The sequence below is a fragment of the Panthera tigris genome, chromosome D4 (genome assembly GCF_018350195.1).
Source record: "Panthera tigris isolate Pti1 chromosome D4, P.tigris_Pti1_mat1.1, whole genome shotgun sequence".
Lineage (NCBI taxonomy): Eukaryota > Metazoa > Chordata > Mammalia > Carnivora > Felidae > Panthera > Panthera tigris.
The window spans coordinates 34,790,719-35,944,151 of NC_056672.1; the positions used below are offsets into that span (position 1 = coordinate 34,790,719).

The window sequence follows — 1,153,433 nt, forward strand, 5'->3', positions numbered from 1 at the left end:
AATCAATTTACCCTCAGAGAAACTTTCAATCTAAACTGACACTTAACACTGACATTTGATAATCTTCTTGGAAGTGATGGCTTTGGTCTCCACACTCTATTACTAAATCAGGGAACAATCTGTCGAGTCATATAAGTAATATATGATTATTGTAAGATTATATGTTCACTATTTCATCCTAAAATATTATGAAAGCACGCATGATGTGTTACTTTTGAAGGGATGAAATTAGGGATATGCAGGTCAACAATTCAGTGTGGGGCTCTTAAATTCAAATTTCAGATTCCTATTCTTAACACAAGATATCCAGTCACATATCTATTTATTGGTCAGGAAATAATAAGGGACCACTTCGTGTCAGAAATGTTCTAGGTGCATTGTTGAATATAGCAGATAGAAATCATTGCCCTGGTGGAATCTGTATTATAGGAAATGGAACAGAAAATGAACACTTAATATATGTGAGTAAAGTATACAGCATGTTAGATGGTGCAAAGTGCTAAGGAAAACAAATAGTGGAAGGTAAGGGAGTTTGGAGACCTTGCGGGTAAGCATGAATATTTCAGAGAATAAATAATAATAGGACCTTGGGTGATCATAAATCTGTGGATTCTATATTTCATACTACTGCATACATAAAAGTGCTTTTCATTGATTGAAGATTGGAAGGTTGGTGTGTATGCATATGGGGATCTTCTTCTGAGAAGACGACCTATTACTTTCATGAAACTCTTAAAGAGATCTTATTCCCAAACAAAAAAGCCTAATGTTTTTCACAAAAGTAGATAACATTATTCATTTCTTTTTACTACCTTTGCTTTTATTAAATGTAATTGTGTAAGTGAGACTTTTTAGAAAATATTATGTTATCATTACATGTGTTAATATTAACTTTTAATCTGAAAATTTTAAATAATAAAATAAATGATGCAAATAATCTCGGTTTCTTCTTCTTTAATTGCAGCCTTTTCCAATTTTAAAAAGAAAATGGACTTATAAATATTGAATGTGATCACAATTACTGATCCCACCAATATATTGCATTTCTACACTTAAACCAATGCTCCTGAAAAACAACAGGATCTAGAAAGTGTTAAGCACATGGTGAAATAATAATTAATTCATTCTTAACAATTGTGGTTTTATTCTGTATAAGATTGTATTGGCATATTATTTACATCTATCTTTTCTTCTTTTTTCAATTTTTCATTTAAATTCTAGTTAGTTAACATACAGTGTAATATTGGTTTCAGGAATAGACTTTAGTGATTCATCACTTACAACACCTAGTGGGCATCACAACAAATGCTCTCCTTAATACCCATCACCCATTTAGCCCATACCCCTGCCCATATCCCCTTTAGCAACCCTAAGTTTGTTTTCTATTGTTGAGTCTCTTATGGTTTGCTTCCTTTTTTCTTTCTTCCTGTATGTTCATCTGCTTTGTTTCTTGAATTCCACATATGAGTGAAATCATATGGTATTTATATTTCTCTGACTCTGTTTTGTTTAGCATAATATACTCTAGCTCCATCCACATATCAGCAAATGGCAAAATTTCATTCTTTTTGATGGCTCAGTAATATTCCACTGTGTGTGTGTGTGTGTGTGTGTGTGTGTGTGTGTGTGTGTATACCACATCTTCTTTATCCATTCATTAGTTGGTGGACATTTGGACTCTCTCCATAGTTTGGTTATTGTTGATAATGCTGCCAAAAACATCAGAGTGCATGTACCCTTCAAATCTGTATTTTTGTATCTTTTGGGTAAATACCTAGTAGTGCAATTGCTGAGTCATAGGGCAGTTCTATTCTTAAGTATTTGAGGACTCCATACAGTTCTCCAGAGTATCTTCACAAGTTTGCATTCCCACCAACAGTACAACATCTGTCATTTCCTTTGTTGTTAATGTTAGCCATTCTGACATGTGTGAGGTGGTATCTCATCATGGTTTTGAAGTATTTACATTTAAAGTGAGGACTAATTCCTGCCTTGAAAGACTTATATAGGAATTAAATGATTCAGTATATAAGTAAACTCATCCTACATCATGTTTCTTGTTTTTTTTATAGGTTATGGGTAAGTATGATTTTTTTCATTATTACAAAACATACATATAAGGATTCTTTGCCAGGATAGATTCTTCCTTGACATGTGGTTTCTCCAATGTTACTGCATTTTAATCCTCCATAGATAATCTTTGAAAAGTTCTTTCATTGAAGGAAATCTTCTTTCCCCATATTCCTCCTCTACCTTTTCCTAATGACCAATAATACCAGTCAACCATTTCTAGTTTATTATCTCCCTTCCAATCTATGTCTGTGTGAACAATCAGGTATCTCATATTGTACAGTTCTCAATTATGTAAATGATAACTTGTGTTACCTTAGAGAAAATTATTTTTTCTAAAGGTCCCCAAATTGGTCTCTATGTGTCTTAAAGATTAGTTTGTATTACAAAATACATAAAAATAAGAGTAGGAAGGGGAAAAAAAAGATTCGCTTTTTAAAATAATGATCAAGTTTACTCTATAAGAACAGTGATTAGGTTAAAAGGCTGCATATATTTGATTAAAGGGGGATTAAAAGAGGAAATGCATAACTGAGACACACTTCTATACAGGATGCCTCTAACAGAGTAAATATCATGACTGAATACCTACTGTAGTCTTGATCACAGTGCCTTTGTGTTGGCCATGTTAGGCAGGGATGGACAATGAAATGAATCCCTCCATCCAGTGCACTGACATGAGTAACTGGCGCTTGGTCACATAAAACCAACTATAAATCCAAAGGCCCAAGCAAATTGAAGAGCCCTAAGATGTTTAAGTACAAAGTTTTATACCCAGCTTTGCTGCCCCAAGTTTCAAAATTATGAGAAATAGTAAATAACGTTTATATAAGTCATGTTAGGCTATAAAACATATGGAGATCTCAAAACCTTTAGGAAAAGTAAAAATTTAACTACTTTTCTTTATCATAAATTGCAAAATTGATACCAAAAATTATATACATACAAGTGATTTAGAAAGTATTTTATTTAATGATTGCTGTAAATCATTTAATTTCAAATACTATAGCATTGGTTTGATTTACATAATTTTGCTTTAACTTCTAAAATTTCATTTTTTGGGGGGGGCATAAAAGTGTATTAACTAAGAGTTGGTCTCCAGTTTTTCAGTCATTAGCACTCAAACTGAAAGAACTATGTTACCTCATAAACACACAGTGTCACATCTCAGTGACAAATCCTTAAACAATCCAGTAATTCAATACTCTTTCAATGAGAACACATACCATGGAAATACAGAACAAATTTAAATGTGTTTCTTTTAATGTATTAAGACATGATAGGAACAACCTTGAAAATCAAATTATATTTATCAAATTCAATCAAGATTCTAGTTAAGCAAGGGTATACTCAGGTTTTATGAAGGGAATGTTTGTTCTTTGTCATTTAAATGATTTATATATGAGAGATCAGTGAAATTTTAGTTTTGTAACAAATTAATGTATTCGTATGTCTTAGAATGAATGCTCTCTGTTAAAGAATGATGTTCTTACATTTAGTATAAGAAATCTTTTCAATTCTAAAAATAACCATGAAATCTATCATGTCCCATAAAGTGTGCTTTGAACAGGCCATTCTGCTTTGGTCCCTCCCCTAAATAGATTCATTTCCTCAAACCATATCTCCTTTTTCACAGCTTATTATATTTAGAAATTTAAATCATGTCTATACATATAAGTGGCAAATTTTCAAGAGCATATGTTTAAAAAAGTCAAATGTGATCCATTTCCATGCCAAAAACGTTTACATGCCTGGTCTTTAATCACATTTGTGCAGTTCTTCATTGTACTACCAAATGAATGTAGCCTAGGAAACATTTGGTGATGAAGAAATACTCAAAAGTCACAGAAAAATGCAGATTCCAAAAGAAACTAGAAAAAAAAGTCTAAGTCAATATGGAGAGGTAGATTTTATTACTTTCTTATAAGCTTCATAATTTTTTTTCAACAAGATGTTGCCCCTAATATTATGTACGTAACAATCTAATGGGCCAGATATTATTTTCAACTGTGAAATATACATTAGTAAACTGAGATTTTTAAAAAATTTCATTGAATAGAACTTTAGCAACATTCTATTATCCTCTGAGAAAACATTTCTTTCCCTTCTGCCCAGTATTTTCACAAAATTTATACACTGGAAATTTACCCTTTCACATCCTTTTTGTGGTAATTCTGCATTAGACAATGTGTTATACTACAGCACTTGCCACACTGCAATGATGTTTAGAAAATTATTTTTGAGTGGCTATTATGTATTAAGTGCTATGCTATGACTGAAAATGTTCAATACATACGAGCCATTTAAAATGTTTCCTTAGATCTATCTGGTCCCTGACCTGTATTATCTATGTCACTGGAAGCTGTGAATTCTTCACATGGAAAAATAAATTAGGAAATAAGCCTAGCAAAGATCTGTAGCATCTGCTCCTCCCTTACCTTATGAATACATTTTTGGTATTTTGTATATGTGCATTTTGTAAACCTGATTCCCCACAAGCAATATTTTCTATACTGTGTGGTTTGCAAATGACTTAGACTTTAGCATGGAAGCAGTAAGGAAACACTGCACAGGTATAATCAGGAAAAAGATGTGATGAAATTTGTGTTTTGACCATCAATATGGAGAATGAACTGGAAAGAGTTGAGACTGGTGTCAGGGAGAACAATTAGGGAGTAGGGCAATGATACAAGGGCAGGAACTATATGCAAAAATCCTTTGTAAACTTCAAAGTCCTTACAAATGCTACTTATTATTATTAGTGAGATTAATTCTTCTGGTAATTAAACCTCCTTGGATTAGAAGCAAGAATAGGCTGCATTAGACAGATTTCCTGCCATAATGGGGCTTGTCATAATGAGACTCCTTTATGTTATAAGTGAAGGCCAAAGTGCAAAACTAAGCTTCAGCCTGTTTTGCACTACAATGACCAGCTGTCTATTTAAATAACTTCTGCTAAAAAAGAATCTCTTATTATATTAACGTCTCTCAGTACTACAGAAAACCATCTCAAACTGTTCCACTAGTCTGTTTTAAGAGCAGTCTTCCCATGATGACCCAGACTGAATTTCCTAGATGTAACCTAATTTAAATGGCATATAAATCTCCAATTTGCCATTTGCTATGTAGATAACCATAAGCACTCTAATAAGAAAATGTAGGTGTCATTACACTTGGTCAAATTTACTATTAAATGACTAGCTAATAGACTTGGAAAATTTTTACATCCTTTATCAATGGAGATGTCATTAAAAATAGACCCTGGAGCTATTTCCTGAATTTCATTCTAAAATCAAAGCACATTATCATTATCTGGTTCTGTTTCATTATAATTAGTTTGGTCTCAATACAACAGCAATTCCTTTAAAGCTTATTGTATGATAGAATGAAATCGGGGGATTTCTTTTAAACTACAAATAGCTTTCAGTTATTTCCTCCCTCTATCCCTGTCTGTTCCTATATCCCCCATTACTAAACTGGTGCATCACGTGGCTAGGATGAAGCTTCCCGAGTATTTGGGGATTTATGCTCCTCATAATGTCTGTCAATCTTAGAAAAAAAACTATGAACTTATATGTTAAACAAAAGAGTTTCTGATCATTAAAAAATTTAGGAAAAAAAGGCCCAATACCCCTGAATTATAGCCTTCAGAAAGGGGCCTTTATTATGTATTTATAATATCTACTATCTGGGGGTAACATATATCTCTAAAAAGACAGTTATCGGACATCAGAAAAATAACTGAAGTCCGTATTAAAACTGTACATTGAGGTAGACAAAGAAATTGCTTAAAGCCCAAGACAATAGCTGGCTGTCAAGCCCACACAGATTATGTCTGAGCATCCCCTACGCACCTAGATTATGTCTAAGCATCCTCTGCAGGCTAAACTTTGAGTGCTGGTCTTCAATGTTTAAGGTAGACCAAACTATCTGGAAAGCTCATTTTGGTGGAGAAATCTGACTCCTTGGCACTGCTATGAAAGATATGTTTCCTCCATATCATAAGGTCGCATAGTGCAGCATTATTGGTGTAGTGGTGAGGATAGCTGCCTTTCACAGGGCAGCATAATTCAGAGGAATTTATCCTCGAATGAAAACTCCCTAATGCAAAGCAGATGACTGATAACATCCTTTATACAGACTGAATGTAATGGTTTATCACTTCTGCATACTAAAACCTTTTGAAAGTTAAGGGAAGCAGAACAGGCCATCACAAAATGTGCCACTTTGGCATGAGGACTGTTTTGAACTGAAGGCAATCAAGACCCAGTGGATTCAAAGACCTTTACCTCTCCCTTAATTGTCTCTGAGAATTTAGAGGGCCTGGTCCAGGAAGAGAGGTACCACCGGAGATATCCACAAAGAGTATAGGGTAGGTGTGCCAGACTAAGGAGAACTCAGCAAGACATTTTTGTTCAAATTCCTCTCTGTGTCCTATTGTCTCTGCAGAGCATGACAAACATTTGTTTACCAAACATTTACTCTTACCATCTATCTGTTAATTATCTTACTTCCTTTTGAAGCCAAGCGCCATCCCCTAACACCTTAGATCAGGATGGCATGTAAGTCTCAATTGCCTGTCTGTAAGCTTTTCATGTCTTTGTGGGGCTCCCACAAGTACAAAGTTAAATGGCTTTCTCCTGTTAATCTTTTTTATATCAATATAATTAATAGACCAGCCAAAATAATTCAGAAGAGTAGAGGAAAAATTCTCTCCCCTACAAAAGCAAACAGTAGAAGAGTAGCAATATGATTTTAGATTGATGGCATAAATTGAACAAATCACAAGAAATTCAATCACGTTTGAAGCTGGCATCCATCTTGTCAGTTCAGCTGAAAGAATGAACAATAGAAGTCATATCACCCCCAGGCACAGCTGGACTGACCAAAGAACCTGTAGGAATGCAACCCCACTAGCTTACAAATAATCAGCACTACCCTAAAGTTATAACCACCAGATGTTCTTAACATAAGGAATAAAGATACTTTTCATATTCCAAATCTATTGAGATGGAGGAGACCTCAGGGACTCAATGAAATGGCACCAGACCATCTGCTAGCATGACCTCACGGGCATCCAATCAACAGTGTCCACCTTCTCAGGAAATTCCTTCTCAGGGAATGCTCCAAATTTTGCCCTTAAAAATCCTCACTTGCCAACCACTGGGGAGTACAGAACTTTTGAGCATTGGTTCCCTGTTCTTCTGGGTAGTGTCGTGCCATTAAGAGCCTATCTTTCTTCACTGCAAAAGCTCAGTGTCAGCTTTTATTGGCTTGCTGATCCTTGAGAGGACAAGCTCTTACTGGGTTCAGTTATTTGGTTAGAGCAGCATAAATATACCCTCTCAGTCTTGAAGACAATGAGGGAGTTCTTGGGGCTTTTAGTCATCAGGTGCATCCTGCAGATTCCTCAGTTGAATAAAAGGCCAGCTTGGCAAAATGAACAGACCTTCTATTCTGAAGACTTGGATTAAACATGGGTTAGAATCAGACCTGACTGCCTACCAGACAAACATTTAACCATAATGACACTCAGAGAGGTTAAGATTACTGCCTCCTGAATCAAACTGATCAGGTTCAAATCCCAGCTCTGCCACTTACTCTGTATTTCCGTATCTGAAAAGAGATGTAACAACAGATAGCTCACAGACTGACATAGGATTAATTAACCAGGTCATGGAAGACACACAATATATTTTGTGGCATGTTGCTTACCAACAGTTACTACAATTATTGTTGTTGTTGTCACTATATTAAAATAATAATGTATATAAATTTTGATAAATTAGGTAATGCATGTGATTTTAAAGCATCTGGAGCATGAAATTAAACCTTATTAATACTTCCTCTTCCTTAAACCTTTATCTAAAATATTGTACTAATGTTTTTAAATCAAGGTTGTCCAGTAAGAGGCATTTTTTTTTCTTTCTTAAAGCTAGGTAGATCCTCAAGACAAGTATCTCTCTAAATACCTCCTTTTCCCATAAAGTAACCAGTGGTCCTTTGCCAGGAGCATCCCTGTCAGAAGACTAATAGGGACACCACTTGAGTCACATAGGTATTCCATGAATAGAATGCAGATGTGTAGAAAAACAAAATGTCATCATTGAGGTTGTTGAGCTGAGCAAACATGGCTTCACAGTGTCAATGATTTGGAATTCTCCTCCAGTTTCTCAGAATTTCTGGTGACAGCTGTGGCACAAGAGCTGATAGTACTGAACTTGCTCTATGATTTCCTGCCCAGAGTTTTAGATTTATTAGATTGAATAGAGTTTGCCTGATACCTTGGTAGATTATTCTATACATTACTTTATAAGAATTACCTCCCTCGCATGACTCAGTGCCTTCAGTTTATAGTCACTAAGACTTGGTTTATAGTTTATTCTTGGTTTGGAAAAAAAAAAATCACTTCCCATTGTTCTGGTTCTTTATATTCCCCATCTACTTTCAAGATGCCAGAACAGTATGATTATATGTAGTATTCCAAATTGAAGATTTATTATACATTGCATTTTTTTAAAAAAATAGATTATGGATCTAAGAGTATACATTGCTTAAGAAACAAAAGACTGGATGTGTGATTTGTGTGCATATACTTTTTTCCCTATATTCTCATCAAGATTACCCCTGACATTTATGAATCTGAATTGATTTATTATCAAATGAAGTTTTAAAAAGCCTAACAATTTAAAAAACAAGCATATATTTAAAATAAACAAAATAGAATCACCTGATTGAATAACAATAAGCCTGATGACAATTCAGGTTGAGGGTGAATTGTCTGTATACCCTATATATATGTATATATGGTATATACATATACATATATATAAGAATATATATATATATATATATATATATAATATATACACACACATATATATATTCTTAGTCTTTCCCTAAAATTTTTATTTATGCTGTATTTAAAAGCAAAAGCAAAAACAAAAACAAAAAACAGAAACAAAATCAAAAAACCTGTATCAAGAAGAGTATAACAAGTGACAACATTCAAGTTTCATAAGCTAGAACTCTCCTTATTGGGAAAACAAATCCAGTTGGCTAGTATGCTGTTTAGTCGATTAGCATATTTTTAATTGGGAAATTTTTCCAGGGTGCCTGGCTGGCTCAGCTGGTAGAGCATATGACTCTATCTTGGAGTTGTGGGTTCGAACCCGATATTGGGCATAAGATTACTTGAAAAATAAAATCTTAAAAGTAGTTTTCTAATTTATAAAAAATCAGAAAAATTAGGCTAATAGTCTTCATTGGCAAAATTAGCTGAAGCTGAATACTGGCTGTCCCTGTACTCATGGCACATGTTCTCCAAATGTCTCTTGGTCCCCTTCTTCCATCTTTCTCCATTCATTCATGTTAGTGGGCTAGTGTCTGGACACACTTGTGCTTGGAAACACTGACATAGAGATGCCAAGGGATGATGTGCTAAGATCTAACAATCAAAAATGTTTAATTCTGTAGAGGTAAGGTTAGGAATCCATCAACAAGTTTTATGATGTAGTTTACTTCAACATAATAATAGTCATGCAAATGAAAATAATTACCCACTTAGTACTTGAACAACTATAACATTATGCAGCCATTAAACATGATGCCTTCAAAAATATTATATGCAAATATAAAAATGATTTGGTTAAATGACAAAGCGATAGATCATACAGTTGCAGGTAAATTAATATTGAGTTATATTCCAGAGAGAATTCAAACTAGATGTTTACTATTAAGGCACTACTCTCGATAGATGGATTATCACTTAGAATCATAAGCTAAATTGGCCAGGCAAACCAATTCCAGGACCAAAGATTCATATTTATGTATGAATTGCAACTAATTATATTTTAATTGAATTGTTCACAACAAATTAGCGAGACCAGCATGCTTCTTTGGAATAGAGGAGAAAAATAAATAAATAAATAAATAAAGTAAGCAAGTAAGTTAAGTAATAATTATATGAGTATTGTCTAAAGTTTAAAGTCCAGAGGGAATGGTTGAATACTTGAAAAGGACTAAGGATTAGTTAGCACTAGTATTAATTAGTACTGCAGTACTAGTTAAGCAACATTTTTAATAGTATAATTATTTTTCTGATAGTTTTTTGCATTTTTCATATTTGTATTTTTGTTGCAGTAAAAGCAGTTCATTCTCCATGTAGGTCATTAGAAGAGAGAGAAATGTAGAAATAAAAAACAGCTTACCTATAATCTCACTATCAAATTTTACTATTAAAGTTTCAAACTTTTTTTTTCTTGTCCTTTTATTGCTAAAACAAGCTATATATGGACTAGCAGCCTTCATTTTTCTCACTAAACATCCAAATACCTACACAGAGCTTATCAAAAGGGAAAAAAAAGTAGGCATTTGATAGGTATTGATTGAACATATATATTCAAAATTGGACTTCTATTGTTCTTTTAATTTTGTGTCTTGTTTTCATTTAACTTTATATTGTGAGCATTTCCTCTGTTTTTAAGTGTTCTAACAAAATACTTTTTTTTTATTAAAATCTTAACGTTTATTTATTTTTGAGACAGAGAGAGACAGAGCATGAACAGGGGAGGGGCAGAGAGAGAGGGAGACACAGAATCTGAAACAGGCTCCAGGCTCTGAGCTGTCAGCACAGAGCCTGACGCGGGGCTTGAACTCACGGACCGTGAGATCATGACCTGAGCCGAAGTCGGATGCTTAACCGACCGAGCCACCCAGGCGCCCCACAAAATACTTTTTAAAATGGCTACATGATTGTGCCATAATTTCTATTACTGAATATTTAAATTGTCTTCAAATTAACACTGACACAAAAATGCTTTAGTAAGCATCTTTGCATAGGAAGCTGGTTAGTATAAATATCTGGCATACCAGATAAATACCAACAGTAACCTGAGGTTTTATGTTGATTATAATTTTTGCAAATTGTAAAGAAAAAAAATGGTATCTAATTGTTTTGATTTGTAGTTACTTGATTACTGATAATGCTGTATATTTTTGTGTATGTCAGTCAAAGACACTATCTTTAAAATGGCAATATTATTATTCCAAAAATTTAACAGAAATCCAATGTATAAAATATTTGATCTCATTTAATCTGTATATAGTTATAGAAACATGGACACTTCTAGCTTTTTGTTATATAGTTATATTATTCATTGCACATTAGGTCATATCACGATTTCAAAATACATGCACACACGCACATACATGTGTATTAATTGTACATTTACTGACATTACATATATTTCTTATCTGACAACAGATGCATATTATTGACTGATGCAGAATTATTGAAGAATAAAAATACTAACACTGGTATAGTCATTTGAAATATAGAATATTAACTTCTGGTCTACTTACACTATCAAAATATATTCATTATATATTCAATATATATAATATTCATCAGATATTAAAACTATGTTCTTTTTTTCTTTCTTTCTCATGTATACACTGACACACACACACACATTTGGAACTGGCAGAACAATATCTGCCTTAGTAATTCCCTATGTGTAAGACTTGCTAAATACCCAATTGCTTCACAAAAACTTAAAGATATGTATTTCTGAGAAAAAAATGAAAAAAGCTAACATGTTTATTGCAATATATGTTAAACTTTCAGTTTGGGGGAGCATCACTTATGCTATGTTGATGAAATATATATATATATATATATAATGTTGATAAATATGTAAATAAATATATAATGGTGTGAAATAAAATTGAATGTATGTTTATTTAACGTCTCTTTTTCCTTTTTTTTTACTTGGAAAAAGATGTTTAATTATGCATTCCTGCAGAAAGGAAAAATCAGTATTTAAGCTTCTGAAATGAAGTTGGAAAGGTAGACTTGATTGAATGCTCAGACAGAAATAGCACAGCCTAGAAGTATCCTGACTGTTCAAAGAAGCCCTCCGCCCTACCACCCCAGGACACAAATCTGCTTGCTGCTGGCCATCTTTCAAATTGAGACTCATGTAACCAGTGCAGATGTGTGTGTCTGTGGCTGCCACGGGATCCATCTGCAGTTTGCACCTGTTGTTTTGCTGAGGCCAGAGTGGAGGTGTGACTATAAAAACTCAAAGGGCAAGTCAACAACAAAATTAAGGAAATGGTATCTCCTCTCATGATCTGTTTCTGCTTTTCTATCTTTTCTTCCACCTTAAGGGTCAAGATGCTGATGGGATAATAACCCATGGTCAGCGTCAGCCAATTATCCTAAGTCAGTAATTATCATAATTTTTCACTACAACATCTTAAAGTGAGAAGATGATATAAACAAATTTCAAAGCCATAAAAAGAAAAATATAAAAGGTTCTTCAAAGGCAGCCTCTGCTTGGACAATTTTGATTCATGTTGATATAGGAAACACTTTGCTGACAGCATAAACACTGCTAGTGTGTGATTACATATTCTCCATTTATTTTCTTTTTTATGTCTTTTTTTTTTTTTTTACAAAACATATTTGGTAAACGTACTTTTAAAGAATAACACTGAAGAACATTTTTCGTGGATCTTTCAAATCAGTGCAGAGCAGTACTTTTCAAACATGACTATGCATAGGAAACCAAGTGTTGGTATTGTTCAAATGCAGATTCTGATTCAGAATGTCTGGATTGGAGCCTGAAATGTGCCTTTCTAATAGGTTCTCAGACGGTGCTGATGGTGCTGGTCCATGCACTACACTCTGAATAGCAAAGCTACACATTTTATGTATGAGATTTCTTAGCACGTGAAATGATTTTGAAACTGTAAACAGAAATCTTTCAACAAATATAAATGAGTATTAAAATGTTTATAAGTTGATTTACATGGGCAATAGGTGTAACTAATTAAATTAGCAATAAATCTAATAAAAGCTATTTTAAGCTATTAAATTGTCATGTTAAAATTTTAAGCACTCTCCTACCTTGAGAAAAAAAAATGGCATGAGTTCTAATGACAATCGCCTTCAAGATTGTTGTTCCTAGGTATGGTAGATAGATAATTGTCTTTTTTTTTTAAACAATCTTTTGTCAACATGTTTCTATTTGATTTTTAAATTTTTTAAAAATATCTATTTTTGAGAGAGACAGAGCATGATAAGCAGTGGAAGGGCAGAGAGAGAGAGGGAGACACAGAATCTGAAGCAGGCTCCAGGCTTTGAGCTGTCAGCATAGAGCCTGACATGGGGCTTGAACTCACAAACTGTGAGAGCATGACCTCAGCTGATATGGGATGCTCAACCAACTGAGCCACCCAGGTGCCCCTGATTTTTAAGCCCTTTGTTTTAGACTCATGTTGAGACAGAAGTATAGAGATTTCCATGTACATCATGCCCTATGACAGGCATAGCCTCTTTCTGATCATCGTCACTCACCAGAATGGTATATATATATATATTTTTTTCCATATCAAGGATAAACCTACTTTGGCACATCATTATCACCCAAGGTCCATAGATTATATTACGGTCCATTCTTTATATTTACATTCTGCATATTTGAACAAATCTACAATAGCATATATCCATTATGATAATATCATAGCATATTTCAGTGCCTTAGCGAAAACAAAAACTATTCATCCTCTCCTTACACTCCCAGCAACTATTCATCTTTTTATCGTGTTCACAGTTTCGTCTTTTCTAAAACGTTATATAGTCAGAGTTACATAGTATGTGACCTTCCCACATTGGCTTCTTTCACTTGGTAATTTACATTTAAGTTTCCTCTACATCTTCTCATGGCTTTATAGCTCATTTTTATTTTAGTGCTAAATATTTCCTTGTTTGTAGGTAGCACAATTTATCCATATACCTATTGAAAGTCATTTTATTTCCTTCCAAATTTTGGCAATTATGGATAAAGCTCCTATAAATATTCACATACAGGTTTTTGTGTGAACATAAGTTTTTAACTCTTTCAGATAAACACCAAAGAGCCGAAATCTTCAAATTATTTGGATGTTACTAATATCTTGGTATATTCCAACCATATTGTGCCTTACCTTTCTATGCTACATATGGTTTATGAACTAGCAATATAGGCAATGAATGAGAGCTTTTTAGAATCTCAAGTCTCACTCCAGTTAACCTGATAACCACTAGTGAGTCATTCTAATTCCACGTCACTTTGCTATAACATAGCAATTCTTAGCAGTTCCACTAAGTTTATATTTTCAAGGATTTTTAGTTTTCTTCTGGATCATGCTCAGCATAGTAATTTTGTTTATATCATTTTCTCTAAGAAACATGTTTAGGTAATGGGGAAAAAATGAGCCCTCTCTTAGAGGATATCAAAGAAATAAAAAAGACTGTTTAAAGTATATTTCTTTGCAAAACACATCAAATGGGTCATTATTTACATGAAATCTTAAAAAATTGTTATGACCTATTGTGCACATTTTAAACGGACATTGTATAGGTAAATTATGCTTAGGCAGTTTTCAAAAACTGGATTTTTGAATCAATAGACCATAGCATCTCTTTGATGTGCTATTTTGTAATTCATTAAATTATTTTCTGGCACATGCATAGCTATCATGATGCTAATGGGTATTCATATTTAAATTATGAACTAAAGCTACCTTATACCTATATAAGCCAATTTTTCCTATCAAAAAGCTTGGAACTGAAAGAGCTATAGAGCAAAACACAGTATTTGAACAAATTTTCACAGCGTTGTGATTTCTAGATTCTCTCTGTATTTGTTAAGCCAATCTGCTGTGTCAGTTATCAATTTATTGCCTTTCAGTTCCAAATGCACCTTTCAACATGGTAAACAATAGAATTTGTTTAAGCATTTCTCCTTTAAAATGTACAGTGTTAAGCTTTCTTAGTAGAGGGCAGAGGGGAGATTTTGCAGGAGGTAGAGACTTCCTACAATTTGCAGCACTGGCCAGGAGGCCCAGCGGTGTGAAGATGAGGACATCTGGTAAGGAACTACCCAGCAGCCACAAGCTCAGGATGTGGTCCTTTGATCTTTCAGTCTCATCGTGGCAATAACATTTCTACAGACAGCCTGGATCCCTCTGACAGGCCCAGCATAGCCTGCATGCAGCCACCTGTGTCTAGAGTTCACACACCAAGTAGTCAGTCCTTCAAAGAGCAAGTTCTGTCAACCTTTCACCCTTGCTGGCACCTGGATGCCCATTGCATACCCAGCCACCATTTGCTTACCACCTGTTCTTTGTATCATGGAAGGTGCCCTGTTTGCACAGCAGCTCCAGATCAGTTTTGGCCTGGCCAAACCAGTGGTCATCTCTGCTAACCAAGGTCCAAACTACAGGGGGTCTGAACTCTTTCCAAGTCAATCCTTCTTTGGGGACTCTCTCTCAGCCTTAGGTTACCATATAGAAGTCCTTTATATCTTATTGTTATGTCTATCATAGTTGAAAATTCTAACACACTTTAACCTACTGTGTGGTTTCTGTCTCCTGATTGGACTCAGAGAGCTATCCTTGCTTCTATAGTTAGAAGTGAAACTTACTCTAGAGATCATTTTGTTACAGTAACGGCTACTTTCTATGTGTCAGGCTCTTCACAAATATGATCTCATTTCATCCTCACAAAAATCTTATGAAGTGGGTACTTCATTTTACAAATGTAGGAACTAAGTAAGGCCTATAATTAAAGCAATTTTCTCAGGGGCAAGTCAGTGACTCAAGATTTAAAGCCAGTCCTCTCTCAATATTATGATTGTGCTTATCCCTACTATCCTAACTCGTAAACATCATAAAAACTTAACCAAAATGCCCACGAAACTTTACTTTTTTTGAATGATTGATAAGTATCTTATATAGGTTTATTATCCAGATAGAACTTAAAATATACCTTTGGAAATCATAACTTTCCAGGTTATATTTGAAGCCATTAATATAAATGGAATCACCCAAGGAGAATGTATAGGAAAAAAAAAGAAAAGCACAGGGTTGGTTGGAGAAGACCCTGAGAAACACTGCCATTTAAGGAACAGAGGAAAAGAAACCTCTGAAGGGAACTTACAATATACAGATACCTCTTTTCTCTTTTTACCAAAGAGTAGGCAAAAGCAAGAGAGAATAAGATACTGGAGGCAAAGAGACTTTCAGAAATAAAATGCTGGAGAGAAAACAAGAAGGAGAATGAAAAATGTTGTGTTTTGGCTTTAGCAACATAAAGGTCAATGGTAAGAAGAATGAAATTAATGGGGCTAAATTTCATATTATAGTGGGATGAAGGCACAAAAAATGAGGAGCTATAAACTTTGAGCAAAACAAGTCTTTCAAAATATTTGACTATGGAAAAAGAAGATGACTGCTATAAAGACATCTAGGTCCAAGGTGAGATTTGGGGTTGTTTGTCATAAATGAGAGACTCTCAAAAATGGTGAAGTTGAAACATTATGAGAACTAGACATTTAAGATACAGGAGAAGGGAAACAAATGATAAAACAAAATCCTCAAGGAGACAGGAAGCATAAAAAGGAGGTTTCAAACAGCATACAACATGATTGAATTAAATAATTTTTAAAGATTTTTATATCAACTTTGACATTCACTGATCTTGACCCTGATCCTACCTGAATCATACACATATGGAAAAGGGGCATGGAGAAGTGGAGAGATAATTTGTTTTCAATACATAGAGTTAGCATCATTAAACTTACATGGTTTCCCTTAGGTTTAAGGTCCATCTATAGAAAGTTCCAATTGTCTGGGAGCTATAAAGTCACCTTTTGACATTTCTGATTCCTACTGTGTGTGATATCCTCCAGGCTCTCTAGGAAATAGAAGCTGCTGAACACATAGGCATGTTTATACTCGCACTGCCCTACTGCAGAGAAAGAAAGACACACATATTTCAGACATAAAAGGATGTGGATAACTACATTCAAGTAGGCTATAAGCCCCTAAAGGAAGAGCTATGTCAAATGACTCTTTTACCCATTAACCAACCTGCTCTTTCACACTGGGCAGGTATATAATTAAGATAGTTTGATAACCATATTCATCCTTAGCTAGCATATTGGGTGATCTGGCTTCCATAGCATCCTTTATAGAACAGCTATGTCTATCTGAACTGATTTCTTCCTATTTAAAAATAAACAAACTAAAATATTAAGCCCTCTCTCACTGTGGAGTATTCCAAGTGTCACTATATATCTCATTATCTTTTAAGTCTCTACTATCATTCAACCAACTCCTTCCCACCCCCTGTAGTTTTCCAATTTGACCTTTCCACATAAATTTGAATGCTATGACCTAGCCCACATTGGGATAACCCTTTTACACAATTTTGACAAAATTAAAGTAAGCTCTGGTTTTAGAAAAAAAAGTAATATATGTTAGCTCTTCATGTTCTTCTAATTTTTGAGATTCAAGTGATACCATAGTGCTTTATCGTCAGCTACATCAGCAGTTAGCTTTGCCAAGTGAGGTTGCTAGCTCTTCTAAATGCAAATCAAAAGAGAAGAGAAAAAAAGGAGCAAAGCATTATGAGGCAGCAAAGTGATATGGTACGTGGCCAACAAGGTAATAGCCTCTACTGCACACCAGTTCTCCAGAGATGGGGGTTATCTTGTCAATGGTATTAAACTTAAGACCCGGTTTCACTTGCATTGATGTCTGTGGAGGGCAGGGATGGGGATGCGGGAGGAGATAAAGAACTTCTCACAAAAGTAGTACTCAGTATCCTTCTAACAACCACAGAGGGGCTCTTAGTATCTGTGAGTGTCATCACTGTCCAGGCTGTGAGGATACAAAGAAAGAGGTGTGTAATGCTCATTTCCTCCAACTGTGAACACTTAACACTAGTGACAACCAGAAAGAAGCTGCAGTGCCCTCTTCATTCACAAAGGACACTGTGACTATATATTATTGAATAGTGGATATTAGAAGAACATCTCATCATTTTTAGAGTTTTATTTCATGTTCATAAAAACATTGCCATTTTTCTCTTCCTGAAGAGCACCTCTTGAACTGAAACTGCCAGTGACTTTCCACATCCCTCATCCTATTTCATTACAGAAACACTCATAAAGACACAATTTTCTCCTATCAATAAATATGTTTTATGTTCCATAGAAGTTCTATGTAATACATGCAGAACAATGGAGTCAGACTCCAGGATAAATTATTATCAAAACAACTTGAAGCGATGAGCCTGCCTCTGGATGCTCCCCGGTGGATGTGATGCGGGTGTTCAGTGGAAAAAACAGAATGAGCAATAAAGCCCATGAGTAATAATCATAAATCCCAAACAGTCATCACCCTTTCTTAAGACATTTTTAAACTCCTTGAAAAAGAAGACTATAAGGTGCAATATGGTTTTAGAAGCATTCTATTTTTCTAATACATTTAGTTTAAGTTTGAAGTGGAACCTGCCTGGACTGGGTGGCTTTCTCATGCTGTGGACTCAGCTGGCAGCAACCTGTGGACTGCCATGATGTGATATGAATGCTGCCTGAGCTGCTGATGGCATTCTGAGCAGACCCTCAACATTTTCCTGACTTGAGTTTGTTTTAATTTTATGTCCTATTTCTGTTAAAGTTTCCTCAAATCTCCTAGCCAAAAAGTGTCTCAAAATACAGAATCTAAAGAAAAGAAAAACAGGTGGGGGTGCACCTAGGTGTCTCAGTCAACTGTCAGCATCTTGATTTCAGCTCGGATCATGATTCCAAGGTTGTTGAATGGAGCACCATTTCAGGCTCTGCGCTGAGTGTGGCTCCTGCTTAAGATTCTCCCTCCCTTTCTCCCGCTGCCCCTCCCCCATGTGTGTGTTCTCTTGTTGTCTTTCAATCATTCTCTCTGTCATTCTCTCTAAAATGAAAAAAAAATACAGAATCTACATGGAAAGTGCTTGGGAACACAGAATACTTTAGTGTGGCTTATTTATAGGATAAGAAACAACAAGGATGGGTGCTTCCCAAAACAGACCATTAGGTCTCCTGTATTCAAGTCTGATTCTGTATGTTTAGCACTCATTAAATTCAAAGTTCAGGGTACTGACTGCCAAGATAAATAGGTTTGTTTTCTGCTTTTCATATTTTCTCACGTGAAGTCACATATGCCACGAAATTGAGTGCTATTTTAAGAACTAGACACGCTGTGTGGGAAATTCCATACTGGGTATATAGTCTTGATTAATATATAGAAGTTACGTGTTTCTTCTTTTTACTTCTCATTATTTTGTGTTACATATTGCACAAATAGAACAATAGTACATCTCAAAGGGAAAAATGTACAAAAGTATTGGTCAACCAAAATTCTAGTATTTTATCATGGAATTTTCAATATGCTATGTTCCATGAACCTTATGTAGGTTCAATGAATATTATTGAAGTTCACTGTCATACAAAGTTTGGATATTGCTGAGATCTGAGAAAAAAAAGTTCATACTGTGCATTCCGAGAATTGGTAAAATATATTTACAGTATTCAAATAACAAGAATACAGTGATGGATCACCCTACTACAGTATATTTTACATACTGGATAAAGAGATAAGCTCTTCAGGTATCTCAGGACAGGGTTTTTTATTACTTCTAGATGTTCAACTAATTATTTAACAGCTACTATAGTTTGGAAATATTTTAAAGTTCAGGTAACATGTCATTATCACAGAGCCTCCAGTCCTGCAGATTTCATGTTACAGAGAAGGCAATATATACATCCTTCCATGGAAATTCAGATAGAGATATCTAATTTGCTACCCTGCGCAGTAAGGAAGGTGACCTGAGGCATCCAGTCAACACACTGAATGGGGCTGGGCCAGACTTAGCTATCTCTATAAAGAGGAAAGCTTTATAAATATTAGTATTTGCATATCTATTGCCTTTCACAATATTCCAGCTTATTTTCATATCACTCGTCTAATATAACAATTATGTAAGAGGTAAGACACTATTTTTTCTATTTTTATTGTTATCACTTATCTGTACAATTACCACCTTAATAACATCTAAATATTATCTTTAAATCACATTTTTACTTTTTCAAAAGCCTCATTAAACTTCATGCTCTTTGGAAGCATATATACATATATACAAAGTGCCTTTTCTAGTTTTAGTGTCTATACATGTGTTGCACACACACACACACACACACACACACACACACACGTAATACTATAATGTCCAGGACATGACAGCCACTCATTAAGTGCTGAAACAATGAATCAGTAGGTGAATAAATGAATACTTCTCATTGTCTTATTTTTGTTTAGCACTTTTGAGTATCTCTTCAACTAATTTATTACTAAATACCCAGCACTGTACCACACTGTAGGATATAAATGCTACAGCAATCAATTAAAGGTTACTCCACAATGTGGTCCAATGATCCACCTGCTGCCATCTGGATGCTTGTTAAAAACTCAAATTCCTGGGCCCAGTCCCAGATTTACTGAATTAGAATCTCACAGATACTGAAGTTAGAAAAGAACTGCACAATAAGTTGACAATCTTCTTGTGAAAACAGGTCAATGGATTTAAAAAATAGTCATATTCAACAGTCAGTGTTTCTTACAATCATTCTCTAATATTCTTTATATGTGATCTCTCTTAGTAATAGATTGGGTGAAACTAAAACTTGTGAGAGATGAAAAACTAACAACATGTAAGTGAAAGTTCAAAATGAAGGTAAATGGTGTACTGGTTTAGTGGGTCTGGGGCTTCAAAAAGAACAGCCACTCTGGAAACCTATCCTCGTGAGATTTATTGATCATTAGAGAAAAATCAGACAGGAATAAACCAACAGCATGGTGTCATAAATCAAGGGGCAGTTTTTGTCCTTATTTAAACCATAGTTATGTAGAATATGAAAATACTTATTCCCAGTAGTAGAAAAAGCAAGTCTTAGTTAATTAAATTATAGGTTGCTTTTTGTTTACATTTATATTTAAAAACTATATATTTATTACTCTTCTTTCCCATTTCAGTTACTCCATATTCTAGTAACTAGTGTTTTTAACTATTGTAACTGTTTTGTAACAGTCAGAGTTCAGTTTTTGAAGACTTAATCCAGAGTCAGAAATAAGTTTGCTTGTTCTCTCACCTGTGTTTCAGTAGGACTCAGTCAGTGCTAGCTAGTAAAGAGAACCAGACTTGGGGGTCTTCCTAAAATCTCAGACCTCACAACTCTGATCATGTTGCTCTAGGCTCAGTTGTTACAGATGAACTAGACAGATTAGTGGAGAAAGTAAGTACTTTAATGCCAGGTATATTTATCCTAGCTCTGTCAGTAACCAGCAATGTGGCCTTGGTTTTCTTATTATTTGCTTTTCTTTACAATTTTATCACACAATATTGAAGAATGGTTGTAAGGAAGAAAGATAAATACTTACTGAATTCCTACTGATTAACAGGGCCAAAAAAAAGATCACTATTGTCAAATGACTGTTAAAGCCACAGTGGTGACTTTTAGGCCTAGAAAAGTAAATCAAATTACTTGAAGTCACTTTAAATCAAACTATTTGAAGGGTGCAGTGTGTTTCGACTTGCCTTGACCCAATTCTTGTTAATATTCTTTCCAATCTGAAACATCCCCTAAGGTTGTAGACGGGTTACACTTGGGTAATAGAACACAGGAGGCTACAGAGAATAGGGAAGTGGACAAGGAAGAAGCAGCACAGGCTGTACTTAATACATCTCAGGTAGAACAAAAGAAGCCTGCTGGCCAGTGTCCAACGCTCTGCCAAATGGTGAACACCCAGGACTATCTGTAGCCAAGAGGAGGCCATCAGAGTGGTCAGAAGTAGACCATGGTGCTGCAGCACAAGTGGCTGTTAGAGAGCTTCTGCTAATTTTTAACCTTAGCAACTCTGCCTTCCTGACTAGACTCCACTACAATACCAACACCCCTGAATTAGTAGTGATTTTCTGACCATATACTTGTTTCTATATTTTATTTTATTTTTGAGACAGAGAGCGTGTGCACACAAGTGCAGAGGAGGGGCAGAGAGAAAGGAGGGTAGAAGATCTGAAACAGGCTCTGAGCTGTCAGCACAGAGCCCAACATGGGGCTAAAACTCAAAAACCATGAGATCATGACCTATGCTGAAAATGAAAGCTTAACTGAATGAACCACCCAGGCACCTCCTGTCCAAATACTTGTTTGAGAAAAAGATTTTTTTTAACCAAGAGAAATCTTAAAACATAAGAGCTCAGAGTCTGAGGTAGTCAACATTCTACACGATCACATGAAATTTCTTAGGCTTGTGTTCATGGTGTGATCCGCAGTATCTAAGAGGGACAAAGAACACACCAGTCCATTTTAGGGAGTTTCTTCAAATGCAATGGTAGGGTAGGTTCTATTTGAAGGAACAGCAGAGCAAAGAACAGTTCATTGTAGAGAGAACAGAGTAAAGTGTAGCATGTTATTGGCTTGTTTAAAGAACTAGGACTTTGATGGACAGTAATAGAGAGATTTTTCTCTAGAGCTGGGATCGGCAGCCTTATTCTGGAAGGGGTTGGATAGTAAATATTTTTCACACTGAGGACCATAAGGTTTTGTCACAAGTGCGTGGTTTTCCTCTGTAGCACAGAAGTAACCATCTATGATATGTAAATGTACAAGTACAGCTGTGTTCCAATAAGGTTTTGTTTGCCAAACTGGCAGAAAGCTAGAATAGGTCTACCGGCGATTGTCTGTCCATCCCTGCTTTAGAATAAAATAGTTTAAAATGAGAAAATATTCATGTTGTTTCTAGTGCCCCTCCCCCACAGCCAGTGGGGATACCTGCACTTTTCACGAAGCAAAACCTTTTCCATATAACACAGAAAGTACCTCCATAGGTTAATGCAGCATGGATAGGATGCTGACAGTAATGGCTATTTTCAAAAGGAAGCTTGAAAAGCAAGCTAAAAACTAAGGCTCCGATTTTATACCCTGCTGTTCCTCAGCACGTAGCATAGTGGTAAACAACTCATAGGGTTTTACAAATTTCTAATAAAGGGAGCCATTCATATACATAGAAAATCATACTTCAAAACTCCTGGAAAAGATTTTATCTTAAATCGCTTCAAATACAAAACTGTATTTGTACTTACAGCTGAACTACCTGATTAAAAAGTAAACAGAAACTAGAGAGGGAGGGAGGGAGGAAGGAAGGGAAGGAAGGAAGGAAGGAAGGAAGGAAGGAAGGAAGGAAGGGAGGAAGGAAAGAAGGAAGGAAGGAAGGAAGGAAGGAAGGAAGGAAGGAAGGAACAAGGATGGTAAGAAGGAAGGAAGAAAAAGATGAATTTTCTTAAAGTTTTCACAGGCTATTGAAAAATAATTGAGGAGAACCAAGTTTTTATAATTTTTAAGTACTCTGCATATGATATTTAATTTTAAACTGAATAGAGTTCTGTGAGGTAGGGACCCCAGTTTCTATTGTAACAGATTTAAAGAGGTAAAATGAAATGACTTATTCAAAATTAATTATCTACTAAGTACCCATATGGACATAAATTCAGACGTTCTGACTACAAATCCATTTGTCTCTCCATGAAATTATAACCATATTGATGTGGGTGAAAGGAGTGGAGGAATCAGTGGGATAAACAGGTTGAATGACAAAGTTTTCAACATGAAGTATTAATTTAATGGGAATGTTAGGATAACTTGGGAATGCTATCAGATTCAGAACTTTCCAGAATTCAAGGAAAATTAAATTCTCTTTTACATAAGCAATGCCATGGGCGCCTGGGTGGCTCAGTTGGTTAAGCGGCCGACTTCAGCTCAGGTCATGATTTCGCAGTCCATAAGTTCGAGCCCTGCGTCGGGCTCTGTGCTGACAGCTCAGAGCCTGGAGCCTGTTTCAGATTCTGTGTCTCCCTCTCCCTGTTCATGCTCTGTATCTCTCTGTCTCAAAAATAAATAAACATTATTTTTTTTTACATAAGCAATGCCAAAGCCTGTTGTAGACTTTTAGTCAAGACTTCTACCCGATTTGTTTGTATTCAATTTATTTGCTATTCATGTTAATAATTTATTATTTGCTACTGTGGTGAGAGAGCTAGAGATAAATGAAATCAATTTGAATCAATTTGACAGGGTTTTCGCTTAGAAACTAAACACTGTTTTGCACCACTAGAATTTCACACATTATTCAGCTCTTCTCAGTAAGATGGGGCTAGAAGGTGAGGTACCTGCCAACAAAGTGAAAGACAAATCTATTTTCTTAAATAAGACTTAAATTGCTCTGTATAGTTGTTAAATAACTGGACCCCTTCTATTTCTTCCAGTAGAGACTACAGGAGATATCAGGAGAGGGAGAGGATTCCAAGAAAGGGTACAGAGTGAAAGGATAAACTGGAGAGAGGGAAATATCACAGGTCACCTTTTAAAGCAAGTGATAAAAAAGAGCACATTAATTTATTCAAAAAATATAGAAGACTAATTTAATATGATATAATAGGAACAATGAAACCTTAGAAGATTACATTACCCAAAAAGGTAAGAGTAAAGATTGCCAGTTGACAAAGGGGGTAGAAATGAGAGGGAGGGAAAGTCTTTGGGGGAAGGAACTGGTAGCTTTCCCTCTCAAATTCAACATCTTGGAGGGAGGATGCTTTGAGAGAATCACTCAAAACAGTTTAAGGGGTTACAGCACGGTAGCTCTTCATATCTCAGTGGATATTGGATCAGGCAGGGATCTTGTCTCCTCATTTAGCAAAGAACAGGGGAAATGAGAATGGGTGAGATTTGACAAAGTGGGGCCATGTGCAGGAAAAGGATGGTTAAGACTGATGCCTAACTTTAGTTTCCAGCTCCTGGGAAGTAAGGAAGATAGCTCGGATGTGTGCTTCATGATCTGAGAGTTATTCTAGGAGGAGGCTGGAATTGAGGGCTGCAGTCTTTCTGGAAGACACAAGCATCAGGGGAGACACAGCACCAAAAAGTCAGCCAGATGTGGTGGCCTGCTCTCTTACAGGATTCACAAATTCTGAAGGGAACAGAATTGAAGTGAGCTCCTCCTCTGGGAGACAGGTTGGTGGTTGCCACGCTTTTTCATTTAGGTCATAGACAACTTGCTGGGCATTCATTTTACAGTAAAAGAGAAGAATTCATCCTTCTTGGTTACCTAAGAAGATACTTGCACTTTTCCTGACTTTTTTTTTTCCTTTTTCTGACATAGAAGACAGTAAGAGACAAATGGTGTCTAAGATCTAGCCCAAGCCCCACTTTCCTCACAAGTTCCCCTTCAAGTCACTGAAACTAGAGTCTGCAGTAGGAAAGGGAAAGAGAGGGGATGTAAACAGACCTTGAAATTTTAAAATGCACTAAGATTAAGTCCAAATACTCGAATAAGAACATTTTATTAATATCAAGTGGCTAACATTTTATGAAATATGATCAAAATATTCTGTTAAAAGAGCTTTTGAAAATGAGGGAGTCAGTATCTAAAACTTGGGAGGAAGATTGTGGCTGGAAAATAAAAGCACGTCACTGTTATATCGCAAATAGTACAGACTTATCATTAAACGGATTTTACATTATTCATATGTTGCGTTTTACTATGCTATATTTGCATATATGTCTAATATCTTCACTGAGACTGTACATTTTAAGGTCAGAAACTAGGCTTTGCATGATTTCCCCCATAGAGCCTAAAATATACTTGTATATTAAAAGTGATAAATAAATATTTATTGATAAAAAAGGAATTAAATCTAATTAGAATATAAGTTATTAGAGTAAAACACAAGAGCAGAAATAGATGCAGAGCATAGAAATCCTTTCCACTTACTGTGTCTTTAGTGAAAGAGGCAGCTGACTATAAAGAAGCAGATAGGACTCTGCCATCATTTTGAAGCAATAACACCTGTTACAAAAGTTTAAGAATGGAGCATTTGTAATCACATGGGCAAGGAGTTAACTTCTAGTACTGCTCCATCTTAGCTGTGTGGTCTTATAGAAGCTGCCTCATTTATTTAAAAAGAAGAAGGAGGAAGAAGAGGGGGAGGAAGAAGAGGAGGAGAAGGAGGGGGGAGAAAGAAGAAGAAGAAGAAGAAGAAGAAGAAGAAGAAGAAGAAGAAGAAGAAGAAGAGAAAGAAAGAAAGAAAGAAAGAAAGAAAAAAAGAAAGAAAGAAAGAAAGAAAGAAAGAAAGAAAGAAAGAAAGAAAGAAAAAGAAGAAGGAGAAGAAGCAAAAGAAGCAGAAGGAGGAGGAGGAGGAGGAGGAGGAGGAGGAGGAGAAGAAGAGTAAGAAGAAGAAGAAGAGTAAGAAGAAGAAGAAGAAGAAGAAGAAGAAGAAAAAGAAGAAGAAGAAGAAAAAGAAGAAGAAGAAAAAGAAGAAGAAGAAGAAAAAGAAGAAGAAGGGGAGGAAGAAGGTCACCTGGGTGGCTCAGTTAAGCGTCTGACCTTGGTTCAGGTCATAATCTCACAGTTCGTGAGTACAAGCTCCACATCTGGCTCTGTGCTGACAGCACAGGGCCAGGAGCCTGCTTCAGAGTCTCTCTCTCTCTCTCTCTCTCTCTCTCTCTCTCTCTCTCTCCCTCCCTCCCCTCCCCTCCCCATCTCATGCTCTCTCTGTCTCTCTCACAAAAATAAACATTAATTTTTTTAAATAAAAAGAAAATCTGGCTAGACTATAATTTTTAATTACTCTCCCAGGTATAAAACCCTACAAATCCAAGAAAATCAATATGCAGCAAGATGCTGAAGCAGTGAACACAGCCATAGCCTATACAATCTGTACAACATCCACCTGGCACATACCTAATACATATAGAAAAGTGACACGAGTTATTCTTTCAAATGTTAAGTTTGACTCATTTGGGTTAAAAACAAGGTACACCACTTCTCCTCTGCTCACTAAGTTCTCTATCTAGCATTTCTTATTTCAAATAATATGCCTTTTCTTCTTTTCCTAAACAAATTTCTACAAGATTCAGCAGGTTTCAGACTCGCTTTATGGAATTAAATGCAGACCAAGTATATTCAGCCTCATCCCAAACCTACAGCGGGTACAAGCAATGCCATGTAACACAGGCAAAGGAGCAAGCTGTCATCTGTGTATTCCAAGTGCATCTTCTGTCTGTTGTTGATGACACCAGACACAGCAAAGCATAAAAACAATCATCTAAAATTAGCAGGGAGCATCATCCTACAATAGAAAAACAATCAGAGCCTCATTTACACCACAAAAACAAACAGCCAGATTCAGCCATTTGCTGGGCAGTTAAAACAAACTTTTAGTTATTGGAAAATGTAAGTAATTTGGAAAGATAAATCATGACACCTCAAAAACAGTATAATACACTAATCCTCTGCAAGAAGTCCATCAGAATAATATAAAAACTAAGGTTGATAATGAAAAAAGGGTTTAACAGTAAAATGAATACTTCAGAACATGGCAAATCAATCATTCCAGTACAACATATATTAGGAACAAAATAACATGACAAAAAGGAGTTAATAAACTGTTGGTTTGCTTCATTTTTTGCTTTGACACACCTCTTATTAATGGAGCTTCCCTACCTCAATGTAGGATATAAACTCTGACATCACAGATGTCACAAATGGATTCAAAAGAATGCCTGATAAACTCTCCAGCCAAATATGAGACTGTTATATAGGTATACATATAATTAAAGACATAAATGTGCCACTGTGGGAAACTAGAAGTTTCTAGAAGATTTGCCAGAAGATGTGACCTTGAGCCAGGCACTGATGAATGACAAGGAATTGTTAGGTTTAAAGAATGGGAAAAATTTCATGAAAGAAGAAGAACCAAGAAGCTGAAGGATTCCTTAGGAAACATGACAAGCTGATCAGCTGAGAACAGATGGGAGAAGGGATGGGAATTGGAAAGAAAAGTTCTAGTCAGTAGGTAAGAAAAGTCAACATCACATTTGTTGAGGAGTTTAAGCTTCATTCTGTAGATGGTAAGGAGTTAACAGAGATCTGTCAAAATGTAGTTGCATGGGAAGAAGATTTCTACCCTCCTAGTTTCTGTGGTTGGATGTAAGAATGAAATGGACTTAAAACAGATTCCCAGGAGAAAAGTGTACAGATTTTACTCAGTATTATTATACACACATGGGGAGCTTCAGAAGGAAAATGATGATTCAAAAAAGCCATTAGGCCAAAAAGATTATATTCCTTTTTAAACAAAGAATGATGAGCCATGGTGATATGATCGGACAATGAGGCTTAGGCCAGGGGCAGCTAACTGTAGGACAGTGGCTAGGCAATATATGGGGGAACTAATAGAAGATAAGGGTTATTATAGTAGGTTTATTTGTACTGGTCAACTCCCAGTCTTTGGTGATAAGAATATTCTCTTCCTGGTACAGGGAGGACACCTTTCTCATGGGAAATGTTATGAGCCTTATTTTCATTACAAAGGGGAAGGTCATGGAGACCTCCCTGCAATTTCTGCAATTTCTCAAGTGGCTTCAGCTCAAAATGCCAAAGCCTGTATTTTTGGGTAGCATGTTCTGAACCCCCTCATAGTTCAAATACTCCCAAATATGCACTATTTCAAAATAACACAGATATTAATCTCCTGCATTGCTATTGCATATAGAAGGTAGGTTAAAATATATTAAGGTAAATACCACTTATTTACAGCTGTCACATGTGAGTAATACCTGACTCTTAATGAGAGGTATCTTCTCTGCTCCCAGAGCCAAATCCACTTGATGTAATTCCATAATCCATGTTCTAAAAAGTAATATTAGTAATTAAAAACATATTCTGAAGGTTATAGGTTATCTCAAATATAGTGAAAGTGTCAGGGTAGGGCTTGATAATATCAGAGCAGGAGGAAATCTCTTACACAGAGACATTTTTAGGTAAGACCATCTGCTTTAAATTGGGGAAGTTCATTTCCCCTAAGAATATTCCCAGAATAATTTATGTTGTCTTCTCCAGTGCAAATTATTAGCATAAGGAGACTTACGTACACCCATTTGCACCCAAACAACCATGCACACACATATCACTGAGTCAAAACTGAGAGTCTATGTGCCTAACTTTTCCCCTTTACCTAACTGTCTCTAAAGAAAACATGTTATTCAAATATGAACCTTTATGAGAGGGAATCTAACCACAATTTTTATTTTAGTTTTACTTATTTTAAGATTTCTAGGTATTACAAGCCAGTAATATGTTCACCTTGATAAAAGCAGCTTCAATTACATGGCAAAAATGTCTAGATCATAAAATTAGGGTGATGTTCCCTATGAAATTACCATGTGTCAAAACTCTGTTCACATAAGGATGGATGGATCAGAAACCTAGGCTAATTATACTGAAATTTCTGTGGATATTACAGTACTTTAAAGTATCTACTATGATGTCTGATAAATAATAGCTAATTATTAATGCTATTTTCTTCATTTTCTTGATTTTGAATATAATGTATTGTTTAATTAAAATGAATTTCTTCTACTTTTACATATCAGAAGCTCCAATTTCTTGACATTGCCCGTTTCCTTTTATTTTGTGTGGGTACATGCCTGTACCATAATGTGAAATTAGTTTCCTATAAACTTTGCTAATGTAGAGATTTATTTCCCATTTTGTTCATTGATGTATCCTCAGCAACTAAATCATGATGGGTATGTTGTTGCGCAATAAATATATGTTGAGCAAATGAAAGAATGGCCTCAGGTACAAAAGTTGTTTGTTAAATTTTTAGAGTTCAAAACGGCTTACAAATGGGACTTTTTAGAGCATTACATTTAAAACTTTGAAGAGATAAAAAAAGAAAATGAGAACAAAGCAGTCTAGAATTCAATATGGCCCCAGAATAAAGACACTACTATTTAACTTTAAAATGTTCCCAAACTCAGTAAGCACAGTTTTTCTGGTTTTGATGCCTTAATATACCTTTGATATTCTTATAAGAAATGAGATAGGGAGAAGGAGGGTCATTACTTTCAATGCTAGAAATATCTGTGCAACTCCAGACTTAAGTAACAGATGAGAACAATGATAATAAAAAAAAATACTAATTGTGATCCCATAGTACATCAAATGCATGCATGTGAGTATGCGTTTCTGTGATGACTATTTGATCAAACTGTTAATTACTCAAATTCACACAATTGCATATACCGTAGGAGAAAGGAAGGAAGTGTCTGATCACATCTTCCCAGGTAAAATTCATATTTCATAATATAACCACCAAAACACGAACACATAATAAAATAATATCTTTCATAACAGTAGTTTCTATCTAGTCAAAATCTAAAAAGCAGTCAATTCCAAAAGCTCAAAAATCAAGATATCTGATTTAAGAGTGGGTTTCTGTGATATGTGCATACACCTCATTTGAATGGGTGTAAAGTGTATAACATCCCACCGTGTTAATGGGAACTGTAAGTACCAGTTCCCACAGAGTAGGGATTACATGTTACTTTTATGTTGAGTACTCGTGTCATTTTTAATGTTAGCCACATTGTGGGATAACTAGTTAGAGAAGTAAGATTGTATAAAACCGTAGGATGAAAAGAGGAGATTTAAAGTGAAACGAGGAAACGTTAAATACAGATGAATGGATGGATTAGATGCTGTTTGATGTTTACTAGTATATTGAGTGAATGATATTTAGTATCTCAACAGGAGAACACATTCCTACTATCTTTTTAAAGGATGGATTAGATCAATTAAATGGTATCCATCTATTTTTGGGTGCAGAATGACATTTATAGCCATGCAAACTGAAATACATTATTTTTTTCCCTTTTAGATATAATATCACCAACAGAAAATAAATGAAAAAATCTTCATGATATATTTGAGGGTGTTATGCTTTCAAATTATATTGAGGGCTTACTATTTGTTACTTTTAGCAATTTGTACCTTTTAGCAATTTCATAATAGAAAATTTTGCCCAATGCTGAAATGCTACTTGTTTGCTGTTTTTTTTTTTTTTTTTTGACTACTAGGAAGTGTTGTTTGTTTGTTTGTTTGGCTAAGAGTGCCTCAGGGGGGTCCGTTCTTCCCCCACTGAATGCTCCCATACTTTGTGTATGTATATACATACACACACACACACACACACACACACACACACACACACAAGAGAATATTAAGCAGGTTCCACTATTAAGCAGAGCCCAATGTGGGGCTCGATCTCATACAGTGAGATACTGACCTGAGCCAAAATGAAGAGTTGGACACCTAATTGACTGAGCCACCCAGGTGCCCCAGAATATTCCCATACTTAATGATAAGGTCTTGTGCTATCCATGAAAACAGATCCTGTCTGGGCATTTAATTATTTCATTTGTATCAAGAGCAATTATTCACCCAAATTCATTGACTTCTGGGAAATGTGATAAGCAGCTTGGTTTGATTTCACAATGGAGGGAAGATATTCTCTAGTCTTTGGAGGCATTGACAGATTTAAGGAGCATTAATGCAATACCTCCGTAACCTGTTATCCTTGTTGCCACTCCTTTTATGATCCACTCTTACACCTCTTTCTGTACAGTCTCAACATGAACCACTTCCCTTGACCACCACTCACTTCAGCAAGACTGGGAAGCCGGAAGTCACAGTTGACAGATATGCTGTCAACATCTTTGCTCCACAATTTTCTCCACCCAAACCATACCTAATTCATTTCAAGTCTTGTCAAGTTCTCCCTCTAAATGGACATCAGTCCACTTCTCTACATTTTCACCACCAATACCCAAATAATCATCATCGCAAAATTTGCAGTTTTCTCCCTTTCTTCATTTTGGTTCTCTTTACAGTAGAAGTAATATTTCTATGACTCTCCACTGTTCTAGGATTCTTCATTGTCCAGTGTAGGGACATTTTTCACATGGCTTCCTTCTGCCTAAAATACCTCCTTGTCTGCTCCTTACTCATTCAAATGTTACTCATTTCCTTGCTTTCTGCTTAAGCTTCTTAGGAAAATCTTTCTAGATACCACACTTCCCTGGTAGAGGCTTTTAAACATAGTAAAAGACTTCACATTTGTAATTATTTTGTTTCTGAAATTGATTAATGTCTGTAGCAGACATTTTGGTCGACTCTCAACATCCACATAATTTAAATACAGTTTAGACCAATCATAGTAATTCCTTCCCTCTTCTCCAATGACGGATGCAAGGATTTTGATATGCCTTCCATCTGGCCAGTGAGATGTGAGAAAAAATTTGAAGGGGGACTCCAGGGACTCTTATATTCATTTATATGATGGAGATAAAAGGAAAGATAGTCTTCTTTTTTCCTCTGGTTATTTTGTATTTGGATATTGTCTCTGAACTGCAGTAAACCATTTATAATCAGTTTGAGGATGAAGCCAACATCAACATTCGCAGAGTAAAGAGAAAGACTCCGGGTATTTACTGATGTCACTGAACCTTTAAATTACTTAATCTCAAATTCTCTCCTACATGTATACTAACATGGATTAGTTAATTAGAGTTAATAACTCTATCTAGTTGTTATTTAGAGTTAGTAACTTTCTAATTATTAAACTGCTTTGGTTTGGGGTCTGTAGGCAAAACCAGTTTAACTAAGTAATATCTGTCTGGGTCTTAGACTGTAAGCTCTGTTTGAGCAGACTCTCTGACTATTGCTTTTTTTTAATGTTTATTTATAAGAGAGAGAGAGAGAGAGAGAGAGAGAGAGATGGAGGAAGTATACGGGAGGAGAAGAGAGACAGAGAGAATCCCAAGCAGGCTCCATGCTATCAGTGTGAAGCCCAATGTGGGGCTCGAACTCAAGAACTGTGAGATAATGACCTCAGCCAAAATCAAGAGTCAGATGCTTAACTGACTGAGCCACCCAGGCGCCCCTCCATGACTGTTTTTACTTGTCATATTAATGCTAGTATCTAGCTTAATGCCTAGTATATAGTTTGCATTCATGAAATATTTATTAAACAAATGGATAGATGAATTCCAAAAATTTTCTAAAACAACTCCTGCAATACTGTTTTGTCTTTTCTGCCCCCCCGCCCCCGCCCCGCCGCCCTTCTAGCTTCTGGCTATTCTTATTTTTCATACTGTCAGTTACTTTTGTTTCTCAAAAGGCATGGTTTCACCCTGGTCATTTCCCTATGAATATGTTATATTTATCTCTGTCCCTCTGAAATATGACAGTTAGTACAAGGCAAAGTCCTTTTGCCATTCTTTGGTCATAGAGAAAAATGGATTTATAATTTTCCTCAGTCTATAAATATCAGTGGTTCATAAATAAAATTATGTATGAGAGTTGCTGTGAAACTTTAAAAAATATATAATAAACCTGTTCAGAATCCTCCCTAAGTCTGATGTGGCTTATATACATCTCCCTAGTTCTAATGTGGCTTATATACAGGCATGTTTACTTGTTCAGTGCTTTATGAAGTGATGCTGATATACCTCCAGGGATTAGATTCATTGATCTATACACTAAACGTCTTTAACTTGAATTTGCATTAAAACTTAAGTGATCCTGTGCATTAACTAGTCATCCTAAATATATGGTAGGCTGAAGAACATTGTTGTCACTTCAAGAATTGACATGTTGCAGAGAAAAAGAGAAATAGCTTCTGTTATGTAGAGTATGAGGAATTATTTATAGATTAATTAAGAAACCTCTAAGAAGGTAACTTTTGTTTGACTATAAGAACAAGGCATTTTCAACATTGTTTTCACTATTCTTGGTAACTAAACCTTGATTTCTTCTTAGGGACCTGTCTTGACACTCTCAGCCCATATGGTAATAAATAGGGAGAATCAAACCTTGATCAAAAGGCAGATATATGGGGTGTTTTCCAAAATAAACGAGAACACCCCATTCCCTTCACCAGAATGATCAGCTTAGTGACACTCATGTGTTCTAAATATAGCCAATGAAGTACATTATGAATTTTGCCACGGATGCTGAAACAGTGGGTGCCACCCTTTCCTACAGCATTTGAAGCTGGGCCAACATGAGATCCTAGGGCACATGCAGCTATTTCATGAATTTAGGGAAGAAAGCCTGTCTGTAAGCAATGAAGCAGAACTGAGAGACCATGAGAGAAGAACAAGAGCTCAGTGACATTGTTTTTGATCTCTATAGTCTGCCATGCCTGAAGCCTTTGCACTTTTCATTTAGTTGGGACAATAAATCACTATTTCACTTAATACACTTTAGATTAGGTTTCTGTTACTTGGAACCAAGTCATAACTGGTCGTAACCGATACAATGAGGAAGAGTTTTTTAATTATTAAACATCCGCACAGAAGGTAAATCCATAGGGAATTTCAAGTTTCTAACCATTAAAAACTTCATATTCTGACCTTAGGCAATTACTTGAACGGGATGCTTTAAAATGGAGCAAACGTCAGAATGGTGATTGGTCTTGGTGACATTTACAGGGCTGGGACGCTGAGAGGTGATCCTAGGCAACAATAAGTCAAAAAAGAGGAAGAAAGGAAGAAGAAAACCTTAAGGGGGCATCCTTTGGCCCTGACCCATCTGTCTGATTCTGCTGTTGCTAGGAGGATGTTGTAAAGAATGGAAGCACATTATGCCAGGCACTATTAACACTAAGTGATTTGATCTGACTGATCTGGTCTGAGACAACTTAAGACCAAATCCAAGTGGCTTCCTGCCAGAATTGCTCCACGTACCTAACAGGTTGTGATGGTTCACAGAGATAATGCTGGATCAGCATGAATTATTAATGATTTTGGCAGCTCACAAGTTCTGTGAGGTAATAATGAAAACTATAGCTTTAAATAGCTTGGTGGAAAAATGCAATGGGGCAGAAGGGAATTGCAATGGGCTCCCTGAACGGTTCTGTTGATGTTACCGAGCAAATATAGCTCCTTGAGTTGTTTTTGTTTCATCAAAATCATGATACTCTCGAGTGTTGGCAAGGAAATATCAGGTAATGAGAATGCAGTGAACATGCCTTTCATCAGCTGAAAATCTTTAATTGTAATTGCAGCATGTAATGGTGTAATTAGTTGTCTAAGTGACAGGATAGGCTCAAATCTTTCCTAGTGTTTTGCAGAAAAGACCATTAAGTTTCCATAAACCTTTCTTCAAATGAGATGATGGGCAGGCAAAGGTGGGAAACGGTTTCATTTTTAACCCCATGAACTGAGCAGCCTCACAATTAGAAATGAGAGGGTTTATGAAAGTAAGAAGAGATTATATTACTACTCAGATAACCAAGTTCTTAAAATAAAACACACACACACACACAAAGGTTAAATAATAAGCACCATCCTTTAAACAACTCAAGGTACATATAAGTATATATAGGTATATATGCATCTATCTATCTAGCAATAGCTCAGAGAGACCAAGGAATGTACTTAGGGTTGCATAGCTACTTTGCTGTAGGAGCACACTGTAATTTGCTCCTAGGACAAAATCTTAGTCTAAGACTTTAAATTTTTTTTTCAACGTTTTTAATTTATTTTTGGGACAGAGAGAGACAGAGCATGAACGGGGGAGGGGCAGAGAGAGAGGGAGACACAGAATCGGAAACAGGCTCCAGGCTCCGAGCCATCAGCCCAGAGCCTGACGCCGGGCTCGAACTCACGGACCGCGAGATCGTGACCTGGCTGAAGTCGGACGCTTAACCGACTGCGCCACCCAGGTGCCCCAAGACTTTAAAGCCTATTATCTTGTCCCTTAGAATAAGCTGCCTTCAACTCTCTTCAAACCTTTAAAACACTAGTTCTCAAATTTCTATATGTATAAAAATTATAGAGAAGCTTGCTAAAATGTAAATTCCCATCAGAGAGAGATTTGAGTTGGTAGTTTATGGAGGCAACCAATCAATTTGCAATGTAAACCAATTACCCAGGGAATTTTGAGGCAGGCATTGTTCAGGCCACATAGTCTAGAATGTTTTTTGCAGAACCCTGGTCTGACAGAAGTCTGGGGATTTTTATACAGGGAAACAATGCAGTGAGGATTCTAATGATATCTTGATGACAAAGGACAACATGTAAAATTACAGATTTATACTTAATCAAAACCAGTCACATATAAAGCTCTAGGCTTTGCAAAGTTACACTAAAAAAAGAACATGGGGTCTCAATCACTAAACTCAAATTGCATTTGTAACTCCAGGACTGCTAGGAAAACAGCTTTTTCATCTGTACCTATTACAGTGGAGAGGATTCTAGAATGAGCAGTTTGAATACAAGAACATATTTTTCTTCATGAAGGAAGCAAATAATGCTGTAGGCAAAACTATGGTTGATGGATGTGATAGTGGATCTTTTCTTTGTGTCTTTGCCTTATAAGATTAATCCTATCCTCTCTTTTAAGCATGTTACATAAAATAGAAAGAAGAATAAAGCAAAATCTATTTTTCTAAATTAAAAAGCTTGAAAAGCCTCGCTTCTTTGTCTATCATGATATGATTGGATCATTGCCAAATCAGAAGCTATATAAATGATTGTTCTTAGATAATAGTCCCTTTTAGAAAAATATAAAGCTGCTTTTCCCAAAACTCATATCATGAGTTTCCAAACACAATAAATCCTAGTTTTCTAAAATAGATGTTTTATTTTGGAACCAATTTTACCTTAATTTTAACCATTGTCTGCTAAAGAATTGTATCAATGAAACTCATATGCATTTCAATATTCTACAGCTATTGCCATTGTGTGAAATCTACCATCTACTTAGAAATTTTGCTAAAGTCATTAAGTTTAACAGGAAGGTTTATGAATTGCAAGGTTATGTTTTTGAAAATGCTGGTCCCTCAAATCTTTTTTTTTTCTTTCTCTAAAAACATGTGAAGTATTCCATGTTATACAAGAAATATAAAAGTGTTGTTGATAATTACTTTGATTAATAGAAATGCTTATATAGATATCTGTCTGGTATAGCAAGAAGTGCATATTGTCACAGCCTTATTCAATCCTCATGAAATTTTGGATTTACCTTGTGTAGAAAAGGAATGGGTTTCAAGTGGTAAAGGATGGCTGAAGCTGGGAAGAAAGAGAAGGGAATCTGGGAGCAACAAAACTTGAGGCCTGTATGGGCTTCTCTGTAAGTTGATTTAAAACAGTAGAAATCTAATATGCTCATTGAGGACTAATGATATGAGTACAAGCTCTGTCTCTGTGCTTAGACTATTCTGCTCTCAGAATGATCATTTTCAAATTATTTGGGTGAATGAAGATTTTATAAGCCAGTTAAAAAGACTATCTTTCATTTCAGCTGTGCTGTAATAAAGATAATGAATTAAGCTTTCTGAAGAGCTGGGTTTGAAACTTGACTCTTCCACTGTGGGGCCTTTGGCCAATTACTTAAATTCTCTGAGTTTTAGTTTCCTTATCTGTAAAATGGGAATAACACCATCTATTTCTAAGACTTATTCTAGAGATAAAATTATATAAAATTTGAGAACACCTGGTTCATATTAAACTTTTTTTTTTAATTTGAGAAGGCTAAAATAGACTAATTTATTGTTGGTGGTTTTCTGTTGTTTTTTGTGTTGTGTTGTGTGTGTGTGTGTGTGTGTGTTTGCATTATATAAATTATCAGTTTTTTTCCACATATTTTTATTTGCTTAAAGGAAGTATAAAATAATCAAAACATTTTTTATTAACTTTTCAGTGTGCTAGCTACAGGATATAAGTTGTAATATGCTCTAGGATTTTGGGTATCTTCAAGGGGTGCTACAAAGACAATAAATTTTAGAATTAGGCCCACCTGGATTTCCCCCTTCTTTCCTTCTTTTGACTGATATTTTCTCAATTTTTTCTTATTTCATTTCTCCTCTATTTCCTTGAAAATTATGTTCTCTATGCCAAATATTTTAATATTAACCCTTACTATTTTAACATTCATATCTTTACCTTCCTCTTGAACAATATAAAGAAAATGGAGTAAGGAGATTTTAATGGCAGCATTTTATCAAAATTACAAACAAATTGTGTACAGCATTTGTTCTCCCCCATAAATGAGATATTGTTATTGCTGCTGTTGCTGCTGTTATTTTGTGCTAGTTTAGAACACATTTCATGTTTATTTATACTTAGATACATATTTACAATTATCTTTACTTACCAATATACTTTCCATCTTAGATCTTCCATCTGGGACTATATACATTCTCCATAAGTTGCATATTTAAAATTTAATTTACTGAGGATCTGTTGGTGCTAACTTTAATTTTTGTCAGTCTTTCAATGTCTTTCTTTTGTCAGTATTTGAAAGTTTTACTAGATACTGTTAGAGTAGGAGGTTAGTTAGGTTCTAACTGGATACCAGGAGGTCAGCAACAAGGAAGTTATGGCCAGCCCTGGGGAAACTCAGTGACCTGTCCTGCCACACTCCACAAGAAGCTGGATCAAACCAGACAGGCCCAAGATGGTAGATGTCATGACAGGAAACCCCTGACCACATTAGGAAGAAAAAACACAAACTCTGTTTCCCACTCCAAGTAAGAGATATCCCACCCCCTAGTTAACAACTGTCAGTAAGTGATAGTAAACCCATCCCCCAGGGCTCACAGACCTCTTTCTCTTGAGCTGGCCCATTCTCATATCCTGAGAGTTTACAACTAGCTTTAATAAACTTTCCTGCTTGTGTGGCTTGTCAACTGTGCTATTTGTCTCTCTTTGAATTTCATTCTCATGACAAGACCAAGAACTTTAGGCAACTCTTTTGGGATGGGCTCAGTGATCATCAAGACCCCAGGACCAGGCGTAACCTCAGTTCACTCAGCAACTATACTATTAAGGCACAGAATTGTAGGTTGCCAATTTGTGTGTGTGTGTGTGTGTGTGTGAGTGTGTGTTTGTTGCTTAGCACATTTAAGATACAATTCTGCTGTCTTCCAATTTACATTGTTGGAAAGTGTTGAAAACCCATTTAACAGAGTAACTATCAATCATTTGAAAGAAATCTGCCTGTTTCTTCTGGCTACTATTAAGATCTTCTCTTTCTGTTTTTCTGAATTATTTATGTTTCTGGATGTGAGTGCTATTTACCTATTTATTGAGATACACTGTATTTGATACTGCTTCTTTACTTTAAAGTCTGGGTTAAATATGCAATTCCATCAAGAACATTTATACTTAGTTTTGCCAATTTCAAATACATATACCACCAACATGAGACCACTTCAAATTCTTTTATGAATAGACATAATGTAAAAATGGGCCAAAATCAAATTTGGCTTGGGGTCATAAATTCTCATTGGAGACCTGTCTTCCCCTTCACCCAACGCCAAGGTCAAGACATAAATTTCCTAACAGGAGCTCTCTGAGCAATGGGTTAATTTCTTATCCACTCTCACTGTGAGAACTGACCTTTAGTCTTGGCTTTATAGGGATATTTTCTACTAGTCTTCACAACTTGGGCATGCTCTAGGTTTAAATCCTATCTCCAACTCCCTGAGGAAGATTTAACTGTAAAGCTCAAATCAAAGGCTTCTGAAACTCTAAGGTATAAAGGTTTCTTGGGGCAACTGGGCAGCTGGGCGGCTCAGTTGGTTGAGCAACCCACTCTAGATTTCAGCTCAGGTCATGATCTCACTGTTCTTGAGTTCAAGCCCTAGATTGGTCTCTGTACTAACAGTGTGGACCCTGCTTGGGATTCTCTCTCTGTCCCTTCTCTCTCTGCACCTACCCTGCTCTCTCTCTCATTCTCAAAAAGAAATAAATATTTAAACCAGTAAATGTTTCTCTACACTTCAGTTCTCAGGCCTCCTATGTTCATTTCATGTCTTCTGTATCTGCATATCCTTTCCTTTGTTTCAGCACAAAATTGCAATAGTTTCTTAAATTATTTTTTAAACATGGTGATCTCTTAACCTCCTCAAGTTTTATTTTTTTCTGCCTACCTTGTCCTCATAGCAGTGTAATTTTATTTTTTTCCTGATCATCATTATGTTGATTTTGACAGAAGAATTTTGAGTTATTTTGATATATGTATTTGAAAATGTATTTTATATATTTATATTCATAAATAATTTCCTTGGCTTCACTGAGACTATATACAAGTCTCTTACAGAAACTAATTGTTGGGTGCAACACTGAGGTGCAGATATTTAGAGCACCCAGACCTAACAATCTGTAGACAGTGCAGAGATCTGCCTAATACTGCTTCATACCAGTTGGGTCTTGATTCCGATATTGCTTGAATTCACTAATAAGATCAATTTTATGTTTCTTTTCTGTATAAACCAAACCCCAAATACTAAGGGTATATTGGCTATATTGTATTTTGCACTTATCTCTATTTCTAAACTTTTTCTTTTTTTTACAAAAACTCAAACTAACTTAACAAATAGCCCAAACTCTCAAATAAGCTGGAGGTGGGAAATAAAACCATGAAATCCCTCAGGGAGGAATTAGCTAAGAGAGCTACCAAGTAAGCAAAATTTAAGTAACAACAGTAAAGACTAGCAGCAGGGGAAAAACAGATTCACAAATGAAGCAAATATCACAGGGAGTGTCTGCACTTCTGACCAGCCAAGCGGAGGGCCCTGGTTGATAAGGTCTGAATTTCCCAAGTCCCCAGCAGGAGCCAGGGGAATTGGGCAAGTCTCTGAGAGGGAGTAAACAAACCAAGACTGAAGTATTACTCAGGACCTATAAATAACGGCATTGAAACTATAAACCATATAGCCATATATCATGAATTTTCTAGAAGACTCCTCATTTCATATAATCTGATCTATTTTATATATTAGAATACATTCACTATATTGTCAAAACTACTTCTAGAACACAGACATTCCTTCTCACACTACATATTTCACTTTGAGTTAAAAAAATGTGCACAGTATCTGTAAAATAGGAAAATTTAGAGAAGAACTTTTATGACAGCAGTGATTATAAACTTATTAAGCTCAATGCTACTCATTTACCCAGAAACACATGAAATGGAAAATTAGGTGATTAATTATACACTCTAAAAGTGGGGGAGAATTCTTTGTTTGTTTGTTTGTTTTCCTTTTTTAAGCAAAAATCATCAAGAAAAACAAAATTGAAAGATTATATTTTTAAAAAGAAGGAAAAAACCAAAATATATATTCACTCTAGTTTTCAGGACACTAAATCATATCACAACCTCAGGGAACTAAAATATTTCTTACATATTCATTGTATCTGATATTCTTACGATTAGAGTCATTCATTTTGTACTTGAACTCATTTTGGGCTTGAACTTACTAACCCGTGAGATCATGACCTGAGACAAAACTAAGAGTCGAATAACCAACTAAGCCACCCAGGTGGTGAGAAAAATATTGTTTTAATCATAAATATCCACTCTTTCTGTCCAAACAAGTTTAAATACCATACAATGAATGCCATATATTAAACAAAAAAAATCAAAGACATGGAAATTAAAATGAGATGTAATTTTTTAGCCATAATAATTTTTTAGCCATACTATTAGCAAAAAACAGCAGGGATACTCATAAGCAGTCTTCCAAGTGTTACTCTTCCTGAAGAGTATGTTCTGGGCTATCTTTCTTCATTAAATTATCTGCAGAAACCTGGCCCCATATATGCCTATAACATGTATGTGTTAGTTTTATGTCTCTCATCCAGAACTTGCATCTAAAATCTAAACTCACATTTTCAGTTGTGTGAGGTAACTAGACAGCACAGCACTTCTGGTGTGTCACAAGCGTATCTCAACATTCACTTACCCTTGATTGGAAGTTTTGCTTTACCCACAGACTCTTGATTTCTCCCTTTCCATCAACCTCCACTTCAAATGTTAAATCCTATCATTTGCATTGTCTTCCTTACTACCAACTCTCTGTAGGTCAGCCTCTTGATTTTAATCTCCAGTTCTCCTGCATGCTTCTCATCTGTTTTCACATAATAGGAGTCATCAAAACACCATCTGAATCAAGTTACTTTCCAGCTAAAAGATCATTCATCACTCATCCTTTGCGTGAACAATGCTACCCAAACTCTTCTCAGTAGCCTCAAAGGTCCCATCTTATTCCCATCAATTTTGTTTTTTCTCCCTCCATTCTAGCTACACTGTCTTCTTTCTTTGTGGCCTGATTTAAGACTTTTTTCACACTTCTCACTGGAAACTCATCCCTTCTCTTTCCATGACAAGATCCTTCTCATGCTGAAGTCTTAGGTTCAATTGTCACCTCATCAGAGAAGTTCTCCCTTCCTACCATGTATTTGTTTCCTTGTGATCTAATAACACATCACTATCATCATATAAATGTGTTGATCCCCATGATTTAGTCTCTCTTTCTCACTAGGAGTGGAAGGAGTCATGTCCACCTTGTTTATAAGTGAATTCGCAGAATTGGACATACTAGGATCTCAATAGATATTTGTGGAAATAAGAAATAAATAAATTATAACAGCAAACATAATTTGATATAACCCTTCTCCCAAGACCATTAGCAAACTATTCCAAATATTTCAAAATAGAAGCATAAATCAAGTCCTGGAGAATGGGGTGTGGGGGTGTGTGGGAGGAGCTAATTCTACAAATAGAAGAGTTTCTTGGTGGTATATGCCAGTGTCACCTGCTAGATCCCGAGTCTTGACCTGTACTGTACACCTGCTTGTACTCACCAAACTTTGTCACACATTTTCCCCTAAATTCCTCTTTCCAGCTTATCTTTTAATGCAGGCAAATGGAAACCAATACCACCACTGAAGTGATGGAAACCACCATGACCAGACCTGCAGGCAGCCCAGACCACCCAGACCAGTTTGAGCTTAACTCCTGAGTCAAGTTCTGCACGGATGGACCATGGAACCTCATTATAATACTAAATCTCTGCTTAAGGAGCAGCATAAGCCTCATTTACATAACATACAATTCATATATAGGCATGCATGCTTAAGGCTCATGCATGACCTTATGCCCACCTCTACATGCAATGACAAGGATCCCCTTTTAAAATATTCATCCTAACCTTAAATGAAAGCTCCCCATTCACCCTTGCTCCTGGAGCCACAACCTTGGAAGTTACTCCTTGTGAGCCCCTTCTTTGCTGCAAATAAATTTTACTTTGTGCGACAACTCTACCTGGTGTAATTTCTATCTGCAACTCACCAAGGAGAAAACTCATGTTAGTTTGGTCACATTTGTTTGTTTATTTATATTATAATATTAATACTAAGAATTTTTTCCACCAAAGCTTTGAATGTTATTAACTCTTTCAGGGAGGATGTATGTCCCCCAATTTGAAGACCAGCTACACCACTTCCTATATTCTTATTCTCTGCTGCTGTCACTCTATTCTAATATAACTTTTTTTCTTATGTTACTTTTTTCTTATGTCACTTTTCTTATATTACTTGTCCGAAAGACTTTTCCACTACTGAATACAGTTAATTCATTTAATCTATCTATTTTAAGAATCAAATATAAAAATAATACCATCTGCTGAAAAAGATATACACATAAAAACATTTGTCAAGTTAGTATATGTTAATAAAAAATTCAAAATCTAAATTTCCAAAAGATATTTTGAAAACTTTATTATTATATTGAAAATGATTAACAGAATGTAAAGAAGATTAACAATCAATATAATCACAACTAGTTTTCCAAAATACTACTCAAAGAAAATAATTTGTGAGGAAAATTTTGGAATAAAAAAATGCCAAAATGATAAGAGTGGTTTATCTTTATACAGTGGTTCTATAAGTTATTTTTCCCATCTCTTTCCATATATATACATATATATATATATGTATATATATAGTGGAAATATGACTTAAATGTATTTTTTTATTTTTTTATTTTTTTAAATTTACATCCAAATTAGTTAGAATATAGTGAAACAATGATTTCAGGAGTAGATTCCTTAATGCCCCTTACCCATTTGGCCCATCCCCCCTCCCACAATCCCTCCAGTAACCCTCAGTTTGTTCTCTAAATTTATGAGTCTCTTCTGTTTTGTCCCCCTCCCTGTTGTTACATTATTTTTGTTTCCTTCCCTTATGTTCATCTGTTTTCTCTCTTAAAGTCCTCATATGAGTGAAGTCATATGAGTTTTGTCTTTCTCTGACTCACTAATTTCACTTAGCATAATACCTTCCAGTTCCATCCACGTAGTTGCAAATGGCAAGATTTCATTCTTTTTGATTGCCGAGTAATACTCCATTGTGTATATATATACCACTTCTTCTTTATCCATTCATCCATTTGGGCTCTTTCCATACTTTGGTAATTGTTGATAGTGCTGCTATAAACATGGGGGTGCACGTGTCCCTTTGAAACAGCACACCTGTATCCCATGGACAAATGCCTAGTAGTGCAATTGCTGGTCATAGGGTAGTTCTATTTTTAGTTTTTTGAGGAACCTCCATACTGTTTTCCAGAGTGGCTGCACCAGCTTGCATTCCCACCAACAATGCAAAAGAGATCCCCTTTCTCCACATTCTTGCCAACATCTGTTGTTGCCTGAGTTGTTAATGTTAGCAATTCTGACAGATGTAAGGTGGTATCTCATGGTGGTTTTGATTCGTATTTCCCTGATGATGAGTGATGAGAATTTTTTCATGTGTCGGTTGGCCATCTGGATGTCTTCTTTAGAGAAGTGTCTATTCACGTCTTTTGCCTATTTCTTCACTGGGTTATTTGGTTTTTGGGTGTTGAATTTGATAAGTTCTTTATAGATTTTGGATACTAACCCTTTATCTGATATGTCATTTGCAAATATCTTCTCCCATTCTGTTTGTTGCCTTTTAGTTTTGCTGATTGTTTCATTCCCTGTGCAGAAACTTTTTATTTTGATAAGGTCCCAGTAGTTCATTTTTGCCTTTGTTTCCCTTTCCTTTGGAGACGTGTTGAGTAAGAAGTTGCTGCGGCCCAGATCAAAGAGGTTTTTCCTGCTTTCTCCTCGAGGATTTTGATGGCTGCCTGTCTTATATTGAGGTCTTTCATCCATTTTAAGTTTATTTTTGTGTACGGTGTAAGAAAGTGGTCCAGGTTCATTCTTCTGCATGTCGCTGTCCAGTTTTCCCAGCACCATTTTCTGAAGAGACTATTTTTATTTCATTGGATATTCTTTCCTGTTTTGTCAAAGATTAGTTGGCCATATGTTTGTGGGTCAATTTCTGGGGTCTCTATTCTGTTCCATTGATCTGAGTGTCTGTTCTTGTGCCAGTACCATACTGTCTTGATGGTTACAGCTTTGTAGTATAGCTTGAAGTCTGGGATTGTGATTCCTCTTGCTTTGTTTTTCTTTTTCAAGATTGCTTTGGCTATTCGGGGTTTTTTCTGGTTCCATGCAAATTTTAGGATTATTTGTTCTAGCTCTCTGAAGAATGCTGGTGTTAATTTGATAGGGATTGAATTGAATATGTAGATTGTTTTTGGTAGTACCGACATTTAACAATATTTGTTCTTCCTATCCAGAAGCATGGAATCTTTTTCCATTTTTTTGTGTCTTCTTCAATTTCTTTCATAAGCTTTCTCTAGTTTTCAGTGTATAGATTTTTTCATCTCTTTGGTTAGATTTATTCCTAGGTATTTTATGGTTTTTTGTGCAACTGTAAATGGGATCGAATCTTTGATTTCTCTGTCGCTTCATTATTGGTGTATAGAAATGCAACTGATTTCTTTGCATTGATTTTATATCCTGCAACTTTGCTGAATTCATGAATCAATTCTAGCAGTTTTTGGTGGAATCTTTGGGGTTTTCCATATAGAGTATCATGCCATCTGTGAAGAGTGAAAGTTTGACCTCCTCCTGGCCGATTTGGATGCCTTTTATTTCTTTGTGTTGTCTTATTGCAGAGGCTAAGACTTCCAATACTATGTTGAATAATAGTGGTGAGAGTGGACATCCCTGTCTTGTTCCTGACCTTAGGGAGAAAGCTGTCAGTTTTTCCCCATTGAGGATGATATTAGCGTTGGGTCTTTCATACATGGCTTTTATGATCTCGAGGTATTCTCCTTCTATCCCTACTTTCTTGAGGTTTTTATCAAGAAGGATGCTGTATTTTGTCAAATGCTTTCTCTGCATCTATTGAGAGGATCATATGGTTCTTGTCCTTTCTTTTATTGATGTGATGAATCACGTTAATTGTTTTGCAGATATTGAACCAGCCCTGTATCCCAGGTATAAATCCCACTTGGTCGTGGTGAATAATTTTTTTTAATGTATTGCTGGACCCAGTTGGCTAATATCTTGTTGAGGATTTTTGCATCCATGTTCATCAGGAAAATTGGTCTATAGTTCTCCTCTTCAGTGGGGTCTCTGTCTGGTTTTGGAATCAAGGTAATACTGGCTTCATAGAAAGAGTTTGGAAGTTTTCCTTCCATTTCCATTTTTTGGAACATCTTCAAGAGAATAGGTGTCAACTCTTCCTTAAATGTTTGGTAGAATTCTCCTGGAAAGCCATCTGGACCTGGACTCTTGTTTTTTGGCAGATTTTTGATTACTAATTCAATTTACTTACTGGTTATGGGTCTGTTCAAATTTTCTATTTCTTTCTGTTTCAGTTTTGGTAGTGTATATGTTTCTATGAGTTTTTCCATTTCTTCTAGATTGCCTATTTTATTGGAATATAATTGCTCATAATATTCTCTTATTATTGTTTTTATTTCTGCTCTGCTGGTTGTGATCTCTCCTCTTTCATTCTTGATTTTATTTATTTGGGTCCTTTCTTTTTTTTCTTTTTGATAAACCTGGCTAGTGGCTTATCAATTTTGTTAATTCTTTCAAAAAACCAGCTTCTGGTTTCATTGATCCGTTCTACTGTTTTTTTGTTTTTTTTGTTTTGTTTTGGTTTGGTTTCAATAGCATTAATTTCTGCTCTAATCTTTATTATTTCTTGTCTTCTGCTGGTTTGGGGTTTTATTTCCTGTTCTTTTTCCAGCTCCTTAAGGTATAAGGTTAGGTTGTGTATCTGAGATGTTTCTTCCTTCTTTAGGAAAGCCTGGATTGCTATATACTTTCCTCTTAAGACCGCCTTTGCTGTGTTCCAGAGGTTTTGGGTTATGGTGTTATCATTTTTATTGACTTCCATATACTTTTTAATTTCCTCTTTAACTGCATGGTTAGCCCATTCATTCTTTAGTAGGATGTTCTTCAGTCTCCAAGTATTTGTTACCTTTCCAAATTTTTTCTTGTGGTTGATTTTGAGTTTCATAGCATTGTGGTCTGAAAATATGCATGGTATGATCTTGATCTTTTTGTACTTAGGGCTGATTTGTGTTCCAGTATATGGTCTATTCTGGAGAACGTTCCATGTGCACTGGAAAAGAATGTATATTCCACTGCTTTAGGATGAAATGTTCTGAATATATCTGTTAAGTCTATCTGGTCCAGTGTATCATTCAAAGCCTTTGTTTCCTTGGTGATTTTTTGATTAGATGATCTATCATTGCTGTTGGTGGGGTGTTGAAGTCTCCTACTGTTATGGTATTACTATCGATGAGTTTCTTTATGTTTGTGATTTTTATATTGATTTTTATATTTGGGTATTCCCACATTTGGTGCATAAATGTTTATAATTGTTAGGTCTTCTTGGTGGATAGACTCCTTGATTATGATATAATGCCTTTCTGCATCTCTTGATACAGTCTTTATTTTAAAGTCTAGATTGTCTGATATAAGTATGGCTACTCCAGCTTTCTTTTGTTGACCATTAGCATGATAGATGGTTCTGCATCCGCTTATTTTCAATCTGAAGGTGTCTTTAGATCTAAAGTGGGTCTCTTGTAAACAGCATATACATGGATCTTGTTTTCTTATCCACTCTGTTACCCTATGTCTTTTGATTGGAACATTGAGTCCATTGACTTTTAGAGTAAGTACTGAAAGATACAAATTTATTGCCATTATGATGCTTGTAGAGTTGTAGAGTTGTAGTTTCTGGTGGTGTTCTCTGGTCCTTACGAATCTTTATTGCTTTTGATATATATATATATATATATATATATATTTTTTTTTTTTTTTTCCATCTTTTCTCCCCTTAGAGAGTCCCCCTTCAAATTTCTTGCAGGGCGGGTTTAGTGCTCACAAACTCCTTTAATTTTTGTTTGTCTGGGAAACTTTTAATCTCTCCATTTTGAATGACAGCCTTGCTGGATAAAGAATTATTGGCTGCATATTTTTCTGATTCAGCACACTGAATATATCCTGCCACTTCTTTCTGTCCTGCCAAGTTTCTGTGGATAGGTCTGCTGCAAACCTGATCTCTCTTCCCTTATAGGTTAGGGACTTGTTTTCCCTTGCTGTTTTCATGATTCTCTCCTTGCCTGAGTATTTTGTGAACTTGACTATGAGATACCTTGTTGATGGTCGGTTTTTGTTGAATCTAATGGATGTCCTCTGTGCTTCCTGAATTTTGATGTCTGTATCTTTCCCCAAGTTAGGAAAGTTTTCCACTATTATTTTCTCACATAAGCCTTCTACTACTATTTCTCTCTCTTCCTCTTCTGGGACCCCTATGATTCTGATGTTCCTTTTTAATGAGTCACTGATTTCTGTAATTCTTAAATCATGCTCTTTTGCTTTAATCTCCCTCTTTTTTTCTGCTTCATTATTCTCTATGTTTGTCCTCTATATTGCTGTTCTCTGTTCTGCCTCATCCATCCTTGCTGCTGCTGCATCCATCTGTGATTGCAGCTCAGTTATAGCATTTTTAATTTCATTCTGGCTATTTTTTACTTCTCTTATCTCTGCAGAAAGGGATTCTACTCTATTTTCGACTCCAGCTAGTATTCTTATTATCGTGATTCTAAATTCTGGTTCAGACATCTTGCTTTTATCTGTGTTGGTTAAATTCCTGGCTATTTTTTCTTCGTGGTCTTTCTTTTGGGGTGAATTCCTTCGTTTTGTCATTTTGAAGGAATTAAGGTAGAAAAATCGAAATTAAAAAAAAAATTAAAATTAAAAAATTACACACACACACACACACACACACCAAAATTGAATAAATGATGCTAGATCCTAGGTGTGTTTTGGTCTGGGTGTTGACAGTGGTTTGACAGATTAGAGGTAAAAAAAGGAGGGGGGGAGAAAAAAAAAGGAAATCCTTTGAGACTTTGAAAAAATGAATACACTGAAGTAGACTAAAGTGAGCTGATGGGGGTAAAATAGAATTTGAAAAAATATACACAGAAGTAAAGAATATTGTAGAAAAAAATTAAAGAAAAATATTTTCATTAAAAATTAAAAATAAATATGATTTTTTTCTGTATTTAAGAAAAAAGAAAACAAAAAATAGAAAAAAGATTAAAAAAAAGAAAAAGAAAACAAAAGAAATCATTTGAAAATTTGAAAAAGGGAATACACTGTAGTAGACTAAAATAAAATGATGGAAGTAAAATAGAATTTGAAAAATTTACATAAAAGCAAAACATATAGTAAAAAACTTAAATAAAAATATTTTTGATAGAAATTGAAAGTAAAAATTAAATTTTTCTCTTTCTGCATTCAAGAAAAAGAAAAGAAATGAAAAAGTGAAAAAAAGAGAAAGAAAGAAAAAAAGGAAATTGTTGGAAAATTTGAAAAGGTGAATACACTGAAGTATATTAAAATAAAATGATGCAAGTAAATTAGAATTTGAAAAAATTACACAAAAGTAAAAAATATAGTAATAAAAAGTAAAGAAAATACTTTTAATAAAAATTGAAACTAAAAATGAATTTTTTCTCATTCTGTATTCAAGAAAAAGAGAATTGTAAAAGAGAAAAAGAAAAAAAGAAAGAAAATTGAATAGATTAACCTGCTAACAGATTGAAGTAGGACTGAAATTGCTTCATTTTCCCCTAGAAGTCAGTCTATGTAGCTCTTTACAGTCCATAAATTAAGCCAACAGTGAGACTTGTGTTCTTGAAGAGAGAAGTTGGCCCAGTTGGGTGGGGCTCAGTGTAATGGCTCCACTCTCCACTAGATGGAACTGCTAGCCTACTGGGGTGGATTGTTGCTGAGCTCTTAGGTGCCTTTGAGCATGCGCAGCAGAGGTGGAAATGGCACCACCCAGCTACCCAGTCTGTTCTCCCAGATTAGCGATCACGCACCTGTCCTCTGTCTTCAGCTCTCATCCTTTCCCCGCATTTTCACTCTCCGTGACCAGGCCCCAGGCAGTACCTCTCTCCCAAGTTTTGTCTCAGATGCGGCTATTTTCCCCGGCCCCTTACTTCCAAAGGACTTCGGCTTTGACCCTTTCTGCCCCTCTGCAGGAGAGTCTCACCAAGCAATAGCCAAATGAGCAATGGCCGAATATCGGCTGAACCCAGGAACACCTGCTGCACCCTGCTGCTTCTGGTGCCCCGAGACTGCAGCCAGGTGCCAGCCCTCCCCAGAAAAAGTTTGTGAGATAGTGTAGCAGCAGCATTTTAGGATTATGGAAAATCACAACACACATCTGGCACCAGGCTTCACCTTTAACGAACTTGTTCCAGCACCAGCGAATGTAGCTGCCTCCGGGGTCTGCTGGGACCAGGTGGCTTCAATGGTCTCTACCAAATGTCCTTCCAGCAGCAGAACCACTTTTCCCCATGTGGCCCGAGAACCTCCCAGACCCCCCACTCTGTTCCTGGGGATTCGCCCTTCCCAGCAGAGCACCGCCAGGTATCGAGCTGTGGAGTTGTAGCCTTTGTGCTCCCCTTGTTTACAGTCTTAACGGAATTTAAAACCTCTCCTTTCTCCTTTCTCCCTTTTTAGTTTAGTCTCTGCAGTTGTTTCCAATTTTCCACTTTCTCTCCAGCTGCTTTTGGGGATTCCTGTATTCTCCCCCGCTCCCCAGTCTCCATCCTCTCTCCACCTGCACAAGCAGCTCCCTACCCTCTGCGGCTTCTTGCTCCCCAAATTCACCTCTCCATACTGCATACCTGCTGAATTCTGTGGTTCAGGTTGTGCAGATTGTTGTGTTAATCCTCCAGTTTTCTAGGTGTGTAGGATGGTTTAGTGTTGGTCTGGCTGTATTTCATGGACACAAGACACACAAAAACCTTCCATGCTGTTCTGCCATCTTGGCTCTTCCCCTGACTTAAATATATTCTAATGAATGATATCTGTTTAATCTTGGATTTTATTTAATTATATTGCCTTCTCTTTCAGACAGAGAAATGGATTTTTTAAAACATAACTTGAGCTTAGACTTGCAGTGTAAGTAGTAATTTTTCAGGCATATAATGAAGAAAGACTTTTCCAAAATTGGGAACTGCACATGCAGAAACATATTAAACTGAAAAAAATGTATTGTCACATATTGCTAGAAGATGTAAAAAATACCTTGAAGTAGTAATTTCCTAACATGGCAGAACTATTTTAAAGCTGCTACCTCTACCTGGGACTGAAATTAGAATAATGAGACAGGAGTCCTGGCTCTGTTGTGTATCCATTGAATGGGTACATTAGAATCACGGAAAATACTTGCAGCCTGATTTGTAAACTGTAGACAGTAATGGAATATCTGTGTCATAGGAATCCAATAAATACAATAATGTAACAATATTACTAATAAAATATTTTAAATTTCTCTAGTGTATCACATTTTTCAAAATGCAATACATACATATTTTGACAGGAACTTATTCCAATGAATTAATGGAAATTACATATAATTAAGTTGAACATAAATAATCTTATATAGTTATAATTGTGTATAATATAAAATATATATAATTTGTAAATATATTACTAGATAATTATTTATTTTCTATATAAAGTTAATATATTTATATATATATATTTCCTTATGAATACATGATATAAAATTATAAATATGTTTAACTTGTAAATTATTATTACATATATGTAAGCATGAATACATTTTCTATGTGTATAAATTATTTATGAGATGATTTAGTTGAAATTATATAAATTATTCTTCATCACAAAAAGACTATGAGTTAAGGTACTACTTCATAGTAAGGAAGCTCAGTAAGTAAACAGAGTCTAAAGGAAGGCAAAATAATACACCCGTAGTCACTTTTCTAATAACTGGGATGTTCAGTCTTATACTTTTTCTATCACCAAAACGTTAACTCCTATGTAAAAGATACATTGGTACTATATGAGAAAAACCTTTGAAAAGTATTACGGTTATACAGGTTTCACATTATTTATAGCACAATGACACTGATTTTCCAATTTTTAATTATACCTGCTTAAAGGCTGTCCTATTACCAATATGCCCTGGTCATACTATCTGACTGACTTGGTCTGAAGTCCTTTGCCCCCTCCCCACACTTCCTGTTTCTGAGTTTTAAACTTCTCAAACCAATACTCTAGATAATAATCTGAGACAAAATATGTGAAACTGATCACATTCATGAATATATGTAATGGTGGTTTCCTTTAAGATTTTAGAGACTTCCCCCTGACTGTGTAATAAATTCCTGTGTCTCCTGTCGATAGAAAGTTAGAATGTTTGCAGTTTATTGACATCACAGTCTGGGGAAGTTAATGACTATAAGCTTACTAGGTTCCCTCTAACTCCTTTGTTGCCTAGATGGAATGAGACAAATACTGAACTTATTGAAAGTAAATTCAAGGTCTTTTATTTTCTGCTGCTGTACCAAAATACCATACACTGGGTGGTGTATGAACAGAAGTTTATTTCTCACTGTTCTGGGGGCTGAACAGAATGTCAGCCTGGTAGGTTCTAGTGAGAGCCCTCCCCTAGTTGCAGACAGCAGACATCCCACTGTGTTATCACATGGTGGAGAGCAGAGCAAGCAAACTCTCTCAGGACTCATATAAGGGTACTAGCCTCATTTATGATAGTTCTAACCCTATAATGTCATCTAAGTTACCTCCAGAAGCCTCCCCTCCTAATACCATCACATTGAGGGGTGGGGTTTCAACATATGCATTTCAATATTTACTCCATAACACTTTCTACCTCTTGACCAGAAAAAAAAAAATACCACTTTTAAAGTGTTGAATACTTTTTTGCTTAGTTGCATTCCTAGCCACAATTTCTCCTTCATGAGGAAATAAATGTTCAATACGGACTCTATCAAAGCTCCTGCCTTCACTTAAAACTTGCCCCAACCTCATTGTGCATAAAGACAAAACAATGGTTTATAGTTAGCAAATATGCAATTCCTTTAGTAAATTTAGAAAAAAAATAAAAATATATATATATATATATTCAAAATTCAAAAGAAAAACCTGTTCCTTTAGTTTGGAGAAGCATAAAAAAAAAAAACAATCAACAGCCTTGAGCTTCCGTTATAAATGAGTTTGCTAGTAGGCTACTTACCTGTTTTTGTAGTTAGAAACTATACAGAAAAGCATGAAAAAAATTTTTACTCCAATACCATGTTATAAATTAGTGGAAGGAAGTGGCAATCCAAATAAAAGTTTTGAAATGGACATTTCACTCTTTGATATGCTTACAGGATTTTTTTTCCCCTTAAGGGATTTGGTATGAAGGGCTATTAACTAAGGACATGGTATTTGAAGTGATAAATACAAAGTAGACTTCTCCTCTTGCTTCTTTATAAAAATCTTGAAATCTATTATTTTCATAGAAGACTTATTTAAATGGTGTTTTTGGTAATTTTTATTATATATGAACTTTCTTACTTTTGCTTTGATGTAGCTAAGATATTATAGACCTCACTTAGAACATGATGAAAGGAAAGTTAGGGTTATAAAATTGAAACCTTACAAGGCCACTGTCTTAGATCAAAGACTTCAGCTGAAAATAATGGGCTGGTTCTGATAATTCATTCTTATTAAGGAATACACTTTTTATCCAACCCCAGGCTACATTATAATGCTTCTTTGCAATACTATGTAAGTAGGCAGGTAATAGCACTGGAAAATTTTTAATAACCCTATTGTCCCCTAATCTTAATATTTGCAGTAGGAGTGAGAATTTATAAGAATACTAAAATGTGGCATGTATAATTTCATGATGAGCAGTAGCATGCTTAATACTCTTCAAAAAAAGTTAATGCTTGAGATAAGTAATGATTTCAATATGAGCAATGTGTTAATTATATTTATACACATATGTCTAAGTATATACTTCCAAATAAATTATACACACAGACACACAAAGCATAAGAAATTCATAATAATACTGTATTTAACTGGTAATTGCTTATCCATTATAAACACTATTAAGAAACAGAAATAAACAAAAAAATAGCACCTGAGCATCTAAATAAATTGTACAAAACTCTTTTGTTAATGATAAAAAATATTATTCATACCAAAGTTCTCTATCCCCACATTTGGTTATCTATCTATTTGGTTCTCAGCAGGTTAAAATAATCTTATTAGGAGGCTGGCTAGAGGCAGGTGCAATGGCAAAAGCAAGATATTGTCAACTAAGATCTGCACACACACAAATATGTAACATGCATATACACATTAGGCTTGTTGCTAAGTATATAATAAATTACTTACTCCCTTTAACTGAATCTAAAGGTATCCCTATAATAAAGCCTAAGACAAAATTAGTCATAGCAACGACTTTAAGAAATCCTTAAATTATTTCATAAAGTTTGGTTTAAAATGAGGATGTTTATATATTTAAGAATGATACTTTTGCATAAATAATTAAGTTTTTATTTTTTAAATGAAGCTTGTGTATATATTCTAGTTATCTGATAAGTTTGCTCAGTCCCTCTGAGATAGAGATACTTATTCAAAACTCTCTAATTTTCCTTACCTTTAAAATGGGGATCATAACACTCACTTTACAGCACTGTTCTAAAAACTAAATAATCAAGTGAATGAGAAGACAAGCCACAGAGAGAAACTATTGCAAAAGACATATCTAATAACTGTTACCCAAAACATTCACAGATGTCTAAACACTCAACAATAATAAAATTAGCAACTTTAGTAAAAATTGATAAAGGATCTACACAGACACTTTATCAAAGAGGGTATATAGGTAGAATATGGGTATATAAAAAGATGTTCAACAGCATGTGTCTTTAGAGGTTTGCTAATTAAAACAATTAACTACCTCTACAAACCTATTAGATCGGTGAAAATGCAAAACAATAGCAGTGACAGATGCAGGTGAAGATGTGGGGAAACAGAATCTATATTCACTGCTGGTGGGAATCCAGAATGGTGCAGACACTTTGGAGGATCAGTTGGCCATTTTTTATACAAGTAAACATATTCTTCCAGATGATACAGCAGCTGAACTCCTTACTATTTATTCAAATAAGTTGAAAAATGTATCCACATATAAACCTGCACATAACTTTTTAAAGCAGCCTTGTTCATAATTTCTGAAATTTGGAAGCAACCAAGATGCCCCTCAGTAGGTGAATGGATAAATAAACTGTACATCCAGACAATGAGATATTATTCATTGCTAACAAAAAATAAACAATCAAGCTATGAGGAAGACCTGGAGGAATCTTATATACAAATTCGTAAGTGAAGAAAGCCAATGTACTTACTATATTATTCCAACTACATGACATTCATGGATACATAGTGTATACATTAACTCTACTTTCCCATCAATTTTTTGGTGAACCTCAATATTCTCTAAAAACAAATAAAGTCTAGAATATAGAAATGAGAGCAGTTTGCCAAGAATTTAGCATGTTTTATGTCTAGTGTGCACTCAACAAATGGCAACTCTGTTGATTAATAATGCTGAATCTCAGAAAACTAGTAGAGAGCCTGAAATATGATAGGTACTTAGAAAATAATTTGTGCAAAATATCTGATTTTCAGCTATTTCATGACAATAGAAAAAATAATAAAATGATATAAAGATGATCAACAATAAAAAACGAGACAAATTATCTATGATTTCAAAGTTTTGCACTCTAGAAAATAACTAACTAAAATTACAGTTTGCCGAGAACTTAATCCTTATTTTTTTTTTTGGCAATTTTATTTTATTTTTTTAACATACTACATGGAAGACATTTAGAGCACACATTGACCTAAGACCATAAGGCTTGCCATACTGCCACAAAACAATGGGCCATATCCTCCCTTTGATAGTGGTTGATACTGTATGCTTTAAAGTATGGCAAATCTACGAGCCCTCCATAAAGCACTTAATTGGGCAGTGAACTATATAATGTGGCGGGACATTTCTCCATGGCCTAAAGAGAGGATGGGACTTGATTTCTGTTACATATTTAATCCAGGAAAGTGGAACCCATTTGACTTTCATGCTTAATTTCCTTTTGCATCTTGCCAAATTATTTGTTTCCGGAAGACTTCCAACATTATTTTTCCAAGATCATAACAATTCTTTTGCGTGTTACAGGTTCTGCTATCTTTTCATTTAATGACAGTAATTTCAGAATTATGTCAAAGAAGCAACCTACCCAACCAAATTAGAATATCTAGAGCAATTAAAAAACAAAGCCCTAAATGTTCATTTTAAAATATATTGCATTTTAATTTAACATAGATGGGAATTTGCCTTTCGTTTGTTTGGCATGTTAAGTGCTAACAACATGCCCCAATAACTAAGACTTTTTAAAAACTTCATTAACAGCTTCAGAGGGAAATCATGTCTTATTCAGATAATTATCTACTCTCCAGTTTTGTTGCTAAAGTATTATCATATAACTTTCCCCCAAAAATATAATTTCTTACTTTAAAAAGCAAAATGCAGGGGCACCTGGGTGGCTCCATCAATTAAGCATCTGACTTTGGCTCAGGTCATGATCTCACGGTCCATGAGTTTGAGCCCTGCGTTGGGCTCTGTGCTGACAGCTTAGAGCCTGGAGCCTGCTTTGGATTCTGTGTCTCCCCTCCCTCCCCTCTCTCTGTCCCTCCCCCACTTGCAGTCTCTCTCTGTCTCTCTCCCTCAAAAATAAACAAGAAAGGAAGAAAAAGAAAGAAAGAAGAAAGAAAGAAAGAAAGAAAGAAAGAAAGAAAGAAAGAAAGAAAGAAAGAAAAAGAGAAATAAAGAAAAAAGAAAAAGAAAAATCCAGGAGCACTTGGGTGGCTCAGTCAGTTAATTGTCTGCTCTCCTGATTTCAGCTGAGGTCATGATCTCAGGGTCCTAAGACCAAGGCATAGAGCCTGCTTAAGAATCTCTCTCTGATGCTGCCTCTCTCCTGCTTGTGCTCTCATGTCCATGTGATCTCTCTCTCTCTCAAAAAAAAATCCAAACACTAATATATTATTATTTTTTAATATGAAATTTACTGTCAAATTGGTTTCCATACAACACCCAGTGCTCATCCCAACAGGTGCCCTCCTCAGTGCCCATCACCCACCCTCCCCTCCCTTCCACTCCCCATCAATCCCCAGTTTATTCACAGTTTTTAAGAGTCTCTATGGTTTGCCTCTTTCCCTCTCTGTAACTTTTTTCCCCTTCCCTTCCCCCATGGTCTTCTGTTAAGTTTCTCAGGATTCACATAAGAATGAAAACATATGGTATCTGTCTTTCTCTGTATGATTTATTTCACTTAGCATAACACTCTCCAGTTCTATCCACATTGCTACAAAAAGCCATATTTCATTCTTTCTCATGGCCAAGTAGTATTCCATTGTATATATAAACCACAGCTTCTTTATCCATTCATCAGTTGATGGACATTTAGGCTCTTTCCATAATTTGGCTATTGTTGAGAGTGCTGCTATAAACATTGGGGTACAAGTCCCCCTATGCATCAGCATTCCTGTATCCCTTGGGTAAATTCCTAGCAGTGCTATTGGTGGGTCATAGGGTAGATCTGTTTTAAATTTTTTGAGGACTCTCCACAGTTTTTCAGAGCAGCTGCACCAGTTTGCATTCCCACCCGCAGCGCAAGAGGCTTCCCGTTTCTCCACATCCTCTTCAGCATCTATAATCTCCTGATTTGTTCATTGTAGCCACTTTGACTGGCGTGAGGTGGTATCTGAGTGTGGTTTTGATTTGCATTTCCCTGATGAGGAGTGATGTTGAGCATCTTTCCATGTGCCTGTTGGCCATCTGGATGTCTTCTTTAGAGAAGTGTCTATTCATGTCTTCTGCCCATTTCTTCACTGGATTATTTGTTTTTCAGGTGTGGAGTTTGGTGAGTTCTTTATAGATTTTGGATACTAGTCCTTTGTCTGATATGTCATTTGCAAATATCTTTTCCCATTCCATTGGTTGCCTTTTAGTTTTGCTGATTGTTTCCTTTGTAGTGCAGAAGATTTTTATTTTCATGACGTCCCAATAGTTCATTTTTGCTTTTAATTCCCTTGCCTTTGGAGATGTGTCAAGTAATAAATTGCCGCAGTTGAGGTCAGAGAGGTTTTTTTCCTGCTTTCTCCTCTAGGGTTTTGATGGTTTCCTGTCTCACATTCAGGTCCTTTATCCATTTTGAGTTTGTTTTTGTGAATGGTGTGAGAAAGTGGTCTAGTTTCAATCTTCTGCATGTTGCTGTCCAGTTCTCCCAGCACCATTTGTTAAAGAGACTGTCTTTTTTCCATTGGATACTCTTTCCTGCTTTGTCAAAGATTTAGTTGGCCATACTTTTGTGGGGCCAATTCTGGAGTCTCTACTCTATTCCATTGATCTATGTGTCTGTTTTTGTCCCAATACCATGTTGTTTTGATGATTACAGATTTGTAGTAGAGGCTAAAGTCTGGGATTATGATGCCTCCTGCTTTGGTTTTCTTCTTCAATATTACTTTGGCTATTCAGGGTCTTTTGTGGTTCCATACAAATTTTAGGATTGCTTGTTCTAGCTTTGAATAGAATGCTGGTGCAATTTTGATTGGGATTGCATTGAATGTGTAAATAGCTTTGGGTAGTATTGACATTCCAACAATATTTATTCTTCCAATCTATGAGCATGGAATGTTTTTCCATTTCTTTATATCTTCTTCAATTTCCTTTTTAAGCTTCCTATAGTTTTCACTATACAGATCTTTTACATCTTTGTTTAGGTTTATTCCTAAGTACTTTATGCTTCTTGGTGCAATTGTGAATGGGATCAGTTTCTTTATTTGTCTTTCTGTTGCTTCATTATTAGTGTATAAGAATGCAACTGATTTCTGTACATTGATTTTGTATACTGCGACTTTTCTGAATTCCTGTACCAGTTCCAGCAGACTTTTGGTGGAATATGTCGGATTTTCCATGTATAGTATCATGTTATCTGCAAAAAGTGAAAGCTTGACTTCATCTTTGCCCATTTTGATGCTTTGATTTCCTTTTGTTGTCTGATTGCTGATGCTAGAACTTCCAACACTGTGTTAACCACCAGCAGTGAGAGTGGACATCCCTGTCGTGTTCCTGATCTCAGGGGGAAAGCTCTCAGTTTTTTCCTATTGAGGATATTAGCTGTGGGATTTTCATAAATGGCTTTTATGATGTTTAAGTATGTTCCTTCTATCCCGACACTCTCAAGGGTCTTTATTAAGAAAAGATGCTAACAAAAAAAACCACACACACACACACACACACACACACAAAGGATGCTGTATTTTGTCAATTTTTTTTCTACATCGATTGACAGGATCATATGGTTCTTAACTTTTCTTTTATTAATGTGATGTATCACATTGATTGATTTGTGAATACTGAACCAGCCCTGAAACCCAGGAATGAATCCCACTTGATCATGGTGGGATACTTTGCTAGTATCTTATTGAGAATTTTTGCATCCATATTCATCAGGGATATTGGCCTGTAGTTCTCTTTTTTTGCTGGGTCTCTGTCTGCTTTGGGAATCAAAGTAATGCTGGCTTCATAGAATGAGTCTGGAAGTTTTCCTTCCCTTTCTATTTTTTGGAACAGCTTGAGAAGGATAGGTATTATCTCTGCTTTAAATGTCTGTTAGAATTCCCCAGGGAAGCCATCTGGTCCTGGACTCTTATTTGTTGGGAGATTTTTGATAACTGATTCAATTTCTTCGCTGGTTATGGGTCTATTCAAATTTCCTATTTCTTCCTGTTTGATTTTGAAAGTGGGTGGGTGCTTAGGAATTTGTCCATTTCTTCCAGGTTGTCCAGTTTATTGGCATATAATTTTTCAGAGTATTCCCTGATAATTGCTTGTATTTCTGAGGGATTGGTTGTAATAATTCCATTTTCATTCATGATTTTACTGTTTGGGTCCTCTCCCTTTTCTTTTTGAGAAACCTGGCTAGAGGTTAATCAATTTTGTTTATTTTTTTCAAAAAACCAACTCTTCATTTCATTGATCTGCTCTACAGTTTTGTTTGTTTGTTTGTTTTAGATTCTATGTTGTTTATTTCTGTTCTGATGTTTATTGTTTCTCTTCTTCTGCTGGGTTTGGGGTGTCTTTTCTGTTCTGCTTCTATTTCCTTAAGGTGTGCTGTTAGATTTTGTATTTGGGATTTTTCTTGTTTCTTGAGTTGGTCTGGATTGCAATGTATTTTCCTCTCAGGACTGCCTTCGCTGCATCCCAAAGCGTTTGGATTGTTGTATTTTCATTTCCTTTTGTTTCCTACATTTTTTAAAATTTCTTCTCTAGAAATTTCTTCTCTTTTAAATTTCTTTCCTGGGTGACCCATTCATTCTATAGTAGGGTATTCTTTAACCTCCATGCTTTTGGAGGTTTTCCAGACTTTTTCCTGTGGTTGATTTCAAGTTTTATAGCATTATGGTCTGAAAGTGTATATGGTATCATCTCATTTATTTTATACTTATTAAGGGCTGTTTTGTAACCCAGTATGTGATCTATCTTGGAGAATGTTCCATGTGCACTCTAGAAGAAAGTACATTCTGTTGCTTTGGGATGCAGAGTTCTAAATATATCTGTCAAGTCCATCTGATCCAATATATCATTCAGGGTCATTGTTTCTTTATTCAAGCACTCATATATTAAACAATTTTCCTATATGTAGGGGCCTAAATTAAATATTAAATGTATATATTAAATGCTATATATTTTCACTGTGAGGTTGTCCAGATGGTTTATAAAGAATCAAGATGAGTCAGTCCCTTTCTCACTTCTATGCACACCATTTTCTAATTAAGACTCCATAATACATAAACAATAATTAAAACTAGTTGTGTAAAAATACTGTCCATGGGACTCCTGGATGGTTCAGTCAGTTGGTTGAGTGTCCGACCCATGATTTTGGCTCAGGTCATGATCTCAGTCTTGAGATCAAGCTTCATGTCAAGCCCCATGGTGGGCCCTGCACTGGGCATGGAGCCTGCTTAAGATATTCTCTCTCTCTCTCTCTCTCTCTCTACCCCTCCTGGATCACATGTGCTCTCTGTCTCTCAAAAAAAAAAACTATAAAAAAAGAAATAAAAAAAGAAATAAAAATACTGTCCAGTAACCAGAAAATAGTACTTTAAAAACCAGTGTTTCAAATAAATTAAACTGTATATTTAAAAATTATTTTCAATGTGTATTTATTTTTGAGATAGAGAGAGACAGAGAATGAACGGGGGGGGGTGGTCAGACAGAGGGAGACACAGAATCTGAAGCAGGTTGCAGGCTCTGAGCTGTCAGCACAGAGCCCGATGCGGGGCTCGAACTCATGGACTGTGAGATCATGACCTGAGCTGAAGTCGGATGCTTAACTGACTGAGCCACCCAGGCCACTCCTAAACTGTATATTTTAAAACTAATACATTGTATTCAGTCTTATCTCACTCTTTTTCTAATGTTTTTCAAAGCATATCTTTTTAATGCTTCACTATAGAAGCAATCTTGTTTTCTACTGACAAATAATGACTACTCTTGTAACAATTCTATCAAGCCACGGCACCATTAGATAATGTGGAATACGTACGGCTTACTCTCCCAACACAGAATATGTATATTTGGGTTTATTTGTTTACATTTGTCTTTCCAGCAATGCAAGCTCCATGATACAGGAAAAAAAAAAAACATGTCTACCTTGTTCATCACTATTCATCTTGCCAACAGTACTAGCCAGGCATACTCTAAATTTTGAAAGAGAACGGTGATATGACATGATTCATATTTTAATAATCTAAGGTAAAAAGAAAGGAAGCAAGGGAAGAAAGGAAGGAGGGAGAGACAGAAGAGAAATGGGGAAGGATGGGAAGGAGAAAGAAAGGCCCTGTGACAATCAGGAGATCAGAATGTTTGTGTCACCTAAGGTATTGAACAGCTAAGTTATTTTGAGGGGTTCATGCTCTGGTGCAATGGTGGATCTATGTGAACTCTCAAGTTTTTGTAGATTTTAAGAGTTTTTAATACTAACTAGCAATACACAGATACAATATACAATACACAAATACAATATAGCACAATACAATACACAAAAACACTCAGCAAAACACACATACAACATATACATAGTATCTATATAATTCTTGATCTAATTTAAAGGATATCAATGCCTGATTTTACAAAAGTAGTCAAATATTGCTATTCTACATAAGAAATTACAAAATGGTATTCTTCTCTTAGAGTAAAGAACCGTAGCATTCTTAATACTTCACACAGTTATAAAATATCTTGAAAGCCTAGGAAGGTAAGGTCTCAGTTCCAGTATTTACATGTGTTATTACTGAACCTCCTTATGGAGGATCAAAACAAACCTATTATCTAATTATTATGAAAGTGACATTCAACTCTATGTGCAATAGAAAAAGAAAATTGTTCAAATATATACCTTAGGTAGTTAAATTGGAAAACTGCAGCTGCATTTCCCGAAGGAATGTAATCATGAGTTTATTTGCACCACATTACTGCTACAACAGCAATAGGCTTCTCCTTAAGAGAAAACAGTCTGTGCTATAAATACACAATAACGTATGGAGAAAACCATCAACAAGGATAGGAGAGCTGAGTTTTGTTATGGTATTCCTTATTATTTAACACCATATGAAGCAATAGTGTTTTCGTCCTCTGTCAAAATATCTGAATAGATCAGTGTGAAAAGGTTGGGAAAATATTTTCAATCACCACTTCAATAGATTCTTTATGTAAGGACAATATGCTCCACACAAAGTAACATTCCAAAAAGACAAAGCAAAATGTCCAAAGTGACTAGACCACACATGTCTACTGAAGACGTGTCCTTTTTTAGAATTACATGAGTTAATTTACAGATGGGACTGCTCCAAGGCATTAAAACCACTTGGATTTTGGTGTCTTTCACATGATGCTCATTGTAGTCTACCTTGTCCATAGTTTTCTATATACACATTTTTCTCTCACTTGACTGCGGAGGACTTGGGAGCAAAGACATTTAGTTGTGAGCATTTCTACTGAAGTTATTATCATAAAGATCAATACATCTCACCCTCTTTAACCAAGACAACAACCGAATTTACTTTTTCCCTTTATTTGTGAGTTGAGTTATTTTGTAAAAAACTCACATACCGTAATTCCTATCTAATTTGGGGATGTAAAAATAGCAAAATTTTATATTAAAAAACAAGCTAACAGGTATGTTTATGAATTACTTATTATAACTAGCAAATGTATAATAATCAAAAGCTTGAACTGAAATTAAATATTGGAATGGGTTGATATCATTAATCCACTTCTTTCTTTCCATCACTGCAGTACTCAGCAATATCATGGAAGGGAAATACTTATTTTGAAACAGGATTAGAAAATTATACTAAATAATATATAAAGGTAAAATGCAACCATTAAAAATATCTATGAATGAATTTATTAAGTATATTAATAAACTTGATTTTATAAAAATAGTTAGGACATAGATATTTCAATGTAAGCAAAAAAAAAAAAAGTGACAACATCATCTCAATAAAATAGGTTTTAAAATAAAAATCAACCCAGAGTGTTAGAAACAATTATCAATTTAGCTTCTTTATCTGTCCCCTTATAGATAGCTCAAACACAAGTTAAACAGAGTTATCCTTTTTTTTTCAGAATTATACTTCATCCCCTAAAAAATCCCTACACCAATATTGCCTATATTAATAAATGTCACCAATCAGTTTGCATAAGAAAAAAAATGGGTATTATAACCAGAATATCTTTCTCTTATTCTTTCATATCAAAATTACAACTAAGACCAGAATTTGATTTTTAATTTATTCACTGGTAAAGTAACAATGAATGTTGCATAAAACTGATTTAAGTGAGAATATATATATATATAATATTATATTATATATATCTATTTATCTACATAGATATATAGATATATAGATATATAGATATTACATCAGTAAAATACTTCCCATTCTCTTCTAATGGTTTTGATTAATAGTTGTAGCAGCTGACTGAACTCATACTTTAGATGTTAAAAGCAAAGTTTCATATGCAAAATTAAGTTAATTTTGTTAGTAGTGTAGTAGCTAGGTTTGGGTAATTTTGATGATAAAGTTTTATAAATTTTCTCACAGATACTCATCCTTTACAGATATTATATCATGCCTTTCACTGAAAGAGTTTTTATTTACATTACTCCCGAGTATACTAATAACTGATTTTAAATAGACTGTATCTTTGTAGATGCATAAAAACATTTACTCACATGGGTAATAAAGAGAAAACTATATATCTAATGAGAAGACAAGCTACAAACTGTCTGTAGAGTTTCTTACATAGCCTGTGTTTAAAATTAAAATTAAAATAATGAAAGAGGTGTATGTACTAACCATTAGCATATGCAGAAATGATTGTTGGTAGTGATAACCACTTATGAGCTTAGTAATTGCTATTAAGGCTTAATTATTGATACTGACATATAAGAATTTTTTTTCTGAAGAAGAGAGTGGGGAGAATCTACTTCTAATATTTCTTTAGCTTTAAAGAATCTCTTCTCATATATTAACTGCATTTATGAACTAAGCTAGAATTTAATGCTCATAGGAAACCAAATTTGACATATCTTCTCGGACATGCAATTAGATCAGTGCTTTTCCCATTTTAATCCTAATACAAGGGCTTCTAATTTAAGCATTCAAACTAAACTGAACCTATAAGGTCTGTCAATTTCATCTACAAAGCTCTTTTGTTAGACAGTTCCATCCAAAGTCAGACAATTCATTTTACTAGGAAAAGAACTGATCAGTAGAAAAATAAATTGTATCCTTAATGCATGGACAGATCACTGGATTACTGCTAATGTACTGCTAGTCAAGCAGAATCTCCTTTTGAAGGAGCCTTGCAGTCCATGTCATAAACTGATTAAAAATCAGTGAACAAGTACTTTCTACCTTTGTTGTATATTAATGAGAAACCTTCTATTTCAGAAAGCTTTTGTAACTGGTAACCTTTAGATTCCTGAAACTAGAGCACATTAGAGCTGTGTAAGCACACACAAAACAAGTTTTCTCCATCAGTCTTAAGTATAGAAAATTATATTTTAAAATTGAATTTATTGCAATTACTTAAAACCTGTTATATACTCAAATTCTTATACATGAGCCAGTAATCAGTGTCACTCTTCTCTTTTGTGCATATGTTTGTTTATATTAAGCAGAGTTATGCAAAAGAATGCACATGTAAGAAAGAGAGAAAGAGTGGGGGTGGGAAGGAGGAAAGGATGGAGGGAGGGAGAGAGAGAGAAAGAATAATTCAGAGGTTGACAACTATAGAAAATAGTGTTCTGATTCAAAAAGATGAATGGCCAACTTTCCAGTTATGGATAAAAACCCTAGGATGGGTTATTTAAAGTCCATAAGTAATTGATGGACTTACAAATGAGATAAAGATTTACGGTATTCACTAATTTATCTATCTAGTCTGTTTGAACTGTATACACTTGAAAAATAGTGGCTGTATAAGATTACATCAGAGTAGAACATTTCTAGTGAGTAGACAAAATAGATTTTTCATTTAATATCAAAAAATATATATGTTGCCACTGTTATAGAACATGGAAGAAGGAGGGGTGCCTCGCTGGCTCAGTCGGTAGAACCTGTGACAATTGACCTCAGTGCTGTGAGACGGATCCTCAACACTGGGTGCAGAGCTTACTTAAAAATAAAATCTTAAAAAAAAAAAAAAAGAACATGGAAGAAGGAAAACTACGTTGATCAGATTCTTACCATGTTCTAGCACTCTGGTTTTCTGACTTCTAGGAGACCCTAAATACTCAGGAGATGTTGTGATTCCATGAAGTCAAATATGTTACCCAGGGGCCCTCAGGTACTGGATGGGACAAAGCTTCAAAGCTAGGTCTGGGGTGTCAAGGCCCATTCTCTTTCAGCCACACCCCTACATCTCACATGTAACTCACCCAAAATTGTACTCTTTGAATTTATTGTTATCCCTTTTTTTCCCTAGATTACATTAAGGATATTAATATAAGTGTCTTCAAATAATCATTTGATTATTTAAAGGAAATATTTCTTTCAAAGTCCTGAGGTAAACTAGGAACTTTGCCTATCAAAATTCCAGGGAGCATATTACAGAGAATTTGACTGGTAATTTGATTGAAGTGATTTACCATCTTTCAAATGTTTATTTTTTACTTGTTTTAATAGCCAAAGTATGGATATTAACTCCAAAATGAGGAAAGGTATAAAGTATGAAGAAACCAAAATCATTCATCTTCTCAAGTTATAAAGGAGCAAGTGCTGTGTATGCAAAAAATAAAATACTGTTGTCAATTAACCTGGTATAAGTTTTGTGGAATGGGGTTATTCAATAGTGATCCACATGTCAAATGTGTATACCCTTTGGAACAAAAATTCTACATCTAAGCATTCATACCAAAGAAATCTATATGTATGGAAATGATAACTGAAGCTGTGTTCATAACATCAAAAAGAGAGGAAGCAATAAAGTGTTCATTGGTAATGGATTGGCTAATTAAAATATTGCACCTTTGTAAGATGGTATATTGTACAATCATGCACTCAAAAGGATGATATAATTACATTTTGATTGACACAAAAATATGTCTGTGACACAGTGTAGAGTGATAAAAGCTGTATCAACCAATCATAGTTGATACATTTCTGTAATTTGGATCATTTTTCTATCTTAGAGAGAATGTTCAACTTCTAGGATATGGTCTCTGGTAGGAATTTGTGTGATTTTTGCTTTTCTTTTTTTAAAGTTACAATTGTAAAGTTAACTCAATTTTATAAAAATAATGACAATGTTTAAAAACATTAACAAAATATTACTCCGACTACTCCTACTACTACCAATGGGATGTACATCTTAAGTCATTGACCTTGTATTTACTTAGTTGACAAACTGTGTGAAGTCAGCCTCCACAAGTCTTATTTTTTGGTTTCTGTTATTCTAGCTAAGGCCTTCATTTTATTTCAACTATTTCAGCTATACCACTGCAGTAGTTCCTCATCCTTGGATCTAGTTTCTTTCCTCTTCAGGAGGAAGAATGACATTACATTACGTTACAGAGGAGGAATGACATTACATTGTCATTCTAAAAGCAAGAGATTGTTGAGTTCATCTTTCATATTAATCTATCAGAATGATCTAAGTAGAATATTAAGATCAATATCAATTTCTCCTTCCACACTTTTTTCCCCTTAATTCTTCCCCTCCCTTTCCATGGATACATTGTTGTATATGAATATCAGCTAAAAGGCCTGGGTATAGGTCATTTGAACTACTGATAAACTTTTGTATTTGTATTATTAAAAACCAAATAATACCCATCACATCTTTTTAAACATGTTCCATGTTTACCCACAAAGTGCTAACACAAGGGGACACAAAGTCCTTAGCCTGCCCTTTAAGATTGCTCTATAATCTGATTCCTTTATAGCTTGATTTCTTCTTCACTCCCTTTCCCCCATGTGATCCATTGACAACTGATTACTCAAGGTGATAAACCCCAACTCACTTTTTCTAAATTCCACAATTTTTTTCTCTTATGTCAATTTTTCTTCTTGCACCTCTATCAAAAATCCAAATATTTCCATACCCTGTTACAATACTGTTACTTCCCTATACATTCTGAGATATAACATTCATAATTAACCTCTCTCATTCTCACTTTCCAGTCAGGCATTTTACTTTTCTTATAGTGCTTAACAGTATCTTTTTAAAAAAAGATTTTATTTTTAATCTCTACACCCAATGTGGAGCTTGAACTCACAACCCTGAGATCAAGAGTCACATGCTCTGCTGACTGAGCCAGACTATTGCCCCAGTGTTTAACAGTATTCTAATAAAGTATTGAATGGGTCTATGAGTACTATGGCCAGAACCAGTGAAACTGTCTCTCCCTCACTTACTCGTTTCCATGAATGCCATGATGTAGTGTATGTTAATGTATTTCAAGTTATACAGTGGCAAAATATGTAAGGAGTTATTCTTTCAATTATATGCAGTAGTAACATTGCCTACTCTTATAAACTAGTTATATCTTTCAAAGCAAATTCGTTTAAAAGTCCAGGGATTTTGAGAAGGGATACAAGTGCTGGCAGTGAAGACCAAGTCACCTACAAGCAATAGCTGGATAATTATCCAGTTCAGAGTAGTTGGCAAATGCTGGCAAATGTCTAGAAAGCTGGTTGTCAAATATTAGCATGCCTCTAAATCATTTGTTGTGCTTATCAAAATGTAGATTTCCATTGTGTCAGCCAGATACTTATTCAGAGATTTGTGGTGTGCCAGGGGGAGTGGAAGTCTGCATTTGTTGAAGCATCCCATATGACTTTTCTGCAAGTAGTCTGGGGGGGGGGTGCAATTTACAAAACATTCCCTTAGAAATGAAACACTTGCAAATATTTCTAAATAAGAATTTATGACCTACATATATTATTAGAACAACCTGAAGTAAAACAAAATTCTTGTGAAAATGGGCGAATTTTTGTCCATTTTCCATTTCAAAATCAGAGTTAGACTCATAGATCCTCAAACTCAAATAATAGTTTGCTTTGTCAAAGCTAAGTGCTTTTGAATAATACACCCTCAGGTCTCACTCATGGAAAACGGAAGAAGCTCTTAAAACAAGAACTGATTATAAGCACGACTGATAAAGGAAATGAATTCCAGTGTCATTTTTTTTTCCTTATGCAACACTATTGAATAACCATCTGGACCCGACAATTTATTTCCTGAATGGTCTTCAACAAGACTTCATATTTCCTCTCTAGAAATAAAACAAGAAATTTCAAAGGATTTTGCTTATTAGTAGAAATTTTTGCTAATTGCAGCCTTCAAAGTTTAAATTAGGTCTGATTTGGTTACCCTGAGACATACAATATTAGAGTATATTGTATTAATCCTTAAATGCCTTCTTAATTACTACTGCCTTTTTAGTACATTGTTTATCTCTTTTTCTTCTAAATGGATCCAATTAAGTTTTGATTGGCTTTTTTTTCCTCCTGAAATTATAAACTAACTCTTATCTTCTTTGCTCTTAATAGATTTGTTCATTCAGCATAAAGAGAAATTCAGTTGCACTAATCATTTTAAATGTAAACTTGCCCCTGGACTTGTTAACACTCTAAAGGTAACTGTACCTTTTACTTTATTATTATTATTATTATTACTATTATATTATTATTATTTTACACTCTTAGTTCAGCCAACTGATTTTATTTTCCTCTTAGACTAATATGATTTTACAAATTCAGGACACCAACGTCAGTAATGGTTCCCATAACCTTCCTTCACTTTCTTTTGTATCTCCTATCCACCAAGAACTCACTCGGGGAGGAAGTATCTCTTTGGGGATCAAACCTAAACTTAAGTTTTGAATCATTAAGTTTTGAATGATATTTTGGTACACGTATTTCTTTTAAATTAACTTCTGATGTGCTGCTCTAGTACAAGATGATAGTGAAGTAGCAAATTAATAGCAGATTTGTTCTCTTTCCCTGTTTTCTACAATGGCAATGAGAGGTAATTTTAACTTCCACAGTTTCTGAGGTGGACAAGGAACACAATACAGAGGGATTCTACTTGTGCAGTTGTACTGCCCCTGATTGGTATGAAATTAGCTTTGGCCCAAGCATAAGTAATCTACTTTCTATCACTAAGGAAGAGCCAGAAGCCAGAAGATCAAAGTACTGCATCGAGTGGAGTTCTTAAAACCATATGTGAGTGCCAGAAAGGAAGGAACATTTTAAGGTGCCATTTTAAACAAATTTTAAAAATAGAATGCAATTGTAAAGTGTGTTTGAAGTACTGAAAACTTAAGAGTTTTTAACTTGTTAAAATATCATTTATCAAACTATCTGAAAATAAATAGTACTTTAAATGAGCATTTAAAACTCTATAAACTAGGTTTTTATTATGTTTATGAAATAAAACTTAAATTTTCATAGATATTTGGTCAATTTCAATTAGCTTTAGTGTTTTTTCATATCATTTTTATAACTTAAAATCATCCATCTAAAATGTTAAAACAGGGGTTCCTGGGTGGCTCAGTCAGTTAAGCGTCTGACTTCGGCTCAGGTCATGATCTCGTGGTCCATGGGTTCAAGCCCCACGTTGGGCTCTGTGTTGACAGCTCAGAGCCTGGAGCCTGCTTCACATTCTGTGTCTCCCTCTCACTCTGTCCCTCTCATGCTCATGCTGTCTCTCTCTCTCAAGAATAAATAAAACATTAAAAAAATGTTTAAAATATTAAAACAGAAATAACCTTTATGATAAGAATTCTGAACATCATGTATATTATAGTCATTATTGACCATTTAAATACTGAACATATATAGATGATTATAGCCATTTGTCCATTAAGATATGCTTGTAATCCAATGATATTATCAACTGTGATATTATTAATTAATTCATTACCACCCTTTATAAATATTCTATTGGTCCTTTCAATTCTGTTCTAGCTTATTTTTTTCAACATTTATTCACATAGAAGGGACTAAAAATTTTAATCATCTGACAGTAAATTAGAGTTATATTTGACAAAGAATTAGGAGTGATTTCTGTTGAACTAAAAATAAATAGAAGACACCATGAAAAGTGTGTTTAATGTGGAAGAAAAATAACAAGACCAGAGTAGCTGAGAGAAGAGACTCACGGTTATCACAAATATGCCTGCATGAAATCTCCAAACCAAAGGAGACTATGATTAGGGAGTTTTTATGAGATTTGATGGGAAGAATAAAAATTGCCACAGTACATTAAACCATCAGGACTTGTCAGAGATACATTTGGGAAGGTGAGCCAACCTTTACAGTCTGTGTACCTGCTGTGAAAAATGAATCACATTGAACAGATCACTATGGGAGTGGAGATTCAATTATTAAGAAAGCTATAGGATAAAGCAAAAGGAATTTACATTGTCTCATATGTAAAGAAAACAGGTATCATACTACATGATTCCATATTATACTTACAATGTAACTTTCTGAGTATAGTTGTAACAAATCCAAATAAGTATAATTATTAGTAAATTCCATCATCTAGATTAAAGACTATTTCTTAATATATTATAAAATATTGATGGATAATTTACAAAGAGCAAAGTAATTGTTTGTTGTAAATTAAAAAAAATACTCATATAGGTGAATTGGTATAATTGCATTATCTACATTTAGATATTGTTTTATTTGTGCCTGCTATTTTAAGCACTTTATTAAAGAATAATTCATTCAAAACAATCCTATGAAGAATACACTATTACTATTCTTATTTTAAATGAGAAATAGAATCATAGAGAAGTTAAATAACTTGCCTGATATCACACAGCTAATAAGTGGCAGAGATGGGATTCCTAACCAGGTTAATCTTGGAGCTCATGATGAGAACCATTTTACATAGCTACCTCACAGAGAGAATGAAATTAAAACTACAGTCTGAACTCTATCCATCTATCTATGGCTTCAATTCAATCTTTATAGAAATCCTGAGTGAAAGTTACTTTTCATCCAATTTCACTGATGAGAAAATAGAGGCTACAGAAGATTTAGCAATGTAAGACTGCAGCTCTAGTAAGTATAGTCTACACATACAATCTGAATCAGCATAACTCCAATGTCTGAAGACGGAAAAAGATTCTAAAAAGACTAAGGACACATATATAGATAGTAAAATATATGCAAGCATTCAACCTCAAGTATTTGCTGACATGGGTTCTAGACTTAGTCTAAACAATAAATCCCTGTTAATCAAGGGAAAGGGAGGCATGTATAGGGTAATAACAATATAAAAATTGGAATGATAATATAAAGCTATGTACAAATTCTCAATACTGAAGTTTGTTAAAAATAGTGGCTCAAAAACCACTTCACAAGACTGAAAAACAGGTATAAATTTTAGATCTAATCCTAGAGAACTATCTACCATTATCGTTTCACCATACATTTTAATGTCCTGTTCATAATCTTTAATCATATAAAATACTCTTAATATACCTTTATTTATTTATTTATTTATTTGTTTATTTATTTATTTGTTTTCGTGCTGATTTTCTTTATTCCACCATCGGACTGTAAGCCACAAGGAGAGGGGGAAGATACCATGTCTGTTTCTCTAACCAAGATACACTTACAGCCTATTAAGTTGCTTAGTTCAGAAAAATTACTCAAAAACAGTTAATGAATATTGATATGCTTGAACCTATTACCAAACAGAACTTCTACTTTGAAGAGAATGATGGCATACTAAAACTCTGAGGATTCTTTCCACAAGGAACAATTAGGAATTGCTATCTATCTTCTATCTATCTATCTATCTATCAATCAATCATCTATCTATAATTATGTTGTTATTTTGCTGGGCTTACATGATGTTAAGAAAACTGCCAATACTATAGAAATGAACAGACTTCCATAATTATGAAAAGAAATTAGAGCTGTGAATAGTGATTGTAAACAAACACAAAAAGGAAAGTTATTTTGAAGGTAAAATTCAGTATCAGTATTACTAGGAGTATGTGGAAGGCAGTTTAAGAAGTATATGAAGGGACATCTAAGACTCCCCAGTTAAACTCAACATTCTTCAATGAACTAAAGGGATCCATGTCTGTAGTGCCCTCTGGCTCCTGGAAGAAACAAGCCCAAATCATTTTTGGAGGGAAGAATCCTACTAGGAAAAAAAAGCAATAACTCAGCCTGTTTACAAAGATTAATTGAATATGAACTCCTAGACAAAATAAGCACAGAAAAAGGTTGAAACTGAGGGATATAAAAACATAAGCCAGTCAATTATACCTAAAAATGCTGTTAACTACATTAATATTAGACAAAATAAACTTTAATATTAAATGACCTTTCCACACAGAAAGTATCACTGTGATAAAAGATTCAATTTACTAAGAAGATATGATTCTAAATATGTTTTATATGCATCAATTAAAAATACTTTGATGTCTATAAAAGAAAAACATGCTTTATATCACTGGTGGTTGGGGGCAGTGAGGGGAGTGAACTGCAAATTTACCATAATAGTGAAAAATATGACGCCACAGTTCTCAATGATTAGTTGGTCAAGCAGATAATAAAAAATAGTTAAGCTATAGAAGTTTTGAAAAATACCGTAAGTTTTATTTGGGAACATATGGCCTATGTAGAATCCTATGTACAAAACTAGAGAAGGAATTCTCATGTCAAAATCACATTCAACATTCATAAAAATTGACCACACCCTAGTCTGAAAAACAAGTCTAAAATATTTAAGAGAGTGTGCCTGGGTGGTTCAGTCGGTTAAGCGTCCAACTCTTGATTTTGGCTGAGGTCATGATTTCAGCTTTCATGAGTTTGAGCTCTGTCAGCACAGAGCCTGCTTGGGATTCTCTCTCTCTCTCTCTCTCTCTCTCAAAAATAAATAAATAAAAATTTAAAAATTTTAAGAGATTTTTGACAACTGCACTCTGACAAAGTCAATTATGAAAGAAAAGCAAATAGAAAATCTCTAAATATTTTCAAACTAACCACTTCAAGATAGCTCATGAGTCCTTTCCCCCACCCCAAGTTTTTATGTAAATTCCACATAGCTAACATATAGTGTACTATTAGTTTCAGGTGTAGGATTTAGTAACATTACTTACATACAACATGCAGTGTTCATCACTGGGGAAGAATATGGAAACATGTGCAACTTAAGGAGGTAGTCTTCAAAGCTCACTAGGGAGTCAAAGTTGCAAAAGGGAGAGATGCCTTTCAGCAATTAAGTGATGGAGGAGAAAAGAACCCAAAGGGGAAACGATTGATTTTTAAAAAATCAAAAGGTAACACAAACGTGGCTCAACCTTTCTCTCTGTTCTCCCATCTTTTTATTCCCTCCTCACTCCAACACACACACCTAAACACAAACGCTTTGCTACACACAAAAGAAGACACTGCTGATCTAGGAATCTTGGAATACACAGATAAATACACAAAAGGTAAAAGATAAGCAAAGATGCCAAATATACAATCAGTAAATAAAAACTACCTCTAGAAGAAACAAAGTTTCTATAGCTATAGCTATAAAACATAAGTATAAAAAGCATAGCTATAAAAATAGAGATCATGCGCCACCTGATGGAAGTATACACCATCTCGAATTAATCCGGCTCAAAAATTGTGGTAAAACAGATCAGTCCTCTTTGGCTAATAGTTTACACAGAAATGTTTGATATCAAAGGATGACAACAGCAAATTCCCACTGTGAGAACTCTTATGAAGCAGGCACACAACAAAAACAGGACAGGTCAAACCAGTTGGGTATCCTCAGTTCTCCAACCTTGTAAAGATTGACAGATAGCCATAAAAATAAACAAACAAACAAATAATAAAAATGAATAAATGAATGAGTAAAATGAATGAGTGAATGAATGAGGCAAGGAAAATCACCAAATTCAGGAGGGCCTGATTTGCCAATTCAACTCTACTTGTGACTCAAAGATGGTTTGATTAAAACCAAAATGAAGGTGTAGGGAATATTTATTCCTGCCAATCCTTCTTGAAATCCAGAATCAGTCAATAATTTTCAGAATAAATAATAGCACACAGGAGTGAAATAGTGCTTACTCAGATAACAAAACTGATATAAGATATGCAAAACTGTCACAAGATTATCTGAATACATTTCTTGCTTTTGAATATAAAATAATCTATGTTCATTCCTGTTGAGAACAATATTTTTAAAATAATATTTTCCTTTCAAATTTTCCCAAGATAAATAGGATATCAGGGAAACAATGAATACTGCTAAGATTCACTTACATTTGACAGTTATATGACTCATAATAGCTTCTCAATCTTACAAAGATATTTTATTTCAAGCCATGCTGTCAAGGTAATTTTTCATCACAACTATTTTTCTACTTAATATGAAAAAAAGCCTTTATCTTCTGTAATCTGCAAAAGGACAAATAAATTTTCTGATTTGTAGGATTGGAATATTTCAAAACTGGGCTCCAAAGTATCTAATTTAAATATATTGCTTTGAAAATTAGAAGATAAACAGAAAGGCTCATTTTGCTATCATTTGTCCATCAAGCCCAGAAATTAGAGGATAGCAATTTATTTTCACAAATTGCTAGAATTATTGCTAGTACTTCTAAATTAAAAAGTTTAAAACACAAATTGATTTATTATAATCATTTAGTGAGCTACTATTAATGAGAAATAATCTTATATTTAAGCCCCAAAGTGATCATTTCAATAATAATTAGAAAAAATACTCTATCGCAAGATGTATACTAGTGTTTTTCTTAGGAGGCTTTAGTTTCTAAATTTACTTACAAAATTTTTATTTCATCTTTTATTCATAATCTTTGTAACAAATTTACCTTAAGTATTTTCCTACTATTGGTTAAATATTTTTAATCTGACAAGTTGATAGTCTCTGATTGACAGCTGTCATTCACTGTAGGAATTACTATAAAGGTAGCCTATAACCTATTAAAACTTCATCTACCACAACATGGCAAATTAAGTTATTAAAATATAGTGTTAAATAATCAGTAAACATCATTCAAAGCTAAATTATCTGGCTAAAATGAAATGTGTCTCTTTTTTTTTTTTTGTCATTTTTAAACCCGATTACTATCTGAAGTTTACCAAAGCAAATAAATCAGGAGCAAGTAACTTACATCTATAAAGCTCATGCTCTTAAATAAATGAAATTTAAATGGGTAAAGGCAAAGGTGATGTGAGTTATTGGAGAGAGTGATGAGGAAGAGGTGACTGGTCATTACTTACTACTAACATATTACTTGAAGGCTGGAAGCCTTAGCATCTTGATTTACTTCCACCACATCCCCTTCTGGGATCAAGAGGAAGAAGGCATGCACCTTCTTAACTATGTGGGGGTTAGCTAAGAAGAAGAGAAAATAAAGCCTGGTTTAGTGAAAGCATTTCTCTCCTTGAGCTGACCCACGGCCAGACCACCCAGACCATCCACCTCTCCATATGGGTGAGCTGAAGCGGTGCACATCTGTTTTCCATCTAACTTCTGTGAGTGTTAACGGGGTGGGGGTGGGGGATCCTTTCTTGCTTCTTGCATTCTTAATGTCCCACACAGTGTAGGAGGGAAGGATGTAGGATATCTCATGGATGGATGGATACCTTCTGATTTACTTGCTTGGACTTTGGATTTCTTCAGCCCTCCAGGCCTGTCTAGCAGCTACTGTGGTCAGTTCTATTGGCTGCATTTGAGGAAGTGGGAGATTAAGACTGCAAAGATAACAGTGAAACTAGGAGACCCTGGGTGGCTTAGTCAATTAAGCCCCAGACTCTTGATTTCAGCTCAGGTCATGATCCCACAGTTCATGGGATTGAGCCCCAAGTCCGGGCTTTGCAATGACAGCACGGAGCCTGCCTGGGATTCTCTCTCTCCCTCACTCTCTGCTCCTCTCCCCCTCAAGTTCACCAAGTTCACCTGTGTTCTCTCTCTCTCTCTCTCTCTTTCTCTCTCTCTCTCCCTCTCTCAATAAACTTAAAAAAAAAAAAAAAACTAAACTAAGATGCCCTAGTAATTGACCCCTAAGCTCTTTTCCAGACCTCAAATATTGTAATTCTATTTCTGGGATGACTGGGAATATTACGGGGAAGCTGAAAACATTCAAATGCTTTAAGGATGAAATTTATATTATCAACAAACCAGAGCTTAATAGATATTAAAAATAAAACAGGATACTGTGGCCTAGGTCATGCCATCATCGAAAGAGAATCCGGATAGTTGCCCAAAAGCACTGCGTTAGATTTTGGTATTCCCTACATAACTGCTGCATTGTTTAGGTAACTACTTAATTTTGAGCCTCAGTGTTGTCATTTATAAAATAGGAACACTATCATGTCTTTCATAAGTTTTGCGTGTGGAAAAAAAAATGAAGACTGGCACAAAATCTGGAACCTAACAACTGTGGGTGTGTATCTGTGGGTAATTGAATAATTTGCAGTTATATATCACTATGTTCCGATGGAAACATTCTTATTAATCTTATGTTTTTCCAGTTATCTATTAAGATTGGTGGCTCTAAGATACTGTTCTTTCAATACTTCATTGCAGTTGAAGTGACAAAATTATCCAAAAGTTTTATGTAGCCTTGTTCTTACATATGATTGGATGTTCATCTTCTCGATGGTGCATTTCAAAGCCCTAGTCACAGAGTGCAGTATCCACCCAGGAATCTCCCTCTTTGGCCTCTATTTCTCTTTTTCTATCATTTCAACAAAAGGAGTCACAACAGAAGGGCAGCTTTGTTCTGGGCTTAGGGAAGTTGATTTCACTTAGGGAAGTGAAATTTTTGATTTCACAAAGTTTAACAAAATGAGAAACAATATACTGTGTGACACTAGCTCTTCACAATTATGAAAAAAATATTTGAAGAGAACTTTTATTATTTTAAAGAGAACTTTTAAATATTAGATTATATAATTATATTATTTTATATTTATATTTACTTTATTTTTATTTATTTTTTCCAAATTTATAATAGATATTTAAAAATAAACATATGTTGGAGAGAAAAATATTTTAAAAATGTAAATACTGATCAAAGCTGATCTTTTGATTTACTCAAACCTGGAATATATTTTTTAAATTAATGTAATGAAAACACTTATAATTTTAAAATTTCCTAAACTAAAACATAATGTTCTTTCTGTAGTGTGATTCTGGAATATAGAGGCCTGCTTCCTTGATTAACAGATTGTTTGCTTCATCAACTCTGTATTCTTATATTAGACTGAAACATTATCAGAAAGCTTAAGACATGAAAACATCTAAATGAATATTGTTCTCTTCAGTTTTTTGTTTTTGTTTTTGTTTTTGTTTTGCTTTCCTAATCTATGCTCTGGTTTCCTAACAGCCTGGGTAAATACTGCCCCCATGCAATATTTGAGTGGTATCAAAACAAGTGATGTATAAAGATATGATCTTAACATATAATCCTACTGAAAATAATATTGTCTAAACCCAGCATGCTACCACATGTGGGCCCCCACTGCCTCCCTATGTGACCTTTTTTCACTTTGATATCTTTTTTTTAATCAGAACATCTGAAAAGAAGCAAACACCATATGAGGCTGGGAGAGATTGCTTCCCCTCTTCTTGTATCTTTATCCTTGAGGAAAACTAATCTGTTCCATGTTATCCCTATACAGCAAACAAGTCATTTTAATAATAGAAAAGTGAATGTTGAGTTTAGCATTTGCTTTAATTAAAAGGTGATCACAAAAGGATGGGTTTCCTAGCTGGTTGCTGACTTACAACAGAAAATAATTGGCACATAAAAACCAGCAAGAGAAACACCATTTAGGATGTAGAAGCTGTTGACAATAAGAAAGTAATAATGCAGTAAAATCATTTATGTTTATATAGGGGATGCTGTATTTATGTCTATTCCCAGTTATTAGCATTCCAGAGCTTAGCAAAGACATCACCTTGAACTTTCTTCCTTGTCATTACCCATTCTCTTTCTCTAACGATTGATGAGCTTGACAACCTCGTTAAACTGCCAAATTCATAATTTGCAGAGGCTCTAACTCTCCAGTCTCTGGATAACAACAAGGTGATGGTTTAACACAAACCTGGCACTGATATTAATAAAAAATTTGTTTTATAAGCTAGGTTGCTAGCATGCCATCCTTCTTTAAGTCTGTACTGGCTTGAGGGAAAATTCTAAGAGGTTCAGAATAGGACTAGGTGATCTTTCAAGGCTCTTCTGACCTGCATTTCTCTGGTCCTATAGTTGTATTGGATCCTTTTCCCCATACTTCTAAGGGTGCACTCTTTTTTTTTCTTTTCTAACGACTTTCTCTGATACTTCCTTTATATATTGACAATTCTCACATTTTCTATCAACTGCCATCTGCTAATAACTCAGGATCTCTGATTAAGAGATTTACAAGGTCTATTTCTTAAAAAGCAAGAATTTAAGAGGGTTTATGGTTGCTGTTTCATTTTGGTTTTGGTGGAGAAGATCAATACAAGTGTCTGAGGGATGGGGGTGAAAGGGAACCTTACAGATCTCTGGGACAAGAGAAGAAAGCAGGAAAGGAGGTTAACCAGCTTGATAAATGAACCTCAGAAGTGCTTGGGGAAGGGAAAGTCCACTGCCTAGGCTCAGTAGCTAACACATTATATGGAAGCCATCTAGCCTTCCTTCCAGCAAAAACTTCACTCTCCAACACCTAACATCTTTTTAGAAATTTTGCTGTAAGTATATACCTTTGGGACTGTTTTGAACAAATACTGCCTATCAGTTCCACAACATTTTGCTTAATCCCTTGAAAGCTCCAGGCCCTCATGACCCTGGGGGAGAGATTGGACTGGATCTCTTGTCAGGTGGTGGTGGGGATATCCACTAGAAGGAACTTTGACGAGCAAGATATGGACAGTCATCAGCGATAGCCTTACTACCATTTATAGCCAAATAACATAGATATATTAAGGATAGAATATAAAATCACACATTTTTAAGACCAGAAACTTGAAAGAAATAATTATGTTCTGAATCGCAAGCTCTTCTAGATAACATCCTGGATTCCCTTTTAACAATAGTAACTCTTCCCTGCCATTTGGTGGAAATATATGAACCACTAATTAGCTAGTCACTGAAATTATAAAAGTCATATTCAAAAAGCTAAATGAGCTGTTGTTAATTAAGAAGTTGAACATGCAGTGTAAGTGCTTCCCAATAGAAGGGGGGCAGGAAAAATTAACAGGCATTTAGGAGTAAATTGATTTTTTTGGAAGCCTAAATAAGCAAGCTGTTGGCAACACAGAACTCTGTCAAGTAAATGTGATGGTTTCTGGTACCAGGGTAAGATCTGGAGACAGATACTAGACCCTGGTGAAATGGACTACTGAGGACAGGTAACAATCCAGGAAAAACAACCAAAACTCAAAAAACCAAAGCAATAGGGTGTGTGTTATTTTCCTTTTTATCAGAGTAATTCAAGAAGCAACAATGCATGTAAAAGACAACAGCTCTGGTTTACCTTTGGAAAAAATAGAGAGCAAATGACAGTTTCAATGGAAAACATTTCCACTGATAGGGAAATATTTACAATGACATATGAAACCTGTATACAGTTCTTCTACATGTTCTTTGGTCTATAAGTTTAAGAGAAACACTCAGAAAAATAAAAAACACAGAATGTGGGCAAAGGGAAAGAGAGAGCAAATCTTAAGCAGGCTCCATGCCCAGCACAGAACCCAAAGCAGGGCCATCTCATGACTGAGATCATGACCTGAACTGAAATCAAGAGTCTGACACTTAACCTACTGAGCCATGCATGCACCCCATGACCACTCTAATTTTAATGGCAATTGTATGCTTCCAGCAACCTATGCAGGCAGAAGTAAATATGATGAACATTAATGTTCTTGAATATAAAAAAACATCCTCTGAAAAAGACAGTAAGAGCTCCTTAATTGTAGCCTAAAGGGTAATTTTAGACCTCTAGGAACTGCATACAATCCTACCATCAAAAAAGATAAGATTCTCTACTCATAATTGAAGAGACCACTTACCCCTTGTTCAATAAGAGGACATCTTGAACATTTAACATTAGACATGCAGGGTTAACAGTGAAAGACCACGTAACATTTTATATTAAGCAAGGAATTGAGTACTCTTTCAAATAGCAAGAATAATTCAAAATGCAGCCTCCAAGCAGTCTCAAACGGCACTATAATATGTGAGATGTTATCACTTTGCAGCCCCCAGATGCTATCACTATGGGGCATATTTTCATTCAGAAAGTTTTTGACTGAAAGCATTTTGAACATCAGATGCTAACTTCCTAGATCAGTTTAGTCCTAAAAGATACCTTGTTCTCTGTGGCCTTGGCTAGATTCTCCTTTGCCATTCAATTAACTCAAAGAAAGATTTTCCTTTTACCTCAGGTTAGTTGCTCATCTTTCAGCTGGCAATTGAGTAAAAATGTTTGGCATGAGGCAGAGTAGGTAGGCAGGAAGTTATTGAAACACTCAGTAAATGTACATTAAGACCTATTTTAACAGCAGATAAATGTTCTAGAAATTACTTTTATGTGCATTGAAATTTTAGACCGACATTTGTGGATTTCTTTCTGTTTTGTTTTGTTTTTTTCCTGGTTTGGGTTATTTTTTCTACTTCAGGCATTCGAGAAGTGCTGTAGTCTTTAGAGCAGAACAAAAGGAGTGATTGTGATCATAGAATTTGAAGTCACACTACTTAGACCCCAGTCTTTACTCTGTCATTTATTAGCTATTGATCCTGGACATGTTATTTAAACTCTGTGTATCAGTTTTTTCCTCTCTAAAATAAGAACCGACTATACTTCATAGTGTTAATATCTTACTTGAGTTGCTAACTTGAAGCATATGTCTTTGGAACATAGTGAGCACTTAAGGACTGTTAGCTATTATTGTTCAGTAAAAGCCATTTACTTTTAATTTTTACAAGTGGATTTTTAAAGAAAACATGAAAATACAACTTTAGGTATATAATTCCATCTGCATTTGTTTTTCAAATATGCTGATCATAGTTCTTACCAACTTATAACAAAAACGTGAAAATAAAAAGTTTCCAGTTCATAAGTGCATGAAGTTCTTAAATGTGTGACTATTTTTATATGGTATACATATAGTTTATAGTATATGTAGTTTCTAAATCTCACTTTTTTAGAGGAATGCAAATGTAATCTACAAATATACATGCATACATTCATGCATACATACTTAAAACAAGAGGCTACCTTCCAAATGCAAGTTCAGTAAAAGACACTGGATTTAAAATTGAGAACAAGTATATTTTAGCTCAGGAAAACTATTATTTTCACATTCCATGATTTTTATGCTTTTAAGTGTATAACTCCTCTGTTATTTTGAATATATATTTTGAACTTAATTTCATCCTGGTAATGTTTCAAAATATACAAAAATGAAAAGATCTTAATAATATCCAAATCAAAATATGTAAACTCCTTCACTGAATTAAAGGGATACGGAAAAGTGTGTTGCATACCTACTGATAGTTAGCTTAGTTTCAGATTGAAATTATTGCCTTTTAAATTAAATAATTTTTCATTTTTGCCTAGGGAAGAAAATATTAGTAAAGCATATCAGAACAATAGAGCAAAAAATTTTATAGGTAATTCTGGGACAATGTTTGATACTATTTTCTAAGTATACAGTTTTTAAAATTCAGTGAGCACAACCATCCAATTCTTCATTGCCATCTGTCAGTAGCATCTTTTTTTCTTTCTCAAAAACAGTAGGTCAGGTTTACATTTGTATGATCTGGTTGATCAAAAAAAATTTACCTCTTAATTACAAGCTAAAGTCCAACTCATTTTGAAAGCACTGACTTTTTTTTTAATGCTGTTGAAAATTTGGAATTCTTAGAATGTTTTTGGGAGAACATGAGGAATTTAAAGGATAAACATATATGAAATTATTAATTTTCAGGCAAACTACTTAATTTTTAAGTAAAACTTTGTCCAAAGTTTTGCATTTAAAAAGCTAGATACTCCACTTGTTTTGATTTTTTCCTCTTTCTTTTGTTTTCGTTGTTGAAATGACTACGTTTTGTTTTGTTTTTAAACAATGTATTTTACTATTTCGTTCTTTTTAACTTTGTTTTCTTTTGGATACTGTAATACTGTATGCTACCAATTTTACTTTAACCTTAATCATCTATCATGTCTTCTTTTGAGATGTGCATATGTATATAAATTATTTTTATTTCTACATTTGAACTTGTGCATCCACTATGTATTCTGCATAACATTTCAACAGCTCAATTCACCAAATATTTATGCATTAGATTTACATTTTTCAAGGGTCATTCTGATTCTTTTAGTTAGATCTATGGTGAAGGAATAGACAATATTTTATATAAGTTTATTAAATAATCTATTGATTATACTAGATATATTATCTAAAATTATATAATCTATATATTAATTATGTAATTATATATATGTATAGACAGAGTATTATCTATCTAGAATATATATTACCTATGAACAGATATCTATCTAGAATAAATAATAATCTATGCTGATAGAAGTACAAGCAGAGGTGGTGACCTTTGGAGTAGGGCAACAAATATAAGGCAGCAAGACTGAGAAGCTTCTGGGGTGCTGTAAATTTTGTTATCTTGAAATGCATGCTGACTCTGTAAATATTCATCAATCTATACATTTAAGATTTGGGTATTTTACTATACTGTATGCATAGTTCATCGATAAATGTTTATAATAAGACATATGTACATAAGGTATGTTTATAGAAGTTAAAGAACCAAACATATACACAACTATAAGAAATGAACGATACTTTTCCAGGTCCTCATACTTCACAGTTCTGAGAACACAAATGTAACTTTGATAGATATTTTTTTGCGAGAGAGAGAAATTTTTCTTAATCAACAAAGACACACTGATTTCTTCCACTATGTCTGGGCTTTTATTTGGTGCTACAGGAATAGAATGACAAATAAAATATGGTCCCTGCCTCCCAAGAACTTCTGTTTTGATACTAGATCATGAACTGAGTTCAGGCTATTACTAATCTCTGTATCTTAACACCTAATAGTGCAGTGTTCAAAAATAGTTATTAATAAATGTATAATAAATGAACCCAGTGGAAAGAAAGAGAGGGTGGGCCAAATACATAAACACACACCCACTCATCATTAACAATATAATCAGACATACAAGTTCCCAGGAATTAGAGAGAAGCTATGTTTAAAAACTTGAGACCCTTGTCTACATAAATATTACAAAAATACAGAACTTGCTAAAATGAGGAAGTGTGATTTACTAAAATAAACCTTACCCAGATGGAAGAAATAACCTGCTTAGATGACAGGATAAGTGGAACCCCTTTGTGGGAACTTGTATAGAAAAGCTTTATCTTCTGGAGGTGTGTTTCCCAGGGTTTCTTGAAGGGTAAACAGCCTAAGGCTGTCTTCAGGAAGTGATAGTTTCTGAATGCCAGACACTGGCTTTGCATTCCCTGGTCCTCAGTGAATTTAAAAAAATGAGGACAACATAGGGAAATTTTCCTAAAATTTAATGTACTTAGCTGAAAGAACAATTATGAAGCCTATATGGTGATATAAAAAAAGAAATTGCTGCTCCAGGTTTTGCACATGGGTTTTAAACTTTCCATGTTTCAGAGGCATTTTATCCGATAGGTACTTAAAAATTACGGCTAGGATACTATCTTTTAAACTGATGTTATGTTAGCCCAATGTTATATCCTGAATATTGACAGATTGATGGGTGTATGGTTTGCTAGATAAATATTGATAGACACGTAGATTGGCAAATAGAAATAGATACATACGTACATACCTACATACATTCTTACTCTAGCACACAAAAACAAAACAGCAAAGTTGAAAATAAATGTTAAATGTAAATGAACATATAAGCTATTCAAGTGCAACTCAACTCTCATGTGATTAAATAAATCTAAAGCGCATGAGTGTTTCTATCCTTTTCTGTTTGAGTCTCTCAAATTATCAGTTGTAGAGTGACAGACTGCATGTCTGGATCTCCGTTTCCTTAACCATCTACAACTTACCCTTCTCTCTGCCTTTCTTCTCTCATCTGTAAAATGAGCAAAGTACCACCACAAAAGATCATTGCAAATTAAGTGAAATATAGGATTTTCTTTAAAAATCCTGTGTTTTAATCATTTTGATGATAAATATCTGGAATGTGGAGCTAATGCCAACCAAATACATATATTTGCTCTCAAGAAGACTAAAGAGTGATGAATTGGGAAGAGAAATTTGAACAACCATGAGGCCAAAAGAGTAGGAAAAACCACTTGTGGGCAAGATTCACATTATGAATCATTTCTTGTAATCTAACTTCATTCTATTTATTGACTACTTTGCTTTATGGATTTTTGAAAAAAGTTATAATCAAGCACGTGATTAAAATTTGGAACTTCACTGCTATGTGTGTCTGTGTTTTATTTAAAAGTTTATTTTTAGCCTGACTTTGTTACTTTGAAATTTTCTCTTAGCTCCTCCTACTTGTCATTTTTAATGAGAAAAGGGCCACAAGATAATTCCTTCAGTTAAAGAAATCCAGTTTGCATTTTAAGAAAGAACTTATAATTGGATATTTTGGCTGTGGTTATCTTGCTAGGAGTAATATATAGTTCTGGTATTTGCGTTCTAGTCAACATGCTTCTCTGAAATACAACCAAGTGTAACATTTTTCTTCTACATTTATGGATTCTATGGAGTCCTGTTTTCCAGTACAGTAACATATTGTTATGAACTTGCTAATAATAAAGCTCCAAATAATTATCTTCATTTTGTTTCTAATTACTAATTTCTGAATTAATTTAATTTTCAACAAAATATTTTTAAAATCTTGCTGATTCACACTTAATCTAGAACTTTTTTTCCCTTCTTAGGAAAGGAATAACTGAACTGTACACTTGGAGTCTCGACTGACACATCCTCAGTACATAGGGGATTATATGATTAATGATAGTTTAACTAACAGTTAAATTAAGATAGAAATTAAAAAAAAATCTTCTGTTAAAGTGCTTTTCCTCAATATCAGCAACCTAAAATACCTCATTTAGGAAAATGCTCACTTGGAAAAATCTGAGTTTTCTTTTGCCAACTAAGTGCCATGGAAAGGTCACAACAGCAAGGCTTCTAGTTGCTAACAGTCCCATTTCTTATATTTATTGAAATCAGAGGGACAATTAAAGTTTCAGGAGGGGGAATTATCCATTAATTAGAACTAAAAGCAAGAAGCTATGAAGTACAGGTGATAACCATATATCAGAACAATTAGTCTGTCTAGAAAATCAACATGATCGAATCAGAGTTACTATACCAGCTGCTTATTTAATCGGGGGTTGCAATGTTTTTCCACTCCTTGTGAGATAACCCTGCAGAAGGAGCTTAGATCTGACATCCTTCAAAATTATTAACTACCTCAAGGAGGTGTTGGTATGCTGATGTTTGTTATTTTTATAGAAACTTGTGGATTTGAAGAGAAGAAAAATGACATTAAAAATGTGAATTCCCTAACTCTAATACCACATTTTAAACTAGGATAAATATAGCACTTAAATTGGAAAAGATACTGAACTATATATGTATTTATCATGATTGATATTTATTGAGGCTAATTGACTATGCATGTATTATCATTTTTGTAATACTGGCTGTGGGAAATATGTTAAACTCCTAGATGTAAGTGGAATCACATTATAATGAAATAATTTTTAACATTTCTCTAAATTATTATTTGAAACCTTTTTTTAAAATTTTCCCAGAGATTTCAATGTACTTTCAAGTGAGGAACTCAGTATTTTAAGTGCATGCATAATGAATAATAGCCATGTACAAAAATATCATTATATACTAATGCTGTGTCTTTCTGTAATATGGTAATTTATTACCTATTATTTCTAGAGTTTAGATGTACAAAGCACTGTAAAGGACTTTGGAATGGTATGTATAACCTAATTCTTGCTCTCAAAACATTTTATTTATAGAGAAAATGAGATGTTTACACAAATAGCAACAATGTAAAGTTAAAAGTGATAGGTACCATTAGAGACAATAAAAAAGCAAATGAGAGATCACAAAATTTTAGTAATTCAATTCAATATACATATTGAATTAAAACTATAAACAGTAATTTCTTATTGTATATATAATACATGATAATTACTTATTGCATATATGATAAAACTACCATCATTGTTAAAATATCTTATTTTCTGACCTTCACTAAGTTTCAAAGGTTATCTCCTATTTTCATCTCCCATTAAAACTTCCAGTAGATTTTAATCAGTGCCCTAAAGCTGTTGGAATGCACAGATGAGTAAGTTATGGTCTACCATCAAATAACTCACAATCTAACAGAGAGTTAAAGATGTTGACAAAAGTTTGCAATACTGGGTACTGACAGCAAGATAAAAATGCATACTTGTGGGAATTCAGAGGAAAGAGATAAACTAACCCAGGAAAAGTCAGAAAAGCTTTCTAAACATTTTGAATTGAAATTTGAAAAATTTGTATTATTTCCCAGGTGGAATAGGTTGGAGGCCTAAGAAATCTACAACAGCTCATATACAGATATTGAAAGTCTTGTATCACCCATTCTGAGAACACCTAAGGAGTTTGGGATATTCAAAGCATAGATAGGCAATGACGAAATTAAGAGATGAGTCCCCAAACATAGAGTAAAAAAGAACGTCTAAAATATTATGGTAGTTATACCTTATATACAATGAGAATCTGTTTCAAAAGCTAAAAGTAATGAGTGTGAAAATAGAATTACATTATAGAAAAATTACCCTAACAATTCATGGAGTGGATGGGAAGAAGAAACTGGAGATGGAGACCAACTAGATTGGAAATATAGGTGAACAATATAGATACTGTGGGGAAATCTGAGCTGAGTTGTAATAAAGAGAGAAGAATCTGGTTTTAAATGCCACAGTAAAAATTATTACATCAGAGAGCTTGTTGTATATGGTATTTGCCAAGACTTTGATTCCAATTTGCATTTAGCCAATCATTGGCCTTCTGGATGATAAAAGTGGTGATGGAGAACAGGTGACAAGGGAGAGAGCTTGGAGAGGAAGAATGGGCAAGATTTAGAAATAAATTAGGCATGAGTGATAGTATATTAAGGTTAAAATCACCCTGAAAATTCCTTTTCAAATGAGAAGGATAAATGTGCTTTTAAAATAATTTCAGAGTTCATTATGAAGTTTTAAAAGACAATAAAATAGGTTCTCTTTTATACACAAAGTAATCAAAAGTAAGTTGAAAACTTAAGTCTTTTCCTACAGGGTAAAAAAAAGGGGGGGGTATTGTAGTAGTCCTTTAATGAAGAGATTGTTGAACCATAATTAAGAATGAATTGGTGGTCAAAAAGTACAGAACTTCCATTTATAAAATAAATAAGTCACGGGGCTGTGATGTAAATCATGATTATTATTGTTAATAATAACGATTTTATAAATTTGAAAGTTGCTAAGAAAGTAGAGCTCAAAAGTTCTCATCACAAGAAAACATTATAAACATTAAATCATTATGTTGTAACACCAGAAACTAATATAATGCTACATGCCGATTATACCTCAATAAACAAAAAGCAAAAAGAATGAATTCACTTTGGGAGACAGTGTATAAATAAGGTAATCTAAAAAGAGAACTTCAGTCATGTCTGTATTTAGTGAGTTGGTAACAAAAGAAGAGTGTGTAAAGAGAAGGACAAGATCGAGAAAGCTGACCAAAATACAGCATTATGGGCCCAAAGAAGCATCGAGTTTCACAGTGAGCTTCTTCTAGATCATATGTTCCAAAACTGCCAACCAGACTAAGAAAACTCTCATCTTTGATGGCTGGAGCTTATTATTAGCTATCTTCAAAGAGAGTAATTTCATTACATAGGCTGGAGTGGGGTTTGGGGGGAACAGATTACAGGTAAAGACAGGGGAGAGAGAAAAATGGAGTTAGTAAATTAAAACCATTTTGTAGAAAACTAGTAATGAGAAATGGAAGAGAACAAGGTGTTTCAGAGAAATGTGTTACTTGAAGTAGAATGCTCATGATAAAAAAGAAAAGTAGAAAAGGCAGCTTACTTGGAAGTAGTAGTAACTGATTATAGGAGAGGAGGTATGAACAAGGGAAGAATCTAGGTGACATTAAATAGTACACTTAGTAGCTAGCGTCTCGTGAAATTTACAAGGCGTGAGAAGGGATTAACAAGAGTGAAGAATGGCAGGAACTCAGTCTCCAGCTCAACTTTGGTACACACCAGAAAGACAATCTAGTACTATCCCCTTTTTAAACAGAATGCATTATATGATCCAAACTCAAACTGTTATGATCTCCTAAATCGTTTTGTTTCAATATCATCTTACCATTTAAAACATTGCTATTCAAAGTGTGATTCACATGCTAGGAGCATTAGCATCATCCGGCAGCTTGTTAGAAATGCAGAAAGCTAGGTTCCATCCCAGATGTACTAAAATTTCATCTGCATTTACACAAGTATCTTCAGAAGAATAAAAAATATCTTCAGGTAATTAATATGCATGTTAAATTATAAGACATATTGGCAAAAATGTTAAAGTAAATATTAATATTTGCATATAAGTGGCTGATGGTTTTTGTTACCTATTGATTATTTAAAGTAAGTCTGTTTAAAAAAAAAACATGTTGGTTAATAAGTGATTTTTTTTTTCCAAGAACCAATACATATTTAGTTTGTTCTTAGAAATCAGGAGGATTAAAAACGCAGTCAAATAGCCTTAAAGAGTTAAAGTAAGTTGCATCAAAAATATCTGATATCACATTTTATGGGGCGCCTGGGTGGCTCAGTCGGTTAAGCCTCCGGCTTCCGCTCAGGTCGTGATCTTGCGGTTTTTGAGTTCTAGCCCCGGGTGGGCTCTGTGCTGATAGCTCAGAGCCTGGAGCCTGCTTCCGATTCTGTGTCTCCCTCTCTCTCTGCCCCTCCCCCCCGCTCATGCTCTGTCTCTCTGTCTCTCAAAAATAAATAAACATTAAAAAAAAATTAAAAAAATATCTGATATCACATTTTAAAGAAGTATTACAAACAACTATAGAATGTAAAACTTTTCTCTGGTTTAAAAATAATTACTTGGTTAATTTTAGTTTTTATTACATGGTTCTGCAAGATGAATAAAACCAGACAACTTTTTTAAAAAATGTAAGTGTAAATTACCTGGACATTATATTGCAGCCCTACTTTTACTGGATGCCTTGAAAATCAAATGTGGGTCATCCATATATATTCTAATAGATTAGGAACTGTGATTCAGATCGTCAAATAGCATTATTGCAGCACGCTCAGAAACAAAAAACAAAAAACAAATCTTATTCCTTTGCCTCTGTTTATTCACAGATTTTTAAAAAGACCTCTAAATACACTTAATATATTTTGTTAAATAATTATTCAGTGTGTCCTGAATCTATAGCTAAGGCAAATCAAAAGAGATAGAGAAACCAGTGGGGGAGAATCTGGTTTGTGATGCCCCGTGGATGGTAGAAGAAAGGTAGCCACAAACTCTTTGATGATTTTCCAACAGAAATATTGATTATAATTCCTGTCAAGTTGAATATGGACTAGAATCAGTGACTTATTTGAACAAAATAATGAAGTCAGAATGATGTTCTGGGACTTCCAAGGCTAGCACATAATAATTCTTGCAGCTTCTGCTTGGACTTCTTGGATTACTTTCTTTGGAAGCCTTGGTACACCATGCAAGAAGCCTGACTGATGGAAAGCCCACACGAAGGTGTTCTTGTTGACATTCCCTGTTAAGTCCAGCTGACTAGTCATACACATCAAGCATGTGTATGAGGGAAACCAAAGCATGAGGGAAACCATCTTGTACACTCCAGATCAGTCATCTTCTACATAATATCACCGAGTGGCATCTGTTAATGTCACATGAAACAGAAGAATCTCCCAACTGAGCCCTGTCCAAATTGTTGACCCCAAAATTCATGAGATGAAGTAAAATGGTTGTTGATTCGAGTCACTAAGTTTTTGGGTAGTTTATTAAATAGAAATAGATAAAGGAATTGTGATTCCTCAAGCTACATGCTTATGCCATCTCTCTCACTGTTTCTTTCTTTCTTTATTTAATGGAATAAATGTGAGCAATTGTTAATGCTATCCAGAGCACCTCATGCAGAGCTAGAAATTCATCTTACATACTTGGCTGCATTTTAGGTCAAGTACTATTCAATAAACATTCACAGAATTGCATATGACAGGTAATATCTCATAATGGTTTCTCCATTCTCATGCTGCTGGTTTTGTGCTGAATTACTATAAATGAATTAGGATTTGAGAACAATTTTTAAATGTAGACCTACATTTTCCATTATGATTAGTTTAATTAGATATAGAATTAAGCTAAGAAAGCATCCATAGTCTAGAATCCAATATTTTGAAATATGATTAGACAGAGATAAAAAATTAAATTTTCTTTTTTTATATTAAAATACTCTCAAGTGGTATTAATATAACAAAGTGTTTTTATATTTTATTTTACATTTGCCAAGAATGAGATAACTCCTACTATCTAAAATAGAAACTGCTCTCTCAAACACTTGAGGTCTTTGCACTCCATGGTCTTAGAAGCACATAATAAAATATTAATGATAGCATATGAGGATTAAACTATCAATTTTCTTAGCTAATAAAAGTATTTTTATATTAAAACATTTTAAGAGGAATATAGCTACTTATAATATTAAAAGTTAATTCAACTGCTTTAACCAGTTTTGTAGTACATACGCATACATAAAATGATCGAAGAAATTTTATCTTTATCCTTGTAGAATGATTTTTCAATTAAATATTTTTTATTAGCTTGTCCCATTGTTGAAAAAGACTGATTGTAAGATATAGAACCTCATATTTATTCAATCACTTTAAAATGTATTGGGTTTTTTGCCAGTGATGTCAGATAAGACAGAGAGGTAGCCTCACTTAGTGGATAGTGCGCTAGGGTTTCAAACTGCAGTAGACCACAGTTTGTTCAGCTTTTGGGCCAATTACTTAATCTCTTTGAGCAGTAGTTTCTTCACTTACAAAATGAGCAAAATAATATCTCCTTTTGGAATCCACGTTAGGATTAAGTCCAATAACTTAAGGAAAACATATAGCACATTTAGCAGCATGTAAATATTGTATAAGTAACAGCTACTTATTTTTGTGAAACTACCACTGCTATTACAACTACTCTGATTACCACACAGTGTGTTGTGAACTACTCACTAATCTGGGGAAATCTTATGCAGTCCCAGCATAAGAAAACTATAAATTGTTCTGTTTGAGATTTTTTGTATTAACATACATGTGTTATATGTTTTGGATAAAAATTTTCTGAACAATTTTGACTATTCCAAAATATATCACTGATATGATCAAGCCTCTTGCATACACTGACTTATTTATTATAAACTTTTTCTTCCAATGTATTATCAAATGCCAAATAGGTGGTTATATTAAATTGTTACTTACACATCACTATACAATTGCTAACTCTTAAAAACTCAAGTGTGTATCCAAATATTCTGTCAGAGAGAAATCTAGCATAAAGATGCATGAGAACAAAAGCCTTACTTGTGCTGGGAATGAGAGGAAAAGCATGCATTACATATAGAAAGGACATGTTTTATATAGAATGAAACAAAGAAAACAGATAAATTTTAAAATTTGAAAATCATGCATCCATTCAAAGGACCACTGGGACACACCCAATGAAGTAATTAGTTATCAGCAAAACTAAAATGATAGAACTAGTTAAAAGAACTAAAAGAAATCCTCTTAGCATTGATAAGCTGTGATTACAGATAAATTACCTGCTGTGAAAGTAACAATAATGTATATACAACTGAGTAATATTTGTGAAATACCATAAAAGAATTGTATAAGTGAGAAATATTTTTCTAACTTTTAATATATACAGTACTTTGAAGGCCATATCAAATGACATTTATTTATACAAAGTTTATTCTGAAAATTATGATGTTATTATTAATTAAAAATATTGTATTTTAAAACCAAATGAAATAAATATTTATTGGTGGCCCATCCATGCTGGAATTTTTACAGATCACACACATGTGGGGTAAAAATCTCATTTTATTATTATTCAACTGACACAAGATGTAAATCATAATGTCATGGGTAAGACATAATTTACTTTATTTTCAATTCATTTCTAATAGAAATCAATTTAGAAAAAATGTTAATAGTGTTTGTTTTGATAGAAAATGACATTTGATGTGCAAGATAATGGGTACAAATAAGTCATTTTGAAAAGTGCTGCCATGCTAATTGGAATAGCACCATTGTTGTTCAAATTATCCAGTATGCCATTTTATTTTATTTTTTTTAACGTTTATTTATTTTTGAGACAGAGAGAGGCAGAGAATGAACAGGGAGGGGCAGAGAGAGAGGGAGACACAGAATCTGAAACAGGCTCCAGGCTCTGAGCTGCCAGCACAGAGCCGACGCGGGGCTTGAACTCACGGACTGTGAGATCATGACCTGAGCCAAAGTCGGACACTTAAGCAACCGAGCCACCCAGGGGCCCCAGTATGCCATTTTAAAAATAGTTAAACATCCCACATTTTTTTGAAATCATCTAGGAAAAGAGAGTTTCACATATGAATGATCAAAAAAGTTCTTTCTTTTAAAATATAACTTTTATAACACATGCTAAATGCATAATTTCTCTTTTACAGGCACATTGTACAAGTTCATCTTATTTTTGATGATGTGCTAGCAGTTCTACTACTCCAGTGGGGTGCAATCTGCTATATAAAGAACTATTGAAATCTAGAGTTTATGCCCACACAATCAAGATTCCACATTGCTATGCTTTGAAATTCCTTATGCTTATTAGATTCTCTCTCATTTTCACTCTCTCATTGCCCATTTTTACCTCTCAGGGATACATGCCTACCTGTAAGAATTCTCTTACTCATCATTTAATGTGTTTTAAGTACTGATATGAGAGAAACCAGATGATTAAGCATTTAAGTATTTGCTCAACAGTAAGAATGAAGAGACTCTAAATGACACCCAGAACAGATGAACATAAGGGAAGCGAAGGAAAAATAAGATAAAAACAGAGAGGGAGAAAAACTATAAGAGACTCTTAAATATAGAGAACAATCTGAGGGTTCCTAGAGGGGTATTGGGTGGGGATATGGGCTAAATGGGTGATGGGCATTAAGGAGAACACTTTTGGGGATGAGCACTGGGTGTTATATGTAAGTGATGAATCACTGAAGCCTAATCCTGAAACCATTACCACACTATATGCTAGCTAGCTTAGATTTAAATAAAATTAAAAAAAAAGAATAAATGACACACAGAGAAGTTTCTCTGGTATCAATAAGGAATTACACTGTTTCAACTATAGATTTCTACCTACTTTAGGGTTATTGATTGGGTTTGTGATAGTCAAAATAATACAACAGATTTCTGGAAAAACATACTTTCAGAAAAAGTTATAATTACTGGGTTTTTATTAATAAAATTTATTGATAAAATATTAAAATTTTATTAATTTTAAGATATCTGTGACTGATACATTCAGATATGTATTTACTCTTTCTCTCTACCTGGACAGTCTCCTCCCAATTATGACTCTTTTCTCTTCTACATTTTTTATTTCGTAAGTTTATTTATTTGAGAGTGGGGCGGGGGGAGGGTGGGCATAGAGAGAAAGAGAGCGAGGGAATCGCAAACTCATGAACCCTAAGATCTCACGAACTCACAAACCATAAGATCATGACCTGAGCCAAAGTCAAGACACTTAACTAACTGAGCCACCCAGGCACCCCTCTTCTCTTCTACCTTTGCTAGTAGAAGTCATCTAGGGTGAGGGAAAAAGCTGCCTCTAAATAATCATTAATTGTGCAAATTTACTTCAGAATTTGGTCGAAACTTGCACAGTACCTGGTTTTGCTAAAATCTAATTCAGGATACCACTGAAAAGACAACATGACCCATTTTCTGTATTCCTATTTAGCTGAAGTCTCATTATAAATTAATGAAAAATATAACTTTTAAAATTATAATTTTACTAAAATATGTTTTTCCTTCATTTTACTAAGCCCAGAAGATCTTCTTTGGGACTCCCCATGTTATATTATACAGCATAAATTACACGATGAGGGCATTAATTATATTTTTTAATGTCTGTAGTCTTAATTTCATGAGTGAAGAAATGTCAAAATTTAAACCTGATAAAATATTTCTTTATTCAAATAAGTTGGCATAAAAGTTGTAAGGCAAGAATATGTGGTTTTGCAGAAGTTCAAATACTAAAACAGAACAGTATTAGGAAAAGATGATTAGTAGAACCTAGTGATTCATCTCTTACATATAACACCCAGAGCTCATCCTAACAAATGCCCTCCTTAATGTCCATCACCCATTTAGCCCATATCCTCATCCACCTCCCCTCCAGCAACTGTCAGTTCCTTCTCTGCATTTTTTTTAGTAATGCCATATTTTTTTAATATAATTATCAAGTTGGCTAACATACAGTGTATACAGTGTGCTCTTGGCTCCACTCTTGGAGTAGATTCTGGTAATTTATCACTTACATACAACACCCAGTGCTCATTCCAAAAGTGCCCTTCTCAATGCCCCTCAATGCCCATCACCCATTTCCCTCTCTCCCCCGCCCCTCCATCAACCCTCAGTTTGTTCTCTGTATTTAAGTCTCTTATGGTCTGCCTCCCTCCAGGTTTGTAACTGTTTTTTTCTCCTACCTTTCCCCCATGGTCTTCTGTTAAGTGTCTCAAGTTCCACATGAATGAAAACATATGATATCTGTCTTTCTCTGACTGATTTATTTTGCTTAGCATAATACCTCTAGTTCCTACACTGTATGTTAAGTATTCTGAATTTAAATTAAAAAAAGATGTTTAGTAATAAATACTTCCTATTTTCCTACAACTTTCTGGATTGTTGTCATATTTCTACTAAATATCTTAGGTGGTATTATCTATTTTGAAGCACCTTTCTAATTTATAAAATATCAAAATTTCGTTGTTATTTTTAACAGGTCATCAATTAGTATGGCTTTCCCCAACTTTGTCGGTAATCTGTCATGTATCTGCAATGGCAGGGTATTATTTCTGCACTCTTTTGTTGTGGTAAAGGCATACACATAACCAAGTTTTACAAGGAGGCCTACACTCAGGTAGTAACTGCAGACCTAAACAATAAAAAAAAACTAAAAATAAAACTGATAAATTACTATAAAACAAGAAATGTATAATGAGCTATCTTGATTTATGGTATCCACTTCCATTTCACATGAGCAATCTATCTTAATACATAATACAAAACCTTGCATCTGCTTTATTAAGTAGTACATTTCATGTCTGGCTGTTCTAAAGGGGAAAGGCAGTATCTGGGTAATGTAGCACATCATTTCTGGTTAGGAGAAGGCAAACTTTAAACAAACTTTAAAAGGTGAAAAAGGAAAGCACTGTTTGTTTTGTATCACTGCCTTCAGTAGTAATCACCATTTATATAGTACCAGTCATTTAATCATACTTTGGAGATTTAGGAAAATGTGGTCTATGTGGGTTGTTTTCTCCATGTTTACGTATGTATGAATATTGTTTCTCCACAAACCTAATTACTAAATCTGATTAATAGAATGTTATTTTTCTGCATTTAACAGACATATAAATATTTATGAAATTATCTGCTAATCTAGAGACACTGTAATTCAGTAGAAAACAATTATTTTGATCACATCTAACAAGCATAAGCTTTTCCAGCTACACTTTGCTACCTCGTTTGTAAAAAGGTTTAGAATAGGTCTATAGTGTCACTACTACGAATGTCATTTTCCTGAGTAGCACATATATCAAATGAGCTGAATTTTTCTGTATGTCAAATATACTTTAGTGCTTATAGTTTAATGTCTTATCTGATATTTATTATGAAGGTGTAAAGTAAGTGGGAGGGCATGTTACTCCACTTTTTCCTTATGTAAGCTAAAACTCAAATAATGTTAAGTAACTTAGCTCATTTAAATAGTTAATTAGGTAGCAGAAGGAGGGCAAGAACCCGAACTCTAAAATTAAAGTCTTTGGTTGATTCCAGACCCCAAGGGATAGTTATAATGGGAAGAATAATTAAGAAAGTTACTAAAGATTTAAGCCAACAATAATCTAATTCAATTCTTAGTAAATAAATACAGAAACTTCAGTGGCTTTATTCCAAGTACTTGATTTCTGGGTATTGGGAAGCAACTCACAGTGAATTTAAAGAATTGCTTCATTTCATATCATTGTGACTTCATTCAAAGATTTTGTATTATCAATTCTAATAAGGTTTTTTGTATTGCTTTTATTGTTATTTAAAAAAAAACACTCATAGGAGGACTGAAAAGTTTTGTTTACCAAAAAGAAATTTTAACTGAATCTTATCTTATTATGAAATCTTTCTTTTAGATTAAATGACACTATCCCATTTTAATCTGAGAATATTCAGAAAGTGGTCAGTAGGTTATTATCATGGTTTGATACCAATCGGAATACATATTGATAGGTATATATAGATTAGTTGATATATATATGAATTGCTTGATATCTATAGAGATAATATATATATGAATTAGTTGAAAATGCAAGTGCTTTGTTTCTATCGAGTTTGTAACTTTCATTAGATCAGCATAAGCTAGCAACAACAAAAAAGATAAAAATAAAACAATGTGCTAAATAATAACTTACAGCACTTATTTTATGCACTGATTGTCAGAAATGGAACACATAGTGAGAATAAAATATTTCTATCAGTGTTATGTCCATTGTATCCCAGTGGTTCTCAACCAAGGGATATTTTAACATCCACATGACAGTTGCAATGTCCAGAGACACCTTTGGTTGTTAGAAGTGGTGGGTTGGCAGTGTCATGGGGTAGATAGAAACCAGGAATGCTGCTAAACATCCTGTAAAACACAGGACAGCCTTAAATGTCAACAATGTGGAGGTTGAGAAACCTTGATCCATTCAAATAATTTTTTATTGTGGGTTACAAGTGAGATGGATTCACATACCTACCTAATTAGACAGGTCTGCTTCAGAACCATGTCAGGATTTCCAAGCTAAACAGGTGTACCCAACTTTATATAAAGTTGTTCAATGGGAAAATGAACCAGTAACAGTTCCCTTGGCACAAATGCTGTCATGTTGATGCATGAACATACATGATTTTTCTTTTAGGATCCAATCCAACATTAGTGACTTGAGATCTTGCACCAGCTTAGCCAAACAAAAGCTGAACAAGCTTTTCATTGACTTTAACCTGCAGAACTTAAATGTGAGTTTCTAGGTCATTTGAAACCAAATACATAATAATAATAATAATATCCATTGAAATATTTTTTCTATTTACTTCTGATTTCTTTTATTAGTAAACATGAAAATAGTAGCCATCTGGACTGAAAAAGAAATAATAACATTTCCTATTTCTAAAAGAAATAAGCAATAACCATAAGCCAGAAGAAACAAAATTCATAAGATTTTCTCCCCTATTGCTTGAGCCTAGGGAAACACTGACAGTCTGACAAGTCTGAGATAGGAACATAAACTTTGATTGTGATTTAATAATAATAATAAAAAAGCATTTTATTTTGCTTTTTACTTCAGTTCATTAATATTTTTAATTTGCACACTGCCAAAAGCATGATGCTCTCTTTCAGTCAAAAACAAATTAAACCCGCAGGGAAGGAGAAATACTACTCTATGAGAAAAGGTTCCTTCCTCAGCTTGTCAAAAAAGGCATTCCAAACTACAGGAATGGGTGACAGCAAATCTTTCCTAGATAACACACCTATTCTGTGACACATCACCATTTTTTAAAACATATGTGTATCCTTCAGACACAACATGATTTATTATACAAATTAGGCTGACCTTGCTTTTTGTTTTTTGTTTTTGTTTTGTTTGTTTTGTTTTTTAGTTTAGTTTATCCAGTTGGTCCCAGAATAAAGGAAATCTTCTGCTCCATCTGAGCTCTTGAAACCCAGTATCATACCAAGAGAACCTAAGAAAATTCATTAAAAATAGTATTACCTAATTTAACTTTAAAAAATATATAAAGCATTGTTTTATGGTGTTTATTATTTTCCATGCAAGGTTATGTTATTGCTGTAGTGACACAAATAACTGAGAAGATAAGGTCTATGATGGATGAGGAATACACAATACACTAATGAAACCTTCACTTGCTAAATTAGCCACTAATCTTGTTGAACTTGACTTGCTCAGATTCCTGAAAAATAATCCTAATGGTCATCCTTCACTAAGCCTTGCACAGACTTTTAAATAAAATAGTTATAAATGGGCAAGATTTTTCTACTTGGTAAATGACCCATTATACTCATGTCCACATTTGGTACTTTAGAAATGAAATACACATATCCTTGCAGCTTATTTCTGCCAGATAATATCAGACATTAAGTGTTTATTGATATTCTTTGCCAAAGAACAAAGCATAAAATCCTAAAGTCTTCTTGTATGTTATTGAAATGAGACAGAATGAAACACCAAGGAATTTAGGGTGGGAAAAGGAGATCATGGCTCTTATCAGTTAGGAATAATGCATAAGACAGATCAAAATGTCACTAGTCCTCTTAGATCTCTAGACCTCATGCTACACATTATGAAGGGCAGAAGGAAATGTGAGTCAAACTGCTCTCCTTGGTTACTTACAGTGAATGAAACGGTTGGGTATCATAAGCAACCAAGCAAAAATTATGAACAACAATCATATTATGCCAAGTGCAAAATGCAGCATCAAAACTGTATATTAATGGCAATTTAAGGCCAGAAAAGATTAATTTCTGACACTGTAAGGCATAACAGAAGAACTAAAATTGAGCTGGTCCATGAAAGGATGACTCATTTTAGAAAAAAAATAAATAAATGCAGAGCCTCCTAAAATTCCCTGTATATAGAGAGATGAGAATATTATGCAAACTATTCTATTCGTGCTGCTTTGTTCTTCTTTTCAAAATTATTTTTAATGGCAGTTTTCCCATAGACAAAGAATAAATTCGTCTTTCATTCTATACAGTCTGCAGGAATTCTACTATGCAAACCGTCAACAGGACACTTGATCACATGAAGTGGGATTTTGGTACTTTCTGCTGCCCTGGGAGCTACTGTGAAAGTTCATGTTGGACCTCGATCCTTGACTAAGAGAGCCAGCATCTGTGAATGCTCTAACTTTAACAACAGCAGGACAAGTAGTAGAATGGTAAGAGGAAAAGCAGCATGTGTCAGAGGCAACAGAGGCTCCACAGTGGGCTTGTCACAGCCACCATCTTAGCAAGGCCCATTCATCCTTTTTTCACCACAGGAACAGTGGGAAACACAAGAAAAGAATATTGGATGAACAGGGGCACCTGGGTGGCTCAGTCGGTTAAGCATCTGACTCTTGATTTTGGTTCAAGTCATGATCTCACAGGTTCATGAATTTGAGCCTGATGTCAGGCTTTGAGCTGGACAGTACTGAGCCTGCTTAGGATTTTCTCTCCCTAACTCTCTGCCCCTCCCCACTCCCCTAAAAATAAATAAGTAATCATTTTTAAAAAGGTAAAAAAAAGAATATTGGAAGAACAAATCCTCAGGAATATGTTGCAAGATTTCACTATAATTATGGCTACTTGTCTCTCTTTTTGTAAATCAGAACTTTCGTGAGGCTTAGTTTCATAGACTTCCTTATTAATCAAGGGATTTCTTATCTGAAGTTGTCTCTCTATATTACGAGTGCTAGAACACTCAAAAGAATTTACTTGATTGGTAGAATCCTCCCCCAACCCCCACTTCTAGCTACCTTGCAAAATGAACTTTTACTTGTCTAAGTTTCATATTCACACTGGAAGGTCTTGTGCCTGAAGTAGGGTTTGCAGATATATAATGGTACAAAAGGACAAACACATCTTTTAAAACAGGCAGTCAATTTGAGCAATATATATATATATATAGATAGATATAGATATAGATATAGATATAGATATAGATATAGATATAGATAGATATAGATAGATATATAGATATAGATATTTGAGCAAAAAATATATATGTATATATATATTTGAGCAAAAAATATATGTATATATATGTGTATATATGTATATATATATATATACAAATATGTATATATTTGTAATATATATATATATATATATATATATATACATATATATATAATACAAATTGCTAAATATAGAGATACAGGCTACAGATTTGCCTCCCTGGAACTTCCTCTGAAAAGTTAAGATGAAGTTGCATTTTTTTACTCCTGATTGGTAGGATTGCTACTCTTACTATAGGGCTATAGCATTTTTTTTGTCTCATAACAATTTTTTCAGAGGAAGATCATTGAGTTAATATATTTTTGAAGAGCACTAAATGCTATTGCAAAATCAAACTAAATGTTGCAAGGATTGACTTGGGTTCTGTCCAGAGCCATACAATTCTAGACAAATGTGAGAAAACTTTAAGAGCTCTTCTTATAGGCATGAAACATATTTTGGCATATAAATATTTTAATAATGAAAATTATAATGACAATAAAATACTATTTCATTAGTTTAAATCAGTCAGTGAAATATTGATTGCTCAGTAATGTAATTGGGACCATTAGTTAATTCTTTGTCAAAAATTGAAGCTGTATTTTTTGGCATGCTTTGCAGCGAAACTAATTCAGATTAATCCAGAGTAAAATAGAAATAAATAAACACTCTAAAAATACAAAAAAATACAGTGAGTTAGTACAGTATTTTGAAATGGGGAAAAGTCTTTCTAAACATGATATGAAAACCAAAAACCATAAAGAAAACAGCTGGTAAATTTAGCCTCATAAAAATTCCAAGTGGCAAAACACATTATAAATGTAGTTGAAAAATAAGACATAAATTCCAAATGCTTTAAACATATTTTAACATATAAGAGCCTTTAGAGCTCAATAAGAATTTTATAAAAATTATTTTGAAAAATGGGCAAGAAACGTGAACAATTCATTCACACACACACACAACCACACATACAGATTATACCTTACAGGGTTTAAAATTGTACATGTCCTATTCCAGCAATTCTACATTTTGAGATTCATTCTTATAAAAATATTTTTATAGGAGCAACTAAACATATAAAGCAAATATTAACAGACCTAAAGGAGAAATAGCAACACACTAACAATAGGGGACTTTAATGTCCTGCTTTCATCAATGGATACGTCATTCAAATTTGAATGATCTAACATTAAGATAGATGACCAATAAAGATACATGAGCCTTAAATGATGTATCAGAACAGAAGGACTATACATATATTATGTTTAATTCAAAAGAATGTGTTGACTATATATATTCTTTTGATTATATATATATATATATATATATAGAGAGAGAGAGAGAGAGAGAGTGTGTGTGTGTGTTTTGGAACATATTTACATTGTTTATCAAGTGCACAGGGAACTTCTCTACTATAAATCATATGTTAGGCCACAAAACAAGCCTTATTAACTTTAAGATAAAATTTCATTATCAAGTATCTTTTCCAACCACAGAAGTATGAAACTAGAAATCAATTGTAAGAGGAAAACTGGAAAATTCACAAATATGTGGAAGTTAAACAACAGACTACCAAAGAAGCAGTTAAAGAAGAAATAAAAGGAGAAACCAAAAATAGCTTGAGACAAATTTAAATGAGACTGCAGCAAAATGTATAGAATACAGCAAAAGCAGTTCTAAGAGAAAAGTTCATAGCAGTAAGTACCTACCTCAAGAAACAAGATAGCTCAAATAAATAACCTAATTTTACATCTCAAGGAACTATGTGAAGAAGTACAAACAGAGTTTGCTATGACAAAGGTCAGAGAATAAATGAAATAGTGACTAAAAAGTCATTGTAAAATATCAGTGAAACTAAGAGCTAGTTCTTCAAAAAAAATAAACAAAATTGGTAAACATTTAGCTAGACTTACCAAGGTAAAAGGAGACACTCAAATAAATAAAATCATAAATGAAAGAGGAGACATGACAACTGACACCTTAGAAATACAAAGGATAGGAGACAACTATGAACAACTGCATGTGAACAAGTTGGACAACCTGGAAGAAATGGATATATTCCCAAAAACATTCAACCTACTAACAGTGAATCATGAAGAAATAGAAAATGCAACCAAACCAATTACTAGTAAGGGGATTGAGTCAGTAATCAAAAACCTCCCAACAAACAAAAGTCCAAAACCAGAACACTTCACTGGTGATTTCTACCAAATGTTCAAAAGAAGTTTAAACCCTTCCAAACCCTTCCAAAATTAGAAGAAAAAGGGAACACATCCAAATTCATTTTATGAGGTCACCATTAACCCAATACCAAAACCATACAGATGCCTCAAGGAAAGAAAATTATAGGCCAATACCCCTAATGAACATAAATGCAAAAATTCTCAACAAAATATTAACAAATTGAATTCAACAATACTTCAAAAGGATCATGTACCATGATCAAGTAGGTATGCAAGGATGTTCCAAATTGTAAATCAATCGACATGATATACAAAATGAAGGATAAAAATCATATATAATCCTCTCAATAGATACTGAAAAAGCATTTTACAAAATTAAACATCCATTTATGATAAAATCTCTCAACAGAGTAGGTAAAGAGGGAATGTACCTCTACATAACAACATATATGATAAGTCTGTAGCTAACATCATACTCATGGGTGAAAGGCTGAAAGCTTTTCTCTAAAATCAGAGAAAAAACAAAGATGCCCACTCTTGACAATATCATTCAACACGGTATTGGAAGTCCTAAGCAGAGCAATTAGCAAGAAAAAGAAATAAAACACATCAAAAGCAGAAAAGAAATAAAACTGTCACCATTTGCAGATGACTTCATATATATAGAAAACTCAAAAAATAAAACACTAAAAAACTGTTCAACTAATCAACAAATTCAGTAAAGTTGCAAGATACAAATCAATACACAAAATCTGTTGCATTTCTACACATGAATAATGAACTATCAGAAAATATTAAGAAAACAATCTCATTTACAATGGCATTAAAAAGAATAAAATACTTAGGAATAGATTTAACTGAAATGAATGACTTGTACACTAAAAAGTATAAGACATTGATGAAAGAAACTGCAGACAACACAAATGCCTGGGAAAACGTTCTGTGCTGATAGAGAGGAAGAAAATTCAAATGGTATTTTCCACATAAATAGAACAAACAATCCTAACATGTGAATGGAACCACAAAAGTCCCCAATAGTCAAAGCAATCTTATAAAAGAATAAAGCTGGTGGCATCACACTGCCTGATTTCAAACCTTTAGTAATTTTATTACTATATTACAAACCTATAGTAATTTACTATATTACAAACCTATATTACAAACCTTTAGTAATCAAAACAGCATGATGTTGACATAAAACCAGATACATAAATAAATCAAACAGTATAAAGAACCAAAAAATAAACTCACACATACATGGTCAATTAATTAATGACAAAGGAACCAAATGCATACAACAGGGAACGGTCTCTTAAAAACCATTAAATGATGTTGAGAAAACTTGACATCCATATGCAAAAGAATAAAACTGTAATGTTTTATTCTTACATCATACACTCAAAACAGATTTAAGACACGAATGTATGACCTGAAACCATAAAATTGCTGGAATAAAACATAGCTGGTAAGCTCCTTGACATCAGTCTTGGTGATGACTTTTGAATTTGACACCAAAAGCAAAAGTAAGAGTATGTACATGAGACGCTTTGAAACTAAAAAGCTTTTGCATGGTAAAGACAACCACAACCTACCAAATGGGAGAAAATAATTATAAATCATATATCTGATAAGAGGCTAATAACTAAATTAATAAAGAGCACGTACAACTCAATAGCAAAACAACCCTATTTATTTATTTTTATCTTTATTTATTTTTGAGAGAGAGAGAGAGAGAGAGAGAGAGAGAGAGAGAGAGTCAGCATGAGCGGGGGAGGGACAGAGAAAGAGAGGGAGACAGGCTCCAGGCTCTGAGATGTCAGCACAGAGCTTGACAGGGGATCAAACTTACAACCATGAGATCATGACCTCAGCTGAAGTCAGGTGCTTAACCAAATGAGCCATCCAGGGACCCCATCAAAACAACCCAATTTAAAAATAAGCCAAGAGGGGCACCTGGGTGACTTCCTTGGTTAAATGTCCAACTCTTGATTTCAGCTCAGGGCATGATCTTATGATTCATGAGTTCATGCCCCACATCGGTCTCTCTGCTGTCAGCGCAGAGCCCACTTGGGGTCCTCTGTCTCCCTTTCTCTCTGCTCTTCCCACAAGCATTCTCTCTCTTTCTCAAAAATAAATAAACATAAGAAAATAATAATAAAATAAAAATAAAAATGGGCCAGCAACTTGAATAGATAGTTTTCCAAAAACAACATACAGATGGCCAACAGGTAAATGAAAAAGTACTGAATATGACCAATCAAAACCACAATGATATATCATCCCACACCTGTTAGAATGGCTATTACAAGAAGGATAAGAAATAACAAGTGTTGACAAGGATGTGTAGAAAAAGGAACCTTTGTGCACTGATGGTAAGAATGTAAATTAGTACAACCATTATGGAGGTTCCTCAAAAAACTAAAAACTATACCTACTATATGAACTACCATATAACCCAGCAATCCCACTCCCAGTTATTTATCTAAAAAATGAAAATGAAAACAGTATGCTGAAGAAATATCTGCACCCTTAATTCATGACAGTATTATTTACAATGGCCAAGATATGTGAATGACCTAAGTGTCCATCAATGAACGGATGAAGAAAATGTGAATACATATATGCAAACACAAGCACACACTCACACACACACACACACACACACACACACACACACACACTGGAATACTATTCAGCCAATAAAGGAGGCAATCCTATCATTTGCAAAAGCATGGATGGAGCTTGAGGGCATTATGCTAAGTAAAATAAATCAGAGAAAGGAATACGATAGGTATAATCTTTAAGAAAAATATAAGACTGCGCTCATACAAACAGAGAGTAGATTGGTGGTTGCCAGAGGTGGGGCATGGGTAATGAAATGGGTGAAGGTGGTCAAAGTTACAAACATCCAGTTATAAAATAAATCACAGGAATGTCATACATAGCATGGTGACTGTCGCTACTACTGTATTGCATATTGTACAATTGCTAACAGAGTAAATTTTAAAAGTTCTCATCAAAAGAAAAAAATGTCTAACTATGTATGGTGACACATGTTAACTAGACTTATTGTGGTGATCACTCTGTAATGTATACAGATACCAAATTAGTATATTGTACACCTGAAACTAATATAATGTTATGTCAATTATACCCCAATTAAATTTTTTCAAGGGCATGTATGTAGATTATGTGAGATTATTTTCGGTAAATATTACTAATAAGAGCACAATTTGGAAGCATATCATTATAGATTGTAAGATTGTTTACTCAGTGCTTTATCTGGTATCAGGGAGGTAGAAAGTAATTAAAGAAACATTTGAGAAATTTGAGGAGATGAACAACCTGAAGAATGAGTGGAGCTAATAATTATGAGAAGTCTTCCAAGTCTTCCAGGTGAGAGTGGTGGGCATGGACAGCAATACCTAATAAAAACTGTGAGGCAATAATGTGACTGGTGAATTTAACAGATATCATCTGGCAGGGGAGATGTTCAATATATGTTAATTACCTTCCTTTAGCCTCATCTAAAAATAGTGATGTGGTGGTAATGGGGGATGGATTGAGCATAAGGCAAAAATAGGAGTATTTAGTACATCACAATTTTTATTGTTGGTTTGTGTCCATAACTGCTGTGACTTGTGTGTGTGTGTGTGTGTGTGTCACTTCTAAGTGGAAGAAGAAAGTACAGGCAATTCTAACCCTTTCTACAACACTTATTTATAGATCAATAAAGAAGAAATTAGAACACCTTGAGTTTATTTTGAATCTTCTTCCTAATACCTGTGTGGTTTTGGGCAACTTACTCTGTTTCTGGACATCAGTTTCTGTACAGTTAAAATGGGATGTTTTGACCTTTTTGTATGCACATTTTCCTGTACTATAATTTATTGGTTCTTGTCCACCCTATACTGAGGGCGGTTTGAAGGAAAGCAGTATATTTTTCAACTCCAAATCCTTAGAGTTTGACACTGTTTGGCACAAAGTAAACACTCTATAAATGTCTGTTGAATTGACTTACACTGATTATCTGACTTCTAAGTCCTTGCACAAAGGACATATTACTAGTGATGTTTCTATAATACCTAATATTAATTATAAAAAGTCATATTAATGCCTTGGTCCGAGCTACAAAGTAAAACATGAGAAATATATTCCAATTGAAGAAAAGAACGAGATGGACAGTTTGGGTTTACTTTTAGCATCAAAGGACAAACACCTGTTTCTGATAAAGCTAAAAAGAATATACCATATTTAAATCCGAGTAAATCCTCAACTTCAAAAAGAATCTAGACACAAATTCTGGCTATATAGAGAAAAGAATACATCACAGTATTAAGAGATTGTATTCATTTATAACAATGAGCTCTTTTACCTCAGTATGAAAAGAAACATATTTTTAAAACCCTATTCCAAACAGATGTGAAACAGAGAGCTGAAAGGCTGAGACTGTTCTGAATGGTAATTTTCACAGAATTTGTAATTCTATATAAAATTAAATACTTTAAGAGTTAATGAGTACTAATAAACTTTTAAATGAGCACATCTTTCAAAATAGGAATATATATAACTCACTCATTTTGTTTACATGACTTTTGTGGCCATTGTAACCAAGAACTTACAAGTTTAGTTTTGAAAATAACAGAAAAGTGGGGTGCCTGGGTGGCTCAGTCGGTTAAGCATCCAACTTTAGCTCAGGTCATGAGCTCACCGTACATGAGTACACCGTTAGAGCCCTGCATCAGGCTCTGTGCTGACAGCTCAGAGCCTGGAGTCTGCTTCAGATTCTGTGTCCCCCTCGTTCTCTAACCCTCCCCTGCTTGTGCTCTCTGTCTCTCAAAAATAAAGCAATATTTTTAAAAACTTAAGAAACTAACAGAAATGGAAGGAATGATTTACAACTAAGGTGCTTTGTGATCCCAGCGGAAAGTGTGACCAAGCATATAAGCAGCACTCATTCCTCAGCTGCATTCCTGCAAGTCCTTGACAATTTAAGGGATGGTGGGAAGAGGTGACAAGCCAGTTTTCTGTGAAGTACATGGAAGGAATTAATCTTGGCATGGTAAACCCTCCCTTTTGGATTATCAGACACTTTTTATTTATAAAAAGAATATGGGAACATATGAACTACATGATACTTCCATCTGTAATATGCTCATGGTAAAAAGTATATATTGTAGGAATCAGACCAAACTAGTAATGGAAAGACTTGAAACAAAAAAAAATCCAACTTTTTCTAAGCAAATTTTAGTATAAATTGTAATCATTTCTAACTTCCCAGAAAATACCCTCTTCATATGATTCCCTTATAAATCAAGGATTGGTGTCAAACCGTGGCCAGTTCAAGTGTCCTTTACCATTATGGGGAAAAGGGGAGAACACAGTATACATTTTATAAACAAAATGCTACTTGAGTCTGCCAAGGAATAGGTATAAATACAAGATACTTGGGATTCTCTCTCTCTCTCTCTCTCTCTCTGTCTCTCTCTCTCTGTCTCTCTCTCTCTGTCTCTCTCTCTCTGTCAAAAATAAATAAACAAACTTTTAACAATAGTCACACACAATAAGTTAATAGTAGAACTGGCCTACAACTCAGTCTTCATGACCATGAAGATGTTCCTGGGACACAATATCATTTCCATAGTTATATATATTTTTCAAAGCTATAATAAGTCATTTTAAGTTCTTATTTTCTTAAAAATATGAAGGTAAAAATCTTTTTAAAATTATTTTTAATTTATTATTATTATTTTTTAATATGAAATTTATTGTCAAATTGGTTTCCATACAACACCCAGTGCTCCTCCCAACAGGTGCCCTCCTCAGTGCCCATCACCCACCCTCCCATCCCTCCCACTCCCCATCAACCCTCAGTTTATTCTGAGTTTTTAAGGGTCTCTTATGGTTTGCCTCTTTCCCTTTCTGTAACTTTTTTTGTCCCCCCTCCCCCCGCCCCCTGGTCTTCTGTTGAGTTTCTCAGGATCCACATAAGAGTGAAAACATATGGTATCTGTCTTTCTCTGTATGACTTATTTCACTTAGCATAACACTCTCCAGTTCCATCCACGTTGCTACAAAAGGCCATCAGGACAGATATAGGAAATTTGGGCAGTGAACTAAATATATATACAATGGCTGCACATTGATTTGAAATGAAAGTGATTATAGTAACACTCAAAGAAGGTATTTAAGAGTTTAGTCAATATATTTTAAAGTTATAAAGTATATGTTAAAGTCCTGCTACATGGTCAAAATAAGTATTGTAAAATAATAATAGCATAAATCAACCCCTCTAAAAATGAAGCTACTAAATGTGACAGGTGAAAAAGACAGGATAGGACCATGCTAATTTTAATGACAAAAAAATCTTTTTAATAGGAATTAGAACAAAACCATGCCACAATAAAACTGAATTACTCATCTTTATTCTACAGAGGATACCTGTTTGACCTCAAGAAATGTGATCATTCTTCTCCTACCACAACAGATTTTTTTACCTGTATATCCTAGACTTGGCAACAGAAAAAGACCACTTTGCTAAAATGCAGCAATACTACTATGGAATTTAAGCTTCACTAATGTCTTTAAAATCTGACTGTTGGATTCTGGAATGATGATGTCATGCACTTTTTTCTTGAAGTATAGTTGACATATCAATGATGTCATACATTTCAATGAGAATTTCAATTCTCCCCAGTAGAATTTTTAAAGAGATGGACAAGAGTGATACACGTTCTTGACAGTCAATTGTTTGCCACTCAGATCATTTGTGTTCATCGGAAGAGTATATTAGTACAACTAATACAAGAATTATAGTACTGAACTATTTTAATGTGGAATGTGGAATGTACAGTGGAATGCACAGTCACCAGCAAAGACACCAAAAACAATTAAAATCTGAGCTCCTTTATAAAAATTTGAGCTGTGAATACTAATCAAAACTTTTGTACGTGCAATTTGAAAAATGGTTTTGCTCATTCCTAAAGTCAGGTTTGCAGGACTATTAGTGAGGGAAGCTCCTGAACAGTTATTTTCTTAAGTTTGAATGTATCCCTTGACCTAGGCTTCTGGATTTTCTTTTCAGTATAGATAGCATTTGTAATTATTCAGATACATTTTGATAGAACAAAATATCCAAGTTTTCTATTTCTGGGTGAGGGGAAGAAATGTTTGAGAAGTTTTTGAAACAAATATTTTTGTGAAAATTAATGACAGGTTGCAGTACTTCAAGAAGTTACAATGAAGTTTCTATAAGGGAATTATTCTTTCAAAATAATAAAACTTGATCATACTTGTAATAATTGGAAGAACTACACTAAGCCTTTTCTTTTTAATTTTTTAAAATTTATTGTATTCTCTTTTATTTAGAGAGAAAGGGAGAGACAAAGGCAGAGAGAGAGAGAGAGAGAGAGAGTATATGAGCTGGGGAGAGGGACAGAGGGAGGGAGAATCCCAAGCTGACTCTACACCCATCATGGAGCTTGTCACAGGGTTCAATCCCACAACCCTGGGATCATGAGCTGAGCCAAAATAAGAATCGGATGCACAACCAACTGAGCCACCCAGGATCCCTGGAGATTTCTTTTAGAGAAGCAGATGCCTTCAGGAGAATCTTACAAGAGAAAATATGCAACCCAACCAACCCAGTGTTTTGAGTAATATAGCAAGTACATAGCTACCTACACCTGAAACATGATTTATTTGACTTGGTAGAGTTTTATGTTAGAAAAAGAAATCCTTAGGGTGACTGGGTGGCTCAGTCAGTTTAGCATCTGACTCTTGCTTTTGGCTCAGCTCATGATCTCATGGTTTGTGAGTTTGAGCCCCAGGTCGGGCTCTGAGCTGGCAGCATAGAGCCTGCTTGAGATTCTCTCTGCCCCTATCCTGCTCATACTCTCTCTCTTTCTCAAAATAAATAAGTGATCTTTAAAAAAAAAATTAAGGAAATCCTACACTATGGTTTACGGACCATTTGTACATCTATTTAACAGAATATTTGTGTATTATATAATACCAAGAAAACATTATTCCAGAATTAGTGTTCTTTTATGATCTTTCTCAAAAATCTTGGTTATATCCATTCAATCTTACACCAAAAACATCCTCACTCTCAGAGACCCATATGAGAACACTGCCATCGTCACACACATATGTACCAAGCCTCTGCTTTCCATATGTAGGAACCATTATACATGTCCAGGTTATAAAGGATATCTCTGAAGCAAGGATAAAGGCTGAAGTGGGATTTCCATTCTGGCATAGGTAGCCATTGGCAGGACAATGTAAAATCCTCCTTATTTAACATCTATTTACATAGCCCCATTCCCCTAAAGCCCACCCACCTTGCCACTTACCTTGCTCAGTATCTTCAGCAAAATGCAATGATATTCTTTAAGCATTATTTAAAAATCACTGTAAGTGTCTATATGGCCTATTGTAAAATTTTACTTTAATAAAAAACATTAAAGATAAAATACAAATTCAAAGCAAGTTTGGTGGTTGTGGCAAAAAGCAATCTACATACAGGTCAAAACCACAAATGCATATGTATGACATCGTACATGGCGGAAAATTAGTGCTTTTGCAAACAAAAGCATTTAAGGTCAGTAACAAAACTCTGTCCTTACATTTTTTTCAGGGAAATTAAACATATTATATAATATTGCCTTTCTTCAATCTCATTTTTGTTATATTTCCATGTTTCCCTATATCTCCTCTGTTTTTGAAATTGTGGAAGGCATCTTCTACCGTTTATCTCCCACTATCAATAAAACCAATTCAGTATCAACTAGAAAATGGTAATGATACATGCAAAGACCCTTTCATATGCCTCAATATATTTATGCGAAACTTTTCATAATATCTTGAAAGGAGTGGTTTTCAGGCTGGGACAAAGTGGAAATGACTATTGTAGTATCTCTCTCAAATACAAAGGGAGGGGTGTGAGAAGTTGACAGAGTATCAGCTGCAAATCACAGAGCTTCCCTGATATCACATGATATTTGTTGGACCATAAGTCCAGTGTTCTGAGTACACCAAACAGAGGAAGCACAAGCAGAGAATAACAAACATGGATTTATTTTAATCAGATAGACAGATACATACATACATACATACATACATACCTATTATGGTAGTATTTATATTTTGGTGAACACCTGGAGAATTACTGCTTGACTTAGGACAGCAGGGAAGAAATCAAGGGGGGGGGACATGTTGCTTAACTAACCACAAAATATTCTTTCAGTATATTAGTACTGAGAAAATAATGCCAGTAGCTTTATTAGAATCTCTATTTGTTTTAATAAGAGCATTTGTTAATATTCTATGGCAGATGAGTGTCTAAAAAGTAGATGATTTAACTTTCTACTGAAAGGACATTGATCCATGTAGTCTGATTATTGACACTAGTCACCCTGAGGAACAAACTACTAATATGAAGTAAATCTGCTTAGTGCTAAGGAAATATGTTGAAAAACCTATAGTCTCCCAAAAATATAATTTGCTGCCTTACAAAGGTTTTTTGAACTCCATCCTGAAGGTGAAATTAGGTGAGAGGAATAAGCAGATTCTGTGTCTGCTTAACAGAAATTGTTGAAAGGACGTAACACTGAAGGCAGACTGTATTCCAGATGTAAAGGTGAGTAAATATTGTAGAGGTAAATTTTAATGTCCCCCAACTATTTTGGAGGCCATTAATGACTGCATGAAATACTTCAAGAGGCATAATTTGTTGTGCCCCCTTCCATAGTAGTGTATTTAAATTATTTCAGTTCCAGGTAATTGTATACAATTATGTTGATCTCCAGTCCTATGTGTGAAGAAAAGAGGTTATGTGTAATTAATTAGCTGTTGTAGAAATGATGCTAGAGGGCATGTTGGTGGCATTTAAATGAGTACATCTCCTAAAAAGTAAAAATGAGAAAGCATATGGAGACTTCCACTATAAAAGGCAAAAAAAGAATGAGACATAAGAGGAGGTGTTGTTTTAGGTCATTCCAAAAAAGTAAAGAGCCAAACATAGATTACTCTGAGCACCACACCAAAATAGACTCATTTAAGGCATGCAGAATCTTTTTAACTTAAGAAAAAGGAAAACTGTTATATATCCCTCATGCCAGATAAGCTTAAAGAACTAAAAGTAGTATTGCGAGAAAGTTGTTCATTCTTCAACAGAAAGTGTTCCATTTCAAAATTAGATCTATGTCTTGTATTTTTCCCTACTTCATGTTGTTTGGTTCATCTAAAGGTATTTGTTAAAGAAATAACAGCTGATTTTTGTTAAATACTTTAGTACAGATTTTACCAAGACTATTATTGAGGGGGGGCTGCATTATCTACTTTGCCAAGCAAATAAGTGGTACCTCAGATTAGTCAGTGACAGGAGAGAACTATTTTATTTTATTTCTTAATGTTTATTTTTATTTTTGAAAGAGAGAGAGAGAGACAATGTTTAAGCAGGGGAGAGGCAGAGAGAGGTGGAGACACAGAATCTGAAGCAATCTCCAGGTTCTGATCTGTCAGCACAGAGCCTGACGTGAGGCTTGAACCCAGGAACCTTGAGATCATGACCTGAGCCAAAGTCGGACACTTAACTGAATGAGCTACCCAGGTGCCCCAAAGAGAGTACTTTTTACAGTAAAACAAAATTTTTTTCAAAATATACGTTTGGGAACATACTCCAAATTTTAGTATAGTGTTTATACCCAAACACTATAATGTCCATTTTCCCAAGAATAATTTGATTAGTTTGGGTAGGCTTTATGTCACTGTAAAAAAAAAAAAAAAAAAAAAAAAAAAAATCCTCAGTGACTTAAGACAAAATAACACTTCCTATTCTTCTAAATGGGCTATGGAACTGAAGGACTCACCACAGCAGTTATCTTCCATCAGTGAATCAGGGATCCAGGATGATCTAATCTTATGGCTCCATTATTTCAACCTCATACCTCCTATGCAGAGGCACAGAGGCTAGAAAAGCACATGGAGGTTTCTTCACCTTCCAGCCCAGAAGTGGCAGATTTCACTTCTGCTTTTCCTTAACTAGAAATAACCTCATGGCTCCACCAAACTGTAAGGTGGAGGGAACATATAATCTCCTTCTTGCTCAAGAGTGAAAGGAAAGCCAGATGTTGATGTGCACTAGCAACCTTTCTCACACTATCCTCATGACTTCCAATAACCTGCTATCCCAGCAAGAAACAATGCAAGGTCTAAAACAAAGGCTCAGGATTTTACACAGCACCAGGTTTCAAAGAAAAAAAAAATAAGTAAAAGCAGCACAATTATACAGAATACATAAAATGATGGTCCCTGAAGTCAGGGTCATGTTGTATTGTATATCACTCAACCTCTACCAGACTGTTTGCATAAATAATTTACTCGATAAATTGTGAGAGGGTGTATAGAGAAATGAATTGGCGCAACTATGAATCCTTCCTTTGGTCTCTGAACATATGATTTATATTCATACCATGATGATTCACAGCAGTATAACATACTAACAGTAAACAATTATAGTAACTGTATATTGTCTTAAAATTTAGAGCATTTTGATATATCAATTAAGCCTATGAGGTAGGCACATGTGAGTGTTTCATTCCCTTCAGTTTTCACATACAACCGAAGAACCTTACAAAACATGCAATATTTTAACACCAAACATTTAATTTTCAAGGGGGTAGTACTTTACAATATCAAGATATTTTGGCTTATTTCTGAGAAGTATTTTAAACCCTTTATATTGAAGATAGCACTCAATTCTTGGAAGACACAATATTCAGTTGAATAATTTGTATCACTTGAAAGAAATTCCATGACTAATGTTAAGCACATGAGTGTAATTTGCAGGTTGCCTGTAATACTGTTAAAAACATTCAGGATGGCCAAATTTACATAAAATTTGCATTAAAAAACCTAGAACATGAATGAGAATAAATGTCCATTAATCACCATTGTCCAAATACAGAAAGATTATATGTGTTTCCAAAGATTCTGTTTTTCTTACTAAGGACACAGATATATGTATGTATATTTCTATCATATATATGATAGATTTCTATCATATATATGTATAGCTATGTATATATGGCATAAAAGATATGTAAGAGATATATATGATATAAAAGATACATACACACACAATTTGGGCATAGTCTGTGACAGTTTTTCCCACTTAGATTTAAACTAAGCAAGCTTTTAAATTAGACAGAGAAAGACAAATACCATATGACTTCACTCATATGTGGAATTTAAGAATCAAAACAGATGAACATAGAGGAAGGGAAACAAAAATAATATAAAATATAGGGAGGAGGACAAAACATAATAGACTCTTAAATACAGAAAACAAACTGAGGGTTGCTGGAGGGTTGTGGTGGGGGATGGCTAAATGGACAAGGGCTATTAAAGAAGACACTTGTTGAGATGTGCACTGGATGTTATACATAGTGAATGAATCACTAGATTCTACTCCTGAAATCATTATTGCACTATATGCTAACTACGTTGGATATATATTAAAAAATAAAAATACATATAATAATAAATAAAAAATAATAATAAAATAAGCAAGCTTCCATCTTCTCAAATAACTGTACAAGTACAAAGATTAAATCTCATTTTAACCTCATATGTATCAACTTTCTTAAGGACTGCAGATCAGGGTTATTACTCCAGTACATGTAGAATTAAGTTTTATTAAAAGCTTACTGGGAAAAGTTTTCTTTCGGAAGGCATATCAATGGAATCTTTGAAATCCTAGGAATGAATTGAAATCTCAGTGTCTTAATTTACTAAGTGATTGCACATGAACTAATTAACCTCTGAAACCCTTAGTATCCTTAGCTCTAAAATGGTGGCTAAAATGCATGACTCAAAGTATGATTGGAAGGTTTAAATGAGACTACATAGAAAAAGTACCTAGCCTAGTACCTGATATACAGTGAATGTTTAAAAATATGAATTCCCTTCAACTGTACATAATTGTGCATATGTTATTATTATGACCTCTTAAAAGGTCCAAACTCCAGGTGCAGAAAATAAAATTTATGAATTGGAACAGATTGCTGCAATTGCACATACAGATACAAAATTCAGTGAATTGTAAGAATTAAACACATTATATTATATAAGTGAAAAAGTGCTGCAATAAGGTTTTCTGGAAATATTTTCATCTTCAGTGCAGGCAATGTTAGCGCTTTATATTGAAGTGAATTTTTATTGCTGACATTTAGTTCCAGACTAAGTGTTATTTTTGTGCCTTGAGAGTAATATCATAATTGAACGGTCTATATTTTAATTTATTTACTTTGTAATATTTTTCATATGCTCATTTATATTTCAGTACTATTCTGATTTGAATTTTACATTCATTTACTTTTCTCTACATTGCACCCTAAAAACAGTTTTCTACCGTGTATCACGTAATGCAGAATTTGTTACAGTTAATGTTATTAATCATCCTCCATGTTCATACCATTCTTTATTTTGAATATCATAATTGGATAGAAGCAAATAATTATAGAAATTAAATTTTAGGTTTGGTCTTTATAAGTGTATGTGAGATCCTAAATAAGTTAGTCAATTGAAAATATTTCTTATAGAACTATGAATCCCTCTGTTCACAGAAGCAGAAATGGTGACAATGGAAGCTGACAGAGGAAGAGATTGAGAAATGTGGCCTGCTTTGAGTTTCCAGGTTTTTACTACAGGAAGACTGATTTTGAATAAGTGTGGTGGAATTCCATTAAATCGTACATAACAGATTGGGGGGGTGGGGAGAAAAACCTATAGAAAACATGGTGGGATCTAGGAGTCTGAGAGTGTTGTTTTAGAATGAATCATCTGTCTTATGAGACATGGATTAGAAATGAGATGAATTACAAGATGGAAGAAAACCCAGAAGATAAGTAAGTGTGATGATCAGAATTGGAAGAACACACTGCCAATTTAAATGAAGAAAGATGGGGCACCTGGGTGGCTCAGTCGGTTGAGCGTCCGACTTCGGCTCAGGTCATGATCTCACAGTCCATGAGTTTGAGCCCTAGTCAGGCTCTGTGCTGACAGCTCAGAGCCTGGAGCCTGCTTTGGATTCTGTGTCTCCCTCTCTCTCTGACCCTTCCCCATTCATACTTTGACTCTCTCTCTCTCTCTCTTTCTCTCTCTCTCTCTCAAAATAAATAAACATAAAAAAATTTAAGTGAGGAAAGAAAGTGGAATTGAGATAAGGTCCAATCCCACTAATACAAAGAAGAAAACGTTTTTAGGGTTGGAAAACAAATCCAGGAACTCTGGGATTTGTAATGATGGCCATAGGGCTATAAAATTTCTTCTGTGAGAACCACTAAGATCCATTAAGTGTCTCCTTCTTCCCTAAATGTTTTCCATTTGCACAAAGTACTGAAGGCATGGGAGGCTAACCCTCATTCTTATCCTGAGAATAGATAGTGGCTGAGAATGCAATTAAGACTTTTAAAAATTGTTAAAGAAAAATATAAACTTCAAATTTCTCTTGCTCCTATTTATGGCTAAATATGGAACACTGAGTTTATCATTGTAAGCAGATGGTTTTCTGTTTGGGAGCAATTTCTTCACATCCCTATCCAAAGGTAATGCAAAATCCTACTCATGCCTAGTAAAAGTCTGCACAATAAAGAGAAACTGGTCTTCTTTGTAGGCTGGGTAAAATTTTGGCAGACTATTATGATATTAATATACTCTACATTTGCATGGGTGGACTTAAATAAAAAGAACACCAAAGTGGATTCTGCCAGGAGGGGGATGAGGGCGTATACAATACAATGGTGCCTGAGGAGAGACTGAGGATGCCATCCTCTTTGGAAACGCATATTCAGTAGTTTCAGAAGCAGTAAGACCTGATACAAGCTTAAATTTCCGTTTTCATGCTATATTTCTGTTAGCTTAACCTCAAGTCTTCAGTAATAATTTTTAAACAAGACAGTTTACTGTCAACTTTGATACTGTTTGGCAGGAGTTGCAGACTGGGGTGGCCTGACATCGCACAGAAAAGTCATGAGAAGATGGCCTTAGAAGGTGTTAGTTGAGAAACCATGAGAATCATTTGAGAGCAAGAGGTAAGAGCAACACAAAGACATGCTGAATTCTCACCAAGCTCCCATTCTAACAGAACTCTAAACAGTTACTAATGTACAGTGGTGTATAAGACTGTATTCCTGCAATCTGCCAAGGTGGGATCTCATATTGTTCATAGCTGGGTATTATAGAAAAGGTGGCCCTAGAAATATTTCTTAATGGGACTCCCAGGCTACACAAAAATAAAAATCCAAGATAGAGTATTTAGAAAATTAAATAAGAGAATATGAGATTAAATGTTTTTTAACCTTGCAAAGATTCAGAGCATAGGAGGATCACAGTTTATGAATTTGAATGCTATCAAACTACCAATAATATTTGGAGGAAAATAAAATGATTGGGTAGATTCTAAGATGAATAAAAATCTGTTGTCTGTAAAAATACAATTAAAAAACTTCAACCTTAGCATCACATATATTTAAACAAACAATATATGTTTCCCATGTGTATGATGTATGTACCAGGCAAATGCCATAAGAAATTTAAGAATTTCCCCATAAAAAAGGAACAGTGCTTTCAGGGTGTTTCCACTTTTATATTATGTAAACTATAATACCCACATTGTAGGAATGAAAAAATTTTTTTAAATCCAGTCATCATACTCAGCCCCCATGGTTTTTATCCAAGATGCAACTGTTGCAATTTATTTTAAAAGAAAAATTTTCCAGTTGAAACTTTCTACCTCTTACCTGAATAATCCTCTTTTCTATCTCAGACTCTTTCCATGGTAAGTTTTGTTTCCTTAAGGAGCAAATTCTCCCTTTCTTTGGAGTATTTTCCTGACCCGTGAAGTTTACTCTTGCAAGGAGTGTCTGGACTTAACAGATCCTCCTACACAGGTAAGAAGTAACTGACCTTCTTCTACTGGCCTTCTGAGATTCAGCCTCAGGTGGTAGAAATGAGGGGAGAACTAAGAAAATGGATTAAAGCTGAGAGAGGAAAAGAACCATCCTCCAAGGATTTGTGGCAATGCTGCATTAAAAAAAAAAGTCTTACCAGATATTTGAAGTCACCAGATGATCCAGGAGTCCAAGCCTAAAAAGAAAATAATAGAAAGATTTGGGGGGGGGGTAGTTTTAGTGTTCTGTTTTTTTAAAAAAATACAATGAAATTTTATAATTCTACAAAATCATTACAAGTATTGCAGACTGATGAGTATACTGTAGGAAACCATTTTCCAAGGTGAAAAATGTTTTTCACTTAATGTGTTTATTTGATTTCCTATTGTGCCATTAAAACAAAGAAAGGGAGTAGTCTTGCTCCTAAAACTATATTTCCAATTATTCAGGTGACCATAATCATTATTCAGTTTTATTCTTTAAGTTCTCAATGGAAGGGGAAATATGATCATTAAATGTACTTGAAATTCTCTATTTATTGCTTGCATTTAATTTTCCTGTGGGTGAAGCAAAGCAAACCTTTATTTTTAAAAGTTTTTCCAATTTTTCTGCCTTTGCTGGCTATCAAGCAGCAATTAGTTTGGGTTTTGATTCATTTTTGAAAAGTAAATCCATGGAAGATATTATAATGATAAAAATAAAAGAGTTTTAATTTCCAAATTATATTGAAATGCAGCTTCTATTTTTTAAAGGGTTTTGAAGTTCAAATGAAAGGCAATATCTGAACAGCAGAAATCCCCAAGAGGAGACCTAGCACCTGCCACAGGCTGCAAAGGTTTTATAAATGTTGTCTTGTGTAAAGGCTATGGCAAACATTGTGAGGCCTTTTGTAAATATGCCTGCCTTTCTCTGTGTTTGAGCAGAAATATTGAACTTCTAACCATTATTATTATAAAATAAAGGGTTTTTTTTTCTTTAAAAAAACATTTGATGACCACCTTTTCTTTTTGCCTTGGGAATCAAGTTTGAAATTACATATTGTACGATTGAGGAAACATATCTTTCTTTGAAAAAGAATGAAAAATACAATAAGTGTGAAAAATAATTGACACCATGAGTCTTGGGTTTTATGTGCATATGAGTATGTATTTCCCCCTTATTCTCAGAGCATCTAAATTAGATTCTCTGATCAGAATTATAGCCATAATGCTGGATCCTAATTGGTAACAAATCACCCAGAATGAATCTATTAAAAATTCCCTCTCTAGGACCTGGAATCAGTTGAGAAGACCAGTGGTTCACTCAAGAGAAACAAGTAATGGCTTTTGTTGTATTATGAGAGAGCTATTGGAATTCCGTATCCTACCTTCACAGGTGTAAAGTCTCTTGGAAGCCTCTATTCTAGGATCTGAGTCCCAAGCATAAGAGCCATAGAGAATATCTGGTATATTTTCATTCCATTTAATATTTTAAGTTATTTAATTGTGTCAGTTGAAAACCACACAAGAAACTTGCAAAAGTACAAATGTATAAAGTTCCATAAATAATCACAAAGTTAAACACTCATGTAATCACCACACAGCTCAGTAACTAGAACATGACTGACACTTAGAAGCCCGCAGCTTTTTGTCACTGGGTGTATATGTATACACACACTTATATACATCTGGCATACACACAGACACACAGCATATATACATTACACATATCCACATACACATATACACACAGCATACTCACACTTATATACACATAGCCCGTGCACACACACACCCACACACACACACACAGTTTGAACCCACTTGATTACCCATGGGTTGTGCTAAAGCACAGGTTCAAATGAAAATATAAATTATCTAAGGCAACACAGATGCATGTGGTGATTTTTGGAAATGTAACATGGACAGCGCATCATCATAAATCTGCAGGATATATTGACTATGCATTGCCAGAGTGGGACAACCCTTTGAACATATCATGTAATGTCATTGAACATATTGTAATCTTGATAAGCTATGTAAAATATATATCTATGTTTCCAGACTTTTTGGTCATCCTATGGTTTTATTTTGCCACAGTTTTGAGCTTTATATAATTGGAATTGAACACTAGATTTTCTTGTATGTCTAGTTTCTTTCCATTAACATGTTTTTGAACTTCATCTATCATTTCGCTTGAAGCTATAATTAATTTCCATTACTCTGTAATACTCATTTGATAAGTATTATACAATCTATATATTCAATTCTCTTTTGGTAGAGATATAGTTTCTGCTTTTTAGTTATTATGAGTCATTCTATGAGCATCATTTTAAAACATGTATGTATATTTATATTTGATATTTTTCTAGGAGTAAATTACTAGGTCAAATAATATGAATATGTTCTACTTTAGCAGATCTTTACAAATAATATATGAGAGTTGCTACTGTGTCAAAATTCACCTGAAAGTATGTTTATTCTGCTTGATTTTAGTCATTACCATGTTGAATATACTTTTCCATTTCCTTGATTATTGAGTTTTAGTGCATTTCTATATATTAGCTATTAGCTCTGTGTGTGTGTGTGTATACATACATACGAAGAAGTTATTTTCGGGGTGCCTGGGTGGCTCAGTTGGTTAAGCATCTGACTCGTGATTTCAGCTCAGGTAATGATCTCATGGTTATGAAATTGAGCACCATGTCTGGCTCTCCACTGAGTGTAGAGCCTGCTTAAGGTTCTCAATCTCTCTCTCTCTCTCTCTCTCTCTCTCTCTCTGCCACTCTCCACTATTCATGCCCTCTCTCTCTCCAAAATAAGCATTTTAAAAAAATAAAATTATAAAACTAAATTAAGAACATAAGATAGTTTCAATTTTCTTTCCATTTTCTGTGGATTGTCTTCTCCATATTGATTTGGTAAAAGTGGTTTATGTATTCTAGGTATGAGCACTTTCATGGTTATATGTGGTGGAACTATATTTCCCACTCCTGGCTTATCCTAATACTTACTTATTGTGACTTTTATTTAATATTAAGTCTGACTTTTACTACAAATTTATTTATCTTTTTAAAATATTTATTTAATTTTGAGAAAGAGACAGAGTACAAGCAGGGGAGGGGCAGAGCGAGAGGGATACAGAGAATCTGAAGCAGGCTCCAGGCTCTGAGTTGTCAGCACAGAGCCCGATGCAGGGCTCAAACCCACAAATGGTGAGATCGTGACCTGATCTGAAGTTGTATAGTTAACTGACTGAGCCACCCAGATGCCCCTGAATTTTATCACATAAAATTTAACAATCTATTTTTATTTCTGAGTCCTGTTTATTACACAAAATGTTTATATATATTCTATATTTTCTCCTAACAGCTTTGTTATGTTATGATTCTTTTGTCTCACATATAATCAAAGAACATATCTGAAATTAATATTTGTTCAATGTGACTTGGGGTAAAACTTAGATATTTTACAAATTGCTCCAACAAAATTTATTGAAAGTATCTTAGCTTTTCTTACTGCTCTACAATGCTAGTGTTGTCATAAATGCCCATAGATGCTTGGCTTCATGTCTAGATGTCAGTGTATTGCATTTAACTATGTGTCTATACCACACTATCTCACAAAACTTTATAATATACCTTGGTATCTGTAGAGCGAGCTCTTCTACCTTTCCTTAAGAGTTTGCTAAACTTGCTTTAATATAATTCACATAACATAAAAGTCACTATTTTAAATTGTACTATTTAGTGGTTTGTAGTCTGTTCACAACATCATGCAAGCATCACAACTAATTCCAGAACATTTCTGATGCCTCAAAAGGAAACTGTATCCACAACCTACTCCTCTTCTCCCTTACTCTCTTCCCCAGGCAATCTGTAATTTGGCTGTATGGGATATTTTGTACAAATGAAATCATACAATATGTGGACATTTCTGTCTAACTTATTTCACTTAGCATAATGTTTTCAAAATCCATCTATCTGTGTTGCACATAGCAGTATTCCCCACCTTTGTATTGCTTAATAATATTCCATTGAATGGCTATGGAATATTTTGTTATTCAATCATTAGCAGAGGGATATTTTGGCTGTTTTTACTTTCTGGCTATTAAGAATAATACTATTATAAACATTTGTGTACAAGGTATTGTGTAAAAATATCTTTCAATCCTCCTGGGGGTATACTTAGGAGTGGAATTTCTGGGCCATATGATAATTCTATGATTAACTGTTTGAGAAACTGCCAAGTTGTTTTCCACAGTGGGTACACCGATTTACATTCCTACGTGCAATGCATGAGGGTTACAATTTCTCCACCTACAATTCTGTGTTTACTATTTTCCACTAAAAAATGATGGCCGTTATAGACTGGGAGGGTGATGCTGTCTCATTGTGGTTTTGATTTGCATTTCCCTAATGACTAATGATGTTGAATGCTTTTTTATTCAGTTATTCAAATAAGTTGAATACTTATTTTATTGGTTACTGGCTATTTGTATAACTTTGGAGAAATGAATATTCAAATTCTTTGTCCACTTTTTAATTGGGGTTGTTTGTCTTTTTATTGTTTCATACTCACTACTTTACATTCTGGATATTAACTCTTTACCAGATATATGATTTGAGAACATGGTCTTCCATTCCATGGATTGCTTTTCTTTCCATTTTCTTATTTATCACAATAATGTAGAACTTTCTATGTAGAGGTTTTTTACCTTTCATTAGTGCATTTCTATTTGATTTTTTAAGTTTTTATTTAAATTCCAGTTACTTAACATACATTGTAATACTAGTTTCAGTGCACAACACAGTGATGAATTCCAAACAATACGTAGTGCTCATCATATCAAATGCACTCTTAAGCCCCATCACCTATTTAACCCATCCTCCCACTCACCTGCTCTCTGGTAACCATCAGTTTGTTTTCTAGAGTTAGTCTGTTTCTTGGTTTTCCTCTCTGCTTTTTTTTTCTTCTTTGCTTGTTTTGTTTCTTGAATTCCACATATGAGTGAAATTATATGGTATTTATCTTTCTGTGACTTTTATTTTGCTTAGCATAATACTCTCCAGTTCCATTCATATCATTGCAAAAGGCAAAATTTCATTCTTTTTTCAGGTTGAGTATATACCACATCTTATTTATCCATTCATTGGTCAATGGATACTTGGACTGTCTTCATAACATAGCTATTCTTGATAATGCTGCTATAAATATTGGGGGTGCATATATCTCTTTGAATTAGTATTTTTATGGTTTTTTTGGGGTAAATACCTAGTCTTGTAATTGCTGGATCATAGAATAGTTCTAGTTTTAAACTTCCTGATAAACCTCCATACTGCTTTCCAGAGTGGCTGCACCAGTTTGCACTCCCACAATGTAGGTGCCTTTTGAGTTTTTTTTTTTTTACTTTCATTAATTTTTAATGGTTAATATTTCCTATAACATGAAAGTAACTGAAAAATATTTAAAATAAAGAGGTGTTAAGTTTCTTTTTCTTAATTTTATTTATTTTAAAAGAGAGAGAGAGAGCATGCGCAAGTGAGGGAGGGGCAGAGAGAGAGGGAGAGGAAAATACCAAGCAGGCTCCATGCCGTCAGTGCAGAGCCTGAGGTGGGGCTCGATCCCACGAATATGAGATCATGACCTGAGCTGAAATCAAGAGTTGGACACTTAACTCATTGAGCCACCCAGGCGCCCCTAAAACACTTCAAGTTTCAATATTTTAAGAATGTCAGTCAGAATTTATTATAATTTTGCTTTGCTGGTATTATCTATTTGATATTTTTATGCTATTAGATGTGGCACTTTTATTTGTTATTCATCATTTGTATATAGAAATGCAATTAATTTTTAACTGACTTTATATTGAGCATCGTTGGTGGAATCATACAGTTAAAATGACAATTCACCTCTATGTTCTTTTCAATTTACTATCTGTACTCTCACATCATATGCAAATGATGTGAGTTTCATATGTTCCGTTTAAATCCTTGAAATTTAAAACTCGTGCTTATATGAATGCATGTGTGTTTGCGTGTGTACATACATGTATGTATATATTTTGTTTTTTTGCACTTTCTAGGACTACCAGGACAACAGTGAATAGAAGATGGGCATCCATCCATCTCTTGATCTCAAGGGGAACCTTTTACTCTTAAATCCAGTATTTTGCCGTAGGTGTTAGGTAGATATACTTTATCAAATTGAGAAAGGTTCCTTCTATATTTATTTACTAAGAGTTTAGTTATACAGGTTTTTTATTATTCATTACATTACTTTAATATAAGGTTTAATAATCCTATATTTAACAGGATTTATTCATGATTAATATTTAACAAATATTTAATAAATAACTTAAAAATTATTTAATAATTAAATAATCCTATTTAATATAGAATTATTTAGATTGTCTTATTCTTTCTCATAAGTTTTAAAATGTATTTACTACAAACTTACTGCATTCAAAATTTTAATTTTTTAAAAGTAATTTTGAACAGCCTCTCAAAATCATTTTAATATCTTCAGTATTTACAGAGATTTGACTTTTTATTCCAACTGTAAGTTATTTTTGACCCCTCTCATTTTTTTTTACCTTGGTCAGTCACATGAATATCTCCCACTTTTATCAGTTAATTCAAAGAACCAATTTTGGTGTGTTGATCTTCTCTATTGTATGTTTGGTACAATATGCATAGTAATATTTTTCATGATCTTACCTCCTGATTTTCATTATTTCTCCTCTTCGTCTGTATTTGGGTTAAATGTTCTGTTTGCTTCCAACGTCAGGAGATGGATGCTTATAACTGATTTTCTACCTCATTCTTTTCTTCTATGTGTATTTAAAATATACTTTCATCTAACATTGACTTTAGTTTGGTTGCACAGAATTTTAACTTTTATTAAGTTAAATTCATTCATAAATGTCTTGAAGTTGTCTTTGTTGTGTTTTTTTAACTCAAGAGTTATTCCAAAAATATGTATTTTAATTTTCCTAATACCTGGACATTTTCTAGTTCAAATTAATTTGTGCATAAAGCATGTATGCTATATGATGCAAATCCTGTTAAATATTGAAACTTGCTTTACAATTCAGCATTGGTCAACTTATATAAATGGTCTGTGTGATTCTGAAAATAATATATACTCTTCATTTGTGTGCATAGCTCTACAGACATAAATTATATTAAATGTGTTAATCATGCTGGAAGATGAATGCTCTAATCTCCCAACATAACTTTGAATTTATTTTTTCCCTTTTGCAACCATAATTATTTTTATTTGAAAATGTTAGGCTACATTAAGAAACACATACAAATTTATAAATTTTATATCCTTCTGTTCATGAGAAACTTATGAAGTAGTTCCATTTTGCCTGTAATACTACATTTGTTTCTAAATTGATTTTGTTGGAAATTAATAGAAATATAACAACATTTGCATGGACTTTTCTCAACAAAGAGCAAATAACTCTAGTAGAAAGAAATAGATGCTAATGTTAATACATTGGGGGTCAACTCAGTGGCGAAAGTTGCCACCTCTCCTGAGGAGACTCAAAGAAGGTTTTAACTGGGGTGAATATATATTCCAAATAAGAAACAGTGTAGGTAACAATATGGGTATATACATAGTGTATATAATGACATTCTATGTAGCTGGACTTTAAGTTATGTGATGGAATGATATATAACCAATATTTGAAGATATACTTTAAGACCGAAATTGAAGGGTTTGATAACAGCAAGACTTTGAAGATAAGGCAGAGAAGATTTTGTAATAGGGAGATGATGCCTTTAACTAAACTGAAGCAATCTGAAGAGGTAGTAAAGGAAATGGAAAGTAAACTTTTAATGTATTGAATTTTACAATTTTGTAGCTTCTCTAGGCGGTAGTTTTAGTAACCAAGTTGATATACATATTTGGAGTTCAGAAGAAAACTGGAGATACAGATTGGGAATTTATCAGTGTTTTAGTGATAGATGAAGCATGGGAGATAAGGAGGGAACAAAAATATGACCAATAATCGATACTTAGAAGAACATCAACACCTCTGGAAGAGGCATCAAAAATGCAATATGCAAAATTGTCTGAAAAACATGAGATGTAAGAGCAAGGAGCCAAGAACAAAGGGTCAGAAATCTAAAATGTTCTTCAGAGTATTCCAAGATGATGAAACAGAAATTTGGCCTTCATAATTGCTTTAGTAAGCAACATTTAAGCATAATGTTGAGATCAGAAGCTTAACATTTTGAGTGATGAATGGTAATTCAAAGATATATAGTTAAGTGAATACACACACACACACATATTGAATTTTGATAAAGAAAGGAAGAGGGCAGAAACAAGGTTTGTATGTGGTGATGGAGTTAGAGAAATGTAGCTCTAATTTATATACAAGTTTTCCTAAACATTTTAGATAAAAGAACCTCATCCGTAATCTCAGTTAGCCTTAAAAAATATTGGGGCTCCTGGGTGGCTCAGTCAGTTGTGCGTCCGACTTCAGCTCAGGTCATGATCTCCTAGTTCTTGGGTTCAAGCCCCGTGTCGGGCTCTGTGCAGACAGCTCAGAGCCTCGAGCCTGCTTTGGTTTCTGTGTCCCCCTCTCTCTCTGCCTCTCCCCAGCTCACACTCTGTGTGTGTGTGTGTGTCTCTCTCTCTCAAAAATTAAAAAAAAATAATAATAAACATTAAAAAATTTTTAAAATATGGCAGACATACAAGGGCCATTGTACCTGTTCCTCCTCTTATTCTCACATAAATATGTACCATAAACCTTCTACATTTAGACTCTTGGTTTCCATTTGGATGTATCTCTTAAAGAGTGTCAACTCTTTCCCTCCTACTAGCTTCTTTTGATCAAAGTATGTACTTCAAATAATGTTCACTGGTACCTGTGGGATTATACTCAACCACATTTGATAAAACTTCAAGTTTCTTTTTTATGTTACACATACTCATTATATGGGTATACAGAGACACAGAATCAATTCTATTGTTACTATTTCTTTAGTTTCTTCCTGATAATTGCTGAGTACAATTATACCTCTCTCTATGCCATCCAATTTTTCCAAATGATGTCCATTTTTATTCTTTTTACTTAAATAGTTTATTTTTTCCTTTCCATTAAGCTCTTCAGGACACTGTTCCTACTGATGTCTCTCTCCTCATCCTCTCTGCATAAGCTGATGTTCATAGAACTTCTGAGGGTAAGTATGAATAAAAACCTTAGTGCATGAATGACTAAAACCACTTTATGTAAGTGGAAAGTCACCTGCCAAATACCTCATTCAGATCCTTCAGAGGGAAGCAGTCATGTTAACAGGCCAGAGTTTGTTTTCTAACTCCACTGCTGTTGAGTTTTATTAATTTAGATAATTTGTCTGAACTTCAGTTACCTTGTCCATAAGCAGGAGATCTTAAGATGCAGTTCCTACAGGATTCTTATAAGAATTAAAGAAATTATTTCTATAAAGATACTAAGACAAGTGTATGTCTTAGTGAGGGCTCCTAAGTTTAGATAAGCCTTGATCTGAGATGAGGTGTGACTTTCTTAAGAGTCCATTTCTTTGGGACCATAACCAATAATCTATTCCTTAGCACCATTTGTGTAGTTAGCTGCTTACAGTCCACATCCTCTTCCCTTTCCAAAGTCATGACCTTTAACTGAAAGAAGAGATTAAAACATCACACACGCTATTCCCCACCTTGAGTCTTACCACTTATCACCCAAAACTTCATTCATATAGAATAAGTGTATATTCTGGGATTCTTCTGACTCAGTAAATTGCCCTTACAAAAATTAAGTGTAGGTTTGATGAGTTCTCTTTAGGTTCCAATTATGCCTTGACTTTTTTTTTTTCTTTTCTGACAAGGTAAAACATAGGCTAATTGATTATAGAAATCTATATAATGCAATTACTCTCCTCCTCCTATTAATATTCATGTTAAAAATCAACACCTCCAATTTTCTAATGCCTGTGTGTTCCATATAATTTATCTGATTAGGCAGTGTGTCAATAAAGTCATGCTATTTAAACTCTTATGTACATTTCTGAGACTTAATAGATTCTTTTAAGCTTTAAAAAGTCTCTTGGACAAAATCTGACTTCTAGCATTCTCAACATGAACTTTAACTCAGTTGGGGTTATTTAATTGAAACTTCAAAATTACTGCACTCCTCAAATGAGTAATAATTTATGATGAATTATAAAGATGATTCATGCAATTGTCTCTACTTGTCTTCTGACTGGAATATTTTTACTGTTTTTTTTTTTTTTTTCTTTTGTTTTAGGGCAACCAGATTTGTGTTTTGAAGTGCATTCTATAGATTTTTAATGTAGATGTTGAGGAATCTACTATCTACATGTATATACATATATATGTATATGTATAATCAATTTTATTAATTATTTAAAACTCTGTGAGATTGAATTTGAAAATTGCTGATGAGTAAACATATTTTCTACAATATTATCTCATTCTAGTTTAAATAGCTCTAGTTCCTTAAATATAGGTTATCTGTTTGAGTAAATAAAACTGTTGTAGCAATAATTTGAGTAAATATTTGCTGTTGTAGCAATAATTTCAACTTATGATATAAATTGGCACTTCTTAAATCTTTCTTTGAAAAGATGCTGCTTTCACAGATTTTTTGTGGGGGAAAAACTTTTACTACTGCATTCCCTGCTTATTATCCACAGTGCACAATGGCAAACAAAAATATTAGATGGTCCATAACAAGGATAGATTTAATTCACCTTTAGATGTTTAAACCAAAGTTCAACAAATTTATTGAAACCACAGAAGGACTTTTTCACATGTCTTAAATTTACAACCCTGTGAATCAAAGCTGCTCATGTTGAAAGTGAATGTGATTGCCTATAATATTAAGTGTAGTTTGATGTGGGAATAATTGGCTTCAACACATTTCAATGTGCCTTCTAGTTTTTTCCTGTGTTATCTCATGTCACAATAATACCTATATATTCATTCAACCATTCAGCAAGAAATTGTGAAACAGAAACAACTATGACTAAGGCTCAGTTTTACTTTTAAAAGGTTCATGTTAACTAGTGAAAATTGAAGTAAATAAATCACTACCAGGCATGGTAAATGCTTTAATAAGGGTTTGTATATAGAGCCATGAACTAATTACATGAACTAATTATATGAACATGCTCTGAGAACCTAGTGTTATAGGTACAATTTTCTAAGTTGTCAACATCCATATCTTTTTCTGGGTTCACATGGCGCCTGCTTGCCTACTCCTTTTGTTTGGTGGGATCCCTGATAGCAGCATCCTATTCCCCCTCTGACTTTGGACAATTCTAAAGCTAAGTCACTGGAAGGTAAAAGTAAAAGGGTTTTCCATGGGTATATTTCACAAAGATACCAGGGAACTTTCTGTAAAAGTTGGTTTCTGTCCATCACTAGAAAGTCAACTGCATTCTTTTTCTCTGCCATACTAACTAATTCATACCTGTAATTCTGGAATCTAGAGTTTAACACTTTGAAGGTACTAAGTAAATATTTCTTAAATCAATCACTTTTGGCATGCTTAGTTTTTGGTACTCACAGTACAAGTGATGTCTACTAATGAACCCACCACCTGCACACTTCAGGCACTTTGTTTCACAAAATTCCAGCTTTATCCACAACACCATGTAAGAAAGGTAACCTCTTAGGGGCACCTGGGTGGCCCAGTTGGTTAAACGTCTGACTCTTGATTTTAGCTCAGGTCATGATCTCACGCTTAAAAGATGGAACCCTGCACCTGACTCTGTGTTGACCACGCAGAGTCTGCTTGGGTTCTCTCTCTCTCTCTCTCTCTCTCTCTCCCTCCCCTGCTTGTGCTCTCTTGCTTTCTCTCTCAAAATAAACAAATAAACTTAAAACAAACAATGAAAAGAAAAGAAAAGAAAAGAAGAAAAGAAAAGAAAAGAAAAGAAGAAAAGAAAAGAAAAGAAAGGTAACCTCTCCAAACATATCCCCTAGAGATAACAACTATGAAATCCATACATATCACTTTCATTTGAACTGAAAAGGGTGGGTCCAACCAAGTTAGAAATGTTTCACAAGATCCTCCTCCTCCACTGCATTCAGATAAAGTCTCTAAATTCAATAATCTTGCAAATAAACTGCTTCTTGATTGTGTAAGCTCTTCCAAAGCACTAAGCTTGAAATGTCATTTTCTAGGACCTAAATCTGATTCTGACACTTTTACTTAAAGTGACCTCAAACCCATCTTCCCAGTTTGTTTCCTTGTTACCAACTACTTGTGATTTACTCCATCTGTGCACCCCTAGTCTGCATTTAGTTCCACTTGGTAAAGATGCCATAATAAATCCTATAAAAATGTAACTGTATGCCTAGTTTTACTAGGTGATTCTACCTTCTGCTAGTTTTTCATCATTCTGCTGGTTGGCTACTCAGGCTCCCCCATGTCTAACATTGCACCTTGAGACCTGTTCAAACCTCGTATTTGGATGTCTAGAGTGGATCTCCACTGTAGCTTAGTCTCCTTATCATCTGTTTGAAACCATACTATACGGAAAATAATAGAGAAAAAAAATTGTGTGTTCATTTGTTTTATACATTTGAGGATACATTTGTGGGACTAATAATTCATTTATTACCATTCTGTGGAATAGTTTCTTGCAAATGAAATGCCATTTATTTCAGCAGAATACTGAAGGGCAAAGTCAGGTGTTTGGAGAAACTAGGTACGTGGAGAAAAATCACTGAAGCTCTTGGTGTTCACAGCTAGTCTCGTAGACAGTGTTATACAAACTGATTTATAAATACCTAAATGAGATACAAACAATTTTCAGTTAGTTGGTTTTCATGGTGACTCAGATAGCAGGTGATGAAGCATGGAAATTGCTTCAAAGAACACTGTACATTTGCAACACTAACCTACTGTTTTCTTGAGTGATTCCTGAGGAGATAATTTTTCCAGTTCCTGTATCTAACAAGGGGATGGCATGGTAAACAGAACCAGTTCTATTTGTTGTGTGTTTTCCTTATTCATGGTAGATTAAAAAATAATGTAAAAAGATTTAAAATCAATCTTGATACAGGGGGAAAATGCATTTTGTTGTCTTAGTGTGTTTGCTTTCGACATGCCTAAATCTGGAAATTAAGTTGTTTTGGATAATAAGAAGCTTAAAGAAACTAAATGTAATTCTAATTCTCAGGCTTCAAATGCCTATGGCTATTTTTTTTTTTTTGAAAAGTGGCTTAAGGAACTAGATTTGGTAATAACTGCATCTACAAAGAGAACTTTCAACAGAGTAGGGTATATATTTGTTCATTATTTGCCACTTACATAGGCTCACTATGGGCCAGGCTTTGCTCTATATATACACTAATTCATTTGATATTTAGGGCAGCCTTAGGGGGCACTTGCTATGATCACCATCTCCATTTTATAGAAAGGATACTAAAGCACAGAGTTAAACACTCTTCTCCTGGTCACGCAGCTACTAAATGACAGAGCCAAGATTTGCACCTTAGCAGTCTAGCTCTGCAGTCTAGCTCTGCAGTCTGTGCCCTTAATTATTTTATGACACTTTTCTTCATGTGGCCTAATGAAAGATAACAAATAAAATATTTCACTATATGAAAAACACGGAGATAAGTCCACAAAGAAAGAGAGTTTCAGCAGCTTAACTACAGTGAAGCTTGCATAGGCATCTCCTTATGAAATAACAAGCATTCCCCTTATCAAAGGGGATACATTGATTTGCACCATGATGAACACTATTACCCAGAAAATAGGGCCTCCTTACAAAGTCTCTCTCTCTCTTAACTAGCTGGTAAAAACCATGCAACAATTAAAACTTGCATTCTGATGTCAGCCAAACTGGGCTTCAGATCCTAATTTATTCTTTTACTATCACTGGGCTAGTTACTTAATCCTGTAAACATTTAATACTCACAAGAACCTAAATAAGAAGGTACTATACTTATCTCCATTTACAAATAACAAAACTGATGACAGAATGTTTTATTAACTTGCCCAAGTTCAAACAGCAATGGTGGCATAGCCAGGTTTCTTATACAGGTAGTCTGGCTCAGAGTATAGGCTCACTGACTCATCCTGAGAGGTAAATGAGGAATGCCTTTTCTGACATCCCTCCTTTGTTTTGTTTTAGAAATGTCTGTGTCTGTCCTTCTGAGTACCTACAACACTTACGTAATGATTTTTTTTTGTAAAGAGATTTGACGAAACTTTGGCCTTTCATTATGATCTAAAATGCTTACACGGAGACATTATTGGTTTGACTCACCCAACAACTACAGATAATGCCTGACACATAGTTGGTTATCCAGCAGGTTGAATAAAAGAGTAAATAAATTAATGAATGATAGCCTTGATAATTAGTAAGTTCCCAATAAATGGCAATTAATATTGTAAATTATAATGCAGTTTATCATTTAACTTCTATGTGAGAACTTAAGCAAATTTAACAATACCAAAAATTTGGCAATTACAAAAATGGACATGAAAAGTTAATTTGCATGTAGTTATATTGCAAAACTGAAATAATCTACATATCAGAAAAATTTTTAATTTTTATTTCTTTTTGAGGTGGGGGAGCTTGTTGGGAAAAGAGAAGAGAGGGAGACAGAGAATCCGAAGCAGGCTCCAGGCTCTGAGCTACAAGCACAGAGCCAGACGCGAGGCTAGAATTCATGGACCATGAGATCATGACTAGAGCCAAAGATGGACGCTTAACCAACTAAGTCACCCAGGTGCCCCTATATATCAGAAATTTTTTAAAAAGTCCTTCATGCTGATTTCCATAATAACAAAATAACTAATAGCAATGTAGAATAAACAGTTTTGATTAAATATTTGTTTAATGTTCAAAGAAAAGTGGAATAGTAAAGTACATTTTAAAATGGGAAATACTTAATTCTTTTTTTATAAAATTTATTTTTTAAGTAACTTTTACACCCAACATGGAGCTTGAACTCATGACCCCAAGATCAAGTCACATGCTTTACCTACTGAGCCAGCCATCCACTCCAAATATACTTAATTCTTAAAAAGTATAATACAGAAATAAATTAACCAAAGTAACATAGACTCAACTAAAATTCAGACATTTTGAAAGAACAAACATTCATCTTTTCTTTTTCTTGAACAATAGATTTGGTGGCTATGCCTAGATTCAATGTGGGAATAAAACAGCTTTACGTCTTGTACTATGCTAAATATGAACTTATTTTTGAGGACAAATAACAGTAATTCTGGTAATTTTATTGATACATTATTTACTTGTGCTAAAATGAAAACTCCAGTTTCACCTGGAGAGACAAGTAGAAAAAAAAAAAAAAAGAAGAAGAAAAAGAAAGAAAGAAAGAAAGATTTTTCTTCCACCAAATGACTCACAAAATGAAATCAGAACTTGGAAAACATCATTCTATTCAATTTCCCTTTCTTCAGGCACTATCACCATCCAAATAATTTTTGCTGGATCTAGCTTCCTGGACAATGTCTGGGTAAAAAGCTGTGCGGTCCTAGAGAATGCACACAGACAACTAAGATGAAGCAATAGAGTCCAACAAAAATATGTGTCCATTAGATAGAGTTCTTTCCTTCAAATTTCCCTATCATGGCCGGGCAAATAGATGTATCTTTCAGCAGTTTTGCCATGATTTTTATTCATTTACATGTCATAATTCCTCTCCTAAGATGTTAGCTGTTTCATTCTCCTGCACAAACTTACTGAAGATTCTCACCTCAAAAGCAGACTGCCCGCTATTGCTCAAGCCCTTTGCCTACTTTTCTGGCCTTAATTTCTTCTCCATGTTTGTGTTCTAGCCACATTGGACATTTTTCAATTCCCAAACTTGCTATGTTCCCTCCCCTTCACAAGACCTTTAAATTTGGTGTCCTGAGGTAGCTGAATGCTAGAACAGGTCTCCAGGTTTTATTCCTCTGAAATGCATTCAGGAAAAGGAACTATAGAAAGGCAAACTTTTTATTCATGTTGATTGTACCGAAGCTCAAATTGTGCCCTACCACTTATTCACAGCTATGAAGTGGCTTTATATTGGTTAACTAGAGACTGAGAGAGTAACTTCAATCACAATATAATGGGCCTTAATAACAAACAAATCAAACAAGATGGAGGCCCTTTATTATAAGAAAATATGCTGCAACCTTTGGTTGAGACACAAAAACAAACAAACTCAATGAACTTTGGAAATCTTTTTTTAAAGCTTTTATACGTATATTCTAGGAAACAATTTGCTCAGGACATCTAGGAGAAACTGCAATACTTTTTAAAATGTACTTCAGTATGACTATAAATATGGGATTATGAAAGAAATATAAAAAGAAAGATAGCATGACTTAGAAGAAGAGAGAGATTGTTTTTAAGTGATAGGTTGTGATCTTAACGGGAAGCTAAATACATATGAAATAAAAGAGAAGATATGCCCATGTCAAACTTCTTTAAAAGGGTTTTAAGAAAAAAAGGTTTAATTATTTTTTAAAAATTTATTTATTTATCTTGAAAGAGGGAAACTAGGGGAAGAGCAGAGAGAGAGGGAGAATCCCAAGTGGGCTCCACACTTTCAGCACAGAGCCCAATGCAGGGCTCAAAGTCACAAACTGTAAGATGCAGGGCTTGAACTCACGAACCATGAGATCATGACCTGAGCTGAAACTAAGAGTTGGATGCTTAATCAACTGAGCTACTCAGGTGCCCCAAGTTGTTATTAAACCAGAAATATATTTATACCCAAATAAATCTAACAGAAAAAGAGATTCAAGGCTCCATAAAGAGACTAAACTCTCTGTTTTGGAGAAAACACATATGCATTTCCATGGGGGTTGGGAAGAGATCCAAAGGTAGAGTTAATAATTAGCTCTATTGGAAAACTACCCCTTGAAGACGTAGTTTATTAGGCCACTTCACATGTGAAAATCTGGACAGGATTGAGAGGAAAATACCAGGAAGATTGGCACAGAATCTTTAAAATCTCATAAAGTTCATTTCATAAATTGGTATTAACTAAGTTGACATAATTTGTAATGGATTGATATATTTGTTGCTTAGTCATTAGGGGTTTCCTTTGAGAAGTTGAACAAGAAGTGGAATAAGAAAAGGCACAGAAAAGATGAAGCATAGCAAACACAAATGCCCAGGAAGCAATAATAATATATCGAGTCCAGGCCTCAGTTACATGCTCTGCAGGGGTGTACATCTTGGACAGGGTTATCCAACTTCAGGAGGTAAAGTTAGACAAGATATGTTTGAAAAGCACTTCCTTTTGACAGATACAGTACTCATTTATTTTTTGACTGTCATAAGACAAAAAAAAAAAATTTAGAGAAGTATACTGCCAAATCAAATTCCTGGACCACAAAACAAAGTGGCAGAAAAAGGAAACAGAACATTCTGAACCTGCAAACAGTACTAGTCCTGTATGTGTTAGAAAAGTTTTAACAGGTTGAACAGTTAAACACTCAGCTGAGTCTCCCTCCCAAAAATGTGTAAGAGAACAACAGCAGGAAATAGAACACTAGCAACATCTCCATTGCTCCAGAAAAAGATATTATAAAAATAAAGAAGTTTCTAATGTCTTTAAAGAAGTAGAAGTTTTTTAAGGTCTGGAAAAGACAGAGGGAGTATTCGAGGGAGTAGCTGCTGGAAGATGTAGTGTGCGTGACAAGATCACTGGGGAGACATGCTTCAGGACTATCAACAGCTTCAGATCAAGTTGATTTTCCAGATGAAACACATGTGAAATTAAAGGGTTAACCTTTCCCAGAAGGCATGTTTCATAGGCTTAAGCATTTCCATATCTAGAGTCCATGGTAGCATCTAGTGCGGCACAGAACTTAACATGTGTGCTCACATAATATGCATGCACACATGTGAGCCATGTCGCAAGACAGAATCCACATTCATTACAGCATTGGGGCTCCAGAGATCCAAGATTCAAATACAAAATGGAAATTAAAAGGATTTGAACATCTCATTTGGGAAAGAAGTCACCTCAGTTTATACCTGGTAACTGAATCTGCCATCTTTTCAAGTTTCTAAATTTAGCAAGATGGCTAGAAACCTTCAAATGACACTCTCTGAGAAAGGACTGAATACACAGGTAGAGTTCTTCTAAAACGTGGTCAATATAGTGCCATTATTAGGTTTTTGAAAGAAAAGTTCTTGCATGAGTCCACAGGTTTTGGAATATAGATACCTGGCACGGACTGAGTAGCATCATAGCAAGGCGAATCCCATCAAGATGCTCCTAGAATACCTCCCCTCCATTACCAGTGAATCTCTAGTTCACTACTGTAGGATATGGGGTTGTTGTGTTTCCTAGATTTGGTACATATAAAGCTTGTGCTGTGATAATATTATGTGTCCTATTAATTCACTGTACTTTTTCAAAGATTCCATACTAGAGGAATCCTTGAATATTTGCAAGAATATTCACACCAGCATTATTGTTAATAACAAGGACAATAAAAAGAAGCGATGATCCAAGGAAGTGAAAAATAAATTGTGGCATATGCTGTCAATGAACTATAGCTACATACATTAAAAGAAATACAGAACTAAGACTAGCAAAAGAAGGAAGACAGAAGATTATAGCCAGCATGATTCAATTTCCTTAAAATTCAAAAACCAACTAAACAAAGTAATTAATTATAAAGGATATATACTTAATAAAAACTGCAGAGAAAATCAAGAGTGCTTCTGAACTGCTGAAGGAACTACAACTAATTTTATTGAATGACAGCCTGAAGTCACTCACTATTCAGGTATCAGAATAGTTACCACTGGCTGGTTCACTGAGCAAAAACTATGATTTTGGACTTTAACTCTTTGGACTTAACTAAGAAATTTTGGATTTTTTTTTTTGGATTTTTATATAGCAAGGTGATTTAATTATGGGGATTTTAATCAACATCTAGTCATTCAATAACGGAAAAATTATACTGTCCATATTGATGCTTCTTATATCAGAGACATTACATTATTATCTGTATACTGGTATTCATTTTGCACATATCTTAATCTGTAATTGACAAGATGGACAATAATAATTTGTAATGAGAGAAGTGAGTAGTATGGGAAAGCCCAATAGTTTAAGAGAACCACTAAATGAGGATGTTAAGTAGACTCTTCCCTCCTTCTTTTGCCTCTTGTTTTCAGGAGGGCCTCCATTAAAGCAACCTTCTTCCAGCTCCTCTGTTCCCAAAGTTTGACAGAAGGCACTGAGCACATCTAGCTCGGCACCCTCTGGGCTCTTGCCTCTTTCAATGCCTCTTGGTCTTCATATCTCAGTCATTCTCTCTGATGCCATATGATAAATTTAGAGGAGCCAACCTGGCCCTGTTGAGGAGGCATTTGGTTGTTCAGATGTGCCAATGACCACAGAATTTCCAAGTCTGTTTACTCAGTGGTGGATTATTAAGATGATTTTCCTACACATTTAAAACTACATTTTCTAATCATGCTTATAAGAAAACTGGCTACTTCACCTCCATTTGTCTGTCTCCTGGGCTTTAATTCTGAATTGATTTTAAGCTCAGGAGGGGAATAACATGGTATTATTTATTGATCCCCTAAACCCTAACAGCAGTGGATATAATAAAACACCAGATGATATTACCAAATATTTATTACTATTAGATCAATCATTGTTTAACAGCCTTAATTCCTTTCAAGACTCCATAACAGAACAATGTTCTATATAGAATCTACAGAGTGTATACACCTCAGGGTCAGTGGAGGAGGTACGATTTTTTAATAATAAATCATTTGTGTGTTCTAATTTTTTTGAGGAAGAAAAGCCTCAGGAAGGGATTTATATTAAGAGTCTGACAGTTCATTTGGAAAATTCATAAGATAAAAGTTAGGACTATAGTTATTAGAATAGCTCTCAGTTTAGCAATTCTCCTGCTTCTATTTCTTCATCCGTTAAGAAGGAGGAGCAGGAGGAGGAGAAGGATTCAGCTAAAGCTGGATTCAGCTAAAGTCACTTCAGATAACCCGCAACCATTATTATTACCTATATAAATTTTTAAACGGTGCTGATATGTTGATTACTGTGTGAAACTATGTGCATAGCACTTTATAAGAAACAGCTATGGGATTTTGGAAATGAGTATTTTAATTGATAACAACTGTGAAAAAATCACCCTTTGTATGATTAATGTAAATCTGTTTTACTTAACATTACCCCTGGTTTACCAACCATTACTAAAGCAAATTGCAAAGATTTTGCCATGATGTCAATTCCTTCATGCATCTTCCCAATGCATATTCTAAGTGCAATCAAAGGTGATAATTATTTAGACATTTAAATTTATTCTAACAGTTATGTATTCCATCTATCTATTATTGAAATGCTCATAAATAAAATAATGGCACTCATGAAAAAATATTTTTTCAATTATAAAGCAAACCAAAAATATGGCTTCAAGTAAACAGATTATAAATCTATTCTATAGCACCAATGCAAAGAGGGATAGCCATACACAAACCAATATGCCTATACCATAAACTCTCTTCACTGAGTAAACACATTCCCAAATTGTTTATCCTTTCCTTTTACCCATTCACCAATCAAGACTTCAACTTATTTCACTGTAACTAATCTTAGTGAATGTTCTTTAAAGCAAAGGTTGCACATAATAAATTCATATTAAATCGTGAATAGCTAATGACCCTTAACCTCCCACAGTTTATTAACATAAGCAATTCCCCATTTAGCAAAATATCAGTTACCTTGTCTATCCCCTGTGAAGATATCTTAAGGTGAGGGGTTATTTTGGTAAACTATTAGAAAAGTAGGGGTTGTTTGTTGGATGAAACTGAGGACTCCAGAGACTCAAGGGTCCAATGGAAACTTTTCTATTCACCCTAATCGCTACATTTCTGTGTTCCCTCCCCTGATTCCTGAAGCCTTTCTGCTCCTTCCAAATTCCCAAGGTTCTACCTCATCCATTTTGTGTAGGGTATTAAATAAAGGCACTCAGGGCAGAGCCAAGTAAAAGGGAAGCCAGCCAGTTCCATAAGCACCAATCCTATAAAGGCCATAAAGCAAAACAGAGGTGAAAAAATCTAAAACGTGATGACAGTTAACTTTGACTTACCAATACAACTCCTATATAATTGTAGAATGTCAGTTGTCCCCCTTCCTGCCACAGGAGAGTGGCTCTTTGATGAAACACACACACACACACACACACACACAAACAAAATAATACTTCTAGGTGCTGTTTACCAATTCCCCATTAAGTAAATATTGATCATTTAAAAATCTTTTTCTCTCACCACTTTAGTCAACATAGTATTGGAAGTCTTAACCAGAGCAATTAGGTAAGAAAAAGAAGTAAAAGACATCTAAACTGGAAAGGAAGATGTAAAACTATCACTCTCTGCAGATGACATAATTTTATATGTAGAAAACCCTAAAGACTACACTAAAAAACTGTTAAAATAAGTACATTCAGTAAATTTGCAGTGTACAAAATCAATATAGAAGAATCTATAGCATTTTTACACACTAACAACCAATTATCCAAAAGACCAATTAAGAAAACAATCCCACTAATAGTTGTTCAAAAAAGAATAAAATACCTAGAAATAAATTTAACCACGGAAGTAAAAACCTATAAGTAAAAACCATAAGATATTGATGAAAGAAATTGAAGACAACATAAATAAATGGAAAAATATTTCATGTTCATAAGTTGGAAGAATTTTTTAAATGCCCATATTACCCAAAGCAATCTACCGATTCGATGCAATCCCTATCAAAATTCCAATGTCATTTTAACAGAATTGGAATAATCCTAAAATTTGTATGGAACTCCAAAACATCCCAACCAGCCAAAATAATTTTAAGAAAGAACAAAACTGGAGGCATTATGGTCTCCAATTCCGATAATGAACACAGTATGATACTGGCATAAAAACAGACACAAAGAACAATGGAACAAAACAGAGAGCCCAGAAAAAAGCCCAAGCACATATGATCAATTAATTTATTACAGAGGAGGCAAGACTGTACAATGGGGAAAGGACAGTCTCTTCAATAAATGGTGTCATATAAACTGGACAGCCACATGTATAAGATTGAAACTGGACCATTATCTTACACCACACACAAAAATTCACTCAAAATGGATTAGAGATTTGAATGTATGATAAGAAACCATAAAACCAGGGGCATCTGGGTGGCTCAGTCAGTTGAGCATCCAACTTTGGCTCAGGCTCTGTGCTGACAGCTCAGAGCCTGGAAACTGTTTCAGATTCTGTGTTCCTTTCTCTCTGTCTCTGTCCCTCCCCTGCTTGCTCTCTCTCTCTCTCTTTTTTATCTCTCCCTCCCTCTCTCTCTCAAAAATAAATAAAATTAAAAAAAATAAATCACAAATCTAGAAGAAAACATAGGCAGTAAGCTCATAGACATCACTCTTGACAAAATATTTTTTAATCAGATTCCAAAAGCAATGGCAATAAAAAGGAAAAATAAATAAATGAAATTACATCAAACAAAAAGGCTTCTGTGCACCAAAGGAAGCTACCAGCAAAATAAATAGGCAGGTTATTAAAGGGGAGAATATATTTGCAAAGTATATATCTGATAAGGGGTTAATATCCAAAAGGCTTAAAGAACTCCTACAGTTCAATAACAAGAAAAGCAATCAAATTAAAAAGCGGCACAGGATTTAAGTAGATATTTTTCCAAAGAAGACATACAGATGGCCAAAGACGCATGAAAAGATTCTCAACATCGCTAATAATCAGGAATTGGAAATCAAAACAATGAAATACCACCTCACACCTGTCAGAATAGCTGTTATGAAAAGGACAAGAAATAACAAGTGTTGGTGAGGATGTTGAGTATAGGGAACCCTTGTGTACTATTTTTGAATATATAAATTAGTGTAGCCACTAAGGAAAACAGTGTGAGGTTCTTCAAAAAATTAAAAGTAGAACTACTATATGAGCCAGCAATTCCACTTCTGGGTTTTTATTCAAAGAAAACAAAAACACCAAATCAATATATATGCATTGCTATGTTCATTGCAGTATTATTTATAAGAGTCAAGATATGGAAACCATCTAAGTGTCCACTAATGCATGAATGGATAAAGTCGATGTGAGACAGATATCATATATGTGCACATGCACACACACACACACACACACACACACATGAATATTATTCAGTCAAGTAAATAATGAAGTTTTGCTATTTGCAACAACATGGATGACCTTTAAGGTATTATGATAAATGGAGTGAATCAGACAGAAAAGAGAAATGCTGTATGATTTTACTTACATGTGGATTCTGAAAAACAGCAAAAAAACCCCAAAAAACAAAAAAAAACTAACATAGATACAGAGAACATATCGGTAGTTGCCAAGGGTAGGGCTGTAAGGGCGTGGGGAAAAACAGGCTAAGGTGAACAAGAGATACAAATTTGGAGTTATAAAATAACTCCAAAATAATAAAATAAAATAAAATAAAATAAAATAAAATAAAATAAAATAATAACTCCAAAATAGGTCCTGAGAATGTAAGGCACAGTATGGTGAATATGGTCAGTAACATTGTATTGCAAATTTGTAAGTTGCTCAGAAAATAAATCTTAAAGTTCTCACCACACACACACAAAATCATAACTTTTTATGGAGGCAGATGGTAACTAGACTTTTTGCAGTGATCATTTTGCAGTGTATACAAATGTCAATTATGTCCTGCACCTGAAACTAATGTTGTGTATCAATTATACTTCATTAAAAAATATTTTTATAAGGACACTCTATTATTAGCTTTCTTAGGGTTATTATACATATGGGTCCCCTTCAAGATAATTTGGAGTCCTTGATTCTTTACATATATATTTTTTCTTTTTGCCAGGTTTGGAGACCTTCCTTAAGAATCAGTTCTGACGGGGTGCCTGTGTGACCCAGTTGGTTAAGCATCCAACTTCAGCTAAGGTCATGATCTCGCTGTTAGTGAGTTTGAGCCCCATGTCAGGCTCTGTGCTGACAGCTCAGAGCCTGGAGCCTGCTTCAGGTTGTGTCTCTCTCTCTGCTCCTCCTTCATTCATGCTCTGTCTCTCCAAAATAAATAAACATTAAAAAAATTCTGACAAGTACAGATTTAGCCTTGATGCCATCAATGAATCTTGGTTGTTGGATAGGGTTGTTGAATCCTCTGTACTATTGAAATTTTCCAAAAGATTATGTTCAATATTATTAATCCTGGGAGTCTGACAGAACTTTTCTTTTTGAGTACCCAAGATTATTTGGAAAACAATAAGCGAAATCATCAAAAGTGGATGTGAATCCCAGTTCCACCACTGACTAATATTGTGACCTTGGAAAAACTAATTCAGCATTGTAACCTTAGCTAACTTATCTACAAACTAAGAATACATATATATTATGGATTGAATTGTGTCCCACCATAAAAGGACGTATTTGAAGTTCTAACCCCAGTACATCCAAATGCAACCTTTTTTGGAAATAGACTTTCTTTACAGAGGTAATCAAGTTAAAACAAAGTCACATAAGAGTAGGATGGAAATTAGTCTAATAGGAATAGTGTCCTTATGAAAAGACCACCATGTAGAGGATGGAGACACAGAGACCTCCATGTGAAGATGAAGGCAGAGACTGAAATGACCATCTATAAGTAACAGAGTGCCCCCATATTGCAGAAGGAGAGAAAGACAGAAAGAAATCTACCAGAAGCTAGGAAAGAGGCTTGAAATTAATTCATCAGAGCCCTTAGAAGAAACTCACCCTGCTGACACCTTGATCTCAGACTTCTAGCCTCCAGAACTGTGAGACAATAAATTCCTTGTTGTTTAAGACACTCAGCTTGTGACACTCAGTAATGGCAGCCTTAGGAAACTAATAGACTATCTAACAAGGTGATCATGGGGTTTAAATAAAATGATTTGTAATATGGCTGACATAGGATAAGCCCTCTATAAATTACCATTAATAGTAACGGTATTGGGATTTTTTTGAAACAACCTATAGGTAGCCATGCAACAGCTATACTTGATTTACTCCTCATTTCTATTTTTGGAAATTTAGATGTAGAAATTTCCTAGTGCTAAGGCAATAGGGAAGGCAGGAATTATAAAGGAGATAAATCTCATGCCAGTGTGTGCTAATTGTTTGAATCCCCTGTAAATGGTTTGGCAGGAGAGGAGGTTGGAACACTTAGCTAAATTGAAGTTTGGGGATTATCTGTGAATTTAAAGTATCCATGCCATTTTGGCCCCTATTAGCACAAGTAATTGAGAGGAAAATCTTGCCAGTTATGCTTTTCCATAAGGCTTAATGTGGACTTCAATATTTAAGTAATTCATTAGCAGCTTTAAATCGTGCTATGGAACAACATTAAAAAGCACAAAGAGGTAGTCTGTGACCTTCAGTTTAGAGATGAGCAAATTGAGGCTCACAGAAGTTACAATGAACTCAAGGTTACCATTTACATTGGAAAAGCTGACACTAGAATCCTTGTCTCCTAATTTTCTGTTGAAAACTGAGTTTGTCTTTCAGGATTCTGTGTTATTTTGTGAATTCTGTGGAGCTTTTCCAATTTTTAGATCCCCAACTCTGCACATGGAATCCTAAGACTAAGGTTGGGAGGAATCAGATGGAGAGAGGAGAAAGTGACAGTATAACATTTTCAATAAGAAGCCTCAAAAATTGCATTTGGGGAAGAGAGCAGTGGTGGGGACAGTGGGAAATTATTTTTACACTAAAATTATAAGCTGTAGAACACATTTAGAGAAATCTTTTTACATTGTTTAGAAGATCCATTAAATATGGCCTGGCAGGACCTTTCTAGGACAAATCATTAAAGCCCTAAATGGTGGCTACCTCAGATTGAAGTCATTTGCATTATATTATAAAACACATAGGACACTTTGGCCATCAAGATCACTGGGATGGCTGAACTCTGGCCCGCCACATGATTTCACAAATATAGAGTGTACTCCTAACCTGCTTAACAACTGACCCCACTTAAAGCAAGCTGCCATTTTTCACCTCTGGTGAGCTGAGCTTTTAAATAGACCTTGTGGGAAGAAATATTAGACTTTTAATGCAACAAACTTTGTTTCATTGTTTGTTTTCACTCTCATTTGTTATTTCCTGTTTCCAGTCTTTGTAGGACATTTCCATGTTGCCTGCCCTAAGGATAGCACTACTGTAATTGAGGGGCCCAGTTCAGAAACTATTTCAGAGAGAATCATTCAGTTTCATTTTACGGCTTCATAGCCCAGAACCAGAACTTTTCAAAAGACACTCAATAACACCAATGCAGGGACCCCTCTGGACAACATATCAATTTATATTATGAAGTGAATTATGGCTGTACCCACCAGAGCTGGTATAGTTAAGTGTCTGTCAGTGTTTCCATTATATTTTGAGGGCTTCTTACTTGGTTGCAAAAATACCCTTCAGGCTGAAGCATACAAGTCCAGCCTAGGAAGTGAATGTTTGCTTTGTTTAGTTTTACTATTTAAAAACACTAGCGTTCTTTTGTGTTTGCTTGTATATACTGTATAATCAAGACAAGTCTAGTTTTCTGAATCAATATGGCTGCCAGAGAGATAATGGTTTTAATGGGGAAAGCACATGGTGCTAAATAAAGGTCATTTATCTTTGTATGATCCACATTGTTCGCCTTGGAAGATGCCAGATTCCAAAAATGAGGGTCCCAATGTGGTGCAAATGCCCTCAAAAAATTACAAATGTATTAATTTGGCCTCTAAATATTGAATCCAGATATCTACACTTATATTTTAGATGGGATATGACTACCTTATGTTTAAAATTTCCTCTGTTTTTCGCTAGCCATGCCCCTATCCTTATACTGAATCCATGTAAATTCTTGCCTTTCATTCAAATCCTAGCGCAAACTTACTAATTTCTGAGAAGAAAATAGACTCGGTGATTCTTTGCTTAAGCTACTTTGCACATAATACCTAACTCCAAGAGAGTAATTGCTATATCACATTATTTGTATGTGTGTCTGTTTCTTTATCTGATTACACAAAATGAGGACAAGGATAATATCCCGTTTATTAGCAGTGTGCTCAACATACTGTATATGCTCAGGAAATATCAGTTGCTTGACTAAATTAGTGAATGAATGAATGAATGAATGAATGAACAAAGTATTCTGTGAAATAAGGATATGGACAAGGACACATAAGGGATTTTAAAAGATATTTTTGAAAAGTAAGGACTTGTCTTTAATATGATTTCCCCCTTCCAGGTTTCAACATTCCACAGGGTACAAATTCTCATATGCCCATAATGAAGAATCTCTCAGAAAATTGAATGAGCTGTAAACTCTTAGAGGAAAAGATACATGCAAAAGGATTTGTTGAGAAAATTACTGATCAAGAATTTAGGCAATGAAGTGTTTGTTCTGACTTAGTCACTGACTGTGTGACCCTCTTTGGGGTACTTAATAGCTCAGTGATTCAATCTCTCTGCAACTGATCATAAATAATAGCAGTTCTTATCTGCTTCTCAGAGATGTTTAGGGGCAAATGTGTTAGCACAGCTGAGACAGTTTAAAGAAAAATCCTAAACTGTAACTATTATATAAATTAAATATTATATTGATATTGTGTGCTATGTGCTAAATAATTTACTGCAAACGGGACTGTTTTGGTGAAATCACATCAATCTAACAACAAAATATAATTGAAGATTTGATTCTTTCACTTGTCATAAGCAATTGGATTATATCTATTCTATAAAGAAATGAAATGAAAAGTAGATTGTTTGATCATTTCTGCATTTGCCATTTGGGGATTGTCCATGTGATTATTATGATGGATAAGCTGTCATATTCTACCTGAACCAAACACATTTTCAAGGAGAGGAGCTAAAAAAGAATTACAAATGCTTTTATAAGAAAAAATGACTGCAAGAGATTTTTTTAAAATCATAGGTTTGCAAACATGTTAATTATTGAGACTTATAAAGCTTCAAATGTTTCTTAAAGTGTAATTCATGAATCATGCCTAAGTATCATCTTGACCATTGCAACCTACTGTAGATCCCCAGACCTCATTCTCAAGAATAAGAAACACTGGGGTGGGGTCCAAGAATCTACATGTTAAACAAGGTCTCCAAATGATGCCTATGAAGACACTTCAGGTTGGGAACCATTATAAGAGCCACTACAAGAATCATCTTTTGGTTCAAGAGGCAAATGAAGAAAGTACAGAATAAAAAAGATCAGAATAGAAAATTAAACTTCCCTGAGTGGTGAAGAGTGATAAACTCTTCTCTTCCTTTAAAATCACTGAGTGTGATGGAACACCTGGGTGGCTAAGCATCTGACATGATCTCATGGTTCCTGGGTTGAAGCCCCACACAGGGCTCTGTGCTGACAGCTCAGAGCCTAGAGCCTGCTTCAGATTCTGTGTCTCCCTCTCTTTCTGCCCCTCCCACCTCCTCTACTCCCACTTGGTGTCTCTTTCAAAATCAAACAAACATTTAAAAAATTAAAATCACTGAGTATGTTATCTTTTGTAGAATTTGTAAAGGAATTATAAATCAACGGTATAATAATGTTTTAGGGGGCAAAGGTTTTTGTTGTTTTTTTTTTTTTTAATATGAACATACTGAACTAGAAAAAGTAAGAAGAAATTGACAGCTCCACTTTTCTGATTATTTCCAGGTTCAACAGTAATTTGTATTTATGGGGGAAAGGAGGGCTCCACAAACTCTTTTGGTCTTTCTTCTGTGACCACTTGGAACCAAGCGAACCTGCTTCAGGTTCACAATCATCTTCATATTTAAGGATTTGTCCTTCCAGCAATTATCAAGACAAGTTGTATAAAAATATCAAACAAGGTATGGTTATAATATGTCTCTATTATTAAATGGATATGGCATTATTGCTTTGTTTCTGTGAGTAAGATAGCATACAGTCACATAGAAAATTTCAACAATTGTAGAAAGAATTACAGAGGCAAAAACACCCGAATTTCTGATACAGCATGGCAATTACTGCTCTCATTTCAGTGAAAATCCTTCTAGAGCTATACACCTATTGTAGAATATGATTCCATTTATATAAAATTATACCTATAATTAAATTTGCATATATTTCCATGTATAAATATAAATATATACTCATACATAATTTTATATTTTTACATGTTGCTTTGCCATGCCAATGACATTTTAAAAAATCTCATAATCATGAATACCTATGGAATCAAATGGAAAATAATTAGACCTAGGTTATTGTTGGTGTCAGCTGTTTCATCTCCTTTATTCATGTCTTAATTCCTTGTGACTTTCTTCTTAACACCTCTCTGCTCTAACTTCTACCTCTAAACCACTTTAGCAATAAACATTATATGGAAAAGACAAAGATAAACATTGGTGCTAATTGTCAGTTTTCTGGGCCACAAGAGTATCATGTGAGATTCATTAGCACCCAAGGAATCCTTGATCTAACACTTATTAGAGGTCTTTTCCTGATCTATAGACTTCTGTCAGCATTTCTTAAAAAGTGCCGTCTCAAACAATTGTTCCCTGGATGCTGAAGAGGACCACATAAGCTTAACATTTTATCAAACATGTATTTAATACTTACAATGTTCTAAGTGCACTGTATGCATTGTTTTATTGAATCCTTACATTTACTATATAAGGTGAATCCTGTCTTTATAGAATACTGAGAAAAACTGAGTCTCAAGGACAGTAAGCAGATGTTCACACAATTTGGCAGAGTGGAGCAGGTGGGGGATGGAAGAATGGGGAGCAACTCATTGGAACATGATTCCTTCTGAAGTGATAAAAATGTTTTGGAACTAGATAGAGGTGGTGAATGTATTGTTAATGTACTAAATACCACTGAATGATTCACATTACATGGTTAGTTCTATGCTATGTAAATGTTACCTCAATTAAAAAAAAATTAGAGCATGGAATCAAACCCAGTCTGACTCGAGACCACACTCTAAACCATGGCAAAATACTGCCTCCCCCATAGGGGAGGCTATATTGGATCCAAGTTTTTCCAGATCAAACAAAATTAATAAATTTTGCTGCAGAAATTTTCAAGGTCTTGTGATGATAAGCATGCTAAATCTCCCATAGGATGACTTGGTGTACAGGAGGTTGGTAAGTGGTGTTTCTCAAATTACTTTTTTCATGGAACCCATTTTAACTGGAGTGATTTCTATGAAGATGTGTTTCATAAAATACTCATGGAATACCTGTTTTTCTTCAAAGCTCTGAGAATAACATTTATTACAGAATTATTTTCACTTGTATGATCTACTTAGTATATCAGCAAAACTTCACATGAATTCAGGCAATATAATAAAGACAGAGCAGTTTCCTGGAATTCCCTTTGTGATCATTTCCTTAGCAGTTGTTCATAATAGAAAGAGTAAAAGTGCAAAGAAAACTAAGCAATTACACCTTTTATATTCTATTTGAAACATTTAGTATTTACTTTTCAGTTAAATTTCATGCAAATGATAGCTCTCTATACATAACAATTTAAATTTTATGATAAAACAAAATGTATAGGGGAGCATAGATTTGACATTCTGCAATTTTTAGCACAGCTGCTTCTGGACTTAAATAAGTCTTTCAAAAACAACTGAAAACACTAATTTTCTGTTTTTTTTTTTTTTAAATATATGTTTTCTATAAATTTTGTGGAGTTTTATTTGTCTGGCTATGTTTCTCCTAGAGAAAACAATTTCATCAAAAGTTAAAGCAGTTAGAAACTGAGAATAAGGATTTATTATAAAATAATCATTTCCTCTTTAATCGACCCCAATTGTATTCCAATTTTCTATATTATCTATTGTAATTTCATATAAAGAAGGTGGGATTTAGAATCAGTTCAAATGAAGTTTGCCTGTCACATATTATGCACTTTGTGACTCAGCTTCCCCAAATAAACTAATAGGATATTTCTACCTGTAAAATTGCCATTAAGGAGTAAATAAGATATAGATGTTAACCTATCCTTTCAAACATATGTATGCTCCTGACTATCCCACTCATGTAGTCAAGAATTTGGACTCCTGTTTTCTGCAAGCCTGTCATCAGTATTTTGGCTTTACCTCCCTCCTTACGGTCTGGAGCACAGGTGAAACCATTTGCTGGATAGCACTGATCCTTGAGTTACAATTATTATCAACATCGTAAGGTTTACATTGGACAATCCCCATTGTCATTTCTGCTGGTGAAACTCTGGCACTGTTGGGGAAAAGTCCCCATATAATCCTGATTGGGTGCATTGCAAACACAGGCTACTGCCCTTAGGCTGTATTTATGTTTCAAGAGTAAAGTGGATAAATTAAGATATAATTTTACACACACACACACACACACACACACACGCATACACACACACACACACACATACATTTATGTCTATTTCACAGTCTCCCACCAGACTTAATTTTTCCTAAAGAAAATACCACCATTCCTTTTCTTATTAAAAAAAAAAGACATCATTCACTGTAGGCTCTCTTCTATTCAGTTGACTTCTGTGTATTTTTCTTAATGTTTACTTTTAGTTTAAGACAATTCTTATGTCATTGAGAGTAATAGGGAACCACATTTCTTTTCATATGTCAAGTCTGTGATGTGGCCACATATGGACACTGATGGGAGGTGAGGAGAGGTAGAAAGAGGCTGAATCTGGGCCAGGTCTGAAGTACCAGGAAGCTACCCAGTCATAGCCCTAACAAGATGCTCTGAAGTACCACCAAAAGCATACTGATGGCACAAATTGTTTCCAGGTTCATAGAAAGCACGCATGCCAAAGATAGAGCAGCAGTGACAATCAGTGGAGAGTGGATAGCCACTTGCCGAAGGCAGTTACATGTGAGAACTTTGTGTCCCTCCTCCTTTCTCTACCCCAATCCAAACAATTAACAGGGAAGGAGGAAGAGGCATGAGGAAGCAGGGCATTTTGGCACCCTCCTCCCATTCCTTCACTCCCACTCATCCCCATCGCCTACTACCCCAAACACATTCAGAACAACTAGAACATCAAGTCTAGGCTGTGCCCAGGCAAGATGAGAATCTCTGAATTAAATATGAGGCTGAAACTTGAAAATAATCAGAATTCTTAATAAGAAAAAAAAAGACATTTTCACAGCAAAAAGTGGCTGAAAATATTTGGGATCCCCAAATATGATGAAGGTAGTAAGCACACTACCCAGTAAGAAGTGGGTTTGCCAGAGCATGGTAGATAGTGTTTAATGGACACAAAAATCATGTTTTATACTTTCAGTATTTCAGACTCTTATCAAGCCAATTTTGATGATCTCTGTAGTAAAATAACTTTCAAAAGTAATCCTTCTACAAGTTTCTGTCTTTGAACAAGGAGGTCCCTTGCTCCCTATCTTTAGTCATTATTCTATCTCTATCTCTATCTCTATCTCTATCTCTATCTCTATCTCTATCTCTATCTCTATATATTTCTCTGTCTCTATGTATTTCTCTATCTCTATCTCTATCTCTATCTCTATCTCTATCTCTATCTCTATCTCTATCTCTATCTCTATCTATATAGTTCTATTTCTATATCTATCTATATCTATCTATATATTTGTGTGAAGGAGAGAAAGCATAAGCAGGGGAAGGACAGAGGAAGAAAGAGAGAATCTTAAGTAGGCCCCATGCCCAGCACAGAGCCCCACTAGGGGCTCAATCTCAGGACTGTGGGATCCTGACCTGAACTGAAATCAAAGTCAGATGCTTAACCAACCGAACCACCCAGGCACCCCTAGTCATTCTATTTCTAGTCCACTCCACTGAGACTCTCTACTAATAGGTATATAGTCCAGGCTGTATTTGGCCCATCTGTTCTGGTAGTGGCTGACCTGGTTATTAAAATATTAAAAAACTTAGATACAACTGGTAAACAGGCACTGACTCAAATCCCCCTTCTTCCCACTGCCCTTACAGTCTTGGCCTATCCTTCAAAAGCCCCCACAACCTAGCAACTAAAGGGTTAATGCTAGTACAGTCGGGGAGCCTCTTGTCCCTTGTTCCACTGAGTGGACTTATGTTTGGTTTATACCAGCACCATATTAATTTTCATTTTCAAGTATAAACTGAATCTATTACAAAGATTAGCACATGAGGCAGGTATCTGAAAATAGTTAATGTCTCTCTTGAATGATGGATTGTTACTTTGCCCCCCGATGTCCTCAATTAGCCAACATGCTCTAGTCTTTCTAGACTTTCAGAGACTCCTTCCTTTCCTTCTCTCACCTGGTGTTGTACATTTGTTCATGATAAACTCCCAATCTAGCCTGCTTTACTGGATTTCCATGGATGTATCACCATACATCTCAGATAATGGATTTGCCTTCTGAACTGAACTTTGTTATAGTATCTAGAGAAGGAAGTCTTTACAAAATATCTACTCTATTTCTGTAGATAATCTGAGCTCCAGATCTTAGCCTGACCAGATCAAGCCTTTCGTCTCTCCCTGTGTCTATGCCACACACCAAAACTTCAATTTAGTTTTTCCACTGAAAATTTCATATCTTATTGACACTACTCACATACTGGTAGTATTAAAGGTCTATGGTAAATGAGAAAACCTTAATGTTTTATATAAAATTTCAAGTCCAGGGAATTAAAGAACATTTACTTAATAACATACAATAAAATTTTGAGAGTAAGGGACCATTCTGTGCTTCAGGAAAATATAAGGGCTTGAAGTTACTGTCCTTCAAGACATGCTTCAATTTCATCTTGACTATGACATTATTTTAATCTTTATTTCTTTTCAAAAATTTTTTAATCTTTATTTCTGGGAGACAGAGATAGAGTGCAAGTGGGGAGGGGCAGAGAGAAAGGAAGGCACAGAATCTGAGGCAGGTTCCAGGCTCTGCGCTGTCAGCACAGAGCCTGATGCTGGGTTCGAATTCACAAACTGAGATCATGACCTGAGCCGAAGTTGGACGCTTAACTGACTGAGCCAGGCGCTCCTTTAATCTTTATTTCTATCCTTGATCTCCCCCAGGGCTTCAGACATATATGCCACCTGCTTCCTGACTGCTCACCTGTCTGTATTTCCAGCTAATATCTCTTCACCTTCTCTATCAGCCAATGTATGTATTCAATAAGATTCATAAGATTTCAAAACTCAACACTTTAAAAACAATCCGGTTAGGGGCCCCTGGCTAGGTCTGTTGGTTAACCATCTAACTCTTGATTTCAGCTCAGGTCATGATCTCACATGGGGCTCTTTGCTGGGCAAAGAACTGCTTTGGAGTCTCTCTCTGTCCCTCCCCACTCATGTTCATGCTCTCTCTCTCTCCCTCCTTCTCTCAAAATAAATAAATAAACATTAAAATGAATGAATAAATAAATAGGGGCATCTGGGTGACTCAGTTGATTGAGCGCCCAAATTCGTCTTAGGTCATGATCTCACGGTTCATGAGTTCGAACCCTGCATCAGGCTCTGTGCTGACAGCTCAGAGCCTGGAGCCTGCTTCGGATTCTGTGTTTCCCTCTCTCTCTGCCCCTCCCCCACTTGTGCATGTGCGCGCTCTCTCTCTCTCTCTCAAAAATAAACATTAAACAATTTTTTAAAAAATGAAAGGATAAATAAATAAAACAATCCAGTTATAAAATGGGCAAGCAACATGAACAGACATTTCATCAAAGATACAGATGCCACATGAGCACATGAAAATATGTTCAAAATCATTAGCCATTAGCAAAATTAAAATTAAAACTATAATGTGATATCATTAACACCTATCAGAATTATAAACACCTATCAGCATAACATAATCATAGGACTAATATGCTATCACCTTCTATATATGCTGCTCATTAGATGCAAGCAAGAGGATCTGTCCACACTCAAGGTATGAACATCAAGAGGCAGGATCATGGGAGCCACATTAGAATGTGTTCACAATGTTTGTTATATAAAATGTAGAACACATATCAGAGTTTCAATAAAAAACAAAAGTCACACATATATCTAGGTATACTACATAGAGATAACCACTGTTAATGATGTTGAATTTTTTTTTCCGTCTTGTATGTATTCTTCTTGAAGCCTATCCCCTAACAAAAAGATATATAGATCTTAAATATATACCTTCAAGAACAAATTGGGGGGATTTTACTTTCTAATTTCAAATCTGTACCTTTACTACTACTTTCAGTGTTTTAGTCCTATTCTTGACTTCTTTCCACCATCCTGTCTTTATATTTGACTTTATATTTGACTTTATATATTGATCAGTTCATCATCACCGTTCAAGATACTTGAAGTGTCAACCCCTCCAGGAAGCCAACTTAATTGAAATGCTTTTCTATATGGCCCTTTACTGGAACCTCTCCATTGTACTGTTACCACATTGTTTTAAAATGATGTTCACATGTATCCTCCCTTCTAGATTATAATTCCCTTATACAGCAGAATACACATCTCCTTCTTCTTTGCACCTTTAGCATCTAGCCCAGTATATATAATACATAATAATTTCTCAGTAAGGAAGTTGAACTGAGCTACTGAACTAAAAACCAAGTGTGGGTATGCTATGAAGGTATGGTTTTGCTAAGCCATCTATATTTTACTATGTGTTTTTCCATCCTTGAGTACACTAACAAAACCTAAAATTAAATTAAGGAGATTCAAAACACTCTTACACAACATAAAAACCCTCTTATCACATGCAACTCTTTAAAAAAGGAAGCAAATAGAAAAAAAAAATCAAGAAATTTGCAACAACTCTTCCTTCACTAGAAAGAGTACCCACCCAAAGATGAAGACAAATATTACTGCACATGCTTACATAGCCTGAAATTTAAAAATGTTATTAGAGTAATTCTTCTTGCATTCACAATATGATTGAGACGATGATTAAGAAGTTTCATGCAAAACCCATCTCATTATAAAAATGGGAAGGGCTAGAATAGCATTTAATTATTTAACAGGTGGAAGAGTTTCTATGGACAATTTTATCATTTTAATACCCGCACAACCCCTGTGATAATTATTAGTAAATTCATTTTGAATTCATTTGAAGTAAGTTGTCCAGGATTCCACAACTAGTTAGTGAGAGAGCCACACTTAAAAGATAGGAAGGCCCAGTTTCAAAGCCACAATCTTCCTATTTCTTTACACTATGAGAACACCAGGAAATACCATAGTTTTCAGTTCATTACTAGAAACGCTGTTCCCTAGAAAAAGAGGGAAAAGAGTAGTAAAGACTAACAGCAGGCTTGAGTTTGAGGCTACATATCTATGGGAAACCATGATTATTTGCATTGTGTTGTGTTGGATTTCGCTCCCTGCCAAATGTCATGCCAAAGCCTTGACACAACAGAGATTTGTGCTTGCAGCCATTCATTCTGTCTGGGAGAGCACATCAGCTGGCATATTTTACATGGATATTCTGAAATCATACCAGTCTCTGAATAGGTACTGAAAGTGACTAAGAGAAAAAACTATATGAAAAATAGAGTCAGGAGTCATACTCCAAACAAAACAAAACAAAACAAAACAAAAAACTAGAAGCATGTTTCAATTTTTAAAAATCAATTATTCATATATTGAATATTATTTATGTGGATATGCTTTTAGACGTTTATTTTTCATAGAGAACTAATATACCAGAACACATACAGTATGTTTTGGGTCAAATGTAAAATATAAACATGAGTATATAAGTGTATTTCCCCAAGTATTATGCTTGCATAAAATAGGATATCAACTGTTATTGAGATATATATCTACATTTTTCTTATAACCACAAACCTACTTTCCACTTTCCTTTAAATATAAAATGATTTTTTTCACACAAAAATAATAAAAGAACTGCTTCACCCATTTCATTGTGGGGTGGAAGGATGCAAAATAGGGTAAATGATCTAGAGAATTTTAGAGAAACTATAAGCAGACAGCTGTAACTCCATTCATTATTTAAATACCTCCAAAGAAATGACAAACTTTCTTTCAGTACCTTATCCTAGAACTCAAATTCCATATGTGCTACTTTAAGCAAATTTTTTCTTGCTACTTCCTCCATAGAGAAGGAATGGTTTTAATAGCTTCTGTAGGTGGGATCCATTTCCAGCTCCTTCTTCTTTCTCCATTACTATCCCTAAGAATCTTAGTTCCTTTTGTCTTTACTCCTGGAGTTCCCACTATGTACTTTTTATTCATTGTATAATTTTTCTTTTTGGCTCCCTCTCAGGATTCAAGGTTATTACAATTCATGATATTTATAATGTTCTTTTCCACATTTTTTTTACAATAATATTCCATTTGAAATTAAAGGCATCCTGTATTGGCCTTATACTCTCCTCCTTAGCTTTCCTGTAGTGCATTTATAGAATTCTTACTGAGCTCTACGTATCTTGCTGTTTGCATCTTCTTCTGAAATCCACTTGTAATGTCACTATCTTGTCCCCCCAAATCCTAGGCACTCTACGGTAGATCTTGACTGATATAATTCACTTTCATATATTCTATCTTCAATAACTGAATCATCAGAATCATTAAATACTAGTTTACACAACTTCCATTAAACTTTGAATAGTATCATTCTTTTACTGTCAAGAGCATTAGTTATAACTATTCTTTGATTATGTGTTGTATGGATTAAGACTTTCATTGCTCAGGAAATGGTATGTGTTTAATAATCAGATTTTTGATTCTGATGTTTTCTCACTAGTATCATGTTTTATCAGGTTAGTTTATCATGACATGAACATGTACTATAATTGAATATATCTAAACACATAATAATAATATAATTACTATAACTTTTTTACTATGAAAACATTTTTTTATTTATATACTTTACTTGTGGAGAATATTTGAAATATACTTTAAATGTGCATACCTTTGTCCAAGGCACATCATGCTGTGGTCTCAGGACAGGAACCTATTGTAAAAAATATATATATATAATGTTTTCATTAATACACTTAGTATAACAGATTGAGAAATACCAAAACATAAAATTAAAACAAGAACATGTTTTAATGCTCAACCATTGCTCAATATTAGTATCTATCTATTAACTTCCAAAAATAATTTTGTATTTATTTTTTTGCTTTAGTTCATTAAGGAAAAAAGAGTAAGGTATAAATATTCTAATATACTTCTCAATCTGAATCTCTAAATGAGCTTTATTCCTTTATATCTTAAAAAAAGCGCATTTTTTTCCTAGAAATAAACATAGAGGTAGATTCAGTTCCTGATACACAACAGTCAATTTCAGGCAAAAACTCAGATAACACTTATCAAAACTGCTAAATGAATTATTATGTTCTGAATAGGAAGATGAGGAAGTAGGTTAAACAGGTTTTATGATAATAAAAATCCTATAATATTTGTTCATCAAAAAGTGGCAATAGAACATCAATTAAGAGAATCATTTTCACAGTAATAATAATGTTTTAAATTTTCAGGCAATGAAACTAGAATGTATGTTCAGATAATAGATTTAAATGTGTTCAAATGAACTTGGGTACTTCAGAAATCAAAAGAGGAAACAGAATCACATATTGCTGCATAAAAGACCCATATTTCCATGATTTCTTTCAATTTTATTATTCTATTAGAGGCAGCGTCCTATTTGCAAATACGTGGATACCCATCCACATAAAATCACAGATCCAAATGTAAGAATTCTCATTGCAAATGTGACAACGCTGATTACAAGAACTTCAATTAAATGTAAAATCAAAGAACCACTTACTTTGTCCATATTTTTTTGACATTCTATCTACTTGAAATTTCCAGATGTGAGGGGGGTAGAAATCAGAAGGCATGAACTTCCTTGTGATCTCCACCAGTATGTTGTAATAAAAGTTTTACCATGAATACATACATAAATCAATCAATCAATCAATCAATCAATAATAAAATATATAGCATGTATAAAGTAAAAGTACGTTTTTTCTTCCATATTTAAAGTTCACAAACTCAAAGAATCTTAACTCTAGAAGACACCTGAGTAAACTCAATTCAAACTGTGAATTAAGGGATTCCAATGTTATATGGAAGTGTCACACAAGTCCCTGGATAATCCAAGGGAATCAATCCTTTGGGTCACGCATAATTTTCCCTCAGCCAGTATTCAAGTACGGCGGACGTGGACACAAATGCAGACACATGCGTGCACACACGCGTGCGCACACACACACACACACACACACACACACACACACAAATTTAGGCTATTTTCTTTGTTCTATGGCCAAACCTAGAAGATCACATTTCTTAGGTTTGAACCTTAGCCCCTGAATTACTAGCTATACTGGACAATTTACAAAACCATTTCTGAGCCTAAGTTTGTTTTACATAGAGTGAAGTTGTTGCAAAGATTATATGAGTTAATACAAATAAATTGCTTAGAACTCTTCCTAGGACATAGTAAGTAGCCAATAATTGTTGGCTATTAAAAACTACAAAACATTTGAAAAGTAAAAATTCTTCAAAAACCCTTTAAAATTATTAAATAATTTGGACTTTTAAAAAATATTTCAAATGATGTTTCTAGTTTACTAATCATCTCTTGAGTATGAAAATCTCCATTTGTATTTCTTATATTTGAATATAATTATAATTATATTTTCATATTATAATTGTGACAAATAATTTATAAATGTAACTATGGATGACAAACTTCATTCATGAAAGAATCACTAAAGAAATCAAAGTAAAAGTGGCATTTTTTTTCAATGAGGCATTTTAAATGGTTATTTAACATCTGGAATTCTATGTTCTGTATTTTACAGAAATACAGAATGACTAGAAGAAAGAAAATCTTCTTAAATGACAGGGAGGCACTTAACGTTTTCCATAGGTCAGGCAAGAATCCAATTGTCTAATATCCATGGGAGCAAAAGTATGTGACAAAGAGACAGTACAAAACTGGATTACCAGTATTATTGCCAGGCTATAATAAATTTATCATAGAAAGACCTGGTATCAATAAGGAAGAGTTAGATTGACAAAGCAAACAGATAATCTTTAGCTACTTTGCAAGCAAAAAGTGAAACAAAATAAATTAGTTACAGAGAGAGAGGCAAACCATCAGAGACTCTTAAATAAAGAGAACAAACTGAGAGTTGATGGGTGTGGAGAGTTGGGGGCACGATGGACATTGAGAAGGATTGTTGGGATGAGCACTGGGTGTTGTATGTAAGTAACGAATCATGGGAATCTACTCCCAAAGCACACTGTATACCCTGTATGTTAGCTAACTTGACAATAAACTATATAAATCAATAAAATATATGAAGATTGGGTTAACTAAGTACAGGGTAGAATTGGAAGGGGGAAAATGACTTGATAAGAGAAAATGAACAACAACAACAACAAAAACAAAACAAAACAAAACAAAAAAAAAACAAAGGGAAGAAAGAAAAAAAAAAGACAGGAATAAAACAATACCCTGGATAAGGAAAGCACTAAATGCCAAACCTGAAAGGTACACAACATATTTTATAAAGTATGTTTTGATCAGAATCTCTTTTTACAGATCTGGTGGTGGAACTCAAGGAGGGTTGGAGACTAATTCACATCATTTTAATGTTTTAACTCAGGGATATTTTTTTAATTTTATTTTTAAGGAATCTCTATACCTAATGTGGGGCTCAAACCTACAACCCTGAGATCAAGAGTCACATGCTCCACTGACTGAGCCAGTCAGGGGCCCCAGGGATTTTCTACCAAGGCTAATTTTCTAACCCCCATTCTTGTGACAGGGGACATATAACACAGCTGGGGGTAGCATGCTACTAGTTGTTACTGTCATCTAGTGGGTAGAGGCCATAGACGCTGCTAAACATCCTTTAATTCACAGGACAGCCCATCACCAAAAAGATTCACGTAGCCCAAATATCAATCATGTGCTAATGTTGAGAAACCCTGTCTGTCTTAGCAGAGGAGGTGGAGCCGCCTCTTACCTCAGCGCTTCGCAAACCTTTCCAAATCATGAGATCAGATCATTTACATAGAGTGACTCTTCCAGGAAAAAGAGAACTGACCTTGGTCAAGGTTCTTGAGAAAGGATATTTTAGTTGAAATTAATCTATTTAAACATTGCCCATCTAGCAGTTAATGTAGCCATGTATTAAACACAGGTTGATCAGATGCTAGTCATCAAGATTTTTACACTACATCAATGTGAACTCTATACATAATGGTATTCCCACTGCTTTTCTCAAATGTTTTGCAACATCAGAAAATATCCTAGTAAATTATCTGATTTTATTCTTTTAAAAAAACTAAATTCAAAGTTAGATATTATCCCATTTGAAATAATTCAGTTTAAGTGTCAGGTTATTTACCTTATCATTATTAGAAATTTAATAATTCATCATAATTCAATAGCTAACTAAAATCATTTTTATTTTTTTTATTTTTATTATTTTTTTACTGTTTATTTTTGAGAGGGAGAAAGAGAGACAAAGCGTGAGTGGGGGTAGGTGGGGCAGAGAGACAGGGAGACACAGAATCTGAAGCCAGCTCCAGGCTTTGAGCTGTCAGCACAGAGCCCGATGTGGGGCTCAAACACATGAACCATGAGATCATGACCTGAGTCAAAGTCAGATGATTAACCAACTGAGCCACCCAAGAGCCCCTAAAATCATTTTTAAAGAAAATGAGGTGTTCAATATTATTTTATTTTTACTTTACACCAAATTAACAACTATTTTAAGTGAAACTAAGTTACATTTCTATTGATTATTAACATAAAGATACAATATACATGGCAACATGAAAGAAAACTAATTTTTGAGAACAGGTAAATTGTCACTAATATAAACTAAAATGTAATTTTGCATTATTATTGTTTTGCTCATTTCAGAATACCTCATTACTATCATGTTTCTTAGAATATTTAACCTGTAAAGTATGATGTTTCCTTGATATTAATTTAGTGGGATTCACAACCTAAAAAACATGCCATGTTTTAGTTGGTAAATTTCCTTCAAGGATATCTGCAAAGGCCAAAAATTTGGGAGAAGAGAATCCTTAAAACCTTTCATCAAATACAGATGAATTTCTACAGCTAAAACCAACATATTGAGAAAACACGAAGGAAAAGAATAGGAGAGTTTCATTTGTGTTGCTATTATTGTGATTCAAAAGAAAGGCCCATCCAGATGGATTTAACAGACCTATTCAGAACATTCCACCCTAAAACATCAGAATATGCATTCTTTTCAGGTACACATGGAACATTCTCCAGAACAGATCACATATTAGGCCACAAAACAAGTCTCAACAAAATAAAAAAAAAATCTAAGTCATACCATGTATCTTGTCTGACCACAACACTATGAAGTAGAAATCAATCACAAGAAAATATCTGGAAAGAGCAAAAATACACAGAGGTTACATAACCTGCTACTAGACTATAAATGAGTCAACCAAGGAATCAAAGAAGAAATAAAAAACTTACATGGAAAAAAATGAAAATGGAAACAAAATGGTCTAAAATCTTTGGACTGTAATAAAAGTGGTCCTAAAAAGGAAGATTATGGTAGTACAGGCCTACCCAAAGAAGCAAGAAAAATCTCAAATAATCTTACATCTAAAGGAGCTAGAAGAAGAACCAAAAATATTATACCTAGAAAAAGGAGGGAAATAATAAAGATTAGAGCAGAAATAAGTGATATAAGAATTAAACAACAACAAAACAAAACAAAACAAACCAGATCAGTGAAACCAAGACCTTGTTTTTTAAAAAGATCAACAAAATTCATAAACTTCTATCCTACCTCATCAGGAAAAAAGAGAGAGAGAGAGAGGTGATCACCAAATAAACAAAATCACTAATGAAAGAAGAAATAAGCAACACCACAGTAATGCAAAAAATTGTAACAGAATATTATGAAAACCTATATGCCAACAAACTGGACAGCTTAGAAGAAATGGATAAATTCCTAGGAACATATAATATACCAAAACTAAAACAGGAAGAAATAGAAAACTTGAACCAACCAATAATCAACAATGAAGTCGATTCTATAATCAAAAACTCAAGAAAAACAAAAATCCAGGACCAGACAACTTCACAGAGGAATTCTACCACACATTTAAAAAAGAGATAAAGCCTATTCTTCTCAAATTATTCCAAAAATTAAAACAGGAAGAAAAACTTTCACATTCACCCTGATACCAAAACCAGATAAAGATAACACAAAAGAAGAGAACTACAGGCCAATCTCTTTCATGAATATAGATGTAAAAATTCTCAACAAAATATTAGCAAACAGAATCCAAGAGTACATTAAAGGTATCAGAAGCCACAATCAAGTGGGAGTTATTCTGTGATACAAGGGCAGTTCAATATTTGCAAAACAACCAAGATGATACATCACATAAATGAAAGAAAGGATTAAAACCATATGACCATTTCAATAGATTCAGAAAAAGCTTTTGACAAAGTACAACATCTATTCATGATTGAAAAAAAAAAACACACACCTTTGCAAAGTAGAGGTAACATATCATAACATGATAGAAGCCTAACGTGAAAAACTCACAGCCAACATCATACTCAATGGTGAAAAACTGAGAGTTTTTTCCCTAAGGTCAGGAACAAGACAAGGATGTCCATTGTCATCACTTTTATTCAACATAGTACTGGAAGTCCTAGCCACAGAAATCAGACAAGAGAAAGGAATAAAAGACATCCAAATTGGAAAGAAGTAAAACTTCCACTATCTGCAAATGATATGATGGTATATATACAAATTCCTAAAGACTCTACGAAAAACTACTAGAACTGATAAATGAATTCAGTAAGGTTGCAGGATACAAAATCAATGTACAGACATCCATTGCATATCCATACATGAATAATGAAGCAACAGAAGGAGAAATTGAGAAAATAATCCCATTGCAATTGCAGCATAATACCTTACTTAGGAACAAACTTAACCAAAGAGGTGAAATACCTGCTCTCTGAAAACTATAAGACACTCAGAGAAGAAATTTAAGGCAATAAAAAGTAATGGAAAGACATTCCATGCTCATGGATTGGAAGAACAAATTTTGTTCTAATGTCTATAGTATGCAAAGCATTGTACAGATTTAATGCAATCCTTGTCAAAATACCAACAGAACTTATCACTGAACTAGAATAAACAATCCTAAAATTTGTATGGAAACACAAAAGGCCTTGAAGGGCGAAAGCAATCTTTAAAATGAAAAACAGGGGCGCCTTGGTGGCTCAGTCGGTTAAGCGTCCGACTTCAGCTCAGGTCATGATCTCAAGGTTCGTGGGTTCAAGCCCCTCATAGGGCTCTGTGCTGACAGCTGGGAGCCTGGAGGTGCTTCAGATTCTGTGTCTCCCTCCCTCTCTGCTCCTCCCCACTTGTCCTCTGTCTCTGTCTCTCAAAAATAAATAAATTTAAAAAATAAATAAATAAAAATAAAAAAATCAAAAATCAAAATCAAAATCAAAATAAATAACTCCCCAAAACAAAAGGTCCATATTTAGAGGAAACTTACAATGGTCATACGTGCATAGCTATGCAATGCCATGTACCTAGTATTCTTCCTGTGTTTTGAGCACAATAAGAGGTGTTCTTGCAAAAGGAGATTTAAGTCAACAACTACTTCACCAGAGCAGGGTCACTATTTTTTTCTAAAGTAAATCATCACACAATGACTAATGCCCCTCATGCCCAATATGAATGCTCTAAAATTGGACAGAGTTTCTGTTATTTCTCTCTTTATTAACTATTAGAATCCAATAAATTTGTTCATACAATATATAATTTCCAGATATATATGAAGTCTGTAAAATGGCTTACCTTTTCAGCCTATCTTGGAAGACATTTCAGTTCAGTTTTATGTCCTTACTGATATATGGTTCGATTTCATGAACAAGTTCAATAGATATGCTATATTCCAATGAAAGATGCTATATATGGTATGCAAACTGAACTTAAGAGACCAAATTAAGCTACTACTAAATCAAATTTCTTTGTATCTGCTTGTTATCAAACCAAATGTGCTTGTGGACATAATGCAAATTCAGAATGATCCCTGTGTGTAACATATTTTTCTCTCATAAAAGATGGTAATGATGCCATAATGATTAGTGAATAAGTGGGTAACCCTCAAGAATAGTGTGCTGTGTATAATATTTTATATGAGCAAAGCAGAAATTTTAATATATTTGTGGTATTGGCTGAATTGTGTCCCCTCAAAATTCTTATGTGGAAATCCTAGTCTTCATTACTTCTGAATGTGATTTATATTTAGAGAGCATGTCTTTAAAAAGGTAACTAGCTTAAAATGAACTCATTAAGATGGGCCCTAATCCGTTGTGACTGGTGTCCTTTTAAGAACAGATTAAGACATAACAGCCATTCAGAGGAAAACCACATTAAGACTCAGAGATAAAAATCCAAGGAAAAAAGCCCTCAGAGGAAAGTAACCCTGTAGACACCTTGATCTTGAACATCCAGTTCCCAGAATCATGAGGAAAACAAAACAAAACAAAATTCTGTTGTATAAGTTTCCAGTCTATGGTTCTCTGTTATGACAGCCCTAAAATATTAATAGAATTTGTAATTGCCAAAGTTAGAGTATAGCTCTACACAAACATGTGACAAGAGATAAATTTTAGCCTCAGTGCTTCTCCCATTTCTCATGCAATAATTGTCTTTCTCTTTCATGGGCTTCTTGCATAAGTAATACTTTTTTGGTGTTCAAGGATTCAAGAAGTTGTCTATCAGTGAACACAACTCTTTCTTGCTCTTTAAATGCATTCTCAAAGCAATCCTCTCCTGACCTAAAGAAACAGTCTATCACAAAGACTAATTACTGAGAACAGCTTAGCCTATATCTATATTTGCAAAAAGTAAATAATACCTTTTTATAAAGCAAGCCTTTTGTGTTATTTTGCTTTGTTAGTAATGAGCAGGTGTGATGAAATTGCCATCTTCATTCATTGCTAGTGGTTGTATAAATTGGAAAGCAATTTGCCAGCATGTATCAAAGTCTTAAAAATATTTGCTCCTTTTCACCCAGTTATTTCTCTTCTTGGGATCTCTCAAAAGGACTTATCAACAGACGCTGGCAAAAATTTATGAATTGATAATCCACTTCACCACTATTTATACTAACCCTTCTACATCCAAAAAGGAAGCAAGCTAAATATTTTCTAATACATTAGAGAAATTGAGTGTCTTCCCCAGATAAGGAATTATTGTGCTTTTATCTACTTTTTACCATGTTTTCAAAGACAACTTAATGGCATGAGATTACAAAGTGAGTTTTATAATTTTAGGTGATCAGGTCAGGACACAATAGTATTTCATTGTGTAAAACTACAGTAACTTCCCCCCAAATCAGGGATTCCCTTTACTCTGCCAACCTTCTCTCCTCCTCCCTAAAAAAAAAAAAAAAGAGTCTCCTTTATAAATTAATAAAACACTTAGAATTCCAAGAAGCAGATATGAGTCACTAGGGTATTTCAGCAGAGTCCCCCCATCATCTCAGGAGAGCATGGGAAAACAGGTTACCATGGCTATAATCTGTTCATACAACCTGCTTCAATATTCAAGTGACCTGCCTCCTCTTCTGTCTCCAAAATAACTGAAACTTACGACATCCAATCACAACTTTCTCTTCTTATTCTAGGATCAAGAAGTAGTCTTCCTTTGCTCCCTAACAGAAGTATAAGAAAATATCTCATGACATAAGACACAGAAATTTAAAGTAATGTTTTAAATATTTTTGAGAGAAAGAGAGAGAGAGCAGACAGAGTCTAGGAGGGGCAGAGAGAGGGAGACACAGAATCTGAAGAAGGCTCTAGACTCTGAGCTGTCAGCACAGAGCCCAAGGTGGGGCTCCAATTCATGAACCACGAGATCATGACCTGGGCCAAAGTCAGATGCTTAACCACCTGAGCCACCCAGCCACTCCAAGACATTAAAATAAATAAATAAATAATAAAATAAATAAAATAAAATGAATAAAATAAAATAAAATAAAATAAAAATAAATGAATAAGTCCTCTAAACTTTATTCCATACCTTTGTTATAATGTACCTACACTGTTTTATTCAAACCGTCTAAACCTTGTTGTATCATTATTGCCAAGTGTTAGCTTAGTCAATTTATATTTTCAGAAATGTAGAAAGGATTGTAAATGGCACATGGCTATAAATACCAATTCATCCTGTTGAGGCAAGATTATCACCAGGGTACCTGGAACATTCCACCACTCAATTATTTATATAAACTGTGAACAGACATGTGTACAGCCCTTTTCATGTAGTATGTACATAGAAAAAATTGAAAAACTATATATATGAAAATGCTCTTGGTGGTTATCTCTGAGTGGCAATTTTCTTCCATATATTTTTTTGTACTGATTTTTTTTCCTACTATGACAATGTATCTCCTCTACAAACAGAATCAATGTGTCATTCCAGAGAAGCACTGTGTTAATCTTCTATTCTACTTACTCTGCAAACGAGAGAAATGGGCTGGACTCACCCCAGTAACTAGGCAAATACTGCACATATGCAATATGGCCCCCTTTCCCTGGGCCATAGTGCTCTGAATATCACGTGTTGCCAATACTTAGGGGCCAGGCCACAGTACCCCGCACAGCTAGATACCTTAATTGTCAAAAGCTGCTCTGTGATCACTCAAACATTGAAGGCTCTTTCATTTCACCTTCCCAGAGAACTATGTATATAAAATTCTATTTCCAAAATTTAGAATCTATGGACCTGGGAGAATACAGATACATATATGTATTTCAGGAAATTAACCCCCTTTAAGAATTACTTCACTTTTTAAACAATAGTATATTGGCCAAAGTGCAAATTATTTTTGATGCAGTGGCTATAGTGATATCTTGGGATGAGGGTTGCAGGATTCAGGCACTAGTTTTATCATTTATTAACCTGTGTTCTTGGGCAAATCAAATCCTCATTGGGGCTGATGATCATCTGAACAAGCTCCATGAATACTATCAATTTTAAAAGCCAACTAAGTCTACCCACTTGGATGATCATCTGAACAAGCTCCATGAATACTATCAATTTTAAAAGCCAACTAAGGCTACCCACTTGAAAGAAGTGGTCAATGTCCATATGAAGAACTAGTTCTATTTTGGCACTGAAATACTCAGTTTGAAGGAGCCAGTAACAAGTTGGGTGCCACATTACACTTTTAAAAATGTGACTTAGGCACTCTTACCGAGGTTTTGAGGGAGATTATTTTAAAATAAATAAATAAAGTTTCTAGTGTGTTATACCCTTAACAGTTTGTTTGAGTTTATGAACATGTTGTGAGTCTGGAAATACTGAAGAAGGGTTAATCATAATATTCTTTCCCTATCTTATTCATGACAGCACTTCATAAATGCCCAATTTTCAAAAACTCAGAACCTAAAGCAACAGAAAACAAAGAGAGTTAATGTGCAGTGAGAGAGCACTGCCATTACACTGGCTTGGCACATCATTATGCAGAACATAGCATTAGCACCTTGCAAGGAGGGAGGTGGGAGGAAGCGGGTCCCTCATTATTTTTGAGAGCAGGACTTGAGCACCAGTTTTAAGATTTGAATGCTCCATTATCATCAGTCTATAACTGGCATTTATGGATCTGGCACCCACTGGATCATCAGTTAATTACATTAGTAATCAGATCTCATTTTCCTTTGTCTTTTTAATTTTAACCACAGAGTTTTGTCCATGAAGGTCACTTGTTTTATGGTACTGCTAATACAGACACATTATCATTAATACTTTAGTTAAAATATTTCTATAAAGCTGAAGGGTTGGTTCCTTGTGAATTTTAATCCATGTTTTTTGAGAAAGAGCAGATCAGGGTCCTAAATTCCAGTGTTGTCAAAAATTCTCTGGCTTTGGGCAAGTCATTTAACCTGTTTGACCTCATTTTCTTCTTTGTAGAATGCAATAATTAGGTTTGCAATCTAGGGATCCACTCATTTTTGAGTATTTATAGTTCTATACCTAAACAGTCTTTTAGGAAGAAGAGTGATAGATGGGAAATTTATGTAGCATCCAGAAGCTATAATTTATTAATCTTCCTATCTAAGTGATTTTATCCTCATCCCATCCATCTTCCATTATAGTATGGGCTATTATACAAAGAGGAAATTCTGTTTATGTCCCTTCCTCACTAACATCCTAAAAGATATTCCCCATCACCGCAGACAATATATAAACTTCTTGTTTGGCATTTCATGAAGTAAGTAGTTCCTGTCTTTCTCAGCAGTCTCTTCTCCCACCACTAACTCTTATCATCCTTCTGCTCCTGGGAAAACACAGACAAACAAACACCTGCTGCTCCCTGAGTATACCACGTTATCTTTCACTTCTGTGCTTTTCATATTCCATCTCTAGTTCTTCAAATACTCTTATCTTATTTCTCCTCCTGCCTACACCCGTACCTCAGGCTAAATCCTTCAGTGCTCAGATTATCCCAATCCACCTTTCCATCCTTCTTCTGGGCTTAGTTGTTTGTCCCTAAAATGTATAGGTCTCATATGTCTTATATTCCTGTATCATAACCCTGTTGTTGCTTTCAAGGTGTATCTGTTTCAAAACACCTGTCAGTTCCCAAATAGAAAGGACTTAGAAAGGACTTATTCTCTCTCTCTCTCTCTCTCTCTCTCTCTCTCTCTCACATCTAACACAATGCCTGGCACATAGTAGTCACTCAGTAAACATTTATTAAATGAATGGACAGAAATTAACCATATGTTTCATAGAATAATTTATTATTTGTTGCTCTTTTTGCACATATAAAAAGTTATCCAAAATATAGTCTACTCCCTGTTACCTTACAATAGAAAATTGAACATGCTGGTCTTATAGCCTAATCAGCCATAACATATTAGAGATGGTGACTTTCACTAGACTTTTCCTTATCTTTACTTACTTTTTTCAAAACTTTAATTTGAAAAAAAAAAGATCAATACAACCTCATAAAGCACCATTTATATATCCTCTTTCCAACAACCACTCACTTCCACTTCATAGCACACCAGACAGCACAGCTTATTTCTTAACTAGATAATAGCCAGCTAATTTTACACATACATTTTCCAAATAGTCAGTACATACTTTGTCCTATCCTCTGAGTTGAAAGGCATAAATTCGGAGAATCAATTTCCTAGTCATCTTCTAAAAATACTTTTTAAATTGAGCATCCATGTGAGTATAGTCTGGGCACCACTGAGTAGTTTTATAAATATGTACCCTGCCATATACACGCTCACATTTTGAAACAGACATGCCATCGTGGCTATTGTGTGCTATATTAAGAGCCCTGGAACTGAACTTAGGAAAACTAGATATACTCATCTCTGGGTTTCATGTCATCTATAAAATGATATGATCAAAATGGATTTTTTTTTAAATTTAGAATTCTTATTTGGGAGGAGAAAAATCCGATGAATTTCTGGTACAGCTTTTGTCTAATATATCCCCAACACACATACAAACATACTCATTTGTATACACACACACACAGTGCTAGTGGTATAGTTGTCAAAGAATAAGTATGTCTCCCATAGATAAATATATAATTTTAGAAACCTGTCAATATTTCACAGTAACTTTAAAGGAAGGTCTCACTCTTCTTTGTAATATGTGTTGTAAAATAAAATGCACAAATTGTACAAATATACAAAGAGAATTAGAGCTCTATCTGGAGACAAAAAAAAAAAAAAAAAAAAAAGCACTCTTCAAACTATTAGCCAAAGGGGTTTTAAAGGGGCCATTGTCTAAAATAGCATCTGCATAATAGAAGATGCTAGAAAAGCTTGGATAAAGAAAATATGCCAAGGGCAGGAGTAAGGACTAGATGGGATTCATCAGTAAAACGCAATGGTGAGATTGGAAGAAGATTAAATCAATTAGATAAAAACTAATCATTATTAAGTAGTTGCCTAGTTGAAGTTTTACATGAGGCTCCCCTGGCTGTCAAGAGACATGTAACATACCCAATAACACAGCAAGTCTAAAGCACCAAACATTCCCCTTAAAGCACAGTATGTATGTGTTTAACAAGTATTAATTTCCTTTCACCGAGCTAGGTTAAAAGTTCCCAAGTTGAAGTTCAACTTTAATGAACTTTTATAATTTCTCAAAGGATTAGTCTCTCTTTCCAATAAATTTTTACCATTCCCTTTTGCTAAGATGCTATTTCCCCTCATTAGACCTTAGCTAACTTCTATTCTTTGTCAGATCTCAACTCAGATACCTTTCTCCCGAAGTATTCCTGACACCAATGGTTGCTTGGATTCTTTCTGTAGAAATTTTCATAATATCCTGCACCTCCCCATCACAGTGCCTGTGTGTGTGTGTGTGTGTGTGTGTGTGTGTGAACAGTAACAGTAAACTCAAGCTGCGTGTCATAAGATGTACTATATTACATATATCTTAAGGCCATCATTAAAGTTATAATTTAAAAGGAAGATAACATTTTCTAAAACTTCCTAACCCTTTCAGGCCACTGCTGTAATAGTTCAGATTGATAGTCCATTGATTTAAGGAACACATTTGCATCTTTCAAAGATTATTGAAAAATATGGATCTTCCAAAATTGAGGTAAGTTACAAATTTATTAATTGAAGGTAATGGAAACCATGTTTTCTAAACATTTCATTTAAGAGATGTAGAAGCTGGACTAAGGAAATTTGAGGAACTTGCTCAGGCTTACACAGGTAATGAGTAGCAAAAATAAAACCAGACCCCTCAGCTCAGAACTACTTGCCCGATGCACCTTGCCTTTCAGGAATAACTGCAATAAGCAAAAATAGGTCTAAGTTATTCATGTGTACAAAAAAAAAAAAAAAAAAAAAAGGACACAGAAGATCACTTTGGGAATTTTACCTCCTTAATTGCACTATTCTACCAGGGCTTCTTAGTTATTACCATAAAACTCCATTGTGTAACAAATAATTCTCCATTTGAAATCAAAATGCTTTATTGAACACTCAGAAATCCCCCAAATTAAAGGTCATTTTATTCTTTTGTGGTTAATGCATTGGCTTCCTCTAAACTAGCTTGTTTAATGCTATTCTTCTGGTAAGTAAATTATAAATATCTGTTGACAAACTCACATTATATATTGTTCAAGATATCTGAGTAGATGGGGCACCTGGGTGGGTCAGTCGGTTAAGCGGCCGACTTAGGCTCAGGTCATGATCTCGCGGTCTGGGAGTTCGAGCCCTGCGTCGGCTCTGTGCTGACAGCTCAGAGCCTGGAGCCTGTTTCAGATTCTGTGTCTCCCTCTCTCTGACCCTCCCCCGTTCATGCTTTGTCTCTCTCTGTCTCAAAAATAAACGTTAAAAAAAAAAATAAAATAAAATAAAGATATCTGAGTAGACAAGCCCAGAATATGAAGTCGCATAATTTATTTTTTTAAAATTTTTTTAAATGTTTATTTACTTTTGAGACAGAGAGAGACAGCATGAACGGGGGAGGGTCAGAGAGAGAGGGAGACACAGAATCTGAAACAGGCTCCAGGCTCTGAGCTTTCAGCACAGAGCCCAACGCAGGGCTCGAACTCATGGACCCTGAGATCATGACGTGAGCCGAAGTCGACGCTTAACCGACTGAGCCGCCCAGGCGCCCTTGAAGTCACATAATTTAAATACATGAAGGTATAGGGCGCCGGAGTGGCTCAGCGAAACCTCAGACTTCAGCTCAGGTCATGATCTTGCAGTTCACGCGTTCGAGCCCCGCATTGGGTTCTCTACTGTCAGTGCAGAGTCTGTTTTGGATCCTCTGTCTCCCCTGTCTGCTCCTACCCCACTCTTTCTTTCTCAAAAATAAATAAATAAATAATAAATAAATAAATAAATAAATAAATAAATGTAAATAAGCAAATTGCCATGAAATTCATTATTACACCCTTAAATTTATATTTAACCACTTTGTTTCAATTCTTTCTAGGTTATCAGAGATGATTATCATTATTTTAAAATAAAAGGAACAAATGTTAAAAGCATTCCTCCATGCAATAGCAATTCTTAAAAGTGATCTCTAATAGCACAATTGTTTGTTTCGGATTCCACTTATATATTTTATTATCAGTTGCAATTTTCTTGCCCATTACAGGAGATATACATTTTATATATATTCTTGTTTCTTAAGTAAGTATATTGTACACTGCAATTAAAAATTGCCATTTCCTCTCTTGCATGAAATATCTGAGCTAATAATTTGACCTAGAAGGAGTAGAATCTTTCTTTTCATTAAATTCCGCCTTTCAACAAAAGCTTCGTTAGTCTACCGAGTCAGGACAAGTAATACTTTATATGCTAGAGTAAACTGTTCTTCCTGGTGAACTAACAAATTAAAATGTAATGTAGGATGATGACACTGGGAATATTGAAGAATAGCCACTGATGTGGGAAGGAATCCATAATTAAACCAAGATGTACATTTTAATTATAATTGCATCAAACTGATGGTATAGAATAAAATACAGTTTGAAGGAGCCCAAGGAAACTAATTGAGAGCACAAGAAAGCCATGTCCTATCCCTTGTTTTCTCTCCTACCTTTTGCTCTAGGGCCCTCCTCTCACGTTCAACCTTCCAAAGTCTTATTTCATTATATCTTGCTAAGAATTAGGAAGCAATTAAGTAATTTTTCACCACCTTCATCTTAAGCTAAAGTAATGATTCATTTTTCTTTCTTTTGTGTGTGTCCCTGCTTCTTTTTTTCTTTCCTTTTTTTTTTTTTTCTTAAACTTGGTTTGCTCAAGAGTAAAATGAGCCACAGTACTTATCAGCTCAATGCATACACAATTGATACTAAAGGCAACTGACAGCAACCAAAGCCAGAGGTTAGATGCAAATCCATTAGTGATTTCAAACTGGGGTGGGGAGGAGGGGCATTCTTGGTGAGTTTGTGATAAAGCTGAATAACTACAGAAATCACAAAATAAGATAATGTAATTTGAATTAATATGTTATCAGACAGATTCACAGAAAGCTTTAAAGAGTGCAAAAGGTTTTCTATAAGGCAATCAAAGCCATATTTGCTGTTCATATGCTTACAAGTAAAATTTCTTTTCTTTGACATATAATGATTTTAGTTTAAGGGTCGTATTCTAAGAATACCATGCAGAGCAAGAAGGTAACATCTAAAAATATTCTTGCCAACTTTGAGGCGGTCATATCAAAGAAATATTTAGAAATTAAACAATATGCTGTAGAAAAATTTTAAAGTGTATGCTGGGGAAAAATTTAGGGATATAATTTTAATTTAACCTCTCAAATTTTTCATGATTTTTTTTTGGTGTTAATAAATTTTCAACCATAGTATTCATGATTTATATTTAAGGAAAAACAAATTTGTTTTCAAAGTTTACTTTGAGAGTGCACAGGAGAGGGTCAGAAAGAGAGGGAGAGAGAGAGAATCCCAAGCAAGCTCCACACTGGCAGCACAGAGTCAGATGAGGGCCTCCGTCCCACAAACCCTGAGATCATGACAAGGGCCGAAATCAAGAGTTTGATGCTCAACCCACCAAGCCACTCAGGTGCCTCGAAAAACACATTTTTAATATCTAATCTCACATTTTAGAATTATAAATCACTGTATTATTTCCTTTGTCCCTCTTTTACAAATTTACTTCCAAACCTAGAATGAACTTTCATAAGGGAGCTCTCAAGTAAGACATTTTATCATTAAAACATAGTGACACTTCTTTCGTTATGATGTTACTTGGGATTTTTTTAATTCCAGTACAGTTAACATGCAGTGCTGCATTAGTTTCAGGTGTATAGTATCATGATTAAACAATTCTATACATTAGTCAGTGCTCATCATGTTAAGTGTACTCCTAAGTCCCTTCACCTATTTCACCCATCCCCCTCACCCAACTTCCCTCTGATAAACATCAGTTTGTTCTCTGTAGTTAAGAGTCTGTTTCTTGGTTTGTCTCTTTTTTTTCTTTTTTCATTTGTGTTGTTTCTTAAGCTCCACATATGAGTGAAATCATATGGTATTTGTCTTTCTCTGACTTATTTAACTTAGCATTATACTCTCTTGACCCATCCATATCATTGCAAATGGAAAGATTTCATTCTTTTTTATGGTTGAGTAATATTCCATTAAATATATGACCTCTTCTTTATCCATTCATCTATCGATGGACGTTTGCATTGCCTCCATAATTTGGCTATCGTAAATAATTTTGCAATAAACAGAGGGGTGAGTATATCTTTTTGAAGTAGTTTTTTCATATTCTTTGAGTGAATACACAGTAGTGGAATTACTGCATCCTACGGTAGTTCCATTTTTAAGCTTTTGAGGAACCTCTCTACTGTTTTCCACAGTGGCTTTACTACTTTGCATTCCCATCAACAATGCATGAGGTATTTTTTCTCCAAATCCTTGCCAACATTTGTTGTTTCCTGTGTTTTTTATTTCAGTCGCTCTGATAGGTATGAGGTGATATATCTCATGATGATTTTAATTTCCTTGATGATTACTGATGTTGAGCATCTTTTCTGGATGACACTTACTTTAAGAATTTTTAATTAGCAGATCAATGACATAATTGAGACCATACTGACTCATTCAAAGGCAATTACAAAGCCCTGATTCTCTAATGAAGTTGTGCTGGGTTAAAATCTGAAGAACATTTCAACGTCACAATATATATGTGCATGTATATCTATACATGTATATGTATGTATATGTATGTATACATGTATACACCCATATAAATGATATATATTTGTATATATGTAATGGGTATGTATATATTATACATATGACATATACATACAGTGTCACAAAAATATATGTGTATGTATATCTATACATGTATATGTATGTTTATGTATATATACATGTATACACACATATAAATGATATATATTTGTTTATATGTAATGGGTATGTATATATTATACATATATAATGGTGCGGGCACAGTTTGGATGAACATAACTCTGTGTACCAGCAAAATTTAGCTAAAAACCTATTTTGGAGAAGGAACTCTAATTAGTTAGGGTCTTTGGAAGTAATTTAAAAAATTCAAATTAATAAATAGGAACAAAAATATAAAAGAACATATTTTTGTTATTTATTTTTGCTAGTAATAGCAAGTAATAATTATGTAACCAAAAACTTATTATATAATAAAAGAGAAATAATAAGACAAATATGAAGTTACCATTAGGCCAACACCATACTAATAATTGCTTCAGGCAAGATATACCAAAGGATGCCTAAAATAATTGGGTGAAGCAGGATATTCACATAATCTCAATTTGTCTCTCCAAATATAGTTATTAGTTACAAAGGGAAGAATAACAAATTTACAGTGGAAAGACCCAGCACATGTTACCTTAATCAAGTATATCCTGAGAAATAAAGTATCATGTACCCCCAGTGAGAAGTATTGACAAGATTACACTACTTCTGTGGTATTGCCAAAAATGCATAACCTCAATCATGCAAAAAAAGATCACATAAACCTAGAATGAGAGGCACTCTTCAGAGTAATTGACCAGTACTCATCAAATGTTTCAAGGTGGTAAAAGACCAGGAAATACCTAAAAATTATCATAGATTAGCAGAAACTAAGACAATAGCAACTAAATGCAATGTGGGATCCCAGTTTGGATTCTGAAATAGGAAAAAGATATTTTGAAAAACCAGTAAAATTCCAGTAAGCAGTATTAGATTATGAAATACTGTTGTATGAATGTTAATCACACTATTGTGCAAAAAAAATTTTATTATGACTATGTCAGGTATTAACATCCAGGGAAGCTGAATGATGGGTATATGTAAACTCTTCGTACCATTTTTTTTTGCAATTTTTCTACTTATCTAAAATTCTTTCAAAAAATTTTAAAGCTGTTTTAACAGAGCTTCAGGTAGGTAATGACATAAATGAAGCCAACATACTCTAAAACTTTCTTTATAGCTGCCAAATTATTCCAATGTCACCATTTTGCTGAATTATATGATTACTCATTGTCCTAGTTCTTCACTCAAAATAAATTGAGCATATATTACCCCTCCTTATTTCATTACCAATACTATGAATAAAACCAACAGCTTAAGCCTATGTTTTCTAAAATCATTACATGTATCTATCCCCTAATTATCTTGTCTCATATTAATTCATCAAATTCAAGACAAGTACTCACTGACTGCTAGAGTGTGCCATGTACTCAAGAAGATATAAGATGATTACAATATACATACCTGCATAGATTAACAAAATCTAAAAAAAAAATAGTTTATGTAATTTATATCTTACATTCCTACTATAAACTATTATCATGTAAGTTTAAATTATGGTGATATATATTGATAAATTTGCATGCATTTAATGATTACAGTTCTGGTTTAAAAATGATACTATCAGGATACCTGGGTGGCTCAGTCAAACATCTGACTCTTGATTTCAGCTCTGGTCATGATCTCACGGTTCATGAGTTTGAGTCTCACACTGGGCCATGTGCTGACAGTGTGGAGCCTGCTTGTGATTTTTCTCTCTCCCTCTCTCTCTGTCCCTCCCCTGTTCACTCTCTCTTTAAAAATAAATAAACTAAGAGAAAAAAAAGATACCATCATTGATAGAATATCAAGAACGTCAATAATTTAAAAAAGAGAGACAAACCAAAAAATAGACTCTTAACTATAATGAACATATAGATGGTTACCAGAAGGGATATGGGTGGGACGGATGGGTGAAATAGATGAAGGGGATTAAGGTACTCCTAACTTGATAAGCACTGAATTATATACTAAATTGTTGAGTCATTATATTGTACACCTGAAATGAATATAACACTGCATATTAACTACCCTGGAATTAAAATTTAAAAAATTAAAAGAACCTCAGGAGTTTTGCCATCATTAGGGTTGTATATAATGGTATGAGGTCATATGGGCAGCAGGGATAAAATAAGTTACTATGTAATGGAAATTTGTGACATAAAGTTTAAATTTGTGGAAAAGACTGTGAGAGGCACAGTAGAATATTGGAGGCACAAAAGCACAGTGCAAAATCCTTGGCCAGGATTAGCAATAGGAGGGGTATTTTCAAACGACTAGCACTTGGGCAGTAATTCTAGTTCCTATGTTAATACGAATTTTAATAATTAAACATTAATTTATGTTTTTAATTAAAAAATTCCTATTTTCCATATATTTCATCAAAATAAATTGTATAAAATATTTCATTTGGAAAACAAGCACAAACGCTACTGTATAATGATGACATCGTCAGTAGTCAGTGATTGGGTGGGTAGGGAGTACCACTTCATCAAGCTTAAAATGTTTATTTGTTAGCTGCAGGTTCAAGTCCAAATTTGCTTATGAGATTGGGAATTATGCTGTTGATATATAACGATAGACAAGTCAGGCTGCACTAAAGTGGAGCCTAGTATTTTGTACCTTTTTCATATCATGGGTAAACAACTAAAGATGACCAATAAGCACTTACAAACTAATGTACATATCTAGGAATTGTTTCAACTTAGTAAAAAAGAGTCAAATCCTTTATTGTCCAGAATTTAATTGATGCATTTAAGTTTACTCTGTGTCGTTTCTTTAGTTACAGTTTACCTCACATTTTCTCTCCTAAACACATAAATTTTGTGAAGAAGTGAGTTAAATAAGATTCCAAAAACAAGAAACAAACAAAAATTATGAAAGAAATACTGAAAAAAATATCAGGTAAAAGGGTCTTGGGACACCTAATAAGGTGAATAAGAGAAAAGAGAATAAAAGAATTGCATCACAAGTGGTCAAAGACCTGAGAAAGATCAAAGCTCCAAAGCAGATAAAATGAAGTAGCAAAAATTAAATCTGAACAATGTATATACCTTATAATTAGCAGAAATTATAAATTTGTACACCAAGTACAAATAGACCATGGAGTTATAATTTTTTTTCTGATTTTTTTCCTGTTTTTTCTTTTAATAATATCTCAATGTACAGAATAGTAACTGGTAATATTTTTTCCCTTTTTAAAATTTTATATTTTTATTTTTTAGAGAGAGAGTAGGGGTGCAGAAAGAGAAAGAGAGAGAGAATCCAAAGCAGGCTCCATGATGTCAGCACAGAGCCTGACGTGAATCTCAATCCCATAACCCCAGGATTATGACTTGAGCCAAAATCAAAAGTTGGATGCTTAACCGAGTCACCAAGGTGCCCCTGGCAATATTTTCATCTATGGAAGGTCATGCCATAAAAAATAATAAGGTATAAAAAATAGCAGTTTCACTAAGAGGCAGCAACAGATTTTTATTTTACCTCAACAGACACAAAATAGAATATTAACTTTATACAACGAAAAAAAAAAAAAAACAGTTAAAGAGGGAGAGGAAAAACAAAAGACCAAAGAGCTACTGGGTAGGCTTCCTGTGGTTTATAACATTTTAAAACATTTATAAAATTTTAAAATCTGGCCAAATTTGGTCAAATTTTAAAGAAATGTTATTTTGTCCACCTGGGGTTGATGTACAATAAGCACGGGGAGGGGCATCCTACAAGGTGAAGTTCATAGGCTGTAAATAGACTCAACTAATAAATTGGGTGCTCCAGAATACTTCATCCTGCATTGTTATCTCTATCCACAAGGCCACGACCCTCTACTGAGGGGGGAAATCAACATCTTACCCATAGGATGGAAACATGTTAGTCCAAGCTGTAATTTACCAAGATGAGTGGGGATCATAGTCAAGACGAACAAATCATCATGACTACTGAAATCTGTTTTTCAGTAATTACTTGGATGAGTTTCAATGTTCTTCTTGCCTTCAAACATGGAGCTTAAGCACTTGAGTACATATTTTATTTATATTTGTGGAATAACAAAAAGAACACAAATATTTTCTCAATTCCCAAAGCATCAAAGATGGTCTTCGCAGGCCCATCTCTCTTTCTGATCTGTTTTCCTCCAATTCTAATGTAGAGGCAGAGATCTCTAGCTCCTGACTCTGTTCATTTGTTCTCTGTCGTTGATGTAACTTCATTGAGCCCCAAGTTGCTCAACTGTAAAATGTGTCTAATTTTATGGCTTATATATTGGACACTTGTTTAGAATGAAAAGCAAATATGAAGATCTTTATCAAATACTTACCATAATCATCATTATCATCCTCTAATTTGTTTTCTTGCCCCCAAAACCTCTTTCCTATAAGCCCTAACTGAGGACATCTGTCTGTTTTCGGTACTTGTTTTGCTCTGTTGTTAATGGCTTCCTTTTCTCTCAAATCTTAAAATCTAACTAAGGCTTTGCTGCCCACTGCAGGAGGAAATGTGGATAAAGCATTCTCTTTTCTGCCTGGATTCTTCAGTGAATTTATCTCTAGTGTTCTGTTGGTTGGTCCATAATTTATTCCCTGAAGGACATGGCTTATAAATATTTTCATATTTTCCTGTGAAAATATTAATTTAATACCTTAAAGGTAATTTTGATGAACTATTACATCCATAACACCAAAGTAAAGACAATGACAGTCACATATTAACAATTATCTTTGTTGTTAATTGTAATGACTATATAGACATTCTCTTAAAATGTTTGGCCTTCTACTTCGGTTATTGTATTTTCTGCTGTTTTTCTGCTATAGTCGTTTACCAGATCTGTTCAAAACTCGTAATACATCTCAAGCATTGCCTAGAATAAAACCAAGTATTCTAACACTCAATAAATAAATTTTGAACAAATAAATAAATAAATGGATCTACATTACTACATGTACAAATGCAAACTAGTTTCTTAATAAGCATAGTAACTAAGTCAGTTTGAACAGATCTTAGTGAATTTTGGAGGAAGACTGAGGGTTAGCACCTACAATAAATTTAAAAGGTGAACAGGGAAATGTAATAGATGAATGTGCTGAGCTTTATTTTTAACAGTTCATAGTAAAATATATTAGAGAGTTTTCTTTGAGTTTTCTACTCTACACTAAATCTTATATAAATGTTTTCAGGGCTGATAGAAAATGTTTTCTTGAACTGTCACTGTATTCCATATTACTTACTTCATATTACTATATTATATATATTACATATTTTATATATATATATATATATATATATATATATATATATATATAACTTATTTATTCCATATTACTATAAATATGTGGATCCTCTGATGAGGTTTAAAAGTTTTGTTGTTTTTATACAAAAGTCTACAGTTAACTATGTTAATTATAATGGGATTGCACCTTTAAAAATAAGAAAGTGTACTGGAGTTCTTTGTAAAGTGTGCACATATTTGGTCTATAAAAGATTTGTAAGATCATAGAATCATAGGTGCATTTTTAAAGCTGAAATGGACTTTAAAGATGATAAATTTAAGGAGTTTGTTTTGAACCTGTGCAATTATAATAATGAACTTTAATTCTTTCCTAATGGCCTAGATGGAATTAATTGGTTATTTCAGTATCAGGACTGATCTTGTTTAGAATTTTAAGAGTCTCTTCTTTCCCATAATGAGGTCTATCGAGCTAATTTATAATGCTCTGAAAGCATATTTTTAAAAGACTTGACATTCTCCCCGTACCATCTTTCATCTTTCTTGTGCATTATTTGCAGTGAAGAAGAAACCATTTCTGTTCCTTTGTAACCCCACTTTGGCCAAGCTATCATTTAAATCTTCCTAACAATCTTTTTTTTAACTATGTTTCCTATGTTGATAAAATTTTGTACATGTCAACAGATACTATTTTCAAAAATCTGGAAATTGTTTTTCACTTGATAGAAGTTAAAAGCTATCAAATTTCTAAGTAACTGCCATGCTGCCATCTTCTGGTTATTCAGTAAGAATTTTATTTTATGCTTGCTTCTCAACTTCATATTTAAAAGCACTTCTTGCTATACTTTAAAATACTACCTCCCCAAATTTGTATTAAATCAAAGAAAACAGTCTGAATGATTAGAGTCACTGTATTTAGAGTTCAGTTGGCCTGAAATCCTGCTATATAACATCCTACCTGAAATGATGACATTGTATACATTTACGTATAAAAATTGAATGGGTCACCAAAGATGGAAAAATATTTTTTATCCTAGGACTATTAACCTTGGAGACTGACAAGGCTTCTTGGCATTTTTCTATCGTATTACTTATTATGTATCTTCTCACAACTTTTCATTGTGGCAGCAAGATGACCATCATTCTGTCAATGACTGTGAAATTTTCCCAAATACACAGTTTGTGTTATTATTAATTAGTGATGCTATTTTAATGGTGTTGAAGGTAGCACTGAACCATTTTGCCTATTTAACTGCCTTATTTTAACTTTAAAATTCCTCCACACTTACTGTGGTAGCACAGGCCAAATGCCCACAAAGGAGCGCAAGGAAGTCAGAGTTTCACCTTTCTAAGAGCTTTTCTGTTTTAAGGGATCACTGAAATGTACAGCACCTTCTTTCTTGTGTGTTAATCTAATCATTTCAATGTATTTTTGTGTGTGAAATTCACTCCACTGACATTCTCATCTTAGTAGCCTTTGGGACAAAGATAGAATCATTTATATAGGAAATAAACTGATGTCTCATACTGAACAATAATTTTAAAATGTAAGATATTACATATATAACTTCTAATTCAAATAAGGAACAGTATTTTCAAGTTCCATGCTTTTTTAGATGAGTATAATGAGAATATAAATTATAACAGCTCACTGAAAATAAGAATGCAAATGGTCCCAATAAATGTTTAGCAACAGAGAATTTTTTCAACTGTTTATTAAGTGCAATCCAAAATCTAAAGCATCTGAGACAGGTGCTAATTTCATTCCTGTTATTAGTAATTAGTGATGAAATGTAATGTAAGTAGCTCTCAAAAATTTGCCATATTAAACAGGGTTTAAATATACGGGACCATTAAAATGTAGTTTTTAAACTTAATAGACTCGGGCAAACAGGTATTTTGAATAATCAAAACCTCTGAGAGCCTATACCAAGTTTAAATGGCAAAATTGGACCATTTACAGTGGCACAGAGGTGACCTTGTAACCGCTGGATACAGTGTGGGTGTATGTGGATTGTGCTGTATCCAGATGATTCCTAACTCTTCTGTTCACTAAATTATACAGATCTGAAATTCTTGTTATTACTTTGCCATGAAAAAATTACTTTTTAGTCTCTTACATTCATAAAAGTTGCTTTTATTCATACATTAATAGACAGGTATCAATTTAATGGATATTCTATCACTCCACAGCTTTACTATAAATAAAACAGGCATCTCTATTTATAAAATGTACTCTTTGGTTCACATTTTCTTTTTCCCTAATAATCAAAATAGAGCCCCTCTCTCTCTTTCTTTCCATCTTTTGAAAGTAAAGTCATTATACCCACAAACAAAATGTAACACACTTTCCTGGGTCAAACCTGTGGCTTTGTATTTATTAGCAGCACACTAGCTGAACTAAATATAAAACACCCATAATATGCATACAATATAAATATAATTAGAAAGATAGATATGATTGTCAATATGCCTCCACTAAGACTCTTTTATGCTGTTAAAATTTTCCTTATCAGAAAAATAAATTATATTCACAAATTCATTCCTCTGACACATACCCTAGACCTAAATCTAGAGGGGGGAAAAAGACTATTTTTTTTTATTAAATGTTTATAAAAGTTTCAAATTTGGGGCATCTGGGTGGCTCAGTTGGTTAAACGTCCAACTGTGGATTTCAGCTCAGGTCATGATCTCACAGTTTGTGAGTTTGAGCCCCATGTCTGGCTTTGCACTGTCTCTCTGTCTCTCCGTCTCTTACCCTCTGTCTCTGCCCTTTCCCTGTTCATGTTCTCTCTCTCTCTCTCTCTCTCTCTCTCTCTCACACACACACACACACACACACACAAAGTAAATAAATAAACTTAATAAAATGTTTCAAATTTAACTCTAGACAAATCATTTTATTTATTTTTTTAATGTTTATTTATTTAGAGAGAGTGTACACAGAGACAGGGGAAGGGGCTGAGAGAGAAGAGAGAGAGAATCCCAAGCATACTCTGCACTGTCAGTGCAGATCTTAACTCAGCACTCAATCCCATGAACAATGAGATCGTGACCTGAGCCAACCAAAATCAAGAGTCAGACACTTAACTGCTTAACTGACTGAATGATCCAGGTGCCCCTGGACAAATCATTTTAAATAAAACTATATAGCAGTAAAAGTATCTCATTTGTTCTTTCTCCTTATTAGTAGTGCCTACTGGATTTCCATTACAGTGAGTCCTAAATTCCAGTTAATTTTAAGAAATGAATATAAAGGATGGAATAAATATTAAGATAAAAATTTAATCACTATAAAGTTTGAAAATAAATGTGACTTTTAGTTGTATGGTACTAGAAATATTTTATGAAATACAAGCTAACACTTTTTAAAGCAGAAGAATCATTAAGAGAGCTAGAGAATAATCAAAAGGGGTAAGAAATACAGAAATTTAGGTTCATTCCACCAACATGTATTGATCTCCAGTTCTATGCCAGACAGCTATGGTAGGTTCAAAGATATAACTTCCTGCCCTCAAGGTGGTGAAAGATCATTAAGGGAGTTAGGGAAATATCTATCAAAACAATGTGATGAGCATTTGCATGCAGTGTTCTGAAAAGTACAGATTAGGGACTGTTAATTATGTCTGTGATGACAAAGGGATGACATATGGGCTAGGCCGAGTAAAGGATATGTAAATATTTGCCAGATAAAGGAGTGGGTATCCGAAAGAAACAAGAGTGACATCATTAAAAGTTTGGAGTTTTTGAAGTGGGCTGGTATAGGGACAGTGAGCTCAACCAGGAGGCTATTGCAGAGAAAACATATGGGACAACTTAGGAGAAAGAAACAGAAAGGTGAGGGACCTTGAATGTCAAGCTAATCAAACAACACAGAAAATTAAACTTTAAGGAGATGATGTGTCTTCATGATAATAAATAACATTACTCATTGGCTATTTTACATGTGAAATCTAATCTGATCCTCACAGCAGTCCTAAGAACTAAGAAGTACTGTGTTCCTCCTTTTACAGAAAGTAAAACCAAGCCTAACAGAAGATAATTATTTGGTCTGAAATCAAATATGTAGTAAGTGACTCAACCCGGATTTCTCTCTAGAGGTCACACACCTGCTGTGCCAAATTGTTGACTTGACCACACTGGTGTTTTAAAAGATAACTTTATCAGCAGTTTTAAGTGACAATATTAGACAGAAGAGACTCTAAAAGCCAAAGAGAATGGTTAAGAGGATGCTACCATAATCTAAATTGGAAATACCACATGTCTAAGTGAAAGCAGGGAGTGACCACAGGGGAGGCAACTTTACCTTGAAGCCCAAAAGACTGAGTTCGGGATTCTCACCGGCACAGGCCACTGCTAAACGCTGGGAGAAGCCGTAGCAGGGCTTCTTATGGTCTTACAGACTTGTAGTATTTGCAATGCATTAACCACAAATCGTTAAGGCTGCTGTGTCTGAACTCTGCCTTCCAACCTGTCACATTTTTGCTCCTATCCTATGGTGTTGGAAAGGCCACGTGTACTGGCAATTTGGCTTTAAAAAATGTTGGGCATATAATTAGCTTGAAAATAGTGGGATCTAGTTAAGCGGTTTGCAATACTGTCCTCATATAAGTTAGTTATGGAAAACTATCCCACTGTAGGAAAAGCTATCAGGAATACTCCCGTGTCTGTTCACTTGGCCTTGAAATAGAAAGTTGTAAGGCCGGAGGTCTGATCACAATACAAAGGTCTCCTGGCACTCTGCACAGGAAGGATGTGGAGAGTGGAGAAGAAAGAAGTGGAGCCAGAAACAAATCTGAGGATTTGTTCTGAAGAAAATTCTGAATCATCATACAAAGCATAAACGGACTATCATGTTCTCATTGGTACTTACTCAAAACAGGATATCAAAGAAGGAATATACTATGCTAAGTATAAACATTCCATCACCTCTTTAAAAAAAAAATTGGGATGGAGAGCCTGGGTGGCTCAGTCATTTGAGGATCTAACTCTTGATTTCAGCTCAGGTCATGATCGTGGGGTCGTGGGAACAAGCCCCATGTCCAGCTCCATGCTGACAATGGAGCCTGTTTAAGGTTTTCTCTCCTCCTCTCCCTGTGCCCCCTCTTCCACTCATACTCTCTCCCTCTGTAAAAAAAAAATTAAAAGACTTTTTTTTGGTGGGAATCACATGAAATGATTTGATCAGTATTTCTGTGTTGTAGGGCATAAACCTACAGCCGTCCTTCAAATAGCAAACCTGCCTGTGGGTGAAGTTGCACATTTTATGTTTCTCATTATATCAGATGCCTCAGTACATCTGACACATCTTCTGACAATGTCTGATGATTCCAGACTAACGAGCAAGGAAAACTTTCACTGACACAGCAAAATGATCAAACCATACTAAACACAATTATGTTTCAATTTTCTTAAAATGAAACAAACAAAAAATAGATAACAAGGTTGTTGTCACAAAAGGTAACTGATGAGTATATAACAGCAAAAAATTGTTAAAAATGCTTACTAGATCTATGTGTCTGAATGAAGGCAGGGAGTGACCACAGAGGAGGCAGCTTTACCTTGAAGCCCAAAAGCCTGAGTTTAGGATTTCACATAGCATAGGAATTCATATAGCATAAGAGCAAAATAGAGACTCTAAGAATTACTACAGAACTGAAACTTATGTATCTCACCTACAGTTTTTCAAAGCCATTGACCACAAGCTTCCTTTCACCCTATTTACCTTTTAATAAAAAACAATTGATTTCTATTTAAGAAATACATGAGGAAGGCTTATGGTCAGGTTGAAGAGCCTATTAAATACTCATAGATTATGTTGGGGTGATATGTTTTGGACAAAATTTAAATTTATAAATTAAATATTTGACATAGAAAGTCATTATAGAATATAGTTCTCTATGTGAATTAATAGGCTTGAAGACCATTGGAATTTGAAAATCTTGAACACAGAATATTACACAGAGTATACTGAAGTTGCCCACAATCTTCTGAAGGCATAAGGGCAGAAAGAAACAGTAAAAGGCCAGTACCAAAGATCTCAAAAAAACAAAAATAACCACATGGAAATCAGTAAGTTTTGAAAGAATGATACACCAAATTCTGTAGGCTGCAAAAAAGTAAGAGTCATATGGTAAGTGGTGTCAATTCAATAGTCTATAAAACGCTAATGAGGGCCAAGAAAAAGACAACTGTTGCTAAGGTCACATTCATAAGAAAATATAAGTTCTATTAAAAATAATGAAAAAAAAAGAGAAAAGGGCGGTATTAGAGGAAGACTACCTTTAGGTAAAAACAAGTTTTAGTATACACAGAAAGTAACTAAAGAGAAAATGAGATTTCAATAAACATAAAAATAGTTAAACATAAGAAGAAAGTCTGAGGCTTTAACAAAAGGAAAAAGGAAGAAAGAATGAAGGAGTGACATAAAGGAAGTTGAACCCACGAACGAGACTGCTTGGATGTTAGGTTTTCATTTTGAACTTCCATATTCATAAAGACAAAAGTAAAACAGACTTAGAAACACAGAAAGAAAGGACATGGGTTAAATCTGCTTTATAGCACAAACAGAAAACTCTTGTAGTCTGCAAATTTCCTTTCTTAACTGGTCTTAAAGGGTGCCAGCCATTTGAAATTTATAAATTATATATAGCAAGAAAAAATCCAGAGAAGATTTTCTCAAAGGAAACAGAATAAAATTTTCAAAGTAAAATACATTTGGGAAACTGAACATGCACTATCCCATTTAGATGATCTCAATGCCCACTTGTGTTATAAAATAACTGAAATATCTTCCAGTTTAAGAAGAAAGAAGAATTAACTTGTTAGTTTTACTTAACATTTCTGAAACTTACATGAACTCAGAGCTACTTGGCAAAAAAGAAAACTAGGGTGACCCTGAATTGCAGATTTCTTGAAATAAATAGCAACAACGAAGGGTCACTTGATTGAATGATTTTCCAAACATCTTGAAATGATTTGTAACTGAAATACAAACCTGTAAAGAAACAATGAATGATGTGAAACTAGATGGCTGAAGGAAGACAGGAAAGAAGGACCACTATCTATGCACCATAATTTTTGAAATACAGAAACGACTTGTTTAATCTTTGAGGTTCAGTCCAGCACAAAGCAGATCATAAATGAATTTTGGCTGACTGACTGGTACCTCATTGAGATTAAGTGTTTAATTATACTTTGTCCAATTTATGTAAAGTCAAAGGGCCATGGATATATCCTAAAAACCAAGCTTACTAAATGTCAATAAATAGGCTCATCCACAATTTCTAGCTGATACTGATATGTATACCAATCAATTTAAAGCCTGCCAAATGACAGTCACTCAAAAAATTAATGAACATTACTTAAGAGATGTGCAACATAGCATTTATATCTCTAAAGCAAAGAGATAAATGATAAGTGGAGCTTTTTTGACAACTGCTCGGGCATAATCTCTTGGCTCTATATTAAGAGTTTAGAATGCATTTAAACAAGAAAAACTTATAAATGAAAGAAGCACTTGACTGATTTTTTTTTTTTTTACATTTGAGGAGGAATAAAGAATCAGACACTTATTTAAAAGTCCTTTTCTATCAAGAGTAAATATTAGGCACTTCTATCATCTAACAACTCTGAATTTTAGAGGTCTTTTAGTGACAAATATAAATGGGAATTTTTTTAAGTGGTGACTTTCCAGAATACATTCATAGAAAGGAAAACGCTTTCATACATAGTAAGTCCTCTCTGATGAAGTAAAGCTACCAGCTTTAAGCCAGTTCTCTTTTCTCTATGCTGCACCAAGTCTAAGCAAGCTAAAGATGAAAGGATGAGAGAGTCTCTTCAAATACAAAAGAAGAGTGAAAATGTACTGTACCTAAACTCCAAAGGGATTTTCCTTTTGTCAAAGGCTGCCCTTGTATAAACCATGCTGTTTAAAAATCATGCTGATCTTGCTGAAGCTCTTATTGCATTCCTTTAGTTGTTAATTTTAAATAATTTGTAGAAAGGAGAGTTTCTCTAGGTAAACAAAGGAAACATCTTTTTGGCCTTTGGAGAGTAAGTCAACAAAACTTTTGTTGGATTAACTTTTGTTGGATTCGTCTGGGATGCTGAGAATTTTGTTCCATTTTATTGACCGATTTGTCAAAAAATCATTTTAAATTTACAATGTTTAAAGGTTAAACTCACAAAACAGAGAAAAACTAACTGCCTGTCATGAAATTGGCCAGGCCATTGCTTGACTTGCTATAGAATTTCCTATAAACCAGAAGGATGCTCTTTATGCATTTTCATCAAAATACATTTTGGTGAAAAGCTCAAGCACATAGTACCCATGCCGGAAGTGCATGATGATAAGAGTTAGTGGTTATGGTTCTATTTAACATAAAAATAGAGTCGGCTTGGATAATTTTCAAAATATAAGGACACAGACCAGTAAGTTGTATATTGAGGGGAAAAAAAGTTTGTATCCACTTTAGAATCTGAAGACTACCTCTTATAAGGCAATAATTTGCTCCTCAGTTTGTCGCATAATCCAAACTTAATGTCTGGGTTCCAGCAGCAAATAGCTTGTTGTCCTAATATTGGGGCTATGTCTACTTATTTATACCTCTCTTCTATAGCCTAGAGATTAGTTACATGTGTGTGATTAGGGACTATTTTTGTGGGCAAGCCTAGCCATATATTAACTCACCTTCCTGAAAGATAAAGCCCCAGCAATTAGGAAATGATTCCTTTTTTCAACTCTGCATCACCAACATCTAGAACAGGGTATGGCTTATAGTTGGTTCCAATCAAAATTTGTTTTCTATCATATTATACAATTTAGACTACGTTAAGAGTACCAAATATTACACTGATTGTATTTGACCATTATAAATATGGTTAGATTATCAAATATAGTATTATCCACATGGATATAGAAAACGTATTTCCATACAGTATTTATATACAATCATACAAAACATTTCTAAAATGTCATTTGCTTCATATCCATTTATTATAAATTCCAGAACCTATCACTAAGTAAATGTGCTGCCAGACATCTAAGCATTATGCAGGTGGAGATGATATGCCAAATTACTTGAAATGTCAGAGGGAATATTAAAAGAATGATTTGGGGAAAATACTAATGTTGCTATAGTCCTCACTTAAATGAGCTCTATGATAAACAAGGCAAGTCAGTAAAATGTTCAGTGATAATCCTTATTGGTTGTAAAAAGGAAAAAAAATGTCAAACTTGTATAAGAAACACAAAAATTCCCATCACTCTCTAATATAATTGCAAACAGAAGAAAGTGTATTTTTTTCTTTAATGGGACATTACCTCCAATAAGAGTTAGCAATCTATTTTTTTTAAGAATTTTTCATTACAGATGCAGTAGTGAAATTTTTACTCATTCTAGTGATCTTCTAGAATAGATGAAAATGCTTAACCAGCAAGGTTTAACAATCTTCTAATTAGGCACTTTACAATTAAACGTAACTGGTGCCTTCATAATTTCCAGGATCTTTGCCCAGTATTACCAGTGGTGAGTCCAGTAGGAGTGCTGATCGTTGGGTGAATAGGAACAGAATTTTTAACTTCCAAATGCAGTTTTTTATTTTTCTTTCTTTTTTTCTTCCTTTTTTTTTGGCTGTCAAGGAAGGGACTGTTTTCCCCTTTTATTAATACTTGCTATTATTAAAGGTGAAAACACACAGCAAATCAGAAAAATAGAAGAACTTCTTATTTAAAAGGAAGTTCATGAATGTTCTGATAGCAGGTTTGACTTATTTTAATGGGATAAGTAACAGCCTGAGATAGTAGTTTTACAATAAATTAAGGAAGACAGGAGACCTAAATTTTATTTAGTTTTACACCATCTCAGAAGAGGCACCTATCTTAACTGAGTTTTTGTTTCTTTTTGTTTTTCTTTCTTTTGAGAAAAGAGAGAGTGGAGGAGGGACAGAGGGAGAGGGAGAGAGAAACTCTTATCAGGCTCCACGTCCAGCATGAAGTCCAACACAGGACTCATCCCATGAACCTGGGATCACGACCTGAGTTTAAATCAAGAGTCCAATGCTTAACCCAAATGTGCCACCCAGACGACCCTTACTGAGTTCTTTTACCTAAGCAACAGAAATGAAACAAGGACACCTACAAATGCCTGCTACAGTCCAGTGTTAAAATTTACATAATCAGAAATACACTGATGAATTTTTCTTTTTGTTAATGTATGAAGTTTATCTTACATGACAGCTAGTTCTGATCAGCTTTTAAACCTGTTGTATTTTTGACTAGAATTAAGTACCATACTATGTTTAGGCCCACCCTTCTACATTCATCTCTCTCTCTCTCCCACTCCCCCCCCCCGCCTCTCTCTCTCTCTCTCTTTCTTTCTCTCTCTCTCATAAAGCTATCTTAGCTGAAAGATGCTTCATCTTTGGGACACAGTAAGATAGTTATATAATTGTGCAACATTTCATAACATGGCCATACACTGCACTGAGTTACCTGCCTCTAAAGCCTACCTGTGGGAACACGGATCAATATCCCAAAACCCATTGGTATATCTGCCACACAGGTAATGCATTTTTTAAAATGTTTTCAAAAAGGGTAAATTGGATATTAACTGATATGGTAGATTCAGGAAGACATTCTAAAGTTTGTGTAATACTCACATGGCTTTTAAATAACATCACAAACTTTCACTCAGAAAGGTACAGTCACTTTGCCTGGACTCTGTTGTGAGGAAGATTCTCTCAATTTTTATTCCAATCAGTGCTTGACACAATACAGGTATTGAATAAATATTGGATAAATACACAAAATTTTAAATGATCTGTGGGGGAAATTACATTCAGAAACTCATGAATAAAAAGACACATAATCTAAACAAAACTTTAACAAGAAGTTTTCTTCTAAAAAAACCCAGCTTTCTTCTTTATCACATTATACACTTCAAAGAGGTAAGTGGGGTGTTTTTTATATATGATTTTTCTAATAATTTGGTGACCCAAAATAAAATTTTAATCTTATATTCAATTTTACTTGCATTTTATATATACACCTGAAATGTTTACCACATAAAAGAAATCCTGTCATAATTATCATAATTTTATATTGCTCTCCTAAAGGCTGAATGAGTCTGCAGAAATTTTTTTAATTTGTAATGGCAATACATTAAAATTGTAAAATATTGTAGAGTTTATATAGTGCCATCATGTAATATCTAAATTTACCCTAAAAGACTTTGCAGTTAAGTATGAATACCCCCATTTAAATAAAGAACAATAATTCCACTCCATTGTTGCTAAAAGTACAGTCTCTGGGGCCAGGCCTGGGTGTGCATCCTAATTCTGCCATTTACTCCGTGACCCTGAACAAATGTCTTAGCATCTCCAAGCCCCAGGTGAACGAAGTAAAAAAAACTTATACTTTTGATTTAAAATTGGAAGGAATAATGCACAAAGTGCTTAGCGCATGCTCTCCCTTCAGCAAGTGTACAATAACGATTTAATTAGTAGCACTAGTCTTCCAGCGCTTGAGAGACTGAATGAGTGATTGAACTGTTAAGTGACTTGTTAGGATATAGTGAAGAGCTTGAACTCAGGCAGTCTGACTTCACAGATTTTGTTCTTCAAACCAATACTCTACCAGCACAATTAAGTGAAAAATGAGAAGTGAAAATTTGCTATCTGAAAGAACACTTCTGGATTAACTTTCACAAAGTAAAAATGTGTAATTTGAATATTTAAAACATTTTCATCTATTATAACTTAGGGTTTATACATATTGAGATTTCTTAAAGTATACTCCTATGCAATATTTGTGCTAGAAAATCTATTCATCAGTGAAAATAAGATACTAACTTTTATAGCTTAAAACCTATTTAGTTAAAATGGTACCTAATTACTCTTTTCACTAAGGGAGAATCGCCTTTCATATAGGTATTTATCATCCTCTTGCTCATGCACATTAATGCTTCTCTTGAACTAAAAAAAAAAATCCTTTATTCAGTGAAAAATAGAACCTAGAAGCACTATCATGTATGGACTTCTGTAAAATAAAAGAGGAAGGAGGAAAAACAAAATAGGAAAGAAATGTACAAAAAAACAAACCTTAAAGTGAGCCAAATTAATATACTCACTCCACAAATAGTGGAGCAACTTGAACAGAAGCAGCTTTTAGGAGGGACTGTGATTCTTATCCTAAAGAAAGGTGCAAAATGCAATAGCCATTAGATTCAAAACCTCACTGGGGAACAGATTAAATGTAGACGGGGACAAGTTCATAAAGGCACAAGGATGATATAGCATGTACGGGTCTTATTTGAAAGGTTTTTGGAGTTAGTAAAGATTTTAGGCAAGCAGCAACACAACTCAATGGTGTTGTGAAAAACATACTATACACATCCTTACAAAACATATATTCCCTATTCGCTATCCTCTTACTGCTCACACATCCGCAATTTTGTTAAGGACTGAAAATCCTCTGATTTCAAAGAACAGGTAGACAAGATTCACATATGGCTAATCAAACACAATGAGAAGTCTGCTGAGAAACTTAAGTGAAGATCTCAGAGAAAAGTCAAGAGTAATGCAAGGAGATAGATTCCTTGCTCTGACCTCCCCAAACACCTCATCCCCAGCTAAACCAATTCTGGTAAGTATCTAGCTTTATTTTTCATGAGAACATGCATATTTCCTTTTTAAGCCACCCTGAATCAGATTCTCTATTTTTATATTTGAAGTTGTTCACAACTATTGCATAATCCATAACTATATGGACTAGAGGTTATAGAGATTAAAGTTTGATTGAAGAGGTAGATATGAAGCTAACTCTGATGTCCAAATGTGTCTGACCAAGAAGTCTGCCATCCCATCAATATGGTGATTCCGATGTAGAATACACATTTGAGGTTGTAATGGAATCTTCAGAAAGGTGGAAATTATAAAATATGCAACTAGAGGCAGATAAACAAGGAGGTTGTTTATGTAGAATTTAGCAGCAGATTTGAAATATCAACTGTGGAAATGGATAAAGAGGTGAAAGATGATCAAAGGCAAAATTCAAAATTTGGAGGCTGAATGGAGAAGTTAGCTACACAACCAGAAAAACAGATTTGACAATGTACTATGGCTGCCAAATTAGCAAGTGCAGTCTTATTTGTGGAGACCAAGTCAACAGGGGTCATTTGCAACAGATGTACCACTCAATCTTTAAGAAACCAGTGGGAAAAAGTGGTGATATTAAGGGTTGCTGTCAAAAGCATTTCTAGAGCCCTAGGAAGGTCATGCCATCCACATCTAAAACATCCTCCGTTCTCTTCTATTTTCACTTCCACCTACAACCGCAACTACTAATACCTCCACTTGTTCTTCAGATATTAGCTTAGAAAGTTTACTCTTAAACTATCCCCTTGCAATACATGATTATACTTATCAGTATATATAGCACATTAGTATAAGTTTATTTATCTGTTTACCTAATGGATATATGAACACCTTAATGAAACAGGTTAGTCTTGCTCACTATTGTATTCTTGGAAGGAATGGTTTGAGTGAAATAGTTCTGATTAAGGGAGCTCACAACTTTGTAATTACCATCAACTCCTTCCCCAACTTGTGTGTCTCCTTTGCGCTGGAGTAGCTTACAACACTGACATGGTAGACCGCATGGGATTGTGCAGAAAGACCATGTTTGTGCAAAACAAGCCATTGTATAATCTTGTTCTACTCATCAAGCTTTAGGAAAGCGACACACATATTTTAATCCCCTGATTACTCTTGTATTAAAATAAAGGTGATAGTAGCTCCCCTCCTCTACTCTCTAGAATTATAATAGAAAAGCACAGAATCCAAATATATGAATGATAGCTGGCCTGAAGCTATAGCCAAAAAGGATAAGTAGAAGGTTTGTTGGTACAAGGGATGTTGATCTTACATATCCTTATGTTGGCCATATAATCTCTATCTATTGAGATAACACTTCCACCACTAAGATAAGTCATTTCAAAGAATCGTCTTTGTTGTAGAAGCATCATTACAGCTTATAAAAAGAATTAAAATGTGTTTCCTCTGCTACTATGAAAGAAGCTAACAAATTTGATGTCTGATAATCAAACATGTTTTATGCTAAACAAATTTTCCGTTAAAAAACCTAAACCAATACGTTTAAATGTAGGAAATTGGTTTTCACAAAGACTTGTTAATGGGTATTGCCACATTAAAACGAACAAAATTCATCTTTTATTGGAAACATCTTCATCCAAATCTACCACTTTACATATTTAATAAATAGCCTTATGTTTTATGCAAATGAGCTACCTAATGCATCATAATTGCTAAAGTGCTTTCATACATTTATATAAATCTCACTATTTGACAATATAATATATTCCTGTGAACATATTGAAAGGACTATTTCCCCCCCCCCCAAAAATGCCTTATTAGCTGGGAAAAAAAAAAGGAAGAGAAAGAAAAGAACTTTTGCATATTGTGAAGCAGCTACATATGTTGCTTAAAGTTTTCTAGGATTCCCCATCCTAAGATATCACTAGGGGCTAGGCTGCCATCATCATTGCAATAATGGGTAAGGTGCATACCGGTAATAAAGCTACTAAATTGGAAAAAAATCCTGCAACAAAGAGTGGATCTCCATTGTTCCATGCCTGAAATAATAATCACTGTTAGTTTAAGATGAGAAAAGTCACAGGATATTAATGATAATAGTGAAGAAAAAAAAGTTAAAGTTTGTTTTCTTAGTGTGACAATGAATGGGAAATAAGGATTCTTTAAGTGCAGATTATTAGTTTATATGAGTAACTGCTGCATTCGAAGGCCTAATCAGGAAGCTGTAAATAAGCAAATTACCAGCTGTCAAAAAAATTATCACTATCAAATTAAATGAGCTTCCCCCAGGCATGTTAACATTGCTTTCGCCTGAAGGCCAACTCAAAAATGAATCATGAGGGAGACAAGTCATATAAATAAAATAGATTTTAAATTAATTCCTTGTGTAGACTAACTTGAAAAATATACGTTGAAACTCATTTCTAAATTTTGCAAAAACAAAGTAACTGCAGTGATGGCTGACTACTGTAAGCCACATTAAGCATTCTTCAATGACCTCTGATTTCTTTTTATATTAACATAAATATGATTGTATAATCAAATTGGCTAATAAACATGGTAATCCCATAGGTCAGACCAAAAAGTGATTTTTAAACATGAAAAGTGGTAGATAAAAGCAACGTATGATTTATAGTATTCACTGAACGAAAAGTCAACTTAATGCTACTTATTAAATGTTATCTATTCCAAAAATTTAGTTCAAGAATATCTTTAAAAGCCAAATACACAAGGTACATATATTTTCTCATCCTGTCAAGTTTATTTGGTCTGCTATTTACACAGATACATTGCTAACGAAATGGAAAGTAAAATGTTGTAGCTAATTTTGCTTTCCTTTCATCCAATTTTTATAATATTTTAGGCGAACCCTTATCCACAGAAAGTAAAACAAATGGGATGAGGAGTGAGGGGAACTTCTGTGAATATTATGTAAAGAAATAAAAGAAAAAAAAGTGCATACACACAGGGTGTCTTGAAAGCACATAGTTTACTGTGTCATTTAAAAGTTAGGAGTTCTACCTGAAGATTAAACAAATTTAAAGTTAGTCATCTTTGTCTGCCATTGTGAAGCTAGTTAACATAATCATTATGAAGGGTAATCTACTATCTTCAAGAATCATGGGCACATTGGGTAAGAGTTAAAATTTCGATCTTCTATGGAACTTTCTTCAGTTTAATTATCTGTTAATGTTTATTTGTTTATTCTTGAGAGAAAGCTTGTGTGCATGGGAGGGGCAGAGAGAGAGAGGGAGAAAGAGAATCCCAAGCAGGCTCCCTGCTGCCAGTGCATGGGGCTTGATCCCAGGAACTGGGACCTTGGGGAAAACACTTAAAGTTTACATTTAACTCTGATCCTCTCACAACATCCTCTTTGTTGACTTGTCTTGGAACTCCATTGGTCTCATTTCCCTCTTGTTAATTTCATCTAGCTGCACTCTGAGTCTCACCAAGGTAGTGAATGGCAAAAATTTAAGAATACATGTTTTTTTTAATATGAAATTTATTGTCAGATTGGTTTCCATACAACACCCAGTGCTCCTCCCAACGGGTGCCCTCCTCAATGCCCATCACCCACCCTCCCCACCCTCTCACTCTCCATCAACCCACAGTTTATTCTCAGTTTCTAAGAGTCTCTTATGGTTTGACTCTCTCCCTCTCTTTTTTTTTCCTTCCCCTCCCCCATGGTCTTCTGTTAAGTTTCTCAGGATCCACCTAAGAGTGAAAACATATGGTATCTGTCTTTCTCTGTATGGCTTATTTCACTTAGCATAACACTTTCCAGTTCCATCCACGTTGCTACAAAAGGCAACATTTCATTCTTTCTCATTGTCAAATAGCATTCCATTGTGTATATAAACCACAATTTCTTTATCCATTCATCAGTTTATGGACATTTAGGCTCTTTCCATAATTTGGCTACTGTTGAAAGTGCTGCTATAAACACTGGGGTACAAGTGCCCCTATGCATCAGCACTCCCATATCCCTTGGGTAAATTCCTAGCAGTGCTATTGCTGGGTCATAGGGTAGATCCATTTTTAATTTTTTGAGGAACCTCCACACTGTTTTCCAGAGTGGCTGCACCAGTTTGCATTCCCACCAACAGTGCAAGAGGGTTCCCATTTCTCCACATCCTTGCCAGCATCTATAGTCTCCTGATTTGTTCATTTTAGCCACCCTGGCGTGAGGTGGTATCTCAGTGTGGTTTGATTTGTATTTCCCTGATGAGAAGTGACGTTGAGCATCTTTTCATGTGTCTGTTGGCCATCTGGATGTCTTCTTTAGAGAAGTGTCTATTCATGTTTTCTGCCCATGATCAAGTGGGATTCATTCCTATCTCTTTGTGCCTTTCCTCTGCTCATGTTCTCTTTCTCTCTCTCCAAATAAGCAAACATTAAAAAAAAGTAATAGTGTAATTTGCCCTATCCATTATATTTATTTGTTGAGATACTCCTAACAGGACATGCCACTATTCTGCTCTTTTGTTAACTAGAGGTAGAGTCCATATAAGAATTGCAAGATAAATGGTTGATTCTTTTATTTCACTTACTAGTTTTCAATATAATATAATTGCTTCTCATCTCTGAAGTAGATCAGTTCTTAAAATATCACTTTGGGAGCACCTGGGTAGCTCAGTCTAAGTGTCTGACTCTTGATTTTGGCTCAGGTCTTGATGACAGGGTCACGGAATCAGGCCCTGTGAGTGCTCCATGACGAGCGTAGAGCCTGCTTGAGATTCTGTCTCTCTTCTCTCTCTCTCTCTGTCTCTCTCTCCCTCTCTCCCCTTCTGCCCCACCCCTGTCCACACACACACGTGTGCTTTCTTTCTAAAATAAATTTTAAAAATTAAAAAATTAAATATCCTTTTGAACTCATAGACTTATACCATATTTGATAAATTTCAGTTAATTGCAAAGACTATATTTATTAATTACAAATTAACCTATAGAAGACTTTTCAAGTTATTTTCTGAATCATCTTGATATACACTTATAGAATCTTTAGTAGCTTGCTTGCTACCTAATTTGAAGAGATATTCTAGGTTCAACCTGTCCTAGTCCTGACATTTCTTCCAGAAGCCTGGTTTCAAAATACTATTTCAAAACTACAATCTGGGTGCTATAGATATTCATTACTACTGGGTTGATCATTACTTCTTGCTTATAGTGGCAGAGCTAGGATACACACACACACACACACACACACACACACAATATGTATATATGTATTCATGCATACATAAACATATTTTTCAAGAAAAAAAAATCCTCATAATACTAATGCATCCAACGCAAATACAGGACTACAGAGGTTTTTTTCAATTTATTTTTTTAATGTTTATTTTTGACACAGAGAGAGACAAAGCATGAACAAAGGAGGGTCAGAGAGAGAGGGAGACACAGAATCTGAAGCAGGCTCCAGGCTCTGAGCTGTCAGCACAGAGCCCAACGCGGAGCTCGAACTCACAGACGGTGAGATCATGACCTGAGCCGATGTTGGAAGCTCAACCGACTGAGCCACCCTGGAGCCCCAGGACTACAGGGTTTTTACTAAATCTTGTTCATATTGCACCATTCTCCTCTTGTCTATATCAAAAACCCTGATTTTTGAGGACACAGAGAACAATAGGATTAAAAGATTCAGTCATTATCACTCATTTCCTTTATTCATTTTCCAAAAAGAAAGTCTCAGAATATCAATATTAACACTGCCACCATAAATAGGACTAATAAAAACAGTTTTTAAAATTTAAATATGCTTTCCCATAATCCCTTATTTTATAGTTGTACTGCACAAACACGCATATATACATATATTTGTGTGTATCTATACCATTTACATCATTCACATCAATAACCTATATCAATGCCTGTACACTCTATCTACAGTCAAGGCATAAAAGCCACGACACACTGTATGCTTTCCCTTTTAATGGTCACTTCTATGAGTCACTAGGTTTTAAATGCTCACACCAATCTTTGCGTATACCTCTACTCACATGGCTGTCTGAAGCTGATTCTATAGAAGGTTCTCAATAAAGACTCTAGGAAACAATGGAGTTCTTAAATAGCAATAATGAGTTTTCTATGCTCTTTATAAATCAAAGTTAGTTTTTCTAAATATACTGTCATTGGCCCACATGGCTCTCATTTCTTTCCTTATCATTTTCCTCTAGAATTAGGTTTCTGTTGTCTAATAATTTATTTTCTTCCAATTATTAGTCATTTTCATTAGAGTCCAGTATTTTATTAGAATATTTCTTGCTATTGGTAATTCTATGTTGACATTCTTAGGTACTGAGATTATCTTTCAAAATGCAGCTTCAAATATCAGGAATGTTTTCTTTATTATAGTTTTGATTATTCTTTTCCTTTTGTTTTCTGGGACTCCCGTTATTTATATTCAGGAACTTGAGATTTGTCTCAAATCTTTTCTCTTTTATATATTTTCTAAAATAGGCCTTCCTTTAACCTTTTTTTTCCCTCAATGCTTTACTTGTTAAGTATATTTCCTTTTGTGTTCTTTCTGGTTTAGTCCTCATATCTGAAGTGATTATTTCTTTATTTTTAATACTTTCCTGAACTTTTTACTTGATTTTTGACATTTTCTGTCTGTTATAATGTTCCTAAATTCTAGATTATTTTGATATACAATGGCACAGCTTTGAACCATTTTGTGGGCATGTTTTCTGTCATAATTTTATTTTTGCCATAGAGTTTTTTGATTATTCAATTAGTTAATCCAGGGACAATGTGAGTCACAAAGTAATTTGTCAGAATTAATGGATAGAAATGTTTAGTTCTCCCAATAGTTAATTACCGAGTATAAATTGATACAAAAGTATATGTATATGTCTTCTACTACTTGGTACTTCCAGGATGCTTTGTGTTCTTAGTAGTGATTTTCTACTATAAACTTTTAGATAAAATGTGTGAGTTGCAAACACCTTTAATAAAATCTTTGGCCACTTGATGTACTAATCAAAGTCTTAAGAAATTAGGCAAGAGTTTTTAAAGACCCTTAAAATTTTTTTTAAATTTTAAATACTTACCCTATTTCTCAGTAATCAATATAACAACTATTCAATGTAGCAGTTATAGCGTCATCTTATTGATGACTAAAAATGTTTAGCCTCTAAAGAGGAGATAATGCCAAATTTATTTGATGATGCTCACTTTCATATATTTTAACTGTTTTCAGAAGCAATATGATGTTATAATCGATAGTTTTGCTGTAAAATATGTGTTCACATATAATAAAGTTATGAAAAACATATTGTTTAATTATTACGTCTACTATTTGTAACATATCTTAAATAAGTCCATAAAACTTATTGGAGTAATATACTTCAGATGTATCTGTAGTTTAAGGGAAGAGGTATAGTGGGATATAAAGTTTTACAGATATTTTGCATTCATCTAGGACATTGCTCTTCACGTTTAGAAGACACAAAAAAGAATATGACCTCAAGTATTGTATTAAAACTTAGGGAAGGTCAATTCAAATTGGAGTTGACATTTTCTTCACTGCTTATGTCTATAAACTGGTAGCATTTATTTATATTTGAATATCTACACTGATGTTCATTTTCAGAATATTATAGCTAATCCAAAAATATCAATCCTTTGATTTCTACTATGAATAATAACTGACCTATGCTAAATACAAGAAATAAATAAAATAAGCCAATGTTTACCCAGTAAATATTAAGCATTTACAATAAAGTCTGTAATAAATATACAAAACCACAGGCGCTGTGGAATTGATCTTTCTCTGCCTTTAAAACATTATTTCCTCTTGTTTGATGTGGCCAAGTGATGTTTCTAGAGAAAAGCTCAGATGATTTATAAACTATATCTCAAACATGATTTTTAATATAGAGAGGACTATGTAGTGGTATGCTGGCTAATTTTTGACATTAAATCAGCCATCACATTTATGTGACATGTATCTCCACATACATGATAACATGAAACAAACTCACTACATTAATTGAATCACTAAGCTTTAGTGAGCAAGTATAAGCATGGTACAAGTATAATTATTTTTAACTCAGGAATTATGCCTGGCACATCACAGGCTTAGAAATTAATTTTAACTCTAGAAATCTACATTATTATCATTATCATTATTATTATCAGCATTATGATAACCTTGAAGAAACTCATTGTTTTAAAAAACTATTGTTATCAGATGCTTATTATTTCCATTACATCTATAAAAATTATGAGCACCTAAAAGTAATAATTAATAAAACTCAATCATTCAACAAATATTTGAGTGCCTATAATAAAGTAAATTTCATTTCTTTTGCTTAGTTATCTATAAAAATGTGGTGTTTGAGTAATAGTCCCATATAGCATGGAATTGAAACCTCCAATATATTTTCCTAAACTTTAGTCTATAACTCCTGACATTATAATGTAAAAATAAAATTCACTTTTACATTTACATTTTAAAAACCCATATACACCTCTTTACTTCAAAACTTTGGAAATATTTCTTTTTTTATTTTGTCTGTTCATTTTCTGTTTTTGTATTTTATTTTTTATTTTTTTAAATTTACATCCAAATTATATGCATATAGTGCAACAATGATTTCAGGAGTAGATGGAAATATTTCTATGATGTTTGTGAATGCACAGTGAAAAATAAGGATCAAAGTTTAAAAAATAATTAATAGATAGGAACTATTACATGTAAATTTGAAAGTATTGTTTCTCATTTGTCATGTTATTTGAGCATTTGACTTCTTCTATTTCTTAGTTTATTTCTTATTTTGAAAATGATGATATAGATGACTACTCAGCATAGAACACGGGACTATTAAGTGTGGAGGAGAGGGGAAGCAGTTTATGGAATATGACAAAGTATGACCCTATAAAAGGAGAGTATTTGTATAATATTTCTAGAAAGTTGTGAAAATCTACATATCCAATTACTAATAGTGGTTAACTCAGGGTGATATAATTTTGTGGTTGACGCTTGCAGTACATACTTTAATATATTTTGTGCCCCCCTTATAAAGCTTAAAAAATAGAGCTTGTTTTTTTTTCCTAATCGTAATTTTATCATCCAATCTATAAGCTTAATTTTCTCAAAGGATACAAAACAACAAAGAAGTAGGTATGTAAAGGATTCACCTGATAATGTTGTGCCTATTTCTGCATTGTAAGTTAACTCACTTCATTGGAGTGGGGAGCCAAAAAGATAAGAGTATAAGATTATGAGTATTAGGAAAAAATATTGTGAATTGGAAAGAGGGATGAGGGGATATACGTAACCAATAAAAATTGGTTTTTTGAAGGGCTCCTGGGTGGCTCAGTCAGTTAAGCTTCCGACTTTGGCTCAGGTCATGATCTCGCTGTCCGTGAGTTTGAGCCCCACGTCGGGCTCTGTGCTGACAGCTCAGAGCCTGGAGTCTGTTTCAGATTCTGTGTCTCCCTCTCTCTCTTACCCTCCCCCATTCATGCTCTGTCTCTCTCTGTCTCAAAAATTAATAAACGTTAAAAATTAGTTTAAAAATTGGTTTTTTGTTTGTTTTTTAAGTTACATTTCTTTGGGCTTGGTTTCGTGAGAAATAAAAGGGGATAAAGTGAAATTCAGCAGGTCCTGGCACCTGCACTGTTCTTGGATAGAGAAGAATAAGCTATTAAGCTTGTTTTTTAATGTTTATTTATTTTAGAGACAGAGAGACACAGCACAGGCAGGGGAGGGGCAAAGAGCCCGAGACAGAATCCAAAGCAGGCTGCAGGCTCTGAGCTGTCAGCACAGAGCCCGACGAGGGCTTGAACCCAAGAACCATGAGATCATGACCTGAGCTGAAGACGGACACTTAACCAACTGAGCCACCCAGGCGCCCCTGACAATAAGCTATTAGTAACAGTGAATGAAGGACCATGGAGCTCAATCCAAATGCCACGCTCTGCAGGAAGTTTTTACAGAATGTATCTTAGTACACCAGAAAGTACTCCTATTTTTGTTTTTCTTGTTACATTTCAGCTATGTGTACTTCAAAATATTCCCTAATGTTTAGTAGCAAAACATCCCAATTATTTGGGACCTCAGGAATCATACTCAGAAGTAGGTAGGAGTGGTAGTGGTGGAGTTAACAACCATGATTACGATGCTGTGTGTGTGTGTGTGTGTGTGTGTGTGTGTGTGTGTGTGTTTTCAAATGTTCTAAGAAGAGTTGAAACACAGTAGACTTATCACAGATCCTGGGGTTTAATTATTAGTTATTCTCCTACTAGCTACAAAACTTGTGCTAGTGAACCTTATCTCTACATCTTCAATTCCTGATGTTAAAATGAGCAAAAATGACTACATTACTTAATTAAAATAAACAGTGAATGAGATAATTTATGAAAAGTATATATCCTAGTTCTTGGCACAAACTAAGTGCTCAGTCAATTTTACATAATATTGTCTTTATATAATGCTGCTGTTATTAGAATATAGGTTATATCATAGATTCAGTGATGGAATGGCCCTCAGAATGCATTTGTTCCATGCTCCCAAACATATAAATTGTAGGCACCAAGGGCAGACTGCCCTAAAATGTGCCACTTTGGCATATGGATTATTTTAAAAAAAAGTTACTTAAGGGGAACCTGCGTGGATCAGTCAGTTGAGCATCCGACTCGATTTCAGCTCAGGTCTTGACCTCACATTTGGTGGGATCAAGCCCCGCAATGGGCTCTGTGCTGATAGTTCTGATAGCTTAGAGCCTGCTTGAGATTCTCCATCTCTCCCTCTCTCCCTGCCCTCCCCTGCTCATGCTCAAGCACTCACACAATCTCTCAAAAATAAACATTTTTTTGATGTTTATTTTTGAGAGAGAGAGAGACACACAGATTGCCAGCAGGAGAGAGGCAGAGAGAGAGGGATGTATAGAATCTGAAGCACGCCCCGGGATCTGAGCTGTCAGCTCCGAGCCCAATGTGGGGCTCGAACCCCTAAACTGTGAGATCATGGCCTGAGCTTAAGTCAGACACTTAACTGACTGAGCCACCCATTCACCCCTCAAAATAAACATTTACAAAAAAGAATTACCTGGGTGGCTCAGTCAATTAAGAGTCCAATTTTGGCTCAGGTCATGACCTCACAGTTTGTGAGTTTGGGGCCCACGTTTGGCTCTCTGTTGTCAGCACAGAGTCTGCTTCAGATCCTGTGTCCTCTCTCTGCCCCTCCCCAGCTCACAACTTCTCTTTCAAAACTAAACTTAAAAAAATAACATAAGGGGCGCCTGGGTGGCTCAGTCAGTTAGACGGCCAACTTCAGCTCAGGTCATAATCTCGCGGTCCGTGAGTTTGAGCCCCGCGTCGGGCTCTGTGCTGACCGCTCAGAGCCTAGAGCCTGTTTCAGATTCTGTCTCCCTCTCTCTCTGACCCTCCCCCATTCATGCTCTCTCTCTCTCTGTCTCAAAAATAAATAAACGTTAAAAAAAATAAAATAAAATTTAAATTTAAAAATGTTAAAGTTACTTAAGAGATGTTGTCCCATCTAAGAAGGATACTCAGAGCCTCCCCTGTGAAAGCAGAAAACAAATTCCCCATGGGAAAGCATCTTCCCTGTACCAGGAGGTACAAACATCCTTATCACCAGAAATGGAGAATTTGGAGCCCAGGAGGCTTTATAAACAATCCTTGTTACTTTTTACTAATTAACTGCCCCAGCCCAAATTCTATTTTGAATTCCTTACTATTTGAAGTTCCCACAGATAAGTTTTGTCTTGTCAACTTCTCACAGATTTCTTGCCTCTTTGTCTAAAAAGTATAAAAACTGCCTGCCTTGTTCATTTCTTCAGGTCTCAATTTCATTATTAGGCCTCCGTGTGCACATTATAAGACATAATTTATTTCTCCTGTTTATTGGTCTCATTTAATTCTTAGTACAGCTGCAAGACTGTTAAGGGTAGAGAAGAATTTCTCCTTCCCTTCAAAATGAAGGTGGGACGGACTCGGAGAGAATATTTACTTAAGGTCACATACAATTTTGATGGAAAAAACAATAGAATCTAATTTTCATGAAACTTAACTGAGTCTTTTCTCTATCTGGTGTAGGTCACAGCTTATCAGATCTACACACAAATACATACTCAGTACATATTTGCCCAAAGGACATGCATGTATCTTAGGTTGGGTGCTAACAAGTATTTCGACCATATTCATAAAATCTAAACAGAGATATGCTGCATTTTTCTTTTAACAGTTTCATTTTTTAAATATGTTTGGAATTGCATGTAAGTACTCATGTAAAAAAATTCATTTTTTTGTATTTGCTTGGACAAGGAATTGACATGAATATTTAATATGAAAGTATAAATTTTTAATATTAGAAAATTTTTGCTTGTTTTTTTCCTCTAAAATAGCTAAGGAAAGATATTTTTAGATACATATATACATATTTATATACTCATGTATATTTAAATCATGAATGAAAATAAAGCAGAATATTGAGAAAATGTATGCTTGGAATAATTTTGAGATAGAAGGCTTTTATATAATCTGTTATTTCTTTTGAACCAACATACGTATGATTGTCTGCTTGGAGTAATTTTAAATGGCAGTAACTCAAAACACAAAAACTTGAAGCCTAAAATCAACTGAAGTAGAGCAGTTTTCTTTTTGTATGGAAACCAAGAAGCAAGAATCCAGTAGAGTGCTCTGTACAAACACCTAAAGATTATTCCTTTCCCAAGTGAAAAGGGGAATTGAGTCCATGCTAAGACTGACAGTTGTTAACAAAAGCTGATAACTCAGGTGGATTTAAAAGGAAGGCAACAAGGAAAGGTGGGATGGAGGAGAGGTGGGGTGCGAGAAAGAGAAGAAAGAAAAAGGATTTAAGAGCCAGGAAGGGAGATCAGGCATCATCAGTACAAATTCTAAAAGTAGTATGGTTGTTATAATCTGATGCTCCTGCTGGCAAGGAAACTGTATGTTTAAGCAAAATACCAACTAAACCTAACTATTAAATAAATAGATCTAATATAGATGTATATACTATGCATATATATATGATACATATATTATATACATGTATTTGTTTTACTGGCTTTAGGGCAGCGTTCTTCAGTGTTTGCTTCACACACCAGGTGGTAGGTAGGACACTGCACATGATGTGAAGTAAAATTGACTTTCTAAGTATATATATTACTTAATCTTTATTCTGTGTTTTTATGCATGTTTCATACTGAACAAAATGTATTAAAACAATAGTTCTTGTAAAACCCTATACATAATTAAGATCACCTATTGGGGTATGTGCATGAAACTGTTTAAATAATAGTATATGTGTTATTGGGGGATTACCAGTCTAAAATTCAAGCTAGGGTTAGCAAACTAGCTAGTGGCCCAAATGTTGTCTAACACCTGTATTTTTAAATCAACTTTTATTGGAACACAGCCACAGTTACACAGTATCTATAAATGTTTTTCACTAGAACAGAACACTTAAGTTGTTGGAACAGAAACCTTATGTCTTGAAAAGCCTATTTTTTTTTCCTGTAACCATTTACAGAAAATGTTTACCATTCTCTTTGCTAGAGAAAACTGAAAAGAATTCAAGTCACAATTGTTTGTGAATAAGAAGAGAAACTTAATATCTCTTAAGGACATGGTTCCAGAGTTTATAAATAGTTGTTACACTTTGGAATTTTCTGTTGATAGAGAAAGGTGCCAGTGTATCACTTTTTTTTTTAACCATAAATGCTCATGTACACTTTATATCTGTTTCCTCAAATTAGGCCTTCTCTCCATTGCTAAAGAAGGTAAATGACCTTGGCAAAGTTACTTACACTCTGAGACTTGGTTTACTTATATAAAAATAATTAAAATAGAGACTCTAATATCTTATATGGTTCTGTAAGTGTTATGCCTGCCTGTGTTCCATATTTGGGAAATGAGCCCTCAGTAAATGATAATTGCTTCTCTTCCCACATACTTTGGCAGGATCTGACTCTATAAAGTATAAAGAGATTTGACTCTATAAAGTAACAACTATACACAAGTTTGTATTGATCTTTGAAAAAATATATATGTGTATGTATAACCATACACATTCGCATGCTTATACACACTATATATCTAAAAAAACAATAAATATAAATATAAGCAAAATATAAACAATTACTGACTTAATTATATTAAATGAGAGCAGAAATATAAATAAAGGAACAGGCAAATGGATGTTTGAGGGGTGTTAACTGATTGATGGAATTTAGCTAGGATTGTGTCAGTGATCTCATTGTTAGACCATGGCAGCTAAACTCAGTGTGGACTTGAGATCCGAGTGGGATCAGTATTTCATAGTTGGAGAAACAAAAACGTTTTGGATGTCTTTAAATAGGAGAGTTCTAGTGGTGTATGCTTCATTTTAATCATTTTTTTTTTTACCTTTTACATATTTTGAATTTTGTCAATAAAAATCTGTTTTTAATGGAAGGACCACAGTTTTCTACTTTTATAGTCCTAATACATAGCTAAGTGCCTAGAAAATATTAAGTTTGTATTTATAGGATAAGTGAAAAAGAAGCAGCATTGAAATTACATGCTAATGGGAAAGAGTAGGTGACAATGAACAACATAGATCCCTCATAATTACTACAAATTACTGAAATCATGTGTTGTATTGATAGATTTATCTAATACTTATCATTTAATATTGAATGCTATACAAATCTCAGTAACTAGAATTTACTCAAAATACAATATAAAATATCCGTTCTTAGAATTCTTAAGACTTGGTTCTGGAAGTGAGCATCTACATTATTCAATATTTTTAAAATCAGAATTTGTGAGATTTTAATCTAAAAATTTTAGGAAAGAAAAGAACTTTAATACCCAAAAACTTCTCATATGACTGAAGGGTCCAAGTAATAGAGTACTTGAGTCAGTGGTGATATTCAGAGTCATGCCCTGTCTTCTTTGACATGCTGGATTTATTCAGGCCAATGTAAAGAACAGTAAGGTAAAAAGACAGCAGCTATAAAGGCTGGGTAGAAAGTTCTCAGCAGGAAGGCATGAAGTCAACTATATGAAAGAAAATCGAGACTCCTAAACAAAGACAAGGCAAGTCATAAAAGCCAATCTTTAGGCCTGTGCTGGTTACTCAAACCTGGCAATGGTTAGCAGACAGCTGCAGTTAATATACCAGCGTGCCAACTACAGAACCATTTTCAGCGCCACCTCTGTGGGGGTAGGGCATCTCATTTAGGGTAGTGGGAGGTGAGGCAGAAGCTACAGTCTGATCCTTGTCAGCACCAGCACAAGGGAGGAAAAAAGATTAGCAAGATATTAATCTACTTGTGTTTAGAGGAAGACTAAATCCCAGTGTTATAGAAATTATGTAGCAAGGCATGGAAATTAGTTTCCTATTTTTAATATTTGCTATTTGGAAATTACTTTAGTGTTAAAGAGATTATAATACACCCCACCCCCCGCCCCCGGCAATATATTTAGTTTCTCAATTTAACACCACTTTGTTCTCCCTCAAATCATCATCAAATTTCCAATCTTTACACCTGTACATAAAGCACAGCAGAAAGGGGTATTATCACAGCCTTGGTATCCGGGACCATTTATAAATAAAATTGCTCTCAGGTTTTCTCTAATGCTAAGTTTTCACAAAGTGGATCCAAACTTTAAGGTAAAGAATCAGACCCTAACGTAAGTGTTGAAGCAACTTTAGTAAATGATGTTAACAGAAAATACACTAAGTTCTCTTGAAACTCATTGCAGAAATTAAGCCCTTAAAAACACACTAAATACTCTGTTAACATTTCAATGGAGTTTTTATAAAATAAATTCATTTCAGGTAATTGGGCTCTTGAAAGTAGTATTAATTGATCATATAGATACGGAATGTAGGAGTCTCAAAACTAAGTGCACATGAGTTATCAGAGGAGTTTACAGATGTTTGGACTCCATGTCAAGGGGTTCTGATTTGTAGTTTGCAGATACAGTTTGGAAAACCATTTTTAAACAAGTCACTGAGATCGTTACTCGGCTGAACACCAAACAAACCGGAGGTGAAAGAAAAAATGTAACTGAAAGGGCTTAGGGCTGACATTGCTTGGACAGAAGAAACAGAACATGGAGGGTCAGAGGGAGGAGGAGTTCCTTTTGATTAGGAACTGCCAAAATCGTGTTTGAAGAAAGCCACATTTTGTACCCACAGGAGAATTAAAGAGAGTGGGAGATCATGAGAAAGCTTTTATCTTGAGCAATACTGATGAAGTGACATAGTGGTGATGAGTGAAACTAGCAGAGAGAATATCATGCCATAAAATAGAAAATTCCCCCAGTATGCCAGAAAAAAGAAAATAATGTATTCAGACATTCAACTAATTAGATTATTCTTCTAAAAACTTTTGGTTTTAAAATGTTATCAGATTATCCTGCAAAATTACCTTTAACTTGGCTCGTAAGTAGAAAGAATATAATCTAAAGGCAATCCTAAATGTCCTCCCAAGATGGTTAAAAGTAAGCCCTATTTTTCTGTCCCTATGGATAAAAAATAAATGAAACAACCCAGCCCCATTTGACTCCACACCCAAAAACTGACTGCTTCATCATTTTCCCTGCAATGGGACACATATGCCATCCACAACAAACTACTAATGTGCTCTATGATATTTTGCAAATAAAACAATGTATTTTTACTTGTGAGTACCATCTGCAGGATTTCAAGCATGCAAAATATTTTGATGCTTCAGGGAATTTTATATAATTGATGCTATATTTTTCTGAGAATGGTTCAAATGACTGATTATGAAATATCTGCCCAGTTGCACTTACATTAACTCTTGAAAATAATCCCCACTCTCTGACCCCAGTTTGGGCAGTCAACCCACTTCTTCACCAGTGCCCTCTGACTTCCCCAAATGCCTATCATTTCTTAGGAAAACAGAACCCCCTAGGCTCAAGGTAATGGAAAAGGATTTCCTTCCAGAAGTATTTGGTTATTTTTCATTAATCGTAAACACAGAGAAATAGGAAGCTTCCTTCATGCAGAAGCTAGTATCTATCATCACCACCGTCCCCTTCTTTCTGTTGTCATGAGAACTCTCTAGGCAAGGCCAGATCTTCCTGCCAGGCTGCTGCTCTTGAACAGGAAGCCTCCAAATCATCCCGGACTTACCAGAACCATCTGGTGCTTGTGAAGTTATCTTGGAGCATTAAAAGGGGAGCTTCTAGGGCCTTTCTGTGGAGCTGAGGCCTCAGGCCGGGAAATGAAACTGCTTTGCTTTTTCACTGAACCAGCTGAGATACCTGCCTGTAGGTGATGTACATCACACTTTTTAAAAGAGGCAGCTCCACGTGATGAAGCTACATCCTGCTACATCAGCCCCCAGCAAGAAGTGCCAGAAAACGAAATCACACAAGGGTAGCAGCAGCCCACGTGATTCGCAATCAGCATTGAGGACTTTTCTCATATGGAAGAACTTGTGAACAAGTCAGATGAGCTGGGCTGCCAAATTGAGAGCAGTGAAATGGGGAAAAATTTTAAAGGGCTTCTGATAAGCTACACCCCACTTCAGAATCTCCTATTTTCAGTCTGATCTCTATATTAACCACAGAAATTATCTTTTGGATTTTACAGTATACTTTTTGGAAACAATGGCTGTAGAGTGAAATGCTCTTCAGTTCTTTTTCTCTTCAATACCAACACATTTAGCAGCCATATCCCCATTCATTTTACCATATCTTGGCTTGGGTTGTGAATAAATACAGACACATATGACCACTAGACTATACGCTTACTAAGGGCCAGGAATACATTTCAAAATTAGAATCCAAATTATGTAAGATGCGATGGTAAATGCTCAGATGCATACAGAACAAGTAGAGATGCCAGTTGTTGCTTTTATAAGCATTTAACATAGTTTATCTCATTTCATCATTTTTTCTTCTCAAAATTGCAGGTGTTTTATTTAAATAGACCTTTTATATAAATATGTAGTTTATTTTTTTTAATTTTATTTAAATCCAAGTTAGTTAAGATACACTGCAATAATGATTCAGGAGTAGAATTTAGTGATTCATCACTTACATATAACACCCAGTGCTCATCCCAACAAGTGCCCTTCTTAATACCCATCACCCATTTAACCCACCCCCCCATCAAACACCCTTCCAGCAACCCTCAGTTTGTTCTTTGTATTTAAGAGTCTCTTATTGTTTGCCTCCCTCTGTTTTTTTTTATTTTTCCTTCCCTTCCCCTGTGTTCATCTGTTTTCTTTCTTAAATTCCACTATGAGTGAAATCTTATGATATTTATCTTTCTGACTTATTTCACTTAGCACTCTCCAGTTCCATCTACATTGTTGCAAATGGCAAGATTTCATTCATTTTGATCACTGAGTAATATTCCATTGTGTATATATATATACCATAACTTCTTTATCCATTTGTCAGTCAATGGACATGTTGGCTCTTTTCATAATTTGGCTATTGTTGATAGTGCTGCTATAAACATTGGAGTGCATATGCCCTTTTGAATCACCACTCATTATTTTGTCTATTCAAGAAGTGAATCCTGAGAAGACAGATGCTTAGAAAAATAAATCTAGTGGCAGATCCAAGCTTTGAAATTTGGAACTCTGATTCTAGGAGCTATGATCTCAACTAATGTTTCTGTCTTTTTAGTAATCTATGTTAAAGACATTAAGAAAATCCATCACATAGAACAGATAACATATCAAATTTATCTTCATATCTTCATTTGCTTCAGCAGAACAATCTTTTTCTTTTTTTTAATTTTTTTTAATGTTTTTACTTATTTTTGACAGAGAGAGAGACAGAGCATGAGCGGGGGAGGGTCAAAGAGAGAGGGAGACACAGAATCGGAAGCAGGCTCCAGGCTCTGAGCTGTCAGCACAGAGCCAGATGCGGGGCTTGAACTCACAGACCATGAGATCATGACCTGAGCAGAAATCGGACGCTTAATCAACTGAGCCACCCAGGTGCCCCAGACCAATCTTTCTCAAAATGGCACTCATGTAAACAGAACTGATACATGCATGTGCTTACTTCTTTTTCTTGTAAGAAACCATGTTATAAAGCTCATTGATCTTCAAGTTTCTCAAATACTAAAAAAAAAAAAAAAATTAATTGCCTTGATAAACTACTGAATAGGTCTCTGAAAATCAAACAATGCAGGTCTTAATTCTAATCAATAATCTGTTTATCAGAGCATCCAAGATATTTTCTAAATTGAGTCAAAGATATGTCTGAGCATGTCCAAATACCTGAAAAACAGAATGTGTTTATGTATTTGGAGGATGGTCACTTAAAGAGGAGAGTGTTTGGTGAACTTCTTGGAAGATTTGCAATGGAGGAAGCAGCTGTAGTTATTGGGAAAAGTGGTCCCCTGCACTACTCACAATGACTTCCACCTGATCCCAAAGGATCAGCTTGTACAGGTGTAATCCACCACAGCTATTTTCATAAGGAGGGATTCAGAAAAGAAACATACCTGGATTATAATAAAAACAGAAAGAGATGAAATAATGAACCCAGGAACCAAGTTAAAGAAAAAAAATCAAATTGGGAAGGTTATGATCAACAATGTTAATTTTTGATGTTTTTTCATAAAAACAGTTGATTGATTTTACATGCACTGGTTTGGTTAAACTAGAACCAAAAAAAAAAAAAGGCAAAAAATATTCTCTTGTTAGATGTAATATATGAAAATCAAACTGTATTGCTATTATTTATCCTGACTGAAGGATAAGAGGAGGATAGGATAATTGAAGGAAAAGGAGGAGGAGAAGATGATTAAAAAAAAAAAAAAAAAGATGAGGGAAGAAGGGAAAAAAATCCATAGGCTTAATATAAGGAATTGTTTGGATTATTCAAGATTTCAAGAAGCACATTTGGCTCAGATGTGATTATGAAGCTGTTGACAGGCATTTTGATATTTCAGTTCATGATCTTCAGCGATCAATATCAGAGTGAAAGATATACTAGCTGGATGCTAATTTACAAGCTGCCTCTTGTCTAGTTGATGCTCCACCCATGATTACCAAGCTTCTTACAACCAAATCGAAATCTTCAAATACTTTTTCTGAACACAGCAACACATTGAAACTATAGGTGGTTACCTTTTAAAGCTTCATGTAGTAAAGTCAGACAAGAGTATGGTTTCCCCGGGGAATAAAATTTGTCCAGAACCCAGCTCAGCTTCTAATCAAGATCAGCCATCAATGTAATGTGAAAATAAGCACACACAGACAGATGGCATCTGTAAACAAGCCCTCGAGCCAGAGCAGGCTATGCTGTCAGCTCTCACACGTTAAGTTAGCCAGACAACCCAAACCAACAAACACCAGCCAGCCATACCCATCCCTACCCACCAAATGACTTAATATTTAACTCTGGAACATAAAGGTATCATTGGGATATATTTAACTCTTCAGTATATTAAAAGCTGATTCTTAACCTTTCTTTGTAGATACCCTTTTTTAAAATTTATTTTGAGAGAGAGGGACAGAGGGAGAGGGAGAGAGGGAGGTGGGAGGAGGGACAGAGAGAGAGGGAGAGACAGAATCCCAAGTGGCCTCCATGCTGTGAGCACAGAGCAGGATGCAGGGCTCCATCCCACAAACCATGAATGAGATCATGACCTGAGCTGAGATCAAGAGTCAGACACTTAACCGACTGAGCCACCCAGGCATCCCTGTAGATACCCAAATTTTAATCTTTCCAGTGATTCTTTGTAGGAATCAGATGCAACATAAGTCTTGAGACTTAGTGAAGATCCAGGGTCATGCTGCAGGCAGGAAAGAACATGGACTCACAGTATGGATAAAATGAAATTAGCATGCAATTGGAAGTTGTTGTTGTTGTTATTGCTAATATTATTATTATTGGCATTGTTATTATCCTGGCTTGCCACTCAGTTTACTGACTGAATTATGACTAAAACATCAAACACACAGGGCTTACCAGTGTTTTCTAGAGTCATGATACATTTCTGAAAATTCATAAATAAAATAATAATTAAATGAATGGGGGGGAGGGAAGATTTAATCCTCAGCAAAACCCTTTGGAGAAAGTTTACATATACAAAAATACAGTATTTAAAAGATGTGTCTTTGTGATCAAAGAGGCCTTACATGCCATCTGCTAACTATGTGAATAAGTTAACTTATATAACTTATATAACTATGTAAATAAGTTAACCTTTCTAACTTCAGGACCTTCATCTGTAAATTGATGCTCGCAACACATATCCCATAGCTTATTTTAGATTAAAATACAATGCTGTAGTTACACAATTTAGCATGTCGTAAACATTGAAGTACTGGTCTCTTATTTTACTAGGACTATAAGCAAAAGTGGGGTCAGTATAAGAGATCCCTCTGAAGCAGCTTTGAGCAAAATTGATCTGGCTCCCATTATTTCAGCATCCTCCCACTGACTAGGAGATTAAAAGTTTAAAGTGAAATGCTCTTTCCAGGTAAGCCCTAGCATGGCTACTTCGACGCCGGCATACTTCTACGTGTTCCACAGAGTCAGTGGGGGATCAACCATATATTTTAGGATATACACAATGAAGAATTGAACATTGTCCCTTTCTGCTTCAGTTGAAGTTAAAACATTTTCTGCATGGCCTAAAGATTCATAGTTTTTTTTTTTAATTTTTTTTAACGTTTATTTTATTTTTGAGACAGAGAGAGACAGAGCATGAACGGGGGAGGGTCAGAGAGAGAGGGAGACACAGAATCGGAAGCAGGTTCCAGGCTCTGAGCTGTCAGCACAGAGCCCGACGCGGGGCTCGAACTCTCGGACCGCGAGATCATGACCTCAGCCAAAGTTGGCTGCTCAACCGACTGAGCCACCCAGGCGCCTCTAGATTCATAGTTTTTAAGCAATTATTTTCGTGATGCTATTTTTACGGGATTTAATTAAATTCTTTGTAAAAGATATAGGGAAAAAGTACTTTTCTGATGTATCAGTATATATATATCACTCACAATTTTAGTGGCCTATACATTTGCGTTGCTTATTGAAAATCACTGTCATAAGAAATGCATAGCTTATTACTGCCAATTTTGGCTGTATTATTGTCTAAAATAATTAAATCATTAAGTCTGAGCTGCCTGTATCTAGTTAAAATGTTAATTGGCAAATTGAGTTCTACAACATTCTTAAATTTCATATTCATTCTGAGAATTTCTGTTACTGATAAATGTAATAGACTACCAACTCTTCTCCACAGAGCAATGAACAGAGACCAGAGATACACAATGAGGGAAGATGGACAAATTTTCATATTCTCAGAAAGCTCCAAGGCCAAATTAATTGAATAAATTTCTTTACATAAAAAAAATTCCTGTACAAGTTAAATTTATAGATGAAAACAGAAAATTCTTCATTAGGAAAGAGTTGATGTGGACTATATATCTAGAATTGGAATTTTGAATAACTATAGGCCAAGATGCTGAAAGAGAATTTTTGGTAGCTATTATTTTCATCAAAGTGTTTGCAACTATGATAAATGGCAATAGCAGGAAAAGATTTATTAGATACTAAGAAAAAAAATTGAGACCAAATTGATTTTTTTTGTAACAGATCCATAGTGAAAAGAAATTAAACATTAAAATTAGAAATCTGCTATAATGTACAAAGTTATACACATATAGACCTTAAATAAAAGTTAAATATTTTCACTCCTTCATATGGATTTGATCATTTTCATGTAATCCTTTCATGTAATCCTTCATGTAATCCTTCATAAGTTAAAGATCTTTTCTATGTGCTTAGAGTTATCTATAATTTTTTTTAAATTGTAGTTACCAAATTTTTGACCATTTACTATTAGACATGGTACAAAATAAAGGTAAGATTTTACTCTTTTTTGTTGTTGTTATTTAGTTTTGAAAGAGAGAGACAGGGTATGAGCAGGGGAGGGGCAGAGAGACAGGGAGACAGAACTCAAAGCAGGTTACAGGCTCTGAGCTGTCAGCACAGAGCCTGATGTGGCACATGAACCTATAAGCCGTGAGATCATGGCCTAAGCTTAACTGACTGAGCCACCCAGGCACCCCTAGATTTTATTTATTCTTCATTGATAATCCTAGGAGGTCAAGACTGCCATTTTTGTATTCTTTAGATGATGTAATAAAAGCTTTGGAGAAGGTTAGTGATTTTTCCCATCACACAGATAATACATGAATCCTACCTAAATACATCGGGTGGATATCTAATGGAGTCTTACAGATAAGGTTTTAGTGCTAAGAAGTGAGCACACTAAATATGCATCATCCTTATAGCATTAAGTATGTCACTTCATTTACATGGCCTAATTATACATGTATGGGTGGCCTCATATAATTTTGATGTTTATAGCACAGATTGGCAAGTTTTTCTGTGAAGGGCCAGGTAGTCTTTGCAGGCCAGACAGGCTTAGCTGCAACTACTCAACTCTGTTGCAATAGTACAAAAAAGCCACAGACAAGACAGAAGTGAAGGAGCTGGCTATGCTCCAATAAAATTTTACTTATGGACATTAAAATTTGAATTTCATTTAATAGACAGGTGTCATAGATATTCTTCTTGTAATCTTGCTTCAACCATTTAAAAATGTAAAAGCATTCTAAGTCTTGGAAGATACAAAAACAGATAGTAGACCCAATTTAGCACACAGACTAGTTTACTGGGTCCCTGCTCTACAGTGTCTAAAGTTCTTACTGGTAGTGGTTTAGGCATTGGAGTATTCATAATATCTGGTATAACTCTATTCTGCTCTTTACATGCAAGATAAGCCTTGATTTACCATTTTTAATGCACCACATGGCTTTGAAATTATAGAATTAGTTATGCCCATAAAACAAGTTATATAACCCCTGGTCACATCATAAAGAACAAGATATAAAGCTTGTCTGATCCTTGAAACTAACTTGTACTTTCCAGATTAGAACTTAAACAAAACATCTGGGATTGAAGAGAAAGGTCTTGGGAAGTTCTTGTACATTTGACAGAGTGAGAGTTTGCAAATTTATTTTAGTAAATCTTGGAAAGTTTATCAAGGAGATAGCTTCCAAGATTTTTAAAAAATAAAATGTTAAATATATTTTCTCAGGAGGACTCCACTGGTACTTACAAATACAGCTATCAATTTTTATTTGTATATTTTTCTTATATTTTTGTTTTACAAGTTATATGTTCAACATATTTTTACCTGATTTTGATCACTTTTCTAAACAAAATATTTGAGCTAAAATCCAGTTTCAAAAATCGTTTTTAGGGGCACCTGGGTGGCTCAGTTGGTTAAGCGTCTGACTTTGGCTCAGGTCATGATCCCATGGTTCATAGTAGTTTCAAGCCCAGCATCTGCCTCTGTGCTGACAGCTCAGAGTCTGGAGCCTGCTTCAGATTCTGTGTCTCCCTCTCTCTCTGCCCCTTCCCCACTCATTCTCTCTCTCTCTCTCTCTCTCTCTCTCTCTCTCTCTCTCTCTCAAAAATAAATAAGCATTAGAAAATTAAAAAAATTATTTAGCTTCATGATTTCTGCAAAATTAATACCCCTCAGAAAGGCCGTGACAATTAAAACAAAGGATCTTACCTCTTATCCATTTTGACATGAGGCCAAAAAGCAAGTATTGTTGCATGTAAGTCTATCTCTTGGCAGATCTAGGAATGATATTCAAAAAGCCCAGAAGATACTAGTGCTGCCAATTTTATTTTTTTCTAACAACCGTACTATCAAATTAAGGGTCTTAGAGCACTTTTGCACAAGCTTTAACATCAGTGAAAGAAGTAAAAGCATATTTCTTCTTCTTTTTTTTGGTGAAATATCTATATATTAAGCAAAATGAAAAAGATCTAAAAGTAACATGATATTTGCCAGACCTTCCAATTGTAAATAATTTCTTCACAGGCGTTTAATGGATTCAAGATCCAAGTGGTCTTTATCATAATCTGTCACCATTCATGCCATGATAAATTTGAGGTCAAGTCAAAGCAGCCCCTTTTTTTTTTCTTTTACAGAAGCAAAGGCTACACAATGTATGATTATAAACATTAGAACAGCTATAATGAAGTATTACAGGAAAGCCATTAAAAAAAAGGGGGGGCGCGCCTGGTGGCTCAGTCTATTCAGTGTCTGACTCTTGATTTTTGGCTCAGGACACAATCTCATGGTTCATGAATTTGAGCCCCACCTTGGGCTCTGTGCTGACAGTGTGGACCCTGCTTGAAATTCTCTCCTATCTCTGTTTCTCCCCCACTCATGAGCGAGCTCTTGCTCGCTCGCTCTCTCACTCACTCTCTCTCTCTCTCTCAAAACAAATACTTAAGAAAAGCCAAGCAAATTATGACTTTCATTTTTACAAAGTTTTATAATGGTAAGTATATTCTCATATACTTCTCAGTTAATTCTCCCAGCAATATCCAGTTAAATAAAGAGGAGGAGACTGCTACCCTTTGCCGCATCATGACTGATCATGAAAAACAAAAAGGAAAAGTTGGAACTGCACATAGCAAATTCTACTGAAAATGTTGGGAGACAATGCCCACTTAAGAAGTCTGGTAACAAAAAGAATCACATCACACGTATAATGCAAAGAAATGGAATCTCCGTTCACTGAAAGTAGCAGGATGGATGGCAAGGGAAGGAAGACCAGAATACAGAAGAATCTCAAGGGATGAAATAGAATCAGTGACAATCCCAGTAATCACAGGAGAAAGTAACTGTAAGAAAAGGAAATTTTAAAGAAAAAAAGCAAAGTTTATTTTCAAAATTCAGTCGGGAAATGATTATGGAATCTGTTAGACTGTCCAGTTTTCTGATGGTCCCCACTGCTGTAGAGTTATCCTACTCAGCAAAACTTCACTCTCTTCTTCATTCAATTGGCTCCATATTTCCCATCCCCTCTTCAACAGATACCTCCTATGGAAAGTGGCATTTGCTCAATACAGTGAATGAGCTCTATTGATCCATGAACTATGAAGGAGAAGGGAATGATCCAGGACTGAAAAGTAGAAGTAAAAAGAATTTCAGGGAAATAAGCTAGAATAAAATATGAAATGGGTCCAGAAGAATAAGAAATGGAAGCAGTGGTAATTATGAAATGACCCATATATTCTTCTTTCTCTTCTTTATCCTTAAACATTGGTTATAAACCTTGGAAGTAGGAACTTTGGTTTCAGCCTTTAAACCATCAGCTTGTTAATTATCAGCTTTTTGAAACTGTATTTAGCACCAAGCCATCTGCCCAGTGGCTACTGCAATTGGTTATAACATAATCACAAATCCTTTGCCCTCAGTGTCCAACATTGGAAATGGAATGAGGGACATCATCATGGTCTTTTCCCTAATAGCAGCTTTCTCAAGTCCTCAGACTTTTGACTCCTCCTTGCTGGGGTGTGAAACATCATTCTGTTTCTTCCCATTTGACCTGCATTATATTAGGGAGGCAGAAAAGGGAACAACAGTCTTTGGAATAGAGCCCTGAGTAAGTTAAATGCCTCCTGAATAAATGTGCAGTATCTCCTTCCCAGGCCTAGGTAATTGCTTTTTTATTTATCTCAAACCATTTTCCTCCTCTCCCACAGCCTAATAGAGTCACTCAGCACATACAGTGGATTTCATCACAGAAACTTGCAGGATGCAGGCTTTGCTGATAAAATAAATAAATAAATGCAATCATAGAGTCCATATTACAGCAAGTGGAAGCCGAAGTTTTACATTTATATATTAAATTAAAATTGCTTTCTGCCTATATTATACATAATGTGAATTGTAGTTCAGTCAGACAGCAGACAGGTTGGTTGCTTCTTGGGCAGAGATGTCTGAAAGTTCTATTTCAGGGCAAACACCCCTCATGGGCCATACAGACGTTTATCAATACGTTAATATGGCAGTATTCATTCTAATCACATTTAGTATCTGTCTTGTGTGAGAATAAAAGTCTGGGTGAAGGAAGAGAACATTGATATCTTTTATATGAGCATGGTTGATGAATACTCTCCTTAAAGTAAATGAAAAAATTCAAATGAAAAGAAATTTTAAGTGAACAAAAAGAAAGTGAAGCTTTATCACTCTACACTGAACCGTTGTCTCTGTCAAAAGATTCCCTCCTTAACACCAATCTGAACTTGATATTTTTCCCCTTAACCAGACACTCAGGGAACTGTGATCTATCATCAGTGTAATTGTTTTAGAGAATAGAGAAACACAGGCTCTGAATTATAAAAAGAACACATTTTGGTAATGAGCTATCTTTTCATCATTAAAAGATGCACTATTTCATGATACTCTGGAGGCTCTAAAACTAAAAGACATTTGCTACTAGTAGACACATATGGACTATAAATATGATAACAGAACAGTTATGCTTTGTCTGTATTTGGTGAGTATAATGGAAATATCCCTGATTTTACAGTGAAAAACACTTATCCAGAAAACAGTACATGTGACTTCAAACTTGCTTTGGTTTCCTCTGCTCTTGGATTGGACAGATAATGATTGAAACAGATACCAGGAGGGGCGCCTGGGTAGCTCAGTTGGTTAAGCATCCAACTTTGGCTCAGGTCATGATCTCACGGTTTGTGAGTTTGAGCCCCTCATCGGGCTCTGTGTGGACAGCTCAGAGCCTAGAGCCTGCTTTGGATTCTGTGTCTATTTCTCTCTCTGCCCCTCCCCAACTTGTGCTCTGTCTCTCTGTGTCTCTCAAAAAAAAAATGTAAAAAGAAATTAAAAAAAAAAAAGAAACAAATACCAGGAATAGTGGTTAATCTATAGAACAAGAATGGTAAACACCTGGAAAACATGCCAACACTCCCAAATTCTGCTTTCAGGATGGAGACTGTAATTCACCATGGCACTCTTTCAACAACTCAATATTTTGAGAGGACTCAAAAATGCATACAAGGCAGTAGCTAGCAATTTATCTAGGTCTCAGTTTCTTGATTATCAATACAGTTAAACAAAAGTTCTGAGCTAAATGGTTTCAGGTAGAGTGAAGAATTATATAACTGGAAGCCTACTGGTTTTAATATTCAGTATAACTTTCTCATTTTAAAGTTGCAGGAATTAAGGCCAACCACAGTGAAGTGATTTGCTCAAACCAGCAGAATTATTTGTAGGACAGAAAAGGACCTAGGAGGAAAATAAACTTGGTCCAACCTATCAATTTCACAGATAAGGAAATTGAGCATAGAGAAGAAAGATTTGCCCAAGAACAGGTGTTAAATCTTGTGCCAACCCCAATCAACGGAGGTGGCTTCCTGGATCAATGTGTTGAAAAAGATGCCAAAGTGGAGTCTGAGCCTAATGGATCAGTTGATTAATTAGCAATGATCAGTTATCAATGTCTCTGAGGTTTGAAGGTAAGGAAGAGCAGAAATAGTGTTATTTTTTGAAGGAGCTAATTTAGATGACATGACCACCAGGTGACCTGGGCAAACGGAGTTTCTTCACTCCATCCGCTGTGCTTGGAATGCAAGCCCCCCCACTGTTCTATAATGGGAGCCATTTTCAAGTAAATAGCCTTGATAAAATATTGTTTAGATCATCTGGATTGAATATGTGAATGAACCCAGTTAAGGCCTCCATATCAACTTGTGAGATTAGCAGGGGGGTGTAAGGATCCACACATCTTGCAGCTGCCCAGGAGAAGCCTCATCTATAAAAACTCTTGCTTGTTGAACCTACAACCTCCCAGTCTGGAGTGGTGGGCCTCTTTCTTCATTCACTCCCTGGCCTCTGAGGACCATTTTCAGATTATACCTGAGAAGCACCCAAGGTTGTGAACTAACAGTACATGATATCCCTTTCTTAGCCTCCTTATTCTGAGCCCCATAGCACCAAAATAACTTCAGGAAATTATTTGTGTTCCCAAATAGCGCCCTCCTCCACCTTCAAGGAATGAATGTTTCTGTCCTGTTTGCATAACTATTTTAGTTCATATGAAAGCAGAATTTTTAAATAGCTATAATTAAGTTGGTATCCTGATTTAATAGCACAGTTCTGTTAACTTAGTTAATGCTCCTGAGATCTAGTCTTATAGTGCTGACAAATTCAAATTTCTGAGCCTGCAAACTTCAAGGTCAGGCTCTGGAATATGGTAGCTTACAAAAATAATGTGGAGCCATTTGGGGAGAAGCCAGCTGGCTCTTTACTTTTAACAAGCTTCTGCTCCTTCATGTGCCACACACCGTTTTCTTCAAAGTTTCATCCAGTATATTTGCACCTAATTTTAGATAACAGTATAGAAAAAATCACAACAAAAAAAATAAATTAGAATATTTCACTTTAAAGGAGTGTTTATCATAAGGTTCCTAATAATAACAAACTCCCTTGGTACATTTAAAATAAGATTTGATTCACCCAAATATTTAAAAATAACTCTTCAGCAACATATATCTACTGCATAAAATAAAATTCACATGTCCATGAATAATATCCACTGGGAAAAAAAACAAATAATTGATAATAAATGCATATAGCACTTCATAAGATCTGCTTTGGAAAGAGTCATGATTATTATTCCACTGTGGAATCACTAAAGGCAAAACAGATGAAGGAAAGGGATTACAAAGTCATCTAGGAAAGACATCACCGTTAACTTATTTTTGAAGATTCAATCCTTGAACAGCTTGAACCAAGTTTGAGAGAATTTTATTTATTTTCTGGACAAGTATTTAATTATCTGTATTGAAGAGGGCATATATGACTAATTTGGGTTAAGGAAAGGCACAATATAGCATTTCATGGTTTCTTCTTGTTCATATATGTTTATAAGAATATAGAGTTACTAAACAAATTTTATCGGTTGTTCTAGAAGTTGCTATTTCCTATCAACTCCTCGATACTACTACTTTCTATTGTCTTCCTTATGTTTAGTTTGGAAAAACACCAGCTCAAGATTATGACAAATATACTCACATTTCACAGCCTAAAGGAAGCCAGACAAAAATCCAATTAAAATGTGAAGCAGAATATGTTGATAACACTTAGACTATCTCATTTTGGAAATATATTTGTGAAGCTCCCCTAGTACCACTAGCAATTATATGTGTGTATTATGTATATAATACATTATATATATATATATATATATATATATATATATATATATATAGTTGATTTCTTTTTGATAAAGAGAGAGAGAAAATGTGAGCAGGGGAGGGGCAGAGAGATGATCCTAAGCAAGCAGAGAGAGATGCTTTTAAGCAGGGTCCACACTGTCAAGGTAGAGCTTGTCACAGGGCTTGAACTCAAGAACCCTGAGAACATGACCTGAGCCGAAATCAAGAGTTGGACGCTTAACCAACTGAGTCACTCAGGAGCCCAATATATTATTCACCCATACCAAAATAGCATTGTCTCCAGTGATACTCCTTAGTCAAAGCTTTCTTTTATCACCATATAGCAGAAAACAGAGTTGTTAGTTTTATTGCAGTTTTCTGTAACATGACAAAAACTGCTGCATTTATAGTATGGATCCGAGAATTGGCATTCTTCCTTTAAGAAAAATGCAGTGTTGGAAATAAACTAAAATTATGTATTGGATTAACAAAATACAACAAAAATTGTTGGCAAAATAGATATTGCAGTTAAAATTCTTATTTTTATAATCAAAATTTTTAAAATATTTATATTTCAACAGTAAAAGGAATCTCAGTTGGCTTTGTACCATCCTATGCCAACACACATAATGCATTAGTGTTACTCTTACAACCACTTTTAGATCACTAAAATTGCAAATGTATGCAAGTGGGGGAAGGAGAGGGAGAAAGAGGGAGGAAAGGAAGGAGAGATAGGGAGACAGAAGAGAAGGAATTTTTGCTAGGAAATTTTGCCATTAGAATCATGTGAATACATTAGGAGAAATACATTTTATATTATCCCAGTAAGATTCACTCCAATTAGACTCCCATGATAGGAGAGTAATTAATGTTCAAAACAGTCATTTCTTATTCTTATAACTCATTAAAAATTTAGATTATTTTTCAATTACTGATCTATATCATGTTTTGTTTATAGTGGTGAGATCATTCACAGATTTGTAGAAAAATTAAGGTACATATTGAAGTTATATACAGAAACCCTAGTTAAAATAGAGTAAAGGAATTATTAAAATTACTTACAACAGTAGATGATGACAACCTGGAACAACCAATGAATCGGAATCTTCATAAATAAGTATATGTATGTGTATGTGTTTCCACAAACCCAACCTTGTATTAGATTAATTTGCTAGAGGGCCTCCCAGAATTCAAGTAATCTGTTTCCTCATTAGATTACTAGTTTATTAGAAAAGGCTATATAACTCAGGGACAGATGGAAGAGGCTCATAGAGAAAGGTATGGGGGAGGGGAGCCAAGTTTCCTTGCCCTCTCCAAGAGTACCACTCTTTCAGCATACTCTCAAGTTCACCAGTCCAGAGGCTCCCCTATACATTTTTCCCCTGTACTTTTGTTTTATTATTATTATTATTATTATTATTACTATTTTATTTTAGGAGCCTTCATTATGTAAGCATGATTGATCAAATCATTGACCATTGGCAATTGAATCAACTTTAGCCCCTTCCCCTCCAAGAAGGTATGTGGGGAGGTGGGGGGGAGGGCCGGTGCTGAAAGTTATCCTGGGAACCAGCCTCCCCACCTTTAGGGAGGATCCAAAAGTCACCTCATTAGAATATCAAAAGAGGCCTATATTGCTTTCATCACTTAGGAAATTCCAAGGGTTTGAGAAACACTGGGATAAAGACCAAATATGTATTTATTACAAATCACAATATCATACCAACTTTGTCTTGATTTTTTAAAAATAAATTCACTAATTCTTGCTGAAGAATAGATTCATAATAGATTAGATTGATTTGATTCTTATAAGAATAGATTTTTATAGGCCAAATGCTGCAAATAATTGCAAATTCTTCCTATCCATTATAAAATTGCTTCCTTAAAAGTATTTTCCAATCAATTTAACTTTGCTAGCAATGTGTGAAGGAATCTCTTGGCAAACCTGTTCCTACAGAGTACCAGCATCAAAAAAAAAAAAAAAAAAAAAAAAAAAAAAAAGTTAAATCTGCCATTTCAAAAAAAGCAAAGACATATTTAGATAAAATAAATTGCTATAAGTACATTTAAATAAAAGTTTTATTGCATTCTCTAGAAGGGGGACAAGATAAATTAGGTTAGTGAAAATCTATCCTTGTCTATGCATACACCAGGATTACCCCTAACTGCCACACAGTGCCATTTACCTAAATCTGTCTGATTGGTGTTGCTAGTTTAAGATACAAAATAAGAACAAAAGCAAAGAAAACAAACACGTCAGTAAGGTAATGGCCCCAGTAAGGTATTTCTTGAAATAGTATACCTTACTATTTCAAGGTAGTATACTATTTCAATATAGTATAATACATACTATATTATGTATATAGGTATACATAAGAAGGTATACCTTACTATACCTTCTTATGCCTGTTTTAATTCTCCCACATGGGAGGGGCTGCAGGAACTGGAAATCAACTACAGTCTTTGGATCACAATCAAAGTTAAGAAATCTCCAACACAGGTGTAATTATCTGTATTTGGAAATATTTGTTGTTGTACATTGAGCTGAATTCTTCAAGTTCTCTGAAGATATGCTGCACATGCTGTGTTCAAAGAATAATAAAGCAGCTCCCATTGAAACTAGTTTGGTTCTACAAACACAAACACTAACACCTACCCAAAATCTGTTTTGAAATTTTAGGAAAAGTGTGTACACACACACACACACACACACACACACACACACACACTTCAAATGCCACTACTTAAGTCCTCTTATGTATATTCTATTGAAGGTGTCCTGGTGCCTTTTCGATTATATTTGAGGAGTAACCAAAATATTTAGGATATCAAAATTTACTTGATTTTCTTATGACATTGCTCCATAAAATAATTTATAAACTTTTCAACAGCAATTATTTCTTCATTGATGTGACAGACTTTAGCACAGGGGACAATAGTAGAAAATTTTATTTTGTAGTAATTTTATGAAATTATTTTTGGACTTTATTCATTCTGCAAAAACATTTTGAAAGGCCTGAGCTCAACTTTTGAGTGCATGAAATACTGCTGAATTTGGGGAATAGAAAGACAAATTAGGCAAAGTCTCTCCCCTTTGAAAGCTCATAACAGCCCACAGAGGAGATAATATAGGATGCCACTGCTAAAGTCAAACAGACTAATGGTGCAAAGACCAAGAAAAAGACAGAATGGATGCGGGCAGGAGTGAGGGGAGGGTGGATTAATAACTGTTTCTGAGATACACTCTAGAAAATCTAGTGCTAGCTTAGGTAAAGGCAACAGTCAAGGATGAATCCAAATTTTCCAGCTTGATACACTCACCAGTCATATCATGCAATATAAAATCCGGCTACAAAAGCGTGTCTGGGGGCAAGAAGAATGTACTGAGCTTAAAGTTTGCCTAATTTCTAAATCACCTCTCCCGCATTGTGTAGTAACTGAACAATTTAGAGGTTTGATCCCATGTACAGAGGTAGCCTCGATTAATCTAAACTAATCAGGATTATCCAACCCCCTTTGCAATAGTAGTGGCTTCAGAAGAGGTGACCTAAGGCCCTTGAGCGAGGGCATTCTTTCCATTTACCTCAGCGATTTATTTAAAGTGGGCACATGACCTTCAAAGTCAATGAAACATTCATGAGAGGTTTGTTAAAGGTGAAGAGGTAAAATAGAAGCTTCCCAGATACCATTTAAAAAACTTGCGAAAAACAAGGTCTTTTTTTTTCCTTTTTTTTTTTTTTTTTTGGTAATGATCAAAGTAGCAAGAATTGATATTCTAGCAGCTATTCCACATTCAAGAGGGCAACCAGATAAAGTACTAAAAGAAAAACAGACCCAAAGATCTGATTTAACTACACCTGATCCCCATCCTACCTCTTAATTTTGAGTTTTAGGTCATTTTGAGTTGATTAATCTTACTTGCCCAAAATACTTTAATTTGAAGATCTACTCTATGCGGGGCCTAGTAATTTTGAAATCCCGATAGAGCTATGGAAACAAGCAGTTGGGAGTAGAGGTCAGAAGTGAAGGAAATATCTGGAGTCTGTGATATAGATTTCATGGTCTGCAAAGTCTAAGTAGAAATACAGAAAGCATTAATACAGTTTCTATGCATTTCATAATGCAAGAGCCATTTTTCAAACTAATAATTACTTTATACCTGTGTAAGATTTAGCTTTCTAAAAATTAGGGTATTTTAGGGAAGATTATAAAATACTTTTATGTATTTTGGATATTAAGGCACATGATAGATATATATTAGATTCTACTAGATATAGATTATCTCATACATAAGAATACAAACTAAAATATCTATATATTCTTATTTGTTTTTTGAAGTGGGTGGTATCTTTTTTCAATAATCTGTTAATTTGTTTTTTTTGCTGAAAGTATTTTCTTTACTATAAAATCTAAGCTATTTAGAACATTTATTATAAGTATGATAATAAAAGTAACATTTCATATTAGCAGATTTTATGTAATTTAGCTCTTTTCCCAGCAGGCCTTATATTGATTCTACTATGTTGTTTTCCTATATAAGAACTCACAACCTCAGCATGTTCCTCACACCTGAACAATATGTATGTACATATATACATATTGTTCTGTGTCCCTAAAACAACCTTCTCTTTCATTTAAGATTTGTCCATCATTGGGTGCTTGGATGCCTCAGTCAGTTAAGCATCTGACTCTTGATTTTGGCTCAAGTCATGATTCCAGGATTGTGGGATGGAGACCCACATTGGACTCACACTAAGCGTGGGGCCTGCTTGAGATTCTCTCTCCTTCTGTCCCTCCCCCGCTCATGCAGGTGGACACATGCAAGCACTCTTTCTCTCTCAAAAAATAAAAACAAGCGGCGCCTGGGTGGCTCAGTCTGTTAAGCGTCCGACTTCGGCTCAGGTCACGATCTCGCGGTATGTGAGTTCGAGCCCCGCCTCCGGCTCTGTGCTGACTGCTCAGAGCCTGGAGCCTGTTTCAGATTCTGTGTCTCCCTCTCTCTCTGACCCTCCCCCATTCATGCTCTGTCTCTCTCTGTCTCAAAAATAAATAAACGTTAAAAAAATTAAAAAAAATTAAAAAATTAAATAAAAAAATAAAAATAAAAACAAAAAGAAGATTGGCCCATCATTTAGCATCTAGTTTATGTCTTATGCATTCTAGAATGTGTCTAAGTTGATTTTTGTTCCTCGGATTACTTACAATGTTAGCAATCTGTGCCATGTACTTTAGAACTGTATATATATTCTAGTTCTGATAAGTTCAGGTTTATTCATTTCATTTTCTTGAAGTTCATCATATATTTAGGACAAATAATGTTCTATAACACTTACTACAGCATTGTATTTCTAGGAATAAATTAATAACATTAAAGTATTTTTTAATTTTAATAATATCCAGACACAAATAATCAAGACATATAATCTGGTACCATAAATATGTCTTCCAGTGTTGTAACTAAAATTTTTGGTTTCTCAAGCAAATAGTCTAGATAAAATTCTTATCTTTCTTACAAATTTTAGGGGGGTACTTTGGTAATGTTTACACACAAGGAAAAAGAGAACAAGAGAAATGGGTAGCAAGAGTGCTTGTAAAAATAACTAAGCCCTCAAAAGTTTAAAGGGAGAATAGGAATGAAAACAAAAAAAATGAAAGATGGGACTCTTAGAGGAGTCTTAGCTGTTATAAGTTTTCTTTGTTCTATTAACAAGGCCTTCTATGTGATTTCTGGGTTGATTTCTAGAGTTCTTAGGCATTTGTGACTATGCTCTCTTGGAAAACATCTTTTATATGTCACTACAAGTGCCCAGTATCATTATAAAGTACAGTAAGTCTTTCAGTATCTTCTGAGTTTAGTGCCTAAATAGAACATTAGCATAGGTGCTCAGCATGACTGGAAAATAATATTTTACATTTATATAGCGCAACACAGTTCCTATTCCATAGTAAAGATTTTTGCTATAGTTGTGTTTGTGGGGAGGCTAAATACAGCTTATACTAGAAGATGGTTCTTTTATAAGACATGGACTATAGTCATGCTAATTCTTTTGTCTTCATAGTTTTCAACCTTAGTGCTCAGACTCAAAGGTATGTTTATAGAGTTTCAGAAAACTTAGAAACCAAAAGGGTCTAAGTTTTCACCTATTCTATTGTTTCATTTAACAGATGAGAATCTGATATTTTCCTTAAGATCACAAAGTTAACTGCTAACATTATCATGATTAGAATCCAAGTCTCCTAATAAATCAAACTACTTATTTTCCTGATCATATTTTTGGCTTAGTCAAAACATTTTTAATTCTATTATTTTTGAAATGAGAATATTTTGAGACAGATATGAATGATCAAATTACTTTATATAATCTTAGATTATCTTCCTATTCAGTTGGGATTAAAAATTTAATCCTTATTTAATTACAATCCCTACTCCCAAAAGGATTCAAGATATTCTGCATAATGAAATATGATACATAATAAGCCTATTTCTTCAACATACTGCTTCTATAAATAAGGTTATATTATTAAAGAAGGAATCTCCAAGGATTTGAGATTCAAAATATTTTTTCTCCTAAATGTGACCAGGGTCTATTTCACAAGCCAATGAAAAATAAGCTTTCAGCTTACATGAAGAAGGAAGCTAATTGATACTCTCAAGAAATATAATCTTTCAAAGTATAGGTAGAGAAAAGCATAGATATAGCCTTCAATTGTCAACCCAAAATGATTCTCTTCTCATAGGTTAAAAAATTATTGGTCTGGCAGGTAAGTGGGTTTAAGACCAAGAGTTAACAATATCTTCCCCTCTTTGCTCCATATGAAAGCATGGGAACCAGTGAAAGAGATTCGGAATATGACAGAATCTGAGGAGATCCTGGCTTTTGGGGATCCTCTGACCACCTCCATTCCAACAAACCTGGTACCAGACACTCAATAGGAATGGTTTTCTTGCTCTACCAATATATCAACTAAACATATAAAGCCGAAATTGTTAAAAATGTGAGAAATTCATCACTGCAGGAAACATGAGGACAATTAGCTATTACTCTGCAGATTGATAAAACTAGAGGAATCAAGCATTTACCCTGCCTTTTTTGAACAAAATAAATAGGCTTCAAATCTTCATATTATCAAAGAGATGATGAGGAAAATGTCTTCCTCAAGGAAGAAGTCAGGCTAATAAATGCACAAGTAATGTTACATGCAGAAAATCACCATTCTGCAACCCTTAATGAAATAATGGAGCTAGACAATTATCATTAATTAATTCTAAAACCATTAGGTGAACAGTTAATGGGGATCCTTACAAAGAATGGCTCAGATTGACACAATGTGAACACACAGATCAATCATAGTTTCTCTGAAAGTAGAACAACCAGATGCAGTGTGCCTCCTGGTATAATTCAATAGCAAGTACCTGAAGTATTCTTGGAAAAATAAGATGAGGACCTAAATCCAAGCAAACCTCTAGTTATTATCAGTAAACAGAAAATGCAGGTGAGTTAGGAATGGTTTAAACATCATCAATAGAAAGTCTATAGGCAAAGAGATCATGGGACACTCTACAAACAAATGACAAAAATGAGTTTCAAGTAAACAAGATAAAAATTTAAATAGAAAGAGACTTATGCAATGTGTTAGACCTTGTTCAAAGGTGATTTGAAAAAATAAAAAAAGAATAAAATTACTTTTCTTTAGACACTCAGAAAAGTGATTAGAACCTGGATATTAGACATTGGTAACAGCATTTTGATATGTGTTTATGTATGTGTATGTATATACACACATACATCTTATCTGTTAGGCATTTATATGGAGGACCTACAGATAAAACAAGAATTGTAAAAGGAGATGTGTAAGACTGACAAAATGAGGATAATCATTAAAGATGGGGGAATCAGTACATGGAGATTTATTATAGTATGTTCTCTGTTTCATGGTATATTTGAAAATTTCTAAATAGAAAGATTTTCATTCAAAGAACTTTTATGTAAAAACAGTGACAGTGCAAACTTCAGTATGTCATCCTTCTTTAAAATCTGGGTAGATCTGCTAGAAAAAGGAGGAGGGAAACACAGTGAAATTGACTAGGGCAATTGACATGCTACATTTACTATACATATGGAAAAACTTATAATAAATTACTAAGTTTCCAATAATCTTTAATATTTTCAAAGAGTTCAGATTTTACATTATTTAATCATAATGTATTTTGTTCAAAATTAAAAAAAACACAAATTACTAAATAATTACAGAAAATTGAATAGGAACTACATATTCAAGGACATTTCTATTTCACTGATATTAAATTTCTTGGATAGGAGGATGCTAATATGATTATGTATAACAAAGTCCTAGTTTTGAAAGATGCCTCCTGAAAAGTTGGGGATGAAGTGTATTTATCTCTGCAATTTAATTTGAAATAATTCAGCCAAACATTTCACACACACACACACACACACACACACACACATGAACAAAAGGTAAGGAGAAACTCCATTTGTAAAATGTTAAAAGTTATTAAGTTTGTACTAAGGAAATACATGTGTTATAGTGTTCTTTCAACTTTTCTGCAGGTGTGAAACTTATTGTGGTAGATGGTTGAGGAGAAAATACAATTAAAATAAAAAGGTGAATAATCAAATTTTTACAAGTTTAAACATTAAATGTATTAATTTGATCTCATGGATCAAATAAAAAATTAAAATTTTAAATAACATTCATGAGTCCAGAGAATACTTCATATAAATATCTTCTTTAAATGGTCATTGAGGCAGGGATTGACTTGATCTTTAAGGTCTTGTTTTGTTTTTAACAACAGGAACACATGAGTATAAATATCCCAAAATAATCATCGTTATAATAAAAGCAGATGTTTAATGGCAATTAATTATTGCCAGGCAATGAACTACACATTCTACGTGTATTATTTAATTTAATTCTCATGAGAAACTCATGAGAAAGTGCTATTACCTTCTGGCCTCCCAGGCTGGAAAGTGGTAGAGTCAGGTTTACCCCCCTTTCTTACTATACACAGTATAACTCCTCATCACTTTCATCTTATCGTGACCCATCAGAGTTGACAGTCCCCCTGCTTTTACAAATGAAAGGTCTACTTTAATATAATGATTTGAAGACTATAAAAATAAATTCAAAATAAGTAAAGACGTAAATTAAAGCTCTGAAACCATAGAAATCCTAGGAAAGCACAAAGGCAGTAATGTCTCTGATATTGGCCATAGCAAATTCTTTCTACATATAGCTCCTGAGGCAAGGGAAGCAAAACCAAAAATAAACTCTTGGGACTACATCAAAATAAAAAGCTTCTTCACAGAGAAGGAAACAACAAAACTAGAGAGCAACTGATGGAATGGGAGAAGATATTTGCAAATGTCATATCCAATAAATGGTTAGTATCCAAAATATATAAAGAACTTATAAAACTCTATACCCCCCAAAAAAACAAATCATCCAATTAAATGGTCAGAAGACATGAATAGACACTTTTCCAAAGAAGACATACAGATGGCTAACAGACACATAAAATGATGTTCAACATCCCTTATCAGGGAAATGGAAATGAAAACTACAATGAGATATCACCTCACACCTGTCAGAATGGCTAAAAGCAACAACACAAGAAACAGTAGGTGTTGGCAACAATGCAGACAAAGGGGAATGCAAACTGGTGCAGCCACTATGGAAAACAGTATGGAGGTTCTTCAAAAAATTTAAGCAAAGAAATACCCTATGACCCAGGAATTGCACTACTAGGTATTTACCCAAAGAATACAAAAATACTATGTGGATCCTGAGAAACTTAACAGAAACCCATGGGGGAGGAGAAGGAAAAAAAAAAAAAAAAGAGGTTAGAGTGGGAGAGAACCAAAGCATAAGAGACTCTTAAAAACTGAGAACAAACTGAGGGTTGATGGGGGGTGGGAGGGAGGGGAGGGTGGGTGATGGGTATTGAGGAGGGCACCTTTTGGGATGACCACTGGCTGTTGTATGGAAACCAATTTGACAATAAATTTCATATATTAAAAAAAAATAAAAAATAAAAAATAAAGGTATACAAGCATCCTGATGTTTAGAGCAGCATAATCTATAATAGCTAAATCATGGCAACAGCCCAAACATCCATGGACTGATAAAGGGATAAAGAAAAAGAAAAGTTGGTGTGTGTGTGTGTGTGTGTGTGTGTGTGTATGCACACATACACACACAATGGAATACTATTCAGCCATAAAAACCAATGAATCTTGCCATTTAATGGATGGAGCTAAAGTGTATTATGCTAAGCAAAATAAGTCTGAGAAAGACAGAAACCATATGATTTCACTCATATGTGGGATTTAAGAAACAAATGAGCAAATAGAGAAAGAAAGACAAACCGAGAAACAGATTCTAACTATAGAGAACTAGTGACTACCAGAGGCAAAGTGGGTGGGGGAATAGGTTACATCGGTGATGGGAAATTAAGAGCATGCTTGTTGTGATGAGCACCATGTGTTGTAAGTAAGTGCTGAATCACTATATTGTACACCTGAAACTAATATTACACTGTATGTTAACTGACTGGAATTTAAATAAAGCTTAAAAAAAAAAGAATGTAGACTCTGAGGCAGTCATCCTGCAAATTAAATTCCTGTTCCAATACTTACTTGTTGTGTTACCTTGGTCAAGTAACTTGCCCTTACTGTTCCTCATTTTCCTCAGCAATAAAATGTAGATGGTACTGCTTCACAAGTCAAGAAGATTACTTGAGATAAGTGCATTTAAAGAACATAGTACTTGGAGTGCTGGGGAGGTCAGTTAAGCATCTGACTCTGGATCTTGCTTAAGTCTTCATATTGACCTCATAGGGTCATGAGTTCAAGCCCCATGTCAGGCTCTGTGCTGACAGCTTGAGATTGGGATTCTCTGTCTCCCTCTTTCTGCCTCTCGCCCACTTAAGCTTGCTCTCAAAATAAGCTTAAAAAAATAAAGTTAAAGATCATGATACAGAGCCTGTACATAGAAAGTATAGTAGGTAAACCCCCCCTTATCTGCAGAGAATACATTCCAAGACTCCCAGTGGATACCTGAAGCTGCAGGTAGTACCAAACCCTATTTATATTGTTTTTCCTACACATGCATACCTATGGTAGTTTAATTTATAAATTAGGCACAGTAAGAGATTAAGAACAATAGAATAGAACAATTATAACATACTGTAATAAAAGATATATGAATGTGGTCTCTTGTTCAAACTATCTTATTGTACTGTACTTCTGCTGCTTCTAGTGATGACATGAGATGGTAAAATGCCTGCAGATGAGATGCAAGGAGGTGATTGACATACGCATGGTGACACAGAGTTAGGCTATTACAGACTTCCTGAGGATTTGCCAGGAAGGAAGATCATCTGCTTGTAGACTACAGTTGTCAGGGGGAAGTGAAACTAAGGATAAGAGGGGCCTACTGTACCCAGTAAATGTTAGATATCATTACAGTGGAGGACATTCCTTACTGCAGCAGTATCATAAGATTTTGAGAAAAAGCAACAATGTTCCAAAATAAAAAGCTTGAAGCAAAAATAGGGGGCAGGCAGATACAGGAGTAGCAATATTTATCAATTGAGTAGAAGACAGTCTAAATTCAATTAGATCCCCAAGCAAAGTGCCTGGTTACTATTAAGTAGAAGCTTAGTAAATTCAGTTACTTGGCAAACGTTTAACAATTAACACCTAAGTGCTTTACAATAGAGATTTAGAGCAATATTTTACTTATTTAAAAAATAGCAGAAAAACAGTGTTTAAACTGAAACTTGTGGTCACTAATTAAAAAAGAAAAAAATCATTCCATGAAGTGAGCACACTGCACCAGATCTCCTACCATAGCAAAGAAAATCAACAAAAGAAGTATTATCAAAGAAAGGATCACCATGGATGTGTTGGAAGAATTCACCACTCTACTTAACATGGAAGGAGAAACTGTTCTAACTTATCAGGTAAAAGAAAAAGCATTAGTTCTCTTTGGGGTTTTCTGCCTTCTACAGTGGCAGCTTCAGCTTTTGGTGGCTTAGCTGCACCTCTCCTTCCTATTTTATCAAAAGAATAATTAAGAAATGAAATAATCCTTAAAGCATAAAGTATGGTCAATATATTTCCCATCCACTTACAAAAAAAGTAATTATCCAGAAAGTCATAAGCCCTAGCTAAAACCTGGATCTTACAATCTTTATTTTTTCCAAAAGGGAAGTTAATAAGAAGTAAAGTAACAAAGTCTCTCTGGGTAATTTACCACAGATTCTAAAGAGGAGAGCACAGAATTGAAGTTAACAGAAATAGTGTTCGCCTCCTGCATTCTACATCTGCATTAATGACATGCCTAGGGTTACCTAGGAACCTAAAATACAAAAGAAAATTAGAATATAGTTTTGCTGTAAAAAAAAAAAAACAAAACCAAAACATATCATGTAAATACCAAAGACTGGGTACAATCATTCTTAATTATTTTTAACTATAATATTCCCTCCGCAGCCTTGGGTTCATATTTCTGAGTACCCCCTTGATAAAATAATTTACGGAAGCAGAATTTATGAGCCTATGTGGAAAAAGAGTTATGAGAACAAAACCATATTTGACATAGTATTTTAATAGGTTTATTATTCACCAAAATAAAACAATAGCATGTATTGAAGAAATAACATATTATTCTACATAAAAGGAAAAATATGAGTGATACATAGACTTCTTAGAAAGATGACTTTTTTAATAGGAAAAGAAACCTCTTAAAGGACCCTGTCCTTAGGGAATACTTAGGGAGTGGACTGGATAAGCAAGCATAAAACAGAAGGAGAAATTACTGTGCATGATGAATGAATAAGAATCTACCAAGTGGGACTGTGGGCTGTGAGGGTGAAGAAGAGGCTACAGATGAGGGAGGCGACTGGAGACAATATGGAAGAGAGGATCAATCAAGCATTTTATCTAGAAGGGGGAATGATGGGGACCTTACTAGGGCAGCTGTTTATTATCCACTTTAAAGTCACTTATTCTGTAGCACGCCTGTATGGCTCAGTCAGTTAAGCGTCTGAGTTTGGCTCAGGTCATGATCTCACAGTTCATGAGTTCAAGGCCCTGCATCAGGCTCTGTGCTGACAGCTTGCAGCCTAGAGCCTGCTTTAGACTCTGTCTTCCTCACTCTCTTCCCCTCCCACACTCATGCTCTCTCTCTCTCTCTCAAATAAATAAATGTTAAAAGATAAAATTAATAAATAAAATCACTTACTCTTCAATTTTCTAATCCCAAGCCAAAACATCCAAATCTTCACTAAAGTTCTCTTAAAAGCAGCCAACCACCTTGCCTGAGGGGTGTATTATGAGATATAGATATTGGATAAATCTGAGAATAAAAGAACAATTGCAACAGATGAAATGTAAAAATTGGTAGAAACAGGAATCACTATCTGGAGTAAATGTGAGCATCTCCTTCACTTAATCTTCAGACATCGAAAGGAATGCTGGACTTAAGCTAAATTTATTTGAATTGACAAAGAAGGACAAAGAGCCTTGACATCACCCCATCTCCTCAAATTCTCCATTCTCTAAGAATAAAATTCCAACCACATTTTGCTTTTGGTCAGTGTTCAAAAGTATCTTACACCACATACAAAAATCAACTAAATGGATCAAAGACTTGAACATAAGACATGAAACCATAAAAGTCCTAGAAGAAAACACTAGGGAAATCTCTTTGACAGGGTCTTGACAATGATTTTTTTGGAAGGACACCGAAACCAAAGGCCAAAAGCAAACCAACAAGTGGGACTATATCAATCTGAAAAGCTTCTACACAGCGAAGGAAACCACAAAATAAAAATGCAACCTATAGAATGGAATACGATATTTGCCAATCAGATATAGGATACATAGTTAATATCCAAAATATATAAAGAACTCAAAACTATATAGCAAATACAGATTTCTCCAACTAAAACAAAGGGCTGAGGACCTGAAGAGCCATTTTTCCAAAGATGACATATAAATGGCCAACAGGTACATGAAAAGGTACTCAATATCAGTTATCAAGGGAATGCAAATTCAAATAATGAGATATCAGTTCACACATGTTAGAACATCTAGCATCAAAAAGACCATAGTAGCAAATGTTGGTGAGGACGTTGAGAAAGGGGAACCCTCTTGCATTGTTGACGGGAATGCAAATGGGTGTAGTCGTGGTGGAAAACAGAATGGAGGCTCCTCAAAAAACTAAGAATAGAACTGCCACATTATCCAGCCATTCCACTTCTGGGTATAGAACCAAAGGAAATAATAAAAACAGGATATCAAGGAGGTATCTGCACTCCCATGTTCATTGCAGCATTATTCATTATAGCCAAGATCTAGAACTAAGTGCCTATCAATGGATAAACAAGATGTGGTGCACGTGCACACACACACACACACACGTGTGCACTAGAATATTATTCAGCTGTAAGAATGAAATCTTGCCACTTGTGGAAACACAGATGGACCTTGAAGGCATTATGCTAAGTGAAGCCAAAGAAAAACACATACTGCATGGTATCACTTACAAACGGAATCTTAAAAAAAAAATGTCAAATTCTTAGAAACAGAAAAGTAGTTGCCAGGGGCTGGAGGTGAGGAAAATAGGGCAAGGTTGGCACGAGGGTACAGACTTTCAACTATAAAGTGAATATGATCTAAGGTTGTAACATAAAAAAAAATGGTGACTATAGTGCATAACATGGTGTTGTATAGCTGAAATTTGCTACGAAAATTATGTTTTCTCCAAACAAAAACAAACAAACAAATACAAAGATAAATATGTGAGGTGATGGATGTGTTAATTACATGGGGGCATCTTTTCACAATATATACGTACATCAAATCCAATCTCTAGAATGTACACTTTTGGTACTTAACAATTTTACTTGTCAATGATACATCGATAAAGCTGGGGGAGAAAAAGGCAGTATGTCCACAGCCCTTCAGTCAAACATGGAGGGTTTTTTGTTTTTGTTTTTTAATTACTGAGAGCAAAATCAAGTTTCCTTGAGTAAGAGAACTGATGCTTAAGTAACATATACTTCTGAAATTCTTTTAAATCTGTAAAGATATACAATATAAATCTTAACCTTAATACTTGTGTCCAACAAATGTGTGATTAGTGAGAAATTACCCTGTGGTGTACTTCATAGCCTAGAAATCTAAAATATTTCTGGTATGAGGGGTGCCTGGGTGGCCCAGTTGGTTAGGCGTCCAACTTCGGCTCAGGCCATGATCTTGTGGTCTGATCTGTGAGTTTGAGCCCCACATCGGGCTCTGTGCTGACAGCTCAGAGCCTGGAGCCTGCTTCAGATTCTGTGTCTACCACTCTCTATGCTCTTCCCCTACTTACATTCTGTCTCTCTCAAAAATAAACATTAAAAAATTTATAAAGTATTTCAGGTATGAAATTTAATGATTCCAAGTTCTATAATATATAGATGACCTTAAACCTTGAGTTTCTGTGAAATCATTTGAATAAAGAACATGATCATTTATTTTCTGCTACAAAGGATTCTGAAAATCCTTACATAACTCAAGGGAACAAAATTGGTAAAGTATCAAACTATAAACCAATAAGGTTTTTTTGTTTTTTTGCTTTTTTTTTTTTTTGTTTTTTTTATTGCTGTAAAAGATGTTGCATTCTCTGGCCCTTTTTTCCCCCATATTCTCTAAGCTTCTGCCTCAAGCACTATTAACTTGGGCCCTAAATAATTTATTAAAATTCTATATATTTTGAGATCTCTTTATTTGGAAGAAAAATCAAGAGCCACTAATAAGGTAGAATATTAATATCTTAAATTGCTGAGAAAAAATGAGTTTTTAAAAAGGCTAGATAATTTCAAAGTTGAATATTTGCTTATTAATAACCTAAGTAGGATACAACCCTAACAGTATCTAATACTTTAAAGAGAGAGAGAGAGGGAGAGAGAGAGAGAGAGAGAGAGAAGTAGAGAAGGGGAGAGGGGCAGAGAGAGAGAATTCTAATCTAATCAGGCTCCACACTCAGAGTGGAGCCCAACACAGGGCTCAATCCTATCATCCTGGGATCATGACCTAAACTGAAATCAAGAGTCCAAACACTCAACTGACAAAGCCACCCAGGAACACCCTTATCACCTTCTTATTTTATTTCCACATGGTCTACACCCAGGACCATGAAATCAGGTAATCATCATTAGTATTAGTAAACACAATTTGAAATCTAATGATCAGTAATAACATAGGTTCTAAGGATCCATGCTGTAGACAGCTGAGTTAGAGGCAGGGTTTTGTAATATTAGTCATTTATAAATTGAAAGTTTCCAAGTTTAAGAAAGAATAACAATCCACAATATCAGCTAATCTTATGTCTTTTAGTCAAATGCAATAAATATTAATTGATAAAATTGGAATACCAATAAAATTTAAACACACACACACACACACACACACATACACACACACACAAAATCCATGAAATGATGAATACAGGACCCAAGAGAATGGCTTTCTCTGGTGGAGGGAGACAGGGGGATGGACAAGGACAACTGATGATTAAATATAGGATAATCTGGAGATCCTGGCTTTGTTTTGCACAGTGAGTTTGCAGGTGCTCATTCTATTATTAAAAGGGAAAGAAGGAAGATTACCCATGTATAGACCAATAATGATTGTGTTTTGAACCAAGGATTATCATTAATATAATCCCGGGCACTTGAAGTCCAAAGGTGTGTGGAGGAACTTTTAGAATTCACCTTTGCTATAAACATTTAGGAAATATATTCTTACATAATCAGTATTTTTGCTTTATTAAAATGAATGAATGTTTTTCTTTCTAATGAAGAAACCTACTAAATGAAACAGAATCACTGAAAAGGTCTTGAGAGAATACTTTGAAAATGTCTTTTTAAATAGGACTTTAGAAGCAAGCATACATTTAGAAATTTTGGCTAACATCTGTGAAATTGCACTTATATTTAAACAGAACTGTGAATGTCTCCCCAGGGCACCTACCATTCTATTTTAATTATGCCGCTTAAAAAAAACTGTTTTAACATCTAACAAAGCACACATGATGTGAAAACACTTGTTAAACCACCTCCACAGTTTTAACAATAAAACAAATATGAGATCATTGCATTTCTTAAGATTCATTAGATGAGAATTAGTGCATTGGCATGGTTTTTGGAAAACATTTGCCCTTGATATCGTTTCATATATATTTGCTATTTGGAGGGCCCCTTTCAAATTTGCTTTACACAAATTCTATATTAAAATCACAAGATATCATAAAATAAAGCTGTGTTATAATGGTAGCACAAAATTACTCAAGAAATTCCAAATAAATAACATGCTATCCGCTGAGAATAAAGTCATGTTTTTGTATCAAAAACTGTCAGCCTAAAAAACAAGTTATAGGTTTTTGCTCATTTGTTTCATATTAAAAACATTTAAATATGCTAACTTTAAGACACAAGAAAACATAGGTCACAAGTGTAAATAAGTTGAATTACTTACTTCTTGGGAATAATTCTCCCGTGGAGAAGCTTAAGTTAGTTATATTCCCAAGCCACTTGTTTAGGCTGTCTTCTACTTTTACAGATAGAACACTTTACAAAGTTCAAGCACAGTCCTAGATACCCAAAAAACATCAAATTTCAGTCTGGAAACATTTTGACTTTCATTTGCAGTATATTACGGGAATTCTCAGGATATAGTGGTACACCTCAATAAGAACTTGGTTAACTAGTGAGTGATGAATCTCCTAAGTGACAGATAATTCAGGTAATTTTACATTTCTCTTGCAAATAGACACAGATCCAAGGACAACTCTCTTGGGAAAGAGATATTAACTTTTTTTTTTAATGTTTATTTATTTTTGAGACAGAGAGACAGAGCATGAATGGGGGAGGGGCAGAGAGAGAGGGAGACACAGAATCGGAAGCAGGCTCCAGGCTCTGAGCCATCAGCCCAGAGGCTGACCCGGGGCTTGAACTCATGGACCGCGAGATCGTGACCCGGGCTGAAGTCAGACGCTTAACCGACTGAGCCACCCAGGCGCCCCAGATACTAACTTTTTAAAAACACTCTGCTCTTCCACAATCTTACCTCTGAGATAATATATTGTGAACACTCTATCAGAGTGGAGATATTTTCTTCCTTTGTATGAATTATTCAAAGTGAGAGTGAATGAAAATATTTTTGCCTGTAGGCTTATCGTAGAAGGTAGAGTAGAGTTACTGAACCTTCTTTTGGGTACCCTCTGGATCACCAAGACAGGAAAACAGACCTGGGCTTACAACAAAGCTTTTGAAGGGATGTGTGGTTGCCTTTTTTACCATTCCCATCCGATACTCTCCAGAATTCAAGCTTAACCTCACTGGTGGTTAGAGAAGATAAGGGATCCTGTCAATTAAGGTAAAGATGGAAGATCCCAATTCCTTTTTAGGATATCTAGATACAGAAGAGCAATGGCTTTATGAGCAGGATTGTTTTGTGTTTTCCCATATGTACATCTTTGTAAAGTATTTTTATATACTCTTTAAAATACCCGGGGAGAGCTCATATGTTTAGTCACAGAATAGCATATATTATATGCCATGCACTATCGTATTTACTGAGAGTTTGAGTAAGAGAGCCAAGGGGCTTATATTCTAGAAGAGTCAGTGGAGACAGGCCATTCAGGACATGCAGAGGTGGGCCATGGTTAGAGAAGTTTAGGAAGAACACTGGAAATGTGCTTTATTCAGAGTTGCAGGAAAGAGTCATCTAAGTGGAGACATGAAGAATGAATAGGCATTATCCAAGTAATGGAGGAGGAGGTGGGAGGAAGTAGAACTACAGACAAGTAATCTGCATATAAAAGAAACTGGGATGGTTTGAGATTGAAGGAAAGACCTAGATCTTTGAAACCAATGTCTAACAAGCTAAGTCTTGGCTGCCTGTCTGGATGAATTACAGAACTTCTCTTGACTTATTTCCTCATTTTCAAATAGCACTGTTAGGAAAATGAAATGATGTTACATGTGATCTACCAAGGACAGCACAGGTTTCTCATAATTGTTAGATTTTTCCTGCTGTTACTTTTTCCAATCCACATCCCTGTATTTTCGTGGATTTTATCACATTTATTTATTATTAGTATTTGCACAACTCAGAAAAAACAAGGAAAAGAAGAGGCATTTTATTTTTTTCTTTTTCTTCATCCTTCCCTCCACAATCAACCACAAGCTATTGACATTGGATTGGTAGACACCATACCTAGCTGATGCCCCTTGTGTCTGCTCCACTCCCCCATCACTCTGAACCCTATCATGTGCTCCAGATACATGGTAGGTGGTAAATAAATAAGTAGCTGTACTCTATCTTCCCTCAAATGGATTATTTTACCCACCCCAACATTTTCCATTTAATATTTTCTAGACTCCTCTATAGTACTATGACACGATCAAACCTTTTTTCTAAATGTATAATTTAGCCTTAGGCTCCATTCTACCCAGGAATAGATAGCAAATGATTGGAGAAATTGAGGTCAGCAGTGTTTTTTTGTTTATATCAGAGTCACTCAACCTGGGCACTATTAACAATTATAACAGATAATTCTGTGTTATGAGGGGATTTCCTGGTTGTTTAGCAATGTCTGTGGCCTCTATCCACACGTCTGTATTACTTCATTCCTAGTTGTGACAAGGAAATGTCTCCAGATATAGCCGTGTGTGCGTGTGTGTGTGTGTGTGTGTGTGTGCGTGCGTGTCCTAGGAGTCAATCCCTTCATTTATTGAGAAACAAACCTATACTATAGACAGCATTCAACTCAAAATAACTTTTATCATGGAAGGAACAGACTTTTTTTAATTAACAAAGATTAGGTAAATTCTGAAGTTTGAAGAGAACAAAAATTAAACAAGGTATTTGATGCTACAACATTTTACCAACGTAGCCAGTTCCCTATTCACTTCTGTCAAAATAGGGACATACTGACTTAATTGGTGGGTCGCCCAAGTGACAACTGTTAGGTTTTCTGATTTAGAGAACTGAAGTCTCAAGATCAAGAGATATCTCTGATATAAGATCACCTCAGGAGACAAGAAGTTGGAAGGGATAGAAAATTCTTTGCCTCTTGGTTTGTTATGATCAGGTTAATATTGAAGAATAGCTTGAGTTTCCAGCTCATCTTGCTTCAGACAGCCTGAAGATCAAGAATAATCACTGACAGCTGGGTCGATATTGACAAGAAAATTATATTGGAAGCTTGAAGCCGTCTATATATTTTATGCTTGAAGTCAGAAAATATTTAATTTCTTTCCTAGGATGCCTGAAAGATGACTTTCGGGCTAATTGCTAACATTGAAGTGAAAATGTTGTGTGTTTCTCTGATGTTAATTGGTTTACTTTTCAGAATTTCAAAAATCAGATTTACCAATGAATATATTTACCACTAAATATAATTTTAAACAATACTAAAATGGGTATTCAAATTGAAGTTAACATATATATGATTTCTGATATTTATCTGTTTCTTCTAATATGTCTTGAATCCTAGGTACACTTTACTTTTGCTTCAATGCCCTAGAGAAGGATTTAATTCATCTCTCTGAAATTCTGTGTCTGTGGGTTTGTGTGTGTGTGATAAGCAGTGTATTATATACAGTGGCACAATGGGTTTTATTACCATTTGGGGGGGGTCATTTGGAAAATATGATAAGCCTTTTTAGGCAAATGCTATTCATTGCTGAGACTGTTAAGGCCAGCCACACACGTTTCTATTGATCTATTAATTGTACAGAGCTCCTCAGAATGATATTGCTTTAACCTTTTCTGTCCCTGCCTTTTTCCCTCTTTCTTTCTTTCTTTCTTTCTTTCTTTCTTTCTTTCTTTCTTTCTTTCTTTCTTTCTTTCTTTCTTTCTTCTGCTCCAAATGGATCTTCAGATTTCTGCATACTCTAAATACTTTAAATGAGCAATTCTCCCTTTCCACTGGTACCTTTGTTCAATCTTAAACTGTTTTCTACAGTCACATTTGGAGAGTGCACTGAAAGATTTCTCTGGTTAAATTAAGATTCCTCAGCAAAATTCTCTTTAGCCATTTTTAAAGGGTGCCTGAAAATCCTTGAGCAATGAAGTGAAACTTTATTCAACTATGTTTTCTTTTTTAATTCATTCTATATGGGAAAGAATTAAGTATTAAGTATTTTTTAATTGCCTGATATTTCAGAATTCAGACATTTAAAGAAAAATCAAACAAGAGCAATTACTTTGAGATAATCATCTTATCAATTCACCAAAACAACCAGCACTTGATAGTCAGCTATTTTAACACTAGCCTCTACTATCAACCTGAGTCCCTAACTATTGATGTTTCTAGAATTACTATTGTGCCTATCTCCAATCAGGAGTAATTCCTTCTTCCCTAGTTCCCTGCTCTTGTAACAAGATTAAGAGCTTTGTTGGACTTGGTTTTGAGTCCAAGCTCACGGAGCCCACTTAGATTATTTCTCTGCCTCAGCATTGTCATCCTTTGTGAACAGAATATATCTAACTCAAGTGTTGTTGTGAAAATAGATGGTTATATTAAGAACCTTTGATGATACCTGAAACTTTCAGATCCATCATCAAGCTTTGGGACCATAGAAAATGGCTGGAGGGATTTTTACAACTGTATAGATGGGTTGTATTGAAGTTCCTCTGTCACTGTACCTCACTCTATAAAAACACAGAACCCTGCAACTGAACTCTCAGAGGGGCCCTGTAGCCTGTTTTATCCAATGAAATGTTAGCAAAAGTAGAAACTTGAAATATGCTTGAATGACTGGGTTTTCATGCTCTTACACCTCTATCCACCATAGGAACATGTCTGGGCTAGCCTGCCAGAGAAATGGAAAATCACTAGAGCAGAGTCAAGTCACCTGGGACACCCCCTGGACTTGTAAGCCTCATCCAACAACCATCACCCCACAACCCACTCCACCATGGACTTCACAGTACCCTTTAACAAAGGTCACTTTCAAGTCCTTTAACATGTATAGAGTTGAAAGGATATAGACAAGCTACTATAAAGTAAAAAATGCCTAATAACTCTGTATTTAACATCATACACATATTTAATATCCATTTGTATTACATATATGTCCATATATGTTGGAAACTTCTTTAGAAACTGCTCCTTCAATTTGCCCCTCCACCACCTGCATTTCTCCCCACTGCATTTCCTGTTTTGATCCAACCTGTCATTTCTCTCAAGAGTCTAAAAAAGGCCTAAGTTGGGATGCTTTCCAGATGCTTAGTAAGCACTGACTGAACTGACCCTGAAGAAATTGCTTCAGAGGATTTCCCCCACCATTTTTTCTTGTATCTATTTGCTTTATTCACAGTTTATATTTGGCCACAACTTGGTTAAAGCAGTGTTCCAAAGGGTAAAGTTGGTTTCCTCTGTTGAGAAAGTAATATTCCTAGGGTTGAGGAAGGAAAGTTCCAACACATATTTTTTCCTTCCTCAGAGGACTTTAATTCAGAAGTTCTGGGTATAGAATGGATATTTAACCTAAATTAAGTAACTTCTATGAAGAAGAAAATAGGGTTTTGTTGGTGGCATTTCAGGTTTTGAGCATCACTATTGAGCATCTTGTCGGAGATCTCTGTTTAAGTTGTGCATGGCATGCCTTTATGCTCCTGTTGTCTAGCAGGGAGCTTTGCATCTGTGTGCACATGTCCCCTGCTCCCCACACTAGGAGTCAAAGCTGGTCTGTCATAGTGCTGATACTTTAACAGGTAGTTCACAGGAGAGATAGGTTTATTTTTCAAGCCTCCCTTTTTGCTGCAAAACATCTAAGCACAAATTCAATTATTTCCTATTTTCTGATAGACACATTGCCTTATTCTAAGAGAAAAGTTAGAAATTTTTTAAACATAAGCAGAACAGGCTTTAAAGGAAAAAAAATCTAGAAAATTATATTCAAAAAATAGACAAAAGAATCTGAGGAGGAGGGTAAGAAAGAACAAGAAAGAAACAAGAAAAACCAGAAAGTATAGAAAATGTCTGGGGGTGCCCGGGTGGCTCAGTCAGTTAAGTGTCAGACTTCAGCTTGGGTCATGATCTCATGGCTCATGGGTTCTGTGCTGACAGCTGAGAGCCTGGAGCCTGCTTTGGATTCTGAGTCTCCCTCTCTATCTGCCCCTCCCCCACTCATGCTCTGTCTCTCTCTCTCTCAAAAATGAACATTAAGAAAAAAATTTTAGGGGGGCCTAGATGCCTCAGTTGTTAAGCGTCTGACTTCGGCTCAGGTCATGATCTCATTGTTCCTATGTTCAAGCTCCACGTGGGCTCTGTGCTGACAGCTCTGAGCCTGGAGCCTGCTTCTGATTCTGTGTCTCCCTCTGTCTCTGCCCCTCCCCTGTTTGCACTCTCTCTCTCTCTCTTTCAAAAATAAATAAACATTAAAAAGAATTTAAAATGAGAAAAGAAAAAAATTAAATCATAGGATACTAAATATAGATCAAGGTTTCAGATACTTTCCGGTTTTTACTCTCAATGCTCAAATTCCTGAATTGTAAAACAAGGACTCAGACCAGTCTTTCAGGCAGCAAAATGTTCTCTAAGTAAGAAAGGGCCGAGGTGAGATATACCTTTGTTAACCCCTAGTAAAAAATCTAACGTGGCTGTTAGAAAATGGAGGAAGAAGAGTAAAGTATTCTCCAGACTCAGAAGCACTTTGAGAACGGGGTTGGGGGGGAAGGCAAGCTACTTCATACCTTTTACAGAATAACTTAATGCATGGGGTTCAAGGGAGAGGGAACCACAGAAATATGTCAAACAATTCACAACTACTCTCCACAAAGTCTGATCCTTGACCCAGAGCTTTTATAGAGTAAGGAGCTCATTAAGGTGAGTTTGAAGGGTAGTTAACTAAAGTGAAGACTGCTGTGCACCAATCAGATCTACTAGTTATCTAAAGTAGTACCACCCTCTCACCAGTCCAGTCTCCTAGTTATCTAAAGTGGTGCCACCTGTGTGATAGCCCTATCCGCTAGTTATCTAAAGCACCTTCTGAGCACCAGTTTAGGGAAGATGAGAATAAACCTTCCCAAATTCTGGTCAGGCATACTTGAACCTCCATGGGGCTGGAACAGGTAGCCTCAAGGGAGGTCATTGGGTGGCATGAACAAGATGGAGTTGGTGCTGTTTTAGTACTTCTACAGTAGTGTCTAATGAAACATTTCATACAGACAAAAAACTGGAGACTTTTTTTCCCCACAAATTTGTTACATTTTTAAAAATTAATGTTTATTTATTTTAGAGAGAGAGAGAGAGAGAGAGAGAGAGAGCGCGCGAGCCAATGGGGGAGGGGCAGAGAGAGAGGGAGGGAGAGAGGGAGACACAGAATCCAAAGCAGGCTCTAGGCTCCGAGCTGTAAGCACACAGCCCGATGCGGGGCTCGAACTCACGAATTGTGGGATCATGACCTGAGCTGAAGTCAGAGGCTTAACCGATTGAGCCACCCCGGCACCCCAAATTTGTTACATTTTTAGAAAAATTTGCCATATTACTTAAACAACAACAAAAACAAATTTTACACTTTTAGAGAAGTTTCAGGATGACAGCAGAAGTGAGGAGAAGGCACAGCAATGTCTCATATACCCTCTGCCTCTACACATGCACTGCTGCCCCCGTTATCAACCTCCCCCCACCAAGGTAGTATGTTCGTTCCAATTGACGGAACTCTGTTGACACATCATAATCACCCAAAGTCCAATCTCAGAGAATTTTAAAGCACTTGCTACAGATCCCCTCCATCACATACTATAGCTTCTCAGGGGAGCCTTACCTCAGCAGCCTCATAGGAGGCTTGTGGATGTGTGACCTACATGACAAAAGGGATTTCCTAGATTTGATTAACTTATACATCTTGAGATGGGGAGATCATCCTGTATTATTTGGGTGAGCCCAAGGATATCATAAGAGTTCTTATAAGGGAAAGAGAAAGCAGGGCAGTTAGATAGAAAAGGAAGCAAAGGTTGCCTTGTTCTGGGGCCACAAGGAAAAGACTGTGAGCAGCCTCTAGAAAAGGCAAAGCAGGGAATGATGCCCTAGAGACTCCAGAAGGAACATAACTCTGCCAACCCATTTTATATTTCTGACCCTCAAAATTATGTATTTGTATATTTTTTGAGCCACTAAGTTTTTGGCTCATTTGTTTTAGCTGCAACAGGACACAACTGTGCTGCCCAAGATAGAGAAAGGCCTACCTCAAAGATATTTATGGATGTGAATTTTGCCTAACATAGTGGATTACAACTGATACATTATACAAACTCTCATGTTGAGAAGAATGATTTCAAGTTGAAATTAAAAGGACACATTACAACTTGACCAGAGACCTCTGAACTTCTAAACTACTGTACATAGGAAACAGGCTGAGAAATTTCCTCACTTATATACACCAGTGACTTATTATACAAAAATAATGATGCCAAAGGGATATATCCAAGAGATGGCAGAGGACAACTCTAGAGACCGAGATTGAGCCATAATCAAGGAATTGACAACACGTGTCCAGCTGGATGTCGGAAATGCTATATAGCAATGACTGCTGTGGGTATCTAGTTTTCTCTGAATCAGAATATCTGTACAGATCTCCTTAGGTCTCCTTAATTCACAGGGGTTCCAAGGAGCTTTCTCAGGAACTGCAATGCGAAGAGCACTATCAAACATGCACATGGTTTGAATAAAAGAGCTTAGACCTTGAATCTGAGACTGTTGCCATAAAAAAGTGGGGAGGGGGAGAATAGTCCTGGAGAAGGCTTCCATAACAAAGTATTACAAATTGGGTAGCCTAAACAACAGAAATACATTGTCCCACAATTCTGAAGTCTAGAAATCCGAAATCAAGGTATTCTAAAGACTGGTTCCTTCTGAGGGCTGTGAGGGAAGGATCTACTCCAGGCCTCTCCTGGCTGACAGATGGTCATTTTTTTGTCTCTCACATCTTCCTTCTATGTGTGTCTCTGTGTCTAAAGCCTCCTTTTTTGTAAGAACACTCGTAATATTGGATGAAGGGCCACTGCAAGTGACCTCATTTTAATTTGATTACTTCTATAAAGCCTGTTTCCAAAGGTCACATTGTGAGCTAGCAGAAAGTCGGACTTCAACTTATGAATTTCGAAATGACACAATTCAACTCACAAAATAAACACATAGGTTTTTAACGAAGAGGTAACCCTAAATGGGACACGAGGAGTAAAGAAGCAGATTCCTCACACATATTTGGGTGAAGAACATTAGAAGCCTGAGAACTCCATGTGCCAAGGCTCTGAGTTGGTGATTTATCAGAATTCAGGTGCATGTGTGTACTAGTGATTGATTTAAGGCCCCCGGCCCCAAATGCACATTACATTGTCCATTCTGTGATAGAACTGGACTCTAAAGATTTCTCCTTTGCCAACTGGCCTGTGCTAATTTTGCTTTGTCAGTAGAGGGTGCTGGAGGCACATGGCAGGAGTTAAGGCTTTTCTTCCTGGTTCCAGGGTATGCTTCTTAACAAATCCCTGCATTGTAGAAGGTCTCTCTCTGCAGGGCCAGGTCCTTGAAGTGTGAGCGGCTTCTGCAGTGGCAGTAGCCAGCAACACATGGCACACCCTACCCCCATAGGTAGTTTCTAAGGAAACCCAGAGGATGCATTACCAGCAACTCTGGCTAGCATGGCAATGTAATAAACTCCATCCAGTAAACTATGACCACACCCTCACAATGAGGCCTGGATCTTAACCCCAAAGATGTTCTTCTTTTAAACTGGTTCCTTTCTTGGGTGTCCTGTGTTAGCTCTAAGTGTTGTGACTATGCCTTATATATCCCTAAATTCTTTATATATTTGATAACTCCTTATTAGGCAATCACAATTACTACAATACCCTGTTAAAATTAAGAATTCTTTATATTAAATTGTTCCTAATCTAATGACAGTGTGATTTCTGTCTCCTCATAGGGCCCTGACTTAGGTATTATGCCAGAACTTATTGAAATATCATCAGGCAGATTGGAAGGCAGAAGGTGGGCTCTATAATGGGACTCAAGGAATGATTCTCAGTACGATGCTGTAAACTAGCCCACAGGATGCTACTATCTCTGCCAAAAATGAGAGAAATCAGGAAGCAATTGATGCATTTTCCAGGAAAACTTCTGTTTAGCTTCAATCCAAGGAAGGGGAGGCAGGTGATGACTTCAAAAACATACTGTGCCTTCTAGGTTGCCATATAAAGCCCCATACTCTTCAAGCACTGCTGGTTCTCTTCTCTCTTGTTCTATTTAATATCAAATTTCCACTTTACATGAAAACATCAGAGTAGCTGAATCTAAATTACACTGGAATGGGGGGAGGGAGCACCATTATCTATAGTCCAGAAAGTAAAAAGTAGAAAGAAAAAAAAAAAAGGTAAATGGAAAAGCCAATTGATTTTGTCTCTTCCCAAAAACCTCCATGGAAGCCAAAGATTTTACTTTTATCTAATCAACAAGAGCTGGGTCATATGGCCATGTCTTGCTCAACTATTAAAAAGTGGCTAGGAAAAAGGGAAATGTGGAAGGGAGTGGAGTGAGTCAACCAACAGTATATGCCCACTTATGTATATAAGTCCTGCTCTCTTCTCCAAAACAACCCTAACTGACCTTTCCCAGTGGTGTGGAGATACAAACGACAGGAGGTTTGTATAAAATGGGTCATAAACTTTCTATAATGTTGGACTTTTGAATCTTTAAAAATTAATGGACAACGGAGAAACAATATTTATATTTCAAGTAATAAATGACATCAGGAAAATATTTAACTTTTTAAGCACAGGCTTATTATTCGGTAAAGATTGTGAGCAGTTTGTCATTCAGCACATAGAGAAAGCCATTACTAACACACAGGCTACAGTTTCTTCTTCCATATAAGAGCTATATATTTGTTCTACATGTTTTCACTGATTTGAACATATATATATATATATATATATATATATATATATATGAACTTATTTTCTTGGCAACACATTCAAATTTACCTATTTTTAAAGGCTGATATAAATCTATTCTGTTTAACCAATTAGATATTGATGGTAATTTAGAGAAAGATGATTTCCTTTTGAGACTCTTAAACACAGATTCCTGTCAAATACATGATACTTAATATTTGTAATTCAAGAAAAGAAATACAATTTTTCAAAAAACATGACTGCATTGTATGCATGCTGGCACACAAAACTCACACAAAAGGCTAAATATGAACCACGTATAAATATAGTTAAGTGTCAAAACATTTAAATTCTCATCAATGTATGTATATATTGTATATATAGAGAGAGCAATTTATGCTCTTTTTTTTTTACCAGATAGGATTTAGCAAGCTTGTAAATTTAGTTTAAAAATTAAAACATTTACCTCATAGTTTTGTTACCACTATCTTCTAAAGTTGAGCATAGAAAACAGAAATGATGTCTCCACTCAGATGAAATAGGTTGAGAAGGGACTAAACTTAAGTTTACTTTCAATTGCTTCTATTGACACATTTATTCACGTAATGAGCATTTACTGAGTGACTACCATGCACCAGGCCCAATAATTAATGAGTACATAAGTAAATATATCTTAGGTCACATAATAAGCTGTATGAAGAAAAATAAGTCAGCAAAAGGGACACAGAGAAAGGGAGAGGAGAGGAATAGATATTTAAATAGTCCTGGAGTCTATTTAGTCAGCCTCACTGAAATGACCTCTGACCTAACAGAGGTGAAGGAACAGACCACGCTGGCATTTGAGGAAGAACAATCTATGCCTAGTGGGGATAGGACATTGAGGTCCAGAAAAAGTAAAAACCCTGTGTGTGTGTGTGTGTGTGTGTGTCTGTGTGTGTGTGTGTGTGTGTGTGTGTGTGCTTGCTCTGCTCAGGAAGAACAAGCAGGTCTGGAGCACCGGGAACCTGACGGTGAGTAGATATACAGGAAGTCAAAATTGTAGGTGGAAGTCAAAGCATCCAGAACATTGTGGGCACTTGTTATGATGTTTGGCTTTTACTCTGAGTGGCATGGGAAAACCGAAGCATTTTGAGCAGGACTATGATGACTCCACTCTCTGCTGGTCAAACAGAGACTTTGGTGGGGAGTAGGAGTAGCAAAAGCCAGTGATGAGGTACATTAGTTAGGAAGCCGTTATAATAGCCTGCTTAAAGATAATAGTGGCTTGTCCATAGAAATAGTAGCAGAGGTATTGGGAAATGGTATTATATTGGATATAATTTGAAGGTAACGTTAATAAGATTTAATAAGTAATTAATTTGGGGATATGAGAGATAAAATGAGTAAAGGATGAATCACTCCAAATTTTTCAGTTAGAGCAAAAGGAAGGATATATTCACCATTGCTTATGTTGGGATAAATTGGATAAGGGTGTTAGATCAGAAATTCAGTTGTGGGCATAATAAACTTGAAGTGCACATCAGACATCCAAGTAGACATGTTGAGTAGTCAGTTGGAGGTAACAGTGTGAAGTTCAGCAGACAGCTTCAAGATAGAGATAGGCATTGGGGAAATATTAGCATACAGATGATATTTAGAGCTATGTGACTAAATGAATCACTGCAGTTAATGTTACTAATGCCTGGGATATGTCAGTCATTGTATTAGGGCCTTCCATATTTAATACCCACACCAATTTTGTAATGAAATGGAGCCCAAGAGAGATCAAATAAATTCCCACAGTTATATAACTAGAAAATGGAAGATGCAATATTCATTTCAATGTTACCTGAAAGTAAAATCTATTCTTCCATGAGAGTAGACACACTGCATTCCTTGCTCTAAATGCATTGAATGTTATTCCCACATGACTGTAGAAAGGACACTAATGTTTAGATCTAAAAAGCATGCTGATTTCCCTACTGTTAAAGAAACACCAGATTGAAAATGGAGTCACTTGTGCTAAGCCCCACGCCAGCAAACCAAAACTTAACAGCAACCTAACTGCAGTTTCAGCCTTGTCCAGGAATGTGACCTTTAATCAGTCAGTCTGGAATTTCCTGGCCAGCATTAGTGAGGTGATTGGCCTGATCTCTGATCAGCCCCTGCCTTCCCCACAAAGGGAAGGTGGCATTGTTGGAAACAATATTTTCTTTTGTTTTTGACCTCCTCATCCCTCCCTCTACTCCCATTCTCTGTCTAAAAACCTTCCATTTTACACCATTCCTCAGAGTTCTTTTTTATTTGCTAGACAGGATGCTGCCCAACTCATGAATAATTGAATAAAGCCAACAAGATCCTCAAATTTACTCAGTTTATTTATTTATTTATTTTTTAACACTACCTTCTGCTATCTCCACTTACCAAACTTTCCTCCCATTTCAGGAAATGTTAGCATCCTATCCCTCTGATTTCCTCCAAACCCTAATATTCTTGTTGAGAGATAATTTGAAACTATCATGTTTTGCTTTACCAGGGGGAGTTATCAGTATTTCCAAACACAAAGGAGACATTTCTGTAAATTTATTGTAGGGAACAGCAATTTTAAACAGACCTAAACTCATTGCAATGCACAATTCCAGTTCTTTTTTAGAGCCTGTGCATATTATTAAAGACTGGGGGCAAAAAAGAGGTTTTTTTTTTCTTATGTATGTATTACTTGTATCTGTTATATATATAAGCATAAGTGTGGATGTATACTTTCTTAATAAATGCACTTGTGAAATCTATTGCTACTTTGAAATTTTATCACTGCTCTAAGCTTGTAAGTTTTCAAGACTCACAATTCCTGGTACATGCAACAGAATTATCTAGGCAATAGAAAGTCATAAAAAATAGTCATAAGCTTTTAGAAGTTTAATTTTATAGGAATAAATGAAAATATTGCAAAAATGTTGATTGGTAATGAATCTCTGGATGTAAGTGTGATTTTAAATATAAACTTGTTTCAAAAGTCACAGCTAATCATTTTATTCTTCTATATTTCAATGAAGAGAAGAAAATTATACACCATTGTAAATAAATCTCCCAAACCAAAATAGGTTAGTACATGTGAATATTATGTTTTGCCATGGTAATGTGTTCTTAGTCAAAGTTCTCCAATGTCAAACCTTCTAAAGGAAAGCTAAGTAAAAGAGAAAAAGTTATAGAATTTAACTAAGGCTTCTAAGTCACCATAAAGATAATTTAAAATAGGTTTCTCTTCATAAAAAGAATCAAAATTTAAGTTCTAAATTTCCATATTTCCATTTTTTTAAGTTATGGTCATAGAAGATTGATATAGATATATAAAACAATGAGTTAAACTTTTTTTTCTTTAACACAAAACAAATTTCTTAAAAATTGGTGATTAAGAAAGTGTCCTGGTAAAGTAACATAATATGAAGCACAGTTATCAATTAGAGCTGCCTACCTAATATCCTTACCAACCTCCAATTTTGTTAAGGATAATGGTGTACCTATATTCAGTAGGTTCAGATTCTCACACTTCTTTACAGATGCATCCATGTGACACAGTTTTAGCCAATGAGATGCAATCAGAAGTTGAGGGGGCAGGAGTTGTCTAAGGCTTATTAAAGATAGAAAATACTTAAAATGTGCCTTCAAACATTTTACTTCACTCATTCCCTTCTCTCTCTGGGGAATGAAGATGCAAGCTGGAGGACAGGCAGTAATCCTGAAACCATGAGGCTAGGGGCGTGAGGACAAAAGCCACAGACTAAACATAGCTGAGTAAATAGTGCAAAAAAAAAAATCTGGTCCTTGATGTCATTACGAATCTGCCATATCAGCCCAGGCCTACCTATTTTGACTTTTCAGATGGGAAAAATAACACCTTTGTGGTTGTTTTGATCAGTATTAGTCTGGTTTATTATTAGTAGCTGTATACTTTTAACTAACACAGTATACATAAGAAATTCCCCCATCCATTTCTGCACAAGAATTAAGCAAAGGATATTTTAACATGATTTCTAGTCTGTAGATCAAATTTCCTTGAGGACACATGCTATTGCCTAGCCTCAGTATATAGCAGCTCTTCTATAATTATTTGGGGAGATAAAGTGATAAATGAATAAATTAATGAATAGTTGTTAATGTAAGAACATGAGTTTTTTTTTTAGGAAAATTATTTCAATGCCAGGAAAATTACTCTGAAATTTTTCTAATATATAGAATAATTTTTATTCTCAGTGATGAGATATCTCAAGTTCCCAAAATATCTGTAAGAAAAGTTTTAATTTATATATAACCAAGCCAATGCTTAGCAATTTCTCTTAATGTAAGCTTAATGTAATGTAATGTTACATAATTATTCAAGACAGTTGAAAAATATATGACTGCATTATATTGTAGAGAACTTTTAATGATTACCTATAAATAATGCAAAACTAATCAAAGTAAGTAAACTGCCTCGAGTTATTTTAGCAGATGATTTGACAATAGGTTAATAGTAATAAAAACAGCAGTAGAAGGGAAGTAACATGGTTCTGAGGCTTTTCTTCTATCTTCAGGGATGCCTGAGGACTTGGAATTTGGTGAAACCTACTGCAATATTATCTCAAGGAATGAGAAGGAGTTTACCTTTACAGATCCCAAATAAGTGAAAATCTGGCCAAGGAAGATAAACTAAATTAAGCAGCTATAAGCAAGGCACAGTTAATACTGTTGATGAGATGCTGCTGCCCCAGAGGAGTGCAGTCGTGATGCCTGACGGGTTACCCGGCTGGCTGGTCACAAACATTTGAGAGCTTCTCTGAAATTACCTGCACACATTCTGCTTAGCTCCTGTGACCACATGCATATAAGTGCAAAACGGCTGAAACATTGGAAGCTGTTGCTGGAAGGTACAAGACTTGTGCTGTTCTGTTGTTTTTTGTCATATATCCTGTATGAAAGCTAAGTATACTTGGTGTTGGGTAAAATCTATCGTACTTTGTGAGTTTGAGAGTCTCTCTGAATCCAAGACCACTCCTTCTAGTAGAAGAAAGTGGGTGATACACCTACTAGTTTCCAATGTGACCCCAACACAAAGTACTTAACCGAAGATTTTCATAAAATATAATAGCATACCACAGTTGTAATTAGCTATATTAAAACAATGTCTCCATACGACAATATATTCTGTACTTTTCCTCAAAAAATACATAGCCTTGGCTATGGTGCTCTATCTTGCTACCACACTACTGTTTCAATAACTTCTCCCTTGTTGGAGATACTTGTGGCTCCTAAATCTTAGGGTGGGAGCCCAGCAATATGGAGAAAAGTGAAGGAGAGGAGAGAATGTCAGGGAACATCCTCCTCCCCCAGAATTCACCTCTACCTCTCCTGCTTTCTCAAGAATCTCACTCGCAGCATCTGGCTGGCTCAGTTGAAGGAGCATGAGACTCTTGATCTCAGTGCTGTGGGTACAAGCCCCACATTGGGTGTAGATTATTAAAAAAAATCATTAAAAAAGGAATCTCTCTCACTCTACAGTTTTCTGATATTTTAAACTCCCCTTTCTCTCTTACCTGGACCCTTCTCAATAACTTTTAAGAATGTTCAATTCTCTCACATTAAAACAACCAAAGAAGCTAAATTAGGCAACAGAACTTCCTCCTCCAGCTACCACCCTGCCCCCCTTTAGCTTGTTCTCTTTACCTTTTATATTTTATTTTTTTTAAATGCTTATTTATTTATTTTGAGAGAGAAAGAAAGAGAGCAGGGAAGGGGCAGAGAGAAAGAAGAGAGAGAATCCAAGCAGGCTTCCATGCTTAGTGTGGAGCCTGATGCAGGGCTCAATCTCATGACCCTGAGATCATGGTCTGAGCAGTAATCAACAGTTGGAGACTTCACTGAGCTACCCAGGTGCCCCTCTTTACCTTTTTATTATTTAACATAATCCATCACATCTCTCCACCTCCCAGATAACACCTGTCATCTCTCTCCTCAACTCCTGTAATAGCCTCCTGGCTGGTTTCTCTGCCTCTGTTATGATTCCCCTCAAATCTTTTCTCCACGCTGCCCCAAACACATATTTTGGGAAGACAATACAGATCATGTTAACTCCTCACACTAAACACCTTTCCATGGATCCTTTTCCATTTGAGCATTTAGACCAATGTTCTTTAAAGGCTCTTGGAGGCCCTGTGTGATCTCTCTTGCTATCTCTCTCCAGCCTTATCTTCCTGACTGCCCTTAGCAATTTGAGTTTCAATCAGACAAACTTTTCATTTTCACTTTCTTTTACTTACACTCAATATGTTCCCTCTTGCCACAGAGTCTTCCTGTTATAGTTTCCATTTACCTATATTTACTTAACCAATTTCCACTTATTCTGTACATTGCAATTTAGCACCATTTTTCCCCATGAGATCCTTCACCGAGTACATTAAATTCCCTCTATACTCTGATATCATACCTCATACCTTTCTTCCTTAGAACAGTCAACAGTTTTCATCTCATGCATATTGTGGGGATGAGTGAAAGAATACCTACCTTCTCTATTAGGCTATGTATTCCATGGGTTTTTAGACTTAATTTTTGTTCAGTCTTGTAACCCCAGGGCCAGTGTGCCAGTGCCTGGCATATACTTAGTAATAAATACCTGTCGACTAAGGTTGCTTCTATGCCTTTCTCCAATTTTGCTGTTTCTTTCTGAGACATTTCTGTGCTTTCAGTTCAAAGAGGGGGGAGAGAAGAAAATACCAAAGGTGCTGCAATTTTTCTCTTGATCTTTAATCCCCTTTTTATTTTTTCTCCTCTTTAAAATCCTGCAAAGTTGAGTCTCCAGATATGTGATGGGGAAAAAAAAAGTATATATTTCTACATTTCATTCAGATGAATGAATGAATATGACCATTCAGATATGGCCTAAGATGCAATCCGTGAGTGCTTATTTCTGTCCCAAAAGATGCATTTGGCCCATAACTCAAGGGGGGAGAAAAAGTACCAATAAACACTTGGGATTCCAGATATTACTATATTGGCCAAGAAAGGAGGAATAGGGGAAAAAATGGAAAAAAGGTTTTCCAGTAGAAGCCATTTGGAAGGGGAAGAACTCCAGCAGGACTCCTCAAATGGGAGGCACGAGATGGAGGCAAAGAGGACGTACCTCAACCCAAGACCTTAGATTCATTTGAATATATCAATTGAATGAATGATATTTTTCATTTCTTGCAAATTGTGAAATGAAGGACTTGTAGCAGCTAAATTTCAATTTAGCACTCATGACATGTAGTTCCTTAAAATCTCATTGATTTATACACTTGCTCTTCTTTTTTTCACGGTTATGATAAATAACTAAAAAATTGAGTCTATCACAACGGTGATAAATAAGGTCATTTTTCATTTATAATGGAAAGCTTGTCTTTCTTGAGGTTATATGCCGCATAGGTAGAAGCTGAAACTTACTCATAACATGAATGATGGGTAGCTAAAGGGTCCGTTTGTCATAGTCCGTCTAGTGCAAACGAGATGGCTACAAAGCTTAGAGCCCATCCATTTATTTACAGAGACAGATTAATTTTTCCATCTTTTATTTTCTCTTTTGAACCTTAGTTTACAATGAAGGTTCCTGGAGTCTTCCCTGAAACATACACGCACACAGAATGTGACAATTTTCATGGTCTCCAGGTCTCAAATATTTCACTGAGGAAAAAGGAAGACTTTGAGAAGTTTTAAAGACAAGGAAAAAAAACAGAATTGTGAAAGAAAAGATTAAGATTCAGACAGAATGTAAAACCTTTGAAATTATGTTTTTTTTTTCAGTACAAAATGATGTTTTCAGGTGAAGAAGTCTCCACCAGTGCCATGTTTTAAGCAGCTGAAACAAGAACAGCCTGTCCTGTTCAGCCTTAAATAGAGATTTGAATTGTATTACCATTACTATGGGGAAATTGTTTAATGCATTTGGCTTGCTAAATATTTCTTCTTGGGAAAAAAAAGAAGGAATATCTACAATGATTGGCAACAGAACAACATAAAAAATCATCAGAATATTTATATTTTTTATGTAAAAGAACATCCATTAAAGAGTTAGGTCTGAGGAATTCATTTTGAAGGGAATTAGCCCAAGGAGCTAACTGACTTATGGATTACAAAAGAATATTTTAATGATACATCAAAAAATGTAGTTGCTTTGGGCATCAATTGAAATATTAGGAATTACCATAATTGAATACATTTTCAAATATAAATAAAATGCAAATCTGACATCAGTTGCTATTTATTTGGATTAGAATGGTAAATACTTTTAATAACACATTAGAAAAATCATTAACTGAAGATCTATTTACTAAGTGACAATAATAAAAAGTGATGATCAAATGTGAGCAGATTTATATTTGCAATCTCAAATCTTTCAGTAATTTCTCATAAATAATCTCTAGATTTACCGTGTTTTTCAATGGGGGCATTAATGTTACTTTAAGGAGACAATTCTCCCTCTTTGTGACTGGCTATATACTGTAAGACTTTTGACATTCTTCCTTCCTTGGTACTCAACTCTTCCCAGTCATTAAAACAACAAAAATCTCTCTTACAAACACACATTTTCAACTGCCTCCATGGGTTGGTGATGGTAATGCCTCCTTCCTTCAGAATGATTGCTAAAATATAAAGAAATGAGCTTCCCAGCAAACACTTCACAGTCATCTCTGAATTACCGATTTGCTATATCAAAATGACATAAATGAAACCAGAGAATATATGGACTAGAGACACAGTATCGTAAAGATAAACACATTAAGTATTTTCAAAAGGGAAATAAGACATTCATTAGTATATTTTATTTATTTTATTTTATTTTTTATCTTATTTGAGACAGAGAGAGAGCACTCAAGACAGGGAGAGGGGCAAAGGGACAGGGAAAGATGGAATCTTAAGCAGGCTCCATGGCCCAGCGCAGAGCCCAATACGGGGCTTGATCTCACAATCCTGAGATCACGATCTTCACTGAAATCAAGAGTTAAATGTTTAGCGGACTGAGCTACCCACGTGCCCCCATTAGCATATTTTTTAAGTTTACATATTTATTTTAAGAAAGAGGGAGAGTGCAGGGGAGGGCAGAAAGAGAGGGAGACATAGAATCCTCAGCAGGCTCCAGGCTGTCAGCACAGAGCCCCCATCTCACCAACCATGTGATCACGACCTGGGCTTAAATCAAGAGTTGGATGCTTAACCAACTGAGCCACCCTGGGACCCAAACATATTTTAAAATTAAAAAAAGCTATTACGATATTTTAGGAAAAGTTGAACTCTACAATGAACCTTCAGGAAAACCAAAAAGACTGATTTAAAATGTGATAATTATTTTATATGTGTCATTTTTTTTTCCATGAGAGATATGTATACCTTATTTAAATTTATTTTAATTCACTCACAGAGAGAGAGAGAGAGGTGGGGGGGGGTGAAGAGAGAGCACAAGTGGGAGAGGAGCAGAGAGAGAGAGGGAGAGAGAATCCCAAGCAGGCTCTGCACTGTTAGTGCAAAGCCCAATGTGGGGCTAGAACTCATGAATGGTGAGATCATGACCCCAGCTGAAGGCAGATGCTTAACCAACTGAGCCACCCAGGAGCCCCTGTATACCTTAATTTAAAATATCAAAGTGAGGTTTTCTCATTATGTTAAGAATATATACAGTATTTCTAACATACATAAGCACAATTGAAATTCTAGGTGTCAGTTCACCTCTGTATCAGGATTTTGTCAACCTGAAAAACAGATCAATATAATGTTATATATGATACATATTTTGTTATAAACCAATATATTAAAACAAACAAAAAGTATTTTATTTTAAATGTGATTTTGTAGTGTAAGTAGCATGTATTTAACTATTGTTTTAACTCTTAGCTATCTAAATTATGCACCAGTAAAAGGCTCTTTCCTCTAAAGAGCCTAATAGTATATATTCTAGGGTTTGCTTATCATATGGCCTCTGTTGCCACTACTCAATTCTGCCACGGCAGTGTAAAAGCAGCCACAGAAATAAGATAAAGAAGTGGGCATGGTTGTGTTTCCACAAAACTTTATTTACAATAACAGGTGGCTTTGGTACACACAGGTGTACTTTGTCAAACCCTGGTGTCAATTATAAAATAACAAGAACGTCTTCAATAACATAGATAAACTATGTCAAGAATGCATCTTTTCCATTGCTTTGAATTTTTTAAGAAAATGTGTAAAATTTCTACATTCTTAAATGTCTTTTAAGAATAAAGTTATATTAATAATAGAGAATGGCACACAAATCAGAAGTATATGCCAACTTTTTTTTTTAATCACTAAGGAAAAAAATAAAAATAACCATTTTAGTTTGGGACTGGTGGCAGTGAATTTCTAATTTGATGGTATTGTATTACAGCATAGCCAATGAAAGGAATATCTTTTAATGGACTGTTTAGATAAATGGCGTTGATGTCTTAATCTAATAATATTTGAATACCAATAAAAGCGATACTCACACTTCACCAATTACACACACACCCACACACACACACACACACACACACACACACACACAAAATCTGGCCCTTCAAGGTATTATATTGCTGTTATATTCAGCAATATAAGAACACACGAGGGAGTACTTTCCATGACTTCATGTGAATCTCTAGATCATCTAGATTTGAATTCCATTTCAACTTGAGGAATTCCTAAATCTTAGAGAAAGAAAATCACATCAAGGTTCTTGTGTGTGGTTAGTGCACTGAAATTTCGGTGGTTTCAAGTGTCATATACTCTCTATATGAACTCTAGAAATGGATTAAGATATTTGGCATTGATAAACCCAAATTCTTAAACCTAGTTTAGAAAGCCGTATATTTTAATGCATTCCACTATAACAGTTTTCTCAAAGTGTCGTCCTCTGATCTGTTTTATTAGAACCACTTAGAAAGTTTTTTTTTTTTTAAAACAGACATTTCAGTCCCCATCCTAAGCCCATTGGGTTAAAATCTCTGTAGAGAGTGATGAGTTTATAAATTCATGGATATATAGTCAGGATTTTCTGACATAATCATCCCAACTACATTTCTCTGACTAGCTTCTAGGGGGTCAATGTTTTGGGTAAGCTTATGGTATCGTTAAAGTGTGGATATGCTATTACTACCATTTCTGGATCCTTCATTAATGTTTTCTGTAAGGCTATTGGACTGTGAATGTTCATCCTCCTGGAGTGGTGCTTAAAGCCTATAGGCCAATTCACAGAACAAATCTTTATCATTATGGATGAGGCCAAATCTTAACAAATATATTGCAAAGAGTATTCTTCCATTATTGTTTTATTAGAATATGATGCTATATTGAGTAAGATAATGATTTATGATGAATGAAATACATTAAAATTTGAGAATTAAATATTTGAAAATATATTAAAAGCTTTCTTATATCAATAACCACAGCTTACAGTGCCTCCGACTACTCTAGTGAATTCTTAATAAAAGAGACCAGGGGAATTTGATTTCTTTCCCAGAAACTCTAATAGTAAATTCATGAAGGATTTAAATGTAGAATGCTGTGTGTAATCTTAATCAGATTGAGATTCATTGAACCTAAACTATTTTCAGGCACATAGTTGTTAAAAAATTCAAGATGCTGAACTGAAAGTAGGATATGACAACTTGTCTTAAAGAATATGAAGTCTACAATAGCTTAATGCTAAAGCACATTAATTGGATTTAATAACCCTAACATCTTCACTATTCAAACACCATTCAATACTGGCCAGTTGTACATCATTTGGGACAATTTAGAGTTTGGGAATGTGCACTGACCATGTCTACCAAACAAATAGTATAGCAATCTTTATCAGAATAGTAATGTCTTGGGGCGCCTGGGTGGCTCAGTCGGTTGAGCGGCCGACTTCGGCTCAGGTCATGATCTCGCGGTCCGTGAGTTCGAGCCCCGCGTCGGGCTCTGTGCTGACAGCTCAGAGCCTGGAGCCTGCTTCAGATTCTGTGTCTCCCTCTCTCTATGACCCTCCCCTGTTCATGCTCTGTCTCTCTCTGTCTCAAAAATAAATAAACGTTAAAAAAAATTTAAAAAAAGAATAGTAATGTCTTATCATGACATCTAAAGAAATTAAATATGGTCCAGTTTATTATCAAGTAAAATATTGGGGGGAAAAAGAGCAGATACAAACTATTAGGAAAAAACTATTAGGAATCATGCAGATTTAAATTGAAAGGGAGCATACAGTGAGTCATATGGATTCATTCATATGCATGCAATCTGCAGTATGTAAGATATGTAATCAGTGGGAAAAATGATTTGATTCAACAAATTGGGTTACTTCTTTCTCATTTGATGACTTATTTTATGTCACAAAGGGTTAAATAAGTATATACATCTTTAACTCAAATACATATGTACATATGTAAACCCCCCCCCTTTTTTTTTTTTCTGGAAAATGCTCTTCATCGTAGCAAAACGTCCTTAAATCATATCGTTTATGTGACAAACTAAGGTCACGATAAATTTTCCTTAACGAAGAAAACCAGCATGAAACATTTTCCTACTTCTGGGAAAAATAACCATTGGGCATTTTGACAAAATTAAGAGTGAGCTACTGTTTTATTTTCACTAGCAGCCAGTCACACTTTGATATGTACATATGCTAAGTGATTTTGAAAAATCCCTGTGTATTGTGAAATCCCTATTACCTAAGACATCTAAAAGTATTTCACACTCACTGCAGTGTGCTTATGAAGAAGTTTTTTTAAGGGAAAATATCTGTAATTCATGATTATATTTCCAAGTACACCTGAATTCATCAAGTTACCTATTTTGAATATATTATCAAAAATAACTTCAAAAGCAAGCATGCAAACAAGTAGACAAATGCCTCTAGTCAGTCAGGTGACTGAAGTTGAATAGTGTCTATTCAATTAGTTTATATTTTATTTAAATATAAAATTAATGATTCAAATACTGTGCTTCCTTAAAAGGAAATTTCTACACCATGTTGTCTAAGCAACATGACTTTATAGGTAAAACGCCACATTTTTGTAAGTGATCTATGATTATTGAGCTAAAACTAAACCACTCATAGAAAAAATCAGTTATTTTAAGAAATAAAAACAATTCCATTTATTGTATAAGAAATCAAAATTTCTCATTTTCTTTGTTTCCACCCCACATTGTTCCTAAACAATGTGATTTAAGAAGCTAATAGTGCTAGCAAAACTGGATAGCAATATGCAGAAGAATGAAAGTGGACGACTTTCTTACACCATACACAAAAATAAATTCAAAAAGGATGAAAGGCCTAAATGTGAGACAAGAAACCATCAAAATCCTACAGGAGGAAACAAGCAGAAACCTCTTTGACCTCAGCTGCAGCAACTTCTTATGAGACATGTCTCCGGAGGTAAGAGAAACAAAAGCAAAAATGAACTGTTGGGACCTCATCAAGATAAAAAGCTTCTGCACAGCAAAGGAAACAATCAGCAAAACTAAAAGGCAACTGACAGAACAGGAGAAGATATTTTCAAATGACCTACTGGATAAAGGGTTAGTATCCAAAATCTATAAAGAATTTAGCAAACTCAACACCTCAAAAAACAATTCAGTGAAGAAATGGGCAGAAGACATGAATAGACACTTTTCCAAAGAATGCATCCAGATGCCTAACAGACACATGAAAAGATGCTCAACATCACTCATCATCAGGGAAATACAAATCAAAACCACAATGAAATACCACCTCACACCTGTCAGAATTGCTAAAATGAACAATTCAGGAAGCAACAGATGTTGGCAAGGATGCACAGAAAGGGGAACACTTCTGCACTGTTGGTAGGAATGCAAATTGGTGCAGCCACTCTGGAGAACAGTATGGAGGGTCCTCAAAAAATTAAAAATAGAAGTACCCATGACCCAGCAATTGCACTGCTAGTTATTTATCAAAAGGATATAAAAAGGCTGATTCAAAAGGGCACATGTATTCCAGTGTTTACAGCAATGCTATCAACAATAGCCAAATTACGGAAAAAGCCTAAACTAATGAATGGATAAAGAATATGTGGTATATATTAACAATAGAATACTACTTAGCAATCAAAAAGAATGAAATCTTGTCATTTGCAACAATGTGGATGGAACTAGAGTGTATTATGCTAAATAAAATAAGTCAGAGAAAGAGAAAATATGATTTCACTCATATGTGGAATATAAGAAACACAACAGATAAACATAAGGGAAGGGAAGGAAAAATAAGATAAAAACAGAGAAGAAAAACAATAAGAGACTCTTAAATACAGAAAACAAATTGAGTGTTGCTGGAGGGGAGGTGGGGGGTGATGGGCTAAATAGGTGATGGGCATTATGGAGGGCACTTGTTCAAATGAGTACTAGGTGTTACATGGAAGTGATGAATCACTGGGTTCTACTCCTGAAACTAATACTACACTGTATGGTAACTAACTTGAATTTAAATTAAAAAAAAAAAAAGAATATAATGCAACCATAAAAAAAGCTTACCAAGGTACATAAATAAGAATATAGTAAGATAACTATAAATTAAAATTAGATGAGAAAGAGAGGGTTAATACAGAGAGAGACACACACATGCCACAAGCTTAGGGTGATCAAATGGAACCAAGAATAAGGCTGATGCAAAATACATATTATTGCATTGTGAAAATTAATAAAGGAAAACTTCACTAAAGTGGACTCAGGAGGCTACAAGGGGAGGCTGGAAGAGGGAGCCAAGTACTACTCCATGCCAAATATAGGAAGAGTTGTTAATTACCAACTCCAACAGAGGACTCCTTAACAGGAAAGAATCATCAATTACAAGTCTCAAGGAAAGATGTACATTGAATTTCCTATGAGAAATCAACTACCCTTGTAACTCAGGAAATGAGAAACCATCATCACCTTGAACTCCTGCTTTTCTCCAATGGGCTTTTTTTTACTCAAAACACCTTTCAATTTCCTTTTCCTTCTCCCTGAAATCATGTTCCTCTCCTTTGTTTGTAGGACTTGCCTATATTTTTGCCATAGTTTGAATATTCTGAATTATAATTCTCTATTATCTTGAACGAACACATTTTGCCGGTAAAATAACTGACAATTTTATTTTGAAGGTTAACAGGATCATAGGAAATGTTAGGAGAAAGGACCTAGTTGGTAACATTACAAGAAGCATGAATGGATGTTTGCCAAACTCATTTAAAAAAATTTTTTAATGTTTATTTATTTTTGAGAGAGAGAAAGAGACAGTGTGTAAATGGGGAAGGGGCAGAGAGAGGGAGACACAGAATCTGAAGCAGGCTCCAGGCTCCCAGCTGTCAGCCCAGAGCCTGACACAGCGCTCAAACCCACAAACCATGAGATCATGACCTGAGTTGAAGTCGGACACATAACCAACTGGCCCCATGTTTGCCAAACTTATAAGCTAAACTTTAAGAAAGCTGATTTCAGAAAAGTCTTTTCTTTCTTTCTTTCTTTCTTTCTTTCTTTCTTTCTTTCTCTTTCTTTCTTTCTCTCTCTCTTTCTTTCTTTCTTTCTTTCTTTCTTTCTTTCTTTCTTTTTTTTTTAGACTTATTTATTTAAGAGAGAGAGCACGAATGGGGGAGGGACACAGAGAGGGGGAGAAAGGATATCCCAAGCAAATTCTGATCTGACAGCATGGAGCCGGATGCAGGGCTTGATCTCAGGAACCATGAGATCATGACCTAAGCCAAAATCAAAAGTCTGATGCTTAACCGGTTGAGCCACCCAGGTGTCCCAGAAAATTCTTATGATATAAGGTGGGGGGATAGAGAATTTAATATGAAAATTACCAACCACACAACCCTAATGGCTCCATTTAAATAAAAAGAGGAAAAAGCACAATAATAAGAGGATAAACAAAATGGAGGGGAAAGCACACACAATTTGGGGTTTGAGTGCAGTCTCCTTCAAATTTAACACAAGCTTATTATGAAATTAATGTAGTAAGAAAAATAATAGCCACTATTTCTTGAGGATCTAGTCTATGCAACAACATTGCCCATCCTTCATCATTTCTCACAATAACGTTGCAGGGCGTTATCAACACCCATTATCTTTATAATCAATATAGCATTTGAGTTTGGGGAGTTTCCGTAACTTGTTCAAGTCCCATATCTGGAAGTAGAATCAAGACACTCTAAGTCCATCTATTTATTCATGTTCTGTGCTACTAGGAACTTCAGAAACAGAAGCCCTCAATCCAACACCTTAATCTGCCAAATTAAACCTTTTAAATTGAGCATTATCATTTTGTTGTTATTTACTTAATGCCCACAATGTGCCAGGCAATTTGCTAGCCTCTTACACCACCAACAATGTCTGGATTTAAATTCTACCTCAAAACTCGGTGTCTCTGTTGCCCTATCAGTAAAACTGAGATAATCATAAAAGCGATTTTATGCGTTTATAAGAAAATATTTATAAAGCACTTAGAACTCCATTGGGCACACACCAGGCACCCAGTAAATGATAGCTACTTCTTATTACTCGCTAATAAAGTTTGTCTCCTTTACTTTCTACGTCTAGCATAGGAACAGCGCCTGAGACCAAAAGGAAGCTAAGTATTTTTTGAAAGAATGAATTAACATTTAAGACAACTAAAGAGAATAAAATATAAAGTGATTAAGCAAATCACCAGAGTTGATCTCTTTAGAAGTCTAGATTTTATGAGTATTCTTTCCTCTTGCTCCCTAGCTTACCCTGGGCTCAGCAATGTCTGGAGATTTTAAAGTATTTGAAGCTTTTCACGGGATTTTCCCACCTCTCTAACCCCTTCTAATTACCATGCAGCACCAGCATGACTCTGCATCTCAAAAATGTGTGTCAGAACAGTTGTGTTTTGCATTTTATTTGATCATGGCAGTAAACTAAATTTTCAAAGTTTGTGAAACAACTAATAGGATCATTGACTCACAACCTACAGACATTACAGGGGACTTTAGTTAGGCTTTATTTCAGGTCAAAGCCCCCGATTGCACTTTGGGTATCATCAATAAACCATGGGGTCATTCCTGGCAAAGTGCAGTCTTACAGGTGCGCTGATTACACTGCAAGACAATCTGTAGAAGCACAGTCCGTCTGTTTCATCATCTCTCTTCCCTCTATGCTCGGTAACAATTGCTCTGTGTCAAACAGAGAGACAGATAAGGCAGTGTGTCTGGGTCTAAAGTTTGAAATTCGCTCTTTTTCTAAATCTTGAATATGTTTTAGGCTTAAACCTTTGATAAGGTACAGGAGATGAGATCACTTGTCCAAAGTTAAATGCTCATTGAGATGAGACAGGTCACTGCTGTAAAGTTATCATTCATTGGTTTCTTAAACTATGACAGTGATTATTTTGAGAAATGAGGAAAGATGCTTAGAATTGGAAGACTGGGACAAAAAATACACCTTGTCTACACTTGTTCTACAACTTACATATTTTTAAGGTTTTTACTATTACTTTAGTAAATTAAATTCACTTTTAATTTACTTTTAATTTAATTCACTTTAATAATAAAGTGAATTATAATAATATTAATAATAATAATTAATAAGAATAATAAAAGTAATTCACTTTTAATTTACTATTTTGAATCCTCCATTAGAACGTGATAACCTCAAAGGCAAAAATCACAATCTAAAGTTTGTGCTCTCATCTGCACCACTGTATGTGGCCATAAATAAGTAATTTAATTTTTCTGAACCTCAGTTTCCACACCTACGTAATCTCTTTCCTTAATTATTTCAAAGAGATTAAACCCAAATGTATAAAAATGCTCTGAAAAAGGCAAACTACTAAATAAACACAGGGCATGATATAGGTATAAAAAGACAAAAAAATAAAGTCCAACCATTTTTTTTCATTGAGAAAATTTAATGATCCATCCAAATTTATTTGGTAAATATATAAAGCAAAAGAAGTTCAAAGTTTACTTTGCCTAAGATCAAACTCAGAAGAATTGTAGGTGGTAAATGATATACCTGGGTGAAATCAAGTGGAGCTTTTAAGTTCTCATGCTGAAAGTGCCTTTAATCTGTCACATATTTTTATTCAGTTCATTAAAGAGCATGCATAAACATGGATTTTTTTTAGTGTGTTTAAATTACCATCCTAAAGATTCAAATCAGTGAGGCATACATTATCAATTTCCTCTTTAATATTCATTGTGATCTACTCAGTGGATTTCCTTCCTAATGAGAGCATATCATCTGAATAACTCACCTTCCTGTGCCCGAACTTAGCAAATTTAGCCTATCCTTGAACAGCACATTTTTTAAAGCACTTGTTAAACTGTTGTGTGTTTTTATAGCTATATATCTTCAATATCCCCTCATCTACTCTGTATACGTCTATTCGCCTTGAATTCAGGTTTTTTTTTTTTCCTTTGTTAACTTAAAATCATGCCTATTTGGGTTTTTTTTAGCCAGAATTGTATTTTAGGTAGAGTCTTAAATGATCAGATCCAGTGTCATTAACAACTAACAAATGGACAATTATCAAGAATATAGTCTAAGTCTAACTCTTCAAACAATTATGTTCTCAAATGTCATAATTACATGCAATAACAAAGTTTATAGTTACATGTAAAAATATGACACTATGTAATTATATTCTAGTTATTATCAAGTCAAACATTTACTAAAAATGTTTATTTTTTAACAAGACAAAAATGATATAGAATAAATATTAGTATACACATATGTTCATAAAAATAAAAGACAGATCCCTCTTAGAGATCTTATGAATGGCATAACATAATGGGGACAAAACACAAGATAAGATGTAGTTAAATTTTCAGCTGCATAATTTTACAGTGTATGCAATAGAAGCCAAATATAGACTCGAAGAATTCAAGATGCTAATGGGTGGAAGTGGACCAAAACTAGAAAAATGAATAACAAAGCAGACCAGGAAGAACACAGATGTTACTATAATCAAGGAAAAGGATATAAATAAGGACAATTTTTTAAAATGTTTTATGAATTTTTGAGAGAAAGCATGAGCGGGGGAGGAGCAGAGAGCTAGGGGGACAGAAGATCCTAAGGGGCCTCACCACTGACAGTAGTCCTCAAACTCATGAACCGTGAGATCATGACCTCAGCCAAGGTCGGACACTCTACCAGCTGAGCCACCCAGGAGCCCCTAAAGAAGGAGAAATTTGAAAACTAAACCAGAACACACAGGTCTGGGGAAGTGCATATTCCTGGGAAGCCTTCTCTGACTGAAGCAGACATTATGTTGGGAATTAATGGAATATAAACATCAAGTAAAACTAGATTAGGGCAGGTTTGATTGCCAGAAAATTCTAAAGCAGATGCTGTAGGCAACAGAAGTCCTCATAAATCTAAGAACAAGGGAAAAACAAGATGTAAGAGCATTAGGAAGGCAAAGAATAGAAAAAATGCAGGGTGAAGAGGAGACAAAGAAATTATAAGAGTAGTCCAGTCATGGGGGAGGAGAACACAGGGGAAGGAAAAGATAGAATGAGAATCTTTTCAAAGTACAACCAATCTCATGACAGACTTACAAAATACATCCTAAAACATGAGGCAGGAGAAGGATTCAAAGTTTTCAGCCATGGAGATGATGAGAAGATGTTTCTATGTGCTTGTGGAATACAGCTCTAGATTCCTCCACAAGTACTAACTTCACTTTGTACTTGCTATCGTTTATTTTATGATTATGCTACACAAATCATCATTGCTTTTATCTTATCTTCTACTGATCAATCTGAATTTGTGCCTATGTAATCAGTGTATTAATGGTCCAAGTTTTTCATTTCTCTTACTTTCTTTTTTTAATTGTTATTATTATTTTTTAAGTTTACTTGTTTATTTTTGAAAGAGAGAGCACAAGTGAGGGAGAGGCAGAGACAGAGCGAGAGAGAGAGAATTTCAAGCTGACTGTGCACTGCCAGGAAACAGCCAGACGTGGGGTTTAGACTCACCATCCGTGAGATCGATCATGCCCTGAGCCGAAATCAAGAGCCAGTCACTTAACTGACTGAGCCACCCAGGTACCCCTCTCTTATTTTCTGTTATATCATAACTGTGGTTACACTGTTTGTGCTAAACAAAAGCTTAATAAAGGAACTAAGTTGCAGGTAGACATTTCTATCAGATAGCTAGGTCCAATCTTAGGCTTAAATAATTCCACAGAGAATTCCTTTATCATGTTTCAACCCACATTTCAAGTAGTCTCAAGGGCTAGGGCTAGGGTGTATCTTACGTAGAAAACTCACAGGTAGGGGAAAACCAGTATTTTTAATTAAACTGGAATCCATTTTTCAAAAGAACACATGGATAAATTTTCTTTGTATTTTCCACTACAAGTTATCAGTTGAAAAAGAGATTCGTCAAAATTATCTTTCAAGTATCTAGAAGGAAATCTTATAAGAGAAACTCTTTCTGTATTAAAAATTTGTTTGATAGGTTAATACAAGATCTGGCTTTTGGAACTTATTCTGACTTGCCTGCATTCTTGGCCATCCAAAATTTCAGCCATGCTGACTCCAGTGAAAAAGCACCACTATCAGGAGTACGATGAACATAGAAGATTTTTAGGAAAAATTACCTACATTTGAATTCAGGATGATGAATTCTCATACAAGGATAGTTTTCTTGTTTTTAGGTCCCCCATTTCCTGCCCTCCTCCCCCACCCACTGCCACACACACACCAAGTCGTCATGTGGTCAGTTTGTAACAAAGGAAGGAACTCAGCATTTGCCAGGCAAGTGTTCTGTGTTCTACCTTGTCTACCCTGAACGCTCTGGGGTTGTCTTTCTTTGCAACGGCAAATGTAGTCTAATTAGGTCAAGTACAATCATACCATAGGTGGTGATTACTAAGAGGTTTTGCCATCTTGTATTTCTCTTTAATGGGTTCTCCTATAATCATAATTGCAGAAATATCCTGTAATGATTATATTCATCTTCCAGAGCTGTCATAACAAAGTACCACAGATTGGATGGCTTAAACAAAAGAAATTTATTTCTCACAGTTCTGGAGGCTGGTGTCTCTTTCTCTTCTTATAATAAGAACACCAGTCATGGGCACCTGGGTGGCTCAGTTGGTTCTTACAATACAAACACCAGTCATGGGGTGACCGGGTGGCTCAGTTGGTTAAGCATCTGGCTCTTGATTTCAGCTCAGGGCACGATCTCACAGTTGGTGAGTTAGAGACCAGCATTGGGCTCTGTGCTGACAGCATGGAGCCTGCTCAGGATTCTCTTTCTCCTTCTCTCTCTGCCCCTCCCCTGCTCACCATTTCTTTCTCTCTTGAAATAAATCAATAAACTAAAAAACAAAACAAACAAACAAAAAAAGATATTGGATTAGGCCCCAACTTTATGACCTCCATTTAACCTTAACCACTTGTTTAAAGGCTTTATCTGCAAATACAGTCACAGTGGGGAATAGAGCTTCAACATACATATTTTAGGGGGCACAATTCAGTCCATAAAAGAGATAATTCACGAATTTCATAAAATTTTGTCATCCCTGCTCATACAGCTACAACTTCTACCAATTACCATGAAATCCTATTAGCCGTAAGTACTCTTTATAATCAAAGCCCTCTGGTTTGAAAACCGGGAATCTCAACAGCACTCACTTTCTTCCCTCATACCAGTAACGTTTTTTATATATCATAGAATCATAAACATATTATAAAAATTAATGCACAATATTCATAACCACCCTGAAACTTTTCCACTTGTTATTAGAGTCTCATTTATTAATATCATGTTCCTAACGTATAACATCTCATATAGTATGCAATAAGATTCTAATGTAAGCATATATAAGAGGGTTTATAAGATTCTAATGTAAACATAAATACACAGGGTTTAGGGTAAAAGGAACATGCTGGGAGGTGGGGGAGACTCTCAGAGAACAGATGACACCGAAATGAAAAAATAAAATAAGATAAAAATGAAAAATCAGCTGTGTCCAGTTGAGGTAAGGAAAAGTCAAAGGAGGGGAGAGAAAGAAGATGGACAATGCCAGGGAAAAATTAAGTTTGGTAACTTCCTGGCATTTAATGCTTACAGCATTCCTGTGATATGTGCTTTACAGCTCCAGAGCAGGCCAGCCTGGCAGCCAGTACCGTATGACCCAAGGAAGCTAAAGTGAAGACCACTTATCAGTAGCTGACAAAAAGACAAGCTGGGAAGGAACAGCAGGCAAGGAAACAGAGGCTATTTCAACTGGGTCTCTCTAGGCCTGAGACCAAGCCCAACTAAAGTAGTGGGCCCACATCTTGTAGACTATGTTCCCATTGTGGGCCTGGAAGGGAATAAATTATAATTGCAGAGAATCCTTTGTGCGGGGAATCTGTGCTATCCACAGGGGTGTTACTCAGATGCCAGTCCAGAGAGGACATGAAGTGTCAAAGTTGTGGTTGAGGGAAATGGGTTTTAAAGGTATAGTTGTAGGGCGCCTGGGTGACTCAGTCCATTAAGCTTCAGACTTTGGCTTAGGTCATGATCTCACAGTTTGTGAGTTTGAGCCCCACCTTGGACTCTCTGTTCTCAGCTCAGCACAGATCCCGCTTTGAATCCCCTGTCCCCCTTTCTCTCTGCCCTCTCCTTTTGGTTCTCTCTCTCTCTCTTAAAATGAATAAACTTAAAAAAAATAAATAAATAAAGATTTAGTTGCTCAGGCAGTGTTTAAAAGTATAAACTTTGCACCCATTTACTATTTCATATGTGTTCCATTAATTATATTCTTTTTTTTAATGTTTATTATTTTTGAGAGAGAGAGAGCGAGAGCAGGAGAGGCAGAGAGAGAGGGAGACAGAGGATCTGAAGGAAGCTCTGTGTGGAGCTCTGTGTGGAGAGTCCAAAATGGGGTTCAAACTCATGAACCGTGAGATCATGACCTGAGCCGAAGTCAGACACTTAACCGACTGAGCCACATAGGTGCCCCTCTGTTAATTATATTCTTGTGTTTCTCTGTGTTGACTTCTTAACTAACACATCAGATATATCTATGAGCAAGGTACAAAGAAAACATAGCAATTTATGTTAGTCTAGGACATTTAACTTTGGGAAATGTATGTAAATATGCACTAATAAAAGTGCTAAGACTAAGAGAATAAAACTCTTGATATAATAATCACTAGTGTCAAGGTCAAATATTAACATAAGCATTTAAAATATTATCATATAAAGAGAAGATACAAGATGCCTCCCTGAATTTAACTAAAAATGTTGTATTTTAAATTTTAAGATTGACATGGTCGTATCTCAACATGATATTCTACTAGTATCAGTAAGGTGAATAAAAGATTTTTTTTTTTGCATATTTGCTAGGATTAAAAAGCAAGTCCAAACTATAGAGTTCAAGTTTTTCTTTTTTTCTGGAGGTGGCAGTGGATGCAATTTTTTATTGCTGATGTATACATTATGTTCATCAAAAAATTAATGAAGCAGCACATTTGTACCTGAAATAGCATATTTGTCAATTGTGTGCTTAGTGTGTATTTTTTCCTTCTCATATACTGTTGTTATGGATGAGTAACATGCTGATGAAGAAGATTCTAGATTGTTTTTAATTTGAAAATTTCATAAGGCTTTTCCTACTAATTTAACTACCAAAATTGTTGGGGGCTGGGAAGAATTATCGGAAGGGTTTTTTAAAATGCTTACATAACTGTATAAATGCCATTTTATTAAAAATGACAATTGGAAAAAGTAGTATAGTATTGAGTTAAATGTAACTCAATGTCATAAGCTCTCCACTCCAAATGCATTATCATTTAGTATATTATGCATATGGATTTAACAGTAGATGCTACCTTAGACACAATTATAAGTATTTTATAAAATGTGAAGTGTTTTAATTGGAATAAACATGCCCAAATGTAAAATTACTTGTATAATTTCCCGATTTGATATTGTCAGCTTCGTCTTTATATTCCATTTGCACTTTAACAAACTAATTAAGTAATTGACTAAATTGACTTGAACATCAGAAATGTAAGCCTTTGGGACATTATTATTCCAATTCTACATGGTTTATCATGGGCATTATACACTAGCCCTGACTCAACATCTGTCTTTCCCCTCTAAGTGCCATTATTGTTTCCCTACCATGTAGTTGGCATCATAATGTTTTTCTTAATAGAAAAGTAATACATACTTAGAGAACATTTAGAGAATATAGCATGAAAAGGACAAAATCATCTTATTAACCAGACAAGTCCTAATACCTTTGCGTATATATTTTAAGGTAAAGGTTAGGGTCCCTGGACTCAGAGTGCCTAGGTTCAAGTCCTGACTCTGCTGTCTACTACTATCTCAGCATCTTACAAGTAAGTGAGTTAATCTGCTTTTACCTCAGCTTTCACATCCAGAAATGTAGACAACAGTAGTATTTTTCTTCAAAAGTGATCAGGATTAAAGTATTTAGATGGGTTCCTGGAACAGAATAGGTATAATGTTGATGAGACGTATACTGTTTTGTGATTCCTATGAACCCATACATTTTTACAAAAAACAAAACAAAAATATAGTATATGAACTTTTTTTCACATGTGTTTGAATTTTTTATCTTTAATTTCTCATTACATAGATATATAATTATGTGTGTAATCTTTTTAAAAATCTGTGTACTGATTTAGAATGCACATCTGTATATATGTATGTCTGAACATCTGTTCAATTTCTAGAAGTAAACATACTAAGTTGAAAGATAGGTATTTTTGAAGGATATCCCCCTCCCAACAGGACAAAACTCCAACCATTTCCCTTCACCTTTACCTGCCCAAAATATTGCTTTTAACTCTTCTTTTCAATTTTAATTAAAAATGTTTTTTTTAGCTTACATTTCTTGACCTGTGCAATTAGACATCATTTAATGTGTATTTTTTGCTTTTTGTGCCTCCTATTTATACGTTTGTCTTTTTCTCACTGATTTCCATGAGATCATCTTATAGGAAACAATTTTTTTTAAATACTGGTTATAATTATCAAATAGATAACTATTTTCGAAACAGTAGGGTACTCATAATCTGTGACACTCACAATGGTTTGAATAAAACTTGGAAAGCTAAAAAGGTCTGATAAGTTTAATGGCTCCAGTAGAGAATTCAATGTGTTTTAATGCAGCAAAGACTACATAATGGGTTCAACTTAAGTGGCTCTCATTCCTGTGGGAATTCTTCTCTTTGGAACCCACTTGCCTTGGTTTGGAGTCTCTGGTTTCCATTTCATTGTGTGAAACTGAATACACAAAACTGCATTTAAAATGGAGTCAGGAGGCCAGAGTCGGAAGCTCTTATGCCCTACCACTCATAGCCAGGAGACTCCAACAGGGAGAGAGGTACCTTACATTGCCACCTGGGAAAAACCTACTTCAGTACCCCAGCAGAAGGAAGGAAGAGCTCCTAGAATAGCAACAGCCCTGCCAGTGAGAGACAGTCACAAATTAGCCAATGAAAAACCACTACTCTTCCAACTCCCAGTTTACGCCAGTGGACTTTTTATCATAGTCCTCCCAATTCCCCCCTTTACTCTAGAAATTTGTTTTCCTCTTCTTTTTTCCTCCTTCCAAACTTGCCTATAGCTTTTGCTATAGCTTACTTGTCTCGAATTGTAATTCTTCTGATATTTCCAAATAAAGTCATTTTGCTAGTAAAATAACTGACTGGTGTACTTTCAATGTCAATAACAGTTTCATACTTAGATTTTGCTAATGGCCACTCCTTTCTGTCAACATTTTGTTCTTCTCTTTCCTGTCTGCTTCACTGTTAACCTTGTCTTTGCTCCTGATTATTCTCTGGTTCACTGATTGGATCATATAGATTGGCCCTTTCTGCTCCTCTAACCAAGTCCCCCACTTTCTTGACTTAGTTGGTTTGGGAAGGTAATTAAACAGCTATGACAACTATTGTTATCCTGCTCAGTAAAAGAATTCCAAGGCTGGGTAAATCACTGGTCTGATCAAATTCTGCAGGGAGATATTTTATATAGTCGAATGCAAGATCTCTTACTCACTAGAACATGGCCTGTACATTTGATGAAACCTCACCAAGTATTTCCTAACTTGTTAAATGCAAATGTATATGAAAATGAACATTACCCACACCTTACATGATGACATTTAGAAGTACACACATGCATATACACACAAACCCCAAGTCAGAGTTCATTCCTATACCCTAACACAACCCAAGAAAATTGCTGAGCAAGTAGTTACACTGTTAAAACAAAATGCAGGGTAAAAACTTATGATAAGTTTAATGAAGCTAATATTCTGGGAGAGAAAAAAACATTTCGTTTTCAAATAATTTACATTTCTCCAAAGATTATGAAGTATTGCTTCTAGGGGCACCTGGATGGCTCAGTCAGTTAAGCATCCAACTTTGGCTCTGGTCATGATCTCATAATTCCTGATTTCGAGCCCTGCCTCAGGCTCTGCGCTGACAGCTCGAGCCTGGAGCCTGCTTCAGATTCTGTGTCTCCCAGTCACGGCACCCCCTCCCCCCCTCCACGTGTGCTCTCTCTCTCTCTCTCTCTCTCTCTCTCAAAAATAAGTAAACATTAAAGAAAAGTATTGCTTTTATATTTCTATTTAGTAATAAACTTTCATATTATTCAAATCGCCAAGTAACCAAGCTAAATAACAGTGGGATACAGGGAAAAATGATTGAATTTTACATTTCTACTTTTAAGTAAAATATCTATGATAATAAATAAGACAGTGTTAATAAGCTAACCCATTTTTAAGATTTTCCTATGGCATTGTTTAATAAAAGCACATTTAGAAAGCTATTCTTCAAAAACAACTAGGCCATTTTACTTGAAGTACAACAGACGATCAGTTTTTTCTTGACAATTTTATAGAGGCAGCACATACAGCCATAATTTACTAGACTTTAAAATAAAAGTTTTTAATTCTCTTGTATGAATTTAAGGATGTCAAGCTAGGGGAATAAGAAAAATGATATTAATAATCTACAGCTTTGCTGATATTTCTGTAATGTATATTATAGTTGGGGGAAAAACTAAAAGAAAAAAAACCCCTCAAATTCAGTAAGTTTCAATCAATTCTATATTTCCAAATAAAAAGATAAATAATTCTTCTCAGCTTTCAATTTAATTTTATCTTTTAGTTTAAATTTGAGCAGGTCAGTCACTCCGGAACACCTGCCACTTAAACTAAAAAACAAGGCACTTGTGGTTGTTTGTTAAGTTAAAATATGCAGACTACAACATTCAAATAAGACATGTGTCCAAAATTGAGAGAGTCAACTCATTTATTATGAGGTAGAGGCCTCCTTTGCCAAACATCAGCTTTGATTATGCTGTAAATTCAATATTTCTCTGGGGTTATCATGGACTCTACTGCATAAAATAATGGTCTTCTTGTCATATGAAGTTAAGCCTGAGATCACAATACTCTCCAATAGGAACATGCTTTGCCTTATCATTGCTAGAAATAATTTGATAATGATAATTCCTGAAAGGCACCTGAATAATACTAAGTGTTATCCTAGGCAATCAATGCTGTGTCACAAGATGTGAATTCTCATCTCCCTCTGGTGGCAAAGAGAAACAGAGAACCAATAGGTACCATAATTCACACCATTGTACAAATAAAATGTACATAAAGCCAATAATACCAGTTTGAGAATAAATTTACATTCCTGTAGACTTTCCTGACTTAAAGCTTTTTTCTTCCTTAAATTAACATGATTCAACAACATTCAAATATGGCAAGAATATTTAAATCTCACTAGTATGGTAACTTCTTCAAAAGAGAGAGTATAAAAATATGGTACAAATAAAATGACTGGGTGGCTCAGTCGGTTAAGCATCTGAACTTCAGCTCAGGTCACGATCTCACAGTCCGTGAGTTTGAGTCCCGCGTCAGGCTCTGTGCTGACAGCTCAGAGCCTGGAGCCTGCTTCGGATTCTGTGTCTCCCTCTCTCTCTGCCCCTCCCCTGCTCATGCTCTGTCCCTCTGTGTCTCAAAAATAAAAACATTAAAAAAAAACAAATAAAGTACTTTATAATTTCTTAAATACTGACCCTTTCTGTTCATCTCCCTTCCTCCCTCCCTCCCTCTCCCCTTTTCTTGTCTCCGTTTTTTTTTTTTTTTTTTTTTTTTTTTTTTTTTTACTTTTTCCCTTTATAAATATCAGTCAAGGGATGCCTGGATAACTCAGTCAGTTAAGCATCCAACTCTTGATTTCGGCTCGGATCATGATGTCTTAGTTGGTAAGATCTGATAGCTAGCATGGAGCCTGCTTGGGATTCTGTCTCCCTTGATCTCTGCCCCTCTCCCATGCTCTCGCACTCTCTCATGCTCTCTCTCAAAAATAAATAAACACTAAGAAACAGCAAAAAAAGATTTTTTTTAAAAATAAATAAATGTAAGTCAAGATAAGCACATTGGATAACATTCATGCTTTCTGTAGAAATAAAACTTATAATTTCATATTCTTAACAAAGTATGCTTCTTGCCTCATCTTGCAAATCACACAAGTATGTGATCAATTACAAATGTTCTGGATCAGAAGAGGTGACAATATAGCTCCAGTGAAAAATAACTCCAAGTTAAGTTCTGATTGTAAGACAGACTCCTTATGAAAAAAGAAAAGTTTGACATGCATAGTATTTGATCATTAATATGTTTGGCTATGGAGCAAAATTGAATACAAGTTTCTTTAAATAATCATTCCTAAAGAGCCTTGATTTTATTTTCTTTTTTACTTTTTTTAATGTTTATGTACTTTTGAGAGAGACAGAGTGCGAGGATGAGAAGGGCAGAGAGAGAGGGCGACACAGAATGTGAAACAGGATCCAGGCTCTGAGCTGTCAGAATACAGCCCGACGTGGGGCTTGAACCTACAAATCGTGAGATCATGACTTGAGCTGGAGTAGGAGCCTAACCAATGAGCCACTTAGGCACCCCCTAAAGAGTCTTGATTTTAGTCAAGAGCAATGATGAATCTTATTCAGCATCAAAGTCCCATAAGAAAAATAATGCTGATAGATTAACTTGATATGCATTGTAGAGCAGGAGTACTTTAATGTCAAAAATATTGGACAATGATAGGTTAACCAATTCCAATAAATTTGTAACCATGGACCCCTCAGAGTGTTTAACAGAAACGTTCACTGTGACACTCTAAAGGGGACAAAGAGTACCCAGAGAATTCCCCAAATCAAGTTACCAACTGGTATCAAAATACAAATAGCCATTTTGCCACAGAACACTTAACAATTGTTTGTAATCTGTGACACAGGCTTTGAGAAATACTACTACAATTTTTCTTTCATAGAGTAAGTTGTTTTTAAAATTTGAGGTTCAGAGTTAAATCCCAGAATATCACTTTTATCTTAATTTATCATAGACTCACAGGTATTAAAGGACAGTTATATAAGAAAAACAGCAGCTTTATTCCTAAATTCAGGACATATTTTCAAATATCACTGAACTTATTCACAGCATATTCTCTCATTTTTACTGTCACTCTGCCCCTTTAATTTGAAAGCAGTTATATTTGTCTACTTTAGCATTTCGTCATTAGTATCATTTGAGTACATAAGACGTGCTAACAGTACCAGGTACACTTGAGCATTTACTTTACCACTCACCCTGAAAACCTTGCTAAACTGTAGATTCAGTCTGAAATGTTGTAGAAGTAACAGGGTCCTTGGAACACTGTTCTTTCACTTAATGTTTATGTAACCTCAGACAAGTCTGTCTACTTCCTTGAGCCTGTGTTTTCATTTATAAAATAGGGATATTGCCACACATATCAGAGACTTTCTATGATCAAAGGGGATAAGATAGGCAAAGCTATTTAGAACATTACTAGCAATTAAATACTATTTTGTTTTTATTTTGTGTCTTTCATATATCTTCAAAATGTGCCCATGCCTGGGCCTGCATTACTAAGAAGTTCTCCTCCAAAATGTTGGCTCTTCTTTGAAAGGATTTGTTAAACTTGCTGCCTTTCTCATGCCTGTGTGCCCTCATCTTCAACATCCTAATAGTCTGTCCATGGCCAAATCCATCAGTCCATCCTGAGCTCCATGTCCCATCCTACCAAAGATATATTTTCTGGTAGTGTGGAGACCCTCACACATGATTGCTTTCAAACATGCCCAAAGAGGAATAGGATGCTGTTTCACCTTTGGTCAGTTCTGCTGTTTATAAGGCACACAGCATGGCCTAGATATTTCTATTTATAGATAAGTTCCTAGATATTTCCATTACTTCTATCTCAAATTTGTGTTCCATATTTCACATTGGGAAATTAAAAATTAAGCAAAGGTGATGTAATTTATACTCCCGAGTGACTGGAAAAATAATATACAACCTGACTTTGTTCTGTTTGACTCTCATTTTGCCGTAATATCTTTATGCTTATGAAAACATTGTGCCTTTTAAAAAAAGTATCCAGGGGCGCCAGGGTGGCTCAGTCGGTTAAGTGTCCGACTTCGGCTCAGGTTATGATCTCGTGGTTCAGGAGTTCTAGCCCCGCGTCGGGCTCTGTGCTGACAGCTCAGAGCCTGGAGCCTGCTTCCGATTCTGTGTCTCCCTCTCTCTCTGACCCTCCCCCTCATTCATGCTCTGTCTCTCTCGGTTTCAAAAATAAATAAACATTAAAAAAAAAATTAAAAAAAAAAAAAGTATCCAGAGCAACTCATTCTTTCAAAAGCTAGAATTCAAATAGGCCAAGGGTACCATCACTCACAAATGGAATATTGGCAAAGTCTGCCTTTGCTAATCTCCGCCTGTACTGCCAACCTATTGAAGCCTTGGCCTTTTTTTCTTCACTTTGTAGGTTTCTTTTAAAAATCATCTCCTTTTACAGAGAATGAGAATTTGGGGAAGGACTATGCCTGGAATTACAATAGATGACACCAGATGGCGCCATGGGACTGGCTACTTGGGTCAAAAGGTTAGAACTCCCTAGTTGTGGCTCCTGAGAGGGCATAGAAAAAGCTCTTTTGTGTTCTATCTATAAAAATGTTAATATACCAAATATTTTTTTAATTCTTACTTCTAAGATATATTATAAACAATTTTGAGAGGGAGAACAGAAAGCTGAATACTTGATTTTCCATACTTCGACAATTTGCAATCAGTAGCTGTTTAGTCTTTTCTGCTGCACTGTATTTTCTCCTCCCTGAACTGATTGTCTGCTTTGTAACACACAGGACTCTGCAACTGAACATTACATGGGCCTGCTCCTTCCACGGATGCCCACTTTACAAAGGCTGTTCTCCGTGAAGAACAAGTTGATGAGCTTTCTCGGGACTTCTAATTAACTCTCAAGTCCTTTTTATGTCTTTCCACTCTGTTCTCACCCCCTTTGGTGAGTGAGAATGTATTTTCTCTCTCTTCACCGTCTCAGCTTCTTGCTGTTCCTACTTATTTCAGTTACAATATCATCATCAAAAAATATAAAATATAAAATAAAACAACAATAAAAATGGAGATGGCATTCCAGATCTGCATCAAAGTCCCTAAAAAGCCCTTTTCAGTCAAAAATATTCAGTTCATGGAGAGTGTTATGCTAAGTGAAAAAAGTCAGGCCCAAAAAGACACATACCATAAGTTTTCACTCATATGTGGATCCTGAGAAACTTAACATAAGACCAGGGGGTAGGGGAAGCAGGGGGGAGTTACAAAGAGGGAAGGAGGCAAACCATAAGAGACTCTTAAATACTGAGAACAAACTGAGGGTTGATGGGGGGGGGGGGGAGTGGGTGATGGGCATTGAGGAGGGCACCTGTTGGGATGAGTACTGGGTGTTGTATGGAAACCAATTTGACAATAAATTATATATTAAAAAATATTCAGTTTATTTATACATTTCCTTTCCTTCAAAGTTCTCTATATGGTATGTCAACTTACACAGTTATTACTAAAGATAAGTTTTAGCTAATTCAGCAACTCCTCACCCCGCTTGCTCAGGCCAGGGTTCCTATCAAGTTACCCAATGATGGACAACAGAGTGGGTGCTGGATCCCAGCCGCCGGGCTCGGCCACTGACCAGCTGGGTGGACTTCCACAGCTGTTTCCTTTCTTCAACACCTGTCTCCTCATTTATGGGAAGGAGATAATAATGGCAGTTTTTGAGAAGAATTATGAGAATTAAGTAATATACAGGGCTTAGACAGTGCCTGACACAAAGTCACAAGCAATTTTCAAATGTTAACTATAGCCATTCTATTATTTTAAAATCACCTAAAGGTCCAGGGGCACGTGGGTGGTTCAGTCAGTTAAGCATCCAACTCTTGGTTTAGGCTCAGGTCATGATCTCATAGTTTGGTGAGTTGGAACCCCACATCGAGCTATGCACTGGCAGCACAGAGCCTATTTGGGATTCTCTCTCCCTCTCTCTGCCCCCCCCCCCACTCATGCAATCTCTGTCTCTCTCAAAATAAATAAATAAACTTAAAAAAAATATTTAAAATAACCTAAAGGGCACATACTTTTTTTTTCTAAGTCATGAACATAGACATAAAACAATGTGCACAAAATGCAACAATTACAACTTTTTAAAAAGTATGCCTTTATACACATGTGCTTTAGATAAAAAGACACCCGCAAAAGATTTGTAGGAACCCGGAAAATATGTTCGCCTCAGAGAGTAGAATTGAGAGAATGAGAACAAAGTAGGAAGCAAACTAACTTTTCCTTCTATACCCTCCTTTCTTCTTGGGATTTTTTCAAACTAAGTTACCTAAATATTTAAAGAAAATAATGAATAGGATAACATATTTGAAAACACAATTATATGACTTTTTTCTTAACAAGTTCCTTCTATTTTTTTAAAGTTTATTTATTGATTTTGAGAGAGAGAGAGTGAGTGGGAGAAGGGCAGAGAAAGAGGGAGAGAGAGAATTCCAAGCAGCCTCCTCACTCTGTCAGTGAAGGACCTGATGCAGGGCTGGATCCCACAAACTCTTGAGATTATGAGCTGGGCCAAAATGAAGAGGGGGCCACTTAGCTGACTGAGCCACCCAGGTGCCCCTCCTCTCAATTTTCCACAATTTATGGAGCTAAATGTGCTTGCTTCTCAGGCCTGGCAGTTGAATCATGCTGGTCTGGATCAGTATTAAATGACTCTTGGAGATAGCCTTGCCTACTTGTTGCTTCAAATTCTGTCCCCATCAGCATTTTCAGGCTCTTGTTTTGCTGATGTACAATAAGGAGCTCCTTGAGGAGTTTAGTGTTAAACTGTTAAGTCAAAATGATGGTGGGGATGAAGGAAATATTGCAGAATAAGGAGTGGGAGATAAAGATTGGATTTCAGAAGAATAGTTGTAAAAAAAAAAAAAAATCTATCTACTTAGAGACCAGAGTTGCAAATGGGAAGGTGGATGAAAACAGCTGAATGAGAGCACAGGAGAGAAACTTGGGGAGGTCGGAGGAGAAAGTTGAGTGAGGAAGACAAAGGAGAGGTTAAAAGACAGAAATAAAACCAATTACAGAAGCAGGGCTTGGTCAATTTTCAACTTTTGCATGGTAGACAAAAAAAAAAATACTGTGTATATGTGTGTTCTAAGAAATTATACTGTGGAAGTGTTAGTTCTGTTTACTCTTAGATGGTGGTTCCTGAATCAGCAGTTCCAAATGACATTATCTTAGACTATACCAAGGAACTTGTTAAGCCTTCCTAACTTGTTAGGAATCCACTCTAATAATATATTTCCCCAATTATCTAGGTAAATGCATTAACCATGTAATTCCATTTGGGGAGTACCAGAAATATGGTATTGTAGGTTTATCTCCCTAAATGTAGTGTTTTCTTAAAAGAGAAGCCAATTACAAAATCTGATAAGCTGGGAAATTATGAACTGAGTCAGAAGAAATTAAGGTAGTTTTTCTTGTTTGTTTGTTTTTTACAGACACTCTTTGTTAGGTATTGTGCTTGATACTTTCCACATGTTCCATTTATGCCATTCTATAGATTGGGAAGGTGATGTTAAAAGACATTAAGTGACTTTTAAAGACTTGTTAAATATATTAAGTGATGTTCAAAGAGGAGTGACAATCACCATAAATACTCTTATTAGACTAAAAAAAATGGTTTTGTCTTTTTTTTTGTTTTTGTTTTTGTTTTGTTTTGTTTTGTTTTTTCCCTCTAGACCACATGCTTCCACTGCCAAACACATAATATAGCCTTGAATAATTCCCTGTTCCACGTCTTACTCTATTTCCAAGCTTCCAAGCAGTTGAAGGAGGATCCAGTTGGTTGCATCATGGCATGTCAATTTACAAGGATAGAGCCAGGAGTCTATATATCTCTCACCTCTACAAAAGCCCCTGTTCTAAGATGGTTTAGGAGTAGCTCCAGGAGAAACAATAAGAGGTAAGAGACAATCATATTCATTGCTTTGGAGGGATTTAGTGAAGATCACTTTCATTCCACCACCCTGTTTAATCTGCCCTGGAACAGACATGCTAAGTGTCTAATATATTTTACTATAAGTCCACTAATGCCATTGAATTCTGTTGCCCACCTTGGTTTGTGTGTCAGTTGGCCCTGTTCCTATCCCTGTAGGTCCAAATGGAAATACAATGCCTCGAGGCTTTTAGGTGAAGAGTTGGCAATTGAGAGCATTGCTTCAGGAAACAAGATCTAGAATAATTTAGTCAAGTAATATTCTCTCTTAACTGGGTCTTCTCAGAGGCTGGACACTACAATTTCCTGGTCTTTTCATTTCAATTGTGGCTCTTACTACTTTTAAAAGCAACCAAGGTGCACCTGGGTGGTTCAGTCGGTTGAGCGTCTGACTTCAGCTCGGGTCATGATCTCACGGTTCGTAGGTTTCAGTCCTGTGTTGGGCTTTGTGCTAACAGTGTGGAACCTGCTTGGGATATTCTCTCTCTTCTCTCTGTGCTCCTCTCCTATTTGTACTTTCTCTCTCTCTCTCTGAAAATAATAAATAAAACTTAAAAAAACACATTTTCTTCTTCTTCAACTCACCCCCTCTTTTTTAGAAAGACCACATACACACCTCAAACTGCAAATCTGATTATGTAGTTTCTTCTGTTTTTCAATTTCCAGGCCTTTTACATTTACATGGTTACTGTTTTTATATTATTGTCTACATATATATCTTACTTTCCTTCACCCTCCTTTTAGTAGCAAACTATCCATAGTTACAAAAATGTTAGCTTCGTATGCTCAACATTCAAATAAGATAACTATTTAGTTTGTTGTAAAAGTACTCATATCCCACTAATTTTCAATAGGACTTGATACTACCTAGGAAGGAATGTTCACTACAGGAGAAAAAAATAACCAAAACGAAAAGAGTAGGAGAGAAAAAAAATGCAATTTTAGTTTAATACCTCTGACCCGTATCATAAGGTCTTGGATGCTTTTGTGAACGATTATTAAAGTTAAGTTTGGTTTAGGGCATTCTGGCAGCCTACTCAAAAAAAAAAAAAAAAGAAAGAAAAAGAGAGAGAGAGATAAAATATGTAATATATGGTATTCATAACTTAAAAACATCTGTTTCTCACAGAAAACACAGTGTCATCTGGCATTGAGGCTTGAGAGAAATTAATCCCATTGGCCTTCACAAAAAGTACAGCTTTGTTATATAGGAAATAATCAAGTATACTTTTATAGTTTAAAGTAAAGTAAAATGTGGTAAGGTTGTCAATAGGGTAGTTCATAATGTTAAATATCTATAGATGTCATGATTCCAAATACTGATCAGGTTTCATTAAACATACAATATAGAGTATGCAAGAAAATGATGAGACATAATTTCTTGCAACACCTCCTCACTCATATTTTCCTTCACAACAGAACTTTAAGAAAGACTTGGTAAAATGCTTAAGTACTACATGTTTCTAGGACAGTCTTGTTCTTGGTTCAAACTGTCAGTCTATATTCTCTATATCTCTCTGCCTAAAAGGGAATGGAGTTAAAGATAATTGTGTTATTCCTGCCCCACGTATCAATCAAGTCCAAGCAATGACAGCAACATTTGACTAATACTAAAATTAGATGGAAGAGAACAGACTTCAGCAATAATGGAAAGTAGCAACATTAAGATTACCAAAACTATGGAAATATGACAAGCAATACATTCTGGATTCCCCCTCTTGCAAGTACATGCTCACCAGCAACCAAGGTTGATCTAGCCCTGTTTTATTCAGTAATCCTAACTACTTTATTAATTCCCTTCTTTGTTGCTCTGTTTTGCAGATTCAGAATATCATTAGGACAGTTCAATTTATTTTAATTTTTAATTATTTATTTTTTGAGAGAGAGAGAGAGAGAGAGAAAGACAGAGAGAGCATGTGTGAATGAGGGAGAGGGGCAGAGGGAGAGATAGAGAGAATCTTAAGCAGGTTCCATGCTCAGCATAAAACTGTATGCAGGGCTAAATCCCATGACCCTATGATCATGACCTGAGATAAAATTGAAAGTCAGATGCTCAACTGATTGAGCCATCCAGGTACCCCAGTTCAATTTATTTCAGAATCTAAGTAAATTTAAATTATTTCAATACTCCTATATTCTGGCATTGAAAAGACGTAACTTAAGTGAAAATTAAAAGGAAAAATCTTATGGAATGATAAATCTTATGGAATGATAAATGGTAAATTCTTAAAGGCAATAATTCATGTCTTTTGATTTGATCAACCTAACTTAAATTTAAATTAAGAGAGTGGACATTTATTTAATAAGTCAGAGTCATGTAGTATTGTTAGTTTGAACTACTAACCAGTGGATATAAAGATGATTTATTCTGAAATGCTTGGATTTATTACAGTAGTGGTGAAAAATCAATCTCTAAAAAATGGTAAGTCTCATTCTGAAATGGTATTTCCAGGAATTCTTCCCTCTGCCTATATAATTTCTCTGAAGCAAAGCACTTGAAATTTGAGAGTTGCACAGACTAAAAGATTTATTTAAATATAACTATATATAATTGATGGAGATTTAAAAGAAACCTATGCCCAGAGCTGGCAAGGGCGTGGCGGGAAGGGAAGTAGAAGTAGAAGTAGGGAAGCCTACTTCTGTAGGCTTTTAGTCGTACTGTGAACAATGTGGTTGCATGGAAGGCAATTTGACAGGGCAACAGGTACATAGACTTTCGTCTGGTAATTCTACTTCTGATTCTTTGGATTTATCCTGAGGAAATAAGGGGACAAAATCACAAAGGTGTTTGTGCATATTTATTAGGACATTGTTTCTAATAAAGAAAAGTTAAAAACAACCAAAATACTTAATAATGTGGACTTGTTAAAAATTTAAGGAGTGCATTTGTTGTGATGAGCAGCGGGTGTTGTATGGAATCACTGAATCACTGTATTGTACACCTGAAAGTAATATTACACTGTATGTTAACTAAATGGAATTCATATTGAAAGAAGAAAAAAATTCAGTGAATTGATACAATGGATTTTTATACAATCATTAAGAACAATGTATTTTATAAACTATAAGGACAAAATATTTTCACAATATACTATCATTGAAAAGAATAGTTTACAGTACAGTATGGCAGCCTGTGTTGTATTAAGATAATGGGTTTCCAACAGTCTGAGGTTTAAATCTTGGGTATGTGACAGTGACAGTCACAGGGCCTTAAACAAAATATCTAGCCTTTCTAAGTTTCATTTTTATCATTTATAAAGGAGGGATAATTAAACAATTAAGTGAAGTAATGCTGAGTAAGCTTCCCCAAAATATTAAATGCGAGCGATGATGGATGATACAAAAATATACACACCTTTAGTTATATTCACATAAAGAAAACATCCAGATGTAATCTTTGTTATTCATAGTTACCTAAGTACTAACAGAAGTGTTATTATATTTGTTATCACTCTATTTGTACCTTCCATTTTTTCCAAAGTGATATATTTAAAAAGTTATTAAAAGTAGTAATACAATATATTCCTTTTAAAGAAATTACTTTGAAGTAAGGCCAGTAAGTTTGATTTATAAACACATATGTTAAGGTAAAATACACTAGAATGAGTCATAAAGAATAGACTCTACAAAGGGAAAACAATCTTAGCAGCTCACATGCTTTTCCTAAATAATTATCATATAGCTCAATACTTTTTCCCCCCATCTTTTTACAATCCATAAAATTTATCAGTTTTTTATAATTACAGAACAATTAGTTGCAAATAATACAAATGATGCATAAGCATTTCACTATTCTCAAGTTTTAATATATCATATAATAAGCCATCACAAAAGAGTTAGCTTTCTGAACATATACTTTCACTTACATGCTTTAAGGAGAACTGTTTTCACTTAGGAGCTTTTGAACTATGATAATAAAAAGACAAAATTACCTTTTATTTTCAGTAAAGTCCTAATAGCCTTTTATTTACATTTTCTTAGGCATATAGTCTAATGTATAATGCGATACGATGGTTTGTATAATTTCTTTTATCTCACATCAGGTCATAGTCTCACAAGGGTATGCAGTGTCTTTAATTCACCTGCATACAACGGTATGCAGTATGTTGTGTTTCCAGTTCCAACCAGGCTTTCTATAGTAGGATTTCCAGTAAGCAATATATCGGTACATGACTTTGCCTATCTTTTAGTTTAGAAAATTAAAAATTAAGTCTAGCCACCTGTAGGTTTTCTACTCTCAATGTTTTTGTTTGTTTGTTTTATGTATCATTTCCTACACTTTCCTTTATTTTTCTCTCTGTCTTCAGAAAAATGTCTTCTTCGGGCACCTGGGTGGCTCAGTCAGTTAAGCATCTGACTTCAGCTCATGTCATGATCTCACAGTTCCTGGATTTGAACCCCACATTGGGCTCTATGTTGGCAGCTCAGAGCCTGGAACCTGCTTCAGATAGTATGTCTCTCTCTCTCTGCCCCTCCCCTGCCCATGCTCTGTTGTTCCCTACCAAAAATAAATAAACATGAAAGAAAGAAAGGAGAAAGAAAGAAAGAAAGAAAGAAAGAAAGAAAGAAAGAAAGAAAGAAAGAAAGAAAGTTGGAGCCACCTTCTACACATACACCTTGGATTTCATTCACTATCATTTCTTCTGAGTCTTACCTAACAATTACTTTTCCTCCTTCTCCCCCTCCTTTCTTCTTTCAGAATGTTGATCATACATACATCAGGAAGTGAGTTTTGGGAGAAATGACTCTCATTTGGCACATTCACACCTCTCCTTGCACTGATATCAGAGTTATTATATAATTTAAGTGGAAATATTTTGAAGACAACACCATCATTTTAAGTAATAGATAATACATTTTCTTCTAGAAAGTAAATTTATAAGAGATTCCATCCAGTAAACAAAGTCAGTCTTTGACTTGATAAGAGAAGTACTTGGGAAGAACCTTGGAAAGATACATGAGTTAGAATGGGTTGGAATGAGAAGTTCTGCTTTGGCTGGGATAGAAATAAGATATACAATTGTCATGCACAAGAATTAGGTTCTATGAAGTCACAGGGACCAATAAATTGGTGAGTAGTGAAGCATTGCTCCTCAGGCAAATACAGGGTTACATTCCTGGGCTTCAGTCACAATGTTTTCAACAAATCAAGACATAACCTTATTTTAAGTGTGTTTCTGTTTAAAGATACCTTATTTACCAATATATTGTTAATGTACTAACATTTAATGTATAGCTGGCAGCAATCTAATCCATGCCTGAATGAAGCTTAATTTACACATGTACCTTCACCATAAAATAAAGCCAATCTCAGTTAACTTGCCCTTAGGAACACTGACAGCACCTCAGGACTACAATTCAGGGCTATTTTTAAACAGTGAAGATACCATAAAATCCAACAAAAAGGAAACATAGCACTAGGTAGACTGCAAAATGGACACTTGTTTAGAAATATAAACAAAACTGCAGAGTATCAGCTGTTCCACCTAAGGTGGGAAAGTATGCAGGGCAACGCAGATTTTCCCTGCTCTGTGCATGTCTGTGAATGACCACGGAAGTTCCATGAACATTGATTTTAGAGGCACCAATACATTTTAGTAAGTAGGTAAATTCGCAAATATTGGAATGCACATCAACTGTATGTATGTATACACACAGACACATAGTTGATATACATGAAGTTCTGAGTAATAGGACAGTTTACAACAGATTCTATTATGCTCAAAACCACATTCCAGTAGGTGGTTATAACTGAAGTCCATGCTTAAACATCTACAATAGGGGGGCCTGAGTGGCTCACTGGGTTAAGCATCTGACTCCTGATTTTGGCTCAGGTCATGATCTCACCATTCTTGAGTTCAAGCCCCACATTGGGCTCCATGCTGACAGTGGGGATCCTGCTTGGGATTCTCTCTTTCCCTCTCTCTCTGCCCCTCCCCAACTCTCTGTCTCTCTTAAAATAAGTAAAATAAAAAACCTTAAAATACAAACATGTACAATAAATTCTTTCATACTGTATCTCTGTGTATCATGGCAACCATTCTTATATAAGGTCATAGAGTCCTATTGGATATATTTTTGCATTTCACATGGAAATAATCATAATATAAAAATGTAAATTTCATTTTCTTCACATTATGTCAAAGAGCAGAATGGGCTTTGTCTCAACCCAGAATATTCTGGGAATAGTCAAGCAATATCATTATAGTTGGAAATTCAAATAAATTTGTGAGCTTGCCAAAGGTCATATTTAAAATTCAAATATAAAGCTGTCCTAATAAGGAGATTCATTTTAGGGAATGACTTAAAAAGTGGTAAGGATGAAGACTATAGAGCCAAATATTCCTGACTTTGCCACTTAGTGGTTTCACAATTTTTTTTTCTTTTTTTAAATGTCTCTTTGAGGGGAGGCGAGGAGGGTCAGAGGGAGAGGGAGAGAGAATCTTAAGCAAACTCCAAACCCAGCAAGGAGCCCGATACAGAGAGATGCAGACATGAGCCTAAATCAAGAGTCAGACTCTTAACTAACAACCAACTCTTAACCAACCTGGGCGCCCTAGGAGTTTCACAGTTTTTAATTAGGCAAGCAACACTTACTGTATGCTATTATCTTGATATTTAAAATAGGAGTAATAATTAATATATTTATAGTATTTACAATGTAATACATGTAGAGTTCTTAGAAAAGTGTCTGGCATATTGTTCCAACTCAATAAATGTCATTTTTTTTCACCTTTACTGATCCCAATCTTAATGTTGAGGAGGTAGAATATTATCTGGCAGGCTTTATTGATTCATGTGAAGCAACCAAAACCAGCTTGTAAGAAAGCGAAAATATCTAACTGGTTAAAATATGCGATTTACAAAAAATGAGATATGAACAAACTTATTTGAATTTTAGCTATTTTTCCTCCTCATTACTCAGGACTTTGCCCCTCACACTCATATCATAGTGCCTTTTTCTTACTTCTCCAATCTCCTTATTTCCACTTACTCCATTGTCTTGTGATCCCAATCTTGAAAGTTCATTTCTCTTCCTTCTAAGTAGCTTCAGAACTTTATCACCTTGACCCTCAATCCCTCTAAGTCAAACTCATTGACCAGAGTGATTGAGGGTCTTGCCTGAGCCCCACCCCAATCCTTCAGCCAGGGAAGTCCCTGTTCAGGAATAAATGTGGCTTTCATGTCAGGTGCCCTTTTCTGAAGAAGGGTCTCAGCCCCCTTCTCAGCCATCTCAAATCCCCGCCCTTTAGACTGCTGTGGAGTCCTGCCTGTGCTGCAGAACAGTTATTCAGCTAAAGTACACTTAGCACTTCCATTGTCTAAAGGCCCATTGATCCGTGCGACTCCCACATCAGCACAAATGAGAAGTTCCTGCCTGAATGCAGCAGATGGAAATGGAAATTATATACTCTGGTAACACTGACTTTATTACAGCTAAATTATTTGCATTTTCCAAGTTGGGAGTTTTTCAAAAACTAAAAGGAAAGAGTCCTGGGCCATCACTTAGTGCAAAACCAGCTGCAAGTAACGTAGGTGCCTTGACCTGGTGCTAATCATTTCACCTGGCTGAGCCTCAGATCTCCTTGCTGTCACATTTGTAAGGTGTCAGTGCCTGTTTGAGCTAATGCCTTATAAGGATCGCTGCCAGGACTGAATGACATAATGGATATGGAAGCAGTTCACAAATTAGAATATTTCATAAATGCAACAATCTGTTACATTTATATAAGATCTATACTCTTGTATATTTCCATCCTCATCAGGACCTCTATGTTCCCACTGTCTTCAAAGATCCTTTCTTCAGGTTAAAAAGGGTAAGATTTAACTCATAAACAGGGCTATTATCAATTTTCTGAAGGGTTCTTAAAAATATTTCAAAATTTTACATTTAATTGGTAACAAATTATGTTTTCAGTTTTTGTTTGCTTCTGCTGCAACACAATCTTGAGAACTTGCTCTTTAAAGGGGTGCTGTAATCTTGCTGAAAGGTGTTAGAAAAAAAAACAGTTTGTCTGCCTCAGTTTTTGGTGATCTGTTTAATTTGTACACAGCTTTCCAATAAGCTGGTTTGTCTCCTTGTCTACATAGGTTTTGCTGTAGCCATTTCACGTTCAAAATTACTGCAAAAAAGTAATTGATCCTCTATTTCAATATCCCTGCTGTTTCATGAGCTATCTTACAATTCGGAGGAATCTATTTCTCACTGATGTTGAAAAACATAATAAGGTCACAGCAGGAAGGCTTTAGCTTCATTAAAGAACATTATTATAAAAATAAAATGATCGAGGGCAAATTGTTTTTGTCCTTGTGGTACTCTTTCTGCAGATTCACATTAATCTGAGTGTTTAAAGCAACAATAAATGTGTAATCTTCTCTTTATCATTCACTTCACCATGGTAGCCTCTAGTGGTAGAAAGAGATGTCAATCGCTCACGTTCCAGGGGATTTCTAGCTCTGTTGAATAAAAAGGAATTAAGCCTCTCTGGAAATGAAGGCTGCAGCCTGTCAAGTAACTAAATTTATTTCTGCTTTTAAAATATCACGGAGAATGCTGGTGTCCAGCAAATGTAATGCCAGCATTATTTAAAAAATGATTGAGCAGAGAAATGAATTGAAATTTTGACCCACTCAGGCTTCCATCTATCATGGAAGCCTATAATGGGGGGATGAGGAAGAAGGATTTAAGATAGAGAATCAGTGATTGCCCTATTAATCTAGTTTAACTGAAACTAAAATCTGACAGAGTGCATTACAAGTTGCAGGCAGTAAAGCTTATCAATTCATTACTACTTTCAAGGCTCTCCTTTGCTTTCTTTCTGCCTTCGGCTCCTGGCAAAGGACAGGTTTTTACAGTTCAATTTCTCAGTTTATTTTTGACTGCTTTTAATTAAATTTGATGGCCTGCTTCTGCACCACTGAAGTTATCGGAGTTGCAAAGCACTTGGCTGTTATAATGATAGCTCCCTTGATGTCTGTTCATTATTAACTGCTTTTCAAAAGTGCTGCTCTCAACTCTCATTTTATAAATATTTAAATAACTGAATTTCTATAACATAAATATCAGTGCACAGAAGATAAGGATTCTATTGCCTGTTAATAGGTTATACATAGTAAAAAGAGAATGCCTTTTTGCAAAGTTTCATATTATAATATTAATTGGGAATGTGATCTTAGATCATCTTGTATATAAGTTCTCATATAAATAGTACAATGTCTTAAAACCACAGTAACCAATGACTTAAGACTTTAGGACACCTCACACCTATAATTCTAAAATAAACTACCTTAGAAACCAGAATGAAGGATTTTCATATAGATAAATGAAATCCTGAAATTAACCTGGCTTTTTTTTTAATGTCATTCTTATTCTTAAGGTAAGTGAAAGAATGTGCCAAGAGAGCTTAATCATCATACAAAAAAGTCTATTCTTCAATTAAAAAAAAAAAGTAAATAAGAACCTTACTAAGATAAAACCAAAAACTAATGAATTGACCACAGTTATTAATTTCTTCAGCTTCCCAAACCACAAAAGACAGCAAAATCTTAAAAAAAAAAAAAAAAGTCACCTAGGGGCTGATTAAAAAACAAAAAAAAGTAGGGGCTGGGAACAAAAGTGGAGACAGTACTGGAAGAGGTAGGGCAACAATGTGTCAGTTGCTATCAATCTTGCTCTGTTCAGGCACTGTTCTAACCCATTTTGTACCTATAACATCTCCACAATCGTCTTTTTATAGGTAAGAAAATAGAGGTGCAGGAACATTAAGCAACCTGCTCATCATATATTCAACAAGTAACAGACCCAGGCAGTCTGGTTTCAGAGTCATACCCTTAATCACTAAACTGTATTTCAATACATTGTGGAAGGTAAGGAGCAGATAGAGGAATGATGATTGATGGAGCAGAGCTTAGGATGTGCTGCCCACGTGCTCACAGTGCAGAGTACCACGAGAAGTCAGCTACGCACCCACAGAACCTGCCAGCAGTCCAGCCCTTTGAATAACTGACTGCTTTGGAAGGCAGGCGTGAGAAGCGGTTCCAGAAAGGGGAAATTTGTTAAAATTCTAGAGGGGTTGCTCTCTCATTGCCCACAGCTGGCAATTACTTCATTCCCTATCATCCCCTACCCCCAAATCCCAAATTTTAAGTCCATTCTCTGGGGAAATTAAACCTAGTACATTTGACTTTGGACAGAGCTCTTATTTGAACTAGACATACTTAGTCATGGAACCTATAACCCTCTTCCCTTGCTTCCTTGGTTTCTAGAACATGAGCAGCCAAATTATACTACCCCAACTCCTACTCAAAGACCCCACTTTATACAAATAAAGAACAAAAGGTTAGTTATTTGAGGAAAACAGTCACATTACTGAGACCTACAGCTGAGATGTTAACACCCAAAAAAAAGACTAAAAATAAACACACGATATAGGGAGTGAAAGAACTGGGGGGGGGGAGGAGTTACTATAAGCAATATAGAATAAGAATGTATGACAATAAAACAAAAACATGCTGTGACAATCAAAATAAGTTATTAAACCTTAAAAGATGATAAATAAAACTTAAAAACCAGCAGAACATCAGATACAAAAATCATAACATTCTTTTTTTTTTTATTTTTTACAGTTTATTTTGCACACACATGCACAAGAGAGAGCATGCAAAACAAGCAAAGGAGGGGCAGAAGGAGAGAGAGAGAGAGAGAGAGAGAGGGAATCCCAAGTAGTCTCCGCACTGTCAGTGCAGAGCCCAGCAAGGGGCTCAGTCCCACAAACCATGAGATCCACTAAATGAGTCACCCTGGCCCCCGAATAATATTTTATTTTTTAAAAGGCAGACTGCATTCTTAACAAATGATGTGGTCAAAGAAAAGCTGCAAAAATGTTACAGAGTGAAGGGTACCGCAGAGACATGGCTGTTGTTAAATTAAAGGAGGCCATTTTACTCAAGTGGCTGAAGTGCCATGGTGGCCTATGTAAACAAGCCAAAATCTAAGCCTGTAAACCCCTTAAGACTATGAAATTTTAACCTGAGGACAACCAATCACAGTCAATGGGCTGCCGGTAGGCTTTCAGCTATAGCCGATCAAAAATTTCTTTACTGGGGCCCCTGGGTGGCTGAGTTGGTTAAGCCTGGGAATCTTGATCTCTGGGTAGGTCATGATCTCACCATGGTGAAAATGAGTCCCAAGTAGGGTTCCTTACTGAATTTGGAGGCTGCTTGAGATTCTTTCTCTCCCTCTCTCTCTGCCCCTCCCCTGCTTGCTCTCTCTCTCTCTCTCTCTCTCTCTCTCTCAAAATAAATAAACCTTAAAAAAAATCCTTACTTTGCTTTTCCCTTTTCTCAATGAACACCTATCATTGACCTCCTGTTGGGGTAGTGTTCCTAAACATTTCCTTTTTGGTGTTGCCTATTTGAATAGATTTTTCTTCAAATTCCCCCAAATTTTAATATGCCTCAGTTTGGTTTTTAACACCACAGAATGCAATACATTTTTCTATACTATATCCCACAGTGGGATAAAAACATACTATGAAAGATTGGTTCAGCTGATATCATTGGAATACCAGCAGTAGATTAAATCAAAGTATTATATAAATGTTGTTTTCTAAAGCAAATTACCTTACTGTAATTATGTTAGAAAATCTCCTTGTTCTAAGGAAACACAAACTGAAGTATTTACCAGAGACAAAGGGCAATGATATATGCTACCTACTGTCAAATGGCTAAGGCAAACAACAACAACATAGATGATTGATACAGCATATGTGTGTGTGAGTATGCAGAGGAATCAAAGACACAAATGTTAACTATAGATAATCAGGGTAAAAGGTATTGATGCATTCCTGCATTTACCCCCAACCCCCAACAACCTTTATGTATGTTTCAATTTTTTTTTCCAAATAAAATTATTTTTTAAATTCCAAGAAAGGTAAAAGATAAAGTCAAGGAGATCACCCAAAGAACAAAACTAATAGAAAATGGATGAAAAATTTTTTTAAATATAGGAAAAGAGTAATTCAGAAGGCCCAGTAGCTAACTAATAAAAAGAGAAACCAGTGACAGCTAAGATGAAACTAAGAAATTAAAGTTTTAATACAAAAATATCAATCTCCAAAATGAAGTTAGTCGCACACCAAGGCCCATTGTCATGAATTTCAAAAACCCTGAGAGGTTCTTAAAGAGAAAGCAAAACAGAACACAAGAGAGAAGTAAAACAGGAGAATGGGGCTGGGATTGGAGCGATCATTGCATAATAATCAAGAAGGAAGACATGCAAGGAAGACATGCAAGAAGGAAGAAGTGCAACCCAGGACCAAGAAATCCAACAGAGAAAAGCAAAAACAGGGAGACTCAGAGAGCCAGCAGGTAGATGGGAGCAGCAGGATGAAAGGACGGAGTGTGCTCACATAAATAATGGAGGTCACAAATCTTTTCATCATTCTGTGCATTTGAAATTTCAAATAGTCATTAACAATAATATGAACTTGGAAAATTAAAAAATATCTTAGGTTAAAAGTTGGAAACCGACTAAACAGCATTTGTATAATCATGATTTAACGCTCAATGTTGATTTCTCTAAAATAGTTTGATTCAGTACATTGAGAGAATAGCGGAAAAGAAGCCCTACAAATGGTGTTCCTGTCCTTCATCATAGGTAAGTATCATACTAGGAAGTTAATAGGTAATGTTTAAAATTAATCAAGATAATACAAACACAGTAAAATAAAAATAAGGTAACTACCAACAGATAAGAGTAGAACTTTGTTCTCCATTCAGTGTGACTGAAGCATAGATGTGCAGCAAGCAACTGTGATCCTGCTGCTGTTGCAAATCTCTTAATACAATTTGATTACTAGATCATGAGTTTCTATTTTTAAGAATAAAAGCAATTTTAAGAAGTAGAACACTTCTTCCTTCTCTGAAACTGATTAAATCATTTTAAAAATAGAGTACGTTGATCATTATACAGAGAGGTCCCCTCTCCCAGTTTTTTCTGTCATTTTTTTAAAAAAGAAGCATTTGTTCAGTGTTACATGTGATGCACTTTTGAACAGAAAACGCTCCCAACAAAATAAATTTCAAAGATCCCATATGTTTTTGTTGTCTTTGTATCTCTTAAAACAACTGCTTTACAAAATTAGGATTGACGGTTTGAGAGAAATTTGAGAGCAAGAGTTTTATGGCTTTCAGTACGAGGATACTAACACCACAAATGCATCTAACTTTCAACGTTTAATATGTTTGAGGGGCTCCTGGAGGGCACCGTTGGTGGAGCATCTGACTTTTGATTTCGGCTCAGGTCATGATCTCATTGTTCCTGGGACAGAGCCCTGAGTCAAGCTCTGTACTGATGAAGTGGAGCCTGTGGGGGATTCCCTCTCTATTACTCTGTGCTTCTCCCCTCTCCCTCAAAATAAATAAATTAATTAAAAAATATATTTGAAAATGAGGCACATCCTATCCCTGTTTTCAATTCCCACCCAGAGTAAATGCTATCTCTACAGCTAGTGATAAGATGTCAATTTCCACAATTTATGTGTGCACTCTAATTTCCAAATTGCCAATATTGAGTACAATACCTTTGACTTCAGCAACTGGTATATACTGGTTTTTACTACAGATGGTGATATTTAACTGTTACAGCATATTTCAACAACAAAAAATTACTTTTTCACATATTTAAGATACAATCACAGATTTTAATGGCAAAGATCACTTATTCTTTCATAAAAAGGAAAGGGATACCTAAAACTCTAAGAAAATTCTTCTCATTAAGATAAAAAAAATTGCCTTAACAGGAATTTTTATGTATTTACCATTTACTATTGTTAAGGTTTGAGTTTATATAATCTCATCTATAGCATCTGTCATAGATCTAGGAAACATGCTGATGTTTCTTGTATCTGAAGTCTTATTTTCTATATAGAACACTGAATGAGGTTCTATATAATATAAAGGATCCTTGAAGGGATTGATTTACCTTTTTGAATAACCAGAAAGGTGCTTCACCTCACATTAATTTTAGAAAAAACAACATCCGTTTCATTTTTGTGCAGCAAAAATGTATTTTATTTTATCAGTTCTCTTTTTCCCATCGGCAAACATCAGCAGATGACAACAATAACCACATTTTAAATTTTATTTTAAATGTTTTTATTACTTTTGAGAGAGAGAAACGGGACCGGCGGGGAGGGATAGAGACACAGGGCGAGAGGAAGAATCCCAAGCAGGCTCTACACTCTCAGCAGAGAGTTGAACTGACAAACCGTGAGATCATGACCTGAGCGGAAATCAAGAGTCTGGTGCCCAACCCACTGAGCCACCGAGGTGCCACAACAGTTTTTAAAACACTCCTTCACCTAAACTCTCCTACTTTTTCATCATGACCTGAGATTATTCCTTCTCTGGCTAATCTTTATTCTTTATTTTATGGACATTATGGACATTATTTTAATGTCCATGCCTCAAAACAAGTTTATTCTACCATCTGTCCTTTGTCTTGCTTTTGTCTTTGTCTTCTTCTACCACAAACTAAGTACCTGTAGAAAGGAATCTCAAATCTATGCACCCAAACCCAACTGCTCTTCTCAGTTTTTCACTCTTTTAACTGCAACATTGTCCTTCTGTATAATATCCTTCCACCACGCCAATCCCTCAAAAACTCAGTATAAAGAGACACAATAATTTTCGTGAACTATAGCAATAGGATAGTGCCTCTATCTTAAAAGAACTACTATGGCAAAGATATGACAAAATAAAAAGGAGAAAGAGGAAAGGGAGACAGTATTGGAATAATCATTAAGGAACAGTTTTAAGTATCCAAGACAAAAATAATCCAGTTTAAAAAAAAGGGATAGACAGAGGAAAAAAGGAAAATACAAAAGAGGTTGTGAAAGAAGGCTCTGGTACTTGGAAAAGTGCTTCACTTCAACAAATCCTAGGTGAATAAACAGATGTGAGGAAATGAGGAGAAAAGTCAATTAAGTAAAACCTCCATGATTTAAAATGTTAATAAGTGTCAAGGTAATTCTATCACAAATAGATTTGAAAAATGGTAGAAATAAAGATTGTAAGCCTCAAATATATTTAACTCATTCTTGACTAAAACGGTAGTTGAAACTTGAAGCCAAAATTTTGAGCTAGTGTTAATCTGGAACGTTCAAGAGAAACTAAGAAATTGACACAAGTACTTTGAGAAAACAAAGCTATGACTCACTCACTGTGTGTAGAAAGATATAGATTACTAAATACCCGTATGCTATCATAAAATGTGCATTTTAATCTATGCTTTTTAGTATTATGTTACATGAATTTGATTTTGTTTAGTACAAATGGTAAAAAGCTTTTTGTAATATACCAAGATTAGTTTTGATAGTTCCAAGTACCATTGATTTGTAACCTTGAGACCAATATTTGTTGTGAAAATTAAATGTACTTAGAGGTTGTAGGAAAAAGTATTAAATTTTATATTTTATCTGACTTTGGATGTAAATTTTGTTCATTAACTCACACTGCTCTGAACCTAAAAGTTTGGTAACAACTATTATATGCTCCACCAGTATAAGATGGTGAGCATTTTTATTTTAAGTTAGAACAAGACTATGCAAGCATTTGTACTTGTGATGGTATTGGGGTCCAATACAATGTTAAGTTCAAAGATCACTGGAAGGTGATCACAAAATTAAGAACACAATATTTGGGCCAACATTAAACTCCATCAGAATTAGTCTCCATCCTCCTCTTTCCAGTAATGTCACCCTTTATTAAAAGAAAAAATTGCTGGCTGCCCTTTTCTGCATCTCCTCTACATTCAATGCCATTGTTTGCATATAAATTGTCCCCTCCATCTACAATATCATTCCCAGCCTGCACATCACCCATTTAACTTATCAAATTCAACTTCCTTCAAGAAGCCTTTTCAGTTGCTGAAACACAAGTCAAAAGTTTTCTTGTTGGAAGCCATTGGAACTTGATCTCTCCTTATCTTTTGACATCTGACACTAATATTTATCTAAATAAGTATGATATGTATCTACATAATGTCATACTATTTAATAGTGTCTATATTTCCTCTCATGGGGAATCCTCACTTTAATATTTGTATGTCCCTAGACCTGTGGGGAACATAAAGTATGTTGTAGAGGGTTAAAATTTTTGAGTGATTGCGACTTTTAATTATTGAGAACCACCATTTTGAAATTTAGTCTTTTCCTTCCTTCCTTTCTTCCTTCCTTCCTAAGCTATGGTCAATTTTCAGGTAATCAAATTGTCTTGAAATACATGAAAAAAAGACACACACACAAATCTAGTTGAGAGTATTGGTTTGTGGTAATCTAATTCTCACAGATTTTACTGTACATTATTTGGAACTCTCGGTGGTTTCAATGCAGCCAAAATGAAATGTATTTTGATTTATTCTAGGCATATATTATTGAATGTCTAATGAATATTGATTCATCTAACCAAATTCTCATCTTCTGAGGAGAATTTCTAATGTCATAGTTTGCAAAATATTCTCAGTACTTCAGCAAATGTAATTTCAACTGTTAAAGTTCAACATCACTACAGTTGTTGGCAATATTAAATAATTTTTGTTGCTGTGTGATGTTCGCTGCAGCTTAAATTTCAGGTCATGGAGTGTTATTAATATTATATGGTTGGAAATAATTTCCAGATCAATGAATCAATGCTATCTTAATAGTCTGTGTCTTTAAGTTTCATACTACATTTATTTGTGAGTTGATTTCATAAGAGAACGTTGCTTTGTGTTGCCTAGCTCATTATCTTGTGAATTTATCCCGAGTTGAAGTCCCTTTGTGACCAAAGGGCAGAGAGAACACCTCCTGAATTATTGAACTGTGCTGATTTGATGGGCAGGCCACACATTAAAGTAAAAAGGAGGGAACTTTCTCTGCAAATACCTACTTGAAGATATTTTACCAAAAAGCTAAGATATCACTGTGGAAACAACTACTCCTACTACTTCAATAGAAGTAGTCTGTCTTTCTATATATGCATACACAAATGTATATATACATATACACACACGTGAATATTTTGGGAAGTTGTATCTGTTCTCTATGATTGGTAACAATCAATGCTCAGGCTCACAAAGTGCTTAAACATTTACACACTGATTACACAAACACTGTATTAGTTGACTTATAGAATTGGAATAACGTACAATGAATAATTTAAGACTTGGAGGCTTGAAGAGAATGATAGATTGTAGAGTGCATAACTCATGCATGGAAGAGTAGATATTTGAGCCCAGATCACCCAGTAGAAATCTGTCCCACATGCCCATGTTGGTATGTTGACAACTCTAAACTACCATTGTACACATTCTTCCGCCATTCTTCTCATTTCAACTTCATGTTAGGCCATGCATTTATAATGTGCGTATTGTGGGGAGAAGCATAGATAAGGGAATGATGAAAAATTACCAAGGGTAAATTCACTGATAATGGAAAAAGGGAGAAACATTTGTATTATTATTAAGCTATTAATATGTTAATGACATTAACAAACTTGTCCTTTCTCCTGTCCATAATTCAGGCCTACTCAGTCAATCTGGGCACCCCCCTCCATATCCCTATAAGAGGGATACCTTTTCAGAATTGACATCGGGAGGGTGGAAACAGGAGACCCCATTAAAGAGGAATCTGAAGAAAAAAATGCAGAATATACAGCCTAGGAGACAATGATACCTGTGGTTCTTCTGGTATTTTGATTCAGTGGACGATTAGGGTGTGGGTTTAGAGTTATAAATTTGGGAATATTAAAGCCATGGGTGTCCACATGATCACCCAAGCAGAATATAGAGGAAGAATAAAAAGGGCAAAGAATGGACTTGAAAACCATAATCTAAGTGGAAGATAAGTACAAAGAAGTGTGTGTAAGAGAACATTACTGCTACTCTTCACAATATTTATTTTTAAAGTGAAATGTTAACATAAGAAATTAGACTTGTTTCTTTCATTTTGTTTTTCTAAGATAAATATGCAACCTACTTAATGCATCACAGAAGTCATATAAAGGAGAATTGCAGATGGCTATGGTAATGAAATATAAGTAACTTTCACAGATTTGGCGAATATATTCGTACTGTGAATAATTACACAATGATGTAATTTTTGTTAAAAATGCAGTAGTATTTACAAAATGTCAGTGAGGGATAAAAGATACCATTTAGTTTGGCAATTTGAGTATTCTGAACTTGAAACAAATATCAATATTCAAATTCAGGGAGGCTGGGTGCCTCAGTCAGTTAAGCATCCTACTTGGGCTCAGGTCATGATCTCACGGTGCATGAGTTTGAGCCTCACGTCAGGTTCCTCACTGACAGTGTGGAGCTTACTTGGGATTCTTTCTGTCTCCCTCCCTCTCTCTCTCTGCCTCTCTCTCTCTGTCTCCCAAAATAAATAAATAAATAAATAAATAAATAAATAAATAAATAAATAAATAAACTTTCAAAAATATTCAAATTCACACAGTGTGTATCACTTATGCTATAATTTTCTACAAAATGAGAAGTGGAACAACGCAAGTGAGCATCATATGTGCTTCATCCATTTTAACAGATCAGATGATGTTATTAATGCTCATGAAAGCACATTTCTGTGTATTTAACCTTCAACGCTCTACTCAAATTTCAGTCTCTGGGGACTTTACATACTTATCAAATAGGAATTATCTTCACTCTCCCAAACTCTTTTATTTAAACAGAAAAGTTGTATATATTGAATACACACACACACGCACACATACATACATACATACATACACTTTAAAAAAATACAAATACAAGTGCAGGATTTTACCCAAATTCTGTTTTGTTATCTATATAGATAGGTGTTTTACACAAATGTAGGATTTTAATCTAATTCCATTTTGTAACCTGGTTTTTAATGTCTGAGATACATGGTATTTTTTCATTACTTTATTCTTGTAAAATCTTATAATGATTTAACTTTCAATGTTGACTCATATTTTTTTCTGATTATAGTAAAAACAGCCACTATGAAAACATCACAAAAATAAAGTTAAAAGTAAAAATAATCATAGGTAACTTTCTGTCTTTTCTGCATAAACACACAAATGCTATTTTAAGACATTTTGAAATTTTATAAATTTAAAAATATACCTGTTCTTTCTTTCATGTCATAAGTATTCTTTTAAATCATTTGAACCGTTCTACAGAATTTCACTCTTTGAACAAAAATATATTTTGTAAGTTCAATACAAGTAAGTATTTGGGTTGTTTATCATTTGTATTGCTGTAAAACAGACTATGAAATACATCCCTAGCTCATATCTTTTCAAGTATCTTAATTTTTTTCTTACATTGTCACTAGATACAGAATTGCTGTGACAAAAGTATATATATATATATATATATATATATATATATATATATATACTAAGTAGACTAAGTACTTATTCCATGCTCCTTACATCTTTTTTTAGTCCTTGTCCTAGTAGTCTTAATTAGCTTATCTCCTTTATCAATATTTAAATCTGTTGAAGGCAGAAATTATATGTGAACTAAAATAACATGTGTGTTGGCCTCGTATGTAAGTCTTCCAAAGTTAAAAAATTGAGTTGTGTCATATTTGTCTTCCATTCCTTAGATCTAGAGCCCATTAATCTATTCAGCCCACAAAAGTTTCATATTAAGGTCCCTAGGTGATGCATACATTCTGGCTTACAAATTCATGAAGGTACATACTCTGAGAATCATAATTAGAACACAGGTATGTCTGACCCTTACTTCTGATCTCCTGCAATTTAGAAGCCAGAAGTCAAGGAGTCTTTTGAGTTACTGGATTATCTGCTTGCTCTAAATGCATGACTTTGGAAGTGACAAAATTTGGGGTCCTCAAGGCTAACTCAGCCTTCATGTGCCAGTCATCAGAAGGCTATAGAACAATGTGTCAATCTGAAATGCTTAATGATAACTTTGTTCCCACACTGGTCACTTATAGAAATAGCCTACCCTCCTTAATCCTCAAACATTCTATTAAATTGCATCTTTCATTCTATTTATAGTTCAGGCATTTTGACACCCAGTTCAGAAATAAACTTATTCATAGTTACCTGTTTCATCACTTAAAGAGGAAAAAAAATATATATATGCATTGACTTTAAAGTACTATTTTTACAGTGATAACATTTTGAAAAAATGCAGTACTCTTGTATTTTGAGAGGGTAAAAATCTTGCTGGAGTTATCTTATGAGCTCTGTGCTTAAGAGTCAGAAAGATGCACACTATGCCTTGGCAACTGTACTTACCTGGAGCCAAAGCCCATCACTTCCTTCAATGCTGGTGCCAACATGCTTGTCAGTCAGACATCTTTAACTGGAGTACCACTGGCCAGGAACTGCTTGCTTTTTACTCCTACCTGGAACAAAATACAGTGTCAGTCATTTTTTTTTTTTATGTTCATTCAAGCACATTAAGATATTCATTATGTTATCTTTCCCTGTCACATTAGATACCCATTTATTGGAATGTTCAACACAAAGGAGAGAAGCATAAACTCTTCCCCTCTATCATTTGTACCGCAATGATTAATATAGCACCTGTTTAAGTCAAAGGGACCGTATTTTATCTCCTAAAAAATGTTCTTTGTAAAAGATTATTATTTTAGTGCCATCATTCCTATCCATTTGGTTTAAGTAATTGATGTGTTAATTTAGGAAGCCATTTTTATATATTGTCCTTGGAGATGGTAAATCAGAATACTTTAAACCCAGAAAATATGTTGAAAATATTGTTTTCTGGATTTTTTTTAACACCATGAGAAGCAATCCCAGTAGGAAACAATTTAGGAATGCAATAGTTTTTCAACTTGTGAGACATTGATGAAGAACACAGATGCTTTCTCAAATGCACCAGAGTGTTGCTACTACAGAACATTCAATAAAAATAGACATTTTGACCAGATGATGAAATCACAGACTCAAAAAAAAAAAAAAAAAAAAAAAAAAAAAAAAAGCCCTCAGAGCTGGGCTGCCTGTGTATGAATGCAATGTCCTCTGTATGAATGGGATGTTGGGTTATTCTGGTCCTTTACTTGTCACAGTTGGGGCCACGTGACCTTCAGCAGTCTCTCCAGTCTGCTGCACAATTGGGTGGTTTCAGGAAACAGAAGAAATCAACAATGTTCCCATCTTGTTCCAGTTTGTCCAGCCAGCACTTGTTTTGCCTCTGCCTTCGTCTCCTTCCCCAGCACTTGGAATCTGACTCAGGATTGAATCTCATGGTGGAGATCCTGTTATCTGCTGACCTTCCTCCTGATGCTTGCTGCCTGACTAATCCCCTGAGCCAGGCTGATATACCCTACTGTCTGATCTACCTGCCAGGGTAACCTATTTATTATTACCTCTTGTTGGACCTACTTTGCACTGATAACTTGTTTGAATCTCACCACCCTCTCTGAATGAATAATGTGGCTCCATGTGCTTCAACACAAGAAGTGAAATCAGCTTCCCCTAACCCTAAACTCCTTGGTGTCAAGTTACAAACTACCTATTTTGTCCCATGTTGCTATTGATTTAAGAGCGGGTAACATAAAAGGTGAGAGACAGAGTCATTTCATTTTCTTAATAGAATTCAGATCTTAAGAGAGAATATTGTTCATACTTTGCAGCCTTTTTAAAAATTCAAATTTTTCTTATCTCACACTGAAATCCATTTTATTCCCTTTGTTTCTTCTGCTCGTTGCACAATAAACTTTCATTAGCTCTCATTTAGATAATAACAATAACTTCTTAAATGTTGATCTAGTGCCAACTGAAAACAGATGGCACTTTCAATTAGAATAATTTGAAGAGAGTTTAATAAAGAACCTATTACAAAACTGTGGGCTCCACAGAGAGGGAAACCACAGAGAGGATGGAACAAGGTTGTTATCACCCTTCGGCTGGCAGAGATGAGGACAGGGGGCAGCTACTGCCTCTAGGAGCCCGATGTATAGCGAGAGCCTCCTGGGTAGAAACACTGATCTTTAATTGGAAGTCCTGTGTGGAACAGGATGGCAGGATGGGAGGAAGCCCTGTCATCTTGCATTCTCTCATCTTCTCTCCAGTTTCCTACCTACACTACCTATGGGACAAATCACACTGGACTCTCAAGGTCATTGAGCCTCTTGATGAACCCCATCTGAACTAGTTTCTAGTGTTAGTAGGATGGAGAAGGGTAAAGAGTGAATCTGAAAGGAGAATGGAAGAGGTTCAGCAAACACTTACTCATACTCCAGATCATCGACTTTGGAATTAGATACAGGTTTGACTCCTAGCTTTTACTTACTTGTGTAACTAGATAAATTTTTATAATTCTTGGTATCATCATCTGTGTAATACAGATAACATACTTCAGAGTTTCATTGTTAGAATTAATGGCATAACATACCTAATACAAGTATATCTAGTAAGTAGTTAGTATTAGACACAGTGGCAGTAATTCCTCTCAAAATGTGTTGAAATCAAACACAAACACACTCTAGCCACACGACACTCTTCAGCACTCGTAATGGACGGTGTATTTCCAGACCTTTCACAAGTGCTATTCCTTCCCCCTCTCCATCCCAACTTGTTTGCCTAGAGAATCCCTACTCATGTTTTAAAATCCATGAAATGGTCTGAAGGTTCTCTTCCGTTTCAAAGGACACCATTCTCTTTTTGTCTTTCCATGGCACATATCACTCTGCAAAGTAATTAGACTATGCCATCTTCCTATTTGACTAGGAGTTCCTTAAAGGAAAGGTTATGCCTGAGAGATTTGTTTCCTCAGAAAGTGGTTCATTCTCAGGTTCTTAGTAGATATTCAATAAACATTAAGTGAATAAATGTGAATTACTAGAGTAAGTCTATGACAATGAAAGGAAAAGGTTTCTTAACTTCTTTCCTCTTTGCCCAAAGGGCAAATCAATCTGTAACTTGGTAGGTGGTGGGGAGTAAGATTATCATGGCAAGTCAAGACAACTGAAGAAGAGGTCCCAAAGGAAACTCAGTGAAAAGGCAAGTTGAACTGTCAACATTTCCTCTATGACTAACCCAACACTTTTCCCCTGAAATTTAAAATACATATATTGGGGTACCCGGTTGAGCATCTGACTCTTGATTTTGGTTTGGACCATGATCTTGCGGTTCATGGTTTCGAGCCCCACGTCAAGCTCTGCACTGTGCAGAGCCTGCCTAGTCTCTCTCTCTCTCCTTTGTCTGCCCCTCCCCCCATGTAAGCTTGCTCTCTCTCTTTCTCTCTCTCTCTTTCTCAAAATAAATGAATAAATAAACGTAAAAATATAAAATACACATTTTTTTCTGTTTTGTGAACTGGTAAGAAATTTGCATGAATCTAAGCATCATAAAATGGCATATAGGACTAAACCTTTCTCTCACCCTTGCCTTCTTCCTTTTCTTATGTCACCTTCAACAAGATCACCTTTATTGGCAACTGTGGATCCCTGCAAAAATTCCTTATACAAATACAAGAAATCTTGTATATTATTCGGCTCCCCACCCCCACTTAAAAAAAAAAAAAAAAAAAAAGACTGCATTCTTCACCCACCATTATGGGCCTTGCCTTTCCCCCTTCCCTACATAAAGTAACTAGCAGGCTTTTTATATTAGGAAATAAACAACACCTCCTGTGTAGCCTTCATATCTATTATTCTGAATCACCTAAAGTTATTTAATTATACCCCAAGATATTTATCTTTCAAAACTTTTATCATTCTTGAGATTTAAAAAAAAGTGTTAATTTCTATCTAAGAGGTACATCTGTAGGATACATTCCTCTGAGAGTGGAGAAGCCAAAGGCAAATGCATTTGTAATTTTCAAATATGTTGCCAATTTTCCCTCCTTGAAAATCAAACCAATTAATGCTACCACCACCAACTTCTACTTGGTTGGGCAGACTTCTAGATTCTCGAAAATCTGATAATGAACATTTTTATCTCTGTCATTTAAATGAACATTTGAAAAATTATGATGTAGGTTCAATATCTCCTTATGTCAATTAAGGGATATTATGTATCTTTTTGTGTGAAACTTCTATTACTATTCTTTGCAGTTTTTAAATTTCAAGTACAATTTAACACATTCTTTCTCATTCTATGTACTTTCAAAATGAAGCAAAGTCATTAACGACATCAGCAAAATTCCTCTAAGTTAAGGTTTTTAAAAGCCTGTGTTCCCAAGCTCCTTGCAATCTTATGCTGGAAAGCAAATCCCCGCAAAGAGGTCCCACAGCGCTCTCTGGTGGCCGTCTGCTCCATCGCATCTTCCCTGCATTAACTCTTGGGGCAGAAACTATAGGTAGATACTGCTTGTTATCAAACTCTTCCTTAACCTCTAAACCTAGTCCTAGTCTCCTCACCCTGGAGACTATATGGACCGCACCCAGCCTGAAAACGAGGAGACATTAGAGCTACGTTAGCCCTCAAAGAACGAGGTTTGTGTCTGCATATTTGTGGGTGTCCTAATAGGCAAGATTCATTTTTTTTCCTAGGCGCCAACCCCCCCCCCCCACTCCACCCCCACCGCCACTCAGATGTTGTAAAAATGGCCCTAGAGTATCTTGTCTTGTCTTGGGCTGAAGTACAAGGCTTGTTCCAGGAAGTCAGGCTCTGCTTCACCCATCTCTGTACATCAGTGTGTTCAAAAGACCTATCATCATTTTTTAGAATTCCAAGGAGTCAAAATAGCACAAAGTCAGCTCAGTCAGAAGCTTGAAATTCCTTCCTTCCACAAGTATTTCAAGTACTATATGCACTGTTCTAGGTGCTTGTGATTATTTTCAGTGAACAAAATATACCAAAAAAAAAAAAAAAAAAAAAAAAAAGTCTGTCCTCTTTGGAGCATATCTTCTAGTTCACGGAATTCAGGAAGAGAGTAATTAAGTAAGTAATATCCTTATATTGCGAGATATGGGTCTGTGAGATTATGTGGGGCAGAAGAGTGCATGTTTCTCTTTAAATTAGAGAGGAAAATAAAGGGTAGGCCTCTTTGAATAAGGATGTGAGGGTGTGGAAACCATGTGGTTCTTAAGACAAGAAATCATCTAGAATATGGCAATAGTTTTGTTTTGTTTTGTTTTTAAATTTATTGATTTATTTTGAGAGGCCGGGGGGAGAGAGAATCCCAAGAAGGTTCCATGCTGTCGGTGCAGAGGCCGATGCGGAGCTTGATCACATGAACAGTGAGATCCTGACCTGAGCTGGAACCAAGAGTTGGACACTGAACCGGCTGAGCCCCCTAGGAGTCCCTAGAACGTGGCAATAGTCTTATGCCCATAGCCCTGCAGTGGACATCTGAAAGATGCCCTTTCAGGATTAATAGATCTTTTCACCCAGCTGATGGGAGTGCTGCCAACTGCCACTTCTAATCCCACCTGGAAATTGCCCCAGGCTGGCCATGTTGCCTCACCAGCCCCTCGCTCAAATGCAGCCTGCATCCAGTTACAGACACTAAGCATGAAGGCCTGGCCTACAGCCACCATGCAGGACAGCTCCTTGTGTTGTTGAAAGAAACCTTAGTTGAGGCTACATTGCAGCCCATCTGCCATTTGCTCACTCCTTGTTCCTTCCCTTCTGTTTCACACAAGTGGATCCCAGAACACTGCCTATAAACTTCCTGCAGGCTGACCTCTGCCTCCTTCTGCTCCTACCCAGAACGGCAAGGTGACCACTGTGCAGCTCATAACCTGATACAGCATCCGGTCTTTTTCACAAATATCTGTTGACTACCTACTAGATGCTAGTACTAATTTTGAGGTTTAGAACACAGTAGTGAAAAAATGCAATTTGTTCATATGTAGATCATAGCAGAGAAGACAAACATAAAATACATAATAAATAACATAGCAATAACTGCTAAGGAGAAAAAGTGGCAAAAGGGTGGAAGAAATGTCTGGAAAAGGTTACAGTTTTACACGTGAGAGTGAAGTAAATCCTCACTAAAGCAACATTTGAGTAAAGACCTGAAGGGAATAAGGTGTCAGCCCTGGGGGCAACTGGGAGGAAAAAGTTCCAGGCAAAGGCAACTTGAACAACAAAGTCTAAGGTGAGTATTTTTGGTGTTGTTGTTGATATTGTTTCAGAAAAACAGCAGGACACCGAGTTAATTTGAAGTGAGCTGAATGAGAGAGAGAGAGAGAGAGCACATGCACGTGAGGGAGCCTAGTAGAAGAGCTCAGAGAATAATAAATCTGAGAGTAATCATCTAAAGGTTACTGTAGAAATAAGACACCAGCTTTTATTCCTAATGAGATGGAAAGACAATGGGGGATTGGGGGTAGATGACAGATAGAACCATTCTGGCTGACTTTTGAAAAGTAACTGAAGGGTGTTAAAGTCAGGAGCAGAGAAAGGAGACTATTGTATCAAACTAGGGAAGGCATGAATATGGCTTGGACTAGGGCAGAAGCCGTGGAGGTGGAAAGAAATGGTTAGAATATTGTACGTTTACAGGTAGAAAAGTTAGGATTTGCAAACAGATTCCACGTGGGGTGTTAGTGAGAGAGATAAAGCATAGCCCCATGGTTTTATTTTTATTTTATTTTTTATTATGTTTTAAAATATTTACTTATTTTTGGGAGAGAGACAGAGTGCAAGTGGAGAAGGGGCAGACAGAAAGGGAGACACAGAATCTGAAGCAGGCTGCAGGCTCTGAGCTGTCAGCACAGAGCCCGATGCATGGCTCTGACTCATGAACTGCAAGATCATGACTTGAGGCAAAGTCAGACGGTCAACTGACTGAGCCACCCAAGTGTCCCATAGCCCTATGGTTTTATATCTGAGCAAAAGGAAAAGTAGAGTTGGCATTAACTCAGAGAAAAAGGACCACCAAAGCTTAGGGGGAGTTATCAAAAGATCCATTGTGGAAATGTGAGTTTTAGGATGCCCATTAGGCAATGAAATGAAGATATCAAATAGGGATCTGGGTATCTGAGATCCAGGGGGAAGATTGTGGCTGGAAATATCACTTTGGAAGTCATTAGAATATGGGTAGTATTAAAAAGCCCTGAGACCAGATGACGTCACTGAAGGAGAAAGTCTGTTTGGAAGGTTAAGAGGTCCAAGGACTGAAGGCTGGCAGATGAAGAGGAGAGAGCAAAAAAGAATGAAAAGGAACAGCTACTGCAGTATGCAGGGAAACCAGAAGTCAAGAAGAAACAGTCCTTTGAAGAGGAGAGAATGTTCAACTGTGTCAACTGCCCCTGCTGAGTCGAGGAAGAGGAAGAGCAAGAAGTACGCAGTGTATTTGCAAAATGTAGAAATCGATGACTAAGACGAGATTTGTCTCAGTGAAATGATCCGGGAGGGTGCTAGAATGGAGAGGAACCAAGACCTATGTAAAGGGGAGACACCAGAGAATGTGTAATATTTTCATGTACAGGTTTATTAAAACTGACTAGATTTCTATTAGAAAGCAAGCCTTAATTTTAGAAAGGTCATGGTGAAAGGACATGGTCTATATAGGACTTCAAAAAAATAAGTTGAAAATCAATACTAAAGAGATACAAAATTAACCTATTTATCTGGTAACTTAAAAACGCATTTAATAACCCAAGAAATATTAGTTTAAATGTAGAATAATACGTTCTGAATGTAACGGAACTTCTTCATATTAAAACTTGAGAAGCCCTGAGGACCCTTACCCTCTCTGTCATGCTCCACTTCCACAGGCTGAGGACTGCTTCTAGCAACGTATGCAAAATAATTGGCCATGCAAACAAAATCACCATCTTGTACCCTATTTCGAAGATAATTTGACTGTTTGCTCATCTTCCCCACTGCACTGTGGGAGGTTTAAACATAAGCATTTATCTTGGTAATCTTTAGCACTTGCCAAAATACCTAACAAGTGGGTGGTGCTCAATGCAGGCTTATTTAATGAATGGATGAGATGAATTTTTGAACAATTAATGGTCTTACACATTGATAAGTATAACTGAGGGATGTACAAAGCTGTTAACATGGCTGAAAATACCTAGATTAATAAGTGGCATGGCAGACATCAGTTAAACTTTTGGAATTTTTTTTAAATCTGCTCTTTAAACTAGCTGCAAAAATAAATATGCACAGAGTGCAGGGTTCAGTAGCTGCTTCTCAGTCCCCCAAAAAGGATCCACTCCTGAGTACTGCCATGACCTTTTGCCTGGCTTTTACTGAAGCACTCACCTCTCAATACACTCCTTTCTTATTGTAGGTCTCCAAGCTCCTCGTCCCCAAATCTCCCACACAAATACTGGCTTTCTGGAGTACAGTTTCAGCAGCACAGAGGCTGGGAAAGTTTACAAAATGCATAAAAACACTAACACAGTAATAGACACCTAAGCTGTAAAGTCACAAGTATTGTTTTCTCCTTAACCCATGCCTGAAATATCATAAGAAAGTTTTCACAATAAAATTAGAAGTAAAAAATCATACAAGTTTCACTGCAACACAAAATATATTTTAACTGAAGCAAAATGTTCTGTGAAGCAGAATTGCGAATATGTGCTGATTCATTATCATGTTTATAATGCAAATGACAGGATGAATAGTGATTATATATATTAAACTCCTGATTTTGTGAGCCTCACGTAGAATTCTATTTGCTTCTGAAAACCAAAATTGAAGATTTCTTAGTTGAAGATCCAAAAAATAAATGATTATCTTTTTATAAAAAATAATGAGCTGAAAATTTGACACTTCTCTTTAACATGTGCATCTCCGTATAGAAGAGGATTGCTCGGTATGGTGAGCAGCTCGATGATAATAATACATCATTAAGCTTTCAGTAAGGTACCTTGGGATGCAATGGTAGCATTTAGGTGTCCGAATCCTTTGCTAGATATATTTGACATGTGCTCTCTGGATGACAATACAATTAAAAATACTATGACATGTAGGTAGTGAGACGGCAAGGTAGATTTTCATTCTGACTCTTGGTTCTAAAGACTAAAATCCTTAAAGTTAGCAATGTTGTGAATATCTCATCTTCCAAAAGCCTTTTCTTCCCTTAACATTTGTGAAACTAGATAAGTTAACTTTGCACATAAAGATATTTGCGTAATGTGACTATCAAGGCTGTTTTATTAAAATGTCTACTTCTCAGAGTGAATATCTCTCCACAGAAAACACATCAAGAAAGGCAGCAACAACGGAGCCTCCTTACTCTGGAAGGAATCTATGTTTCTTTGTTGGAGGAACAGCGTGCTTGCAAAAGAGCACATTTTTTTTTTAATTCTCGACTTTATCCAGAAATGTGACAGATGGAGGAAACAGGTAAACTGAAAAGAAAATTTAGAGCACAAACAATTGTGGAGATGCTTACTGATTATCCTAAAAGGAGTCATAATTTGTCAGTTTGGTGTCTTCCTCATCATTTAAGACCCTGCTGAAAGTCATCGGCTATCCTCAAAGTTAGTTGTTCCATTTACTTATAAATTGCACTGTGATTCTCTATCAATACCACTCTCATTGTATTTTAATTAAAAAAAAAAGTCACCGCTTTCCCTCATTTGATCAAGATATTCCAAGAAGGATATGTGTCCCTTATTACTGCCACTCTTTTCTCCTCAAACCTGCCATCATCCCAGTCCATCTCTAGTGCCTAGCATCATGCCTGGAAAACAGGTCATTTGAGTGTTCAGTGAAAACAAAATGACTGAAGAAAACACACAACAAATGTAAGAGATAAAGGCAACTAAAAGTAAAATTAAGCTAGATCAAATACCACTGCACTTTTAGCTTCTCTTTTTCTGTGATTGGTTCATCTAATACTCTCCTATATCCATATATCTTACAAAGGTGAGAATTTAAAGGTTAACATGCAATATTTAGCAAAACATTTTAAGAAGTCTATTCAAGCAATTGCAGTACCTTCAGGAACACTGTTCTAAGAGTAAGGCAAGTATTATCAGTCTAACAACGACAACAAATTTGGCAGTATCCTAAAACATGATCGTAGCAGTAGGTACAAAGGAAAAGACCGAAAAGATATATTACAATAAGAGGGTAATTACATAAAACAAGAGGCCAGTCACAAGTATAAAGTCTATTTGAAATGAAAATAATACACTCAGTAGCAGAGTTACATAAGTAAAACAATTTTTACGTGCAGCAAACGACACTAGCATTGATACGATGGCAGGATGGTGAAGCTAAGACTTCTGGGGTAGAGTAAAGGGTCACCAATGTGAGAAAGCAAGATGTTTCACAAGGGAAATTTTAAGTCAGATAAAGTCCAACCACAAGAGAAACATAATCAATGATTCTCATAGGTTTAATTTTCCTGTCACGGATCTATGCAAAAATTTTCATGTTTGATTCATATTTACGACTTTCCTATTCTTCATACTTTAGCAAATGGTAGTTACTTCTAAACCTTTCTAAGAGATTTTTAAGATTGACAATATATTTAGAGTGAAAAAACTGTCCCGGTAGGAGGACCCTTAAAAAATTATTTCTTGATGAAATCTATAGGTTTTCAGAATTCTATCTTTAAGTTGATTTTACTAAGAAGTAACGATTTAGTGATTTATGCAATCACCCCTATTTCCTTACCTCAGTGTCCATGTGCACATTTCTCCTTTCAAACATCTCCAGATGGGTGTTGACTATACCTTCGTCTAGGGGACTTCTACTCTCATCATTAAGGGAAGGGTCACATGACCTAGGCTGACCCAATTACCGCACATCCAGCCCCCTAGTCACATTCAGAGGTGGGCATGTTCTAAGTCTACACTTCTGATGAAAACTCTGAGAAAAAGATACTTTGTCATTCTCAATTAATGAGAACTTGGAAACATGTAGCCCTAAGTCTTGTCCCATCTTGAGATGAGGTGATTTTATATTAATGACAATACACTGAAGAGCAAATTAACACAAAGAAAATGGGATACTTGGTGACCCCATTTAATACCTGGACCATGGCTGTTCTGGAACAATCATCACAAAACATTTTAGTTTAACTAATACATTTCCCTTTTCTGTGTAAGCCAGTAAATTCACCTTTTGGTTTCTTGTGATCATTTCCTAATTTTGTCTCTTCACATACATAATAAGGTCTCTCTCATTTGTAACTTACAGCCCAGCTTATCTGTTATCACTCACACCTTATGAATAACTTTAGGTTTTCTTGGCCTTAACTTGTCTTCTGTCCTATTTGACGCTCTGGCCATTCTGTGAGCTGTGGCAGACTTCATGCTGACCTGGCCTAACAGTGATTTATCATGAACTCATACCACATACCTCTCATCTTCTCCCTGTGACTTCCATGTTGACATCTAGATGGGAAGGCTGTGAAACCCTTTTTAGCAAACACACATATTTAAGCCAGAACTGTGGGGTTTTAATTTCCCAAGAGGTAAAGCTTTGACAACAGTCTATGGCAGCTGGTAGAAAAATTATTTACCCTTTCCTTCCCTGGACAAACTTCCTTTAAACGGTTTTATATGGCACCCAATGAAAAACAAAACAAAACAAATGAACAACAACAAAAAAAAAAAAAGAAAAAGAAAAAGAAAAAGAAAAAGAAAACACTGAGTATGAAATAATCTATTGAAGCTCTGGCTCAATAATGCATCTTTTTATTATATTTCCCCATTCTTTATTCTATTTTTCCTTTATTCCTACTATACAGGGATGTCCCTAATAACACTAGTAGCACATAATATTTTGTTCTGATTAAGGCAGTTGGAACCATGCATGACACTGGAAAGCAAAATGAGAAAGGATTTGGAAGTGGGATTACTCACTGGTCTCATATAAGAGATTCCATTTTTGCTGGTAATAGGGTGGCGATAATCCACAGAATGCAAATGTATCCCAACTACTAAGGCTTTTTACCTGTGGTTAGTAAGAATCAAACTGAGGAAGAAGGTGAAATACTAGCTATTTATGGCCCTTAATGGTACAGAGACAATGATAACTGTGGAGAGATCTAGCTTTTGTTAACTGAATTAGAAGCCTTAAAAGAGAGAAAGAAGAAAAAATTGAGTGACAGACCCCGGGCAACCAATCTCAACCCAAAGCAAGCTGTAAAAGCCTGAGGGTGGGTCCCTAAAGCAGTTTTTGAAGATATTCTTATCTCCCAGAATTAAAAGGCAAACTACACTGAAAATCAAACCCAGGATTTAATTGTGAAATTAATCCTATTTCACACTGAAGCTATGAAGAACACTGTAGCCTTGGTTGATCTATAATGAAGGCCTGGTCATTCCACAAAACACTATGGGAAACCAAGTCTTACAAGGGTACATTTGAGTGGATGAGCCTTTAAATTCTGAACTCCTAAATTCCTTGGAATCCTCTTAGCCAGAAAAAAAGCAGCACCTTCAAACTCTTAGAGAAAAGTTATACCTCTGCTTGCTTGGGAATGTACAAGGGCATTACTTGTAATAGGTCCCTTAAAAGATAATATTATTTTCTCAAAGATCCCACTCTGCAACCCTTTTTGTCCCCACAGGGCAATAACCATGGTGAGATCTTAGCACAGCCTGACCGGAGAAGTACAGTCTCTGCTTCAGAGGGAAATAGCTTACACACTGTAGAAACAGCAGGATCTACCATTCCATAGAGCAGGAACCAAGATTCAGCGTGTTTAAATCTGCTGTGGTAGTTAGACCAAGGTGGGGTTCCGAATTAGGCTGGGAATGAGGAGAATTTGACATAGAACCTATTGATGATTTGGATCCCATGTTTGGATAGGAATACCTGGCCCTAGAACAAATGTGCGAGTTGGAATAACTCTTTGAAGATTACATATAATCATGGCCTGCATTAAATAAACTAGAGATTTGCAGGCGTTTTTTTGTTTGTTTGTTTTTTGTTTTTTTGTGTTTTTTTTTTTGCAAAGTATTAAAGAAATCTAGAAGTTTAGAATGGTAGGAAAATTTGAATGGATTTACTAGGTAAGGTTTGAAAGCTAACCACCTGCATTTATGTCCCTAGGAGAGCCCAGAAGACTCAGTATGATTTAAGCAGTGAAGGGTACATTGGTAAAAAGGGAAAGGGTAACACTGGGAAACTCAAAGGTGCTATGTTCTGTAGTACAGGTTGAAGATGAACTAACAGGCTCTGCAGTTTCACAGAGGATGATGGGACTCCATATTAGAATCCAGGTAACCATCAGGAATAGTTACAATGGAAGCAAGGTAGATATAAAATGATATAAACGCTACAGTGCATAGTAATGCTGGATTGACAATCACAGAGCCTTCATCCACAGGTTCTTTTGGCAATGACTGGTAGATCAGTGTTCCTAGTGACAAGACTTACATGTGACTGAGAAGGCGATAAGGGAGACTGAGCAGAAGGATGACATCAGTCTGCTATGGAAAATTGTTGTTTCTCAACTATTTTCTACAACCAAATCAAATCATAGACTTCAGAGTCCACCGATTGAATGAGAGGCTTGCCTCCTATTGAGGAAGTATCCTTCAGTATCACTGCAGATATATAACAAACATTTTCCCTTCCCCAAATAATGCTAGGGATGTTTGCCAGGGTAACTTTTCACTGCCAAGTGGCAGATATAGAGTCTTCTGACTTGTTGACACAGGATCTAACCCTGAAAATAAAGCACTGAGATACTCTCATGGACCTGTGGTTAGAGGGAGGGCTCACGGAGACAAGGGGAAAAATTAAGTTTGTTCCAAGTTCATCGCACAGCGTTCCTCATATGTTTGCATTTCTGACAGTTATTTCCCTGGGAATCGCACCTGAAAACTTCATAGATCCATACATAACAATGATACAGTTAGCAACTAGAGGAGCCCTCACATTGGCTCCCAAATCTGGGGTAAGGGACATTATAGTGGAAAGGAAAAAGTGGCGGACCCTGAGAAGTCCCCGCCTTTGTTTTAACCAACATAGTTAGTCATATGCAGCAATGATTTACAGAAATTAGTGCTACCAAACATCTGAATCCTTAATCCTTAATCCATAAGGGGCTGTTTTTAATAAAACCCTGAGGCATTCCTGCAACTATCACTGAGCCTCAGTTGCCCCACCAGAACAGTCCAGATAAGCCCCAGGATTCCCTCTATAGTGAGAATTCCATTAAGATAAAGACAGAGGCATTTCTAAATCTATCCTTTCATTTATTTATGCATTTGTTTTTCATTTAGCATTTATTGAATTAGAGGTATAGGATGTTAAGATGAGTAAGATAAGATCATTTCTCTTAAAACTCACATCAAGTAGAAAAGTAAATATATTATAGCATGATGTGGGGGGATGAGCTAAATGGATAAGGAGCATTAAGGAGGACAGTTGTTGGGATGAGCACTGGGTGTTATATGTAAGTAATGAATCACTAAAGTCTGAAACCATTGCTACACTATATGTTAACTAGTTGGATTTAAATAAAATTTAAAAACATAAAATAAAAACAAGAAAAAAAGTATATAGCATGATGTGATAAGGGCAATGCAGAGCTGTGTAGAATAGAATAATGTGATAAGAGTAATATGTATATACTATGTAAGAGACATATACACCAGGCAATATAGGAACATGTGGTACACTAAGCAACTGGGAGTTTTAACATACTAAGCAAGCAGATAGCAAATGCAGAGAGGATATTCTGGGTAGAAAAGACCAGTGCTTTCTAGTAGGAAAATTAGAAGCATCATGGTGTGTTCTAAGAACAGCAAACACTTAGGTGTTTATGGAGCATGTTTAAGCAGAGGTGAGAGCAAAGATATCAGGATAGAAAATGTTATGTTAATAACTTTGACATTAACTGATATGATTTTCATGGATTAAAATATGCACACATTTGCATGTTGTTGCCTAATATTAATATTCTTGAGGACTTGGCATGTATTTCACTGTGAAACTGTCCATGAATAGTGTAATATCAATATTGCCTTTTACCAACGTGGTCAAAACTTAGATTAAATGAGGGTCCAATATCACACATATATATGCACATATATTTACGATGTGTATATTTGAATGTCTCACAGGCAGACAGAGTCTTTCTTCCCAACTATAATTATTGCCATATTTATCATCTATTCCATATCAAAACCTACAGTTAGAAATTTTGAAACCAGAGAAGTTTGAGACACAGCAAACATGCTTTCAACAATTCCTTGCTTGAGAAATAGTAGAAAATATACTTTCTGCAACTGTGGTCTTAAATAACTGAACTTGGGAGTAAATATGATTTCCAATGTACTGTTTAAACAAAAATATTCACTCCAGCAATATATGATAAAATCAATCCTCTTCCCCAAAAGGCTTAAAATTTCTAAAAGCATTAGTAAGGATTCATTTAACAGACATTAAATGAAGCCTTCCAAATAATAGGCACTGTGCTCCATGTTGTAGGTTAAAGCATGAAAAAAATATTGTTTTTGCCCTGATGATGATTGCCTAATTGACTGGTGTAATAAATGCTATGACAGACAGCATAGGAAGTAGCAGGCGCGCAAACCTGAACACAAGCGCATGTTTTGTTAATGTGAAAATCAAGTGAGGTTAGCGTGAAAATCAACTGTGTAATATAGTGCTTAGTAAAGCTAATGACCAGTTATCAAAACATAATCATCATGAAATTTAGAAGTCAAAGTTTGTGGGCCACCTGGGTGGCTCAGTGGGCTAAGCGTCTGACTTCAGCTCAGGTCATGATCTCACGGCTTATGAATTCAAGCCCCGCATCAGGCTCTGCATTGGTGGTGTAGAGCCTGCTTGGGATTTTCTCTCTCTCTCTCTCTCTCTCTCTCTCTCTCTCTCTGCCTCTCTCTCTCTCTCTCTCTCTCTCTCTCTCTCTCTGCCCCTTCCCCACTTGCATTCTCTCTCTCAAAATAAATAAACTTTAAAAAATTAAACAAAAAAGAAGTCAAAGTTTGTAAAAATAAACCCAAGAACAATTACTAGTGGAAGATAGATATAGTGGTTATGACTGGTATTGCTTCTATCAGTACTTTTAAAGAATTCCATAGAAAATGTTTCAGAATTAAGAACAGTACCTTAGAAGTAGGTATAAGTAAACTTGCAGGACATCTTCCGTTTTGCTCCTGATAACAGTGGTAGCTTTTTAAAAAGTTGATGATTAAAAGGATATTTAGCTTTCTAAAACTGCAAACAAAGCAATGAGGGACCAGGCATATAAAATATGTCTCCAGTTTGTAACTGGTCAATTAATTGCATAGAAGAAAAGCACTCCATAACTAAGGTGCATTTTAAGACACCCAAAATATGTAGGTGAGGTGATTAAAAGATAGAATAATTGAGAATAAGTGAGAAGCTAAAGGAAGTAACATTTCTAAAGTATGACCAATAAAGAATTTTATTTCCTATCCATCCAGCTTAACTCATGATACCATACTAAATAAGTACTCTATTATAAAAGTGAACGTAGGCTAAGCATATTGGCTCTTGTACCCATTTGTTCTCTTTTGGTGCTCCAATTTGTTTTCAGAACACAGTCCTTTCAAATATTAGGCAACAGTTTTTAGAAAACTGCCTTTATAAACTACTGCCTATATTTCCACAATTGTCAGTTTCATCTAAAAGTTATCATTCCAACACAAATGCATATATACATACACAGATGGGTGCAGAACCTTTGCCCTTTTTTATCCTGTGTCTTCTAGACTCCTTATTGTAAGCCTGATTTTAAAGAGATTATGGTATTCATCAATGCTCTTCTTTCAATAATCCTGACTCTTCATCTCCTGGGCTCACAATAAACTGCACCTTCTGCCCTAGGGTTGGGTGGAAGAAATTTGTGGTATTTGGCAGTAACAAAAGGAAGTGATGTACCCCTTGCAATTCTAATATGCCCACCCCCTCAGATGCCAGTGTTGATATTAATTTATGTAATGATATGTACTTTTTTCACATGTGTATGTTGTATGATATAATGTAACATGTTATTGTTCACATGTGTGTTAAAGGGAGCCAGAAAAAATTGTGCATGAACCACTGATCTAAGTTCTTTATTTTCTCTCTGCCTCAACTGTCCAGTAAGATGCCCTGTGCTGAATATAGCTCACCTCAACCCAAAGACAGTCTTGTATTTTTAACCAAAACACATTTTCCATAATTAGCTAGCTCATGTGAACTTGTGGATACATCTGCTGCCACCAGGGGTCAGACTAATAAGTGTGTAATTGAAGATGAAGGTAATTAGGTTGTATAATTAGGTTGTATAATTTTCAGCCATTCAAGTTTAATTTCATATGTTATGTTATACAGAGGTATTAAGTATGATGACTAAAAAGTGAATAGATGTGAAGCAGAGAGCTAATCTGATCTTGGTCAGCTTGCTGACAAATGTTATTAGAAAAGAAAAACACTAATATATTTCTAATTAAATGCCAAATCTTAAAGAAATCTCAGCTGCTCTAACTTCTTTCATTAACAGCCCATCTTCCCCTCTCTCTCCCTCTCCCCATCGCTCCTCCTCTCCCTCACTCACCATTTAAATGTCCCTGTTACTTTGCATGCCTAGGGTGCTCTAGCGGTTACACATACTGCCATCCAACTCCACAAAGTTGAACATCTCACTGGCTAAAATTGCAACAGGTTTCCAATTTCTGCTTAAACTTACTCATTGAGAATCATGGTTGAAACCTAAGAGGTTAATAAAAACTATACACAATAGGAGAGATGTCAATATATTTGTTTTAATTTTTTAAAAATGTTTATTTTTGACAGTGAGAGAGTATGAATGGGGTAAGGGCAGAGAGAGAAAGGGAGACACAGAATCCAAAGCAGCCTTCAAGCTCTGGACACAGACCCCAACGTGGGGCTTGAACTCACGAACTGTGAGATCATGACCTGAGGCAAAATCGGACCCTTAACCGACTGAGCTACCCAGGCCCCCAGAGATGTCAATATATTTTTTCAAAATGTGATACACTATAACTTGAGTAAACCAACTGAATAAGAATGTATAAATTTATGTGTTAAACCAGAAAGATAAGAATCTATCAGGGCAATAAAATAGTGGAACATTAAATCACACCTCAAAATCCTAGAGAATAGATTTCTTATTCTCTATTGCAACCAGAGAAATAAATTTAGAAGTTGTCAAGAAAACAAATCAGGCATATTTGATGTCTTTTTAAAATGCTTTTGTAAACAATTAATACTAACACTTAAACATTCCTTGTCAAATTCAGACAAATTTAAAAAGAACTTACTAGACTCCATTAAACTGAAGTGTATGCACCTAATTTTCCATTACTGCTGATTACCAAGATTTAATATTCTAGGTCTATTTGCCACTCAGTTGGCCCCTATAAGTCCCATTAACAGTAATGGGAATACTATGGGCACTGAGAAAAAAAGAAATACCTATATGTTTACATAGTTTTCTCCTTTATAATTAACCTCTGTCTTCTGCCCAATTTCTTACGTTTGACATTTTAATTCTTTCAATGAAAATGATTGGATTGTGATAGAAACCAGATTGTAGTATCATTAAATAAATCAGGGCAACAGAGAGAATAGCTGCATCACAGAGATTGGCATATTTGCCAGTATAGAGTTCATTGCCATGCAAAAAAGGCAGCACAAAATATGCAATCAAGAAATTGAATTTTGATTAAGTTGAGCTGCTTGATGTTTAAACATTTTCAGAAGAAAGTAAGGAAAGAAAGTCTCTTTTGGTAATGAAACCCTGACGTCCAGATCAAGACAGACAAATCTGTTATGTTAAAGACTTAGAGTTTATATATAAGGAAATAAACTTGTGGTTTCAATTAGTTCCTAGAGGGTACTCGGCACAATCTTATCAATGTTAATTAGAAGGCTGCCAAAGCATTCATCAACCTTAATGAGTACACATGTGGGTTCATAAACATTTTGAGTTAGAATAAAATTCTTAATCTAGAAAGTATTTTGCTTTGGGTACAAATAAGCGGTGTTTCTATGTTTCCATTTATATGGGCATTTCTTTCATACATTAATATATAAATGGCATATCCATGTCAGAGCTTATTTAAACTACCTTTGTTCAAGTGTGTGTGAAACTATGCCCCGAAAAGTTAATGAGGTTACAGCTAACAAATTTAAAGCTTGTTTTTCAGGGACCTGTTTCTGCCCAATCAGCTGTTGTTTCTTTTCAGGCCCCACTCACAAGTGCACTAGCTGCCTCCCGAGGGGCCCATACTGACACAAATGAAGGTCACTGATGTGGTTGCAGAGTATGAACCAGCAAGGCCTACATTCCTTCCCTGCGATAAGGAACTCAAAACCCTACCCAATTTATCTGTGTTCTCGTCTCGTGCCCATCCGGATAGCACCTCTCCTGGACTTCCCAACAAGAGGGGCTGAATTTTGCCTCATTTTAATGTCTCCATCTCAAAGTAAACATGGAATATGTTGCATGCTTGCTCAATGCACATGCTCCACATTTTCTCAAAAACAGTCATGAGTTTTTCTAATCTTTTCATCAACAGCTATACAACCCAACTCCTAGGATTATAAAAACTTGCTCTAATCTCAATTGGGTGAGGAAGAATTAAGGCTTTCCCTCCTGTCTCCTTGTAGGGCTGCTTCTCAAACCCTTGCCTTGCTGCATACTCAAGGTCTCAGTGATTGGCTTTGCTACACATTGGGCATACAAACTTAAGTTCAGTTACATGTGTATGATGTGCATGGTTTCTGAAATAGAATCAGAGAGATATCTATTCTTTTCAACTAGGGACTCAAATTCGGTCTCAAAATGGGGACAAAAGCAGTAGCCAATTTAGCAGTGAATTTGGTTTGGCAGTAAAGGAATCCAGCTATCAAATATTTAATCACTACCAGGACAGAAAGGAAAGGGACAGGGCATCTTACTAGAAATATTACTGCCTCTACTTTAAAACATGTGATATATTTGAGACAGGTATGGGTCATGGGGTCAATGTTTCTCATGATTTAGAAATAGAAGCTCAAAAGGAAAGAATTGAGAAACTTCTTTCTGGGTAATTCCAAATGCTGTTTATGATGCAGAGTAAAATTTATAAGAGCTCAGCAAGGAAACAGGAAAAAGGAGAAAATTATACCTTAATCATGATTCATAATGGACCTGAGTAAATCCTCCTGATGAAGGTTAGGAGTGGCGTAAAACTTGTTTTTGGATAGAACATTATACAGCTTTATTTTAGTTTTACAGTTTATAGTTTCATTTCTTAAATCTAATCAAACTGCATAGCAAGCTAGATTATATTTACATTTCTTCAGGAAAAAGTCAGTTTTCATCTCTTGCTTATAACTTAATGTGATTGAAGTGATACATTTTAAGAACATAATGAAAGACAATGAAAGCTTAGTTTGTGTAGGATAACTATGGGATTTGTATGCTTTGTGTTTAAACCAGAAGGTATAATGAAAAGGTATATTCCAAGATCTGAGTTAACTAAACCTATTTTTCACTTGAAACGTAACTAAATAGTAAGCTTTTATTTTTGTTTTCTCCTCTTTTTTGATTATTTAAGCAAAGCTATGTTAAAGAACAAGTCTGACATTAACAAAAATCTGTAATCTTATTTTGGTTTTGGAACCTCTAAGTCAGTAATGGTCATAATGACTTATTTCAACACTATGTAAATTTAGGAGAATTTTGTGATTTGCAAAAGATCTGCAAGTAGGCACACACGTGTGTATGCTCAGACGCAACACACTGATGGAGTCTAAATTAGTAAATTCTTTCAGATCTGGGCAGACCCTGGGAAACCGTCCTCAAAAATAGAAACAATTTTTCTGTAAATACTAGAGCCAAGCAATTAAGAATAAAATGCTGTGAAATCTCAGGTGAGGAGTAAGAGGAGTCAATTCTATTTTAAGATGGTTAGATCAGGTAGCTTTAAGAAGAGGAATAGAAGGGCGCCTGGGTAGCCCAGTCAGTTAAGCATCTGACTTCAGTTCAGGTCATGATCTTGCAGTTCAGGTCATGGGTTCGAGCCCTGCGTTGGATTCCGTGCTGACAGCTCAGAGCCTGGAGCCTGCTTTCAATTCTGTGTCTCCCTTGCCCTGCCTCTCCCCTGCTCATACTCTGTCTCTTTTTCTCTCAAAAATAAGTAAACATTTAAAAATGTTTAAAGAAGGAGGCAATAGGAAATTTTTCTAAGAAGAAATAGTATTTGCATTGGACACTACATGAGAATAGAGGAAGAAACTAGTTAAGGCAGGAATAAAAATAAAATAGGTAGTCCTAGATTAGCAGAAAAGAGAGCAGCTCAGTGTTAGTTTAGAATGTGTCAGAAACAGGAAATGTTAGGGGATGCAATCAAATTTGTACATGAACCAGTTGAGAAGAACCTCATATGCTATGCTAACAAGATTCAGAGACCCTTTAGGATTTTACCGGCACAGAGAGTGGCAACATTATTCCATTGTCTGCTCTACTTTTCCTTTGACCTAACACTGGTTTCCCACGGTGGGGTTAGGATAAGTCCAGTATCTGAAAAATGGTCTACTTTGGTTGCAGGCTCTTTTGGTTAGTATTAATTGTTCCCGAGGATGACAGAGGAGGGGAAAAGATTCACACACACACACACACACACACACACACACACACCCGTGAGTGCTTTAGACAGAGTTTAGAAGCAGAAAGGACAACAGGTACTTGTATCCATTAATAGAAATAGCTAACTTACACCCGTTTACACTGTACCAAGTATTGAGCAAAGCACTTGTGTATACTGCCTCAATAAATTCTTATAAATGCTACCCTCATTTTACCGATCATAAAGAGTCCTAGAGAAGCTTAGAGACTCAAGATCAAAGATAGGAGGTAGCTATCTGGATTTGACCCCACACATCATGACTCCAAAGGCAGAGGGCTTCCCTGAATGGTAGTTGCGAGTGTAGTATGGGGAGCCAGGGTAGTTTAATATTTGAGTCGGTTTCCATAACCAGACTGCCTGGACCTGCGGATTATCTGGACACGCTTGAACTAAATGTCTCAACCACCCTTTGCCTTGGTTTTATCATTTGTAAGTTGTAGATATTAACAGTTTCTCTGAGTTGTTTTGACAATTGCATACACTACACAAAATGTTAGCCGTTGTCATCATTATCATCAGTATTATACCATTTAGGTGACAAATTGATACAGATAAAGACGCTTAGCCATTCGAACATAAGCCAGGCTTAAGTCATTCAGAGGAAGATAAAGCATGGCATTCTCTAGATCTGTAAGCCTCCTCCTGCCCTATTTTAAAATCATCTCTATGCCCACTAATCAACAATCTCTGTACTAAGATATTAAGGTAGTGCAGGGGCAGAGGTTGAGAGAGGGAAAGATAACATGCGAGACACAATTATGTATTAGAAGGTATGCCTCGTAATTCTACATGTTATATCATTGAATCCACAGTGCTCATAAAAGGTGATTATTATTCGGATGAGGAACTTGAGGTTCGCAGAGTTCAAAAGACTTTCCTAATGTCACCCAGAATTGAAAGTTATATCAGGATTTGGAACAAGTCGTGAGGGGTCTGTCTTAATGGAGTTGGTAGCTTTGGTTTATAATGTGCTTTCATTTCTGTTATCTCAAAATCACTAAGAAGGATAATTGGAAGAATGCAATAAGTTGAAATGTAACTCAGTATTTTTTTAGTAAGAATTATTGTAAGCACACCATGCCTGAGAAGTTAAAGAGATGGAAACCATGCTCTAAATACACTGTTTAGATATATAAATATGTAGGATATACATCCTTATATATGAAATCGTATATTAAAAAAACAAATTCAAAAATTTAGAATGTTATATTCATATTAGAGAAGCTTTTGTGAAACATTCTGATTAGAAGAAATGGTAAGAAAAATGTTCTCTAATGCTTATGGTAATGAGTATATATGTATACAGGTCTAGTGCTTTTAATATTTTTCATTAGGTAGAAGAATTCTATTTCAGAATACAAAAAGATTTAAAAGGAAAACTGCTATCTGTCTGTTAAACCATGAAGTCACAATATTGAGTATTTACTATATGCACATGTGTCACATTAGGACATTTGAAGGCCACGCTTTTGTTAACTGCCAGTGAAGCTGGATTGTGAGGGCAGCTAATTTGATTAGTGTTAATGATATTTCTAGTAGCCTCATTCAGAAGCACAAGCCCTGAAACGTCATTTTGCACTGTCTTATTAAGTAACAAACACTGTATAGGAAATTTTGAGTATATAATAGTAAAAGATTAAAAAATAAATTGGATGAATAAAATAACACTGCCCTTGTAATTATAAGCCATCCAGATTGCCACTAGAGAGACAAAGGCAAAAAGCAAACAACAACTAGTTAAAGGATCTTGAAGAAATGGGCCAGAAAATAATATAGTCCCCAGAGAAGCAGAGAGACCTGAGAAAGGATGATTTATTTTGGTTTTGTGTTTTGAGAATTGAAAGGAGGGGCAGTCTTCCTGAGCAGATTATCAGACCTTTTCTTTCTAAATGGTAAGGATTCACCTGGGGACTTTGGCACACCTCTTCCTCTCTTGCAGGAAAGCTAGGTTACAGAAATAAAATGTGAGCACGGGGTCCATGATCTCAGCCTTGACTCGGTATGGAATTACAGAAAAAAAGGAAGGAAAGAAAACCTTGTCTCCCAACCCAGCAGTTTTATTGCTTGCAGAAAGCCGTAGTGGAGGAGGAGGAACAGATACATTTTTCCCTCACACTGCCTAGCCTTTCTACACTTAAGAATATAGTAAATACAGACAATTTATTGTTCTTTATGTATATATTTTTAAAATTTATTTGTTTATTTTGAGAGAGAGAGAGAGAGACAGAGCAGGGGAGATGCAGAGAGAGAGGGAGAGAAGGAATCCCAAGCAGGCTCCATGCTGACAGAGCAGTGCCCCACATGGGGCTCCATCTCACAAACTGTGAGATCATGACCTGAGACAAAATCAAATCGGACGTTTAACCGACAGGGCCACCCAGGTGCCCCTATTGTTCTGTATTTTGATTTTAAATTCATCAATCTTGTTCTTAGTTATTCTAATGAAATCAGTTATTTCTAATGAAATCTCTTTTCATAGAGGAGGTTAATTCAAGAATCTCAGCAGTTATTATTTACGGAGGAGCTAACACTCAAAAAGTACCAACCTACAAACAGGAAATTTCTAATTGGTTCTATTTGTCATCCTGCCTCAAAGATTTTTACAGAGTCAATATTCAAAAGGAGAAACTAAACAATATAGTGAAAAATCATGTGGTTAAAAAATTATTGAAAAGTGAAAATATCTTCACTCATATGTGGAAGTTGAGAAACTTAACAACTTGACAGAACACCATGGAGGAAGGGAAAAATATATATATATATATGGTTACAAACAGGGAGGGAGGCAAATCATAACAGATTTTTAAATACAGAGAAGAAACTGAGGGTGGAAGGGAGTGGAGGGGGGTGGGAAAAACAGGTGATGGGCATTGAGGAGGGCACTTGTTGGGATGAGCACTGAGTGTTGTACGTAAGTGATGAATCCTGGGAATCTATTCCTAAAATGAAGAGTGCACTGTATACACTGTATGTTAGCCAACTTGACAATAAATTATATAAAAATAAATAAATAAAAGGAAAAGTGATAAAAAGAGGGAGAGAGAGAGAGAAAAGAAAAGTAAACATAAGTATAAAGAGAAAATTTTAAAGTTTCTTTAAGAATTCTGAAAACTTGGGTGCCTCGCTGGCTCAGTCAGTGGAGCATGCAACCCTTGATCTCAAGAGTTCAAACTCCCCATTGGGTGTGGAGCCTACATTAACAAAAAAGAAAAAGAAAAAGAATTCTGAAAACAGATGTGCAGCACTAGCTGAAGATCTCTGAAGTAATTAGACTGAGGTGCAGAGTGGAAACCAGGTATCTAGTGGGCTGGATATTTATCAGGAGAGGTGGGGGAAGAAATAAATGAAACAAGAGAGGCCAGGAATTGATTGTTCAAACTGGAACACAGCTTTACAGTATTTTCTACTTTTGCATTTTGGATTTTCCAGAACAAGAAGTTTATTTTTTTAATTTACTTTTTTAAGTATGTATTTTTTAAAGAGAGAGAGAGACAGAGAGAGAGATAGAGAGAGAGAGAGAGTAGAGGAGGGGCAGAGAGAGAGGGGGACATAAGATCTGAAGCAGGCTCTGTGCTGACAGCAGCAAGCCTGAAGCAGGTCTCAAACTCATGAACCTTGAGATTATAAACTGAGCTGGTCCAACAATTAACTGACTGAGCCACCTAGGTGCCCCATAACAAGTTTCTGGGGAAAAAAAAAAGACTAAATCTTCACAATTTTGAGGATTTAAGGTTTAGAACTTAAGATGTTATGGGGTGCCTGGGTGGCTCACTCAGTTACGCATCAGACTTCAGCTCAGGTCATCATCTCACAGTTTGTGGTTTCCAGAACCTCATTGGGCTCTGTGTTGACAACTCAGAGCCTGGAGCCTGGAACCTGCTTCAAATTCTCTGCCTCCCTCTTTCTCTACCCCTTCCCGGCTCGTGTTCTGTATGTCTCTCTCTCTCTGTCTCTAGGAAACAAATAAACATCAAAAAAATTAATAGAAATCAAGATGTTAGATTGTAAAATAAGCTTTAATTAATTTGAATTACATCCTGTGAAAAGAGAAACTGTTTTTTAGTGTGTACACACACACACACACACACACACACACACACCTCTAAGTATATATATAGAAAAAGCACTCAACATGCTTGGACAAAATCCTTGTATTGATTTGGTGGTAGCTGGGCAAATGGCTGTTACCATGATTCATTTAAAGTGGTACTTTATGATTCATATAACAAAATAAGCTAATTCATTGAAAATGTAACTTATCCCAAATTCTTTTATGTGCTTACATTTTTTGAATTCTTTTTTTTAAATTTAATTCCAGTATAAGTAATATACAGTGTCATATTAGTGTCAAGTTAAAATATAGTGATTCAGCAATTCTCTACATTATCCAGTGCTCATGACAATAAGTGTACTCTTTAATCCCCATCACCTATTTCACCTATCTTCTCACCCACCTCCCCTCTGATAACCATCAGTCTGTTCTCTACAGCTAAACGTGTTTCTTGGTTTGTTTCTTTTCTTTTTTTTAACTTTGTTAATTTGTTTTCTTAAATTAAAAATGTGAGAGAAAATTGTTGGTATTGGTCTTTTTCTGACTGACTTACTTCACTTAGCATTATACCCTCTATGTTGCTGTAAATGGCCAGATTTCATTATTTTTTATAGTTGAGTAGTATTCCACTCTGTGAGTGTGTGTGTGTGTGTGTGTGTGTGTATGTGTGTGTGTGTGTGTGTGTACGTGTGTACACTCTTCTCTATTCACTCATCTATTGATTAATACTTGGGCTCCTTCCATAAATTTTCCATTGTAAACAATGCTGCTGTAAATATAAGGGAGCATATATATTTTCAAATTAGTGATTTCATATTCTGGGTAACACCCAATAGTGAAATTGCTAATCATGTGGTAATTATATCTTTAATTTTCTGAGGAAGCTCCCCACTGTTTTCCAAGTGACTGCATTGCCACCAACAGTGTATGAAGTTTCCTTTTTCTCCACATCCTTGCCTTGTTATTTCTTTGTGTTTTTTGATTTTAGATATTCTGAGGGATGTGAGGTGATATCTCGTTGTGGTTTTGATTTGTATTGCCCTGAGGATTAGAGATGTTGAGCATCTTTTCATGTGTCTATTGGTCATCTGTATGTCTTCTTTGGAGAAATGTCTGTTCATGTCTTCTGCCCATTTTTAATTGGTTTATTTGTTTTTTGGATGTTGAGTTGAACAAGTTCTTCATATATTTTGGACACTAATCTTTTATTGCATATGTCATTTGCAACTATCTTCTTTCATTTAGTAGGTTGTTGGTTATTTCCTTTGCTGTGCAGTAGCTTTTTATTTTGACATTGTCCCAACTGCTTTGTTTCCCTTGCCTCAGGGGACATATCTAGAAAAAATGTTACCAATGTCAAAGACATTACTATCTAGGCTCTCTTCTAGGTTCTTTATGGTTTCAGGACTCACATTTAGGTCCTGAATCCATTTTGAATTTATTTTTGTGTATGGTGTAAGAAAGTGGCCCAGTTTCATTATTTTTCATGTAGCTTCCCGGCACCATTTGTTAAAGAAACTTTTCCCCATTGCACATTCTTGCCTCTATCAAAGATTAATTAACCATATAATTGTGGGTTTATTTCTGGGCTCCCTATTTTCTTTCATTGATCTATGTGTCTATTTTTGTGCCAATACCATACTATTTTTGATTACTACAGCTTTGTAGTATAAGCCTGAAATCTGGGACGGTGATACTCCACCTTTGTTCTTCTTTTTCAAGGTTGCTTTGGCTATTTGGGGTCTTTGAGGGTTCCATACAAGTTTTGGGATTGTTTATTCTAGTTCCATGAAAAATGCTGTTGGTATTTTGACAGGGATTGCATTAACTGTGTAAATTGTTTTGGGTAGTATGGACATTTTAACAATATTGGTTCTTCCAATCCATGAGCCTAGAATATCTTTCCATTTGTTTGTGTCCTCTTCAATTTCCTTGATCAAGCTTTATAGTTTTCACAGTATAGACCTTTCATGTCCTTGATCAAGTTTATTCCTAGGTATTTTATTATCTTTGCTGCAAATGCAAATGCAATTGTTTTATTAATCCATCTTTCTGCTCCTTCATTATCACTGCATAGAAATACAACAGATTTCCACATATTGAATTTGTATCCTGCAACGTTACCAAATTCATTTATCATTTCTAGTAGTTTTTTTGGTAGAGTCTATATATACACTATATGTTATCTACAAATAGTGAAAGGTTTACTTCTTACCAATTTAGATACCTTTTACTTCTTGTTCTTATCTGACTGCTGTGGCTAGGACTTCCAGTATTAGGCTGCATAAAAGTGTGCAAAGTAGATATCCTTGCCTCATTCCTGATTTTAGGGGAAAAGCTTTAAGTTTTTCACCATTGAATATAAGGTTACCTATGGGCTTTTCATACATTGCCTTTATTATGTTGAGATATGTCCTCTCTACACCTAATTTGCAGAGGATTTTTATCATGAATGGATGTTGTATTTTGTCAAATGCTTTTTCTGCACCTATTGAAATGATCATATATATATATATATATATATATATATATATATGATCATTTTCTCTTGTTGATATGGTGTATCACCTTGATTGATTTGTGAATGTTGAACCACCCTTGCAACCCAGGAATAAATCTCACTTAATTTTGGTGAATGATTTTTTAAAATGTATAGTTGGATTTAGTTTGTTAACATTTGGTTGAGGACTTTTGCATCTGTATTCATCAGAGATACTGGCCTGCAGTTCTCATTTTGCGGTGTCTTTATCTTGTTTTGGTATCAGGGTATGCTGACCTCACAGAATAAATTTGGAAGCTTTCCTTCCTCTTCAATGTTTTGGAATGGTTTGAGAAAAATAGGTATTACCTCTTCTTTAAATGTTTGGTAGAATTCACCTGTGAAGCCATCTGGTTTTGGACTTTTGTTTACTAGAAATTTGTGATTACAGATTCAATTGCTAGTAATTGGTCTGTTCAAAATTTCTATTTCTTCCTGTTTCAGGCTTGGTAGGTTATATGTTTCTAGGAATGTATCTATTTCATCTAGGTTATCCAATTTTTTGGCATATAATTTTTCATAATATTCTCTTTTAATCCTTTGTATTTCTGTGGTGTCGGTATTATTCTTCTTTCATTTCTGATGTTGTTATTCAAATACTCTGTGGGTTTTTGTTTTTATTTTAATTTTTTTTGTTTGTTTTTGATGAAGCAGTCTATGTTAAAGGTTCATCAATTTTGTTGATGTGTTCAAAGAACCCTCCTGGTTTAATTATTCTGTTCTTTTTTTGTTGTTATTTCTACTTTGTTTATTTCTGCTCTGATCTCATTAATTTCTTCCTTTTGTTGGTTTTGGATTATGCTGGTTATTCTTTTTCGAGGTCCGTTATTTGTAAAGTTGGGTTGTTTTGAGGTTTTTCTTGTTTCTTGAAATAGGCCTGTATTGCTATAAACTTTCCTGTTAGAATAGCTTAAGCTAAATCCTAAAGATTTTGGACCATTGTGTTTTCATTTCCATTTGTCTCCATGTATTTTTTACTTCCTCTTTGATTTCTTGGTTGACTCACTCATTGTTTAATAGCATGTTATCTAACCTCCAGGTATTTGTTGTGGTTCCAGATTTTTTCCTGTGGTTGACTTCTAGTTTCATAGCATTGTGGTCAAAAAAGATGCGTGGTATGACTTCACTATTTTTGAATTTCTTAAGACTTGTTTTGTGGCCTAATTGTGATCTATCCTGGATAATGTTCTATGTTCACTTGAAAAGAATGTGTACTCCCCTGTTTTAGGATGGAATGTTCTGTATATATCTCTTAAATCCATCTGGTCTAATGTATCATTTAAAGGCACTATTTCCTTATTGATTTTATGTTTGAATAATATATTCATTGATGTAAGTGGGGTGCTAAACTCCCCTATTATTATTATTGTATTGATATCTATTATTTCCTTTATCATTTCCCTTTATTATTATTTTTCTCTCCCCTGTTCAGTTTTATTACTTTCCATTACTCTGTTCTCCAAGTCACCAATCTGTTCTTCTCCTTCCTCTGGTCTATTATTTCTTCCATCTACTGTATTTTTAATTTTATTTATTGAGTTCTTCATCTCTGACCAGTTCTTTTTTATGTTTTTTATGTCTTTGTTGAGGGTCTCATTGAGGTAGCCCACTCCTTTGTCAAGTCCAGTGAGTATCTTTATGACCATTACTTTAAATTATCTATGAGACATATTATCTTTGTTTCATTTAGCTCTCTTGCTGTGATTTTGCCCTGTTCATTCATTTGGGACATATTCCTCTGTCATTTTGTCTAACTCTTTATGTCTGTTTCTGTGTTAGGAAAGTCATCTATGTCTCCTGCTCTTGAAAGTAGTGACCTTTATGAAGGGATCCTGCAGTGCCCTGTAATGCAATGCTTTCTGTTCATCAGAACCTGGCACTTCAGGGGTGTCTCCTATGTGTGTTGGATGCATCCCACTGTTGTGGCTGAGCCATGTTTGCTTTCAGTCCAGTCATCTATATTGGTTTTCTTTGCCTGTTGTGGGAAGTGTTTGGTCCCTGTGCTGTTAGTGGGCCAGTCTGGGGCTACCTTGGTCTTGGTTGAGTCAGATCAAGGTTTGCCAGAGATGCAGTAGCACTGAACTGCAAGGTGCTCTCCCTATGTTGTCCCCTGAAAATCTTTCTTTGGTTGGCCAGCTGCCTGCCCCCAGCCTACTGCCAGGGCCACAGTCGGACTGGTGTGTGGTTATCTCACCTTTCACTGGAGCAGGAGTCACTTTAGAGTGGTGCTGGCTCCTGTCAGGGCTGCTTGCACCACTGCCAGGCTTGTAGCACCACTTTGGATAGGTTCTTGCAAAGGTCAAAGGCATATTGGAAGGGGCAGGCCCACAGGAGAATGTGGGGGTGGTGCACACTGTTAGTAAGCTAGGTGGAGTGTTGGCACTGAGCTTGTTCCCATGAGTGTCCATGTGTCTAGGATAAGGAGGGAGAGAAATGGCACCCCCCAGCTCTTTTGTTGTTGGAGAAATCTCCCAAGGATCCCTGCCCCTCCAGCACATGCTCTGCGATTAGTAAACAAATATCGATCCTGAATATCCCATGCAGTTTTCAAACTGCTGCTGCTATGCTGTATCTCCGTGGTGCTATTTGTTGTGCTGTGTCTTTGGAATAGATATTTGGTTTCTTCTTGCCCTCCTGACAATCCCAGAGCTTAGCCTACTGATTTTTAAAGTTCCAGGTATTAAGTTCTGCAAACTGTGAGGAACTTCTGAGGTTAGTTCCCTCTGGTTTTCAAAGCCAAGTGTCATGGGGATTCATCTTAACCATGCAGGTCTCCTGTGCCTAGGGTGCCTGTTATGAGGGTCTGTTTCTTTCCCCTCTGTGCTCCCATGGTATCTGTCCCCCTGCAGACAGTCCTGTAAGTTCATTTAGCTCCTGACCATGCCTCTGCCCTTCCTTCCTTCTTTTATGTGGCCTCTTCTCTATATTTGGCTGGGAAGAATCTGTCCGCCAGTCTTTAGGTCATTTTCTGGGTTATTTACAGTGATGTGAGACTTATCTAGTTGTATCTGTGGGGAGAGGTAACCTTAGGATTTTTCTACTCCACCATCTTCCCTGGAATTCTCCTTCCCTGTGTACTTACATTTTAAACAGCATAAACACTTAGTATTTTGAGAACAAATTTGGGACAGGTCACAAATTCACAACCACTGATCTATATTAACAAAAAAAGGAATTTCATAAGCAAAATCATCTTCAGTAATGTTGCTAGTAACTTATACCTGACCATTAACTTTAGTAAGAAAGTGTATTGTAAATAGAATTTTTAAAAATATTGAATTCTTCACATTAAAAGTCTGTTTCATCTGAATGAGCTGCGTTTCTTCGAGTAATATAAATCAAACTTGCAGCATTTGACAATATGCAGATTCATGCTGTATGCTATTTGATTATGTAGAATTTGTCAGTCAAAACCTGATCCACAGAGAAAATGAACAAACATTCATGGCCATTTCTAGCAGTTTTCCCAATTTCTTTGTCACAGTAAGCATTAAAGCATTAGCGTGCACATTTGTTCTTTACCTCTCTTGAAAAATATGAAATCTTGACACCTGTTTTACTTCCTTCAAGAGGAATCAACTAAAAAGTTAATGAGTGGTTTGGGAGTCCCTTGGGAAATTTCTGTTTTATGCTTCTGCAGTCCTCCTAGCAGTTATAGTTTGGGTACAGTGAAACTTCCTGCTATTCCCATGCTAGCTTTTTAGGTTACCAGTATGATTTTAAGTTTACCCCTTCACTTCATTTAATATACATTGCGTGACTATTTGTCAATGTCCTGGTGCATTAGTTTCCTGTTACTGGCACAAGAAGTTACCATGAACTTAGGGACTTAAAAAGTCCTGGCGGTACTAAAATTGGAGGTACGAAATCCAAAATCAGTCTTGTGTCAAGATGTCAGGCTTTGTCAAAGCTCTGAGGAAATGGTCCATTTCCTTGTCTTTTTCAGCTTCTAGAGGCTACAGGCATTCCTTGTCTTATAGCCTCTTGCTCACATTACTCCTATTTTTTGCTTCTTTCCCGACATCTCCTAGTAATTCTGACCCTTCTGCCTCCCTCTTATAAGGATCCTAGTGATTACATTAGGCCCACTTGGATAAGCCAGGGTAACTGCCTCATCATTAGATCCTTAATTAATCACATATGCAAGGTTCCTTTTGTGATATAACATATCCATAACTTCTAGAATTAAGGCATGGACATTTTGTGGGGGGCATAATTCAACCTAGCTCAAAGGGCTAAACAGGAACATCCTCAAAACTGATTTTGGAGACTTAGAAAATTCCAAAGAGCCTAGTATATAGTTACATTTACCAGAAGGGAAGAAGACACACACTAACATGGTTGAATTTTTGCAACACTATTGAAGTTTGGCAGATATTCTGATGATAATTGGAAAGAGACATACTCAATCTGAATTGCTCAGAAAATTTCCATAACTCCTCACTCACTCTTATCATTCTAAACCCAATTTTCCTGGCTCAGAAAGGAAGAAACTGCATTATTTATACGCATTCCTTTTTAAAAAATGTTTACTTACTTATTTTGAGAGAGACGGGAGGGGAAGAGAGAGAGGGAGAGAGGGAATCCCAAACAGGCCCCACACCCAGCAAAGAGCCCCATGTAAGCCTCAATCCCAGACTGTGAGATCATGAACTGAACCAAAATCAAGAGTCAGACACTTGGGGCACCTGGATGGGTCAGTTGGTTGAGCATCTGACTCTTGATTTCAGCTCAGGTCATGACCCCAGTGTCGTGGGATTGAGCCCCATGTCAGGCTCCACCATTAGTGCGGAACCTACTTAAGATTCTCTCTCTCTCTCTCTCTCTCTCTCTCTCTCTCTCTGCCTCTTTCTGTCTCTCTCACTCACTCTGACCCTATCACCCACTTGGCCATTCTGTCTCTCTCTAAAATCAAAAAAATTGTATAAAAAAAGAGTCAGACGCTTAACCAACCAAACTACCCAGGCACCCCTATACTGCATCCTTTATATGCCTTATAGAGACTAAGTGCCTTGGGGACTCAAAGATGAACACAAGGTTAGCTCAGGTGCAAGATTTTTACCTTGAGTTAGGAAAATATGTTGATGTGAAAATATATACCTTGATATAAATTAAGGGGCTTTTATTTGTATTTTTATGGTCTTTTGTTGTTAGTTTTCTAGTTAACTAGTCAGTGCAAATGTGCTCCAATATAATTAATACTTTAAGGAGGACACAAAATATTGAAAAGTAATCACAGACTCTCCATACCTCTGAAATTGCTTTGATACTTGTAAAAAGGGAAAGCACATATTCAGCTTGCTCTATAAATAGATTTGTCCACATCATAGGAATTTAGAAATTATGACCCCTGGGATGATTTGCATCCAATTAAATTATGAAGTAACTTTCACTACAGGCAGCTAGAAAAAGTAGGCTTGCCCAACATCTTCAACTTGATGAAACATGGAGATATCCTCCTCATTATCTCTGACCTACATATCAGAGATTTTTTGGTCTTGTTTTATTTTGTATGATCTACAACAGAAAGGCACTGACTACATAGCTTCAATGTATTAGTTCTGAACCTAATGTAGGCTTCCAGAGATGTTTAAATATAAAAACTACCAATTAAAAACATTTTATTTTCCCACAGAAGTATGCACAGATGGCCTGTTTTAAATTATGCCAAAATGTTTACAAAAAATATTTCTCTTTTGCTATTAAAGAAGCTGCCTACAGCCTCATGTGGACAACGAATACCATTCACTTTACAAGTAGTGTTTAATTGTGTATTTCTTTCCATAAAGGTGTTTTGACACCTCTTGGCCAGGGTCACTGGGCTTTGAGAAATTTTTTTTAATGGTTTCTTCAAGATGATCTGTTTTAATGAAGCTACACTTGGTCTCCTACTAACACCTACTTATTCCATTAATTTCAGGATAAATTTCCTAGGCTGGGGTGCTTTTCTCAGGGGTCTCTGACATCCTTTCAAAACCTTTCCAGAATACTTCCATATATACTTCCCTCTGTATCTTAACTAGATTGTGAATTCTTTGAGGATAAGAACTCTGTCTAACACCTTTAATTTTCTATCATATTGTTTGATATATGAAAATTTTTTGGTACATCAGTTGAATAAATGAATTCATAAATATAACACGCAATGAATGAGGCCTTGCTCTATTCGTTCACCTGGTAAGAAGATGAGAGATTTCACAAGTCTTATTATTGAGATGTTTATAGTTTATTTAGGGGTAGAGACAAGCAGAACTGGAGAAAAATCTCAAAACACAACATACAATTGAAATGTAACTATAATACATGCTCTAAATCTGTGATTCTCTAGGCATAGATAAGACTATATCAGAATCACTTGGGCAGACTTCTTCAAACTGTACATGTTCTCTTCTTCACACACTCTTGCATTAACAACATATTTTAGCTTTACCCTCCCCAGTTCACCTCCCAGTGATAGAGAGCACCATCCTTATGTATATAGCTGATAGAGTTGCACCCCATGACACAGTCATAATGTGGCAAGGTGGGATTTAGCCTCACCATCTCCACCAACTCCCCTCCATTTTTTCAGCTCCCTAGATATTTTAAGACATACCCTCTAGCTTCTCCCTTCTGAATAGGGCTAACACATCTTTTGGGGATAAAATAAAGTAATAAAATAAAATAAAATAAAATAAAATATGTTAAAGTAATGTAAAGGAGGTTCAGACAAAAATTCAACTGTGGTTCCTCTTCTGGCCATTATTCAGAGTAACCTGTGAGACTTTTATAAAATGCAATTGCCTGTGCTCCATCCCCAAGTTTCAGAGCAGACAAAACAACAGGTAATTCTGCTACACTCAGGACTGAGAAATACTGAGCTACTCAGAATGGGGACCTAGGACCAGCAGCACTGCATCAGCTGGACTTGTCGGATATGCAGAATCTCTGACTTTGCCGAAAACCTCCTAAAGAAGAATCTGCATTTTAACAAATTTCTTATGTGATTCACACATGCAGTAAAGTTTGAGATGCACTACCCCATGTTATGTCAACCTACTGAAATACAAAGCAAGTGAGAGAACTCTCTTGAGCTAATCAGGAAAGGCTCTTGAGGAAGGCATTATATAGCCTGTGGGCATCTGGGTTCTGGAATCAAACTACTTGGATTCCAACAGATATTAAGTTACCTTGATCAGGTTAGTTAGTTTAGTATAAGAAAATGGAGATAATGATAACACCAAATCTATAAGGTTGATATGATTCCTTTAATATTGTTGGGCATAGAGTAAGCACTCAGTAGAGTTTGTTACCACCACTAGTACTAAGTAAACTTGGATTGGAAAACAGGTTGAAGATGTTCTCTTCAGGAATTATGAGCCTTACAGTAAACTAAAACAGAAATCTGCAACTGGGATACACAACCCTGAAAGGTAATAATAAACATGCCAAATGGAACAGAGGTACCATTAGGTTTAAGTGGAACATTTGCAAGATCACCAACATCCTTATGCATCTATTTAAATTTATATAAAGTTAAAATTTGTCATGTCTGCTATAGTGTCTGAGCTTTGCCTTTCTTTTCCCAAGTTGCCTGGTCACAAAGGTCCTCCTCACAATATACAAAATCAAAATGTAACTCTGCTATTTAAGTTTTACACTGTCCTGGGTGTAAATGGTTGCACGTGCGTGCACACACACATACACACACACACACACACACACACACACACACACACAGCAGCAGCCGCAAAGGAACTTTTCATGTATTATGAAGTTGACAAACTAATTTTTTTTTCTTAATTGAAGAATAATTGACATACAATATTACATTCATTTCAGGTGTACAGCACAGTGAGATGATAAACTATTAATAGCAAAATTGTGTGCTTTATTCTCTAGCTAGCCATCCAGCTACCTATTTTAGAAGAGCTCAGACTCTGCATATGTGATGAGTATTAACAAGTTTACTTAAATTAAAACATGAAACCAATCTTTTCTGACAGCAAATTTGATTTGATGTTTGTTTTGGCCATGAGGACTAACTTTGCCATATAATTAGAACAGACATTTTTTCTGTAAATTGAATGCCTTATAGCTGAAGGTAAAAGGTTTCAATAAATAAATTTTAAAAACATAGAAAATATATGGTACTCTTAAAATAAAATATTTTATAATTATTTAAAAATGGTAAATATGATTCAGATGTCAACTTAAGCATGTACAGTCATTACTTAAATTTTCAAAGTCTTTTGAAGTTTTTAGATTACTCTTTTAAGTGATGCCAGTTCAGGGCCTTGATAGATAGACTTATCTCCCAGCCTTGTAATATTTATACATTTCTGTGAGGTAGTAAGAGCTCCAGAGTGGAAATTATCAAATAGAAATCCCAAATGCATATCTGGGTTTAATACAAGTAAAACATAAAACAGCATGTGATGTATGATCTTATCTCAAGGCTCTTACTGGTATCCCAATATATTTATAATATCAGATTCCAGCAATAAAATTACATCTCAAGGAAAAGAGCTTAGGTGCATGCATAAAGTACAGAGTTTAATATTCATAGATCTATGTTTAAGCTTTTAATGTTGAAAAACCAAATCCACAAATACAATGATATAAATAACATGTAATCACAGACCTGAACATAAAATAGAGGGACTAGTGATGGGATGGGGGGGTATTTTTTAAGCCTTTGTGCAGAAATATTAAGGTATAATAACGTGGTTCAAGAATGGCACCTCACGCCAGTCAGAGTGGCCAAAATGAGCAAATCAGGAGACTATAGATGCTGGCGAGGATGTGGAGAAACGGGAACCCTCTTGCACTGTTGGTGGGAATGCAAACTGGTGCAGCCACTCTGGAAAGCAGTGTGGGGGTTCCTCAGAAAATTAAAAATAGACCTACCCTATGACCCAGCAATAGCACTGCTAGGAATTTACCCATGGGATACAGGAGTACTGATGCATACGGGCACTTGTACCCCAATGTTTATAGCAGCACTGTCAACAATAGCCAAATTGTGGAAAGAGCCTAAATGTCCATCAACTGATGAATGGATAAAGAAATTGTGGTTTATATACACAATGGAGTACTACATGGCAATGAGAAAGAACGAAATATGGCCCTTTGTAGCAACGTGGATGGAAATGGAGAGTGTGATGCTAAGTGAAATAAGCCATACAGAGAAAGACAGATACCATATGTTTTCACTCTTATGTGGATCCTGAGAAACTTAACAGAAACCCATGGAGGAGGGGAAGGAAAAAAAAGAGGTTAGAATGGGAGAGAGCCAAAGCATAAGAGACTCTTAAAAACTGAGAACAAACTGAAGGTTGATGGGGGGTGGGAGGGAGAGGAGGGTGGGTGATGGGTATTGAGGAGGGTACCTTTTGGGATGAGCACTGGGTGTTGTATGGAAACCAATTTGACAATAAATTTCATATATTGAAAAAAACAAAAGAATGGCAAAAGAGGGAGTGGATACAATGAAAATTGCCATGACTATATCTGAAGGGAATACATCAATTAGCTTTTGATGATTCCCTTTGAATTTAATAAATCTCCCAGAATTTATGTAACTCATTGTCATTTACCTTTAAGTTATTTAAAGATAAAACTAAGAAAGAAGAGACTTTAAGTTTATTTATAATTATAATTCAACATAAGCTGGTTTGAAGGGATGATTTTTAAAAAGCCATTAGGAGAGCCTGCGTGGCTCAGTCAGTTAAGTGTCTGACTCTCCGTTTTGGCTCAGGTCATGATCTTGTGGTTTCATGAATTTGAGCCCCACATCAGGGCTCTGATGGTGCAGAGCCTGCTTGGGATTCTCTCTCTCTCCTTCTCTCTCTGCTCCTCCCTTACTCACACTGTCTCTGTCTCTCTCAAAATAAATAAACAAACTTTAAAAAATGTTTTTAAAAAGACTTTAGATGGTTTATTTAAATATGAACCTAATAGTTCTTCTTACACAATCAGGTATTTTGAAAAAGTATTTGTAAAATATCTTTTCAGAAAAAAAGAGGTTACGAGTTTTCTGCTTTTATCTAGGATGTAGGATGTGGGAAGTACTATTGCTACTAACCAAAAAAAAAAAAGGAAAAGTATAAATTTTCTCAATTCTATTAGATCAGTGATATTACAGAGAACCAATTAGCCAGAATTCCAAAAAAGACAATCATGGAGGGAAGGTATTACTGACATATATAGGAGTAAGAAAAATAATTTAAAACCATTATTGAAGGTCAAGTTCAATGGAATGTCCTGTTAGCCTTACTTCTGACTACCTTTTCTCAATCCTCATACAATGGCCTATCAGAATAACAGGTATGTCATTATCAGGCATAAATGCTATTTGCCTTGGTCTCTCTTCTTCTATAAACTCATGTCTGGCATTCAGTAAAAGATTGAGAAACAGGGGCGCCTGGGTGGCGCAGTCGGTAAAGCGTCCGACTTCAGCCAGGTCACGATCTCGCGGTCCGTGAGTTCGAGCCCCGCGTCAGGCTCTGGGCTGATGGCTCGGAGCCTGGAGCCTGTTTCCGATTCTGTGTGTCCCTCTCTCTCTGCCCCTCCCCCGTTCATGCTCTGTCTCTCTCTGTCCCAAAAATAAATAAAAAACGTTGAAAAGATTGAGAAACAAACACTTCATTGTCAAGAGACAAGAAAATCAATATAACAAAACTCATACATGACTTAAACACTGGATTTATTGGGCTGGGACTTTAAAATAATTGTGAAACTTGTTAGAAATCTAGTAGAAAGGATGAAGAATGTGTTTCCATGGATGGTGGGTTTTAGCAGAGATATGAAAACTATACGAATGCTAAAACTAAAAACATGATAATAAGAATTGAAGATTGCCTTAATGGACACATAAGGGTACTTGATACAGCTGAGGAAAGAAACAAAGATACATGGGTAGAAAATTCACAAACTGAAACACAGAGAGAAAAATATAGTGATGAAGGGAAAATTAAACAACAAAAACAATGCAAAGAACAGAGCATCAAGAGTTGTGGGACAATATCAATTGGTGTCTCATGAGTGTTTTTCAGTCCCAAAAAAGAGAACCAATAGAGAACAGGAGAAAAAAATATTTAATATATAAATGAGATAATGGATGGGAAGTTTCCAAAATTAATGAGAGCTCACCACAGAACAAAGAAGTTCAAAGGACCTTAAGCAGAATAAATAACAAAACATAGAAACATATGTACACACCAAGCTACATCTCAGTCACTATAATGTAAGGAAAAAAAAAAGTTTTAAGGCAGCAGAAAAGAAAGATATATTACACATACAGGGACAAAAACAATAACAAAATAAGACAAAACAAAGAAAATTAAGCAAAACCCTCAGAAACTATGTAAGCTAGAACAACAAGAACACACAGTGACATCTTTAAATTTCTATAAGAGGGGCACCTGGGTCACTCAGTCGATTAAGCAGCCGACTTCGGCTCAGGTCATGATCTCGTGGTCCGTGAATTCGAGCCCCGCATCAGGCTCTCTGCTGAGAGCTCAGAGCCTGGAGCCTGTTTCAGATTCTGTGTCTCCCTCTTTCTGACCCTCCCCCGTTCATCCTCTGTCTCTGTCTCAAAAATAAATGAAGGTTAAAAAAATTTTTTTAAATAAATAAATAAATTTCTGTAAGAAAACAAAATCTTCAGCCCATAATTCTATCTTCAGTAAATACACTGAAGGCCAGCTGACAGGCTGGTAGCCCAGAGCCTGTCCCAGGGCTCAATCTCACGAACTTGAGATCATGACCTTGTCCAAAATCAAAAGTCGGAGGCTTAACTGACTGAGCCACCCAGACGCCCCTAAATATATGTTTTAAAAATAAATATGAGAAAAGCTTCTCAGAAAAGCTAAAGCCTATCCTTTTTCAGCATACTTATGCTATAGGAAATGTCGAGGGACATCCTTTAGACAGAAGGGATATGATAGGAGACATAAATTTAGATTTACACAGAGAAATGCACAGTGTCAAAAGTAGTGAAAAATGAAGAGAAACATAAAATTCTTCTATTTTTAATCATTTTACAGATTATGAATGAGTATGACAATCTTCTTAAAGAAAAATTTTTGTATGTTGCTTTTCTAAATTAATGCTTTAAAAAATATATTCTATAAAGTTCTTATGGTTCCATACAAGTAATCAGTAGCCTAGTCACTTGGTGGTAGGACATCAGGACTCTGAGATTCATACACCATTTCTTCAAAACAACTCAATTAGCTCTGCCATTTTTAAAATGGTCAATAGACATCCATGGGGTAAATATTCTGTCAGGTGGTAAAAGTGCAATAATAATGCAGACATAATATGTATTGTTATGAAGCTCACATTTTACAAAAGGTTATAACAGTCAAGAATAAAATATGTAAGTATAACAGAAATAGTGAGCAATACTAGGGAAAAAAAAAGTAAACACAAAAGAATAATCTGACCTATATATAGAGTGGTCAGAGAATATATAGTGCATTTGAAAAGACTGTAGGGGTGCCTGGGTGGCTCAGTCAGTTAAGCCACCTACTCTTCATTTCAGTTCAGGTCATGATCTCACGGTAGTGAAATCGAGCACCTATTTAGCTCTGTGCTGTGTGTGGAATCTGCCTAAGATCCTCTCCCTGTTCTTTGCCCCACTCCCCCTCTATCTCGATCTCTCAAAAAAAAAGAAGAAAAGAAAGAAAAGAAAAAAAGAAAAGAAAAGAAAAGAAAAGAAAAGAAAAGAAAAGAAAAAAAGAAAAAAAAAAACCGTAGACATCCATAAGCCATGCATTGGATGTATGATTGGGTTTGAATGGGTTTGAAGCTCAGAGACATGGTCTTTACTAACACATAACATGCGGTAATCAAAGCCAGGGATAAAATTTAAAGACATGAGAATGGAGGGGCACAGTGGCTCGGTCAGTAGAGTGACAGAATCTTGATTTTGGTTTAGGTCATGATCTCAGGGCTCATGAGTTCTAGTCCCATGTGGGCACTGTGAGCACAGAGCCTGCTTGGGATTCTATTTCTCTCTTCCCCTCCACTGCTTGCACACATTCTCACTCAATCTCTCTCAAAAGAAATAAATAAACTTAAAGAATAAAAGGACATTGGGGCGCCTGGGTGGCTCAGTCGGTTAAGTGTACGACTTCGGCTCAGGTCATGATCTCATGGTCTGTGAGTCTGAGCCCCGCATCAGGCTGTGTGCTGACAGTTGTAACCTGGAGCCTACTTAAGATCTGTGTCTCCCTCTCTCTCTCTCTGCCCTTCCTCTGCTCATGCTCTGTCTCTGTCTTTCAAAAATAAATAAGTGTTAAAAAATAAATAAAATAAATAAATAAAAGACATGACAATGTAAGACAGTAAGATGGGCAGATAGAAGTTTTACAAAATTTGTCTGTCATGAGGGAGGGGTAATTAAAGAGTCATGCTTGGGGGAGCCTGGGTGGCGCAGTCGGTTAAGCGTCCGACTTCAGCCAGGTCACGATCTCGCGGTCCGTGAGTTCGAGTCCCACGTCAGGCTCTGGGCTGATGGCTCGGAGCCTGGAGCCTGTTTCCGATTCTGTGTGTCCCTCTCTCTCTGCCCCTCCCCCGTTCATGCTCTGTCTCTCTCTGTCCCAAAAATAAATAAAAAAACGTTGAAAAAAAAAAAAATAAATAAATAATAAAAAAAAAAAAATAAAGAGTCATGCTTAGGGGCGCCTGGGTGACTCAGTCGGTTAAGCATCCAACTTCGGCTCAGGTCATGATCTCGTGGTTTGTGATTTCCAGCCCAGTGTTGGGCTCTGTGCTGACAGCTGGGAGCTTGGAGACAGCTTGGGATTCTGTGTCTCCTCCTCTCTCTGCCCCTCCCATGCTCATGCTCTGTCTCTCTCTGTCAGTTAATAATAAATAAATGTTTTTTAAAAAAAGATTTATGCTTAAAATATTTGAAGATAATGGTTTTAATACTTTTATATTAAATTATACATTTATCTCATTACATTAATAAAACTTATTGAGTAAAATAGCTTTATTAATGTAAACATTTAATAGGAATTGAAATGTATTTTAGTATGTAGGTGATACATTATATGGCTATGATTCACAGTTTAAATCCACATAAACATATACATATATGGTTACATAATCCAAATAAATATACATGATCAAAAATAAAATTTTACTCATTTTTTGAATATATCATATAATTGTTTTTCTCCAATAAAATACTTCACAATTACCTTTTATTTTCTTTAGGTTATCACTAAAATTGTTACTTTAGAAAACATAGCTAATTAGTGGTCATGCTTTAAGAATGAGCAAGAGAATATGGTGTACAAAACTATAAAAGACACATTTTCCACTGATATTTTCAAGACATATACTCCCAATTATTCTACCCCATCTCTCTTGCTAAAACCAAATTATTAAAACAACAGCTTCAGGCTTATGACCCCAAGCTTGCTACCCATACGTACCGCACCTGTACACTTTTTAAGTCCCTTGCTCCCATAGAACACACATGAGAGCTGCTTTTACATTAAGTATTTGAATACAGACACGAACTAGTAGCTTTGATTAGTATTTCTCTTCTACACTGGGTAGTAAATAAAAATCATAGCAGAAGTTCTCTGCTAATTTATAATGTATATAATTACCTCTAGAGTTTATGTTGTATAATAGCGGTACTTTATATAACTTTTTTCCATTATACCATATTTCAAATAGTACTAAGTATTTTTATAAAGATATTTGTAAGTGAACATTTTGTTTTCATATTATTATATATGTCTTCCAGACCTTTCTCCTATACTGGGAAATATGTCCTGAGATGGTCAGAGACATCAATGTCAGCATAGCTTAGGCTTTTAAAAATAATTTTCTCTTGGGGAGCCTGGGTGTCTCAGCTGGTTAAGCGTCTGACTCCTGATTTCAACTTAGGTCATGATCTCATAGTTGGATCATGAGATCGAGCCCCATGTTGGGCTCTGGACTGAAGTGCAGAGCCTGCTTGGGATTCTCTTTTTTTCTCTCTGCCCCTCCCCTGTTTGTGTATGTGCACTCTCGTTCAAAAATAAATAGATAAATTTAAAAAGTATTAATAATTTTCTCTTTGTGGTGCTCTAGAAGGCTTTCCTAAACATTAAAATAAACAAGTATCCAAATAATACTTTCAACATTATCCTATCACCTCCACTATTTAATATACAATTCTAAGCTCTGGATAACTAACTGAGTAAGCTATAGAACAGACTATATTCTATGAAAGTTTTAAAATATGCTTGAAAATTCTTTGACATTCCCCACTGTGGAAACCTGATTTCCTTCTCTCAAATGTGACCCAGAGTCAGTAACTCCTCTGTAATGAATAGACTATGGTAGAAAAGATATTATTTGGCTTGTAAGGCTAAGTTATTAAAAATTACAGTTTTATCTTATATTACCCAGTTTGGAGAAAGCCAGATGCTATGTTCTGACACCAGACATTCTGTGAAGAGGTCCATGTGGGAGAGAAATTATCCTCCTTCCAAAAGTCATCAGCAACCCACCAGCCATGAGAATAAGCTACCTTGAAAGTGCATCCTCCAGCCAGTCAATAGTTGTTTGGTTTTGTTTTGATTTTGCATTAGTTTTCTGAGGTTAGCAGTGAGGTTATTTACTGGTTTATAGTTTTATCTTTCTGGAGCAAAGATTTCTTGGGAACAAGCAACTAAGTCATGTTAACCATATGTAGTCTCATTTCTTAGTCCTTTTTTTCAATATTTATTTGGAAAGAGAGAGTGTGTGTGCATGAACAGGGGAGGGGTGGAGAGAGAGGGAGAGAGAGAATCCCAAGCCGACTCCATAATGTCAGTGCAGAGTCTGACATGGGGCGCAGTCTCAGAAACTACATAATCATGATCTGAGCTGAAATCAAGAGTTGGACACTCAACCGACTGAGCCACCCAGGTGCCCTCATTTCTTAGTCCTAATAGCTATGTTTGATGCAGTGGGTTGCAGTCCTCATCCTAAAATACTGAAAAGAGTTAAACAATTATTATTTTTTAAAATATTATGTACACCTGGTATAATTTAATAAGTAATCTGAGAAAAAATAACAACATATAATTTACAATAATTTTTGATTATGAGAAACACACACACACACACACATATATATATATATATATATATATATATATATAGTATATTAGCTAATTATATATCGTATTTGGAAAAATATAACAATATTGTACAAGTCACACTCTCTTTTTTTCTATCTCCAATGTCCTGGAGTAGAATTATAGCAAGTCATCTAGTTGTCTATAGTAGTGAAAAATGATGTGTAGGTAGAGCTTAAAACCAAATATTGAAAACTCTGAAATAATTGTAGAAATATCAATTTACTTCTTAGAAGATTAATTTATCTTGCATATGGGAGAACCCTATAGGAACTTGGGAATTCTGTAATTCAAAATAATCATTGCAAAATTTGTACTAATTAAAAGTGTATTCATTAGTCAGAGATTACAAAGATGAAGTTAGCCTGGTTTAAGAAAAACAGCCTCTCTCTTACATTGCTAGAAATACAAATTGTTACCAAATTTTTTACAGCAATTTTGTAGATGTCAAAATATTTAAAATTATATCTCCTGAACTACAAATTTCACATCTAGAAAATAACTGAACAATTATGAGAAGAGATAAACATTACCTTTTACTTTGTAGTATTATTGCAATAATGGTAAATGGATATAGGCTAAATATCTATCAATGGAAAGTTCAAGACCTTATAAGGCATTGATATAACTGCATACTACTATACATTTATTAAACTGATATTGTAGGACAATATTTTTGGTGTGAATAACTGCTCTTGATAGCATATAAAAATAAACACTGGAATTATAATGCAATCTTACTGCTTTGAACACAATTTATGCATGTATAAACACAAAAGTCTCAAACTATAATCTGAAAACAATTCACAATAATTATCTCCTCCTTGGGGAGGAGGACACTCTGACAGTCTTTTATTGTTTTCTTTTTTGTTTCCTAATATCTATTTATTTATTTCTGAGCAGGGGAGCTGGAGAGAGAGAAACAGAGAGTCCCAAGAAGACTCTGTGCTGTCAATGCAGAGCCTGATGCAGGGCTTGAACTCACCAACCATGAGATTACGACCTGAGCCAAAATCAAGAGTCAGACAACCAATTGAGCCACCCAGGAACCTCTCCTTTATTGTTTTATTTAAAAAAAAAATTAATATTTTATTTTTGAAAGACAGAGAGAGAGAGAGAGAGAGAGAGAGAGAGAAAGAGAGGCAGCATGAGTGGGGGAGGGGCAGAGAGAAAGGAAGACACAGAATCTGAAGCAGGCTCCAAGCTCTGAGGTGTCAGCACAGAGCCTGATATAGGGTTTGAACTCACAAACCGTGAGATCATGACCTGAGCTGAAGTTGGACGGTCAACAGATTAGCCCCCCAGGCACCCCAGCTTTTATTGTTTTGTTAATGTGTGTTCATATTACCTAAATTTTTGGATTGAGCACTGTTAACATAAACAAAAGCCAACATTTTTATAATAAACTTTTATATTACATATTTTTATTGTGTAATTTAAATTATGTTAAATGTTTATATGATACAATAAATTTTATAATAAACTGTTATAATAAACCAAAGAAAAATTTTATATTAAGAAAGAAAACATTCACATGGTTTAAAATTTACTTTTTAAATTTTATCACTTAGAAAAGCAACATTTTTGTTTATCCACATTCTGATAAAAACATTCTAGATATCACCTGTACAACAATACACATATAGTTAATAACACTGTGCACTTAAGATGTTGTTAATGAGATAGACTTCATATTATGTGTTTTTTATCTTAAAAAAATTACTCTGTAGAATTCTGGAATGGTTAAACTTGCCCCTATTACTTTAACAGAAATGACATCTAACTGAAATTGGTTTTAGAGAATTTAATCGAGGAGAGTAGCTGGCAAAGAGAGAGAGGGGGGCGGGGGAAGGGAAAATATATAGGGTATATATGGTGTGACTGGGGAGGAAGTTATGTAGCTATAATCAAGCAGAGATTAGACTGTAACTCAAGAGATTTTTGTACTCTTAACTCCAACAAACAAGCTTTTCTCTAGGTAGGCTAAATATTAATCAAAATCCTAAGCACGGATAGTAAACCTCCAACACAGCCTTTAAATATATGATTAGTACATGGATATTAACACCAAATGAATAATTTCATAGATTAGATTTTATAATCTTAAACTAATTACACTTATCATTTCTTAACAAAGATTCATTCCCAAAAGTAACTACCACAGTTTCTTCAAGGTTTGGTATGTCATATATTTCATGAAAGACTATTTACTTTTTCATACTCAGCTTGCCTAGCATTACAGTAATGCATGGAATAAATCTTACCACTCATATAGGGTTTTTTTTAGTATACTTATTTCACACTGGAAAAAGATACCTGGTATACTGAAACTCATTTTTCACATTTTCACAAGAAAAATGTTATTTACTGTAATTGGTAATGAAATCCTACAAAGCAGCTCTAGCGTCATATCAAACTGACAGATTTGCAGTGACAACAGTTTTGTTATAATCATGTCAGCACATTTCTTCTAAAAGATGTCAATAACAAGGCACCTAGACAATCATCTGCTTTTACAACAGGTGTCTGAATATAAAAGAATATTTATTTTGGGATGCTATATAGCTAAATACATCACTAACCTTATTTCAAAAGTAAATTGCCTTTATTGATTGTACAAACATGATGATTAAAATCTGTCATCAAATAGAAAATCATCTATTGAGCCTCAATGAAAAACCAAAATTGCTTTAGACTATATTGCACACATTCACCCATTACTTCCAAAAATTGTATTTTGTGAAATTATGCCAATTGTTAAAGTTCTCCTTGTCTATTATTTAATCTTTCATTTTCTCTCTCAGACTAAAACCTGCCTGAATGTATTACGAATTCCAACTCGTTAGTTTTTATTTAATTGATTAGTTCAGGAGTTCTCTGACCTTCAAGCTTGAAGATCAAACTGATTTCCTTAAGGTAACAAACAACATTTTTTTTCCAATTATATTCGATATAGTATCTGTATATTTTGGATTCGATTTTAAGCACACACAGAATGTAAGACTTAAAAGTAAAATGCCTGGTCTGAGTCTATCACAAATACATTGTTACATTTATGCCTATTTCTTAAAACATTTATTATTTTTTTTCTCTGTTTAGTAATGTTGTTGCCCTAATATGTAGCCTTAATGTTGTCATTTTTTTCTTTTCTTTCTTTATTAAAAAGTTTCAGGGTGATTATTTCACATATCTAGAAGTAGTAGAGCTCAGTCTATCAAAACTCTAAAAAGTATGTTTAAAATACTTTTAAGATACAAAGATTTGTTTTCCCAGATCTAAAGGAAAGCTTTTATTTTCTTTGTTATGGTCAGGAATTATATGAGTGACATCTTTCATACATCAAAAGAAGAGAAAATTTTAATTTATTTTCAATAAGAAGAAAAGGAACAACTGATCTAGGGAAACACAGAGAAAAACAAAGCAAGACCAATTACTTTCTGCACTAATGACTATACGTAATGGTGCTGTGTTCTTCCTCTCATACATCAGGACAGTCTGTTTTAAGTAAATGTCGCACTAAATCCAATCACAGGGCTCTAGTTGTTACCCACTGTTTCTACTGGCAATAAATAACTCCATGCAGCTATGCCTAAAGAGTTGTTCTAGCTAGTAGCTATGGTCTCTGCCAAAACTAAGAAGTTCAATATGCAGATTGTACATTTTTACTCACATGTCTTCTATATTTCAATGTATGGAAATGTAATATAGAATAAATTAAAGGAAAGATAGTCCTGAATGGAATTATAGACCAAGGTCATGTTTATTTCTATAAGTGAAGCATTTTTGCTTCGGTGAAAGACAATATTATTTTAAACTGTATTACCAAAGATAGATATGACATATATGATAGATAGATAGAAAACATACAGCAGAGCACAACTGATGGTGCATTGGAAAGAACATTACCCATGGGGTCTTTTAAATCAGAGATCGAGTCCAGTCCTACAAACTGGATGACTTTGGATTGCTTATATAACCTCACAAAGTTTGTTTTCTCTATCTGGAAAAATGGGGAAATAATTGCATAGGCTGCAGCAATATGTGGGCTAATAACCAAGAGGGTTAAGTGAGATAATATATGAAAGCTGGTCACAAAGTTTAATACATTTCATTTCATTCTAGGATGACAAAAAAAAGTTACACGTGATTCACATAGTGGAAAATGATGGCTAAAATATATATAAATATAAACATATCTTACACTGAAAAATAGCAACCTAGCAAACAGACTAACAGAGTGAGTCCATGTTTAATAAGCAATCCATCTCTAAAGTTCTCAGTCATTAATTTGGTTTTGGTTCTTTGTGTATTTTTTAAAAATAGTCCAATTAAAACATCTCCTTTGAACTTAGATTTTGCAAATGCATACATCTCAGTTTGTGGAGTGTAGAGTTTAATGAGGAATGGATTCATAGGTAAAATTTTTCTGGTGACATTTATTTTCTGCCATCTTTTTTGCAACCAAGATACATGACAGAACAAGTTTATCTGTATTAGTAATTATATCTATTCAGGTCATCATTTTGGATTTATTTCTTATAAAAGGGTCAAGAAGGGTTTCCCACCATTAAATATCAGAGAATTTCTCCTACAATGTAAGATGAGCTAGCCAAGTTGTTTCTGTCATTTCTTGGCTTACATGCCTTACAGAGAGAATCGGAACATAGAGCTTAATCCACATAACGTGATTAAGACTTGAATAAAGCTGTTACAGGGATCAGACCTGAATTAGATAAAATCACAATGACAAAAGGAATGTTTTTGTTTACTGCACAGGTTGATGTTTGAATAATCTTACATGTGTAAATAAGTAAAACTTACATGTTTTAGAATTCTTTTAGAATAATCTTGCCACAAAGTCATTTCAGTTGCAAAGCCCATTATAATAAACAATTTTCAACATAAAATTGTGTATTTGTGAAATTATTAATGTGGTTATACATACCATCTTTATTTTTATATTGTGATAATTCAAAGTCAATATAACAGCTTTGTTCTTGCAAAGCTGTTTAGCCCAGGCCTGGGAAGGATGTCTGGTATATGCCGCTCACCAACCCATCCTTGAAGAATTGTTTTTCTTCAAGTGCACTTTAGCAAGATGACATCTGCTTACATGCAGTGTTATTATAAATATCTCCATTAAACTTATTACCATATTATTCCAGAGGACATGCCACCACAGTAGATATATCTACCTCATGAGGGTCCTTGGGAGAAATGCTTTGTCTCCATATCAAAATAGCTTTGCCAATACAAAAAGTAAAATCTTTAGGGAAGATAAACAATAAGAGAGCTTCATGAATTTGGACTTGAGAAAAGATTTTTTAAGCAGAACACCAAAAGCGCTAACCAAAACAAAGAAGATTGGTAAACCAAACATTAAAATTAAGAAATCCTCTTCATCAAAATACACTGAAGCAGTGCAAGGGAAAATCATAAAGAGAGAAAAGATATGTGCAATGTATATAACAAACAAGGGGCACATAGTTAGAATATATAAAGAGCTTGCACAAATCATTGCCAGATGTGTGACCACCCAGAAGAAAAATGTGTAAGGGACATCAATGGCATTTCACACACACAAATTCCAAATGGCCACTGATGTAAATAAAATGTGGTATATTCATACAATAAAAAAATAATCAGCAATAAAAATGAGTGTAGTATTGATATATTCTACAACATGATAAACCTCAAAAACATGCTAAGTGGAAGGAGCCAGTCACACAAAAGACTATACATTGTATATTCTCATTAATATGAAACATCCAGTACAGGCAGATCTGTAGAATCAGAAAGTAAATTAGTTATTTCCTAGGGCTGGGAGTTTGGGGAGAATGATGGTTATGAATACTAATGGGTAAAGATTTTATTTTAGGGGCGATAAAATATTTAGAATTAGAATGTTGCATCACTTAAAAATATACTGAAATCTATTGAATTGTGTGTTTTAAATGAGTGCACATTATGTGATATAAATATATTCCAATAAAGCTACTAAAAATTAGATGGAATGAAAATAAAAAGTTATAATAAAATAAATGGAATGGAAAAATAATAATGTGGTCCAGCACATCAGGCATAATAAACTAAAACAACAATTAGATACCAGTGTGAAATTTTACATACAGATGGTGGTTAAAAAAATTTGGCAATATCAACTAAAGTAGAAATGACAAATATCTTCTGACTTAAACTTTCCACTCCAGGTGTATAATCACTCATAAGAGTTGGCAAAGATATGAACTTACTGGAATTGAAAAGTAGGCCAGTGCTTGTTAGCTTGGTTTTTTAGGGATATACTTTAATTATTAATTAACTCAAAATCTAAGTCATCTGTAATGCTAGGTTGCCACACTTCATACCAGTGGAAAAACTACTTTTCTCAACTTGATCGTATTCTATTGCAAAGAATACAAAACATAAGGAGGTATAAAATATGGAAAGCATTTCTTACAGAATTTTCTTTTTTGTCTTTTATATTCAGCCCAGATAAGTTTCATTTTATAACTCTTTTGTGATTGTACCTGTTACTGTCCTGGGACAGCAAATGGCTGGCACTCGCATTTCCGAAGGACCTAACCAGCAGCTTTTAGAGGTAAATGGAAAAATAAATAAAGGTAAATGAGACACAAGCACTTTTTATTATTTGATAATTATGATGATAGACTTTACGTCTGTATCACAATGGCAATTCAGTTTTAAAAGATAGTTAAGAATAAGATCCTTTTCAGAAAACAGTTATAGGTGCTACTTGTGCTCACCTTTTAGGGACTGCTGCCTGGCTATGTCCCAGCTCCTTTCCTCCATCCTGGCAGGAAGTTTGGCCAAGCATCAAAAGGTTGTCACATATTTTTTTTTTTTTTCTTTTTCATTGTTCTCCAGATAACTCTAAAATGCATACTGGCTGTTGAGAATTTTAAATTGTGTCCCAGCTCCTCCTTTTCTATTTTTTATTTAAAAAGTAAGAGAGGGGCGCCTAGGTGTCTCAGTTGGTTAAGCGTCCACCTATTGATTTCAGCTCAGGTCATGATCCCATTGTTTGTGACATCGAGCCCCTCCTGGGGCTCTGCACTGAGAGCATGGAGCCTGCTTGGGATTCTCTCCTCCTCTTTTTCTGCCCCTCCTCTGCTTGTGTTCTCTCACTTGCTCTCTTTCTCAAAAATGAATTACATACTATTTTTTTTTTTAAGTAGTAGAGTTGTCTGGGGGTAGAAACACATAAGCAGATGTGTATGTGCCTTTCATTACTCAACAACAGGTTCTCCCTCTCATGTAATCTCTCCGGCATGACACAATAAAACTTTGTGGAAAGCTACCTGGTAATAGATATCAACAAAATGAAAATAACCATGTAGACTTTGACCTAGTTATTATCCTTAGAAAGATCTTATCCCTCTCTAACAATCTGAAATGCACACACATACATAAACAGAGATTCATCATAAGTATTATTCATAAAAAGACAAAACTGTATTAAAATCTAAACAATTATGGTAAATAGGGGCGCCTGGGTGGCTCTGTCGGTTAAGCATCTGACTTCAGCTCAGGTCATGATCTCATGGTTCATGAGTTCGAGCCCTGTGTCAGGCTCTGTGCTGACAGCTTGGAGCCTGGAGCCTGCTTCAGATTCTGTGTCTCCCTCTCTCTCTGCCCCGACCCCACTCACGCTCTGTCTCTCTCTCCAAAATAAATAAACGTTAAAAAAATTTTTTAAATAATTATGTTAAATGCATGATTAAAAATGAAAGGAGAAACTATTGTAGGATCAATCAATAACATTAAGATTTTAAGAATTTTTAATGATATCAAAAATTCTTATGATGTAACATAAAGAAAAGCTACAAGGCATGATATGATATATATTTACATATAAGTATATATATGTATATAATACAAATATATTATAAAATAATATTTGTAAATATATTATAGAATAATATTGTTATATTAAAAATGAAGTAAGAAAATGATAAATATTGTACTAAATTATATACTGGTGCTTTTGATTCTTAGATTTCAAATTTAAAAAAATGTTTATTTATTTTGAGAGAGAGCATATGAGCAGGGGGAGAGACAGAGAGACGGGGAGAGGAAGAATCCCAAGCAGGCTCTGTGCTATCAGTAGAGAGACCAATGAGGGGCTCAGTCTCACCACTATGAGATCATGGCCTGACATGAAATCAAGAGTCAGACGCTTAACTGACTGAGCCACCCCAGGTGTCCCTAGATTTCAAATTTTTAGGTTAAATATTCAAAAAGTGTAAGTGACAGGAAAAACTGGGAATTAATAATGAGAATTTTAGTCCTTTGATAATTTTCAGTGGTTCTTCACTAGAATAGCATAAAAATTCAACTATCATTTCCAACGTGACTATTCCTTTTAATTGTTGTCTCGCTATTACCACTTTCCCACTAATTTTACTAACGCTATAATTAATCTTAACATTAAGGTATATGCTGATCCTTCTTCCTTAAAATTTTCTTTTCCTTTATATCTCCCCAAACTCTTACTTAATATTTATGATCTAGTCCCTACAAATATCCAGAGTTAAAGTGAGCTGTTTTTGGATCATGTTTCTGTTTTATTGAATCCATTTACTGTTTTATTGAATCACAGCACTTCTCCAGTTTTGTGCTGTGCATGAATATAATTAGAATATAATTAATATATCCATTCAAATAATGTAAAAGTGTGAATTCCTATGTCAGCCATGGTTTATATCTCCTCTCATCAAACCAATAATCAGAGTCAAAACTCTTTACTCAAGTAAGTAGGAATTCCTCCATCTTTCCAATCACTCATTCGGTATAGTTCTATCCTATCCACAAAATACTAGAGCAGACTTCTGAAGACTTGCTATAATATAGATATGCTATTTTGGCAATAAACCCTCATTCTACCTATGTCTAATAGCCTTTTAAAGTAAATGGAATGAAGTTATTTATTCTGACATTTTTCATTGTCAAAGATTGCATTTTAGTTTTCAGTGGTCAGTATTTCCTTCTAACTGTTTTTCCAAAATAAGAATACTATTGCTGATATATTAGCTCTAATAGCAACAATTTTAATGTAACAAATACCCACACTATACCAGCCATTTTAATAGTTATATTATCTGGTCATTCAACTCTCAAAACTGTTCTAAGGTAGAAGTAATTGCTTCTGTTTTTCAAAAGAAAATATTGGACCTCAAAGAGTTTACTTTTAGGGACATGCAATCAGAAATTATCTGACCCAGGAATCATATGCAAGTTTGTCTGGCTCTAAAATCTCCGTCTCTGCACCAGACTACATAAACCTTTAGTGCACTGACATCACACACATCAGTTTACTCTATTTGTATGATTATTATTTTTATCTCATCTTCATGGAAAATGGATTAGAAAAAAAAAAAGAAGACAGAAGTTGATTAAGCATTTAAAATATAGAATATTTGCAGATGGATTTTTATATCCATTTTTATGGAAGGTAGTCTAATAAACAAAAAAGTACTGAGAACAAAAGCAGCATTGAAGAAGAATAAAAAAATTCTGATTATAATAGTGGACCACAGGCTACTTACTAAGAGATGTTCTGAATTACTTGTCCATGGGGACCTGGGGACCAGTTAAATATGGCAGAAAGCCATTGTTTGGATATCTGGGCACTAACTGGCATTGCATTCAAGCTGAACCATATGATCTCATGAATTGCTTCTGGTAATATGGTTCTATTCAGTGGTGTTAATCTCTTCTATGTCTAAATTGCTTTGTCAGGAGAAATATGACACAGCCAACAATTTTGTTAGTAAGCCATCTACTGCCATGCATATGAGGGAGGTTTTGGCTAAAATAGTAAATAAATCCAGTGATATTTTTAGTATATTTTTGGATATTTAAGATATTAGCTCTTAAACTCTCTGTTCAGAGTCAAAACTGGTTAGGAATAAACTCTGGGTACAATCTATGCAAAACCATCAAACTGTATTTATCAGTCCCATATTTATTTTACCAAAATTTGGTTGATTTTTAAGGTTATGGATAAATACATTTATAACGGTTCCATACTTTTAGTCTTACCTAAGATTCACAAATTCTAGTTAAGTATATAGAGAAAGTAGTAAATTAGCTACATTATGAAAAACCCACTTGGTTTAATACTACAAATCTGGGGACGGTTAGCATTTCCAATTTGATTCAAGATTAGTTTCTAGTTGACCAGTAATTCTGTATGACACATCCAAAAAAGACCAAAATAAAGAAATGGCTAATGCCCCAGTAAAAAATCTGGTGATTGAAAACAAGTGTGTGAATAAACTGACTATCTGTAATATAAGTAACAATACTTACAATGGATGATTTTATTTTATTTTTCTGCTTCTTTTTCTCCAATTACTGATTGCCAAATCTAACCTACTGTCTAAGAATAAAGCATAAATGAGGGCTTTAAATTTATTTAGTGAAAATTTGCTTTGAAAAGATCAATTATCTAATGCCATAGAAAATTAAATTAATAACACTGAGAAACTTTGTAGTCTTAAACCTTTGCCTGGTACTTGAAATATTCTGTATATTTAATCTTTACAACAACCTAATTATGGGTTGATATTATTAAAATGTTCATTTTAAGCTGAGAAATAAAATTTAGGAAATAAACTTACTTGTCTACATTCACCCCACTAGAAATTGGAGAAGACAGCATTTGAACTGTGATTCATGTGTCTCCAGATATTATGTAAAAGGAAAAATAAAATCTATCATCTGATTCATATTCAGAGAAAAGCTGAATATGAATTTTGAAGTATTTTAAAATGCAGCATATTTACATAGTAATTTTCTCAAATATATACAAAAATAAGATGTCTACAATTAATCTATAATGTTCATATAATGTCTCCTTACCTTCTCAAATGTTCAATAATGGTTGCTTGTGGCTTGTGAGAATGTTTTGGGAGTTGTTTGGTTGATTGTTTTTTGTTTTGTTTTATTTTGTTTTTTGTTTTCTTATGGAGATTGGGGAAGGGGGGTGTGTTTCACAGATGGCTCAGTGCAGTGTGCAACCAAGGGGGCATGCACAGGACTCTGTGGCAATTCATATGCTGGACTCAGTGGTGACTGGCTTTCTAAGCCAGAGGTGACCATTAAGTCCCAACTGCTGCCATCTCACAAAAAGACACATATACAGAAATTCTGTAACGGAAATGGAACAAAATTTGAGATTTTAGACAGTCTCATCTAGATCCTTTTGGTTATGGAAAGACCACAGAGAACTCTATGAAATTTCTGCATTAAAACTGATGAAACACAAAAACTGTTTTTCACATTTAAGAATCATTACTTTTGTCATTGTATTCAAACCAATACAATAACTTCTAATGGAGAGAAAATGCTATGTAAGCTAGGTAACATTTTTAATACTCCAGATTTATCAGAGAAATTAAAGTAATTATAGATAGAAACAAGAAACAATAGCAAAGTATTTCATCTCATTAGCACATAGAATACACTGCAAATTCTACAAAGTTGTTTATTTAAAACATAATAAATGAATGATTAAATAGACCCTTGCTATAAAAAAAAAAAATAATTCCCCACAACCCATCCACCAAGCCTTTATCACTATTAAAGACATTTATTTTTGAAGAAAGAAATCACATACGATTGGGTTATTTTTCTTACAGTGGAAAAAGATTTAATAGACCCTTGTCAATGCTCCAAGCTGTTAACTTTGATTTCACCTACTAAAAGCTGAAGCTCCTATCATTAGAAAAGCATTTAATTGTAAAACATTGGTTGGTTAGATTGAATTTAGTTAACTTTCATTCAGTTTTCTTTTCCTTGGTAGTCAAGTCAGTAATCTGTTGTCTGAAGAAGTACCAAAAAGCTGGCATTTCCTGGCATTTTGGAACTTGGAATTTAACAAAACAAATACACGAAAGAGCTTACTCTAATTCATTTTTCACTGATAGGTTACTAATGTATTGATTTCTTAAATTAGTTTTCATTGATTTCTCCACTTCATTCAGGTAGTCAAAGCACACTAAGGGATAGGCCAGCATCAAAGCATAATGCTTAACTCCTGACAAATACGCAGTGCTGAGCTGGTTTAGATAATATTTGCATTTTTGTTTTTTGAGGGGGAGGACTATGCTTAGCTCTCAGAGAGATATATACCATTGCGGCATGTGGAACTCTGGGAATTCACATGTTTACAATAGGAATTTATGATTATACTGTGAAAAGAGTTTCAGGAACTTTCATTGCTCTTTACTTACTAGCTTTCTATTAAAACACTAAACTGGATTTGTAGATGCATTCCTTGTGACTTAAAATCACCTCCTAAATTCTAACTTTATTTAATCAGTGATCAATATTCCAAATTTTAGGTGAAGGACAGAGAGACAGTAGGGACAAATACACTTGGAGGGCCTTCTATTATGTTTGGTCCATAGCAAGTTTTTTGGTCCATGTAAATGCCCAAAGTTTACTTGTTTTTAGCCAATTAACTTTATTCCATTAAATCCTTCCTTTTAAATGATAAATTTGATATTGACAGGTAACCTGTAGGTAATAACTATTTTAAAGGAAGTAAATACATGTCTAATCATTCCCTTAATCAAACTGGAATATTTACTTACCTAATCAGAATTTTAAATACTGTAACAGCTGTAAACATAGAAATTTATATAAGATTTTTGGGGAATATAAAAAATACTTTATATTTTTAGAAAGGACAAACTAAAATGAAGCTGTAATTACAGTATGAACAAGAGATGAAAGAGGAGGGAAAATTCAGACAAGAAAAAAAATACTATAGGACAATCAGATGTGAAAAATTATCATCTTTTCCACTGCTTCTCTGAGCACTATCACAGTTGAAACTTTATGTATGAGTTAATATTTTTTAACTATGAATATGCATCTTCTCTACCAGACGGTAAGTTCTATTAATGCGGCAACAATAATCAGCTTTTACTCACTATTTCATCTGCCAAGACTAGCATTGTTATCTGCACTAGATAATTCCTCAGTGTAAGATTTTTAGACCTATCATAAAAGCACTGCAAAACTCAATATTTGTGGTAATTGTTAAATACAAGTAAAAAACACTAAGATTTCCAAGGACCAAATTGCCTGTGTAAGTGTTGTTATTGTATATATCAGGACAGCTGTTTATAGGCTAACCTCCTATTGTTCATTGCAAGAAACAATAGAGAACATACAACCCATCAAAAGCATCCAAATCAATGAGCTGCAAGATTACATTATTACCTGGACATGGTCCATATAACATTTGAGATCATGACTAAATAAATGAAGTATATTGATATTTTATTAAAACTTCTATGATATGCTAGAGGAGTATGCGCACTCTGGAATATATTTATTTAATTCTCAACAAGTTTGTGCCATAATTATTATCATCATACTATCAGTGATATGAAAGTTCACTGACTTACAGTTCTGTATCCAAATATAGGATATGTGGCAAAAACATGATTTGAACTTCAGTTAAATGAATTCAAAGCTAATATTATTTCTACCATATCACACAGTCACTATAAGTAAAAGAAGTCTTTATTACTATCATTTTATAAAAGAATAAAGATATGGTGGTTTTCATTGATTTCTGCAAGGTTGCTATTGGATCCTGGAAGAGGTATCACTCCCCAGCATCCAGTTAAGAGCACTTTACTGTGCTAATGGTGGCAAAAAGATAATTTTCACAGAAACAAAAATAAATAAATAAATTCATATTAAGAATGTAAAAAACAATCATGAATATTCCACTGATAAGCATGATAATCAGTTCTTACTCATGCTTCTTATTTGTGTTTTTCAATTGCTTAGGTTCATACAGATAAACCTTTTTCCCTCTATGACATACAATACACAAGAGGTAGGAAAAAAGAACTCAGCCTTAGGAATTTCTGGACGATTAGCTTCAAAAATAAAATTTGTATCTATAGCGGAAATTTCTTCACGTTTTACAGAAACAGAATAGTTGAAAAAAATTCACCACAGAGGAAAGTATTTGATGGCAATTACTACCAGAGTATAATAAATTCTATAAAAAAGCTATACTGTACATGTATGAAATATTTCATTGGGTTCTTAATAAAAATGGATGTAGGAGATGTTGATGGTTTAATTACAGAATTTTTTCAATGTTTTATACCTATGGGAGATACATGCAATTTTTTATATTTAAATTTCTGCTAGCCATTTTATGTTTTAGTTCCTACTGTGATGCTTTAAAATTTGATACTTTTATACACTATATGTTAACTAACTAGAATTAAATTAAAAATTTGAAGATAAAATAAAATATGATAATTTTGGCTTGCCATCATCTTTAGTTTGTTTGTTTGTTTTTTCCATTGAGTACAGTTCTCAAAAGTAAGATTTTGTATCTTTCTGCTAAATAGCATAGAGGGAAAGAAAGGGCAAATATATACTTCTAACCATGTATTATTGATTTTATTCTCTAGTTTAAAATTATTTACAAGGTAGTCAGAATGTCTGAATGAATAAATCTTCACATAAATCACCTCTTCTATCATCCATTTTAAGCTGCCAACTGGAAAAATGATACATAAAAGATTAGACTCAAAGGTACAGAGCAATTCAGGCACAAATACAAGAATGCAAGCCTATTCACTGACATCAATCAATGAACACACAACTATGGAATGTGTACCATCCAGTGAGACACATGGCTATGCTATTGGAGGTACAAAGCCAAAGATGCTTAAAATAAAACTATTACTCATCTATCTGATCTCATTTTTTAACACTCTCTGACGCATAGTCTAATCTTCTACAATATTTTAATACTGAAGCAGGAACTCTGAAATATGCATTTCTTCAGCACTTTGCTCACCTTTATAGTACTTAAGTAATTGCCTTTTTAAATTGTTTTTTTGTCACTTGACCACTCAGTTTTGAGCTATCAAAGGGTAAGTTCTGAGTTTTTACATTAGTATTCCAACATTTAGAATATAGTAGATACTCAACTTTCTATTAATCTATATAAAAATATGGTTCATTAACTGTATTAAGGACTTTGAAGTGCCGCCTAATTGTATGAACACTAGGTGTTAAGAGTAGTTTTAGATGTAAACAGAGGATCAGAAAACTGCAGACATATGTCCCCAAATATCGGTTGTGCAATATGCACTTACTTTTGTTTTAGTTTTATTTTTGTAAATTAGAGGGATACAGAAAGATAAGTGTGCCATTATATTTATTTATTTTTATCAAAATATAGTTGACATACAATATTAGTTTAGTTTCAGATATGCAACATTGTAATCCAACATTTATGTATGTTGGGAAATGATCACCATGACGAATCTACTTATCATCTGTCACCACAAAGTTATTATAATACTAATGACCATATTCCTCATACTGTATTTTACATCCATGACTTGTTTTATAACTGGAAGTGTGGTTTAATCTATTTTCTGACTCTACCAGAGGGAAGACAGTAAGACTGCATAATTACATAGGCTTGCATATTAAATTTTATTTCTCCATTCTTTTACAGTCTTCTCAATAGATCACATATCAAGGTTTTGCTAACTTTTCAAGGCATCCTTCCCTTGGTTTTATATAGGTTAGCTACCTACAAGATAATAGTAAAAGTTGATTATCAGAGAGCATCTCATTCTGACATTTCAAAAATTCAACTTTATTTCTCAATTTGACTGCAATTAAGCAGTCAAATGCAACATCATATAATGGTCACTTTGCTCTTACCATATTAAATCATAATATTACATTAAAGACAGTGTGAATTCCAGATTGTGGACCTAGCAAAAATTCTTTTTCCCTTTTAAACACATCTCTGACTTGTTTGTTAAACACTGTCTGTGATTTCCATTGCTCCAACAGTAATAAAAGAGATAGTAAAATTTTTAAAAAATTACATTTTAACTTGTTTAGTAATGCTACTTATTGACTACACAAACTTAACTTACAAATACACAGAGAGTTGTTCAAGAAGATGCTCATTAAGAATTTATGGTATAATTTGTGATAAAGTAAAATACAAACTTCATTTTAAAAATCTATCTTTGATGTAGAGAAAAAGTAAGTGACTGTAGAAGAGAAGACTCACTCATGTATAATTTATTATGGACTACTATGTGCCAGCATGATGCTAGAGACATTACATACAATATCTCATTACAACTTTCTCAATTATTCTACTAGGAATACTAACTGTAATTATTCACATTTTACAGTTGATGAGAAAAGAGCTTCAATCAATTAAGTAAATTCATCCATATAATCACATATATTCAAAGATCCATTCCCAAATAGTATTATTTTTTGTTTTGTTTTATTGAAATTTATTTATGTATTTTGAGGGAGAGAGAGAGAGAGAGCGCACAAGTGGGGAAGGGACAAAGACAGAGGGGGAGAGAGAATCCCAAGTAGGATCCACACTCAGAGAGAGAGACAGAGAGAGAGACAGAGACAGATACAGAGAGACAGAGAGAGAGAGAGAGGAAGAGAGAGAGAGAGAGAGAGAGAGCACAAGTGGGGAAGGGACAAAGACAGAGGGGGAGAGAGAATCCCAAGTAGACTCCACACAGCGAGATGCAGGGCTTGTTCTTACCAACTGTGAGATTATGACCTGAGCTGAAATCAAGAGTCAGACACTTAACCGAGTCACCTGCATGCTCCCTCCAAAACTAGAGTTTACCAAAAAACTACCCAAAACATGAAATATGTCTAACACTGTACACAAGAGTTCTCATTCTGCAACCCTTGAAAGGAAAGGAAGAAAAATTAGTTCAGACAGACTCAATGATTATTTTCTCCCATTATAATCTGCAATATTAATATAATCTCTTATATTAAAAAAGAAAAAAAAATTCTACTATGAAAGTTATGCACTTTTATAGCTGAATGTAACCTCAGTGGCTGTTAATTCTAATCTCATACTCTTATAGATGAGGAAATCAGCTCTTAAGGAAAAGAGATATAAGGACTTATTCAAGGTCATATGGGAGGCTAGCAGCAGCAGAGCCCAGGCCATGAACCAGGTCTCCCATTCGCCAGTTCTGTGCTCTTTCCATTTGTACTTCCAGAATTCATTTCATTGCCATCCAAATACTATTGTGCTTCTGATGATTGTTTGCTACTCTATTCTTGAATTGATGAATAAATCTCATTGTTAAATGTACTTTTTATCTATTCTCTTTTCTCCTTAAGGTCATGCAGATCTTCATCTTGGTACCCTCATAACATCTATCAAATTGCTTTATACATAATAAGTCTCAATTAATATTTTTGGAATTAATGACTTGTTAAATGGAAAACTTATGTATATGTGAGAGGAACAAAATTCATGTTGACATTTTCTCAACCTATCAGAATATGCATTATTCTCTTAAATTTTTGCCCCTATTTCAAGTCTTGCTCTATCATTGTTCTAAATAGGAATTTGAATTTTAAACTCTTCATAATGCCTTGGAAAATATATGCAATCTTTTTAACCAGTTAAAAATTAAAAAAAAATTAAACAGTCTATTGTATAAGTGTTAAAATAACTTACATATCAAATATCAAACAATGAATAGATTAGTGAAGGGATATTTTAACGTCATGAAAAATTTGCTGTAGAAATATATTTGATGGTGGAAAAATTGTTGACCATATGTTTCAACAGTGAAGTGATTTTTGAACAGTATGTATGATAGAATCTAAATTTTTTAAAGAAAAAAACATGAGTAAATTTTCTAGATAAGTATGCATTAAAAAACACATCAATAGATTCTATATTTTAGCTTTTGTGTGATGTCTACTTTCTTCTTTGAGCTATTCTGTTTCTTTAAAATTTTCTACTGTGATAGAATGAACTTTTGCAAATTAAAAACTACTAATTGTTATTTAAAATCTCATTTGTTTCCATTTTATTTTTGAAAAGTCCTTCTCACACATGGGAAACCACCTGATACCTGGAGACTGATTTTTGCTATTTAAGTGATTCATTCTATATATAGGAAATATCACCAGTCTCTCTCTCTCCTGCCATTATTCAATGTACTTTTCTATAGATCATTGCTAGTCTAGTTGGATTAATTGTTATTCGAGTCTTTTGTCTCCTTGTTGATTTTCTTCCGAGTTGTTTTATTAGTCATTAAAATTGTGGTATTGGCATCTTTATTAATATTGAATGGTTTATTTTCCCTTCAATTTTGTCATATTTTACTTAAGTAGTTTACTTTATGCATGTATTTCTGTTGTTAGGTGTATATATTTTATAGGTGCTATATTTTTTAAAACTAATTTTGACAATCAGCCTCCTTAGGTTGATTTTTTTTTATGTTTATTTATTTACTTTGAGAAAGAGAGAGAGAGAGAGAGAGAACGTGAGAGGGGGAGGGGCAGAGAGAGAGGGAGGGAGAATCTCAAGTAGGTTCCACACTGTCAGCACAGACCCTGAAGCTGGGGCTATATCTCACTAATTGTGAATTCCTACCTGACCCAAAATCAAGAATCAGACACTTGAGCGACCAAGCCACCCAGGCGCCTTAGTTGCTATGTTTTCTTAGTGGATCAATACCTTCCCCATTACAAAAACACTTCACAGATGAGGAAACTAAGACTCAGAGCAGCTAAGTAATTTTCCAAAGCTGTAATTCCAATTAAGGTGTTTAGTCTGCAAAAATCCATGTTATTTCGCCTTTTCCATTGACTTCCAAGAAGAAATTCTACATTTACTTTTTCATATTTCATTATGCAAACTGTTAATTGCACATACCAAGTCCAGTGGCCATAAATTATTGTATGTGAGTTTTGACTGGGAGAATTACTGATGTATTCAGACCTTTTTTCTCCCAAAAACTTAGGATCATAACAAGAAAATAGTATTTATTCTAGAAATAGTACACTAAATTACAACATTAAATTTTGTTTTCATTCACACAGTTTCACTACATTTCACTTCAAAAAAGCGAGAACAGCCTCAACATGTCTTAAATGACAAAAGGAATCTTACTTTATACAATGAGAAATGACACATGGAATAAGAAGAATGAAACAAAGAAGAGAAAAATTTGGATTTGGAGATATAACACACACACACATATACACATATACATATATATGTGTATATATATATATATATATATATATGTAAAACATGTATATAATCATATATTATATACATATCATCACTTTAGGGTGAATATATATATATATATATATATATATATATATACACACACACATTTTTTTAAAGATTTTAAGTAATCTCTATACCCAATGTGGGGCTTGAACTCACAACCCTGAAATCAAGAGTTGCATGCTCTAATGCTCTATCAACTGAGCCAGTCAGGTACCTCTGTAATAAATATATTTTTAATGTCCATTATAAATTATATGATGTGGGCTTATTTCCTAACAGTTTTTGCATCAATCTCTATTGTAACAAAAGACATCTAATGTGAGTAATGGCATAGTTCTGTCTTTTTAAAACATTTTTATCTATTTGTTTATTTTTGAGAGAGAGAGAGAGAGAGAGAGAGTGTGTGTGTGTGTGTGTGTGTGAGCTGGGGAGGGGCAGAGAGAGACATGCAGATTCCAAGGGAGACACAAAATCCGAAGCAGGCTCCAGGCTCCAAGCTGTCAGCACAGAGACCAATGCGGGGCTCAAACTCATGAACCACAAGATCATGACCTGAGCCAAAGTCGAACACAACTGACTGAGCCACCCAGGCACCCTAAGCATAGTTTCTATATTTAACTGTGCTTTTTTTTTCTTTTTTTCACTTCTAATTCAAGAGACCTGTTACTCTATCTTATGAGTATATTTTAAAAACGCTCCAGTTAGCACTTCACCTCATTGGATTGTTTGGGGTTGATTAAAATGTCTTGAGAGACGGGGTCTATAAACGGTAATGACCACACAAAGTTCACTAGAGCAGTCCTATTGTGGATAATACAGTCAAAGTAATTTTTGTAGACAAGTGCCTTGCTCACATGTATGGAACTCTCACTACCTACTTAAGCAGCTTTTCTATAATTTACTTTTATGGCTTTAAGTTTCAATTGGATTTTATGGGCTTAATGGCTTGGGAAATGATTATGGGTAACAATAATTGAGAATTGACCTTTCAGAGTTACCTGCTTTTTGATTGGCTTAGCTAGAAATGCCTCTAATTGAATTTGTTAGCAACAAAACCATGTGCACTAACAGCTGCTGACTTACATTTTATAATTATTGTTATTATGTTAGATAAATATTTAAATAGTTAAGAAAACCTTGATAGTAGAAGAAAGCAGCCCATAGTAACATAAAGTCAGTGTATCTATGTGAAAATATTTCACACTCAGACTAATCATGCTTCTTTGTGAAAGAAACCCTTTGGAAGCTGTTAAAAATAAAATTTCAATGAACTGACGATTGAATGCTAGGGTTGCATAGGCCATAGTAGAAGTATAGAGGTAATTTGATTTTTTATATGTATATTAAGAAGTAAAAGTCAATTGGAGCCACAACTCTAAAATGAGAATCCCTGTGAGATTTAACTTCTGTGCATGCAAAGCAGTTAATACAACGCTGGGTATTTTACATGTTGTAGGTGTTTCAAAACACAAAATTCTATGAGTTATGCACTACTATTATATACAATAGGCCATTTTGTTGATGCAAAACTGATACAGAGAAAAGTTAAATTTTTGCTCAAGTTCACACTTTCAGTAAGTACAAAAAGTTTGTTTTTTCCTCAGGAACCTGATTCTGGAGCCAGATATCTTCATTATAATCACACTCAAATACAACTGATACTCCATAATTGTAAGCTTTTTGTCTTGTTGCTACTTTCTACCAATAATAAGAAACTTAAGTTTTCAGAAGAGTGAACTTTCTAGAAGGAAAAAGAAGGCTCCACAGAAGAAGTAGTAGTAAAAAGCTTGATTTAAAGACAAGATATGATTTGGATAGGCAGATGAGAAAATGAAGAGCATTCTAGATAAGAGAGTGCATAGTGATGGAATGTTTGGAGGGAGAACTAAGCTTATCATACTTAGGAAAGATTGAGGAGACTGAAATTAGAAAAATACTATAGGGAGATATAGGAGATAAAGCTGAAGAGATGAGGCAAGCCCAGTGGATACAATGCCTTAAAAAGCTAGGCAGATTGTGGTAGTTTTGACTTGAGAGAAGACAGATGTCTGAGAACACTGACACGTGGTTAGTATTAATGGGATAAATTAATAAAAGGTTAACACTGTATTCAGATTTCAATAAAACTATTTAACCTTTTTTTGAATTTCAATTTCCTCATTTGTAAAATGATGAAATAATGTTTCTCAAAGAACTATTGTAAGCACTAGTGAAATAATATATAAAAACCACATAGTGGAGTGTTTCAAGTACGAAGGGATTTATTTGAGGCATCTACTAAAATTATTATCTTAACAGTAGATCTTATAGAATAAAAAGAGGAGGAGGAAGAGGACGAGGTGGAGAAAAGGAAGGGGGAAGCACAACAGAGGCCAGTAGGAGCTACCATTATGGTAGAATCTTATAAAATGTATGTCCTCTGGTGGGATTTAGAAACTGAGCAGATTTTATAATAAGATATCACAGAGTTCTTTTGAAACATTTCATCTTTGGGTTAGTACTAGGCAAAATTCAAAGTCCTATTATGCTGCTCCCAAGATCCCATACTACGTGTGTCTCATATACATCTCTCTAGTTGTCTTTTGACTGGTATTGCCCCTGATACATGTCAATCCCTTGAATCTGCATCTACTGTGTGAGGCACTAGGCTACAGTTATCTCTACCTACCTGTGTCTGTCCTTCTTCCTCAGAACTTGCTTGCATACTGTCAATCTGGCATGTGCAGTTGATATGGCTTAATGTAATCTGCCAACATGTGATGCAATATTGAGTGGTTTGTAAGTAAATGCTTTATTATAAATATTTTCTTCATTTTAACAAGTGTTAGAAAAAATGCTTATTTTGGTTAGTGATGCAAATTTATTTTGAAGCACACTTATTTATAAGTAATCCATTTATATCAAATGGATTTGAATAAAATAGAAATATATTGTCTAAATATATGTAAACAAATGATAGATGATAGATAGATAGATAGATGATAGATAGGCTCTTCCTTAGTAGAATGCCAAGTAATAAATACAAAGGAAATAATGGAGTTTAAATATCATCAGGAGAGGCTGCAAGTAGTGGGTGGAAGTTCGAGAAAGAACAGAAGTTTTTTTTTAATTCAACTCCCATTTTATTTTATTTTATTTTATTTTATTTTATTTTATTTATTTAGTAAGCTATATGCCCAACGTGGGGCCTGAGGTCAAGAGTCACATACTCTACCAACCAACCCATCCAGGTACCCCAAGAAAGAAGAGAATACTTACATAGTCTCAAAGAATCTCTCCACAAGGCACTTATTAATTATGAAAGAAACACTGTAATTGAAAAGTGGAGAAACCTGTAGACTGTTTCTAGGATGGTTGATTTTTTGGTTTATTTCTCATGCAAATAACATTGTTAGGGACGTTATGGAAACGCCTCCTACAGCACGTTTATAAGCGTTTCTTTAGGCTATTATTCCTAAAAAGGGGAATTGTGTGTCATGGGTTACACATACCTCTGGCCCAATGAGAAAATCTTCCTAAACCGATTGCTGCAACCTACATTCCCACCAGCAGCGTGTGAACCATTCCCATTGCTACACACTTTCACTGACAATTAGTAATGATGACAGATTTTTCAGTTTTCTCAATCTCGTTAGAACAGACTTATTTCTCATTATGTTTTGATCTGTATTTATCTTACTGCCAGCATATTTTCATATAGATATGAGGCATTCATTTGTGAAATTCCTGTTCATGACTTTGTCTATTTTTTTGTTGTTGTCTTGTACTTTTGCCTATCAATTTTCAGAAGCCTTTTTATTATACTGAATTCAGCCTCAAGTGTTGAAGATTGAAATCATAATCATTTTAATTTTGTCATTTGACGAGGTTAAAGATATATTTCTAACAATAAAAAATACTTCTTACATTATAAAAGGAAACATTTCATAATCAAATATTTCAAATACTGCTTCTACTAATTTGGACCTTTTCTTCTCTGCTTAAACAAACCACCAGCCTTGGTACAACACAGCCGCATTCCCAAGTTTAGGAACACATCCATATTGTTCGTTTTCACATTTATTATGCCATAAGAATATTTTTAGTAATAGGGGAACCAAAGTGACTCAATCAGTGAAGCGTCAGATCTTGATTTCAGCTTAGGGCATAATCTCGTGGTTCCTAAGATCGAGCCCCCACGTGGGCTCTGCACTGACAACACAGATTCTGCTTGGGATTCTCTCTCTTTCTCTCTCTCCCTTACCTGCTGTCCTCTCTCCCTCTTTCTGTCAAAATAAATAAATCACTTTTTTTTAAATGATATTCTCAGAAATAGATGTTAGTCACTTAATACAACTGGAAAATCCTGTTTTTGTTACCCTTATCCACTTATAAACCCCTTGTTTTATTTATTTTTTTTTTAATTTGTTTTCATGTTTATTTATTTTTGAGGCAGAGAAAGACAGAGCATGAGCAGGGGAGGAACAGAGAAAGAGAGAGACACAGGATCCGAAGCAGCCTCCAGGCTCTGAGCTGTCAGCACAGAACCCAACACAGGGCTCGAACTCACAAACTGTGAGATCATGACCTAGATGAAGTCGAACGCTTAACTGACTGAGCCACCCAGGCACCCCTAAACCCCTTGTTTTAAATGAACAATCTTAATCATCCTCTTTATCACAAATATTATCCCTTCTATGCAATTTTACTAGACTTATACACACCAAGGTGTTTTTTCTACACTCTGTAAACCACAGCAATTTGTTTATGCTTCTTCTATCAAGTGTGCTGGTTTCTCATGGAACAGCGACTAGACTTACACACACACACACACACACACACACACGCACACATGTCTGATACATCTGTCTCCCATTACACATTATGAAAATGTGAGATACTTAATCTTACAATGCTGCTTTCCAAATGTGGTCATTGGATTGAGAAAGTCTGCCAGGGGGTTCTAAAGAAAATATCAGGCATTAGAAAATCAGACCCTCACAGATAAGTCATCTTATGACCTTGAGGGAAATAAACTTGAATATGAAAGAAGTCCAGGGACTGAGGAAGGGAAAAGGACAAGAAGCAGTTTTCAAAATGTTTTATACTCACAGAATTAACCAAACCTAGAACTTTGTACCTCCTTACTTGATGTGTCTGATGGTAAACCCCTATTTTTTAAGGAAATTTTGGTCCCATATCTCTTACTTGTTTCTGATATGCTGCTCTCAAACATAGCATTCTAATTTATTGGCATGTGCAACTGATATGAATAAAATGTTTGTGGAATAAGGAATCACTCTGCTTCTCACACCTGGATGCTACTAATTTTTGCTAATATGACAAAAATATTGCTACCTGATTCAAAAGATAACTGGAGGAGAAATAAAGCCAAAGACACTTGTATTGCATAGGCCAAAACCACCATACATAAGTTTTACACACTGGGTATTGAATTTTAAACTATAGTTAGAATCATTAAACTAATTTATTACAGTTTATGTAGATTGGGCAGGAGTTAAGATTTATATTGGCTAAGCCTTATTTTAGCCACTAGAATGAATAAAATGCAATAAAATGGAGCCAAAAGCCAAATTCCATTTTAGAAAAAAATTTTTTCCATTAATTGTTTTCCAGTTCTCGATAATTCACTATCATAGAGCAGAAAGCCCATTGAACTGTATGGCTGTAATGAGTTGTTCCTGTAACATGTTTTATGCCTCAGTGTTAAAAGCCTCAAAAAAACCCTGATATTGGCTTCATATGAAGCTGTCCTTGAATGAAATTGTGTTTCATCTCAGAAAATAATATTGTACTAAAAGCATATACTTTGTCCAAATTAAAAGTTAAAGTAAAATAAAAATAATACATTTTACATATTTATACAGGAAAATTTTTTCATAGATTATTTTGTAAAGATTAATCAATAACAAATAGACCCTAAACAGATTTTCATAAGTCACTAAATGTATATATCACTGTTATGCTTAATTTAATTATGACTACTCATTATAAGTATACAGCAGATGATATACATGGTTCCGAAATTTTCTTCAGAGATCAGAAACCACAATATGTCAAAAGCTCTTCATCACTTCAAGAGTTTTGAATATCATCATAGAAGTCAATAATTAGACACTAGTCCTGTTAAAAGGAATATTCCCAAAAATCCCATCTCATGATTTCCATATAGAAACAAAGCCATATATTAACTAATTTCCAAGCTTCCTATAAACTGTCAGTAAAGGAGACACTAAGGCTCCATTGGGAAAGGAGTCTGGGCCTCTCCCGTTGTGCCACAGATGCACGTGCCTGTGTAATTGGGGTATCATACATTTTAAAATGAAGACTCTTGTTCTTCCTCAGGTGAAGGAAAACCAATTCTTATAATTTCTTCCATGAACTTGAAGAAATGAAAGCCCTACCTCTTTTAGCTAAATAAATCTGTTCTTACCTTCAAATATTTCACAAACCCTCAAACTTACCATTGTTCTTTTTGAATTCTGTCCAGTGTTCCCTCACATATTTTATTGTCAGAAGTCAAGTTGCACACATTTTTTTTCTGATAAAGTATGAGAGTTGCTACAGAATTATATAAAATCTATATTCTTCATCTTATTAAGTTCTAAGTTTGTTTTATTAGCTACTAACTCTCATATATTATATTGCATTGCAAGTAAGAGCCTAGTACAAATGCTTAAGTACCTACGTCCTGAAAACAAAACAAAACAAAATAAAACAAAACAAAACAAAACAAGCTTGAGAAAAAAAAAGAACTGTTCACTTAAGATAGGTAAAGACATTGTTTACATCCATAGTAGATATGCCAATGCTTATTCTTCATCAAAATATTACATTAGTTTCATGCTTCAAAATAATATTTTAAAATAATGATTGGGAATTATTTCAAATACACTTTTTTTTTTACAAAATGAGAACTTTAATTTGTAAACTTTAATTATTTTGATTTTAACTGAAAAGCATATTATTTATTTTTCAGTCAAGTGTACTTCCTATATTTTTATAGTGTTAACACTTGAACATTGTTAACATTGGACAATGTTAACAAATGTTAACAATGTCCAATGTTAACATTGAAATGTATGTTCAATCATTTCAAAAATGTATTTTCAGGGACTCCTGGCTGGTTCAGTCGGTAGGCCATGTGACTCTCAATCTTGAGGTTATGGATTCAAGCACCATGTTGAGTGTAAAGATTACTTAAAAATAAAATCTTTAAAAAAATGTATTTTCAAATATTTTATGAAAGTAAGATTTGAATTATCTCTGTCATGAAATGTGTTTGATGAAAGATAGCAAATATTTTAATAATATATAATTAAATTGTGATAAGCATTTGTCATGATTATTTAAAGTATTGTTCAAGTCCTGTGTTGGACATGGAGCCCACTAAAACAAGAAAACAACAAACAAACTAACTAACAAAAATAAAAACCAAAAGGAAAGGAAAGATTTTAGGGGTGTCTGGCTGGCTTGGTCAGTGGAGAATGTGAGTCTTAATCTTTGAGTCATGAGTTCAAGCCCCACATTGGTTGTAGAGATTACTAAAAAAATTAATAAGTTAAAAAATAAAACTATATATATATATATGTGTGTGTGTGTGGGTGGGTGTGTGTGTGTGTGTGTGTAATTACATAGTGGTTTTAAAATCCATTTCAGATTAAGTATGCAGAAGATTTTATAAATGGAATTTTGTATATTCTGGCTGCTACTCAACCAGGAAGGCAAGTTTTCCCCTCAAAAGGAGTTCTGTTTGTCATTTATTAGATTTGATTGCTCCATGTGATTGCCTAGTGCCTTGAGAAAATAACATCCCTTAGACTCTAAAACTTTTATGACTACAAATCTGCAATCCCTTTATTGTAATTACATAATTAACTCTCATAATGTCATACTTTTTAAAAAAAATGATATAATGCTATAGTATATTCACTACTGCAACCACAAGTCCCAATTCACTACTTCAAGAGTTTCATTACTGATCCACTCACTCATTTCCACTTTTCCCCAAGTCCTTATAGAAATTCTGATATTTTATGATTAAACAATTTCAGCTGAGAATAATAAATACCAAGATATGTATATTTAAACATAACCATAACCCAACCCATTTGACAGCCAGATTTGGGTTTTTTTGTTTGTTTGTGTTTGTTTGTTTTAATATGAAATTTATTGTAAAATTGGTTTCCATACAACACCCAGTGCTCATCCCAGCAGGTGCCCTCCTCAATGTCCATCACTCAGTTTCCCCTCCCTCCCACCCCCCATCAACCCTCAGTTTATTCTCAGTTTTTAAGAGTCTCTTATGGTTTGCCTCCTTCCCTCTCTTTGACAGCCAGATTTGAACTGGCTTACTAAATTTTCTGAAGAGTCAACATTGATCATGGGAGAATTCATATTTTTTTCAGAATTTCTTTAGCATCTAAGAGAGACTTAGAATAGATGTTTGGCTGTACACATTTCAAGTGGATTCAGTCTTTAGACAAATTTTAGATAATTTAAAATTTAGGTAACTTGGGGAGCCTGGGTGGCTCAGTCAGTTAAGTCTCTGACTTTGGTTCAGGTCATGATCTCACAGTTCATGGGTTCAAACCCCATACCAGACTCTGCATTGACAGCTCAGAGTCTAGAGCCTGCTTCGGATTCTGTCTCTCCCCCTCTCTCTGCCCCTCCCCTGCTTGTGGGCTCGCTCCTCTCTCTCTCTCTCTCTCTCTCTCTCTCTCTCTCAAAAATAAATAAACATTTAAAAAATAAAAAAATAAAAATAAAATAAAATAAAATAAAACAAAACTTAGGTAGCTTTTAAATCTCTCACCCACATTGAGAAAATAAGAAACTGAATGATATTTCAAAAAGATTTCCTTGGAAAAAGCTATTCTATGAGTTTCCCCCACTGACTTTTTACAAATCTGGGGTACAATCTACTAATACCACAACAACAGAGAGTGACCCTCAGGTAACTGTTAGGAGGGTAAATACCTTCTGGGGGGGGTTTAATACTTGCATTACAGTGGGGGGGGGCATTTTTAACATTCCCACTTGAGAAATACAAAGGGTGAGATAAAGATTCTGACAGAAAAGAGAACTGTAGGGCATGGACAGATCTCAAGAAAGAAAACTAGAGGTAAAATCTGATGCCTAAGGGCTGAAGAATGTTTTAACAATGAATGCCAGAAAAGTTTGCTACTTGCCTGATAGATACTGCTTTACAATATCTGAAAGATTGGTGGGGTCTTTGAAGAAACCACAGATAGACTGACAAGAAAAAAATCAGCTTTACTTTTTTTTAATGTGCATTTATTTATTTTAAGAGAAAGAAGTGGGGGGAAGGGACAGAGAGAGAAGGAGGGAGAGAAAATCTCAAGAAGGCTCCTCTCAGTCAGAGCAGAGCCTGATGCAGAGCTCCATCTCACAAACTGTGAGATCATGATCTGAACCAAAATCGAGAGTCAGGCACTTAATTGACTGAACCACTCTGGGGCCCTGAAAAAAATCAGTTTTAAATATCTGCCAGTTCAGGCCAGTATCATTTATCCAAGAACCTTACTGATCCCCCTACCTCTTCTCTCTCATCATGCCCCAAAACTAAGGATTTTGAAACTGTTTGGCAAACTGTAGTGAAAGGAATCAATTGTACGAGAACACAGAAGGGGAAAGAAATTGATCAACCAATCTTTCCTGAACTACTGGCCTGAAAATTGCTCAGACTGGCAAGGAAGAGAGGTCTTCACATTAATCCGGGAGACTAAACATGAACTGACACTGTTTTAAAGTTCTGAAGGGATTGTGGACATTTTTTACATCATAAAGTTACCAGAAAAAAAAAAAAAAAAAAAACACATGAAGTTACACAAAGAGCCCGCCTGAGTTTCTCAAAGGGCAGGGAAATAACTATCCTGACAGTGATTAACATAGACAATAGAACAAAAAGTAAAGTTGATTTTGTTTGTTTTTTCTCCCAATCTGTGATTAAGCTTTCAAACAGTATTCACAAGAATAAGGCTGCCTTCACAAGGGGGTGCTGTTTCATCAATATAGCAGCACTGTTAATTGCAAATACACAAGGTCTTAGCTCCTCATACTTTCAATTTACTCCTACCATGTGCAATATTATCTGTCCTGGTTTTGACACAACCACTGTGTGGTGGGTCTGCCTGGATTCCAGGTATATCACACATTTACAAGAACTGTTTCCTTAGAAAAAGGAAGTTGTGGTCTCATAAGCAAGGAAGACACTTGGTTTAATGTTATAAAATTCTTTAAAAGACATGAGAAGGATATGTAATTGCAACACACCACAAAACCTACAGTGCTTCTCAGGTGACAGAGAAATTACTCCAATCGATTTTAACATCCCATTAAGGCCAGCCAGCAAACCAGGGATGTATTATCTGCAACAATGAAGCATTCCTCTGGAGACTCAGCTTGGTAGAATAAATAAAAAGGGGTAATTCCTTCTATTAATTCAGTTCACTCTGGCCATTGATAGGAACAGAGTCTGATTCCTGAAAACTGACCCAGGGTGGGTGGATGAGCAGGAGGGAGGAGGGTCTACCATTAATAAATAGAAGTTGGACCATGATATGAATTATCAATTTTATTATATCTTACAGTAATCCCCCTATCCATGGGGGATATGTTTCTAGACCCACAGTGGGTGCCTTGAAACCATGAATAGTACCAAATCCTATATATATACAGTTTCTTCCTATACACACATATGTATGCTAAAGTTTAATTTATAAATTAGGCACAGTGAGAGATTAACAACAGTAACTAATAATACAATAGAACAAATATAATAAAAATTATAATAAAAGTTATGTGACTATGGTTTCTCTCTCTTTTATTGTACTGTACTCAACCTTCTTTTCAAGTGAGATGCTAAAGTGCCTATTTGATGAGATAAAGTGAGATTAATGATGCAGGCACTGTGATATAGTGTTAGGAAACTAGGGACCTTCTGACAATACTTCAGAAGAAGGATCATCTACTTCTGGATGACAGTTGGCCGCCAGCAACTGAAACCATGGGTAATGGGAAACATAGAAAGCAAAACCTATTATATATGCTAAGGGCAGCCAAAATTTCCTCTTCCAGTAATAAAAAAAAAAAGAAATATTGAGCAAACTGATAAAAACTTCCATTGTGATGTTCAAAACCACTGAGATAAAAATATAAGCATTAAATTTGGGGGGTAGAAAGAGATGGATGAGATATGACCATCTCCAACTTGTCAGGACAACAATTGCTAATTCACAAATATGTTTCAGTACATGGTGAAATGCACATATGAATCTTTCAAACAATATTTTTGGCCATGCTAAGTCTGTGTCCAAAAGTACTATAACAAAGATCAAAGATGGCGGTAGAGTAGGAAGACCCTAGACTCTTCTCATCCCATTCGTAACTATTAAATCATCCTAAATATCCAAGACTTACAGGCCTGAAGACTTACAGGACAAACTCTACAACTAAGCGAGAAGAGGCCACATCAAAGAAGGTAGGAAGTATGGAGATGTGGTTTAGGGAAAAAATGTATTACAGGTGCTGTGGAGGCGACGGAGCTGTACATGCAGAGGAGTGAGAGAGAGAGAGAGAGAGAGAAAGAGAGAGAGAGAGAAACACACAAGGGAATGTAAAAGAAGAATGTTTCCCCAAACCATTGGCTTGGAAAATGAGAGATACTGAATGTCTTAAGTTGATGCAACCAGCTGGGCTTATCACCTGGAGTTTTAAAGGTCAGCAGGCTTGGCTGGGATACAGCCCAGAGGGCACTTCACTGCTCCTGGAGAGAAGGCAAACAACCTTGGGGCAGATGGCCTGGAAACAGTGATCTGAAGAATGCCTGGAGCACATGGTGGGGAAATTATTCACTTGTCTCAGAGAGTATTCTTGGAGGCAATGTTCACAGAGTCACCTCTCTGGGAACAGAGGTGCTGGCCAGCACCTTTTCCCTTCCCTGCCCTTCAACATAAATGCAGAGACATGGCAGAAGGCAGCACAGCTGACTAACTTGCTTACACCAAGCCCTACCTCCCTGCATTCTGGCAGACTGCCCTTTTCAGCCAAGCTTGCCTCAGTCCCAGCGTGGTAGGCCCCTCACCCAAAAGACTGGCACAAACCCCTACCCACACCATGTCTCCCAATCAGAGTACTCTGGGGCTTCAGTTGTTGTGGAATTGGTGCCAGGTCTCAGTTCACAAGCAGACCAGAGCACACCTAGTTAAAACTTGCCACATTCAGGCAAGCCACCCAACACTCCCCACAGCAGGCAAGGAGAGCCTCTGCAGATGACTGGTCTGAAAGACAGAGCAGCCAAACCACAACAGAAGAGTGCATGCAGAAAATACTGGAGATATTCCCCAAAGCACCAGGCCCTGAACACTACATGTCCTCTTCTTCATAAAGCCATTTACTTTCAGGACCAGGAGACATACCGGTTTTTCTAACTCAGAGAAGAAGGCAGAGGCTTAGACAAAATGCCAATGAAAGAACAAGATAAGGCCACAGCCAAAAATATAGTGAAACAGACATGTAACAAGCCTAATGGAGAATTTAAAGCAACAATCATAAGAATGCTCACTCGGGTTTGAGAAAAGAATGGAAGACATCTGAAAGACCCTTATGACAGAGATAACAGAATTAAAAAAGAATGTCAGGTGAAGAATGCAATAAATAAGATTGGAAACAGGCTTAATGCAGTGAACAGCAGGCTAGAGGAAGCACAGGAACAAATTAGTGATCTAGAAGACAAAATAATGGAAAATAATGAAACTGAACGAAAGAGAGAAAGAAGAACTATGCAACACAATAGATTTAGGGAACTCAGTGACTACATCAAATGTAATAACGTTCATGTTATAGGAGTCCCAGAAGAAGAGAAGAAAACGGGGACAGAAAATTTTATTTCAAGAAATAATAACAGAAAACTTCCCTAATATGGGAAAGGAAATAGACATCCAGATCCAGGAGGCACAGAATACTTCCATCAAAATCAACAAAAGTAGGCCAACACCAAGACATATTGTAATTAAATTTGCAAAATATAGTGCTAAAGAAAAAAATCTTAAAAGCAGCAAGACAAAAGAAGTCAGTAACTTACAAGAAAAACTCATAAGGCCAGCAGGGGATTTTTCAACAGAAACTTTGCAAGCCAGAAAGGAGTGGCATGATATGTTCTACATGTTGAATTCATGTTCTACATGAATGAATGTTCTACAGTCAGTAATATTCAATCCATCATGGCTACCAATCAGAATAGAAGGAGAGATAAAAAGTTTTCCAGATAAAAACTAAAGGAGTTCATGACTACTAACCCAGATCTGCGAAAAATATTAAAGGGGATTATTTGAATGCAAAAACTGACAAAGACATGAAAAGATAAGAGAAAATCCCAGAAACAAGACAAAACAAGTAATAAAACTGCAATAAACACATTTCTATCGATAATTACTTTGAATGTAAATGGACCAAGGACTCTAATAAAAAGACATAGGTATCGGAATGGTTAAGACAAACAAACAAACAAACAAGACCCATCTATGTGCCATCTAAAAGAGACTCATTTTAGACCTAAAGACACATGCAGATTGAAAGTGTGGGGGTGGAGAAACATTCACCACACAAATGGATGTCAAAAGAAAGTCGGAGTAGCACTACTCATATAGGACAAACTAGACTTTTTTTGTTCTTGTAATTTTTTTAGCCTGCTTTGATATTAGGATAGTATTGGCCTCATGGAATGATTTTAAATGTGTTCCTTCTATTCCATTATTTGTAAGATTTTGATAAAGATTGTCTTTAAATATTTTTTTAAACATTTGGAAGAATTACCCAATGAAACCATGTGGCCTTGGGCTTTTATGTGCTGGAAAATTTTGATTCTTAACTTTCAGAGTTGTTATTGCTCTAAGAATATTTCCGATTTCTTGGATTCAAGATTCATGATTCAATTATGGTAAAATGCATTTTTAGGAATTATCTGGGTTTTTTTAAGTTATCTGATTTGTTAGTATATAATTGTTTATAGTAATCTGTTATCACACTATGTATTTCTGTGGTTATCTGTTGTATTGTTTTCTCCTCCATTTCTCATTTTGGTTTTTGAGTCTCTCTCTCTCTGTCTCTCTCCCTCTCTCTCTCTCTCTCCTTCCCTCCCTCCCTCTCTCATTTTTTCTTGTTATTGTAGTTAATGTTATTTTTAATAAATTTTTAATTAGCACTGCTAATTTTATTTTTTTATAAAAATGGGTCATAATTTCAGTGTTAAATTGTTTATTATGGTCTCTATTTTATTTATTTTTGATTTTTCTTTGTTATTTCCTTCCTTTACTAGATTTCAAGCAAGTTTCTTCTTTTTCTAGTTCCTTTGGGTGTAATATTGTTTATTTAAACCATTTTTTCTTAATACAAGCATTTAAAACATAAACTTCACTCTACCGTCAGCTTTTGTTGCATCCCATAGTTTTTGGAATATTGTGTTTTCCTTTGCTTTTGTTTTGAGACATATTTTGATTTACCATTTGGTTTCTTATTTAGTCCATTGCTTGTACAGTAGCAAATGTTTAATATTTACATTGTAAGTTTTCTAGCTTTTATTTTTGGTATTTAGTTCTGTACCATTGTGTTTGGAAAATCTACTTGGTTTGATTTCAGTCATCTTAAATATGTCATATTATATGTCTCTTTTTCTGTGATTTAACCGGGGGATTTTTCTTGTGTACTTAAAGAAAATGTGCATTCTATTTTTCTTGGATAGAATGTTTTATAAACATGGTTTATAAAACCATGGTTTTAGAACCATGTATTCTGAAGTATGCTTCAAGTAAAAATATGTTTTTGTTTAAACAAAAACAGTAACTTTAACTGACAGTACTCATTGAAATAAAGAATTTCAGAGGGGAGATAGGTGGGGTAATGGGTGAAACAGGTGAAGGGGATTAAGAATACACTTATCATGAAGAGTATTGAATGATGATGTATAGAATTGTTCAATCACTATACTGTACACCTGAAACTAATGTAACACTGTATATTAACTATACTGGAATTAAAAACTTAATTAAATAAAAAAGTGGCTAAGAATAAAACTACTAAAACATTAACACAAATGTGTGTCATATGTTCTATTCTATGGAAAAGGATTGGAGAGGGGTGCCTGGATGGCTCAGTCAGTTAAGTGTCTCACTTCAGCAGAGGGCATGATCTCACAATTTGTGACTTCAAGCCCTGCATCAGGCTGTGCTGACAGCTCAGAACCTGGAGCCTGCTTCGGATTCTGCGTGTGTGTCCCTCTCTGCCCCTCCCCTGCTCATGCTCTGTCTCTCTCTGTCTCTCAAAAAATGAATAAACTTTAAAAAAAATTTTTTTAAAGAAGGATTAGAGAAAAATACATATGTTAAATCACAACATGTGAAAGCAGTTATGTTAAATAACTCTTTTCTCACTGATATTATTACATAATGGAAATTTTTGAACATTAGAATTGATATGATTACAGGGAAATGATATAATGGCTCTACAAAGATATATGCATATGTATTACAGGCAAGAAATACTAAGGTATTAATGAAACAAAATTAAAGAGATTGGAGTTTATAGTAAAATACAATGAACTTAATGATAAAAAATTATGACATTAGCTCTTACTTAGGGATGAATTATCTTTTCTATTTGTTTTAGATTATGATGATCATTTTGTTTCTCTTTTTTAATGTTTACTTATTTAATTTGAGGGAAGGAGGCAGAGAGAGAGAGGGAGAGGGGGCTAGAGAGAGAGAGAGAGAGAGAGAGGAGAGAGACTGAAAGCAGTGGAGGGGCAGAGAGAGAGAAAAAGAGAGATCCCAAGTAGGCTCCATGTTCAGCCCAGAGCATGACGCAGGACTTGATCTCATGGCCTTGGAATTATGACCTGAGCCCAAATCAAGAGTCAGATACTTAACCGATTGAGCCACACAGTCTCAATTTCTCTCAATGAACTTAGTTTCCACTGGCGTTTCAAACTAGTTTTATGATACACATTATGCTTTTTCTTACTGCCAGTGACATTCTTCATTTGCCCAGAGGTAGAATTAATAAGACATCATGGATGATATAATACAAGAGGTGAAAGAGGAATCCAAGATACTTCCCAGGTTTCTTTTTGGGAAACTGGGTAGATGGTACTTCAGAGAAACAGGAAAGAAAAAAAAAATAAGCTTGTGGGAACTGTGAGTTCAATTTTAATATACTGAAAGTTGAGAAGCTTAATGTGCTATCAAATAGATATGCTGATATGATTCTAAGGAATTAGATCTTAAGAGAACATATTGATTAGGGTGTCACTAGAAATAAATGATCTCTGAAGCTACAAGAGTAGATGAGTTCAAGCATGAAAGGTACAGACTGAAAGGAGAGGAAACATAAGTCATTGAGTTAACATTAACCCTTGAAAGGGATATCTGGGAAAAGGGAAGACTTACAGCAAAGAAAAGGGTTAATAAGGGCTTAGTGATAGGTAAAGAAGGAAGGGAGTCACCATGGGAAGTCTACCCAATTATAAAAATACCAACTGGGGAAATCTTGACAGTTTGAGCCTTAAAGGACAGTTCCTATGCCTTAAAGGATGCACATAGTTTATTCAATAAAGAGACAAACTAACCACCTTGTTAGAATCACACCCCACCTCATCCTCACACTTGGATTCTATGGTTTATGATTTTTCACTAGCAATTTTGAGTACAGAACTGCTTAAAACATCACCTGTGTTGTGGGAGGGTAGCAAATTAACCTCTTTTTTCCCACTTTTTTCTCAACATCTAACAACTCAGACACCTTTTTGAAGGGATTGGCTGCTCAGAACACAGAACAGGAAAAATTCAATCCAAAGTGAAACAGCAAAACTGATTGCTGTGCTTTCTTTCTTTTTCTCTAGATCAAGTCATAAAGAAATACTAGAGCCCAAGTGTAGTGAACCTAAGGCCAGGTAATGAGTTGTTTTTTGTGTTTTTTTGGGAGGGTTCTTTCGCTTGTTTGTTTTAGACAAGATAGATTACATGTACTATGACTAGGTAAGATAGAAGATCCCCAAAATATCTGTAAGTTTAAAGGAATTCTCTACCACCTGAGAGTCCTGTGAAGAAAGCCATAATTGGTAAGTGTCATTAAGGATTTACTGAGTTTTGTCAGACAAGTCTCATTTTATTTCTTATTGTTTTTATTTTTTATGAGCATTTTTAAACCAATAGATAAATGGAATGAAGTGGGTACAATAGATCCATATTTCAGTAAGGTGTCTGATAATGAGATTTTCGAAGATAAGAGGTAGAGAGTTGGTTCCTGGATAACAGAGCATCTAAATGGATTCTTTAACTGGTTCTGCAGTGTTAGGCTCTTAAATTAGAAGAGGGCTCAAGTAAGTGGAATCAGCAATTATGAAGACTTTGCTATTGAAGATTTAATGAAAGTTGCCTTGTCTGGTTAATCTTGGATTTGTCATTAACTGTCATACCATGTCCCTGCCTGGCTTCAGATTTGAACTGAGATTTGACTCCAGTTAAATGTGAGCTCCTTTTGTAAGGATAGGGGTGGGAAGCTCTTGGTTTATATTCAACAATCAAAGGAAATTAACTTGAGGTACTGTGAAAAACAACTCTTATGGGGTTGTTGGTTCATATATGGAGAAATAATAAGGATTAAATGATTTCACTCTAACCATTTAATCCTCCCCTCATCTCTTCATAGTATGATACCTGATGGCTCACCACTGAGGACCTTATTGAGAAAAAAAAAATGGCAAGCCTATGTGTAACTAAGGAATTCTATCATACAGTGACAATAAGTGGTGTGAATCTATTTTTGCCAAGATATCAACTTGACAAGATATCTTTTGAGGTATTCCATACGACACAAGGTATCCCTCCTAACTATTTATTTGGCTATTTGATTCCCTATAACAGACCCTCTGAGTTATTTTACTCCTTATGCTTACCAGAAAAGGAATACTCAGATAAGATCATTGGCTGTGACTCTAAGCCACCCCAAAATCTTGAGCCAGCCAGTCCTATCTAAATCATCCACATGCACACACACACATTTGTGTATATAAATGTATAAACACACTCACTGACTTGCAGTATACCATGTATCTATACAAAATCATGCTTAAAATGAGGTTTTTTAGAATCTTTGAGTACCCAGTATAACTTCTAGGAGTATACAGAAATAGGAAAACGCAAAGGATTTCTAGAGAGACAATATATAATATACATAGAGAGAATACTTACATTGTCATTGTATCTTTTAAAACTTTATTTTAGGAGCATTTCATATTTTTACCATTATTTGTATTTCTAAAGATAGCAATAAATTAATGTAATTTACAAATAATGTGCCTATTTTGGAGTGTATATTTAATATTTTTAATTTATGGATTGTTTCATCAAAAACATTTGAAGGTCATAGCTACAAAGCATGTGAGGACATGAGAAATACCTCAAAAACTGAAGTTTAGACAAATTGGAAAAGTTCAGATTAATTAATTTTGACCTAAACATAGCACATAAATTTAAACCTAAGTATAACATATGAAATAAAGTTTGATATTTTAAGGAATGGGTGAGTGTGAGTGTGTGTGTGTGTGTGTGTGTGTGTGTGCGCGCGCGCGCGCACGCGTGTTTGCGCAAGATAGAGAAAGAAAAAAAACTTAGTTGGATAATTGAGGTGAGGGTTGTTCAGAAACATGATATTAGGATACATTAATGCCATTTATAGGTAGAAAACAATAATAATAAATTGAAACAAAAACATGTATTTGATTTTATGGCATAAAATACATAAGAATTATTTAACTTTAAAATTGAATTTCAACATGCAAAATAACTATTATGTATTACCAAAATTGATAGAATTTATTAGCTTTTATTTGCAGCCTCAGACTTATTCATGGATGCTCATTCAACTACTGCTTGTGGGTCATGCTGTAAATTAACAAAATATATATAAGTAATACCACCACAATTAGAGACTAAAAAACTACTAGTGTGCATTCTGTATATAATTTTAATTTTACAACTACAGGCTTTAATAGTACTCCTATTAGTAGATTGGTTAAAAATAAAACCCAATCCTGATGTTACAAATTCTGTTTGAAAAGAAGTCTTTATTTACCCAGGCAATGATGTTAGCATGACTTTAGTCCTCCTTGTTCTGCATTACAATCAAGTCAAACAGGTTTAAAAAGAGCTATTCCAATGAGTGTGACTTACCAATGTATAGCCTTTCCCTACAGGATGATTAATGGCTGGAGGATGAAAAGTGTCAAACCCCTCAGGATTTCCCTAAAAGGAAAAAAAAGGGGGGGGGGGAGGAGGAACACATTGTGAATTCACATTTTTTGGTAGCTATTAGATGCTATATCTAAGTCAGCTGATGAGATGAAAAAGGAGAGCAATAATAGACAATTGATAGATTAATAAAATTGACTAATTAATGCTAAATAATAATGCCATCAAAAGGGTTGCTTTAATATAAAGTATTATAACCATCACATTTAAAGAATGAATACGATTCTTAAATATTTCTCTGATATAAAATTTCATGCTAAAAGATATTAATTTGATTAACCACAAACCCATTTTCTTTTCTTAAAAGACAACTTACCTTATTAAAACATAATATGATCTTCATATATATATATATATATATATATACTTATATATATATATATAATCTTTAAATCTTTTTTCTCTCTCATGTTGCATAAAAAATGAACCACTCACAACTTTTTTCTATTATATTACTCATTATTCAGATATGTTTTCTCATAGATTCCGAAAGCACCGCTTATCAAATTATGCTTATTATCTATAAAACTGTTATCCCACATCCAAGAGACTGTTGTACTCTAGAAAAGTTCACAATTTTCAAATTAACAGCACAGTACTAAACATAAAATATTTGAGGTCATAACTAATGTACATCAAAAACTTTTAATGTATCAGGATAGAAAATACACAAGTGAATAGCTGAATATTTACCAGATAATCACAGCTCAAAGAAAAATCACATACAATTAAATAGTTAAGTTAAAATTACACATTTAACAACATAGAATTGATCAGTAACAAAGATCAGTGATTCCATGAACTATTTAATGATTATCTGGTCATTTGCTCCTGAGATCTGAGGAGAAATCTGCAAAATTTCTGCCATTTACTGTCCACAGAAAAGTGAGCTTTAAGGGCACCTTGGGGGAGATGCAGAGAGAGAGAGGGAGAGAGAGAGAAACCCAAGCAAGCTCTGCACTGTCAGTGTGGAACCTGACCCTGGGCTTGATCTCACAAACAGTGAGATCATTACCTAAGCTGATATCAAGAGTCAGATCCTTAACCAACTGAGCCACCCGGGTGCCTCCATCATTCATGCCTTCTAAACCAAAATCTAAACACCTAATCTATGGAGCCATAATTTATTTTGCATTCATAGGCTTGTTCCAATTCTAATATCTACTTCATCACACATTTTTACATATATGCCTTCTTTCCTCAACTACGTTTTAGATCACTGGAACTGAAGTCATGCTCTATACTTCTGTATGTATTCAGAAAGTCAGAATATAGTAGAATTCTAGCTACTTAGATGGGAAAATACATACATGTTTTCATTACTTAGTTAATTGGTGAGTCTTGCTACTACACACTATATATGCAATGATTAGTGTGAAAAACTCCATTGAGTGACTGCTAGTCTGTCCAATTTAACAAATAGTTCTTGTTCAAGACTGATAGAAAATTGTATCAGAACTAATTTTTTCTACTTGCTTTCAATGGGTACTGTTAAAAGCTTATAAGATATTGCTATAACCTTTTGCTAAACTTCTGAACAATGTAGGGTCTACAGAACCTAAGCAAAATAACATTGAGTAGTTACCATGTGCCAGAAGACTTGTATGCACATTACATTGACCATTTCTTTTCATGATCAAATGCAAAGTAAGAAGGAAGAAACTACTGTTGATTCCCTTTATTTTGGAACGTGAAGCAGAGAAATTTTGAGTTACTTCCCCAAAGCCTGCCAGTCTGTAAGTGGTCAAGATGGGATTTAAATGCAGGCAGTCGGATTCAGAGCCTTCCATTCTAACTTCAATAATATGCTACCTGCGTCTACAATTCACACATGCTAGATAAAGGGGAAGAGAATGCCAGGAGGAAAGAATGAGAAAGATAGTTTATATATTGTCAAAATGTGAAACTGACATTTTTCAAAAATCAGTAGCAATTCCTAAAGGATTGTACTGTTCATACCCCTTCCCCAATATACCCCAGGCAGTCTTAGAGTAAATTAGTTCATGAAAATGTGCCAAAAAGTTATAAACCTTTTGTCTAGATGTAGGAATATATTTAGGAGTTTAGGAAAAAGAAATGAAATTTCTTAAATAGTTACATGGGCACTAAACATTTCTAACACTTTTTTTGTAAGATATTAGAATTCAAATTGTGCCATTTAATTTTAACATTTAAAATAGCTTTTAATTTGATTTGTACCTTTACCTCTCTGTTCTTGAACATTTTAACCATTTTTATATTTCCATTAACAGATACAGAATGTGTGAGACCTGCATATAATTTTGAGCTTTTAGTGCTACAAACTTCACATTTCCCTAAAGAAGCCCTTTCCACTAAAGTATGCACATTTCATAGAATAAAGCAATATTTAATAATGGTGGTATTCAAAATTATGCAAGAGGATACTCTAACCCTTTCTTTCTAAAAGCTAATTCACAAGTTATTATAAGTCTTATAAAAACATTTTCTTGAGATTTATAGTATGCACTTAACTTTGAAGTAGATATCTTTGACAGAATCCTCCCCGTTTAAAGGTTAGGAAAAATGTGTCACAAGCATGTTGAATCACTGCCCAATGTTACTCAAGTTATTCTTAGAAGAGCTTGGGTTTTTCCTTTGCTCTTTGATATTGGGTTTCCTATTGTTTCTTTTTGCTGTGTTTCTTTTGTGTTGTATTGTTATCATTTTCTGACACTTCATTGTTTGCTTTTAATTTTCACAGAAAAAGTGAATAATAGACTCAAAAACACACACTCCAGATCAAATATGTTGTTTAAAACACATGCTGTTTGTGTTTAGACCCATTATTTACATGGCTTTTTACATAATTTACAAAAGATCTGACATTATAAATTTGAAGCTAATTTACCATTCCTTGTATGCACTAATCATTTTTAAAAATTCCCTGACCATGGATGTTGCAAATTAAATCCTATCCCATAGTCACTGATTTTAAATATTAGAACACTAAAGCAGCTTTTAAAATATGTTATAAACACCAGTAGTTAAGGAGATAATATTGGAAAGGGGAAAATTTATAAAGTATACTTTCTGTTCTATAATAAATTATAGAAAAGAGGGAATTTCTGAGGGTCATAAAGGTAGACAGTAATAGGAAAAAAGTCAAAATTTTAAAGAGTATGTATACTTATTTTAAAAGTTGTTTAGTATCTGGTATAATTCTGTGAACAGATATTAAAGATACATTCCCTAATAAAATATATGTGTAATGAAAAGATGAATATAAGATAATGCTTTCATAAAAGATTGTAAAATATAATCCTGTAAGCAACTGGCCTCAATCCACAGGTAAAGCTAAAACCAACTCTGTATTTCACTGAAATTCTTTCTTACAATTGCTCCTTATTATTCAACCTCCACTCCTTCCTCTAAATCATTTCTTCAGCATAACTATAAAGTTCCTGCCTCTGACCCTTCCCCTAGTCTATATCAGTCTCGTCCCCTCTTCCTGCTTCCATTTCTGGGTTGGCCTCAGGTCAACATCTTCATACACCCAATAACTAAAACCCTACTAGTCTTCCTGCATTTTCACTATCTTGCTAATTGAAAACTCTAGACCAGCCCAACAGTCCTTTTCCTCCATTCAATATCTTCTTTTTTGCAACCCTGACAATCTGAGTTCCTTATTAATAAAACTCATAATTAATGGCTTCTTTATTTTTTTTTAATTTTTAATGTTTATTTATTTTTAAGAGAAAGAGATAGAGTGCAAGAGGGGGAGGCGCAGAGAGGGAAAGAGAATCTGAAGCAAGGCTCCAGGCTCCTAGGTATCAGCGCAGAGCCCCATGCTGGGCTCCAACCGGCAAACCGCGAGATCAGGACCTGAGCCAAAGTCAGATGCTCAACCAACTGAGCCACTCAGGTGTCCCTGTGGCTTCTTTATTAATAATAGTAATCTATTTTGTCTACAAACTTGGGTTGGAAAAGGATTAGTGAGTGTATAGCGGCAAGACAGTATGCTTCTGAAGATGAACTGTAGAGCATAGTCCAAGAATAAGACAGCCTAGATCTTCATTTGTCTGCATTTAAAAGGTAGGAAGAGACATGTGCTCATGTAAATTGTGGGATGGAATATGCTTTACCAATGATTATTTCAGATTCTTGCTAGCATGTAGGTCTAACATAAGCTACAATGTCAGGCATTCACACCTGGTGGCTAGCAGCACACTCACTGCTACTCACTTTGCATATCTTCCAAATAACAATCCAGAAATAGATACTTCAAAAACACGTACTAATATACTAATTCTTTTGATAAGAACCAGGGCAGGTTAGGGCTGACAGTGTGCACACATTAGTGACATTTCTGCTTTCTAAGGCAGATTTGCATACCTTTCCTTGACATGTGGGACTCACAAATGGTAGCTTGTTGACAGCTACATGGTGACTACAGTGTTACCACCATGCTTAACTCACTGATGTTTCTGACTGATAGGCATTACTAACAGTTCTAAGGCTCATTTCCTTGGTGAACACCAACTTTGTCACAATTTCAGCATCACATCAGATGGCACCCATAAGGTGTGAGTCAACCATACTGAATATCAGCAGAAGATATTATATATGTTTAAGAAATTTGACCAGGATTCCATGAACTGCATAGAATTTTTTTAAATAGGAAATCGATACATTCACTTTACACTTACTGGATGGTGTAATCAAGACAAGTTTCCCATGAGAACAGACTAGAATATTTGAAAGAGCAACAATCTGTGTTGTGTTGGGAAGCATGGCAATTATCTTACATACAGAAAGATATTTTGTTTTGTTAAACTGCAGCTGTAGTATCTACAAAATAATTACACTGAAGAGAACTTGAAAGCTCCAATATCTCAAAAGAAAAAGAAAGCAAAGAAATGAAATACTTGTAAGCTTCATATTCTATAAAGTTACTACTTTTCTCCATTCTCCTCTTCTCAGTCATGCCCTCCCAAAAAAAGTGGTTAACCTTTACTATCTCCACTTACAAAGTTCTCTTCATAACTTAAATACTTCCTTAGAGATTCCTGGTGCTGACTCTGCTATATCTGGAGTTGCCAATGATCTCCATAATGACAATTCCAATGCCGATTAAGTTTTCAGTTATTTTGCCTGTGTTATTTAACATTTGGTTCTGCTGACTACTGTTACCATCTTAAAACTTCTCTCCTGACTTCTATGACATTGTTTTCCTCTAGCTTTCCTCCTATCACTCTGATTATTCCTCCTTAATTAATTACATGTTATCTCATGTTTCCTTAGCATTTCATCTTTCATTCTTTGAATTTCACGTTCTTTTTTTTAATGTTTATTTATTTTTGAGAGAGAGACAGAGTGTGAGCAGGGGAGGGGCAGAATGAGAAGGAGAGACAGAATCTGAAGTATGCTCCAAGTTCTGAGCTGTCAGCACAGAGCCCCACTTGGGGCTTGAACTCACAAACTGCAAGATCATGCCCTGAGCCAAAGTTAGACACTTAACCAACTGAGCCACCCAGGCACCCTTCATTCTTTTTTTTTTTATGTTTATTTATTTAATTTGAGAGAGAGAGAGAGAGAGAGAGAGAGAGAGAGAGAGAGAAAGACATAGAGCACAAAGAGGAGGGGTAGAGAGAGAGAGAGAGATGGAGAGAGAACCTTTCAGAGAACTGTCAGTGCAGAGCCTAGTGCAGGACTCAAACTCACAAAACATGAGATCGTGACCTGAGCTGAAACCAACAGTTGAATGCTTAAATGTCTGAGCCACCCAGGTGCCCCACATTTTATACCATTTCTTACCATACTTCATACAAAGCCATGTTTCCTAAAATAGCCTATTACTGATAAATCCCAAATGCATAGCCCCCAAACATATATACCAAACTTACTATTGGACATTTATACACGGATGTGCCAAAGACATTCACAATTCAGCTTGGGAAATTTTCAATCACCTTGCTTCCATTCATCTGTTCCTGCATTCTCTATCTCAGCGAACAATAAATTAGATAACATTTAATTCAGCATTTTCTCTATGGCTGACACTTTCAATATCTGATTTAAGTATTCTACAAACACATATGAAGATATTAATAATATCACCATTTTGAAAATGAAATTGATACACAAAGAAGTAAAGTTACTCACATCAATTCATGCAAGCGATAAATACTAGAGCTGGAATCAGAACAGACTGTCTACACTCTTAACCATTATACCTTGAAAGATATATGCCCAGTTGCAGAATTAGATGGAAACAATTTAAATATATCTTTTATTCACCACAGACAGCTATCATCACTCTGATGATATGGGTATCACTTTCGTCACTTTACTGATAATGGGTAAAAAATATTTATTGCATACATTTCCTCCTCTCCATTCATATGGCTCTGATTTTAGTTTAGATCTTCTGGATTATTTTAATAAGTATGGCTCTTACTGATTCTCAATACTTTGTTCTGCTGTTGTTTAAGATCAGTCTAGGTAACCAGAAAAAACAAAGTGTGTGACTATGAAAAAAGTTGACCTCGATATCACTGTGATTTTCAACAGGCTATATAAAAAGGACATATGTGTGGATTTGATGAACACAAAATTCTTCCCATCTCTATAGTTCGATTTCCTAAGATAATGCATACAATTTCTAATAATCAAAAATGGGATTAATTGTAAAAAAAATTGAAAATTTATAAAAATTACGAATAAAAGTCACCCCTCTATTTGTACTTTGACAATCTGGAGCTCTCGTTTGCATTGAAATAAACTAAGTGCAGACTCTGATGTACTTCTGATGTAAAGTGCAGGAATGTAAATCATCCATTTCCCCAAAGCCAATCAATTATTTTCATGATATGGCAAAATAAACTTCTGAGAAAGAAGAGTTCATGAGTTTTGGCTACCAATACGTAAAATTTACAAGTGGCTAGCATCTGTGCATGTTTATACAGAAATGAAACAGAAAAATTGGGAATTAGGGTGCCTGGGTGGCTCAGTTGGTTGAGCATTCAGCTTCGGCTCAGGTCATGATCTCACAGGTTTGTGAGTTTGAGCCCCACAGCAGGCTCCCTGCTGTCAGTGCAGAGCCTGCTTCTGATCCTCTGTCTCCCACTCTGCTCCCCCACTGCTTACGCTCTCTTCCTCAGAAATAAATAAACATTAAAAAAAAAAAGAAAAATTGGGAAGACTAGCACAAGTAAGCTAAATTACTCTCAGGAATTCAGGAACATTTTTCTCAATTTCCACCTAAAAGAACTATTCCTCACATTAAAAAAAAATACATAAACTAAAACTCCTGGATTAAGATGTCATTTCTATCCATGTCCAAAGAAAGTTGCTAAGTTTCTACCACTCTCAGCTTTCTTATCTGGGGGAAAAGGAAGAGTGTGGGGTGGGGGACATTTTACTACATGAATTCTAAGATCTTTTTCTGCTCAGCATTTAAATTTGGGGAGATTTCTCAAATCGGATAACGTTGCTTTGGTATCATCATGTGAATTAATGCAAAGGGCAAAATTTGAACAATTGACAAAACACTATTACGTCTATTTGGAGAACAAAAAATATGAGACATCTGTTATTTAAAATGTGAACTTCACAATTTGAATTATTTCAATTTTGAAGGAAAAAGTCCACAAGATTTAATGTTATTCTCCTAAATTACCTTTAGTTAAAGTGTACAAATTCAGAATTACAAAGGTATACACATTGCTTTCAGTAATGAATGACTTTGTTTCAAAGTGAAGATATATTTACAATCGAAAAAGTAAAAGACAGTAGTAACCTCAGTGTTTGCCACAACTCTGTCCAGAAAAATAAGCTCAAACTAGAGAAAGAAGTGAGATGAACAAGCATTTTTGGGTCAAAGGATCAATAAAAATGAATGTACTGATAGACAATTTCTGACCAGAGAGCTCAAAGTATTCCCATTTTGTTGCAAGTCTGATGCCATTGAATTAAAAGCACTCACACAGTTTTTATGCATGCTGAATGTAGCTTTGAACAAACAGCCATCCAGCACTTTCAACAATTGGTCAAAATACATTAGATGCATCTAATAGGGACTCCTAAGAGCTGATGTGTTTCTGTCCAAACCACATACTGAGAATTCCAATCAAATAAGCAGCCAAATCACTACAACCTAATTGCCACCACTCTGAATGTGGGATGCAATCACTGCTGACCTGCCCTTGTTTTTCCCAAATAAAAATTGGTGATCCTCTCAATTTAGCAGAACTATGCAGGCTATTGGGAGATCCAGCAGCAGAGTCCTAAGCAACTATAGACAACAAATTGGTTTCTGTAGGTGTCTTTATGGGGCTGATACAGGTAACTTCTTTCTGAGTCAGTGGCAAAGAGTAAGACAAAGACAAAAATTAAGACAAAGATGGCTTAAACATTTCAAAGAATGGTTCTTTCAAAAATGAGATAAAAAAATCATGAAAAAATGAGAGAAAGAATTTAGCAAAACGGTATTAAATGCAAAATTAAATTGATCACTGATAAACCTTACTGCTAAAGGCATTTAAACAAACTGCAATGTATTCTTCCATCTCGGTTTCACACAAAGTGGCATATGCACTATTTTAAAATTAGATAATCTGCTTAAAAGCTATTACTGTAAAACTCTGCCTTCTTGCTAACCAAATTTACAGTAATGTGGGTGGTATTGTTTTTCTTTCACAATTTCTATTTGTTGTTTTGGAGAGTGATAAATTGAAAAATGTTTCCATTTCCTTAAATAAATGCATTTTGATGTTTTGAAAAATAAGAATGTAAAATATATAATATTTCCATAAAATGTGCATGCTTTCTTAAATATATATATATATATATATATATATATATACACACACAAATCAAAAATGCATTATGCCACTAGTAAAAGAAAGTACTTTTTAAAGTTACTGTTGTGAATAATATTTTATTTCTTCATGTCCACACACACACACACCAAAAATTGTCGTTTGAGAAATATATAGTTATATCTTGAGATGGTTTGAAATTATGTGAAAGACTGAGACTATCATTGAAGAGTTTTAGATTTTGACTTCGTACTAGATTTTTTTAAAAATGTGAAATTCAATGGAATTGAATTTTAGGAAAGTCAGTTTTCTTTTCTTTTTTTTAAGTGTTTAATTCCAGTTAGTTAACATACAGTGTTGTATTCATTGCAGGTGTGTGATATAGTGATTTTCCACTTCCATTTAACACCCAGTGCTCATCACAGGTGAACTCCTTAATCCCCATAACCTATTTCACCCATCCCCTGCCCACCTCCTCTATGGTAACCATCAGTCTCTTCTCTATAGTTAAGAGTCTGTTTCTTAGTTTGTCTCTCTCTTTTCCCTTGTTTGTTTTGTTTCTCAAAATCCACACATGAGTGAGATCATATGGTATTTGTCTTTCTCTGACTTATTTTGCTTATTAACATTATATTCCCTAGCTCCATCCATGTTGTTGCAAATGGCGATATTTCATTATTTTTTGTGGCTGAATATTATTCCATTCATATATATACAACACAAGTTCTTTATCCATTATTCAACCAATGGACACTTAGGCTGATTCCATATCTTGGCTATTGTAAATAATACACCTATAAACATAAGGGTACATACACAGATCCCTTTGAATTAGTGTTTTTGTATCCTTTGGGTAAATACAGTGTAAATAGTGTGCTTGCTGGATCATAAAGTTCTATTTTTAACTTTTTGAGGAACCTCCATACTGTTTTCCACAGTGGCTGCTCCAGTTTGCATTCCCACCAACAGTGTAAGAGGGTTGCCCCTTCTCCACATTCTTACCAACACCTGTTGTTTCCTGTATTGTTGATTTAGCCATTCTGACAGGTGTGAAGTGATAACTCACTATAGTTTTTATTTGCAGTTCTCTGATGGTTAGCAATGATGAATATCTTTTCATGGGTCTAGTGGCCATCTGGATGTCTTCTTTTGAGAAATGTCTATTTGTACCTTCTATCCAGACTTAACCGATTTTTTTTCATTATTATTATTTTAATTTACATTCAAGTTAGTATATGGTGCAATAAGGATTTCAGGAGTAGATTCCAGTGATTCATCCCCAATGTGTAACACCCAGTGCTCATCCTGACAAGTGTCTTTTTTGATGGGTAGGTGTTGAGCTGTATTACTACTTTATATTTTTTGGATACTAAGCCTTAATTGGGTATGTCACTGACAAATACCTTCTTCCATTCAGTAAGTTCCATTTGAGTTCTGTTGGTTGTTTGCTGTGCAGAAGCTTTTTATTTTGATATAGTCGCTGTAATCTATTTTTGCTTTTGTTTTCCTTGCCCAGGAGGCATATCTAGAAGTTGCTATAGCTCACGTCAAGGAGGTTACTGCTTGTGTTCTCTTCTAGTATTTTTATGGTTTCAAGTCTCCCATTTAGGACTTTAAGCCATTTTGAATTTATTTTTGTATATGGTGTAGGAAAGTGGTCCAGTTTCATTCTTTTGCATGCTGCTGTCCAGTTTTCCCACTATCATTTGTTGAAGACACTGTCCTTTTCCAATTGGATATTCTTTCCTGCTTGGTTGAAGATTAAGGTCATATAGTTGTGGGTTTACTTCTGGGTTTTCCATTGTGTTCTATTGATCTATGTGTCTATTTTTGTACCAGTACCATACTGTTTTGATTACTGCAGCTTTGTAATATATCTTGAAATCCTGAATTGTGATGTTTCCAGCTTTTCTTTTTATTTAAAAAAAATAAACATTTATTCATTTTTGAGAGACAGAGATAAAACACAAGGGGGGAGGAGCAGAGAGAGAGGGAGACAAAGAATCTGAAGCAGGCATCAGGCTCTGAGCTGTCAGCACAGAGCCCGATGTGGGGCTTGAACCCACAAACCATGAGATTATGACTTGAGCTGAAGACGGACACTTAACCGACTGAGCCACCCAGGTGCCCTGCTTTACTTTCTTTTCTAAAGATTGCTTTGGCTATCCAGGGTCTTTTGTGGTTCCACACAAATTTTAGAATTGTTTGTTATAGTTCTGTGAAAATGCTATTGATATTTTGATGCAGATTGCATTAAACATATACATTGCTTTGGGTAGTATAAACACTTTAACCATATTTGTTCTTCCAATCCATGAGCATGGAATGTTTTTCCATTTCTTTGTGTCATCTTCAATTTTTTTTCATTGTATTTTTCAGAGTACAGGTCTTTCACCTCTTTAGTTAGGTTTATTCCCAAGTATTTTACTATTTTGAGTTCAGTTGCAAATGGGATTTTTTTTCTTAATTTCTCCTTCTGCGGCTTCATTATTGGTGTATAGAAACACAACAGATTTGTGTACATTGATTTTGTGTCTTGTGAACTTACTTAGTTTGTTCGTCAGTTTTAGCAGTTTTTCATGGTGTCTTTCTGGGTTTTCTATATATAGAACTGTGTTGTCTGCAAAATAGTGAAAGTTTTACTTCTTCCTTACAGATTTGGATCCCTTTTATTTCTTTTTGTTGGACTGTGGTAGGTACCGTGTTGATAAAAGTGATGAGAGTAGACATCCTTCTCTTGTTCCTGATTTTAGTGTTTTTCTCCACTGAAGATGATGTTAGCTGTGGGTATTTAATATATGGCCTTTATTATGTTGAGGTATGTTTCCTCTAAACCTACTATGTTGATTTTTTTTTTGTCATGAATAGATGTTGTACTTTGTCAAATGATTTTTCTGCATCTATTGAAATGATCATATGAAGGGCACCTGAGTGGCTCAGTCAGTTAAGTATCCAACTCTTGATTTTGGCTTAGGTGATGCTCTCATGGCTTGTGAGACTGAGCCCCATATCAGCTCTGCACTCACAGCCTACTTAAGCTTCTCTCTCCCTCTCTCTGCCCCTATCTCACTCTCTCTCTCTCTCTTTCTCTCTCTCTCAAAATCAACAGATAAACATTTTTAAAAAAGAAATGATCACGGGGTGCCTGGGTGGCTCAGTCAGTTAAGCATCCGACTTCGGCTCAGGTCATGATCTCACAGTTCGTGAGTTTGAGCCCCACACTGGGCTTTGTATTGACAGTTCAGAGCCTGGAGCCTGCTTTGGATTCTGTGTCTCCCTCTGTCCCTGTCCCTCCCCCATTCGCACTCTGTCTCTCAAAAATAATAAACATTAAAAAAATTAAAAAAAAAAACAAATGATCACATGAGTCTTACCCTTTATCTTACTGATGTGAAGTATCAACTTGATTGATGTGCAGATATAGAACCACCCTTGAAACCCAGGAATAAACCCCACTTGATCATGGTGAAAGCTTTTTTAAAAAATGTATCATTGAATTCAGTTTATTAGTATTGTGGACTTTTGCGTCTTTGTTCATCAGGGGTATTGGCTTCTGGCTCTCTTTTTTAGTAGTGTCTTTATCCAGTTTGGGTTTCAGATAAATGTTAGCCTCATAAAATGGATTTCAAAGTTCTTCTTCCTTTCTTATTTTTTGGAATAGTTTGAGAAGAATAGGTATTATTAACTCTTCTTTAAATGTTTGGTAGAATTTGCCAGTGAAGCCATCTGGACCTGGAGTTTTGTTTATTGGGAGTTTTTTGGATTCAATTTCTTTGCTGGTTATCAGCCTGTTCAGATGTTCTATTTCTTCCTATTTGAGTTTTTGTACTATATATGTTTTTAGGAATGTATCCATTTCTTCAAGGTCATCCAATTTCTGGGCATGGAGATTTTCATAATATTCTCTTAAAATTGCTTGTATTTCTTTGGTGTTGGTTGTTATTTTTCCTCCCTCATTTGTTATTTTATTCATTTGAGTCCCCTCCCCCTCTCTTTTTCTTTCTTGATAACTCTAGCTAGAGGTTTATCAACTTTATTGATTTTTTCAAAGAACCAGGTCCTGGTTTCATTGATGTGTCCTATTGTTTTTTGTAGTTTCTGTATCACTTTTTTCTACTCTAATCTTTATTATTTTATTCCTTCTGCTGGTTTTAGGCTTTGTTTATTCTAGGTGTAAGGTTAGGTTGATCACTTGCAATTTTTCTTGCTTCCTGAGATAGCCTGTATTGTATATAGTTCCATCTTAGAACCACTTTGCTACATACAAAAAGTTTTGGACCATTGTATTTTCCTTTTCATTTGTTTCCACGTGCTTTTTAATTTCTAGTTTTATTTCCTGGCTGGCCCATTCATTATTTAGTAGTATGTTATTTAACCTCCATATATTTGTGATCTTTCCAGATTGTCTTCTTGTGGTTCACTTCCAGTTTCATAATATTATGGTCAAAAAAAGATGCATAATATGGCTTCAATCTTCTTGAATTTATTGATACTTGCTTTATTGGCTAATATGTGATTTCTTCTGGAGAATATTCCATGTGCACTTGAAAAGTGTGTGCATTCCACTGTTTTAGAATGGAATGTTCTGAATGTATCTGTTAAATCCATCTGTTACACTATGCCAATAAAAGTCTTGTTTCCTTGTTGATGTTCTGTTTAGATGATCTGTCCATTAATGCAAGTGGGGTGTTAAAGTCCCCTACTATTATTATATTATTATCAATTAGTACCTTTAAGTTTGTTATTAACTGTTGTATGTATTCGGGTGCTCGTATTTTGGGTTCATGAGTATTTACATTTGTCATATCTTCTTGTTGGATTGTTACCTTTATTATTATATAATGTCCTCCTTTGTCTTTTGATATGGTCTTTGTTTTAAAGCCTATTTTGTCCAATATAAGTATTGCTGCTCTGGCTTTTTGACATCCATTATTATGACAGATGTCCCTCCATCCCCTAACTTTCAATCTACAGGTGTCTTTAGGTCTGCAGTGAGTCTCTTGTAGGCAGCATATAGATGGGACTTACTTTTGTATCCATTCTGTCACCTTATGTCTTTTGTTCAGAGTGCTTAGTCTATTTACATTCAAAGTAATTATTGGTAGATATGTATTTACTGCCATTTTATTATTTGTTTTGTAATTGTTTCTAAAGTATTTCTCTGATTCTTTCTTTCTTTCATGTTTTGCTGATTCCCTTTAGTGATATATTTGGATTTCTTTTTCTTTATTCTTTGCATATTTGCATTAAAAAAATTTAATGTTTATTTGTTCTTGAGAGAGAGAGAGAGAGAGAGACAGAAAAAGAATGAGTGGAGGAGGGGCAGAGGGAGAGGGAGACACAGAATCCAAAGGAGGCTCCAGGCTCTGAGCTGTCAGCACAGAGCCAGACACAGGGCTCAAACTCACAAACTGTGAGATCATGACCTGAGCTGAAGTTGGACACTTAAATGACTGAGCCACCCTGGTGCCCCTATTTGTGATTTTTGATATACGGTTACCTTTAAGTTAATATATAACCTCTTTGGAAATAGCAGTGTATATTAATTTGATGGTCATTTAGGTTTGAACCCATTCTTTTCTCCTCTCATCTCCATGTTTTAGGGTATATGTTGTTATATTTTATATCCTTTTTTGTTAGTTCCTTGAGTTATTTTTACAGAAATATTCATTTTTACTCCTTTTGTATTTCCTACCTTTATACTATCATTTTGGTCTGTCCTTCACACTCAAAGAGTCCCCTTTAATATTTCTTGCAGGGCTGGGTAGTGGTCATGAACTCCTTTAGTTTGTGTTTGTTTGGAAAGCTATGTATCTCTCCTTCTTTTTGAATGATAGCCTTGATGGGTAGAGTATTCCTGGCTTCAGATTTTTCCCATTCAGCACTTTGAATATATCATGAGTTTCTGTTGAAAAATCCTTATGAGTTTTCTCTAATAAGTTACTGACTTCATGTGTCTTGCTGCTTTTAAGGTTTTCTCTTTATCACTGTATTTTGTAAATTTAATTACAATATGTCTTGGTGTAGGTTTGCTCTTGTTGATTTTGATGGGAGTTCTCTCTGCCTCCTATATCTGGATATGTTTCCTCTCCAAGATTAGGGAAGTTTTCAGCTATTCTTTCTTCAGATAAATATTCTGCCCCCTTTTCTCTTCTTCTGGGACTCCTATAACACAAAGGTTATTATGTTTGATGTTTATGTTATTATGTTTGCATTCTCTAAGTCTATTCTCATTTGGCACAATTCTTTTTTCACTCTTTTGTTCAGCTTGATTACTTTCCATTATTCTTCTAGGCCACTAATTCATTCCTCTGCTTCTTTCAGCCTGTTGTTCATTCCATCAAACATATTTTAAGTTATTTTATTGAGCACTTTATCTCTGCTGTGTTATTCCTTATTTCTGTGTTAAGAGTTTCACTCATGTCTTCCACTCTTTTCTCAAATCCACTGAGTATCCTTTTAAGCATTGCTTTAAATTCTCTATCAGATATGTTACCTGTTTGGTTAGACTGTTTGGTTAGATCTCTGTTTGCGGACTTGTCCTATTTGGTTAGATCTCTGGTTGTGGACTTGTCCTGTTCTTTCATGTGGGATAAATTTCTCTGTCTCTTTATTTTGTCTGGCTCTCTGTGTCTGTTTTTCTGTGTTAAGAAAGTCAGGAATGTCTTCTGCTCTTGAAAGCAGTGCTTTTATGAAGAAGAGATCCTGCAGTGTCCTTCAGTGCGGTGTTCCCGGTTCACCAGAAGCTGGCACATCAGGAGAGTCTCTTATGTGTGTGGATTATGCCCTGCTGTTGTGTCCGAGTCAATTTTCCTTTCAGCACAGTTGTCTGCACTGACTCTCTGACTGTTGTGGGCTGTGCTTACTCTCTTCGGGCCCTGAGTGGGATCCCGGCAGGCCAGGTCTGAGGGGGTATGTCCACCAGGGAATTTGGGAATGGGGTGATGGTGTTAGTAAAATGTGCACTGAGCCACTAGTCCTATGTTGGATTCCCTGAAGTGCTTCATTGCCTGGGGACTGGGGGCCAGGGCAGTTGAGGGTTTGGCATGGCTGTGTCCAGCATGTGATGGTGATTGGGGGCTCATGGCTGGGTGCAGCATGGCAGCTGGGCACACAGCAGCTGGGCGCCACACAAGGTAGTGGTTGGGTGCAACACAATGGCTTGGCATGATATGTGCACTAACAAAATTTGCTCTGAGCCCAGGGGTGCCGAGGCTAGTTGGCTTGGAGTGGAGAGTCCTCAGGAGAACTTGTGGGCATCATGCACTGCTAACTGGTTAGGTAGTGTCTGTGCAGTGCCCCCTCAGGTGGCTCTCTATGTTTATGCTGGGAGGTGAGGGGAGAAAAATGGTGCCTGCCAGCTCCCTTGTCTTCAAAGTCCCCAACATGCTTCGAAATCAAAATGAACAGATCTGTCTTTTGTTTGCCCCCATTGTTGTATAAGCTCGTGTTCTCACCTTGCCTCTCCACACAGGCTGATGTCTCCTTAAGGGCAGAGACTTAGCTATTACTTGCCCTCCAGCTCTCCCAGTGCTGAGTCAGAAGACTTTTAAAGCTCCAGGCTCCAAGTCCCACTGGTTTTAAAAACTCATGGACTTCAGCCCCTCTGGTTTTTATTTTATATATATTTTTTCACCTTTTCCTTTCATTTTAGCTTTTTGCTTATTTTCCTCTCACAACACAAATAACTAGGATATATTTGGATATATATTGTTAGTTCTACATTCTGTTTTCTAATTCGTTAACTTCAATTATGGACTTTTTGGTTTTTTCTTGTGGTTTTCTCAAAGATCCTATTTGTTTTGTTCTCTTTTGTTTTTCTTGCCTTTTTGAGTTATTATTTATTTACTTTCTTTTAAACTAATGAAAGTATTTAAGTGTAACAGTTCCCTTTTGAGTAGAGTTTTGATCAGGTTCCATGTTTTTTTTGTTTTTGTTTTTTAATTTTTATTTTTTTATTATTTTATTTGCATCCAAGTTAGTTAGCATATAGTGCAATAATGATTTCAGGAGTAGATTCCAATGATTCATCCTTATGTATAACACCCAGTGCTCATCCCAACAAGTGTCTTCCTTAATGCCCTTTACCGATTTAGCCCATCCCCCCACCCACAACCTCTCCAGCAACCCTCAGTTTGTCTCTGTATTTAAGAATCTCTTATGTTTTGTCCCCTCCTTTTTTTTACATATTATTTTTGCTTCCTTTCCTTATGTGCATCTGTTTTGTATCTTAAATTCATCATATGAGTGAAGTCGTGATATTTGTCTTTCTCTGACGAATTTCGCTTAGCATAATACCCTCAAGTTCCATCCATGTAGTTGCAAATGGCAAGATTTCATTCTTTTTGATTACTGAGTAATACTCCATTATTTATATATATATATATATATATATATATATATATATATATATATATACCACATCTGCTTTATCCATTCATCCATTGATGGACATTTGGGCTCTTTCCATACTTTGGCTGTTGTTGATAGTGCTGCTGTAAACATTGGGGTGCATGTGCCCTTTCAAAACACACTTGTATACCTTGGATAAATACCTAGTAGTGCAATTGCTGGGTGCTAGGGTAGTTTTTGAGGAACCTCCATCATCTGTTGTTGCCTGGGTTGTTAATATTAGCCATTCTGACAGGTGTGAGGGGGTATCTCATTATGATTTTAATTTGTAGTGCCCTGATGATGAGTGATGTTGGTCATTTTTTCATGTGTCTGTTGGCCATCTGGATGTTTTCTTTGGAGAAGTGTCTATTCATGTCTTTTGCCCATTTCTTCATTGGATTATTTGTTTTTAGCCCCTCTGGTCTTTAAAGCCAAACGTTATGGGGATTCACTTTCCCTGAGTGAACTGTGGTGCCATGTCCTGTTTCTGTGCCCTCTCAGTGTGGGCAGCCTCCCTCAGCCTTCCTAAGCTTTCAGAGGCAGCTTGTCTAGATTTGATTGTGGAGATTGTTCTGCCAATCTTCAGATTGCTCTCTGGTTTATTGACTTGGATGTAGATGCAATCTAGTTGTTAACATGGGACAAGGAGAGCTCAGAGTCCTCCCTATTCCACCATCTTCCCAAACTCCCTAGGAGGTTTTTTTTTTTTTTATGTTTATGTATTTTTTTTAGAGAGAGAGAGACAGAACGCAAGTGGAGAAGGAGCAGAGAGAGAGAGGGAGACCAGAACTGAAGCAGGCTCCAGGCTCCAAGCTGTCAGCATAGAGCCCTATGTGGGAATTGAACCCACAAACTGTGAGATCATGATCTGAGCCAAAGTTGGATGCTTAACCAGCCACCCAGGTGCCCCAAGTCAGTCTTAAAAGAACCAGATTTCTAGGGGCATATGCCTAGCTCAGTGAGTAGAGCATGTGACTCTTGCTTTCAGGGTCAGGAGTTGAAGCCCCACGTTGGGTGAGGAGCTTACTTACCAAAATAAATAATGTAACACATTCACTTGCAGTCAATCTTTAGGAGAAAAAAAAAGGCCATTTAAAAAAAAGAAGCAATTTGTTGATTTTATCTATAAAAAAAGTTTTCTCAATATTTCAGTACCCCACTTTTTTAGGAACCTAAAATAAAACAGCTCTCTGAAAATAAGCATATTATATTTTGGAGCAATTATTCAAACACATTTTTAAATACTGTCTAAAACTGAGGGGTGGGTAAGGAACAAAATCATCCCCAATTTTCTTGTTACATTTGAGGCTTTGCAGGATTCACTAAAATATTTAATACGAGAAAGAAACATAGCTTTAAAAAATCTTAGCAATCTCAGCACCACTGGTACAAAAATACCACTAATTGGGTTAATTTTGGAAAACATACTTTCTTTACATGAGCAAATGCATGAAATGTTTAAGCACTTTAAAAGAAAATTATCACCTAGGAAAAAGAAAAGTTGTTGTTTCTTAAAAGCTAATGCAACTTAAATAAAATATAAAGTTTAGATCCAGACTGTAACCCATTAGCAGTTTCCTTCCCTATGAATCCTAAATATAATGTATGATCTCATCTGCTCATGGCAAAATAACATCCTTCTTAGAAGCACATCTTTGGTGACAGCATTTCTGGAATCTCATCCTAGCTCAAGTAAAGCAGCATCCGCAGTACTACACAATCATCCTCAGAAGTATTGCTATTTAGAAGCAGAACGACAATGAATAATGGTAAGAAATAGGGCACTGCCCTCATGGGAACACAGTAGCAGAGGTAGCAAAATACTGAAACCTCCAACTACTTTTTCCCAGAGATTTAAACACCAGCAAATAAGGCCCTGTAGGCATATAAAAGATAAGAGCAAATTTAACCCCCTTTTTTACCTTTTCAGCTGCCACCAGGGTCATTTCCCTATGCGTAATTTAAAGTGTATTCCATTCCTGCCCGACTATTACATATTCTGATGAGTCAGCATAAAAAGGAAGGGGAGATTTAAGATTCAGAGATTAATCCTGTAAGGAGATTAATTTATTAAATATAATATATTAAAACACCAGATTGCCAACTTAGTTAAAAGTAGCCCAGTAGAGCTATAGAGGAGGAGCCTATTTATCTAAACCATTTCCTGAGAAATCAGAATGCTACTCTTGCTCTGGGGTAGAATTCCACCCTCAGCACTTTACCTGCTGCTTTATGCTGGCATCCTTAGTAAGATGCAGTTACCCTTAGGAAATATAACAAGAGGGGCTACTGGCAGAACTACTAATACATTAGTATTGACGAAGAAATGGGCAGAGTTGCTGCTCTTTGTGGAAGGTAAAATACAGAGAACTGAGAGCAAGTGGAAACAACCAGATGAGGAAGAATTTGAGAACAGTAAGGTTAGGGCTGCCTGGATATGCTTTGTGTGGCACCAACTGCAAAGGACATTGTTCTTCACCTTACCCATCCTCATTCAAATAAATTTAAATGACAGATACCATCCAGCACTTTTAAAATCATGACAATATTTTATGGTAAACAGAAAGCATAAAACTGCCGAGAGTTCACTGTTTACCTAATATGAATACGTCCCTGAAAAAGTTTTTTTTTTTTTTTTAATGCCCATACATATGAACAGGTGAAGAGTTTAAAGTTCAGAAGAAAGAACACTGAGTTTTAACTGAGAATATTTGATTATAATCTCAGTTTGGACACTTACCAAATGTGGGCAGTAAGGGGCTATTTCTGGATTTCAGTTAGTTTCTAATCTGTTCAAAAGAGGGCAGGAAAAGCAGATCTCTAAGAGATCACAGATTTCTAAAAACACAAAATTGTATGAAATATTTATTTTTTCTGGTTGTGGATTAAAGACTATGAATTGTGCTACTGCCTTTCTGCTAGGGTTGGACATCAGAGTATTTCTGCACAATAATCTATAATTTTTACATAAAACTAATGTATACTATTCACACAACCAAAATGATTCAAACCACTGGAATTTGAAAGGAAGCATATTTGTTGCTTTACTTAGAGATCAGGACTATGTTTGAGGAAGAAGGCAATTCTGATATTCCACATAATATCCTCTCTTTTAAAGTGCTCATTTATACATGGGAAGTATTGCAGAAAACAGGTTGGCAATCACCAACTAGGATGGTGAACTTCTATGGGATGCAAGGCTTAACCTTGGGGTTCCTATGAGTCTCCTTAATAAGTTTTCACAATTTCATATGAAGCAGATGTACATTTTTCTCTGAAATGTTTCATAGCTTAGACTTACAATTCAGAGTAGCTTATGATGCAAAAAATGTAAGGAAATGGTTCTCACCTTAAAATCAACGTGACATAAAGAGACAAATGTCATGTTTCTGAGGAACCTTCTAGGTTAGTAATGTAGGATCTGCCCATCCACAACTGCAAGATTCCAAAGGTTGATTTGTCTTTTACAATGTAAACATCCAAATGAGTGAGCATGCATAATGGATTGCAGTTCCAAAACAAATATTTTGATCATGAGCTGTGATCATTGTGATTTAAATCAACTCTCCAATTTTGATTACTGCTTATTTCTTATGCTTTATAACACAGGGACACAAATTTAGAATTGCAACACGTATTGGCCCCCATTTTCCCTGTAGTCTCAGAAATCATGGAAGATAATAGAGAACCCTCATTCTTGTTTGACATCCTGCCATCTACTATTGAAGACACTTATAATGCATCCAATTTGTGCCACTATAGAATAAATATTCTACCAAAAATTTTGTTTGTGAGTATATTTTAACAGGAATAAGAGAATAGTGACTAAGAGTTTTTCCTTAAAATAATTCTTTGTGATTGAACAACAGAGAAGACATAACAGATTATCCTCAAACTTCAGAAGATATAAATTTTGCTACTTTTTTTTCAAAATTACAAACAAACAAAACTATAACAATGAAGTCATTGATTTAATTTAGTGTGTTGGCTCTGTATCCCAGGGGAATATCTTTTCAGATGTAAAAATGGAATTAGGTTTGGTTGATACCTATGATCTTTCCCCATAAAGAGATTAAAGAGCAATGTTAAAATCACCACTTTATGAATAAATAAACAAAATATCCACAGATACAGATTGAGAACCTTGCCATTGGAATAAATAGTTTGTTCTCATTTTGCATTTCTCAGTGTTCACAAACATTATCTCATTTGGCCAACATCCTGTTAGGTCATTAATATTATACTCAATTTATAGATTAGGAAATAGATGCTCAGCAAGAGTGGCAACTTTTTTTCAAGCTTAGTAGGCATAGTAGACAATAGAGCTGGGATTGGAATCCAAATAATTATTGTAAATCACAGACCAATGCAAAACTTTCAGAACTTATAGGACAGATTTTGTGTCTTCATGGGAATAGGCACAATCTAAAATAATCACAGGCTTATTATCCACTATTCTGATTATTTGGAGCCATTCAGTATTCTACCTTTTGCTACCAGTCTATGAGTCATTTTATTCATAATTATCTCCTGCATATCACAATGTGAAGGCTTCCCTCTCTCTCATTCCAAATGGTGAGTATATTCTATGCAGGAAAGTTTGATTATAGAGTTTGGGAAAGAAAATTTGTTCAAGATTTAGAGATCAAAATGAGGTCTTTGAACTAATTTGCTCATCTTTTTCTTCTCTTCACATTATTAGGAGACAATTCAGAGAATACCCATAATTTTCCATTAGGCCAAGTAGTACCCTTTGATTTCCCTACAGACAAATTTCTTAAGAATTTTTTAATAAAAAGTATAATTTGGGAAAAAAATAATAATTGGCAAAACACTTTAATTGGGGGAAAGTAATGTTTAAATATTAGAAGGACATCATTTAAAGTGACTTCCTATAAATTGAGAGTCTTGGGACAAATGAACTGACATATATAAAATGTGACTCAGTGTTATCAATCTGTCACTGTTCTAAACTAAAAACATAGCCTTGCTTATAGAGGACCAGCTTATTAAAGCTTAATAAACTTAAAAAATACACATCACTGAAATATCTGTTTTAATAAGTACATATTCTTTAAATTCACTATCTGTGATAGCAGTTATGTGTACATTTTTTCACCTATCATTTTCAAAACAATTTCTAGGCAGTTTGGAGTGGATGCAAAATAGAATGAATAAGGTATATTTGGCTAATATACTTTTAAGATCCATAAAATTATAGTGTATTATGATTATTATTTAAACATATCATTTGTTTAATACCATTTCATAATATATACATACATATGACTACCTCAGGTAACATGTCTCAGAATAAGGCAAACATTTGCTTTAAAGGCATGGCCACTAGTCTGTGCTGTTGCTTAAGAAATATTCATTTTCATCGAATTATTTCTAAAAGGACTTAGTTCCATTTATTTTCTTCTAAGAATCATAACTGTATGGAATCTCAGGTTTCTATTTGCAATTTTCTGTAACATATTAAATTGTAAGTCAATATTGGGGAAAGTGTTAAATTAAAATAATAGAAATCTCTCAATGGTTCCCTGTTTTTCTTTTTTCTAAATTCAAGAAAATACTATGTTAGTAATATTACATTGATAATTTAAGAAATATGAAATATATTAAGGTACAGAAAACACCTTCTTTAACTTGATTTACAATTTTTTTTTAGCAGCTGGATTTAGCTAATGACCAGATAATTTTCCTGAACATTATAAATCACCATCAACTGCTTTTCTAGATGGCCTCACTAATGATTTTAAATAAATATACTAAAGTGCATACATTAGTGATAATTTTTATATTATATTATGTTTTATGCAATTGTTTTCCCAGTTATCCATAAATGTTTTTAGGTTGCCAGTTAAAACATAACTGAATCTTTGGATTTTTAACCTTTCATCTTCAGCAAATTTCTTACACTTCACTAAAAACTTGAAGAACTGTTAAATCACAGCTGCAACATTCAAAATTGTTCAGGATTTGGAAAAATGGACATTTCAAACTAAGGCAATATTGTAAACTCCTTTCACCTTTACGAAACGCTGTTTCAAAATGGCCTGAATTGATTTTTCTAAGTACAGGCTAACAACCAGAATGAGGAATGTGAAGGTATCTCAAGAGTTGTCTCAGGATGCTTCAATGTTTCTCAGCATACAAGGTATATCTAAATATAAATATTACTTGCTACTGAGCAATGGTTTATTTCAGAGAAAGGTACATTTGCTAAGACATGAACCATTTACCTGAAAAGATATGATGGATGATTGCATTCAGAGAACAGTTAATACTCTCCACTCAATTAATGAAGACGAACAAGTACATGCTGTTCTTCTTGATAATATTTTTATAGTGGAAGCAAGATAGTTTAACCAAACGCCCACCTTGTTTAAAAATGGGAATACCACAAAAACTGCGCTGGTCTGAAAACATCACTACACCTGTCAAAGAAAAATCTATTTTCCGCACCCAAAAAAATAACTACAGACATCCAAACTATAATATTTTATAGGTAATAAGCAGATCAAATTGGTTATTCAATGTTAAATGCCATGGATATTTTGTTTTACTACTATGGATGTTTTACTACTCAAACATCTTTCACTATATTGTATAACAAAGAAGATTTAATCTTTAGGAAGAATAATGTAATGGGAGCCTACCTATAGTTTGAATATCGCCACCTATGACATAGGTAAGTTAAATATATTATTTTGTGAACATGAAATTACAATGTCTGGAGACTGTAAATATGAAGGAGTGACACCCATCTATGAATCCTTGCACCAAACCTTTCATAAGTGTGTGGCCCTGGGCTAGTGTGCTAAATTCTCTGTATCTCAGTCTTTTCATCTATAATATGAGGAAAATGATAGTAATTACCTTACAACGTTTTTTATGAAAATTATATATATGATTATGTCTCCTGACACTAACATACCTGGCAGTGATTGTTGAATATGTATTAGTATTATTCATTTTAGTTTGTTAATTTGAGGAAATAAATGTCTTCAAAAGAAATGAATTTCCATAAAATTCATTAAAAAAAATCCTCCTTCTATTTTCAATTTAGCATCGCTGGATTTTTATTACAACACTGACCACATAAATTTTTGTTTCCACTATTGCGGCTCCCAAATTTACGCCCCTGACAAAATTTTGTTTGACTCCATAAGGATAAAAACATTGAAATTTCATTTTTTATATGGCACAGTACTATAAGTAAAATAGGATCCAATTGGAAAATTGGGTTTTATTCCTACACTGTCAACTTGTGTATTTGGATCTGAGTTTTTGATCAATCAGTTGGTTGGCCATAGGCAATTCATTTGGCTTTACTCAAACATGTTTATTTCATTTATTAAAGATTACTAACAATTTCTCAAAACTGTTGCAAGATGGTTAAATGGGCTGAAGCAAGCAAAAAGTCTAGCACAGAAATATGAGCTCCTTCTCTTCACCTTATCCTATTCATTTTTCTGCTCCCAGCAGGATTGCCAATGAATTCTCATCTTTGATAGTTCACATCCACCAAGTGAGCTTCCTATTTTCCTAATGCAAGCATTAGCTGCCTCCAGGTTGTATGTTAGTTCTGCTCTTGAATCTCTGAATCTAGCTATTTCTTGCTACAAGTTGAAAGCATATAAAAGGCTTCCTAAGTGATATTTACCACATTTTCATTGCCAGGTATTCTAAGAGCTAGCGTCTACTACTTTGTTGACCTTCTGCTTTGTTTTACTGATTTCCTTAACCTCAGCACCCCCTCTTCTTTGTGCTCCTTGTCTTGACTTGCTGCTCTTGGCTCCTAAATTATTACAATCTGTCTTCAGTTATGTTTTAACTGGCAACCTAAAAACATTTATGGATAACTGGGAAAACAATTGCATAAAACATAATATAATATAAAAATTATCACAAATGTATGCACTTTAGTATATTTATTTAAAATCATTAATGAGGCTATCTAGAAAAGCAGTTTCTGGTCAACAAATGCTCAGGACTCTAGTCTTCAGTACCCCAGCTCTGCTTACAGATTCCATATCTAGTTTAAACCCATGGCCTGATGGTGGCCTTTGACTTTTGCCAAAACTCTGGTTTGGGGCTTCTTTTATCATCTTTGACCTGTGCTTCTGATCTGACCAATGACATTTGGATTTATTCCACCTGTCTTCTTGATTTTATATCCACTACTTTATTTTGGCTTCCGGTTTCACTGAATATATTGAATTCTGACTTCACCATTGATTAATTTTCATCTTTCATGCTCCTAATTTCATCAAGACTCTTAGTTACTTATACTCACTCTGGAAACTGGTGGGGAAAAAAATCTAGAGAAACGTAGGATCTAGGACCATTAGCTTTTGTAAAGGCAAGTAAAGGAGTTCCCCATAAGCTTGTATTCTTATATTTAATCATCTTAGCTCAATAGTTTCTTTGTATCCAGAGAACAAATAGTGACTGTCAATTCCTAACCCTTCCCCCCAACAATCCTATTTTCAAGTGTGTCACTAAAATGCTAATGACTGAGATTAACTTAAATGGTAAGTATCCAAAATATAACTCATTTTTATTCTTTTACTGTTTATTTATTGAGAGAGAGAGAGAGAGAGAGAGAGAGAGATAGGAAGGGGGTGGTCAGACAGAGAGAGAATCCCAAGCAGGCTCCACACTGCCAGCACAGAGTGGGATGCAGGGCTCAAATTCATGAATCATGAAATCATGACCTGAGCCAAGGTCAAGAGTCCGATGCTTAGCCGACTGAGCCATCCAGGCACCCCTCTAATTTTTAAAAGTCATGTTCAGTAAGTGGAAAGAGCAAAAAAAGATGGTCACAGGATGGTTACTTAGAATAAGGATGTCTTGAATTATACTGGGACTGGATGTCATTTGTCATGAGAAAGGTCTAACTCTAGGTTAATCTCAGAGCAGGAGAGAGCTGCAGACCTTGAATGAGACATCAGTGAGGTTTGAAAAGAAGTTTCAAATTTATAAAACGTAAGTGTCAAAAGAGAAATGAAAAAAGCAAAGCATTTAGAGGAAAAAGCAGTGATGTCACCTGAGAACTGTTATTGGTTCTGGTACCACTTCCATGTGGCTTTGCGGAGGACAGACAGGCACAGGGTATTGGAGCTGGAAGGGATTTTTGCAACCATCTATGGCAGCCCCCTCATTTTTCCAGGACATTTAACATCTATCATTTCCTTCCTGCCTCTTGTGGGTCCATACTTAGAAACTTTGGCCCTGCATGTTCAATGCTTTCAGAAATAGTAGCTGCCTTAGAACATACTGAACTGGATTAAAAGAAGCATCAGCTTCCCCGGCAAGGAACCTATATGTGTGTGTAGAACACACTTTACCATCTGTTTCTTTTTCCACTTTAAGCCAGGTTCCCTTTTTTGTATCCAGTGATGCAATCCTACCAAAGCTTTTGGGTCAATGTTAATAGAACTATGAGAGAATTTTTTGAAGGGGAAGTCAAGTTACTATATACTCTGTAAGTGATACTCAAGAGTCTTCCAACAGTAATTCTCTGCAGATATATATATGGATCCCCAGCTACTCTTAATTGGGGAGAATAGTATATATCAAGTAGGGTAGGTATTCTTTAAAACATTTTTTTCTAAAGTATTTACAGCTGTGGAACATGTAAATACTCTGATGCCAAGTTACTTATAGACAAGTAGCATGGCTTGCAGGCCAAGTACATGTATTTACCTACAATAGCATCCTATTTACACCTGACAAGGACTTTTGAGTGAACCAGTTAGTCAAGATTCACTTTATGGTAGCATGATCTATCTCAGAATCCAGTACATTCTTTTGGCATTTATTCGAATCTGATTACATCACTTAATATAAGTTCTTTTTATATGCATTTATTTACTTTTTCACCAAGATGTGGGTTTTGTGAAGATTGAGATTATACCTGTCAAGCCATTTTTTATGCCAAGTATCTGGAATAATAGGTTACAAATAGATATCTACTGAATTAGATGATCAATGAGAATTTGGGAAGATTGTGGTGTGAGAGCTGAGCTGGGACCCCAAGAATGAGGGCGGACTGTAAAAGGAGAAGGAAATAGGCAAGGCTATGTTGCAGGTGTGTTGGGGGTGGGGGTGTCCTTGGCCACATTCGTGGGCTGTTGCCATGACATTAAAGAAACTCCGACTTTTTGTCAATATAAAAATTAACTTGCCTTAGTACAATAAACCTGGCAAAACCTTGCAGAAATCTTCTGAATGTGTAAAATTACAGTTGCAATGAATAGTTATTTAATAAACCAAGAATAAAAAAATCTCCATGGAACCCTCTCAAATGTATACCCTTGCCTTATTTTTATTTTACTGTGTGGTTCAGTTTAACCCTGAATTTCCTACCCAATACTTTGGCAGCTGTGGTTCTTCATCCATACTAGACTCTGAAAAACATTCTATGTAACTATTCATTAGAAAATTATATGAAGTTAAATGTTGACTCACTTTGCTGTTTCAACTTTATGAAAAGGGTAAGCATATGCAATGCCTAGTTTTCATCAATATTAAAACTTCCTAAGTCAGTATAAACCACACATTACCCCATGCTATGCTAAATGTACCTTAAGCAAAATCAAAGTTGTTATATTCTCACAGCAGATTTGACACCCACATAAAAAAGAAAAAATGCAGAAGCCACTGAATACTTTGTACCTAGTATATTATTCTCTACAAGCATAGAATGAAGTCATTTTTATTTCTAAGTGAAGAGAAGAATATTCTTAATTTTGAAGAAAAGAGTTCTGTTTTAGGAAAACATGGCTTAGTTATAAGTTGGCAATTATTGTTCTGTATTATTCCCCTAAAGGTATTAGAAATATTAACCAGTACTTACTCATCTCCCACTGTGAGCCCTCTCCCAGCTCATGCATTTTAATTCATCTTCTGTTTTTAGTCATACTGTGATTTTTTTCCCCTCCATAATGTCAGTGACACTACAGTCTTCCTTTTCCTCTGTCAAGGGACACTGCTTTGCCTCTTCTGTGATCCTACACTCCTTTTTTCTAGTCAAAGGAGAGTAATCTTTTCTCCTTTAATAAATATATGGAAATTTTGCTCCTTTTCAAACATGATTATGTTTCAATTAACTTTTTTTTAAGACAAGGAATGCTAAAATATGTTAATGTTCAAATCCACATGAAACTTAAAGATAAATCGCTATAACCATGTATTTTACTTGGTTAATTATTTAGGCTCCTTTCTGTAATTATTTACACTGCAATGCAATCTTCAGATAGCATGTCCATATGCCTCAAGGAATGCTCCACCTGGCTTTACGAATCAATAGTTTCTATTGATGGAATAAAGCGGAGTACAAGAAGGAAACTTTCTCCAAAGATGAGCTCACTCAGAGTGAGGTTAAAAAAGATGACTGCTTAGTGGCCAACTCCCAAAAGAAGCAGCACAGGAGGGAGAAGTGCGAAGAGTTGGAACCGTGTCATTCCCCACCTTCGAATCATCTGTTCAACTGTAACTTGGAAATACTGAGAAACCTGTCTTTAAGGTAAAATCAGGCCAAGCTATGCAAAAGAAGAGAAACTGACATTTATGGAACACCTATTATATTTCAGGTATTGTGAAAGTGGGCATTTCTCCCAGGCTATCTGCTTTGATTTTCAGAACACATGAAGTGAGTATTATCATCTGTCTCACCTCTTTTTTTTTTTTTTTTTTTTTTTAACAGGTGTGAAAGCTTGTTACACAGTTAAAAAGATCCAGGTTAAATGCAAACATTTCTCACTCTGTTTTCCCCACTCAATTATCACAAACTTCCCTCTTCCCTTCAATTCCATCCTTCCTCATCCATCCATCCAACCATCCATCTACTCATCCTCCCTTGCTCCCTCCTTCCCTCTCTTCCTGTAACAAACATTCAGCATTTACCACGCACCAATCACTATGCGGGATATCAAAAATTATCAATCATGCTGCTAACCATGAAGGGTACAATATACTTTGTGTTTTTTTTTCATATTATATTTTTGTGCTTTACAGAATATTTCTACAAAACTAAATTTCACACTAATGTAAAATGTGCATAATGTACTTAATGAATGAAAGTAGACAGTATATTCACAAATCTTATCATGAGGAAGAAATAAAGCAAACGTTGTTTGATTCTTAAAATGATTATGTAAACAAAACATAAAGAAACTAAATGAAACTCAAAAATAATAGACTTATGATGTTTGTGTCCTTACAATGAATGATTAGTTGTTAACAAACAGAGCTGAAATGACTTTCAAATATATAATAAGCCTTAAAGTTGTTTGGCATTTAATATTGGAGCTGCACAAGTGAGGAAGCAAAATGGCCCAATATCTTTCTTCTGCCATTCTCTTCCCTTTAGCCCTTAGTACTTATATTCTTCCTTCTCATGGTCTATCAGTGGCTTTCAGAAGTGAAGGAAAGAGCTGCTGCTTTGGGTCAGGTGTTTGAATATTTCATGGCGTATGACAGTGGATGTTCTCAGTGGGTGAATAGAGGAAAAATATGCTTGTAACCCTGTAGAGATTATGTATTCTGTACAGAAATAATGACTTTTTAAATTAACAGCAATTGAGCTTTTTGTTAACAGTGCATTGAGGTTTTTAGGTAGTATTTCATATATTTTACTCATCAGAGAATTCTTTACACATTTTGCCATTATAATTTATGAACTTGGTAGAGGACTGAGAACATATCATGAAATGCTGTTATTATTTCTGCCTTCATAATAAACACAGGGCAAATTTCACACAGTTAAAAATAATTTAGATGTGAATAGCTCCTTGGTTTATTAAACTCAAAAATATAAGCCTCTCCCCAGCCCACTCCATTTCAAACTAGTCAGGAGAACCATCACAGAAGACTCCCAATAGTCATCAGTCAGAGGAGAATATTTAGTAGATAAGTATAGTAATTGTCAGGGAGCAAGAATTTCTTCTGTTCCTCAAAGGTCCTTCTAGCTGGACTAAGAATTAAGTTGACATGAGAAAGATTAACAGGGGAAAATCAATAGGTATACAAATGGGGGAATCCATGTCAACATGGAAATCCCAAAGACAGGCAAAATGAGCTGTATACATCATTCCAAACCAAGGAGATGGAGGGTGGGGGTCTGGGATTTAAGAGGAAAGGAGTGGGCTTCATAGGCAATAAGAAGAGCGGATGTTTGGTAATTAGATGTTTGCCCTACTGTACAGATGGGTCACTCAGATAAAACTTATCTCTGCTAATAACCCTTATTCTGGGAAAGACTGTCCTCCCAATTTAGATTATTTTATGTCCCTACAGGAGAGGCAAAAGTTTCTCTTGAACCCATAGGGTCTCAAATGTCTTCCACTCAAATTAATCCACAGGCCAAATTGTCCTATTCTGGGGAGGGGGTGCTGTCCTGAACCCCTTCATAATCATACAAATAATGTTGTGCTTAATAATGTATAGATAGTATTTGTCATTATACTTTGAAGAGATAGCCAACAGATGCTGGCAGAGATATTTTTATGTGTCTCTGCCCATGTAGATTTTGTAGTCTATAAAGATATGCAAAATTTGTCTTTAAAAATGGGGTTATGATAGGGGCACCTGGCTGGCTCAGTTAGTAGAGCATATGACTCTTAATCTTAGGGTCATGAGTTCAAGGTTCACATTGGGTATAAAGTCTACTTAAAATAATACATACATACATACATAGAGCACTTTTAAAAATAGGGTTATGATAATATTCATCAATTATACTAATGAAGTTCTTGCATATTTAAAAATAATGGAAATGCTTACAAATATCCATGTAATAATTATAGCTAATATGAATTTATATAATACAATATATACAATAATACTGATTATATATGATATAATCAGACCTTTCACATATATACTCTTTCACTTAATTTAGCCCTGTCATCTATGTTCTAATGAGGAAGATGATGTTTTTTACCCCAGTATACAGAAGAGGAAACAGACTTGGAGACTTGAAGTCATGGAGCCACAAATTTAACTAAGTGGTGAAGCCAGAATTTAAATGCCGGAAACTGATTTTGGGGTCCTTATTCTTAAACACTTCACTATGTTATATGGGGGAATCATCATGATTTTTGAGATTTCATCCAATTTTCGGACAATGTGAAGACACCATTTTATTGTGTCATCATATGAATTGGGTGTTATAGTATGTATACAACTAGGGGAAAGAATCACCTAATATAATAAAGCAAGCTTGCTTTTAATGCTTGTTTCTGAACTCTGAGCAGTACCTCTCACAAGTACCAAGTACATTGTGAACTACAATGTTTCTATTAGAGAATCTGACTAGCTGAAGTTTGCAGGCACAAAGAGTGTCAAGCAAACATAATACTTAACAGAAGGGTAACCTCTTATATTAGCTGCTAGAAAGGGGGAAAAAAGCAACTAGTGAATAAAAGATTACCTAATTCTTAGCCATTTTTTTTAAGTAGTCAGTTTTCTTTTTAAACAGAATTGTGAATAAGCATAGGTATAACATCCATCTTTGAAAATAGTTCCACACCCCGAAGGAAGAGCTAACCTCCTCCCAAGAGTAATTGTGATTCCGTTAAGTCCACAGGAACATAATATTGATCCAAAAACACACTTCTCTATCGGGAGTCTTTGAAAGGGATTTAATGAGCCATATTCTCCCTGTGTATGGGCTATGTCTTGGGAATAAATTAAGCTCCTTTGCAAGCTGAATTAACTCTTTCAAGCCACTTGAGTATTATTTAGTGCACTGAAGCAGTGCCTTACAGACAATCTGTCTTAAAATTTAAAAGTTGTTGAATCTTGAAAATTTTGCATAGGTATTCACTGTGGGATTATTATTTCTGGTTATGAAAAATAAGTGAATTTGTATTATATGGAGAATTATAAGCAGGATCAGAAATATAATATTTACAAAATATAGAGTAATATAGAAATAAAAAGACACTCAAATGGAAGTCAGGAGAGCTGGTACCTAGCTCCATCTCTGTACCCAGATATACTACTATGGTGAACCTCTTAAAGTTTCTAAATTTCTGAGATGCTGCAGTTTGCATCGGAAAGACCTGGAAGGCTTTACAATAATTATAAGGAATCTGCACATTTACACCAACATCAAACATTAGCCACAGATGTGATAAATAACTGGGAACACTACTAGATCAGTCTGAGTCCAGTCAGGAACATGTAGAGGGCTCTTCAAGGCTTGAGCAATGGAATGTAGAGCAAGGCAAAAGGGCCCACAGTGACCCCAGAGCTGTATACAAACAGGCCCATTAGGTGAGCTGCCTCAAAATCTCCATAGCCATCGCTGATCAATGGGTTACTTATAACTGGACACAGTGACCAAACGGAAAATCCCACATGTTCCCTTACTCCCTCATGATGCCATTCAACTCACCCTGCCTCTTCACAGTCTCTCTTGCTGTCTTGTGTACTGCTCCCTTTTGCTATGTATCAATACTTCTATCTCCTCTGTTCTGCCTCTGGTGAATTCGTTCACCATCTGCACCACCAGTTTCCACTCGATTGGGTCAACCCACATTTGTGGGCCCCCATCTGATCAGGAGAGACACCACAGAACATAGCGGACATAACAACATTTAACAGAGGACATTTAATGCGGGAAATAGTTCCAACAAGGTTGAAGAGGTGAAAAGCCAACCAAGGAATTAACAGCAAGCAAGACTTGGCAGCCAACTTAGGTGCTGTATACCAGCATCAGCTGAAGTGAATTTCCACATAATCACACTCCCTCTTGTATGGTCCTAAGAACATGAAAGAAGAAAACAATCCTCACTCAAAAGGGCAGGATTTAGAGCAAAACATCTTATGTTCCACTATGCTTGGAAAGAGATATGGTCTGAGGTTAGGCTCTACATTGACTACTAGGGAATGACAGAGATTTGGCACATGGCCAGGAACTTCTAGGGGGTAAGACTGGAGGATTAAAAGAAAGAAAAAAAAAAAGATTTATAGCAGTCTATTAAAAGAACTTTTGAAAAGAGATTCTAGACCCTCAAATATGTGTATCTATCGAATGGCCACCAAAAGGCCTCCACCATAGAAGAAGCCTTTAATCATAGTTTCCAGCTATTCCAGTGCTTGCCATGGTGGAAAGGACAAGGGATACAATGAGTACCATGGAATCTTCCTTTGTGTTCCTTCCTAAAAGAACACTGGACTTTTCAGGTAGATCCTGCTCCCCAGAAAAACCCATGTAATTAAGGATGCTAATTCCAACTACAGAGGTAAGCCTGATTAGGTTATGATAAGGATAGCAATTCCTCCCTGTCCTCCTTATTTGTTAGTTTAGGAACTGAGGCTTAATCCAATAAAACTTGGCAATCCAAGGCCATTGTTATTGGTCCAAAGTAAGACAGAATCAATCAAATCAAACAACTTTTTTTCTTTTTTTTAATAATTGACAAGTTTTCTCTCATCTTTCTGAGGTTAAAAAAAAAAAAAAAAGCCTAGGGCACCTGGGTGGCTCAGTTGGTTAAGCTTCCTACTCTTGGTTTTGGCTCAGGTCATGCTTTCAAGTTTCCTGAGGTGGAGCCCCACATTGGGCTCTGAGCTGACAGTGCAGAGCCTGCTTGGTATTCTCTCTCTCCCTTCCCCCACTCATGCTGTATGGTCCTCCCTGTCAAAATAAATAAACTTTAAAAAAAATCATTAAAATAAAAGCCTAAATCTTGCTGGAATCTTCTTGTAAACAAGATATAACTAACCTAAAATCAAAGCTGATACACCAAATAGAGAATAAAGAGAATTGCAGGGAAATGGCACCAGAGCCCTAATTCTAATGCATGCATATTCTACTAGAATTAATTCTGTAGGGCTGCCATAACAATGTGTCACCAATGGATGGTTTAAAATATAAGAACTTACTGTCTTACAGTTCTAGAGGTCAGAGCTCCAAATCAAGGCATAGATATGGCCATGTTCCATCTGAAGGCACTAGAGAATAATCTGTGTCTGATCTCTCTCTTAGTTTCTGTTAGCCTCGGTGTTTCTTGGCTGGTAGATACTTGTCTTCTCATTGTCTTATTTACAAATATGCATATCTGTCTGTCTCTATGTAAAAATATCCCCTTTTTATAAGGACACCAATATACCAGATTTGAGCCCACACTAATAATTTCATTTTAACTTGATTACCTTCATGAACACCCAAATTCAAATAATGTAACATTCTGAGGTACTAGGGGTAAGAACTTCAACATTTCTTTCTTTTTTTTTCTTTTTTTTTTTTAGAGGACACAATTCAACCTATAAAAATACCTTTCTGTTGAATTTCCTGTTATTCAAAGAGCATATAGTCTTATATTTTATTCAAGTCTGGGTTTCAAGTTTCTTACAACCCATAGTCCCACACTTAATTCAAAGGCTATATAAGCAGTTAACAAAGTAGACTTTTGCTGTCTATGGTTGAGAGCGAAATTTTCCATCCATAGTAACTCAAAACTAAAGGTTCACAATCTTATTAGGAGGCTAGGCATTGTTACAAGTGAAGGGGAGAAGAATCTGCCATCTAAAATATGCATAAGGATTATTTTAACATATGGATTATTTTGAGCTTGTTATTTCTTTAAGATATAGCAGACACAGGAAAAACTCTGAAAACCAAGTAGAAGTTACCCTTTTATAAGAGATATTTATATTTATAAGGGAAATTTCCATTTGTAAGAGTGTCTTCATCTGTAACAGGAAGAGGAAGATGACTAAATCTCTAGAAGCCCTTTTCAGTGGGGAAGGCTATGACCTACATCTTCATAACAATCTAACCCTCAACAACCTCCTGATAGCCTCCCATACCTGGCTGTTTTGCCCCCCAATATTTTGACAGTATTTAAGGTGGTGTTTTGAGCCATTTTGGAGAGTTATTTAGTTTTCTGGATATCTCCCATGTAAACAGAAGGGCTATTTTAAAGCCCAAAATAAAATGAATTCACTTATTTTGAATAGATATGTATATGCTCAGTTGAATTTAACAAAATTATTATAAGTGAATCAGAGAGAATGAGTAGAAGCAACTTTTACCATCTCATTTATTTTGCTAATGGCATTATGTTTGTCCTGAAGCAGTAAGTTCAAATCTAAGATTATATTAGGGTCAACTGAGTCTCGTGAGTGAGCCTGAACTGGAATAAAGGGTTAGATAGAAATGTTCTTTATACACTCATGTACAGTAACTTGCCAATATTCACAACCACCATGTTGACCAATGCTCTTGGGCCTTCTCTTCAAGGATTTGCATACCAAACATAGGGTAAGTCTAAGAAAATCATGACTATTGATGTAGGAAACAAAGGCAAATGAAAAATTAAATTTCCTGACTGTCTACAGCCCACTGACAAGTCCTTGAAACAGGCAGAGTGACCTTCTCTGGGAACTCAGCTGCCTTAGTGTGGATACTTGCTAAGGACAAAAGGCAATCTTAGCCCGACTCCCCAGTATCGCGTAAATCTACTTTAACATATAAAAATTCCTTTGGAAACTTCCTTTATCTTTACCTTCCCAGGATATAGGTTGGCAATCATACTCCAAGCTTAGGGCTCCCTGCTTATACATCTAAAGGATCTCATGACTGAGGTTTTACTAGACAGTAATAAGTGACCTTTTCCTAACAATAGCAAGCCCCCTCAAGGTCCTGGAAACCTTGCTTCCAAAATTCCTTAGAGACTTAGCGGTCCTAACCCTCTCCCAACTTGAAAGTATATAATCAGTCAGCTGTCACAACCACAGTGCATGCAGCTGTTTCTGCCGCTGGGTCCTGTCCCCGTGCTTTAATAAAACCACCTTTTTGCACGGAAGGCATCTCAAAAATTCTTTCTTGGTCATCGGCTCTAAACCCGAACATTTCCACATCAACTATGACACATTTACTTCTGGGAGTCAGAGTTAGAATTGCAGGCAGCTCTTGGACCATTCCATTATAACAAAACAGTCACTTGTACTAACCATTCCCTCAATAATATGCAAAGTCACTCATGGTATAGTTTATTTCTTAGATAACTTAACTGATCACAGCTTATTTCATAGTTCATTTAACCTATTAATATTCAAGGGAAAAGGTTTTATTCATAAAAGTGTGATCTTTGAATTAGAGATTTGGGGTGTTTAGTATTTGAACAGATTATACCCTTTTCTTTGTAGCATATTTTTTTCTACTATTTTAGTCATGGATACATTAGATGTGAGGATAAGCAAATTACTGTTTTTCCAATTATGTATAATTTGTAAGTATCCTAAACATAAAAACACCTTATCTGTTAAAGACTCTTAGATAATACTTCAGAAATGTAAAAAATAAAACAAAACAAAATAAACCCCCCAAACCTAAACTTTACTTGTGGATATTTTTAAAGAGTACAGGTAATATGAAAATACGTTACAAAATTCAAATGAAAGTATGCATGATTATTAGATAATTTAGAATAACAGGCAAAAATCTTAGTCTCAAGATATCAATACATTCAGGGGGAAAAAAACTTAGGATTAAGGTATTGCTCAGATATTTTTATTCTTTCTAATGTTAGTGTTGAGTATCAACCAATTAAACAGTCTTCATAAATCTCTATGTTAGATGCTTCTAGTATTCTATTTGTTTGACATCCCACATGCAAGGACTATGAAGAGGTACCATTGCATAATGGTTTTGCTTCAATAGCTTTCTCCACCAAAGTGAAAACCTCCTAAAATGGCCCTGAAATTTGTGATAATAACACATTTCATTTATGCCCTCAGCTTTCAAGTCCTGACTTTATATTTGCTTTATAATGTTGAATTGAGAGTTTATTGCTCAAAGGAAAATCAAAATGGGAGGAAAGAAAACAGGGGAGAAAAAGAAAACCACTTTCTAAATCCAAATTGACTCAGACACTGTCCCATCCACAAATTCTCTCCTCCTAAAATAATGCACTGTCTTCTACTTACTCAAAGTGCCATTACTGAGTTTCTGTTTGAATTAAATACAGGTCAGCTTGTGTGTATAAAATTATCAAACCCTTACAGAAATTTAGTGTGCAATTTCAAGTGCTCAGTTTGTCCACTAGAGTGCACCGTCGTAATCTCATGAATATAAGAGAAATGTGTTGATGTTTTTTTAATGTACATAACAGAGAAATACAGTATTAAAAAACTGCATTTCTTAATTGCCACCAACTTCTAAATACATGACAAATTGCATGCAAATTAGATTTAATTTACCTAATGTTGTATGGGTTCACAAAAGGCTTTTTAAAAAGTCAACATCAAGTATTTGAAAGTTTTGTTTATATTTTTCCTATTATCAGCATAGCAATGACAGGACTTGCTTTTACTTTTTTTTTTTTCACTTGGGAATGTGAAAATACAAAAGGAAAACAATAATTACATCTTTAGGTGGCATATATAGTGTTCATCCAAGGGTATCAGGATTTCCTTTTGATTTAAATAAGGAAAAGATGTTTGTTCATTTAAAGTACTCTCCAATGCTGCCTTCCTGTCTGACAATAAAAATGCATATTGAATTCTATAGTCACAATAGGGAAGGACAATGTATATCCTGCAATAGGAAAGGGGAAAGAAGAAAAATATATAACATGTCCCAGTGAGCAAATGAATCATAGAAATTAGAATGGAAAGGACCTATTATGCAATGAAGACTACAGCTCAGGGAAAACACAGTTCCATTTATGTTTATTTCAGATTACTCTGCTCAGCATTTATACTGTTCTTCCAACAATAGCTCTGTCTTCCCCTTTCTAACACCACACACATCCCATAATTGTCTGTAGTAGCTTTTTCCTCAGCCCGATTGAGATTACTTTGAAGGCTAAGTTCACACACTAGAGTAATTAACTACATAATTGGTCTAGAGTGAATCTTATATTGTCTTCTATGATACCGTCCTATTTCCCATCACATTACTTAATAGAAGCTGCCACTATTTCTAATGCTCAAATCGGGAGATTTAAGAGGCTGATGTATTCAGCCATAGGGGGAAAAAATGAAAGGACTAGAAACATTCTTTTCACATAGGGACCTGAAAAAAGTTTAGGGCTGCAGATTAGGTTTTGGAATGAATATCTTTCTGCTTAGGCAAAGTGGAGATTTCTTGGGATTGTAATCATCAGCCTGGGGCACTATGATCTATACCAGTGGTTCTGACATGATAGTCCCTGGACCAGCAGCATCAGTATCACCCGGCACTTACTTCTTTTCCCTTCTTGGGCCCCACTCAGCAATATTGAATCAGAATCGCTGGCAATGGGGCCCAGTGATCTGTGTCTTAACAAGCCCTCTAGGGGATTGTAATACACACCAGAGTTTGGAACCACTGATTTATACTGCTAAAGCATTTTTGAAAAAGTGGCAACATTATGACTCTCATATGATTTTAAATAATCATGTGCTGATTTATTTAACTCATTAATGAGAGGGATGGTAAGATGCCATAACCAGTTCAAACACAAATTCAAATAACTATACATACCTAGATAATAACAAACACTGAAATGAATGTGTAAAAGACTTAAGACTACTAAATTCACTGGGCAGTAGTCAACTGTATTCATCAAGCACAATCCGTTTGCTTTTCTATGGATCATCTGTATTATTATTAGTTTTCTGCCACCAGTTTTCTATATCAGGGTTATAAAGTAGCCATAGTCACTTTGGGAATGGTACCCTAGGCAAGACAGTGAGGTTTTTTTTTTTTCTTATTACATATATATATATATATGCATATAAATCTTTTATATATATCTTTTCTTGACAGTTTAGAACACTTTAACTCACATAAAGCTTAGTATGGTTAAACATCATTCATCTTGGAATTCTTGTCATCCTAACTCAAAATTCCCATTTTTATGCCTATCTTTGCCTCTCATCTACTCCCAGTTGACATCACTTAATGAGTTAATACTGAGGGAACATGGAATAAGGGGGATAAAATAGTATGTCGTTTTTTTTTTTTTTTTTTTTTTTTTTTTTGGCATGATCTGAGCATTGGATGTCCTAAGAATGAATGTGAGAAACACTTCTGGAAATAGAATCCCATGCAGTGTCTTGAAATTTTAGTGTAGCAAGTAACTTAGTATCATTTGCAGATTATCTGCAGGGCAGAGAAAGTCTGCTAAATGGGCAGTAGAAATCTATCCTATAAAGGCAATAAGTTATAGCAAATAAAACAAGTATCCTAATATGTTATTGTATGCAATAAGGTCAAGGTTTGAAAAAAAAAGAATTTAGTAAATTCAGCAAAATTCAAGTGTTCTACTTCTGTCATAGTTTTAACCAATTCATACTGACATAGGTACTCAACTTACAAAACTTAGCCTGTCAACAACATAGAGAGAAAAAAAATATATATATATATATTTCTCCTCCTTTCTCTTAAGAAATGTATTCCACTTAATAATAACTGCCAATCCCAAGCTAGGTTTAATTATGCCTTCAAAGCATCTATTGAAGAGGAGGGACCAGTGCAGTATAGTAATGAAGGGAAACAAAATTTGCCACCCTAAAACATGACTCTGCCACCAGGGTTATTTTAGGCTACTTGTGGGTAGGAAAGAGCAGACAGGAAAAAACTCTGAAAACCAAGTAGAAGTTAACCTTTTGTAAGGGACATTTACATTTATAAGAGAAATTTCCATTTGTAAGAATGTCTCCATCTCTGTAATAGGAAAAGGAGGATGATTACATTTTTAGAAACTGTGTCACTGGAAAAGGCAAGGATCTGACAACATGCCCTTGTTTACTGTGCTATGCCTGCAACCATCCTGTAACTGGCTCTGACCCTACCCCAACCTCACCCCATCAGCCTCAACACCTTTAGTCTTTAGCTAGTGGTGGCTTGGGCGATATTTGGGAGTCACTTTGTTTTCCTGGCTATCTCCCATACATACATGGTATTAAGTTTCTGATTGTCTTTTGCATGTTAATCTGTTAATTTTATATCACAGAGAGTCTCAGTCAAGAACCTAGAAGTATAGAGAGAAAATTATTATGTTTTTTTTCCCTACAGTGGAACAAAATAGTTATGAAAAACCAAACCAGAATTTGGGGCATGAGGTTAGATCCAGATCTATTACTAATTAGTCTACTAGTTAATCTAGTAATTAGTAATTAGTAATTAGTAGTAATTAGTACTTACTAACAGATCATTTAGTAAGATCCTTCAGTCTCAGTTTTTATATCTTTGAATTGAGGAGACCTCTACTGTATGGCAGAAAATTGTGTATATCATAAAACAATAATTAAGTTCTAACACCAGACAAGTGAGCATCATATGCACGTGTAGGGAAGAAAAACATTTTTTTTCCTACTACCCTTAGCTACCCTTCTAGCTAACGCCCCGCAAATTAGACTTTAAAAAGACAGATTAATAAGAGAAAAGCATAAAACATTAATTTAATATAATTTTTATGACCAGGAAATGACTCAGAAAACAGTTAAACCTGAATTTTTAATTTTTAAAATGTAGGTTTAATGAATTATGGGAAGTTGTAGAAAAACATGATAGGACAAAAGATTAAAGTCTGTTCATTTGGATTCCAATTGGTGTCTCACTGTCTTTGGAGAAAAAGAAGTTTCTTTCCTCCAGGTATGGAGAGGACACCTCTCACAAGATGGTGATATGACCTGCTTCAGGAGAGAAGGGAGAGGTTAGAGTCCTTTCTTCATCTGCATTTCTCAAGTTCCTTCAGTTTAAAATATCTAATATAGGGATGCCTCGGTGGTTCAGTTGGTTGAGCATCCAACTCTTGATTTTAGCTCAAGTCATGCTCCCAGGGTCATGAAATACAGCCCAGCATTGGGCTCTGAGCTGGACGTGGAGCCTGCTTAAGATTATCTCTTTCTTTCTGCCCCTCTCCCCACTCAAGCTCTTTCTCTCTCTAAAATAAAAGGTAAAAATAATAATAATAAATATCTAATATGCCAGATGTCATATTTTGGGGTAGCATGTTTTGAATTCCATCACACCTGATTATAAATATATGAAATTTGGAAAGTTATGGTCCAAAAATGTCAAAACTTTAAGATATTGAACCTGAGGTTTGAAGGTGGCTGGAAAGTATTCCATATTTCTTGCAATCTAACAATACCATCTAGTTGAGAGAAAGTGTGAGTAGTAATACAACACACACACACACACACACACACACAGAATCTCCAGTTTACAGTGGATAGTCCTCAACTTACAAAACTCAAAAACATGTACTATTAGCCAATTTTAGGATTAAAACATCCCTTCATGGATGTTGATATAAATAATGTAAAAACACATCAAATCTCTTCCCTCAACCATTATAAAATTCCCATGTTTCCCAGGATATTTTCCTTAGCTTGTAGTGAATGTCCCTCCCTTATTTTCAGTTAGTGAGATCTTTTTCAGTCTTCAATGTATAATTTAAAATACTTTTTTTGGAATTTTCTTTGTCTACTGCTCATCTTTATAAGACTTAGTCCTCTCTCTTTGTTTCTGTTAAAAATTCTTTATACTTGGAATGGTTTTCATTTAATTCTGGCTTTTAGAAACAGTGAGCTGTCTAAATATTTATCACTGACTCGATTGTGAGATTTTTTAGAGGAAGGACTAGGGTGTATTAACTTAAAACCTTTCTGCCCAACAGAGTACTTTATGTTTGCCGAATTTGGATGATAGATATTCCAAAATCCAGTTGACCTCAAAAATGACAGAAACTATAATAAGACTAGGTTTCCTATTCTCTCATGTCTCTCAAGAGGGGAAATATATTTTTATCTTTGATACCTGTTTTCTTTTGTTTTTTTCACTGAATTCAAACTCATTTCAGTCAGATAATTGTAGTTAATGATACTTTCTTTCCTTCCTCCATTCCTTCCTCCTTCCCTCCCCCCTTTTTTCTTCCTTCCTTCCTTCCTTCCTTCCTTCGTCCTTCCTTTTGTATTTTTACTAACAGCATCATCAAGAATTCCACGAAGTTGACTCTCTCCAAGAAGCTCAGAGTAGGTTTGGTCTTATTATTCCCAGATTGTCCTCTTTCTCGAAAAAAAGGAAATGAGCTTTAAAGACATTAAGCAGTTAGTCTTCAAAAACCATGAGACAAAAGATTTGATCTGCTATTTCATGGTCCAGGTCAGTGTCCTACATATTAAAGCAGAATGCTAAACTGAAATTCTAGTTCTACAATTACTTCCTGCTAACTTAAGAGTTCATGCAACCAATAGCTGACTTAAATTGTAACATTTAATTAAGAACCAGAGAAATCCAATTAGGTATAAAAAGATGTTTTCAAATATACACAATAATATGCCTTTCTTAGAATGCTGCACTGTCTCTCTAAATTTTAAAATGAATTTCTCTGCCTATTATTCTGCTGTGGTTTGAATTTAAAAAAAAAAAAAAGAGAGTGGGGGGAGGTGCTTTGCAGGGATCCAGAAACTCATCATTTCCAGTTTGCACATATTTATTGCCTGAGAACACAACTCTAATCCAAGGTAACTGGTGCAGAGTTGCATAGTCAATGGATCCATGGTTGTTTTCTGTCATTGGCCACTAGCCCTATAAAAGTTAGAATTTCAACAAAAAACAAAATACCATGCAGCTTTGTCACAGTCAGATGGTTTTACTTTTCATGCTTGAAGCAGGAACTCCATTAGGCTTTTTTCCTGGGAGAAGGCCTATTTTATTTGCTTGCACCACTAGACCATTGGATTTTTGTTATCGTGCTCTACCATTTTCATTACAAATAAAATCAAATTTTTGGTCTGATACATTTGAATCCCCAGGGCCTGACAGGAAATATCCACTTAAAGAATTTACAGATTGCTATAGTTATGAAGGCAGACCTCAAATATCTACCAAGATATGGAAGAGCTAAAAGGCAAGAAACACTGTGAAATTCAACCAAGATACAAAAAAATGAGGTGGGCCTGGTGATTTTTTTCCTTAAATATTTTCCCTAAAAAACTGAGAAAGAATACACTTGCCAATGATTAAGAGAGCTAGGGAATTTTATCATGACCAATTCCATTTGGGGGGCTGGAAGACTGGTCTCTATTTCAGATCGATTTCTTACTTATTACCAGTCTTTTCATGTTACTGGTATCATAAAGCAAATGAAGCCAATGCAAATTTCCAGAAAGCATTATTTTAGAGATTGCACAGAAGCAACTATGTTTTTTCTCATCCAAAAATATTCAACTTTCTGGATGTTAATACCTCCTAGCAAAGTGTCAATTCTCTTGGAACATAAAGTGAAATATTTGTTTCCAGTAATGCAAGCAGTCTATTCAGTGACCTCTTGGTTCTTTTGCCAACTCTGGAGGATATTCCTCCTTCTCAACATCAGCCAATGATTTTAAAAGGAGAGACAACAAAGCTTTGTTACCAATATAACCTCATATTTCAGAACCCTCTCCTTTGTCCTGTAAATGCTTATCTATTTGCATACAAAGAAGCAATAGCAAATTTAACACTTATTTCAAAGGCTTCCTGATCCACAACCAAGGTTCTATTGTTCATTTTTTTGGAGGAGAGGCCCCTTAACCACTTCATTAACCTAAACCATTAATTATACTTTTATTACAAGGCTTCAATGAATAAATACATAATCATCTATATGACTCACTTTGACCTGCTTCATACCTTTCATAGAATAAGCAGAAAATGGGGTACCTCAAAAGCTGTTATTTTCTACATGAAATCATGCCCTAGTAGCAGGACTTCTTCCTGAGTGTCTTCTACATGGCATTAGCAGGCATTGCAGTGCCCGTTAAATTTCTTCAATGCAATGTGCCTGAAGGACCAAAAAGGTGCTTTCCCTGAGTCTGAGGTACCCAAAACAGTTATGCTCCTCAGCATTTCTACTAAACAAAAGCTAGTTTTCAATGTTTTGTCATTATGCGCTTATTTTCCTTCTGTATTATTTCTGGTTTCACCACTACTATGTTTACTGCCTTGTATATTGAAGATTTCACAATACTTGTATTGTCTTAGGTTCCTTGAGTCCCTGGATGTTGGAATAAGATGCTTCTTATAGAAATGTCACTCCTAATCTAAACTCTAACTTTGATACAAGAGTTGGGTTGTCATCCTGAGAAAAAAAAAAGGAGCTTAGGCTTCATAGATGCTCTTTAGAGTGTATTCATCCCCAAACAGGAAAAAGAAATTTGGATATTTGGCAGTGCTTATGAGGACGCGGCTGGTGGCACTATTCTCTCCAAGCAAGTATTGAATGGATGCCCCAGGATAAAATTAGGACTGCAGTGCTTGGCGCTGTGAATCATATGAAACAAAATAACCAAAACCCTATGCTTCCAACCAATTTATAAATCTACAGATCCTTTGGAGGAGAACGGTACCATTTACCTCCTGTTATTTCAATTTGGCAAAAGTAGCTCTCTCTTAGCTGGATTTTATATTCTGTTGTATTGTGTAGTAACAATAAATAGCTAAAATTATAATGGTACCTGTTTCTAAAGAGCCTAATGGATTTTATCATTTTTTCCCACTTGAAAAAATCTTTTCTCCAATGGCATACATCTTCCACAGAGCACAAACGTGATTTTAACTTTACTCATGTGGAAACTTGTCACAAAGGAAAAAAAAAAACAGTGAAGTTTCTGATAATCCTAATAATAACACCTAAAATTGACTTCTTTTTATATGTCAGCACTTACATACATGATCATTAATCCTAAAACTCTGCAAGGATGTTATTAGCTGCTTAGGCTTAATAGGGAATGAGGCTCAGAGAGAATGATTTGGCCACTCTATTCTCTAATGGTACAGACAGAACTCAAACCAAATTCTTTTTTACTCCAAAGATTATACTTTTCTATTATTCATTACTCATATCCCCACCTCCCACCCCAATGTGCAAATAAAATTACTTAACTATCTTTCTAGATAAAAGAATCATGACTGCATAGCATTTACTTGTTTCTCTAATGTAAATACACCCACCCTGGCCAATTTCAAGTTACCAATTACAAACTTTTGAACATGGAGTTGAAAATAGATGTTAATCAAGTGACTCTTGGGCTCTTTGGTGCTAAGTGCCTATAGCACGAACTGGATCAAATTCAAACTTTTTCCTTCCGTAGTTATGATGTAATCTTGTGTTTCTCTGCTCTATATCTTCTAGGTCTGGTGACCAGGAATTGATTTAACTGATCTACTGAAATTAACAACAGTTTCCAGAAACACTATTAGTTTTTAGAGTTGTTTATGCTTTATGAGAAGGCTATCAGATATAGGGGAAAGCACACTAGACAAGGAATGAGAAGAACTGATATTCAGTTTAAGTTCCAAATCCCACTTGCTGGTTGGTTAGAAGTAGGAAAGGTGAAAAACATTCTCCTTTCCGAACCTTGGCTTTCTTACCATGCCGAGGAAAATGGTAACTCCTCTGTTAACTGCCTTCAAGGTGAATAACATAAAAGGTAATCCACCCTGAAATATTTAATAAATAATAATATGATTAACAAAAGTATAGAACATAATTGATATCTATGACATTATTCCTTTGTGTTAGTCTGTCACACACTCTATATCCTTTCACATAACAACTAATTTCATCTACATAATATAGAGAGTGTATCTCACACAATACAGACTCAAAGAATAAAATAACTGACTATATTTTTAACCAGCAAACCAAGTTCCTCTACATTTTTGAGCTCCTCTGGGCCAACTCTTGGAGAGTAATTAATGTAACTACAAGCACTGTTAATGCACCTTCTAACATTGTGTGTATTAATTCCACCAGGATTGAACAAGCATTTTTATTACCAAGTTGGAGCAGAAGGGAAGGGCATTAACAGTGGAAACAGCATGAAAAAGTAAGAAGAATGAGCACAAAAACATGCTCTCCCCTTTTTGCATATTTGTTTAGCATATATGCTGGTTTTGTATTTTTGGCCCCTTAAAATACACCCAGCATATCCATAAAGTATAAGAGGTAACTGAAATCAAAAATATCCTTTGTATCTGTGGTCTGCTTTCACTCTCAGCTTCAGATTATTTCCACTATATTAACCAGCTTCTTTATCAGTATAATCTTTACTCATCAATACTGTGTGTGCACACGTGCACTGTTTTGGTTGCCAGATCTCTTTTAGACGTTTGGATTTGTCAGCTTTGTTTTGTTCTGTCATCTCAAGTTTAGACCCTTCATCTCTTCACAAAAGGCTTTCATTGTTCTGCTTAACTTGTGAACACTGTATGGCTTCCACCTATCTCTCAGAGAAGAGAGATAGGACATCTATCCTGACCTTCTCACTATAGTCAGGCTGGAGGTGGTAACACAATGGGAAGAACCCCAGACTATAAGAAGGCAACAAAATTGGTGAGGCTTGTCTCCAACAGAGTGCAAACAAAACGATACTCCCTTTATGATTCTCAATTATAATTCTAAGAGCATGAGCACCTGCAAAAAGTCATACTGTGAACATTAGCCCCTTCCTGGTTTGCGACAATGTATTATGCCAGCCTCCCTATTGGAATTGGATTTTCTCCTCCACATACCAATTCCAAACTACCTGACCATTTGTCAGTTATGAATAGTTCTAGTGGAGTTGCTCCCTGGATTTCTCTTGGGAGAATAATGTTTTCCTTTCTTTCACAAAACCACATGCAGTTATTCAGATTTATAGTGTGCAAGTCTGCCAAATGAGTAGGTGAGTAGATGGCTGGGTTAGCACTCAAACTAATCATCCACTGACACTTTGCCTTTGACCCCAATAAAAGAAGATCTTTATTTCTTAATTAATTTTATTATAAAATAGTGGTATTTCCAATAGATAATGACTCTTGTTCTTTGTTTCACAAAGAGAGAAATAACCAAGAATCAGAAGCCGTACTCCTTGATATTATGACATCTCTTGAGAAATGAACAAGCTAAGATATTTCAGTATCTTGTTGGTTTCAATTTTTCACCATTTTGAAATAATTAATGCCAACGAAATTATGTGTTTTATAAAGGAAGAAATCCTATGTAGTTAGTGCTCAGCATACTTATATTAAAAATATCTAGCATTATAATAGATACATGGTATAAATAGTGCAGGAGGATACTGTATTAGTTTGCTAGGGCTGCTATAACAAAATACAATGGACTTGGTAACTTAAGTAGCAGAAATTTATTTTCTTACAGGTCTGGAGTTTCCAAGTTCAAGATCAAGGTATTGGCAGGTTTGGTTTCTCCTAAGGCCTTTCTTTTTAGCTTGAAGATGGTCACTTTTTTGCTGTGACCTCACATGGTCTTTTCTCTGTGCACATGCATCCTAGTGTCTCTTCCTCTTCTAATAAGGACATCGACCCTATCAAATTATGTTTCCACCTTTGTGACATCATCTACCCGTAGTTGCTTTTTTTCAAATTTTTAATATATATTCATTTTTGAGAGAGAGAGAGAGACAGACAGCATAAGTGGGGGAGAGGCAGAGAGAGAGGGAGAGGGACACAGAATCCCAAGTAGGCTCCAGGCTCTGAGCTGTCAGCACAGAGCCAGACATGGGGCTTGAACTCATGAACAGCGAGATCACGACCCGAGCCAAAGCCCAAGGCTTAACCGACTGAGCCACCCAGGTGCCCCTCTTTTAAAGGCCCTCTCTCTAATGACACCACACTGGGTGTTAGGGTTAACCAGTGAATTTGAGGGGAAACACAATTCAGTACTTAACAGGTACTTTCTCAAAATATGTCTGCCAGACATCCTAACTATTCTTCAAATTCAGATTCCCATACTTAAATCCAGACATACTAAATCAAAACATTTGGTGTGAAGCTTAGAAATAAGAAATATGAATAGCAATAAAATGTGATTCTTTTGCTCAAACACAAGTGGAAATTGCTCATAGAGGATGCACCAGAATATGGGCCAGTTGGTCCAGAGAGCAGTTTGTATGCTGGCTTTTCTGGCTTACACACCATGCCATCTCTACTTTAAACACTTGTTGCTGTTGTATCATTTTTGCCCCATGAAGTTTTTCAAACACTTCTATCCCCTCACTATTGACTATTTTAATTACTTAAACTGAAATCCCAAGAAATAAAATAGGTCAAAGAAAGTATTATAAATTTTTTCTAACCTCTATCTGTACTTCTTGCTCGATAAAATTAAAGATAGCGTAATTCCTTCACGTTGGATTCAGCAATTTTGTAGCATTATAGATAAAATCTAGTACAATAACACTATGATAACAATAATATGAAAGATTTGCAGCTTTTTACATAAGAAATTCTATGACAGAAAGTAACACCAAGAACAGTGCATTGTACATTCATTGACAATAATATCTTTGTCTCAAGTTAAAGGAAAACAAAAGAAAAATCAGGTACAGAGAACTTAAAATCACCTTATTAAATACTTCCTTAATTACTTTTTTTGTTAACGACAGAAGTAATTAGGAAAAGAATGTATTTGCTTAGTATTTTTCAAACAAATTATGAAAACAATCTTTACATCAAAGTTTCTTGTTGAATTAAAATTATTTTTACTGTTTAGTAAACTCTTATTATGTATGAGATTCTGTATTATCCATCGCCTTTATAATACTGTATTTTTGTTGTTGTTAGGCTAAACTATGAGGTGGGAGTTCTTATTAGTCTTATTTTGTAGGGTAAAAAAAATAGTCATGAATCTAAAACAAACAAACAAAAACAACAACAACAAAATCTTCCTAAAAGCAGAAGAAAGAGAAATCAAGGAATAAATCCTATTTACAATTACACCAGAAACCATAAGATACCTAGGAATAAACCTAACCCAAATTGTAAAAGATCTATATGCTAAAAACAGTTAATCACTGATAAAGGACATTGAAGATGAAACAAATAAATGGAAAAACATTCCATGCTTATGAATTAGAAGAAAAAATATTGTTAAAATGTCTATACTACCCAAAGCAATCTACACATTTAATGCAATCCCTATCAAAATATCACCAGCACTTTTCACAGAGCTAGAACAATCTTAAAGTTTGTACAGAACCACAAGAGACCTCAAATAGCCAAAGCAATCTTAAAAAAGAAAAGCAAAGCTGGAGGCATCACAGTTCTGGACTTCCAAGTTATGTTACAAAGCTGTACTCATCAAGACAGTATGATACTGGGACAAGAACAGACACCTAGATCAATGGGACAGAATAGAAAACCCAGAAATGAACCCACAACCATATGGTCAACTAATCTTTGACAAAGCAGGAAAGAATATCCAGTGGAAAAATGACAGTCTCTTCAACAAATGGTGTTGGGAAAACAAGACAGCAACATGCAAAAGAATGAAATTGAACTGCTTTCTTTAAAAAAAAAAATGTTTATTTATTATTGAGAGACAGAGAGAGACAGAGAACGAGCGGATGAGGGGCAGAGAGAGAAGAAACACAGAATCTGAAGCAGGCTCCAGGCTCTGAGCTGTCAGCACAGAGCCCGACGTGGGGCTCGAACTCCCAAACTGGGAGATCGTGACCTGAGCCGAAGTCGGGCACTTAACCCGAGCGCCCCTTGGACTGCTTTCTTACATCATACACAAAAATAAATTCAAAATGGATGAAAGACCTAAATATAAAACAGAACACCATCAATATTCTAGAGGAGAACACAGACAGTAAACTCTTTGATAATGGCCACAGCAACTTCTTACTAGATATGACTCCTGAGGCAAGGGAAACCAAACCAAAAATAAACTTTTGGGACTTAATCAAAATAAAAAGCTCTACAGAGCAAAGGAAGCAAAAATAAAAGGCAGCCTATGGAATAAGAAAAGGTTTTTGTTTAGTGCCCAAAATTATAAAGAACTTATAAAACTCAACACCCAAAAAACAAATAATCCAGTTAAAAATGGGCAGAAGACACGGATAGACATTTTTCCAAAGAAGACATACTGATGGCCAACAAACACACAAAAAGATGCACAAGATCACTCATCATCAAGGAAATATAAATCAAAACTTTAATGAGATACCACTTCACACCAGTTAGAATGACTAAAATTAGGGGTCCTGGGTGGCTCAGCCAGTTAAGCATTGACTCTTCATTTCAGCTCAGGTCATGATCTCACAGTTCATGAGATCTGACAGCACAGAGCCTGCTTGGGGTTCTCTCTCTCTCTCTCTCTGCTCCTCTTCTGCACATGCACAAGTGCATGCATATGCAGAAGCTCCCTCTCTCTCTCTCAAAAAAAAAAAAAAAGGCTAAATTAACAACACAAGAAGCAACAGGTATTGGCAAGGATACGGAGAAAGGGAAATTCTCTTACACTGTTTGTGGTACAGCCACTCTGGAAAACAGTATGGAGGTTTCTCAGAAAATTAAAAATAGAACTACTTTATGATCCAATAATTGCACTACTAGGTATTTACCCAAAGGATACAAAAATACTGATTCAAAGGGATACATGAACCCCAATGTTTATAGCAACATTATCAACAATAGCCAAATTATGGAAAGAAGCCAAATGTCCACTGACTGAGGAATGGATAAAGAAAATGTGGTATTTGTACATATGACATGGACAGAGCTAGAGAGTATTATGTTAAGCGAAATAAGTCAGAGAAAGATGAATACCATATGATCTCACTCATATGCGGAATTTAAGAAACAAAACACGGATATGGGGGTGGGGGAAAGAAAGAGAGGCAAACCCAGGAAACAGACTCTTAACAATAGAGAATAAATTGATGGTTCCCAATGGGGACGTGGGCAGGGAGATGGGCTAAATGGGTGATGGGCATTAAGGAGGGCACTTGTGGATGAGCACTGGATGTTGTATGTGAGTGATGTATCACTAAATTTGACATCTGAAAATAATATTACACTGTATGTTACCTAACTGGAATTTAATTAAGAATTTGGAGAAAGAAAACAAAACAAAACAAAACAAAACATCTGTAACTAAGAATTGAGTAAGGAAGTCAGAGGATACAGGGTCAATATGTAAAAACCAGCTGCTCTCCTATATTCTAGCAATAAATAACTGAAACTTCAATTGTAAAAAAAATGCCATTTATGATAGCAGAAAAAATAAAATACATAGTCATAAATGAAACAAGAGATTTACAGAATCTGTAGGTGGAAAATTACAAAGCTCTGATGAAACATATCAAAGAAAATCTAAATAAATGGAAAATATAAATAAATGGAAATCTAAATAAATGGTTCCATGTTTACGAATTGGAAGTCTTCATATTGCCAAGATGTCAAGTATTCTTAATATGATCTATAGGTTTAGTATAGTTACAATAAAAATATTAGCAAGGTATTTTGTATATGTCAACAACTTGATTCTAAAATTTATACAAAAAGGGAAAAGATACACAATACTGAAGAAGATCAAAGTCGAATGACTTGTTCTTCTCGATTTCAAGATGTACTGTAAAAATACAATAATCAGTAATCAAGCGAGCAGGGTATTGGTAAAGAACAACAACAACAACAACAAAAAGGCACATCAACAAGGCAGACAAAGCAGTAAAGCCACATCAATGGAGAAAAGACAGTGTGTTCAACAAATGGTTCCAGAAAAGCTAGATGTACATGCAGGAAAAAAAAATAGCATAAGTTTCACAGAAATTAAGTTAAAAAGGATTATAGGCCTAAATATAAGTGTTAAACATCTAAAAGAAAACATAGGAAAAAACTGATGTGCCTTTCAATTTGGTGATGGATTTTTAGATGTAAGACCAAAAGCAAGACTTATGAAAAAAAAAATGACAATTTGTATTTTATTGAAACTAAATCATCATCTGTGAAAGATACTCTTAAGAGAATGAAAAGATTAGCCCCAGACTGGGAGAAAATATTTATAAAACATATGTCTAATAAAGGACTTGTATCCAAAATAAAAAGAAGTTTTAAAATTCAACAGAAAGAAATCAAAGAGGCCATTCAAAACATAGGCAAGAGTCTGAACAGATAATTCACCAAAGAAGGCAGATAGATGTCAACCAAGCATATGAAAATATGCTTGATGGCACCTGGGTGGCTTGGTTAGTTGAGCATCTGACACCAGCTCAGGTCATGATCTCACAGGTTCCTGAGTTAGAGCCCCACATTGGGCTCTATGCTGTCTATGCTGTCCCAGAGCCAGCTTGGGATCCTCTGTCGCCCCCTCTCTCTCTCTGCTCCTTCCCTGCTTGCATGTGTGCATGCATGTGCTAAGTCTCTCTCTCAAAAATAAATAAACATTAAAAAATATAAAATGTGTTCTCTGTATTTTCCATTAGGGAAAGACAAATTAAAACAACAACTAGGTATTCCTACACGCCTATTAAAATGACAAAAATCCAAAAAACTGACAATCATCAATTGTTAGGAAGGATGTAGAACACCAAGAACTCTCATTCACTGCTGGTGGGAATTTAAAGTAATCCACCCACTTTGGAACCATTTGGCAGTTTTTCACAAAGCTAAACTAAGTCTTATCATACAATCTAGTAATCACATTCTTAGAGCTAATTTGAAAATATATTTCCATATATAGTCTTCAAAAAATGTTTATGGCAGTTTTATTCATAACTGCTAAAAATTGAAGCAACCAAGATATCCTTCAATAGGTGAATGGATAAGCAAACTGTGGTTCCATAGAGTGGAATACTTCTGCCATAAAAAGGAATGAAATATCAAGTCATATAAAAGCAGGCACCAATGCATATTGCCAAGTGAAAGAAGCCAGTGTGAAAAAGGACAGGCAAAGCAACAGAGAAGATAGATTAGTAGTTATCAGGAGTTCCAGTGAGGGGGAGGGGTTTTGAATAGATGAAGCATATGGGATTTTAGTACAGTGAAACTTTTCCTTATCATACTGTAATGGTAGATATATGACAATAGGCAATTGTCAATATTCCATGTAACTTTACAGCACAGAAAGTCAAACTTAAAATTAAAAAAATCTAAAATTTAGGAACTTGTGAGACTCTGGGATAGAGTGTAGACTGTGACAAAAGAAGCTACTTGCATACAAATGTATGAAACAACCTTGATGGAGAGAGTAGGGGGCAAAGGTGCCGACCTAAGTAACCTGGAAATGAGTGTAGTCTCTAAGATTAAAGGCAAAGGAAACTGCATACAAACACTGTATTATAGCTGATAATTAACTGGATGGAGAATAGGTAACTAGATCCTTCACTGTTGGGGTGGAACTTTATAGATAAGGAAGGACAATTGTCCAGAATAATCCCTGTTATAGTGTATTAGAAATGAAGACATCAGTATAAACTCATGTGTGGCTTAATGTAGATACAGATGAAAACACATACAAATATTTAACAACAAGCTCAGTATCCAATGAACCAAGGCTCATTAGAGAAGTTGCTGACTGCAATACTGAGCCTGGAAATCTAAAAGGTAAGCCAAGAACATCTATTAGTGCCAAAAAGGAAAGAGAGTATTCAAAAAAGCAAACATCCACAATAATGGGGATATGACAAAGGGACAAGAGCCAAATGGAAAAATTCCCAATGGTAAAGCTCACACAACTTGATCCATAAACTCAGTATGCATGAACCTATACTGATTTTAATAAATCATTAAATATTTTAACCAAGTAGATAAATAAATGAGGGAAATGAAAATATTCTCATCTAGAAGAATTCTAAATATGTTATTTAGATATTCCATTTTCAAGGTGATAGAGTATAACTCCCCTCTCCTATCAGTATAGATGATATGATACATCTCTGCAAAGTCCACAGTATGGAAACAGGGGAGAATGAATAACATTACAGTAGAGAAATCTGACAAACACTATGCCATCAAGGTGGCCAGATTAATACCAATAGCTATAATTCATGTTGATGGTGTGTACCCTTGATATTCAATGATGAAAATGGTACTTCACTTCTGTGATTTTCCTTCCCAAACCAAGACCCCACTGTGGCCATGAGAAAAACATTAGACAAATACCAGTTGAGGGATGTTGTACAAAACACTTGACTAGTAATCATTAAAACTGTAAAGGTCATCAAAAATAACGTCTAAAGAACTATCACAACCAAGAAGATAGTAGAATATGGCAACTAAATATGGTTATCCTGGATGAAACTGTGGGACACAAAAAGGGCATGAAGGAAAAATTAAAGAAATCTAAATAAATATGTTCTTCAATTAAAAACAAAACCAATTAAAAACACACACAAGAAACTTCAAGTCACAAAATATTTATGTGATTTCCTAAAAATCCCAAAGCTGGAAAGTGGCAGCACACTTGCTGGACATGATTTCCTCTGACTTTGAGTCCAGAGCTCTTTCCACTAGGAGAGAAGAGATCTCATCAGTGTGCATGCATTCCATCCATAGCCTTGGATTTCAATGCCATTGACAACTGCCAACAGTCCAGGAATGAAAAGACCTCCTGTTGGCAAGAGCCAGATTTTTTCATCCAGATTCTATTATGTTTATCTTCCACTCATTTCTGTAATGAGTTTTTGGAGAAAGGTAGGAGTGAAACACTATATTGGGTTCAGATCCTTTTTTAAAGATTTTTAAAGATTTGAAGATTTTTGAAGATTTAACAAAAGATTTTTCAAATGACTGATTTAAAATGTACATTAATGCTTTTCTAATTTTAATAGACTAGGAACTTTTTTTAAATGTCTTTTTAATGTTTTATTTATCTTTGAGAGAGAGACAGAGAGAGAGAGTGACCGGGGGAGGGGCAGAGAGAGAAGGAGACACAGAATCCAAAGCAGGCTCCAGGCTCTGAGCTGTTAGCACAGAGCCGGATGTGGGGCTCAAGCTCATGAACTAGAAAATCATGACCTGAGTCAAAGTGGGATGCTTAACTGACTGAGCCACCTAGACAGCCCTGGACTAACAACTTTTAAAACTAGCAGAGCTAGAACATGGAATAAAAGAAAATCCTCAATTATTCTTTTTTATGAAGATTTTATTTTCTTAATTTTTCAATAAAGATTTTATTTTTAAGTGATCTTTACATGTGGCAAGGGGATTGGACTTACAACCCCAAGATCAAAAGTCAAATGCTCTGTTGACTGAGCCAGCCCGGCGCCCCATCAATTGTTCTTGATAAAAGGTAAAGTGTACATAAAATATTGTGATACCTATAATTCTTTTACAATCATCAAATGAGTGTCTTACAGAGTTACACTTTACCTTGGGTAGGTTGTCTCTGAATTTGTCAGCTCTCGTGCTAGGATCTCCGGGTAGGTATTCAAATTTCTACCACAGTTGCAGGTATTCCAATGGTCTACTTAATTCTGTACTATGTTCGCTGGACTGAACTGTCCCATCAGAGAGTTTCTGGCCTCCCTCACTTCCTTGCTTGTACACCATTTGATACCACGGACCACCTGGCTCTTGCTCATTTCTGCAGGTTCCTGCGGTGGCCTGATAATGTTTAAATTATGATAACCACAGCAGTGAAAACAGCTTACAGCTTTTCAGTCCAAACCCAAAGCCAATGTTACATCCATAAACAAACAAACAAACAAACAAACATCAAAGAATGTGATTCAATGCCAGACCCTCTTTAGGTACCTATCTACTCGGGGTGTTCTTGGTTCAGTTTGGATCTCTAGAACTTCTAAAACTGACAGCAGAATGGTATTTTTAACCTTGTTTAAATTTTTTTTTTGTCAATGTTTATTTATTTTTGAGAGATGGAGAGAGACAGAGCATGAGCAGGGGAGGGGCAGAGAGAGAGGGAGACATAGAATCTGAAGCAAGCTCCAGGCTCTGAGTGGTCAGCACAGAGCCTGACGCGGGGCTCAAACTCATTAATGGTGAGATCATGACCTGAGCCAAAGTCAGATACTTAACCAACTGAGCCACCCAGATGCCCCTATTTTTAACCTTTTTAAAGCTACTGGGACCTTTTGAGAATCTGATGAGTGCTTCGGATGCTCTTTTCAGGAAAAAAAAAAAAAGGATGCACTAAGACACTACATTTTCACTTGATTTCATGTTGTTTTCTCTGATCCTACTAAAGCCATGGATGCCAAGTTAAGGTCGCCAATTTTTGAAGTTATTCAGAAACCTTTCATCCCAGATCTGGTTAGAAAAAAGAGTGAGCTCCTATGAGTTCCCTGTATACCGTGTGTACTCAGCTCATATTTCCAGAGTAATGGAAGGGATTTGATAAGCCATGCTATATACCAAATGTGGTATATAAGGCATCAATCTGAAACCATCTGAATTGTTAAATGGTTATCTACCATTTAAGACCTTCAGTAATGATGGGAACATAGTTCCCTTAAACCACTTTGTGGAATGCTTACATTTTCCCCTAGAGTTTTTTTGGAAAGTTTTACATAGCCAAATAATTTGTTTCATTTCCATTCCTTTCCATAAATAAGATGTATGGAGAAAGAGGGAGACAAAAATATGAAGAAATTCCAAATCTGTAAATTCATTTTCTGTATGTGTACTAAATGGATTTAATGAAGTAATAAGTCATTGGCACAAATATTGATATGGGAATAATATTAAGATTTCCATTGGATTCCAGTACATATTAACTTTTACCAAAGAGAAAAAATACAGCAAGATGAGGTTTGCCTTTTTGTTTTGAATACTTGCAATAGCTGAACATTTATTTTTACTACTGAAAATGTATCTGTTACAGAAGTGGACCCCTGGAGTTATGTAATGATTATTAACTATAAGCCAAAAATTTGGTGAATTATATGAAATATGCTTTTTTGTCATTATTTTTAGATTTCTAGAATAAATTTTTTTAAAGATTTTATTTTTAAAGAATATCTATATCCAGTGTGGGGCTCAAAGTCACAACCCTGAGACCTAGAGTCACATGCTTCACTGATGGAGCCAGCCAGGTGCCCCAAGAATATTAAAAAAAAAAAAAAAAAAAAAAGATTTAAAACAAATGTAAGTCCAAGATAAAAATAACTTACTAAAGATTTTGCACTTTATTAGATACTCATTCATTTATTTTCCGCAGCATTTACTGCCTTATATTATATAAATTTTCTATTAATCATTAAGATTATGGGAGATTTTCATCAGTTTTGTTTGCTGATATTCACAGGTGCCTAGACAGTATTTGGTACATAGAAGGCACTCAGTAAATATTTGCTGAGTAGATAAATTATTTCTTTTATCTCTGTTTCACTTTTTGGGAGTGGAGGGGTTGTGTTGTGGTTGTATTAGGATAAAATTGCAGTATTAGACATGTTGATTCCAGGGTCATTGTAAAATTTAAAGTTTTGAAGTCTATACTAAACTTTACTTGTTTAACAAAATGGAACAGGACCAAAAGCTCAGAGTCCTGTCATTTCTGATAGCTATGATATCATCTTTCATAAAGTATATGCTGCTATTTTCCTCTGCATAAGTGCTTTAAAACCTTCACATTCATGGGGCACCTGGCTGGCTCAGTCAGTTGAACGTCCGACTTTGGCTCAGGCTGTGTTCTCACAGTTCACGGATTAGAGAGCCCTGCAGTGGGCTGTCTGCTGTCAACACGGAGCCTGCTTCGAATCCTCTGTCTCCCTCTCTCTGCACCTCTCCCCACTAGTGCTCTCTCAAAAAAAAAAAAAAAAAAAAAAAAAAAGCAAAATCCTCACATTAATGTTTTTCTTTCTGTGGAATGGGAAAAATCACTGGAATCAGATTAACTGATCCTCTCTAACATCTTCCTAACAAAGGTTTCAATTCTGGCCTCAGTACTTCCATCATAGTCATCTGATCTGTTCCCTCTTCCCATTTTCACTGCCAACATCTTCATGAATCCTCATTATTTTTCATTCAAGCTACGGTTAAGTGGCTCTCTAGCTTCTTGAGTGCATATCTGAGTGTTTATTGTGTGTCATGTGCTGCTTGCCGCCTCTGTCTCCCCCACCTCCAGTTTCACTGCCAATATTTTCTCATACATCTGCTACCAGCTAATCTTCTTGAACTCCAGTACTCATCATAACCTTCTGCTCACAGACCATCTGGGGAGAAAGGATTAACAGCAGGGTATACCTTTTCTCTGTGGGAAGATTTCAGCTTCGTTTCTTTGAAAATGCATAAACAGGAAACTGTATTATGAGACATCATTGTTTATTAACTCCCATTGGTGAATTACATCGGTACTGGGAAGACTTTGAATGAACATATATAGACCCTGAAGGTCTACATGACAAAAAGAAAACATACAAAAACCTAATAGAAAATACAACCCTTGGCCTCTTTGTGTCATGTCTCTTGTAAAAAGCATGGCTCTTGAGGAGGTTATCAGCCACTCTCACAGGCTGTTATGTATGAGGCTGGCCTATGCTGAGGTGACTTTCACCCACCCCTAGGGACTCAACTTTTAAAACTGAGCTGCCCCCTTTTGTGGAGTTTGGAAAGCAGTGCCCAGACTCTTATAAGAAATCTCAAGGAAAGCTTACTTGATGAAGCCATGCTGACATGCTCTTTCCCTTTCCTTCCTCAAAGTTAAATAAACCTGACACAGGTATAGTCAGTGGTTCCCTTAAGTATGAATGCCAATTTGAAATCACGATTGCTGCTGGGTTTGCAGGAAAGACGTTGTGACATCAATGGTTTTGTCATTGCCTAGTCATATAGCCTGGCACACACCAAATGCAACTGGGCTTCAACTTTATTTTCCTTTTCCCTACAAAACCAATTTTGAAGCCCATAGCTGAAAGTAAAATGCATCACAAATCTAAGAATCCCTGCACACACTAAGCAACTTGCGAACAGAATCAAAATCTCATTCATTTTGTATCTCCTTCACCTTACACACAGTACTTGACATATTGCTAGTTCCCAGTTTTTATAGGAATGAATTATCCACAGAGAAATGCCTGGGAATGGAGTAATTCAAAGGATCAGAGAGATGTTAGAAAATCCCTTAGAAATGACTCCAGGAGAGTAATCAAGAAAAAAAAAAAAGAATAAATCAAAACATAACCAAATATTTTGGGGGCACCTGGGTGGCTCAGTCAGTTGAGCATCCGGCTTCGGCTCAGGTCATGTTCACAAGGTTTGTGGGTTTGAGCCCCATGTTGGGCTTTTTGCTGACATCTCAGAGCCTGGAGCCTGCTTCAGATTCTGTGTGTCCCTCTCTTTCTGTGCTTCCCCTGCTCACACTGTCTCTCTCTGTCTCCCTCAAAAATAAACCGTTAATTTAAAAAAAAATAACCAAATATTTTATATTGATAATTATATAAATTCATAGAATCTTAGAGTTAGAAAGAACTTTTTCACATAATATAAACTAGCCTTCTACTTATTGTTGGTGTCATTAAAAATCTCCACCAGGTAATTGGCCATCTAGTCTCCTTTACTCTTCAGAAGATGAGTTAATCATTATTTAAGTATTTCATGAAATAGCCTTTGTAACAGCTCTAATTTCTATAATTCTCTTCCAGTTACCTTAACAATATTTGTCTCAGGAATTTATATCCTTTCTTTCTTTCCTTCTTCTTCTTCTTCTTCTTCTTCTTCTTCTTCTTCCTCTTTTTCTTCTTCTTCATCTTTGTAAAATAAATGCTGCCTCTTCCAGTTGATAATTCTTGAAATATTTTAGAGGTGGTTTTCGTATTTTCCCCTATTCTTCTCCTTCTAACAACATTAAATACGAGACATTATTTCTAGAGTCCTCACCATCTGGCTTTTTTTTTTTTTTTTCTTTTCTGGATTTCTTCTGATTGATCATTATCCAGCTTAAATCTGCCTCCTATCACACTATGAGTGGGGATCTGTTGTTGTTGAAATTTAAATATAAGCAGACAACATTTAGATCTTTGTCCTTTGCACCCGACTTTACCTGTGTTTTAAATCTTAAAATGTTCCCCTAAAAGACTAATCTATTTTATTGCTACCCTTCCCTCCAAGCCAATTTCAGATGCCAGTCCTGGAAAGTAAAAGCAGCACTGGAAAGCTTCTGAACTCTAGTTTCCAGCTTAAGGTTGTGTCTGACTACCTGATATGGATTGATCTGATTTAGGCAGACATGCCACTGTGGCTATTCTGGTGGCTTTACTCTTGCAGATGGCAAATTCACTCTTGGCCGAGTACACAGGGATCACACTAAAAGAAATGGTAATACAAGGCAATACCCCTCTCACATCCAAATGTTCATTGGCAGGAATGAAACCCTGAGGCTACCCTGGGGCTGTTGCTATTTTTTTTTTTTTTTCAGAGCAACCAAGGCAAGAGGCACTCCAGAATTAAGACCCTTTGTTTTTCACACCCCTCTTTTCCACTACACCAATGCACTGCCACATGTTTCAGTGAATACATCAAGGCTGGAGATTTGAATTGTATTCTGGCCTTGTTGCTAATTACGTGATCTTGGATTTAAATATAGTACCCTGACACCAACCTCACCCTTGTTTGCTTCAATTACTTTCTCTATAAAACTCAAAAATCCTGTTCAGCTGTAAATCTTCATGCCTGTCTTCATCATCTTGTGAACTGGCATTGACTAAGTTAAGGTTGGTCTCCCTCACTTTTGGGAATGGGTACTCAGCAAATTCAGAGTCACTCTGAAGCCAACTGCTAAATGGGTATATTTGCACTGATTCTCAAAGGGCAAGGAATGCAGACAGAGCATTTACCGGAAATAACTCTCAGGGAGCACAGGAATAGATTCAGAGAATGCAAGGTAATTCTAGTCACAATTTTTTCTTCTGCTCGGTGTGCACAATCCCATTCTGTCACATGACACCATCCAATGTGTGGTCAGAACAAACAAGGAATTGTGTGACAGAAGAGAACAGTACTTAGGAGACAGAAAACACAAATAGAGAAGAAGGAAGAGAAAATGCTGCTAATGGTCTAAGAAAACCTAAATGCAAAGGGAACGGCATACATTTAAATGATAAGTTAAGGAAGCTTTCTGTAACAGCCTGACAGCATATCCTCTAAAGGAAACTAGTTACAAATCACCATCGTTAGAGCTGGTAGCACAGAGTAGCAAAAACAGTTCACAGTGAAGGAAAATCTGGCAGAAGCAGGAAAACTGAAAATAGAAAAAATAATGACAATTTTACCAGAGGACAAAATGCTGTATCTCCTTTATTAGACTAAACCTGAATGTTAAGAGTGTGCTTGTAGACTAGATGCAATAGGAAGGCATTGGTATTCAAATCACTTGTCATAGTCACATTTTAATCCAATCATGACACAAGGAAGAGAAGTAGAGAAATTAGGAATGTATTAGAAGAAACAGGAAGAATGGGGCAAATAAAAGGTGACAAGCTTAAACTGCTTAAACTCCTAGCCCTTCCCTCGTAAAAGCCTCAGATTTATCTGTGTGAAACTCCTGAGAAAATATGCTTTACATACAAACAACAGACCAGCCAGGATGAGGGGCTTTGACCTATCTCAATACATAATGATAGCTGAAATCTATTATCATAGACATTATAGATAGTTTTAAAAAGTGATAATAACACCATTTCTTTTCTTTATAGGAGTTCTTATTCCTTAACTAGGGAGGCAAAGAGAAAGATAAAATTATCATTTTATGCTCTAGAGAATTATAAAACTATCATCATGAAAATTAATTTCCTGGTGAGTTAGACATACCATTATTAGTGTGAATATTCTAAAAACATTACAAAAATAGTGGAACAAATGGATATACTAATAATTGAAAGAAATGATGACAATATATTAAGGTGTTTTTTTTTTAAAACTAGGAACCATTACCTATTATTTTAAGACATAGTTATATCTTTCAATAAAATTACAATGTTTTTTAAACTGGAACACCTAAATGACATGAAATATCCACTAAAATATTTCTTTTTTACCTTTTAAAAATATCTGCTGTTCTCATTATCCAGTTAAGGTAAAAGTATGAGGATAAATAAGCATGCTTCTCAGTATTCCTTTCAAAGAAATATTAATTCTTAAATTTCTAGAAAAAGTTTTAAACATTACAATATTCTAATACACATGAATCAATAAATTATTCTCTCAATATTGGTTATTTTCCTCAAAGATTTAAATTAATTATGAAACAAATGGAAATGGGAGTTATAGTATTATTACTATAAGGAAATAACATTGGCTATGACTTTTAGGGGTTTTTTTTTAATGTTTATTTATTTTTGAGAGACAGAGAGAAACAGAGCATTAGCAGGGGAGGAGCAGACAGAGAGGGAGACACAGAATCTGAAGCAGGCTCCAGGCTCTGAGCTGTCTGCACAGAACCCGACACAGGGCTTGAACTCACGAACCTTGAGATCATGACCTGAGCCGAATTTGGGCACTCAATCAACTGAGTCACCCAGGTGCCCCATGGCTTTTAGTTTTAATTGCTAAGTACTTTCTTGTATCCTATGTGGATTACTAAGTTTGCTTTTATAAAGTTTCATATGGAATTTCTAAGTCAGCTACTCATGAAAGTAACTGAGTACTTCTTAATTAATCCAACCACTCATCATTACCAGTGTTTTGTAATAACTTGAAAAATTTAGACTTAGGTCACTTAGGATTTAGAGAAAAACTAAGTGTAACATTTAACCTTCACTGGGCCAAATAGAAGAATTCTATCTCTCTGAAATGCCAACAATAAATCCATGTGGCTGATTTGCTTTGGCAGCTGCAAATGTGTTGGCTTCCTACAAATGTCTTCATTACTATCTATTATTTCATGATGGCATTGATGTAAGAAATTTTCACAAATCTATTTTCCTGGGGTTAATTATTTAATTAATGGTATCTGTCAAGCCTGCAAACACTGCTTTTAACTGATCAAATTGGTAAGGTTCAGAAGTATCATCATCTTCACACTTACCATGTGGATTGGTACCTTTGACCTGCAACTGGAGGACAGCACCAAGTAGCCTGGACGCAACCCTTATAATATGAACAATGACCCCATGCAGGAGTTGCTGCTTTCAAGTTGACAAGGTGCAGGCACCAATTATGCTGCAAACTGTGGGTGTGATTTTTGTGGCTACAAGGACTTGGCAGCAAATAATTCCATCAAGCAGAAATTCACTGTCAGGTTTTATAGTAAGCACTATGGATTCCAAATGAGGGAGAGTGAGGGAGAGAGGAGAGAGAGAGAGAGAGAGAGAGAGTTACATACAATCTTCATTGTCATTTTGAGTTTGACCATTTGAAAGTACTTAGGGCCAAAAAGTTCTGCAAAGATGATCTCTGAGCCCTGACAGCACTAGGTGTTTAAGAAAAGTACAGTTCACAAAACTGATACGCTAATTGGTAGAATATGTTTATTTAACCATAGCAAGGTTTGTTCAAGGAAACTATGCTAGAAAGCAAACTCCATCTCTTCCTACCCCAAAAGCATACACACACAACATTCTTTTAATTGTCGGTGGCAATATTTCAATATTTGGTCACATTGGTGATTATTCAAAATGAAACTAAGTGATGACAGTCCCTCTTTTTTAAAAAAACACTTTTTAATAGTTTTTTTAAAATTTTTTCTTTGATCTTTATTTTTGAGAGAGAGAGACAGCGTGTGAGCAGGGGAGGAGCACAGAGAGAGGGAGACACAGAATCTGGTGCAGGCTCCAGGCTCTGAGCTGTCAGCACAGAGCCTGACACGGGGCTCGAACTCACAAACTATGAGATCATGACCTGAGCTGAAGTCAGACACTCAACCGACTGAGCCATCCAGGAGCCCCTAAAAACATTTTTTTTAATCTTTATTTATTTTTGAATGACAGAGTCCGAGCAGGGGAGCAACAGAGGAAGAGGGAGACACAGAATCCAAAGCTGGCTCTAGGCTCTGAGCTGTCAGCACAGAGCCCAATCTAACTCACAAACTCCAAGTTCAGGACCTGAACCTAAGTCGGACGTTCAACCAACTGAACCACCCAGGTGCCGACAGTCCCTCTTTAGGAAAAAGATAACATACAATCTTGGATTTAGACATTAGAAATTATTTTCACCTTCTAAATCTGTGTTTCTTAATGAAATTCTGAAGCTATATAAATTCCATCTGAAGTATATTTTCCCCTCTTCTTTCTACCTCTTTACTTATGATAATATTCTGAATCTTATAAATTCTATACTATCTTAAAAGTCTTCCCTGACTCACCTAGTCCCTGGATATTACTGTCTTCTGATTTCTTGTAATAACCTTCTGTCTAACCTACTCACATATGTCACCTTTTAATAATAAATTGACTTTTTATGTCAGATTAAATTTGGTTTCCAATTGGATTAGAAGTCCCTTATAGGTAGGTGCCTTGTCTATATTTCTTAGCTACCCTCAATATATGTGTAGATAGTCATATACACATATTACATACTCAACTATTTGAAAAGGACACCATATGGTATGTAATGCCTGTGTAAGGAGGGGTAGATGATATTTCTGAACCATTTGCTTCTCAAAGTCTGGCCAAACTGCTTAGGGAGCTAATTCTTGTCAGTAAATTGATGTTTATATAGCACACTCTAATAAAAGCATAGAGTTTTAATGAGAACTTAAAATATAAATACAAATGCAAATTACTTAACACTGGCAGATAACACTCTTAAATGACCTCACAAATGGGTCAACACTAATACTTGGTTATAGTCATCTAGAGAACTGGGCTCAAGATCATACCTGATCTCTTAATAGTCATTGACTTTGGATGAAACAAATTTCCTAAACCTGTATTCTCCAGTCTGAAAACACAGAGAATAAGAGGTGTATTACCTACTTCTTAGAGTTTTAAGTACCAAGTGATATAATATATGTAAAAATACATGTAAACCATACTATGCTATAGTCCTGTTAGGTATCATTTTGTTATACTTAGGAATAAAAGTGCTGTGATTAGATCATCAGTATATATATTTTTTTAATTTTTGTAATGTTTATTTATTTTTGAAGAGAGAGTCAGAGTGCAAGTGGGGGAGGACAGAGAGAGGGAGACACAGAATCCGAAGCAGGCCCCAGGCCCTGAGCTGTAAGTAAGCACAAAGCCTGACGCAGGGCTCAAACTCACACACCCCAAGATCATGACCTGAGCCAAAGTTGAAGGCTTAGCCGACTGAGCCACCGGGCACCCCACAAATTCTTTTTCTTTGTCTAGCTATCTCTTATGAAGTATAGAAAATGTATATTTTTCTCCTTTGTTTCTCCAGTGCCTAGTATAATGCCAGATGCTCTACTGGAAACACTATAATTCAATTTTCAATAACATAATAAGCTAATTGTATTTCTGTTACATTGTGTGAGGACCTAAAAAAAAAAAAAAAGGAAAATATAATGCAAATAGAACTATGTCAGGGTGAAATTTAAATTAATGACTAAACCTATTTTTGTATGTATGTTCGTCTATCATTAAATCAAGGTTATAATCCACTCACTCATTAATTTACATTAATAGGCATGGCAATATTTGCTGGTATTCTTACATATTAATACTAATCTCTTTGTAAGTATCACTAGCTAAATATAATATTTGATTGATTAGTTTGGGAGTCAGTAAACATTTTCCATAAAGGGATAGATAATAAATATTTCATGTTTTGCAAGCCACATAGTCTCTCACAACTACTCAGTTCTGCCCTATAGTATGAAATTAGACATAGACACTATGTAACAAATGGGTATGCTCTGTTAGAATAAAACTTTATTTAGAAAATTCAGGGTAAAACAAATTTGCTCCATGGGATTTGCTGGCCCTTGTTCAGTTCAACACAACATACTTAGAACATAGTAGATAAAACTCAGAAATTTTAGCATACATAGAAAATATCAATAAGAGCTTCAGGTCTTCTGGATAAAAACACTTAGGATGATAGCATGAAGGTGCATAGATTTAAACCATAGCCATGATTTGGAATAGTCTGGAAAAATTAATTTCAGGGCTTTTCAAAGTAAGGGGTGACTTCTCTGGGTGTGAGGTAAGGTGGGTGGATAAATGACCATTCATTAAGACTGGCTATAAAATGTTAGAATTTCTTTGCCATTAATTTGTGTATGCAATATAATGCATAAAATATATTACTACAGTCTTATATGCATTTATATTTATGTAATTTATAAATAAATATATACCAATATTGAGGCATAGAGCCAACATTTTTTAAATGATATGGCAAGAGATTAAACAAAATCTGGAGTCGATAGAACTTAGATAACCAATTAATTTCAAGTTTCTGATTAACATGAGTAACAGAAAAATTACAATGAATTTTGATCTCATGGTGAACCCGGCCAACATAATTTTGAATGGTGAAACACCCTCCATGTGAGTGGTAATGGGATTTATTTATAAGTGCTGGTGATATTTTTAAGCACTTTAAAATAGGAATAGCATTCAGGAGCCTAAGCGTGAGACTGTACGATCAAGTTCTGCATTGAAAGCCAGTGTTTCTGTCGGTCCTTCAATTTTTTCTTGTTGAGAAATGAAAGACTCCACACAGTGCAATATGCCATAAGAGACCCAGGCAGGAATGGAGTAAAGATGCTGATCATGGCTAAAGCCCAGGAAGCAAGTTACAGGGTGGAAAGTGGGAAAGGCTGATAATGAATAATGGTGCATGCATGCACACACACACACACACACACACCTCCTCCACCATCAACACACACACACACACACACACACACACACAGGCCTCCTGTTTGCTGAGCAACAACTCCCAAAGTGGGAAAGGATTAGGGGAAGCTGTCATCTTAACCTGTAATTTTTAGGTAAAAAAGTTCTGTTTTATCAATTTCTTTAGACATCATCAGTAATGTTTTTGAAATTTCTCTAAGTATGTTTCAGAACCTGATGAACTGCCAACTTCTATCCTATGAAAATCTCTGCTTCATGAAATCTAACCCATCCGGTTACAACCAACACAATGTTTCTAGGATACAAGATTAAAAACAATGAAATCCTAGCAGCATATTTAACAACCAATTGGGGCCTTATTCGATACCTATATGATCAACTCAATGTACAGAAATCAGTTGCCAAGGTCTCAGAAAAACAATTTAAAAAAATTATCTGATTCTTAATATATAAGAACTGGTAAAGGGTATGACACATCAGTGGCACTTAATAAGGACTGGCAAATAGGTGAGTTTCATAGTGACAAGTGAGATGTCTAATACAAAAAGGCCTAATTATATCATTTGTATAAAAAATGCTGTAGACTTATTTGTAATTTTAGGTACATGTGATGACTGTATAAAGCAGCGCATGACTCATCTAACATCAGTACTCACTGTCTGGGAGTTTGTTTCCCACAGTATCTTAAAAGTTGTCAGCAATAGAACAATCCAACCATCCTCTGCTTTTCAGTCACCGTGATGACCACTGAAAGGAACTCCATGTTCTGGAGTTCAGTGCTTTAAACCAGTAGCTCAAACTATTGCCTGCCTCAGTGGCATGGAAGTGAATCCGTTTCAGCTCAGAAAGACATGAGCTTGGCTCCTCATCTCTGTCCCTTTCCAAGGAGCAAGCTTAGACAAATACTTCTGATGCTGGGACTCTCATGTTAGGCAAATGAAGAGCTTCTTGCAGGTTGTTAGGATTGAGGTTAAGTTTATTAAGCATGCAAGTCCCATGTCTACCTACTGAAGGAGTGCAGGATGAGATGCCCCAAAATATGCCACTTTGACATAAATATTACTTTGGGTTAAAAGTAATAAAAACCTAGCAGATGCATGAATAGCTTTCTGCCTCCTCCAAGACTGCCTAAATTTACTTTGGAAAGGAGAGCCTGCAAAAGGAACAGAACTATTAACAGAGGCTCCCTTTTAAGAAAGGACATTATCTGCATAATAAAGCAAACTTGTCTTCCCCCCAACATCCCTTTTCACCTTCTTTAGTTTTCTCCCCTTTGTATACTCAGACCCCTACCCCTCTCTTTAACTCAGATAAACTGCAAGTTGCCTCACTGATCTTCGGACTTTCATTTCTATGCAGATTCCCCCTATATACATCTATTAAATCTGTTAATCTATGTAATGTCAATTTGATTCTAAGTCCCTTTAGCAGGACCATAGGGCAGAGGAAGGTCCTCCTCCCCAACACTAGAGGCACTAATGTTGAAAAGAATCACCTGTAGCCCTTCAAACAACTCTCTAGCCTATTCTTTATTGTATCTTGTTTAGGATAAATGAAAGAAAATATAAACACATATTGTTGTAATGGCTCCTTTGAAAAGGTGATTTCAAGTCTAGTATCTACTCTTCATAATTAAAGTTCTTTCTAAGTTTATAGCAGTTCTCATTTTTAGGGGAGAACAAACTGTGGGTTTGACCTCTGAAATGATTCCAAGTGAGGCCTCAACAGTATCCTTTGCTGACCATTGAATTAATCTGCTATAAGCCTTTTTAAAGTTGCTAGGGGAAATATTTTTAAGTAAAAAGTAAACTAAGCAGCAAAATATAAACAAAGCTTTTTTTTCCCCTCAAAAACATTTTGGATTTACTTCTTTTTTAGGAACCAAAAAATAATGTAATATATATAATGAGGTAGCAAAACGTTATACTTTTTTAAAACTAAACTTTGTAGACACAGATGTATTTGTATTACACTCATCTTATGTTTAAATTCTTCTCCCAAATGGAAATATTCATCTTCACTGTGGCTTAAAGGTAGCATGAGGACTGAATTTTAGTCTCTAAAATTCTGAATTTACATAAAAGGAATACCTGCTAGTATTATTACTAGATCCTCCAATTATGCTACAACTTTTTTTCTTTTTTACAGCATCTATTGAAGATGTGGGCAAACTTTGTTCTCAATGTTGATCCTTTAGAGTGTAGTTTATTCATTATATCACTATAAATATAGCCTCCCATCAAACCCAGGCAGAGAGTTGTTAGGGAAGGAAGGGACTGAAAAGAAATCTAGTAACACTAAGAGACTAATATTATAATAACTGATCATCTGGAGTGCCATGAGAACTTTCCAAAATATCTCTTCACAGAACACCCAGAGGAAATTAAGTTCTCATCTTGCTTTGTAGGTAGAAATGAGTGATTCAATGTTTTATAACTGAATGTACTCATAGAAAATGACTGCTTAGCATTGCAACAATTATTATGAGATAAGCACTTGGAACCAATGGAAAAACAAACAAGCATTTACTGTGAAGCATCATAGCTCTATCTAAAGTGTGTAGCTACATGGAAAAGTTTATAAATTTGAGATTTCAATATAATAAGTTCTCAAATAAATATACAGTTTTCAGACTACAAATATAGTCTACTTCTTTTGGAAAGTTTAAGTTCTTCCCAAAGTACAATCAAATATACTTCAATATGTTATAATATGTTTACAATACTTTAGAATGAATTTCTTTAAGGCAGTACAGGGAATTTGAAAATAATGACATATATTAATCCATTTATTACTTTATTTATTCAATCAATATTTATTAAGTAACTGGTAAGTTGTAAAGAAATGACTACTTAAAACCTGGCTATTTGGAACAGTCATCTTTTTCTATACAAACAGTGCTATGAAAATTACATCCCAATGAAAAGTTATATCCTCCTACTGAGTAGGAGTAGGACAGTTTCATCTCTACTTAAACACCATAGGTTTCCAGAGGAAAATGTAATTGGAATTTCCAGCTTTAATGCAAGAAATGAATATGTTTTCAACAGAAGTAAATCTAAAATATGTAAGATTTTCATATATATAGACTTCAAGTACACATCTTCTGATTTATAATCAAATGACAGGGGAAAAAAGATTTGAAGTCAGGACTCTCTTAGAAAATTCAAGCTATTCACTCTTGAAATACAAAGATGGAGAAAAGAAGATAGGATTCCTATATCTTATTGTCGCCTTTATTTCTATGTGAAAGAAGATACCTCTTTAGGTCAATTTCATCTTCAAGAAGAGAAAAGAACTGGAATGTTACTACTGAACACAAGAAGTCTGCAAGGTGTGGATAGTAGTCAAGAATTTCTGTCATATACTAAATCTAATCAGCTTCTCTTAATTTCAATTTTTCTACAAAATAGGTGTGGAAATTTTACCTACCAACTTTGAACTATTACCAGTATTAAACAATACATTATACATAAAGTGCTCAGCATAGTGCTTAATCATGGAACATACTCACTAAAGTTTAGGTGTTAATGTGTACTGTATTAATTTTTTGGTTGATAGTGATGTTCTGGAATTGCTTGATGGTGACGCACAACCTTGTAAATAAACTAAAAACCACTGAATTATACACTTTTAAATAGCAAATTTTATTTTATGTTAGATATTATCATGGATTATATGTCAGAAAAACAAAAAACAAAATAAGGCTTGCTATGATTATGTTTATTATAATACACATTAATAAATACAAAATATCTTGTACATAGAATAGAGATTTTCTGTCTTGAAATACTATGGCACAAAAGTCTATGAGAAAAGTTTGACATAGCTAATAGCTAGTGTAAGCTCGAAGTCTTTTAGTTATACCATAATGTATAATAATAGTGGGTAAGGAAACGACAGGAAGGGTTAGAAAAATGGAGAGATAAACGATGATAAAGTTGAGTGGCGTCTGGTAGGCTCAGTCGGTTAAGTGTCTGACTCTTGATTTAGGCTCAGGTCATGATCTCACGGGTCATGAGTTAGAGCCCCATGTCAGACTCCGTGCTGACAGCATGGAGCCTGCTCAGGATTCTCTGTCCCCATCTCTCTTTGCCCCTCCCTCTCTCTCTCTCAAAAATGAATGAATAAACTTGAAAAAAAAAGCTTAAATGATGATGAAGTTGATACGTTTTATAAATAATTGCTGAGATTTTGTGATGTAGTTGAATAAATACACATACATTTGGCTAAAAAAGTAGGCAATATTGAAGAGTGCAAAATAGGATATGACATAGCATCCAATCCAATTGAGCCATTTACTAGAGGAGTAGGTACTGGAAAGTTAGCAAATTCAATCATCCCCAATTTTCATGAATTCAGATTTTGCCAGAGCCAAATTCTAACTTCTCCAAATATAGTAAATGAATGACTTGGATAAAGTAGATTGGTTCAGTATATTTCTTTTTTTTTTCCTGATTAATCAATTGAAATTATAATGTGCATGCTTCTTGAAATGAATTCAGTAAACTTTAATTCTTTTCTCTTCCCTCTTCTGCAATGTCTCCAGTGATGACTGCATCCATACTTCCAATGGATGGAACACGAAGAGGAACATGAGGACAGGGCTCAGGATACTTGTTTCTATATAAGTTATTAATTAATCTATGTACTATATGGATATTTATTGAGTATTCTTTGTGTTCCAGATATCAGTAATATGTAGAATATCCCATAGTAGAACCAAGTTTTCTGATTTCTGGCCAGGGTCTGTTCTGCCTCCCCGCAGTCCCCCTTGGGAGATAGAGAGGCTGCTCTTTATTTAAATGACTTTAATTGAGGCCAAAAAATTACAAGAAAAGAAAATTCATGAAAGTGTTTTATTCTATCTTTTACACATATTACTATACCTGGATATTACATAAAGGAGGCTAAATTCTTTAATACCTTTCAAACTTTGAAGGAAAATAAAAGGCTCTCTTATTCAGTCTACATATAAAGTGTGAACTAAGCTGGGAGAAACATAACTCAATAAAGTCTAATACTTCAAGAGTAGAACCAGCATACTTTTGGCAGTGTGAGCTATTGACCTTCTACTTCAAAAATAAAATGAAATGTAAAGATGTTGAAAAAATATTTCAAATTAAAAGCAATTGATGAAATAGTCCATTATTTAGATCGATCTCTCTCTTTCTCTCTCTCATTTTTTAACATGACAGAGTATGCCAGCACATGAAAAGAGCGAAGAAAAATAGTTACAAGTTAAAGAAATTGCTCAGTTGTCTTAGTTGGAAATTCAAGAACAGTTCAAAACCATGTTTCTGATTAAAACTAGGTATATGCACCTAATATAGTAGAGTTGTCATCCTTAATATCTTTTATTTCACTCTTTAAAAACAGCTTATCATTTTCTTGGTTTGAAAAAATTTAGGGTTGGTCTATAAAACTGTATTAAAATCTAACTCAGTTGACATATAATTTAGTCCTTATTCATTCTAGCAGCAAAAACTTAAGAACATTTGGAGTACTCTAGAATAGTATGTTCACCAAGGACTTTAGGCATTTGGGACAAAATCTGCACTAGTAAATCTTTTAAATCTCTGGGGGAAATTAAGCCATGACATAAGATATTAAAAACTTAATTTTGATTGTTTTTAGTCAGCTCTTTGAATTTTCTATTAAAGAAAAACAAAAGAACAGTTTCAGCACATAGGAAGTACCAAACTATTCACAAACAGCTTAAAGATTAAAGTATACATGTGAATCAAAACCCATCCAGCAAGAACTAGACTATCCCAAATAAATGACAAAAATTATAGAAAACAGGCTTTGTAATAATGCATTTAGTTGATTCTAAGATGCAAAGTTTTTTTTCACATGTTAACAACCCTGAAATAAAGTAGCATGTTTGCAATCAATGGTATTATATCAATGGTTTGCAATCAATGGTATTATAATGTGCATGCTTCTTGAGATGAATTCAGTAAACTTTAATTCTTTTCTCTTCCCTCTTCTGCAATGTCTCCAGTGATGACTGCATCCATACTTCCAATGGATGGAAGTATACCATAGTATTTTTCTTTTGATAGTATTTTTCTTTCTTAGTGGAATATAAAATTCTACTACATCATACATTTGCCGTATTGTATCCTACAATAATATGTATAATAATATGTTTCTTACACAAATATATACAAAAGTAAAATAAAGAAGTGTGTATACATACACACACACACACACACATTTCCCCTAAAACTAATTGTCCAGAGAAAAATGTTACCCATTTTCATTTCCGACATTAGTCAATACTGTCATATACTGCTTCTATAATCATGTTTGGTTTATGCAGAACAAGAGACAGCAGAGTTTGATTTCCTAATGGAAAAAACTCAATGAACTATAACAAAAGTGCATAAAGCATGAAAAACTATGTACAAACTGGGCTGAAATTTAGGATTAATAGGACATATTTAGACACTTTTATTAATTACTGCATAGTTTGAAAGAATCTTTTAACTTCTCTCTTTCATAAAATGCAAGTAATTATTTTTGTCTCTCTGGCAAGATTATGATGTCCCAATAGTAAAAGGAAAATTATTTGAAAGTGTTTCATTGAGAAGAGTTAATTATTGTAGGTACTATATTTAAAATATAGACCAAGTCAGTACTGAAGTGTTCAGTACCAGAAATTGATTTTGAAATTGAATGCAAATAGCATTGTAAGTGGAGATGGAAAGTAGACCTTCCAAATTCAATGGTGAACGTTTCTTCCTAAAATAGAAACTTAAAATATTTGTGCATTTTGATGGGTTATCATAAGGTCTTACAGCCCAAATGTTTTCCAGTTCTTTTAAAATAGTTGTGGTTTGGAATTGTCAAGTATATGTCAATCAAAAGATAGATGTTTACCAAAATAATTATTTTTAGAGTAACTGATTTGTAGGCTTTCTAGGAATAATCAGAAAGCAGGGTCATTTATTATCAAGACTGCTACAGATTATGATCATATATCCATATTTTCTTCATGAAAGATAATACTTATCTCTCATTTCCTTAGAGAGGCAGGGAAGGCATCCAGCTTACTCAAAAGTAATGTCATCATTAAAGAACAAGTTCAAAAGAAGTTGGTTAGCAGAGCCTACCTTTTTTATCCACACTGGAAATTATTAACTGATCCTTTAAAAGGCCACTCCTAATAACCTTAGCTTCAGAGTAATGTATGGTTTGTAATGTATGTAATGCATGGTTGTATGGGTCTACATCTCCTAGGTTCTTTTTGAGATGATAAATTTTGGCTTACACTTGATTCCTGCCCACAGAGTCAAAGACCAAAGCAATGCTGTTAAAGACACAAACATCTAATCAATACTGTACTTCCCTACAATGTGGTAAAGATGAAGTAGAGCATAAGGGAATCTGTCTCCCACCTATACCTCATATAAAACATTGACATAGGAAGCAGTGGCTTGCTGTATGTCAAGGAAAGAATCAGGATATATGTCTGAATAAAATGTCTATTTGGATATAAAGTTGTTTTTCTGTTTCCATTATCATTGGGTGAGTTTTAGGTATTATACATGCAAGCTTTTGAATTCTGAAAAGGTGAGGGCCTGTACTTGACAGGGAATTGTAGGCCAATCTGTTAATTACAAAACCACCCTAGGCACTTCTCAGAAAGCATCACTGAAATCTTTTTCTGCTAAGAAAATATTGCAATTGGCTTCAGTCACATAATATTATTATCAAAGATATTTATAATCAGAGATTTAGAAAGCATTGCTATTTGTCAAAAAGTGCCCTATGAAAGCTGTAAATTTTAAAGATTATTTAAAATGTATTTCTCTAAAGCTTCCAGTCTTGTAAGATTGGCTGACTTGGTTTTAACATGTTACTCCTTCCACCTTTGTATTTATCCATCTTTGAATTTATCCTACTTTTATTTATCTTATTTTATTATTTTAAAATGTTTGTTTATTTATTCATTTATTTATTTAAGAGGGAGAGAGAGCATGTGTGCACACTAGCGTGGGAGAAGGGCAGAGAGAGGGGGAGGCAGAGGATATGAAGTGGGCTCTGTGCTCACAGCAGAGAGCCTGATGCAAGGCTTGAACTCACAAACCGTGAGATCATGACCTGAGCTGAAGTCGGACATTTAATTAACTGACCCCTGTATTTATCATATTTTTTAAAAGTTTTCCTTCTTTTCTTATATATTAATATTTTTAGTAAATTTCAACCCCTATGAGACTTATTATGATAGTTATAGTATAAAATTACTCACAAAGCAGAGACACTGGATGTTGAGTGAGAATAGCAGAAGGTCCTTAACATAAATGTGATGTGATTTTCCCAATTCTCAGCAATGATTTGAGACAAGGGATTGAAAATCAATCTCACGCTTTTTCTTTCTTAAACAATCATTTGTGACTTACACTAATCCTATCAGAGACCATAGAGAGCAAAAATAAAATCACTAAAAAAATGATAGTTCATTTTCTTCTGAAACAGGGCAGGATAATTGTCCAGAGAAACATATTATATCATTTCCCATTTCTGATATCAGTCACTTCTGTCACATGGAGACCCACCATATCTATAATCATGTTTGGTTTATGTAAAACATGACGCTGTAGAGCTTGACTTCTCAACAGGAATTTCAGTAAGAAATTAAAATAATGGCTTGCATGGCAAAAGACTGCTGTGATGACAGTAAGCTAATTTTCCAAGCCTGAGAATTTCAAAAAATGTTTTGACAACCAACAGTGAAAAGCTTTCATCCTTATTTCACTCTTACACCAAGTGCCAGGTTTTTATGCATTTGTTATCATGGACTTCTTCAAATGCAAGGATATTAGCATTACTGATTTGTTTTCCATTATCACATACACTCCCTACACTTTAGAGTGTCCTATAGACTGGTTTAAGATTCATTACAATAGCAATAAACTTCAGAGAAGAGTATTTTAAGCCTTAAGGTGTCAGCATAGAAATTTGAAGAAAACAGAAAATTATGCACAATCTACAAAGAGGAAAGAGGCGTGGGTAAGATATTCTGTCATTTTGCTGGTTCTAAACAAAATCGTGTATGAAGTCTCATACTGACACTTCAAATAGTAGAGGAATGCTTTCACTTTAATGGATTTAGCTTGATATATTCTCTTTCTTTTTGCAGTGCTAAATCTGCAAAACACAGTAAAATATAAGGTAAAAGTGTGCCTACCCCACAGATGGAACATAATAGAGTATTTCAATATTTTACCCTAGAGTCTGGAAATGTCTGTCAGGAATCTATAATTGTGCCATATTTTACTTCAGAAGCCACAAATGAATAATCCACATCATACCTGCATGTCACCTCTGGTGATACTTGCAATGCAACATTAGAAAAAAATAGATCAGCCATACTGACATGAATACAGTCTTACCCTTCTCATTACTCATGATCACCTACTGCAGTTCAATACAGAAAAGTAGCCAGTGATTTCTTCTCTACATACAAGATTGCAAGAACAGCATGACATCCGGACAAGAATGAAAACTGAGTTTATATGCATAGACTTTATTAATCTAATGCATAAAACATAAAAGTGTTAATCTGGAACATTTTAAAACCAAATTTACAGCAATTCTGTGTTGTGTGGTAATTAGCCATAATTAGTCAGCAGTTCACATGAGTTACTGTAAAGGCATTATTTTTATGCAACCAAAATGTGTCTCCCACATTAATAAAAAAATGTATAGATTTATGTATTATGACCGTAGATAGGATTTTTAATAGCCATCGTCCTCATCTACACATATCTCTGACATTTGAACATATTATAGCACAAAAGTCAGGCATGCTTCTTCTTTTCCAGTAGTCAGTGATTCTCTTTCCAAAGTGCCCAGTCTCTCATGTTTACTGTTGCCATGCCTGAAGTCATATTATCTGTCCCATCTTATGTGCCTTGTGTACCTCCATTGCCCTTACATATACACCAAGGGGACCTTGAACTGATGTGGGAAACAAGGGACAAAATTAAATTCCCTAACTACTTGTAGCCCATCGACAAGTCCTTGAAATAGGCACAGTGACCTTCTTCTAGGAATTCACCTGCCTTGATGTTGACACTTTGCTAAGGGCAAAAGGCAGTCTTAGCTTGACATTATCCCGACCTCCAGGATCCTGTAAGTCTTCTTTAACATATAAAAATTCCTTTGGAAATTTCCTTTATCTCTACCCCCCAAGATATATGTCAGCAATCATCCTCTAAGCATATAACCCACTGATACACATCTGGAGGGTCTCATGGCTCAGGTTTTACTGGACAGTAATAAATGACATTTTCCTCACAATAGCTAGCCCCCTCAAGGTCCTAGAAACCTTGTTTCCAAAATTCTTTAGAGACTTACACTATCTCTAACCTTCTCCCAACTTGAAAGTATATAATCAATTGCTTCTCACAATCCCCGTGCAGTTGTTTCTGTCCATGGGTCCTATTCCCATGCTTCAAAAAAACAACCCACCTTTTGCATTGAATACATCTCGAGACTTCTTTCCTGACCGTTTGCTAAGAACCCTAACATTTCCACATCAGAGCTGTAATGGACGTTCAGTAAGCTTATAGCAGTAGAGCTGTAGACTGACCATTCTGATCACTTAACAGCACAAACATATTGAACAATGGAGGAATATCATACAAGCAATAATGTCACCTCTTCTAGGCTACACTACTGGATTTGGGTACTGGTCAAACACAGGACGACAGGAAAAGTTATCAAGACATAGATTGTTGTATCAGTTGTCTGACACATCTCTTTTATCACTATTACTGAATTCAAAAAGCAGCTCACGTGATGAAAAGCATTCCCCATACATCACCCCTTTTCTCTGACTGAAAACAGCTGTTAATGACAAGTGTTTTTTGTTTTTTGTTTGGGCACACTCTGTCACATCTCAGTATTAACAGGTGGCAGTGTCTTCCTGTGTCACACCTTTGTCAGCCTTGCAGAGGGAAAGGGTAGAACAGTTTTGTTCTAGCAGAAAGACTCTGATCACTTTAAGAAGCTTTTCTCCTTTGGCTGGTTTATATGTTCTACATTTAAACCCTCAGAATATCCAAGAACTGAGTTATTATCCCAACTTTACGGATGGAAAAACTGCACATTAAAAGGTAAATAACTTATGCAAAGGCACACAGGCAGTAAGCTGCAGTACTGGGATTTAAAAACTGTACTATGATTATATAGTTAAAGATCAGTGATTTTCCACTTCACTATTTCAGCACTCCCTACAGTATCTTACTCATTCTTTTTCAGATTAAAAAAATGGAGTAAGGAAGTCAAATTTTATAGGCAGCAAAAGCCACTGAGCTAGATACTCTCTTTCAATGTGATCATATACTAGAACATTTAAAACTATGTTAAGGTGTGTAAACAAATTGTATCAATGTCATAATTTCTTTAATGCATGCTTTTACTCTTGATTTCCATAGATAGTTCATTAAGGCTCATAGTTTTCATTATGATTTTAATGTCAGGACTATATTTTGAAAGACAGTATAATTATACTTGTTAAGTATAATTGTGATTCAAAGTCAGAATTATTTCCTGGGTTCAAATTCCAGAGCAGCTAACATAAAAGTAATGTGAACTTCAGCAAATTTCTCTGTGCCTCAGTTTTCCCAACTGAAAAATAGGAATAAAAGTAGTATCCTACAACACAATTGGTAGAAGTTAAATAACTTAATATATGTTAATCCCCCAATTTATAGCAAATACTATTTCAGTGTTTGCTGTTATTATTTTTAAATTTTGTAAAATTTGCAATAACATGGTTAAATGATTTGAGGTTTCTGGCCATCCTCCCTAGAAACAAATAAAACTTTGTTGGATTTATTTATTTATTAAAAAAGTTTCTTAAGGGGCTCCTGGGTGGCTCAGTCAGCTAAGTGTCCAACTTCAGCTCAGGTCATGATCTTATGGTTCATGAGTTCAAGTCCCAAGTCAGACCCTGTGCTGACAGCTCAGAGCCTGTAGCCTGCTTCAGAGTCTGTCTCCCTCTCTCTCTTTCCCTCCCCCACTCACACTCTGTCTCTCTCTGTCTCTCAAAAATAAACATTACAAAAAAAATTTAAAAAAAACCTTTTAATGTTTATTTGTCTTCAGAGAAAAGGAGAGTAAACAGTGTGGGGACAGAGAGAGATGGAGGGAGAGGGAATCCCAAGCAGGCTTCACACTTTCAGCACAGATGAGGGGCTTGAACCATGAGACCATGAGACCATGAGACCATGAGACCATGAGAACCATGAGACCATGATCTGAGCCAAAATCAAGAGTCCGGTTTCCAGGCACTCCTGAAAATTTTTTGTTGTTGGGGCTTTATTTCATATCTTTTGTAATGCCCATTTGACAAGCTGCCCTAAGCAAATGAGGTAATAACTGCAAAGGCCAAATTACTATTATCTCACAGTCCTTAGAGTTCTGTGCTTGTCTTAGTATGCTGAGTCTTCTCTTTTTGGCAATAAAAGATCATGGAGCTGGGACAATTTGTCATGCAATGTCTAAAACATGCCAAGGTTACCAATTCCTGGTGTTTAAAACAAGGATGGGTAGAATTAGGATTAAAAAGAGAGATTTGAAAGCCTCTTCACTAGAAGGAAGGTATTGTGGGTAAATTAGTATAGTACATACTACGTGCTCCATAATCTACTGATGCACACTGGCATACTGAAGGAACTGAGAATTCATCCAGGATATAAACATGTACAACTTTCCTTAAAGTCAGCTTTTCACAAATTTATGTGTGTGTTGTGTGTGGGTTTATGTGTGTGTAAGCTTTAACCAACAATATTTATTAACTTCTCTTTAGAAGGACACACTTTGGGAAATGTTACTCAGTTTAGATTTAATTCTACAATCGGACAGATGGGTTTTCCTGAGGAATGAAGTAGAAAATGATAAACAACAACAAACTGAGAATTTGCTTAGTCCACAGCATTTCACTAAACACCTTTCATGTAGTCCTCTCACTAAGTATTCATAACAACCCAAAGTGTAGGTACCATCATTATTCTCAGTTCAGAGATGAAACAATTAAGAATAGAATATATAAGTATCTGTCTTAAGGTCAAATGGCTAGTAAGAAGTACAATTTGAACTTATGCTGTCTAGCTGTAAAGCCTATATTCTCAGCTCTGAGCTTTATTACTTCCTGAGGTAGGGAAGACAAGTGGTATGGGAAGTGGTTTGCGGAACTGGACATTCAGGAATGCATTCACGAGAAGGATGATCTCAGAGCTGGCTATCTGCAAGGAACTCAGGAAACATCGGGTGTGGAGTCATAGAGAGGACGGGTGTCATAGATTTTTAAAACTCTGAGACTCCCTTTGTTATTATTTGTAGTTTTAATACTAGTGAGAAACAGAAATTTAAAAAAAAAACAACTAAAAACATGTATAGCTTTAAGTAGTAGCACACAGGGAGGGAAAAAAAGGAATAGATATATATTGAGTGCCTAAGTGCATCCTAATTGCTGTGCATCTGCTCGTCACTGGCATGAATTACCTTTCTCTTTACCCCATAATCTACAAAGTAGGAATAATCTTGCTTATTTTGTATAAGAGGAAGTAGAGGCTGAAAATTATTAGGCCACTTGCCCATGAATCAAATAATAAGGAAGAAACAGAGGTGGCTTCAAAATTCAGAGGGATTGATTGAAAAATTTCCCCTAAAACAATGTGCAAAAGTGGAGCATGTAGGAGACCATTTTGACTCATGAGTGAGAACAATGCTAAGAAGCAGAGTGTCAGCAGCCTACAAAGGAAGTAAAAGTGGATTTCCTACTAGATTGGCTGAAAGTAAAGAACAGGGATGTGAAAAACACTTTTGTGAAGAAGAAGAAAAGACTCCCTTTCAGCAGGTAAAATGCAAAAAGGCACCCAATCTGTAGAGACAGATTACAATATGGCACTCCTTTCCAATAGCTGATGCAGCATCACCCAATAGCTGATGCAGCATCACCCCAGGATGCACTGCCTGGCGTGCTGAGCATAGCTGGTATCTCAGCTTTCCTCCTCTCCTAGATGCCTTTGAACAGTGTACAACCTGAACAACCATAGGAAGTATCCCTGGGCATGGGGACCCAACTTAATACTGACATATGAATACCAAGCTTTAACCATAGAAAAACCAGCTTCCATGATATACTTCTTCTTGTCTTTATTTCATATCATATAGCTAGCTTCTTACGGAAGATGCTTTGCACAACTCCTACTACTTTCTCCTGTATAGCATATTTTAAGGTTGGGAGCAACCACATGAAAATACAAGTTAATATTATAATGGGGAACTTATCGTGCAATGAAAAAATGACCTCAAGTGCACTTTGTAAAAGTTATTTAAAATTATAAATCCTGGCCACAGCTGCAGTGTATTAGAGACTACACATTACACCTGTAAATAATAGCAAATCCATTCTGGGGATGATTGTAGGTGCTATGAGAGACAACTTTGGAAGCATATATTTGAAGAAGCACTGCCAGTACCCTAGCTGCAAGGAAAGCAGGTCACATGTCACTTAACCGGCCATACACCTGCTACATTTTATAGATATGCTAAGAAGAAGCACCTTTGAAATTTATATCTCAGTGTTAATTAATCATACATTTATTGAATTTGAACCATTCTTTTTAATAAATACACGTGCATATAACATCTTATTTTATACTCATTTTAAATTAGTTGTTTCCTCTAGTTTAATTACATGACAAGTTTGTTTTTTATGTCTTATAAAATCTTCACTCAGTCTTTCTCTTTCTCTAATTTCTATAATACTCATTATTTTCTGAAACTTACACTGGATCAAACTATTTCATCTAAAATTTGCCATAGATCCTTCAATATATTCTGCTGCCTGGGGTATTAAATTTGATGAAACATTCCTCGTGAGTAGAAAATGAAAACAACTGTAAACAAAGATCAGATACCGAAATCTTCAGATTGCTGCTAGAAGGGTGTCAATATAAACAGAATACTGAGTTTATTATTAATTAAGAATCCCTAGAACTAATCTCAATATTATTGTAATGCTTACTAAATCAGATACAAAACAATTCACAATAGCTAGCTATCCTTCTCTGATGATTCATTACCATAATTATTTATACTAATAAAATGTTAATAAAATACTAGCAAAATCCATAACTTATGTACAATTTTATCCTCAAGATTTCAGCTGTTCTCATAGATGTTTTCTGTGAGATATATAGGTGGTATCGGTAGTAATAATAGCCATCAGTAGCTACTACTTCAGTTTGACATATGTTCCGTTTATTCAGTAAGTGTTTCAAAATGAGTTTAAAGAAAAAAAAATACCTTGTTAAAAAAAGGCATGAAAATATCATAGAGAAGATATAAGACTCATTTTCTAGTCAAATTCTTATAAAGGAGAAACAACTCATAACGTAAATCAGTGTTTGCCGATAATTTACTCCAAACATTTCTTATCCTTTATAATAATAATTACACATGCATTTCTTCATGCATTCCTTCAATGGTCTTTCTTAAAATGTGCACTTTGTGGGGCGCCTGGGTGGCTCAGTCGGTTAAGCGGCCGACTTAGGCTCAGGTCATGATCTCGCGGTCTGTGAGTTCGAGTCCTGCGTCAGGCTCTGTGCTGACAGCTCAGAGCCTGAAGCCTGTTTCAGATTCTGTGTCTCCCCCTCTCTGACCCTCCCCCATTCATGCTCTGTCTCTCTCTGTCTCAAAAATAAATAAATGTTAAATTTTTTTTTTTAAATACGCACTTTGTTCCAGATGTCAAGAATAAGAGTGGAACCTGGTCTCTAGAACCCAATGAAAAAAAAAATTAGACTTCAGTAATGCAAATAACATGATAAAGAGATTGCCAAGTGTTGGAGGAATATGCAAACCTATTATAGCTGAGGGAGAAGAAAAAGGATGAATAAGAAGCATCTTAGACTGGTTTTCAAAGAATTTTCATTTACCCAGCACTAATATCTGCACATGCTTTTAGTTACTTTATATAGCTGTCTTTTTTATTTTATGTAAAGCTAGAACTGCTTCTTCATAAATATCCGTACATTTCCTGATTGCTACAATTTTCTTACCTAAAACCAGGAAATATGATACACATTGTCAGGATTATTGCCATTGGATTATAATGCTTATTTTAAGCCAAATTTTAATATGTATAAATATATTAAGAGCATTGTAGTGAGATGAGCTTAAAAGTAAATAAATGAACAAAAACATGGCACCATTAGCAAAAAATAGTACCGAAAGCTCACCTCAAATTCTGGATCAAAATGGAAACTACCCAAGTGCCTCATTACACACCATCATCCCCTTAAAGCCCTCATTGTTACATGGATGTGTTTTTGTCTTATGCATTATTCTGAGACATTCAAGGGGAAGGTTTAAGGGGTCCACTGTCCCGCCCTGATTCTTCCCTAACACTGATTCTAATGAATCTTTGCTGCCTTCTCCCCAGTGGAACTCTGGAGTCCTAGGGAAGCTAATTCTTACTTTGAAATAGAATCAGGATTGGCCCACCCCTCTTCCACATGGCAATTTATCACATTTTTGCTGAGTGTTCTTAAGGATTTAGATAAATTAAAAGTGGAATTATAGAAATCCCATGCAATGTTATTTAAGCAACTCATTATAGCCAGAAGTAATAAAATAACTACAAAATTATTAAAATAAAAGTATTAAATAGCTAATTATTAAAATAATTATAGTTTGTAATAGAGTTATATATACATCATTTTATAAATACAAATTTATTATAATTAATTAGTTAATTAGTAAATTTTAAATTTGAGAGAGAGACAGCAAACATGGGAGAGGGGCAGAGGGAGACAGAGAATCTTAAGCAGGCTGCACACTCAGCACAGAGCCCCATGTGGGGCTCCATCCCATGACCCTGGGATCTGAGTTGAAATCAAGAGTTGGATGCTCAACCAACTGAGCCACCCAGGCACCTTGATATGGATTTTTAATTAATATTTTCTTTTTTCTCACGTTTCTCATTTATTTATCTGCTTTATATATTCATTTATTTTTGTTTATTTATTTTTGAGAGACAGAGAGCACAAGCAGAGCAGGGGCATAAAGAAGGGACAGAGGAGAGAGGATCAAAAGCGGGCTCTGTGCTGACAGCAGCAAGTCCCATGTGGGGCTTGAACCCACCCACAAAATACAAGATCATGACCTGAGCTAAGTGGGATGCTCAACCACTCGAGCCACCCAGGGTGTCCCTATCTGTTATATATTTTTAAGTAACATTAAGTTATTTTTAACTTTTTTTATTTTTAACATTAAGTTATTTTTAACTTAATTTTAACTTGATTTTTAAAGTACAGTGTAATGATTTAACATACATATACAGCATGAAATGATTACCACAGTCATGTTAATTAACACATCCATCACCCCACATACTTACCATTCTTTGTGTGTGGTAAGAATACTTAAGATCTACTGCCTTTCATATGCCATTTAAAAGTTATTTAATAACAAAATTGATGATCCTTGTCTTCCAGTTTGTCTATTTATCCAAAATCATTACTTTTTTTAATGTTTACTTTGAGAGAAAGAGAGAGAGAGAGAGAGAGAGAGAGAGAGAGAGAGAGCATGTAAGCAGGGGAGAGGGAGACAGAGGATCTGTGCTGACAGCAGAGAGTTGGATGCAGGGCTCAAATCCACAAAGCATGAGATCATGACCTGAGCCAAAGTCGGCTGTTTAAACTGAGCCACCCAGACACTCCCAAAAATCATTATTTTTTTACTTAATACAATAAAATGCTGAAAATTATTTGTTCAAAAAATTTTAATCCAATGTGTACATGGAATCATTCAATGCCTTTTTTTTTTCATTCAAAATCTTTAAGAAACAGAAGAATTATATTTGGCATAGATTATGATTCCTGCTTTAATCTTTTGTCTCATTTCTTGCAACATGTTTCAGCCATACTTGGCACCTGCATCATGCATTCCAACTTTTTAATGTCTGCAAACTCTCGGCCGTCAGAACACATTCCTTCCCTTCTGTATCTGGAAAACTTCTCTTAATCATGTTTCAATTGTCAGTTCAATTAGTCCCCCTTTGAAATACCTTTTCTTAACCAGTCTCTCTTCTGTGTTCCTTAGTGCCTGGAGAATAACTGAAATAGCACTACACATATCACTTTAATATGAAGGTTTCTTCTACTCTCCATTGGACTGAGGAGTCGTTGAGGATGGTGTTTTTCTTTGTTTGTTTGAATATTTCTTTTTTTTTTTTTTCTCTAATGCCTAGCAAAGTACTCTATACATTAGGCAATAAGATAACCTTGACAGAGTAATATTAGTCAATGGCCTGTATTTTGAAAACTACATTACAATTAATCATAAAGTGAACATTAATATATATTATTGAAGCATGCTGTTAACTACCTGGTTCATTTTACTCTACAGTTCTGATAATGGCTGCAACACATTTTCAAACTAGATTAGCTAGACAGCTAGACAAAAGTTAAATGGAAGGAAGAATGTCATTTCTTCAGGGGAAGTGTATATGGCGAGAAATGCATGGGATTAAAGGGCAAGAAACCAAGAGTCTTGCCTCTCCCCTTTTACCTACACTTCATATGCCTTTCTGTTTCTTCATCTGTACACAAAGTAGTTAACCTACACAATTCTTCAAAATTTTTGCAGTTCTATTATCCTGATAATTAGTAATTTGCTCATCGTTTTACTCTCTGCTAACCTGCCTTTGTCCAGCTTGCTACTTTCTAAACTTTAAGGTTGTTTTTATTTTTAAAGATTTATTTATTTAGGTAATCTCTTAAACCCAAAGTGGGGCTCAAACTCACGAACCCGAGATCAAGAGTCACACGCTCTTCTCACTCAGCCAGCCAGTTGCCCCTAAACCTTAAGGTTGTTAATTTCAAAGATATATGAACATATTTGTTATTAACATGTTAGTCGCAGAGTTATTATCTCGTATGAGAAGCTCCTAAAATATTTGCCAATATTTTCATAACAAAAACAGTACAGCAGACAGCAAAGTGTGGTTACTCAGGGCCCTAATCTGATGGATGCACCACTATTTTATGATGTCACCACATAAGCACATCTCAGGATTCCTGACAGCAGGAAAAGGGAGAAAGAAACTCATACACTCCATCTTAAATACTATTACCTGGAAATGGTACACAGCACTTCCACTCACATTTTATTGGTCAGAATAAGTCTCATAGACACAAATACCTATAAGAAGGTGAGTGCTCAGAAGAAAAAGGAACCTTGGTTTATCACATATTCTTAAAAAAAATAGTTTTTGTAACCTGCTCCTTCCTCCTCTAACCTTATATGTGCAGGAAATTAGGTTGATTCCCATTTTCCAAAAACATAATACAATGCTCTAAGTTCTCCTTGAAGTGAAATTTTGAGGTCAAAGCTAATCCACACTTATTTTAGTTTTTTTTAAAGATTTTATGTTTTTAAGTAATCTCTACCCCTAATGTGGAGCTCGAACTCACAACCCTGAGATAAAGAGTCACATGCTTGGGGTGCCTGGGTGGCTCAGCTGGTTGAGCTTCTGACTCTTGAATTCGGCTCTGGTCATGATCCCACAGTTGTGGGCTTGAGTCCTGCATGAGGCTCTGCGCTGAGCTTGGAACTGCTTAGGACTCTCTCTCTCTCTCCTCTCTCTCTCTCTCTTTCTATCTCTCTCTCTCACCCTCTGCCGCTCTCCCAGAGTTGGGTGCGTGTTCTCTCTCTCTCTCTCTCTCTCTTTCAAAAAACACCACCACCACCACCACCACCAAAACTTAAAAAAAAAAAAAAAAAAAAAGAGTTGCATGCCCTACTGACTGAGTCAGACAGGGGCTCCAAAGATAATCCACATTTTTTTTTCACTAATACTGTTTAGTTGGCTTACAGAAAGTTATCAATTTGATAACTTATTGGACACAATGATGCTTGTAATCTACCTACTATAGATAAAAAGTCAATCTATTAACTCAGAAGTTGTGGATCCCAGGCAGAATTTGTTATTCTTGTTGATTAGTGCATAGAGAACTCTAGTAACACAAAGAAAAGAATAATTTACCAAGCTATGAATGTGCTATAGTATGTTACAAAACAACAACAATGAACTTTATTTCTGCCTAACATAATCAGTGAAGTTTCAATAGGTATTTAAAGTATGAGAGGACAACCCAAATGATAAAAATAACATGATCAAAGGGTCAGTGGTAAGAAAGTTTAAGGTGTATTTAGAAAAGACTAGTCGGCCAGTTGCAATAAAATAAAAGTTTTGGCTTTGTTTTGTTTATTTTTTTTTCTTTTTGTAAAGGTTTTTATTGTATTTTTAATTTAAAAAAATGTTTATTTTTGAGAAAGAGAGGGAAACTATGTGCAAGTGGGGGAGGGGCAGAGAGAGAAGGGGACAGAGGATCTGAAACAGACTATGCATGACAGCAGAGAGCTCACTCAACCCAGGGCTTGAACTCACAAACCATGAGATAATGACCTAAGCCGAAGTCGGATGCTTAACCGACTGTGCCACCCAGGCACACCTTTAAGATTTTATTTTTAAGTAATCTCTATACCCAATGTGGGACTTCCTTATAACCCTGAAATAGTCACCTGCTCTACCAACTGAGTCAGTGAGATGCCTCTATTTTGTTGTGTGTTATACATGCTGGAAAATAAGCAGGAGGAGGAACACTAGGCCAGAATATAGAGGAATTTGAATGCCAGCTATTAGATATAAAAAGTCTACATATTCAACAGAAAATTTAGGCAATGACATGAAGAAAAGGCAAGGAGAATGGAAACTATAGCAAAAGTTTGGAATTGATGTCACAAGGGACAGAATTTTAGTAATGAGTTTGACAGAAAAGGAAAAAAATGCAAGAGCCATTGTGATGGATAAGCTCTGTTTTCTTTTCTTTTCTTTTCTTTTTTTTCTTTTTTTTCTTTTTTTTTCTTTTTTTCTTTTTTCAATTTGAGAGAGAGAGAGAGAGAGAGAGAGCAGGGGGAAGGGAGAGAAAGAGAATCTCAAGCAGGCTCCATGCCCAGGGTGGAGCTTGACATGAGCTCCCATAACTCCAGAATCCCATAACTCCAGAATCATGACCCAAGCCGAAATCAAGAGTCAGATGCTCGACTAACAGAGTCACCCAGGCACCCAGAGCAATAAGCTCTAAAATGACTGGATGTGGGGGTGAGGAAGATATCAAAAATGATATTAAAGGGTGGAGGCTGAAGAACTAGAAAATATTCTGAAGATTAACTAAAATATATATTAGAGAAATGTGGCTTTTAGAGAAGAGTGTATAAATTTTTTAAAACTTTAAAATTAATGGGATAATGAAACTAAAATAGACCTGGCACATAGGAATGGAAAAGGAAATAAATACTGGTATTTATTTTGAATGTGAGACCTCATGTGTACAAATGGATGGCACTCTCTAAGGAAAAAAAAAAAAAAAAAAAAAAGAAAAAGAAAAAGAAAAAGAAAGTATAGTACCAAAACAAAAGAAGGCTGATAAAGGCCCACGATTGCTGGATATGCAAAAGAGAAGACAACAAAAGTGAGAAACTGTCAAACCAGAGTGCGAAATTTATTAGTCATAAAGATTCTTCTGCATGAGTAGGGAACTGTTTGGTTTTGGTTTTTATTTTCACATTGGCCATTTCTGTTGTCACATATGTTTAGAAAGAGAAAACTTGTCACTGTAATGACCAAGGTGTATAGGTTAACTCTGTCATTAAATTTGAACAAGTTTATGCTCCTTTCTTAACCAATGTCCCCATCTGCCCAACAAGAGTAACATAAACTTAATTTTATTTGTTGTAAGGATACACAAAATAAAATACACAATAGTATCTGACACCATTCCTAGCAAAAAAATAAACCTTCAGTAAATGTAAGTTGAATGCAGATTCATGGATTTTTAACCTATTCAACTACACAGTATCTGGTAAATCACATATATGCAGTATGTGCTCAATAAACATTTGTTGCATTCACGACTGGAAAAAGATAAACTTTAGAACTGGAAGGTAAATTGCAATCCATCTTGGATTATCCCTAAAGATATTTCCTCAATTGGCTAAATGTATTTTCAACTTCCTTAGCTCAATCTCCTCACAAATGTTACTCCCTTTATCTGGCATTATTAATGATTTCTTTGGTGCTGATAGTCATTGGTCTGATCATTCAACTATGGATGGTTCTCCCTCCTGTGTGGCAAATGGCAGGATTTCTACGTTTTGGCTCCCTGTGGCTGCGAAAATGTATGGGACTAGTTCATGACTGTACATTGTAAGAAAAAGAATGACATGTGCCGATGTTCGGTCAGTTTAGTTCTCAGGGTTAAACCAACCTGACATGGATATGTGCCATGAGCAAGAAATAAACCTTATTGTATAAACCAATAAGAACTTGGATTTTTTGGAAAATGCAGCATAACTTAGTCAATCCTGACTAGTATATTCAACTTAATGGAAGGAAAGTCCCTTCCAGATTTACTAATTTAAAAATCTCAGCACCTCCAGTACCACTAAGATTAGCATAATATTTGCATTTTCATGATTTAAAAATGAGTTATGACACTATAGTAGACTGATGTATCAGAAAATGACTGATATTAGTATATAATTAGTATATAATTAGTATATAATACCAATATAATATATTAGTATAAAATACATAAATAAAGGGAAAACATAAATATGTTGCAATATTCTTTAAGGAATCGGCAAAGCCAATACCTTAAGACATTAAAGGAGGCTGAAGAGAGATTTTCTACAAGCAATGTATTTCTGTTATTGCATTCTGATTTCCTTCCTCTGGAAAGTTCTGTTACTAAGAGCAAAGTGTTGTATTCTCATTGAGATGAAGAAAGAGGGCTGCTAAGAAGACTGATGCTCTGATTTTATAATTAAGGGTACATTCGATGTTAAATTGGCTAGTTAATAGTCATTTGGCTAATTAATAGATATTTTGGGGGACAGAATGGTGTTTCCTAACAAAAATTGTCAAATCTTTTGATGTAACAGGTAAAATAAAATCACTTGTGTAAGTATGAAATCCAAGTGCATTCAATAAATATCCTATCGAGTATCTACTATTCTAAACGAATTCCTTCTAAAGAATTCTTGACCAGTTTGAAAAATATAAACCAGGGTAAAACAAATAATCTACTTTTACTTAAGCAACTTTAGTTCAGATTTTCTACTGACTACCTATTATTATGATCATCATATTTGACACAAGTCATATTTAACTGGCAGTGTTCATTGCTGCTATTGGTACCTGATGAAGGGTTGAGTGACGGGGTGTCTGGTAGTATTTCCATGGCAAATATTACTAGTGGTTGATAAATCCAGACCTCTAGGGGCCAATTTTCCAAAATTCAGGGGAAAAAATAGGAGCTAGAAAATGAACTACCTGGATATATATATATATATATATATATATATATATATATATATATATTTCATTTCATTGTGCAAGGAGACTATTTTTGAGAATGATTGTGACAGTAATAAAAAGACAAGGACAAGCAGCCCCAAACTGTCAAAATTCCAGCATCCTTGCAGCTGCTTTCCTGATATATGCCAATGACTTATGCCAAAGAGAGGGGGGAAAAAAGGAAGAAAAGTTTCTTTTCTCAAAGATGATGTTGACATATCTGATACACTAGCTATAATGAATAGTGTGGGTGGTATTGTTTCCTGTTTGTTGCTAAAGACAGATTAAATTACCCCATAAAAGGGTGAGAACACCCCATCACAAACCTTCTACTAAGTACTTACCAACCCAATGTTGGAAGGAGCATATACAAGTCTCTTTCATCCATAGCATTAAGTCCAATTATTAAGTTCCTCTTGTATTTTAGGCCCTGTGTGCTACTTGCACCAAATTTGGAATTTTACTTCTCACAATAACCCTGTGAAGTTATTATTGTTGCCAGTCTGGAGGATGAGAAAAGTATCTCAGAGAAGTTCAGCCCTTGGTTCAACATTGCATGACTATGACGTGGTATCTGATGAAGCTGTTCCCATAACCCCTCCCCCCCCAACAAACAAACAAACAAACAAACAAACCAAACTAACAACACATGGAAGGGTAAATCCAAGAAAAGCAAAATAATCTTAAAAGCAAGCAAGAGGAGAAAGTAAGGAAAAAGAAACCATGAGGAAGATTGTTAGCTTAAGATCATTTTTTTTTTAAAGGGAGTCGGGGAGATGAGCAATTTTACTTCAGTTTGCCACATTAGCCAAGGTCAATTAGAGACTACATTTTGCCAAAAGGAAGGCTACTGAATGGCTTATTGGCCGGTTCAATCAAGAAAAGATTGACAATAATTAAGGTGGGAAATAACTTATTTTGGAAATAATCCCTGGCTATTTTCAAGAAAAATGTGGTTTGAAAGTATCAACTCCCTCCACTCTTTAAATATTAACAAGTAGATTTTTATTATGAAACATAATAATTTAATGTCCCATATAGTTGACTTTGAAGCTAGCCAAAGCTTTATCAGAACCTTAGTGAAATCTTTTAAACAGAACTTCATGAATGAAACTATTGATTTTGATTTTGAGTTCTGAGGACTTTCAATTTGGGCATAAAGTGTCATTCTGGCGTCAACACATGAGAAAGTCTTGTACTGTAGTGATACTCAATTCCCATATGGCCCTACACACACTCCTCAGTTCCCGCATCTCTTTTGCCTCCTATGCAAAATGGAGAGAACCAATGTTTTTAAGGTTTTTGTGAAATTAGATAAATGCCATGGCATTTTGTGAACAATTCTATGCAAATGAAAAGAGTGATTATAATCTGTGTACTTCCATTTGGTTTCTCATAGCAGAAGAAGGGCCAACCTTATTACTGTAGCAATTATTATACACTTCAGTGATACTTCTGAGCTTTTGTCCTGCTTAATTACTCCTTTCTCAGGTATAATTTGACAATTGAATGAGTAGCAGTTTGATGGTTTCTACTTTTCATTCTAAATTTGTTGTAATAGAAAGATCAATTAAAAAAGATCATTCTGCCGATAAATTGATTCTAGGTTTTATTTATTTATTTAATGTTTAATTTTTACATATTTTTTTAGAGAGATAGCAAGCTGGAGAGAGGGGCAGAGGGAGAAAGAGAGAGAATCTTAAGTAGGCTGTGTGCTCAGCACGAAGCCCAAAGTGGGGCTTGATTCCACAACCCTGAGATCATGACCTGAGTGGAAACCAAGAGTTTGACGTCTAATTGACTGAGTCACCCAGGTACCCCTGATTCTTGTCATGGACAAGTCATTTAGCCTCTTTGAGGTCACTTCTTCGTTTATGAAATAGAAGGATGAGAATTCAGAAAGATCATGTATGTATAGGCAATAGCATATTTTGATTAGATGAAATGCATTTTCTTTTATCTCTATGAGTTTTGCATTTCAGCTCTAAGTCCAGTGGATATGCTCTCTCCCATGTAATTCTGATATACAGGCTTGATTGACTGTAGTGGTTTAAGGCAATTGTGAGTAAATAACAAGGCACATAGGGTGATGAATACGCAGGTACCCTCGGAGGGGAAGACTATCCCAGATTTCCACTTTTGTTCACAGTGCTGTTGGTGTTCATGAAATTGACAAGCCACTTTCCTTTTCAGAAAGACCAGCTGTGAGGGCTTAGCTTGTTTCATGCAGCCAGAAACCAGATAGCTAGGAAAACAAATCCTAGCTGAGCTCTGAGGTTGATCCAGAGCATGTACTTGGCACAGCAGGCTAATTACTTATTATCTTATGCATGGAGTTAATATGAGCCTCATTAGTAACAGATATTGTGTGATTACCTTGCCAAAACAATGGACATATTACTTTTATAGATTTATTCAATGATATATCTGTTCAACCAACACTTATCTAACACTTTTTTGTTAAGCCCTACACTTGACACTGGGGACTTAAAAAAAAAAAAAAGTAAATTAAGGTCACTGCTTTCCAGGAATATCAAATTTGGAAAGAAAGAGGAATAGATACACAATTGACTGTTTTGCAACCATGATAAATCCTAGATGCATAACAGGCTATGATTAACCCCACCCACGTTGTGGAGGAGGCAGACTTCTCAGATAAAGCTATTTTTCTTGAATCCAAATTCTAAAAGTCACAGTAAGGGAACAGGAAAGCTAAAATTAAACAAAATGCAAACAGGCTGGGTTTCAATATTCTCATGAGTTGGAAGATAATTCACTTACTAGGAAGAACCAGGAAAATGATTCTCAAATATTCCCCTCCTTGACTTTTCCTGGATTTCCAAGGATGGTCCAATGTGCATGCCTTCTCTTTAAATAAAGTAATTCCCCACCATTGTGGGGATAGAGCAGGATAGACCAGTTTTCTGTTATCTCAGAACTAGTCTCCTTCAAGCCCACATGACTTATTTTATAAGCTGGAAATATGGTGTAAGGGATGTTTGCCAAAAGTGGCAATTCATCCTGCCCAAACTCTGGGAGAGTTGACTCTGCCCTTGCCAATAGTCATTTGAAGTTTTAGAGACACTCTTTTTGTGACATTCCCAAAGTTCCTGTGGTCTCAAGTCCCACTCTGTTCATACTAAACCTGCAGAAATTAAGCCTTCTACAATGCCTCAGTACTAGAAATCTACTTCTCTAAAAACTGTGTGCCCAGGAGTGTCAACACAATAGCTGGACACTGATACTCCTTTCTACGACCTTGGAGGTCGAATTGAGATGAGTGCAAGTGGTACAGGAAGGGGAATTAAATCAGGTGGAAATGGGTCATAACACGTAAGAAGTCCTTACTTAAATTGAACGTTGAATTGGCAAAAAAATCAAAAGTTGAATTTCTAATAGACTTGTTTTGCCCCCAGCTGCTTGGATGGTTGGAGATAAAGACGCACTTGGGAGCTCAGCTTTGGGGAGGCCATACATAGAGTGGTTAAGGGGTCAGACTTGGAATTGGGCTCCCCACTTTCCAGTTCCAGTTCCAGCCCTGATAGTGCCCTTGGGCTACTTACTTAATATCCTTGGTCCTGAATTTCTTCATCTCTAAAATGAGGACTATAATAATAATGAATATTACTTCAGACACTGGATGAGTTAATGCATGTTAAACTAAAGCCTGATCTGTTGTAAGCATTCAGAACTATTAGCTATTATATTAATTTCTTTATCACCAGTCTCCTTTTTCCTAAAATGTTTTATCTTGAACTGTACTTTACTCTGCATTTCCCCTATTCCTTTCTGAAACACGGAGAATATATGACTCTAATGGAAAAAGCTGTAGCTACAGAGACCAACTGACCTGCGTCTGAAATCAGGATCCCTTACTCTGTGTGGCCTGAGCGAAAATACATAATCTTTCTGTCAGTTAACCTATCTCTAAAATGTCTTTGCAGGCTTTTGATGTAAATAAAATCATTTATATCAAGTGATGCTCAATATTTGGCCATTCCTTCCACTGCCTCTTTGCATATCTCAGCTTTTTTAAGGCTTCTTTTAGTCACAAGGTGGAGATGGTAACACCCACCTGGCCTGAAATAGAGTGGGAACAGCTGCAGTTGAAATTGGGGTGCAGGCTAGCAGGTGGCTCTAAGGAGCTCTTTCATACCCAAAATTTTACCTACAGACTTTTTGCCTACATAGGAGGGGAGGGAGAAGAGAGGAAAATAAATCTGGGGTGTAGGAATCTAAATTCCCAAATCTAATTTAACTCTTAAGATGGAGAGCTTGCAAAGAGACACAGCAGTGTTTGGAGAAGTAAAAACAAAAAGTCAAGGGCTCAATTATAAAGCAGTTTTGTAGGGAGGCTACATATTAGTAATATCAGGTAAACAAGAACTGTTTTTGGTAGTTTTCATAATAATTCATTTATTCTTCACAACAACTCTAAAAGTATATATGATTGTTGTCCTTATTTTACAAATGAAGAAACTGAGGGCCAGAGAAGTTAAGTAAGTTTGGCACACCCAGGCCACTTGTATCAATGTGCTCATCATCCCCACACCATGCTGCTTCTGCACAGATACAGATAATTTGCTACATCTGCCTGTTGAACAATAAGTCAAATACCAACCCCAAACTCCAACAGCCAACAGATATACACATCAGAGACTTGGTATTAAAGATAATAGAAATGATGGTTTATAAACTTAACCATTGGTAACGATCATCTGGGGTGCTTTGTGAACACAGATTCCAGACACGTCCTCAGACCTAGAAAAACAATCTCCAGGGAAAAGTCTGGGGGTAGTCATGGTTGACAAGGCCACTAGGTGATTACTAGTATTATAAAAAAAAAAAAAAAAAAAAAAAAAAAAGGTTTGGGAAATACCAAATGAGGTGAATAATAAATAAGTCTTAAGGCAGTACTTCTCACACTTTAATATGCAGACAGATCACCTGGAGATCATGCGGCATGCCAGTTTCTGCATTTCTAACAAGCATCCGGTTATGCCAGTGCTGCTGGTGCACAGACCACATTTTGTGAACCGGTCTCCAGGCAATGACTCAGCAGTCTGAGATCTAGCACTCATTTACTGGTAGCCATAACCTTGGCCTTTTCATAAACAAAACAACAACTTTGGTTGTTAGTAAAAAATGCAAATTTGAGTATCTACTCTTTTAGATTCTGATGTGACAGGGTGCAGTTATCAAAAATGTACTTTTTTTAACAAGAATCTCATGGGATTTGGTTCTGATGCAGATAGTCCTAAATCCCGCTCTCCACTGATAAACACTGAAAAGGCAGTGGAAATCAAAGCACTCTAAAGGTGGAAAGAACAGCAGTGTGCCATTATAGAAGTCATTCAGTCCCTTGGTTTTATCACCCATAACCTGGAGAGAACAATGTGTGCCTTTATAGAGTTGTTAGGATAAAATGAGATTAAACATGAAAGCAAAGAACAGCTGAGCCACCCTATTCAAGGGGTCAACGGAAATAGGCTATGGATCCAGCAAAGAATCACTTTCGGCCAAAGCAGCAGAAAAGCTTTCCTGTATTTTCTTGATTCTTAGGTGGTAAAGGCAATTCACAAAATCACTACATTCACTCTATCTACTTACTAGCTAGGCAGGACCGATCCCTGTCTGTTATTATAACATGATAGTCTCTCTATCTCTCTGTACATATTCATTTCACACCCACAAGCAAATATCATCTGTTTACTCTATCAAGATAAATACATTAGTGAGTGTGCACATATGCATGTATATACTTGAGTATGTATAATATATATGCTTGCAGATATAAAATATACACATAGGCATATGTAGTTAAATTTTATAGATTCCTTGAGATTCTAAAGACACATGTAATACAGCTAACCTTTAAAACAATGCTAATGTAGCTCACACAATATGACATTTTAACAACACCTTTTTAATAATGCATGTTCTTAAATGTTAAGCTGATTCATATGTTATATTCCCAACTTTTAAATCTCAAGTTCTACTTAAAATATCAATAAAATACGGAAAGACACAAATTTTTTATTATAGAATTTTCTGAGATAATACAGTGGTCTGCTATTATTACTGTGTCTTAACCTTATTTGATAGTTCATTATTACTTTTCTAAAGGGAGAGGGTCTTCAGCTTCTTTCCCAGAACATTCCTTATTGGATTACCTCCACCTCCTCCCCTGCCCGCCAAAAAAAAAAAAAAACAAAAAAAAAAACACCTTTCAAAGTACTGTCTTTCAATAGCCTGTGGCAAGGACAAAGCTTAGGTTGACACCTATTAATGAAGCAGGAAAAATATGTCTATTAAAAAGAAAAGTCACACACTATATTCCAGTTGGTATATCCAGATGTTTTAAAATGTGGATTAGGCACAAACAATGCGAGTATGAAAATCACAATTAATTAAATATGCTTTCAATATGTTTAATATCATGTATTTAACACAGAGCTGTTTTGTGTGCATGCTAGGGCTTGGTGTATATTTACTGAATTGTCCTAATGTGAAGTATAAGAGATAGTGCATTCTAGCACATTCTGAAAGAGTAAAACATTTTAATGAGATGTATAAAGTTATGTTGCTTGGGGGCACCTGGGTGGCTCAGTCGGTTTAAGTGTCAGACTTTGGCTCAGGTCATGATCTCACAGTTCCTGGGTTCAAGCCCTGCATTGGGTTCTGTGCTGACAGCTCAGAGCCTGAAGCCTGCTTTGGATTCTGTGTCTCCCTGTCTCTTTGCCCCTCCCCTGCTCGAGCTTTGTTTCTCTCTCACTCAAAAATAAACATTAAAAAAATAAAAAAAAAATTATATAAAATTATGTTGCTTATGGTAATTAAGTGACTAAAATGACTTTTGGATTATTTGCTACATGATGAAATTTCCAAAATAGAACCTTTTGTTTCTTCATGATTTGGCTAAGACATTGAGAGTGAATGCAAAACTTTCTTTAAGTTCCAGAATTGTGTTCACTTTCAAATTTGATGTGTTTTAAGACCTACATGAGAGTAAGGCACTTAAATGATATTTGTTAAAATTTTATGAGATTTTTTTTTCCTTTTCGATGTAAGGAGAACGATTCAGTGTAAATTTGTGTAGGTGTATTTCCTTTTAAAACCTAAACTATTTTAGGCTTGGATTATAACTGGAGTAATGTAACACAAGGTCTATTGGCAATACTTAAGTTGAGTTACTTTTTCTATCGAGGTTCATTTTGAATCTAGGAGAACAAATTCATATCATAAATTGGGAAGTAAATTGTGTGTGTGTGTGTGTGTGTGTGTGTCTCAAGATCAGTATCTATATCATCTATATTATCTACATAATCTATCAAATAAGTATGCTCTTTGGTAACAATACAGTCATCTTTAGGGGAGTAAACCCTCACTTTTTCCATATTTGTACCTATAATTGTATCGGACTTAACATGATAAACTAAATATAAACTAAAATGTAAATTCTTTTTTTTCTTTACTACATTTGAACATTAAGAACACATATTGAAATAGCCATATAAATAGCCACATCATCATAAAAATCTCTTTATTACTAAGTGGCAAAATGTGAGTCAGAATTAAATCATATGATACATGGATTCTTGGTGTTTCTGCTTCTAGACTTGATTTTGTTAAAATATACATAGAACCAATGGTTATTAATTTTGAGAGAATTCAGGAAGTCATTTCACTGGTTATGAATACAGACAATAAGACATGGTAGTATTTTTTTTTAATTAATGTTTATTATTTACCTTTTGAGAGAGAGAGAGAAAGAGAGAGAGAGAAAGAGAGGGAGGGAAACACAGAACCTGATGCAGTTCCAGGCTCTGAGCTGTCAGCACAGAGCCTGACGTGGGGCTTGAACACACGAACCATGAGATCATGACCTGAGCTGAAGTTGGACGCTTAACTGACTGAGCCACCCAGGTGCCCCTAAGCCATGGTAGTATTAACAGTATTCATATTTGGGTCACCAAAATTTTTTTACAAGTGTTTTCATATCATATTTAAGTTGCCACTGATATCTTGAAATATCAATTATATCCATCACTATTTCAAAATTACAGTATTTAGTATACATACTGCTAGGTTTTTAATGAATCTCATATTTTGCTCTATCACAAATTTGTGATATGGTTTACTTTGGATTATCTAGACATTTAATGTTATTAACATTAAAACATTCTTCTAAAAGTACAATATGGACTACAAATTCATGACACAAAAATGATTGAAACATTTGTTTTGAGGGACTCCTGCGTGGCTCAGTTGGTTAAGTGGCCAACTCTTGATTTCAGCTCAGGTCATGATCTCACAGTTCTGTGAGTTTGAGCCCTGCATTGGGCTCTGTGCTGACAGCACGGATCCTGCTTGGGTTTCTCTCTCTCTCTCTCTCTCTCTCTCTCTCTCTCTCTCCCTCTTTCTCTCTCTCTCTCTCTCTCTTTCTCTCCACCACCCCCTGCCCCCCCCCCCATGCTTCCACTCTCTCTGTCTCTCAAAATGAGAAAAAGACATATTTGTTTTGAGCATGAGACAGGTCATGTCACTGCTCTCTTAAAAACTCTCCAATGGTTATGCATCTTACTAAGTGAAATTCTCGTGGTTCCTTGATTTTTATAGCCATTAGCTGTGGCTTCATCATTCTATTTCTCAAATATATCAAACATACTCCCAACTGAGAATCTTTGCATTGGCTGTTCCCTCTAACTAGAATTATTTCCCCTTGGACATGATCATTTTGTACTCACTTACCTCCTTCTAAACTTTTTTTTTTTAAATGTCACCTCATTCAAGTCTGTGCTTTTCTTTTTAATTTATAATCATATCCCTCCATATGATCCTATTTTTCCTCACTCTGCTAATGACATTACAATCTACTATTATTTTCTATCAACCCTTCCCTAGAATATAAGGTCCATCAAAGCAGGCATTTGTGTGTGTGTGTGTGTGTGTGTGTGTGTGTGTGTGTGTGTGTGTTTTGTTTTTTCACCACAGAATCGTAATGTATTTGAAGGTACTCAATAAAATCTTGTGAAATGAGGGGTACCTGGGTGGCTCAGTTGATTGTGTGGCCAACTCTTGATTTCAGCTCAGGTCATAATCTTGCGGTTTGTGGGATCGAGCCCCACATTGGGCTCTGTACTGATGGGTGTGGAGCCTCCTTGGGATTCTCTCTCACCCCCTCTCTCTGCCCTTTCCCTGCTCATGCTATATATTTAAATCTTGTAAAATGAGAGACTAATGTGTAAAAGTAAATGACACTTTAAATAAGGCTGGAAAACAGAGTAAATTGCCTCTGTAACAGATTACCTCATTTTTACAATTGCTAAATGTAGAACCAGAAAAGTTAGACAGAAAGTTGATGTTATTTCTTTATCATTGTAGTTAACTAAAAGTGTCTATGGAAAATATACTCATTTCCTGGAGCTATTGCAACAAATTACCACAAATCTGGTGGCTTAAAACAACAATTTATTCTTTCACAGTTCTGGAGGCTAGAAGTCCCAGAGTAAGGTGTTGGCAGGGCTCCAGTCCCTCTGAAGGCTCTAGGGGAGAATTCTTCCTTGAGTCTTCCAGCATCCGGTGGCTCCCGGTGTTCCTTGGTTGGTAGCAGTAGAATTCCAGTCTGCCACCATATTCACATAGCCTTCTCTCCTGTGTGATGTGTGATCATACCCCCCTTTCTTTTCTCTTGTAAAGTATTTTTCTTTCTCTGACCTACTTATTTCACTTAGCATATGATTTCATGCATATATGGAATTAAAGAACCAAAACAAAACAAGTAACATAGGTAGAAAAAAGAGAGGAAAACAAAGACACAGACTCTTAACACTAGAGAACAAATAGATGGTTACTAGAGGAGAGTTAGGGGGCTGATGGGTTAAATAATTCATGGAGATTAAAGAGTGCATCTGTTGTGATGTACTAGGTGTTGTAAAGAAATGTTGACTCACTAAATTCTACACCTGAAACTACTATTGCACTGTATGTTAACTAACTGGAATTTAAATAAAACTTTAATAAAATATAAAGATACCAGTCATTGGAATTTAGGGACCACTCTGAATCCAGAATATTTGAAATCTTTAATTTAATTATACATGAAAAGACCATATTTCCAAATAAGGTCATATTCATAGGTACTATAGATTGGGATTAGGACAAATCTTTTTGAAAGACATAATTCACTACAGAAGACAACAACTGATCCAGAAATTTCTGCTTAAACAAACTAGATCTTTTCATTTACCTTGCTTTCAAAAAGGACACTTAGGCCTTCTTAATATTTTTCTAGAATTATATACCTTATTATTCTGGAAGATCTGCTAATTGATTTTGAAGAAAAGAAAAGTGGTTTGATATTTCCAAAAGTTCTTTTAAAAATTTAAATGGGACAAATAGTAGCACCGTGGAGTAGGACTCTAAAACTCTGCATAGTTAAGGTGACTAGTGTAAATTGATCTTCAGCATCAAGCTGGAAGTAAACTAACTACAGACTGAGAACTCTGACTTGATACTTTTTCCCACTGGGAAAAAAAAGTGATAAGAAATACCTAAACAATGGATGCTACTTTCTTTCCATAGGCAATAGGTCAACTGAGGCTAGCCTGACGGAGATTAGACTGCATCTCAGGTCACCGACCTGTGAGATTCCCATGGCAGTGATTAGGGAAGCATCAAATTAGAGGGTAAGTGCTCAATGACTAAAAGAAACTTGTAACATTTATTGAGTACCTCCTATGTGCCCAAAAGGAATAATATGTGCTGCATATACTTGATCTAAATCCATAAAAGTAACTACTTCCAAGGGTTGTCTTGTGTGTTAAATGTGTTACATAATATAATTGACTATCTCTGTTATCATAAGTGATACATATAAATTTCTAATGTTTGATTCAAAATGCCAAACTTGCAAGTAAAAGAGGGAGAGAGAGAGAGAGAGGGAGAGAGAGAAGGTGGGAAAAAAGACTTGAAGATGTAGTTGGCTATAAAAAGCTCAAAATTAGCCAAAAATATATCCAAATTGATAAATGTAAAGTATTGGGAAGTCTGGGTGACACAGTCGGTTAAGCATCTGATTTAGGCTCTGGTCACTATCTCATGGTTTATGGGTTTGAGCTCCACATGGGGCTCTGTGCTGACAGCTCAGAGCCTCGAGCCTACTTCAGATCCTGTGTCTCCCTCTCTCTCTGCCCCTCCCCTGCTTGTGCTCTGTCTCCCTCTCAAAAATAAATAAACATTAAAAAATGTTTTTTTAATAAATGTAAAGTATTTTTGGATTGAATTCCTGAAAAAAATAGCTTTGATAAATGTTGGTTCAACACTACATTTTAGTTCAGATCACAAGGAGCTTTTGGTGTTAAGGTTTAGCCACAGGGGTGCCTGGGTGGCTCATTCTGTTAAGTGTTCAACTTCAGCTCAGGTCATGATTTCACAGTTTGTGACTTCAAGCCCCTCGTTGGGCTCTGTGCTGACAGCTCAGAGCCTGGAGCCTGCTTCGGATTCTGTGTCTCCCTCTCTCTCTGCCTCTCCCCTACTTGCACTCTGTCTTTCTCTCAAGAATAAGTAAATATTAAAAAAAATAAAGAATCTCAAGTTCTAGGCACAGTACTTTGAGGGTAAATTTTACAAACTACAGTATAACCAGGAACGTAAAGAATCTTGGAAATATACAATATTAAAAACATAAGGGAAAAAGGGATATTTACCTTGAAAGAGCTATTGGGAATAGAAATAACATTTGTATTAAAAACTTTGAACCATGGTCATGTGGAAAGTAGTAAAATGACATAAAACCAAATGAAACAAACAAGCAAACTAGAAAATGAAAGTTACGGCAGACAAGGTTAGAACTCCTTGTAAGAAACACCTGCTAAATATGAGAACTATTAAGCAGTGAAATGGACTGCCTGGTCACACACTGAATTTCCATAACAGGGATAACTGCTGTTCATTGAAGTGCTTGGTACCGAGCTAACTGCATGTCTCCACTATCGCAATCAATCTCAACAACAATCCTACGAAGCAGAGATTATTATCTCCATTTCTGGGAAGAGGAAATATAAGTGATTTTCCCATGGTTGAACAACTGAAGATTCTAAACTTATTATTTCAACCATATTCACAATCTTGGCCTTATACGGTACACTGGACTGAGCACATCTGTTATAAGTCTTTTAAAAGAATGCCATGCATCCAGAGTGTAGCATTCTGACTTCTAAGGTTAACACATGAAATAAAAATTGTTTAGAATGGTTCTGACAGTGGGAGTAGTTAAAATATATTGAATATGTAAAAGGATAATTTTTAGAAGCAAGTGCAATCATATCATTATAATTCACATACAAATATAAAATGAATATGGGCCAAAGATTTTATTTAATTCACCAATTAATGAGGGAGTCAGTAAGATATTACAACTGTTCTAAGGAGAATTAAACCATAGTTACGTACACACACACACACACACACACACACACAAACTCACTAAATATTATAGTTTATTTACAAATAATACAAAACATGTATTTTACAGGAGGGAGGGAAGTCAGTCATATTTTGTTAGAACATTTTATTTTCATGTGTATGGAAAATAATGATGTGAATTGCTATCAGTTACCTACAATGTACAGTGTTGTAAAATAGCTCCAAGATAATGAGAGGTACAGAGACCCATTGCAATCAGACAATATAAGAGACCGTGCTTAGAAAACAACCAATTCTCTATTGAAGACACCCATCGAGGCCCATTCCAAAGTCTTTCCCAATGTTACCTTCAAGTATTCATTATTACTATTGTACAAGTTACATAGATGGGAAGTTGCAGAGGAATGACAGAAATGTAGGTCTCTTCAGCGGGAAAGAAAATGACACTCTGGTCTAAAACACGTGGCCTCCCCAGTGTATGTGTATGTTCGTTGCATAGGAAAGCAGGAGGAAACTGATAGTTCATGAATACCTACTGCATTCAGTACTAAGCATTTTACATTTTATGATAACAATAATAATTATTGAGTGCTTTCAGCAAGGCAGGCTTTGTGCTAATTGATTTATGTGCATTATTATGTATACTTTTCCTACTAGTCATAATAGCATAATAGCATCGGGAAAAACGCAATAATGGTATCTCAGCTTAGTTGAATAGTTATGAAAGTCAAGTACTTGTCCTAAGTATTAACTTTTATTAATTTTAACAACCATAGCTGTGATTTATTATCCCCATTTAATTGTGAAAATAATTGAGGATTAGGGAGGTCAATAAATTAGCCAGTATCACACAATTAATAATATTCCAATCTAGGTCTCTGAAGACAAAGTCTGTGGTTATAATTATTGTACTACTAAACTAAACTGTCATGGATCAGAGGTCAATGCACTCTGAAGTATACCTATTAGAATACAAAATTGTTTCCTTATGATATTCCTAGACATCATGAAGACAAATAATAAACATGTTAAGTTTTCAGAAGAGTTCCTATAGTTTTAATGACCATCGATGATTATATGTATTTCACAAATAGATTGCTTAAAAACATATTTAAGAAAATCCATAGCCAAATTTGAAATTTCTTTTTATTTATTTATTTATTTATTTATTTATTTTTTGAAAAAGAGAGCTCATGAGGCACCTGGGTGGCTCAGTCGGTTAAGCATCCAACTTCAGCTCAGGTCATGAGCTGGTCTCCCAGATTGTGTGTTTGAGCCCCACATAGTGCTGACAGCTCAGACCTGGAGCCTGCTTTGGATTCTGTGTCCACCCCCCCCATTCCTGCCCCTCCTCAACTCATGCTCTGTCTCGCTCTGCCTCTCAAAAATAAATAAATGTTAAAAAAAAATTTGAAAAAGAGAGTTCAGGTGGGGTAGGGGCAGAGAGGATCTGAAGTGTGCTCTGTGCTGACAGCAGCTAGCCTGATGAGTGGCTTGAACTCAAAAACAGGTCATGAGGTCATGACTTGAGCCGAAGTCTGATGTCCAAGCGACTGAGCCATCCAGACGCCCCTGAAATTTCTTCTTTAAAAAATCTATTCAAAGAGCCAATGATTAAAACCATAAGCAGTTTCCTTTGGATGACTTATCTTACAAAATATTTCCAGAGCAAATGCTAAATCCTACCCTCACTCCTGCCACTTCCCTCATGTCCCCTTCCAAAGTAACAGTTTGTACAGGTTCTAAGAGAAAAGAAAAAAAATGAATAGACCTCAGAGACAGAGGACAGAGGCAAACTATATTACCATCAGTATAGATTTATTCGCATTTGATAAAATATATTGGTTATTTTTATTGATATGTAGGGTTGTAGAATTTTGCTATGGTTTGTAGCAAAACAGATCACTTTAATAGGTCAAATGTGTTTTAAAAGATGACTTTAATATTTTCAATATTCTTGATTAATCTTATTAAATTGTTAGCTTGCCCAGTAATATAGATATATAAGGGTTTTCATTATCAATGGTAATTCAACCCAGCTCCCACCTTAATGATTAAATATGCCAAATTCATACAGATTGTGTTTTAAATTACCTTTGTTTAGCCATGTAATTGGAAGGAAGTATTGATGTGGATCATCCTAAATACTGAATGATTCCAAAATCATTTAGAGTTGGCTTTGGGATGTGTTTCAATTTGGAAGCCGATTTATTTCCTAATTGCACTTTGCTTAGGCTAAAATTAAAATAGGCAAACATTATTCGATAAGAAGGTGGGATTGCCTAAAGGTGGTATGACCAGGGCACTCCAAACAGGACTGCTGATTGTAGTGCCAACAACCACAACACCTAGCAACAATAACAACATAACATCAACAACAACACAGACTTAAGGAGGAAACCCAGAGGCTATCCAAGTATATCCAATTTGTGTTGCCAGTTAGTGTTTGCTCTAGGTTTCTCATTAATTCTTGCCCTATTACTATTGTTTCTGCCTATAGTCTTCTATTTTCATGTATCCATATTCATATAAAAGTTCGAAGTATACCTCAAGTGCCACATCCTTCATTAAACAATAACACTATGACATGAATATTAAGTCTTCCTCAATACTTCAGTAGACCCAGCATAGTTATCCTACTGACTGCAGAGGGAACACCAAGATTATATTCTCTCCATCCACAAAGACTGAGGGTGAAGTGTGACATTTTCTCCTACCTTCTCCCCAGACAGGCCCTATTCCGACTTCAACCTTTATGCCATGAGCTTCCTGAAACACTAACTCACATAACTTTCAAGATGAGTCTCAGACTGGATTTATTTCTAAAGAGTCTGTGTTTGTTCCTTCAGAGGTTGGTGTGCCTGAAAGCACAGGCTTTGTACTAATTAGGGTTAAAATAATGAAAAAGATATGGAGTTTACAAAAGTTCATATTATTTCCTGTTTCCCATTACTGCCAACAATAAGGACTTCAAAAGCATAGATATAGCTATGTCCTGGAGCAGAGGCATATGGAAAAAATAAAATATGCTCTGTTCTGCAAATCTAATGCTAATTACCACTATTGATATTAAACAACTATTAGTGCTACTGTTACAGGTACTAACAACATGATCACCACAATGATGTATTGTTTATCATGTATGTATACTATGCCAGCCACTGCTAATGAGTTCACATTAATTTTTTAATGCCGTTTAATAAAAAATAAGTGCATCTATATTTTATGATTTAACTATGGGAATGGGGATAGGGAAGTGCCTTAAAAGTAAACGGGACTTTGTTTTTGGAAAATGCTTTGCCTTATGAAAGGGAAGAGTTGGTTTCATTGGGAGAATTTGAGACAAGGATGTAAAAAGGAAATCTTAGTTATCCCTTCACAGTTGATTCTAAGAGAGGATAGGGACTCCTAGAATTCAGAGGCAAGGGCAAGGATGAGTAAAAAGCATAGAGAAGTTAATGAAACAAACATAAGGGCCTCCCATCTGCAAAAGTTCCTCCAACACACTGGGGTCAAATTTGCATTCATAATTGTGTATGCCTTTTCTAACAGAAGTACACAACTTGTATGAGCTTCAGGCCCAGAAAACCTGGGCCTGTCTCTGGCAGAGGGATGTTTCCATTCCCAAGAAAAGCATACTAACTTTTCTGATGCTCTATTTTAATTTGGTTCTAGATTCTGCTCATTGTAGTCTTCCTCCATTAGTCCTTAAGCTTCAGTAAAATCAGGTCTTCACAGTAGTCTTAAGCTGTTATATGCTTAGTCTTAAGGTCTTACAAATACTCAATTACAATATTTTTGGACCACATTAAGTGGGTCAATCAGAGTAATATATCCAGGGGGTACCTGGCTGGCTAAGTTGAAAGAACATGAGACACTTGGTCTCAGGGTCATGAGTTTGAGACCCACACTGAGGGTGGAGATTACTTAAATAAATGTTTAAAAACATACAAAAAGCAATCTAATATATTCAATAAAAATGGTTTTATTTCAAATAAATCTAGTAATTTTCAGATATCAAAGGGTGACCAGGGAAAGTATGAATTTATTTAAATTTGGTTGAGGTCAATGGGATGCTTGAATAAGACTGGAAGTTTATGAAGAAAACCAAAAATATCCTTTTGGTGGATATCATGTTGAAGTGTATATTATGTTTGCTTAATGAGCATCAGAGTATCAATCTAGACCTGGTTAACAAAGTGGACCCTTTGAGTGCAATTAGACATTGGTAAGGATCTTCAGTTCTCTAGATCATACCATTTCTGTATCTAAACCATAGCTCTAGTTTGCAGTTAGAGAGTAAGACTGGGCTGGAGCATGCTATTTTCCCTATAAAGAGGAGTCAGAGAAATAACCTTAGGCTTCCCTAACAACACTGACACTCCCTGCCCCCCTCCCCCGCTCTCCCCCCCCCCCCCCCCCCCCCGCATCACCTGGCAGTTGGCTAACCTCAGGGATTGTAAAGCAGTCGTAAAGTGGAATGTGGTGGAGAGGGCTTTTCCTTGACAGAAGCAGCCCGAAAACAGCAGTTTAGAAAACTGCTGCAGGTATCAGGAGGGTGCATTTAAGCAGCTCTCTCATTAACAAATATGCTTGCTTAGGTTAAACACTTGCTGAAGTGGTTGCCTGTCTGTTGCCTGAGTCCTAGAAGCAGGAACCAGTTCACATACCTGGTCTAGCGAAAACATAGAAGCTGGACATTTAAGGCAACAGCACAGGCATATCCTACAGGACATACTGTTAAGAGGAGAAATTCCCCAGAGCAAAGGGATGTTGAGAAAGGGTACACAATGAATTGAAGCTTCGCAAATGCTCCTTCCTGTACTTTAAACTTGCATCAGGGACATGGACACCTTTAAACAGACCATATTTATAAAACTTACCTAGTGATTAATGAATGACTGGTGTGCTACCATGTGTGTTTGTGAGGTGAAGAATTGTTTCAAATTTTCTATAGCGTCAGATTTGTTCTTTCATATTGTGCCCTGCAATCATCTCTATGAAGTCCCAAATTGCCAAAGATAGCATTTGATTTTATTTTCCTTTCCTTTTGATACAGGGAAATCAATGAAGGGTTGTCATGGAAGTTGACCCTAGATGGAGTTTCCAAAATTTCATCCCAATTATTCTCTGTGACTTCCATCCCTGTCATTCATGCACTATCTTGTTATGTGACCACTGTCAAAAGTGACTTTTGAAAAAGAATTCACCACCAACTCATCTTTAAGAAGATGGAGGAAAATGAAGGCAGATCAAGAGAACTACATCATTATTTTGGAGAACAGGGATGGAGAAAAATGACTGCATGCTACTGTAGGTTGGAATAGTGAATGTGTCTTCCTTCAAAAACTGTGTTCATGGTGTTAGTTTCCGCATTATTGCCCGTGTTGTGTTGTAGTTACAGCATGGTTTAAACAACTGGGTGGACTGGCTGGAAAATAACCTAGTGTGTATACTAGGTTACATCTACAATGCATCTATAGTGCCAAGGTCATTGCAGGCACCTGCTGAATGTTTGTGGACTTGAATACTATAGACGTTACTAGAAAACATGTGTTCTTTATAACTTGCCAAACAACATTGGTGTGGAGCTGTCTAATTTTGAATGTGGGGTGCAAATCCTAGAATGAAGATCTGTGTTATGTGACTACCATAAATTCAGACGCACCCAGGATGCTTTTAGAGGGCTGATAAAACTTACTTGAAACTACTTAGTAGTTTGAGGAATCTTTTTGATGGAAGAGAGGGTGAGCTGTAAAATTTGGTGAAGGAACAAGAATTGGTTGCGAAAAGGAAGAGTTTATTTTGAAGACAGTCTTTGGATAGGTTTCTTGCTAAACCTTTGTAACTTGTGCTTTAGTCTTAAGGTAGAAGGACTCTAAGAAAAACTGTCAAAGAACAAAGAGCCAGAGCACAGAATTCAGCAATGATTTGTTATATCAATTGTACTCAAACATGATTTTTAACATAATGTATTCTACAAGTTAGAAATTACTGTTTTAATGCATACTTGTATAATAAAAATCAGTGCATGTATTTTTGGTAAATAGAAGAATCATTTTATTGTATAATTTTCCCAAAGCGTTAATATTGTGTGTCACTAAATACTGCTTCTGAAAGCAAAGTATATTACATGGCTTAATGCAGCAAGTTGTGGAAGAATACAATATAGTACACCATGCTCACTCATCCCCTGTTTTTTTTCTTTTGGCACAGATTGGCCACATACTCTGAGTTGGTCATTCTTGTGAAGATTTCTGAAATTCTGGATGTTTATTCTTTGATTCCACAGTTTAGAGATCTAAGTCCTTCCTTAGAATTCTTTCATATCAAGCTATGTACATCCTTACCTTGCTTTTTAGAAAAAAGTATTTTTTATACATTGTAATTTAGGTTTACTAGGAAGTTTGCATGCGTTTTAAAGTGTGGTACTATTTTTGCTAGAATTGTTATTAGTCTTGTTAATACTGTAGTAATAAAGTTGCATGGGTTATGAACACTCTATTCTCAATCATATTTTTCCAAAAAATCTTTTTATTTGAACATTTTTTTCAAAGCACAAAGTTTTTCTGGAATTTCTGTTTTGTGTTATAGCACAAATAAATATATTTGTGTGAGGGGTGCCTGGGTGGCTCAGTTGGTTAAGCATTCGACTTTGGCTCAGGTCATGATCTCATGGTCTGTGGGTTCAAGCCCTGCATCGGGCTTTGTGCTGACAGCTCATGCCTGGAGCCTGCTTCAGATTCTGTGCCTCCCTCTTTCTCTGCCCCTTCCCCACTCAGGCTCTGTCTCTCTCTCAAAAGTAAATAATAAACATTTTTTAAAACTTAAATATATATATATATATATATATATATATATATATATATATATGTGTGTGTGTGTGTGTGTGGAAGCATTAAAAAAAGTAGGAACAATCTGAAATGTATCAACAGAGCACACTAGTCTTACAAAGACCATGTTCAGAAATAGTAAAGGAATCTAGCAAGAGGCTGTGAACTCACATAGCTCAGAACAGAAAAGACATCAAGGTAGCAACTGAGTAGTCATTTCTGAGTAAGGGTAGTGTGTGTTAACCAATCTCCAGTACTGTATTTAGGGTCTCATTTGATACATATGCTGAAGATTTTCCGAGGCAGAACTGATTTGAAGGATACTAGGGTTCTTGAGATTCTATAGGTGAAATCTGTCAAAGGCAATATGACCGATTACCTTTGTTAGGACACTATTATACTATTGCCATATTCTTTAGCTAGTCTCTTAATGAACATTGTATATATATATATATATATATATATATATATATATACACACACACACATGTATATATACATAGTACCATTAAAATTTTTGTGAGGAGAAATGTGGGATCAAAGGAATACTAATCTTTTTCTTTCTTTTTTAAATCTCTAATAAAACTAGCAGTTAACAACATGAAAATCTGATGTGGGGATGGATAATGATACAGATATAAATATGGATATTGTTACAGAAATAGATGCTAGCATGCAAGTTCTTTAAATGTAAAATACCATGACCAAAAACAATAAAAATGCACAAATGATGTCACTATAATAGTAAATTGGTAAGTTATCCTATTACTTTTGTACCTATAAAACAGAATTTGTGAACACACTATAAAATGAATTTTTAAATTTAGTGTTTTAGCACAATATACAGAAGTCATATTTTCCTTTAGCCTTTGGTATGCATTCAAAAATATGGTCCATATATCAATCTAACAATTCAAGAATTAAACTGGGAAGCAAAAGGCAAGTGCATATTATAGTGTTCTAAAAGCTGGGAAAAATTGAATGCAATTTCCTGACCTCTTTTTCGTGAGATGTGCTATTAAAATATTTTTCCTGCTACAATATGCCTAGTATTTGATGTCCTCTAATATCTTCAGACTGATTCTTAAATTTTTGTACCTTACAATCTTTCTTTCATTTTCAGGGGTTGATAATTGACAAATTTGATTCCTTAAATAATGCAGCTTTATATAGCTTAACTCTCCTCATCACCTCAAACTTTAGAATCAATTTATCACCAAATTTTATAGACCGTTGAGCTCCTTGTTATGATAATAAACCAAGAGTTAATTCTTATTCGTCTGCTTTTCTCATTTTATATCTTACATGTCATTTAGTTTTTATGAGCAATGCCATATTCTTTTTTTTTTAATAATTTTTTTCATGTTTCTTTATTTTTGAGAGAGAGGCAGGGTGTGATTAGGGGAGGGGAAGACAGAGAGGGAGACACAGAATCCGAAGCAGGCTCCAGGCTCTGAGCTGTCAGCACAGAGCCTGACATGGAGCTCAAACTCACAAACTGTGAGATCATGACCTAAACCATAGTCGGATGCTTAACTGACTGAGCCACCCAAGCACCCCAACACCGGATTCCTTTTTAAACGATGTGCAGGAAAGAGCATGACAGTCTGTGCTTTAGGAGAATCTGCTGATAGAGATGGGTGTGGGCTGGCATCTGGGAACTTGGCTTTTAAACTGGTCTTTCTGTCAGTAACTGATAAGGTTGTTTTACCATATTAGCCTCATTAGACTATACAAACAATGTGGTTGATGGCGAACAACTGGTTTCTTTCTGGGAGTCTAGAATTTTGATAGCTGTGAGTAGGCAGACTGCCTATATAATCATGGTTTCCCACAAAATTCTTTAAACTCTGTCTCCGATGGACTTGTTTGGGAGGAAACACTATAAGTGTGTCTCCACATTTAGTGGAGAGCATACTTGGTGTGATACCTTTAGGGAGAGCCTAGGAAGAGTGCACGTGGGTCTCTCCAGAAGCAAGCTGATACATCTTGCTCCCTTACTCATCCAGCTCTGTATCCTTAATATGTTGCTTCAATAATTATCAGTCATGAATTCAACTATACGCTGAGTCCTGTGAATCTGAGACTCAAGTGTAGTGGAGCAGCTGACAGAAGTGGGGTCACACAGGACATCTGTCTTGAACACAGTTCTCATGCCTGTAATGCCCCCCAAGGCATTTTTTCTTAGTGCTTTTACCATTATCTCAAATTAAGGTGGTAAAAGAGAATTTACTTTTTCTTTAAACACAAACATGCCACAATTCTGCAAATGGTTTTGAAAATCTCTTTAGTCACCTACATTCAAAATATTAGTGTGATCTTTGAGTGAAAGTAAGATCTGTAATAAAGAAAAGAGGTTTTGAAGTCAAGATTCCCATACCAGCTTTATTTTCAAAGCCCAGTGTATTAGCTTAATGAACTTGAACAAGTAGGACACAGCTTGACATGGAGTGGAAATTAATATATTGTAATCATTTATTAATTAAAAATATTAATCATCTTATTCGTATTCCTTCTTATAGCCACCGTCATATTATTATTCGAACTTGTACAAACTGTACCACTTGCATTAGTAGAGTCATTAACTTTCCCTTTCTCATTGGCACCACCTAAGTGGCCTCATTTTCTCATTTCTGCAGCAGTGCAGTAATCTATTTAGGTCTCCTTTTCCGCTGTGTCTAACTTGTTTTTTTCTAGATTAATCCTCTGAAGCGGAAGTTTTCAAATTCTGCTCCAGGGAGCCTTAAAATTTCCCATAACTGTCACAGAGATGAGGGGGGACAAGATTGTGGAGAGCCATAGATCTCACATCAGACTACAACCAGAGAGGCTCCGCTTTTTACCCAATTTATATACTGTGCTTCTTTTTGACACTGTGTTTGGAGAAAGGCCTTGGGGGCTACAATAATTTTAGAAAAGCAGTAGTGTTAGCTGTCTTCAGGATAAAGTCTGATCATTTAAATTTCTAGATACTCCCTTTTCTGGCCCCAGATTTCCCTCTGACACCAGGTCTCTTCTGCATGAGCCCTTATTTTGGTCAAAATGATTTGTTCATTGAGTTCTGTTATAAGTTGAATTGCGTCCCCTCAAAATTCATGTTGAAGTCCTAATCCTAATATATCAGAAAGTTCCCTTATTTGGAAATAGGGTGTTTGCAGATGTAGCCAGTTGGTATTAGGTCATACTGGAGTGGGGGGGGGAGGGGAGGCTGTAATCCAGTAAGGTTGGTATCCGTATTAAAAGGAGAAATTTGGACACAGACATGCACACACAGGGAAAACAGCATGTGAACATAAAGGCAGAAATCAGAATGACACAGCAGAAGCCAAGGAATGCCAAAAATTCCAGCAAACCACCAGAAACCGGGAGAAGTAGAAGCCAAATTGCTTCCCTGAAGCCCTTAGAAGGAACCCATTTTGCCAACACCTTGATTTCAGACTTCTAAACACCTGAACCTGAAACAATAAATTTCTGTCATTTAAGCTACCTGATCTGTGGTACTTTGATATGGCAGTCTTAGAAAATTAATACAGTCTCTGAACATCCTAAGCACATTTTCCTCTCTGTGCCATGGTTCTATCTGCAATGCCTTCATTACATGCCTTCCTCCTTTAAGAACTACCCCAAGTCTTACAGCCTTCTCTGTAACTGTTTTTCAGTTGCCTTAGCTCTTGGCAAACTTCAGTTTTTTGAAACAGTTAATAGTACTTAATTCACTTGGAAAATATCATATGCTGCCATATTGATTACTTGAAAATAAAAGCCAGACTTCTATTTAATTTTCATATATAAACATAAAGTAAATTGGAGTGTCCTTGTGGCCACTCTCATTGACATAGGACATCTATAGTAGTTTAAACTGTATAAATTGGCTCTGGAGACACACAAGGATAAGCAATACATGAAGATAAAATAATAGCTAGTATCAAGAATAGGAGCAAAACATTTTCTAATATAGTAAGCTATCTATTTCAATTCTCTTGATATGACTTCAAATAAGGAGTGATTGAACCTTTCTGTTTCTTGTTTGTGCATGAATTTGAAGGCATACTACACTTTTTTGATATTCATCTGGATATTGATCATGGGTTATATTTGTTGCACTATCACCTGATTATGATTGACAGACTCACAAAGTCCATGCATACTAATGGAATGTATAGATTATTCTGTACACTTCAAGAATCCTTTCTTTAATCCTTAAAATGTGTTCAGTGCCCTTCTTAAGGTCTCCAAAAACCTCTTATTTTCCAAAACTGATTCTACTTTCACTGCTCTTTTTACTGATGTCTATAAAACAATCATCATAGTTGACTACTCTCTGCACTTCAAATTATTGTCTGTTTGACTTTTGTTCTCTCTTTTCTTTCTTGGTTTTCTTCCTAGTCCTAATCCTTTTGCCTGTCTTTTGTGGGTTTCTCCTCTATTGTCTACTCTCTTGCCCATTCTCAAGGATTCAATTACGAAAAGAATACAAATGATGCCCACATTTTCTAAAGTGGCCCCAGAAACATATTTCCAATAATTTCCTGGGCTATGCAGAAGTTCATACCTCATATTAGTCTTAACAATAGTCTTTTAAGCAGCAAACTTTCTTATTGTGCATGTGTAATATCACTTAAGCACAACCACTCCAACTCCATTATCCTGTTTTGAATCATCTAAATTGACTGGGTTGTTGGTACTATTCATACTAATTATCAATATTTCTTTTGTCACCAAAGCCATCATCATAGAAAAAACATAACTGAATTGAACATTATTTGATAATAAAAATCATGATTGTGAATGACCAAGTTTAGTGAAATAGACCACAAAGTTTTAGAAAAATACCTACCTTTCCAGGATGACTTTTCTGGTGTATTCACTTACAAATAATATTGCTGAAAATGAATTTAAATTGGCACATTTAAGTGTATTTTGATTTGGTCTTGGACTTTGATAAGGACATATGTAGACTTCTAACATTTTCAGTGGTTCTCTACTCCTCTTGTCTTCTTAGACTAGCACTTATAACCTTACACGAACTGACCCAAATCTACTTTTTTGGCTCTTTCTTTTCTACTGCCCCATACAATTTACATTCTAATTGAGTCAGCTATTCAAAAAGCATTCAAATATTTGAGATTGCTACCTAAGTATTAAAAATATTATCAAAGACGTTTCTTCCACATAAAATAGCATCAATCCTTTCTGTTTGTACCCTCAATAATCATGCTCATCCTATTACAAAGCCCACCTCTTCATTGTCCTTTCTCTGTAGCATAGGTCAGATTTACCTTCTCTTTACAGCAATGATAACAGCATATTATGTCTGTAGTTCATTTGAAATATATGTGTCCTATTTAACTGTGGGCTTCTTAAGGTCAGTTATCAATGTCTACCTGGCATTTCTAAACATAATGCACAACGCATAAGCATCACTCACATGTTATAGAACTGCACTGCTTTGACTGAAAATATCCATCTTCTGTGTGGACACAGGTGCAAAATGCAAAATAGGAGGAAATCAGAAGTGATTATAAGTAAAAACCCATCCAGTAAATCTGTTTTGAATTGACAGAAATAGTACAAGTAACCATATATCTAAACAATAAAATACATTATACTGAAGACATAACTGTAAGAAAAAATAAAAATAAGTTAGAACTATAGAGAGATGATACATTATCTCTTTGGAGCCAAATCAGACTTTAAGGTAGGCAGAGGAGCTGGAAATGGAAATTGAAGCAGTCTGGGAAACAAGACTCCCAGACCTTTCTTTATAAAGAATTGTACAAAGTAGGTCAGCACTTCTTAGAAAAGTGGAGACTGAGAGCAGAGAACATTCAGAAAAGAAAAGAAAGAATAGATCCCTTAAAGCTCTATAAGTTAGCATCAAATTCAAGAAAAAGGAAGTAAGAGTGATAGTAATGTCCAGCAGCACAAAAGAAGAAGAAGAATTGTATTTGGTGGAGGCTGGGCTGCAGGGCAGGTTGTGGAAGACTTGCTTTAGTGTTTGAGAGGGAAAGAGGAGGGGAAATTAGGCAAAACTCAAGAAAAACAATCACTGTGTTTTTGTTTTGGTCATCTGGTCTTAGTATCTAACAGTATTTAAAACGTCAAAGCTCGGGGCGCCTGGGTGGCGCAGTCGGTTAAGCGTCCGACTTCAGCCAGGTCACGATCTCGTGGTCTGTGAGTTCAAGCCCCGTGTCAGGCTCCGGGCTGATGGCTCGGAGCCTGGAGCCTGTTTCCGATTCTGTGTCTCCCTCTCTCTCTGCCCCTCCCCTGTTCATGCTCTGTCTTTCTCTGTCCCAAAAATAAATAAAAAACGTTGAAAAAAAAAATTTAAAACGTCAAAGCTCTGGCTGGGGCGCCTGGGTGGCTCAGTCGGTTAAGCGTCCGACTGCGGCTCAGGTCACAATCTCGCGGTATGTGAGTTCGAGCCCCGCGTTGGGCTCTGTGCTGACGGCTCAGAGCCTGGAGCCCGTTTCAGATTCTGTGTCTCCCTCTCTCTCTGACCCTCCCCCGTTCATGTCTCTGTCTCAAAAATAAATAAATGTTAAAAAAAAAAATTTAAAACGTCAAAGCTCTGAGGTAAAAGATGACTGTCTAGCCTCCGAGTCCTGTCAGTTAGGAGCCTGATGGCCTAACCTGACTTGATTATGCATCAGATTCCTTTTTTGGGGAAGAGGAACAATAGTAGTAATTCAAAGCACTTGTGAAGGAGAAAATAAGAATATTTAAACATTTAGGATAAAGCCTATACTGCTAAGTGCTCAATAAATATTAACTATTATTTTCAATCTTTAATACACTCTATATTTTAGAGATTTCTGGAAGGCTTTCCTGCTCCCAAATTCAGGACTGACTCCCAAATACTCAGGCACTATTATATATTAAACACTCCCATTCTTGTATAACTATACAGAGAAGGGTGTGATTTATTACATATTTTCTTCTGTTGGCACCTAAATATCTTTCATAACTGGATATCATACACACATATGCATATATACACATAAATATGAATATAGATATTTATATAGGGGGTACGTCAGGTGGGGAATGTTCAAGAAGAGCACAAAAAAGGGTGGGAAGGTGTGGAAGATCAAATACTTCACAATTTTGCTAAAGCTGGCTTAAGTATACAGTACGGTATATCTGATCATCAACGTTCTCATTCACAGCCCATGGAGGATAGTTGCATAGTTCATGTAATGTGGAAACACAGGTAATTATAAATCTGAAAATCAAAAATACACTGGAACAATAAAGACCATATTTAATGATTTTAATTTTTATTTTTGAGAGAGAGAGAGAGAGAGAGAGAGAGACAGAGAGAGCTCAAGTGGGGACAGAGCAGAGGGAGAGGGAGACACAGAATTCGGAGCAGGCTCTAGGCTCTGAGCTGTCAGCACAGAGCCCAAAGCGGGGCTCGAACCCATGAACCATGAGATCATGACCTGAGTTGAAGTCAGATGCTTAATCAACTGAGCCACCCAGGAGACCATATTTAAAAGTTAAGAGATAGATAGGATCCTGCTGTATGTTGGCCTGACATCTCATCCAGTATATACTATTGTGTTATCTATTTAAAATAACTACAATGATAAAAGACTGTACAAAATAGAGTAAAAAAGTAGAGGCACCATTCATCACTGAAAATGTTTACATTAGGGGTCATCAGTTAAAACTGGGAATGCTTATTCTTAACACATTTAGTAATTTAGTGCATTTTAAATATATGATTGAAAGTATTATTTATTTATAAAGTATGGAAAATAAAAGGAAAAATTCTGTATATGGAAGGGTGGACATTCCATGAGATTTTTCAGAAATTAAGGGGTTCCTGCTATGAAATGTTTACAGCCACTCCATTCTAATATATCATTAACCATTATTACAGTCAAGAGTATTTCTAGCTTCTCATCATTTTTTATGCTGACTCAGTTTACTTGATTGTTGACCAGGAATTAATAAAAAATTTTACAAAGTATACATACTTAAGTATATATTATTCTCTTTGAAATAATCATTTATTTTAATTTAGCAAGCCCATATGCAAACACTATGTTAAATATGGGAATGAAAAGAGTCAAATACAGAGGACAACAAACTCCTTATAGCTAGATGCAGAATATCTCTTGAGAAGATAAACTGGAGTAGAAATGAAGACCTTAGTGGATCCATAGCACAGATAGCACTGTTACGCTCACAATAAGTCAAGCAATTGGCTGGTTGATCTTGAGAGAAAGTGTGTGTATGTCAGGAAGTGGTGGGAAGGTGTATGGAAATAAATAAGAAGGATGGTAAGTAGAAGCCCACACCATGACAGGAGATTTCTGGAAGGTCATGCTTCTGTCTGTTGTAGCTTTGAGAGCCAGTGAGCATACTGAGCACATTCTGCACATGTGAGCTACATCGCTGGGGCCAGAAGCCAGACTGTGGTAGGCAACCTCCAAGATGGCCCCCAATTATGCTTTCCTCCTGGTGTTCATGCTCTTGTGAAAGTCCTTCCCACATTGATCTATGTGACCAATAGAATACAGCAGAAGTGATACTATGTCACTTACACGATTAGGTAATAAAAGCCTATGACTTCTCTCTTTGACATTCTGCGTGCGTGTGTGTGTGTGTGTGTGTGTGTGTGCGCGCGCGCGCACGCGCGTGCGTGCGCTCATGAGCTCACGTGTGTGTCTTTCTCTCTCTGCCTTTTTGTCTTCTCATTAATCACTCTAGAGGCAGCCAGCTGTCATGGCCGAGGGACACTCAGCCCAGGGAGAAGTCTAGGGGCAAAGAATCCAAATTCTCTTGCACAAGACCAGTGCTGGTAAAGTTGATAAACTAGAACATGCATGGTACACAAGAAGATGTGGGTAGCAGGATGGACCACCAAAGGGATGAAGGTATATAGCCAGATGACACAGGGGAACTGAAACAGCACTCACAGGTGTAAGGGAATCTAAATAAATGTGGAGAAACTCATTGGGCAAATACAGAAAGTGCAGTGAACATGGAATCTCTAGACTCCTATAGCTACTAAAAAACTGTATTTGTGTCCAATGTTTACTGAGGATCAGAATACCCCTAACTCACATCTCAGACACATAATAACTACAGGCTTGCCTGGGTGGCTCTGTCAGTTAAGAATCTGACTCTTGATAATGATTGGCTCAGGTCATGACTTCATGAATTTGTGAGATCCAGCCTCTGCACTGACAGCTTAGAGCCTGCTTTGGATTCTTTCTCTCCCTTTCTCTCTGCCCCTCTCCTGATCATACTCTCTCTTTCAAAATAAATAAACATTAAAAAAATTATTTAAAAAAGACATATGACTACCACATAGGAATGAAATACAAAAGTATATATATATATGTGTACTTAATATAAGTAATTGATATATAAGTGCATAACTAACATAGATCACTTAAAAGTAACATGAAGTAATGTAAAAAGTACATTACAGAATAACTAATATGAACATATTGTGGGGAAAATAACTGCCATAAACTTAGCCTAATAAAAATTATATGTGAAATAGAAAAACCATATTAGATGGTAACAAATAAACTAACTAATTACTAATTAACTAATACACACCAACTTTTAAGTTTGTATACAGGGAATGTTTAAATTTCAGCAATGAGTCTGATACATGCTAAACTAATTTTCGGTTGAAAAATAGGTTATATATTAAGATTAGCATTTGCATTATCACTGTACTCAGTTCTTATAATTATTTTTCTTTGTAAATTATGTCAAATTTTATTACATTTTCCTATATATTCCAGAAAAGTATAAAAGAGAAATGTTGATATATATATATATATATATATATATACACACACACATACATATATATTTTTAAGGTAATGTTTTATCAAAACTTATAGAGTGTGGCAATACCTAAAAGTGTTACATTGTTGAATTCTAAGACTGTTTAAGACATTAAGGTAGTATTTATTCTATGTCATCCCTGTGCAGCTAAGTACATTCTTTACCAAGTTTCCAGTATTTTCATATATTCTCTTTTTAACAAAACTTTTTAAAGAATGTCTTTGCAATATTTAACCTAATTAGATCAGTGTGGTCATTTTAAATTATGTCCACAATTTCTTTAATACTTTTCCCATCAAAAGGTGAAGATCAATTTATTGTTCCTGAAATGTAGGCTGGATTTATATTCATTCTAATGAATATAATGTGGCAGGAGTGTTACTATATGACTGGATCACACACACACACGCACAGCCACACAACATGAACACAGGATCTCTTTGGACCACTTACTCTGGGGGAAGCCAACAGTCATGTCATAAGCCAAAAAAAAAAAAAAAAAAAAAAAAAAAGTAGAGATGTGAGGAGGAACTGAAGCCTCCCTTCAACAACTGCTATCAACATCCCAGCCTTGTAAACAGGACTCCTTGGAATTGAACCTTACAACTTCTGAAAAGCCTACAGATAACATCTGACTTCATACTCATAAGAAACTCTAAGACATAAGCCCCTACGTAAACCATGCCTGAATCTTGGCCCACAGAAACTGTGAGGATACTGTTTATTGTTGTTTTAAGCTACTACATTTTGAGACTTTTTAATACAGCAATTCATATCTAATACAATCACCTCATTATTTTATATTCCATCTTCAGTAAAGAAGCAGTGGAGAAGACAGATCACCTTTTATGTAGGACAAAAACTACAATTTAAAATGCCTACAATCAATTGTTACTTTAGTCTTGTTTTTAATGATGTGTATGTTAATTTTTGAACCTCTGTATAGATATGACATTTTTATAAGTATTTTTTACTGATCATTATATGTATGTGTTAAAACTTAATTTCAGATTAAGAAAGCATATTGGAAATCTAGTTCTCTCTTGAAATCTCACAATAGAATATGTGTACCTGGAATGTAACATTTGATTCTTGCTCAAAATATTTATTTATATATTTGGAAGAAAATCATTATGATTATAAAATTATGTCTTTTTTGTGGTATATTCTTCAGTGTATCATAGTAATAAAAACAGTGAACTACTGCTAGCTTATTGGAAATAGGAAACTAAATTTACATGATAATTGCTTTATTAAATTCATAATGCAAATTAATTAATTTATATACTTAGTGGTGCAATAAAATTCATTTTTGAGTTAATAAGTTAGCGTTTGTTGTTTATGATGAGGCAAGCACCGTTTTAAGCATCATTTCATAAATCTTTCACTAATATATTATTGCTGCCATTTTGCCAATTAAGAAAACAAGGCGGAAAGGTGAAATTACTTGCAAAAGATCACACATATAGTAAGTGGTAAACTGGTTTTTTGTAAGCATCCTGATGTCCTAATCTAGAATCCAGTTTTCCCACTTACATATAATGAAGCATCTGCAATGAAAGCTCATAAAAATGACACAAATATCCACAGACTCAAAAATTAACATATGCTCCATTAAAGGCAAGACTATCAGTACTGATTGTGCACACTAAATTGTTCACACCTTTAAACAATTAGTACATGAGCAAGTTGCAGTATATTTTTTTTATAATTCAAAGTCTTCTCAAGACAACCTACCCAATTCTATCAGAATAGATATATCAAAAATGTCAAACCAACAGCATTCCCTACAAGCTACTTGGAACTCTAGGAAATAAAACAGCCAAGTCACAAAATACATCATTTTAATGGGGTACAACTCTGGGGTTGCTGTTACATTAAACAAAGGGTAAAGGCAGTCTCTAAACTGTAAAGTAGAAAGGAAAGAAAGAATGAAAGAAAAAAAGAAATGTCTAAGCGAAGGCAAAGAATTGGTGACACTGAGTTGGACTTAAGTGCTGATCAAAATTGAGCTGCTTTCATTCCTGCTTTTTCTATTTCAGCATTCAGGAACTTACTGCATTCCCCCTGCTATTAAGGTGGGATGAATATAAAAGGCAACATACATTGTCTAAAAATAGACCTCAGTCGGCTTTGACAAAGCACTCCATCCAGTGGCCCTCTGCTGCCACACTCTCATTAAACCAGTGGAGATGTCAGCATCATCTATTTTGTTTCTACTTGGAGAGCACAGAGCTTCTTCAATATTTTGACCTGTCTTCATTGGAAAGGAAGAATTCAGTTTGAAAAAGATAAGGGCCTGTCTTCATTAGGTATTAATGAATCAGCTAAGGCAGCATCTATATGGCATAGGAGCAGTTTAGTATATAATACTATATAATAGTATTCCTATTATCAATCTCTTTCTCTAATAAATTATGCTCCTAAAAAAATCACTTCAGGATGAAATTTGGCACATGGTTTATTCATTTCTGGGCTAATCATGATTTTTTTTCTCTTTCATTAGCAAAATAAATATATAAATAAATAAATAATCAGTGTCTTAATCTATAGCACTATGCTAAACTTACTAACAAGAAAAAAACATAAGACTAGCTAGTCCTCTTGGAAAGTAGAAAAATAGAAATATCATCTTTTATGAAAGGAAAATATAAAAATAAACACACCCATTTTAACAATATTTACTTTTGTTTCCTGTATAGGTTCCATCTGTCTACAGGGTTTACACTATGACAAAAAATGCTTTCTGAATACTATTATGTTAGGAGATTGTCAGTGATTAACATTTTGTCTCCCAGAGGAATTCATTAAGGATCACTTCAATTTCTTCGGGCACCCTCATAGAATTTCAGATAAATTATTGCTTTTTTCTGCTATACACAAAATGAAATACAATTGTGGTAGAATAGTCTGTGAAATAGATATAATGGCAAAATAAAAATTAGTCAAAATCCCATCCAGATATACTTATTATATTTTGATTATAATCCCCATCGACATAATTATATAAGCATGTGTTTATAAATGTAAGTATAAATCCAACTGATATCCCAAACTTTAAATATCAAATCTATTGTTTTTATTTTAATATATTAGCAAAAATGTCTGCAGAGATGGTACTTTAGTTATATAAAATGTATGCCATTTCACTTTCTCCTTATGTTTTCTTACTTTCTTCTCAGTCGAAAGCTGAAATGTTAATTAATGAATTCATCCATATATCCACCTATTCAGGCATTTATGCACACATACAGATATGCAGTCATATACCCATCTATCCATCCATATATACCTGCAATAAGTGAATAGTTTAATGATCCTATCTCCTGAAAAAAAATCACTGTCCTATGTGGTGGGGATACAATGGTTGATAAGACTAATAAAATGAATGTCCTCATTTTAACTAACAGTTTGTGGAGACGACAACTAATAAATAAATGAAGAAATATCTAAAATAATTTGAAGGTGGCTCTTTCTGGGCAAGTTTGACATTGTAACCTCAGAGAAATCGAGTCTTTCCCAGAAGTTAACTGTCACAGATAAATTTTGTGCTCCCAGAAAATAGTCTTGAAAGCTAGGTTTTTGAGGCGTGAAAGGGATAGGCTTTTCTAAAGCTTTTTAGCCTAGGATATCTAGAGCTCGACCTATTTGGGCCTGATCAACAGAGTAAAGAAAAGTCAGGATAAGACGTCAAGCATTAAAAACGCTTCCTCAACCAGTTGTTGCATTGTGAGCAGAGGAGAGTCTTAGGAGGGGTGAAGATCTGAAACAAAGTCCTCATTACTCCCCATTCCCATCTTGGAGCAATACCTGAGAATGCAGGAAGTCTTTGCAAGTAAGAAGTACATTTAGGAAAGTCTTAGAGTATCAGGGGCATGAAGGTGCTGCGGCTGGCAGAGCCAGATGATGAACAGAGACCTGGGGTCCAAAGATACAGGTGGTGACTTTGAGTCTGAAAACAAATTAATGCAACCAAAGCCAAGTGAATATTACACCCACTGTCAAAATGGGACTGTAAACATCATCACAGTAACAAATACAGGTGCAAACTAGACCTACTTCCAGCAGACACTGGGAAGGAACCCAAGGATTCCAGGTGGAGGTGAACTCTTTTCTGACCCTCTGCCATGTTGTCCAAGCAGTGGAAAGCACACTGCCTATATACTCAGAAGCCACTTCAAAGAGAAGATGGGAGGAAATCTAATAAAATAAACATTTAATTCTAAGAGACTGAGCTACATAATGAAATGATTTCAGTTTATAGAATAAGAAATTTTTATTCCACTAAGCTAACTTTAATTTTTCTCAGCCATAAGAAAGGTTTAGGAAGAAGATGAGTTATAGAGATTTAAAGCCTACATTTACTTTGCATATTTGAGTATAGTAAGTCCTGAGCCCATTATAAATATGAAAGCAGTATGGTCAAGGGTTTTGACCCAAATTTTGTTTTTCAGAGATACCTGAAATCAAGAGGCAGACAGTAGTTTCTGGAATTTGTTCTTCTGCCTCACCCTCTTCACTCTGTCTGCATTTTCAACAATGAAATGAAAGGAATGTGCCTGAATATGAGACACATACACAATGTGGGAAACAATTCAAAGACACCGATGTTGTTGCTTGTATTCCTTCTGTTCTCCTGGTTCCCAGTCACTTGCAGGGAAAGAATATTCATGGATTGTTTCTGTCTGTTCTCAATCTAATTTACCTTTCTCACTTATGAGAAATGAATGGGTCTACTCATTTGTTCAACAAGTAGTTTTTAAAGCACATAATAGGTGTCTGGTGTGATGCTAAGTATTGGGGACACTGAGGCACAGTTCCTGACTTCAAGAATATTACAGTCTAGAAAATTAGTGAGATGATGGAAATAAAAAGAACCTCACCTCTTCCGTTTGATCACAAAGCTCTATGAATTTATAAAGAATGGCATCACAGTATGCTATGTACTACTTCTTGAGAAGGTTGAAGGAAAAAGAATAACTCATGGTATTGATTTTAAATGCAGAGATGAAAATGCTGTTGGTAATAATAATTACAAATTATTTATTTATTGAGCTGCTATTATTGATCAAAAACTGTGTTGTGAAACATACATTAGGTAAGTGATCTCACCCATGGCTAAACACTAGAATCGCCTGGAAAGTTTTTAACAACTCTGATGTACAGGGCCACCCAAGTCAATTCAATCACAACCTGTGGGGTAGAAACCACCCTCAGCATAGTTTAAGTTCTCCCAGGTACTTCCAACATGCAGCCAAGTTTGAGCACTAATACATCAGAGACATGTTGAAATATATATTCTTTATTAAATATAGGCTTGTGAAGATCAGGACTATGTTTATCTCTTCTATATATCATTAAAGCTGAACAGTAACAGAGATTGGGGTATGTGAGGACAGAAATGTGGTTTCACAATAAATTAATGGGATTTTAGTGTGCTTCCTGCAGCTGGCTCAGAAAAGCCTTTCATTCACCGTAGAAGGGAATGAGAATATGTGATTCACATTCAAATGAATCATTAATGTCCCTATATCATGGCCACATAGCAAGTACAAGTACAGAGCAATATTCATATTATCATTTAGAAACACTGAAATGAAATTAGATATTAATTAATACATCACTAGGAAGCTGTAGATTCTAGGACAGACACCCTGCAACACAGGTGTCACTTGTCACATTTTCTTCAAATATTTTGTATTAAAATATAACAACAACAATTCAAGATGGCAACTTTGCCAATGAGGAAATAAATCGCCACCTGGAAACTGGAGCAGATTCACCCAACAAAAGTACCTGAATACAGATATTTATTGTTTGGTTTTAAAAGGTTGTAAAGAGTTATCAACCTTTCAAATAATAGCAAATTTTAGTTCCCAGCTTTTTCTAGACTGGTCTGTGTTCTCACATGACAATAGTTGGCTGTAGATGAATAACAAACAGCATGTTGAGGCAAGGCATTTTCCTCTAGCTCACTTGACCTTTACCTGGTGTGCACCACCTACTCATATGACCTTCCTGATATCGATGGTTATTTGAATTCAAGGCTTTTGATATATTGATATAGACTCAGGGCCTGGGACTAAAATGAATGGATTATAATTCCAGCTCACTATTTACTGTCTGCATAATTGTGGACATTTAAATGAGATCATATGTGTAAATGTTCCAGCACAAGATCTTGTCCATTGTTCCTATAGTTAGAACTTCTTGAAAAAAATCCACCTTATAAACTATGAAACTTCACATTAAATTTTAGAAATATAACATTTATAAATAAAGAAATTCAGAATATTTATGTTCAAAGATATTCTCAAATAATTGCTTATAATACTGAGGAACTAAAAAAAATAACATAAATGTTTACCAATAAGATATGGTTAAATAAACCCTGGTAAATCAACAGAATGGAATACAAGGTATTCATTAGAAAACATGATTTGAATTTCCTCAGTGGGATAATTTGCTTAAAAGGAAGGCAGTAAATGCATTCACAAAGTCCAATAAATTCTTTTACAAGTTTTAAATTTGCTTTGAACACAGGAAATTTCAGTTTAAAAGCTTAATCTCGTCATGATTCATCCATCCATCCCACACTGTCTGTATGGTGGGTTGTGAGTTTAAAATTAATCAATTAATCAAATTTGGCTGAAAAATGTAATTTTTGTGTATATATGTATAATTTCTACTCTTTTTGGTTAACTTTTTTATAATTCTTTTTAAATTAAGGTTTAATTTACATAAATTTCACAAATTTTAGTGTGAAGTTTTATGAGTTCTGAAAATTCACAGAGCCTGTGTAATGACCACCACAATCAAGATATAAACTGTACCAATACCCCCAAATTTACCTCGTAGGCTATTTGGAGTCAACCTCTCAACCCGCCTTTAGGCCCAGGCAACCAGTGATCTGTTACCTACGACTATGTCTTTACCTCTTAGAGAAACTTATAATATATAGCCTACTTTCACTTATCATATTGGACTTGGAATCCATGTCTGCTATTGTGTGTATCAGTACTTTGTAGCATTCTATTCAATGGATATACCACAGTTTATTTATCCAGTCACCAGCTGAAGAGTGATTGGGTTTTTTCCAATTCAGGGCAATTTTGACTAAAGTTGTTTATCAGCATTTGCATACATGTTTTAGTGAATATGTTTTTATTTCCCTTGGAAAAATACTTAGAACTGAGATTCCTAGATTGCATGGTAAGTTATGTTCAACTTTGCGATAAATTGCCAAACTACTTCCCAAGGTGGTTATAAAATGTTCGCATGTTGCCAGCAAAATATGAGAATCCCTATTAGCAGCATTTAGTGATATCAGTGTTAAAACAAAACAAAACAAAACTTCAGTCATTCTAGTAAATATGTGTACCTATCTCACTATGGTTTTAATGTTCATTTGCCTATTGCAAATGATTTTGAGTTTTTTATGTTTATATGTTATTTGTATAACTTTTGTATCTGTTCAATTATTTTTCCCATGTTTAATTGAATCATTTGTTTTTATTAATTTTGGAGGTTTTCATATATTTTGGTTATAAATTATTTATCAGATTTCCAAATAGTTTCTCCTGGTTTTATCCTACAATTCTCTTAACAATGTCTTTCAAATAGCAAATGTTCTTTATTTTGAAGTCCAATTTTTTTTTCTTCTATGAGTAATGTTTTTGGTGTCATACCTAAAAATATATTAGTTTAATCCAAGGAAACTAAAATTTTCTCATACCTTTTCTCCCAGAAGTTTTATAATTTAAGGCTTTACATTTAAGTCTATGATTCATTTTGGATTGATTTCTCCATGGTGTGAGGTATGAATTCTGTGTGTATGTGTGTGTTTTATATTTTGACATACACATATTCAACTGTTTGGTGCTATTTCTTGAAGAAAAAAAAACTTTATAGAATTACTTTCTAACTTTTGTCCAAATTAATTGACCATACATCTGGGGGTCTATTGATAGATGGACCATTCTATTCAAATGTTCTCACTCATAACCTTTTGATAATATCACACTGCCTTGATTTATGTTGCTTTATAGTAAGTCTTGGTAACAGGTAGTTTAATTCCTCTAACTTTACTCTTTTTGCTCCCAAATTGTTGAGGCTATTTTAAGATATTTGCATTTCCATATAAATTTCAGAACTCATTTGTTGATTAAAAAACCCAAAAAACAAACAAACAAACAAAAAAAAACTGCTAAAATAATCATTGGGATTGTACTGAATTTATAAAACAATTTAGAGAGAATGACATCTCCACTATATTGGTTATTTCAATCCATGAACATAGCATTTTTCTCCATTTATTTAGGTGTATTTTGATTTCAAGGTAAAATTTTAGCATCTTGATCTTGGGCATGTTTTATTAGGTTTATACCTAAGGATTTCATGTATTTTTAATGTGTTTCAATAACTAATGAAAATGGAATTAAGATTTTTAATTACTCCCACTTAATTGCTAGTATATGGAAATAAGATTAATTTTAGTATACTGATTTTGTGTCTTGTGACATTCTAAACTCATATATTAGATCTGGTAGCCATTTTTGGTATATTTTTGGGTAATCTTCTAAATAGAAAATCATGCCATCTTTTTAAAAAGAAATAATGTTTATTTTTGAGATACAGACAGAGTGTGAGCAAGGGAAGGAGGGAAGAGAGAGGAAGACACAGAATCCAAAGAGGTCTCCAGGCTCTGAGCTGTCAGAACAGAGTCCACATGGGGCTCGAACTCACAATACCACGAGATCATGACCTGAGCTGAAGTTGGACACTTAACCAACTGAGACACCCAGGAGCTCCATATATATTCCTGATACAACACAAAAAAGTCATAATATATGGGCTAGGAGCAGAAAAGTCAAGTGAGGGAAAAAGACAACTGTACATATGAGTTAGTAACAAAGTGTTATCTTTTTTGTCCAACATTCAGTTTAAAAGAGAATTTAGATTCGCCCAGAATGGGAGTTAGATGAGATCCATCATTAAACACCCCAGGAAAAAAGAGAAAAGAGGAAGAAGGCAAGGGTTATCAACATCAATTGCATAGCTTTTCCTAACAAGTTGGGGAATGACACTGAACTCCTGGAATTGCTACTGCCTTAATCGCTATCCACATTTCATTTCCTATTAGAAGCATGGAGTTACTTACTAAAGGCATATATTCAGTAGAGGCAATGCTAAATTCATAGGCATTGCATTGCCCACAAATAAAATCTGAAATGGTAGTCAATTTTTATATGGTGTATTCCCTTTGTTTTTATGAGATTATTAACTATAATAACAAATAGAAAGTAACATGTCCTATTCTAAAACTAATTCACTTTTTAAAAATCACAATTCAATATATCATAATTCAAATCCCAAACTTGGACAGTGAAGTGATTTTGGTATTACTGAATAACTTTATTAAACAAAACTTTATAGCAATCCAAAATACAACCTGAATACTTAATATAAAATCCATATTTATAAGTACCTTGATTTTTTTTTAAATTTGCATAAATTGTATAATAAGCATTCACTATTACCTATCTACTTATACAAATAAACAAGATTCAAATTGCTAATTTCTCTTGGTTTACCAATCAAGGTGTAACTCATTGGGAAAAAATATTCCATTTCACTGCTTATTAATTTGCTTTCCTGCTGCTCAAAAATTTGTGAATGCTTTGGTAGTTCTTATGTGAGCTTCATAAATTTCCAATTTTTATGCTGATTGATATGACTGAGGAGACCATTCCACTGCTAAGTTATTAGATCAATTACTGCTTATATTCTAAGAATCAGCATTACCACTTCAAATTCCAGTGTTAGCTCTCTTGATCTCATTTTCTCTGTCTGCTGAAAACCCTATTTTGAATCTTATTTTGGTCCATATATGTCACTCTTACATGCATTGTCCTTTGAACTTTTCCCCATCCATTTTTAAGAAGATATCATTCTACACACACACCTTTTCACCTCCTATTCAGTCTTGGTCCCTTATTTTCAATTTTCAGAAATAGCTCTTTCCCTACTGAACCACTTTCAGCAATATTCTGTGGGCAGTTTCTATCCTTTATATTCATAAAAATAATGAGAAGAACCAAAACAAAAAATGCTAGTGAAGGAGGAGGAGGAAACAAAAAAGACACATTATTTAAATATACAATGTATATTAGCTAATTAACTATCATTTAAAATTTTTATAATAAGTATTTGTTTCAATGTAAAATAAAGGCATTGAGTTTCAGATGATCAACTTGTTTTCCCAAAATTACCTAATATATATACATGATTTAAAAACCAGGTCTAACTACTAATAGCTACCATTTATGGATCACTCCCTTTATATCAGGTCAAATTTATACATCATTTCATTGAATATCACAAAGAACCTCTGAGAAAAGTAATTTAATAATCATATAATTACCTCTCTAGTGAAGCTTCATAGATGGGCAAAATTTGCTCAAAGGTACATATTCAGTGAGTGAGACTACTATTATTCAAACCAAGTAGTTGGCCCCTGAAACAAGTGGTATTAATTTTCCTTCTATATTACATATTTTTACTTTATTAAGCTATGCCATATCTATAAATATTAAAATTTGGCTGTTTAATTTTATTATTTTTGTATATTTCTTTTATTAATTAGCTGCTATTTTAGAGGAAAAATAAGCAAGATGTATTACTAAAGGTTTTTGACTAGATTGACACCAAAGTGATTATACAATGCAAATATATATCAATATTTATCAGTCTAGATGGGGGAGATAAAACGAAGGAATAAGGAAACAAAAATTTCATTTTGATTATTTTTATGTTTTAAAAAAAATCATCTAGGGGCACCTGTGTGGCTCAGTCGGTTAAGCGTCCAACTTTGGCTCAGGTCATGATCTAACAGTCTGTGAGTTTGAGCCCCGCGAAGGCTTTGTGCTGACAGCTTAGAGCCTGGAGCCTGCTTAGGATTCTGTATGTCTCTCTCTCTCTGCCCCACCCCTGCCTGCACTCTCTCTCTGTCCCTCAAAAATGAACAAAGGTTAAAAAAATTAAAAAAAATCATGTATATTATATTGAATGTTAAATTCTGAATTTCCTAATTAAAAATGATTTAAATGTCATTCCTGTCTAACTTACCTACCAATTATGTAAATTTCTCATGCAGGCCAATTTTTACTGTTGCTGTCCTCTCCTTAGACCCTAAATCCACCCTTCATTTAAACTTGATTCTAAATACAATATCCCAACATGTATGACATGTTACTTAGAAAATATTACGCCATTTTATGCGATAAATGTAAACCAGAGACATCCTTTAACTATGATAGAATTTAAACATATTTGCATTTAAATGTATTCCTATGATAATATATTCACTTTTATAAAGTGAGTTTCTAAGCTGACTAGAATAAATATGTCTCAATCAGCCACAATTCCATTAAAGTTGATGTTATTTTTATACACTGAAACATATTTTTCATTTCATATTCCATTTCCAAATTCAAGGTATATAGATTATTCTTCATCTGTAGAACTAAAGACAGATTGAAAATCAACTCAATGTATAATGAGCAAGTTAGAACAACAATTTTTATTCGAGCTGACCAAGGTCAACATTTCAAAGCAATATATTTTTGAAGAATATTCTTCAAGATAATCCTTTTCAAAAATATGTCTAAAACTACATATGTCTGGAGATCGCTATTTGGATGTGAGCTACACCAAAATATCCAAGTCATCAGTATGCTCAACCATAGGACAGGGAAAATCTACTGACATTTTTCTTTGAAGGGTTATTGAGAGTATTACCTGTTCTTGTAACTGGAATAAGCTTTTTAAAATTATTATCATTATTATTTTATTTGAGAAAGAGAGAGAGAGAGAGAGAGCACAAGCAGGGGAGAGAGCAGATGGAGAGAGAGAGAGAGAGAGAGAATATCAAAGCAGGCTGCATGCCCAGTGCAGAGCCTTACTGGTTCTCGATCTTATAATCCCGGGATCACAACCTGAGCTAAAATCCGTCTGAGCCACCCAAGAGCCCCTGGAGTAGGCTTTTTAAATTTCATACTCTTTCGTAGATTATTTAAATAATATTAATCCAAAGTAAATATATATTGAAACTCATATATAACAATGAACTAATTTTAACACACACACACATTCATGTAGAATTCAAAAAGTTGTCTTGGACTAAAGCAGAAGAATGAACAATGTTATAATCCTCCTTTCAGGTGGAAAATACAATTTAAAACAATGATGAACAGATATCTGAATTTCAGAACATAAAAATGACTGGATTAGATAAATGAAACCCAATCACCAATCAAAAAGCTCCCAATAAACACAAGTCCAGGAACAGATGGCTTCACGGGTGAATAGTACCAAACATTGAAAGAATTAATACTTATCGTCAAACTATTTCAAAAAATATAAGAGAAAGGAAAGCTTCCAAATTCATTCTTCAAGGCAACATTACCCTAATACCAAAACCTAATACCAAATAAAACTACAGGTCAGTATGTATCTCTGATGAATACAGCAAACTGAATCCAAAAATACATTAAAAAAATCATTCAGCACGATCAAGTTATATTTATTACATACCAGGAAGGGGGGGTTCAATATTCACAAATCAATGTGATGTATCACATTAATAAGTGTAAGGATAAAAACCATATAATCATCTTAATAGATGCAGAAAAAGCATTTGACAATGTACAACATCCATTCATGATAAAAACCCTCAACCAAGTAGGTTTAGAGGGAGCATACCTCAACATAACAAAGGCCATATATGAAAAATCCAACATCATTCTCAATAGAGAAAAACTGTGAGCTTTGCCTATAAGATCAGGAAGAGGACAAGGAGAATGGTCTCACTACTTTTATTCAACATAGTACTAGAAGTTCTAGACACAGCAATCAGACAACATAAATAAATAAAAGGGCATACTATCGAAAAGGAAGAACTAAAACTTTCACTATTTGCAGAGGACATAATACTATATATGAAATTCCTTAAAGCTCCGCCAAAAAAATCCTATTAAAACTATTAAATGAATAAAGTAAAGATGCATGATACAAAATTAATATACAGATATATGTTTCATTTCTATACATTAATAACAAAGTAGCAGAAAGAGAAATTAAGAAAACAATCCCATTTGCAATTGCATCTAAAGGAATAAAATTCTTAGGAATAAAGTTGACCCTAGGAGGTGAAAGACTTCTACTCCGAAAGCCATAAAACACCGATAAAAGGAATTGAGGATGACACAAACGAAAAGATATCCCATGCTCATGAAATGGAAGAACCAATGTTGTTAAAAATTACATACTACCAAAAGCAATCTACATGTTCAATGTAATCTCTATCAAAATACCAGGAATCTTTTTTCACAGAACTAGAAAAGATAATCCTGGAAATTGCATGAAACCACAAAAGACCCCGAGTAACCAAAGCAATCTTGAAAAAAGAAAAACAGGAAATATCATAATCCCATATTTCAAGATATGCTACAAAACTACAGTAATCAAAACAGTATGGTACTGGCATAAAAGCAGACACATAGATCAACAGAACAGAATAGAGAGTCCAGGAATAACCCATATTTATATGGACAATAAATCTATGACAAAGGAGGTAAGAATACACAATGGGGAAAAGACAGTCTCTTCGATAAGTAGTGTTGGGAACACTGGACTGCCACATGCAAAAAAAATGAAATTTTACCACTTTTTTACACCATACACAAAGATAAACCTAAAATGGATTAAAGACCTAAATGTGAGATAAAATTTCTAGAAGGAAACATAGGCAGTGATTTCTCTGACATCAGCCATAGAGACATTTCTCTAGATATGTCTCCTCAGTAAGTGAAATAAAAGCAAAATTGAACTACTGAGACTACACCAAATAAAAAACTTTCTCACAGCAAACAAAACCACCATTAAAACTAAAAGGCAACCCACTGAATGGGAGAAAATATTTGCAAATGATAATATAAAGATCTCATACAACTCAACACACACATACACACACAAAATCCAAAACATTTATTTTTTTTAATTTTTTTAACGTTTATTTATTTTTGAGACAGAGAGAGACAGAGCATGAACAGGGGAGGGGCAGAGAGAGAGGGAGACACAGAATCTGAAACAGGCTCCAGGCTGTGAGCGGTCAGCACAGAGCCCGACGCGGGGCTCGAACTCACAGACCGTGAGATCATGACCTGAGCCGAAGTCAGACGCTTAACCGACCGAGCCACCCAGGCGCCCCAAAACCCAAATAATTTAATTTAAAAATCTGCAGAGGACCTGAATAGTATTTTTTTTCCAAAGAAGACATGCAGATGGCCAATGACTTATGAAAAGATGATCAATATCACTAACCGTCAGGAAAATGCAAATCAAACAACATTGAGATATCATTTTACACCTGTCAGAATGGCTAAGACAAAAAAATACAAGAAACAGCATGTATTGGCGAGAATGTAGAGAAAAAAAAGAATCCTTGTGCACTTTTGGTAGAAATGCAAATTGGTCAGCCACTCTGGAGAAAACAGTGAAAGTTCCTTAAAAAAATAAATTTTGAATTACCATTTGATCCAGTTCCACTACTGGGAATTTACTTAAAGAAACTGAAAACACAAATTGGAGACGATATATGCATCTCTGTGTTTACTGCAGCATTATTTATAGTAGTCAAGGTACAGAAGAAACCCAGGTGTTTATCCATAGGCTAAAATATAAAAAAGATGTGAGATACACACAAACACACACACACACACACACACACACACACACACACACACAATGGAATACTATTCAGCCATAAGAAAGTATGAAATCTTGTCATTTTCAACGACAAAGAGGCACCTAGAGGGTATAATGCTGGGTGAAAGAAGTCAATCAAGTAAAGAGAAACACAATATGATTTCACTCACATGTGGAACTTAAGAAACAAAACAAAGGAACAAAGGAAAAAAAGAAATGACAACAACAAAAAATACAGACTCCAAAAAACAGGTAACAAACTGGTATTTATTTATCAGAGGGCAGGTGGGCATAGGGATGAGTAAAATAGATAAAGGGAATGCAGGGTACACTTAACTTGATGAGCACTGAGAAATATATAGAATTGTTGAATCATTATACTGTATACCAGAAACAAATATAACACTGTATGTTAATCATACTTTGAAAATTTTTAAATTACTGTATTGTTATTTATGAGGCTTGAAGGATTATAGAATATAGATTAGAAAATAGTTATATTCATATCTTTTCATTTGTATTTCTACAAAATCTACAAATCAATGTTAGCACTTAAATAGCTTCAAGAAGCCCATGAGATTGAATAATTTAAAAATAGAGATGACTGCCAATTTCTTGAACCAATTAGCTTAAAACCATATACTATACGGTTCCTCAAACAAATGTAGTTATTGCTTTTATTCATGAGTTTTCCAAGATTGGTTGTCTCCCATTGTACTAAATTTGCCATCAATTAATCATATTCAGTGTGTTTCCATTAAATCCATTAGATTAGGCTGGACAAGAAAGAATACCTACTAACACACATCTGATCTATGAATTTGGACTACTGAATCTATGGTTTAACCTAAACTGGCCCATACTGATTAGGGATCAGAAAATAAGGAACAAAGTACTGCCATCTTTGAAGGTCTGAATTAATACTTGTGCTAGAAGCCATACCAAAGACCACAGAGCTAAAAGGAATTCTGAGGGTCTGGTATCTGCAGAAATAGAAACTGAGTCAGGAATCTCCATAGAAGAGCCCAGAGTCCTAAACTATGGAGCCTTTATTTACATTGCTCAAGAGATTATCATCCTGTGACTAGGCTATAATGTCCTGTATTTGTTTGAAAGTAGCATTGAGTTAATCCCTTCACATTTAAAGATTCTATTTTATGTGCCATGAGTGATTTTCAAGACTTTTGAATCAATTACTGTCCTCAGCGGGGGTTTGATGCCATGCATTTTAGTAATCATGAAACCACAACTAAAAATCATTAAAATGTAGTATCTTGTAAGATTTCTATGTTAAAGCAGAATCAAAAACTGGGAAAACAATTAGCAATCTGTCAAATATAGAAAAAATACTGTTCTTTGTGTTGAATGTAAGTGGCTTTGTTTTATACCCACTTCCTATTCTTATATATAAAAGTGTGGCTAGTAAAAGGTTTTGCTTATTTACCAAGAAGTAAAATATTAATTTTTTAAAGGAGTTAGTGCTTTCAACTTAACAATGTATCATGGTCAAATTTAATGTCACAATGATAAAGGCTTAGAAGAGTTACATGTATTAAACGAATAGAAGATAAATTCAAATGCTTGTTACAGATGGAGATTTTCTGTAAGGTTTTGAAACACTTACAAAAATATTTTATCTAAAATAAGATTAAAACATCCTGAAAAATTGCTTATCTAAATATGATATCATGCTTATAAATTTGTAGAAATCTGAACGTTTTAAAATAATGAGCACTGTAAAATGTACAGGACATTTACACACACACATATATACATATATATGTATATATATATATAGATATATAGATATATAGATATATATATACACACACATAGAGAGAGACAGAGACAGAGAGAGAATATCTGAGTTTTATCATTTTAATTGTTAAAGATATTTGGTGGTTAAGCTACGTAAAAGTAAAAAGCAAACAAATAAATAACACAGAAAAAAAACGTGTTTGTGAAGCTTGCATCTGTCACTAACATCATATCAGTCTGCATATTAACTGAACAAAACACTTGCTCTTTTTTTGATGCCAGTGCTTCTTTTTTGTCTGCTTGTTTACTTAAAACAGTCGTTTTTGTAGAAGTTCTGAAAGGAGCTTTGGTGTCTAGTTCATTAATAGTTTTATTAATTCAGCTAGTCATCAGGTGCAATTCATCAACTGCACAACCCTTTGTGTTCTATTTTTGCTAAATGCTTCTTCTCTGGAATTTAAATTATGAAGAAAAAGTGGCTGACTAATCTGTATTTCTCAATTTATTCATGTTCAATGGAAAGCTATTCATCAGCGTAAACTCTGCTGTGAGTTCAAATCAAATTTAAGCCACCTGGGAGTAAACAAAATTGCTCTTCTTCTCTAGCACTTGGAAAAATATAAAAATAACACATTTTCAAGAAAGTCAAGATACTAATATGTTTCACGGAAATAAAATGAGAGACTGTAAGACATCAGACATTTCCACTCTATCAGATGCTTTGTCCGTGTACTACCTGTTTCCAAAATATTTTTTTTTTCTGTAGTTTTCTTTTCATCATATAATGCTGATTTTTTTTTACACCTTACAGGTATAAAACAATCAGTTATGCTTACTGTCCTCCAAATATGCATAAAATTTACAAGACTATTGCATCCCTTTTGTGTGAAAATATTTGATATATAAATTGAATTAGTGGTCAAAACAAAGTACTCACTCTTAGAATTGTATTAAGCATTAAAGTCCATATAAATCTGAAGTACAGTATTTACCTGCTTGGATTTTGCAGGTACTTGGTCTCATAAAACCTTTCATATTTAAACATATATCTAACAATGGAGTAGGAGGAAGGCTGATGTGAAATTGAAGGGGGCTCTTAAAGACAGTCCTTTAGAGATCACTCCCAATAATATTGGAAATAAACTTCATCTGTTTTTGAGTTTCAAGGCAATATAAAGTTACATTTGGAACTGAAGATTTTTCGTCCCTGCATATTTGTGTAAATAAGTTATCAGTTGGTTAAAAAACCAAGAAACATTGCGATGGAAAAGTGCACATTCTCGTTCATTGATTCTTCATGAGGACTCAACAATATTTTGATTTAGCCAAAAAATCCATATATCTATCACTTATCACAGATAGTCCTCAATTGTTAAACTGAATCTACATATATTTCCTTTACAGAGGAAGTAACCTATGGATACCTGAGCTATTGCATTACAGGGCTGCCCATAGACAACAGTAAAGCTTTGGCATATTTATTATGTCTGTTTAAAAGGTAGAATCTGAAAATTTGGAATATTTTATGGCAATTACCTTTTATTTCTTCACATAGTATGTCAAAATATTAATTCAAAATTATTGTTACTAGTTATCAAAAGAAAAGGAACCATAAAAATAAAAGACCTGAAGTAAAAATAAAATCTTCTGACATGCTGAAAGCAGCAAATATTTTACCCCAGTGGACACACAGGTTGACTGTTCATTTATGAAGGAAAGGAATATTCAAGGATAGATAAAAACATATTCAAGGATATATACTAATAATACAAACATGTTACTGGAGATTTTGTCTACAAGGTGGGATATACTAAAGATTTTTTGTTATCTGTTTAGCTATTAGGAAATGGAATCTTCTTTGTGAATTGAATTTTTAGAAAAGTACTATGCATACAGTTTGGGATATCCTATAGTTAAAAGTCGATGTACTGAGTTTTTAAAAGATTGATTCACTAATGTTCTGTTTAGTCTTATTCCTCAGCTTATCTCCAGAAACTCTGAGGCTAATATTTTTATTTCAGGGAGAGACAGATGAAGTCCAAATTCACTTTCTCCCAATGTGGCTGTAAGAGTTGCCGCTGTGTCAGCGATGGGGAGATGAAAATGTGCTGGAGACACAAGCTTGCAGGGAGCCTGCAGAAGCTGCACTGTAACTCAAGCATCAGTGTGAACTTGATGAGCAGATACTTCATTGGTGCCTCACTGACCATTATCCCTAGAAGTGATGGTGGGTAGCTAATGGAGAAAATTTAATTTTTTCCTTGTAACTATATTTTAAAAAACTTGTAGAATACCTTGAGGTTTAAGAAATATTTATGTTCATAGGAGATGGTTCTATTATAAAATTTTTTTGCAAAATATATGAAAATAAGCATTGTGTTTGTTAAAATAAATTTAAAGTGGTACATAATGATGTAATAAAATTGTATTTTACAGTTATATTTTTATTCAATCATTCTATTAACATTGAAGCATTTACTGAATCCTGAAGTCGACTTCATGAAAATTAAAAGAGCTTTTATTACTGACTTGTTGTTTTTGAAAATCCAATATTCATTCTAATAGGTAATACTGTTTAAAATGTCGGTGTAATGAGCTACACTATGGTCTGCAGCAAAAATGATGTTTTCACAGCTGCTCTATGCCTGGAGTCAGTCATGTCCTTTATGATACCTTGCCTCTGCATGGGCTCTTATCCCTAACATTTGCCTTTTAAAATCTCTATAGAGATCTAACAGAAAAATCACAAGAACAGCATCTTTTGTGTTTCTCTTTCTCTGGAATACCAAAGCAGCAGTGTATCTTCCCATATTTAAAAAAGAAAGAAAGAAAAATGTTTTAATCTTTCATTTTCCAATATAAAGTTTTTAGCCAAAAGGGTATTTATTAAAAGAAAATAGACCTGTCACTCACTAATTCAATGACTAACTACATAAGCTTAAAACTTACTTTTTCTGTGAGTATCAGACAAAAGTGAAACAAACTGGAATTTTCAGTCCTCTTTCAGAAAAAAAGAAAAAATATATATATCCTATGAGCCTAGCAATTAAATCTAAAAAAGCTTATCTAGACTGAAGGCAAAGTAGATATGAAAGTAGAGGTGAGTAACTACAGTTTAATTCTTAGCTTATTTCCCTCTAAATTTTGACCAGAAGAAGTCAACTTGTCAGAAGTTTATTACAGAAGAACAATGGTGACTTCTGGGAACTGATTTATCAAAAAAAAAAAAAAAAAAAAAAAACATGTGGGGAAGGGGACTGGTTCAAATATACAGATAGCTTCCCGAATGGAGGGGAGATTCTGAAAATACCAGTTGCTACCAGTTGACCCCTATATTCCTACTGCCATCAATGCATTCATGTCTGAGTCCTAATAGAGAAAAACCTATGAATTCAAATAAAAGAAGAGGAACATTTATCATAATGTCAGATAAGTGAGATGGTTGTGCCTTCCACACACTACAATTATGAACCGGATAACAAATTTTAAATCAACTCAACTATTTAAATCTACGTTAAAATGTCCTAGGCAGAGACAATCCAGAGGAAATTCTCATCTATAGTGTGGTTCTCTGACCTGGGGCACTGTCCACACTTCATGGCTATAGCTGCAGGAAATATCAGAAGAAAACTCCATGGCCTTGCCAGGAAAAGGTGCCACAGAGAATTTTTCAGGCTAGAAATCTCCAAAATGTATTATTTGTAATGCCCAGCTTTCAGTCCAAAATTAGGAGACCTGTAACAAAATAGGAAGGTATGACCCATACTGAAGATACACAATAGAAAGTGGTTCCAAGTAGATCCAGAGAGTGAATTTAGCTGACAAAGAATTCAGAGCAGCTGTAATAAATGTATTCAAATAAATATAGAAAAATATGTCCAAAGATTAGAGAAAATGTTATCAATATGATACTTTTGTATCACAAAATTCAAGGAAGATCTTTTTCAAACCTGGCATTCGAATGTGACATAGAACTTAGAGGAAACTTTCGTGTATTGAGAATTCCAAAGAATGATAGAGAATCCTTGGAGCATCACATGTGCTAGTGCATTTATCATAAGCAGGTAGAATAAGCAGGCAGAAGGGGTCACAATTCCTCTCCACAGTGACAGTGATGGATCCCAGAATCCGATCCCTAGCTGCTATTGCAAGGATCATGGGGAGATGTATAATTAGGTCTTTTCACACCCACTTCTTTTGTCAAAATGGTCACTGAAAGCAAGTGTGAGATGCCTTTAAGTAGGCATATTTTATTGTGAAACTATTTAGATACTTTGGAAGATTTCACCTACAACTAAATTATTTTTAATAATTAAAATCAGGTTTTGGAAATCATGGAAATCATGTTTTTTTTCAATAACATAGCTAGAGTCACACATTTATTATTCCAAATACAAATACTACTACTTTAAGCACCCCCCTTTTTTAGTTTCCTTTATCAATAGAATATTATCACACTAATAGAAACTGTGGATGTGAAAATATTCATAAGAATAACTTAAAAAATACTAAGTTTGAGGGTGCCTGGGTGGCTCAGTTTGTGGAGCATCCGACTCTTGAGCTCACGTTTGATCTCAGGGTCGGGAGTCCAAAAACAAAAACAAAACAAAAACAGGAAACCAAGACTGGACTGTAATTTAGGAACATCTCCACATATACAGTACAGGTACCCTCAAGTTCACTTCCTAGATTTCATTCTAGTACCATTATATCTCAGTGCCTACTACATAGTGGGCACTTCACAAATATTTGTTGAATAAATACAGGGTCAGATGCCACAAAGAGCAGCAACATGTAAAGTCTTTCACTCCAGAAGTGAATAACTCCTTAGGGAGTTTTAACTATACCTGAGAAATGTACTTCCCTGCTTCTTAACCATGCACTTTAACCATCAATATATTTTTCTAACCCAGGAACACCAGACAGTAGAAAGGGCAGGAAGAGCCTTTTACTTAGGTGTGACAACACACGGTGTTATTATTTTTCTTGGGCAATACATCAAGTGACAAATACTCTAGCCTTATATTACCATGTAGTTCACAGAGATACTTTAAGAATAAGATGGTATTTCAATCTTTGTAAAGAGTATTAAAATTAACACACCACTGTTATTAATATAAATATACAAGTATACAAATAAGCAGTTGAAATCATACCTATTGGATTATTTGAAAGTGACCTCGTTATCTGAATGATTTGTTACACCATCCATAATTCTGAGTCAACAAATCATGCCTTTGAGGGATTTGCCTTTCTAGTTCTGTTTACCTTTGATGGGGCTGGTTAGCCTATTCATGGCTGACTCTCCTCTTCAGCCTCATTTAATGCTGAACTGAGCTGGGAGACAGGAAGAAAAAATGGATATGGCAGATGTTGGGGCCTTTTCTAAGAGCATGTATTCTAGAGATGCAACAGCATTCTACTTCCTCATGATTAATTACAATGACAGGCCTGCTGATGAAATCTGGGCCAATCAACATCTAAAGTTGAGTACTAGTGAGTATGTGAAAAGAGGTAAACTGAGATTTATACAGCATCAATGACAAACCTTATCAGCTGGCAAGGACTTTCTGTGTCTTACCAAGAAGATACTTGTGCATACTTATAAACAAAATTGTTAATTTAAATGAGACAAATGAGAGCAGGGTCAAATTACCACTGTCACATAAATATCATTAGAGTCCCCCTTTTCCCTTGTAAATATAAAGCCATTCGTTGAAAAATAATTTTCTGACAAATAATTCACATTACAGAATGTAGTGTGGCCATTTTCCATCTATATTTGGAATATAACATCAGAATATGATTCCAGATGGCAGTTTTATATTAACATTTTATTATAATTAGATCTATTTGTGTTGGGGGAATTTAATGTGAAGTGAGGGATCTTACTCTTTAGTATATTCTGGTATTTTTTTTTATCTTGTTAGGAATAGCATCTTTGAGATTCTTAGAAAAGAAATTAGAAAAAATATTACAAAAATTAAAGTTATAAAACACTATTAAAACAGACATTTTTTTTTAATTAAAGAGCAAGTAACTGCATTAAGGAAAGTGTAAATGACTTGCTTAGTCTAGCCCATAGGTAGTAAGATGTAGGGTCAGACGCCCCACACAGGTTATCATATACTTTTATGATCGTATCAAAACCAGTCATTCCTATTCCTAAAGAATAATGCCTCCAACTTTGCACATTCTTACGTTTACAAACATTGTCATTCATGTAGGAATGTTTTCCTTTATCTTAACATTCCCAAATAAAAACTGGCCTTAAGTTTTTTTCCCCAATGGTATTTTTTCTCCATAGAAAACATTTTCGTATTTCAGAGGAGGATATCTGACACGTAAGGATACACAGAAAACAAAAAAGACTCACAGAGATACCTGCACTTGTGTCACGTAGCCTTCTCTCCTCATCCTTTAGGTAAATGCCTCTCACAGATCGCTAGACTGAAAGGTGAGTCAGGATAATTACACATAATAACATGTACTGAGCCTTGCGGTCTCACATGAGCAGTTAAACTGTGACTGTTAAATTTAAGATTGTCAGTATTCAACTTGGTACTTATAATAGTGTTGATAGCACTTACCATACTCAATTTGGGGGAAAATTCTTTCCAAACAGTAACAAAAATAACTGCCAGCCATATGTGTATGCATAGAAAATGAAGTCCTCTATTTAGAACTATATGCCTTAGCAGTAATTTGCTTTTGTTTGGCATTATTTACAAAATAAAGGCAATTTTCCTAATGTGTCAGAGGTGAGGTAAAAAATTTCACTCAGAAAAAGATTTGAACTTTTGGTTATAATAAATACATCAACAAAGGATATATATATATATATATATATATATATATATATGTATATGTATTTTTTCCTTTTAGCTTTCTTTTCAAACAAAAGACTTGGAATTTAAAGAATTAGGTGAATTCTCTGACAGTTTTTAATTCTACTTATGTCCAAAAATAGAAGTGCAAGCAACTAATCGTAAGTGCACATATACACAGATAACACTCATGATTATTTTATTTTATATTATTTTTATGTTGTAAATGTGTTTTGAGAGGGAGAGAAAGACAGAACACACACGAGCTGGGCAGGGAAGAGAGGAAATCCCAAGCATGTTCTCCACTGAGAGCGCTGATATGGGGGTTGGGGGGTGGGTAGGCTTGGACTCAGGAACGGTGAGATCATGACCTGAGCTGAAATCAAGAGCAGACCTCTCAACCTGCTGAGCCACCCAGGCACCACACCCATGATAATTTTAAATAACATTGACAGGAAGATCACAAATGACACATAAATTATCAAAAGACAGCAATAAAAAAGTAATGCAATACTAGATTTACCTTCTAAACTTTTATATTAAACTTATTTTACTCTTTCTTTTGATTCAGGAATTAAACAGTGTAATAACTTTTCTTAAATACAGGCATGCTTGGTGATCATCAGTAAAATCATTTACATCAGCAAAAATGAATGTTTGTAATTGTTTAGATCAGCAAAAATGAATGTTTGTAACCAATTACTTGGGAGAGTATCTACCTTGGGATTATTTATCTTTAATATTATTGAATATGTTTTTGAAAATAACAGACAGTAGTGAGGATTAGAGCTCTTTAAGTTAGTGAAAGGGTTATATAACTTCTTTTTGACAATAAATACTTGATTTCTGTCTCAGTTTAGGAGAGTTAATGACCACTTGATGGAAGGAGCTGGATCATTACAACAATTATCAAAGTGTCCATGCCTCACCACTACTGACATGATCACCTAACCTTACCAAAACTTCAGTCCCTTTCTCTGTAGAACTGTGTGCAACTATTATCAGAAGGAAAATGTAAGATTTACAAATCACGTTGAAAAAAGCACCTGGCCTACCCATCACTCTCAATGAATGGCAGCTTTTATTATATAGTCCATATCAAATCAGAAAAGAAAGCAACAACTTATCTAAATTTAAAAACCTAAGGAAAAATGACATTGTATAACCTATTGTCAAATACAGTTACCTTAAATAACACAATTTAGAATACCAAATCATTTTCTATAATAGGTATCCAATTGTAGATAGTGATGACCTATCGTTTTTTAAACAATTTATCAAGATTGACTTATAAACAAAAAGGTGTGCATATTTAATGCATACAATTTGATGAGTTTGGAGATAAATATGCTTTCATGAAACAAATACCACAATGTATGCCATAAACATATCCATCACCTCCCAAAGTTTCTCTCCACCCTTTTTCTTTGTGATGATTATAATGATAATTTGTGATAAGAACACAACATAAGATCTACCATGTCAGGAAATTTTTAAGTAGATGAAACAGTATTACTAATGATAGGCAGTATGTTGTACAGTAGGCTTTTGTAACATTGCTTTCTTTATCTTTGAGTGTAGTGAAACACCTTGTGGTCCCTTACATCCAGGGCATAGGTTCATTATGACAGTAGGTAACCTCCTTAAACATAAAGAGAAGTTATTTTAAATTTTTTTAAATGTTTATTTATTTTTCAGAGAGAGAGAGAGAGAGAGACACAGCATGAGTGGGGGAGGGGTAGAGAGACAGGGAGACACAGACTGAAGCAGACTCCAGGCTCTCAGCTGTCAGCACAGAGCCCAATGCAGGGCTCGAACCCACGGACCATGAGATCCTGACCGAAGCCAAAGTCAGACACTCAACCGACTGAACCAGGCACCCCAGAGATGTTATTTTTAATAGCAAGTTTCAATATCTTTTTTATTCTTTTGGCTGCAAAAGGAGTTACAGTATCTGTTAAACCTACAAACGGCTTGTTACTGTTCCAAGTATCCCTTCAAATGCAGTGCTGCAAACAATATTTGCTAAAGGACATTTTCTTTTCTTTGTTTCTCTGAGGAGCATGAATGGTTGTATTGCTTGAAATACTTCTTACTCAAGATAGCAAAATACTTTGTATTAATCTTTAAATATTACAATGTAAATACAATGTTTTATTTAAACACCACTTATTTATGTAGTTATTTTTATATAAGTTTCTCTCAGTAGAAGGTTAAGAGACGTCAATGAGTTTTTATTTTCCTATTGATAATTTGGTGTAAGTCTAAACCATAGTTTAAGAAAGTAACAGCCTAGGTATTTAAAACACTGAAAAGCCTAGGCAGTTAAACCTTAAAAACCCAAATCACTCAGATTGTCCATAAAATCGTTCAGAACCAAGTGAAGAAAAAAGGCAGCACTTTGACCTATATATGAAAAATAAAATCAATTTTCAGACCTGTAAATAAACGAAAGAAGGATCCATGAAGGCAGAGAAAGATCCCAAATCTCAAGATACTGTGACAGTTACATAATAAAAGTAATTGGAAAAGGTTACTTGAGCAAAGGTTCTTTGCAGGCACATAAATCATACAAATAATTATCTCTGTGTGGTGACAGGGGCTTAGGAAGCCAGCTACTTTAGGAGTAGCCTCCAGAGATCCTCAACCATTTATGAGCCACACCACCTTCTCTACAAAAGACAAACTCTAGTTGAGAAAACCATATAAGTGCTGTATTCAAAAAAAGAAATAAGCTGTGAATAGAAAAGCTAATATAATACACTCTTGATATGAAATAAATATTTAATGTCTAGTTGTTACCAAAAATTGCTTGGGATCGCTTTTTTCTTATTTATTCACTGAAGCACATTCTTATAAAGACAAATAGGCGAGCCCAGCATGTTTATTGGGTGGGAGCCTTTCATACACAGTTTGCCTGCTTCTTTTTTCTGCTCATTCATATAACTTACCCACATTGTGGCTACTGTGCTAGGTGTTTAGAATATAGTAAGATTGAGTCCTTACCTTCACAAATCTTATACTCTAAAAAGGGACAGAGAAAAATCAATGGAAATAGAAAGCTGTTTCACACTGTGATAGATATAAAGGGAGCAACATACTTGGTCTCATCATGGAGTGCTTTTTGCATTCAAACTAGGATTTGAAGGATGAGCAAGAAATCACTAGGGGAGGTGAGGAGTGAAGTGTTCAAGGAAGAGGATATAAAAATGAAAGTCTAGGGAAGAAAGAGAGAGAATGACAAATTAAGGAAGCCTAGTAAATCTGGACTGGCAAAGGTGAAGAGGGCAAAGAGAGGAAGGAAAGGCAGAAAACCAAGGGGCTATATAACAAGTGACATTGTATGCTGGGATAATAAGCTTTTTGTTTCAGTACAAAGAAAGGCTGTTAAATGGTTTTACAAATGAAAGCGTTATGATGAAACTTGCAAATTAGAAAACTCTCTCTGGTGGCTGTGTGGAAACAAATGGAAAAGTGGACAGGACAGCAAGATCAAAGGGGAAAAAAATGAGTTAAGAGGCTATCCCACATTTCATGTAAAAAATGACAGTGGCCTAAATTAGGCCAACGTCAATGGGAATGGAAATGTGTAAGTGACTGGAAATATACTTTAAAGGTGATTTAACAGGGCTTAATCACTAACTTTTTAAAAATTATGGCATGAGCTTGCTGAGCATGTTTTGTTTTGTTCTATTTCATTTCGTTTCGTTTCGTTTTGTTTTGTTTTTCCCCTTCCATGAGCTCTGCCTATTATACTGAGGGTTAAGTTTGAATGCTGTCTCAATTATAAATTTCAAGCCAGGAGATTCCTTTGTTGAACATTTTGAAAGGAGTTGTCATCTACTATCCGGTTCCTTTCATGCTTAAGAATATTCTTCTCTCTTATATCTAAGGTACCAGATATGGCAAAGTACAAATCAACATGGGAAACGGCTAGTGCCAGGTGGAGACTATGACCTCAACTGGAGGAGAGATTTCTCATTTCTGGTTTCTAGTGACATTTTTCTTCCCTCTCCTAATGGATCATTTCTCATCCTGTGGCCATGATGGGGCTACCAGTCCCTAATGTTCCCTCCTTGTATTTTCCCCATTTCTTCCCTTGACTCTATTAGTGAGAAGTTATAGCAAAGACTGTCTGGATACCAGATGAATTTCTAGATGGAGAGATTATGTGTCTAAAGAATACAAAACACTTATCTTGGAGTAGGTGTGGGTCATGAGGAAGGATTATATGCACAAAGGAAGACTAGAGTAACCCCAAGTCCCTACACTCACTTGGAAGAATGAAAACTAGGGGTCTAGAATTTTGTCCCTTTCCACCCTTCCCCACCCATAATCAAGTGGTCCAGGAATCTTATCATCTTCAGGGAATAAAGGACAGAAACACAAGAAAGAATTATGAAGTATCTGAGGGGTATGAGCACTTTGGTCAAATAAAAAAAATAAAAATACAGAAAAATAGACACTAGAAGAGCCTAAATTAGTAAGACAAAATGAAAAAATGTTAAAGGCACAGTGAATGCCTTCAGGGAGATAAGAGAAAACTAGATATGAAAAATGGTAGTGATAAAATACAGATTTCATAGATGGGCAGGATAGTAGAATGTATTTAGTATAAAAAGAAACTATTACATTGGAAGATGAAATTGTGGACCTCAGAGTAGATCAAACGATAGGAATATTAAATGAAGAGGTAAGATATACTAGGATTTCTCAATGTCAATGCTACACATGGAATGGATAACTGTTGTGGTGAGGGGTTTCTTTTGCATTACAGGACACTTAGCAACATCTCTGATATCTACCCACTAAGACGTCAGCTGTACTCAATTTGCAACAACCAAAAATCTTCAGATGTTTCCAAATATCTGCTGGAGGGCAAAATGGCCCAGTACAGTACCACTAAGATATATGGATAAGAGAAGTACAGATGTAAATAACTGTATCTTATGAGTACCAAAAAGAGAAAGAAATAAAAATGAGAAAATACAGAATTAAGGAGTAAGAATTTTCTAGAATTAAAAAAAAATGTATACACATGATGGAAACCATTCATGGACTATCAAATAATAAAAGAGATTTTTAAAAAATCCATACTTGGTCAATTGTGGTTAAATTTCGAAATATCTAACCAAATTTTAAATTATAAATGCTATTGACAAGTAAAAGATCATTTTTAAAAATGGCAACAATTAGGCATCATCTATATCAACAACAGCAATGGATGCAAGAAGACAGTAAAATATTTTCAACATTGATGGAAAAGACCTTCGAGTTAGAAATGTTTTTTTTAGGCAAAAAAAATAAATAAATAAATTTGGGGCCAAAACATAGATGTGCTGCGTTATAAAATTCTTACAAGAAGTACACAAAAGAGATCTTTTGACATAACTCTTACAGGATATTACCAGTATCAAGAGCAATAAATCCAAGACATAGCAATGAGATATGGGAAATAGGGGAGTAAAAGTGTTATTAAGTTTGCTCTTGTCTAAATGAGCAAGACTAACAATAAAGTATATCCCTAAAATACAGAATGAAGATCTCAAATTACACCAACATGGTGCATGTATATGGCATAGGAAAAGGAGAATTTTGAGGAAAAGGGTTTGAACAGAGAGGTAAGAGCATATGAAGATTTTTTGTCTGAGATATGATAATAACATATTTATTGTGGGTTTACTGCATGTGAGACACTTTTCAAAATGCTTTACATGTATTTATTTAATCCTCACTAAATTACAATAAAATAGTTTCTCTTATTATTGTACATGTAAAATGAGAATCCTGAACACACCAAGAGAGGTTGATTAACATGGCCAGAGTCATAGGGTTAGGGTTCAACACAGGCAGTCTGAGGAGCCTACACTCCTCTGCAGTGAACAGAGAGACAACTAGAAGATATTACTGCTAATCAGATTGAGACAGTGATTGGAAAAATAAGCACACATTTTAGCTCAAGCTGGCAAAATCAAATTTTAAAAATAAGAGTGGTAAAAAGAAAAGAAAAAGCATGGTAAATATAGAAAATAAGGAGTATCAAAAAATAACACATGATAGTAATTCAAATAAATATTAATAGACTAAATTCACTAATTAGAAGATAAAGACTTTACAATTAGCTTTAAAAACCAAATCTTGATTTACCAATACATTGTTTATACCATATGCATTTAGGTTAAATAAAGGCTATAGAATATTTGAAAATTATATATATATATATATATATATATAATACATATAAATTATATGTATAATTTATAATTTATATATAAATTTATTTTATATATTTGTATATTATATATATACACACCAAATGGAATCTATTTTATTTCAGGTAAACAGAAAATTAAGGCAAAAGGCAGACTTAAGACACAAGGATGGATGTACATACTGGTAAAAGAAACAATAAGTCAGGAAGAAAAAAGTATATACTTTAAGCTAAAAAGTAATTATCATTTTTAAAAAGTCAACATTATCTGCCATATTATCTCTCTTTCCTCTCTGACTTCTTTTCTTACCACCCTTTCCCCTTAGCCAGTCTGCTTGAGCCACACTAGCTCAAATAAATATGAATTTCTAGATAAAATGGATACATTTCTGGCTGGGTGCTTTTACTGGTAAATATGAACAAACTCTTTAAAGTAATACTTTAAATTGTTCCAGAAGTTTAGAATAGAGAAAAAAAAAAAAAACAAAACACTCATTCTTTAAATGATGGTATTATAAAATTGACACCAAAATTAGAAAAAGACAGAAATAAATCATCAACCAATTTTATTTATGAACTGAGATATTTAAAATCTAAATGAAAGAATGACTCACTTGACTACAATGTATTTTAAGAATTATATTATAGTGATGTATGTTTTATCCCAGAAATGCAAGCATAACCCAAACTTAGGTTACCTATAAATGTAAATATTTGCATTCCTGAGTCAAAGGATACAAATTACACCATCATTTCATTTGTGCAGAAAAGAAAGGATTCTATTAAATTGAAGTATATTCAGGATTAAAAAGAAAATTAAAAATCTAGGTCAGCATTAAACTTCTTTAACTTGATAAAGATTATTGCTGAAAAGCTAAGTAGATACCATATTCAATGAATACGTTTTAGAAATAGTCTTTCTAAGATCAATAACAACCAAAGGATTGTCCTCTATCATCACTTTTGTTTAGCACAGAATTCAAGGTCCTAGATAATGCAGTGTAAGTCAAGGGGGAAAAATACCAAATAATTTGGGAACTAACAGACAAAATGGTAACATTTATTAACTTATATGATTACTTATATAGGAAATTCAAGATGTCCACCTTATTGTTATAGGAGGTATTATAGAAGGACATCCGACTAAAGAAGGTTGTTTAATGTACTATCATTATTTACATGAGCAATTAACAACCAGAAAATATAAAGCACCATTTATAATACCAAGTGAAACAATGGGAAATCTTTTTTAGGGAATTAGCCTAATAGAGAATATGAACTGCATACATGGAAGTTTAAAACTCCATTAAATAACATAAAAATAACTCACCAAATATAGAGAAATTGTATATTCATATATGAAAAGATTTGACATTGTAAAGACCTCAGTTCTCCTTAAATCTATTTATAAATTTAATACACTCTAAAACTTTAGGAAGATTCACAAACATTATTCAATTAAAATTAAAAGAAGATCTTGTATAAAAGTTATGAAATAAAAAGCATAAGCAGGGAAAACTAATCTTTCCAGATACTAAAGCATATTTACAGCCATAGTAATTAATATAGAATTATACTCATGTAGTTACTGTCAAATAGAATAACATAATTGATGCCCTATAAACATACAATGTATATATGCAAAAGATGAGCTGTTTAATAAATAGTTCCATTACATAGTAAAAAAAAAATTCAGGCTATATTCTAATTTAACTTCGAAAGGATAAAATGTCAAAATGTGAAAGGGAAACTTACAATGATAACAGAAAATAAGACAATATTATTGAAACCCTGAGGTAGGAAAACTTTCTTAAATACTACAAAAGAAAAAATGTATTTATTGAGTCAAAATTATAAATTTCTTAATCAAAAGTATCCTAGAAAATTTTAAAAGAAGAGGCGTTTGGGTGGATCAGTCAGTTAAGCATCCAACTCTTGATTTCAGCGAGTTCAAGCCCCATATCAGGCCCTGCACTAATAGCATAGAGCCTGCTTGAGATTCTCTTTCTCTCCCTCTCTCTCTGCCCCCCACCCCACTTGTGTTCTCTCTCTCTCTCTTTCTCTCTCTCTCTCCCTCTCTCTCTTCCTCTCTCTCTCTGAAAGTAATACATAAAACAATTTAAAAAATAAAAACACTTATAATAAAAGAAAAATATAAATGGATAAGTTAAAGATATGGGAGAATATATCTGGAATGTCTACAATTTAAGGGGATTGGTGACTCTTTCAAATCCTCTGGAAAATCTAGGAAATGAAATAGAAGCTATGTTAATTAGCAATGACAATACAACAACAGATGCCAAGACCTTACTATTTATCAGTAATGCCTCTAAGTGTTTTATATCTATTTATATACTTAATAATATTAATGGAAAATTCACAGAAGGGGAAAACAAAGTGACAAATATATATTTTGAAGAGATATTCAAACACACCAGAAAGTAGATAAATGCAAATTTAAACTATCAGTTTCTACTTTATACACATAAATCTGGCTAAAAATGAAAGTAGAAAAATATTAAATTCTGGGTATGGTATAGATGTTGTGGGGACTCATGCAGTGCAAACAGGACTGTAAATTGGTACAGCCATCCTAGAAACAATTTGGCAATACTTCAGGAAAGTCCATTCCCAGGCCTATTATACTGTGAAGTATGAAGACAGCAGCTAGATAATACAATATAATTGGTTGAAAACACAGGTTCTCAACCAAACTCCTTGCATTCATATACTATATTTTTCATAGACTGGCTTTTGAGGTTGGGCAAGCTTCTTAATATATTGGTGTCTTAATCTCTTTGTGTCCATTCTAAATGGAAAACGGAAATAATAATGGTAATAATAATAATAATAATTGACTGTTGGGATTGTTATAGGTTTTAACTATGACAACTTCTCAGGTCAGATCCTAGCACACAGTAAATTCTCAGTTTGTGACCATCACTTTATACATTAGCGTGAGTACCTATAAGGATTGGGGTTGAGGATAAGGAAAGAATAAGGGAATGAGGAAAGGGGGTGAAAAACAAACCACAAGAATAATAAGAATTATCTTCCATGGGCAGAATGATGATAACAGTTCATGAACTGGGATTATGATCAATTCATATTTATGATCTTTTGTGCACCTGAAGTATTTGAGTGAAAAATAAAAAGGAAAAGAGAATTGCATACCTCTGAAGGTTCAAACTGGTGAGTGACTGAGGAAACTCTTAATGTTTTAAAAATATATCCTTCTATGAAGTGTTTATGATAAAATTACTAAACCTGCATTAGGAATTATTTGAAAGAGAGAGCTAATATGGGCCAAAAAAAAGTGCTGTTGCAGCTTTTTAGTTTATTCATTTGTTTCTATGCCTTTCCTCAAGGACTCAGAGTCAGCCGTATCTAGGGCCAGTATGAAAAGACAAAAGGAAAACGGGAGAGATGAAAACTGAAAGAGTAAGCAGACAAAGAGAGGACACACAAAACCTTTGTGAGGTTATTTATTTTTTTTTTAGGGAAAAATTGTCAGAGAAAAAAAATTAAAGTCTCATTTTACTCTAAATAAACTAGTAAGCCAACAATGAAATGCATGATCATATTAACAGATTGATATTGTAAACAGCAAAGGGGAGATAACTATTAGAATTGTGCTCCCACTGAGGGTTTCATAAAGAAATATAATTACTTTTCACTCACATGAAATAATTCTGAGTATCTTCAAATATTTTTCATTCACACTTTAATGTGTGACGTTCATGTGTACGTTACTTTGGAATCTCCCTTACAACTAAAGATATTATTCTACTATTTAAGGAATGACTCATAAGGTAGGATAAGAATGATTCCAAAACCTTTTAATAAGGAGAGGATTTGCTGGTTTCAATGAAAAAGAAACCTTAGAATGCACTCACCTAGACACTAGAACTTCAAGATGAGAATTAGGATGCATCGAGTGTGAATTCCTAGCCCCTCGTCAGCTCATGGAGCACAGTGTACGTTTTGGGAAATGTTTGCTAAACATTGATAGTAACTCTGTATGCAAATAAAAAGCACTGGGTTATATGGTAGAAGTATGCCCATCCTTTCCCCCAGTTTCTTTCCCATTCTCCTTGCTGTTTTCACTTTTCTTACCCTGGCTTTTAAAAGGACTAATGTATAGGGGCAAGGCCAGGAATTTCTCTTCAGTCAAAGTGATAAATGGGAGGTTTTCTGAGGATCACATAAAAGAATGCACAGGAGACTCGTAGCATCCTACCTGACATAGAGCAGATACTTTGCAATTTGATATAGCTCTTTTCATTCCTCTTTATGTATCACCCTGAAAGGCAGGAAAACTTAAAGTGCATATAATAAACATCTATAACCACAGCACCATTGTGAAATTGGTGGACTCATTCAAGAGAGTATATTAAAGGGGTGCCTGGGTGGCTCAGTTGGTTGTGTCCGACTTGGGCTCAGGTCATGATCTCATGGTTCGTGAGTTCAAGCCCTGCATCTGGCTCTGTGCTGACAGTTCCGAGCTTGAAGCCTGCTTAGATTTTGTGTCTTTCTCTTTCTTCCTCTCCCCTGCTCATGCTCTGTCTCTCTCAAAAATAAACATTAAAACAAAATTAAAATTAAAAGATTGTATATAAAAGCAGAGAGCATGTTTCCTGAGATAAGGAGACATATTTTTAGGAATAGATTGAAAGTGGTAAAAACATATATATTTAAAAAAAAAAATTCTACTAGCTTTTATTGTAACACCATTACCAGAACAGCATTGAAGATGTTTTTATTGTTAATCTTTACATAATTAAAAAAATGTTTTCTGGGGTGCCTGGGTGGCTCAGTCAGTTGGGTGCCCGACTTCGGCTTGGGTCATGATCTCGGGGTTGGTCGGTTTGAGTCCTGCGTCGGGTTCTGTGTTGACAGCTCAGAACCTGGAGCCTGCTTTGGATTCTGTGTCTCCCCCTTTCTCTGCCCCCCATCCTGCGTGCACTCTGTCTCTCTCTGTCTCTCAAAAATGAATAAACATTAATTTTTTTAAATAAATAAATAAATAAATAAATAAATAAATAAATAAATAATGTTTTCTATATGAGATCTTACTACTTGTTTCTGAACTCCGATTTACTACAATTTACTGTGTTTAATAAAAGAACACAGAGAATGGTTTTCCAACTGTCAGCATATAATTCAGACTAAAATTAAAAAGAAAAGCCAATGAATGTGTGAAGCAATAATTTTGACGATATTTTCCAGCTTGGAATAATGCATAATCTTCCCTTACAATAGGAAATTTACTTTATGTTTTAAGGAGTCTTGTGACTTCTTCTGAAGGAAAAGAGACAGAGAAAGAGAACTGGCATTTCACAAATTCCCTCCTTTGTGGTAAGCCGTATGCAAGGCATTTCATATATATTTATTAATTATCTCAGTTAATTCTCATAGAAACTTTATGGAATGGTTCTATTTGAGTTTTACAAACACCTCAGGGCAATCTGATAACCCGCCTAAGGTTAGATAGCTAATATGTTCAAGACAACAGTTAGAACACAATCGAATTTGACTAAAACTCATGCTTTAAAAATGCCAGTTATCATCTTTTCATATCTGCATTGCAGATTCTAATTAATGTTTTCACAGGAATTCACTGTGTACCTGGGAGCTTCCTTTCCTTGTTTTCCTCGTGGAATCTACATATGTGGGTTATGACCTAACTCACTTCCTGTGAAGCATCTGACATTTTATCAGAATAGATGCAAAAGTAGGTAATAAATCCTGCTATGTCTGTTCACTGTGTGTGTGGGGGGGGGCAAGTGTTTATTAAAATGGTGTCTGTATAAAAGGGTGAGAATTTCCATCGGAATTACTACCAGATCCTTTTATTTGTCAACTTTTGAACACTATGTCTGCAAACTAATGACTCAGGATTTTGAGGTAGTGATAACCATTTCATTTGTATATGAGAACACGCACAATGGTAGGAGACAGTTATGTTCAAGTAAAGAATAGCCCTTGTTAGTGACAGGGATATGGGAGTGAGGCATCCAAACTTAAACCAACTTTTCAGTACAATCCAGATAATCAGAAAAGTTCAGCATAACTAAATTCAGCCCAAAAGTCAATTATTTTTCTGCAATTGACCTACATGCAAGGTAGCCTTAGGATTCTCTGCATAATTTGAGACCTCAAAGATATATGATCAATCTTTTTGCTTTTAATTTATTGGTCTATAGATTAAACATTTTGCAATCTTGTTTACTCAGGTCCAATTTTCTCATTGGATTTCAGTTCTTAACTGACTAAAAGAAAAAGTAAGCAGAAAGCATTTTATCACATTAATGCAACACTTGCAATTTGATTTAACAATATGATAGATGAAAGGATGAGGTTATTATATTACGTTGCATTTATCATCTTTTACAAATCCTCGCCTAAACAAAATTTACACTGAGCCATTTCCAGTGAGGTTTCTAAAATGACTGGCCTTGCCAAGATAGGTTTTTGGTTCATAAATAACATTGGTAGAAAAAATAAAATCACTAAATGCTATAAAAACGCACTATCGGGAATCACTGAAGTGTGGAACATTAAATACACTACTCAAAATGGTATCTTCAAGTGTGCAAATCATTTGTGTGTATGACAATACCCAGCCTATTGTCGTAGGATACAGACAATTGACTTTTCAGATTATTTTAATATCTAAGGAAGACCATTACTCAAGAAAATTCTCAGCTACTGGCATCCATGTTAAATAACTCCATAATTAGAAAACCCCACTGACTTCTTGCTGTATTCAAGAATCTCCATTATTAATGTTCCTAACAGCAATGATAGCCCTCATCCCATACAGGAAATAAAATATATTCTGCTTTTCTAGTGACCAATGCAAGTAACATACTAATATGTTTGATTCAATTTATATAACTTTCTATCTGTTAGTGATTCATAGGTGTTCATTTTAAAATTGTTCTTAATTTGATTGTCATATTTGTAAATCTCTCTTTCATGGCAGAAAATGGTGTGTTTTTCTACATCTTGGTCTCTCCAAAAGTATGCAGCACAGTACCCTGGGTGAAATACACATATGCATTCCATTATTGAATGGATGAGTCAGTTCTTTCAATCCAGCAGTATCACACAGCTTTTGGGTTTTATGCCATTTATCAAGGGTTTAGATTTCACCGATATTACTTACTTAATTCTCTAATCACTGCTTAGACATCTTTAGGATCTTGATTTTGTATTCTAACGGGAGCTTCTAATATACCATAAAGTAGATATTTGCACAGAGACTTCCCACAAAAAGTAAATTAAGGGCCTAGGGCTTGATTCCTCAAATCCCCTCCAGTTTTAACCTGTAGTGAGCACCAAATTCTTCACAGTCACTAGAATTATTTTTCCAAAAGACCCAGCAAAGGAAGCTGTTACACTTCCCTCCAATACTGAAGCTCCTCTCCATCCTGTGCTTTGTGTGTAATGGGATAGGACGAGGGAGAGAAGAAGTCCTCTGCTTTAGAAAGATATTCCTCCATTTTCATGGACCATTCTTCTGCATCTCCATGAACTGGTATTGTAGGTGACCCTGGGATTTCATCTCTCACTTGTATTATGGCATAAGTCTTCCAACTGATCTTTCCTGGCTCTCCTATGTATGATTTACAATATGGCAAAAATTATCTTCCTAAAATGTGGTTCCATAATTCTCGTCTTAAAAAAAAAACCAAAAAACAAAAAAATCCTAAGCAAAGGCTTTCTATTATAGTGAATCAATATTAAACTCCTTAGTCTGACTTTGAGAGATCTCTATAATAGAGCTCCAATACATCTCCAAATATCTTCACTACTCTGTTTCTTCTCATCTCATATATCCACATTTTCCAGTATTATTTACCATTATTTGGGAATCCTATGGAACTTTCAACTAAAATTCATTTATGTAGTTTGTCCCAACAGGAAAGCTACGAAACCTTCTCTTCTTGATTCTGCTTATATCCATTAACTTTATGAATATGTATTAAGTCAAATATCTTAGCTGACATGATTGAGATTGTATTCAGTTGGTTAATTGGAAATGTTTATTAAAATAAAACTCATAAAATCATGATACAAGCACATCTTAAACATTCCATTTAATTTCAGAGTCTATATGTCTACATTCACTTCAGAATCTTTTGATGTACAGCCAAAACTTATTTTTGAATGAGGTTTTTGAGTTGTCTCTGCATAAACACCAACCATAATATATCTTTGTAAGAGTTCCAGTTTAATTTTTTTTAATGTTTATTTATTTTTGAAAGAGAGAGACAGAGTGTGAGCAGAGGAGGGGCAGAGAGAGAGGGAGACAGAATCTGAAGCAGGCTCCAGGCTCTGAGCTGTCAGACAAAGCCCTATGTGGGGCTCAAACTCACGAACTGTGAGATGATGACCTGAGCTGAAGTCAGATGTCCAAACGACTGAGCCATCCAGGCACCCCAAAGAGTTCCAGTTTAATGAGGAGTGATAAATTACTTGTAATGTAATCTGAATGTAGAATCCTTCAAATTTTTGGTGATCTTCTCCCAATCCTTTATAGTTGTCATGCCTACACCTAACTTAGAGCATCCTTAAAATATTAACTTTTTTTTTTTTACTTTCCAAGTCATTCATTAGTTTTCTTATAAATAATTAGTTCTTGCACACAATTTTTTTTAAAATTTTATGTAGTATTTAGAAAAAGTCATATATTCTCACAAGCAAAACTGTCATTTAGAATTTTGAGAATAATACAGCTGATTTTGGAAAGCATATGTCTCTATAGGTGCAAGCCTCTTTGTATTGGAGGGTATGCTTATTTAAAGAATGAAGACAGAAAGTTCATCATAAGTAAACAGCAGGTGGATTAAATTTTATACTACTATATGTGAGGAAATTGTGACAGGCACTGTAAATATAACAACTCTGTTGGTCATCTATTGCTGCCAAATATACAACCTAACAACTTAGACTCTTCTAACAGACTAACTGTATTTATTCACTTTGTTGTTCACAATTTAAAATGGTCTTGCCTGAGGTCGTTCAGGCTGCTGCAATGATCTGCTGGTAGAAGACAGCTGGATGGTCTTACCAGATCTCGTTCAAACATGTGTGGAGTTTGTACTGATGTGTTCTCTCTTCATGAGTATTTACCTCTCAAGGAAGCTAACCCTGTTTTTTTCACATGGGGGTTTCAGTGTAAAAAGAGTCAAGAGTGGATGTTGTAATACCTTTAAAGGCTTATGACTATAATCTCTGTAGAATTTTATAAGTTAAACCAAGTCATAAATCCAACCCAGATTCATTGGGTTAGAGAAATAGAAGTATTATTATATCATATATTATACTATATACAATATTAATTATATTATATATGATTATATATTTTATATAGAAGTATATATAAAATAGGTAATTGTTATTAATATATAATATATAATATATTATCATGTATAATTATATATTTTTATTTATAATTGAGGTATGTATAAAATATATAAAAGAGACAGCTGCTATTATATATATATATATATATATATATATATATATTTCTTTTTAAGAAGAGGTGGAATTTAGGGCACTATAAGAATAAATAGCAGGAGTATCTCCTTAGACCAGTGGGGAATCAGAAAATTTTCTTATCGATAAGGAAAATATACTGAGACTTCAGGAATGAGTAAATAAAGAAATGTAAGGGGGAGTCTTCTGAGTTCAAGGAACAACAGCATGAACAAAAGTCTGGAAGCAAAAGAGAGCATGGAAGAGAGAGGAAGAAAATGTTTACTTTGAAAAACAGATATTTCTGATAGAAATAAATATCAAAATGCTATTCAACCAAGATGCACTAAACTGAGTGTCCACAGTGCTTATAGTGGTGGTTAGCTAACCAGTTATTGTTATTATGAATTATTTAGTGGGTAACAAAATACTAGGTTAAGATTCACAAAACAACTTAAACCATTATCTACCCTAGGTGAGGTCTGTAATACATATTTCATTATAACTGAAGCAATTTTTGTGAATTTGAGAAGAAAGGCAATTTCTTATTAAAGATAGGCTTTATAAAAAATATCAAGTAATGATCACCCTTAGGTTGTTAAGTCAGCTTTTGTTTTTATTTTTGAATAGGCAGATATGTACTTGAAAAAGAATTGGATATTTCTAGAATGTCTCATTGGGAAAATACAGCTCATGTAATTGTCTGTGAGGTTACTGTGTAAACACCCTGTATTAGTTTCTTATGGCTGCTGTAACAAATTACCACAACCTGGCAACTTAATGCAAAAGAAATTTATTCTTTATTCTGTATAGTATCAAATTACTGAGATAAAACCAAGCTGTTGGAAGGGTCACAATTTAGAAAAAAAATTAAAATTAAAAAAGTTTGTCATATAAACAATACTCCCCATAAAATGATATAAAGCCTTATAGGCACAGACCAACAATTTAATGGTCTCAATAGGAAGAAAGTAATACTGCTTAGGGCAAAATGTTTTCTGTACTATTCAAATGATATGTGCTCTCAAACTGGGTAAGAGTTATTACATAAGACAACATGAAATATTGAGCCTGATGTTCTTTATTCATCACCAACTTCCAAATCCTAACCTTGCTGTCAGATCAGGACAACACATGTTTGAGAAAGAATAGCTCACTTAACTGGGAGCTATCCCTTTCTAGGAATCCCAGCAGACAAATAAGCTTAGCCTGAAAGCAATGTTAATGAGGATTTCAGAATTACAAGAGCAAAATGGTACACTAGGGATCTGTAAGTCTACACTTAGGAATTCAGGAAGGATAAGAGCCTAAACCTTCTTAAGCAGCGAGACATCCAGCTTATTTCTCAAGAGGTTCACGGAACTGGACCCCCAAAGCATCATAAAAACCCTTTTCTAGAATTCAAGTATTTCCCCTTTTCCTGATATAAACTCCAAAAGCATCTTATTACAGTATAGGTCAGTTTTTGTTTCTTCAACCGAAGGTATGTTTAACCAAAAATAGCTTTGACTATTTTCGGAGATACTTTCAATTCCCTACTCTCTCTTCTGTGGACTTCCACTGTTAAATGATCTCCATTCTTCAAAGACTCTAGTTTTTGTTTTCTTGCTTTTCTCCTTTTTTAAAATTTGAATTACTTTACATGGTGCTTTGTTTTGAAATTTTTACTTCAGTTTATGACTTTGAAAGTTTGATCTGGGGGAAAAGTCTGCTTAGATATGTCACCCAACTTATATTTAAAATAAGGGTTTGGGGCACCTGGGTGGCTCAATCGGTTAAGTGTCCAAGTTAGGTCAGGTCATGATCTCACAGTTGGTGGGTTTGAACCCTGTGTCGGGCTGTGTGCTGACAGCTCAGAGCCTGGAGCCTGCTTCAGATTCTGTGTCTCCCTGGCTCTCTACCCCTCCCTCATTCATACTCTCTCTCTCTCAAAAATAAATAAACATTAATTTTATTTTTATTATTATTATTCTTTTTAGGGCGTCTGGGTGGCTCAGTTGGTTAAGTGTCTGACTTCGGTTCAGGTCATGATCTAACAGTTCATGGGTTCAAGCCCTGCGTCGGGCCCTGTGCTGACAGCTCAGAGCCTGAAGCCTGCTTGGGATTCTGTGTCTCCCTCTCTCTCTAACCCCTCCCCCACTCACACTCTGTCTCTGTCTCTCAAAAATGAATAAACGTTAAATTTTTTTTAATAAAAAAATATATATTTTTAATCTAAGGGTTTATGTGTGTATTAGGTTGGGAAGAGGAATATTAGCAATTAAATACTTGGAGATTAGCTGGAAGAGTCAGAAAATGAAAGTACTACCACGTGAACATATTATCATAAGGCAAACAAATGTAAAGCCAGGAAAAAGTACTGACACATTGCACCATTAGTAGTATTTTGTGCAAGTTTATAGGAATGGGGCTTATTATCAGCTTTAAATGTCAAGAAAGTGTGTTTATGAATACATTTGAAAAGAGTCCTTTCAGGATGCCAATAATCTCACACAGAATTTCATTTGATTTGATTTCATTTTATTTTATTTTATTTTATTTTTCATAATTTCTTTTTAAAATTGTTTTTGTATGTCTTCGTGTACTAGTCTTACTTTGTAAAATATGCAGGGTATATGTAGGAAATTGTAGGAAAATAAGTTATGTAATTATTTTTTAAATAAAAAAACACACATGTCTATTACCTTAAATGTGTATTTATTTTTTGAGAGAGAGAGAAGAGAGAGAGAAACCCCTACCCTACTACTGCCACTACACTCTAGCCTGATTTTTTTTTTCTTTCAATGCATTCCATCTAGGATGACTTATTTTTACTTTTGATAAAACACAGGACCTAATTACAAATCTAGTCATTAAGAAAACTCTGTGGGAATTATACACGTTTGAGATATGACAGCAGCCACGTACATTGAAGATAGGAGCAGCTTCTCACAGGACATACTGTGATAGAACTGCATCCCTTTTAACAGGACAATAAAATTGCTTGAGCAATGCCATGAGCATTACACTCTCCATAATTTCATCATAGTTTTATTTTAGACAAATTCATGCTCCACTTCTCATTGGGAAATTCATATTTGTAAGAAATAAGGGATATACCATGGCTTTGTTTTTACACTGAGGAAATCAGCCCATTGAAAGTGTTGATGATGGTCTTCCTGAACGACACAATTAGACACGGAGATATGCAGGGGTATAAGAATGCATTTCACCAGTAAATAGTCTTTTTTTTGGGAGAAGCTTCAGGAAGAGTAGATGCCTGAATGCTTACAGGGGAGACTGACTGGTAAACAAACCCATAGCTTATGGTGAAGAACTTTTCATTAGAAGCCTAGTGGACCATGGTAGGAATGGGTCCAAGAAGGGACAAAGTAGTCAGGGAAGCAATAACTGGAGAGAAGACCAAGAAAAGCAGACACCAAAAAATAACATTCAAAGAAGCTTGAGACATCTCAGAATGTAACATATCACTTAAAATTTCTGTAAAATATAAGCCCTGTTCCTAACCTCAGAAATTGGAATTATGTATTCCTCACTTACAGATAATTCACTCTTTTAAAATTCACTCGGGGTGCCTGGGTGGCTCAGTTGTTTGTGCGGCCAACTTCAGCTCAGGTCATGATCTCACAGTTCACGAGTTCCAGCCTGCATCAGGCTCGATACTATAAGCACAGAGCCTGCTTTGGATCCTCAGTCTCCCTCGTCTCTGCCTGTCTCTCTCTCTCTCTCTCTCTCTCTCTCTCTCTCTTTCTCGAAAATATAAAAAATAATAATTAAATTGTGTCTTCAATCTATACTTTTTAAAATTACTTACTTGAAAAGAAGAAATTATCTTGCTTTTTTAAAATTTATTTTTTACTTATTATTTAAAAATTTTTTAAGTTTATTTATTTTGAGAGAGATAGAGGCAGTGTGAGCAGGGGAGTGGCAGAGATAGAAGGAGAGAGAGAGAATCCCAAGCAGGCTCTGTGCTGTCAGCACAGAGCCCAATGTGGGGCTCCAACTCACGAAGCTGTGAGATCATGATCTGAGCCTAAATTGAGAGTCAGAACACTTAACCGGCTGAACAACTCGGGCGCCCCTATCTTGCTTTTAATGAATACTTTATATCAAAATTATCACTTAATCTTTTATTGATACATGTCATTTTTCTTAAAAATATTTGGAAGAATTTACTTCACATAGATAAAATCAATTAAAATAACTGATGATGATAGCAGAGACAATCCCAGGAATACATTACTGTAGAGTTGAGAGAAAGAATAGGTACAGTATCATGATCTCAGGCACTGTAATGCTGATTGATCAGATTATATGCTGTGCACAAAAGGAAGAGTGGTCAGGCATGAATGCTAGTGCCTGAAAGGCAGATAGAATCAGGTGATACCTTACAGCTGATGGCCAAGTATGATCAGCTCTAACAAATGGAGTACAGTAATAGAAGCTGAAAGTTGTAATGATTGCCTGAAGAGGTGGGTCAGAAAAGATTCACAGGACATTTGATGCTTAAAGGCATTAGCATTATGGACATAATTGAAAAAAACGAGAGGCGGGACCCATTACAGGACTGTTAGAGGCAAGGGCAAAGGAAACACTGAAAGGATAAAATGAAATTTCATTTTCACTGATGGCCCTTAATCAAAACTTTGAAAGCAGATAAACAACTGGAAAGGTTTACTTAACAATACATCAATTCTCCAGTAGATTAATATGCCTCTTTTGTTCTCAAAGGTAGAAAAATGAATGTTGAAATGGCAAAAGTAAATTACGTGAATTCATTATGTCTAATGACAATTTCTTTTATCATATGACAACATGTCTCTTTCTCAAATCAATTTGGATGTTATAATTTCAAATGTAATACACAGTGTGGCATATACATTCAACTGATAATTGTTTCTAAGTTTGCAATAAAAGGATGCATGTTAAAGAAGCATAAGGGTCACTATACACAACTGCCTTTTTATTTATTTTACTTTTAAAATATTTTTTTGTTTGTGAGTGAGAGAGAGCATGACCAGGGTAGGTAGGGGCAGAGAGAAGGAGACGGACAATCCCAAGCAGGCTCCGAGCTGTCAGTGCAGAGCCCAATGTGGGCTCAAACTCAATGAACCATGAGATCATGACCTGAACCAAAATCAAGAGTCAGGCACTCAACCAACTGAGCCACCAAGGCAACCCCACAATTGTCTTTTTAAAAATGGATTGGCTCAAATTTAGCTAAATAAAGTTCACAGAGAAGATAATCCATTATGTTGAAATACGTACACAGACCTTTCCTTTTCCTCTTTTCCATCCCCACCTCCCTTTTCCTCTTTTTTCAGCCTTTCAAATCCTCTTTCATTTTAAGGCAGAGTTCAGGTTCTGGAACTTCTTAAGATCAGTGCATGATCACAATGTACTCTATTTGAACTGGTTATTTTTCTTTACTACATAGTTGCTTGTGCATTTGTTAAAACCAATATATGGCCTCAGGCACTCTATTTCTTACCATAAATTACTTAGTGTATAATTAGTTGTTTCTAACATATGCTATTTGTCACCTGTAAATCAAAATTTTCCTATTCCTACCCTCAAAACCAATCCACAAAAAATGATAGCAGAACCTTATAAGCAATCAATATTGATACATGGATGCTTATGGAAGGTCTGACATTACTGACATGATACTGCCCACCTCTGTTCTCTATTCTATTGGGAAAATTGTTGGCATGAGCCACTATTATTTTATTTCTCATCAAGGACAGGATGCAGGGAATGGAAACAGTGAGAGCCCACTAAGTATGAGGCAATAGGTAGGGGCTTTTCAACAACCAATCACGGGAATTCTCACAACCACTTCAGAAGTTAAATGTATTTGCCTCATTTTTCAGATGTGGATAAAATATACTATTTAATACTTATATATGGAGATTAAATAGTTTTCCTTTAGTCTCGAAGCCTGTAAGGAGCAATACTGAAATTCAATTCCTGGGCAGTATGTTTCTTGACAGATGTTTTTTAGCTCATTTATTTATTTTGAGAGAGACAGAAACGGCGCAAGTGGGTTGCGGGTAGAGAGAGAGGCAGACAGAAAATCCCAAGCAGGCTCCTCCCTGTCAGCCCCGATGCGGGGCTTGAGCTCACAAAACCATGAGCTCATGACCTGAGACCAACCAAGAGTCAGACGCTTAACAGACTGAGCAACTCAGGTGACCCTCCTGACAAATTTTTACCAAGGGATAAGCACCCTGATGAGAGAAACCAAGACAGTGAGAAAAGTAGATGTGTTTTCAAATAAGGAAAGGATTTTTAGATTGGGAAAGAGAAGACACATGAGGAAAATGACAACTTTTCTCAAATCTCTTCTGCTTTTATATGCAAATGAATTTAGTGATTCTATATGATCTATCTGATATATATGATTCTTCTGAGGATGAGACCACAGTCTTCACAGGTAAAATTTATAAAAATAATGTTGGCTCATTATAAAAAGAATGTTATCATAACTGAGTCACAGCATCCTCAACTCCTTAGAAAGTAGAAACTTCCATACCACTAGAAGTTTCAAATAGAGGCTGCTGACCTTATGCCAGTCATGTTATTGAACAGATTCTAGGTTTTGTTAGGAGTTGAATCTGGGTAAGCTCTAAGGTCTCCTTTCACCTCCAGGTGCTACAATTTAAATACAGGGCTGGCTTTAGAAATGATGCTAAATAAAATGAAGAGAAAATTTAGCCTCTTGAAAATTTAGCTTCCATGATGACTTATATTTCTTTTTACAACATGTACACTTCTTCAAATTATCCTTTGATTGCCTGATTGAGATTGTCATTCTGAGAGTTAAGTGGGCTACATTGAGGGGTGCTTCAAATTCTATACCACCTGGCTGCCTATTTAGAATTCATGATATGTGTACATATCAGTGAAGAATTAATATGTGTTAATTCCATGTTTATATATGTCACATCTTATATCTTTTATAGGCAACCCAACCTAAAAGAGAAATTGTTTTCAACCTTTATGAAATCTATCCATTATCTGTGTGTGTGTGTGTGTGTGTGTATAAAATAATGTATATATATTATATATAAAATATATCTGTCTATATCTATATCATCTATCTATATCTATCTATATCTGTATCATCTATATCTATATCTATGTCTGTATCTATATATCTTTGTGTAATATATATATATATATATGTATTATATATATAATTTAATGATATTTTGGATGATGACATTTTTAAACATTTATTAATTTATTTTTTTGAGAGAGAGTACGCAGGGAAAGAGAAGAAAGAAAGGGGGACAGAGAATCCCAAGCAAGCTCTGTGCTATCAATATAGAACCCAATGCAGGGCTCGAACTTATGAACTGTGAGATCATGACCTGAGCCAACATCAGGAGTCACACACTTAACTGGCTGAGCCACCCAAATGTCCCGATGATGACTTTTAATTTGCTTAATACACCAAAGTGGAGGGATGCTGTTGATTCAAATCCAAATGAGTTCCTGAGAAATGTAGTTCCTATTTGCTATCTTCCATTTTCTATATGTGAATTCTGAGATTTTGGAGGGAAGAGTCTATGTGCTGTTAGATTCTGTCTTACAGCTCGGTGGCCGTCACATAAGAAGAGCTCAAAATCAATGATGAATAAATCGAAAGTTGCATACTATTAACTAGCTTTCCTGGAGTCCACAGGGAAATAAACCCATTATCAGCTAATGCCAGCTTTATAGGTATTATACACTATGGTTGCCAGCTCTGGGTTTACAGCAGGACATTTGGTGGAGGTTTTGGTAAATCATCAATGATGTAAAGACCATACCATATTCTGAAACAGAGGGTTTATTGTTTTCAACCAATATAGAGATTGAGGAAGCTATTATCTATCTATCTATCTATCTATCTATCTATCTATCTATCTATCATCTATCTATCTATCATCTATCTAACATCTATCATCTATCTAACTATTTTAATGCTTATTTATTTATCTTGAGAGACAGCGAGTGTGAGTCTGGGAAGGGCAGAAAGAGAGGGAGAAAGAGAATCCCAAGCAGGCTCCATGCTGTCAACAGAGCCTACATGGGGCTTGATCTCATGAACCACTAGATCATGACCTGAGCTGAAATTAAGAGTCTGACGCTTAACCAACTGAGCCACTCAGGTGCCCCATGCAATCTATATTTTTTAACTGCTTTACCAGTTATTCTTACAATCTAGAAATTTGAGAGCCATTTTCTTTTGGTGTTTTTAATTAAGTTTTTTTGTTGTTGTTGTTTTTAATTCCAGTATAGGTAACATACATTGCTATATTAGTTTCAGGTGTACAGTACAGTGATTCAACAATTCTATACATTACACAGTGCTCATCATGGTAAGTGTGCTCTTTAATCCCCATCACCTATTTCAGACTTCAGAATCACTTTTATTGACATCCATTTATTCACAGACAAGGAGGTGGACATGCTTTATGGATACAGGACTTTGTCACTTACTTAGTTTGCTAAGAACTACATATCCCTAATTGAGAACAGACTCTGCCTCTCACTATCAACCATGATCTTTGGTGTATGCACATAACTAAAATGGGAAAAAAAATCACTTCTATGTATGTCTGTGACAGTACAGAACCATTCCATATTATAAATGTCTCAGTCTAATCTGGAAATAACATATAATTAAAATATAGGAGTTCAGCTTAAGTTATTAGGTCACACTGCTATTTTTCTAACTCATAAAATTATAAAGAATGTAGAAACAAATTTCCAGGGGCTAAGTTGAAGATAATCCTATAATTTATATCCTTTCCTCAGTTGTATGTAAAATGTGATGGCAAACTCAAATGTATGTTCTTCCTCCCCCAAACTCCAAAAAAAATAGTGGAAAAAATAGTTTCTGGATTATGGTGAGTGTATTTCCAATTTGTGAGCTTGTGCTATTGCTGTTGAATCTCTGGCTTTCTAGGTCTTTTCCTTGTAACTCTCTCATGCTTTGGTTTTAAAGGACTTGACCTCTATAAGATTTGAATGTTCCTCCTGCTTTTCTGACTGTCCTCTTTCTTTCCGGTATGTACAGAAGCTACATAGAGATTTCTACCTCAGTGTAAACAATTTTTTTGTTTTTGCTGCTTGTCCCATTGCATATGTTCTATTAAACCAATCCAGTCTTGGTCAACTTAATTTCAGAGTATTCCTATCATACCACTCCACTTTAAAATACTAGCAAAAAGTCAGATACCTTCTAACTAAGGCATATTACTCCTATCCAAGAAAAGACCTCACTCCTTGTGTTTTCAGTGCCTCAACTGGATTGCATCTGGTTGACTAGCATTAAATATTTGTTGCATAAGCAGATAAATTGAGATGATAGTTTTGGCATAACCAATATGGAGAATATAGCACTTGTTCTGATTCATAAGTTTAGACTCAATTTTTTTTCTAGCCAAGCAATGCTGTGCATGACTATGACAAAGGTAAGATTGATGATAACCTAAAAAAGATATCTGCTGAAGACTGTCTTACTGCCGCAAGAATTGGTTGCAAAAATTTTCTGCAACATAAGAAGAACAAAGTGTATATGCAGCAAAATTAACATTGAATACATTTAATTTTATCAGAAAATCTATTGTTGAATTTTAAGTAAGTCTATAAATGTCAAATAAATTACTTTCTCTTCTCCAAATAGAGAATGCATACAGTTATGTGACAAGCTCAAGACTTCTCTCCAGCATTATGCTACTAAAGCTGAAACCTGTGAACAGCCATCTCTAATATAGTTCTTTTACTGGATTATGTTTTTAATAATGCACATTTAGGTACAAATTATTACTTCGAATGCCACAATTATAGTTTTCTTTCAACAATTCTGCTAAGCTTTGCATTATTTTCAAGCCCATTACCCATGTTCTGTATTTATTTATTTGTTTTAATTTGTTTTATCTATACTTTCTCTGTACCCATAACTACAAACTTTATCAAGTTAATAACATTTTTAATATTAAATTTTGCTTGTCTGTGACCTAGGGATTATCTTTAACATTTTCTTTTTTTTTCTTTCAAAAAAGTTTCTTTCTAACACTGCAAAATATATAAGAACTAAGTTTTTTTTTTTCTTTCAATATATGAAGTTCATTGTCAAATTGGTTTCCATACAACACCCAGTGCTCATCCCAAAAGATGCCCTCCTCAATACCCATCACCCACCCTCCCCTCCCTCCCACCCCCCATCAACCCTCAGTTTGTTCTCAGTTTTTAAGAGTCTCTTATGCTTTGGCTCAATAAGAACTAAGTTTAAGTAGTGTAATGAACACTGAGAATTTATAGAGGTCAGATATTTTAAAATAACAGAGTCGTTATTACTTTAGACTTTGTGGTCACATTTTTGCTCTATTTTAAAAACTTCATGAAAACCCATGCTTCAGTACAAATTATTATTAAATAGTCATAAGTATTTAATATGAGACAGTGCATAGAGTTTTCAAACAATTTTATAATTATGTGAAGTGGCATGTAATTCTATAATTTATAAAATAAGCTTAATTGTATTATTCATGTTCGTTCCATCTTTCATTTACTCAATGGATGCCCGTTGAATTACATGTGACTTTCCTGTCCTAAGCCCTGAATGGGAAAACAAAGATGAATCAGATACTGCCATGCTCACCATGAACTTCTAATCTAGTAGGGAGTAGGGAAATCATGTGTCTATAAATCAATACTTCCATTAATAGCTTTATAAAAAAAAAAAGTGTTGATGACTCAGAGACACCAGGGCATCACGGAACTTAAGGAGCTTTAATTGTGTCTTAAAGAGAAAGTAGGAGTTTGCAAGCATACAGGTGAGCAGCACTCCTGGGAGAAGAAACAGCATATGTGAAGTCAGAAAGAAATGGAATATCACAGCATATTCAGGAGACTAGAAGGAGGTTAGTTTTCTGAGGTTCAATTTTCAAGGAAATCTACTAGTAGAAAAGAACAAACACAGGAAGTGTTAGTAAATGTCAGAATATAAGGACTTTGTCTCCCTTCCCATGCTAAGGAATATGTGCCTTTTTTCTGAAGGCACTGGGTGATCACCTGGAATTCTCAAGCAAAGTCACCTCAGAGTGGACTTAACTTTTAGAAAACCACACTATCGGTAATACATACAGCAGATTAGAGGGAAGTCAGACCAGAGCTAGGTTTCAGGCTATCGAAATAGTCTTCATGAGTGTGAACAAAATATGAAGAAAATAATGAAGATGATATTTTTTTGAAGTTAAAATTAATAGAACTTGGAACATCATTGGATCTATCAAGTATAGAAACAGTTGTGAATTTTCTTGTTCCAGTCCATGGAGAATTACAAATCAATTAACTCAGCAGAAAGAGGGAGCAAATTTTTTAAGAAAAAGATAATCTGGGTTTTAAGCACATAGGTTGAAGTATAAGTGTAATGTCCAGATAGCATATCTATTAGGTAGATGGGTACATTTAGGTCCTGATCGCAGCAGAGAGTTCTAGTTGGATACAAAGACTTAGAAGTCTTTGTATACAGATTATGAACAAGGTAACAGAAATAGAAAAAGTAGTTGAGATTGATGGTAATAAAGACTAGAAACTCAGGAAGCACCCACAAGTATAGACTGGGACATGACATTACATTTTAAGAACATAAAACATGATCAGATTTCCATATTCTTCAGTTATAAACAATATCATAAAAGTTTATTTATAATTAAACAGTGATGGTGTTCTAATGAAAATTTAGCTCAATTTAAAGCACTATTTGACACAGAATGTATGTTCAGAGTAGTTTTAAAATACCATTTTACAAATTTAGTTCTTAATGGAGATCAACCAATTTTGTTCTTTTTTGCTCTGAAATAACAATGATCTATACTTAAGTCTGACATCACTTGAATCCACTGTAGAAGAGTGGGTACAAATTAAAAAAAAAATTATTCCAAGAAAAGGAAACAATAACAAAAAGGAGCTTGCAACTTCTTGTATGGAGGCAAAAAACAAAACTAAAAAAACTTGTTTAAAAAAAGAAGAAAAAAATAATTTACCTATGTTGCTACAATCAACAGTATATCAATCTCCACACATTTGGAATCGTTTTCTTGGCAAAGATTTGTATTATTAACGTATTCCCCACTGATCCTGCATATACACAACATTAATAGAGAATCAGAAGTTGTCAATCATTACCTTAAATATAGCTCTAGGCTGTAAAGTCCTTGGCTCCCAGGAGCAACAACCACAAAAACCTATTTAATGGGGGCTTTTGTTGTTAACATCTTCTCTGGGAAATAATTGTGTTATCTTGTAATTTATCACAAGCTATATTTTTTGATATACTGCATCTGGTAGTGTAATAAAAAACTAAAACCACTTGAACAGCAAGAGAAATTGTGAAGAGCTAAAATACAATCCAATTCACCGCTGTTTTATCCACAAGTTATTTCATCCTTTAATTTCTAGAACTAAAATCTCTTCGGCATTGTCTGTTTCCCCATATTAGTTTAACAAACATGCCCTGAATTTTTGTCAACATAAGCTGTTTGGGAAGGAATAAAAAAGAGAAAATGTTCCTTTATTACCAGAAATAAGTACAGAATCAAGAATGCAAAATCAAGCCACTATCTTGAGTAAATATAAAAATTAAACACGTTTATTAATTAAATGTGGACAGGTGATGACAAGGCACCATGTCACGTTGCACCAGCTGCAAAGAATGCAGACAGCTTTTATCCTACCAGACCATTTATTTATTATGCGACAGACACCCGTGCACTAGAAAAGGTGTCAAAACAAAATGATATGAAGAGCTAAGATTTCAGTTTTTCAAATGTTGAATACTACTTGGTTTTATCTGCTTTTTTAAGACACAATCTGAGTTTCATGTTCAGAAGTTTTATGGATGCTGTAGGTCATGATATTTTTCTTCTACTAGACACTATATGACTAAAATACTGTTTATAAAGTTCTATGGCATGCAATACACCAAGAAGATACACAACACTGCTTTAAGTATGGAGTCTGCTTTTAGAGAAAGTCCACAATAACAGCAAGTATTCAGAAGAAAGTAAAAGAGATCTACAGAAAAACCTATGAAAACACAAATCCACAATCGGTTGTTAATACCTAATTTACACTAACCTCAATTTTTGGAAATGAAAAATAAAATGTACAAGGCTTATTGTGAGACACTGTGATGACCAATTCATTCCAGTCTCAATTTCTAATTCTGCTCAAATTAGTAGCAATCAAATTTTTTCATTTAGGCAATTTGATAATAGGCCATTAGGGTAGTCAAATCAATTCAAGTTTTTTTTTCCTCCTCATGCCCCTGCACTCTTACATAAAATTGTTTCAATAACATTGATTGACAATTGACCTTTAGTTTCTTAGTTATTTTTTAAAGTTGTTATAACTTTTTTATATTACTTTATTTTTTGTACTATGTAATTTTTTTGGACTTAATTTTATGGTAGTACACAGAGCCTTTGATCTCATATCTTTCATTATTTTACGTAAAATAAATGATGAAACAAAATAAAAGTCCTTCAAAGACAATGAACAATAACAGAAAAGTGCAGAAATGCAAGTAGGAACTAAATGAGGAAAATGTTTTCCACATTTCCAAAATATGATCTACAAGTTTATTCATTCCAAATCAGAGAATATTAAAGGTCAGAAATGTTGAGATAAATCTGGCTCTTTTGTTGTGGTTAAGACAAATAAGTACAATTTCCTTGGAAAGCAATGTAAAAATCAGTATCAGGAACCAAACTTACACTCTTCGCAGATGACATCATACTCTATCAAAAAAGATTCCGCCAAAAAAACTGCTAGAACTGATCGATGAATTTAGCAAAATAGCAGGATATAAAATCAATACACAGAAATCAGTTGCATCCCTATACACCAATAATGAAGTAACAGAAAGAGAAATCAAGGAATCAATCCCATTGACAATTGCACCCACAACCTTAAAATACACAGGAATAAATCTAACCAAATAGGTAAAAAATCTATAAACTTAAAACTATAGAAAGCTTATGAAAGAAATTGAAGAAGACACACACAAAAAAGGAAAAATATTCCATTCTCCTAGATAGGAAGAAGAAATATTGGTAAAATGTCAATACTACCCAAAGCAATATACATATTCAATGCAATACTTATCAAAATAATACCAGCATTCTCCACAGAGCTAGAACAAACAATCCTAAAATTTATATGGAACCAGAAAAGACCCCAAATAGACAAAGCAATCTTGAAAAAGAAAACCAAAGCAGGAGGCATCACAATCCCAGACTTCAAGCTGTATTACAAAGCTGTAATCATTGAGACAGTATGGTACTGGCAAAAAAACACTCAGATCAATTGAACAGAATAGAGAATTCAGAAAGGACCCACAAACGTATGGACAACTAATCTTTGACAAAGCAGGAAAGAACATCCAATGGAATAAAGACAGTCTCTTCAACAAGTGGTGCTGGGAAAACTGGACAGCGACATGCAGAAGAATGAACCTGGACCACTTTCTTACACCATAAACAAAAATAAACTCAAAACCCTTGAGGAGAAATCAGGCAAAAACCTCGTTGACCTTGGCTGCAGCAATTTCTTACTCAACACGTCTCCAAAGGCAAGGGAAACAGAAGCAAAAATGAACTATTGGGACCTCATCAAAATAAAAAGCTTCTGCATAGTGAAGGAAAAAATCAGCAAAACTAAAAGACAACTGATGGAATGCGAGAAGTTATTTGCAAACAACGTATCAGATAAAGGGCTAATATCCAAACTCTATAAAGAACTTATCAAACTCAACACCAATAAATAAATAATCCAGTGAGAAAATGGGCAAAAGACATGAATAGACAGTTCTCAAAAGACATCCAGAAGGCCAACTGACACACGAAAAAATGCTGAACATCACTCAACTTCCGGGAAATACACATAAAAACCACAATGAAATATCACCTCACAACTGTCAGAGTGGCTAACATTAACAACTGAGGCAACAACAGAAGTATGAGGATCTCTTTGCATTGCTGGTAGGAATGCAAACTGGTGCAGCCACTCTGGAAAACAGTATGAGGATTCCTCATAATATTAAAAACAGAACTACCCTATGACCCAGCAGTTGCACTACTAGGTATTTATCCAAGGGATACAGGTATGCTGTTTTGAAAGAGCACATGCCCCCAATGTTTATAGGAACACTATCAACAATAGCCAAAATATGGAAAGAGCCCAAATGTCCATTGATGGAGGATGAATGGATAAAGAAGATGTGGTATATATATATATATATATATATATATATATATATATATATTCAGCAATCAAAAAGAATGAAATCTTGCCATTTGCAACTATGTGGATGGAACTGGAGGGTATTATGCTAAGTGAAATTAGTCAGTCAGAGAAAGACAAATATCATATGACTTCACTCATATGAGGACTTTAAGAGAGATGAACATAAGGGAAAGGAAGCAAAAATAATATAAAAATAGGGAGGGGGGTGAAACATAAGAGGCTCTTAAATATGGAGAACAAACAGAGGGTTACTGGAGGGGTTGTGGGAGGGGGGATGGACTAAATGGGTAAGGAGCATTAAGGAATCTACTCCTGAAATCACTGTTGCACTATATGCTAACTAACTTGGATGTAAATTAAAAAATAGATTAATTAATAAAAAAAAAAGAACCAACCTACCATCCAAATCCTTGATCTAGTAAAGATGTGTTAAAAGAAAGAATTACAAAAAGTGAAAAAGGTTATCTATGCAAAAAATTGTAGTAAAAAATAAGAAACATGTTTAAAAACTCAAATAAATATTAAGTGGATTACCAATTCAAATTGTCTTCACGTCGGCCATTAAAATATAACTTTGGAAACTGTGGTGTATACTTTGTAACTTGCATTATTGGGCATTTATCAATTGTCATGTAAGAGAGTAATACCCACAGGTGAATCTGTATGAGTTCCCTCCCAAAGCCACAAAGATGAGAAAGAAAAAAAAATTGGATAGCTCACATAAAAGTGAGAAGAGACAGAGAGATGATATGAAAATATGGTTGAGGCACTTCATTAGCTTTCCAAAATGTATGGGAACAAGTTACTGATTATCTATAAATTCATAATTAAGGTAGTATCTTTTAGATGTTATATGAACCAGTTAGTTACAAGAAAATATCAATACCTTCCAGCTCTTGGGGAATGGGAAAAATGCCAAGGACATTTTCATCCATTTCCACTATCTATGAGACATCAATGGGGCTAATCATATAATGATAAAGTGATACTCTCAATCTTAACATATTATATGCATTTACATATATCACCCTGAGCTGAATACTTGAACTGTTGTTGTGATATATTTTTTTCAGATTTACAAGTTCAGAGCCAATGCTAAACAACATAGATGTCCATAAAACTGACCTATATAGCCATAATAAAACAAGAAAGGTACACATGACAAAATTTAATGGAATAATTTATTTGAAAGACACAGAATACAATTGTGTAATTACTATTTGAATGCAATTATCTCTCTATTTAATATATCTAAGGAAAAGGGGAGTACAGTGAAAATGAAAAATGGAAACAGTTGAATGCCCTGGGGTGAGCAATTTCTTTATTTCCTTTATTTTTATTATAATACCATCTGTGGAAGAAATAGAAATTCATAATAACAGAAATAACAGCCTTTGATTAAATGCCTGAAGAGTGCTTCAAAGGCAAAAACCTAAAGTTCCTAAACAAAGAAAAATAATGCAGCGTCAAGGGCAAATGTACTTAAGGACGAATCTATAATGATGAAAAATTTCACGCATGACTTAGACTAAACTTATTTCAAAGATGATTTTCTAAATTCAAAACATGCAGCTTGTCATGTACAGCAAACCTAGGACCTGCAGTTCTTGAACAGAAGATGCTACTTGAAGCACTGTTGCATCATACAAGCGTCAATCAGTAAATAGGCTGAAAGGAAAAACTCCATCAGATCTTCTGTGGCTCCCTCTCTGCCAATAGGGATGACACAGAACACCTGACATCAACTCATTAAATATGCAGCAGGCCACCTCGGCATGTACTATTACACTTCAGGATGAAATTTAAGTAATAGATGCTGGTGAGCAAGACTAAATATGATTTAGAAAACAGTGACCAGTGGAATGAACTTTCTATTCTATCTAGTAGCCATTATGCAATTTGTACCTGACGGTGTTCTCTCAGTGAAACCTTCAAAGGTTTTGACAGCTCAGATTCTCACTTAATATGGCCATGAGCCATTGATCAAGAAGATTTCAGAGATTATTATTAGAGTAACTTGTTAGGGTAAGCAAAGGCAAAAGAAAGCTGGAGAAAAGAGGCCATGAAAGAATGGAACATATGGGAATTGGTATTGAGGTATCTCAATTTACCAGTTGGTAGTAGCTGAGGATAAATGTATGGGCAAAGATCTTATACAAGAGGTAAAGGATGAAGAAACTAGATTGTTATACCAATAATGGCAAAATATCTATGTTCCATATAATCAGGTCAGTATGAAGACAATATTAAAGATAAAATTGAAACTGCTTCTGCTATATATATTTTTAGAGAGTGCTTGATTCCACCAGGAGAATTTTACTACTCATATTAATAAAATAGCTTCCTTCAGTTTAAACACTTCAAGTATTTAATCAAAAACAATAATTAAATATACTATTATTCACCATTGCATGGAAAGTAAGTACTTGTAATCCCTTAAGGATTCTCTGGATATGTACTGTAATCCTTTCCCTGTAATTCAGGTCACAATTGATATCTTCTGCTCAAAGCATTTTACAATCTTGTTCTTGTCAAGAGGCAGACAGTGTTTTCATGGCGAACTTGCCAGAGTCCTAGAAGGCTTCACCCACAGGATCAACTAGTCTACTTTTGTAACCTACTCTTCCTTTCCCACATGGCTTGAGTGATTGCACGTCTGCGAATATTAAGGAATGCCAGCAGCTATGTATGACAGAGCTATTTATCTCAGAGAGCTCTCTCAGGAATGCAATGAAATTATTGCTAAAATGTTGCACAAAGTGTAAGTTCACCCACCATTTTATAATAGTTATCCTTTATATTGTTGTCTGGCTTTTAAAAATCTAGTAAGTACATAACAAAGAAAGACACATTAAAACTACACAAGTTTTCCGATGATAATACAACTTTGAACCTTAGAAAGGAAAGAAAAAAATACATCATGACAAATGCTACTTTACATTTTTTTTAACAAAGCAGAATTATTTTTACTTGGATTTCTGTATTGTATTCACTAGATGGCACTATCAAAGTATTTCTAAATCCATAAGCTTCTCAACAAGATGTTCTGGTATTAAAAAAAATAGCATTTAGGTTTCTATGTACTTCAAAAAATACATAACACTAAATTTGTCACTTGAAAGTAGACTTTAAAAATGTCATTGAAGTAACCAAGATGTCCCAAATTAGCTTCTGGGACTGCAAATCCCAAGACTGGGTATACTATTTTTTAAAGAGTCACTTTTTTCCCCTTCAGTTTCTATTTATTTTTTCCCCTTTAGCTTTTAAAGACAACCTTATAAGGCATTTGAGATATACCTCCGTGGGTAAAGTTCTATGTGTGCATCTTCTTGTCTGATTAACAACACTACCAGAGAAGGCAAACTCAAAATGCATTGCTGATTCTGGCAGTTCCCTTTTCTAACAGGTTAAGATACATCTCTGAGAGGTAGGTGGGAATATAGAGACTTAGGGAGTCAGAAATGATGCTTCAGACAATATTTAATATATTTCTGAGGCTTCAGTCAATTACTTTGTGATAAAACAGAGTTTAGTGTCTACCGATTTGAAGTTAGTTTCCACTAGTTACAAAAATTGAGCAGTACTTACAATCTCTGAACTTCATTTTCTCTGTTAAAATGTGAAAAATGCATACTTCAGGGGTTGGTATAATGGTCAGATGATATTTTTATATAGAAAAACACACATTATGTAAATGACCCAAATCAATATTATAAAAAGAAACTGAAATTGTATGTACTTGTTCTAAGAGAATTGACTGAAGATGTTTTGATGGGTGTTCAAACTAGAGATGTCAAGATGAGGATCAAGAAGGTAAGTGAATTAAAACAACGTCACAAAATAAATAAAGTTATAAACAAACTACTTTGGGGATCCTGAGAATATAGGGATTTTCATGGCCCAGAAGAATCAAGGAAGGCTTCAGAGGGGAAGTAAGCTTTGGATACAAATAATGTGTGGTCCTTCAGGGCCTAGCTTTTAAGAAGTCTCTGTACCTCCTCCATGTTATGTCTCCTTGTCTGCAGGGTGGATGCAGAGGACCTTGAAGTCTTACAGGATGGCAGACAGACCTAAGAGCAGGGGATCTGGGGTCACGTACCTGAGTAAAGCCATCTCCTAAAAAGACTGTGAAGAGAGGAAGATATGAACTTCCATTATGTTAGGCCACTAAAGCATTGGAATTTATTTGCTAAATAAGTTTGCATCTAGCAAATCTTGCTTAATGCTGACTTTATTTATTTCACTTTAGAATACTGTAAGTTTCTTTTCTCCATATTTAAACTTTATACTATTTACCCAAGTTTCGCTCTGAAATCAAGAGTCCTGGAGCACAGGAAATACTGTAACATTGTGTTGTTAGCAAAATACAGATAAATCTCTGATGCCTAAGTGGATAATTTCTCTTTCCAAACATGTAAGGATTCTTTAAATTATCCCTGTTTATTTTAATTTTTTATCATACATGGAACACATATTGAAATTATTCAGGCTTCAAAGCATGTTTCACTGCTTGTCTTGGTGTTTTCATTTGCAACATATTTCTGGGAAAATAATTCTATCTGTCAGCCTGGCTCCCTGTTCTCCTATATCAATCCCACAATTATCCATCGCCAGCTATAAAAGAAGTACATCTTCACCAATCCATCAATAGGATTTGCATATGCACAAAAGAGTACATTTTACAAGTGTATTCTTACGTTTTAATTTCAAGGAGTTTTATTAGTGTACTTTGTTTTGCTATCTATTTTAACATGTAATCTTTATATTTAAGTATATAAATTATATTTCTAAGGCTAGAAAATATGGAAAGTCCTGTCTACAAATATCAATGAATCCTACCACCGCCTTCATTTACTATGAATTCTTACTGGAAAATTTGCTTCCATTTAGGGAAATTGGCTGCAGGCATGGCTTTCATATTGATAACCTAACACAAGGCCTGCCTATATAAAAATCCTTCAGTCCTGTTGCAACAAAGCAGCTTTCATGAAGAATCACAAATTGGATAGAGCTGCTGAAATGCAACATTTTGAAGACTCTTCTCATTAGTCTCTTTAACAACATATAGCTAAGACATTTAACAGTCCTTTAGTGCTGAGACAAGTCTAGTGTGGACTTTGTTACACTGTACATGTAAAGTTGCTGACCAGATACTTTTCTCTAGGAAGATTTCCATCTAAGGCATTTAACCCCTGGAAAACCTCTAGGAGTTTAATATTTGGGCAACTCCAAGGAAATGATGAAGAGCTGGATGAGATATTTTAGATAGACAATTGGAATCTTAATACTGCACCATGTGGGTAGAAGTTGATTCCATACTCTAATTTTAAAATATGTCCTACCCTTTCCCTAAATTGTTCCTTGCTGCCAAGAACAATTTTTTCTTCCTCAAAATTCCAATGTAGATCTTCACCAAAAGATTTAGATATAAACAGTGCATCTATCATCAATTAAAATTATGTTGTAAAACATCCCCCTCATGCTTGAAATGAAATTTTTATACTTTAACTTCACCTTTTCTCTCAGAAACTTTAATTAGATATTTGTCAATGTTATGCAAGTAAATAAAAATGTAACTTGTATTGATTAAAACAGAGAAAAGTCCTATGAAAAAATTGAACAAATGAGATTTCTAGAAATCTGCAATGTCCACATTAAAAACGTCTTCAGTCTATATATTTATATATACAATTTTGCATATATATGCATCAAGAAACATGTAAGAATGTCCAAAGTACCTTTGTTTATAGTAAATACTAGAAACACTCTAAATGTTCATTGATGGTAGAATGTCTAATTAAATTGAGATACATCTGTTTAATACTGCACATGTAAACATGCTTGAATCTTTTTTTAATTTTTTTCAACATGCTTGAACTTGAAAGGCATGATTGGAAGTAATACAAAAATGATGAAAAACACATGTAGTATGGTCCTATTTATATAAGATTCAAAACTTGATTGAAGTCAGGGTGCTGCTAAACTTCCTACAATGCACTGGGCAGCCCCCACCACGAAGAATTTTCCAACTCAATAGTACTGACAATAGCACTGACAATGAGAAACTTCTCTGAAGAAATGTGAAAACATAATGCAAATTCCATTTTTTATTATATTTTTAATAAAAAAGAATCAGAATTACTAATTTTTCCTTTTTAATTTTCCTTTTCACTGATACAGTATTTAAAGATTTAGTATTTCCTTATCATGAATTTCTTCATCAATTTTGATTATTTAAAAATACTGCATTATAATATTACTTATCACAATTATTGAGTTTTTGATGCCTCCTTAAATTTTGGGCTTGAACAAGGGCCTCACTTACTTCCTGTTGGTCCTAGCCCTGGAGGGGTGCAGGTAGAGGGAAGGGCTTATAGAATTTCAAAACCATTGATATTCTAATTTCTTTAATTTAATATTTTTAAGTTTTATTTTAATTCCAGTTGGTTAACATATAGTATTATATTAATTTCAGATGTACATGAGGTGACTCAGCAATTCTATACATCACCTTGTGTTTGTTCATCACAAGTGCACTCCTTAAGCAGCACTACCTATTTATCCCATCCCCCCAACCCCCACATTCTAATTTCTTAAGCAGAGCCATAGTTATGGGGGGAAGGTTGTTTTATTATTTTTCTTCTAACTATACTTACAGTTCATATGCAGTATTTTCTATGCATAACTAAAATGAAAGCAAACTTAAAGAGAAGTAGAAATTATGATTAACTCATATGCTACGAATATACATCTTTATTATTTATTTATAAATCATTAGAAATATGCTATTGATTATGTATATGTTGGTTAGTCTAAACTATTATTTAAATATCAACAATACAGTTTTTTAATTGTGTATTTATTTATTTTGAGAGACAGAGATAGAGAGCAAGCAGAGGAGGGGCAAAGAGAGAAGAGAGAGAGAAGCCCAAGCAGGCTCCACACTGTCAGCAAAGAGTTTGACACAGAGCTCGAACCCACAGACTGTGAGATCATGACTTTAGCCAAGACCAAGAGGTGGACACTTAATAGACGGAGCCACCCAGGTGCCCCAATGATACGTTTTTTGGGAGTTAATATTAAGTAAACACTAACAAAAGGCATACAATGGTGTTTCTCCTTTAAATCCACAATTCTTACTTATGAAAGCTTCTAAAATGTATTCAAATACTCAACTTCTGCACACAGTAGAGCTTCTTTGAATTTTCCTGATGAAGTTACAAATACAAGGGATACATTTACATCACGTGTGGTTTATTAATTCCTGACAATGCTAGAAAGCAGTGACTTGACATGCAAATGTAACATTTTTCTATCTCTTCCTCTATTTCATTATCAAAATTCTCCAACTACCTTATTCACTAGAAAGATGGAAATCTTTCATTTGTTCAATTTCTGACTTTCATAGGGATGCTCACTCCAGCAACAGCTTTACATTCTTTTCCAACCTAGGTAAAAAATGAAAATCAAGAACTCATCCATTATATGGTTATGTCTTTGTTATTATTAATGGTCATTCAGTTGTAATCTAAATTTAGAAAAATCACTATTACAACATAGTATCTTTTTCCTTTTCATTTACTTGACTGCCTTGTTCCTTATTTTTAATAAGTGCTCAAGTGGCATTGAAAAAGTTTTCATTACTGAAACTTGCTTTCCACCAGATTTTTCTTTGCTTTATCCCTGTCATTACAAATTTATTTGCTTTTGAAAAAACTTAAATGAGCTGGATTTAAGCTATACAGTGTTATTTGCATGTCTATGTTGGCACTGTATTTTACGGTACTCTGTCAAGCCTGCACATAAACATGCCTACACATGTGTGAACACATATGTACACACGAGCACACACACACACACACACACACACTCCACAAAGGTAAACTTCTGAAAGCTGGAAGCAAATTAAAAACTCAACCAAATATTACCCTCCAAAATTCAAAGCATGTTAGTGAGTGTTGTGTGAGCTTCCCAAAGCTGAGGACCTGGAACACAGGTGCACATGGAAAGTGAGTATATTTCTGTTAAGCCTTTTTCCAGCACAGTAGATATTGCAAACTGATTATATCACTCTTTTCACTAAGCCATGAAAATGCATTAAAATCCTTCTCAAGAAAAGCACAACAGGAAGCCACACCAATCCATCAGAGTTGGTGCCTAATTGCCTTCTCTGACCAATAAGAAAAATAGCAACTTCATTGAACCAAGTATCCTATGTTGCCCTATCAGGTCAAGTGAAATTTTCATAATACTTTGAAGGTAAAAAACCAACCAAATGTATATATGAATTTATTATGTGTCCTGGTGAGTGGCACCTGGAAACACAGATTTCCACTTAAGCAAGGGAAATGATGGTAGAAAAATTCTGTGACTAAGACAGTGAGGCAACTTAAAGAGCTTCAAGAATGCTTCAGTGGAACTTTTATTTTACTTTATTTACTTATTTACTTATTTATTTATTTATTTATTTATTTATTTATTTACATAGATGGTTCATTAGCATTTATTACAGGGCAAAGTCAAGATGTACAAACTCTGAATTTTTTGTTTGGTTATTTGTATTTTTGTTAATGTTAACATAAATTTAGTGACTGTGGTGTTGCAGTTATTAAGGATCTTCTACTGTGGCAAGGAACTTTATTATAAATATAAAAACATATTATTAAACACAACACACAAACACACATAGATGTAACATATTTTTTCCCATTAGATAAGAAGAAAAACACAGAGCGATTGCTTCTCAAAGTAGACTTTGCATACTTCTGGACACACTTCCTACATATAGGGCCTTTGTAAATGTAGATTCTTAAAAATACTAACAATGTAATAGACTTTTATTTTTAAAAAAAAATTTTTTTAACCTTTTATTTATTTTTGAGACAGAGAGAGACAGAGCATGAATGGGGAGGGGCAGAGAGAGAGGGAGATACAGAATCGGAAGCAGGCTCCAGGCTCAGAGCCATCAGCCCAGAGCCCAACGCGGGGCTCGAACTCACTGACCACGAGATCGTGACCTGAGCTGAAGTTGGACGCTTAACCGACTGAGCCACCCAGGCGCCCCAGTAATACACTTTTAAAACAAACAAGCAAGCAAACAAAAACCCCCAAAATAATCTATGTCTTGCCTGTACCTCTCTATCTTACCTGTATCTACTATTTTCTCAATTTTCACTCTTCGAGATGTTTGGAAGAAATAGTTTTGTTACCTGTGTTTTTAAAATTTTGTTTGTACAATAAAAGATTTTAAAATTTAGTATATGTCTTGGGGAAACAGTTTAATTTTTCACTTTTAAGTTTATAGTTTTATTTTTATTAGGCAGTGAATAGCACAAATATTATTCAATATAAGCGACATATTCTAAAGATTTTAGTAAGCAAGGTCAATTATTTACATTTCATTTTCAGAGACAGAGTGTATACAATCTTGAATTGAAGTGAATCACTAGAAATACATCAGTGTGTTTAGTCTGAATCCATTCACAAAATACTTAGAGAACTTAATCTATCTATCTATCTATCTATCTACCTATCATCTATCTATCTATATGCATATAGGAATGTCAGTAATGATGTTTACCAAAAACACTGGTTATTTAACAGGGCTTCTGGATGATTTACAACATATTTCTTATCTTTTCTGTATTGTTTGAGTTGTTTATAATAGTCATAAACTCATTATGAAAACAATGTTATTACTATGAAGCCAAGTAAAATAAAATGTGTTAACCGAAAATTCTTGAAGTTAAACAACACAGTAAGAATGTGACACAGTTAACTATATACAGGAAGAACCTTAAAAATAAAACAAAAAATTATTTCTGCATTTTATTTTTCCACTAACTTTGTGCTGAATGATAAACTAGGGCACCATATGAAAGATTAAAGCCCAAATTAAAAGTTGTACTAGGAGATGAACTACTTAATCAAACGTTTCCAAATAATAATATATTAGAAGTGGTGAATGGAGGCCCAACAGGCATCTTCATTTCTCTTTCAGATGAAAAAATAAATAAATAAAAATACAGCAAATTGTAAGAAAAGTTGATGTGTGCCATACGAATGAATTCTCAAATAAAACTCTCAATATAGTGTGAAGATTTATAGTTAAGGTAATGTAAAAAGAAAAGTTATTTCAAATAGGTTATCTGCAATTTAGAAGCTTAGCTTCTAAGCATTAGTATTATGAATATTATGTGTTTTTCCATGCCTGATTTTGCAGTAAGTTTCTTTATACAAGAGTCTTGTCTGAAGACTCTCCCAACCTTAGACTTGGGAGCTAACGTGCACTTACGCTGAAATCCCTGGCATTAATTGGTTTTACCACCATCTGATTTCTATACCAGTGAAGGAATAGAATTCAAATGCTAAGAGGATGCAGAGGTCTATCTGTCTAGAGTTAATGTCTTCAGGGTAAATAGTTGGAAAAGAAGGTGTCCACCTAATTGTATAGCAAGCTTTTGGTAAAGGTTTGCCTAAATTGATTCTGGATTTCTTGTTAATCAGATGAGGTTTTCTTTCCATATTTCTAAAATATTAATCTTCGATTTTTTTCGTATATAAAATCATAAGTCATTCTAAATCTCTATTTAATAGCAGTTTAATATTCTTATTACATGGTTTAGAGAACAACTTTTGCTAAATTGAAATTTTTAAAATTACACTTTACTTCCCTTGTTTTAGCCTTTTGTGACTAACGCTTTTAACCACAGAGGAGTGACATAGTGGAGAACAAAAGCAGAATGTTCTTTTTCATTAAAAATAAATTAAGTATTTGAATGTAGCAAAAGGGCTGTATCTTTTTTTTTTCAAGTTTATTTATTTATTTTGAGAGATACAAAGACAGCGTGAGTAGGGGAGGGGCAGAGAGAGAGGGGGAGAGAGAGAGAGAGAGAGAGAGAGAGAGAGAGAGAGAGAGAGAGAATCCCAAGCAGTCTCCACACCATCAGTACACAGCCCAATGTGGAGCTCAAACTCACGAAGCCGCGAGATCATGACCTGAGCTGAAAGCGAGAGTCAGATGCTTAACCGACTGAGCCACCCAGGTGCCCCCAAAGGGCAATATATTAATATACAATCTGGATAGAGGTATGTCCTAAGAGCTAAGTAGGCACTACCATTTAGTCAGTTACACAGAAAGACCACATTTTTTATTTAATAGTTGATTGGATCTTCACAGAGAAGGATTTGAATATACATTACTATAAATATGACAATGCTGGATAGGATTACTGTATCACTGAAGTTTTGCTCGCTAAATTACTAGTAGCTCTATAAGAGATACAAGCTCCTCTAGAAAACACTATTCTGCTCTCCTCCCTGCCTTTGACTGCTCCACCTGCCCTCAAAACTGAATCTCTCTTTCACTATGACCCACAGTGCCAGGGACAAAGCACTTAACATTCTGTAATTCTTTTCATATATATATATATATATATATATATATACATATATATATATATATAATCTTAGAGCTGATATTAAGCATCTTGAGGGGGAAGCACTGTGCTTATTACTCTGAATCTTGACTTTTCATATAAAGGAGGTCACATGATAAGCAATGAGTCAATGCTTCTGGTATAAATATATAAATATATGAATAAATGAATGAATAAACAGAATAGCCATTTAATAATTCAAGTATATATGGCTTATTTCTAGGAATCAGAAGGCCAGAAACGCCACCAATCGCTTCTTGGTAGCCAGATGCAACTTCATCACTCAAAAGGCATCCTTTGTCAGTAGCAAGGCAAGCCGTTGGTAGTGGCTTAGTGTTTCAGGATAGGATTGGCCAATGGCAGAACATTATGGAACTTAACGACTGTATTTGCATAGTCTAGAGGTTCATTTTCCCATTCTCGACTATGCCACTATCCCAGATCAGATAAAATGTGTGCTGTTTACAAACCTCAGCATTTAAAATAAAATTCTGGGGCATCTGGGTGGCTCAGTGGGTTACGCATCTGACTTTGACTCAGGTCATGATCTCATGGTCCATGAGTTCAAGCCCTGCTCTCAGCACAGAGACAGCTTCGGATCCTCTGTCTCCCTGTCTCTCTGCCCCTCCCCTGCTCTCTCTCTCTCTCAAAAATGAATAAACATTTTAAAAATAAATAAATAAAATAAGATTCCAACAGCAAATGCAAACATTGTGGCACTTTTATTACTCTGGAATTTGAAACACAAATCAATCTATGCTCTAAAACCACAATGTTGGTGGGGAAATGTCTTCCAAAAGATATCCAAAAGGATTTTTTTAAATTTATTTATTTAAATTCAAGGTAATTAACACACAGTGTAGTATTGGCTTCAGGAGCAGAACCCAGTGATTCATTCATTGCTTACATGTAACATCCGGTACCCATCCCAAAAAGTGCCCTCCTAATGCCCATCATCAATTTAGCCCATCCCCCCACTCACTTCCCCACTAGTAACTCCCAGTTTGTTCTCTGTATTTAAGAGTGTCTTATGGCCAAAAGGATTTCTTAAAAGAATAAAAAAGAAGTCTAAAAATAGACAAAAATATACAAAAGCAATACTTTTCAATTTCAAAGGAAGAGATAAAAATACACAAAACAAAAATTAATGCCTAAACATTTACTAATGTTAAGTTGGGATTTCATTTTAGAAGGAATTCCAAAATAGTCTCTGAATTATTCATATTCTATTTTTTTTCCTGGACATACCACTTAACATTACATGTCTTTATTCTAAATAGAATGATTTGATTTAATCCACTCAAGTCTAGAGCATTCATGAACTAATTAATACTGTATGATTTTCCATGTCTTGAGTTTCTTCTCCTGCTACATTTAGATACCTGAACTGAGACACGGTAAACTCATTATAATTTCACTCCACATTATATTGGCAATAATTAATTTTACAATATTAGATTAGGGCCTTCTTGCAGAATTTTATTTTTCTTAAGCTTTGATGGAACTACATGGTGAAATCATGCACTAAAATGAGAAGACTTTGGATAACTAGAGATTACACTTATTCATGCATTTCCAGTTGCCACCAGAAACTCATAGAAACAAAAATTTGGCTTTTTTTCAATAAAATTATTAGATGATCACTGCTGAAAACATACTGAAAATTAAAAACAAGCCAAAACCTTTTAAGAGTATAAACTCAATACACTGGATTTATAGAAAAAAAAAAAAACTTTAGGTTATTTATGAAGTATCAAAGATGATCCTTATAGTTGTAGAAAACATATCATAAAGAACAGAAAGTTCTCAGTGGTTTTTAATGAATTATTATTAAAAAATATGTGAAGATAAGTTGCAGGGAATTTCATCTTTTTTGATCTACACTCCTTTAATCTCTAGATAGAAAAGCTGTTTTTTTATATACTAGAATGCTTACTTTTCATATCATTCTTAACAAAATGTTTTAGTTGAACAAAATATAAACAACTAATATTTTGTTGGAGTTTGAACATATAATATTACTTTCATATACTCTTCATTCTTGGAATTGCAAATTCTAGGGGGCCAGTTTCCGGCATCTAAAACACCACGTGAATGAATGTCCATGTCAATAGATATGACATATACTGTCTACATTCTCTATTGTTTGCCACATCTCTATTTTCTTAATCTCTCTATTCTTTATTTTTCCTCTTACACTCAGAAGACACTTGCATTTGGCAATCTTGCTCTAGATCCTGAAGATTTTATTCTTCCTGTTCTTTGAAAGAAGGCACACAATTCTGAAGCTGAGAGAAACATTACAGATTTTGCAATCTAGGTAATTTAAAGTCACTGGTCAAATGTAATACTATCAACAATGCTTATAAAAACACTTAGAATTATATAATACACTTCTCACCATTTACTGTAAAATCCCATTCTGTTTGTGTTCTGTAATTTTTTTTAAAAAAATGGAGAAAGTAAAAACAAAATGAAAGTTGAAACAAAACGGTTCATACATACTTAATATTTGACTGGAGTGTGATTTTACATAACCTACATATATCCCTATTGACTTGTACTGATTTAACTTTTTCTTAATGTTTATTTATTTTTGAGAGACAGAGACTGAGCATGAGTGGGAGAGGGGCAGAGAGAGAGGTAGACACAGAATCTGAAGCAGGCTCCAGAGACATGGGCCTCGAACTCTTAAGCTGTGAGATCATGACCTGAGCTGAAGTCGGATGCTTAACTAACTGAAACACCCAGGCACCCTGACTTGTATTCATTTTAAATAGTATCTCTACTTAAAGAAAAAAGACTACTTTAGCATTAACAATCATTAATTTATACATCAACGTTAGGATTTCTTCCACTTATAAATGTACTGAATAATAAACTGCAATACGACATTATAGCATACCATCATATTCTAAGTAAAAAAATGATAATAAATCAGTAGCGCTTATTGAATGCTCGCTACATGCCAAACATGATTATTAACTTTGCATATATTAACAACTGAACGCATCACTACAACCCTAGGAACGATTTACTGAAATTATGGCAATTTCATAGATTTTGAAACTGAGAACTAAATACTCACCTAAGTTAACATATGCAGTAACTGATGGAACCACAAAGAGCACTGTGTGACTCTAGAGTTCAGTTCTTACTATGCTACACTGTCAGAGCTTAAACACTGAAGACATTTTGGGTAAATGATTAATACATTCCAAGTTGTCATTACAGAACAGAAATGTTAATGGACAACTGTTTTTCAATAATTATTTTTAAGTGCATATAAAGCAAAAACATTGTGTAACTGCTTAAAATTATAAACTATTCTAGAACTTACAATAATGGTGCATTGTAAAATTATATATATATATATGTATATATATATATACACACATATATATATCTGTATTATATATATACACCATATGCTATAATTTTATATTGTTATAAAGTATATATTGTACTACACATATAGTTGTTATTTAGCATACTAAATATATACATATATAAATGTATTTATATATGTGTGTGTTTGTATATGCACATACTAATTTATTTTCTTTTTTTTTTCTTTTTTTTATTTTTTATTTTTTAATATATGAAATTTACTGTCAAATTGGTTTCCATACAACACCCAGTGCTCATCCCAAAAGGTGCCCTCCTCAATACCCATCACCCACCCTGCCCTCCCTCCCACCCTGCCCTCCCTCCCACCCCCTATCAACCCTCAGTTTGTTCTCAGTTTTTAACAGTCTCTTATGCTTTGGCTCTCTCCCACTCTAACCTCTTTTTTTTTTTTTTTCCCTCCCCCATGGGTTTCTGTTATGTTTCTCAGAATCCACATAAGAGTGAAACCATATGGTATCTGTCTTTCTCTGTATGGCTTATTTCACTTAGCATCACACTCTCCAGTTCCATCCATGTTGCTACAAAAGGCCATATTTCATTTTTTCTCATTGCCACGTAGTATTCCATTGTGTATATAAACCACAATTTCTTTATCCATTCATCAGTTGATGGACATTTAGGCTCTTTCCATAATTTGGCTATTGTTGAGAGTGCCGCTATAAACATTGGGGTACAGGTGCCCCTATGCATCAGTACTCCTGTATCCCTTGGATAAATTCCTAGCAGTGCTATTGCTGGGTCATAGGGTAGGTCTATTTTTAATTTTCTGAGGAACCTCCACACTGCTTTCCAGAGCGGCTGCACCAATTTGCATTCCCACCAACAGTGCAAGAGGGTTCCTGTTTCTCCACATCCTCTCCAGCATCTATAGTCTCCTGATTTCTTCATTTTGGCCACTCTGACTGGCGTGAGGTGGTATCTGAGTGTGGTTTTGATTTGTATTTCCCTGATAAGGAGCGACGTTGAACATCTTTTCATGTGCCTGTTGGCCATCCGGATGTCTTCTTTAGAGAAGTGTCTATTCATGTTTTCTGCCCATTTCTTCACTGGGTTATTTGTTTTTCGGGTGTGGAGTTTGATGAGCTCTTTATAGATTTTGGATACTAGCCCTTTGTCCGATGTGTCATTTGCAAATATCTTTTCCCATTCCGTTGGTTGCCTTTTAGTTTTGTTGGTTGTTTCCTTTGCTGTGCAGAAGCTTTTTATCTTCATAAGGTCCCAGTAATTCACTTTTGCTTTTAATTCCCTTGCCTTTGGGGATGTGCCGAGTAAGAGATTGCTACGGCTGAGGTCAGAGAGGTCTTTTCCTGCTTTCTCCTCTAAGGTTTTGATGGTTTCCTGTCTCACATTCAGGTCCTTTATCCATTTTGAGTTTATTTTTGTGAATGGTGTGAGAAAGTGGTCTAGTTTCAACCTTCTGCATGTTGCTGTCCAGTTCTCCCAGCACCATTTGTTAAAGAGACTGTCTTTTTTCCATTGGATGTTCTTTCCTGCTTTGTCAAAGATGAGTTGGCCATACGTTTGTGGGTCTAGTTCTGGGGTTTCTATTCTATTCCATTGGTCTATGTGTCTGTTTTTATGCCAATACCATGCTGTCTTGATGATGACAGCTTTGTAGTAGAGGCTAAAGTCTGGGATTGTGATGCCTCCTGCTTTGGTCTTCTTCTTCAAAATTACTTTGGCTATTCGGGGCCTTTTGTGGTTCCATATGAATTTTAGGATTGCTTGTTCTAGTTTCGAGAAGAATGCTGGTGCAATTTTGATTGGGATTGCATTGAATGTGTAGATAGCTTGGGGTAGTATTGACATTTTGACAATATTTATTCTTCCAATCCATGAGCAGGGAATGTCTTTCCATTTCTTTATATCTTCTTCAATTACCTGCATAAGCTTTCTATAGTTTTCAGCATACAGATCTTTTACATCTTTGGTTAGATTTATTCCTAGGTATTTTATGCTTCTTGGTGCAATTGTGAATGGGATCAGTTTCTTCATTTGTCTTTCTGTTGCTTCATTGTTAGTGTATAAGAATGCAACTGATTTCTGCACATTGATTTTGTATCCTGCAACTTTGCTGAATTCATGTATCAGTTCTACCAGACTTTTGGTGGAGTCTATCGGATTTTCCATGTATAATATCATGTCATCTGCAAAAAGCGAAAGCTTGACTTCATCTTTGCCAATTTTGATGCCTTTGATTTCCTTTTGTTGTCTGATTGCTGATGCTAGAACTTCCAGCACTATATTAAACAACAGCGGTGACAGTGGGCATCCCTGTCGTGTTCCTGATCTCAGGGAAAAAGCTCTCAGTTTTTCCCCGTTGAGGATGATGTTAGCTGTGGGCTTTTCATAAATGGCCTTTATGATCTTTAAGTATGTTCCTTCTATCCCGACTTTCTCAAGGGTTTTTATTAAGAAAGGGTGCTGGATTTTGTCAAAGGCCTTTTCTGCATCGATTGACAGGATCATATGGTTCTTCTCTTTTTTTTTGTTAATGTGATGTATCACGTTGATCGATTTGCGAATGTTGAACCAGCCCTGCATCCCAGGAATGAATCCCACTTGATCATGGTGAATAATTCTTTTTATATGCTGTTGAATTCGATTTGCTAGTATCTTATTAAGAATTTTTGCATCCATATTCATCAGGGATATTGGCCTGTAGTTCTCTTTTTTTACTGGGTCTCTGTCTGGTTTAGGAATCAAAGTAATACTGGCTTCATAGAATGAGTCTGGAAGTTTTCCTTCCCTTTCTATTTCTTGGAATAGCTTGAGAAGGATAGGTATTATCTCTGCTTTAAATGTCTGGTAGAACTCCCCTGGGAAGCCATCTGGTCCTGGACTCTTATTTGTTGGGAGATTTTTGATAACTGATTCAATTTCTTCGCTGGTTATGGGTCTGTTCAAGCTTTCTATTTCCTCCTGATTGAGTTTTGGAAGAGTGTGGGTGTTTAGAAATTTGTCCATTTCTTCCAGGTTGTCCAATTTGCTGGCATATAATTTTTCATAGTATTCCCTGATAATTGTTTGTATCTCTGAGGGATTGGTTGTAATCATTCCATTTTCATTCATGATTTTATCTATTTGGGTCATCTCCCTTTTCTTTTTGAGAAGCCTGGCTAGAGGTTTGTCAATTTTGTTTATTTTTTCAAAAAACCAACTCTTGGTTTCGTTGATCTGCTCTACAGTTTTTTTAGATTCTATATTGTTTATTTCTGCTCTGATCTTTATTATTTCTCTTCTTCTGCTGGGTTTAGGCTGCGTTTGCTGTTCTGCTTCTATTTCCTTTAGGTGTGCTGTTAGATTTTGTATTTGGGATTTTTCTTGTTTCTTGAGATAGGCCTGGATTGCAATGTATTTTCCTCTCAGGACTGCCTTCGCTGCATCCCAAAGCGTTTGGATTTTTGTATTTTCATTTTCATTTGTTTCCATATATTTTTTAATTTCTTCTCTAATTGCCTGGTTGACCCACTCATTCGTTAGTAGGGTGTTCTTTAACCTCCATGCTTTTGGAGGTTTTCCAGACTTTTTCCTGTGGTTGATTTCAAGCTTCATAGCATTGTGGTCTGAAAGTATGCATGGTATAATTTCAATTCTTGTAAACTTATGAAGGGCTGTTTTGTGACCCAGTATATGATCTATCTTGGAGAATGTTCCATGTGCACTCGAGAAGAAAGTATATTCTGTTGCTTTGGGGTGCAGAGTTCTAAATATATCTGTCAAGTCCATCTGATCCAATGTATCATTCAGGGCCCTTGTTTCTTTATTGACTGTGTGTCTAGATGATCTATCCATTTCTGTAAGTGGGGTGTTAAAGTCCCCTGCAATGACCACATTCTTATCAATAAGGTTGCTTATGTTTATGAGTAATTGTTTTATATATCTGGGGGCTCGGGTATTTGGCGCATAGACATTTATAATAGTTAGCTCTTCCTGGTGGATAGACCCTGTGATTATTATATAATGCCCTTCTTCATCTCTTGTTACAGCCTTTAATTTAAAGTCTAGTTTGTCTGATATAAGTATGGCTACTCCAGCTTTCTTTTGGCTTCCAGGAGCATGATAAATAGTTCTCCATCACCTCACTCTCAATCTAAAGGTGTCCTCAGATCTAAAATGAGTCTCTTGTAGACAGCAAATAGATGGGTCTTGTTTTTTTATCCATTCTGATACCCTATGTCTTTTAGTTGGCGCATTTAATCCATTTACATTCAGTGTTATTATAGAAAGATATGGGTTTAGAGTCATTGTGATGTCTGTATGTTTTATGCTTGTGGTGATGTCTCTGGTACTTCGTCTCACAGGATCCCCCTTAGGATCTCTTGTAGGGCTGGTTTCGTGGTGACAAATTCCTTCAGTTTTTGTTTGTTTGGGAAGACCTTTATCTCTCCTTCTATTCTAAATGACAGACTTGCTGGATAAAGGATTCTCGGCTGCATATTTTTTCTGTTTAGCACACTGTAGATATCGTACCAAGCCTTTCTGGCCTGCCAAGTTTCAAAGGAGAGATCAGTCACGAGTCTTATAGGTCTCCCTTTATATGTGAGGGCACATTTATCCCTTGCTGCTTTCAGAATTCTCTCTTTATCCTTGTATTTTGCCAGTTTCACTATGATATGTCGTGCAGAAGATCGATTCAAGTTACGTCTGAAGGGAGTTCTCTGTGCCTCTTGGATTTCAATGCCTTTTTCCTTCCCCAGTTCAGGGAAGTTCTCAGCTATAATTTCTTCAAGTACCCCTTCAGCACCTTTCCCTCTCTCTTCCTCCTCTGGGATACCAATTATGCGTATATTATTTTTTTTTAGTGTATCACTTAGTTCTCTAATTTTCCCCTCATACTCCTGGATTTTTTTATCTCTCTTTCTTTCAGCTTCCTCTTTCTCCATAACTTTATCTTCTAGTTCACCTATTCTCTCCTCTGCCTCTTCAAGCCGAGCCATCGTGGTTTCCATTTTTTTTTGCATTTCGTTTAAAGCGTTTTTCAACTCCTCGTGACTGTTCTTAGTCCCTCGATCTTTGTGGCAAGAGATTCTCTGCTGTCCTGTATACTGTTTTCAAGCCCAGCGATTAATTTTATGACTATTATTCTAAATTCACTTTCTGTTATATTATTTAAATCCTTTTTGATCAGTTCATTAGCTGTTGTTATTTCCTGGAGATTCTTCTGAGGGGAATTCTTCCGTTTGGTCATTTTGGAGAGTCCCTGGCGTGGTGAGGACCTGCAGTGCACTTCCCCTGTGCTGTGGTGTATAACTGGAGTTAGTGGGCGGGGCCGCAGCCCGACCCGATGTCTGCCCCCAGCCCACTGCTGGGGTCACAGTCAGACTGGTGTGTGCCTTCTCTTCCCCTCTCCTAGGGGCGGGATTCACTGTGGGGTGGCGTGTCCCGTCTGGGCTACTTGCACACTGCCAGGCTTGTGTTGCTGGGGATCTGGCGTATTAGCTGGGGTGGGTAGGCAAGGTGCACGGGGGGTGGAGGGGCAGGCTTAGCTCGCTTCTCCTTAGGTGATCGACTTCAGGAGGAGCCCTGTGGCAGCAGGAGGGAGTCAGATCCGCTGCCGGAGGTTTGGCTCCGCAGAAGCACAGAGTTGGGTGTTTGCGCGGAGGGAGCAAGTTCCCTGGCAGGAACTGGTTCCCTTTGGGATTTTGGCTGGGGGGATGGGCGGGGGAGATGGCGCTGGCGCCTTTGTTCCCCGCCACGCTGAGCTCTGCCGTCCGGGGGCTCAGCAGCTCTCCCTCCCTTTGTCCTCCAGCCTTCCCGCTTTCCGCGCAGAGTTGTTAACTTATGACCTCCCAGACGCTAAGTCACGCTTGCTGTCGGAACACAGTCTGTCCGGCCCCTCCGCTTTTGCCAGCCCGACTCGGGGGCTCTGCTTGGCCGGCGAGCCGCCCCTCCGCCCCGGCTCCCTCCCGCCAGTCCGTGGAGCGCGCACCGCCTCGCCGCCCTTCCTACCCTCTTCCGTGGGCCTCTAGTCTGCGCTTGACTCCGGAGACTCCCTTCTGCTAATCCTCTGGCGGTTTTCTGGGTTCTTTAGGCAGGTGTAGGTGGAATCTAAGTGATCGGCAGGACGCGCTGTGAGCCCCGCGTCCTCCTACGCCGCCATCTTCCGGAACCCTAATTTATTTTCTGATACTCTGAGTTTTCATTCCTTTTAAGTTTATGTATTTATATTTGGGGAGAGAGTGAGAGAGACAATAAGAGAGAGAGAGAGAGAGAGAGAGAGAGAGGAAGGGGGGGAGGGGCACAGAAAGGGAGAAAGAGAATCCCAAGCAGGCTCCTTCTTGCCAGTACAGAGTACAATGCACAGCTCCATCTCACGAACTGCAAGATCATGACCTGAGCCGAGCTCAACAGTTAGATGCTTAACTGACTGAGTCACCCAGATGCCCCTACCATGAGTTTTCTTTTTGATGAATGTAGATTTTTAAAAATATTTTAATTGTTTTAAATAACCTCTACATCCAAAATGGGGCTCGAACTCACAACCCAGAGATCAGAAGTTGCATGCTCTACTGACTGAGACAGCCAGGTGCCCCTGAAGGTTGAAGTTTTAAAAGGGCATTTAAATTTACATAGTTTTGAAGCATGATATCCAGGCATTGGTGAGCACTCAGAAGAGATGGTAGAAGGTTTAAAAGCACAAACGAGCCATGAACAAAATAAATAAATACATACATACGTACGTACATACATACATACATAATTTCTTTCCTGAAACATTAAGCAAAAAAAACGAACACACAAACACTACACAGAAGGGCAGCTAGCTGCTGCGATGATGCTGTTTTCTTTTCTCCCACATTGATTCAGTAAGATGTGGGAGCCTGTGTGATCATAGAGTTCAAGCTCACTAGGCTTGAAAGAAGTTGGCAAAATATTTCCCTGTCAGTGCCTTCTTGTGTGGAACACAAAAGATTCAAGACTCTGAATATTTTTTTGTTGTTGTTATTTTCTTCCCTCAGTGTTCAGAAATAAATCACACAATTCGGGGCCTGGAAGGGAGGTCAGACACACACACACACACACACACACACACACACACACTCACACAGCCAAATATATATATATATATATATATATATATATATATATATATATATCTCCACTGTATGTGTATATATATATACACATATAGTGAATCCCTTGAGAAATTTGGAGATTCAGTCTTACATTCTCTTACTATTGGCTCCTAGCAGTTTGATTGTCCTATGTTTATGTTTGATACTGACTAGATCTTATTGAAATCAAATTAATAAATGAGGAAACCACCAAAGATTACCTGACCCAAAAGTTATAATAAACAACTCACCTCACATTCTGCTTGCTTTTCATGTGAACTAATTTTTTTAAAATGTATGATATAATATCATAATGTGTAACACAAGATTTACTGATATCTCATTGAAAGTTCAATATGTTTATTTATTTTTTAAGCTACTGGTTTTTTCAGTGTCAATAAAGGTGGAAACATTGAACACAGAGTTTTTAAGGTTCCCTGTAGTTCTGAAGTAGTAATATAAAATGTATTACTCATTCACTATTCCTTAGACTCCCTGAGACCATACATTTATATATTTATATTATATATTTATTTTTATGAATACATTAAGAGTAATACTACATAAAATTTCTTTATATTTAAGCTAAGGAATTGTTCCCTTCTGGCATGTACAATAGATCTATTTTTAAGACGCATTAAGTACAACTATAATCCTTTTAAACTGATTTTTTCTAATCTTTATAAAGCAGTATATAGCAACCAAGTTATTAGACTAGTGTTCGTGGCTACCATACAGTTATTTTTTCTCTATCTTATTTCCGACCTGGTCTATTAGTACAATACAAGTAAATCTGAAAGCAAATATTGAGCCATAAGACCATAAATGCTCTGTATTATCTTGATCTATAAATATTTTTCTCACAATTATTAAACTTGGAGAATCTTATAATAAACACAGAGAGGCTAACAATGTTCTCCAACAGACCAAACTTACTACTTTATAGAAGAAACACAAACTGTGAGAAGAAGAAAAAAAAAAAAAAACACACCTGCTAAACCTCCACGTTACAGACGTGTAAATTACTCACTATCACAATGCATAAAACAGCAGCCTGCAAAACTGTCTGCTTTCCACTTATTACTACATTCAAATGTTTTCAGAGTTAAATAGATGAGAAAATATTTGTATGATGCTATTTCTAACGAGGACTTTTCCCTCTCATCTGTGACAACTTTGCTGCTATGAAAAGTTCATATATCACACATGGATACTCTTAGAGAAAGGTATTTGTCACACTTGTTTGGTTGTACCCTTTACTATGAAAATATAGTAATCCTAAACGTGTGTAAAATAAAAAAAAAAGAACAGAAATTTCACATTGTAAAACAAAAGAAAGCAAAAAATATTTTTGGTCAACTTTACGTAAGTTTCCAAGTTTTCTTAGCAGCATTCTATTGTTTTGTTACATTCTTTATTTCCACCTTCAATAAAGCTGTATAAGACATTTTATTGTAGTCAAATGATAGCCGTGGACACTGGAAAACATCCTACAGTTTAGAATATATTTTTCCAATTCATTATCACATGTCATCCTTACCAAGACTATATGAACATCATTAATTTACTTTGCAATAAATAACCCAAAGCTCAGAAATCATAAGTGATTTGCCTAAAGGGCTCATCCAGGCAAAGGCAGATTATGTTTAAAGAAAAAGAAAAGTGAAATGCTTTTTTTAGTTATTAATAGGTGTACTTCTACGATATTCAAAATAGTTGGTAATTTGGTGCTCTGAAATTAAAATAAAGTAGTTTAGAAAACAAAACAAAACCAAAAAAAAGGACACTAGGGGTGGCTGGGTGGCTCAGTCAATTAAGCTCTGACTTTGGCTCATGATCTTATGGCTTGAGGGTTCAAGCCCCGCTTCAGGGTCTGTGCTGACAATTCAGAGCCTGGAGTCTGCTTCTGGTTTTGTGTCTCCCTCTCACTCTGTCCCTCCCCCATTTGGACTCTGTGTCTCCTTCTCTCAAAAATAAATAAACATTATTTTTTTTTTTTTTAGAAATGACACTTAGTTCCATTAGTCTTCTATTCACCAAAGCTTTGGAAAATCTCAAGGAAAGGTGAAAATCTGTTTGTACATGTTTGTGTTTGGTGCAGTGCCGGGGGTAGTAGGGGCGGAGATGTGGAACAGAAGTTGTGTTCAGGGTTGTATGTCAGGCCAGAGGGAAAGAAAGAAAATCTGGGAATGGGCAGCTGAAAACAAAAAAAATTACAGGGAAAAAAGCTCATTTTCTTTCAGATTTTAATTCCTTTTTTTCTTCATTTTCCCTGCTCTAGTCAATCATTTTTTTTGTTTTTATTTCTCTCTAGTCCTCATGCATTTTTCTAATGTGCATCTCTCTTAGTCTATTTTATCTTCTTTTAAATTTCTTTTTCCTTATTTCTCATTCCCCTTGTTCTTTATAGGTCCATTTCCTGGCACTAAGCTAATACTAGACTGTAAATTATAACCACCTGGTATTCTTAAATTGTAGGTTTTGGTTATTGCAGTAGTTTACCCACTTCATTCTATTAAAACAAACAATAAAAAAATCTAGGTAATATAAGTAAAGTGAATTGTAATTTATTTATATTAATTATAAGCTCCTGTATAGAAACATGTTCTTGCAAATCCTGGAAAAAACTATAAGCAAAAAATAAACAATTTTATCTACACCAGTCACAGTAAATACATACTAATTTAGACTTTCCAATGGCTTTGTGTAGACCAGAAACTTCTTACTGCAGAACCTATTAGCATATGGTTAATATTATTGGGTTGATTTGAACATTATTATAAGGTAAATCATATCTTATAAAGCAGAGAAACAATAAATGGCAAAATCCTCATATAATGGTAAGTCTATAAAGTTGTCTCAGTAGTCTCTTGGGAATAATAACACAAACCAAATTATTAAGAATAATAGTCTCAGAGTTCATTCCATCTATTCCATTTGTTGAATCCTTATGTTATACCAAGCACTCTTTACATTATCCTGTTCACAAGACTCCTATAAGGTAGATATTACAGGTAAACAGGCTTTTCAAATAAAGTTTTCACAACATGTACAGTTATATGGATTATGAGAGTTAGCGGACTGATGCATACCTATGTCTGATTAATTCCAGAACTTACTATTAGCTATTTGTAAACAGAAGACTGTGAGGTTTAAAAATTCTATATAGCAGCATTAGTTTAGATTATTACATGGTTTTCTTTACGTAAACACTCATCACAATATCAAAATTTTGCTATGCCCCTCCATTTGTGATAATTTAAAATCTAAAGCCATTTAACCATTTCTTTCATATAATTTTGATGGTTTCTTTTTAGAAGAAATAACATAACTTTATTTTGTAACATGAATCTATGACAGTAGGTAAGAAAAATTTTAGCTTCCAATCTGTATTTTTATTTTCAAAACAGATGAATTGAGTCGCATATAATTGAATTTTAATAGTGTATGTTGAATAGACATTTTAAAAGCTTCCCTTGTAAAAAAAACAAACAAACAGTATTTCAATTTTATACTTGCCATAATTCTAAAAGTTAAGTATACTGATAAAACAAAATAAGCCATTTTATACAGGTCTCAAGTGCTGACCACCAAAATTTGTTTCCTAGGTGTTTTGTTTTTAATATTTTTAAAGTTTATTTATTTATTTTGAGAGAGAGACAGAGAACAGCATAAGTGGGAAAGGGTGAGAGAGCAAAGGAGAGAGAGAATCCTAAGGATGCTCTGCACCGTTAGCTCAGAGCTTAATGCAGGGCTCAAACCCATGAACCATGAAATTGTGACCTGAGCCGAATCAAGAGCCACTTACAGACTGAGCCACCCAGGCCATCGAGTTTCCTAGGTTTAATGTATGTAGCCTTCTTAATCATGATTAAAAAAAAAAGGTGAAATTAATTAGGAATCTACTTCTATTGGCTATCTTCAGAGATAGTAAACTAATAACTAGTGACCTAGTGTTTTCGGTGTAAGGGTTTGCAGGCGCTACATGGGTCAAGAGTAGGCACTGCATTCGTTGACTAGAAGATGAAGCATGAGAAAACTGGAATTCTCTATGGACAGAGACTACTGTGGTACGCAACCTGTTTTTGTTGGCTGCAGTGGAACCTAATTCAATTACTTGCTTATTTCTTTCAAAAAAGTACTGAATATGGGAGTCCAGAAGCAGTGAAAAACATGGTCCAAGAGTAACACCATTGCATCCATTAACTGTCACATTCATATTGAGGATAAAATGCCTCCATGGCAAGAGCATTTCTTAAGTATTAACTAAATCCAATAAATAATTTAATGAAACTTTTAAGAGCTAATATTCATGGTTTTCAATCTAGATAGCACATGGGAGTGAATTTGAATGATTGGAATAATACATTTATGCCCGTTTAATACAGGTCTGGCTAATGTAGTTAATGGAAGTGAATAAGCAAAGGAATAGGACATTGGAAAGAACAATAACTTTACTGAGAGCTTATTCGATGCCAGGCATTATTCTAGATATTATACATAGATCTTATTTAATTCCTACCACAGTTGAAGTTTGAATCATTTCCATTCAGAGCCTGCTACATAACCTCTGGGCTCCAAGACAAATGAAAATGTATAGCTCCAGATGGGGTGGGGAAATCAAGGCCTTCTTCCCACTGGCTTGCCATATCAATGCCTGGTAGACTGATGGTTCCAAAGGGATTGCTAGATTGCAAACTTCCAACCCAAGTGCACTCAGTACCTGGGTGAAAGTGGGTGAAAAGTCCCTGTTAAATTGCTTTCTGAATGTGCAGTGCTGCTGCCAACCTAGTGTGGGATGTCCACAGCCTTGCTCTGCTCTGAAACACCATTCATCACGCGCTTAACCCCTCCCTGTCCTGTGCCCATATCTAGACCCCTGGTGAGAAAAGAGAGCAGCAGTGGAACATGGACCTCTTGCAGCTACCACTCCTGGTGGAAGATGGCAGGAGTCATACAGCTGGGGCCACAGAAGTGGAAGTGGAGTAGAAGGAGGCAGATAAGAAGATATCCCAGACCCCAGGAAAGCAGGAGGTGGAACACTGCATCAGTAGGCTCCAAGCACCTATAGCATGTTTCGTTTTCCCCTAAGACTTTACTCACTAAATGCAAATTTTAAGATAAAATTATTATGCATTTCAAGACTACAAGTACGGAGGAGCGCCTGGGTGGCTCAGTCAGTTAAGCATCCGACTCTTGGTTTCAACTCAGGTCATGATCTCGTGGTTTTGTAAGTTCAAGCCCCACATCAGGCTCTGCGCTGACAGTGTATAGCCTGGGATTCTCTCTCTCCTTCTCTCTCTCCCCCACCCCATCTCGCACTGTCTCTGTCTATTAAAAAAATTAAAAACAAAAAGATTACAACTACAGTATATTAAATCCCAAATGGGGCCTGTGTGACTACACTGTTCACATGCCCACAGAGTTAGCTCTGTGCTCTGTTCCCATTACACAGATTTAAAAAAAAAAAATGTCCAAAGTCACATTCATCAGCATGAGATAAAATGTGTGCGTGCAAGAGCAGAGGTGGAATTGGTAGCTAAAACTCTAAACTTTGTTTTTACTGTGTCTAATTGGCCATCTATATTGACCACTCGCCAAATTAATTGAACATGTTTTACAGTGTATTCCTCATAGTTTGTATACTTGTAGTAGATGGAAAGGTGTTAGAATAAAAAACAGACATAAGGAATATAGAGTTTTGAAGGATTAATAAAATATATGTATACACTTGGCCAACCTGCCAAAACTCTGCCTTATCAACAAATAGACAATGATAATTTCTATATATACATATTTTTATGTTACCAAGCTCAATATTGACTACCATGAGAAGTTTATAGGAACATTTATAAAATGGAAGCTAATATCTTAACTTTTCAAAGTAATTTTACATCATACTTGCAGAGTTGTTTTCATGTGGAAATCAGTTATACATATTTAGTTCATTATTATAATCTCTGGTCTAGTGTGATTTGAAGAGAATTGAAATTACATATTTAGAAGCACTGCAGAGAAAAGTGGTATGGTAGTAGAGAGTTGTAGCTTCTACAAAGCAATCGAAATAATGAAAGATCAAGCACGATCTTGGATTGAAACCATGTTGTACAGCATTATACAAATACACAAATCAATGGTCAAATATTCCTCAGATGATTATAACAGGAATAATTTAAATCAGCTCTATGATCTGTTTTATATTTATGTAAAAATTATTTTAATTTTATAGTTAAAAGTTATTCTTCTTTCCCCAATAAACTTCTCAATTTCACATACAATTCCACCATGGGAAAGCTATTCAAGACTTGGCTCAAAGATCAGTTTTCTTAATTTAATTTGCTTATCAACCTCTCTCTGCTTTCAGAGTAAGGAGCTCTTCTTTAATTCTGCCTGGGAGACTTGTGCACATCCTTAATCCTGTATTAGCACCCAACATTATGGTTTTTCATTATCATCTCTCTTCCTCCCAGCTCTCAGCAACTTCAGAGAAAAGATGAATCTGTGTTTTTATTTGCTTGCTTGTTTCTTTTTTTTTTTTTTAATGTTTACTTATTTTTGAGAGAGAGCAAGCAAGCAGGGCAGGGGCAGAGAAAGATGGGGACAGAGGATCCAAAGCGGTCTCTGTGCTGACAGCAGTGAGCCCAATGTAGGGCTTAAACTCAAGAACTGTGAGATCATGACCTGAACCGAAGTCAGACACTCAAATGACTGAGCCACCCAGGCACCCAGTTAAGGTTTATTTCTTTTCAAAGACAGAGAGAGCACAAGAGGGGAGAAACAGACAGAGAAGAAGAAGCCCAAGCAGGCTTCGCCCAATGTTGGGCTCTGGAATTTAGGAAACTATGAGATTCGGACCTGAGCTGAAATCAAGAGTAGGATGTGTAACCACTAAGCCACCGGGCACCCCTTTACTTGCTTGTTTCTATAATATCTGTGCTTATAGTATGTCTGGGAGATTGAAAACACTAATTTAAGGAAGGAAGGAAGGAAGGAAGGAAGGAAGGAAGGAAGGAAGGAAGGAAGGAAGGAAGGAAAGGAGGAAGAAGGAGGGAGGGAGGGAGTGAGGAAAGAAGGGGAGAGGGAGGGGAGAAGGAATGAAGAGCAAGCAGATTGGCATTTCTTTTCTGCCTAAAATCAGAGTTAATGCCCGCCTTGCCTGGCCCTACATGGGTATAGACTGGCAAGGAATTTCCTTACATATTATCAAATCTTCACAATTCAGGAGTAATGTAAACCCTTCTTGGCCACTCAAAAGAATCTAGAAATTGTTCATGTTGCTATAGCTCCTTAAGGCTAAAGGAAAAATTCTGTTTGTAATACAGGGGTCATTTACTGTACTTTTAGGTTCACTATGAATAAATGATTCCTCAAAATCTAACTACTAAATCTAAATCTAAAACTTAAAAAAACACAATAGAGAAAATATCCCAAATTCTAGGTAACTTGCTTTCAAATGAAATCTTAGATGACTCATTCTCAAGGAAGAGAAGAGATCTGTACATCTATGGAAATTACTCTTCAAGTAATGGGCTTGTGTCCAATATTAAGCCTCAAGGAGGGTTTCCTGTTAATGTTCGAATACTTTGTTTCCACATTTTCTTTCTTAAGTCAATTAGGGAAGGCACATTCAGAATTGAGAAAGTGTGTTGCTTTATCCACAGGGTATTTTTATATATTAAACACTGAGCATTGGCCAGCCTTTAGGTTAAATATAGATTGTCATCTGGATAATAATGAGCATTAGTCTATTCTGTGTCATAGAACTGTATCAGGTGGTGTTACATCCACAGGGTATTTTTACATATTAAACACTAAGAATTAGCCAGCCTTCAGGTTTAATATTGATTGTTATCTGGATAACAATAAGCATTAGTCTATTGCATGTCATAGAATTGTAACAACTATAATTAACTATAACCATGAAGCTAAACATGTTAAATAGAAAGTTATTTTTCAAATATAAGGAAAGCCATTTGAGCTACTCCTAAGGAACAGAAAATATTTGTCATCATCTACCTACTCTTCACAATTTTTATAAAGGTAAAATTCCTCTTAAAAAATCCTCTAAAAAATCAATTCTGCATTTCTTTTTGAAAAAGAAGGGGAAATTAAAAAAAAAAGCTTTAAAAAAAAACTAAAGAGAATATATATATACACACACACGCATATATTTTCTCTATATAAATGATAGTTTTATATAGAGATAGTATATATTTATATATGTATTTTATATTATATAGAAGTATAAATTCTATATATTGGATATGCTCACATATTATATATATAAATAAATACAATGCATATATTCTCCATGTGTAGCATATACATATACATATATGTATGTTTATATTCATTATAAAAACATGTACCTACACACATACATATACATGTATATAGACACACACGTATAGGTGATACACACACACACACACACACACATATATATATGCACATGTTATGTATACAAAACTATTTTCAAATTTATGTTCTAAAATTAAAATGCTAAATTAACATTATATTTATATTAGAATATCTTCAAACTATAATTGCAAAATAGTGAGTACTGTAGCAATGGAAACACACTGACAGAGGCATTGCTTCTTACATAATTCTTCAGTAGTTGACATTTCACAAAGACTAAAAACTAAGTTTGATATTTTCAGATACATGAGATCAGTACCAACTGGTTTTAAGCAATGAATGTGATACCAGAACAAGGCAAAGATAATTTTTAATTGTATTTCACAAGCTTTGATATTCTTTCATTACTTTACTGGTATATATTTTGGATCCCCATGGCTGGTAACCCATTTTATTCCTGAACAGTGTACTTTCAATTCTCTTGACACCAGTGTCTTTCATTTATAGACTGAGGCATTACTCAAAGACTTGATAGACAGTACTTATGAGGTGAGAATAGTTTAGTGTTTTCAGTTACAGAAACAAGCCTTTGTCTGCCTTCACTGTCCCTAAGTGGTAAAGTCTTCACTGTTACCCAAGCTTACCATGCTATCTGTTTTAATGGTTAGTTACATGGGGATCTATGTGTGTTGTGATTTGAATTGTGTCATCTGAAATCCCTATGTTGGAGTCCTAACTCCCAGTATCATAGAATAAAATCTTTTTGTAAGTAGAGTTATTGCAGATGTAATTAGTTAAGATGAGATCACTCAAGAATTGATTGAGACCCCAATCCAGTATGAGTGGTGTCTTAAAAGAAGAAATTTGGACACAGGAATGTATATAGAGGAAACTATGTAAAGATAAAGGCAGAGATCAGGGTGAGACATCACCTGTCAAACAATATTAAAGCCAAGCAATGTTAAAGATTCCAGCAAACCACCAGGGCTAGGAAGGCAGAACAGAACAAATTATCTCTCTGGGTCCTCAGAAGGAAGTAATTCTACCAACATCTTGATCTCTTTTTGGACTTCTAGCCTCCAGAATTATGTGACAATCAATCTCTGCTATTTAAGAAACTCAGTGTGTAGCACTTCGTTACAGCAACCCTAGCAACCTAATATGATCTGAACCTGGAGAACACACTTCTGACAGTAACATGGTTCTACTCATATAAACCCTCACGAAGCATTGGGATCTGAGAGATGTGTTTGTAGTTCTCTGGGCCTTAAGGTTTAATCTCTTTTCTTTTTAAAAAAAATTTAATATTCATTTATTTTTGAGAGACAGAGACAGAGACAGAGAGAGCGTGAGCGGGGGAGGGGCAGAGAGAGACAGAGACACAGAATCCAAAGCAGACTCCAGCAAAGAGCCTGACGTGGGGCTTGAACTCATTAGCCACAAGATCATGACCTGAGCTGAAGTTGGATGCTCAATAAACTGAGCCATCCAGGCTCCCCTAAATCTCTTTTCCATCTAACGAATATGACCTAACCACATAAGTGGTGACCAATTATTTTCAGATTTGAAATCCAAAATATTTTTTGGTTGTTGTTCTTTAGAGGTTCATCCTAGCATTTTTGTTTTTTTGGTTTTGTTTTAATTTTTTAAAATGTGTTTTCTTTTAAGGGTAAAAAATAGCATATAAAACCATTTTCACTATGTGTATCAAAACGTAACAGAAGCTTGCAGTTTTCTATCCTTACTTATTTGGGTCAGTTGTAGAAATGCACTGTTTAGGCCAGAGTGATTCTAGCATTCAAAGTTTATTTTGCATATTTATGCTAATAATTATAAGTTGTCATACATCTTGATACATAATCAGAGAAAAATTTGTTTGAGGTTCCCTTAATTTTCTAGGATGGTTACGAGGTGAGGGTTGTTGGTCATTTGCCTTTCCAAGTGTCCATGGAAGGTCCAGAACACTACGTGAAATAGAGAAATTTCACAAGCTAACCTGGTAAATCCCAGAGTCCCTGATGATGGTAAATTATAAAAAAAAGTAGCAGTTAATCCTACCCTGTATTTTGGATTTCCTAAGACAAGTGTGATTTAGGAATGAATAGTTTCATGCAAGGTGAAAAAGGAAAAAAAAAATCAAGCTGAGATAAGAAGGGATAAATAAGAGAAAGAAAATGAAGAAAGACTGGTAGCAAGCACAATAGAGAGAGCCTGTGAAGGGACAAACACTCAGAAAAGAAAAATTAAAAATGGATGGGTTCATTGGAAGGAATAACCAGAGGTTGAGTAAGGTAGAAAAAGAAACAAAAATTCAATTACAAAAAAAAAAAAAATCAAAGTACAAAAGGGCAACCTGTTATCACGATGGTTGTAAATTTCAGGTAATTATTTTACACTCTCTGATAAACTAGGTCATGAGGTCTTGGAGAGCAGAACTGGAGTGTCCGATTGCAGGCGTGCACGTGTGTATGTGTGCGTGAAGGGGTGCATATGCAGGTGTGTACATTTTTGTATGCATGTGTGTGCCTATGTGTCTCCCTCTTTGTATCCTCAGCATGTAGGCAAATCATCTGACACAATAAGTGTTTAATAAATGCTTGTTTAAGGAATGACCTTTGGTTAGCCATTCATAGCTACTCAATTTGTTCTGATCTGCAAATCATTAGAAGAAATGTTCTTAATGCGATAACTGAAACATCCACTAATCCAGGCATAATTCTCTTCTCTAGAGCATCAGAAGAAAGAGAATATAACAGTGGGGGCTGGATGAAACCAAATCTCTTCCTAGATGTGTCCCATTTCCCTTTTAGTTCCTTAGAAACAGAGCTCCTGGGACACCAAACAAAAGTCTGGCACTTGAGTAAAGGAACAGTACAACAAAGCATCACTTTTACTAATAGGTTTTTCTCATATTCAGGCCCTGAAGGTTTGCAAAGTAAGCTTCCAGCAGATGGCAGCGTTTTGCATACATAATAAAGATGTTCACATCTCCAGAGTTTTGTAATTACCTTAAGAATTAGGAGAAGGAAAATAGAAAAAAAAAAAAAAAAAAAAAGAAGAAGAAGAAGAAAGGAGTAAATTCCTTCTGCTTCTTCTCCTTTTCAGTTCCATTATCATAATCTGTATCCCATTTCAGTTTTCATGATTCTCGGAAGAGTACAACAGGCCGATAGGCAATGAGTAGTCTGTTATTGGAAAGACAATTTAATTGCTTTGCTAAAAAGAAATTCAGCTCACACAAAACAGGGCCAACCTTTTCCATTTGATCTTACAGCTCAAATGTCAACTATGCCATACATTTTATGTAACTTGAAAGACATAAATGGAAACAAAGATTTTAAGCATTCCATTTTGCTTTGCTACCATTTTATCCATTAAAAAAAAATTCCTCAGTGGCATTTAACAAACTTAAAAGATAACAGTCCTCAGGAATATGTCAAGGTCTCAACAGACTAGTCTAGTGTGTGTGAAGCTGTTTGACTGTTTTTAGTTGAATTCATTGAAGGTGTTGTGTATTAAATTGCTGGAAGCCTTTCAGAATTCTGGCTTACAGAGCACATGGAAAATAAATAATGTGGCTACTGTTGGTGCATTCATTTGCATACCAATGCTGAGAATTCTGTCAGTTTCATAGAAATGATAGTGATTGAGGTCTAAGAATGAAAGTGAGTGGTTTGGATGTACACAGGGTCACCAGAATTTTCTCTGCTTCCATGCCAATATTTCAAATGATTTTCCCTGTGGGATAAGCTGGGTCCCTCACTGTTTTGTGTCCTCAGAGGCAGTATTATGGATATCTAAATAGGGCTAAAGAGGCGGATGTTTTGAATTCTCATCCAACAATTTTTTTTTTTCAGAGAAAATAATTATCTGCCAAAATTTCAAAGCCCAACAGCTTGAGATCTCTCTCTCTCTTTTCCTTTTGGTTTAATTCCTTTCAAAAAATTAAATAAAATACGAACACTTTTGTTCAGGAAAGCCAAGTTATGAGCAATAGTTTACCAAGAAATGGACAGATTTTTTTCTCTCATTATATTTTACTTGCCAAAAAGAATTTTGCTTCCCATAAAATCTACAACTAAGTATATAGATATTATTAGTTCTGTCATGAATGTGAAAGAACATTGGGAAACCTTAAGATAGTTTTTCAGATTATGTCATACTCAGTCTAGAGATTAGTATGGTAGAAAATCTAATACATAGACTATATTAAAATACTTGAACATTAAATAAAAGCATAATTTGAATAAATATTTCACACACAAAAAATGGGTGGCTCTAGAAATATATCTCAGAAAAATCAAATTAATTTACCTTACCTGAAATAATGCGTACATGTATTCTTCTAATTTCTCTTTATTCTTTTTTATTTTTTTTAATTTTTTTAACGTTTATTTATTTTTGAGACAGAGAGAGACAGAGCATGAACAGGGGAGGGACAGAGAGAGAGGGAGACACAGAATCTGAAACAGGCTCCAGGCTCTGTCTGAGCGGTCAGCACAGAGCCGGACGCGGGGCTCGAACTCACGGACCGTGAGATCATGACCTGAGCCGAAGTCGGATGTTCAACCGACCAAGCCACCCAGGCACCCCTTAAATTTTTTTTAATGTTTATTTTTGAGAGAGACAGAGACAGAGCGTGAACAGTGGAGGGGCAGAGACAGGGAGAATCAGAATCTGAAACAGGCTCCAGGCTCTGAGCTGTCAGCACAGAGCCCGATGCGGGCCCGAACCCATGAACCGTGAGACCATGACCTGAGCTAAAGTCAGACATTTAACCGACTGAGCCACCAGGTGCCCCTCCTTATTCTTAATAACCATCTAATGTTTAAGTACAATGAAGGTACTTTCTCCACTGCTGTTGTAATGCCTGGAATAGTGTCTGGCATATAGTGAAAGTTTAAGAAACAGATGTTGGATAAAGGAAAGGATTAATTACTAAAAACCTACCTGGAAAGAGATTCAGTTTTGTGAACACCTGGTATTAACGGACACCAAAGAGGCAGTTCCTCTCTGCTTTTCTTCAGCTACAACCATTCTTCCCGAGTCCCAGTTCCCCTTTAATAACTGCCCATAGACCTGTTAGTCCCTCTAACAAAGCCACATTGGCATGTCCCCAAATAAACTTATTATTTCTCCTACCAGGAACATTGCCCTTCTATAGTTAATACAAACACACTTTCTTCATTATTTTTCAATACTGTGAATACTCACTTTAACTTCTGGAGGCTACCCAATAATTCTGTTATACTGTCCCCTCTTCTTCCTCCCCTAATCCCCTTCATTCTCTTGCTCAGGGTCTAATTTCTTATTCCTTACAGAAGAATTAAATACAATTTTTAATTATTCAACTTCCCTCAAACTTTTTTCTCTTCTAATCCATTCTATATAAGAAAAAAAGTATGTGTGTGTCTATACATTTAATTGTCTCACTTTCCTTCTTAAAATTCTCAGCAGTCTATAAATTTCTACTGGATTCCTTATTATGTCCCCAACTATTGTAGGCACATACTTTGAAGTCTAATGAGCCTCATTCTTTGATACTCTATGAACACAGACTGCTAGGCTTTCTTCCCTCCCTTCCTTTGCTTATGTTCTTTACTTTTCCTGAACACTCTTCTCTACTCTGTCATACCTCTTAAGATATGATTCACTTTTTAGGCTTAATGGCCTTAATTCAAATGGCCTCTTAACATAAAGCATCTCAGAAGGTCAGTATCAGGGGTTTCTCCTCCGTTTGTCGAAGAGTATATATATACTTCCCTTATCAAGTTTCTCATGTACTGCCCCACATTACACAGTTATGTGTGTATATTTCATATCTGTTGCTAATTTCTAAGTTCTTAAAGATAGAGATGATGTCATACTATTCAACTTTACAGTCTCCTGCATACACGCTTGCTCATAGAGGGGGTTAATTATCAAATTACTAAATCAGTCTAACCATTTATCTTCTAGAGAATGAAACTCAATGTTTATATCAGGCATTAAAATATTGGATTAAAGTATGAACAATTTTTACATTGTCATCTTGTACCTAGAGGTTAATTATTATAATTTTTTTAACATTTATTTATTTTTGAGAACAAAGAGAGACAGAGCATGAGCAGGGGACGGGCAGAGAGGGTGGGAGACACAGAATCTGAAGCAGGCTCCAGGCTCCGAGCTGTCAGCACAGAGTCTCAAGCGGGGCTAGAATTCACGAAACCGCGAGATCATGACCTAGGTCGAAGTTGGACGCTTAACCAACTGAGCCACCCAGGCACCCCTGAGGTTAATTATTAATACCAAGGAATGCAGAAGGTGTCTTGCTGCTTCAAATTTTTATATTATTAGAGATAAACTTGATGGGAGTGAATTTAACACTTTTCCTGTGCCAAAGAATAGCTATTGATTAATATCACATGATTTTGTTAATACAATCATTAGTCACCCAGCAAAAATAATGAAGATGGCAACATGATTTCTTCATCAGAATGAAAGTGCTGTAGAGCTTCAAAATTTAATTGATTAGGGAATGATGAAATAAGCACTGTAATACTGACATCCACTATAGATTGTGATCAAGAGAGCATTAACATTTACTCTAGACCAGTAGTTCTCAAACTTTAGCACACATGAGAATGATTTGTCTTGAAAGACTGTTAACACAGAGATTACTTGGCCTGACCCCCGAGGTGATAAGGGAGGTCTAAAGTGCGGTCCCAAAATTTGTATTTTTAGCAAACCCCTCGAAGTTGATGCAGCAGGGATTCAGCACTGATATAGAGTGAGCAAAAATGATGGCCCACGTGATCACAATTCTGGGTACATACATGTGTATTGAAGTGGATTGGACCCGTGAGTTGAAACCAGCATCTAATGGGCAGATATAACTGCAGTGTTCCATCCAGCACCCCTTTATTGTGAGGTATATTCAAATTCCACCTACACCAAATATTTGAAATCTAGAGACCAGTGTGTAACAAAATAGCAAAACCATTACAGCATAAGGATCTTTTATATGTTGCTGATCACTGTATCCCAGTGTGGTCTGAGATATAGAAAGTTCTCAATATTTAAAAATACAAGAGTGAATAAAATTTAAAGTGAATATAATGCTGAATTATTTCATAATAATAATAACAGAGAGAAACTGAATGGAGGTATGCATCATTATTTTAAAAGGCCTGAGGAAGAGGAACTGCCTTGAGGAAAAACATCGCATGTGAACTTAAAGTTTTTTTCCATGCCAGGAATCTTCCCTGAATCTCTGCCATGGGATATGTCTTGCTAGTAAAGTACCAAATGCTAACTTCTAAATATGTTGGGTAACATCTGGCTATGTATGTCTTTGTTAGAGATGATACATGATTCTACTGAGAAAAACATATTAACTCTAAAACATAAAGATCCCTCTCAATCCTGGAATATCACCTTACACAACCATTTTTAAAATGGACACATGAAGAACACATATAGGGAACACATATTATGGGAATACTCTGATAATTTTTGTCAGTCTCCAAACCAGCCCAAATCTAAGTTTGATTATTTTTTTTCTTGACATATATATTTCTCTCACCTTTCAAATTATATCTAACATACAACTTTAGTTTTACCTCATTGATCCCTAGAGGGCAGTAGGGATTCCCTAGAGGGAATTGTTTATATTTACACTTATAATTGGTTATGGAGTTATCAAACTAGTTAAATATTTGACAACAGAAAATTAAACAACAAACAATTAACACTTTACACAATAATTCAAGAAATTTAATGAAGGTATGAAAATTGACGGAAACGCACCACTGAATTGCAAACCTGTAATTGTTGTTAAGTAATAGCTCTTCTGAATATTTTGATAAATATTTTTAAATGTCGTTAACTTTGTTTAAATAAATGAATGATCAAAATTGTTTATTTTACTTTTTGGGTCAAGTTGTGGTTCTGTGGAGAATAAATACTAATTGTTTTGTTGTTGTTGTTGTTGTTGTTGTTGTCGTTGTTTTTTTAATATATGAAATTTATTGTCAAATTGGTTTCCATACAACACCCAGTGCTCATCCCAAAAGGTGCCCTCCTCAATACCCATCACCCACCTTCCCCTCCCTCCCACCCCCATCCTAGGAATTTACCCAAGGAATACTAATTGTTTATCTCAGCAATAATAAGAGTCAAACTGAAATACATTTTAGTTATCACAAGAGATTTCTTTTTTTCTTTTTATCACAACATATTTCTAAATATAGTTTGGAAGATCAAGAAATGCACTATTGAAAGTCTGAAATTTTCATTACATAGGACTTCTGATATGTTTTCCTAATTTATGAAAACATGATTATAATAGTTACAGTTAGGTCATTAAAAATAGCTTAAGGCAACATATGTTGTTATGCGTGTGAATATATATATATATATATATATATACACATATATATATGGATTATGTCCATATAAATAGATATAAACATTTAGAATTGATCATTATACAATATTTAAAAATAATCTTTTGTTTTGAGACCATCAGTGATTATAATTTTCTATCCCTTGCTTTTTCTCTCTTATATTCTCTACAATTATTTTTAAAATGAACATGCATTATTTTAATAGAAAGATGTTTAAATATTGCTAATGTTAATTTATTTAATTGGTGATGATTACCTTAGTGGATTGCATTCTTCTTCTACAAAGCCTCTGAACTTCCATGACCTTAGTTTAATAATGCAACCTAAAAGGCCATGTGACACCCAATATGAAATAATTTAAGGGAGCCAAAATGTACTAGGACTACCTATAAACAATTGCATGTGCTCCACTTCCTAACAAAAATCCCTCTGTTGTACACCAGAAAGATTCAGTGCTATAAAGAGTACAGATTGCTGCTCATGTAAAAGTGGGTGGAACCAGGAAGGTTATGGCACTCTGTTTGACCATTAACCAGCACATGAGGAAAAGTCTAAAATTAGGAGACACTTGGTGAAATCACTTAAGCCTATTTCTGGACTCCTGCAGGAAAACAAATGCAGGCACAAAAAAGAACTGCCAAATGAGTCAAACACCAGCTGGTCTGGTAGTCAACACTCATGAGCTGTTAGAGTTTTATAACATGTCTTACATGTGAGAAAAACCAATTGTCTTTAAAAGCTTTCATCCACAGGTGACTTCACTTTACAGATTACATAAGAGCAAATGTATCCCAACAATATATGCAGGCTTAAGTAATTAATGGGATAAATTGTTCGTGAAATTGTAATATAAAAATGTCCCATTTTAAGGCTACTTTAAAGATAAGTAGGTTAATCCTTATGGCGGTAGACTGACATATACTTTTGATATTATTCTAGTGCATTCCAGACTCTCAGGATCTGTATTTGTTCTCAACCATAGTGGCTCCAGTAACTAGCCTACCTGAAACTAGAAAACGAGATTTGTGATTTAATATGAGTTTCCACTAAATAATCATGAAAGCTTCCCTACCACTAATACTGCCCTGAAAGTCATTTTTTTAATGTTTATTTATTTTTGAGGAGAGAGAGAGAGAGAGAGAGAGAGAATGAATGGGGGAGGGGCAGAGAGAGAAGGGTACAGTGGATCTGAAGCAGGCTCTGCACTGATAGCAGTGAGCCTGATGTGGGCTCAAACTCACAAACCGTGAGATCATGACCTGAGTTGAAGATAGACACTCAATTGACTGAGCCATCCAGGCACCCCCTGAAAGTCATTTTTATAACAGGGTATTTTCAACTTTAAGCTTTCATTCCAAAGACCATTTTGTGCCCTAATCTCTGCCTATGTGAAAGATAGAGATATGTCTGCACTACACAACAAATTCCAGGAAGTGAAGTCGTTGCCAAGGCCATTTGAAAAACTGAACTGGGTCAAGTTTGATGAGGGTTTAACGGCAAAAATGGGCCTCACTTTATTCTAGTTTTTGGTCTACCTTTTGGGCTTGCCAAGTCATTCAGAGTAGAGAAAGATAATGGTGATAAGAATGTTCAAAAGGGGTTCCTATCTTCACAGTTAGCCTTAAAATGTATGACTTTTGGCAGGAATGCTTGGAAAATATTCATTCTTCTCCACCAATCCATGTTATCCCAAGGATTTGTTCAACAGATGGGCACAATTTGCATATGTGACTGCCACCATTTTCATCATTGCATTTTCCCAGCACACTCTATTATATTTGCAGTCTATTAAGTTTCCCTTAGAACTTCACTCTGAAAGTATACTCAACATATATTAGTTACTATATGTCCTATATGGTAGATCTGCATGCAAAATCTAGCACTAGGCAGCTTCCAGCATTAGGATACATTGAAAATCTATTACCACACATTAAGCTCAACTATACCATCTCTCAAGCTTATTTATTGCTTCTGTTTTATAAACCTTCACATTTTAGCTAAAATTACTTCATAATAGGTTTTTATTTTACGATATGACATAAATCAGTAAAAGGTGCATAACTCTTAAAAGGTGCATTTCTGAAGAGCTCATGACAGTGCACTATATTAAAAATATTTTATTTATTTATATATATTTATTTTTTAATTTCTTTATTTAAATTAAAGTTAGTTAATATACAGTGTAGCATTGGTTTCAGGAACAAAAGCCAGTGATTCATCACTTACATTCAATGCCCAGTGCTCATTACAACAAGTGCTCTCCTTAATGTCCATCATCCATTTAGCCCAAACCTCCACCCACCTCTCCTCTAGCAACCCCCAGTTTGTTTTCTGTATTTAAGAGTTTCTTAGGATTTGCCTATCTCTCTGTTTTTATCTTATTTTCCCTTCCCTTCCCCTATGGTCATCTGTTTTGTTTCTTAAAGTCCACATATAAGTGAAATCATATGGTATTTGTCTTTCTCTGATTGACTTATTTCACTTAACATGGAACTCTGGTTCCATCAACGTTGTTGATTTTAGAAATATATTTTAAATATATATATTTACAACATTGTTGTCTATAAGTTATAGGAAAGGAACCAAGCACTTTGAGCTATTTCTAAAATCTGGTGTTTAATTCTCAAATAGAAGTGTCTTTTACTGGGTGTAATGTTGTATTACTTCACATGAGACATAGTTTTTTTAATGTTAAGTATCAAAAGCATGTACTTTTTAAAAAATTTATAAAAATTCATTAGGATCCACAAAGAGGCTCATTCACTTATAATCATGGGACTAATATGTAGATATAAAATAAAACCTTATATAAAAATAGTGAATAGCAATATTCAGCAAAGTATATTATGTCTAGATAAATTCTCTTTTCAAAAACTCAATTTGTTAATTGCCAGCTTTGAAGAAATGATCACAATGGGATAAATCGGTAATGTAGGTTCAAACGTCATTTTATTTTTTTTTATTTTTATTTTTTTAAATATTTACATGGAAATGATTTTATTCCATCTACATAAGAAAGTTTAATTATTGTAGACAGTTTGAGCTCCCAGTGGCCCTCGTCTCATGCTCCTCTCCATTGTGTGTGAGCTGGACATAGTGACTTGCTTCTAACAAGTAGAATATGGCAAAAGGATGGGATGTCAATTCAAAATCAGACTACAAAACACTGTGACTGTTTTTTTTTTTTTTTAGTGTTGCCCAGACTAAGACATTTTTTTTTAATATATGAAATTTATTGTCAAATTGGTTTCCATACAACACCCAGTGCTCATCCCAAAAGGTGCCTTCCTCAATACCCATCACCCACCCTCCCCTCCCTCCCACCCCCCATCAACCCTCAGTTTGTTCTCAGTTTTTAACAGTCTCCTATGCTTTGGCTCTCTCCCACTCTAACCTCTTTTTTTTTTTTTCCTTCCCCTCCCCCATGGGTTTCTGTTAAGTTTCTCAGGATCCACATAAGAGTGAAACCATATGGTATCTGTCTTTCTCTCTATGGCTTATTTCACTTAGCATCACACTCTCCAGTTCCATCCACGTTGCTACAAAAGGCCATACTTCATTCTTTCTCATTGCCACGTAGTATTCCATTGTGTATATAAACCACAATTTCTTTATCCATTCATCAGTTGATGGACACTTAGGCTCTTTCCATAATTTGACTATTGTTGAGAGTGCTGCTATAAACATTGGGGTACAAGTGCCCCTATGCATCAGTACTCCCATATCCCTTGGGTAAATTCCTAGCAGTGCTATTGCTGGGTCATAGGGTAGGTCTATTTTTAATTTTCTGAGGAACCTCCACACTGCTTTCCAGAGCGGCTGCACCAATTTGCATTCCCACCACCAGTGCAAGAGGGTTCCCGTCAAACGTCATTTTAAATTAAAATTCATTCCAGTGAATATTCACAGAAGCAGCGCCTCCTTCTAGAGAGAATTTTGAAAACTTGAATGGTCATGAGTTTTCAGAATGATTTAGGGCAAATGGGAATTTCAGTAGGGAGAGCCAGGACTGTCCTGCAATATGCAGGACACAACATACAAAGCTACCACATTCTAGATGTTTGCAATGTCTAACATCAAAGGTTACCTGAGTCTAACCTTTAACACTGTTTGGAATTTAAACACAGAACACTTCCACATTTTAAGTCTACATTGAATTTCTAATAAATAATTTCTGCCTAAATTAAGGGAAGATTAAACTTAGAAAAAAACTTATTTTTATTCTATTCTATTCTATTCTATTCTATTCTATTCTATTCTATTCTTCTACTCTGTTCTATTCTATTTTATAGAAAGAGAATGTGAGTGGGGGAGAAGGGCAGAAGGAGAGCCTAAGACTGGGCTAGATCCCATGACCCTGGGATCATGACCTGAGCTGAAATTGAGACTCAGACACTCAACTGACTGAGCCACGCAGGACCCTCAGAAAAACTTTTTTTTCACCAAAATTTCTTTTCAATTAAGCATAATCATGTCACCTACATGGGAATACTACTCAAGATGTTTGAGTTGCAATGTGATAAATCCAAATTTGTCATTGGCCCTCTAAAGATTTTCTATATACAAATGTAAGCATGTGATTATTTCATTAGATTTTCATAGTAATATATCCACTTGTTAATAAAATAAACACAATTGTTTCATTATCAATTGTTCCCTATTTATGTCTCCTTTACATTACAATTGCACTATTTGATTCATGTACTTTACTTATGTTTCATTTCAAATAGTGAAAGGGAATTACAAAATATATGTAAAATAAAATTCATCAGGTACACTAGGGTTGAATAAAGCTGTTATAGCAGAATAGTAACAATGGTTTGAATATCTTATTATGTATTAGCATTGCTGAGAATTTAGTGGTGTGAGTCCATTGGAAATAGGATGACTTTTGAGTCCAGAGAATACAGAAGGCAACAGTTAAAGTACAAGCTGGCACTAAAGAGTACATTATAAAATATTACCTATTGTGTTAAACAGGTAAGAAATAAACTTCTTTACAAGACAAGAAAATTAAACTACAGGACTTTATCTTTAATGAACACAGACATAAAATTAGTAAGACAATTTAGGAATTCTATAGCAATCTGTAAAACAAACAAAAAAGATAATACGACATGTCCTGGTGGATTCACGTCAAGAACTTAAAGTAGGTTTAGCATCCAAAAATCCACTATTATAATTCACCATAAGAGAAAAAAAGAGAGAAAAATAAAACATTTGATGGTCTCAAAAGAAGCATTAGAAGTATATTTAATAGAAATCCCAAAGACATTCATGGTAAAAACAATCAACAAAATATAACCAGAGAGAAACTTCCTCAACATCATAGAAAAAAACCTATGGAAAACTTTAGTTGACAATATTGTTTAATGAAGAAAGACTAACTGCTTTCACTGTAAAATTAGGAAAGAGGAGAGGATGTCTGCTCTCGATACTTCCATATTGCACTGGAGTTCCCAGCCTAAGTAATAAGGCAGGAAAAAGTAAAAGTTGCACAGATATAAAAGGAAGATATAAAACCAGGTTTGTGTGCAGACAATATGATCACTTATCTAAAAAAGCTAAAGAATTTGCAAGAAAGTTAGATCTAATAAGTAAGTTTAGAAAGACTTCAGGATTTAAGAATATACCAAAATTAACTTTATTTCTATACATTTGCAATGAAAAATAGGATTGAAATCATAAAACAATATCATTAAAGAATCAAAAAAAAATGAAATGCCCAGAGATAACTTTAACAAAAGACATACAAATTGTGGTATACCATAGAATGGACTGTTACTCAATAATAAAAAGTAACAGACTATTTATACACACAACACAGGTAAATATAAAAATAATAATGATAATTGAAAGAAAATATAAAAAAAATATACTGCATACTCCAGGATCCTATTTATACAAAATTCTAAAAAAGTGCAAATACTTTACAGTAACAAAAGACAGATCAATGTTTGCCTTGGGAGTATGGTTTGGGAGGGAGGGAGTTTATAAAGGCAAACAACAAAACTTTGGGGGATGTATATCTTCATTATCTTAATGTGGGTATGGTTCATAGATCAATATGTATGTTTAAAATTATACAACTATATCCTTTAAATTAGAGGTATTTTTTCCATGTCATGTATACTATAATAATGCTGTGAAATTGATTATTTATCAAGGTAAACTGAAAAGAAGTCAAGTATTTATTATAAATAACGGTGAATGAAACCATGGCTGTACTTCTCATTTGCAAATTGACCCACCTTATTGGAAGTTTATTTAAACAGCAAGGCTGTTTTTTGTCTGCACTGAAGTATAAGGCTAATGAAGCCAATGTAAGGGAATAAGAGGTTTTGGATTTATGACTATGATACTTGAAGGAGAAAACCTGAAAATATAAGACAGAAAAAAGAATATGATCAATTTAGAATAAATATTGTTCTACCACTAGCTTTATTTATTTATTTATTTATTTATTTACTTATTTATTTAAATTTTAGAGAGACATAGAGCATGCACTAGCAGGGGGGAGGGGCAAAGTGAGAGAGAGAGAGAGAGAGAGAGAGAGAGAATCTTATGCCAGGTTCCAGGCTCAGCTCAGAGCCCCATGCAGGGCTTGACCTCCCAATCCTGGGATCATGACCTGAGCTGAAATCAAGAATCAGTCGCTTAACCAACTGAGCCACCCAGGTGTGCCAGAATAGACTCATTTTTAGTCCTCTAACTTCTTTTCAAAAACAGAAGTGCTGTTTTTCACTTACTTAATTTCTTTAAACTGCCATATGAAATTTCATCTCAGCAAATCATGGTGGGCTGAAATATTGAAGCTATTTGACTATACTATGCCTAACACAGCATGACACCAGAGCAGTACCAAGACTCGTTTTAGATATATTTATGTATTAGTAATCAGTTCTCATAGAAGTTAAGGATACTGTGATTTGGATGGATCAAATCATTAGACCAATATTCATTTATTAAAGCAACAGATATATGAGTCCCTACTATGTGCTAGGCACTCAGCTAGATCCAGGGAGAGTGTAATGAATGTAGCTTTACTTCAATATTAGAGACAAGGATTGAATACAAATTTATCATTGCATTGCTGATTATAGCATACTGCCTCTTTAGTATCATGTAAAATCAATCAGCTTGAGGATTTTCCTGATTTACAAGAATATCTAATTTTAGAGCTTAGAGAGGATCAATGGACATTTTTCTCTCTGCTGGTTGAGGAAACAGTACAATTTACCTCTAATTAAGTGAGCTGATGACTATAAAATTTATAACCTTGCTACTTCTCTCTGGATGTGATCAAGAGACTTGCCATAACATAACATTTGTCTAGTAGAAAATTGGCAGAATATGCAAAATGTCACCACATCTGTGCCGGAGAAAAGAGAGGGAGTGAAGGAGAGAGAGAGAGAGAGAGATGAGGTGGCGGGGGAGAGAGAAATGGTTATCCTTCAAAAATGGAGTTTAAAAGTTGATACAAATTTCTGCCTTTTAACTAGGGCTTCCATTTTCAGAGCCTGAGGCAATTTAGTCTCTACTGTCCCTTTACACTTTGTAAATGGTTTTGCCTGATACCTTTAAAAAATCCAAGGGTATTCACTCTTGGGGAGGGAGTTATTCAAAGAAAGCCTTCTTAATGTCATGCTTATTTCTTCTTCAGGTCACTGGTTTGAGTATAATAGTTTCCTTTGATTATGAAAACTGAGTGGTTTCCACATTTATATTCTGCCTTGTATCAGCATTTGGCCACAGCTGAAAAGGCTAGTGTTTTTAAGACAGGTTTAATTTTATTCTCATATTAAATGTTAATATTTTAATGTTTATCATTTTGTTTGCTATGTGTGTTACAGCAATTGCTCTTGACTGTGGAAGTTTGAGCATAAGATATATTTTGTGGTGAGATCTTCTATTCCATATCACAGACTTGTGTTTACTGTTTTAATATGAGTTCTCATCAGTACTTTCCCACCAATAAAATTACAACAGCTCCACTTAACTGATTTCCAACTAATACTCTCAGCTTTTTTTTCCTGTAAGATCTACACTTCACACAGCTACCACAGTTTCATTCAGAAATCCCATTAGATACCCCCCCCAAAAGATATACATCTTTTTATCATCAACGAATATACACACGATAGTAGTAATAACTACAAATGCCTACCATATAAAACTCTTCCCAATCTGGCCCCAATCTCTACCTTCAGCCTCCTATTTTAGCTGTGCTACATATCAGTCATCTAGTCTTTGAATTTATAATCTCAAACCTAAAGACATTGTGTCTGTATGCTGTCCCCATGTCCTCAATTAATTGATTTTTTTGTTCCTATTTGGCATCAGGCCCTTGCACCAAACTGCTAGATTTAAGGTTACAAAATTTCAGATTTGCATCAAGGTTTTATCACTTAATGTGTAACATCGGATATGTTAAGCTTCCTACAGTTGGCTCATCTAAGTTGGAATCATATTGACACTATCTCACAGCTTTGGGAGGAATAAATGAGGTAAATATATGTAAATTGCATGGCATTAGACTGACATAGAGAGCCTTCAGTAATTACTATTCTTTCTCACTGTTATAAACTATTGGTATCTCACTCATACTTTAAGCCCCAGATCAGAAGCAACCTCTCTGTGAATCACTATGTGGCCCTTAGAGGGTTAGTCATTCTATTCTTGCATTCTAAAAGTACATCTAACCTACAGCTTTACTCCCTTCAGCGTGCTGTAATATTTGTTTCAAGGCATCCTCATTAAACTGCAATCTCCCTCCAAGCAGAGATATTGATTAATGCAGTTCTGCATCCTTTGCGCCCATCACCATGTCCTGTACATGATAGATGGTTAATAAATGTCTGTTAGATACTGGATTCAGGGTGCAACTTTTCAAATATAGTGAAGTGCATGTCATAAGAGCACAGCTGAGCAAGTTTCTATGGACAGTAAAAAGATACGGGCACAGAGATAAGAGTTTATGGTCAACGTAGATTTCTTTTTCATACCAAAGCTACTTATTACATTGAACAGGAATAAAAGTCCCTCTTGCATTCTCTATATGAATAGGAAATCATCTCATCAAAAGATAAAATTAAAAATGTGTTTCCAACTAGTTCAACCTGTAGAGCCCTGTTTAAAATGTAATGTTCTATGTGAACAATGTTGTCTGAGGAACTGAAATTCGAACAATGTTTAAAACAGGAGAAAAACTATGATCGCTGCCTTTTTAATTGGACAATAATTTGAGAATGTCTGCCTCTCTTATCAGAGCTCTACTTATGTAAGCAGTCTTTTCCCGCTGATTCTGTATTGACTTGTTTAAGCTCAAGCATAATCCTTTAGACTCAGACATATGGTTTAAGTCTGTGTGACAGTTCATCACACAATTTGTTTTAATTAGCAGTATATTGGGAAACTCTTCTCATCCTATTGTTTCCTAATAATTAATAATAAAAATAAAGCTATAAATGAAAGTATATTAGAACATTAACACAATGTATCTGACTGCCCAAACAGGAACGTTATTTACAATTATGACCCTATTTAAGGTTTGGCATTTTCCATTTCTTGGCAAAACATATTACCTTAAACACAGTGAAAAATAAAATGCAATTCTACCATACTCCAGCTGAGAAAAACACAGAGTTCAGCGTTTTTCTGGGTCATTTTTCCTCCTAAGACACATTAGTCATATGTTTTAGAATGTGTGTGCAGTAAATATGTCATTAAAAATAATGAACATATATTCCTTTAAGTACAGGATGACCAGAGGTTATGATGTAAATCCATATGATACATATTTAATATATAGTAAAAATAATAATTTGAAATATTTAAGCATATCATGTTACCCATGATACCTTAAGTATAACTGTAATAGCATTTTCCATAAAATGATTGCTTACAAAGAGCATAACTGACTATTCAATGAAAACTCTTTGATAGTCTCATATGTAGATGATATGCTAGGTGACCCCACTGACACTACACTATAAACATTGGTGTACTAGTAGCCCTTTTCTCTCATTATAAGGTACAAACTTAGATTGAAAAAGGAGTGGATTGTTTTTTAATGGTATGTAGCTACTATAAGTTTGTTAGATATAGGGATGAATGCATGCATGCATGAATGAATGAAGGAATAATGAAATAAATGAACAAGCTATCAAATAAGAAATAGTCCTTCTGGGGGCAACTGGGTGACTCAGTCAAATATCTGACATCGGCTCAGGTCATGATCTCGCAGTCTGGTCCGTGATGCTCTTCCCCTGCTTGCACTCTGTCTCTCAAAAATGAATAAATGAATAAATTGTTAAAAAAGAAAGAAATAGTCCTTCTCCTGAAGGCATTAATCTGTCATGTGTGAGGGTTGGGGGTGTGAGATGGGGCAGGGAGATTGATCACGTAGGTGAGGCAGTATATATGGAATCCAAAGTTAAGTAAGCTCAAATAAGAAAAAGAAAATATAAAATCACTGAATTAAAAAAAAATCCTTCAAAAATGGGAGATGGCATATGAGATATTTTGAAGAATTAAATGTGTAAAAATATTACAAGACAATTCAATGATACAACACTTTCTATCAAAAAGCAAGCATTGAACATTGAAAAAATATAAACCATATTGAGAAATGAATATTGCTTATTTTTAACATTTCTACTGGTCTCCTGACTATTTTTTTCTCTCTTCTTGCCTTCCAAACCTTCTAACAATTGTATGGTCATAACAGAGGTTAAGAAAGTAACCTAAGGTTGGGGCACCTGGGTGGCTCAGTTGGTTAAGCATCTGACTTTGGCCCAGGTCATGATCTCATGGCTCGTGGGTTTGAACACTGCATCAGGCTCTGCACTGACAACATGGAGCTTGCCTGGGATGGTCTCTCTCTGCTGTTACCCCACTTGCTCTCTCTCTCTCTCAAAATAAATAAACTTTTATTTTTTTAAAAAAGAATAACTTAAGGTTGGAACAATTATGCAAATTACTAGGTATACATGCTTTGGAAGTTGAATTAATCTTTCTAAACATGAATCTACCTATCCAGAAAATAGAGAATGCTAAACTCCTTTGGTTGTTTAAAGGATTATCTGCAAAATACATGAACAATACTAGACATAAAGCAAAACCTCAAGAAAATATAGCTACTTTCTTCCTTTTCCTCTTCTTCCTGATCCCCTTGCTCTTCTTCTTCCCTTCTTCCTCCTCCCTCTCCCCTTCTCCTCTCCCTCCCTCTCCTCCTCCTCCTTCTTCTCTCCCTCCACCTTCTCCTCCTCCTTCTCCTTCCCCTTTTCCTCTTCTTCATCCTCTTCCTCCTCCTCCTTCTTCTATCACCATCACTACACACTCTTTCTACTCTAATTAGTTATTTATTTTAACTCTGCAGGAATTATAGCTATTTAAAACATATATCTTTAGGGGCACTTGGGTGGCTTACTTAGTTAAGTGTCTGACTCCTGACTTCAGCTCATGATCTACTGTTTGTGAGGTCGAGTCCCTCATTGGGCTCTGCGCCAACATCATGAGGCCTGATTGTGATTCTCTCTCCTCCTGTCTCTCTGCCTCTTTCTCTCTCAAAATAAATAAATTAAAATTTAAAAAATAAATAAATAAATAAATAAATAAATAAATAAATAAAACATAGATCTTTAAGCTTTTAATGCTGGTGGAGTTATATGAGCACAAAATAAATACTCACTAACTGCAAAGGTAATCTGTAGACACACAAAACTGCTCTAAGAAGAACATCTTTTCTTTGCATTCATAAAATGTAACTTAAACCTTACTAGACAATTAAACATTTTTAATCTTTTTTTAATGTTTATTTATTTTTGAAGGATAAAGAGACAGAGCATGAATGGGGGAAGTGTAGAGAGAGAGGGAGACATAAAATCCAAAGGGGCTCCAGGCCCTGAGCTGTCAGCACAGATCTGATGTGGGGCTCGAACTCATGAATTGCGAGATCATGACCTGAGTTGAAGCCAGACGCTTAACTGACTGAGCCACCCAGGAGCCCCTAAACATTTTTAATCCTTGATTAAAAGGTGTTATATAAATAAAAAGTAGTTTCATTAGTCATTGTCCTTATTAATGAAAAATCTATATACCTAGAGGGACAATGGCATCTTAAATTTCCAGGCCTAAATGATAATATTCTGAGTTAGACCCCATTAAGTTGCAACTTGAATTTAATCAGAAGTGATTAAGATACATGCTTCAGAACTTTGAAAGGTAAGCTATGCATATTTTCCTCCCAGATAAATTAAAATAATAAGATCCCTATTAAAACACTATTAATTCTCTGAAAAGTTAATCCCAAGACAGTAAGTCAGGCATAAAATCTATTTTTCCACAGTAACTTATAAACAATGTTTTAGTAGAATTTTTACTTTCATAGCTTACACATACATTACCATATACTCTGAACATTTTATGGATTCAGCATTATTCCCAGTTATAGTTGCTGTCACATTTGTATCATTTCCACAGATAATTTCCCCTAAAAGACCTGACATTATTTGTGCATTTAATGTTGGTTTATGGGGTTATAGAATTTTTTTAAAAATTCACACATCTCATCGTTTTTCATATTTATTTGCATTCTGTTTTGGTTGCTTCCCTAGAATCCAGAGGGGAGACAGCAGAGTGCACAAGAGAAGAGGGTTGTGTTCCATATGGTAAAGGAAGGAATATAGCAGAGATATAAAAGGAGTGATGGGAAGTCTTAGTACTAAGTAAAGGTAAGCAGTAAGGGTTAAATGCTGTCAAGAGGAGGCAGACAGGGGACTGAGGCTCTGAGTCAATATTTTTTGGGGTGGTCCTAGGTAATTTGTAAAGTACGATTTCCCTATGAAGAACATACATAAATGTATGCCTGGGTGGCTCAGTTGGCTGAATATCTAACTTGACTTTGGCTTTGATTATGGTTCATGGGTTGGAGCCCTGCTTTCAGTGTGGAGTCTGCTTGGGATTATCTCTCCCTCTCTCTCTCTGCCCCTCTCCTGCTTCATGAAACTAAGGGCATATCCTCTTATGTAGGGAGATGGTTTTAGAGAGTCTGGGTTAGTTCAGAAATCTTATGTCACACGCTGGGGATAAAAAGTTGACTGACACATGACCTCCATCTATAAGAAGTGTGTTCTTCTTTAGGAATACTGACTCTCCATTTCCTCTCAAATGCAGGTGTGTACCTCACTGCAGGGAATTGGAACTCCTAAGGGTGTAATATTGCATGGTAGCCTAGGAACCTGGTCCCTTGAATCATGCTATGCATTTCTACTGCTTTTGTGCTCGCTCCTTTTTCAAGTCAAGATATTACTTCTGCAAATCTTATTACTCTGAAGTCAGTAAATTCAAGCTGCATTTAAAAATCTTCACCATAAGGTGAGTGATTAAAACTATTTCAAGACCTCTCTGCTTTTATCTCCCCTGCTATGTCTGCACTGAGAGTAGCAAGAGGAAACTATAGCTGTTAGTCACTGCAGAAAAGGTCAAGTGACCATGCTTCTTGTGAAAAGGAAACTTAATTCTGATCTCACAACAACAAAGACATTATCGTTCTTGAATTTTTCTGAGACTAACAGTTTTGGTAGCTCTCAGTTTCTCTTGTTTCAAGATTTGCAGGAGCTAGGAGTAAGAGTTTAAAATTTGGTAGTAAATTTTGGTAATAGCCAAGAGTAGACCTAAAAATATCCTTTCCATGTGGCAGGTTTGATCTCATTAGTGAGAGCAAGGTATCTAAGTAATCACTCTCTCAAGAAAAAAGAATGGAAATTTGAACAATTTTATAAAGTAGGTAGAGGAACATACCTGAAATCCAATTCATCACCCAGATTTAAAAATCAATATTTTATTTTTAAATCTCATTGTATTTTTTCTAACAAATTTTCCCATGTGTTTATGATAAGTTCTAATACTAAGGACTTTACTTTCTGCAATTAGACAACATGGAAATGGTGCTACTATAAACTCAGTTGTCTTACATGTTAAGGATTGGTACTTAGCTACCTACAAATTCAAGTCCATTTGCATGTCAGCATCAGTTTAAAGATAACAGTGTCTGCAATAAGCTATGGAAATTGGCTGCTTTCAAAAAATAAATGCTCAGAGGTCCCCAGGTGCCTCAGTCAATTAAGTGTCTGACTCTTGTTTTCCACTCAGATCATGATCTGTTTGCGGATTTGAGCACCACTTCAGGCTCCGCAGCTGGCAGCACAGAGCCTGCTTGAGATTCTCTCTCTCTCGCTCTCTCTCTGCCCCTTCCCCACTCAAACCATCTCTATCTCTCTCAAAATAAATAAATAAACTTAAAAAAATAAATGCTTAAATATTTCCATTTAAACACAATTAGAGACAAAGATGTTTGCCAATAGAAAGAAAATTATGATTTTTAATATTGATACACATTTTCTAAAGAAAAGATGGCCACATCTAAATCCTTCATAGATTTGTCTACAAAGAACACTTGGGGAAAATAACTCAGCTTTCATGCTAGTTGCTGCACTTGTCAAACTTTATTTGAATTAAAGTACTTAGTATATAATTTCAGGGTTATAATAGCTTTAGCACAGCATAAAGAGAACATTCATTGTTTTAAAGCATTTACATCAAGAGAAAAGAAATAAAGACTCTGATAAAAGAGACTATAAAAAGTGAAAAAGTAAATAATTTCCTTCAGTATTCAAGTTTTGGATAATAAAATATATGCCATGTATGTTCTACGGCTTCTCATTCATTTATATAACCAAATTTTAAATTAAACTCAATAATTTTATGAGACATCTGAACAGGAGCTTCATTTTTGGGTTTTTGCCAAGACAAGATGTACTAGAACCAAATTCGGTAATGTCAAAAGGCCTAGAAAGTCTTTATAAGGTTTAGTTTAGCATACGATCAAAATTAGAGTCTTAAATGGGGCTTGATCATTTTCAACCTTTTCCAAAATGATATTTAGCAAGAGACAACTCAGAGATAATCCTTCTTTAAACTTAATCTCAGACCTAAAATCCTTTGATCAATCAACAAACACTTATTGAACATACAACATTCTAATTACACAGGAAAAAAATCTAAGTCAAAGGGGGAAAAAAGGAAAAAATTCATCTTAAATCACTTAGTGTCTGTCAGAGAACTATAAACTATATGCTGGTTTATGTCCCTAATATGCCCCAAGAATAAAAAGAGGGTCAAAGAAGAAACCAGTTATATGTGTGTGTCCATGTATATATGTATGATACATACAATTGCACGAGATTATATGTTATATATGTTACATATTAAATATTTAATATATGTACTTAAAGGGACAAAAAATATCTGTACACCTAGTCCATAGCCTTCCTGGAAAGCTATCAGATTACACACACACTATAGTTCAGTGTTTAAAAAATAAAAGTATCTCATTTGTTACAAATTTTAATGTTTATATTATCATTTATAATATCTATCAATACCAATGTAGTTCAATTAGTGGGCTAAATAGGAGACCTGGAATAAGATGGAATTTGGCACTATCCATATATCTATATGTAATGACTTGAAATGAAAGAAAAAATATTGAAAAAAATCCTAAATGTATACAACATAAAATTTATGAAATAACATGTTCAAACATTCCATTTCAGACAACAATTATGTGACCAGCACTGTGCCGGGCACTTTTTTGTGTGCATTAAGAATTCACCTTGATGATCACCCTAAAGATCTATTATTTTCATTCAAATTTTTAGACATGAATCTCTAAGGGTCACAGATCTAAAGTACGTAAATCAAGCTCATATGTTGTTTGTTTTTTTTTTACATTTATTTTTTTTGAGAGGGAGAGAGAGAGAGAAAGAGAAAGAGAGGCAGGGAGAAAAGGAGAGAGAAAATCCTAAGTAGGCTCCATGCTGTCAGGGCAGAGTCTGAGACAGGGCTCAATCTCAGGAACCATGAGATCATGACCTGAGCCCAAAACCAAGAGTCAGACTTAACCAACTAAGCCACCCAGGCACTCCAGAAATACATGTGGTTGAACAGTAGGTCCTCTAAATTAAGATATTAAACTTTTCCCCAGTCTATTCATTTCAATTGCCTAGTAAGAATCAGAATAGAATTAAGAATAGAGCTTAAGAGCTTGGTATCTGCACGTTCAGTTCAAGCTGTGTGGCACTGAATAAATTGTTTAGCTTTGTTTTCTAATCTTTAAAATGGGGGAAACCAATAGTATTCATATTAAATAAATGAATGTGGTGAGATCTGAATAATAATGTTAATCATGTAGAATATCACAGAGCAAATGGTAAGTATATAATAAAAGTTATCTAACATTACTTGTATTACCATGTATTCATTCTGTGATCCTTATGGAGTCATTGTGGCAGATATGCCATAAAAATAATTCACTTGCTCCTCTCACTACTTGACCTCACTTTTTTCCATCAAGGGTTAGAGTCTATGTCTTCTTCCCTTTGAACTGGGTGCAACTTTGTGACAGACACAACCAACAGAATTTGATGGAAATAAAGTTATAGGATTTCCAAAGTTAGGTCATAAAAGGTAATACAGTGCCGTTCTTTGTGTCTTTGCTGTATCACTCCATCTTTTTCTGTCTCTGTCTCTTTGTCTCTCTGTCTTTCTTTATCTCTCTATGCTTATTGTTGGAATCCGATCATGAGGCTGAGAGTAAGTCCAGCCATATATACAGGTTATATATAGGCATTCCAGGCAAAAACTCCAGCTAAATCCCCAGTCAACAGATATCATTAACTCCCAGAGATGTGAGTGAAAAATCCTTTGGAATAACACAGGTCTCTGCTATGATCTGACTCAATTTCTATGCGGTAAGAGCAAGAACCACCAAGCTTAGCCCAATCACGTCCATGATGATGAGATACACACATGAGGAATACAAATAAACAGATACCACTGTTTGGTGGGGTGAAATGCTCTATAGCAATAAATAACCAGTCCAGTCACCAAGTTTCCTTTTTAATTTTTTTCTGATAAAAATAGACTGATTAAATAAATATATTCTTGAATTTGTTTGATTTAAAAAAATCTAGTTACAGAGCTGAAACATTTTCTTTTTTCTAAACGAATAGATCTTATGGAGATACAGAGATTCACAATTAGGCTTAATGAAAATTTTCATTTTTCTGCTACCCAAAAAGAAAAGGATGATCCATCACTACTCCAAGCATGGTTTGGCATAAGAGGATGAATAAAAGAGCACATGTATATCTTAATGGGCTTCTTCCTAAGGTAGAAAAGAAGAACATTTCCATCATCAATCACCATGGTACTACCAGGAATTTGGGATCCTTCCTCTTATGGGGCCACCTGGAGGGAGTTCTGATTCTTCTAGAAGACAAGGCATGCAGCAACCAAATTGCCCAGACACATTGAGGATGACCATGCACTTAGGGTCTTGGCTGCTTGGGTAAATGTAATCAACCAACTCTTTTAACACAGAACTAAAAACCAATCCCTCTCGTCTGATTGAAATATAGCACTGGAGGGGCATCTGGGTGGCTCAGTCGGTTAAGCAGCCGACTTCATCTCAGGACATGATTTCATGATTCACTAGTTTGAACTCTGCATCAGGCTCTGTGCTGACAGCTCAAAGCTTGGAGTCTGCTTTGGGTTCTGTGTCTCCCTCTCTCTCTCTCTGCCCCTCCTCTGCTGACTCTCTCTCTCTCTCTCTCTCTCTAATCAATAAACATTAAAAAATTAAACATAGCACTGAAGTCTGAATTCAAACTACGACATAATAACTCAGTCGCATTGCCTAGCTTTAAATGTAAAGACTAGAAGCTTTAACCATTTCAAGAACAATGTGTCAGACAAAGAAAAACCTCTCAAAGATTGGCATTTGCTTGGGTAGTATCAGGCTCCCAAAGTGCACTATAGAAAGAGAAAAGCTTACTACATTAAATACACTGAAGAAGGGGAGATAATCCTTTAATATAGGGCTATACAGTATTTCAAAAGGCAAACTATAATTTTTGCAGAGGATTAAATGGGCTAATTTTTCTCTCACTTAGAGAAACTGTTCTTAGAAAAGAAGTCCACAATAACTCTATAAAGTAGAATATCGCCCTTGTCAGCAATTTGACTTTTTGAAAAGAAAAATGTCAAAGGAAAGAAAATAAAACTTTAAATAAGATAAATTAACCCTAATTATATAGCTATAGACATGTAATCATGTTGAAGATAATAAAATGTTTCCATTAGAGCTTAATGTTAAAGAAAGCATCTTGTCTCAGCAAATTAAAAAAAGGCTCTAACTAATCATCATACTGTCTACTTAGAACAAGTCCAACACAGTCATATACTCCCCACCCTGTTCGAAATTGTTATTTATATTATATAGTTTACAAATGGATATTTGTTGTAAGCTGGTAAATCATTTGCGAGATCATATAAAAGTAAAAGTAAGTAACTGAACAAAAAGTCAGTTATTTAAAATTCAAAAGTAATAACATTAAGGCTTTGATTTACCAAAATGTGCTTAATAGTGTTTTGAATATTTCCCTTGGTGATAAATAATATAAATTACATAATGAAGTATATTTGTTTAATATCTGGGCCAACTTCTTATTCAGGGACAAATGTTCCGGTTTGTCAAATAGCCAAGACTTTATCTATTTTTTTTTTTACTGTTGCTAGGCTGATGGCCATCTCTGTGTGTACGTGTGTATGTGTGTGTGTTTTCACATCTTCACTGATGGCAAATGGATAAAGGATAAAAGCAATTTAGGCCCAGCTAACTTCTGTTTCAAGAAAGTTTGTGCTCACTAACCATAAGGATGACTGAAGACTTTCAATTATCTTTGTGGTCCTTGCTATAAAAATAGATCCAAAGTTTTCCAGAAGAATGAGGATTTTTTTTTGACTGCCAGATGTAGAAAGGAAAGAATGAGGCTAGATACCCCTCTGAACTAATACCCTGACACTATGTTCCTCCTGCTCTGAGGCCACAAGGACCAATTTGTAGACAGAATTTTTGTAAACTATGGTTCACATGTGTTTGCTATGGCTGGTACCTGTCTCCTAGGAGACTCTTGGCAAGCATTAACAAATGTAGTCTCTAGTGATCAAAAGGACCAAGTCTTTGACCTCGGATGACTAAAAACATGCATTACAATCTTTTCACTTGCCCCCATATGCTCTATAAAATCTCTTATTTATTAAAATATCGGTAGCTATTGTACATCTTGAGAAAATATCGGTAGTATCATACGTATGGCCTTGGAGACATGATGCAAAGAAAAGGAAGGAGAAAATGATAATAACAATTGACAAGAATCTTTCATTCTGCCAGGCACAGTACAAAGTGTTCCATAAGCCCTTCTAACTTCAAATTGTTCCTATTTTAATGAAGTGATGCTTTTTACATTACTCCATCAAGTGTTTCTTATTATTTGGGCTGTCTTTGTCTCATACTTTGTGTCAATGTTAAGAGAAATTCAACTCATCAGTTAAGTAACTGACCAAGTCGTCTTCCTACTAAAAGCCTTTAGTGACCACCATTGCTCCTATCATACAGGACAGAACCCTTAACATGTCCTATCTAATTCTACAAGCTCATTATGCATCAGGTCCCTCTTGAAAATGTCAGATTTTTCCCCTGCCACTGAACTTTTGCCTGTTAGTTCCTTTTACAGTAATTACCATCCCTAACTCACCTCTTAAGCTGCAAATACTCCACTTCACTTACTCTACCCAAAGTTGATCCTCACATCTCAGTTCAATCACTTCCTCAACCATTCCTTCCTTGTTATGTTCACATAATGATAAATATAGATCACGTACACCATTATACACTCTCACATCAATAATTCCATACATTGGATCATCAATGTTAAAGTGGATTTTGGTTAGTATCTGTCTCTTTAAGACAAAAAGTTCCACAAAGACAGGAAAAAGGCTATTTTTTCTCCAATTAGTAGGGTGGCTCACATAATGCTCAAAAAAGATTATTAAAATTAAGAGATAAATTATGACTGGGGCACCTGGTGGCTCAGTCGGTTGAGCATCTAACTTGGACTCAGGTCATGATCTCACAGTTCGTGGGTTCAAGCCTCGTGTTAGGCTCTGTACGGACAGCTCAGAGCTTGGAGTCTACTTCGAATTCTGTGTCTCCCTCTTGGTCTTCCCTGCCCATGCTCTGTCTCTCTCTGTCTCTCAAAAGTAAATAAATGTTGTTTAAAAAATTAAAGATAATTTATGACTGAAGGAGTTAACATAAACTGGCTTTAAACAGGTTTTTGCTTTTCTATTAACTGTCTGAGATACAAAGAAAAAAAATAGATTGTATCTCACACCCTGTCTATACCTCAAAGGCCCAAGGCACAAAGTTTCTTTGCTGGTTATGGCAAAATCTTTATATAATTAACTGTTAAGCCTGCAACTGGGAAGGAGTCACTGGTGGAAACGGGCTCCCAGGGAGCTACAGAAAACCAGGAGCATCCTTCAGGGCAAAATTGCTAAAGCAAAGAGTCAGGATCACCATCCGAGAAATGAATTCATAGCCAGGAAGAAAAGAATATGAATTACATCCAATTAGTTAGGCAAGCACAGAAGTGTGAGAAAGAGCAAAGTCAGCAATATCCCAGGCTACTGGAGGGGTACAATTTGGACAGACTGCCTACTTCAAAAAGATTTCCATGGTGCCATAATATATTTCCTCCTTCCCATGCTTCTCTCTGCTAGAATCATTAAAAGTTCCAAGAGGAGACCTCACCTGGACCAGTCATGGTACTCAAGCTCCTAAACACCTTGAGTGGTCAATAGATAAACACGTGACTCAAGCCAGGCCAACCTGAATTCTCTCCTGCCAATTTAAAAACTTAGGATAAGAGTAACTGGATAGCTGATTAAAGACAAAGTAAAATGTTAGGATGTTAACAGTCATATGCACCCATGGAATTAAAAAAAAAAATGAAACAACACTTTCTGTAGTAGAAAATAATGAAAGAGGCATGTGTAGAGAGTGAAAGGTGTGCCTGTGCTGGGTTTAGGTGTGTGTGTGTAAGAAAGTGAACGAATAGAGGGAAGGAAAGACGAAGGGAGGGAGGAGGAAAGGGAGATGGAGAAGGAGAGAGAGATTTTTTTTACAGAGATTGAAAAGGCAAACTTAATATATCTCTCGTCTTGCTTAACCTAGCTTCAGTTGGGTTTAGAGCGAACAGAAGGACCAAGTGGCATAAACATATTAATTGAGGGTCATGATCCAGAATTCAGGTTCTGATGAATTTCTGCTGATGTGGCCCTCATTCTTACTTCCCTATGCATGGTCATGGTGGCTGAGGGGTCCTGGAGGACAAGAAATGTGGCATTAATGTGGTTTCACCAGGTTGAACCATAAGAAAGTATGAAGGTAAGATATCAAAATATAACAGAGCAGATGAACACGGTACCTTGCTATAAATACCTCAAACAGCACTGACCACCATTAACATGTTTAGATCATCATGAAATGACGCAATTTATGTAATGAATCTAGGTATTTTTATGCACACATTTTCACTTAGCAATGCTTATAAAATCAGCAATAAAGAAAGCAATAATTTTTATGCATGATATTGGCAAGCCAACAAACAATCATCTGGATACTTACTTCAAAATATTTACCTGCACCTAAATCTTTTTTATACCAAATTTGTATAAAGTATACAAATAGGCAATTGAGTGAGGTTTCAGTTTTGTAAGATGTTGACTTCCCTCTCTCCAATCTCTCTCTCTCTCTCTCTCTCTCTCTCTCTCTCTCTCTCTCACACACACACACACACACACACACACACTTAGAGATAACAATTTGTGGTTAAAAATTCAAAGAGTAGGGAAAACAACTGAATATGCCACAGTTTTCATGTTTTATGTTTAATTTATAATTCATTAAAATCATTTGCTGTATGATGGAGAATGGATTCTTACAAATAGAAAAAAAAAAGATAAACAACTTTAAAACAGTATTGTTCAGCTAATTCTTTGAGATTGTTGAAAGTATCTGTTTCTTACGGGTAGGAATACATAGTGGAGCTCATATGCTTGGTCCTCCTCACTGATAATCACTCGATTGCTGACTGAAAATACCCTCAAATCCAGGGATGATGCCTTGTTTATACAAAGCCTCAAAGCCATCCATTGCACTCTTGACCCCCTTGGCTTGGGAAACCCTCCAAGTAGGAAGTTCTGCTGTTTTCCATTTTTGGATGTGCCCCATTCAGTTCTTGAGCCAATCTGATTGGAAACTGTGTCAGAAGTTCGCAACACCATCTGGTGATCATTTTTATTTCAATTAATTAATTTACTGCCTTTTTCCTATAACTTGTCCTTAAACTGTCAAAATTTTGGTTGAATTAATAAAAGGTGGGGATCTACCTTAGTTTTCCCCCATCAAACACTCCTGTTCAATTATAAAACCACCCAGAGACTCAGCTTTATGGCCTGGGTCCTGATTTTTTTTTTAATGTTTATTTTTGAGAGAGAGGGAGAGCATGAGCAGAGGAGGGGCAGAGAGAGAGAGAGAGAGGGGGAGAAAGAGGATCCGAAGCGGGCTCCGTGCTTACAGCAGAGTCCGTGGCAGGGCTATATTTCACAAACCATGAAATCATGATCTGAGCTGAAGTCTGAAGTTGGATGCTTAACTAACTGAGCCACTTAGGTGGCCCCTTATCTTCTGCTTGGTTCCTATGAGTAATCTTTACCAGACACTCAAGTCTAATATATCTCAAGGCTAGCTGTTGTAATATGACAATTATGGAAACATATTTTTACTAAAAGATCTGTCCATCTGAAATTAAAATTTAACTAGGTGCCTTACATTTTTATTTGTTGATTCTGGCAGTGGGTAGTTGGGTCCAGACTATGAACCAGTATCAAATAAACAGAATCCCTTGGATTGTTCTGAAACCTTATCTACCCCAAGAAAACATTTGGTGTAATGTCAGATCTCACATTCCTATCCTAATTGAGTGCCTCTTTTACTAGCAGCTACTTCTGATGTTTTATTGAATTTTCTCTACCTCAAGATATAATTTTTCAACAGATATAGAATCTCAACAAGGTAGTTTCAAAGGTGCCTTCCAAGTCTAAATCGTGTCTCAAATACTGGCATTCCTAAATACAAACCCAGGTTTTATCATGCAAGCCTAAATCTTTGGATTACTTACTCCTGTGTTATCCAGAGTGAGCTCTTGAATAATGTCTAAGACTGGCATATTGTATTAGTGTGTTTGCAAATGTCACTATAAGGTGACACTCTTACACTTACCCTGTAGAATACAAGAATATTCTAAACTCCTGATTTTCATAACAGAAGAAAAGCATTTGAGCTTCTATTAAGATAATTAACAAAATGGAGGTTGTACTTGCAGTTGGAAATTTCCTTTAAACACAGCATGTGTTTAGTAATAGTCTATAGTAATAGCTTTGTTTGTCCCTTGCCAGCAGTTTAGAAAAGGAACGAAAATTTTAAAATTCTTACATATTCAAGGGAGTTATTTTACTTAGGGCATACATATAGTTATGTTTCTAAATAAGCCAAAGCCTCTGTTATTAAAGTGAAACTAACTTTATAGACCAGTTCAAATTGATCAAAACAATTGTAGAGGAAAAAAAAGAAAAATAAAACAACAAAAAAATCCCTGGAGGACGCTAGAAACAAGAGATATGCTTACAAATTAATCTTCTAGCTCATATGACACATGCTTTTTCAAACAAACAAAAAAAAAGCATAACGTCATTTGAAATAATATATGTAAATTATAGCAATGACACATATTGCCAAGTTCACAAACACTTGAAACTGAATTTCCTCAGTAGAGCATTGAAGTGACAGCAGTGGAATCGGATATACACTCAAAGATGGAGAAAGAACATTACAAAATAATGTTTCAAAAATAAAATAATGTAAATGCTTAATAAAATAATTGGGAACAAATTCAAAATGTTTTTGACAGTTGTCATTTATGTTGATTCAATCTGAGCTATGATAAAGATATTATAATTATATTTATTTATTATCCAACTGAAATAGTGATTCCTGAGTTTAAAAAATCAAATCAGAGTATCTAAATGATTATGCCAATGATATGGTTTAACACTGTAAGAAAGAAATGAAGTTTACTCCTTGAACTCAAGTATCCTTTATAAAAAGTGATAATGACAATAAAACAATAATAAATGTATAGAAGTAACAAAACAGATCTGTTTCTACACTAGGTATCAAAGTAGATGTGGAGTCTTGAGGTACCCTGGTCTGCTGGGCATAAAGAAATAAGATGTACCTCCTAGAACCTAGTAAACTCAGTAGCTGCCTTGGAAGATTCTCATGCAAAATTGTGGCTTTAGTTCAACAAATAATGTCTCCCCAACAGAAAATATGCCTTGATCAAACAGAAGTGTTGAAAGGCCAAAAATGTTACTTTATATGATAAAGCTGCCTGTTATCTACATACTAAAGCATTTAATTGACAAACTAGGCTCTAAGGATGAAAACTTAGGTTACTTGAAAATCAGTGTCCAGAAAGGTGAAATGCGAGAGAAACCAATTTGTAGTTTGAAAGAAACAATGATAAACTTTAAAAAGCAAACAACATATTTGATACAAAAAATGGCACAATGAAATATGAAATGAAATAGTAACACTAAAGAAGCTAGCGTTTTTTGAGCACTTACACTGATTTGGTACTTTGGTAGTACCTTACAGAATTCATCTTTTACGCTTATCAAACATGCTTATAATGTAAGCTCTGCCATCTTTACATGCATAGGAGAAACATATTCATAAGATTTGAGTCACTTGTTCAAAGTCACCTACAGAGCAGTGAAGCCAAGATTAAAACTGAGGTTTAAAATCCAAGATAATGCTGTTAGCTGTTGTACTATACTATCCCTGTGTGTTACATGACTGTTTACAGACAATGAGCTAAAGGGCATTTTAAAAAGAATAAAAAAGAAGGGCGCCTGGGTGGCTCAGTCGGTTGAGCTTCTGCCTTCAGCTCAGGTCATGATCTCACACTCCATGAGTTTGAGTCCCACATCGGGCTCTGTGCTGACAGCTCAGAGCCTGGAGCCTGCTTCAGATTCTGTGTCTCCCTCTCTCTCTGCCTCCCCTGCTCATGCTCTGTCTCTCTCTGTCTCAAAAACAAATAAAAACATTAAAAAAAACTTAACAGAATAAAAGAAATGAACACATTGCTTTTGGAAATCAAAAGATTCTGTGTCAACTACAGACTTAGACACTGACTAGCTATATGAACATGGGGAAAACATTTTAATTCTCTGGGACTCATTTTTCCTCATCTGTAACATTAGGAAATGAACTGTGGTAGATTTTTGCAGCGATAATCCCCAGTTTGTTCATGACTTTCTATATCCACACATTTGTATACATCCTTTGCACCCTGATGCAGGGCCTCCCACTGTGACTTGCTTTGGTAGATGAGAGAATAGAAAATGTGATAAAACACAGGCTTGAAAATTCCTTGCTCAGTGGGGCTTACCCTCTCTTGCTGCTTCTGGGATCCCTGCAAGAGCCGCAATATGAATCATCTCAGGCTAGGCAAACCTGTGACTCAGTCATCCTTTCCACTGCACACGACAGCCAGCACCAACCATCAGACATGTAAATGAGGTCAGCAGACTATAGCCACATGAATGAGTACAGAAAAAGCCATCAAAAGAACTACTCAGCTGAGCTCAGCCCAAACTGCTGACAGATACAACTGCAAGCTAGTGGATGACTGTTGTTTTCAGCCATGGGTAAGCAAATATTTTTTTTTTTTTCAGTATAGGGCCAGACAGTAAATGTTTTAGGCTGTGTGGGCCATACAATCTCTATCACAATTGCTCAATTCTGTTGTTGTAGCACCAAAGCAGTCATAGCTAATAAGCAAATAAATGGGCATGGCTGTGTTCCAATAAAACTTTATTTACAAAAACAGGCATCAAAAACAAAAACAGAAACAAAACACAGGCAGCACTTGGATGTGGTTCAGGCAGTAGTTTTCCAACCCTTTTTTTAAGCCAAAAAACTTTAAGGTGGTTTGTTATACAGCAGAAGCTGATAGCTTGCTCAAGATGGGCTCATTAACATTGAGAAAATCAATTCTGTAATTAGAATTTGAATTACAAGTGAAATCATAATTACATTATTCCAATTAAAATCTGTTCCCTAAATACCAAGTATTCATCATTGAATAGAATACAAAATATTTTTTCCTCTAATTCAAATTTATTTTTGGTGGAAGTGATTGCTTTAAACGTGGGATACAATACTAAAATTATATTAACTAGAACAATAAAAATATAACTGAAATTTCACATAATACCTCTTCCATGGCCCTATGAGATCAATATTCTTCTGCATGCATGTACAAACACAGTTAAAGTTTGAAAATAACTAGTTATATGTGCTTTAAAAAGCACAGTTGCTAAGCAAGATGATAAGCCCACTGATCTAAGGAAAGTTAAGGAGAATTAAATAAACCAAAATTTTGCAAATATCTTATTATGCATATTATATGTATTATTTAATGTAAAATGTTAAATGTGATCCTTCATGTGATGTGCCAGTTGTAAAGGCCATCTCTAAAATATGAGAGTGAAGAGAATGGATGATGCTGAGGAATATGGTAGTTTTAAAAGATCTATGTGTCCTTGAATGCTGAATGAGGATAATGTTGACCCAAATATGTCACTGTTAATTTATGCAGAATATATCTCAGAAGAAATTCCATTAATGTTATTAACTGACAGAATTTTAGTGTAAAAGAGAACTGATAACATCAAAAGTGTGTATATATGTGTAGAATGAAGAGCAGGAGCAGAATGTGAAAGTAGACAGTAGAAAGAGAGGAGAGTAGAAAGAGAGGAGAGTAGAAAGAGAGGAGAGTAGAAAGACAGAAGGAGAGAACACTTAGCAAAGAGTAAAGTTTGAACTGAACTTCAGAGGAAACTTCAGTTTAAAGCAGAGTGAGAACAGTTCTGTGTTGAAGGTTAATTTTAGAAAGAAAAAAAAAAGTCTAACCTAGATAAGTTACTTCTCTAACTTATGTGGGTTAAAAATTCAGAGTATTAGGACCATTAAGAACATTCTAGAAGCTGTCAAAATACTATCATAAGAATTCATGATGGAACTAAGGAATAATTTCTGTCTTTATGAGTAGTCAGGGATACAGCAGATAGACTTAGGACAACATTCTTAGTAGTAGGTGGAATATATATAAAAATACATGTACAAATGATAGGTCCCTAGCATGTCAAAAACACTGATAATCTTAACACTAAGTGTTAACATCAATAATTATATAAGAAGCAACTATGACTTAAGCAATGAAGAATTTGTAGATTAATTTCTTATTAGAATTGTGGTTTATGAATAAATGCATTGATTCACAAGTTATTTTTTTAATGGTTAAAATTTTCAGACACAGATAGCAAATGATTGGAACCTAGCCTATTTGCAAAATATAGGAAAAACAAAATTATTGCCCAAGGCATTCCTTAGTGATGAATTATTTTAAATTTGGAGGCACCTGAATGGCTCAGCAGGTTGAGTGTCTGACTCTTGGTTTTAGTTCAGGTCATGATCTCACGGTTTGTTTGATCAAACCCCACATTGGGCTCTGGGCTGACGGTGTGGAGCCTGCTTGGGATTGTCTCTCTCCCTCTCCTCCCCTTCCCCACTCTCTCTCTCAAAATAAATAAACTTTTTTTTTAATTGTCTTAAATTTTAAGAATAACTAGGAGTAATTTCTGTAGATTGCTGAAAGTAATATAAATTGGTACAATGTTTCTTAAAACATCAAGATTCTTAATTGTTTATATATTTCATGTAATTCTATTCATAATAATCACTTATAAAATTTTATGCACAAGTATATTGATTATAGTCATTTTATTTTTCTAAACTGACAACAGGAAGGCCAACAATAAGGAAATGGTTAAATAAAATATGGTAAATAAAAATAACACATTTTATGTGACCGTAAAAAATTTTAAAAAGTGTCATCAATCTGAGAACCTCATTATCCTAGTTGAATAGTACAAAAGTGACATAAAAATCACACATACATAATGCATATATGTATGAATACTTACTTGTAGAGAAAAATCTGTCAGAAAATATGCTAAAACAATAATAGTAATTATTCCTGAAGTGGTAGCATTTACTCCTTTACACTTTTAAAAGTTTCTAAAATTTGCAAATATGAACCAATATTGCTTTTATAGGGATTAAAAAATATGGTGTCAGGAAATACTATTCCTTCTAGCTCAAAAACTCAAATCTTTCTTACTTTGACATGCAAGGCTGATCACAATCTATTAGCAAGTATCTTTTTTATCCACGTCTACTCTTCCTTTCTACTTATTGCAAATAGATCACACTTTCTTATTTTTATTCTTCAGTCCAGTGCCTTTGTTCTGTTCTGTTTACCTAGAACACTTCACCTGTTTCTCTCGATGTGACTCCTTCCTATTTTGAAACCCTCTTCCTAGTGCAGATCCTCCTTACAGTGGAGTTACATCCCAAAAAACCCATCACAGGCTGAAAATAATAGTAAATCAAAAAGTTTAGCTTAGCCTATCTTAAATGTATTCAGAACACTTACCTTAGCCTACAGTTAGTTGTGCAAGATCATTTAACACAAAGCCTTTTTTATAATACAATGTAGAATAGCTCATGTAATTTATGGAATACTGCACAGAAAGTGAAAAACAGAATGATTGTATGGGTACAGAATGGCTGTAAGTGTATCGGTTGTTTGCCCTGGTGTGGCCAACTGGGAACTGCGGCTCACTGCCACTACCCAGCATCACAAGAAGGCATCACACCACATATTACTAGCCTGGGAAATGATCAAAGTTCAAAACCTGAAGAACAGTTTCTACTCAATGTGTATCACTCTCACATCATCATAAGTCAAAAAACTGTGCCTCAAACCATAGTAAGTCAGAGGCGATCTGTACCCTCACATTCCAGAGACCTTAAATAACCACTCTCCTGAACAATTCTCTTAACTTCCATTGATAGTAGAATGTCACCTACTCAACTGTCAGGGATAGAAATCCAACTTAAGCCAGCTTTTACCAAAGATGGGGGCAGGGTGAAAAAAGAGGGAGAGGTTAAAATGTTTCCTCATTGTAGGCAGGATTTTTCAACATCAGTGTTACTGACAGTCTGTGTTGCGGCAACACCGTGTCCTGTGCATTGTAGGACGTTTAGCAGCATCCCTGGCCTCTGCCCATTGGATACCAGTAGCACTCCCAGTGTCACCAACAACATTTCCATACACTGCCAAATATCCTCTTGGAGGCAATATTACCATGCTGAGAACCACTGGTTTTGGAGAAAATGGAAAGGCCTGTCGGATCCCAAAGACTAAAATCACGTTCTCAAAATTAATTCCTCCATCCAAAAGGCTGTCACTTCACAAGCTGTTCACTGTCCACCCCAGACTTCAAAACTACCAGATTAAACACGCTGGGGGGAAAATACATTGTTCAAAATAGTAACTCTGATGAAAAATCTGATACAATCTCTAAATGCCCTAACACTGAACTAATAATCTCTTTGGATGGGGTAATAGAGTTCTGAAGAGACAAGGGCAAGGCCACTTATTCACCCTGACGGGTAATATTACTGTTGTCACTAATCAACCATCTGAGGAAAGAAGATATTTTGATTCTAAGAAGTGAGAGGGTATTCAGCTGTTCCTTAGTTTTTTTGTTTTGTTTTGTTTTTTGTTTCTTTCTCTGCTTAATAAGACTGTAAGCTACTTAAAGGCAAGCGGTATCTTTCCAACATCTTTTATCCATCCACAGTTCCCACAATGTTGTCTTGTAGAAAGTGCAATACATAGTGACTTATTAACTAAAACTTTTTAAAGGAAGTTCCAGTTTTTTTTTAACTCATGGAGACTAAACTGATCTCATTTTTTTGTGTTTCAAAAAAGTATCTTATAATCTATATAGAAACCTTCTGAATATATTAAATTAAATTTGTTCTGTAAAATTATATTCTTAAAAAACTTTTAAAAATAAAAAAACTGCTTTAATTGTGATTAATTTGATATGAGTGCACAGTAAATTTGCCATCTAAACCCAAATATGCAGTGTGGCAGAACTATAGGACAGAATTAAGAAAATGTGAAAGACTAAATATAAACTTTTTGAGATGAGAAATTATATTTCTAATGACTAATATTTATTTCTATGTGTGGAAATGTGCATAGGTTTTAAATAATGATGAGCATCTGGCAACATACATAAACCGATGAAGAGCTTTATAAATACATATACATTTTAAAAAGTTTTAAATTTATCTTCCTTAATGAAATTATCCACAGGACATACTATACTTAAAAAAGCTTTTTAAAAAATGTCTACAACATTTTGTTTGGAAATAAAAATGTGTTATGTTGATCCAGCACTCCTTTAACATCATACTTTTTAAAAACAGAATGCAATAAAGCAATGGATTTCGGGTTAAGGATACGAGTCTCAAGTCAAGGAAACACAAATTCAAATTGGATTTTAAGGAGTTTGAAAGCAAACTAAATGAGCCTTGTTGTATATACTTTTTGTTTCCTATAATTTTACAAAGCAATTTTTATCTGTCAGTGAGGGCTGTGCCAGCTGTTGAAAAAACCTAATTTGAATAAGATGTAAAATGCAGAACTGCCATACAAAAACCACAATAAGACCCTGACTTTCATACCAGATATATTATTTGATCTTCAGCTCCGTGGAAAACATTTCAGCCTAAATAATGACAATTTACTCTAAATGGAATTATTTTTGACCATAAAAATGTAACATATAATGCATTAATCTATCTTAGATATATTCTTCTTTTAAATATACTACTAGAATAAGACTTTCATGATCCTGTGAGAAATTACCTGAAATTTATAATTTAAAAATTTTTCCTAAACCTATTCAAATTCTTGAGCCTAATGTTTTAATGGACAAAACTTAAGAGAAGCAATATTTCAGCCATATTTTCTCGCACTTACATTTAAACTCTCTAAATATTTTATATATTTAATTCACTTTAAATATAATTTTTAAATTTTCATATACGTTATTAGAAGAAAAATAATGTTTTTAAAGATTGCAATGACATATTTTGGTGTTTACAAATAATATGTAACACAAGTAAAGGTATGCAAATGGCACATTTAATCAACTGTTGATTTCAGAATAACTGAAATATAAAGAGCAAATAAGGATCTCTTGATGACATCTGAGAATCTAATACTTCTAAGAATGTTGCACTTCACAAAAATAACAATGAAGCAAAATTCATAGTTATCAATCTGAGTACTGTCTCATAAATTAATAAGCAAATACCACCCAATACTGATAAACACAAATGTTTCCAATGTTACATAATATTTCTTTGGTTTGTTGTATTTTTATTTTTTTATTTTTTTGTGATTTTGCCTTCAGTCTGTTGTCTGGGCATTTTTTATAACAGTTTAATTAATATATCATACACTTCACTCACAATTCAATGTTTTGCTATATTCACAGTTATACAACTGTCACTATAATCAGTTTTGGGATATTTTCATGCCCCAAAAGAAAGGCCATACTCTTAGTCATGACCTGTCATTTCCCCAAAACCTCTTCTGAGCTATAGGCAACCACTAATTTATTTTCTGTTTATATTTATTTGCTTTGTCTGGACATTTCATATGAAAGAAATCACAGGATATATGGTCTTTTGTGACTGACCTCTTTCACTTGGCATGATGTTTTCAAAGTTCACCAACATTGTAGCATGTACAGATACTTTATTTTGTTTTATTGCCAAATAATATTCTATTTTATGGGTATACCACATATTATTTATCTATTATGTGCTGATGGATATTTGAGTTGTTTTGACTTTTTGACTATTGCGAATAGTTCTTCCATGAACAAAATTTTGTTTAGGCATACGTTTTCATTTGTCTTAACTATACACCAAAGAGTGAACTGTTTTGTTTTCTGAAAAGAGAAGAATGCTTTGCTAAATGGATCGCTTTTGTATCTTATATTCATCATGTAATTTTTATTTTATTAACAGCTTGAACGAAACAACTGCTTTTTGAGACAACACTATATTTTGTTCTTGTGATATCTGTTAGACATAATTTCAAATGATAACTTTTGCTTTTCATTTTATAAATACCACCAGTATCGAAACTCACATAAATAGTGGCTTACATTCTATTTTCATTTGAGACCGTTTAAAAAGTAAGTAAGTTAAGTAAGCTGATATCCAACTTGACATTTTTTTCTCTAAATGGAAATATTTGGCCATTTAAAATTTTAATATATGGCTAAGAAACTGAGAGTATGAAATGTCATGTGAGAATTCTTTCAAGTCTACCTATCTTAACTTGTAATAAATGCCTTTCTTCTGTGTGGCAAGCAATTGAAATGTTATCCATCAGTATTCTGTTTCAATTCAGTAGAAATGAAAAATGCCTGATGTCACTGTCAAACATACTCAGGAAGATTTGATGAGCAAGCCCATAGGAAAACTGTCTTTTCTCAGCAATGCTCTGATGATTGGCACAATTTGTGTGCAGATGTTTTCCTTTAATTTACAATTCTGATATTCAGAGAAGAACTTACCTTTTTCAGATGATGTATCCGTAATATAGCAAGGGAATTCATCACTAAAAAATTATCCATGTACAAGAGCTTTGAGGTGCCTTTAGAGACCAACTATAGCTCTAGAACCAGTGTCCCTCTGCTTGATCAGTTTATAGATCCACTGATTTCACAAGCCACACCATGGAGTACATATTAGATTTCAAATATGGAGGGAATGCTGTTAATATTTTTTTTACAATCCAATAAGAAAATTATTTTAGCACAATCCTAGGAATTAGGACTTTTATAGTGACAAACTGTATTAGATGTGGCATATTAGAGATAAGAAAGATAAGAGAGAAAAAAAAAGCACACATGAATACAAATTAACATTTAACCTAACTGAAGTTTAAACCAAAGTTCGATGCACTAGAAACACCTTTGTTTTGCCAAAAATATCTTAGTGTGGCTTCTAGGTGTAAATCAGAATTTTACCAAGGTCATATGCAATCCACAATTCCTGGTCCATTATGAAGTTGTTTTGGTGAGTTGATCAAAGTGTATGTGTTTTCTCTAACCAAAGAACCATTAAGAAGAGAATGATGCACTAAACTGCCAAAGAAATGCTGCTGATTCCTAGTGTGGGACTGAGTTTGTGTGATCAAAATTAAATTCCTTGGTAGTACACAAATAAACAACCTAACCTTACACTTTAATGGAACTAGATAAGGAACAATAAATGAAATCCAAAACCAGCAGAAGGAAGGAAATCATAAAGATTAGAGAAGAAATAAATGATATAGAAACTAAAAAGTCAATAGAATAGATCAATGAAAACAGGAGCTGGTTCTTTGAAAAGATCAACAAAATTGACCAACTTCTAGTTAGATACATTAAAAAAAAGAGAGAGAGAGAGAGAAGGAACTCAAACATAATCACAAATGAAGGAGAAATAATAAGCAACACAATGGAAATACAGTTATAAAATAATATTATGCAAAACTATATGCCAAAAAATTAGACAACCTAAAAGAAATGGATAAATTCCTAGAAACCTAATCTAGAAACTGAAGTAAGAAGAAACAAAATTTAAACAGACTGATTACCAGAAAGAGGGTGAATCACTGGGACACCTGGGTGGCTCAATTGGGCTGAGTGTTTACTTTGGCTCACGTCATGATCTCATGGTTCATGATTTCCAGCTCCACATAGGGCTTGCTGCTATCAGCATGGAGCCCATTTCGGATCCTCTGTCCCCCTCTCTCTCTGTCCTTCCCCTGATTGTGCTCTCTCTCTCTCTCTCTCTCTCTAAAATATAAATAAACATTTAAAAAGAGAGAGAGAGAGAGAGAGAGAGAATCAGTGATCAAAAAACTCGAACAAACAAAAGTCCAGGACCAGCTGATTTCATAGGTGAATGCTACCAAATATTTAGAGAAGAGTTAATAACTATTCTACTTGAACTATTCCAAAAAAATAGAAGAAGAAAAACTTCAAAGTTTGTTCATGAGACCAACATTACCCTGATACCAGAACCAGATAAAGACATTACAGAAAAAGAAAACTACAGGCCAATATCTCTGATGAACACCACTGCAAAAACCTTCAACAGAATATTAGCAAACTGAATCCAACAAAACATTAAAAAAATCATTCAACATGATCAAGTCGGATTTATTCCTGATATTCAAGGGGGTCTGATATTTGCAAATCAATATGATAAATCATATCAACAAGCAAAAGAACAAAATGCATATGATTGTTTCAAGAAATGCAGAAAAAGCATTTGACAAAGGACAATGTCCATTTATGATAAAATCCCTCAACAAAGCAGATTTAGAGGGAACATACCTCAACATAATAAAGGCCATATGTCAAAAACCCACAGCTAATACCATACTCAATGGGGAAAAACAGAACTTTCCCCCTAATGTAAGGAACAAGACAAGGATCTCTATTCTCACCACTTTTATTCAACATAGTGCTGGAAGTCCTAGACCCAGCAATCAGACAAGAGAAATAAATAAAAGGTATCCAAATTGGTAAGGAAGAATTAAAACTATTTGCAGATGTCATAATATTATATATAGACAATCCTAAAGACTCCACTAAAAAACTACTAGGACTGATAAATGAATTCAGGAGAATACCAAATTAATGTGCTGAAATCTGTTCCATTTCTACAAACTAGTAAGAAGAAAAGAGAAATTAAGAAAACAATCTCCTTTACAATTGTACCAAAAAATAATAAGATACCTAGAAATAAACCTAACCAAAGGGAGGAAAGACATGTACTCTGAAGACTATAAAATATTGATGAAAGAAAATGAAGACAACACAAAGAAATGAAAAGATATTCTATGCGTATGGATTGAAGGAACAAATATTGTTAAAATGTCTATACTACCAAAAGTGTAAAATAAATTTAATAAGTGTAAAATAAATTTAATGCAATCATTCTCAAAAACTCCACAGAATTTTTCACAGAACTAGAACAAGCAATCCTAAAATTTATATGGAACCACAGAAGACCCCAAATAGTCAAATCAATTTTGAAAAAGAAAGCAAAACTCAATGCATTACAATTCTAGACTTCAAGTTATATTACAAAGCTAGAGTAATCAAAACCACTTAGTATGGACAAAACATAGACACAGAGATCAATGAAACAGAAAAGAAAACCCAGAAATAAACCCACAATTATATGGTCAGTTAATCTTCAACAAAAATGGAAACATTATCCAATGGCAAAAAGACAGTCTTTTCAAGAAATGATGCTGGGAGGAGAGAGGGAAGATGGCAGCGTAGGAGGACGCTGGGCTCACTGCGCGCCCTGCTGATCACTTAGATTCCACCCACACCTGCCTAAATAACCCAGAAAACCGCCAGAGGATTAGCAGAACGGAATCTACAGAGCCAAGTGCAGACAAGAGGCCCACGGAAGAGGGGAGGAAGGGCGGCGAGGCGGTGCGCGCTCCACGGACTGGCGGGAGGGAGCCGGGGCGGAGGGGCGGCCCACCGGCCAAGCAGAGCCCCCGAGTCTGGCTGGCAAAAGCGGAGGGGCCGGACGGACTGTGTTCCTACAGCAAGCACGACTTAGCGTCTTGGAGGTCATAAATTAACAGCTCTGCTCAGAAAGCGGGAAGGCTGGAGGACAAAGGGAGGGAGAGTTGCTGAGCCCCCAGACGACAGAGCTCAGCTTGGCGGGGAACAAAGGCGCTCGCCAGCGCCATCTCCCCCGCCCATCCCCCAGCCAAAATCCCAAAGGGAACCAGTTCCTGCCAGGGAACTTTCTCGCTCCGCGCAAATACCCAACTCTGTGCTTCTGCGGAGCCAAACCTCCGGCAGCGGATCTGACTCCCTCCCGCTGCCACAGGGCCCCTCCTAAAGTGGATCACCTAAGAAGAAGCGAGCTAAACCTGCCCCTCCTGCTCCCGTGCACCTTGCCTACCCACCCCAGCTAATACGCCAGATCCCCAGCACCACAAGCCTGGCAGTGTGCAAGTAGCCCAGACGGGCCAAGCCACCGCACAGTGAATCCCGCCCCTAGGAGAGGGGAAGAGAAGGCACACACCAGTCTGTGGCCCCAGCGGTGGGCTGGGGGCAGACATCAGGTCGGACTGCAGCCCGGCCCACCAACTCCAATTATACACCACAGCACGGGGGAAGTGCCCTGCAGGTCCTCACCACTCCAGGGACTATCTAAAATGACCAAACGGAAGAATTCCTCTCAGAATAATCTCCAGGAAATAACAACAGCTAATGAACTGATCAAAAAGGATTTAAATAATATAACAGAAAGTGAACTTAGAATAATAGTCATAAAATTAATCTCTGGGCTTGAAAACAGTATAGAGGACAGCAGAGAATCTCTTGCTACAGAGATCAAGGGACTAAGGAACAGCCAGGAGGAGCTGAAAAGCGCTTTAAACGAAATGCAAAACAAAATGGAAACGACGACAGCTCGGATTGAAGAGGCAGAGGAGAGAATAGGTGAACTTGAAGATAAAGTTATGGAAAAAGAGGAAGCTGAGAGAAAGAGAGAGAAAAAAATCCAGGAGTATGAGGGGAAAATTAGAGAACTAAGTGATACACTAAAAAGAAATAATATACGCATAATTGGTATCCCAGAGGAGGAAGAGAGAGGGAAAGGTGCTGAAGGGGTACTTGAAGAAATTATAGCTGAGAACTTCCCTGAACTGGGGAAGGAAAAAGGCATTGAAATCCAAGAGGCACAGAGAACTCCCTTCAGACGTAACTTGAATCGATCTTCTGCACGGCATATCATAGTGAAACTGGCAAAATACAAGGATAAAGAGAAAATTCTGAAAGCAGCAAGGGATAAACGTGCCCTCACATATAAAGGGAGACCTAGAAGACTCGTGACTGATCTCTCTATGAAACTTGGCAGGCCAGAAAGGATTGGCACGATATCTTCAGTGTGCTAAACAGAAAAAATATGCAGCCGAGAATCCTTTATCCAGCAAGTCTGTCATTTACAATAGAAGGAGAGATAAAGGTCTTCCCAAACAAACAAAAACTGAAGGAATTTGTCACCACTAAACCAGCCCTACAAGAGATCCTAAGGGGGATCCCGTGAGACAAAGTACCAGAGACATCACTACAAGCATAAAACATACAGACATCACAATGACTCTAAACCCATATCTTCCTATAATAACACTGAATGTAAATGGATTAAATGCGCCAACCAAAAGACATAGGGTATCAGAATGGATGAAAAAACAAGACCCATCTATTTGCTGTCTACAAGAGACTCATTTTAGATCTGAGGACACCTTTAGATTCAGAGTGAGGGGATGGAGAACTATTTATCATGCTCCTGGAAGCCAAAAGAAAGCTGGAGTAGCCATACTTATATCAGACAAACTAGACTTTAATTTAAAGGCTGTAACAAGAGATGAAGAAGGGCATTATATAATAATTACAGGGTCTATCCATCAGGAAGAGCTAACAATTATAAATGTCTATGCGCCGAATACCGGAGCCCCCAAATATATAAAACAATTACTCATAAACATAAGCAACCTTATTGATAAGAATGTGGTAATTGCAGGGGACTTTAACACCCCACTTACAGAAATGGATAGATCATCTAGACACATGGTCAATAAAGAAACAAGGGCCCTGAATGATACATTGGATCAGATGGACTTAACAGATATATTTAGAACTCTGCACCCCAAAGCAACAGAATATACTTTCTTCTCGAGTGCACATGGAACATTCTCCAAGATAGATCATATACTGGGTCACAAAACAGCCCTTCATAAGTTTACAAGAATTGAAATTATACCATGCATACTTTCAGACCACAATGCTATGAAGCTTGAAATCAACCCCAGGAAAAAGTCTGGAAAACCTCCAAAAGCATGGAGGTTAAAGAACACCCTACTAACGAATGAGTGGGTCAACCAGGCAATTAGAGAAGAAATTAAAAAATATATGGAAACAAACGAAAATGAAAATACAACAATCCAAACGCTCTGGGACGCAGCGAAGGCAGTCCTGAGAGGAAAATACATTGCAATCCAGGCCTATCTCAAGAAACAAGAAAAATCCCAAATACAAAATCTAACAGCACACCTAAAGGAAATAGAAGCAGAACAGCAAAGACACCCCAAACCCAGCAGAAGAGAAATAATAAAGATCAGAGCAGAAATAAACAATATAGAATCTAAAAAACTGTAGAGCAGATCAACGAAACTAAGAGTTGGTTTTTTGAAAAAATAAACAAAATTGACAAACCTCTAGCCAGGCTTCTCAAAAAGAAAAGGGAGATGACCCAAATAGATAAAATCATGAATGAAAATGGAATTATTACACCAATCCCTCAGAGATACAAACAATTATCAGGGAATACTATGAAAAATTATATGCTAACAAATTGGACAACCTGGAAGAAATGGACACATTCCTAAACACCCACACTCTTCCAAAACTCAATCAGGAGGAAATAGAAAGCTTGAACAGACCCATAACCAGCGAAGAAATTGAATCGGTTATCAAAAATCTCCCAACAAATAAGAGTCCAGGACCAGATGGCTTCCCAGGGGAGTTCTACCAGACGTTTAAAGCAGAGATAATACCTATCCTTCTCAAGCTATTCCAAGAAATAGAAAGGGAAGGAAAACTTCCAGACTCATTCTATGAAGCCAGTATTACTTTGATTCCTAAACCAGACAGAGACCCAGTAAAAAAAGAGAACTACAGGCCAATATCCCTGATGAATATGGATGCAAAAATTCTCAATAAGATACTAGCAAATCGAATTCAACGGCATATAAAAAGAATTATTCACCATGATCAAGTGGGATTCATTCCTGGGATGCAGGGCTTGTTCAACATTCGCAAATCAATCAACGTGATACATCACATTAATAAAAAAAAAGAGAAGAACCATATGATCCTGTCAATCGATGCAGAAAAGGCCTTTGACAAAATCCAGCACCCTTTCTTAATAAAAACCCTTGAGAAAGTCGGGATAGAAGGAACATACTTAAAGATCATAAAAGCCATGTATGAAAAGCCCACAGCTAACATCATCCTCAATGGGGAAAAACTGAGAGCTTTTTTCCTGAGATCAGGAACACGACAGGGATGTCCACTCTCACCGCTGTTGTTTAACATAGTGCTGGAAGTTCTAGCATCAGCAATCAGACAACAAAAGGAAATCAAAGGCATCAAAATTGGCAAAGATGAAGTCAAGCTTTCGCTTTTTGCAGATGACATGATATTATACATGGAAAATCCGATAGACTCCACCAAAAGTCTGCTAGAACTGATACATGAATTTAGCAAAGTTGCAGGATACAAAATCAATGTACAGAAATCAGTTGCATTCTTATACACTAACAATGAAGTAACAGAAAGACAAATAAAGAAACTGATCCCATTCACAATTGCACCAAGAAGCATAAAATACCTAGGAATAAATCTAACCAAAGATGTAAAAGATCTGTATGCTGAAAACTATAGACAGCTTATGAAGGAAATTGAAGAAGATATAAAGCAATGGAAAGACATTCCCTGCTCATGGATTGGAAGAATAAATATTGTCAAAATGTCAATACTACCCAAAGCTATCTACACATTCAATGCAATCCCAATCAAAATTGCACCAGCATTCTTCTCGAAACTAGAACAAGCAATCCTAAAATTCATATGGAACCACAAAAGGCCCCGAATAGCCAAAGTAATTTTGAAGAAGAAGACCAAAGCAGGAGGCATCACAATCCCAGACTTTAGCCTCTAGTACAAAGCTATAATCATCAAGACAGCATGGTATTGGCACAAAAACAGACACATAGACCAATGGAATAGAATAGAAACCCCAGAACTAGACTCACAAACGTATGGCCAACTAATCTTTGACAAAGCAGGAAAGAACATCAATGGAAAAAAGACAGTCTCTTTAACAAATGGTGCTGGGAGAACTGGACAGCAACATGCAGAAAGTTGAAACTAGACCACTTTCTCACACCATTCACAAAAATAAACTCAAAATGGATAAAGGACCTGAATGTGAGACAGGAAACCATCAAAACCCTAGAGAAGAAAGCATGAAAAGACCTCTCTGACCTCAGCCGTAGCAATCTCTTACTCGACACATCCCCAAAGGCAAGGGAATTAAAAGCAAAAATGAATTACTGGGACCTTATGAAGATAAAAAGCTTCTGCACAGCAAAGGAAACAACCAACAAAACTAAAAGGCAACCAACGGAATGGGAAAAGATATTTGCAAATGACATATGGGACAAAGGGCTAGTATCCAAAATCTATAAAGAGCTCACCAACCAAACTCCACACCCGAAAAACAAATAACCCAGTGAAGAAATGGGCAGAAAACATGAATAGACACTTCTCTAAAGAAGACATCCGGATGGCCAACAGGCACATGAAAAGATGTTCAACGTCGCTCCTTATCAGGGAAATACAAATAAAAACCACAGTCAGATATCACCTCACGCCAGTCAGAGTGGCCAAAATGAACAAATCAGGAGACTATAGATGCTGGAGAGGATGTGGAGAAACGGGAACCCTCTTGCACTGTTGGTGGGAATGCAAATTGGTGCAGCTGCTCTGGAAAGCAGTGTGGAGGTTCCTCAGAAAATTAAAAATAGACCTACCCTATGACCCAGCAACAGCACTGCTAGGAATTTACCCAAGGGATACGGGAGTACTGATGCATAGGGGCACTTGTACCCCAATGTTTATAGCAGCACTCTCAACAATAGCCAAATTATGGAAAGAGCCTAAATGTCCATCAACTGATGAATGGATAAAGAAATTATGGTTTATATACACAATGGAATACTACGTGGCAATGAGAAAGAATGAAATATGGCCTTTTGTAGCAACGTGGATGGAACTGGAGAGTGTGATGCTAAGTGAAATAAGCCATACAGAGAAAGACAGATACCATATGGTTTCACTCTTATGTGGATCCTGAGAAACTTAACAGAAACCCATGGGGGAGGGGAAGGAAAAAAGAAGAAAAAAAGAGGTTAGAGTGGGAGAGAGCCAAAGCATAAGAGACTGTTAAAAACTGAGAACAAACTGAGGGTTGATGGGGGGTGGGAGGGAGGGGAGGGTGGGTGATGGGTATTGAGGAGGGCACCTTTTGGGATGAGCACTGGGTGTTGTATGGAAACCAATTTGACAATAAATTTCATATATTAAATTAAAAAAATTAAAAAAAAATAAAAGTTTATTTCCACTTGAAAAAAAAAAAAAGAAATGATGCTGGGAAATCTTGTCAGCTACATGCAAAACAATGATACTAAACTACTCTCCTACACAATACACAAAAACAAATTCAAAATGGACAAAATGTTTCTATGAGACAAGAAACCATTAAAATCTTAAAAGACATCACAGGCAGCAATCTCTCTGATATCAGCCATAGCAACATTTTTCTAGATATGTCTTCCAAGGCAAGGGAAACAAAAGAAAAAATAAAACACTGGGATACATCAAAATAAAAATTTCTGTAGAGTGAAGGAAATAATCAACAAAACCAAAAGACAACCTACTGAATAGGAGAAGATATTTGCAAATGACATTTCCGATAAAGGGTTGGTATCCAAAACACCAACCAAGAACTTATAAAACTCAATGCCCCAAAAACAAATGATCCAATTAAAACGTAAGCAGAAGACATGAACAGGTATGTCTCCAAAACAGATATCCAGATGGCCAACTGACACATGAAAAGATGCTCCATGTCACTCATCATCAGGGAAACAGAAATCAAAACTACACTGAGATATTACCTCACACCTGTCAGAATGGCTAAAATCAATAACACAAGAAACAATAGGTGTTCAGGAGGATATGGAGAAACAGAAACCGTCTTGCATTATGGGTGGGAATCCAAACTGGTGCAGCCACTGTGGAAAACAGTATGGAAATTCCTCAAAAAGTTAAAAATAGAACTACTCTATGATCCAGTAATGGCACTACTGGGCATTTACACAAAAAAATACAAAAACACTAATTCAAAGGGATTCATGCATCCCAGTGTTTTTGCACCATTATTTCAATAGCCAAACTATAGAAGCAACCCACGTGTACACTGATAGATGAATGACTAAAGAAAATGAATGAGATATTATTTAGCCATAAAAAAGAATCAGACTTTGTCCTTTGCAACTACATGGATGGAGTTAGAGAGTATAATGTTAAGTGAAAAAGTGAGTCAGAGAAAGACAAATAACATGATTTCACTCACGTGGAATTTAGGAAACAAAACAAATGAGCAAAAGAAAAAAAAAGGAAAGAAAGAGAGAGAGACAAATCAAGAAACAGACCCTTAATTACAGAGTTTGTTACTGGCGGTTACCAGAGGAGAGGTGGGTGTGGGCATAAATAAAACAGATGATGGGGATTAAAGAGGGCACTTGTCAAGATGAGCACCAGGTGTTGTATGGAATTGTTGAATCACTGTATTGTACACCTGAAATTAGCATGACACTGTATGTTAACTATATGGAAATTAAAATTTTAAAAAATCCTTGGTAGCACAAATAATGGCTACTAGTTAGCATATTATAAATGGTAACTATAACTAAGTTAGTTGTTTATATATACTTTTTATTAAAGTAATAAAGTATTATTGCTTTTATCAGTTTATTTAGAAATATAACACATTTCTTTTTTGAATTTTTTTAAAAAAACTGCCTTGATGACTCAGTATAACAATTGTTGTGCAATGTATTAAAAAAAATCTGCATACTTTAAGTCATGAGACAAGTGTTCTTATTTTAGTCATGTCCCCCTAAAAGAACTTCAGCCTTGAGAAATCTATTCAATGTGTGAGTTTCTGTTCTCTCAACTCTAAAATGAAAGCTCTGGCTACCAGCTGACCCCTAAGGTCCTATGTAAATGTGATATGCTCCCATTACAGGGAACAGCATGGAATAAAAATGGATGGTATGCCAGTCACATTAAGATTTGATCATAGAATTGCATTTTGGACTGTATATTAACAACTTCTGCATAAGATGTGGAAGGGAATGAAAATGGACTGACATACTAGGAATCCCCACAGAGGGCAATGGTCATAGTTAACATGTGACTGTAACTATTGGTACCCCTGCATTCTTCCATTTTAAAAAAAGAGAATCTTGAGGCACCTGGGTGTCTTGGTTAAGCATCCAACTTTGGCTCAGGTCATGATCTCAGGATTCATGGGTTCCAGCCATGCATTGGGATCTCTGCTGTCCGTGGAGAGCTTCTTTCAGATCTTCTGTCTCCCTCTCTTTCTGCCCCACCCCCACTAGCACTCTGTCCCACTCCCTCCACCCCCTCTCTCTCAAAAATAAAATAAACATTTAAAAATAAATTAAAATAAATTTTAAAAAAGAGACTCTGATTTGCACTAGTATGACCTAAATTGATTCTCAAATTAGTTAACAAGTATGGCTTTGGCAGAAACACAGACAATCTAAAACAGATACTGGTTGACTATTAGGCCTACATTCACACCCTTTTCAGGAACTTTCTGTCATCATGTGCTGTGGTTCATAGTTATGAGTGTCTAGTAGCTTAAGAAACGATGGAGCTTGATTTTCTTTTTCTTTTCCCCATTTTTGTTGAGTTTTGAAGAAAGAAAAGGTCTTCCATTTAATTCTTAGATAACGTAGGAGCCTGATTTATGTTTTGCCATAACTGCATTTACTTTGTCATCTCTCTTTCTAAAATTCCTTTGGTCCTCAGGATGTTCAGGAGCTAGACAGCAACAATGTGAATATGCCCTCAGAATTTCTGTGGTGGACTGGAATACAGGTGTAACTAGTGACCAGGGATGGGAGCAGAAAGCATTAACGGTTTTACCTACATAACTTACATATACAATGTGACAGTGTCTTGTTAGATACTTCTGAGTTTATGTCAAGTTAGGCAGAAGGGCTCTGAACTCCAAACAGTTTTCAAACCCTATTATAGGCTGCTGTGTTTGTGCAGATTCTTGACTTCACAAGGACAGCACATCTAAGGAGACACCACTCATGTCATAGCCATCATAGATGTAGAGACTACATCACAACTTTCCTGAAGGTGGCAGTGAAGTATGTTTTTCTTTTAAAATATATATTCATATTCTGGTAATTTTTTGAAAGATGAGAGTAACTTGGGAAAAGGGAGCTCTTTTTATTTTTCTTATTTGTACAAAGATACCATATGGAGTACAAGTGGCCCTGCATTTCAAATCTACTATTTTCAAGCACCAAATCTTTTAGATCATTTTTTTAACTTTTTTGAAACTTATTTTTGTCCTTGGTTAAGAAAGAGAATTAATGTTCTTATAGATTTATTTGAAGCTTAAGTCATATTGTCTGCACACATTAAGTACTCCATAAATGGCATTATAATCTGGTGTTGATAATAAACAGTGCTAGGCTTGTTACCATTTTGTGAGAATTAAGGCAAGATTCTCTTCTATCATTGGGACACACTGCCAAAAAGGAGGCATTCTTCTTCAATGTCACATAGAGGTAGTAACATCTGTCATCATAAAGGTCAAGGTCGACTGTCCCAGAATTGTAGGAGATGATTATTACAGAATATGCATTAAAAGTATCCCTTTCAGAAATAGGAAGGACAAAACTGGAGTTAGGCAATGGTAGAGACAGAAGTACAACAAGACTTAGGAATATCTGAGATAGCCCAAGTAGAGAAAATCCATGAAGGATATTACAATAAAAGAGGAGAATATCAAAATTAAAATGGCACATGGGTTTCGGGGCACTCTAAATTGGGGTACTTTGAATATGTGGCTCATTTGGTCTCTCAAGCTAAAGAGTTGAGTACATTTAGCAACATTTAACAAATTCCAGTTATCTTCCCCCTTTCAATTGGACCTTAGTGACCCACTAGCAATGCGTAGCACAGACTGACTGGGGATGCCTAAACTTGAATAATGATTTGCAGCAATGGCATCAGGATGAATAAAATGGTGAAAAATAAATATTATAAAAAAGTAATTAAAAAATAATTTCTACAGAGGATCTCACATTAAACACATGGAAAGGCCTTAATTCAGCCATTGCTTTCATTTGCATATTTAATTTTCCTTGGGAAATGCCATGGGTTCAGCTCATTAACTACTACACGACACAAATGCACAAATGCACAATCCTGAACTTTCTTTCCTTTCTTTGATGCCTCTTCCACTTACCCCCAAGGACAAGGCAAGAAAAAAGTAGCTAATTTTCTCATTAAAAGGGAACGTAGGTACAAATTATAACTAATTCCAGTCATTTGAGAAATGATCAGATCTCAGTATGCAGAGTATCTTGATAAATCAAGACAAAGTCACTAAAATTATTATAAAAAAAATCATTTGAGAAACATATCTTTAGACACATTCATTGTATTAGTCTCTAGGTACTTCTATAATCTAACAGAAAGTTGTAGTAGATAAAGGTATGGATTTTAAGCCTATAAAATTCACTCTTGTATATCATATACCTACTGAATTGATTGAAACACACATATATTGCATATGGCATAAGCGTAGAAACTATTCCCATGGTTTTAAATAGTATGCTTAATCCTTTCCAAGTTAGGGATGGGAACTGCATAAATTCTAGCTGTTGGCCAGATCACCAGGAGTATCTCTACTCTTCTTTGAGTGCACAAGCTGTACTAAGTTCAGTCCAATCAAAATCTAAATGTAAGGGTGCCTGGATGGCTTAGTCAGTTAAGGTCCAACTTTGGCTCAGGTCATGATCTCACAGTTTTTGAGTTCAAGCCCCGCGTTGGGCTCTGTGCTAACAGCTCAGAGCCTAAAGCCTCTTCAGCTTCTTTGTCTCCTTCTCTCTCTGTCCCTTCCCTACTTGCACTCTATCTCTCTCTCAAAAATATATAACCATTAAAGAAAAGAATCTAAATGTAATGTAAAAATATACCAATGGGATATAGTTAATAAAGAGTAATCAAATTATATAGCCCTTGATTCTTTCAGCATAGTGCATCCAAAAGGTGAGCACAGGAGAAGGACAGAAATGGAAAGGAAGTACCAAAGGGCCATCCACCAACCTGGTGCCATCCAAAGGCCTTGGTTTCACTGAGTTCCTATTCCTTTTATAAATGAAACATCATTTAATATTTCACACAGTGTCACTCTCAAATTTTATAAACATGACCTCTTGGAGCAATTTATTTAAATCTTAAAAAGCAACAATAACACCTTAAATCATAAACACATTGGCCAATATAAAATACAAATATTTCTATTATTTCAAAATTGGATTTTGACATAAGTCCCAGAGATTTCATGCAATACATTTTCCATAGTTTATTCTACTAGATAGTTCTTCATAGCAAATTAACTTGATTATAACTGTCATCATTGATATGTATACTTTTAAAAAAATATGGCAGAAGTTTACATACTGTCTGGTGTCTGGATCATAAATCAGTTTCTTACATATTTTTTTCTAATGTAATCTTCCAAAAAAGTTCACAATTTCAAAAGGCAGAAGACAACAATGATTAATAGCCCTCCTCTGAAGTCAGCCTGGGCTCTCTATACCATGGCCAAGGACTTTAAGGAAATCCTTTTATTTCTCTAGTCACAAGTTTTCTTAATTGTAGATTGGAAATAATCACAGAACCTAACATATGAGGTTGTTGTAAGTTTAAATGAGATAATTATATAAACTGATTAGCTGAGTATCTGATAAGGAATGTTTAATACCTGCTAGCTTATATAATAATAATGGAGACCTAAAATCCTCTGGCTCTTACACAAATGCTGCCATTTGAGTTTGCTTAATATAGTCTTCATGGTAATAATTTGTTTTTGATATAGTTACATATAGATCTCCACTTGCTATGTTTTTATGAATTTTAGAGACAGAGGGAGAGAACAAGTGCAGGGGAAAGGGGCAGAAGGAGAGACAGAGAATTCAAATCCTGACATAGGGCTCAATCCCATAACCTTGGGATCATGACATGAATTGAAATCAGTCAGACACTCAACCAACTGCACCACCCAGGTGCCCCTCCACTCAATTTTTGAGATTTTCTTTATCTTTCTAGAACAAAGAATCAGAACCAATTTCTGAGAATTTCAAGGTCAGAAACTTACATAGAAATGTTTCTGCTTTATTCATTTTTAAAAGGACCAAAGAGAGTGTGAAACAAAGAGTCTAACTTCATTTTTTGATGTTTTACAGCTAGAAGCTTTCAGCCTCACACTTTCTGGTCCACTTCTTCTCCAATCTCGAGAAGCAGCAAAGAATAGGCCAAGGAGTCCCCTCCTTTGATCACACAAGCCCTGGCCGACAAATGCAGTAACACTGATGCTGACCTTGCTCCCTAACCACAGTGAAAACCCAGGCTCATCTCCTTTTCCTGCTCTCCCAAGCCATTTTTGGGCCAACCTCAGACACATGCCTTGCTCTATCCCAAAACCTCATCATGCAGGTAATAAATCTTTTTATACCCTCTGGGTTGTGTGTGTCATCAGTCCTGACACCTGAGCCAAATTTTGTCAGGGGGATGCATCCTGTGTCTAATGAGTGCCCACACAGCGAGTACATTCAAGTATAAAGTCTGACTGAGTCAATTTGCAGGTTATTTTCAATTACTTAAATGACTGAAATTCAAGTAATTTGTGCTAGCAATCTTTTGTGATCAATTTTATAAGAGAGATCTCCATAAAATTATGTTTCAAAAAGCCTATATTTCTTATACATAATGCATTAAAACAAACTTTGGGAACAAACATGGACAAGAATTTTTATTTAAGCTAGTCTCACAACATACACATGGCAGACGGCCATTTTGTACAACAAATAAAAACATAGATTATTTTAGTGGCTTTATTTGAGGTTTTGTTCTCTTTTGGCCATAATCAAATGCAGGAATGGGCATTATATATAAGAAAATTATTTAAAATAGCATCCTAAAACAAAAGGTATACAGGGCTTATAGGATAATGTATGTCCTACGATATATTTCCCACCCAATCACACCCAGGAAAGAATTTTTACTAATTTTCCCAAAGGGACATTACTTAAATTAATTTGATGTATAAAAATTTTGATTCTCCAAAGTTTTAGGAATCCATGTATTGTTAAAGGTGAGATATACTTCCATATTCTCACATTTTTAAAATTGAGAGGAAAAACATAATTTTATATACACAAAGGTTTTTTTGTAAATTACAAGTTTAAAAATAAAAGTGTTAGTATATTTACACATATCATTGTAATGGGAATAAAAAGAGCTCTAAATTTGTAATGGACAAGAAAGTGATATATGATATTTAATTAAACTCCAAACCATTTGTTGAGTGCCTCCACTATGCAAAGCTCTGTGTTATGGTGGCTATGGAAGTGAGAAATGGGAAGGGGCTTGATTCTAAGGAAGCTAAAATGACTGTGGAGCAGCCTTACATCACTCCAGGTGCAATTCCTTACTCACACTGTACTATCGATTCCATCCCTACTGATTCAACTAAAACACACTCTGGTGATATTTGTATATTCTATATATCCTAGCCTCGCATTCAAAGAATCACCTACAAAGTGGAGTTAAATGAAATCTACAAGGAGATCAGGCACCCAGTACTCAGGTACCATGTCTTACAGGTACTTTAAAGGTGCATTTTGATCAGCTTGTAGACCCTAGATGCAAATACGAAGTTACCAGAAAACACATAGGAGAAAATAATTTAACACCCTTTTATCCCTTATATTAGATTTCTGTTTTGTCAGTGTAGCGTAGATAGAAGAGTTGATGTGCATCCTCAATATGAAAACACAGGCTTCCTGGGAGTGCTGTATACAAATGAAGTGTCTCAGAGGTTGAGGGACAGTTTGAGGTTAGCAGAGTCAGGAGCTCAGGGTTGCTCCACTACATTTCCTCTTCAAGCACATAGCTTCTGGCTTCATTTGCCAATCATTCCATTTAAAAATATATGTAAACTTGTATCTTCTCTTCATGTATGGAAAAAGGTTTTACTATAACTTTTTGCTTCAGTCCTCACTCGTCCTTGGATATTCAATAATTATTCTCACCATTCTCCAATGTGTTCCCCCATTCTGGCTAGTAGTAAGGGTATACAACAAATTTATATCAAGGGCATATGGTCATCCGTATGTAATAAAGCTTAAGTGATTTTCTTAAATGTAGAAACTGAAGAAAAAGATGGCACTGTTTCATGAAAGCAGATGTACTTTTTAACTATAATTGATATAATATTTTGGTAATTTAAGAAATAAAACAGAAATAAATGACATCTTTTGCCCCTAGACCTTTCCTAGTCCATAAGACTTTGTTAATTACAAGTCTCTCGAATGATTTCTTGGTCTCTCTCTCTTCTTTGTTCTAATATTCCTTTCTGATATTTCTGCATTCCCACAATATCACTTTAATATGTAGATAAAGCCTATAGAATATTACCTAAACTCTTTTGCTGAATATCACTGTCCTACTCAAGCTATTCCCAAGTGACTGCTTAATCTTCATTACATGTTCTAAAATATTTATTAGGTATTTACTCTGTGCCAGACACTGTACTAGCTGGTGGATATACAGTGTGAAACTAAGGGAAAAAGCCTTTGCTCAGAAGACATATACTAAACTATGCTAAAGTTTTGGAAAATATAAGTAGTCCCCAAAAGCCATAGTCAAGAGTCATGAGTAACACTGATTTGTTGCTTTCATAATTTTATTCCTATGCCTTTTTCTAGGAATGGCCTCTTGTCTTCGCCTGTACAAATTCTTATCATCTTCTGAAGCCCAGTGGGAGCTCTCCATCTTATCCACAATCCTCCTGTTGACCACATCTGACCATATCTTTCATCGTGAACATTCAGTTTTTTTAAATCCCAGATCTAGTGTCTTATGAATTATGAGAATAGGAACTGCATTCTATATTTGATACAAATTTTATGGGTATGTATACGTTGGTTATGATGAACACTCTACAGACATAACTGAGGGAGTCAAATGAATCAGGAGGTCCATCTTAGAAAGCCTAGAATTTCTTTTCTTATTTTTACCATTTTCCCCACGGTATGTATTTCTTTCAGAATTACATAGATTTTTGTAAATGAAGAGTAAATTTAGCTAAATCCACTAGTGATTGATTGATTATCTGAAGTTGGATTAGTTCCCAATTTTCCGAAACATAGCGAAGAAGATGAAAAGGGATGAAATGGGAGAAAATATATACATATTTGAAGATGCCTAAAAACATACAGCAATGCCAACAGGTACATGAAAAACTTCTCAATATCACTAATCATCAGGAAAATGCAAATCAAAACCACAATGAGATATCACCTCACACCTGTTAGAATAAGTAGCATCAAAAATAGAACAGATAAATGCTGGCAAGGATGTGGAGAAAAAAGAAACCCTTGTGCACTATGGGAGGAATGCAAAATTGGTGCAGCCACTGTGGACAACAGTATAAAGGATCCTCAAAAAATTAAAAATAAAACTACCATGTAATCCAGAAGTTCCACTTCTTGAGAATATATCTTAAGGAAATGCGAACACTATGTTGAAGAGACATCTGTGCCTCCATGTTCATAGAAGCATTATTTAAAATAGCCAATACATGGAAACAACCTTAATGTTCATAAGCAAATGAATGGGTAAAGAAGTTGTGGGATAGATAGATACATACATGATAGATAGATAGATAGGTAGATAGATAGATTATAGATAGATGATAGATAGATAGATAGATAGATAGATAGATAGATAGATAGAATGAAATATTATTTGCCCATAAACAAAGAAGGAATCTTGCCATATGTGACAACATAAATGGACTTGAGGGCATTATGTTAAGTTAAATAAGTCAGAGAAAGACAAAGATAATTAAATAAGTCAGACTTAGGAAAAATAATCTGAAAAAAAAAAAACCTCATACAGATAGAAATCAGATTTGTAGTTACCCAGGGGGAGTTAGGAAAAGGGAAATTACAAGAAAGTGGACAAAAGGTACACGTTTCCAGTTATATGATAAATAAATACTAGGTATATAATGCACAACATGATGACCATTGTTAAAACTGATATATGGTATATATCAAAGTTGTTAAGAGAATAAATCCTATGAGTTTTATCATGAGAAGTACTCATTATTTTTAAAATTTTTTAATGTTTATTTCTTTTCGAGAGAGAGAGACAGACCATGGGGGGAGGGGGGAGCAGAAACAGGAGACACAGAATCTGAAGCAGGCTGTCAGCACAGAACCTGATATGGGGCTCGAACCCACAAATTGTGTGATGATTACTGAGCCGAAGTCAGATGCCGAAACGACTGAGCCACCCAGGTGTTCCAGAAGGACTCTTTTTATTTTTTTTTTCTTTTTTGGTATTTCTATGAGATGATAATCATGATAGTCATTTTATTATATATGGAAATAAAAACATGTGATACACCTTAAACTTATATAGTGCTATATATCAACTATATCTCAACAAAACTAAAATAAATAGAGCAAGTCTCCACCAATTGCAGAATAATTATAACAGTAAGAATAAGTTCAGAATAATTAAAATGATAGAACTTTAAAAGTTAAGGTCTACAGTTCTCAAACTTTAGTGTGTTTTAGAATCACCTGGAGATCCTGATGATTTGGCCCAACCCCCAAAAGTCCTCATTTAGTAAGTCTGGGTATGGTCTAAAATGCATTTTTAATTTTTTTTAATTTGTTCACTTTTGAGAGACAGAGTGAATGGAGGAGGGGAAGAGAGACAGGGAGACACAGAATCTGAGGCAGGCTTCAGGCTCTGAGCCTTCAGCACAGGGCTTGAAGCACGGCTCAAACTCACCAGCTACAAGATCATGACCTGAGCTGAAGTTGGAAGCTTAACCGACTGAGCTACTCAGGTGCCCCTAAAACACATTTCTAACAAATTCTCAGATGATACTGATGCTGGTGGTTCAGGGATCATATCCGAAAACCAATGACCCAAAAACAACAAGAACAAGAACAAGAACAACAACAACAACAACAACAACAGCAAAACAAATACTACAAATAAAATTTAGTACACTTGTCTGATGGTTTTTGTTTCATTTATGGTACTCTCATTTTCACAAGAAAACAGTAAACTCCTTAAACTTTTATATCTCCAAGAACAGTATTCTATATTTAGAGGGAATCAAGATAATCTGTGGGAATTTTTTTCATAAAATAAGTTATAAGCCAGGGGATTCTGGTGGATTCACCTTGAAGAGAAAATATTCTCTTATATTACTTACTCACTTTCCTATATGTTAAGCATTTTACTGTTTCTCTATCTTTTTAATATTATGATATCCATATTTCCTAGGATGGCCCTTCAGTCTGCCACCACTCAGGACTGATTAATGGGGTACAAAATCTGAAAGGGTCATATGTATATATGAATTTATAAGAACTGCCAAAACTTCTGAAAATGATTCAAAACAAGTCAGGAATAATAGCGGTTGAAGTTACTCAGACATTGAAGTACATACTTAGGGGGAAATGGTGGCTAGTTTAGATGCTGTTAATACTAAGCAAATATTCATACCAATATTCTTTTTTTTCAGTTGAATTCATTTACTATGTCTTGAAATAATGGTATTTAAAAATTAAGGTTTTTTGTTATATTTCACACACTTACTAGATGAAACAGGTAAGAGGAAGCCAACACTGCATACATGTTTTGTTTTATTGTAATTTCTAAATCTTCCCTAATATTCCACAGTGAGAGTTGCTTGTGAGAACCCACTCACAAAGAAACAGTGGCTGAAGGGAATGAAGATTCAAACCATGGTTCATTTTAGACTATGTATTTTCTTTAACTTATGATACTTAAACAAAAATTTGGATGAAATCCAAATTCAATTTTAGAATCCATAGATGTGCAAAATTTAGCCTGAGCTAGTCATCGACCATACATATGTAACAAGTTCTGCTATTTTATACTAAAATTGTTAAATCCTTCATAATACTTAGAATTAAAATGACTATCATATGAAAACTCATCCTCATTAAATTTTGAACAAACCTGTTTAACACTTACTAAAGGTCAGGATAACAATTTAAAAAATGACTCAAAAGATTTTTTAAGTGAACATTCTGAAGTTTTCCAGAACAAGGATTAGTATTCCATTGCATTTTTAATATAATATAAACTATTTTAGAATTATTTAATACTTTGACACTTCTGAGTAAGTCTTTTATGCTAAGATAATTACAACAATATTAGGGTTCTAAGCAATTAAAATAATCAAAAATTTGCAAAATAAGCTTTTTTAGGAAATGTTGAAAGAATCAAGTAATTTAACTGATAGGTAATGTTAGGCAGATGAGGAGACATTAAATAAGCCCATGGAAGCAATAATTAAAAGATCACAGATTTCAAATCTGGCAGAAATGTTTTTGAATACTGACTCTAATACTTATTGGCCCTATAATTTATGGAAATTACTTAATATCCTTTAATCTCTAAAATGAAAGTGATAACAGTTTACTTATATGATCAGTTATTCACTAAAGTGACTTAGCACAGTTTGACTAATAGTGGATACTGACTTATTTTTTAAGAATGAATTTAATTACTCTATATAAAGTTTCATGTGGACTATGATTTAAATAGGTTTAATAAAAAGAAACAAAACTACTTTGCCACCCTAGATGAGCCTTCAGTCTCATCTATAAAATGTAGGAATTGAATTAGATGATTCCCAAGGGCACTTATGTATTATTATTCTATCATATTCTAAATAGCTGCCGTAAGAAATTCTAAATTCAAATGATTTTAACATTCTGTAACAGATAGATTACCCTAATGTTAGCTAAGAAAGGTCTGGAGGTTGTGGTTCTAAAAGCTGGCTATACATTAAAATTGGTTGAGTGCCTTTAAAAAATACTGACTCCAAAAATCAGATCAGAATCTTTGTGGAGACAGCCTGAGTACCAAAGATCCTTTACAGTAGTACGATAATTCCAATGGTAATCAGGGTTGTGAACCACCACCTTGAAGTAAAGTTGTAAGTAATTTATATGTAAGGGAAGTTAACAGCATAATCAGTAGGAATCCTGCTCCATTTCCCAAACTAAAGACTCTCTGATAGAGGTGAGCCTCACAAAACTGTTTATTCAATTTTCTCATCCAAAATCTATTCTCTTAATTCCATCTGTCTGGAACTAACTCAGTTTGCCCATAATTAAATACATTTCATTCATTAATATCTCTTCTTTAGCATGATTTTCATGTTAAAGAAACCTCTGTTGTCTAATTTCCCAAGATCAAAATCACAGAATGAAATTTAAGACTTTTTCTTGTATCACAAAACATCTATATGTACACACACACACACACACATTCAATCTATCAATTTATATTTCACTTTTAAAAGTCACTTATTCAAGAAAGTCCCCCTCTGCCCCCACCACCACCTCTGACCTCCTTAAAATGAGGTTAGATGGGGGAGGTGGATAGGGCAAGATGGTACAAAAATCCTGAACTCATCTCCTCCCATGGACATACCCAATATACTACTACATATGGAACAATTCTCTGTGAAAAACAACTAAAACCTAGCTGAACAGCTTCCTAGCAAGAAATGATAAGAGGGTCACATCATGGTGGGTAGGAGAGGCTGAGACATGCTCTCGTCACAAACCCCAACCCTGGCATGGTAACTCACAAATCCAGGAGCTTCTCCCCAAAGAGTAAAGGGTTCAAATCCGACATCCAGGCACTTCAACCCCTAAGACTTGCACTGGAGAGATGAACCTCCAAAACACCTGGTTTTGAAAACCAATGGAGCTTATACCCAGGAGACTCAAACAGCTAAACGGAACTGAGATATGCTCTAAAAGGGCTTGCACACATATCCCAGGGCCCAGCACAAAATCAGCAGTTTGAAAAGCATCTGGACTATATGAGAAGGAAACTCATTTGTTAACCTTACAGAGTCTTCCAAAGTGGCAGGGGTGTGTTGGATATCTCCCTGAGGACAGAGGTGCTGGTAGGCATCATTTTTGCACTTTCCCTCTACCTTGACAGTAGTGGCAGGCATGCAATGTCTGTGCTCTCCCACTGTCTTCTTGCTAACTCTGGCAGTTACATACATTTCCACATAGAAGACACTCCTTAATTGGCTATGGTGGCCAGAGGAGCTTGTGTTCCCGGGTTTCACAGGACTGTGACAATCAGAGAGACAGTTCTTGGCAGACTACCACCTCCAGGGCATTGCACAGACGGTAGACTAAAACACATCCCCAGTCTTTCTCTGTCAGAGGCCCATTTGCTTGTATTAGAACTGAAGCTGATGTGCAGGCTTCAGGTTTGTTATACCTCTAAACACTACAAAAGTGTTCTCAGGGAATGTAGACAAGGAGACACCATCTTTGGGTTCCCTCCTACTATCACTAAACCTATAGTACCTCCAAGAAAGGAGCTTATATACAAATGTGGGGCCTTATTTTTCCAATTGTCACTCAAGAGGCACTTCCAGATCTACTAATCTGAAGGGCAGCTAAGACTATGATTGTGGTCTTACATGACTGCATATATTTGCAAACTTTACAAGTAAGCAAATATTCGTAAAGCTGTATGAAGGTCTGGCTTCCTACCACCCTGTACCAAAGTGCTGACAGAGATCCTTCCCTTTGGAACACTGACAGGTCTTGACACACTCTCAACAAGGGGACCTATTAAAATAAATCAGGCTGTTTAAAAAATCACAAAGGTTTGGGGCACCTAAGTGGCTGTTGGTTAAGTGTCTGACTTCAGATCAGGTCATGATCTCACGGTTCGTGAGTTTGAGCCCCATTTCAGGCTCTGTGCTGACAGCTCAGAGCCTGGAGCCTGTTTCAGATTCTGTGTCTCCCACTCTGTCTTTGCCCCACCCTCTCTTGCACTCTGTCTCTCTGTTTCTTAAAAATAAACATTTAAAAAAAATCACAAAGGTTCAAGAGACAACAAAGAACTAAGGCAAGGTTGAATGATAAAGTTCATCTCCTACACAAGGACGCTTCTTCAAGATTGGAGAGGTAGTTGTTCTGCTTAAAACATAGAAATGATTTAGGGGCGCCTGGGTGGTTCAGTCGGTTGAGCGTCCGACTTTGGCTCAGGTCATGATCTCGCGGTCCATGAGTTCAAGCCCCGCGTCAGGTTCTGTGCTGACAGCTCAGAGCCTGGAGCCTGTTTCAGATTCTGTGTCTCCCTCTCTTTCTGACCCTCCCCCGTTCATGCTCTGTCTCTCTCTGTCTCAAAAATAAATAAACGTTAAAAAAATTTTTTTAAATAAAAAAAAACATAGAAATGATTACAGAGTCAAGTATATGAGGAAACGGATGAATATGTTCCAAATTCGAATTAGGATAAAACCTCAAGGGGAAAGTAAACTTAAAGAGATGGGGTTGGTAATTTACCTGATAAAGAGTTCAAAGTACTGATTATGAAGATGTCCAAAGAACTTGGATGAATGGCTATACAAAATGAGCACTTCAACAAAGAGATAAAATAGATAAGAACAGTTCCAAAAAGAAGTCACAGGGCTAAAAAACACAATAACTAAACTCAAAACTACACTAAAAAGGTACAACAGCAGACTGGATGAAACAAAAGAAAGGATCAGGGACCTAGAAGGCAGGACAATAGAAATCAACCAAGTAGAACTGCAAAAAAGAAAAAAAAAAAGAATTAAAAAAACATTTTTAATGTTTATTTATCTTTTGAGAGACAGAGCACCAGCAGGGGAGGAGCAGACAGACAGGAAGACAGAATTTGTAGAAGAGTCCAGGCTCAGAGCTGTCAGCACATAGCCCAACACAGGGTTTGAACTCACAAGCTATGAGATCATAACCTGAGCCGAAGTCAGACACTTAACTGATCGAGACTCCCAAGCACCCCGAAAAAAAATAATTTTGAAAAATGAAAGTAACTTACCAAACCTATGGTAAATCATCAAGTGAGTAACATTTGCATTATAGGGGCTCCAGAAGGAGAAGAGAAAGTAAAAGAAGCCAAAAGCTTATTTAAAGAAGTCATAACTAAAAACTACTCTAACTTGGGGAAGGAAACATACATCTAGGTCCAGGAAGCCCTGAGAATTCTAAACAGAATGAACAAAAAGAATTCTACACCAAGGTACATTATAATTAAAGTATTAAAAAATTATGAGAGAATATTAAAAGCAGCAAGAGAAAATCAACTTGTTACACATAAGTGAACTACATAAGACCATCAGTAGATTTTTCAGCAAAAATTTTGCAGGCAAGACGGGAAGGGCATGATATATTGAAAGTGCTGAGAGGAAAAAAAAATCACCCAAGAATATTCTACCTGACAAAGTTTGCACTGAGAATTGCCGAAGAGATAAGGAGTTTTCCAGACAAGAAAAGCTAATGGTATCCATCACCACTAAACTAGCTTTATAAGAAATATTAAAGGCGTCGGGGCACCTGGGTACCTCAGTTGGTTGAGTGTCCAACTTCAGCTCAGGTCATGATCTCATGGTTCATGGGTTCGAACCCCACATCAGGGTCTGTGGTGACAGGTCATAGCCTGGAGCCGGCTTCAGATTCTGTATCCCTCTCTCTCTGCCCCTCTCCTCACACTCTGTCTCTCTTTTTCTCTCAAAAATAAATAAACATTTAAAAAAATTTTAAAGGAATGTTAAAGGGAAGTCTTTTAAAAAATATTTTTAAGTTTATTTTTTGTTTTGAGATGGGAGGGAGAGAATCCCAAGCAGGCTCTTTGTTGTCAGCAAAGAGCCCAATGTGGGGCTCATTGCCATGAACCATGAGACCATGACCTGTGCCACAATCAGGAGTCAGACACTTAACCAACTGAGCCACTCAGGTGCCCCCAAAGGGACTTCTTTAAGCTGAAAAGAGAAGGTGCTAATTAGTAGCAAGAAAACATGAGAAAATAAATCTTACTGGTAAAGGTAAACATAAAATTAAAGGTATTGAGTACATCACTTATAAAGCTAGTAAGAAGATTAAAAGACAAAAGTAGCAAAATTAACTATAACTACAACAATTAAAGGACACACAAACGAAAAGATATAGAATGTGACAGCAAAATATAAATATAAAAATGTAGAATTTTAGAATGTGTTCAAACTTAAGTTTCTATTTGCTTAAAATAGAGTGTTACATATAGAGCTATTGTAAGCCTCAAGGCAACCACAAGGCAAAAACCTACAGTGGGATACACAAAAGATAATGAGAAATAAACCTAAGAATAACACTAAAGAAAGTTATCAAACTACAAGGAAAGGGAGCAAGAGAAGAAGAAAGGAACAGAGAAAAATTCAAAATAACCAGAAAACAGTTAACAAAAGGGCAATAAGTACGTATCTATTAATAAGTATTTTAAATGTAAACGGACTAAATTCTCCAATCAAAAAACAGATTGGTTAAATGACTAAAAAAAAAGACTCATCCATATGCTGCCTATGAGAGATTCACTTCAGCTTGAAGGACATACAAACTGAAAGTGAAGGAATGGAAAAAATATGTTCCAAGTAAATGGAAACCAAATGAAAACAGTGGTAGCTATATTTAGATTAGGCAAAATAGACTTCAAAACAAACACTTGAATAAAAGACAACTCAGGGTATTACATAATGATAAAGTGGTCAGGTCAACAAGAGGATATAACAGTATAACATTTGTAAATATGCACCCAACATAGAAGCACTTAATTTATAAGGTAAATGTCAGCAGACCTAAAAAGAGAAATAAATAGCAATATGGTAAGTAGGAGTTTTTCATACTTCACTTAACAGCAATGGGCATATCAACCAGACAGAATTTTAATAGAGGATTATGGGCCTCAAATAATACATAAGACCAGAGTGACATAACAGATAAATACAGAACATTCAACCCAAAAGCAGCAAAATACACATTCTTCTCTAGTGCATATGGAATATTCTGTAGGACAGATCATATGTTAGGACACAAATAAGCATCAGTGCATTTAAGAAGATTGGAATCATATCAACTGTCTTTTCTGACCACAATGGTATTAAACTAGAAACCAGCTACAAGAAAACACTGGAAAATTCACAAATATGGAGACTAAACATGTTACTGAACTGATTGGGGTCACTGAAGAAATCAAAGGACACATAAAAAAAATACCTTGAGACAAATAAAAATGCTAATATACCAGTATCTATGGGATGCAGCAAAAGCAATTTTAAGACAGAAGTTCATAGTAATTTTTTCCTACCCCAAGAAGCAAGAAAAGTCCCAAATAAACAATCTAACACTACATTTAAAGGAACTAGAAAAACAAGAACAAATGAAGGCCAACATTAGTAGAAGGAAGGAAATAATAAAGATCAGAGCTGAAATAAATAAAATAGATTAAAAAGACAACAGAAAACATTAATAAAGCTAAAAGCTATTTTTTGGAAAGATAAAAAAATGATAAACCTTTATACTCATCAAGAAAAAAAAGAGAGGGCTCAAAATAAAAATAGCTATGAAAAGAGGAGACATTACAGCCAATACCACAGAAACACAAAAGAAATTACAATGAGTAATTATAGGTCAACAGATTAGACAATGTAGAAAAAATGAAAAAATTCCTAGGAACATACATTTTTCAAGACTGAATCATGAAAAAAATAGAAAATGTGAATAGATCAATTACTAGTAAGGAGATTGAATCAGCAATCAAAATTCTCCCAACAAACTAAAGTCCAGGACCAGATGGCTTCACTCATGAAATCTATCCAACATTCAAGGAAGTTTTAATGCCTATCCTTTCCAAACTCTTTCAAAAAATAGAAGATGTGGTAACTCTTTCAAAATAATTTTAAGAAACCATCATTACTCTGATAATAGTACCAGACAAGGACACCACAAGAAATGAAAATTAGAGGTCAATATTCCTGATGAACATAGTGCAAAATCCTCAACAAATATTAGCAAACTGAATTCAAAGATAAGTTAACAGAATCAAAAACTATAATCAAGTGAGATTATTCCAGGGATGAAAGAATGGTAAAAATCGTCAGTGTGACACACTGCATTAACAAAATGAAAGATAAAAATCATCTCAATAAATACAGATAAAAAGCATTTTACAAAATGCAACATCTATTTGTTATAAAAAAATCTCAGCAAAGTAGGTATAAAGAGATCATACATCAACACAATAAAGGCCATATATGACAAGCCCACAGCTAACATCAGACTCAATGGTAAAAGCTGAAAGTTTTACCTCTAAAACTAGGAACAAAACAAAATGCCCACTCTCACCACTCTTATTTAATATTGTACTGGAAGTCCTAGCCATAGCAATTAGGCAAGAAAAAATTAGGCAAAAAAAAAAAAAGAAAGTAAAGCCATCCAAGTTAGAAAGGAATAAAGTATGACATGATGTCATACATAGAAATCCCTTACAGATGGTTGATACTAATATACAAATTCAGGGATGTTGCAGGGTACTAAATCAAAATACAAATATTTGTCCCCTTCCTATTCACTAACAATGACTTATCAGAAAGAAAAATTCAGAAAATCATCAAATTCTCAATTGCATCAAAAATAAATACTTAGAAACAAATTTAACCAAAGAAGCAAAAGAACCATATGCCAAAAGCTATATGACATTAAAGAACGAATCTGAAAGACCACCTGGGTTGCTCAATCGGTTGAATATCTGACTACTGGTTTTGGCTCAGGTCTCGCAGTTCATGCTGTACTGGTCTCCACACTGTCAGTGGAACCTGTTTGGGATTCTCTGTCTCTCTTTGCCCCTCCCTTCCCTTTCTCAAAAATAAATAAATAAAAACTTAAAAAAATTGGAAGAAGAAACAAATAAATGGAAAGGCATTCCACATTCATGAATTGGAAAAAAAATAATAGTTTTAAAATATGCATATTACCCAAATAAATCTACAGATTCTAAATAATCCCTACAAAAATTACAATGGCAGTTTTCACAGATATAGAACAAACAATCCTAAAATTTGTATGGAACCACAAAAGATTCCAAATAGTCAAAGCAAACTAGAGGAAGAAGAACAAAGCTGGAGGCAATACACTCCCTGATTTCAAACTATACTACAAAGCTATAGCAATTAAAACAGTATTGGCATTGAAAAGAGACACACAGGTCAATGGAATAGAGTAGAGAGCCCAAAAATAAATTCACAAAGTTATGGTAAATTAATTTATGTCAAAGGAACCAAGAATATACAATAGGGAATGGGGAAAGAACAGTCTGTTCAATAAATGTTGTTAGGAAAATTGAACAGCCATATGTACAAAATGAAACTGGACGGCTGTCTTACACTATTCATGAAAATAAACTCAAAATGAATTAAAGACCTAATGTGAAACCTGAAACTATAAAACTCCTGGTATAAAGTGGCAAATTCCTTGACATCAGTCACAGTGATGATTTTTTTTAGATCTGACTTTAAAAGCAAAGGCAACAAAAGCAAAAAATAAACAAGTAGCACAATATTAAACTAAAAAGCTTCTGCATAGCAAACTAAACCATCAACAAAACGAAAAGCAACCTACTGAGTGGGAAAAACATTTGCAAATAATTTAGCTGATAAGGGATTAATATCCAAAAATGCATAAAAATACTCATACAATGCAATAGTAAAAAACAAAACAAAAAACTATCGATTAGAAAATAGGCAGAGAATTGAAAAGATATTTTTCCAAAGGAGCCATGCAGATGGCCAACAGACACATGAAAAGATGCTCAACATCACTAATCATCTGGACAATGCAAATCAAAGACAGCAATGAGATATCACATCACATCTGTTAGAATGCCTTCTATAAAAAAGACAAGAAATAACAAGTATTTGCAAGGATGTGGAGAACAGGAACCCTTATGCACTGTTGGTGGCAATGTAAATTGGTGCAGGTACAATGGAAAACAGTATGGAGATTCCTTTAAAAATTAAAACTTATTTATATGATCCAACAGTTCTACTTGTGTGTATATATCTGAATAAAATGAAAACACAAACTTGAGAAGATACACATTATATATATATATATATATATATATATATATATATATATATATATATATATATATATAACATTAAAAAATAAAGCTTGACATTTGCAACACATGGCTAAACTTTGAGTGTATTACACTAGGTGAAGTCAGAAAAATACTGTATGATCTTACTTATATGTGGAATCTAGAAAACAAAACAAAACAAAACACAAAACTCAGAGATACATATTGGTGGCTGTCAGAGGGGAAAAGGTAAAGAGGTTGAAGAAGTACAAACTTTCAGTTTTAATATAAATAAATCATGGGGATGTAATGGAAAGCACAGTGAGTCTGGTTAATAATATTGTATTGCACATTTGAAAGTTACTAAGAAAATAAATCTTAATAGTTCTCATCACAAGAAAAATATATTTGTAACTTGATACAGTTTCAGATGGTAACTAGACTAATATGAAGATCATTTTTCAGTGTATACAAATATCAAATATTTTTGTTGTACACATGAAACTAATATGTTATATGTCAATTATACCTCAATATTTTTTTCATTTAAAAATAATTTCAAAAAATAAAGTAAAACTTGATCTCACATTACACAGGAAAAAATAAAAAAAAAACAGATTAGGTTAGATGTTATGCTATATGTTCATAGCTCCCTGGTCCTTTTCTCCATGGGACTTACTGTGGATTCAATTTTAAGTTTGTTTGATCTGTTGTTGTTCAATGTCCATATCTAATGCTAGAATGTTACCCCATTAAGTCAAGAATGATGTTTTTGCTAGTTATTCTCAGAAACAACACAAAGTGCCTAGCATACTATAAGCACTCAATAAATATTTGTTAAATAATAAAAGCTAAAAATAACCTTTTTGTTATCGTTTTTTGCACTTAGACAGTAATTGACAGTCTGAGCATCTTTTCACTGGATGTGGATTAGTTTCACTAAAGTATAATCTTCCTGACTCATTCAAGCACTGCAATCTATTTGTCTGAAGATAGAGATCAGGTTTCAATTGACACAGCTGAGATTTAAACTGTCTGTTTGGTGTCAAAATGTACAGTTAATCATTGAGAACTGCCATATGACATAAAAATGTCCAGCCAATTGACCTAATATCTCCAGGTTTGTGTATGTTGTGAAGTAAAACCCTTTCAATCCTATTCATCACAAGATTACACAATCTCATTTTTACACATAATAAAGATGAGATATCTGCCATTCTGTATTGGTTTGGTGCAGTCTGACTAGATTCCACAGCACTTGTACTGGGAGGAAATTGGTCTGTTTCTGGGGACACGGACAGGGCTATTACCCCAAGACGTCCTTTGCACTTATGGTCAATGCTTTGTATTGACTTATGGTCAATGCTGGTCAAATGCTTTGTATTTTTGCTGTTCTTATTTCTAAACAGTTAAATAGTGTAGACATAGTCTCCACTCTTTAAGTATGACATTCTATGATTATTAGAACTTTTATTTTATCATTATTGATTGAAATGGATTTTTTGTACAAATTCTGAGGAATTACATGTCTTAGACTTGCATGCATGTGTGCACATATTTGTGTGTCTGTGTATATGTGACAAAACATTATCGAAGTAGAAAGACTATATTACTGAAAAATATTCTACTTTTTTCCCTTAGAGATAGTTTGCTGCATTTGTTTTCTATTGCTCTATAAAAAATTACCATAAGCATAGCAGCATAAAATTATACTCATTTATTATCTCATAGTTCCTGTGGATCAGAAATACAGGTATGACTTAGTTGAGTTCTCTCTCTTAGGGTCTCAAAAGGGTATATGCAAGTGTTGGCTGGAATTGGAGTCCTGTCTGATGCTCAATATCTTTTTCCAGTCTCCTGTGGTTGTCAGCAGAATTCATTTCCTTGCAGTTGTACACCTCATGGAACCTTTCTCCTCAAGTCCAACAGGAGAGAGGACTAGTTTTTGCTGCTTCCAGTCTCTCATCTCCTGGTCCCTTTTGGAGATGCCACCTGATCCAGCCAGGTCCATCCATAATGTTCTCCCTTGGAATTCATTTAAAGCCAAATGATTAGGGACTTAATTACATATGAAAAATGCTTCTACTTTGCCAATTTATGTGGGTGAAAGCAATTTCAGGTTCAATTTAGGTTCAAAGAGGGTGGGATTACACAAAGATATATGGCATCGAGGTTCATCTTAGAATTCTGCATACCAGATTCATACATGGTCTACAACACAATCTGCATGAGTTTTCTATACAAGAGCTTCATTTTGGATAGTATTCCAAATGGTATTAATGTTTAATTCTAATTGTTATTTTGAACATTTTATGAAAGCTATTAATGTTTAATTTTAATTACTTACTGGAACTAAGAATTTACTTTTAATTGGGCTAGTAAGTACAATAAAGGTTTTTGTCAGTTATTAACTCTAAGTATCTCTTGAAACAGTCTCTCAAATTAAAATGTAAATAACTAAGTTCTGAAATAGACTTGTTTTTAGCTATTCTATGTGATGCTACAAAAACTAATGTTTTAAAAGTCAGACTAGCAAAAAAGAATTTATTTATTTTTACATGAAAGAATAAATAAATTAAAAGTGTACAAAGAAAATATTTGCAAAATGATTGCATTTTAATTTATTTTCCCTTGTATTAACATAAGAAAGTATTTTGTTGGGGCTCAGTATATTAACTTCAGTTGAATTTCATTCTTTTTAATTTTTTTTTATTTTTTTAAATTTTTTAAACATTTATGTATTATTGAGAGACAGACAGAATCAGAGAATGCACAGGGGAGGGGTAGAGAGACGGAGAGACACAGAATCTGAAGTAAGCTCCAGGCTCTGAGCTGTCAGCACAGAGCCCGATGCGGGGCTCAAACTCACAAACCACAAGATCATGACCTGAGACGAAGTCGGTCACCCAACCAACTTAGCCACCCAGGCACCCCTGAATTTCATTCTTTATGGTGAAATACCCATAATATCATCTTACTATGAATCTAAATTTAATTCTTCTTATAGAAACACCATATTCTAACGAACAAATCACAACATTTGGAACAGGACTCCTGGGCTTGAATCCCAGTGCCAATAGTAACCCACCAGATGTGTAACATTAACATGTTATATAACATTTTCTGGTCATGGTATCCTCATAAATAAAATAGGCATAATAATAGGTACCAGCCTTAAGAGGATTATGGAGAAGATTATATTTGTTAATTAAATTTGTTTCTATATACTTAGAGCCTGGCACATGAAATTTGTGTGTGAGTATGTGTGTGTGTCTAATACATATTTAAATGTTTTTAATCTGTATAAACATGAAATTATGTCTTTCAGTTTGGACCTGTGTGTGTACATGATGATAAAGAAATCCCTAAACAAGTATTAAAGCACCGAGAGACAAAAACAATGACTACTGTTTTTTAAAACCCCTAACGTTGGGGCGCCTGGGTGGCTTAGTCAGTTAAGCGTCTGACTTCGGCTCAGGTCACGATCTCGCGGTCCGTGAGTTCGAGCCCCGTGTTGGGCTCTGTGCTGACCGCTCAGAGCCTGGAGCCTGTCTCAGATTCTGTGTCTCCCTCTCTCTCTGACCCTCCCCTGTTCATGCTCTGTCTCTCTCTGTCTCAAAAATAAATAAATGTTGAAAAAAAATTTAAAAAAATAAAAATAAAAAAAATAAATAAATAAAACCCCTAATGCAAAGGTTCTTAGGCTTGGAGATGCAGAAAAGAATACATATCCTACCCACTACTGCAAGTAACAGTATTCACAGAACCATACTACTATGAGTTCTTTTTCTCATGGTCAGGATCAATCTATACAAAAAGTACTAATGACTTGGAGTGCCTGGGTGGCTCAGTCCCTTAAGTGGCCGACTTCAGCTCATGTCATGATCTCACTGGCTTGTGAGTTTGAGCCTTGCATCAGGCTCTTTGCTGCCAGCTTGGAGCCTGGAGCCTGCTTCAGATTCTGTGTCTCCCTCTCTCTGCCCCTCCCCCACTCATACTCTGTCTCTCTCAAAAAATAAGTAAACATTAAAAAAAAATTTTAAAGTATTAATGACTCAAACATGGTAGAAAAACAATATAAGTTTAACACATCTGAAAATGTAAGAAAAGTTAGATCTTTCAGGAAACAGGGAAAGAAGTAGAAACATATTGATAAAAACACCGTATTCTCATTTAATATAGTAAAGGTTCTCAGTAGCTGCACACATTGATGGTACATGACCCAAAGTTCAAATGAGTCATATAAATATGCAGAAGTAACCAAAAGAATAATTCAAAAAAGTATGTCTGTATCAAATATTGAGAGGAGTGAGGAAGGCTAATAGAATAATATAATTGCACAGAATGATTTTTCACAGGTAAGTGTCAAGGGATTTTGTTTAAAGTTGTTAAATTGAAAAATAGACTCATATGTTTATTATTTCAACATACTTAAATTCTTTTAAAAGATAAGCAATATTGGCAAACCTTTAGCCAGACTTTTCAAGAAAAAAAAAATCAAATAAATCCAAAATAAAAGAGATCAGTTACAATTGATACCAGAGAAATATAAAAGATCATAAGTGACTACTACCAACAATTACACACTAATAAATTGAACAGCCTAGATGAATTAATTCCCAGAAACATACAACCTATCAAGAATGAATCATAATGAAACAGAAAATTTGAACAGTCCAATTACTAGTAAGAAGATTGAATCAGTAATCAAAACCTCCTGAAAAACAAAAGTTCAGGACCAGATGGCTTCACTGGTGAATTCTACTGAACATTCAAGGAATATTTCAGACTAATCCTTCTCAAACCCTTCCAAAAAAATGTAAGAAGAGGAAACTATCCCAAGATCATTTTGTGAGGACCCATTACCCTGATATTAAAACCAAAAAAGGATGCCAGAAAAAAAAAAAAAAAAGAAAATTACAGGCCAATATCCCTGATGAACATAGATACAAAAAATCTCAACAAAATATTAGCACACCAAATTCAACAATACATTAAAATGATCATACACCATTATCAAGTGGGATTTATTCCTGTGATACCAGAATGGTTCTACTTCCACAAATCAGTCAAACTGCTACACCACATTAACAAAATGAAGGATAAAAACACATGATCTTATCAATAGATGCAAAAAAGATAATGAATTATCAGAAAGATAAATGAAGAGAGCAATTCCAGGGGCACCTGGGTGGCTCAGTTAAGCATCTGACTTCAGCTCAGGTCATGATATGGTTCCTGAGTTCGAGCCCTGGGTCGGGCTCTGTGCTGACAGCTCAGAGTCTGAAGCCTGCTTCAGATTCTGCGTCTCCCTCTCTCTCTCTGCACCCCGCCCCCCACTCACACTCTGTCTCTCTCTCTCAAAAATATGAAGATTAAAAAAATAAAAAAAAATAAATGAAAAAAGAGAGCAATTCCATTGACACTTGCATTAAAAAGGATAAGATATCTAGGAATAAACTGATGCAGTCCTTCTGGAAAATAGTATGGAGTTTCCTCAAAAAGTTAAAAATAAAACTACCATATAATCCAGTATTTCTGCTTCTAGATTTTTACCTGAGAAATATGAAATACTGCCGTAAACAAGAATGAAATACCACCATTTGTAACAACATGGATGGATCTCAAAGGCATTATGCTAAGTAAAATACATCAAAGAAAGACAAATACTGTGTGAAATCTCTCTCTCTCTCTCTCTCTCTCTCTATATATATATATATATATATATATATATATATATAACAAAATATCTATATCAATATCTAGCCAGCCAGCAATTGAGAAAGAGCAGTGAAAAGAGATTGACAAGAGACAGCAGGACACATTATTATGTCAAGTATGTTTTACCCAGACCACCAGCCTATTGTTGTAGTCAAGGAGCTAATTAATTGTTAATTGCACACCATGGTTCAAACCTTTAAAATTCCTACTCTGGGTATAAGGAAGGAATTGACAAGATCATGGCCATGTTAGCACATACTTATCATGTGGCTGTTGGACTACCTTTAGATAAAAGTGTCCCTAAATCTAGACAGGTGCAGTTAGCTCCTATAGCAAAGCTTGATGAGTGGGCCAAAACTGACTTCCAGAAATAACTTCATGACTCGTTGGGTGCTTCTGCACAATAAAGCCTATACAATTATAGCAGAAATAAATTGTCTCTTAACATTTCATTCCTTCTGCATCCACACAGAAAAGACAGTTTCTGTTTAAATGACCCTATGCCCTCCCAAGAGCACTATTTAAAAAATGCACATACTGGGGGATCCAACATGGCAGAGAAGTAGGGGAATCCAAAGTTCTCTCATCTCTCAAACACAGCAGTGTTGAGGCCAAAGGACTTTGAACTCCAAGAGTCCTGGCAGGAACGTGACAGAGACATCTCTAGGAACCCACCAGGATAACCTGTGGGCCATAGGTTCATGATTGTGAACTGGGAGAGAGAAAACTGTTAGTGCAGGAATGGAGGGGAGGTAACCCCTTCTGCAGAGAGACAAAGGGAAGAGAAAGGCTGGGGAAATGTTGGACCATATCTAGACAAGAGAAAAAACACAGACTGGGACAGAGAAACATCTAATCTCTAACTGTGGGGCTTTCTCTGGACTGGGGCTGGCTGCCATGTTCACAAACCTGGCAAGGAGAGGTGCCAGTCTGGGCTCTGTAACTAGTCCAGAGGCATAGTCCACAGTGGGAGAAAGTAATTCCCTCCCTGGAATGTTTTGGGAAGAAGACATATAATGATTCAAAGGACAAAGACTGCCTACACCCACAGCCAGAGGCAATATATTAGGCAGCCCAGAGTGGCACTTCTCCAAAACCGTGGTGTAGGCAGTGGGAACCTTTAAGACATTGGGGTTTAAGTCCCAGCCAAGTGACAAGGAGGCACGGGAGTCGGTGGAGTGGGACAAATAACCTCGTTCACTCCCACAGCACAGACAGTACAGCCTAAACAGAGTGGTTTGGGGCACCCGGTCCATGGAGACAGACTGAGGGGGTTGCAATTTTTCTCCCCCTCACCAACAAGGTGGGGCTTAAGGAAGCAGACAATGGGCCCAGAGTGGAGACAGGACCCACCTGCACCAAACGACACCTCTTCTCACCTGGTAACTGAGTATCTACTGGAACAGAATTGTCGCTGACTACCCAGACAGCTTCTCCTCCAGACCAGTGCTGTTGCATTGCCTGAATTAATTTTCAGACAATTCTTATCATATATATATATATATATATATATATATATATATATATATATACACTCTTCCTTCCTTTTCTCCTTATCTTTTCCCTTCTCTAGTCTGGTTATTCTGGTTGTTGGTTTGTTTAAGCAGACATATTATGATTTTGATTGTTTAAGTAGACATCTTTAATCTATTTTCTTTATACATATTCTACACCTCCTTTATTTTCCTTTCTCTCTGTCTGGATTAAGCAGTATAATTTCTCTGTCTGGTCAATTTTATTTTATTTTATTTTTCCCTTCCCCTGTCATTTCTATCTTTGTATGGGATAAGGCCTCTTCCATCAGCACTGCTTCCACCCTGTTGTTTACTTGTAGCTGGTATTTCTGGTTTTTTGTTTTTGTTTTTGTTTGTGTGTGTGTTTGTTTTTCTTTCTTGTTTGTTTTTTGTTTGTTTGTTTCCCTTTCCAGGAAGACTTCGATGAACAAATCAAAGCACACCTGGTGGAGGGCCCAAAACATCTTTAGGAGTAAGGACATAAAGTAACCAAAGTCACAACAACAGAGAGCAAGTAACACACTCCAAAGAACAACTCCTGAAGGGCCAGGCCCTGGACAGTGTATGACCCCTCTTTAATAGAGTAGTGCTTGCAGGTGCAAGGCATATAACAAGCTTTTAAAACACATAAGGGACAGAAAACTAGCCAAAATCAGGACACAGGAGAATTCTCCTCAAAAGAAATTCCAGGAAAAATTGACAGTTAAAGAATTGATAAAAACAGCTATAAACATATAACTGAACAAAAATTTAGAATAATAGTCATAAGATTAATTGCTAGACTTGAAAAAAGCAAAGAATACAGCAGAGAATCTATTGCTGCAGAGATCAAGGAACTAAGAAATAGTCATGATGAATTAAAAAATGATGTAAATGAGTTGCAAAATAAACTAGAGGCAGTGACAGCAAGGATTAAAGAGGCAGAGGGGAGAAAAGGTGAAACAAGATAAAATTATGGAAAAAGATGGAGCTGAGAAAAATAGAGATAAAAAAATTCTGGACCATGAGGGGAGAATGAGAGAACTAAGTGATTCAATGAAATGGAACAATACCCGTATCACAGGAGTTCCAGAAGAAGAGGGGGGAGAGAAAAAGAGGCAGAAGCTATAGTTGAACAAATCATATCTGAGAACTTCCTCAATCAGGTTAGGAAAGATACACTGAAATCCAGGAGGCACAGATAGCTCCCTTCAGACGTAACTTGAATTGATCTTCTGCATGACATATCATACTGAAAGTGGCAAAATACAAAGATAAAGAGATAATTCTGAAAGCAGCCAGGGATAAATGGGCTTTAACATACAAGAGTAGACATATAAGGGTAGTAGCAGACCTATCTACTGAAACTGGGCAGGCCAGAAAGGAGTGGCAGGAAACTTTCGATGTGCTGAATAGGAAATACACACAGCCAAGAATCCTTTATCCAGCAAACCTGTCATTCAGAACAGAAGGAGAGATAAAGGTTTTCCCAGACAAACAAAAAGAGAAGGAATTCATCACCACTAAACCAGGCCTACAAGAGATCCTAAGGGGGATTCTGTGGGTGGAATGTTGCAAAGAGAACACAAAGGACCAGAGACATCACTACAAGGATGAAACCTACAGATAACACAATGACTCTAAATCCATATCTTTCAATAATAACACTGAATGTAAATGGACTAAATGTTCCAATTAAAAAACACAGGGCATCAGAATGGATAAGATCCATCTATTTGCTGTCTACAAGAGACCCATTTTAGACCTGAGGACACCTTCAGATTGAAAGTGAAGGGGTGGAGAACCATCTATCATGCTACTGGAAGTCTATAGAAAGCTGGAGTAGTCATATCAGACAAACTAGATTTTAATCTAAAAGCTGTAACAAGAGATAAAGAAGGGCATTTTATAATAATTACAGGGTCTATCCATCAAGAAGAGCTAACAATTATAAATGCTTTTGCACCGAATTTGAAAGCACCCAGATATATAAACCAATCACAAACATAAGTAATGTTATAGGTAGGAATGTGGTAATTGCAAGGTACTTTAATACTCCACTTACAACAATGGACAGATAATCTAGACAGAAAATCGACAAAAAAACAATGGCCCTGAATGATACACTGGACCAGATGGACTTGACAGATATATTCAGGACTTTTCATCCTAAAGCAACAGAATACACATTCTTCTCAAGTTCACATGGAACATTCTCCAAGATAGGTCATTTACTGGGTCACAAAACAACCCTCAAAAATGTAAAAAAATTGAGATCATACCATGCACACTTTCAGATCACAATGCTATGAAACTTGAAGTCAACCACAGGAAAAAGTTTGGAAAACCTCCAAACGCATGGAGGTTAGAGAACAGCCTACTAAAGAATGAATGGTAGGGGTGCCTGGGTGGCTCAGTCATTTAAACATTCGACTTCAGCTCAAGACATGATCTCAATGTTTGTGGGTTTGAGCCCCCCATCAGGCTTTGTCCTGACAGCTCAGAGCCTGGAACCTGCTTCAGATCCTGTGTCTCCCTCTCTCTCTGCTCCTCCCCCGCTTATGCTCTGGCTCTGTCTCTGTCTCTCTCAAAAATAAATATTAAAAAAAATTAAAAACAAAGAATGAATGGGTCAACCAGGAAATTAAAGAGGAATTAAAAATATATGGAAACAAATGAAAATGAAAACAGAACAGTCAAACCATTTGGGAAGCAACAAAGGCAGTCCTAAGAGGAAAATACATGGCAATCCAGACCTATCTCAAGAAACAAGAAAAATCCCAAATACAAAATCTAGCAGCATACCTAAAGAAAATGGGAGCAGAACAACAAAGAAACCAAGGCCAGCAGAAGAAGAGAAATAGTAAAGATTAAAGCAGAAATAAACAGTATAGAATCCAAAAAAAACAGTAGAACAGATGGATGAACCTAAGAGCTGTTTTTTTTTGAAAAAATAAACAAAATTGATAAAACCCTAGCCAGACTTCTCAAAAAGAAAAGAAAGAGGACCCAAATAGTAAAAATCACGAATGAAAATGGATTTATCACAACCAATCCTTCAGAAATACAAGCAATTATCAGAGAATACTATGAAAAATTATATGCCAACAAACTGCACAACATGGAATAAATGGACAAATTCCTAGACACCCACACACCACAAAAACTCAAACCGAAAGAAACAGAACATTTGAACAGACCCATAACTAGTGAAGAAATTGATTCAGTTATCAAAAATCTCCCAACAAATAGAGTCCTGGGCCAGATGGCTTCCCTCAGGAATTCTACCAGACATTTAAAGCAGAGTTAATACCTATCCTCAAGCTGTTCCAAAAAATTGAAACGGAAGAAAAACTTCCAGACTCATTCTATGAAGCCAGCATTGACTTGATTCCCAAACCAGAGACCCCACAAAAAAGGAGAATTACTAGCTAATATCCCTGATGAACATGGATGCAAAAATTCTCAACATGATACTAACAATTCTAATTCAAGAATATATAAAAAGAATTATTCACCATAATCAAGTGGGATTCATTCCTGGGCTGAAGGGCTGGTTCAATATTCACAAATCATCAATGTGACACATCACATTAACAAAATAAAGGATAAGAACCACATGATCCTGTCAATAGATGCAGAAAATGCATTTGACAAAATGCAGCATCCTTTCTTAATAAAAACCCTCAAGAAATTTGGGACAGAAGGAACATACTTAAACATCATAAAGGCCATATATGAAAAGTTCACAGCTAATATTATCCTCAAAGGGGAAAAACTGAGAGCTTTCCCCCTGAGTTTAGGAACATGGCAGGAATGTCCACTCTTATCACTATTGTTTAAAATAGTGATGGAAGTTCTATCATCAGCAATCAGACAACAAATGAAATAAAAGGTATCAAAATTGGCAAAGAAGTAAAACTTTCACTTTTCGCAGACGGCATGATACTCTACATGGATAACCTGAAATATTCCACCAAAAGACACCTAGAACTGATACATGAATTCAGCAAAGTTGCAGGGTACAAAATCAATGTACAGAAATCAGCTGCATTCCTATACACTAATAATGAAGCAACAGAAAGACAAGTAAAGAAATTGATCCCATTCACAATTGCACCAAGAACCATAAAATACCTAGGAATAAATCTAACCAAAGAGGTAAAAGATCTGTATGATGCAAAGTATATAAAACTTATGAAGGAAATTGAAAAAGACAGAAAGAAATGGAAAAACATCCCATGCTCATGGATTGAAAGAATAAATATTGTTAAAATGTCAATACTACCCACAGCAATCTACACATTCAATGCAATCCCAATCAAAATTGCACCGCCATTCTTCTCAAAGCTGAAACAAACAATCCTAAAATTTGTATGGAACCACAAAAGACCCCGAATAGCCAAAGTAATATTAAAGAAGAAAACCAAAGCAGGCAGCATCTCAATCCCAGACTTTAGCCTCTACTACAAAGTTGTAATCATCAAAACAGTATGGTATTGGCACAGACACATAGACCAGTGGAATAGAATACAGAACCCAGAACTGGTCCCACAAAGGTATGGCCAACTAATCTTTGACAAAGCAGGAAGGAGTATTCAATTGAAAAAAGACAGTCTCTGTAGCAAATGTGCTGGGAGAACTGGACAGCAACATACAGAAGAATGAAACTAGACCACATTCTTACACCATACACAAAAATAAACTCAAAATGGATGAAAGACCTAAATGTGAGACAGGAAACCATTTCTCCTAGATGAGAAACCAGGTCACAACCTCTTTGACCTCAGCTGCAGCAATTTCTTGCTTGACACATCTCCAAAGGCAAGGGAATTAAAAGCAAAAATGAATTATCAGGATCTCATCAAAATAAAAAGCTTCTGCACTGCAAAGCAAACAATCAACAAAAATAAAAGGCAAATGATGGAATGGGAAAAGATATTTGCAAATGATATATCAGATAACGGGTTAGTATCCAAAATCTATAAAGAATTTACCAAACTCAACACCCAAAAAACAAGTAATCCAGTGAAGAAATAGGCAGAAGATATGAATAGACACTTGTCCAAAGAAGGCATCCAGATGGCCAACAGACACATTAAAAGATGCTCAATGTAACTCCTCATCATGGAAATACAAATCAAAACCACACGAGATACCACCTCACACTGGTTAGAGTAGCTAAAATTAACAACTCTGGAAACTACAGATGCTGGAGAGGATGTGGAGAAACGGGAACCCTCTAGCACTCTTACTGGGAATGCACACTGGTGCAGCCACTCTGGAAAACAGAGTGGAGGTTCCTCAAAAAATTAAAAACAGAACTACCCTATGACCCAGCAATAGCACTGCTAGGAAGAGTGCTGATGCATAGGGGCATTTGTACCCCAATGTTTATAGCAGCACTTTCAACAATAGCCAAATTATGGAAAGAGCCTAAATGTCCATCAACTGATGAATGGGTAAAGAAGTTGTGGCTTATATATACAATGGGATATTACTTGGCAATGAGAAAGAATGAAATATGGCCTTTTGTAGCAACATGGATAGAACTGGAGAGTTATGTTAAGTGAAATAAGTCATACAAAGAAAGACAGATACTATATGTTTTCACTCTTATGTGGATCCTGAAAAACTTAACAGAAGACCAGGGGGAGGGGAAGGGTAAAAGAAAAAAGTTAGAGAGAGAGGGAGGGAGGCAAACCATAAGAGACTCTTAAAAACTGAGAATAAACTGAGGGTTGATGGGGGGTGGGAAGGAGGGGAAAGTGGGTGATGGTCATTGAGGAGGGCAGCTTTTGGGATGAGCACTGGGTGTTGTATGGAAACCAATTTGACAATAAATTTCATATTAAAAAAAGATGTGGTATATATATATATATACAGTGGAAGACTACTTGGCAATGAAAAGGAGTGAAATCATGCCATTTGCAGAAATGTAGATGGAACTGGAAGGTATTATGCTGAGTAAAATAAGTCAGTCAGAGAAAGTCAGATATCATATCCAGTCATATGTGGATCTTGAGCAACTTAATAGAAGACCATGGGGGAAGGGAAGGGGAAAACAACAGTTATAAACAGAGAGGGAGGGAGGCCAACCATAAGGGACTCTTAAATACAGAGAACAAACTGAAGGTTGATTGGGGGGGGGGCAGGGGAAATGGGTGATGGGCATTGAGGAGGGAACTTGTTGGAATGAGCATGGGGTGTTGAATGTAAGCGATGAACCATGGGAATCTACCCCCAAAATCAAGAGCACACTTTGCACACTGTATGTTAGACAGTTTGACAATAAATTAAATTTTAAAAAAGTAAATTGAAAAATTAAAAATGCACATACTGGTGCCACCACTGCTATTGTACATGTCCTAAACTCAAGCCTCACACTCCCCTTGGGATGGTATCCATGCATCAAGCAGGAGCCAGTAGAAATATAACACAGGCAGAACAGGAAGCCTCACAGTGCCATCTGTTCATTCTTCTGCTAGACGGGATTTTGTTGGTTACCCTTTCCATTTGGGATCTAGCTCCTGACATGTTGCTGTGTCCCTCTTCTCCCACCTTTGATGTCTTTTCTTCTATTACTTAACGAAACAACTATCCTAATTTAGGAGCATTCCTTTGGTAGGAAATCTTTTCCTCCTCCTCACTTTCAGATCACTGCACAATATATTGAAGGCTATTCCTTAGCCTTTTTATTCTTCTAGTACCTATGCTACATGATTTGTTTTAAGAAGCTCAAATAGGGGCGCCTGGGTGGCTCAGTCGGTTAAGCATCTGACTTCAGCTCAGGACATGTCCTCAAGACATGTTCTCATGATTCACAAGTTCAAGCCCCACATTGGGCTCTGTGCTGACAGCTCAGAGCCTGGAGTCTGCTTTGGATTGTATCTCTCTCTCTCTCTTTTTCTCTGCCCCTTCCCCACTTGTGCTCTGCTTCTCTCTCTCTCTCAAAAATAAAAAAAATAAATAAATAAAAAAAATTACCAAATAAAAACTTGACCTCCACTTTTTTTCTTTGGGGGGTTGGCAGGCATTGGAAGGTAGTTGATTTGGCTTTATCATTTTAAAAACAGATTTTTAAAATTAACTTAAAACTTCCATAACCGTTTTAACAAAAATGAAAACCCATTTATATTATCTTGTTAAAACTATTTTAGAAGGAAAAGTTCTATTTATTATGTAATGTCTCAATTAGCTTCTGGGTCATTAGTTTTAAAAACAATTCTACAGTTGCCCATTTTCAAATATGTTATAAGATTACTCTTTCTATTTTCTGTACAGAATTTAAAACATCAATTTATCTGTTAACTTACTGAACTAAATAAAGAAATGACACAATTTGGCTTTTATTTTCAGGAACACAGAAATCTAGAATTCACTTTAGTTCAAGCATAGGCTGAATGAACAAAGTCTATAATTTGTAAAAGTTCATTACAACTAATATATGAGGCATACAAATATAAGATATTTTTGAGGCTAGGAAAGGATAGGAGAATTTGCTTAAGAGATGCGGTTCTTATCCTATCTAATTAAAGAATTAGGAGAAAAACGAAACTCAGCAGTAATGACATGCCTTTGGTATTTAAAAGCATTTCTGGCATGAAAGCTTCATCACTGCCTCATTTACTTTACAATTTCTAAAATACAGTCATGGCAAGAGCCCAGATTAGAACTGGGAAATTAAAAACATTTTTTTTCTTCTTGAGGAGTTTATTTCAGAGATACTAAAACTGGGTTACAAGAAAATATGCAACAGAAAAGATCCAATCTTGCTTTCATCTGTACTCAAAGAAATTGACCATATAATAGGGCATTTATAAGGTACCAAGTGGGAATATATGATGTAGAATAACCGAAAGATTTCTCACTTACTTACTCCAAATCAATATAGGCATTTTTTTTATTTTTTTAATTATTTTTTACTGCAGTCTCTAGAAAACCAAAGACTAGATTCAAATTTGAAGAAAAGGTTGCCAGAATGGGACTAATTTAAGTGTTGTTAAATTAATCAAGGAAGCTTTTAGGCAAGGTTGCTCTAATGTTGTGTTGTTATATAAGCAAACCAAAACAGTTTTCTGCTTTGCTTCCACCTTTTCTCTAGAAGTGTCCTTTCCAGAGCTCCCGACTGTGGAGCTTTCAACCATGTCTGGCTTGGTGCTGCCTAATCAGTTTTTGCTCAAACTCTTAAAAATGTTACTACTTTCAGTTTATCCTTTAAGAGAGTCCATACTATAAAGCCCAAAGCCCCCAGAAATGAGGCACATTCACATGAAGTTTGGGCAGATATAACAACCTAGTTATTTCTTATTTATCCGTATATAATTTCATTGATGTATTTATTTATATATTTGTTTATGTATTTATGCATTTATTCATAGGCTTTAAGTGGCATCCTCTCTATTTTAAGAAAGCAATAAATCAACTTTATATTTTCATAACTTATGTTTCCATACAATACACACCAGTTACTGAGTGTCAACAACAGGAAAGTTTAGATGTTGTGTGAACACAGACAAGATCCTTGCTCACAGTGATAAGACTGTCTAACATAAGAATGGTATAAATGATTTCTCCCAAATGTCTATAGTCACACTAATGAGAGCTTTACATGGTTTTTTTGTTTGTTTTTATTTAATCTGAAGAGTAAGTGGAAGTAATAATCTGGCAGTGTTACTGTCCCTCATCCCTTAATCCTAATACCACACCTGACCTTCAATTAAGAGGAAAAATAGAAGAAAAGGGGGAAAAAAAAGGAAATGACTGCAAATGTAGAAGCCATATGTTCTTTATTCACCACAAAAGTTTATTAGGGCGTTTTAAAAACGGTACTGAATGGGCAATTCTACAATGTCATTTGGAACTAAAGTATCCATTGTGTGTAGGACACTCTTTATATACATATGAGATTTAAAATAAAGTAAGGGTAATAAAAGATGCATAAGACCAGTTGTGATGAAGAGTAGAAGGCACTGGGTGGGAAGGAAGGTGCAGAGAAAATGAGTATTTAGATAAAGAAGGATCTCTTAGGACGTATGTGTAGGTGTTGAGGAGGGATAGGGTAAATAGGGTTGATTACACTGAAATTTTCACATATTCATTTATTTTGTTGAAATTTAAGTCAGCATTCTAGTCAATTTGAACTTTTCCTCATCCTTAGTCACTTATTCAAATTGCAAAGCAAGAGCTACTGGTAAAAATCTTTTCTGATAGGATGACCATGATAAATTGTTGAACTTGGTATCTTTGGGTCAAATGTAGGAGCCTCTCCACAGGTGTGGGAGGAAAACAGTAAATATTGATAGCTAGTTGCTGCTAGGAGCAAATTGCATGCCTTAAAAGCATCCAAAATACTGTTAATTTATTCAGTAAAAGTCAGGATTTTTCTTTTCCGCATACCTCATCTATCTCGTCTCCTTTGTATGACTTTTCCAGAACTGTTAACAAAGACAATCTTAAGCTGGCTGGTTTACTCTTTTTAAACTGCGACAGTCTAAAGGAAGCACTGATGCAGACATAAACCCACAAATCAGGTTCCAACTTAAGAAAGAGAATGTCAGACATTTGCTTTCAGGATTACAGCACTACACATGAAAGCTGTAGTCATATCACAGTGCAGCTTAATTTTGGAAAGCTTCTCTTTCACTTTCTTCTCTTTCACTTTCTTCCATATGTTTAAAAATGACATATCCCACTAATATACATTATAATATACAAATGGATTAAGAAAATAGGAAATTGTATTACTGACTCCCACATTGGACTGAGCTTTCTAACGTTCCTTTCATCCTTGGTTTTAAACAATAAGACCATAGGGAGATGTGTTATTTGAAAACATATTTAGGTTGCATTTATAATACCCACCACACATTAAATTTAGAGTAAAAAACCCAAAATATAGCATTCCATGAATGCTTAAATATAACGAATAAGGGTCCAAGTCATGAAGGGTCAGTGTTATTACAGGATTTAGTGTTAGCCAGTATCATTATTAAATAACATGAAAATTATCTCAACAAAGGAAAATTATCTCAACAAACACAATACTCTACAGATACTTTTGCATATGAATAAACTCTCTTGATACAGAAATGACAAGCAAATGCTAGAGAAATGTAAAAGAAGTATGGGTTGTTTATCTAATATTGACAGCACTAAATAGTCTGACCTTCCATTTTTATAACAAATGAAATTTGTTATCAGGGAATCTGTATTAATTGCCCCTAGATACTGATTTATTCAGGAATGAGCATGTACTGACATTTCTCTTCAAGTGTGAACAAAGCTTCTTGGAGGACTCCAGAGGCAGGTTTCCTTGCTGATATATATGAGTGAAATTAGTGTCCTTATCAGAAGAATTATAAGAATGAAGATCTCTCTTTCCCTACCAATGTTGTAAGAATGAAGATCTCTTTCCCTACCAGTGTAAAGAGACAGAAACAAGGCAGCTTTGTGGAAACCAGGAAGACAGTCCTTATCAAGAGCCAATCATGCTGGCACCCTGAGCTCAGACTTCCAGTCTCTGGAACCACGAGAAATAGTTTGCTGGGACATTTGGGAGACTCAGTCAGTTGAGCATCTCTTGATCTCAGCTCAGGTCATAATCTCACAGTTCGGTTTTTGGTTTCAAGCTCTGCTTTGGGCTCTGTGCTGACAGCGCAGAGCCTGCTTGGGATTCTTTCTTTCTCCTTCTCCCTCTCTCTCTTTCTGTCCCTCTCCCATTTGCGTGCTCCCTCTCTCAAAATAAATAAATAAACTTAAAAAAAAGAAAGAAATATTTGTTTAAGTCATCTAGTCTAAGGCATTTTTTGTTATAAGAGCTCAATCCACTTAAGACATCTGTGAAGGAGTATTATTGATTTCTTCATAAATGTTAGAATTTAAGTAGCATGGCCAAGATCCTGCAGAGAGTGGCAGACGTAGTATTCCATGCTTGGTATCTCTGGCCTCAAATTCTGTGTTTTCTGCTTCCACATCAAAATGAAATGTCACAACCTGAAAACTCAACAAAATGTTGAGGATCCCCTACAAGAGCTATAGCAAAAAGAAAAAGAAATGGAAATACTCAGTATTTATCTTGCAAACAATCATTTTATTTCCCCTAGACTAATTCATAGGACTTTTGTCCTCTGCATTTCAATTAAAAAAATACTGAAAATGGTAATTGTTTCAAGATATACACAATTATCAAAATTTTGAAGAAGGATCTAGCATTTGACAAGAAATTTAGTTTAAGTACTTCAGAGAGTAGAAAAACAAAAAGCCTAAAAGAAGTTAAGCCTGAAGAATATTAAATCAAATTACATAAATTTTATTTTCCTTTGCTCCATCATTAAGTTAAGGACACTCCTAGAGTTTTTACGAAACCTCACATTAAATTGAAAGGATATATTTCATGATAAGGTGGGCAGTAACTTTAAAATGTCCTTTCCCCAAAGTTAGTATATGCTGAAGGGATATATATTACAGAAAAATTCACCAATAAGTTATGATACTTCAGAATGTTTTGAAATATGGCTCTAGTTCCTATTGGTAGAAATCACACAAATCCCCAGGGTGACTGATGATGTCTCTTTCAGAGATACCAAGGTGAGACATAGAGTTAGACAGATCTTAGTACTAATCTGTTCAAAATATTCTACCTTCTTACAAATAGCATGGAATCAACAATGTGGTGAATTTTTTTTCTGCCATTCTTACTGTGGTTGTTCAGTGATATATAAAACCACAATTTAAAAAGTGATGGATTCTCACTCATTTTTCCATTACTTACGGCATATTGTATAATAACTATCAGGTATGATAAGTATCCAGGAATCTATAAAACTTTCTCAACATTATTATAAAATATGTGAAACATTTTACCAGAATTTGGTGCCTTGGTAGTAAATTGGCCATATCTCATTTTTATACTGAATATTTTGGTAAACACTTCCCAAACAATTTTTTGTTTGGGTGGGGTGTTTTTGTTTTTGCTTTTCCTGCTTCCCCATGCTATCTAAAAAGGGGGAGATATCAGGCAGGCTAAACCTCAAATGAATTTGATGATGTTCAGTGGTTCTAAACACAAAGAGATGTTCATCTACTGAAAACACAGGAAGAAAAAAATCCCATTAAGATAAAGCATCTAATTTGAAAGAAGCAGAAAGATAGGGAGAAAAAGTCACATTATCGAGTGGTTACAAGCTAAAGTATAATAACCATTAAAAACAATTACTTTATGTGGTGTATTTCCAATTTTGGAAAGTGACTGTAAATCAAGTCAACATAAAAGCATTGTTTTCTGGAAAACATTTTCACTTTTAACTGGGAAATAGTTGAAGTCTTAAAAAAGGCTTTAGATATCAATTTGTTTTCATTTTATGCATACATTTTCTTGGATATTTTGTTACCTATATTTTCAAATTCTAAATATTTATAGTATGAAAAGAGCTTAGAGATTGTTTAATCTAAACCTCTCTTTTACAGGGATAGAGAAATATGTTCAGATTGCTTAAGAGGTAAATCATACAATTAAAATATATCAGAAATGAGATGGACTTTAATTCCTGTCTACTGATAATAAGCTACTTTCATTTTACTCTACCAACTATCTTTAATATGTGTATCATAAAATATCAATGAAACTAAGACAGACATTTGAGCTAGACAAATTTTACTTGATAAATTTATGACTATTTAATGTACTGAAAAAAGAAAAAAAACTTTTAATTATTGAAAATATTTACAAATGTTCTGTTATAAGTCTTGAATCAGTGTTAAAAATCTTTAAAAAGACATTTGTATGAAGGTACTACCTTACTGACAGGTATATGAAGCATCTTTGCATGGAGTTTCTGGGTTATCATTTTTATCTTCTAAAGTACCATGTATTTAATTATATATATGCTGTTAGCTGTTTTCCCCTGAAAACAGAGAATATTAAGCAATTCTGGATATTTGAAGATTTCAATTGCCCTTCACTTGTATAGTTACAGACAGAAAATAATTTTTTTCCTATAAAAGATCATGAGTCATAAAAGTTCCATTTTCACCCAAGCTATAAGTGACTTGGATATTCATTGAGAAATGATGTGACTGCCTTTATCAACAGAGAAATTATGAAGGAAATCAACTAGAGAAGAAATAGTTGCTTAAGTATTTGTGATAAGCCAGAAAACCAGCTCAGCTGGTTACACCAGTTTGACTAAGAGATGCTTTCTCTTCATTTCGTGGCAAAACAGTGATATGTTCTTGTCATACTGTGTCATTACCAGGAGTAACAGAAGTTTTACCTTCCATTTATTATGATGAATAATAAATGTTGTGTGTGGATAAAACTGAATTTCCTTTTTAATCTATTTTGATTATTTGCCTTTATTTTCTCAATATATACTTCTGAGTTTCTCCTGTACTGATCAATAATTTTTTTACGTGTGATTGCATTCAGATACTTTTATTAAAGAACTTATTTGTTTATATCACTCTCTTTTTCATTACAGTATGGTTGGCAGAATGTCTCCTCAATATATACCTACCTTAATTCCCGAGTCCCGTAAATATTCTACTTTACATGGCAAAGAGGATTTTGTAGAAGTGATTAAAGTTATGGATTTTATGATATAAAGATCATCCTGTATTATTCTTACCTGGCTGGGCCCAAACTAACCACATGAGCCCTCAAAACAGAACTTTCTCTGGCTGTAGCAGAAGAGATGTAGTGGCAGGAAAAGTCAAAGAGGTAAGAAGTGTAAGAGGAGCTTTATGCACCTTTGCTGTTTTGAAGATGAGGGGGCTATGTAAGCAAGCATGCAGGTGTCCCTTAGGAGCTGAGAGGGGTCTCTGGGTAACAGCCAGCAGGTAACAAAGACCTCAGGCCTAGAGCCTCAAGAAACTTCATTCTACCAACAACCTGAATGAGCCTGAAAGAAGATTCTCCCCAGAAGTCTCCAGATAGAAGCCCAGAAAGGCAAATGCCTTGACTTCAGCCTTGTAAGACCCAAAGAAAAGGAATTAGTCAAGCTAACACAACACTCCTGACCTACAGAACAGTGAGATAATATATCTGTGTTGTTTTAAGCCAGTAAATGTCTGCTGATTGTTTCTGCTAGCATAGAAAACCAGATTTACTTTTATAAATACAACGAAACACAACTAGATTTACTTCTCTGGGGTCAGAGGTAATTTCTTACTCATCATGGTATCCTTATTCTTTTTGCAGGGCCTTTCACATAAGAGATGATCAATGAAGTTTATTGATTGACTATAATGCTCTATCATCTTACATCCTTGATCTTATTTTAAGTTGATTTATTTCAATCTATGTATTTTCAAGAAGGATATAAGATGATTTACAATAAAAGCAATGTAAAATAAGATCCAAAGACAGAGGCAAACAAAATATGTTAAGACATAAAAAATAAGATAACAAAGAACAGCATATCCTAAACTTGATAGAGTAGGTTACAGGATTTGAATCCAAATTTAATGCTGAGCAGCCTATCAGGCAAAACAAAAAAGAAAATACATTTTCTTACATAGCTCTCATCATCTACACATAATAAGCTATTCAATTCATCTCAAAACATGTATATATTTTTGCATATACCTGTATAAAGAGCATTGAATATCATAATAAAAATTATCTTTTGTAATGGCAGAGGGATTACATATACTTCTATTTCGTATATCAGCTCTCAGTTATGGCTAGATATTTTATTTAATCCTTATTTACTATGTTTTGTTTTATAAGTACATTTAAGATAAGCCTGACTGATATAGCTTAGATTTGTGAAGTTTACACCAAAGCTAATAAACAGATTATGCTCAGGAAATCCTTGGGCCTTGTTAACATGGCTCCTGACACTGCCCTTCAAGGCTGTGCCACTTCTGGGCAAAAATTAATCAGCTGCTTGCTCAGACTGCAGACGAACTGTCCATATTTTACTCTAAGGCTCCTTAAAGGCAGGGTTTACCAAGGAAAGACCTTTGTGGCAACATAAATACACAGTTGTGTGACTGATGACCTCCACTGAACCTGGACCACAGACAGAAGAAAAACAATGAATTCATGCCTTATGCAGACGACTGGGTGTACACACTCAACTCGCTTCATTTGTCGACACACTAATATTATTTCTTCCCAAATTCATTATTTCCTCTTCAAAAAATCACTTTATGTTTCTTTAAATTACATAATTAGGTAATATTGTTAATATAGGAAGAGGTCTCAGTCCAGGTATCTGGACGTGAGACAGAAGCAGGTCACCATCTCTAGAATTCACTTTAATATATCAAATTCCAAGTATAGTCTTCACTTGTTTTGCTTCTGGGGTATCAAGAATATAAATACTGTGGTGTTTGACCTGTTTTCGATTGCTTCTTTCTTCCTAAGTGTTGTTGATCTCTCAGGTTCTTCTGAATTTACCAAATGTGCCCATTTTATTTCTATTTTTAATCTTACAATATTTCTCATCCTCCATTAGAATAGAATATGATAATAATGTCCATCCACTTAGATAAGAATGTCCATACCCAAGCTTTCTTACTGAAAAAGTGCTAATAGTAAAGTATGGGGAATTTGAAGTCCTCCTACAATTCCTAGGGTACAGTCCAAGAGAGTCTGCAGGAGAAAAAATTATTTCATTTCTTCTTATCATTTTGTGGGAATATCTATAGCATTATTTCCCATAAATATTTGAGTAATATAAATAAAAATAAATTTGGGAAAGACGTACCATTTTGTTCTTCAGTGTTATGTACTCCTGTACATACCCAGTGTGTGAGACACAGAAAGTGAGTTACCGGGGTGAGCTTGAGTAATATTAATGATTAAAGTTTGGAGATGGCCCATCTCTACAAGCAGTATTTCTCTAAAAATAAATAAGTTGCCCGTGTAAACTCAAAGTAAATTCAGGTATAAATAAATAAATGAATGAATAATCAATATCTCAAACAACAAATTGGACCTGTATATAAGAGTGTAACTGTTGTTGGTTGTGTGTTGAGGGTCAAACCAAGACTTTAAACTTTAGTTCTTTAATCAGAACTATGGGAAAGTGACAAGGAATGTTGGTATGGTAAATATCTGCATGAATAAATACTTCTGGTTGTGTGGGCTTCAGTCCCATGATTTGAGAAGATTTCACACCTGGTAATACAGCATTTCTAAGTCATCCTTCATATTAAAAAGCTCTACTGGTATAGCTGCCATTTCCTATGACACAGTTTCAAGGCAAGTAGGACTAAATAATTTACGCATGAATGAATGCAGTGATCTATAACATCAGGCAGAAAAGATGGCTCCTAAATTAACAAAATATAAGGAAAACACAGAAAATGGAAGCCTGAAGTGTCTCTTTAATTTTGTGGTTCCTTTATTTACAAGAAAAAAAAAAACTAAACTATTTAAAAATTATCATAAAAATATTTTATCACTACTAAATCAAATAACAATCTTTACTTCTTGTGAGTGATAATTCTTAATAGATTTTTTTATTCTGAAATCAGATGTAACTGCTTTTGTGCCCTAAAATGGAAATCAGCTTATTTCTCCTGGAAAGTTAACCTTAAGAACACATTACAGGTTCCAATAGAAATATATTCTAAAATATCCATTACTCAATAAGGAAGACTACTTGCCAAATTAGAGTTCCACTGGTTCCAATTGTACTAAAGATATGTTCCTTGCCAAGCCAAACATTCAATTTTCAATAATGATAAAAGGATTTGTTAGAGTTAAGATCAAAGAGAATTTTTATAGCCTGGAGTTTTAAATGTGTTAACTAACTAGAATTTAATTTTTTAATTATTTTTTAATGTTTATTTATTTTTTGAGAGAGAGAGCACAAGAGGCAGAGGGCCAGAGAAAGAGGAAGACACAGAATCTAAAGCAGGCTCCAGCCTCTGAGCTGTCAGTGCAGAGCCCAACATGGGGCTTGAACCTATGAACTGTGAGATCATGACCTGAGTTGAAGTAGAACGTTTAACTGACTGAGCCACCCAGGTGTCCCAAGAATTTAAAAAAGTAAATGTTCAATAAATCTTAGTCACTAACATTTTATGGTTTCCCATTGTAATATTTACATTTTATTATTATTAACACTTTATAGTTTATTATTATAATGATTCATATGTAGTGATCCTGCAATAAGCTTGGGCAGAATTACTTTAATTATAATCATCAGCAATAGATAATTGTTGAGAATCCATTAGCTGCAGAACATTTTAGACTATTGCCTATTTTTTTGACCGATGAGTTTTAATTATCAAAAATCTGAAATCTGTGTGCTTTGGACAGCAGAATAGGCATGACAAAGAACATTTTCTGGGAGGCAGGGCACCAAGATACTAATTTCATCTATCCCACAAACCAGCTATATGATAATGGAAAATAAAGGCAACCTTCTCTACAAATTATAATCCTTCAATTCTATTTTAAGGACATTAAAGAGATCTTAGAAATATGTGTGTAAAGCTTGTAGTGAGGCCAAGGTGTTTGTAAAGGAAGACTGTCTAGGCTTTCTAATGGTAAAATTCACATTATAACTGCGAAATAGACCTCACATTAGCCAGAAGAGGGTATTCTCACCCTGGAGACCATAGGTGAGGTAAATAACTCATCGGAAGTTTGCTCAGTAGTTCTGGAATCATTACAGGTAATAGCAGCTAGTTTTGATAGCTGAAACAGATATATCCAGAATTAACAATGCTCTCAAGCAGTCAATATTTGCATTTCTTATGTTTGCACTACCATAATTTATCTAACACTATTGAGAGATTTTCCCATTAAACTTACCTATACAGTCAAGGAACTGAAATCCAATATTGACAGCTAGCTTCCATTCCCTCTCCTCTAGGAAACTTGGTATATTTCTAATCTAACTCATTACATAATGAGTTCATTTTATAATTTAATTGAAGGGACAGTATTCTGTCCACCACACTATCAGTCCTGTATAGTGGCTATAACCATAAAATTACATAAAATTTTAAGTTAACAATTCTATATGCTTTAATTCCATCTCTGTAGTCTCTGTCAATAGCTGGTTTGTCTTCTGAAAAACAGAAGCAGATTAAAAACCCAAGAAAACAAAACCCACTGATGCAAGTTAAAAATCTGAATAGGGATATATGGTTTGTTGTAACTCCTTCCTGTAATTTTCCTGTCATCATTCAGAGCAAGAGTTTTCAAAATTTGTATCAATCTGTAGAAAATAAGGTAACCCTCTAATAACTAGAGTGAAAACGTTCCCCAAGCATTTTTTCTCAATAAAAATTAGTAATAATTGAAATACAGAAATCTTAAATTGTTTAGAAATCTTCTATGAGCATATTCTTTGCCCTTCACATCCCATCCAGAATCTCAAAATATTACTTCTTGATTTGAATTCACTTGCTTCAAGTATCAATAGTGCCTTGTAGAATTATTTTGTGATATAATGTCTACATGCTAAATGAATTCAGCTGTCCAGTTTCTACAGGTGCTACTATAGCATTCTAATTCTAATTCTGCTGTTACTTATTAATTTTTTCTATATGATTAACTACTTTTATCATAAAAATAATAAGACTTTATGGCAAAAATGCAAACAATTCATCTCTATCATTTATTTAACTTCTGCATTGTATTTAACTACACAAAAGTAGCAGAATTAATTTAACCAGTCCTTTATCAATAGATATACTGTTTCCAGTTTTTGCTACTATAAACAATGCTGCATTCAATACCCTTGTGGATAATCATTGCATATTTGTGAGAGTATATTATTACTGACTGTGGGAACAAATCCTAAAACTACATTATTTTTGATATCTTTATCACATCCAACATTTGATTATATGTGTGTTTGTGTGTGTGTGTGTATACATATATATATACATATATATACATATGTATATATACATATATATACATATGTATATATATGTATATATACACACATATATATACATACAATATATATACATACACATATATTGTATATATGTATATATTCAGCATTAATTTTTCTCCACAAAAATAAGGGAATGGAATAGCTTTTAAAAGGAAAAGAAGAAACCTAAACTAAAAATGGTATAATTTTCCAGGCTAAAGTAGTATTTCACATTTTTTGGAGTTGCATAAATACCTTATCACTGGGTATCATTGATTTTGACACTTCTCTTTTGTTCCAAAAAGTGCAGCATAACATAAAACTTTTAATGAAATATTATGTCAAGAATTTAATGCTTATTGAAACAACTGGAGATCCCCTGGGGTATCACAGGCTGGGAATTCTTCTTCCCAATTATTAAATGGTGTTTCACTAACACATTATTCTCTTTTTATATAGACAAGAAGCCTGTTTAGAGACTTAAAATGAGCAAGAACAGTGTAAATCAATAAATTCTACCTGAGACTTTCAAATTTACCTCAGGGTCAAACTCAAGAATCTATGAGAAGTGGGGTGCCTGGCTGGCTCAGTCAGTAGAGCATGTGACTCTTGAACTTGGGGTTGTGAGCTTGAGCCCCTGGTTGAGTGTGGAGATAATGTAAAAATAAAATCTTTATAAAAAATGAATCAATGAGAACAGATGTATATAGGATTTAAGAGAAAATCCAGTAAAAGGAAAATATTAACTAATGCGTAGTCAAAGAAATGCCAAGGCATGTATTTATTTTCTCCTAGTCCCTAGTAACTGATAAAAAATAGATTTCAGAAGTATACAGGCATATCAAAAAAAATACAGTTTATCATTATGACTATTAGCCATGCCTATTTTAACAAACACAAAGACTTAAAGTTTCAGAAAAAAAAAATTATCCAATTTTACAGGTTAAGGAAACAGGATTATGAGGAAAGTAATGTGTCAGTGGCAAAAGAAAGAGAAATAACATGTTCACTGAGAATTAAAAGGAAAAAAATGTGTGATTGTATTAAAAGGAGAGGAATAATGGAAGTTTGGATCTTTCCCAAATGTTTGGAGAAAATGTTTCCACAAATCCCAATGGATTCTAAAGCTCTTGGCTGAAGTTCCATTGTCTTCCATTTGTCAATAAGCCTTTAGAGTATTTATTCATTCCGGAACAGACATACTTGTAACACTGTCTTCAAACAAGGGACTGGAATTTTGATAAGTCTGAATGATTCTTAAACAAAAAAGAGTGCAAAGATGGTTTCTCCATTAATATGTTGTTGCTCTAGGCAGAGGACATCTGAGTCCAAAACAGCCTTGAGAATAAGCTGTTTCTTCTAGTCACCTGCTGTATCCACATTATTAAATCTCTCTTTGTCACAGAAGAAGCATGTGTGGCAAATGGGAATCATTTTTTACTGCAAACTCCATTGGACCCTTTCCCATAAAAGTGGGTGCAAGATCCAATTTTGGGTATTCAAATTCAGTATATTTATGCTGTGTTTTTTTTTCCTTTTTATTTTGCTTATACCTTATGTAGATAATGCTATACTTTAAATTTGGTATGCAATCCTTAGCCTTCAAAGGGCTGGTTTTTCTTATGCTGCCTTGACTTTTCCCTTCTTAATATTCTAAACTTGGAGGAAAAATATTTAGCTTTCACAGTGTCTTCTTCTAAGCTCAAGGCCAATCTTCATACTGATTATGAAACAACTAAAGAAGTTCATAATTATGTGCACCTGAGTGATAAATGGCAGCTTTATAAATTGGTGGAAATCTAAACTCAAATGCAATATGCTCTAGGAATAAGGACCTGACTATTATTTTTGGCCTTGCTACTCACTTTGCCAAGTAATCTTCATAATATCATCATCTTGCTCTAAGTTCATTTTTCTTACCTCAAAATCAAGATAAATGCAATTACATTGCCTGTCTCTTTGGTTATTCATATATGCATTCCATCCTTCATTTATACATGTATATGTCAGTTGTTTCATTGAACACCTATTGTGTGATAGATACTGACTTCTTGTGAGGATCCCATGAAAGATAAAACATACAACAACCTTAAAAACTAAAAGAAGATGCAAAAAGATGCATATATCAGGTTCTTCTACTGCTATCATTGCTACTACCACAGCTATAGGCACAATGACAACCATCACTGTTCATGTACTGAAAAAAAAGGGGGAAAAAAGCATTCCGTTATCTTCAAAGTTGGGTTTTCATCCAGTTAAACTAATATATAACTCGCATCTCTCTCTCTCTCTCTCTCTCTCTCTCTCTCTCTCTCTCTCTCTCTTTCACACACACACACACACACACACACACACACACACACAGATATCCAATACTACCAATACTACTTGCATTGTATTGTTCTGTATAAAATCAGACTCCCCTTCAGGCAATATAATAGGATCAGTTTATAGTATAAGAACAACTAAGCTAACTATAATGGGCTTCCCTGTCCTCACTGTTAACCACTCACAGTAATGCTGATACAATAGAAAGCTTTTGTCAGGAAGGGCTCCTGGGAAAGATGTCACAGAGTTTTATTTACTTCTTTTCTTTTTTCTCTCTTCCTCCCTCCCATATGTACAGACACATCTGGTTCTGGCAATTGCTAATTTGGATACCTCACACAGTGACCAATAGGAAAACCTTATCTAACTCACTGTTATTACACACCTCTGACAGCTGTTAATACTCAAAGGAAATAGAAATAACTGGAGTCTAGTGCAGCCAGACTTGTTTTTGAACTGTCATCTGATGAGAGAACACTTGAATGCCTTTATGAGATTTCATGTTATAATTGATTTTTCATTACATACTCCTGTGCTAACATTGGTATAAAAAGGCAAAATCAATTCTTTCTACATATTTGGACTACTCACTCGCCTCATCCATTTGAGGCTATTTTATAAACATTGATTTCTGAAAAGATTGATTTTATTCTTGATAAAGTAAGCACATATACAATTAAAATAGCATTTTAGTATTGTAGGAATATGGAGGTATTGATTATGACTAATATGAAGTATATATAGCTACCTACTAGTTTTGTTGGATTAGAAATGGATTTTCAAGATAGAAACTCTAACCAGGTATTTTATAACAACTTGGTATTAGAAGTTTTGCAATTTGTAAACTAATGCTTTAAAAAAAGATTTGCCTTCATCTTTTACCTGATATAAAAATATATGACCAGTAGCATCCTTATTTTCTACATTTGTGTAACCAGCTAATATCCTTTATATTGGTATATATCTATATGCCTCCTCTAAAACATGTGTTTTATATATAAAATCACGAAAAAATACAAGCAGAAAAAGGTCATAACAAGGCAATAAAAATGAAATTAAAGTAGAAATAACCAAGGAAACAGTCTAAGGATGGGATTCAAAGGTGCAGTACCACTGACCTTGGAAAAGGAATTTTGTAGCCCCTACACTAAAGTTCAGGAACAAATGTAAGAGATTTAATATGTAATATTATGAAATATAAAATTTTGGGTCACCTATATTGTTTTTTCTGCAGAATAAAAACCTGTGGGTAATTATAAAGATATATATAATAAAAACAGACTCATCTTTTAGTCTGCCAATGGTCTGGAGTGATACATGGATTTAAAAATGAACAGCCATATCATGACTATTAATAATAATTGGATACGTGTCCTCTCCATTCTCACTGTATCCTATGCAGGTTATGCAGTTTATAATCTCTATAGGTGAAAGTTTTCCAATCGGACTCAAGATTGGGACAAGATTTTGAAGACTTTCTTCTAAAAAGAGGCTAAGTACGAGCAGATCTTCCATCATTAGGCAATTCAGTCCAGGAAACCATCCTGATGCTTACACACAGCTTCACAGGGCTAGCTTAGATTGTATCTCCCAGGCACTATTCATACAGGTTATTATAGCTAATAATTGGGGATTTGAAGAATAGAGAGAATGAAAACTTAGAAATGGAGATGTACAATATGTGAAGAAAGGGAACAAGCATGATATATAATTAGAAAAATAATAAATAAATCCTTATTTTGTCCACCTTGACATTATATAGCCATTAGTAAGGGTATTCCAAAATATAGCTATTGATGGTTATTCCAAAATACAACTGTTGATAATGGGATTTCAAAATTTTTAAATTTTCAAATAGCTCTTAACCAACCTGAGCAGACATTTCCTAGAAAGAGATACAAAGCCCTCTCTGTGTAGCTAGTAGGTTAGAATCCTGCACAATCCTCCCACCATGTCTGCATACATAAACCATTTAAATCTAGTCCTGGATCTCTGAACATACCACTCTGATGCATTTGCAAGCATTGTTCTGTTTCCAATGTGTTTTCCCAGTTGTCTCTGTGTGCTGAATTATATTCACCTTTCAAAATCCAGCTAAGCTGACACCTCCTTTGGAAGACTTCCATAAGAATTTCCCTATGTATGCAGAGAGAGAGAGACTTATAAATTATGCAAGGTCCATTAGGATATGTATCATAAGAAAGATATAGACAAAACCTGGTGGTTCCAATCGGACATATGGTTTCTCACTGCAGTGGCTTTCTGTCCAGCCTCATGGAGGTGGTGGTCTTTGAGGCGTGGAGATTTGATAAAAGGAGATGAAGACAGAGTGGTGGAGACAGAAGCTGTTAAGTGAGAGATAGGTTGAAAGCAAATTTGACATTAACCTAAGAAATCTGTATTTTAATCTTGAGGTAATGGAAAACTTCAGAAAGTTATGGGACAATGAATATAATCATAATTATCCTTTAGAAATATTAATATATCTGATGTATACAAGATACATTTGTATAGGAATGCATGTATAAATGTGAAGACCAGGAAGGGAATTGTTATAGTAGTACAGGAAAAGGAGTCCCCAACAAGAATAATGTCAGAATAAAAAGAGCAAAATTTCAAAATGTTTTAGAAACTGAATCAATAGAATCTGTCATCTTACTAGATGTGAAGGGTGAGACTGAAAGTGTAGACAAAAAGATTTATTTTGAGTCTTAGGATCAGGAATACAGCAGGGACAAGTAAACAAAAAAGAATTAGGTACTGTTGGGAAGGGAGATTGATGAGCCTAGTTGATGATATAGAAACTTTGAGTTTATCTTGTCATGCCCTATTATGAATAACTGGGAGGCAATTAAAAATGCATTTCTGAAGCTTGGAAGAGAATTTGAGGCTTAAATAAACAAACAAACATGTAAATCATATTGTATAAATAAATATAAATACATATGTGTATATATTTATAGTATATTTATTTATAGCAGTTTGCATAGTGTCAACGAGAACTTATAAACAGATGAGAAAGAGACAGACAGAGGTAGATAGGGAAAGAATCATCAGTATACTGTGAAAGATGCCAAGGGAGGAGACTTTCAAGAAAGCAACTGTGATCAACACTTCCCAATATCCAAGGCACCATCCATTATTGAGAGAATATTTTAAGTAAATGGTTGAGGCAAGATTAAAATTTGTGTCCTGAATTCCAAGTCATCTCTCTTTTGACAATACCACATAGCCCAATATTATACCCACCCTTCCAAAATTACAGATTTGCTCCTGTATTTGAGGCTTTGGTCATAAATTTCTTCTGGGCTCTGAGACACTTTAATGCAAACTTGTACAGTCTAATTCTTTTCCTTTGCTATTTAAATGTTTCTGTGAATGGTGAGAGAGGTAGCACGGGTAGGGAAGATTTGCAAACATATGGAAAGACCAGTACCAAGTTGATATTAAAATGTATGCACATGCAGTTCATTTTCATGGTAAGAAAATATATAATCATGATTCATTTTTTTCTATGAGACATCCAAAATGAATGCCTTGATTATATTTGTGTTAATTTGATCATTTAAGATTTTTAAATTCAACCCGACTGTTTGTTTTTTAAACAAGGTCAATCACAGATTCCATGCTTGAGAAGCCTAACGTATGGCATGCATACAAATTGAAATGAAATAAACCTAAATCTAAAGCAAGAGGGATTTATTTTATGCCCACAAAATCTAGTCCCCAGTATCACAAGCAACCTGACTCCATTATCCTCTCCAACACACTCACCTCTTCTGAAATCATAATGTACATAGGGAACTATAGATGTAGATAAGATAAAAAAGTAATTAGATTATAAAAACCGTAGGGATTTTTATTTTTTTAATTTGCAATATGTAGTGCAGAAATAATACAAAAACAAATTTCTAGAATTTTCAAACAACGAATGTGCATTCTATTGCTTTGCATAGTTTAGAGTGTTTCGATCTGTCACAATATTTGTTTGACATTAGGTTTTTTTCTTAAACTTTCCACAAGGTAATCCAAATAATCTGTGGGGATAAAAAGAACATACCCTGTTTCATTAGCCCTTTACTACTCTGCAGGGCACAGCAACAGGCCCCACGGAACTACAGAGAAGAATTAGTCTTCCTTCTGCAGCCTCTCCCAATTTTGCACTCAAGCTGGTTGATCCTCAGAGAGTGGCTCAGCTGTTAGCTGGTGCCTTATGCCATTTATAGAAGTATATTTACAGAGCTGATACCTGCTCAGGACAACTTCATACTGCAATCCATTTCATAATATTTTCCATTTGGATTTCCCTAAATTCTACGACACTGCCATCCTAATCTCTTTTGGGCCCAGATAAGCCACTTTGAAATTTATAAGAAAACAACAGACAGTACAAGACACAGTGTGCTGAACACAGTGTTTGGAGTCTGAATTTACAATGGTGATATATATTTTATAATCACTTTAAAGCACTGGGGTGTTTTGTTTTAATTTTTTCAATGCTGACTTATTTTTTGAGAGAGAGAGAGACACACACAGAGCATGAGCGGGGGAGGGGCAGAGAGAGAAGGAGACACAGAATCCAAAATAGGCTCCAGGTTCTGAGCTGTCAGCACAGTGTCCGAAGCAGGGCCTGAACCCACAAACCATGATATCATGACCTCAGCCGAAGTTGGATGCTTAACCGATTGAGCCACTCAGGCGCCCCCTTAACTGGTTTAATATAACTGTTAGATTTTCAAAGGAAATCTCATCTTGAGATAGTATGGCAAGTACCTAATTAGTATCTTTCTTTTGGAGTTGTCTCTGACTAAATACTATAGTATATTTATTTAGTATAGTATCTGGCTAAATACTATGAGGGAAACTAACTCAGGACAGTTCCAAAAACAGGAGACAGAGGTACCGATGAGTATTAGCTTGGTACTACATGGCAAATATGTATGATAATGATCACTGTGCATTATTTTACAAGGTAGAAAAATAGTAGCCTAGTATTCCCAATACCTTAGCAAACAAGATGTTGTCTTTATAAACATCAAGGGCCCTTGGAATTCAGAAAAATACAACTGCAATGATAGTAGCAATAGTACTTGAAGGGCAAATGACTGAGAAAGATCCTAACATAGAATGGCACTTGTATGCGTGGGCTATGTGCTATGATTCATGTTACTAAAGATTAAGTAATGTTGGATGAATAACAGAAATAGAAAGAAAGAACAAAAGAATGAGAGTAATTGTATGTAACTTTTAAGAATGGGAAAAGGATAAAAAGAACTGGGACTACATCTTCGGTCCATATTTACATTTTTTAATGGTGAAAGATTTTATTTGGATGATTTTTCCAGAAAAGTCACTACTGTTTTATGTTGAAACTATATTTGATTAGATTATTATTTCACTATGTTATGTTGTTTATATAATATATATTATAGATTAGATTAGATTATTTTACATCAGTACATTCCTCCAAATGTTAAATTAGATGGTTTTTATGCATCTTTTCCGACAGGACATTTACCTTTTCCCACACCCAGACAAATAAAGTAAGTCCTATCAAAGTTATGAGTAATCCATTATTCTAAATGTATAAAAAATCTTACACTGCAGTTAGAACATTTTCAATCTGGGCAAGATAAGTACAGATTCAACAACAGTGAAATAATTTCCCAGGTGAATGAGAAGCTAACAATATACAATGTGGTTAATTAAAGATCTTGAAGCTAATACTAAGGGCTTCTTCAAAGAGTCTTAACTACTTAGAAAAATAAAAACAAAACAAAACAAACAAACAAAAACAACACTTGCATGCAGTCTTAAAGCAAGCACATACTATTTTCTGTACAGACTCCTATTAGTTTGCTAATGCATGGTTTGTAAAATATAATTCCATACACAATGGTTTTATTTCCCTGTTGGGACTGGCTACAGAATTTCACATTTTGAGATGTATTCAAATGCTAATACAAAAAGTTAGGCTCTATACAGCACTTTGTCAAGTAGAGGCAAAAAGTAACAACAACAAAAAAACACATAATTTGAGGGGATTACTCTTGCCAATATTATCTAATTTATTCAATTAGATTTTTTGTGCTGTCATTTAAAATTAGATTTGAATGAGTTTCTCTATTTATAATGATGATATGAAACCTTGCAGATTATAGTATTAAAATATTTTAATTTCACATTCTCTCATAGGCCAAGAAAAGTGAGTAAAACAGTCTAGTGAACCAGAGCCAGAACCAGAAAAGAATTCAAAGGAATAGGTCATGTAAGATATTACAGTAAACTAAAAATAGCATTCAGTAGTTGCTTAGCTACAGCTGAACTTTACTGGAAGGTGGGTTAGTGTTTCTACATTTTTTGATATTTTGTGAGGAGATTGAAAAATCTGGATTTTTGTATAAAATCTGTTTTTTTAAATTATGCATCTTATTCATACAAAGTTCAAAGTAACAGACAGAAAACACCCAAGCAAAAACAAAGTTTAAAAAATCACTTTTTGGGGCTGATTCCCATGGCCCCAAAGTGGGCTTCAAGCTAGCACTGTACATCCTCTGACTCTACTATTTAAGATACAAGATTCACCTTTGATTCATGCATGTGATACATATGTATAATGATGATTTTTAACTTTCAGCCACTAATTTGTTCTAAATTGAAGCTTCATTTTTCTAACTGTCAATATAGATGTGGCATTTGAGTCATATTCTTAAAATGTCTCAGGGCACTTGGGTGGCTCAGTCGGTTAAGTGTAGGACTTCGGCTAGGTCATGATCTTACAGTTCCTGGGTTCAAGTCCCCCACTGGGCTCTCTCTCTAAAATAAATAAACTCAAAAATTTTTAAAAAGAAAAAAAAAAGTCTCCCTTGATGCAGTATTTTACCTAAAGCTTAACCCATTAGTAATTTCACGTGTGTGGTACCTCTTCGGTTGCCACTGGTTTTCTCCAAGAGAGCTATATCAAACTTGTAAGTGTGGTCTATCGTTTGACAGAATAGGTGTCTGCTTAAAAATCACGACATTTGCAAAATGATAGCACACTTTGTGTTCTTCCGTTGTTCGTATCTGTGTCCATGAAGATTTTCGAGTGGCTGCATTTTGTTAAGTTGACCACTGTGACATAAACATAAAGAAGGTTCATTTTCTCACATAGCAAGGAGTCAGAGTATGTGCAGAGTTTGTTCAGAAAATCACCAGAGGTCTAAACTAGATCAAGGGCCTTGAATTTTGACGTTTTCAGCCCTATGACAATATAACTGCTACAATATAACTACATCCCTAACAGTATAACTACTCTACCTCAAGTATGAAGCTGGGATGTTAGGAAGTAAGATGGAGGTCATATCAAAGAACGGAGGGTGTCTGTCAGCCTTGTCAGTCCCTTTTAGTCAATAAATCAATACCTTTCCCAGAACCCCTACTCAGTATATGTCCTTGCATGTCTGGTAAGCTAGAACTGGGTTATAGAACCACAGCTAGCTCCATGAAAGTCTGGGAGAAAAGATATTTTTAACTGGGTACATTGCTGCCTCTCCAAAATAAAATTCTATAGCAGGAGGGAATGTGCACTTGTCAGGCATTTAGCGGTAGATATCTGCCTGCCATGGTGATTCTACTCCTACCTCTGGAAGTAGAGCTGAGTCTCACGGCAAAAAGACTTCTGAGAGCTATCAGTCAAGCTAAAAACATGTTGCTGCTCCTGCTGCTTTTTTTTTCCTTCTTTTTCTCCTCTCCCTCTTCTTTCTTCTCTTTTAGAATCCTATGATCAACTCTTAAGTAATCATTCATTATAGAAAAATAGAAATAAAGGTGGCAAGGCACACTGTGTCTGTTGGCAAGCTACCAGCACGAGCTACAGTAAGATGATTCAAAAGGATGGGCAGGGGACATTGCGTACCTAAGCCATAATGCATTATTAATCAGTTTCTGAGACTGTAATTACCTTCTGATTCTGTATCTTGAAGCTTGCAAACAATTGCACTTAGCCTTCTCCTTGATGGATGAATTAGTGATCATCTCATACAGCGGTTACAGTCTGTTGCTACTTTAGATTTCACATTTGAAATTCACTTAACTAATAAGTACACCTGAGATTTATAATATATGTGAGGCACCGTCACTATATGGATGACAGCTTCTGTGGGTGTTCTCTAGAACCTCACTTTAGAAGCTCAATTATCAAATTAATTTAGAATGTTTCTGGATTATATCTTTTGCAAGAGGAAACAAGTTGAAGAATTGTGACAGAGAAATCTTCTTTTCCCTTCAATTATTTTTTAAAAGAAAGTCACACTTAATATAAAGTAATTTCACTACTAAAGTTTTTTTTTGTTTGTTTGTTTGTTTTTGTTGTTGTTGTTGTTGTTAACAAATGGATATATAGGTTGGGTAATGAAGGCAGTGAGAAGTATACCTACTCATCTACTGTTTGTTAGGTAGTATGCTTTTACATCCTTTTTATAATAATAATGACGATTGGTAACAATAAATGATATTTAAAGAGAGATCATGATGCAGAGAGCTAAAATTGCACAAAAACACAGAACTATAACAAAGGATGTGAGGATAGGGATTCTAGATGAAATATTTGGCAATGACATTTTTTTCCATCATCCTATAATTTAATTCACAGTATTAGCAACCTACTCAGTTCAATCAGTACTAACCTAAAAGATATATTTTCCAGTGAATTATTTCTAGCCACCAAATGCCATTTCCCTTGGAAATTCTAATAAAAATGCCTAAATGCATTATCTGACATTTTAGTGGATCAGTAAGTAGCTTGTCAATTGAGGTTCTAAAATCTTTACATAGTATGGATTTCTGCTTTATGTTCTAAACTCTTGACTTTTTACAGAATAATTTACATTTCAATGTAGCTATTTAGCAAGGGATGTCTACAAAATCAGGTTCAATTATAAATAATGGTTCCAGTTACACATGTACATTGCATTATAAAGAACTAGCAATTGAATAGTTCTGTACTTAATATTGATAAATAAAGTCTCAGACTTGCTTAAGTCAGCAATGCCTACAGCTGAGGAAAAAACAGCTGACTCCATAAGCTTTAAAATCCTCTCTCTTAATCACGCTAAGCCTTATTAATATAAGGATCAAGAATTTAGCAAAACTTGGCCGGGTTTCCGCTTTAAAAGGTAAGATAATTTTTTTAGGGGACTAGATTGTCATGTGCCTGGTAGACACCTTATATCGAAACTGATGAATCTTTTGATATTGCAACATCTCTTTTATTAGCACAGAAATGCTGGTTACTATCACCCAAGGCATTCAACTCTAAACCCACAGAGATCCCACACTTCCCTAACATTGTTACAATGCAAATTATATTGTTTTCTCTTTATGAGTTCTTAGAAACTGCTACTTAGAATACTTCTATTCATTCACCAAATACAGACTTTGGGTGGAAAACAAGACAGAATCAGCACTCATGCACCTTTAGTTAACTGATGGGAGGGTAAACTAATAAGCACTAAGCAATCAATTAATTAAAATGACTGCCCCTTGGGTCTGGGAGGACAACTGTTACAAAAGTGTGTATCAGAAAATGGTAACAGAATTTGTAGAATTGCAGACAAACCTCTCTGAGGCAGTAATATTTAAGACAGAACATGAAGAGTAGGGAGGGAAGTGATTAAGTGAAGAGTTGAATCACAAAAGCAAAGTCAACACCAAGGACAAGAAACAAAACAGAATTACAAAGAACCTGAAAGAAATCTAAGGCATCAAAGAAACTGAGAGAAGCTTTACAAGGTTTGGGAAACAAGAAAAGTAAGATATATCCAACACAGAGACAGAGAAAGACCAAACAGAATGTTGTAGATTGTCCAAGTATAGACTTCACCCCCAATCAGGACAACTAAGATAACTTTGGAGGGGCTTAAAGTAGAGGTAGGGTAGGTAGGGACATAATAGTTAACTATTAAACTATCAACTATTTTATTTATTAAATAATTTAATAGGAATAATGGTAGGATGATACTTATGTACTAAACATTTATGTTTGAAATTGCCATCCAAGTAGGTAGATATACTGCATTAAGAACTAGGTGAATAAAATGGCTGACTCCTAAGTCATTCACAAGATCATTGCAAAAACATTACACAATATCACAAGTTAAACGTTCCAATTTTTCCTAAAGATGAATTCACTTTTCTCTCTTAAGCATTTTAACTTTGAAATAAATGTGTCAAGAAAACCAAGAAGGAAGATTTATCAGTTAGAGATGCATATTAATGTAACAGAAATCTTAAATATAATGACAGAAATGGTAGTGTGGTAAAGACTAAGTCCCAGGAATTCAAAATACATTCATATCAAAAGATGAAGTGAGGGAAATTTATGTTCTGAGCAAACTGTGTGAGGATTATTACATTACTGTTTCCAACAAGCTCAAACCAAAACCCCATTAAATATTTGATCAGTTTGTCAAAGACCAGCAAGTACTCTTCGCAACCACGAATACAAACATCTTGCAGACAGTTTAATGCATGACAGACCCATAAAAAAGATCATGCATGATGATAAAATAGTGCAATGTTGGCACATCCTAACTGCTTGTAAAAATGAAAGTGATGAAAACCACAGAACAAATGAGAGCTGAAGTTTGTTATAAAATAAGCTGTATTTGGAAGACATCATTGCAGGCTAAGCCAGAAGTTTACTAGCTAACACTCAAATCGCACTATTTCAAATTTAAGGTAAGAAGTTCTCCATTGTTCTAGGCCAATTTGTCAAACCCAAAATAAACAGTGATATTTTAGACAAATACTCTGGTCAAGCTTATTCAATTGTATTTACATTTGAGATTTAATTAAAGAAACGGCAAATCATTTTCCACCATCAAACATTACTCTATCATTTTGCTACCATACTTGTGATCGTCACTTTTGGGAATTCTCTTTGGGTTAAAATACTCAGAAATTAGCAAATATGTATTTGAAAAGAGGGAAATGTCAATGAACACTTCAAACAATTCACACACTGGGACCACTTGGTTTACCATCTGAAATTTCACCCAGCAGAGAGTCAGTAGAAAATATTACACTTTTGGGGCACCTGGGTGGCTCAGTCGGTTGAGCGTCTGACTTCAGCTCAGGTCATGACCTCACAGCTCGTGAGTTTGAGCTCCACGTCGGGCTCTGTGCTGACAGATCGGAGCCTGGAGCCTGCTTCAGATTCTGTGTCTCCCTCTGTCTCTGCCCCTAACCCATTCGCATTCTGTCTCTGTCTCTCTCAAAAATAAATAAACATTAAAAAAAAAAGAAAGAAAATATTACACTTTTAAGGGATGAAGAAATAGATGCATTTAGTCTTGTGGAAGATGAGGAAACTATCAGGAAGGGATTCCCCATGTGGGTCCTTGCAGGAAAATTTTGTTATGTGTTACTTAAGGTGGTGGCCTGAGAAAAATACAATGTGAAGAAATGTTCAGTAAGGGAAGTAACCATGGATAGCATGAGGAGTCCATCAAAAAAAAAAAAAAAAAAAAAAAGAAGACAAAGAAAAAAAAAAAAACAAAAACAAAAATAAAAACAAAAACAAAAAACCCACAAGCATTATTGAAAAATTATCTCATTCACAATTTTATGTAAGCCATTGAGGAAAGTGTTGCTTTCACTCCTGAGCAATCTATTGGAAAAGATATTTAAAGAGGTAAAAATGGGCATTTTAGCTACTCACTTAAAATCCAGTATAAACTATTGGGACACCTGGATGGTTGAGTTGGTTAAGCATCCAACTCTTGATTTAAGTTCAGGTCAACAGTTCATAATTTTGAGCCCCAGGTCAGTCTCTGTGCTGATAACAAGGAGCCTGCTTTGGATTCTCTCTCCCTCTCTCTCTGACCCTCACCTGCTCCCTCTGTCCCTCTCTCTCAAAATAAATGAATAAACTTTAAAATAAAAAAATCTAATAGAAACTCTAATTCTTTCTGCATTTGCATAAAGATGGAGGCACAGAAAATAAGAGGGGTGACTTAGTTTACTGAATAATTAAAACTGGCAATGTACTACTAATAATGATATATGTTAACAGTTCAATTAGTAGCTATCTAGTTTTGGTCTTATATTCTGTTTGGTGAAAGATAATATATTCCTATAGACCTGGAGTGTTTCTCTGTTTTTAATATCAGAATACAGTACACTAATTATGGCCATTGTATATATGCACCAAAAAGCAGAGAGAACACATGTTTATAAGTGACCAGTGCAGCTATCACCAGAAAAATTATTTTAAGACTATATATAGAGGGACAGGTCAGAAGAACATCTATCCTCTAAGGAAAAATAATAGCCTGAGAGTTTATTTGTATGAATTTTTAAGAGAAATTCACAATAAACTAGAATTTATCTGAATTAAGTTAGCAGCACTAGAAACATTTAAATGGTTATATATATTGATTTATGTCTTTCTATAAACAAAGTAAGCTCTTGGTAAATTGTAATGCCTCCTCTCTCACTTGCCTAGAATTTTAGGGTAAAGTATGATAGCCCTCCTATAAACCTATGAATTGACTGATGCTTCTTTAAAGAGAGTATAAAGCATTCCCAAAGGTATTTTTATTAATGCACAATCCCTTACAGGAAGAATGCCCCATTATTAGATACCCTGATGGCCCCTCCTCTTAGTTGAAGAATCAAAAACCAAAACTTTCAAAGAAATATCATCAATTTTTACAATCTCTCACAATGTCTCCTTGATGGTAGTTTGAGTAATGATTTTTACCATGTCAGGTTTAGGAAATACCATTCATTTTTAATGCAAAAAATAATCAATGAAAATTAAGTGGGTATGACTTCATACCAAGAAAAAATTCAAAGGCAAAGTATATTTTCTGCTTGGCCAATAGACAAACTGTTATTATTATTAATATTACCACTATTTAGTGGATTTGCGGAGTTTCTGTTGAGACAGCTGTCACTTCATTGAGTCCATAGTTGATTAAACTTATCAGGCTGTTTAGTGAGATGATCCATTTTCTCCAATGGCTTTATAAGCATCTCTCTGAGATCTCCTATTCTTCTAAAAGGAGGACATTTTCCGAGATAGAATCTTATGTAATCAAGGAGAACTTATCTGGGAATCCCTGCCTTCAAAGAAGCACTCAGTGGCTTTTTATCTGATCATTATTTGATTTTGAAAACATAACTTTGGTACCTCAACTCTATGCATATAAAGATGCTTCACCACCAAGATCTGCTACCAAAATTTGCATGTGGTCCACTCTAAACTTTGGAAATAATTCAACAGTAAAATGTCTAACTTAACAAGACGAATCTGAATTTCAAATTTTACTAACATATCTATAATCTTAACATGCAAAATGCCTTTACTATAATTTACTTAAATAAGGCTCATAACAATGTTTTGTAGTGGATATTGTTATTAACGCATTTTATAAGGGAGACTCAGATTATTTAAATGACATGTAATTTAGATACTATGTATTAAAGTAGTTACTTAGGCCAGAGTGGCTCTAGATTCCAAATAGCACCCTTTCTTTGCCCCTAAGCTACTACACAGTGTGAAATGCAGAAACACGTGTTCTAGAGAATGTTCTTAAAACTTGAATATGCAGCAAATCACTTGAGGGTCTTCTTGAAATGCAGATTATGATTCAATAGGTCTGGAGTGGGATCTGAGATTCTGAATTTTTAACTAGCTCCCAGGTGATGCTAATGCTGTTGGTAGTACACCTGGCCACATTTTGAGATGCAGGGATAATACACATTATACAATCCAAAAAAGCTTATGTTATATTTATGCAGTACTTGAATCTCTATTCTGCCCATATTTTTTGTTATTGCGTTTTGGGAAATTAATTCAGAGTAAATGCCCACTACTTTGCTATTTTTTATATTATATATAATCTTTAACCCTGTCTTCATAAATAGCACTAAGTTAGGTTTACAGAATTATTTAAAATTATTATTCATTACTTTAAATTATGTAAAACTCTTAGTCCAAATGAGAAAAGGTGTCAGCTGGACTCACCAATTTTTGTGTTCCTTAATAAAAACCTGCAAATAATTCAGGTGAAATGCCAATGTCCAATGAGAAGGCCCTACATGCTGACTTGGCCATTTAGAAATCTGATTATGCTTAGGGACTTGTGTATTACGTTTGTAAGGCATTTATTTGATGGTTTTCTTATGAAAAAATTGATGTATTAATTAAACAAAGTTCAAAATACCTTCATAGTAGAGAACTCTGAAATAAAAATAATTAAAATATATGGGATATCATAAAATATGTTAATGAAGCCAAATCTTTAAGGTTGAATTTTTGTTGTTATTGTTAAATCTCATAAGAAAATTTCCAATAGCACATTATAGGTAGGTTGATATTGTTTCAAGCCTCAACATTTGTCTTTTAGAAAAAACAGTTTTCAACCACAGTATTGAGGTTCTGGTATTAAAGAGATAAATACTCTTTCCAGAGCCTAAATTTCTAACTACTGACTTATACACTAATTATTACAGAGGCAACTTCACATCATTGAAAATTTCAGCTCAGGCTGGCTTTGCTTATTTCCATTCTTTTTTTTTTTTATGTTTATTTATTTATTTTGAGAGAGAGCATGCTTATTTTGAAAGAGAGAGCATGTGCACATGTGCGAGCAGGGGGAGGGACAAAGAGAGAGGGAGAGAGGAAAGAGAGAATCCCAAGCAGGTTCCATGCTGTCACTGAGGAAATGGCTGCGAGGCTTGATCTCACAAACCTGAGATCATGACTGAGCCACCCAGGCACCCTGCTTATAACCATTCCTTAACAGTATTCACACCTTCCTTCCCATCTATTGTTTATTTTCAAATTGCCTTACATTTGGTTTTATTAGCAAATTAATTATGCAATAAAATACAATGATTTTTGAAACTTTAGGAAATGTAGAAAAGTATGAAGAAAATCATCTGCGAAGTATCAGAAGAAAACACTTTCATTCTTTGATACATACATATTTCAGTGTTTGTTTATGCTATAATATGTATGAACGGAAATATGCTGTCTATATTGTTGTTTTTTTATTTTAAAAATTTATTCTGACCAATTTCCCATTCAAGATTACAACTGGAATATCATCAATAAAATGAGTTCTATAATGTAATGCCCATTCCTTCAATCTAAAATTTTTTTGGAATACAACATCGCTATGGGAGATCAAAACATTAATAAGCACTCTGGTATCTGCACAACGGACAAACCTATCTATGTTCAGAGTTCTGTGAGGGTTGTCGAAAATGTTTAACTTCTTTGAATTGGTCAATTGCTGATTCTGTCTAGGTAATTTGGGAGGCATTGAAAACAAACAAACATGCACATATGTATACAATATATATGTTATATAAACATTAGAGATATATGTATATAAAGGTAATGCATTACTATTATCTACTTCTCACAGTTGATTAGGTGATAAAGGTCAGAGACCTTTTTGGGTTTTTTTAGAAGTAATGTGACTCTTTTTCCTTAAATAAAATAATATTAATCAGGAAAGTTGATTTACCTGAAGGAAACGGCCAGATCATTCATCATTCAGTAAGCTAACCAATGGATGTGAGATAAATGATTATAAAATGTTCACACTTCTGGATATTATTGTCTATAATGTCTTAATTTTTTATACCTGGAGTTATTTTCGGGTCTTAAATTTATATGTGCTAGGTAGATTTAATGCAATTAACTCCCAGTTTTGCACTAATCTCTGGAATAGTCTATACCATGACAATGAGTTCAGAGACCACTTGCTGGACAAACATAACAAAATCTAGATTTCTTACATAAGGTGAATATGTAGTAAAACATCTTAAAGCTTCAAAGAGAGGAAAGCATTCCATTGGCAAAACCTCAGGAGATTTACAATATGTGTTATTTGAAACTAAATTTCCCTTTTCCAAACCTTCCAAGAAAGGATATACAAGGAAGTGATCACTCATTTTTCTATCCCTCAGGTCAGTACATCACTGTCTAGGGCTCAAACCAATACCAAAATTATTACAAGGCCCCATTGTGATGACTGTGTCATAATCTTAGGTTTCCGGCAAACACTCAGCCCCACTCTTCGACATCTTATGGAAGAATGACTCAAATCCTTGCAACAGGGAACATATTACATTGCAGCCACAATTTCTGGAGTTTTCATTATAAAAATTTCCTGCCAGTACGTTGTAATAGACAATAAAAGAAGGGACTTCAACAGTTCCTGACATAAGCTTTCTGTCTCTGTAGATTAGCTACCATTTTAAAATCAAAACAATCCTAAAGAAAAGAAACATTTTATTTAATTGGCCTTACACAGACTAGGGGGAAAAACTAGAAATCCTAAGGAATAGTAAGAGCCAAACATTTTAATCAGTGGCCTGGGGCCATTCCAGAATACTAAATTAATAGTTATTGAGACATAAATACAGTTTTTCATTTTTGTGTGTTTCATGATGATGACTATTGAATTGCCCTTGGTACTTTTTTTTTAATCTTTTTTAACATTTATTCATTTTTGAGAGACAGAGAGAGACAGAGCATGAGCGGGGAAGGGGCAAAGAGAGGCAGATACAGAATCTGAAACAGGCTCAGCTGTCAGCACAGAGCCCGACGCGGGGCTTGAACCCATAAACCATGAGATCATGACCTGAGCCAAGGTCGGACGCTCAACCAACTGAGCCACCCAGACACACCACACTTGGTACTTTAAAATGCTTTTACAAAATAGATTGTTAGAACTAAAAAAAAGAAGAAGTAAAGGGAAGAAAGGAAGTAATAGAAGCTTTTTATATTTTTTTCAAGATTTGAGGGCACAAGAATCTCATTTTTTAAATGTGCATCACACACAGATATGAATATACACAAATACACACACCTATACAAACTTCTCTCTGCCTAGAGAAACTTGCTAGTAACTTAGACAAGTGTATAGAGAAGAATAAAAATTATCTTATATAAGGCCTGTTGCTGTCCTGGAGTCAAGTCAACTTAGATACTCTCAGGAGAGTTTTCCTAGGAGAATTGGAACAAATTGATGGAGGTAGGCTTTAAAATGTTACTCACCTAGAAAAATTCTTGATTATGTGTTCTGTAGGTTCTGGTCTAAGTGTAAGAAAATTCATTTCTGTGTGATAAGGGAGCATAAGGCAAATTGACACCACACAAACCTCTTCCCCTCACCCCCACCCCCCAGGTGGGATGTGTGTGATACTCATGCACTCCTGGCTGCCCAAGTACAAAGTAAAGGGAAAAACCAATGGTTAACTGATAGAGATCACAGCCACGCAGAGCATGAGTCTCCATCAGTTTACAAAATGTTTTAGTAAATTACAAGAAAAAGGCAATTTTAGCAATAGCCTCATCTCCAGAAACCTATAGACTCAGTTTCCTGAAGCTCCAACACAACCCCCCTCCATAGTGATGGAACAAAGGCAAGAAGGAAAGGGAAGGTAAAATTAAATTTCCTTATAATCTGCAGCCCATGGACAGATACTTGAGACAGGCAGAATGTAACATTTCTCCAGGAACTCCTTTTTGTCTTAATGTTAATGCCTTACTAGAGGGAAAAACAACCTTAGCTTGACAATAGCAAGACCTCCAGTATCTCCTGATTCTTCTTTAGCGTATGAAATTCCTTATGGAAAACTCCCTTTTGCCTTTACCTCCCCCAACACCATAGTATATAATCAATCACTCCTCACAACCCCAGGGCAGCTCTTTCTGCCCAAGGATCCTGTCCTTGTGCTTTAATAAAATCGCCTTTTTGCACCAAAGATGTGTCAAGAATTCTTTCTTGGTCATCAGCTATGGACACCCACCACCACTCTAAAACCTTATCATATTCAGTAAAAGAATTATTACCTAATTACAGTACAGAGAGAGGTGATATGAAAACAGGTTCAACTTACTAGAACTTCAAAAGCAGAAGATAGTTCATACTGGTCTTAGGCACCCCATTCTCTTCCAACTTTGTCAGGTCAAATGTCACATAGATGGAGGTCCTCAGAACCTTTAAAACAATCTTGTTTTATTTTGTTCATTTGTCTAGACTGGGTTTCTGTGAGTTCAAAAACTTATTGTATTGCCAATGTAAATAAATGTTTTAAAGGTTTTTAATGCACACTACTTGCAATGCCTTTTATTGTGTCATCTTAGCTAAGCTGGAACTATATTTCCCATAATTTCATCCCTCGTATGGTGTGAGGGAACAAAATGTCACTTAAAAATGTCTCTTTTTGGGACTCTCTTTGGAGAACAAACTGAGGCTTGATGGAGGGAGGGAGGTGGTGGTTGGGCTAGATGGGTGATGGGTATTAAGAAGGGCACTTGTGATGAACACTGGGTATTGTATGTAAGTGATGAGTCACTGAATTCCACTACTGAAACTAATATTGTACTGTATGTTAACTAACTAGAATTTAAATAAAAATTTGAAAAAAAATCTCTCAGTAGTATGTAGATTATTTTAGGCTGATTATTATTACATACTAACCTGTGCTATATTGGAATTCTTGCCTTCTAAAACATGGATGTTTAGGAGCACACTGTCAATTTAATAGCAGCTTTTCAAGTGCAGAAAAGAAACACTCCAAATTAAAATACACCTATCAATTATATGATGTGCCCTGTTTTTAAAATGATTTAATGTGAAAAAAAATGATGTTGGAATCAAGGAAATGTGTTACTTTCTGTTTATATGTCTCATTGCTGTTACTGTGTGATTAACTACTCAGAAACTATATAATTCTTTGTATCCTTCCCTTTGCTTAACTCATTACTTTTCACATTAAAAGAATTCAATAAATATTTTTTAGATGATTGAATGGATGACTGAATATTCCCTGCGCAAAATAACTGGTTGAAGTTCACACATGTCAAACAAAAATGGATCATGATTTTCAAGTAGAGGGCGTTTCTTAATTCAAAACTGCATGAAGATAGTAAGGATATAGCAAGGTGATTTTTTAAAAACAATATGCATAAAGGACATTTGAAATGTTTACTTCTGTTGATTTTATGATTGGTTAGGACTCTTTTTGACTGTAAGTTAGAGAAACTCAATTTGGACTAACATTAGGAATGAGGGGGAGTGGTGTCTATAAACATACAGGATTCTAGAAGAAGAGTGTAGAGCTCAAGAGCAGGAATGCAGTGCAACTCTGATTCTTCCACATCTAGCACCGGATTATTTGTGAATCATCTCTTCCTGCTAACAAACCACTTCTGGCTGAGTAGCATAAAACAGCCTGTGGATCAGGAATACAGACAAAGCACAGAGGGGACAGTCTGCCTCTGCTTGGCAGGATCAGGGTTCTCAGCGGGGAGACTTCAACAGCTGAGGATGATTCAAATGGTTAGGGACTGGCCTCTTCTTTAAATCCTCACTGACAGCCTCCTTCATACCGGCAAGGCTGCTGCTAATAGTCTTAAGGCCCTTCAAGCTTCTTTCACTGCTGGGCCCAAAACCAATGCCACATGGTCTAGGGTTTTGTTGTAATAGCACTTATCGACTTCATATACTAATGTATGTGTCATGTCAGTGTCTGGTCAGAGAAGCAGAATCACGATGATATGGAATAAGGGATCTACTATTACACAGATTGTATGGAATCACGGGAGCTGATGGGAACACTTCCACTAGGCTGTTGCCTCTGCATCTGATGTTGAGTCTGAATTTGCTATGATTTGGTTGGGTTATTAGTTAGGTGACTGTGAAGTGGAAGAGAGCAAGGACAAACTGAGTGATATCGGGAGACTTAAGATTGTCACTAGCTGAGATAATATGAGAAGGTGTCAAAGCATTTCAACTGAGTCTAGTTGAGGAGACAGCATGATATTTAATAAGGATCTTCTATGATTATTTAATGTGAACTTTCTTATGATCCTGATAATGGCTCTAAATGATAGGAAATATGTTAGTTTTCCTGTTCATACAACTGAGGGTCAGTTTAGCAAGAAGAAAAGAAACATCTTTGAGTTTTCACCCTCAGATGCCTCTAACTTGAGGTGTAAGCTCTTTTCAGACTTACTAGGTACTTGGTATGTGCCCTATATAACATGCACTACATACTATGTTATAAATCTTTTACATACAATATGACTCAGTATTAGCATGGTCCTTACTTTAGAGATGGAGAAACTGATACCTAGAGAAATAAAATTTCTCAAGGTTATACAGCTACAAGTCATACAAATGACAGAGCTGGGTGAATTAAGAACCCTCACAGCCTGGTAAGAGTTTGTTTATTAACCACTATGCCACAAGCCTCTGAGGAGAGGATGAAACACTTCTCCCAACCTTCTGACTATCTGATTAAAAACTGCAATCCACTGACTCTTGATTTCTCTTACCCAGCTGTGTAATTGACAGACTTATGATGTATATAACTTATTGTCTGTTTTTACTACCTCCAAGCAATCTCATTAATGGCAGGGATTTTGCCTGTTTTGTTCACAGATACATCTTGACCTGGGATTGTACCTAGCACAAGGTGGGAGCTCCACAGGAATGTGTTCAATGAATAAAAGAATGATTTTTTTAAGAAGATGACAGAGTAAATTCCGTGAGTGAACAGTAATTGGAGAGGAAGAGAGGCAGGGCAGTGGGAGTTGTATTCTAAAACATTGATTAGTTAGTGCGGCATGCCTAAGGTGTCAGGTGGGAGCAGAAGAAATCAGTGAGCAAGCCTCCCAACAAGGGAGGCTGAAGCCACCCAGGCTCATAGGCATTAAGCCTTTGCTCTCTCACATTTTGTTTGTAGCTTGTTCAGCAATAGACACTGGAAAGGAGGGCAGGAAGACATCAAAGTAGCTGTATTGTTCATATTTTTTCCCCCTTTGGCAGCTATTTGCTCTATTTCCTGCTGACACTACAACTTCAGCGATTTAATGATACAATTGTTTCTCAAAACGACACAGAAACAGACACCCTCAGCCATTTAATTGGCTGCACTGACGAAGGGGAATCTACTGTTTTCTAATTTCATTTTTGAGAGGTGTGGGAATTTGGAGAGGCTGGGAGAGACAGAATGTTTACTTCTATGGAAAAGATACAGTTTTAGGAAGGGATATTAGTCTACCTAATTAAGGTCTGCCATTTCTATGACATGCACTAGGATATCTATGAAAATGATTCAATCCCAGCAAAGAATTTGCTCAAATTGTTTATCTTCCAATTCTGTCTGCCCTTAGGTCAATGGAATTTCACTTGCCATAGGAATTCTACATTCTCTATGTCAAGTTTACTGTGAAATAGTTTGCTAATAAATCAGAGCAGGAAACATAACTCTGTTACAAATGTCTGATCCTTTCCTTTGCATAATTTAGGTTTGCATTCTCCACGTCTCCAGGATTGCTGTGTGTTATGTATTGGTTTGATGTGATTTCAATTCCACTTATTTATGACAAAGACCAAGAAAACTTTTTAGAAGTTAAGCTGTTTTGATATAAGAATGAAGTAAATTGGGTCAGGATGTCATCATCTTATCTGTTGTCACCAATGAGAACTCAGTAGCTCAGCTATGGAGGGGCTCCTATTGGGGGCTTAACAATAAAAAGAGGAAGAAGTAACTGTAGCAAGGAGACATTTTGACTATAAACATGGAGATTTTGTGGGACTACCCAAGAATGTACAGTGTGGGCAAAGCTATACTTTGCTGACTGAAAATAGTTCTTTGAAGACCTTAGTGAAATTAGTTCCATAGTGAAGGTGACCCTTTTATTCAAGCAGTGGTGAAAGCCAAGCAGTAGCCCCATGAACATCCTCTTGTCCATCAATACCCTTGCCCTGTCATTGTTCCCTAGCAACATCCTCTAGCAACAGGGTACTTTTACTTTTGCATTGGCAGCTGGATATCAACTATCAGCTGTTTTTAGCTACCTCTCCTGAGTATCACCAACTCATGTAAAGGTATATATACCTCAACTAAATTTGGACTTTATTCCTTTCATCTCTCCTTGCCTTGAACAATAGTGTGATTAATCTATCACTGGTGTGGAGTATGTTATTTCCTTATTTGCTTATTAAGAGACCTTATCCTGTACGTTACTGGTTTGTGAAATTCCCACGGTGAACCTGTGTTAAATAAACTATTGTCAAAGACAATTGCAGTCTCTGAGCATTAATTTGTACCAAAACAAAAGACTGTGTAATCAGCTCCAGCATCTGGAAACTTGAATGAGCCTTGCTACCTTCTCATCATTTGAACTAATGCATTAAATATAGGAAATTTATATTTTCTATTATTACAAAAAATTTCCCTCCTTTTACCATATGATACAGAATCAATTAAAATTGACCCAAGTCTTCCTCATTTTTTCATCTTTAACATACAAAATTAAATACTGGATTTCTAAATAGGCTAGTTTACATGGTGAGTAAATATGGTTAATTCACACGCACAAAATAGTGTGTTCTGGAAGCCAAGGTGCTAAAGCTAACTATTATACATAAAAGTAGGTGCGAACTAAATATTGGAGAAGGTATGAAAGTGGTTCATCAATTCAATTAATAAAGACTATTAAAGAGGTTTATAAAAGGCCTATAATACATATTAAATCAATGTTTAAAAGGTAACCCTCCTTCATTCTGGGAAGAAAATGCTTTCAAGCTACTTTTTTTACAGGACTTATCTAGTATTACTTCTCTTTCTTCCAGGAACCTGGAACTTCTTTAAGCTACTAACACACAAATGTTTTTGTTTCAATGTCCCTTGTCTTTCCAATAGCCTCACTTCATGGGCCTCAGTTTCACCCAAAGTGTCACTTAAAATTATTTAGCTTATTATTTTGTGGATCCCCTTTCCTAGCAAACTAACGGTCTCAAAAGTATACATAAAAATTCCATGTAAATATAAACAAGTAAGCACAAATAAACAAATACAACCCTCCATACAAGGCTAGCGGGGCATCATTCACTTTTTGTCTATGTCTGTAACCAAAATGAGTGACGGTGATGTTCACTAGATACAGTAGAATTCTAGCCAACACTAAGCCAAAAATAGGTGAAAGCCAAAACTGAATCCCAGAGTGTGGATAGAAGGAGACAAGTAAGTGGTCAGAAAAAGGAGACAAAAAGCAAAAGTGTTTTGGGAGAGCACTGATTTTATGTGACTCCCAAAGACATCATAGGAGGGGGAAAAAGGAAGGAGAATCAAACACTGGAAGTTTGTATGGGCCAGGAAGTGGAACACATAGCTTAGCCTATGTTCTCCTGGCCAGAATTCAGTCATAAGTAAGAATTTAACAAGAAGAACTGGGGTCAGTGGGTATGAATGCACCAACAGTTAAGAAAATTAGATCCAGACGATCTTTATATGTGTCCCAGATGATGGAAGGTTAAACAAAATCACAATCAAGAAATCAATAAAAGAAACAATAGAACAAAGTTTTTAACAACAATAAAAGAAAGTTTTATTTTCATCAGTGGCAAAAACAGAATTGGCAAATAACTACAGGACAGTTGTTGATAAGAGCATCAGAAACAAGACACTATGGCATCATGGGGGAGGGGAGATGAGTCCCGGTGATGAAATCAAAGAAGTAATATTAGAAACCAGACTGAAAATGACAACTGGTTGTGGAATTTGGAGACAGAGATGAAGGCTATCCTATATAGACACAGAGATGAGATGTTTCCAGATATGCCATGAAGAAATAACAAACTGCCTGGGAGGTTTTGAATGGGGAGCATCCATATTGAAGAACAGCCATTTGATAAAGCAGACCAGGTGAATTGCTTTCCAAGTGCAACACTGGCAAAAACGGCATATGGTGAAATTTGCTAGAATATATAACTCCCTTTGACAAAATATCTTTTCTTTTCAATTTTATAGTTTCAAAACTTAATGGCCCATATTTGGTTTATTAAATGTGGGAGGGAAGTATTACACTAAAATTATTTTAAGTAAATTTAATAAATGTAAATTTGTAAAACAGAATTTCCCCACTCAAGATCCCATTATATGTGTATGCATTTCATTACAAATTCCAAGTAAAAATTAATGCAAAGATCTTGAAAAAGTTAGGGTTGGAAAAAGAAATATAGAATTACTTACACATGTAGGAAAATAGATATACTACCAAGACAGCATGCTTACTTTTCTTATTGTCACATTCTAAGGGATTTAGACTTGGTGCCAAAGAATCATATCTATCAACTTGCTGAAATTGATGTGGAAAATATCAGGCAGAGTGTAATCGAATATGTACTAAGTTAATTAATAACATTTTAACATACAGAATTTGTGCTCTTTGAAAATTTAAATACAAAACAAGAGTTCATAATGGACTCATGATTTTCTATTATAATTTGGGAAGTTCAAGAAATCAAAAATTTCAGATGTAATTAATACAGTACTAAGTCAGCAAACATTAACAATAATTAAAAGCTTATTATGCTTACATATCAGAAACTTTGCATGCATTAACTTATTCAATACTTAGAATAACTCTATGAACTAGATGTTTTTTCAGTGGAGGAAAATGAAGCACAGAAACATTTGAAAACTCCAAAATTATACAAACAACAAAATCTTCACTCTTAATCTCTATACCAAACAACCTTCCATAATATGATAATATATTTTATGTAAAAACATATTTTCAACAATCCTTTTTTCTTTTTTTTTTTTGACTAATTAATGACATTATAGCAGGGAGAGGACTAAGACCTGAGACCGTTGCCTGAAATCTAATGCTAGATTTCTATCCATACCAATGTAATCTTTGACTGATCTGCTAGACTACTTTCACAAATAGACAATGAAACAGACAAAAGGGCTGCCAGTTACAAGCCAATAATGCACGTATTCACTCAACAAATAATTTTTCTGTGTGTCAAACACTGTAATGGATATTCAGTGCTCTTACCAAACCCCATAAGGCTGGCCTATTTTGACTTTATTACATCTATAGATAAAGGTAGAGTGCTCCTTTCCTTTATCACTCAAAACTCCAACTCACCTTTTCATTACAAACATCTGGACAAAATGTCAAACTTACATTTGAGTGCGCGTGTGTGTGTGTGTGTGTGTGTGTGCGCGCGCGCGCGCGCGAGCGCGCACGCACACATAGCCTTGAGTAGCCCCTACATCAAAGTACGGTTTTCTTAAAAGTTCAGAAATAGTAATATGTATCAGTTTGGCAAAATCATCTCTAATGACAAAGGTATTGCTTTTGAGACTTTGGGAGAGATAGCCCATCTTTAGAAAGGATAAAGAAATATTTTTTTCTCTCTAAGAAAACAGAACAAAGATACAATATAAAGGGGATGCATTAGCAGATATATTGCTTGTATGGCAAATTAATATAAATACAAAGAAATACACTCTTATAGGGGCTCAGGGTCAAAAATGTAATACAAGAGAGGAAAAAGAAATCTGAAAAAAGTTTCATGCGTGTGAAATCAGCTGAGCAAAAAGAAAGCAAATTGTTCGGAGTGCAATTGCAATTACTTGAAAGATCATAGTTAGGTAACAGCAGGGTATTGGGATGATATTGTTTAGCTTCATTAATGGATGCATATGATTCCTGGAAGAAGGAGGGTTCTAAAATGAGGAGAGTGCTGTGGGTTTAAAATGGAATCCTCATTAAGAGCAGAGGTTGCCCTGTATTGTTTATCTAACACAGGGGCAGGCAGCTTTCAGGGCTCTTTCCTGCCAGTTTGGGTGTTAAAACCAAACAGCTGACCTTTAAGAAGCTAAAGGATCCAAAATTTGCATAAAGGCTTTTTCAATGTTGTTGCTCCTTAGTTATCCCAGCAAAATGCTTTAGGATAACACAGCTACTTCCTATTTGTTTATGTCACTCATGAGATGAACAAGTATCCCTTATTTTTTCCCTTCCTCTATCTGATGTGCAAATTTTAGATAAACAGGGATCCTCAAACCACCTTCAAAGTTTTCACTGAGAAAGACTTCTTTAGGATGTAATAGGGTTCCAGGATAACAACAACAACAAAAGCAACAACAACAACAACAAATAATTTTTAAAAAATTATCATGACATTTATCTTCTCCCTTACATGACAGGAATTTTTAAGGTAAATATGTAGATTGAAAAGGGATCTATTATTCACTTAACGAATATCAAGAAACAGGAAACTGAGGAAAAAATGGATATTGGATCAATGGAATTTTCTTGGTTTCTCTGAGTGAAAAATGACTTAACGAATGGTACATAAGATCAGTAATATTTGTTTCTCAAAGTTACTATAGAAATCTGAGTGATTACAGCTACTATGGAGGGGAGATATCTTAATATCTTGAACAGATAAAAATTAAGTAGGGATGCTTGCCCTCATATTTTCACACCTGCTCTTTGGTCTCTCACTTCTGATTTTTCACCCATGTAGGCCATCATAAAGCTACCACATTTTTTCCAAGGTACAGCTCTGACTATACAAACACAAATTATAACAAAAGCCCAACATCTTCAATGACTACTTAGTGCTTAAATAGTAAAATATAATTTTTTAAATCAGGTTTCAAAAAATTCTGCCAATGAATTTTAGTCCAACATTTTGAAATGTCTCACTCTTCCATATAATTTTCTATCACTTAGCCTATACCCTATTGCCAAATGTCTCCACTTATTTCAACCTCCATGTTTCTCCTATTCTCCTCTTGAAAGAAAATGAGTTTATCCAACCCCACATGTCTACATCCTATACAACTGAAAATGTCATGTACTTTGGTCAGCGTTTTCACATCCCAAGAGCTAAAAAAGCTTCCCTCTTTGAAAGGCTCGTTTCACCATATCTTGACAAGTTATCAATCTCTACCTGTAGTGTCATTATATATGTGTTGCCAATATTTTCCCACTCATTTACAGATATCATGATATCTAATGTCTTTATTGCAACAAGCTGAGAGCTGCTAGTTGGGAGTTAGTAGTAAGAGCATATCAGTCTTTTTACAGTGTCAACCCAAGCTGATCTTTCACTATTTAATTTTCTCTTAGCACCTTGAACTGTGCACTATATTATACAACTGGTTATGTCACACCAGTTGGAATTATGCACTGTTTGTGTTGATCAGTGGCTTTGTTTTCTGTGTAAATACAGAATTGTGTACTACACAAGTGGACATCTTTAAAGTCAGAGAGATTTAGATTTGCAATTAGCTCTGACATTAAATAGCTCTATGTACTTGAGCAAACTATCAACAACTTTAGAGCATTAGTTTATTACTACTGTAGGGATAAAATCGTATCTATTACAATATATTTGTGAAGGTCAAATGGAATGATTCATATTAAGCACCTTGAACATGGAAACCCTTCATATGAATGCCAGCTTTTTTCTCTTTTGCTATACCATCTCATGATCTACATTGCTTCTTCTTAAAAAGAACTCCTGTACCACACTTTCTAAGTATCCTCTAAAGTGTATACAAAATTGAATACAGGTGGCATGCAACTAATGCTAGTGACCAAATGTGGTCTAAACAGGGATATAAACAGTTTTATACAGAGTTTTCAACATCATGTCTAAAATGAGAAATCTTTCTGCAAAGCTAGAACTCAGGTCAAATAGTCTGATACCTGATTCTAGATCTACAGATACTACTTACTAGTAGTGTGACTCTGAGGCAGGTCCTTTACTTCTTTGATTCTCCATTTCGTCACCTGCAAAAATGAGGAAATTGGACTAGATCCATGATTTCTAATATGATTAACACTTGAAAATTTATTGGTTTGTTTATTCTGTAAATAAATTTTCATGGAAGTGAAAAAACAGAAGTATTAAAAGCACAATACAAAGAGGATGATACAAGGAGAAAATTGAGGACTTCCACCTTTTGGTCTCTTCCTACAGGTCAGACTAATTCTGGCTTAAATCTAGTCAAGGATTTACAGAGTATGCATGAAGAATTGTGCGGGCATACTCAGAATGTATGTGTAAAAAAATATAAGTTTTATCCATCCATCCACTGATGAACGTTTAGGTTGCTTCCATATTTCCTTGTGAATAATGCAGATATATCTTCAAGATACTGATTTCAAATCCTTTGGGATATACATCCAAAAGTGGGATTGCTGGATCATAAGGCACTTATATTTTTTGAGGAACTTCCACACTCTTTTCTATAATGGCACATTTCTAAAATTTCCATCCCAAAATGTCTGTTTACAGATGAATGGATAAAGAAAATGTGATTATACACACATAAATGCACATGCACACGTACACAACACACACACACACACACACACACACACACACACACTGGAATATGATTCAGCCTTAAAAAAAAAAAAAAAGGTAATCCTGCCATTTGTGACAACATGGATGAACCTGATTACATTAGCTCAGTGAAATAAGCTAGATGCAGAAAGACAAATACTGCATGTTGGTCTCAATTGTATGTGGAATAAAAAATGTTAAATTCATTGAAACAGAGAATAGAATGGTGGTTATCAGGGAGTGGGATATGGGAGGTGCTGGTCCAGAAATACAGTTTCATTTATGCCATATAAATACATTTTGGAAATGTAACATACAATAATGTGACTGTAGTTAACAATACTGTGCTAAAGACTTGAAATCAGCTAAAAGCATAGGTCTTAAGTGTTTCAACACAGACACACACACACACACACACACACACACACACACGCTAACTATATGAGATGATGAATATGTTAACTAACTTGATTGTGGTGAATATTACACAGTGTACACGTACTTCATATAATCAAGTTGTATACCTTAAATATATATAATTTTTAATTGTCAAAAATTAAGTCAGGTGGCCTTTTTAATTTTGTTATCGAAGGGTGAGAAATTCCAAAGTTTAAACCACTCTATATCTACTGAATATTTTCTAAAGATTTTTTGAAGCTACAAAAGTTTTGTTTATTTGTTTTGTTTTTGTTTGTTTGTTTGTTTGTTTGTTTTTTACCAAGCATGCTCCAGAACATTATTTAATTAGCTAAAAATTCCAAAGTGAAATTTGGCACTAATGCTTAAATAAATAAATAGCATGTCTTAGCTTATAAAAGGTAATACAGCTAACAAATGAGTGATCAGAAACTGATGTTTTGTGTTTTAAAGATGATACTGGATACAAAATTCATGTGGATAAGCTGGTTTTGAGCTTCAATATCACTTAGACCACAACATCAGAATAGTCAATGTACAAAAAGTATGCAAGAAATCATGCAAGAAATTAAACATGTGCTTTGGAGTCAGATAGATGGTTTTAACATTTTAACATTATAGTTCTGAGAAATGTACTTAAAGTGTATAAGCTGTAGCTTGCCTGTAAAATGCAGAATACAATATTGATCCTCCTTGTTTTTCTGTATGTTACTAAGTAATATTTGGTATAAGAAAGCACTAGCTCATATTAAGTGTCAATGAATATTAGTTCCTTTTATTTCTCCTTTTATATAGTTCCACAATATATAGGAAACATTGCCTGGCATAGAGTGTAAAGCAGTGTCAGCAACTCAACTTTTTAATGCTTTCTTTCACAGTGGTTTCTAACTCTAACCTTTTGAAGCTGTTAAAATAAAGTCAAATACTGATACTGCTGTGGCATAAGTGTATGCTAGGATCAATAAATTGTGGTTGTTGGAATAAATTGCAATTAAAGGGGTAGTACTTGATTGCTTGACAGTAGGTAGTCTTTCTGGCCCAAATAAACTCAAGTATTAGTCTGATTTACAAGCTAATTAGTATGGACTTCACAGGCATTTCATTGGGGGACCATGAGATCATATTGACTTCCGCTCACATCATGAGAGCATCCTTCAAGTTGTTCTGTGTCACTGATAGGTGACAACTTCGTGTTTACTTTGTTTATTCAAGAATACAGTTTTAATCATTTTTAATCAAGTAGAATATACAAGAAATTTACAATGTTTGCAAATAAGCACCCAAATGTCTAAACTATTTCACTATTGCCACTAGTCTCACCCTCCCATTTCTATACATTTAAGATAAAAATATACATGCATTCAAAAAATGACAAAGTCATCAATGTAGTACAAAGGATAATTATTACTGAATCTTTGAAGCAATAGAAAAATATATAGAAGCATTAATTTATAGGCTAGAAAGCCACAGGGTAGGTATTTCATAACAAATTATTTGAAAAATCCATAAAAGAGAGACAATTTTTGTCTCCAAATAAAGAAGTATGCTTATCTAAAGTATAATTCTGTTTATTCTTAATTTTCCTATTCAATGCAGTATTTTATATGATAAATTCCAACATACGCCTTTATAATTATCTAGTGAATATGGGACATTCATAGACTAAAACAGGTAATTTAAGCAATCCTTTGAGTTGTAAATTACATTAAGATACATCATGTGCTTTCCTCTACTATGTATTTACTTACTAGTGCATTTCCTGCTAGGGATTAAATACATTTTTGTTGAATGAAAAAATGACAAAAGTGCAATTCCTCAAAAATACATAAATATATATATGGTATGACTGTTTTTAAAATTAACCATCCTTTCCATTTAAATAGCTCTACCCCATATTTCTTGTAAACAAAAAAAAGCAGCAAACAAAAGTTACAAATACTTGAAAAAAATCCCTGATGCTATGTTCTCTGTTGTCCATATTTATGTTAGATATATATTTTAGGTTGCTAGTATTATATCCAGTAAATCTCACATCATACTTATTATGTTTCTGTTATTTAGTTTTCAGGTTCTGAGCCTTATTTTCCTTTCCCTAGCTCTCTTTGAAAGGCATCTTTGTGAAGGCTGAAGAAAAAAGACTAATCTATTTGTATACTGGTGAATTCTAATCACCTACTAGAGTTTCTGACTCATAAATGCCCAATCATTATTTTTTGCATAAGGAAACTGATCAAAATTAGTATTATAAATTATAAATCCTCATATTTCTGACTTTAATAGACACGTAAACATATATTTTGCTAAATTTGAGTAATCTCTTAACCACTTTTATGTATGACAATGCAAAACTATATTAAATTTAAGGAATTATACAAAAACCAGAATATCAAACTTTAGAATCGATGGTAGCATTTTAAAGAACAAAATAGTATCCTAAGATAAAAATGCTGAAATAAATGTTTCAGTGTCAAAATTAGTAGAAGCCCATGAAAGAAATTATGAAAAGACAAATTAGAAACAAAATCCATTCCCTAGCTTAGTTAATGTCATCCAAAACAAGAACTTATTCTTCTTGAATGCAAAATGTCTATAGGCCTTGTTCTCCCCAGGATTTAACACAATACCTGGCTCATTGTGAGGACTAAATTTGTGTTTTAAATGCATTAATGAATCAATCAATCAATTCCTGATTCAGAATGTCTAATAGTAAAACAGTGTATAAAATACCTGGGAAAAAAATAAAGATGAGAAAAATATTAAAATGTATAATAGAACAATTTAACTAATATGGCATAGACTACATATTCTGTGGTTTCACAAGATTTGGTATTATTCTAAGCTGCAAGTGATATTAAAATTCCAGAAAGATAAAATACATCTAAGTAGGTAGGTTTAAAACAAATTCCTTTTCCATTTTAAGTTCAGCGTCATAATATTAGAGATATTATTTGAGAGCATCTTTTCCCCCTGTCTGTAAACTGATTGGTGAGAAGGAGGACAGGAGAATCTTGCTTCCCTGTCCTTGGGTTACATTCTCTGAAGTCAACAGTAGATAAGGATGCAAAGATGTGGATCTGAAAATGAGAGGTACTGTGATTCCACAGGATGTATGTTCCTGCATAGGCCTTAGAACAACTGCTCAGCTCTGACTGATCTTGAACCTGTCAATTTATCTGATCTGATTATTAATTTGCTTGAAATCTTGTCATGGTTATAATTTTATGTGCTGCACAATTGTAATGTCATTAAGATAAAGCAAATAATTGAAAACTTGTAATTGTGAGGTAGCCTAATCTTAGGCCATGAGGAAAAGAGAATTCTCTGTCTTCACTATAACACATGTCCACACTACCAGTCTCAATTTTTCTTCTCAAGAGCCACATACACATCACTACCACACAGTTGCTTTCTGCTTCTCTTCCTTTTTCCTATTTATCTTGACACTCCACTGCCTGTCACTGGGGCTAGTCTAGACCAGTGCTGCCTTTCATGAGTATCTTTTGTTTTTCCTCTAGGCGTGTTTTTTTTTCTCTCTCAGATAACTTTTTATGAGGCAATATTAAGATCATTATGTGTTTAAGTTGCTTCATGTTTTTTCATGGCCCATTTATTTTTAGCACTATGGTCATCCATTGGGTGTACCATTGTTCATTTATCCATTCCCCTACTGAAGGGCATCTCAGGTACTTCCAAGTTTGGCAACTATGAAAAAAGCTGCTATCCATATCAATGTATGGATTTTATGTGAGCATAAGTTTCCAACTCATTGGTGTAGATAGCAAGGAACATAAGTGCTGGGTGATATTATGGTAAGAGCATGTTTAGTTTTGTAAGAAACTGCCAAACTGCCTTCTGAAATAGATGTACCATTTTGCATTTCCACCAGCAGTGAATGAGAATTCCTGTTGCTCTATATCCTCTCTAGCATTTGGTATTATCAGTATTCTGGATTTTAGCCAATCTAATAAGTGTGTAGTGGTAACTCACTGTTTGAATTTGCATTTCCCTAGTGACATATGATGTACAACATCTTTTTATATGCTTATTTGCCATCTGTATATCTTCTTTGGTGAAGTATCTGTTAAGAATCTTGTCCACTTTTTAGTAGGGCTATTTGTTTCCTTACTATTGAGTTTTAAGAGTTCTTTGTATGTTTTGAATAAGTCTCTCTAATGGGCTGTAACTTTGGAGCTCCTCCAAATTCATATGTTGAAATCCTAACCCCCAATGTGATGGTATTGGGAGGAAGGGTTTTTGGAAGGTGACTAGGTCCTGAGAATGAAGCTCTTATGAATGCTATACTTGTCCATAGTTCTCTTGCTCTCTTTCTGCCATTTGAAGATACAACCAGAAGATGGCAGTCTAGAAGAGGATCCTCACCACACACTGAATCTGTCCATATCTTGATCTTAGACTTCCTAGCCTCAGAACTCTGAGAAATAAATGTTTGTTGTTTAAGCCACCTAGTTTGCATTATTATTTTATAGTAACCTGAACTAAGACACATTCCTTTATCAGATATGTCTTTTGCAAATATCCCCATCCAGTTTGTGGCTTTTTATTCATTTTATAGTGTTTTTTGCAGAACAGGTATTTTCAGTTTTAATCAAGTCCAGCTTATCATTTGTTTTTCTATCAAGAAGGGATACTATTAGCATGGTTGTTTCACTTGTAGAGAATAAACCTGCATATCTTTAATACGATAAAGCCTTGGGGAAGAAAGAAAATATATAGTATGGGATTTGTAGATCACCAGAAGTTTACCCTGATAAAACTGGGAAATTTTTAGGATCATGTTGCTGCAATGCAATTTGGCATTCAGATGCTTTATTTTTCAAAAAATGAAAAAAAAAACAATATTAATGATGCTTTTTAAGGCAGATGGATAGGTGTACCTAGCTTGTGGTGTGGTGTAAGTTCACAAGCTATGGGATACTATGGATTAAACAATATTTTACGAGTTAATAAATAGATCTACTAAAGTAGGTGGTCAGAATAGAGTCCTCCCAACTCTGCATTTTATCATAGGGAAGATGCATGTTGAAAGCCTTATAAATTCATAAATGTTTCAGCAATTAATCAACAAGGAATTTCCTTTTATAGTCAAACACAGTCAAAGGAACTAAAAAATAACATTTAGTACCAAGTCAATTTATCTTGGAAGTAGAAATTCTAAACAATTTTGTTATCTAAAATACTGCCTTTATTTTACATTATATTTATTTTGCATGATATTCCCTGGGATGGCTCATTTGAATATGATTAAAATCAATGAATCATGTCTTATCCTGGCTCTCTGCAGTCGGCAATAATCAATCTGTTTCTCTCGGTGCCCAATTATACTTTGATAGAGATTAAGAGTCAGACACAAAACCTCTCTAAAGAAGAGAGAATAGATTTGATGAAGGAGAACTTCTTATTCATCCCTAAGAAAAGATATTGTATTGAAGCAATGAAATAATTACAGGGTGCTAAATATCTATGTTGAATTCAATCATGGCTGGGACCCTTAACTTTCAAATATGCAGTGGTATTATGGGTTAAAAGTCATCATTCATCCAAGAAATGATACTGGGAAATCAGGGGTTAACATCTTCTAGATGTTTGAATTCAAACTTCCTTGTCAAGTAGAGGATCCTTAAAATTTTATTTCACATTTGCACACAAAAAAAGTGTCTTATATTTTCCCCTTTGTTCATTAATTTATTAAGATTTTTCAGGAATGAAAATTTGAGGACCTAGGAAAATACAAAGGGACACCAAATAATTGATATGTTCACTTCCCAGATGGTAGTAGAGGTAGATGGGCTGAAAATCCAGACCTGCATAGGTGGGTCAACAACTCTCTTTAATCCATCCTGGGGCACCTGGGTAGATCAGTCAGTTAAGTGTCTGACTTCAGGTCAGGTCATGATCTCATGGTTCATGGGTTCGAGCCCCACATCAGGCTCTGTACTGACAGTTCAGAGCCTGGACCCTGCTTTGGAATCTGTGTCTCACTCTCTGTCTCTGTCTCTGTCTCTGTCTCTCTCTGCCCCTTCCCCACTTGTGCTCTGTTTCTCTCTGTCTCTCAAAAATAAATAAATGTTAAAACTTCTTTTTAAAAAATGCATCTTACTAGAAAGATTGAGTTTTGAGTCAATATTAGGTACCTGTGTTAATTTTGGAGGCATTGATAGGTAAACCCAATTTCATTAAGCCTCACTTTGAGAAGAGAATGTAGTGGAAAGAGGACATAAGGTGGGTTATTTCATCAGTCTGAGAGCTCTGCTTGAGTTCCAGTGCAACCCAGTTTTATCTCATTAACCTTGGCAGGCAGTCCTTTTTCACCTCCTTTTTGAGACTACTTAAATTGTGTTCACTAAATTTGTAAGCAAACACTGCACTAAAATCAAAACATACAAAATTACTTTATCCTATTTTACTATCAGTAGATTAGTATGATTATACAAACACTCCTGCTGATCTGAGTTCTTATTTCATAGCTGGAGGTACTTAACCCAATATTACTTTTTCATTACTTCAATTGGGCAGATTCTTATACTCAAGTTTGTTTCTGCCATTCTCATTCCTATTCTTCTTCCATCCTACCAAGTTTCATTTGACTAGGGCTGAATTAACATGATTTACATTGCTATTCAAGTAGAAATTTTACATCACCTCTGTAGATAGAGCAGTTAAGTTCCTGCATATAAAACAGACAATTGTTTTACATATAAGGTTAAAGTAATGAAATATGGATCACAAGTAGTAATAGCTATATAAGTGTGAGTATTTATAATCCCAAGATCATATGTAATTGAATGTATTGCTTGTTCAAGCATTTGAGGTCTTGTATATAAACCTTTCTCACAATCTATTAGTATTTGATTATACAATAATGACACTCTCTTATTTTTATAACTCTATTTTGTCACTATAATATTTATATTTAATGTGTTATCTAAGTGACTTAAAGTAAGTACAAAGTTTACAAAATAGGATATAACCCATATTATCCACAGAAATCTATATTAACTCTCATCTCTCTGCTTCTCTTGTAAAATATCTATAATACTTATCCTTAAATGTGGCAAAATCTTCAGATGGCTTTTGTATCATGAAAGAAAGGTTAACTTATATTCAAAAGAATTTATTAGAATTGAGTAAAATCCTCTCAAATTTGATAAGCCACACCAAGTTTGCATGTGAGGCAAGGTAATTATGGTTAATTTTTCTTCAATAAGATCCAGAAAACCTGAATCTTCACCTAACTTACCAGTTTGTTTACCTAAATCCAAAATAAAAGAATCACCAGTGAAGTAATCATTTTCAACATATTGAGCTATATTACAACTTTATATTTGAAACGCTCCCTTTTAAAAATCCCCTTTAAAAAACTCTCCCTTAAAACCAGGGTTTTGGAGGTGGAGTTGTGGTCAGGGTAATTTGTTACAGTAGTCCTAAAGTTTACACCAAAACCAGTCCCTGTGAAAAAAAAAAATTACAGTAATAGCCCGATGATAGTGATGGAACCACTAATGACAAAATCAAGTGCTTTTCTTTCCCTGTCATTTGACCATCCCAGAGCTTTTTTTACTCCACTTCCAAAGAGTACTTTTCATTCCTCAGTACTAACTGAACACTTTGTTTGTATGAGTATACTAACAATTATTTTAATTCCACTGTCTGCTATCCTCAACAATACAACAAGCTCTTACCACTCCCTTCCACATCCTTTCAGAAGAGATGATTTGGAGAGCATGGGGGATGAGTGGAAACTTCCAGAAGAATGATCCTAAAGTCATTAACAGAAAATTTCTTAAAGCATAAAAAGAAGATTAAAGAGTCAAATAACCATATGCTCTGTAAAAATCAAGACTTTTCTTTACCTCTCACAAAATGAGAACAAGCTCTTAATAGTTAAAGTCAGTGACAAATGTATGACAAAAATCATCTATCAAATACTAAATTCATTTATTTTAAACTCATGTTCAAAAAAGGAAATTTTAATCATGTGCTAGAAAATATTTTTGGTATCTTTATCTGTATTATATTGTATAATATATGTATAAATCACAACCAATAACTGTTAAAATTAAACTATTAGGACTTCTTCAAGACTTTCTCAGGAACGAATTTATTTATTTATTTATTTATTTATTTATTTATTATTAAATATCTGAATCATAAGAAAGACATGAAGAATAATAAAGTAAACTTCCATGTAGTACTTATAATTCTGCTTAAAAATAGAACTTAAGCAGTACAATTGAAACTTACTGTATTGTGTTTCCAAACTACACCATGCTCTCACCTTTTCAAGGTACTAGCCACTTAATTAATAATTATAATTTCCCTTATCTTCCTACATATACAAATACCTCTAAACTAGAAAGAGTATTGTTCAGTTGTTTTGATACTATGGAGAGGCTTAGGGTAGGCTCCCCCCAAATATGCCATTTTGGAGTATTGATTGTTTTAAATTAAAGTTACTTAAGAAACAGTACCAGGAAAACACTCTGACTCCTCCCCTGTTTTCAGAAAGTAGGAAATAAATCTCCAATATAAAAAGTACCCTCTCTGTACCAGGTAGTAAAGGGACATCATCAGAGATAAGGAATTCAGAGCTAAGGCTATATACATAAACCGTGTTACTTCCACTAATTTACTACTCCAGCCCAAATTCTGTTTTAGAATTCCTTATTAATTGAAACTCCTGAACATACATTTTTCTTTGTCCTGTCAATTCCTCACAGTTTTATGGCCTCTTTGTCTAAGAAAGTATAAAACCTGTTGCCTTGCTCATTTCCTTGGGTTTCAATTTCTTTATTGGGCCTCTGTCTATACATAATTAAATGCTGGTTCTTTTTGTTTGTCTGTTTGTTCTTGTTCATCTGTTTCATGTCAATTTAATTCTTTAGAAGAGCTAGAAGAATCTTAAGAATAGAGAAAAAAAAATTCTTCCCCAACAATTGCATATAAAGTAGCATCCTTTGTTAATAATTTAGCATTTTGCTCAGCCTTAAGCCTATGGAAATCATCTATTATGTATATTGTATTATATATGCTTACACATATATATATGTATATACACACACACACACACACACACATATATATATATTTGTACATAAATATTGATAGACATTTAAGCTGATAGGCATTAGAATATCTCCATTTTTTGACTATTAAAATGCTAATGCATGTGTATGTACATTTTTGTATGAGTATATGTGACAGTCAATCTAGTTTAGGGTAGAATTCTCTGAAGCTAGTTTAGCGTTGAATTTCCCATATTTCACAGATATTGCCTCTTATCTGTTTTATACCCTTTACAACCAAGTCTATAGATTTCCGGTGTTGACAAATGTGCACAGAATAGCTACAGTTGATTCTAATTACTCTTAAGATTTTGTCAAAAGTTTTCCTTGAATTCCTTGACTCTAAGCTATGAATTTACAAAAATATTTATTGCATTTCATTCAGCAATTGTTTTGTATCCAGTTTGCACTGGGAAGGTGACTGAAATACCTTGTCTGTCATTCTGCTGGAAGGGATCATATGAAGGTGATGAATATGAGGCTACAGCTAGTGTGACATTATGTCCTTTTCTGTCAGCTCCATTTTCATGTCATGTTTTACTGAGTGTGGGAAGTACATCCAGTAATTCTGGTAGAGGGAAGGAGGACATGAGAGGGATGTGTGCTGTGTGCTCTATGTGTGTATTAGATGTCATGGTTTTGGATGTGGTCATGATACCTTCCTCTGACCTTAACACCTATCTTATTGTTATTTGTTAGGAGCATGGTTAGGTCAGTTTAAAAAAAAAAATTCACTAAAATAGATGCACATTTTCACATGGAAGGCTTATGAATACATTATTTCTCATAATTAAATAATCCAGAATACACCAATTTTAGAATTAATTACTAATGTATATTTATACTGTAAATTTTGTTTTGGTAAGGTAGCCAAGTTGTTTTGGCAAAATAAAAATCTACAAAATTTCATCTTTGCTTTGGCATTTTCTAATCACTTGATTTGAGTTACTACAGAAAATATGAATGAGAAATCTATATTTTTTATCCTGTTTTGTAAAATTTGTTTCCCTGCTTTGTTAGGCAACACACAAAATACAAAATGCTTTCTTAGTCAAATAAATTTGGGAAATATTCAAAGTACTTAGATTTCTCAGGTTCAATAATATGCTAAAGTAAACTTCTATATTTTGAAAACATGTTTGATCATGGAATGCTTTATTAACAATAGAGAGCTTATAGGACTAGTGTTCTATAGATCATTCTTTGGGAAAGGCATATGTATTTCAACACTTTAAATACAGAAGTTATAGAAAATGAGAGAAACTCTCTATGGTATGCCTAATTTAGCTAATATGCAGATTTGAGATACTAAAATATAGGTTAATATTGTCAGTAGAAGATTACTAATTATACTTACTAAGCTAAAATCTAAAGTGATATTAGATAATACATTCAGGTGTGCGCTGGAAATGGTGTGGACACCTTCAAGAAAGATATTGCTGTTCACTGGATATATTCACATCTCAAGTTATTAATTCATTTGATTTCTTTTTGACTTTCAACGCAAGGGATCTTTAAAGAAAAACTACTTTATTACTTTTCAGATTTTGTTTATTTATTTGAACCAAGCTTATACCTGGCCAGAGGCTAGTGCAGCTTCCTAGAAATCTATTAATGCATTTTGGAATATCACCAGCAGGAACTAGAGTGGCAGAGACAGTGTCTCCCAGGAATTGTCTGTTTTATGCCAGCCAGGCCAAAAATCAGCCAGATGACTTAACCATAAGGGAGCCCAGAAGATTCCCTGCACAAAATGTCTCTCACATGCCGTTTTACTCAAAATGCCATTTTAATGTGATGATGAATAATACATGAGTAATTAGTAGTCCTGTAGAGATGTATGTATGTATGTATGTAAGTATGTATGTATGTATTGTTAAAAAGGCTCCATGCCCAATGTAGGGCTTCAAGTCACAAACTCAAGATCAAGAGTCTCATGTTCTACCAACTGAATCATACACATGCCCCAAGATTTAGGCTTTTAAAAAGTTCACACACCTCTTATTCATTCAGTCATCACAATAAAACTATAAAGGTATTTAATATTCCCATTTTATAGATAAGGAAAGGCATCTCAAAAAAATACATAACTACTCTAACACATTCTACAGAGAATGCCATATGCCTTATTACCCTAAATATTATTTTTCTTTAAATTCTGGGTAGTTTCTATAAGATGATTATTTCCCAATGTTACAGCTCATATACTCATAAAAATATTTTGAAGTATACAGGCAAAAATATTTTGAAGTATACCAATACTTGTATATTACTGATTTATAAATCTCATAATATACTACTACACTGTAACAGTGTTTACATATTAAAAAAACTAAAAACACCACCAAAATTAAGAAAAAAATACCTAACAAGTATTACAGAAACAAATTCTATATTTTCCTCCTAACCCCCAGTAGATCATCTTATGTATGCCTTCACTGTATACCACTCACTTCTGAGAACACTGCTTTAAGCAGTTGTACACATTTAAGTTTTTGTGTGTTTGATTTAACTATCACAAAATAAAATTTTGGGAAACTCTACCAGCAGTATCTTCAGGAGGAATCATCCTTAATGAAAATTGGCAGTGTTATATAGAAAGAATTCTAGTGTCCAATGGCCTGATCTCAAACCTTGTTCTTAGTTGCTATACGGCCTTGAGCAAATTATTTAGCCTTTTTGCTTCGTTCCTGTAAAACATGGATTAATAAGATTAATATCTACATCATGGAGTTGTGAGGATTAAATCAGCTGACGGAATATGTCATTAAACAAAATAGCCCATACAAAGTGCTTAAAGCAGAACTTAGCACATGTAAGTGCTGCAAACATATTGATTACTATCAAAGTGTTATTACATTATTTTGTAACAGTAGGAAAGAGGAAATTGTTTTTAAATAATTAAAAAATGCCTACTATGCACAAAGAGCTGACATAGTCACTGAGTGTATACGAAGATAAAATATAAGTTCCTTGATATTAAAATAACTTGCAATCATGAAGACAGCCATGAGATCATTGGGGACATTTCCATTAATCAGAGGCTAGTATTTAGTGCTTCATTGTATTACCTAAAGATAAATTTTTAAAGTGTATTAGAAAGATAGTTCCATGTAAAAACTATTGACACAGCAATATTGACCACATTGACCCAATAACTTAATGATGCATGTTCAAATGCTCTATAGTCAGTAGCCTCAACTACAGTGCTCAAGACTTGGATGGGAAAAACCTCATTAGAAAGCTAGCGTATAAAATTCAAGAAAGCAATATATAGGGAAGAGGACAAAAGAGAATGGTGAGATCAGGAAATTCCACATGATGAATTAACAGGTTTGTCTTCATTAAAAGGTCATATCTTTGGTCAGAAATTCTTCAATAAGAAAAATCAACTACATTTAATCATGCAAAGTGAAATAAATACAATTCATGGTAAACCTATTTGTGAATAAAAACAGCAAATAAATAATGCACTAGTTTTAATTATTTTTACAATCTCCTCCTTGGAGGCAATTAGAATTTCATTGATTACTGATACGATCTTTAAGTATTTTAACATCAAATTAAAGAGAGTGGAGTCATGTTTACTTTATTTTGGCACACTTTAGTGTATAAAACTTAGTTAATAGCTGCGATGTCTGTGGGTTAATTTTGAAAGATCTGTGTATTAGCTTGTTCAATATAGCAATCTAACTGAAAAATGTTAGGTTTTAAAATATAAAAAAATGTTAAAATTCTTATAATATCATATAATTGATTTGATTATTATATTCCATCATTGGTATGGTATATACTATCTTAAGTGCACGTAGTACATAATAATTCTTTAATCTGAAATTTTATTTACTAATTTAATTGCATTTTGTGCTCAATAGAATTAATTGTTCATTTCTTTAACAGTAGGCTATGTCATTAAATATAGTTGTCCACTAAAAGTATGTATTTTTGAACTTCATTAAGTAATGCACTTTCCTATCATGGAGAATATTGTTTTCTATAAAAGTATTGTGCTGAATTTGTAACTTCCAAGATTGGGGGTTGATATATGCTATGCAGATACTTAGGTCTCTTACAAACTCACACTTTGCCATGGGGAATCACATCATTGTTACTGAAAAGTGTTTGGTTAAGATATGGTTTTGTTGCCCATATGTGTACACTTTTATAAATCTAGTACTTAATATCAACATAATGCCAAAGAAAGGGTATTTTTTCTAAAATTAGAATTTCTTAGGTATATTTATATCATTTTATCTGGCTTTAACATTTGAACATTCATTGTTCAGCCACCCTTTCTACATAAATCAAAGTAGAAATGTTCAGTGTCAGAAAGATTATGGGTGAATATTGTTTTCTACTATTGTGTTAAGGTACATGTACATTTTCTTATATTTCATTTTTAATCAAAGTAGTATATATACAATTAAAAATAAAGTAATAAAAAAAGCTTATGATAAGAACAAAAAAATTACTTTCCTCCTCTTTATTTCTCCAGTTTTGCTCCCCAGAGGTAAATGTTATTATTATGTCCCTAAACAGTTTCTTCTGCTAGCTTCCTAAGTAAGTATGTATTTTAAATAAGGCCCAGAAAGCATTTTGTACCTTTTATATTTTGGAGAATGTTAAAATTAAAATACACATAAACTTTTCAGTAACAAGAAGATTATGGCACAAATTATTAATCTTTTTTTTAAAATTTATTTCTGGAAGCAAGGAAGAAAAGCAGTATTAACCAGCAGTGTGATGGGTTGAACATAAATCTCCAAAATATCTGTTTTTATGATTAAAAATAATTGTGTGTGCTGCAGCGAACTGAGTTTTGCAGTGTAATTAAACATATTTAACATATATTAACTCTATAAGTAATTTGCATAAATTATTCTGCTTAACAATTTTAGTGCACACCAGGGGATACTGTGATTTTTATCAATGTACTCTATTAACTAAATGGATAATGATATCATTTTAAAAGTTGAGATATAATTACAAGCCCCTAGAATCTCTGAATGAAGGGTGTTACAGGCTATTGAAATAGTTTGCTGGAATGATAGACAGAATTGCATACGCTGTTTTGAAAGTTGAATTTGAACCTCTATACCTAATCTTCTGACAAATAACAACTATATATTTATTTATATTTTCTCAATGTTCCTTTTCAGATTTATTAGTTCATATGCTAGGTTTTTACTCTGAGAAGTACTATTATGCATATAGTTCTACATAATTATCATAATAATTTACCTTAATTGAAAATATGGATAAACATTCAATTTTATGACCTATGTGGCAAACTCGAGGCCAGGAACTTGAGTTCTGATTCTGGATTTGTCACTAAGAGACGAGTGACTCAGAGCAATTTCCCTCATCAATGTTGGCTTCAGTTTCTTTGCCTATCAAATGTGATGGATTTGGTTGGACTCATATTAAAATTCAAAGAGGCTCCTTCAAGTACTTCACATAATCAATCACAATCACACTCAATCATCTTTATTTGTGATTCTATTTATTTTACTAAATCAGTACATAGTATAGGCACTTGATTACCTAGAAAGGAGACTTTTATCCACTTCGCATTTTACCTTTTCCTTGGCTCACTCTATCTTTCCGTCCCTTACACCCTGCAAAAGCAAAGCCTTGGGAAAGGTATAGAAATGTCTTTACAGTCCAGACAGGATGGGAGAGAAATAACTACATAACAAGCACCACCTGCTCCCTTGTTTCAACCATGCCAAGAAAAAAGTGTAGATTAAAAATTTTCAAACACTTTGGTTTTTGACCACTTTACACTCAACAATTATTGAGGACCCCCCAAAAATTCCATTTACATGGTTTTCATTTAATGATAATTATGGTATTATAAATTAAAACTAAGCAATGAAAACACTTATTTTGTTAAATATTTAAAATAATCTCTATTAATATTAATCTAAAAACACTTTTCATTAAAAAACTTTATTTTTCAAGCCAAAAAATAAAAAAGGTGCGAAGAGTAACATTATTTTGCATCTTTAAAAAATCTCCATAATATCTGACGTAATGGTGGATAGGTAGATTCTCATGCCTGTTTCCAATTCATTATGAAATCATATGTCAGAAGAATTGAAAAAGGAAGCAACTCCCTAGTGTCACAAAAATACTTTGACCTCTCAGATTTTCCATAGGAGTTTCACCTCCAGACCACATTTTGAGATCTGTTAGTTGTTGTAAACATAGGTATGGGGATATTATACGAAATGCTGTGCTTTGACTAGCACAGTACTTAGATGGGAGTGGAGCAGGAGATATGGGGGTTGGTTGACCAAGCCCAGACAACCGTGAACTTGTATGCCATTGTGTATATTATACACCTTGGTTTATATGATTCTTTAAGTTCTTGATTTCAAACAGAGGTTACTTCAGAAACATTCCAAATGTTTGAAGAATTAGTAAGGAATGTGAATTAACTGAAAGAAATCTTATTTCCACTTGTACAAGAAGAAAAAAAAATGCCTATGAATAGAAACACTATTTTGATTGCTTAGATGGTTTCACCAGTTTTGTTATGTTTTGATCATTACACTATTAAAAAAAAAGTCATCACTTGGAAAGATTTCACTAAAACACATGTGAAAATTAGAAAAGAAACCAAAGTAAGCAAGAATTAACTTCCTGCTCATTTACCAACAAAGTTGACCAATAGGAAAGCTGAGATTAAAGACTAAGATCTTGGGGATATGAGCAAAGTTCAAAGTGAATTAGATGGCCATGCAAACTTTCTCTCCAACTGTGCAAAATGCAGGAACCAGACAAGGGTTTAGAATTCAGTATCTTCTTATCCAGGTTTCCAGTCCAGGATAGACTATAGAAGCTCGTCTTCTCCACCAGAATCTAGTTAGCATGTACTTCAGTTTAATTCAAGTACTTCAGAATTCATTCATAGCTTATTTTGGTTTTTGGTTGTTTGTTTGTTTGTTTGGTTGGTTGGTTGGTTGTTTTCACACACTGTCCACATGTTCCAAAACTAAAGCTAATTTCTCAAAACTCATATTCAGGGAAGAGAAATGTATCACTAATAACTTTTCACTGACAACAATAATCTCTCACCCTTACATAGTGCTTCCAAAATTCCAAGCACTGCCTTGAATATGTTCTGTATACAAAGCTCATTAATCTCACAACAATGTCCTGATGTAGACACTATTATTTCCCCCATTTTTCAGATGAGGAAACTGAAGAACACAAAGGTTGAGTGTTTTGCCTAAAGTCAGGGAGTCAGGATTTGAAGCCACGCAACCTGGACCCAGAATCTGAGCAAGAACTAAGTAGCAACTAAATCTATAAAAACTGAATATATAAAATTTTTTCAGGAAAAAATTCACATGTGTCAAGAAGCCCACTTCTTTCTTTCTTCCTTTCTTCCTTTTTTCCTTTCTCTCTTTTTTAGTTTTTTTAAAATTTTATTTATTTTGAGACACAGCACACAAGCTCCAGTCTGTCATCCCAGAGCCCGATGTGGGGCTTGAACCCATGAACCACTTCTTTCTTTCTTCCTTTATTACTTTTTTCCTTTCTCTCTTTTTTATTTTTTATTTTTTTTAATTTTATTTATTTTGAGAGACAACACACAAGCTCCAATCTGTCATCCCAGAGCCCGACGTGGGGCTTGAATCCATAAACCATGAAATCATGACCTGAGCTGAAATCAAGAGTAGGATGCTTAACGTACTGAGCCGCCCAGGTACCCCCAAAAAGCCTACTTCTTTAAATTATTGCTCTGGGTTTGTTTGTTTGTTTGTTTGTTTGTTTGTTTGTTTTAGAGAGAGAGAGAGAGAGAGAGAGAGAGAGAGAGAGGCAGAGTATGAGCAGAGGAGGGGCAGAGAGAGAGGGAGAGAGACAATCCCAAGCATGCTAACAGCATGGAGCCTGAAGTGGGGCTCGATTTTATGAACCGTGAGATTATGATCAGAGCTGAAACCAAGATCTGGATGTTTAATTGACTGAGCCACCCAGGAGACCCTAAATTCTTGTTCTTAAATAAGAATTTCTTGTGGATCACTTGGACCTCAGTATAATATTAACACTTCAGTATAAAGAATTTTCTCTATTTTCTTCACCACTGTATCTTTAGAACCCAGAACAGTAATTTGCACAGAATAGGCTTCTAATAAATACTTGTGGGAAAAAAATAAATGTAATGATTATAGTTATAAAGTGGGTTTATTTCAGAAATTCAGTGTAGTGGAGCTAGAGGGAGGGTCGTTTGGTTTGTTTTTATTCTCCCACAGTTCTATTTATTGTCAATCTGTTACTGATTACCAGGTGTCTATTATTCAGTCATTTTCAAATTTAATTTTTATAAAATCTCTTGGGAATCCTGTTAAAATGCCGATTGTGATTTAGAGGGACTGACATGAAGCCTGAGCATCTGCACTTCTAAAAAGCTTCTAGGTCAGGACAAGTCTTTGCTCTAAAGACCACTCTTTGAATATCAGAGTCTTTAGGTGTGACATTCAGATTTCAGTAATAAAATTGACTTAAAAGTCAAAACAAGTAACAGAGAATATAAACATTATGAGTATCATGATTCTATTTTTTACATACTATCCTTCTCATTTATACTGTTGCCATTATTTTAGGACAAACTGAAAAGTGACATTTTTCACTGCTGCAGGAATGATAGTCACATAGAATGTCAAATTCTTCAAGTTTCATTCAGGGACATGCTGTGACACTTTGTTTGGATATCTCCAACTGTCAATGTTTTTCCTACGACCTTTCCTATGAATTAAACACAAATAAACACATATTTAAAAATTTGAAAAAGTGAGCTATCTTACAGCTAAGATTAAATGGAAAAATGCAGAGGGGTGCCTGGGTGGCTCAGTTGGTTAAGCGTCTGACTTCAGTTCAGGTCATGATCTCACTGTTCATGATTTTGAGCCCCGTGTCAGGCTCTGTGCTAACAGGTTGGAGCCTGGAGCCTGCTTTGGATTCTGTGTCTTCCTGTATTTCTGCCCCTTTCCCACTCGTGTTGTCTCTCTCTCAAAAATAAATAAACATTAAAAACATAAATGGAAAAATGCAGAAACATCCACATCAACATTTCTTGGATTCATTCATCATTCCAGGATTTAAATAGCTAACAAATGTCAAAATAAACCAATGAAAAAGTGATACATTATATTTTTGCAATGATAAGGTCAAGCTTGATTCCCTTCATTTCATACATGTAGACAGAGGCAATGGGAAACTATTAAAGTAATCATTATTTACTTAGCAAACACTTTTATTGCATTTAATTTGTTCCAGATACTATTCCAATTGTTATATAAATATTAACTTGCTCAAAATGCATAACATCCCAACAGATAAGTACTATTATTATTATCTCCATTCTACAGATGATAAAACCAAGGCCCAGCAAAATTAAATATATTCCCAAGATCTGTCTATTTTAATGGAGTAACCAGGATTTGAAACCAGGCAGTCTGGCCTCAGAAGCTGTGCTCTCAACCACTGTCCAATACTGCCTCCCTCTATGAATTTCTAAGGGAAATATATACTTGAGATTTCCAAAGACTTGAAAAATTATAACCAATTATATTTTTGATTAACCTCAAGAATCAAACTTCTTTCAGTAACTTACAGTGTCACAAACAGAACAGTGGCAAATAAATACTTAATTAAGATGTAGAATGATTAAGGCTTTAAGAACACCAAGGGAGGCGAGGCATGGCAGAGGCAAAGAAGGACTTGGAGGAATAAGTTCTCGGTCTAAGCAGAGGTGAGACAAAGAGAGTGTTAAGTTATTTGTGTGAATTGTATCAGAGAGGGTGATGAGGATAAGGGCTGATTCTTGACAGACTGCCTAAAGGAAGGATGATGGGGAAAATTTCATGGTAGACATTACCCACTATCTACACAGTGAGCCTTACCCTCCCATCAGTATTGCATTTTTTTTACTACAGATTTAAAGAGAAAAATAAGTAAAAAATGCCTATCTCTTGTAATCCTCTGCCCCATTTCCCACTTTTTACCATATTTTCTTGCTTTCAAATCGCATTTGATTTTCTACATGTAAGATGTATTCCTGGCTGGGATATTATTGATCTAAAGTAAAGCTGAAGCCTGTTGCTTTCTAGGGTCAAAATACTACACAGAAATGTTTCTTCTCCTGAAGTCTTATGTTGGCTAATGATGTTACCATCTGCTCATTAATATAATTAAGAACCTCAAAGACAATCCCAACAATGCTGTCTTGTTTTTCCACATTATATTTAATCGTTCACAAACTAATATTAATAGTACCTCATCATAGGACATCAGCTGAAGTCCTCAGCATCTCTCCTTTGGACTACTGGAGTACCCTCCAAGCTTCTCATGATTTTCACTTCTACAATTATTTTTTAATACTCTCATTGGACTTCTTTTTCTAAAGCATATATAGACAGTCTCATGACTTGCCAGTTTAAAGACCTACGTCATCCACTCTCTGCTTATAGATTTAAGCTCAAACTACTTAGTGAGGTATATAAAGCCATTTCTAATTTAACCCCACTACTTTTCCAGCCACAGTCACAACTATTTCTTTCCCACATAAGCTTCTTACTTTAACAATGTCATTAAAATCTTTTTAATGTATACTTTCTCTTCTGTCAAGAATGTTCCTGTCCACATCTGTAACTTGAAAATTTTTATTCATCCTCCAAAACGAAGTCTTTCATAGCATTCTTCTATTTCCTCAACAAGAATAAAGTTTATTACTCAGAATTCTTATGTACTTGAGTGTATTTTGTATGAGATGCTCTAAATTATGGGCTTCTTGAAGGTAAGAAAATCTCTCACAGTTTTTGGCATACAGGGGAAGCTCAGTAAACATTTACTAAAAAAAATGGGGAAAATGGGCTTAACCAATACTTTTACATTAATAATTCATTAATAATTCATGGCATGATTTTGGATATATTTAAATAATAAGTGAAGAATTAATAACATTCATAATATTAATTAGTGCATGGCATTTGGTCTCACACACACTTATATCAATGATTTCCTTTCATATAAAAAAGGATGCTATGTGTAGTTAGCAGAACAACGGAGGTAAAAATATGTAAACAGTCTCAAAAATACCAAGCATATCCTCTGCTCTATTCCCATAGTCATGCCTACGGAGAGAAAAGAATAATCTGAATAGTCAAATGCAAGTTGGTGTAAATTGTTCAGTGCCAAAAAAAACGAAAGCCATTCTTGTTGAGTTCAACATGGATTTCATTATCAGGAATGTGCTAAAAAAACTGACACCACTGTGGTCCTTCTGTAGGTGGTTTGTCTCACATATGGGAGGCTCAACTTTGGTAGAATTATGTTGTAATGCTACTGATACATGATTCTAGGATTTATGCTTCCCCATGCCATCTGTAGGTACAGGTGGTTCCTACTTTGTGCTATAATCTCTTTCTGGAAACTCAACTGGAGAGAAAGCAGTAGCAAACAGATTATTTTCACCACATTCACATTAACAGCCATGTATATTTAGATTTCAAAGCTTATATACGGCTCATTTAAGTGACGAACTTTGCAGTTATCATTTCCACCTCTAGATGGTGATGCAGTGCTAGCTTGATATTTGCACTACAACTCACTTTGTGGGAATTCCACACTGTTCTCCAGGGTAGCCAGAAACTGTGGAACAAGCACCCCATTTCAGACTAAGTGGAAGAAGATCTAGTAGTCATGTATCTTAAAAGTGAACAAAATAGAGAGCTGTGGAGTAGATTAGTGAATGGCTATGTTTCACACCGAATAGTGTTGTTACTGATATGTGCTGAGACAACATAAAATTGCCATATGTTATACGTTTGATATTTTAATAATTATAAGAATTTTCTAAAATACTCGAAAGTAAAGTCAGTGATATAATCAAACTCCATATATTCTTAACTCAGCTCAAGCAATGACCTATGTTGTTCTCATTTGTTACCACATACACGCAACACGTTCTGATGCCACATATATGAATGCATTAAAACCTCATATTTTTTCTTAACAAAATAGCTTTATGAAAAAATTCTGACTTGACATTAACCTTTGAAGGGAAGGCTAAAGTTGTAGTGATTAATAAGAAACAAGAGGGTAGCTTACTGGACCCATCTGTTAACTTGCGTAGGTGGGTTCACTTTGCTGTAATTCCTCTAGTTATAGTCTTATAAAACATGTACTTTTCTGTCTGCATATTGTATTTACAAGAAAGGGAAAGCAAAACAAAAAGATAAGCAGGAAAGACCACAGGCCTTATAAATACTGGCTCTTAACAGATATAGGTTTAGATTATGGAGTAGTTCCTCCCTATTGACAACTGGAATCAGGCAGAGTAATGATGGAAAATTTTAACTAACCTGCAAAGTTTAGGGAGGAATTAAAAAGTAAATTCAACTGTGCCAAAGCATTATAAAGAGATCCTTGATGTTGTTACATCAGGAAAGTTCTTAAAGTTTTAGAAAGTCATCATCTTGATCTGGGAGCTAAGTGGGAGATACCATAATAATAAGAAGAAAGGGAAGGCTGACCCATTAATCTACACCTTTATCTACTGCAGTGTCCTCTGAGCCAGCCACGGCCATCGGGGTGGTATGCATCTTTATGGGGATAAGAACCACAATTACTTCACTGAACTGGAAATTATGGAATCCTTGTCTTTTGGAAATCCACCAGGAGAATAAGTAATAAACCAGTGGAAAAATAAAAGTATAATCAATAGTAAAGTAGGAAGAGATAAAGATATATGAATAGAAACCAAAGAGGAAAATTAGCAAGTAGGGAAAGCAGAGTATATAAAAGCTTTTCTCACTTAACCCAGAAGGCTTCCTTTACTACTCATTGATTGTCCTCCTCTAAACATCTAGAGTGTTCAAAGTGTTATTTTATGTCAAGAAATGTATAATAGGGTGCAGAAAGTACCTGCTTTAAACTCAGACAGATTTTGGTTAGAACTTGAGGAAAATACTTAACTCCTTTGTTGTAGTTCACCTATGTGTAAAATGAGGTAAAGAATATCTGAATTTCAGGGATATTTTGATTATTAAAGATAAGATATAAAAGATATAATATGAGCACAAAGTTAGTGATCAATTAGTAGTCATCATTATAAACATTATAATTTTTATTAAGACATAGTACATATTATTATTAGATTTGTTAATATTGTATCCGTATCAGAAATAAGTCTAGGTAATAACAGGTGTTAATGGATACTTGTTAGCTTGATGGATAAATATGGTGTGAGTGCAAGCAAAATTAGCCTTGGGACAGCTTATTTTGCCTTTGTCACATAATACGAAGTCTTCTCTAAAATATTTAAGATAAAAAAATGTGATTTTTCTTCTACATACAGTCTTTCTATTAGTGTACATGACTAATAATGGCTCATTTTAGAATATACTAATAATGAAGGAAAGTAAATATAATACAAAATTATGTCATATGACTCACAGGTAGCAGATGCTACACCTTCAAATATTTAGTGGAGACTCGGATACAAACTGCATCTGGATACAATGACGGATATATATAGCCCAGTTTCCCCTTTACTTCTTTTCTAAGTTCAGCTACTAAAACGAAATAACACATGATTGACAACAAACATCATCTCTTGCCTTTCTCAGAAATAAATTCAATCCAATAGATTTTGTTTAAACTGATGAATTAGAGGTACTTCTATGAAAGCAATGTGGTTAATATAATATGGTGTTAACATAGGATAGAGACACATTAGAAAGAATAAAAAGTGTTGTAATTGAGTAGTGTTAAGGAACTTTGCTACCTTAGAGTTAGAAAGTAATCACTAGATATCCATTTCACTTATAGGGAGGAACTGAAAAAACTAATCTTTATGCAGACATATGGTCAAGTTAATGTCATAGAACAAAGGCTGGGTATAATATATACCTATTTTGGAATGGTAATGAAAGAACATAATGACAGATCATGCTCCAAAAATTTATTGATTCATAGAAAGAATTTTAATCATTAAGTTACCTGATAAAATTAGTGATTTCCTTAAGTATGGGGGGAAAAAAAGTAACCAGAGAGTATGATTAAACAGTAAAATGCAACAGGACAAGGTTACCTTACTCATTTTAGTGGCTTCAGTAGTATTTACTGTCAAGAATGTGTTTTTTTATTAGACATGATAAAACTAAACAAAACAATTAAGGCTATAGTACCACATGTCTCAACTTTAGTAGGCAACAAGGTAAAAAAAAATTGTGCTTATGTTGGATTTAAAAGATCCATATATTACCTCTTGTTTTGCCCTTTACTAACTATTCAAACTTGTGCAAACCATTTTGTCTCATGGAATCCACTTGCTTATCACAAAGCATTTGGGTCTCAGCAAATACTTTCTAAAATCCTTAGCAGTTTTAATGTTTTAGAATCCCATAATACTTTGTACTATATTCAATTAGTAAACTGCATCTGTTTTCTAAAAGATCAAACATGAAATGACAAGCATGCTTCAATTCTAGCAGCCATGAATGTCCTTGTCCTGGTGGTATGGTGGCAACGATGGGGGCTATGTGGAGACAGAGGAATAGAACAAAGAAAGCAGGAGAGATCTGGCTGTATTTCTCTGAACAGCTACCGTTAGTGTAAGAAGCACCTAGTAATGCCTTTGAAAGCCAAGTTTTTGCTGGTATGTGTAAGAATGAGGCTAGTGGAAATGATTCTCAATGATTTTTAAAGAAACACTCCTTGTGTAAAAACCTTTCTTCTATCAGCCCCTTTAACTTATCAATTTTAAGTACTAACACCTGACTGCTGCCCTTCTATCCTATGCTGTGTCTCTATGAACTGAATATTTCACAGGAATAAATTATCTGGATCAGATACTAATGGTGGAAAAGTAACCATCAACACCCTTCCAAAGAATAGTATTAAGTGAGCTACACAGTCCTTCAGAATTTTGTTTTCAAATGAACAACAGAAATTCTCAGTTAAGATAAGAAAGACATGTAGCATGTCAAAAGGAAACTTAGGCTTAAGAAAAGAGCAATAATGATAGCTACTAGTTATCTAATGTTTAATTATGTGCCAAGCATTATCTTAATACATTACATATATTATTTCATCAAATATTCATAGGCACAGTTTGACACAGACACTAATATTATCCCTCTTTTATACATGTTGAAACTGAGGCAGAGAAAGATCAAGTACACACACTGAGGTCCTACAGCTCAGAATGGCAGATCCAGAACTTGAACAAGAAACTCCAGCCATTACACCATGCTGTTTCTCAGCAGTATTGTCAAATCACATATTTCAGAACATTCTTTATTTTCATTGTTCTTCATGTGTTCTACAGCCTCTGACTTACTTTTTTCTCCTCATTAAAAAAATTTAATTAAAGTAATCAATGAAAGAATCACAGCACATGTTCACTAACGAGTCACATAACCAACCTCACTAAAAATTTCTACTGAGAGTGAATGTATTAATTTAGTTTTTAATAGAAGCTGTAACACCATGAAACATTTCACTTTCTTGGGGCTATTCTATTTTTAGTGCAAGTATTCACTGACACTGTACAATACCTATTGTTTCATATCAGTCTAAAAATCAAATGTTCTCTACTAACTTTCTGCATGTTTTGCCTTGGGAAACATTTATGTAGAATTTGAAAATATGTGGAAATTAGACTAATCAAACCATTAATTAAATAAGACTCAATTTTGCATTGAGGTATAGAGAGAATAGGGTTTACTCATCTAATTATAGAAATCCTAAAACATACTATATTTAAGTAATATTTAATATAATAAGAAGCCAGTACGTTTTCTAAAGTGTTAAACATATTCCACCTACATGCATCCTTTTCTCATATTAGTCACAAAGGCCTCATTTCCCTCCTTACTGCTGTCTTTCAATAAAATATCTATCTCCTTTGATCACGGATGCAGACATGTAATGAGTTTCTCTCTAATCAATAGCCCTTTCCCTGGTCAGAGTGAGCATCCAGAGGAGTTGGGAATGTGATCTTTGCCAGAACTGTTTCTGTCTGTTGAAGCTAGCAGAAAAAAATGTATCTTTCTTAAAAATGCATTAATTATTTTCATTATTTTTATCAAAATAGAATACGTAAAGAAATTTAAAAGTTGAATTTATAATGAAAAACAGCAGTCCTCCAATCCAACCCAATTTATGCTTCCCAGTGACTGTACTCTTCAATGCTTTTTGATAATATGCTCATACATGCGTATTTCTAAGTGATATTTAATTTTTGTCAATGTTATATATTGTATATCAAATGATTAATATGAAAGATGAATATTTAAATATTTTATAGTCTTTGATCCTCTGATCCTCCTCCTCTATTCAGCCCATATGATGTTGTGTTATAATAATGTCAGGTTACTATTCAGTGTTTATTCTCTTACAGTTGGCAAATATGATTGACATTTGAGAAAACTGCATATTAAGATTTTATTTCTTTCCTTGTATAACTTTTCCCTGTTCACCTTTTCCATGTTAGTTTTTAAAATAATTTGGTTCCAGGGGCACCTGAGTGGCTCAGTCAGTTAAGCAATCTAACTCTTGACTTTGGTTCAGATCATGATCTCATGATTCATGAGATCAAGTGCCCCATCAGGCTCTGCACTGATGGCACGGAGCTTGCTTGAGAATCTCTTTCCCCCTCTCTCTGCCCCTTCCTCACTTGCTCTCTCTCTCTCTCTGTCTCTCTGTCTCTCTCTCTCTCTCTCTCTCTCAAAATAAATAAACATTAATTAAAACAATAATTTGGTCCCAAACTCTCTAATACCATTTAAAATGCCCTTGCTTGTTGACTTTTTTCCCCTTTAGATCTATCCCTTTGCAGTACTTTATCCACCTGCTCTAGTCTAGATTAGTTATTTCTCTTGCTCTATTGAGCAGCTCTTCTCTCGGAACTTCCGATTATCATTACCTTGAAATTTTCTTCTCTCGTGATGGATACCCTGTTCTTTGACTTTACCTCTTCTGCTTCCTTGATTTACAGCTTCATTTTGGTGAAGGATATCTCAGTACATCTTCCTGAGAAAGATGCAGATGGGGTAAATTTTGGAGACACAGCATTATAGAAAACTGATCATTGTATATGATTAAAAAGTTGGCTGAGAATATAATTTTAGGATAGAACCTTTTTCTTGGAATATTTTCTGAGCATATGGTGTTCATTTCAGAATTACATAACCACTGCCTTCTACTTCTCAGAGTTGTTGGTGAAATGTCTAAATCCATTTTGATTCCTGATTCCTGATCTACTTTATCTCTTGGGTCATAGATATGACCTATCTATCTCTTAGTTGGAGAATGTGATGCTAATGGTTAGCCACCATTTTATCAACCACATTAACAGTGTGGAGTGATGGGGAGGAAGAGAAGTTTGGAAGTCACTGGTGGTAGGAGAGGATTGAGCCAACACAAAATTAGAAACAGAGCTGAGAAATGTAAAGAAAGAGCAAGAGAGTAATCACACAAGTCGTGGATGTAGCCCTGCCTAATGCAAAGTGTGCAAACTATCCTGCCCAGATTTATCCTCCCTTTTGCTGTTATTAATAAGCTAGTTTGAGTTGAGCACTAGTTATTTCAAAGAAAAATAAACTATATTAACAATATATAAGATTGTAAAGAATAGTTTTTAATACAGCCGCCTTCTTGAGAGAAAATAAAATAGGCTTCAGACTGTTAAGATTTAAGAGGGAAGTATTTTGAGAAATTATAAGGAGCAGAACATTCGGGGTAGAAATCAATTTGAGACAGATTTGGCAACTTTGAGGACCTCATTGTATAGGGTGTGTATGTGTGTGTATGTGTGTGTGTGTGTGTCTAAATATTTCTTTCATAAATGCAAAGCATCTACTTGTTCTACCAAGTTTTACCTAGTGCATTACTTTTTAATTGACTACTTATTAGAAAAACTGATCTTAATACAATCTATTCAGTTTCTTTTTCCATTTTGAAATGCATTAATGCATCGGCTTTATTAAAATTGTCTATCCTACCCACTTATTTTTGTTTCTTTAGTTGAAATCTGCTTATTTTTATTCTTTCTTTGTTGGTGTTGAAAAATGCTTAAGCTATAATATTGTTTGTGTTCAAACCTGGTTACATCCTTTTATGTAGAGTGGTACCATTATTTTTCCTAGATAGCTAAATAATAAATTATTTTTCCTTTTGACTGAATAATGGCTTACAAGGGAGTTTTTTAAATATCCAAAGAATTAAGTAGTTGACATTTGATATTTGTTACACATTTTAAAATTTTTGGCTTTTAGAAATTTTATGGAAGTTTTTTTCTGCCCTAATGTATGAAGAATTTTTTTTAAATGTAATGAAGATATTCTCTTTTCTGCCCCTGGGATATCCAGGTATGCTTATTAGTATTAATAATATGTAATTGTATTAAACTATTCAGATCATGTCCTCTGCTCTTTTGATATTTACATTATTTGATAGCTCTTGATAAAGTGTGAAATGTGTCAGGTGTCTTCGTATTTCTGCTAATGTTTTCCTTTTTTTTGCTTCCAGAAGTTTTTGTTTACATATTTTCATATAACTCAACATTTCAAATAGTTAATTATATCTATCTGAATTGTAGCTCACAGTACTTTTTAGAAAAAGGGGACCCTCTTATCCTGTTTGTACACTTTACCTTGAATTCAGCTTTGTCTAACATTACACTTTCATCCCTATGCCATTTTCCTCTTGCCTTTTGCACTGCTACCTATCATTTTACTGTAAACCACTCCATACTCAGCATCTAGCACAGTGCCTGACTCATGGTGAGCACACAGTCAGTATGTTACAAAACGGATAAATGTAAACTTCAGATATTTCATTAGTTTTCAATAAGCTAATGTTGTCATTAATATTTATATACATAAAATCTCATTACAAACATAGGCCTAATGGTAGAACCGCATATATACAGTGTTCACCTTCTCCATTTCAAATAGATGAATTTTTATAAAAACTCAACATAAAGTAGTACGCATCAACCAAGTTAAAAATGAGGTTAACCTTCTTAGAATGTGAGTAAACTCAGTAAGAGAACTCAACTTCACAGAGTCAAATATGAGATGTCATTTGGGGAACTAACTTGAATTTAGTCTCTACCCAAAAACCTAATAGTGTCTTCAAATAACTTTCCTTGTTTTCTGCATTTGCACAGCTCCTGGCATCCAATCTGCAGATTACAATGTATTTGAATACAAGTTTTATCAGCCTCTCCTATGTATTTCATCTGGCATTAATTAGATCATCATTTTACTCAATGAAACAACATATAAGTGTGTGAAGTATGTAACATAGACTGGACACTAGATTGCTAGTTAAGATAATACCTTTCAAACAGCGTCGAAAATGGAGACTTGTTGTGTCCCTTGTGGCTAGAAGCTATGGTCTTCCCCCATTCCCTACTGCTCCTTGATGTATGTTTCAATTTCTCCTCTCTCTTTTCTTTCCTTACTATATTTGTTCCACTTACCCTTTTCCAGACACATCGTTTTTATAGCCGTCCCATCTTTCTCGATTTACTTGAAAGTCTGATTTGGCAATACCAAGCCCACATTTCTGCATGTCAACAATTGGCTGGAGCTAAGCAGCACTGACCTCTGGAGTCAGAAATATACTTCCATTTCTCTACATTTTATTCCTGATCAACTTTATTTACATTATCATTATGTTCCTTTAGTTTTGAGTTCACATCAATCACAGCATATCTACCAGGCTGGTGTTTGGTCTACACATCTTCACAAACACCTTTGTTTACATCAAACGTGCATGCTTTTATGTAGTGCAAATATCTTCTATGCTTCCTCAGCTGTAAGATATTTGACAATAGTTATACATAAATAGGAATTCTCAGGAAAATCCCTGTGGATGAGCTATGTCCTCTAAATAAATACTTCCTTATAAAAGAGTTTCTCTTTCCGGTCACCAGACGGACTTTTTAAAAAGTTGATGCTAGAGGTTCTATTTCATAAACACAATTGTGTTAGAATATCGAAGTGCAAATTTGTGGGCAGGACAATGTAAGAATTATGATTGTGGTTTGTTTTAGTTATGCTGCTTTATCTAGAGGTCAATTATGCATACAAACTCATGGCTTCTCCTGATAAATGCCATCACTAGATGAGTTAGTCACAAAAAAAGGCAATCTCCTTGATGCTCTTTCAGGAAACGGCTAATCCAACAAGGCAACATCTCTGTTCCATGCTCAGGCTGCTCCACCTTTTGGAACCTGTCCATAGAATGATGAACCAGATGAACCAGATCACAGGGTCAATGCCCAGATTAGGAAAGCTAAAACTATTGATTTCTCCAAGACTCAGAATCCTCTCCCTCTTCCCTGTTCATTTTAAAGAGGTGGGAGGTATTGATAAAGTGTGATTTTATTTTCTGCCATCTGCTGGTTTCACTTTTCTTGTGTGAGGGCCTACTTGATTAGAATAAATGAACTTTTCTTTAGTTTATATCAAGGATATCTATCTTTTACAAACAGCTGACTTTCTGGTTGGTGTATATGACTATTTGCAATTAATATTAAAGTAATTTGTGAGCTCTTACTAAACATAAACTGTTATTCGATGTTCTGACATAAAAATTCACCTTCTGCCCACAATCTGAAGTGCTGTGAAACTGGGTTAAAGCAACATGGGCAGTTTATTTTAGATAATTATATTAAACTAAAGGTATACTGAGCAACTAGATAAATAATCTTTTGAACTTAAAAAAAAAACAGATTTACAGATCTGGTTTGCTTATATCAAAATAGGTTCTTTATGTAAAATGGCTAAATCAATGATCGAAGTTTAAAATTTTTGGCAAAATTAGAGACTGTTAAAAACTGAGAACAAACTGAGGGTTGATGGGGGGTGGGAGGGAGGGCAGGGTGGGAGGGAGGGCAGGGTGGGTGATGGGTATTGAGGAGGGCACCTTTTGGGATGAGCACTGGGTGTTGTATGGAAACCAATTTGACAGTAAATTTCATATATTAAAAAATAAAAAATAAAAAAATTAAAAAAAATAAAAAAAAAAATTAAAAAAAAAAAAATTTTTGGCAAAAAAGAAACTACTCACCTTTTGTTTGGTAAGATAGATATTTCCAGTTCAAAACTAACTGGGTCATTCAATGGGCAAGTGACTGAGTTTCCATGTTAAGTAGAGCCCTGAAGTTGCACTATTATGTTCCTGCAACAAGGTGATGCTGTGTGCTACAAATTATTTCCAGAATGCTTCTGGGGGTAATTCTGTGCATACAGAATTAGATCTATTTTAAAACTGCAACTCTGATCCTTTTATTTATTTTTTCTGTCTACATTATTATGTGCATTGCTGGTACAATTTCACAAGTTACAATGTTCCTTCATGTCCTCTGAATTTTATAACACAGACACTACTTAATTATCATTTCAACCTGTTTATAGGAAGTAAGGAGAGGATATATGAAATATATTTTTAAATACTCTCTAATCAGACATGTGATGAATCCCAAAGCAAAATCATGTTGGTGTGTTCTATCTTTGCTAATAAGATTCCCTTGAAAATAACAAACAGAATAGTTCAGTAATTTAAAAACTGGCACATTATTGCTTTAATAGCAATTGTGAATATTTTATCATCATAATCCCCAATGAATAATTCTGCTTTGTTACTATCCCTTCAAGGAGAAGAGTATTTGAAGTTATGCTATGTGATGAATCTCTCAAAAACCTTTCAGATTCTTTGCCAGGTGACTCTGAAAATCCTCTGAATACTAAGAGATAGTGCTCAAAACGTGAAGCAATTATTTGTCAAAATTCTCTAAATATTGAGATTAGTTTATCCTGCCCTCTTTTGAATTTGCAATTTATCTTGTTCATTTGTTTTAAATATGTTGCATACTAACTAGCCTTCTTTTAATTCTAGGATTTGTTCATTAACATCATCTCTCTGCCTTTTGTTACAATGTCATATGCTCTAACTTGCATAACATTTTCATCAAAGACACTTTAGATTGAGAACCTACTATGGCAAGATGATACGACAGACATTGCATGAGCTTCCGAGACTAGTTATGGCCAGTACATGAGGAGCCAAAATAATGTATGCCATTCCCTAGCAGATATTCTTAATTGCAGATCTCCTACCAGTATGTTCTTTGTTAATTTTTCCCCTCATTTTACTGAGATATAATTGACAGGTAACATTGTCTACGTTTAAGGTGTACAACATGTTGATTTGATACACTTATACATTGCAAAATGATTATCACAGCAAAGTTAGTTAACACCTGTAACACCACGCATAATTACCATTTTGTGGGCGTGTGTGTGTGTGTGTGTGTGTGTGTGTGTGTGTGGTGAGAATATTTACAATTTACTGTCTTTGTAACTTTCAAGCATATAATATACTATTACCAACTGTAATCACCATGCTGCAAACTAGATACCCAGAACTTAATCATCTTATAACTGAAAGTTTATACCTTCTGGCCAAGGTCTCCTAATCCCCCCTGACTCCCAATTCCATCCCTGGTGATCACCATTCTTCACCCTGTTTCTATGAGTTTGGCTTCTTGAGATTCCACATATAAGTAATATCATACAGTATATATCTTTGTCTAACTTCACTTAGCATAATGTCCTTAAGATCCATCTATGTTGGCATAAATGACAAAATTTCCTTCTTTCTCAGGCTGAATAATATTCCATTATATATATGCTCAATAATATGGTAATTCTATTTTTAAATGTTTATTTATTTATTTTGAGAGAGAGGGAAAAAGAGAGTATGAGTAGGGAAGGAGCAGAGAGGGAGAGAGAGAATCTCAAGCTGGCTCCACACTGTGAACACAGAGCCTGACATGGGGCTCAGTCCCACCAACTGTGAAATCATGACCTGAGCCAAAATAAAGAGTTGGACACTTAACCAACTGAGCCACCCAGATGCCCATGGTAATTCTATTTTTAATTTCTTGAAGAATCTCCATACTGTTTTCCATAGTGTCTATACTAATTTACTTTTCCCCCAACAGTGTAAAAGGGTTCCCTTTTAGTCACATCTCTGCTAACATGTTATGTCTTTCTTTTTGATGACATCCATCCTAAAAGGTGTAACGTGATACCTCATTGTAGTTTTGACCTGTATTTCCCTGATAATCAATGATGCTGAGTACCTGTTTATTTGCCTGTTGGCAATTTGTATTTCTTCTTTTAAAAAAAAGTGTCTATTCAGTTCCTTTCCCCATTAAGTTTTAAAAATGTATTTATTTATTTTTGAGGGAGAGGAGCAAAGAGAGAAGGGACGGAGGAACTAAAGCAGGCACTCTGCTGACAGCAGTGAGCCCAATGTGGGGCTCAAACTCATGAACTGTGAGATGATGACCTGAGCAAAAGTCAGACACTCAGCCAACTGAGCCAGCCCCAGGTGCTCCTCCCCACTTTTAAATCAGACTGTTTTTTTTTTTTTTTTATGTTATTGAATGTATGACTTTTTAATGTTTTAGATATTGACTCCATATCCGATGAATGGTTTGCAAATAGTTTCCCTTCATTCTTTAGGTTGCCTTTTCATTATGTTGATTGTTTCTTTCACTACGCAAAAGCTTTTTAGTTTGATGTAGTCCTGCTTATTTATTTTTTGCTTTGGTTGTCTGTGCTTTTTGTATCATATTCAAAAAATCATTACCAAGACCAGTATCAAAAATTTTTTTCTCTACAATTTCTTTGGGTCTAGGAGTTTTACAAATTTGGGTCTTTTGTCCACTTCAAGTTAATTTTTTGTGAGTAGTATAAGGGGTCTAATTTCATTCTTCTGCATGTAGTTATCCAGGTTTCCTAATACCATTTTTGAAGAAACTATCCTTTTCCCATTGAGTATTAATGGTCCCCTTGTTAAATATTAGTTGACCATATATGTGAGGGTTTACTTCTGGGCTCTTAATTTTGTTTCATTGGTCCTTTTCCCCCTATTTTTATGCCAGTGCCATACTGTTTTGATCCCTATAACTCTGTACTATAGTTTGAAATCAGGAAGTCTGATGCCTTCAGCTTTGTTCTTTCTCAGGATAACTTTGACTATTGAGCTTTTAAATATCTTAGCTTTTTTTAAATTTTCCTTGTCAAAAATACCATTAGAATCCTGATAAGGATTGCACTGAATCTATAGATGGCCTCAGGTAGTAAGGACAATTTAACAATCAATTCTGACATAGAATATGAGATATCTTTCCAATCATTTGCATTTTCTTCCATTTTTTTCATAAGCCTTTTACTTTTCAATGTGCAGATATTTCACCTCCTTAATTAAATTTATTTTGTAAATAGTTTTTGATGCTATTATGAATGAGATTCTTTTCTTTAAGTTCATCAATTTATTTTGAGAGAGAGAAAGAAAGAGAGTGTGAGTGGAGGAGGGACACAGAGAGAGTGAGGGAGAGACAGATTCCCAAGCAGGCTCCACACCATCAGTGTCGAGCTCAACGCGGGGCTCGAACTCATACCACTCATACCATGAGATCATGACCTGGGCTGAACTCCGATGCTTAACCAGCAAGGTGCCCCCAAATGGGTTTCATTTTAAATTTTGTTTTTCATGTATTTTGCTGTTAGTGTACAGAAATACAACAGATTTCTGTATATTGATTTTGTGTCTTGTAAATTTACTTGATTCATGGATTAGTTCTAATGCTTTTTTTTGATCAATCTGCAAATAAAAACACTTCTTTTTTTCTAATTTGGATTTTTTTTTTTTTTTTTTTTTTTTTTTTGCCTAATTGCTCTGGCTAGGACTTCCAGTACTGTGCTGAATAGGAGTGGTGAAGAGTGAGCACTGTTGACTTGTTTCTGATATTAGAGAAAAAGCTTTTAAGCTTTCACCGTGATTATGATGTTAGCTGTGGGATTTTTATACATGGCCTTTATTATATTAAGGTATGCTCCTTCTATACCCAATTTGTTGAAAATTTTCATCATGAAAGGATGTTGAATTTTGTCAAATGTTTTTTCTGCATCTAACGAAAATATGATTTTTATTTTTTATTCTCTTAATGTAGTGTACATTTTATTGAATTGTGTATGTGGAACCATCTTTACATCCTAAGGATAAATCCCATTTGATCATGGTATATGATATTTTTTTAATTCAGTTTTTAAAGTTGATTTATTTACTTTCTGAGAGAAAGTGTGTTTCTGCAAGGAGGGAGGTGCAGATAAGGAGGGAGGGAGAGAGGGAATCCCAAGCATGCTCCACACTGTCAGTGCAGAGCCTGATGCGGGTCCCAACCCACAAAACGTGAGATCATGATCGGAGCTGAAATCAAGAGTCAGATGCCCAGGATGCCTGGGTGGCTCAGTCAGTTAAGCATTCCACTTTAGTTCAGGTCTTGATCTCATGGTTCATGAGTTTGAGCCCAGTGTGGGGCTCTGTGCTGACAGCTCAGAGCCTGGAGCCTGCTTCAGATTCTGGGTCCCCTCTCTCTCTCTGCCCCAACCCCTGCTTGAGTTCTGTCTCTCAAAAATGAATAAATGTTAAAAAAATTTAATTAAAAAACAAGAGTCAGATACCCAACCAACTGAGCCACCTGGGCACCCTGGTATATGATATTTTTAATGTGCTATTGAATTTGGTTTGCTATTATTTTCTTCAGAATGTTTGCATTCATATTTCACCAGGGTTATTAGTCTGTGGTTTTCTTTTCTTGCAGTCGTTATCTCACTTTGGTATCAGGGTAAGCCTGGATTTATAAATGTGTTTGAAAGTGTTTCCTTCTCTTCAATTTTTCAGAAGAGTTTGGGGATTGGCATTAATTTTTCTACACATTTGGTAGAATTCACCAGTGAAATAATCTGGGCTCGTACATTTTTGTTATGAAGTTTTTGATTACTGATTGAATCCTCTTACACATTATTGATCTGTTTTGATGTCTATTTCTTCATGATTCAGTCTTTGCAGATTGTGTGCTTCTAGGAATTTAACCCATTTCTTCTAGATTATCCAATATTGGAAGCATATAATTGTTCACAGTAGTCTTTTATGATCCTTTGTATTTCTGTGATATCAATTGTAATACCTCCTCTTTCATTTCTGATTTTATTAATTTGACTCTTTTTTAGTCTAGTTGTAAGTTTGTCTATTTTGTTTACCTTTTCCAAAAGCCAGCTCATGGTTTTGTTGATCTTTCTATTGTTTTTCTGGTCTCTATTTCATGAATTTTTGTTCTGACCTTTGTTATTCCCTTCCTTCTGTAACTTCAGGTTAGTTTGTCTTTTTCTATTTCCTTGAAGTGTTAAGTTAGATTGTTTATCTGAGATTTTATTTCTTAAAATATGCATTTATTACTATAACTTTCATTAAGAACTGCTTTAGTGACATCTTATAAGTTTTATGTTATCGTTCCATTTCAATTTGTTTCAAGATATTTTTCACTTCTTCTTTGACCCACACATTGTTCAGAAGTGTCTGGTTTATTTCCACATTTGTGAACTCTCCAGTTTTCCTTCTGTTATTGATTCCTAGCTTCATACCATTGTGCTTGGGAAAGATGCCTGATATGAATCTATTCTTCTTAAATTTATTAAGACTTGTTTTGTGGCTTCACATATGATCTATCTTTCCATGTATGCATGAAAAAAATGTGTGTTCTGCTGTTATTGGTTGGAATGTCCTGTATATGATTGTTGGGTCTATTTAGTCTAAAGCATAGCTCAAATCTAACATTCCCTTATTCATTTTCTGTCTGGATGATCTATACATTGTTGAAAATGGAATATTGAAGTCCCCTACTGTTATTGTATTGTCATCTCTTTCTTCCTTCACATCTGTCAGTATTTCCTTCATAAAGTTCGCTGCTCTAATGTTAGATGCATATATATTTGTTTGTTACATCCTCTTGGTGAACTGACTCTTTACACTACATGATGACCTTCCTTACCTTGTGTTTCAGTTTTTGGTTTACAGACTATTTTATCTGAAATAAGTGTAACTGCCTTTGCTCTCTTTTGGTTTTCACTTGCATGGAATGTCTAATCCATCCCTTCACTTTGAGCCTATGTGCATCCTTAAAGCTAACATGAGTCTCTTGTAGGCAGCATATAGTTAGGTGTTGTGTTTTAAATTCATGCAACTACACTATGCTTTTGATTGGAGACTTTAATCCATTTACATTTAGAGTAATTAGTCGTAGGTAAGGACTTCCTAATGTCATCTTATTGTTTTTTGGTTAATTTGTATTTCCCTTGTTCTTTTCTCCCTCTGCTCCCTTTCATTGTGAACTGATCATGGTCTATATTGGTATGCTTTGATTCCCCTCTCTTCATCTTTTGTGTACCTACTATAGGTTTTTGCTTTGGAGTTACCATGAGGCTTACACTGAACATATTATAGGTATAAAAATGTATTTTATTTTTATAACCATTTAATCTTGATGGCACAAAAAAATTCTACTCCTTTACTCCCTTCCCTTTTATGTTTTTGATGTCATGATTTACTTTTATGTTGTATATTTATTAACAAATTATTATAGCTATCATTACTTTTAATACTCCTGTCTTTTAACATTTATACTGTGGCTAACATATTAGCATATCATACTATCATATCACAGTATTAGAGTAGTCTAAATTTGACTATATATTTATTTGCCTTTATCAGTATAGTATATATTTTCATGTTACTAATTAGTTCCTTTAATTTCAGCTTAAATAACTCCTTTCAGCATGTCTTATCCAGTAGATCTAGTGATAAATTCCCTTAGTTTTTGTTTGTTTTGGAGTCTTTATCTTTCCTTCTTTTCTAAAAGACATCTTTGCCAAGTTAATTATCCTTGGGTAGTAGTTTTATTTTTTTTTTTCTTTCAGCACTTTGAATATATCATTCTATTTTATCCTGCCCTGTAAGTTTTCTGCTGAGAGATCCACTGATAGCCTTATGGGATTTTCTGGCAGATTGCAGCTTCTTTTCTCTAGCTACCTTTAAATTCTCTTTGTTTTTGATTTTATTTATTTATTTTTTATTGATGTATAGTTGACAAACAATGTCACATTAGTTTTAGGTGTACAACATAGAGATTTGACAACTCTATATGTTATGCTATGCTCATCACAAGTATAGCTACCATCTGTCTCCATGCACTATTATAGTACCACTAACTATATCCCCTATGCTGTACCTTTTATCCTCATGACTTATGCATTCCATAACTGGAAGCCCACATTGAATTTTATTTTAGCCTGTATTGATTTTTAATAGCTTTATTACAGTGTGTCTTGCAGAGTATCTCTAAGTTGAGTATGCTTGGTTACTTATGAGCTTCATCAACTTGGATATCCAAATCTCCATCCAGATTTGAAAAGTTCTGTCATTATTTCTTTAATAATTTTCTACCTTCTTACACCTCTATTCTCCTTCTGAAGCTCCAATAACTCATAATTATTTCCTTTTATAGTATCCCCATAGATGACTTGGGATTTTTTCCCCTTTTTTCTTTATTTTTTGCTTTGATCTTCTCTGACTGATTAATTTAAAATGTTGTCTAACTCATAAATTCTTTTCTTCTGCTTGATCCATTCTTCCATTGATAGTCTATAGTTTATTTTCCATTTCATTCACTGTATTCTTCAGTTCCAGAATTTCTTTTTGGTTTGTTTTTATGATCTTTCTTTCTTTGTCTAACTTCCCATTTTGTTTGTTTAATGTTTTCCTAATTTTGCTGAATTGTCTCTGTGTCTTCTTGTAGCTCGTTGAATTTCCTTAAAATAGCTGTTCTGAATTCTTTATTGGGTAAATTACAGATCTGTGTGTCTTTGGGACCAGTTACTGGAAGATTATTGTGGTTCTTTTGTGGTGTCATGTTTCCTTGATTTTTTTCATGCTTTTTGAAGTTGTGTGTTGCTGCCTTCAAATTTGAAGTAACAGACACCTCTTCCAGTGTTTCTACTAACTTCCTTCAAGAGAGAAGCATCTTCCATCAGCCCTCCTAGAGATTCTGAGGCTTCCCAAACCTTTTCTGGGTATACCTGCTTCATGTTTCTTGCTCCCCCTTGTGGAAGAATTCTTAAGCTTGTATGTCTTCTTTTGATCCTGCATTGTACCAGGCTGAGTGCTGACAGCTCCTTTTTGATCTCCCAAGGATGGCACTAAAGTTCACGATTTTGGTTTTTCCCTGGCCTATATGTTCTGGCTGGTTTTCTGTACATGTTCACTAGCTGTCGGACAAAGCTTATTCTTGCTATCACAGGGAGCATTCACAGGAAGATAGACACAAAGTGTGTTTGTGTGTGTGTGTGTGTGTGTGTGTGTGTGCATGTACCTGTGTCTCTGTGTAATGTATGTAAGGAAAGCACAGGGGGTACTCATAGGTCAGTCAAGGTATCCACAGCCAAGGTTTATCCAGCTGCTCATTGGTGGGCATCTCTTGATTTTTTAAGTTTATTTATTTATTTTGAGAGAGAGAAAGAGAGTGCATGGGTGGGGCAGGGGCAGAGAGAGAGAGAGAGAGAGACAGACAGACAGACAGAGAGAATATCCCAAGCAGCCTCTGTGCCCTCATTAAGCCAGATGTGGGGCTCAAACTCATGAACGGTGAGACCAGGACCTGAGCTGAAACCAAGAGTAGGATGCTTAACTAACAGAGCCACCCAGGCGCCCCTCATGGGTGGGCATCTTGTTGGAGCCTGCAGTGCAGTTACTTAGTAAAATCTGCATCGTTTTAATGCCCTCTGAACACCCTATCTATGGTTCCCCAGCTTCTTCCCCCACCTCCCACCCCATCACACAGCTCATGATTCAATACTTTGGATGGGGCAAAGGAGAAATGAGCTTCTTTGGCAGCATTCCTCAGAGGTGGGGAAGCTGGGTGCTGAAGTATACTCTCTCACTTCCTCTACAGTAAAAATCACAGACTAAGATCTTTCTTGGCCCTGAGCCACATTGCCTTGGGGAGGGGTAATGTGGGTAAAGTCAAATTGTTCCTCTTACTCTCTCTAATGTGTTCAGACTTATATGTCTTTTGTTTGTTTGTTTGTTTGTTTGTTTGTTTGTTTGTTTTTTGATCCAACAGTGTGGAGGAATTTCTCCACCAGAAATGTGAATTTCACAAAGGCTTTCTTGTCTGTGGGTGATTGTCTAAGATGGAGTTTTCCAGGAGCTCCTGAACCACATACCAGAGGGGCTGTGGATGTTTCATGGGCCACTGCAGGGTCCACAGCCAGGACTGAGTTGTGTATGCTTACTGATCACTGCAATGGTGAGTGAGAGTCTTTCCTAGTCCCTTAACATAAGGTGCTGGATCCCACACAGCTCCAACAAAGACACTTTTGTCTGTGGATTAATGGCAAATTGGTAGAGTTGATGGAGGGACATGACCAGGGATGTTTTAATCAGCCATGTTGCTGATGTCACTCACTGTATGCTCTTTGTTTTCCTGCATAAGGAAGTTAGAGTAAAGGGTAAATTATAGAACAAGAAGATTATTTAAGAAGTAATGTAATACAGTAAATGCATGTCTTGATATTCTACTTACTTGCTAGACAAAGGTCTCAATATTAATTCTGAATTTGTAAGTGGTCAGTGTAACAGGCAAACAGAATTGGTTAATTATTGTGTACATAAGATAAAAATAAACCAGTTGGTTGGGAAAAAAAACATCTATTACTGGTATTAAGACAGAAAATTATCCTTGTATTTTCAGAGACAGGGCAACATGACCTAATGAATCTATTTGTTCTTTGATGCCATTTAAATTCAGGGCCATGTACTTTGACATCAGAGGAGATGGTGTTTAAAATTACTCTGATTAAGTAAATCCTCAAAACAGATTATTCTTGAGGTTCAGTTAGGTCAAGTTTCATTTTCTTATCAATATGCACTTTCAATATGTAGTTGTCAACATCATACAAGCATTGCACCTTTTAAATATATTATATGATGAAATTCTACTTGAAATGTTTATAGAAATAAGGATATTTTTGTGTCCAATTTGTGTTAAAAGTATAATTGAGTTCAAATTAGAGTATTTGCTTAAAAACTATAAATTATTTTTTTCTGCATTAGATTTGAGTTATTCAAACTTTTCTGTCTTTCTAGCTTATTCATTACCATGAATATTGGAAGAATGTAATTATAGTTTGAAGTATGTGGTAAATTTCTCATAAACCCATCTAGAAATTCCAAATACGTGTATGTTGTTATAGAGAATGTATTTTATGTCTGAATCTTTTTTATTCAAAGTATTTCTATTTACATAGGCGAAATCTATGTACAATATCTGAGACTCATCTTTGTTTCCTTCTTTTCTTCTTTTTGTAAAGTTATTTTTGACAATTTGATTTCTAATTAATTTTTTAAAAGAATCAGAAAGAAACACATAGATATGTTGTATTTTTTTAAGCATGTTGTCAGTATGGAAAACGCTGTCATTCTCAGAAAGCTTTGCTATGCAAACTTGGACATTCTGTAGAAGTCAATGATCCATAATAGCAAAACATTCACATTGGGTTCTGGGTCAATATAAATACCAAAGAAGAAAAGATGAGAGCAAGATGCTTTTGAATGTGGTTTTCAAATGTGTTGGATCCACTTGATTTTTAGGAATGGTATTTTTAGTTGCCCTCCCTAACAAGGGTTAGCAGGTCCCTGAAAACTAAGTACCCTGAGGAAGATAGCCTATACCAAATACCAAAATGCATCTCTATTATCATCTGACTGCAAGAAAAAAAAATGCTATCATTGTCTTTATTCAAAAATAATGTTTTGGTCCGATATAACAGGATTTTTCTTTGATATTGAGAAATTACTAGAATGTTCTGAAGTTCAATGGAACAAAATACAGTATTAATTTCTGATAAAAACAGCTTGAAGATTGAAAAATGAACACAAACATTGTAAAATTATTTCTAGGACTCTTATCATCTCAGCTCAAATATTCCATCAGCCTTCTTTTTTTTTTTTTTTTCTCCCCCTCTGGCTTGATTTCCCGATAGTCTGTGCCACATATATTTGAATTCAATTGTGGTGGGTCCATTATGCCATGATCAGAATAGTTTTTATCATCTTTATCAGTTTGAAAGATGCACTTCACACATTGAAAATAGTTTTTCACAGGTATATTTCACACTTAGACAGTTTCTCCAAAGAGAATTGACATATGGTAAAGATCTTTAAAAATGCACAAGCTGCTTAATATAGAAAGAGATTAGTAAAAAGTTCAACTTGATAATTATAAAATGCAGCATATTAAATCAACTAAATAAAAATGGAACTGAAATGCAAAAATAAAATGTAGTCATCCTGGCCCTGTATTACTTTTTTAAATGCTCTCAATTGTACATCAGGGACACTTACTCATTCAGTAATTTTTTTAAAAAAAATCATAATATTGTCTGGCCACATATCACCTTTTAAAAAAGAGTATCCACCCCCCCACCCCGCCTTAGTTGTAAAGCACTTTTCTTCTTAAACTGCTACCATTTCTTAGGTATTTTAGTTGCCTAGGAAACATACAATAGCTGCAATAGCAGGAATTCATTTAACCACCAAATTCCCTCCGTAAGCCAGATTCATCATTTCTATATTGTAGAAGCCTTCAACAGAGTCCTTGGCTGCAGCCAACTGGCTTGTTACCATATCACACTTTCATTCTAATGAAATGGGCCAAACAGATTTTCAGAGACTTAAAGCACAGAGCTCTTGTTCTTACAATGTGATCTGGAGATCATTTCTTTGAGATTCTAAAGTCTGTGAGACTGAATATCTATTTTTGTTTCTGTTAATCTAATCTCTTATCTGGCTACAAAAGACCAGCACACATTAGCACTGGGGAGGGGTCACTTTATCCTCTTCTCACCATTTGTAAGTACTAGGATACTTTTTTATAAGAAACTGGGAAACTATTTATCACATACAAAGGGATCTTCTATAGATTATTTGGCTCTCTTTGATTTTCATTTACCAGTATAGCATTGGTGTGGAGGAAAAATTATGGGTTTTAGGTCAGACATAGCTGATTTATTAGGGCAGCTAGACATCTTTCAGTGGAGTTAAGGAGGAATAATTTAATATAATCTTTCTTGCTCTCAGATTCCCCCAACTAGAAAATGATAAAAATAAGATCTAAATCCAAAGTTTCCTGTGATATATTTAATTTATATAAAATGATTCCTTCTGTGTTTCTTATCTCAGAAAATAGTGGGGCCATCTTCCTCATTCAGAAGTATGAAACCTAACTATTTCCTGTACTCTACCTCACTTCATCCTTCACAACCAGTAAGTCACTTAATCTCTTCACCCCACTGCCACTGTCACTGTCATTTCCCAAACTGATATTTATTTGGTCTCCAAGTCTCAGTTTAGGCTGCTTCTATTCTCCACAATGATGCCAGACTGATCTTTCTAATACCTAAAATCTGCCCCTGTCATTTAATTTCAGTGACTCCACATAAATCTTCACCTTTCTAATAAAACATTCAAAGTCCTTTTCTTCCAAGCTCTTGGCTGTGTTCCTCCTCCTGTAGATTAACACACACATCAATATAGTTACATTGAACTATTTACAGTTACCTTAATATTCTATGCTTTACTTTTATCCCAGTGCTTCTGCATTGTAATTTTCTACCTAAATTCTAGAAGAACTGACTAGTCATTACTCATTTTTGTTTCCACACTGAAACATGACTTGCTCTAAGAATTTTTGAACCACAATCTGGACTGGGTATTGCTGCTTCCATGCAGCTAGACAAGATAAGATAGAGATTATGACTTATTCATCATCAAATACCCAGGGCTACCATATTCGATGGGACAGACAGATACTAAGCACTTAATTTTCTTAAAATAAATTCTTTATCATCATTATCAGTACATATAGTAGGAGGGGGTCTCATACTGAAACAAATAAGTCTAAGAAAATTGGTAAGAGTGATAACCCTAAGAAACCTATTTGTATCCACTGATTAGCATGGATACAAAACAAACAGAATGGCCTTTGTCAAGGATTATGGTCCCTGCACAAAATGGCTAGCATTTAAAATGGACTTTTTTTTTTTTTTTTTTAAATAAAAGCCTCAGAGAGGATCTGCCTTGGACCCCTGGTAAAGACGTGTGGTATAGAGAGGAACATTCTCCACAGTTCTCCCAGTGATGTTGAGCTTTTGAATAAGTTGAAGAAAGTGGCAGTGATATTTGAATTATGACTATTAACATACTTCATATTTGTATTCATATACTGGTGATGCCTCAAGACATTGGTTATATATTTTTAATAACAGTCATAAAATCAGAGTGCATGTAAATATATTGTAAACATACTCACTTAACTTGGATTTATATCTAGTTACTTTACACATGGTAGAAACTATGAACTTTCCAGTATTGACCACCAGGCATTATCCTCAATCTAAATGCCCTCAGTTTGTTCAGTTATTTTTAAAGATATTCGTATCAGGTAAAATATCTCTTAGTGTCATTTCTATTTATTATTTTTTAAGTCTTTCTTCTTCCTTGCTGATTTAAATTTTTAAATGTATTTACTTTTGAGAGAGAAAGACAGAGAGAGAGAGAGAGAGAGAGAGAGAGAGACAAAAAGTGCTAGTGGGGGAAGGGCATAGATAGAGAGAGGGAGACACAGAATCCGAAGCAGGCTCCAAGGCTCTGAGCTGTCAGTACAGTGCCTGATGCGGAGCTTGAACCCATGAACCATGAGATCATGACCTGATCCAAAGCCAGATGCTCAACTGACTGAGCCATCCAGATGCCCCTCTTAGTGTCATTTTTAAAACACTGGTCAAACATAAAGAATCCCAAATTCCTAGTAATTTAGCACTTTTAAGTGAAAGAGAGTATTTTTCATCAAATTTACATATATTAGTTAATAACTCATATGCTCATATCCTAATTTTCTGGTCTCATTACAAAGTATTTCAAGGGCTGTGTCTACATCACATGCTTCCTTTACTCCTTTCTCTGTGGTTCCTTAACACAATCAATACCACCTAAATGATATGATTGATAAGGCTTATGCTTTACTTCGAATGGGTACAGCTGAGTTTGGGGAACATAGCTGTGTCTACATCCTCAGTTGTTCTCATTTTTAACTCACTTTTCTTTTTAAGTCACATGTTGAAAATGGATGATATCAGATTTTCAAAGCACAGTAGTGACAGAATTGCAGTGTTGCATGTGTTTCTTTTGCACTATTCATAAGTCACAATTCACTGCAGATGACAAGACAAAATTTTTAGTAATAAGATTTGGGGGGAGAGTCACCCTATAGAGTTTGAATACATAGGCATCAACTATTTGGCTCCAATTAGAAATCGGTATAAAAGAGAGGACTATACTGGAAGAGACCACATCAGCTGTTACCATTTTGGAAATGGGAACATCAAGAAATAATGATTATAGCATAAACAAAAGAGAGATTTTATGTCAAGAATACTAACCACAGGTTTACCCTATCAAGAAGATTTGAAAATACCATTTCAAAACCTTCATTAAAGAGAGTGGACATCATTGTTATTATTCTAGACCAGGTGATTTCCTACGATTCCTTATAGCTTTTTTATTCTATGTGATACAAAGACACAAACAAAATGCTAATAGAATCTAGACACATGTTTTTAGTAAAACCAAGTCATTCAGAAACACTGCAGTACTATTTGAAACAAAATATCAAGCACTTTACATAACTTTATGAAATTGAAAAGGTACAAAAGATGGCCCCAATCCTAGAGAACAGAATAAAGGACCACACAATTTGATGGGGAAAAAAGGAGAATTAAGACAAGTTAGAGAAAATACCAAAAGAACAGTATAAAGAAATGAGAAATATATCAAAGTAAAATTTAAGAGCAAAAATCCCTGTAAGCACACATGATACAAATTCACAAGCCTTGAAAAAAATGGAGAAATAGTTTCTAAATTTGTCAGCAAAAGGACTGCTTCACCTTCTTAAAGAGGTAAGTTAGAATTAAAAAATTTTCCAAGGGATAATCTTCCTTTACTGAAGTGTTCAATTACTATTTTTGTTTCATAAGCCATGATTTAAACCTTAATTCTAAATCTTAAATGTGAACTCTCTCTGGGTTTTAAGATCAATCTTGCCCTAAAGATCCACTTTCTGGGACACCTGGGTGGCTCAGTCAGTTGAGCTTCCAACTTCAGCTCAGGTCAAGATTTCACAGTTAGTGAGTTTGAGTCCCACATAGGGCTCTCTGCTGTCAGTGCAAAATCTGCTTCTGATCTTCTGTCTCTCTTCTCTCTGCCCCTCCCCCACTCCTGCTCTTTCTCTCAAAAATAAATAAACATTTTTAAAAAGATCCACTTCCTTGCCTTTCCCTCTTTCCATTTATAATAGATATGGCTCACAATGCTGTTTCTCCTTCCTCCAACTCTATTGCTCATCTTGTGGGCTGCTTTTCAGCCTTGCCTAGTCTGTTCTCATATTGCTACACACTGGAAATTATGTGTCCTTCCAAATTAGCCACAAATACTAATTTTTTTTTCCAAAAAGGTCATTAATCCACCCAAAAGTGGGTTATCTCTCTTTATAAAGTTCCCTATGCTTCTCATGGGGAAAGTAGAACACATACTCTAATGTTCTGGTAATATATATATATATATATATATATATATATATATATATACATATATATGTGTGTGTGTCTGTGTGTCTGTGAAAATCTTAATTTTTTTGTCTTATCTTTTGCACTAAACTTGTAACTCCTTAAGAAGAATTAGAGTTTACTAAATAGTTATTTTTTCTTGTAGCCTCCAGCACGCATTCTTCACAGAAGGGTGCTCCAATCTGTGAGAGGTGGAAACACAACATATTTCATTCATGTATTCAGCAAATATGCTTGGAGGGGCAACAAAAACGAGGGTACATTTCAGTGACTGTTAATGTAAGTAAGACAGAAAACTACAAGCTCCAAAGTTGCAGTCAATCTATCTTTTCCCCCCAAATAAAGGGATATATTGTCATTGCAGAATATGAAGGGTATTATTTTGTCAGAGAGACCTGGCTTCTGCTTAAATGATATGTGATGCTGAGAAAATCAATCTGAGCTTCAGTTCATTCACTTATAAAATATAGATGGTACTTAACTTATAGTTTATTGCAAAGGGCAAAAGGCAAATACACGCATGTTCAGCTTTTAGTGTCTGGTACATAGATGATTATTATCAAAAGAATGTACATTATGAGATTATTTTTTGAGAATTGATACAGATGGCCAATCACATGAACATTAGTTTGTTTTCCTTAAAGTCTAGGACACTACATCTATGATTACAACAGAAAATCAACCTTTTACACATTAAAAAATGTCAAGATCACATATTACATTTTTGTAAAATAGTATCTTTTATACAACTATTTTTCAATGTATTTAAGTCAACATAATTATTTACTTTAGAATATTTTATTTTTCTTTGAAAGAGACAAAAGTAAACTGACCTACATTTTAAACTAGCTTTTAGTTTATTTTTTAAAGTTTATTTATTTGTTTTTGAGAGAGAGAGAGAGAGACAGCAAGTACACAGGCATGTGCATGAGTGGGAGAGAGGCAGAGAGAGAGGGGAGAGACAGACTCTCAAGCAGGCTCTGCACTGTCAGCATGGAGCTCGATGTGGGACTCGACCCCATGAAGCGTGAGATCATGACCTGAGCCAAAATCAAGAGTCAGACACTTAACCAACTGAGCTACCTAGGTGCCGCTGAACTATGTTTTCATTTACAAACCGAAAACCATGTCATTCAATCATTATTTAGCAAAAGTTTCCATTATGCAAACTTTAAGATATATCATATACATGGGACACCTGGGTGGCTCAGTCGGTTAAGCGTCTGACTTCGAATCAGGTCGTGATCTGACAGTTCGTGGGTTTGAGCCCCATGCTGGGTGGGCTCTGTGCTGACAGCTGAGAGCCCGGAGCCTGCTTCAGATTCTGTCTCCCCTGTTCACACTCTGTCTCTATCTCCTCTCAAAAATAAATAAACATTAAAAATACACATAGGATATATTGTGTATGATAAAACATATAAAGACAAGCTAAGATCCAAGTTTTATATTGAGTCTGTATTTCTGACTTACTTTGGGTGGGAGGACCACCAACACAGATATGTAGAGAGATGTTATTTAACCCAAATAGACATACTTTCCTGTAGAAACATAATTTACATTTCTACAGGCCCCAACATCCAAAATTGGCTTAAATGGGTTTTACTGGGATAAAATGAAAGTGTGGGCAGGGCTGTTTTCCTTTTTGCAGCCTCTTGGGAACAAACTGGTTTTTTGCCTTTTCTAGTTTCTGGAGGCCATCCACATTCCTTAGCTTGTGGTCTCCTTCTATCTTCAAAACCAGCAATGGTGACGGAGTCGCTCTTCTATCGTATCACTGATAGTGACTTTCCTGTATCTCTCTTCTATTTTTTGAGGAGTTTTCTGATTAAATTGAGCCCACCAGAATAATCTCCCTATCTTAAAGTCAGCTGATAATTAAACTTAATTCTACCTGAAACCTTAATTCCCTCTTATATGTAACATAACATATTCACAGGTTCCAGGGATTATGGTATATCTTTGGGGATGCATTTTTTTCTGCCTGCTACAGAGATATAGCTCTTAGTTATTATTAGAGCTAATATTTATCAAGTGTTAACTAAAGTCTAAGTTCTCTGCTAAACATTTCAAATGCATTATCTCCTTTAATCTTCGAACTTCCTAAAGAAAAGTTTCCATAGTTACTTTGACTCTCTTTTTCTGTATTAGGGCATTATTGTTAAGTTCCACAAGACAGGAAGAGGGCTGCCAGCAGCTAATAAGATACAGCTTCCTAGTTTCGGGATCCATGATAGGAGGAAAGTTTCCCTTCCTTCCAAGGCCTATTATTTTCTGAATTGTTTCATGTGTGCACTCCTTGGGGGCAGCAAAATGAAATGTTCTTAATCCCTAGACCTTAGTCACACCTTCACTGTTTTATGATGTAGATAAACTGATGATGGGGAGAGAGGCAGACACAGGGAAAGGGACTTTCTAAATCTTTGTTGTTTTAAGTCTCTAAGTTTGTAATAATTTTTTACAGCAGCCATGGGAAACACAGGACAGTATTTGTATAAAGTTTCCAATAACACCTATGGTCTTTTCAGTTGACTTGAACCATAAATTTACTTTTTTCTCCTTACACCTTATATGGTTGGTGCCTTGTAGTTTAGCCAGTCAGGCAGTATGGCTAAATACGGGTTAAGCAACAGGTTTTATTGGGAAAATGTACACGCTAGGATTCAGTCAGACCAGAAGGCATATGTCCTCTTATTTTCACTAACTTCCCAGTGGGAGGCTTACTGGAGCTTGCTGTGCACAAAGCAAGAATAGGTATTCCAGGGTGGAACCTGGACTCATCTTCACCTCCCTGGATATTGATATTGAAGATCATAGCAACCAGGCCTTCTCCTCTCGCTGATACCTGAATAGTAAATTTCCTCAATAAGGCCTATTACTTTAACCTTACTTTGTGTTATTGTACCTCTCCCCCTGAGCCCTGGTACATGACAGACGGAAGCCTCAAAGGACCTACCTTGCATGGCAGCATGAGTACTTTGAGGTCATTTCTGTCATTTCCAGCTGAAATGCTCTTACTGATATCTGGTGAATACAGTAATAAAATGATTTTGTCTTTTCCTAGAATTCTTTTAAGCAGTGATCTTAAATTCTCTACAGTACACTGGAGATTTCATTCATTCATTCATTTATTCATTCTTTCTTTCAGACAACACAGTTCATTAAGCACAGATTATAAAATAGATGCTGAAAACAAAGATAAATACGATATGTGTCTCTGCTCAAGGAGCTTATGGATTAAAAGGGCAAATGGATACATAAGTAGAAATTGCAATGAAATATGATATAGTCTATAATAAAGATATTTGTAAATGCAAGGGGATAGGAAGATAACTGAAGGAAGTATGATTAAAAGACTCATAGATTAGCTATATATAGAATGTGGACTCAACTATAATTATTCTCTTCCCAAATGGAAAGGAAGTACATCCTGAGATAAGATGATTAGAAAGAAACATACTTCCTGACTGGAGAGTACACGTCTGCATTTCTTGGCAGCAGGAGCAACTGAATATGTCAACTCAAGCACAGGGGCTTGACTATACTAGGTGCTTAATGAATACTTGTGGAATGAATATCTAAGTGGATAATTAGCAAAATATAGCTGATGGTGCCTACATGATGTTACTAATTGTCACAGCTAATAAACACATGCATTCTGAAGTAATTTATAATTATAGTTAGGAAAAATAACTCCTGCATTGAATTTAGCTCTGACAATAGCATATCAAATAGTGACAAAAAGAAACTGGGGGTTTGTGGTTAAGAAAATTGCTTTAGATACCAGTTGACCTGTGTTAGAGTCTTGCCTATTCTGCTTTATTGGTCACTGTGACCTTAGTCAAGGCTACTTAACCCCCCCTCAATTTGTCTCCTCCTAACTGGAAAAATAATTTCAGTACCTATTCTTTAGGAAGTCTGAAGACTAAAGGAGTTAATAAATTTGAAATGATTAGCAAAGAGCCTAGGATTAATAAGTACTCAATAAATGTTATTTCTAATAGTAGCTACTTCACATTACACATATCAAAATAACCCTTAAAACATCAAGTGATATTGAATAAAAGTTGAAAATTGAATCTGGAAAAATATTAACTGTAGTTATATAGTTATATAATTATTATCATAAGAGATCCCAATGGAGTAATAATTTCTTGTGATTTTGGCCCATATGTTTATGTCAGAGAAATGGAACATGGCCAAAGATTTTCAAGTAATTGTGTAAAATCGCTCCTGTTATGTAAAATTAATTGAGGGCTTGCTCTGGCAGCTGTTATGTGTACATAGAGGCTGCAAACCCTATTAAACAGAGTGATAACCATATAATCATGTTTTACACATATTATTTTGTGCTAGCTATCACAATTAAAGGTTTACAAATAGCAGTGACTCATTTAAGTATTATTGACACAATGAGATTGTCCCAGTGTGGAAATTGCTCCCTTGACACAGATATGACATTTTGGAAATTAGATGATCTCTTACTCTCTATCAGAGTACTATTTTAATATAACATTAGGAACTATATTTCAAAACATCCAATTCAACTGAAATCCATTCAAGCTAAACATTCGCACTGGCCAAATCTATCAAGAGCAACTTGGCATCACCCTTAGCTGTTTCCTTTATCACAAAGCCAAGAGCTCTTCTATAAACACTTGCATAGTGTTTTGTAATGGGTAAAATATTTCATATATGCTACTTAATATGCTCTGCACTGTATTTACTTACCTCTGCAGTACAGATAAAAAACTCAACGTTGAGATGATTAAAAGACTTAACACCCGAAACTATAGCCTATAGCCTTACAGTCTCCTCTGACTCCACACCTCTGACTTTCTCCACATCACACATCAGTTTCCACCTCCACATCATTATAATCAAAACACCATAAAACACCTTACAAAATCATATGTTCATATTAGTTTTTCAGTTTCACAGTCTAATTTTAAGTTTATGACAGTCATCTGTTTCAGACCATTTTTTTGTCTAATCTCATTTGGTTTTGAGAACACCTTTGGAAGAAGAAAACATGTGGAGCGTACCATTGCTGACAAGGGCTATTCTGATCTAAAGATTCTATTATTAATTTACAAGATCCATAGATTTTGCAGTCAATGCACAGCTAATATTTAATAAGCTTGAGTAAATTATCTTTTTTTCCCTCTAGATAATTTTATGTAGTTCACAATTACAATCAAATGTTAGACAAATTAACCTTTAGGAACAAACAGAAAATAAATATGGTTCTACCTATAATGGACATATATAGTCGAGATTAAATACAGTATAATTTCATACATATTATTTCACATGCTCTATACTTCATTTAATTATCTATGCATTTTAGAGAGGGAAATTAACATTTATAATGATTAAAACACTTACACCCCAAATCATAGAACATGGTCTTAGACTGTTAATCCCTTGACTTTCACTACATCACCTCCACTTTATTACAATTAATGTACCACATCCTGACATATTTGAAATCCAGGTTAGACTCAGTTGGATGAGAGCAGCCTCATCTCTCCTTCTCTGGATTGACCTGTGAAGACTTTGATTGTCTGGGTGGGTAAAGGCAGTTAAAGAACACCCTTTATGGAAAACTATTAAAAGGAGGTTTATCTCTTTCTAAGGGTTTGCCAAAACAATAAGAGTCTACTACAGAATACAAGCATTGCATGTGAAACCTAGGGTAATCTCAACAGAGTGACAAGTGTTTGACTATGAAGCTTAAGGGAACTCCTTGGGAGCATAACAAATAAATAGTATTCATTTTTGGCCATGTTCTCTGAGATGAGAAAATAATTTTCTATTCAGGGTAGGGAAAGAGAGGTACTCTCATAACTAAACACTTATAAGAATACAGCAGATTTCTTGGAGTAGACTTGTTCCCCAGGCCAGCTTTCATCTGATTTATTCACATGATACATGACTGCAGGATCTAGACTTAATCCTAAAATTAAATATTTTGGTAAGAGATTTAATACGGATCTTGCTATAGGTTTTCAGGCTTAAAAATAGACAACCAAATTTCCCAAGGTATTATAAAACTATTGGCCTACTATCAATATCTGTCAATGCCCCCTAGCCAAAGGCCACCAGGAATAATATAGTTGAGCAAAGTTTGGTTTATTGCTTCTGCAACGGAGGATAATGTTCACCATGGGAACTGTGGGGTGTCTCAGTGAGAAGCTATTAGAAGGACTTATTATAGTACTGGCCTTGTGTTAAATTATTTGGGGAAAGGTTAAAGAAAGTAAGCCTTTTCTCTGGATAGAATGAATCAGAAAGCAGGGGTAATTTCATTATTAGGTATCTTAATAGTTCTTATGTAGAAGACAGAGGAACAAAGCAAGGCTAAAGCTATGATTGGGAAAGTGGCAACATAGCAGGGTTGGGGGACATTTGGGCATTTTTATGGTTTGGCCAATATTCATGTATTTATGTGCATTTGGATATGTTTAAAGGATGGTCTTATTTTTGTCTTGACCCATCATAATCATAAAATGGCCCAGTGTGATGTGGGTCTTCTGTTACATTTTTTATGCTCACCATGAGGACATCACTGTCTACCCTCGAACATCAGAGAAACTCCCAAATATCAGTAAGGCATGACTGACAGTACCAGGACAATTCCCATCTGTCATGGGCTGCTTCTTTTATTCACAGCTTAGACAGATATGAATGTCTGTACAGTGAGTAGCAAATCCCTGTGAGCAAGTCCTTTAAAATATGTCCTGATTTTGTTCATTTCTCAAAACTTTCATTTCTATAACCTTCATCCAAGTCAATATTATTAACTACCTGGATGTCTATTTCTAGTGGGTTTCCTGCCCCCTAAAGTCTTATCACCATATAGCGGCCAGAGTGATCGCTTCCAGTATAATTCAGATTGTATAACTTTCCTAAACATAAACTCCAATAGTTTCCCATTATCCCCAGACCAGTATCCAAAATCCTTACTATTATCCAACTCTTGGCTATTTCACAGACATTTTCACTGTCTCAACATGCCATCTTGGGCTTTTTGCATTTTCTGGACCCTTTATCAAGAGTGCTCTTCCTCCAGAACATGAGGCTTACCCCATATTCCACGCAAGTCTCTGCTCAGATTGTTACTTGTGGGAGAAACTTTCCTTAAACACTAATCTTTCTGCTCTTCTCTTCCCTAACATGTTTTCTTCTTCTCCTCCACCTCCTCCCTCATCCTCTCCTTTTCATTACTAGAATCAAACTATTTGAGTAATCTGATTTTTTTCTGTTTCTTCTTCTAAAATCCAAATTTTAAGCTGAACCTTTATCCTCAGAACTAAGAAAATCCCCTAGCACACTGTGAAAATCATGAATAAAGTCTATGTCCATAGTATGTGTTTAGTCAGTAGCCACATAAAGATGAGTTTAATTTTATGATTAGGTGATATTATGCTGAACCATATAAAAATAGTTGTTTCTGTAGTCAAGAATGGTTAAATATTGGTCATTTTATATCCCCTCAGTAGATAAGAAGTCTCCCTTAATTTGCATGAAGGGGAGTCAGCCTCACTCTGAAACAGGTCAACTAGGGCAATAAAATCCCTAGAAAACGAAGGATGCCCCAGTTAGGCCTATATTCATTTGTTATTTAACAAACATTTATTTAGAATTTATCATCCTGTGCCTTACAAGATGAAGTGAATATAAAGATGATTAAAGCAAAGTTCTTCCTTTAAAGAATACACTGAGGAAAGATAAACACGGAAGGTAAAATCAGATGACAATGCCCTCATGGAGTTACTGAAAGTATTTTATGGCAGTCCAGGGAAGGGCACTCTGAATTCTTCCAGGACATGGTATCGAATCTGAGGCTTTGTGGATGAGTAGGAGTCCAGAATAGAAACAGAAGAAGGATTGGAAAGAGGGCCATTCAGGTGGAAGGGCAAATTGTGGCTACGTGAGAAAGCAAATTTTGTTGGGGGAGTAGAGACATTTGCTAGAATAGAAAGAATGGAGCAGATTCCCAAGGCCCTTAGCAGAGGAATAGGCAGGACCTGGTGCAAAACACAGTGATCCATTACAGTCTGGTCTTATGGGCTCTGAGTCCTTGAAATAGCAGAGCTTTCTCAGTCTTGGAGCTTTAGGGGTTTGGGCCTCCCACTGTGAGTAATGACACAGTAATGTCACACCAGAGGTGTCAATATTTCAAAGGCTGGGATTTATGAAGAAAGCCTAATCAATATTGTTGCATTCAATAATGCCTCCTACATATACTTTATCTTACTAAGTAATTCATGAATGGATGATTTTCTATAATTCTCTTGGAATTAAGAATTTACCTATTTAGATACAGTTTTATTATTTACATAATCCATTTATTACCTAAGTAGTAGCATGTTATCATTTCTTTCATAACTCCAATTGCACAATTAAAATTCTTTGAAGACATATAACACGAAGTAAAATATATGCAGGTTTTCCATACACATTTGCTTTGTCAAGGGAGGCCTTGATGGTGACTTAGTTGACGGATGAATAGGCTGTTATCATGGGTTTGATTAACTGAGTTACAAAGTCTGATCTATTTAATAAACCATACAAAATAGGCATTTTTACTGGCCACATTTCCTAGTTAATACAGTCTTTACTGCAACTCCCCTTTTTTAAAAGTAATATTGCAATCTTGGAATTTTTAACTATTCTCTACATTGTTTCCAGAGCATTTGCCATAAACACAAATGTATTCATTTCACTTGGCTATAGCATACCTACTAGAAAAATGTTTATCTGTTAATTTGTCTAATATGAACAAAATTCTCTTTTCCTTCAATATACCTTCTACAGAAAATGTGAAGTTCAGGTATAGTTAATAGTTGTGACTTAAGTTTTCAATAATTGATCAACCCCCATATTGAATAATTGGGCAACAAATAATTTTTTGTACTTAGTTAAAAGTATACAAAAAACTAACACTATCACCTAGTAACTATATGGTCTTATTAAAGATATCTAACACCACTAAGCACAGCTTCCTTCATCAGTAAAACTAATTGTCACATGAATTAAATGAGACTGCACAGAACAGAATGAGCACCTTGAACCATCATGACACACATAAGTTTCCAAAACCATTTAGCCTACCCAACAGTTCCTTCAATGAGTAACATGTACAACCTAATAGTGATACGGTGTCATGATTAAGAAAACTTTATCAAAATAGCACTTTGTGTCACCTAAGTCACATTTTTCTTTACTTTTGTTAAAATAAATACATAATTATATAAAATAAGTAATTTGTTTTGATTAACTTTCTGTTTACCAGCATTGAGTAAATAATCTCTATAGGCTTTTTAAAATGAAATTAGAAACCTATGTGATGAAGAATATTTTAGGTATCAAGATAGTTATTCCAAAATTTTTTAACGGTGCTCATAAAATGTAGTATTAATGAACACAGTGATGTGTTTAGAGGACCTGCTTATGTGCCACCAATTTTTCTGATCAGCTGTCAGTGACCTCAGGTGCTGCTGCCTGTATTTCATCAATATTCACACACTCTTCCACTGCTCAGTAAATACTGAGAAATTCATGGGAACCTCTTACTCTGCATGCTTTCTAAGGGCAGTGGCCCCGTCCTCCATTTTTTACAAAACACTATCACCACTTAAAAATACTCAGTCACTTCTTCAATAGAAGGCACAGGGTTCAGGTGAAACAACAAAAAATAAAATATGATTATTGACCTCAAAGATATTCATGCTTTGAGAGGCAAATGTGTACACAGCTGATGACTAATTGCTGTTTGGCCATCTCATACACTATAGTCAGCCTCACCACCAAGTGTGTAATAGTCACATACATGAGCTGACCCAAGGGGGAATAAATTCTCATTCCAAGGGAAGTACATTTGGGCAAAGAGATCATAGCTCTTTCTAGAATTGATTGAAATGAAATAATTACAAGTGCCGAAGAAAAAGGCAAACAGAACAATAAAAACTGCAACGCTCACAGAAATCAATGAACTGGCTTTGTATTGAGTAGCAAGACATAGAAACACTGATCCTAGAGAGGCAAAAAGAGATGAAGATGAAAAGACAGAGAAGAATAAATAATTTCCTGGCCCTTCTCAAACCTTCTAGTGTCTGGTTTCAATCCCCTCATGAGCCTAATGGGATCCGTATTCATGAAAAGCCTTTAGATTGTCACATCTTCTTCCCTTTTTACTGTAGGTACTGCAAGATAGTTTTTTGTTTGTTTATTTTTACTTATAAACAATAGTTTCAATTAAAATGAATGTGATCTAATGAGGAAAGCAGGAGCCTCTAAACTTTATCCCAGAAATAGCACTGCTATTTTAATTTCCCTGAAATCTTATGATCACAGGGAAGGTGGAGGAATGAGCTGAGCTTTGAGGTGGGAGGCTGCTGGGGATGGTTGAGGGAGCTGGCTGGGCAATAAACCATGTGATTTTTCAAGATCTCTCAGTCTAGTAGAATCAAACGGTTGGGGAGGGTTGTAAAACATGTTGATTATTTAAGACCTAATTATCTAAATTATTAATCATTCTTTCTTTTTTCCCCCTAGTTCTAGTCTGCTGCCAATTCTTTGAAAATGAGCTTTAATCCTATTAATCCCTCTGCCAGATTCCAGGAAAAGAATTACAAAGACAGCGAAAGTAAAATCAATGTATCTGGTTATCTTTTAGCCACCTAGTAAAAGATTTGGTGGAAATAAGGGTAAAGGGATGTCTTAATGAGATTTGGGAAATATCTGCGGATTTCATTGATGTCTGTTCAAGCTGACTAATGGGGAAGTATACATAACAATTGGCTGTAATGCAATACTGAGTAAAACTTGCTGATTTTCCCCAGGGACACTGTAACTGTTCATTACTTTACACTGCACTATAAATTGGCCCAGTGGGGAGGCAGGCATAGATTGAAGGGAGCTGAGAACAAAATTACATACTGAACACTGCTGGCACCTCCCCCATACTTGAGGCCCTGGAATCAGGCTCTTGATACATCCAGCCAAATAACCTCTCTGACAATGCAGGTTACACATCAAGCTATGCACCTGGGGGCACAACAGGAAGGTATGGGGCTACTTTGAAACTTGCTTAGAGCTGTATACCACTAGCCCCAACACCAACATTGGGTAACTATAGCCCGGGACATCTCTCCTCATCCTTATAGGAATAACAGCTTGCTCTTTTTCTATATAAGACCACAAAAGGAAATGGGAAAAATATAGGTATTGACAAGAAATATGTATTTCTATAAAATATATATATTGACAGCTATGCATTTACACCCAGCACTACCAGTCGGTATCTATTTATTTTCTTTTTGTTGTCCTTTTTTTTTTAAGTTTTATTTCTTTATTTTGAGAAAGACAGAGAGAGTGTGAGCTGGGGAGGAGCAGAGAGAGAGAGAAAGAGAGAGAGGAGAGAGGGGGAAAATCCCGAGTAGGCTCCACATGGTCAGGTGGATTGCCCGACAAGGGGCTTGATCTCATGAAACCCTGAGATTGTGACCTGAGCTGGATGCTTAAGAGCTCCAGTGTTGCACTTTTCTTAGCTGTATAATGGGCATTGGTAATAGCACATCTGTCACACCTTCGTTGTGCCAGTCTAACAAGATGCAAGTATCCTAGAAGCAACTAAGGCATGAAAGCTCTGGACTTGTTACTTAGTTTTATTATTGTTGGTTTTGCTGGTTTTCAACCTATTATAATTTGACCTCAGTCATTTTCTTATTGAACAGTATTGTTTACAAAGTAAACAAAAGTGGATTAATCACAACAGGCACAGTTTCAAAACTATCTATATGCACTTATTCACAGCAGGTAAAATTTTGAACATTCACTGAACTAGAACACATTTTACATTGTTCTAATATCCCTCAAGTAAAAACAATACATTGTGGTCTCCCTCTGCTTCCTTAGCAAACAGGTATAATATATTAATCAGGATGCATTTGTGCATATTACAGTTGCCCAAAATAAGTATTGGAGGTGGGGCTCATGAAAGAAGTGAGTATCTATTCAGTGAGAAAATTAAGGATTATAGTTTCCAGCTTCTTTCTAATGTTGTTTTGAGGGAAACTGGGTCAATAGGTGAAAACAGAGGTTCTCAAAAGCCATCTTCCCTGAGATGCTGGATTTAGCTTTTAAGAATGGCTTACAGAATTTTTCTTTGCCTCCAGCTGTGAAAATTAGGGTATAGGTAATTCATACTTCTAATTATGTTCTAGGAAGTGTTCTTCTTGTAACCTGAGAAGATGAGGAAGAGTGGGCCCCTAACATGATCTGTGTTCTTTATTTCCTATACTTTAGATGCATCAGCCTAGTGATTATGACAGAAAACAAACACAAGTGAGGGGTAACAAAACCAAACCAAAACCAAAACAAAATAAAAGTCTTCATTTGTCATAACTTTTCTATCTCTTGGTATAAAAGTTCTTTATCTATCACAGCATTGTAAATACAACTTACAAATAAGAATTCTTGGATTCACTATCCTAGTCTAGCATCCATTATAATCTTTCTTAAAATAAGAGGTAGTCTAAGTCAGTGTAAGTCTTGGGAGGATCTGATTGCCTCTCTTTATTTTACTCCTTACCTGGATTCAAAGCTTAATTCATTAACTCAAAATTACTTCTCAACACTGTGGAGTAAAGTATTAATCTCATTCAAAGAGGCCTGTCTTTTGCTCTCCGCTCCTGAGAAGTAATTTCTAAGCCTTGTAATGTCCTGCCTGAAGAACGTCTGTTTACATGGAGGCTTTGGAAACATTGAGTAGTCTACACTAACACCACCATTTATGGTGGGGACTTTAGGCCATACATTGTCAATTCAGCTTTTGGAGGGGCTGGAAACTCCAAGCGGTCAACTACATTTATGTGACCAGGCCCCGATAAAAAACTCTGGACACCAAGACTTGGGTGAGCTTCCCTGGTTGGCAATACTTCAAGTACGTTGTTACACATCTTTGCTGTGAGGAGTTAGCACTGTCCACACCTCTAGTAGAAGACAACAACAGAAAGCATCATACCTGGAACTCCTCTGGACTCTGACCTATGTGTGTTTTCCCTTGGTTGATTTTAATGTGTATCAGAAGTGAAAGTAGTCTTTATAAGTACCTACTATGTTCCTGATGTTGAGCCTGATGTTATGGATATAAAGACAAATAAGAAACATTTTTTGCTGTGATGCCCTTTGTAATCATCCAATGTAAATACTTCCTACCAATTTCTTAGCTGTATCAGAGAAAGTAATCCACTTTACAGTTGATGATGATGATGATGCTAACGATAGCCACAGAAGCCACTTCTTTATTATGGAAGATCATATCCAAGAGCTACTATATAATTTTCACAATAATTCTACAGTAGGATGCTATTATTATCCTCATTTTAGAGATGAAGAAACTGAGGCAGAGGTGAGTTAATAGCTTGTCTAAGGAAATAATAGAACTGAGACTTAGGCTGTGTGAAAAAAAGTTGGGCTTTCATCCACAGTCTATATTACCTCACATATGGACATCTCCTAAGCTTATATGTGGCACAAGGAGAGTATTCAATAAATGTCACACTTCTCTTTTGACGGGCTTCCCTCAGAAATACAACCACTAGTGGGGTTGAGAGTGGTTGGCTCCTGCAAAGACTGTCTTTATTTAAAATAAAGAGTGATTGTGGGGCACCTGGGTGGCTCAGTTGGTTGAGCATCTGACTTTGGCTCAGATCATGATTTCACAGTTTGAGAATTTGAGCCGCGCATAGGGTTTTATGCTGTCAGCACAGAGCCTGCTTTGGATCCTCTGTTCCCCTCTCCCTGTGCACCTCCCCTGCTTGTACATGAGCTCTCTCTCAAAAATAAAATAAATATTAAAAAAAATAAATAATTAAATTTAAAAAATAAAGGGTGGTTGTTAAAGAATGTGTTATCACGAAATCAATTACAGTTATCAAGACTTTTACAAGAATCAAGAATTGAAAGATTCTGAGATTTATACAGTAGAGAAGGGCATGTAAATATGAAACAATTGATAAAACTGGATTTAGTGTGAGAAAGGTTTAGATACTTTTATTTTTCCATTTTCAAATTTCTACTATTGGATATTTTTGTATCAAATACTTTTTTGTTGTTATTCAGGAAACATAATAGTGACCTTAAGCAAAAATACGACATTAAAATTGAAGTGTGGTGTGTTTTTTTGTTTTTTAAAGAAACATAAACATTTTAAAAATTATTATTTAATGCAGCCAACATTATTGCGTTCTTACAATGTGCGCAGGCAGTACGTATAAAGGAAGAATTACACGAAACCATCTTTAAGAGGATTCATGGAGTTATATGTGTTCTGGGGCTAATCATATGTAGTGATGGTATAATTCGTTAGAGAATAATATGTATAATTCGTTAGAGAATTATATATAGAAAGTAATAAAGGGATTCACTATGCTTGGGTGGGGGCTGGCTCATGGAAGATTTTAGAGATGAAGTGACATCTGAACTACTTTTGAGGACTGATTAGGAATATTGAGGCAATATGTAGGAGAAATATTCCAGGCAGTGAGAACATAAGAGAGAGCATGGCATGTTCAAGGAGCTGAAAATAGTTTAGTGTTTCTAGGGTGAGCACTACAAATGGTGGCAGGAGAGGCAGTATTTGAACAGGAGGATGCATAGCTACAGAAAGAGGCAGCATGAGAACGCTAAAGGCCTGGAGTGCAATTTTAAGGAGTCTAGATTTATCCTGTTGGCAATGGATGCCCCTAAATCATTACAAGTGGGAAAGCAATATCAGATTATTCTTCCAAAAATATTATTCCCTCAAAATTAAATTTTACAAAAAAAATCAGTGATTTCCTATTTTATAGAGCAGAGCTCTGATGTAAGTGTGTGCTCACAGAAGCTAGAGGGAATGTGTTTGATTCTTGTCCCCTCCACTTATGAGCTAGCTGTGTCCTTGAGCAGGCCAATTAAAGTCTCTGAGACTCAGTCTTCTCCTTTCTAAAAGAAGGGTAATAACAGTTCTCAGTCACAGGGCAATTGTAAGGATTGAGCTAATACATATTAAGTAGTTAGAACAAAGACATTTTTAATAAGTTAATTTTTAATGAGGTTACTATATAATTTTCTCTATCCAATACAACATACATTTAAAAAATTATTGCTGAATTTATTAAAATAAGTTGCTGCCAAATGTTGTACCAACTATGGGTACTTTAAATGTTAAAAGAAACATAATTCCTCATGTATTTAATTAATTTATTTTCCTTTTTACTAATGTGACTTTTTGTTTTTGCAAGTTAATAATAGGTAAGCCAGTGCTAACACCATAAGCAGTAAATTTACTTCAAAATGCATTCATGGGGAATCAAAGTAAAAAATGAAATAAATCCGTAAAAATCAACTTTTGAGTTTGTATCACCCCAGGCAGACTACGAAACATCAAGTGGAATATTAATAAAAATTTACCAAGTTTGAAAGGATTAGTCAAGACCTCTCTAACTAAAATTTCAATTGAATTTCGAAATCAAATTAATTTTGAGCTTATGCTTATTACAATAATTGAAAATTGCATTTTTTCCTCTTTCCTTCTTAGTTTTTACTAGTATTATCTTTAAGAATTTTCTCTCTTTTGTCCCTCAGAGGCAGTAACCTAATAGTGTAATTAAGAGCTAAAGTTTTTTTTTTTCTATGATGTGGATTTATTTCTTTGTATTCCCATTCCTTCTGCCTATCTGTCTTTAGTCCAGATACATACTTATGCTTATCCACTACAGCTATAATTATTTCTCCCCAAAGCAACTTGCAATCAGGTCAAGACCACATAAAAATGTACTATTGTACATTTTCTCAGGCCTAGATATTTTGGATATGAAATATAAAATACTCCCTTTGGTTTTGAAGATTAGCTATCAATCAGGTACCTCAGTCTACACAACAATTTCTCCTTCCATAGCTCATACACTCTTGCCAATGTGCTAATGTTATATTCTACTTAATTATCACGTTGCATTTGCCATTCCTCTCTCTTCTGAAGACTGCAATCACCAATAATTTGGGACTATCACATGCCTTGAAACTCAACTCTATATTTTCATATACCAGGAAGCTTTAGTTTTCTATCTAAAAATTACCATCATCTTTTTTCCAATTATTCAATTTTGCCTGAACCATCTTACTTTAAACTTGCAGCTAAGCTACTTTATCTTATTTAACACAGCAGTATCATGTCTGGAAATAATAAATTTCTCAAGGCCTGGGGCTAGTTCTATTTTACCTGAGGTAATTTATCTGAAGTGATCTCTAAATGAGTAAATATATCAAGCAGACATTAATTGTAAAAAGAAATCTCCTGAGAGATAGTCAAAGATGTGCATTCTCAATGGGGGGGAGTGTAATCCTCAAAGAGATTAAATTGGTTTTGGGGGGCAAAAATCTTAGATATGAAAATAATTTGTGGCCCTCCAAATAGTTTGTGTATATACCTGTCTAATAACAATTTATGCATGGTATTAAAATTTCATGGGTATTGAGAAGATTAAAACAGAAGATTCCTTACATGGGTGATAATAAAAAAAAACTGAGGAAAACTGGTCTTGAATAATTCATCATGTAGATATTATTTTTTTGTATACTTACAAATGGATACTCGGTGTAATATACAGAATAAAAATTTGATATGTGTCCTACCTCAATAGGGGTGGATGTAAGTAAGGGACATTTGTCAATTTTATTCTAGAGCCCTGAGTTTGAATCAAAGCCTCACTTTAACATATTTACATTTAATAATCATATTTTCAGATGTATTTATTTGTCCTAAGTATAAATTTTAAATATAAAAATTGAGCATATTCCAGAAATATGGCACTGGACTAAATTATCTATAAGAAATCCATCTAAAGTGAGTTTCAGAAATGTTAACTAAGAGTAAACCCAGATATATAAAGTAACTGTGGTTTGAAAGAAAAAACAAATTAAAAGAAAAAGGGTGCAAAATTTAAAAAGTGTGTCTGTTTCCTTACAGAGCAGATCATTGATCAGCTACTGTTTTGTAAAGCAATAAATTCTTAAATATAACTTAGGTACCTTCAGACAGGCTGATAGATGAACCCAAGCAATAAATAATTGTATGGGGGATCCATAAAAACATCTTGAGGTTGCAAAACTGATGACAATTACTTATAACTGTTATACTTCAACGATTTCCCTCGACTCTAAAGCAGATGATATCACAAATCCTAAGGTATATATTTTTTTTTCCTAAGGTATATTTTAAAGGGAAAATTTAGTCTGTGATCACAAGATGAACATATTTCAAGATACATTTTCATATCCATTAGGCATCAGGTTAAATTTTTAACTTTTAAGATGAGAAAATAGCAGATCTATAAAGCAATGTAAAGTATTTCTCCAGTGGCTGAAGACTCCTGAAAAGCGCCTTGTAGTAAAGGTCACATTAAATATCTTTTTATGAACTGCAGGGTACACAGACATAAAAGTTGTAAATAATGTTACCCATGATAAGAATATTGTTATTCCCTTTCCTGGATTTACACAGGGTAAAGAAACTAAACCAAATAAATGAAATACCTTATTTGTTATTGTGAATAAATCATGTTTCAACCTCATTTAGTCTATCTGTGACAGTTTCCAATCCACCTTAAACTCATCACATTTTATTAAAACTGAATTTTCTAAGGCCTCCAATTAACTAACGTGGAGAGACTACCAAGGTCTCTCTTTCCCTCAAAGCTCTGTATTTCTTTATTGCCTTAGAGCCTGAGGAACAGGATTCTAGACATTTATTATGTCTCTATGTAGCCATTAGATCTATTTAAATTGGTGTGCTTCTTTCACTATATTAATGGCTCTCTTCTTCACAGCAGATCAATTATTCAATCCTTAGAAACTACTGAAGAAAACCTGTCTGAAACAAAATTCTCAGACTGAATTCTGCACATCAATTTAAAAATTTTCCATCCAGCACCACCAATATGCAATATGCATGACCACAGACACAAAGATAAATTTATAATTTTTAATAACAAAAACAAAAGAAAACACAAAAATGAAATGAAAATGTGTGCATGTGTGTAAATACATCATTATCAGAAAATTATATTGAAAGACCACTTTAATAAGGTACAATCTTGATTATTTTAAATAGCAGAGTTGAAAAGATCAAATGAAAATGTAAGCACAGAAAGGAATAGTTAAATCATAATTTATTTAAAATATTTTAATATTTATTTATTTATTTATTTATTTATTTATTTATTTAGAGGAGAGAAAGAGAGAGGAAACAAGCAGGGGGAGGGGCAGAGAGAGAGAGAGAGGGAGACATAGTACCTGAAGCAGGCTCCACGTTCTGAGCTGTTAGCACAGAGCCTGACGCAGGGCTCAAACTTAGGAACCCTGAGATCATGACCTAAGCCAAAGTCTGACGATTAACTGACTGAACCATCCAGGTGCTCCAATCATAATTTATTTTAAAAGATTAGCCATTTTAACCATTTTTTTAATTTTTAAATTAAAAAAACAAATTAGCAAATGAAGCTTGGGTTCCCAACCAGGGGCTGAGAGTAGAGAGTGGTTACAGATTGCTAGAGAGTCACATTTTAGGTTCAGAGTAACCAGCATGTTTTTCCATGTACTGTTTGAGAGAAAGTTAAAACTGGCATGTGTTTTCTAAACTACTGAAGAACCACAGGCACAATGTTAATCAAGAGTAATTATATGGATTATTATTTTGATTATTGTTATTTTCAGCCTGTATCTATCTTCTCAAAAGGATATGCTTTTTGTTTTATCAGGTATGCTAATCCAACAGTTGAGATAACCATAGTAATGAAAAGATATTTGTTTATAAATGAAGCTTTACTTTAAACTTGAGTTTTTACAATATGTCAAAAATCAACCGATGAACATAAATGACAATTATTGAGTATAAAGTTCTAGAAATTATTTCATGTTCTATCTCCTCATTTAGAATACCAAGTTATACATTACAAAGGGAGCCCTATGAAATATTAAATCTTAATAAGAAGTTATTTTGAGACCTGGAAGTAGAAGAAACTCCATATTTCACAAGCCAATCTCAGAAGCTTAGCACTGGCAAACTCACATCTGCTAATCTAAGGGTCTACAAGAAGTTTATTCTGTCCTTTGCCAGAGTGACTAGGGTGTGTTTCTCTTCCTCTGCCCTCTGAAGTACTGAGGAGAGTTGGTTGACCTAAATGAAAGAACAGTAATTGTGAGATGACATTTCAATTTCATCATCCATGCCCCATGTGTGAAATCCACAAACCCTGTGGCAACGGCATGAGCCAATTTGGGACTGACCTAACCTCACGCCCTCTCCCTGCTTGTGAACAACCAGAAGAACAAGTGTATCACATGCCTGGATTGACCAATGAATAACTGGCCAGGGAAATATGTGTCACTGGCAAGTGCTGAAAAACTGTAAAACAAACCTTTTTAAGAGAAAGAAAGAAAGAAAGAAAGAAAGAAAGAAAGAAAGAAAGAAGAAAAGAAAAGAAAGAAAACTGGGGGATCAGTGCTGAGAGGGGTCCATGTTAAGATGTCAGATGACTATCTTAACTGTGAAACCTTGGAAGATATCTAAGGTCTTCAAAATCTGTGATGGATCTCCATTTATTGATTGCATTACAAGTAAATTTTCAGTTAAACATCATGCTCTTATTTAAGTGCCAGTTACTTGGAATGTTTGCTTTTACTTTATACAAATGTATTAATAAAAAAAGTAAACTGTCATGATCAGGAGGGGACAAAATAAAACATATAATAATATTGTAACCAGAATAGCAAAACAAAAGTTAGAGAACCATATAGTTGCCATATCACAAAGTATGAAAAATATAATTAATTCACTAAAAGATAAAATAGAATAAAAGCAATTGATAGTAATAATTTTATTCTTTCTAAAATATCTAGTTAAGAACCTTCCAAATCACTTACATTAGTTTATGTGACTATGTTTAAATATCAAGGACATGTATACAAAAGAAAATGTATAAAGATCTAATAGCAGGTTTACATCTATAAATAAATGCAATAAATGGAAAATTAATAGTTTAATCTAGCCCAACACAACTTCAACTAGTAAATACAAATGAACTCAACAATAAAATGGTTGGTAAAGCTCAACTACAACAATTCAGGAAAAGTTGATAGGTATCAAGACTTTATTCAAGCTAATTTTTTAAAGCAATTGCTTAATGATAGGAATAGATAACAAATGTAAGGAGATAAAGTACATAATTGAAGATTACATTACCTCAATTGTATACCACAGAATATTAATGTTGTAAATTCTATCAACTTGTATTAATAGGTGAATATTATAAGAATAAATCATGGAATGTGTTTTAAAATTATCAACTATATGATAATATAACTGAAATCAATGATTTTGCAGACAGATGAGATGTTCTAATATATATACTTTAGAAATTACTGATTTTACCCTTTCTTCTAGCTGATAAATCTTGAATGAAGTGGAAATAAGAATAGTACTTGGAATTTATAGATGGTAAAGGGAGTTATAATTTCAACAATTGTCATAACAATTTGAAAAAAGAAAAAAAATATTGTATATTTATTGGTCTCATAATTGGCCCTTTAAGTTATCATATAACCTGATTTAACAAAAAAATTGGATAAGTTCACATTTGTACAAAATGTCTGCTATCATAATGGAGCAAAAAGGGAAAATTAGAGAAATAGCAAAAATATTTAGGTCATATCTACATAGTTTTCATAGTCTTCCTTTGAGCAAAAACAAAAGAGTGGACTATATGTATCTTGTATGAACTCCTGACAATATTCTAATTTTAGAGAGTAAAAAAAATCCATCCATATCCTATCTTATAGGGAAATTCTCTTCTCACCAATATCTGTTTGCACTACAAGAAAAAAAAAAGGATGAAATGAAAACAAAATATCTGCAACCGATGTGAATGAAACACATTGCTTTTGGATAGAGGTCTGTATACACAAAGAATCTTTAGCTGTAAATAGCTATGACAGGAGAATTTTCACCATTAGCATGTGTGTTTTAATTTTCTGTAAGAGTGGTTTCAGTTTAATCAGCACAAATCATGAGTGAGAGCCAGCTTTCACATCAGCATTGGTGAGCAAGGGAAAGAAGTGGCAGAAAGATTTTGAAAATTATTACACTAAAGATGCTTGTAGAGTTTCAAAGGCTCCCATGGTGAGTGGGAATGACAAAAAATAGGTGGAGTCACCCAGCTATTGATTTCCTACATAAGTAGCTGGTCACCTTCAATGGTGTGAGTCGTTAAATTAAATGAACAATGTCCACTGATCTTTTCACCCAAATCATCAGACCATAACCACTACTATCTATCAATATATTTCTTAATATTTACTGGCAATGCCCATCAAAACAAGTATTTCAAAGCCCAACCACATCTCACCTATAAAGACTGCTACATGGCAGAATTATCTAGATAGGTGGAAGTTCCATTATTGGAAATAGTTTAGAGTTTTAAATTATAACCATAAAATAAAAATAAAAATATTGCTCTATGTGATCATGGTATTATACCCAATAAAGTTTTAGGTTGTGGATTTAAAATGAATGATGGCATAATAATTGAATGATGTTAAACATATGTATAAGGAATGTCATTCACACAGACCTAAGCAAATTTGTTTGAATGTTTCCATTTTTTTCAGAATTCATATGCTCTTGAATTTTTATTTTATTCTGAATAGATTTCCATTTACTCAAAAACTGAGAACAAAACAAAAATGGATTAAAATATACAGCCTATCTATTAAAATAGTTGCCTGATTTGTTTCCTAATACATGGCAGCTGCAAAGAGCTCTGATACCCTTTCAGCTCACCAAAGAGTTTTGCATAGGTAAGAGGCATTTTGTTTACATCTTGTTAGAAAGTTGTCAGAAATACTCAGTGATTTGACCTATAGAAATCTGTTTAAAAAATTTATTGATGACAGGGTTTCTGAAACAGCATGTATAAATGCATGGTCCATTTTGATAATGATGATATATGCATACAAACTTTTCTTATAAAATGGTAATAGTCTGCTAGATAAATGAGAAGGAAACTAAACTTTGTGCTAAAAAGCTATTCGTTATAAATTCCTTGCAAACCTTTAAGTGTTAGCAAAATGTGAATAGATACAAATGATATAAATGATCAGCTCATGGTAATTCTTTTTGATGGGGGAATTTATGGAAGAGGCTGATGACTTCTCAAAATATATATATATTTTTTATCTATGGGGAACCTGGGTGGCTCAGTCGGTTAAGTGTCTGATGTTTTTATTTCAGCTCAGGTCATGATCTCATAGTGGTGAAATGGAGCCTCGCCTAGGGCTCCACTCTGTGGTGGAGCCTGCTTGGGATTCTCTCTCTCCTTTTCCTTCTGCCCCTCACCTACTCTCTCTTTCTCTTCCTCTCTCTCTCCCAGATAATAAACAAACAAACAAACAAACAAACAAACAGATTTTTAATGTCCCCCGTTACAGATCTAATAGGGTATATGCATAGACATATAATACACACACCTAAATGAAAAGTCTGATGATGAATACCAAGATAAGTGGAATGTGTTTTTCTAAAATTGTCCCTGGTTTTAGGAAGGCATTTAAATATTTTGAAAATAATGTCCTTCTGATAGTTTTTAGCTAAAATGGAGGAATACAGGTAATATGAGTATTTTCAGCTCTCTTCTCCCATTTTCTACTACCACATTCCTTTCCACAAAACGACAACAATTTTACAAATCGGCACTGTATTCCCCTGCCCTCATGTCTTCTCCCTCTCTTGTGATTCCCATTTCTCTAAGAACAAGTAACACCCAACAAAAGGGGCTAGTTCTGTTCAAATAAATGAATTTGGGTAACGATGTTAGCACCAGGAATGAAGCCTTCCCAGTCTAGGCACTTTCAAGTCTCCCTCTCTTAAGAATGTGGTTGTGGGCTAGACTCTGCTTGTTCCTTAGAAGAATGTCGTGTAAACTCTGGGGCTAACCCACCATGTAAGATCATTATTTTTCACTACATCCATGAAGAAGCAAAGAGCTGATGACCTTTAATAATAAACATCTGCAATAAATACATCAAAGATGCAGTAATGGAATATCAGTGAGTTTTAATGACTCTACAAGATTATGCAGCTAGGAATTAGGGCTAGGATGAGAAAGCTGGTTTAGGCTATTTCATCCTTCCTACTTAACAAAATGTGTACCTCTATAATTGCATTTCTGGGCTTTTGGCTGATTAAAGCAGTTCTGTCAATTCTTGTTTCCTTCTAGAGAGTATAGGTCCCATGAAAACAAGTGGTAGATCTTACTTTTCTTTATATGCTAGTGGAACAGAACAGGGTTTATTGCCTAAAGACCTATGGTAATCCCTGGCTTTCCCACTTGGGCAAGTTACTTAATCTTTATAAGACTCGGTTTACTCTTCTGAGTTTCTATATCTTAAGCCACTGAAGGAATTGCAAAAATAATGTCAAATGCCCAACAAGGCACTTGGTTGCAACTCAGTGCTCAATATGTGTTAGCTATTGTTATATCATTCTCAATAGCATTTTAAAAAGTGCTCTGACTATGGGGCACTTGGGTGGCTCAGTCGGTTGAGCATTTAACTCTTGATTTTGGTTTGAGTCATGATCCCAGGATCATGGCTGAGCCGGGAGACTGCTTAAGATTCTGTTTCTCTCCCTCTGCCCCTTTTCCTTGCTCATGCTCTCGCTCTCTCTCTCTCTCTCTCAAAAAAAAAAAAAGTGCTCTGACAATAAAGCTACTCAACAACTATAGAGTATTAATACAAAACTAAATTAAATGTAAAACTATAGACCCAAGGATGGCAAAGTATATATAGCTCACGGTCCAAATCTGGCCAGCTGCCACTTTTTGTACTGATAGCAAGCTAAGTATGACTTTCACATTTTTAAGGGAATATAAAAAACAAACAAACAAACAAACAAAAACAAGAATGCATGACAGAGATTGTGTATGGGTCACAAATCCTAAAATATTTACTATCTGGTTGTTTACAGAAATGGTTTGCCAACTGCTGCTATACCAATCTAGACTTCAGTTAAAAATACAGAAATACTTTTGGAAAAATAAATCTTAGAAAACTATCTTGATGAGTTTCTTGTATGAATTGGTACATTTGTAAAATTTATAAAGTTTAGTAACCCCTTATATAGCTTTAATATACTTCTATTCTTTATGGTAGTTTGTCCTCTCTTCAATTTATCCTTCATACCAAGGTCACACTAATCTTCTGACAGCACCGTTTTTACCATATCACTCCATTTCGCAAAAATCATACAAAAATACATACCTAATGAAAGTAAAGGATCAAGTTCAAATCCTTCTACCAAATATTCAAAGTCAAACTGTTTTTTATTTCTGAAATTTATCTCCCACTTCTTCAGTAAATATATATGTAATTGCAGCCATACCATACTCATGATAATACTATATTTCATATCATGGTATTAATATATGACACTATTCTAAAAGTTTTTGACACTTTTCTCTTTAAAGAGTAAAAGCTTATGCCCTTCCATGTGGGCCAGGCTGTGGACTTGCTTCTAGTGAATAAGAGTGGTAGAATTTATGCTATATTGCTTCCAAAGTGTAGTCATAAAAATTGGAACTTCCTCCTCACTCTTTCTTGTACAGATCACTCTGGAAGAAGGAAAATATCACATCTTGAACATATCAGGAGAAGCCCACATTGAGAGCATCTGAGATTTCGCATACAGCCAGCACCAGCATGGACAGCAACCATGTGTGTAAGCCACCCTGGAAGCAGATTCCCCAGCCCTAGTCAAGCCTTCAGATGACTGCAACCTCAGTAACATTTTGATTGCAACCTCCTGAGAAATGTTGAGCCCAAATTGTCCAGCTACACAGTTCTCAAATTCCTGACTCAAGAAACTGGAATGTAAACTGTTTGTTGTAGGCAACAAACAAGAAAATTGATGTCAAATACTAGCACAAAGCTGGTACAAGGTAAAAGACCAACAAATGTTGATCTGTTAATTTATCATCTACATTATTGTTTAGAATAAGGTTAACAGCGGACATGATAAAAATGAGCTGGATAATGCAGATTTTTAAGTGCACTTTTTCCACTCTGAACTGGAATATGTTTGTGTTCTTAAAAGGCCTTTAAGTCATCTAATTTGCATTAGGAAGAACAATTAAGTTATAGACCCAATCGAAGGATTCTGCTATCTGGTCACCAGAATTCTTCACTCTTGATATAGTAAAAAAAATGTAACTTGTATTTGGCTACCCAGTTGGGGACAGAATTTTCCAGTACGCCTTAAAAGGCTGCAAAACATTTAAGCTCTTGTCAATGAAATGTAACTGAAGTAAGTGTAATTTCTATCTCACTTGTTTAAGAGGAAATCTGTGACTCTAAACTTCTTCTCTTTCATTTCCAGAATGGTAATATTCAAAGTGACTTAGGAAAGAATGTGTTAAAGTTGGCAGAGCCAACATCATCCTAAATTCCTGAAATGCCCCTTAGATAAGAGCAGATTGATGATCTGCTAAATTGTGCCTGAATTGTTCAACAGGTAAGAAATAAATTCCATATTACTTGAGCCATTGGAGTTTTGGTTCTCTGTCTTTGATACAGCTGCTAATGGTTCCTTAATATACCTTATGCTGGTTCAATAAGAACTTACATAAGTGTCGGTAATTCCATTGGCCTCTAAAGTGACAAAACTGACAGTTACCAAAAGTTTCATAATGATAAAGAAAAGCATTGAAATTAACTTAAAATTTCACACATAGTCACATATTTATAAGTAAATAAACTTGAAGTAAAATTATTTTGGGTGTTCATGATGCCAATCAAGAGTGCACGTGAATTAAAAGTACTTAAATCCTTAATTAAAAATATGATGTACATCAAGATTATCATGCATTTAGATGTGTGATTATGAAAACTGAGTTTTATAATTTCTGAGGTTATTAATGACGTGCATCCATTCCTTAATAAATCTTATTTATGTAATGCTGTGCAGCATAATGGGAAGAACTTAAATAAAGGCTTGAAGACGAATGAGAAAAAAATTAATACAAATCTCTCAATATATAGTCTGGGAAAATCAAGTAACTTCTCTGAAACCTTGCTACATCTTTTGTAAATTAATATATCTATGCTGCTATGAGGTCTAAATGGGATAACATACAAATGAAATTTTACTATGAGATGCTATATGCATGCACAATGTTTTTCAAAAAGTAAGAATGCTTCATATATACATATGCTATATGTTAATGTTAATATGTACATATGTTTTTTTTTTGCTAAATATTTTAGCAATGTTCTATTTTATGTACCCCGGAAAATGGGCTATTCAATTAGTCAACAAATATTACTGACTTTTATATTTGCCATTGGAATGGTCTTCATTTTACTGTTTCCTAAAAGTAAGTCAAGATTAAGCCAGCTCAGGGAGAGATTCATAAAGGAAATGTTGGGCAAGAGGGTTTTTTTTTTGACTGATAATGTGTTGCTGTTCATAAGAAGCAATATTGAGAAAGCACTTTCAGATTTAGTCCAGCAATAAGTTCAATAGAAATCTTTTATCCTTGTAACAGGACACCATTGGAAATACTGGTTATTTTACTAAGGCTTTGACTGGAATTTCATATTTGAGAGAGAGGTGCATAGACTCAGATATGACCATAGATTTTTAAGGAACTAAGATTGACTTTATGAAGCACTAATCTAATACAGCCCCTTGGAACTGTTGGCCTGATACCTTGTTACAGAGTTCCCAGGTGAGTAAAGAATGTTACTTTCTGGCAGTGCAGGAACTTCAGGATGTTTTGGGGACCTCAGGAAGAGGAATTCACCCAAATCTACGGGTATTGCAGGCAAGTCTGATAGCAAGTACTTGGTTTGGCTTCTGTTCTGGAGAGGCTACTAAAAGTTTAATCTAGAGATTCCTTATAAAAAGGTCCAGCAGATGGGGCCCCTGGGTGGCGCAGTCGGTTAAGCGTCCGACTTCAGCCAGGTCACGATCTCGCAGTCCGTGAGTTCGAGCCCCGCGTCAGGCTCTGGGCTGATGGCTCGGAGCCTGGAGCCTGTTTCCGATTCTGTGTCTCCCTCTCTCTCTGAACCTCCCCCGTTCATGCTATGTCTCTCTCTGTCCCAAAAATAAAAAAATAAAAAAAATAAAAAAAAAAAAACGTTGAAAAAAAAAGGTCCAGCAGAGCAGATTCTAAGAGATCTATTTGATCAATCACTACTCTTGCTGAGTTTATGTAAATAATTAGTCCAAGTTTGTTAAAACTGGACTTATTTTACAAATTAATTAGTCTTGATTTGGTTATCTCTGGAAATGAGAGTAGTTAGAAAAATTACGTTTCAATACCACGACTTTGTAGATACTACTGCAGTGCTTTATTATTCACTTGAGGTTGGGTTAATTCATAAATCTGTAAATAAATATGCAAACCATATCCTCCCTAAACATGATCTGATGGTTACTAGAAACCGACTCCATATAAACCCAGTAAGCATGATTTATTTAAACAACTGGAAGTCTAATACAGCAGAGGATTTAACTCCAAAATGGAAGGGCCCCTATCGGGTCATATTATGTAGTCCCTCTGCAGGAAAGTTAGAGAGGCATTCCTCATGGACTCATATCAAGAATTAAAACCATACCTTCCTCACAACAATCTAGTATGCCAGGTAACATGCCTTTTTATTCTTGTGAACCTGTGGAAGACCTCAAATTTCTCTTCAAAAAAAATCATCTTTTTGTAACCCCCCCTCTCCAAAAATGATTTAGGCCATTAGAAAGATATCAGTTATATTTTCGTGATTGTTTTTATAGAATAACATGATTTGACAATACATTGCAAAGTCTTAAAAAGTTAATCACTGATAAAGATATGGAAACAACACATATAGATCTTCCACCCCCAGTTCTTTGGTGCACAATGAAAGAAGAGTGAGCAATAGTAACTTTAGCTAGAAAAAGTGTCTGTGCAAGAGGTGGGTTTAGGGAGAAAACAGACGACTACTTTTACATAAAAAGAGTGTATCACCAAAAAGTACATTACAAAAACTAAAGAGACAGTGATAGAGAAAATGCGTCAAGTGAGATGAACAGAGGGAAAAGAAGGGGGAAGGAGAAAACATTTCTAGAATATGGGCAGCACAAGTCCAAAATTCATTTTTAACACTTTTATTGGGATACAAATCCAAGATTAATCTCAAAAGACAACAAAGGCCCTTTTTTCCTCAAAGACAGAAAACAGTATATTTTAAAAAATACATAAAACTTTTGAGATAGGAATTGTTCAAGAGGAGTGATATTAAAGTAGAAGAATTTGAAAGAAGCTGGGGAAGGGACTGAGTGTTAAAGAAATGCATACAGAAGGAAGCATATCACTTTTACTAGAAAATTAACTTAAAGCATATGCCCTGTCACAAAAAAGAAAGTGTTGAGGCTAAGAGAGTAGGTCTTAAAAATTCTCATCAGAAGAAAAAAAATTGTAACTATGTGAGGTGATAGATGTTAACTACATTTAATCAATTTGCTATATATACATGTATCATTATGTTGTATACCTTAAAATTGGGGAATGTTATGTCAATTGTATATCAATAAAACTGGGAGGGGTGGGAAGAAAGTGGTAAAAAAACAGCTTAATTTAAAGCAAGATGCTAAAGAACAAATAGTTCAAATTCATCCTTGTCAATTAGAAGCTGCCAGAAAAGGGGCACCTGGGTGGCTTAGTCTTTTGAGCGTCTGACTTCGGCTCAGGTCATGGTCAGTTCGTGGGTTTGAGCTCCACGTGGGGCTCTGTGCTGACACTCAGAGCTTGGAGCCTGCTTCAGATTCTGTGTCTCCCTTGCTCTCTGCCCCTCCCCCACTCTCACTCCGTGTGTGTGTGTGTGTGTGTGTGTGTGTGTGTGTCTTTCTGTTTCTCTTTCTCAAAAGTAAATAAACATCAAAAAAAAATTTTAAAGAAACTGCCAGAAAATACCACAGAACAACTGTAGATACAGCAAAGTGGGTTTATTCTTACTTAGTAAAACAGATCACTACTTTTACAGAGAGTTAGGAATGTGTCAGTAGGGTGGCCCATGTCAAGATATTTATGAGGTTTGGGGATCTGGCTTAAGGTGGGTCTTCCCCTGGGTGGGAATTTCTCTGGGGCTAAATTCAGAGTGGGCACAGATTCTGATACAATAGTTTAGGACTCAAGGACAAAGCAAAAGGAGGGTTTTAAGGTGAGAGTTCAAAGAGTCTTGGAAAATAAACAATTGATTGATGCTATTGAAAAGTTGTACAGCCTGATGTTCACTGAAATGAGTTTTGCAGGAAGTCCCTGAATTAAACAATTTTTTTACAACTTTTATCTTCCTGGGTAAGATTTTCCTTAAATAGTAAAGCCATGTTGATGAAGAGAGTGGAATTACAAACTTTTGTTACTGAAGACAATAAACTGTGTGGGTGTAGAGGTTTCTGTGCTTCATTTATTTCTTTTTCTTACAAGAACAAGAAATGTTTCAATATACAGCAAGAATTCCTTTCCTAGGAATGGATGATGATCAAATATAGATAGTTCAGTGCTAATCAATCTAGTGGTAAAATACTAGAAATCTCAAAAACACATTACATTCTAATAATTCACCAGTATAGCCATCTTCCTATAAAAATGTGAATATTTATTTTTAATGGTTTAAAGAATTCCTTGTTATTTTATTTGAATTTTGCTATTTTCCTCGTCCTTGGGAACTCAAAGTGATTCCGGAAAGATCTGTTGGGTGGGCATCCCTTTTTCTTTCTTTACAGTCCTATGACATTTAGTTTGTGGATATAACTAATGAACAGAGAAAGCATCATATGCTTGCTAAGTTCTTGCTATTTGAACATTTTAGATGAAAAGTACTGCAATTAATAACAAACATGGTGATATTTATGTGCTTTGTAATAACTATAAAGAATGATGCATGGAAAATAAATTTAGATTCTGACGCATATATTAACACATGCTATTATTAAAAAAAATAACATAATTCAGGGGTGCCTGGATGGTTCAGTTAAGTGTCCGACTTTGGCTCAGGTCATGATCTCACAGTTCATGAGTTCAAGTCCTGCGTCGGGCTCTGTAATGACAGCTCAGAGCCTGGAGCCTGCTTCGGACTCTGTGTCTCCCTCTCTCTCTGCCCATCCTAGCTTGCACTCTGTTTCTCTCTCAAAAATAAATAAAACATTTAAAAAATAAATAACAATTCAAACTGAAATTAGAAAACAACATTGGGGTGCCTGGGTGGCTCAGTCAGTTGAGCATCCAGCTCTTGATTTCAGCTCAGGTCATGATCTCCCAGTTCGTGGGATCGAGGCTGCTTCAGGCTTAGTGCTGAAAGCATGGAGCCTGTTTGGGATCCTCCCTTTCCTTCTCTCTCTCTCTCTCTCTCTCTCTTCCTCTCCCCTGTTTATGTTCTAGCTCTCAAAATAAATAAATAAACATTTTAAAAATTTAAAAGAAAAAAGAAAATGTCATGAAATACAAATAAATTTCATAATTTATCCATTTTGTTAAAAAAAAAAAAAAAAAAAAAAAACAAAACAGCAGTGTCAAGGAAAACTCTTCCCCAGGAGGAAGCATAGGGATTACTGGAATCTAAGACAAGCAATTCTGAGTAAAGCCAACATGAACTGAATCCCAATTAGAGAAGCATTCTAGTCTTCACTGTTTGAATATTCAAATCTTCCACTAGTTTGCCAGCAGCACTTTATTTTTAACATATCTTCAGGACTTCATTAAATGACTCCAGATTTTTTTTCCAAGGTTTAAAACATTTACACTGTGAATATATCATTTTACTTATTTATGGAGTTAAAGAGATTAGTTAATGATGTCTCCTAAAGCAGGGAAAGGGAGAAGAAATGGCAAAGAAATCATGAAAGACAAATGATTAAGTAATGTAGGTTGTTTTCTATTAAATCTTCAAGTCAGGATGAAATATACACTGCTTGCTATTGTTTTAAAAGGCAGCGGAAATGAAAAAAGCATAATAATGGTATAATTGTAAATCTTTGAAGTTCTTCACTGTCTAAAAACATTAAATCTATTAATGGAGTTAGATTGTGCTATCTAGCTCAAGAAAAATGCATTAGCATTGTATATTTCACAATAACATAATTTATAATAATATCTACGAAAGAAAAATACACACTTTGCCCTTGGTTAATTTTTTGTATCCCTTTGCCCTTGGTTAATTAAACAGAAAGCACGATTAATTTGTGAGGGCTCTCCCCACACAGTGGGACCTTTCTTAACCATGCTGTTTAAAATACAGCCTTTAGTTCTAGACACAGACACACAAACACACACACACACACACACACACACACACACACACATTTCTATCCCTCTTTTCTGTTTTGCCTCCACAGCATTCATCACCATCTGGCATATCTGTTAATTTTAAATATTTGTTATTATTTATTTGGTTAAGTTTTGCTCCCTCCAACTCCCACCCTAGACTGTTCAGCTTCATAATCACAGAAACATCATTTTGTGCCTGCTTTATTTCCAGGACCCCAGACAGTGTCTACCATGTAGTAGGTAGTCATTAGTATATACACACACACACACATGTATATATACATGTGTGTGTGTGTGTATAGATAGATAGATACATAGATAGATAGATAGATAGATAGATAGATAGATAATAAATATATAATTGTAGGAATGGAGAGAAAAGGTGAAAGTACTGGAAGAAAAAAAGAAGGAAATCACTTCTAAGGATTAATTGGGCAACAGAGGTACATGGAAGAAGGGCACCATTAGATTTCAGAGCCCTTCTGGAAGTGATTTCCTGTTTCATTTTTTTATCCCACGATACTAATAAGGAAAGTGGGTCTAAGAATAAATCCCTTTGGGGGGATGAGCCTGTATCCTCACTTTGCCTTGGCATGTTTTTCCCTGTACTCTCATTATACTAGGATGATTTATATGAGGGCTATGATAGTTAATTTTATGTGTCAACTTGACTGGCCTACCAAGTGCTCAGATATTTGGTTGACATTAACATTTAAATTGGTGATCTGAGTAAAACAGATTGCCCTCCTCAGTGTGGGAGGCCTTATTCAATCCACTAAAAGCCTGAATAAAATAAAAAAGCAGAGTAAGATAATTTACTTTCTGTCTGACTGTCTTCTATCTGGGACATAGGTCTTCTCCTACCTTTGGACTCACATGAGAACTTACACCATCAGTTCTCCTGGGTCTCCAGCCTGTTGATCACAGATCTTGGGACATCTCAGCCTCCATAACTACATGTACCAATTCTTTACAATAAATTTCTACTTATTTGTCTGTCTGTTTATGTTTATCTATCTATCTACTTATCTATCTATCTATCTACTTATCTATCTATCTATCTACTTATCATCTCTTAGTGGTTTTATTTCTCTGGAGAACAGTTTCTAATACAAAGGCTTGAAACGTAAGTGATCAAGGACAAAACTAAGCCTGGCTTTAGTGCTGAAGTTTTCTTTTCTTAAATGTGCCTACACAAAAGATGGTCCAGCTTAGGGTCTATGTTGGTTTGGTGACAAAGCTTCATAGCACTAAGGAAGCTACTTGTATAAAAATCACCAATGGTTGCCACTTGCAAAATCAAGCAGACAATTTTCAGGCTTCAAATTATGTGATATCTCATCAGCTCTCAACAAAGATGACCTTGTTTTCATGTAAGCACCTTGTTATTTTGACTTCCATGACACCCTTCTCTGCTGTTCTATTCCTAGCCCACTAGTCTTTCCTTCTCTCTGAACTTATTGATATTTACTACTCTACCAGGACTATAACTCAGTGGAAGACATACTTTAAAAAAAAAAACTCTAAAACTCTATATATTAAAAAAAAATCAATCAGTTTTCCATAATGATTTTCTAACAAGTTTTAGATACTATAAATACAATGCAAAATTAAAAACAAAAAATTAGATAAAGATACAATGACAATATTTTTAAATGCTGTTTAGTTGCAATGACTTTATATTTATCATTAGCAAATCAAGAAGAACAGAATATACATTTGGGGCAAAATACATTGTTAACAATAATGAAAATGACTCTATAGCCTTCTTGATAATTTTTTTTTTTAAGGAAAGAAAGGCTTTAGATGAATCTGTTGTTTTTCATCCCATGAAGTGCCACTGAAGAGGACCAGTTAGGATTCAGCAATGTTGTACTATAACATTTTCTTGTTTTTGTGCCTACATTATTATTTTTATATATAACCTGAAATTTCTTTTCATTAACAAGTTAAAACTATCCATTTAGTGAGGGATATTTCAACTAGATAATTCAATATTTAAATCTGACTTTATTTATTTGTTTAAAGTCTGCTCCCAACCAGTCACTGCCACACTAGAATGTCCAGTTCTGCCACTGCTTAACTTAACCAGACAGAAGTAATTGCATTAGTATTGTAAATTTTTGGCTGTGAACAAAAGATGGAGTATGGCTCTCACACCTGTGCATTATTTCTATTCTCTTTGAAAAATGAAAATGGTGATAAAAATAATGGTAATATAAAAATGAAATGATAAAAAGAGGAGGAAGAAGAGGGAATAAAAAGGACAGAAGTTACTATATTATGGAGTTTACTATTGCCAGGAGTTTTTCTAAACAATTTATGTGTATTAACCCATTTAGTCTTCACTGTGACCCCATGAAGCAGGTGATACTACAATTCCCTTTTCATAGATGACAAAAAAATGAGCACAAAGATCTGAAAGCACTTCAGTGTTATTGTCAGTAGAGCTGGGATTTAAATGCAAGAGGCGAAGCTCTGGAGCCCCTACCTCCAACCACCAAATAGAGCAACTCTAATACTTCTTAGATTGCTTAGGATGTGGGGGTCTCTAAGCATGAAACTCGGCAAGGGTGTCAGTGGTGATCTGTTTGTAATTACTATCAGAGTTCATTTCCTTATTTGTTAAGGTAGAAGCAAAAATATATATGAGTTCTAATACAATCTTCCTGAACCCCAATGGACAGAATTCACACTTTCTCATTTACTGTTGGCTTCTAAATTTAGGGATTTTTTTCTAATTATAATATTCCTCAAAGCTTACGTCTTTGACTTCTTTCCTGACTTAGGCTAGATTCAGTATTTCTCAGGATGAGGTTCAAGTCTATGTGCATCCTAATAACTTGAACTGTTTACAAAAAATACAGATCCCTGAACTGTACCTCCAACTGTACTGAATTAAAATTTCTAGAGGGGGAAATGGGAATCTAGACCTTAATCAAAAATCTAGTGCTTTTCACATTGCACTAAATTTGAGAACCCTTGTTATAGATGTCTTGTCAATTCCTAAGGCTCAACAAGGAGGAAAATTCAACATCATAATGTTGTAATTCAAGATTACAAGAATCAACAATTTACAACAACATTATAATTTTAGAACAATTAGGTTTGTCACTATATAAAACCCAACCGCTGAACATAATTGTAGTTCTGAACAAAATGTAATTCTGAAAAATGGAAATAATGATACTATTAATTTGCATGACATTTTTAATCAACATATATTAGCTTCCACAGATCACCAATACATTTTCTAATTTTCACAATCCAGTTCATAATTGTTTCTATACTTTTTTCAGGAATTAATTTTGAGTGTACTCTTGGGCAGAATTTATGCTCTCTTGATATTCAGAGGAGAAATAGGTCATCTCTTGTTCTTTGTCACCTTTGAAAATCTTTAAAATTTCTATCAAAGAATATTGATAGTGTTCAAGAATTCTGAACAATTTTTCATTATTATGAGATGTAATTTATCTAGGTATGGAGACTAGAACTAAGTTAGAGGAGACATAGAGATCCTTGAATAAGGAGGGGAGCATTTATGAGTCAGAAACAAACCCTTGCTGAACAATTTACTCTATTTTGTTTATTTTAATTACTATCAGTCATTCATGATGTAATGTGGCTGGGCCAGCGAAACAACCAAGAGAAAAAACACTGTATTTTTCTCCAAGAAGTGGGCACATTTCCTGGTCATTGTCTTATTCTAAAGAGATAATTGAACTCATAGTCCTTATCCCTAGTGGCTTCAAATGTCTTTACTTATTATATGTCTTAAATTTCATCAAACAGCACTTACAGTTTCGAGCTACATTCTCTTACTTATTCTTAATTTATGTTTCCTATCACTTTAATATGCTTTAAAAATTCTCAGTGTGTGCCCTGAGCTGTTGGGAGTTAAATGCCTTGTTCATTTCATTTTTCTGTCAGTCATGATAACGAATATTATTTGATTTTGCCTTACCTTTCTAAGATTTCCACATTGCCTTTCCTCTTACTAGAGTTGTTTCATCTCTTCCTCATCTAGGAGGCCAATTCGCATTGACCATCTACAAAATTCACTACGTCATGAAACAAGCATGTTCTGCACCACAGATCAGAGGAGTTCCTTAGCTGGATATTCATGACAATTAGACCTCAAATAGAATTACACTTTCCTTCCCTTTTCCTCCTTCATCCTACTCCTTAAGTTTACACTTTTTTCTATTATAATATCAACATTCGATGTCAGCCAGTATAAATGACAAGAAACATAATTTCATTGTAATGGTAACCATGTCAAGATGGAAGAATTATGAACTATATTGTTGGTAATTTTTTAATTTTTTTAATGTTTATTAATTTTTGAGAGAGACAGAGACAGATCATGAGCAGGGGAGGGGCAGAGAGAGACAGAGACACAGAATCCTAAACAGGCTCCACGCTTCGAGCTGTGAGCACAGAGCCCAATGTAGGGCTCAAACTCAGGACTCCTGAGATGAAGTCAGACACTTAACCAACTGAGCTACCCAGGTGCCCCTGTTGGTAAATTATTTAGCTATCTCTAATTGACTGCAAGTAATAAAGATAAGAAAATGCCACTTCTGGTTTTTACTGAATCATTTTAAAGAGATGGTATGAATTATAACAGAGCTTACTGTCCAATTTAAGACATGCTGTCCACTTAAGTTTCTATACACTAGCTCCACAAGGCATTTTATATCATATATCAGAGCTGTACCATTTTACATTGTCAAAATTAACAGATGTAGTTTCTGAAACCACTCTCCGGCACCAATCCCTTTTATAGTATCTTGCTATTTCTTTCACGTAATTTCCATTTTTCTTCCTATTTGGTGTTCTAGTTTATCTATAATCTTAGTTTTGAACTTACTTTAATTTTAACTGTTCTTTTTTGTTTTGTTTTTTGTTTTTTGTTTTTTGTTGTTTTTCTTTTTAACATTGGCCAACTATTCCTATTCTGCCAATTACACCATCCTTTATTATTCCAAAAAATTCGGTGGAAGCTCAGAAAGGTTGCCCTAGACACAATATTATAGTTTAATATGGAGAATTACTCAAGAGGCACAAAATTTTTATTCATTATAGAAATATTTACAAAGTACCTACTATGTTCCAGACACTGTGATTAAATTCTGATTATGACTTAATCTCTTATGAAAAAATTATGGTCATACTCCCTATATAAACACTCACTAATAACATCATTCCCTCTTTTGTTTCAGTTTATTAGATTTCTCCAAGATAGTCCCCAGTAGCATTCAAAGAAAACTATAATTGCAAATGTTAAAAGTAGCAATAATATACTATATTTCATGTGGTGGTTAGGAGACATTTTTTAAAGATTCTCCTCTGAAAGTAGAACCTGACAATTTCTTAGACTGATATATTATGGCAAAAATAAAGGGAACAGAATTTAAATGTTAACATATCTGAAAGTAAATATATTCATAGTTAAAAACTGTACTTAAAATCCAAGTTTTCAGTCCATGGCAAGTATAAATACATGTAACTTCCAGTGTATGTTTTTAGGTTTGGAATTCATTCTCTTGATTTTGAGAAGAAGGTGGGATCTACATTTCATTGCAGTGTTTTGTTTTTTTTTTTTCCTTTTCTTCTTTTCTAAAATACTGATGGAAAGCTTCATCCTCAAGAAGCCTCTCACTAACATGTGTCAGGAGAGGATATTTTCTTTTCAAAACATGAAAAATTAATTGTAAAAAGCTACTTGAGTGACAGACTGAAAAAGTTTTAGAAGCATGAAAACAGATTATATTTCAAAATTTTTGTTTGAGTTAAAGCCTTACATTGGAGAATGCAAAATGAAGAACTGATGGCAACATCATGGTCATATTTAGGGACCATATAAGTCTAATGAATTAACATTATATGAAAGTAATGTGTACTGTATTATAAGTTCAGAGGTCATTATGTATTATAATTGAATATTAAAGGTTTAAAAAAATTGGGTATCTAAATCAAAGTGGACATAAATAAAATTTCACAGTATTGTTTTCCTTTTTTCCTCTCTTAGGCATTATGAGATCTGTTACATTTTTGGTTAACTCTTTAGAACTATTATTCCCGCTAAAGCAATACTGCCCAGAAATGGATCTCTGTGGCAATGATCCATCACAGGAATCTTCATTCACCATTAGAACAGGAGGGGTTGAAAACTGTAAATTTGTCAAAAAAATAACACATCAGCTGTTGCACAGGAGAGACTCTCAGGGTAGATGCTCTCCTGGTGCTCTCCCTGTTCCTTCCCTTAGAAAGGACAAGGGATAATAAAGTGAGGGGAAGCATGGCAAACCTATGCAATATAACCAGGAACAAGCAAAGGGGTATGGACACCTAAGAATCACTAAGTTTCCAATGTTCACAAATGGTGAATGGCCACTGTTTGATGGATTTATGTGCTAAATATTCACTGCTATATTTCTCTTTAAAAAACTAAAACAAACACCCTGTTGGGACTAAATAAAAGTGTAAGAGATATTATTATTTCACAGTTATTACCGAGTGGCATGCTATTTCCATTTTCCTAATACTTTTAAAAATATGAATAATTAAATGAATAGTCCTACCCCATCCAAAATAGTGTGATTCATGTATTATAGTACTTTAGCCTCACATTCCAAGTCAAAATGTGAAGACAAATTATTTCTTCAGTCTATTTAGTTTAATAAAGGTAAAAAATATATAACTTACATATAAGGCTCATATTTTTACACGGGACTCCATATAACTAAAAATAACATAAAAATAAGCATTTTTATAATAGTCTCAGAGCTCCAGAGACCAATGATAATTTTCTAGTAAATATAAAATGGCTGCTGAGCTTGCTGGCAGCTTACAGTCAGCTCATCAGAGTTATTCAAGTGTTTGCTTTATAAAGGAATTACTGAAATATTAAAGTGCTAAAGAAAATAAAATCCAGTCTCATTTTGTCTTCAGTCTTATATACACTTCACAACACATTTGATGAATATTTGTTCCTGTATTACCTATCAAAGTCACCAGAACAACATTCTCTTTGTTCACCTTTACAGTGTTATTTGTCTAATATACAGCAAAACATGCACACACACACACACACACACACACGGACACACACACAGACACACACACACACACACACACACACACACACACGCAATCTCATCTGTAACATGCTACTTTGCACTCACAGCACTGAGGTATGTCCCTGTGCAGTAAAGGTTTTCACCCATTTAATGGCCAATTACATCATGCTCAGACTAAATTTGTTTTAAGCGAAATGCTAACCATCTCTGGATTCTGTTGTTTTTCTCACAAGTGAAAACTGAATTTTTTTTTTTTAATTTGGTCGAGATGTTCATCAGATTTACATTTTCGTTCTCATTACAGAACTTTAAAATGAGCCACACTTCATAGCTCAAAGTGTGGAAGATGTCATTAAACTAGCTGTCTAATCAAGAAGGTGTAAAAAATTTAATTAAACTAATAGCAGGCTGACTCAATTATTCTAAAATATATTAAAACACATGCTGCACATGTGATTACAATCATAATTCATATACAACTTTATTTACGGTTTTGCCCATCTTATTACGTTGACCTTTTTCCTTGAAGATATTTAATGCATACATATTCAATTATATGTATATATGTATACATACACACATTAAATATATATATATATGGATATATATATGCACAATTATAAATACCACTATATAAAATATATGAACATTTTGGATATGTATCAATCCACTATTTGCATTTTGATAACAGGAAATAATGCAACACAAAACCAGTAATTAAGAGATCACTACATATACATTCTGTTTCATGTGGATAATGTTTTCCTTATCTTAGCTTGTTATTACTGCTAAAATCAGCACTCTTGTTTTTTTTTTTTAATGGCAAAATTCATCTTACCAAAGGGTGTAGAATAAAACTCTACGTTTAAAGTAATCAATTCTTATTTCATGAGTAATCTCATTGCTCAGTTATTTTATTTTCCTTTACAAAGCCCTAACTCTTGCTTACTTTGTCAGTTGCCTTGCACTTTTTTTCTTCAAAAGCCTAAGAATCCTCAAAGGATTTGTGTATATAATTCTATGTAATTTTACTAAGAAAATCTGTGGTTTTTACCAAAAGCAGAAATATTAATGGTTTTACTATGAAATCTGGTCAACATTGTTTTGTCTTATTTTTGTTTTATTTTTTAAGTTTATTTATTTATTTTGAGAGAGAGCGAGAACACGAGTGGGGAGGGGCAGAGAGAGAAGGGGAAAGGGAGAATCTCAAGCAGGCTCTGCTCTGTCAGTGTGCAGAAACGGATGCGGGGCTCAAACTCACAAAACTGTGAGATCATGACCTGAGCAGAAATCAAGAGTCAAATGCTCAGCCGACTAAGCACCCCACGCACCCCAGCATTGCTTTATTTTAAAGCCATCAGTTTATATCCACCTGTTCCAGGTGTCTTACAGAGGCCCATTCTTAAGTTAAGAAAAAGAGTGGATGAGAGAGAAGTGCAGCTTGATACTGACAAAGAGAGGTCTCCTTTTCTGCAGACTGGTAATGTCCATCAATCAAAGTAAGGGCCAGCTTCTCACATGATAACAGTGCTATCTTTGTATCTACCCAAGTAGATTTTAGTTTCCTCAGAGGCAAAGAAGAAAATTAAAAATTACTCTTGGTTTTGGGATATTGGCCTAAATAATACATTGGTCATAAGCATCACCCAATCTTCTATTTATCTACTCATAAGTCCATAGGGTACACATTGGCAAAGGAACTGTCAGTGTTCTCAACAATTTTAGATGTCATAAATTTCAGAACTAAGTACATTTCTCAAATCTTTTTTAGATGGCAAAGATGTCAAAGACATCCCTGCATATCAATTCTAAGGAAATGAAATGATTCTAGAAAAGAAGTCTACACAAAGACTCTATACTATTGCTGAAAAGAGGAATTTTGGTGTCATTTTTCCTTTATTAATTGCATTGTTACATATCACTTGTTTATAAAGTACTTAAATAGAATCAGTAAGTAAATCTGTTTTAAATACTGTCCTCTCCTTTATATGCAATAGCATATAAAATCAGTGACCACATTTTTGGCTAGCATTTGTACTATCATTTTATCTGTGAACATGTTCCTGATAAAATGACTAGATATCTTCCAAATAAATGAAATGTAGATTTTCACATCACTATGAAACCTATGCCCTGTTAAATATGATTAGAACATGTAAAAATTGGCAAAAGTATTTATCTTTTTTTATTATAACTCTAAGAGTTATATCTTTTTTATTATAACTCAATTGCTAAGGTTAATCCAAGTTTTGGTGTGAAGGGATCAAGACCTATTCCACTGACTGCTGGCTCTCATCTGTACTTCTGGGTGATCTTTAGATTACTTAGTAAGTATTATGCCAGATGGCCGATTGGCAGCTGGCAGCAACTCTACCCATCACAGCATATGGTCCACTGATGGTTGACAACTGCCATTCAGGCAAAATTCACTAGAGCTACATGCCAATCATAAAACACTCACTAAAAAGGGGGATCAAAGCCTGAGCTGACATGTACTGCCTGTCCTGATTAGATACTAAATACTTAGTCACTTTCATTGGAAATCTCCCCTTGGATATAACAAAACAAAACCCCACTGGTGTGGAAAAAGTTTGCTAAAATATTTGGGAGGAGTGACTGACCACTAAAAATATCAACAACTTCCATATGCATTATTCTTTTCCTTTAAAAAATTTCATGTTATTTAGATGGCATAAATTTTCTGGGAAAAACATAATATAGGAGTATATTACAACTTAGGTATATTCATTCAATACTCTTACATCAGTTTTCCACCGTTGCAAGCATGTTGTAAAAGTATTTAAAATAAGATTAAATAAAAACAGAATTTAAACTTTTATAGTGAGGAATTTCTTTTATAGTGATGCCTTAGTAACATGGCTAATTCATACAGATGAATCTTTAAGTAGCAACTTTTTTAAACTAATAAGCTACAACTTTGGTATAAAATATTTTCTGTAAGTGTCACATGCTGCAAACAGCTATTAGTACTTTTTGTAATTTCAATGCTATTGATAGTTTTGCTTATTTTATGTTTCAGAGAGTATTAGAGAGTAAGAAAACTTTGTGTGGAAAAAGCCTTGAAGACTCAACATTCTTAAGATACCAGCCTTCTTATGCCACATATAGCCTCAGAGAGGATTTTATTTTATTTTATTTTATTTTATTTTATTTTATTTTATTTTATTTTAATTTTAATTTTTTAATTTTTTTTAACGTTTATTTATTTTTCAGACAGAGAGAGACAGAGCATGAACAGGGGAGGGTCAGAGAGAAGGAGACAGAGAATCCGAAACAGGCTCCAGGCTCTGAGCTGTCAGCACAGAGCCCGACGCGGGGCTCGAACTCATGGACAGCGAGATCATGACCTGAGCCAAAGTCGGCCGCCTAACCTACTGAGCCACCCAGGCGCCCCAAGAGGATTTTATTTTTAAGAAGTTAGTATTAAATGGTTAATATAAAGAGTCAAAATAAGTTAGCAGCAAAAATCTGTTTGGCCAAACATCTTTTATTAAAATCTACAGAACAGGGCTATTATGGCTTATCACACTTTTTGGCACAGTAAAGAATGAATGGTAGTATTTGAGAGGGAAGAAAATGTATGAAAATACTAGAGGTGCTTTGATAATAGCATTCTTCTTGATTTGAGGAAATGCAGTCTACTATGTATGTAAGGGTCTGCAGTCAGACACAATTAGCCTTGCCATGTACTGGATGTGGCCTCAGACAACTTCCTTTAAATTACTAAGTCTTTAGTTGGAATATAAGGGTGATAATAGCACTGGTCTCAGAGGTTTGAATAAGGTTATGATGATGCATAATAAGTCTTTAATAAGTGCCAGAAAATCAAATTATCAAATATCATCAAATTAATTATCATTATTACCATCTAGTACATCTAAAGTTTAAACATTTCTTGGAATAGACACTTATTTAATTTATTTTAATTTGTCTTCAAAACTCTAGGAAGTAAGTCTGTCCCCTTTCTTAAATAAGGAAATACAGGTTGAGAGTGGTGAAAGATTTGCCTAAATTTACAAAGCTTTTCATTGTCAAAGATACTATTGAAACCAAGATTACCCTAAACCTTATGCCAATCCTTTAACCAGTTCCTTGTGCCATCACTAATTTATTTACTATTCTTATGGACCTTAAATTACATAACAGTTCATGTCCTAAGAATAGATATGTTTTATATAAATAACTTAGCCCAAATAAATATATAACAACCTGCAGGTATCTCCCTCTATAAGAGATATGCTATTATATATGGTTCAGATCAAGAAATTCAGAAAAATTAGTAATTCTTATGAAATGGTTTTATGTCTCATTCAGACAATTATTGATGCTTTTATCTCAAATTTAATTTTTACTTTAATTGTAAAGATAATTGAAATTAAAATAGATTAATATAAACCTACAAATGATGTTTGGCAGTGTTCATTATTTAAATAATGCTTAAATAATCTTATATGTGTGTATGTATGCCTTATCCTCTCTCTCGTATATGTGTGTATATATACACACACACACATATATATATAATCTCTCTATGTACATATATACATATAAAGTATATACAATGTAACATGTGAAACTATACATTATGCCAGAAAATAAATAAATTTTGTTTGAAATAAGCTACATAATTTTATAACTGAGAAAGCATTATACGTTTTTTATTTAAAATTAAGATATTTAATTTAACATAATATTTAATTTAGTCTTTTACATCTATTAAAAACTTCACTGAAATGACACTGTATAAAAGACTGACTGCATCCATCACAATCATAATCATGCTAATAAATTATGCCTTTGGGCTATAAAAATAATAATTAAAGTATATGTATAGAACATTAGCATTAATAAATATTGGTCTTGGTAAAAGGTGAAAAAGATAAACTCCTTATAATTCTCATATTTTTAATTAGTTTCATAATTATTTTTTAAAGTTCATTTTTTAGAGAGAGAGAGAGCATGCAAGAATGAGCATGCATGTGTAAACAGTGGAAGGGCACAAAGAGAGGGAGAGAGAGAATCCCAAGCATGCTCCATGCTGTCAGTACAAAGCCTGACTGGGGCTCAATCCCACCAACCATGAAATCACGACCTGAGCCCAAATCAGGAATCAGATGCTTAACTGACTGAGAAAACCAGGCGCCTCTAGTTATTTTCATAATTATTAATATAGGGTAGGGTGAAAGAGAACTGCTTTCAGTAAGCTATCATACTTCCTCTTTATCCCTGATATTAATTGGAAGTTGACAATAGTTACAGATGAAGAAAAGTTGAAAATGTTTTGATTATGTGGGAATATTTTAAACTTTTGAAAAATCAAAATAATATCAGTTACCAAAATTTATATATGTATATATATAAACACATAAATAAGAACTAACCCCTCAATGGTATCTGGGTGCTTATCACAGATTGAACTAACTATAAGTAGATATAAAACCACAGATGAATAATATTTAAAATTATATACAATGCAGTGATTTCTCAACTCCATCAATACAAGCCTCACAAGAGAGCTCTAAATGCCTCCTTTTGAGTCTCTTCTATCCTTTTCCTAGTATCCTAAATTTCATCAGTTTACAATTATTGTTTGAAAGGTTTCTTTCCAACTTCAATTTCTCAACTAATTTATCCCACCCTTCCTTCTTTTCTCTCAACATCAATCCCTCACCAAGTACTGTCAGTTCTAGCTCCTTAACACCTTTTCTATTCTTTTTCCATTCCATCCCCACTACTTCTTAGATCAGACCTGGACTCATAAAACCATCACTGACCGTGGTCTTCCAATTACCCAATTCAACTTCCATAATGCGACCCAAATGACATTCTAAAATTTTAAAGCGGATCATTTTATTTCACTGATAAAACCCAACCAGTGCCCCTCCCCACCTACTGTTATCTAAAGAATGATGTTTAAAAGTTCTGTAATGGCATATGAGGCTATTTTGATCTTTCATTTGCCTTCTAGGCTATAAGGCAAGCTTCCTAGACATCCTTCACCCACGTGTCTCCTTATATATGCATGCTAAAATTGAACGAATTACTCATATTTCTTGAGATACCAGGCTGATTTCATACCTCTTTATTTTTGCTCCTGGTGCCTCACATACTTTCTTTCCTGGATCTGATCCCTCCCCCTTTCCATCTGCCATCAGATCAGCCAACCATGGAGGATGCCTGTTTGCCTTTATTGTCAGGTCTACACGTAAATCCATCTTACTAATATAGCTCCTTCCATTTTTGTTTTATTTTCAACAATGACACTGTATTAAGTATTGCTATATTTCAAAGTGTTAGGAGACAATTAGGTATGTTTTCAGTTCCTTTCTTCAGGGAAAATGTTGCTTGCTCAAAAGCAGCCATCATGCAATTCACTCATCTGAAGGCCCATACAAAAGAACACAATTTATCTCTCCTACTTCCTTATTTTAACCTACATCTATACATATAAGTTTATATAGATAAGCTCTCATGCCATTTTCTGTGCTTCCATTAACACAAAAATATCTTTTTTAAGAAATACGCTGGTGGTTTAAAATGCTCAAGTGTCTTGGGTACATCTTGTTACAGATGCTTCCTGGTTCTGCTACCAAGGTATATACAACCAACACCTAATTGTCTCTAGAGCTCAAGGGTCTCATTTGCTGTAAAGGCATTCCTAACCTCATCCTTCAATTGTATGTATGACTGCTCTTGATATTTCAGCTATGAAGATTATGACATGATTGTGATTCTTTCACCTGAGAAGGAATATGCTCTCAAGTTATCTATCTAATAATATCAAGTACTGTTGGATGTTACCAAATAAAAAATGCTTGTCACCTAATTTAGAGGGAGCATTCATCAGATTTCAAAGCCATATGGAGCATATGAAATTAATGGGGGGGGCAAGTTTGGAAGGGAAGCACATAAAAATGGAATATGATTGCTTGACTATTTGAAAATAGATAAAAATGATGGGAGGGAACAAAAATTATATGGAAAAAGGTGATGATTTTATAATGACTTAGTGTGCAATATAAAAGATGACCCCCAGGATCTATATTTAGGGAGTGACAGGCAATATTAGTAACAATATTTACATTAAAGAATGACTTTAACACATATATTTAAAACATCTCTCAGGAAGTTTAAGAAAAATTATTTGTAGAATAAATAAAATACTCTATGGGCTATTTTAAATTCATAATTGATCATAATACTATATTTTAATCCATTACAAAGTTACTTGGAGAGCCATCAGCAATGTAATAAATCAATTAAAGGGAAAATTGATTGTGTTCTTACTTCCAAAGACGCCTGTGATCAGAAAATTATGAACATAATTAATATGCAGCTTTTAATCTTAGGAATACTTTTTAATGTCAACATAGAGAAGAGACATCTTAAAGCCCTTAACTACATCACGTAGCCCACAAAAATATGTTTGCAGTGATGCGAGAGTGCAATTACTTATTTTATTTCAAATTTAATTGACTGTTTCTGTACTTAATTAAACATCTAATGTAGGGTTGGGATGTAATATTAAGGAAAATTGTTTTGAAATGTCATTAAATAGGTGACTCTTTGCATGTTCATTTCAAAATGTATAAATTTTATGAATATAAATCACCTTGAACTACAGATATTGTGATTCTCTATCATGTAACATAGTAAATTAATATCACATATTAATAAGCATCACTTAGTGTCAAGTCTATAATATGTATTAAATATGTTTAAATACGTTTCTTAAGCATCTCTCAATATCCCATCTAAAAGTAACAAATATTTGTATTATTTCCAAATGAAAATATACCTCAGGGTAATCTTTAAATTTATTTTTTATTAAAAAAAATTAAGTTTATTTATTTTGAGAGACAGAGAAAGTGAGCAGGGGAGAGGCAGAGAGAGAGAGAGAGAGAGAGAGGGAGAGAGAATCCCAAGCAGGCTCCATACTGTCAGCGCAGAGCCCGATGAGCATAGGAACCCATGAACTGTGAGATCATGACCTGAGCCAAAATCAAGAGTTGGACGCTCAACTGACTGAGCCACCCAGGCACCCTCTCAAGATACTTTTTAAACTAGATATCATGATTCAAATATATTAGATGACGGCATCTCAGCTACAAACATTCAGTACCGTTCTTCAATTAATAAATAAAGTTAACAGTCATCTTTTAGCACAAGTTAAAATGATCTAAATTAGAAAATAATGCTCATAGGTTTTCTTACCTATTTTATACTTATTTCAGCACTTAAATATTCCATAATTTAAAAGAAAGGTGTCAGACTTATTTCTCTTAAAAAGAATGCCCCTTTTTATTTTCATATGCTAATTAGCACAATCTATTGTAATAGGTCTTCATTCATACTAAATGCTAACAGTCATGACAAAACATACGCTTAAAAGATTGTTTGAAACTCCAGGAGGTAAGTATTGTTATTTTGGGAAAAAAAAAAAAAAACAATTTTCCCCATGACTGCTATTGGTAGAGATTTTTTTCTCTACATGCAATTTATTTTGAAAGAATATATTTTTTGGTTCTGCACAATGAGAACTTTATTAACTACTTCTGTAGTTTCTGCTTTTTCTCCTAGATGATCAATCATGTAAATGTGGCTAGATGATGACTCACAGTAACCATGGTACTGGCACTTGCACTTCTTAAGTGCACCTTAATGTTTGGACACTATCTCTGAATCTTCGAGTGAGGCACAGACCCTTGCTTCCCTCCAAAAACTGGACATGAAGTAGAGTTTTGGGTATGGAAAAAGCAGAGAGCAAATATGAAACAGTAAAGTGTTTATTTTCAATTTTATTGGAATCTAAACAAAAGATACTTTTGAAGGGTGCTTTTGCTCATGTTTTCCTGAAGAAGAGACATTATTGCTTCAAGAACCCAAAGAAGCCAATGCAAGCTGGCAATATTTGAAACTAAACTTCAAAAGTACAATATATGGAAAGTGAACAAGGAGAACGGTTATTCCCTCAACTGTAGCCAATGCTAATGGTGCAAATGAACAAGATCCAGCAGGAAATCCATATCTTCCAAAAGTTCTGTCTTTAAAACATTATAATAAGACATCCTAGCAGCACTTTATATCACCCTTACAGCATACTAGGTTTCTCAGAGCACTTTCACAATCATTTTCACAATGGCCTAAATATTCAATTTTACAAAAAGAAACTGAAGGACAGACAGGTAAAGTGACTTTCCCAGGGACCCGTGACTAATTATGAACACAGCCAAGCTTTCAATCCAAATTTGCCTTACTCCTGCTGCTTTGCTCTTTTTGCTGTATCAAATTGTTCATCACTGCATTATAACTTTACTATAAATCTTTAAATCATTCTTATTTATTTATACTTTGTTCATTCCAAAAATATCTGAAATGCTTATGGCAGAGTTGGAGAAAATGGATAACTTCAATAACATAAATGGACTGATGGTCATGCACATAATATATTTTGTTATTTTGTATAATTATTTGTTGAGTGTTACACATTTTGGCTCTTACACACTTAAGAGTCAAAACAAGAGAAAAAAGAGTGAATTCAAATATTCAGTTACTAAAACAAATCAAGTGTTCGGAAGCAACTTTGCTTTTTTATGTCTTCAGGCCCTTTCCATGTGTTCAGACTTTTACAATTGCCTATATTTTGTTTCTATCCTCACAAAAGGATACTGTATGGAAAGAATAAGCCATTTCTGTACTATCTACCTTCTGAGATAATGAAAGGGGTATAACATGAAATGAAAGAGTCTTCAAAAGTCACTTAGTATCACTATGATCATTTGCCAAGTTTCTGAGAAGAAAAACACTTAAATGGCTCTTTAAGGACACGTCTGAAGATGATAATATGTCAAAAGAATGAAAGTAATGTTTTTCTTGAAAAGAGAGCTATGGTCAGGATGCAGAACTAATTCTCTGGTTTTCTCTCTCTCCATCTCTCTGCCATATAAATGTGTGTGTGTGTGTGTAATTGTGTATAATATATAAATTACATACATAAGTTGTTTTCAGCGTTATTATTTGTATTAAAAACTAACAGGAAGGAAAAGGGTGTTCTGCTCTCACCCTTCAATATCAACGGCCTTTCACTCAGAATTTGAATCATACTCTGTGCCATAATGTGTAAGACAAGAATTAACATGTGCCATTTTAGAAACAGATTAAATCATTACAAATTAGTCTTCAACTTATTTTTCCTGCCTATATCAAGAGTGAATGGCCTCTTATAATCTCTCCCACTGCCTGAAATAAGTCTAAGCAATTTAAGAAAAAAAAAATGATATCATTTAAAAATTTTACTCCTCATTTTATTTCTGTTTCCTGTTTTATTTGGCTGAATCTCTGTCAAAAATACTGACATGTAGCTTTTCTGTTCATGAGCTTGTCAAACATTTAAGAATGCTATGTAGGAATGGAGAACTAATGCCTGAGGCTTGGTTCAGGAGGGTCTTGAAAATAAAGTTTAAGAGACAATATACTCAGGGAACTAAACGTGTACTAAATGTGGGTGCAAGATGTCCACTTATACACGCCAACTTGTCAGTTAAGTTCCAACGCGTGGGCTGAACTTAACTGGGTAGTCATTTTGGAAGCAGTTTCTTAACTGCTGAGATAAGTAGATATGCAATAACCACTCCTTCAACAGAGCAACTCGACCTAATTTTACAATCTCCTGTGCTTCCCTGAAGGCTGATACGTTTTCAGGACCCACTACTCCTATACACTTGCTTTATATATTATCAGCGACCATTATGGGACTTTGTGAAATTTGAAATATACTTTGGAATCCCCATTTCAATTGTTAGATAACCAATCTCTTTTTAGAAGAGTCACTTTTAGAAGCAAAGTTATTAAAAAAAACAATGCATTCAAATGATTTGAAAATATATATTCAAAATAGCATGCACATGGCTAGTTATAGCAGCTTTACACATAATTATGAAAACCTAGAAGCAACCAAGATGTCCCTCAATAGTGAACAGATAAATAAATTGTGGCACATCCAGACAACAGACTATTACTTAATGTTAAAAAGAAATTAACCATTAAGCCATGAAAGAATATGGAGGAACGTTAAATGCATATTATTGAGTGACAGAAGCCCATCTGAAAAGTCCACATAATGTACAAATCCAACTATATGATGTTCCAGAAAAGGTAAAACTGTAGAGTAAAAATATCAGTAGTTTCCAGGGCTTGGGGGAAGGGAGAAATAATGAACAAGAACACAGAGGACTTTTAGGGCAGTGAAAATACTCTTTGCAATACTGTAATGGTGGATACATGTCATTACACATTTGTCCAAACCCACAGAATGTACAACACCAAGAGTGAACCCTTAAGGAAACTATAGACTCTGGATGATAATGATGTGTCAATGTGGGTTCATCAATTGTAATAAATGTACCACTCTGGTGGGAGACGTTGATAATGAGTGAGGTTGAGCATGTGTTATGGCAGTGGATATATGGGAATTCTCTGTACCTTCCATCAATTTTTCTGTGAACTTAAAATTGCTCTATAAAGAAAGTCTATTTTAAAAAAGGAAGAAAAAAGGTAAAAAGAAAATGTTACTGAAAAATACTGAGCAAAACCAAAAATAATGTGAGCCAAAAAATCAGCAATGGATCAGATTTTAAAATTTCATATAAATGAGACTGAACAAATAAATATATTAAAAGCATTCCTAAGTGATAACTTCTGAATTTCCAGATACGAAGCAAAGATATTTGAATTAAATCTGATCAGCACTACACAGTATTTCCAGTCTGATTTTCAGATCATGTAGCACAAAATCAGCATGGAATTTCTAATCCAAAAATTAACACAGCTAGATATCAGAAGTTACATCAAACATACTAGATTATGTGTGAATGATGTTTGATTCTTCTTCAGGGTCTGAGATTTTCCTTTAAAGTTTAGGTTTACTTCATGGACTATTGTAAAGAGTTGCAGGTCTGTGTTTAGTTTCTACTTTACCTGTTAGTGAGCACATCTACAATACCATGCTGAACAGCAGTTATATTTGAAAAAAAGTGGCATGGTTAACATCTTCAAAAATTCCATCTATTAAATAAATCATTCCATTTTTTTCTTGGTAAATATATATAATTAAGATATTATCCCTATTTTATTTTTTAATTTTCTTATGTTTATTATTGAAAGAGAGAGAGAGAGCATGAGCGTGGGAGGGGCCGAGACAGAAGGAGACGCAGAATCTGAAGCAGGCTTCAGGCTCTGAGCTGTCAGCACAGAGGCTGATGTGGGGCTCGAACCCACAAACTATGAGATCATGACCTGAGCTGAAGTCGGATGCTTAATCAACTGAGCCACCCTGGTACCCTGATATTATTCCTATTTCATTAAAGATAAAATCAATTTCCAGAAAAATGTGATTTATTCAAAATAGCTTCTGTATTAAGTGCTATGGCCAAGATTCAGCAAAGATATTCTAACCTTTAAGTAATTATTTTTCAATGCCACTTCTTTTATTTGTCATTTCTTTAGCAATTACCAAGTATTTATATTGTGGCAGAAACCACTCTAGGCATTTAGGAAAGTAAAGGAAATCAGAGATGGACACCAACCTCAAGGAATTTATGAATCTCTGGACCCCAAGTCAGTGTCATTTCCAGGTTTCCTGGCGACTGGTTAAATTCACACTTCATTATGACAATAGTTCTTATTGTTTTTTTCTTGGTATACTAGTTATTGTTTCTATTTCTTTACTGATTCCTCTTTTAGCAATATATGTGGTCCTCTTTGAAGATCTCTATATTCATAATTTAGTGTAAGGGCTGGCATACTGTGAGAGATGAAATACTTTTGGATTTTTTCTATTCCAAAGCTCATTCATTCAGTCTTCTCATAATAACATATATTGTCATCATGTTTTGGAAAAGTTTTATCTACCCTCTGAGTGCTTGGGGGGTAGATGTCACCTACTTCATGGCCACAACTGAGCCAGAAGAAATGATGTGAGATAGGGTATGGTAGAATGTAAAAATAATGGTCCTAAGGAGACATATCTCTTTGCATCCATGACTTTTGCAGTCTATTCTATCATACACTCAGGGTTTGACCACACAGATCAAGTGACTTAGTTGCTAAATTAGGCATTAACAAATATGACACAAGGAGAGTTTGACAAGTACTGTCCCATTATAGCTCCTCCTCTCTTGACACTATCACCAAACTTGGATTGTCAACTCATGAATGTTTTAAGCCATTTCATTCATTCAACAGCAACAGATAACTGAGACAAAGGCTTTGGTTCAGGTTTGGCACATTTTGTGGCAATATTGTGTTTAAGTATTCCCCTCTGGGAGGATTTTTCATGACATAGTTAGGGGGAAACAGCATGCTCCAAGCATTGTTAATGCTCTCTCCTCTAGTACAACTGGTGTTTTTGTTATAGTAAACTGTGAACAAACAAACAACCTTACATCTAGATTACTTTTATTAATTGTAATTTATTCTGGGAAGAAGTACTAGCCTGTAAAAGAATCATTAACATTGAAGTCACACTGACAAAATTATTTACAATGCAGTGGGTTATTATTATTTAAATGCATATTTAAGGACGAAGAACAGGATGAGAAACTCCCTGAACTCTTCTTTTACTGTATAGTTAACAGAAATTAATGATGGATAGAAGCAAAGTATAAACTGAATATGAAATAAGAACAAAATAACAAGACTAACAAAAAGGAAAATCAGACACACTTAGGAAAAATTGTTCACAATTATTTTCACTTCTCTCCTGTCTCCTCCCCAGTCTCCCTCTCCTTTTATTTGTTATAGTGTGAAAGTGACAAAGAAAACATGTAGAAGGGGCGGTGGTGAACATCAACACTTTTTTCACAAATATTGTTTTTTGAATGGTAAATGTATTTGTACTTTACTTTTAGTGTACTGTAATCTATACATGGGGTTGAAAATCCCCAACTGGAGCTCCTGGGTGCCTTAGTCAGTTAAGCGTCCAACTCTTGATTTTGGCTCAGGTCAAAATCTCATGGTTCATGGTATTGAGCCCTGGGTCATGCTCTCTGCTAACAGCACAAAGCCTCCTTGATATTCTCTCTGTCTCTCTAACCCCTCCCCCACAAAATAAATAAACCTTAAAAAAAGAAAAAGAAAATCCCCAAGCACTCATCCATTATTGTGTGTGTGTCTGTGTCTGTGTGTGTGTCCTACGGAGTGTGGATTCAACATAAACTTAGAAAGATAATATATCAGTTTCAAATACAAATGTTGGATCTACTAAGTTAAATGTCCTAATCAAGCATTTACACAAATGGTGGAAGATCTACTGCTGTTACTATTACTAATAATTACAAGTATGCTTTGGTGACATAATGAATATTTTTTGCTATCATAACTGGTTTTGGGTGTAGTATAGAAAACTATAGAAAAACAGATATTTTTTGTTTGCAGCATCAGGTGTTCCCCTGAATAGTCAGTAAGTTAAAACAATATTTCCCAAGATTGTACAACCTTTATTTTTGTTGTCAGTTGAGTTAGGTTTTAAAGTTACCACTATGAATTTTTAAAGAATTTCTTCAAAATATAATTTGTTATAAAATATATAGTAATACCATATAAATCATGTCAATATAGATATGAGAACTTCAGAGAAATACTTTAAGTAACAGCTGGAAACTTCTAGTGATTAATGTATAAAAGGAAAGTGGTCTGGAGAACTGAAAGAAAATAAATGGATATATAAAAAGAGAAAAAAAAACTAGAGGGGAGATATGGGAAAAACGTGGGGCAAAATAGTAGCAGAGGGTCTACTAAGAAGGGGGTGAAATTGGAAAAGTAAATTAATTAATGATGGATGGAAACCAAACTCCAAAGCAGCAGGCAATGAAAAATCAAGGTCAATAAGCTTTTTTTTTTTTAAATCTCAAAGGCCAAAAAAACTGAAAAAAAAATAGTCGATCTTTTATGAAAGGATACAGTTTCTGAAATTAAGACAAATATTAAGGTGCAGGAAAACAGAAATCCTGCCTGGATCTATTTGCCTTAACATCAATCTCCAGTGCCATGAGTTGTTTCAAGGGTCCTAATTTAGGATCCTGAGAGATGGAATACAATAGGCTCCTAGAGATAAAACCACTGAGTCCTGTATCACTATATTCATACATTTAATACCTCCATTTTGAAAAAAAGCTGTTTTTTTAATGTTTATTTTTGGGATAGAGAGAATGCATGTGCACAGCAGCGGGGCAGAGAGGCTGACAGAGGATAGGAAGTGGGCTCTGCACAGACAGCACAGAGCTCGATGCAGGGTTCAAACTCAGGAGTTGTGAGATCATGACCTGAGCCAAAATCAGACACGTAACTGACTGAGCCACCCAGGCACCCTGATAACAATCATTTTAATGTTTAAATTTAAAGAAACTACTAAAATATTTCAAAGAAAGGAAAAAAAAAATATATATATATACATACAATGTCTCCAACTTTCTAAAACCATAATCTAGTTCAGGACCTCACCATTTCTAACCCAGACTTTTTCTTTCCTACTCTCTAATTTTGCTCCCAAGTAGTTTATCACTCACAATGCTACTAGAGTGACAATGCATTTAAATGAAAGTCTTCGATATCACTTACCTTACAATCATAATATGGTTTTCTACATGTCATAGTCCATACGTGGAACATGGGATGAAAGAAAGACCCTTCTTAATGTGAACTGTGATCACCTATGTAAAAGTACTATGAGGCCATGTGATCTCCTACTTTTCTTTCCCACACATCAGGCAATCTAGCCTTATTGAATATTTTGAATTTTCTTTGGTGTGTCAAGTTCTTTCAAGTGGCTATTTTTTCAAATAAAGTTTCTTTTACTCTATTTTTTTTCTTCTTTTGCCATCCAGCAGACTTATTACAATTAGATTTCAAGCCCAAGTTTATTTTATAAGTTTATAAATTTATTTATTTATAGAGACAGAGCATGTGAACTGGGCATGGCAGAGGGAGAAGAAGAGAGAAACAATTCAAAGCAAGATCCACACTATCAGCTCAGAGCCCAATGTGAGGCACGATACCTGAGCTGAAATCAAAAGTCAATTTCTCGACTGACTGAGCCACCCAGGTGCCACTCAAGCCCCAGTTTAAATATCATTATTTCTCTACAAGCTTTCCAATCCTTTCCAAGAAACCACTCCTAGATTTGTGTTCTCATCACACCATGACTTGCCCTCATTTTCAGGCTTATCACTTTGTTATAATCATCTGGTCATGAGTTCATACTTCCACTTAACAATCAGTCAAAGAATGGTAGTAAAAATGTTTTAAAATTCTTTGCAATACCAATACATACCTGCCACCTACAACAAGTAGTTAAATCTGAATGTATACATATATGAGCAGTGTGAATAAAATAAATATAAGGCACATAAATGCAGTAGTAACATGAGCATATATTATGCAAAGAGGTATTCTCTAGTTCTTTTAATGTTTACATATGCATTTTCAAACCTATTAGCCAATTATAATCATTACCAATCAACATACAAGGCTAAATTTGTTGACACAGACAAATTTAGTTTGATGATTTAAAAAAGAACTGGAGGAAACAATTAAGAAATGGGGGGGAAAAAGCCAATAAGCTAAATAAAAATGCTTGAGGAACCAATGCAATCATCACCCACACCTGACTCTCTGGTAAAATTCTTAAAAATCCAGTTCTTGAGCTTAGTGAAATCCAAGTGATTTGAATTAGTGTCCTCAGCTAAAATACCTTGCATGCAGAATCACCTATTGATTATTGAATAAATGTAACCAGAAATATTTCTTCAATCTGTTTTCTATCAAGATTTAATTATTCTTTGGCAAAGTCACCATCCTTCTGTTATGAGACCAAATCTAAGATCAAGGAGAAAGCATATTGAGCAGTCAAACGGATTTTCCCTAGTTATGTGGATTTTGAGTTGTGTTTGCTAAGTTAATTTATTAGTTCCAATGCTACAGGATTATAGAAGTCTGAAGGGTAAGGGAATGTTACTAGTGTTTTAATCTACAAGGATAGATTTACTCTGGTCTTGGTTTACAAGAAGGCATAGAGAAAGAGTAATCCAATAGATTCTGAAAAATGACTCTAAAGACATAGTAAGGTTAGCAAGGGATCTCAGATTTGCTCCTGTTTTGTTTCCCCCAATAGGTAAAATAGCATAATAAAAGTTAATATTGAAGGCAAGTTGGTAGCAAATAATCAAGAGAAATGGTATAACTGGCATTGCTGGATTCTTGTAAAAAGTATCAATATACTTTAAAATATGTGGATTAAAAGCAAATTTAAATAGAATAAAATTTGATTATAAATAAGTCTTTGTTTCTGCTTGTAAACCAATTGTTAAATATTGCTTACAACAGTAATCAATTTAAATAGGTAGTGTTGTGGTCTTAATTTTACTTGCTGAGAAAAAGAGATATGCCAATGATTAGAATATAGTACATAGGCTGGCATCCAAATTTTTTATTATACTTTAATACAACTGATAAATTAGCCTATATTCATATGCATTATACAATTGTTTTATTTGCTAGATTTCTAGCAAGTATATGCAAGTTCTGCTCTCATATTTTCTTATAAGAAGCATTAGGTTAAAAAGAAATAAACAAGACAATGGTAATTATATGATGTATAGGTCTAAAAAAGTAAAGAGAATGAGAACAATAATGGCCCTTTCATCACAGGCTATTATGAAGATTAAATGGTTTAATATATGCATGTACCTAAAGTAATGTTAACAACCATATGTGTTTAGTAAATGTTGACTTATTGTCAAAAAATATTTGTCATCTGGAAGTAGGAGACTAGAATTTATGACTTCAGGTATCCATTCAGCCCTGAAATTTTATAATGTTAGTTCTACTAAAATGGTGTTTTTATGTTTGCTAAAAAGTCAAAGTAAGTATCCATGTTTATGAGGAGACATTATATCTTGGCTTTAATTAAATTTATCAGCATACAGATTAAAAGAATAAACATCAGGTAGCAATTTTTCCTTTGGCACTCAATTCTACATTTTAAGATAACTAGGAAAATGAACAGAGAAACGGAAGTCTGTCTTCTAATATGAGCAATTTAAGAAGGGGGGTAACCTGTCTTGGATGATGTTTGTGTGTTTTATTAGAGATACAGTCTTGTGTTCATGTGAACTGATAGAAATAAAGTTAGTCCACATTAAAATGTTCATGTTGAGGCTATATATACTTAGAATCCAGCCACATATGCCAAAAATTAATGAAACCTGCAGCGTAATTTTTCTACCTTGTGGAACTACCTGATAAAGTAATGTCTGATGATAAATTGGGTTTATGGTGAGATGCTAGATTCAAGCTATAGTAGTAAATCTTCTAAACTAACTTCTCTTAGCCTGCAATCCAGACTCAATGTAGTGTTCACCAACTGTCCCTTGAATCAAACCCAATTTGACATACTACTATCTCCCTGGAAAGTTTTCTTTTATATGAGGTCACAAAGAGTTCACAATAATACTGAGAAAATAAATATTTTGAGTAAGATAACTGAAATTCGCTTTCAAATGCATTTACCTTACTTCAGTATATATCCATTTATACCTTTAAGTTACATTACTTGAGGCTTCATGTATTTTTTTTCTCTGCTTGCAATGCAGATATATATTCTCAGACCAAGTAAGATTTATTGCTAAAGAGCTTTTCAGTGAGGTACACTTGTTTTTCCCTTAGGATTTCTCCTCAATATTAATGTCCATTAGTTGCTAAATATAAGGTATTTCATAAAGTGCCTGACTTCAGAAGATTCAAATTAAAAAAATAAATAAATAAAAAAGCTTTGAAGTTAAAACTATGCAGAGCTATTGCCCACAATGAATAACATTTCTACAACCTGTTATGAGAAATCCTTGAGTTTGCTTGTCGCCAATTAACTTGCTGCTATATCCTATATGTTACTTCAATCCATTTCTACTAATAAGCAACACTGAGCCCTGATTGTGGCTTCCTTTAAGGTGGCTGCTCAAAATTCACATTTCTGCCAAGTTCAGATTATATAAATTGAAGTCAAGAGTCAGTAATTATCTAGATGAACATTTAAGTCAACATGCATATATTTCTGTCTTAATAGCCAGAATACTTAGAAACTAATTATGAACCAATGAAAGTTATCAGTTTATGTATATACCTTGTATTATCTACTTTAACTCCTTAGGTTGATTACCTCTGTTCTGTTTTATTCTAAAATACATTATTTTCTTTGTTTCCAATTTATATGCAATTTAGATGTTTCCAAAGTAGACAATATATAATAAATTTTAAATAATAAAGGTCTCTAATGACCAATTAAGGGGAGTACGGCCTATCTGAATAATATATAGTTACATTATGGTAAGTAGGTAAAAATTATAGATATAAATATTAAAAATATATAGTCAGAATCATTTAAGTTTTCTAAATTCATATTAATAGGTAATTGGTTTTTATCAACTTTCTTTACACTCAGATTATAGAACACATGACATTTTTGTTTTAAATCCAGCAATCAAGGAAACATGGTAACATCTATAAAATGAATACTTCACTAGAGACTACATATATATCAACTATGGCAATTACATGAAATAAGAAGAAAGATTAATGCTAAAGTTTATTTTAGAAGCTAATAAAGTGCCCTACAATTCCATAAAAGACAACAACAGAGACAAAACAAGAAAGAATTAAGTGAAACTTCTAATTCCAATACAGTGAAGTGAAATAAAATTATCTTGTAGTTTTGGAAGCACTATGATTAGACAGTGTTCCTAAGTAAAAGACTTTTGTTTCAAATCAACTGATTTTCCCTTCAATATATATATTTTCCTTATGGTAGACATCAACTATGGGGAAGCCACTTCTCTCACAGAAATTGCACATATATAGAGATTTTAAAAAGGCAGAAAATGCAAAGTTTCTTAAGAGAAGTGCAAAGTGCAAACCAGCTACTACTGGTCTGAAGGAGTGAAAATAGAGATCAATTAAGAAGATCAGTGGGGCGCCTGGGCGGCTCAGTCAGTTGGGCATCCGACTTCGGCTCAGGTCATGATCTCACAGTCCGTGGGTTCGAGCCCCGCGTCAGGCTCTGTGCTGACAGCGCAGAGGCTGGAGCCTGCTTCGGATTCTGTGTCTCCCTCCCTCTCTGCCCCTCCCCTGCTCATGCTCTGCCTCTCTCTGTCTCAAAAATAAATAAAAACATTAAAAAAAATTAAAAAAAAAAGAGAAGATCAGTAAAAAGGAAAAGACATTCAGGACTTCCAAATTATAAGTAAGTTAAATGCTGTGGTGAGATCTTTCTTTCTTTTTCTTTCTTTTCTTTTCTTTCTTTCTTTCTTTCTTTCTTTCTTTCTTCTTTCTTTCTTTCTTTTTTAATGTTCTTAACTGTTTTTGATTTATTTTGAGAGAGAGAGACATCACGATTGGGGTTCAGGGGGAGGTGGGACAGAGAGTGGAGACAGAGAATACAAAGCAGGTTTCAGGCTCCAAGCTGTCAGCACAGAGCCCAATGTGAGGCTCGAATTCACGGACTAGGGGATCATGACCTGAGCCGAAGTCAGTCGCTTAACTGACTGAGTCACCCAGGTGCCCCGCTTTTTTTTAATTTTTGAGAGTGTACAAAGGGAGGAGGAGCAGAAAAGAGAGGCAGAGGATCCTGTGGGGCTTAAACTCAAGAACCATGAGACCATGACCTGGGCCAAGTGGGATGCTCAACCGATTGAGCCACCCAGGTGCCCCAAGAAGGTATTTCTTGTGAAGAAAAGAAACAAAAGGGAGAGCAAACAAAATGGAGAGCAAAAAAGCAAGAGAGCAAAACAAAACAAAACAAAAACAAACAAACAAAAAAACAGAAACCAAGAAATTGTTATGGTTGGATAAGAGAATAATTATGGAGAAGCAGTATTAGCCAAGCCCACAAAGATAAATTATAGTCAAATAACTGAAGGCCTTGTTTATTGAGAGGAGTTAGATAATCTGAGTTGTGATTATTTATTTTAAAGAACTTGAGCAGAAGAGGAACATTACTAGTGTTACTTTTTTAAGCAGGTACAGAGAGAAGCTAGAAACAAGGAAGCTAGGGAGATGTCTGCAGTGGAAGCAATGAAGTAAATGCAAGCCTAAACTATCATTGTGGCAATAGAAATGGAAAGAAGAAGGTGTGCCTGGGTGGTTCAGTTAAGCGTCCAACTCTTAATTTCAGCTCAGATCATGATCTCGCGGTTCGTGAGTTTGAGCATTGCATCAGGCTCCATGTTTGGTTTGTGGTGCCTGCTTGGGATTCTCAGTCTCTCTCTCTCTCTCTCTTTCTCTCTCTCTCTCTCTCTCTCTCTCTCTCTCTCTGCCCCTCCCTACTCACTCTCTCCTTCAAAATAAATAAATAAATAAAACTTAAAAAAATGGAAAGAGGGCAAAGTGTATGAAAAATATGAAGAAGATCTATATATATACTGGACTGAGTAACCAATTAGAAATGAAGTAAGAGACACAGATTGAAGTATATTTAGAATTTGATTTGTGTGACTGAGTAAACAATTGTACCATTAAGATAATACTGGTCTAGGGCTGGCTTGAGAGTAGTGGTTGAATGGCTGGAACCCAATTTGGGAAGCACTAACACAACACTGAAAACATGATGCCTAAAGATGAGTATAGGTACCAGAAGGACAGGCATGAAGTCAAGACAAGATGAGAAGTGAAGAAGTGAACAACTGAGGTCTACTTTCTAGAATTTTAGTGCTGAAGAATACAAGAACAAAGAGAATATACTTTCAATAGGCAACAGCACTTCTTTCTTATTTTGATTTAGGAGCAGGTAAGTGAAAGCGTGTTTATTCAGTAGTGAAAACAGCCAAATAGATATTGTGATATCAAGGTTTCAATAAAGATTATCAGCAACACAATAACCAGAGATTGAGATATCCAAATTCAAGCCAACAAGATAAGCTTTTAGAAAATGAAAAGCCCTTTTCTCCACAACTTCACCAATACGTGTTACTTATCTTGATTCTAGCCATTCTGACAGGTATAAGGTGATATCTCATTGTGGTTTTTATTTGCACTCCTCTGAATATTAATGATGTTAACCATCTTTTCATATGTCTGTTCCTCATGTGTGTGTTCTTTGGAAATATGTCTACTTGGGTCCTCCGCCCATTTTTAAATCAGATTTATTTTTCAGGTGTTGAGTTGTAGAAGTTTTTATACATTTTGGATATTAACTCCTTACTGGATATATCATTTGTAAATACATTTTACAATTCATAGAGTTGCCTTTTCATTTTGTTGATGGTTTCCTTTGCTGTGCAAAAACTGTTTATTTTGATAGAGTACCAATAGTTTGTTTTTGCTTTTGTTTCCCTTGCCTTAGGAGACATACCTGGAAAACAGTATGAAGGATCCTCAAAAAATTAAAAATAAAAATACCAGGGGCACCTGGGTGGCTCAGTTGGTTAAGCATCCAACTTCGTCTCAGGTCACCCTTTTGCAGTTCATGAGTTCAAGCCCTGCATCAGGCTCTCTGTTGTCAGCATGGAGTCCTTTTCAGATCCTCTGCTGTCCTCCTCTCTTTCACCCCTCCCCTGCTTGTGCTCTATCTCGGTCTCAAAAATAAATAAATACTTGGAAAGAAAAGAAATACCATATGATTCAATAACTCCTCTACTGGTATTTACCCAAAGAAAACACAAACACTAATTTGAAAAGATATATGCACCCCTATGTATATTGCAGCATTATTTACAATAGCCAAGATATGGAAGCAGCCCATGTGTACACCAATAGATGAATGGATAAAGAAGATATTATACACATGTGTGTGTGTGCGTGCGTGCCCACACACACACACACACACACACACACACAAACACACACACACAATGGAATACTAGCTGGCCATAAAAAAAGATGAGATCTTGTCATCTGTGATGACATGGATGGACCCAGAGCGTATTATGCTGAGTGAAATACTTTAGAGAAAGACATCATTAATTTCCCCTATATGTTAAATATAAAATACAAAGCAATGAATAAACTACATCATCTTTAATATCCTGAGGGGTAAGAGTTGCAGGAGGAGATGGAGGTTTGAAGAAAGTGAAAAGGGTCTGGAATTACTGTTCTATGTAATGTTCAAGGGAGCCAGGAAGAGAAGAATGTGAGAACTATTGAGCAGTAGTGCTGGTTTGGCTGAACTTTATATTAAAACAATTCCTTTGCTGTGACAACCATTTCAGACCTAAAAGATGAAATATTTTGAAATTGTCTTCTTTTAGTGGGACTCGGTATACTTCCCAAAGACTTCAAGAAAATCAAATAGGGTAGTAAAAATCCACACTATAGATTAGAAAAAATAAAATCATAAAAGTGTTCTTTTCAAACTGAAGAGCAAGACATCATTAAATAAAATATGACCTAAGTGTGTAAGTGACATTGTTGAAATTTTGTGTACATGGCAGGAAGCCACTGAACTTGATGTTTGATTTACTTGCAAACAAATCTACTGCCCTAATCACCCTTAAACCTCAAGAGATTTTTGCTTATCAAGGAGACAAGTTGTTTCAATATTATGTGTGTTTAAAAGGAAAGTGTGAATCCATAAAGAGAGAGATTACTCTGAAAAGAACTGCAAAAAACCATGGGGCCTAATGTTTATGCCATAAGATACTGGCCACAATTATATACTTCAAGTTATATAGAATATGGGGAGAAACCCATAAATGCACAAAAAGATATATATTTACAAAACTCTTCATGTAATGGCAAAGAATGTTAAATAAGATTATTTGTACAAGTGTTCTCTTGTAAATCTAAGCACTTCAGAAAAATAATAATAATCTGCCTAAGAAGGTGTTGAGAATTAGTGTTTCAGAGATAAAACTCTTAACAAATTTTATTCCATGCATGCTGGAAGGGCTGTAGTGAAAGCAGCTTGTAGGAATAAGAGTTCCATTTCCAGATTTCCTGATGCCTAACAAGGACATCTTGACCAGCAGATAAAAAGAGAATGTCCACCTGAGTTAGCGCCTAGGTTAACTGATTTAACTGTCTCTTGCATAAGCACATGGTATGTAGAGAAATAACTGTCATGAAATTAATGAGTAAACTCTAAGGCCAACAACATTCTCTGTCAGATCTGTGCTCCCATCAACCTGAGTTGAAGGTAGCTTTAGGCACTCACATGCTACTATTAATCCTCTCAGTGTTTCATATACCTCAACTTTTCTCTGATCATTCTGGCTACTGAGGGGTTGGGGGAAACGTGTAAAATTTTGCCAGTATTTTCTGAAATCTAATTCTTCTTTATGCCAAGTTATCTTCCACCATTCCTTCTCTCATTTTTCAGCCTTCCTCATTTTATACTTTGGAGCACTGAAAAGCAGCGGTAGACCAAATCACACTACGTATAAATAAATATTTAGTTGTTTATATCTCTCAAGGACAAAAAGGAATACAGAAAAGTAAAGCCAGGACTGCATGACAAGGAATCAGTAGGAACTCCTTAAAGTGAGATGTGACCAGAGTTATTGGCCTAAACTCTGGAATTTGCTTCATGGGAAAAGTCTGAAGTTGATGCTCCCGAATAATCCTTTTGTGTTCTACTACTTCAAGTAAAATAGTATAGATGACATTCTGGGTTATATATAAGATGATGGATGGAGAGCCTAGGTGGCTTAGTCAGTTAAGCATCCAACACTTGATCTTGGCTCAAGTCATGATCTCACAATTCGGGACTTCGAGCCCTGTGTTGGGCTCTGAGCTGACAACACGGGGTCTGCTTGGAATTCTCTCTCTCTGCCCTTTCCTATAAATAAATAGATAGATAGATAGATAGATAGATAGATAGATAGATAGATAGATATTTTTAAATATTAAAAAAAAAGATGGAAAGGCTAGTCGGGCTCTTTATAATAACAGAAACTTAAGGTCAAGCACAAGTTGTGTTAGAATGGTGAGAACACTCACATTGTATAACATTTTCAAAGACTGGCACACACAGTCCTCATGATAGCTTATGAGAAAATAAGAACGTTTTATAGATTTGTGTGTGTGTGTGTGTATATGTGTGTGCGTGTGTGTTTCATGTACGCCTGGATCATATATATTTAATGTCTATATTGTTGTATATCTATCTATATCTACTTCTTAATTTTTTTCGCACAGATGAGGAAACAGAGACCCAAATATTTTAATTCAATTAGGGATTATACATATCAGAGATCAGAGCTGGGGCTACAAATTCAAGTCTTTTTGACTCCTATGACAGCATTAATTCTACATCATTCTAACTTTAACAAAATGCTACGGAAAAATTCCTGACTTAGAGTCCTGCAAACTGTTGGGCCTTGTATGACAATCTATAATTAAAGAGTTAGAGATAGCCTGGATTCCGGGATACTGACCAGACAGTGGACAACACAGAGGCATGTTTCTGTGTATGGAGACAGCTACACCTTTCATTTTCCCCTGCACAGGCAAAACTTATAGGGAACACTGCAATGGTTTTAAGTATTCTTGCCCTGTTCGCTCTTGAGATTATATAAATCAGATTAGCACTAAATATAATATTTTCTAAAGGGTGGTTTATCTGAAACATAGAGAAGACCAATGATAGGAAGGGTAGGATGGCAAGTATTAATGGACACCTTGAACCTACCTCACATTGTGTACAAACTTTACATGTACGGATTGATTTCCTCTTCACAACTATCTACTCATTTTATTATCTTTTTAATGTTTATTTATTTTTGAGAGAGATACAACTATGTAAAAAAATGAAAACTGCTTTCATTCCTTTTCACATATGAGGATATTAGAATTAAGAGAGTTTAATTAACTTTGCCAAAAAGCCAGACTGATAACTGGCAAAGTGAGCAAGAGTCTACATCTGCCCCTCTCCCAATCCTAAGATCTGTTCAAGGTATCACATCACATGCAAGTATCTTGCATGCCCAGGAGAGCCCATTCTCTCCAAGTAAAGTGAAAGGCAATCCCTTAACCGTACCATTGTCTCTCACAAATATTTTATGCTTTCCTAAATTTGGAATCTTTGCTAAATGTTTCATTAACTTAGTAATCTTTTTACTTAATGAAAATACTACTCATTTTATTAAGTTTAAAAAAATCAACATGATTTAAAATGACTCATATATGGGGCGCTTGGGTGGCTGGTTCAGTCGGTTAAGCGTCCGACTTCTGCTCAGGTCATGATCTCATAGTTCATCGGTTTGAACCCCACTTCGGGCTCTGTGCTGAAAGCTCAGAGTCTGGAGTCTGCTTCAGATTCTGTGTCTCCCTCTCTTCCTGCCCCTACCCTGCTCGTGCTCTGTCTCTCTGTCTCTCTGTCTCTCTCTCTCTCTCAAAAATAAATAAACATTATTTTTTTTAAATGTCTCATATATATGTCACAGGATAAAAAAATATGCTTACCTTACTTATTGTCATATTAGCTTGCTGCTAGGAACTATGAGCAATCAGTATTCATGAAGTCATGCTATTTGTCAATAATTCAGAGAAACTTTGAGAATGTGCACCACAATTATTTATAGATTTATTCAAAGCATTCCAAAATTTATAGTCCCTAATCTGTAGTGTATATTTTATAAATCCTTAAGCATGCAAAAAGAAAGAGAGAAGCTCAATTCCAGTTCAAATTAGGCTATTGCCCTTGGAAAGAACTATATTATTAAAGTTTCATCATATATTTTACTGTCACTTTTTTGGCTAATGTATTCTCTTCAGTCCATGTACTGATCAGTTTGTAATCATTACTTAAAATCATTCGATTAGCTTTGTTGACATGCAAATATTTGATTCAAACATTTAAAATGATTTCAGTAAATGTGACAGCTGCCTTACCACTAAGTCTTATTCAATTTTTAGCTGTTATTGTTTTTGGAGCACTTAACAGTCTTTGATAAGATAATAATGGTTATTTATTTAGATCTCCAAAATTTTTAATTACTCTTAATACATTTAATTTACAAAAAAATTTTGAATACTCTGAGAGGTCAAAACCTGTATTCTTGATACATTTAATTCATAAAGTGTTTTGATATTTTATTCAAGAAGTCAGTGCTTTTCATATTTTTAATCTACCACATTTAAAATGTTTTATAAGTATTTAAGTATACTTGTTTTGCTATTTGTGATCAATTTGACTCACTAAAATACCTCAAGCAGCAAAATGTGTATTAATTCAGTAAAAATCAAGTTGAGACTCTTACAAACAAAACACTGTTTTAAGGTGCTCTGGGGCTAAGGAAAAAAATAAATCCTAGTTCTGCTTGATTAATCCCTCAGTTCACTGGAGAATTAGTTTATGGAAGGGCTGTGGTCTGTGATTAACATATGCCACCATTCTATTTTACATGATAAAGTCATTCCATGGCACTTATGTTTTTTTGTTTTTTGTTTGTTTGTTTGTTTGTTTGTTTGTTTTTTTAATGGTGAAATGGAGTTTAGCAGTATGGATGAAAGCTTTAACCAGACCTCCTGGGCTTGAATTTGGGTTCCTCTACTTCTTACTGCAAGACCTCAAGCATGTCTCCACCACAGTTCAATATGTCTAAACTGGTGATTAAAATAGTATCTAACTATATAGCATTGTTTAAAGGATTAAGTGAATCTGACACATTCAGCACCTAGATCATTGTGTGGCACATAACAGGTGCCGTTAAAGTGTTCCTATACTTGTTATGTTAAAGTATGCAGAAGGTTTTCACTAATATAGTGATTTCTAAAGGATTTCTATGTGTTTTACAATTTGAAAGTATTCCCACTTTGATTACTTATTCTTAGTATCAATGCTTTCTTAGTTCTTATTTTAAGGTTTAAGAATTGTCTTTCTAGAATGTTCTTGTATGCCAACTAGAACTTTCATCTGATCAAAATTACACAAAACTAAACTTGACCCTAGTTATGTGTTGCATACCACAGGAATTTCACAGTATCAGTTCAAGGTATTGTTTCACAGCTAATGTTTAATTATTTCCACTCTGAGAAAAAAAGAAAAACAAAAAATAAAAGCATGCCCAGTAGCAAAATAGGCCTTTGCCCATAAACTTCTGAATTCAAAAATCTCTTATATCTCCTTTTATGTCCTTTCTCATTTACAATTTCTATTTCATCAATAAGATTCGTGTACGAAGTTACAGTTCAAGAGCATTTTCAAAGTCTTTTGAAGAGCCCTTAATAGACTATTATATTCATATAGGATAATACATATAAAAAGCTCTGTAGTCCATACAGCAAGCAGATTTACATGTGAATTCTTCACTAATCAACAACTATTCATCTTTAAACCTTATAATACTTGAGTTTCTTTATATTTAACACTTCAAGTATTATGCTTATAAAATTCTATGCTATCAATTACTAATTACTTGACCTTTTCATACATTAGAATTAGATAAGGGGCAATGCCTATTGCAAAAAAATTACCATGTGAATTTCATTTTTTACTTGCAAAAATATTTACCACAACCAAGAGATATTTAAACACTAAAAGATCATAAAATTTTATAGGTTTAGTAAAAAAGCTCTGTGCAGTGACTATACTTACAAAGCAGGAAAAGAATAGGTCCCCGGAGAAGTAAGAGCAGATATATTCAAAGACACAGGATGGCTTCTAGCATATAACTTTTTCACAGCAGTAAAGGGGTAGTGTTTCAAAAAGGGAAAGCAAAACAGAAACTAGAGAAGAATATTAAAATTTCAATTAACCAATCGAAAAACAAAAAGGTCATCGGTAAACTTAAAAAGAGCAGTTGTCTTAGTGTACCAGGGAAAATCCAAAGGGGGAAAAGAAGTACAAGTTGGAGGTGAAGAAATAAAGTAAAAATAACCTAATTTAGCAGGAATTTCCCAATGAAGTCTATCTTTGAAATTTCCAAATTTTCAAATGCTACTCTTTCCCTTGTGGTTCACACCTTTCCTGACCCAACTTGCATTGTTTCTACTGGTTTGCCTCAGATTCCCAAGGAAATAAGTCTTCTGGAAGCCAAAATCAAAGTGATTCAAGAAATTTCAATAGACATGTGTACATAGTTATTTAAACCAAATCCATGACGTAAGGTTTTCCTGAGAAGGCTTATATAACCTCTGTATTTCTGACCAAAGCTTTCTTAAAAATATCTCCTTCTCATTGTCTGCAAATAGTGACAGGTTAACTTATTTTACCTATATGGATGCCTTTTATTTCTTTTTCTTCTCTGACAGCTGTGGCTAGGACTTCCAGTACTATGTTGAATAAAAGTGACAAGAGTGGACATCCTTGCCTTGTTCCTGACCTTAGAGAGAAAGCTCTCAATTTTTCACGCTTAAAGATGTTGCTAACTGTGGGTTTTTCACATATGGTTTTAATTATGTTGAGGTAAGCTCCCTCTAACCTCACTTTTCCAGAGTTTTTATCGTGAATGGATGTTGAATCTTGCCAAATACTTTTTTCTGCATCTATTGAGTTGGTCATATGATTTCTATCCTTTGTGTTTTGTTTTTATTTTTGTTTGGTTGTTTTAAATTTACATCCAAATTAGTTAGCAATAGTGCAGCAATGATTTCAGTAGTAGATTCCTTAATGCCCCTTACCCATTTAGCCCATCCCCCCTCCCACAACCCCTCCAGTAACCCTCAGTTTGTTCTCCATAATTACAAGTCTCTTCTGTTTTGTCCCCCTTCCTGTTTTCATATTATTTTTGTTTCCCTTCCTTATGTTTATCTGTTTTGTCTCTTAAAATCCTCATATGAGTGAAGTCATATGATTTTTGTCTTTCTCTGACCGACTAATTTCACTTAGCATAATACCCTCCAGTTCCATCCACGTCTATCCTTTGTTTTGTTGATGTGGTATATGACATTGACGATTTACAAATCAACAATGCAAACTGTCTTTGAATCCCAGGGAGAAATCCCACATGATCGTGGTGAATGATCTTTTTAATGTATTGTTGTATTCAGTTTTCTAATAATTTGTGGATTTTTGCATCTGGGATGCAATATCAGGGATATTGACCTGTAGTTTTCTTTTTTTATAGTCTCTTTCTCTGATTTTGGTATTGGGGTAATGCGATCTCCTAGAATGTATTGGGAAGCTTTCCTTCCTCTTCTATGTTTTGGAACACTTTTAGGAGAAAAGGTATTAACTCTTCTTTAAATGTGTGGCAGAACTCATTTGTGAATCCCTCAAAAAATTGTATGCATCCCCACTATGTTTATTACAGTGAGATATGGAAGCAATCTAGACATGGAAGTTATTTAAACCAATCCCATGAGGTAAGCTTTTTTTCAGAGAAGGTTTATAGAACTTCTATAGCATTTCTGACCATAGCTTTTTGACCAATCCATCAACAGACGAATGGATAAGGAAAATGTGATACACACACATTGGAATATTACATAGCCAAAACAAGGGATGAGATTGTGCCATTTGAGACAACATGGATGGAATGTGTTGAGACAACATGGAAGGAATTATGCTAAGTGAAACAAGTCAGACTGAGAAAGACAAATACCATTCCACTCATAAATGCAATAAAAATATGAATAAACAAAAACAGCAGAATCAGAACTATAAATATAGAGAACAAACTCATGTTTGCCAGAAAGGAGGGCAGGTGGGGGCTTGGGCAAAATGGGTGAAGAAGAGAAGCAGATACCTGTTATGGGGTGAATAAGTCACAAGTATAAAAAGCACAACATAAGGAATATAGTCAGTGATATTGTAATTAGCAATAGTAGCAGTGCTTGTGGTGAAAATAGCATAATCTATAAACTTGTCAAATCACCAAGTTGTACACCTGAAACTAATGTAACATCGTGTGTCAACTATACTCAAATAATAATTTTAACAATCCTTTTTTAGTTTGGGTAAAGTAAATCTTGTGGTTTCCTCTATCCTCTACTTCACTTATACTAAGTCTTTCTCCTTCTTTTGACTCTTAATTCTATTTATTTAATGTCCTCCCATTGGAAACTTTTTAAATTTTTTTTAATGTTTATTTTTTGAGAGAGACAGAAAGAGAGAGAGCAAGCAGGGGAGGAGCAGAGAGAGAGGGAGAGAGAGAGAGAGAGAGAGACGGAGACATGGAATCTGAAACAGGTTCCAGGCTCTGAGCTGTCAGCACAGAGCCTGACACGGGGCTCGAACTCCGGAACTGCGAGATCATGACCTGAGCCAAAGTCAGATGCTTAACTAACTGACCCACCCAGATGCCCCCCTTTGGAAATCTTATGCACTCAGTTTTCACCTAATGCAAAAACATCTATCTCTGCATTTCTTTTCTTGATCTCTTCTTCAAAAATTGATACTTGCATGTCAAAAGTTCTTTTGGACATTTCACACAGATGCCCCAGCCATGCTTTATATTCAACAATTTAACCCTGCAATTATTTAGTCTTTGACCTCACTGTAGTTCTTCATTCCTCCTGTACTAGGCTAGTGCACACTCTCCACCACCCCCCACCACCACCCTTTCTCTCCCTTCTTTTCTCTCCACTACTATTTAGCACACAAGTTGAATAGATATTTCATGGAGAGCATTCATCTTTTGTTGAGGACCAAAAAGCTTTGTTCACTAATTTGCTCAACTTTGATATGGTGCAAATTCCTCTTCAGCACTCATTTATAAGAAAAAACCTACTACTCTCAACGAATATGATTACTTGAAGTAGATTATAAGGAATATATGACCAATTGTGTTTCCTCTTATATTTGGACTGCTGAGAAATCACAGATCAAGATTTAATGCAGAGTTATAAAAAAACATATTAGAATTTTGTTTCTAATTTTCTGATCCTCTGTTTTGAGTACTCTTATTATGCAGCTTTGTTTATTACAAGCCAACTAAAAAATGTTTGTGCCTCAGGCTCACTAGAACCTTGTGGAAGGAAATCTTGTGGTCTTTGTCTATTACATAAAGATGAAATGCACAGATAGATTGGATTCATTAAATAAACTACTTGAGACTGTGTCTCCATTCATAAAACTTGATAAGGCTAAGCAATTTCAGCAGCAGGAGAAATGGGAACCTATAAAAATATAACAGAAAAATACAACAAATTAAATGGGTGTAGTTTTAAAGAGCTGTTTTGAAACACCACTTCATAGCTACCATTGTTTAAAAACTTGATAATCATTTTTAAAGCTTCATTTACCAAGTGAATCAAACTCTCTGCGTAAGTGCTGTACCCACCATCCAATCACTGAGCATGATAGCTTTGGTTAGCACTATTAGATGTAGAAGCATCTCAATTCATTTGTATTTTTTAAAGATCAAGGGGAGAAATCTAATTCCAGGGACACATTAAATTCAAATATTCAGACCTTATCTTAAAAAACTATCAGTTTTCTCTCGTTTGTTTTCTTGTTTTTATTAACAACTGGGTATTATGGTGCAGTTATCAAATAGACAGCACTTTTCTCTAGAAAAAGGACATAAATTCAGGCAGAACAGTAGGATGAGCTCAGCCACACCAGATTTGTCCCAGATTTAGAGAAGCATCTCTTTCAGTTTGCCATCTTTTCTTACTACTCTTCTCTTGCAAGTAATGCAATGAAAACAAATTTATGGTCTTTCAATTTTATCCTTCCGTAATTTTCTTCAAACAGCCTGCAGATGATACAGATTGTAACTTATTTCTGTCTCTAGAACTCTCCTTGTTAGGAAGTACATTGCATATATATAGGCTGATCCAAACGTATGAACTGGTAGTAGTCCAAAAACTCATTTTTTTAAATCAGTAGCTAGGAATACGAAACACATTTTCTCTTCAGAATGCCTCTATATGCAGTATATCAGTCTCAGACCAACTTATAAAAGCCAAAGAAGCTTCAATTTATTGAGGATCTACTAAATGTCAATATTCTATACTATATATATAAAATATATATATATATATTATATATAATATATATATATTATATATATATATAATATATATATATATATATATCATAACTCAATGCTATCCTAATCATTTGTTGTTCTTAATTGAGCTAATGCATACTTACTTTAAGTACATAAAATGTAAACATCTTAAATTCATAGTTGGATACACTTATATATGTGTATACAGTCATAGAATGGCCACCTGGATCAAGACATTGAACATTTCCATCACTTCAGAAAGTTCCCTTTTGCCTCCTTTCAGTCCACACCCATCCCATTCCATTGAGGTAACCATTATTTGGACTTTTATTACCATATATTAGCTATGCTTGCTCATGAATGTCACATCAATGAGATTATACATCATATAATCTATAGTCTACCAAGTCTAGATTCTTTCTAAAAGATCCTTCAATGTCCCCACATGCTATGAGTAGAGTAGCATTCCAATTTAAGAATATGCCACACTTTATAGATTTTCTTATTGGTTTTATCTATAGCTAAATCTGCAATGAACACTTAATGCTCTAGGAGTACAATTGTAGAATCATATTGTTGGCCTACATTTAATTTTTAGAAACTGCCAAAAAGCTTTCCAAAATGGTTGTGGCAATTTTCATTTACACTGGAAAAATATGAGTGTTCAATTTCTCTGTATTCTTGCAAAAAACTTCATATGGTCAGTAAATAGCCATGTAATTGGGTATGTTACTGTGATATCTCTTTGTAGTTTAAATTTGCATTTCTCTGTTGAAGAACTGATGCTAAAAATGGTTTATTTGAATAGTGGCCACTTGAGTAGATCTTCTCTGAAATATATTTGTAGGAGTACTTTATAACATGCAAATGAGTCTTATCTATCCTAATGACTTTTGAGAAAGAAAATATTAAACTCCACTTTAATAATGGTGAAAATGAAGTCCTGAGAGGTAAAACAATTCACTAACATCATACATGTAATAAGGGTAGAGGAGGCATGAGGGTCTTTCTGCCTCACTCAATACCCTGTGTTCTTCAGAGCATCCTACACTATGCAGCACAGATTATAAGATATAACCAGGATACATGGCAAACGGCCCAGGGAAACCGGATCACAGGAACATTTCTCTCTAGGATAATAGGATGAGATATCCTTATTTCTACCAGTCTCCCTTCCTCAACAGTGGAAGTAAGATATCATTAGTAGCTCAGTGAGGCAGGGGCAAGGTATCTGGGAAAAAAGAAAATTAGCATGAGTAAAATGTAATGCATTTTAAAAACTGTGTCCCAAGGAAGACTAGTTACAGACATATTTTTTGCTTTGTACAGTAAAGTAGTGTAATGTTATAAAATGGATGAAATTAAAATGACTTTAGCCTATTAAAGCCTCTATAGATTCCTCTTAGATTTGTGTAATCCAGCATGTCTAAAATTATTTGGCAATAGAATACTTTCCCAAGGAATACCTATGAAGAGTTTGTGAAAATTAGCTTGCCATGGAAATAGCTTCCCTTTTTCCTTTTGATCTTTCTTTCCTGATGCACAATGGAAACCTATGGCATATAAATAAATTCACACACACTAGCATACACAGAGAAACACACAGCATATATTGAAATAAACTAAAACAAAAATCCAGATTCTTGTAAGCACTGACACAAAATACTATCTAAATGGAAAAGGGAAATTAATAGTAACAGCAATACATACCTCAGATACTGGCTCAGAAAAGGTAATCATTTAAAATTCATGCTACGGAGATAGTTACTGGAACGTCCAACTATGTTATGATCTTAGAAACAAAAGGGTAAAAGTGCCACCCCACCCTGCTCCCTCAATGCAAAATATACTGTCACTAATTCAGCCAATGTCCAAATTTCTGAACAACAGAAGTTTGGAAATTTCATAGACATTGGGAGGTGGGTTCTCACCCATACCTGGGTCAGTATGCTAGACAGTTGGACTGGGTCCTTACCTATTACCACACATTTTTAACCCAGATAGTTCACTCTGTTACAGTAATCAAACAAAGTGGAATTTATTAGAAACAACTATTACCAACTCCCTATTAATAAAACAATACATTTCAGCTATGAAAAAAGCCACAAGGACAATATGAACTTTACAATTTCTAAATATCTTTTCTAAAAGAAGGCACAGAAGGTTTGCTTGGATTTCTGTTTAGTAATGTTCTTTGTAGCATTATTCATTACACACTCACACACACATTTATTAATGCATACAGACAACAGTACATAAAAGGGCTTAATATTAACAGAACCATTCAGATGAATACAAAAATTTTTAAGGCCACAGAAATGATTAACATATGTCGGATCAATAAAATCAACCAGATATACGAACTTTACATAAATTGTATGTATATACAATTATATACAATGGTGACAATGGCAACTTTCAACTGAATAACCATTACCTTTGGATATTGTCATCACATGGTATGTTTTTCTTGCTTTTCTACAATATTGACATTCTTTATGATGTCGTAAATTATGTCTGTGACATAATGCTGAGTCAAAAATGGATACAGAACTCTAAGACATTATAATAGATACAATTATGTGTATATGTCATGACATGATTACATGTTTATATATTTTTGAAAATGAAAATAGTTTTTGAGAGCTGGTTTCACGGGTTTTTGTTGCTATAATTTAAAATACATTTATTTGAAAAGTCATTCAGAGAAGTATATATTAGAATTTATGTTGGATAAAAATGTATTAGTAAGCCAGAAGGTAAGCTGAAAATGCATATAAAATAAAAACCAATTTAATAGAGACAAGAAGAATACAAGAAGAGATGACAAATATTGAAAACATAGAACACATAAGAATTGAATTAATAACCAAGGGTAGGTTGCCTGTTGTAACCCATCTTGTTTACACCTCTTTACAAAAGGTAGAAATATAAAATTAAAGAAAACTTTCCACAACTTCACAAAAGCATTCAGATTGAATTCACAATGACCTCAATAAAATTACCAAGGAAATAGTCTTAAATTTCAAGGAAAAGGAGAAGTTTTTTCTATGTCTCTAAAAGAAAAAAGCAAAAATCTTTCAAAGAAGGCAAGGCATGATTGTTTCAGGGTTCTCTACTGTGACAGTCAACATCAGAAGGTAATATAGAGGGATAACTTCAGAGTCTTACAAAAAAAAGAGGTGTTATTCAAGAACTTTGTTTTACCCAAGCAAGTTTTCATTCATATGTGAAGATGAGAGACAGTTTCAGACTTGTGAACGTTCATAAAATTTACCACAATTTTATTCTGCAGAGGCTGAGAAAAATAACATAATAAATGAGAGCACTTCTCAGCACAGATGTTGATTACTATAAAACCTTGGTCAATAACTATATACTAAAAAAAAAAAAAAGGTACGCATTTATTAACTGAATTAGATGTGCAGCTATAAATGTATTAAAATTTTGGTATTAGAAATTAAAAACATTTCTGATTATTATAACATGCTGTGAGGAGAGAAAAGCATAAAGATGTGTCTCCCTTACATCAAAAGGTGAAGAAAGGAAAGAAAAATTATAATAGGTATGTATAATATTCCTTGTGAGCTAGTTATGATTCTCAACCCATATTTAATAAAATCAAAGATTAAACTTATTAGTTGACTAAATATTAAAAATGTAACAAACACACCAATAAATTAATGGTACCATTTAACCCAGAATTAAAAGGATAATTCAATGTAACAATCTTAGTATATCAGTAGGCTAAAACATTTAACAAAATCATTCAAAATTTAATCAAAAGTAAAAATTTAACATATCTCCCAATAAAATACTTTCAAAGACTATAAGAATTCCGTTTAGAAAAAGTCACATAACCCAAAACCAACATTACAATAATGGCAAAATGATGGCGATAACCCTTTTCAATTCAGTAACAAAGAAGATTATCTTCTGCTATCAATATTGTTCAATATTAAAGAGGCTTCTGATAATTCAAGAGGAAGGATGAATAGGAATATTTGTTATAAAGATAAATACTTGGGGCACCTGGGTGGCTCAGCTGGTTAAGCGTCTGACTTTGGCTGTGGTCAGTATCTCACAGTTTGTGGGATCAAGCTCTGTGTCAGGCTCTGTGCTGACAGCTCAGAGCCTGGAGCCTGCTTCAGATTCTGTGTCTCCCTGTCTCTCTCTGCCCCTCCCCTGCTCACATTCTGTCTCTCTCTGTCTCTCAAAAATGAATAAAGGTTAAAAAAAGTATAGAGATAAATATTATTATTTATATGTAACAATGCATGTATTGGAAGGATCAGCTAAATTCTCACTACTAATAATAAAGGAAGTCAATAATGATTTCTGATGAATGGTACACAATCCAACACTTACGTACTTCAGCAAAGACCATTAGGAAAACACAAATGATAACAGACACTATCACAAAAATTAATTTACATGATGGCAAATCTTAGCTACTCCTCACATTAGCAGCAACAACATTCTTCTGAATAACCATAAATAAATAAATAAATACATAAATAAATAGATAGATAGATAGATAGATAGATAAAGCTGTTGATAAAACTTTATTGAGTTGCAGAAAATGATGCAAATAAATGGAAATATATATGATGGACCTGGATCTCTCAATTAATAGTGTAAAAAGATAGGAAATATATAAGCTGAACACAATTCCGAATACTACAAGCCATAGAGAGCCTAAATACTATAAATTAATTCCTATATAATTCCAAATAGTAAACACTTTATGAATGTAATAAGTACATAGGCTTAGAAGAATTCCAAATACAATCAAAATATAGTTTTTAGGACTATGATTGCTGATTGAAAAACACACTGGAAAAAATAAATGAGTGAAACTTGAAATAGTAATTATTGTGCTATTGTTGCTGCTACTACTACTAATACTGTGATGCCTCTTATCTATGATTTGTTCAGTGTTGGACCTTTTCCTTACTGTTTTTGTCATAATAATCCAAAAATCTGATGAGGAAGGTACTATTACTACAACAGCCTTTTTTTGTTAATTATATGAGAAAACTGATGGTTGGGAAGCTTAATATGTTTCCTGATATTATAGACGGAAAATAATAGACTCAATATTTGAATGTATGCAGGGAGACATCATGGCTACTGCTTAATTATTTGAAAATGAATAATAAATCCCTTAAGTAAACAACATTTATGAAAATGTGGCCCTGGCTCTAAAGCACAAAATCAAATACGTAAAACAGAATGCAGATCAGGCATTGGAAAACCACATAAAAGTTTAAAAATGGTAATGTGAGGTTTTCAAAAGAAAGGCAGAATTATTCATGGTTTTGTGGCACCCTGATAGCAATTCGTGGAAGGGGAGAAATGAGAGACACAACTCACTCAATGATTTAAAATAATTGTCAACATTAAGCATCAAAAATTATCACTCAGCAGGGTATGACTAATGTAGATGTTGAGTGTCCTACAGATGCACTTACTCTAGGAACTATGATAACAAGTACTATGTAGAGAGTACTACAGTTCCCAGAGACCCCATGGTTTGTGGCACCAGCCATATATAATATAAATATAATAATGAATATAATAAGTACCTCACCATGGGGAGGTTCACTTTCCACCTATCCACTTCAGCTAGTGACCAGACATTACCCATCTGTCCACACTCAGAATGCACAGCCAATTGCTCTGATGTCTGCCATGCCCTCACACCATGAGGCAGGTCAAATAAAGATCCGTTCCATTGTGTAATGCTAATGCTAATGATGTATGGTGGGGAAAAGAGCACACAACTTCAAAACACAGAGTTAGCTGGCTAACCTGGCTCTACTCTCAGTAGTTGTGGGATGTTAGACTCAGCATCTGCAAAAAGGCAATAACATTGCCAAGTTTACTGTGTTATTTAAAGAATTAAAAATAATTTGCTTGTAAAACACCTGCATTATTCCCGGACCAGCATTAAATAAGTTATTTTTTAATGATTTTATCATTAATATGATGATGGACAAACTCGATACAAAGCACAAAAAAAATCAAGAAAGCATTTTTAGTTATATTGCCAGAGAGTGTCAACATACAGAAGAGATGACCAGCAAGACATGGGGAGAGGCAAGCTCTGACAAGGGACCTTAAGCCTGTTTCCCCTTCTTTTACAGCGTAAGCAAATAATATTCCTACCCAGAAATACTCTTGGGTGTCCTGTCTTTCAGTGACTCTGTGCCCTAAAATACTCACCCCCACTGTCTTCTTATGGGAAGCATCCAAGAGCAGCGCTCACTGGCAGTCTCCTTTCATGAGCCACCTTTACCTGCCCTTAGGAAACTGCTTTTCTCCACAAGAGTCTACCTATACTCTGCATCCTCCCCATATTTCAAATATTCCAAATGAATACAGATTCTAATAAGATCCAAACCATTTCATTTAAAACATGGGAAAATGCACACACACTTATTCCCTATACAGAAAAGAAAAAGAAAAATAGGAACAATATCAATGTGTTTATACATGTGTGTAGAGGTAAAAGAGTGATAGTTATGATTATAAATGATCACCAATTATATCAATATAGGAATGTAAGACAAAGATCTAAAATGGATAATATTACATACAGGCAAACAACAAACAAAGTTGCTAAAACAAATAGAGAAGAAAAGGAGGAGAAGGAGAAAGGGGACAAGAAAAGAAATATAGAAGGAAAATCATATAGGAAATGTTTTTCCAGAGCAATGAAATGCAAGTTAAAATAAAATCTAATTTTTTTGGCAATCATTAAAGTAAAAAAAAAAAAAAAACACAAAATAAGCCATGCTGAAAAGATATTAAAATTGAATTAGCTATTCAGGGATGCTATATACACATAATCTGCACAATGCTTTAGAAGACATTTAATATAGGTAATATGTAAGAAAAACCACAAAATGACCTTGTCCTTTGACAAAAGAAAATTCATTTTAAGACCTTATTTTAGGGTAGTAAACTTCAATTTAAGGAAAAGATGACATATTTGAAAATGTTCTTTGCAGCAGTTTCTTAATGTCAAAATTTGGATGGAAGCTAAAAATTCAACATTAGGGAATGATGGCATAATAAATTACTGTAAATTGCTTTGCAATTGAATTTTGATGCAGAACTTAAAGTATACTTATGAGGACAGAAAAAAAACTTACTGGATGCTAAAAAAAAGCACACTACAAAATGCCAGGTGAAGTACAACTGTAGCTCTGATAATTAAGGTGTGTGTGTGGAAGAAAGTAGGCCAAACATATTGTACAGTAACCTATAATTGTGTTAGGCTAATGGATTCTTGGCTGCCATAATTTATACAACAGTGTTTGATATTATTATATTTGCTTTTCAGTAACTATATTTTATAAAAAATATGGATTATGACATAGTTTTGATTACATATGATCAAAAGAGTAATTCCAGTTTGTTATATGGAGTTTCTGTTCCAATAAGTTGACAGACAAAACTAATGCACAGCACACAGAAATACTGGATAAAGATAAATAACAACTTTAAAACATATACACCTAAATGAAAGATAAAAGACATCCCAAGTACCAGAAACAAAGGAACTGAAAGTAAGAACAATTAATGAGTAAGCTGATGCTATAGAGTGGATGAAAAGGAGGGACTAGAACCAGTGACCTACTGCAAATTTGAGATATAGTACGTCCATAGGATAGGAGAAAATGTATTAGGCCTACATAATCTATAAGTTGAAATATCTCCCTACTTAAGAGGTACCCTGATTAAAGTGAACTAGGAGCCAGTAAGACCATAAGCAAACACACAAACTTTTCTACCTGGCCTCTAGGTACAAAAAAGAAAGCCTCAGAATGGAAATTAGTCACTACTTGTTTTCAACAATGTTTTTCTGATATGGAAATCAACATGTTAAGGACCTAACATAAAGCTTAATCTTGAGCCAGAAATTCTCTTATGATATCTGGTAGAAGCAAACACACATCCACCACAGAGGGATTATTATACAACAGATCACCTAAGATTTATAAATATAAACAAAAACAAGTCCTCTTAGAAATAAGGTTTTATTTAAAATAAGATAAAAGTCTGTCTTAAATGAGTATCAGCAAATAAAATAAAAAAAGAATGTGCAAACCTAAGATAATAATACAGTAATGTAAAAAGGCCCACAAAACAAAAGTCAACAAATAAAACCATATGATAAGAAATTTTCATTAGGAAAAATACAATAACTAAAATAAAATTCATTATATTTGAGGAGAGATTACATGGATTGACAGATATATCTAAATCACGTAAAATATAAGTAGAAAGGTTAAATGTCACCAAGGAAGAGACAGTCCAAGATTTATCTAATATTTGCTACAGTCAGAGAGACTAGAAGACACAAGAAAAAGCACTATTCAAAGAAACAATGGCTAAGAATTTGCAGGGGTGACGAAAGACATGAATTTTCAAATTAAGCATTCAGAGTAAACCCCGTGGGAAGGACTACACCCTGACACCTTCTGTTGAAAATGCAAAATACCAAAGGCAGATATCAAAACTTAACCAGAGAGAAAAAGCTTGTTAAAACAAAGTGAGTATATGTATGTATACATGCATACATAAATGATGTGTCATAACCAAACATGGCTTATTCCAGGAATACAAAAATTGCTCAATATTTTCCTTTGTATACATTTAATTCCTCAAAATAGTAGATTAAAGAAGAAAAACCATATGCTGTTACTAGTAAATACATAAAACTCATTTGACAAAAGTTAATATCTCTTTATGGAATGGATATAGAAAAGAAGTCCCCTAACCTAGTAAAGATGACTAAAAACGTATAGTAATAGGAAAGTAATGGTAAGATTGAAAATAATTCCTTTTAAAAATAGAAAAATGAGAAGGAGGTACACTATCCATGCTTTTACCCAGCAATGTCCTCAATTTCAAAGCAGGCAAAACAGACATAACAATTAAAAGAAAGAAACAACCCACAGATAATGTGGTTGTCCACACAGAAAATGGAAATGATTCTGAAGCAATTAGGAATGTTCAGCAAATAGGAATATTCAGCAAGTTTCTTCCCTACACACAACCAACAGAATACTGGGAAATGTTTCAAAAGGTAGCATTCACAAAAGGAACAAAACTATAAGGTACAGGGTAAGAAATTTAACAAAATAGTTGAAGAAATTTGCAAAACATGATATAAGGACAAAAGAAGATGTGCATAAATAAAGTAAATCATTTTTCTTGGAAGGAGACCATTAAAGATGGCAAAGCATTAAACTATGGGTACAGTGCCCTTCCAAATGAAATCTCAATGGGATTTTTTATAAAAATTTTTATTTTTTATACTTACACTATACTGAGCTTATACTAAAGCTCAGGAAACAGCAAAGCGTCAAGGTAGTAATATAAAAATACAAAAGGCAGAACTCACCTGTGGGCTATCAAAATCCGTTACATAGTACTATATAGGAAATTGATTTCAATATCAAGTTAAAATCATTCCTTTTCTTCAAATATGTACAATTTGTGTAAAATATAAATGTATAAAATTGTTTCAATACACAAAGTAATGACAGTATGAAAATTTGCCAGAAGATGATGTGTATCATCTTCCTGATAGTGGTCCCTTCTGGGGAGAAAGAGAAGAGAAAATTAATGAAGTAGCATACGGTCTTTGCTGTGGAGGCTGCCCTGTGCATTGCAGGATATTCAGCAGCATCCCTGGCTTTACACATTAGATGAGAGTTGCACCCCTCCTGTCAGTCCTGACAATTAAAACTGTCTCCAAACGTTGTCAAAAGTTCTTCAGGGGCAAAATTGCTTCCAAATGAGAACCACTGTAGCCAAGTAAGTCTTTGCTATTAGTTTTCAAAATGAAAGGGGAGGAGAAGGGAACAAAAGAAAGATCTGGACTAAAATTGCAAAATGGCAACATCTTATTGAATTTGAGGGGATGGGGGATACGAGTGCCAGTCACATTCTTTTTGTGTCTTTTTATATATTTGAATTTTCAAAATTTTAAAGCATCACTGGATAGTGTAGCACTATAGTCTAATTGTTAATAATGCTGGCTGTACTTTAGAACTAGCTTGTTTTGTAATCTAACTTAGACTTCAGTATTTATATGATTTTGTACCCGCTTCCTATTTTCTCCAATCTGGTAGTTGTGAAAAATAAATTAAATAACCATATGAAAGTCTTAGCACAGTGCCTAGAACATAGCGAATGTTCAAAACAAAGTTCTCCTGCATTTTAAATTAATATTATTTTGCTTATAAAGTCCTTATGGAAGCATTCATGATATATGGGTAAAAAAAATCATTGTTATAGTCATAGTCATAATGATAAGATATTTTATTTTTCCAACTGAAGACACGTCTAAAAATATTTTGTGTGGTCAATTTCACTTTACAATTAAAACTGGAAAGTAATTATTTAATTGAAAAAACATGAAAAAATAGCAATCAAAATACCAGCAGACATTAAATACTGAAGAATCCACAAGGCCAGATAGGTCCAAAGAATAACCTCTATTGTCACTCTTTTAGTTTGTGTCTCACGTCAAAAAAGACACACCTCACAACAAAACTTTATATAGTTTATAAGATATCACAAAATGTAAAAATTCTTGCTGTGTTCTCATAAGTGCAAAACATTATATATAAATTTTAAATTATAGGATTCTTAGATTCTTAAGCTAACTTTAACAAGAATAGATGAAGTCATTGTTTTTCTCAAGTTCTTATTTAGAGGGTGTTAGAAGAAGTTTAGAAAAATGAAAAGTGTGAAAATTATGTTTGGTTTTAGCACTTCATACACAATGAACCTGTTTTCCAACACTTCTCAAGTTACTAATACTGCAAAATATTTATTTTGCAAAGTCCAGAATGGCATCTTGAGATTAAATGTTTGTGCTATTCAATTTTTGTTAAGATTCACATTACAGAAAGTAGTAACTCAGTTTTCAATAATTTAAACTGCAGTCCACAAGTCTTGAATTTCTTTAACATAAGATGTCAAGTAAAACCAATGTTTAAGCAGGATAGAGTACTGGGGGTTGGCATAGATGCATGGCAATGTCAGTGGAATATCTGTAACCACAAAGAGGCTACTTTCGCTTTGACAGGCTGGGCTGGAGCTGCTGGACATCTTCACATTATCCGGGCTAACTGCTACTGTAGTAACAATATCCAATGTTGGAGAGAAAACAAAATGTTCAGACCATTTTTTCCCCTTTTACCTTTGTGCCTTAAGATTTCTCTTAAGAGTTCTCTTAAATGCAAAGAAATCATTTATGACATCCTAGGAAATTCAAATTGAATGATATCTGACACATCAAACCTAAATATTTTTTTAATATTAAGAAAGCAATCATAATTATAATAAAAATTCTATTTAAAATTATTTCCAAAAGAGGCACATAAAGAAAAAAATTAAAAACATGTTTCATATCATTTTTAAATAATTGAACGTGAGTAAAGGAAGAGATTATATTACAAATAAACTGAGTGCTTAATATTTTAAAACATTAAGATTATTTCAAGGGTATGGTCACATGAAACTTAAATTGTTATAGCCATAGAGCAATACTCCAAATTCATTCAAGCACTTCAAATTGGCCTGCATGAAAATTTGCCATCATTTGTCATGTGACACATGTGGCCAAATTACATTCAATCCTTCTTGTTATACTATTGGCTTTTTAAAAAAGAAAACTTTGAAGAAAACAGAACACAGAAAGGCTAGCATAGACAATAAACAATGATTTAGAAAAACAAAATCCAACTTAAAATTGAGAACATTTCTCTCAGAATCACATACCAGAGAGTATACATAGTAACTCCTATAGAGAATTGTTAGCTTAGTTGTGTTTGTGTAACTTCTAGCTATTAGCAATCTCACTTTTATCTAGAGATGTCTTGGTGTTATTAATTCACAGTAATATACTTTTTAAATGTTACACTGTTTATATTTGAGAGAGAGAGAGAGAGCACGCGAGCGGGGGAGGACAGAGAGAGAGGGAGACCCAGAACTCGAAACAGGCTCCAGGCTCTGAGCCCATGTGGGCTCGAATCCATCAACCAAAAGATCATGACCTGAGCTGAAGTGGACACTTTACCAACTTAGCCACCCAGGTGCCCCCACAGTAATATACTTAGAAGACATGATCTAACAATAGCATTTTCCTAATATAGAAATTGATGAATAAGATAAAGCTTGTGTATTCACATATATATGCAAATATGTGTCTGTGTGTGATATTAGTAACAAATACATGAAATTTATTCATTTTGGAAATTAAATTCCAAATGGTAATATTTTATTTAATAAATTAAATATTATTATAATTATATATTATATTATATTATTTGATATAATTATATTAAGTAGACAAACAAAATGAAAACAGTGCTCAGTTATCCTAATGTTTGAAAAGTTTCAAGAGATCAGTGGAAATTAAACATTCTTTGGACTCATGAAAAGGGATCATTATAAATTATTGTTCCTGTTATTTCTACATAATAAGAGTCACACAACTCATCTTAATGTTAAGAATCAGTTGTGAATTATTTCATTTAGTGTTAGAATCCTATAGAAGAGAGAGTTTTAATAATCTAAGACTTAAATCAGAACACCACCTAAAAATTACATTATATCAAACTAGGTAAAATTCACAAATTAGTTATTGTGTTCCATTTAAAACCTAATAAACATTGTTACACTTACAAGGGGAACCACAGGAAGCTTATTTTTTACTTACAATATATAACACCATGTTGTTTAAACTATAAAATTCTAAGTCTAATCTTACCACCTACTGTGTGACCTTGAACATAAATCTGAATGCCTTGAACCATAGCATTCACTTCTGGACACTGTGGATAATATCCATATCTGTAAAGCATGTAGTAATTTCTAAAGGAAGTAATCTATAAAAACCTCTTTACTTAGATTCCTGCCTATAAGATGTATGTTCCTACTGTATCATGCCCATTATAAAGAGGAGACAGGTGAAGAAAAGATAATTAACTTATATAAATCACATTATATTAGTAAACTAAAATAATACAGACTGATTTCTTTTCTAGCTGAAAGCAACACTAAACATTCCTTTCATTATTCCGGGTGTTCATCTTTAATTAAATAACATATCTGAATCCACTCACTATGTTTTCATATTTCCACATAATTCAGGTAAACATTCACTCATCTCCGTTGAGGAAAATTTCAGAAATAAACTCTACTGTCTACAAATCTGAATGTTGTATCCCAATGAGATTCTAAAATAAAATTCTAAAGTTAATGTTTAAATCGTTTTTCATGTTTTTCAAAACATAATTTTTTAACTTTTTAAAAAGAAGAAGAAAATACAAAATAGTTTTTCAAAAATGTTTAATGTTTATTTATATTTGAGAAAAAGAAAGAGAGAAACAGAGTGCAAGTAGGGGAGAGGTAGAGAGAGGGAGACACTGAGTCCCAAGCAGGCTCCAGGCTCTGAGCTGTCAGCACAGAGCCTGATGTCGGGCTGAAATCACAAACTGCAAGATCATGACCTGAGCAGAAGTTGGACCCTTAACTGACTAAGTCACCCAGGACAGAATTTTTAAAAGGATCTTCAAAACTAATATTTTTTAATCATTATGGGGTGCGTGGGTGGCTCAGTCGGTTAAGCAAGCAGTTTGGCTCAGGTCATGATCTCGCAGTGTATGAATTCAAGCCCCATGTCAGGCTCTGTGCTGACAGTTCAGAGCCTGGAGCCTCCATCGAATTCTGTGTCTCCCTCTCTCTCTGCCCCTCCTCTGCTCACATTCTGTCTCTCTCTCTCTTTCAAAAATAAACACTAAAAAATCATTAAATGAACCTCACAAAACACACAATGTAATTAAATCAGAAATAAAGTTTTCTTGCAATGGTTTTGTTTACAGAATGTTTGAGTAGGCTAAAGTAGATGGTATACTCATCATCTTACTTTCCTTAGAATGCTAAAAATTATGGGACAGGGGAGCCTGGGTGGCTCAGTCGGTTAAGCATCTGACTTCAGTTCAGGTCATGATCTCATGGTTTGTGGGTTCGAACCCCGCATCAGGCTCTGTGCTGACAGCTCGGAGCCTGAAACGTGTTTTGGATTCTGTGTCTCCTCTCTCTGCCCATCCCCCCTCTCCCTTGCTCATACTCTGTCTCTCTCTGTCTCTCAATAATAAATAAACATTAAATTTTTTTTTAAAAAAATTATGGTACAGATTTTTCATCCTCAAAATTGGTGTCCAGATACATTATGTTCCAAAGCTGTATATCAGTCATTTACCCAGAGAACAAGCAACACTAGGGCTACCTGTCTGTCACATGAACAACACTAGCTAACTTTCAAATTTCAGTCTTTTATATAAAAACACATACCTTTCAGGAAAGATAGAGAAAAAAGGGGATGCTTGAGAAAGCAAAACCTAATGTACACTCTGAGTATGACTTCAACAGTATACCACATATTCTGAACAGTATATCACTATGTTCTACCACAGACAGATATAATATAGTTTGAAAAGTGCTGAACAAGACACCAGGAATGAATTCACAACTTCATTAATCAAGAATAGTTTGTGGAAAAGTATAGAATATTCTTAAGGGCTTCCACAAAACTATTCAATCTGAATGGGCTATATTTGGCAGGGATGTTAAGAAAATTTATGGTCGTATTTTGTAATTTTACTTATTTTTTTAATTCTTGAGGTCCTGAATTTTCCATCCTCTGATGAGGAGGGAAAAATCTGAAGGCAAGACAGAACAGGAAGACAGATATGAATGCTATTATAACCTGATACAAATGGACTCCAAAAAACCAAGGTCCCATCCTAATGGTGTTATGCTCTATTCCTGTAAGAGGAGTTAAAATATAGGAGGTAAAGATCCAACCCCACCTCCCCTCGACAAATGACCACATTTAGATGATGAACCATTCCAGGCCCAGCCTGATTTGCCGACAGTACAGAAATTTCAAAAGACAAGCACAAATAATAGAATTTCCTTCAGTGTGCCTTCAGTGGTTGGAAGTCCTATCCATTCTCTATCAGGCAGCTAAGATGGATGAGCAGGGAACAGAAACCAGCAAATTCTTAGTGTTCTGGTGGGACTGCCATTCTCAGTCAAACCTGCCACAGTCCCAGCATGGCAGTCCCCTCCCCAAAAGACCAGCACAAACCCCCCTCTAAGCACCCCATCTCCCAACCAGAGAGTTCTGCAAGGCCTCAGCTGTGACAGAGTTGGTGTCAGATTCCATTTCACAAGCTGACCAGTGCAATCCTAGTTAAAGCTCATCACATTCAAGCCAGGGGCAAATACACTGCCCACAGCAGGAAAGGAGAGCCTCTGCAGACGACTGGCCTGATGGACAGAGCAGCCAAAACACAATAGCAGAGCAGAAACGGCATACACCCAAAACACTCCTGAAGCACCAGGACCTGGGCACTACATGACCTCTTCTTCATAAGGCCATTACTTTCAGAAGTAAGAGACATAACTGTTTTTTCTAACAGAGAAGAAGGCAGAAACTTAGACAAAATGGCAGTATGGAGGAATTTATCCCAAATGAAAGAACACAATAAGGCCATGACCAGAGATCTAAGTAAAACAGACATAAGTAACATGACTGATGGAGAATTTAAAGCAACAATCATAAGGATACTTGCTGGGCAGAAGATGTCAGTGAGACCCTTACCACAGAGATAAAAGAGTAAAAAAGAATCAGAGATGAATAATTCAATAAATGAGATTTGGAAACAGGCTTGATGCAATGAACAGTGTGCTGAAAGAAGCATAAGAATGAATTAGTGACCTAGAAGACAAAATAATGGGAAACAATGGAGCTGAACAAAAGAGAGAAATAATTATGCAACATGACAATAGACTTAGGAAACTCAGTGACTACATCATACGTAATACAATTCATTTGATAGGAGTCCTAGAAGAAGAATCAAGAAAAAGGGGGCAGCAAATTATCTAAAGAAATAATATCTTAAAATTTACCTAATCTAGTGAAGGAAACATATCCAGATGGAGAAAGCATAGAGAACTCCCATCAAAATCAACAAAGGCAAACACACACAAAGACATATTGTAATTAAATTGGCAAAATATAGTGATAAAGAAAAAAAAATTCAAAGCAGCAAAACAAAAGAAGTCAGTAACTTAGAAAGGAAAACTCGTATGGCCAGCAGAGGATTTTTCAACAGAAGCTCTACAAACCAGAAGGGAGTGGCATAATATATTCAAAATGCTAAATGGGAAAAATCTGCAGCCAAGAATACTCTATCCAGCAAGGCTGTCATTCAGAATAGGAGAAGTAAAGAGTTTCCCAGACAAACAAAATCTAAAGGAGTTAGTGACCACTAACCCAACTGTGCAAGAAATATTAAAGGAGACTCTGAGTGCAAAATAGAGACCAAAAATGACAAAGACAAGAAAGAATCACAGTAATTCTCCAGAAACTATGACAAAACAAGTGATAATATAGTGAGAAATACATATCTATCAATTACTTTGAATGTAAATGGAATGAACATTCCACTGAAAGGATATAAGGGGTTAAAATGGATTAAAAAAAAAAAAAAAAAGCAGGACCATTTATATGTGGCCTATAAGAGACTCATTTTAGTCCTAAACACACTTGCAGATTGAAAGTGAGAGGGTTGATAAACATTTGTCATGCAAATGGATACAAAAAAGAAAGAATAGCAATACTTGCATAAGACAAAATAGACTTTTTTTGTTCTAATATTGTTTTTACCTTGCTTTGGTTTCAGAGTAGTACTGGCCTCAGGGAGTGATTTGGAATGTGTTCCCTCTATTCCTTTATTGGGAAGATTTTGATAAAGATTGTCATTATTTTTTAATGTTTTGTATAATGCACCTATAAAAGGAGAATGAAATAACAAATTTCATATACCTGGGGCACTTGGGTGGCTCAGTCAGTTATGTGTCCAACTCTTGATTTTGGCTCAGGTCATGATCTCAGGGTTTGTGAGATTGAGCCTTGTGTGGGGCTCTGTGTTGATAGCACAGAACCCACTTGGGATTCTCTCTCTCTCCCTCTCTGCCCCTCCCCTGCTCATGCGCTCTGTCTTCTCAAAATAAATAAACGAAAAAAAATTCATATACCTGACAGGGTGAGTCAAGGTGATGCTTCAAACATTACTTTGGTGGAAATTCCATACTATATTCATGGACAATACAACAGAAAAAAATCAGCAATGATTTTTGTGAAATTCTGAAAAAACGGGGAAGGAAGAAACGAACACAGAATGCAGAAAACAATCAAAAGGAGTACTGGAAAAATGGTTCCTCCAAGAACAGAAGAAAATATTAGGTAAATACAGTTTCAGTACTACAGGAACAGATTTTAAAAATGTAGACTGTAAAGAAACAGGGTAAAAATGAGTAAATGGGATGAATTAGACAGCTAATAGAACTTATCAGATTTAAAACATTAAATTGTACACTAGCATTGATGCTATAAGACATGGAAGAGAAGCTTGAAGAGTCAAGAGTGCATTCATAGAAAGAAAAACAAAGAATAAGTATTAATATACTGCAAAAATCTAAAAAATGTTTTATAATAACATTAAATTTAAATTATAGATAATTGCTTTGTCTGTTTCAAATAGTAGACTATGTATATGAAACAAAAATCTATTTTCAATTCTATACAAATGCATAATAATAACAGTAAACGACAACAAAAACAAAAACCCTTCATGTTAAAGAGAAAAGATTTCAGGATTTTTAGGACTACTCTGTATTTTGTAAAATTTTAGTAAGAGATGCTCAACAGCAAGACATTTAATACATGACATCATTAAGTCATGACATTTAAGAAAGAGTTCTACAGATATATAAGGACATGAAGTGTCACTTACAAAGTAGGGACATAAATGTATTCAGTATTCTCTACAGTTTATTTAGATTCTAGAAAACAAGAATTTCCTGGAGTTTTCATCAGGAAAGTGCACAGCTCACATTACAGTTAATCTGTTATTCATATTACATGTAACAAAAATATTCATCAATATGGCATACTCAGGAAGTATATTATCCATTTATCCTTCCTAAAAGACACAACTTCAGCAACCTGAAATGAATCACAGAAAAGGACTCACAGATATACTTCAAGAAGACAAGAAGTTGCAGAAAACAATCTGATGAACAGCGATGGAATGGGGAGGTGAAAATTACAGGAGTAATTCAAGTAATTCAATTCAAGAAGAATTGAAGGGCAGAAAGTAGTCATGCTGATTGCTTGTGTGGATTCAGCAGATGTAAAGTGACAAAGGAGCTCTCACCAGGAGCCAAGAGAACAGCATCAGGGCACAAAGACCTGTCTGCCTGATATGTATGCTAGCTTTTTCTAAAGGTCACTTTGATTTAAGGCAGATTTGGTATATTGCACAATTGTTTTCCAAGCTGGTTTAAGGACAGGTGGAACAACGTTTTAGCAGTAATCGCATGTTCAAACTCTACCTTTCCTTTTTGATACTTGTTGGTCTCTTCTGCTGGGCTCTACCAGTTTCTTCCTAAAGTTCCATGACCTGAGACATCAACATCAGACAAGTCCAGGTTCAAGTTCCTCAAACTCTGGTTGCACACAGATTACTTATGGTGCTTAAAAATACTGAGCTAGATGTCCAAAATAGGCTTCAAATGTATCTGTAAAACAATCCCTAGGTGGGTTTGATGCTCAACCAGTTTGGGGAACTCTAGTACCCTGGTGGCATTCAGAACTAGCTAACATTTTTTGAGGAGGGAAAGGGATATCAGCTCCCATTTTAAATTTGGCCACAAATTTGTTCAAATAAGAAATTGTTGATCTTAATTATGGAATTCACTAATTATAGAGATCTTCTCAAGAACTAGTAAAAAAATTAGAAAAAAAATTTGGCAAAGTTTCCCTCCACTATTTATTTTATTTTAGTTCTTTCATCTTCTTTCCTTGGTTTAAATATAACTCAATGAAACCCAAAAAATGATAGGCTGTTTTTCTCACTAAAAGATTATTAGGTTTTTGGAGAGGGACAGAAAGGGGAGGAGAAAAAAGATGGGAATCAACATTTAATTGGCACTCTCTACTGTGCCCAGTCATTTAAAATTTACTGTATAATTTATTTATTACAAACCAGGGATTATCATTATAATAACCAGAATTTATCTGCTCTGTTACCTAGATCTCTTACCTAGATCTGTTACCTAGATTTTCAGAGAAGGCCAAAATGTAAGAAGACATGGACTAAAGAAAGCACAAAGAAATTTAAAAAAAAGAAAAAAATGAATAAAAGAAAACGAAGAAAGTAAGCTAAAAAATAACTGTTATAACAATGTAGAAAGAATCAACTCACCAAAACAAAAAAAGAAGCAAGGACACAGTATTATTGAATAAAGTTTAAAAATAACCTATATGTCGCATACAAAAGTCACAGGCATAAGAATGTGAATGAAAAATCTGAAATCTAAAGGGGAACAATTAAGTACCACACAAATACAAAAGGAGAAAGAAGCTATAATTAATTTTAATGATAAATTTTAAAACTTAAATGTGACAAGAATACTTTATAAAACAGAAACTTTATCTGTCATGGACTTTTATATAAAAGTCACACAATAAAAAATAAAAATAAAATAAAAGTCATATAAAAACATAAAAATAAATCATTTTATTAAGAATAACATATTCTAAGAATTGACATAAATGTGGTAGTAACTAGACTCAAGAAACTGGAGAGACAAAGTATAACCTTTTTTTAAAATTTTTTTAAATGTTTATTTTTTGAGAGACAGAGACAGAGCACAAGCGGGGGAGGGGCAGAGAGAGAGGGACACACAGAATCCGAAGCAGGCTCCGAGCAATGAGCTGTCAGCACACAACCTGACGCAGGGCCCGAACCCACAAACCATGAGATCATGACCTGAGCTGAAGTTGGCCACTCAACTGACTGAGCCACGCAGGTGCCCCCAAAGTATAACCTTTTTTATATGGAAGATCTGAATAATCTAATTAATAAGATCATCTTCTAATCATGTATTTAACTATATATCCTTCAAATATAAAATGTACCTTCTTCTCACCCCTATATGGTTATTACCCCAAACTGTGGTATATCTTATTATAAGGAACCCTTGATAATTTCCCAAAGCAGAAACAAAATGTGTTTTGTTTATGAGACAAGAAACTAGAAATTAAAAGGTAGTACAAAAAGAATTCCAACCTTGGAATATGCCTTTTATTGCTTAGACCAAAATAAATTATATGTGGTTAAAAACTAAAAATGCAAAAACAAAGACATCACAACATTAAAAGAAAACATTCTATATTCTTTATGATGGAAACTTGCATAGAGTGATATGAAATCAAAAATACAAAACAAAAATATTAACAAATATTATCACATAAAATTCTAAAACATTTTTGAGGCAGAATATGGTATGATCAAATTTGAAAGACAACTGCAAGAAGGAAGAAAGCAAAAGCAAGTGAAATGTCATCCACAACAACAAAAATATTGCAGCATATGACCAGTATTTCTCTCTACTCCCATTCACAACTTAAATTCTACAGAAAGAAACCTGCATATCTGCAGTCATTTCCTCCTTTCTATTCATCTTTAACCTGGAACCAACTCCAGGATTAATGGCCCTTCCTCCATTAATCCTTGGAAATTCTTCTTGTTGTAGCTCATAATGATGTTCCCTATCCCCATGCAAACAAAATCAATGGCAAATTTTTAGTCCTCACTGTATTTCATTTTCCAATAGCATTTTACACAGCTGACTGCTTTCTAACTCTCTCAAATATGTATTCACATATTTCACTGACATTATGTGCTAATTTCAACAAAAGTTTCATTAAATATTTATTGAGTACATGCCATAAGCAGGCATACTTTTAGACATTAAGCATGCAGTTATGACTAAAACTAAAAAAAGTTCTTGCCCTCAGGAAACTTAAATTCTACTGGCAGAGATAAGCAAAAACTGAATAAATAAATGTAACTACTTGAATTAGAAAATAAGGCAATATCATAAAAATCTTAAAAGGGCCTTTAATACAAAAAGGAAATCCGTTTATCCAATCAGCAATAGGATTTTGTTACAGTAATGATAAACCCACAACCTCTCATATATTAAGTGTTGATTTTTGCCACAATTTTTCTAATAAACATGTATGATGGCATGCTTAAAATTATTATATTTGATTTTCACACTTTCGCTTTTATAAGGAATATTCTAAAGATTCTTTGTGTTTCAAAAGGCTTTTTAAAAATGTATTTGCTATTCAAATTATTCCATTTTTAGCACAGGTCAGTGCATCTTCTTATAATTTCTTTTATTTTTTTCTAATTTTTTTTTAATGTTTATTCATTTTTGAGAGACACAGAAAGAGCACAAGTCAGGGAGGGGCAAGGAGAGAGGGAGACAGAATCCAAAGCAGGATCCAGGCACTGAGCTGTCAGTACAGAGCCTGATGCCGGTCTCGAACCCACGAACCGTGAGATCATGACCTGAGCCAAAGTCGGACGCTTAACTGACTGAGCCTGCCAGGCACCCCCCTATCATTTCTTTCTTCATCAAATGTTCACTTAACTCTGCCAGATCCTCAATTGTTAATGGCTTTAGTGTGAATAAAGCAGTTCTCTTATGTCAATATGCTTAACTTCACTTACAGTATCACTTTTTTAATAGTTCTCACATTGTCACCATTAACTATTTCAAAATATGCAATTTTGCATGTTCTATTTTATTTCTTATACATTTCTATATATTTCAGATATTCTTATCTAAATAACTATATATGGATTAGATCTACATGATCTGATAGATTGTACTGTTAAGTAGAAATGCAAATTTAAGGGGGACTCGAGAGGAACGAGAGAGAGGGAGAGCGAGAGGGAGAGCGAGCGAGAGAGGGGAGAGAGGGGAAGTTCCCCTTAAATTTGCATTTCTACTTAACAGCAACATCTGTCAGATCATGTAGATCTAATCTATATATAGTATATATGGATTATATATATATATATAGGTATATATATACACACATATGTATATATATATACCTATATATATATAAACATATATATATACACATATATATACACACATATGTGTATATGTGTATATATATATATACCTATATATATAAGCATATATAAAAATATACATATATATACATAATTTTTACATCAGTCTCCTCCTCTGCATAATATTTAAATACTGAATAGGAAAATTTAATATTTGGAAACTATGGATACCCTTTATATAAAATTATAAAACTGCATGTGATGACATTTAAAATTATTTTATATTAATGATTATTTAAATACTTGACAACCAATATGCATTGATCTACAATAAAATTTAAAAACTATAACTTTATTATTTTTTCATAAAAACAATCACTGCCATTATCCTAATGTAAGCTATTATTATATTGTACTTGAATTATTTATTAATATTTCAATGAGCTCCATGCTTATATAGCCATCTCTTTCCTTCTCATGTCAAATCAGTCTTGTATAAAATCACTGGATTAATGTGCCTAAAGCATTTTGACACTCCTTAGATTTTTCTGAATGGGATTCAAATCATTCTGCAGTGACCCCAATTTACTTTTCAATTTCTCTCTATGATCTGCTCATATAGATTATGGTTTCCCTCCTGTCTTTAAATTATACCTGACACTCTAGTTTTTGTCCATGCAAAAAGCCCTACCTAGGCCCTATTACTTGATAACATTTCTTCATATATTTCGGGCAGAGATATTCTGGAATATTGTTTGATCTCCCAGGGAACTTTTGTTTATGCATCATCTGTCATTTAGCATATTTTTCTTTTTAATCTCTGTTTTTCAGTTATTCAAATTTCACAACTTATCCTACTGTGTAAATTTTGGAAGAAGTGGATTGTAAGTAGTGTGTCATACCTAGTATCACTCACACATTTCCTTGTATTAATACCCTATGTAGAACTTACCATTAACTTTATATTCACTGACTTAAAATATATATATATTACTGTCTCAATTCCCCACTAGATTGTAAGCTTCCTGAATGCAAGGAGCTTTAATATCTTGTTCACTCTTACATACCCAAAAGCTATAAATGTACCCAGCATATATTGTGTTCAATAAATAATTGATAAATGAGTGCATAAAAATGAGTAGTCATGAATAATTCTCAAAAGTGATGTATTGACAAGATGATGTTTGCAGTGGGGTCACAGCATATAATCACAATTAGCTTTGATTTTATAAAATTAATAGACCATGCTTCCTTTCTTTTCATTGAAGAATGCACATTTTCTAATTATCTTGCATTTTTTACATAAATTAAGACATAAGAATTAGATCTCTGAAGACATGAACTTTGCTCTATTTTACAAAGTCATTTTTAACTTGTAATACCATTTGTGAATAATTAGGAAGTAAATGTTAATGTGGAAATGCTGAGTATGGATTCTGTGCTTTTTTTCTTGCAACTCTCTATGACCAACTCAAGATAGCATCAACATGGCTAAAATTATGAAAAGTAAGGTGGGTAATGACATATCCACATAAATGATCTATAAATAGAGGGACAAAAGATTTCAGGCTCTATAAAAATAGACATTGAGGCTTACTTTCAGAGGGAAAGTAGGACTCCTGACGCAGACAGCACAAAATTCACAGGGCTTCTGTTGATACTATTTGATCAGTTGATGAGGACTGTGCTTGGCTAATATTACATGTCCTCAAGCATGTCCTTGTATTATTTTTTTTAAGTGTATTTATTTATTTTTGATAGAGAGAAAGAGCATGTGCACAGGTGAGGGGCAGAGAGAGGGAGGGAGAGAATCCCAAGCAGGCTTCATCCCATCACTGCAGAGCCAGGCACAGGGCTCAATTTCACAAACTAACCAACTCTGAGATTCCTGACCTAAATTGAAATCGAGAGACGGAGGCTTAACCAACTAAGCCACCCATGTGCCTCTCTATTTTTATTTTTTTAATCCCTCCTATCCTTACATCTGTATTCTTAAAGTTAAAAATGTGTTTTTTTCAGGGGCACCAGAGTGGCTAAGTCATTAAATGGGCAACAGTTGATTTCAGCTCAGGTCATAATCTCACAGTCACGAGATCCAACCCCATGTGAAACCTGGAGTTAAATCCCACCTTGAGCTCCGTGTCAAGTCTATTGTTGAGCGTCTCTTTGGGTGTGGAATCTGCTTAGGATCTCTCTCCCTCTCCCTTTGCCTCTCCCCCACTTTCCTGGGCACGTTCGTTCTCTCTCTCAATATATATGTATATATATTTTTTTCTTTCTTTTTTTCCCAGAGAATAACAATCCATGTGTAATACACTTTTTCCTCCTAAGCTCTCAACTCTTTATGTATATTTTTAGAGTGTGCAACATACACAAAAATATACCTCCTTTACCTATCAACAGTATTAATTGTACTTAATAATCACAGTCTGTTTCCATGATGTACACTGATCCAACAATTATGGCTTAAATCATACAACAAGTAAAAGTAGATGCTACCATATCTATTTGACATACTATATTCAACATTAATCTCTATGTTTCTTAGCTTAGCATAAATTTGTATACCAGATGCTTTCTTGTAATTAACACGTTGGGATTTGGGCGCAGATTTTGCTCGTAACAAACTTTCCATCAAGTCGACATCTGTGATTTATACCTCCAACTCAGTTTCAATATATTTACATAATCAGTTCAATTTAAACCCATATTATACATTCTTTTTACATTTTTATAAGCAGTATCCCCTAAAGACAGTTAAAAAGTAAATCAGGGTGAAGTTTAATTTTTTCTCTTTTTTTTCTAATCAAAACACTTATCATGAACATATAATCAAATTTTGTGATTACATGAATTTATTTTAAAAGAAAAAATATGTGCTTTTATTATGATAAATGGTATAAAAGACCATAACAGGAATAATTTATTCTAATTACTATCAACAAGATCAATAACCTATATGTGCATAGATTTAAATTTATAATACTTTTTTAAGTATTTAATAGAATTTGGCCTTATACCATTCTATTGAAGCATACTGAGATGCTAGTATTCCCACTTAACCTCTAAGAAAAGTAAGGCTTAAAGAGGCTAGATGACTTAATTAGGAAGGCTGAACTTCCAGTTTCATTAGATTTTTGTTTTGTTTTCCAGCTGTACTTAAAGGCAGATTCCAGGTCTTTTCTCCCAATGCAGGGATTTTTTTTTCCTAACACATGGCCATTAAACACAGGTAATTGTAGAACTTTGAAATATTTTTAAATTATAATACAAATGTAAGACATCATTTAATTTAAAAATTTTACAAATTAATCTGATGATTATTTTAATGTAAATAATCTGACGATTATTTTCATCAAAGTATAATTAATGTCAGTTTGATAGTTTATATTAGAATAGTAAATTTTTTATATGATTTCATTTCTAGAAGATACTAGGTTAGACAAATTATAGCACACAATGTACCATTGTAAAACTTCTAGTAGATACATTTGACATACTGTTAGCATGCATATTTGGTTGTCAAATATTATTGGAATTCATACCTGCATATTCATAAAAAGTCTGCCTCACAAAACAGAATGCCAGTGTTCTTCTGTTCTACTTCAGTGCAAATAATTTGTAAAATGTGAACAAAATTTAACGTGTATGAGAAATATGTACATTAACATTGTTTTTGTCTTAATCATGTCTGCCTTTTTTTGGTAAGAAAATTAGACTACAATTATCTCTTCATTAGTAACCTTTTTAATGTGAGTATAATGAAATAATAAAACATTTTTTGAAGACTAGAACAAATTTTCAGAAGAAAAATAATTTATAATACTTTAGTAGGAAAAGTTTCTTTTATACTTATATCCCAGTTTCTTAATGCTGTACAATTACAAGGAGAGTTAAGAGGGAAATGGAGAAGAGTCATCAGGAACCAGCAAGAGCATCTTAGAATTAAAGGTAGGCACTGGGTCACTATACCCGCTAAATGTCTCTCTTCTGCAAAGCCAAGTCATAAATCATCCAGAGTAAGATATAAGTTTAAGAAAAAAATCCACTTCAACACTGATATCAAAATTGTTAACAAAAGAGTTAAGGGAGGACCCTGGGCTTCCAGATCTCAGGTTTATGGTGATAAGAGAATTTCTCACCTAAAACGAATCCCCATCTACCTTTCCTTACTCTCCTATGAGAGTTGGGCGTGCCCACAATTATCTTTTCTAATAGTAATAACTGATAATTCTAACAGTTTGACTATGAACCAGGGACTTTTGGAAGTGCTTTGTATTTAACATCTCCTCTAAGTGCAGGCAATTATACAATTGAGATAAAATTTTCAATATGGATGAAAAATCCTAACATTCTTGGAAATACATATAATCCTTAAATTGAAATATAAAGACTGCAAGAAATTCTGTAAGCTATAAATGTACAATTAAATAATGAATGTCAAAAAAACTTGATTTATATTATCGAGTATTTAAATGTGAAACATTGAAAATGTGAAAATATAGGGGCGCCTGGGTGGCTCAGGCAGTTAAGCCTCTGACTTCGGCTCAGGTCATGATCTCACAGTTTGTGAATTCGGACCCCATGTCGGGTTCTGCGCTGACAGCTGAGCCTGGAGCCTGCTTCAGATTTTGTGTCTCCCTCTCTTGGCCCTTCCCATGCTCATGATCTGTCTCTCTGTCTCTCAATAATAATAATTTTTTTAAAAGTTAAAAAAAAGAAAATGTGAAAATATATAACAGTAGTATATAATGTCAGGCAGAAGGTGGGTCTATTTAAAACCAGACTATATCGTCAAGTAAGTTTCTGGGTTAGGAAAAGTAAGTTTCTGGGTTAGTTAACTTTTTTTTTTTAACTTTTGTTTTGATTCCACATAGGAAGAAGACAAACTGGCTAGCTAAATTTTACCTTATCAATTTTTTATTTTAGTATTGTGTATATTTGGTTATATCAATAATATCTACTTTCTAACAAAGCTTTTATTAATATTTATTAAAATATTAGAAATTATTTATTACATTCTTAATCTAGAGTAACTACTCTTATGCAAAATATATTATTACTCCATATTGAGAAACAAATTCATAATCTCCATTGTTTTTCTCAGAATCATAGCTTAATTTCAGTTATAGCTATGATACAAAATATAAATTTTATTTTATGAATAAAATTTAGGGCATTTTATTTTTGGATTTTTCTTAAAGAACTAGAAACTATGATCAAAAATTTCCAGTCAGGACAATAATATATTTAGGTATATAGAGAGAAAATGTTCTAAATATGCATTATGCTATTTGCAATCTGTTGCATTTTTGAGACATTATGCAAAGATAGATGACCCTTCTTTTAAAGAATAAAGCAAAAAAAATGTGTTGACATTATTTAGCAACAAACTTATTCAATCTATTTGCTTTAGCGTTGAGAATACTTGGCATGTCAAGCATTACTAACTTACACATCTGTGTTCTTTCCTGTATATTTTGCCACATGACCTGCACATGTATACTAGACTGTAAAGTCCACAATCAAGGGCAAGCTTATCTATTTTAACGTTGTACTCTCAGCCTTTGATACATTGGTTGACACACAGTACGTGCTCAAGAAACTTTAATTTAATGAATAGAGAGTGAGTTTAGTCACCTGTTCTCTTTGACAAATATAAATGCAGTTCAAGTATATTTTATTTGGATATTTTAACACTGTAGGATTAAAGTTGGTTTACAGAATATTCATTAATATTTTAGAGTGCTAAGATTATTCATCTTATTTTTATGAAGAATATAGTAGTGGATATACTGAATTACTTTCAAACCTTTAAGCAATTTCATTGTTGTGGATATAATATTATTACATTTAGGGAAAAAGAGAATATGATTATGCCTGTATTTATATCAAATATGAAATATATGCTTAGAGGAAAAAACAAAGATGTGTACCAAAAAAATAATTTCCTCTATTAATGCTACTTTCCATTTATCCTAAAATTGACATTTACTGTTTATAAAAATATCCACATTCCTACAACTGGCCATTAAAAACAAAAACAGTATTAATAGTAGAAAATGTTTTTAAAAATGTGTTGTGGGAATCATTATGTACCACACACTGGGTTGCTTACCTACTCTGTTAGTTAATAACTGGACTTTTTATTATTAGCTTCACATTAAAAGATGAGCTAAAAGAAGTGTCCTGACCTCAGTTAACAGAAATATTGCTAGTATGTTGCTTGCTTCATGCATAATTTATAATCCATTTGAACCAAATGAGCTGCAGAGCAATATTACAATTAACACTCAGCTGTTCCATGGATTTGGTTTAACTCCCTTTAGGCATACTGTTTGTAATGAGTACCAACACATGATTTTCCTGGGTATATAACGTGACATCTCAGATTCTAATGTTTAGCTTTTCATAGAAAGGAAGCTTAATATTAAGATAAAGTTATTACTTCTTCATAACGGGTTAACAGGTGAACAAAATAAACCAAGACATGTGAGAAAACTTTCATATACAAATATAATTGATAATAAGCAATATGAAACATAGTCATTATATCTTCACACCAAAAAATACACCATTGGCCTTATAGGTCTTAATAATAATCCTATCATTTGCTTAATATCAATTTGTTCTGTGATATCAAAGGAGAGCTTCCCTGAAACAAAACAGGTCACATCATCCTTTTTTTTCATTTCGAATATCTTCTCAAATCCATAAATGAAAAGAAAAGAAAGGTTACTTTTTAAGCATATGTGTTTTTAAGTGATCCAAAATTTTAAACACTTAACTATTATAGATATTTCATAGCTTGAGACCCAAGGAAAAATGCGGGGAGAAACAACAGTCTTATCTATTAAACACAACAAGTAAGATAGAATTAAACACAATAATAACATATATAAAATATATATAACAAAATACATATTATATACAAATCATATATATAAATCAAGCATATATTATATATAAATGTATATATAAATAAACATAAATAAATATTTTCTATATAGTTATATAAATATATATATATTATATATTATAAAATATATATATATATAACAAATCTTCTCTGACCTCCTTTCTCCTAACAAAAGGCAGCTCAACTACATATCTCAGTTAATATTAAAAACTATTATTACCAAAGAATATTCAGACCAACTCAAAGCATTTCAATGAAGCAACAGTTTACCCAGTTGTTAACAGTTTTACTCTTCATCATAGAAATGAAGCTTGAGGTTTTATAATGAGAAGTCCCTGATTAAACACACTAACTTATGATCACTAGGGATAACCAAAGATTACATACTCAGCCTATCTCCACTTATCATTGGATCTGCACAAAATCTTTTAAAAATCTGTTACTATCAAACACAGTAGCCAAGAAGATACATTTTTCATGTTTTTCTGAAAAAAGTCTAAATTATTAATTTTTATTGACCTCTTGTCCAGAATAATGAATGATGTTTGAAAACCATTTTCAAAATGCATACAACTGACCAAACATATGACTGCTCTATAATTGCTAAACAGAAATAAACTTTGTTCTAAGCTCATGCAACAGCTACTTTGATTCAAGGTGCAATACAAACCTAATTATAAATTCAATATTAGGTCTAACTGTCAAATATGTTTGAAGGCTTCTCATTCCTTTATTTAAGATCACCATGTTTTACTTTACTTACCTTGTCCTTATTTTCCATTACTAAAGAACATTTTGAATTATTTCTGTCATATGGCAAAGGTGGTCTTTTTTTAAAAATAGCCATCTAACAGGTTGTAGGTATATCTTTAAGAATAAACTGTCACTTTAAAATTTCTGTAACCTATTTTTAGCAGTAGACCTTCCTGGAGAAAAATGAATAATTGTCTCATCATTAGCTCATGACACTCATATTCCTGCTTCCCTCAAGTAAATCTGCCCTTTTCAGTATCACCTTTTTATCTCCCCAGGACTATACTGTTTCTCTATTTTAAATCACCAAATATATACATTTCTAATAACTAACTTATCCCATATGGAACTATGGTTTTCATGATATACTTGTGTAGTATTTATAGTTCACACTTCCTTTCAGACATATTTTCTCTTTTGATCCTTGAAAGCATTCTGGGAGTTAGAAAACTAACTTTCTAGAATGAAATACATTCAAAGATCACTTAGCCCCAAGATTGTTCACTCCTTTGAAGGTTACAGACTTCATTCAGAACCTAATAAAATGTATAGTTCCTTTCCCCAGGGAAAAAAAAATACATATAAAAAGTGTGTATGAATTTACAATTCCAGAGGATGCATGGACAGTCAGAATTCTCATATTAAGAAGTTCTGATCCATCACTCATTGTCAGGGAAATACAAATCAAAACTACAATGAGATATCACCTCACACCAGTCAGGTTGGTTAAAATTAACAACACAGGAAACAACAGGTGTTGGCAAAGATGTGAAGAAAGGGGAACTCTCTTAAACTGTTGCTGGGAATACAAACTGGTGCAGCCACTCTGGAAACCAGGTTGGAGGCTCCTCAAGAAGTAAAAATTAGAACTTCTCTATGATCTAGCAATTGCACTTCTAGGTATTTACCCAAAGCATACAAAAATACTGTTTTGAAGGGATACATGCACCCTGATGTTTACAGCAGTATTATCAACAATAGCAAAATTATGGAAATAGACCAAATGTCCATCAACTGATGAATAGATAAGGAAGATGTGGTGTGTGTATTCATATATATAAACACACACACACACACACACGCGCGCACACACACACACACACACACACACACACAGGAATATTACTAAGCCATAAAATTGAGTCACTAACTAGACTTATGTTGGATCCCCTTTGTCTGTCTTTATAATTTTTTTTTCTAATACTTAGAAATCATCTTCCTTTTACCTGACTTTTCTCTAATGCATACTACATATTTCTTTTCTTAATTTTTTTAACGTTTATTATTTTTGAGAGAGAGAGAAAGACACAGAGAAAGACAAAGTGTGAGCAGGTGAGGGGCAGAGAGAGAGGGAGACACAGAATACGAAGCAGGCTCCAGGCTCTGAATTGTCAACACAGAGTCAGACATAGAGCTCGAACTCACATACTGTGAGATTGTGACCTGAGCCAAAGTTGGACACTTAACTGACTGAGCCACCTCCTGTACTACATAGTGTATTTTCAGCAGTAGTGACCCCTTTCAGCTTCTTCTAATATCACCCCCATTGTGTAATTTTTATTTTTGTCTTCAGATATTTTAAAGATCTGCCAAGTCCTAATTTAAACATTTTCACTATGAAATATAAAATACATACAAGTGAATAAAACTAGTGTTTTAAAGTGTTTAAAATTTTTTTAAAGATTTAAAAAAAGAGGTCTGATCTACCTAATCACTCATACCTAGCAGAGTTAAATAACTTTACAGTTCATATCACTTGTTACCAATTCTGAAGATTACATGAAAACACACAAGAAAACAACCCGGAGAATTTACAAGAAAAATCAAGTTATCTTTGAGAATATATTATTTATTCTCCACCTTAATGAGATGAAATGTTGATGCTTTCCTAATACTGATTAGGAAACAATGTATGTCAGGATATATGAATGGGCTGGGACTTCAATTATTGGACATTTTTCAGGTTGGAATTACAAAAGGGATATCCTCTAATTATTTTGTTGACCAAGTCATCACAGAAGGTGTAGACTAATACTTGTCAATCCGGGAAGTACATTAGAATCACCCAGGGAGTTTAAACCAAAAAGTGACCTTTGTCTAGGGCTCCACCTCATGAGAAATCCTGATTTAATTTTTTGCAACATAGGGTTTTAATATCACTGTTTCGAAAGTTCCCCATTAGATTCTAATGTGCAGAATTAAGGACCATTACTATAGAAGAACCACTGAGAGGGAACTTGAGCTTAATTTTGATGACTAATCAGTACACAGTTATATAATTAATCACAACCTAGGAAAAAAATCACTATCTCACGTTGAAGTTCAAATTACCAAAGAGAGTTATCTTCAAATTAATATTATCAAATTAGTTGGTATCTATTTAAAAACTGAAACAAAGAAAAAATTCATCCAATTACCAGAAAATTAAGCAGAATTAAAACTGTATAAAAGAAATTGTAACTATGCAAATTATCAAAATATGATAGGAAATGACAATATATACATTTGAGAAGTGCATTTTTAAGCAATATGCATCAACAAAAAAGAAGAAATCTATATACAACTCAAGCACTGCATAATTATTTTATCATGATTAATTTAGCTATTTGCAAATTTAAGTTCCCGTGGTATCTAATCTTAAGTACACAGAAATGTAGCAAAGGTTAATTCAGTAAAGTATGATTTTCACCCAACTACTTGACATTCTCAAAGGTCAGGCTTCAAGTGCCTGGGTAGCTCAGTCAGTTAAACATTCAATTCTTGATCTCAGCTCAGGTCATGATCTCACAGTTCGTGAGTTCGAGCCCTGCATCAGACTCTGCGCTGATGGTGCAGAGCTTGCTTGAGATTCTGTCTCTCTCTCTCTCTCTGCTCCTCCCATGCTTGTGCTCTGTCTCTCAAAAAAGTAAATTAATAAATGGTTAAAAAAAAAGTCTCACCAAGTCCAATTTTTTTTTGCAAAGTCAGTGAAAAAATCTAGAAGAAAGAGGGTATCTCTCAAATTTAATTATCCCATTGCATAAAGCAGGCCAAAAATAAACATACACATATACCACACACATGCCACACAAACAAGAATATTATAAAATATACAAGTATATTTTAGAATTAGTACTGAAATGCTATTGTAATCCGAATATCTATTCATGAAATCATTTCAGACTTAAATTATATGTATTTTAACACTGTTGATTGTACTCATCTAGCCAAGAATGCATTTGATATGTAAAAGATCAATTTGGCTATATTTTAGAGATGTAAGAGCAATAAAATCATAGAATCTTAGAGGTAGAAGGATATTCATAAGTAACACAGTTAACACTTCCTCTAAGACATTCTTTCTAAAACATACATAGCATATGGTCAAAGATTCAGTATATATATTCTTACCATCGTATTAGGCAGTGCATTAGTTTTTTGGATTTTTTTTGTTTATTTGTTTTGCTTGAAAAACTTAATAATTGACAATCTCTGTTTTCCTTCAAAATGTTAACTTTCTCTTTAAACTATGATAACCACTACTGTAACCAATACTCCCATTTTGATCTGACCAATGTGTGATGGTACACAAAATTAAAAGAATGGCTTGTTTAGGGGCTGAAAAGTACATGTAGAGTTCACTGGGACACAGAAGTAGTACAGAGAAGCCTCTCTTCCTAGGAAGGTTTGGAAAGCTTAATGAAATACATGGATAAATTCAGATTACTTCATTGTGACCATCACTATTACTAACTCTTCTATGTGTAGGAAAAATTTGTAAAATTAAAGATGTATAACTTTGTAAATTAATACAACAAATTGATTGCATTTTCAAAGGTAATAAGTATATTAATATGTTTTATCAAAGATATTAAATGAAACCAAAAGTTTAAATTCCAATTTAGTTATTTTTTAAATTAATATTCCTAATAGTACCTAATAATATTTGACATATTTAGCTAGTAAAGAAAAATTAAGATAGAAAAATGTATTTAAATCATTTTATACTTTATCATTTGAGAAAATATTTTTAAGAGGCTATTATGTGAGGCACCATTGCAGATGCTGAAGATATAACAGTAAAGAAGATAGACAAAACTATCTTATCTCCTGGAATTTACAGTTTTGTAGTCCAACAGACAATAAGGAAGATAAATGAATACAACATATAATAAGTGAGATAATTATAGGTGCTAGGGAGGAAAATAAAGCCAGGAAGGGCAAAATAAGTGTCAAGGGTGACAAAAAGGATTGCCATTTTAGAAAAGATACACAGGGAAATTCTCATTGAAATGGTGATTTTAAGCCTTTATCCAAAGCAAGAGACTATTGCTAAAACAAGTATTATTGCTAAAACATGTAGAAGTTCAACTCTCTCCTATCTATATGTAAACAAAGTCTCCAATATAGTCTCACTGCAAGCCCATGTTAAGCTTAATATTCAAATTGACTCTGTAGACTTTTTCTTAAAAAAAAAAAAACACTAGAGAAAATCCATGTCTAAAAGATATAAAACTTGGGTTTCTTCTATTTAGTAGGTGTTTGCATAAATTTAATTTCAGTAATAAATGAGAGCACTTTTCTTTGACTGCCACCTGGTATTCCTGCCTCAGAAACTTTGGGCATTCAGGAACCACTGGCGAAATTACTGAAGATGAGAACTTCAAAGCCAGAGTCATATCAATTCAAAACAAAACCAAATGTGTTCGAATTTTGCATTTTACACAGCAACTCCTCCAAATTCATTGATGTCACAACCCTATGAGATGAAGAGGACAGTTCCTATTATTAGCATTTTATAAGGAAAGAAACTGGGATTGAGAACATTAAAATGCGTTCCCCACAGATATAAAGCTAAGTATTGAAGAACTATAAACTAAAACCTGTGTTCTTATTCCCAATACATGTCTTTTTCCATTTTATTTTACTGACTCTCTCCTATTCTCTTTCCACCCCCAAAAGGAACTATTCTCTTGCTATTGTATCAGAAGCTGGACATGAGAGGGGAGTGCTGATGAGTGCCTATAAAAGCTGAATTTTAACACCGGTGTATATGTTACAATGCTGGCACTACATACACAATTACATACAAGCAATTCTGAATTGTTCAGACACTGTGTCAATCTGAACGCAAGAGCTGTCATAGCTAGAGATGCTAGGATGCTGTCAGAAATTGTGGTTTTGCCAAAGATGAAAAAAAAAAGGCAAACCCTTAAAAGGAACAGGCATTCAAGTTTGAGCAGCAAGTAGTATGTCTGCTAGAGGAATATAAATGTCCTTCACTCTGGTTTCTCAATGTGATTAAGATAGTCTAATTCAAATTCATTCAGCTTATGTAAGGTACCACAAAAGTGCTGTTGTAGTCAGCGGCAACACTATTCCAAAGAGAGGCAATTAGACTTCACTAGATTTAAAGTTTAGGACTCATTATATATGATACTCTTCAGCTGGCACACATATTGAAGTCTTCACGAAAGAGCTGCATAAAACAAGGGATCTTGTTTGAGCTCCACTGATCATTTAAGAATGCTGACTGCCAAGCTGCCAATTGTGTTCTCAAAGAATAGACATATCAGCCACTGAATCAAACAGCTGTGAAGCTCCCACCTGCCACCCGTGGGTAATCAAGAAACAACTGAAAGATAGACCTTCAGAAACCCAGAATAAAATGTGTTAGGAAGCATTGGTTGCTATAAAATTTACACTTTTTGTAGGCCTGACCAGGCATGCCATGACTTGAAGCTTGCATGCTCTGGAGCTGCATCTTTCTCTAACAGAACAACAGGAAGTTGAAAAAAATTATAGTTGCAGACTCTACCCATAGTTCCATGTTATCAAACAAATATTATTTTAACTGAGCTGCATACTTAGGGTTAGGGTCATTGCTTTCTTGAGGAAGGGAAGGGAATGTATTCATCTAACATAATAAGTATTAGGAAAAGATTCATAATGAAATCATGTTTTATAAAACACTTTAACTTACAAGTTAGATGTTGCTACAGTTAGAGGTATCAATAGATAAGCAGAAAAGCATCAACAATAAGATATATAAAAAAATGTGAGAGTCAACTCAGTAATCGTTGCATTGAAGTAAGTCACTTGCAATAATTTTACTCACCAGACACAGAGGTGGTATAAACAAATGATTTCAAACCAAGGTACCATTAAAAGATAAATATACATTACAAAGGTAACTGATTGCTAGTAGCAACATTTGTTTTAAAGATTTCATAGAAGAATGTGAAGAGTCTCAATGAATCTAGGAGGGTGGAAGGACAAGGGGGGTGGTACTTTAGAGCTTTGATTTTTTTTTTAATTTTTGAATTAATTTTAGCTTTATAACAGAGTTGCAAAAATAGTACAAAGAATTCTCCTACAACCTTCCCCTAGTTTCCCCATCATATATAACTACGCATTTATCAAAACTAAGAAAATAACCTTGGTACAAAACTACTATGGAAAGAAATTATTTGGATTTCACCAGTTTGTCCATTTATGTACTGCATTTTCTTGTTGTTATTGTTACAGGATCCAGTCCAGGATACTACATTGTATTCAGTGGCCATAGTTTTCTCCAATCTGTGTCATTTCCTCAATCTATCATTGTCTGTCATGAACATGGCTCTATGAATGAACACTGGACAATAAATTTTTAGAACATACCTTAATTGGGTACAGTGTAATTTGGGTACAATGTCAGCCCATGACAGGGTATATGATGTAGTACATTGTATATAATGCTGATACGAGATATGGTAAAATTAACTTTGATCCCAAATCTACAGGATTCTCTCCTATAGACTTACTATTTTTTTTCCTTTTGTAATTATGAAATATTTAGGGAAGATAATGTAAGACTATGTAAATCACCATGTGAATTTTCACCCACTCATTTTAGAATCCATGAGATGATTTTTCCTGTAATAATTTCTAATATGGTATCATAATGGTGATTTTCTATTTTCCTCATTCATTCTACAGTTATAAACTGGAGTTCTTCTGTAAGGAAGAGTTGTGACTTTTCCATTTGTTGACGTATGTACTTATTTATATCGGTTTGGATATATTTATTTTTGGATTATAATCCAATTTTATAGTTATTTAATTTACTGATCAAGTTATTCCAACATTAGTTATTAATTGCTCTTTCATGTTGGTTCCTGTGTCCTATTAATATGCATGCATCATATACATTTACATATAGATATATAACATATATTATAAGTATATAATATAAATATATTTTTTCCACTGCTCTACTTTCTGGAATCACATGGTACTCCAGGCTCATTTTGCATTTTCTCTGAACTGGCTTGTCTTGCATTTCCTCTGCTTTAGCCCTAAAAATAACCAGACATCTAAGGAGTCCTCATTTTTTTTAATGAGAGATAATATTTAGAATTCAAGATATGGGTATTAGGTTTGCTCCTTGCTGAATGACACTGCTTCTAGTATCTGTTATTGTACAGAGCTAGGATAAAAATGCATGTATATAAACTCATGGATATACACACATTTGTATTTCTTTCTTTCTTTACCTGTATGTAAATTTCAAAAATATGGATCTGTTTTAATACCACCAACATGAATTCAGCATTCTAGCCATTCCATTTTCTTTTTGCAGCTTCTTTATCCAACAGAGAGAATCTTAGTTTTCATTATCTGCAATATATCTATTAATTTGTTCACTTCTAATAGACATGTAAATTAGTTTCACAATTTCCAACCTACACCCCTTTGAGAAACAGTCATCAACTATAGTGTAGTGTATATATATATATATATTTTTTAAATGTATTTAGCCTTAGAATATTTAGTCAAACACCATTTTTCTAAAGTTACTTAGGTCAGCTCCTTTCTTCCCCATCTCATTCAGTGTGTTTTTATGATTCATTTTTCATACAGAGTCATCTGTAATAATCTGCATTTCATCTTTTCCCCATATTCTGATTTTTTTTTATTTTACATACACAAATTTGAATTTTTGTGGTGTACAGTAACATGGGTTTGATAGATGAATAGAATCCACCACTATGGTTCCATGTAGAACAGTTTGACATCTCCAGAATGTCCTCTGCCTACACCTTTAAGAACAACATCTCTCCCCAGCTACTGGCAACTACTAATCTGCTTTCCTTCCTAGTGTTTTGTTTCTTTAAGAGTGTCACATGAATGGAATTATGTAATTTGTAGCCTTTGATATTTTACTTCTTTTGCCTACCAAAAAATGTATTTTATGATCCATCCATGTTTTTGTATAAATCAACAGTCTGTCCATTTTATTGTTGAGGAGAATTCCATTGTATGCATGTACCACAGATTTATTTACCTATTCCATGTTGAGTATATGTGGGTTATTTACAGTCTGGGGCAATTATGGAGTAAGTTGTCATAAACATTCATGGACAGGTTATATTGATTGAATGAAAGTTTATACTTCTCTTAGGTAGACACCTAGGAGTGGAACTGCTGAGTCATGTGGTAGGTGTATCTTTAGATTTATAAGAAACTGCCAAACTATCTTCCAAAGTGGCTGGACCACTTTGCATTTCTACCAGCAACATACGAGAGTTCCAGCAGCTCTGTATCCTTACCAGCATTTGCTGTTATCATTTCTTATTTTTTTTTTAACTGTAGAGACTTAAATAGATATGTAGTAGTATTTCATTACTGATTTGATTTGCATTTATATGATTAATTTTGTTGAAAATCTTTTCATATGCTTATTCATTTTCCATATATATTTTTGAGAGAGGTGTCTGATTAATCTTTTTGCCCATTTTTGGAGGGTAGTTTGCTCTTTTATTATTGAGTGTTGAGAGTTCTTTATATATTCTGAAGACAAGTTTTGTGCAAGAAATATTATTTGCAAATACTTCTACCCATATCATGATTAATCTTTTCATCCAATGACAGTCTCTTTCACAAGCAGAATTTCAAATTTTAAATTTTAATAAGTTCCAATTTACCATATTTCCTAGTATGGGATGTGCTAGGTGTCCTAGTACTAGGAATGTGCTTTTGGTATCAAATATAAAATTATTTGCCTAATCTAAGGTCATGCATATTTTCTCCTAGATTTCTTTCAGAAATTAATTAGGTCTATGATAAATTCTGAGGTAATTTTGGTATAAATTGTGATGTAGACATTGAGCTTTATTTTAGTTTCTTGACATAATAACATCCAACCGTTCTGGCACCATTTGTTGAAAAACCTGTAAGAACTTAAAGGCTAGTCTCAAGTACTCAAACCTCAGGTAGATGGCCCTGTGCTCATTTAAATGACCTAAGAACTCACACGCAAGGACTTAAAGCCTTAAATTCCAAAATAAAACCCAGAGTATGGCCTTTGGAGTCAGTCAAACTTAGTTATGAATCCAGGCTCCACACCTGGTAGCTTTGTATTTATCTTTTGCTTGCTCTTCTTGAATACAGCTAAAGTTAAAACAGGATACAGCTAGAAAGAATACAGGTAATGCTATTTTTCTACTCTACTTTTCTTGTTAACAACGATAATTTACATAGCACTTGTTTATTTTATTATGACAATGAAAACTTTATAATAAATTTCTAACATACAGTTTTTGAAATGAAGATAATTTATTATGTGATAAGGCATTTGGTTTTTACATATATGGAAAGAGAGAGATGGAACGGGGACATATGTTTCTGAAAATCCAGATTCCACAGAGAAGTGAACACACTAAAATTCCTTCCGCCATAGCTTTTCTTAATTCTTCTATACCGCCCTAGAAAGAATGAATTGATCTTGAATTACAGTGCTTCAGAACGTTATAGAAATCTCTAGCACTTACTAGTTTTTACTTTTATTTTTTTCCGCTAAGATACAGAAACTGATTGAGGAGATGTAATGTGCTGAGCACCCTGTTAGACAGTATGGATACAAAAGTAAAACATGGAGTTTTACTTATTAAGTCGTGGTGATCTATTTAAGAGACTCTCTTCCCTAACAGATCTTGAGCAGGCACTGGTTTCTCCATGTATGCACCCTACTACATCTTGATGATGAGAGTTTCTTTGATGGAAATGAGAAGATGGGCTCTCATGGGGACTTCAATGGTATTTACAGTCTTAACTCATCTTCGTAAATATCCAGGCAAGATATTAAATCTTCATAAATGCCAGTGTACTGGATGAAGTTTACCATTGAAAGGGAATGTTAGATGAGAGAATTTAATGAATTAACAAATATTCAGGGAAGTTATGTGCATAAATCTAATGTAGTGATTTCACACCAGAAAAAACAGAGAGGAAAAGGCATCAGTGACTAATGAATTTTGACTCTCCTTTGTTTCCTACTTCTTACATTCAGGTTTTTTCTTCTTTTGAGAAAGTTCATGTACCCTGTAATTTTAGAATAATTTACTTACTTATGAAAACACTGTCGGGGCACCTGGGTGGCTCAGTCGGTTAAGCCTCCGACTTCGGGTCGGGTGGCTCAGGTCATGATCTCATGGTTAGTGGATTCAAGTCCTCACATGGGGCTCTTTGCTGTCAGTGCACAGCCCACTTTAGAATCTCTGTCTCCCTCTCTCTCTGCCCTTCCCTAGCACTCTCTCTCCGTCTCTCTGTCTTTCTGTCTCAAAAATAAATAAACACTAAAAAAAAGAAAACATTGTCTATTTGTTGGGCTTTTTATACAGCCTCTTTAATAACAGGTTTTCTGAAGTTCTGTGTTTATAACTTGTTAATATGGTTAAATATAAAACCTTCTCCAAAGAAAATAATTACTGAAGCTTCTATTCTTGAAAAGAAGAAAAGAAGTTATTTTATGAAAACCAAGTTCCTCACTTCTTGTTCAACAGCAACTAGCTGTGATTATTGTGTACCAGTAGACACTGTGCTAGGTTCCAGGAATGTACACATGAATTAGACGTTGTTCATACTTCAGGAAACTTACAACTGATGATTACAAAGCTCAGAGTGAAAGTCAGTAGAGCAAAGAGGAATTATAGCTAACCCAAATAGGAATATCTGGGCAGGCTTCCTGAAGGACAAACAAAAATGGTGATAAAACAGGAGTGAAGGAGCAATGGGAAATGAATCTCAGGCTATAGTTAAAATACATAATGGAAGAATGCTTGGAAATGGTATCCCTGCTTAGAAATAAAAAGCAAATCCTGTATGGAAGAAATATTAATTTTAAAGGAAAAATTATAAAAGATGATGTTGAAGACTTCAGCAGAAATCAGAATCACAAAGGACCTTTATTGCTATGCTAAGGTTTGGAACTTTATTGCAAAGGTCAGATGCCCAAGGATTTTACACATAGTATGACGTTATTAGATTTGCTTTTACAAAGGCAACTTTAGCAGCAGTGAGGAGAACAACTTGTAAAGAGGGGGGATTAGTAGGGGGAGAAAGACCAATAACAAAGAAAATATGAAAACCTACATGGAAAGTCCTGAATTGAGCTAGTGGCTCTGAAGAAGGGAAGTGAACTGAATACATGAGACATTGACAATTTTAATATATCTTGTACTGGTTGAATATACAAAATGAAAAAGAATCAAAGATTCAAGCTTGGAGGATGATGGTTTCATTCAACAAAAGACGGGAGCCATGAGAAATATTTTGGAAGAAAACAGTGAGTTCAGTTTTTTTTTTATGTTAATAAGAGGAAATGAGTGGAAATTCCTGGAAAACTTTTGAATAAATTTGGATTTCAGGAGAGAGGTCAAAATGGGAACTTTAGACTTAAAACAAATTGGCACACGGATATGTGAAGGCACAAAAGTAGATATAACTATCATGAGTGTGGAGTAAGAATAGGAGAGGCAGAATACAACTCTGGAGCTGAACAAATTTAATAATATATAGAGAAAGCATATTTCATGAAGGAAAAACTAGGAAGTTAAGTCAGAGTCACAGGAAGGCCACCAGGAAAAATGCTGACCGAGCAAATAATGGATGGCATGGTATTAAGGAGGTAGTGAACAATCACAGCTATTCGATTTAGGGGGGAAAATGGACTCTGCTTACTATGACAAATATATCAGTAAAACTGAAGGATTGCAGGACAGGTTACATGAATACAGTAAGTAATGAAAAGTTAGAAATTGGAGAGAGAGAGAGCGTGCACAAATGATTCTAAGAAACTGTGAAATGAAGGAAAGTGAAGCAATGATAGTTGATAGAAGGCACAGTGCTAAGAAAACAGGTTTTTTTTGTTTTTGGTTTTGGGTTTTTTTGCATTTTAAAGGCTCTAAAATTACTAATGAAAGGGCCTCAAGAAAAGATTGAGGATGCTAGAAAATGCATGTATATAATCCACAGTTACATGTATAAAAAGTAACCTTACATGAATGACTTCCATTTAATTTCTACTTTAACAGAGGCCAGGAAGCAAAGATGAATATATAAGTACCTTCATGTAATAATTATTCAGGCCTCTATTTCATTTTTGAAAACAAAATAGGGTACTGTTATGAAAGAGAAAGAGGAAATGGGGCAAAGTTGGGGAGGTACTGGCTTGAGGACATAGTAAGGCTTGACATAGCTAATTGGAGAAATGCAAGATAGCTGATGAAGATCACACAAAGGATTGGTAGATACAGTTAAGGAAGAACCTAAGATTGGAAATGAGGGTTTAGAGTCCTAAAGTATGAGTAGAGAAGGCACATCTTCATACTGCACTGGGATTGAAATTTTCCATATAGTACAAGAAAATAAAGAGAGATCATTTGAGGGTACTATCAGAAGATTTGAAATTCTCTAGGATAGAGAGAATACAAATTGAGTAGATGAGGGAAACAAAAGTTTGGGAGAAAAAGTATGTACCTGTGTTTGATGGTGTGTCATCAGGGCTACCTAAAGTCAACGAGGTGTAAAAATAGCTGGGGACAAAGACTGACCCAGATGACAGAAGATCGTCAGTTGAGATTAGTGAAGGACAGAAAGTGGCATAAGACTCAAATATGTACACTTGAGTCTTTGTGTGTTGTTATTGTTTTATCATTGTTATTATTTTTGGTTTGGTTTTGTCAGTTTAAGTGTTTGTTTTAATAAAGCTTTTAATTTGAATGAAACTACTGTTTGGAAGTTACATAGGATGACGTCAAATGTATTTCTAAGTGTCATATGGGGAAAACAGTAGTGAATAACCATAAGGGCTTTGGGACAAGAAGCTTTATTGTGAGAGACTCAGATTTTAGCTAAGAAGGAAGTAGAAGAATTTGAGATGAGGTTAAAATTGTTTAGTAAGGAATAGAGTTCCAAAAACAGAGATGAAATACGTAGAAGTTAAAGGAAAAAAAAAAAAAAAAGAAAAAAAAACTGAGCGAGGAGGGATCATTAAATAATTACATTTGCAGAATTAACATTTCCAAGAGTGCAATCTGTAAGAGATAGGTAGATAGGTTAGTTATAACAACTGGTTACCAAAGCAATTCAGCTTTGTTCTTCTGGGCACATGGTAGGATTGTAGTTTTCAATTCCTTTGAAGTTAGGTCCGTCCAAGTGATTTGACTTGGTTAATGTAACGTAAGGGAAAGTGACATGTGTCACTTCCTAGTGAACACTTTGAGAGTCAGTGTATAATTTTCCATGTTCCTATCACACTGTGGCAGTGGTAATGATTGGGGCCTCCTTGACAACCTGAATTGGACACAGTATGCAAAATAAATTCCAAAATTTTGTATTATATCACTGATATTTAGGGATGCTTAACTCAGCAGAAACTATTCTTCCTGACAGAAACAATGAACAAGGACACCAGGATAGGCCATAATGTTCTCAGAGTTCCAAACACTGCAGAACTGTGGTAATAAAGGTACTTCAAAGAATTCACAGAGAATCAAACCTCAATGATCAGGCAATGTTTACAGTAGCCTAGTCTGTAAGCTCTATAGATAAGTACAGTATTAGGTTTAACGTCAATTTTTGCCTTCTAACAAAATCAGTCTATGTTTCTGATGAATTGTGTATGTAAAACAAAAGAGTAAGGTCAATGCATAACTTGGAAAACATATCAATCTATAAAACTATATACATACATATATATATTTGTTGTTGTTTATATTTATACAAGAATAGAAAATTCTGTGCTCAGATTTTTTCCCTTTATTTCTTTCTTTTTTTATATTTTGAGAAGCACTTCTCTGGGAAATAAAATCACAATTTCAAGAATTATAATTATGTTTATAACATTAGGTTGTTAAAATATGATATATGCTTTAGTGGTTTTTAACATTCATTAATTTGTGAACATTTCATTGTATATACATGTATCACAACACATTTATATATATATATATATATATCTATAACTGAATTGAAAATAAGAAATATTTATATTTATATATATAAGAAATATATATTTATATATATAAGAAATATATATATTTATATATATATATAACTGAATTGAAAATAAGAAATATTTTTATAAATAAAAATGTGATTTGATTTTCTCTTAGGAAATTAACATTTCACATATTATTGCAATAAACTTTAAAACATTGCACAGATAACACATTTTTTCTGTATCATTCATGGCTTTAGAAATTCAAAAAAATTTCAAAAATTTATTTGACTATCTTAGATTACCAAGAAATTTATTTACTTGAAATTTTAAATATTAAAAAAAAAGCATGGAAAACAAATGCATTCTCTATGGTATAATAAAGATTAAGTAGATGTACTTATAGGCAAAATAGGTTGCCATCTTTGGGTTCAGATTTAATAGTCACCAAGATATATCTATCTAGCTGTTAAATAGTCTGAAATTTCTACTACTAGAGACACATTTTTTAGGTTCATCTTTCAGAAGCCATTCATATTTTTAAATGCAACTGCTTCAGGGAACTAGGGATAGAAGAAATGATTAAATTAATTCACAAGAAATTGTTGACATTCATCAGATTAACTTTGTTCTAAACATGGGACACTAGGACATCAGTAGTGCACAGAAGATAATGTAGTAAAATCACTCAAAAATTACTAAACCAAGAGAGAATAGAGTTTTCCAACCTAGAAGTCTATCTTTTCAGGTAAACTCCCTGTCTTACACTATTTTTTAATATGCACCAAATACACAATACAAAGTAGAATCTCAATAGAGGCTTGCTGCTGATGATAATGTCTTCTCGGAGGTTAACTCCCATGATCTTTGAGAGGAGAAAAAAAAACAACATGATTTCCTAATGCCCCATGTTTTTAAAAATCGAATGATAAAGCTCTTGTGGTCCACAAACAAAACTATGCACTACTTGATCTTTCATTACCATAAAACGGAACGGTATTTGGTGATACTGACTGTTGCCAGCTAGAAAAACAGGGAAAAGCACAATGTAGGTGCTATGGTCTCATGAACAATGTTTAAAAAATTGCTTTATGTCTGCAACATGTTTTGTTTTAGGCCCATTTCATTTTCTTTCATTCTTGATTTTATTCTTACTGATTTTCAAATCAATAAAATAGAAAAATAGATTCTGTGCAAAGTAATTGTCAGAACTCTGTTAATTTCTGTGTAGTAAATACAAATACATCAATAGCAATAGTTATAGTCATAGCTATAGCTATCTACCCATATGTTTATGTAATACCCCTCTTTTATGTATGATGATATTACACTTGTTGGTGAGAGTACAGTGTAGAGTGACAGAGGTTAAAGTCTTTGTTGTCTAACTTAGAAAAATTAACAGCGGCAATCTTTTCCCTCATGAATGCATTTCTCATTTCTAAGGGTTTACACTTTGGATTTAAAAATGTGTGTTTAGAGATGGTATATAGGTCAAAAGGATTGAACAGCTTTACTTTCTTCTACATGGTGAAAGAGATCAACTTTTTCTAAAGTGCAGTTTTAGAGACAGTTTGGGAATGTATTGACTTCTCTACTAGTAAAACGCAGGGGTAAAATTCCATAAGCAGTTAGTGAGGTGAAAGAAACTTCAGACAGGGGACTGGAATCAATGGCCTCAAAATGAAATCCTTCACTCTATTCTAGCTTACAGAACACTATCATACTGACTTGAATAACTATGTACTGTTTGCCATACACAAAATTTGCATTTGATATTAATAGTGAGAAAATTTAGAGTCAGAATTTTATACCTTAAAAAAGATTGAGTGTCTTTCAATTAACTACCAGATAAACAAATCATGAATAATGGTTTAACAGGGAAGCTGACGAGCTTGACATATGTTGTTGCACATCTCACTTGGAAAAATTGGTGAATACACTTATCATATCTATTAATTAGGTATAAGTAGGGACAAATTAAGCACCATGTATGACAAGCAGTCCATTGGAAATTGAGTGTGAAATAAAGATGTTTCATTTCATCAAGTTAGAGTGAGAAATTAGAAGGCAACTGTGTACAGCTGGGTCAAGGTCACAATTTACGTTTACATCATTCACATTGTTTTGTCTACTTTCAAATTATGTCAGGGTAATTCAGGATTTTTTAAAAATATTTGGTATAATTAAAATAACACATTTTAGTTCCTACAAAATAATGTGTGGAGCAAGAAGAGATCTTGCTAAATTTTCTGGGTAGATTTTTTTTTAATGGTCAGAAGAAATATGAACTCTTATCTTCTATTTTCAGCTAACTCTTACCTCTTGCCTTCCAGCTTTCTGATACTACAAATCCAACAGCATATCCACATTGTCAGAAGACAAACTTGAAAGGGATTTCATATGGTGAAATCAGTTAGATAACTCTTGAGGACAAAATGGCAATGTAAAAATATCCTCTAGCAGCTTGGCCAGTATACAACAAATCTAGGTCATTCTATTCAGCAGGAAAAGTTATTAGAAGTCCTCTCTTACTTCTTCTACAAGAGAAGCGACCCCACAAAATCAAATGACCTGTGAATTCTCTTTGGGGGAAGTAACATGCTCTAAACATTCCAGCAAGTATATGTGTACTATTAAGTAAGATTGTAAAAATTTGAAGATTCAAAACTTGTTACAAAATAACATAATTAAATAAAACCAACTGTTTCAAGCATCTAACACTTAACTAGTATATGCCAAACAAAGTGCTTGGCAAAATTTTTAAAGGATACATAAGTAAAACAGTTCCAGCTCTTGGAGCTTAGTGGAATGAGCTTTTGCATATATTGTCATGTTTTGATTCATAAATATGTATTGGTACAGCAGTGGTATGTGTGCTCATGTGCTCATAGATATAACATTTAGAAGAGAGACAAAGATCAGATGTGAAGGTAAGATTCAGCTGATATACGGCTTCAACAAGCTAAAGACTTGCTCTTGCTGACTTACTACATTCCAACTCCTCCTGTTGCTTCTCCACGAACCATGAACATTAGAGGAAGAGAGCCATTTTGGAATTCAAACACGAAGGGGTCCCTGAAGCAATTATTCTTTGTGAACCATTGCCAGGGCCAACATCTGCAAAATCTCTGGGCAGTAAAATGTGGGACTCTGAATGCAGAGCCATCAGCTATGTGGTTCTGGACATTCACAAGCATCCTCCTCAGCTGAGCTGAGATGTGATCATTCTAAATTTATGCAAAGCTGATGAGAGGGCCTTTAACATTACAGGCTGAGAAAAGCTGCTTTCTTTCTTTTAAGACCTGTTACCATCTGATGTAATTTGCAAAAATTGAGCTTTCTCAAGAAATAAAAATACCTGATTACTTACCTATTTCAGAATATTTGAAATCTGTGCCTGTTAAAAGTAATAACAGGATAGGTGACTCCAAATCCTATAGGGACGTATTTGATTTAGTGAGAGAATCTTGTAACTGTGAAGGCACAAACACTTAACCAATTGAGAAATGCAAACTCAACCTGAACAATGATCATGTAATGTTTTAGTTTAGATTTATTAGCTATAAGATGGTATGTGTCCAAGAATATCTCAAACAATTTTCAGGTTTTTCAGTGCAAGAACCCTCAATTTGGATTATTTTAAGCACAGTGAAACTGAACAAAATTTAGAAACTGAAATTTTTAAAGAATATGTAAATAAAAAGATTGTTTTATAGTGTAAATATGCCAGCTTTCATCTAAAAAGAGTATTTACCAAAAGAAGATCTAAGTGTTTAATTATAATTTTTATTAATGTTCTGTGAGGGAGCCCATGAATAAGGATAGAATATGAAATACTAGTTTAGGATCAATTTTTTTTAATTAACCACCCCTCTTACAGCCAAACACCTGTTTCATGGTTGTTGCATGTATAATTAATGCAGCCTAATGAACACGCTTCATCAAAACCTCTCTGTGGTTTCAAAATACAATCAGAGTGGTAGGTATTACATTGTACAACATTTAAGAAATACACAGTAAAATTTTAAAAGTATATCTTATGGCATTTTAGTTCAAAAGACAGTATACCTGGACTGACACAGTTCTCTACAGAATTATATAATAATTGCTATGATTTACCACCACATATCAATATATATGGAGACTCATTTGCATAGACACTTTTATTGCCAGCCTAGATGCTCCTGAAAGCATGCACAGTTCCTGCTTGCCTTGATATATTAGGTATCAGTGACAAATCAGCTGTCCTGAACTATACCTCAAGCTCGGCCACTCTCCCACTGTTCCCACTACAGTCTTTTCTCAGGCATGTTCTGCAATCACAGTGAAGGCATTTATCCTCCTGCAAGCAAGCACGATTTTAACCCTTCAATGTAAACAAAGTGGAAAGAATTATAAGACAAAAAATACTTTATAAGCACCAATATCTTTCAAGTTCACGTCTCTGAACAAAACGTAAAAATGAAAAGAGCAAATGGCCACAAATATTTGCTTACAGGTAAAATTGTATGTAGCCATTGATTCCCGTTATGATTACTGTGAAAAAAAAAATCATGTGCCCATTGTTAGAAACAAAAAGACAAACATCATGCTATTAATTTTTATTTCAAGTGAGACTAGAACTCTACACGATGATGCCAATAAATGCTACCATTTAATTAATAAAATGTAATATCTTCTCTCATTGGGCTGCTGTAACAATATAATACAGGCGGGGTGGTTTAAGCTACGGAAATTTATGTACTCACAGTTATGAAGGCTGTAAGTCCAAGATCACAGTGACACCATAATCAGTTTCTGGTAAGGACTCTTTTTCTGACTTGCAGACAGCTGCCTTCGCACTGTGACCTCTTTCTTTGGTGTGTATAGGCAGAGAGAGAAAAATTTCCTCTCTCCTTTTTAATAAGGCCACTGATCCTATCAGATTAGGATCTCAGCCTTATGACCTGACCTCATTTAAACTTAACTACCTCCTATATGCAGATACGGTTAGACTTGGTTTAGGGTTTCAACATAGGAATTTAGCAGGAAACAAAATTCCTGAGGGGATAGGAATCATATCCATACCTACCATATACACATTTGTTTGGAGGCAGTACAAAATGTGGGGATCTGAAATAATGCAGTTTTCTGGGGAGATATGTTGTTTACAAGACATAAATACTCATATAACAACATCCATTCTAAACTGAATTCTGCAGTGAACTTTTTCTGTGAATAAAAATTATAAAGTGAAAATTCTGATTTCACTTGCATTCAAGTAGATTTCTACTGGTTTCAAATTCCATTTATTTACCTTACATACACTTTATATAACAAAATTGTTACACACATATTTGCCTGGGATAAGTAAAAACAATGAAAAATGTCTTCATATATGGAAAGATAAAATATTCATTTATTCAGAAATATTACTCAATGTCTACAGTGTGGCATAGTGTCTTCTAGGAATCTAGCATATATTCATGAGCAAAACAGCAAGAAGCATTGCCTTTATCAAACTTACATATAAGTGAATAATGTATTTATTTATCAAAATAGTGTGGCAAACATTTTGGTGCAATAGTGAACATCTTTTTTAATTAATGGCCATTAACTAGTTTCATACTACGAAGATTCTTTTTTCTATACTTATTCACTATCTCCACCCTCTGTGAAATAAGTGGAAAATATTATTTAGAAATATTAGTTCCTCTTACCACCAAATACATTTCTAATCATCTTATCAAAAATATTAACATCACAACTGAGGTTTAAGACGTAATTGCACTTAACTTGGTTCCTAAATTCAAGGGAAGGTTGTAGATTAACTTCCTGGATTTGGAAGCCTGACAACTTGGGTTTGACACCCGGCTATGGCTTTTAACTACTTCTGTGAACATAGATAAGTGATTTATCAATAAGCTTCTTTGTCCTCACCTATAAAATGATACCAATAATACTTACCTTATAGCATACTGTGTACCTAAATGCATAAGGTCTTACATGTAGTTCATAATATAATAAAATCAGCTATTGTCTTTTATTTAAAATTAGAAATCTACATCTAAGAACACACACATCTATCTATCTATCTATCTATCATCTATCATCTATCTGTATCTATTTACCAACCTAAAACTTAATGAAATTTAAAAAAAGAATCTTTCTTAATACCATAATATATCCAATCAAAACTTTATAAGGGAAACATCATTTATTAACAACCCAGATCCTCTATGAAGTCAATATCTGATTTTTAAAAAATCATTTGAAGAAATACATTTTTGAACAGGATATGTGTTACTTTTGAAGGCACATGTTCTCTTTAGCATTTGAGTTCAACATAATTTGAGAACATCAGTTATTTTTCTGTTAAAATAAAAGCAATACTTAATCATTTTAAAAGGCATTTTCCTATGCCCTAGAAACCTGTAATGTCACTTTGAGAAGTAATAATCCAAGGCATGGGCAACTATTAATAAGTGACTTTCAATTAAATGCACAATGTAATATTGACTACTTTCCTTTCCTTTTTGTACTAAAAGTTTTCCTGCTACTATTTTTAAATCATAACTGTAGATAAATTAAAATATAGAAGTAATCTGAAAAGACAAACTATGATATTGCAGCAAAATAAGCAAAGTTAGTGTAATGTATTCTTGGTGGGCACATGATCGGATAGATTAGAATACTAGAACTTATATCATAAGTTTCTTCACTACAGGTAAATGCTTCTATTTCCAGGATAGCAGTCTTTACTTTCTCTCAAAGGATATGGTCATGGGGCGCCTGGGTGGCTCAGTCGGTTAAGCGTCCGACTTCAGCTCAGGTCACGATCTCACAGTCCGTGAGTTCGAGCCCCGCGTCGGGCTCTGTGCTGACTGCTCAGAGCCTGGAGCCTGTTTCAGATTCTGTGTCTCCCTCTCTCTCTGACCCTCCCCCGTTCATGCTCTGTCTCTGTCTCAAAAATAAATAAATGTTAAAAAAAAAAAATTTAAAAAAAAAAAAAAAAAGGACATGGTCATAAAGAAGAGGTATTAGTTTTAATAGATTTCTGATTTCAACAGAAGAAAGGCAGTATATAAATCCAAAATATTACTTAATTCCCCAGCCTTCAAACTATATTTGTCCAACCATATAAAATTGCTAAATACTCCTAATGTTTTTTTCACAAATTTCAAAAGAAGACCTATAGTAATATGATTTAAAATGTGGTTTAACCATATTGTAAAAAAAAAAAAAATACCAAAGAATTTTCTCCTGCTTAGTTTTGGAATTGTAGTCTTGTTCAGAGCACTTCTTCTACACTGAGTCATCTAATTATTATATATGCAGTACAAACAACTGCCCATGTGATATTAACCCACCAAACATATGTAGGATTTCATGTCATAACCTACAAGTCCATAACTGGTTTATAGCTTTTTAATAATATAGTTCTAGTTTGATGTTATTTACTTCTTGCCTTAGGCAGTCTGTGAGCTCACTGCAGATTCTTGAGGAAACAAACCTCACTAGAAATCATAACACAAAATTGTGGATAAAATATTCCCCGAAAAGATACAGGCAGAGGTTTTCAACAGTCAGGAAGGGGATCCACAAGGATTTTCTAAATGTATTTTTTCCTGACAAAAATGCTATACTGGAGAATTTGCCTACCATAGAGTCATCACCTGGCTCTCTCCTTCTGCGTCTATTTTTACAATTGCTCTTCTCCCACTTTACAAAAAATAAAGCACACCTTTCAATCATCCCGCAATGAGAACACTGCCTTAAGACTATGTTGTCCAATAAAGGAGTCAGTAACTTCAGTGGCCCTTCAGGCTTAACTATTAACATTAAATAAGGTTAAAAATTCCATTCCTCACTACCACTGCCCACATTTCAACTCCTCACTAGACACATGTGGTTCATGGCTACTGGATTGGCCAGTACAGATTAGAACATCTTCGTCATTTATTTATGTTTTTTTTGAAAACATTCTTCTAAAATACAAAGACCCGGGAAGAAAATAAAGGGACACAAGTCTACAGGTTAATAATAATTAAGACTTCAAAGAATAAAATATTGTTTTTCACTCAGATAAAATTCTTTTAGGAAGTAAAAGGAAATAATATATTAAAGCAGAAAATGATGTATGGACAAAATATATCCATATTTTGAAGACGGATGATTGTCTCATATTGATGAAGGATTAGTATATCATTGGATACATTTAAATAGAGATATAATAATTCTTTAAAAAATTATTAATAGAAATTATTCTGTAATTTATTAACAGAAATTACATTAATTGCCACTACTTCACCTATGAGAAAAATGACAGATTTCAAACTAAATAAGTACAAGAATACACATATTTTAAATTTTTGTTTTGGAATTCTGGTTGTGGGGGCAGTTTGAAGAGTGCTATTCAAACTCTTTTCTTTGGTTTTCACACCAGAAATCACTTACACCTAATCTCTGAATTTCAAATTATTCTGGGTAGTTTCCACTAGCTGCCTTCACAATCCCTGGCCCCTGTTTTTTAACTTGATTCTCTTCCGCTACTGTCCATATAAAAGAGTCTCCCAAAATTAAGACAATTTCTTCCTTGTTAACTTATTGGCAATGAGGACTGAGACTCCTTACATAGACAGTACTACAATAAAGGAGGAAGTGCTTCTGGTTATGGACCCTCAATGATAGAATCACCAAGGGAATGTCAGAAAGGGGAGTGGCCAAAACAAGAGGTTATATGTGTCCCAGGAAAAGTTTCATGACCTATGTGATCATTTTGATTGCAGGCCAGCAACAAATTAGGATCCTGGGTCAGGAAATCCATACATAACCTTCCATCTTTATCTAGTTTCTCAGTTCCACTATTATTTCTGTTCCTCTTTCAGAAAACGTCTTATTCAGTGTAATGCACAATGGAAAAGCAACTTAGTTTACTTAGCATAGCTCTCACAAAGTTTGGAATAATACATTAGAGGAAAGATAAATACAACTGAGAAAGGTGTTATTTAGCATCAGGGTATGGTGTGGACAGATAGACACTAAGAATAAACAATTCAACGGACTCCAGTCTGTGTCATTTATCCTTTTAAGTCAGGTAAATCTTCTCCAAAGTTTTCTCATGCTTCCCCAAAGAGGCATGGGGATTAACGACATGGTGTGCTACTGATACCAAAAAGAACAGAATCCCAAAGAGCTGAGAGACAAGGGAATGGGTAACAAAAAATAGTGATATACTCGGGGAGTCTATTTTCAAAGCACATAAACTATTGTATGAACATGATTCATCCATTAAAATACAGAAATTAAGCATGGGAGGGGAGCATAACGTGGACTGGAAGAAGACATAACTGCAAAGAAGTCATAAATGGCATGTAGATTGTCATATAATTAAACAAGCATCAGGATTAATAACAATTAATAATAATGTAAAAAGATAGACCCATTGGATATTTAAGCCATTAGAAAATGGAACAAATGGAGGCTAATTCAAGAATTTACCCTAAAACTCAATCAAGTTGAAGGACCTATAAATATAATCAACATAAGAAGATTCACACTGACAATTTTATTAACAGCAACTATAATGATTTGTTTTTTAAAGTTCATGTAAAATGTAGATCCATTACATCAGGAGACATGAATTTATTTACTAATAATTACTTATGATCCATTCTGCCTCTTTAAAGATAATACTTGAATATTCAATATATATGTAGCATTATGAAATAGAGAATTATGTGGCTCCTGAGTAACTAAAATTGATTATAGTCATCTTTCTTTTATTACATATCATATCTTAAATTATCCATAATAGGTTAGGGTAAAGATAATATTTAAAACTAATTATCGATCAAAATTCCAATTTATTCAATGTCCTTCCCCTCAAAATGTTGACCAGAGTTCCTACAGATCACATCCCACAACATATACACACACCCTGGAGTGAAAGGTCCATGAGAACAAGTATCTGATACATATCTGTGCAGTGAGTCCTACTTTAAGTTCCCACAGCAGAAGTTTTGTTTGTTTTGTTTTCTTGTTTCTCATTCTGAGGCCATAAATAAACATTAAGTGTGATGAGCACTCGGTGATGTATGGAATCGGTGAATCACTATATTGTACACCTGAAACTAAGATAACACTATGTTAAATATACTGAAATTAAATTTTTAAAAAAAGGAAATTGCTTTGCTAGTACAAGGCAATAATCATCAATGGATGCTAAAACCAAAAATAAATAATACTGATAGAAAATAGGGTATCTACATAGCTTTAAAGCATCTATAATAAATTATAACCAGCTCTACTATTATGGGATGTGTTCTTAAACATCACCATGCCATGCAAAATTGCACAATAAAAGCTACAAGGTTTATGGGAAAATATAAAGCTATCATAAGTGACAAATAAAGAAAAAAGATAGAAACCTAATAAAAATAGTAGCATGTTAAGTGGTTAAGACATTATAATCAACATGGCACTTTACTTTAATAAGACTTGAAATTTGCTTCTAGTTACCAATGTTAGATGGATTGCAGCTTGTAAATTATTGTGAAGCAGTGGAAGAAAGTTTATCTGAAATTTGGTAGAAAATTATAACATCAAATGTGGGTGGGGTTGTTTCATGACTCACATGGGCAACTGACGTAGTAGGCAGATGTTTTGTGGGGCAAGCATGTGTGTGTTTTGTGTATTCCCAGTTGGTCCAACTGGGTATAGTTTCCTGTGTTCATCTAGTGTTTCCCCAGGACAAAATCACACATAAACGAACATACAACTTTTATACTCAGTTAGTTCCCGAACATACCAATCACACAGGAACAAATCTGTGTTTTCAAAAGAAACATTATAGCCAAACTAGCTGTACTTATTGGAAAGTGGAATTTTAGAGCAGAGCAATCTAACAGATGGCACCTTAACCAAATGATCACAGGTAACATTACTAATAATGGGAAAAGTTGCATTGCCTGCTATTCAATTTAATAGTTGATTCAAAAAGTACTCCCCAATGACCACATGAACAATGTTTGCACACCTTTTCTAAGATTTCTGTCGAAATTCACTTTGTGATGTAAAAACCTTGTATTAAAGACTACTACTCAATATTTCTTTAACAATCTTGTACCAGAAAAACTCTCTCCTAAATAACACATTTTATTTCTTCAGACAATGAGAATACTATAATACATATATTTTTCTTTTTTGCTGTGTTTATAAGAACTCTCACAACAAAATGTAATGCTTCATAACTAAAAACCTCGTAGGCACTGGATTTCATTTACTTACCTGCTCATATGGATTTATGGCTCCTCATGTAAAGTTTCAGAAATCTACCCATCCATCCATATATCATTTATATATTAAGCAACTCATTACACGCTGACATGAAAAATATCCTCATATTGTATCCTTATTTGTAGATTGGAAAATCCTTTTGGGGTGGAATTCATAGTCAAGCATAGGTGTATAGAAAACTGTCGCACTGGCTCTCACTTTGTTGATTTAATTCCATTGTACTGAAACAGTCTACTTTGACACACATGGCATTCTGTTGTGGTTTTTTGTTTGTTTGTTTTTTAATCAGTAATATGTTAAAGATTAAGGTATGCATAAAGTACATTTCACATATTTATAAATAATAATTCATACATCAGAAAATGATGTACACTAACCCCTCCAGCTGCCTTACCATGTATGCAATATGTAAATACTGGGAAACTAAGAACTTTTTCTTAGAATTGACAGGCTTTTATGAATGTAAGGTAAAATAAAACTATCTTCATAATTATATATTTCATCTGAATACTAGTTACCTCTCTTATCTTTTAAACACTATCTCACATGTATTTCAGACAATATAATTCCATGAGGTTTCAACAGGAAGCCTTTTTCATTAAAATTGTTCAATTAGAAGTTGTCTGTATTTCAATATTTTTCTAAGTGAAGATTTTAATAATAAATATGAAATATATTTTGTCCTAACTTCTAAATATTTTTAATTTTATTTTTATTCAAAAATAATTCTGTTGAAAGTTTAAAACCTCAAATTCTTCTACAACATATTTTATTGAGGTAAACCCTCACTGTTTTCATCAAATTATTCAAGGCTTATGTCAGCACTGTGTTGTGATGAGATTCAAAGAAGGCAATACTCTTTCTTTACTGAGGTACATATCTTAAATTTTAATATCAGAGTTCCAAAAAGATGTCAAAATCACACCATGGGACCACCCTCTAGAGTTCAATACTGAAAATACAGCATACTTAGACTTTTATTAGAGAAATCCCTCCATCATTTCAAATTAAATGTAATGATTTTGTCTGGAGGAAAACAGATTATCTCTACCCATCATGAATTTTCATGATTTTCTTGTAGTTGAATATAACTGTGTAACCAAATTTTACTTTCTGCTTAAAATTATGGTTTTGTTTTTGAACTTGCTGATTCAGACAACATACTTAAAGGCAAAAACAAGTGATTTGATATGAGTTTTCTGGGTATTTACAGTCCATAAACATAAATATGTAGTTAAAACTGTCCAGAAATATTTAGACATGCATTTCAAAAATGGAAACACAAAACCTTAACTGAAAAAGACAAAAGTTATGTTTACCTGGCCATTGCTAGGTAGGCAGACATGATTTATGCTCCCCAAGGTCCCCAGGGCAAATTGTACTATCCATACCAAGAAGAAGAAAAAAAAAGATGGTATATTACTTTTAATTTGCTATTAATCATCTGCATTTCCTATTCAATTTTGGGAGGCAACGTTTCATTTAATTAGTCCTCTCATTATAAATATTTCCCCTAGTGATTCAGTTGACACAAGTTTTCTGACACGAACTGTGCAGATGGCAGAAAACTGGTGTCTGTTCTCAAAGGGACTATTTGACCACTGCAGTAAAAGAGCAATAAACAAAATAACAACATTGCAGCCCACTTCAGTTTATGTAAGCAGTCAGCCTTTTATCGCTGTAAAACCTTGAAATGGATGTATGAGCTTTGCTGCAATAAACAAAGAGTTGTTTACAGCTTGGGGATGGCAGGTACCAACACTGGACTGGAACTCCTGCAGCCTGAATGTCAGGAACTGACTAATGTGAAGAAACATATTGTGGCTTGTTTTATGGAGAATATGTTTTATAAACCTCAAGGGACCATTTATCACAAATTCATCCACTCTGCAGCAGATTGCTGCTTTAATGTTGAATGCTGGATTTCAGTCAGGCCCTCAAGTAAAAAATGGAGGAAAAAATTCAAATACTATTTTGTTTCTGTTTGCTTGATCTTGATGACTCTCAAATTTCACCATAGGAAATCTATTAATGACTTATTCTCTCCCTTAAACAAACTAAATATTTTATGACATGGGGCTAATTCATTAGAAAATTTACATCTATTTACTGTTGTGGGCTATTTCAACACCATTTATTTGAGATCTGGTGTGCTTGCTGTATGCCAAATTCTTTAAGTAAGAAAAAGTATCTAACAAGGATATGTTCTGCTAATGGGCACAGAAATGTGTGCCTTGCTTTCCATAAAATTGAATGATTAAATCACCATAGCAAAGATTTTTACTGCCTTGCTTTTTTTAAAAAGTTAGCACTAAAGCCACAGGGTTATATAGAGAGATGCCATGGGAGGTAACCATTAAACAAAAATAATATACTTGATTTTCTTCATTAGATATAAAATTTCAGTGTAAGAGAAAACATCAGCTCCTCTTAGGCTTAAGGATAGTAAGCAATGCACATTGAAAACTGATATCCAGCATAATGTCAGCAACTCTCCATGTTGTATGTGAATCCAAGCATACGGTATAATTTGTCCCAAGATACTCTTTTATTTTTTATGGCCTGTATTGTCACATAGTGAGAAAGCCGACATAAGTTTCACACAGGTGTGTTTGTCTTACTACTCAAATAGTTGGTTTTTGGCTTTAAAAATCAAATATAAGGATTTCTGGGAATAATAACAGTGTTGAGGATATAACAGAGCTTCTCAGACAGTGGTAAGGAATTCTCCTACAACAGAATCACTTATGAGTGGGCAGGTTGTAATACTAAAGTCTAGGTTCCTGGGCCAAACTTTAATCCATACAATCAGAATTCTACAGGGCTGAGTCCTGGCACTATGTATCATTAGCAAATCCCTCCTATCACTGTTTCACACACAGATAGGAGACTCATTAAAACACTGAGATAGGAAAGCACAAAAAGGTAGGTATAACATCATCTGCTCTACAGATATTGAACATTTGAAAAGTCGCAGCATTCAGAGAAATTCTCCTGCAAGTCATAGATCTTAATTGGTTTCTTCTATTTCCTACCTTTTCCTCTTCCTCCTTGTTCTTTCAGGATTTCTTACGTTCTATAACTGTTGTCTCTTAATCATGGCCATAAAACTTATTTTAAATCAAAAGCTAAACTAATGTATAACTTTTATTATTTCATGTGCATGTACAATTTGATAATAATAATTAAAAAACAAAACTTAAGGAACTTCTCTAACCTACTAGAATTTTGATCTGTTCACTCAAGCATCTGAAAAAAGCGATACGAGTGGAGTATGCTTTCTGGCCATGCTTTGTTGGAGCTGTCCAGTGCTGATGTAAAGAATGTACACTCCACACTGGGTAAACAGTCTTTTCCTGCTCAAAGCAGAATGCATTGCTTGCATAAATATGGGCTCAGGATATACTGCAGAGAATAGCAAGCATGAGCATAAAGACAGCTGTCTTGTTAGATGTGGAGTTAATACCTCAGAACCTCCTTTTTTCTATCTTGGGTTTGAAAGCTAACATCTAAGCATGCCCTATTCCATGATTCAACTAATTTCCTTTTAAATCTAATTAGTAAGTGACAATGTTTTATTTCCAGCCATTAGAGTTTCACCTAAACCAGTGACTGATAGTAAAGCAGCAAAATATTTCAAATGAAGACTTCAAAGCTTCTTTTTGCTTCTGGGCTACCTTAAACTATCTCATAATTGAGGTGGACATTTCCCTTCCAGCCCTGAAATAGCCTTATCGGAGATGGACAGCGTCAGTTCATTTTTAAAGAGAAAGAATTCTAAAGAGGATAAGAAGACTATTGTCACCAAATAAAGATACATGAAAAAAATTTATCAGATTATATTTACAGTTAGGTCATGTGGTTTAAACAACATGTTTTTATGTGAAAGATATGTTTTTAAAATCTAAGTGGCTTAAAACAGTTTATTCTTAAACTGACATGATATCTCTCACAACTCAGCCTTCTTCACAGACTGATTTGTTAATGTCAGCTCTAATTCCAAAATTGTTAAGGATTTCAACACCACCTTCTGTTTGTTTCCTATTTTTGTTCCTGAACTTATTTTTTCTGCTGTTAATTTGTACTGTTGTATCTATTTTTATAACATGACATCAAGTATATAAGTTATAATTGGCTGGAAAATAGATGGCTCTATAAAAATATTGTGTATTAATCTAAACTAAAAGTTGTCAAAAATGAAACTCCACTGACTTTATTTCTTGTATTTTTATTTTTTAATGTTTAATTATTTTTGAGAGAGAGAGAGAGAGAGAGAGAGAGAGAGAGAGAGAGAAAAGAGAGAGAAAGGGAAAGAGCACACGTGGAGGAGGGGCATAGAGAGGGGGACAGTGGATCCAAAGCAGGCTCTGTGCTGACAGCAGAGAGTCCAATACGGGGCTTAAACTCAAGAACTGGGAGATTATGACCCAAGCTGAAGTTGGATGTTTAACCACCCAGGTGTCCCAGTCTCTATTTTCATTCTCTTTTTTTCCAATTGTTACCTCTTGGGTTGTCAACTCACTATCTGTTCTTTCTCCTATCCATCAACCTTTATGTTTTCTTTACATCTTTTACCCCAAAACATTTAGCTAAAGTTCCTATTTTCTCCTTCAGTGAACAAATCCTTCAGTGAGTCTACTATTATATCTACATTCACATTTCTCATTATAGTATCCTCAATTTATTTTATGACCTTCTAGAAGTTTCCTTTTAACTACATGTTTAAACCCAAAAAAGCATTTCATGCTCTTGATTATTCCTCTTATAGTCTTGTGTAGTGTGTTTACCATAAGTGGTAGCCAGATCAGCACCTTTGATGTTACCTGGATATATGTTAGGAACTCATATTCTCAGGATCCAACCCAAACCTACTGAATCAGAAATTCTGAAAGTGGTACCCAGTATTTTAACAAGTCTTTGATACTAAAATGTGAGAACATTTGGTGTAAATATAAAACCACTGTCTCTGAAGTCAGATATACCTGAATTTGAGTTTATGCTTTTCAACTTGCATGACCTTAAACAAATTGCTTAGCTTCTGATTGACCCAGTTTGAATCATAGTGCCCATCCTTAACCAATCAGTGTGGTCAGATAAATGGAGTGGCCTGACTGGCCTATCCTTAATCATGAGCCTACTATTGTGGACAGGGAAGTGGGAAAATCTTATCTTGATCACAAGAAGATGGCAGGTTTCCTTAAGAGGGGGATGCTGGGAGATAAATATTTTCTGTTTATTTTGTTTGGGTGATGCTATTCATATTTTTCAACTCTCCTTATTATTCTCTAAGCATCTGTGACCATTCAGTTGCTTCTAAGTTTGAATCAAAATCAATTATTTTCAGGAAGCTTTCCTTGACTAATGCATCCCTCTCTAGACATAATTTTACTACATTTGAAAATACAACCTTTATTTTATGATATTCCTTTGTGATTATTCCCATGCCAGGCCTATATGATTGGTTTCTTGACTAGATTATAAATTATTCTGGACTATAATTTCTCTCTCTGTCCCCTCTTGTTTTTTGTCAACTGTTCCATACATAGGACATGGTTAACAAACAGGCTTCTTTATTAATCATCTTTATCTTTTAGATTCCAATCTAAATCACATACGATATCGCTGATATGAGTTCTCTTTAAATGTTTAACACATTTTAATTATCTTTTAAGCATATGGATCTTAAAATTAAGTGTAATTATTAATATTTTGAATCTTTATGTAAACCCCAGTAGACAGTATTAAATGAGCTTCTTCTACTTCATTTTCTCAGTTTGTTTAATACAAAACATCCAATAAAATACTACTTAATATATTGGGTTATAATTTTTTTGAAAATAGATGTGAATTTAGACATATAAATTTATATTTGACTCTATTGGTAGTGATAAGCCCACTGAAAGCTTTAGAATAAGGAAGTGTTAAGAAGCCCATTGAAAGCTTTAGAATAAGGAAGTGTTAAGAAAGAAACACACAGACAGCAGGTCCAAATGGAGTCACTTATACCACATCCTACATCACAAACCAAGGCTTCATACCTAACCTAATAGCAGTTTCAGTTTCTCCCAGGAATGTGACATTTAACCCTTTAATCTGGAATTACCTAATGCTACCAGTGAGGTAATTTGCTGGACAGACACCTGCCTTTTCCCAAAGGAACGGGACTTTGCCTGAAACAATACAGTCTTCCTTTGTCTTGCCTATTTTCTGCCTATGAAAGCCTTACATGTTGTATAGTTCTAAGTTACTTTTACTCGCTAGATGGGATGCTACCCAATTCAAGAACTGTTGAATGAGCCAATTAGATCTTCAAATTTATCCAGTTGAATTTTCTTTTTTAACAGTAGTGACACAACCAGGCTTTGATTCAGAATAGAAAAGGAAAGTAATGCAAACCCCAATAATGGTCATTCCTAAAAGATCCACATAGTTCCATATTTCCTGATAACAAAGAAATATCGTCATCCATCTTTTATTCAGTGAAATTATTATGTAAACATAGTAGAAAACTAAATTTTCATAAGAGATGTATGCTTTCAAATGTTAGCTACATAAAATAGGCAGAAACTACATAACCATTTTTGAAGTAGTAACCAAGAGCTCAAAATCTGAGTTAAGACATACAACAAGTTGAAATCTTGATTCACTAGCTTGCTATTACTCTCTGAATCTTAATTTGCTCATCTGTAAAAAGGGGCCACCTCATCAGTTAATTTTGGGAATAAGATGAGCTATTATTCCTAGGATGTTTAGCATAGTGTTTGGTACATAATAAGTACCTAGAAAGTAGCAGTCATTTATTACCACCTTCATCCAGCCATTTGCTCCACCCAAGGCACCACACTAGTCTTCCCCTGGGGCACCAGTTCAAGCCAGTGAGCAATTCTCCAGGAAGTGTGGGTTTTGGTGTTGGCTGTTCCCCAAATCAAAAGTATCATTTCCTTCTACATTAATGCAACTACCCCTGAGTACTGGAAACATACTTTCCTCTCCATCCTGATCTTGCACCTATTTTTAAAAGGGGCAATGCTTTCAAGGGAAACAACCATTTGAATTTATCACTATTGCTTTCCACTATAATAAAGTTAGTTCCATTTTCCACGTTTGTAGCACAAACATGAAAATAGCTTGAAATCCCACCACTCCTTTCCTTCTGCCACACATACGGATAAGCTGATAAGAAAATTTGGGTGCTTCCTTCCTTGGTGCCAGCTTGAAGTTAGAAGTGTGCAAAGGCCCTGGCCTATATGCATTCTTAGGGCAGCTGGCCCACCCAACTCTCTCTTCAAGCCATTTTCATATCTGCTTTAGAGCCTCATTTTGGAGGCTTTACAGAAAGCCTCATTATGTGAGTCTTAAAGGTTTTCATCACCTCTTGGTGTGTGTGTGTGACTGGTATCATCAGTCTTGACATTAAAACAAATTTTGCATGAAGAGTTTATCTCACCTCTATGTAGAGTATTCCCCAACAGTGATCTTAATCATTGTATGTCAGTTGAGCAACAATTACATTTCTCCCTCTCTGAAATTCTTCTTCATGTTCACACATACTAATTCAGCATACTTTAGCAAACTAAGTGAAAATATATATTATTCTTTTAAATTGTATTCAGTGTAAAGTATTTCTGGGTCATCACTCACCAAATCTGTTAACCCTCAATGACTTTCATTGTGCCTGCAAAAACACCTGCCATTGGTCTGAATCTTGTATGAAGAATGGAGAGAAATACTATTTTTTATTGTCTCTTCTCTTTTTAATTTTTTTTAAGTTTATTTATTTTGAGAGAGAGAGAGCACAAGCACGGGAAGGGTAGAGAGAGGGAAAGACAGAGAGAGAGAGAGAGAGAGAGAGAGAGAGAGAGAGAGAGAGAGAATCCGAAGCAGGCTCCGGACTGTCAGCACAGAGCCCAATACAGGGTTCAAATTCATATATGTGAGATCATGAACTGAGCCGAAATCAAGAGTTGGACACTTAACCTACTGAGCCACCCAGATGCCCCATATTGTCCCTTTTTCTATGAATATTTTGGTAAGTTCTGTTTTTGGAATTTTTACCAATATTCCTACAACAGTTTGTTTTTTTCTAGATTCTTTTCATTCATCAGTAAATATTCATTTTATATTTTTAGCTTAATAGTTTAGAAAGAGCTTATGTTAATATTTTTAAGCCTCAAAACAACTCTGGAATATTATCTTGGCCTATACTTCTGTGGCTGGTCCTAAATTCCTTAAAAACATAATGATTTGGGGGGCGCCTGGGTGGCTCAGTTGGTTAAGCGTCCAACTTCGGCTCAGGTCGTGATCTCACAGCTTATGAGTTCAGGCCCCGCATCGGGCTCTGGGCTGACAGCTCAGAGCTGACAGCTCAGAGCCTGGAGCCTGCTTCTGATTCTGTGTCTCCCTCTCTCTCTGCCCCTCCTCTGCTTATGCCCTGTCTCTCTCTCCCTCAAAAATAAATAAACATTATTTTTTTTAAATAATGATTTTTTCTGCTCCTAGAGGGATTTGTGTATTGATAAATTTGAATGGCTTTGTCCTAAATATACACTCAGCACCTGTTAACTAAATGAGAACCCATTTAATTTAATTTTCTTCATTGCTTTGATTATTATTATTATTATTCGAGAATGGGGGTTGCTTTTAATAATGTACAAGTAGATTTTTGTTTGTTTGTTTGTTTGTTTCCTTGAGAACAGTCCTTTATTGTCAGCCTTTGTGGGTGTGTTAGCATGTTAGAGGGAGGCAAGGGACTGATGTCAAATATGAGCAATTCCCTACCTCCAACTTCCTCATGGCTCTGAACCTGTCATAAGGCAAAAGATGTAGACTTGACTCAGTTGCATCATAGTAAAAAAGTAAAATTGACCCCTGACTGCTAAATCTTATAGGATTTTTATATACACTTGTTAAGCTGTTATATTTATCTGCTTACAAAAAATGTGTGTGTTTTTGTTTTTTGTTTTTTAAGTATACTGCTCTCAAGGCTGAGGTTGAGAGATTTGGCTTTGTTTACAATAATATGAAGTGGCGTGTAGACTCAAACTATAACTTAATGGATGTTTTTCACATCACATAACCACGATGCATTTTGGCACATTTTAAAATGGCTGGCAGACTCCACTTAGCAGAGGCCAAGGAATGAAATATCAGGGTGTTGCAGGTCAGTGCACTGGCAGAGGAGTATGGGAAAGCTTACTTGGCTCTAGTTCCTGCAATCACTCACTCATTTCATGAGCAATAAAACTGAACTAAGTAAAAAAAGAAACCATTAAACATTAATGTGCAGTACACACTGACTCAAGGATGGAAAGACAGTATTTCACATGTTTTTCCTTTACTTGTATTATTTATGTCATGAAACAAGACCTAATTATCTTTTATGTTTTATTTCCAAAGATAACATCATATAAGAGTTGGGAAATGGATTTATTCTTTAACACTGATATGAGAAGAAAGTTAAGACATCATTCTAAGCTGTCTATTGGTTATGAAAGAATAGGCCAACCCAAAAAGTAGAAGTCAGTTCCTCTAGTGTCCACAAAAAAGCTTATCCAATTGATACAGCTCATTTTTGAAATGTTAGCAATTTTCAGTGCATGGTCACAAGAGATTTTTTTGTATATCATCTCATTTATTCCTAAAAGGATTGTATGTGTCAAATTCTTAAAGCAAATACATTTTTAATAAATATGACTGATGATTGTTAGAGTACTAAAATCATGCGATAAGTGTTTTTTCTTATCTCTTTATATATTTTGATACAACATATAAATAATGAGTTATGTCAATAAACTGATAGTTTAAAATATCAGTGCTAAACTTTAAGTTGATCTCAGTAATTCTCCATATTTATTTACTGTTTTGATGACTAAAATTTTGTATGAATAAATATATCATCATAGATAAGAAAGAATAATATGTCTAATACATTATCAGGGGATTCTATAGTAATTTAGCTTCTATAAACTGCAATCACATAAATAGATATTTATTTAAGCAGTCCATCACACATAATTGAAGACCATTCTACTCAAAATAGATAAAATATAAGTACTCAAAATATAAAATAAAATTTATATCAATAAAAATGTAAGCCAGTTTACAACTTTGACTAATTTTATTTTATATTTTCTCCTGTACAGATTAAACTGAAGTTATATTAATTGACACAATCCTTAGGTTGTTTAGCTTTTTTTTTTTCTACTATGTTCCAACATTTTCTCTAAACATACCAATTGAGAAATTAATGGCAGATTACTTTTTAAATGAGAAGTAGAGTCTTACACTGTAGTATTTGTAATTCCTTCTCATCTTGAAAGACTAATAAAATTACTTTTCTTATTATAAATTTGATCAAATTATACTTGTAGTTATAGTGACAAATTTTACTTAATAAGACAGCTGTTTGGGGGCACCTCAGTAACTCAATCAGTTAAACGTCTCTTAATTTGAGCTCAGGTCATGATCTCACAGTTCGTGAGATGGAACTCTGCATCAGACTCTATGCTGACAATGTGGAGCCTGCTTGGGATTCTCTCTCTCCCTCTCCCTCTACACCTCTCCAATAATCAATCTCTCTCTCTCTCTCTCTCTCTCTCTCTCCCTCTCTCTCTCTCTCTCTCAAAAAATAAACTAAAAAAAATTTTTAATAAAAAAAATAAAACAGGTGCTTTATACTAAGAATAGCCTCCTCCTGCCAATCCTAAGTATTTCCACATCGGCTCATACTGTATTATAAGACACCATAAATTTTTTATTAGTTCACTGAAAGGATTTGGAATATGGTTTTCTACTTACTATCCAGTCATTGCTTGGCTTTAATTGCTATGTAAGGATTTATAGAAAAGTAACAACATAAGTCTAAAATGTTTTAGTTAATCTCAGGGTACTCTATATTAAAACTTTGTCATTCTCAACTAAGTCCTCTAATACTTCATATAGTTATAAATAATTTTTTCTTGAATTTTTGAAACATTCTCATATATAATTTTACTATTTAAATGTTGCTTTATTACTAGAGTCAATCAATTAAGATGATTTCAATGTAGAAAATTCTTTATTCATCTCATAATGTAATAAGTATTAATTATCTGCCTTTATAGCATGCATTTTATAGTGAAATATTATGATTATTTGCCATAAATTGTTCACTTTTATAAAGTAGAAGACATAAGGTTAAAAATCACTTTGTCTATCTTTACATTTAGGCAAGGTGTGTAAAGATGTACTATTATATAATTTATTTATTGAACTGGGCTTGGGAAGGGCTCTAGATGACCATCTAATCAAACCAAATTTTCTAGTTGATTAGAGTACTTTCCAGAGTTGAAAAATTTGGGTCACAGACTTTGTGTGTGAGAAAAGACTAACTAGAATCCTAGTTTCCTTAACTCTAAAAGTTTGAGAAGTTAAAAATAATAATTCCTCGATCACATATATGTTCCTCATCTAACAGCATTACTGGGAAAAAAGTTCAGACATAATGTTATCTTAAGGAATTATGCTTAAGCCCAAGATGAGCTCAATCCTCACGAAAAAAGGATATCAGAACTATGCTGAGTCTCAGCAAATAAGTTTCCAGGACATGGGAAAGGCTGGTTCTGGGGCTAAAAGTTACTAATGCATTGTTGTCAAACAATCTTGCATTGTTAGCATAAATGATGGTTGTATAAAAGTTACAACATAATGTCTCAACATACATATATTGTAGCCTTTAAACTACAGCTCAGAGGTATGTCCAGGCTCTAACATGTGAGAGAATCAACTTGCGGTAGGAAAGAGCTAAAATGGTGTGTGACTAAAGGTGGAGGGAGTATTTCAATCATAAAGAAAAGTTCTGTTCTGTGAATCCATGACTCAAGATTTCAATCACATTTTTCAAATTACTTTCTCTAAGACATTTCATCATAGTCTTAATAACTTTAGGAAGCAATCAAATAAAATTATTTTCTATAAGGAACAATAATTGCCTCCCCCAATTCATAAGAAGACTTTTTCTAAATATATATTTTATATGTATATAAGATAATCCTGAGATAAACATGCCTTTAGCATATCATAAACACATCTTTAAAATATTACTATATATGGTTGTCCCTGGAAATAAAATGCTGAAGATCAAATTTAGACAAGGATAGAGTTTCACAAAATAGTCTAAAACATATTACTCTTTTAGAAAATATTTGTATAAATAAGAAGACAAAAAATACCATCTAAACAGAAGCAAAAAATGATAGAAGAGCTTACCAGTATACTACCATAATGAAATGCCTTTCACTTTTGCTTTTTTCTTCTATAGTCTACTTAAAAATACATTCTAAATGATGATGTGAATTACCTATTTCTAAATAATAGAATAAAGCAATATATCTTCAGTGCTTTGTGCTACATTTGAAGTAAAGAGAATTATCACCCATCATTTGCTAAATAGCAACCAGTATTTAAAGGTTATAGGACTAGAATCACTTTCCATATCCGAATACTCATCAGGTCAGACAACCATTTTAAAGATTCAGCAATGGCAGAGTGAAATCCCATCCTGTGGTTTCTATAGATTCCCTTCTCATACTTAGCCTTCATGTAGTACCTGACCAGGGGCTGAAGTCAAAAAATATCTCAACTTTACTCTAAAGAGCCCTGATTGATGAATGAAGGGTAGGAAGAGGGATTCCTCCCCCTGGCTGCTTATAGCCCACTATGAAGTGCAAGTGTATTATTAGATTACATAGTTTTCAAGACTTCATGGTCATTTCTTTTGGATACTTTTAGCACGATTTTGCAAAGGGCTATTTACACTATACACACAGGCCTTAATAAAATCTGGTTTATGGCCAATTAGTTCACTTGGTTACAGCACAGAGCTTATAAAACTAGAAGTTATTTTAATTCCCTGTTTATTTATTTGATACAGATTCAATTGCTCTTCCTCTCAAGGGATACAATTTTTAATTGGAAAATTATTCAAAAATAAGTCATAAAATATATACAGACCAAGAGGATTTTCACAAATTTGTGTAAATAGATTGCTGAATATATCAAAATAAATGAAAAATAACTGAGTTTAGCAGTCACTTTTTCTAGAAAGTCTCTCTGAACTCCAACCTGAGTAGTCTTCCATTATTTGACAATAGAATTACTTTCATTTATCTCTTCACTTCCTCTATTATATTTAATTTATGTTTATATGTATTTCTCCACTTTAGTGCCATTGCCATATGGAATAGTGCCACAGTCATTAGCAGAAACTCTTTGAAAATGGATTCCCTGATCAAATTAGTTGGAAATACTATCCTACAGTCCCCTCTTAGAAATAAAAATGCATCTTAGCATGCCGGAATATCTAAGAAGCCATGAAGACAAAATACTTTGTAGTTTTGGGCCAAGAATAAACTCATGTAGCAATGGGAAACTCCCATAATTTGCTTTATCCTGATAATAACTACAAATATCTCTTGGGACCAAAGTTTCTATACAGGGGGGATGGTTTGGTCCATGAATAAATGAAAACACAGACAGATATATAAACAAATAATATGTGCACATACTTATTTTTCAATGTAACAAAAATTCTGGAAAGAAGTATTCTTAGTTTTGGATCAGTGGTTCACACACATTAAAACTTTTATGTATGACATTCTTTATCTTTTTTCCTCATGTTTGCATGATGAAAGGACTATCTCTAGCTGTCAAATCAATTTCTGTGCAAAAGAGAGAAGGAAATGACAAAGAAGAAACAAAGCTTTCTTAAAGATTTCAGCAAATTGTAGTTTGCCGCCCATTGGCCAGAGCTGAGTCACATGGACACCTTTACTGCAAAGAGGTGTGAGAAATAGATTTTTTTTTGATTGGGAACATGGACACCTAGAACAAACTGGAATTTGTTAATAAAAAATGAGGGAACAGATACTAATACAACTAATACTGTCACTATTCTCTGAATCAAAATTTAGTATCACATGGATCTGATTCATTTATGCAAAACACTGCTTCCTTGTTGATGAAACCCAGTGAACGAGATATTATAGGTAGTGAATGAATATATTAATCTGAGCCCTAAAGGAAGGATTCTAACAACACTTTTAAATATGGGATGTAGGAGGCACATGAGGATAATGCAATGTTCTGTACCCTATATAAAAGCTTCAATGGACAAATCGATATACTGCAAAATAAAGAAATATAAAGTCCCCCCTTCACCTATATACCTAGTAATATCAAGGTTGTTAGCCACAAATCAGAAGCAAAATATGGCCATGTGAGTTTACCACTGTTCAGGTAAGAGTTTCTGAATTATCCAAGAGACAAGTAAGCTGTCACTGGAAGTAGAGCACCTACTTTAGATTTCATTGGGCCTCACCAAAATTTCAATATTATAGTCCTATAGGTAGTATGAAACTTTCTCTAAACATGGTCTAAAAAATCAACTTCCTTATTTCAAATCAGTTTATAACTTATATCAGTGTCAGTAGAAGAGTTGAGGCTGGGGTTGACAGTAAATTATGTTGTTTCCATTTGAAATAGTGTCTCATTTATTGTTTCACAAATTTATATTAGGCTTGATTGATTTATAGCATGTAGTTTTGATTAATGGTTGTTACCAATGCTTCTTTTTTTGAATCCACCTCTGGATAGAGTGCAAAAGTTCCATTTCCAGAAATTCAAAAATTTTAACACCAGACCCTGGGCTAGAGCAGAGACATGAAGATACTACCAGGTTCGGGGGCCTCCCAGAGAAAACACACTACCACTTCTGGTAACTTTTCAAATACTGCATAATGTAAACTTTCCCTTAGAGAAAGTTTGAGTAGTAAGCTAATAATAACTCATTCCCTCTTACCTGACATATTTATTGCAAATGAGAAGTGCACATACTAATAATATATATATGTACACATATATATATAGTGCATATCTTCTACTATATTTTCTAATAAGTAGTATTAAGATTTAAAAATATAGAAGAGGAAGAAGATGGAAAGTTATAGTGGAAGGAATAGTCAGGTTGTTTTATTTTTTAATAAAGAGATGTATAATGGCAATATATTTTTTATTCCTTATACTATATGAGAAACAATATGCTATTGGTTGTGAGAGTGTTTTAATAGAGAAATAGTTACCTGTTAATTTTAATTTGGATTTATCCAAGATTATAATCAATCACAGAATAAAGATATATTTATAACCATGATAATTCATATTAATCTGAAAATATGTTGAGAGAAAGGCAGAGCTGTAGCACTAGCTGTGGATGGCAAAAGATTTTATGAGCCTTCTCAGAGCTCTCAGACAATGAACTTCAACATTTTCAAAACTTGTAAAAATAAGTAAAGCAAAATTTAAGTTAGAATATTTAACCATGTGTAATGTTAGCCACAAGCCTGGGAGGTGACAGAAACTCAAACATTAGTTGACTGAAGCAATACGTAAAAACAAACTGAAGCACACATATAAAATGAGGTCTCCTTTTAAATTTAAAGACTCTTTTACTCTCTATATAGACGCTGTTGCTTTTTCCTCCCCCAAAGAATAAAGAGACCTTAGTTATAAATCATACACAGAAGTAGATAGTCTCTGCCACACAGCTATTAAATGGAGAAATGTACATTTTCTACTTCATCTATCAGGCCTACTGATGTATTTTCATCTAGGTATCAATCACTACAGGAGTTTAAGTATTTGAAAATGGGAACCCATGGGGCTCAACCACCACCAATGAGGGCTCAGCTGTTCTGTGAAAGCCATGAAAAGTGAAACATCTGAAAGACCTAAAAATACAGCTTTACAGTCTCATCATAAGCCATTGACCATGTGGTGTCCCTGGCTCCAGGCATCACACAGAGGATTTGAATAACTTGTGCAAATTCTGAAGACAAATACAAAGTGGTGGCACTGAGATTCTCACTAGTGATTCCCAAAATGTGAACAAAACCAGGCATCCTTTGCCACCAGATTAACTTTGAGCAACATCTGTAGGATGCTGGGAGATATGTGCACTCCAGGAGAACTGCCAATGTCACAGACAAAAGGTTTCAGCGTAATTATAGAGTCTCCACAGGGGACAGAAGTGCAATATGTCACTGGAGTAATGCAAATGATCTTTAGGACACTGTTAATGTGCATTAAATTTTGGGTAGCAACCAACTGTGAATACATAACCAATAAATCACACAGGAAAATTAGAAAAAATTTGCATGTGTCTGCTTCTGAATATTTCCCACAAGTATCTTTGCATATGACACAATTATGGTGAATTTAAATTTAATGTTCTTTGTTCAATTTAGAAAGACAAAAAAATTATTAATTATATCAATTTATAGCCATTTGGTCTAATCAATATATGCTATATACAGTATTCAGAATTACAGAATAGCAGTGCAGTACAGCATATAAAAAATAGTCTCCCTCCTAGAGTTCCCAATTCTAAACCATGTATACTTACTAATGAAAGCATTTTGTAGCAGTAGTTGAATATATGCATTGTTGTGTAAGGTAACTCTGGTGGACCTCCACGTGAGGGGCTAACCGCTAATTTCCAGTTAGGCTCTAGTTTCAGAAGCTAACTCTCATGAAGTCTTAGATTTTAGCTGAAGGGAAAGGGAAAAGCAGAGAGCTGAGAAAATGGGAAGAGACTTTATGTTTAGTCCAAATTAATCACTAGCTTCACCCTCACTCCCTCTTCACTTGAAAGATTAAGGGACTATGAGAAGATTGCAGGACTGATTCCAGCAGAGATTAGGTGCACCTTGGAGCATCAAGCCAGAGAGGAAAATCTGAGGAAGAATTACAGAGAGAATCAGCAAGAGATTATGAGGTAGGTTTAGCTCTCTGGGGGGCCATTTCCTTACTCATCAGTTTATACCACTGCAGAAGTTTATCTCTCTGCCTTAAGGAGAGTGTAGATCCTTAGATCTAGGTAGAATCATCTTTACCTTTATGTTCTCTGTGTTCTTCATAGAAATCACTTGATAACTCTTGAGAGTTTTCCACTACACTTTGGGAAAACAACAGACCAATTTAAAAAAGAATTTAACTTACAAAAATGTAAGGATAAAGGGGCAAAGAAGAGATAATGGCTCAAAGCACAGTCTCCTGCTCCCTCTTGAACTCCCTGTTATTCTTCAAAGCTGTTTTCTCTGCTTTATCAAATTACCCATGCTCATATTCCCTTTGATCCTAGTGACTTCACTGTTTCCAAGAATCTTATCTCTCTGGAGGGTTGATGCCGATGGACAGGTGGGATTCCATAGGTAACAATCCCAGAAAATGATATCAAAGCACATCACACATGAAAGAAATTTGACTCAAGGGATTGTCTAATTATAAATGCAAATACAAAGCTGTTCCTCACTATACTCCACTGCTAATCAATATCCCTAGAATGTTCATTAGAGTTTTCTACTCCAAACATTCTGCATTATCCACAAATTCCCAAGCTAAGTTGCTTACTGAGAAAAGAAAGTACTGTCTTAATTTGAATTTGTTAAAAGAGAGTCTGACAATGAGGATCTGAGTGTGGTTACATAATTTTTGAATTGAATCTAGGAAGCAGAAGTAAGAAAGCAGGGAAGATGAAAGTGAAAAAGAAAGAAAGAAAGAAAGAAAGAAAGAAAGAAAGAAAGAAAGAAAGAAAGAAAGAAAGAAAGAAAGAGAAAAGAAAATGTGCCCCATTGAACTGGTTGCTGATCTGGGGAACTGGAAATCAATCTCTTCAGAGATTTGTGGAGACCCTCTGAGGAGTCTTCTAGAACCTGATGAGGGGCTTGAACTCACAAACTGCGAGATCATGACCTGAACCAAAGTTGGCTGCTTAACCAACTGAGCCATCCAGGTGCCCCCCCCCAAAACTCTCTTCTGATAGCATAGACTTTGACATACCTCTATAGTTAAAACTGCACATTTGCAACTGTGATTCACTTCCCTTGCTTCTCATTATTGCTTCCAGACCATTTCACCTTGGGCTTTGGCATATGCAAGCTAAAAACATAACAAATCATCCCTAGAAGAAGTACTAGTTAAAAATGACTTTATTGACTTAGATTCAAAATCAGATTGATAACAAGATGCTTTCATCTCTATCCACTGATTACTTCTTCAATTATTCTCTTTCCACATATCTTCTCAGCCTTAATTCTCTACTTTATATTTATGTTTTCAAGTTCATGCCAGTTCAACCAAGCTTCTCCATCTTTTGTAGTCTTTAAGCAAATGTCACCTTTTATTTTGCTGTGGGAAATAAGTTTAGGAATTCCCTGAGCTTGCACCAGTGGGTTAACAAGGCTTAGAGTGGAAAGCGGCCCCAAGGCGAAAGCGCCCCCAGCATATAACAAAAGCATAGAGCAGAAGCCACTTCCATAGGACAGGAAAGGAATAGAATAGGTCTGAGTATAGGTAAACAGGGGGGAAATGCCCCCAGTATAGAACAAAAGTGTAGAGCTGCTTCTACAGGACTAAAGCATCCAGAATATGTAAATAGGTAAAAAGGGCAATAGACTGCCTACAGCAGGGTGAAATTGCCCAGAGCTAATTAGCAAAAGAAAGGTGCCTTGTTGACCCTGAGATAGCATCCTCTAACCATCTTATCCCCTAGGCAAATTAAGATAAACAGAAGTGGTGCCTGGTGCCTGCCTTAAACAGCCATCTGCTTGGAGCTGGGATTTTGTTTTGTATTGACCCAAACCCATAACATTGCATATCTTTGACACTCCCTTTCTCTCACACACTTGAGTTAACGATGATCACTCCTTCATCACCTCTTTCTTCACATCCATCACGTTTGTAAGCCTTCTGATCCTAATAAATACAGAACACAGACCCTTACTTGGGGCTCTTGTCTCCTCCCGGACATTAGCTTCTCTTATATTCAATTCTGTGTCTGCTCTCTTGCTGGGCAGGAGAGAACTCCAGACTCAAAGTCTGTGACATTTGCTTCTTCAAAGTATTAACCCTATATCATCTTGCTTATATTCATGACTGGCTCTTCTTCTGAGTACAACCTTGCAGTAATTGCAAGACGTTTACCCTTGTATTCACACTGTCAATGGTCCTTTGAGGTGGTGGTATCATTTGTGTAACTCCAAATTGGTGCATATAGGCTATTCCATACCAATGTCTTTAGACAGTATTATGCCTACCCTAACCCTTTTTGTTCCATTTTCTATTGACTTATAGGTCACTTCTTTATATTGTCCAGATAAATAAAAACAAGTCTTTTCCTTCTTATTATGAACGTGAGGGATTTTAACATACCAGTCCAAAAGCTTCTAATTCCCTAAACATCAAAGACTTCTCACATCACTCATTGAACATTTATTTTGCTCTCCATACAGTCAACTTTACCATTAACAGGAGCTGCTTGCATTTTGAAACTGTAAACTCTATTACCCTCCTAACACAAACCTATTTTTCTGACACTGATTGCCTCATTTTTTGTTTCTACTTGATCATGTTTAATAATTTAACTCCTCTGTCTCTGTCAAGTTTTATGGCTTTTTCCTCTTGTCTCCAAGAATCCCATAATGCACTATTTTAAATTTCTACCACTAACAACTCTAGATCAGTCAGCTCACTTTTCTTTCTCCAACTTCCATTCTTCTAGTAAAAATAATAGATCTGAGTGGAAGAGGTCCACCACAGGAGATTTCTTTCTTCTTTTAGTCCTCTTCTGAAAAGAAAGAAGTGGCAATTATGCTTTCCCATGTAAGGAAAAAGACTCTCACACTGGATAAGCAAGGTGACAATAACACAGTTCCAAGCTGGCCACAGAGTGAGGCATTCCTACCTTCTCTCTATTGAGAAAAAGAAATGCACCCTTGTCCTGGATTGGTCTTTGATTATCCCAATGGATGCAATCCAGTTTCTGGGACTTTAAGTTGTTTGCTACAGTCATTCTGATGATAGAATTTGTGATAATTATTTATCCTATGGTAGATTTAATAAGTTCAAGGTGGGAGACAAAAACTGGGCTCAGGTAGCATTTGTGGCTCCTTTTGACAGTGTCCTGAGCTGAGCATAGTAAGCTCTAGCAATCCCTCTATGCAGGGAATCACTGGAGTACATTCAGGAGTTGTCATTCCTATCCATCCTGCCTACAAAGTCCAGAATATAGTTAGGGGCAGAACAGCCCCTATTAAGGCAGAATGCAGTACTTAGAAATGTAACAGTTACAGGTGAAACATCACTGATAAGTGTGTCAAGGACCCCATCAGGAATTGGGGGAAAAAAAAACACAGAAAAACAAAACTGAACAATGCTTAAATTTCTGTGATTATGCTGGGATTGTCCTAGTTGTAGTCTGTGAGATCATTTTAACTATCTTTATCTTTTTAATTAAAAAGGTAACACATGTACATTAACAAATCCAAACAGCATAAAATGGCTAGCAATAACAATCTTCCCACTTCTGCTCCCCCTCACTTACATGCTTCTCTAGAGATTTTCTCCGAATATCTACAAGGATAAATATTTACATGCACACTTCCCTTTTAAAACACAAAGAAGATCATATCATATGCAGTGAGTTCCACTGGCTCTATTTACTTATCAATATATTTTAGGATTCTTTCAATACTGACATAAAAATCCAATTCATTTTGTTTAAGGTTTGAGCATATTGATTACATATATATTATATATGTATATATATAATGTATGTATATGTATATACATATGTATACATATATACATATATATGCATATGTATATATAATGTATGTGCATATATAATATATGTACATATATATAATACATATATGTATATGTATATATAATATATATGTAATTACCTAACTACTTCTCCGATCAATGGACATTTATAGTGTGTTTAATATTGCAGTTACACAAATTGGTCAGTGAATGCTGTTAATATAGGTTTTTGCTCACTTGTACAGGTATACTTTGTTGATTAGATTTATTAGAAGGGAAAGTGCTAGGATGAAGGATGATACATTTTACATTTAAGTAATTATTCTCAAAATTTCTAGGATACTGCTATAATTTTCTTCCTACTAATATTGTTCTTTTAATATCCCCTTTATTATTACCTGGATATGTAGTATGGGAAATATCTGCTTGCCTATCTCACTTCCATAATACAAGTAGTTAGGATTCAATCTCTTAATCTCCTAGTCCCATATAAATGCTCATCCCAAATATAACTAAGAGCTTTTATGATCAAGACTTTTAATATCTGGCTGAATGTGCTCCATATGCCATTGAACTCTACTATTCCTAACCCTTACATGGCATTATTCTTCCTCACTTAAACTGCCTCTTTTTTCAAGATATTTCTTTCACCAATGGATCTTCTCTGGAGAAGTCATATGATAATATTATGGGCCTTTAGTTTCTTCATCTGGAAGAAAAAGGATGGAAAGTATATATAGTCTCCAGGGTCATTTCCAGTTGTAAACTTCTTACCTTTACACTTTTCTCATCTCTGCGTGTCTATAAAGTATACTTAAGCAGTTTCAAAAAGGAATGAAAAGAAATAATATATACATTTGTAAGAAGTTTTAGAGTAATGTTTTACTTTATTTCCTTGTTGATGTAAAATTGCAGTTCAATTTTCTCTTTTATTTTTGCTTTTTATTTTTGAGAGAGAGAGAGAGCTGGGGAGGGGCAGAGAGAGAGGGAGACTGACAGTACAGACCCTGATGCGGGGCTTGTACCCACAAACCATGAGATCATGACCTGAACCAGAGTTGGACTCTTAACTGACTGAGCCACCCAGGCACTCGTGCAGCACAATTGTCTGATCATTGCGTATTATCCATGGTTTCTGCCTTCACCCTCTACATTCATAATAGCACCCAGTATTTGAGGATTCCAGTGTCCCAGGATAATGTATCACTTGACAGTTGCTATTAACAGGTTTATGCATTTCTAAAGACCACAGCATGTACCATTTATAAAAAAGATGTGTTAAAATGGTTATGAAATTTCCAACCATTCCAACTGGCCTAAATTATGAAACTGATATGACTTCTTTGTCTTGTTCAACTATAGTCTTTATAAAAGGTCAACCAAAACCCTTTAAGCTACAGCAAAAGGCCTTTCCACTTGCAGACTTAAATGTCTAAAAACTCCTTATTTCAAGTCATAATATTTTGTCCAATTTTACATTGGTAAAACCAAGCCAAACATATTGTCAAAATAAGATTTTGTAGTGTTTCCAGGGAGGGATAAACAAAACAACAACAACAAAAAGCAAACTTGTCCTTGATGTATAGGAAATAAAATTAGTAAAACATTTTAGCATGCAAATGAGAAATGGTTATCCTACTTTGAACTGTATCAACAGGCAGGGGAAGGTTACCTATTATACAATAGCAGCTAGCCATCACATGTGTCAGAAACTTGACTGGGGGTATTCCTTTGTAGTTCTAGGCTTAAAGCCAAGCTATTAGGAGGAATTTGGGTTTTGCAGTCTTAGCATCCCTTTCACTACCTCCAAAAATATATCCAATCAAGTAAGATTAGAGTAACCCAGTCTCCTGCAAAAGGTAAGAATGCCCATCATTATATATACTGGCCATTAAAAAGTATTATGTTCTTAATACAAAAAAAATTTATTAACTGATAAAAATGAGTTCTACTATAGATTGTAGTCAGACAAGAGAAGGAAACATAAACTCAAATATTAAGATATAAGAAACCAGAGACCTATAAATTTCCTTCACTAAAAAGACATTGTAAAGAAGAATGAATACTAAGAAATATCAAATTATAAAATGAAATAAAATGGACAAAGGTAGAGAGGAAGAAAAAGAGCAGAGTGTGGAGAAAAGAGAAAAAAATCTTGCTAGCGAAACAACAATGAAATAGCATTGTTGATGGGAATACCTGTAGTTACAGACTTTTGGAATCTAACAACATTTAGTAACTACAAAATAGTCTTAAAAATATAAAGAACCTTTGTAACAGTTTTTTTTATACTTCTGAGACCCTTTCCTAAACGTATCTGAAACCTGAAACAATATTTGCAACTGAAGATTTTTACCAGAGTATTTCTGGTAGCAAAAATTAAGATTCACCTAAATGGCAAACATTAGGGAGATTACTTCCTATTTATAAAATGACCAACTAAAACATTAGGTAAAAATTAAATAGAATTCAGAATTCTGTATGGAATATGATCTTGATAGAGTAGAAAATGCTTAGGAAAAACACATGGAAGGAGATATACTAAAATGGGTTACAAAAGTGGAGATTATAAAGAAAGATTTTTTTCCATGACAGACACTGTTTATTTTTTATGCGAATTCTATATTTCCACAGTGAATATATATGACTTGCATGCCCATTTAAAATGGAAAGAAAAATACAGATAGTTAAATTCATATAATGATACTTTCTAATTATGGAAGACCACAAAATTAACAAGTTCTAATTCATTGATGCTTGTTGACTTTGGCAGTGCCCTGGGATCATATCAGCTCTTTAAAGAATAGAGAGAATTTTAACATCCTCCACAAACACAATAAAAATCTATTGTTTCTTTTCTTAAAAATTCTTCATGATTTTAAATTACTCAAAATATTCAACATTATCTTTGGATCTCATTAGACCATTTAAGATAGTCCATTTAAGGAAAAAATAAGGACATTTTCACTTTGAAAGCATTTCCTTAAATTTCTTCCATCTTAAAATGTCCATTGAAACTCAAAATCTCATTGAAATAATTTTCAAATAAAACACATTTTGGCAAAGTATGTGGGCAGATAAATGGTCAAAACAAAAGTATGAGTATAGTTATATTTTAGAATTTTACTGCAGCAAGATGAATTGATATAAAATAGTAAAAATAGATCAATTAATTAAAGCATCAGAACAAGCAATTTACCATTGGATATAGTCAACAAAAATTTTAAAAAGTGATAATTTGGTTAGAAGTGTTGAAAAAATAATATATAGGAAATTGAAAAATATAGTTCATATTCCTATAAAATAGTGGACATACTATGGAATTGAGGACGTACTGGAAGGCAATATTCCTGCATGGTTATAATAGAAACAAGTACTTTCTGTCCCAATTATAGCTCATGTGCTCTACCAACTGCCTGGACTTCGGATGCTGTTTTTAGTTTTTTCATTACATTCAAATGAGTAATAATACTAACACTGTAATACAGTCACAATTTTCACAGTAGAAAGTGTCATGACTCATGAAAGACTGGTTGAATTTACTTTTACTTCAGTTTCACAAACAACTGGTATTACACCATAGCTTTCATTATCAAAGGTTACTGAAAAAAACACAATCCAGTCAAATTAGTGGAAGTAGTAACAGGGGATTCAATCCAAGGAAAGAGAAGACACACGGGACTGAAAGAAGTTCATGAAAAATTGTAATCAGCATCTGTTCTTCATTTCTATCATTTAAAAGGATATCCCATCCTTTAAAAGTATATATAAAGAGTAAAATGGCAACCTGTCTGACACAGTACTAATTGTTAAAAGACTAGTAGAGACTGAACACTCGTTCCCCTTACAGCATATTTCCTCCCTCCCTTTCCTCCATCCCTCTTCCCTCTCTTCCCCCTTCCTCTCCCTCCCTCTTTCTCTTATTGCTATCTCCAGTTTTGCTGGACTCCACAACTCATGGCTAATGTAATGTCTTAGATCCAGCTTTCCCATAAAGTTTTATTCACAGAGCTTTGAATACTGCTCTTATTACCCCCAGATCTCCCAAACTTCAAACTTTAGTGATTTAGAACTTTGAATATGTTCCTATGAGCCTAGTTCCAATGGTCCTGGTTCCTCAAAGGAGAAATCTGATTGGCTCATCTTAGATTAGCTGTTTGCCCCTGGATTCATCACCTGAAGGCAATATGGAATTACCTCACACAAACATAGGCAGCCCGGCCAGTTCCCTCAGGAAGGGTTGTGGAGGTCATTGCCAAAGAAAGGGCATAAAGTTTGAGAGATGGGTACTTCAAACTTCTTTACTATACAGCATATGTATTTATGCCACATTTGAAGAAACATATAAGTGTATTGCAGAAAAACATCAGAGCTGGCTTCATGAGCTCACAACCTGTGCATTTGCACAGAGTCCTGCACAGAGAAGGGTCCTGTACAAAGAAGGCTCTTTTGTGGTCTTTTTGAAATTCTTAGTACTATTTAGAAAAATGTCCCCTGCATTTTCATTTCACATTGGGCCCTGCAAACTCTGTAATAGGATCTGATCACAGTCTTTGCTCCTGAGATGTTCAAGATGTGCTATATAAGGCTAATCTGCTGAAAGTGTGCCCTTTTTGTCTCTTTCAGATTCAGTGCACTAAAGAATGAGGATAAAAGTAGGCACTAACATTCTAAAACAGTAACCTAAGACTACGCTTATATGCTTAATATAATGAAGTATCACCATTTATCTTATATTAAAATTCAATCATCTTTGATATAAATCAATTTAGATGGGATATTAATTAGAAATAGATGATGGAGGAAAAAATAAAGCTTTCAGAGTCCAAGTAAAAGTAATTTGACTTTAAGAGCCTTGATACTGTTCCTGAATCCCTACTGTTTAGCAAATCCTCCAAGGAGATATAATAAAAATGTACCTGTATATATATTTCACTGCCTTCTCTCAATCTTTCATGACCTTTCTATCCACCCTCTCCAGTCTGAGATAGTGGGTGCACCTACTTACAGCTATGTGGCCAAGGGAAAATTACTTAGAAATTCTCAAGCTTGATTTTTATCATCAGTAAAATGTAAAAAATAATAATAACAAGCCAGAAACATGCTGTGGGAATTAAAAAAGAAAAATGCACATAATCACTCAGCACAGTACCTGACATTAAGAATTCAATGACTCTTCAATTGTATTTTATTATAACATTTACCATGATGTGTTACAACTTATGTCACTTATTTGTCTACCTATCAGACTGCTAACCAGGTCCTAGTTAGAGGGGAGCACTTCCTGGTTACATTTGTATCATTAGTGCTAAATACAATGACCAGCAAGTAGTACAACCTTTTCAATGTTTGAAGAATGGATGGATGGATGGACTCATCTATTTAGAATTTTGGAAGATGGTGATAAATTTGTGAGGACAATATTCCCTAATTTACTAAAACCCAGAACAAAATATTTGCTTAAGAACATTAGCAACCACCACCAAAACAACATAATTTTGGAATTAGAACCCCTTATTTTTCACATCTTCTTTGGAATAATATTTTTAAGGTATGTATATAAAAAGAGTTTGATCATGTTTCATCAAAACTACTCAAAATCCCATTTCTTTTTTATGAATTGTGCTGGGGATATTTCAACATCCAGAGAGTCAGAAGCAAAGTTTAGTAAGAATCAACTTCATTAGAGTACAAACAAATGTAATAAGTGTTAAATACATGGGTTAGAAAATACAAAACCATGAAGACCTCCCACACTGTTCCCAGAGAGGAATGTGTCTTAATACTTCTATGAATCCCAGGGGGCACCTGGGTGGCTCAGTCGGTTAAGTGTCTGACTTTGGCTCAGGTCATGATCTCATAGTTTGTGAGTTTGAGCCCCTGTGCTAACAGCTCAGGGCCTGGAGCCTGCCTCAGATTCTGTGTCTCCCTCTCTCTCTACCCCTCCCCTTCTCAAGCTCTTCCTGTGTGCCTGTCTCTCTCTCTCAAAAAACAAATAAAATAAACATTAAAAAAATTATTCTATAAATCCCTTGAGGATGTGACAGAAAAGCCTGCCTTAAGAAAATTTCACACGCACACATAATATTCAATTGTGGGGGTTCTGTTGGTCTTCTGAAATCTATTCGTGCACATTTAAGTGTGTACAGGCCTGTGATATCCATTAGCAATTTTGCTAGCTACTAACCAAATGTGATTATTTAAATTTAACTAAATTTAAAATTCAATTTCTCAGTGTCACCAGCCAAGTTCCAAGTACTCAAGAGCCACATCACTATTTAAATTAAATTTAAATCAAATTAAAATTAACATTCAGTTCCACTGTCACACTAGACATATTCCAGGTGTTCAAAAGCTACATGAGGCCAGTGGCTACCATACTGGACAGCACTAATAGAGGATATGTCTATCACATCAGAAAGCCCTTTGCACAGCAGTGACATGGACCCTGCAGAATTCTTCTCCTAGTGGAAGGAGTGTGCCCTTGCTACATGTGGTGCACATGTATGAGGGAAGACTGCTTTCAGGGAGCCTAAAAATATTTCTTAGTGAGCATAAAGCTGACTTAAAAAAAAATTCTCCCATTTCCTAGTTCCATGGATATATAAACTTTTCTTCAAAACAAAAATGGAAACCAGTAGCAGCTTGGTATTATAGAAGTGTCTAGATTTTGGATTTACCAAGATTGAGGTCAGGTTTTCTATTTTAAGTTGGTGGCAATATTGGGCAAATTCATGATTTTCTTATACGTAAAGTGGCAAGGTAACACCTATCTGTCAGGGTAGTTTTATAAATTAGAAACAAAAGACCTGAAGCACTAATTTAATACGTTTCAGATATAGTGGTAAATATAGTAACATTTTGGACCAGATGAACCTTAGGTTCCATCTAGTATGTCCAATAAATTTCAATTATAAACATTGGAGAATGTGTGTTGTTTTCCCACTGTGCCTTGTTCATACTGAACATGATTACATGCATCTGTCATCTTTATATTCCCATTTCCTGGAATACTACATAGTACACAAAAGTCATCCAGTAAATATTATTGAATGAATATGTGCCCAATGCTACAGACCGAGTTAACTGCAGGCTAAGGATATATCCCAGGACTCCTGAATTTGTGTGATTTAGTGCAAAGAACAAAGGATAGAGAAAAAGAAAAAGAAAATATGGTTCTACTTTTTGTCTTGTGACCTTAAGCAATCACCTTTCTGACCTCAGTATTCTCCTTTGCGATATAACTGAATCCATAAACTCTTCTCCAGCTGATTCTCAGGATTACAGCTTTAAAGTGTCTTCCATTTATAAAACATTACAGCAGATCCCATAAGACACATGACAATAAAGGCCTCTGACATATCAAAAACCATATTTTAAGTATTTCAGAGGTCAACTGATGACACAGAATGCCTCAATTTTATTTGTTTTTATTTGTGTTTGAAGGAATTGTGAAGGTTATACTTACAATTCCAGTTAAATGGAAAGAAAGAATAATACTTGAAAAACATTAACTGATAACATTAAAAGAGAAATCAAACATAGTCTATTGTACTATATTGTCTCTTCTTTATTTTTTAAGACTTAAGTTTTTAGACCAGGTTTAGGTTTAAAATAAAATTGAGAAGTAAGTACAGAGATTTCCCCTATACCCTGTTCCCACAGTGGAGTGCATAGCCTCCACTATTAGAGCATCACTTGCAAAAATGATTTTTTTTTACCAAAGATGTACCTACTTTGACACATCATAATCACCCAAAGTCCACATATTACCTAAGGGTTCACTCAGTGTTGTACATTAAATGGGGCTAGACAAATGTATAATGACATATATCCATCATTATAATATTATAGGGAGTATTTTCACTGCTCGAAAAATTTTCTATGCCTTACCTACCCATCTCTAACTCCTCAAACCTCTAGCAGTCACTGATATTTTTTACTGTCTTCATATTTTGGCCTTTATCAGAATACCATATATTTGGACTCATACAGTACATAGCTTTTTCAGAGTGGCTTCTATTATTCATGTATATTTGCACAATATGCATCTTAGGGTAGTCTTTCCAAGGCTTGATAGCACCTTTTTTTTTTCCTCATTGAATAACATTCCACTATCTGAATGTACCACAGTTTATTTATACATGCACCTATTGAAAGACATCTTGGTTGCTTCCAAGTTTTGGAAATTGTGAATAAAGGTGCTATAAACATATGTGTTCATGTTTTTGGATGGACAAACATTTTCAGCTCCTTTGCATAAATACCAAGAGCATGGTGGCTAGATCTTATGGTATGAATATGTTGAGTTTTGCAGGAAACCTAAAAGCTGTCTTCCAAAGAAGCTGAACCATTTTGCATTCTCACCAGCAATGAATTAGAGTTCCTATGGCTCCATATCCTCACCGTCATTTGGTGTTGTCAGTGTTATAGAAGTTGGCCATTCTAGTAGGTGTGTACTATGGTATCTCATTGTTGTCTTAATGTGCATGTCTGTGATTACAAATGATGTAGAGCATCTTTTCACATGCTTATTTACAATCTGTAAATCTTAGGTGAGATGTCTGTTAAGGTCTTTGGCCCATTTTTTTAATGAGATGAGATTGTTCCCTAATTGTCTTTTTTAGGTAATGTTTTATCTCATTATGAATCCTTTCAAACTATATAATCAGTCATCCACACTGAGGAACTGTATACAGGATGGTCTGTTTTTAGAGAGAAGTCATCACGCCAGGTTTTTCCTGCCTATGTACTATAAAGCTGTTTCTCAGAATTCAAGCTGCAACATCCTTTAGTAATTTATTCCATCCACCTTTATTTAAAATAATTCATTTGTAATATGACAATATGATATTGCTAACAACCTCAGAAAAATGCAGCAAGTAAGTAGGTCTATGAAGAAATACTGTACAAAGATTAATTGACCAGAAGTATTCAACATGATCTAATTTCCCTTTTACTTAAGAAAATTGCAGGAATGTTTATCAGTTGTCACTGTTGTCATTGTTGTCATTGTTGTTTTATAATGTCTGTAGTTGTGGTCCACAATTAGAAACAACAAAAATTCTTTTGGGGAAAGCATTTTGTGTGATTGTTTTGTTAAAGAAAGGAGAGCTGTAATAACAACACTTAAAAGTCAGTGAAGGATTTTAATTTATGCATACACTTGAAATACAAGGAGTAACATTTAAGTAATTTAATAGAAACATTTTAAAATCCCAAATAATTCTTTTAGTATATTGACATTGAGTATGAATATGAATAATATTGAGTAATATGCCTGAATAATGACTGATACACTTCAGGAAGTTAATACAACTATAAGTGTCATTAAATATATTTTATTTAAACTTAAATAAAACCTTGATTTTAATTGTGCCTTCCAAACAAGTACTATTGTACTGGCAAATTTTCTGCATGTGTAGAGTAGTGCAAAGGGGACACTGCAGCATGCTGGAATCTTAGATTACAATGCAGGACCACCTTTAAGCCCTGAGACCCAAAGCACATCAATAGATTTACAGTGGGGCTTTGCTTAGAAAACTTGATTTACATCACATCTTATGAAATGATTTTTTAAGATGAAAAGCAATATATATTCAGCTATGGTTGTTGATAACTATATTTAATATATCCAGCTAAGGTAAGATTAATATTTTTTACAAAATCATGGAAGTAATGAGAGGCCATATGAGGCATGTGAGGCATATAAGCACGAGGCCCACATAAGAGGATGAGGCTATTACACAGACTAGGTGTAACTTGAGGCTAATTCCTATCCTTCAAAGGTCCACTAGGGTACATGTCCACGGAGAAAAGAATCCTTGGCTCTTGATCTTAAAATTATGAAAAAATAAGTTTAAATGTACTATTCATCATGGATCCAAGGTCATGTGAATAGCCAGATGAAAAGAAGGGAAACCGAAGGCATAGAGAAGAAATAGAAAAACAGATACTGAAAGAAATACTCATACATACAAATAAGACACAGGCATAAACGTATGCCTCATCAGTCCTAAGACTGCATAATTCTTATGGTTTGATTATGCAAACTTGTATCTTTCCCTTAATATTTAAGCTTATTCTAGTTTAACTAGAATTCTAACTTTCATCAAAAAGATTCCTAATAAATAAATTACATTCATTTTCTAAAGTATATATTTAATATAAAACTTCAATTTCAGAAATTATGCTCAAATACTATGTTACTTAAAGGGTGTTGTTGGTGTCATTTGTGGTTGTTCTCTTCCATTCCTTTATCTCTTAAGTTTCGCCGGCTGTGCTTAGACTTGAGCATTACACTTGCAACAGATGTAAACACATAATATTTTCTTTTGAACAAATTTTACTGCTAAATAAAAAAATGTTTGAAGTGAATGTATTATGTAATTCCTAGAGTAACATGATTATTTAGTTATAAAATCACAGGGGCCTAAGAGCATGGGTAAGAAATATGTCTTTCCAACGTAATTTCTATAAGACTACCTTTAACAGAGAAGACATATCCTGCAATCTACATATTTTGAAATATCATCTGTACTACTTGCTTACCTGTTGTTTCCCAGACCCATAAAACTCTTTAAAACTCTGCTGTAAACTAATGAAGCTGATTTTTCAGTGAATTATATTTTCCAGGCTTCTATGATTGCAAACTTCCTCCAAATATTGGCAATAGAAGACACTGGAAGGAGATAAGAAGCAGGAAAAAAAAGGAGGGGGAGTAGTATTCTGCTTCTGGTACCAGCAGTATGGCAGTTCCTGGCAATGGCCATAATATTAGCTGGAATGAGGGGATTCATTTGAGACTCAGATAGGCTGAGACATTACATTTTATAGTAGCTCCAGCCTTGAGACAGATGAAATTTCTTTGTTGAATCCAAGACTAACTGCAATACCATCTTCATGTGCAGACCTGTGGGCTAACCAATACTATATTTTGTTCACAAACTTGTCATTGTCATCTCCATTTGCCATTTGCTTTTCGACCCTTTTAGATTCTTTTGTGACCAATTCACTGTACTACCCTATTCCCTCATGAGAAATACAGAGGATGGTTTCTGTTTCAATGACTAAACCCTGACAAATACAAACACAGCATTATTTTTTTGTTTTATTTTTCATTATAGTCATGAGAAAGATATAAATGTGACTTAATTAAAAATACCTAATATCATCCTCTGCCTACCAGAAATAACCAGTTGACTTTATAAGGGGGTAAAGTCCAACAGAGAGTGTTTGGCTGAATTTGACCCTTCCCAGATTCAATTTTCTCATCTATTAGGTGAGGGACTTCTGTAAAGAATGTATAACATTTCCCATAGGCTACATATTATCACTTGCCTATAGTCATTATGCGTGCTATAATAAATGTAATTTCTAAAGATTAAATTTGGATCCACTAATTCCACTACTGGATATTTATCCAAAGTAAATGAAAATACTAATTTGAAAAGATACATGTACCCCTATGTTTATTATAGCATTATTAATTTTTTTAATGTTTATTTATTTTTGAGACAGAGACACAGCATGAACGGGGGAGGGTCAGAGAGAGAGGGAGACACAGAATCTGAAGCAGGCTCCAGGCTCTGTCAGCACAGAGCCCGACGCGGGGCTCTAACTGACGGACCGTGAGATCATGACCTGAGCCGAAGTCGGACGCTTAACTGACTGAGCCACCCAGGCGCCCCTATTATAGCATTATTTATAATAGCTATGATATGGAAGCAATCCAAATGTCCACCAATAGACAAATGAATAAGGAAGATGTAATGCCTGCACACACACACACACAAACACACACACACACACAGGAATACTACACAGTCATTAAAATGAGATTATGTCATTTGCAACAATATAGATGGACCTAGAGGGCTATTATACTAAATGAAGTAAATCAGACTGAGAAAGAAAAATATAAGATTTCACTCACATGAAGAATCTAAAAAAGAGAAAAAAATGAATAAATAAAGACAAAGCATAATCAGACCTTTAAATACAGAGAACAAACTAATGGAGGGAGGTAAGGGGATGAGCAAGTTGGCAAAGGGGAGTAGGAAATATAGACTTTCAGTTATGGAATGAATAAATCCTGAGAATAAAAGACATAGCATAGGGAATACAGTCAATGATATTATAACAGAATTGTATGGTGCCAGATGGTAGCTACGCTTGTGGTGAATACAGTATAAGGTATAGAGAAGATGAATCATTTATCTTGTATACCTGAAACTAATATAACATTGTATGTCAACTATACTTCAATAATAGTTTTTAAGATAGAATTTAAAAACTTAGGAATAAAAAGAAATTTTATACACAAATATAAGCACAAATCTCAATCTACAGACCTATTTTGCCAAAAGGTATCATCTACCTAATTGTCCAAACCAGAAACAGAATTTATTTACATCTTAGACTACTGAAACAGAATTTTAACTTGTCTCACTGAAGTTCAATTTCATCTTTATAATATATTCTTTGTAATATATAAAAATCCCTCATTAGTTCTTCATTGTCTTCAAAATATATTCATATAATTAAAAAAATATTTTTGTAGCAATGATTATGCACTAGGCATAATGTCTTGAGAATGGTGAATTAGACACAATTCTGCCCCCTTCTGGTCTGCTAAATGAGATAGATATTCAAAAAACAGTCTAACAAATGTTTTAAGAAAAAGTATTTATAGTAAGTACTGCAATTTTTATTTTAAAAGGTAGTATTGAAATGTATAAATTTAAATAAAAAAGAGCTTCTTAGGAAAACATGTAAAAACTTCAGTAACCTGGCTTTCTCTCTTATCCTAACTTATACCCAATGCAGCAAACTAGTGTACTACAGACCTTTCATTTTTAAGAATTCTTTTACACATCTGAATTTTTGCATATTCCATTAGCTCTGATACACATTAATTTTATCATTCTTTCCTTGTTGAACAAACATACAGAAAAGTACAATTCTTAAACGCTCCCTTCCATTTTCATATGGCTAACTTCCACTTAACATTTAAGACTCAACTTAGAGATTTTATTTACTCTACCAAGTATTCTATGAAAATCTTTCATTCCTTCCTGAGCAATCTCCATGTCACATGCCCCACTCCGTGTGTTTCTATTTGTATGTCTGCCTTCCTCTTTCCTGAAATTTATTAAACAGTATTGCAAGAGTCTGTATATTGCCATTCTCCAAGTGGACAACAAATGTCTTTAAGAGAAAAGATTATATTTCATATGCCTAGAACCATTTTTTAAATGAGTGGTACAAGAACTCATACTTTTCTAAATTTTGACTTACTTTGGTCACAAAATCAAATAAAATGTCTTTTAATATTTTTCAAAGGCAAACCTATTGCATATTCATAATCACACACATTCTTATTTGTTGGTGTTATTTAGGAAAATGCTATAGCATGCTTTAAAATAATCATAATATCGAAGTTCCATTTGATTAAGTGATAAGATCTCTAATGTAATTCTAAGATATATTATCTGTAAGTGGTTTCCAAAATACATCCCTGCTAAGACCTTTTGGAAAACAATCTGAAGCAGGTCTGAATGTATTGGGTGGGTGCCTGTACCCCTACCCTTTTGTTTTACCTTGATACCCATGTTTTGATCTTTTAATGTTCTCTCTTTATAACCCAATAGTTGAATGGAATAGAGTGCAAAAATCACTAATATGTAGTACAGGAAGTGGAGACATACATAAATGAATGCATACTACTTTTTAAAAATCCTTACTTTTATTAATCAAAAAATCATAATCTCTGAATTTTAGTCTGTTTGTCTTTGATATTCGATATTCACCTTTCTAATCATGTATGCATACAGTTTAGAATTTCAATTGTCACAATTTAAATCAATGCAACAGCTGCCATCATTCAACAATGGGAACCCATGGATATGCTCTTTGCATTGTATTAAGTCTCTACTCTTGTTTCAAGGAAGTTCAGTGGCAAAGTGGTACTCAATTTAACAACTATACCAATATTTTTGATAAAATATCTGCTCCTTCTCCCCTTCCATGGTCTGGTTTTGGGTTTTTTTAATAATTAGTTTATTAACCTATTTGCATGCATACTATTTGGTCTAAGTTATTAAAAATTCATCCTATATATTTCTGTGTATGTATATCCTCATATACATACAGCCTTGACTTCCATTGAATAGATGAAACTTAAATATACTACAAAATTATCCAGCATCTAGGTTGCTAAATTGTTACCTTTTTCATAGTTATGTAATTCATTATACCATTGTCTCTACAACCAACTTTTTCTTAATTCTCTAAATCTGTCAGGTTCAATGACAAACATATTTATTTCTTCAAGGTGATAAAATTATGAAATTGTGTTTTATTTGTCATGCAACAACTATTTTGTAGGTAAATCATATTTTGGGAGTGTTTTATCTTCAATGAATTAAAATAAGGTGTATTATAAGAAATAAGCTGAGGCATATTTATGGATGGAAAGAAAAATATTTTCCACAGTGTAGACAATCTAATGTGATACAGACAAATCAATGTTACTCATGTGCTACCCCTATTGACTTACTTTATATAGATGTTTTCTTTGTTTTGTCTCTATCATGGCATTCATCATTGTTCTAGAATTGTTTGTCCACTTATCTGCATTTCCAACATCACACCAACCTTATCTAGACTTCAAATTTTTGAAGTTAGAGATGATATCTTGTTCACCCTTGTATCTATACTACCTGGCATATAATAGTCATTTCAAAAGTATTACTGAATAAATGAAGAAAAAATAAAGAGTGCTGAAATAACTCTCTATCCTAAGAATTTCTATAATCTTTTCTTTAGAATTCCCTTATAACATTTATCACATTCAAACTTGCATGGTAGATATTTCTGTATGTGGCTTACGGATATTTCTGTATTTGATGTGATGGCAGGCAACTAATTCTTTTATCTTCCTATAACCCCTGGCACTGTGTACCATACAGTAAGTAATAAATAAGCATGTTTTAAACAAAAAAAATAAAAATAAAAATAAAAGGTTTCAGTGTATAAGGGAATTCCCCTGTTCTTCTCATAGGTACTCAACAAACTACCGTTTTGTTTTGTTTTGTTTTTAATGCCATACTAAACAACAACTATATTCCAATAGATTTGGCCACAATACATTTCACTAACTTATGAATTAATTTTTGAATACTATATATGCTAGGCTGTTCTACATGCTGGGAAGACAGTAACAATGAAGAAAGAATCTTTGTTCTTAAGGGGCTTTTAGCAAATAGAAAGAAAAAAAATAATGTAAAAAGTATAATGATAAACATGGGAAGAAAAAGTCATCAGGTTTGTCCAGAAGAGTTGGAGGAGATTTTATAAGAAGTGACATTTCATCTGTTTGAGTCATATATGGAATGTAAAGGCATTCAAAAGGTAGAAAATTTGAAGAACACACTTTAAAAGGTAAAAAAAAAAAATGCTATGGGTAAAAAAATTGTTAATTAAAAAGACATAAAATGTCTGAGAGAACTGAATGTACCAAATGGATAAAGTTAAAACAACTTTTACTTAGCATATAAAAAAGTCTTTTGTGCAAGGTTAACATGATCAATATATCTATAAAATAAGCTGGGTTTATCTAATTGTCTACATATATTAAAGGGATCACTTTCATATTACACAATAATACTTCGTAATGTTTAAGGTGCTAAGTCAAATTATTAACTCATATTTCTAGATTTTCAGGAAGAATCTCAATGAAAAAATCCATAGCACTCTCACTCACCCAACTATCCCCCTCACAAACCATTGGACCTATGCCATTTGTCTTTGTATTTGTTACCCATATCTCCAGTTTTGATAAACTAGAATGTCCAGAAATAGCTATCAAAATTACTATTAAATAGAGATTATTTTATCTGTCCCAATTTATTAAGAACTCCAGAGGATATTATCCAGTGGTCACTGCAAGATAGTAGTCTAAAGGTCACAAATGGTAATAGTAAAATTGCTAACTGAGATTTACTATTTCAGCAATACACTTTTTTTAATCCTCTAGGAGGCAAAATAATTACTGACAACTAAATTGCTATAAAAAGATATAGAAAGAAAGATAGTGATAGAGAGGTGTTGAGAGGAAGAAGAGAATAATCTTTATGTAAGATTAAAAATCTGAAATGAAGTAAGATCAAAAGATAGAAAAAAATTAATGTGTGCATGCACATATGCATACATACACAGTGAGGAGGGACATCTTTCTATAGCATTTTCCTACCAGGACAAGCTGCCAATTTAATCCCTTCCCTTACCAAAAAATTGCAAATCTGACTGATGTAAATCCAGGATATTCACATTATTGTATTGGAGGTTACAGGTCACCATATCTTAAAGCGTGGAGCTCAGGCTTCATGTGATCTACTTGCTTACTATCTCCTATGTGGTCAACATTCTTGGGCATGCCTGGAGGTTTGCCTACTTGTCAATAAGGTTGATTTTTTTTTCTATATGGCTATATTTTTTCCCTAATGTACCCCTCCCTCAGTCCACAGCACTGTAGGGGAGAAGAATGAATGGAAGGATTTTGAAACCATAACTCTACCTGAAACTTGTGACAATGTGCAGCAGAATATATTAGAAGGTCATGCTGCCAACTGCTGTGGCATAGTCATTCATCTGCTTTGCTATTTTATGACTCCAGCATTATACAGTAGTATTTTTGTTAATATTATGGCATTGTAGATAACATGCAGCATTTTTTTATTTTTAAGAACATATAATATTGTAAAAATATATGATGTTAATGATTCACTAGTCTTTAAAACTGAATTTTCTTTTATGAAGGTACCATCAGATCATATTCAGTTATCAGCAGATATAAAAATTTAACTTAGAAAGATTTACATCATAGAGACTTTGTCACAGTTATTAAAAACTGATGCTATAATCTCCTGACATTTACATTATGCCTATCCTCAGTACACTCATATTTTCAAGGCACTTGGGTATTTTCCTTATGGCAATCTGAGATTCCTTATGGCAATCTTTATTTTATGTGTTGTCATCAGATATCATAAATGCTTCATTAATTTCCAAAGGCTTCCATTGTATAGTAGAAAAACTAGCTTTTGGAATGTGACAGGTTTGGATTTAAATCCAAGTTCCATCATTACTGGATGAGTGATCTTAGAATTTTATTCTTTTCTGTGAGTCTCCATTCACTCATCATTAATTGGTCATAATCACTACCCTACAATGCTACTTAAAACTGCATATGTAAAAAGCCAGTCATATAAAAAGCTTTCGATTACTGTGCATTCCCCCATTGACAGACCCTTTGTGAGAAGGTGACAAGGAACTTGACATTTTTAGTGCCATCTAAATTTTTTTTAATTTTTTTAACGTTTATTTATTTTTGAGACAGAGAGAGACAGAGCATGAATGGGGGAGGGTCAGAGAGAGGGAGACACAGAATCTGAAACAGGCTCCAGGCTCTGAGCTATCAGCACAGAGCCCGATGCGGGGCTCGAACTCACGGACCGCGAAATCATGACCTGGGCCGAAGTCGGCCGCTTAACCGACTGAGCCCCCCCAGGCGCCCCATAGTGCCATCTAAATTTTTATAAATGAAACAATTTTTATAAAATGAAGCAAACCATATTTTCTAAGGAGATATGATCTATGAACTTATGTAGCTGTAAAGTACAATGTTTTAGAGAATAGTTAATTCTTCTAAACTTAAGGGCTTTATGGGGGACCTACAGTGAAATAAGTGTTTTTAAAACTGAAACAGTTAAAATGACCATCAGGTCTCTGTGTCTCAGTCACTGGACTACTGTAGGTCCACAAGGGGCCATGATTTATAGGTTCTTCTCTAACAGTATTATTCCTGGAGGAGAGGGAATGTTGTTTAAAACACAGAGTACAATATAGTGAAATAACTCACTGACAGGGAGTTGTTTTCTGGACAAATCGTCTCAATACCACACTGTGAAGAAAATGATTTAACCAACACTTTAAACTTGTTCCTATGAGGTAAGCTGGAAGAGAAAGCATGATGTTCCCAAGACCCTAAACGATGATGTAAGGAGCTAATCACAAGCCATTCCACCAAATATCCAAACTATAAAGCTGTCAGCATTTGGATGGGGGAAGAAGAGCTATTCCTACCAATTAAAAAGAAGTAATTGTTCATGCCTGTGATATAACTATAATTCACAGTAAGAGTACACATTAAGAATGATTTCCATTGAACATTGTTCTATGTATTCAATGGTCTGTTAAGAGTCAAGCAAAGGGGCGCCTTTGCCCCTTTGTCGGTTAAGCAGCCGACTTCGGCTCAGGTCATGATCTCGCGGTCAGTGAGTTCAAGCCCCGTGTCGGGCTCTGTGCTGACAGCTCAGAGCCTGGAGCCTGTTTCAGATTCTGTGTCTCCCTCTCTCTCTGACCCTCCCCCGTTCATGCTTTGTCTCTCTCTGTCTCAAAAATAAATAAACGTTAAAAAAAAAAAAAGAGTCAAGCAAATATACTGACTCACATAGAAAGATGGTGAACAGCTTTCATTGATAAAAGTGTCATTTCTGGGGACAAATTGATGTCTCCCTACAACCAGAATGAATTACTCTCCATCCACAGAGCCCACCTCTTACTCTCTTCCTTTCCACATGCTGGGCAAGGTGCTGATGCTTTTTTTTTTTTTTTTTTTTTTGAGAACTTAAGTTGAAAAAAGCCTGAATGGGTCCATTCCAGATAGGGTATTGTATATAACCACTGTTTTACTTTGGGTGAAAAGTAATCATTGAGTTGTCAACTGAAATGTGACATAATCTGAGCCACTTCCACCAGAATTAACAGATACTTCACTTGTCAGTAAGTTCTTACTTGTGAGTATATAAGTAGCCTCTGATACAATAGGTTTAAAAGCCACAAAGATGGGAAAACAAGACTCTAAATCCTGGAAAGGGAAATACATATTAATATTACCAAAAGGAATGATCTTAATTTATATCTAAATATTTCAATATGTTTTTACTCCAACATTAAAACACATACATAGATATTGAATGTTATTTAACCTTGTTGAATACATCCAGCTCCAAATACAAGTTTTTCTAACTCAAAATCCTTAACAAATTTACTTGTGTATACACATCCAGTAATTTTTCACATTTGGGTTCAGACATACACATATTACACACATTTCAAGTCATTTTTGTTGGAAATAAGAAATATTACTTCTATCCCAAATATATGTTGAGAACAAGCAATAGAATAATAGAGAATGAGTAGATTTAAAAATTAAGAAAGATAAGATGTATATCATTGAACAGAAATTGTTCTCATGAGAAGGATGAAAAAAGAGTACGAATAAAGCAAAAACAGTAAAGCAGGATGAAGTTAGACAGGCATGGATCATGCACAGGTTTACCACAGAAGGATTCTAAATGCTGAAGTCAATAATGTGAGCTGTAGAATTCAACTAGATATTTAGATAATGGAATAAATGAGGGGGGGGGGAACCTTGTGTAAAACATCTGTAACAAATTCAATAATCTTTAAAATATCTCATTGAAATTGGTGGGAAGGCAGAGCCTAGAAAATCTCCCTAAGGTAACCAATAGATAATTATGATAGATAGATAGATAGATAGATAGATAGATAGATAGATAGATAGAGTGTGTATCATTTTAAATAGGCTGTGTTATTTTCTCTATAATGATGGTCAAATGAATTTATGACATTTATAGTTTCATGGCCAATCCTATGTTTTTAAACTAATAGTTTCAAGTTTGCATTATAGAGTCTTCTCCCCAGGTTTTTAGGAATGTAGAAGAGGGACCACCAAACTTCAAAATACTAAGTCATTCTCAATAAACGAACATAGCATATTGGAATAAATACTGTGTTGTGAGGTAGCAAGTCAGGGTTGAATCCCAAATCTGTGAGTAGGGAAAAACCACCTATCATCTCTGGCTTTTCTGCCTTATTAGTAAAATGAAGATGCAACTAGAGAGAAATATTAATTCTATCCTTTCTAAGATTTGGCTAAGATATGGCAATTTTATGATTCCAATAAATTTGTGAGTTAAAGTTCATTATACTCCTTAGATAGCTTAAGCATCGCAACACAGGAATTTTCTTTGCAACACTGAGAAAAGGAATCATACAATCTGCTCAAAAAAGTATACTTTCTGTATTAATTAATTAATTAAATTATTGTTTTTTGAGAGCAATAGTGGGGGATGGACAGAGGGAGGGGAGAGAGAGAACTTAAGCAGGCTCCACACCTAGCATGGAACCCAATGCAGGGTTTGATCCCAGGACCCTGGGATCGTGATCTGAGCTGAAATGAAGAGTTAGCTGCTTAAATGACTGAGCCACCCAGGTGTCTCTTTATTAAGATATATCAAATTCATATTACTTTGGATTATTATACATGATTCAAATGTATATCTTAGATTCTCCCCCTACTTTTAAATAATTTGTTGCCTAAATTAATTCTTCTCACTCCATATTTTACAAGAAGAATTTAAAATGACTTTCTACAAGTTGCTGAAAATAAATCTCACAGTAAGCAACTCTAGAACAGTGTAGCATGAGCTAGCAAATCAACAAAGCAAAAAATCATAATAAAAGACAAAAATTATTTTTAAAATATGTGTAATATTGTGATTATATTAGACAACACAACCAATATCCTTTAGATCATTGATCTTCACTTGGAAAAATAGTAACTTTCTTACCCTCTATTGTACATTGTGGACATCAATAAAGATAACTAAGTGCTTTCAAATATTAATAATCATAATATTTAACACTTTAAAGATGTTTGAGAACAATTTTCAAATACTAACTATAACTAAACATACTCTTTTGAAGCCTATGGAAGTGAGAAAAAAATTATTAAAATACTTACAATGAAATAGCATGTAGATTTCAAAAAACACTTTTTTTTTCTAGAAATCAGATGGAAAAAAATTGTGTTCTCTACTTAGTCATTGCATTTTATGAGGGCAATAAATGATTTTTTAGTCATAGACTAAAGTAGAAAAGGTGTTATAAAGTACTACTCTCTTTGTTTATGATCTAGAAATTAACTGTGCACATTCCCCTTGATGATTAAGCAAAGAACACTGTCATTTAAATCACTTATAAAGCATGACTTTATTACAGATTCAGGATGTGTAAAACACATGAGCGTCAATCCATGTCTGCCATATCTGGCTGCCAACCAAAAAAGTGGTCACTTACAGTGATTACAAACCACATCAAGTGGTCTATATGTCACATCTTCACAAGAGGAAGGTGGCAGCTTGATGAATTTTCTTTTCTATCAGTCTCTCCCTTGGTGTGTCCCTGTCCCCCATCATTTTTGTTTCTCTTCCCCACTCTTTCTCTCCCTAGGGGTCCAAATGTCATTGTTCTATTACTCAGGAGATAAATCCATTTTCTTTCTGCTAACTCCTCTTCCTGGGAAGATTGAGAATCTCCTCATTGATTTTGACTAGGAAATTATTTTTTTTTAAGTAGAACCAACTTCTGACCTTTCAAATGATCAGATTAGGACGGTTATTTTCACATTATTAAGTAATCAAGGAACAAATGCATTAGGAAAGAGTTTGGTTCACAGGCAGGCCTGTCGGCTGGCTTCTAAAAAAAATATTTTGCACTGACAGCTAACCCAGATTCCATTTCTTGCTTTGCCTATGAACCACATGGGAAGTTAAACTGCATTTTAACATTGCATTTTGCCTAAAGGCTATCAGTAAAATTTAATTTTCTTACTGCATTGATTTCTCCATTATAAGTTGTAACAGTCTAATGATATCTCAGAATTTTCAGCATCCATGAAAAGGATGTGAATGATTTACTAATGATAACTGCTTGGAAACATACTGTGATTTTGAAACAAATTTTCCAGGTCTCTTTTTGATGAGCAGTTGTTTAAAAAATATGGTACATTTCATACTCCTAGTGTTTATATAATGCTTTTAATATACACATTGAAAAGTTTAATATGTACCCCTGCCCTTAAAAAACAGAATCCCAGTATTTGAGATAAAACATTCTATTGTAGGCAGGAAATCCAGTATTTAGATACGGACTGATTGTTAAAAATCAATGTGTCATGCTGAAATAAGGTGACTGAATGATATTAGAGTGTAAGGCTCTTGATTCTTACTCTTAATTGCATTTAGTATACATTTATATTTTAGCCTAATTACTTTAAATACATCAAGTTGTCATATTTTAACTTTGGACAAAACATGCATCAAAGACATCACACAGCCCATTTTCCTAAAAACAACAACAACAACAGCAACAACAAAAACAAACAAGCAAAAAGACAAGAAAATCTAATTCTTCTTTGCCTTTTAAATGGTTGTCTCATCGCTGAAGCTTTAGCAAAACTTTAAATAACCATGTTGAGAAAACATGTAAAAAAATAGAACCAGTGTCACAGTGAAATCAACAGAGGATTCAACATGCCATATGCTCAGTAGCTCCAAGGGAATATTTTAATTATTATTTCACATTGTCATAAACACTACAGGTGGTTATAAATAAAAATAGAGATTTGTGAACAAAAAATTAACCAAGTTAAATACATCATTGTTAACAAGGGTAGATGCCAGCAAATGGAAAATGTCTTAATTGCTATCACTCACCCTTATCTTTGGTGTGCTCACTGTGGGCATGGCTCTGATACTTATATTCATGCAATTTGGTTTCCACTTTTTTTTTTTTTAACATTTAAAGGGCTTGAAATAGAAATGGAGAACATCTGTTTCAAAGAAATAAATTGTTCTTTAAAATGTCATCAAAATAATTTAGAAAGTCAATCCTTTTCCCATTTTAAAACTCTAAATTTTAATGTTTAAACCACTGTTCATATGGGGCTAGCTTTTATTGAAAAAATAAAGAAAATTACATCTTCATTCTTTAATAAGAATATGTATTTCTGGGTAACTTAATAACACTCCTATATCCAAATGAACCTCCTAAATGTTTAGTTTAGTTTTAGAAACAGCATCCTATGATTAGTCAATATAACGAGATAAAATTTATAATTACTAAGCAATTATTACCCTTTCATTATTCTCTGAGCTGTTATCATCCATAGTAAATGACAAATAAAATTACAGATTGAAGACAAACTTCTAAGCCAATCATGTTAATGAGCAGATCTGGCTTTTAAATTTTCAACTAATCTTGACTGGGTCATGTCACAGTTCTACCTTGTATATACATCACTCCACTTAACATTTTTATTTACACGTTGTATAAATAAGGTCTACATGGTAATTTGGAGTAGAAAATATTTAAGGATGGTTTTTCATGTTTAATATTTGCAATTCAGAACCAGAACTGAATTTATTCTCAAGTAACATGCCAAACAAGGAACAATTCTTTTAATCAACCACTTACACTCTGCAATTCCTTCCATCTATGTTTTAGATAGATGGTAACAGTTGTAAATATGTAACCCATTGTGCAAAGTTCTACTGAACAGGCACCTCATCAGAGAAATCTCTTCCAATACTCCTGAATAAATTTAACTGCTAATCTTAATGAATAAGGGATGCATTTACTGTTTTTTTTTCTACTTCATTTGGTTGTCCTTTTGCCTGTTTCCTCCAAAATATGGTAATTTACTACATTAAAAAAATGAACAAAAATTCAAAATTTCTAGAGGAAAGTATATGTGTATTTTAGTATGTAGTTGACCAAAAGAATAAATGTCATAAATTTATCATCGTTATTCTGGTTAAAGTACTTTTCATTGCAAGTAAGTAAACTCATTCAACTAACTTATACAAAGGGACAGAAACCGACTGCAGGGCCTAAGATTATGTCCAGTTGTGGGCTGGTAAATATTTCACAAGTAGCTCTCCATCCCACATCCACAGCATTAGTTAATTCCATACTGTAAATACTCACTCCATAGTCAATTTCAAGCCATGAACATGATGCCACTGAATACAGAGTTGGGAAGACATATACACTTTTGGCTCTCAAAAGCTGGTTCCATCACACTAAATTGACATAAAACTCAAGGATGTATAGGCAGACTTCATGGGAACTGAAAACATGAACTAGAAAGCCATGAATAACTGAGGCTACTTTTTGAGTTTCTTAATGATCAGGTGAAGTTCCTTTTTCTACTCATCTTTGTACATCACCTTCAAGGGTTTTTTTTGTTTGTTTGTTTTTATTTTTCTGTAGGCAGAGAGGCACTCCTCCCTTTCTCATTTGTACATATTTCACCCAAAAGGCCTTCTCATCCTGCTTATTTTTAAATCATATTTCTGTTCAAGTCATAGAACCTATTGATGAGCATTCTTAATCCCGCATGTATAGATTTTCTGGAAGGACAATTTATTGGGCCAGCTTGAATGTGACAGCCATCCTTAAAATGGTGATGGTGGTAATTGTAATGGTGTGTGTATGTGTGTGTGTGTTCTGTGTGCTTGAGATTATTTGGACTAGGGTAGCACAAAGATATAAGCGGAACAGAAGAGCCCAACACTGTGGAGAGAGGGATGATTTTCCCTGAAAGGAAATGGGCCTAGTTTAGGCAGCAACCTACACCTCCACCTAAAAATGTCTATTATACACATCATGGCAAGCAATATAATGCCTCTCTCCCCACCCCCAAAAATGTTCACGCCCTAATCCTGGAATCTCTGAAGACATAGCAAAAAGAACTTTGCAGATATAATTAAGCTAAAGATCTTGAGATAGAGATATTATGATAAATTATCTCATGGGACCAATGTAATCAAAATAATCATTTTAAGTGAAAGAGCTACACAGGAGAATCAGAGCCAGAAAAAAGATGATGATGGAAGAAGAGTTTAAAGAGATTCAATCGCTGAGATTGAAGATGAAATGGGATCACAAGCCTAGGAATGCAGATAACTTCCAAAATATGGAAGGGCAAGGAAATTGATTTTCCCCTAGTACAGGAGGAATGCAGCCCTGATGACATCTTGATTTCCACTCATTGAGTCCCAATTTGAACTTATGACCTCCAAAAATGTAAAGATAAAATTTTAAATTGTTTTGCCACTAATTTAAATAATTTGTTACAGCAGCACAAGGAAACTAATACACTAATAATATGATTTGCCAGATTAGATGGTTAAACACTTGATCTGTAAATTTGAAATAAAACGTAACTTAAGATATTTTATGTATTAAAACAAGAAAATTTACACATACAGGATATCTATATTACAAATAAAATAATTTTTGAGGTTCTTAAATTAAAAAAAAAATTGAAAGCAATCTACTCTTCAAAGATTATAATTCATGTTTACAGTGTAAGACCAGGAGTGAGTGAGTTAAACTACCATACTACTTTAGTTTCAAGGTATTTCAATAATTATTTCTTGAACAGTTTCTAAAGCTTCTAATTTAAAGTCAATTGTGTACCCCAATGACAATAATATAAATTTAGGAAGATATCGTAATATATAGTACTTTACCACAGGTCGAGAACCAATGTAAACTCATAAATTTTATATTATGTTCAAATATTTACAATTAGTTGTGAATGTCTTTATTTTACTTAGGAGTTGTCATAACTTTTTCACTTATTTTACACAAAGAGATACAAACAGTGTAGACTCCCAGAGATAGGAATGATATCCATGAATATATTATTTTAAAACCAAGAGCCTAGCAGAAACCATTGATTACTTAGTCCTCATTTTTCTGGTATATGAATCACTTGTATTTTCACAAAGAAATGAGATTGATTAATAATTGGTCATTTAGAACCTCATTTTTCCACTGTGGAAGCAAATAATTAATTGAGATTACTATATGCCCAAATATACGTCATGAAATTAGTAACCCACTACAGCATTGTCATTTCCATTCATATTAGTTTTTTATTCAATTCTAAACTCAACGGAAACTGGAATCAGAGATTTAAGTCTCTGTTGTTCTAATTAAGCATAAATGATAACAATGAGGTACTTTATCTGCATCTTCAACTAAACTCAGGAGGACCTAGCCAAAGTCATTTTCCATGTAGTACCAATAATACAACATGTTCTAGCAAACCTATAGCTCATATAAGATCAAACAACCTTTTGAGATGCGTGGGTGGCTCAGTCAGTTAAGTATCCAACTTTTGCTCAGGTCATGATCTCACATTTCGTGAGTTCAAGCCCCATGCCGGCTTCTGTGCTGACAGCTCAGAGCCTGGAGCCTGATTCAGGTTCTGTGTCTCCCTCTCTCTCTGCCCCTCCCCTTCTCATGCTCTGTCTCTCTCTCTCTCTCAAAAATAAAGAAAAAAAAATTTTTAGAAGATGAAACAACCTTTCAAAGAGGCAACATTAGTGTCACAATAAACTTCTCAGCACTTAGCCAGAATATAGAAATCATTTTGATAAACACTATGCCAATTTTTGAAATAAAACATTTCATTCAATGCATTGGTAAAGTGTTTTATTTCAATCAACAGTGTATAAAACTGTGTTAATATATTCATTTGTAAAACAAAATACAAGTGTATGTGTCTATATGCTGGGAATACAATGTTGTCATAAAGCATCTTCTGATTCTCTTAAATTTTCTTGCTTCCCATTTTTATTTTCCTCTACTTTTATGGCACAAAATTTTGCTGATAAATATCAATGCAATTACTTTATAATTAGATATAGGATTGGGTAGGAATATTGCCAGAATTGCTACTCTTTACATAATACCATTTAATCTGCTACACTCCAAGTATCATCAGACACACATAGATCTTAATATAGCATAGACATGCATGTCTAATGAGAACCAAATAGTTCACTTAGTTTCCTCAAATACAAGAAATGTTTGTCAGAAAAACACTACTGTTTGAGCTAAGAAAACAGAATACCATAGACTGGGTGGCTTAAACAACAAACATTCATTTCCCACAGTTCTGGAGACTGGAAGTCTGAAATCGCATGTACCAATTCTTGGTAAGCCCCTCTTCCTATTTTAGGCAGTCATTGTACCATTGTACCCTCAAAAGGAACAGGGAGAGAAGGCTGGCTTTCTTTCTCTTCTAATAAAGACACTAATCCCAGCATGGGGCCTCCATTCTCATCAACTAATTACTTTCCAAAGGCTCTGCCTCCAAAACCCTCACATTATGGCTTCATCCAATGAATTTTGGGGGTTGCATACATTTAGTCTGTAGCAGTTGCTTTTATAGTAAGAGCAGCAAAACACAGGCACCCAGAGTGCAGACATAGGTGCCAGGCTGCATGGGTTCCCATCCTGGTCTTCCTTTTCCCACATATGTAAATCAATGCAAACTATGTCATCTCTGTCCTTCAAATTTATCTTTTTCTAAAATGAAGACAGAAATCACCTTTATGGGGCGCCTGGGTGGCTCAGTTGGTTGTGCATCCAACTTCAGCTCAGGTCATAATCTCGCAGTTTGTGGGTTCAAGCCCCACATCAAGCTCTGTGCTGATAGCTGGGAGCCTGGAACCTGCTTCAGATTCTATGTCTCCCTCTCTCTCTACCCCTCCCCCACTTGTGCTCTGTCTCTCTCTGTCTCTCAAAAATGAATAAATGTAAAAAAAAGAAAAAAGAAAAAAAAAAAGAAATCACCTTTAGCCCATAGGACTATTATGAAGATTAACAGTTAACATTTGTAAAGTACTTAGAACAGTGTCTGGTGCATATAAAGCACTGTAGAGGTATTTGTTCAACAAATGAATAACAATATTAAGTCTCAGAAGAACTGTGTCAAGTATTCCAAATTCTGAAGAAATATTATACATACATAAATGAAAGATAAGATATTTATCTTATAACCACTCTACTCCTGAAAGGAGATTGACAAGTTTATAGACTACTGATCTGTTTATTCATAGACTTAACCAAATAATTTAAAGAGTCTCTTTTAACATTATGATGAATGTCATGGCAAAGGCAGTTAAAGAAGCCAACTCTTGTCAAAGAGTCTTTGAGGTAATATTCAAAGAGTGACCATGCAGAGGTATTCATAATTTCAGCTAATTCAGGTCTATGATGCTATCCTCAGTGATAGCAACCAAGAATCAAATTAATGCCAATGCACTTAGCAGGATTTGTGTATTTTGTGTACAATTAACCACCCCACATGCTGAAGTGAAACAACTCACTTGCTGTGTTAATTGGGTAAATCACCTTTTTATTTCACTATCCCTCAGTTTAGTCTCAGCAGTTTAGGTCATTTCTAAGGTATATCAGAGTATTAAGTAGAAGGGAAATGGTATTTTTTAAACTGGATATATTTAAGTTCCCCAAAGACTGATACTTTAAAATACAGGTTTTTATATTATTATTAATAGTTCTACAAGATAATCATCACCAAGATACATTTCTAATAAGAGAGTGTAATCCTCTAATATTATCAGAACTAAAAAATTAAAGCCAAGAACCTGGGATTTAAAATTCTTGCAATTTAAGGATGCTTGATATCTGAAGCTGTAATATTTGAGACAGAATGGTAGCCTTTTGCCAGAAGTAAAAAATTAAACTGGCTATTCTAGATTTAGTCAAGTGTCTCTTGAAAGTCTTGACCTTTATTTCTCACAGAAAGTAGGCCATATTATGTGAGGTCTAACCATATATTAGAGTCATAATATACCTCAAGATGTCTCTGGATTAGTAAACATCTGGGCAAAATTATTGGTCAACAATAAGAAGCATGAGCTATTATCCATTTTTTTTAATCAATGAAGGTCAATTGCTATACCTGAACTTGAATTTTCCATACCTCTCTGCTCTAATTTTCCCTTTCTCTTTTAGCCATGCCAATGCTATGTCATATTCTGTCCCATTCTAAGACATAAGATTTAAATAAAATATGAAATTGGTATCATACTAATATCAATTTAGAATTAATGCTACAGGGGCCCTGGGTGGCTCAGCTGGTTGAACATCAGACTCTTGATTTTGGCTCATGCATTTGAGCCCAAATGTATGATCCCAGGGTCATGGGATCGAGCCCCATGTAGGGCTCTGTGCTGAGCATGGAGCCTGCTTAAGATTCTCTCTCTCTCTTCCTCTGCCTCTCTCCCCTGCTTGCTCTCTCTTTCTCTCTCTGTCTCTAAAAAAAAAATGTAAAATTAACAAACAGGGACACGTGGGTGGCTCATTCGGTTAAGTGTCCAACTTTTGATTTCAGCTCAGGTCATGATCTCACAGTTTATGGGAGGGAGCTGCTGGCACAGAGCCTGCTTGGAATTCTCTCTCCCTCTCTCTCTGCCCCTCCCCCACTAGATCACATCCGTGCTTTCCCTATATATGTTTTAAATATATATATATATATATATATATATATATATATATATATATATATGTGTGTGTGTGTGTGTGTGTGTGTGTGTATGTATATATTTACATGTACATATGTAAAATAATGCTATAATTCTCAAATTCACACTATTTACATTATCTTATTAGCTTACTTTTCTACTTTGCTGATATTGTGCAGGTAAATTGTTCCTTCATTTTAATCTAGTGACTCAAATTTTGAAGACCCCAGAAGTCTCCTCTACCATATTTCTGGCATTACTACCCATCTATTCTTGAGTATTTCCATCTTAGAACAGATGGAATGTGTATCCGCACATTTCATACACATGTACCGAACACCTCCTATGCTCCAGATAGGTGTATAAATAAGACAGACACAGGTCTTCTGACAAGAAACTTACATCCTAAAAGAATTAACAACATTAAACAAAAGAAAAATTATACAAACAACTGCAATTGAGATAAACCCCATAAGGAAGTAATTCCAAGCTACTGCAAAAGTCAATAAAGGGGTAACCTGACCTAGTTTGAAGAGACCAGAACTGTTTACTTGATAAGAAGTATTATTTTATCTAACATGTAAGGGAAAAAAGAAATTAAGTAAGATTGGGTAGAGGGAGGCAAAGGAAAGAAATATTTTTGACAGACACAAAAGTGTGAATATTGGTTTAATCTATGATTAAGCCTAGCCAGGTAAGTATAGCTTATGGGCAATAAATCCTGGGATTGAGAAGTATAAAAAAGTGGTAAATATGATAGCATGCAGGGCATCACCAAGGAAGTAATCAAAATAATGGGCCATGGAACCAAAGAAGTATAGATTGCAAGAGAACAGGGAAACTGCACCATTTATAATTACATCAAAAGGAAAAAAATACCTAGGAATAAAATTAACCAAAGAGGTGAAAAATCTATATACTGAAAACTATAAGATGTTAATTTCAAGAAATTGAAGGCACAAATAAACGGAAATATATTCTAGGCTCATGAATTAGAAAAATTAATAATGTTAAAAGGCCCATACTACCGAAAGCAATATATACATTCAATGAAAGCCTTATCAAAATTCCAATGGCATTTTTTCACAGAAATAGAAAAACAACCCTAAAATGTGCATGGACCCACCAGGATTCCAAATAGCCAAAGCAATGTTGAGGGAAAAAAAAAAACAAATCTGGAGGCACTGTGTTCCTGTATTTCAAACTATACTACAAAGTTATAGTATTTAAAACAGAGTGGTATTGGCATAAAAACAGACACATAGATCTTTGGAACAGAATAGAGGTCCCAAAAATAAATTCACATATGTATGGTCAATTAATTTATGACAAAGTAAACAATATACAAAAGGGAAAGGATAATGTCTTCAATAATTGTTGTTGGGAAAACTGGACAGTCACATGCAAAAGGATGGAAGTAAGCCACTATATTGTGCCACCCGTAAAAATTAACTCAATATGGACTAAAAACTGAAAATAATACCTGAAACCATAAAACTACTAAAAGACTACATAAGCAGTAAGCTCCTTGACACAGATCTTGGTGATTGGTTTTTTTTCAATGTGATACTGAAAGCAAAAGCAACAAAGCAAAAACAAACAAATGGGACTACACAAAACTAAAAATATTCTATGCAGCAAAGGAAACTATCAAGAAAATGAAAAGGCAACCTACAGAATGGGAGAAAATATTTGCAAATTATATATCTGATAATGAACTAATATCCAAAAATATAAAGAATTCATACAACTCAATACCGAAAAAGCAAATAATTAAATATTAATATGGCAGAAGATTTCTAAGCAGACATTATTTTTCCAGAGAAGATATACAGATGACCAAATAGCACGTGAGAAGATGCTCTACATCATGAATCATCACAGAAATGCAAATCAAAACCAAAGTGAAATATCACCTCACACCTTTGAGAATGGCTATTACCAAAAAGACAAGCAATAAGTGTTGGCAGGGATATTAAAAAAGGGGGGGGCAACTATTGGTACACTTTTGGTGAGCATATAAATTGGTGCAGCAACCATGGAAAATAGTACAAAGGTTCCTCAAAAAATTAAAAACAGAACTACCATATGATCCAGCAATTCCACTCCTGGGTATTTATTGAAAGAAAACAAAAATACCAACTCAAAAAGATATATGTATCCCCAATGCTATCTACAAGAGCCACGATATGGAAAGAACCCAAATGTCCATCAATGGATGAATGGATAAAGAAATTGTGGTAGAAAAACAAACAGATTATTTGTGGTAGAAAAACAAATAGAATATTATTTGGCCATAAAAAGGAAGAAGTAAATCTTACCATTTGTGACAACATGGATGACCCTGGAGGACATTATATTAAGTGAAATACACACACAAACATGCACACACGTGCACACACACACACACATGCATTTCTACATATGAAGCAATGTACAATTGAAAACTCAAGTATAGTTATCAATACACCAAAGCAGTAATATTCATTTATCACTGTAATAAATATGTATAGGATCTATTGCTGAAAACCATAAAATCTGATGAAATAAATCAAATAAGACTCAAAACAAAACAAAAAGCCTGGGAGACTGCAAAAGGACTGATGGGCTGGTGGCACCCATGGGCTTGGTAGGAATTTTCTAATGGATTTTATTAAAATTTTGGGGCACCTGGGTGGCTAAGTTGGTTAAGCATTTGACTTCAGCTCAGGTCATAATCTTGCAGTTCATGAGTTTGAGCCCCGTGTCAACTCAGAACCTGGAGTCTGCTTTGGATTCTGTGTCTCCCTTTCTCTCTGTCTCTCTGTCTCTCTGTCTCTCTCTCTGTCTCTCTCTCTCTCAAAAATAAGCAAAAACATTAAAAATTAAAATAAGTAATATTTACAAATATAATCAATATACTAATGACTTCAACCAAGGAACTAAGGAGAATGTTGAGCGATTTATTATAATACTGACCGAAACACATCAAGCAAAATGAAATGTTTAAGTATGTCCAATATTCTGTTCAGTGATGTTTTCTGGTAGGTCTTTGATCAAAATCACAAGTCTCAGTATTAAGAAATAAAACCATAAGCTTAAACTAAGGACTATAGCTCATCATTTATCAAGAACTCATTCCTCAAACTTTGGGTCTAGCATGAATTTAATTGAGTCCGAAATGAGTATAAATGTTTATACAACTACTCTTTCCATTTCACAAGTTATTATGATTCTATTTTAACATAGAGGAAAGTAAATTATTTGAATCCCAACAAATAACATATACCAGTGGAGATAATCTATTAAGGACCAGGACCAAATCCTGTTCATCTGTTCAAAGATGCCACATAGAGTTGGCTGCAGTAGGTGTTTGTTCAATGAATGCATGTATGAATGAATAAGAAGCAACAGCCTCTAGTTGTTTAATATGGAAAGACTCTATGGGTATTTTTGAACCAGAAATCCAACCCCATGGCCAAAGGACCACTCATATGTTAGCTGAACCTTTGATAGCATCAGCCAAACTACTTTCAAGCCAAAATAGCATGATACATAACTTAACAAATTTGAGCTTTCAGATAAGAAAAAAAGAGGCTAATCTAAAATAGTAAAATAATTTCATCTTCCTCTGAATAATGTTTTATCAATTTGATCATCCTAAAATACACTGTAAAATAGGCTGGCTTATCATAATAATTACTATTATTTTTTAGTGCTCCTTCTCTTTCTCCCACTCACCACCATTTGTGGATCAAAGCCCATCTTTAGATAGTACCTCATACTCTGTCCCATTCACACACCCTTCTAACTCTCATTCAAACCATCTGCCTAGGAGAATATGACTTATCTGATTAAATCATCTTTAGAAGTCAAACAATGAACATATTATCCAATTCAGGAAAAAAATTATATTTCTCTAGAAGGCTTTTAGAAATGGAGAAACCTCATATCACACCATAGTCACTACTGTAGCAACAGATATACCAAACCTATACAATAAAATATGGTGTTTTATAGTTTTTTTTTCCCCTTTACGTAAAAAATAATGAAAGAAACATAGAGCGTCTCTAAGATTTATGAGTACAACCAAAAGAGCATTCAATTAACAGATACACACACGCATATATAGGGAAAGAGGCCCCTATCAAAAAGACTGGAGACTTCAGGATAAGAGCTGACTTTTCTATTTGTCATATTTTTAACAGCTTAGAAAACAAAAATAACCTACTTCACAAATTTTAAAAAAAAGGAAAAATTCATGGAAAAGTCATATGTAAATGAAATCTATTCAGTGATGTGACTTAGGTTAGCAAGGAGAACCTGATATTTAGCGTTGGTAAATGGAAAGTAATACCATGTGAAAACAAAACTATAAATATAAATGTTGTATGAGAAGACTCATATCTAGCATGAGATATTTATTTGAAGCTCTACAGGTATGATGTGTTTTTTAAAACATAATCCAGTGAAGCAATTTACACCAAAAAAATTATAAAATATTTAAGTAATCACATTTTTTTCTGAGATTCTTGTTTTGGTTATCAGACAAATGTCTCTTCACAATCTGCAATGAAAGATACACATTAAATAGACTCAATAAGGACACACAATGATTTTTATCCAGGATTAAATGACATGAACTCTGAGCATAACATAAAAAACATGTGAACTTTACATCTTTTTAGCCTTCACAGAGATGGTGAGAGGAGTTTTACAAGAAAGAATGCTAAATATAGACTGGTATCATGCCAACCTCAAATTGCTATATTCAGCTCAATAAAAAGTGACATAGAAAAGAACATGCATGAGAATGAAAATATTCAGAAAAGATGTCAGAAAGCACTTTTTTAAAGAGGAAGCATAAAAATTGCATGGCAATTCTACCTAAAGTAGCTTGTGAGAATAAATCTTCCGCACTTAGTCAAAAGGGAAACAAACCACAAGGTAGTAAGAATCTAAAAAGAATGAACTACATTCTTACATGTCTTTCATCAGGTTTGCTTGTGGGCATAAACTTTTCTTGAAAACCAAAATGCTGCAATAACTAACGTGCAGAGAACGCCTCATTTCCTCTTACTTAATACCTAGAAAAGAGCATGGTACTGTCAATCATGAAAAATTCTTCAGCATTTATGGGTTTATGCTGAGAAACACACACACACACACACACACACACACACACACACACACACACGCATGACTTTTATGACCAATGTGTTCTTGTTGTCAATATAATTAAGCTTTCAGATCTATAACTGCTCTCAGTTTATGTTGATTTTTTGTTTTTTAACCATATACAATGTTAAGTCAATACTCTCTCATCCTTTGCATTTTATATGAAACTATCTTGGCTATATTTCTCTGTGATTTTTTTTTTTAATTTTTAAATGTTTATTTATTTTTGAGAGAGAGAGACAGAGTGTGAGTAAGAAAGGGATAGAGAGAGAGAGATACACAGAATCCAAAGCAGGCTCCAGGCTCTGAGCTGTCAGCACAGAACCCAATGCGAGGCTCGAACCCATAGGCTGTGAGATCGTGACCTGAGCCAAAGTTACACGCTTAACCACCTAAGCCACCAAGGCACCCCTCTCTGTGAAATTAAGAGTAAACAATACAGACAGGCTATTACCCTTGAGATCCTAGAAATGTAACAACTGATAAATAGAATTAATATTAATATTTCAAGGTGATATTTACCACTAATAACAAATTACTTGAGGTGTTATCAAATCGATAAAGTGAAGTGGAGAAGGCGGAAGCACGAAGAAATACATTGTGACAGATAATGCACAAACAAGTCAGAGAAGCCGACAGCAAAGGTCCTACTTTCAGCTACAAGGAAGCTACAAAGAGCAACTCAGGCATCTGCAGGCCTGCCTCTTTTAGGATGACTTTTCCCTGAGTAGGAAACACTAAAATGTTCTCCACCAAATTATATTCTAGAGAAAAATGTATTCACCACCAGTATGACATGTATTCTAGTGCTGTGGACCCAAACAGAGGCTCTATAGACATTATTTACCAACTTAAATTACTGAACATCTATGGTATATGCAGCCTTTTCAATTCAACCCAGGCAGCATCTACTTACTAAACATGAAAAAATAATATTTTATTATTAGCAAGAGAAAGAGGAAGAAAAGGAGAAGATGAAGTGCTAACCTTTGTGGAACACTTATGAGGTAGGTAACTTTATTAAAAGTGTGTGCTCCAGATTATTGCATTTAACCTTCATAACAACACGCTGACAGGCATGCCATGCTTATGCACATTCTTTGAGAATAAAAATCTAAGACTTGGAGAAACAAAACGGCTAAGAGCACATAGCTTGTCACCAGAGAAGACCATACTAGCTTACACCTCCCCACTTGAGGACTATATTCATATAAGCCATGTTCTCAACACTGAACAAGGTACTCAATACACAAAACTAAAGAACTAATCTCTGACTTTCACACTCTCACAAAGTCTAGCAAGGGGACCAAAAGCTCAGAAAAATATATAAATGCTCTATAAACACAGGTGAAGGAAAAAAAAACAGCTCAAAGAAAGCTGAAAATATGGGATAAAGCCAAAAAATGGAGTAAAAGCAGATCTCTGTGACAAAGAAGCTCCTATCTTTGTGTACAAGATGGAAATATAGCTCATATATAAGGTTTATCCCCACAAAAGATAAATCCAATATGTGTTGCATAGCAAGTATCTAATAGGTCATGGGAGATAACACATTGTACATGATAAAGTGCTCTATAAAAAAGTGTTTCAGAAAGGGAATGAGGTAACTCATCTATGAGGCAGGCAAGTATTAGTTTCATGATACAGAGTCTTTAAGATACCCTTTGACCTTACACAATGTCCAACTCAAAGCAGATTCTCTACAAAAGAAATTATTATGTGATCTCAATTGGACAGTAGTAATCCTCAAGTTTAGATGTTTGTCAGCACCTGGTCAGCCATTAAAGTTAGGAGCCAAGAGTCAAACCAAAAGTTTTTGGACTCCAAAGTCTGTGATTTGTCTATGGCAGCATTAAAATGGTGCTCATGACAGGAAGAAGAATTCCAGAGAACTTCCAAAATGGGTATTCTTCACTTGGTGGTGATCTTGGAAATGCAATTAAGTAACTACATCAACACTGAATAGAGGAGCATTAAATAAGGTGTCATTGTGGCTTGATGTGCACATAAATACATGGTTACTGTATGAATAGTTAAGCCAAAAATAGGTCTTAATCTCAAATATCTGAATAAATGGTGCAGCCATAGTAGTGGAACTCTTACTGTAATATCGATGTTAGAAGAGTACCACAGTTAGACTTTAAAGATAGATTATTCAAAATTATAATGCATATACTCAAAAAAAGGAACATTGCTTATTACTAAAAATTTGAACAATGAATTACTAAGTATACTACAATGTGAGAAATCGTCACTTTTGATGTCTTCTAAACAAGGATATGGGAGGCTCTTAAAAATTTATCTATTCCAGGGCACCTGGCTCAGTCGGTTAAGTGTCTGATTCTTGGTTTTGGCTCAGGTCAGGATCTCATGGTTTGTGAGTTAGAGCCCCACATCAGGTTCTACATTGACAGTGAGAAGCCTTCTTGGGATTCTCTCTCTCTGTCTCTGTCTCTGACTGTCTCTCTCTCTCTCTCAAAATAATAAATTTAAAAAATATATCTATTCCATAATTTTTTTACACAAATGACTTCTTTTCAGTGAAAGCCTCCCTGGTCCCCTATTTAAAATTTTACACTCTACTCCAACACTGCCTACAGCCCCTTCACTGCTTTATTTTTTTATCTCCTTAGCACTTAATATCTAATTATATATGTTAAAATGTTTATAGTGTCTATTTCTCTCACAGTATCAAGGGAATATTTTACTAGATGAATTAACAAATAAAAATCCTCTCATTTTTCAGATAGAGAAACTCAGCACAGATATGCTCACTGACTTATCATGCCTGGATCCAAAAGAATCGCCTAAGTTTTTCTTATGTATAGATGTTATTAGGACTCAGGCCTTTAACTCTAGGTAAAGCTGAAATCATATCTAATCCTGCACTAAGAAACATAGCAGGATCAGCACATGCACCTAAACAGAGATTTCAGAAATGTATGTGTGGATCTGATAAACAGGCCAAATGGATCTGAAGAAATTTTGTTACCAAAAGGAACTGAGAATATCCTTGAAATAGAATATGACCTAAGAAAAGAGGAAGGCATATGTGTGAAGTGTAGAACCAGACAGTTAAATTACCCAGGGCTCAGGTTCATATGTGAGTCCTATGGAGCAAAGAGAGAGTTGTGAAGGGGCTTTTGAGGAACTGTTCCAATAAGATGACTAAGGCCTTAGAGCATAAGCAGAAATCATATAGTAAAATGTGACAGGAAAAATAAAGGGGGAAATGGGGAGAAGAAATTCTTGCCTACCTTGGCAATGAATTATGATGACAACAGCTAAAGGGTCTAGTGTTTCATCTAGGAGACAAGACGGAAACCTGGGTCCCAGCAAACTCCTGACAAGAAATAACAGAATCTGATGGATCCAGTGGCAACCATGAGATATCAGGTGACACAGTATTACTACACAGAAAAAGGCTTAGAATCAGGAAAAGAGGAAAGCATTACCAGAAGCCAAGTGATAGCTGATGAGACATCTGAATTTTTATTTGAACACATGTGAAATACCTGCCTGAGACTCCTCAGAAAACTTGGGAAGTATTTTTCCCAAAGGCTAAGAATGTGCATAAACTATAAAATTTATTTTATTTTTTTAATGTTTATTTATTTTTGAGAGACAGAGGGAGACAGAGCATGAGTGGAGAAGGAGCAAGGAGAGAGGGAGACACAGAATCCAAAGCAGGCTCTGGACTTGAACTGTCAGCACAGAGCCCGACGCAGGGCTTGATCTCATGAACCGTGAGATCATGACCTGAACCAAAGTTAGTGCTGAACCAACTGAGTCACCCAGGTGCCCCCATTTATCCATTTATTTTTAGAGAGATAGAGGGAGAAGAGGGGACAGGCAGAGAGAGAGAGGCAGACAGAGAATCCCAAGCAGGCTCTGCAGTTGTCAGCACAGACCCCAACACAAGGGTTGAACCCACAAATGGTGAGATCATGATTGGAGATGAAACCGAGTTAGACACTTAACCAACTGTGCCACCCAGGCGTCCCTAAATGATAAATTTTAATAAAATGTATATTGATGTTATTATTGTTAATGTGACTCCATTTATAACCACTGGGTAATAAGGTCTGTAGAAATTCAAGCTATTGAAAGAAGCACAAAAGTAAATGAAGAAATAATAATAAATCAAGTCTAATTATCTAAGTTTGGCACCTGTGCCAAGGGGAACAAAAGCAATAATCTATAATGTCACACTTTCAATTAAACTTTTGAGGTGTATTCCACTAACATAAAATGATAATTAGCAAGATTAAAATTTAATGCTTTAAGAAATATCATATGAATCCAGAGTAGTAAGGTTGAAACTCGGTCCATAATACTTCGTAATAGCAGGTAGAATTTGGAAAATGTCATGTAATTACAGCAGATATGTTTGTTCACAAAAAGTGGACTAGCAAATTCACTTCTTTAAACATTTTAAAAATCAACTTTACGGAGTATAACTCGTACAATTAAATGCAACCATTTATACAGAATATTTTCATTTTCCTAAAACTTACCAAATGCCTCTTTGTTATCAATCTTCCACATCTTCACCTCTTAGCCACTGATCTGATTTCTAACCCTATAAATTAGTATTGTCTGTTTCAGAACTTCACATAAACAAAAACATATTTTATTTAGTCTCTGCCTCCTGCTTCTTTCCTTAAGCACACATTTTTTTTTAAGATTCATTCACATTCCTGTGTGCATCAGTCATGTGTTCCTTTGTATTGATGTATGGTACTATATTATACGAATACACTAAAATGTATTTACCCCTTCTCTATCAAATTCATTATCTAAGCAGCCTATTCAAAATTTCTCTTTTAGTCTCAGAAATACAAAGGAACAACCCAAGAAATATTTGTAGTGGAGAACTACATGGTCACTATCAGCCTGGATGAAGATATTTTAGGGGTGCCTGGGTGGCTCAGTCAGTTAAATATCCAACTTCCGCTGAGTTTGAGCCCTGATGTCACATTTCATGAGTTTGAGCCCTGCATTGGGCTCTGTGCTGACAGCTCAGAGCCTGGAGCCTGCTTTGGAAATAAACAAATAAACAAACAAACATTTTTTTTTTTTTTTTTAAGATACGTTATACTAAACCCTAAATACTCGGTATGACGCAAATTACCTTATCTCTGCGTAAGGGAGCCTGTGTGTTTGCAAGTATGTAGTGGGGTTTAGGAGTGGAGAACAAGGTTAACAGAAGAAATATAACTTACATAATATGGATGTAAGTTGCATTATGCTTATACTATTGTTTGAAAGTGGATGTTCTTGTAGATCTGTTCTTTTTGTCTTGTTTTGGTTTGAGAGTCATTTGCAGATGAAGAGTCAAGGTGGAGAGACTTCAGACAGATTACAAGGACAGTTGTCTGTCATCTAATGAGCAAGAAAATTATTTAAAACAGTGCAAAGGAGACCCTCCTATTTATGTACATGCAGTCTTTCTTTTGTACAAAATGGTGACACTGCCTTGTTGGGAGCAGAGAACAAAGTCATACCTTGAGAAGAGGACCAGTTACCAATCATCCTGAGGAAAAGGCTATGGGAGGCAGCCTCCAAGTTGGCCCCAAAGATCCCAGTCTCCTGGTATTTGCACCCTTTAGAATTCCCACCTGTGTGTGTGGGGGGGGGGGGAAGGAGGGGGGGTTGTACTTGGTGACTCAATTATTTTGCATGCAATCAGGTGGAAATGAAGGTTTGTAACTGGGAGACTAGGTCAAAAAAGGCAACAGAGTATTTCTTTTCTTCACTCTCTCCCTCTCTCTCTCCTGGCATGCCTTGAGCAGCACATATCAAAGAACCAAAGCCTCCAGCTTAGAACCTATCAGGTTTGAGGTGCTGCACACTCCCCAAGCCCACCCCTGACACTTTGCTGGAAGCCTTGTGAGAGTCTCAGAGCTAGAATCACCATGCTGAGCCGCTTCTGGATTCCTGACCCCAGAAACTTAGATATGAATGTTGGTTTAAGCCACTAAGTTTTAGAATAATTTGTTGCAATTAATCCATAATTAATACAAGGTCTAGCCTAGATCAAAACATGGAAATTCAACTAGAGAATCTTAAACCAAAGTGAGTTAGAAACTTCTTATTCTGCCAAAACTTTCTAGTTTTTACAAAAAAAGTATGTGTAATTCAATATGGAGTTGAATTCTAAAGCAGAGTGTCTCAAATCTTAGTAGGAAATACCTGAGGAACTTGTTAAATAAAGATCATAATTCAAAAGCCTGGGGTGGAGCTTGAGGATTCTGCATTTTGAACAAGTTCCCAGGAGATAAACTTGCTACTGGCCAACAAACTAGAATCTGAGTAATAAAGTTATAGGGCACATGAAGAGTGATTGCGCATGAAGACATAAATAAAACACTTAAATGGACATTGTTTACAGCCCCAAATTCCTACAATTAAAACACGGGCATTCTAAGTCATCATTAATTGGATATTATAACAAATATGACCTCATTTTATACTTATAGGCTGGTTACACCTACACCAACAGATTTTATATAAGGAGAAAAGAGAGATTTGGAGGTCAAGTGGCTTCTGAACTGTGTTCCTGTTCCACATATGTCTTATATTTCTCTAAAGATGCATCATGAATAATCCTGATTCAATATATATGACACACTTCTTATTAATATAAAGAGATTGGGAATTCTTTAAGAATTTTGCCCAGACAACAGTTTGGAACTGAACCAAAGAGATTTTTAATGAACTATTTTCAAATGAAGAAAAAGCTTGAAGCAAATTATGAATTTCTAAGAAAAATATCCAAACCTATTTATAACCTTTACAAAAAATATTTTTTTTCTTATTGCTGAGACAGAAAATAAGAAATCTACAATTTGAAAATCTTTCCTCTACCCCAGAAAGGTGTTTTGTTTGTTTGTTTGTTTATTCAAGTCATTTCTATCTCATTGTCATTATAGCCTTCTCCTTCGTTGTTAAAAACATATATTCAGCACTTAGCCAAATCACAAACAGGAAGTACTTTCATATTTTCCCCTTTCATCCTAAAAAGATAAAAAATAACCCCTTTTGAGTTAAATTGTATCGTTCCTAATAATTTTGAATCATTTATATTAGTTGTCACCAATTGTGTAGCATAAACCAAAAAAGCATATTATATAATTTCCTTTACTGGTAATTACAGAGGATACTTTCCCTCTGGTTTTGAATAGGTTCCCTTAAAAATAGTAAAGGAGGACTTGAGTTGCACATGTCTTGATACAATTCAATGGGTACTGCTTTCGCAGTCTGTAGCAGTGACACCAGAAATGCTTTTTACATTTCAACCTTCATTTAAGTAAACTCAACAAGGTAAAGCACCTATAAAATTATGATCACTGATTAATTTAAAATCAGTCCAAATGCAAGCAAGGACTTAATATAGCAAAAATGAAATGATGCTATTTATGCCTAAATTCTCAGTTAATTTATGTTCTTTGAACTGCTGATTGCTTTAAGAGAAGCAGAAATAAAAATGTCTTCAATAAATTGCTGCATTTCTCAAACAACCTGGTGTGTTGTTGGAGTTTTGTGGCTGGCAGCCTAATGAGAATGAATGGTGTACAATCTTCTAGGACTGACCCACTTAGTCATTCACAACATCCATTGAATAGGAGACTGCTTCAGAAATACAAGGTCACACCCTTGCCACAATTATTCTGTCTAATGAGGTATCCTAAGATGTCTACTGTTCAAAGGTGTGTGGTAAGGGCAGCTGAGGATAAAATATTTGGTATCCTTGCACTGAAGCATGGATACACATTTCTGAGTCCATCTTTGTCATAATATCAAATTAAATGAAAAAAATGCCTCTACTTTAAGGAATCATTTGCACTTTAAAGAGGTAAAAGTGAAACAAATTTTACTTTTATATTGTCAAGGAATTGGAAAAAAAAAACACTCAGGAGAGTTTTGTTAGTTTTTCCCCCCAAAAAAGCTCAATGACAGGTTGACTTAATTATTCAAATGATAACTTTTTATAGCAGATAATTAGGCTGTATGTTAACCTCAGAATTTAAAATAACCAATTTACTTATATTGTGTGGTTCTTGTCTAACTCTGTATGGGTACCAATTTCAGAGAAAAAAAGTGAGGCACAGGTTAAATCAAAGCATCCATTAACATATTATTGTCTCTACAGAAATCCATAGGACTGTATTAATTATCTAGGCAGCTGATCTAAAGAAGTTTTTAATGTTAATTGCTAATTAAAGAAAATTAATGATGAAAAATAAATTAAAAATAAAAACAGATGAACTATAAAAGATAATGAGGCAATTTGCAACTAATTGAATAGCTTTACATGAATTTTCCCTCAAATAACCAATAATTACTTCCAAATAAGTTAGAAAAATCAGTGATAATTCAGTAAACTATCTTGGCTTTAAATATCTACAATGGAAAGCAACTATCACTAGGGCTTTTCAGAAAGCCATGCTTCCTGCTCAGTTGGATCACCAAATAAGCTGATCTGATCTTCCATAAGCAACTTAGTTTTGTTTTTTGGCTCATTCTGCTGTGTAGTAACTGAGTCATATCTATACATTACACAAAATTTGCCCACACTATTTAATACTTCTGGAACTTTTTAAAATTTGATTCAAGGTTGTTATATTGTATATCCTTGTTGTTAATGTATATAATATATATTTCTTTTTTATTATAAAAATAGCTTATTTTTATTCACCATAATGTTTCCTGGTTTTGTCAAGATAAATACACACATACCTAACTGTTCAGAAACAATTCTTAATGTATGCATGTAAGCACAAATCTACGAAACTTGGTTTACCTTGTTGATTATTATTTGTTTCCAAATTGTGCACTCAGCATTTCCACGAACACTTTAGAATTCTACGTCTTTACAATTTTAAATAATAAGTCATCAAAGTCCAAATTATTTTCACAGTTGTGTACTAAAGGATTAGTTATAGAGTGACTTCCAACTATAAGTTGTCTGAAGTGAACTCCAGCTGATAGCTTTGTCCCATTGACTTAACTATTGGTATCTCCACAGTGTGACATCACTAAAGTTGACTTAGGAATGAGTGATCGTGAAGACTTTCTTCCATTTATGACACTGAGAATGTTTAATGCAGTGAGAACCTCACATGCCCTCCAAGTATCACTGTATGAATAATAGATTTCCAATGTGTAATTGAATAAATTGCTTCTCCATTATGAATTATTTTGTGTAATGTAAGAGTTTCCTCCACCAAATAGAGACTGTTTTTCTTATTTCCTGTTTTAGGAATTATTCCTATTTACAATTTTGTTTTGCACACCAGAGCTGGAGCTTGGATGAAGGCTCTCACCCATTGTGATTATAGACCTGTCTTTGTTTAGCAATGAGAATGTTGAAGGGATGAATTATCAATGACAGCCTTTTCATGTTGATTGCAAACATAGAATTTCTCTTTGTTGTGAGTTCTTTGGTATGAAAAAGTTTAGCTTTGTAGCTACAGTTTTTCCTATATTTTTTATTTTTTTTTAATTTTTACTGAAGTATAGCTGATACACAATTTTACATTAATTTCAGGTATACAACATAGTGATTTCATAACTCTATACATTATGCTTTGTTTACCACAAGAGTACCTACCATCTGTCACCATATAATGCTATTACAATATCATTGATTATATTCCCTAGGCTCAATTTTTCATCCCTATGACTTATTCATTACATAACTGTAGCCTGTACCTCCCACTTTAAAATACTCTTTCTTTAAGCTATAGCTACTTTATTGGGGAAGAAGAGCTAATATACCAGAACACTATTCTCATAATAAATTTAAGATTTTAAAAATTAAAAACATAGTATGATAATGTCATATAGTAAGAGGAAAAAGTGCATATGCATTAGTTCAGCATATCTTAATTAAGGACAACACAATCTAAAGAGAAAGGACCACATACCATCATTACCTTCACACTTTCATGCATGTGATTTGTAGTGTAATTTTTAAAAATAATTAAAGCTACTTTCCTTTCAAATAATTTTCTTGTAAAAACCTCCATAATCACAGTCACATACATACAAATACACACATGTTTACATGTTCACTTTCTGATTTAATCTTATACAAACTAAAGTACAAAATAGGATATTTGCTTCACAGATAAAGAGAAGTTTCCTGATATTAGTAACTGGCCAATGGTCAAGAATCTAGTAATTAATACACCCTAGATGTCATTTAAATTTGACTATTCTGAAGCCCAGTTTCCTTATCAATGTGACTATTAAACACTATATTTAAAAAAAAAATAAACTGCTTATTTTGTAATCAAATTTATTACTTATTTTATTACAGAATATATACTGATCACAGAAGCTAGAAAAAGTTGTTAAATTTTCAAAAAAGCATTTAATTATGTTTATATATAACACATGTCATATATGTGTATGTGTATATATATGTGAACTTACGTACACTACCTGTGTCCCTATCATACACAGGCACTAGATTAGGCCCTTATAATCTAGGAATTACTAAAATTAATCTTTTTCTAAAGTAATTGTGTGTGTGTGTGTGTGGTTATAAACAATGATGTTTAAAGGCAGTATAAAATAAAAGTAAACAAAATATAAGCAGACATATTTAAGTGCTTGTAGAATATTTCTTATTGGTTTGTGAAACATAATATGTACATTAGTTATTTTTATTTAGCAGAATATTAATTAAGTTTATCTATGACTCTAAGTTGATATAATGATAAACACCATGAAGAGCTGGTAGACATAAAAAATGAAAAGCTGTAGTCAAGAATGGAAGTTAAACAAAAGGAATTTAGGGGTGTCTGGGTGGCTCAGTCGGTTGAGCATCCAACCTCGGCTCAGGTCATGATCTCGTGGTTCATGAGTTCAAGCTCCACGTCGGGCTCTGTGCTGACACCTCAGAACCTGGAGCCTTCTTTGGATTCTGTGTCTCCTTCTCTCTCTCTGCTCCTCCCCTACTTGTATTCTCTCTCTCTCTCTTTCTCTCTCTCTCTCTCTCAAAATTAAATAAAACATTAAAACAATTTTTTAAAAAAAGTAAAGGAATTTACTTTGTTAGGGAAAATATAATTTATACATATATAAGTATATATTTATATACACACATTTATATACACATATAAAAATATGAGAATTGACTAAACTGTAATTTGTTCAAAGTATTTTCATATAATATTAGAAAAACATTTGGCCATATTGCAATGAACAGGAGTATAACATGTACAAACTATGGGATATTTGACTGGTAATAAAGACCAAGTCTCAGTATGTAACTTTGCCTAGTAAATCTAATTAAACATGAAAAATAAGCATTTCTAAAAAAGCTACTCCAAAAAAGCCAAAACCATTATGCACCTATTTTTGTGTGATGCTTATTAAGAGGTTTCCTCTAGAAGACATGATCATCTTTGAATGATTTTTGTTTGGTTATTATACATATTAAGTGAGATACCAAGGATTACTCAAAAAAAAAAATGTCATTACCAACAGTACACATAGTACGTAAGGACATAAGAGCGCTCCCCAAAATTTCTCCCCAAAATACGTTACTATTTGGTACCAAGATTGCCATTTAAATTTTTTTGGGTTTATTTATTGATTTTGAGAAAGAGAGAGAGAGAGAGAGAGAGAGAGAGAGAGAGAGAGAGAGAGAATCCTAAGCAGGCTCCGTCCTTCCAGTGCAGATCCCATCACAGGGGTCGAACTCACCAACGTTGAGATCATGACCTGAGCTGAAACCAAGAGTCAGATGCTTAACTGACTGAGCCCACCAGGTGCCACCCAAGATTTCCACTTAAATGTTTAGAATATGCACATATTAAATAGTTTACTTTTAGCCAATAATAATTTTTATTTGATTTTGTCTATCCAAAGCAAATTTATAACAATCCATACTTTGTATAAATATACTGTGAGCATTCACAGAGTTTTAGTCTTCAAATGAATTTACTAAACTAATGCAATGATTTGCCATTTGACCCATGAATAAAAACTGGCATTTTATCAACATTGAAATAGCAAATCAACAGAAATTGAAAAATGCAGTTGGATTCATTTAATATTCATTTTAAAATAATGCATGACTTGAAACTTTTTTAAGGAGTTAAAACAGCTCATTTTAGATTAGAAAATATTTTTAATGAAAGCACCCTGCACTTCAACAGCAAGTTCTATAATGTAGCTGCAATGGTAAGCAAAGATTTCATTAACTTCTGCCAGAAGTCTGAGATTTAGGAATATTGACTGTAATTAGAAAAATTAAAGCTACACTTCAGAATTAATTGAAATTATTAAAGTGTTTACTCTTACATTATTTACAGCTAGAATGTCAGCAAAAAGCCCTCTATACTTTCTCATAAGTAATTCTACAGTGTATATTAAGAACATAACATTACTTCCATTGAATATTGGGTCTTTCCAGGTGGGCCTACTATAAGCTTTCAATTTATGCTGATTCTCTGGACAACTTCAAAATAACTCTTCTCTGGGAAAGTATGAGAGCTAATGCATTCCTGATGGATGGGTGTGATGCAAGATATAGGCATCTGCTGTCCTCATCAAATCTACCAGCAGGATTCACCAGAAACCTAGATACTCTTATCAGACAACTGCACGGTAGATAGAGTGACAAGCAAGATACAGACTGAGCTTCAGTTTTCTAAACAGTACATTTTACAAAACCTGAAGGGACATGGATTATAACTATAAAGTATCCATTCTGTTTTAGGTAAGAGATTCTTTGATTTCATCTTAGACACTACATTCAGTTTAATCATAAGTAGTATGTGTTTTGAATTTCCCAGCAAAAAGGAAATGTATCTTCTGAAGAAAGAGCTGACCTACTATCATATTTTAAAGTAAATAAGACTCAAAAATAAATAATGTAAATAAGACTGTGCCCATGATAGCTCCTGCTCACACAGCATGGATAGATTCGCTAGCACAAAAAGAAAATGCAGGTGAAGAAATACAGGAACATTTTAGCAACTATCTTCAAAATGCTACTTTTTAGATGATTCTCCACAGAAAATAAACCAAAATTACACAAAAATCCAGTTATACTCTTTATCATACAGAGGTCTGGACCGCTGGTTAAGTTCCCTGGGTTCTAATTTCCACCTTTCTTTCTGAAAGACTAATTATAACAATTTGTCATGGGACATCATGAGGCCTCTTCTTCCTGATTAGTGAAATTAAATGTTTTGCACTAGATTTTTTTCCTTGCTAATCCAAACAACAGTATAGACGACAAAACAACTAAACTACCTATTCTAGATTGAAGATTAAAGGAGAAGAGTTCAGGATATAATGAGAAAAAGGAAGATAATGTAAGCTATCACCAATTTTTTACAAGATGAGTAATGGGTAAGGTGGAGAATATGGATTCCTCCAATATTTATTTTCCTCTTCCTCCGTTCAGTAACAGCAACTCCCAAATTTTAGCTAGGTACATGATTTTAGTACTCAGCTACGAACTACATTTTTCAGCTTCCTGTGAAGCCGGGTATGACCATGTGACTAAATTCAATGGGATCAGAATGAAAATTCCCTTAAAGCAAAGTTATTCCCCTTGACTTCCTATCTATTTATGATATAGATCTGACACGCAGATAAGGACAATTCTCTAGGTAATAACTGAAGATGGAAGAAGTCTGAGTCCATGAATTCCTTTATGAAACACTGCTATCCCATTAGGCAGGCCCACTCACCTTAGGACTATTAAGAAGGAAAAATAATTCTATTTCCTTTCAGAAACTTTGTTTTTGGGTCTCATGGTTATAGCAGCTTAGTTTGTAATCTAATTTGTACAATGTTGAAAGTTGTCTACTTAAAATATAATTAGTTACTTTGCTACCTAACTTATTTTTTGCAGGGTAGCATGTGGGTTAAAAGGACTTTAATTTTATTTGATTTTATATCAATTAGGAATCCTGATATATGATGCAAAATGTAGGGGAAGGGCTTTAAGAATTTTCAGACTGATTATCCCATTGAAAAAGACAAACAACCACTTACCAGGACAAATATTCCAACTTTTTTCTAAAGTTTGGTCATGAACATTTTATAATTTTCCAAACTACTCCACTTGGCATGTGGCTGTTTGGTTACTTAATCAGAAAACTCAATTCCAACATCTTACACAGACTGAAATAATTCAAGATTACTGTATTTTCAATAAAGCAGATTTCCCAATGTTATGAATTCCTCAGATCATAAATAATTCAATATACACAAAATCAACATTTTCCTAGTTAAAGACATTATTTTGGATTTGTGGTCTAAAGAAGGTGTTCATGCAATATATTCAAAATAAAAATTAAAAATACTGAGATGGATGCTCTCACTGCATTACTTCCTTTCTCTTATAATATATCACTTTAAAATCTGGGGTACCTGGGGTGCCTGAGTGGCTCAGTCAGTTAAGCATCCGACTTCAGCTCAGGTCATGATCTCACAGTTCGTGAGTTCCAGCCCCGCGTCGGGCTCTGGGCTGACAGCTCAGAGCCTGGAGCCCACTTCAGATTCTGTGTCTCCCTCTGTCTACCCCTCCACTGCTTACACACTATCTCTCGCACTGTCTCAAAAATAAATAAACATTAAAAAAATTAAAAAATAAAATAAAATCGGGGGTACCTTTCCTAAGGCAGTCAAAATTTACTAACTTAAAATCAGTAACTTTTCAAATATTTATGTAAATGATTTTCCTTTAAAAATAATGTCTATTTGGTAAATCCATAGAAAATTGATCATATGTCGGGGTGCATGGGTGGCTCAGTTGGTTGGGTGTCCGACTTCGGCTCAAGTCATGATTTCACAGTCCATGAGTTCGAGCTCCATGTCAGGCTCTGTGCTGACAGTTCAGAGCCTGGAGCCTGCTTTAGATTCTGGGCCTCCCTCTCTCTCTCTCTGCCCTTCCCCCGCTCACGCTTGCTCTCTCTCGCTCTCTCTCAAAAATAAACATTAAAAAAAATTTTTAAAGAAAATTGGTCATATATTATCTAAAGATTTTTTTTTTAGATTATTAGTATCAAAGCTACATTAGAACATACATACTCTTTCGCCTTTTGATCTGCAACATTCTCTTCAAGACAGGCTTCAGGTTATATGATGCATGCCCCACACCTAGAAGGTACACCCAAATTCTTAAGATTGATGACAGTAACTACAGTAACTACATACATGCCTGACTCAACAGATGTTACAGTAGCATCTCCAGTAACAAAGAACTGGAGCTCAGCCAAGCTGTGAGCAGCAAAGCCTGTGCCTATGGGGGCTGGGCTATAGTAAGAAACCCACATAGTTCCAGTATGGTAAGCCAAAAGAGGCTGACCACTTTGGAGCTGGCAGGGGAAACACAACATAAAATTTTGCTAGAGATCATTACTTTGTATGGCAGACACTGGCTGCTGCTGGGAAGCAAAAGAAATTGATCAATTTGTTGTGCAGAAGTAATACAGTAGGTGGTTCATCTTGAGCAAAGCCACAAAAAGAAAGTGGTCCCTCAAAAGTTGGCATTCTATTTACGCCATTGGCTGGAAAGAATACTCAAGATACTCTGAAATAAGATTCAAAATTAGTGTCTGAAGGACGCTTTCATATAACATTACAAAATTTGAGACAGCCTCTTCAAGAGAAAAAATGCATTTATAAATCTCCATTATCATTATCATCATTTTCATCATAAGCCATGTAAATTACTCAATTTTTAAGCTCAGTATTTATACAGCTTTATTACAGACTATTGGCGGGGGTGGAAAGAAGGCAAGGAACAAAGATAAAAAGGCTGTTTGCCGTCTAGGTAATAAAAGTCACTCTACGTTACACCAAGATTTTTTTTTAACATTTTACTTCTTTCAGTAAAGAATCTTTTAATGTTTTACGCATGATCAGATTTGCATTTTGACAAGAAATCATTCGGTGGCAGAGAAAAGAACAGAGATGAGGTAGAGGTAGGGAAACAGGAAGTAACCATGTAGGTAAGATTTGTTCTATGGGCTAAATGTTTGTGTCTTCCCCAAATTTGTACGTTGAAACCTATTGGATGGCAACTAGAGGTGGGAATGTTAGGAGGTGATTAGACAATGGGGGTGGAACCCTCATTCATGGTATTTGTGCTTTTATAAAGAAATGGCAAAGAAGTCCCTTGTTCCTTCACCTATGTGATAACATAGCAAAAAGAAGATTGTAAATGAACCAGGAAAAGAACTCTCACTAGATACAAAATCTGCCACCACCTTTATCTTGGATGTTCCAGGCTCTAAAACAGTGAGAAATAAATTTCTGTTGTTTATAAACTGAGTAGTCTATGGTATTTTTGTTACAGCAGACCAAATGGATTACAACAATTTGGTAAAACAATGAAGCAAAATTATGACCAAGGGAAAGATTTGATAATTAGCAATAATAATAATATTAATAATAATAATAATAAAAGGTGGATATGACAGAGCTTAGTCGCTGACAGGTATCATTTAGCAACAGGACTCCTACAGAGCTAAATGTGGACACTGCCACAAATTTGATGAGGTAATCTAGACTTCTAAAAAATTTTACTCTCTTGAAGCTGCAAATTTTGCTTATTTTAGCTAATTACCAGTACTTATTACATCTGTTTGCCTGTGGAGACCCAATCCAACATATCTTGCTCTACTCACATCATTAGTCCAAATTAAATGGTGTATAATGAGCATATTATATTTCAAGAATAATCAGGACACCTGTTTAAAAACACTTTGAACCTAAAGATTATGTCTTATTTCTTTGTAAACTGCAAATAAATAAAAAAGATATTATTGCCAATGTGTTAAAAAACATTTCCAGGCTTGTTTGTTTCTCATTCCTGACCATTATTCCTCCTATAAGCATGTCAATGACAGGAGGCCAAAACCTAGCTTGTAACAAGTAGTTTAACAGTTTAGCAGTCCTGTGAAAGTCTCCAGGGGACAAGTTTGTATCATCAAACTGCCCAGGCTGGCACCTTTTCCACTCCTCAATTCTCATTTACAACCGAAAATTCACTGAATTTTCTCAGCAAGTAATCAGAACACATGAAGGAAAAAAGACCTTAGGAAGACCTTAGGGGGTTAAAAAGATAATCCAATTACCCTGTTCACTAAGAGTTTTGTATCTTTCACACCTGAAAGGAAGAGGTTTCAGCCTCTTGAAACATGAGTCGTGAAACAACTTTAACTTTCTATTCTTGGTATTACATATTACTCCAATGTAGGAAAAAAGGAATTTTTTGCCATCTTGTGGTATTAAATAAAATTATAACCTGACAAATGCATACCCAACACATAAGAAGTGTTGATTTATAAGCTGAGAAAGCAAAGCTAATGTTTTATTTTGTTTGATTTTTAAAACGTCATACAACATTTCTGATAATTTTACAGAACTTCAAAGATATTTCTCATGTCCTTTCAAAATTAGGGCACCAGATTTCCATCAATATGCACTGAGCATTTCTCATGTGTTAGAAAGCCAATAAACATTTGCCAAGGATCATTGTGTCCAAGCTTTCTTCAATTTAGTTAATGTAGGGGTAACCATTTAACTTCTCCACTGTTACAATCTGAAGACTAACTCATAATTTATGTCGTAACTCATATTCCTCCTATTTATTTTTCAGTTTTAGGTAGGCAGTCATACTAAAATTTGAGAAACATGATCAATATACTAGAAAAAAATAAGCAAATAAAAGTAGTTTACTATTACAATAAAATTAAATTTCAACAAAGTTAACACAATACCATGCCGTGGTGTATAAAACACCCAGAGGCATATATAGTAAGAATTCACACAAACAAGTGTAATTAAGATGACTCTTACAGGACCAATTTTTGGCTTAGCTCTTCTTATCTATTTAGTGCTTATGATCAGTACCCCTTATGTTTTACTCTGCATTAGTTAATTATGCCAGTGTCATTTCTATATCATGAGAAATATGTGTCAAAATACTCTGAATAATATTCACTGGCAGATAGGGCCCTCTTGACCCTGAACTTAACGCCACAGTGCATCCTAGGGTCATCATCCCTGCTTGTGCATTTCTATTCTGCTACGCCTTTCACATAGCAGAAAGTGACTCAAACATCTTGGTTTACTCTTGAAAAGTATGGCTCTTGGCCACCAGTCACCATGTGCAGCAAGGTGTGTAAAAGAGCCGCTGCAGCGTAAAATTGTGGCCAAGAAGTTACATGGGCCTGAGTGGTGGGAACCACCTCGACCAATCTACTCCTGGGAAGGGCCCTGAGGTTTGGAGGGGTACACCAGGGAAAAGAAAAAAGCACATCAGGTTCTCTTTCTGACAGATCAAAAATTTCCAAGGAAGAAAAGGAATACACTGCAAAGCACTGGTGCCATGATTACCCATTGACTTTGGGAACAGCTATTTGGAGATAGTTTCCCTCAATGTATTTCATCCCTGCTTGTTTCCCCTCAAGAACATTTTCACGATATTCTATCCATATATGTTATTTACTTATAATAATTCGTGTTTACTACATTTGACAAGAACTGTATTATACAAGCAGAACTAGCATCCCTCCCTTTTTCCACTTTTGATCTAGAGAACCCATGCAACTATGGAATTCCTTTCATATGCTAATGTAATTCTGGGAAAACATATAAACCAATGTGCCAAAATGTCCTTATCACCAAGTGGCTTAAAATGTGGGGTCTGCAGGCAGAGGACACAGGTGCTGCACTTGATGTGCTACCTTGGGCAAGTTTACTTAGCTTCTATGTACTTTAGTTTCCTCATCTGTGAATTAAACATAATAATGGTGCCAACTTCATAGCGCTGATGTGGGAATAAACGAGTTAATGCGTGTAAAGCATTTTAAATAGTGATTGGCATATATTAAAACTCAATAAATGTTAGAAAGTATAATTACCTCCATCTGAATTTTTTTTCAGAGCTCATAAGAAGATACTGTGGCACCTAAGATACTGTGGCATTCTAAAAACTCAAGAGAAAAAATAAGACCCTGAGGCCATCTCTGATTAGGAAAAAGAAAAACTGCTTCCTTCTTTTAGTGCCATCATAAGAATTGATGTACTATTTATGAAATGTGGATTGTTATATTGATGAGAGGGAGGACTGAGTTGTAAAGCAAATCTACAACGCAAACAATGGCATAATCTATTTGAAAATCCTAACAGCATACACCTTTATATCCTCATGTGCCCAACAGGGTCATCCCTGTGAAACTACTACACTGGGTTCCCATTAAGGACAAAGGACATGGGCAGAAAAGGGAAACTTGGCAACAGAAACAGAAATGAGAGAAATAAGAAATAAGAGAATAAGAAATAAGAGAGAAAAGAAGAAATAAGAGAGAAAAGAAGCCTTGTCTAGTGGGAACCACATGATCTCTTCTGACCTAGCCTCCAAAACTGATTGATCTCCAGGTTCAGCCTACATAAGATTTCACACTAAATCATTCTAGGATATGGCCTGCAATTCCTTTCTCGGAAAAAAGTGTGTGTATGTGCGTGTATGTGCACTATATATAACACGCATACTGTTACATATATTACAATTAGAATAATTCTTAAGATGTACTGTTTCAACAAGCCAGTAATCATCAACATGTTTTAGCAAACATGCAATTTATTTTATTAAGTCCTGGCAAATTCCCACAATGGAAGGGGTACACAGGGAAGTAGGAAGGTTTCAAGCCCCTAAAAAACAACAGGAAGGCACACCTTCCTGAGGGGGAGGGAAATGGGACACTGAAGTGCTGAATCCAATCCCTGAGGGCACACAATTCCACCGCAAGAAAGCCCTATTGTCTTCAACCACACAGGTATAAATGATGAGGATAAGCCATGTCTTACAGAGCTAACCACATATGTATCCTAGGGGAAAACAAATGGATAGCACGTGTGACACAAAATGAACACATCCATTCAGAGGAGAAGCCACCGGACATCCTTACATGCTAAAATTATAAGCAATGGTCCGTTGAAGTAAATACCACGAATAAATATTAATTAAGAACTAATTGAGTATATTATATAATGTAAAAAAACAAATGATGGGGAAATGTTTCCTCTCTTTGTGATATACATGGTCTGCCATTAAAATTTAGAAATATAAAAGAGCCTTTGAGAGAAAAGAATATGTTATAGTGGCACTGTGTTTCAAATGTTCCTGCTGAATAGTACCACCAGTGAAACCTTGTTAATGGTTTTAGAGGGAATAAAAAGGGAATCTCTTTAAAATTAAGTCAGAAATGTTTCCATTACTTATTCTAGAGAAATCAAAAGGTGAATTCAGGATAATTTTTTAAACTCCAAATATACATAACAATCCAAGTAAGCTTCTAAAAATTTAAATTACACTTTTGTCTTCCTCTTTGGTTATCTGATCCAAACTACATATTATAAGGCCTTTTATGAAATAACACACACATAACAATGTACAGGCAGAATTTCTTCTCTTTTCTCTGTTCTCTTTCCTGAGGAAACCAAGGCACTTCTGTGATGCTTTGGATATAGCTGGAATAACAACCTGAGCCTTGATTGTAATTTGTATTGTAGCCTATGAATTTGGAAATATAAGGCACTGATACATAGATTGCGAACTGCTACAGTTGGTCTGGAGATTTACTGGGGTTTCCCACATCTTATAGATATGAGGATGGCATGGTGATATGTTTATCATGCCTACTGCTTCTTTCGAACTTTGGAGAGTGGGGCACCTGAAGAATTAGCATAGGGGTAATAGTGTTTTGAAGATGATGAAGGGTGTCAGTTAATTCCAGTGGAATACTGCATAGCCTGAGATGCTAAATAAGCAACAAGAATTCCACCCAGCTTCTATAAAAGCTACCTCTGTCTCAGGATGACAGTGAATGCAAGGGGGGGAATGGCAAAAGAAAGCATGTACCTGGAAATTTTTAAACAGAGAGATTCTTCGGGCAATTCTATTTTCTCTATGGAAACAAAAAAATCTTAATAATGGGAAACATTTCATAAAATATAGGATGATCACAGTTTAGGCAGCTTTAAATTCCTAGCTTTTGAGTGTTGTACTCAACACTGCCTGGTACATAGGAGATTGAATAAATATATGGGGACCAGATACTATGTTACATCCTCCTAATTACTGATTCTGACTTGAAAATGCATGTAAGTTAGGGAACAGAAGCGAACATAACTCCTAGGAGTAGATGATATGACTATGGTACCTCAATTAATGTCTTGTCCTTGACTTCTGTAGCAAAATCAAAGGAGGAAATAATGCAGATCATGCATGAACTGATAAACTGACTTTCTTAGTGGTTCCAGATGATCTAAAGCTGCGATAACAAAAAACTGAGACTATGGCACAGTTTATTATGAGCCAGATTCCTTCTTAATTTGATGATCTTTTGCCCAAAAGTAAAAAGTCATATTTCTGATTTTGAAATCCATTTATGGGAAAAATAAAAAGTGAAAGAATACCACCTTCAGGGCAAGATTAACAAGTCTCTCCTTTCTCCATCCTCTCCCCTCTTCATTCTTTATTCTACTTCCAAGTAGAATTTCTGAACTGAACCATAAAGATTCTAGGTCACTGTACTGGGTCACCATTCTAGGGATACAAGCTTGTATGAGTATTTTTCCAGCTACCTAAATAAATGTCTTAGACAAGTAACCCAGACCTGTTTATTTAAAAACAGGAAGCATTCTATTTCTCTTGCTTACTTTTTTCAGGTTCTATATTCTAAATTAACCTTCCTTGGAACTGGACGGGCTATGTTGTAGGCCCTTGTCCTAAGCCACCCAGCTCCATCTAACCAAAGGAATAGGAGTATATCCTGGAATACAAATCCCATAGCACATGTGATCAGCAAATAAGCAAATAAGCAGTAAAAAGGAGTATGTGCACACAGACTTGCCTGGCTTTGACTCTCCTATAGCCGCAGAAGGGGCCACCTTTCTAATACAAATCACACTTGAGAAATATAACTTTGGATTGTTTTTAAAAGTATAATTCAAACCATTCCCAATAGGTTGAATGCATTACTAGACTTGTATAGCTGATTACTAACATAATTGTATGCTCAGAAAGGAATTTTTATAAAATTCACTAATTCTGTGTTGAAGTGTAATACTTTTATGGTTCCCTTTACAAAGTAAATCAAATATGCAACAAATTATAACAATGTAACCTAGTTAAAATACATACATCTCATTTAATTTGAGATTAATGATGAAAAGTTTTAAGTAACTAACCATGTCATAATCAATTTAATATTTTTTTTTTCCTTTCCGTTTTTAGTACCTAATGTAAGTATGTATCCTGGTAAGTAAAGTCTGTAATAATGGAAAAGAATAGCAATTATGCTCCCTGCAATTCTATAACCTTAACCTTAAGAATAATGTGGTATTTAGAAAATATATGGATTTATTAAACGAGGCAAGGCCTTGGCAATATGGTACACTGTTGAACTTTCATTTGATTTAAGGCTCAGAGAGCAATTTGATATATCACACCCTAACGTACGTTATCTCTCTTTGACTATTCAATTATCACACATACGCCTCTAAAATTTTAAGTGCACCATTTTCACTCAGTTCAGTCTTGAACAGGTGTGCTTAAACACACACACACACACACACACACACACACACACGGACACGCACAGCAGCAAACACACAAAATGTAAAACAAATAAGCTCTCTATAATTAACCTGCTATATCTTGCATTCAGAAACAAATAAATTTCAAATACAGCATTATTTCCCAGGCTCCAATGATTTAAAATATAAAACATTTTATAGAGCTATAGTTCCACTTGCTACCACCCATATATTTATATCAGAATGGAAAGATTCGGCACACTGATTTTCTTAGAAGGGAAAATCTTTTCAATTTCTTCAATTATATTGATGAGAGGAAAACTCAACACTTTTGATTCTACAATCACATTAAATGTTCACCTAGTAGGCAATCTTGGTTTTCTGTAAGAAAAGCAAGCCCTCAAAATTAACATTGTGTTCTTTCTCTGTGTTCATTTTCCATGAACAGAAGCTTTGTCAGTATAAAATCTTTTTAGATAAATGTATCTTACATCAACAATGGAATTATTTTCTGATTGATTTTCTTGAAAATTTACTAACAGGTATATAAATTATTGTCTATGTGTTTACTTGTCAATGAATCATCTTAGCACTACTGCTTTGTGATGTAAAACCTCTCTGTGAACTTGGGAAATGCATGTCAACTTTATAGTTTTTAACTTCTGAAGCTTTTAGTTTTCTCTTTTAAATACAGGGGCTGAAATAAATTTTTATATGGTAACTTCAGTTGTGATAGTCTATAAGATATATTTTACGTGGAAAAAAAAACGAGTTTACTTAAATTGTACATATATATCTAAACATGACACTATAAAATAAAATATATAGAGAAACTGAGAGGAGAAAAAAGGAAGTCAAAAGACTCTAAACAGCTTCTTTTATTTTCATGTTCTCATACCGTTTTGGTATTAAATAGAGTAACAAATCTGAATATATCTACTTATACATTTTTTCAATAGCAAGAGGTAAGGATGGTTTAGAGGGATTTTAATCCACCCCTTCCTTCCATCATCTCCATCCTCCTCCTCCAAATAAGCATTTAATCCCATAGCAACAGGATCTAGTCACCTCCAACATGGCTTGGGAACAATTTCCTTAGCTCTTCTCCAAACAGGACAGCTACCACACTCCTGTATGGGATCTCAAGGTGCCACAGTGTAATCTAACAATTTGCTAAATGCTACTATTAATTAATTATTTTACTAATTATATTACCTTGTTCCATGAGATTTTGGAATTTAAATTATCTCAAATTGTAGGTCAATTTCTCTACTGGACAGAGGAGAAAATCCAGGTACAGAGAGTTCAAGTTACCTCCCTGGGGTCACACTGCTAATTACAGATGAGAGGAAATCCCAAAAGCTTTGATTCTACCATCACATTAAGTGTTCACCTAGTAGGCAATGTTCATTTTTTGGTCCTTCATTCATTTTCTTTTATTCAACATATTTTTAAAGAGTTTGAAAAGACATATGGCGAGTTAAAGTTAACTTCCACATTGATTCTACCAGTGGAAATTCATTTATTCTTTATGGATGCCAAATTGCTTTTGAACAGCCTGATGAAAACCCAGTGAACTGACAGTAGTGATAAAAAAAATTGCACAAATATACAAGGAGATAAATTCAAATGGCACTCAACTGGATACAAAATCCTACTCATCCAATTTTCACTAAAACTCTTAAATTAGAATTATCAAATATATATTATCACATCGTTTGCATTGTTAACGTGTATTAAATTCAGTTTACGTGTAACTCCAAAAAATACTACTGAAATTAAGTTATTTTCTCCAAACAGAGGAATCTTAAAATAGAGTTGTTATTGTAAATGTAGAGATAGAGACATATTGATATATTCAATTAGACAGTTTTGAAAATCATTTTTTTAGAAATTTCTAAAAAGAGAAAACATTGGGTACGTAAATTTAAAATGTGTACTATGCAGTTCAGGTCACCTGTTCTCAAATCACCACATAAAATCCATCCATTTCCCACCTTCACCTATAATTCAGTCTTAGAAATGCAAAGATATTGAAAGTTAATCAATGATACATCTTCAACTGCAAAACAATTTACACCAGTGGTAACCATAACAATTGTGATGTACACTATTAGCCATTTCCAAGAGTATCTAGCTAATAATTTTATATAATCAGCAATATCTTAACTTTTCTCTTACACTTAATAGTACTAAAGAAAAATGTCCTTTGCACTTGAAGTTTGCATCCGCACCCAACTAGTAATAGACAGGAGAGAAAGAATGTCATTCCATAGTGGAAAAGCAAAATTTTTAATAGTCCAGCCTTTTGGCATTCCATCTAATTAACAATATTTTGCTTTCTAAATTAAATGTTTTAAGGAAACAGCAATCATATCCAAAGGGTTCTATAAAATATAAGATCATGTGATCCACACAATCATCTTTAGGTCATACAGTTATAGGACTAGACCTATAAATTCTATGTTAATATCAAAAGAAAAGAAAAGTATGTTTGCCTTTACCAATTGCAACTGTAAGCAAATACAGGTATACAGCACTTTATTAGAACTCCTTTAGTAAGCACACGTTAGAGGAATTAATCATTCATTCCCTGCAGACTGCTTATGTATTTCATAGGGCCATTATCTGATCTGAATAACAAGAACAATTGCATAATAAAACACATTACTGCTGACATTAGCAACTTTCTTTTTTCAACTTTAAAGTTGTAACCACCTCTGTATTACACAGACAGCTGGTGGCAAAAACAAAACAAAACAAAACAAACAAAAAACAACCTGACAATTTAATCACCCCATCCAGTTTTGACTTTTTTTGAAAGTGATCAAATATAGTATGTGCAAGCTTAACGAGAAATGGTTTTAATTCAAGCTATCTGCCTTAGCACTATAACATAATTATAACACATGCAGGATAATGTTCATGTTAATTGTACATCTTTGCTTTCAGCAATTTGAACAGGATCAACAATTCTGTCCTGTCTTTTCTACATTTTCTGTGGAAAATTAGTCCTATAGTAATATATGGAATAATATGTTTGAACCACTCTTAAAATTGGCTACTTCAGTATAATCTTCCCTTTTATTTTTCAATAGTTGTTTTTTTCAAATATTAGATATCCTTTCAGATATTTGAGGTCACAAGTAAGTAGAGGTCATATGCTCTCCCAATCTGATCAACCAAGGGTTTCATTTTAAATTATTTAAATTCATTTTAAACCAATCTCAGAAATGGCAGCTGAGAACAGCAATACCTCTAAGAAAACCCATTTGGATACACAGTAAAGTAATATATAAGAAACAATGACATATCTTTCCCAAATGATTTCCATATATTATAACTTCATTACAATAAATTCATCAACTGGCCTACTGTTATTTCATTACCCAAAAAACTTATGTCCCAAGATATTCAGAGCTTTTGACATTGAATATCCATGACAACTCTAAAACATCTTTCCCTTTTTTGAACCATTGTACGTTAGTTTACTCTTAATTCTGTTTAAATCAATGCCAAGTGAATATTGCCACTTTTATACATTCATTCGAGTAAATATAAATATAACATTTTTTTCACTTTACCATTATCGGCAATTAAATATAAGAGGGCCCTTAGGTATTATTTGATGGTAAGGTGTTCTGTTGGAAAAAAAAAAATGCGTGAGATAAGTGGCTTTAATTTTCAGTCTGGTTCATAACTCTTAAAGACATCTGATTTTAAAAGTGTGCTTTACACTGAGGAAAAAAATTGAAAGTTAAAGATAAAACAAACTTTTTAAATCCCTATTCTACACTAGTCAGTATGAATGCTATTATGTCAGAGAAGTTTGACTTTGTTAAAAATCTGCTCTGTTGTATCTGAATTGCAATTCCTACTGTATCTACTGTATATGTAACAATGCAAGAAGAATTAGATTCCCAGTCCATTTGGCAGTAATAAAGGAAAAAAATGCTGAAATGTTATTGATTCTCTCCCTCTTGTGCAAAACAAACTGACTCAACTATATTTTTCCTGACATAACACAAAGGTTTTATTTAGATATTACAAAATATTGGCAAGTAGTAGACTGTATATCTTCATTTCTTTTTAAATATACCATTAACCCTTTCACAGAGACAGGAAGGGTGTCCTACTTGTTTTTACAGAAATGCTGCAGCTACTGACATGGTGATGTTAGCCCCAAGAGGAATACTGCCTGCAAAAGTTTTTGATGCAGAGATATTCAGCCCTAGGAGACACCTTAAGCCTGTCACTGGCTGCTGAGCCTCTGTCACAGTTTATAACCTGCTGTGTCAAAGTCACAGCCTCAGCTCCTGCCTTCTCCAAAGCATTTTTCACATTCCCTCTCCAAATTAATTTCATCCAAATTCTCCTAACTAGCCTAGTTCCCAGGGTTTTCTTCCACATCTCATCTACCTACAAGCATTAGAAACCTCAACAGGATTATTCTCCTGGTCTTTCACACCATCTTTGTTAACTTTCCCTTGACCCAATTCTTGGCAAGCTGTCTTCAGAAGCAAAGATAAAGCAAGCAACCAGGTGAAGTCACAGGAGGAGGGGAGTTGGTGTGGATTAAGGCTGATGTGGAAGGTAGCAAGAGAAGTGAACCAGCAGGCTGAAATTCTCCAGCTTTTTCTAGGTAACCATCCTTAAATCTTAGAACCAACCAACGTTTCACCAAGCGAGGTTTCCAACAGCCCTTGAACAATAGACGTTTAAAAATCACATCCCCAGGAAGGTTCCCCACGCTGAAGTCTTCTCAAGGCTCTTTCAAAAAATAAATAAGTAAATAAATAAATAAATAAATAAATAAATAAATAAAAAGCTTAGCAAACCACTCCTCAATTAAGAACTACTCAAGTTATATAAGGCAACTTCTTCCCCGGTAAAACGAACTGTCCACACCATTTGAAGGGAGAGCATTCAGCATACGCCTCACTTTGGAGAAAAGAAACACAGAAGCACAGTTTACTTACTAAAGCAGCCGCTCCAGTCCTCCTTGGAAACCCTGAGGAGTCTTCTCTTTTCTTTCCTACCAGTCAAATAAAGAATTGTCTTCCTATTCCACACAGGCCCGGAATAAACTGCAAGAAAGGACAGCACGCGCACAGCAGCCCGTCGGGCTTTGGCTTGGGTAGGGTGCTTCGGGTGCTGTCTGTTTCAAAAGTGGGATCTTCTTTTCCGGAGGGAGGGGGCAACGGCCGAAGAAAATAAAGGGCGCTCCGAAAGCTAGCTTGGGTCCTGCAAATTATTCGGAAGGCAAAGTACCTGCACTCTCCCCGCCGAGGCTGCCTGTCAGCGGCGCGCGAGGGGAGGAGGCTGAGGAGGAGGAGGAGCGGCGGGAGGGCTCGGGCTGGGAGGGGAGCGCGCGCGGGCTGGCTGGCGCGGGGGGGAGGAGGCCGCTGGGCGGGCGGCCGAGCAGCCGCCGAGACCGCGAGGAGGCGAGCGACCGTCAGGGCGAGGCGCTGCCCCACGCGCTCGGGCCGCCGGCTGCGGGCGCGGGCGCGGGCGCGGGTGCGGCGGGGCGGGGAGCAGAGGCGGCGAGCATCTCCCGGCCGCTCCCGCACTCGCTCGCTGGCTCGCGCTCCCCCTTCCTCGCGCTCGCACACACAGGCACACACCCCACGTCTCCAGCAGCAGCCGCTCGGCCGCACGCACTCACCTGCATTTCCTTAACGAGCCACTTGATGGCTGCCAGCGGCGCTGGCCCGGCTCCGGCTCCGGCGGGCGGGAGCCGGGGCGGGGAGGACGTGGCGCGGGATGCTCCGAGCGCCGGCCCGGGTGGCGGCCGCGACGGCGGCGGCGGCGGCGGTGCGGGCGCGCGAGCCGGGGCGGGAGGAGGGGAAACCGGGCGGCGACCCCGAGCTGCCCGGGCGCGACCCGGAGGCCGTGGCATGACCCCGGGGCTCGGGGATCTAGCGGTCCGCGCGGGGAGAGGAGGCTCTACCGGACCACTAGAGCCACAGAGGACTTGTCCAGGTGTAGATCCCGGTTGCGCGTCTTCAGGTGTTTGCGTGCTTTCGGTTACTTTATTATTATTATTATTATTATTATTATTATATTTTGATTGGTTGGTTGCATTTTCGGAGGGAAGCTGGCGGCAAGGGTCAGGGGTGGCGAGGTTAAAATGCAAGGGACACAGTTTTAGTTTGCAATACGCTGGTTGCTTAAGAAGAGTCCACTTTAGTGAGGAGTAGGAAAGGAGCAGAGGCTGCGTGGTGCAGGGCGCTCTGCGTCTCACATACTGGATGTAGTTTTCAGTTGGGGTGTTTGGCAGCGTTGGCTGGACTTGAGACAGACATAGGGCTCTGCCAAGGCCGTGGGTGAGAAGGGAAAACCTGTAAAAGAGTTGCTGGAAACTAGCCTTGCTTCTCAGGCGGGGACGTGGACATGCATGGAGGTGGGGGGATTGTTTCACTACCTGCATAGTAGAATGACCAACGTCTCTGAGGTGGTGTATCGCAGACTCAGCAAACAAGGGACGAGTAATTTAAACCCCCTGAGCAGAGCTAGAAAAGAGGATTGGAGCTGGGGAGGAAGGTGGGCAGGGTGGAAGACATGTAACAGAAAGGTCCTATAATTTTACCATCGTTTGTGTCTGATCAAAGCATGCAGCTGTGGTAACGAACGCTATCTCTCTTTCTAAAGAAAGAGCAGTGTCACCACGTTAGTGCTTAAAAAAAAAAAAAAAAAAAAAAAAAAGCCAAAGCCAAAACAAAATTATCCTGTTTACAACAATGCAACAGAAAGCCTTCTAAGTACCCTCTGGACAAAGGTGCCCTAAGCGCTGTGGCCAAAAAGGAAAGGCAGCGAGCCATCTACTTTCCTTCTGTGTCCGTGGTCTAATCGCAGAAATGTCACTTTCTCCCAAAGAGAAATAAAGCTCAATCAGTACATGTGACATTTTCCTCTGGGTCCTTTCACCTCTTTTCTTTTCATGCCTGCTTCATTGCCTGCCATGTCCCTTTGCTCTTCAGGAGTGACCCTTCTTGTGAACCCATCTCCTGCCAGGCTACCTGCTCTGCCTCCTTAAACCCACTGAGCTCACTCATCCAAGAAGGTTCACAATCATTATCACTTAAAGCTGTTCTTGGAAACGATAGCATATAAAGCAAAAACCTTTCTTCCATGTGTGCAAGTGTGTGCGCATGTGTATGTCTGTCTTTATAATTATGCAAAGCACCTGCCCCCTTATGGTGTGGTCTGTGCGAGATGATGACTAACTCATTCTCTCTCCTGGTCTCCCCTTCTCTCCCTCCCTGCTTCCCCTTCTGCAAATACATACCACTCCCTCCTGTCTCAGTTCCTTCCTGTCAGTGTTCAATAATGGTTTTACATGAACTTTCTGTTTGAAAGCCTCTGACTACCAAGAGTGAGTTGGAGCGGGTTTGTAGCAGGGATGCCAGAACTCAATGCTGCTGCTATGTTTCCTGTCATCACTCACTCATTACATACACTACTGTACTTAATGCCAAGTGGCAGCAGAAATGATTTCCTCTTCTGCTGTCCATAATAATATACTTGCCCTCCCCCGGAAACACATATAATTAATAATAAAAGAAATAATGCATCTTGATACCATGGGAGGGGCAGATGGATGCTGATGTGGTGGTGTTAGTAACCTTTTCTGATGTTGTTGCTGCAAAGACAATGTGACCACTTTTCCCTTTCTGCTGCTTCTGGTGGGTTAAGCAAAGCATTTGGCCCTTTGACTGTGTTCCCTTTTCCATCTTTCCCTTGACAATAGTTTGTGTATTTTAAATAAAGATTTCATTCTGCCAACCCACAGGAAGCTTTTAACAAGAGGCAGCTGAGCGTGTCGATATCTTATATCTTTTTACTGCTGTATGGGGGTGTTCAGCAACTTGAAACTCATCTCAACTTCAGCTCAAAGCTGGCATCTCACAGAGACAATGCTCCCTGGGGCCGAGTTCCTCTTTCTACTATACAACTATACTTTGGTGCCCTCTAGAAGAACACAGGGCAATTTAAACAATGGAAGAGTAAGGGTTATATTCAACCCCTTTCCTGCTGCATCCCTCCCTACTTAATAACACCACAAGTGTTAATTGTTAGTAGCTTCTTGTAGGGATTTTATTAGTGATTCATAACAGTTGGACTGAGGTATCTTTTCTGAGGATGACTGCAAGGTTAAAAAAGTTCTCATTATCTAACTACATATCCACTTCCTGAATATTGTGGTTTATTTTTCCTTATTAAATGAAAAGGCACCTTTAACTATCCCCTTTAGTTATCATTGTATATTTATTTTTAAAAGGCAGCACTACTTGTTTAAATTGGTCATCATCAGTGAACCATGTGTTCTAAACAACCGTGATAAATGTGAAATAGAAATAAAAAAGGGAAAGTGGGATAGGACAAGAAATTCATCAGCCATCTGAGATTAGTCCCTTTTGAGGGTCCCTTTATTTTGCCACCTTACTTCATTCACCAAAACTTTGCTTAGCTTTGTTATATTTAAACATAGAATTGATTTTAACAACCTACACTTTACATTTGTATTTTGGGTTTTTGAGGAAGTCAAGTCCGTTCGTTCATGTCTCAGTTGTGAAATTAGACTTAACAGTGCTCCAGTAGACATCTCCACAGCAATAACTTCCTAGCATCGTGGAAAAACTTCCTAATTATATAGGACTCCATAATGTGGAATTAAAACTAAGGGAGAATAAATAGAAAACAGGGTAATAACGGAGTTACGAGGAGCAAGTAACCTGTTATGAAGGAGACAACCATCAAAGGAGGTAACCCATGACCACCAGATTGGAGAGTTTGATTTGTCAGTAGTAATCTTTCTCTCTTTGCCACGTGTGGTTTTTGTTTGTTTGTTTGTTTTGTTTTTCAGTCTGCAGAAATGATATACACTTAATTTGTTCTCTTTCCTCCATCTTTCCTTCTAAAGTTATGCTGATTGGCAGAAAATGCAAGTAGAAACAATTTTATATTGAGAATAGAATAGGAAATCATGCACTTAATGAGTCTGACTGCTCATACTTATTTCATATGAAACAAGGATAATCCTTCACTCTTCAGCTTTTATTCTGCTCAGTGAGGGCAGAGTTCTAATTGACTACATGAGTCTAATTTACCTAATTTCTTATAGATGCTTTGCTTCCAGGAAAGCTGCTTAGAAATCTTACAACATAATAAAAAAATATGACTGGATTGTACCCAATTTAGGGAGTCTTAATGAGTGAAGTTACATGTGTGATAATTGTGGATCAAGGTTTCAAGTTATTCCACTGAAATCTTAATGTAGCTAATCCTAAATTAAACAAAATCTAAATATTTTGGAAATGGAAATATGGATTTTGATATTTTACAAATTTTTTTTCACTGTACTAATCATTTTCTATTCCTCACCCCTCCTAAAACCTCAGAACCATCATTTACCCTTCTTTGTGCCCCAGGAATTAGCCTCTAAGAGCTACAACCACCTGGTTTCCCTTGTCCTTTGACTTCTGTTGGGGTAGAGTCAATGAGAGGCAGCGGAGGGTGCCCCTTTCAATCTGTAACTGAGCCCTTCCGTATTGTCTGGCAGTGGCTGCATTGCTCTGGGAATGCAGGTCAGGCACCACACTCCCTGTTCCCGCTGATATTTGCCACATCTTTACCTCTTGCCCCTTCAGCTTTCCACTGTGGCTATAGGATGGATGGATCCTCATCACCTCCCTTCACCTCGTCCTTCCTCCAGAAAGTACCCCTCATCTACATTCTCCCCAGATTCATTCCTGATCGTGCCTTCTGTTTCCCCCAGGTACTCTGATCCATTTTTGTTATTTAAAGTATTAAAAGATTACAAGAAATATTTTATTCAGTTGTTTCAAAGTTTAACATATTGTCCAATGTGTATAGAAGTGCAAAAACATCACCATTTCTCAAACTAAAAATAACTTTAATGCACTACAAGAAAGTATGTGATGATCTAGCTGATCTGTGTGGCTGTAATAACAATGTATTAATACTTTCCACTGAGATATCATTTCTCTGTGTATCGAATGAGCCAAATTCATCAAACTTGTACAACTCTCAGTTTTTCTTAAACATGCATCTCAGTGTTTTATAGCATCTTATTACAAAAATTAATAATAATAATACATGTTTTGAAGTTTAGTATTTATTATTCTTATAAAGCACATCATAGTTTGTAAGGTACTGTAATTTTCATCATTTTAAAACTAAAAAAATAAAAAACCAAATGAGTAAAGAAGCCTATATGGATCCATTCTTCCAATTATTAAAAGAAACAGCCAATAATGACGATGTAAATCAGTGACCTAAGTTATCAGTGACAACCCAAAGTAACTGCCCATGCATATACTTTGGGAAGAGATCAATCAAACATGAATACAAAGAATGCAACCCACCAAGTTCTTTTAAGCAACCATTTAACAAATGTATATCATATAAATCAATGAGGATCAGAACAAGTGCTTTAATGACAAAGGTAAAATCTGAGAGAGAATATGTAATATAGTCCTATGAGTTTTTTGGTCTAATTTTGACCTCAAAAAATAATAAAAAGGTACCTAATGCAAGATCTTATGTACACATCTCTACTACATTAAGGCATTGCAAATTTTGCTTCTCATGAATCCTAATTTTGTGTTTTCTTTTATAAATTGGGCATAAGAATGGTCACAACCATACATACGCACACATGTGCACATGCATATGTATGTACTATTGTTAAGGTTTTCTTTTAGGTGTATTTATTTATTTTGAGAGAGAGAGAGAGAGAGAATCCCTAGTGCTGACAGCACAGAGCCTGATGCGAGGCTGGATCTCATGGGTTCATGAGATCACCACCTGAGCCTAAATCAAGAGCCAGACGCTTAACCAACTGAGCCACCCAGGTGCCCCTAATTTTCAGTTTTTAAAGTGACTTTTTTAACTTTATATTTCTATTTTAATCATTTTGCATATTTTATATGAAAAATAATTTTATGTGTTTCTCATATCTAATTATAACATAGAAAAATTGTATTATAAAAATAAACTTACGATTTTTTCAAGACAAATTATGTACAATTTGTTCTATTATCACAATTTTCCACATTTGCTACTTTTCCCTTTTGTACATTTGTTTTTATCTATTCATGTTTATTTACTTCCCACCCTTACCTATAACCGAAAGGACCAAAGTAATATGTAGCTATGGAAGGCAATTCTATGTGTCATCTCTCTTTTATAACAAGGGGTCAACTTTCTGGAACCTTTTTAAGATTTCCACCTGTTTTAGTGATGTACAATCTGTTTTCCAGGTAGTTATTCCTGACCTTTTGTTCATGTGTAATGATATTGTGGCAGCCAAAAATTATAGTAGCATTTATTTTTATCACAAATTTTATGTATATTTTCAACATATAAAACTGTAGATTTTAAAAATAGAAGCAAAAGGAAAAAATGTGACAACCATATCATATGGAACTCTGCTTTCTGGCATTCTATATTTTATGGGTGATAAGCAAATTAGAAACGTATCTCCTTTTTATGGAAGGATATCTAAGGTAAGTCAAAGCAAGTCCATGTAAGTTTAAAATTAATTTTTCCATGTAATTATCAGTGTCACAACACAAGATAATTTGGTTACCAGTACCTTCACCTTTCTCCCGCTTTTACACTACTAAACCCAGCATGTGTGAAATGTTCATTTTTATATGACTAATGAGTGATAGAAGCACTGTTAATTTTAGGGAACTTTCATTTTCATCATAATATAAAAATAATTTTAATGTAAAAGCAATTTAGCTATATACATGTGTGTATATATTAGGTAAATTTAGCTTTTTTGTTGTTTAAATTGCAAAGTGTGTGTTTGGTTTCATAAGCCCTCATTCAATACACTTAGTGAGAAAAAACATTTTCATGTTACATTTTTAAGCAAATTTTAGATGAGGCATTGAACAATCACCGCTACACTAAAAAGGGGAAAGAATCACAGACTTCTTTCAGGAAGTCTTCTAGAAAGGGTGATAAAATGATGTGCCTAGTGAGGAGTCACCTTTACAAGCTCGCTTCACTATTCCTACTATTAATCAGAATTCTCATCGGTTTCATCTAAGCTATAAAAACATGAACGTAATAGGGATATAGATCATGAATATGCATGTGATGGGAAAGGATTTATTAAAGCTAGTGTGCTTCCCACTGAAATCTGTTTCTGCCAACAGGCCTCTCTCCGACACTCTTGCACACGTGGCCCCACATCCTCACTCAGGGTACAGGAGGTTAGACTTCCCTTGCCCAAATCCAGTTTTCATCCTGCCCTCCAAGGCCTTTGCTGCCTTGTTTGTCAGGCTTTTGTTAGGCAGAGACTCCAGAAATGGAAGAAATCTGGGAATGAAAAACTCAGACCAACGATTTAAGGAAACAGACCGGAAAGATAAAATTTAAGGCAGTTATAAAATAAGAATCTACCAAGCGATTACAAAATGTGGAAAAGCTGGAAAGAAAAGAAAAACAGTAAGTTTTGTATAAATGTCACTGAGAGATATAAATCAGGACCTCCAAATAATACTTATAATATTGAAGACTGGACTGCATTTTTATTACCTTTTTGACTTTTTATTTCTTGGACACCTAACAGCTCTTACACCACACCATAAGGAGGCAGGAATTTTTTTTTATATTTAAAACCACACATACATGCACAAAATAAATGTTGTTTCCACCCAAATACAGGTTACATAGTTTATAAATTGATTTTAGAATTTTAACTTATTTTTAAAAGGTACCATCATCATTTTTAATAAGGATAGAATAAACATACTTTTTCTCTATTAAGTGTATTGTTTTCCTAAATGATATCACAACATCAATGCATTACTTAAATTGAAGTTTTAATTAAATATTATTCAGATATTTAGTGACCACAATAATACTACTTGTTCTCAAAGAAAGTGTTTACACATTATGAAATTAATAAAATACTAATAATAAAATATTTGCTTTAAAAAATTTTTTTAACGTTTATTTGTTTTTGTGAGACAGAGAGAAACACAGCATGAGTAGGGGACGGGCAGAGAGAGAGGGAGACACAGAATCCGAAGCAGGCTCCAGGCTATGAACTGTTAGCACAGAGCTGGACATGGGGCTGGAAATCACGAATCGCAAGATCACGACCTGAGCTGAAGTCGGAGGCTTAACCAACTGAGCCACCAGGTGCCCCAAAATGTTTGCTATTTTAACATTGATTCATTTGACATAAATATCTATAAATACTTTTCTCACTTTGATTCTACATTAGAAATGTAAAAATTGTTATTGAACGCCACATTATTTTTGAGGAGTCAAGTCAGTGCTTCTTATATATTTTTATTTCAGAAAATTCTCATCTCAATCTCCACTGAAGTCCTATTGTTTTTAATTTTTATTATTATTTGTTTTCATGTTTATTTATTTTTGAGAGAGAGAGAGAGAGAGAGAGAGAGAGAGAGAGCACAAATGGGGGGAGGGCAGAGAGAGAGGGAGACACAGAATCTGAAGCAGGCTCCAGGCTCTGAGCTGTCAGCACAGAACCCAATGTGGGGCTTGAATCCACCAACCTGTGAGATCATGACCTGAGCCGAAGTCGGACACTTAACAGACTGAGCCACCCAGGTGCCCCTGGGTGCCCTATTTTTTTTTAATGTTTATTTTTGAGAGAGATAGAGAGAGTGGGAGAGGGGGAGAGAGAGAGACAGAGACAGAGACAGAGGATCTGAAAAAGGCTCTGTACTGTCAGCAGAAAGCCCAGAAAAAACCAGTGCAGGGCTTGAACCCACAAACTGCTGGATCATGACCTGAGCTTAACTGACTGAGCTGCAGAGGCACCCCACTACTGAACAGCTATGTGAGCCTATGACACACAAAAATGTAAGACATGCTCATCCAGACAGAAGAAATATCAGCCACATCCTTTCATTCCATTTTGCCTATAACAGGTGTCAGATAGGACCAAAAACATTATAGGCCCGCCGTATAATTTCTTTGAACACAACCTATATGTTTTCTGGCATAGTGGTAAGGAGAGTACCGAATTTCAATGGATTTAGCCAAACACATATTTTGAGATCCTATTGTATGCAAAGTAAATAGTGTGCCCGTGTGTATGAGCAGCTAAATGCCTAATGCCCATAAACTAACTTATAATTCATAAGTCTGGAGGCACCAGATTAAATTTAAAAGATTTAACATGCAAAACTTAATTTATCAAGCAACCTTGCAACCAACATTGTAATGCAAAATATTCAAAGAAGCCTACAGGCCAGCAAGATGTCTCACTCCTCAGCTTTCGAAAACACTGAACTGAAATTACTGATGCAAGATTAAATTAAGGAAAATTCTTCAAAATCTCTGGAAACTTAGTAAGTTTACTCTCAATGACCAAACACTAAAAGACATTCATAGTGTATAAACTGTGTTGATAGAATTACAGACAAAGAAGATAATTTTAACTAATTAGCTAATTTCAACATTGATCTTTCAAAATATAACAGTGTCAAAGAAAATAAACAAGGGGGTTCCTGGGTGACTTGGTTGGTTAAACATCACACTGTTGATTTCTGCTCAGGTCATGATCTCACAATCTGTGAGATGGAGATTCTCTCCTTCTCTTTGTCTCTGCCTCTCCTCCACTTGTTCTGTGTGTGTGTTCACTCTCTCTCTTGCTCTCTCACACACAAAATAAATAAACTTCAATAAAGAAAAAAGAAAAGAAAGGGAATATTCTGGAAGAAACTCACTAAAATCCTCAGACTTCCAGGGTAAGCCTGGTCCATAAGGCAGTATAGGAAACAAAATGGCTTGCAATAGAAAGTTCCGTGGAGAAGCAGCACTGCTACATGTTAAAACAAAGGAACAAGGTTTCTCCTGTTTACAGCAGGGGGCAGCAAGGGTTAGTGTGTAATAAAAGCAAAGAAAATTTGTGGGCCCAAACATCAAAGTGCTCTCAAAGATGAATGTGAACAAGATTTTGCAAAGTAATGAATGAAATGCAGAGGAAGTTATTGCTTGAAACAATTTTTTAAAAATAGAAAATAGAAACAGATTTTAGAACCACTTGCAATATGCTTTGTAAAATTAAGAGTGTATGTACTTTTGAAACCACAGTAAAAAAGAAAGGTGAAGCAGATAATAAACTACACTATAAAATTAAAAATTACCTTTCTGATGAGGACAGAAACACAGAATGAAATAGTAAAAAAAAAAATTGTAAAAAGCTACCAGAGAAGTCAACAATGATATCAGAATGAGAAAGCAAAATGGAACAGAAATAGCAGAATTCATACTGCAGAAAATTGCAGAACACTGAATTTTCTATTCAGTGGAATTTTTTTTCTGAAAAAATATTAAAGATAAACATGTTTCCTTTATAATGTTAATTAAAATGTGAAAGATAGACATAAGCATGTGTGTATATACACATACAGATATACATATACAGATACTACACATGACATATGCAAAGAAAAAGGCAACATGCTGTGTAATACCTTAAAGTCTTCTAAATTTTCTATGTCTGTGTTTTCTGAAATAAGATGATTTATTTTCATTACAAGAAGTATATTTGAAATACATAATTCTAAAATTTCTTTGAAATACATTCTGAAAGTAGGTAAGTGCTTTTTCTTTTTTAATGCTCCCTTTGATTCTGGTAGAATCTATACAAAATGTACAAAAGAAGCTAAATCAGAGTAATTACAATATGCAAATTTTTACAATACTCTGAGTGGAGCTTTATATTACCTCTCTATTTTGCATTGTACCTATTACCTGCTGCATATATTAAATAGTAAAAGATGGCAAAACTAATGTTTCACCTTGTTTGAAAAGCTTTGCAAATTAAATTTTGAAGAAAGTCTTTGCATATTTTCTAAATATCTCTAATCTTCCTCCTGTAATTAAATTTGTAAAGAATCACTTTGCACATTGTGTCTCTTTTGAAAAAAAAAAAAAGTTTCCACTTATGAATGGAACAAAATGATAACTAAAATAGTACCAGAAATAAAATAGTTCAAGAAAGTTCAAATATGTGGTCTTTGAATGTTTGCGTAGGCATAGTGTGTTTTCTAAGTTCAGTTAAATGATTCAGAATTGTGCTCCAGGAAAACCTTGAAAAAATTAAAAGATACATTTGTATCAAACTGAGTGGCCCATTAAAATCAAATTGAAAAGATTTTAGGGTAGAAAAGAAAAAGCTTACAATGTGAGTGCATAAATGGTTGAACATTGTAAAGTGTAGTTTTCTTTTAACATTGTAATATTTTGTCCTCTTAAATCTCATAAAGAAGTATATATCTTCACCCTTTTGATTTGCATTATGGAGATTTAATAATGAAAACCCATGATGTAGCTATCTGGATCACTCTATACTTCCTCAACTAAAATCCATGATTTTTAAGCACAGAATGAGAATCATACAGCCCATAGCAAAATACTGAATGCATAACGATTAAATTATTTCCTTATATCAACCTGATGACTATGTGATTTCAAATTTAATTCTGATGAGCCACAATCAGTAGAATTCAAACTGCAAAAATATGTTTCTATCAGACACTCCCTAAACAAAACCAGGATAAATGAAAATAACAAATTTTATTTATTTTAATTGTTAGCTTTTTAAGTCATCATAAGATGAGATATTTTGAATCAGTGTTCTAAAGATACAGTAGTTAATTTGAAAATCATAATTTTTTGAAACAGAGAGAGAGAGGGAGAGGGAAAGTGGTGAGGAGAGAGGCTTGCTTCTCCTTGTAGTTAGTCTCTATTGCACTACATTATACCATTTTATACTTGAAATGGAAATCTCACAAGGAGAGGTACGCTGCCATAAAGAACGTTTGTGGGTTATTTTTCCCCTTTTGGACTTTCCAAACCCATTTTCTGAGATGATTCTTCTCTGTGGTGGAGCATTCCCAAGATAAGGAACTGACTTTTCCTATTACAAGTGCCAATTTCAAAAGTGGTTTTAGTGGCTTGAACATTTGTCCAAGAGTAACAAGAGAGAAACCACCAACGTGTATCACATAGACCACCAAAGAGTCGTCAGACTCAAGTGGCTTTCAGTCACCATCAACCTCAGCCCTCTGAGAATATAGTTTCACAAATTTTGCTTGCTATTAACAAGACTTTGTCTTTCTGCCTGATTTTACTTTCCCACATTATATTGTTTGCATACAAAGAGCCAACACTAAAATGTTTAAATAGTGAATCAAATATTTTAAGTTTGAATAAAGTGAACAAACCTTATCATTTGGCAAACCTGTGTTTTCTGTTTCAACATGAGTCAGCAGAAGGTACGAGAGGGTAAGATTCACTTTTCTGGAGAGAATAAATAGCAACTTTAGTAAGAGAGAATGACTTTCCTTGAAAACAGCAGTGGAAGACAATGGCCTATGAGAACCCTGTGTGTGGACTCAGGAGTCAAACAGCCTAGATTCAGATCCCTGTTTTTCTACTTTCCTCTCTGAGTAAATACTTTGGTTTCTCTGAGCAGTATATTTCCTTTGTTTTCCTTCTATATAAAATTTCCTTCTATGTAAAATCAGGATAATAATAAATTTCCTTTGGCCTCCTTCCCAGTAAAATGTTAATAATCAAATCTCCCTCACAGAATTGTTGTGAGGAATATATGGATGAATTACAGGGCTCACCTTCCCTTTCTAGACATCGTATCTTTTATTGTTACTCTGGTTTAGGTTTTCAAAGTAGTTAAATTTGCAGTTGCCTGCCCAAACCACACCCCTGCTTTGAAATTTCTCCTTAACAACAGCTCCCACTAATGGGACTCTGTGTGCATGACCTTCTGGGTGACCTTACCTGATTATGCCAAAAGAGGAAAGCTGATCCATGGGAAAGCAGCACTTCCTCTTATGGCCTACATTCAGTCTTCTAAGAATTTCACTGAGGAAATTGAGAAAACACTGTCCTGAAGGGAATATATTGGGAACTCTGAAATCAGGCATGTTTGGGGTGGGCAAACCCATTCAGCTGTGCATTAGCAGAGAGAATTGACCACAAAGGTGAAGACAAAGAGGATGGGAGATCGGGAGAGAAAAGAGGCTATGCAGAAATCAAGAGGTATGTCAGCTCTGACTTTCCCTCTCTACCTCCAATTTATGGGGCTGTAGGGTCTGGTGAAAATGTGTCTTTTCTACTTGATAAATGGAAGCAAACTGAGGGCGGAGGGAGGGTTTGGAGAGGGAGTGAATTGATCCCAAGCAATGGCAAGCATGTCTGTGCTGAAAATGAACTTAAAAGAATTAATTTCTCTCATATCAGCAATAGATATGTGGAAAGAAGCACATCAAGGAAAGACACTCTAAATGAAAAGGGATAAAATTTTGCAAAGAGGGATAGAAATGTTTACAGAGGACAACCCCAAACAAGTAATCTCCTACAAGAGTATGTTTCAGTTGACAAGATAATATCAATCTACTCAGAGACTTGGGGGAAAATAAAAGGAGTCTAGGTAGAAGAAATAGTCATCATGATGATAGCTGAATATTAGTGGTAAAAAGTAACATTATAGGGATGCTGCAAAATGTAATATAAAGAGGTCTGAGGATTAGGTTTGATAGATTTGCAGTAGAATCCGATTCTGCCTTGGACAAAAGACTCCACCCCCCACATTCAGCCTCTTTATTCTAAAATTGGAATAGTAAGTCTTGCCATTTAAGACTGTCATGATAATTAAGAATAAGGACATTGTCATCAAACAGACCTAAGTTCCTATGCTGATTCATAACAAAGGCCCAAAAAATGTGGTTTTGGTGTTTTGCTTCTTCTTTGGTTTTTGTTTTTGCTTCATTTTTTAATATTCTTTATTTAGTTTTTGAAAAAGGCAAAGTGTGAGCCCATGTGTGCAAGTGGGGGAAGGGAAAAGAGAGAGGGAGAGAGAAATCCCAAACAGGCTCTTTGCTTGTGAGGACAGCATAGGTTCATGCAGGCTCATGAACCCTGAGATCATGACGTGAGCTGAAATCAACAGCCGGCAGCTCAACCGACTCAGACACCCAGGCACCCCTGTTTTTGCTTCTTTTAATGATTATTATTATTGCTTCCCAATCACAAGGGTTATTAATGAAAAAAGGAATCAAGATCTAGTTGGACCATGAAGCTTTAAAAAATAGCAAGATTTTTTACCCTAGTCTTTTATTGGAATTCATTATTAAATTGTTTACAGTTTATTCACATAGCAACTTGCTATTCTTAATAGCACATGCAATACTAAAGAGCAACAGATCTCAGTAATAGCTGTTTGTTCACCTTTCATAAGTGGCATACCTCTCTCTCCTCCATGTCACTTAAGGCATAGCTCTTATCTTTGTTCATGGGCCTGAATTACTGTCATGTCTTTTCTAGTTGGTTACAATAAGGACTCTTAATTTTACAATTAAGACATTCTTAAATCCTTAAGGAATTGTGAAATTAATTCATAAGAAATTGTGCAACTAGTATATGGTCAACAAAGATTATCATCTTGAGCAGGTCATTTACTCTCTCTGAATATCAACTTCCTCATCTATAGGGCAGGGTTAATAACAACTAACTCAATGTGTCACCAAGTATTGTAAGGATAAATACCAGTCTCACATGCAAAATCTTTAAAAACGTATACAAACTCTGCAGCTACCATTATGAAAGCAAACAAAGGTCAAAGTGGTAAGCTTTTTTTTTTTTTAAGTCCGTATAACTAAGCCTGTTTTTATATTATATACCATTTCTCTAAATCCAGTCCTCTTTATTCAGCATAAAACACACAGCCTATAAGAAAGAGTGGAGAAGAACATCATCATGTGCATTAAGAAAAGTTAAACCACAAACGAAAACTTAATTAACAGTGTGAGTGAATCTGCCCTTTCAGCAGTTCATGATCAGCCAATTTGCATTTCGAATCCCTCTTTGAGAATAAGATACTCTACTTCCCTTGGCACTGGAAATATGTGTTGTGGTATATGCTTCTAATTGCCTATTCTCCTTGTCTTTATTATTAACTTGGTACTTGGGGGTGGGGTAATGTACCCAGATAAAATTGATTATCTTCCTAACATCCTTTTAGCTAGGTATGTCCATGGCAACAATTTTGGCCAATTAGATGCAAAAACCATATGGTGGGGCTTCCTGGAAAGACTTGCAGAAAGAACACTGGTGAAGAATGAATGCTTGCGTCACCCAAGAATTCATGTTTAAATCTAATCCCCATGTGATTGTATTTGGAGATAGAGCCTGTGGGAGGCTATCAGGTCATGTGGATGAAACCCTCATGAATGGATGCATTTGCCTGTTTAAGAGGCCAGAGAACTAGCTCACCTTTTTATTGTCAGTAAGAATACAACAAGAAGTTGACAGGCTGAGATGTGGAAGAGGGCTATCATTAGAACCCAACCATGCTGGCATCCTGATCTCAGACTTCCAGCCTCCAAAACTATGAGAAATAAAATTCTGTTTATGAGCCACCCAGTGTATGGTAATTGAATATAGCAGATCAAACTGATGAAGTTATAAATATTAAGCTGCCATACTCTCTTTGTTCTTCTCAACTTCTACCTTCTTTCTGCTGGGAACCCAAATATGATGCCTATGAGATTGAAAGCCACAGATATGGATAACAGGGAAAAAAGAAAAATGAGTCCTAGGTACCTGCTGTTATCACTGAGACACTTCTCCAGTCCTGAACCACTAGACTCCTAAATTTCTTGTTTCATGAAAAAACTAAGTCTTCATCAATTTAAGGCACTGTTGATTGGGCCTTTGCCTACAGCCAAAAGTATACATCACTAATACTGCAGTCATCTTCAGTATTTTAATATCAAGACATAGATGCATTATGATGAAGTATACCTTTATACTTTACACATATAAATATGAGAAAGATAAAAAAGAAAACTATAAAATATATTGACACATGGAATTCAAGGTGTTATTTTGAGGCTATATCAAATGTGAAAATGGACAAGAGGGACTAGAAAACTAAGTACAACCTATGAGTAATTGAATATAGTTCATTCCATTTCAGTTAGAGTAATTCTTTTTTGAATCCTCCTTCACAGAAAATAGAAATAGAAGTAAAAGTTCTTTCTATAATTAAGGCAATATGCACATTTTTTATTACTTACATATATACACATTTTATTACTTACATATACACACATGCATACACATACAGATATAGATATAGATGATATAGATATACATATAGATATACATATAGATAGGGATATAGTTACAGATAACTATGAATTAGGCTAAAATTTAAGGAAGCAAATAGAGAAATAAAGAAATGGGCACAAGATTTTGAGGAAAAGGAACTATCTAAGTCACCAACTTGATTCCACAAATGTGATGACCTATTAACTTAGGGTCACTTGGTAAATTTATGCCAGAAGAAGTAATCAATTACACTTAAAAAGTAATAGGAAGATAAAAGTGCTGAGAGCATTTACACTTAATTTTTTTAATTTTTATTTGTATTTTGAAAGAGAGAAAGACAGAGCGTGAGTTGGGGGGAGGGCAGAGAGAGAGGGAGACACAGAATCCGAAGCAGGCTCCAGGCTCTGAGCTGTCAGCACAGGGTTCGATATGGGGCTCGACGTGGAGCTGAAACTCAGGAGCCATAGATCATGAACTGAGCTGACTGAGCCACCCAGGTGCCCTGAGCATTTATGCTTTTGAAGGGAGATTAACTGATGTGTGTTCTTTATACAAAACATGGAAGCAATTATCATTTAGTCCTGCTCAATTACCTTCCTTGACACATCGCTTAATAATATTTTGAAGCTGAAAAGGAATTTTAAGGATCTGTTGTTAAATTAATTATTTCTATTATGAGAAAACAGTCTTGGAACAATAATGTAATTATCCAATGATGCCATTCAAGTCAATTATTAAAAAGAAAGAAAAGGGGTGCCTGGGTGGCTCAGTCGGTTAAGCGGCCGACTTCGGCTCAGGTCATGATCTCACGGTCCGTGGGTTCCAGCCCCGCGTCAGGCTCTGTGCTGAAAGCTCAGAGCCTGGAGCCTGTTTCAGATTCTGTGTCTCCCTCTCTCTGACCCTCCCCCATTCATGCTCTGTCTCTCTCTGTCTCAAAAATAAATAAATGTTAAAAAAAAAATTAAAAAATAAAAAGAAAGAAAAGAAAAGAAAAAAAGGAAAAATTTGACTTTAAGGTTAATATTCCCAGTTGCTAATAAGACTTGAATTGCCTTTCCCAACTTACAATTGATGAGCACTAAGTAATATACAGATTTGTTGAATCATTATATTGTACACCTGAAAGTAATACAATCCTCTATGTTAACTATAGTGGAATTAAATGGGAAAAAAAGCCATTTATATGTAAAAACAAAATAAATATGAAAATTTGTACATGAAAATTTAAATTAGGCATTATAGTTATAAATCAAAGAAAATAAGACATGTGGGCAAATAGGGAAACTTTAGAATTCCTCATTCACTTGGGTGTAGAAAGGGCAAATTATATTGAATTGCGTTGTGTTTAATAAATTATTTCTTCTCTTTCTTCTCCCAAGCTAATTGCTAAAATAAAAATAGGCATTAATGACAGTTTCTTCTGGTGTATTAAAGAAATTATTTTAATGCTGTATGTATGTCTGTCAAATTATGATGAAAAAGGTATTTTACATCGCTGTTACCTTGTCCTGCCTTGGATGCATGAGATCAGTGAAATTTATGAGGTTCTTAAGTTCTTACCAGTAAGAGTCTGTCTTTTCTTTTCTAGGATTTCCTGGGACATTGCAACTGCCGGACAAAGAGAAATTTGGTTGGCAAATAATGATTGCTTCTTATGGGAACATCAGGCAAAACATCAACTTGACTAAATAGTTTTTTTCCTGTAGATTGTACATTGACCAAAAAAGCAGGTAATCATGCAGCGCTCAGTCCATCTTCTAAGAGAATTAGAGTGGTGTTACTCTCAACACTTTATCCTCCCTTACCCCATTGTTCATGCCTAACTATACAGACAGACTCTAGTTTCTAACATAAAGCATAGCTAAGGATACATGTATTACATGACTAAAAATTAATCAGTTCAAAGTAAGTGTCATGGTGAAGGGTAAATGTAACAGTCTATGACTGGAGAGGTTAGGAGACATAAAGAACATTTGTTCTTACTGTATTGGACAAACATAGTAACTAGCAGAGCCAAAAACAAACAAACAAACAAACAAACAAACAAAAAACAACAACAACAACTAGGCAGTCACTACTAATCACTCTATGAGAGTGGTTCATATCCTGGGTCTAAGAGTAGTTCATATCCTAGGTTATATGATGATTTCAAGGATTCTGAAGAATGCCTTGAAGTTATATGTAAGTTTGCATATTTGCACATTTCTGCGTAACACAGGACTATTTGAAAGGAAGAGAAATACAACTCAAAATTGTTTATGAAAGGGGTAGATGTATTGACTCATTAGCAAAGCACATGCTGCGACATAGAAGAAATTTCCATTGAAATTCCCATTGAAACAATTAGGGAACTTGGATGTCATTAAAATATCTGTCCCTGTTTCTCCCCATTCTCTGCCCACCCCCAGCCTTTTTCTTTCATAGGTTTCATTATATCCCACACATGCCAGGGCAAGTTGTGAGACATTGAGATATGGCCAGATTCAGGACTGATTCACACACTAAAAGCCTAGCAACTAGAAAGATTCCTCCACAATTTCCAGTTACAAAATGCTGGGCAAGTGCTCTTGTTGGTAAAGTTTGGGTAAAAAAATGAACCATCTTTCAATTGCTCTATCCCATCCAGATGATTATTGTTGTCTCGGTTCAAATCACGTACGCAAGCAATTGATCAAGGTGGCAGGAGCTATAATTGGCTTAGTACATTTGAAGCAAATGGCTTGAAGTACTTTCCATGATAGGGAAGGGCTGTTTGGATTCTACAGTAATATTTTAAAATTTTGTGATTGGTCAGCCAGACACAAGCAGAGACACACAAAAACATATAGGAAAGATGGTAAAGCCATTGGTAAGAATTTTGGTCACAGAATCTGTGTTCATCTTTTAACTTACAACTACGTCACTAATTCCTTATCAGACTTTCAGTTTCCATTCTAACAGTGACCTAGAGATACAGGATTCTAAAAATTTTAAACCTTGGAGCAAGAAAATACAAATCAGAACCAAACATACAAATTCCCTTCCGAAAGATGAATAAACATGTGTAAGTGATACTTGCACTACAGTTAGCACATTTTTAAGTGACATTTTTAGTTTTAGTACTCATTTTTTCTTTGGGCTTATTCCTTAACTGTATGCTTTTAAAATTTAATGTACCATATTGTTTGGAATATTACTGATTTCATTCATTTTTTCTTAATTTCATAAATAAAAAAAAACAATTTGTGCTCCTCAAAAACTACAAACCGAAATACAGAACTTTATTTAATAGTGAAAGCTCCCACCTTTAACCTCTTCTCATGCTCTGGAATGCATCACTGTTGACACTTTATAGTCTATCTGTTCAGCTATTTTTCTGTATACATGCACATATACTCATACTCCTTTAAGTCTTATTTTTACTAAAATATCATATTTATATTGGCAGAAAATATTAGTATGCTTTTTTCAGCCAAATAAAAATCAGGAATTCCTTCCATTTCAGTAATTTGTGCTTGTTTGTCTAATCCTTCTAATTATGTAATATCCCACCATGTTAATGAGTGTTATCAAATATTGAGTGCATACTATATACTGGTTCATATTCTGAGCCCTTTAAATGTCATGTCCAAATCTTCACAAACCAAAAAATCTGTGAGGTAGGAATTATAGCTACCTCACTGATGGGCAAATTGAGGCAAAGTAAGTAAGTTACCCAACGACTGACCTAACCATTCTTTTAATGGTGGACCTTTAGAATACCTCAAATGTTTTCACCATTATAAGTAACACTGCACTAGAAAATCAGAAGTGACTCACTTGTTCAGTAAAACAAACTGCAAGTTTAAGTTTTAGAGTTATGACCGAGTGTTCCTTCAAAATTCCTTATTGCCATGGGGCACCAGGGTGGCTCAGTCAAACTTCCGACTTCAGCCCAGGTGATGATCCCATCGTCCATGGATTGGAACCCTGAGAGGGACTCTGGGCTGCCAGCTCGGAGCCTGGAGCCTGCTTTGGATTCTGTGTCTCCTTCTCTCTCTGCCCCTCCCCTGCTCACGCCCTGTCTTTTTCTCTCAAAAATAAAATAAACATTGAAATAAAATTTAAAAAATTGCTTATGCCATATATAATACTGACAAATTTAAATACTTTGATGGTTTGCTAATCCAATAAATGAAAATTTGTGTTTGTCACTTGAGTTTTTCTTTCTTTGATGAAAAAAGTTAAGTGTATTTTCCCAGGCTTTGTGATATGAATGTATTGTTTACATGTAGATAGGTCTGCTCATATCATACCCTTTTCTATCAGGTTTGTATTCTCTATTGGGTTTCATTATTCTTACAAATTTAGTTTTGTTTTGTTTTTTTTTCCATGTCTTTTGGAATGGAAATGAAAATATGCTACTCGGATCTCCCTCTGTGGGGAGCAGTATTAATTCATGGTCCTCAGCGCTGTCTTTCTGGACCAACTTCCAGGTTCACTCACGTAAGACACTTTCCAACTCCCATAGAGCTGCTCCTACCAGTGGCTGAGCAGGAGGGATATGAAGCAGGCCAGTTCCAGTGAGAATAGGTGGTCTCTATGTGTGACTTTCGATTGAGGACTCGAGCGATCGGACCAGCAAGGATTATCGTTTAACTGTGAAACCTGAAAGTTCAAGACTCTTCCTACTCAAATCTCCTTTCTTTGCTCACTCTACATTGTTTCCTGAACCCAGATCCGAAGCCCCACTGCCAATTCTGACTTGGGATTTGCTTCTAGATGTATCTGAACTAATGCACTCTCCAACTCTGTTTATGAGAATCTTTACTATACAGAGGTTCTGCAGTTGTGTTGTCTTTTTGTTTTTGTTTTTTTGATAAATTTATCCTTATCACTGTGGTTTCTAAGTTTCATTCATTTCTTAGAGAGATTTTTCAACTCCTATATTAAAAAAGTGTTTCTTTATGTTTTCTTCCAGTACTTCTATGCTTTTAAGGTTTTTTTAGTCCCCGTAATTCAACTGAATTTTAAATGGTGTGAGGTAAAGATATAATATCAAATTTGTTTCCAGATATATTGTTAGTTGCCCAATAACATTTTTCTCTATTTTTGTATATTTATTTTACCAGCTGAACATGAGAATCACCTTAAGGTAACAAATAATTTGGACATATTATTAAAATCAAATTGACTATATCAATTAATTGAATTAGAGAAATCATGTATTTTAAATATTAGGTCCTCTCCTTAAGGAATATGATTATCCTCCCAATTATTCCAGTATTCTTTGTGCCCTTCTGTGAAGTTTTGTGGTTTTTGGCATATAGCTTCTGCTGATTTCTTGTTAAATTTATTACCAGGTATTTTATATATTTTGTTGTATTGTTTATATTACTTTTTTTTTTGTTTACAAACTATTGAACTATATTTTATATATCTTAGTGGTACAAGTTTATAAAAATCAACAACATAAAGTGCCATATGCAATGGTGTATGAACCACAAATAAATTCATCAAATAAAGACAAATATATTTTCTGGATATGGTATTTTCTATTCATAAGCAGAAATAACAAATATTATTTTTCAAAAATAAGAAAAACAAAATTAAAATTATTTTAAATTAATCTTGGCTGCTTGCTTACTTGGATTTTTTTCTAACCTTGTTTTTAACTTTAGCTATTAAATTTGATAGTTCCAGGGGCATCTTGGTGGTTCAGTCAGTTAAGTGTCAGATTCTTGGTTTCGGCTGACAGCACAGAGCCTGGTTGGGGTTCTCTCTCTCCCTCTCTGTCTCTACTCCTCCCCTGCTCACAGCCTCTCTTTCTCTCTCTCTCTCTCAAAATAAATAAATAAACATTTTTTTAAAAAATTGGTAGTTCCTATTTGCCTCTTATTTTCTTTTACCTTTAAAAAATCATAAGAAAATAATTTTTCATGGATTAAGACTTATTTTATATCCTTTCATAACTTAGCTTGATCCCTCATTTCATTAGTATATTTCTAAAACACAGAAACAGCTAGCTCTTTTGTATGCTGTTGAAGATAGGATTATTGGGAGCAAGCAAGAGCAAAATAAAATGCAAAATTTACATCTTCCCATCAGCTCTTACATAAGATACATTTGACAGAACCCCAGGTTATATTCCAAGCAACTGGATATATTGTGAAACATTTTTAGGAGGCTGTCCAAATTCTAACTCGAGTGAACTGCTTTATCAGGTGGAATATATCCACAATGTGTTTATCACTTAAATTTTGGGTTATAAAACTCAGACCAGTGAAACATAATGATATCTCTGACACAGTTATTGTTGTTATCTAATAAAGCCACTTATTTAACTTTTGTTTATAAAAACAAATCAAAGCACAAATTTACTTGACTACTCACAACTTGGAAATATTTGTTGTGAATGGTTAACAAAGCCAAAGTAAACTGTCATTTTACATTTATAACTTTATTGGGTATATTTGGAAATAAATTTTGTGAAATAAGGCCAAACAGCTAATGAAGACCTTATATTAAGCATTGTGATTATCAGAAAGACATACAATATAAAGATAGTGAAGTAAGTGGTTCAGGTATATGCTTAAGGAACACAGTCTAATATCTGTCTGGATCTGGTTCTGCCGAGGTCATTGCAGCTCAGTGGCAGTGAACCAGTTGCTTGACTCTTCTGTTAAATGAAGACAGTCAAATCCTTATGCCTCTTCACAGGGACTTTTTGAAGATTAAAAAACAATGTGCAAATGAACATTCTTTTTATAAAATACTATGCAAATGTCAATGATGATCATTCTACAAAAAAATCATAACTCAAGCATTTTATTTTTAAATAATTTAAACATTAAGCAAAAGCCACTGAAACAGCTGTGTTTGTTTCTCAGCTGCCACAAACCCCCATTTATAAAATTAGATAAAATCAGGGAAATGTAGTTTACCACTGATGGGTAGCTGTATCAGGTAAAAAAAATAATAACTTGTTAATAAATTTTTGGTCTGCCGTATCTCCATTCAACTAGAGCTTAGCTAATGGTGCATTTTATAGTAATAGATGAATGTATGCTTAACAAGGGTCTAAAACTAAGTTCTTAATTTGACTTCTTTTTCACTTACCTGATTCCATTTTCTCTGATTTCCCGTTCTCATGCCCATGGTTATAAGATAGAACATATTCCTTCCACTCCTTTCCTCTTAGGATGAAAGAAAATAAGGCGATTAAAAATTTTAGATTTATATGCATTCTGCAAATTTTATCTCCTTTTACATTTCTTCTTGAACACTATATGTTAGCAATACTGATCTTCTTTCACGATTACTCTGGAATATCAAGCATGCTCTCACCTCTGATCTTTTGCCCATACTATATTCTTCTACCTCACATGTTTATCCTCAGGAACTTACCTGGCTTTATGGCTCCTTCAGATTTTTGTATAAGCATACCTTTAGTGGTGAGGTCATCCCTGACCACACTATTTGCATTTCTACTTTCCATCTTTGACCACTCTATTTGCAGATTCCACTTTGCATCTCTTTGCTTTACTGCTCTTAATTGTTTCATTGCCACCTGCATATATTTTTTACTTATTTGCTTATTGTCTATTCCCCATTAGAACAGAAACTCCAAGAGGGCTTTTTTTTTTTTTTTTGGTTCGTTTCCTTGTCTACTATGATAGCATATAATAAGTTTTCAACAATATTAATTGAATGGATCATACTATGTGCAACAAAGACCTTTTTTTTTTTTAATATATGAAATTTACTGTCAAATTGGTTTCCATACAACACCCAGTGCTCATCCCAAAAGGTGCCCTCCTCAATACCCATCACCCACCCTGCCCTCCCTCCCACCCCCCATCAACCCTCAGTTTGCTCTCAGTTTTTAACAGTCTCTTATGCTTTGGCTCTCTCCCACTCTAACCTCTTTTTTTTTTTTTTTTTTCCCTCCCCCATGGGTTTCTGTTATGTTTCTCAGGATCCACATAAGAGTGAAACCATACGGTATCTGTCTTTCTCTGTATGGCTTATTTCACTTAGCATCACACTCTCCAGTTCCATCCATGTTGCTACAAAAGGCCATATTTCATTTTTTCTCATTGCCACGTAGTATTCCATTGTGTATATAAACCACAATTTCTTTATCCATTCATCAGTTGATGGACATTTAGGCTCTTTCCATAATTTGGCTATTGTTGAGAGTGCCGCTATAAACATTGGGGTACAGGTGCCCCTATGCATCAGTACTCCTGTATCCCTTGGATAAATTCCTAGCAGTGCTATTGCTGGGTCATAGGGTAGGTCTATTTTTAATTTTCTGAGGAACCTCCACACTGCTTTCCAGAGCGGCTGCACCAATTTGCATTCCCACCAACAGTGCAAGAGGGTTCCTGTTTCTCCACATCCTCTCCAGCATCTATAGTCTCCTGATTTCTTCATTTTGGCCACTCTGACTGGCGTGAGGTGATATCTGAGTGTGGTTTTGATTTGTATTTCCCTGATAAGGAGCGACGTTGAACATCTTTTCATGTGCCTGTTGGCCATCCGGATGTCTTCTTTAGAGAAGTGTCTATTCATGTTTTCTGCCCATTTCTTCACTGGGTTATTTGTTTTTCGGGTGTGGAGTTTGATGAGCTCTTTATAGATTTTGGATACTAGCCCTTTGTCCGATGTGTCATTTGCAAATATCTTTTCCCATTCCGTTGGTTGCCTTTTAGTTTTGTTGGTTGTTTCCTTTGCTGTGCAGAAGCTTTTTATCTTCATAAGGTCCCAGTAATTCACTTTTGCTTTTAATTCCCTTGCCTTTGGGGATGTGCCGAGTAAGAGATTGCTACGGCTGAGGTCAGAGAGGTCTTTTCCTGCTTTCTCCTCTAAGGTTTTGATGGTTTCCTGTCTCACATTCAGGTCCTTTATCCATTTTGAGTTTATTTTTGTGAATGGTGTGAGAAAGTGGTCTAGTTTCAACCTTCTGCATGTTGCTGTCCAGTTCTCCCAGCACCATTTGTTAAAGAGACTGTCTTTTTTCCATTGGATGTTCTTTCCTGCTTTGTCAAAGATGAGTTGGCCACAGGTTTGTGGGTCTAGTTCTGGGGTTTCTATTCTATTCCATTGGTCTATGTGTCTGTTTTTATGCCAATACCATGCTGTCTTGATGATGACAGCTTTGTAGTAGAGGCTAAAGTCTGGGATTGTGATGCCTCCTGCTTTGGTAACAAAGACCTTTTTTTGATATTAATTTTTTTTATTTTAATTTGAGTATTGTTAACATACAGTGTTATATTAGTTTCAGGTGTACAATATAGTGATTCAATAATTCTATATATGATAAGTGTACTCTTTAATCCCCATCACTTATTTCACCCATCCCCCCTTCCAATTCCCATTTCCCGTTTGTTCTGGAAATTAAAAGTCTGTTTCTTCATTTGTCTCCCTCTTCCCCCCCTTTTTTTTCTTAAATTCCACATGTGATTGAAACCATATTGTATTTGTCTTTCCCTGACTGACTTATGTTGCTTAGCATTATACTCTCAAGCTCCATCCCTGTTGTTGCAAATAGCAAGATTTCATTATTTTTTGGTTGAATAATATTCCATTATATGTATATTCCATTATCCAACCATTTATCAATGGATAAAGATGCAGTGTGTGTACGTATATGGGTGCATATATGTATATACATATATATATATATATGGAATATATATTATCAATGTGTATACACACACACACATATATATATATATATATGAAATATATATATTATCGATCAAGGGACACTTTGGCTTTTTCCATAATTTGGCAGTTGTAAAAATGTGCAATAAACATGGGGGGGAGCGTATGTGTCCCTTTGAATTAATGCTTTTGTATTTTGAGGACAAATACCCAGTAGTGCCATTACCAGATCATAAGGTAGTTCTATTTTTAAAATTTTGAGGAAACTCCATACTGTTTTCCACAGTGGCTGCACCGGTTTGCATTTCCACCAACAGTGCACAAGTGTTCCTTTTTCTCCACATCCTCACCACCACCTGCTGTTTCTTGTGTTGTTGATTTTAACCATTCTGACAGGTGTGACATGATATTATAGTTTTGATTTGCATTCCCTGAGGATGAGTGATGTTGAGCATCTTTTCATGTGCCTGTTGGCCATCTGGATGTCTTCTTTGGAGAAATGTCTGTTCATATCTTCTGCCCATTTTTAACTGGATTATTTGTTTTTTAGGTGTTGAGTTTTTAAGTTCTTTATATATTTTGGATAGTAATCCTCTATTGGATATGACATTTACAAGTATCTTCTCCCATTCCATAGGTTGCCTTTTAGTTTTGTTGATTGATTCCTTTGCTGTGCAGAGGCTTTTTATTTTGATGTAGTCCCAATAGTTTATTTTTGCTTTTATTTCCTTTGCTTCAGGAAACATATCCAGAAAAATGTTGCAGTGGCCGATGTCAGAGAAATTGCTACCTGAGCTTTCTTCTAGGATTTTTATTGTTTTAGGTCTCACATTTAGTTACTTAATGCATTTTGAGTTCATTTTTGTGTATAGTGTAAGGAAATGATCCCGTTTCATTGCCAGTAGCTATACAGTTTTCTCAATACCATTTGTTGGAGACACTGTCTTTTTCACATTCTCTCCTCCTTTGTCAAAAACTAATTGAACATATAACTTTAGGTTTTTTTCTGGGTTTTGTATTCCTTTGTTCTATGTGCCTATTTGTGTGTCAGTATCATAGTGTTTTGATTGCTGCAGCTTTGTAATATAACTTGAAGCAAAGAGTTTTCTTAAATGTCAAATATGTTGCTATGGCAAATCAAAAGATCATTCCAGGAAGCACCCTAACTGTCCATTGATAGATGAATGGATAAACAAGATGTGTTTTACACACACACTCTCACACACACACACGCACACACACAGGAATACTACTCAGTCATAAAAAATAAGATCTTGCCACATGTGGCAACTTGGATAGACCTAGAGGGTTTTATGTTAAATGACATTAACTGATGGTTGTCAGAGGGGAGGGAGTGGGAAGATGGAAAAATAGGTCAAGGAAGGTAGGAGGGACAGGTTTCCAGTATGGAATAGACAAGTCATGAGAACGAAGGTACAGCATAAGGAATACAGTCAATGGTATTGTCATAATGATGTATGGTGAGAGATGGTAGCTACACTTCGGTGAGCATAGCATCAAGTATAAACTTGTTAAATCACTACCTTGTACACCTGAAATTAATGTAACATTGTATGCCAACTATACTTCAATTAAAAATAAAATAAATAATAAAATTAAAATAAAATTATGAATCAGCTGGTAAAGGAAAAAAAAAAAGATCACTCCAGGAGAGACTGTGGTTTATTAAAGAAAACAAAGATTGATAAAGCTTAGGTTATAGTCTGAAATCTGCAGCACTACTCAGCTACAGCCAGTTGAAAGGTGGCCAAAATGTCCAGAGAAATCAATTAGTAAAGGCTTTGAATGTTAATGTGCTCTGTTCAGTAATGATACTGAAACAAGAACCAAGCAGCCCAGTACAGATTACATGGGGAAGGAGAAACAAGGGACACAATGGTGAGCTGGAAAAAAGAAGGCTATGTCCTTAGCACCTAAATTACATATTACATGAGTTCTCTGATAGGAAAGAAGAGATAGTGATATAAGAAGCCACTGTACATCTATTATAGTTTACTTAATACAAGGTTGACTTGTAAACTGTAAACTGTAGTTCTCATTCTTGAGGGTGGACTAGGGGACTCTCATCTAATTCCATTGTATCTTCACAAAACTCAAGCCACTTTACACATGAAACATTGAGATTATTTGAAATAAAACGTACCTTTCGACTGATAAGAGTCAAGATCTTACTGCCTAATGTTCACTGTCAGTATGCCATCCTGCAAGAATTAGTTCAGTGTGAATTTAAGTATCCTCCACAATGCAATAACTTCATTCTTTGTCAACACTATTATCTGTAACACTGTTTGGATGCAAACAACCAGATTTCCATCTGTTTCAAATGCAGAGTGCAGTTGTGTTAATGGTCTAAAGAGAGAATCCTTGAAGCTTAGCTTACTACTTAAAAAGGTAAACCTGCTTACCCTGCTTCCCCCATTTCCCTCTATGAACCAAACCTTGGAAAGGAGAATTCAAGGGACTATGGGGGAAACATATATGCTGTTTTAAACGCAGAAGCTTGGATTAACCACTAAACACAGTGAAGAGATTCCATAGACAAGGGAGATGAGTGAAAGCTGCTTTGTTGTTGCTTAGTTCACAAGTATTTTCTGTTGAATAGTGGAAAACTGAGGGTCCTTATTTCAGTTTGTTCTAAGGTAGCTCAACATAGTTTTCTCTAGTTATATTCATTTCTTTAATCTTTTGCTAGAGTTAGTGTGAAGAAAAAACAAATTATATCAAGGTGTCAGAACAGATGGATTTTATCTATGTTGGGTTGGTTTTGCTTCTTATTTTGCATTTTTCATGAAGAATTATATAGCTATATTATATATAGCTATATTATATATATTATATATAGTCTCTGCAAAGACCTGCAAGGTAGTCACTAGTCTCATTTTGCAGATGATGAAAATAAGAGGTTAGGTAATTTGCCCAATCAATATATTTAAATGGCAAAGAATATTTAAATATATATTTTATAAATCTACATCAATGGCACCACATTTAAGAAATGGTATTGTTTTTTTGATTTGTTAAAATCTTCACAACAGAAGAAAAATATATATTTGTAGTGCACTTGTGTTGCATTCGCTGCTTCTCCATTATAGAGCAACAGATTTCTAACCACACAAGGATGACTCAAGATAAGTGTGCATATTAAATTCAATTTCATAGCCAATTATTGCCAAGGGAAAGGACTCATTGTTTATGATATCATTCATATTTACCCTATCAATATACTCATCAAATACCAATAAATATTTATTGAGGATGAGAAAGGAAATATCACTTTGCAAAACAAAAAAGAAATAAAAAGAAAAGAAAACTATTTGTCAAAGATACATAGATGCAAATAAGTCGAACTTTGCATGGACAAAAAAAGTACAAATTTTTATTCTAACACAGAATCTTTGAACTATTTTTTTTTAACAACTAAAATTGTAAGGATTTTAAATTAGAATTCACTTTGGGACATAGAATTATTGACTCCTGTATCAGTCCATCTAACCCAGACATCTAAATTTCCTCTGAGATGTTTTTGTTTTAGAATTTAGTAAAGTAAATCTTTCAACTTCACTAACCTCAAGCAAAACCACTAGGAAGAAAATCTATATAAATAAAAATTCCAGAAGCATGTTAGACTTTAAATAATACTTTGAAAAAGAAGCATTTTCGAAAATATCTTTTACCAATCTTATTTCCAAATCGGAAATTTGTTTTCTGTTTATGACTTTAGATTTATAATCTGTTAAAATATTTAGGGTTTTGAGCCAAATTTAAGAAAGGTTACAGTAATTGTGATTGTATGCAATTCATCCTATTCTCTATAATGCTGGTTACCTTTCTATATGTCACGAAATTTAAATGGGATCTCTTTATTTTTTCACTATTTTTCCTAATAACTATAGTCTCTCAGGAATGGAATACTTCCAATATTTCAACACTTTCATCTTAATACACTATTAATACCAAATTAATGTGGTACAAAAATTGTTATTGTAATACCCTTTAAAACATAGGGACCTACATGAAGAAAAACACATCTAATGTGAATAAACTTTATAAATTATTTTTATCCATAAAGTCTGTAGGAATACCAGGTACCTATTTTGACAAATACAAGTTTTATTCACACTTAACTCCTCCACTCTGGTTTAAATGTCACTTTTAACTTGTTCAACATTGCTCAAATAACATGAATAAAACATTTTATATTATATAATAATCAAATGCCTGTTTTCTCAGGTAACCTTAAATGCTCTCTTAAACTTTTCACAGGCCCAAAATCAACTAGAATCAATGTTAACATCATGAATTATCACTTTATCTATTCTCATTAATAGCTTTTAATTACCTCTAGTGACATGTCAGTAGTTACTTTAAATTGCATTGCTTGTTTATTAAAAACATGTAAAAATAAACAAAAGAAGAGCTATAATAATAATAGTAATAACAACTATAACAGTACTATTTTGCTTTTGACAGTGCTTCACTATCCTGTATATATTTTGACCTTTCCAATAATCTGGTTATTCTCCCTCTTTTACGGAGAAGGAAACCAGGACTCAAAGTTTAAGTGACATATTCAAGGTCACTTTGCTAATATGTGGAAGAAGAGTCATGGAGGTCAGTGCTAGAATTAGAATTCCAAGGTCAGTGCTTTTTCTATTCTACAAAATAGCAACATTGCTTTGATTCAACTTTGAACTTTAATAAAGAATGAACATTGTAGGGGCGCCTGGGTGGCTCAGTCGGTTAAGCGTCCGACTTCGCCTCAGGTCATGATCTCACGGTCTGTGAGTCAGTGAGTTCGAGCCCCGGGTCGGGCTCTGGGCTGATGGCTCAGAGCCTGGAGCCTGCTTCCGATTCTGTGTCTCCCTCTCTCTCTGCCCCTCCCCCATTCATGCTCTGTCTCTCTCTGTCTCAAAAATAAATAAACGTTAAAAAAAAAAAAAAGAATGAACATTGTATTGTTGCTACATATATGGAGCAAAATGCGGCATTTTCACTGTAGCTCTAAAATGAATTAATTGCCTTTGTGTATTTGATGGTGATTATAGTGTATATTTTATTTATGAGGTTAAAAAAGTAAATTTAGGTGCTAACAGTTCTGAAAATAAATACCAAATAATATTAAAGAGTATATAAGTCATGACATGCTGGCATTTTTTTTTTCTGTTTTGGACTAAGTTTTAAAAGATGAAAATTATCCAGATGGCTTTGCTGCATGAAAAGTGTCTGGAAATGATGCTTATTTTAAATCCTTATAGATTTATATTTTTATGGTACACCCAAATATCAAGGAAGACAGTACATAATACAAGACCCCAAATTTTTATTCTTAAAACAATAAACAGTTATTATTTTGCTAGAATAATATAATTTTTGCAATTTATTCTTTAAGTGGTGTATAAAACTCAAATATTCGACAATTTTTGACACTCAGTTTCAACATTCGCCATCTAAACTTGGTAATCATTTGCCCTGAAAACCATTTCCAACACACCTCTGAAGAGAGTCGCTGTAATTCTAGTAAAACAGTCATCATCATCACCAGGTTAGCCAGGTATCTCCTTTCTCAGAACCTAATAAAACATGTTCAATCCAAAATTCCAGTATCAAAATGTACTATTTGTCAGGGTTGTGTTAGCCTGCAATAAAATAAGGGAAAGCTCACATGCTTATGCCAAAGTTAAATCATTACAATTATTGAAATAAAAGTTTCAACAAAAGCCACTAAGGCAATTTAGAAAAGTATATTAGTTATCTTCTGTTACAGATCAAATTATCCCCAAATTTCACAGCTTAAAATGAAAAACTATTATTATCTAAAACAGTGTCTGAGGGTTTAAAATACAGGTGTGGCTTTACTGGGTGGTTTTGGCTCAAGTAGTTCCAGTCACAGCTGAGACAACATTATCTGAAAGCTTGACTGGGGCTGGAGGAGCCGCTTCCAAGATGGCTCACCCTCATGCCTGAGGGGGAAAAAAAAAGTTTTCTGTTTAATGTTTTTATTTATCTCTGAGTCTTTCTGACACTTTACATATTTAAGTTAACCAAGTTGATGTGAGAAAGCTAAGAATTCTTCACTTATGTCTTTCTCTTACGTAATTCTAAAAATATTAAATAATCTATACACCATAATTTACATTTTAAGTATTGTCTTACCCTATCAGTATTTAATATGTTAAATGATTATACCCTTATAGCAGGAGAAATTTATAAGGTACCAAAATTTCGATTTTTTAGATTAATACAGATCATATATTCTCATCAACTGGAATGTTGGCATATGACCTTCTTTTATATTAATCTTCTTTACTATAATGAAAGACTTTGACATTTCAGGCTATGACAGAGTAGCTCACTACCTCTGCAGTATGGATAGTCATCTTGTATTTTTGAAGATATTCCTTCTCATTGTACTCAAATTAAGGTCATTTTGAGAACTAAATATCTTCTACTCAAGCCATTCACTTACGGAGCTCCAGGTATGCTGGAGATTATAATCAGGTTGTACCAAAACATTGAAATGTTATAGTTCTGAGAGAGGAAGAAAAAACACCTAGATAAAATAGGGGTAGGAAGGCTTCCATCTTGGACAAGACAGTAAACAATAACTTTAAATAGTATTAGATATTTTGATATCTGAATTTTCTAACACAGAAGAAAATATACACTCAGAAAAAGCAAATTTACAGGCAGCATATCAGAGTTTTACTTACTCCAAAGGGAAATGAACCTATTTCTTCACTTTAGTAAAATTAGTTACTATGTATGAGACCCTACTATAAGGACACACAATATAACAAACAAAACAAAACAAAACAAAACAAAACAAAACAAAACAAAACAAAATGGTTGTTGATATAATTACCTTCATTTTGTTCATAAGAAAAGTAAGGTCAGCTGGATCAATTAACTTGCCCAAATAAGAGCTGGTCTTAGGATTCACAGTGAAGGTGGTTTAATTGTGATATAAGTGTTCTTACTAATGTATTCTTTAAAATAGCATTCTAACAGGGCCTATTTGTCAATATCTAAATAGAACTATAGTCTACACCTTCATTTTTACTCATATATACAAAAACTACATTGAGTATATTTGACCCAATTTGATACTGTTTGCTCTTCTCTCCATTGCTATTACAGAAAATATAAATATTCAATAAAAACTCGTGACTTCCTTTTCCAATAATACTGTATTTTATAAGCATATTATAGATAGTAATGACTGATGAAATGTTTCTTAAAAGAAGTAAAGGTGGCAAATAATTTAGATCCTTGTCTAAAAAGTAATGTGGAATAATGTAGGAAAGATCCAATAACAATATGAAGTTATGTTAGGATGGTGACATATGGCCTGAGACAAAGCCAGATAACCACCACACACTCCAATGTGATTGAAAGTGACTGATTTACATGGCTTGGTGAACCCAGTGATTGAAGAGAGGAGGAGGGGGCAGTCGGTTGGCTTGATGGCTCAGTCAGTTAAGCATCCAACTCTTGAGTTGAGCTCAGGTCACAGTTTGTGGGATTCAGCCCTGCATCAGGCTCTGCTCTAGCAGAGCCTACTTGGGATTCTCTCCCTCCCTGTCTCTCTGCCTACCCTGCTTGCACTCACTCACTCTATCTTGAAATAAATAAAAATTTAAACATGATAAAGAGAGGAGGAGACAATAGCCTCTGGAGATTAAACCAATTCCATTTCAACCAGTTCCCTCTTCCTGTGCCAAAAACTCAGAGCAGGGAGAACCTGATAGACATTCATTTTTCACATATTTGATGTATACATACACAAAATGTATATGAATAAATATACATTTAAATGTTGAAAAAAAGGGACTGAAATAAGCAATCATTAAAAAATTGTGAATCTTCCGGTTATTTCCTGATTTCGGTAAACATTCAGATACATTTCACTATGTAGCTAAAAGTAACAACAACAAAAATTTCTTCAGACTTTTTGTAGTATTGGAAAGAACATGGGATGTGGTAACAGTAGAACTAGCTGACTGCCTGACATTTGTGCATGTTGATTCTTCTGTAGAACAAAAAGGATCGCATCAAATATATGACATCACATAACTATAAAATGGGATCCAAATAGACTATATGAACCTAGACCAAGCAGTTAATCCATATTACCTTGGACCCAATTTCAGATTCTTGCCCCTGAAATGGAAGTACTTGTTGTTCATCATTCATACAGCACTTGGAGATTTAAGTGAAATGATGTATGTTATACACTCAACAGTTGCCTGGCCTATTATAAGTATTCAATGAACATCAACAAATGCTGATACAGTTTTTGTGATTACCACTCCAAAGAACCAAAACCAAAACAAAAAACACCAAACCCAAAACCAATAATTGTCCTTAGGTGTATTTAGAAAATTTAACCAAGGAAAACAATATAAAAAGAAGGTTGACACCTATATTTGCAACATTATTTTTGAGTAGTATTATAATTTTTACTAAAATATTAATATCTATACACTGTCTAGAATACAATGGTCAAAATCCCAAGCATTTTAATATATTCATATTTAATTGATAAATGTATATGTTTATTTAATATTGTTGATGAGCTATAATTGTTAAGAACTATTGAACAGTGCAATTAATTTTCAAGAATAATCAGTCAAAAAACATCAATGGTTTTCATAAAAAAGAGTTTAGTTCTTTTGCCTGCAAAAAAAAAAAAAGATGAAAAATATCTCCTTCAAAAATTAGAATATAGTTCCAAAGGGCATCTAAATATGGAGAAACTTATCTTACCTGAACTTTCGAACCTGTTGAAAAATTCCTCAAGAGGATCTTTGTTTCTCTATTTCTCAGTCTTTGAAATACTGATACTTGCTCTCCCCATTTTCATTTTACTTCATCAAGGATTGCGTACTTCGTTTTCCTCTTATACTAACTTCAAACATATCTGCTGTTTATTCTTCAATAGCATGGCTCATCTGCTTAACTAGTGACAGTAAACCTGCAGAATTACTGAAGAAATATGCCCTATTTCATAATAAAATGAGCTCTTCAACCATAAACCCCTGATTATATCTCTCCTTCTGATTTTTACAAAAACTTTCCTCTTATCTACTTTAATGAAGCACATTTGCCCTTGGAATACCTTTTTACCTTTTTTCATTGGCTTTAGTATATCTAAAATATGGTAGTTAGGGGCGCCTGGGTGGCTCAGTCGGTTAAGTGTCCGACTTCAGCTCAGGTCACAATCTCGCAGTTTGTGAGTTCGAGCCCCGCGTCGGGCTCTGGGCTGATGGCTCAGAGCCTGGAGCCTGCTTCCGATTCTGTGTCTCCCTCTCTCTCTGCCCCTCCCCCGTTCATGCTCTGTCTCTCTCTGTCCCAAAAATAAATAAACGTTAAAAAAAAAATTTTTAAAAAAATAAAATATGGTAGTTAGAGTCTAAATTGACTAAGGACACTTAAAATACATGCACGTGGAAAAATAATTGATATTAAATCACTTTATCAATTTGTTTCATAAAAGTTCTGTCTCTTCAACTTTCCTTAAAATTATTCAGTGATGATTAGGGAGGTAGAAAACAGAGGTGGGTGGAGGAGATTAATAGCCTTTTAAACAGATGCTAAAACCTGACCTACTGGATATTTGAACCAAATTGAAAAGTTTCTAAATGAAGGGGATGATTCCACAGCTTGTCTGGCTGGGCAGGTGGATCCTTCTCTCATGGATTTTCTTCTCTTTTCTTTTCTTTTCTTTTTTTAGATTTTCCTGTTCAGTCGAAAATGCCTATCTTCCCTGATAGAAAAAAATACAAGGAAAAAAAAAAGCGCAAAGCATCAGTCGTTTATACCAGCAGATGAGACCAAATAAGTTAGTCACATTCTGTTATAAAATAGCCTGATATATTAAGGAGTCTCTACCTGTGTTTCTAACATTGTGTGTGTACATTTTCAATGACAGAACTGAGCCAGAAAATGACACTATCTGTGAGACCATAAATATATTATTTAACTTTTTTTGAAAGTTCAATCTTCAATATCATATGGGTTTCTCTCTACCCCCAGTTTAAGATTATGAAATAAAAGCCTGGGAATATTCACTATAAGTGAAAGATGGTAGAGTTTAATTTTTCATCTTGAATAAACATTATAAAAATTCACCCATTAAAAAGTATTAAAATACTTTAAAAATAAACATTTCACTCATTCAACTGTTACCCCAACTATTACTAAACTACTTGCCCTATAGCTACATTGTTAAGTATTTGGCAGGTGCCTAAGAAATTAGGATCCTCTTAACAGTGTCTGCCATTGTTGAAAACTTACCAAATACACAGCATTATGCTAACAGCTACAGGTAAACTAATAATAAAAAAGAAAACCCCTTGAAAAAGGGTGAATATGTAATTTATCATCCAAAAATGTATGATTTTGATAACAAAAGGAACATTATTAATAATTATGGTAGGAAAATAATCTTAATCTGAGATTACTCTGGGCAAACCAGGGCATAAATTCACCTGTATATATGTTGTAAATATTTCTATGAGCAAGGAGTAAAAGGTGTAAAGAAATGCAGGAAGGCATGAAAATTACCATAGTTAGATGGAATCAGAGACAGTGGTGGAAAGAAAATTATAAGCTTTTCATTGGTTGCAATAAATAAATTCACTGTATTTGAAATTTGAAGTAATATCAACAAAATTAAAAAGAGGGATGATTTTAAAATGTTTCCCAAGAATATTAAAATGTAAATAGTAAATGTTTCACTTCTCAGATGAGAAAATTAAAGTAAAAATGTTGAAATAAACATTGCCCAAAGACACACAGTAATATACAAAGCTGAAACCAAATTATCTGCACCACACTGTCTCCTGATTGTATTTCCTAAGAAAAGATTTCTTGGTTGAGCATCTTGGGAATTCATGCTCTTCCATTATAGTTAGGGGTCTCTTGACAATTTCAATTATCAGAATTGTGCCCTTAGGGAATTCATAAATTAAGTAAGAAGAACATTCTACACATCCATTACTAGAACAATCCTTATGGCATCAATCTCACAAATACCATGCAACTGCTATTCCCAGTTGGAATACAACAATACCTAGTATATGAAAGTGATGAATGTTTTACCAGCTTCAAATCCAAAGTGTTCACTGAAGTTCATAGAAATATGACATTAAAGCATATTCAAATAAACATCAAAATATAAAATATGTGTAAACTATAAATTATTCCTAAGCTATGATTCATATTATCTTTATGATCAAGACATGATTGGGACCATGTAAAAACTGTACTATACTGCATATTAAATGGTGAATCAGAATGATTTTTCTCTCTTCTTTATCACATGCTTGGACAATACATATAATTTGGAAGAAAATTTAAAAGTAGCAATTATCACAATATCTTATAACAGATATTTAATAAATTGGTCAATCTGGCATCAGGTCATTAAACATGTTTGATTGATCATGTTGAGCAACACAAGTGCAATCCAGTCATTGATAGTTGCTAAGTTCCATCTATCATTAGGCATACCACTAATTGTTTTTAAACTTGTTTTTGAAATAACTTCTAAAAAACTCAATGTATTGGCCAATTACAATGTGTCTCATATTCTAAATATGGAGAAATATGCTTACTGGGTAGGTATGTAAAATAATAAACTATAAATACAATAATAAACAATCATTTATTCATTCATTCAGTCATCAAATATTTGCTTAGTTCCTTTTATGTTCTAAGCATTTTATTAAGCACTAGAATACAGTGGTGAATAAAATATGCATTTTTTTTCTTTACAGGGCTTACACTTTCTTGAGAAATTAAATATTTAACAATTAAGATGATTTATGGAAAAAATCAGGTTGCTAAAGGGATGTGTGACCTTTTACCATGTAACTAAGTTATTAACTGTGATTGAGTGTGAGAGGTCAAGGAAAGCATTTTAAGATTTCAGAAGTTCCTGGAAATTAACCAATCAGCATTAAAAGTATGTTTGGCAAATAAGAAAGTAAAAAGTCTAAGAGCTATACAAATGCCCTGATGTAACAAATGACATTTCAGAGGAATTGAATTAATGGGAATGTGGGTGGCAGGCACTGTTTTGTTACCAGAAATTTCCATGTTGCAGATCCTTAGGGAGCAGTGATCTGATTGAAGGGTATCTTGCAGCCAAGGATATTTCTTGATACTTCATTACCATAGGGAGCACACTGCTTTTGACTAAACAAATTATATATATTTTGGGTATCCCTGGGGATAAAATTCCCCCAAGTCAGCCTTTTGTGTTGTTGATCTGAATTAGAAGAAAAAATGAGGAAAGAGCGTTGAGCAGTTTTTGAGCAAAACTGTAAGAGCTCAAAAGTTGATGTAGCATTTTTTTGAACGGTAACTAGTTAGGTATTGAATTACTTTCCTTTAACTCCATTTTTTTTTTCTGCATTGTAACACGATTGTATGGTTTTAGGAATTAGCTATTTCCAAAGAGCATCTCTCATTTCATTAAGCGTATGAGTACAAAATTAGGATTCTAAAAACAGGAGAAACAACATGGATTAGAGAGGCACATGATGTCTGGCTATCTACCTATTAATGATTCCATTACTGATTGTTGGTTTGGAGGCCAATGTCTTATCCTTCCATTGTAAATTACACTTTTATTCTAGTATCGGGCAAGTAATTTGAACTTTGAAATTATGGAATCATTAGAATTATACATTTTGCCTAATGATTAATCTAAAATTAAAGAAAATATGTTCCTTTAGATTAAGGCTCCAAGCAGGATTTATAAAAATAAAGACATACCTTTGTCCACATTAATGAAACTCCAGATGATCAAATATAAAAAATATATTGAGAAAGAAATAGAAAAAAAAAGACACAATGGGAGAGCGATTTTCACAGCCCAATTCACAGCCCAAATTTTCATCAGATTAATAGACTCCAGAAGAAGGTAAAGTAGTATCTTCTAAGCTTTAAAGAAAAATAATTTATCAATCTAAAATTGTACAGCAGCTAAGATGTAATTTAAGAGGAGGGCAAAATAAATTTATCATCCATATGTTTCATTGATAGAAAAACTTATGTGTACCGTTCATTAGAAATGTTACACAACAGAAACTACTTAAAGCAGAAAACACAAAATTGAATTATAGTTCTGGCTTTTGTAAGAATGAGAGGAAGCTATCTTTCCACTCATAATCAAAGGGTAAGAGTAACTATCCGAACCTGGAGACCCAGTGACTCAGTTGAGGGGTCCCCGGACAATGCTGTTAACTTTTGGTGGAGAGACTAAGCTAGTCCTTGGAGCCATCTCTGCAGAGAGGGAACTGGAAAACAAATACTGTGACATTAATTCCTTTACTCCAAGCTGGAGGACATAGGAACCCAATGAGGGAGCCTGCATAGTTCAGCCTCCAGGGATAAAGGGGTGAAAATGGTGGAGAGTGGTTTAGGGATGCCCAACAAAAACAGCCCATCTCTAAAGAGCATAGCCTTGCTTTTGATATCCAGTTCTAATATTTATGTGTCAATAACATCTATCACTCAAGCTCTTTGTGAACATGTATTCACACTGTTCCATATATCAAATGGCAATATATATATTATATATATATTATATATATATTATATATATATTATATATATATATATATAATATATTAAAGGTCTAAATAGTCAGAGAACTCAAAGAGAAAATGAAAAAAAAAATAAAAATGTTGAAAAAAAGGGACTGAAATAAGCAATCATTAAAAAATTGTGAATCTTCCGGTTATTTCCTGATTTCGGTAAACATTCAGATACATTTCACTATGTAGCTAAAAGTAACAACAACAAAAATTTCTTCAGACTTTTTGTAGTATTGGAAAGAACATGGGATGTGGTAACAGTAGAACTAGCTGACTGCCTGACATTTGTGCATGTTGATTCTTCTGTAGAACAAAAAGGATCGCATCAATATATGACATCACATAACTATAAAATGGGATCCAAATAGACTATATGAACCTAGACCAAGCAGTTAATCCATATTACCTTGAATAGGAAATGTAAACGCATATAAAACAACGTTCAACTTGAGGGTGCCTGGGTGGCTCAGTTGGTTAAACATCTGACTCTTGATTTCAGCTCAGGTCATGATCTCGTAGTTAATGAGATGGAGCCCAGTGTCAGGCTCTGAGTTGACAGAGCCCAGAGCCTGCTTGGGATTCTCTCTCTGCCCTTCCCCCACTCTCTCTCTCTCTCAAAATAAATAAGTAAACTTAAAAAACCCCACAACTTTCAACTTCTTCCACTGAGACATATTTGTAAATAAAATTTTAAAAATTAAATAGACACATGGTTTAGAAAATTAAAAAGCATGTGAGATAATTGTCAAATTCATTATTACCAAATTATACTAAAAAATAAGTATTTTTATTTTAACCTTATATTGTTAAATATGTTATTGTTAAATAGCATTGTATTGTTAAATATTTATGAATTGAATGCTGCTCAGTTTGCAGTACTAGCTATATCATATACTTCTGTCAAGAATATACATGACAAAAATAATATTAAATCTATATAGATAGACAGCTACACAAAATAGGTAACTTTTTTAATAATTAAAAAATTAATGTTTATTTAGTTTTGAGAGAGACAGAGACAGAATGTGAGTGGGTTAGGGGCAGAGAGGGAGAGGGAGACACAGAATCCGAAACAGGCTCCAGGCTCGGAGCTATCAGCACAGAGCCCGACGCAGGGCTCGAACTCAGGAGCTATGAGATCACGACCGGAGTGGAAGTCGGACGCCCAATCAACTGAGCCACCCAGGCGCCCCCAAAATAGGTAACTCTTTAAGAAACTATTTAAAGGAATCTATACCAATAGATAAAAATTCACTTTTCATCGTACTGATATTAAGATGAATAAGAATAAATTATGAAACTGTCCATATAAAGGAATATAAGTCTTGCTAACAAAAAATTTTAAATTAAACCCAAAAATTCTTATGTAAAGTAAAAGAGCAAAATTAAAAAGTAACATTATGCAGAGAAGAAAGGAAATATAGCAGAGAGTTATATTGATGGAATAAATTAGATAAGAGAAAATCAGCTAAATATGTATAGTCAAAAGGTCTACCTAGAAGTCTGGATTAAGATATTTTTGAATATACACAAATACATATACACAACATGCATGTGTAACTATACAGCATAAAATAATCTCCATCTGTTTAAGAAAACTGACCTTGCTCATTTATAGTCACACCTTATATGTGAATGTGTGTATGTTCAAAAGTACGTGTGCAATTTTGTGTGTATGTAAAGGAGTTTGTCCTGTAAAGACATAAGTCAATTTTTCTATATGTCATTCAGAAAGTGGTTGGGAAGGAAACTTAATGATCAAACTAAACTTTGTGAACAAAGAAACACACATTTTTCACTGTAATGTGAAATAAAAAAAAAAAAAGATGCTGTCCTTCATGTGTGTACTATCTCCTTTTAAAAATCTATTACAAGCCAAAATACCATTAGGTAACGGTTCCATTGCATCAAACATCTGATACTTGTGGTGGGCATGGTATAATAATGACAAGAAACTATCCATCTTCTTCTTGACAGATGACCTATTTTAGAATCAGAAAAGTCATCATCCAAGGGAAGTTACTTTACCCATGTTTGTTCCTTTAATGATTACTTACAATTTACTGAGATGATTTGTAGGACAAGGGCTGTTTTGTTTTCCTTTTCTAATTATATTCACATATATGAAGATATATATTATTATTTTTGTTAAGGTTGTTCAGTTTTTAAAACTAACCAATTTGGGGTATATAACAAGCAGATAATAATTTTAATTAACTTATCATCACATATTATTTTCTGTAATTTTATTTTCATTTAGAGTTTATTAATCAATGTGTTTGTGTTTTTTGCTTGAAGTTAACATATGAAGAACTAGAAAGGAGATATATATTTTAAAAAATCTAATCACTTGTTAAAGTTATGCAACTGCTTTATTTTCTAACTATTTGTTATCCACAAAGTTTCTAAAAATTTTAATCAATTGGTTTCATGATAAACGATTAGTCAGCAAACTATTCTCTTTTGAGATCTATATTTACACTAATATCCACAAAGCAAATGTAATTGAGCATCAGAAGGGCCCTTTGTGTTCTGTTATTGATGTCTGAGCTCCAACATGAAGGTAGCAATTTAGCATCATGCTATAAATAGAAAAATATAGTGGATAGCATTGGCTCATCTTGTGTTTTTAATATTCCCTTCAGGGTAAAGTATGACATAACCTAATTACAGTGGTGGAGCTTTCACTGTAGGGGAAACTATTGTTATTTTATTTGACAATCAAGTAATTAGCTTTTCTACTGGATGGTTTATTGTATGTTACTAATTAAGCTATCCATTGGAATAAAAGCTTACTTAAAAATTGGTGAAGACACCGCTGCTATCACATTAAAGAAGACAACACAATATAATGCAAATTCATATTATGTGGTTTTGTCAACTAAGTGTGTGTACATTTCCCTCTCTAAAAAAAGTTATAATGCATTCACATGGGATTTCAAGGAAGAGCCTAAATCACCCCAAAACTGATATATGTTTTAGGTTGTTGACTATGAGGGAAAAAATAGTTTTTTAACTTTTGTTTTAAACATTAAGGTAAATTTACAATATTTGTCTAAATGGCTAAGTATTTAATAACAAGGTCTCCTATTCTTTTAACTTAACTAAAATTCAGTGAACAATATAATACATTAATATAATGCAAATGATTTGGAAGTATTCTAGTTTATTGGTTTGGGGATTCAAACTAATTCTTCAGGATGCTAAGACTGATTTTGCGATAAACACCTGAATATCTTGTAACTTATTTTGTCATGAACTGTGGAACCCAGTGACCATGGTTCCTGGTCCACAGCTCTCTTATATCTAAAATGAGAGATAGACAACAAACCAAGTATTACAGTTCATTGCATAATTACAAGTGTGAAAGTTATATGAAAGAGGGTGTGGAAGGGAGGGGAAGCAATGGGGATGGGACATAGTTTTGGTGGTGTCAGGAAAAGGCCTCTCTCCTGTATGGCTTTCTAATCTGAGAACTGAAGGATAGGAATGACTTAGTAAACGCTGCAGGAGGGAAGTAGGCATTCCATGCAGATGGAGCAGGTGCTGAGGTCTAGAAGGAGACACCATGGGGTACATAAACTTAAAAAAAAAAAAATTAGTGTGACTTAATAGAAGATGGTGAGTAATAATTCTTCTTTTTTTTTTTTAACATGTTTATTCATTCTGAGAGAGAGAGAGAGAGAGAGAGAGAAAGCACCCAGATGTGTGAGAGCGGGGAGGGGCAGAGAGAGAGGGAGCGAGAATCCCCAGCAAGCTCCACACCTAGAGCAGAGCCCAAGGCCGGGCTTCATCTCATGACCATGAGATCATGACCGGAGCCGAAATCAAGAGTCAGGTGCTTAACTGACTGAGCCACTCAGGCACTCCCAGGCACTAAAGCTTTCTGAGTGAAAATTTCTTTCTAAAAAACTTGAGTTCCCCTAGAATTTGTTGCTAAATGGATTCTTAGGTTGAACCACATAAATCACCCTTTATGTAAGTTAAAAAAAAGGTCAAATGTCAACAAATTTATATGGCTTAATCTAATATAATTTCAAAAGTGGTACCACAAATTTTATACTCATGAAAAGGTATTGAATTTTTGTAATTGAACCAGAACAAAAACATTCAAAAAACATTTAAAACATGCCTCCTCTGTTGAAATGGAATGTTTTTAAGATCATGTTTTCAAGCATTGCATTGCAAAACAGACCTTGCCCCTCATAGTTACTTGCCTGATGATATCTGTATTTAAAGCTGTAGGGAACTGACTATTGCTGTTTTTAGCACTGCTTTGGCTGTCTAAATCAAGTCAGGACAAATTATACCTGGGATGTGTTGGCAATAGTTGGAGCACTTCAGTGAACCATCCTTTTGATAGTTAGATTATACTTGTCTTGCTACCTTCAGTGTAAATGTAATTTGAGAGGCTTGTTGCTTGTTTCTGGTAAGTGTTGTGACTTGAAGATGAAAATATGTCACACTGGCTTGTTGGTTCTACTTGGAAAATACATAGAACTGTCAGCAGCAAGAAGGAAGAAAATGTTTCATCATCTACATTAAACTCTAAGGACTTACAAGATCTGCTGTGTAAACAAAGTTGAAGTACTTTTTGTTCACTAACTTCTTGAGCTCCAATATAAGAGTTTCTCTGGGTCTCATTTTTTTCATAGCTATTGAAGATTATTGTTTAAGAGAAAAAATTGCCCCCAGAGAAAAATGGCTTATTACTTTTAAGATACATCAGAAAGAAACAAAAGATAAAACAAATATCTCATTTGGAAAAGAAATGATGGAAAATGTTCACTATGGGATAAAACTTTATCCTCTGAAAATACATGCCACTTGAATTATCTTATATGTTGAGAAGAGGATGGTTTTCCACCTACAAAATAGGAGAGAAATAACAATAATTCAACAAACAGAAATCACATCCAAAAATCTATTATTAGTCATCAAGAAATATGAACATCAATTAAATTGTGATCCTAGGAAAGTTAGTTTATTTCATTTTCAGCTCTGTAGCCATTAAACTATGGGTTTAGAGAATATATATTTTATATTCATTGCCAAATATTATTAGGGTTATTGTGTATAATCTATGAGGTATCAATAAATAATGCGTGCCAATCATGAGACATTGTCATTTCCTCACTTAATACTTAAAAAAAATGTCAAAAACCTTCACTGTAGTAGGTATTCAGATTGATGTTAAAATACAATATTTGTCATAAATTATGATTTTTTCAAGGTAGCTTCTGTTTAACTATATGAGTTTAGAGTGTACTTCAAGATAATATCTGGTAGGATTGTTATTTTGGTGTTGGTTTTTTGTTCTTGATATTGTTTTTCCTATTGCCAATTTTTCCCTTTTAATTTCCATCTGTATTTCAGATTTTGGTACTCGATTGTGTGCCAGACATAGTGTTTGTCAATGATGTGAATTTTCATTTCCTTCTGAGCCTTCATAAGTATTTTAGTGAGAAGTTGGGGGAGGTTGTATTGACAGATATATGCAAATGCAAATTTGAAACAGATTTTAAATATAATCTTGAAGTTATATTTAGATTTAAAAATTCTGTGACTCTAAGAATGGGTGGATTTAAAGATAAAAGAAATAGAATAAGTGATATGCAAGAGGAGACGATGACATCACATTTATAGATAGAAAGTTTATAAGTTTAATGTATTAGGAAAGATTTATAGAATAATATAAAGAGAAGGGGAAGAGAAATGATATACAATGACATAGAGAAGGAAGGAAAAAGTGAATTCATGACAGTGCATTAATTGTCTTTATAAAACAGTTTATTAGATATGCTCACAAGGCTCTGGGCCAGACTGAAAAGTGAGCATATATTTGAAGTAGGTCAAAGTTGTTCATTTTGTGATTTTCTCTAAAAATGCTCTTTGGTCCAAGAACTAGAGTGTTGAACTGATAAATGGGGTTGGTTCAGGGTTGCATCTTGGATGACAGTTTCAGTAAAACTTTTGGGCACAATAGAATTATAATAAAAAGAAAACACTAAAATGCTTAAAGAGGTAAAGTAAGCTTGAAACTGATCTATGTGGATCCAGAAAGAATAGGGGAGTTAGAAAAAAACAAGACAGAGGCTAGAGAGCAGTTATACCAGTGACGGTAAAAGTGTTGTACGGTGCGATGGGACTTTGGTGGGGGTGGGAATGGCACCACTCTTGATAATGAGGCTGTTTGTTGACAAGTCCTTAAGGTGACTCTAGGAGAACTAAAAATAAATGAAACAAAGGAGGACAAGAAACAGAGATGAATATCTCAGATGGAGCTTTGATTTGAATATTAATAATACTAAGAATAAGAAAAATGACCAGTGTTGGCAAAAAGAGACTCAGGTATTGCCTTTGTTAGGGAAGTTGTAATTGGCTCATACAGAATAAAAGATTGTGGTGAAATGATTTGTAAAGGGAGACAAAATGGAATAGCCTCCTTCCCACCACCCACTGTATAACAAGGCCCTGAAGTTCTAAAATTTCATTCTATGCATCTAAATATTCCTAATAACTAACTCAGTACTTGAGATGAGTACATTTTCAATTAAATTTAGTTTAATGGAAGATTGAAACCCTTTTACAATAGTTGAAATAATTGGTGCTTACTATAGTTTATCAATCAATAAACTATACATTTTACATGTGGTCATTTGCATGTTTCACCAAATGTTTACAAATCTCCATCTCATCCCACGTCAGGGGATGCATTTTCCTCACCATTTGTAGTTAGGCATACTATATGATCACAATTGCCAAAATAATGTGAGAAAAAGTCTTTAGGAGTCAAAGCATTTTTTTCACTGTTTTCCGTTCTTCCCCTGTGACATAGCTACCAGTAACATTTGAGTTGATGGAGACACCATAGACTTGCTTCTCTGAGGACAGCAAGCAGTAAAGGTACTAGCTGCTCTACAGTGGTGAAAGCTCTGTTGTCATTCTGTAAGCTTGTTAACAATGGAGCCCTCAGCCAATTGACAATAGACATATAGCATGAAAGTGAAATACATCTTATTATAAATTTCTTATATTCTGGGATTAAATGTTACTGTTACAAAATTTAGCCTATACTAACTAATACACATATGTAATGGAGTGTCTGCTTATGATGTAAAAGATGGGTATCAAAACCTTCATAGCAGGGCGCCTGGGTGGCTCAGTCGGTTAAGTGTCTGATTCTTGATTATGGCTCAGGGAATGATCTCAGGGTTTGTGAGTTCAAATCTCACTCTCTGCTGTCAGCATGGAGTCTGCTTCGGATTCTCTCTCTCCCTTTCTCTCTGCCCCTCCCCTGGTTTCTCTCTCTCTCTCTCTCTCTCTCTCCCTCTTTTTCTCTCTCTCCTCTCTGTCTGTCTCTCTCAAATAAAAAAAAATTAAAAACAAAACAAAACCCTCATTGTTATAGATCAGGACACTGAGGCTCAGTGAGATTAAGGAAGAGAGATGAAAATGTTGAGGTGCTACCCTATTCTTCAGAGCCTGAAATATTGGCCATGTTGATAATACACTAATCCAAACATAGTTGTGGAATTCAGAAGCATCTGTTCCAAGAATTCCTATAAGCTAGCTAGAATACATAGCAATGGTTCAATATCACAAATTCAAAGTTTTTCTTACCAGAATGATTTGAAATTTTTTTTTAATTTGAGATTTATAAATGATCATAAAGGACTAATACCACTATATGTGTGGGTGGTATGTGCAGATGAGTGGGAAATTAAATATCCAAGATGTTTAGAGGATAATAGAAGGTAATATTCAGAAAATAGAGAGGCTAACATTAGCTGTCACATCTTCATTATTTTGTGCAGTGTTTAGAAAAGAAAAAAGGTCCACAGCTCATCTATTTATTATATTAAAATAATTATAATTTTGAAAATGTGTGATTGTAAATGTTCTAAAAAAACTCATGCCTACATTTTCTTCGCTTTATGTCCAAAATTTAAAAATATTAAATTAAACTTTTATTTTAGATTTCAGAGAGTATATTCTCAAGGTAATGCATAACATTTAAATAATCCTTGCTACTCCCTCACAGGTGATTTACATGTCAGACAATTCTACATGAATCCTTGTACCTTAAAAACATAGGTATAGGAGGACTCTTATGAGATCAATTCACAATTATTAAGATAGCAAGAATGGATATTAAGGACGGATGTTACAGATGGATGTTGAAAACAAAGCTATAAGAACATAAAACATATACTTCATTTTTTCATAAAGTTATCCCGTTCTCTGGCAAGCAATTTCAATTAGTGACTATTCAACCAAATCCAAATCACTCAGATATTACAGTTTCTTCACTTAAAATTGACACTGGTAATGAGATTTCAGTCTCCAAATGATTCATTTGAGATTGTACTTATGCCATACCCCTAGTTAAGGGTTGATAAATAAATGCCAAATAACATGGGGAAATGAAAATAACTTCTATAATTTGGAGAAATTCTCTCTTTTTTCATATCATGCTTTCCAATGCTGTAAATTAAGTGAATTTTCAATTGAAACTTTGAGAGTACGCTTTAGTTTCAGGTAAAAGGACTTATGCTATATCCTTATTTATTTGTTTTTTTTCTACAGCCCTCAGGATCTAATGTCTGGAAGGTGCTAAAAGCAAAACTCAGCAAATGGAATTTTCTTTGCAAACTGTCTTCCAACCAAGCCAAAATTCTTTACCCTGGAGGTGACTCTGAATGCTGATAATGATTGCCATCCAAAGGGATCCTCAATGAGGTCTCATAAATTCTAGCCTCTTTCAATGACAGTTCAACATAGTTGCTAGAGTTTCTGCTTCACGATATACCTAGTAAAATTTAATATAAGGATATATAAAATGTGAGAATAATATAAATAAATTTCAATAACATATTTTAAGCTATTCTTTTGGTCTGATGCTGGTAGTCATATAAAATGTATTTTTACACTTTCTTGCATTTCTAAATAGTAGTCAAACACAAGCACATTTACATTTTTAAACAATAAAAGACTTCACTGTCAATCATACCCTAAAAACACCATTTAATGGTAAAGAAAAATATCATCTTAAAAAAAGTATCATGATTTTAATCTCTGCACATAAAAAAGCCCCAGATTTGGAAAATTAGCAAAATGCTGCGAAGCAAGATAATAGTATATTGAAGTGCTTATTATGTCCAGAAGAGTAGAGAAAACCAGTGTAAAAGGAATAGGGAGAGGAACATCCATCTAACTGTTGAAATGAAGCCCTGCTGATTTTCAAGCATGTATGTTTTATAAAGGATTTTTTTAGTCATGTTTTTAAGAGCACAAAAATTGTTTATGGTAAGACCAGTTAAAAAAGCAATTCTCTTATGCTTTGCCTAATGTAAAAGTATATATGTATCAGATATTTTTTATACTTTAAAATCCATAACACAAGCTAGTTTAATGAAACTCAAAACACAAATAGTGAAATCTGGTAAAATAACACCACCTGATCTGTTTGACCTACTTTTCTCATTGCCCACACGGTATATCAACTAGATTACAAAGATGTTTTCTGTAAAAATTATGAACACAAAGTAGACAGAAATTAATAATACTTAAAGTGTGAAAGACAAGAATATATATGCCCTGGTTAATAGATACCTGTATCTGCAAATGAGACAGGCCTCTTGAGGTATTATATTTGGTGCATTAGCCCTTTACCCAATTATCTCCACCACATTGCTTCCCTTTTTTATTATTATTATTTTTCTTTCTAAGGTTTAAAATTCAAGCATGGAGAGGGAGAGAGAGAGAGAGAGAGAGAGAGAGAGAGAGAGAGAGAGAGAGAGAATACTGTACATTAGTACATTAGTATCAGGTCAAATCAATATTGCAGGTTAAGGAAAAATAACAAAGCTAGAAAGAAATCAGTGGTGTAAAATTGTATCCCAGTTGCTAACAATACTTTCTTTTCTTTGGAACTAGGTCACTTAGGTGATTGGGGCGGGGGGGGGGGGTGTGGGCAGGGGAGGAAGGGCAAGGTGGAGAGAAAGGCCCTTGACCTAAATAAAATGCTTTATGCTTTTTCCTCCTTTATTTACGTATTCATTAACCACTTAGAAATATCTAATAACAATTGCTATCAATTGCTATTGGTTGTGGAGAACTTACTATGTGCCAGATGCTTTATCTCTACTTGTTACGATTACCAAGAATGACAGTTAAGGTCAGTCTCATTTGAAAGATAAAGAACTGGAGGTTTACAGATGCTAAGTGACTTATCCCAGTTCTTACCGCAGTTGGTATGTGCTGCAACTAGGGTTTGGGTGCAGGTTTGTCTGATTTTAATTCTGTGCTTTCTCCTACTGTGTTGTGCTAGGCAATAGGAATGAGGAAATTCTGCTGAAATTCTAATAGGAAGGAAAGCATAAAACGTTCTTTTTAAAAGGTGTGTTGGTATGGAAAAGAAGCAAAGACCTCTTAAATCTGGTCTGTAAATCATGGGGACACAATATTAGATATGATTCTCATGTTATACACTACTTCATCATAATGCAATATGTATTCAAAATCTAGTTCAAATTCACAGATATATGCATAAAAAGAGATTCAAATCAATGGATCACTGTACACATGAATCAAAGTCTTACAATCAATCAAAGTAGCAAGAAGTAATCTAGAATAACAATTCCTGGTCATTTTTACCACTACTAAAACATTTAAAGCCTCAAAAAGAATAACTGGTGGTATTTCTGAAACTATACTCACTGACCCCCCAAAAATATTTTATTTCTCCTTTATTTAGTTTTTAATCTGTTGTATGTCCTAATACAAGTTTAGTATACTAATGGAGGTGGCAGTGACCTTGATTCTGAACAGATGACATTTGTGTTAGTTGCCATAAATCCTGGCATTACAAGGAGGGAGAAATAAAGCAGTATATTTGGTTTCTGTTTAATGCTTATATTAAAAAGATAGTCCAATTTTATTTTTATACTTGGAGAAGTTGAGGCACAGAAACAAAGCTAATGATATATCTACATGTAACTATTAAATATCTGAAGCCACGTTTAAGTCCATATCTACCTAAACAAAAACAATAAGCTATTTTTACTACACAGTAGAGTCCCTTCAAAGGGGATAACATCCTCAACACCTTTGAAAAGAGGGGAACAAATAATAGATAAAGAGGCAAAGAACAAAAAAAAATATGTGACACGAAGTGTCTGGGTGACTCAGCTGATTAAATGTCCAACTCTTGATTTCGGCTCTGGTCATGATCTCACAGTTCATTAGATGGAGCCCCACATTGGACTCTGTACTAACAGCACAGAGCCTGGTTGGGATTCTCTCCCTCTCTCGTCCCTCCCACCCCCCACTCATGATCTCTCTCTTTCTCTCAAAATAAATAAATAAGCTTAAAAAGAGAGAGAAATATATGACAGATCACTTTCCTGTTTTGTGGTCCTCTCTGGATCTTTATATTTGTTCTCTGATATTCAGTATCAGATGTCACCGCCAGCACCAGAAAACACATTTTAAATAATGTTGATTTAAATTAGCTTAAAGAAAGGATGTCACAAAGAATATTTCTAATTTTGACTGCAAACAAAAAGTTCCCAGTGTGAGAAAGCAATGGGTAGATTTGGAAGATATCTTTGATTGCTTTTTTTTAATGTTTTTGTTTATTTTTGAGACAGAGAGAGACAGAGCATGAGCAGGGGAGGGGCAGAGAGAGAGGGAGACACAGAATCTGAAGCAGGCTCCAGGCTCTGAGCTGTCAGCACAGAGCCCGATGAGTGGCTAGAACCCACGGACCTTGAGATCATGACATGAGCTGAAGTCCTATGCTTAACCGACTGAGCCACCCAGGCACCCCATCTTTGATTGCTTTTTAAAAACGCCATGGATTTGCAATCAAATACTCACCAAAAATCTGCATTTTTTTGTTTAAAATATTTTACATTATTTTTTTTGTATATATCCTTTATTAAGCATATGATCTGGGGAAGAAAAAATAAATTTTCTCTTTTTTGTTAGCTGCCTTGACAGTAGGAAAGAAATATACTTTCCATTTTGTCCAGATTGCTAGGAATCTTAGAACTAACTGTTGGGCTTTTGTCTTTTATTATCTTTGTTGATGTGTATTTATCTGGATACATGTATTTTTATTCTAATAGATCGCAAATAATTTTTAGCACTTAGTTTGGTACAAACAAACATACAAAATAAAGATGTGAGACTTATTTTGGTTTTATAACAGATGCTCATTTTTAAAACATTCTTTGTTAATATATTTTATTAAAAATGTCTTAAGACAGCTAGCTCCCTTTTTCCTTTCTTGGCAATTAATAAGACTAATTCAAGGTTATAGTAATTTCTCTCTGTATTATTTTTTTCTTCTTTCTCCTCCTAAGAAACTTTCTCCTTTTTAGAAACTTTGTTTATTTAAAAAAAATTAGAGATATTTTGCCATGTTACCCTAAGGGATATTTTAGTGCCATCACTACTACTGACAATGAACTAAGTTTGCATGCCTTGCTAAGGCACCATAGTTGCAATTAATCTTAAGTAGAATGTATATGGTGGTTTCAGTTTAATCTTTAATGGGCTATACAGTACATAATAAAATTACCACAGAGAATTGATGAGTAGCATTTAATTAGCAGATGAAAGCCTAATCTTAAATACTGCAATATCTATTTTCTCAAAGACATAATGATTCTTGAGAAAAATATACAAAGCATAGGAAAAATATAAAGGGGTATATTTATTTAGACTATTTAAGCACAGACCACAAGGGTAAATGAGGGGAGGCTATTGACATTTGAAATATTCATGGATAGTAGTAGTTAAGAACAAATTAAAGGTCTGGCTGTCTGGTCTCAACTCTAATCTTCTCTCTTAACTGTTTTGCCCTCATAGCAGAATCTGAAACAAAGTTTTCAGCACCACCCACTACTTTACTAAAAAAAAGAAGGGAGGGAAAAGAAAAATAAAAGAGGGAGAGCAATATAAGAATGTGTTGCTAGGGGTGCCTGGGTGGCTTAGTCGGTTAAACGTCCGACTTTGGCTCAGGTCATGATCTCGCGGTCCGCGAGTTCGAGCCCCGCGTCAGGCTCTGGGCTGACGGCCCAGAGCCTGGAGCCCGTTTCAGATTCTGTGTCTCCCTCTCTCTCTGCCCCTTCCCCGTTCATGCTCTGTCTCTCTCTGTCTCAAAAATAAATAAAACGTTAAAAAAAAAAAAAAAAGAATGTGTTGCTAAGCCGGCCATCACTTAGTGTCAAGTGTGACTTGAACTCATGAGATCATCATCCAAAAGAGAAACAAACTTTCTCAGGACATTTATTCTCAGGTTTGGAATAGAATTTATCCTCTGACTCCCATCTTTTAATAATCAAATTTCACCCAATGATCAAATTTCACCATCACTAGACTGTGACTTCATTTGTATTTCTGGGTTGCATATATTGTGGTCCTGAATAGACCTGCAACCATTCTTCAGGGAACTTGAGAGCTCTAAAACAAGAGATAAATGGTTTTCAGAATATCCATGGGATGAGACACTGTTGGGTTTTTCCTGATGCGGTTGGCTGGAGTCCATACAGAGTAGGTGATCAGAATAGTGACATAGTCTGGAACAAATAATCAAAAATTTCAGAGATAGCAAGGTTAAGACAATTTCCAGTAGCACACAAGAAATGTCTGTCCGACTAGTCTTCAGATCTCCTGATACTTTCCTTAAGATCCAGCTACTGAATATAATATGATACCTCCATAATTTTAAGGTGTACTTACTTCTTTCCCAAGAGGTAAGGTGGATTTCCAATCAGGGGCAACATCTCCTTTAACCCAATTTATCTGTGAAGCAGGCCTCATTTTATTTTTATTCTTATCAATTGTTGACAAGAAATATTTTCAGAAGGCCCTAGACATGACCTTGAAAAAGAGTGTTAATGCAATTGAAGCTGATAACATGGGAGTTTTGGCCACCTGTATATCTGATTTGTTAATACTTTCTAGGTTTGTTCAGCTCAGATCTCACATACCATTTTCATTGTACGATGAGATATGGCTTTGCACTACCAAACCTACGCCTCAGTAGGTCTAATAACACCCAAGTTAGGATGAGGAATGGTGGTTGCACAGGGATCTGGTATCCCATGGTCAGGATCTTTCTGTGCTAGGACCTAGTGGTATATTAGAAGTTATTGTTTTCAATGCAAATTAATTTCTTGGTGATAGAAAGCTTGACTTTGCTATACAGGCTAGGATTCTACACATCAATTTTTCTTACTGGGGTTTGCCAGAGATTCAATATAGCATTTTAAATATACCATTGATACGTTTAGCACTATGAGATCTTCTGAGTCACATTACTTTGAATGATAGAGCAGCTTGCACCACAGTCTTGATTTCGCAGAATACTTTCTTGCTGTTAGTACTGCTAAAAACTGGCATTATTTTAGTCATTCAATAAGTAGATCATAATAGTGTTTTAAAGTATGTTAAAAGCTGCCTCAAGAAATCCAGAGAGGCACACCAAGTTCTATGAGTAAGAAATATGAGGTAAATTCAATTTTTATTCATCTAAAAAAATGTTCTGATATGCTCTAGATACTTGAAACCCAAAATATTCACTGATATAGCAGGTCCCTGCATCTTCAACAGGATTTTTCTTCACTCTCTGGCATTCTGATATCTTCCAAAGGCACACAGAACACTTGTTAGTTCCTGATTATGGGTCCAAATAGCATGATACATAATTATAATAGTCCAACATGATGTTTTGCCAAATAACAAGAGGATTAATGTTCTTTTTTTTTTCCTTGGATGACTCTAGACTTTATTTTCCTTCTTCTTTTTTTTAATATATGAAGTTTATTGTCAAATTGGTTTCCATACAACACCCAGTGCTCATCCCAAAAGGTGCCCTCCTCAATACCCATCACCCACCCACCCTCCCTCCCAACCCCCATCAACCCTCAGTTTGTTCTCAGTTTTTAAGAGTCTCTTATGCTTTGGCTCTCTTCCACTCTAACCTCCTTTTTTTTTTCCTTCCCCTCCCCCATGGGTTTCTGTTAACTTTCTCCGGATCCACATAAGAGTGAAACCATATGGTATCTGTCTTTCTCTGTATGGCTTATTTCACTTAGCATAACACTCTCCAATTCCATCCATGTTGCTATAAAGGGCCATATTTCATTCTTTCTCATTGCCACATAGTACTCCACTGTGTATATAAACCACAATTTCTTTATCCATTCATCAGTTGATGGACATTTAGGCTCTTTCCATAATTTGGCTATTGTTGAGAGTGCTGTTATAAACATTGGGGTACAAGTGCCCCTATGCATCAGTACTCCTGTATCTCTTGGGTAAATTCCTAGCAGTGCTATTGCTGGGTCATAGGGTAGGTCTATTTTTAATTTTTTGAGGAACCTCCACACTGTTTTCCAGAGTGGCTGCACCAATTTGCATTCCCACCAACAGTGCGAGAGGGTTCCCATTTCTCCACATCCTCGCCAGCATCTATAGTCTCCTGATTTGTTCATTTTGGCCACTCTGACTGGCGTGAGGTGATATCTGAGTGTGGTTTTGATTTGTATTTCGCTGATGAGGAGTGACATTGAGCATCTTTTCATGTGCCTTTTGGCCATCCGGATGTCTTCTTTAGAGAAGTGTCTATTCGTGTTTTCTGCCCATTTCTTCACTGGGTTATTTGTTTTTCGGGTGTGGAGTTTGGTTGGTGAGCTCTTTATAGATTTTGGATACTAGCCCTTTGTCCCATATGTCATTTGCAAATATCTTTTCCCATTCCGTTGGTTGCCTTTTAGTTTTGTCGGTTGTTTCCTTTGCTGTGCAGAAGCTTTTTATCTTCATAAGGTCCCAGAGGTTCATTTTTGCTTTTAATTCCCTTGCCTTTGGGGATGTGTCAAGTAAGAAATTGCTACGGCTGAGGTCAGAGAGGTCTTTTCCTACTTTCTCCTCTAGGGTTTTGATGGTTTCCTGTCTCACATTCAGGTCCTTTATCCATTTTGAGTTTATTTTTGTGAATGGTGTGAGAGACTGGTCTAGTTTCAATCTTCTGCATGTTGCTGTCCAGTTCTCCCAGCACCATTTGTTAAAGATACTATCTTTTTTCCATTAGATATTCTTTCCTGCTTTGTCAAAGATGAGTTGGCCATACGTTTGTGGGTCTAGTTCTGGGGTTTCTATTCTATTCCATTGGTCTATATGTCTGTTTTTGTGCCAATACCATGCTGTCTTGATGATTACAGCTTTGTAGTAGAGGTTAAAGTCTGGGATTGTGATGCCTCCTGCTTTGGTCTTCTTCTTCAAAATTACTTTGGCTATTGGGGCCTTTTGTTGTTCTATATGAATTTTAGGTTGCTTGTTCTAGTTTTGAGAAGAATGCTGGTGCAGTTTTGATTGGGATTGCATTGAATGTGTAGATAGTTTTGGGTGGTATTGACATTTTGACAATATTTATTCTTCCAATCCATGAGCATGGAATGTTTGTCCATTTCTTTATATCTTCATCAATTTCCTTCATAAGCTTTCTATAGTTTTCAGCATACAGATCTTTTACATCTTTGGTTAGATTTATTCCTAGGTATTTTATGCTTCTTGGTACAACTGTGAATGGGATCAGTTTCTTTTTTTGTCTTTCTGTTGCTTCATTATTAGTGTATAAGAATGCAACTGATTTCTGTACATTGATTTTGTATCCTGCAACTTTGCTAAATTCATGTATCAGTTCTAGCAGACTTCTGGTGGAGTCTATCGCATTTTCCATGTATAATATCATGTCATCCGCAAAAAGCGAAAGCTTAACTTCATCTCTGCCAATTTTGATGCCTTTGATTTCCTTTTGTTGTCTGATTGCTGATGCTAGAACTTCTAACACTATGTTAAACAACAGCAGTGAGAGTGGACATCCCTGTCGTGTTCCTGATCTCAGGTAAAAAGCTCTCAGTTTTTCCCCATTGAGGATGATGTTAGCTGTGGGCTTTTCATAAATGGCTTTTATGATCTTTAAGTATGTTCCTTCTATCCCAACTTTCTCGAGGGTTTTTATTAAGAAAGGGTGCTGGATTTTGTCAAAGGCCTTTTCTGCATCGATTGACAGGATCATATGGTTCTTATCTTTCTTTTATTAATGTGATGTAGCACATTGATTGACTTGTGAATGTTGAACCAGCCCTGCATCCCAGGAATGAATCCCACTTGATCATGGTGAATAATTCTTTTTATATGCTGTTGAATTCGATTTGCTAGTATCTTATTGAGAATTTTTCCATCCATATTCATCAGGGATATTGACCTGTAGTTCTCTTTTTTTACTGGGTCTCTGTCTGGTTTAGGAATCAAAGTAATACTGGCTTCATAGAATGAGTCTGGAAGTTTTCCTTCCCTTTCTATTTCTTGGAATAGCTTGAGAAGGATAGGTATTATCTCTGCTTTAAACGTCTGGTAGAACTCCCCTGGGAAGCCATCCGGTCCTGGACTCTTATTTGTTGGGAGATTTTTGATGACTGATTCAATTTCTTGGCTGGTTATGGGTCTGTTCAAGCTTTCTATTGCCTCCTGATTGAGTTTTGGAAGAATGTGGGTGTTTAGGAATTTGTCCATTTCTTCCAGGTTGTCCAGTTTATTGGCATATAATTTTTCAAAGTATTCCCTGATAATTGCTTGTATCTCTGAGGGATTGGTTGTAATAATTCCATTTTCATTCATGATTTTATCTATTTGGGTCATCTCCCTTTTCTTTTTGAGAAGCCTGGCTAGAGGTTTCTCAATTTTGTTTATTTTTTCAAAAAACCAACTCTTAGTTTCGTTGATCTGCTCTACAGTTTTTTTAGATTCTATATTGTTTATTTCTGCTCTGATCTTTATTATTTCTCTTCTTCTGCTGGGTTTAGGCTGTCTTTGCTGTTCTGCTTCTATTTCCTTTAGGTGTGCTGTTAGATTTTGTATTTGGGATTTTTCTTGTTTCTTGAGATAGGCCTGGATTGCAATGTATTTTCCTCTCAGGACTGCCTTCACTGCATCCCAAAGCGTTTGGATTGTTGTATTTTCATTTTCATTTGTTTCCATATATTTTTTAATTTCTTCTCCAATTGCCTGGTTGACCCATTCATTCTTCAGTAGGGTGTTCTTTAGCCTCTGTGCTTTTGGAGGTTTTCCAGACTTTTTCCTGTGGTTGATTTCAAGCTTCATAGCATTGTGGTCTGAAAGTATGCATGGTATGATTTCAATTCTTGTATACTTATGAAGGGCTGTTTTGTGACTCAGTATGTGATCTATCTTGGAGAATGTTCCATGTGCATCGAGAAGAAAGTGTATTCTGTTGCTTTGGGATGCAGAGTTCTAAATATATCTGTCAAGTCCATCTGATCCAATGTATCCTTCAGGGCCCTTGTTTCTTTATTGACCATGTGTCTAGATGATCTATCCATTTCTGTAAGTGGAGTGTTAAAGTCCCCTGCAATTACCACATTCTTATCTATAAAGTTGCTTATGTTTGTGAGTAATTGTTTTATATATTTGGGGGCTCCCATATTTGATGCATAGACGTTTATAATGGTTAGTTCTTCTTGATGGATAGATCCTGTGATTATTATATAATGCCCTTCTTCATCTCTTGTCACAGCCTTTAATTTAAAGTCTAGTTTGTCTGATATAAGTATGGCTACTCCAGCTTTCTTTTGGCTTCCAGTAGCATGATAAATAGTTCTCCATCCCCTCACTCTCAATCTGAAGGTGTCCTCAGGTCTAGAATGAGTCTCTTGTAGACAGCAAATAGATGGGTCTTGTTTTTTTATCCATTCTGATACCCTATGTCTTTTGGTTGGCTCATTTAGTCCATTTACATTCAGTGTTATTATAGAAAGTATGGGTTTAGAGTCATTGTGATGTCCATAGGTTTCATGCTTGTAGCGATGTCTCTGGTACTTTGTCTCACAGGATCCCCCTTAGGATCTCTTGTAGGGCTGGTTTAGTGGTGACGAATTCCTTCAGTTTTTGTTTGTTTGGGAAGACCTTTATCTCTCCTTCCATTCTAAATGACAGACTTGCTGGATAGAGGATTCTCGGCTGCATATTTTTTTCTGTTCATCACATTGAAGATCTCCTGCCATTCCTTTCTGGCCTGCCAAGTTTCAGTAGAGAGATCGGTCACAAGTCTTATAGGTCTCCCTTTATATGTTAGAGCACGTTTATCTCTAGCTGCTTTCAGAATTTTCTCTTTATCCTTGTATTTTGCCAGTTTCACTATGATATGTCATGCAGAAGATCGATTCATGTTACATCTGAAGGGAGTTCTCTATGCCTCTTGGATTTCAATGCCTTTTTCCTTCCCCAGATCCAGGAAGTTCTCAGCTATTTTTTCTTCAAGTACACCTTCAGCACCTTTCCCTCTCTCTTCCTCCTCTGGAATACCAATTATGCATATATTATTTCCCTTTAGTGCATCACTTAGTTGTCTAATTTTCCCCTCATACTCCTGAATTTTTTTATCTCTCTTTTTCTCAGCTTCTTCTTTTTCCATAATTTTATCTTCTAGTTCACCTATTCTCTCCTCTGCCTCTTCAATCTGATCCATAGTTGTCTCCATTTTATTTTGCAGCTCACTGATAGCATTTTTTTAGCTCCTCCTGGCTGTTCCTTAGTCCCTTGATATCTGTAGCAAGAGATTCTCTGCTGTCCTTTATACTGTTTTCAAGCCCAGCAATTAATTTTATGACTATTATTCTAAATTCAATTTCTGTTATATTGTTTAAATCATTTTTGATCAGTTCGTTAGCTGTTGTTATTTCCTGGACGTTTTTCTGAGGGGAATTCTTCCATTTCATTATTTTGGATAGTCCCCGGAGTGGTGCGGGACTGTGGGGCACTTCCCCTGTGCTGTCTTGAATAACTTGCGTTGGTGGGCGGGGCTGCAGTCAGACCTGATTTCTGCCCCCAGCCCACCGCTGAGGCCACAGTCAGACTGGTGTGTGCCTTCTCTTCCCCTCTCCTAGGGGGGGATTCACTGTGGGGTGGCGTGACCCGTCTGGGCTACTTGCACACTGCCAGGCTTGTGGTGCCTGGGATCTGGCGTATTAGTTGGGGTGGATCGGCAAGGTGCACAGGGGCGGGAGGGGCATGCTCAGCTTGCTTTTCCTTTGGAGATCCGCTTCGGAAGGGGCCCTGCTGCACCGGGAGCGAGTCAGACCCGCTGGAGGGATGGATCCTCTTCCGTGGGCCTCATGTCTGCTCCTGGCTCTGGAGACTCCGTTCTTCTAGTCTTCTGGCAGTTTTCTGGGTTATTTAGGCAGGTGTAGGTGGAATCTAAGTGATCAGCAGGATGGGTGGTGAGCCCAGCGTCCTCCTACGCCACCATCTTCCCAGGATCCTCTGGATTAATGTTCTTTTATGGAGTGTTTGGCTGGCTAAGTTGTTTACTTTTGACTGTTGATTTCAGCTCAGGTCATGACATCATGGTTCCTGGGATGGAATCCTGCATCTGGCTCTGTGCTGACAGAACAAATCCTGCTTGGAATTTTCTCTCCATCTAACTCTGCCCTTCCTCTGCTCATGTGAATGTTCTCTCTAAACAAACACACAAACTTAAAAAAAAATAGATGATCAATGTTCCTGCATAGCATATCGTGAACATGAGAATTATTTAATATAGCCCTGAGACTATTGGTGAATCCTGTCCCAACTATGCTATCCCTGCTATGTGATGGCAAACAGGTTTTTGCCCTCTTTCTGTTGGAATCAAGAAGAATGTAATTGCCAAATAAATTCTTGTGTGCCAGGTGCCAGAGAAATGTGACATTTCATTAATAAATATAACGTGTTAAGCATACAGTTGCACTTGGGGCTATATCTTAGGTAAGTGAAATGTAGCCCTTACATAGCTATCTATAAATCGATTTTTTAAGTTTATTTAATTATTTTAAGAGGGAGAGGAGGAGGAGAGAGAGAGAGAGAGAGAGAGAATCCCAAGGAGGCTCCACGCTCAGCACAGAGCCTGATGTGGGGCTCCATCTCATGAGCTGTGAGACCATGACCTAAGCCAAAATCAAAAGTTGGGTGCTTAACTGACTGAGCCACCCAGGCACCCCAGGTTCAGTTTTTTCGATTGGCTTTTTTTCTAGAAGCCCAGTAGATGAATTGAATGGGATTATCACAGGAACTACTACTGCTGTTTTCCTTAAGTATCAGATGGTGATGCTTATCATTATAGTTCCTGCAATATGGTATTGTTTTTATATATTCTCCAGGATAGAGAACTTCTACTTGACTTTTTTTTGGTGGGGGGAGAGGTTGTTTGTAATTTCACCATAATAGTTCTTACTCCACAGGTCATATAGCTATGTGAGATTCTGTCAGGTGTTAAGTGTATGAAATTTGATTATTCACTTGAGGACCAGAGAAATAACTGTAGGGTAGTTGTATGGACATGTTAGATACATTACATTGTGATATAGTTTTGGGCCAAAACTCTTCCTATCATCAGGCCTCTACTCATGGTATTTCATTCAGTTCCTCCATTATAAGTCTCAACTCAGAATTTTCATTTATTAATCCTTAAAACATCTGTAATTCTTGTTTCCAACTATACAGTTATACTAATATTGTTCACAAATCCATTTAGAAAAGATCAAGGAAGTATTTATCTAATTTACTTGTAGTAATATTGCAGAGTTAATTCTCAAGGGGACCTGGATTCTCCTTCAACCAATGGTTGTTTGGTCTGTGAACTAAGTCTGGAATTTTTGTGAGGGACCACGACTTTCCATTTTGATGGCTGATGCTAGTTTTCAGTTCACAAGCCATCATCTTATTTTTTTTTTATTATATTAGTCAAGCAGCACTTTGTTGTTATCCACTTTATCTACCTTTGCTTTAGGACACTATAATCTATTTGCTATCATGACAGATATGTATATCAAGACAACCTGATTTCCACTATAGCCATGTTAGCCTTAGAATAAATTAAATCTATCGTGCCTCTGAACATTAAGTGCTTCCATCTATGTTTTTCCATTTCAGAGACTCATTATTCTTACTTACCCTGGAGAGCACACATTCATGACATCATTTTCCACTGCCATTCAGTCCTACAGAGAATAGAAAACACTAAGTTGGCTTCTCCGTCATGTCCTACCAATGCATTCCGTATTGCATTGCTCCAGTGAAGGAAAGGGCTTCTGGGAATAATATGGGAAAATAGTTTGATGGTACATTCTCAAGTTGTACATCACAATCCATCCTAACACCTCTACTTCCTTGAGTATTTCTTTCTCCCTTCATATTTTGGTAAGGAAGTGCTGACATTCCCACCTCATTTATTGTAGGCTAAGGTGATGTTCAAGCTTCAAAGAATCACCTCAACAGATTCTGAAGACTGACACTACTTCTTGACAGAGTATTGACTCTCATTTTAGGAGTGAGTGGCTCAAATTCAATAAATTCTCCCATATTATTGTGTTTGTTGTAGTGTACCTCCCAGTTCTGCATTCAGGACTGAGGTATGATTTTTCCTGGCTCTTGGCAGTGCTGGTCAATGCCTCACTGCTCAGTCTGCTTCTGAGCATTGCCTTCAGTAACAAAGAGCTGCCTCAACAAGTTCTTCTCCCTCCAGGGGTCAACTCACATCAAATGACTGCTCTATGAAGTAATTCAAAGGCCCTTTCCCTTGATTCAATTTCAGACAACTTAGGTGGTCCAGAACCTTTTGTGGGATTGACTGGGACCCCTTCTTCAATTGTATCACAGCAGTTCAGTTTCTCTCTTTGCCCAGTCCTATTCCCCTCACCAACTAACAAGTGATATTTCCAAGAACATTCCTCAGTAAAAGTTTGCATGCAAATCTCCATCTCAGAGTCTGCTTCCCAGGGAAGTCAACCAACACCAAACTTAATATTTTACAACTATGTTCTGACACTTCGAGAATCTACTACCACAATTATCCTATAGTTCCCCTCTTATAAATGTTAATCAGGTCTTACAATTCCAACTGGTGATTAAATGGCTTTGTCCTGGAGGGAGTGCTGAATTCCTTTGCTTTGTAAGGGGCCTGGAAATAATAAGTGTTGACCAGACAGCTCTTATAGAGCACAAGCAATATTTTAGGAGGCATCTGCCCCCATGAGGTCTTCACATGTGCTCCAAGCTAGAAAAACTTCTCTCTTCTGTCACAGGGGAGAGACTGTTTCTGCATTTGAATATGCAGTTCAAAATTCTCAGTTCTGTCCACAAAAAATGTCTCCATCTCAATTCTCAAAATCTTGTTCTTTTCCAACTGCAGTTCTGAACTAAATAGATGAGATCTCTCAAGGCAACATATTTGGTCTCCTTTGTAGTTCTTTCACTCTTAAAATTAAATCTTGGGTCTGATTTTATGCAAAGTACCTGTATCCATAGATGTTAAGGGTCTACATAAATGAAGCCATAGAGGGCCTCTGGCTTTCACAGAAGGCCTCAAATTGGCAACTGAATGCTCTAAGCCTATAATTTTCTCTTTCAAAGATTCCAGTAGTTCATTAACAAAAGCCAGCTCAGTTCACAGTCCCTATAATTATCATTGTCCCATACCATATAAGCATACAGCCACTGGATATCCTAAGGTCTTATCTTCCACCTGCACCTTATCCCAGTTAAGCACAAGGGAAAGCCTTAGTAATCATGATGTCATGGTACTCCAGAGCTAATCACCAGCCCTTGTTAACACTAGCAAAGGAATCCTTATTGCAAGAAGACTGGTCAGTAATGCAGCTTTAATAAGTTATCCTAAGGATTCACTTTCTAGGGACATTGCTGATATCAACTGCCTTAGACTGAGTTTCTTAGAGACAGAGCCTGAAGCAAAGGCTTATGTGTTAATGCTTTATTTAAGAGTACAGTCTTTGAGAGCAAGGGTGAAGGCAAAGGAAAGTGAGACAGGAAAAAATTCATAGCTGATACAGGGGTGCAATTCCAAACTAACTACTACATAGTATTCAGTGTGGTTGCTTTATCTCATGTGAATATTTCTGAAAATGGCTTATTAATAACTGCTCCTTATTAATGGCTTATAATAACTGCTCCTTATAAATGGCTTATTAACAATGGGCTATGCATGGGAGAAGAATGGAGAACTTATTCCCTTCTTGCTGCTATCTCCTGTTGGTCAAAGATTCACCATCAGGGTTATAAATTCTTCTCTAGATTACCTTAGTGTAAGCACCAAATGCTCCCATGGTGTCTTATGCCTCAGCATCATCAGTAAGGTTGCCAAAAGGTCAAAAGTTCTTCATTGGGTCCATGAGGAGAAGAACAGTAATGCTGTATCCATGTGGATTTGATCAGAATCCGCACAAAGGAGATCTCTGTGGCTGTGGCTGAGAGTGCAAATTACCCAAATGCCTTTGGAACAGGTAAAGCAAAGAGAAATGAAGAGAAATTTAAAACTCATCTGATAAAACCCCTTATTAGTTGTAAACCTTTACTTTGTCCATTTGACTCTGTTGTTTCCTCTATAACATGGAACTGATCTCAGTACAATCTTAACTGGTTGCTTTATGAATTATAAGATACCTTTTTTGTAAATATTCTTTACAGTTCTTGAACTATACATTAACTACTGTTTCTATTTCTGTGTAGGAAAATTCTGGCAATCTAAATGAAAACTTGAAATATGTTTAGTTATTATTTAACCCTTTTGTAAAACACTATGTATATAAAGTATCAAAAAATATTTTCTGGAAGAATTTGGGATATTTTATGCCATGAAGCAGTGAGGGAAATAGTCATTAAATAATGATCTTAAATTAGGTTTCTTGTTTTTACTTAAAAATAGAGATAACCAACTTGCAAGATAACCAATACAAAAAGAAAAGAAGAGCATCTTTTTTCCCCCTCTTACCATATCCATAGAAACAGAAAAAAAAAAAAACATACACTTTTCTAGGTGCAATCTAGATATGATTTTGGACTAGTATGTATGGAGACTCTTTCAAGGTTAAGACACCTACTCACATGAACATCATAGTAGACATCATATGGTTTTGCCTTCTTGATATTTGATAATGTATTCCCTCTCTTATCAGCAACTTTATTTACTCTTGAGAAACATCTGTCCCATAACTGGGTTAAGTCATTCAAGAACACAAACTTTATCCTTGGATCCAGAAGTGGGATATGATACTGGTCTGGCCAATCCACATGTTCAGTTTCTCATGGTGATTGACTCAGAAAGGATCACATGACCTGAGCCAGTCCAGTGAATATCAATCTCAACATCTGTGGAGACATTAGTGTCAGGGTTATTGAAAATGTAAATGTGAGCGTGAAGCTGCTGTGCACATATTTCCTCTATGTTGGGAATTTCTATCTGAATGATGCTAACAAAGGGAATGCAGAGTAAAATTATGGAAAAATGAAAAAAAATGAGGGGATGGATTTTTATGATAATGTTTGAAGCCGAGTTCCAAACATACCTAAAGCTTGCATTATTCTTAGACCATTCAGTTATCACCACTACTACTATTAACACACTCACACTACTTGGATTTCGTCTTCTATTACTTGCAATCAAATGTACATTGGTTCATTACTTGTATATTTTGGTTCATTACTTGTAGTGAGTATAGCTATAGTTACAGAAGATGTTAACATAGGGAGATATTAGGTATGGGGAATATTGGAATCTCTGTGCTATCTTTACAACATTTCTGTAAATCTAGAACTATTGTAAAATAGAAAGTTTATTTTTTAAACTATCCTGCATAATGCAAATCTCCTTTGTTATGTCATACTACCCAAGGGTAAGTGAATCCTCTTGCTAATAAATCTGCACTTAAGTCAAGAAGGTGAAGGACATGTATTTCTCTGATATTCACACTCAGGGAATCTGTGCTCCCTGGACCTATAGATAGAAAAATTTCAAAACACACTCTATACGGTCAGTTTTGGACAAAAACCTTCCAGCAAAAAAGAGATGAAAGAGAATGAAAAACACAGCATTTAAATCAGTCATTTTGATTTATGATCTGGTAAACAGTGTTTATCTCTGTATCTTGATTTTCTAGTCATTTTAATGTCTGCACTACACTATAGAATACTATAACTAGACATAGGCTTCTTATTTTTTCTGTCAATCTTGTGTCAATCAAGGCTCTATTTTTAATGTGGTATTTTCTTATTTGTATTGAAAATGTATATACTTTTTCCCTCAGAGTTTTTTTCAGAATATTATATATTTAAATCATAAAATAACACCTCACATTCAAATAACAGACAGTAACTTTTTTTAAAGAATTTTTTAATTCAGTTATGTTCATTCCAGTTTACCTTTAGTATATAACCTGAAAGTGTTCAATGACTTCAATTAGAAAACAGTATCAGTGTAACTAAACAAAATGCACTGAATTAAAAACCTGAGGCCCTAGTCTTATATCATGTGTAATGTGACTTTTATTTAGCCTGCCTTGGTCTCTTTTTTAGGATTTTTTTAAAATAGAAAGTATCTGGTTTATTTCACATAGTGGTAGGAAGTATATCTCAAAAATTTGTGAGGCCCTCCATGCCACCAAAGCACTTCCCATGATACTTTTATTAATAACACCAGTATGGTTTAGAAGGAATACAAAGAAAAAGAGAAATAGTATTTAAAATCTGATATCCAAAATAAAATGTTGAAGTTTATGGATTTAAAACCAGGCATTGCCATGAGAGATAGGGCTATCTTTCCATTTTTCTATTAAAAGTATTATTGTCTGGGTTTGAGAACTTAAATGATAGAGTTTGATGTAGTAGAAGTTCTAGGAAGACAAGTAGTAGAAATAAATGAAAATCTTGGGGCACCTGGGTGACTCAGTCAGTTAGGTATCTGACTTCAGCTCAGGTCATGATCTCGTGGTTCATGGGTTCGAGCCCCGCTTTGGGTTCTGTGCTGACAGCTCGGGGCCTGGAACCTGCTTCAGATTCTGTGTCTCCCTTGAGCTCTGTCCCTCCCCTGCTCACTCTCTCTTTCCCTCCCCTGGTCTCTCTCTCTCTCTCTCTCTCTCTTTCTCTCTCTCAAAAATAAATAAACATTAAAAAAAAAAGATAAAGAAAATCTTATCACTTCAATTTCCATAGGATTTTAGAAGAAAAAAAAGTAAAGGTGGAAAAAGACTAAAGAAGTGTAAATCTGGGGAACCACATGCTCTGATTTTCCAGGCCTGGAATTGCAATGCATGCAGTGGTCAGCGGGGCAAGGTTCAGTCTGAGTTTGAGGCCAATTTCATGTGGGATTTTGCCAGCCAATCATTTGGGACGCAGGGAACAGACTCTTGCACAGAGTGCTCCTGAGCTATCATTGGAAGCTTTCACATAATTGGGAGGTAGAAAGGTGTTTTCAGGCAAAGGCTTAACTTACACTTCCAAATGCTTCTCTGTTTCTGTATGTCACTGACACACACAGATTCAGAGGGCAATGTGGTAAAGAACAAGTAATTTCACAGTAGATGCTACCACTAGACCATGGTCCAGATGGGAGAAGCAGCACAAATTAAAACAGTCCGTGTTAACCTGGCGGATCCCTAGAAACTAAGAAACAAGAAAAAAAATAAATCATTTGCTGCAGAAGTTAGCAGCTATTGCCAACAGAATCAGGCAAAACAGCAGTTCAGGTAGACCACACTTTAGCATACCACCTAAGGGCACGTTTGACCTTTTTCCCAATGTCACAAAATCATGGCATAAGCAGGACTATACTCTTATATACCCAGATGGCATCTTAGAGAACATAAGAGAAGACTGCTGCATTTGAGTCACCTAAGAAGATACATTTTCTGATGAAAAAAATTTAACAATTGGATTTTACTGAGATTAACAAATAAAAGTAAGCTTTATTAATCCCTAGCCATTGGAGAGGGTGAGAAAGATGGGGTAGTTATAGAAAAAGTACAGAATCTATATTTCCTTTGCACTTCTGAGTGTAATATGAGTCATTCTGCAACACTGGAAAGCACATATTTTTTGACTTCTCAATTTCAGACTACTTTATCTTCAGGTCAGCTAAGCTTCTCTTAATCTTCAATTTTGCAGTCAATTTCTAGATACAATCGCCAAATTCAGATTGAATTTTGGCACCAAATCCAACCGTTTTTTTTCTGTTGCTATGTTACAGATGTCTGGAAACAGCTTCGAATAGTCATTGTCCTAAATTCTGTCATTCTAGTTGCTGTATCATACCAGTTCTATCATGGTTGAGTCAAATCTTAATTTCACAGATTTTTCTGTCCAACAACTTTCTCAAAATCATTCATATAAGTTTTCTTGCTTTCTCCCATTATTTCCCACCATAGTTCTCATTGCTGGACTCCAAACCACATTTAATACCAAGATGTGTCACACTGTTCTATCTCCTCTCAATCAACTGTTGCTCATTACGAAACTGGCATTCCTGAGATGTGTGTGTATGTGATCATACTAAAATAACTTTCCTACATCCAAAAGGCACAGATGGAAGATAACATAAAATTAACTGGGTAAGTGGTTATTAATTACCAGGAAACACATACAGAGCCAACAACACAAATTTTCAAGCAAGAGTCAATTAACCAATGATTAGGGACACTCAAAGATCTGAAAAGTGCCACACCTACTGATCTCCCTTACGTCAAAGCAATCTTTCCTGCCTCCTTGTTCTCAGAGCACATTAATACACCTCAACCATACATGGAGATCATACTTTCACCCATTACTGCTAGCGCTTTATCTTTCTCAACATTCTCATGTTTTATTCATCATTCTCTAGCATATTTTTAGGGCACTGCTTTGCAAGATGTCTTAATGTGTGTGTGTGTGTGTGTGTGTGCACGTGCACGTGCACATATATATGTGCACACACAGTGTAAGCAAGACCTTTACGTATTAAATTCCTCTAAAATGACCACATTAGGGGTGATGAGGGAGAGTGAGACAAGCTGAGGGCAAAGTACAGGCTAACAGCACCCTGCCCCCAGGTGGAATATGTGTGATATTCCTCGGAAACTTTTGGCTGCCCAAGAACAAGAGAAAGGAGTTTAAGTGCTTGCCCTGGTGATGTGAGAAACTAAAAAAAATGAAAAATTAAATTTCCTTACTGCCTACATAACATTGACAAGTCCTTGAAACAGGCAGAGTGACCTTCCTCTAGGAGCTAAGCTGTCTCAAAAATTACACCTTGCTGGGGCAAAAGGGAAGCTTGGGTTAACATTATCCTGACCCCCAAGGATCCTTTAAGTCTACTTTAACGTACAAAAATCCCTTTGGAAACTTCCTTTATCTCAACATTCCCAAGATATATGCTGGTATTCATACTCCAAGCTAATGGCCCCTGATGTATATCTAAAGGGTCTCATGACTGAGGTTTTACTAAACAATAATAGATGGAGTTTTCCTAACACAGCTAGGTCCTGGAAACCTTGTTTCCTAAATTCCTTAGAAACTTACTGTATCCCTAAACCCCTCCCAACTTGAGTATATACAATCAGTTTCCGGTCACAACCCCAGTGCAGGTCTTCCTGCCCATGGGTCTTATCCCCAGGCTTTAATAAAATAACTTTTTTGCACCAAAGAAATCTTCAAGAATTGTTTCTGGGCCATCAGCTTCGAATCCCCCACCATCACCCCAAAACTTCATCAGGTGCACCTGGGTGGCTCAGCCTGCTAGGTGTTTGACTCTTAATTTCAGCTCTGGTCATGATCTCACAGTGAGATTGAGCTCTGCATCTGACTCTGCAATGAAAGCATGGAGCTTGCTTGGAATTCTCTCTCTCTTTCTCTCTTTGCCCTTTCCCACCCCCACCTGTCAAAATAAATAAACATTTTTAAATGACCATGCTACCTATATGCTTCTTGTGTAGAGGGGAGAGGGAACAAAGCAAAAACAAAGGAACAAGAAATCTACCCAGATAGGAAAAAAGATAGCTTTTTCATATTCTGAAGTCTCATGTTGAGTCATGTATGTGACCACAACCTCTTGTGAGAGACACTGTTTGGCCAATAAAGGATTCCCTGAATGTCATAACTCTCTGGGCTTTAAGACTTGTTTGAAATGACCTAAAACCTTTACCTTTATGTGAAAGAGATGGCAAACAAACATTTATTGTGAGCCAACAATGTGATGGGTCTGTGAAGGGTGTGTCACTCACATTTTTTTTTCCTCAGGGAGACATGCCAGTCTGTATACCAACTAAAGAATCAATATATTTTACCAAAATAATCACTCAAGTAGCTACTTGAGAATTTATTTTCATCACAGCAGTGGTTTTGATCTGTAACCATGAGCTCAGTTGATTCCAAATATTTTTCAATAATTTATCTCCTGCTCCATAGCTCATTCCAGTTTTCCCCAGTCAACCTTCAAATTAAGAATCTCTGTGCCTGTTGGCCATCCGGATGTCTTCTTTAGAGAAGTGTCTATTCATGTTTTCTGCCCATTTCTTCACTGGGTTATTTGTTTTTCGGGTGTGGAGTTTGGTGAGCTCTTTATAGATTTTGGATACTAGCCCTTTGTCCCATATGCCATTTGCAAATATCTTTTCCCATTCCGTTGGTTGCCTTTTAGTTTTGTTGGTTGTTTCCTTTGTTCAACATCGCTCCTTATCAGGGAAATACAAATCAAAACCACAGTCAGATATCACCTCACGCCAGTCAGAGTGGCCAAAATGAACAAATCAGGAGACTATAGATGCTGGAGAGGATGTGGAGAAACGGGAACCCTCTTGCACTGTTGGTGGGAATGCAAATTGGTGCAGCCACTCTGGAAAACAGTGTGGAGGTTCCTCAAAAAATTAAAAATAGACCTACCCTATGACCCAGCAATAGCACTGCTAGGAATTTATCCAAGGGATACAGGAGTACTGATGCATAGGGGCACTTGTACCCCAATGTTTATAGCAGCACTCTCAACAATAGCCAAATTATGGAAAGAGCCTAAATGTCCATCAACTGATGAATGGATAAAGAAATTGTGGTTTATATACACAATGGAGTACTACGTGGCAATGAGAAAGAATGAAATATGGCCTTTTGTAGCAACGTGGATGGAACTGGAGAGTGTGATGCTAAGTGAAATAAGCCATACAGAGAAAGACAGATACCATATGGTTTCACTCTTATGTGGATCCTGAGAAACTTAACAGGAACCCATGGGGGAGGGGAAGGAAAAAAAAAAAAGAGGTTAGAGTGGGAGAAAGCCAAAGCATAAGAGACTTAAAAACTGAGAACAAACTGAGGGTTGATGGGGGGTGGGAGGGAGGGGAGGGTGGGTGATGGGTATTGAGGAGGGCACCTTTTGGGATGAGCACTGGGTGTTGTATGGAAACCAGTTTGACAATAAATTTCATATATTAAAAAAAAAAAAAAAGAATCTCTGGTCACCCTTTCTCTTAAATACATGATTCTTTCAGGACTTCCTCTTTTTGACTTCTAATTGATGGTAACTCATTGTGCCTCTGAAATGGCTTTTTCCATTGTGAGATCTCTTTACAAACCAAGCCTTTCCTCAGCATGCTCCTGTTACCTCCTTGAGAGTGGTTTAAACAAACAGCAATGTTAATTAAAAATTTGTTTTGAAATAGCACAAGTTATACACATTTTACAAAGTAACATAGAGCATCAGGTATTGTTATTTCATGTGCAAGATTTTATTTTACTCTGTTGTGAATCCAACTTTTGCTCAATGTATTCATTTATTCCTTTTAAAAGCCTCCATTGTGCGAAGCACTATACTGCAAACTGGATGGCTCCTGAAGATATAAAGGCAGCCACAGGAGAGTGCAAACCATGATAAGGGATTGAAATATGACTGGAGTGCAACGTGCCATGTGTTGGGCAAGGGGCTTCCACCAAATATTGTTAGACATGCAGTCCCCACTATGGGGCTGCAGTGGGTGTTGTGATGTGCCACCCAATACTTTCAGATCTGAGGCCTTCATTTTCCCTCCTGCAAGGCTGCCCACAGATCTCTGCAAAATCCTTCTCCATGAACTATCCTTAGCTAAAGAGATCCATGTTGGCCAAGGTTATGCTTCTTCCCCAGGGCAAACCCTTATTCAATACTGTTTTATGACCAGTTTCCTTTCCTCAGATAAGGACACCTTTGAATGTCCTTGCTGGCTATAGATCACTCAGTTGGATTGGCCAAGGGCTCTGTTGCAATTATATAACTTTTCAACTTCTCTGACCAATACCTTTTAATTTCCTACATGAATTGTTGTGGAAGGCATCCCCAATAAGCCTCCTATAAATAAATCTCAGTCACAGAGTGACAAAGAATCCAACCTACAATGGGTTAGATCAGGGAAAGTCCATAAGTAATTTTGAGAGTAGTCCAAACAAACAGAACTGACATGACCTGGTGTTGTGTTTAAGGGGTAATGAGAGGTTTGCTATTGCAAAAGAAAATATATAAAGTCTTTTATATATGGTTTTACTAAAGCATGGGGCAGGGTGGTAGTGTCAAGAGTGGCTAACATTGAGGTTCAAGATGTGGGAAGATTTCTACTGTGAAGAGCCACAGAAACCTAGCTAAGGAGTTAATAGAAGCTTCAAAGTAGAGGAACATTTTTTTTTTCTCTAAGGAGGTGATTGTCACAACTTCATGGGGAAAGTATTGAAGGCAGAGAGATTTGTGATGGGGAGTTAGTTGAACAGCTTTTCAGGTAGGCCATACTAAAGGGGGGTGGAAACTAAAAGAATGACAATTATATTAAGAATGATTTCTAGAATGATTTCTACAGGATTTGATGTCTTACTAGGTGAAAGGATTAATAGAAGATTGGTGTGAAGATAACTTTAGAAATTCCAGGTTGTGATACTGGCCAGCTCATTGACAAGGGTAACAACACAGGAAGAAGTAAAAGGATTTGGATTATATGCTTACATAATTATTTTCTATAATCTTCAGGACACAATGCTAAAAAATATGGGAAAACAAAATGTAGGAAATCATAAACTGAGAGAAGATAATTTCATGTGTATGCTTTAGAACAATACCTGGTACTACATTTATTAGTTTGATAACTAAATAAATAGGTGGGTCTTCACACTATCCACTGATGGATAGACAGGCATGCTACATGCTACTAATTATCCCATCTCCTCTCTCTTTGAGAAGTTTGAAAAGGTCTTACAGATATATCCTTGACATATTTTGTAAACTAACACCCAAACAAAAATTTCAAAAGCAATCTTCTCTTATATTTTATTTTTAAGCCATTGTTACCTACCCTCTTCTTTCCAAGCGCTTATGTCATACTTGTGAAATCAATAGCAAGAAGCAAGTACTTCAGTAAGCAGAAAGTCAAGGACAGCCTCTAATTCTGCTCTGCAAAGTGTCTAGTGCTCTAGAGGCACTCAAACATAAAATGATGTCTTTACTTTTCCTAAGCCTAAAAATATTTTAAGTTTTTAAGTACCATCATCTAACTTGGGTCTTCGAGACATGTATATATTTTAAATAATGGTAGTCATTTTTTCACTGAATGCCCCATGTGTGTTAGGCACTAAGTGAAAGACTATAAACATCGTCTCTAATCTTATTAGTAATCTTAAAGGATTTTTATTCATGTCTTTGATTTGCACCTCAGGCTTTGGGATGTTGAAGAATTGGCTCGGAGTCAATGCAGACCTCAGATTGCAGAGTAGGGTTTCACCTGAGGGTCTATGCTTTTACAGCTTACTAGCTAAGTCATTCCTGAAAATTATCCTGTCAATCCAAGGTGCAGGAAAAATGGGAAAGATGTCTGCAGTCTTTGGTGTTAATTCACCGGACTGCTTTTAGGTTACACAAAAACACAGTGAAAAGAAAGTGAGGGAGGTAGAAAAGTGGCAATTTTTAGGTTTAGACAAAAGACTTTCCCTACTGAAGGATACTGAACATGCTGAGTATTAACTAATCGTATTTCTCCATGCAGACCGAAAAACGAGAAGGTAGTTGTTAGATTTGAAATCAGTGGTAGAAATCTAAAAGGAATAAGGCAGGAAAAGGAATAAGTCAAGAAAGAAAAACATCCTCCACGTAGATAATTCACTCTATCTCCTGTGTGCGTGTGCGTGTGTGTGTGCGCGTGCGCGCGAGTCCAAGCATCTGATACTTTCACTTCATTTTATCCCAGATTTTTAGTCCTTTTTCTCCCACACCCACAAGAATGTGTGTTAGACTTGGTTTGATTGATTTAAATGTGGCTGCTACTGCTGTACCTGTCATTTAACTGTTAACAAAAGTGCGTTCATACAACATTTCTGCTGGGCCTTTCACCTTTCTTCATATAAGAACTGTCCTTCAAGTATGACAATAGTGGCCAATGTGAGTTGGAAAAGAACTTTGAATGTCAGCCTCCTACTCATGGTGGTTTTATTGAGCCATATGAATTTTTATAGCTTTTCACAGGTATTGGAGGCATTAAAGGTAACAAGGAAACAGTATCACAGTTTTGAAGGATATCATGGAAATTTAGAAATATTTATTAAGGGTGATAATTTTTACTTTATCAATAAAATGTTGCTAATTGAATTTCTTTGCCAAACAGATGAAAATCAATAGATATAGAAAAAATATAATGACATATATGTACTTCACATGTTTTTGTTGCATATAGCACTTGTTATAACAGGAAAATATTTTAAAAGATGAGCAAAAATAGAAATAACCATCTATAACCCTTCTATTAGATATAACTTAAGATAATTTCAGTCATTTTCAGATACATTCTTCAAGACTTATTTTCCACTAAACCCACATAAACTAAAAAGTAACTTTAAAAATTTTAAGAAGAAACTTTAACTTAGGGTCAATAAGGTGATATTCGTTTTTATTAGGTGCCCTACCTATTTTGTTACTTCCATATGCAATTCGTGTTGTGTTTATGTTAACATGCAAAAGTTCAGCTGCTGGATGATTTTGATATCAATCATGCCAACATAAGTTATCTCTTACTTACAATTCAACAATTATCTGTTACCTTCTGGTCACTTAGGGCAATACTCAGAAAGTTCTATGATTATCATCATTATTGACTTTACAGACAAAATTAAGTTGATCTTAGATTTTTCTTACCCAAATAATTAACAAGAATGTAGGAAACACAAGGGGAAAACACTTTGTCGGTCACATCGTATACTTTTCAATCTACTTTGAGAAGTTGCCAATACTGTGACATTCCTTTATTTATAACTTTGCAGAATGAAGTGGATTTTGTTGCTAAGGAGCTCAAAATGACAGTTACCTTTCTAATCCATTAGCAAAATGTAAAATGCAATGCTGAATGTCACTATTGCCCTCTTAAACTGTACTAAGTATGGTTTTAATATTGATTTTTGCACATGTCTTATACATTCCCCAGTGCTCAGTGCTTTTGATGACTGGATGTACTACAAATCACTCATATCTTTCATCCTGATCCTTAGCTATATATTTTTTACAGATTTTTATTACATTGCTTGTCTTCCCTCAGTCAGGATTACAAATGCATTTTACATGTTGTGAAAAGATAGTTTTATTAGAGTAATGCACCAAGAAAATAGAAAGAATGAAAAGAGAAAAGGTGAGGGATATAGCTAGCTAACTCATGGCCTAAAGTGCACGTACTAAAAAAAAAAAAAAAAAAAGATAACAGGAAGAAAAAAAAGCTACATCTGAAGCATAATCCATTAAGGTGATTTCAGAAGCAATGATAATACCTAAAATTGTGTAGCAATTTAGTTTCAAACTACCATAAAATTATACATTTGATCTTTAGAACCCCTTCTTTGATATCCAAAGAGTAGTTATTATTCCTTTAATCCATATCCAGTCACCAACCAGTAATTATGAGAGTTTATCTGACTTGTTCAAGGTTGTAGGGCTAGTAAGTGATGGGGTCAAGATGTGACAGAGTATGCTGATTCCGGGGCCAGTGATTTTGCTTTATATTCCACTAAGGATGATATATTCTGTTCATCATAAGTATAAAAGTTAAAAAAAATACATTGTCCAAGAAATGTACCCATATCTCCTTTTCTCATTTGTTTTTCCCTGGTATTCTGTAGGAAAGTGTTCTAACATAAATTTGTGTATGGAACAGTGGTTAGTATTCATCAGAACTCATGCAACATTTTTGAATAAATAGAAACATAAGGAAGAAATGAATTCACACTCTTGAACACAGTGCCTAAAGAATTTCTGATTCCAGTTCATTTCCAAGAGCACTGTGAAACTAGTTTATTTTTGCTTGTCTTGTCACTGTAATTATAGTGTTTTGTTTACATGTAAGGTATTATACAGTGATTGGCCAAATTATCCTTTGACCTTGCATATTACTGTTTCTATTAAATAGTGCAAAATGAATATTCATGGCATATAATATGTCTTTATCCTACCCATAGTTAGGGCACTTTCTTCTTCTTCTTCTTCTTGATTTTAGTTCCTTCTACTGTCTTAGAAACAATATCCATAATTGATTACATTTACTTAAATTTCAATGAAAGGGAGATTTGATACATTTTCTTGTAATTCTTATCTGGAGACTAGCAATGCCCATGAGATTAACCCATGAGTCATTTACTTTATATTAAATATAACTATTTCTAGCCAATTAGGATACTGTAAAATTCAAATGGCATATAATCATATAGGCTACATAAGTGTTTCATCTAATTTTGCATAAACACTGGATTTGTTTGATATACACTAATATTTCTCAAATGAATATTCATTATCAATTATCAAAAACCATACACAGGTTAATAAAATTGTTAGAATGTGTGCATTGTTTTTACAGTGTATACTGACCATTCTTTGATCCTCATGCCAGCCTCAAAGAACCCAGCATTAGGGTTTTATAGTGGTGTGTGTGTGTATGGCAAAAAGGACATGAGGTTCAACAAACTCATTTCACCTTACTGCTTCTATAGAAAGACTATAATTCTTGTCTTTACTTGCAGTGATCCTGTTAGGTAAGGCCACATAACTGGGTCTAATGCAATGTGTGTAGAATAGTGCCTATGTCTATGAATAAGGGTTGCTCTATGACTCCCTAGTATCTCTGTCTTCTATTTCAATCATGATCAGGGCAATTATATTGAAGATAGTGACATTTACTATAGAAACAGCTTAGTTTTTTTAATTAAGATTCCAGTATAGTTAACATATAGTGGTATGTTAGTTTCAAGTGTACAATATGGTGATTCAACAATTCTACATGTTACTCAGCGCTCATCATGATAAGTGTACTGTTTAATCCCCATCACCTATTTCCTCAGTCACCTCCCTTCTGGTAATCAACAGTTTGTTCTCTATGGTTAAGAGTCTAGGAAACAGCTTAGTTTTTAAAGTCATTTTTGGAAAGAAGCCTCCAAGAGAATCTGACACACATTGGAATTTGAATGGATAAGAAACATTTTTGTTAATTAGTGCTATTAGGTTTTGTGATTTACTCATTACTACAACATAGTTTAGGTTACACTGACTAATAAAGATATTGGTAATTTGAATTGTTGCTATGAAATTATAAAAAAAGGAAATTTGTAGGCTTAGAAGTCAGAAAATAAAGAAGAAACTGAAATTGAAAGCTAGAAAGCTGGTGAATTGTGTCATGCAGTAGCAAAATATTTGATTACCTCCCATAACTCTGAAAGCAGACTATGGGCCTATTGAGATTGTGAGTCTAAGGGCACCTGGGTGGATCAGTTAGTTGAGGGTCTGACTTTTGATTTTAGCTCAAATCATGTTCCCAGCATCCTGGGATCAAGCCCTGGGTCCTGTGCCACATTGAGAGTGGAGCCTGCTTGGGATTCTCTCTGTCTCTGTCTCTGTCTCTGTCTCCTCTCTCCCTCTGTCCCTTTTCCCCTGCTCGTACTCTGTAAAGCAAAGCAAAGCAAACAAAAAAACAAACAAACAAAGATTGTGGATCTAGAGAAAGAAGTTTTAAATCATTACTTTCGCACAGATTGTTGTTTATTATTGATTTAAATAGATGAGGAATTATAAGAAAGAATTATATTAAGGAATAATTGGAAGGATAGTGAACAAAACTGAATACGAAAACAAGAGAGTTTGGGATTTTTTTAATTTTAGAAAATTACTACTTCTAGATTCCATACAGTAAGAAATTAAGAAATGTATTTTTTTAGCAAAAAAAAAAAATTCAGTTGAATAAATTGACCCAGGGAAAATACCAGATTAAGTTGTAGCTTTCCCATTTAAGTCTGAGAGCTTCCAGGTTGCCACCAATAAATTAAGTGAGACAGACTTGGGAAAGAAAGAAAAATATAAGTGGATTTGAAAACTATGTCTATTAAAGAATTTTTAAGTGTGAAACAGACTGGAAGCAAATAAATCTGAAGGCTACAAACTTTGAGGAAAATTAGGATCACAAAAAGTTAAGATTTTTTTAAAGACTTAAAACAACTCTTAAGACCTTAACCTTCATGAGCAATAGCCTTACATCAAAAGCTCTGCAGAAGTAATATCCCCTCTCCCCACAAAGTACTTTATACATAGGCAAAGTAAATAATGAACCAGGAAAAATCTCACAGAATGTGGAGCCAGGTAATAAGGAAAACCATGAACAAGAAAATTACTCCTGGGGCACATGAGTGGCCCGGTCAATTAAATGTCCAACTCTTGATTTCTGCTCAGGTCATGATCTCACTGTTCATGGGATTGAGTCCTGAGTCTGGCTGTGTATTAATAGCGTGGAACCTGCTTAGGATTCTCTCTCTCCCTCTCTCTCTCTCTGCCCCTCCCTGCTCTCTCTCTCTGTCTCTCAAAATAAATAAACATTAAAAAAAGACAGTTTCTCCCATAAAGCAGATTCAGAGATAATCAAAACTTAGAGTAATCCTGGCACTTCTAAGGTAGAGGGATTGTACAATGCTAGCTCAGTGGTGTTTCAGAATTACTTGAGACCAATGACTAGAAGGTCTCTTCTCAAACGGGAGTATTTATTTGGGTTATCCAGTCACTACTCTACACATTGTGTGTGAGTGTATGTATCTACAATCAGACAATTTTGTGGTCAAGAGGAATGACCACTGAAACGTCTAGCTCTTACAAGTCACTGGAGCCCCATGGATAGAAGTATGTGGGGCTTAAAAATCGTGGACTTTGAGTTGGATGTAATAATTGGATGGGACTCTTGGTTGTCCTTTTTCAGGGAGAAAGAAAGTGTGTTCTAAGTGTAGAGAGAAAAGTGACAGATATTTAGTGAAGGGGAGGGAGAATGATGTCATTCAATCCCTGCGTATTCAATAACTCCTTTCTTTCTCTATACTGTTTTCAAAACTGTTGTAATTAGTTTGGGATCTTATGACTAGATAATGGCCATGGGACTGGTTTCTTCAGTATGGGACTTCCAAGGCCTGGATATGAAACTCCTTGCACAAACTTTCACCTTGTCTTTTGCTTTTGTGACAACCAGGAAGACCATTTAAGAGATGGTGCCATATGATGCTTGTAGCCTGGTTCACTTGATTACTACTCATAGCACTGTCACCAAGAATAAAACTCCAACCTAAAATATACTCTGTGTATTCTGGGGCACCGGGGTGACTCAGTCAACCTAAGTGTTGGACTTCAGCTCAGGTCATCATCTCGCAGTTTGTGAGTTCAAGCCCTGAGTCAGGCTCTGTGCTGATAGCTCAGAGCCTGGAGCCTGCTTCAGATTCTGTGTCTTCCTCTGTCTCTGCCTCTCTCTCTCTCTCTCTCTCAAAAATAAACATTAAAAAAATCAATTAAATTAAAATAACATATACTATGTGTATCCTAGAAGTAAAATTTTATTTTGTTAACCTAACATTGTTACCTGAGCTGAGCATAGCCTGCCCTACTAATGAATGTCTCCTTTGGCTAAAAAATTTGGCAGTGTTTCACACATTTTGTGTGTGTTGAGCACCTAGCAGAGTTCTTGACATATAACAATAAGCAATTTGTGTTCAATGGGTGTTTGTTTATGAAACGGATTATCAATTCTGTGGAGAAGGTAGGGTAGATAACATTTTACAGAGAAAACAAAGATCACATATGTGTGTAGCAAATTGAATTACTGCTCCCAATTCTTCACTTCCATGTATAGCAGGATATCTTACATGGACACCCTTTGGCCCATTACTTTTTAGTGAGGTATCTTTTTGAGGTCACAATATATTTGCCTACCCCATTGATACTGGGTTTGCCATGTGACTTGCTTTAGTCAATAGGATGCATGTGTAAGTCACAGTATGCTAGTTTCTAGCTGAGGAGTTACAAAGCATTCAGGTTTTCACTTGCTTCTGAGGCTCCTTTTAGGTCATGAAAATAGTGCACCCAGGTAGCTCCTTGCCTCAGAAAGAGAAGTGTGGGAGGACAGGAACCCATCTGCGGTCTGGAGGTTGGCCCAGTTGAATCCCTTTCAATCCAGCTAAGATTGGTTAAATCTCAGGAACTCAAAGAACTGTGAACTATTCAAACACAAAACAAAACAAAACAAAAACTGTTGTTGTAGGACAATGAGAATCTGAGTTTGTTTTCTATATAGCAAAATCTGACATTACAGTAAATGCCATAGCTGGAAATAGAATTCAGTCTTCTGACTTTGGATTGAACATCTACTACACAATAGGAAAGGTTAATTTTGAACTTAAATGGTAATTTAAATAATAGTAACTCTTCTATTCAGCCTTTACTAAAATTTTAATTTAGAATGCATCTTTAGTTTTTACACTATTTTATTTTTCTTTATTGAAATTTATTTTGCTTTGCATAATTTGTTATTTGAAAAAAAGAACTTTTAACTTTTTTACCTTCACTCAAAAGCAATTTGTTTCCACAACTATAAAAATAGACAAGATAAAGAAGAAAGAAAAAGTTATAAAATGGTCAATTTCAACTGTGCTATCTTTCTTTTCTTATGACAATATGCGAGTCTAATGGATTTTGTTAATGCCTCTCGGGTCCTTTATGGCATTTAAGAAATAACATTCACTGGAGTTTATACACTACAACCAAGCACTTACTGTTCCATCTTCAATGTGTTGCATGAACGAATGCTAATGCCTGTTTAATTTTTTTTTTTAGGTTTGCAACATATATTTCATAACAAACCATTTAATAGCAAGGCCAAGAAGACACCTAATTACTTGAATTTATTTTTAGCACTTTCCTCATTAAGTTAGACATGACCAAAACAGGCTGTTATAATTTATCCGTGGAGTATCACCATCAATGTGCTGCTGTCCCGTTGATAACCCTTTTGTGCTTCATTGTTTATTTTACAGTAAATCTTTTAAAATACAAATCTCATTTCCTCTTTTACTCTGAGCTAGATTTAAGACCTCTTCCTTGAAGTGACTGTTAGTTCTTTCAATTCAGTCAAAAAATAATAAAAAGTCTTGGCAGGAAGAATGAATTTACTACTCAGTTAAAAGTACTAGCATATTCAGGCAAAATAACTGTACTGGTTGTACATTTAAACATAACCCCTGTGGTGTCAAACTTTACTGTTTCGTACACTGTGGCTAAGATTAGGAGACACTCTAAATTATATATACTGCACATTTTGGTGTAGTATAGATGATGTGTTTGTATAGAACAAGATATAATTGCTGGAATTGTTAGGTGTTTTAACTATCTATGAAATGACTAATACATTTTTGTTTTGCCAGATCTATTTCCTACTATATATTTACTAATTGTTTAATAATAATTAAGAACATAGGAAAATGTTACCAGAGCAAACAGTATACATTAAATAGTAGAATTTTGATATTTATAAACATTTTTGATAATTTATTCCCATGTCTTTCCATTTAGGTGATTTTATCTAGCAAATATAGGTGAGAAATGGTTCTGACAACACATACACTATTCAGAAGAGAACATATGTCTTACGAGAAAAGAAATTTCTTTAATCTTTCCATCTTGTCTTCATCATCCTATATTTAATTTACCTTAAAAGTCAGAAGGGAGTTTCACTTTTCATAGTTGTGAAAATGAATGTCAGACAATGGTTTTCAAGTTTATTCAGCAAGGAAAACTCATATTTTTACAAGTTTCCCATTTAAAAACCTCCTTTTCTTCTTCTTTTGAACTTGCACTAATGAGTTATGACAGATTTTATTCATTCTGAAATGGTAGAGGAAACTCTGATATTATCTTCTGGAATATTGGAGACTGCTCCCAAATTACTATATTGTAAGTTCAAGTTGAAATGAATAGTGTGAAAGCAGTTCAACAAAGAAGGAACAGGAAATAAGATAACATGATCCTAATTTTTACCCTGAATTGATTTTACCAATGCCTGTTAGCCTATGCAACAAAGTTCTTATGGATTGGGACCTTGTAGTATCTTTGTTTCACTAGTTCAGGTGTTCTTAATATTGGCACTATCGACATTTGGAAATAAATAATTATTGTTTGAGAGGTGGTCCTGTCCATTATAGGATGTTTAACAGAATAACTGGCCTCCACTCATATAAATGTCTCTGATATAATGCCTGTAAAGTTGGGAGATGGTACCTCATTCCTGCAGGATATTTCTTCAAGGCTGCTGCTTTAGATTTTCCTCCTGCATGCCATTCTAACACTCTGTCAGGTCAGCAGCATCTGTGTGATGCATTATGTATTACAACAACCAGTGAATCATGTGGTCAGATGCTGCCTGGGGATTACATGTCTGTAGATCAGGCATCCTGTAACCACCTGGGTAGTGGTGCTGGCTGAGACCCAGTAGAAAGCAAAGACAACCTTTACTTAGACTAGGTATATATTCCTGTGTAAACAAACTAGCATGCTTAATATAATAGAAAGACCCAATATAAACACTTTGGAACAAGTGGCCATTTGGGCTACTCGAGGAATAATGCCATATTGGAGGTAAGCACTGATCTTCGCTGTAGGCGTCGTGAAGATTCAGAGGTAGTGGTAACAGTAGTGGGACTAGTGTAAATAAATAGGAATCCATGCTTTTGGGCCCATGGATTGGGCCTACCTATTGTCCTTGTCATCATAACCTTGTCCTTCATAACCCATCATAATAGTACTATGGTTAGTTGCTGATAGTTCTGCCTCAACTAACATAAACTTGTTGAATGCTGCTTCCATTTGGAGGTTTAGTACCTTTTCTTTAGTGCATCATTTCTGGTAAGCATTCACATATTATGTTCATTCTCATATGTCCATCCACATGTCCTTTTTACCAATCTTCCAATCTTTTTCCTTCCAAGTCCTTGATCAGTCATTTGTCACTACCCATTAATCCATATATATTATGACCACAGGTTAATTCCCCTTCTATACAAAGTAAATATCCAAGTGTCCATGCATCATGACTATGCTTAAACCTAATCTTGAGTGAGGCTGTAACAAGTCTTCCATTCTTTTTTAGCTGGCTTGCACATAATATCCTATCCAATATGTAAAAGAATTTTTGGAATTTTACTTTTTTTGGAGCTCTTGGTACATGATTCCACAAAATGGTCATAGGTATGAGCTGGAGGAGGGGAACTGGTGCAAGTGTAGTGGGAGATTTAGGAGTGGGCTACTTTCTCACAAAGCTTGCTGTACCCTCCGACCATGCCCCTGATTGCTCCTGGATACATTCTTTCTATCTGAACAATGATTTTCTTCTGAGTTCACTGAACTTCATGATTTGGTGCGTCTGACAGTAAGTACCAAGTTCATGATGGACAGTTACAGATGGTCAAGCCTTTTCTCTGCCAGTGCTCAATAGCACTCTAAGAGCTATTTTTAAAATAACTTCACACTCTTTATTGCAGATGGCATACTCTTGCCCCAGAACCCCATGATGCACTGGGAGCTGCCATACACTCCATACTGCATCTTTTTCCAACATCCAAACTTCAACATCATAAGCTTTCTTGACTCACTTGACTGACTATACAGCTGATCACATTGCAGCCTGGAACTGTTGAAGACCTGTGCCTCACTCAAAACTGGCAGCCTTCATTACATCGTATACCTTGAATATATACAATTTTCACTTGTCAATTATAGCTCAATAAAGCCTGAAAAAAAAAGATGTAAAAAGTGGTGGCAGCCCTTACTTGTTTCCTGATATCTGGCTAGAGAAGTATTTGTAGATGTGAAATATGTTTTATCCAAAACCTGAGGAGGCCTAGTAGGATTTAAAGCTCCTTCTTTGTGAGAGAGAAGGTACAATTCATTAATTTCTCTTTTTGTTTGGATATTATGTTCTGGCATATCCCTAACCATTGGACACTTAAAAACTTTACTACATTGACAGGTCCTGGAATCATTGTAGGTTATATTCTAGCCTCTAGAATGTACATGTACTGCCAAGGTCTTCAGAGTAGGAGCCACCTCTTGCTTATACTTCCTGATTAACATAATACCTTCAATGTAATGGGCCGATGTGATATTCTATAGGATATCTAAATAGTCTAGATCTCCTTTTACTACATTATGACAGAGTGTTGAAGAGTTAACATAGTCCTAGAGTAAACTGTAAATGAACACTCTTATTTTCTCCAAGGGAATGAGAACTGTTTCTGATCCTATGTCTTAACTAAATAGCGAAGAAGATATTTACAAAGTCAGTGGACTCATGCCATGTGCCTGAGCTCTATTAATGTGCTTTACCAAAGATATCATATCTGACATAGCAGATGCCATGGGAAATGCTGGTTGGTTACATTCACCCTGTGTATAGCTACTTGCTGGGATTCAGGATCCATTGGTGTCAGGGAGGCCAGACCTATAAATTAAAGAGACAGAAGGATGGAGACCATAATTTATACATCCTTTAAATCCTTCAGTGTGGTACGTACCTCAGTTATTCTCTCTGGTATATAATACATATTTTTTTTGGTCTGTTTTATTGTCTTAGCTGAAGGAGAAGTAGTAATTTCAGAAAATTCTTCATGACCTTCTCCACTGTGATTGCCCTCAGCCCTGTAAGTGAAACCCACAAACTCAACTGTTATTCCAGTGGCCAAATATGTCAATGTCAAATATATATTCAGCTATCAGAGAGACTTCTACTGGGAGGGTGTGTCAACTCAGTGGGCCATTTTAAGGTTGCATTTTAGTTAGGAATTGATTACCTGACCCCACAGGATTCCACTTTATCAGGGGAATCATAAGGTCGCTTCAGTTCTTCAGATATTAGTGTCAACTTAAACGCTGTGCCCAACTGCCCTCAAAATTTCTGTGTAGTCACCTTCCTCCAGTGCATAGTAAATGGCCAATAAGTAACAGCTCAAGCAAATGGCCATAGGTCTCTTTGAAAGGCCTGGAGAAAACATTACAGTTTCTCTTTGCCAAAGTTGCAGCATCTTTCAATAAGGGGACCCAATCAACTTTTCAACTAATCGTTTCTGTATACAAAAACAGCTTCACATAATACTTACTTCCCTGAGACTTTTGATTCTGCACTCTATTGTCTGTCATGACAATTCAGGTATATCAACACCTGAGTGTGTTATGCTGTGACTTAACTCTGATTATAGCTCTGAGGAAGTGGCTTTCCTAAGCTTCTGAGTGGGCAACTGTTGTTTTCTGGAGTAAATCCCTTTATATTCTTTTCTGATAATGGAAGTGTGATAGATTTTAATGGGATAATATGGGCCATTTCTGAAGGTTCAGAATGTTAAGAAAAATCTAGAGGGTCAAAGTCTTCTAGGGCTTTCTCCCAGATGTCCCTGTCATGGGTCAGAGTCCCATGGTTTCCCAACTAACACCCTGTGTTTGGTATTAAAGATCTGTTTTGGTAGAACATTCAAATATCTGAAATTCAGCACCCTGTGTTTCAAATCCTGGGCTTAATCTTAGCTTTATCTGTCTGCTTAGAGCAAGATAAGAGTATTTCCCTGTGAGCTACTTTTTGGCTTTCAGTTAGTTTTAAATTGTTTGTTAATAGCCCTCATCTTTCATTATTGATCTCATCAAAGCAATAATCATCCAATTCTGTTTCTCTTATATTTATACTTCTCCTTCTAATGATATATACTTTTAATTTTAATTCAAATTAGTTAACATGCAGTGTAGTCTTGGCTTCAGGAATAGAACCCAATGATTCATGGCTTACATATGACACCCAGTGCTCATCCCAACAAGTACCCTCCTTAATGCTCTTCATCCTCCCCTCCAGCAACCCTGGATTTATTTACTATATATAAAAGTCTCTTATAGTTTGCCTCCTTCTTGCATTTTTACTTTACCTCCTATCTTATTTTTACTTCCCTTTCCTATGGTCCTCTGTTGTGTTTCTCAAATTCATTCAGTGAAATCATATGATATCTGTCTTTGACTGACTTATTTAGCTTAACTTAATGCCCTCTAGTTCCATCCATGTTGTTGCAGACAGGAAGATTTCATTATTTTTCATTGCCACATCTTCTTTATCCATCTATCAGTCAATGCACATTTGGGTTCTTTCCATAATTTTGCTATTGTTGACAGTGCTGCTCTAAACATTGGGTTGCATATGTCCCTTCAAATCAGCATTTTTGTCTCCTTAGGATAAATAGCTAGTAGTGCAACTGCTGGGCTGTAGAGTAGTTCTATTTTTAATTTTCTGAGGAAACTCAATACTGTTTTCCAGAGTTTCAATGACATTTCTCAAAGCCTTGATTATGACATTGTATTTACCTCTACTCACACACCATCCCATATCATCATGGGTAATAATTTTAAGACTTGGACTGCCACCATGTTTCAGGGGCTCTCTACACACTACTCACCTGTAGGCACAAGGGCCTCATGGCCAGCTAGATGATGATTAAAAAGGTTCTGGCAAAACTCCATCACAGTCTCAACTTTCTCTGTATTCTTGACACCCACTGCTACAGATTGATTTTTGGGAAAAATATATTAAGATGAAGTTAGGAGAGCAAAATGATCTTGGGTAAATAGTGGCTATAAAAGAAAAAGGTAGCAAGCAAGAAAGGGCAAGGTGAGGTGTTAGACCATGCCATACATTTGAAAAATCTTTGCCAAATGTGAACTCCAAAGCAAACACTGTCTATTAGAGATATACTGCCTTATTTGAAAAGCCTGGCAAATGGTGAACTCCAAGGCAAACATTGTCTATTAGAAGTATCTTGCCTTATTTGGAAATGGCTAGTTTTTTGTATGTAACAGAAAGCTTGCTAATCATCATGCTAATTTCTTGAATTCCCAAGAGGATAAATCTCAGCTTGAATGCTATGAGACCCTGAAGACACTAGAAACTAGATGTCATGAGCTAACCACACTCATTATACCTGGGAGGCTAGTCCTTCTTTGAGGGAGAATCTAAGTGGTACATTTGTGTGTCTACCACACCATCAAAATGTGAATCTTTAACTTTCTAAACTACTTGTCAAGTTCATTTTATGGGATGGATAAGAATGAAGCTGAACTGTTCTATCTAGTAAAATTGGAAAGTTTTAAATTTAGTTTCTTATGAATAGCAATTGAGGGGAGAGAAAGAGAAAAGAGAAAGGGGAGGGGACAATGGAGTATGCGTAAGAGCCCTAAGCTTAGGGGGGGAAAAGAGCCAAGAATAACTGATATTCAATTTTTGACCTTTTAATTGCTACAACATGAAATCTGTTTTATCTTTTGAAGCCCTTAGTGAAGTTTGGTGTCAATTAAGATCAGTGCTTTATTGTGATGAAGTCAAGTAAAATATTTTCAGTTCCACATCTAAGGTAATACAGTGTAGAACAAAAGAACCACAAGGTGATATTAAGATAATCCATCCAAAATGTTAACCCCTTCCACAGATGATCCTGAAATATACCTATCTCTTACCAGAGTCAATATTCACATCTTAAATCTGTGGACTGTGTACCCATCTAAGCTCATGAAATGAAAAAAAAAAAAAATATATATATATATATATATATATATATATTTATATATATATATCCCAGAAATAAACATTAGGATTATCTTTTACTCATTTTGTTTTTGTTCTTCATTGTGTATATTCATTCAGTTGATAAGATATCAGAAGTCTTTATTTACAGGAATTTTTCATACTTTTCCTTTCATTCTAAGCCCCACTTGCCACTACTGACATTCAGACCCACGATGCATCAATTCCAAATTTTTGACACTAGTCTCTTACCTTTTGGCTTTGAATTTCATGTTTCTAAAGCACAACTGTTACTTTCTTATTTTAATATTTAAAAGTATTCAGAGGTTTCTCATGGCTTAGCTTTGTCAAATAGTTTTGTTGATTGGTAGATGTTAGCAACCGTGTTAGGTGTTGGAATACAATGATAAACAAAAGCACAGTCCTTACTTTTGAGAACGCCATATAGTTGCAGATGTGGCAGAACACAGAGTTCAAGATAGAGATCTGCATGGAGTGGCAGAAGTTATGGAAAGAGAGATCTGTGATGTCAGGTTGCATCAATTCTGGACTCTTCCACCTAGCTTTCAAAGTTGAGGTTATTTGTTATGCCCTACACACCCAGATTTGTCCAGACACTGCCCAAACACAAACTTTCTGTTGCTGTTTGAAAACTATTTTGATTCAACCCCATACACAAAGCTCTTGGTCACCTGTTTATCTTTGCTTATTCTTCCTGCCTAACATGGCTTTCAACAGTTTTGCCTGCTTATCCACATCTTTTTCCGAGCTTTTAAAAGATAAGTACCAAGGCCAAGGTTTTGTTTCAATCATGAATTTTTACCAGACAATCAAATTGCACATAGTTTGCCATCTTCTCAAAATCCATTCTGCATATAACCGATTGTATCCCCCTCTTGGAATTTATCTCATTTGTTATTGAATTCAGCATGACAATATCATCTTTTAAAAAAAAAATTAATGTTTATTTTTGAAAGAGAAAGAGATAGGACGCAAGTGGGTTAGGGGCAGAGAGAAAGAGGGAGAAACAGAATTGGAAGCAGGCTCCAGGCTCTGAGCTGTCAGCACAGAGCCCAACGCGGGGCTCCAACTCACGGACTGAGAGATCAATACCTGAGCCAAAGTTGGCCACTTAACCGACTGAGCCACTCAGGCGCCCCATGACAATATCATCTTTAAAAGTAGCTTATTTATGGGGCGCCTGGGTGGCCCAGTTAAGTGTCTGACTCTTGATCTCTGCTCAGGTCATGATCTCAGGGCTCCTGAGATCAGCCTCCACCAGGGCCCTCTGCGCTGACTATACAGAGCCTGCTTGGGATTTTGCTGCTCCTTCTCTCTGCTCCTCCTCCTCTTTCTCTTTCTCTCTCAAAATAAATAAATTAACTTCAAAAAAGTAGCTTATTTATTCATGGAGGACTTCATGCTAAGAAGCACAATTAAGCAGACCCCTATTACTACTATTAATGTCATAGAGCTGTAGAAATTGATGGATGGCTTAACCCATCATTGAAATGACTACTTTAAGGACTCCTAACATTTACTTCAGCAAATGTTTTTGTGTTGCAGATAGAGTGGTGAATAAGGCAAAAAGAGTGCTTATATTCATGAAACTTCTAGATATATTATAAACAAAAAAATAATAAAGTAATAAAACCTGTATTTACAGACTTTATAATAATGGAAATGATATATTAAGGAAGGAGGATATGACAGAGAGCACCTGGGGATTGACAGAGAGCTTCTTCAAGGTAGTCTGAAAATGCCTTACCAGAGTAGCTGACATCTGATATTTATATAAATTTCTCCCTCAAATGGCAAAACTCTAGTCATATGACAAGTATAAGAAGGAGCATTTCAGGCAGAAAAAAATAAAAAAAGAGATTAACACAAAAGGATTGAGAAGCCAATGCAGCTAGAGCACAGTGAACAAGCAGAGTTGTACAAGATGAGGAAGAGAAGATAGGCTGTTCTGTGAGCAAATGGTGTCATTCTGTTACAACTCCTTTCTCACCGATTCTCACATCGAAATGCTTTGTACTCTCTTTGTACGTTGCTGGCCCTTGTTGTTTGTTGATTGATTTATATACATGTCAATTGAAAGTTAGGATTAGAATTTTTTATTGAATAATGTCTTTTGAAAGTTATGTCAAATCTCCCTGAATGGCTTTTAACCTAGTATTATTCAAATTTGCCAGTATCAAAAATAGGGCATTGATACTATTCTGGCACTTTTTGAGAGCAAACCAATTCCTGGATTAAGTTGTTGGTGGGACGTATTTGAGCCCTTGAAAAATTGTGAAAAGTCAACCCACTGATTTAATGTAGAAGAAAATGCGGTTAATCTGTTTGCTGTAGTTCTGGCCCTCATGTGTTCAGGTGACCTAGAAATGAAAGGATCCATCCTCTAAGTAATCTCATTTTTTTTCAGGTTTAATTAAATTAATCTATTCCCTTGAGTTCTCCTTTCTATTACAGAAAGTCCTTGAGGTAATATGGAAATTTTCCAGTTGTGAGGGTACTTTAATTAATTCAACAATTACAATAATAGCTAATATTTCTTATATATTTAGCGTATATCAGACATTTTTGCTAAGTATCTTATATGTGGTTTTCTCATTTAATTGTCTCAAAACTCTAGGAATGAGGTATTATGATTATCCTTTTTTATAAGATTTATAAATAGAGCTGAAGAAAGCAAAAGTAACTTGCCTTATGTCACACAATTAGTAAATGAAAGAAAGAGGATTTGAATGCAGGCAGCGTGATTTCTGAGTTTACATCTAACCACTGCTCTTTGAAACCAGACCAAACCAAACTATACTGAAGCTACAAACAAAATAAAAATTTATTTGAGAGTCTGAATTGTGTGTTTTCAATCTCCAATAATCAAATCCAATACAAAATTATAAAGATACCACATCACTTTATCTTATATTGTAAAATCAGAACACCTATTTAAAAAGTAGAATCAAAGGACACCTGGGTGTCTGAGTCAGCTAAGCAGCTGATTTCGGCTCAGGTCACAGTCTCATGGTTCCTGAGTTTGAGGCCCACGTAGGGCTCTGTGCTGACAGCTCAGAGCCTGGAGTCTGCTTTGGATTCTGTGTCTCCTTCTCTCTTTGTCCCTCCCTGGATTGCACTCTCTCTGTCTCTATCAGGAAATGAATAAATATTAATTTTTTTTAAATAAATAAATAAATAAATAAATAAAATAAAATGTAGTAGAATCAAGAAGCTCAAAGTAGCATATAGTAGATTTTATATGGTTTTAAAAATATGGTTTTATAAATAAAAAACATGGTAAAAAAATTCTTAATTCCATTTCTTCAAATAATTGCCCTTATGAAGTCAGTATACCTCAACAGTCCTCTGAGTTTCTCTATGTATTATAAAGAAACAAAATTATGTCCTCCAAAATATCTAAAAACATAGTTAATTTTAGAGATAATCATATGTTTTTTGTGTGCATAATTATGGGGAACACTTAACAAAAGATGCTCAACAATGACCTTGCTATTGTGCACAAGGAGATTTTCAGCCTTCAGAACATCATGTATGTGCTTCCCCCATCACACAATTAAGTTAATTTTTACAGAATGATTTTCTGACATGGTGATCTAAAACAAACAAACAAACAAACAAACAAACAAACAAACCATTCTTACTATAACTGTTGGAGACATTTCAATTAAAGAAGAGTAATCAGAAAAAATTTAAACATTCATTGTTTTTAACCTTATGTGTCAATCCAGTACATTTAAGGTCCTTTTTAATCTTTTGCATATTCTATTTTCTTCAGCCTTCCCTTGATCTTATTTTTAGTCTTCTTTGTATATCATGTTTGTATTTGCCAGTGTGTAAAGTCACGTGAATTAGCTCATGTTTCCTAGTTTTTTTTTTTTTGTTTTTGTTTTTGTTTTTTTTTTTTTTTTTAGCAGAGGTCTAGCCTCAGGGGCCAGCAGTTAATATAAATACATAAATTGTTTCAGGGAGCTGTAGGTGTGTCTGTTTGCATTGCAATAAGGACTTGGCCAACAAGAAGGACATTCTCCTTACTGGGGCCACTGCTACCTAGTATCTATAGGTTGGCACAATATTGAACAATATCTGATTTATAAAAAGTGTTTAAGCTCCATATTTTAAACACGTTGATCACTAATTTAAATTTAAAAAAAAGGGGGTGCCTGGATGGTTTAGTAGGTTAAGTGACTGACTGTTGGTTTTGGTTCAGGTCATAATCTCATGGTTCATGGGTTCATGACCCACATCTGGCTCCACATTGGCAGTGTGGAGCCTGCTTGGGATTCTCTCCCTCTTCTCTCTCTGTCCCTCTCCCACTCACGTGCTCAGTCTCTCTCACTCTCTGTCAAAAATAAATAAACTCAAAAAAATAAAATAAAAAAATTTACCCAAGGGCCGCATGGGTAGCTTAGTTGATTAAGTGTCAAACTCTTGGTTTCAGCTCAGGTGATGATTTCAGGTCCTGAGATCAAGCCCCATGCTGGGTTCTGCATAAGCATGGAGTCTGCTTAAAATTTTCTCTCTCCCTCTCTGTCTGCCCCTCTTTTGCTATCTCTCTCTCTCTCTCTCTCAAAAAAAAAAAAATAATAATGAAGAGGAAAAAAAAAGTAGAAAGAAAACCTATGCCAAACAAAATATGTGCACAGCCTGTCATTTGTAGCTACAAAGTAGTATGGGATTGACTGATATAAATTCTAAAGTTTGCTAACAGAGCGACCATGTGAGTTACTTTAGTTATCTGAGCCTCCAATGTTCTCACGTTTAAAATAGAAATAATACTATATTACCTGTTGTTTTGAGTGTTAAAAGATGTAATGCAGGTGAAATATTCCTAGCACATTTTTGACAAAAAGAAAGATTTAGCTAAATTGTAATCAACTTCCCTTATTTTTCCTTTATGTTTTTTCCTCTTGTCACATCTTTATCTGGCTAAATGTGTGTTACCTATCTGTTCTATGAATCCTCCCTAATTTCCTCTTTCTCCTCAAATTTACCCAGCCTTTATTAATTGCTTATTGTTATTTTATGATGGATTATTGTCATTAAATACATCCCCACTTTAAAAAAAAATGTGGTTTCTTACTTTGCTTTGCTGATATTGTCATTGCAACACTGAAAATAAACATGGAAAACATTTGGTGGGCTTCTGTCCTGATCTGAAACTACATGTGATCCATAGCAGTTGTTTGAAAAATACATCTTTATAACTTGCATTTGAAGAAAGGAACTATGTAAACTCAATGCGTTATTAATAAAAATTGTTGATTGTATGTGGATGATCCTTTTGAAAGCCTGCCTTGCCTAGCCTTAAAGGGAGTGAAATGTGAGAGCAGAGAGTTGCCAGTCATGGAAATCGTTCCTAATGTCCCTGTTTGTGTGGATTTTGCTGCATCTTTGGTCATTCTCAACATCAACTCTCACTTGTTCCTATTTCTGCTAAATCCCTCCAGACCTATTATTGCCTTGTAGTTATCAAATTGTTTCTTTTTCTCCCAGATTAAAATCATTGTCTTTCCATCTGACTCAATATTTTCATGGACTGTAAACCTAATGTCCATAATTGGCATGCCCAGGGTGTTCTTCAATATTTTGTACTGTTCTGTGTTCTTACATCAGATACACATTCTTTGGGCCATGAAAAATAAAAGCTAATGTGTATCCTAGAGAAAACAAAACATTGACAAATTTACTATCTCTCTCTTTGTTTTAATTTTTTAATGTTTATTTATTTTTGAGAGAGAGAGAGAGAGAGAGACAGAGTGTGAGCAGAAGAGGGGGAGAGAGAGAGGGAGACACAGGATCCGAAGCAGGCTCCAGGCTCTGAATGTCAGCATAGAGCCCGATGCATGGCTCGAACCCACAAACCATGAGATCATGACCTGAAGTGGGATGCTCAACTGACTGAACTGCCCAGGCGCCCCAAAATTTACTATCTCTTTATACTTATTTTCATGATTTATTTCTAAAACATATGCTTAACTTGTAGTATTTTCATGAAAGGGACATAGTTGGTAGTTTTAATAAAGGAATTAACAAATATGTGGTTATGAAAAACTTCAACTTAAATATTTTGTGTAGCCCATAGTCACAAGCCCAGAAAATTTACAGTCCTCATGATTTGTATGCCCATAAGTGAATGGACTTTTATAACCTCATATACTTGGAAATATATGTTTCTCTAAATGTGCGACTAGATGCATACATAGTTCTATCCTATGAGTGACACTGAGGAAGACACATGCTTTATTTTTTTAATTTTATTTTTACTTATCAAGTTCTTTTTTTTTTGTTTTTCTTGTTTTTTTTTAAAATTTTTTTAATGTTTTATTTATTTTTGAGACAGAGAGAGACAGAGCATGAGCAGGGGAGGGGCAGAGGGAGAGGGAGACACAGAATCTGAAGCAGGCTCCAGGCTCCGAGCTGTCAGCACAAAGCCCGACACGAGGCTTGAACTCACGAACCGTGAGATCATGACCTGAGCTGAAGTCGGACGCTTAACGGACTGAGCCACCCAGGTGCCCCATCAAGTTCTATTTTGTATTCACAGACTCAGCTCTTTCTTTTTCTTAAATGTAGTTGAAAGAATGATTTTGATTTTTCATTTTTATTGACAGAGGTAAACATAGAAAGCATATTTCAAATGAACTGAGGCGTCTCACATTTCAGGTGAGACTATTTCATAAACACTTTATATTATAAAAATTTTCTCCATATAACAATGGTCTCTTTTTTTTTTTTTGGTAGATTTCAAGCAACATATTAAAACAATCAATTTTTTTTTAACGTTTATTTATTTTTGAGACAGAGACAGAGCGTGAACAGGGGAGGGGCAGAGAGAGAGGGAGACACAGAATCTGAAACAGGCTTCAGGCTATGAGCTGTCAGCACCGAGCCCAACGCGGGGCTCAAACTCATGGACTGTGAGATCATGACCTGAGCCAAAGTCGGACACTTAACAGACCAAGCCACCCAGGCGCCCCTAAAACAATTACTTTTAAAAATTGTTTTAATTTTACAGTTTTGTTTTTCTGATATCACCTATAGAAATTCATATTAGATTCTGAAATATACAACACAGAAAGGGAAAATTAATTTACCAACTATTTCACATAGAAACATATTAAAAACTTAATTAAATTAAGAACATATAAAATTAATTAATAAAAATAAAAAGGATAGTTTAATATTAGGATATCTATTAACACAATGCATTATATCCATAGGTCAAGGGAGAAAAACGATATGGTCAAACTGGTAGATAACCCCCAAAACAATAGTCAGCATGTATTTCTAATTTTAAAAATCTTAGTTAAGTAGGAACAAAAGGTAAAAATAAATACATTTTTCAAAGTAAAAACTGCTGATATACTTAATGATCAAATACTAAGCAAATTCAATCAGAAACAAAGCTGAAATAATTTAGGGGAAACAACAAAACTAACAATGACATGATGAATCACACATGCACTTTCTTAACATAATGTGTTCTTCTCCAGGCTGAAATAAGCCTTATACCAAATGATTGGGCACTAGAGATATTTCCATGAAAATCTGGAGAAGGTAAATTGGCCATCATGACAATTCTTTTTTTAACATCCTTCTGGAAGTTCTAATATAATTATTCAGGAAAAAAAGTTGGGGAAAAAGATAAATTTATCATTAAAAGAGGCAAAGTAAACATTTTTTGCTGATGATGTGATTTTCTACTTTGGAAACCCAAAAGAATTAACTAAAAACTGATATATAGAACTAATCTGTAGATCAGCAAGCTGGATTGAAAATAATACAGCAATCACATTTTCCTATACAATCATCAGTAAAAATAAAATGGATAATAAAGAGCCATATATGGTAGCAAGAAAAAAAAGGTCCTAAGCAATGAACTAGAATAAATTTTCCAGACCTTTGTGACATAAACTACATACATTTCTATGGAATTTAAAGGAAAAATGAAAATAAAGAAACATACTCAGATCTTCAATAGAAAGACTGAGAGAGAGCAACATTTCCTAAATTAATAATCACGTAAGATATCATTCTTACCCAAAGTGTAACTTTGAGAAAGCATAAGAAGCTTGATTAGGTTATTCTAAACCTGACTTGGATACACAAATACACAGAATAAACATAGTAAATATGGGAGGAGCTTTCTCTCACAACCAATGAAAGTTCATAAATATGCCATTAATAAAACAGTTTAGCAACAGCAACAGAATATATGCATAGGTCAGAGCAGGAATGATGAAAAGTCAGAAGCAAAGAGAATTAGACATAATTACTTAGTGAATCTTCAATCGGCATTTTAAATCAGTAAGATGACCAAATGGGTTAATTAATAAATGGCAGTAGAATAATTAGCTAACAGTGCACGCATACACACACACACACACACACACACACACACACACACGCAAATACAAATACACATCCCTACATCATATTTTTTACCCAAATAAATCCCTGATAGATTAAAAATTCATTTCATTTAATCTTTAATTTACTGGAATTTATTTTTCTAATACCCAGTGTTGGTGAGTCCATTTTAATACACTGCCAATTGAGTGTGAATTCTTATTTTTTTTTAAGATTTTGTTTTTAAGTAATCGCTACACTCAATGTGGGAACTTATAGTCCTGCGATCAAGAGTTGTGTGCCCTACCACATGTGCCAGCCAGGCACCACTTAATGTGACCACTTACAAAATTTTTGGAAAGCGATTCAGCAATATGTGTCAAGTATCTCAAAAACATTCATAATATGTGACTTAGCAAATTCATGGTTAGAAATACAGTTTTGAATATTTGATAACATTTAAAAAGGTCTTTATTATTATGTGATACCAACAGTAAAAACCTGCAAATGTTGAAAGTATTTATTAATATGGGATTGGTGAAGTAAATTAGATAATATTCAAAACTGGTCTGTGGTCATTAAAATAAGAATGTATTTTTATTTAAGAAGAAAGAGATTTTCAAAATCCCTTCTCTGTGTCTGTCTCTGCTCCTTTTTATTATATATACACATAAATATGCACATATATACATACATATACATATGCACGCATGCATATTCATATATATCAAACACACAAATTGAAAGTATATATAATGAGGGCAATAACTGCTAGCAATAGTATCTATTAAAATGTATTTTTGTGTTACTTGCATTTTCCAGGTTTCTTTTTTCTTCTTCTCTATGGATTACTTATAAAATATGCTATCTTTAACAGATATATGCATATATATGCATTATGATAATTTTAATTATAATTATGTTAGTATTTTTTTAATTAAAAAATATTTTTAGAGAGAAAGAGAGAGAGCACAGGGAACAAGTGAGGGAGAGGGGCAGAGGGAGAGAGAGAGAAAGAATCTTAAGCAGGGTCCACGCTCAGTGGCAGAGCCCGATGTGGGGCTTGATCCCACATCCCTGAGATTCTGACCTGAGCTGAAACCAGGAGTTGGATGCTTATACCACTGAGCTCCCCAGATGCTCCGTGAATAATGTTTTTAATCACACTTTTTTTGATTGCTAATGAACTCTATATAAAACAGGGTCATGATGTTTTAGACATCTTCGTATTTCCCAATGTACTTTTAATTCTGCTAAATGATAAACAAATATTGGCTGTTACTATTATCTTAAAGTATTCTCTTTGTGCTGAAAATACAGAGATTAACAAACATAAACGTATGTTCTCTCCCTTTAAAAATCACATCAAACATATTTTTTAAAAGATAAAATAATAGATACAGGATCAATTAACATGGTATGAGTAAGCAAACTGTGCTAGGGACAGAAGGCCATACGAGGTTTTCTGGAGAAAAGAGTATCAGAACTTCAGTGTAAAAGAAGACTTAGGACTTAACCTGGTGAAGAAACTTTGAGAAATGGGTAGGTTACTAAGATGAGGCAGGATGTGAACAGGCCTAGAGACAAGAAAAATCAACCTTAACATTTCTTTTGAAAAGTTGATTTATTGGATGCAAGTTGGAGTAGGAATTTCTGAAGGATAAGTGTGGGTAGTGTAGGGGGATAGATCATGAAGAGCTTTCAGTGGTTGAGCTAAGAAACTTAAATTTTAAATTAACAGAAGCCTTTGATGTAAGTTAACTAGAAAAAAGGGAAATGTTGACATAGTATTAAAAAATATTTTGAAGTATACTTCACATGCCCAAGATGTTGTAGTTCTTTGGAAACAAAAGTAACCTACTCTTGCCTTATTTGTATACTAGAGTTTTGAGGTTGATAAGAACTAATCTACTCATTTTAAGTGATGTACAGGGTCCCATGAAGAGTATATGAATATGCTATAATATTATTTTCAAAGACACAGAAAAAGACACCAAGTAGGAATTTTTGTTGTTTTTGTTTTATTTTTCACAAAAGTTTTCTCTAACGCACTTTGGCTCTCTGTCATTTAATATGCATTAGCCTTTCAGCATATTTTATATACAAAATTTAAAAGACACATATTAATAAACACAAAATGATAGAGTGAAATTATTATCATAAATACTCAATAATGGTATAAGTATAATTCAGATGTAGTTTTCCTGGGTGACTAAACCTTGAAGACCAGTCTTAAAGTAACTATATATGCAATTTCACTCTAACGAACAAGTGGTGCCAACGTAAGTAAACGTATACAAGTTGGATAACAGGAACTGATTGGTGTGTAGCATCTTGGCACAAGATGGAGATTCTTTACAGATGAGGAAGGAAAAGACTAGAACAGTCACCTTTCCATTTCAAAGCAGAAAACTATAAATGTATTAAAAATATAAATGTAAAAAATCAACACATTATAAAATGATAGAATAGAATAATAGATGAATATCCTTCTGGCCTCTATAGAAAGAAAAATATGAAAGACACATATTTAGAAATAATTAAAGAATAATAAAACTATCAAAATTAAAATCTTTATTATAAAAGTCATAAAAATCAAACTGGGAAAAAACATACAAGGTCTATATTTTAGTAAGCATAACACATAAGTAAATCCTTCATATACAAAGAAGGCAAATCAAAAAGCAACAACAAAAGAAATATAAATGGACATAAACTACTCAAAGAAGAAACCCAAATGGCCAAGAAATACATATTCTCAATCTCCCCAGTAGTCAGTACAATACATTTCCAAGTAATAATCAGATAACCTTTCACATTCAGGAAACGTCCCAAAGCCTGACCATATCAACTGACAAAGAAAGTAGAGAAGCAGACACTCTATGCAAATCCAGTGGAAGTATACATTAGAATAATTTCTTTAAAGAGCAACGGAATGTGAGAAGCGGGAGAATGGATAATAAAGAGGAAAGTGAAAAAAAAAAGATTATACTATATTTGTATGCTATACATGGGATACATCACAAAATAAATGGATTAGATCTTATCAATCTCAAAAAAATGGAGAAGAAAGAAGTTACAGGAATTTGTATGTGTGTAATCTGAAAATGCAGGGTTTTTGTAAATATAAAGTTATTACATACAAGTAATAAGAGTGTGTAAACAAGGACAAGCTACACATCCAATTCATGGTCACTGTGTCTGGGGATAGAGAAGAACAGAACTTGGTAGGGAAACAAGGGTTTCAACTTCAATACCTGAAAAAAATATGTTGAAAATAAATGTATCAAAATAATAGCCTTTTTTATTTGTTTACCTGAAGATGTGAATACATGAATGTTACATTAGTCCTTATATTTGTATTTTTTAAATAATTATTTTGAAAATATGGTTGGACTGGGTGTATCTGGAAAGTGGGATATGTTAAAGGCAAAACATATAGAGACTTAAGTTCAAACTTGATATAACAGTGTAAAATCATAACTTGTGCTTATATTACTAGAGTGATATAAAATGGGCATTTAAACTCCTCTGGCACCTGAATATGAGAAAGAAGAACTAACGTGATAGTTGAAGAAATACACCGACTATGTCTAATTGCTCACCTTATCAAAGGTGCTGCAAGCAGATATTATTCCTTTGTGTGAATTACTGAACCAATCACTCCATAGGAATAATTGCAAAATGATGCATGTTTCTTGCATATGTGTAACATGTGCCTTCTGGCTGGTGCAATACCAGGTCTATAAAACAGCTTTACTAACTAGAATTCAGCTCTCACTGATACCACTAGCCAAGAACTTCTGTGTGGAACACAAATTTGGTTTTTTTTTAGCCATGCTACTTTGGGAATTTTTGACACAAGAAAGGATAATTAAATTTTGTATTTTTTGGGTTGGTCCTACACTTTATGTGTTATGAAAAGCATTCTCTGATATGCTGGTATATAAATTTGGAGTTTATATTGATGAGCAATCCAAATTTTAGTCATGATATTGCAGTTTCTGCCAGGCCCTACCCATATATTAGCTATAATTTTTCTATACCAGAAAAATTGTCAGAAGTTAAAACCTCTTGTTTCTATGACATTTAGTATATTTCAGTCAACCTACAGCTGTATTATGGCCCTTACCTTTGAGGGATATGTCAAATAGCCAAAAAAATTATATGCCATGTAATAATGTTAATACAGATAAAATAAGCACCTTCAGAAGAAGTCAAGCAAAGATGCCATCTCTGAGGCCACTATTCAGCCTATGACATCTTCTATTTACTTTTACTTCTGTACAAAGTTGGAACTGTCTAAGCCAACAATAATTGATGTACTTAGTACTTCCATTGCCTGTAATGAGCACAATTATGCATTGTACAAGAACATATCCTCTGTATATGAACACAATCAACAATACTTGAAATTTAGAGACCCACAGATTTTTTTAATGTTTATTTATTTGAGAGAGAGAGAGAGAGAGAGAGAGAGAGAATGAGCAGGGGAGGAGGAGAGAGAGAGAGAGACAGAATCTGAAGGAAGCTCCAGGCTCTGAGCTGTCAGCACAGAGCCCAATGTGGGGCCCGAACTCACAAACGACGAGATCATGACCTGAGCCAAATTCAGTCACCTAACCGACTGAACCACCCAGGTGCCCCTAGAGACCCACAGCTTTCTGATAAGTCCTAGTTCCATGTAAACATAGTGTGGCTGATTGTACATTTCCAAATACAAGAAATTCTTAATGATATTGTGTGTAATATATGTTTACACACACACACACACACACACACACACACACACACCATACAAACAAACTGGACTATAGCCAACATTTGACTGTTTAATCCAGCAACAGGTCCATAAATAATACAATTATACTTTAAGTTCTTTGGGCCAAAAAGTAAGGAAAGCAAACTGAATCCTGGGAACCCATGAGGACAGATGTCAAAGAAGGTTGGTAGCCAGGTTTTAAGATTTCAACCTCTGTGCTCAGATAAGTTGAATTGGATATAATGAAATGACAAGGAAGCAGAAGGAATGGAATGCAGATGGAAGAAAAAAATTAAGAGAGGTGGGAAGCAAAACATTGGAATGTGCCTTCCCTAAGGAGTACCTTTACCTTGGACAGCAGTGCCAAGACAAGAATAGGAGATTGGAAAGAACACTGTTCTGAAAGTCAAGAAACAAGGATTCTAAATCTGGCTATACCATTACCAAGTTGTTGATACTGGAAAAGTTATCTCCTTTTTTCTGAATCTTGGTTTGTCCGTCTCACTGTCCCAGAATCTCTGTCTTCCTTCAAGATACTGTGAACCCTGTAACCTCTTTCCTTGGTACTCAGGGATTACAATTAATAAACTGCTGCATCCTGCAACTGCATCTATGCTACATCAGCCCACCTTGTTGGCATAAGTTGTTTTTACAACAGCATTACTAAACGGCCATTGCAAAAGTTTAGAATCTATCAGTGGGTCAGACTTCCAGGATTTCGGGGTATGGCCTTTATGGTCCGCTGAAAAACTTTACTTCCTTTAATACATTTCAAGGCCCTAGTCATCCCCAACCCTCAGGTTCAGTGGAGCAATTTTGGCATCACTGAACCAGCATCTCCCCCTTCACTATCCTAGCACTTTCCCTACAGAATTTTATGATAATGGTTCTGAGACTTTGTCAATCAAACCCAGTGGTAGAGTATTGTTTTGACAAATGTTAAGAATAAGCTCAACTTAGTGAAAAGACTAAAATAAGAATTACTTGGGTAAAGTACAAGATTATTTGCATAATAAAACGGCAAAAAAGTGTTCATGCCAGTCTCAGTGCCTGGAAGAGAGATTAGCAGCGTTTTTCAAAGCAACACAAAGATGCATCCTGTGGACCCCTGAAATCCTCGTTGTGGTGTTCGCAGCTGAGCATATTAGTATCTGAATGAATGAAGATCATCTCAAATATTTAGGAAGTTCAAATGTCTCCTGCAACCCTTGTCATATAGGAGTTCAGGTAGGCTTCTATGGATATTTGCTGGGAACCACCACATCAAGATCCACGCTCTTCATCAATCTCACAGCGATGCAACACAAGATGTAACTAACATGAGATGCAGTACAGTCAGGCCTGAGCAAATGCTTCAATTAAAACTCTCATCCTTCACAATATAAAACTGAAACAGTTGGGTCATGATAATTTCCTGGATGCAGAGCTATGGCATTAGTGCCAGGGACAGTTTCCCAGACATCCCTGAAAACCACGCCAACAGTCTTTCGGATCTGCTATAAAGCTTATCTTTCCCAGGTTCAAATTTAAGTTCAGGAAGACTGAAGCATGAAACACATGGTGGTCTTGGGACCCTACACTAGTACAGATTGTGCTGTACTGGTCCTCTCATTACAAAGCATCAGCTAAGGATGATTAAAAAATATAGAAGGATAACAACATAGGATGTTGGTGTGGTAAGCTGGTGGGAGAGGGAAGAAGTAACTTCCGAAGAAGATACAAATACATTCCCAGCAATATAAGCAGAGGTGCCCAATTCAGGCAGGTGGTAAATGGATAAATAAACTGGAAAGCCATAGCTGGAAACCTCTGAAGGATTCTGACTAGACTGAATAGAAGTATCTTGCACTGCTTAACATATAGGTAGGTAAATCTTTGGTTAGACACTGCTGTCTCTGTAAACCTTCTGTAAAACTGTGATTATAAAGCTCACGTATATGCTCCCTCTAGCAATAGTAGGTAGGTAGGTAGGTAGATATTATGGAATTATACACAAAATACTTTTTTTATGTGTAAATCATGAATTCCTTTTATTGTCTGAACTATATTAAAAAGCATTAACATGAGACACTTTTAGTCATGGAGTTCTGCCAAGTGTTTGCATTGTTAATGGCGTGGCCAGCAAAGTGGTTAAAAATTCAAGTTCTATGGAGTCAGGGAGAAATCTCAGAAGATTTGAAATTAACTGTGTGGTATGTTTTAATATATGAATGCTTCTAAATAAGTTTTCAAAGTTCAAATGGATTGATTATCTCTCTAACTCCTTAATTTTTAGTGTTGCAGAAGTGTTAACTTTGGATTTAGATGGATCTGGTTTTAAATCTTGTATTGATATTTCTTAGGTATTTGACCTTGGGCTGCTCTCTTAACTTCTTCAAATGTTAATTTACCTCATCTACAAAATGGAAACATTAATGTCTCACTTACAGAGTTTTTGTGGAAATTAGTAGGTGATTCATGTAATACATCTATTGTGTGTTTGACACATAGAGATGCTCCACAAATTTAATTCTCATGATTTAATTTATGAACTTTCAGAAAAAGTAGATGGCATTTAGAAATGGACAATGAGATGAGAATTGAAGAATCATAGCACTAAAATTATAAGTCAGACTAATGGAAAATAGAATTTGACATATAAAAATATCAGTGACACATTCAAAACATTAAAAAATCTTTAACCAGTATATTCTAAAACACAGCTATGGTTTTAATATAAGTGACATCATAAGATCTAAAGAACTTGTGACTCTCTATTAATTATGGATTGCTAAGTAAAACAATTCTTTAAAATTGTTTTAAATACAACCATGTTATAAATATTCTTTGCTTTTTGTTATTCCTCTATTATAAAGCAATATGCATAATTTAAAATATGTGATGAGTAAAAGTATATTTTCATTACTCACCTGTTATTCTACAGAGATAACAGAGATAACTACTGTTAACATATTGTGAATACATTTCTACACCATATGTACATGCATTTATGTATATGCACACACAATATAGATGTAATTTCTTTTAAAAATTGGATCACATAATCATTCAATAAATACTCTTTTGTATCCTTCTTATTCCAACTACACATCAATTTTTTAAAAATTTATTAACTTTCCAAATAAAATATGCTATAATATTCTGTGCAGTATAGTGACTTAACAAAAGTGTAGCTATTTCAAATGCAGTTATAAAGAAGCTGTTCTATGGACCAGATGTTTCTGGAACCTGGATTATAGCTTTATAAAATAGAGCATCTTGTTCTCTTAAGGTTTTTCACCTTATCATGAATCCATGTTTTTATTCCATTTTCAGACCATGACATACTGGTTTGTAAAATACCTTGTGATCTTTGGTTGAAAGTGCTGAATATTATTATAACCATTTATCTTCACATGGTAGAAACCCTTGACTGGAAAAGGCATTGTTTTATTTTCCTGATGCACTAGGGGAAGTTGTTACAGTGTTGGCTCTAGCTATTGCTATTAATTCCCCAACTTTTATGACCATGAACCACTGCCCTCAAATTCTTTTCTTCCCATTTTCATCAATATAGCTATATATAATCTTGCTTTTGCAATGAGAAAACACAGACCAACAGTGCATTACAATTGGCAGGTTTATGCAAAATTAAATATTACCTGTTGACTTGAGCAGACCTTTACACCAGCTCTGAATTTATAATCATTTTTCATATGGACCTCATCCATTGATTTTGGTACTTGAATACAATCAGTAACCAACAATATTAGCGTCATATATTTTCTTTATTAGTAAGTAATAGAAACAATGGAGTTTTCCATTATTTGGCATTCAAAGTTACCAAAGTTTAATTAACAATATCTTTATATATACCTGGGATAGATAACAAAGAATTTCTTATAACTCGGTAATATAGTAAAAAAAACAACAACAAACAAAAAACCTCTAAGAATGTTTTTTCTTCAGTATTTCAATCATAAACACAGTATGAGAATTTTAGAGACTCACTGTATAAAAATTACACATGTAAATATAAACTACCCTCTCTGCACTAAAGACTTTGCATCATATTATGTATTTGTGCCCTATCACCTTCTTTGCCCTATCATCTTCTCCAATCAGTAGCTTTTCTATAACCACTACCACTATTCTGATGTTATTCTTCATTCCAACACAGGTTTCATTTTTCCTATGGCCATTACTTCATCTACTACTTACTAGTTTTAAGATATCAGACTTGTGTTTAAATCTTAAGAATTTTAAGGGAAAAAAGGGCAGACCAGTGAGTACTGAATGGGCTGGGAAAGTAACAGAGAATACCACCTACATAGAGATGACATTTTGTAGAAGACAAGAACAGAGAGTGATAATTTTGTTTACATCATGGCTGCTAATCTCATCCTTATATTTTCTGAATGGCAGTGCCATTGATCAGCATGTTGTAGCAGAAAAAGAAAAGCACCCCATGGTAATGTAATGTAGGACATTCAAATTCTCCTTCTGCTACTGCTGTGTGGATTGAATCTACTGGCAGAGGCAGTAAGACCTTAATTCAAAGCCTGACTCTTACTTATTTGTCATGTGCTCTGGAAAAGCTACTTTTCCTTTTTGAGCATTAGTCTCCTCATTTCTAATATGGGAATGATAACACTTTTCTTGCAAAGCTGTTGGGAAGATTACAGTGGCTGCATATACTGTCTAGATGAGCCCCAAATACCTACTTGCTGCTCAAGGGTAAGAAGGGTAGCTGTAATTATGGTAGTTGTTATCAATCACGACCCTTCAGACTTGCTGGCAAAAAAGGCTAAAGAATCTTTATGTTTCTTTTGCACCTAGCCTTTTACAGATCCCATCTGCATTTTAGGATGGAAGAATTTATTACACTTGTTGAAAGCCATTGAGTGCAGTGGAAGAAAACAGTACAGTAAAATATTTCCTATAGAAAGTACCTCGATTGAACATCCTTAATAATAACCTACACACACATACACATGCTCCCTTTCTCCCTCCCTCTCTTCTCTCTCTGAATTTTATTTCTCTGCTTCGCTCTTTCTATACACACATACTTACCACTTACTCCAAACCTATCTTCTCATTCTTTTTGTATTTATAGATATTCTGAAATTTCTTTGGAATATTAGTGTTTAGTAGAGAAAATATCATTAATGTCTCTGACTTAAATTTTTGAGGAAACAGTACTTTTTGCTTCTTAGACATTTGTGTACATAAAATCTAATAGAATAGCTACAATAAGCAATCGTATGGGCTTTTAATGTAAAGCACGTATATGAGTGGCTTTAGTTAACTCCTGATAAATTCTGAGAACAATTTATTACATATATTCCTTAGGAAGCATTTTAAAGCTACTATAGTGGTGGGCAGAGCATACTTTTAAATCAATATATATATATATATATATATATATATATATATATATATATATACACATATATGTTTAAATCCCAAGGGTCTGTACAAAAATTTTCCCCAAAGATCCTCTTGCATATATTGAAAAGATCTACTTTCACCTCTGTGTGTGTGTGTCTGTGTGTGTGTGTTTGTGTCTATCTGTCCGTTTGTCTGTCTCTGTCTCTCTTCCATCCCTTCTTAATGCAACATATGGTATTTCTGAGCTACGCATACCCTATTTTTGCATTAAGGAGGAGTTATCAATCTAATGGTGGAACCCAAGTTTTTTGCTGTGGTCCCTTCTCTAGTTATACAACATTTCCAAAATAGGTTAAAAATCTGGTGCTTAGATTTTGAAAACTATGATTATATAATCGGCTGTGATTATTAAGGAATGGCGGCCCTTTTGTTGCCTTTCTGCTCTCTTATCTGATGTTAGCGTTGAAAAGCGTTATGAAGCCTTGGAATTTGGTGTGGGGGGGGAGGAGTTACCCTCATGAGTGTTCAGTATTTAGATGTCGCATGAACTAAAAGAAAATGTGAAGAATGAACTCTTCTACCTAATATGTCTCCAAAGTTGCAACGTCAGGATTCACAAAATAAGATGCTGGAAGAATGTGGCAGTATCACATTGTTCAGCAGCATCTCAAACTGTCTGAATTGTAAGTGATACTCAGTGACCTCAGCTTGTCCTTGAAGCTCACTAGCGAAAAGATAGTGCTGCAGTTAGAGCCCTGGCAGTGACCGGAGCCAAGTTTAAAATGGAGAATGCTGTTTTTTTCTACCTATACAAAACCAGGCGTGGAGAGCTAATATATTAAAATTATTTTTTGGTAGTTTCCTTCTCTTTTATGAACCTAAGTGAATTATTGTCTTCCAAGGAAATAGTCTGATAAGCCTGTGTACTTTTATATATTCAAGAAGCCTGAGAGGGGAAACTTCACCTTTTGGGACGCAGTTTTCTTGTGAGGAGACTGGTTAACGTGAGAAATCATTGAGAAAATGGACAATTCTAAATGAACCCTTAAAAACAATGGTTTGGACCTACTTTTCATTCCTGATGCAACAGAAGTAATTCTTGCTTTTTCAAGGGAGCAAAAGAAGAAAATATATTTGCATCCTTTAGAGATTTATGTTAGTTTGTTATTTCTTTCCCTTTTAAGTCTCAAGTACAACGAGTTGTTGAGAAGAAGAAAATGTGTTGGAATAAACACCCTCACTGCTGTTGTAGGAGTTGAGGATCCACAACTCTGCTAACATAAATTTATCATAATATCTACTGGTTATGTTCCTTAATGAAGTTAGACATGAAATTTATGTATTTGTATATATTTTAAAATTCATATTGTTTATATTATGTATGATATTCATATATGAGAAACATGCCATATGTGAGAACATGGAAGATATGATTCCTTTCTTATTATTACTCTTTAATAATGGAATTGATCAAAATATTTTAACCAGTCACTCAAAAGACTCCCACGTTAAACATTGTATGCAAATTACATACAAAACTTTTGTAAAGAGAACTCTACAATTAAATATATTGGAAATATTAATTAATGGGTCAAGCCAGCTCTTTTATATCCACCCTGAAGTTACTCTCAGCTTAAAAAGAGACTTGAAAAGACTAAGCTACCTATGGAAATGGATCCGGCAATGTACATGTATTTTTAGTTGTGAGATAATAACTCAGTGAGATACATGTTATTGACTGAGTTCCTCTAAACTATTGTTTCTTAGCTTTGTTTATGGATTCAAATGTTATTGTTCAATATGTGCAAAAGCCGCATAAATTATTGTAGTGCACAGACCGTATGAAACCACCAATTTAGTTTACCTCACCACAACATTAAATGTCAAGGTGTCAAGCTGTCCCTTCAGGTTTCATTGGCAAACATAAATTATTGCTAATAGAATGCACCAGTGAAATTTCTGAATAACAAATGACTTCAGAAAGCATCACTACAAGAAGGAACTATAGGACACTTGAGATAATTTATGATACAAATATTTTCAAAAGCTGGTCTGCTTGGAAGGTTGATTTCTAAAGGTAAAATAAATAACTGACTGAGTTCCCTGTGTTCAACTCATCCTCCTGCAATTTCTGTCAAATACATTCTTGAAGTTGTAGCTCTGACTGCAAATCTGCAGTGCCCTTGGAGCTCCAAGGTACATGGTAGAAGAGTCGGCTGCACACCAATACCCAAGTTGATCAAACTAACTTTCTTTTTTTTATGGATTAAAATATTTTTTCATAGAACATATAGTATGTATTCACACCCTGACATACTCTTAGCTCCCACAGAGTAGAATACTTGAGACTCTGACATCCAGAATATAGTCTCTTTGCTATTCTGCTTCCTCCACTTTCAAGAGGGGAATACGGAAAGACAGAACAAGTACTTCTCCTTATATGTGAATTTGATTTTTTACTTTAATGTCTAGCAAACTCATTAGCCTTTGGAAGAGATTTTGAAGGTAGATTCTTCAAAAATGCTTCCAGAGAAAATAATCAGCCAAAAAAAAAAAAAAAAAACTACAATGGAAAGAAAAAACACATATCCACCATTTACAAAAGAAACATGCATTCTATCATTTGGGCTCAGACAAGACAAGACTTGAGCAGGTCAAAGACAGATACACTAAGATAATCACAGAAGCCTGTACATTTCCTATGTAAATTGGCTTTCCCTTCTCAGAACTATATATCATGTAAAAAATGAACCTAATAGCTAACATGCCAAAATTGATATAAATCTCAGTACTTTAAAACATTAAACATAGAAATATATCTCAATGGCCATGTCTATGTACCCATATGGGATACTGAAAGGGAAGGGAATAGCTTAGGAAATATTTTGAATTTCTCAATATCTATTTATCCTTTATTATATCACTTCTAGTTTTGCAATGTTTCTTATCTATTTAGCCCATTCATACACTAACAAAATCAGCATTACTTAGTAATCTTCAGAACAGCTATTTTATGGGGGAAAAAAAAGGAAACTAAATCAAATAGATTATCTGGAGTAAAAGGCTAATTTTTTCCTAAACTTCAATGTAGAAAACATTTCAGTTATTTTCAATGTAGGAACACATTCTAAAGATGTTTGCTTCTCAAAATTTAATTTGCTGTCATTTATTTTAATGTCTTCTATTTTTCCTACCAACCCTTTTAAACATGAGAAAAGTAAAATCCCCATATTGTGATATGTGACTTTAAGTTTGTTTGCACAGCATAAATTATTTTTGCCTATTCCCTTTCCTCTGTACAGATAAACTTGGTTAAATATATTTTTCCAGATCTTATGACAGGGTTTCTCAACATTTGTTGAGCATAAAAATTATCTGGAAGCCTTATTAGAATGGAGATTATCACCTCTGTCTCCAAAGATTCTGAACCATGCCCTCAGTTCAGCATGGGGCTCAGAAACCTGCTTTAATAAACAGCATATGTGACTCAGACACTGGTGTTTCATGGACCTCACTTAGAGTAAAAATAGCCTGAGGCATCACTTGGCAAGGTTTCTATTAGAAGATCCATGCATCAGATCAACTCAAATGTTTTCTCAACTTGGAACTTTATGATTAATCTATCCACTAATGGATATATCTTATCTTTAATCTGTTCATCAGTATTGGGACAAATTTGTTTGGAGGTAGTTAAAAATTACTTCTCTAATTTCTTAGTATTAGGCAATTGTTGAATTGAAATTAAGAATAGAGGGTTGCTACAAGGCATAGAAAAAAGTAAGAACTTGGGAATCAGACACTCCTGGATCAGAATCCAGTTTTGACACTTCAGCACATCAGTTACAGATGTGTAACCTTCGGCAGTCAATTTTCCAGGGATAAAACAAATAGCTACGTTGAAGGGTAATTATGAGGAATAAATTAAATTTTTGTCTATGTGTATATATATATATATATATATATATATATATACACATATATAACCAATAGTATGGCATCACTAAGTGTTTCATAAAAATCTATAATTATCTTACTTTGTCCTCTTGTAGGAAACTATACAATGGTTATCAGGTTTTCCTAATGAATACGCCTACCGTTCTACTGGCTGAAAAAGTCCTCTTGCTTCTTTCTAAGGTCAGACCACCATTATTTCCTACCAGGATTACTCCAAAAGACTCCTAATTATTACCCTTGATTCTACTTTCAATTCATTTTTTGCAGTGCATCCAGGCTGGTTTTACTAAGATCCGAGTCTGGTGAGTCTTAACTTTCTGTTACTTTAAGTTAGCAATGGCTCCCTATTGTACTCAGAAAAGAGGCTAGAGTATTTCATGATATGGAGAGTGCTTATTTCTCCTGCATCATTTCTAGTCATTCATAATTTATTCTTTGCACTCTAGACATAAAGAAATTGAAAATTCCATCAAGAAACTAAGCTCTCTTTTACTCCTACTTTACTCTGCCCTTCACCTGATGAAACTATACATTCATTTTGGACTTCACATTAGACACTTTTTTCTTCTTAGATGCTTTTTTGTTTTCCCAGACTCTCTGGTTTTACTTTCCAGAAATCTTTCTATGACATTTGTAGTAAGTATCAAGCTGCATTGTACTTGCTGAGTTTGTCACTCTCTCCCAACAGATCACAAACCCTTTGAGAATGGGAAATATCTATATTCATTTCTCACATTGCCGTGCCTAACACAGTGTGTGGCTATTAACAATTCCCTACAAAAAGTGTTGAGAGAATGAAAGCATGTATGCAATCATTTTACCGGTTACTACAATGTCAGAAAAGCAGTTCCTAGCTCTGGTTCGTCTTCTAAATTTGACAAACAAGGTAAAGAGGGAAGCGTGGCAAGGTTAAAAGCCAAGAGGAAACAGTAAGACAACAAAGTTTCCAGGTAACATAAAGGGGTTTTCAGAAAAAGCCTAGGCATTGAAAACTTTGGAGCAATCCTCTCCTGACTGCAGCTGGATGTGTTTTGTTGCAGCACATCAACATATTCTCTGTCATTCAATTTATTTCCTAGTGTCTCTAGCTCTGCAGTTACAGGGGTTAGTTAGTGTCTTCATTATTCTTGACTCCATCTTGCAAATAGTCACATTAAAAGAGAAAATTGCTAAAAATTTAGAAAATAGAGGGCTATTTGCCTTTTATTAATTGGGTCATTTTTATAATGCTTTTTAAAAATAAAAATCGCTTTTGGTTCAACCAAGCTTTTTCCTAATCTATTAAAGATATTCTTGAGTTTGGTAAGAAATAACTTTAAGTTTCACCCATCTGTATAATGTGGGCCTAAAGGTTTTATTTTACCTATTTTACCAAATATCCCTAATTGCTTTATGACTTTTATTTGGTCATTAAAGATGTTAATTTCACAAAAATTGTGTTAAGGGCCTACAAGTTGGTTGGCAGACCATATGCTAGATAAGCAATGAAGATAAAATGCAAAACGGTTTCTTGGCACATGTGATCACGACACACAAATTTCCTTTCAGTACAAGTTGTATTTTCAACCATTATTTTGAAGCATTCTTTAAACATTTTGTTAAATTTCTAAGGCAATTTTTCAGGATTTTGTAAACTGACCCTAATAAATTCTTTGCAAAGTATTCTGAGCATAAAATTGGCCAAATTTATATTTGGAAATATTTTAGGCCTTGCTGAAAAACTACATATATTAGTAGATGGGAAGGAAATTTTTAAATAGTTCAAAATCTTCATGTTAGAATTAGTGTTGTCATGTATCTGATCATTATTGTAATGCGAATCAGTGAGATTAGTATTACTATCACTAATATTATTACTATTATTATTATTATTATTATTCTTTTAATTCAGTGGGCAATACAGCATGCAGACTGACAGAACGCCTGGAGTTCAGAATAGATTTTTCTATACTTTTAATATAAAGATAATGGTGGGGGCGCCTGGGTGGCTCAGTCTGTTAAGCGACCTACCTGGGCCCAGGTCATGATCTCACAGTTCGTGAGTTGTAGCCCCGCGTCAGGCTCCTCCGGGCTCTGTGCTGACAGCCTGGAGCCTGGAGCCTGCTTCAGATTCTGTGTCTCCTTCTCTCTCTGCCCTTTCCCCACTCTCACTCTATCTCTTTCTCAAAAAAATAAATAAACATTAAAAATAAAATTAAAAAAAAGATAATGGAGAAGACGTAAACATACATTAAATACATTTTGTGTGTCAGAGACTCAGTACTCAGACTTTTACATATAGTATTTTAATTTTTTAAAATATTTATTTGTTTTAGAGAGAGCGCGCGCGCACGAGCAGGGGAGGGGCAGAGAGAGAGGGAGACACAGAATCAGAAGCAGGCTCCAGGGTCCGAGCTGACAGCACATAGCCCCATGCGGGGCTCGAACCCATGAGCTGTGAGATCATGACCTGAGCCGAGGTCGGTGGCTTAACTGACTGAGCCACCCAGGCGGCCTCTACATATGCTATTTTAGGCACATGAATGTTATGAATATTAAATTAAAGTTTAAAATATACACAAGTTGCTACTACGGTGTTTGAAACACAATAGGCAAAGAATAAATTAAAATACTTTTTAAAAAACTCTTTACAACCAGCCTGGAAAAAAAAAATATCCTTATTTTACAGGTGAGGAAAATGAGCTTCTAAAACATTATTTATTGTCCTAAGTCACTTTACTTGCAAGTGAAAAAAAAAGATAGAATCTGTTTCTGTTTGTTTTTCATTGTCTTGTGCTAAATTATTTCACTGAATCTATATATTTTGGACTATGGGTCTTGTTAACACCTTTCATTAAATTTAGTAAATGGTATATAATTCCTTATATAACACTCTTTTTTTCTTTTCTGCAGCACTGTTCAGTTTGTTTGCACAATGATAACACCCTGATTTTCAAGGCTATTTACAATTTGCTGAAAAGAAAGATTTGGAGACATATTACAAACATCTCAGCAATGGATATACTGTAATAGAGGAAATCAGGAAGGAGAGTCAGAAAGTAGAGTGTCAGTGACTGAAAGGATTCTTCACATAGATGGGAAGGAGGATTAGAGAAGTCAATCATGGTAAAGCTGCTTTGTAGACTAAAATAGGAACTTGGATCTTGGAGGAGACTCAAGTTAGGTTGAAAGGTAAGTGTTTGTGTATATATACATACACATTTTCCAAGTAGACGGCAACTTCAAAGGTCATTTCTCACCATTCTCAACAATGAAAGTTAAAGAACAACATTCAGTTTTTGTCTGTTTTAATTTCATAAGGCACAGGATAGGGCTCATTGTTCAAGAGCTGTTAATTTGAAAAAGCCTTGGAAAACATATGCGTGTGTGTGTGTGTGTGTGTGAGCACACGCATATGTACATACACTTAAATATACACATACACACACCAATAGCAAAAACATTATACTTCAGTGTAATTACACTTCATTGTTACTTTTCATCGAGCAGCTGAAAGTAATACAGCAAGGCAGCTAAAAACATAACCGCATTCATAATCTGCCTTAATCAAGACAAGCAAAACAAGAATTTTCCTGAACCTGGTACAGTATTCAATTTTGCCTAATATTAAGGTGGATATCAGTTCAAGACTTGAAAAATTGAGAAATTCTTGGCTTTGGAATGACAAATTTGGGGAATCTGGGATGATGACATATTTTAAGTACTGGCAGAGTTACTCCAGGTAACTTCACTGTAGCATGTGACTGGCCAGCACTAACAGGTGCTTTTAGGAAACATGTTTTGCTCCAAGATGAAAGAGTCAATGGGGTGCCTGGATGGCTCAATCGGTTAAGCATCCAACTTCAGCTCAGGTCATGATCTCACGGTTCCTGGGTTCAAGCCCTGCATCAGGCTCTGTGCTGACAGCTCAGAGCCTGGAGCCTTCTTTGGATTATGTATCTCCCTCTCTCTCTGCCCCACCCCTGCTTGCACTCTGTCTCTCAAAAATAAATATTAGAAAAAAAAATTTTTAAAGTCTTTAATAAAGTGTTAAGTAATGGATGGGTTATTTCAAGAACTATAACAACTTTTATTTGTGCACATTTTCAAGGGAAGGCTGGATGATTTTCTGTCAGAGATCCATCAGAAACACTGTTATATCTGGGTAGATTAACCTTAAATTCCTTTGCAATTCTGAGATGTATGTTTACATGTAGCTCTTGCCCTTAATTGTCTTTATACTTGAGAAAGTGAAATCCTGTTTCACCCATTGTGAGGGATGTAGCAGGTTTTTTTGTTTTTTTTTTTTTTCCTTTGAAAATACATGTCTTGGATTTACCTCACTATTTACTTGTAAGCAAGAAAACATTATCCACGGACAACATTTCTTTCCAGGGACATTATCTCTTAAATAGATATCTGAGAACAAGTCTTGAAAAGATATTTCTGGAACAATTTTGATCCCAGTGCCCTACTTATTTATGTCCTTCCTCTCAAATCCATTAATAAAGTCTTTTTCTATAGATAGGGCTGCATACCATTTATTTAGCTAGTTTAATGATGAAGTGAGCCATTGGTAATAAAGGATGCTTTGATCAAAAAATCTCCACTAACAGCTTAGCAAAGAAAAGTCTTCAAAACCAAGAGTTAAAAGACATTGAGCTTCTTCAGGGAAAATATCCTATCTGGAGAAAGAAGATTGTGGCCATTTATTGCAGCAATCATAAATACAGTAAAGACTTGGAAAAAAGTTATCATTCAGTTTTAATCAGGTTACTCAAATAGAACAGCTGCAAGCAGAGATTGCTGTTTAGACTGAAAATGGGAAAGACTCTTTCTTATAAAGCATAATGCTGTAGGGTCATCTATGAAAAATGGGACCTTTCTGTGCTCTTTCCATAACAAAGCATAAAAGCATGCTTTAACCGGTTTGGCGTCTAACTGGGTATTGATTAATATCACCATATAATGGCCCAGATGTACTTTCAAGGACAAAGGTGGATAAAAAAATCAATTTCATCTCTAAATTCATTCTTTTTCACTCATTTTATTTCCTTTGAATTATGATTTCCAACTTATTAAAGATCATGAAAATCAGTAGTTTGAATGAAAGATTCTTTAAAATTCCAAAATATCACCCTTGAGTGAGGTTCTAAGCTGCCAACAAAGCAAAAACAACAAAAACTATTTATACAGTGAATGTTGTTTATTAATTTAAATACTGAAGTTTTTAAAAATCATTTTTTCTTTGGGGTAAATTAAGAATGAATTGACAAATTGACTCATGATGTTCTTTTTTTTTTTCTCTCCTAAAGGAAGGATTGAGAAAATAAAAAGGCATGAAAAATCACCATCATGATTTAATTAACATCAGTCTAATGACGTGATATGTAAAATGTCAATTTTCTTTAGTAACATCAAAGCAACACGTAGATTTAATGCCATGTTTATAACTGTGGGAGCTGTGATCGGCTATGATCTCTTTTTAAGAAACTGAAATAAAAGACATTTACTTTACCTTATAATCTTTGTGAAGCATGAGAGAAATCAAATTAACTGCTCTGGGCCATAATTGGCATTCAAAAATAACCTACTGTCTACACACAATGCCCTTCTCATTTAGTGGATTCTTCCTGACTTCCTAGGGGCAAAAGAAAGAAACATCTTGTAGAAGGGATATTTTCAGCGCATAATAATCTTTACCTCAAGAGTTCTTTTCACTCCAGAAACTACTATTTGGCTGAATTTTGCTACTCTTTGCTAGACAGAACCTGATCACCACTCTGCCTGGGATGTGTTCATTAATGGCAGCTTGTTTTCTTCTCCTTCAATACTCTTCTCACACATGATTTGTCATTTTGGTAACAACCCTTTGAGCTTCTGAGGTTTAAATAGCATAAGTTCTAATAATTTTTAGTGTATCTTAATAAGCTATAAAGGACCGAAATAACCCAGTTTCTTTTACCTTAAGGTCATCCTATTCAGGTGAACTTGGGTTGTAGAATATAGAATAGGCAGAAGGAAGAATTTAGGTCAATCAAAAATGTTTGTGTGGTGTAGCCTAAGATTTGAAATGTCCTATGGTTTCAAGGGTACAGAGCAACAGGCATGCTGAAGCAATATTGGGTGCAAGTAGAGGTGTATGTAGACACTTGTCCTTTGGGGCCATTTTCAACTAAGAAAAATTGTTGCTTCTCCCTTCTTAATGCCTTCCCAACTTGCTTCCCTGACTGGCTTAGTATCATCCCTAATTCTTAAGAGTTAGTGTTTTGTTATTTTACAAATATAATATATGAACTAGCTCATCATTTAGAAACCATTAGTGCAATATTGTCATACAATAATATGATAGGTTTTGCAAAATAAGACTCTAAAAAAGACACAAGGGGAGGACATCTGACATCCCAAATGTTCAGGAGACACAGCACATAAGCAGCTTGAAGCTTTTTCAACAGGTCAATCAAGTCATTTGCCACCACAAAAATGGGACATATTGGCAAGATGGTAGCAGAACTATGAAAGATAGAAGAAAAGGCCCAAAGATCAATTTATCCCTTCTAAATATATTATTTGGCCACTGGATTTGTATGTTCATAAAATAGTAGATAAGATAATGATTTTCAGCATTTATTAACCATGAATTTATTTATTTAAAGATATGTGAGTTAAAAGTATAAACCATATAACAGAGGTGAGACTCTGGTTGATGCTAACGCACTGTAATGGTTCATGATAGGAACAATGTATAAGGAGCCTATAAGTGCACACAATTAGAAACTTGTTGGGTCATATAACTTAAGAGCATGTAAGACAAGCTGCCTGGAGTTGGTGTATTGATAATTTAGAGCCCCGGATCCAATTGTTAGGTCTTGATTTACTGTTTTACATGCTAATAAAAGTTGTTCCTGGGTATTTTAAGACCCTCATGGCGGGAGGAGATATCAAAAGCAGGGATGTCTTGTTTAGGATGCTTAAGATATAGCTTCAGTGTTGTCTATTGATGTTACTTTGTTTGCTTCTCCTTTAGGAACAAAAGATGAATAGTGGGACTTCAACTGTAGCATTTGACTATGTTCTTATATATTTTGATGCAAAATAAATCTTGTCAGCTGAACAGATTTATTCTGTCAAGTATTGAAGTTAGTGCCATCCTTTCAGACTTGGACTTGAGAATGGCACCATAAAACCACTAGGCTTCCAAAATTAATTGCTAGCAACTCATTGCTAATATAAGAAGGCATAGAACTAGGAAATTTCTATAAGTTACATTCATACTTGAAGAGGAATGCACCTGATATAAATACTCAGATTTAAAAATTTTCAAAATTATATAACAAATTTGTTAAGTAAACGGCGTAGGATGAACAACAGCAGCAGTGATTGGTGGAGGCTGGAACTCATGAGCAGAACAGTCATCAGGTTCATGCATCCCCAGATCACTCAGCTTCATACAGAGTGACACTCATGCCCACATACAGCTGTTGTACCCTAGGCTCTGTCCTGTCTGCCCCTTATTCTTCTTCCTTTGGGTAAGCACCCAATAGGATTTTTAACAATCACAGATCTTATGAGCTGGGGAGCAAGGATCTAATCTTGGCAACTTTTTGGAGAGGAAGGGCAGGATACTTAATCTCAATCTTAGTGCCTGTCTCCTCCTCCTCCTCCTTTTCTTTTCTTTTCTTTTCTTTTCTTTTCTTTTCTTTTCTCTTCTTTTCTCTTCTCATCTCTTCTCTTCTCTTCTCTTCTCTTCTCTTCTCTTCTCTTCTCTTCTTTTCTTTTCTTTTCTTTTCTTTTCTTTTCTTTTCTTTTCTTTCTATTGAGTTGGGTAGAGGCAGAGGAGAAGGAGAGCGAAAATCTTAAGGAGGCTTCATGCTTAACACAGAGCCTGAGACAGGGCTCAAACCCAAGACCCTGGGATCATGACCTGAGCCAAAATCAAGAGTTGGACACTCAACTAACTGAGCCACCCAGGTGGCCAAAACTTAGTCTTCTTTTGAGCTAATAAAGTGTCAAGTTGGTGATTCAATAAAAAGTTGTTACTTTTTATTCAGGGTGAAAGTATTTAAGAAGATGTTATAAGTGTTTGCCTCTCCTTTTTTCTTCTCCTGAATCTCTCTCCAAGACATCTGGAAACTACAGTGGCTTTCTGGATGGAAAGCAGTTAAAAATCATCCTTGGAAAGGAATCCAACGTAGGAGTCTTTCCACACTTAGTGTTCTACATGCTCCTAGTTTTTTTTCTTTTTCAGCCAATCAGATACCCCCACTTTTCTCTTTGCAGAGTCTTCTGGATAATCTCTCTTTCTTTTTTCTTTTAAGTTTATTTATTTATTTTCTGGGGGTGGGGGAGGGGCAGAGAAAGAGAATCCCAAGCAGGCTCCACACTGTCCATGCAGAGCCTAACTCAGGGCTCAATCTCAGGAAACATGAGATCATGGCCTGAGCCAAAATCAAGAATCAGATACTTAACTGACTGACCCACCCAGGCACCCCAATCCTCCCTTTTTCTAGTAATGGATCTTAGCTTCCTATTACTTTCACATAGATTTTTGAAATAATTTTCAATCTAAATTTTAGTATACACTACTCCAAGCATCAGCTTCTAGCAGACTAACTAGGCAGTGTCACCTATAGCAGGCACAGTCTCCTCCTGGCAATTCATCCAATAATTTCCCTAAGATTCTGCCCAGGGTCTGTGACAGCCCGCCAGTGACTTCCAAAAGCTGTGTTCTATCAGGACTTCCAGAATCTATAGACTTGATTTTCCTTTCTTTTCTCCCCATCCCCCTTTCCCCTTACTTGCTTGCAACCAATGTAGCCACCTATCCTAGGCCCTGCAATGAAATACCTTTGTCCCTGGATAAACATGTCCCACCTCTGGATATAATAATTGAATCACTTCCATGCCCTGAAACAACATGTGCCTCCTACTGGGTATAGCCCTAAGCAAAATTTTGAAATGAAAATGTGGCATCTCTTGGTTCATGTCAGAACTCATATAAAGAGGGATTATGTGAGCCATCTCTTTAATTATACTGCAGAGCAACCAGCTTAGGCCATGGTACTGACTGCATGCACCATGCAACAGGATTCCAGAAAAAGTTCCCTGCTCATTGTTTTCCTTTACAATGAAAACCCAGATATGTATGGTCTTGTCATTGGGGGATGGATGCTTAGGGCTTGGCCATTGAGGTAGATGTGAGGATGCACAACCTAGATTTCCTTTCAGGGAAGAACATACAACCCAGCTGTAGGGCATGTGGCCTAAAAACAGCATCTATCTCTCAGCTCCTTCAGGGTCCATTTCAGCTGAAGAAAACTTCCTCAAATTAGGTTACACTTTCCTATGACCACCTGCCTCATGCAGTGTAAGATTAAGCTTAGAAGTTCTGGGTAGGACCAGGGATCTGACATCATCACATTTTAAGTTAGCTATCTTCAGTCAGAGTCAGAAAATTCTAAATCCAATGGCTTCCATTTTATTATTGAAGTATATTTGACAAAGCTGGGACACTTGGGTACAAATAAAACATTGAGATGGTCTAGTGATGACCAGAGAACTTCTAGAGCATAAAACCATCATACTTTCATGCTTAGCATTTGAGAGAGCATTTTTTAATTTATGTATACACCACAGGATTTTCATTTGAATTTTGTGTGAATGATCTGAAAGAATATTAACTCTGTTCATTAGAATACTAACTCTGATCATTACCTGTTACTACTGTCTTTGGCAAATACGAGGAGCATCAATTGATAGAGATGGGAAGTCAGAGGCAGAAAGGTTACTGGGTACAAGGGTCCTTATTGCTTTTTCATCCTGTCGGAAAACTGTAGGACTCTACACTATCAGAGGACCCCATCTCCCTTCTCTCTACATGGCTCTAGAATAAAAGTCATCTTGCATGGGGGAATATGCATTTTGGGCTCAGGCACCAAGCTGTCTGAGATTATGTGCCAGCTAATTCAGGTGGATCTTGGGTGGAGGGGGAAAACAACCTCCCCAAACCTAGAAATTTTGAGGATCCCAGTTCCTGTGGGAAGATGAGCAGTCTGTATGGTGTCTCTACGGCTGAGAAGGATGGGGCCTGAGTATTTGGTTCCAGCTGGTTTGTTAACAGACAAGGCAAACATTCACCAGACAATTTCATTTTTCTCTACCGTCCAAAGTAAATAAGTAAACAGGTAAGAATGGAACCCATGTTTCCAAAGATAAGAAATCAAAGGTAAAATGTTTACAGAAAACAGCAAGGTTTGATTTTAGCAGCCACTCTAGAGTTATTTTTCTCTTCCGTTTAGCAATATGCTCATAAGAATAAGAAATTCATTCCTTTAAATTACATGATTTCCTGGTCACCTATAACCCTTGTGTACATCCAAGAAAAAACATGAGTTTTCTGTTAAATAAGTATTTGATATTCACATTTTATAATTCTTAGGGAAATACAATTTTAGGCCTGTAGTTTCTATAGTATCCATCTAGTATAAATATGTGACTTTTAAATATTAACTGTCTTAAGTATTATATATATTTCCTGAGCCAAAGGATTTCTGAGAAAATATCAAGGTTTTTATACAATTAAAGTAAAAAGTAAAATTTACTTTGCACATATTCATTACTTTATATATGTGTTACAGATTCATAATTGAAAAAATAAACAAATTTAATTTTTAAGGGAAACATCTCCTAATGAAAAAATATTTAATTTTTTAAACAAAATTACATTATAACACAATTATAAGAAGAAAATAACTCTCATTATCCATATTGGCCTCTAAAGGTTCAACTTACTTTTACATAGATGGGCAGTTAGTATTCTAATAATTCTATACAGGTAATCAAGGAATAATTTACTGGATTATTATAAATTATTTTTTTGTTGTGAGTTATTCCTAATACACTATGTTCTCCTGGTGTTTTCTACTGGGAAGCTTAGTGGAGCACTCTTAGTAGTATCTGCCCTTATAAATTTTTGAGGTTGTCTTACCGAGACAAATATGGTAGCACCTACCATGCAGGAAAGCCTGGAACACCCCTTTAAATTGGAATGTGGTGGCCCAGACTCCAATGCCCAGCTCTCACATGGTCTCTCAATTTTCTTAATGCAAATCAAAAGGGGTTCCAAGTCTGCTAGGGGCCTGTTTCTATCACTAATGCCTGCATCTAGACAGTATGGTATAGTGGTTAAGAGCTGGGACTCTGGGAACAAATTGACTCAAATCAAGAACTGGTCCTAGGATGTATTGTCAATCCCTCTTCCCCTAACAATTCTGAGCACAATGCCAGGGCACATAGAATACAGTATGTAGAAGTATTTTGAGTCAAGAAATTAATATTATATTGCAGACTGGGTGTTAGGTTCACTGATCGTAACTTTTAAAACAGTTTGTTTCTCCTCATCTTTTGGAAGGTCCTATAGTTTAATGAAAATAAATGAACTTTGGAGTTAGACATCCATAGGTTGTTGACTAAATTTCCCAAACAAGTTGTTTTCTATTCTTTCAGAGCCTTACCTCTTTCTCTTTCGAAAGAGGGATATTATGAAAGTATATTTCAACAATTAAAATGAGATTATCTATGTAAAGCAATTCCCTTCTGTGTTAGGTGCTCAGCAGGGTTACAGGATTCAACCTAGCCTGGCTCTTTCCCTGGACCCATGCACTCAGCTCAAGGATGCAGAGTTGCCACTGAGTCTTTTATTCATACTTACCGGAGGCTGGGAGCTTCAAATATCTAAAAATTTATCTTTTATCTTCCCAATTAAATTGGAAAGTCATGCATGAACTCTAAACTTACAAATGTTAAACACCGACATTTAGTAAATAATAGCTATTCTAATGTTCTTTTTGTTTGTTTGTTTCACCATAGGAAATTTGAAATCTTTTCATCACAATAATGAATAAAAATGTTTAGCTTCTTTATTCATTTATCAATTTTGGAAAGAGATTTAAAGGGTTTTGTTTATATTTTCTTCCCAGGCCGCAAAACTGCTTCATGATACTGAAGTCAAATCTGTAACTTACAAGTAAGACCTGAAAAGCTTATTTAATGAGTGCTAAATATTGGCCTAATTCAAAAACTGCTGCTAGTCACTATTAACATTAGAGATCTACAGTAGCTTAATATGTTACATATAATTAGTACTAATCTTCAACCATTTGGCATTTAAAGACATTAAAAGCTACTCAAACAATCTAGCTAAGAAACAGCCGGTAATTGATAGTATCTACCTCTAGCCTTAGAAAATTGTAATCTCAGCTGGAAGTCTCCAGATGGGGTTAGTGAAAAGAAAAAAAAAAGTTCCTTATTTCCCTCAGTATAGACTGTACTTCAGATCAAACACAGAAAGAATATGGAATGCTAAGAATTAAAAATGGAATTTGTGGATCCCTTTGTTATCCTGGTATTTTTGTTAAATTGGCTGAAGAGAAAAAGTGAATGGTACTACATACATCTGGAGGATAAATAAATGAATTAATCTCCTTAGTTTTCTTAGACAAACACTAGCTTTTCCAACTCCATAACTGATAATTCGACCTCATGATGCCCTTTCACAACAACAAATAACATTCAAGGTATAGGACTACAGATTCAGAGAAACTAGAGAATTCCTTGTAAATACAGTTGCAATCAATGAAATTCCAAGATTAATTATCAGGTTGTAACACTGCAAGTAAGTCATAAAAAGGCTGAGTTAAACCCAGATTTTATATTCCTTACAGACATCATTTCACTGAGCTGTAATATGTAGATGGAATCTAAATACAGAAACCCCTAATTTCTCTACCATAACGCAGGTAATAACCAGTAAATTGAGTAAGTTTGATGAAATAAAAGTTGGTAATTCTTTAATTTTTATTTCTAGGTAAGATAAGCTTTGGAAGCTGAGGAGAAAGAAGAGACTCTGAGAAGGGACAAACGAAATCCATCATCACTTGTGTCCTTAAGGCCTCATGTGCACTCAGCAAACAATTTCAAAATGAGTCAGATCATTATTTTGTGGTAATCTCAAACACTTTAACAGAAGATTAGTTATGAAACAAAGAAATTATTCTCATGTGTGTGTCCCAGGAAACACGTGAAAATACTTAGCATATGGGGAAAGGGGGGAAAAAAGAGAGAAACACAGCAAGATGTTTCAGAATTTTTTTCTCTCACATGCATAAAAAGCAGAGTAAAATAAAAACTGAAGTCCTCTAAAGAATGGGACTATCCTGTTCTGCTTGCCCCCTGATCCAGTTTTTCTTAAGCCCTTCATCTGAGAGGCCTGGAGATAAAAGAAGTTGGTTATCTTAGTAGATAAAGGATGTCACTGGAGAAAAACTTAAATAAAGATTTAGAGATGGTCAAAACTGTGTGGAATGGCAAAGGGACACCTTGACAGAATAAAATCTTATAAAAATGTCAATAAATTTAGTGAGAAAGAAAGGCAAAAACAGACTTAAAGATTATTTACTTATATAAACTCTAAGACTTCATTTTCAGAAGAAAGTTTTCATATTAGTTATTATAAATGCTTTCACTTAACAAGCTGACTTTTTTGTAACATGTCTTTGGAAACATTCCAAATGAAAAATGAAAATTCAAATGTGAACAAATATTAGCTATGTTACCAAAGTTCTTCCGTAACATAACTTATTGATTCCTGCTATGGTTTATTGTCCACCCTTCAAAGACTGCCAGGCTAAATTAGTCAATGAACTAATAAGTATTTAAAAAGTATGAAATTTTCATCTGATACTGTGTTAGGCAACAACTCTTCACTTACCAGTAATGCACAGATTCTGAGAACATAACTAAAAGTCAGGAAAAAGAGAAAAAGGACTATATAAACAACAAAGATCACACACCTTCTAAGTATTTTATCCTAAAGAGAGCTTTCCAGAATCTTTGACACTTTTATATTATACGCAATTCAAATAGACATGATTGTCTTGTTCCTTACTTTATAGGAAATAGGAGATAATAAAATATAAATTTGAAGAAGAGATTTTCATTTTGAACCTCCTTGCCCCTGACCCAGCAATACCATATCTAAGAACTCATTATGCAGATGCACTTATATTCTTTACAATTGGGTAAGTATAAAGCTATTTCCCACTTCTCCTCTCATCCATTTTTCAAGTAGCAAAAAATTTTAAACAAATCAATTTCCATTCTGAGGTTAAAAAAGAATGGTTCATCCATACAATGGATTAGTATGCACCCATTTAAAACAATGATTGCATTCTATCATATTAATATGGAGGGATTTTTAATCCCTTTGTAAAAACCACAAAGGTATATATCACAATCCCATTTGTGTAAAAAAGTAATTTTAATGTTTGAAATCCATAAATATTTCTGAAAATTTAGACAAGACATTTTAAATCGATTATGACTGAAAAATGAGTATGGGTGAAAGGGGGTAGTATGCCAAATAACATGCATTTTACAGAAGACACAAAAGCAGGGAGAGGCTAAATAAATTGCCCAAACCCTACTGTTTGAATCCTGTATTCAAGTCCAGGAAGTGTAGCTTCTGAGTAGGTGCATGTAATCATTTCACAATGCTGCCTTTTGTGAAAATAAAAACAAGCCTCCATGTCAGCTATTAAAATGCCAATTTGGGAGGTGCCTGGGTGGTCAGTTGCTTAAGCATCTGACTCTTAATTTTGGCTCAGGTCAAGATTTCACAGTTTGTGGGTTTGAGCTAGTTCCTCTTTGGGCACTGAGCTGACAGTGTGGAGCCTGCTTGGAATTCTCTCCTTCTCTCTGCCCCTACCCTGTGCATGTGTGCACGAGAGCACATGCACACGGTCTCTCTCTCAAAATAAATAAATAAACTTAAAAAAAATGCCTACTTGGTGGCTGTTGCTTTTATCCATCTGGTAACTTAATTTTTTCAAGCTTTATTTTAAAACAAGAAAAGTTTTTTGGTTTTTTTTTGGTTTTTTTTTTTTAAAGAACTAAAACTATTTCTCTTCTCTCTGGTATTCATCTCTATGTCTCTGTGTGTGTATGACTCTGTGTGTGTGTGTGTGTGTGTGTGTGTGTGTGTATTTTACAAAATATTCCAAGGTTAGCTAGTCTTTCACAGAATAACTTTGTCCTCTAGAATTCCCAGGCACAGAATGTCTCTGAACTCCTGCTGGTGGAAAATGTAGTGATCTATGAGTAAAAGCAGGTTTAGAGGCCATTCACCAGAGCTCTGCAATCAGCATTAACTACTATAGGCTTCAGAGTGAAATTCACATATTGATTTTAATTTATAAATCCTCTTTTGGTGGCCTTCCCTGTTGCCTTATAGATTACCTCTGTGTCTATAAATCATCCCACAACCGGGATTGGGTTGTACCACTCATAAACTTGATTCTTTGATTTAAATGTTAGGGGATTGGTGGTAAATATTTCCATTAATCTTTTACGTATGTTTTGCTTATACATTTTTCTTCAGGATAGTATGAAGATAATTATATAACGTTAACCCTCCTTGATTTATAATTTAAGGTATTTGGCTTATAGATAGTACAATGTAAGAAAGGTTAGCCCTGGGCAAATTCATGAAATAGGTATTTTTAGAAATCTCAACTTCTTTATCTGACTTTTTCTTTCACCTTCTAAAACACTTTTCCCATTCCCTCAGGCACCTACTGCTTTGACCGTTTTCTTCTCTTAACATTTTTATACCCACTTGCATTGCTATAAATCACATGCAACTATTACTAGTTTTTAGGAATGAACACATGGTGCATTGAGAACCAATGGAATGAAGGGAAATTTGGTTGGAATCTCCCCGGGATCTTCACTTTTCCTTTGGAACTTGGACCTGCAAGTTTGTCATCTAGAACAATTGAAACTCTTTTGCTAGCAAGAAGAACTGATTTATATGAAGAAAGAGTCAACTTAAAAAAGTGGCACCTATCAAAAGAAAAACAGAGCAGGGTTCTAGTGGCATCACTGGAGCCCCAGGTTGAAACACAATCTTACAACTGAAAGACTCCTAAGTGATAGACCCCCAAATACCCCTATGCTAATGTTGCCTTCTTTATCTAATTCATGTCTTCTTATTTGACATAAAGGAAAAATTTCAGGTGGTAGAAACATATTTTTTTTAATTTATGCTTTCTATATGTATAAAATACAACATTTATTTAGTTGGCCATTAATGTATTGACAAAAGCAATTTATTAATTGTGTACTCCATCTTTTGAAATACAATGATTCAGTAAAGGATAGGTATTTTCCAGAGAAAAAGCAACAGATGGAAAATCAGAAGAGCTTAGTTTGCCTTTAATTTTGCTACATACCAGTTATTTAAAGACCAGGAAATCTCTCTCTCTTGCTTTCAAGAAATAGATAACATGTCTGCCTAGCCAACTCATGTTTCTTATACAGATAAAACTGACGCATTGTGTATTTGAAAGCTCTTTGGAAATATTTGCAGTAGTGTAATATGTACCTGTGTATTCTTTGGAAATGAAAACATAATTCCTTAGATTTATAGACTTGTGATTTTCTTCTGTAATTAACACCTACAAGATAATATCCAGTTTCATGTAGTCTCCAATTTTTATCCCAATTCCTAGAGTTAGGGCAGTATTGTCCTAATTCAATGTTAGTGAGCACAGGAATGCAAAGGATTAGTAGAGAATGTTATGAAAAATTGTATGTCAACAAATCAGACAACCTAGAAAAGATGGATAAATTCCTAGAAATGTATAACATGTCAAAATTTATTCTGGAAGAAAGAGAAAATTTGGACAGACCTATTACTAGCAATGAAATTGAATCAATAATCAAAATCTCCAAACAAAAGTCCAGGACCAGATGGCTTCACAAATGAATTCTATCAAACATTTAAAGCTGACTTAATACCTATTCTTCTCAAACTATTCCAAAAAAAAAAAAATAGAAGAGGAAGGAAAACTTCCAAATTCATTCTAGGAGGCTTGCATTATCCTGATCCTAAAACCAGATAGAGATACCACAAAATGAGAACTATAGGCCAATATGTCTTACAGACATAGATACAAAAATCCTCAACAAAATATTAGCAAACCAAATCCAACAAAACCAAAAATCATTCATTGCAATCAAGTTGGATTTATTCCTGGGACATAATGATGATTCAACATTCACAAATCAATCAATGTGAAGCATCACATCAAAAACATAAAGGATAAGAACTATCTGATCACCTCAATAGATATATAAAAAGCATTTGGCAACATCCATTCATGATAAAAAACCTTCTGCAAATTAGGTCTATAGGGAAAATCCCTCAATATAATAAAGGAAATATGGAAAAAACCCACAGCTAACATCATACTCAAAGGGAAAGAAACTGACAGCTTTTTCCCTAAAGTAAGGAACAAGGTAAGAATGTCCACTCTCACCACTTTTATTTAGCATAGTACTGGAAGTCCTAGCCTCAGCAATTAGACAAGAAAAAGAAATAAAAGGCATCCAAATTGGTAAAGAAGAAGTAAAACTGTCACTATTTGCAGATGACATGATACTGCATATAAAAAACTCTAAGGACTCCACCAAAAAAACTACTAGAACTGATAAATGAATGCAGTGAAGTCACAGGATACAACATCAATGTACAAAAATCAGTTGCATTCCTATACACTAATGATGAAGGAGCAGAAAGTAAAATTAAGAAGACAACCCCATTTCCAATTGCATCAAAAAGAATAAAATATTTATGAATAAATTTAATAAAGGTTGTGAAAGACCTATATTCTGAAAACTATAAAGCACTGATGCAAGAAATTGAAGACAACACAAAGAAATGGAAAGAGCTACCACGCTCATTGACTAGAAAAACAAATTTTGTTAAAATGTCTGTACTACCCAAAGCAGTCTACACATTTAATATAGTCCCTATCAAAATATCAACAATATTTTTCACAGAACTAGAATAAATAATCCTAAAATTTGTGTGGAATTACAAAATACTCCAAATACCCAAAATAACCTTGAAAAAGAAACACAAAGTTGGAGATCTCACAATTCCAGATTTTAAGTTATACTACAAAGCTATAGTAAACAAAACTATATGTTACCATCACAAAAATAGACATCTAGCTTAATAGAACAGGAAAGAAAACCCAGAAACAAACCCATAATTATATGGTCAATTAGTCTTTGAAAAAAGAGGCAAAATATGCAGCAGGAAAAAGGCAGTTTCTTTGACAAATGGTATTGAGAAAACTGGAGGGCTATATGCAAGAACCTAGATGGGGCACTTGGGTGGCTTAGTTGGTTGAGTGAATGACTTCGGCTCAGGTCATGATTTCACAGCTCGTGGGTTTGGGCCCTGTGTCAGGCTCTGTGCTGACAGCTCAGAGCCCGGAGCCTGCTTTGGATTCTGTGCCTCCCTCTCTCTCTCTGCCTCAACCCACTCACATTCTGCCTCTGTCTCTCTCAAAAATAAATAACCATTAAAAAAAAAAAGAACCTAGCCCACTTTCTTACACCATACACAAATATGAACTCAAATTGATCAAAGACCTAATTGTGACACCTGAAGCCATAAAAATCCCAGAAGAGAGCACAGGCAGTAACTTGGTTGACATGGATTGTAGCAATATTTTTTCTAGATGCGTCTTCTTAGGCAAGGGGAACAAAAGCAAAACTAAACTATTGGGACTACATCAAAACGTAATAGTGACAGTGATACCTGAAACCATAAAAGTGAAAATAAACTACTGGGACTACTACACTTTTGCACAGTGAAGAAGTTTGGTAGGGGGATGTGTGCAATAGGTGATAGGGATTAAAGGGTTCACTTAACATGATAAGCACTGAGTGATGCATAGAATTGTTGAATCGCTATACTGTGTACCAGAAACTAACGTAACAGTATATGTTAGCCATGCTGGAATTAATATTAGAAACTTAAAAAATACATATTAGTGAAGACACAGAGTATTTGGGTTATTACAAGAAAGTACTGGTCCAAGGAAATGGGCAGTATAAAATTTAGCCTCAGATTACTGGCGAGGGATTTTCTGGCCCTAGCAGGTTTTAATTGTGATGAAATTTATTGGTGAAAACGAGGATGGATAAAATCAAGAAAACTTTTTAAACCTTCAATCAATAGCATAGTTCTTTGAATTATTGAGACTATTCATACTTATTTGTTAAGTTAGACAAGGCTAAATTTTGTTGTCATGTGAATATTTTCAAGATATTTGTTGGTTTAAAAATTGAGTATAAATTTAGAATTTACTAGCTGGTTATTCATGAAGCAACCACTTATACTTTCAGGTTTCTTAAAACTCTACTAGATACAAAATAATGAAATCTGATCACTGAAAGGTAGAGAAGAATTCATTTAGTGTCAGAGCTGTGCTGTACTTTGGTACATGTGTCCCTCATATTTGGAGCACTGCTTGATGAGTGTTCTGTTTAGCGCTTTATCTATTTTTTCTAGTGCAAATTTAGATTCCTTTACATGACAAAACCTATATTTTAATTATTTTTGTAATCATAGTGCCTAGCATGCAGTAAGTTCAATAACTGCCTGCTGAGTGAGTGAATGTCAAATATTGCTTATGGAGTTCCTTCCTGGTTATAAAAAAACATCAAGCTAGTTATTTGGTCTATGCTAATATTAGTGCCATTCATAGTCTTTGAGATTTTCAAATAAACTTTTCATAAGTTAAGGAAAAAGCTGAGTTGGACTTACTTTTAATGAAATATAGTAAAGAGAATTTAAAAGGATTTTCCTGTTATTAATGTTAACAAGGAAATGGAATGGAACTGGTACTTAATTTTTCTTTAAAAACTGATGCTTTTTCTTCTGAATTAAATAGGAACATATATTCACCATACAAGCTTTAGCAAATAGAGAAACTGTAAGGAATAAAATTAAGTAATCCCTATATAACCATCCCAACAATAATTGATGATATTTGTTATTTTCGCACACACGTATGTACATTCACATACACATATGTAAATAAGACACTCATTGATGAAACTGAAAATCCCACCTCTCAGGAAATATTTCAGTTAGATTTTACTTTGCTATTGTCTCTTAGAATCCTTGTAGCTAAATATATTTACTCCCAAGCATGAAGAGAAATAGTTAACACTGAAACAGAAATATTGTGACATTAATTCCAGATATGGAGGGACTCCAAAATTTCCCCTCAAGTTCATTCTTTCAGATGGAACAGTAGAGGTAGGATTTGGAGGGAGGTTAATATTTGAGGTAGGTGAGTTGCCCAGCCTGCCCAAGAAATGGTGGCATCCCCAAAACTACCTTTTCTAGTGATAGAAATAGTTATAAAACCTCTGACCATTAGTTAGCTTAGTTTAATTCTGGTCTTACTAGACTGATAGAAAGGTGGATGTTATTCACAGGAAGAGGTTCTGTAGGCAACTGAATTTAGAAGAGGGATAGTCAGTAAGCTAGGAGGTCCAGTATCTGACTACAGAGGACATCAAAGTACCTGTTCTCCTGACAGATGGTGAGAGATGAGGTAGTGATAAGACTGAGTGTGGGCCAGAGTGAGTGAACACTGGATTTTTTCAGTATATTTGGAGATGAGAAACCCCTAAGGTGGGGAGAATACTCTTACTAAATTCTGTAAATGCAATAGTAAAGCAAATATAACCTTAGTTTGATCTCAAACTCTCTTTATAGTGAGACTTTTAACATTTTGTCTGAAATATGTGCTGAAAATGATTTTTCCAGGTTTTCTCTTTTCAGCCTTATGGAATATTACACAAGTTTTTGTTGATTTGGTATTAGTCATATCTATTATTATTTTCTCTTATGGTTTCTGACTTGTTTGCCGTTTATATATTGAGAAACATTTCCATACCAAGTTTTTCCTCCTTTTGTTTCCTTTAATTCTCTCTCTCTTTTATTTTACTATAGGGCTTTTTATTTACATAAGTGATATAAGAGATATGTTGTTTTATTTTATCCATAAATAAAGTGAAAACAAATATTTCTGTTTCTACCAAACCTCTGAAGATCTATCCACTTCTGCTTAGTGACCAATAGAGTAAAATTATAAAAAAAAAGAAATTAAATATGCAAATTTTCCTAAAACCTTCAAATATTTCACTGAATAATCTTGATTTCTTCAAGTTGTCTTTTATAAATCTGAAGTATACTTATATCTATGCTCTAGGGCAAATTCATAACATATAGTAAATTTTTACCTCATTTTTCAGGTAAATGAAAATCATTAGGATAGATATAAATGAGATCATGATATGTCCAATAAATCACTGGTGAAGCATAAAATATAAGCTTAAAGAAAACAAGCATATATTGGATTTCTTGTAAAGAAATAAAAATTCATTGATTAAAGAGATAAATATCAAGAATGTTGTTCAAATTGAAATTTTTTTTCACACTAACTATATAAAACCAAGCACTATATGATCATTTTCAAAGTATAGAAGTATACCTTTCTAAAGCAAGAGTGGAAAAAACAAACTCTTATCAATAATCAATAGTATTGTTAATAATTTCTGAAAGCAAACACACCTAATTCTTACACATAAGTAAATATCCATTGGTGAATGATCTTTCAAAAAGAAAATATAAATATCAATCTGTGAAGGAATGCATTTGGAACTACAGTGTTAACCAGGCATAAAATATTAGTAAAGTAGTAATCTTGTTAATTAAAACTGTACAAATTTTAAATAAAAGTGATGATTTGTTGGCTTATAGGGATTTAAGTGAATATCATCATGGAGAGTGAAAACATTAACCAAAGGATCTCTATTGAAAACAAATGGAAGGGGGAGCCTGGGTGGCTCAGTTAGGTGTCTGACTCGGTTTCATATCAGGTCATGATGTCATAGTTCATGGGTTTGATCCCTGCATCCCACTCCATGCTAGTGCTGCAGAGCCTGGTTGATATTCACTGTCTCCCTCTCTCTCTGTCCCTCTCCCACTAGCGCTGTCTCTGTCTCTCTCAAAATAAATAAATAAACTTAAAAAAAATGAAGAGACATGATCAAATCTCAGTTTGTCTTTAAAAACAGATGAATGGAACTGAAACCATTAGAGCTAATAAAAGAAATGTATGCATTTGTAAATTACCTTTTTTTCTATAAATACTAAACGTTATTGTACACTATGTGCACAATATGCGTATTGTGATGAAAGTTATGTTAATATGGGTTATCTGGTGGTTTGCGTTCTTTTTTTGGCTCCTGATGGTCATTAAACGTTTTATTATTTAATTTCTATTACGAGTCCTCAAACTCTTTCCTTTTTCCAATCCCTTTTTCCTCAAAAATCTAAATATCGCATATTTTCCCTCACTCTGTGCATGGTTGTACCTGTGAAAATATTGATTCATCATGACAAAATGCCTGAAAATCTCTGAATTAATTTCATATCTATTTCAAGTTTTCTCCTTGCTTTCACTCAGTCTGTTCTAATTGCAAAAATCTTTTTTTCATCTATGTTTGCTATATTCCTTCTTAGTCACTTTTAGGGGATCCTACTTTTTAGCCTTTATCCTCATTTGCATCATCAGCTTTTATCTCTCCATAGTCTTCAAAAAAATCCCTTGTACCTGCTCTAATCCCATTTTCCTAAATGACCTTTTCTTATGCTGTTCTTATAGCCAAATTTCCATGAGTTTCTTCTCTTGATTTCACTGTCAACCTTATTTAAAGATTACTCTTTACCGTTGCATCCATTTCTTTAATATATTTTAAAAGTAATAACCCTTTTATTAAATTATAGCAGTGTAGAAAGTGTGCATATAGCAAATGTTCAGCTTGATGAATATTTATAAAAGGACAGACCCTGTAACCAGCACCCAGATGAAGACATATTTACTAGCACTCAGAAGCTTCAAATATTCCCTGCTTCTTTCACAACTTCCACCAAAGCTAATCCTTACCCTGACTTTAATACCACAGTTTAATTTTGACTGCTTTTTCAAGTTATTTATTAAATACAATTACATAGTATATATATTTTTTAACCTGACTTCATTCACTAAGTATGTTGTATACAATAGTTATGATTTGTCTTCACTGTTCTATAGAATTTGTTAAGGGAATATGCCTAGTGTTTTTGTCCAAGCTATGGTGGTGGGCATTTGGGTTGCTTTAGCTTTTGGTTATTAAGAATAATGCTGCTGAGGACATTTATGTACATCTTTTGACATCATATGCAAGCATTTCTATTGATTGTATATTTACGAGCATAATTTGCTGGGTTATAGGGCTGGCATATGTTCAACTTTGGTTGAAAACCAAAGTTTGGTTTGAAAACTTTAAAACAGTTGTCCAAGCTGATTACACCTAACTCCCCTCTCAGCAGTGTAGGAGTTCCTGTTGATCCACATTCTCACCAACATTTGGAGTTATATGCTGTCTGTTGAGTCTTTTGAGTGTGTTTATCTAACCAGACATGGAGATTTTAAATGTTTGCAATGTATAATAACATTGTCTGCAAAAACTGACAATTTTATGTCTTCCTTTTCACATTATTATCGCTTTTACTACTTTATGATACTGGCCAGGACTTTGGTTCAATGGAGAGTATAGGTAGTTAATATTACACATCAATTTATTTCCCTGTATCTCCTGTATCTCTATTACATTTTCAGTCTCAGAGGAAAAGCTTTCAACTCATCCATATATAGGCTGTTTGATAGGTTTTTTTTCTTTCTTGGTAGATATTCTTTATCTGATTAAAGACATTGTCTTTTATGCTTAATTTTATAATACTTTTTAATTACCACTATATGTTCAGTTTTGTCAAATGCTTTTCCTGTACCCATTGAAATATTCATATCAGTTTTCCTTCTTTTCCTTTTCCTATATATAGTGATGAATTTCAATGGTTGATGTTTACTATTCTGTATTTTTCAAATATTATAAAAAAATCAAACACAGGTAAGTTGAAATCTCTTTATAGGAAATACCTATATTCCTACCACCTACACTCTATAATTGTTAATATTTTGCCAGAATTGCTTCATCACATAAATATGCATCTCTCCATGTATCAATCCATCATTTAAAAAAAATGAATGTTCACCCAATCATGAACTAAGTTCCCTTTGATTTGTTATGTTGTCTTTTTTTTTTATTATATTTCTGGGAAGATTTATCATTATTATATTAGGTGATATTTGTGCCTATCTTTGGGAATTGTCTGTACCTTTTCTTTTTTTTATAATTTACTTGCCAGGTTTTAGGACTCAAGATATGTTAACCTCATAAAATGAATCATCAGATATTCTTCTTTCTCCTATTGTTGGGGCAGATTTATTTAAGATTGGTGGTATATCTTTAATAGATTTGGGGGCAAATTCAGTGGAATAGTCAGTTGGGACTGGGATTTTCTTTAGGGAAGGTTTTAAAATGGATTCAATTTATTTAATAAATATGACTGGAGTTTCTATTCTTTTTTCAATTTTAGTAGGTTTTGTTTTTCATAAAGTGTGCTTTTCTAAATTATCATATTTAATGGAGTGAGGTTATTCATATCTTTCTATTGCATTTTTAATGTGTAATATCTGTAGGGATACTACCTTTTTCCTTCTTGTCACTTATAATTTGTGTTTTTCTTGTTCATAATTGATATTGCTATAATTTTATCAATTGGTTTAAAGAATCAACTCTTGGTTTTATTGTTTTGTCTTATTGCCTTTCGTTTTCTTTGTTTTAAATTTCTGCTGTTATCTTTAATTCCTTCTTCTAGTTTGGTTTGATTCACCATTTTAAAAATTAGCTTCTCAAGACACTTCATTTCTAATAAATGTATTTAAAACTATAATTTTTGTTAAGTTTCTCAGGATCCACATAAGAGTGAAACCATATGGTATCTGTCTTTCTCTGTATGGGTTATTTCACTTAGCATCACACTCTCCAGTTCCATCCACGTTGCTACAAAAGGCCATATTTCATTCTTTCTCATTGCCACGTAGTATTCCATTGTGTATATCAACCACAATTTCTTTATCCATTCATCAGTTGATGGACATTTAGGCTCTTTCCATAATTTGGCTATTGTTGAGAGTGTTGCTATAAACATTGGGGTACAAGTGCCCCTATGCATCAATACTGTATGGAAACCAATTTGACAATAAATTTCACATATTGAAAAAAAAAACTATAATTTTTCTTCTAAGCACTGCTTTAAATTTATTCTACAAGTTCTGATATATTTCATTTTGATTTTCTAGTGCAAAATATTTCTTACTTCCTTTGTGATTGCTTCTTTAAACAATGGATTATTTTAAACTACATTTTTTGGGACACCTGGGTGGTTTAGTCGGTTAAGATACAACATTGGCTCAGGTCATGATCTCGCAGTTTGTGGGTTCAAGCCCCACATGGGGCTCTGTGCTGACAGCTCAGAGCCTGGAGCCTCCTTCAGATTCTGTGTCTCCCTCTCTTTCTCTGGTCCTCCCTTGCTTGTGCTGTGTGTGTGTGTCTCTCTCTCTTTCTCTGTCATAAATAAATAATTTTTTAAAAAAAATTAAAAAAAATGAACTACATTGATTGGACATCATTTAGTTTTCTTTTTCTCTTGTTAATTTCTAATGATTAGTAAATACTCTGAATAATTTTATATTTGTTAGGTCCATTTTGATGAATGACCCATGTGTACTTCAAGAAAATGTGCATTCTGTTATGTTAGGTTAAAATATTGTTTAAAATAATTAGTTATAACTTGTTAATTATCTAATTGTCTTTTTGTGGAAATTCTATAATCTCTCTCTGTCTCTCTCTTTTTTCTTGCCTTGGAAACTGTGTTTAAGTCTTCCTTTTTGATTATGGATTTATCCAACCTTCCTTTTAATCCTATCCATTTTTGTTTTATGTAACTTGAAGCCTAACCATTTAATAGAAACCACATTTAGAACCATTTAATTTTTTCTAGTAGAATGATCTTCTTACCATTTCACAATATTTCCCTTTATCTCTATTAATACTCCTGGGGTCTATTTAATTAATATTAGTGTGATTTCAACTGCCATTTTTTTTGGTTAATGCTTGCAAAGTATATCTTGTTCCACTCTTTTACTTACAATAGTTCTGTGCCTTATATTTAAGGGGTGTTTCATATAAATAGAAAATAGCCAAGTTTCATTTTTTAGTCAATTAAGTCTTTTTTCTTTTAATTGTACTATTTAGTTTTTAATGTAATTAATGAGAGGGGTGTCTGGGTGGCTCAGTCAGTTAAGTGTCCAACTTCAGCTCAGGTCACGATCTCAGGATTCATAGGTTCGAGCCACATGTTGGGCTCTGTGCTGACAGCTTGGACCCTGGAGCCTGCCTCAGATTCTGTCTCTCAAATACTCTCTCTCTCTCTATCCCTCCCCAGCTCATGCTTTGTCTCTGTCTCAAAAACAAATAAACATTTAAAAAAAATTTTAAAAATAATGTAATTAATGGTAGGGTTGGCTTATATCTACCTTCTATTTGTATTAAATTCGTTTCATTTCTTTCTCCCATTTCTTATATGTTAATAACTGCATTTCACTTTCATATTTTTCATATGATTGTTAATTATGTTTTTAATATACTTACCTTTGGGGTCACAATATACATTCTCAATTTATTACAGTCTGTACAAATCAATAATACTCTACTTTTCCCATATACTAGAACCTTTATATTCCTTTATTCTCCACCCATCTTTGTGTTACTATTGCCAAGTATATATATATCTATTTATATTTAAGTTTGTACAGCATATTACTGTTACTGCTTAGTATTATGATTTCTTATTTAATTTTATCCACATATTTACTCTTTCCACTAATTTTCATTTCTTTCTATATTTCTGTGTTTCCTACTGAGAGCATTTCCCTCTGCTCTTAGTGTTTCTTTTAGTAAAGCTATGTTGAAAATAAATGTTCTCAGTTTTTTGTTTTGTTTTTGTTTTTGTTTTGTTTTGGTCTGAAAACATCTTTATTTTTCCACAATTATTAAAATTGTCTTGGGGCGCCTGGGTGGCTCAGTCTTTAAGCGTCCGGCTTCGGCTCAGGTGATGATCTCGCGGTCAGTGAGTTCAAGCCCCGCGTCGGGCTTTGTGCTGACAGCTCAGAGCCCGGAGCCTGTTTCAGATTCTGTGTCTCCCTCTCTCTGACCCTCCCCCATTCATGCTCTGTCTCTGTCTCAAAAATAAATAAACGTTAAAAAAATAAAAAAAAAAATTGTCTTATTACTAGAGAGGTCTCTTGATTGGATTTTTCAGTACTTTTAATTTATCATTCAATTTGGTCTGTTCCTAGCAAAGAATACAAAACAAACAAATGGAAAAAGAGAAGAGGAAAAAAAAAATCAACAACAAAACTTACCCTGTTTTAATTTAACTCTTTCCACCCACATTTCTACTTATTCTTCTCTTATAAGACCACTTCTTAGTTTCAAAAAAATATATTCTTCATCCTTGCTATGTACCTTTGCTCAAATTCCTTTCTATACCTGCAAAACCTTTATTAATTTCTTTTTGACCGCTTATTATCTGTATTCCCCTTCTTCTGTTAACAACATTCTTATGTTCTTTTGGGGAATCCTCTTTTCCTTTTCTAAATGACTTAGATGAAATGACAATGAGAATGAATCATCTTCTTTTCACCAAGAATGAGTACATAATTCAATCAAGCCTAAACAGATATTTTCTTGGAATACTAAACTTGAGCTTAGATGCCCAAATACAGAAAATAATTAGAGTTGATTCTTCCTGATTATGATACATCATAGAAACATTATAATTGTTCTTGTGAACTTGAGATTCCCTACTCTTTCCCAAACGGATACTTTTAAGCAGTAACTAGAAGAGTAAAGGTAATGTATTTTGCACTGGTGAGAGCTACGATACTATTTAATTAAAAGCTGAATATAGTTGAGGTTTCTGTAAGAAAACAACTGAGAAGTTGAAGAGACTTTAATCTATGACATTTGAAGACTGAACAAAAGATTTAGGACACTAAGATCAGAACCCAAAAATGATGTCTTCCGAAAAAGTGTTCTCTTCTGCATGTTTATAGAGTCACTTCAAAGATGGAAGTTAGACACATAATTTTAATACCTATATTTATTTATTTTCCCCAGAAAGCAAATATAAGGTTTTCAGATCCAAACCCGACTATTATTATTTACAGCAACAATGGTATTTCTTCCTCATACTCCATGCTTTTCTTTAGGGTATTGCACTGAGAGCCAGATGGCTAGGCATGTGTTTACAAAGTGTGTACCAGGAGAGGATCCCAAAATTATGAATCTGATGTTTATACAGAAACGACAATAGAGTTGCTTTCCCCCACTCCTGAGAGTGAAAAAGAAGCCTTATCTCCCTAAGGTAAACAAGTAGTCTCTGTGAGGAAGAAATAAATCCCTAGTTTACTCTTTTGAATATGAATGAATGACTCCTGGTTTTATTATGTGGAAGGTATACCTATGGCTCCAAGGGGCGAAGGATCTCTATTTCTCTAGAGGCCACATACCTATATACCTCACCCTTTAATTTCCAAATCTTGTCCTTTACGCCAGGTCCCAGTTTTCCATGCTCAGCAAACTTTAACTTCACAAAATCATGAAAATAGTTTCTAACAGGTGCACAAAGATTTACTGCTATTTTGCCATAAATAAGAGATTAAATTCAGATAGAGGTTGATGAAAGAGAGAATAGGCTGTCTTGAGGAGTAATGGGTTCTCTGTTACTACATTCAGTCAAACATATGGTCAAATTGACCATTCAGAAAAAGTGTTATAATGAGGATTCAAGCACCCAACAAATCCAACAAATCTGTGTTATCAGGAGTGGCAAGAAACAGATGGCACACTCAAAAAGTGATATTGGAGACACTTTAATGAATAAACTCATTGCAAAAGCTTGGTTAAGTTTAAGAAAAACTAACATGAGAGAGAGTGGAGAATCCAGGGGCAAACACAGTGGTATTTGCCAACCTGGAGTAGAAGGGCTAGGGGGAGTGAGTGGTTGCCAGGACTGAGATTCCAGTCTCTTTCTCCGTGGGAAAGGGCTGCACAATAAGAACGAAGGCCTTAGTGAAGAAGATAGCCACTGTGTCCTCCTGTACCTGGCAGGCAGAAAGCTGGGACAATAAACTCTTGACACCTCTTTTCCACCCCAACTGCCCCAACCTCAACCCTCTGCTGGTGACTTCATTTGTAAAATCCAACAGGATACCAGAGTGCAAGAGAGCCCCGCTGACTGAATCCTCAGAGGTCAGCCACCTACTCAGTGCACAGATCCAATGGTGAGAAAGCAGCTGGTGGGTAAGGCAGAGAATATCTAGCTCAGACACTTCTAAATACAAGAGAATCTCACTAAAGCCTGAAAGTCTCTGATTCTGTGAAAGGCTAATCTTATTACATTCTTTCAAGAAAAGTCTCACAGCCTGAAAGAAACACTCAAAGGCATGTATGAACAATTGTGGTATAGAAATGGGTATTTATCCATCAGGTATTAAATAAAAAGTCATATAACTTGATGTCAAAGGCTAAATAATCTTCATTAATGGAGAAGGCTAAGCTTTACTTGCTCCTGGCTTCTTTGACCTACACATATTATTCTGAAATCATCAGGATAGACCATCAGCCAGTTTGCTTTCAATTCTTTCCTTATCTCAGGCAGACACTTTAAGAGTCAGAGATCTGTACCATCTGGGCCAGATGAAAGGAGACCCAGTGCTGGTTGCCAACAGCATACTGATGACACTATATTATGAAACATCTCACTCTTTCCCTGAGAGGCTTCACTGAAAAGACTTCACAGACAGTACCATATGTCAGTGAGAACTGCAACATCTAGTCAAGAGTTTGGTGAAGCAAATGTAAAAGCTACTAGTTTCTTGTGCTTTTAGTTTCAAATGTATATTCTACCAGTGATAGGTATGGCTGATACAGAAATGCTTTTATCTGTCACATTTTGTTTCATTTCAGATTTTGACTGGCAGTCAATAGTAATGCAATCCAGATATCCGTCGCAATTTTATGCTGCCTTCTGCCGTAAATTAAAATGTTCCATTAACTAAACAAATCCTCAATGGCATAAATCAGCCCACATTAAGTAAATCACAGTTAGTGAAAACCAAATTGTAATTCCATAAAAGTGATTAAGTGCTGGCAAGATATAGTGAGATGTATCAACTGCAGTGGAGAGCACGATTATTCAATATCTGTATGTTGTATTTTAGATTGGTTGATTACCACATTAGGTATTTTCATTGGAAATATTTAAAGAACAAATATATATCAGATAAAATTTTACATTTTATTTTTGTTTTGGAGTTTCATCATAGCCTATTTTGAAATATGGTTGATGGCTGGCTTCACAAATGTGAAAATCTATAATAGATAATATATTTACCCTAAGATGGAAATAACCTTCCTGTCAGTAGAGTCAATCATTTCTACATTACAAAATTTACTTTCTGATATCTTATGAACACTATTGGACTTACTTCAGTTATTCCTTTTAGAAGCTCAGTTTTTATCCCCCTTAATAGGTTTGCCAATTGCATGAAGCATGGTGATTTACATATTCATATATGAATGTGGTAAACTCATATTTAATAGCTTTTAAGAAATGTCAGTATAATTATTATACAGATACAAAACACAATCAGCAAATGATTCTAAACTACTTAACTTGTGAAAAGCACTGAGGAAGTTTAACTGTTAATTCTGATGAACTTTAACAAATTCATCATTTAGGGTATTTTAATAGCCTCTTAACCTCCTTGCTTCCATATTTAATGTAACGTTCTTTTCTTTACAAAACAATGAAAGCGATCAAGTTAAAAATGTAAACCAGGTCACAGTATTCTCCAGCTTAAAATCCTATGATCATTTTCCATCAAAATTAACACAAAATATGGAACCCTCACAACTGCCCAAGTACTTAACAACCTCCTGTCACTCCTCCAGCCTTACCCCCTCCTACTCTCCCAGTTGTACAGTGTTCTTATTAACTGTCTTCACTGCTATTCTTTAAAGCTTCCAATTCACTTGACCATGACAATCACTTCACAATATGTTTGTATGCAATATATAAAATAATGTACAAAATGCAAATATATGTATATTTTCAACAATCACACCACAATAAAGCTGGAAAAATAATTACAAATAATAATTAAATCTAGTAAAATGGCCATCACCAACCTTCCCCAACCCAACTTGTACTGGATATTACCCTTCTCCCAACTTGTAGTTGATATTCACGTTACTATCTCCTTTACTTCATTCAAATTTCTTCTCAAATATCAGCTCCTCAGAACCTATCCTTAATGATTTTATTTAAATTATTAATCTCATCAGTTATACTCTTACCAAACCTAAGTTTTACATGTTTACATGTTTTTATGAGTAATTTCATTATATAAATTGTGTGTAAATATGTATGTGTGTGTATGTATATACATACATGTATATACACATATACATATATTCATAAAATTTATTATTTGTCTACCCTCATGGTATAAATGTTCCATATAGGTACTCGTATTTCTATTTGCTTACAGAATAAACAAGGTTTGTCACAACAAGAATTCAGAAAGTTTTTGTAGAACTAATTAATAAATATGAATCAATTGAAAAACATAGTGTAATCTATTTCATTTTGTTATATTCCAACAAATGTCATTTGTCAGATACTGACTTGGGAGTTACGGTTAGTTGCAGCTTTTTCCCAGACACATCATAGAGCTCTGCTCTTCTACCTGTTCAAAGATCCTTACCTCAAGATTTTCTAATACTCCTCCAATGTCTGGGTCTAGGGCTAACAGTGCCAGGCAAAGAACAGGTATCCTGTGGGTTTGGATCATTAGGACCCTCTGGTGCCTGGGAATAGCTATATAAGAAGCCTTAACAGAGCTCCCGTCTCTTACCATTCATTTGCTTTCTGTCTTTTAACCACCCTCATCCTCACATGTGGCATTGACCAGATCCTTCAAAAAGCTCTGAGACTGGTCCCTATAGGGTTAGCCCAGGGCCTGGTAGCCAGGTCCCATTTCCATGTGGTGGCCTAGAAAATAGTATTACTTTTGTGGGATTGTGTGAGATTGGTCTGCCAGAATGATGTTGACCTGTTGATGTTTGGTGACTTTCTTATATTTGGCACAGAACACATTCAGGCGTCTAGGCTACCAACATTCCCCTGTCTACCATTGGGATTGAGCTTCTGTGTGGGCCTGTGGGTGGTTCTCATCTCTCTGTGACAAGTAGTGACAGTATCAGTAGTGCCACCTCCAACCAGAGTACTTGAGGAGAGTAAGGGTGGCAGCAGGAATCTCTTCCTTACCCTGTGGCGTCTTCATATTTCTAGTACTCAAGGCATCACCTGACCCCCCCCACCCTTATCCTCACAAAACTTTTGAGATCTTAGTTTCACAACACCAGAGAATTCTTACTGATGAATGGTAGACTTTTTTTTTTTTTTTTTTTTTTTTTTTGCTTGAATTGTACCACTCTTCTCATGTTGCCCATGGGCTGCTTGCCTAGCTGGCCACAGTGTATGGGAGGCAGTTGCAGTCCATGTTGGAAGTGATCGCATTCCAAAATAGAGGCAATAGGACTTAGAGAGTTCATGAAAACACAATGTTAGAAAATGTCTTGGTTTACTATTTTTTTATAAAATTCAAAGCAGTAAGCTAAGTAACAAATGAATTATCATTCATGTTGTCCTTCAATGTCTGGGAAGATTTGCATCTGTTTCATCACTGTTTCGTCAGTGAAACGTAGGGACACCTTTGAGAGGGTCATTGCAAGCCAGTATTTACAGATGTTAGAATGGATATGCATAGTCATGAGTAATGATGTAGCAAGCATTAAATTGTATCAGGTGACTTCAGAGCCAAGAAGATCTATATTGTTTTAATAGACACAGATTCTGAAGAGCCAGAGCATTTTGAATAATACCAGCAATACTTCCATTTTCTAAAGGTGGGAGATTTGAACTTATCCAGGAGCAGCATGTTTCACAATAAAGCACATGAAGAGATAGTTCCTGCATCTGAATAGGAGTAGATGTTGCCTGGACATCACAGTGTTCTCAGGTGCAATAATTAGATAATAATCAAATACGTAAGCATTTCCTTTTTATTCAGTATTATAAATCTTTATAGATAAATTAATATATTCCATATGAGTCCTTGGGTTTTATAATGAATATTTATAAATTTGTTTATATTGACTGGACCCTTCAAAAATATTTATTCAGGGCCCCACAAACCTTAGGGGCATCCTTGTTGATAAATTCTGCCTTTAAATTTCGAACAGATCTATAACAACTGTGTCATTTTATTCATGGAAAAATGTGCAAGGTACAAATAACTTGGGGTTCACCTTAAAGGGGTATTGGGTATAGCTGGAATATGTGTGTGTGTGTGTGTGTGTGTGTGTGTGTGTGTGTGGTGGAGTTAGTTCTGGCACTTTCATCTTACACTTATAATAATGCATCTTCTTCCATAGTTCAGAGAAACTAAATTGAGGGCTAGTCAGCAATTGTGTATAGCCATCCTAACTATGCATATAAGGACCAGAAAAATTACCATAAGGTGTGCCCATAGATGCTTGTGACTCATTGCAAGATGGACTTGTGTCACTTCTTTCTTTATATCCTGTATTCCATAAACCTTCTCTATAATCAGCTAGTCATAATGGTAATTTCCATTCCATGGTAAAAATGATGGTTTAGACCCTAAACCTAGTAGCCTTCAAAATATCTAGGTATCTTCTTTTCCATAATGATATTATTATAGTAAATGACTACAGATCCCTTTAGGCAAGAAATGGAGGAATATTTATTCTCATATTCTTGGTGATAATGAAAGACCTATCTAAGGATCCCTAATCTTCTTCTGAATCAGTGACTCTTGAATCTCACTCCTTGTCTCAGATTTGGTAACTGGACAAAGTTCAGTGAATTTTCACTGTGGCAATATATATGAGACTTTTGTATACCAGTTCTTGATTCTTTTTTCGTTTATATAAAACAGTAAACAGCCTTGTTGACTGCCCATATAATCTTGCCCTAAGATTATCATTATTAATGCCCACCTTCATAGATTCTGGCAGGTCAAATGATAGCAGTTGTCAATCTATGCTTGCTGTAGGTTATGGTAATTACAATTCACCTTGTTCCTGATGGTTGTTGCCACCTGGCCTCTGACAGTTCAGAATTTCATCATCTTTACTCATGCCAGTGATCCCAATTCCATGAAAAATCTCTTTTGTCAACTCTGATCTTTGAGAACAGCCACCCTGGAGCTCCCAAGGATGCTGGTCTCCCACAAATATTGCCCATAGTGAAAACTTCTCTGGTCTTTTCTTAGGATGTAATTAGGTGGCACGTTCTTTGGTCACATAAAATAGACAGATTTAACTGTATTTGTTAATACTATGGTGGCAATATCCAATATATATACCTAGTTACTGTAGGCTGTAATCATCATGTCCAAACTTTAAAGAGCAAAGTTTTAGAATTGGCTTCAGTTTTATTTGTCAGGATATTAAGTTCTGAGGCATAACATGAGATTTCTTTTATATTAATAAATTCTTCCTATCCTAGGCTCATATTTTACCCACATCTTCCATTTCAGCACCCTCAAAACCCAAAACTACCCAAGTTCCAGTCTTTTTGCTACTAATTACTTATCAGGTGCCACATGTCTTTTTTTCATGTATGCCTGATTCAGTCCCATTCAGGCTAAGCAGAAACCTGATGTTAGTTATTGTCTAGACGCAATGAGAGAAGTCAGAAGGGGGTACCTTGGAGAAAATACATCATCTTCTAAAGAAATAACCATAAGTGTGTTGTTTGCATAGTCTCTGGGCAAAGAGAGGCTACCTGTTCCAGAAAATAAGGGTTGTTTTTGCTGGTTTATATTGTTAGTGGAATCTAGTCTCCAGAGCATCCACCTTACTGTCCCCATCCCTGTTCTGAGGGTTTTCACCCTTCTCTATCAAGACATGATTTTTTTGCATTGTATCAAGGCTGTGTATCTGGTCTCCTTAGCAATTTTGCCATCTTTTAAATGAAATTGGCCTATCAGCATAGTCTTCACTGCAGCTGCAGGAGATATTTTTTTTTTATTTTTACTTTTATTATTTTTTATTTGTGTGTGTGCATGTGTGTGTGTGTGTTTAATACCTGGAGCCCTTCACATTTTCACAGCATGCACAGAACAGAGAATTGACTACCCTGTGCCTGTCAGTCCTTTTTAAAGGTTTTTACAGCCATTAAAAAATCCAGGCTACTGACAGTCTTTATAATTACCATTTTCTTATTCTCTTCAAATGCTAGAGGGCTTCTACACCACTCAATTTTACCTCTTATTCCCTATCTCCTAATTCATAACAGGGAGACAGATTAGTAATTGTTATTCTACAGCATGCCAGGAGTTAATAGTACACATTTATACTAGTAATGGGATCCTTATGGCCACCTGATCAGGGAGTGATCTAGTTCTAAATTTCATTCTGTGGGTTGCCTTTCAAGACCTCTTTCACAATTACATGTGTTCGCTTGCAGCTCCTAAAAGCAAAGCCTTAGACAAGGATTTAGATGCGGTAATTTATTTAAGAGGAAATCCCTTGAAACAGAAGTGAGATAGAACAGTGAGAGAGAAAAGTAGGGAAAGTCAATAAAAGATGTCTTATTAAACTGGTTAATACTATGTGCAACTGGAACCAACCCCCTCTGTGCACCCCATGAGTCACTGTACAATGCACCTCTGATAAACTCCTACAGACAAGGGGCCTTCAGCACTCAACTCTTGACGCCCTACCCCGCTGGTTGAAGGATAACTCTCCTACTATTCCTTGTTTGAGATCCTATATGGAATAACAAAACGTCTATGGTTTTGGAGATGGGGAAAAATAGAGAAAATGATCTGGAAAACTTTCAAACTCAGCTGCATCTCACATGCACCGAAAGTTGTTTGTAGCATTACAAACACCTGCTATCAGAAACAAGCAGTTTTACATACACATATTTCTAAACTTTCAACATACAAATAGTCACTAAGTTACACAAAATATTTCAAAGAAAAGAAAAAGAGAAGAGCTACTAAATTTATTTCTGCAACTGGTAAATCTTTCAAAAATAAGGAAAAACAAGAGTAGAAAATAATACATCAATTTTTCTTAACAACCAGATACAAAATTCTAAAAAAAAAAAATTCACAAATTGAATTGGTCATGTGTTGAGAAAGGTACTACTCAGTGGCCAAATACACAATATCACAGAACTGTAGGAACATTTCAACATTAAAAAAATCTCTCAGTATAGTTGAACATATTAACAAAATGAGGGAAAAGTCTATATAATCATCTTATTAATTGCAGAAACATCATCCAATAAAATGCAATACCCAATCATTATAAAAAGTAACTTCTTAGCAAATTAAAAATAGAAGATAACTTATTTAACCCAGTAAATACATGTACCAAAATCCCACAAAATACATCATATAATTTACTATTTCAAGAAATATTCCATTAAAGACAAAGGCCAATATTATAACTCTTATTCATTTAATATGCTATTCATTAATAGACATTCTAGCTATTAAATTAATTAAATATAGGAGTTGCCAGATAAATTATAAAGATACACATTTTTTTCTTATTTGCAAACAATACAGTTTGTTAGGAGATATTTCATCAGAGCTGTTTATTCAATGTCAGTGTATAAAAATTAAACTATATTCACAGGAATGTCTAATTATAAAATGCAATAGACAAAAAGTTTCATTATAATAGTATAAAAACCTGTATAGAGTGAAACTAACAAATATGAATAGGATCTTTATAAAGACCTTATGACATATTATTGAAAAATATTATGAATAACTTTCAAATAGACCTGAATAAATGGAACGTTAGAACACTTTTTTGAAAGAGAAAATACAGTTACATAAAGATGTCAGTTTTGCCCCTATTATTTTTTTTAATGTTTGTTTATTCTTGAGAGAGAGGGAGAAAGAGCATGAGTGGGGGAGGGGCAGAGAGCGAGGGAAACAGAATTTGAAGCAGGCTCCAGGCTCCCAGCCATCAGCATGGAGCCCGGCATGGGGCTAGAACTCAGGAACCATGAGATCATGAGATGAGCTGAAGTCAGATGCTTAATTGACAGAGCCACCCAAGGCGCCCTTGCCCATATTATTTTATAAATTTAATGCAATTTCAATCAATGACCAAAATGATCATTGTGGAACTAAGCAAATACTCTAAAATTCCTATGGAAATTTAAAACTTAATAAAAGGTGAGGAAATACAGATAAACAGTAAGACATAAAAGGTTTAAATAAAACAAATATCAAAATGAAGCATAAATCTGTAGTTTGTGGTTGGTTTGACCTACAGATCTATAAATATATTAATTAGAGTTAAAAGACCAGAAATAGAACAAAGCCTATTTAAGAATTTGTATTACATGGGCAGCATGAATAATTCATGGGTAATGATAAACTTGTTAAGAAATGGTGTTAGGAAGATCAAATTTCCATATTAAAAAATGTCATTAACTCTCCACTTCAGACTTAAGTGTAACTTTTAGATCGACAAAAGACAAAAATTTAAGGGAAAAATGTAGGAGGTACTTGTTTTGACCTCAGAACAAATAAAAAAACATTATTATAAATTTGATTAAGTCATACCAATCTTTTTATAGGACACAGGCTATCACATATGACATTAAAGGTTGGTCTGAGATTAGAAGATATTTACAACACAGATAATTTACAAAGCATAAGCATGGGGAATATATAAAATCTCCTCCAATTTGACAAGGGAAAGGTAACAGAAATGGGCAACATATATGAAGGCACATCATAAAAAAGAAAACAGCCAAGAGTATGAAAAATGCTGTTTTTAGTTACCAGTTTTTAAATGTTAAGAAAAATATTAAAAACAAACAACATTATAATATTTTGGATTGGTGAGGAACTCACATAACCCTGATGGTGATTAGCAGAATTAAAACTTTATATAAACTAAAATTCCTAGATTTTGATTGTAGGTGGAAAAGAGAAGCTATAAAGAAACTTGGGGCACCTGGGTGGTTCAATCTGTTAAGCACCTGGTTCTTGGTTTCAGCTCAGATCACGCTCTTACGTTTTGTGAATTCAAGCCCCCTGTCAGGATTGGAATTCTCTTTTCCTTTCGCTCTGCCCCTCTCCAACTCATTTTCTCTCTCTCTCTCTCTCTCTCTCTCTCTCTCAAAATAAATAAGTTAATTTAAAAAACACTTTATTTACATAAACTAGAAAACATGAAAAATATTTTTTAAGTTTATTTATTTAAAGAGAGAGCAGGAGTGAGAGCAAGCTTGCAAGCAGGGGAGAGGCAGAAAGAAAGACAGAATCCCAAGCAGGCTCCACACTGTCAGCGCAGAGCTGGACATGGGGCTTGAACCCATGAACCATGACATCATGACCTGAGCTAAAATCAAGAGTTGGACGCTTAACCGACTGAGACACTCAGGCACCTGGAAATATTTATATATGTCTATTTATATATATTTTTTGAAATATTTTTGATTGCAGGGAAGACCTATAAACAATTTAAATATGAAGATATAAATGAAGCAAAAAGTGTTCTGTAGTATATAGAGGTGTTAAAAGTAATAAAACAGGGGTGCCTGAGTGGCTCAGTCATTTAAGAGTCTAACTTCCACTCAGGTCATGATCTCATGGTTTGTGGGTTGGAGCCCTACATTGGGCTCTGTGCTGACAGCCCAGAGCCTGGACCATGCTTTTGATTCTGTGTCTCCCTCTCTCTCCCTGCTTCTTCTCCCCTGCTTGTCCTCTGTCTCTGTCTCTGTTTCTCTCTGTCTCTCTCAAAAATAAATAAATGCTAAAAAATTTTAAATAAAAGTAATAAAACAGATATATATGTATATAAAACATATATATATAAATATATATATACACACACACATAATTAACAATGAATGAAAAAATAAGTTCCTGAATAATAGCTAACATATATCGTTAATGTAAGTAAGAAATCTCTGAATTAATACATTAGTCATCAAATATATATTTAATAAAATGTTATATAACATAGCTTTAAACAAAAACAAACAAAACTGTGGTCCTTCATGTCCATTAAACAATCTGGGTATAGTAGGTATTTGAATAAAATTGGCTGAATAATTGTAGTCCTTTGAAGACCTTATAGTTGACTATAAAAAACAAAGAGAAAAATCTAATTTTAATGTTAGGGCAGTGACCCAGATGCTATGGTATCAAAAAAGAGCCAATATACAAAGCTTTGTGAAGTACGTGTGGGTGAGCAGGTTGACGTGGGTGAGCAGGTTGAGCCATCTGATTTCTTCTCTCACTGTCTTCCAAAGTTCTACCATTTAGACTTCCTTCAGTATAGGCCACCATTGGGTTCAGTTTTCAGTCAAACAATAGAGCAAGCAATAGAGATACCTTCCATTCAGCTGTTCAAACTAATATGTACTAAATTCAGAATCTCTGGGCCATCTCTCCATATCAATAATTTGACTCAGTCCACTAGGATTTTCCTTTCTCTCTAGTAGAATAGCCTTATAATCCATTCTCATCATATTTCTCCAGGTTCCTACAAATACCAAATGGATAATTACAAAATTCTTGGAATTTTTTTATTGTATATAATACATCTTGTCAGTTTATATCTGGGTATGTACTCACCCTGCTGTGGTGAATATTTGTTCTTTGGTGCTGTACTGGTATTTGAGCCCAGTTATGGATCTGGGAACAATGAGGTGGTAAAAGTAAGTCTTAAGGAGGGTCAGTAGACACTGGAAAAGTAGTTAACTCATGCTTGGTGATTATGTTTTTTACACAAAAGTAGACAAGGCTGCTTCTGATGGCAAGGAAGACTTGCATCTCTTGAAGAATGAGTAGGGTTTACCTCACCTTATGAGTGGGGGAAGGAATTCTATGAGGAGCCAAGCCAGAACAAGAAATCAGTGCATGAAAGAGATGATCAGACTAGGGAATCTCACATATAATTGAGTGTAAAATAATATAGTAAAGCCTGAGGCATGTATTGGTAGTAAAGGAAGACCAGATCTCAAATGTCCTTGAAAATATGTAAGTTTTAGATTTTAGGCAGAGACCTTTTAAATATATTTGAGCAAGTGAAAGACATGGTCATATTGGAAATTTAGATGTAACATTGGCTATGATGTGAAGGATGGGTTTGAGAAAGACAAAATATATCATATGTGTCAGTATCATGTCAGTCCAAATTTTGATATTTCTGATACTAATATCTAGAAATGCATATTGCAGAAACAAGCATATATAATTGATTAAATGCAATGGGGGAGATGTCACTTGCCAGTGGAAGCTTAAAATTGTGTGGCATCATGAAAATATAGTTGTGTTAGAACATCTTTTGTTCTGAACATGTTTACTTTTTAAACTATTTGACCTTTAAAATGTGACTCAAAACAAAGTTATATAGTGACTACTCTATGCCAATCTCTAGGCCAGAGAATAGATAAAGGAAGCAATGAGATTCAGCTGAAACCAAAATGAAATGCAGGATATAGCTATTTCACAACTAGTGAGCTGGTAGAACAGATTTTTGAGTGGACATGGGTTTGCTTGAAGATGTAGGAAGAAGTTTTGAGTACATTGTTAAAAACAATGGAGAGTGATTCTAAATGTCCATCCACAGATGAGTGGCTAAAAAAAAAAAATATGATAAAGACACAATGGAATATTCTGCAGCTTTAAAAAAAGAAGGAAATTCTGTCACATGCTGAGTGAAACTCAAGGACAAAGGACACATACTGTATGATTCCACTTACATTAAGTATATAAAGTAGTCAAAATCATAGAATCAGAAAGCTGAGAGGTGGTTGCCAAGGACCTGGAGGGAGGGAGATGGGTAATTGGTGTTTAATATGCATAGAGTTTCAGTTTTGCAAGATGAAAAATTCTGTAAATCTGTTGCACAACATTGTGAATATACATAACACTACCGAGTTGTACACTTAAAATGGTTAAGAAGGTACGTTTATGTTACATTTTTTGACTACAGTTTATAGAATAGAGAATGTAGTGTGGAATTTGTGCCCATGCTCAGCATGGAGGACTGATTTTGAGCCATTTTACAGAAAGGTTTCATCCCTAGAGGCTGTGTGGATTATTTTGAGGCTCTGGATGAAATAAAATCTACAAAATAATGGGAAGAATGAGGTGTGGTGGTATTTATGGAGCTGGGCCAAGTGGTGGGGACACAGGATCCTTACAGAGGGCAAAGCAATGGTGATTGTGGTGGGGCACTGTCTTCCACAAACAGAAATCATGAAGCTAGAGGGAAAAAAGGAATAGACTTTGAGATACTCTTAAGGCATTCCTAGGGAACACTGAGAGAAGGAGGTCAGACCTCTGTATTCTAGACATTCTTTTTTTTTTTTTTTAACGTTTATTTATTTTTGAGACAGAGAGAGAGACAGAGTATGAACGGGGGAGGGGCAGAGAGAGGGGGAGACACAGAATCGGAAGCAGGCTCCAGGCTCTGAGCCATCAGCCCAGAGCCCGACGTGGGGCTCGAACTCACAGACCGTGAGATCGTGACCTGAGTGAAGTCGGACGCTTAACCAACTGAGCCACCCAGGCGCCCCTAGACATTCTTGTAATGGTGAAGAGGCTGGGCTTTGGACCCTGACTGCCTGGGTTTGAGTCCTGGTTTTTCCATGTCTGACCTTGGGAAAGTTTCTTAACTTTTGTATACTCTATGAAAAATGGATTATCATTGTACCTGTGCCATAGAATTATTTTAAACATGTTTAAAAAGAGATAATGTGTATGAAGCACTGAAAATGGGGCATGTAACATATATAAATATGAGTGATTACTATTTTCACTTATAATCTTAATCAAGGAGACTTGAATTACATGGGTTCTAGTAAGATAATAAAGTCCATGTTTTTTAAAGGACTCAGACTAATTGGAGAGAATGACATTTATTTAATAATAAAATCTAATACAATTAGATAAATGACATAACCAAAGTAGAGATAAGGACAATGAGAAGGCATGTGAAGAGACTGTATTTTAAGTCTTTTTGGAATGTTGTCTCTTCACAACAAAGATAGCATTTCATCAAGGATGGGAGGGATGACTAAAGATTGTCCGAGGATCATGTGTTTAAGGTAAAGTGGCTTTTCGTTTCATGTGTATTAGGGGATGTTATGGAGTTAAGTATGTTGTAATCAGACTTTAAAATGTAGGAATGAGGGAAAGAGTGGTGAAAATGCCAGGAGAAAATACTGAATGCCAGGAAACTCAGAAATTTTACTTCAGTGCAAACAAACTTCAGAAAATAGACCATGTTAGTGTTTCTCAAACCTTAATATGCATTAGATTTTGAGACACCTGGGTAACTCAGTGAGTTTAGGACCCCACTCTTAATTCCCACTCAGGTCATGATCTCACTGTTCATGGGTTCTGGACCTTTGTTGGGCTCTGTGCTGATAGTACGGAGCCTGCTTGGGATTCTCTGTCTCCCCTTCTCTCTGCCTCTCTCTCTCTCTCTCTCTCACACTCTCTCTCTCTCTCTCTCTCAAAATTAAATAAATGATCATTTTTAAAACTATATGCATTATGTGGCACCTGGGTGGCTCAGTTGGTTAAGCATCTGATTTCAGCTCAGGTCATGATCTCGTGGTTTGTGGGTTTGAGCCCTGCATCGGGCTCTGTGCTGACAGCTCAGAGGCCTAGAGCCTGCTTTGGATTCTGTGTCTCCCTCTTTCTGCTCATGCTTTCTCTCTCTCTCTCTCTCTCTCTCTCTCTCTCTCTCAAAAACAAACATTAAAAATTAAATATATATATTTATGCATTAGATTCATCTGTAGAATTTTCAAAATATTCAAAATGTTTTCAAAATATTCAGTTGCAAAATTTTCTCCCTCTTGTATGAGAGGCAGATTTTGTAGGCCTGGAAGAAATCCAGGCACTTTACATAGGTGCTCTGATCTCCACAAAAGTTTGTGAGCCCATAGCTATAGACCATAAGTTCTTAAACTTTGGCATGTGTTAGATTCTCCTGCAGACCCTGTTAAAACACAGATCACACGGTCCCAGGCTTTGTGAGTCAGTACACTTGGAATGAGCTTGGAGATTTGTATTTCCAATAAATCCCATCTAGTGACATGGGGCTGTTATGGGGGCCATAGTCCGAGAACTACTACTGCGGGCCACTGATTTACAACTAGTTTAGAAATCCACAAAGGAAATACTAGAAGATGTGACTCAAAATATCCACATTCAGGTCCCTGACCTTTACTTCCACTTTCTCCTAACCACCACCCCCACCTCACCCTTACCTCTGACTAAAATATGCCCTACAATAGGACATGTGTTGTTTGAAAGCATTTTCTAGGTTGAGTTGATTCAAGATCAAGTGTGACACCATAACTAAAAGTGCTTTGTAACTGCAAAAGGTAATATATATAAAAGATTTCAATTTTGTTCCTAAGTCAGTACACCAACACTGCTCAATACAATCTCAAGTCCAGAACAATTCCTGTGTGGTCCAAGTTCCCAAGCTGCATATTTAGAATGAGAAGAAAACACAACTTTGAGACAGGGAAAACAAATTCAGCACGTTTTAGAAATAGTTATTGAATGTCTATTCTTATGCCCATTTCTTTAACTGTTAGTTTGTACCTTGCATTCGGGATAGCAGTGAACAGCAGTATTTGATAACTCTGTGCCCTTGTACACCTGTGTGTCTGACTCTTAGAAGTACTTTAGTCCGAAACATATCAGACCCTGAGTGTGCTTAGTAAAGTGGGAATTGTTTCCACAGGTGCTAAATGATAAAATGTTGATAGAAAAATAGAACGAGCTTACATTCTGTAATCATTGTAAAGGGTTCAATGGAAGAAAAATGGGGAAAGACTAGCCTTTCAAATATTACCTACTGAATAAAAGCAATCTCTCTCTGTGATAAACTGAAGAAGGTAATTATGGGGTAGCATAAGCACTTTCTTCACAAACTCCACTCCTCTCTATAAGATGACAATGTATGGTAAACTGTTACAAAAGGTGTCATGAGGTTATTATTATATTTTTTCAAGTTCTAGTAAAAAAATAAAACAAATAAAAATGACTCTTTATAACTTGCTACAATTACATTGTATAAAAAAATCAAAAAATGAAATAGCCATCACAATAAAAACAACTGTTTTTGGTCAATTCTGTCATTAAAACTGTATTATAGGGCCACTGGGGTGGCTCAGTCCGTTCAGCATCTGACTTCGGCTAAGATCATGATCTCACCATTCCTTGGAGCCCCACGTCGGGCTCTGTGCTGACAGCTCAGAGCCTGGAGCCTGCTTTGGATTTTGTGTCTCCCTCTCTCTGCCCCTCCCCGCTCACGTTCTCTCTCTTCTCTCTCTCTCTCTCTCTCTCTCTCTCTCTCCCTCTCTCTCAAAAATAAAATAAACATTAAAAAATTTAAATGTATTCTAAAACAACATTCAAAATACATTTCCTTAAGAAAATGTTTTGGATAGAAATGCAAATCTCTCAGTATTGTATTTGACTGTTTATAAGGATCATATCTATCTTGGAAATCTGAGTGGCAGAAAAGAGTCAAGTAAGAGGGAAAATAGGCAAATACCTAAAGAACTGCAAGTAGGATGGGGGAAGATTATTCCATCACTAAACGAATTCTCCCTCAGTGATACAGGCATAATGTTTTTGTAAGTTTTATCTTGGTTTTTGTTTCATTTTTAATTTAAGCCCTAGAAAACTAAGGCTATAATAGTGTTTAATGAACATTAAACTTTATTTGAAGTTGAGTGAATATATGGCCACTAGGATGGTTAAAACTAGAAAGTAAATAGGTGTCACTATCTTGCTTTTAAGATTAATTTCTGTTGCAGTCAGACTTTACCAGAATCAACACCTTTCCAGACTTGAAGAAACTCATGTTAAGATAGATGAAGTACAGTAATTAAGTTAATGGCTTGGTTCCTGTAACTTAAGGAAGCAAAGAGCAGTGAACTATCAGGAAATAAGGAAACAGGAGCAGCTAGAGCATAAACCGTTTGAGAAGATTACAAATGTAAAAGTAAGGATGAGTAAATTACATCAAGGATGACTAGATTAAATCAGTCTGGTCTAAGATGAGTAACTATTGGCAGCTATCTCTAAGAGAAATGAGCTAAATGCTATCATGACAAATTAAAATGTCTGGCAAGATATATTTGTTATAATCTTACATAAAATTGTTTACCACTTTCTCTATTGCTTTTTTCATGAATAGATTATTTACATATCTATTATGTATCGTAGGACTTCATGAAAGTAACCTCTTGCTAATTTACTTGCCAATATTTACTTACAGATAAACTTACCAAAAAAATGTTAGTGGTCACATAGTACCACTTTGACCCCATTTCCAATTTCTGTTTTATAAAGAATACAGATTAGTCTTCCTTCAACAACACAGAACACAGCACTTGAAAAATTCAGTATGTTCTTGAATGGACTGTCATGCTATATCAAAAGTGGATCTGAGACTATGATCTTTAGGGAAATTAGTCAGAGACCAGCAATTCAACTCTGAATTCTTCCCTTAGATTGAATTAGACTAGCAGAATATTGTATACTTAGATTAAAAGTGGTTAGTTCCATACAGTATCCTCTCTGAGGTCCTTTCTAATGTTACATCCTCTGCTTTTGCTAAATTCTACTGTAAGAAATTGCCATGTGGAAGTGGATTTGTCATTCATATTCATCACAAAGCTGTTGTAAGGAACATGGAGGACTATATTTCTTATATAGGATTCCAGGTGAAAATTTTCTTTTTGGATGTAATTCTGACAAGAATTTTTTTTTTCAAATTGTTTTGAAAGAAATTCCTATGTAACTCTTCCCCAAGGAAAAATAGCCGACTGGCTAAGAGAATAGATTGTAAACACTGGTTCTATCAGAGAAAGTCAAATATGATATAATTTCACTCATATGTGGAATTTAAGAAGTAAAGCAAACAAATAAAGGGAAAAAACAAAGAGAGAGAGAGACAGAGATAAACCAAAAACCAGACTCTTAATTACAGAGAACAAACAGATGGTTACCAGAGGGGAGGTGAGAGGGGAATGGGTGAACTAGGTGAAGATAAGGGTACACTTGTCATGATGAGCACTGAGTAATGTATAGAATTGTTGAATCACTATATTGTGCACCTAAAACTAATATAACACTATATGTTAATTACACTGGAGTTAAAAACAAATAAATAAAACTTAAAAAAGTGATCGGTTTGGAGCGCCTGGGTGGCTCGGTTTGTTGAGCATCGGACTTCAGCTCAGATCATAATTTTTTGGTTGCGTGGGTTTGAGCCCTGCACCGGGCTCTATGCTGACAGCTCGGAGCCTGGAGCCTGCTTTGGTTTCTGTGTGTGTGTGTATCTCTCTCTGCCCTGCTCACCCTCTGTCTCTCTCTTTCTCTCGCAAAAATAAATAAACATTAAAAAAAAGGTTATTTTTGTTTTGTTTTGTTTTTTGTTTTTTTTAATGATTGGCTTTATGGGACTCCATCCTAGATGTGACCTAGGGAAGAACGTATGTTTTCAGGCAGAGTTATCAACTTGTTCCCACCAGTGCTTGCTTGCTGAGGAGGAGATTCACCCCCTTTTTAAAAATAATATGGCTTCTGGCATTGTCTTGACTCCTCTTATTAATTTGTTAAGATCAATTTATATTATACTACAATACTAAATTATTGATATTTCCTATATTATACTCCTCTTCCCTTTCCCCCTATCTACAACATTATTCCTCACCACAGTTTCAGGGCTTTCTGACTCAGAAAGTTTGCTTCGGATATCGTCAAATCAATATAGCAATGAGGACAATAATTCATAGCATTATATAATATTAAAACCCTGGGCTTAGAGGAAGACATAAAAGTTATTCAAATCCAATCACTTGCTAGAATCTTATCCAGGGCATCTATATCATGTTGGTGCCCACCCAATGGGTTTTAACATGTCCTAAGTCTGGCGGCCCAATTTACTTTGTTGTTACTCTGTATAAACTACCCACTATCATAGTTATATCACTTTAGAATATATATAAATATGCCACACAGCAGTCTTTGAGACATTAGAAAGTAGTTATTTTCTACGTTAGGAAGCTAATGGATTAATGCACTACCTTGTTTTTTCTTTTCTTTTGTTTCTTTTTTTTTCTGCTCAGAGATAGAATTCACGGATATAGGTTTTTTACTTTGGACTTCTGGAATCTTCCTGTCCCCTCTTATTTTGGGTGCCTTTAGAAAATATCACAGAGCAGATTTTATTTTATTTTATTTTTTTACTCAAGCTTTTTTGTCTTTTAACAATATGTACTTAAAATTCAGAGCACCAGGCTGATAATTTATATTAATTTAATAAAAAACACATTACATAACTTTACAAAGCAAATGAAATAGCTATTTCCAAAAGAAACTTATTTCACACAGAGAAGATGACTTTGAAGGGAATTGTTGAAAAGGTAAAACATTTTTATCCTGAAATTAATAACTTAAAAATATGTCTAAGTGAATTCTATATTATTATTTTAATTTTGCTTTATATCTACATTTTTATAAGACCTATGGCAGGATTTTACTAGAATTTAGTATAATTTCCTATGCAGGAAATAAGTATGTAGCATGGTAGGCATACACCTGGAATACCTGAGATGGGGTATAATAACATCAACTGTGACTTTAGAAAATTTCAAGTAGCAGTATTTTTTAAGTCTAGAAACCTAGACTTAGATTAACTTTAAATCATAACATTGCATGTATTATCATCCCACCAGTGTTTCCACCAGACATTTATCAACCACATTAGCTGTGAAAGGAAGTTGGCAAAAATATCAAGCATGATGATCAAGGAAGAAGAGCCAGGGAAGAAAATAATGTTTCATTTATGCTCAGACCTTTGAGCACATGGCAGCTGGACTCTAAATCATATCTAATCTTACCTGTTAATGGGAAGTGGATTACATATCTACTTTCAGGCCTTCTTCCATTGACCAAAATTTGTCCTTAAGCCCATCTGTATTATCACTAAAATCAGTTAGGGCTGAGGGACGAGGCACTAGGCTTAGATAAGGCAGGACTCAGACTTCAATCAAAAATTTACAAACCAAACCCAATTTCTTGCCATGCTTCCACTTTTTACTTTTTTGTGCTATATCCTGTCTATATCACATTGGCACCAACACTTTATTAGGTCTAAAGTAATGAATAATCTTCTGCACCATTTTCCTTCTCACACTTGCCTTTGTTATAAGTGTCTGCTAATTTCCACATTTGACTCCCATCAGAATCCTCTCTCACTTAAAACTTCATATCCAAGGTATCACTAAATACAGTAATTTCTTCATTTTACTTTACTTTATTTTATTTTATTTGAATTTTATTTTATTTTTGTTTCAAGTTTATATTTAAATTCTAATTAGTTAATGTATAGTACAATATTGGTTTCAGGAATAGAATTTAGTAATTCATCACTTACATACAACACCCAATGCTTATCACAAGTGTCCTCACTCATCACTCATTTAGCCCATTCTCTGCCCACCTCTCCTCCAACAACCCTCAGTTTTTTTCTCTATAGTTAAGGGTCTCTTATGGTTTGCTTCCCTCTCTTTTTCCCTCTTCCCCTATGTTAATCTGTTCTGTTTCTTAAATTCCATGTATGAGTGAAATCTATGGTATTTATCTATCTCTGACTGACTTATTTCACTTAGCATAATACACTCTAGTTCCATCCACATCATTTCAAATGGTAAGGTTTCATTTTTTTTATTTGATGGCTGAGTAACATTCCATGGTATATTCCATATATTCCATTATATCTATATCTATATCTATATCTATATCTATATCTATATCTACACCACATCCTCTTTATCCGTTCATCAGTCAATGGACATTGGGGATCTCTCCATAGTTTGGCTATTGTTGATATGCTGCTGTAAACACTGAGGTGCATGTGCCCCTTCGAATCTGTATTTTTGTATCCTTTGGGTAAATACCTAGCAGTACAATTGCTGAATCATAGGGTAGTTCTATTTTTAACTTTTTGAGGAAACTCCATACTGTTTTCCAGAGCGGCTGCACCAGTTTACATTCCCACCAATACCACAAGAGGGTTCCCCATTCTTTACATCCTAGCCAAAATCTGTTGTTTCCTATATTAATTTTAGCCATTAGGCAAGTGTGAGGTGGTATCTCATTCCAGTTTTTATTTGTATTTCACTGATGATGTGTGATGTTTAATACCTTTTAATGTTTCTGTTAGCTACCTGGATGTCTTCTTTGGGAAAATGTCTATTTATGTCTTTTGCCCATTTCTTCACTGGATTATTTGTCTTTTGGGTATTGAGTTCGATGACTTTTTATATATTTTGGATACTAACTCTTTATCAGATAGGTCATTTGAAAATATCTTCTTCTATTTCATAGGGTGCTTTTTAGTTTTGTTGATCATTTTCTTTCCTGTGCAGAACTTTTTATTTTGATAAAGTCCCAATAGTTCTTTTTTGCTTTTACCTCCCTTGCCATCAGAGACAGGTCTAGAAAGAAGTTGCTGTGGCCCAGGTTAAAGAGGTTGATGCCTGTTTTCTCCTCAAGGATTTTGATGGTTTCCTGTCTCACATTTAGGTCTTTCATCCATTTTGAGTTTATTTTTGTGTATGGTGTTAGAAAGTGGTGCAGTTTCATTCTTCTGCATGTCGCTAACCAATTTTCCCCACTCCATTTCTTGAAGAGACTGTCTTTTTTCCATTGGGCATTCTTAACTGCTTTGTCAAAGATTAGGTGACCATAAAGTTGTGGGTCCATTTCTGGGTTTTCCATTCTGTTCCATTGATCTGTCTGTTTTTGTGCCAGTACCATACTGTCTTGATGACTACAATTTTGTAATACAGCTTGAGATCCATATTGTGTTGCCTCCAGCTTTGCTGTTCTTTTTCAAGATTGCTTTTGCTATTCAGTCTTTTGTGGTTCATACAAATTTTAGAAATGTTTGTTCTAGCTCTGTGAAAAAAAAAATGCTGGTGTTATTTTGATTGGGATTACATTAAATGTGTAGATTGCTTTGGGTAGTATAGACGTTTTAATAATATTTGTTCTTCAATCCATGAGCTTTGTGTCATCTACAATTTCTTTTATAAGTGTTCTATAGTTTTCAGAGTACAGACCTTTCCCCTCTATGGTTAGGTTGATTCTTAGGTATCTTATGGGTTTTTGTGCAGTTGTAAATGGGATTGATTCCTTGATTTCTCTTTTTGCTGTTTCGTTATTGGTGTATTTAAACATCTTAAAATTTATATACTCTTAGCCATTCTTTCTTCCTTTTCATTTAGTTCTAGTTCTCATTATCCCTCCTAATTTTCTCCTTACTCTATTCTGCCTCTAATTTTTGTCTGCTTCTGTTAACAGAGATACAATCCTTTAATATCTACATAAAATCCTACAAAGTTTCTTTATTTCCCAGTTTAAAAACACACTCAAGAGATGGATACGATAACTAGCTTGACTATAGTAATCATTTCATTATATATGTATATCAAACTATGTTGTATACTTAAATATATACACTTTTTATTGAAAAATATATAAAATATATTAATCTATAAAATTTGTTTTATTATATTTATTTTTACATTATATTGTATTAATTATACATTTATATAAAATTTTTATCCATATTATTTTATTTTTATACATAAATATATTTCTATAAATAAAATATATGCTTGATAAAGCCTTTACAATAAATTAAGAAAAAGAAAAGATGATGATCTTGATAAAAAGTTACTCCTAGGACAGCAACATTTTCTGGTCTATTCCATGTTGGCTTTTCTAGCATAATCTCTCACTGTTTTGTTTTTTTTCCTACAACTTTGCTTTGATTAAGTAGTCCTTGCCTATTTGATATTTTCAAGTGCACTACCCTTTCTCATACCTACTTGTTTTTACATATGCTATTACCTCTGCTAAGAAAGATATTAATCCCAATTCTTGTTCCCTTATGAATCTTCGATCTCTTCTTTCAAGTTCCAATTCATGTATAACTTTTGGGTATGTGTCCTGATTATTTCCTACCCCTCCAAACCACTCCCCCTACTAGAATCCCTGACACATACCCACAAACAAGCAGTTAAGCCCTCACCTTTCAGTGTTTATTCCTTTAGTAAAGACATTGTTAAATTTGCATGTTTGTAAGTGTGTTTTCTTCACAATCCTAAATTCCTTGAGAGCCAAGATCATGCCTTATTAATATTTATATCCCCTGGTCCTGGAACATAATGGGTTTTCAATTCCTTTCTCTTGTTTTCCTCCTCTCTAATCAATTCCTGTGGAAGTATCTTTCTAAATAAGATCTGGTCATGAAACTCGAAAAGTTTCATTAAACCTTCAACCATAATAGATACATTCTAAACTCCTTAACACAACATGAGATCCTTCAAAATTTGGTCCCAATATTATCTCCCCTTATTCTCAGCATACCTAATATAGTTCCCTAGTATACCATTTGCTATGTGAAAGTCATATTCTTATTCATGCCATTCATTTTGTCTTATTCATTTTTACATTGTGAACATCTAAAAAGTTGCTTAGAAAATAGGGATGCCACATAAGTATTTCTTAAAAAAAAGAAATAAATGAAAGATTGAATATATTAACTTGTTCCAGACTATATACATGGTAACAATGAGTAGCTATAACAATATATTTCCACTTTGAAGCTGACAACTCACCACTTCTATGGAATTGAAATTTTGACAACACAGGCAATTCTACCATAGAATCCTTCAATAATGAGTGCAACACAGATAAATCATGAACTGAAAAATGCTTCCCTCTTTTGAAGCACCATGAGTTTTCCAGATGAGTCAGGAGCACTTGGTCTAGTTCAAGAGTTAAATCATCTTTTAACCTAAAAAAAAAAAACATTTCCATTTAAAAAAAAATATTTATTTATTTTTAGAGACAGAGAGAGAGAGAGAGATTGAGAGAACGGACAGGTGAAGGGCAGAGAAAGAGAGAATCCCTTTCTCTGAAGGGAAAGAATCCCTACTCTGAAGGGATCCTGAAGAGAAGCAGGATCTGTGCTATCAGCACAGAGCCCAATGTGGCGCTTGATCCCACTAACTGAGGATCATGACCTGAGCTGAAATCAAGAGTAAGAGGCTTAAGCAACTGAGCTACCCAGGCACTCCTAAAAAAATAATATTTCTTATCAGTGATTTTTCTCTGGCATGTTATAAGTGGAAGAAGTGAATTTATGGCTTGTTTAATTGAAACCACAAAGAAGTAAATTTTAGTGTATTTTAAGTACAAAATGCAATGATATTTTTCTGTGTAACAGAATTACTATAACATTGAATTATTATTTTATTATGTAATGCCACATATTTCTAAGTCATAGTCCTCATACACACAAATTCACTACAATGGACATCTGCTCTTTGCCACCCAGCATCCATTCTCTTTCCATTCTTGTCAAAACATCCCTTCTTAATTCATCACACCCTAATTCTATGAACAATTTTATGAATTTTTAAGCAATGTGCATATTAAATTTCCTTGGTGACATGACTGGTTCAGGTTTAGGCACTTTTCCTCATACACTCTGATGAATAAATTCCAGAATTTTTGTTATCTTACAGAGTTACTATTTCTATGTCTTAGTGATACTTTATATAACTGATTTCTATCTTTAATGAGCATATTTGTCAGAGATACAATGACAAAGAAAGGAATACCTCACCAAATGTTTTACATAATATCAGCATATTTGTTCACATTAATATTTTAACAGTCTGAAAATTGTAACTCTGCATTTGTTGACATAAGAGGGTCATCTAAATTTTTGAAAACCAAATTTGTTAAACTATAGCAGGTAATGAAAAATAATGTACAAACCTAAACTTTTCCTAATATCAGTATACATGATGCAATAAGCAAAACACTACAAAGCTCAAGGAAGAATTAATTTAGGGCATATTAAAATGAAATAATTTAGACCATTTTAAATTAGAAATACATATAATGCTTGTATGTGCAAGAAAACCTATGGTATTAAAACAATGTGGTCTAACTGTTGATGTGTTTTTTTTTGTTTATTGTTTTTGCTATTGGTAATATTTAAATCATCTTCTGGATATGTGAACTTTTTATTTCTAACACTATATGTTAGGCAATTACACAAATATATTTTAATGGATTTTTATATATAAGGCTGGATATTAAATAGAACAAAAGTTTAAGAATACAACCAAGGTTTCCTTTCATAAATCAACAGTACCTAATATAAATATTAAAGGAAGCCCCCAACTCTTGTTTCAAATACAAATGAACTCAAACGTGTTCCCATTAAATGAGCAGACTAATACCAAATCGTTGAAAATTATCCTAGCCTTATTATTATTTTCTTTTATCTTGGAATTCATATAGTTCTTATCAATCTCTCCCTTTCACATTTAAATTCTATTTCTGATTTTGGGCTCCTGAAGATCAGTTCCATACCTCCACTGGGTGATTTTAGGGTGAATGATTTAATTGTTATAAACTCTTGCACTGTCACCTCCTGGTCTTTAATGTTTATCTTTTGGCAGGGCAGAGACAGAGAATGAGCAGGGGAGAGGCAGAGAGATGGAGATATAGAATCAGAAGCAGGCTCCAGGCTCTGAGCTGTCAGCACAGAGCCTGATGCAGGGCTCAAGCCCTGATGCAGGGCTCAGGTGAGATCATGACCTGAGCCAAAGTCGGAGGCTCAACCGACTAAGCCACCCAGGTGCCCCTCACCTGGTCTTTAATTTGAATTCTGGCATTACACAATTCCCATCTAATTGCTTCCCTAGATGTCACTATTCCTGTTGCTATTGTTTCCATAATTCCTAGATTATTCCTTGTTAGCAGGTGCCTTTTGGATATTAGCTCCTGAACATTTTCTGTTGCCAAGAGCTGAAACTGCTGTTCAGATTTTTTTTTTTCTCATCAGCCTTTGCATGGAGAAATTCTGGTTCTATCCACTCTAGTCCTACCACTCCCATTCCTAATATAACCTGATGCCTCAGCCTTTCATAATGTTATAAGACTTGATGCAGCGTGGATGAAGTATGCTTGAAGTACACTTGAAGTTGAACATGTAGTGTGAGTAGAGAAGAAAACAGAAATGAACACTTAAAGAACATCAACATGTAAGGAGTAGAGAGATGAAGAAGAGTCACTAGAAAGATCTCAGACAACTAGATATGAAAATCAGCATAAGGATATGAATTAACCTAGGAATGAATCTTAAGAAGTAAAACAAATTAAATCATACCAGGCAATTCAGAAAGATAAATAACATAAGTATGAGGTGAAAACGTGGACATTTGGATTTTGGCAATTAAGAGGTCCTTGATACCTTTGAGTTAGTGGCTCTGAGATAGAGTACATAATAAGTAGTAGACTCTTGAATCAGACTTGAATTCATCAGCTCTACCATTTATTAGTTGTGTGACCTTGGCCAAGTCACTTAAATTCTATGATCCTAATCTTCTACACATGCAAAAAGAGTATCATATGAGTGATTTTCTCATATTGTTATGGTTTTATATGAGTTAATACATGTGAAGAACTTATAATAATATCTGACACAAAACTATACAAATGTTGGTGTAGTTGGATACACACTACTCAGTTTCCCCTTCAAGGAAGAAGTTACCCTAACTTCCAGGAAAGCTGTTAAGGGCCAACTTTTAGCTGTTACCCCTCCAGGAATCACTTCAGCTACAGATATTCATCTGCCCCAAGGTTGTGCTTTTTCGGGGTGTATCAAATGGCTGATCAAGAGGAAGTATAAAGGCCCAACCATTTCAGCCCAGCACAGAAAGTCTGTGATGGCTATATTAGCTCAAACTTTCCTGTGAGTTAGGCTGAGGCTGTTGGTCCAATCCTGCGTCTTTTCTTTTCTTTCCCATAGTGATGATTCAAATGGTCCTTCTTCTATAAACATCATGAATACTGAACTTTGCCTTAGGGTCTGCTCCCCAGTGAAACTCAAACTGTAGCATTAAGTGTAGTTTGCTTGTATATTTTTGTTGTATGGATGGACAACATCAGACAAGAGTAATACCACTGGATTTATTTATACATTATATTTAATGAAACTGTGTTATTGAAACTATAATAGTGTGAGGGGCGCCTGAGTGGCTCAGTTGCATAAGTGTTAGACTTCAGATAAGGTCATGATCTCACAGTTGACGAGTTTGAGTCTTGTGTAGGGCTCTATGCTGACAGCACAGAGCCTGGAGCCTGCTTCAGATTCTGTGTCTCCGCCTCTCTCTGCCCCTCCCCTGCACTCACGTGTGTGTGTGTGTGTGTGTGTGTGTGTGTGCGCGTGCACACTCTCGCTCTCTCTCTCAAAAATAAATAAACACTAAAAAATATATTAGTGTGAGCCCCAAATGAAGTTTTGAAAATGAATATATTTTCATGTTTATAACCATAGTAACTTCCTGAGAGTTTGCTCTATAAATAAAACCTACTTATCAAGCCAAACTCTTAAAAGGCAATCAAAAAATATTACTTTTTAAAAAATAATCCTGCTGATTTATAGGAAGTAGAAGGTAATTTATACAAAATATAATTGATCATCTTTAACAAACAGTAACCAATATATCATGTATCCTTGCATGCTAAAAATTATTTATTTTTGGTAAATTAAAATGATAGATCCAAATGTTGGGCACAAATTAATGTTATGCTCATTAAAAGAAACATAGCATTAAAAATGGAATTGGAAGAATCCATAGAAGCTGGAAATACACTAAACAATTTAAGGCTTTCATAACAATAAGAATGGGTGACTTTGGTGCAAGAAGTTTCTAACATAAATAAAAAAAATTAAAACTTATGGAGGCTGAGTTTTTTATTTTTAGTTCCTGAATGACAAGGTCTAACTTAAAAATCTCTCTCTGTTCCCCTAAACTTTGTCACGACTGTCATTTTTTGCGTGTGTGATGTTTAAGTGCATTTAGTAAATGCCTGAGTTCAAATACTTGTGAGAACTACATACTAGTAAGTTATGTGTAAAGGGAAAAAAGCACCAGAAGGTGAACAGGAGATAATTTAGTGATTATGTTCTCATTAGTTCTCCTTCTAAGGAGGACTGAGGACAAAACTGTAAATGGCTCTAGATCACAACGTGAGTGATTTAAGTTAACCATTGAAAGATTTCCCTGGTGGGCAATGGCTGTTAAACATTTGAATAGGTTTCTAAAAAGAGGCTGTGAAAAAAAGAAGAAAGGGGGCAACTTTAAATAAGGTATACTTGATATTGCCAAATGCTGGCTGATGAGTCCTGCCTCATGAAAAACTTGCATGCCTGTGTGTGAGGGAGGCAGAGGCAGTGTGAATGCTGGGACGTGTAGCTAAAAACTCTGCCAATCTTTATGGTATCTATAATACAATATCTGAAGTTCAGGCTACGTTTCTTGGAGAAAAGAAGCAACTACACACACAAAAAAACAAAACATTGATTACGACAACCTAATCTTGGTCAGTTTAAAAATACTTTAATATTATATCCAGAAATGACTTAAGTATACTTACATTTTATTTTAAATATCTGAAGCTAACTCTCTACTTTGATATTGTGTAAATGAAAGCAATGCTTTTCTAAATAATGCCCATTTATCAAAATGTTCTGTTTTAATGGAGTTAAAAAAAAAAAACACATCCTCCCCCCTAAACTGTATTTATAAAGGATTGCTTAGGGCTGAAAAGTGAGCTAAAATATTAATAATGAGGACTAATAAATTATCTGAGTCAGATTTTCCTTTAACATTGAGCTTTCCAGGTTCCACACAGAGAATAGTAGAAATGACATTTTAACCAAGCTGATGTACATTCCTTATGCCTAAAAACTAATTGATGTTCCATGGGCCTGAGTGTAGAACAATTTAAGAAGCATATGCTGTGCTATTCTCAGAAATATTAACTGTGGCCCATTCTCTTCAAATGAGATTTCCCTTGCTTAGGGTGGTTTACTTGCTTGTAAGTTTGCCAAACTTTATGTGGGTGGGTCCCAGCAACCAAACAGCCTCTGGCTGTATGCTTTATGGCAGAGTTATTGGTTAACTAGAAGAGGAGTACAAATAAATACTTTTAAGTATATTCTAATGAAAAGTTTGGAAAGCAATCAAATTTTAGAAGGAAAACATCAGGTTCTTTAATGCCCATGCAATAAGATTCAGCTGAGAAAATGGGACCTCTTTTCATCATAAATTTTAGAAGGGGAATAGGAATGAAATATCAGCAACAGAACAACTGTTTGGGGAGAAGAGTACACAAAGTAGCCGTTATGATTCCTTATAAACTTCTAATCCAGGTAAAATATATTCCAAATAAAGAAAATATTCAAGAATAGATATTACCTGCTGAAATTCTAAAATGCCTTGGGCAAACAGAATGTTCAGTAATATATGTGCGGAATCTTTGTTTCCTCTGAGATAAAGGAAGTTATTAGAAACAAAAAAGAAGAGAAGAAAAATTCTCTAATCTTCATTTAAAAGTTGGAATCTGGGGGCGCCTGGGTGGCGCAGTCGGTTAAGCGTCCGACTTCAGCCAGGTCACGATCTCGCGGTCCGTGAGTTCGAGACCCGCGTCAGGCTCTGGGCTGATGGCTCGGAGCCTGGAGCCTGTTTCCGATTCTGTGTCTCCCTCTCTCTCTGCCCCTCACCCGTTCATGCTCTGTCTCTCTCTGTCCCAAAAATAAAAAAAAATAAAAAAAAAAAACGTTGAAAAAAAAATTTTTAAAAGTTGGAATCTGGTTAATGATTGGCAAAACACTATAAAACTGTAAGTAATAGATTCCATAACCATAAAAGAGCAAGTACCAAAGGATTTAAGTTACAAAAGTTTTTACTGAGATTCACTTGATGAAATTCATGTCATTCTTCTCTTACTTCTCCATCTACTTTCCTTCCCTCAACCCACCACCAATAGATGACAAACTCACCAAATGCTTACTAGCAGATTGCCAGGCTGAGTATGATTTGGTTTACATATTTATCCTGAGGGCAAAACAATTAATTAAAAAAATCAATTTGGGCAAAATTGCCATTCCTATCATTAAAATGTAGTGAATGTGGCAGAAGGGAAGCCTAATTTAGCATAACTGAGAAATGTTCCCTTCCCTGAAACTTTTTCTGAAATCAATTTTATAATATTCTCCATGCTCCCCCCCCCCCTTCTTTTCAGGGATATCGTTATTTGATGATAATTTCTCCTGGATGAAAAACTTTTTTTTTTCTTCAAGCCCAAGCATTCTTAGGTTGTCTTTACTTTGACACCTACTTTAGACTGATTCAATGTATCCATTTGTTTTTATCAAATTGTAGTATCAATGAAGTCCAGGTAAGGTGCTAGTTCTAGAGCTATAACTCATGACTCTCTTTCAAGGAGCCAAGGTCTGCCGTGTGGCAGATGTGTTAATATACAATAATACAGTCATAAGAGAAGGTGCAAACAGAAGTGGCTAAAGACACTGAAGGAAGGCCAGGTCCTGGAAAGCCTCAAAAAGGAAGTAAAGCCTCATCTCAATTTTAAAGACTATGGAGAATTAGTCAGGAGAAATATAAGTTTATTGGGTCAGAAAGAGGGGCTTAGGGAGGCAGGCACCAGATCTCTCAGACAAAGGTGAAGGATATGCCAAAACTTAGAGTAAACCAAAACTGGAGGTTTTTTTTTTTCCTTTTCCTGAAACCACAAGTAATTAACTATTGATGTAACTCGGTGCAAAGTGCACAAAGTTGATGGATGGTGCCAGAGAGGTAGGTAAAGACTGAAGCTTGCTTTGGACTCTGATTTAGGCAACAGGGAATAATGGATGGATTTCAGGCAACGATGTGACATGATAATATGACCCCATTGCAAATGTGACAAATGGTTTGGAATGGGCAAAGGTAGTGAAGAGTTTGCTCCCCATATCAACTGTAAGACCTTATTAAATTGGATAACTCTTCTGAGCCTAGCTTACTCATCTAAAAAAAGAGGATAATAGTGGCTACATTTTAAATTTGTTATGATGATTAGAGAACACTTATATAAAGCAGCTAGCATAGCGACAGAAATCCATTAGGCACTTATTAGGTAGATTCCCTTCACCAGCTCCTCACTTATGGAAAGTTAGTCTCCAATTCTATAAGGAAGATGATTTTTCTCTATAACATAATGCCCCCGGCCAAGGACAACCTACTCTTTCACATGAGCAAAGAAAGAAAAGATAGCTCTCCTGCTGGGCACTGACTAACATGTATATTCATGTGCTTAGAAAAGGAAACCGTGTCATTTTTAAATAGCTATCTCAAATGCAGATCATATACTGCATGTATTATACAGCTTGAACTAAAAGTCCAGGCACAAATTGTGATTCTTAAAGACACTAATACTGCCATTTTGTCATTCAGTTACAAAGGCAGTGTATTTGCTAGATTCATGCCAGCCAAGAATGAATGCTAGCACTAAGCGGATCTAAATATATATTTTTACAGGTGGATAGATTGTTAATTTCCAAGTCAGCTTCATGGTGAATGATATTTAAGTGCGAAGATCAGCTGTGAATTTGTTCACGTTACCAGTTTCTCTTTCTTGGCTATCATTTCGCAAGACAAAGTCAATGAACCAGAACAGTGTAACTGTATGTGCATGTTTGCATGTGTTTGCCTTCTTTACCCTTTCCTTCTGTATTCTGGTCTCTAGTCACTTTATTTCCCCTAAATTAATGCTAAATATAACAAAGACAGAAAAGTGCTTTCACATCAATACTTTCTGCATGACCTCAAATTAGTCTTTGAAGGAGAAAAGATCATTTTCAAATGCTTTGAGAAAAGTAAGATTCCTATGTTGAAGCTTTATTTTATTTTTTTTTTCAAAGCTATGCCTAAGGAAATATTCAGAAAATTAGCAACTGGACAGACTGGTTGAAATTGTCTCCCTTGTGGAACACCGTGTTAATTTCAGGCAAATTTAACTGTGTGATTGAGTGGCAATTAAGCAGTGTAGAGACTGCTAGTCGTGGGTTAAAATAATTTGTAAGGCTTAATTAATTGCTAGAACAACTGATAGCCCTGTCAAATTGGCAAGTAAGTTCATTGATCTTAAAATTCAGCTGAGCTCAAGAGAAAGACTGACAAAATAATTTGTAGACTGTGACAGAGACAGCTGGAGATAAGTAACGTGTGTGCAGGAAGAGTAGAGGATACACTACCAGAAAAGATAAAACAGAGATTGTATTTTCAAAGAAATAGTATGCCTACATATCTCCAGAGACAAGACCCCAGGAGCCAAATAGCTCTCCTTCTCATGTATTGTACATAAAAGAGTTTCTTTATACTTCTAATGACCTCCTACTTTTCAGTTTATACTGAGCACATGATAAATAGGTCAGATTCTGTGCCATTCTATACTCTCAAGTTTAGAAAGCAGTCATAGCTACACATCTGGCCAAGTACAGGGAAGTTAAGTGCCTTATTTTATATTAACTGTCAACTCTTAGGCTGCATGTAATCCTCCCAATGTTGGAATGAGGGTGTTCCATTTCTCTCTTTTTTTTTTTAATGTTTATTGATTTTGTTTTATTTTATTTATTTATTTGTTTGTTTATTTATTTATTTATTTATTTTGAGAGAGAGAGAGACAGAGAGAGAGAGACAGAGAGAGAGAGAGAAGAGAGGCAGAGAGAGGGAGAGAATCCCAAACAGACTTCATGCTGTTAGCACAGAGCCAGACATGGGGCTGGATCCCATGAAACCTGAGATCATGACCTGAGCCGAAGTCAAGAGCTGGATGCTTAACTGACTGAGCCACCCAGGTACACTTCCATTCCCGTGTTTTATATTCAGGAAAAATGGGTATTTTTTTTACCCTATAGTCTGGAGATCTTTTGCAAACTGCACTCATCTTTAATTGATGCGATGAGTTACAAAGGAAAACAATGAGCAATTTTCTCACTTTTCCCAAAATGTTATCAATAAGAAAACAATCCTTGAGCTAAGTGACTGAATGGTGGTGCAGAAGTTCTAATCTTTTCAGCTATTCCTACAATCAGAAGCAATCTTCACACCAAGGGAACATACTACATCATCCACAGAGAGGGCTAACATAATCACATCAGCCATGCTATATTTTACAATTTTGCAAGCAGCCATAGAGTAGTTACAAACTTGAAAACAATAATTAGAAAGGATCAGAATACTGACTTTAATGAAACAGTTCCAGAAGCAAGAATCTGGATCTGATACATTTTAAGTGATATTTTGTATCAGATACCTTTTAAACGCCAGATCACCTCAACCTCATGTATCTGTCCTGTACCGCCAGCCTCCGGGACTTCTATCATTTCCTACATCCCAGCATGTGGCTATTGTACTCATTTCTGTGTGAGTTCTTCCTCAAATTGCATAATCTATTCTTCCCTGTCTCAATCCTCCTTGCTCTCACTTCTGCTCTCTGGAATTGCACTCCATTGTAAACTAGTAGTCTACAAGCCTTTGCCTTGTATCTGTTTTCCAACAACTGTTAGCAAAACATAATTCTTTTTAAAGGTAGTAAAAGGAAAATAAATGCTCATGTAAAAATGGATTAGCATGGTGCCAATAAGATGTAAAACTAAAAATACTATGACTTCTTTGTATCATGGCTCTAATGCTTAGAATGCAGTAATGAGGCATCCAGGAGTTACAAACTACTTATATATTTAATTGAGGGAAACTATTTGGGGGACAAGGAAGTTCATACTATTGCCAATTTAGAAGGAAGAGTATAAGATGTCTGAATTGCTACAGTTTGTCATAGCCAGGGCACTTTAATTTGTCTACCATTGTGTATTGATGCCTCTTTTGCTTTAAAACTGAGAATCCTTTGTTCTAGTGAATATGTGCATATCCATAACTATAGTTATTAATAGCCTCAATTGTTGTAGCTGAAATCATATTTTAGAACCTACAGGCTATACTGTTATCTCTTCTATCCATTTCTTATACTCCTCCTTCAGAGTCATCTTGCCTGAAGGGCTTCTTTCCACTGGTGTGAAACCAATGTTTTTATTTCTCATTTAAACTGGAGTGCACTAATTTTAGTCATGAATATCTTTCCAGTGGAGTGTTTTTAAATCTCCAAGGAAGAGTCCAAATCTAGGGGAAATTAATGAACTAGTGATTTCTGAGTTTGTGTATAAATATATGCAATTTCAAGGGGAACTCTAATTTTATTTTATTTTCTTTTTAAATTTTTTTAACGTTTTTATTTATTTTTGAGACAGAGAGAGACAGAGCATGAAGGGGGGAGGGGCAGAGAGAGAAGGAGACACAGAATCGGAAGCAGGCTCCAGGCTCTGAGCCATCAGCCCAGAGTCCGACGCGGGGCTCGAACTCACGGACCGCGAGATTGTGACCTGAGCTGAAGTCGGACGCTTAACCGACTGCGCCACCCAGGCGCCCCAAGGGGAACTCTAATTTTAAAAAAGCAAGAGGAGGGGTATCTGGATGGATTAGTCAGTTAAGTGTCTCAATCTTGATCTTGACTCAGGTCATGATCTCAGTTTGTGATCTCCAGCCAGCATTGGGCTCTGGGCTGATAGCAGAGAGCCTGCTTGGGATTCTGTCCCTTCTCTCTGCCCCTCCCTTGCTTGTATGCACAGTCTCTCTCTCAAAATTAAAATAAATGAACTTAAAAAATATAAATAAATGATAAAAAAGGCAAGATGTGGAAAGTAGAGAAAATATTAGATGTTTGCAAACACTGAGACGAATGTTATTTCCTGGTCCTTGACAAAGCTTTGAAGATGTAGTCAAGCTCCTTAAAGAGTATAAATTAGGACTATATACTTGGAAGAATACATGAACAACAAATTATGTCACTATATTTTCACGTCATTTGTTGTATCTCTAGTAAATTATTGGGCTAACTTATGTATGCACTGGCATTTCAGTTGCAAAACAAGGCAGTGTGATGCCATATATGTCATATTAACCCTTTACTTTTAAGGCATTTTTTAACAATTTGATTATTATTTCATCAGTCAAACATTGATAGGAAATTTTGAAATTCCAAAATCATCCCTGACCTTATGATGCGAAGAATGATTTAAACATAGTTTCAATCCTCAGCAACCTTACAGCTAGTATCTGGAGTCAAAAAGTAAAGTAAACATAGCATTTTATTATAATCCAAGTTATGATAGATGTATACGTGGAGGATTATTGGATCACAAGGTAAAAGCACTTACATTATGAACCTTGAGGGTAATAGTTAAGGACCAAGGGAGACTTCTGAGCAAATAAAAGTTCAGTCTCTAAGGGTAAATTGGAGTTATTTGGGCACATATTGGGTATTGGGTTTGGAATGAGCTTGTATTCTAAATAATGTTAATGCCATGCTGATGTTAAATGATACCATGCAAATGGAGAAGCTGCAGTCATTGTTAATGGCTGGGTTCAATATTGAGGGCTCAGGAGATAGAATACAATGCAGACAGAGCTAAATCAATCGCATATTGTTCTGAAATCTTTAGGATGCATCGGAATCCTTTTTCAAACATGGGTGTATTATGATTAGGTTTGTGTTTGAAGAGATCTCTTGGTCAGCATGTATAGGAAGACCGGAACAGAACCTCACCTGAGACAGAGATCAGTTAAGCATCTATTGCTTTACCCTAAGCAAAGAGAGAGTGCCAGAAAAGAAGAATTAGAAGTAGAAATAGAAAACAGGGGATGGATAATATAGACATTAGGAGGGAAAGTTGATTGGTCTTGACGATAGAATAAATGAAACAATTGAAATAATGTTATTCAGTGTGACAGGATGTTTCTGGCTTGGACAGTCTGGTGGTAGGTGCTGGTACCCTTAACTAAGAAAAGAAAGCCAGGTCTACAAGGATGTTGGGACCAAGGGTCGATTATGAGTTCATTTTTTAGAAAATATGTGGGTTATACATGGGAAATCATGTTGACACAAACAGAGACAGTTTTATTTTTTCCTTCTTTATCTGTATGTCATTGATTTCTTTTCTTGGCTCTGCTTGCCTAGATTGGACCTACAGGAAAATTGTTGAATAGCAGTGGTTAGATTGGACACCCTTGCTATTTTCTTGAGATTAGAGAAAAAACATTCAGTCTTTCACCATTCAATATATGTTAGATGTAGGTTTATGGTAGATGCCCTTTTCACAAATTGAAGTTATTTTCTATTCTTTGTTCCTTGAACTTTTCTATCATGAATGTATATTGAATTTTGTCAAATATTTCTTCTGCATATTGGTATGCTCATATGATATTTGTTCTTTATTCTATTGATATGGTAAATTAACTTCATTGATTTTTAAATGTAGAACTAAACTTGTATTCCCAGAATAAGCCCACTTTGCCAAGAAGTATTATTTTTTGGATATTGTTGGATTAAACATATTAAAATTATATAAGAAATTTTGCACTTGTGTGAGAGAAATTTGCAAAGAGATAGATTTTTTTTTTCTTCCAATGTCCTCCTCTGTTTTTGGTGTAAGGATAATAATGATGACTTCATTGAGGATGTGTTTCTTCCTCTTCAGTTTTCTAGAAGGGATTTTATACAATTGCTATTATTTTTTTCCTTAATGTTTGGTAGAAACCACTAGTGAAGACATCTGTGCTTGGCGTTTTCTTTATGGGAAAGTCTTAAACTACAAATTCAATTCCTTTAATAGATTTGAAGCTATATAGGTGTTTTTTTTATTTTTGTTTTTTTTTTTTCCTCCTTGAGTGTCAGTATTTTGCCTCTTCCATGGAATTGGTCCATTTAATCTAAGTTTTCAAACCAGTTGGTGTAATGTTTTTATTACCTATCACCAAAGAACAAATTACCTCAATATGTAATACTTCAAATACCAAACATTTATTACATCAAGTTCCCTTGGGTCAGGAATTCAGAAACAGCTTATCTGGATGTTTCTGGGTTGTCTCTCAATTGGTTTCAGAAATCTGAAGACTTGATCCTCACGGTATCTAATTCCAAGATGAATCACTCATATGGCCATTGGAGGAAGACCTCAGATACTTACCACATGGGCCTCTTCATAACCTGCCTAAGTACTTAAGTGTCCTCCCAACATGAAAATTTCTCTCAGAGCAAGTGATCTAAGGGAGTGAGAGAAGAGAAAGTCACAGTGCCTTTCATGATCTAGTGTACACATTTGCATACCATCATTTCCAGTTTATGTTATTCATTAGAAGCAAATTACTAAGTTCTGCTCACAACTGAAGAATAAGACAATAAATATCTATTTTTTTTTTACCAGGGAATCAATAAAGATTTATGGAAATATATTAAAACTACCACAAAGTAATTCAAATTTCCCCTCTACTTTATCTCATTTGTAAGGATAATCACTCTCTGAATCTTGGTGTTGACAATTGTGTCATTTTCTTTCTTTGCCTCTTCAACTTGGCTAGAAGCAGATTAAATTTATTGACTTCTGCATATAGCCAGTTTTTATTCTATTGATTTTTCTCCATTGTTTTTGTTTCCTATATTATTACTTGTATTTTTACCCTTATTATTTCCTTTCTTCATATATATATATATATATATATATAATTTTTTTCATTTATTTATTATTGAGAGAGAGAGAGAGAGAGAGAGAGCGGGGGAGGGGGCAGAGAGAGAGGGAGACAGAGGATCCAAAGCAGGCTCTGCACTGTCAGCACAGAGCCCGATGTGGGACTAGAAATCACGAAGTGTGAGATCATGACCTGAGCTAAGCTGACTGAGCCACCCAGGAGCCCCTATTTTCTTTCTTCTAAGAAAAAACTCTTCCTTCTAATATTGGGCTTGATTTTTTTTTTCCACTTTGTTTAGTAGAGTAGAGTTAGGTCATTAGTGTGGGATCTTTCTTCTTTTGTGATTTAGGCATTTAGTGCCATAAATTTCCCTCTAAGCCCTATTTTAGCTTTTGACATGTTATGTATTCATTTTCATTCCATTGAAAATAATTTCCAATTTTCCTTTCTTCTTTGGTGATGGGATGCTTGTAAAAGTGTTATTTTTTATCCATATATCTGAAATTTTTCATAATGTCTTCTGTTACTCATTTCGAATTTAAGTCTCATCAAAAAATATACTTTTCAAAATGCCTGATCCTTTTAAATGTATTGAGGGTAATTTTATTGCTTAAAATGTGGTATATCCCAATAAAACTTCTTTGTTCCCTTAAAAATAATATGCATTCCACATTGTTGTGTGGAATATTTCATTGGTCATTTAAGTCAAATTTGTTGATAGACTGTCTTCCATATTCTTACTGACTTAATGTCATTCTTTTCTCTCAATTATTGGGAGAGGAGTGTTGATATTTCTAAATATAACTGAATTTGTCTACTTCTTTTTGCAGTTTTATTAGTTTTTGCTTCATGTATTTTCTATCTTTGTTATTGCATTCATAAATATTTAGAATTTTTATGTCCTTTTTTATAATGTCTATTTATTTTTGAGAGAGAGAGAGCACAAGCGGGGAAGGAGCAGAGAGAGGGAAACAGTATCTGAAGCAGGCTCCAGGCTCTGAGCTGTCAGCACAGAACCTGACACAGGGCTTGAACTCCTGAATCATGAGATCATGACCTGAGTCAAAGTCAGATGCTTACCCACCTGAGTCACCCAGATGCCCCTAGGATTGTTGTACCCTTTTGATGAACTTATGAAATTAAAGTCTTACCTATATGAGAATTTTTTTGCTCTAAGATCTAGGTCATCTAATGTTAATATAACTACTCCAATTTTCTGCTTTTACTTCAATTTTCTTTTGATTACTATTTGCATGGTATATATATTTTACTTTACACCTTTAAATTAAATTGGGGTTGTTGTATTTAATACATAGTCAGATGTAGATTTTTCCAGTCTGACAATCTCTACCTTTTAATCAGGGTATTTACCACTTAATTTAATGTGGTTATTGACATGGTTGGATTGGAATCTGCCACCTTACTGTTTCCTATTCTCCAAATGTCCCTTTGTCTTCTTTATTTTCTTATTTTTCTACATTCTAAAGAATGAGTTTTATTTTTTAAATCATTCCGTTTCATAAAACTTGGTTGGCTTATTAGCTATCTCTTTTTGTTTTGTTTAATGGTTAGTTAGGGTTTATAGTGCACATCTTCAACTGATCACAACCTATCTTCAGTAATATTATACCACTTCATGTATAGTCTAAGAACCATACATTAGCATAATTATATTTAACCTGTCCTTGTCTTTTGCTGTTGCTCTCATACATTTTACTTCTAAGTTTTTTCTAAACCTCACAAAGTATTTTTATTATTTTTAAAGGCATCAAATTATATTTTAAGTAGGTTAGAAAAGAGATTTTATATTTACCTACATATTTGCTATTTTTTTTCTTTTTATTCAATTGCCTGGATCCAGTTTTCAACCTGGTAAAAAATTTTTTTTCTGCATGTAGGAGTCCTTTAATATTTCTTACTTCCTTCTGATTTTACCAACCCATTTTCAGTGTATCTAAAAAAGTCTTTATTTTCCCTTTTAAAAAAAAAAACTTGTAATTTTAGAATAGCTTCAGATTTACAGAAAAGTTGCAAAATTTGTCATCTTTCCTTAAACTTGTCGTTGCTCTGACAGCTTCTCAGATATTTTTTTCTTTTTTTGTTTGTTTTTTTGTCTTGAGAGAGAGACATAGCACACAAGCAGGGAGAGGAGGGCAGAGAGAAAAGGGAGAGAGAATCCCAAACAGGCTCCATACTGCCAGTGCAGAGCCTGGCGCAGGGCTTGAACTCATGAACCATGAGACCATGACCTGAAATCAAGAGTCAGTCAACCAACTCAGCCACCCAGGAACCACACAGGTATTCCTTGTTTTTGATGACCCTGACAGTTCTGAAGATTTATGGTGAGATGTTTTTCAAACCGTTCCTTTATTGGAATGTGTCTGCTGTTTTTCTCATGACTAAACTGAGTTTATGGGGTTTTTTTGGGTGAAAGACCACAGAAGTCAAGTGATATTCTTATCACATAGTGTCAAGTGTATGTATATCCTATCCACATGTCATCACTGTGAATGTTCAATTTGATCATGCAGCTGAGGTGGTGTCTGTCTGTCAGTACTAAAGTTACTCTTTCTCCCTACTTTCCATTAAGTACTTTATCAGAAAGAAGTCACACAGCCGCAGCCAATATTGTGTGGGAAATTCTACTCTATCTTTACAAGTAGAGAAGCATCTATATATATTTGGAAATATTTTGCATAGGAAATTTGCCTTTTCTCCTCCATTTATTCATTTAATCATTTGTTTACAAAAGAATAGATTATGGTTATTTATTTTATACTATGGGCTATATTCTAGTACAGTTTTATTTATTTTGTTGCTCATTTTGTTCCAGTTCGGTTTCTAATGGTCCAGTATTGGCCATTAGCAGCTTCTCAGTTGGTTCCTGTGTTAACTTTGACACACCGACATTGGAGTGTATTTGTTATTGTGTGTGTGTGTGTGTGCTGTTTTTTGTTTTGTTTTGTTTTGTTTTGTTTTGTTTTGTTTTGTTTTTTTAGCACTTACTCTGGCACTACAAGTAACCAAAATAAGCACATAGCTTATTATAAGCACTCAGTGATAGTGGAGTGTTTTTTGTTTCCAGGCCCTCATTGGTGACAGAACAAGGAAATATATATATGTATACTAACCTGTTTTTTGCACATCTATAAACATTTCTCTGATTCACCATGTATATATTATGCTCAACACAAATTCATACTTCCGTTTCTATGTCTAAAACATTACCACATGGATCATTCTAGCCTCCCTACCCCTTGTTTATTGGTAATCTTCCAATCCGATGTTGAACATCTGACTTCAACCAGCTACTTAATTAACTGTTAATTTCCAGTATACATGTTTATTGGTTTCAGAATTGATAGTCCCTTCCCTAGGGGAAACACCTTTATTAATTAGAGTATAGGTTTTTTACAGGTTTTTTTTTCCCCTTTAGTCTTATTTTCCATTAAGATTGTTTCATAGGACAACACATATTCCCTGTTCAGTGAACTTGTTTCATATATTTTTAATATATTTTTTATGTTTATTTGTTTATTTTGAGAGAGGGAGAGAGAAGGAGAGAGGGCACGTGAGCGGGAGAGGGTCAGAGAAAGAGGAGAGAGAGGATCTCAAGAGGGCACTACGCTGTCAACACAGAGCCCGATGTGGGACTCAGTCTCATCAACCATGAGAACGCCATCTGAGCTGAAATCAAGAATTAGACGTTTAACTGACTGAGCCACCCAGGCACACCACTAATAGATTCTTTACACATTGTGCCTTCTCTCTTTTGTTTGCCATATCTCTAAGTAATTTTTGGAAGTTCCATTCATCAAGATTTACTCTTTGTACTATAAAGTTCTATGGGCTTTGACTAATGTATAGTGTTACTTATACAACTTTATAGTATCATGCAGAATAATTTTATCACCCTAATGCAACCATCACTCTTTACCTATTTAACTCCCTCTTCCCCAAAGCCCTGGCAACCACAGAACTACCTAACATCTCTATAGTTTTCCTTTTCCAGGATGCTGTAAAGTTGTAACCTTAAGGCATGCAACCTTTTCAGATTCATTATTTTCACTTGGAATATACCTTTAATATTCATCCTTATCTTTGCACTAGTTCATTTCTTTTTATTGTTTGATAGCACTCCATTGTATGGATGTACTGCTGTTTGTTTATCCAGTCATTTGCCGATGGCATCCTGGTTGTGCTAATTTTGGTAATGATGAATAAACATTCAAGTGCAGACTTCTGTGTAGAAATGCTTTCAAATCAGTTGGGTAAACACCTGGGAGTGTGATATTTGGATCATATACTAGGATTATGCTTAGCTTTGGAAAAAAACTGCCAAACTGTCTTCAAAAGTACTTCACCATTATGCTTTCCCATCATCCCTGAATGAAGGATTTTAGTGTTTAGCATCTTTTTTTAAAGAAAATTTATTTATTTATTT

The 1,153,433-nt window shown here is 34.9% G+C and overlaps 1 long non-coding RNA gene across 3 annotated transcripts; it reads right to left on the reverse strand.

The window, feature by feature from the left end:
* Nucleotides 1-258,104: 258,104 nt before the first annotated feature.
* LOC122233164 lies at nucleotides 258,105-838,380 on the reverse strand. 3 transcript variants are annotated; one of them, XR_006210648.1, is made up of 8 exons: nucleotides 838,320-838,380; nucleotides 744,820-744,926; nucleotides 717,764-717,818; nucleotides 433,109-433,177; nucleotides 387,482-387,553; nucleotides 305,183-305,292; nucleotides 274,847-274,928; nucleotides 258,105-258,173 (listed from the first exon to the last, which is right to left on the reverse strand). It is a non-coding gene; the product is annotated as an uncharacterized LOC122233164 (long non-coding RNA). The 3 variants fall into 3 exon arrangements; XR_006210650.1 differs by lacking the exon at nucleotides 838,320-838,380 and adding an exon at nucleotides 767,448-767,517; XR_006210649.1 differs by lacking the exon at nucleotides 433,109-433,177.
* Nucleotides 838,381-1,153,433: the final 315,053 nt, after the last annotated feature.